At 33.1% G+C, this 951,918-nt stretch overlaps 5 protein-coding genes across 14 annotated transcripts; 3 read left to right on the top strand and 2 right to left on the bottom strand.

The window, feature by feature from the left end:
- Nucleotides 1–19,175: 19,175 nt before the first annotated feature.
- LOC114327294 (uncharacterized) lies at nucleotides 19,176–52,571 on the top strand. The gene is made up of 3 exons (XM_050644791.1): nucleotides 19,176–19,191; nucleotides 28,568–28,860; nucleotides 49,934–52,571. Exons 1-3 carry the CDS (start codon nucleotides 19,176–19,178, stop codon nucleotides 50,189–50,191), a joined length of 567 nt encoding a protein of 188 aa, XP_050500748.1. The 3' UTR covers nucleotides 50,192–52,571.
- A 15,143-nt stretch (nucleotides 52,572–67,714) lies between these two features.
- LOC126880743 (uncharacterized) lies at nucleotides 67,715–68,035 on the bottom strand. Its single transcript, XM_050644790.1, has one exon. It carries the CDS (start codon nucleotides 68,033–68,035, stop codon nucleotides 67,715–67,717), a length of 321 nt encoding a protein of 106 aa, XP_050500747.1.
- Nucleotides 68,036–152,559: 84,524 nt separating this feature from the next.
- Nucleotides 152,560–700,161, top strand: LOC114327295 (protein peste-like). 7 transcript variants are annotated; one of them, XM_050643842.1, is made up of 8 exons: nucleotides 152,581–152,695; nucleotides 323,393–323,451; nucleotides 659,714–660,157; nucleotides 669,742–669,951; nucleotides 683,971–684,274; nucleotides 693,241–693,443; nucleotides 697,179–697,252; nucleotides 699,153–700,161. In XM_050643842.1, exons 2-8 carry the CDS (start codon nucleotides 323,413–323,415, stop codon nucleotides 699,406–699,408), a joined length of 1,530 nt encoding a protein of 509 aa, XP_050499799.1. In that variant the 5' UTR covers nucleotides 152,581–152,695; nucleotides 323,393–323,412; the 3' UTR covers nucleotides 699,409–700,161. The 7 variants fall into 7 exon arrangements, with proteins under 7 accessions (XP_028131673.2, XP_050499799.1, XP_028131671.2 ...); XM_028275872.2 differs by lacking the exon at nucleotides 323,393–323,451 and having other exon boundaries at nucleotides 152,560–152,695; XM_028275870.2 differs by lacking the exons at nucleotides 152,581–152,695; nucleotides 323,393–323,451 and adding an exon at nucleotides 377,176–377,299.
- LOC126880742 (uncharacterized) lies at nucleotides 218,185–252,280 on the bottom strand. The gene is made up of 2 exons (XM_050644789.1): nucleotides 251,642–252,280; nucleotides 218,185–218,262 (listed from the first exon to the last, which is right to left on the bottom strand). The coding sequence occupies exons 1-2, from the start codon at nucleotides 252,278–252,280 to the stop codon at nucleotides 218,185–218,187; spliced, it is 717 nt and encodes a 238-aa protein (XP_050500746.1).
- Nucleotides 700,162–734,287: 34,126 nt separating the features above from the next.
- Nucleotides 734,288–929,992, top strand: LOC114331820 (protein peste). Of its 4 annotated transcripts, none has more exons than XM_050643843.1 (7): nucleotides 734,288–734,644; nucleotides 876,344–876,782; nucleotides 903,591–903,788; nucleotides 916,434–916,725; nucleotides 920,880–921,082; nucleotides 924,448–924,521; nucleotides 929,660–929,992. In XM_050643843.1, the coding sequence occupies exons 1-7, from the start codon at nucleotides 734,601–734,603 to the stop codon at nucleotides 929,931–929,933; spliced, it is 1,524 nt and encodes a 507-aa protein (XP_050499800.1). In that variant the 5' UTR covers nucleotides 734,288–734,600; the 3' UTR covers nucleotides 929,934–929,992. The 4 variants fall into 4 exon arrangements, with proteins under 4 accessions (XP_050499800.1, XP_050499803.1, XP_050499801.1 ...); XM_050643844.1 differs by lacking the exon at nucleotides 734,288–734,644 and adding an exon at nucleotides 828,521–828,580; XM_050643845.1 differs by lacking the exon at nucleotides 734,288–734,644 and adding an exon at nucleotides 833,820–833,979.
- The last annotated feature ends 21,926 nt before the right edge of the window (nucleotides 929,993–951,918 follow it).

Here is a 951,918-nt window from a genome sequence, read left to right as displayed (position 1 = left end):
TTTGGAATTAACTAGTTTTGATGGGAAATAAGCCACAATTTTACTAAAAAAACTGATTTTATTAACGTTTCGACGCTCAAATCGGGTGTCGTTGTCAAAATAAAACCATTTTTTTTAGTAAAATTGTGGCTTATTTCCCATCAAAATTAGTTAATTCCCACATGTTAATGCGGTTGTTATTTTAATTGTTTATTCGCGAACTCAATCGACTATAGGTGGCAGTGCAGTTGCATGAAAATGGCCGATGTAATTGGGATAATGCATTTTGATATAATTAATATTTTTATTGATGTAATTAATTAATATAAATAAATCATTCATTAAATGAACACACCAGACAAGCATTCAATCGACATTGATATATAGGTTAACGGATGTTTTGTTTAAATCTTCATCCCAATTCCTCTAGTTCAAAATAAGCGGCAGCACCCTCGCTTGAGTTCGCGAATAAGCTTAAAATAACACTACTTTTTCAAAATTATTTTATAATTATTTATAATATTTATTATAAACTTTTTATTCAAGACTTGATCTAATTTGATAAATTGAACCTTTCTCTTTGGTTTGATGTCTTTAGAATTTATGTTGACCTAATAGTTTATGCATAATAACGCTGTAGATAGAAGCTTTTTGGGATAAACAATTTCAATTTTGCAATAACTATTAGGTAAAACTTCTTGAAATTTTAACGGCTGAATACTTCTAATATTGTTCCTTTACTTCCGCGAAAATGAAGCTTTTAGTGTATTTTTAGAAAAGTTATTAATTATTTTCAAAAAATCGACTTTTGAAGCTATTTTCCCAATAACTAAGCAACAAATTAACAAAAAGAACTTTCCAAACACTCATTTTAAAGAATTTTCTATGCTCTTCAGTAAAATTGTATCACCTTTCCATACAGCATACCGGTCTCCACCTTTAATATTTACAATCAAATAGCGATCTTTAATTGTTTATATATTGTTTATAAGTTAAAAAGTACGTTTGATTTTTTGCATAATTTTTATATTGGATACTGTTGTAACTAAATTTACCCTAATGCCATAAGCAGTTCTTAGATACCTGTATCAACGGATGTCACGAAAGAGGCCATTTATTTGCTAATTTCTCTGGTCTATCACACCCTTTCTTATCTGTGTTTACAATCCAAATCATTAAGCCACATAAAGAGGTAGGGCAATAAACTCACTATAGCTATAGAAATGCTTTTACTACAAAATTTTAAAAGATAAGAGTTATAACGGAACAAGTATGCATACCTGCATTTTAAGACCCAGGTAGATTTTTGGGGATGACACAATGACACTAAAAGATGGCTTTGCCGATGATTGCATTCAATTGAGATGGTAAGTAGGTATGAATCACCTCTAGTTATATTTTAATGGCTTTGTAATTTAACTTCATGGGGTACGAAAGAATTAAGAAACTTTTAAGAATTTGAAAAAACATAGTTTTTGGGGGGTTTAGGTGTTTTACACAATTTTTGAATATCCCTAAAAACTCAGTTATTTCAAATTATATATACGTAACCTATAAAAAACCTTGAGTTAGTCTATTTTGAAGTATATAAAATGGAGAAAATCCCAAAAAACTACCGAAAAAACCAGTTTTCCGGATTTTTGAAGATGGCGCACCTTACGAATAAATCTGAAAAAAGTCAGAAATACAGATTTTGATAAAATTCACAAAACGCAAAAAAATTAGACATGCAGCCATCGCCAAAAAAAGTTATACGTACCTATTAAAAAAACAAAAAACATTGAGGTTATGTACACTCGACCTTCGGGTCCATAAAAATATATGTTTTGTAAAAGCCTCAGCTGTGCGTGTGAATTTTTTGTAATTTATAATTTAATTGCAAACCAACTTAAAAAAAAATAAAATCGAAAAATTGACATTTTTTGATGTGGGGAAAGGGGAAGGGGGTGGTGGGCTAAAATTGCGGTGATTCTTAATTTTTTTAATCACATAGAACGTAAAAAAATAAAAAAAAATATTCAGGCTGTATCGACTTCAAAATAATACAGCATCATGCCAAAAGGGCCTTAGTTATGTATGTTCGGCCCTATTGATCCAATCGTGACGTACGTCGGCTGAAATGATAGGAACTAACCAATAGCATACAATGACATAGAGAAATCAAATACAGCCTCATGTCAAAAAGAATAGAATAAACAAAAATTTCTTTTGAATTAAATATTTGAAATAAAAAATCACACTAAATTTTCTTTTTTTTTTCACCCTTTCACTTATCAATATAAACATAAAAGTTTTTAGAGAGTTTCGCCCTCGGTTATAATGTAATCTTTCATTCTGCGTTTAAATTTTTCCAAAATTCTTATTAGTTTTCTCAGGATTCGAATAAACTGAATGCATTTAAATAGCATTGGTCATAATTTTGCGCCTACTCCCTCAAGGCTTAAAAAATGTAACATTTCAAAGGAATGGAGATATTTCAAAGATTCGCTGAGACTTAGTCCTGTCGCCAGGGGGGGTACAACGGCCTCCTGTATTTAGATGGACTTACCCAAGTTTTTTTTATGTATTTTGACCTGTAGAACACGAATTTTTTGGGTAACAGTTGATCCGGATGTCGATAAGATTGTTATAAACCAAGAAGTTGAGGAATCACATAACAGCGATTTCTCGCAAAACAAAACATTTTTTTGTATTTTTTGGGCCATTTTAACCAAAAAATGTTCCTTCAAATTTTTTCGTAGGATGCATAGTTTTCGAGATAAACGCGGTTGAACTTTCAAAAAATCGAAAAATTGGAATTTTTGAACCCGAAAAACTTTTGATTAAAAAATAAAATAGCAATTCTGCTTACCGCATTTGAAAGTTCAAGTCAAATTATATCGGTTTTAATTATTTGTATGGCCAAAAATATATTATTTTATTGTTAAAACAAAGCTATAAACACCTAGTGCTTGAGTGATGTTTCAATGATTTCTCATTTAAAATCGAACGAGTACGTAGAAGAGATAAAAGTGCAATCGGGGCTATTTCTAAGTAGCATGCATTAAAACGCATGTATTAGGCACGTGAAACAGTATGTGTTTATAGCTTTTTTTAACAATCAAAAAATAAATTTTTAGCAATGCAAATATTGAAAACAGATATAGTTTGACTTAAACTTTTAAAGGCGGCAAGCAGGATTGCTATTTTATTTTTTGTTCAAACGTTATTCGGGTTCAAAAATTGCAATTTTTCCATTTTTTGAAAGTTCAACCGCGTTTATCTCGAAAACTATGCATCGTACGAAAAAACTTGTAGGAACATTTTTTGGTTAGAATGACCCAAAAAATACAAAAAAATGTTTTGTTTTGCGAGAAATGGCTGTTATGTAATTCCTCAACTTCTTTGTTTATAACAATCTTATCGACATCCGGATCAACTGTTACCCAAAAAATTCGTGTTCTACGGGTCAAAATACATAAAAAAAACTTGGGTAAGTCCATCTGAATTAAGAAGGCCGTTGTACCCCCCCTGGCGACAGGACTAACTATAATTTTTATCTAATATACATATATCTGTAGTCCATCCACTCACGGTAAATATTGCAAAACCTCCGAATTTTAAACAACCGCTTGGATTGACATGAAATTGGGTATGCACATAGCTGACAGGTCAAAGAAAAAGTGATATTGTGCCGACGTGTGCTTTTGCCTTGGGAGTTAGTACAACCACTTTTATAATGTGAAAAGACATACATTCAAAATAAGTCCTAAAGTGGATAAACTGAGTAATTCTAAGCTAGTTTTTGTTCTATAGATTTTTTCTTAACATACTGTTTGAGTTATTTGCAAGTGAATATATTATGTTCGTTTTTCAACAAAAAAGTCAAGTTTTTAGACGGTTTTAGAAAAAAACTCAAAAAGTATTTTAACGAAAAATATTCTTAGCAAAAATATAGCGTATAAAAAAGTGAAAACAATGGTGTATGTATGAAGTCTGTAGACCCTGTAAAAGTAGAGTTGTAGTTAAGAGGAAACAGTAGCGATCAACAGGTAGCGAAAACGCGTTCCAAGATTGCGGCTGTAATTTTGAATATTTTTTCGAGATATTTGGCACACGTATTCGTAATATAATAAAGAATGGCGGTACAGAGCCCAATTTGAAAAATATATGAATATGTGGAAATTACTCTGTAATTAAATACAATATTTAAAAAACGAGCCTGTACCGCCATTAAGAAGAACAAAAAAATACACTTTCTTCAAATGAACTTTTTTATCCGATGCCTAGATTTTGTGTCATTTTGGAACTACTAAAATTTTGTATTTCATTAGTAGTTCCAAAATGACACAAAATCTAGGCATCGGATAAAAAGTTTATTTGAAGAAAGTGTATTTTTTTGTTCTTCTTAATGGCGGTACAGGCTCGTTTTTTTAATATTATATTTAATTACAGAGTAATTTCCACATATTAATATATTTTTCAAATTCGGCTCTGTACCGCCATTCTTTATTATATTACGAATACGTGTGCCAAATATCTCGAAAAAATATTCAAAATTACAGCCGCAATCTTGGAACGCGTTTTGGCTACCTGTTGATCGCTACTGTATCACCTTAATGAAAAGCAGGTTCTACTTCGTCAAAATACAAATCGAATATTTTAACATGAAATAACCATAAAACGAAGCACTTTTCGGGAAAAACTCATGACTTACAACTGTTATAAAATGTCTAAAAAGTTTTATTTGTATTTTTATAAACGTTTCTAGCATCAAAAGTTAGTTAGCATCAAAATGAAGTCTCTTTTTTGTTAAAAAAAATGTAAAAATCACCGCCTAATTTACTTATGTATTGTTTATGTGATATGTACATTTTTTACTCTTTGAGATATTTAGTATCACTAATGTTTAAGTTATTTTAAACCAAGGCATTTTTTTTCAAAATTAAAATTTTTTTATTTTAAAACCAATTTTTTTTAATAAGCATTTCTTGCCAATAAATCTTATAGATCATATAAACAGTATAATATAAGTAAATTAACTAGGGCGGTAACTATTAATTTCATATGGAATGCTAATTAGGTGGTGATTTTCACGATTTCTTTTAGCAAAAAAAAGGGACATATTTTATTTAAAGCGTAACTTACTTTTGATGCTGATGGTGATAGAATAGATACTTTTTAAATAACAAAAATAAAACTTTTTTAAACACTTTAAAAAATTTGTGGCGAGTTTTCCCCGAAAAGTGCGTTATTTTTTGGATATTTTACGTTGAACTAGTCGATTTGGAATTCGACGAATAAGAACCAACTGTTGTTCAGCTCCAACTCTGTTTTTATTGTGTGTCCAGACTTCATACATACATAATTTTTTTTACTGTTTTATAAGCTTTATATTTGCTAAGAATAGTTTTTTCGATCAAATACTTACTTTTTGATTTATTTACGAAAAACCATCTAAAAACAAAAAATACAAGGAATTTAATTAGTTTATCCACTTACGGACATATTTTTACCTATATTTTTTCACACTCGAGAAGGGGGTGGTACTCATCCCCAGAAAAAAGCACACACTGGCACAATATCACTTTTTTCTTTGACATGTTAGCTATGCTTATGTCAAATTTCATGCCAATCCAAGCGATTTTGTAAAATCCAAAAACAGTGAGTAAATTGTCCAATGATATCTTTAAAAAAGACTAGTGCATTTTACAAAAACTTAGGTCAATAAATAATATGAAAACAGCGGAATATCAACCAATGTTGAATGTTTTTACAAAGTATTGTTTATTTTTCGCTACTCGAAGGGGACAACTATTAAACTGGTTTCTTCCACTTCCAGACAATTTTTTAACCGCATATGACATCAAAACCAGAATTAAAAAAATTCGGTTTCGACCTCTTAATACACGTAAATTGATCAAGTATATTTTTCTGTGACTATGTGTGTCACTTCCGGGTACACCATTTTAACCGGAAGTGGTGTAAAACTAAAAAAAGTATTTCTTTGTTCTCATTTTTCTAATGCGCGTCAAATTTCTAATCGCTAGTACCATCTATGGGTTATAATCTTTCATTCAACCTCTGTGATTATATCTGACAGACGGACGGACAGACAGGCATAAAACCGGACAGGCATAAATATTTGTTCTCGTCTTTCTAAGGCGCGTCGAGTAATACATAGTTTGTACTATTTCTGCGAATTTAGAACAATACTTCGGGTTGCAACTCTTTATCCTGAAGTCGGAGGCCAAATTTCTCACCTTTAGTACCATCTTTGGGTTATAAGCTTTCATTCCACATCTAATTTGTCATGTTTTAACCCGGCATCCGACAGGTGAACTTTTTTGCCACTAACAGACAGGTGGGATGTGACAAACCCCAGCATTGAAAGAGTTAAAGAATCTCAAAAAATATCTCTACGTTTAGATTAGTTAACAGAAACAGTAAAGATGCAGTAGAAATAAACAAACCAAGACACGTTAAATGATACTAGGAGCACTCCCGAATCATAATTTACAATGTGTAAACTTTGGAAATCATGACTTGGAATTTACAATGTATATACTGATGTGATCTTGATTATTGATATGAGATAATATTCTTATATGTCACTTAATTTAATCAATGTATTAATACTAATCTAATTAATTAACCAGATCACATATCAATATGTTTTCAATCTCAGGGCGAATTATAAATTAATTACTTACTTTCGTGGCTTCTGAATATTTCTTAATGGTTCCTAATCGGGATAGAAAAGAAAAGAGTAAAAAAAAATACAAATATGGGTTACAATTATAATCAAAATATTTTTTATTTTATTCAAAAGGCAATCAATGCTTAATATTTGCTATTTCTTATTATTCTTAAACATAACATTTACAACTGGGAATTTTATTTCCTTTTGGTTTTCTATTGAAAGTTTTTATTAACATTTAACTATTAGGAGTTATTAGGGACAACTCTATTTAAGTTTGATGAAGCTTTTCTGATATTATTGATTATGTTATTCAATTTTTTATGTGGAATTTAATACGAAAAACCCATACATTCATGTCCAAACAAATGAGACTGACCTTTTCCTGGTGAACTGAAAATGTCCTCACACAAAACCCTTTCCTGCTATCCTTGGCTGCGATCAAACCTCGTCCTGGCTTCCAGTGATGTTCTCCTTTGAAAAACTAGCTCGAATAGCTCTCGTTCCTGCTTTTGTCGTGATGCTGTGTTCTACCTTTTTTGAAACTGCTATCAGCTACCGGGACACTCTGGGCTCAAGGAGGTTCTTTTACTCTCGACCTGGCCTACTTCTCGTTCCACGATAGATACTCCACACTCACGGAACTACCGGCTTTCTCACTCCTCGAACACTACCGTCTACTACTCGACTTCACTTCTCGACAGCTCAAAACATTCTGATCCCACTTTGTCATTCATTCACCTACTTTCTCAATATCCCTTCCAGATTCACAAATCAACCTTCCACCACCAACTCTCATTCTCAGTATTCCTCAAAAACCAATTTTTAATCTTTCTAAATATGCTTAATGGATTTCAAAAGAAAATATTTAATTCCCATTCTAAAATCACTTTCTACTATTTACAAATTTTAATGACCTATTCTCTCTTTCAAATGAGTCTTATTTAGCATAGGCTAATGATCGAAACCTTCCGCGAAAAACGATAATGAACTATCATCTATTTCACTGAGTTTTATTTAGCATAGGCTAATGATCGACCTTCCGAGAAGAACGATAATGGTACGCGTCATTCACTTTGTTTATTTTAAGCGCACTGTCCCGAGTTCCGTCTAATCACTTCTTAAAATTAAATATAACAATTTGTTGTATACAGGGTGTTCTAAATTTATATGCCCGTGGTTGAGAAAATTGAAAATATTTTATATTAAATTGAATCCTGTTTACAACCATCAAAATTTAATTTTCATATCAAATAGAAATATAACAATACATTGTAAATAATTATGATTCGGGAGTGCTCCTAGTAGCATTTAACGTGTCTTGGTTTGTTTATTTCTACTGAATCTGGATTTTAAATTTAGTATAAATTTCTACGTATTATGACTGTTTCTTGTTGAGAATAAAGAAAAAACTTCACCAATTATGGTTTCATTTCGAAAACAACGCACACATCTTATGGAAAATATAATGTCACTCAAATTCAATAAAATTTATACGAATAGATCCGTTTTAATTTACCGATCAAATCTTATCATTGCGCCAACTCTCTATTTTCAAAAATAAGAGCAGAAATTGATACAAATAAATCTGAAATCAAATGGGTAGGTACATAAGTTAGAGAGAGAAAAAATATTTTAAACTACCCAGATTTTCGGTACTCCATAAATCAGCGGATTAGTTTCACTAATCCGCTTAGGCCCAGCGGGATTTAAGCTCTTATGAATAGCACTCGGAGCAATAATGATTGTAACTTTAACACTTTTAACACTTTATGGACTCCAAAAATGTGATTTCGATAAACTTTAATTGCAATTTGCGCCGTAATTAATCATAATTAAGAGTTGGCGCAATGATAAGATTTGATCGGTAAATTAAAACGGATCTATTCGTATAAATTTTATTGAATTTGAGTGACATTATATTTTCCATAAGATGTGTGCGTTGTCCGTATTATGACTGTTTCTTGTTGAGAATAAAGAAAAAACTTTACCAATTATGGTTTCATTTCGAAAACAACATAAGTCCACAAACTTTAAAACATAATATCAAAAAAATAAGCAACATTTAAACTTTTTTGGTCTTTCAGATATAGGTCTGGATCCCGCGTATGAAAAAAAAGTTGATTAATAGCAAGCTGAAAATTTGTTAATAGCTTAAGGGTGTCTAGTCGGATAAACTTTGATATATGGGAACACTGGAACAGGGGCAGTTTTAATTTTGGAACAGGTTAAAAATTTGAAACGGTCACACCACGAAAACGGCACATGTATTTTGTCCGACAGAACAGACTTAAACTCTTCGAACAGAGATTAAACTCTCATGCAAAAATTAGACTGCTATTTATCACCAAATGGGCCTTTTAATGAGTAGAGCATGTAGAATATGTCAAATGACAGGAATTATGACAGGTGATAAATAGCAGTCTAATTTTTGCATGAGAGTTTAATCTCTATTCGGAGAGTTTAAGTCTGTTATGTCGGACAAAATAAATGTGCCGTTTTCGTGGTGTGACCGTTCCAAATTTTCAACCTGTTTCACAATTAAAACTGCCCCTGTTCCAGTGTTCCCATATATAAAAGTTTATCCGACTAAACACCCTTAAGCTATTAACAAATTTTCAGCTTGCTATTAATCAACTTTTTTTTCATACGCGGGATCCAGACCTAATAGATGCATTTATAACCCATAATACTTATATAAAATATAGTATTACTATCAGAATCTCTAACTACTAATGGAAAGATTTTTACGTTTCCTGAAAAATTTACACATTGTAACATACAGTGCTTCCATAAAGTAACGCATAATTTCATTATTTCGTAAACCGGCGACTTTAAGGAAAATTTTCGAAACAGGTCGATTTTTATTTTTAAATTACAATTTTTTGGCATATTACATATCATACTAGTGATGTCATCCATCTGGGCTTGATAACGTAATCGATGAATTTTTTAAATGAGAATAGGGGTCATGTGATAGCTCATTTGAAAGGGTATTTAATTCTCTATTTACTAATACAAACAATAACATAATTATATATACAGGGTGTCCAAAAAGAATTCTTTAATTAAATTAATTGAGACAAAAAGAAAAATGTATGTAACTTATTTAATTCAAAATTCGTTTTACTTTTGTCAGAAAATTAAATGTTAGAGCTGCCATCCACCTGCCTCTTGGAAGTTTAAGATTACGCTTAAGCGAAAATCAATATTTAGGTTTTAAATAAAACATTTTTATGTTTGCTGGCACCAATAAAATATATTTAGAATTAAACAAATTACATACATTCATCTTTTTATACCAATTAATTTAATTTAAATAACATTTTTTGGACACCCTGTATAAATAATTATATTAACAATTATATTATTGAATAGAGAATTACATACCCTTTCAAATGAGCTATTACATGCCCTTTATTCTTATTTAAAAAAATCAACGATTACGTCATCACGCCCAGATGGATGACGTCACTAGTATGATATGTATGCCAATAAATTGTAATTTAAAAATAAAAATCGACCTGTTTCGGTATTTTTCCTGAAAGTGTCCGGTTTGTGAAATAATGAATTTATGCGTTACTTTATGGACGCACTGTATATTGTTTCGCAATGACCCATTAAATTATTATAAATGCAATTAACCATTGACCATGTCATGAAAATGGCAATATAAAATTAATTTTTCAAATGTCAAACTTTAAAATTTGTTTTTGTTAACAAAAAAATAATTTAAATATCTATTATGAAATTCGTTACAAACAAAATCTGATATTTCAACTAAACGAAACAAAATACACAATAAAAGTGAATTATTAAACTCATTCAGGGACCCGTTCAGACAAAAGAGCCTACAACTGGTTTTTACCTGAGTGCGAGTGGAAGACTTGTAACGTGAAGCGATCGATATTATGTATCTAACTAGGTACTGTCTTTTCCGTAAAAATGTATATCTTGGCAACATCCTGTTGTTGCCAAAGTGATGTTTAAGCAATGTTTTTGACCTACGGGGGTCAAATTGTCGTTATAGTGTAAGGAATAAAATATATAAATAAATCGGATTACTGAAAATCCGACAACGGTGCCAAGCTTAAAGAAGTGTACTAAGCGAACATTCACGGATTATACCTAGAAAATGATAGCATTTCTAGGTGATGCCAAATGACTGCAACGTGAAAAGATGCCAATTTAATAGCGGGATGTATATATATATATATATATATATATATGTATATATATATATATATATATATATATATATATATATATATGTATATATATATATATATATATATATATATATATATATATATATATATATATATATATATATATATATATATATATATATCATTTTTGTAATATTATTTCTTCAGAAATGAAATTTCACATATAAAAGTTTATCAAGAAAAACAAATACAGTGGTAAATAGACTGTATATTATAATGGTAATATTATTAAATTTTTTTTCTCTCCAAATTTAATACAAGCTACGTAAAAATTTTCCGACCGCGCGGATTTGAAGCGAGCCGGGCGATTTGCAAAATTCGGCCGCTCGCAAATGCACCGATTTTAAAAATAATTTTTAATAATTAAATGTAATTATATTTTATAATAATTTTTATTTTAAGATAATATAAGTCTTTCTTTAGTCAATGACTGTAAAATAATTTCTTAATTGTTATAAATAAAGGCACTACGACTTAAGAAAAAAAACAATTATCTCGGCTTCAGTTGGTTGTAGAAAATTTTTATTTTTTTATAAATCTTCGATTTGTCTTCAGCAACAATAATCTGTAAGTTAGAAACTCATAGGATGTACAGGGCCGCTTCAGCTCTAAATGTTTATAACGAAATATGCCCCCTTATTTCCAAACCCAAAAATTATCTCGGCTTCAGTTGGTCGTAGAAATTTTTTATTTTTTTATAAATCTTTGCTTCATCTTTAGCAACAATAATATGTAAGTTAAAAACTCATAGGATGTACAGGGCCGCTTCAGGTCTAAATGTTTATAACGAAATTTGCCCCCTATATTTTCAAACCCAAAAATTAGAGGTTTCAAATGTTTTACGCATTTATTTACATCAGAATATGAAAACATAACTCTTTAGAAGGAGATTAGATGTTTCACCAACTCTCTACGATTTTTTTTCAAAAAGTTATAGCCTGCGATATTTGACCTCTTGGGATAAACAATTTATAATATCTAAGCAACAAATTCGTTAATCTGGCTTTACAATTTTTTTTATGTTTGGAATTAAAAGATCTTTATTTTAAAGCTTTAAAAAATAAAAAAAATATTTGTACAATAAATAATGCAATTGTAAAAAACGGTCATTTTGGACCTTTCGCAGGCTGTTTTGCAATAACCAATTAACCAAATTAAACTTACCGTACCTCAAATTGTAGGTTTTTTAATTTACTACAACTTTCTATTAAAAAGTTTTTCTCTAAAATTAATATCCTAAGCTGCAAAATTAAAAATCAATAAAAATTGCAAATTTAAAAAATGAAAATCGCAATTAAAACAAAAGCGCACAATATTTTTGGTTACATTTTAGTAGAAGTTATTCCTGGCAGCGTCCTTTACAACACCTGATAGGTTCCAAAAATTCCTGAATTATATCCTGAAATCGACCTATTTTTCACCCACAGCCTAGGGTATTAGGTTTTTGTTGCAAATGAAATAAAGAATCGATTACACTTGTTTTGGATCATTAGACGTTTATTATTGGGGATATTTGTTTTAAAGCATTATTTTGGAAGTGCGCCGTTCGCCTATTGCTTGCTCAACAAAAACATTTTAATTTGGAATACCATATCCTGCTTGTTCAACAAAACTATTAAAGCTATATTTCAAATTAACAGTAAAACAATTATATGCAGAGTATAATTAGAGATATGCACTACGTTTGCTATTCATTCTACACACTTCTACTCAGTGGTCGTCCGATACTATAGCCGGAGTTTTTCAATCATATCCGGAGCAATCACAGTTTTTATTTGTCAACTACTCTGTTCATTACTTTGTGTTCGTTCTGCCATGCTTAAATGCGACAACACAGGTTCGGATTTCCATGGTATTGAATCCAGTGTTTTGAATTTCGATGAATGTTCGGCATTCCAAATAAAAATACTTTACTCTTGAGTTTAGCTTTACACTTTGACATAATATAAACGAAACCTTCGATTTGAGCTATTGAAAAACAGATTGACTGACAAATCTGCTTCTACTGTATTATTTAACATGATAAAAGATGAAAGAGTTATTGAGAACGAAACTAAATAAAAGGCGGTGGTAGTTGATAAAATAAAAATATGAGAAAATATAACAATGAGAAACATGCTACAAAATATGTTATTATAATATGGGTATAAATAATCACCATCATCATTCCCTTTGCTTTTATTGCTATGCAAGAATTCATCTTACCTAATTACATTTCTCCATAACTTTATATCTTGGGTCATATCAACATGAATCCCCTATACCGACATGTCCTGCCTAAGCGTCCCCTAGGTCTTCTTTGGTCTTCCTTATTAAATCTAACTTATTAAATTACTTATTAAATTTCTTAAGGTAGATTACGCAATTTGCAATTTTTTTTTAATTTTGCAATAGAATGTTTCTGATTTTTATTTCACTTTATTATATTTTATTTATATTGACGATTTATATAATTTTAGTAAATTGAATTTGTTATTGTTTTTATTTATGATCCTTGTAAGCTTTGTCTATAAAATTGTTAAATTTTTCATGACAATAAAGCATATTTTTATTCTATTCCTATTCTATTCCTACTTGCCCCAGGGACCTACAGATCAGGACCCCTTCCTATAGGGTTATTAACGTCTCGCCGTGGATCAAGCCCAAAAAAAATACAATACTATTAAATGGTAGAAGTGGCACAATTTTAGTCTGTGAAACATTCAGTGCAAATATCCCTGAGATGATCTTTGCATGTAAATTTGTCACATCTTTGGCATGTCATTCTTGTTGACATATTGCAAATTCGTGCACAAATACAACATCGTCCCACGTAATTTGATGGAATATTAGGGGGAGGGGGTACGACTTCGCGAGGGGGTTCGAACTCCGAGCAGTACGCAAACTCGTCGTCTAAGTTCTATTAGCAGGGAAGGTATAGTTGATCCATATTCAATTTGCGGTTTGATTAGTTCCCATGCTAAGTTTTCAATGTAGTCGCTTCTTAAAATTGTTCATTTATGTTTTAGCTTGATATACACAGCAGGCTACATAGCAGCTTTATATTATATACAACTAAAAACTGGAACGCACTTAGCCGCGAGGTCTACGGTTGTAGACCAGTGCTCTTTGAATAATGGTAAAAAGCAATGCAAACAGATCGGCGGCGTTTAGTAAACTGAAGAGTAAGTTGGAAGTATTAGTGACAGCTACTAAGCGAGATGGGGGCGTATTTACAGTTTTCTGCAATTAGCGACCACTTAAAGGAGAGTGGTCTACGATTGTAGACCGCGCGACTAACGGAGGTTTAATTTTGGCATTAGCTGGCGCAAACCATATATATCTTCTAATCTTCTCATTATTACATTTATTATTTTTTCTAACTCTATTTATCCGTGTAATCGTTCTCATTTCCAGCACATGCCTTTGTTGTTCCTCTTTGTATGTGTGTGTGTGTGTGTGTGTGTGTGTGTGTGTGTGTGTGTGTGTGTGTGTGTGTGTGTGTGTGTGTGTGTGTGTGTGTGTGTGTGTGTGTGTGTGTGTGTGTGTGTGTGTGTGTGTGTGTGTGTGTGTGTGTGTGTGTGTGTGTGTGTGTGTGTGTGTGTGTGTGTGTGTGTGTGTGTGTGTGTGTGTGTGTGTGTGTGTGTGTGTGTGTGTGTGTGTGTGTGTGTGTGTGTGTGTGTGTGTGTGTGTGTGTGTGTGTGTGTGTGTGTGTGTGTGTGTGTGTGTGTGTGTGTGTGTGTGTGTGTGTGTGTGTGTGTGTGTGTGTGTGTGTGTGTGTGTGTGTGTGTGTGTGTGTGTGTGTGTGTGTGTGTGTGTGTGTGTGTGTGTGTGTGTGTGTGTGTGTGTGTGTGTGTGTGTGTGTGTGTGTGTGTGTGTGTGTGTGTGTGTGTGTGTGTGTGTGTGTGTGTGTGTGTGTGTGTGTGTGTGTGTGTGTGTGTGTGTGTGTGTGTGTGTGTGTGTGTGTGTGTGTGTGTGTGTGTGTGTGTGTGTGTGTGTGTGTGTGTGTGTGTGTGTGTGTGTGTGTGTGTGTGTGTGTGTGTGTGTGTGTGTGTGTGTGTGTGTGTGTGTGTGTGTGTGTGTGTGTGTGTGTGTGTGTGTGTGTGTGTGTGTGTGTGTGTGTGTGTGTGTGTGTGTGTGTGTGTGTGTGTGTGTGTGTGTGTGTGTGTGTGTGTGTGTGTGTGTGTGTGTGTGTGTGTGTGTGTGTGTGTGTGTGTGTGTGTGTGTGTGTGTGTGTGTGTGTGTGTGTGTGTGTGTGTGTGTGTGTGTGTGTGTGTGTGTGTGTGTGTGTGTGTGTGTGTGTGTGTGTGTGTGTGTGTGTGTGTGTGTGTGTGTGTGTGTGTGTGTGTGTGTGTGTGTGTGTGTGTGTGTGTGTGTGTGTGTGTGTGTGTGTGTGTGTGTGTGTGTGTGTGTGTGTGTGTGTGTGTGTGTGTGTGTGTGTGTGTGTGTGTGTGTGTGTGTGTGTGTGTGTGTGTGTGTGTGTGTGTGTGTGTGTGTGTGTGTGTGTGTGTGTGTGTGTGTGTGTGTGTGTGTGTGTGTGTGTGTGTGTGTGTGTGTGTGTGTGTGTGTGTGTGTGTGTGTGTGTGTGTGTGTGTGTGTGTGTGTGTGTGTGTGTGTGTGTGTGTGTGTGTGTGTGTGTGTGTGTGTGTGTGTGTGTGTGTGTGTGTGTGTGTGTGTGTGTGTGTGTGTGTGTGTGTGTGTGTGTGTGTGTGTGTGTGTGTGTGTGTGTGTGTGTGTGTGTGTGTGTGTGTGTGTGTGTGTGTGTGTGTGTGTGTGTGTGTGTGTGTGTGTGTGTGTGTGTGTGTGTGTGTGTGTGTGTGTGTGTGTGTGTGTGTGTGTGTGTGTGTGTGTGTGTGTGTGTGTGTGTGTGTGTGTGTGTGTGTGTGTGTGTGTGTGTGTGTGTGTGTGTGTGTGTGTGTGTGTGTGTGTGTGTGTGTGTGTGTGTGTGTGTGTGTGTGTGTGTGTGTGTGTGTGTGTGTGTGTGTGTGTGTGTGTGTGTGTGTGTGTGTGTGTGTGTGTGTGTGTGTGTGTGTGTGTGTGTGTGTGTGTGTGTGTGTGTGTGTGTGTGTGTGTGTGTGTGTGTGTGTGTGTGTGTGTGTGTGTGTGTGTGTGTGTGTGTGTGTGTGTGTGTGTGTGTGTGTGTGTGTGTGTGTGTGTGTGTGTGTGTGTGTGTGTGTGTGTGTGTGTGTGTGTGTGTGTGTGTGTGTGTGTGTGTGTGTGTGTGTGTGTGTGTGTGTGTGTGTGTGTGTGTGTGTGTGTGTGTGTGTGTGTGTGTGTGTGTGTGTGTGTGTGTGTGTGTGTGTGTGTGTGTGTGTGTGTGTGTGTGTGTGTGTGTGTGTGTGTGTGTGTGTGTGTGTGTGTGTGTGTGTGTGTGTGTGTGTGTGTGTGTGTGTGTGTGTGTGTGTGTGTGTGTGTGTGTGTGTGTGAAAAAATTACTTGGATGCGGGTCCGTTAGCCACAGATTTTTATTTTATTGTTACCTCAATTTATTAGTTTTGTTATATTTATACATATTTCACTTAAATGACTATATTTGTTTCTTTCAAGTAGTTTATGAGGAATTTAAATATTTCCATTTTATGACAACTTAGTAGATATTCTATACTAATTGGAAAATGAATTTGTGTTTGTCGTAAATTGTAATATAATTGATTTATATATCTCTCGTTAATTTTGTATTCAAAGAAAATATGGTTTAAATCTCTAATCGAAACATTATCACAAAAACAGACTGATGAATTAAATATTCCTAATTGGCGCAGATGCGCCTCATATTTTCCATGTCGAGTTTTTAATCTGACTATAGTAGAAATACCTTGCTTTGGCAGGTTATACTTAAATATGTATTCAGGTGGCAGAGGAAGTTCTTGATGTAAAGGAAAATATAAATTTTTTGATATGCTTGAAATATTTTTGCATTGTTTTTTCCATATTTTATTTATTCTAGCTTTGACGTCATTTATTGCATCTGTCGATAAGATCTGAGTTAGGATCTCACCTTTTTTTATTGCATCTTTGGCCAACTCATCCACTTTCTCATTACCCAGTATACCGGCATGCCCTTTTGCCCATATAAATACTACTTCCACTTTTACAAATTATTTTGATTTGTGTAAACTAAAATCAGTGTTTTTAATTGCATATTTTTGCAGATCTAGATTCTGTTATTGTTCCTCTTTGTTTGTAACTGTTCATATCTATAGATATTAACTGCGCTGATGACAGTTTTAAAAATGGTTTCCATGGTTTCCAGTTTTTTAACACTAGTTGCTACTGTCTTGTACAATGAACTGTCAACACGGATGGAATGGCCCCATCCCATTCAAACAGTGAAGCGATATTGCGGCCAACATACAAGTGAGAGGTCCTAGAGAGAGACAGAGCTTGTCAGGGAAAATTTGACTTCTTCATTGGTTGGATATTATCATAATGACCAGAGTTGCCAGATGTGGTTTTATAAATCCCCCACTTAGAAACTGAAATTCCCTCAAATTGAAGCTCAAACCCCTTAAATTTAAATTTTTGACGCATTTTAATAAATTAGTAGTCAAATGTAGAGAACAGTAAACCAAAATTATACTACTTATCAACAGAAGGCCTTGGAAATAATTCATAGGTCCTATCGTCTTCGATTATATGAGAGTATAATTATACAATTCTACGTATATACGCAAATTTAATTTACCATGACCTCTTAAAATATCTCATAATTGTCCCTCCCCAACCATTTCTGCTTAGAAAAATTCCTCTAGATGCTTTCAAATTACTCCAAAATTATGGAAAAATACCCCAAGCTGGCAACGCTGACTACCACTTTAAATTTTTTGTTTACGAAAGATGGCCATTATCTTCCCTCCTTCCCTGACAAGCGCTATCTCATCCTGGCGTCATTAAATTCACTTCTTGCCCATTCCATCGGTGTTGACAGTTCATTGGTCTTGTATCTCTTGTAATATCCACACACTAAAAGTTTAAAAAAGGTCCTAAGGTTCAATGAAGTGTTGCCATTATAAGTCGTTTACGTACAAGAAGAAGTTTGAGATTATTTTATGGGTGAAAATTTTGATTCTAACCAAGAGTCAGATTCTTTCAAAACATTAAATTTTTGAACTTTTGTTTTGTTTTTTTTTGTAAACAAAAATAAAAAATATTAGTTTAAAATACCGTAAAGCATATATATTTTTATATTAGGTCTGGATCCCGCGTATGAAAAAAAAGTTGATTAATAGCAAGCTGAAAATTTGTTAATAGCTTAAGGGTGTCTAGTCAAATAAATTTTGATATATGCGAACACTGGAACAGGGGCAGTTTTAACTGTGGAACAGGTTAAAAATTTGGAACGGTCACACCACGAAAACGGCACATTCATTTTGTCCGACAGAACAGGCTTAAACTCTCCGAACAGAGAGTAAACTCTTATGCAAAAATCAGACTGCTATTTTTCACCTGTCATAATTCCTCTCATTTGAAATATTCTACATGTTTCTCTCATTTAAACGCCCATTTGGTGATAAATAGCAGTCTGATTTTTACATGAGAGTTGAATCTCTCTTCGAAGAGTTTAAGTCTGTTCTGCCGGACAAAATAAATGTGCCGTTTTCGTGGTGTGACCGTTCCAAATTTTTAACCTGTTCCACAGTTAAAACTTCCCCTGTTCCAGTGTTCGCATATATCAAAATTTGTTTGACTAGACAGCCTTAAACTATTAACAAATTTCCAGCTTGCTATTAATCAACTTTTTTTTCATACGCGGGATCCAGACCTATATCCTTATAGCATGAGAGCTGCGAGACATTTTTGAGTTGGTATTTTAGGCAACCTGTATATTTTTCAGGTGACTCTTCCATTATAGCCTAATACAAAAATGCCGGTCTGGCTGGAGGGTAGCGGTTATTTTCCCCAAAAATCCCCCCAAATTTAAAAAAGGGTAAGTATTGTTATTACAAAAAAATATCATTGACGTGACTTTAAAGTAAATTTAAATATTCAAATATAAAGAAAATAAAGAGGCCAGACGATTTAAGGGCGATTTTAACTCTGCAAGATACTTGCATGGGCGCCCCAGGATTATTTTCAGGGGGTGCTTCTGAACTTCAGAAGATTTCACCTAAATCTGTACATACTATTAACGAGTATAAAATATACAACTATACATGCAGAGCTATGTACATTCCTTCCGGACAGGGAGGTGCAATTGTTATTTTTAAAGGGTATTCTTTAATACTAAAACTAATATTCTATAAAAGACAGGTATTTTTGGAGAAATTTTACAACTGTCAGGTGAGTAAACAAATTACGCGTGCATGTAAATGAAAGGCGTTATAGGTAAGCAACAGTGTGAGAAAGAGCGTATACCGATAGCTGTTTAAGTCCTATGTTGTAGCTAAGCGAGTCCGTTCGCTCGAGAAAAATCACGTGACCTGGCGATACCCATGTTGTTTTGCCTCGAAACGTTAGAGTAATTATTTTATATTACAATTTCTAAAGTAACTTTTAAATTAAAGGAAAATAATACGTACTATACAATAGATTTTACAAATAGGATAGAAAAAGACAAATTTATTATTATAAATAGGTATAAGTATAGGTGGAAAAGTATAAAATTATAAACTAAATTAATCCTGTGTCCGAATCTTGTACCTCTTCTTCAAACTCCTCATCTGAGCTTAAATATTCTTTATCTTCTCTTTCGTCAGACTCCCCTCGAGACTCAGATTCCTCTTCTACATGATCTGTAAATAGTTGTAATATGTATTTAGAATTAACTAAAAGTTAATTAGTGATTAACTAATTGAGTTACTACGTATTCTCTGTCCTTTTATACGGAGGCGAAGCCTGGATATTCACGGGCGCATCTGAAAAAAGACTTTGTGTCATTGTTGAGATGTGGTGTTATCGAATAATATAAAAGATATCATGGATACAACACGTAACAAACACGGAAACGTTAAGAAAGATGAAAAAGGCAAAATAAATACTCAACACTATGAAGGAAAGAAAAATGAGCTACTTTGGTCATATGCTAAGAAATAAAAAACGTGATGTGATTGGTTATATAAGGTAAAATGCAAGAAAAAAGAGAACCGGGAAGACGATGCATATCCTGGTTGAAAAATTTAAAGTAGTGGAGTGTAAAAACAACAATAGAACTCTTTAGAATCGCTGCAGACAGAACAAAATGGGCCGTGATGATTGCCATTGTCATGAAAGGATGAGGCACTCAAAGAAGCAGAAGATTGAGCAGAAGAACTAAAAAAAAAAATATTTGAGTTATAAAAAGAACATGTATATAAGCTTACCTTTAGCAATATATCTGAAACTGATTTGGTTCGCTGATGAACTATAGCATCATAAACTGATTGAGGCAACCAATCTCCCTCAAACCAATTAAAATCTAATTTATCCATATTTAGTATCCATCCATTTCCGCTAGGTGTTAAAGAACTGGGGACTTGCAAATATGCGTTTCGCCAAACTCTCGTGATATACTGATTTCTTAGCAGATGTTGTCTCAATTCGGCTTTGCACGGATGAAAAATAGATGGATCACACTTTTTCAATATTTTCTTGAAAGGCTCATTTTTCTCATTAGACTTATAATTTCAGCAGAATGTTTGAAATCGTGCTGTGTTTATATTTGATAAATTTTTTGTACCATAAATTTCGCACACAAATTCTTCCAAAGTTTCGAAAATTTCATCGCGCTTACCGGTAACGTGGGAAACTCCAAGATCCGTTAATGTTTTCTGATAAATTAAATATTTTTTAAATATTTTAAACGGTTTTATCTTGCCCTTTTGGAAAAAAGACGAATTATAATCAAGTCCATTATAATCACATCCAGTTAATGCATGGAAAGCAGGCAAACTCGTTCATAAAGATGGTCTAATTCCGTATGTAGCTTCGTTATATTTATGTAACTTTTAGAATTTCCAGTACCATACTCCATAAAAATCTCCTGATCTTCACTTTGGAGTTGATCCATGTTTCCGCGAATAATTATTAAAATATCTGTATCAGAAGTTTTAATAAGAACATTGGTCTTTGATAATGTATTAAGCTTACATACGTGAAGCACTATGTTCGTGTCGGTTTCTTTACAACATATGAATAAAATAAATCATAATTTAAATTTATTAATAAATTACCAATAAATGGGACCATCTCATCTGCAGACCAATGTTCAATTAAAATTTTTACAAAACTCTGCTTAAATTTAGTCTTTTTTAATTCCTTGGCAAAGTCTGTTAGTATCCATCCATTAGGTGTTGAAGAATTACCTATAGACCTTTTCATTCACCTTTTCGTCACATATAATTTGTTGGAAAATTTTACTAAAAAAACCTGTCAAACAATTGCAGCTAACTTTCCGGAAGGAATGTACATAGTTATGCATGTATAGTTGTATATATTTTATAATCGTTATAGACCAGTAAGGATCTGTTTTTAGGTAGATGTGGGAGGTGGCATTTAGATTTTTGCGGATAAAGTTAGATGATAACTGCGTTAATAATAATTGATTTATGCTCCTTCTCAAATATGCCCGGAACATTAACAAAAAAAATAAAATATTTAAAAATTTTAAAAAATTTCGTTTTTTTTTCTAATTTTTTTGCTTATAACTTAAAAACTTTTCATTTTATAACAAAGTCCTATAGGAATAAAACAAAGATAATTAAATTTTCTATCAGATGCGAAAGGTTAAAAATGTCTTAATTTATCACCCTTGCTTCAAAATAGCAATAAATATAAAATAAGGGGGCAAAACAAGCCTGTCTTTATTCAATGATTTTCCATCACTTAGGTTACACTTGAAACCTTCCTAATTCGCTTAGAAAATTTTTGTAATGTGCTAAAACCGTACACCAAATTTCATTAAAATTGACTTACTAGATTTTGCATAATAATTTTGCAATCTAAACTTTTTTTAAAAAATTAAAATTTTTAAAATCTTGCACAACAAAAAATAAAACATAGAGAGATTTGTCAACTTTTTTTACATGTAAAGAAGTACTTCATCTATCTAACGCACTTTACAGAATTAAAATCGGATTATATAAGCAGCCTCAGCAATGTTTTAAAGTTATAAACAATTTTTTGGCTTATAAACAAATTAGTGCTGTGGCCAGGAGGGGGTGCTACGGGCTCTTTTATTTAGAAGGACTTACACAAGTTCTTTTATCTATTTTGACCCGTAGAACACGAATTTTTTGGGTAACAGTTGATCCGGATGTCGATAAGATTGTTATAAACAAAGAACTTGAGGAATTACATAAAATCGATTTTTCGCCAAATAAAACTTTTTTTTGTATTTCTTGGGTAATTCTAAGCAAAAAATGTTCTTACAAGTTTTTTCGTAGGATGCATAGTCTTCGAGATAAGCGCGGTGGAAATTTTAAAAAATCGAGAAATTGCAATTTTTGAACGCGAATAACGTTTGATTAAAAAATAAAATAGCAATTCTGCTAATAGTCCTGTCGCCAGGGGGGGTACAACGGCCTCGTTAATTCAGATGGACTTACTCAAGTTTTTTTTATGTATTTTGACCCGTAGAACACGAATTTTTTGGGTAACAGTTGATCCGGATGTCGATAAGATTGTTATAGACCAAGAACTTGGGGAATCAAATAACAGCGATTTTTGGCAAAACAAAACAATATTTTGTATTTTTTGGGCCATTTTAAGTAAAAAATATTTCTACAAGTTTTTTCGTAGGATGCACAGTTTTCGAGATAAGCGCGGTTGAACTTTAAAAAAATCGAAAAATTGCAATTTTTGAACCCGAATAACTTTTGATTAAAAAATAAAATAGCAAGTCTGCTTACCGCATTTGAAAGTTTAAGTCAAATTATATCGGTTTTGATTATTTGCATTGGTAAAAATTTATTTTTTTATTGTTTAACAAAGCTATAAACACGTAGGGTTTCCCGTGCTTTTACATGCGTTTTAACGCATGTAACGTAGAAATAGTATTGATTGCACTAGTACCTATTCTACCTACTCGTTCGATTTTAAATGAGAAATCATAGAAACATCACTCACGCACTAGTTGTTTGTAGCTTTGTTTAACAATAACACAATAAATTTTTAGCAATGCAAATAATCAAAACCGACATAATTTGACTTGAACTTTCAAAGGCGCTAAGCAGAATTGCTATTTTATTTTTTAATCAAAAGTTATTCGGGTTTAAAAATTGCAGTTTATCGATTTTTTGAAAGTTCAACCGCGTTTATCTCGAAAACTGTGCATCCTACTAAAAAACTTGTAGAAATATTTTTTGCTTAAAATGACCCAAAAAATACAAAATATTGTTTTGTTTTGCCAAAAATCGCTGTTATTTGATTCCTCAAGTTCTTGGTCTATAACAATCTTATCGACATCCGGATCAACTGTTACCCAAAAAATTCGTGTTCTACGGGTCAAAATACATAAAAAAAACTTGGGTAAGTCCATCTGAATTAACGAGGCCGTTGTACCCCCCCTGGCGACAGGACTATAACAGCATTTGAAAGTTTAAGTCAAATTATACCAGTTTTAATTATTTAAAAATTTATTTTTTTATTATTAACCTTCCGATGACCAACCTTTTTTTGTTACACGGATGACCAAGGGGGGAAAATGGCCCCAGGTCAAAAATGTCAAAAATGACAATTAACAAAAAATAAAGGTTTTTTTTTAATTTTTAATTTTTTTTTGGCATGGACTTTATGTCATTCAGCCAGTCACAACATGAGTATTAGTGTCATGTGTAGTGTGTATGTTGAGTAAGTGTCTTGTTACTTTGCAAAGTCGACGTCATTAGCTTAAAACTACTTGTAATTACACATAATAGACGCTATTTTACTAAACATCAACTTCAGAATATATTTTTTATTTGTAAAATAGGGATTTTTTTTTATTTCAAAATATGAGGATATCTAGAATGATATTAAAGTCAAATAAAAAAATAATGAGTTAAAAATTAAAAATACTTTTGAATTTATTAAAGAAAATCATACGCTCTGGTCACAATTTCCCCCGCTTGGTCATCCGAAGGTTAAACAAAGCTATTTGTTTATAAGCCAAAAAATTGTTTATAAATTTAAAACATTGCTGGGGCCCCTTAAATAATCCGATTTTAATTCTGTAAAGTGTATTAGATAGGTAGAGCATCTCTTGCTCTACCTATTATTGCTGGTAAAAAAAATTAGCCAACTTCTAAATGGTCTACTTTTTGTTCAGAAAAGTTTTAAAAAATTTGAACTTTTTTAAAAACATTTAGATTGCAAATTTATTATGCAAAATTTATTACGTTGATTTTAATGAAATTTGGTACACTATTTAAGTATGTCACAAAGAATTTCTTAAGCGAATTACTAAGGTTCTAAGTGCCACCAAAGTGGTTAAAAAATATTGAATAAAAACAGACTTATTTTGCCCCCTTATTTTGTATTTATTACTATATTGCAAAAAAGGTAATACCTTAAGACATTTTTTACTAGCCGTATATCTTACAAAATTCAATTATCTTTATTTTATTTCTGTACGACATATTTATTTTCTTTTCCTCCATTTCACTGTACATATTTATACAAATAACATATAAGACTATTAGTCCAGAGAAATAAGGTTTTTCTTGTGACACATCCCCCTCCAGGCCGAAACCAAATTTTTTGAGTAGTATGGACATCTATATTATTAACCTATATGTTTCCTGCAGCCGATTTTGATGATATACATAGTTATAAACAAATGAAGATCGAAAAACGGTAAATTATCGCTTTTTTCGTCTATTACCAAAAAGTTAAGCACTTTAAACAAATTTGAGAGTAAGAAACTCATAAATCGTATAAAAAACTTCAATATGGCATTCGCTGAATATGTCCAACCTTATTGGTTGCTTAAAAAATTGCAAAATAAATCATAAATATTGAGTTTTTTTAAATATTCGTAACTTAGGTAAAAATTAACTTAGAATCTTCTTATTACGCGGAATGCCGAGACTTCTTGTACTTAAATTATATTTTAAATTTCAAAGCAATCGGTCAAATAGTTTAAAAGTTATTTAATTTATTTTTCCCAAATTCATTTTTTTTGCAACACTATAAGTCAGAAAATTATGAGGTTACAATAATACTTCGGACAGTTTATGAAAGAAGAACATTTATACTATTACCTTAATTAAAAATAAATGACAAAAAATAATTTTAAACAGTGTAAAATTATTTTGCAAAAACATGTCCATTTTTTGCTTACTTATAAACAATTAGAATAACTTTTTAACCGTTACCCGTAGAAAAATTATTTTTTCATATTTAGAAAGACTGGATTTTTATACACATTTAGAAAGAAAAACAACTGTTCTAGGACATTTAGGGACAAAGTTAGCCCCCCCAATTTTTTAATTCACATGTTATTGCAAAATTATTTTGCAATATCTTTAATTATTTTTTGTCATTTTTTTTAAATTAAATTAATACTGTAAATTTTCTTCTTTCATAAACTATCCAAAATATTACTGTAACTTCATCATTTTCTGACTTACAGTGTTGCAAAAAAAATTAATTTTGGATAAACAAATTAAATAACTTTTAAACTATTTGACCAATTGCTTTGGAATTTAGGGTGTAATTTAAGCACCATAAATCTCAGCATTCCATGTAATAAGAAGGTTCTAAGTTAATTTTTACATAAGTTATAAATATTTATAAAAACTCAAAATTTATGATTTATTTGGCAATTTTCTAAGTAACCAATAAGGATAGACATATTCAGCGAACGCCATATTGAAGTTTTTTATACGGTTTATGAGATTATTACTCTCAAATTTGTTTAAAGTGCCCAATTTTTTAGTAAGAGACGAAAAAAGCGAAAATTTACCGTTTTTTGATCTTCATTTGTTTATAACTATGTATATCATCAAAATCGGCTGCAGGAAACATATAGGTTATTATTGTAGATGACCATATTACTCGAAAAATTTGGTTTCAGCCTGGAGGGGGATGTGTCACCAACACGATATTTTTTTTCCTTATTTCTCTGAACATAGGTAGAGCATCTCTTGCTCTACCTATTATTGCTGGTAAAAAAATTAGCCAACTTATAAATGGTCTACTTTTTGTTCAGAAAAATTTTAAAAAATTTGATCTTTTTTAAAAATATTTAGATTGCAAATTTATTATGCAAAATTTATTACTCGATTTTAATGAAATTTGGTACACGATTTAAGTATATCACAAAGAATTTCCTAAGCGAATTACTAAGGTTCTAAGTGCCACCAAAGTGGTTAAAAAATATTGAATAACAACAGACTTATTTTGCCCCCTTATTTTGTATTTATTGCTATATTGCAAAAAAGGTAATACCTTAAGACATTTTTACCAGTCGTATATCATACAAAATTCAATTATCTTTATTTTATTTCGCTACGACTTTGTTCCAAAACGAATCGTTTTAAAGTTATTAGCAAAGAAAACAGAAAAAAATCGATGTTTTTCGAAATTTTTAAATATTTTAATTTTTTTATTAATGTTCCAGGCATATTTGAGAAAGAGCATAAGTCAATTATTATTACTGAAGGTTTCACTTAACTTTATCTGTTTAAATCCGAATGCCACCTCTCACATCCAAAAATAGACGTTTTTCGCAGATCCTTACTGGTCTATTAATAGTATGTACAGATTCAGATGAAATCTTCTGAAGTTCAGATGCACCCCCTGAAAATAATCTTGGGGCGCCCATGCAAGTATCTAGCAGAGTTTAAATCGCCCTCAAATCGCTTGGCCTGTTTATTTTCTTTATATTTGAATATTTAAATTTACTTTAAAGTCACGTCAATGATATTTTTTGTAATAACAATGTTTACCCTTTTTTTAACTTTGGGGGGATTTTTGGGGAAACTAACCGCTACCCTCCAGCCAGACCGGCACTTTTGTATTAGACTATCATGGAAGAGTCGCCTGAAAAATTTTCAGGTTGCCTAAAATACCTACTCAAAAATGTCTCACAGCTCTCGGACCATTATAATAATTTCCCAACATCTATTTAAAGAAAACATACTTTACGAAAAGACGTAAAATTTACGATACGCGCTCGCTCATGAGAAATTAAAAGGCACATCCGCTGGAAGCTAAAAAATTTATTTCTTGTTTAAGTGTCATCTCCGCGACGAAGATAGGCAATCATCATGGCTATTCTGACCTTCGAGGTCGCTGCTCAGAACAATTGTCTTGAGCTGGAACTAAACCATTCTCTCAGGTTCTTCAACCAGGAAACGCGTCTTCTTCCTATGCTTCTTCTATTCTATATTTTTTCTTGAATTGTGAGTCTCAAGAAGTTTTATTTTTCCTCTCTCATCACTTGTTCGAGATATTGCAATTTTCTGTCTTTTATTATGTTTTGCATTTCCCTCTCTCTATCGATTCTCCGCAACACTGCTATATTCATGACTGTATCTACCCATGAAATCTTTAATTACCATTCTTCTAATTATCCACATTTAAAACGCATTAAGTCGATTTATTGCATTTCGTTTTAATGTCCATTATTCAACTCCGTAGTAAAGCGCACTGTGTACACAAAATTTAATTAGCCTTATTCTGAGGGCCAATGTCCGATTTTTGCTGTAAAAACTCTTTTTCATTTTCACGAAGTTGGCATGTCCTTTTTAAATTCTTCTTTTATTTCTGCAGTATAATCATTATTTTCTGTGATTATCGTTTCCAAGTAAGTATATTTTTTTACTCTTTCAATTCGCTGGCCGCCTACAGTTAATAAGTTGTTGTTGAGAATTTTCATAAATTTGGTTTTTTGATGTTAAGAGAGAGTCAGTATTCTCCACTACATTTTAAATTTTGTTCATTATTTTTTCTAAGTCTTCCAAGTTTTAGGCTATTATGGCTGTATCGTCGGCATAAAAAATTAAGTTTATTATTTAAATGTTTTAAAAATTTATAAGACCTTAATAAGACCGGTAGTGATATATGTGGCTGAAGCATAGACTTCATCCAAAAGCGACGAGGGACTTTGGTATCTTTGATAGGACAATATTCTTATATTTTCAAGTTATACCTTTGAATTATACCAGCTATAAATAGGTCCAGATATTGTTAAATTGAATCAAGTGCAGAGACGAAGATCAGCTGGATACATTGCTAGGATATGATATAATGAAACGAAGAGATTGACAATCTCAAAACCAGAAGGCAGAAAAAAAAGAGAACGACCGCATAGAAGATGACTTAAAGGTGTGTGAGAAAACATTACGAGGGACAAAAGATGATAGGAATTGACGGGACTGGGAGTATAATTATGATTGTAATGATGACCACGCCTCCCTGGATAACTACATGGATAACTTTCACATTTCGCAGATAGAGAGTATCACAGAATAACAGTTCCTTATTCGAATGTGTGTAGATTGGTTAGGGACTGGATGTGGTTAAATATCAATCAACAAAATATTTGTGTATAAACATAGTATCTAAATATATGGATATATTTTAATGATGCAATATTATGTTGATTTTCTTTAAGAAATTATCATGGATATAAAATTATATTTGTCACTATCTAATGCACTTATAAGAAAGAAGACGAATGAAAGGTCTAAAAAATCAGAGAAATTCTATACCCTAAATATATTTCTTTTTTAGTAAGAGCGTTGTAAGAGCATAATATAATATGTTTTATAAAATTTTATAATATTGTTTTCTTTTTCAGGTTCCATAATTCCTATTTTAAACAAAGAACGACGTCCTTCCCTCATAACCATTGACCGCCCATATTACACCCGTCACCATCGGCCCTCTATCACAATCGAACGTCCCTACATCCACCAGCCGCGTTCCCGACGCCTCTCCTGCTTCGCCGAACGTCCTCAGGGTCGCCACAGGAACTTCATTAGCTTCGAGCACAGCTTCGATAGAAAACCACTGGAAAAACCATCGTGTAGTTATCATCCGGCGATTAGTTTCGAAACCCCGATGGAGTCTATGGAACTTCCCACATTACCGGTGAGTAAGCAAAATAAAAATGCAGTCTGTAATGTTATATACAGGGTGATTCGTTAAGAATGTCCAATCTCTGAGTTGTAGATTCTAGGCCTCAAAATATTAAGATTTAACTCACATAATTTAAATAAAATTTGACTCCTTACTGAGTTACAGGGTGCTTTATTTAAAAATTTTGGGAAATATTTATAGCCAGTAATTTAAAACTATTTGACATATCTTTGTCATACTTGGCAGAAAGTGTAGGTACTGTACACCCTACCAAATTATTATAAATAAACGTTTCTAGCTACTACCAGAGGCGTACGACAGGGAACACTGGATGTTTGACTCTTCCCAAATTCTACGCCACTGGTGGAATTGCTATTTTTCGACTCTCCAACCCTCTCTATTGTCATTATTTTTAGAGATATTTAAAGTTAAACATGTAAAGGTACAGTTATTTTGATTAATGTATTGTGCCGTTTAATTTTTAAATTAAAAAATCTCGAAAACTAATGATTTTATTAATTATAAATATTAATCATAAATCATGATTTATAATTATATTTAATAAAAAGTCATTGGTTTTTTGAGATATTTAAGTTAACAATTAAGCGGAACAATATATTAACCAAAATAACTCTGCCGTTACAAGTTTAACTTCAAATATCTCAAAAACTAATAACTGTATCGTTATGAATGAGGAGTACAGTTTTTACACACTTAGGGGGTATTAAATAATCGAAAAATTGCTCTAAACTACCTATTCCGCTAGTGGCGTAGAATTTGGGGAAGGTCAACCATTCGGTGTCCCCTGTCGTACGCCTTTGGTAGTATCCAGAAACGTTTATTACACAGTATTTGTACACAGTATGTGTACAGTACCTACACTTTCTGCCAAGTATGACAAAGATATGTCAAATAGTTTTAAGGTACTAGTTATAAATATTTTTTAAATAAAACTTCCTGTGACTCAGTAGTCATATTTTTTTTAAGTGATTTGGGTTAAATCTTAATGTAGAATCTACAAATGGACATTGGACATTCTTAATGAATAACCCTATATATTGAATAAAAATAAATTGATAAGTAATAAACACTTACCATATACATGTCATCTAATAAACTAATTAATAAATAATTTAATCAAAAATGAATAACCATTTTCAATTTCGTTGCAAAACGAAAATACAGCCGAACCATATTCTAGTCCAATCAGAGAGTGCTGCAAGCACCTCTACCGGTTTCGAAACTTATTAGTCTCTCATCAGGAGGCACATATGCTGCTCTCCCTGATCCAACCAAAACAAACCCCAGCGTGCAGTCCCGGATTGCAACGAACGAAATGGCATAGATGCCCTAGCGGCAACTGCTACCAAAAAGACTAAATTTTCACTCTAATGGCATATAAAAAAACATAATCCTATTCTACATCCTACCAGAATGAAAACAATGGGAACCTTCTCTGGTTACACCTCCGAGGCTTCTACAATTTGCAGCCATACGGATGCTGAGACTAAGGCCTGGCTTGCAAATTGTAGAAGCCCCGAAGGTGTAACTTTGTAATTGTGTAACCCAGAGAAGGTTCCCATTGTTTTCATTGTGGTGGGATGTAGAATAGCATTATGTTGTTTTATATGCCATTAGAGTGAAAACTTAGTCTTTTTGGTAGCAGTTGCCGCTAGGGCATCTATGCCATTTCGTTCGTTGCAATCCGGGACTGCACGCTGGGGTTTGTTTTGGTTGGATCAGGGAGAGCAGCATATGTGCCTCCTGATGAGAGACTAATAAGTTTCGAAACCGGTAGAGGTGCTTGCAGCACTCTCTGACTGGACTAGAATATGGTTCGGCTGTATTTTCGTTTTGCACCGAAATTGAAAATGGTTATTCATTTTAGATTTACATTTACTCTGTGTGGAGTATGAAGGGAACCATTCTCGTTAGAACTTTACCGCGCTGAGCAGATTGGACGTGAATTTTAATTTGTAGAATTTCCTCATCTTCCTTAGTCTCAGCATCCGTATGGCTTGCAAATTGTAGAAGCCTCGGTGGTGTAACCAGAGAAGGTTCCCATTGTTTTCATTCTGGTGGGATGTAGAATAGCATTATGTTGTTTTATATGCCATTAGAGTGAAAACTTAATCTTTTTAAATAATTTAATCTTATTATTGTTTCTGTATCTTCCTATTGTTCGTTTCTTGCTCATCATTGCACATATATTAATTTAAAATGTACATATATTATGTAGAACAGAAGTAAACACTAAGTGCCAAAATGTTTTGTGAAAACAAAAAAAAAGTGCAGTATAGAGATGTGGGTCATAGAACATTCTATAAATAATTGTAGAATTGATTTGAGATATAGACAACTAATACATAATATACAGAGAGGTTCAAAATTATGGAATAAATTCATTTTTCGAGAGTGGGCCACTTTGCAGAAAAATCAAGGGACAGGTAAGTTTCTATTTTTAAATTATGATTTTTTGCTTATACCCATATCTTACTAATCACGTCATCCATCTGGATGTGATGACGCAATCGATGATTTTTTTAAATATAAATAGGGATCGTGTGCTAGCTCATTTAAATGTATATTAACTTCTCTATTCAGTAGTACAAACTTTATCACACTTATTTATACAGGGTGTACAATTTTTTTTAATTAAAATAATTGACAGGAAAAGAAGAATGTATTTCATTTATTTAATTCAAAATACATTTTACTGTTGTCAGAAGACAGAAAAAATGTCACACATGTCAACAATGTTTCATAAATAAATATTGCTTTTGCTTTTTTCCCAATTTATTCGCTTAAATTAACTGCTTAAACTGCCTAAAGGCAGGTGGGTGGCAGCTTGATCATTGAGCTTAAGCGGAAAGCAACGTTTATTTGAAAAAAAAATCACAAGAGAAAGAAATAATTTTCCCTGAAGCTGGCTGTATACCATCACTCACAAAATAGTTATTGAAAAAATCCTTTGTAAAAGGTATAACATTTTTTATGTTTAAGTCCCTTTGAGGGAGACATCACAGAAGGTTTTCGGCTTTCTTACAAAATTATCATCAATGATAAAAATAAACAGGTTGAATGCTAGCTGAGCCACCAAGGAAATACCAGGGTGAGAACCCTTTAAATGGTATATTTATAGTTAAGTTATAAATGCATATTTGCTTGAAATTCTATAAGGATGGATAAAATTTATAAGGCATTATGCTCTTAGGTATTGTATAGGGATATTCGACTCTATCTCCCCACCTCCCTACCTTCGACTCGCTTTGCAACAAGTTCGCGCCAGCGCGCTTGAGCGTACCCAGAAACGGTCAACAGCTGTTCTCATTTTTTATAAATTACTACGCGATTCAAAAACATATTCCGGTGTGCATCACTTTACGATTTGACAGACCATTAAGAAATTGAAAATAAAAGTTGACCATATTTTAAACGCGTTTTTCTCAAAACTGCTTCCTTCAAAGGCTGTAGACATTGTAACTTAAAAACTACTTGACCAGCCCACTTGGAATTTTGTTATATTTTCTTTAGACATTCCTTGAGGTAACGCTGTCCAGATATTTTTTCTTTTATACTTATTTTTTGTTTAACAATAATAATTATGTTGATTTTCACCCTTTTTTTGCAAAAAAAATTCGCTGTTTTGATTTCTGAGTGATATCAGAAAGTCAAAATTCAATAAAACTAAAAAAAATCGAGAGCGTTACCTCTAGAAACTCATAAGCTAACAAAATCCTTTTGAATTTTTTGTTTACCATGATCCAATGATGAGTTCTGATGTCCACCGCAATATTCATTGTTTTTTAGGTGTCTTTAAAACTTTGCCACTGTTGGCCTATTGTTCAATATTTTTCCTTGAATTTTTATTAAGTAATCTATGAATTGTAGTGAATATGTCTATTTAATTTAAAAATAAAATAATTCTACCATACTTTCAAAAAAAACATGTGCTTGAAATATTGATTTCAATCCCTATGGCCCCCCTTAAGGATAGCTATGACACGATTTTGATACGCAACCCATGCTAGAAATATTTGTCTATGTATGAAATTTAATTAAAAAAAAATGTTTCATCTGGAAATTATATAAGTGCAGGTCGACCTATATTCGTATCCCGTACTATATTATTCCCATACATATAAAGAGAAACAGATAAGACCCCAATATTTATAGGAGAATATGCGTTACACCTTATGTGGATATGTTGTGTGGAAAAATTATTAAAGCAAAAATGGAGGAACAGCTGCGGACTTCAGAAGAACAGAAGAGTTTTCGTCATGGGCGCCCATGTATTGATAATATATTTTCTATAAAATAGCTCAAAACAAAAAAATTGTATTTAACGCTGAATATTGGATATTGTACCCGTAGATATCCGAAAAGATAGTGTTTAAGATGTTTAAGATAGTGTCCCCTAGATTATTTAAGACATTTTTACAATTCAGCCACCCCTACTGTGACCTCCTTTTAAACTTACACAAATTCCAACATCTACCAATAAGCTAAATAAATTCGATAACTTTAAATCAACACAAAATTGCTTTTCTAAATCCAGGGTCTATTGACAATTGGGTTTGATAATATACTATTTATTTATCGTATGGCAATTACAACACATTTAGAACTAAAATTACAAAAACTAGCAATATAGGTATATGAAAAACTTTAAATAATTACAAACAAATATCAAGTGTATTAATATAATTAATTGACTCTGAAGCTGCAAACAGGAAGTCTTCAGGGCTACCATTGTAGGATCTTGAGGGACACTCTTCAATAATGTGGTCAATGGTTTGGTTCTCCCCAGTCACATTGAGGAGACGGGTTCTTTCCCCATTTATGTAGCATGTGTGCACATCTGCCATGTCTGGTTCGGATCCTATTTTAGTCCAGGGCGCATCTGTTTTGAGATGGACGTTGAGAGGTGACTCAAATTTGTTTGCAGAAATTGCTTGAAAATAAATCAAATAATAATATTTGAGTTATCCTCCCTCTCAAAAAGGTCCGGAACATTGTCTAAATAATCAAAATGTCAAAAATTGAAGGAAAAATTCGATTTTTTTCTTCGTTTTTTGATTATAACTTTAAAAGTATTCATTTCCGAGAAAAGTACTGACATAAAAGTTGCGTAATTAAATTTCCTACAATATAGAATTGGTTAAAAATTTAAAAAATAGTCACCCTAGTTGCAATATAGCAAAAATTGCGAAAAAAAACATACAAAAACAAGTATTCGCATTTTACGTTTTTCAACCATTTATGCTACACCTAGGACCTTCATATTTCACCCAGAAAAAACTTTATGATACAGTAAAACAATACTGTAAACTTCATTAAAATCGGTTTAATAAATTTTGCAAAATAAATTTTGCAATCCAGCTTTCGCAAGAAAAATTCATTTTTCAAAATGTTACAGGACTGAAAATAAGGCAGAGTTGATTTTTTTTTGCTTATAGAAGTGTACTGTACCTTTCATTTGAAATTTTCAAAATTAAAATCGATTAATTACCACGGCGTCAGAAAATTTTTGAAATAAACATTAATTTTTGGTGCTACGCGCAGGACAGCCGTGTTCGATTCAGACAAGTTGATTTCCACCAAAATTATTTCCAATATTTATTTAATATATTATTTTCTTACTCTATATTTTGTTGTATTTTAATATTTTAATTCCACAAAAGTCAAACTAATTTTATTATTGTTTGTGAAATATTGTTTAAACAATTGCATATGTTTAAAAATAATAAACTTTTATTATTTAAGTTAAAATATATTAACAAAGAAAATTTTTGTTAATAAAAGTGTTATTTCAAAGGATAGAGTATGTGTTTTCCTTTTGCAATAAACAATTTATTTATTTATATCGAAATGTAATAAAAATTAAAATGTATCAATCATTATCAAAGGTAATTGGAAGGCCCAATCAAAACAAACTATCCGCTGTCCTGCGCGTAGCACCAATAATTAATGTTTATTTAAAAAAATTCCTGACGCCGTGGTGTTAATCGATTTTAATTTTTCAAAATTGCAAATGAAAGGTACAGTACACTTCTATAAGCAAAAAAATTTTCAACTTGCTACATGCTTTATTTTCAATCCTGTAACATTTTGAAAAAATGATTTTTTTTACGAAAGCTGGATTTCAAAATTTATTTTGCAAAATCTATTAAACCGATCTTAATGAAATATACAATATTGTTTTACTGTATCATATAGTTTTTTACGGTGGAATACGAAGGTCCTAAGTCTAGCATAAATGGTTGAAAAACGTATAATGCGAATACTTGTTTTTGTATGTTTTTTTCACAATTATTGCTATTTTGCAACAAGGGTGACTATTTTTTAAATTTTTAACCAATTCTATATTGTAGGAAATTTAATTGCACAACTTTTATGTCAGTACAACTTTTCTCGAAAATGAATACTTTTAAAGTTATAATCAAAAAACCAAGAAAAAAATCGAATTTTTCCTTAATTTTTTGACATTTTGATTATTTAAACAATTAGTGGAGTCACTGAAGGTGGATATGAGCTATTACCTCCGATTTCGTTGAACCTCCATCGATTTGCATGAAAATTGGTGAGTGGTTAGAAGATATCTCAAAGAACAAAGGTGACATGGTGCCAACTTGCGCTTTTACCCTGGGGGTGGATGCCACCCCTTCTCGTGGGTGAAAATTATTTTATTAAAAATAACCCCATAATTCGATAGAGGGACAAATTTCAAGCAAAATTCGTTATATGAAGTTATTAAAATAAATCAAAATTTTTGAGTTATTAAAGATCAAAAATTTTAATTTTTTTTGAGAAAAATGCATGTTTTTAACCAATTTGTCATCAATAACTCAAAAAGTGTAAGTTTTTACAAAAAAGTTATTATTATCAAAATTGAAGCTAATAAAAAATGAAATAAATCCCTTACTAGAAAAACCTTTTAGTTTTAACTAAAAGTGAGTTATAGGTAATTGAATATATATTTTTTTCGGCGAGTAAAAAACTCTAAGAATTCAAGCTGAAATAACGGGAAATTGATGCATTTTATAATATAAACTTATTAAACATTTGTCAAAGTACTTAAAAATATCTATCAAATAAGCCACTGAACATGTTGAAGGCGTTAAAATTTATGCTTCAAAATTTTTTCAAAATTTATCTTTTAAAAATTTTTCCAAAAGATGTTATTGTTTTTTTTTAATAACTCAGTTCGTGTTTACGATATCAGGTTCATCTAAAAACTGTTTGAAAGCAAATTCCAAGTGCTAGTTAAGCACGTTAAACCTAATCTTCTAAACCCCTTATTTTTTTAAAAAATAAAAGGTTAAATGCCCCCAGTTGCATGTTTCCCACAGCAAAATTTAAGATTTAAACGTATCTATCTCGGTTATTTTTTACCCTGTATAAATAGTAAAACAGGTAAAATATTTGGCACAGAAAAAACTAAAATTTGGTTTTATATAATTTTTTACGTATATTGAGTATTTTTGGAGTTATTATTAAAAGAATATGAGAATTACAATAATTTAAAAAATTATGATTTTTTAAAATTAATCTTTTTTTCAAAACGAACTTTTTTTTAAACCGGTCAAAATGATCGAAAACATTACTTATGCTAATATAAAGAAGTTCTTGTAAGGATTACTATAAATTTTAATTTTTGTGGAAATGGCGTATGTTTTATTTTTCACTTTCTCCTAAACAATTCGAAACGGTTCTTTTATTTTTATTATAACTTGCTTAATTTTAACGCTATTACCTTGTTCTGAAGCTCATTGATAGGTATTTCGAAGTACTTTGACAAATGTTTAGCAGGAATATTTTATACATTGCATCGTTTTCCCGTTATTTAAGCTTGAATACTTAGATTTGAGTACTCATCGAAAAAAATTCAGATTCAATCGCCAATAACTCACTTTGAACTAACATTAGTTTAGTTCTTTATGTGAGGAATATATTAAATTTTTTATTATCTTCCATTTTAGAAATAATAACTTTTTTGTAAAAGCTTATAGTTTTTGATTTATACGTGAAAAACCGATTTTACCGTGAAACATCGACTTTAATAACTCAAAAAGTGTTTATTTATTTTAATAACTTTATATAACAAATTTTGCTTATAATTTGTCCCTCTATGGACTTATGGTATTATTTTTAATAAAATAATTTTCACCCCCAAGAAGGGGTGGCATACACCCCCAGGGTAAAAGCGCAAGCTGACATCATGTCACCTTTGTTCCTTGAGGTATCCTCTAATTACTCACCAATTTTCATGAAAATCGATGGAGGTTCAACGAAATCGGAGGTGAAAACCTTCAGTGACTGCACTAAATGTTCCGGACCTTTTTGTGAGGGAGGATAACTCAAATATCATTATTTGATTTATTTTCAAGCAATTTCTGTAAAAAAATTTGAGTCACCTCTCAACGTCCAAATGTACTAATATTTTTACAGATGCGCCCTGGTCTATTTAGAGTGGACCATGTTTTACGTGGAAGATCAAAACCTAGTGGCTTGTGGGTAATGCAGGGCATGTTATTTTGCCATGCGTTCCATTCTTGCGACCATGCGTTCGTGATGTTGAACTCCTCATGTATCATTCTTGCCGTTTTTAATGGTGGTTTTCTAGAGGGGAGACGGATATTTCGTGCATCCTCGGTATCTTGGTGGATCGGCAGATTTATATTGTTCATGATCTTTTTGTATTCACGTGTAAGTGCGTCAACTCGTTGTAAATGTGGAGGTGGGATGTGACTTAATACTGGAAGCCATTGGGTGGGAGTTGATTTAATTGTACCAGCTATCATCGTCATAGTGCTGTGCAGCTAAGTGTCGACCTTTTTACGTGTGGCCCGTGTAGCCAAACTGGAGCACAATATTCAGCAGTCGAGAAAACAAGGACTAAGGCAGTAGAGCGAAGAGTGGAAGCCGATGCTCCCCAGGTGTTACCGCAGAGCTTCTGTATGATGTTATTTCTTGTACTCAACTTTGGGCAGTTTTTGTTAGATGCTCTTTAAATGCTAACGTTCTGTCTAGTGTTACGCCCAGGTACTTAGGTGTTTTGTTGTGGGTAAGTGTGGTAATTTCAAACCGTATATTGAGTTCCTTTTCAACAAGTTTATTGTTCAGGTGAAAGCAACTAACTTCTGTTTTGGATGCATTTGGTTGAAGTCGCCACTTGCGAAAATATTTGCCCAATATATGTAAGTCTGCCGTCAGAATTTCTTCAGACGTTTCTAGTGTTCTGCATCGTATAGTGAGGGCCCAGTCATCGGCGTATCCGAACTTTCTTGATTGTGTTTCCGGTATATCTGTTAAGTATAAGCTAAATAGTAGTGGAGGGAGCACTTACCCCTGTGGTAGGCTATTCTTGAGTTTCTTTGGTGGGCTGATATCTGTGCCCATCACTACTTGAAACATTCGGTCGTTGAGCATGCTATCTATTAGGCGTGCTATTGGTTTACAGGGGATTGCACGGAGAATTTTGTATATGAGGCCCTCTCTCCATATTTTATCGTAAGCTGCCGAGAGATTAATAAATGCCACTGAAGTTTTAAGTCTTCTTATGAATCCCGCTTTGATGTAGGTGGTGACTGACATTACCTTCCGCGCAGCATCGTTCTGGTGGAAAATCTGCTTGTTCGACTGGGATCACCTGGAACAGTTCTGTGCTGATTCTATTATATGTAAGCCTCTCTAATAGTTTGTAGATGGCAGAGAGAAGCGCAATTGTTCTGTAGTTTTTTAGGTAGTTGATAATATACCTACTGATTTTAGTTTTCGAATAAAAATTTGTGTAATGTGGTTTGTCTGCCACCATCATTGACAACATACGTGAATACATTTTTATAACTACAACATCTAGTTTATTTTATTTTAATTGATTATTTATCACAGTGGAGCGATTGTTGTTACAAGTCGAATTGGAGCTCAAATGGTACCTAAATCATATTACATAAAATATTTTGAACATCTATGTTTAAGTTCGCATATTTCATCTATGTTTTCTTGACGGATTACTTGTAAAGAGTTTTTACCCATATATTTTTATAATATTGTATTTTGGTGGTAAGCATGTTAGATCACGTGAGTACAACCTACAACTTTTCTTAAACCGTAGTCAAAATTTTAAAAACTTCAGGTCATCACTTATTACTTCAGTGAGAAATGAACAATTGATACAAGGGAAAACATATTTATAGGTTGTTGGAATGTACGAACAATGGCGGAAATAAGTAAAGCACATCAGATAGAAATGGGTAGATACAACATAAGCATATTAGGGATCAGTAAAACTAGATGGAATGGGTCAGGACCAAACCAATTACAGAGTGGAACTACTGTCATCTATTCTGGCAAAGATATAAACTCAGACAAAGGAAAAGGGGTGGCATTAATGTTAAATAAAGCATCGGCCCAAGCATTGGTGGAGTGGGAAAATGTCTCTGAGAGAATTACATATATGGGGAAGATTTCAAAGCAAATTTAGAAACTTAATAATAATTAATGTGTATGCCCCAACAAATCAACAAGAAGATGAAACAAAGGAAGAGTTCTACGACCAGATGTATATGTTGCTAGCAAAAATACAAAAAACATATAAACGGGATATAAAAATCGTTTTGGTGGATTGGAACGCCAAAGTAGGATCTAAAAATAATGGAAAGGAACATGTAATGGGGACTCATGGCATGGGAGAAAGGAATGACAATGGTACGAGATTAATAGAACTTTGCTCGACAAACGATATGCTGATTGGTGGAACATTATTCCAACATAAAGATATCCATAAAACAACATGGACGTCACCAGGAGGAAAATTTAAGAACCAAATGGACCACATTCTCATTGAAAAGAAGTGGAAAAATTCCTTACAAGATGTGAGAGCAATGAGAGGAGCCGACTGTGCATCAGACCACGAATTAGCAGAGCTGGGGAGGATTCGAATCACATAGGACTCGAATCCTGAATTCGAATCCTTTTTGAGGATCCGAGGCCGGTGATTCGAATCCATAAAAAAAAAAGATTTGTGATCCGGATTCGTCGAAGAAATCCTAAAGGATCCGTACTCGAATCACCAATGTTATGTTCGGATCCTTTTAGAGATTATACTGCGCCGGCGCGACAAGCTGACTCAAGCTTCGACTTGTCACGAAGTGTAAACAAACACAGATTGAGAGTGAAGACCGAATGCATCGGAGTTTGTAAAAAGTTAGTTATACTGTTATAGTTACAAAATAGAATTAGTAAATAAATTGGTATAATATAAACTATAGATAGACATAATATAAGTGAACGTGTAAAGCTACAGGTAAGTGAAAATCTGTATTATCTATTTTTCTATTTATGCACAATGTACAAATTGAATATGTAGGCGATATCAGTCGACTAAAGGCAAAGGGTAGAGATGGGTATCGCGAGTACTCGAAGTTTGAAAAACATCAATGTTTTGTTAAAAGTAAAGTTAGTAAATAAGGTATACCCTATTCCACGAACATACGCTTGTTTTGAATTACTTCGACAACGAATATTTTACTGTGCAAAATAAGAAGAACGAAAGTTAATTGGAAATTACATTGTTGTTTATTGGAATAATTATTAGCGCCATTTACTTTCGTATTTCTTATGTTGCACAGTAAAATATTCGTTGTCGAAGTAATCCAAAACAGGCGTATGTTCGTGGAATGGCCCATATCTCTGTATCTAGTATCTACTGATTTGTCATCATGAACCAAAGAAGAAATAGGTTGAAACCAGATATGGCATCAAAATTAACTTTTTGAACTTAAAATTTGAAATTTTGCGGAGGTATAAATTTAATATACAAAAGTATAATTATAGTCTTGATTTCAAAAATCCATGTATGTAATGTAATTTATAATGTAAGTAGTCTGTTTTAGTCTTCAGCAAAATTAAATTACACCGGTTAGAAAATGGTATTATTTATTAAAAATCAAATGTGAAAAAACATCGATGTTTTCACAACGAAGTTTTTTTACCTATCGATGTTTTTAATTTCGATAACCATCGATATGAAACATCGATGTTTTTAAGTTCGATACCCATCCCTACTAAACACCTAAACGGATATACAGTATGTTAACTTTTTGATTGTGACTCCAGGCGAGTGGTCTAGAAAAACAATCCTGTTTAATAGAGAAAAATAAAATATTAAAACTGACCCACTACTGGTACTGGTAGGGAGTGTAACCATGTTATAACAGGCTGTTTTTATTCCTCTTATGTCCCAATATAATTATTGTTCACCATCGAAAAATATATGATTGTATGTAATCTTATCCATTCTATGAAATCTACCAGTACAGTTCATTATTTAGTGCTCAGCCGACTATTTTTTAAATTAGTGACAATTGTGTGAAACTAAATGTTAGTACACTTTTTAGTTATTAAATAATTCAAAATGAGTTATTTCTGTGAAGAATATAATTATATATACGTGTTTTTTTTTAATTTTGAAAAACTTCATTGTTTCTGAGTTTCTGAAGGAGTCAAGTTCACGCACATAATGTCACGCAAATGACATACCCTACTTATTCTGATACTCTGTAGTTCTTTACGAGTTTCTTCATGAAAATAGAGCATTGATTTATTAATATCAAATGTTATACTTAGTCATTAGGTAATTACTACTATAACCAATGTGAAAGATACATTTTTCTTTCAGGAATATATTACTAATGTCTTCAGAATCTTCAAAACAACCTTCTGGTGAAGATGACAGTAGAAAAGATCCATTTGTTTCATTATCGGATCAAGAACCATCGTACTGTACTGAATCAGCTGACTCTGAAGACGATGAAATAATTGAAACACCAAGAAAACCCAAAAAAAGGATCGAATAACAAAACTGTATGATATTTTCGAAAAAAAGGAAGAGCAAAGTGTCAAAAGTGGTAATGTCGTTGCTGAAAATCCTCCAGTAGAAAATTCTAAAATTGATTTTGAAAGATTTGAAAGTATCTCGGTATTGGATGGAAAATATTTCAAGATTTGCAAAATGAAGAATGACAATGATGTCGAAGCAAACTGTCAGCTCTGTTTTCCGATCATAAAGAAAATGAACGGGAGTCTTAATTCATCATCTAACTTCATCAGACATATAAAAAGAGTTCATCCTGAAAAACTAGAAGATTATAAGCGGTATAAACAATCTAAGAGAAATTCGAAATTAAACAAAAGGTGCCACACTATAACTGATCCTGAAGGACCATCGACGGCATCGACTAGTGCCAGTAGCCATAAGCAACCTAGACTAATGCAGACACTTCTAGGCAGCGGAAACGTTAGGGTTGACCAAGCTAATTTTGAAAAACGGGTGGTAAATTTTATTTTAGGTACAATGTCTGCTATAACATTATAGAACATGAAAGTTTCTTGGCACTTTTTCAAGGAATGAATGTTAAAGTTCCATAAAGAAAAACAATTATGAAAAAAATCAATCAAAATTATAATGAAAATATGTGTCATATTAGAGAAAAATTAAGAAATACTCGCTTTTTATGTACGACAGCTGATATTTGGTGTAACAAGAAACGAAGTTTTCTTGGGGTTACCGTGCATTGGATCGAAGAAAACTTGGTTAGAGGATCTGCTGCAATTGCCTGTAAACGATTTAAAGGCGCACACACTTACAGACATATTGGCGAAATGCTTGAAAATATAAACTTGCAGTTTGGTTTAACAGAAAAAATGGTTGGAACAATTACAGATAATGGAAGCAACTTCGTTAAAGTATTTGAACAATACCACATAACCAATGATGAAGAGGAAGCGATAAATGCAGATGATATATTTCAGGTAATAAATATAAATGAAGAGAAAGACACGGAACTTTTGGAGAATGACGATATGGATGTCGATTCAGCTGAACAGTTCACTTTACCCAAACATTTCCGATGTGCCAGCCATACACTAAATTTAATAGCCACAACGGATTAAAAAATTTAATTAAAGAAAATGCAGTTCTGCGAAAGCGCCATACTGCAGCATTTCAAAAATGTAACCTGCTTTGGAATAAAGCTAATAGACCAAAATCAAATGAAATTATTCAGAACATTTTAGGGCACACACTTAGCCGTCCAGGTATTACTCGATAGAATTCACTTTACGATTCTGTAAAGCAAATTCTAAAAGAAAAGGTCAAGCTCAATACACTTTTTAAGAAACTGGAACTGGAACCATTTAAAGGGACTGAACTTTTATTTTTAGAAGATTATTGTATGGTAATGGAACCTCTAGCCCATACATTGGATTTTCTTCAAGGAGAGCACGCGAACAACTCATTTTTTGGGTTCTTGTTACCGAGTTTATTATCTCTAATAAATAAATATGAAAAAAAGTAGCGGTCCGTACCACATACAAATATGGAGGTGAATACATAGCCAAAATGTGCCTCGACAACCTGAGAAGAAGATTTGCTGACATACTGTCGCTTAATTGTAAAGAAGTCATAATTGCAGCCGTTTTAATTCCTCAATTTAAATTCAGATGGTATAATATCGTAAAGTATCCTACATATACTAAAGAGGATATAAAAAAGTTTATTATAGACGCAGCTAGAGACTTAGACGATTCAAACTATGATTTCTTATCAGATGAGAGTGACACAACCAAATTAGACCAATTCTTTGATTTCAGTGACGACAAGGTCAGTACAGCCTCCAATATTAAATAACGACAGTGAAATGGCAAGAAACTCCTCCCAATCATCATCTGTACCAAAAAGTAAAACATCTTCAAAAATTGAACTGGAGCTGTTGAGGTATTTAGAAGATAAAAGAAATAATATACATATTATTAATGAATGTCCTACACTTAAAAAAATTTTCATAAAATTTAACACTTGCCTTCCTTCGTCTGGTGCAGTCGAACGATTATTTTCATTTGCAGGTATAATCGCCCAAGAAGCAATTGGACGTAATATTACGACGTCTTAACGTTGGATTAAATGCCCCAACGTTAATACGCGACGTTGCGACGACGGTCAGAAAACCGCTATTTGCACCTAAGTGGGGAATAGAAATACGGGTTGCCTCGACGTCCCCCTCTCGACTTCTCAGCTCGAGATATTTTATCGTCAAATTACGTTAGTTTTTAGGACTTTGGTCTTGTAAAGTAATAGTATAAAATTCTCTACCACAGAAGTACGGCCGACACACTTCATTTTTACCAAATAAGTTAATAATCTTGGAGGATATTAAATCATCAGAAACTAAGATGCATGACGGCCTCTTGATACTTATTTAAGTAGGTTCCTACTATATTCAGAATATAACCTAAGTGACTTGTATAATTATTTTATTAATAATCTGCCTCATTGCATAATGCGGTCGAAAATTTACAAACGCAAAGAAGTGTACTGTTAAACTAGGTATAAAAATTGCTAAAAACTGATAGCGCCTCAGAAATTTACAGGTTAAATCAAACAAAACGGTAAAAATAGAAATAACCATCGTAATTAAAAAAACATATTATTATGTCTAGACCCATACAAAATTATCCTTGATTTATATATAAACAACATTCGTTAATTAAAATCAAATATTCATTAAAATCTAGCAAAAAAATTGCCAAACATTATGTTTCAAAAAATGGCCTGAGCCGTGGCGATCTTTCATTAATGGCGGATTTGACTCGCGACCTAAATTGCACTACATTTTAACTGATTTGGACAAGGACACCCCCTGCCGATCTTTAGTATAACCTATTTTTACCTTGCACACCTCGAATTTACCTATTGGTATACCTAATACGTCCTAAAGTAAGCGCAAACAACCTGGTCTTGACGACAGACTCACGACGACCGGTCGTCGTCGTGAACACACCTTAATCTGGTGGACGATTTGAGATTGACATTTGACCCGACGTCTCTTGAACGTTGTTAGTATAACACCCGACGTCTCCTGATCGTTGGGTTCGATACTAATAAATACTCTGTAATCCCCGACGTTGAGCAGTCGTTAAATGTCTTCCAGTAAATTACATTGTAGTATAGAGGTTATACCTGACGTCAGCTTAACGTTAAACCTTAACCTAATAATTAACGTTGGTATTCTCAACGTTGGATTGTCGTTGTCGTCTTCCCGAAAAATACGTCTACCATACTCGATAAAACACCAACGTCCTCTGAACGTTGGCATCTATCCTAAAAAAATACGTTGTAATTTCCGACGTTGAGTAGTCCTTGATGTATGCCACTTAATTGCACTTGTACTACAGACAGGTTAAGACCAACGTCAGCTTAACGTCAAACCTTATCCTAATAATTGACGTCGTTATTCCCGATATCGGTTGGTCATCAGATTATATTACTTATTAGCAGCAACGTTGGTCCATAGGAAAAACAGACGTTGTCCTTGCTTAAGGCTTATTGTGAACCAATTTTGTCCTTAAATTTAACGTCCCATTAGGACAAAATTGGTTGCAGGTCGTAAAATTGCTACTTGGGCGACGCACCTCGAAGGAATGGCCTGACAGACGAAAATTTTGAAATTTTGGTGCTATGTAAGGCCAACCAAAAGAAATATTTTTAAAAACTATAAGTTTTTTAAAATTATATTTTATGTTTATTATTTTTGTTCACTTTTTTGTTGTTTGTTGTTGTTGTTCTGTTTATAAATAAAGTGTATTTTTTGTAGATTTTTATTTATTTATGGTCCATATTCATAGGTTATTGCCAGTGCAAAAAATATTCATAGGGAGTATGTGGCTCAGTGGTCCGTATTTAGAGTCAGGACTTTCGGATCCATGGTTTCCGGGTTCTAGTCCTGTTGGTGACGGGGTTTTTCTGATTAATTTAATTAATTAAAAACTAATTATGTTACATAGTCCTTAGGTAGGATTCTCCACTCGATTATTCATTGTTAGGTTCTAATTAACAGTCCTGTTCCTAAAGTGTCACCGGGAAAGAGTAACCAATCCTACACAAAACACACGTTATAAAAAAGTTAAACCAAACTGAGAGTGGCTAAATGGACAGAATCTATTTTTATATCATTTTTATGCATGTCATGGTGAGTAATAGATAGACAGAAGACAGTATTAGATTAGGAATCATACATCATTACACTGATATGATCCGTGATTCGTCATCCGAAAAATGGACTCGAATCACGTGATTCGAATCCTTGTTTTTTAGTAAAAAGGATTCGGACTCGGATCCGTGATTCCTATCATATCTCGTGATTCGGATCCGTGATTCGAATCCTTTTTTTGAGGACTCGTCCCAGCTCTGCGAATTAGTGAGAGCAAAAATAAAAATTAGCCTCAAGGCTAATTATAAATCAAACAAAAAACATAGAAAATTCAATACAAATAAATTAAGAGACTCTAGCATAACAAACAAATACCAACAAACATTGGAGAGGCATGTGGGGAACTTGGAACAAGTAGGAAAATCTAGCATTGAAGGTATATGGGAAATATATAAAAACGCGTACATGGAAGCAGGGAAAGAGATATTAGGGTGCAAGGAGAAAGCTGATCAACCATGGATAACGCTGGACGCTAAAACAAAAATCAAGGAAAGACGAGCAATCAAAACTGAATTGATCAAAACAACAAACCCGATAAAACAAAAAGAAATGCAGGAAAAATACACAGAAAAAAATAAAGAAGTTAAAAAACAAGCCAGAACAGATAAAAGGCTGTATATGGAACAGGTGGCAGAAAAAGCAGAAGAAGCAGCGATAATACATGATACAAGGACACTTTACTCAATAACCAAAGAAATTAAAGGGAGCAAGAGCCAGCAAAGAACAAAACTAATGGGGAAAGAGGGAGAAACACTCACAACTCAAAAAGAAATTGCCCAAAGATGGACACAATTCTTCGCAGAACTCTATGAAGAAGGACTTGAATCACAAATAGAGAAGGAAGAAACAGAGAGAAACGAAACATTAATCATAAGAAACGACGAATTTACGAAGGACGAAATAAGGTATGCTATAAACCTTTTAAAAAACGACAAAGCAGCTGGTGTTGATAGAATTCCCGCAGAACTGATAAAATCACACTTAAACTTCTCAGTGGATATGTACTACTTACTATTTAAAAAAATTTGGAACGAGGAAAAGATACCAAAAGATTGGGGTGAACGAGTTATAATAAAGCTAACAAAGAAAGGAAATCTGACACTATGCGAAAACTGGAGACCAATCACTCTTCTCACTGTAGCTACCAAAATAATGGCCAGAATAATATTGGAGAGAATTAAAGATCCCATAAATGAAAAATTAAGAATTAACCAAATAGGATTCAGACCGAACAGTTCCTGTATTGACCATATAAATACCCTAAGAATCATCCTGGAACAATCAGCGGAAATGAATCAGGAAGTTTATATCAACTTTGTAGACTTCGAAAAAGCGTTTGATTCAATAAATCGTAATATGATGTGGAGGATATTAAAACTCTATGGAATACCAAACAAATATATAAGAGTAATAAGGCTTTTCTACGACGAATGTTTTGCCAGAGTTGAACATGAAGGGGAACTATCCCAACAAATAAGCATCAAAAAAGGAGTAAGACAGGGCTGTGTCTTGTCACCGACATTGTTTATAATAGTCATAGATTGGATAATGAAACAAACTGAAGATAAAAAAACAGGTATACAATGGTCACCATTTACAAAACTAGAGGATCTAGAGTTCGCTGACGACATATGTCTCATAACATCAAACAGACAACACATGCAAAACAAAATCACCAGATTGAACAACATAGCAAAAACAACCCGCTTAAAAATAAATCCCAAAAAAACGAAAATACTATCAAATGGGGAAACGAACGGAAACAATATATATTTGGAAGGGAAACAAATAGAAGAAGTAAAAGACTTCTGTTATTTGGGCAGTCTGCTAAACACAACAGGAGGCACAGAAAAGGACATAACATAAAGAACAAGCTTTGCACAAAACGCTTTCAACTCTTTGCGCAAGATATTGGCCTCGACAAACATCAGCAGAAGAACAAAGCTACGATTATTTGAAACTAATGTAAAGTCTGTCCTGTTATATGGAGCAGAAACATGGAAACACCATAAAAAATTCTTTCAGAAAATACAATCCTTCATTAACAGGTGCCTATGTATTATACTGAGAATATTTTGGCCAAACAAAATTACTAATGACGAATTGCGGAGAATAACAAATGAAGAAAGGATAGAACATACAATAAAAAACGGAAATGGAAGTGGATAGGACACACCTTACGAAAACCAGCAACAAATATTGCTAGACAAGCTCTACATTACAATGCTCAAGGCAAAAGAAGAATGGGTAGACCACCTTATACGTGGAGAAGAACAATAGAGAAAGAACTCAAAGAAAATAATTTAACATGGAACGATGCAAAAAAGATAGCAAAAAACAGAAGAGAATGGAGAAAATTAGTAAACAAAATTGGACGGAACTCAACAGATGATGCGTGGGACTAGCAACCTCACCACCATTCCTCATGCTACTTGAAACACCGCAAGGTGCCTTTTGCTCCACTTGGAGATGTATGATTATGATGAGAAATGAACAAATTTGCGTTTTCAATTTCAGTTCATTTGTTACAGGTCTTATTTATGCAGTTCGTGTTGGAGGCATACTTTTACGTTATTTCCTTTAAGCTTCTTCTTCTTCTGGTTCCTATCTGTTTCAGTTGTTGGAAATCATATTGGCAATCATAGCCTTGCTCGCTGCGGCTCGAAACAGTTCCGTTGAAGTTTTCTTAAACCATGTTCTCAAATTCCACAGCCATGATATTCTCCTTCTACCGGGTCCTCGCTTACCTTTGACTTTACCTTACAATATGGACTGCAGCAGGGAGTAACGGTGCTGATTTCTCATAACGTGTCCAAGATACTGTAGTTTTATGCGTTTGATGGTAAACAAAATCTCCGATTCCTTCTTCATTTTTTCTAGAACTTCCTTATACGTGGTCCTTGCTGTCCAGGATATTCTCAGCATTCTTCTATAGAGCCACATGTCAAGCGCTTCAATTTTTTTAATAGTGGCCTCTGTAAGCGCCCATGCCTCTGCTCCGTACAATAATATAGAGAAAACCTAACATCTCAAATGTCTCATTTTTGTATATGTTGTGGCTTTTGAAGATGGCGCTCATTTTGTTAAAAACCGTTCTTGCCTTTCCTGTGCGGCACTTTATTTCCTGTACGTTATTCCACTGCTGATTTATAATAGTTCGCAGGTAGCAATACTGTTTTTCGCTCTATCTGCATTCCATTAATGTACAAATGAGCCCCGTTTATATGTACAAGTGAGCTCCATTTGTTTGGTTTTTCTGGTATTAATGTTTAGTCCGTACTGTGTCTTTAAGCTTACTTGTGTCCATTGTAGGAATTCTTTGACATGTTTTAGTGTTTTTATTATGAGTGTAATCCTGGTACTCCAAACACGTCCTGGGTTGTGGTATGAGCTATGTCTAATGTCTATGTCTATAAACGGCAGACCAGGCAAGGTATGGGGCGCTCTGTGTATCGAGGTGTAACGCCAATATTAAGCATTGAGTGGTATAGCCATCTCTGTCTGTCATATGAGCGGTATCGCTTAGTAACAAGAGATATACATATCACCGATCGATTGCCCGCGCGTTACGCTTTTTTGGTCAGTATGCCTTGTCTATCCTTAATATGTCCATTTGAGACATATTAAAGACCACAGGTATGAGACCACGTTTTCTCTGGAATATGTTTCGTGGCTTTAACACCATTACAGTACCTTTCGTTTATTATTTATTATTAACAGTCTTAGTCTATGTGGTTTCTAACTACTTTCTCTTATGTATCTGCGGGCGATCGCTATGTATACAGTCGTCCAATTGGTAGCTGAAAAAATATATTAATAGATGTGCAAAATTGTAATAGATTTATTCATTGCGACTTCCCAGACTATAGTTTCCTACAAACTTTTCAGTTTGCCCTTTTCAAATTTTTAGTCAATTAACTGAAATATATTACATACAGTTTTATTCTTCAAACAGGTATATTCATATAACTAAATATTCTCTTTATTAAAAACGTTTCCTTAAAGAACTAACACATTTATAAATTAAATTTCAGGTGGAACCACCATCACTACCACTCTTCTCCAACACTGGAGCGATTCCGAAGACGTCACGCAGCTTCGAGCAGCCGAGGTTAAACCGAGACAAATCGAAGTCCGACCGAAGCTCGCACAGCTTAGACGTAAGCTCGATTAGCTTCGACAGAAGATGCTCCATTCCCGAAGAAGACCGGGGTTCGCCAGTTTACATACATTTGGACGAGACTAGAATAACCGCGCCTCTGCTGGAGGGTCTTAAAAGTTCGGACGTTTGATAGTTTGTGATAACGGTTTGTTTGTTAGCAATCTATTTTTGTACATTTAAGGAGATAAACGGCTACTTCTTGGTGCTTCACATTGCGGACTAGCGTATGAGAGATTTCCGAATATTTTCTGTAGCCCTTGAATTGTATATTTTTGATAACAATAATTATTTTTTAGTCCAGTCACTAGAGATTTGACCTCTTAAAACTATACGAACAAGCAGAAAGTTGCAAAAAACTTTGTCACTCCTATCTCCGGGCTCCCTTTAAAACCCACGGGTAGGGATAATGGAAACCATTGAGTTACCAAGAATCTGCAGGCAGTAGAAAAAAATATTTCAAACAAGAAAATTTCTTGTCTCAAGTGTAGCTGATATAATTTTCAACAAATTGTTTATTAGCACTTTTTGTGTGGAATCCAACGTTATTTCATAAACGACGCTTAAAGAGACCAGCGTGATTTTAAATGACAGTTAGGTACGCGCTAAATCATTTTTTAAATAAAATTTGTAGCAACACGATTGTAAAAATTTGATATTTTTTTTGTCACTATCCTCTAAATAAAAATCAAAACCATTTTTATCACTATCCTATCAAAAGGTGAAGACTACAACTTAAATTTTTGCATTTTGGAAATGCTTCATGTTATTGCCAAAACTCAAAATGGAACTTTAATGTTATAAGGTTTAAGGGTTGGTCTTTAATAATAGAAATTATATATAGCGACCGGTCAACAGAAGTGATGAATTTTCGCAAAAAAAATAATGGCCGAGTTGCACGACGTTTATTTATTTAAAAACTTTACAGAAATTGACTTTACCTGCGGCAAAACGCGAAGACTCTACACGAAAGAGGCATTGTTCACCATTAAAACGCATTTTGATTTTTGTCGATAGGATACTCTGATCATAAGATATCGAATTTTTACGATCGCCTCGAGTGAATAAAAATGTAATTTAAAAATTATATTTAATTAAATATTATGGTAGATGAGCCCAAGCGGGGATTTTTGCAGTTACTCGAGCGCGTCAGATTATTACATGGGGAGAAACCTTGTACCCTGAAAATGTACCTCTACCATATATTGGCTCTTAATGCAGGGTAGTCAGTTAAGGGAGGGCCGAAAAAAATCTATCCTTAGAAAAACTAGAAATCGTCAGATTAAGATAAGGTAAGTTAAGTACATGCAAGACAGTCTTTATTTCAAAAATCTGACGATTTGAGCGAGGCGTAAAGAGATAGGTGAGTCTCAAAGTATCACAAGAAAAAAGCGAATATTTTGCGAAATTAATGACAGATCGAAAAACTAAAAAATACGTACTCAGTATTTTTCAAAAATCTATCGACCGATACCAAACACAACATCCCACGGAGATGGGTGCGGGGTAAATTTAATATTTTAAATACGAATCCCGCGATATTTCGCGAAATAAACATCAGATCGAAAAACTGAAAAATACACTTATTCAATATTTTTGAAAAATCTATCGAATGGCACCAAACACGACCCCCCCCCCCACGAAGATGGGATGGGGAGTTACTTTAAAATGGGAGCCCCTATTTTTTATTGCAGATTTGGATTCCTTACCTAAAAATAAGTAACTTTTATTCGAGAAATTTTTTCGAATTATGGATAGATGGCGATATAATCTAAAAAAACGATTGTTGGAAAGGGAAAATTAAATTAAAAATGGAAAGTCCCCACTTAAATGGAAAACTTTACATAACTTTTTTTGCTTTAAGGACCAACCCTTCACAACCCAATAGGTCCCCAAACCGCTGGAGTGACTGCACATTTAGCATACTTTGCTCTCCTTCCATTACGCATGCGTAATATATTTAAAATCACTGGTCGATTCAATCTTTGTTTCTTAAAAAACAGTTCATGGCCCACTAAAAATGCTACATTCAATTTCAAAAGTGTTTATTCTACACATTTTTAATCAAAATTGTTTCAGCTATATTTTTGCTTGTTTGAAACATTTTTACTACGGCGATTTTTGGCAAATCATTGTTTTCTGTCGTCACCCCATTCGCCTTCAGCTCACACATACGAGGGAGTTATAGTAGGAAGCCCGTTATAGCCCAATAAATGACCGTTTTGGAGTGTAATTTCCAGTGGCAACTCCGAATTGCATGAAAATTTGGATTTAGGTTCTACGTACCCTCCACTTCAAAGTTGAATTTGTGCCGTTGGTTGCTTTTACTTGGGGGGTGATATTTACCCCTTCTCCCCCCTTTTTAAAGTTGGCCCCTTTTTTTGTGGTAAAAAAATCGTGAAAACCTCCCTCCATTTAGCACCCTAAATGAAATTAGTCGTTTATCTTTACCATTTATTTTAACTGTATGTGTATTGTTTATATGATCTGTAAGTTTGATTGGTTTGAAGGACTTATTTTTGAAAACATTTGGTTTTATAGTAAAATAAAATTTTCTAAAAATCTTTGAAAAATTTCATTTTTTCAAAATAACTTAAAAAGTATTAGTGATGAGAAAAATCTTAAAGAGTAAAAAAATGTATATTTTTCTATTATAAATATGCTAGTTTTATTTTGTTTCTCCCTAAGACAAAAATTGGTTAAGATATGGCTGTTCAAAATTTGCATACGCTCGTGAATAGTGACCCATTCAAGCTTTCTCAATGATAACCCTTTCAAAAATAAACACTTTAAACCGGTGAGACTGACAGATCATATAAAAATAGATAGGTAAGTAAATTGTTTGTAAAGCGGTAGCGATTAATTTCATTTGGGGAGCTAAACACGGCGAAATTTTCATGATGTTTTACAAAAAAAAAAGAGGGCCAACTTTATTTTGAGCGTAACTCGCTTATTTTTAATGCTAAGACTTTTGTTTAAAAATTGGAACAAAGCTTTTTATAAACACTTTAAAAAAGTTTAAATATCTTTTTCCCGAAAAGTGCTTAATTTTTCGGTGATTTCACCTTGAATTATTCGATTTGTAATTAGACGAATAAGAACGTATTTTTCATGAGGTACTTTGTTTTTATTTGATCGATAGACTTTACTGATAGACCATTTTTGGGGTTTTTTATAAGCTACACTTTTGCTAAGGATATTTTTTTCGACAAAATATTTAATTTTTGAGTTATTTGCGAAAAACCGTCTGAAAACGTAGTTTTTTGTCGAAAAATCAACATTTTAAATGGCAAATAACTCGAAAAGTATTGACTTAAGTAAAAAACTCTATAGAACAAAAGTTGCTTAAAATCAGTCAATTTATCCATTTCCGGTCTTATCTTGAACGTATGTTTTTTCACCCCCGGGAAGGGGTGACTGTCACCCCCCAAGTAAAAGGCAACCAACGGCACAATTTCAACTTTGAAGTGGAGGGTAAGTAGAATCTAAATCCAAATTTTCATGCAATTCGGAGTTGCCCCTGAAAATTACACGGTATCGCCGAATTTCCCGTTCATTTACTGGACTATTAGTAGGATTGGCAAACTTTTTTGCACCTTTTTTAGGATTCCAAACTTGACATTATTAGGAATATTCAGCTTGTTGGTGTGATTTTTAGAGCTTCAGTAGCATTTCAGTAGCACAATACGAGACTGGAATATTTTGAAAATGATTGAATTAATTATTGTTAAATTAGTATGAAAACGACGAGATAGTTGATATTCAATGTTATTTCTTTTAAAAATATAAAAATATATAAATGTACGGTAACAGATCTTAATCTTTTAGTTAATTATGACATTATTTTTAATAACTGTGTAGTTTAGCACAAACACATATTTAGACATCAGCTTGCACAACTAAAGGTTTATTTAAACTAACAAAATATCCAAAGAAAATATGCAAGCAATAGAACATAATGAAAATATATTAAAAAGTTAACGAAATAGCAAAAGGACGGAAATATTTGCAAACTCAAGATTTGAAAGAGAATATGCAGCAGTAAAAATCTCCTTGATAAATTAGACAAATATGAAAGAAAACTATTAAAATAGAAGATCCTCAAACGACTTTCGAAGTAAGAAAGTACATAAATATTATGAGTGGGTAGCGGTAGTTGACATAATCAAAATGGTATAAAAAGTTCATTATGCGCAGTATAAAATCTAGAATTTTGTCATTATAGTCTAAGAGCTGGGAGCAGATTTTGCTCGTGATAAGTGATATGGACAAACTATACGGGGATATGTTGAATTAATTCTGTACATGACTTTACCCAACGGGCGGAAACCAGAGTGGACGACGAGGGTAGTTATAAGCGGTCAAATTCGCGGTTTTTATTATTTTTTTTGACGCTAATGATAGAGGTAGTGCAACAAAATTTGGAAATAAGTAGTTCATAATGTAACTAAGCCAAATCTCCAAGGGCGGAACGCTACGTTTTGGACAAAGGGGTGGGGGCATGGGTGAATATAAAAATTATAAGGGGTTTTTGTAATGTTCGTGATCTAGATAGTACACCAAAATTTGGGAATAAGTAGATTATGACATAACTAAGTAAAATCTCCAGGGGCGGAACGCTGCGTGGCCGACAAATGGGTGGGGACAGAGGTGAATATATAAATTATAAGGGGTTTTTCGTGACGTTCGTGATCGAAATAGTACGCCAAAAATTTGGGAATAAGTAGATGATGACATTACTAAGTAAAATCTCCAGGTGCGGAACGCTACGTGGGAGACAAAGGGTGGCGGGCTGGGATCCGTTTTTTGTTCCCCACGCAGCGTTTCGTCCCTGGAGATTTTGCGCAGTTACGTCATAATCTACGTATTCCCAAATTTTGGTGCACTATCTCCATCATGAGCGCCACAAAAAACAATAAAAAAACTGCGATTTTGACCTCTTATAACTATCCTCGTCCGCCTCTCTGGTTTCCGCCTCTGGAGATTTTACTTAGTTATGTCATGGTCTACTTATTCCCAAATTTTGGTGCACTATCTCGATCCTGAAAGTCACAAAAAACCCCTTATAATTTTTATATCTACTCCTGCCACCACCCCTTTGTCGGTTACGCAGCGTTCCACCCCTGGAGATTTTACTTAGTTACGTCATGACCTACTTATTTCCAAATTTTGTTGCACTATCTTTATCATGAGCCTCACAAAAAAATAAACACCGCTACTTTGACCCCTTATAACTACCCTCGTCCCCACTCTGGTTTCCGCCCATTGGGTAAAGTTATATACACAACTAATTCAGCATATTCCCGTATAGTTTGTCTATATTACTTATCATGAGCAAAATCCGCTTCTATCTCTCTGACTATTAAGCAAGAGATAAAATAAACTAAGATTTCTGGTCTAACGGCTCGTTGGCGTCCAATCATTGTTACCTAGAAGGCAAGAGATTTTTTACCTAGAAGGCAAGCATGAATGAATACATGTCATTTATACATCGGTGAGGCTTACACCTCTTCAAGGTGGATTGGGGATTTGCAAGAGTGTATTCAGGATGAACTAGCAACTGTACTCTGCTGGTGGAGCGGGGGTTAGAAGGTGGTTAACTGTAGCTTATAAGTTATGTGAGGACATAAGTTGAAAGAATATCTGCAATAAAACCAACCGTAAGCGAAAGGTACCTCTGATGTTATCTTATCATTAGTTACATACATTGGAGAGATCAGCTTTGTGGGATGCAGCTTCTGTTATCTGCTATATATAATATAAAAGAGGAATTTCTTCCAGCATGTTTGTAATACTTATCAGAAAGTTCGTTTCTGGCCAATTGTAGCAGATTGTCTGGAGAGAAGGGAACTTTGTTTCTGGCTCGCCTGATAATCTGATAAGTATATGACCACTCGGTGGCTACTATTAAATTATAAGGTATAGGAAATTTCAAAAAAATGGAAACACTGGATGGGAGAGAAAAAGTGAAAAAAAAGTGAGAAAATGGAACAATATGATTCGTGACCATCTATAGTGTGTAAGATGTAAGCCCGAACTTCAGTCAAAAAATATATTAGGGTATAAAAATACAAGAGTGTAAGTCAATTAAAAATTGGGCAATTATTTTCTCAGTAAATTTAAGAAGTACCAAAATTATATTTTTTTCTTATTCAAGGGCTTTCACAGAAATATTCATTATATGTTTGTATATACATACAAAAACTAGATTATTAATGATAAGAAATAAAATACCTAAAAACATTTATGTCCTTCTCATTGGTTGATAAGTAAACAATATAAGGATCACCGAGAAAAGCTATCAATTTTATTCGTTATTAGTTATTCGTTAAGAGCATATGCACAAAATTTCGGACCAATGCTTTTTAAATGCATTTATTTTTTTCGAATCCTGAGAAAACTAATAAGTATTTTTGAAAAATTTAAACACAGAATGAAAGATTACATTATTACCGAGTTCCGAAAGTCCTATAGAACAAACAAAAGGTTTCTTTTGAATGAGATATTTGAAATGTACCTGTAACATGAAAATAAACATTATACAAGTTTTCAGGGACTTTCGGTGCTCGGTAATAATGTAATCTTTCATTCTGCATTTGAGTTTTTCAAAAATGCTTATTAGTTTTCGCAGGATTCGACAAAATGAATGCAGTTAAAAAGCACTGGCCCGAAATTTAGCGCCTTTGCTAGTTATACATATTTACAAACTGGAATTACTACAAGACAAACACAAATTTATTAAAGAGGTTCATTCATTACTAGATTATTAACCTATATAATTACATTAGCTTTATTAAAACTTTATTAGTGTTGTGTTGTTCTTCTCGCTTTTGTAATATATTTTAATCTATGGTTAATTAATTAAAGAAATGGTGCTGTAGAAGACAAAAGCCGAGATCTCATAATGGGATAAGACTAAGAAGATGAAGAAGGACAACAGAAAAGTTTAACATCACAAACTAAAAAAATAAATGTTTTATTTATATGGGATTAGGCAGAGTTTGATTGTAATGAAAATTACATTCATAACTAAAAATACTCGATGTTTTGATTTCCACTATGGAAATCATTGGCAAAAGATTAATGAGGAAATGTATTGAAAAGAGTGTGTATAACCGCTAGTTGTTGTTGAGGTTCATGAGAACTACGGAGAGCGGTTTTAACAAAACACAGGTTTTCGGCTATACCGGTTTTGTTTTTGCTTATGGTTCAACCTGGCGGTTATAACCGCCCAAAAAAACCGGTTTTTCCAAAAACCGGTTTTTGGTTTTTTCATCCAATAAATCATTTACAATGCACTTTACAATACTCGATATCAATATGATCAAAATTAGGACTATCGAAAGAACATCAAAACCAATATAAATAAAACACAATTTTTAATAACACCATTTTATTCTATTAATTATTATATTCATATTTAGCCGTACGGCTCACACTCCCTATAAGGGGAAAATTGGGAAATATATTTATAAAAATATATGAAATATATTTATTTATAATTTTATAATATATTTATTGATTATTATTAAAAATAAAAAAGCGTCAGATTAATATATACATATTGCAATAATATACAATTTAACTAAACCTTTTCAAAATTTCCCAGACTGTTTCAAATGCGATTTAAAAAAATAATACAATTTGCTTTTATATTTCTATAATTTAACTCATTTAATACTTCCTGTATGGGTGTATCGTTTTGAAAACCTAGGGAAATCCTTGGAGATTCGTATTTGTAATCGGTAATTCGATATTCATAGTCAGAACATTATTTTTGGTAATCAGAAAAAGTCATTTACCCACTTTTAATGTCAAGAGTCAAGTGTGGAAATGGATGATGTTTGCGTCTACTTCAACCAGATCACCTCTTATGTAAATATTATGATTACAAATACCTTTTCAACGAAATATTATAATAAAACTTAATTGTTACTGGCTGATATGAGTTTGCACTTTCAGTTTGCTTCTCTATTTATAAAATAAAATTTGAATTATGGTTTTGTTTGGAATAAATACGTGAGAATAATAAATATGATTGGGATCCAAAATAATACCTAACCTAACCCTAATCACCGTAAAAACTTAATAACGGGCTTTTATTTTAAAAAGAAAAAACCTAATAATACCTAACCTAACCCTAATCACCGTAAAAACCTAATACCGGGCTTTTATTTTAAAAAGAAAAAACCGGTTATAACCGGGACAAAAAATAACCGGTAAAACCGGTTATTGCGAAATAAAAAAACCGGTTTTACGTTAAAACCGGTAGGTTTTCCTCATCCCTAAAGAGAACATGACAAATCGTTTTCAAAATGTTTCTCATAAACCTCAGCACCTAGCGGTTATACACACCTTTTCAACACATTTTCTCTTTAATCTTTTGAAAGCGATTACCGGAGTAGAAATCGAAACGTCAGGTATTATTAGGTATAAATGTAATTTTTATTACAATCAAACTCTGGCTAACCCCATATAAACAAAACTTAATGTTTACATTAAGCCTCATGACATGCCTCAAGATAATAGTTTCAGAACCTTATTAAAAAAAAGTTAGAAAAAGAAAAACGTGAAAATTGAAAATTCAAAAAGCGATGGGTCAACCATAACTGAAGAAATAATTTATAAATACATAATATTATTAATCTTTATCATAAAGCCTTGGTGTCCTCGAAACCAGCACCACCAAACTGCGACCGTAACACTGCGATGAATGACGTCAGATTACGGTGAAAATTCCACACCTGTAATTTTGAACCAATCAAAATACGTTATTTTGACAGATCACCATGGCAACGGAGGTATTTTATCGGAAATTTTTTGCTCGTGGGGTACCCAACAGCGAATTATAGTGGAAATTTTTTGACGTTTACAATAACAGAACATTTTTGACAGACTGGTTTTTATTTGTTTACATAATTTAGTTTTGATTCATTTTAGTTACAAAGCTAAGATGTTTTCTATATTCTTCGGACAGCTCCTCTCTTCTTAATGGCGATAATGCAGGACTTTGAATGTTTTCAATTAAGTTTCTATGTCTAATAAAATATATATAATATTTAGACACTAATTTATTTACCTTTTTCCCATTCAGTACTTTCAATTTTGCGTAGTTTAGACGCAAATATTCGTGGACAATTTGGAACAGATTTTCTTTCTTCAAGTTGAAGCCACAATCCTCTATTAATTCAAATAAATAAGCCATGGTACGATGATTTATCTTTACATCAGATAATTTCACGCATATTTTGCATATTGTATGATTTTCAAATCGATTAATTTTTTAAACAAAGAATTTTATTGGTTTTACTGACTGTGCAATATTATTTATTGTAACAAAACGCGAGTTTTTTTTTATGTTTTGAAGTGTCAAAATATAATGATCACAGCCTCCTATGATTGATGCTTGCTGACGCTGGTTATGAATTCCATACCATTAAAACGCGCATAACGCACGTTAAGAAAAACGCCAAAAAAGAATTTTCTATCACTTGTAGTTACTCAAAACTTTTTTAAAATTGAAGAATATACTATTTTCTATCTTGAAATGGTATTCCCATGCAACTACAATGAGTAGAAATTACGAATTTGAAAGCCTAAATAATTGCTGACAAATCTATGGCGCGCTATTAATCTGTTCATGCAGCTTTGGATTTTCAAATGCAAATTTGGTGTAGAATTTTCTTACCGAATACCACGCGAAGTCAAATTAATATCCGGAAATTTTTTTTTGATCATGAATATTTTTAGAAAATTTCCCTCGTCTGCGACTCGGGAAATTTTCAAAATATTCATGATCTCCAAAAAATTTCCGGGAATAATTTGACCTCTAGTGGTATTACTAGTGAAAAATTCAAGGTTCTTGACTGCGGCAATAAAATGTGTAAACTCAGCAAGCGGTGGCTTCCAACGCATCCTTGGAATACTTTCCTTATTATTTTGCGTGGTACAGTTTTTTATGGCGTCATTCATCGCAGTATTACGGTCGCAGTTTGTCAGTACCGCTTTCGAGGAAACCAAGGCTTTTAGGTTAAATTTAATTTATTTTTTCACGAAGCTTGACAAATCAGAACAATTACCGTCTCCATATCCAATATGTCACGATATTGTAAAGCATTAGTCATCAGATTTAATAATTTAATTGTATAAATCGACTTTTTTGTAAATTTGTGTTTGCCTGAACATTAAATTTGAGTGTCCGTATAAAAAGAGAATGCGTGTATATACAGTGCGTACAAAAATGTAAAAACGAGTTAATAATTTTTAGAAGTAGGTATATCTCAAGTTATTGACTATCAGTTTTAGTTTCCTATTCTTAATTATTTTTTAAGAAATCTTTTTCTTGTACAGGGTTATTCACTATAATTTGATCCCCTGTAAACTGCTTTATTTACAGAATTACATAGAAAAAAAAAATGTAAAATACAAGAGTTATTCGATTTTTAAATTAGGATTTTTTGACATAATATCATACTACTGCGTCATCCATCTGGGCGTGATGACGTAATGACTAGTTTTTTAAATGACAATAGGGGTCATGTGATACCTCATTCTAAAGGTTATTAAAATATCTAGTCAGTAATATAAACATTACGATACTTACTTTTACAGGTGATTAACCTTCGGAGTACGGAGATTATTTGACTTACTTAGATTACGATGATGGGTCAAGCGTGACCCATTCTCATTTTATTTATAAGGATGTTTTAAATAGTCAGTATTATTAAACAGTATCTTTAATTCAACAAACGACAAACAAAATCCTAAATTATTGTATTTAAATTTTTTAAGATGGTTACCCATGGGCATATACAAGTTCGCTCAGGCGGCCAGATTCTAATACATTACAGAAAACGGGCATGGGTAAATTTGTCCGGCCATATATTTGAATACAGTGGAACCTTGATAAGTCGAGTTATCGAAATCCGAGTTATCGAAAATCCGAGTTAACCGGAGAATATGGTAAAAATTAATAAAACACGGTATACTTACAGATTACTCCATTATAATTGCAAAAACATGAAATACATAAAATATGCACAATACATCTAAATTACAATGGTTCGGGTTAGCCGGACTTCCGGGTTATCGGAGGCCGACTTATCGGGGTTCCACTGTACGTAAACAGAGACGGCTGTGATTTACGTGTACCTACAAACATATTGAAAATATTCTTCGAAATCCGAAGACCGGGTCAGGACTGAACCGGCATCATATATGTTACGTAGAGGAAAAACTGTAATTTGCATGTTCATGAATTATATACGAAAAAATAGATTGAAACAAATAAGGAGAACCTACGATCAATCGGATTTGTAAAAAAATTATTTCATAAAATATTAAGAAATAACTGAATTTCTGGTCACGCTTGACCCAGTCTTCGTACTCCTAAGGTTAAAAAAAACTTAGTTAAATTAATTTACACAAAAAGAAGAATGTATGTAATTTATTTAATTTAAAATATCATGTACTGCTGTTATAAAACAGAAATAACAGTTTATTGCACAAATAAACATTGCTTTTTGCTTAAGTTCATTGTTAAAACTGCCAAGAGGCAGATGGGTGATGGGTGGCAGCTTGAACATGAAATTTAAGTGAAAAGTAATGTTTATTTGTTCAATAAACATTTATTTCTGTGTTCTGACAGTAGTAGAATATATTTTGAATTAAATAGATTACATACATTCCTCTTTTTGTTTCAATTAAAATTTAATTAAAAATAATTTTTGGACACACTGTATAAATAATTATCTTATTGTTTATATTACTGAATAGAGAATTGAATAACCTTTCACATGAGCTAGCACACAACCCCTATTCATATTTAAAAAATAGTCGATTACGTCATCACGCCCAGACGGATGACGTCACTAGTATGATAAATATGTCAAAAAATCATAATTTAAAAATCAAATAACTTTTGTATTCTTTTACAGTTTTTTCTAATTTTGTAAATAAAGCAGATTACAGGGGGGTCAAAATATAGTGAATAACCCTGTACACTTTATAACTACGATTCAGGTCTGTAACTATAACAACCAATTAGCAAGTTGCTGCCTCTTCAGGTTTAAATAAATCGATTTACCATTTTTAATTTAAACATATTTGACCGTTGTTTTGATTGACATATTTTTTTAGTTTATGTACCAATCAATCTCATTACTTTATTGGTTTATTGTACGATAACATGCAATTTTTCTGAAATTCGTTTAATATTTATTTTTTATTTATAACATATAAATTGGAGGCCAAATATTTATTAATTATCGACTGTGAAAGTATGTTGTATAACACTACGGAATAGTATCAAAATGTCGAGAATACGGTTTGCGGCTTAAATTGAAACTATATTTCTAAACGTCGATATTTTGTTGATTGTTTAGTTTTTCAACTTCATCAAGAACATACTACAAAATTAACTTACATATCGCCGGTCCGGGATAAGAATGACGTATCTGCAAAAAGCCAAATTCAGGAGAGCAAAAAAAACGATTTTTAAATAATATTTGAAATAGGGATTAAATGAGGAATAATGAGGAGTAAATGAGGAGTAACTAAGGAGAATACAGAACAGCATGAAGATACTGGATTCCATCAAAATAAGAAAACTCCAGTACTTGGAGCATATAACACGTGGTGACAGATATGAACTCCCAAAATTAATTATGCAGGAAAAGATTAAAAGAAGGCGCAGCATAGGTAGGAGAAAAATGTCCTGGTTCAGAAATCTCAGAGATGCAGCTCAACTAAACTCTTTCGGGCTGTAGTATCAGAAGTGGGAATAGCAATGATGATTGCTAACCTTCGTCGCGGAGATGGCACGTAAAAAAAAGAAGAGGAGTAGTCATCCAGGAGCATCGGTATGGCGTTTATTGTTACAATAATGGCTGTTATTTTTATCCCTTCTTCTTCTTCTTCTTTTTATATAGACATTACTCTGTCTGCTTTTCAATATGCCTCCAGTAAGTTGTCATTCCATATTTTTCGTTGTCTTCCTACTGATCGTCTTCCTATTGGGAACCGTCTCTCGCCGTCTTTACTACTCTATTTGCTGTCATTCGGCTTATGTGGTCGTTCCATTCTACTCTTCTGCTTTTCACCCAGTTATTAATGTTGTCCACCTTGCATCTCCTTCGTATATCTGCATTTATAGCTCTATCCCACAGCGTCTTACCATCGATTTTTCGCAATTTTTTCATCTATGCTGTTTCTAGCATTCCCTTTTCCTTTCTGTATCAGGTCGTGTTTCTGCCGCGTATGTCTTTATTGGTCTGATGACTGTTTTGTAAATTCTGCCTATTACTTCTTTTCCGATGTTTTTATTTCTCCATATTGTTTCATTCAGGCAACCTGCGGCTCTGTTTGCTTTATTCACCTGATCTTCCACTTCTGTTTCGAGCTTTCCGTAGCTGCATAGTGTAATGCCTAGATATTTAAACTCCATGACTTGTTCTATTATTTGACCATCCAGCTCTAATTTACACCTTATTAGATCTGCTCTTAGAACCATGCATTTAGTCTTTTTTGGGAAAATTAACATTTTAAAAAGACTAAGTTTTCACTCTAATGGCATATAAAACAACATAATGCTATTCTACATCCCACCAGAATGAAAACAATGGGAACCTTCTCTGGTTACACCTCCGAGGCTTCTACAATTTGCAAGCCATACGGATGCTGAGGCTAAGGAAGATGAGGGAATTCTACAATTTGCAATTCACGTCCCATCTGCTCAGCGCGGTAAAGTTCCAACGAGAATGATTCCCTTCATACTCCACACAGAGTAAATGTAAATGAAAAATGAATAACCATTTTCAATTTCGTTGCAAAACAGCCGAACCATATTCTAGTCCAATCAGAGAGTGCTGCAAACACCTCTACCGGTTTCGAAACTTATTAGTCTCTCATCAGGAGGCACATATGCTGCTCTCCCTGATCCAACCAAAACAAACCCCAGCATTTAACATTTTAAATTTTCTAGCGGTTATATTAAATTCGTGCAGCATACGTTGTAAATCATCTTGTTGTTTTTCTCCCATTTGGTATCCTTTTTTTGTTCTGACTTTTTTTATTATTTCGTCCGTGATCAGGTTGAACAACAGAGGACTCAGGGAATCTCCCTGTCTTATCTTATTGCCAGCTTCAATTGGGTCAGTTAGTTCTTCATCTACTTTTACTTTTATTGTGTTGTTCTGGTAGACATTTTCGATCGTACTAATTATTTCTAGAAGTACCTCTCTTGCGTACAAAAAATGGATAACGTCCTTTAATTTGACTCTGTCAAATGCCTTCTTAATGTCCACGAAACATAAGTATGCCGGTTTGTTGTATTCTAACGATTTTTCTTGAATCTGCCTCATTATAAATATAGCGTCGGTGCATGATTTTCCCGACCTAAAACCTTGTTGTTCTTCTGCTAATGTTATAATTTTATTCAGTTTGTTTGTTATCACTTTGGTCGTTAATTTTAGTGTTGTGTTTAATAAATTAATTCTTCTGTAATTCTCCGGGTCCGATTTTTCTCCCTTTTTGAAGAGAGGTATTAGGATGCTTGATCTCCATTCTTGCGGTATTCTGTTTTGTTCTATTATTTTTTGGATTAATTTTAATAATTGTTTGTTCAGGTCTTGCCCTCCATACTTTAGGAGTTCATTAGATAATATGTCCTCTCCTAGTGATTTTCTATTTTTTAATTTCCTTAATGCTTCCGTTGCTTCTGCTTCTTCAATATTTACTTCTTCGTTTGTTGTCACTTCAGGTGTTGGTGGTTCGTTATCGTTATCTTTAACAAACAGAGATCGAAAATAGTCTGCCCAAGTTTCCTTCTGAATGTGTTTCGTTTTTATTAGTTCGTTCATCTCTTTTCTTTGTACTCTGATCATTCTCCATATTTCCATTTGTGTTCCGTAGAAGTCGTATTCCATCTGTTTTGAGAAACTTTCCCAGTGTTCTCTTTTTATTTGTCTGACTGTGTTTGTTTCGTTTCTAATTCTTTTAAAGTGATTGTATGCCTGTTGTGTTTGTTGTGTTCTGTATTGTAAAAAGGCTTTCTTCTTTTCTTCACATTTTATCTTCACTTCCTCTCGAAACCATGGGGTTTTCTTTTTTGATATATTGGTATTCGTTACTTTCCTGTCTCCAAGTGATTCTGTTGCTGCGTTAATTATGTTACTTTTGAGTTTTCCCAGCTTTCCTCGATGTTATCGTTTTCTATTATTTCATTTTCAGCAATCTTCTCTGATATTCTTTTTCTATATAAGTACTCCGTGGATTCCGTATGTAGTCCTTCGACTTTGATTTTTGTTTGTGTTGGTACCACTCTCTTAGGTGTGAAGCATGTCATGGTGGTTCTAATTTTACATAATACTAGGCTGTGGTCACTACCTACATCTGCTGCGTTGAGGCATCTTACGTCAATTATTTTTGATGGATGTACCTATATCTCTGTTAGTTACATTTGTATCCCTAATGGTTCGAATTTCATTATCTTAATTTAATCCCCCCATTTCAACCCTTTTTATAGTTGCGTCATTCTTCATCTAAAAATTTAATAGTGATTAAATAAAGAGTAACCATCCGGATCATCGGTATGGCGTTTATTCTTACAACGATGGTTTTAGTTTCATCCCCATTGGTTCCTATTTCATTATTTTAATTTAATCCCCCCATTTTCAACCCCAACTACAGTTGAGTCATTCTTGATCTGAAAATTTTTCTGTAAAAAAAACTATTTTTAAATATTTATTATGCCTTAATTGATGGATTCGACCGTTACTTGATGGAAGTTTATTTTATCTAACACTAAAACACTGAAAACGTTTGTTTTCTATACTTCCACAAAATTTATTATAACTAAGTGACTACAGCTGTTTACTTGAGAAAGTAATGTAAACTGTACTGTATCACTTGAGAAAGGCACTCCGCCGAAACAGCTGTAGTCACTTAGTTATAATAAATTTTGTGGAAGTATAGAAAACAAACGTTTTCAGTGTTTTAGTGTTATTTATTATGCCGTTTATTCCTACAACGATGGCTCTTATGTTCATCCCTATTGGTCCGAATTTCATTATCCTAATTTAGTCCCCCCATTTTAAACCCTATTTACAGTTGCGTCATTCTTCATCTGAAACAAGGTCTAAAATGTTGCATATTTCAGTAACGACGCAAGTATCCTGTGGTGGCTCAGCACATAGTTACAGTTCTGTTGCTTTTGTATCATCTGTATACAATATTTTAGAAGTTAATTACGCAATATAAACAGGAATTAACAAAATTTGCAGTTGCGTCATTTTTATTCCGAACCGGCGATATAGATAAAAACATAACATTCACAATACTACCACTTACGACATCTTGTAGTTTATTCTGTAAATCTAATCCTGAGACAAACGCATGTTGTTCTGCGAATGCCTGAACGGACCAAAATTTCGGTCCTTTTCTGTATTACTGGCGACATTTGGGCGAATTAGTTTTATTGTGGAACCAGGTATTAGATGTATTTGCTTTATCAGAATTTGAAAATATTGCAATATATATCGCTTAACGTGCAAGTATATTACTCAGAACTAATTGACTTTTGTTTTTGTTGACGTATCAGATATTGAGTAATATTCTTTTCTATAGTTGTTTTTATATCTATCCAAGATCTTGACATCTGATAAATTAAATGTGTGGCCTGTTGTGTTGGAATGTTGTGCTACTGCACAAGAACTTTTCTCTGGTTTGCGGTCACTTTTGTGCAGCTTTTTTCTTTCTCTTAACCGCTGCGATCTTTGCCATATGCACTGTACATTACACTCAAGACAAGCCATGCCTCGAAGATGGAAGGAAGTTACTAGGAATCGACTGAGGAGGCAACTTCTCTGTGAGCAAGCCAAGATATATAAAGAATTGTTGAGCCAATTATGGTGATGATGCTCATACAGAGTAAAATCATCAAAATCACCATTTTGGTCATCTTCATTACAATTAGACCATCATTCAACTTGTGTTTGACATATTTTCTATACTCTTAACACCAAATATTGTAATTTAACTCTAATCAATATTCTGAGCATTCGGAATCTAAGAATGTTTAAGAAAAATGTAAAAAATTGTAAGAAATGCACAAGATAACATATATGCAACAATTATATTTTTTGCAAAATGTAACATATATAGCATAAATATATATTTAATCTGTAACAGATTCTTTTTTTTTATTTCAATTAACGTGTCTCGGCTGCTGCGGCCATTGACACAGGGAACTTTATTACAATAACCATAAATAATTAAGTTAAATTTACAGTAGATTGTATACTTTACAATATTTGAGGAACTCTATCACATTACACATTTTGTTTTTAGAGTTTAAAATATTACACAAATTTCCATGGATACCATATTTGGTTCGTCCTGCTGCGTAGTGGTTGCATTCTACAAGTAAGTGCTGTACATTTAGTCGAGTGTTGCAGTGTTGGCAGTTTGGAGGTTCTTTAGGAACCATCAAGTATCCATAGGTTAGTGCCCAATTCTGAGCCTTCTGATGATGGTCTTCGGTTTTCTTTCCATTTTTACCAGTCTAGGTCCTAAAATTCTTGGTTGGATGGACTTTAACTGGGTGGTGCACTTGCTCCACTGATTTTGCCACATGGAAGTAGGTAACTGTTTGATTTTGTTATATGTCTTGAAACAACTGGATATTTTCATCTGTAAGGTCAGAACAACGTGCTTCCTTTGCTGCGTGGTCAGCATTCTCGTTCCCTTTGATACCAACATGTGAAGGATTAAATATAATCGAAACTGAAGTATTTGATTTAGCAAGTGCTGTACATTTTTCATGGATTTTATTAACTATTGGATTTGGTGTATACATTTTTCTTATCGAATTTATGGATGATAATGAGTCTGTGCAGATTGCTAAATTTTTGGTACCCTGCATTGGAACCTCTACAGCTTTGAGTATAGCGTAGAGTTCAGCTGTGAAAATACTAGTCATCTTGGGGAGTCTACACATGGCTAGTGTATTATTTTATTTTTTGATAGATATCTGCGACCAGAATGGACTTAGAATAATGAATGGATATTTCCAGCATAGAAATATTCATAAATATACGTGGACTCAGGAAACACGCAACTTAAAACCAATTATAGACTATGTCATTCTTAAACAAAAAAGTCGACTGAAAACAACAGATGTGAGAGCATGTAGAGGACCAATTTGCGGCAGTGACCACTATCTCCTACGTTCAGATGTTTCATTTCCACCGAAAATAGAAAAAGAAACGCAGCAAGGTAATAATTCAAATGAACAGCTCCAAGAAGTACGATACAATTTGAATAGTTTACACCAAGAAAGTGTTAAAAAGCTATATAAACGTAGACTGGAAGAAAAACTAATTGAAACGGAAGATAATACCAGAAATGTGAATCAGTCATACGAAAACATCAAAGAATGTATACACGCCGCTGCTTTAGAAGCACTAGGGCGATATGAAAAAACCGTAAATTGAAAACCGTATTGGTGGGATCAAGATATTTCGCAGGAAATAACAAAGAAAAGAGAATTGTATCAAAAATATCTGAACACAAAAAACGTAGAAGACAGAATACATTATAAAAGAATGCAAGCGAGGGTCAGGAGAAAAATATGTCAAAAGAAAAACGAACTCTGGACAAAAAAGTGTACCATGCTAAATACATACATAGGTGGAATCCAAAGTTCAGAAAGTTGGAAACTATTAAAAAATTTAAGAAACGACAGAAAGAAAGGCATTATTCAGTCCATATCACCACAAACTTGGGAAAGATACTTTGAAGATTTACTAACAGAGACAAGAGAGCCCTTCAAACAGATACAATCCAACGGTATACAAAGCGTCAGGTTGATAGGATCAACAATCAGAGTAAATGAGAGAGAAGTCGAAACCATATATAAACAGTTGAAGAATGGCAAATCACCGGGCCCAGGAGATATAGCTCCGGAACTCATCAAATATGGATCTAAAGTTTAAATTAAGCGGCTAAGACAACTTTTCCAGCAATGCTTGAATAACCATGAAATACCTAAAGAATGGAAAGAGTCACATCTGAGCACTATCCACAAAAAGGGAGATAAATCAAAACCTGAAAACTATAGAGGAATTGCAGTCACTAGTAGTATCAGCAGAATATATGGAAAACTGATTAAAAATCGAATAGAAGCAGAATACCAAAATATGGAAGCCGAAGAACAGGCTGGTTTTCGCGCAAGTCGATCTACAATAGATCATGTTTTCTCCATTACTCAGATAATTGAAAAGAAAGTTGCTCGTGGCCAAGAAGTCCATCTGATGTTTGTAGATCTTAGAAAAGCGTATGATAGTGTCCCGCTGGTTAAATTATGGGAGGCACTGGAGAAAACAAATGTAAATATAGAATTGGTTGAAGCCGTAAAAACGTTGTACTACCAACAAACAACAAGAATTAAAACGGGAAATCTCATAACATCTGGATTCACAGTAACTAAAGGACTAAGGCAAGGATGCTGTATCTCACCAACACTATTCAATATATACCTCGAAGCAGCACTCAACAAATGGAAGAAAAAATGTACGAATATGGGCATACCACTAACGGACTCAACTTTGTACACGCTGTGCTTTGCGGATGACCAGGTGATCATCGCACAGGACTCTGAAGATCTTAGTTACATGATGCGAAAACTATTAGAAGAGTTTACAGAGTGGGGCCTAGAAGTGAATATGGAAAAAACTGAATACATGAGTATCGGAGGAGACCAACATAGCCTCCGGGTAGAGGAAAATCAAGAAATAAAATTATGTGAAGATTACAAATACCTGGGAGGAAAGATCACTCAAGACGGAAAATTAGATGCAGCTATTAAGGAACGAAATATACAGGGGAGGAAAGGCATACCCTTACTAAACAGCGTACTGTGGGATAAAAATATTTCTAAGGAGAATAAAAAAAGAATACATAACACTATAATAAAAAGCATCACAACATATGGATGCGAAGTTTGGCCCCTAAAAGACAGAACAGAGAAAATGCTTAGAGCAACAGAAATGGACTTCTGGCGCCGTTCAGCGGGAATATCTAGACGCGACAGAATAACAAACGAGAGAGTCCGAGAAATCATGGGGGTTACACATACTATTGTTGACGACATCAGGACGAAACAACTCAGCTGGTACGGACACGTAAGGAGAATGCCGGAGAATAAAATACCAAGACGAATCCTCGAATGGCAACCAAGAGGAAGGCGCAGACCAGGAAGACCTAGAAGAAGTTGGAGAAAAGGAGTTGATAGAGAAATCAGGGACAGAGAACTCGAGGCCGATCTATGGAATGACAGAACGAGATGGAGATTGGAAATCGGAAGACGTCGAAGAACGTTGTAAATCGATATAATATATATAACAGCACATCCAACACTTTCTTCGTCTTTAGATGCATCTGTGAAAAAACAGATTCTTAAAATTAAATAAAAAATTAATTATGAGGGTTTAAAAATACTTCTTCTTCTTTTTTTTATATAGACATTACTCTGTATGATTTTCAATGTGCCTCCAGTAAGTTGTCATTCCATTTTTTCGTGGTCTTCCCACTGATCGTCTTCCTATTGGGGAACCGTCTCTCGCCGTCCTTACTACTATATTTGCTGTAAATCGGCTTAAGTGGTCGTTCCATTCTACTCTTCTGCTTTTCACCCAGTTATTAATGTTTTCCACCTTGCATCTTCTTCGTATATCTGCAATTCTAACTCTATCCCACATCATCTCGCAATGTTTTCATCTCTTGTGTTTCGAGCATTCTTTTTGTCGTTTCTGTATCAGGTCGTGTTTCTGCCGCGTATGTAATTATTGGTCTGATGACTGTTTTGTAAATTCTGCCTTTCACTTCTTTCTTCGTTTAAAAATTATTGTATTCAAAATAAATTATATTTACCTTACCTATCCATAAAGTGTTGTTAGGTACACTACATTTTGCTATTATTTCCAAATTATCTTACAAAATATGTCAAAACTAGTTCCTGCTATTATGCACCTTAGTGGGTCGCCATATAGTTCTTTACTTTGGTGTTAAATATTGTCATAAATACAGGGTGTCCCGGAAAATAGTGCGTTCCTTAAAGTTATAGGTAGAAGGCACCATGTAGACCAAAAAACTCTTATAACATTTTTTTCTAAATGCAACCGTTTGACCAAAAAATTAAAATGTATTTTGGTAGGCAAAGTTAAATCTGACAACTCTGTGCGATACGCAAATTTAAGCATAGACAGTCCCATGTAAATTAATAGATAGAAGATAGATAGTAAACAGACAGTTTTAAAGAATCCTGTTTAGTGCCAATGCCGAAAATGTTTTCGAATGGTGAGTGTATTACCTATTATGTTATTACCTATGAATGGTGTTTGTGAAAGGTTACTTGAAACATCTATTCGGTATAATAATTATTTTCAAGTAAGTACAACTTAGTTATTTCAGTTCACAAGTAAACAAATTACTGAGACATTATCTGGTGTATTTAAGTTCCACTGTAAACTGTTAAAACTATGTAATTCAGTTAAAGCCCTCAGCAATACTCAGCATTCAACCCATTTAAACCTTACTAAATACATAATACTAGTTCAGTTAAAAAATGTGTTTTTATGTTAAAAGATGTGTAATTCGTTTAAAATTATGCAATAGGTATTTCAATACATTTCAAAAGAAAATAATTTTAGTAAACAAATAGAAAATACATAAGTACCTATTACCTACTATTAGGTTGGAATATTTTAAATACTGTTAATCACAATCACAAACGAGTTCTTATTATGTTATTATTCCGTAGTGCGTACGATGTTGCCAGTTTATTAAAATTTCCAAACATTAAAATCAGGTATATGGAAAACAATGTTAACTTTTTTTTGGAAACGGTTAACTTTAGAAAAAAATGGTATAGGACTTTTTTGTTCCAAATTGTGTATTCTCTCCATACCTTAAAGGAACGCACTATTTTCTGGGACACCCTGTATATGTATAACTCAGATTCTAAAATAGAGTGAAAGTGTAATGGAGATATTTAAATACAGATTCGTAGAAAGTCTTAAAATTGGCTAAGGCTACGGCTCCACGGGCGAGAAATTGACGCTAGCAGTAGCCGTAAAACGAACTTAAGGTTTCGCGGAACGTAATAGGAATAGCCGAACTGTACCGACTACAGGACTTGTGCGTAGTCGTTTCAGTTCGGCTATTCCTATTCCGTTCCGTGGAACCTTAAGTTCGTTTTACGGCTACTGCTAGCGTCAATTTCTCGCCCGTGGAGCCGTTCGCTAAGGCTCCACGGGCAACACGTTAGCAGTAGCCGTCAAACGAACTTAAGGTTCCGCGGAACGGAATAGGAATAGTCGAACTGAACCGACTACGCACAAGGCACAAGTCCTGTAGTCGTTTCAGTTCGGCTATTCCTATTCCGTTCCGTGGAACCTTAAGTTCGTTTTACGGCTACTGCTAGCGTCAATTTCTCGCCCGTTGAGCCGTTCGCTAAGGCTCCACGGGTAACACGTTAGCAGTAGCCGTTAAACGAACTTAAGGTTCCGCGGAACGGAATAGGGCTAGCCGAACTAAACCGACTACAGGACTTGTGCCTTGTGCGTAGTCGGTTCAGTTCGACTATTCCTATTCCGTTCCGCGGAACCTTAAGTTCGTTTTACGGCTACTTCTAGCTTAAATTTGTCGCCCGTGGAGCCTTAGCCTCATAGAAGGAAGAAAAATCGGTATATCTTTTATCATGGAATACGAATATTAGAGCGAGAAAAAAACTACGCACACCACTGCTTAATAAATTGATATTAACCAATTGTTACATTTCTTTTTTCATCTACACTAACGTAAGTAGGCCACGTTACTGCATTAATTTTTTATTGTAGGGACAATCGATAATACATTTATACATATTTGAAATAATAAACATTTGTTTCTGTATTTCAATCTAAAAGGTTGAACATGTAATGGTGGACGATACGAATCATAAGCTCGATTATATAGCCATATATAGAGAGATATTTATTACACGAGCACTCAGTTATTCGTAATGTATGTTGCTTTTTTATAGTGAATTTCTTGTTAAATTACTATCAGAGACTTAATGCTTTTCCAAATGGTAGTTCATTTTTCTATAAATAATATGCACCTATACATACCCTTTTTACTACAAAATCACGCTTACATCAGTCAAGATTACAATATGACTTTTCATCATGGTCATATTTCTTCTATAGAAGTCTTCTTCTAAGTTAGGTCAGAAGGTAAATAGCGTTATCCGTCAGAAATCAGCAGCATTGCCGAAACATTAGAATATTATGACTTTTCATCATTGCCATATTTCTTGTACAGTGTGAAGCTAGATACAGTTGAATTCATGATTATTTTAGAGAGCAGGGTACTAGTGTAGTTTTTAAATATATAGTATGTATTTCGATTCGTTTCTTCTATTCAATCCTGCTGTTTCCTTAATTTTTTTCTCTAGGCTTAATACATCCTACGTTTTCTGAAGATATTTTCCTTCAAAGTCCAAGATTTAGAAGAGACAGGATTACCAAATAACGTATTAGGGAAACAATGGGAATCAAACGAACAATCACCGATGACTTATTGACAAAACAACTGATCTCGTTCAGACATATACAAAGAATGGATGAACAACGAATATTAAAAGAAATACTAAAATGGTAACCAGGATGAAAAAGAAAACGAGGTAGACGGAGAAAAAGTTGGAGCGAAGGAATAAACAAAGAGCTGAGAAAAACAAACATAAAAGAGGACCTATAGAACAATGGAACAAGCGGACAAAAACGGCGGAGAACGTTGTAAACTACATGTAGTGGTAATAAGTTTGTCTTTTCTCTTTTATCCTTTTTCCGATATCATTGTAAATAATTCTTTGTTTGTGTTGTTTTGATCTTATTATGAATGTCTTATAATCGTATTATTGTCTGGTTTGGTTCAGCATATTTATTATGTTGGCGCTATTCTAGTTATCTTTCTTTCTTATTGGCTGTTTTAACACCTCCTTGCGTGGAGGCAACTCGAATAAAATCAAAAGGCAAACGTCTCTCTGTATATATTTCTATTAGACTTGCGACATCCAATATTGGACATAGGCCTCCCCTTCGCTCCTCCATCTTTCTCTATCCTGAGCCATGTGCATCCATTTTGAACCTGCTTGGTGTTTTAGGTCATCTACCCATCTCATCTGTCGTCTTCCTCTCTTTCGTTTATATGTCCAGGTCTGTACATATTTATTAACCGCAATAATTTTCTGTTACTTTTTTTTTGTACTACCGAATTAATCGGGTCCTTAGAAGTTTCTACTTACATCAGTAATGAATTCTATGAACCAATCGTAACAAAATGTACCGTCATACTTAAAGATGATCGCCATAAAGAAAGATGCGTTACCTTCAGCACGTAACTAAAAGCAGTGCTGCCAGCAGATTCAAATAATCAAAATATCGTACGATCACCAGGTCTGATATCTATGCTCTGAGAGACTCTATATGTGAGGTTTATAGATTAAATTCACAACATCCTACAGCAATGCTCCAGAAAGTTTAGGAGTATTCTTCTTTACGTGCCATCTCCGCGACGAAGGTTGGCAATCATCATTGCTATTTTCACTTTAGATACTACAGCCCGAAAGAGTTCAGTTGAGCTGCATTCAAACCATTCTCTGAGATTTCTCAACCGGGACATTTTTCTCCTACCTATGCTGCGCTTTTCTTGAATCGTTCCCTGCATAATTAATTTTAGGAGTACATATCTGTCACCACGTGGTATAAGACCCAAGCATTGAAGTTTTTCTTATTTTGATGGAATCCAGTATCTCCCTGCTGTTCTGTATTCTCATTTGTACTTCCTCATTGGTTATTCTGTCTGTCCAGGAGATTCTCAGCATTCTTCGATACGTCCACATCTCAAATGCTTCCAATCTATTGAGACATTGCTTATTGAAAGTCCATGTCTCCACACCATACAAAAGAACAGAAAATACATAATATTTTAGTACTTCCTTTCTAATATTTAGGCTGAGGTCTCTACTACATAATATTTGTTTTATATTAGTGAATGCAGTTCTAGCCTTTTATATTTTAATTCGGATTTCATTGGTATAATCGTTTGTTTCACTAATGTTTGTCCCGAAATAGTTATAATTCTGAACTCGTTCTATCATCTTATTATTTACGTGTAGATTTATGTTTCTAATGTTTTTCTTTGATATAACCATGAACTTCGTTTTCTTTATGTTTAGTGACAGACCAAATTCTTCACTCGTTGCAACAACCTTATCTAAAATTCTTTGTAGATCTGTAATAGTTTCTGCTATTAGTATTGTGTCATCGGCGTATCTAATTTCACATATGGATAGGCCATTTATTTTTATGCCTGCTACTTCATCTTCTAATGCTTTTTTGAATATTTCTTCTGAGTATGTATTAAACAGTGATGGCGACAAGACACAGCCCTGTCTAACGCCTCTTTTGATTTTTATTTTATAGGTGTTTAAGTTATTTATTTTTATGACAGCTTCTTGTTCATAATAGAGATTATTTATTATTCTTATATCCCGTGTGTCGATGTTCTTTGTTCTCAATAGTTTTATTAACGGATTATGTTTCACCGTATCGAATGCCTTGTTATATTCTAGAAAGCAGACATAGATGTCCTGGTTTACATCTAAACATATCTGTATTAGCACATTTACTGCAAATAATGCTTCTCTGATTCCTTGAGTATTTCTAAATCCGAACTGAGTTTGTCCAATGTCTTGTTCTAACTTTTTGTATATTCTACGATGAATAATTTTTAGAAATACTTTGAGTATGTGGCACATTAGACTGATGGTTCGGTGTTGGCAACATTGTCTGGCGTTTCTCTTTTTCGGTATAGTCACGAATGTTGGTAGAAGCCATTCTTTAGGTAATATACCTGTTCTGTATATGATATTAAATAATTCGACAATTACATGTATATTGCAGTCGGCTATAAGTTGCAATATTTCTGTCGGTATTTCGTGCGGTCCTACAGCTTTCCCAGTTTTCAGTTCTTTAATGGTGTGTTTTACTTCACTTTGTATTATTTCTGGTCCAGTCTCTTCAACGAAATAATCGTTATCTGTTGTGGCTCGGTTGTCGTTAAACAGCTGTTCTATATAGTTTGTCCATACCATCAATTTGTTTTCTGTATCCATTACTATGTCTCCCTTTTCATCAACTAGTATATTTTGTTTGTATTCTGGTTTTCTAGTTAATTCTTTTATTTTCCTGTGTACATTAAAGCTGTCATGTTAATTTTGTAGCGTTTCTATTTCACCACATTTTTCTTTTAGCCAATTTTCTTTTGCTATGCGAATTTGTCGGCGTATTTCGTTTTATGTTTGCTGATATAACGATTTATTTTTGTCCTTATATACTCTTCTTTTGTTCATTAAATTTAGTATTTCGTCTGTCATCCAATCTTTTTTCTTTTATTTGGTTCAATTAAGTCAGCCTTTATTTTTTCCCAGTTTTTGTTGATATTTTCTTCATTGTATTCCCCTTCAATTTGTACGGTGCTTAGACGTTCGTTAATTCTTTCTTTGATATTTTCTCTGATTTCTGGATTTCGTAGTGCACTTATATCAGTTCTTTCTTCTTTTGCTGTTTTTTCTATTCTTTTCATTTTACTTTTTATGTGAGCTACTAACATTTTAATGTTTATGTTAGCCCGATTGCACCAACAGATCTTAATCCTAAGTCGAGAATATCATAAGAATTAATAATATAATATAATTATAATATATTACAATAAGAATACCATAATATAATAATAGATATAATTGATAATAAGGTAAGAATCTAAAATTATGGTGCAACATAAGAGATACCCTAGAGTATACATAGAGTATAGAGTGCAACATAAGTGAGGCCCTATCTATAAGTAGAGCTTAGCTAAGCTGGAGGTTAAGATCTGTTGGTGCAACCAGGCATTAAGAGATTATGATTAGATGATATATCTGCTCCAGGTTGTGTTTTGATTGCTGTACTCGTAATACTATTCCGATATCTTTCTTTGATTTCTTATTATCTGGTGTTCATTACCTCTTGGCGATTTCCACGTGTACAAACGTCTATTAGGTAATTGTTTAGGAGTATAAAACAATTTATTTGTTCTTTTTCTACTTCTCGTAGCACTACAACGCGGGGTAGGTCCTGGCTGACTGCACAACTCGCTTCCATCTCGAACAGTCGTCCATAATATTTGTGTCAGTTGATAGCTCCATTGTTCTTAAATCTAATTATATATCATCTCTCTGACGAAGGGCCTTCTTACTGTCCGGGCTTCCTCCCAGATTAACTTGGCAAGCCAGTTATTATGGAGTCTTTGAACATAGCCACTCCATCTTAGATATTTGGATTTAATCTTTTTGACTAGGTCGCTGCTGTCCCTATGCATGTTTGACCTAAACAATTTATTTGAAAGATGTGAGATAAATTTAAAACATATTAATTTCATTTATCGTTTGTTTTTTTACCTTTTGTTAGTTTGTTGCTTTCTATTTATATATTATGATTACTAAATAGTCCCAAACAACACGAATAGGCCACGACACATTAATAGGTAATAGATCAGTAATAACCCCAATCCTATAAAATAAGCTCGGGATCGATATCAGGAAATTAGACATTACTAGCAACAGGAAATAGTAACAGATATATATATATATATATATATATATATATATATATATATATATATATATATATATATATATATATATATATATAAACTGTATTTTAGTATTAATAGAACAAGGATTTACATTGTTTGGTGAGTGTTTAATAAATTGGAGCCCTTCGATAAGAGATCAACAATTTCATTCTTTGGGGGAAAATAGTTTGGAGTGATGGCACTATTAAATATAGCTATATGAAATTTCTATTATAAAGTATGATATGACTCTGAAGCTATTTTTTGAAGCGTTGTACTTTTTAAATAAGTCGTCTTCCCATTGGGGAGGCTTCTTTCGCCGTCCTTATTACTCTATTTGTTGTCTTGCGGTTATGTGGTCGTTCCGTTCTAGTCTCTTGAATTTTACCCAGTTATGAATGTAATGTTGTCTACCTTGCATCTCAGTAATGTATCTGTACTTCTAGCTCTCTTTTCGAAGGGTTTTATCTATGCTGTTTCTAAAATTTTTTTGTCCTCTCTGTATCATCGTGTTTGTGCCGCCTATGTCATTATTGCTCTGATGACTGTTTTGTATATTCTGTCTTTCAGGCCCGGCCCTAGGGATTTTGCCGCCTTGGGCAAGATCGGCGACCACCGCCCCAAAAAACTCAAATATTTTATGTTCATGTCGTTTCAAATTTCACTATGGCTCTTAATTTGGTGAAATCTATCACTTAATGCATTAACGGTTTTGTCTATAATTTTTAAATAGAAATCAACTTTATATCGTGTCTCTTGATCTAGGTCCATACTTTCACCTTCAGTCTCATCGCTAAATTGCCTTTTCACTTTTCTCTTTCTTGCTATTACTGTGTCTCCGATTTTCGGGTTCTCAATTTCTAACTCTTTTGCGTCTGTCAAATAGCCCTGGAATTTTAAATCACTTCCATGAGATTTTAAATTGATACACTCCCATATCAACAATCTGCAGTGATTTACTGACTACGTTGATGTGAAGTAAAATGTCATGCCATATTACCACAGAGCAAAGAAAAGTAAAATAACGGATTTGATTTGCCAAACAGCTTGCCCCATGAGCAACTATTTTATCGTTATTATTGACACTGATTTCTACAAGAGCATCGTAGATTTCTTTAATTTGGTATCTGATGGAAGTAATTGCATCAATTCTACTTTCCCATATAGTTTCGGACAAATTCTTTAACGTTAGGGTAGGCTAGAAATATGATTTTTCAGTATAGCCCAAAGATGAATAGATGCTGAGAAAAAATTGTAAATTTTTGTCACCAAGGAAAAGGAAGAAACTGCAAATTGAGAGGCTTTAACAGCAACGTTCACGACTATGAATGTGAATAGCTAGAACATTGTACAAAAAATGCTCTAGGATTCATTTTCAAAATTATGTTTTGAACTGCCAAGTTCTTCCCTTTCATGTTTGCAAATTATCATATTCTTGTCCTCTCATATCTTCCAAATGTATTCCCAGTTCATTCAGTTTTTGCAAAATATCTTCTGTAAATCACAAGCCTGTGGATTCAGGTACAGGTACAAATCAAATATCTGCAATTTTAACACTTTGTGAACATTAACCTATATCGACAAAACGTACAACAATAGTTATCTGTTCAATTCCAGAAATATCAGGTGTACAATCTAAAAATCTTATGCCATAATACTTTGCTAATTTGAGAAAGTTTTTAATTTTGATTTGGTCATGGAGGAGCTGAATAGTTTCGGTTTGAATGCGTTTTCTCAAGTAGTAACGCTGCTTGTTACTACCATTCGTTGTTCTTCTAATGTGCTTTTGTAAAACAAAATTAAGTTTTCTAAAGAGCTCAACAAGCTTTAAAAAGTTACCTTTGTTGTGATGACAAATTTTATCAGAATCGCCCCTCACTATTCTGATCCCACTATTCTTATGCGATGAAGAAGAAGGCGGCATTGTCTATCTCCCGTCGAATGAACCTTTGCAATTGTTATTGTTTCACTTATTTAATTCTCGTTTTTACAGTTGCGTATTTACTGCTTTTGTTCATAATATTGATTTTTTATAATAATAAAAAACGAATTTATTATTTCTTCAATATCAAAAACTGGCTGTCCTCTAAAATTTTCCGCCCCAAAATTTGCCGCCCTGGGCACCCGCCCAGTTCGCCCACCCCTGGGGCCGGGCCTGCTGTCTTTCTTGCCTTGTCCGATATTTTTATTTCTCCACCAATATAAATATAGAAAAGAAAATCAGTATATTATTATACATAATCGTAATTCTGGGTTTACGAATTTTGTGTGTCCAGCAGTGGTCAATATTTGAAAGTTGAATGTAAGTCACTCCTTCGTTGAAGTTTTAAAAAATCTTGTTTTGGCTCTTCGTTTTTTCTCTAATGTCTCTACAAGGCAATTATAAATATAACATGTTAAAGGAATCAACAACTATATTAAGGAGCCAATAGAGGTAATAGATAATAAAATATAGGACCCCTTTTGTCCAGTAACATTTTGTTAGTAAAATTCTGTGCATTAGAATTGAAAGTCACTTTCACTTTGCTTTGCAGTAGATCAAAATTAGTGCTATTAATTTGTACAAAATAACTTTAGATGCCTTTAAAATCATCAAATGATGTTGCAGCTTTATGATTTTAAAGAAAGTGGTAAAGCATGATTTGTATTCTATTTTACAGTAACAAGTAACATAATCGACGTTAAGTTGTTTTGTATTGAAATAATAAATAATTAAGGACTGCAGCTTTTTTGTTCTGTGGTACTATTTTAATGAAAAAACAGGACAGCCGCCATTTTGATATGATTTTGTTAGGAAAAGAACCTTATAATCAGAACTTAACATTATAAAAATAATATAAAACTTAAATTAAAAAGCAGGTAATCATCTTCGGAACATGAAGAATTGTCTTCGTTAACAGCAAATTTTTTTTTTTTTGTTTTTAAAGATTTATAGTAGGAATAGTAAATAGAAGGTATCTATTCTAGCAATTCCATTAGGTGTTATATCTTGAACTATCAGTTGGAATTGATTTTTCATTATTTATTTGGTCCAATGTCTTTGGTAGGAGACCATCGAGAGAATTTCTCATTTTCCTTTAAAATTGACAGATTTAAAATTTTCCTGGGAAAATGTTTTATAAAGCATAATGCCAGGGTGGCCTCTTTCGACTTTCAAGTGCACAATTTTAGAGCATAGAAAGGGTTCATTGTCTGTGATCCTTTTCCGACTCACAAACGGACTTGTCGATTATTTGCCCATTTTTTCAAAGTTAAAAAGTCACTTGTTTTTAGCTCATAAACAATAAGCGGTTTTAAAGAACTGCAGGTCCTTATAAACTGGGCCCATTCATGAGGTACAGAAATACTCATAATACCTAGGCAGTCTTTTCTTCTTCCTCTCAATAAGTGCATGCATATTGTGTCTGCTTCGTTGTGTGTATGCCCCTTGAGTAAATATTTATGATGAATTTTAACTACTGAGGTGTTATGGACATATGGATATAAAATGAAAAAAAATTCGGTTTTGGCCCGAGCAGTTATCTGACCAAAATGCTACCTTTTCTGTTGTAGAAGGTAAATTTTTTAACCACATTATTACAGCGGAAGCTATCTCGTTGCAGGAATTAACAACCAAGATCTGAAAATATTAGAAACCATTACTGGAATCAGACTGCAAACCTCAGAGTTGACGGTGAACTCACCGAATATGTCAAAATCATGCGTGGAATGAGGCAATGCTGCATTTTGTCCCCCCTAATTTTCAATCTTTACTCTGAAAGAATATTTATTGAAGCTTTGCACGAAACTGAAAAAGGTATTCTACTAAACGGTTACCGGCTAAATAATATCAGGTATGCAGATGACACCATAGTATTTGCGGACAACCTAGAAGACCTACAAGTCATCATGTACAAAATCACGTATTACAGTCAACAATATGGACTCAGTATAAACGTAAAGAAAACAAAACTTATGATCGTCAGCAAGAAAAAGGTAAGAGAAGGTCAACTCTATATCAACCAAACCCCTGTAGAAAGAGTGAGGCACTACAACTACCTCGGCACCATAATAAATGAAGAATGGACCAACAACCAAGAAATCAAAGCGCGCATCGGAAAAGCCAGATCATTATTCAACCGTATGGGGGCGTTTTTCAAGAGCCACGACCTTTCTCTTGGTATAAAAGTAAGAATGCTCAGATGTTACGTCTTCTCTGTACTTTTTTATGGTGTTGAATCATGGACCTTGAACGAGGATATGTGCTTAAAATTGGAAGTATTTGAGATGTGGCTATATCGGAGAATTCTTAAAATCCCATGGACTGATCGGGTCACAAATTAGGAGGTTCTTAGAAGAATGGGGAAGAACCGAGAAGTACTAACCACCATCAAATCTCGAAAGTTGGAATACTTTGGACATATTATGCGAAATGAATCCAGATATGCCCTGCTACAAGTCATCCTGCAAGGAAAAATATTTGGAAAGCGAGGTTCAGGAAGAAGAAGAACATCCTGGTTAAAGAACCTCAGGACTTGGTTCAACACAACATCTGTGCAGCTTTTTCGCGTTGCTGCAGATAAAGTGAAGATTGCCATGATGATCGCCAACATTCGTCACGGATAGGCACATCAAGAAGAAGAAGATATGAAGCATGAACCTTCGGCAGTACTATCATTATAGACGGTAAGATTAAATTTCCATAACTGCTTCAAATAAAACGATTTCCATTAGTTAACATAGGTGTGGGGAGGAATTCTTGCAAATCCATCATTGCTATAACTTCTTTTAAATTCTGTTTGCATCTTATCGTATCCTACCTTTTTAACTTGTATCTGTTTTCTGCGTCATTCAAGTGATCTGCCTTTTTCTTTAAAAGATCTTTAACTTCATTAGTATCTGCCTCTTTTCGCTTATTATCAAAACTGTCACAGGTGTCACATGTATCAATGTTAGGGGGCTTGAAATGAAGATTGAACCTGGTAGAAAAAATTTCCCGCTACATACTTTTCTTTACAAGTTCTTTTGCATACTCCTCGTTAATCCGCTCTAAATATAATTTGTACATTATTGTTACGTTTACCTAGTTCTGACACTCGGTTGCCAATAGAGATTGGACTACCGTCTTTTTAAGAACCAGTGTGCCATGAAAAAAAAACCGGTGTATGGTCCTTTATATGAGCATTTTTCAGTGCGTCACAGTTTTTCGATTTCTCTCTAACGCATTAAATTGTATGTGACAGAAAAAAACGCACGTCGTTGATTACATTTCATCGGTGATATTATTAACATTTAATCTAGTTGTCAATAGATGGCGCCAATAATATAATATTAAATAATATTATATTATTTTATATAAAACAAATTTAATCTGTACAATTTATAAGACTATACAAATCAAAGAAAATACCATTTTATAAATGCAATAAACAAAATTGATTTGTTTTTATACCAAATTGCAAGTAAAATGTGACAACTGTCAGATTTAACTAAAATGTCATGTTAGAATAAATGTCATAAATGTGTGTTTATCACGGACTAACCTTTTTTTATATCATTTGTGACGCACTTAAAAATGCTCATGAAAAGAACCATACTACCTTTTTGCAACAAATTAATTTCATAGTGGACATCCGACTTGCAATTTTAGTAATATTACCTGCACAACCACCTATTAAGCACTATTCGAAAGATAATACCTTTAAGTGTATTATTAGCTGCATACCTCCGTTTACTGTGAAAATGGACTTCCGCCCTTTCAATTCTAACGAACAGAATTAAGTAAAGGTTTTTTTGGCCCTTGGGAGCTATGCCCATTTAGCCCGGTAAGTAAAGGTTCCTTAAAATAAAAGTATTGATCAAAATAAGGTAACGGGAAAAAGGGTGGATGACACAGAAAGAACTTATTTTTGAATTCTTTTTTTTTTAGTTTTTAACAAAAAATCTTTTTTCTTTTTTTACGAGGTGCCCTTTTATGCAAAAATAAAACATCTCAACCAATATCAATTTTTACTGGCAGTAATAAATAAATTTATTTTCCAATTAAAAAAAAATAAAAACTCTTTAATTTTTAAAATGTTTATCACTTAAAAACAGCTTTCAAGATTGATAGTCAACAAAGTATTTCTCATATTCAAACAATAGTTATGTTATTTAAAGCGGGCATTTCAGTTAAAACTACAGTAAAAATTATTATGGGATCATTATCAAAGTCCCTTATGCCTATGAAGTATTTAACAAATCCAAAAAATAAATGTTACAGATATTAAAAAGTTAAAACTACAACAACAATTATTATGGGATCAATATCAAAGTCAAAGTTCAATTAATATTCTTTATCGAACGCCTTTGAAAGTCTGAGGCGTTTTAATTGGTGCCGGAGAAGTTGTAAATGAGGTAAGTTCAAATTGTTCCTAGAACCCAACTACTCTGGTCAATATTCAACGTTAATTGGAAATATTGATCCAGAATAAGTAATTATAATTATGTTATGAGGTATTTAAGAGCTACAATAACAACCGATAACGGTTTAGCACTCCTCATCTTCAGAGCATTAAAATGACAACAAAAGGGGATAATTAAACTCACGTCTACTTATTGTATATTGTTAATTCATTTTAAATGAGCATTAATTTGCTCTTGTGGAATATGACTTTTATAAAACGATTGAATTTACTACATATATACATAGTCCTGTCGCCAGGGGGGGTACAACGGCCTCTCCTTTATTCAGATGAACTTACCCAAGTTTTTTTTATATATTTTGACCCGTAGAACGCGAATTTTTTGGGTAACAGTTGATCCGGATGTCGATAAGATTGTTATAAACTGTCGTAAATAAGTGTGTGGTTACTGCCTTCTAGGTCCCAATTAATTAAAACTCTATTGTTTGGTTCAAATACATTATATTTACAATCACCTCCATCAGCCTAACCATAAGAATGTGTTTACATTTAACAGTAACGACCTACTACAACAATAATAATAATGATTATGATATCATCGGGCGTTTACTTATATATTAGAATGAACTTTGCAACCTCACGCGTCGGCCTTGGTCAAGGGCGGACAATTTATGATATGCTTTACTTTCAATCAAACATCTTTTGTACAGGGTGACATTATAATACCACACCTCCCCGTTTTGTTAAAATTACATATTTTTAAAATGAGATTGATTGTCCATCATCGCCTTTTAGGAGATAGACCTTATATTACTTATATAGTTAAAAAAAATCCTATTCTACACAAAAGTTTATATTTTCCCTATACTAAACTGGTATTTTATAACCTATCACTAGTTCACGTACTTTCACGTCGTGTCTTTTCGTCCTTTTTTTTTTCGTTCACTAATTCACTTCATCAAAACAGTGTCCACAGTGAATGAAATTGATCCTAACTTTTAAATAGTCTTTTAGTGCCTATAAGCCGTAACTAATCTAATTGTAATAAAATCTCGAATTTAATACTTCCTAAGCTAAGCTAAATATTACCTAAACTTCTATTAAATGGTATATAAAAAAAGAATTTAACGTTTCTTTACTATTTCATCTTATTATTTCAGTCTTATTTTGATTTATTTATATACGCCTTACTAACTTTAAAATATTGTACCTATAATAAAAATGTAATCTCTCTAAAAAACTTCTAATGTGTCGCTAAAAAACTTCTAATAACTCTCTTGTACCTATAATAAAGATTGAATCTCTCTAAGAACTTCACTTTTTGTGTCCCTTTGCTTACTATCTACTAACACTATTGTAAGATATTGTCTATCCTTAATTCAAACACTTCCATTTTCCGCGAAAATTTAACCTGAATTCATTATCTACATTTAAAAATAAGTGATTTATAATTTACGTTACTTTAGAGAAAAAAAATTTACAGCTTTAATTCTTAGACATATTTCAATGATTAGCTACTTATTTGCTTAGTATCTTCTTAATTTTGCTTCTTTTCTTGCAATTTTTATGTGTCTTCTTTCATTTTTCCCACATATTTTACTAAAAATTTTCTTTTTTCTTTCTTTTCTTCTTCTTGTCTGGTACTATAACTATATTTCTTCATTTTTCTCCACATAATAACACTTCTACAGTGTACATAATTCATCTTCATATACATATTTCATATAACAATCATATATCATTTCATATAACATCATAATCATCACTTCATATACTAGCTCCGATACCTTCGTTTTACCTTAATAAAAGAGGTTTCACTCGGATGTCTTAGTTCTCCGCCAATATTAACCCGAATTTTCGCCCTGATCTGTACGCACCATTGAGGTGGTATAGGTAACTCAAAACACGAAATAGGTATTTTATGCGGTTAAAATTCTTCTAAAAATATCAGAACCTCAATCCCTTGCTTTGAGGCCGTTGTTTATTCACGAATAATCATGAATAAAATAGGTACCCTTCAAAACACAGAGTGGGTCTCTAATAAGCGTTCAAGCTTTTATAAATCACTTAGTACCTTCCTAATTTAACAAGAGCCGTGGGTTTCTTATTGTTTCAAGTTGCCTCATAATATTTAGCTTATAGTATTGTTAGTTCTTCTTCTTATCTATATAGTTCTTCTCCAAATTCCTTATCTCGACGCATCAGGTCGGTTCGTTAAAAATATATATCTTGCTTATAGCAATGTTTATCGTATGTCATCACTAATCATTATTTATTAAAAAAAATCATTTATATATCATTAATCACACAAAAATTATTAATTCAGGTTCATATCATACAAAATTTAACACAAAATCGATTAAAATGTATCTATAGAATCAATAAATATCAATAATAAAAACAGCTGGCTAATAAAAATTCAATAATAGTATACATATTCGTCAATAAAAAAAATAGCATATGCAAAAGTTAGATAAAAATATTCAAAATAAGTTTATATCTCAAACTTCGATAGAAATTTTTGGAAAAAATTCGATATTCCATAAAATATTCAAAAATAACCGTACTAAAAATCGAAATCGGATAGAGATTTTTCAAATAAATTCAATAAAGATTCAAAATTCAATAAAAATTCAAGAATAGCATATATAATAAACTTCGATAAAAATATTCAATTCAAAAATCACTTCATGTTTCAAAATTCATAGATATTCTTAAAAAAAAAATCGATACTTCATAAATTATTCAAAAATCAGCAAAGATAAATATTCAATGTTCAATAATAATATGTATATAAAAACCGAGGGAAGCATTTTCAATAAAGATAGACTAAATTTCTTACTTACATTTTATCACTTTGTCTTTTTACTGGGTTGGGGTTCTATATTCTTCCTGGGTCCTGGTCAGTTGTCGCCGTCTTCGTTTCCAAGCTGGTGCCGCCATCTTTGTTCCTTACAGAAGATTCTCCAAATAGTTTACAGGAACGCCATGTCGTAAATAGGTGTGTGGTTACTGCCTTCTAGGTCCCAATTAATTAAAACTCTATTGTTTGGTTCAAATACATTATATTTACAATTACCTCCATCAGCCTAACCATAAGAATGTGTTTACATTTAACAGTTACGACCTACTACAACAATAATAATAATGATTATGATATCATCGGGCGTTTACTTATATATTAGAATGAACTTTGCAACCTCACGCGTCGGCCTTGGTCAAGGGCGGACAATTTATGATATGCTTTACTTTCAATCAAACATCTTTTGTACAGGGTGATATTATAATACCACAAAACAAAGCACTTGAGGAATTACATAACAGCGATTTTTCGCAAAACAAAACATTTTTTTGGATTTTTTGGGTGATTCTCAGCAAAAAATGGTCTTACAAGTTTTTCCGTAGGATGCATAGTTCTCGAGATAAACGCGGTTAAACTTTCAAAAACTAGAAAAAGTGCAATTTTTGCACCCGAATAACTTTTGATTAAAAAATAATATAGCAATTCTGCTTAATGCATTTGAAAGCTCAAGTTTGATTATTTGCATTGCTAAGAATTAAGTTTTTATTTGTTAAACAAAGCCAAAAACACATAGTGTTTCCCGTGCCCAATGCATGCGTTTTAATGTACGTAATCTACGTAGAAATGGTCTGCATGCGCGCCTACTCGTTCGATTTCAAATGAGAAATGCATTGAAAACATCATTCAATCACTATGTGTTTATACCGTTGTTTAACAATAAAAAAATTAATTTTTAGTAATGAAAGTAATTAAAACCGATAGAATTTGACTTAAACATTCAAATGCGGTAAGCGGAATTGCTATTTTATTTGTCAATCAAAAGTTATTCGGGCTCAAAAATTGCAATTTTTCGATTTTTTGAAAGTTCAACCGCGTTTATGTCGAAAACTATGCATCCTACGAAAAAACTTGTAATAAAATTTTTTGCTTAGAATGACCCAAAAAATATAAAAAAAAATGTTTTGTTTTGCGAAAAATCGCTGTTATGTGATTCCTCAAGTTATTTGTTTATAACAATCTTATTGACATCCGGATCGACTGTTACCCAAAAAATTCGTGTTATATGGGTCAAAATACATAAAAAAAAACTTAAGTAAGTCCATCTGAAAAATGGAGGCCGTTGTACCCCCACTGGCGACAGGACTAACAGATTTAATAAGAAATATTATAATGCCCTAATGAAAAAATAGTGTAAAGGTGAACGGAATCAGTTAACACTTACGATCTCTACATTTTATAGTCGATGAAACAAAAAACAACAGAGTTGTATTAATTGGCATCCATACACCTTTGAGTTAGTCCATTCAATCCAAATAGTACCTCTCTCCCGTCCATGCTTTTTTCTTTATTAAAGGAACAATGCACCTGATCATATGATTAAACAGCATTTTATATTTATAGACCGGTCCAGTTAGACTCAAAAAATAGGAGTGAGGTTACAATAATTACCATCAAGCTGAAAATTGGCAGGTTTGTTCAAAATACCATCATAAATGAAATCTAAAAATCCTCATAAATCCAACCCGAGCTAAAAAATTTATGCGGGTCAAAGGTCACCAAATATGGTTTTTAACGATTTTCAGCGAAACAAATTTAGTTTGTTTACTATTATGCAAATTACACCGTTATCTTCCTTGGTGGCGAAATCCTTCAGGTAGATGACACCGTCGAGGTATTATTTAGTCTTGAGTACTACTCCGAAGTGAAAATAATACATGAAAAATAAAACTAATTTAACTCCACAAGAAGTTGTTTCCAACGGAATTAGCTTTCTTCTCTCTATGTATGGAGCGCCTAAAAAAACTGCGTGCTTAGATAAGTTTCGATATGTATGTTTCTTTAAAAACACTCGAAATAAAAACAAGTGCATTTATCTCGTCTTCCTCCAACCTCAGTGGCTGCTCATCAATATCTTTTTCAGGTATATTACCAAGTTCAAATGTGGCTTGGTTATCAGCTAGATAAAAAACATTGGGGATGGAAATTAGTCGATAGTTCATTAGAACCAATTCAAACTTTACTCCCACCTGCGCCGGAAAAACTCGTGAATACAATTTTTTGCAACTGTAAAAAGAGATGTAGTGCTAAATGTGGTTGCAAAAAAGTTGGACTGTTTTGTTCGGTATCATGCACTAATTGTCAAAACCAGTCGTGCTCCAATATTGAATCACCAACCGTTGAGGATTCATATTCTATCGAGGAGCCATGCGATGTGTCATTATTGGGGCAATTTACTTGCACCCAAGATGAACAAGAAGAAGAAGAACAAGAAGAAGAAGAAGAGCAAGAAGAAGAAGAACAAAAAGAAGAAGAAGAAGAGGAAGGAGGAGAAGAGGAAGCAGAAGTATTAGAAAATGATGAACCAGTTGGATAAATTTCCGTTTTTTTTTAATTTATACCGCTTTTTATAACTTTTATCATTTTTAACCCTTGCCAATATCAATTATTATTCAATAGCTTTAAGTCCGTTCTTTAACGGTAAAATATGGCAAAACTTCTAAATTTTAAAGAACCGCTTGGATTGACATGAAATTTGGCATACACATAGCTAACAAGTCAAAGAAAAAAAGTGATATTGTGCCGATATGTGCTTTTTCCCTGGGGGTGGTTTTCACTCCCTCTTGGGGGTGAAAAAATACTCGTCCAAAGAAAGTCAGGAAATGGATAAACTGGCTAATTTTAAGTAACTTTTGTTCTATAGAGTTTTTTCACTAAGTCAATACTTTTCGAGTTATTTGGCAGTGAATATGTTCATTTTTTCAACAAAATAACCACGCTTTTAGACGGTGTTTCGCAAATAACTCAAATAGTAAGTATTTTGTCGAAAAAACGTTTTTATCAAAAATATAGCCTGTAAAAAATTTAAAAAACGGTGTATATATCACGTCTCTACACCTAGTAGAAGCAGCGTTATAGCTAATGAAAAATAGGTTCATATTCGTCAAATTCCAAATGGAATACTTTAACGTGAAATAACCAAAAATGAAGCACATTTCGGGGAAAACTCATTTCAACTTATTTAAAAGGTTTAAAAAAGCTTCATTTTGGTTTTATAAAAAAAATTTCTAGCATCAAAATTAAACAAGTTACGCTCAAAATAAAGTTAGTCCCTTTTGGTTTTGGTAAAAAAATCGAGAAATTCACCCCCTAATTAGTATCTTAAATGAACTTAATCGTTACGACTTCACAAGTTTCTTGACTGGTGTATATATTGTTTATATGATCTGTAAGTTTCATCGGTTCAAAGTCCTTATTTTTGAAAGGGCTGTAGTCAAAAGTGGTTGAACGAATCACTAATCACGAATGTATGCAAATTTAGAAACACCAAATCTTAACCAATTTGTGTCTAAGAGAAAAACAAAAAAATACATGATATTCAGAATAGCAAATCTGACTTTTTTTGTGTTTCGAGATTTTTGGTATATCTAACAATTTTTAAATTATTTTTAAAAAAAAATATATTTTTCAAAATTTAAATTTATAAAAATTTTATCTTGAAACCAAATTTTTTCAAAAATAAGCACTTTGAATCGATAAACTTACAGATCATATAAACACAACATAAGTAAAATAATTTGTGGAGCGGTAACGATTAATTTTATTTAAGTTGCTAATTAGGGGTTGGTCTTCCCGACTTTTTTTTGCAAAAACAGAAGGTATTAACTTTATTTTGAGCGTAACTTGCTTAACTTTAATGCTAAAAACTTTTTGTAAAAAGAAAAATAAATGTTTTTTTAAACACTTTAAAAAAGTCATAATGGATTTTTCCCAAAAATTGCTTAATTTTTTGGATATTTCACGTCGAAATATTCTATTTGAAATTTGGTGAATATGAATTTATTTTTCATTGGCTATAACTCGAGATCCGGAGACCTAACGCGTGTACCGTTTTTTTTTAATTTTATAGTCTATATTTTTGCTAAGAATGTTTTTTTCAACAAAATACTTACTTTTTGAGTTATTTGCGAAAAACCGTCTAAAAATGTGGTTATTTTGTTGAAAAATGAACATATTCACTCGCAAATAACCCGAAAAGTGTTGACTTGGCGAAAAAGCTCTATAGAACAAAAGTTACCTAAAATTAGTCAGTTTACCCATTTCCGGACTTATTTTGGACATATAATTTTTCACCCCCAATAGGGGGTGAAAGTCACCCCCAGGGCAAAAGTACACATCGGCACAATATCACTTTTTTTCTTTGACATGTAAGCTATACGTGTGCCAAATTTCATGTCAATCCAAGCGGTTCTTTAAAATTTAGAGCAAAAACCTTGAAAGAATGGACTATTAAATTAAACAGAATCATAACAAATCCGTGAAATAGGCCTACTGGGGAAACCACGTTAAAAAAAACGCGTTAAGTACACTACCTCAAAGGCGGTGTGGAAACGTGCATATTATGATGATTACAACTTTTTGTTTGAATCGTTGCATCTCAAAAACGGTAGCTGTTAGGAAAAAAAGTAATAAGACGTTTTTTATAGATAATTATAGTCCGTCCGCTATAACTTTTCCAATGCGGTACGATTCATTTTTAATCAAATTAAGTCAAAACAGAAAGTGAAACGTACGCCGATGTGTGTAGTGTATAGTATACAGTATACAAAATGTATATACACATCGACGTTTGTTTCAATTTATATTTTGACTTAACTTGATTGAAAATGAATCGTACCGCATGGGAAAAGTTATAGCGGATGGACTGTATCTAATATATATTTTTTGTTAGACCTAATTTTATGATAAAACTTACCGATTCGCTGAAAATCGATAAAAACTATATTTGCTGACCTTTGACCCCGCGTAAATTTTTAGCTTGTATCGGATTTATGAGGACTTTTTAGATTTTATGTATGATGGTATTTTGAACAATCCTGCCAATTTTCAGCTTGATGGTAATTTTTGTAACCTCGGATGTGTAAGTTGAGCGGAGTATTAACCTAATCTGCCACTTTATTGTCCTAGGTAATTCCAATGGTTTACCTCAGAATCTAATAGTAACATTCCATTATATTCCAAAGTAGGGATAAAGGCAGTTTTTGACAAAACACCGGTTTTCGGTTATACCGGTTTTCTATACTTACGGTTTAACCTGACAGTTGGGTCAAAAACCGGTTATTACAAAAACCGGTGTTCGGTTTTTTTAATCAATAGCCAATACTCATTAGTTTACAATGTTACATTTACATTGCACTTTAGTTTCAGATACTCAATTCGAATCGATATAAATATTATCTATATCCATACTATTGAAAGAATATATCGTTGCCAAGATAATCGATATATCGTATATAAACGGTTCAGAATTTCTTGTAGCAGGGCATATCTAGATTCAATTCTCATAATATGTCCTAAATATTGTAGCTTTCTAGATTTGGTGGTGGTCTCAGTTATTCTTCATTCTTCTCAGGACTTCTCATTTATGACTCGTCAGCCCACGACATCTTAGGATTTTACAATATAGCAACAGCTCAAATACTTCCAACGTTCTGCATATATCTTCGTTCAAGATTCACGATTCAACACCGTAAAAGAGAACAGAAAAGACGTAGCATCGGCGCATTCTTACTTTTATACCAAAAGCGATGTGGCTCATGACATGAAGGAGGCCCTCATTCGGTTGAAGGTGCACCTAGCTTTTCCGATAAGCACTCTTATATCCTGGCTGATGGTTCATTCTTTCGTTGTGGTTCCGAGGTAGCTGTAGTTCATCACTCTTTCTACTGGGGTTTGGTTGACGTAGATTTGACCTTCTTTTATGTTTTCCTTGCTAATTATTATGAGCTTTCTGCTCTACTATTTACGCCTAGTAGTCAAATCCGTGGTTGTCGTCCAGCCAATACTAGGTTTAAAGAATAATATAATGTATTAGCTCTCCAGCTTATAGATACTTATATAGACGTTTCTCTGTAAATATATGAGGGTGGATTAATATAATGGACACCATATTATACCGGGTGGTGAATTGGAACACGGGCCATAGGAACCTCAATATAAAATTCTAAACTGTTGAATTCCTGCTTCCCTAATTATTTTACATCAAAAGTCATAAGAAACTATTTGTAGAGAATTGAAATCTGTATTGAGAACATCTGTTAATATTGTTCTACGAACAACAGGTATTCAAAATTTTGTAAAAAATATAATAAAATTTTCAGAGAAATACGCCAAAGCTACGCCACACACAGTGCAATAATGTGTATAAGATTGCATTCGGTGACAATGAATTTATCATTTATTGTTTAAAACACAATAAAGTTAATCACATACCCTCAGTTAAGGCCATCGGTACATAATTCGTAAATATTTTACGGGCATCCCTACTTTTTCTGTCTTAACACGGCAAATTACGTGTAGTAAAATTCACACTGGTATGGATATGTAAACATTACTAGGATGTCATTTTACTTGAAAATGTCATCATTAGTTTAAAGAGATGGCTTTTGGATGTTCTTGGATAACTGTTATTTTTATAATTGCAAATTATTAATTCAGTTAATAAATGTGATAATTTTTTCACTATGTATTCAGTGATTGTAATAATTTATATGTACAACAAAAACTAATTACTCAATCGAGAAAAGAGGAAAAGTGTTAAAGTGATTTTTTAATAATATATTGTTACTATGGAACGCTTACAATCATGAACATCTTTAACAACAAAATACTTGGATCACAGAATATAATATTCTGATATATTCTCTGCTTGGATCTTCCACAAATAATACACAATAAATAACTGTTTATTAAGTTCAAGTCTTAAATCAATTATTTATCAAATACACTATATATCAATATTATTTAATCAACAACTCAAAATATTCCCGATGCCATGTCAAATATTTAAAATTGTCACTGATTTTCACTGTCTGACTGACAGTATGCTGACAATATTTTATTCGACTGAGTGCGCTGTATGACAAAGATAGATTTGGAAATATTACCACGGACATTGTATTCATTTTTTTTTCGAATCCTGAAAAAAACCAAGAAATATTTTTCAAAAATTTAAACTCATAATGAAAGACTATATTATTACCGAGGGCCGAAAGACTATATTATTACCTTAGAGTAAATAAAAAGTTTATTTTGAATGAGATATTTTAAATTAAATATCACGCTAAATTTTATCTTAGTTTTTCACCCCTTTAACTTATTAATATAAACTTTACAGAAGTTCTCAGGGACTTTCGGCCCTCGTCAATAACGTAATCTTTCATTCTGCGTTTAAATTTTTCAAAAATACTTATTAGTTTTCTCAGGATTCGAAAAAAATGAATCCCCATTTGAATAGCATTGCAGCCGAAAATACGTACCCATCCTATTAAGGAGAAAGTATTAATAATAAAGATATTTTCTTCAGTCAATAGTGTGCTCACTGTCAATTAAATAGTAACGTGTGGCCTAACATGCCCACACATACCTACTGCGGTAAATACATTATATTTTTCAAAATTTTGGAATGTGTTTAAATCGTAGAACAATATTGTAACTTCTGTTTTTAATACAGATTTCAATCCTCTACAAATAACTTCTCATGACTTTTGATGTAACATAATTAGGGAAGCAGGAATTCAACAGTTTAAAATTTTACATTGAGTTTCCTATGGCTTGTTTTCCGATTCACCACCCGGTATAAGAAAAACTTCTCCATGTTTTCCTAAATTCATTATTTTTTCCAGAGGTAACTGATCTGGTTTTTCACCAGTTATTGCTTTAAAAAGAAAAACCGGTTATAACCGGGACAAAAAACAACCGGAAAAACCGATTATTGCGGAGTAAAATAACCAGTTTTAGGTTATAACCGGTAGGTTTTTCCATTCCTATTCCAAAGTGTCTGCAGAAATATTTCAGCTTAAAAGTATTTAATAAAGTGTCATAAAAACTTCTTTACTATTGTACTAATTTCCAAACGATGCGAGATAAGCTCATTGTTTTCACTTTTTATTGCACATTAGATTACTAATTACATTGTTCCAGCGTTTATTCCACTCTAATTGGTTGTATTCGTAGAAAAGCAAATATGATTAGCCATATAAACCTCATGTTTTACTAATTGCAAATGTAAATTAGCCTAATATACAGTCAAGAAAGTTTCTTAAGCATTGGCGGGGTCATTAAATGAGTAATACAATAAATCTTTTTATACCTACTTTAACTCTTATGCCCTACCAGAGCGTAGAAAACTACGTCGTGAAAATGATTATCTTCAGTTTATCAACTGCTGCTTGGAATAGTGTTAATTTGAATATAGGGGTAATTTTGTGTAATGAAATATTGTTGAAATATTTAGTAATAAAAATAAGTAGTACCACGTCTGAAACCAAAATATTATTTAAATTTGAAGATAAATTCTGCAACATGGATCTATGTTTAGGTGGGACATCTTCCGAAAATTTTGCCACTGTTTCAAAGTGTCAGATTCAGTTGTCATTCTCAATGTGTCATTACATTATTTAAACTTATCTTATTTAATTATATTTATCCTTCTGAATTATGAATCCTTGATCTACTCTTAGAGGGCCTAAATAACAACGGGAAAAAAATAAAAAATTTAGGTATGTATGGTACCACTAAGAACAGTAATTTGTTTTATAATAGTACTTAAGGACTATTTTCAGGTAATCCAGTGCGCTCTGTGCAAATTTATTTCATTTATTGCTTAGAAACTTTTAATCCTCTTTCTTCTTCTGGGACAGAAGAAGCAATGTAATTTTGTGTCGGTTACGGTTACTTTATCGCATTACTTTTGTGTTTAATTTTTAAGCACTTTTCACTCTGGATTATTAAACTGTGAGGTATTCTAGTGCTAAAAGGTACTCTTTCTTTTTTAAGTCGATAGAATACACCATTTTCTAGAAAAAATCGACTTAAAAATTTTTCGTTTTTTGAATTTCAAAAAAAAAACTATTTAGGAAAATGAAAACTTATACGTTGAATTATATTCTAAAGATAAATTGATTTCGTTAATTGCGAATTTCTAGTACCGGTCATATGCGTCGATTTTGGGTAGGGCAACGGTTATTTTATCGCATAACTTTTTGTCTTTAATTTTTAAGCATTTTTGACACTAGATCATTAAATTATGAGGTATTCTAGTAATAAAAGTAACTCTTGCTTTAAGTTGGTAAAATACACCGTTTTTTTTTGAAAAAAAATTTTTTTTTTTTTCAAATTCAAGAGACGAAACATTTGCAAATCGATTTTTCTAGAAAACGGTGCGTCCTACCGATTTAAATCAAGAGTACCTACCTTGTAGTACTTGTATACTTCAGAATTTAATAATCCAGAGTAAAAATGCTTAAAATTTAAAGACAAAAAAGTTATGCGATAAAATATCCGTTGCCCAACCCAAAACGGACGCTTATGACTAGAAATTTGCAATACATGGAGTCGGTTTATCTCTAGAAGATAAATAAGCGTACCAATTTTCGTGTTTCTAACTAGAAGCGTTCTAGAGATATTTAAGAAAAACTAATTACAAGACGCCATCTTCAAAGAGCTCTAGCTCCCTTAGGAACTATTTTCGGACTAGGAGAATTTAGTTAAATTGTCTTAAAATTAACTGAGGAATTTCTTAACTGAGGAGTCTTCGTTTGTCGGTAGAGTTTCTGGACACCCTGTATGAAAGATGAGTTTTTTTGACCATGTATAGATTGCAAGTAAGTAAAAATAGATCTTTGTGGAACTTTTGTTTGTATAATTTTTGTAATAACGGTTTTTTGCAAGAACAATATTAAAGACGAAGAGCAAATAGTATTCTAGGTCACCACCATGCAATTACTAAGTGTAAGGATATTACCGGAAGAAAAAATGCTATAAACTTACTTACATCCCAGAAAAAAGCGACCTTTTGAAAATAGAATATTGGAAGAATTTGAGTGGTTAAAAAGGCAAAACCAAGCCAGAAAATTCTTGAATAGTGCAAAACAAAAATTAGGCAAAAGCTAAAACTATATTATAATAAGGCTAATAAGGAGGGACAGAAAATTCTTGAATAGTGCAAAAAAAATTAGGCAAAAGCTGAAACTACATTATTATATAATAAGGCTAATAAGGAGGGATATATACTCGATACAAAATAGAACGTATTAGACTATTAGAGAGTTAGCTGGAATATTAATCAGATCCACTACCTCAAGAACAAAAAAAATTAACCATTAGAACCTCCTTCAATTCAAGAATTAGGGGACATAATAAAACATCTGAAACTAATAAAATTTAAGAAAGTGAATCAGACACATAAAATAATAGTAAGAGCCTGGAATAAAGAATAAATCTTGGAAGAGTGGGACACGGAAATTATTTGGTCGTTACACATAAAGAGTGATCATTTATTTTAATTTGGAAAGTATTGGGGGTATAAACCTTCTTAACATAATATAAAAAATATTTTCGAATTATCGTTATGGTTGATTAAAGGTTTATTCAGAGGATCTTTTTGCTTAATATCAAAGTGATTTTAGGTCTAGTCGGTTAACAACGAACCAGATGGCCCTGCTGTGACAGATTCTCCGAAAAAACCAACGAATTCAGTATCAATACCAACTACCTCTTCATATATTTTAAATAAGCCTATGATAATGTACTACGAAGTAAATTATATGAAGCTATGGACGAACTCTACATTTCCGATAAACTAATAAGACTGGTTAGGTCTACAATCCGTAAAATTTTTTGCAAAGTAGGAAGACAGGGTTAACAATCAAGTGTTTGCAACGCATGTGGGACTGTGACAGGTAGATGCTTTTGCCTGCTTCCTTTTCAGTATAGTCTTAAAAAGGCGACTATAGAGACGCGCAGAAGAAGCATCGGCAGAAGACGAATTTCATGGCTGAAGGATCTGAGAGAATGGTTTGAATGAAGCTCAAAAAAACTACTTAGAGCTACTGCCTCAAAATCAAAATAGCTATGATGATTGCCAACCTCCGTAGCGGAGATGGCACCTGAAGAAGAAGATAGAGACGCTAGAATAGACAAAAGAGGAAATCTTTTAACAGATCCTCTCAAAATATGGGCAGTTCAGATGATCTAGACCAGAGTTTCTCAATCTGTGGTACATGTACCACTGGTGGTACATATCATTATTGGCGGTGGTACACAAAACACAGAAAAAATTAAAATACTAGTACTTAGTAAGTATTGATATTACAATTTAAAAATATAGGTGGTACCAAAAATAATAAAAATAACTGTAGGTGGTACATCACTCAAAAAGGTTGAGAAACGCTGATCTAGACCTAATTGTTCGTACGACAGGCAAGCTAGAAGAAATGCTCACTAATTTCTCAAATGCCTCCAAAATATGGGAATACAACGTACAAATAAATAAAGAAAAAGCAAAAATGATGACATCAAGACCCAACAACATAGTTCCCCAATTTTCTCCTAATAAATCTACCTTTGAAGTGGAAATTCACAACCTTTGGTTTCCTTATGATCAATGAGAACACAATAACCAAATAAGTCAAAAGGAGAATAATTCTGACAAACAAGTGCTACTATATTTTGGGCTACGCAAATACATAAAAACCAGAAACGTCAGCCAGAAAAAAAAAAATAACAATATACGGTACATGGATCGGAAACATAGACCTTCTCCAAGACAGATGAAAACCACTTGCTCATAATATGTTCACGAATATTCATGAGAGGAATATTCAATGGGTGGTATCTGAAAAAGCGGTATGTACAGAGGGATATGCAACTATGTACTGGGCTGACAGGTAAAAGAGACTTAGAAAGATCAAGGCCCTCTTATCAAGCTATAGCACTTATGATGATAAATAATAATTGTCTTTTTAGAGAAAAGAGTTCGCTGGATACACAATTTGGTAGTAACATGAAAGTAATATGCTATACAATAAATTAGTTTGTGGTGAAGGACACAAATTCTATGAAGCTTGTAACCAAAACCTTTCACTTTTTTTCCAAGTTTTTGCAATGAGATCCTCTACGAATATTGTCACATCTCTGAATTTCGTAGTTTATAATACGGCCCTAATTTATTGTGAAACTGTTTCTCTTCTTCTTTCGTCAAGTCAGGACCGTAAATTTAAAATATATTTATTTGCCTGAGCTATGTCATGGCTACGTATGGCAATAATTACTTAGTGCAGTCACTGAAGGTGGATATGAGTTATTACCTCCCATTACGTTGAACCTCCATCGATTTGCATGAAAATTGGTAAGTGGTTAGAGGATATCTCAAGGAACAAAGGTGACATGGTGCCAACTTGCGCTTTTACCCTGGGGGTGGATGCCACCCTTCCCCGGGGGTAAAAATTATTTTATTAAAAATAACCCCACAATTCGATAGAGGGACAAATTATAAGCAAAATCTGTTATATAAATTTATTAAAATAAATCAAAACTTTTTGAGTTATTAAAGATCAAAAATTTTAATTTTTCTTGAGAAAACTGTATGTTTTTAACCGATTTTTCATAAATAACTCAAAAACTATAAGTTTTTGCAAAAAAGTTGTTATTATCAAAATTGAGGCTAATAAAAAATCAATATCAAATAAACTTCTTTATTAGAAAAACCTTTCAATGTTAACTAAAAGTGAGTTATAGGTAATTGAACATTTAGTTCTTTCGTCGAGTACCCAAATCTAAGTATTCAAGCTTAAATACCGGGAAATTGGTGCATTTTATAACATAAACTTATTAAACATTAAATGTTTACTTTGACAAATTTTGTCAAAGTTCATAGAAATATCTATCAAATAAGCCCTTGAACAAGTTGATAGCATTAAAATTTATTCACCAAAACTGTTTAAAAATGTATTGTAACAAAAGAGAAATCTTGGACGACCGCCGTATAACAGTAAACACCTCGAGAATGACGTCATCGAATGATCTAGGCCTCGGCGGAAAGGAGGAGGAACTTCTCGAACATACGACCCGTAGGCGGAACACGCTGATAGCTAGAGATGGGCGTCGATTGTTCCAGAATAACAACTGGGTATAAATACGGGCATATTTGTAAATACAGTTTAGTCTTAAGCCAAAGTTTGTAAAGTAAACTTGTATAAATAAATAATACAGTCGTAAATAAATACGAACCGCTAGTTTTATTGTAATTATAAGTAATTACAATAGTCACGTTACAGTTGGTGTCGGTGTTCGGTTAACTTAGTGCGATATAAATAAGTGAATTACAGAGAGACTTTAAAAGACTTTTGAACTTTATTCGTCGGGAATAACCGGAGTGCATTAATTGTTCGGTATTCGGAAAGACTTTAAAAGACTTTTGGACTTTATTCGTCGGGAATAGTTAAAGTGCGTTGATTGTTCGGTATTCGGAAAGACTGTTAAAAGACGTTTTGGAAAGTACGTGTGTGCCGACCAAAGATGTTGCTACAAGAACTTACAGTAAAACAGCTCCGTGAACAGCTAGAGGAACGGCATCTGGACAGCAGTGGGCTCAAGATAGTCCTACAAGCACGACTCGAGGATGTCCTCACGAAGAACGGAGAAGACCCAAAGACGTTCCACTTCCAGTCAGCAGAACAAGTAATCTTATCGAAATTAAAAACTGTTTCTGAAACGATCGATGAAACTTCTAGAAGAAGCAACGAGAAACTTGAAGAAGTTAGTAGACAGAACAACGAGAAATTTGAAAGTGTTTCTCAAAAGATCGATGAAACTTCTAGAAAAAGCGACGAGAAATTTGAAAGTGTTTCTCAAGTAATTAAAGACGTTTGTAGACAGAATGACGAAAAATTTGAAGAAGTTTCTAGAACATTCGATAAGATGCAGAAAAGTGTAGAGACCGTAGAAGAAAAGATCAAACAACTAGAGAGCATGATAACCGATACAAAAGTACAACCATCAGTTAATGCAGCAGCGTTAGATCCTGTAGTGAAAGATGAACTACCGAGAGGCGAAACGTCGCATAATATGAGATTCAAATTACCACCATTCGATGGAAAGTCCTCTTGGTCCATATATCTTAGACAATTTGAAGCTATTGCGACCGCTAATCATTGGACCGAACAGGAAAAGGCTGTTTCCTTGACTGCTGCTTTGCGAGGTGATGCTGCAGATATATTAAGATCAATTCCTAAGGGTCAAGAAAATTGTTACCAGACCTTGTTCACTCGTCTAGAAAAACGCTATGGAGATGCCCATCTACAACAAGTATACAAAGCACAACTGCGAAGTAGAAGTCAACGAGCAAGTGAGAATCTGCAAGAATTTGAAGCAGATGTGGCTCGTGTGGTGCGGTTGGCTTATCCGGAGGCGCCAGACAGTATTTTAGAAGAAATTGCGGTAGATACCTTCGTCAATGGGCTGAAAGATAGTGAACTACAGAAAGCTTTACGACTAGCAAGACCGAAAGTTTTAGATGAAGCACTTGCTATTGCCTTGGAACACGAAGCAGCTAGCCAAGCTTCACGAAACAATCGAGTAATAACCGTGGAAAAAGGCGATAAGAGAAAAGATGAACGTTTGGTGGAAATGGTACGGAGGGTGATTCGTGACACGATGCCGAAGAGACGCATGAAGAGGGCTGGAAGAGTTGGTTCAAATACAGATGCTTCCTCGATACGGCCATGCAGTGAAAGTTGTAATCACCGGCTTAAAGTAGATGAACAGCTTTGCCCTGTGAGACGAACTACCGTCGTTAATGAGCAATGGCAGCCACAACAGTTACAAGAAGCCCAAGAAGACGATCCATGTATAAAAAGAGTATTGGATTGGATGCGTCGAGGTGAGAGACCTAGTTGGCAAAACATTAGTGCATGTAGTCCGGAAGTCAAGGCCTACTGGAGCCAATGGAATTACCTGATACTAAAAGATGATCTTCTGTACAGAACCTTTGAGAACGATGATGGTACAGAATCTAAGCTTCAGTTGATTGTACCTAAAAGTAAAGTGTCAGAAGTATTGCGTCAGTTGCATGACGGTACATCAGGTGGACACTTTGGTATTACGAAGACTCTGCAAAAGGTTCGAGAACGGTTCTATTGGGTGAACTGTAAAGATGATGTAAGAAGATGGTGCCAGAAATGTGAACTGTGTGCATCCGGTAATGGTCCAGTTGGTAAAAAGAGAGCACCCATGAGACAGTACAATGTTGGCAGTCCTATGGAAAGAGTAGCAATCGACTTTGCAGGTCCATTTCCAGAAACTGATGCTGGAAATAAATACATCCTGGTAGCCATGGATTATTTTACGAAATGGACCGAGGCCCATGCATTACCAAATCAAGAAGCTGCTACCGTTGCAGAGGTACTTGTTAAAGAATTCTTCAGCCGATTTGGTGTTCTCTTGGAAATTCCACTCCGACCAAGGGCGAAACTTTGAGTCAGCTCTTGTAACAAAAATGAACTTCTGTTGGAGTGATATACTCCAACAGAAGTAATGAAAAAACTTATCACTACTTATCACTCAATAGTTGTGTCTATATTGAAAATAGAAATGAAGGGGCTTCAGCAGTGAAGCCGAAGTCGGAAAAAAAAATACTACTTTGCAGTAGTACTGAAGAAAGGGGAATTAGAAGGGATAGAAGTAGAAGTGGGAAGAGACAGAGGCAAACTGAATAGAGTTGGCTAGCAAGAGATGCAAGAAAACCACTTGACACTCAAGGATGGATACGGCTCGTTTGCATGCCTGTCGAAGAACAGTAGCTCTATATAGATAGTAATGATGACTAAAAGATGAAATAATAAAATAAGAATAATGTACTGAAACTGAATGAAGATGGATAATTGCTAAAGACGAACAAGATAAATAAATCTAACAAATCATGGGCGCCATGAAAATGATCTTCGATCATTCTCCCAGGTATCTTACACTGCTGTCAAATATTAAATATATTAAACCTGTAATAATGAACATAAAGAAATAATAAAATAATTGATATACAAAACAAATAAATATTTATTAAAATAACTACTAGATTTTTAACAATCTCTGAGTTAGACAAGCATATATCATGTAACTCTAAAATGACATAAGTTATACAAGAAGCTATATATATTTTAAAGATAACAACAATAATGTTATCTGTTACAAACTTAAATACCTCTTACATATATATAGGGTACAACTCACATGAGTCTTCTACCAAATGGTTATAGTACGCCTGCTACGTACAACTAAAGGAAACTGACAAAGATGAAAATACTACAAATAAATAGGCCCAAGCCTCACTAAGGGAAAATACAATAATGAAGTACGCAAGTTAAATATACAAGGAATTAAATAGAAATGAAGTTGAGATAAATACCGACGATGACATAAATTAATCGAACAAATGGAATAAAGCAAATAACAATAAAATATTTGGGAAACAAGCAAGTAATATTACAAAATAAATTTACCCGAATTACATAAACCAATATCAAAGCAATAATAAAGTATTAAAAACCTAATTTTCTAGGCTTATTAACTTGTGCACAAGTAACTTACCATAGATCGTAAATAAGTTTGGGAACCTAATACACTAATATTGAAATATGTTATAATAAAAACCAAAGTTAAGCTAAATTGAAAAGAAATATTACATTAACCAAATGTCTGAAATATAAACACTATAGTTACTCAAATCCACACAAACTTAAATGTTCCCAAACAAATCCAAATGACTCCTAAAAGTCCGCTACTGCATCCCAAAATGAGCACCTGGACGGTACGAAATGGTACCTCCTGTAGGTCCAGGTGTAGAATGAAAAGGAGCCGGAATGCCCCCAAATAGCTTGTTCCCAAAATTACTACCCATGATGACTTGTGGTTGGAAATTGTCCTACCTCTCCGATGGTACTGGGAGGTCTAAGTTTTCAAGGGAGTGGCATGAGACTCGATGATGTTGTATAGAAAACCCCATTGGAAGAATAATTATTTCTCCCAAATAATCCTCAATGGGTTGGAATGGAATTCACATTTTTTCTTTTTTTAAACTAGGTATTAACCGGTATTTGATCGAAATTTAGTCCCATGCCACTCTGAACAATTCCCAACTAAAAGTCAAAGCTCAGCTGAGTTTCTTTCCGACTGTCACAAGGACGACCTCAGAACACGAAATACTATTGCTCGATAGGTGGCGTACATAGTACGTTCCATCACCGAAGTGTGACGTCACGTCAGAAGTCCTTTACGAGAAATTAGAGAATTTAAATGAGAGACCGAGGGAAAATAATTATAATAATAATTAAAGGGCTAATTTCGTAACGTGACCGTTACACTCTTTTCCAAAACGTTTGTAAATTGATTGGTGTCAATAAGACCAGAACAACACCCCTGCATCCTCAATCAGATGGGATGGTCGAGAGGATGAACCGAACGATGGGTAAACACTTGTCCAAAGTTGTATCTGAAAATCAGCGAGATTGGGACCAACACATTCATTTATTCCTGATGGCCTACCGCTCGGCCGTAAATGAAACTACAGGTCAAACACCAACCTGCCTGATGTTGGGTCGTGAAGTTCGTTTGCCCTGCGACCTAGAGTTTGGTTGCGGACCTTCCGAGGAACATGTTGCAGGTGAAGAATACGTCGACCGCCTGAAGTTACGAATGAACAACATTCATGAACTTGCCCGACAACACATCCAGATAGCCAGTGACAGAATGAAAGATCAATATGATTCTCGATGCAAGATTGAAAGCTTCGAAATAGGTGATCTTGTCTGGCTTTATAATCCACAACGTCGTCGCGGCTTGTGTCCCAAACTACAAAGACAATGGGAAGGTCCGTATGAAGTTAAGAAGAAAATAAATGACGTAATATACAGAATTAAGAAGTTGCCAAACGGTAAACCAAAAGTTATTCACATAAATCGTCTCGCACCATATGCTGGCTCAAATGAAACAGAGGAAGCCCGAGTCCTCCAACAGGAGATGAAAGATGCACCACAGCCAAGTTTTAAGGAATTTATGTCAAATTACGCAGAAAGAAAGAGTGCTAGATTCGGCGTGACCACAGAAGTTCAGCAAGATCTGTTTGGTGTTCCAGAAAACGTCTCTCTAGCCCACTGTGTTGCCCAAGACCTCGAGATGACTAAAGGAATCTCGTCCGTATTCAATAGAAAGTTCGGCCGCCTGGACGAGTTAAGGAATCAACAACCTAAAATTGGAGTATTGCGATTGGAAGATGGTCCTCGATCTTTGCTGTATATAGTGACCAGAAAGTCTTATACGAACACGCCAAGCTACGAGAACATATGGCGTGCTCTAACTAATTTGAAGAAAATCGTGTGTAATTATGACATCAAAGATTTGGCTATACCAAAAATAGGCCATGCAGTAGAAAGTCTGGATTGGAAGATTGTGAGAAGCATGCTTGAATTGATCTTCAGAGAAACTGGCGTACGAATTACTGTGTGTTGCATGAACCCGAAGATGTCATACCCTTCAAAGACAGTAGACTGCTATTTCTTCTTGAAGGGTGTATGCAGAGCTGGAGAGTCGTGTAGATTCCGCCATCCTGGGCCTTCATCTAGAGTTGCTGATCGGGACGCTCAGATCTTAAGAGGGGAGCAGTGTAACAAAAGAGAAATCTTGGACGACCGCCGTATAACAGTAAACACCTCGAGAATGACGTCATCGAATGATCTAGGCCTCGGCGGAAAGGAGGAGGAACTTCTCGAACATACGACCCGTAGGCGGAACACGCTGATAGCTAGAGATGGGCGTCGATTGTTCCAGAATAACAACTGGGTATAAATACGGGCATATTTGTAAATACAGTTTAGTCTTAAGCCAAAGTTTGTAAAGTAAACTTGTATAAATAAATAATAAAGTCGTAAATAAATACGAACCGCTAGTTTTATTGTAATTATAAGTAATTACAATAGTCACGTTACAGTATCTTTTAACAAATTTTCCAAAAAATGTTATTGTTTTTTTGTAAATACCTCCGTTAAATTTTAAGATAAAAGGCTCACCTAAAAGCTACTTAAAATTTGATTCCAAGGGCTATTAAAAAGCACCAAAATTAGTCTCTTAAACCTCTTATTTTTTTTAATTAAAAGTTAAATGGCCCCAGTTAAATGGTTCTCGCAGCAAAATTGAAATATTAAACGTTTCTATCTCGTTTATTTTTTACTCTACGGAAATAGTAAAATGGATATAGTATTTGGAACAGAAAAACTAAAATTTAGTTATATATGATCTTTTACGTATATTGAGTATTTTTGTTATTTTGAGTTATTATCAAAAGAAAATGAGAAGTACGATAATTTTAAAAATTCTGGTTTTTTTAAATTTTATTTTTTTTTTCAAAAATATGCATTTTAAACCGGCCAAAATTGTTGAAATCATTAACAATGTTAACCTAAAGAAATTCTTGTGAGAAATACTACAAATTTTAATTTTTGAGGACATGGCGTGTGTTTTATTTTTCACTTTTTCCTAAAAAATCGAAAGGGTTCTTTTATTTTCATCATAACTTGCTTAATTCTGATGCTATTAACTTCTACTGGAGCTCATTTAATAGGTATTCCCAAGTACTTTGACAAGTGCTTAACAAGTATATTATATAAAGTGCATCGTTTTCCCGTTATGTAAGCTTGAATACTTAGATTTGAGTACTCGTCGAAAAAAATATACATTCAATTACCCATAACTCACTTTGAAATAACATTAGTTTAGTTCGTTAAGTGGGTAGTGTACTAAATTTTTTATTATCTTTTATTTTGGTAATACTAGCTTTTTTACAAAAGGTTATAGTTTTTGAGTAATACGTGAAAAACAGCTTTAAACCATGCATTTTTTTTAAGAAAAAATAAAATCTTTGATATTTAATAACTTAAAAAGTATTGATTTATGTTAATAACTTTATATATAAAAAATTCTGCTTAGAAGTTGCCCCTCTATCGATTTCTGGTATTATTTTTAATATAAAAAATTTCACCCCCGAGAAGGGGTGGCATCCACCTACAGGGTAAAAGCGCAAGTTGGCATCATATCACCATTGTTCCTTGAAGTATCTTATAACTACTCACTAATTTTCTTGAAAATCGATGGAGGTTCAACGAAATCGGAGGTGAAAACCTTCAGTGACTCCACTAACTAGAGATTTATAAAATTTGTCAAGTCGAGTTATATTTCCCCAGAATTAATGTGTGGTCTAATAAATGGAAGTTTAATTAGGAAAGCCCACCCTGCAGAGATAAAAAGAAAGAAGAAGAAAAAAGTGTTCAAATTTCTAGAGCATTAGTTGCTAAAGTTTCATTAAAATTAAAATTGAACTGCATAATAGAAGATCAAATAGATATCTGAAAGAATCCAATCTAGTCTGAAATTAAAGCCCTCTAAACTGCCACATCCTCATGCATACAAAACTTCTATTTAAATAAATTGAATTAAACTTAATTTTGAATATATCTGCATATTGTGATTTAAAAGCAGTTGTGCAGAAAAGGTTTTGAGAACAGCTTTCAATATTCGAGAAGTAGTAAACGAGAAGGAATTTTTACTAGATAAAACTGCGACTTTATGCAAATTCGAGTAACTGGAGTTGGCTCCGTACAAGAGTTTCAGCGGAATTCCATCAGTTAAAGTTTCTAACTTTAAATTTTAAAGAAGTTCTTTTCGGGAAGTTTATCAAAGTAGGTTGTAAAATGGGTAAAGTTGTAAATTGTAAATGTAAATACCTTTATGAATATAAACTTGGATATTGGCTCAATAATTATCAATTAATACTAATAACAAAACAAATAAAAGAAAAAGCTATAAAGTTCGGCATGCCAGCGTATATTTGCTTCATTGATCTGACGAAGGCGTTTGACAGAGTTCGCCTGGGAGACATTCTAAATAATATTTAATAATATTAATAGAAAATAAAACACCGACCAGCATAACAAAGATAGTCCATAACCTAAATAACAACAACGTATCCAAACTTGCTGACTTGAAAATTACTATCAACCAAATGGCACACAAAATTGAAAAGCTAGGTACCAATGAAAAACCAAATAAAACTCCACCGCAAATCATAAAAAAGTCCATTTCAACTCAAACTGATCCTGCAGAAACCCAAGAGCATTTAGTTGTCTTCTCCTTCAAAGATAAATACTGTACCACCTACCAAATACACTTTAAAAGAAAACTGGCATTATGTGGTTGTATCAAAAATTCCACCTCCTTATACTGCTAAACATATTGCACACTATGTCATGGAGAAACTTGGTACCACCGATTTTATTCGATGCTTCCCATTGCTGAGGGATACGGATAGACCAGACTCTGACTTTAAGATCGGTGTGCAAAATCAAAGTTTCATCAAGTTGCTGAAAGATCCAAGTTTGTGGCCGCCTGGTACTGTAGTAGACAACCTTAATGACAATCCTCCAGCGCATGCCAATTCAGCTTCAACGACCATAAAAATAGCGGCTCCAGCAGTACAGTACTCCTTACACGACACTATCAACACCTACTAAGGAGGGCATATCCATTCAGATTGGTTCAGATAGGGATGCCATTATTGCAAGTAAGTCCTCTAATAAACAAAACTCAAGTATTGTGGTTACCGAGAAAACTATGAAAAAGGATGATGGGCTTTGTATGGACCCGATGACTCCACCTATAGTGCGGCTATCTCGTACTGCGGATGTGGAAAATAGTCGTTACTTGTTAGATAGACTGAGGGACCCTGGAATCTTGAATCCTCCTCGACTCTTCCTTGCCTATCTCCACGATCAACCCTCGAGTACGTGTTACGATAGGCACACCAACACCACCATTAAATTGATGCTGGCTTCAGACTTCCTACTGACGTGGATTCCCTGCGTAAGCTGTATCACAGATTCCATGAGGCTTATGGTATTAGTACTGCTGAAGTTGAAGTAGATCTTTCGGCTTTTGGAACCTTCTTTTCCAACGAGACACGCCTCCGACTACAGAAAATTAGGGAATGTCAGAATAAATATTTTTCGAGTAATTCCCCATCCAGCAAAAAATTTTTTTAAATAAATTGACGCGTACAGAAGATCAAGCGCCTTCTGACAATTTGGACGATAGCAAGCTAAGTATATTTCTTATTAACATTCAGTCCTTAAGACACAAAACTGATGAATTACTTCTAATACTAGAAGAGCTAAATTTTCCTGAGATTGTTGCCATTACTGAACATTGGTTAAATATTGATGAACCTGTGTTTATTAAAAATTACACTATTATATCCAGATTTAACAGGAGTAGATTATCTCATGGGGGTACTTTGATTATGTCTACACAAAATGACTTTTCGGCAGTGACCAAATTTGATAATTTATTAATTGAAAAAGTATTTGAATTCTCCATAATTTATCAGAAATCTTCTGACCCCTATATTATTTGTATTTATAGAACTCCCGATGCGGATGTGCAGATTTTCTTACAATAACTACTTAGCTTGCTAGAAACTATTCCTTCAAAAAGTAAATTAATTCTATGTGGCGATCTAAATATTGACTACTACAGTGTGTGTGCTGCTCAGGAATCTCTTCATTCTATCTTTGATTCCTTTGGTATAGGTATGCATGTAATTTCTCCAACCAGAATAACTAAAACTAGCTCTAGTATCATTGACTATGTCGTATCGTCTTTGGCTCCAAATTCTACTGAACTGTTTTCAACTCAGGTTTCTCTGATCATGAAGCAGTATTGACTACATTTTGATTAAAATAAAAAAATAATGGTGAAAACACGCAACGAAAATTATTCCGTGTCTTTGGAGAACAAAATTTTCTAACATTTAAACACCTATGTCAAACAACTGACTGGGACTTCCGCTCTGTTGATGTCGACATCGAGTTTTCTAGATTCATAAAAGTATTGTCTTGTCTGGCATATGAATCCTTTCCTCTTAGGCCCATCAAAACTAAACATCGTAAAGCCTGGTCAACTAGAGGTCTACGTATATCTGCAAAGAACATGCGCTCATTATCGTACCTAAAAAAATTCTCGGACAACATATCCTTCCATGATTACGTTAGGCTTTACAAGAAAATTTACCATAAAGCCATAAAGGCCGCCAAGGAAATTTATTACAATGCAAGGCTGGCTAAATCAGGTAATGTTGCTAAGGAAACGTGGTCTATCGTAAATGAACTGAGAGATAAGACTTCTTCTCCCACCACAATGTCGACTTCTCCTGAGACCCTGAACAATTACTTTGTAAATGTGGCAAAAAATTTAACAAATATTATACCTCCTTCTCAGGATCCGATTTCATATCTTTCTGATAAGAATGTAAATAGTTTCTTTTTTACACCCATAGTATTAGGTGAACTACGCTCTACAATAAATGACATTAAAAACAAATCGTCATCTGGGACTGATGGCCTCACTCTTAAAATGTTTTCTGCTCTACCTGATTGCACTTTAAACCATCTTACTACCTTAATAAACAGGTCATTCGAAACTGGAGTTTTTCCAAGCTGCCTTAAGACAGCGATAATTATTCCTATACACAAAGGAGGCGATAAAGATCTTGCTTCGAATTATCGCCCTATTGCACTCCTGCCCACGTTGCCGAAGATAATTGAAAGTTTGGTAAAAAAAAAGAATCTTATCTTTTCTGTTGAAATACAAATTGCTTACTCCACATAAATTTGGATTCCTGAGTGACAAATGCACGAATGATGCTATGTTCTTCCTTTTCGATCATGTTTACTCCAGTCTAAACAATCATCACTCTACATCAACAATTTTATTTGATTTCTCTAAAGCATTCGATTGTGTAAACCATAACATCTTGACTGACAAATTACAGCACTATGGATTTAGGGGAAAGGCTCTTAAATGGCTTAAATCATATCTTAATAAAAGAAGTCAGTTTGTAAGGGTTGACACGAAGACGTCTTCTTGCATGCCATTAGAATGTGGGGTACCTCAGGGTTCAGTTGTAGGCCCTTTATTGTTTCTGATATACATAAATGACATCTCTAGTCTGAATATTAAAGGTAAAATATGTCTCTTTGCAGACGATACTAATATTACTTGGAGTATCACGGATATTATGGATCTTCGCAATACCATATCTACAGACCTAGTCACCATTAAATCGTGGTGCGATTCGAATCTCCTGTTATTTAACGTTTCTAAAACCAAAGTCCTACCTTACAACAGTATGATTCAACCTTTAGTACTTAATAACAACAATCTATAGGTAGTTGAATCGGTGAAGTTCTTAGGGCTTATTGTAGATAAGTCTCTAAAATGGAACTTGCACATTGATGCCTTACACAAAAAATTAAGTTCTGCTTGTTTTGCGCTAAGATCAGTTACTACGGAAATGAATTTGTCAACATCTAGGACCGTTTATTATGCCCTTTTTGAGTCTCATCTTCGGTACGCCCTTCCATTCTGGGGTTCGTGTTGTGCGACTCAATTTGAGCATATTTTTAAACTACAAAAGAGAGCTCTTCGTTACTCCCTGAGACTCAATAGCAGAGTTCATTGCCAGGAATTCTTTTAACTCTTTCTTCCTTGTTTGTTTTTGAATCCGTTTGTTTAATCCGCAAACATGCATCAGAAGGTCCAGAGAGACCCACTCACAACTATCCCCTTAGAAACGTGGAGCATAATCTTTATCTGCCAACCCCACGGTCTGAGCTGGTTAAGTGCTCTATACTATACAATTCGAGAAAAATGCACAATCACCTGACATCTAACATCAAATTTATTGCAGCATTTCCCGCTTTTCGCAAGGCCTTGAAAGCTTATTTGCGTGAGAGAGCTTTTTATACAGTAAATGACTTTTTTTATAAACGATTTGAATGCAGCAAATTGACTTGCAGGATTATTACTTTCGAGTACTTTTGTACATATTTGCAGCGGCATAGATCTTTTGATTTACTTTCCCTTTCCCTTTTCCTCGTTCGCCTTCTTTTTGTTCTGACGTTGTATACATATTGTTCGCAAAATTTTTAAAAATTTTTAATGTGTACCTAATAACTATAAAATTGTATTTAAGCAGTATAACTCACGCCATTTATTTGGTGTCTGTTTCTGTTTTTATTTTGTTTGTAGTTTTCATTATTTTTTGTTTTTTATTGTATTTTTTATTTTGTATAAATTTTGTCCACAAATTGTAAAAAAATTTTGACAATAAAACATACCTTACCTTACCTTACCAAAGTTAGAGCACAAGACCAGTTCACTGAAAATATTCCAACACCGGGAGGGATTAGAAAGGAGACAGTGTAAGCCCTTTCTTGTTTAACCTACTCATGGGCAAAATTATAAACAAGGTAACATCTCTTAATCTCGGATACAGAATTGGTAACAAAAGAATTGGTATGGTGTGTTACGCAGATGACGCAGCCATTATTGCTGAATCAGAAGATGATCTTCAGAGACAGCTTTTTAAGTTCTTTCAAGTAAGCCGCCAACTACATATTAACATTTCTACCAGCAAAACTAAATGTATGACAATAGCAAAAGATCCGCTCAGATGTAAGTTAGTCGATGAGAACAACCCCATAGAACAGGTGATGCAATTCAGATATCTGGGCATAGATATATCAAGCACTCACGACCCAGTAAAGGACCTGAGGAGTCAGATCAACAAAGCATCTGCATTGTCAGGATGTCTGCGGGAGATATTCTGGTCAAATCCGTATATGCACACAGACTATTAAAATTAGAATCTACAAGACTTGCATACGACCGATCATGACATATGGCATAGAAGTGCACGAAGACACCAACAAAACGAAACAGATGCTAAGAGTTGCCGAAATGAAAACCCTAAGAACAATAGTGGGGAAAACAAGAAGAGACAGAGTAAGAAATTCAGACATTAGAGAGCATTGCAAAATTGATATTGTAAGACGGGGAAGGCAGCGCACGAGGATATGGTACAACCATGTAAGACGAATGGATGAGAATAGACTCCCAAAAATTGCCCTAGAAAACAACCCGCCCGGTTCAAGACCTCCCGGAAGACCACCTAAAAGATGGAGGGATAGTTGGCAATCTACCTCCCAGGAAATTAACCAGAGGCAGCTTCAGAATTTAACAGATCAAAAGATATCCAAGAAGTAAAAGAAGAAAAAGAAGGATAGGGATCTATAGTTATGAAATGTTTGGCAATGAGTAAATTTTTTGTTGTAACCCTTCTCAACCTCATTTTAGTAGATTCGTTAGAATTTCATCTGAAACTGCTCTCCTTTTTTGTTACAGCTTTCTTATTACTACTAAAAACTTCACTATGATTGAGGATAGTGATGTTCTATCCAGCCTTAAATAATCTTTGTAGTGCTTCTTCCAGTAAAGTTGTAGTATCAATTAACTGTTGATTTTTCTTATTTTGAGATATCATAATATATTTAAATATTTTACTTGATATTTTAGTTAAAGTTCATAGGGCTATCAGTTTTTGTTTATAGAGTATTTATCTGAATGTTTATTTCCTGTCCGTGTAAATCCTTTCTTTTTTAAAAATGTATAAACATTCTCAATTTCTTTGCAAAACGAAAATGCAGCAGCTGCCTTTCTTTTTTCTTTTCCAAAATATGTTTTTATGTAAAAATATATGTTTATAAATTTTCTTGTAACCCACTAAAAGTTTGAAATAAATAAATTTAAAAATACGTAGTTTGGAATATTCCATTGGGATTTAACAGTTTTCGGAAAATTCACAATTTAAACGGAGTATCCCATTTTAATAAATGATGATCAATTTTATTTTTAATCAATATTGTACCAGTTATACTTTGATAAGATTTATGTAACTGGCTTTTTTCTTAAAAAAGGTTCTTAATGACAAGTTGATGTGGAAATTCATTAGAGAAATATAAATTTTTGTTATGGTATGATTTTTGGTGCGCACTGTATAATTAGAGAAACAATTTATTTGTTATGATTTTATTAGATACTCCTAATCTTTACAGTATTTATTTTAAAGAAACATAAAATCCTTGCTTTATTTTAAGTTTTAGTACGTAACTATACTCCTATAAAATAAACATTATTTGTAATAATTAATATAATATAGCCGTAGCATATCATAAATTGGTAATCCATTTTTGTTGCGTATCTGCGTACAGTACAGTATCATCGGGGTCCGGACAAATAATCCCCAGACAAATAATCCCGGACAAAAAATCCCCACAAATTATCCCTGGACAAAAATCCCCAGACCAAAAATCCCCGGACAAATCATCCCCGGACAAAAAATCCCCATAAAAAATCCCGGACAAATAATCCTAACAAATTTTTTTTTGACCAAATATCCCCACAAAATATTCTGGATAAAAAATCCCCAAGAAATATGTGCTACCGAATAGTTCTCCCGAAGAATTCGAGATTTAATAATCGAAATTACAATTCATGCTTAATCCTAATATTTCGTACCGTAAAGCGGTTTCATGGCGATTGCTATCTACATATAAGTCTCATGCACTGAGGCTGAGAAACATTTTTTTAGATTGCATTTACGGGAAAACTTATTATTAGAAATATTATTATTCGGCGGCAAATATTTCTTGGGAATATTTTGTCCGGGATTTTTTGTAGGGATATTTTTTCCAAAAAAATTTGTGGGGATTATTTTCCGGGATTTTTTTGTGGAGATTTTTTTCCGGGGATTATTTGTCCGGGGATTTTTTGACCAGGAATTTTATTGTCCAGGGATAATTTGTGGGGATTTTTTGTCCGAGATTATTTGTCCGGGGATTATTTTTCGGGATTTTTTTGTGGAGATTTTTGTCCGGGGATTATTTGTCCGGGGATTTTTTGACCGGGAATTTTATTGTCCAGGGATAATTTGTGGGGATTTTTTGTCCGAGATTATTTGTCCGGGGATTATTATTGTCCTAGCTTCATATCATCACCGGTGAGTATCAATAGAAATATGAGACGGTTACATTGATATGTAAACTTAACCGCAAAAATTTTTGCACCGCCAAAAATTAGGCTCATTTTAAAAGATGTTTTTCTTGTGAAGAGATTAATATATTCTACTATTTTTTTACTACTTTAGATTTTTCTTTGGTAGTCACACTGTTGTGCAAATGTTTACTTAAACTTTTTTTTGAGCTGATATCAGGTGGAAGGAAATAAATGTTTTTTTATGTTAATTTTAAGACACCCTGTAGGGAGGACAAGGTACAAATGTGAGTATACATCAAAATTGTGATATGATTTGTGAACATTTGATTTTTTTTAATTTCTCTATCTTTTAATACAAAGGAAATACACGGTCTTCATCTTGAATACGTGTTTGAACTGAAACAATACTAAATTAATAAAAAATAATAGCTAACAAATCTTTAAAAATAGAAAGACTCATATTGTAAAGAGTTCTAATTGGCACTTATAAGAGTTATTTGTCGACCTGGTTATCGGTATGCACAGCACAACATAAGAGAGACGAAGTTGTTTAATTGAGGATCTGTGTTGTTTTGGGGTGGAATTTGGACTACAACACCATTTTGATGTATACATGTAAAAGTTTTGATGTAAACCAAAGTTAAAGTAAATATTTCCCCAACTGTGTAAATACCAAAGAAAAATCTACAGTAATAAAAAAAAATTAGCGGAATCCCTTTTCCGGAATACATATTATGGTACGTGAATAAGCAACAGATGGATTCTCAACTCTACATGTATTTTATAACGTATCATCGAATCATATTTTTTTAAAACTCTGCCATGACGCTTAAAAATCTATTAATTATTAACGTAAATGAGCAATTTTAAAGGTCATCACAGCACAAAATATATATCCGTAGTGGTATGACAACATTTGGTATGTTCGAATTTGCAAAAATTGTTCTCTAGAACAAAAATGTGCTTTTTCAATATTATTCCGTTTTCAAGAGTTGGTGTCAATTGTTACAGTACAACTTGAGAAACAGCTACAACTTCAAAAACTTTAAAATTAACATAACAAATTTTGTCATGCCCCTAGAGCTACCATGTTAAGTTTACGAAATTTGCGACTTAAAGGTGATCTCCTGGCTGCGCAGGAGAGAAAATAATGAAAGTCCCCGATCCTAGGGATGGCAGCATGATATCACTATATTTTTCTGAGACTAAGCAGACAAAAGTAGCAGATAGGTATGCATGTATCTGTTTGTACATAGAATTAAAATATTGAAAGATTATCAAAATTTTATTCATAAAGACGTAGACTAGTAGGTATTTTCACACTACGATCTGAAAGGCCTTTTATGTATACACTGACTAGATGTACGTTTATGACTTTATTACGTTTCAGTGCCCACCTTAACCCCGTTTTAAGTTAAGATCTCACTTCAGTACTTAAACTCCTCGCTTGCTAAAATTTTTTGGTTTTTCCTGAGCTTTATTTGTGGCTTACTAACTTCTTTTAAGCTGTTTAATTTATCTTTGACTAAAACTCGTTGTACAATAAAGATTTTACATATGTGAGAGTATAAATATAATCTCAGGGTTGGACTGTATGAGGATTGTCAGGTTCAAGTGGGAATATATAAGGATTTATACAGACAATATTATACCAAACTGTGAAGCCTTGTCTCGAGCTCTAATGCCGGTCACACACGAATTGATTTGTTCCAAGTTCCACGTGTCTCGCGTCTGAACTAGTGTTGCCCAAAATCGGTCTTGGTCTTGCAGTCTTGGTCTTGTTCTTGCGTTTTCGCAAGACCAAAACCAAGACCGAGACCGCCTAATTTTAGCAAGACCAAGACCAAGACTTAGCGTGCAAGACTTAAGCAAGAACAAGACTAAGCCTGCGAGACTCTTGCGTCTTGCGGTTAGAACTGAAGGTCGTTTTGGAGAGTATATAGGAGAATAAAATATTTTGCACATTCTTTAACAGCAGACGATTTCTTTGCTCTGAACTTAATGGTCCAGGTTTTTGCTACGAGTGTACCAATCAAACTGTGTTTTTAAATACATATTTTCTTAACATTCTGTTTTTTAATTCATTCGTTTATGTTGGATAATAAAAAACTTAGGTACATTTTTAACTAGCCATGTTTTTTATCAATGCAGGGTGTTTTAAATAAGTATGGTAACCTTACAGGGTAATTCAGCACGAAAAATAATGACAGGTTGATTTATAAACATAGGTATGTCCTATTAGAGGTAAAATTCAATAGCTACACTTTGTACTTAATGAGTTTTTCCATGAACACAATTATTGGATATTGAGAAGTTAATGAATTTATTTCCATAAAGTATTATGACGTTGGGATTCAAAATGAAATAGGTAATGAATACAATGTTAATAAATAATTATTGAGTAAATAAGTTTATACAAAACAGTTGCCTCTATAGAAAATCACATGTGATAGAAACAGAAGTAATGTTATTGTTAATATCAACATCCATTTTATATATACAAAGGTACCTATACAAAATTTTGCTGACTTACAACTACTAGCGATCAAAAATAACAGTCTATTCTTTAAAAAATGAACAATAAGTTTCGTTGTTTGAAAATAAATGCCATTATTTGAGGCGACAGCCACAAAAGTCGCCTGCTTAACTGCAAAATAGATAATGTTACCCATTATGTAAGCGGTGTTGGCTATCTGTTACAAAGAAATTTAAACCCATATTTTTTTAATCAATCGCCGGACAGATAATGCACACGAATAATATACAGTTTCAACAATACAATATAACACACACAAGTTGCCTGCTGAATCGCAAAATAGATTATGCAAGATATTTGCTACTAATAAATAATTTAAGCTCATTTCTTTAATCAATCGCCGAATAGATAATGAACACAAAAATAATAAACAGTTATGTTTAATAATGTATTGTTTGAAAGATCACTAAATAATATTATGTATTACCGATTCGGCACTCCAGATTGTAAGGAAAAATTTACTAAGGGCAATAATAAGTTTTACCTTGAAACCGAAATTCACAATCATGCACTTAGTGAAGTATACCATAAATTATCTCAGCAATTAGAATAGAGCCGCAGGTGATTTCTTCAGGGCTGGACAGTACCGTATTGACTTCAAATTGATGAAAATGTCAAAATCTCAAAAAGTGCTCTTTGTGAGTTTTACCTCTAATAGGAGGGTATGTCCACAAATGCTTCGTTTCCCAAATAGGGTTATTAAAATTTTTCTTACAAACTCAGGATTTATTTATTGCTCTAAAACCAGTTGAGATATGCAAATGAAATTTGGTGAGTTTTATGAGGTAGTTATTGCGCATTTTTGACATACAATTAAGAATTTAATATTCACCATTGGCATGCATACGTAACATGACTCGTTTGTTTAGAATTACTCCTTAAAATTTGCCATACTTATTTAAAAACACCCTGTATTAATGAAAAACATGACTAGTTGATAAAAGACCTAACTTTTTTGTTATGCAACATAAGCGAATGAATAAAAACAAAATGTTAAGAAAACATTAGACTATAGTTGGGTTTTAATTTCAGTATTTTATATGCTAGAATATTCCACAAAATGATGCGAACTTTGAGAAAAAAACACAGTTTGATTGGTATACCCGGTATCCGGTATACAATGACACTTCACCTGTCTAGCAACAATATTTTTCCAGCGATATTGTTAAAGAATACGGCTCTATAGCCTTATATATAAGGCTAACAAGTGAGATATTGAAGAGTAAGTTTCACTCTGCTTGTGAAGCAGCTAACGTGCCATCAAATCTGAAACCCATACTGGTCTGTCCAACCCAACGTAGTGGATAAAAATTAGAACTGGCATTAACATACTGTGCAGATCTGCCACCGAATTGAATGCTTTTCAAATCACAGATAGTGAATAGCAAATACACTAAAAAATGCATGTTTCTAATAAACTTTAGTTAGTTAGAATATGGGCACGGATCACTTACACCGTGAGTTCAAACCCCACCCGGTGTCAGATATTTATTAATTTGGTTGGTTTTTCCTATGGCTATGATATTCAATCTTAAAATGTACCTACTTTGTTACGTTGTTCTAAGATATGCAATATTCTAATGGGCAAATGCGAGACTTGCAAGACTCTTGCTGTAAGACCAAGACCAAGACCAAGACCGGGAGCGCAATACCAAGACCAAGACCAAGACCAGGTGTACTGGCGCAAAAACAAGACCAAGACTATCTAAGTCTCGTCTTGGTCTTGCATTTGGGCAACACTAGTCTGAACTACCGCGAACTCGTGTATGCCGTAACAATCGCGAATTACTGTTCGTGCACGACTTTTGATTGTTCGTATCGATGAACAGTTATGACTATCTAATTATATTGTCTTATTGTGCGTAGACGTGTTCACGACTTTAGCGGTCATAGGAGAAGAATTCTTGTACCTCCAACGCTTGGTGGATGGCACGAGATTATACAGGTTGACCCTCGGGTGGGTGCTAGGCAAAGAGATTGATGAGATATACCGTCAAGGGATGAGCGGTACATCTCGGTGTTCGAGTTGATCCTTCGATGGATCGTAGTGAAAAGAGGCAGATTTTTTCTGTCGCGAATCCAAGTATGCCTGTAGGGGTAAGGGTAAAAATTAGGAGATGAACTGGTACTACTGGACTGGACAGGGTTGGCTTGAGATTTATTTAAAATTAAGGGTTGTATTACAGATTTGAGACAGTAAAAAATATAATAATATTTTTTACACGTGAAAATTGAACACCCGTAGTAAAGTTGTCCTTAGCTTCCACTTGGTCGGGCTTGTTTTATAATATTACTAACCACAACCTAGTACGCCATGTCACTCCACTATGAGAACGTCTTAAAATTCTTGTAGGTCTAATATTCCGTTCATCCATAGGATCTTGTCTTGGAGTTTTCAGCGTTGCATCTGGAGATCATCATCAATTCCCATGTTAAAGATGAAAGGGTCAGACACTAGAGTCATAACAATAATCAACCAAATTATAGTGATATTTTCGACACACAAGTACCTATATATTATTATGAAAACATAATCAAAAGATGCGAAGCTTTACAAAAATTGATAAATGAGGGCAATGAACATGCAGAGGATGAGGATCTAATGAAGGAGATTACTGGTTAGTTATTAGGTTTTTCTTTAGGACTAAAGTTTTCATATTGTTCATCAATCCATCTATTCTGGCGTATTCATTACTCTTGCATTTTTGTTTTTAAAATAGCGTAAACTATGCTGTAAAACTGTACAAATAAAATAACCAAATAAGTACTAAAGATTACAATATAATAATATGTACAATACAAACCGAATTTTTTTTTAAATGTTGCAGTCTTAGTTCAATAATTACACCAAAGTATACTTCCAATTTTTTCTCAACTGTCGCAAATTCTGTAAATCCTCTTTTATACAATTTTCAATTGGTTTGTGAAGACAACAAAAGTTTTAAATAACCATTGTTAGTTACTACTTTTAAGTGTAAAGGCTGTATGACACTATGCATTTTCTTGTATCGTTTCTGATATCGTTTTTGATATGCATAGTGTCATACACAGATACATGAAACGATAAAAGAATTTATGTCAGACAGAGATTCTTGTACAAAACTGCGCCAATTTCTGCGCAAAGAGCAAAAACGTAAAACCTGCTGGTAAAGCATCTAAACTAAAACTAAACTAAATGTAAATGTCATAGTCATAATGGCGGCTGAATATGGGATCATATGTCTTCATGAATTTATTTGTGTTTTTGTAGGTATTATTTATAAATCTTTTATTGATACTTAATATACCGTTTGGTATTGACTACTGTTCTACTAATAACCATATATTTAGCTCCTAGTAAAGTTCAAACTATAACTTTGGTATTCATTGTGTTGCATAATTTTTTAATAGAGGAAAATACAATAGTTCCTAATTTGGATCAAACTGAAGATAATTCTAATGCAAATATTTTAGCACAAATATCAAAACAAAATAAAAACACAAATAATCAGCCTCAAACAGTCAACGTATGAATTCTGGTTAACATTGAACTGTTAAATTTATAAATTTTTAAAAGTTTATAAATTTTATAAAATCCTTAAAATCAGCTGTAGACGCAGTACTACCATACCAATGTAACGTGACACAGGGTGACAAACAAAATTACGACCAATCACGTGCCGAATTTCATACAATTTTCGATACAAGACCTTGCATAGTGTCAGACAGGGCACAAATGTACGTACAAGAAACGATACAAGAAAATGTATATAACTTTCTAATATCAGAAACAATATTATAAATGATACAAGAAAATGAATAGTGTCATACAGCCTTAAGTCAACTTTGCAACTGCTTTTTAATAACTTAATTCTAGTAAAGAAATTCAACAAACTGAATACTACAACACCTTATAGCCCATTGTGGAAAAAATACAATAATTTGATGTTCGTAATTCTTAAGCCGCGTCCTCACTAGTACAAATTTTTAACGAACCAGCTGTTCGTTGCAAATATTTGCGTGCTCAAAGTAAATTGTGCTAATGTGGACGTGTTCAGTATGAGAGTATCAAAAATATCAGTTTATGAGAATATCAAAAACTCAATAACTAGAATCTCTTCATAAACGGATCCAATATCGAACGAGTCGACCAATATGCATGCCTTGGAATAATGATCAACTCCACAGGAGATTACTTACAGGAAACCACAATCAGAATAGAAAAGGCTAGAGAAAATTTTAACCAAAAGAGAGAAGTGCTCTGCACAAGAGATTTGAAGTTGGAGCTAAGAGTTGGGTTGGCTAGGTGCTACGTTTTCTCGACTTTGTTTTATGGAATGGAAGCTTGGACCTTGAATGCTGTATCAATCAAAAAACTAGAGTCATTAGAGCTGTGGGTGTACAGAAGAATTCTAAAATTATCGTGGACAGAACACGTCACAAACAAAGAGGTTCTGAGAAAGATGAATAAAGAAATGGAAATTATAAATACCATCAAAACAAGAATACTGGAATATCTCGAACATATTACACGTGGAGAGATATACAACTTGCTCCAATTGATTATGCAGGGAAAGATTCAAGGAAATAGAAGCATAGGAACACGCAGAATATCGTGGCTGCGCAACCTGAGAGAATGGTACGGATGTACATCAAAACGAACTTTTCAGAGCAGCCGTCTCTAAAATCCGAATGACTATGATGATTGCCGACCTCCATCGCGGAGATGGCACTTAAAGAAGAAAGACGTGTTCGACGCATAAATCGGATGCAAGAATTGTCGGCGCACACAACGCACATAATTCGTCGGTTGTCGGTTTTTGAGCGAAGATCAAAGAATTTGCGTCGCTTACGGTTTGCAGTGTGGAGGCTTTTTTGATACAGTGTTTGTTTTTAAGTTACTCTACACAACTTGAGCAGACGCACACAACAAAAGATAAACAAATTTTCGATGGCCAAGCAATTATATTTGCGTCGAAAATTCTTGCGAAGAAGTTTAATACACACATAAAAATTTACCAGTGAGAACGCGGCTTTACATTATGAGTTGATGATCTATTATTTTGCAAGAATTCAATTCAGGTTTCTTAGTTTTTTTTTATTTTATTTTCTTTTTAAAAACTCTCCATAGTTTAATGGACGATAAGGAGTCACCCTGGTACTGTTCCGTATTAGAAAATAATTCATTTACAATATTTTGTTTTACATTAGAAACTTGAAGTATGAATTTGAAAATTGCTGTAATCTTTTCCTTTAGAAATGATCATAATCTTTCAACTCATACATTTTTCCCGTAAATTGTTTGAACGTGCAAACGTGCACATTGCACATAATTTTAAGAATTCACAGCTCTATACTTAGTGTGTCTAGTAATTCCCATAAATAGTTTGTATGTACACCTGACTGAGCAACGATCTAAGTCCATAATTCTTTAGGTCACATTTTTTGTTCCTTTTTGTGTAGAAGTATAACTCTCATTATGTATGGAGTATTACATGTTCATGTTCAAGTCTTTATGGATTTTGCTGTTATGGAAACATATGTTATACAGGGTGTCCCGAAAAGATTGGCCATAAATTATACCACACATTCTGGGGTCAAAAATAGTTCGATTAAACCTAACTTGCTTTAGTACAAATGTGCTCATAAAAAAATTACAGCCCTTTGAATTTACAAAATGAAAATCTATTTTTTTTTCTATATATCGAAAACTATTAGAGATTCTTTATTGAAAATGTACATGTATCATTCTTATGGCAGGAACATCTTAAAACAAAATTATAGTGAAATTTTTCCACCCCATAAAAAATTTATGGGGATTTTGTTCCCTTAAACCCCCCCAAACTTTTGTGTACGTTCCAATTAATTCATTATTGTGGTACCATTAGTTAAACACAATGTTTTAAAAAAATTTTGCCTCCTAGTATTTTTTCAATAAGCCAGTTTTTATATTCATATTTACGTAAAAATTTTATGGGAATTTTGTTCCTTTAAACCTCCAAATGTTTGTGTACGCTCCAATTAAACTATTATTATGGTACCATTAGTTAAACACAGTGTTTTTGAAACTTTTGCCTCTTAGTCCTTTTTTCATAAGTCACGTTTTATCGAGATGTAGCTTCTTTTTCAAAATATACCTAAAAATGTAAATTAAAAATAAAATTTCAGATTATTAACAAGTCTCTATAATCGTACTTAACCATATACAAATATGTAGTGGATTAGACAAATATTCAAAATATTTCGATAAACACTGGCTTATCGAAAAAGTACTAAGAGGCAAAAAAGTTTTAAAACATCGTGTTTAACTAATGGTGCCACAATAATAATTTAATTGAAACGTACACAACAGTTTGCGGTGGGGGGGGGAGGGGTGGTTAAGGGAATAAAACTCCCATAATTTTTTTATGGGGTGCACAAATTTCATTTAAATTTTTTTTAAGATGTTGCTGCCATAAGAATGCCACATGTTCATTTTCAATAAAAAATCTCAAAGAGCTTTCGATATATGAAAAAAAATTCGATTTTCATTTTGTAACTTCAAAGGGCTGTAACTTTTTTTGTGTGCACTATTGTATATATAGTCGGACAAATTAAAGAATACCCTTGAACGAACATGTAAAACAGGCTGTATTTTCCTGTCACCGTGTCACAAAGAAAATTGTCCAGTGCAAGTACATGTAACAATAATTATTATATGTACTTGCGCTGGCCAATTTTTTGTGTGACACGGTGACAGGAAAATACAGCGTATTTTATATGTTCGTTCATGGGTATTCTTTCATTTTTCCTACTGTAGGTAAGTGAGGTTCAATCAACCTACTGTTGACCCCAGAATCTGTGGTATAATTTATGACCAATCTTTTCGGGACACCCTGTATAATATTTGTTATTATGTTGTTTTTCTTAGGATTGTTATTGTTGTTTGTTTTTGAAAGCTCGATTCCTCACAAAGGCTCATACTTAGACTGTCGTGTCTTGTAGGTTTATTATTTTTTAGATCCTTTAAAGCTGTTTTTATTTCGAACACCTCTATATCTGGTATATAGTATCTATGATCCCATGATTTATATTTTTCTTTTGACGTTCTATTTTGTTGGTTAATCAGAATTCTTTTAACACTCTTTTGAAATGATACTTAAATGATAGATAATGAAAAAAAAAAAACAAAATATTTATATGTCGGTAGATCTATGATGAATATTTAAAGCCAAAAAATTATTGCTAAGGCAAATACTAGAAACAAAACACACCTTCAAAATATTACAACAACATTTTTCTGGAGATATTTGACTTGTAGGTACAACAGTATGAGTCAGCCATAATTCAAAATTGTCCTCACAAACCAAACCTTCCTAGATATGTAAAAGTCCATCCATTGTGTACAAAACCTTAGTAGACTAGATGTTGTAGTGAACTATATAACATTGTGATATGCATGTATAAAAATAAAAACTATATTATATAGGACCAACTAGATTATGAGTCCATTCTGTATTCCAGTCTTGCAATTTTCTCTCTCTGTTAGTAATAAAAGTCGCATCAACCATGTGGATTTATAAGATTTATTTGTACTGGTGTCACGTAAACTACTGCTAATTTTATGCTGTGTGAATTTTATTTCCAGTGTGCCTGTAGTTTTATGCAAAATACCTTTTTATTTTCTAAGCAATGTATTATTTTGTTTATGTTATATAAAAAATTTCATCCGGTATTCTGATTAGCATTGTAGCAAGCGGTAGTTTATTTATTTTAAGATTTATTGCATTATACCGGTTATTTGCGAAATATATTCACAACAAATGTTTTCTGGGGAACACCTTGAATGCAATGAATACGACAGTGGTGTTTGTAATAAAATTTTGACGATTTTTACCTCACTAATATACTTTTTAGGACCCAAGTGTACCTTTTACAATGCATATAAGTGGAGTAAGGCAGAGAAGTACCCATAGAGAAGAATGAAAATAGAGATTGGTACTGTAGTGTTGCAAGTTATTCACGGTGACAGTGAATAAGATTAAAATAGCTATGGTGGTCATCATCATCATCATTGGCTCGACAGCCCTTTCTGGGTCTTGACCTGTTCCAGGATTCTTCTCCACTCTGATCTGTTTCGTGCTTTTTTTCTCCAGTTTTGTATTTTTAGGTTTTTATATCATTTTCTATTTGTTCTAAATATCTCAGCCTCGGTCTTCCTTTTGTTTTTTTTCCTACTGGCATCTGTTTGAATATTTTGTTTGGTATTTCGCCTTCTTCCATTCTTTCTACATGTCCCATCCAACGCAGCCGTCCTATTTTAATGAATATTATGATATCCGAATCCTGGTATATTTCGTATAGTTGAAAGTTGTACCTTCTTCGCCAAATTCCATTTTCTTTTGTGCCCTTATATATGTGTCGCAAGATTTTTCTTTCAAAGGTGACTAGCAATGTTTCCTCTTTTTTAGTGAGTGTCCAGGTTTCTGAGCCGTATGTGATTACCGGTCTTATTAAGGTTTTGTATATTTGGCATTTTGTTTTCCTTGCGACGTTGTCTGATCTTAGTTGCCGAATTAAGCCATGGTAACTTTTATTGACAATAAATATTCGCCTCTTCACTTCCTCTGCTACGTTATTATCAGATGTGACTAGGGATCCCAAGTATATAAAGTTTTTTACCCCCTCAATGTTGTATTCTCCTATTGTTATATTTTGTGGCTGCCTTATTTCTGTGTTTTTACTTACCTGCATATATTTTCTTTTGTTCTGGTTGATTTTAAGGCCACTATTTTGTGCAGCTCGTTCTATTTGATTGAATGCCTCTATCATTTCTCTTCTTGATCTTGCGATTATGTCAACATCATCTGCTAATGCTATGGTGGTAACCAACGTTATAAAAGGATATGGTACATGAAGGAGAAGATTAAGTCGCCAATTATTAATATGGCTTTCTAAAGTAAGAACACTATTGAATCTCTTGATGAAATAAAGCTGACAAATAAAATAGTAGGTAGATCAGCAACACGAAGCACAATATATTGAATACAAAACTTAAGTTTTGGGAAAAGCTGAACTATATGTAGTGTTTAGATAAAATTTATATCTGCGACAATAGGACAAACAAGAAGAACGTTTTAAAAGAGAGAGAGATATAGAGAGAGAAATGTAAAAACGTAGATTGCTGATTGCAAAATATGATGGTCTTACCTGTTTTAACACTACTGGTTCAAAAAGATACTACAAAGGTTACAAATAATTTACTTGTAGGAAAAATACAAAAAGGAGCACAACAATTAGTAGATAAAATGAAAACATACATACAATCAAATAGATCCAACACTGGGTAATTAAAAGTAAAGAAAATACTATAAGTAATTGCGAGTGTAATGAGACTTTCAAAATGTCTTTGTACACTATTTGTTTATTAAAACTTCACTGGCACGCAGATCCTGGCTACAGATGGTGTGAGGAGGATATGACAACGTTGACTGGGTCCAGCTACCAAAAGTACTACTGTATTTCTATTCCAGTGAGGGCACAGGGAGTTCTTAACGAACTCCCTGACAACTGAGATATTGTTTGGCCAACGTCTTGATTTGCTCTTTTAACTGGAGTAAAATCGTGGACGCATTTAATTTAACAACAACACATTTAATAGCAACGGAGAGTGTAACAGGGATATTTCGTGTTAAACGTCTTTACCCACACTTTTGAGTGGCGCAACAGGGTGCTGCCTCGGCCCCGCCTGAGAACACACTGAGGGTAGCGGGTGTGTGGTACTTGGTTACACACTATATCCTTAAGCATTGGTGGTCTTTCATATATTTACCTTGTTTACAGTGTTGCAGAAAAATGGATAGAGTTAGCGTTAAATATATTACAGAATTAAAAATATGTATTTTTAATATGTTCTTAAAGTTAGTCGAACATGTAGTGAAAACAATGAATTTATAGACATGTAGCTTGCGAAACAATCTCAATATCGTCGGCCTAATGTGAAAAGTGCATAAGTCCAAAATACCTGATTTTACAGGAGAGACAAAAAACTAACTGCATATAACTCCACTTGTACACAACTAACTATATTGCGAAAATTGCACAAGTCCATTTTAGTAATCAATTTGTTTAATTATCAAACAATATGTTGTGTCATTTTAACCTGTACCCTGTAGGTACTCTCTCGTTTACAATGAAAAGACATTTTATTGTATAAACATCAGAAAAGCACGGATACCTACGTTTGAACGGTTTGGCCACTAACAAGAGCGATCTTATGGCACTTGTGTAGATTTCATAAATATGGTTTTCAACATTAAAGGACTTTCAGATTTCATTTTCACAATTTTAGCAAAATCTAGTAAACTATATTAGAAGAAAACAGAGCCGTACTTGGATAATCCCAACAGATGCCATCAATAGTCTAAAATTTAATATTTTGGACATACGCGTTTTTCATATTAGGCCGACGATATAGGAAATAAAAATTCTATATAATAAATTAAAAACTTTCTTGCTGTTTAATTCGGGATAAATTAACTTATTAACATATTAATGTATACGATAGAGATAATATAGAATTATCATTAGAAAATAGTTGCAGCACCTCTAAATTTACGCAAAAACATAAGAAAATAAACGAAAAATAGAGAAAATGGTTACAAATTATATTTTATATTTTACTGTCAGAGATTCACTGCCATACGTTCGAAATTATATTCGTAATATATTATATTTATAAAACAGCATCCTGCTATTTATATTTTTTTCTGTCGTTTTAAATTCCTTGGCATTATATTAACTAACTTCTGCAGAATGACATTTTGATTGAAAAGCCAATCTTGACTCCCCTGTTTAACTTCTTTTGTTTGTATTTACTTCTTTATAAGATTTGATTTTCGGAGCGTTACACTGAGAAGTAGCTTGCAATATTATTTGGGAAACAACGAAAGATTTAAGCGAGTTGTTCTTGAAAGTTCTGTGCTAAGTGAAGTTGATTTTAATGAGTTTATCAAATCTTTTTGGTGTCAGTTTACATTATTTACTGTGAACGTGTGTGGAGTACTGCAAGTAGGAAGTAATAAAATAAAATCTAGGACGAAGACGTGATGGGAGCAGAAAGACTTTTATTAGATGTAGCTTTCGGGATCTTGATAATACCGAGAACTTTGAAAAACTTTCATAAATTGGTAGCAGTTGTAATACCGAACAATTAGATCGATGACAAATAAAAAAGACAAAATATTGAAGGAAGTAGAAATATAAAATAAAAAACAGAATTAGATCATTGTACAAGTGCCTTAAAGAACAAAATAAAAATAAAGCTACAATAGTTTAATTTTAGACAGAAAGAACAGATGACTTAAGTGATTATTACTTAATCTTGTTTCATAGCCATAGCGTCAGTTGGCAAACATGAAGGTTTCCATACCAATAAGACTGATAACACTAAAATGTTAATATTATTATAATAACCATGTTTCACTAATAATTGACAAACTCTTAAATATATTTACTGTTGATTGAGACTGGCTGAATGACTATGGTCCAAGTAAAAAAAATTATAAACGTTATATGTATATGGTCCCTGCTTATGTACGGCCGTGAAAAATGGAAGCTTAAACAAGGCGACATCAACATTTTAAACGCATTTGAAATGTTGCTAACAGAAGAATATTGCGAATAAGTTAAACCACAAGAACAACCAACGTCGTGGCAAGTAGTGTCAACGTATGGGGCCTTGTGTGGGTTTCAGTCGAGCGCCTCAGGTTGCGGATAGTGGCAAGCCCCCCAGATATGTGTGGTAATGGCGAAATGAAATACACGGGGTGGACCAAAACAGAGTGACTGACCCAAAGTGCACGGCTGCAAATAGCCTCTGTGTCCAGATGATCGGCTAAAATGCAAACCAGAGAAGGCAACGGGAAAGCACTCTGGTAAATATTTCCCGAGAAAACTACAACGAAAGCACTAACAGACAGGGCCCTTAGTCGTCGGTAGATTTTAGATAATCAAGGGTTCCGAAGAATTCTTAGTAGAAATGGTCTAAATATTTTAAATACAAACTTTAAGATTGCAACATGGAACATCAAAAGTCTGTTCGAAATAGAGAAAATACTCAAACGCATGCTACGTGATGAAACGTTTAGGAAAACAGATATTAGGTTTAAGCAAAATTAGAGGGCCAGGTTCAGGTAAAGTTTAAACCATAAACAAATCTTCCTATTATTCTGGTAATAATGGTCCAGTACGTCGAAACCGATTTGAAGTAATTTTAGAAGACAAATAAAACAATGCTCAGTCTTCTGACCGATGCCAACTTATTTAACTATCATACAGTGCACTGGAATAAGTGTTACCCCCCCCCTTATTAGGGTCGGTAACTCGGACAGGTCTATTTTTAAAATAATTATTGTATATTATAGCATCAATGTTTCGAACTTTAGGCGATCCTTCTTCAGGCGACAGGCATAACTTTGACTGTTTTAAATGGAAAAGTACATCATGTGTACTTTAATCCTATTTGAGAGAGTTGGCGCACCATTTCGGTCGAATTGTTTTTAAATGCATTCAGTTTTTTCGAATCCTGAGAAAACTAATAAATATTATTGAAAAATTTAAACGCAGAATGAAATATAACAGTATTATCGATGGGGTCGAAAGTCCCTGGAACTTCTTTAATGTTTATTTTAATAAGACACAGGGTTGAAAAAAAGAGAAAATATAGTCTGATTTTTAATTTCAAATATATCATTCAAACGCAACTTATTGTTTATTCTAAGGGACATTTTGCCTTTGGTAATAATGTAATCTTTCATTCTGCGTTTAAATTTTTCAAAATTACTTATTAGTTTTCTCAGGATTCGAAAAAAATTAATGCGTTTAAAAAGAATTTAACCGAAATTTTGCGCCTACGCTCTAAAAAAGGATTAAAGTAATATACATTTTTGTAATTTGTATTTTAAAATATTTTAAATGAGGTGTCATAATTTGATGTACTTTCCCATTTAAATATCAAATTTATGCCTGTTACCTGAAGAGGGATAGCGTAAAGTTCGAAACATTGATGCTATCATATACTACGATTACACACTTATTCCAGCGCACTGTATAACTCTCCCTTATATCCGGAAAATCAGAAAATATATATCGTATATTATACTTGGTGTTGCTACTCTGCTATTTTTTTTCTCCGCTTTATTTCATCAAGAACTTGCGTACTTTAGAAAGCGATTATAAATTGTTGGTAATTGGCGATTTACTCTTATTCTCCTTTTAGAACGTTGGTCACCACCATAACTATTTTATCTTATTCACTGCTACCGTAAATAGCTTGCAACAATACCGTATTAAAATTAACATGAAGTAAAACTCCCTAGTGTAGTTGGTATATTTAATAAAAATTCTAAAAAAATTTTAAAAATCCAAACGGATTACGTTCAAAACGTTTTCGGACTTATCAGTCCATCATCAGTGAACTCTCTGTCCTTGCTAAATAGCCACAATGCCAAACACTGGTCAAGATGTATGTTCTAACTACATGGTGAAATCTGTTAAACAATTTGGCTTACATTGGATGCCAACGGATTAGTACTAGGTACATGATGCTCTACTCCATTAATTAAGAGATTTTTTATTAAATACCGTACTAATATTTCTGGTCATTATTAGTCATTATTGATCATTATTGCGACAAAAAGATCTTCTGTTTCACTTTGTTTTTGGTATGCTGTGAATGTATTAACGGTATTTTTTTGGAATATAGAGTGAAACTCTGTATAGATTTATTAGTGGTCTGATTCATCATAAATGCTACATCGTCACATTGGATAGACCCATTTGTTCTTTCAGAGAAATATATAATGTGGTCATCGAATTTGGTCATTCCTCTATCGGCCATCTCACCTCGCTCAACTTTAATATCTGTATTCGAAATCTGTTAATTTTTTTAATAAATCATGAACCTTTCCTACACTCAGTTAACTTCTAACATTTCATGGTTTTTTTAATTATAAGTGAGTTTTTCATTACAGAATGGCCGGAGATAATCCTAATCTCTTGTTCATTTGAGCGCCAGAACTTGGTCCTCTTGTTGACTTTATATTTTACATGATGTGTGATTTTCTTGCTTTGCTCATAGCACGGAACTTCAATGCAACAGGTTTTTCTTGCTTTCTGCATGCTGATGGCAATGACCTTATTAATTCGTTAGACTACCTTCAGAGCCCATTTTTCTACTCAAGGAAAACAGAGAGCCCTTATCTTATTCTACTCTTCCACTTTAGTGGATCATTGAATAAATTTATAAGTGGATCATAGAAAACTGTTTATACCGACGACCCTTAGGTGAATTTTGCTATTTAGATTTTACTTTCGCTTAATTTAATTTGCGGACCAATAAGTTGCCCAAGGTGTATCACGTGGCACTATGGATTTAGAGCTACCCCCTGTTTATACAGCTTGATTTTTTTTTATTTTTTTAGGTACTACTCCTAGAACACTACACTATACCTGCGCTTTATAGCTTTTAAAGAACTCCAGACAGCCTTGGTGACGTCACTTGCATCGTAGACAAAATTCAAGCGATGAATTAAAATTTTTACGAAACATGAAACATTTCGGTTGATGCGACTCAATACCAATAGCATTTCCGCTCAAAATTTGTAAATTTTGTAGTAAATTGCAATTGTCCATATAACATTTTACCAAACTTTTTACCTTATATAACTTGTACTCTATCTTTATAATATAGCTCAATAAGTAGAAATATAGAAAATGCCTAACCTTGTCAAATGCTGTAAGAAAAGTTTATATTTAACTTGAGTTAAACTGCTTTTAACTAACTGAACAGGACACGACACATATCTTATGGAAAATGTAATGTTACCCAAATGACATAATAAATTACAATCAGTTCGTATCATTGCGCCAAAGCGCAGAGATTTTGAGAATCGGCCGTTCATAAATCTTTGTGTAGATAATATTAAGGCAGATGCTTACTCTTATGTTATACATAATAAAGTACGTATAATTTGGCCAGTCGTACCAAAGGACATAGTTCCTGTAGTCAGCTTAACTTACCCTGGTTTAGGCCCTGTTTTCAATAACGACTAGACTAATAATAGTAACTACTGATATGACAGTTTTATGGACTTAAACAATTTTATTTCCATATACTTTAATTACCATTTAATCAAAATTCATAGGTGGCGCAATGATACGAAATGCTTGTAATTTCAAGACGAATCTACGCATGCAAATTTTATTACATTTAAGTGAAATTACACTTTTCATAAGATGTGCGCGGTATACTTCATAGTACTTACTACTTTATATGATGGGAAGTACTATTTGGTAATACAGGAAAGAAATGGATCGGAGAAACATTAAGTCAGATATAAATTTTTTGCAGTGTTAATTAATGTAAACTTTACCTTCTTTCTGAGGTAATACACGCTGGTGATAAATTATTAGACCAATATCATTAACTACATATTATTGTGTATTTGAAGTGTGATAGAAGAATATATAAATACATACTAGTTTTATTTAATAAAATATTAGAAGAAGCGTTAAAAAAGAATATATAATACTTACTATAAGCAACATTATATTAATGTGTTATATTGGTACTGATATTGTTATAATAGATTGACAAAACTATCAATGAGTTTAATAAAAATATTGTATCGATATAGAGTTTTATTTATTCATTGTTGTCCTGTCGCCGGGGGGGGGGGGGATAAACGGCATCCTTTATTCAGATGGACTTACCCAAGTTTTTTTTTATGTATTTTGACCTGTAAAACACGAATTTTTTGGGTAACAGTTGATCCGGATGTCGATAAAATTGTTATAAACAAAGAACTTGAGGAATTACACAACAGCGATTTTTCACAAAACAAAATATTTTTTGTATTTTTTGGGTCATTCTAAGCAGGCCAGGCTGCATGTGTTAGGTTGGGAATCAGTGCTCTGAAGAAGTAAAAATCAAGCGTGAAGTTTGACAAGGCTCTATATTGTCACCAATGTTGTTTAATCTTTACGCTGAAACAATTTTAAATGAAGTGTTGAAAAACAAAAGAGGGCATAACTCATTAATGGCGTGCTTATCAACAATATCAGATACGTAGATGACACCTTGTTAGTGACAGGATCAATTGAATATCTTCAAGCGTTATTAAACCGAATGTTGGCATTCTGTGCGATATATGAACTCAAACTCAACGCAAGAAAAACAAAGTTTATGGTTATTAGTAAACAGGCAGCCGCAAATAATAATCACTCTAACGTAACAATTGGTAATGACTCAATTGGACCCGTAAGTTATCTTGTATATCTGAGTACTCTACTCATATTAATGAAAGCTGGAACCCTAATACAGAAATAAAAAGTAGAAAAGAACAAGTTTTTTGAAATTTCGGAAAATCTTGTGCATTCAGGATCTCAATTTGGAACTTCGCATAAGAATGGTTCGATGTTATATATTCCCAGTACTACTTTACGGGGTTGAATCATGAACCCTGACAGAGTCGCTTTTAAAAAACCTAGAAGCATTTGAGATGTGGGTCTACCGCCGTATTCTGAAGATCAGTTGGGTAGAAAGAGTCACAAACGAAAGGGTTTTGCAACGTTTGAATAAAAGTGGTGAAGTAGTGAACACGGTTAAAAGGCGTAAATTGAAATACTTTGGTCATATATAGCGTCACCCTAAAAATATGACATACTTCACCTTGTCATGCAAGGTAAAAAATAATGGAAAAAATAGTGTGGGCCGCCATACAACTTCTTGGTTGCGAAAAACTACAAAAACTACAAAGTACAAAAACCTACGCCAATGGTTTGGGAAAACTAGCACTAAACTATTTTGTGCGGCTGTAAATAAGACAATGATTGTCATGACAATGACAGCCAACGATAGACAAGCGGTCTCGGCAACTTAAGAAGAAGAAAGCAAAAAATTTTCTTAAAAGTTTTTTCTTAAATTGCATAGTTTTTGAGGTAAACGCGCTTAAACTTACAAAAACTTTTGACCATTTTAATCAAAACCCGAATAACTTTTGATTAAAAAATAAAATAGCAATTCTGCTTACCGCATTTGAAAGTTCAATTCAAATTATTCAAATTATTCTGGTTTTGATTATTTGCATTGTCCTAAAAATTAATTATTTTATTGCTAAACAAATTTATAAGCATATAGTGCTTGAGTGATGTTTTTAATGCATTCTTCATTTAAAATTGAACGAGCAGCAGCGCCTAAAAATAGTCAATTTCTACGCAGCATGCATTGAGCACGGGAAACACTATGTGTCGCACTTTGCGCCTGTCAAAATTTTCAATCTGTTTTAAATATATTATCTTTTTTTTTAATCCTGAAAAAACTAATAAATATGTTTGAGAAATTTAAATGCAGAATGAAAGATTACATTATTATTGGGATCAAAAGTCCCAGAAGACTTCTATAATGTTTATTTTAATAAGTTACAGGGGTAAAAATAAAAGAGAAAATTTAGTGAGACATTTAATTCCAAATAGTTGATTCAAAAAAATTTTTATTTTTGGGACGAGAGGGACTTTTGACTCTCGGTAATACTGCGTTTCATTCTGTGTCTATAGTCTTTCACTCTGCGTTTAAATTTATCAAAAACACTTATTAGTTTTATCAAGATTCGAAAAAAATGAATATATTTTTTAACAAACATTGAAAACTTTGACAGGCGACATTTTGCTCATTTCCTCTTAATAAACAACAATGGATGACTGATGAAATATTGGGACTAATGGAAAACAGACGAAAACAAAAAAAAAATAAAAACACTATAGAATGCAAAAAAAATAATCAAGAAATCAGAAGTAAAAATCCGGGATGCAAAAGAAATAGTACAACAGTAAATATCTTTAAATAAAACAGCTGCAGAAAAAGAATGACATGTTTAATATGTACAAAAAATGCAAGAAATAACTGGATCATACAGTGCGTAAATCGTTCAGCTAGACATAGGGAACATACATTGTATATATTTGGAATTTGGATACATAAATACGTACATTATATTATATTAAGATAATTGTGGCAACTTCGCTCTCTCAATGACAATATGGTTGTTAGAATTAAGGGGCATTAACCTCAAAATTAACAATTAATTTCGGGTGACACAAATAAACGTCAAAACATGATATTGCAGTAGAACTATTTTTGACCTAATGGGAAAACTGTGTCTGTTTAATTTGGAAATTAATTTTTAAATAAAAGATATTTTAAAAATTAAAGTAAAATTATATCTTTATTTTTAATTTATTTATGGACTGCCTTGCATTAAAAATCATTCATTATATTCGTTGTAACAGCTCTATTGCACCAGAAACTCGTATTCGAACAGAATTTTCAACTAACACAGGTTAGCGCAGTTGCCACAATGATCTCAATGTATATTCCCTATGTCCAGCAGATCGATTTACGTACTGTATAAGTCAACCAATTGCAAGAAGTTTATTGCCAAACTAAGAAATATTGTAGTCAATAAACAAGACCGACTAGAAAGATGAAAAGAATATATTGACGAACTGTTTGATGATGATAGATAGTTCAACCGAAATTCAAATCGAAAATATATCGACTGCTCCAAACATAACCTTAGATGAAATGGAAGGATATAAGCTATATTTTATCAAACAATAGGAAAGCAACCGGTCCAGATGAAATTCTCGGCGAAATAATCAAACTACTTGACGATAAGGGTATTATCTTCTAAGCCTCTTCAATAAAGTATACGAAAGGGCATATAATCAACAGACTAGCTACTGTCAATACTTGTAATGATGCCGAAAACAAAAACGCCAAACAGTGTCCCGATCATCGAACTATCAGTCTGATAAATCAGGTACTAAAAATTTTCTTACAATTATTGCAGTTGAGAATTTATAACAGAATTTACATTAGAAGTACCACAATACGAAATTACAATCAAGATGCAGTAGAAATAAACAAACCAAGACACGTTCAATGCTACTAGGAGCACTCCCTAATCATAATTTACAATGTATAATATGTACATTGTAAATCCCAAATCATGATTTCCAAAGTTTATACATTGTAAATTCGGGAATGATCCTAGTACCATTTAACGTATCTTAGTTTGTTGATTTCTACTTCATCTTGATTGTAAATTTAGTGGTAGGGGGATTTTTGCAGTTACTCGAGCGCGTCAGATTATCATATGAGGAGAAACCTGGTACCCTGCAGATGTACCCCTACTATATATATTGTCTCTTAACACGGGACAGTTCGTTAAGGGGGGCCCGAAAAAAAATCTATCCTTAAAAAAACTCGAAATTGTCAGATTAAGATAAGGTAAGTTTAGTACATGCAAAAGAGTGTATATTACAAAAATCTGACGATATGAGCCGGGCGTAAGGAAATGGGTGAGTCCCAAAATTTCACAAGAAAAAAGCGAATATTTCGCGAAATGAATGACAGATCGAAAAACTAAAAAACACGTGCTCAATATTTTTTTAAAATCTATCGAATGATACGGAACATGACTTCCCACGGAGAGGGGTGGGGGGTAAATTTAATATTTTAAATACGAATCCCGTGATATTTCGCGAAATGAACATCATATCGAAAAACTGTAAAATACACTTATTCAATATTTTTGAAAAATCTATCGAATGGCACCAAACACGACCCCCACGGAGGTGGGGTGGAGGGTTACTTTAAAATCTTAAATAGGAGCCCCTATTTTTTATTGCAGATTTGGATTCCTTACGTAAAAATAAGTTACTTGTATTCGAAACATTTTTTCGAATTATGGATAGATGGCGTTATAATCGGAAAAAATAATGGTTGGAAATGGAAAATTAAATTAAAAAATGGCAAGTGCCCACTAAAATGAAAGAATTTATTTAAATTTTTGGTTTTAGGACCTACTCTTCACAACCCAATAGGTCCCCATAACGCTCAAGTGACTGCACATTTAGCATACTTTGCTCCCCTACCATAGTACGAGTATAAGCGAATCACTGTTTGGTTTCAGAAACAACCTTGGAACCAGAGAAGCATTATTCAGTTTGCAGGTCATGGTTTAAATATATAGGGATATAGAACAACCAGTTATATGTGTTTTATCGACTTCAAAAAGGCTTTTGAACGAGTTACCATTGTTAAACTTATAGGTGCCTTGCAAAAGGTGGGAATTGATGACCAAGACCTCCGTATTATTAAAAAATTTTATTGGCATCAATACACAAACATACGAATTGGCCAGAACATGACCGAAGCAGTAAAAATACGACTTGAAGTGTGGCAAGGATGTTTTTTATCACCCCTGCTTTTTAATATCTATTCCGAATGTATTTGAAAGAAAGCCTAAAAAGCCTTAAAATCAACGGAATTAATGTCAACAATCTCTATTGTACTTATTGACTCCAATGAGGAAGGTTTGCAACGATTTTTAAATAGGGTGACCGAAAAATATGATGAATATGTTCTAAAACTTAATACTTCTAAGGGAAAACTTATGGTTGCCAGCAAAATGGAGTTACAATCCATGAACATCAGAACGTATGGAGTAAAGTTATAAAGAGTCCACAACATTGACTATTTGGGCACCAACGTTAACGATAACTGGGATATAAATAAAGAAATAAGGATACGCATTGAAAAGGCCAGAGCCGCTTTTATAAACAAAAAAAAATCTATTTAATAGAGATGTTACGTTATATCTTAAAATCACGTTAATCTATTTATAAGCGAGGTTCCTAGAGCAGCTGCCGCTTCTCGCATTTCGACCGCCATCGTTTTCTGTCCATCCATTGGTCTTCTTTGATGGCTCTGTGTCTCATGGTGTACCGTACATTTTTTTCCCAGGCAACTGAAGGCCTTCCCCTTCTTCTTCTTTGTTGTGATATATAATCACGTTAATCTTCTTCTTCACGTGCCATATCAGAATTATTCGACGTTGGCTATCACCATTGCGAAGGCTTCTCGATCTTCTGCAATATGGAATAATTGTCCAGCATTTGGTATCTGAGTCCATTCTCGAATGTTTTTTAACCAAGAAACTTGTTTTCTTCCTAAACCTCTATGGCCCTCTATTTTGCCTTTAAGGATCAGTTGTAATATATTATATCGACTTTGGGACACTATATGTCCCAAATAAGACATTTTTCGATGTTTAACAGTCTTTAGCAGTTCATGCTGTACTGTAGTATCATGCTGTACTTTATCGAATGCCTTTTCGAAGTCTACGAATCATGCAAATACATCTTTTCTCTGGTCAGGGCACTTTTATAATAGGGTGTTAAGCGGAAAAAGTGCCTCCCTTGTTCCCATAGCATTTCTAAAACCAAATTGGGTGTCTTCGAGATCTTCGCATTCACGTTATTTTATTGCTAAATATTCTCCACATTGCTGTATGGCATGGAGAGATGGACCCTTACACAGACACTAATGAAAAAGTTGGAAGCCTTTGAGATGTGGATCTATCGACGAGATTTTGCGGATAAGCTTGGTGGGCCGAATAATAAATGAATTAGTTTTACATCGAATAAAAAAGAGCACAGAAAGAATGTTACTTAGTCGAAAGTTACAATATTTCGGCTATGTAATGCAACATCCAGACACGGATATCCTTTTACACCTCATAATACAGGGCAATGTTTTCGGAAGAAGAGGCCGAAGAAAAACATCCTAGCTTTGAAATTTCCGGAAGTGGTATAAAGACACCACCGCTAATCATTTTAGTGCAGCCTTAAACAAAGTTATTATTGCCAATATGATCGCAAATGTTAGGTAATCGGACAGACTGCTTAAAGAAGAAGAAAAGATAGTATAAAGATAAAGGGGTAAATATACTAAGTAGAATTAATTACAAATTAGAAAAACGTGCCGAATATTTTGAACGTATATTAAATGCACAAGATCAAGATCAAAGGCATCCAATGCCCCTACCAGATGAGTTGACAACAGATAAAAACCATAACGAAGAAGCAGCTTCCAAGGAAAGCACTGTTATTATAATATCACCTAATTAGTGAAAAATCATTGTAATACAACACATCTGCCTATGTCTGCTTTGTAAATCTGATTAAAGTCTTTGGTTGAATGAAAGTAGAAGACGTATTATAATTGCTAATACTAACAAATTTAAAAATTTAAAAGACTAAGTTTTCACTCTAATAGCATATAACATATCCCACCAGAATGAAAACAATGGGAACCTTCTCTGGTTACACCTCCGAGGCTTCTACAATTTGCAAGCCATATTGCTAGCCAATTTGCTAGCAGTTGCCGCTAGGGCATCTATGCCATTTCGTTCGTTGCAATTCGGGACTGCACGCTGGGGTTTGTTTTGGTTGGATCAGGGAGAGCAGCATATGTGCCTCCTGATGAGAGACTAATAAGTTTCGAAACCGGTAGAGGTGTCTGATTGGACTGGAATATGGTTCGGCTGTATTTTCGTTTTGCAACGAAATTGAAAATGGTTATTCATTTTTAAAAATTTAAGTTGGAAAAGAACTATCATGGAAATCAGTCATCAACTTAGAAAACTGGCAAGGAGATCTAGCAACTGACTAGGATCGGCTACTCTACAAATTAAAAACGTACAGACCAACCTACATATCTTGGGGTAACTCTGCACTGCTCTCTTACTTACAGCCAGCACTACATAAAAACGAGGGGGAAAGTAACAACTAAGAATACCCTACTTAGGAAGCTAACAAGAAGTAAATGGGCTACATGTTATGACGTCTTAAGAGTAATGGCACGTGCACTGTATTGTAAACTGCTGAATATGCATGCTCCGCTTGGAACAGATGTGCACATGGGCTCCCATACCCATGGGCAGGGGGCCCCCCAGCTTTTCGTGTGCTGTAAACTATAGAGTGTGGGCTAAAGAAAACTGTCCACCTCGATATTTGGCAGTATTTATTAGATTTTAAGGAAATAGAAAAACAGGTTAATTTTTGATCTAAGGGGGACACATTTTTATGGTACATATTATATCTGTTATTTGTCAACCCCCTTCCTTGAAATTCCCCTACCCCTTATTTTTAAATAGGGAATAGGAGTAGTGTGCTAGCTCGTTTGAAAGGTTTCTTTCTCTATTCAGAAATATTAACATTGACATAATTATTTATACAGGGTGTCCAAGAAAAATTATTTTGAATTAAACTAATTTACACAAAAAGAAGAATGCATGTAATTTATTTAACTCAAAATACATTCTACTGCTGACAGAAAATAGAAACAAATGTTTATTTGATTAGTCCAGAAAGCCACTGCGCATCCGCTAGGAAAAATATTCTAATTCGGATTCTTTGCACAATCTTACTCAAAAAGGACTCCTTTTAACAAATTTGCATGTTGCCAGGACCAAAAAGTGGTCAAAAATTTTTTAAACGTTTCTTTTTGTTTTTTTCCTAAAATTATTTTTTTTGCACGGAAAAAAGTTTTTTTTAGGTTTTTTGGATCATTCCAAAGAGAAATGGTCTTTAGTGACTTTTCTCTAAAAATGATAGTTTTTGACATATAAGCGATTAAAAATTGAAAAATTGCGAAATCGGCCATTTTTAACCCTCAAAAACTATGTGAAAAGCTGAAAATTTGAATGTTGCCAAGGTAGGTAGATATTCTTTAAACATCGATTGATCAAATCCCGAAGAGTTTTTTGCAATACAATATTTAAAACTCATTTGTTTTTTAATTGCTAATCAAGCGTGCACGACACTATTTTCCACCTACAGTATGGTGCAAATGAAAGGAATAAATTCGTTATTTCGTAAACCGGCGACTTTAAGGAAAAATCCCGAAACAGGTCGATTTTTAATTTTAAAATATGATATTGTGGCATATATGGTATACTAGTGACGTCATCCATCTGGGCGTGATGATGTAATCGATGATTTTTTTAAGTGAGAATAGGGGTCGTGTGCTAGCTCATTTGAAAGGCTCTTCAATTCTCTATTGAGTAATATAAACATTTACATAATTATTTATACAGGGTGTCCAAAAATTTTTATTAAATTAAATTATTTGACAAAAAAAGAAGTAGAAGGACACCCTGTATAAAAAATTATGTAAATGTTTACATTACTTGATGGAGAATTAAAGAACCTTTCAAACGAGCTACCACACGACCCCTATTCTCATTTAAAAAAATTATCGATTACGTCATCACGCCCAGACGGATGACGTCACTAGTATACCATATATGCCACAATATCATAACTTAAAAATAAAAATCGACCTGTTTCGGGATTTTTCCTTAAAGTCGCCGATTTTCGAAACAACGAATTTATTCCTTTCATTTGCACCATACTGTCGGTGGAAAATAGTGTCGCGCACGCTTGATCCGCAATTAAAAAACAAAGGAGTTTTGAATATTGTATTGCAAAAAACTCTTCGGGATTTCATCAATCGATGTTTAAAGAATATCTACCTACCTTGGCAACATTCAAATTTTCAGTTTTTCACATAGTTTTTGAGGGTTAAAAATGGCCGATTTCGCAATTTTTCAATTTTTAATCGCTTATATGTCAAAAACTATCATTTTTAGAAAAAAGTCACTAAAGACCTTTTCTGTTTGGAATGATCCAAAAAACCTAAAAAAACTTTTTTCCATGCAATAAAAATAATTTTAGGCAAAAACAAAAAAAAAACGTTTAAAAAATTTTTGACCACCTTTTGGTCCTGGCAACATGGAAATTTGTTAAAAGCAGTCCTTTTTGAGTAAGATTGTGCAAAAAATCCGAATTAGAATATTTTTCCTAGCGGATGCGCAGTGGCTTTCTGGACAAATAAATATTGTTTGTTGGTTAAATTCAATATTAAACCCACCAAGAGGCAGACGGGTGGCAGCTTTAACATTGAACAAACATATTTTTCTGTTTTGTGATAGCAGGAGAATGTATTTCGAATGAAATATCTTACATACATTCTTCTCTTTGTGTGACATAATTAAATTAAAAAAAAATTTTGGAGACCCTGTATAAATAATTATGTTATTGTTTATATCACTGAATATAGAATTGAATAACTTTTCAAATGAGCTAGTACACGACCCCTAATCCCAAATTAAAAATAGGGGGTAGGGGAAGTGGAAGGGAGGGGTTGACAAATGACAGATGTATGTACCGTATAATTATGTCCCCCTTAGATCAAAAATCGACCTATTTCGTCATTTCATTAAAATCTAATAAATACTGCCAAAATATCGAGGTGGACCGTTTTCTTTGGCCCACACTGTAGATTTTCATCCAGAGTATTCCTCTTAACGTGCCCTATTAAGTCCCCTTGACGTTGGCACTTAACATGGCGAAACTGTCTCTGTCTCGAGCTATTCTAAATAGGTGTTCTGCTTTCTTTATTCCTGTCCACCCCCGGATATTCTTCAACCAAGAGGCCTGCTTTCTACCAATTCCTCTGCATCCTTCGATTTTACCCATCATAATAAGTTGAAGAATATTATACCGGTCTCCCCTTACGTGTCCAAAATAGGCCATCTTTCTATATTTGATGTCATCAAGCAGCTCGCGGGTAGCATTTGCTCTCTTAAGGACTGCCACATTTGTCAGCATAGCCGTCCATGGTATTTTCAGAATACGTCTGTGCAGCCACATTTCAAAGGCCTCCAAACGGTTAATGGTGGATATTTTTAATGTCCATGCTTCGACACCATACAAGAGGACTGACCAAATGTAGCATTTAATCATGCGCTTTCGAAGTTGAAGTTGCAAGGTATCATTACAGAAGAATGAACTCATTTTTAAAAATGTCGTGCGGGCTACCTCGATTCTACATTTTATCTCTTTATCTGGATCTAGTTGTTCAGTAATATGGCAACCAAGATATTTAAAACTGGGTACTCTTTTAATTATATGACCTTCAACATTTAACCGTGAATCTTGATGGGCCAAACGGCTAAATACCATGTATTTTGCTTTTGAACAGTTTATATTTAGGCCAAGCTCTCTTCCCACTGTGTCAATGGCATTTAAAAGGTGTCGTAATCCATTCATATCATCACTTAAAATAACTGCATCGTCTGCATATCTGATTTTATTTATCAAAATTCCATTAACCTTCACACCCCATTCCAAATTATGCAGCGCTTCCTTAAATATTCTATCTGAATACAAATCGAACAACAGTGGGGACAGTATACAACCCTGTCTGACACCTCTTTGTATTTTGCTTATTTCTGTTGATTTTCCATTTATGCAAGCTGTCGCTGTTTGACGCCAGTATAATTTTTCTATGTTTCGCACATCTTGACTATCAACTCCTTTATCTTTAATATTTTAATTAATTTGTGATGTTGTACTCGATCAAAGGCCTTCTCATAGTCAACAAAATACAGCAAAGACGTCTTGCCTTTGATCTCGGCATTTCTTTAATAACACATTTAGTGCAAAGAATGCGTCCCGGGTTCCCAGTTCATTTCTGAAGCCAAATTGTGTTTCATCCTGGTCTTCTTCACATTTATCTCTGATTCTACTGTGGATGATACGTAGAAAGATTTTCAAGGTGTGGCTTATAAGGCTTATCATTCTATAGTCGCTACAGTTTTTCGGACGTTGTTTTTTTGGTAGGGTTATGAATTCGGACTTTAACCAATCTTCAGGGATATCACCAGTCGAATAAACATCATTGAAAAGTTTGACTAGTATTCCAATGTTTTCCTCATTTATGAGCTTTAACATTTCTGTAGGTATGTTGTCGGGACCAACGGCTTTCTTGTTTTTTGCCAATTTTATAGCATGTTGTATTGCTGATTTTAGTATTTCTGGTCCAAAGTATACAAAATGTAATGTGCAGTATTATTTTTATATGGGCGCCAATAGATGTGCACAATAGGGTGCATCGACAAAATAAAAGTTGGAAATGTTATATGTAATAGCGTGAAAAAGTTGCTAGTGTTACTTTTCAGCATATCAGTATTTTTAATTTTTTTTTCTAAGCGAATCTTCTGCCCGCCCAACGACCTTGGATTTTATTAAATGTCTGATTATTATGGAAATTTCAATTTATATTATTTGGAATAAAATTTGTGCAAACTCGATCTAAGATCAATTAAAGAAAACGTAAAATGTTGTCAATTACAAATTTGAACGATATTTAAAGTTTTATTTGTTTTTTTTTCAGTCTCCCCAACCCCTTTGAAATGTCCCGCTTCGTGAGTCCGTGCGTGTAATTTTCACTTATGTTTGGTGCGATGCCTTACTTTGTTATTATTGTTGTTTGTAAATTAAAGATTTTTAAAATAGATAAACCAGGATCATGGGGAATAAAATCAAGATGTGCTGTGGACCGTCCCATTTTTGGGCAAGCACCAAATGTACCTGAAAATGTTTTAGCGAAATACAGACAAGCGATGAAGTTTTGTGGTTGCAAGAGGATAAAAAACTCAAAAAGAAAGAGCCAGAATTTTCTGGTATTGCCGAACAGGTTGCAATTAAATTGGAGGAAATATGGAAAAAGGCTTTAATTCCAATAATTTAACATACAAGAATTATTCAGCTTTTAAAAGCCTATCATGAAAAATATATGAAACTAATGAAACCATATAAGAACAGGCAATGCTTTAAGACCAAAATTAAAACTACAAGTATCGATCTTGCAGCATGCAAATGTGACACTCTGATTAATTGTCTTTGTAGCAAATTTCAAAAAGTGCCTCTGGATGAGCGCGAATTTCTATTAAATCAAAGAGGTCCCGGAAAAATGGTGATAAGCTCGATTGATAGGGAAAACAAAAACAAATATAATCAGAGAGAACAACGGTAAAAGAAGAATGTTACCGACCCAAAGAAAAAACTTTAGCTCAAGTAAAAAACTGTACCAAGTTTTATGGTCAATCGATCGTGGAAGAACACATAACACTTTTGTGCATGAGCCAGGGTGCAAATAGTTCGGATATGGGTATCCGGTGTCTGGTATATCAGAAAGTATCAAATCCAGCTATTGCATGTGACGAAACAGTCGTAAATACTGGCGTTAAGGGTGATGTAATACGGCTGTTAGAAGAACATCTTAAAAAACCGCTTCAGTGGTTTGTATCTACGCGACATTCAAATGGTCTACCCCTTGGACATCAAAAGAAGTTTGCCAGTGACCAAATCAAAAAACGTGAGGGTCTTCAAACTTTCTCCTATAAAAATTTGGATTCAAACGACTACTTTGAGTTAATTAACTAACAAGAATATCACCTTACAGAACCACCTATATTATCTAGATTTTCGAGTGACAATCTGCGAGATTTTATTAATAATCCTAACTTATACCCTTTTGACATTGAGATTGAGAAATATCACTGCCACAAACAATGTGTAGAACGATGTGTCAAGCTTGTGACACAAGCTTCTCTAGCAGTTTGTGAAGCGTATTCGAGGGATGGCTTTATAAAAACTCGATTTGATTCCAGAAAAACTATGCCTCACTTAAATGCTAAATCGGAAGACATGTTCGAATAGAATGCTTTTACCATATTTTTTTGTAATATTTATATACCCAATTTTGTACTTTGATTTATATTTATTTTAGTATTCAAAAACTTGGGTGACGTCAGAGAGACGGATCTATTCGCATATTAATGTATTTTTTCTAATTTTTAGTTGCGGTGGGGGGCAGAATTATTTTTTTATTTCAACGCAATTTTACTAAAATACTAAATAGTGTGTTAGGCAAGTTTTGTGAGCTATTACATTTTCGTTTCGAAATAAAAATTTTTTTCGCCTGTTAACATTTTTTCAAAATTTTTAATTGTCTTCGGTGGGGGGGGGGGGGCAGAAGATATTTTCCAATTTCGAAAAAATTTTACCAAAATACTTAACAGTTGATTGGGCAACTTTTGTGAGGTCTTACTTTTCCATCGCAAAAAAAAATTTTTTCGCCTTTTTCGATGCACCCTAGTGCACAAACCAAACAAAAAGATACTGCGCTTAATGAGACATGTAGGAGAACAACGCCATACATGAAACCGACACCACTATGAAATCTGTATATATCAGCGGGTTTTGCAAATCGTCCAATCCGCAGAAATGTAGTAGAGCAGCGTTTCCCAACCGGTGGGTCGCGACCCACTAGTGGGTCGCCGGCGGATTTCAGGTGGGTCGCGGCGTGGCTCTTACAGTAGCTGAATAACGCCCATATATATCATTATGGATGAGGGATGGATCGCGAATAGGAAAAAACATGAGAAGGTGGGTCGCCAGACATAAAAGTTTGGGAACCACGGTAGTAGAGAATATAGAGGAGACAAATCGTGGATGGGTTGTATCCGCTATTATATAGAGCTCGAATACCACGAAATCGACTGAACTCAAAAAAACCTTCATTGGGATCATTCAGGGTGAACAGGGCGAACTGCAGACGACGTAATCCTTGTCCCTTATAATATAACATTGTGCGTTTAGCAGAAACATTCAAAACAGAGGCTGAGATATACAATATAAAAATATCTACATTTAAGAATATCTAAATATCGAAGAAAGTGAAAAAAGTATATTAAAGTTTGCAAATATATTTAATTTCCTTAGCTAAGCGCTTTCGACATATATGCCATCTTCAGAGCTAATGGTCAAATTATAAAAAAGTACCACTACATCGAGTTGTAGGTGTTTGCATATTAAGAAAGGTGGTCTGTTGTTGCCAGTCCGGATGATGAAAGATTCTTTCAATTTTAATTAAAAATTGTAAAAATTGTAAAACAGTAAAAACAACCACTTAGACGTTACAAACCTATAAAATTTGGTCATGGTAAGGTATCACCCAACCATTTTCAAGTGACGCGAGCAATTGACTCATTCAAGTGTGTACAAAATTTATCAGTCTTTAAACTATCTAAATATTGTACCCAATGCGATCACCCGACGACATAGCAGAAAACCCAAACCAAATCATATAAAGTACAAACTCAGAGATAATGCCACCAAACAAGAAATACGGAAATATCTGAAGAAAGACATACCTAAGCCAGAAGCAGTTACTGATGTTAAAACAGTGGGAAAACTCAACGGAAATTAAGATAAGGATTTAGAAAGCAAGATCAGCTTTTATCAAAATTGAAAATTATTTCACAAAAAAAAACAAGCAGGATATAAAATTGGAAATAAAAGTTTGTTCAATGCTCAATGAAGATACCTTAAACATTTAAAATAACGGTACTTAATATAGATGTATGTTAAGGATTTACTGTTAGCAACAGATTTAACCCTTAACTGGTCCGGTACTGTAGTAGTAGCGTAACTGGTCCGGCGTCGTCTGCGAAACTACTGTTTTAAGAAAGCAAAACAACATTCAAAAATAATTTTTTTATTAAAATTAAATGTTACAAACATACCCTGATATATTTATATAAAAGTGAACGTATTAGATTTGGGCGTTATTTGGGTTAAGAAAAAAATATTAAAATAAAACTGAAATCCGCACAAATATTTGTGAAAAATTAGATACTTTTGTAAAGTAAATAAAAAAAATATAAAAAACAACATGAAAAAAAATGTATTTCTAGGATAAATGTTCAAACTTCACACTAAACAAAAAACTAGGTAAAATAAAAATCGATTAAAAATGTTTGTTTCCAGCATCAGTCAAACTTTACCAATTTTATATGCAATTTTTACGTAGGTAGTGGTTTTGTACATCCCAAACAAACAGGCTTTTTGCAACGCAAGCACAGGTATTTTGTCATCTTGCGCTTTCTACAAGGACATAAACTGCAAATCTTGCGTTTTTCTAAAATAAGAACATCCTCTTATTCTTCTTGAGCTCCAAGTATGAACACAAAAAAGTACCACAAACGGTCCGGCGTCGTCTGAGAAACTACTCTCAACATAACTGTTGCGATAACTATTTAGGAACTAAGAGAAACTTATTTCAAATACACCCACTTGTCAAGTTCCAATAGTTTAAGGATTAGATAGAACGACTTGCCTGTGGGCGGTACCAATTTCCAATAAAAAATAATTAAAATTATTGAATCGTCTGTTAGACGACGCCGGACCAGTTAAGGGTTAAAACAAACAACCAAAAAGATCCTTTAAAAGATGACAAGGTAGCTGGTAGTAAATGTCAAAAATATGACTGTGGCTTTAAGATTGAGCAAAAACAGGTCTACTACAATAAAAAAAAGTTTATTCCATACTTTATATCATCTTTTATTCCTACTTAGGCCCAAACCAGACGGGCCACTCTGCAGCGCTCCTCTCTAGATCCACAGAATAGCTGAAACAGGCGATTTTCTAGCGCCGGCGACTACGCTGCGAAGTGGATCGTTTGGAAGGGTGCGGCGTTTAATGTAGTGACAGAAAAAAAAAGTAAGCTTGTTAAAATTAATAAAAACTTGCCGGCTAATAATCTTTTAAAAAAGTTTGTTCGTCAAAGTCAGTGTTTGTAATGTACATAGTTTTAAATATTTTATAAAATTTCAATGCTTTTGAAAAAATACCAATAAACTCAATAAATGGAATTAAGAAGAACCAGACAAAAACAGCTATATCACAGAAAGAAGCACATAAAAAATCAACCAGTACATCGGGTATCCTACAAGCGTAAAATAGTTTGATACAACCTGACAACTGAGTGAAAGTGAAAAACATGTTAGCTTGCAACCCCCTTTTAACTGATATCTTATCGTTTTGTTTTCAACAACAAACAATAAAACCTTTTTGACCTAGGACGGGACCCCACTTAGTCCAGAAAGCCACTGCGCATCCGCTAGGAAAAATATTCTAATTCGGATTTTTTGCACAATCTTACTCAAAAAGGACTCCTTTTAACAAATTTGCATGTTGCCAGGACCAAAAGGTGGTCAAAAATTTTTTAAACGTTTTTTTTTTTGTTTTTTTCCTAAAATTATTTTTTTTGCATGGAACAAAGTGGTTTTAAGTTTTTTGGATCATTCCAAACAGAAAAGGTCTTTAGTGACTTTTTTCTAAAAATAATAGTTTTTGACATATAAGCGATTAAAAATTGAAAAATTGCGAAACTGGCCATTTTTAACCCTCAAAAACTATGTGAAAAACTGAAAATTTGAATGTTGCCAAGGTAGGTAGATATTCTTTAAACATCGATTGATGAAATGCCGAAGAGATTTTTGCAATATAATATTCAAAACTCCTTTGTTTTTTAATTGATAATCAAGCGTGCGCGACACTATTTTCCACCGACAGTATGGTGCAAATGAAAGGAATAAATTCGTTATTCCGTAAACAGGCGACTTTAAGGAAAAATCCCGAAACAGGTCGATTTGTATTTTTAAGTTACGATATTATGGCATATATCGTATACTAGTGACGTCATCCATCTGGGCGTGATGACGTAATAGATGATTTTTTTAAATGAGAATAGGGGTAGTGTGCTAGATCATTTGAATGGTTCTTCAATTCTCTATTCAGTAATATAAACATTTATATAAATATTTATACAGGGTGTCCTTCTACTCCTTTTTTTTTCAAATAATTTAATTTAATAAAAATTTTTTGGACACCCCGTATAAATAATTATGTAAATGTTTAAATTACTGAATAGAGAATTGAAGAACCTTTCAAATGAGCTGCCACACGACCCCTATTCTCATTTAAAAAAATAATCTATTACGTCATCACTCCCAGACGGATGACGTCACTAGTATACCATACATGCCACAATATCATAACTTAAAAATAAAAATCGACCTGTTTCGGGTTTTTTTCTCAAAGTAGCCGGTTTACGAAATAACGAATTTATTCCTTTCATTTGCACCATACTGTATACACATGCAACAGTAGAAAATAGTATCGCGCACGCGTGATTAGAAATTAAAAACAAAGGAGTTTTGAACATTATATTGCAAAAAACTCTTCGGGATTTCATCAATCGATGTTTAAAGAATATGTACCTACCTTGGTAACATTCAAGTTTTCAGTTTTTCACATAGTTTTTGAGGGTTAAAAATGGCCGATTTCGCAATTTTTCAATATTTAATCGCTTATATGTCAAAAACTATCATTTTTAGAGAAAATTCACTAAAGACCTTTTCTGTTTGGAATGATCCAAAAAACCTAAAAAAACTTTGTTCCATGCAACAAAAATAATTTTAGGAAAAAAACAAAAAAAAAACGTTTAAAAAATTTTTGACCACCTTTTGGTCCTGGCAACATGCAAATTTGTTAAAAGGAGTCCTTTTTGAGTAAGATTGTGCAAAAAATCCGAATTAGAATATTTTTCCTAGCGAATGCGCAGTGGCTTTCTGGACTAACTATTTAACATAAATAAACCAACAATATTGTATTTGTTATGAGAAAATATTGCTTATGGGATTTATTCTTTTCCAGAGGGCTACGGTCTTTAAAATCAGAAACAAATAATTTAAAGATGCCGTCCCACGCTTTTCCTTTGAATGCCCTATAAATATGACCTCGGGTTCTTGTATCACATAATATATCCGGTCTGTTTTGCACTTCAATCAAATACCGTTCCGAATCGAAATTCATTTTAGGTGTTTACGCTATAAATTCATTTTAGGACGCAACTAGTAGTAGACGGAGATCTAGAGCCGAAAAATCATCGTCATAAGTAATATGGAGTTTTTCCTGCGAAATGTGTCCATTGTATATTGAGAATTATGACCCCTTTCAGGCTGACACCTCAGTGGATACAGGAAGTAGCAATAAGGGATGACAGGGGAAAGTTAGTGCAATCATTAAAGTTTTCACCTCCTATTTTCTTAAACCTCCATCGATTTGCATGAAAATTGGTGATTAGTTAGAGCATACCTCAAGAAATAAAACTGATTTGGTGCCAACTTGCACTTTTACCCTGGTGGTGAATACCACTCCTTTCCGCGGGTGAAAACAATTTTATTAAAAATAACCCCACAAATCGATAGAGAGGCAAATTTTAAGTAAAATTTGTTATATCATGTTATTAAAATACATCAATATTTTTTTACTTATTAAAGACCAAAGATTTGTTTGTTTATTTAAGAGCATATGCGTGAAGTTACGGATGATAAAAAGGACATATTAATTAATTGTAGGTTAGTTAAATATTATTTTTATATTATTTCGATATTTAGTTGAATTTTTTCTATCAATATAAACTGAATATGTCCAGATACTGGGAGTGTCCAATATTGGGTACATTTGACATATTCGAATACACTTTTGCTAAATATATATTATCGAAATAATATAAAAGTAATATTTTAGTAACATACAATTAATTAATATGTTCTTTTTATCATCCGTAATTTCACGCATGTGCTCTTAAACAGACAAATCTTTGATCTTTAATAACTCAAAAAGTATTGATTTATTTTAATAACATGATATAACAAATTTTACTTATAATTTGTCCCTCTATCGATTTGTGGGGTTATTTTTAATAAAATAGTTTTCACTATTTCTTGGGGTATGCTCTAACTAGTCACCAATTTTCATGCAAATCGATGGAAGTTTAACAAGATAGAAGGTGAAAAACTTTAAAGACTACACTAACTTTCCCCTTTCATGCCTTATTGCTACTTCCTGTATCCACTGAGGTGTCAGCCTGAAAGGGGTCATAATTATCAATATACAATAGACAAATTTCACATGCCAAACTCCATATTACTTATGACCATGATTTTTCGGCTCTAGATCTTAGACTATATTGAGGCTTGGCGACTGTGTCACTCGTCTGGGGTGCGACGTCCACTTCACATAAGAACCCATGGTAAATCATCGGAAGCTGCTTTGTGGATCCGCAGAGTAGCGCTGCAGAGTGGCCCTTGTGATTTGGGCCTTCACTTACACCGTTTCATCAACCTCTATTGTTTGCACAGAGTAATTTAAAGCACTTGTTTTTCCATATTATTATACCCAGGTAAATAAAAAAATCAACTAAACATTCTTTAACAATCGAAGATGAGTAACAGTTGTTTACAAAACGAACAAAACAATCAAGATCTTGATTGAAATCAAAACGCCATAGGTCAACGACAGTTTTTTTCCTAGACTATTTTACCGCACTATTAATTTTAATTGATCCTATTACACCAATGACAATAAGAAAACATCCCGAGAATATACACATGAGCCAAGATTGTTTGATGCTAAAATTAGGAGCAGTGTAGGGAACTACACCATGAAATCTATAGTGAGTGACGCGAGTTGTTATCGTTTGGGACTATGTGCACTTTTACACTAAACTAAACTAAGTGCCCGATTCTGGACAAAAATTGTTAGTGTGTATGGAATGTGTATGAATGGAGTAATAATTACAGTTATGTAAGTACATAGAGTTGGACAAGGGCCAAATAATCTACATATTGAATTATATTGCTGGTTTTTAAATGTGGTATTTACAAATATAAACATGTGAATTAATAGGTTAAAACAACGTTGCCAATGTTTTCAATGATATGACACATATACAGATATGATTGAATTGAATACCGGAATCAATATTGAAAATATTATTTTAATTGTCTATTTGATTATTGAAATATGTATGTAGCCGGGCTGTATCGTCGCCCCCGCTAGCAAAATTATTCCGATTCGATTTTTTGCACAAACTTACTCAAAAAAAGGTCCTTATAACATATCCACAGGATGCCGGGCTGTGCTGTGGTCAAAAAATTGTTTAAAAAATTTTTTTAAACAAATTCACAAAAATGATTTTTTTATTTCCACAATTTTTTTTGATAACTTTTAACATTTTTTTCTAAAATTGATTATTGTCGAGTTATATGCGATTAAAACTTTGAAAAATGCGAAAATAGCCATTTTTAAGGCTTAATAACTCGATTAAAAATTATTCTTATGAAAACCAAAAAGTAACCAAATCAAGTCGCAAACCCCTTCTTCAAGATCCTGAAGGTTTTTTGTGATTATTTTATTACCAAGCTGTTATTTTTAATTATTAACCATTAGCGCTATAGTCCAGGATGTATCGTCGCCCCCGCTAGCGACATTATTCCGATTCGATTTTTTTGCACAAACTTACTCAAAAAGAGGTCCTTATAACATATCCACAGGGTGCCGGGCGGTGCCGTGGTCGAAAAATTGTTTAAACAATTTTATCTAGGTACTCTATTAAATATTATGTATAAGTTTTTAATTTGTGAAAACTGTCATTCTAGATAGCAGTGCGTGAAGGGTTTAAAATGTGCGTGAAGTAACAATGTATTTTAAATGGGATTTACTTTTTCGCATTGTTTTTTGAAACACTTTTATATCAAATATCCTTAACGTTCACGTTGTCATGGTGATGACATAATAAGCAATAAATTACAACAAAAATTGTGACAGTTTTGTGGTTTGAAAAAAGTTAGAATTTTTAAATGTCAGAGTTCTAAAAATTGTAGAATAGAAATGAACTCCAGTGACGAAGTGTTACAGCTTTTTTATTTGTTTATCGTAGATAAAATATTGTATGAAACTGTGCGTTTTACGAACTTACGCGATGTATAGCACTCGCCCAGCTGTCGCTGGTGCTCTAAACATCGCGTGCGTTCGCAAAAAAGCATACTTCATGAACTGTTTCATAAATAACTATTTTTTAAATAAATTCACAAATATAATTTTTTCATTTCGAATTTTTTTTAGATAACTTGGGTTATTCTGAGCAAAAAAGGTCTCTTGTCATTTTTTTCTAAAATTGATTGTTGTAGAGTTATATGCGATTAAAAATTTAAAAAATGCGAAAATAGCCATTTTCAATGTTGTTTTAAAGCTATTTCATTGTGGCATTTTTATAATCAACTATTTTCAATGGGAAATATGCCACAATTTGACCAAAAAATGATTTTATTAACGTTTCAAAGCCCAAATCGGGTTTCGTTGTCAAAATACAAAATACTACTAAAATAAACAAAAACTTTGTTGCTAAGTAAAAAAAAAATTCTTCTAATAATTTCGACACTCCCATCGAACAAGGTTGTAACTCAAGTTACACCTTTTTCAGATTTCAACACAGGCGAATTCAGCAAAAAATAGCGCACACCACAATATAAACTACATAGTTTAATTCTCAATAGTTTGGCTAGTACTCCATTGAAAAAAGTTGTATTTTAACGTACGTGTGCCATTCTAGCGTGAAAATGGCAATAACACTGGATACTCCCTATGTTAAATATTTACTTACTTTGTAGTTGATGATTAACAAGGTTTTTAAATGAGTTACAACTTTGTTGCACGTATGTTTAATTTATAAATTATTCAAACATATGGTGCATCTCATAAGTCAATTTATCGAAATAAAAGTCAACAAGTATCTACGGACTTTTTTTTCCTTTTTGATAGTTGCGGTGGACAAAATAAGTATAGAATAGTGTTTGCTACGTACTTCTATGTATTAAAAAAGTTTAATATTAATATTGCACATGTATTTTTTTGAAATAGCACATTCACAAAACGAGGGTGATTCAATGTATGCATTATATAAAAACCGAAAAATATTAAGTCGTATATGCTCCACACCTATGGATAACCATGATACGTACGATATGCCAAAGCATCAGGCAAGCCTAAATTCGTAACTGAAATAAATCAGAAGCAGATTCTAAATTTTAACCTATTTAAGGACACACGTTAATTTTGAAGTAGATATTAATAGTAAAAGAGTAAAGTAATAAAGTAAAATGGTTTAAAAGTAAATATTTACAGATCCGCAATAAGAATGCGAAAAATTTAAGATATTTTTTACCATTTTTTTTTCATAGTGTTTCAACCTTTTAATAGTTAAACGGGAAAAGTAATTAACACGGAGAGTGCAAAATGGTTGTTAGGCGAGTTACAACCTTTTTCTTCGGATACTCATGTTTGATCTCAAGTTTTTATCTCAATCAAACTCAAGATATTCAATAGCTAATAAAATTGCAAAGCATACATCTCACAGTAATCCCTTATTATGTTATAAATATCATATCGCATTAGTGTAAAAGAGTCTAATCATTTCGCTACAAATTTTTAAAAATTTATGTTTTCGTTTTTTGCCTCTCCTGTAAAATCGCTAAAAATGAGTTACAACTTTGTTCGATGGGGGTGTCGATTTATTAAATCTGACTTATTTATATCGGCAATTTAGACGTATATTATATATTTTAAAGTAGAAGACTTTAAAATGATATCGCCAATATTTATGATTTGCGTTCCTGGGACGACTTTACTAAAAGATAGTTCATTCGATGACATGAAATCAATCCCAACTCAATAATATCCGTCACAAAAAAATTATAGCATGTGATCTGTCTTTAAAAAGACAACCAAATGCAACGATGACAGTAAAATTCTCGCGTTAGAGATTCCATAGTAAATCACGAGGAAAAACCGGGAAAAATACCTCGTGATACTATCCCGACATCGTAAGTATTTGGTCTTACATTTAATTTACTTTCAAAAAACGAATACCAAATTCTGACTTTATTATGTTTAAATTATAAATAATATTAATAATACATAGATATACAATAAGTAATACTAAAATATAAAATTTGTACTAACTCGATAAGTTATTGACTTACTAATCGTCGTATTCTCTTTCTATTGACTTCCTCTTTCAGTATGGGTAACCACTTCCTACCTGCATTCTACCGAGGAATTTGCGACACAATTGGTTTCATTTAGCATAATTAGAGCCGCTAAATAAAAAATAAAAGACACGGCTCTAATTATGCTAAATGAAACCAATTGTGTCGCAAATTCCTCGGTAGAATGAAGTAGGATGTGGTTACCCATACTGAAAGCGGAAGTCAATAGAAAGAAAATACTACGATTAGTAAGTCAATAACATATCGAGTTAGTACAAATTTTATATTCTAGTATTACTTATTGTATATCTATGTATTGTTAATATTATTTATAATTTAAACATATTATTATTAAAGTCAGAATTTGGTATTAGTTTTTTGAAAGTAAATTAAATGTAAGACCAAATACTTACGATGTCGAAATAGTATCATGAGGTTTTTTCCTGGTTTTCCCTCGTGATTTACTATGGAATCTCTAACGCGAGAATTTTACTGTCATCGTTGCATTTGGTTGTCTTTTTGAAGACAGATCACATGCTATGATTTTTTGTGACGGATATTCTTGAGTTGGGATTGATTTTATGTTAATCGAATGAACTATCTTTTAGTAAAGTCGTCCCAGGAATGCAACTCATAAATATTGGCGATATCATTTAAAGTCTTCTACTTTAAAATGTATAATATACGTTTAAATTTCCAATATAAATGAGTCAGATTAAATAAATTATTATTAGAAGGATTTTTTTTACTTAGCAACAACATTTTTGTTTATTTTAGTAGTATTTTGTATTTTGACAACGAAACCCGATTTGGGCTTCGAAACGTTAATAAAATCATTTTTTTGGTAAAATTGTGGCTTATTTCCCATTGAAAATGAGGTATTTTCAAGGCTTAATAACTAGATTAAAAATTATTATTATGAAATGCAAAAAGTGACCAAATCAAGTTTCAAACCCCTTCTTCAAGGCCCTGGAGAGATTTTTGTCATTATTTTATTACAAAGCTGCTGTTTTTAATTAATAACAATTAGCACTATAGTCCAACTTCATCGTCGCCCCCGTTAGCGAAACTATTTCGATTACATTTTTTTGAACACACTTACTCAAAAAGAGGTCCTTATAACATATCCACAGGGTGCCGGTCGGTGCCGTGGTCGAACAATTGTTTAAACAATTTTATCTACTCTATGTCATATTATGTAAGTTTTTAGTTTGTGAAAACTGTCATTATACGCTGTGAGCTCGTACGTAGAGGGGATATTTACAAATTCGCGAACGCCAGTAGTGACAAGTTTGTAAACGTTTACTGGAAATTTGACATAAATGTCAAAGTGATTAATTTAAAATTAAAATTAAAAACATTAATTATAAACAATATTAGTTGGTCAAAGCTGTGGTATATATTTTTACCTTAAATATACTTACGTTTTAAATACTGAATTTAAGTTTTTTTAATGTTCCGTAATATCTAATTATAAATAATCTATTATAATCTTAGCGCCATCTATACGATTATTGTCAAAGTATCCGAAGTAAGAAATTGATATTTAATCAATAGAACGTCAAAATGATTAGAAAAATTAAAAAAAAATCGATTACAATTTAATTACTTTTTTGCGTTGTAAATATTAAGCGATAACAATTAAATAATAAATTTAAAAATTACCGGTAAAAGTAGAATTAGTAACCGCTAGGAGCGACACCAGCGAAGCTCAGAGCGTATAGATAGCAGTGCGTGAAGTGTTTAAAGTGTGCGTGAAGTAACAATGTATTTCGCATTTTTCAAATTTTTAATGGCATATAGCTCGACAACAATCAACTTTAGAGAAAAATAACAAGAGATTTTTTTTGCTCAGAAGGACCCGAATTATCTAAAAAAATTGTTCGAGATGAAAATATAATTTTTGTTAATTTGTTTAAAGAAAATTGTTTAAACAATTTTTCGACCACGGCACCCTCCTGCACCCTGTGGATGTGTTATAAGGACCTCTTTTTGAGTAAGTTTGTGAAAAAAAATCGAATCGGAATAATTTCGCTAGCGGGGGCGGCGATACAGCCCGGTCTAATGTAACCGTAAACAGTTATACTGTTTCATTTTATTATTTATTAACATCAATGAAATGCTTATAAACATTATACAATCTGATCAATCAATAATATTGATCACGGTCACACAAAAGAGTCACCAATACAATGGGTTTCTGAACTAAAATTCCACTTTAAATGCAGAAAAGATACTTCCCTACTTAAATCCCTACTGTTGTTTTGAAGTGATAAATTGACATGACAATAAGAAATGCCAACAAACGAATTCTCTTTAACCAGTTTTGCAAGTAGGAGAATGTTCGTGTAGAGGGTATAAATACAGGTGTATACAAAGAGAAAATAGGAATTGAACTGAAATAATTGAAAATTAAAATTGAAGAAAAATGGGAAAAGAGAATATTTTATTATTTGATAGAAAAGTTGAGCGCTAAATATTTTTAGAAATGAAATAGTAAAGGAAAACGTAAGGCACACAAATGAATAAAGTCAAAATAAATTCGAATATAATAATAATGAATTCAAGAAAAATAACAATGTGAAATTTATAACGTTAAACACTTCTTGTATGGTTTCGAAACTACAGGCAGCAAAGCAATCACATCATACAATTATATTGAATTTGGTGGTTTTCTGGGTGTAGGAATCATAACTACCTCGGGTTTTTTCGATATCTTGGCAATATATCTTAACCATTTCGAGGCATTAACAAGATATGTCAGCTTTATATTGACTTTTTTAGGACGTTGTTTTAGGAATGCTTTCGTGGGTTTGATATTTTCTTTATCTTTACTTGCCACTTATTTTGGAGTGACCGTTTTAATTTCACCTTCTTCCTGTGTGACGACCTTTTCTCAGTCAAGTCTCAAGTCGAAGGTGGCATCAAGTTGATTAACCCTGTGTAGATTGGATTTTGAAAAACGTCCAACGAATTTCTTAGTAGAGGATGTTTCACAATATGCCTTTTTGAAGTTATACTTCTTTACGGGCGTAATGACGGTGAAATTTTATATGGGAAAACCTAGCGACCGGGCGCATGCGCATTATAACTTTGTTCTGATTGGATGTTCAAATGACATGACAAAAATTATCCAATATGGCAGCTGTGGCACAGCTGTGGGACTGTGTTTGGTTATAATGTATGCTTGTTGCGTTTTAAAATTTGTAGGAAGAGAAACAACAAACAAAAAGTTAGTTAATGGTTATACTGCCTTTTTAAATAGTTTTCATATTATATTTTTGGACTTATTTACATAGAAGAAATGACTGTTGCATGCCAATGTGAAAGCTCATCAAACTGTGCCTAGTATGAGTGCCGCAAATCTCGCTTATTCAAAGCTAAAGAATCTTTCACTGGTAAGTGTTTTATAAATAGTTGATCAAATTTTGTTATGATATTTGAACATAGCCACTTTGCACGACGCAAGTGATTGCGAAATGTATTAGTCTTTATACGGGCTCCGATACCTACCTTGAACCTACCAAAATACATAAGTAGTATGTAATACTTTTTTTTACATAATTTGATTACCATCAAAATTTATATCAATATTCACCTAATATATTGTCTTCTTACCCTATGTTTTGTTGTATTTTTTCAATTCTAAATCATTTCAATTCAAAATCAAAATAATTTGATTTACATAAGTTAAAAATGTCAAAAGGTTAATCTGTTTAGTTAGACGATCTTCGCACATAATGACAAGCTGCCTCTGTGGTGCAGTTTTAATGCGGGTGAATCCCAATACAACGCAAATACCAGCCGCGTGGTAAGTTGGTTCGAATCCCAATAGAAACTTTTATTTTTTTATTTTTTTTTATACATTTTATGATTGTAAGTATATTTATTATATAATTTTATTTTCAGAAAATACGTATTTAGTTAAAAATTTTTCCGACAATTAATGTTCAGAAATCATTTGTGGCATTTTTAATGTGTTTGTGTGTGTTTTATTTTTTTATTATTTTAATTTTTGGCACTGTTTTAATAAAAATGTTTGAGAAGTATTAAGTATAAATTAATTTAATATTTAAATAAAATATAAATAAAAAGTATATTAATTTCGTTTATAATCATATAATCATATAATCATATAATAGAAGTATAACTTCTTACGTGCGTACAAAGTACACACACATTCTTTTTTATTTAGCTAATGCCCCGACAACTAATGGCCATTGGCATGGTAACTACGGTGAATTTTTGCAGTCAGATACCCAGAGTCATGTGTAGTGTGTGTGTTGAGTGAGTGTCTTGTTACTTTGCAAAGTCAACGTCATTGTCTTTGCAAAGAGACGCTAATTCCGAACGTCTGTGGTCCCTCCGGTAAGTACCGATCCCACAAGGAAAGAAACTAAATATGCCCTTTTAGGGTCAATTTCTCATATCGAGTTCAACTCCAGTTTAACCTGAACTTTTAGTGAACGTCAGTTTAAAGTCAAAATCGTCTTTCTCAATTAACGTTCAACCGATGGCAGTTTAAACTTGAACGATGCTTGAACGCGGGAATTCGGCCGTTTAAAGATTTCAGAACCCAGTTCAGATGATTTCATGGATTACGCATGCGTTGTATTAACACGAAACGCTGTCATAATATAAATATTACCTATTTCATTATATTAAGCCTAACGATAAACGATAACATTATTTTTGTTTTTATTACATTTATTTATAATTATTAAAATGACTATTTGACTATAAATATTTCAATTTAAATCAAAAATGAATAACCATTTTCAATTTCGTTGCAACACGAAACTACAGCCGCATCATTATTCCAGTTCAATCAGAGAGTGCAGCAAGCACCTCTACTGGTTTCGAAACTTATTAGTCTCTCATCAGGAGGCACAAATGCTGCTCTCTCTGACCCAACTAGGACCAGCCCCGGCGTGCAGTCACGGATTGCTACGAACGAAATGGCAGGGATGTCCTAGCGGCAACTGCTAGCAAAAAACTAAGTTTTCAATCTAATAACACATAAAACAACATCCAAAAATGTTATTCTACATCCTACCAGACTGAAAATAATGGGAACCTTCTCTGGTAACACCTCCGAGGCTTCTACAATTTGCAAGCCATAACGGATGCTGAGACTAAGGAAGATGAGGGACTTTTACAATTTATAATTCACGTACCACCTACTCAGCGCGATAAAGTTTCAACGAGAATGGTTCCCTTTGTACTCCAATCAGAGTAAACATGTAAATCAAAAATGTATAACCATTTTCAATTTTATTGCAACACGAAACTGCAGCCGCATCATTATTCCAGTTCAATCAGAGAGTGCAGCAAGCACCTCTACCGGTTTCGAAACTTATTAGTCTAAAAAGGGTAGTTCCCTAGGTATTGCCTACTTATTAGTCTCTCATCAGGAGGCACATATGCTGCTCTCTCTGACCCAACTAGGACAAACCCCGGCGTGCAGTTACGGATTGCAACGAACGAAATGGCAGGGATGCACTAGCGGCAACTGCTAGCAAAAAACTAAGTTTTCAATATAATAGCACATAAAACAACACCCAAAAATGTTATTCTACATCCTACCAGACTGAAAACAATGGGAACCTTCTCTGGTAACACCTCCGAGGCTTCTACAATTTGCAAGCCATAACAGATGCTGAGACTAAGGAAGATGAGGGAATTTTACAATTTATAATTCACGTACCACCTACTCAGCGCGGTAAAGTTCCAACGAGAATGGTTCCCTTTGTACTCCAATCAGAGTAAACATGTAAATCAAAATTTAATAACCATTTTTAATTTCCATTGTTCCAAAACTATTGTTTTCAGTCTGGTAGGATGTAGAATAACATTTTTGTATGTTGTTTTATGTGCTATTAGATTGAAAACTTAGTTTTTTGCCAGCAGTTGCCGCTAGGGCATCCCTGCCATTCCGTTCGTTGCAATCCGTGACTGCACGCCAAGGTTTGTCCTAGTTGGGTCAGAAAGAGCAGCATATGTGCCTCCTCATGAGAGACTAGTAAGTTTCGAAACCGGTAGAGGTGCTTGCTGCACTCTCTCATTGAACTGGAATAATGATGCCGCTGTAGTTTCGTGTTAGTAGATAGACAACGTATGTTCTGGCGCATCCCCTAAATCGCAACCCTTAAATATTAATAAATGCCAAACGGCTTAACGTAGGATGACGTGTGACGTATCGTTGGAAAGGGGATGAAAAAGGGGGTTGAACGCAGTATGTGGCGTGCGCATCGGAATATGCCAAAAGGGCATTACGTCATATCTTCTTTTCTGTTGGTCCGATTTTGACGTAAGAGGACTCGTCGGAAAGTGGAGGGGGTAACGAATAAGTTGAGACAAAAACAAAGATGGCGGCAGTGCCAAAACGGCATTACAGCATATCTTTGTTGCTATTGGTCCGATTTTGACGTATGGGGTGTCAAATGAAAGCGGTGGCAACACAGAAGCCAACTGTTAATTCTTCTTCTTCTTTTCGTTTGGCAATTCTTCTTCTTTTCCGTATAATGCCTAACAGAACGTGACATTCGACATCTTTGTTGTCATTGGTCCGATTTTGACGTATGGGGTGTCAAATGAAAGCGGCGGAGACACAGAAGCCAACTGTCAATTCTTCTTCTGTCAACGGTCAATATTAACTGTCAATTCTTCTTCTTTTCCGTATAGGATCCTGGACACCCATATAAAAAGCATGGAAAACGGAAAGTTTACCATGGACAGTAAAGTCCTTTGTGAACATTTAAGTCAAACTTGGACAAAAATTCAATACAAATTAAATGGGGTCAATTCTTTGTTACACATTATGCAGTCTAGGTTGGACTGGACTATTCTAAATAAAATTTCTAAGATAATCGCATTCAAAAAGTGTTTTTGTGTTAGGAAATATAATATCGAGATATTACTTATTATTTATTAAAGATATTACAATAGTTCCAGTAATTTTAAGATAGTTTTTCTTTGCAGTTCTGCCTTTTTATTTAAACCTAAATTCATTAGTTCAGTAATAATTTTACGTTTCTGAAGCATTTTCTCTTTGTATGATTTTCGTATGGTCATCCCACGTTCAGTTTTGTAAAATTGTCTTCTCTTTTCATTGGCTTCATCTTTTCTTCTAATACCTTCCTCACCTCTTTCACACTTGCAGGTTGATTTTACGTGTAGTTCATGCACTGAAGCATATTTTTCTAGATTGCTAACGCCTCTGCTCGCTAGGGTAGAAATTTCATTACGTATACTTCGACAGAATTTTCCTCTCGAATGTAACAACTCTAATTTAAATACACTTCTCTCGTAATGGGAGTGAGGTTTACCTAAAAGTCCATCTCCATCTCGACGAAGGGGTTTTTGACCATCAGCACATGCAATGTATCTTAAAACACCAACACAATGATCCAAACAAATAATTTTTCTAAACGTAGTTTTTGGATGTAGTCTTTTCCCTGCACGTTGTATTTTCTTCTTGTAAGCCAACATTGTAGATCCATTTGTAAAGTGAATTAATGAATGCAGATGTTCGTGTGCAGTACTTCCGTCGTCTGCTACTAAATGACAACGGCAAATGGAATACCATTTTACATTAGGAGCACATGCTAGAAGAGTAAAGTCACTCTCATTTAAGAGTAAATGATACCATTCTCTTGGTGACTCTTCGTAATCCTTTGCCATGTCCGCTGGCGAAAGAGCTTTAATACCACTGACACTCAAAAGAGCCAGATAGTCACTTTTTGACAAAATAGACATATCTTAACTGGCTATTTAATAACAAAGAACTGAAATCTCAAAACTGTCTCACTAGACTAAGAGTCCTTACGAAGTTGTTAAATTTATCTACCAGTACAGCCTCCCCCACCCTAACTGATTATTTCATATAGGTAAAAAATGGGGGTTACTATACTTTCGACTACCGTGTTTCAACTACCATTCCAAGGTCACAAGCTAACGTAGGTAAGCATGCGCTAATATTTTAAATTGGTGTTACTGGTTGGAGAAAGAAATAAACGATTTACACATAAGTCTACATTATAGGATTAAACTAAAACTAGACAAAATCAGAACAACGTCGAGTAAAAATAAAGAACGAGCTGTATTTTGTGTTTAGAACTTTGTATTTATATTAAAAATAATGTTAAGTCTTTATTTCTTTATTAAAAATATATTATTTAGATCAGAAAGTTTTGATTTTTCTTTCCTCTCCTAACCATGAACACCAATTTAAAATATTAGCGCATGCTTACCTACGTTAGCTTGTGACCTTGGAATGGTAGTTGAAACACGGTAGTCGAAAGTATAGTAACCCCCATTTTTTACCTATATGATCATCTGCGAAAAACAAGGTTGCTAGATATTTACCACCGCCTCTGTCTATTCCCATTCCGGATAATTGTTTCCTCCACTGCTCTAGCTATGATTGAATATATTTTGAATAAAGTCGGAGGCAGACAACATCCTTGTTTAAACTACTTTGTTATTGGAAATGATTCACATATACAGTTTCCTTCTTTAACGACATTTCTTGTGCATTTATTTACCTATTTTAATTGTAATGTATGAAAAATATTAGTATTTGTATATACGGGGTGGCTCACGAATTTACTCGTGAAATAGAAGTTATAAAATAAGGAAATTTTAAAAGTCTAGATTAGAAATTTTCGTTGGAATTACTCTAGTGTGTGAAAATATTAGTACTTGTATATACCGTGTTGATCAAAAATTACTTATAGACGAAAGAATGGAAGACCTCTGTATAATAGTGGACATTTGACTAGTTTATTTGAAAGAACAATAATAAGTAGGCTGGTGACGAGCAGTTGATGTTGGGCTTGCGTATTTGACACCTCATACGTCACAATCGAACCGATAATAGGTCACGTTTAATGTTTCACGTCAAATGTCACGTCCTTCGTCAACCGACACGTCCTGCGTCGAATGTAACGTTATTCACGTCACGTCATTCACGTCCTACGCCAACTGTCACGTTCTGCGACGAATTTCACGTCATTCACGTCCTACGTCAAATGTCACGTCATTCACGTCCTACGCCAAATGTCACGTTCTGCGTCGAATTTCACGTCATTCACGTCCTACGTCAAATGTCACGTCATTCACGTCACGTCATTCACGTTCTGCGTCGAATTTCACGTCATTCAGGTCACGTCATTCACGACACATCATTTACGTCACGTCATTCACGTCACTCATTCACGTTTAAATGTCACGTTCTACGTCGAATTTCACGTCATTCACGTCACGTCATTTACGTCCTACGTCAAATGTCACGTCATTCACGTCACGTCATTCACGTTCTGCGTCGAATTTCACGTCATTCACGTCACACTAACAGAAGGCACAGACGATCACAAAGACGTACAGACGTCATATTCTAAACCGCTTTTAATGTAACAGCAGAGGGTAGCAGAGGGTAACAGAGGGTAGCAGAGGGTAACAGAGGGTAGCAGAGGGTCACAGAGGGTAGCAGAGGGTCACAGGCGTCATCAGAGACACGCTAACAGAAGGCACAGGCGATCACAGAGCGGTATAAGGGGTCAGCAGAGTGTATCAGAGCGAAGCAGAAGGTAATAGAGATTAGCTGTCATTCACGTCCTACGTCGAATGTCACATATCTACGTCAAATGTCACGTTTTGCGTCGAATTTCACGTCATTCACGTCACGTCATTCACGTCCTACGTCAAAAGTCATGTCATTCACGTCACGTCATTCACGTTCTGCGTCGAATTTCACGTCATTCACGTCTTACGTCAAATGTCACATATCTACGTCACGTCATTCACGTTCTGCGTCTAATGTAACGTCATTCACGTCCTACGTCAAATGTCACGTTCTGCGTCAAATGTCACGTCGTTCATGTCACGTCCTACGCCAAATGTCACGTCATACGTCAAATGTCACGTTCTCTTAGGCACTATACGGAAAAGAAGAAGAAATGACAGTTAATATTGACCGTTGACAGAAGAAGAATTGACAGTTGGCTTCTGTGTCTCCGCCGCTTTCATTTGACACCCTATACGTCAAAATCGGACCAATGACAACAAAGATGTCGAATGTCACGTTCTGTTAGGCACTATACGAAAAAGAAGAAAAATTGACAAACGAAAAGAAGAAGAAGAATTGACAGTTGGCTTCTGTGTCTCCACCGCTTTCATTTGACACCCCATACGTCAAAATCGGACCAATGATAATGAAGATGTCGAATGTCACGTTCTGTTATTCACTATACGGAAAAGAAGAAGAATTGACAGTTGGCTTCTGTGTCACCACCGCTTTCATTTGACACCCCATACGTCAAAATCGGACCAATAGCAACAAAGATATGCTGTAATGCCGTTTTGGCACTGCCGTCATCTTTGTTTTTTGTGTGTTCTTTACCCCCTCCACGTTCCGACGAGCCCTCTTACGTCAAAATCGGACCAATAGCAACAAAGATATGCTGTAATGCCCTTTTGGCACTGCCGCCTTCTTTGTTTTTTGTCTCAACTTATTCGTTACCCCCTCCCCGTTCCGACGAGCCCTCTTACGTCAAAATCGGACCAATAGAAAAGAAGATATGACGTAATGCCCTTTTGGCATATTCCGATGCGCACGCCACATACTGCGTTCAACCCCCTTTTTCATCCCCTTTTCAACGATACGTCACACGTCATCCTACGTTAAGCCGTTTGGCATTTACGACCGGGGGTTGCTATTTAAGGGGTGCGTTCTTAGGGGTTGCGCCAGAACATACATAGCCCCTCTACTCGTGTTGCAACGAAATTGAAAATGGTTATTTATTTTTAATTTACATGTTTACGCTGATTGGAGTACCAATAGGACCATTCTCGTTGGAACTTTACCGCGCTGAGCAGATGGGACGTGAAATATGAATTGTAAAATTCACTCATCTTTCTTAGTCTCAGCATCCGTTATATCTTGCAAATTGTAGAAGCATCGGAGGTGTTACCAGAGAAGGTTCCCATTGTTTTCAGTCTGGTAGGATGTAGAATAACATTTTTGGATGTTGTTTTACGTGCTATTAGATTGAAAACTTAGTTTTTCACTTAAATTTAACTTTATTCAAAAACAGCATAAAAAAGGTGGTACAAAATGGCGATAGTTTTTTACCTTTTGCCATCTATTGGCATTTCTCGAAAGCTGTAGAACGTGCACTCACAATGAGAAACGAATTCCAAATAAAACCGAAGTTCACCGGTGAACTTTGTTCAACTGAACCATAGATTAAGACAGATATGAGAAATCGGCCCCTAATCTGTGAGGAATACAAGTTTAATTTAAAATGCAATTTATATACATTTCGATTTCCACTTCGAAAATATGTAGTTCTGAAAATATACATTAATTTCAAATATTCATTCATGTATAATTATATTAAACAGTGTAGATAGAATAGACTACAAATATGCTTTATTGTCATTAAACATTGTACAATTTTATAAACAAAGCTTATTAAAGAGTCAGAAAAAAACAATATGCAATTTACTGAAATTAAATAAATCGTCAATATAAATAAACAAATAATGCAACATAACAACAAAGCTTCAACAACAAAATTTAAATAAATTGCAAATTAACCTTAGGAACTAATAATTTTAACCCTAAAACGCACAACCATATGCAGTTCCATGTATTCCCAAGGGTGGGTAAAATATACCCACCTCGAAAATATTTAATATATTTATTGAGAGTTGTTCCGAATGTGAGAAATAGATTAAACTTAAGAATCTTATGCCTAGTACGCACAACATTTTATAAAATATTAATACAAACGATGTAAAAATCTTACAACAAAGTTACGACGTACATCAAAATTAAAATACCAGTAAAAGCTAGTAATTCAGATTTATCGATTTTTTCCACATTCTTCCTTTCTGCCTCCTCATTAGTGTGGAGGATAATTATGTCGATTATGTTCCTGCCAACGAGAAATTATATAATAGTTATTTATGATATAAGTGTTAAAAGTACAGGTTTAAGGCACGCATGTGAAAGTTTTCAGAATGAGCGATAGCGAGTTCTGCAATTCACATGAGTGCCTTAAAAATGTACTTTTTAACACTCATATCATACAATATTTTTTTTACAAACGTAATTACAGGACAATATCTACAAAAACTTTTACTTGAACGTGACTGACATTCCATTTTTATATTTTTTTGACATTACATCAAAATTGTCTATACGGTCAATACGAACTGCAGTGCCTTAAAAATATTTTAAGGCACTAGTGCCTTAAAGTAGAATTTTTAACGCTCGTATGGAGTGCTAAAAATTGCATTTTTAACACGGTTGTAGAAAAAAACTTTTATCTACTCTATGTCATATTATGTATAAGTTTTTAGTTTGTGAAAACTGTCATTATAGATAGCAGTGCGTGAAGGATTTAAAGTTTGCGTGAAATAACAATGTATTTTAAATGGGATTTACTTTTCGCACTGTTTGTAACTTTCGAGTTGTCATGGTGACAATCCTTAAGTTTCGAGTTGTCATGGTGATGAAAATATGAGCAATGAATTACAACAAAAGTTTTGACAGTTTTGTGGTTTGAAAGTAGATAGAATTTTTAAATGTCAAAGTTCTAAAAATTGTAGAATAGAAATGAATTCCAGTGACGAGGAGTTGCAGCTTTTTTTATTTGTTTATCGTAGATAAAATATAGTATGAAACTGTGCGTGAAGTACTTTTTGCGATCTTACGCGATTTATAGCACTCGCTCCGTTTTCGCTCGTGCTCTAAAAATTGCGTGCGTTCGCAAAAAGCATACTTCACGAATACTTTCATAAATAACTATTAGTAACAAGTTTTACCAACGGTGGATATTTTGTGCCCACCCCCTAATTAACTCCAGATATTACTATTATTTTCAAAAATATTGCTAGAAACAAATTAGCACTCGATAAAGGGCAGTCCTTTTAACATTATGTCATAATTTTTGAAATTTGGAACATCTAATAAATATGTTTCAAGGCAATATGCATTAGATGGACATTTTTTACCCAACCTTGGGCCTTGGCCGTTTAAGGGTTAATAATGGTAGGGGAGGCTTGCATGCTAAATTTTCCTAAAGCGTCATTGGGACTTATTGGATTGTGAAGATTAGGTCCTAAAAAACCAAAAAAAGTTAAGTTTTTAATTTTAATGGGGATTTTCCATTTTTTTAGTTTAATTTTCCATTTCCAAAAATCGTTTTTTCTGATTATGGCGCCATCCATCTATTCATAATTCTATTTTTGTTTTGTTTTGAAGCTTCATTTAATTTACAATCCGTTATCACTCATAACAATAAGTAAATTTTATGACAATTATTAGAAGAAAAAATGACATATAGGAATTCTCTCCAGTGAGAGGCTTCCTATAACATATAATTATTAAACAAAGTTAATAACGTAGTGGTAAATGTTAATTCAAACGAAATGAATTTCGACTCAATTCAAGCTTTCTGCTTAACCCAGGTATAAACATACCAAAAGGCACCGCCAGGAAAACATTCCACTTTGCGGTTCAGAGAGCCCATATGAAACGAGTATTTGAACTCTATGCAGAGTATGGCATTAACAAAATAAGAAAATCTACTGTTAAAATAATTTATATCGCAGTATGGATAGAACGCCCTCTAACGGGGAATAAGCGAAATGAATTTCGACTCAATTCAAGCTTTCTGCTTAACCCAGGTATAAACATACCAAAAGGCACCGCCAGGAAAACATTCCACTTTGCGGTTCAGAGAGCCCATATGAAACGAGTCTTTGTACTCTATGCAGAGTATGGCATTAACAAAATAAGAAAATCTACGGAGATTATTCGCCTACTCCCCGTTAGAGGGCGTTCTATCCATACTGCGATATAAATTATTTTAACCGTAGATTTTCTTATTTTGTTAATGCCATACTCTGCATAGAGTACAAAGACTGGTTTCATATGGGCTCTCTGAACCCCAAAGTGGAATGTTTTCCTGTCTGTGCCTTTTGGTATGTTTATACCTGGGTTAAGCAGAAAGCTTGAATTGAGTCGAAATTCATTTCGCTTATTCCCCGTTAGAGGGCGTTCTATCCATACTGCGATATAAATTATTTTAATTTATATCGACAATCTACGGTCGGAATAGTAAAAATCTGTCTTCCTTAGAGCCTCCTTGACAACAGGTAGACCTAGAAATAGTACTATCGGGGGATGGAGGAAGACAGATTTTAATCAAAACGAAACCGTAGATTTTCTTATTTTCTTAAAATGTTAATTCATTTTATTTAAATCTGTTTATTAAGTCTGTAGGCTTTAAACGCTTTAGTCGACGCACTTCATCGTTGACATTAAACAGTGCGCGCACTAAGTCATTAGAGTGAGCACTAGTTTTGTTTTTGTATTTTTCACTGTACTTTGTGACTTCAGTTTTTATGGATTGAACTTAGAGGTATTTTTCTATTATGTTGTTCGAAACATACCACGGAGCATTGGTTATAATCCGAAGAACTTTGTTCTGGAATCTTTGTATGATTTCTAGGTTTGAATTGCTAGTAGAACCCCATAATTGAATTCCATACGTCCATATTGGTTTCAGTACGGCATTATATATTAATATCTTATTTGTGAGATTTAATTGTGATTTCCTGCCAATAAGCCAGTAAAATTGTCTTAGTTTGAGACCCAATTGTTTTCGTTTTGTAAATATATGTGTTCTCCACGTTAATCTTCTGTCAAGATGTAAACCTAAATATTTGACTTCATTTCTTTGAGTAATCATTTGATTATTTAATAGCACTACTTAATAGGGGACGGTCCTGCGAGTGGAAAGCGATTAGCTGTCTATAAAGTGCTACTAATCAAATCCAATTTTTGTAAGGTTGTTGGTGTATTTTAATTCATTAGACCGATTGTATAGTTAAGTACCATAGCATAGATTGCATGTAGAAAACAAAAGCGGTAAAAACTGTAAGTAGAACTAATTTAAATACATTTAATTAATTTAGACAATAATAAACGCCGTCAGCTGAGCCAAAATAAAAAGCAGAAAAGCGACATCAGTACTGCTAAGAACCACATTATTTGGAAGCGGAAAGAAAACAGGGCCGGCCTAAGAGATATTTCAAATACGGCAGACAACATCAAAAATAGAGAAAATATTTTGAGGTTTTAGGAAGGTAGACACGGCCAGCTCGGAAGACAGGGAAGTGTGAGCTTGAATTGAGTAGGGTTCACGCCTTATGAACTGCACTCGAGACGCTGTGGATGCCTAACCTGATTATAAAGGAGGTCAATAAGCAGTATTTTAATGAGATGAAGGAAATAGAGAAAGAGAATGAATTAATTAAAGAAGAAAACAAGATACTCAAAAATCATATAAACATGATAAATAATAGATTAGACAAATTAGAAAACAAAGAAAGGAGAAATAACATCGTAATCCAAGGCCTAAATGTCAAGACGGATGAACACAGCATTCTAAAAGAGGAAATGAAAACTTTCCTAGATAACGAGCTAGGAGTGCAAGTAACAGTAGCACATGCTAAAAAGTTGGGCAGTAAAACCTGTTTGATCAAGCTAAGCAACGAGTCTGAAAAATATAATGTCATGAAGAATAAAATCAAACTAAGAGGGTACAGACAAGGAAAAATATATATTAACGAGGACATGAGCAAGAAGGAGAGGGATATACAAGGACAAATAAGAATAAAGGCAAAAGAAGAAAGAAGCAAGGGGAAGAAAGTCAAAGTAAGGTTTCAAAAAATGATAATAGATAACGAAGAATGGATATGGGACAATGATGCGGATAAACTAATACCTGAGATAAGCAACAAATACCCAGGAACAATCCTTCCAAAAAACTGATAAGCGAATTGGACGGAGAGACTTTGATGACGACCAGGAAAGGACATGGAACATCTAGTAATATGAAAGAGCAAACAACGAGGAAAACTAATAACAAGGAAGAAAAGAAAAATAAAAACAAATGTCAAACGAGAATAGGTACATGGAATATAACCTCAATAACAGGAAAGGAACGTGAATTAACAGAGGAAATGGAAAGATTTGAGCTGCAGTTTATAGGAGTAAGCGAGACGAAAAAAGTAGGAAATGGATTTGTCGATATTGGAGGGCAGCACATACTATACTATTCTGGAGTTCAGATAGGACAAAGGGCAAAAGAAGCCGTGGGAATAGTTGAAACGAAAGAAATGAATAGAAGAATAACCAAATTCAAACCAGTATCATCAAGAACCATATACATAAAAATAGAGTTAGAAGAAGAAGAATGTCACATAATACAGGTATATGCACCGGTAGAAGGAACAGAGCAGGAAAAAATAGAACTATTCTATGATGAGATACAGAAACTTATTGATGAGATACAAGAGGAAAGCAAAAACATCATTTTACTAGGAGACTGGAATGCACGAATAGGAATTGATGAAAATATGGCATTAGGCTGCTTGGGAAGATATGGAGAAGAGACGATAAATAGAAATGATAGAAGAATGATAAGTTTGTGCCAAATAAATGACTTGTTAATTGGTAATTCTTTCTGGTATCAACCGAGAAACGAAAAATATACATACGTAGCAGAAGAAAGAAACGCGAGAAGCATAATTGACTACAAAGTATATCCTCGAGATGCAGAACTAACGATACAGAATATAAAAACAGAGAACGAAGCCGAACTCGGTACCCAATACAGACTAATGACAGCAGAGATAAACATGAAACTAATGGAAATAATAGAGAGTCCTCAATATACAAGAATAGCAATATATAAAATGAAAAATATGGAAATGAGGAAGTTATACCAAAGAGAGACAGATAAAAAACTGGAACACTATGAAAACTATGAGGAAATATGGAATATGGAAGAAAGATGGAAAAAATTGAGAGACACGTTATGGAACACTGCGAAACAAGTATGTGGAATAAGAAAGAATGGTAAGAATAATAAAAGAACTGGATGGTGGAATAAGGAGATAAAACAAGCTCCAAAAAGGAAGAAAGAAATGTGGAAGCGATACATAAACACAAATGAAGAGCAAGACAGAGACGAATACAGAAGACAGAGAAATATAGTGAAAGAACTAGTAAAAGATGCGAAGAAGAAGAGCTGGAAGGAATTCGTTGAAGAATTGAACGAATGTTTTGGGAATAACAATAAACAGTTTTGGAATAAAATAAGAAGCATGAAAGGAATAAAAAGGAAACCAATAAGAGGAATTAGAAATGAGCGAAATGAATTGAAAACAAACATACAAGACATACTAACCATATGGAATAAGCACTATAAAGAAAAATTCGAGGCAAGTAACCAACAAGATGAGGAGATAGGAGAGCAGGCAAGAGAAGTGGATAGAGACAATCGAGTAAACGAAATTCATATCAAAGATATTGAAGAAGGATTGGCAAGAATAAAGATTGGAAAAGCGGGAAGTGCCGATGACATAGATCCGGAGATGATGAAGTACGTGGGACAACGAGGCAAGCTTTGGCTACTCGAAATAATGAGGGAATCATGGAGAACAGAAAAGATACCGGAAGACTGGGAGGAAAATTCATTGATACCAATACACAAGAAAGGAGATGAAGCGGAATGTGATATCTATAGGGCTATATGCTTATCATAAGTGGCATATAAAGTCTACACCGGGATAATAGAAAGGAAGCTCAGGAAAGAACTGGAAGGAAAACTAGAAGTAGAACAAGCGGCATTTAGGAAGGAAAGAGGAACAACAGATAGTATATACATAATGAGAAATATAATTGAAAGGAAAAACGAAATAGGAGAAGACATGTATTACGTTTACCTATAGATATTAAAGCTGCTTTTGATTCTATAAATAGAGAAGTAGTATGATCAGTAATGGAAGATCTGCAAATCCCGCAAAAGATAGTAAGCGTGGTAAAAAGTACGTATAGAAACGTACTTGCTAAAGTACAAATAAATGGAAACAGATCGCCAAAAATAAACCTAAGGAGAGGAATAAAACAGGGGGACAGTCTCAGCCCAGTTTTGTTTATATTAGTAATGGATAGAGTAATGAAGAGCGCTAAAAGAAGGTCAAGGCAATTACAGTCAATAATAGGGTACAGGAATTTAGTACCAGTGAGAATGGAGGGACTACTATATGCAGATGACTTAGTAATAATAGCAGGCAATAAAGAGAAAATGCAAAATCTAATCAATATATGGGTGGAGGAAATAGAAAATTTGAAAATGGAGGTTAATGTAAAGAAAACGAAGACCATGATAGTAACCCAAAAGAAAAGGGAAGAAATAAACCAAACGATATTTAGGTGCAAAAACGAAATAATAGAAACAGTCTCGACGTTTGAATACCTTGGAGTAATAATATCAGAGGATGGAAAGATAGATCAAGAAATCTCATACACAGCGAAAAAAGCAAATAAGATCTACTATGCACTAAATAAAACAATATTTGGAAAGGAAGAAATAGATAAAGAAATAAAACTGAAGGTATACAACGCAATCTCCGTGCCAACTTTAATGTATGCAAGTGAGACATGGGTAAACAATGCAAAAATAGACAGTACAATAAACGCAGCGGAGATGAAGCAGCTAAGAAAAATAGCAGGAAAAACAAAATTGGACAGAATAAGAAATGAAAATATTAGACAAAGACTGAAACAGGAATCGATAATAACCAAGATACAAAAAAGAAAATTAAAATGGTATGGACACATTAACAGAATGGACCAGGGAAGGCTAAGTGATAAGCAGGTGATGGAATCGAAAAGATATGGTAAAAGAAGGAAAGGGAGGCCAAGGAAGAGATGGATCGATCAGATTATAGAAATTGGACAGGAAAAAGGAAAAACACATCAACAAATGAAAGAGTTAGCAAAGGACCTCAAGAAATAGAAGAGATGGATAGAAGATGAATAAAACCTCCGACGCCCCTAAGGAGCATAAGGAGTTTCGAGAAAGAAGAAGAAGAATAGCACTACTGGACATATACCTCTTCTTAGTGTAAAGGTAACATGGATTGATTTGGTCTCATTAACTCGAATTTTCCATTTTTTTAACCATGCTTGGATATTATTAAGGCTGGCTTGTAAGTTTCTTGAGGCAGTTACTGGATCATGATGTGAGGCGAGTATTGCGGTGTCATCTGCGAAGGTTGCTCTTATTGTAGTTCTTGAAGTTGGTAGATCTTCAGTAAAAAGCTGGTACAGCATTGGTCCTAACACGCTACCTTGCGGTACTCCTGATTTTATTTGGTATAATTCTGAATATTCTGAATGGTATATAACTGAAAAAAATCTGTCAGATAAGTAAGAATTTATAAGTTCATAATACGGATGAGGCAATAGGTTTTTTAGTTTATAGAGTAGACCTTTGTGCCAGACTTTATCGAACGCTTGGCTTATGTCAAGAAACGCTGCTGAGCAATATCGCTTATTTTCAAAGTCGTTGCTGATATGTTTTACTAATCTATGGACTTGCTCTATGGGTTCATGTTCTTGTCTAAACCCAAACTGATGTTCTGGTATGAGATTTTTGCTTTCTAGTATTGGCTTGAAGCATTTTATTATTAATTTTTCCAGCACTTTGGAAAGCAGAGGCAGTAAACTTATTGGCCTATATGATGTTAATTCCTCTAGTTTTTTTCCTGGTTTTGGGATCATAATTAAAACTGCCATTTTCAGTTGTTGCAGAATATAATTTAAACTTACTATTGCATTAAAAATTTGTAATATTGCCGTTATTCCTTTCTTTGTTAATTTTTGTAGTATCCTACCCGTTATCAGATCATAACCAGGAGCTATTTTAGGATTAATTTCTTTCATTATTACATCCTTAACTTCATTGTACTTAAATTTCGGTATGGGCAGCTCCATTTGGTAAGGTTCATTTGGTACTCTATTTATTTCCTCCAATTCTTCAGGTGTTGATTCCAAGCTGTTTGGTTGAAAGACTTGTGAGAGATAGCTACCAAAGGCATCTGCCTTCTCCATGTTATTTCTTGCCCATTTGCCATTGTTTTTTCTTATTGGTGGTATTGGTGTCTGAGGACTTTTTAGTTTCCTTGTGACTTTTTAAAAGTGAGTAATCGGTGGTTTTTAGTTTCCATAGTGAGTAGTCGGTGGCTTCTGTTGGCGTAATCTCTTCTAAGTATCTTTGTTTATATTCATTTTTTACTTCAAGTATTATTTTTTTTTAGTTCCCTTGCTGCTTTACTAAATTTATTTGTATTGCTCACTGTTCTGTTTTGTTGCCAATTTCTTCTTAGCCTTCTTTTCTCTGAAATTTTTTGTTTTATAGTTGGAGTTTGGAGTTGCTGCCCATGAAGCTTTCTGTATGTTTTTTATGAGGTTAGTTATTGCCCATTCAACATCTGCAGGTTTTGAATCTATTGCTTCATCTAATAAATTTTGAAAAGTATCCCAATTGGTCTTTTTATTGCACAGAGCGGATAGATTTGGATTCTGAGTTATATCGGAGTACATGTTCATAAGGACTGGAGTGTGATCCGAAAAAATGTCTAGGCTGGATGTTGCTGTCACTAATTTGCTGTCAATTCCTATTGTGATATAAAACTCAAGAAGGTCTGGTATTTTATAGGGGTCCGAAGGCCAATATGTGGGTTCTCCTGTTGACAGGTAGTTTAGATTATTGCAATGTATTGCAGTTAGTAGCCCACGACCCTTAGTAGTTGTAACTATCGTACCCCACACTGTGTTTTTAGCGTTGTAATCTCCACCCGCTATATTATATAATTTTATAACCCCATTTTATATTTGCAATATAAAATGGGGTTTCTATTTAAGATTTTAAATTAACCTCCCACCCACCTCCTGGGGGGGGGTTAATGTTTGGTGTCATTCCATAGATTTTTGAAAAATATTGAACGTATTGACGTATTTTTCAGTTTTTCGATTTGATGTTAATTTGGCGAATTATCGCGGGTTTCCTATTTGAAATTTTAATGGTACCCCTCACCCCGATCAGTGAGGGTACACTGTTCTTCATGTACTTAAATTACCTTGTCTTAATCAGTAATCTGACCGTTTCGAGTTTTCCTAAGGATAGAATTTGTTTACGGACTGCCCCCAACGCACGTCCTATATTAAAATGCCATATACGGTAGGGGTACATTTACAAGGTAGAAGGAATCTCCGTATGTGATTTTCTGACGCGCTCGAGTAACTGCAAAAATCCCTGCTTGGGCTCCACTACATTGCATTATTTATGTGTGAATTTAGTAATTATATCTAGCATTCTGTGTTAATTATGCAGCAATTATAATATTATGTTATAATTATATTATAACAAAAATGGTAGAATTAAATAGTCTGCTAATTAACAATGATAATTCTAATTAAAACTTAAAACTAGTTTTTTTCCCTCATTCCGTAGTGTTTCACACCACGAAATGAGGAAAAAAATGACATTGTCTCGACAACATAAAAACGCTTTATCTGACGCTGTTAAATTCGGATAGAACAAATGCAACAACGCATTGATTAATTAAAATTACATAAATAATGTATGTGCATAAATTGTCTAATCATGTTCATAGTGAATTCTCCTGGTAACTTCTACTGCGATCTTTATTAAATTAGCGTTTTTTGCTAGCCCGGTAAATGACCGTTGTGGAGTGAAATTTTTCTATATTAAAATCACAATAAAGATGCAATAGAAATAAACAAACCAAGGCACGTTGAACGTTACGAGGAATACTCCCAAATAATAATTTACAATGTATACAAACTAGTTTGTCCTAGGCCAAACTAGTTCATTCTGATATAAATGCACACACTTCAGGCCAAACTAGTTTGGCCTAGGCCTAGTTTATCCTAATATAATAAAGACTCACTGCAAGAAGCTGAAGAAGACTTAACGCAGGAGTCAGATAGTGGCGAAGAAAAACTAGAGACAGGAAAAAATGGAGAGAAATCGTTAAGAAGATAACATAAGCAAAAGGGACTGATCCTCCCAAGAAATAGGATCTAGAAGGCTTTCGCGAATAAGCCCCATATCGGGGTGTACAGTCACTATGTATAATAAAGACTCACACTTAATAATAAACTAGTACGGCCTAGTCTAAACCAATTTAGCCGAGTCAAAAGAAATTTAGCGAATGTAAGGACCTTTACATGCGGGAATTTCCCAAATCACGTCCCAACAGGGATGGCAAACAAAAATTATACATCGATATATTGTATCATATTATGATACATCGAATAAAGATAGTCGCCATCTCTGAGGTCTCTATCTATAAAAGTAAAAAACAGACGTACTCTCAATCATTTATTGTAACTTCCGACGACCGGTTTCGCTCTCTACAGTATGCAGTTCATCTTCAGGTCAACTGTTACCAGTCACTAAATGCTACAAATAAAAACCAGAGTTAGAAAAAAGTCTGGTTGTAAAAGATGCTAAAGATCCATAAGGTCAAGCCAATATTGAACAACATACATAAAAGTAGTTAAGACAGCAGACAAATAAATATGCATGTACACTCGGGGGCGGTAACAAACGTCCCCAAGCTGAAAAACAAATGCAGATGTATGTCGTCTGTAATCATGCAATGATAAAGTGTCGTACTTATGTTCGGCTACAAGGAGCTACTTCCTGAGTATTCATTAACATGATATCTTGCTTAAGTTATGCTAACGGGATATGGTGGAATAGAGGGAGGATGTTGTAAAGGTTAACAAGTTTATGGAAATTCTTAAGGGTGGTGAGATAATTGGTGAAAGACAACCAACAAATCTGTGCCTACTATTTTGATTTTTGCCTGCTAAAGTAAATGTCATATATACACTTTTAATATGTGATGTTTTTAAAGATCGTTGTTTATATTTATTAAAAGATTTTTATTTATATTTATTAAAGACTTCTATTTATGATTGAATGTGTTGGTGTAAGGCTTACAACGTTTGGATCAAAACGGGTTGATATCTAATATATATGTTAGCTCTGGACGTGCAATTGTAACCCAAATTGTTAAGGTCAATACTACTAGATGTTATAATGAGAGGAGTAGTAGTGGTCGCACAAAGAAAGAAATAGTCGGAAAGCTTAAAAATTTCAAATTACTAAAAACAAGTACCTAGTTTCACTTCCCACATTATTTGTTGTCCCGTCTTTGTGTCGTGCGATTTGTTTTAATTTTTTAATGTGGATTTTACTTATTTATTGAAGAATTTAACACAATGTCGGTACCCTATTTTTTATTATTTCCTTTTCTTTTATCTGATTCAACAGTTTATTAAAATTTCTTCACTGCTTAAATCATCAAAATATAGTCTCAATTTACAGTCAATTAACTTTCAACTAAATATTAATTCCTTTCTATTTTTAATTTCTTTCTTTTCTACTTTCTCCCTTTTATTTTATATCTCAGTTTCATGTACCTGTATTATATCTATCAATTCACATTTTATTATTGTTTTATTATATGACTGCTAATAAAATCATCTAGCTACGATTTTTAGCTTACAATAAATGATTAAGAGTACGTCTGTTTTTTATTTCATTCAAAATAAACTCTCACATGCAACCCATTCAACATTTATTATACAGAGTGTCCCAAAAGTAGTGGAACGGTTGAATATTTCGCAAAATAAACATTGGATCGAAAAACTGAAAAATAAGCTTTCAGTAATTTTCAAAAATCTATTGAATGATAGCAAACACGACCCCCACCCCACCCCCTGGAGGTGGGGTGGGGGGTAACTTTAAAATCTTAAATAAAAACCCTCAGTTTTTATTGCAGTTTTGCATTCATTACGTAAAAGTAAGCTAATTTTATTGGAGATATTTTTTCGAATTGTGAACACATGGCGCTATAATCGGAAAAAACGATGTGTCGTGATACCATTGATAAATTATAGAAACGGTCTAATATCTCGAGAAATACACTTCGAAATGAAAAACCAAAAAATCCGTGTTAAATAGTTTTCAAAAAACTATCGAATAACTCCAAACATGATCCTCCACCCCATCCCCTGGAGGTGGGGTAGGAGGTAACTTTAAAATATTAAATTTTTTATTGCAGATTTGAATTCCCCATGAAAAATAAGTAACCTTTGTTCGAAACATTTTTTAGAATTATTGACAGATGGAGCTATAATCGGAAAAATACGATTTATTAGCGCCATCTATTAACAATTCTAAAAAATGTTTTAAATAAATGTTACTTAATTTTTCATGTGGAATCGAAAACTGCAATAAAAACTGCCGGTTCCTATTTAAGATTTTAGAGTTACCACCCCACCTCCAGGGTGGGAAGTGGGGGTCGTGTTTGGTGTCGTTCGATAGGTTTTTGAAAAATATTAAACACGTGTTTTTTGGTTTTTTATTTCAAAGTGTATTTCTCAAGATACTGGACCGTTTCTCTAATTTACCTATGTTATCATGATAAATCTTTTTTTCTGATTATAGCGAAATCTATCCACAATTCGAAAAAATATCTTGAATAAAAGTTGCTTCCTATTATGTAAGCAATCCAAATCTGGATATGGGGTTACCCCCACCCCATCTCCAAGGGATGAAGTGGGGGGGTCGTGTTTGCTGTCATTCGATAGATTTTTGAAAATTATTGAACACGTATTTTTCAGTTTTTCGATACGGTGTGTGTATTTCGTGAAATATTCGACCGTTCCGCTATTTTTGGGACACCCTATATAAATAAGTGAAATGACTTTATATGCGGATTTTTTAAACGTGCTCGAAATAATAAGAAACATCATATGATTCCATGTAAAGGTACGTATCCATACATTGGTGCTGCTTGCTCCGTGTAGCAGCTCCACATATGGATACGCTGGTGCTCGCCGCTCACCCTCTTCGATTCAACCGGTTTGCGGTTCATATGTAGGGGAGCGCATGCCGTATACATTTGAGCCATGATACAATAACCCAAGATACGACACGCAGCGTTCCTAATTTGGTTTAGGTCGCGCCTGACGTCACGTTGTGAGTAGATCCTTTGCATTTCGAATGCATTGCCATTAGGATTTTGGGATTTTAGCTTTTAATATCAATTATGAAATTTTCGAGAAGTGCTGTTTTGCTAAGTACAGTTAAATATAATTATTGAGAACATAATCAAATAATAGAAATCAATTACAAACATGATTTTTTATTATTAGGCAAGATACGTCTCATTATATGTTATACTGTATAATACACAGCGTTGCTCTGTGGTGTCGTTCTGAAGGAAGCTATTTTCTTGTGGCATTGTTGTAAGTAACTATGAGAAATAAGCCTCAATCTTACCAAAAAATTATTTCATTAACGTTTCGACGTCCAAATCGGATGCCATTCTCAAAATACAAAAAAATATTAATAAATTAAACAAAAATGTTGTTGCTTATTAGTAAAAAATTCTTCTAATGATTTATTTACTATGACTCATTTATATCGGCAATTTAGACATATATTATACATTTTAAAGTAGAACACTTTAAACTGATATTGCCAATTGTTCATTTGATTACATGAAATCAACCCCAACTCAAGAATATCCGTCACAAAAAAAAATCATAACATGTGATCTGTCTTTAAAAAGACAACCACATGTAACGGTGACAGTAAAATTCTCGCGTTAGAGATTCCGTAGTAAATCACGAGGGAAAACCAGGAAAAAACCTCGTAATACTATCATGACATCGCAAGTATTAGGTCTTACTACTAATTATTATCGTAAGTATTATATTAGAGTCTGTATTAGTTTTGAGAGTAAACTAAAGTAAGACCTAATACTGACGATATCGGGATAGTATCACGAGGTTTTTCCTGGTTTTCCCTCGTGATTTACTATGGAATCTCTAACGCGAGAATTTTACTGTCACCGTTGCATGTGGTTGTGTTTTTAAAGATAGATCACCTGCTATCATTTTTTTCTGTGACGGATATTCTTGGGTTGGGGTTGATTTCATGTAATCGAATTAACAATTGGCAATATCATTTTAAAGTCTTCTCCTTTAAAATGTATAATATATGTCTAAATTACCGATATAAATGAGTCAGATTAAATAAATTATTAGAAGAATTTTTTACTAAACAACAACATTTTTGTTTAATTAATTAATATTTTTTTTATTTTGACAACGGCATCAGATTTGGATGTCGAAACCTTAATAAAATCATTTTTTAGTAAAATTGTGGCTTATTTCCCATTCAAAATAGTTAAGTAGTTGCTCTCTACCAGAATCCACTTTGCCTTTTCCCGCTTTGGCTAAATTTTGGGATGAAATTAATAGCTTCTTTTTTAAGGCAAGTTTTTAGGAGAATATCCAAGCAGCTCGTGTTTCAGATTGCGATCATAATCGTCGCTGTTACTTACAATGTGTTGAACAGATACGATCGTTGTTAACGTTAAAATTGTATGCACGTTTACGTCTACATAATTGTTTTCACACACATCGCATTCTTTTGTCTTTTGGGAAACTAAAAAACTTGATATTCGTATCGAAACCTTGTGATTGATTGTCCACATTACAACCAAACACAGCACACCTCATTTTTAATAATAGTTTAACAAATTATAAGTAAAATTCACCTTAAACAAAAAAGTAAACACCGTTTACTATACAACAACACTGAATTTAATGCTGTTCTACTCACAGAGTGACGTAGCTACGTAGGCCCCGCCCACCGACTCCATGTCATATCTTCAGTTATTGTATCATGCATTTGAGCAGCTACACGGAGCACGGAGCACTAACGTATGGATACGGAGCTTAAGTTTGTTTGTGTGTATAATAAACAAAATTTGCGAATAGAATTATGCAACAAATCAATAGCAATTGTGTGTTAGTTTGTTTCGGAAATGCATCATGGTTGACCGCAACTGCACGGTGCATTTATACAGTTGATTTTGCACTGGGTAAACACATTTACATGACAATAGACTACGTCGACGTAGAATGACCTACATAGACAAATAGTTATTGTAAAATGTTCACAATTGTTTCTAAATTATTATGAAAGCCAGCAGAAGCTGAATCGTTTTAGTGATGTATCTGTTCGTGACAGGTGCAGGTGAAATCTTGTCCAGTATTATCAATTTTAGCTTTAAATTTTAATCAACATTACCTATTTCTCGCTTATGCTGTTAAATTCCCCCAAAAGGTAACTGGAATTTTGCTTATGATAAATTTTGTACTATCTTCTCTCGTTCCACTTGTTTTATTTATCTTTGCCTTTCCATTTCCCGTCTCTTATTTTGCAGCTTCTACCATTTCTTCTATTTCAACAATTCTTTCTTTTATCTATGCGTATATATTTTGCTTTTTATGAATCTAGTATTGCTGTTAATTTTTCTAGGTATGTTGTATGTTCTCTTATTTCTTCATTGTTTCTTCTGCCAATTCCTGTTAGTCAATAGTATCGTCAAAAAATTTGTTGCAGATATCTATCTTCGTTGCAGATAGCTGGTTGCTTCTATTTCGGAGTTTGCCATAGAGTGTGAATTAGAGAGGCTATATTATGTTTAAACGTATTAACGCAACCCTGTTTGGACGCGTTTAAAGACATGTATGTCTGCTTTATAGATTATGAAAAGGCGTTTAACAGAGTAATGCACGACCAACACGTCATCATTTTGAGATAAGGGGACAAAAGAAGCAAATATACAAGCCAGATATAAGCATATTAGAAACCTTATATTATAACCGGACAGCGCATATAAAAATAGATAACACAATCGGAAAACATCAAAACTAAAAGAGCTATGCAATAAGCATTATCTCTCCATTAATATTTAACTTGTAGGTACTTGGAAGTTATTATGTAAGAGTTACCACCGTGTTATCTGCAGATAATATAAAAGATTTTTAGAGAATGCCCAAACATTTATACGGCAAGTTTACATTATGCCTTAAATATTAACTGGGATAAAAGCAAGATTCTAATATCTACCAAGAAACCAAATAATAAGCAGCTTCTCTCAGATTATATATGAATAAACTTAAAATAATAAAAAACCGCTAAAAGCCGTAAAAATGAGTGGCACATATAATATTCCAGCTACAAAAGATCTGATATGAATATTACGTGGCGCGAAAATGTATTTTCATTTTGATGCAAAATAAAATTTTAGTTTTATTTTAAACGATTTTTCCATACCATTTGCTAAATTTAAAGTAAAACGCGCCACAAAAGAGTAACTTTGATACAGTTTGAATTTTGAAACTCTTTTGTGGCGCGCTTTACTTCAAATTTAGCAAATACTATGGAAAAATCGTTTAAAATAAAACTAAAATTTTATTTTGCATCAAAATGAAAATACATTGCATTTATAACCCACGTAATATTCATACCAGATTTTTGTAGCTGGATTATTGTATGCGCCACTCATTTTTACGGCGTTTACCGGTTTTTTATTCTTGTGTCAGGAGTTTTTCAAAGTTTTTTATAAATTAAATGTATGAAGGTGAGTGCAATTTTTCTCGATTACACGTTAAGCTTTATAAATGGTCGCCTTTGTTGCATTATCTCCCAAATGGTCTAGTGTCCATCGAATGTACACTAGATTTTTTTCTATTCGAAATAAATTGAAAAAATATTGGGATGGCCGGTTAATGAACTCGGATTGCCCGTTGCCAGATCAAATTTAGCGTCGTAACCACTACAACTACATAAACCGTTTCGGGGATAATCGTTAATTTTATTATACGTTTGTAGCTTAATAACTTCTAAACGGATTAACTTATTTGGTCACTAAACATGAGTTTCAAACGTATTGACAAATAGTATCTGATGCATCTAAGGTCAATTATGATAACTGAAGCTATTACAGGAATTATTGAGCTTGAAAAACCGTTTTTCCCATAGGAAACAGATTTGATCATACTTATGAAGCTTATAACTTAAAAATTCGAATTTTCCCGGATATGAGGTATACAGTATACACCGTCAGATTCCTCTAGAGTCCTTCTACAAACACTCAGTTATTGACGCAATTCTTAGGTTGAAATTTTGAGTAATTGTCAAAAAACCGAAATTTTCAAAGTTTAGTTTTTCAGTTTTTCGGCAATACTGAGCCGTGTGTATGTCTGATCCTGACAGCTTAGACACCATTTGAAATCTTGACTCAACACTATAAATTTGGTGTATTTGCTGTTGTCCTGTCTCTTCTTGAACCGAAAATATATACCCGCAAAAAATATGCCATGTTGTAACTTCCAAGCCATATGGCTTATGGGTGGTCAAAAGTCACGAACTACACCGGTTCTGAATCGGCCCTGACCCCCTCTTTTAACACAGAAAAAAAAATTCAGATCGGGTTAACTTTTCCAGTCACATTCATACATATCCATGAATATTTTCCCTTTTTTAAATAGAAATTGAATCATATTTCTGAGCTCGGTACCTTTTGAATGGTATAACCGATTTTCAAAGTTAGACATGCGTTCGAAAGGTAATGAGCGGTACTATTAGAAGCCGCAGAGGTAGGACTTAAACTTTGAAGTTTTTGGGAGTTTTGGGGACGAGAACGAAAAACAGGCCATAAATATTAAGGGCCGTAAAATGCACACGCTTGGACCAAAATGGATGGTTGACATATGTATGGCTGAGTCTTTGCCAGATCTTTAAGATGGAAGTTTGCACAATTTTTACTTCCGTCAGATTTAGACAATCGAAAATTTCGTGTATATAGGGTGAGGCAGATAACTGGCCTATTAGAAATATCTCGAGAACTAAAGGCAACAGAATCATGAAAATTGAAATAAAGGGGCTTTGAAGGATGATCTATTAAATGAAAATATTTTCATCTCTTTTCAACTTGCGGTTATACCGGAAGTTGCCTATAACTTCGTTTTTTTAAACGGGACACCCTGTATATTTTTACATTTTTGGATTCTCCTCAATATCTTCATTCTTAGAATATGAGATTTTGTAATATTATACAGGGTATTTTAAGAGATATTTACGTTTTTTTTTTAATTTCGTAGCAAAATTTACACCCTGTAGAATTGTAATAGTTTGACATTAAAAACTCTGCTTACGTTCAAGTGATTTTTAATATAGTCTACTATTGTTAAGAATCATTAGTATAGCTAATTTTGAAATTTTAGTATACAGGGTTGGTCGAAACTAGGAATGAATATTTTCTGAGTTTTCTTAAACGGAACACCCTGTATTTTAGTATTGTAATGAAATGATATTTCATGGTAATTTTTTATTTTATAAGTATTCCCTATACCTAACTGCTTTAATTTGTGAGTTATTGGTGATTCAAGCTAAACATTAATTTCAACAAAAAATACGTAAAATTTTATTAGGTTGGCCGTGAAAATATTCAGTCACAAATATTTTTTCAGAAATAAATACATATTAATCCAGAACGATCCTTAAAGTTACCAATAATGATTTAGCTATCAAAATACCTACGTAGTTAACATTATTAATGCGATTAACAATTAAGCACAAATTAAAGCAGTTAGGTATAGGGAATGCTGAAGAAATAAAAAAGTACCATAAAATATCATTTCATTACAACACTAAAATAGAGGGTTTTCCATTTAAGAAAACTCAGAAAATACTCATTCCGAGTTTCGACCAACCCTGTATACTAAAATTAAAAATTTGGCTATACTAATGATTCTTAACAATAGTAGACTATATTAAAAATCATTTGAACGTAAGTAGAGTTTTAGATGTCAGAATACTACAATTCTACAGGGTATGAAAATTTGCTACGAAATTAATAAAAAAAAACGTAATTATCTTTTAAAATACCCTGTATAACATTACAAAACCTCATATTTTTAGAAAGAAGACATCGAAGAGAAACCAGAAATGTTAAAATATACAGGGTGTCCCATTTAAAAAATGAAGTTATAAGTAACTTCCGGTATAACCGGAGGTTGAAAAGAGATAAAGATATTTTCATTTAATAGATCATCCTTCAAAACCCCTTTATACCAACTCTCATGATTCTGTTGCCTTTAGTTCTCGAGATATTTCTTATAGGCCAGTTATCTGCCTCACCCTGTATATATATTGTCGCGTTTAGGGAGGTGTGGGTGTGCGCCACTGTCGAGAACTGCCGTTTTCTGGTAATTTTCTGAACTTTAAGATGGGATTTGGCACAATTTTCAATTCCGTTGGAGTTAGAAAATCGAAAATTTCGTGTATATAATAGTGTCGCGTTTAGGGAGGTGTGGGTGTGCGCCACTGGCGAGAACTGCCGTTCTCTGGTAATTTAAGGAGAACGTTCAAGCTCATTTATTAGATTTTGTAAACCTTAACACGACTAAGATTGTAACAAACAAGTTTATTGGCCTTATGCTATATGACAAACAACAAAGATTTCGATCAAGCAGATCTTGCACAGATGCCGATTAATCTAATCAAAATAATACAGGCTTATGCACCAACCACAGACCACAGCGAAGAGGAAATAGACATTTTCTATGACGAAGTAACGAAAGCCCTGAAAGAAAGTCACACCCATTTTACAATCCTATGTGGTGATATAAATGCAAAAATTGGCTTGAAATCCGATCCGTGAGAATTTGCACTTGGAAACTTCGGCAGCGATGGAAGAAATGAACGCGGACAAACTTTATTAAACTATCTCCTTCAGAACAAATTATATGAAATGAATAGCTTCTTTTACAAAAAACATCATAGAAGGTGGACATGGAGAAGCCCGGATGGGAAAACGCAAAATGAAATTGACTATATAATTACAGACAAAAAATTTATAGTTAAAGATGTCACTGTCCTAAACAGCTTCACAACAGGAAGTGATCACAAAATGGTTCGCGCTAGAATAGAAATTAACATCGACAAAGAGAGAACTAAACTAATAAGAAAGAAACAAATGAAAGCATGGTCACAACCAAAAAATGAAACAGAGTTTGCAGATCATATAACTGTACATCTACAAAACAGACCCCCTACAAATGATATAAATAGGCTAAATAAATTAATTACTAATACCATAGCAGAAGCTCAAAGGAAATGTTGTACGGTCAACAAGAGAGAGGAGAGAATCACTGCTAACACCAAACTTAAAATGGAAGAAAGAAAAGAAATGCTAAAAGATAAGAATATAGAACAACAAAGCTTAAATAAAATAAACAAAGAGGTCTCTAAAGCTATTAGAAAGGACATAAGGGCATATAAAAATGAGAAAATCTCGCAGACAATCGAGCATAACAAGAGCATGAAGATATCAAGAAGGAAATTGACGAACAGCAGAAAAGAAATTATCAGACTCAAGGGAAAAAATGGCAAATTAACATCCAATAGAGAGGAAATGCTAGAGATAGTGGAAGACTTCTATAAAACACTATATACAAATAAACTTGACCTAAACCCTACAGAACATTCAGAACAAAAAATTATGAATCAAGGTTCAGAGGATATCCCCGAGATAACAACGGCTGAAATCTATCATGCTTTAAAAAAAAATGAAAAATAACAAAGCACCAGGAGAGGATGGAGTAGTGGCAGATGCGCTAAAAATCGGAGGCTCTGCTCTCATCAGGGCAATCAAACACCTTTTCAATATATGCTTAGAAAACCAAGCCATACCAGCTGAATGGAATAATTGTATAACGCTCCTCATACATAAGAAAGGAGATGAAACAGACCTCGAAAACTATAGGCCAATTAGTCTTCTAAACCACCTGTATAAATTTTTTGCTCGAATAATCACTGCCAGAATTGAGAACAAGCTAGAAACATGCCAACCTAGAGAACAGGCAAGTTTCCGTCCTGGGTATGGTACAAATGACCATCTAACTTGCCTAAAGGTCCTAATCGAAAAAGCTGTGGAGTACAACCGGCCGCTAGTTCTAGTATTTGTTGACTACAAAAAGCCTTTGACACTATCGAAATGGTAGCCATCTTAAGAGCTTTGAGAGATTTTAGAATCGACTAACGATATTCCAACATTATTCAACATATGTATGCAAATGCCACAACAGCAAAACCTCTATACCCAAACTCAAAAAATAAAACTAAAAAGGGGAGTTAGACAAGGAAACAACTAAACAACATGTCACCAAAACTATTCAATGCCGTAATGCAGCATGCATTCCAGATATTAGAATGGGAAAACAGAGGTCTGAATGTCGATGGAGAAAGGCTGAACCACATACGATTTGCAGATAATATAGTTTTAATAACCGACGACTTAAAGGAAGCCCACGAAATGCTGCAAGAACTACAACGAGTTTCTCAAAAAGTAGGGTTGGAAATAAACTTTGGGAAAACTAAAATGATGACCAATTTAGTACCTAGCAGACCACTGACACTAGAAAACTGCCATATCGAAACAGTTCACAAATACATCTATCTGGGACACGAAATACAAATAAGTAGAGACAACCAAACATGCGAATTATCTCGAAGAATAGCTTTAGGATGGGCAGCATATGGCAAACTAAGAGACGTGTTCAAGGAAAACATCCCAATAAAGCTAAAAAGAAAAGCATTTAACCAGTGCGTACTTCCGGTGCTTACTTATGGAGCTGAAACACTGACATTGACTAAAACATCAATAAGGAAACTACAAGTAGCGCAACGAAAAATGGAAAGATCCATGCTTGGCCTAACTTTGAGAGACAGAATACGAAATTATGAGTTACGGCGAAGAACTGGAGTGGAAGACATCATAAAGCGCATTACGAAGTTGAAGTGGAAATGGTCAGGACACGTCGCAAGACAAAGAGACAACAGATGGACAAGGAAGATCTTAGAGTGGAGGCCAAGGGCGGACAAACGAAGTCGTGGAAGACCACCTACCAGATGGACCGACGATATCAAGAGAATAGCGACAAACTGGATTGCAGCTGCCCAGAACAGAGAAGGGTGGAGACATCTTGAGGAGGCCTATGTCCGACAGTGGACAAATTTGGCTGTGTGATGATGATGATGATGATGATATTGGGATGCTTATTTATTCTATTTATTTTTCTGATTTTTTCTCAAGACCAAGTCAGCATCTGTGCAAGATCTGCTTGATTGGAATCCTTGTTGTTCGTCCTCTAATGATATAGAGCAATTAATATTGTTTGTTTTAATCTTTTTTCGTGTTAAGGTTCACAAAAACTACTACATGAGTTTTAACGTTATAATTAATAACATTCCTATATAATTCTAGGGAAGCTGCGTTGCGTATCTCCCTTGAAAAATATGAATTATTGCATCTGATTATTTAGGGCAAGATCCAAGGTAAAAGTAGTAATGATATAAGAAGAGCATTATGACTGAAACATTAAGGACAATGGTACTTTAAATGAACTACATCGTTATTGAAAGCTTCATTCAATTAAATAACGATAGCGAATAAGGTAGCCAACAAAATCAGCTAAAAAACTACTACCATAACTGTCTGGTAAGCTCAAAAATTGTTGTAAAAGAAACTTGGTCCCTAATAAACGATCTTCGAAATAAAACCCACACGGCTCAAACATTTTCCCTCCCAGACCCTGAAAATCTAAATGAATACTTTGTTAATGTGAGTAAAAATATTACATCAACTATATTGCCACAACAAGATCCCATTTCCTATCTCCCTAATTCAAGAAAAGTCTCGAATTCATTCTTTATCAAACCAGTCGATAAATCTGAACTGATCCAAACAATCAATAGTATCAAAAGCAAATCTTCCTGTAGTAGTACTGACGGTCTATCGATAAAATTTTTTTCGAATCTCCCAGAAAATGGGTTAGAAGTCCTCATCTCACTAATTAATTATTCTTTTGAGAAAGTTAAATTTCCAGAGTGCCTGAATACAGCCATCATTATTCCTCTTCATAAAGGTGGTGAAATATCTAATACCTGCAATTATAGACTTATTGCACTACTACCGGTACTCTCCAAAATTATTGAGAGACTCATAAAAGCCCGATTTATGTCCTTTCTAGTTGACAACAACATTTTATCACAAAATCAGTTCGGCTTTTTAAATAATAAATGCACCACTGATGCCATGTTTTCTGTACTACATGAGGTTAATCAAGCACTGAACAATAATCTTCACACTACATGTTGTGTAAATCACAACATTTTGATAAAAAAACTAAATTTCTACGGAATTCGAGGTATTTCTTTAGATTGTTTCCTATCTTACTTGGATGATAAGAAAAAACTGGTTAGAGCAAATGATACAGACTCTAGTCTCAAAAACATTGTATGTGGGGTAGCTACCTCAAGGTTGAGTATTGGGTCCTCTACTTTTCCATATCTTTACTAATGACACCACTAGTTTAAAAATCTATGGAAAAATCTTTTTTTTTGCTGATGATACCAGTGTCACTTAGACACTTCAATAGATCTGTCCAAATTCTAGCATATGCAGACGACGTGGACATTATAACAAGAACCAGAGCGAGAACTGCGGAAATCCTAACCGAGCTAGTAGCAGCAACAGAACAAATTGGGTGACATATAAATCGAAATAAAACAAAATTCATGGCGACTAACACAAACACAAGAGCTGGAAATATTGACGCAGATCTAATCATCAATGACCAAAACTTCGAAGCGGTCAAAGAGTTCATATATCTAGGGACATCGGTTAACCCCAATAATAACACATCAAAGGAAATAAAAAGACGAATAATAATTGTAAACAGGTGTTATCATAGTCTATCAAAGTACTTAGCTAACAAACGTCTGTCTCAAAAAACTCGTATAAGGCTGTATAGAACATTGATAGTCCCCGTTCTCACATATGTATCAGAGGCATGGACGCTAACTAAAACAGATGAATCCGCTCTGTCGATTTTTGAAAGAAAGGTGCTACGTAAGATATTCGGAGCGGTCTGTGAGAACGGAATATGGAGGCGTAGATATAACTTTGAACTGCAGAATATCTACAAGCATAAGTTTGGTGGAAAAGATATTATCACTATAATTAAGCGAAACCGCCTGCAGTGAGCAGGACATGTAGCCCGGGCCCCTGAATCGAACATGATAAAAAAGATTCTAACAGCGCAACCCGTGGGAATGAGAAGACGGGGTACACCAAAGCTGAGGTGGATGGACGGGGTAACACAGGATGCCGAGAAGATCGGAGTCGGCAACTGGAAAATGCAAGCAAGAGACAGAACAGAATGGCGTAGAAAGCTTGAGAAGGTCGAGGCCCTCTAAGGGCTGTAGCACCAAGATGATGATGATGATGACCAGTGTCACTTGGAGCCACTCAAATATTGCAACTCTTCATGCTACTATAACTTCTGATCTACTTAAAATAAAAACTTGCTCTGTCCTGCTAAAATAAAAAAGCTGCCCAATTCGATGTTATTTTCAAATTACAAAAAAGAGCAATAAGATATCTGTTTGGCCTCAGAAGAACAACACATTGTCGAAGTTACTTCAAAGATCAGGGAATTTTAACCCTTCCATCTTTGTATATCTTAGAAACTGTTTGCTTAATTCGTAAACATCTACATGTTTTTCCACCAAGACCTAATCATGACTACTCGTGACATACACGAGATATTCTACGTTTGACGTCTATTTGCCGACCCCGTCCTGAGTTAATAAAGAAATCTATATTATATTCCGCAAAAAACTTTACAACCATCTCCCTCTACATCCTAAATCTGCAGCATTTTTCCCCCAATTTTGTAAACTGACAAAAGCCTACCTATCTGAAAGACTATATTATTCAGTAGAAGATTTTCTTAATCAATAACTAAGAAATTACAGTAACCTTTGCACAAATAGTACTTTTATTATTTTTTTTTGTCTATATTTGGGTGTCATATGCAGCAGCCTAACTTTTAAACTTATTAATTTCTAATATTGAAAGGGTTGCATATGTGAGTCCATATTAAATATAGTAATGAAACACAGACTTACTCACAATCATTTAATTATACTTTGACGACCGGTTTCGATCTCTACAATATACAGATCATCTTCAGGTCGGCGTTACAAGTAGTTAAATGATGCCGTTACAAGGATTGCGTTGCAACTTAGTTGTTGTCATATTAGTACGTCCAAATTATGCTAATTGGTTTGTTGGGATAGTGATAGGGTAAACAGACATGTTACGTAGGTTAAAACACAGTAAGATTTCGAATTTGGAATGGATCCTGAAGGAAGATGCGTATGTGAAACGGGTGATGTTTTGTTCGAATGGAGAAAGACAATGCTCCAGGAGTTGCGTATTAATTGTAGCAAAGTATGAAATGTTATTCTAGGATCTTGTACAAATGTGATGGTCTAAGCTCGTAGATGTTATACGATGCGGGCAGAGGTCAAAGCATAGGACATGACAAATAGGAAATTGTTGTCATAAATTAATCCAATTTAAGATATGTTGTTCTCAGTAAATTAACTGAGGGATGTCATAAGTATAATAATATCATAATATTATGAAGTAGTAAGTGCCATACACTATGAAACTATGAAGTGTATAGAAATAAAGGAAAGCTAGTTAGTTAAATGAAAAAAATATTATTATCAAAACATCGGTTAAGAAACTTTAAATTGAAAAATTGAAAAAGGTAAGAAATTGATAAAATTAAAGATTATTTTGTTTGAGCTATTGTATAATGGGATATGTACAAAGAAAAAGAAAGAAACGAAATATTAATGGAAGGGTGTAGGCACTTACTTGAGAATAGTTTTTAACTAAATAAATAAATTAACACATAACACATAGGGTTTAAAAGCACAAAGACATAACAATTATTGGTAAAAGGTTTTTTAAGGGAGGTAGCACTACATTTCCCCAATTACTATTTAACTTAGTTTTTACTTCCTAAATTGAAGTCTAGTTTTTGTGTTTTCAAGAGGGAATATTGACACTGTCAATATTCCCTCTTGAAAACACAAAAACTAGACTTCAATTTAGGAAGTAAAAACTAAGTTAAATAGTAATTGGGGAAATGTAGTGCTACCTCCCTTAAAAAACCTTTTACCAATAATTGTTATGTCTTTGTGCTTTTAAACCCTATGTGTTATGTGTTAATTTATTTATTTAGTTAAAAACTATTCTCAAGTAAGTGCCTACACCCTTCCATTAATATTTCGTTTCTTTCTTTTTCTTTGTACATATCCCATTATACAATAGCTCAAACAAAATAATCTTTAATTTTATCAATTTCTTACCTTTTTCAATTTTTCAATTTAAAGTTTCTTAACCGATGTTTTGATAATAATATTTTTTTCATTTAACTAACTAGCTTTCCTTTATTTCTATACACTTCATAGTTTCATAGTGTATGGCACTTACTACTTCATAATATTATGATATTATTATACTTATGACATCCCTCAGTTAATTTACTGAGAACAACATATCTTAAATTGGATTAATTTATGACAACAATTTCCTATTTGTCATGTCCTATGCTTTGACCTCTGCCCGCATCGTATAACATCTACGAGCTTAGACCATCACATTTGTACAAGATCCTAGAATAACATTTCATACTTTGCTACAATTAATACGCAACTCCTGGAGCATTGTCTTTCTCCATTCGAACAAAACATCACCCGTTTCACATACGCATCTTCCTTCAGGATCCATTCCAAATTCGAAATCTTACTGTGTTTTAACCTACGTAACATGTCTGTTTACCCTATCACTATCCCAACAAACCAATTAGCATAATTTGGACGTACTAATATGACAACAACTAAGTTGCAACGCAATCCTTGTAACGGCATCATTTAACTACTTGTAACGCCGACCTGAAGATGATCTGTATATTGTAGAGATCGAAACCGGTCGTCAAAGTATAATTAAATGATTGTGAGTAAGTCTGTGTTTCATTACTATATTTATTAATTTCTAGGTAGACTATGAATTTGCAATTTATTTAAATTTTGCAATTGATTATTTCTGTTTAATTTCATTATTATTATTATTAATGTTTAAAATGTATTAACTTCATTATTATTGTTAAATTAATAGTTTAAATGTATTTTATATTTATATCTAATTCGTATACCTAATTTTTAACTTCTAAAGGGGGTGTAAAGCTAGTTCGCGTCCGCAGGATAATACTGTACGTGCACCCTGGATAATCTAAATAGACTAGCACAAGAGGAGCCAAACAATCTTTCACAAGATCTCCTGGCAGAAAAATATCGCAGTTTTTAAGTAACTAAAGATGAGACAACTATTACTAATAAATGGACTGTGACTGTACGAGCGTGCCAATTTAATATCGAAGGTATGAGAAGACCAAACATTTAGTGGAGGAGTGTCCGATCAGATCCTACAATGGCAGTCGATTGAATATGTCAACTAAATTTTTGTATATAAAAATTAATTATTATTATTTTTTGTGTATTTAGAAAGACAATGTCGCATCCACCCGAAGGTTATTTGCGACATTTCTGTAACATTTGTAACAATTAAATCAAAAATTGGTAAAAATGAATTACAATTTGTATACAATTAAACCTTTGGAGCAATAATTGGATTCCACGTACTAACACTTTATTTTTGAAATGAACTTTTAGATCGGTAGCGACACTCCGACACTCTCTTTCTGATGCATCATTAGTGATAGCGTTACGCGCACTAGTATCTGCTTGTTCATATTTCAAAATCCACGAGGAAAATAAACTTCCTGTAGCTGGCTGTATACCATAAATCACAAAAATACCAAGTTTTTTGTAAAAGGTACATATTAAAATACCCTAAATAAGGGTCACAATACAAAACGTTTTCGGATTAAGGAATCCATCATCAGTGTTTAAAAGCCCTAAAATTAAGTATAACCTAATTAAATGAGATAACAGTTAAAATTGACAGAGGTATTCAAGAACAAGAGGCCATACTTACAAAATTTGCATGCCTGAGCCACCAAAATGTATAGGGTAAAAACCCCTTAAATGTAAATCATAAAGTTATTTTACATATTTATATAAAATTCATCGGATGTTATAGATAAACCTGGATGTTACCCAGGGCAACACAGGACTCTCCCCACGTGGTTGGAACTTTTTTGGAGAAAACCTCACATATTGGATTTCAATGGCCAACTGACAACTGAATTAAAGAGCAACCCAAAATAACATTAAGAACTGTCAATGTAACCTAGTTGTAATATTACTTCAGCCACAACGTTAAAGATTATTTTGAATGTTTTAAGATAAAAACAGTATCAAATTTACAAATATTAAAATAAAAGATTTTCGCAAAATATGAAAAATATTTTTCCCTTAAAATAATGCATTAATTAAGTATTCAAATAGGGAAATAAAATGTTTACGTTACAGGAAGTTATGCAGTCAACAATACCAATAGGTGTTGTATTAGTGGTATGAAATTATCAATACGATTAAACAAATATTGGCAATGGTAATATTTGTAAATATGATACTGTTTTTATCTTAAAACATTCAAAATAATCTTTAACGTTGTGGCTAAAGTAATATTACAACTAGGTTACATTGACAGTTCTTAATGTCATTTTGGGTTGCTCTTGAATTCAGTTGTCAGTTGGCCATTGAAATCCAATATGTGAGGTTTTCTCCAAAAAAGTTCCAACCACGTGGGGAGAGTCCTGTGTTGCCCTGGGTAACATCCAGGTTTATCTATAACATCCGATGAATTTTATATAAATATGTAAAATAACTTTATGATTTACATTTAAAGGGTTTTTACCCTATACATTTTGGTGGCTCAGGCATGCAAATTTTGTAAATATGGCCTCTTGTTCTTGAAAACATCTATCAATTTTAACTTTTATCTCATTTAATTAGGTTATACTTAATTTTAGTGCTTTTAAACACTGATGATGGATTCCTTAATCCGAAAACGTTTTGTATTGTGACCCTTATTTAGGGCATTTTAATATATACCTTTTACAAAAAACTTGGTATTTTTGTTCATATTTCCTTTAATGCCTATGTGGGATGGTATCCTCAGGAAGTGGATTCTTCTGAAACTTTCTTGAGCTTCCATTAGTTCGGCCTTGGTTCTTTTCTCAATGGGGTGTTTATGGTATATATTTTGCATAGCTTTGACTGTGCTAAGAGAGTCGGAAAGGACTGGGCAACAAGGGAGGTTTTTAATATTATACATAGTTTGATGGCTTTAAACAAACCAAAGAGCTCTGCAGTATAGATGCTGGAATTCAGAGAAAGATGTAGGAGCATAACAAGGGGATGAAAAATTCCATCAATATTCTTTTGGAGTAGAAACTTAAATCTTAATGTTGGCTTAATTGAGATGTGTCACTTTCCCAGTCTGACGCCTCACTGCCAAGATAACTATTAATTTTTTTTCTTTATGGACGCGAATTTTCGTTTTATGGATCTTTCCTTTAAATGGGGGTAAACTAGACTGAGCATATGGGACAAAGCTGATTGGTCTGTGGTATATTCTTAAATTGTGGTTATAGGATCTGTTGATCCGGTGATATTTATTAGGAGCATGTTAAGTTGATCAAAGTTTAGAGGGAAAGGTAGAGGGTGATTTTCTATGAAGTTTTTAGCAGGGTCAAGTAAGAGAGAAAATGAGCATTCAGAAGTGCTTGCTGAACTAATTTTAGCTTTTCTAGATTTTGCTTGGACTTTAGGTGGTGGAAAAATGTTACATTCTTTTGAAGATGGATCTGCTTCAGGTGAAATAATTTCATCAAAGTTAGGTTTTGGTTGATTAATTATGTGACTGTCCTTATTTGATGCATCTTCTTTGTTCGGTATCTCCGGGACATTGGAAATAGACATTTGTTCGCACTAAGAAGGGTTTGTATCATTGGGTGCTTGCAAAGATATATTTGTTGCGCTGGATACCGATGCTTTATTGTTTTGGTTGGGGTTTAGTTGAGCTAGTGGTTCGGAGCACTGTGATGCAATGTGACCTGGCTTCTTGCATCTAAAGCAAACTAAACTGTCTTGAGAGATGAATATTCTATATATCGTGTTGTCAAAAACAAGAATAAATGACTCTGGTAGTGTTAGACTGTGAGGACTTGTTTTGTCTTCGAAAACTAAGGATGTCATTGAACTCAGGTATAGAAGCACTAATTTTGAGGAATGTCATGGGGGAGACAGGAACTATGCCGATTTTTTGTAACTCATTGATTAGCAAGTCGTGCGGTATTGATGGACATACGCCGGAGAGCAAAAGTCGTTCCGCTGGTGTAACTAACCTTCTTGCTCTGACAATTTCACCTTGTATTCCTATTTGACCATAATTATTCATAAAATCATCCACTATTCGTTTATTGGATAAATACATACATATGCGATTATTAGATAATCTAGAAGAGAAGATTATATTTTTCGGTTGAATTATATTTCCAAGTGGGAGAAGGTAGTCTTGAAGTTTGGTGTTTTCTAAGGCACTAAAGATAATTGCTTGGGACTTTAAAGGAAATTGCACCCTCGACGCTGCCAAAGAGTATGACTGTGATGCGTTTATTTGACTTTGATGGTCTTGTATTGTAGAAATGTTGTGGGATTCCGTGTTTGAATTCATTTCGATAAACGATAAGTGAAAAGTAAGTCCGACCCTGTACACCTGCTAATACAGGTATATCGGTCTTTACTAAAAGCGGTTATTTTGCTGGTAAAACTGGATTTGTGTATTGACAACAATAACAAATAATTGCAATTTGCTGAATTTAATGCTAATTTTACTGGATATAATGTAAATAGTTTGTACACTTACAGTTTATTTCAATATATCACTGAGATTCACAATTTAGAACTTATATTAAACTTTGTTAATGTTAAAAATATTCGGAGCCCACATTTAATACAAACTTATAGTTATCGATGCAGGATCGGTCCAATTAATTATTATTACAGTCGGAAAAATGAAAGAATACCCATGAACGAACATATAAAACACGCTGTATTTTCCTGTCACCGTGTCACAAAGAAAATTGTGCAGTGCAAGTACATGTAACAATAATTAGTACATGTACTTGCGCTGGCCAATTTTTTGTGTGACACGGTGACACGAAAATACAGCGTGTTTTATATGTTCGTTCATGGGTATTCTTTCATTTTTCCTACTGTATTTACAATGTATTGTCCTTTTTATTTATGTACAAAAACTGTGATCCAGCCATACGCTAAATAAAAAGTATTATTATTGCAAAAATATTGACGATTTATATAATTTTAGTAAATTGGATTGTTATTGTTTTGTTTTCTTGACTTCTTCTATGCTTTGTCGATAAAATTGTACAATTTTCATGACAATAAAGCCTATTTTTATTCTATTTTAAATCGATAACGATTATGGAGCTAGAAGAAGAATAAAAGAAGAAGAATAAAATTATACTTTTAGTAATAATGGCAGAAGTTGATAGAATCAATCACAAATCACAGTATCAATCAGAGAACAAGGACCACAGAGAAGCGACACGCCTTTGATCCTTCGTGAGCACGCCGCCAATGACCTTGAAAGCAACCTGAACAACCAGCGTACCAATAGTCAATGGGCATGTCACACAATACATATAAATTCGTAAATAAAATTAAGCATTTATGTTGACTTTCAATAAATATAAAATATTGCACCGAAAAAAAAAGTTGCGTACAGGGCCGACTTTTGTTGGCATTCTTTATAATAATGGAATCATTTTTGATTTACAAAAGGTTGCAAATATGTCGCACAATGCAAAGTAATGGTGAAAATCATATTGATTGGAACCATAAATATAAATAGCTTTTTGTTTATCCTGATTTTGGCATTGAAAAACCAATAATAAAATATACCTATTTCCTACGGTAGGTGTGACATTCACTGATTGTTTTTGGCTTGGGCTGATACAAGATATAATTTGTTCGTCGGGGTATTCCCTAATAAATTATATTTTTTAATATGGGTTATCGAAAAATAACACAGCCATTGTAACTTCCACGGAAATGTCACAAACTCTGAAAGTTTCAATTCTCTTTGAGTGACAAATGTTCGTGATCGATAAAAAAACTTTATGTTGAAATCGAATGTCAATATTGTTATTGTCTTGGAAACGTATACCTTCTCTGATGTTTGCAGCAAAAGTATGAAGACATTTTACATTTAATTCTCTTCATGTTTCATAATTTGACAATGTTTCTTTAAGCGGAATTTTATCTCTGTAAATATTTTAAATTGGCTCTAAGCAGTACAAATATTGCCGAACGTCAAGAACCTAAAGCTTGTCACGCACGAAAAGCTATACTATAATATACGGTGATGAGTGCGCTAATATCCGAAAAAATAACGCAAAAGACGGAAAATATAATACGTTGTGAAATAAAACACAAGACTACAATATAATATCGATGTATCCACCTTTGTACCTTTGCATCCACAAAAGACATGTTAAACTACAAAACCGTCTACTTTCTTTGTTTCTAAAGATATTAGGTACATTCAAAAAAACAAACTATTCAGAAAACAACACTACAATACGATTCCGATGTATACTCCGATCCATATATATATAGGTAAACTTTGTTATTTATATTTAAATAATTAAAAGTTGGCAGACAATTTTTGTATACTGCACTGCAAAAGGTAGATAAGTATTTAGTTTTTTCATTATTGAATGTAAGTTTGTTTATTTGCAACCGTGTTTTTGCAATTTTGAAGTCTTGTTCTGCTATAATTTTAAGATTTTCTCAATTATCGGCCCAATTATGTTTCCAACAATTTTTGTTTGAATCGTACTTTGTTTTTTTACAAGTCAAATTAAGACTATTAGATACGTAATAACTAATACTTATGTAAAAATTACAAATCAATAACAATTACCTTTTATTATTCTTACGAAATCTAAATAAACTTATTTCTCTTCCTGTCGCAGATGAACATCCGTGAAACACATACGAGTAACCAGACATTTTAACTATTATAATTATATAAATGCTCAAACAAACTTTTAAGTCGAGTATTTACCATACACGCCTACGGACTATCGTAAAACAACCAGGAGGGACAGAATTAGCATGCTGGTGATACTTAAAGCAACCAGGTTCGCGCATGCGTTTTCAAAAACGGTACACGTTTTTAGTGCGGTTGTGTCGTTTCTCTGTGGTCCTTGTTCTCTGGTATCAATCTTATTCAAGTCATTTGTCTTAATTTGACCTCGGTTTCAATAAAGTTTAAAAAATTGAATTTTAGTTCTTTATTTTTTGTGTACTTGAAAGTCCATTAGCAGATAGCTACGACCAATAAATAAAATCTCCTATATTGCTTTTATTTAAAAAAAAGTAAAATCCAAAATGTGCTGTTAACATATGGAGCTATTATCACGGTTGAGTAATTTTTAATTTAATTTTGAAATATAGTACAGTTGTGTTGTTGACAATACAAATGCTTGAATGGTGTGCTTGGGTTACTTTGGCGAAAGAGCTAGTGTGTCCTTTAGGTCGACTAAACGACATTTTCTACACAAATTCGTAAAAGTGAACCAATGGCGTATCAAAAATATATTTCAAAAGGAATTTTGTTTTAACTGTAACAAGTACTGGTAGTTTAGCTTGGATATTCCTTCTTTCTTTTTAATCGTTTTAGAATAAAATTGGTTTGTGTGTTTGAATGTCCTGAAATTAAAGAAGATAGACTAAAATGACCTAGGATCATATCGAACTTATACTATAAGCAACGAGCAAAATTACGTGCTAATGAACAGCTGTCAGAGAAAATTCAAATCAGACGTGGAGTGAGACAGGCATGCGTATTGTCGCCAATTATTTTTAATGTCTATTCGGAATGTATCCTAAAAAAGCTCTTGAGTGCGAAACAGCTGGAATAAAGGTAAATGGAGTTCCCGTTAATAACATTATTTCGGATGACAGTGTCATCTTAGCCGAAAATATTGAAGATCTACTTACAGAGGCTGTTGACCAGAATAGCCTAGTATGGACCAGAATACGGCCTACCAATGAACGTTAAGAAGAAAAAATATATGAGAATATCGAATTCTCAAAAAAAAAATAACGAAAATCTTTTCATAAACAATATGGAACAATTATCAACTCCACAAATTTTTACTTCCAGAAAATAAGAATTTTAACAAATTTTAACAAATTGAGAACAGTGCTCTTCGCAAGAGATTTAAAGTTGGAGCTAAGAGTTAGGTTGGCTAGGTGTTACGTTTTATTGAATTTGTTTTATAAAAAGGAAGCTTGGATCTTCAATGCGGCATGAATAAAAAAAATTGGAATCACTCGATTTGTGGTTGTATAGGAGAATTCTGAAAATATCGTGGACAGAACACGCAGGTCCACATTATTGTTCAATTATATTCATTGTCCAGAACGTTTTCGGACTTATCAGTCCATTATCAATTAACTCCGTGTCCTTTCAAAATAGCCACAATGCCAAACACTGGTTGGGTTAAATGTTCAAACTACATTATAAATACAAGGAAATACAAGAAAAGTACAAGAAAAACTTATAGTCGATGGCAATGGACTGCCTCCAGGAACATATGAATGCTCTACTTTTACATAGTTTTTTATTACGTCTGCTTTGGACCACGTTAAGTTTGCCAAAATGACAGACTTCACGTTAAGTTTTTCAACTAGATGGTATACAGCCAACTTTCGGGAACTATCCCGTTTTATTTCTTTTATTGTGTTCTCGAGCAAGTATTAATGTCAGTAAATGAAAGATTTTCATATTGGAAAATCATGTAATTGTTTCAAGTTTTTACAGAATTTGAACCAGAGTACAGAAAACCGACAATAAAACTTTTGTGTAGAAATTTGGAAAAAAACTGAGATTTAATGTTCATCTAGGTATAGAGGGAGACGATTTGTTTGAAGAAATATATGAATTATACAGGCTTCGCCCTTTTTTAAAAGAATTAAATAATGACGACACGCTGACACGCATGATTTTCACGTATTCGGTGTGTTCACCTTTAACTCTGAGGTTTGCAGTTTGATTCCAGTAAATGTGTCTAATTATTTTCAGATCTTAGTTTTTAATTCCTGCTTCTTTTACTATTTACATTATTTTTTCGTACTGTATCCGATCAAACGCCATCTCGTAATCAACCCACACACGTATATGTCGAAATTGACGTCTCTGCATCTCTGGAATGATACTTATATTGAGAACTTGAATTACTTAACTTGGGTATACCCAAATTTGACAACATCTCTTCGCATTCTGCCCATATCTGTTGCAATGCTGAACGATCTCTTTCTAAATTGTAAACAGTCAACAGCGGTAGACAAATTATTTTATCTATAATTTCTATAGAGTCGTAAATATTATAGTCTAAGAGCTAGAGCAGAAAAATCATCGTCATAAGTAATATGGAGTTTGGCATGTGGAATGTGCCCATTGTATATTGATAATTATTACCTCTTTCAGGCTGACACCTCAGTGGATACAGGAAGTAGCAATAAGGGATGAAAGGGGAAAGTTAGTGTAGTCATTAAAGGATTTCACCTCCTATTTTGTTAAACATCCATCGATTTGCATGAAAATTGGTAGGTAACTAGCTAGAGCATACCTCAAGAAACAAAACTGATTTGTTGCCAACTTGCACTTTTACCCTGGGGGTGGATACCATCCCTTCTCGGGGGTGAAAACTAATTTAATAAAAATTACCCCACAAATCGGTAGAGGGACAAATTTTAATAAAATTTGTTATATCATGATATTAAAATAAATCAATACTTTTTGAGTTATTAAAGATCAAAGATTTCTCTATTTAAGAGCATATGCGTGAAGTTACGGATGATAAAAAGATCATATGAATTAATTTTATGTTAGTAAAATATTATTTTTATAATATTTCGATACTGTAAATTTAGCAAAAAATGTATTCAAATATATCAAATGTACCCCCATTGGACACCCCCAGTTTCTGGACATATTCAGTTTATATTGATAGAAAAAATTGAACTAAATATCGAAATAATATAAAAATAATATTTTACTAACATACAATTAATTAATATGTTCTTTTTATCATCCGTATCTTCACGCATGTGCTCTTAAATAGACAAATTTTTGATCTTTAATAACTGAAAAAATATTGGTTTATTTTACTAACATGATATAACAAATTTTGCTTAACATTTGTCCCTCTATCGATTTGTGGGGTTATTTTTGATAAAGTAGTTTTCACCCCCGGGAAGGGGTGGTATCCACCACCAGGGTAAAAGTGCAAGTTGGCAAGTTGGCAAGTTACCAATTTTCATGCAAATCGATGAAAGTTTAGCAATATAGGAAGTGAAAACATTTAATGACTGCAGTAACTTTCCCCTTCCATCCCTTATTGCTACTTCCTGTATCCACTGAGGTGTCAGCCTGAAAGGGGTCAAAATTGTCAATATTCAATAAACACATTTCACAGGAAAAGGAAAAACTCCATATTACTTATGACGATTATTTTTCGGCTCTAGCTCTTCGTCTATTAGATGATATTCACCATGTTGGGAGCAAAAATGCTTCCAACGGTTACAGAAAGCGTGACAAAAGAAAACTAGATACATTAATTAGGAAATATCAAGAAAAAATAACCTAAATCCAAATTGTTGAAATGTCTTCTTTAAGGAAAATTGTAGGGGACAAGAAAGACCAAAGACAAGAAATATCCTAAATAAAGAAGATAAGATATTTGCAAAAGTCCATCCAATAGTCCATTGAAATGTTACATTTTTAGGCCATACCTTGCATTTGTTAGAGGAGTCAATTTTATTTTTAATGTGTAGGGGGATCAGTAGAAGCTTAAGTTCAAGTTTTTGTGGTCGCTACCCTTGTTCCCCGGCCGTCATCTTGGAAAAGGGGTGCAAAGGGGTTTCGCGCTATATCTCTTAAACTATCAACCCTACCGAAAATCTAATACAACATTAAATGTAGCAAATTTAATTTTCTACAATTTTGTTTTTTATTACTTTTTATCAAAAAGATATAAACAAGAATATGTAAATTTTTAACAAGTTTCCTTTTGGAGGTTATAACTTTTTTTCGGTACATTTTACAATAAAATAACATAGCAATTTTGTAGGGGGTTTTTCAGTGAACAATTTCCACTATAAAGGTGTTCAATTCTATTTAGTTATCTAGGTTTTACAGCGCTCCAAACTTAACCAGATTCTCGAATGTTCATAGGGATACAATAAAAACAAAACGTTAGGCTTACTTTTCTATCTTAATATATTTTTATTCATACAATTTATTATAATTTTAACATTCCTATGCTATTATTATTCTATTTTTGATCTTTCTCCCCACTATTACGGTTAGAACCGTAAGCATATAAAGAAATGGCCCAAGAAGTTGTTTGAGGTCAAATTCGCTGGCCCAGAAGAAGAATGACGCAACCGCAAAATTCAAAATTATTCAGAAGAGCAAAAAAATTATTCTTAAATATTTAAAATAGGGACTAAATGAAGAGTAATCGTCCAGGAGCATAGGTATGGCGTTTGTTTTTTGACAACGATGGCTTTTATTTTCATCCATATTGGTTCGAATTTCATTATCTTAATTTAATCACCCCATTTTCAACCCTATCTACAGCTGCGTCTGAAACAAGATCTAACGTAGAGCGTATTTCAGTAACGACGCAACTACCCTATAGTGGCTCAGCACATTTTTACAAATCGGTATTTTTGTAACATCTTTACATAGTCTTTTAGAAGTTAATTGCGCAATAAACAGAATTTGACAAAATTTGCAATTACGTCATTTTTCTTCCGTACCAAACTGAATATCTGCCTGCTATTACTTTTCTTATTATGATTTATCCTAGGTAGCACAGCAGTCTGTCCCCCTCATCTACTTAACTTATTTGTCCACGCTACCTATTTGGCCACGTGCAGTCGTATTAAAAATTGTGAAAAGTGTTTCGAGTTGTATAGATAATACTGTTGAGAGTCTTGTGGGTAAAATTTATATTTTGTGATTAGATAAGCATTTTGTGTTTTTTGTAAGAGCGCATCACGAGTGGTGGTTATTTTATTTGTAAGAAACCTCTAGGGAAAATTATTTGTCAGTGGGAAAGTTGAGCCATCTTTACTCACTGTTGTCGGCGAACGTTTTTCGTCTCTTTATATGGCGGAAATAAAGACGATTCTCTGGAAACCCTGAGATACAAACTATTCGCTAAAACAGTAACAAAAATTGCATTTAATCTCTTTTCACTTCCTCCAATACATGATGCAGCCCATTTCCACAAACTTCGAGTGTATCACCAGATTCAGTTATGGCTCGGTAAACATTGTGATCCAGAAAATTAAAGCTGGAAAAAGCATGGAAAAAGTTTGGATTCCAAGCCTTCAGTACCCCCTAGCTTATGAAATTCATCTTTAGCAAATGCAATGGAAACTGGAAGTGCATGTGGTTGCCGAAAAAAGCAGACCTCAAATCAGTGTGCCTCTATTGTAGTGGTGAAAGTTGCAGCAACATCGTGGGCATATCAACTTTAATTATTGATGAAATTGAATTGGTAGCTTAATTACTAGAGACTGGAAAATATGCACTAAAAAATGTCTAAAATATGCATGCAATATGCATTTTAAAACAAGCTGAATATGCACAATTAACATGCAAATATGCATTTATATATGCACTTATTTTTATATGAATAATTTTATGGTTTACGTTAAATACATAAATAAATAAAAAATAATAAAAATAAATAAATAGGTTTGAATTTAAACCAAATTGTATTATTATTTCTTAATATATTTTTTTAACTTCAGGTTTTGTGACAAATAAAACGGCAAAATATTTTATTTTGACCACAAGATAAATAAGAGTACAATAAAATAAATGTACATATTTTTATTGTTACAATATTGATTCATATTTTCTAAACTAATATTATAAAAAGAGTACAATAAAACAAATTTACATATTTTTATTGTTACAATAAATAATCATATATTGATTCATATTTTCTAAACTAATATTATGTCTTCTATCTGTTAATATTTGTTTATAGGCAGAAAAAGATCTCTCAACGTCACAAGATGTAATTGGGGCATATTTAAACTTTGCTATTAGAGACGGATCCATATTAATATTTTCATCGAAGTTTCCAAAATTGATTATATTATTTATTGAACGCAATAAAGTGAAACCCTCATTTTTGTTTAAAACGTCATCAAGTTTATCTTTAATTTTTACTCCAATTTCCCCATTCAGATTTGTTATTTTCTGTTTAACCGAATCAACAATAGACATACTATTGTGAAGACATAAATTTTGAGCCTCTAATTTTGTAATTGAACTTTCAATGATATCGAAATTCGATTTTATATACAACAATTGATTTTTAATAGACTTTTCTTTAAAAATATTTTGACAGTTATCAATAGCGGTACAAGTCGGATCAAAACTTGAAATAACGCTTTTGATGTCGTCGTAGTGTTCAGATAAAAATATAGCACTTTTAAGCCAAGTTCCCCATCTGGTTAATACTGGTTCTGGTGGTAAAGGAATATCGGGAAGCATCTCCCTATATACCTGTACACGTAGTGGTGCTTTCAGAAATACTTTTTTTACATTATTTATTAAGGTGTTTACATTGGGAAATTCAATTCTAACTTTCTCTGCAACTCTGTTTAGGCCGTGCGCCAAACATGTACAGTGAATTAAATTAGGGAAAAAGATTTTAAGATTGGATGCAGCTTTCATCATATATGAGGCGGCATCACTAAGCATTAATAATATTTTTTCAAATGGTACTTGATCAGGTAAAAAAAAATTTGTTAGGGATTCGTTAACAAATCTAGCTATTGTAGCATAGTTTGTTTTTTCCAAACATTTTACACTAATTAAGTATGAGTTTTTAAAATCGCCAGAGTCGTTAAGAACTCCAACAATTAGATTCGCAATTTGTCGACCCTTTGTATCCGTTGTTTCGTCGACGGAAATCCAAAGATAATCGGCTTTTAACTGATTTTTAATACTCGTCATCACATCTTTGTAACATGCACTGACATATTTTTTCCGAAGAGTTGAAGAACTTGGTATTTGAGCTGGTTTATCTTTAATCTTGCAATAAGTTTTTAAAAAGTTTTGACACGATTTATGTTCTAACTTGTGCAGAGGGATATTGCAGTTCAAAAAAAAATGGCATAAATCCTTTGCAAAGGTTTCTTGCCCAACTGACGTATTCTGAATCTGCAAACTGTTCTGTAGAATCTGCTGGCGAGGTTTATTATCATTTTTTGATAGCTTAGTTTGGTGAAGTGAAGTTTTTATGTGTTGAACTACTTGGAATTTCTTTTGACATGGAATCTGGAATATAATGATAATGATGTTTTAGATGTTTTCGTAAATAGATACCTACATTAAAATGATCAAACTTTTTAAACCTCCCCCAATTTTTTTTTATTTCTCAAAGTGAAATTGAAATCGTCAAACAATAAAGTACAGTCAGTGTACCGTAGTATACAGGGTGGGCCACTCTCAACACCTCGCTCTGTATAAGCCAAACCGTTGCGAACTTTAAAAAACAGTTTTTGAAGAAATGGGACGGTTTGTCATTTTAGAATAGACAGACACATAGATGTGCAAAGAAGTTTGATAAGTTTAAAAATCTATTGAAGTGGAGAACTTACCTTTTTATCACAAATGGTGCAAAACATACTTTCACTGTCGATAACTTTTAGATGATTGTTACTTCCAATCCAACTTCTGAGAAGACTTGATTTTTCCCTTGCTACTTTAGGCATTTTCACAATAATAATAAAATGATTTTTTTACACAGTATAGTCAATAACTTGCAATCACAAAAGTTGAATAATCGGCGATTGATTTAAGACTAACCATTCATAAAATAAAATAATCCATCCTACCCTTAAAACAGTGTTGCCAACTCGACCAATATAGTATTTGCCAAACCTCACAAGAATGATGGAATGATCAGTTCAACAGTAGGTATTCCATTATCAACTAATAAAAAATCCCTATAGCAAGCATAACCCAGTACAGATAAATTATTTGTTTTAAAAAATGCTGAAACATGATCCTGTAGTTAATAGTAATCTCATGGTCCACAGACATAAGTACTAATATAAACATTATTGAAGGCGAAGGGATTTGCTGATGTAGGTGTGTATGTGTGAATGGTTAAACATTTTTTGTTAGGAATCAGATTTGACTCACTGATATCAGTTTCAAGTTCCTGTGAGAGAGTTCCTAAGTTGTTTTAGTAATTGTAAGGCCAACATAAAAATTTGTTCTGAATTAGAAGATTTTCGATTTTTACTAAATAATTTTTATATTATTTAATATGCTAGAAAATATGCTATATGCTAAACAAGAAATAAATAAGCTAAACAACACAAAAATATGCCAAATCTAGCATAAAATAAGCTAAATTGGCAACGCTGCCTTAAAATTTCGTTTTGGTTGGTTTTCCCAGAATAATTCATAGTTGGCCGACACCAGCAGAAAGTACAGGTAATATTTGTAATGTTATTCAAAATATAATCGGTATTTACTTAGGTAATTTGTAAATTCTGAGAAGTCTATAAATCTTAAATATCCGGATAATGATACCTGCAGCTATAAATAACGCCCATTATGTTTATGGGTACAACAACAAAGGAGCTTAACAGCAAAATATTTACTTTCACATTTTATTTTAATGGATGTTGATGTTACTAATATATACCTTATTTTTAAATGGGGTAGAGTAAATTCCCATCAAAATATGCATTTATATGCTCTTAAATCTCCAAATATGCAAGGCATATGCATTTATGAAAAACATGAGAAATATGCAGCATATATATGCATATGCATTTTGCATATAATCCAGTCTTTATTAATTACCGACAATGATGGCAACTCTAAATCTCATTATACCACAAAAATTCACCTCGGATACTGATTCCGATCTTGACTGGTAGCCTGGACCATCGAAAAAAAAATAAAAAAAGATAATTATGATAGATCTTTTTCAAACATATAATAATTAATATTATTTTGTCTAGAAATTGTCCGTGGATTAGGCCTATTGGGGATACCACACAAAAACGGGCCTCCAGACTCAACCCCCAGCTAAAATAGCTTAATAATAGCATAGGAATGTTAAAATCATAATAAATAAATATATGGATAGAAAAGCAAGCCGAAGGTTTTGTTTTTATTGTATTCCTGTAAGAATTCGATAATCTGGTCAAGTTTGGAGCGCTGTAAAACCTAGATAAATAAATAAAATTAAACAACTTTATAGTGGAAATTGTTCGCTGAAAAATCATCTACAAAATCGCTACCATGTTATTTTATTGTGAAATGAACGAAAAAAAGTTACAACCTCCAAAAGGAAACTCCTTACAAAATTTTCTCTAATTTTTGTTTACAACTTTTTTGTTGGTCACTTGGTCACTTGACGATAAAAAGTAATAGATATAAAATTGTAGAAAATTTAATTTGCTATATATAATGTTTAAAATTTCTGTAGGGTTGCTAGTTTAGGAGATAAAGCGCGATAGCCCTTTGAACCCCTTTTTACAAGATGGCGGCCGGGGACAAGGGCAGCGACCCCAAAATCTTGGGTGTCGTTGCAGATGCGGTCGTAGCATTTGCGATCACGGCTATTATCGTTGCATTTGCGGTCATAAAAAATATGTTGATTTTATCGTTGCATGTGCGGTCATTGCCTAATAAACAAATCATATTTGTACCTTTTTCTACCACTATCACATGAATAATTCTATAACCAAATTTTTGTAAGATTTAAATAATATTTACCATAGACGTTGATAAGAGGAGAAAATGCTTACTAATAATGTTATTAAGGCAAAAAGTATTTTCATATAAAAAAACTTTCTTCTTTTGAGAATTTAGTGAGATTATTTGCACTAATTAAAAAAATGAAGATAGTTGATTTAATAAACCTTAGTGTCACATAAATAAAATATTAGCGAATTGTTGATTATATCTATATAAATTGGCTACCTTACTGTTTGTGTCAAATGTTAAAAAGTATTAAAAATTTAAAAATGGGAGTTCCTTCCCTGAGATGCTTTCATGTCTTTTTATATATAATGTGTATTAGTTAAGTACAAATATTTAAAAAAATCCTTCACATTTTGTCCAGGCTTGGGACTGGCTATGATGAACCATAGGCATGTTTAATTTTTTTTTGTTTTTTATCTTTTTTTTAGCTTTTTTTATCTATTTTTTCTGTTTTTTTATCTTTGTTTTTTTTTGTCCTTTTTTTTATTTTAATGTTTTTTTTTAGTGAAATTTTCGAATATTTGCCACGAACACCAAAAATGATTTTATATCACAAGAGCGCTGCAATAGTTCTGTTGCACTATTTATCCTATTATCCAGTTGAATATACATTTTCTTTCGTTTCTTATTTTCTAGGTTTAAGTCCATTCTATTTAATATGAAATCGAAATATTCTGCTTCTTTTCTTAAATTTTTTATGAGAATGTATATGTTTGGATGAGGTTCTTTAACATTCTGTTTAACCGGTTGTTCCATCCTTCCACGGCATTATTTGTTCGGTATCGGAGGCCATGGCAGTTCCACATATTCATGCTAATCACTGAATTTTCTAGCCATTCGTTAACGAAGTAATCATAAAATTTAGTCAAATTTTCATCTTTCGGAGAATCAGATCGAATAATTAGCCACCCGTCTTCTATTTGCTCCAAAGGTAAGTATGCCAATGCAGAACATATTCTTAAATGAAGTCTAACGTTATCGTCGGTAATGTATTGTGTTGTCAGTCCGATCGACTGAATGTTCCTCCAAAGCGACTGATTAAAATGGTAGTTGAATCCATGCAGTCTAACATCTGGGAAAACAGTGTTGAGAGCTTGAATAACAACATCTTCAAAATCCAGCGTCACTGTTGTTGGTTTCCATCCGCCTAGTTTTTTTGTCAGTATTGTAAACAGTCTTCTATACGTTTTCATTTTTTTGTTTGGTAGAAGCACATACAACACAGGGACAATTCTTGTTTCGTCGTCAGTGCTGCCCATATCAACATGCATGGTATATATTTGTGTAAACTGTTTGGAGGAGCTCTTAAATGTACCGTCGACAAAAAAATCTGTTTTTGATGCTAACGTTTCCTTTGCTTTCGAAGTGGAAAAACATAAAATTCTTTCTCCTTCTTCAGTGTCGTCAAAACACAAAACACTCTGACCATCTTCTAATGTCAACATTTCCAGTGGGATATCTATTTCAATAGACGACGCTGGTTCTGGTCCTGGTTCTGGTCCGACACCGGTTTGTAAATGTCTTGAACGACAAAGTGTAGACTTACGTGAGGCATACAAAGGAATTTTACTTACAAAATCGAGTCCTTTTGTAAATAGTTTTTCGAACTCTGTCCTGTAAATGTCTGGGGTTGGAGTGTCTTCTTCTCGAGCTCTCTTTTTTGAAATGTACGTAGCCTTTTTTACTTCTAAGAGAGCTACATCGGGGACACCACAAGTGTGTTGGTTGACTTCGAGTAGTTCCGTCAGTTTTGTCTTCATCCTTCCTTTACAGTTGTGGTGACGTTCTTTTACACATACCCAAGTTACAACATCTTCCTTATTCTTCCTATATTTTCGATACTGATATCCAGCGTGAAGAGCAGAAGGTTTTCCCTTGGTGGTTTCAATCACTTCAAAATTTTCCATTATTAAAAGTTGTTACTGTTATTATTAATATATTGTTGTTATTAATATACAAATAATATGCATTTGTTTTTATGTTTAGATTTTGGTAATTCTCCCCAACCTTTTTAATTAGGCAAATACAAACTTTCCAAAAATCCGTAATGAGGGGATTATTGTGGTTTAGTCATTACTGTTTTCATTACCTATTGTTCGAAATATAGATAAGCGGAATAAAATATTTCAATAGGGTCGACCGGGCCTTAGGCCGATGCCACATTATGCGTTTTGACCGGATGCGTTTCCGCCGCATCCGGTGAAAACGCATAGTGTGACAGATCGGTCCGGTTGCGTTGGAAACGGATGCGTTTTCACCGCATCCGGTCAAAACGCATAATGTGGCATCGGCCTAATAACTCGGGTGGTTACTAATTTACGACCTTCTTACATTTCTAGCTTTTAAGTAAAATGTCTGATCGCAAGTGCAACGTTACCTGCCAAAATATTTTGGATTGACCGCATTTGCAACGATAATTACCTTGACCGCATATGCAACGACCGCATCTGGACCTATTTCAAAATCTTGAACTTAAGCTTCTACTGAACCTCCCTACACATTAAAAAAATAAAATTAGCTCCTCTAAGACATGCAACCCTAAATGTAACATTTCAATGGACTACAAACATAAATCAAATAATAATTATTATAACCAGATTGATTCGTCAACATTTTTTAATGTATAGCATAGAAAGACCTAGTGATTCCATGAGTAATGAGTAAGTCGTACAGCTGAAGCATCCTCGCATCCTAATTTCCAGCGTTTTCTGTCGAAACAGTGTTCAGTTTATAGTTCTCTGCCGGTCATTGCATCTTCGACATCTTCTCTCCAAGATCATCTTTTTCTACTTCGTTTTCTTCTAACGGTAAGGGTCCATTTTTCTATTTCTTTTTGTCATCTTATTTCAGGCATTCTGTGAACGTGGCCATACCAGTTAAGTCGTTTGGTTTCGATCTTGTCTATTATGTCTAGATCGATTTCCATTTCTCTCAAAATGTCGTTCGTTTTTCACCCTATAAAGTCTGGTGAGCCGGTAACATCGTCTGCAAAATAGTTCATTTCCATGACCTTAATTTGTGATTTTTCTGTGTCGTTTTTTTGGTATATTTTCCAGATTTCGGCGCCGTACAAGCCAATGCTTTATATTATTGCTTTATAAAATTCTTCTTTCATTTTCTTTTTTGTTATTTTCTTATTCCACAATAGTCGGTGTAGCTGTCGGGTGGCTGATTTTGTTTCATCAATCCTGGAATGTATTTCTTCCTTACTCCTTGATTTTGACTAATTGACTGATATGGACTCCCAAGTATCTGAAATTTTCTGTTAGTTTTATGGTTGTTCTGGGAAATAGTTCCAATTTCAATCTGTTAGTTTTATGGTTGTTACCCTACAACTAGGTACTCGGTTTTTTGTATAATATGTATTAATTGTGAGGCCCCACTTAATGTACCTACTCTTTTTCCAGTTTTCTAAGCATATAATGTATACCACTTTCGACTTCAGCTAGAATATTGCAGCTATTGCAATTATTGAGTCTATATTGCAGCTCTTTCTTCTTCACAGTGAGAGCGCCTCATTTAGATATATTTTGAAGAGTATACATAGGTGCTACGCAGCAGCCTTGCTTTAGGCCCTTACTAATAGGAATTTCTATAGCTAAGTTGTTTCCTCTTTTAATGTTTACCGTCATATTTTTGTAGAGCTCTTGTACTGCTTGTATATTTTTTCTGTTTACTCCTTGTTTTTCCATTGCTACCCAGAGCATTGGAAAGTGATACACCATCGTATGCCTTTGTCAGATCTATAAAAACTACATGAATAGAAAGGTTGGGGGCTAATCTTTCTTTAATAACCTACTTTAGGGAAAATATGGTGCCCACATAGGATCTGCCTGCACAAAAGCCATTTTGTTTTGTTCTTCTAATCAATGTCACCTGTTTTTCAATGTTATTCTTGAGAGTGAATTTATGACCCTTAGCCCCTTGTAGTTTGAACAGTTCTTTCTATATCCTTTTTTGTAGATGTTATTAATATGTGCTTTTGTCTATTCCGGTGGTTGGTCATCTCCTTTATAGAATAAGGAAAAAACATACCCCAGTAATTACCGTAATTCCTGTGGCCTGTGTTTAATTAATTCGTTCGGTATATCTTGTCCGTATGACTTAAGTTTCGATTCTTTAGAGTTCTTATTGAAAACTCGACTTCCTTTACTGTTATTTCATCTTCTTCATCGTATTCCACTTCATATGTTGTTGTATGATGTTTGTGAATTGCGGACTTGTTTCAGTCAAAAGTTGTAAGTGATGTTCGGTCCAAGATTTTTCTTCTATTAAATATACTCTACTAGTTATTTTTGTGTTTGTTCTCAGATTTTTTACCGTTTGGCTTGCTTCTCTTAATATTGTTGACCCTATATATTCGTTTAGCTCTTCGCATTTATTGCCCAGGATTTTTTTGCTTTAGTTACTAAATTTTTTACTTCTGTGCTTGAGAGTGACCCAATAAAAAGGTAAATTAAAATAAAAGACCTATTAGTAATAATCACAGACAAAGGTCGGTCGACAATTAAAGACTAAATATATTTATCTTAAAACAACTTTGTGTGCCGACACTGAAAACTTGCAAAACTTATAATTAAGTCTGATCCAACGTTATTGCCTCTCTGGTCAACGAAACACACCAACTTGTTACGAACTTTTCAAATAAAATGGTGTACGGTAGATTATTTGGACATGTCTAGCAACTTGTTCTTTAGAACGTATTAGTCAGCTAGAATTTATCGTTACTTATGTTACAAGAGCGCTCAAACACGAAGGTTCTTTGGGAATTCTGACGTTTTACAGAAATTACACAGTTTATTACACAGCTCAACATCCATTTTGGTGCCGGAAAAAATAATAACTGAATTTAATTAATTTTGAAGTTCTGATTTTAAGAGAATAACAAATGAAGAAGTCCTGAAAAGAATTAGTACAGAACGCCAATTGCTATGCACAATTAAACAGAGAAAAATAGCATACCTGGGGCAGCTAATTAGAAACGAAGGATACCAGTTTCTGCAAACCTTAATTGAAGGAAAGATCGAAGGAAAATTATGATCCAGATCCTCAATTTTTCCATATTCACATTAAGGATGTTCTTTTAATCTATACGCTATATGAGCTCGTAGGTAGAGGGGATAATTAAAAATTCGCGGGCGCCAGTATTGACAAGTCTGTAAGCTTTTACTGAAAATTTGACATAAATGTCGAAGTGATTAATTTAAAACATTGAAATTAAAAACATTAATAGGAAATAATATTAGTTGGTCAAAGCTGTGGTGTATATTTTTACTTTAAATATACTTACGTTTTAAATACTGAATTTAAGTTTTTTTAATATTTCGTAATATGTAATTATAAAATAATCTAAGCGCCATCTACACGATAATTGTGAAAGTATCCGAAGTAACAAATTAATATTTCTTAATAGAACGTTAAAATGATTAGCAAAATCTTTAAAAAATCGATTACAATTTAATTGCTTTTTTACATTGTAAATATTAAGCGATAACAATTAAATAATAAATTTAAAAATTACCGGTGAAAGCTGCATTAGTAATTCGCTAGGAGCGACACCAGCGAAGCTCAGAGCGTATACAGATCTGAGCTTGTCCAAAAATGTCCTGATCTCATTGTTATTATATTTGTCAGATGCCATCTATCTATGTACGGGAATTTGTGAAACCATGGTTTTTTCTGGAAATGTTACTTGTATTTCTGAATACCATTTTCCTTTCATTTGGAGTTTTGACTTCCGATGATGATTAATATACAATATAGTCCGTTCTTTAACGGTAAAATATTGCAAAACCTCTAAATTTTAAAGAACCGCTTGGATTGACATGAAATTTGGCATACACATAGCTAATAAGTCAAAGAAAAAAAGTGATATTGTGCCGATATGTGCTTTTGCCCTGGGGGTGGTTTTCACCCCCTATTGGGGTTGAAAAAATATTCGTCCAAAGAAAGTCAGGAAATGGATAAACTGGCTAATTTTAAGTAACTTTGCTTCTATAGAGTTTTTTCACTAAGTCAATACTTTTCGAGTTATTTGGTAGTGAATATGTCCATTTTTTCAACAAAATAACCACGCTTTTAGACGGTTTCTCGCAAATAACTTAAATAGTAAGTATAAAAAAAATTAAAAAAATGGTTTATATATCACGTCTCTAGACCTAGTAGAAGCAGAGTTATAGCTAATGAAAAATAGGTTCATATTCGTCAAATTCCAAATGGAACATTTTAACGTGAAATAACCAAAAATGAAGCACATTTCGGGGAAAACTCATTACAACTTATTAAAAGTGTTGAAAAAAAGCTTCATTTTTGTTTTATAAAAAAAAATCTAGCATCAAAATTATACAAGTTCGCTCAAAATAAAGTTAGTCCCTTTTGGTTTTGGTAAAAAAATCGAGAAAATCACCCCCTAATTAGTATCTTAAATGAAGTTAATCGTTACGCCTTTACAAGTTTCTTGACTCGTGTGTGTATATATTGTTTATATGATCTGTAAGTTTCATCGGTTCAAAGTTTTTATTATTGCAAGGGCTGTAGTTAAAAGGAGTTGAACTAGTCACTGATCACGAATGTATGCACATTTAGAAACACCAAATCTTAATCAATTTTTGTTTAACAGAAAAACAAAAAATACATGATATTTAGAAAAGCAAATCTGACTTTTTTTGTTTTTCAAGATTTTTAGTATCTCTAACAATTTTTAAGTTATTTTGAAAAAAGGCATATTTTTCAAAATTTAAATTTTTAAAAATTTTACTTTGAAACCAAATTTTTTCAAAAATAAGCACTTTGAATCGATGAAACCTACAGATCATATAAATACAATATAAGTAAAATAATTTGTGGAGCGGTAACGATTAATTTAATTTAAGTTGCTAATTAGGGGGTGGTCTTCCCGATTTTTTTTTTGCAAAAACAAAAGGGGTCGACATTATTTTGAGCGTAACTTGCTTAAACTTGATGCTAGAAACTTTTTGTAAAAACGGAAATAAAGCTTTTGTTAAACACTTTAAAAAAGTTGTAATAGGTTTTCCCCCAAAAAGTGCTTATTTTTTTGGATATTTCACGCCGAAATATTCTATTTAAAATTTGGTGAATATGAATCTATTTTTCATTGGCTATAACTCTGGTTCTACGAGATCCAGAGACCTAACGCGTACACCATTTTTTTTAGTTTTTTATAGGCTATATTCTTACTAAGAACGTTTTTTCGACAAAATACTTACTTTATAAGTTATTTGCGAAAAACCGTCTAAAAATGTGGTTATTTTGTTGAAAAATGAATATATTCTCTTGCAAATAACTCGAAAACTGTTGAATTGGCGAAAAAGCTCTATAGAAAAAAAAGTTACTTAAAATTAGTCAGTTTGCCCATTTCCAGACTTAGTTTGGACACATATTTTTTCACCCCAAGAGGGGGTGAAAGTCACCCCCAGGGCAAAATCACACACCGGCACAATATCACTTTTTTTCTTTGACATGTAAGCTATAAGTGTGCCAAATTTCATGTCAATATAAGCGGTTCTTTAAAATTTAGAGCAAAAACCGTGAAAGAATGGACTAATATGTAATATCATTGATACGTACTACTGTCAATGTACTAATAATTAGGAAATGGATATTATCCCGGTGGACATACTTTATAAAGACATTTTATTTTAGTGTTTAATCTTTTTCAGTATTGAAGAGATTTATGGAGTCAACATTAAACAGCTTAAACATCGTACCGATCATTACTAGTACCTATAAAAAATATAGAACGGTAATAAATAAATTTAAAAAATTTTCACAACAAAAAAGTTAATATTGTTAAGAAGATTTAATATTACCTAAGGTTCAGAAATACAAAACGATCGAGTTAATTACATAACAAAATAATTAATATTTTTAGTATATCGTACCTTTGGGGAAACAGTGATAAAAGTGCAAATTTTTCACAAATTGAGTTTCACATTACCTACTAATACCCATCTTTGTCTTGGGATCCAAAAGTCAGAATTGCAACTCTTCCTTTATACAGTAAATTATATATATTATTATACAACTGTAACAGTATATTTATTTTTTATAAATATATAACCAAATAAATTTTATTGATAAATAAATAAAACTTTATGCATTTATAAAACCAAATAAACACTAAATACAGTAGTTATTAAGGTACCAAGGGTATTATAAGGATTATTTTTTTCACCTGTCAAATCCTGACGTTTTTGCTTTTTCAGCCAATCACCACGCGTCGTTCTAGCCAATCATTGAGTGTAATACTGATAAAACAGCCTCTTCCTTGATAAAACAGTCTCTTCGCTGATAAAACTTAAGGTACCCTAAATTTCACATAATACGTACATACCTGTGTTTACTAACTTAATTTATGAACAGCCCTGGTACATAGATATTTTAAAAACACTAACCACGATATACTCAGATTTTCTAAAGTTTTTATTTTCAAAATAAATATTTCTAAACTTTTCACAAACGTCAAAGAGAACCGATGTAAACCATACACAGAACACAGAACTAATACTTCTATTTTGTTGCCGATTTCAACAAACCAGTGTTATCACATAAAAGGATTCGAATATTTACAACGTAATATTTTGGAAAAATAGTTACTTTTAAAATACACATTATATTAGTAGAATTAGTAAAATAGTTCTAAAATTACATTCTCCTATTTTACTATTACAAAAACACGGGTGAATAATAATTAAATAAAATGCATTCACCTGGGGGTTAGGCAAAACCAATTACACCACTGCACTGTGGTGAACTCACCCAGCGTAGCTGGGTAAGACCACGAAGCAAGTAGGCCGCGCAATTTTGACCGATTTAAATTTTCGCGATTTAACATCGTCATAATTTAATTTAAACAAACTGGACGTTAGCGTTAGATTTGGTGACAATAATCATGAACAAATTAAAGATTTGTTAAAAAATAATACGCCTCAAAATACAATTAAGACAAAAAGGTCTGTTTGGACACAATTTGAGCAATTTTGCACAGTAAGGAACTATCAGTTGAATGATAATACAAGTATTCAAGAAATTGCAAAAGTTCTTGAAGATTGGGGAATGAATATGAAGAAAATGAATGGTGAAGATTACAAGGAATACTCTGTTAAAACTATTTGGAATGTAACAGCCAAAATGATTCAAGGAAAATATTTTTCAGAGTTTAATGTAAGTTTTAACCCGTTTATCGACATTGAATTTAAGAAGGCAAGAGACGTGAGAAATGCAAAAAAAAAGAGTTACAAAGTCGTCCCGAAAAAAGAAAACAAAGTGCTATAGCGCTGGATGAAAAAGAGTATTTTAGTATTATAGAGTCGTGCTCGGATTAGAGATGAAATTATTTCATGTTGTCTCTTACGACTTAGCATGGCGCGGTGGTGAGGGTGTTCATTGTAGAATTGAATATTTCAAATATGAAATAAATAATGCCGGCAAAGAAACAGGAAGGATTGAATATAATCCAATTTTTACCAAAATATGCCAAGGTGGTCAAAAAAAGTGTTCGGATTCAAAATGGCTGACACCAAACATTAAAGATCCAGAAAGGTGCCCAATAAGACTATATAAAAAAATCATGGAGAAGCGTGGTAAAAATATTACCAGCGATAGGTTTTTCCTTACCCCAAATCCATACTGACAAACAGGTAATGGAACATGGTATAAAAATACTCCCATTTGACCAAATAAAATGGCTAAATGGCTAAAGAACTCTGCAAAAAAATGCGGATTGGACACACAAAACCGAAAAATAACAAATCATTCAAGCCGATCCAGTGTAGTATCTCATCTTGTTAATGCAGGAATTCAAGAACAGGAGGCAATAAAAATAACTGGACATGCCACAGCTTCTTCGTTAAAACCTTATTTACAAGTTAATGAAGAACATCATAAAAAATTATTAATAAACTTAGAACAACTACTACAACTGAGTGCATTGCCAGTACATCAACTGCGACTGAAATTAATGATACTGAAAGTGACGACAGATTAGACGTTACGAGCGACATTGGAAAATCTCATATTAGTTATAAAAATTGTGTTTTTAATAATTGTTCATTTTCGATTTAAACAGTTTTTTATGTATGAGCAATATAATAAATAAATTGGTTCATTTTTAAATCATAAAATAATTTATCTATAACCTGCTTAAGACATTGATCCTAGTTGTCTTAAAAATATTTCACAAGGCCCGTATTTACTAATAATACATATTGGTTCACAAAATATTCTTTTCAAATACCACTCGTCCTCTAAATTTTGCTTGATAAATTTTTTCGTTTTCATACTGAAACTTCTTTAATTTGGGGTAAAATCACTCAAACAAACCGAAATGGATAAAATCACTCGTCCTTCGGACTCGTGATTTTATCATTCGGTTTGTTTTCGTAATTTTACCAAATAAAGAAGTTTTCGTGAAAACAAAAAAATTTATCGATAAAATTTAGAGGACTCGTGGTATTACCTTTGATAATAACGTTTGAGGTCAATGGTGTATTTACCGAGCGCCTTCGGTCCGAGGGATATCCGTTGACCGAAAGCGATACTATTATAATACCCGTGGTGCCTTTAACGTTTAATGTCCGACTAAATCATTCTTTTATGCGAAAAATTTGAATGAATTTTGAATTAATTAGTTTTCAAATAAGTACATTTACCAGTAACAGTAGTAACGTAATTATGGTAACCATAGTTTTACTTAGGTTGATATTTGTCAACTTGGCAGTATCTAAGTCGTTATTTAAATTTAATGCTCAAGGGCGTTATTTTTTAAAATAACGCCCTAGAGCGTTGTATCGTACTTAACAGACTTCGAAATAATGTCATTATTTGTCAAATAATATACCAGTCGGGCATTAATAAACTAATAAACCGTGGTGTCAATGGCCATTGCAGCCGAGACACATAAATTTAAATAAAAAAAAAAACTAATAAATTAATAAACACGACAAATACGCTAATGTCACTTTCACTGAAAATTATAATAAACGTCAATATTCCCAGTAAACAAAGTATCAAAGACTTATGTATTATGATAAAAGTATGATGTTTAACTTAATAATATCACAAGGAAAAATTTCTGTACTGGCTGTAAATATACCATAAATCACAAAAAAAAAAACCTTATTTTTTAAAAGGTATATGTATTAAAAATCCCTAAAAAGGGCTGTATCACAAAACGTTTTCGGAATCAATATTCCATCATCAGTGTTATCACAGGTTTACATGATTTTTTCTACGACCGTTTAATAACATGCTCAATATTCGTTATTTTTTCATAGATAATAGCACCCATTACTGGACCCGTGAGTAATAATTCATTACTCACGGGCTGAAGCTACTCACGGGTCATTACTCACGGGCTGAAGTTAGATTCAAGTGGCGCATGCCACTTTTAATAATAATCGTTTATAAACTGCAAATAAAATTACTTAAACTTGTTTATTTAATACAATATTTATTGTAATTTATTATTAATTAAACGCTTTTATTTAGTTCAATAGTTTGCGTCAAATCTTTAGACGTTAATTTGACTGCCTTTTCTTCAATGCAAATAAATGAAAATTGGCAGACATATGCATTCGCGGGAACAATACACGAATAGTCAATAAAAAAAAATTTCATGTTTATTAATTGTTTAAATAAAAAAAAAACGATTTTAATGGAAAACGCTTAAATTCTCATGTTTTTTAAAATGTAAAAACTTGAAACTTTTACGGATTGTATGGCTAATGATATGAACAATACATAATTTCGCTTTTTACGTTAATTGTTTACGTTATGCTTCATTAATGAACAATAAAGTTTCAAATTTTTTGCCGATTCCGACTACTTTTCATGTTAGTACATCATATGTCTTATACATATTTTAATAAACATGACGACATATTTTAATGTTTAAAAAGTGTAAGCCTAAAAAGTAAAAAATAAAATAATATGAAAAAAAAATTTTTTTAAACGCTTTTCTTTAGTTAATTGTGACTAAAATTAAAAATATTATAAAAAAATCAACTAAAAAGCAAAAAATAAAAAAAAATGAAAAAATCTAACACATTCGTTAAAGAAAAGCGTGGGGCGAAAACCGTTTATTCGATGAACACACGCCACGCTTTTCTTTGACGGATGTGTTAGATGTTTTAAATTTTTTTTATTTTTTGCTTCTTAGTTGATTTTTTGATAATATTTTTAATTTTAGTCACTCGTAACTAAAGAAAAGCGTTTCTTAAAAAATTTTTTTTTTTCATATTTTTTTTACCAATAATTAACTTCGACAAATTTTTAAAGGAATTTTAACTGTAACAATGTCAGTATATTTTTTACGTTTATATCTTGTTTACTAAAAATTGTGATGTTTATCATTTAATTTAGTGACAGTGACATTAGCGCATTTTGTTGGAATAATTAGCTTAATTGGAATTTATAACTAATCATGTGTTTGTTTTTTAAGTTTTATTGTGTTAAATGTTATAATATATTATGTATAGTTATATTATTATATTATATACATATATGTAGTTAAATATAAATATACATTATAACTATACGATATATGAAATACGTCCACCGACAACAGCCATTTCCTATTTATTAGATTCACTTACAGTAGGTACATATTTAAGCTTATAATTTTTCGAAAATGAATAGAACTTATATTTACTATTTCTAGTTGTATTTTTACAATAAATAAGAATTTAGTAATAGTAGGCAACCACTTATTCAGCCACGTACTAGGGGTAAATAGCATTTAGGTATTTTTGTAAATTATTATAATTTAAATCTCGAGTAGTTGATAATTAAATTTTTTACTAAATAAAATAAAAAAAGTCGTAGAAAAAGTATAGTATTCTACTCGCATGTAATGGCTATTACTCACTTTGATGAATTACGACACTCGCCTACGGCTCGTGTCGCAAACTTCATCATCGTGAGTAATAGCCATCATTACATGCTCGTTGAATAATATACTATAAGCCACCAAAATGTACGGGTAAAAACCCTTAAATTGATTTTAAACAGTTGGGGTTACATTATGTTATCTGATTTTGAAGGATATTAAAAATATTTCCGGATTAACCTTTGGCAACACATGACATCAACCATATTCGTTGGAAAATTGTAGGTAGAACCTTACATGGCAGAGTTTAGGTGACAACAATCCGGAAATATGTTTAACATCCTTCAAAATCAGATAACATAATGTAACCAAAACTGTTTAAAATTAATTTAAGGGTTTTACCCGTACATTTTGGTGGCTTAAAACATGTAAACCTGTGATAACACTGATGATGGAATATTGATTCCGAAAACGTTTTGTGATACAGCCCTTTTTATTGATTTTAAATACATATACCTTTTACAAAATAAGGTTTTTATTTTTTGTTTAACTTAATGTGATTTCTATGGACAAGTGGCTTAATTTTGCGATTCTAGTTTCTGTGAGTAAAAAAGTCACCTCTTATAACAAGTAATTCGTAAATAATTTCATGCAAGGGAAAATATAGACTGGAAGAACTATATATTTCCCCAGTGGAAAGAGAAACGTTATAATTTTTTAGAATAAAATGTAATTGCCAGTTCTGGCTAATCGGATATAAACACAATATTTTTCTACGACCGTTTAATAATATGCTCATTATTCGCTGGTTTTGAATAGATAATAACACCCATTACTTTACCCGTGAGTAATGGTTCATTAATCACGGGCTGAAGTTACTCACGGGTCATTACTCACGGGTTGAAGTTAGATTCAAGTGGTGCATGGCACTTTTAATATATTTAAAATAGTCATTGTAATTTATATCAACAATTAAATTCGAAAAATGTTTAAAGAATTTTAACTGTAACAATGGGTTAATATATTTTTTATGTTTAAATTTCCACATTTTACATTTTAAGATAGACGTTATTCAAAGGTAAATATAAACAATTGCTATTAATTCCGTAAAAGGGCTTACGGATATGAAATTTATATCAATGAATTCTGTTTTACTTACTGTTGATTGTACAATACATTTTTATTGAGAGCAAACGTTTCTTTTCGTGTAATTGCCTTAAAATATGTATTTTTTTAAGCCACCTCCATTCCATGACACTAATGTCAACCGTCTGTTTCATTGTTTCGTAAAATTGCTCTTAAAGAGGGCAATTCTAACAGTGTCGTCATAGTTATATAAAATATGTTTTCTTATGAAAAATAAAATCTTTCCATTTTGAATAATGTTAGTAGTTGATAATTATATTTTCTACTAACCCAAATAAAAAAGATCGTAGAAAAAGTATAGTATTCTACTTGCATGTAATGGCTATTACATGCTCGTTGAATAATATGCTATTAACTTTAATTAATATACCACAAGAAAACAGTTTCAGAACCTCCTTTAAGCCTTAAAGGGTTATTCGGCCATCGAAAGTAGGTACTTAGGTAAGTATGTAACAATATTATATTATACGTTTCCACTGTTAAAATAATAAAAACATTGTTAAGTTGGTACTTACGTTATTTACGACTTAATATAGTTTCTCTTTCAAAACTGTTTTCTTGTATCAGTTTTATATTTTGTTGAGTTTGGTAATTACTTTACGTAATGGCGACAACTCAAAATTTTAATTAAAAACACGTTAATATAACGTTTAGATAAAGTTCCAAGTTTCAAGTTAGAAACTCCATCTCAAATACAAATTGTTTTGTTTTATTACTGACCGTCTTATTTCATTTGACTTACAAACGAAACATGAAAGAATAGAAAAAACTTTCATGTCAAAAATATTATTAGGTGCCTTTCGCTAATTAAAGAAATAAGGAAACTGTATTTAATAAAGTAATTGGACGATGGCTTTAACCAATATTGATTTTCCTGTAACGATGCTATAAACCTCTAAATTAGTTATTTCTGAGAAAGCTTGATAGTCCATGTGGTGAGACCGCTTCCGTCTGAAAAAATTTCTGATTCGATTTCTTTGTGGAGTCCTATTAAATCTGAAGGGCACCGGGCGGAATTTTTGGGCAGAATTTTTTTAAACAAATACAAAAGATCACTTTAGCATGGTTCTGATTAATATTCGTTCTGTAAGATATAAAACTAATGAATTATTTCTATTTCTAGAGGAATTAGGTTTTCCTCCGATAGTTGCGGTTACTGAGCACTGGCTTGAAGTCAACGAGCCTTTTTTTGTAGAAAAACATTCCACTATTGCTAGGTACGATCGTCAAAGTTCAGCGCATGGAGGTACCCTGATCCTTTCTACAAATAATGATTTTTCTCTGGTAACAAAATATGATTTTCTATTAAGCGAAGCATTCTTTGAGTTTTCCTTAGTTTACAGTAAGAACTTTAATCTTTATATTATTTGCATTTATAGATCACCTGACTCTTCCGTGGAACTATTTTTTCAGAACCTGCTTAATTTGTTAGATGACCTGCCCCACATAAGCAGAAAAATTTTATGCGGGGACTTTAACATTAATTATGCTGCTGCTTGTGCTACACAAATATCCCTAGTCAACATATTTGAATCGTGTGGTCTAACAATGCACATTGATTCTCCTACAAGGATTACAAAAACTTCATCTACCATAATTGATTATATTGTCTCAGACTTCTCACCCCGTGATGTCTGCGCTACAACTGTTAATGCGGGACTATCTGATCATGAAGCGGTTTATACGAAGTTTAACATCTTTAGCAAGCACTCTTCGAAAACTCGACGTTTAGGCAGGATTTTTTCCGCTCGGAATTTTCGTAAATTCCAAAATTTATGCTTAACCTCTGAGTGGCCCTTTCCTTCTATGAACGTCGATAATAATTTCAGTGACTTTTTGAATAAGCTTGTCTGTATCTTTAATAAAGCATTTCCTTTAATCACAATTAAGCCAAAACATCACAAACCCTGGACTACCAAAGGTGTCCGCATATCAGCCAAAAATATGCGTTCACTACTGTACATCAAGAAATTTACTACCAACGTCTCTGTTACTGAATATATCACCAAGTACAGGGAAATCTATTTAAAACTTATAAAATCAGCTAAAAAATTGTACTATCAAAATCGTCTGAGAAGCTCTAAAAGTGTTGCAAAAGAAACTTGGTCCATAATAAACGATCTTCGTAATAAAACTCACACAGCCCAAATAGTTTCCCTTCCAGACCCACAAAATCTAAATGAATACTTTGTTAATGTGAGTAAAAATATAACATCAACTATTGTGTCACAACAAGATCCCATTTCCTATCTCGCTAATTCAGGAAAGTTCTCGAATTCATTCTTTATAAGACCGGTTGATAAATCTGAACTGATTCAGACAATCAATAATATCAAAAGCAAATCTTCCTGTAGTACCGATGGACTATCCAAAAAAATTTTCTCAAATCTCCCAGACAGTGTGTTGGGAGTCCTTATCTCTCTAATTAATGATTCTTTTGAGAAAGGTAAATTTCCAGAGTGCCTAAAGACGGCCATCATTATTCCTCTTCATAAGGGTGGTGAAAAATCAAATGCCTGCAATTATAGACCTATTGCATTACTACCGGTACTCTCAAAAATTATTGAGAGACTCATAAAAGCCCGACTTATGTCCTTTCTCGTTGATAACAATATTTTATCACAAAATCAGTTCGGCTTTTTAAATAATAAATGTACCACAGATGTCATGTTTTCTGTACTACATGAGGTTTATCAAGCATTAAACAATAATCTGCACACTGCCACTATTTTTTGTGATTATGCCAAAGCTTTTGATTGTGTGAATCACGACATTTTATAAAAAACTAGATTTCTACGGAATTCGAGGTATTTCTTCGAACTGGTTTCAATCTTACTTGGATAATAGGAAACAACTGGTTAGAGCAAATGATACAGACTCTAGTCTCAAAAATGTTGTATGTGGGGTACCACAAGGTTCAGTATTGGTTCCTCTACTTTTCCTTATCTTTATTAATGACATCACTAGCTTAAAAATCGATGGAAAAGTTTTTCTTTTTGCTGATGATACAAGTATCACTTGGAGCAACTCAAATATCGCAACTCTTCATGCTACTATAACTTCTGATCTACTTACAATAAAATCTTGGTCCGATTCAATTTTACTCTCTTTTAACGTAGATAAAACAGTAGCATTGTCCTATAAAGGAGCTCTTCAACCCTTACCTCTTCATAACAGCCAGATCAGTATCGTTGATTCTGTAAAGTTTCTTGGTATTTTTTTAGATAGCAATCTGAAATGGTCCCTTCATATTGATGTGTTAAGCAAGAAACTATACTCAGCTTGCTTTGCAGTAAGATCTGTTTCGAAGGAAATGAATTTAGCCTCTTCCAAAATAACATATTTTTCTTTGTTCGAGTCACATCTTCGATATGGTCTCCCCTTTTTGGGGTTCTAGTACGGCTGCCCAAACTGATGTTATTTTTAAATTACAAAAAAGAGCAATAAGATATCTGTTTGGCCTCAGAAGAACAACACATTGCAGAAGCTACTTCAAAGATCACAGGATTCTAACACTACCTTCTTTATATATTTTAGAAACTGTTTGCTTAATTCGTAAACATCTACATGTCTTTCCAGCAAGACCTAGACATGACTATTCCACCAGAAATTCTACCTTTGACATCTATTTACCGATCCCGTCCAGTGAGTTAGTAAAGAAATCTATATTATATTCTGCAAAAAAACTTTACAACCATCTCCCTCTACAACTTAAATCTGCAACATCTTTCCCCAAGTTCCGTAAAATGACTAAAGCCTATTTATCTGAAAGACCATATTATTCAACAGCAGAGTTTCTTAACCAATAACTAACAGTATTTATACAGTACTCTTATTTATAAGTATAATCTTAATCTATATTTGAGTATCATATGCAGCAGCTTAACTTAACTTATTAAATTTCTTAAGGTAGAATATGCAATTTGCAAATTTTTTTTTAAATTTTGCAATAGATTGTTACTGTTTTTTTTTTGTTTCTCTTCATTATTTTTATTTATATAGACGATTTATATCATTTTAGTAAATTGTATTTGTTATTTGTTATTGTTCTTATTTATGATTCTTGTAAGATTTGTCTATAAAATTGTTAAATTTTTCATGACAATAAAGTATATTTCTATTCTATTCTATACTCCTTTTTGCTCTGGAGCATATATTTTTGGGATTTTTGGGTCATTCTAAACAAGAATGGTATTTTGTAATTTTTCTTAAAAATTGATAGTTTTTGAGTTATAGGTGATTTAAAATCTGAAAAATACGAAAATTCACATTTTCGAGGATTAAAAACTCATATTTAAATTAGTACTTTGAGTTTGCCAGATACTTAAGTTGAAGATTAAACATTCATCTTTAAGATTCTAAAGAGTGATCGCATCTAACCTTAATTTGTACCGTTGTTTTTTAATTGTTAAATATGCATGTTTATCTGATTTTTTTCCGGTATCTCCTGTTTTCCTCCGAAATAGTTATTTTCCTAACAAGTGCAGAAAGTCATTCTTTTCCGCACGCGACTGCAGTTTGCCGAACGACGCGAAGCGGGAGTTCCGCAAGCAGTCGAGTGCGGAAAAGAGACTTTCTGCAAGAGTTAGGAACAATATTTTTTCTAAGAGCCTTTAAAAAATTACCAAATCTTAATCAATTAATTTAATTAAAATAAAAATACATACACAAATTAATTTTTTGACAAGGTTGTCAAAACCAAATTTTCAATATAATTAGTTAGCATGACGACGATCTTCATTTCCATGACGATGATTCAAAACGACTGTTATTGTCTACCGATTTGACTTTCGAATATTATGTCAAAATAATTTTATTTCATCGAATTGTCGCGTTAATTTCATTAAAACAGGAACACAATAAGATATATTTGAAATAAATTATTAAATAATATCTAAATATTAGTTTATTGCATGTATTATAATTACTTTAAGGCCATATTCACATATCTAAATTAACACGCGTGCGGAAAAGTAAAAACCGCGTGCGGAAAAGTAACACGCGTGCGGAAAAGTGAAACTTTCTAAACTAAAATGCTTGCGCGAAAGTAGACATTTTTGCACGCTCGTAGAAAAAGTATTTTTTCTAGATTTTTTGGGATATTCTAAATAAAATAAGTTTCTTGAAATTTTTCTCAAAAATTAATACTTTTATTAAAGTTATAAGCGATTTAAAATTAGAAAAATGACAAAAAAAACGCATTTTTAGATTTTAAATCGCTTATAATAGGTCTGGATCCCGCGTATGAAAAAAAGTTGATTAATAGCAAGCTGAAAATTTTTTACTAATTTAAGGGTGTCTAGTCGGATAAACTTTGATATATGGGAACACTGGAACAAGGGCAGTTTTAATTGTGGAACAGGTTAAAAATTTGGAACGCTCAGACCACGAAAACGGCACATTTATTTTGTCCGACAGAACAGACTTAAACTCTCCGAACAGAGATTAAACTCTCATGCAAAAATCAGATTGCTATTCATCACCAAATGGGTGTTTTAATGAATGGAACATGTAGAATATGTCAAATGACAGGAATTATGACAGGTGATAAATTGCAGTCTGATTTTTGCATGAGAGTTTAATCTCTGTTCGGAGAGTTTAAGTCTGTGCTGTTGGACAAAATAAATGTGCCGTTTTCGTGGTCTGACCGTTCCAAATTTTTAACCTGTTCCACAATTAAAACTGCCCCTGTTCCAGTGTTCCCATATATCAAAGTTTATCCGGCTAGACACCCTTAAGCTATTAACAAATTTTCAGCTTGCTATTAATCAACTTTTATTTCATACGCGGGATCCAGACCTATAACTTTGAAACTGTTAACTTCTGAGAAAAATGTCAACAAACTTATTTAAGAAAAAAACTATACAGAAGTAAAAACTTCAAGTTGTATACTGGTATAAAATCGTTTATTAAAAACATAAAATGTCGTGCAAAACGTTTTCGTTCTAATTCGAAAACGTTATGCACATTTTATGAAGTTTTTAATAAACGATTTTATGTATACAACTTGAAGTTTTTACTTCTGTATAGGTTTCTTTTAAACTATGGTATACAGCCAACTATTGGAATTTTTCCATTGATTTTAAACTTATTTTATTTGGAATATCCCAAAGAATCTAGAAAAAATATTTTTGGGAGGAAAATTGGAGGTTTTTAAAATAGAGCTTTTTTTGCACCGGCAAAAAAATCGGATGGACATGCATATAATTTAGTCCTGTCGCCAGGGGGGGTACAACGGCCTCGTTAATTCAGATGGACTTACTCAAGGTTTTTTTATGTATTTTGACCCGTAGAACACGAATTTTTTGGGTAACAGTTGATCCGGATGTCGATAAGATTGTTATAGACCAAGAACTTGAGGAATCAAATAACAGCGATTTTTGGCAAAACAAAACAATATTTTGTATTTTTTGGGCCATTTTAAGTAAAAAATATTTCTACAAGTTTTTTCGTAGGATGCACAGTTTTCGAGATAAACGCGGTTGAACTTTAAAAAAATCGAAAAACTGCAATTTTTGAACCCGAATAACTTTTGATTAAAAAATAAAATAGCAAGTCTGCTTACCGCATTTGAAAGTTTAAGTCAAATTGTATCGGTTTTGATTATTTGCATTGGTAAAAATTTATTTTTTTATTGTTTAACAAAGCTATAAACACGTAGGGTTTCCCGTGCTTTTACATGCGTTTTAACGCATGTAACGTAGAAATAGTCTTGATTGCACTAGTACCTATTCTACCTACTCGTTCGATTTTAAATGAGAAATCATAGAAACATCACTCACGCACTAGTTGTTTGTAGCTTTGTTTAACAATAACACAATAAATTTTTAGCAATGCAAATAATCAAAACCGACATAATTTGACTTGAACTTTCAAAGGCGCTTAGCAGAATTGCTATTTTATTTTTTAATCAAAAGTTATTCGGGTTTAAAAATTGCAGTTTTTCGATTTTTTGAAAGTTCAACCGCGTTTATCTCGAAAACTCTGCATCCTACTAAAAAACTTGTAGAAATATTTTTTGCTTAAAATGACCCAAAAAATACAAAATATTGTTTTGTTTTGCCAAAAATCGCTGTTATTTGATTCCTCAAGTTCTTGGTCTATAACAATCTTATCGACATCCGGATCAACTGTTACCCAAAAAATTCGTTTTCTACGGGTCAAAATACATAAAAAAAACTTGGGTAATTCCATCTGAATTAACGAGGCCGTTGTACCCCCCCTGGCGACAGGACTAATTAAACAACAACGGTTTAAGTTAAGGTTAGACGCAATTACTCTTTGGAAGCTGAATGTTCAATCTTCAATTTATGTATCTGGTAACCTCAAAAATACTAATTTTAAATAAGGTTTTTATACCTCGAAAATGCGTATTTTCGCATTTTTCAGATTTTAAATCACCTATAACTCGAAAAATATCCATTTTTGAGAAAATTTACAAGATACCTTTCTTGTTTAGAATGACCCACGAAACTTAAAAATATATGTCCAAGAAAAAAAAAACGTTATCTTTTGTATTTGTTTAAAAAAAATTTTTAGACAATTTCTGCCCAAAAATTCCACCCGGCACCCTTCAGATTTCTTTAAAGGGGACATTTTTGAATAGAAATCCACAAAGAAACCGAATCAGAATTTTTTTCAGACGCGAGCGGTCTCACCACATGAACTATGAGGTAATTATTTTTAAAGTCAACTCCGCTCGAGCTTAACCTGGAAAAGTAATGGTCTAAAAATATTAGTTTTAATTAAAATTGATGTAAATATGTTTACACTGTTATTTTACTTTTCTAGCATTTAGTAGTAGAAGTAGTAATTTGGTTTCAGAAATAGTAAATGCAAATGAAGAAAATTTGTACAAAATGTAAAACGAATTCCAAAGAGCCGGAGATCTAAAGATTTCTTACGTTGGAAAACAAATTCAGGTTTACAACAAATTTAAGTTTACAGACCACCAAAATCCGAGCTTTCTACAATTTATAAAGCAAATGGACGATAAATGGGTAGACGTGGAAAATCTGCAATATGCATTCTACAACACGTCAATTTGTCTAGATAAAAAAGTATTTATCTCAAGAGTAAAGTACCTTTATATTCCACAATATTGAAAATTGTTATCATCTAAAGTTGTTTGGAGTTAAAAATTATGTTCTGATGCGCAATTACATTCTTCTAATTGAAAAAAAATTCTGAAGATACCCAACATCATTGTTATTTAAGTATGATAACTCTGAAATTATTAGTTTTACTAAAAAAAGTTATTATTTACAAAAAGTTTTACACTTTATACAAAATAAGATTCAATCATACCATTTCACATTTTATCGATTTTATATTAATTTCGTAACAGTATAGACTCAATAATAATCAAAAATTTCGCTTACAAATCATACACCAATACAGTTAATTTCTGGACCGGAATAGAATATAATATGTAACTAATATTCTGCTAATATTCCTACTCGAATTCAGTCGCCACCATGACTTAGCTTTTGTAAATTCGCATCCCTGTATGCACGTGGTCTCCTGGAGTTTTATGTAAATTCATTATAAAAATCGTTGAAGCTTATTATCCTAACGATTTTGAGGTCTCTCAAAACCAAACCAACACCAATATTACTTCGGTGGTGCTGTATGAGTAGTGTGACCAACTCCAATTCAGTCGAATTCGGGACAAGGCTGAAAAAATACCTAAAATCCGGGACATTTCAGTGAAAATCAGGCCATTTTCTTTTTAATATGGAACTTCAAGATCATCCTTTTATTGATCATTTAACATTTTTATGTTGATAATCATATTTTTGATGGTATTAATCCACAATTGGTTGTAGTAATAATTACATTTTTGTACATACATACATACATACATACATAATCGGTTGCCTCTTTTACCATTAGGTGTCGAGGATTCCTCCTTTATATAATACTCTCTGCAAATTTACGCCACTTCTTCCTATCTGCTGCTAAAACTTTTGCTTCTTGCCACGATGTTCCTCTTTTCTTGAGTATTTCGTTTACACTAGTGTTCCAGCTTTTCCTTGGTCTGTCCCTCCTGCTTTTACCCACTGCTTTGGCCTCCCATGTCATTTTCACTTGTCTCTCACCACTCATTCTTATCATGTGTCCAGCCCATTTTAACTTCTTTTCTTCAACTTTTTCGTTGAGCGATTTTACCTGTAATTCATGTCTTATATATTCGTTTCTTCTTTTGTCTAATCTTCTTGCTCCCACCACTTTTCTTAAGTATCTCATTTCTGTAGCTTTTAATCTTTTTCTTTGTCTGTCATTAAGTACCCAGTTTTCTGCCCCATATATTGTAATTGGCATATATACAGTTTTATATACTGTCATTTTGGTTTTCCTCGATATTTCTTTTGTGTTTAGGAAATTTTTATACAGTGAATAATAAGTTCTCGTTGCCAATTTTATTCTGTTTCCAATTTCATCTTCTTGTGTACCTTTGTTGTTTAACATTATTCCCAAATGCTTAAAGAGGTCTACTTGCTCGATTTTTTGCCCTTCGATTTCAATATTTACAGTTGCTTCTTTGTTGGCTATTGTCATTACTTTAGTTTTCTCCATATTTACTATTAAGTTGTAGTTTTTTAGTTCTTCAGCCCAGATTCTAATGTTATTTGCGAGAGCCTTTTCAGTTCTTGCAACTAATACAATGTCATCAGCAAATGCACAGGCTTCAATTTTTATTTGTTGCAAATTTCTATACCCTATAGCGCATTTTTTATGTATGTAGTAATTACATTTTTGTTAGTTTTTGACGTTTCGACTTTCAATCCCGAAATCGTTATCAAAAAGGAAAATTAGAAAATCAACTGATGAAAATAGTTGACAAAACCGAAAAAAAAACTTTGTCAGCAAACATTATATACATCGTTGCATGCGGCATATGTCTCGGACAGCTGATTCATGTGTAGGTTATACATGAACTGTAATTGTTTTTGAATCCTCTCAAAAAAAGGATAATAACTAAAATACATAAACGACAAAAAGTCTACAGTTTAAGTTTTCGTAGAACTCAATACGATATAAAATGTAGGCCTTTTGGCAATGGTATTAGTATTACACTCTAGAAATTGTCGACTTTTTTCGTCTCACCAATTCAATTTAATGTGAATTATTTAAAATTTTCAAAATAGAATTTTAGCAAAACGTTCACAATTCGGATGGCCCGGAAGCCTTGACCGGGACGCCGGGACACGAGTTCATAATTCGGGCCATGTTCCGGATTTTTCGGACTAGTTGGTCATACTATGTATGAGGTACCTGGTGCTCAATATCTAGGTCTTCTCCTGGACTTTTATGAAAATTCGTTTTGCGTATAGTTGAAATTTATTATCTCGGGGTTTTTGAGGTCGGTGAATACGAATATTGCATATAAGATGTTTTTGAAGTACCTGGTGTCAGGTATCTACGTCATCTCCTGGAGTGTTATGAGAAGTCGTTATGAAAATAGCTTATATCTATTATCTCAGGGTTTTTGGGGTCACTGCATAAGAATATTGCAACGAAGATGCTGTACGAGGTACTTGGTGCTCTGTATCAACGTCCTCTCCGGGAGTTTTAGGGAAATTCGTAATAAAATTTGTTAAAACTTGTTATTCCGGGGTTTTTAAGGCTACTGTAAGTTTTAATCACATTCTAGAGATTTTGACAGCTTTAGGTATAGGTATCTAAAATAAAACAATATGAAAACAATTTTTTAAGAAAGGCTTTTATTTAGTTATGAGTGACTAAAAGGTAAAATATAAAAAAATCAACTAAAAAGCAAAAAATAAAAAAAATCAAACTCGACGGATTATTCGAAAAAATCGTTCGTTAAAAAAATTAAAAAATCTAACACATTCGTTAAAGAAAAGCGTGAGGCGAAAACCGTTTATTCGATGACGGCGGGCTTTTCTTTAACGAATGTGTTAGATTTGTCCATTTTTTCAACGAACGTTTTTTTTCGAATAATTCGTGGAGTTTGATTTTTTTTATTTTTTGCTTTTTAGTTGATTTTTTTGTATTTTAACTTTTAGTCCCTCATAACTAAATAAAAGCGTTTCTTAAAAATTTTGTTTTCATATTGTTTTATTTTTTACTTTTTAGTCTTACACTTTTCAAACATTAAAATATATCGTCATGTTTAAAAAAAGGATGTAGGTATATGATAGATACCTTTTTTGCATTTATTTTAACTTTTGATACATACATTGTACATTTTCTGTAATTTCTTTATACATTTCTTAAATCAAAATCATTATTTACGACTATTACAGTTTTCGCAGTACAGTGGAACCTCGATAACTCGGATTAATCGGGACCGCGGCCAATCCGGGTTATCGAAAATCCGGGTTAGCCAGAGAGCATGGTAAAAGTTAATAAAATACGGTATATTTATAGATAAAGTCCCTTATAAGCAAAATAATATGAAATATATATATGCACAGTTACCTATGGTTGTATAGAATTTAGTATAGAAAATATAGAGTATTATTAATTTCTAGGTAAAAAAACTCAGTCAGTTTGGTTGTGTCAATAATTTCGTCTGGTCTGCTTATGTAATTTAAGAACAGTGACTCTTTCATTGTTTAAAAGACCATTGGTTAAAAAACAATTTTTTAAAAGACAGTTGAAAATAAATAAAGGAATAACAGGTGCCTGTTGTTTGCGATAATGAATGTCGCTCTGCCGCCGCCGTGTGCATGAGTCATTTTTACTATCATATAGTTCAAATTACACAGATACCCATTATCTCTCAAATATTATATTATGATTGAAGGGAAGTTTTATCAATGAAATTCGATACTTTTAAGACATTCCAGAAGCGGCTGCAGATAAAATGTTTTAACATAATACATACATTTTTATTGTTGAAATGTCTGTCCGATGAAAATCGGTCCGGGTTAGCCGGACTTCCGGGTTATCGGGGGCCGACTTATCGAGGTTCCACTGTATTTCCATCTCTTGTAATACGGTGCTCTCTATTGCACGGTGTAGATACTGTTAATTTTTTGCAATGCAGTTCTTCGATGTGCAAGCCTTCTAAAGGTACGTATCCATACAAGGGTAAACCTTGTTCGGTGTAGTAGCTCCACATAGTAGATACGTCGGTGATCGCCGCTTGGCGCGTACACTCTTCGTTTCAACCGGTTTGCGGTTTATATATAAGGGAGCGCATGCTCTATCCATTTTAGCAGCTACACCGAGCGGGGTTCACCCTTGTATGGATACGTACCTTAATGATCGCACTCGGCTCAACGAAACGTAAGCTTTGCAGGCTCAATGCAGGCTTTTAAAGCTGTCCTTACGCAAACAATTTCGGGCTCAAGTTCACGACAGCGCAGCGTAGTCAACAGTCGAACTTTGCGTTTTACGGACAGTCGAAGCCCACGACAATACTAAGGGCAGCATTCGTCCCTCTGCGGTGCCATAACTTTTTTTCACTGAAAACTGGATAGAAATCGAACAGAAACTGGATAAGTTTGAAACTTTATTGTTTATATATGAAGCATAACGAAAACAAATAACGTAAATAGTGAAATTATGTATAGTTCATATAATTAGCTTCAATCTGTAAAAGTTTCAAGTTTCTACATTGTAAATAACAAGATAAGTTAAGCATTTCCATTAAAATCTTTTTTTTACCCGTGTTGAGCTGGCCCCCCCCACTTGCAAAAATTAAAAAACAAATAGCCCTGATTTATGAGCTATTTATGAGCTCTCATATTCCGCAAACTAAAAATTTTGAGCTCGTTCCACTGAGCAGGAATTTAATACCCTAGTGGGGGGGCTGACTCAGCCCCCCCCACTACTTAAAAATAGGAATATTGAATCGGTTTTTGCGGCAGAATTACGAGCTATTTATGAGCTCTTGAAATTATATAGTTTCGATTTTTGAGCTCATCCCCTTCACCCCCAAACAACCCTTTAATTGATTTAACTTAAGAGAAAGATGCTGAGAAAACTTAAAATATATCGTATTGCGGATATAATTCCTATAGCTTATATACTCTAAGAATAAACTATTAAATCAAGGGCATTTCGATTATTGAGCTACAACCCCTTCGCAAGAAAACCACCCTATCTTCCCGGCTTAAGAGAAAGTTGTACTTAAAATGCGTTAAACTAATTATTTGGCGACTACATATCATTTCATAATTTATAAGCTTCCAAATTACGCGCATTTAGATCAGTAAATTGCAATTTATTTTGTATAGTGCAGTCACTGAAGGTAAAAATCAACGATTACCTTCAATTTCGGTGAACCTTCATCGATTTTCACGAAAATTGTTCAGTGGTTAGAGGATACGTCAAGAAACAAAGGTGACATGGTACCACCTTGCGCCTTTACCCTGAGGGTGGATACCGCCCCTTCTCCGGGGTGAAAATTATTTTATAAAAAATAACTGCACAAATCAATAAAAGAACAAATTAAAAGCAAAATTTATTATATAAAGTTAATAAAATAAGTCAATACTTTTTAAGTTATTAAAGATCAAAGATTTTAATTATTTGTGAAAAAAAATGCATATTTTAAAGAGGTTTTTTGTAAATCACTGAAAAACTGTAAGTTTTTACAAAAAAGTTAATAGTAGTTTAATTCGTATAGCTTATATTCTAAGAATAATCTCTAAAATCACGCGCCTTTCGATTATTGAACTACAACCCCTTCGCAAGAAAACCATCCCATATTCCCGGCTTAAGAGAGGGTTGTACTTAAAATAATTTAAATTAATTATTTGTCGACTATATATTGTTTAATAATTTATGAGCTTGCAAAATATACGCATCTCAATTATTGAATTGCCATTTTCTTTCTATAGTGCAGTCACTGAAGGTAAAAATCAACTATGACTTTCGATTTCGGTAAATGTCCATTCATTTTCACGAAAATTGGTGAGCGGATTTTGAAACTATCAACTTTTTCTGGATCTTATTTTTGAAGGGTATTTCTAAGTACTTTGACAAGTATTTAGTACCTAAGTGTTATAAATTGCATCTTTTTCCCGTTATTTAAGCTTGAACCCTTAGATTTGAACAGTCGCGGAAAAAAATATACATTTAATTACCAATAACTTACTTTAAATTAACATTAAAGGTTTTTCAAGTAAGCAATTTATTATATTTTTTATTAGCTTCAATTTTAGTGATGAAAACTTTTTTGTAAAAACTTAGTTTTTGAGTCATTTATGAAAAATCGCTCTAAAGCATGCATTTTCTTTCCAAAAATTAAAATATTTGATCTTTAATAACTCAAAAAGTATTGATTTATTTTAATCACATTATGTAACAAATTTTGCTTACACTTTGTCCCTCTCTCGATTTGTGGGGTTATTTTTAATAAAGTAATTTTCACTCCCGAGAAGGGGTGACATATACCCCAGGCTAAAACCCCAAGTTGTTATTGTCAATTCGTGAAAATAAATGGAGATTTACCGAAATCGAAGGTAATAGTTGATTTTTACCTTCAGTGACTGCACTATAGAAAGAAAATGGCAATTCAATAATTGAGATGCGTATATTTTGCAAGCTAATAAATTATTAAACGATATGTAGTCGCCAAATAATCAATTTAAATTTTTTAAGAACAACTCTCTCTTAAGCCGGGAATATGGGATGGTTTTCTTGCGAAGGGGTTGTAGTTCAATAATCGAAAGGCGCGTGATTTTAGAGATTATTCTTAGAATATAAGCTATACGAATTAAACTACTATTAACTTTTTTGTAAAAACTTACAGTTTTTCAGTGATTTACAAAAAACCTCTTTAAAATATGCATTTTTTTTCACAAATAATTAAAATCTTTGATCTTTAATAACTTAAAAAGTATTGACTTATTTTATTAACTTTATATAATAAATTTTGCTTTTAATTTGTTCTTTTATTGATTTGTGCAGTTATTTTTTATAAAATAATTTTCACCCCGGAGAAGGGGCGGTATCCACCCTCAGGGTAAAGGCGCAAGGTGGTACCATGTCACCTTTGTTTCTTGACGTATCCTCTAACCACTGAACAATTTTCGTGAAAATCGATGAAGGTTCACCGAAATTGAAGGTAATCGTTGATTTTTACCTTCAGTGACTGCACTATACAAAATAAATTGCAATTTACTGATCTAAATGCGCGTAATTTGGAAGCTTATAAATTATGAAATGATATGTAGTCGCCAAATAATTAGTTTAACGCATTTTAAGTACAACTTTCTCTTAAGCCGGGAAGATAGGGTGGTTTTCTTGCGAAGGGGTTGTAGCTCAATAATCGAAATGCCCTTGATTTAATAGTTTATTTTTAGAGTATATAAGCTATAGGAATTATATCCGCAATACGATATATTTTAAGTTTTCTAAGCATCTTTCTCTTAAGTTAAATCAATTAAAGGGTTGTTTGGGGGTGAAGGGGATGAGCTCAAAAATCGAAACTATATAATTTCAAGAGCTCATAAATAGCTCGTAATTCTGCCGCAAAAACCGATTCAATATTCCTATTTTTAAGTAGTGGGGGGGGCTGAGTCAGCCCCCCCCACTAAGGTATTAAATTCCTGCTCAGTGGAACGAGCTCAAAATTTTTAGTTTGCGGAATATGAGAGCTCATAAATAGCTCATAAATCAGGGCTATTTGTTTTTTAATTTTTGCAAGTGGGGGGGGCCAGCTCAACACGGGTCTTTTTTTTTTTATTTAAACAATTCATAAACATAAAAAAAATTTGATCGACTATTCGTGTATTGTTCCCGCAAATCCATATGTCTCCAAAATTTCATTCATTTCCATTGAAGAAAACGCAGTCAAATTAACGTCTAAAGATTTGACGCAAACGATTGAACTATATACAAGCGTTTAAAAATTATTAATAATACCTTCTAAAATAAATTTCGATTTATTTTTTTTTATAATTTGTGCTCTGAATTAAAATAAATTACCGTGATTGTTACTCACTGTTGAATTTTATAACGAATTTCCATACAATTATGGGAGACGACGTAGACAGAGAGCACCAGGTACCTCGTACAGCATCTTCCATGTAGTAGTCGTGTTCAGCCACCTCCAAAACCCCGAGGAAATAAATTTCAACTATTTTCATAACGAATTTTCATTAAACTCCAGGAGATGACATATATACCGGGCACCAGATACATCGTACAGCATCGCCGAAGCAATATTCCTGTTCAGAGATCTCAAAAACCTCAGGATAACATGTTTTAACGATTTTCATAAAGAATTTCCATAAAATTCCTGGACAGGACTTGCAAACCGGGATAACGAGTACCAGGTACCTCTTACAGTTTCGCAAACCCAATATTCCTGTTCAACGACCTCAAAAACTCCCCGAGTATGAAAATTGGACTAATTTCCAAGATTATTTTCCAAACTTTAGTTAGGGAACTCATCGCATTCTTTGTCGTGAACTAATTTTCGAAAAAGTATTTTGTAACCAAACAAAGAAACTTTCAAATGAACTATAACAAACATAGTACTCAGGAAAACGTCAATGCACAAATTACTTTTAACGTTCGGGAAAATAATGAAGTCATTTGTAGACACTCCATTGTCTCCTCTCTTTTGTTTGTTATCCTTTCCTTTCATATAAGCGTTAAGATCTTGCTACGGCTTTTAATTAATTTAAACTTAAACCGAAGTAAAGACGTAACTGCATTGAAGCTGCCACTTAAGCTATGGTTGGCTGCCATTGCGAATAAACGAGGTCGCGAAAGCTCGCAAAAACAACACGGAAAGGAGAAGTCCATTAAGAAATCCCTAAAAACCATAACTATAATGGATTTTTAACATTAACAAGATGTAACTGGAGATCTCAAATCGCATTTGTCAATTAATTTGTTTTGACGAGAGGAAAGTGGAAAAGTTTATGGGATAAGAACATGATCATTAAAATGAAATTATTGTCTTCTTCGGGTTAACCAATTTAAAATAAATAATATTTACAATCTCTCGAACGGAAATCTCTCGAAGTAAAAAAAGAGCCAAATAAAAAATATACTCTAAAGAAGTTATTCTAAAACTGGGAGTTACGGCAAGGAGAAGCGCTGGAACATAGGCTTAACGTAACATAGCATTAGAAAAGGTCGTATGAGACTCTAATTTGGATAACACGGGAACTGTATAGATCAGTCCAAATTCCAGAAATTCTAGCATATATACATGGTGTAACAAAAATACAGGTCATACATTAAATCACATATTCTGGGACCAAAAATAGTTCGAATGAACCTAACTTACCTTAGTACGAATATGCACATAAAAAAAGTTACAGCCCTTTGAAGTTACAAAATGAAAATCGATTTTTTCGAATATATCGAAAACTATTGGAGATTCTTTATTGAAAATGGACATGTGGCATTCTTATAGCAGAAACATCTTAAAGAAAAATTATAGTGAAATTTGTGCACCCCATAAAAATTTTATGGGGATTTTGTTCCCTTAAACCCCCCCAAACTTTTGTGTACGTCTCAATTAAATTATTATTGTGGTACCATTAGTTAAATTCAATATTATTAAAACTTTTTTGCCTCTTAGTATTTTTTCGATAAGGCAGTTTTTATCGAGTTGAGGCTTATTTTTCAATATGTTTACATAAAAATTTTATGGGGGTTTTGTTCTTTTAAACCCCCCAAATGTTTGTGTACGTTCCAATTAAAATATTACTGCGGTACCATTAGTTAAACACAGTGTTTTTAAAACCTTTTGCCTCTTTATATTTTTTTGAAAAAGCACCTTTTATCGAGATGTGACTTCTTTTTTAATATGGTTCAAAATATCCCTAAAAATGTAAATCTTAAATAAATGTTCATATTATTACCAAGTCTCCACAATCGTACTTAACCATATACAAATATGTGGTGGATTTGACAAATATTCGAAATATCTCCATAAAAACTGACTTTTCGAAAAAGTACTAAGAGGCAAAAAAGTTTTAAAAATATTGTGTTTAACTAATGGTGCTACAGTAATAATTTAATTGGAACGTACACAAAAGTTTGGGGGGTTTAAAGGAACAAAACCCCCATAAAATTTTTATGGGGTGTCCAAAGTTCACTATAATTTTTTCTTAAGATACTACTGCCATAAGAATGCCACATCTCCATTTTCAAAAAAAAAAAATCTCCAACAGTTTTCGATACATTCGAAAAAATCGATTTTCATTTTGTAACTTAAAAGGGCTGTAACTTTTTTTATGTGCATATTTGTACTAAGGTAAGTTAGATTAAATCGAATTATTTTTGGTCCCAGAATATGTGATTAAATTTATGACCTGTATTTTTGTTACACCCTGTATATGCTGTATCTAACGAGCTACTACCAATAGCAAAATGAATGGGATTACATATAAATCAAAATAAAACCAAATTCATGCAGACAACACAAATACGATACATTAAAATGTTGACGCAGATCTAATTCTCAACGACATTTTCATATATCTAGGGAGATTGGTTGTCCTTGATAGAAACACATCAGGGAAATAAAAAGGCAAATTATAATTGCAAATGGATGTTATCTTGGTCTATCGACGTATTTAGGTAACAAACGTCTGTAGTCCCCGTTTTCAAATATGGATCAGAGACATGGATCCACAATAAAGCAGATTAATCCTGTCTATGGATTTTAGAAAGAAAGGTACTATGTACAATATTCGGAAGCGGTCTATGGAGGAGTAGATATACCTTTCACCTGCAGAATATCTGCAAGCAAGATTAGACTTGAAGTGTAATTATCACTATTATCACTAAATTCAAGCTAAATCATCTTCCCCAGGAAAGACGTGTAACCCGGGCCCTGAAATCAAACATAATAAAAAATATTTTAACAGCACGGCCAGCGTTAATATGAAGACGTGGCAGATCAAAGCACAGGTGGATAAAAAGAATAACACAGAATTTTGAGAACATTAGTGTTTTGAACTGAAAAATTCAAGAATCACGGTGCTAAGAACCGTGATGATGATGATGATTTTCTAAAATATGCAAAAGAGACGAAGTTTCTAATTTGATTGGGACATTTTGAACTGCACAAGTACATTACGTATTTTTTATGGGAAATAAGCCACAATTTTACTAAAAAATGAATTTATTAACGTTTCGAAGCCCAAATCGGGTTTCGTTGTCAAAATACAAAATACTATTAAAATAAAACAAACATGTTGTTGCTAAGTAAAAAAATTCTTCCAATAATTTATTTAATCTGACTCATTTATATTGGCAATTCAGACGTATATTATACATTTTAAAGTAGAAGACTTTAAAATGATATCGCCAATATTTATGAGTTGCGTTCCTGGGACGACTTTACTAAAAGATAGTTCATTCGATTACATGAAATCAATCCCAACTCAAGAATATCCGTCGCAAAAAAATCATAGCATGTGATCTGTCTTTAAAAAGACAACCAAATGCAACGATGACAGTAAAATTATCGCGTTAGAGATTCCATAGTAAATCACGAGGGAAAACCAGGAAAAAACCTCGTGATACTATCCCGACATCGTAAGTATTTGGTCTTACATTTAATCTACCTTCAAAAAACTAATACCAAATTCTGACTTTAATATGTTTAAATTATAAATAATATTAATATTACATAGATATACAATAAGTAATACTAAAATATAAAATTTGTACTAACTCGATATGTTATTGACTTATTAATCGTGGTATTTTCTTTCTATTGACTTCCTCTTTCAGTATGGGTAACCACATCCTACTGCATTCTACCGAGGAATTTGCGACACAATTGGTTTCATTTAGCATAATTAGAACCGCTTCTTTGATTTTTCTCTTTTTACTATCTGATTCTTTCAGGACTATACTTGAATCTCTCCACTGAACTCTATGTTCATTATCCCATGCGTGTTGACATATCTGAGATCTATCAAATTCTCTGTTTTTAATATAAGACTGATGTTCACTTATTCTAACGTTTAATGGTCTTGATGTTTCACCTAAATAAAATTGTTCGCATTCACAAGGTATTCTATAAATGCAATTCTTTGTTCTTTCTTGTTCATTGTTAGGTTTAGTTTTAGATAGAATAGATCTCAATGTGTTTGTTGTTTTGAATGTTGTTGAAATGTTGAATTTATTTCCTATCGTTTTAAGTTTCTCGGATAGTCCTTTTATATATGGTATTGTTATTTTCCTCGTATTATTTCTTGTGAATGTTGTAGGATCCCGTTCTAAGTTGTTCTGTTCCATTCGATCTAATCTTGTCAATTCCTTATTTATAAACGATAAAGGATAATCATTTTTTAATAAAACAGATGTTAACAATTGTTTTTCTTCTAAAAATGAATTTTCGTTAGAACAAGTAATTTTGGCTCTATCATATAAGGATTTAATGATTCCCTTTTTAACGTTGATGTTGTGATTTGATTTGTAATTGAGATATCTGTTGGTGTGTGTTGGTTTTCTATACACTTGAGTCTCATATCCAGTATCCTTCTTTGAGACTAAAACATCGAGGAAAGGCAAAGTGTTATTCCTTTTCCATTGTAAATTTTATTGTCTCTTCTTGATCGTTTATAATATTCAGGAATGTATCCAACAATTCTGATCTATGAGGCCATATTGAAAACACATCATCTACATATCTCCACCATACTGTGGGTTTTAAATTTTGTTTAGAAATGATATTAGTTTCGAAATCCTCCATAAATATATTAGCCAATAATGGAGATAAAGGAGAGCCCATTGCTAGACCAAAATTTTGTTTATAGAATTCATTATTTAGTTGAAAATAGGTATTATTAGTACATAATGTCAATAACTCCATTATAGCTGATACATTTAGTTTTGTCCTAGTTGTCAATGTATTATCATTTTCTAACTTCGTTTTAATTATGTTTAAAGTTTTATCTAATGGCACATTTGTAAATAAACTGTTTATGTCAAAACTTACTAAAATATTATTTGGATTAAATTCAATATTTGTTAATTTGTTTAAAAAATGTTGTGTATTTTTTATAAATGTGTCATTATTATATGCAAATGGTTTTATAATATTTAATAAAAATTTTGAGAGCTCACTACAAGGAGAATTGATGGTACTACAAATGGGTCTAAGTGGAATATTCGCTTTATGAATTTTCGGTACTCCATAAAAATGTGGTGTCTTACTGTAATGAGGTGTCATTAATTTTCTTTGATAGTACGTTAGATCTTTTTTAAATTTGAATAAAGTTTTATAAATTTTGTTTTCCAGTGTCTTCGTTGGATCCTTCGTTAATTTGGTATAAGGTCCATTTGTAATTAGATCTGTAATTTTGTCCTCATATTGTATTTTATCCATTATTACAGTTGCATTTCCTTTATCTGCTGGTAGGATTGTTATGGTGGAATTATTATTATTTATTAAATTATTATCATTTTGCACAAGTACACACATAGGAAATGTAATTGCTTAATAGATTTTAATTTTTGTGTAGATACTTATAAATAAAAACGAAGAATTCTTATTTCTCAAAAAATTTGAAAACAAAATTTATTGAAATACAGTGTACAATACTGTTGTAAGGTTCCTCATTAGTTTTACCTGCTTTCCAAAGCAGCCATATTTCAACACCTCTAACCGCCAGGGCCTGCCTACACGTGATAACTCAAACACATATATTTTTTATATTAGCAAGATTCATGAATAAGATGAAGGTAGGTAAACTACAAAGTTGCAAATATGCATTGCAAGTTTTATATTGGGTCATAAAAATAATCCCAATACAATAGGCTCGATACTCGTATTTATAGAACCGTCATCATTCAGCCTGTACTTTTATATAGGTAGGTAATTCTTAAAAATTGAAATTAAATTCTAAATATAGACAATAGTGGTAACAACAACAAAACCCTATATATTATAGAGACTAATTTCTTTTTAAGAAAATCTCGTCTGATAAAAGATAAAAGATATCAACAACACCGTTATCCAAGGTTTTTTTTTATATTTTTTTTTATTTAAGCGTTTTATCTCCCTAGAGGTTTGTATGTAATTATTTAAATTATTTATAAATGTATCATATGCAATTTGAGAATCTATTTTGCTGATATAAATTTAATTACAACGTCCATTTTCTAAAAGCTGTATTACTTTTCCGATATTAAAGTTTTTAATTATGACTGGAGATTTGGATGTAGAAAATTTTTGGGTTTTATTATTTATAAAAACGGCTGGCGTAAAATGATCGTGATCAGTCATGTCAGTATGAAAAACAATAGGATTAATATTAATTTACTTTTCTAATAGTATATTGTTTTTTTTTTAATTTTCTAACATCAAAAGTAAATAAATTTCGATCAAAATAATGTTGGTACCTTTTTTTGGTTGGTAAAAAAATCGTGAAAATCCCCTTCTAGTTAGCATCCAAAAAGATATTAATGGTTACCGCTTGACAAAAAATATTGTTTATAATATATGTAAGATTCACTTAAACTGTAAACGAGTCACTAATCACGAGTGTATACAAATTTTGAACAGACATGTCTTATAACCAATTTTTGTTTTCAAAAAAACAAAAAGTCTAACATAGTCACAAGCAAGCAAGCAAGCAAGCAATTTGATTTAACCCGACCTGTGGGATTTGTTCACCCTCTCGAAGGAGTACATTCGGGTGTAACAAGTCATTGGGGCGAGGTGTTTTGACCCGAGTTATACAGGGATCACCCCACCTCGCTCCAATGCCCCAGGCCATCCCTTTCCCCCCCATAGCACGCTGATGCGCGATGGGGGCACAACTATCGTAGCCAAATGCTCTTCACAATGGAACCCTGGGTAATAAGATTCCACTGTGGTATCCTACTCGAATGCAAAAAACTAGGCCCAGCGTGATGCGCTCTATGCCTTTATCTTCTGAATAACTTATCCGCGGTACTAAAAATTGCTTGCTTGGGCCCCGAGTCATCGTGCCGAGCCCCACTGAGCCCTGTTGGGCCCTGCTGGGCCCCGCCCGATGACTCGATGCTCTAATTTTTTTGTGTTTTTGGTTTTTTTAATTTTTTTGGGGGCTTTCGCCATTTTTTTATTTTATATGAATTTTTTTGGGGGCTTAAGGCCCTTCTAATTTTCTAATATTTGCTTACCTTGGAGGTGGTCGTGGTACTTGGACTTCGTGGGTAACGCTATCTTCGGCACTTGTTTCGAGCTACGAACACACTACTATCACTTATCACTTTTAGTTTATCCTATAATTTGTTGTTTCGGGCGTCTGTGCTTCCATCGGTGGAACTCGTCGTATCTTAGCGTCTCTCGCAGTATGTAATTTGGGTGATGTTCTAATTCTGCGAATTTGACCCTTGCCTTGTCTGTCATGGTTTCTGTGACTCTCACCTGTTGGAGTTCTCTGAACAGGAATCTTTCAGCTACATATCTTGGGACTCTGACGGCCTCCCTCAAGCTGTTGTTATGGACTGCTTGGATCTTCTTCTTGTGTGTATTACATACGTGTCCCCATGCGAGAGACGCATAAGTTAATACCGGTAGGATTATACTATTTATCAATCTTAACCTTGTTTTGAGTGTTAGTTTACTTTTTCTGCCTGTGAGTCCTCTTAGATTCGCTCTTGCTATGTTGGCCTTCTGGACTGTGGCTTCTACGTGTTTTTGGAAGGTTAATCCTTTATCCATAATGACTCCTAGGTATTTGGCTTCGTTTTTCCACTCGATGGGCCTGTTCTGCACCCTCAATTGTTCCTCTGGCTGCTGTCTCCCTTTCTTGTATAGAACCGCTTGTGTTTTCTCTGAATTTATGGCTATCTTCCATTTGATACACCATGCTTCAATTTCTTCTAGTGCAGTTTGTAGGTTGGTCACTGCTATATCTGCGTTTCTATGCTTGGCCGCTATTGCTGTATCGTCGGCGTAGAGGCTCATGAGGGTACCTGGTGTTCTAGGTACATCTGCGGTGTATATCGTGTACAGCAGGGGTGACAAGACCGCTCCCTGTGGTACTCCAGCCTCCGGGATTCCGAGTTCGGACAGGACTTGTCCTATCCGAATCCTGAACCTCCGGCCGCCCAAGTACGACGAGATTAGCCTCGTCATCGCTCCGCTGTACCCGTAATCCCGCATTTTGAATAGGAGCCCCTTGTGCCAGACTCTGTCGAATGCCTTGCTTACATCCAGGAACGCTGCTCCAGTGTACTGCTTATCATTGAAACCGGCTGCTATGTACTCGGTTAGCCTGAGGACTTGTAGTTCGCTGGAGTGCTCTGCTCTAAATCCGAATTGAGCCTCTGGGATGATATTTAGTCGGGTTGTTTCCGCTTGCAGTCTGCTGAGGATGACTCTTTCCACTATCTTGCTGATCGCTGGAAGTAAGCTGATTGGCCTGTAGTTCTGTGGGAATGTGTGATTCTTGCCAGGTTTTGGAATCATGATGACACGGGCCTCTTTCCATCTGTTTGGGAATGTCTTGAATCTTAATATTGCGTTTATAATATTTGTGAAATACACTATAGCTTTTCTGGGCAAATATTTTAGGGCTCTGTTGGTTATTTCGTCGAGGCCAGGCGCTTTTCTCGGTGAACTATTTTTGATATGTTCATTGATTTCTTCCGGTGATGTTGGGGGGATGAAGTCCTCTGGGTCTTCTGGTCCTTCTTCTTGTTCTTCGACTTCTTCCAGGAAGTCGTCGTCTTCATCTTGGTGGAAGTTCAGTCTGCATTCATCTTCGAGTGTAGTCCTCATTGCCTCTGCTTTATCTTCTATGGTGTATACCATGCCGTATCTTCCATGTAGTGGGGGGATGGGTTTCCTGTCGCTTCTCAACATTTTCTGGAGCTTCCAGACATTTCTCATGTTTGAGTCTTGTTCTTCCATCTCTTGTACAAAGTTGTCCCATTTTTCGCTACGGTGGAGTTTTAGGGCCGTTTGGACCTCCCTATTTAAAATATTTGCCCAGGATTTATCTACTCTGTTTCTTGTTCTTTTTGCTGTTTTCTTTGCTCTATTTTTTTCCCTTATCAACTCTTGTGTTTCTTGTGGTATGTCTTTGAACCTTCCCATGAATATCTCGACATCTTCCTCTGTTGTGCTGTTTCTAATTGCCTCTTGGATGATATTTTCGAACTCTAGGACTTTTCCTTCTATTTCTTCTGGATTGTTTATTACTGGCACTATGTTTATTCCTTCACTTACTAACCTTTTGTAGTTAGTCCACTTTATTTTCTTTTTTGTTCTTTTTGGCGGGTTTGTCTCTTCCCATGTTCCGATTTCTAATAGGATGGGGTGGTGGTCAGTTGATCCTTCGTCCAGCGTGATTAATTCTGATTGCAGTCCTAGGTTTTTGGCTACAACTAAGTCGATGTGTGTCGGAAGTGCGTTTCCTGGGTAGTGGGTAGGTTCTTCTGGGCCCATTGCCATTGTGTCTTCGTTGTTTTCTATGTATCTGTTTAGTAGTCGTCCATTCCTGTTCGTAGCTCTGTCGTTCCAGTTGGGGGATCTTGCATTCAGGTCTCCTATTATGATCGATGGTTCGGCGATGTTTAGGAACGCATCTAGGTCATCGTCCATTAAAGGGTCTTGTGGTCTTACGTAGGCTGATGTAATCCTTATTGCGCCTTGCCTCATGTTAACTTCTATTGTTGTGGCTTCCATGTTGACCAGTGGTGGAGTAGTGTAACTGGTGTGTCTAATACCCTTCTTTACGAGGATGGCCGTTCCTCCTGATCTTCTAGTGAGGTCGTTCCTATATACGTCGTATCCAGGAAACTTTAGGTTGAAGTTGTTGGTCAGTTTTGTTTCCTGAATTGCTACGATGTCCATCTCGTATCTGTTGGCGAGTTCATCTAGTATGTTCTGATTTGTGGTTATGCCGCCCGGGTTCCAGGAGCCTATCCTCAAGTATCCCCTCTCTGCCATTAGTTCTGTGCCTGCCTGGTGCTGAGTATCACCTCTTGGACTACCTTAGTCACGATGTTTGTGACCATCCTGACTAGGTACTCTTCATCTGGGAGGGTTGGTCGGTTGGACGGTGTGTTGTTCTGCGCTGGTTGGTCTCCCTGCGTGGCTTGCGCGTAGGATACCCCGGTTGCCTGCTGTCTCCGGTTTGGTGGTGGTCGCTGTTGTGACCTCTGTGGTGGAGGCCTCCCCCAGGTTGGGCACCTAGGACATCCTCTGTAGTTGGCTGGGTGGCTTCCATTGCAGTTGGCACACGTTGCCTTGACTTCTCTGGCTCTCTGGCACTGCTTTGAGTGGTGTTCTTCGCCGCACTTCACACATCTCGGGTCCTTGTGACACGAGTTCTGGGCGTGATGGTACCCTTGGCAGTTGAAGCACTGCGTCGGTCCTGCTGCCTTGTGTAGGTCCTCTACCACAACTTTCATGTGGCACAGGTTCGTTACCCGCTTTGCTTTTTCCACGTCTTCCTGATCCAGTGTCATGACAAACATGGGTAGTGGCCTCCTTTTCCCTACTCTCGTAGACATGTTACGTGCTGTGTGGCAGGTTATTCCATATTGGTTTGCCATGTCTTCTTGGATTGCCTTCTCGGTGGTATTCGTGGGCAATCCTCGTAACACTAATTTTGGTTTCCTGTCTTCGTCGAGTGGAAAGGCTATCCATTGTAGCCTCTTTTTCTCTTTGGCGGCGTATGCTTCTGCATATTCCTCCACTATCCTTGTCATCTTTCTGTAGTCATCCGGGCTTTTAGCCTGGATGAGCGTCTCTCTGCCACTTCTGGAGATTTTGTTTGTGGTGATGATGCCTTTGCCCTGGGCTATGGTAAGAATAGCCCCTGTCTCGCTGACACTCTGTAACTTAATTACAGGCGGTTTTCTGTATGGTGTTACCTGGTTTTCAGGTAACACGGCTTCTTCGGCGTCTTCTTCGTTTTGGTTTGTTTCCATTGACACTGTATCAGTTTGACTGGAAGCGGCAAGCGCGTCCCTATCTGTGCTCGTGGATGGCACTGGTTCTTCGGGGAGGGGTAGCTGTACCTGGGGAGCTAGTTTCATGGCTTTTTCTTGGTTGGACGTCCATGTGGCGTCTTCCTCGTCGGTTAGTGTCACCAGGGGTGGAAACTCTTCCTTTCTCTTTTTCCTCTGTTGGGTGGACGCCTCCTTCGTCGAGGTGGTAGCCTTCTGGCTGGGTGGTCGAGTCTGCTCGGTGGTCATCTTTTTGGTGGCAGGCTGCTCTACTGGTGGTTTTTTGTCCGTCTTTTCGGGGTTTTTCTTCTCCGGTTTCTTTGCGAGTTGTTTCTGGAGAGCTATCAACTCGTCGAATCTGGCATCCATCTTTTCGCTCATTCGTCGAATCTCCGTATTCAGCTCTTTGATCTCTGCCTTCTGTTGTGCGATCACCTCTTCATATTTTTTGTTGTTTGCATCTACGTTTGCTGCAAATTCTTTCATCAGGGTTCTGAGTCGGTTGATTTCTTCGTTGGCCCTTGTCAGCTCGTCTTCGCTGGCGGCATCCTCTTCAACCCGCTGACGTTTGGTAGTGCCCCCGCCTTCGGCGCCTGGGACGTCTTCGTCCATGTCCTCGACTTCCTGGGTGGCCTCGATGTTCTGGGAATCCTCGACTTCCTGGGTGGCTTCGGTGACGTTCTCGGTGGTCTCGACGTTCTGCGTGGAGTCCTTGCCTTTTGACTTCTTTTTCTTTTTTCTTATTCTACGATTTTGGATCGTAAAACCGTCTTTTCCATCTTCCTGGTCGCTCGAGTGGTCATCACTGCTCTCTTCAGGGTGCTGTAACAGGAGGGACTCTTTAGAGTCTGCATATCTTGGCGGGGAAAGCGCCTTGGATCTGGGGGGTGACCGAGATCTGACTCGTGTCATCTTTGGTTGGGAGCGGTAACCTAACTTTTAGAAGAAGCCTTTTTTTCAGCCGATTGGCCCGACACCACATCGACTTCAGGGTTGGCTCCCTGCACAACAGCGCGGTAGTTCTCGTACCTAGACAGAACTAGGTACGGGATCCTCTTGATTTTCTCAACTCTCTGACCTTAGGGGCCGGGGCTGCAAGATGTATTCTAAATAACTACACCTTGCAGTGTCGAGGCACAGTGTTTTAAACTGTACCCATTCCTAACGGAGGCACAGAGAGTATCCCGTAGCGGGCTCACGTCGAGCCCGCTATTGCTTATTCTGCTTTCCAACCCTTGTTTGCAATGTCTCAGAAAATTCAATGAAATCAAACTTCCTGAGTTTCACCACATCCAAGAGGTTGGCTTTTGCCTCTGCTTCCACGTCTTCGCGTCTAGCGAGAGCGAGCGCTCTAGTGTTGCTGTGCTTACATTCACAGCCGTACTAAGAAGTACGTTACACCAAAGCACTTCCCTCTCCTCGACTTGTTGCGCTGCTACTGCTGCTCGTCCGCACTCTGCACGTCTTGTCTCTTCGGCGGCTACCGAGAGACTTACTAACATAGTCACAATAGACAAACCTATATTTTTTATACTAGTTGAGATTTTTTGATACCACCAATAAATAGTAAGTTATTTTGAGAAAAATTTTCAAACTTATAAATTTTTTTAATTTAAAACCAAATTATTTTCAAAAATGAGCACTTTGAAGCGGTAAAACTTACAGATCATATTAAGCAATACGTACATAAGTCAAGTAACTTGTGAAGCGGTAACGATTAGTTTCGTTTGGGATGCTAATTAAGGTGTGATTTTTATGATTTTTTACCAAAAAAAGTGTCCAACTTTATTTTAAGCGTTACATAGTTAATATCGAATATTGATGCTAGAAACTAAAAAATAACAAACATATAGCTTTTTAAAAACTTTAAAAAGTTGTGATGATTCTTTCACGAAAAGTGCTTCATTTTTGGTTATTTCACGTTAAAATATTCGATTTGGAATTTGACGAATACGAACATACATTTAATGACCTACTGGGTTTAAAGACTTCGTATATACACCATATTTTTCACTTTTTTATAAGCTATATTTTTACTAAGAATACTTTTGTCGATAACATACTTACTTTTTGAGGTATTGGCAAGAAACAGTCTCAAAACGTGTTTTTTTTTTTGAAAAATGAACGTATTTACTCACAAATAACTCGAAAAGTATCAACTTAGTGAAAAACTCTATGGAACTTAAAGATTGCTTAGAATTAGTCAGTTTATCCAATTCCGGACTTATCTTGAACGTATGTTTTTCAACCGAGAAGGGGTGAAACACCCCTAGGGCAGAAGCGCACATCGAAACAATAGGTACCACTTTTTTTGTTTGACATATTAGCCATGTGTATGCCAAATTTCATCTGAATCCGAACAGTTCTTTAAAATTTACAGCAAAAACCGTGAGTAAATGGACTAAAATTAGCTTGAATTTTTAATATTTATGATATAATGATTTTATGATGATTTATATTTAATTTTTTGGGCGGAGGCCCGCATCCCAACTGCAACCAGGGCCCGCTGATCTATCAGTACGCCACTGATATTAGGAAGATACACGTTCTAGTGAGAAGATACATCAATATTAAAATTTGATCAACTAATCTGGTAGACTGAACTACGTATGTTGTGACTTTTTTATTATGATAATCTTGGTTTTACTTTGTATCTTCATTTATCTCCCAGCAACTGTTGACTCTTTCCACAGTCTGAAGGACCACGTCCAAATCTGCAACTAATACTAATGGTTGGTAGTTATTTTATTTTGGAGGCAGCCCATGTGGGACCTACTCTTCTTTGTATTACAGTTGTCTGATTATCTCAGCCTAAACGAATATCATCAAAACAAATTATTTTCAGTACCTCATAGTAATTAAATCTTAAAAAGTTGTTCTATAACAACTATCATAATTGCATAACTTTAAGAAATTTTTTAAAATTAGTTGGTATTTTATGGTTGGTTTGTTGAGCTAGTTCTTCTTCTTCATGTACCATGTCCTTTCAGAACGTTGGTTACCATCATAGCTATCTTAATTTTATTCACTGCCACCCTAAATAGCATGCTTGTATCAACACCATACCAATCTCGCAAGTTCTTCAACCATGAGGTTCTTCTTCGTCCTGGACTGCGTTTGCCTGCTATTTTTCCTTGCATGATATTTTGTAGCAACGTATACAGTGATGAGCGAGCTAATAACCGGCAAAATAGCACAATTCGAACCTCTCATTACATGTCCGAAATACTCCAGCTTTCTCTGCTTGATGCTCTTTATGATCTCAGTAGTCTTGCTAAGACGTCCTAGTATTGTGGAGTTTCGAATCTTCTCCACCCAGGAAACTTTTAAAATTCTTCTATAGCACCACATTTCGAAAGCCTCAAGGCGATTTAGATCCATTTTATTCACAGTCCAGGACTCGACACCGTAGAGTAAGAACGATAACACGTAGCAGCGAAGTAGGCGGATCCTCAATGCCAATTTTAGGTCTCTGTTACATAACACCTTGGACATCCTTCTAAAAGCGGCTCTAGCCTGCTCTATCCTAGATCTAATTTCGCCGTGACTTTCTGCGTTACAATTTAATTGCTGTCCAAGGTAAACGATTTTATCAACTTGCTCAAGTTTGGTATTATTTACATATCTAGACGGTTTGGGCTAGGTAAACAGTTTCAATATCTGGATTTTCCAGTTTTTAGAAAAATTTTTCCGTGTCTCAAAAGGTGCTCGGAATTTGCTTACTATTTAATAGAACACTAAGGGAAGTGAAGATACAGAAAAACGACAGAAGAAAAGGGAATACATCAAGAAAACGAAAGGGTGAATATGTAATATACAGACGACCTCTACAATGACTTCTTATAATGTCAAATTATAACTGTCATATGATTAAGCGGACTTTGATGTATAGCCAAATCGCCGACCTAAGTTATTTAAATATCAAATTCACTGCCTCTACTAAATTCGTTTATTTTTGACAGCCTAAGTTACCTTTTATACCAGACGTTCACGTATTCTGTATAAATAATGAGGTAATTAGTCAAAACTAATATTTATATATACCAAGTGGGCCAAAGAAAAGAGGCCACCTCGATATTTGTCAGTATTTATCGGATTTTAAGGAAATAAAAAACATGTCAATTGTTTATCTAAGGTGGGCATATTTAAGACAAATATCGGTAGGCGCGGAATATCTTGGTTAAGAAATCTGAGGGAATGGTTCGGCTCCAGTTCCATCGACCTATTTAGGGCGGCCGCCAGTAAAATAAGAATAGCTGTGATGATATCCAACCTCCGATAGGAGACGGACTTTAAGAAGAAGAAGAAGGACATATTTTTATGGTACATATATCTGTATTTCAGTACAGATATATGTAACGGTAAGGTATATGTAATGAACAGTAATATATTTATTTATTTTGGGTAAACAAGCGTGGTGTTTTGCTTATATCTCGAAAGGGTATTGTTAGCGAGAGCGAGGGTGTGTCTGAATCGTTCGCACGCTGTGTAGAGGCTGGTTTGCCGGACCACCAACTATTATGTCAACTGGTTTGCGGTTTTGAGATAATGGAAAGGAGGGCCATAAATTACTGCGTCTGCCTTTTAAAAGATGAGAGCCTTTTTGTATTTTAAGAAGTTGACATGAAGAGTGTGGCAATCTGGCATCGTAATCAATTAGTGTTTCCTTGAAAAAAACATTAATTTTTTACAATCTGTTTAGGGATACATTTTCGTTTCTCGAAATCAACGGCCCTTGTTGGCATATGGTTTGTGTATTACATGTGAATTTTAAATGACTAATGTTGTTTCGTTTTGAGAAAAGTTATTAAAAATTAAGAAAATAAAATTAGCAAAAATAGTAATTAAAGCGTGTAACTATATCTGTCATTTGTCAACCCCTCCCTTCCACTTCCCCTACCCCTTATTTTTAAATAGGGAATAGGGGTCGTGTACTAGCTCACTTGAAAGGTTATTCAATTCTCTATTCAGTAATATTAACATTAGCATAATCATTTACACAGGATGTCCAAGAAAAATTATTTTGAATTAAATTAATTGACAAAAAAGAAGAAGGTATGTAATTTATTTAACTCATAATAAATTCTACTCTACTGCGGAGAGGAAGCAGAAAAAAATGTTTATTTGATAAATAAATATTGTTTGTTGCTTAAATTCAATATTCAACCTACCAAGAGGCAGATGGGTGGCAGCTTTGCAACATTGAAATTAAGCGAAATGCAATGTCTATTTATCAAACAACATTTTTTTCTGTTTTGTGACAGCAGTAGAATGTATTTTGAATTAAATAAATTACATACATTCTTCTTTTGTGTCAATTAATGTAATTAAAATATTTTCTTCTTGGAAGCCCTATATAAATAATTATGTTAATGTTGATATTACTGAATAGAGAATTGAATAACCTTTCAAATGAGCTTGCACACGACCCCTATTCCCTATTTAAAAGTAAGGGGTGGGGAAGTGGAAGGGAAGGGGTTGACAAATGACAGATGTATGTACCTTAAAAATGCGTCCCCCTTAGATAAAAAATTGACCTGTTTTTTTATTTCCTTCAAATCTAATAAATACTGCCAAATATTGAGGTGGACTCTTTTGTTTGGCCCACTCTGTATATACATTAGCACTTCGAGCTAAGCAGGCTCATGGCTTGGTTTACAATCTTCCTTCATTCTTGCTTGTTCTTCGCTTTTTCTTTCCAATTGGTTGCATTGAGATACCTCAGGTCATCATTAACTTCATGGCTCCATCTGGTCCTAGGTCTTCCTTTTCTCTTTTTACCACCTATTGTAGCGCTTAATATGATTTTGGGCATTCTAACTTGGGCCATTCTTTGGACATATCCTAACAATCTAAGTCTTTGTGCTCTTACAACTGCAATTATATTAGGCTCCTTAGATAATTCTTCTGACTCCTCGTTTGTTCTTTGTGTCCACTGATTTTTGATCATGTTTCCTTCAAATATCCTTCTAAGTATTTTTCTTTCCCAATGATTTCTCGGTTTTTGTCATAGTCCAGGTTTCTGAGGCATACGTAACTATTGGTTGTATCACAGTTTTATACGTTTTTAATTTAGCTGCTTTGGATATATTTTTACTTGTGAGTATTCTATTGAGTGCATACATGCAACGATTCCCTAATATTAGTCTTTTGTGTATTTCTTCCCGGATACTTTTTTTTTTCTTTTTTGGCTTGGACTATGGTCACTCAGCCAGTCTCAATCAAAAGTAAATGTATTAAAGATATTGCCAATTAGTGAAACTTGGTTATTATAATATTATTACAATTTTTTTACTTCTTATTTACCTACTCATTACAGCTAATGTACATACTATGTTAATAAATATAAATATATTATACTACTTAATGTTTATCAAGAACACATAGTGTATACATTTTACAAATAAAAATATTAATTTTAATATTAAAATAAATGCATTCTTTTTTGTATTTTATTTTAGTTTTTTTTTTTTTGTCACTACGATAGGATGTCAACCCAGTTCATCCCTGCGGAGGTTTAAATCCTCTTAGTGATTTTTTCTTTAATTTTTTATTATTTTTTTTAAGTTTTTTTTTAATTATTAATTTTTTTATTCATTTTTTTTTGTTTCATGTTTTTATTTTTTTTTATTTTTTTTTTCTTTTTATTTTTTTTTATATTTCTTAAACATATTTTACAAATACTTATAACTAATTACAATAATATTTTACTATCCGACAAGAAAGATACCAAAGAGTCAAAAATTTTCTTTTTATTCAGTGACAGAATAAAGAGAATATTTACAGGGAGTGGGATGTTCTGGTCTATAATTCTTTTAATTAGGTGATTGGTTAGGTGTTTATGCTTTTTGCATTCAAAAAATATGTGGTTCAAGTTATTTTAACCTCACATTCTTGACAAATATTCGAATCTAATATGTTTATTTTAAATAAATGTGCAGGATAACATGCATGTCCAAATCTAATTCTACTTATGGTGGATATGTATTTGCGAGGGAGGGTGAAATTTTTATACCAAGGTTTTTCCGGAATAATCGGTTGTATCAAACTGTATTGTGTTGTTGAAATGTTACAGTACCTTTCCCAGTGTGTTTTCCAGCTCTTCATCTGTTCATTTCTTAAACAAGCAAAAGCATCTAGAATGCAGGGCTGTTATTTGGTTACTGTTCCATGGATGAGGGAATTTTTAGCTAATTGGTCTACATGCTCATTATGTGTAAGTCCTGAATGTGCTTTGATCCACATAAGCTTTATTTTTGGGGTGTGTTTATTAATTTCAAATAAGATTTTTTTTATTAAAAAAATGTATGGATTAGAAGTACTACAAGGTAGGTGAGGTGTTTGAATAGCAGTAAGCACAAATAATGAATCAGGTAAAATTACTGCGGAATTATAGGATGTCAACTTGAAATAAATTAAAGCCTCATATACCGCCGCAGTCTCGGCAGTAAAAATGGAGAAATTTGAGGGCAGTTTAAACATTTTTTCTATAAATTTATCTGGAATATAAAAGGCACAACCAGTACCATTTGAACTTTTGGATACATCTGTATAAATACAAACAGATTTTGACCAATTTGTAAGGTAGTTGTTTAAAATAATACTGTTTAATAAAGAGTGCTCATGATAGCTGGGTTGTATTATATCTACTTGATTTAGTAACTCAAAGAAATCTTCGAAATCTACCACTTTATTTGCAACTGCAAGTTCAGTATTATTATCCGCAGTGTTTCGAAATGCGTCACATAACGGTGGCGAGTTTTTGTGAGCCCAATATTTATTTGTTAAATCAAAATAATTTAAAGTACTAATTTCTTTATATAAACAAGTGTTGTAACATCGGATCTTAAGAAGAAATTTTTGACTGAGATATTCCCTTCTGAATTTAGTCGGCGGTTCCATTGTTTCAACTGGTTCAATAGGGGTAGATCTCATAGCACCTATGCAACAGCGCAATACTGTGTTTAGAAAAATTTCTATGCGACCTAAAATATTTTTACTAGCCGATCCATACAGTACTGAGCCATAATCTATAATAGATCTGATATATGAACGATAAAATAAAAGACATGTTTCAACATCTGCACCCCACCAAGTTTTGGCAATTGATTTAAGAAAATTTAGTGCTTTACTGCATCTATCAAGCATAAAATCAACGTGCAGTTTCCAGGTCAATTTGGTATCCAGAATCATACCCAGATATTTTACTGATTTACAAACAGGAAAGTAATCATCATTTAATTGTATTTGTTCTCTTTGAGGTACATTGTGTCTAGTGAATATACAAATGTTAGACTTGTTGTTTGCTAACTCAAAACCATTTTTTTTAAACCACTCACGGTAATGTTCATGGATATTTTCCAATGTGTTTAAGCCATCATTATATTTTTTAGATTCAGTATAAATACAAAAGTCATCAGCATATTGTATTATATTAAACGAAATATTGTCGATACTAATATTATGAAAATCAGCTGTGTAAAGATTAAATAGAAAAGGACTTAAAACTGACCCCTGTGGAAGACCTGAGCTATTAAAACGTGGTCCAATGAGTTTATTATTTTCAATCCTGATATATATTTTCCTGTTTTTGTAGAAATTGACAATATTTTGAGCTAGAAGAGAAGGTATTTCGAATCGATGAATCATTTTGTCTTTTAGCATATCTAAATTAACACAGTCATATGCACCTTCAATATCCAAACATAACATTGGTACATATGTATTTCGAGAATATGAGTTACAATAGTAGCGAGGGCATCCATAGTACCACATCCTTGTCTGTAGCCGTACTGAGAATTTGGAAGTAGTTTTTTCTCATTTATCCACCATTCAAGTCTTACTTTTAGTATCCTTTCTAAAACTTTGAGACTACAAGACATAAGTGAAATTGGTCTGTATGATTGTGCCAGATTCGGATCTTTGTTTGGTTTTAAAATTGGAATGACAATGACTTCTTTAAATTCTTCCGTACCTGCATATAGGACTTCATTAAATATTTCCAATTAAAGATCTTTAGCGATTGCAGGAAGCATATTAATCATAGGGTACTTAATATGGTCATAGCCAGGACTTGTGCTAGGACGATTATTTAAGGTATAACTTAGTTCAGTTAGTCTAATAGGTTGAAATAAAAAATGATTTTTGTCAGTATCGATTTTCTTAGATTGATTAGGCATAGATGTTGCTGTTGGTGGGGCTACTTTGTCAAAAAACTCTTCTATCCAATCATTCTCAAAAGATTTTGATTTTATTGGTGATTTTCTGTATAACTTCCTAGCTTGAGTCCAGAGTACTGATGATGGAATTGATTTATTGAGAGAAGAAACCCAATTGACCCAGCTTTGTTTTGCAATACTTTTTAGTTGTTTTTTGGTACTTGCCATAATTGATTGACATTTTATATAGTTCTCAAAATTACGTTCTTTTTTATAATCGTTGAGTGAAAATTGGCGCTTTTTAATAATCATGTCACATTCAGTACTCCACCACGGTGACGGATTTCGAGTTCTTGGCTTAAAAGTTGTATACTGTGGTATTGCAATCTCAGCAGCATAGTTTATACTATTTATTAAATATTCATATTTGCTTGATACATTATTTTGAACATCACCATTTTTATTAAAAAAGTTTTGTACCAAAGAAGTATATAAAGGCCAATTCGCTTTTTTGATGTTCCATTTATTTTTCGGTAAAATTGTTTCCGTTTCGTCTTTAATGCAAATATCCACATGTATAACGAAGTGATTCGATCCAAGAGTGTCTGAAGAGACATACCATTCAGTCTTACTAACAAGATCAGGACTGCAGAGAGTAACATCAATCATTGAGTAATTATGATTAGGTTGAGTTAGTAAAGCTGGATTTTCATTGTTTAAAACTGTAAATTCAAGATCATCTGCCATTTTAATCAGTTGTATTCCAATTTCATCATTTGTATTTGAACCCCAAACAGAATGATGGGCATTAAAATCACCTCCAATTATAACTGGTTTTTGTACCTGGGAAAATATGTTCATCCAATCATTTATTGTGCATCTAATTTTAGGTGCTCTATACAGTGATATAAAACTAATTTGTCTTTTTCCATATTTAATTTTTATAGCACATAACTGTACTTCATTATTGTACTTATTATTTTCTATTTTTAGTTCAGTAAAACAAATTGATTTATTTATAAGTATTGCAACTCCACCATAACCATCTGACCTATCATTACGAACCAGATTATATCCATTAAAATTATATAACACATTTTTTTAAACCATGTTTCATTAATAAGAGCTATGTCTATTTTTTTACTTACTAAGTAATGCATCAAACTATTTTTATTTGAGACAGCAGAACGAGCATTCCATTGTATTATTTTTAATTTAGGTTGACAGGGCATTATTTATTTAATATGAATCAAAGTACCCTCCAATACCTGTTCAATGCTACTGACTATTAATTTTTTATCGATTGATCGTATATCATCAAAATTTTCTATACCTTGTAAAAGTTGCAATATAAAAGTAGAAAGAATTTCTGTTACATTTTTCTTAATTTCAATATTACCATAATTTGGTACGGTTGTATTAACAGGTAAAGGCTTATCAGGCCCGAAAACAAAAGGGAACATCGGTTTCTCAGCAGACGTCTGTGCACTTGGTGAATTAAATTTTCTTTTTTTATTAGTATTATTTATTTCAGGTTGAATAAAAGCAAAAGAAGTTGGGTTTTTAGAAACTGGTTTAGATATCGAAATGTTTTTACTAGTGGAAGGCAGACTAGGAAAATTCCTTTCATTGTCTGCTAAACATTCAAAGGAATTATTGCTTACAAAATTTGAAAAAGATTTGTCACAGTAATTACGTGCCTCTAGAAAGGACATCTTACGCTCAACCATTATATTTTTAATTTGTTTTTGTTTCTCAAATTGAGGACATTTTTTTGATATTGAAATATGTTCCTTACTCTTACAATGCATACAAAATATGACTTCTTTACTACAATTGTGATCTTTTTCTTTAATTTGACTGCATTGCATACATCGTTCTTGTGTGCTTTTGCACTGACCGGATACGTGCCCAAATAAAAGACATTTGTAACACTGAACGACCCTTGTAATATACTGTTCTACGGGGCAAAATACCTTATTAAAGGAAACATAATTTGGCAAAACGTTGCCTTCAAAGGTGACTATTATCATTTTTTTATTGACAAATTCAACTTTATTGTCATTTATAATTTTACGTTTGGTTCTGTATATATTAGTGACTTTAGAAGAACATTTTATATTTTCCATTAAATAATCTACATTAAATTTCGTATCTACATCGCGTACTATGCCCTTAATTTCCAACAAATGATTTGGTATGTAAGCATTAAGGTTTTCCAATTTCAATGACTTATTATTTACTAAATTATTTGCCTCCAATAAGGACTTCAACATAACTTTTATGCGATTTTTTCCTAAACTTTTGATTTCTACAATGTTAGTGAGTTTAAGTTTCTTAAATAAAATATCTGCGACACACATAGGATGCAATTTGCCCAGACTACCTTCATTATTAAGTCTCTCAATATAAACCCAAATATTTTGTATATTATACTTATCTGGAAGCAGGTTAAAGGTTTTCTTTTCTGGTTCCATGTATGCATTTTTGTCCAGAGAGGCCTCACTATTATCTACTGACATTTTCGTCAACGAAGACGTCCCTACACTTGTTTCCCCCATGGGGGAACAAAATAATGTTATACCCGTATAACACACAAAACAGAAACTTTTAGTAAATCAATACACTTGAAAATAAGCCCGGAATATACCAAAAAACTGCCAAAATTAATATTTTTTTGGATAAATCCAAGAAAAACGAGCACGACTTTGACAGTTATTTTGACAATGTATGTTCCCGGATACTTGGCCTACTAGAAATTAAGGTCCCTAAATATTCAAATCTCTCTACCTTTTAAAATTTATACATTTTTTCTTCATTCGTTGTTATTATTAAATATTGCCCCTGTTCAAATTCTTTGTCGGTCCATTCCATGTACTTAGTTTTTGTTTCATTTATATAAAGTCCTTTTTCTCGAGCAGCCTTTTCTAGTCGTTCTACTACCTCTTTTAATTCTTTCTTGCTTCTGGATAGAATTATTACATCATCGGGGAATACCAAACATTGATGTTTTTTTTATGATATATGTGTCCTGATCTGTTAATATTAGCCTCTTTAATTACCATTTCCAATACTACATTAAATAGCAGTGATGACAACGGATTCTTCTATCTTACTCCTTCTTTCACTTCAAAATTTTCTGTTAGTTTGTTATTTACTCTTACTCTATTTTCTGTTTTCGTAAGTGTAAGCTTTATCATTCTTATTATGTTTTGTGAACCTTCTAGATTTTTTAACGCTTTATATATTTCTTTTCTTTTTATTCTATCAAAAGCTTGCTTAAAATTTATGAAGAGTGCAATTGTCGGTTTATTATATGCATAGCTCTCAGCTTGTATTTCTCTTAAAGTAAAGATGTTGTCTATAGTACTTCTCCCTTTTCTAAAACTAATATTTATTTTCTCTAGCTGATTATTACCAAAGTAAAACGGTAAGAACCTCTGACAGCTTCAACAACCGCAGTTCAATTAGAACTTCCATTCGTATGCTCTGAGAGATCAAAGAGTCACTGAAATAATTCCACCAAACTTGAAAGACTTTCAAAGATAGAAACTTTAATCTGACGACAGACATTTATAGCTGAAGTTGTAAAATGAAGTGTTTGTATAAAGCCATTTGATGGTTACGACAGTGTTTGGAAATCGGTGCAGCAGTCACTCGAGAAAGTTCCCAAGGCGATTTTACTTATTTAACGTACATGGCGTACATTAAAGTAACGTACGCTAGTACATAACGTACTAGCGTACATGGAAAATATAATTGTAAATGATTAAAATGCATTACAAACACAAATAAATACTATATACAAAAACAAGCAAGCATTTGGATTTCATAAGTCATAGGTTTTCACCCAACGTGACCGACAGTCTCGGATTAAGAATCTTGAGGCTCCTAGGCAGCTCAAGCTATGAGGCCCCTTAAGAAACCTAGGATTTCTCCGTTTTTAATAATTTTCATTTTTGAAAATGTCCGTTCGCCTTTTGCGAAATAACTCAAAATGACTGAAGCAGGAATAAATTGTTTTCCGTGCAAGTCTTGAAGCTGGGCTATAAAATATTTGAACTCATCTAGTTCATCTTCAGGTTCAGATTCAATATCATCAGGATAGTTTTCATGTAGTTTTGAAGCACACTCCTTTATGTGAGTATCACTCAATTGTGGACAAATACACAAAAGACCAAATACTGAGTTCACTGACCCGTACACTGTCAACCGACGACTCAACACAGTAATTAGCTTATCGAACATTGGTAGATACGTTTCAACCTTTAACTTTTGTCCACCCTGCAGAAAAACTTTATTGGAATTAGTATCATCGAAATGTAGTTTTCTTGCTCGCTTTCGTTTACTCGTGTCGGAATATGTAGAGTATTGTAGATCGTAGGTCTTCTGCTCGTGGTAAGCAAAATTATCTCTTTGGAATTTTAAGAACTCCAAAAATGAATTTAGAGGCTGAACTACAGTTTTAAGTTCAATCTCTTCTCTCTGTAATGATTTACTGACAGCGTTTATGAGTTCTAAAATTGTTGCGCAAAACTCATTCATGGTAAATGATTCTTATTTTGACATTTCTATCAACAAACACTTAGCCTCATGGACTGTTTCAGCTTTCTGATTAGTGTCTTCAGCAAGAGTATGAAGAGCATATTTTTGAAAGCGTTGCAATCTTTAGACAAAAGTCTTGCTGCATGTGCCCTTGCAGTCCATCTTGTGCTGCTTGTTCTTTTAAGGACTAGATCGTGGCGAAAGAGGTCGCTTAGTGGAGTTGCAATTATGCATTTGATCATAACTTCCCAACGGTAGGTAGAGGCTGAAAAAAGTTGTACATGGACTGAACAAACCCAAAATACAATATTCCATTTGAGGGACAATACGTCAGCCAATCTCTAATTTTTGTTCCACTTATATGTTTTCGAAAAACCATAGATTGTGTAAAAATCTTGTAATGCCTTCAAAACTTCTTTTTGATGCTGAAACACGTTCATCAAGGTTTTTAAATTCTGAAGACCTTTCTCAATCCAAAATTTCCTTACTTCTTCAGTTATTGTATTCCGTAATCCTATGTCGTTTTTCGAATTTAGGACCCAATGTATCTTTACCTTCAACTTCCAACTTAGTTACGATTTCTGGTTCTTTAACTTCTTGAACTAGAATAGAACTGTGGTTACATGTTTTTTCATCTTTTTCAGTTGCGGAAGCTATGTTTCCCTCAGTTATTTCTGTTTTATCATGTGCATTTTCAGTGGTTGCAGCTTCACTATCTATGGATTTCGGCGTGAAACTCAGTTTAAATAAGTTTTGCTTCTGTTCTTGATTGCTTAATGCAATCTTGCTTATGGATCTTTTCTTTCTCTTGATTTTTCTTGTGTTTTTCTGCTCCACTCTCGAATCTTTTTTTCTTATTTCCATCTGTAGTACTGTTCCTTCTACCAAAAGGCATTCATTAGCGATTTATTCTCACAACGTAGATTTTCTATGTGAACAAAAGTATGTATTAATATGGTTTTTAATATTTTCATTTATTTTTAGTGTTTTATATTGAATTTTGATTATTATTTAATTATTTATTATTTTTTATTTATTGTTAATTATTTATTTATTATTTATTTATTGATTTAATATCGAATTTTAATATTGATTTTGCCCAATTTTTGCCCTATTAATCAACTTACCTAACTATCTCAGCTTCAATGTAATAATCTGCACGAAACTTCTTAATCTGTAGAGGCATGCGTATAAAAATTCCTGTAAGATTAGTTGGACAAAACGACACAAGATAAAGTCATATGATTATGATTCATTATTTACAAAATGATGGAATAAAATAAAACCCATATTTTACGAGAAAATCTTGACAAATATATTGAAAATGAAAGAGGCTTGTATGCAACATCAAAAACACAAGGTAATTATACAATAATAAAGAACAAATCAATAGAATTTCAAATTGAAGCATCTATTAATCTATCCAAAGCTAAATTATTCATTTCAGGCTATCTCAACCAAAATTAAAGAAAAGAAATATGATTCTAAGGTGCAACGATTTTGACTCTAAAATAAACTAGTGTGTTTGACAAAAACTAAGTCTGTGATGACCCAAAATGAATTTTTGAATATACAAAATTTGTTATGCCAAAGCTAGGTAATGAAAAATATGTATTTTAATCATGATCGATAAAAATAACTGTTCAGTACAACCTTTCATGACGAAACCAACAAATACTGCTGTAAAATCTCTTCGGATCCAAGGAAAAACCAACCCAGTTTCCATAACAGCAACGATATTCTTGATTCTCTGGTAGATACCGGCATGTGCAGAATACTACTTCACTTTTCTGGTTAAATTGAATATCATACTTGACAAAATTAATTTTACAACGAAGATTACCTATTCAGGTTAGTATAACAAAAGTTTTAAACATTGTTTTTTTAAATTTACCACATTTTTCTCCAAATTTTTGAGGAGCAGCTATACCAAGCTCTTGCCTCTTCGAAGGTCTGCAACACTCTCCTATAAATCGATTTTTATAGGCTTGGCGTGCCTTCATAGCCAATGAAAATTAAATAGCATTAACAATCCATGCTGTGGAAATTTGAATCCACCAATGAAATAATTCTGACAACTTTGACATTTCATCAAAATGATAATTTTGATGAAAATTTTGGAAACATGAACCCAAATTGTGATTCTATTCTATTATTTGGGTATAATCGAATCTTGGAATTGAATAGATTAAACTTTCTAGTTTACTCTGATAAAATTTCCTTCTTCCTAGGTGCTCCTATTAAAATTCTATAATCGTTTTCTGCAACGTTCGACACTCCATTTATAGTTTCTTTTGCACTTACACTTGCACATTAAAATCTAAATATTTAAACAATTACTACAAACAAAGGATTGCAATAACTTTCAATTTACACACAAATAAATTAGCAATTGAATATGCATTAGCCATTTCCTCAAAATATCATTCTTATACGTTAAATATTACATAGAGTTTCGACACTTGTCAAAACTATGATTCTATTGAACTATTTTCCACATTTTGGTAAAATTCTACTAATAATATTAATACTGTACTAACTATTGTTCTCCAATTTTAGATTGATGTCTATTTCAACATAATTTCATAAATTTACACATGCACCTAAGTGATACAAGACGTGCCACCTTAAAGAAGTTCCTTTCGAAGTGACTTTTAAAAAAAGGGAACATTTTGATGATAATTACCAATAAATAAGGCTATTATGTGATACAACTATAAGTAATTCTTTGATAAGACTCAACTTTTAAATTATTATAGGTTCTAGTAACAAATTTTTAACTTACATGCTATTCCAATGTCTTCCTTAAAATATGATTGCCTATTTTGATAATTTTTTTTATACAGAGTGTCCCAAAAGTAGTGGAACGGTCGAATATCTCGCGAACTAAACATCGGATCAAAAAACTGAGAAATACGTGTTCAATAATTTTCAAAAATCTATCCAATGACACCAAACACCAACCCCCACTACACACCCTGGAGGTGGGGTGGAGGGTAACTTTAAAATCTCAAATGGAAACCCCTAAAAGTAAGCAACTTTTATTCAAGAAATTTTTTCGAACTGTGAATAGATGGCGCTATAATTGAGAAAAACGATTTATCCTGATACCATAGGTAAATTATAGAAACGGTCTAATATCTCGAGAAATACACTTCCAAATGAGAAACCAAAAAAAGGTTTTTAATACTTTTCGAAAACCTATCGAATAATGCTAAACATGACCCTCCAACCCACCCCCTGGAGGTGGGGTGGGGGGTAACTTTAAAATCTTAAATAGCAACCCCCACTTTTTATTACAGATTCGGATTCGTCATGAAAAACTAAGCAACATTTATTCGAAACATTTTTTAGAATTGTTGATAGATGGCGCTTTAATTGGAAAATACGATTTATTAGCGCCATCTATCAGCAATTTTAAAAAATGTTTCGAATAAATGTTGCTTAGTTTTTCATGACGAATCCGAATCTGTAATAAAAAGGGGGGGTTGCTATTTAAGATTTTAAAGTTACCCCCACCCCGTCTCCAGGGGGTGGGTTGGAGGGTCATTTTTGGTGTTTATCGATAGGTTTTCGAAAAATATTAAAAACCTGTTTTTTTGGTTTCTCCTTTGGAAGTGTATTTCTCGAGATATTAGACCGGTTCTATAATTTACCTATGGTATCAGGATAAATCGTTTTTCCCAATTATAGCGCCATCTATCCACAGTTCGAAAAAATGTCTTGAATAAAAGTTGCTTACTTTTACGTAACGAATCCAAATCTGCAAGAAAATCTAGGGGTTTCCATTTGAGATTTTAAAGTTAGGTAAAAATTATTTTTGTACCTTTTGATCTAATTTTTCTTAAAAATTGATTGATTCTAATTCTTAATCTTTCAAACTCAGATTATTATTGGTTAGGCATGTTGAAAGTTTATTGTTAGAAGTATTCTTCTACATGACAGTTTGAAGTTTATATGTGCATAGTTTCATATTGAGGTTAGATATATTATTGGTTGCCGGATGGGGCAAAAGTACTCACATAAATGGGACAAAGGTACGCACTGCGAACGTTGAAATGGGGCAAACGTTCGCAGTGCGTACCTTTGCCCCCAGTGAGGTAGACTTGGCAAATGCATGTTTCAAGTCAATCTTCAAAGTGAATATCAAGTTGAGCTTGATATTCTATCAGCTAATTTTGTCTCAATTGCAAAATGTCTCAAATCCGCAAAAGTACGCATGTGCGTACTTTTGCCCCATTGGGTGGGGCAAAGGTACGCATTTACATTTTTTTTTTCAAAAAGTTATCAACACTACAAAAATAATATTGAAGGATTTCCATTTGCCTAATATGATTACAAAATGTATCAATTTCACTTTCATCTATATTCTGTGCCAATTCAAGCATTAGGAGATTCACTAGAGATGAAAATTTAGAAAATGCCTACCTTTGCCCCCACCTAACCTACACTATTTTTTTCACTTTTATATAAGCTACTTATATTTTTGCTAAGAATATTTTTTTCAATAGAATACTTACTTTTTAGTTATTTGCGAAACACCGTCCAAAGGTATGTTTTTTTTTTTGTTAAAAATGAACATATTCACTCGCAAATCTACCTATTGACTTAGTAAAAAAACTCAACAAAAGTTGCTTAGAATAAATCATTTTATCCAATACCGGACTTATTTTGAATGTACATTTTTCACCCCCGAGAAGGGGGTATTCCACTCCACTTTTGTAAAATGGAGGGAATGTAGAACTGTAAACTTTTTCTTATATAATCATAGACAATTTCAACTACCTATTTCAACCAAAACACAACCACAACATACAACATTTTTTAAACACTTAAACATTTTCTGAAAACAGTTATTAAAAACTACTTTTATATGTAAACGTCCTAAATGGAAGTGGAAACGTTAATACAATCATTGTTTAAGTTAAATTGTGGATTATTTCCCATTTAGAATAATAAATTACATAAATGCCACAAAGAAATACCTTCAGAATAATAATATATTAGGTGATAATGAACAATGATTTAAAATGTTTTCAATACTTTTAAATATAAGATTTTTAGAAGTTTTAAACTTTAAAATACTTATAATAATCCATTCGTATATACCATTCATACCGCGTGTCGTATACATCGAAAGATCGACATCGACAATCTGGCTGTGCTTTGTAGCCTTGTAGTCGCTTCAGTTCGGCTTGTGCGACTCCGTTTTCGGGAACGTTAAGTGAATCCGGCACTGGTGACCGAAAGTAGAACTTTAAGTCGATATTATTATTTGAACCCTTCGCGTAACTTTTCGTCGATTCATATCAGATTTGAATCATTTTAAACCATTTTTGCTAAACTTCTGGTCATAAATTTTTAACTGGAAGGGATACCAAAACCGCAACTGAATATTCAAGCTCGACTTTAAAATACGCGATGATTGATTATGTACTACATATTTCTGCGACTATAATAATTATATCGGTTCCTGGACTAATTATTAGTCCAGGAACCGAAGCTTTTCACCTCGTAATTTTTACAGAATGGTTCGATTTGCGTGAAAATTTGAGAATAAGTAGTAGATAGTCCAAGGATAAAAATCTATATAATGCCGAAAGGCGCTTTTACCATGGAGGTGGTTGCCACCCCATCTCGAGGGTGGAAATTCTTTATTATATTTTGACTTACTCATTTACGATTCACTCAATTTTTACCGTAAAAAAATTTTTCAAACCAAGTTGGTGGGAATTAAATACCCTAGCATTTAATGTTTAAAAAAATTTTGTATCTCTGATGCTAATCTTTCTATTCTGAAGAAAATGGCATTTTTTACCAAACTATAAAAATTCGTTATTCGCTTTTAACTCCAGTTTTTTAAAAACTAATCGTTCTAAGCCAGCCAGGATCTATTAATAATACATAAATAAAGAAGAATGAATAAGGCCAACGACTAAAAACACCGCTAACTTACATTATTATGTTTCCAATTGGATTCCTATTTTATGTTTCAAAAAATATATTGATTTTTTAACCGTAACTTTTTCATTTTTTATCTTAGAAAGTTTGGTAAAAAAGAATTTTGTAGGTTTTTATTATATCTATAAGGTGATTGATATTAAATCCACTTAATATCCTTAGTCGCAAAAAGAGGTGACTTTGAAAGGGTTGGTGAAGGTGGTTTTTGCATGCTATTACAAGATATAATTATCAATAGCCTACTCAATATTTGCCGTAGAAAAAATTTTTGCAAACCAATTTCTTATGAATTAAATAAGTTACAATTTCATATTGAAACATTTTTTCGTGTCTGTGATGCTAATCTTTCTATTCGGAAGAAAAGGGTTTTTTACCAAACTACAAAAATTCGTTATTCGCTTTTAACTCCATTCTTTTTAAAGCTAATAATTCTAAACCCGTCATACTTCCAGAATATATTAATAATACAAAAATAAAGAAGACAAAATAAGGTAAATGCCTAATTTTAACTAGAGTGGTGATTATGGGGTTGATTCCCATCACTTTTTCGCCGAAAAAAATAGGGACTGACATTCTTTTCATTATAAGTCACTTAATTTTTGAGCTAGAGACTTTTTTTTATTTCTGTGGATAGGTAAATTTTTAAATACTTTAAATTAGTTTCAACAAATTATCCTCGAAAAATGCATAGTTTTCCAGTCTTTTAACTTTGAAACTACAATATTTAGCACTTGACGAAGAAGAACATATAATAAAGTATAGCTCGATTACTATTGGTCTTAAAGAAAATAAAAAAAACGGTTTTGTTTATTTTTTCAAAAGGTTCATTTTTGTTAAGTAAAGTTGTTTTGATAAAACGAAATTTTTTGGAGTTATTAGCAGAAAACCTATTAAAAACATTGATTTTTTCGATATAAAACTACCACTTTCGATAGCGGATAAATCGAAAAGTATTAATTTTATGAAAAAAATGTATAGAACGTTTTTTGCTTAGAATGAATGTTTTTACCAACGTTTGCGGTCAAAATATAATAAAAAATTTCCACCCCCGTGATGGGGTGGCAACCACCCCCATGATCAAAGCGCTTTTCCGCATCAGATAGATTTTGATCCTTGGGCTATCCACTAATTATTATTCTCAAATTTGCAAGCAAATCGATCTATTCTGTAAAAATTACGAGGTTTTGTCCCATTTTAAGCTTCATTATTTGGACTAAATGTGGTACTTCCCATTCCATCTTTTTAATCGGAAGTGTTAACGGATTTTTTTTTACTTTCAGTTGCAACTATGGAACCGGAAGTGTGAGGTTAAATTTCTCACATTTAATACCATCATTAAGTTGTAAGCGCTCTCACTCGATGCCTTATTTGCCACTCTATCAGTTCTAATAACGAAGGAGTTATATTAGTTGGCGAAGGATTTGACCCTTTGCGGACGGATTTAATCATTTTTAAATATTTCCTGTTTGGTTTTAAATAACTAATGTAAATAAAGATAACAAATTATATTTTGTGTAATAATGTTATTTGTGTTTATTATTAACCAAAAAAAAAAAACAGGTGGTGCTTTTATGGGAACACTAGGGACTGCAGACCATACAGTTATTTTAAGTGGTGATATAAATGGATTACAACACCTTTTAAATGCCATTGACACAGTGGGAAAAGAGTTTGGCCTAAATATAAACTGTTCAAAAACAAAATACTTACATGGTATTTAGCCGTTTGGCCCATCAAGATTCACGGTTATATGTTGATGGTCATATAATTCAAAGAGTACCCAGTTTTAAATATCTTGGTTGCCATATTACTGAACAACTAGATCCAGATAAAGAGATAAAATGTAGAATCGAGATAGCCCGCACGACATTTTTAGAAATGAGGTCATTCTTCTGTAATGATACCTTGCAACTTCAACTTCGAAAGTGCATGATTAAATGCTACATTTGGTCAGTCCTCTTGTATGGTGTCGAAGCATGGACATTAAAAATATCCACCATTAACCGTTTGGAGGCCTTTGAAATATGGCTGCACAGACGTATACTGAAAATACCATGGACGGCTATGCTGACAAATGTGGCAGTCCTTAAGAGAGCAAATGCTACCCGCGAGCTGCTTGATAACATCAAATATAGAAAGATGTCCTATTTTGGACACGTAGTAAGGGGAGACCGGTATCATATTCTTCAACTTATTATGATGGGTAAAATCGAAGGACGCAGAGGAATTGGTAGAAAGCAGGTCTCTTGGTTGAAGAATATCCGGGAGTGGACAGGAATAAAGAAAGCAGAACACCTATTTAGAATAGCTCGAGACAGAGACAGTTTCGCCATGTTAATCTCCAACGTCAAGGGGACTTGATAGGGCACGTTAAGAAGAAGAGAATGCCAACAATGCATTAACATAAAAAAGAAGTAAAGTTACTGTTGATGGAATTAAAAAAACAACTTGACTTTTTTGTTAAGTAAAGGCCTATTGAACATGTTGAGCAACGCCATTTAGTTCGATGGAATTCTGCTCTCGTGCTGAAATTTTCACATTGAACCTTTGTGCCATGGACTGGCATATGTGCAGTCTTACCAAATCGTTTTACATACAGAATTATACGGATCACAAAATTATGTTTCCATCCAAGTTACTTGACGTGCTGACGGCGGCGCCTGGTTTTCCAGATCTAAGTCATCGCTCTCCAACTCAACATCACCTATAAGCCTATAACATGATCACTTTGTTCGTATTTTAAAAAATTTAAATCTATGCCGTCGTGAAATTCTTCAGATGGTGTATATGTAGTATATGACTCACGTCAGATGGAAGATCATCTAAAAACGTATATTCGTCGTCAGAAGATAGCTTGGTGACGTCAAAATTCCGTCTTTCTAAAACCAACGAATATAATAAATGAATGATAGTGTTATGTCCTAGTTGTCCCGTAAGGAACCACAAGAAAATTATCAGTAGTAATTGCACAAGAGCTCTGAAGTTATTGAATTTTTCCCGAGTGACACTATGACAGTTTTAATTTCACGAGCCGAAGGCGAGTGAAATTATGTCAAAGTGTCACGACAGCAAAAATTCTATATTAATTTCAGAGGTCGAGTGCAATTTGTTGCGATTATTTCATGAATAAAACTGTTCAAAACCAAAATTTTATTGTAATTTATTTATGTAAGTACCATTAAACACACAGTTTTTATAAATATTTGACGATTGAAAGTCATCACTTTTATTAATTTTTAAAACATTAATTGTCATGAATGTCACTGAATGTATTGTTTCGTAGCAACGAAGGGCATCTGACGTAATATACTTAACGACGGGAGAGTATCAAAAATTATCGATTTATTTCAGATTTCTGTAGCTTTCTATTGGTCAGAATCTCATATGAATGAAATAATCTAATATATCGATATCTATAAAATATTTTTAAAATTTTTATCATTGTGCCTACTTTATAATCATTATTACAAAAGAAAATTTACAAAACTTACCGGCCATTTAAAAAGTTTTACTAAAGCAGCTAAATAGTTATGAACAGTTTGCTAAACACGTTTAAAATATTATGCTAGATTCTAACCCCGAACGGTGAGGGGATACGTTGCAACACCGGATGATGGTATGAGGTTCCGGCTGGCGCTTAGTAGGCCACGACATAAAATTAAAATAATTGTGGTACTTTATTGGAACCACTTGTAAGCAAAGGGTTAAAGTTTTTCACTCAAAGTGGGTTATCTCCTTGTCTGGTAGGTCCTCATTGGCGATTATTGCTACCCATTGCGGGATTACAGTTTCCAGCACTCCTTCCATTTTACTTGCGAGCTGAAATCTTTCTCATATAGTTGTTGTTTTGCCGTAAGGAGTGGAGACGATCTATAGTCAAAGAGCTAGTGAACCCTCCGACTAACGGTCGTCCTGTAAGGCTAGAAATTTTTCTAGTGATAATTCATAGCACACCAAGGCTAAAAACCATGACCTGGCAGGCATCAGCGGTGCACGTGTATCTACCAGGTGAATCGAGAAGTGCAAATTTAGGGGGTAAAATAAACTTTCTCCTGTAAGGTTTACATTTAAGTATGTGTTTGAGTGAGTCATTTAGAAGAAATGTGTACAATGACAGGCGATTCTCAAGAGCATAAGACCTTGCCAGGCGAGGGGAAAGATTAGGGGTTTTTCGTAAAATTATTCTTTGTGCATCGAACAAATTTTTTTTAGGTTTTTTGAATCATTCCAAACAGAAAAGACCTTTGACGATTTTTCTCTTAAGTTAATAGTTTTTGTTATATAAGCGATTTAGTCCTGTCGCCAGGGGGGGGGTACAACGGCCTCCTGTATTCAGATGGACTTACCCAAGTTTTTTTATGTATTTTGACCTGTAGAACACGAATTATTTGGGTAACAGTTGATCCGGATGTCGATAAGATTGTTATAAACCAAGAAGTTGAGGAATCACATAACAGCGATTTCTCGCAAAACAAAACATTTTTTTGTATTTTTTGGGCCATTTTAACCAAAAAATGTTCCTACAAATTTTTTCGTAGGATGCATAGTTTTCGAGATAAACGCGGTTGAACTTTCAAAAAATCGAAAAATTGGAATTTTTGAACCCGAAAATCTTTTGATTAAAAAATAAAATAGCAATTCTGCTTACCGCATTTGAAAGTTCAAGTCAAATTATATCGGTTTTAATTATTTGTATGGCCAAAAATATATTATTTTATTGTTAAAACAAAGCCATAAACACCTAGTGCTTGAGTGATGTTTCAATGATTTCTCATTTAAAATCGAACGAGTACGTAGAGGAGGTAAAAGTGCAAGCGGGGCTATTTGTAAGTAGCATGCATTAAAACGCATGTATTAGGCACGGGAAACAGTATGTGTTTATAGCTTTTTTTAACAATAAAAAAATAAATTTTTAGCAATGCAAATATTCAAAACAGATATAATTTGACTTAAACTTTTAAAGGCGGTAAGCAGGATTGCTATTTTATTTTTTATTCAAACGTTATTCGGGTTCAAAAATTGCAATTTTTCCATTTTTTGAAAGTTCAACCGCGTTTATCTCGAAAACTATGCATCGTACGAAAAAACTTGTAGGAACATTTTTTGGTTAGAATGACCCAAAAAATACAAAAAAATGTTTTGTTTTGCGAGAAATCGCTGTTATGTAATTCCTCAACTTCTTTGTTTATAACAATCTTATCGACATCCGGATCAACTGTTACCCAAAAAATTCGTGTTCTACGGGTCAAAATATATAAAAAAAACTTGGGTAAGTCCATCTGAATTAAGAAGGCCGTTGTACCCCCCCCCCCCTGGCGACAGGACTAATTGAAAATTTTGAAAATTGCGAAATCGGCAATTTTTAACCCTAAATCGGACATTTATCTAAAAATTTCAAAGTTGCCAAGGTAGGTATATATTCTTTAAACATTGTTTGATGAAATCCCAAAGAGTTTTTTGCAATACAATATTGGAAACGCCTTTGTTTTTTAATTTCTAATCAAGCGGGCACGACACTGTAGTATAAGTGAGGACGTTTGAGTTGGCATAAATTCATTATCTCGAGAATGGACAAATTTCAAGACAAATCCAGAGACAGGTCGATTTTTATTTTTAAATTAGCATACTTTTTGGCATATATATAATACTAGTGACGTCATCTAGGGGTTGTGTGATAGCTCATTTGAAAAGTTATTTAATTCTCTATTTACTAATATAAGCATTAACATAATTATTTACACAGGAAGTACAAAAAATTTTTTTTTATTAAATTAACTTTGATTAAATTTGACAAATAGAAGAAAAATTTTTTTTGTGCACCCTGTATAAATAATTATGTTAATGTTTATATTACTGATTAGAGAATTAAATAAACTTTCAAATGAGCTATAACACAACCCCTACTCTTATTAAAAAAAATCATCGATTACGTCATCAGGCCCAGATGGATGACGTCACTAGTATTATATAATATGTCAAAAAGTCCTAATTCAAAAATAAAAATCGACCTGTCTGAGGATTTCTCTTGAAATTTGCCTATTCTCGATATAATGAATTTATGCAAACTCAAACGTCCTCACTTATCCTACAGTGTCGCGCCCGCTTGATTAGCAATTAAAAAAACAAAGGGGTTTTCGATATTTTATTGCAAAAAGCTCTTCGGGATTTCATCAATCAATGTTTAAAGAATATCTACGTACCTTGGCAATATTGAAATTTTTAGATAAATGTCCGATTTAGGGTTAAAAATGGCCGATTTCGCAATTTTCAAAATTTTCAATCGCTTATATAACAAAAACTATTAACTTAAGAGGAAAATCTCTAAAGACCTTTTCTGTTTGTAATGATTCAGAAAATCTAAAAAAAATTTGTTCGATGCAAAAAGAATAATTTTAGGAAAAACCCCTAATCTTTCCCCTCGCCTGGCAAGGTCTTATGCTCTTCAGAATCGCCTGTCATTGTACACATTTCTTCTAAATGACTCACTCAAACACATACTTAAATTTAAACCTTATGGGAGAAAGTTTATCTTACCCCCTAAATTTGCACTTTTCGATTCACCTTTTTAACTATTTATAATGAGAAATAAGCCACAATATTATTAAAAAATGATTTTTATTAACGTTTCGACTCCCAAATCGGGTGCCCTTTGTCAAAATACAAAATACTAGTTATTTTGACAACGGCACCCGATTTGGGCGTCGAAACGTTAATAAAAATCATTTTTTAATAATATTGTGGCTTATTTCCCATTATAAATAGTTAAAATTGTAAAAATGTCACAAGAAAATAGCTTCAGAACAACATTCGATTCACCTGGTAGATACACGTGCACCGCTGATGCCTGCCAGGTCATGGTTTTTAGCCTTGGTGTGCTATGAATTATCACTAGAAAAATTTCTAGCCTTACAGGACGACCGTTAGTCGGAGGGTTCACTAGCTCTTAGACTAGTAGATTTAAGCAGCTTTAGTGCGATATTTGGAAAATCTATGTGTATCCGTAGCTGGGGGATTTTATATTCCCATAGGAAAATATTCTCTTAGGTTTACATTCCCTTACTCTCTGATCTACGTATGTTTGAAGGTGTGATACGATTCAAAATAGACCACTTAGGCTCGTGACTTCAAGCAATTTGTACTGTCCTTTTAACCCGACACCTGCCACGTGGCTTTGCAAGGCGCCAACTGCCACGTGGGGTGCTCGCAGCACCCCTTAAAAATTTTCTGTGATCTACTTGTTTAAAAAACAAAATAATGTATTGAGTAACACAAGAATATAAAAAACATGTTTTATTAACTTATTAGCCACTAATATGTTATAAAAGTTAAAAAATAAAATGAAAAAGGTGTTATAAGCAAATTAGCAAGTACCAAGCCATAATAACTGAAGTCAAGTAAAATATCTAAAAAATTAAGATTTAGTGAGTATAGAGTCTGTATTAATAATTTAAATCAGTTATTTCAATAAAAAATGTAAATTTGACCTGTTTATCAAATATACAAAAAAAAATTAAACTTAAAGTGCTAGATGATGACACCCCAATGCGATTTTAGAGCTATAAGTTCAGAATGACACTAAGTAACCACTTCAAACATTAACACATCTATGCTATATAATATTATTGAAAGCCACTATGACGCACAGCTCCGTTACCAAACTTGAAATACCAAATATTTGATAACAATGTGTTATGGGGTGCTGGTAGCACCCCACGTGGCAGGTGGCGGGTTAAGCACATCAACTAACTTCACACTTTCGCCTGTAAGGCTGTTCTGAGATTCTAAGAGTCAATTCTAAATTTCCCTACCTGGAAAGGTGTTCATCCTGAGATTTATTGGCAATTTTATTAGTTCTAACAGTTTTATTAGTATTTATACATGTAAATAAATTTATACAGTGGTCATAAAAAAATATCGCGAGAAAGTAGGTAAATATTAGAGAAACAACTCAATATAACATAATAGACCAGGGCGCATCTGTAAAAATATTAGTACATTTGGACGTTGAGAGGTGACTCATATTTTTTTGCAGAAATTGCTTAAAAATAACTCATATAAATAATATTTCAGTTATCATCCCACTCAAAAAGGTCCGGACCATTGTTTAAATAATCAAAATGTCAAAAAACGAAGGAAAAATTCGATTTTTTTCTTCGTTTTTTGATTATAACTTTGAAAGTATTCATTTCTGAAAAAAGTTGTACTGACATAAAAGTTGGGCAATTAAATTTCCTACAATATAGAATTCATTAAAGATTTTAAAAATTGTCACCCTTATTGCAAAATAGAAATAATTGCGAATAAACGATAAAAATACAAGTATTCATATTTTACGCTTTTCAACCATATATACCACACTTAGGACCTTATATGATATAAGAGAACAATACTGTGAATTTCATTAAGATCGGTTAAATAGATTTTGCAAAATAAATTTTGCAATCCAGCTTTCGCAAAAAAAATAATTTTTGCAAAATCTTGCAGGACTGAATATAAAGCAGGCAGCAAGTTTATTTTTTTGTACATATAGAAGAATACCGTGCCTTTCATTTTCAATTTGCAAAATTAAAATCGGTTGACCACTACGCGTCAGGAATTTTTTAAAACTACACATTTTTTTTTGGTGCTACGCGCAGGACAGCGGATAGTTTGCTCTGATTGGGCATTCCAATGACCTTTGATAATGATTGACAAATTTTAATTTTTAGTACATTTCGATATAAATAAATAAGTTTGTTTATTGCAAAATAAAAACACATACTCTGTCCTTTGAAATAACACTTTTTTTGGCAAAAATTTCTTTGTTCATATATTTTAAGTTAGAGAATAAAAGTTTATTATAAGAAATTTTTTATTTTAGAGTATTTTTAAAAATAATTCACAAAAGAATATTTAATAAATTAGAAGAGGATATAAGCGCCACACAGTTTGGATTCAGAAGTGGACTGGGAACACGGGAAGCTTTGTTTGGTCTGAGTGTGTTAATGCAAAGATGTTTGGATGTAAACCAAGACCTCTACGTAAGTTTCATAGATTTTAAGAAGACCTTCGATAAAGTCAGACACCAAAAGCTGTATGAAATCCTAAGAAGCAAAACCATTGACAGTCGCGACATTAACATCATATCCAGGTTGCACTGGGGACAAACAGCAAAAATCAGGGTTGATAATGAGTCTACCAAAGAAATTGAGATTCTTCGAGGTGTGCGTCAGGGTTGTGTGGTTTCTCCACTACTATTCAATATATATAGCGAAACAATATAGCTATATTAGGTTTTTACTGAGTATATTATATATAAACTATATTACATTTTTGAGTAGTAGATACGTTTCAATTTTCTCTTAGTAATTAGCTTATTTAGCAGATATTAGCAGATTTACTAAAAATGTTTTGTAGTGTACCTATCATTGTCCATAAAAATAATCTATCGGTAAAAATAATAAAAAAAAGGGAGGATAAGTAGGATAGGGATAAGTATATATATAGAATAGTAATTTACGTAACAAGTTCCGAAAGTGGTATTTTACGAGACGAGTAGGAAGTTTCCAGGGCGAGCCGTAGGCGAATCCTGGAATCCTGCGAGAAATCCTGCTAATTCCTGACTGAATTGAAAATTGGATCTAGTCTTAAAGTATAGGAAAAGACTTGCTGATCCATATGTCAACCATTCATTTTGGTCCAAGGGTGTGGATTTTACGGCCCTTCCCATTTAGGGTCTGTTTTTCCTTCTCGTCCCCAAAACTCCCAAAAATTTTGAAAACTTAAGTCCGACCTTTGCGGCTTCTGAAATTTTATTTTATACCGAGCTCATAAATTTTATTTAATTTCTACTTAAAAAGGGGGAAATGTTTGAATGTGTGTATGTGTGTGGAAAAGTTACACTGATCTGAATTTTTTTTCTGTGTTTCAAGAGGGGGTCAGGGCCAATTCAGAACCGGTGTAGTTTGTGACTTTCGACCACCTATAAGCCAGCTGTAGGACTGAGTAAGTACAGAACGGCATATTTTTTGGCGGTGCCGCCCAAAATCCCGACAGCCAAAATCCCGACAACCAAAATCCCGACGGCCAAAACACCGCCACGCCAGAATCCCGACACGCCAGAATCCCGCCAAGCCAAAAACCCCACAATTAAATTATTAAGTATTTTAAAAGAAAAAATTATTTAAACACTTCATTTTATTATATAAAAGCTATACTTACTGAAATGGAAGGTTGTAAGTGGTTGTAGGGGAGCAAAGTATGCTAAATGTGCAGTCACTCGAGCGCTTTGGAAACTTATTGGGTTGTGAAGAGTAGGTCCTAAAACCAAAAAAATTTAAGTAAAGTTTTCCATTTAAGTGGCGACTTGTCCATTTTTAATTTAATTTTCCATTTTCAACAATCGTTTTTTTAGATTATAGCGCCATCTATCCATAATTCGAAAAATATCTCGAATAAAAGTTACTCATTTTTACGTAAGGAATCCAAATCTGCAATGAAAAATGGGGGCTCCCACTTAAGATTTTAAAGTAACCCCCCACCCCACCTCCGTGAATGGTCGTGTTTAGTGCTATTCGATAGATTTTCCAAAAATATTAAATAAGCGTATTTTTCAGTTTTTTCGATCTGATGTTCATTTTGAAAAATATCACAGAATTCGTATTTAATATATTAAATTTACCCCACCCCTCTCCGTGGGAAGTCGTGTTTAGGATCATTCGATAGATTTTTGAAAAATATTGAGTACATATTTTTAGTTTTTCGATTTGTCATTCATTTCGCGAAATATTCGCTTTTTCCTTGTGAAATTTTGGGACTCATCCATTTCCTTACGCCCCGCTCAAATCGTCAGATTTTTGAAATATACACTGTTTTGCATGTACTTAACTTACCTTATCTTAATCTGACGATTTCGAGTTTTTCTAAGGATAGATTTTTTTCGGCCCCCCCCCTTAACGAACTCCCCTGCATTAAGAGCCAATATATGGTAGAGGTACATTTTCAGGGTACAAGGTTTCTCCCCATGTAATAATCTGACGCGCTCGAGTTACTGCAAAAATCCCCGCTTGGGCTCCCCTACCATTATATGAAAGTAAACTTAAATTCAGTATTGATTATACACATATAGGCAAAAAAATAATTTAATTCATATACCCATGTTAGAAATTTTATTTAGAAAATTAGTTCATATTAAATGATAAATACTTTTGTTTAGTAACAAAAAATAAAAAACAGATGGCCATAAACAAAAAACAAGAAATAAATGTAATTATATGTTAAAAAGAAACTTATCAAACCTGTCGGGATTCTGGCCTGTCGGGATTTTGGCCTGTCGGGATTCTGGCGTGTCGGGATTTTGGCCGTCGGGATTGTGGCTGTCCGGATTTTGGCTGTCGGGATTTTGGGGTAGACCCATTTTTGGAGGTATATATCTTAGATTCAAGGAGAGACAGGAAAACCGAAAATACACCAAAGCTTTCAAATGGTGCCTAAGCGGTTAGGATCAGACATACACACGGCTCAGTATAGCGGAAAAACTAAACTTTGAAAATTTTGGTTTTTGACAATTACTCAAAATTTCAACCAACGATTTGCGCCAATAACTTAGCGTTTGACATAGGACTCTAGACGCGTCTAACGGTGTATAACCAATATCTGAGAAAATTTAAATTTTTAATTTATAGGCTTCATAAGTGTGATCAAATCTATTTCCTATAGGAAAAACGGTTTTTCAAGTTCAATAATTCCAGTAATACCTTCAGTTATCATACTTGACTTTCGATGCATAAGATACTACTTATCAATACGTTTCAAACTCATGTTTAGTGATCAAAAGCGGTTAAGCAGTTTCGAAGTTATCGAGTTCCAAAGTATATTTTATTTTTCGATTATCGCGAAATTGTTTATGTAGTTGTACCGGTTACGAGATAAATTTGATATGCAATCCGAGTTCATTTACCGGCCATCCTAATATTTTTTTTCAATCTTTCTCGAGTAGAAAAAAAATCTAGTGTACATTCGATGGACACTAGATTATTTGAGAGATAATGCTAGAAAGGCGACCATTTTTAACGCTTTACGTGGAATCGAGAAACATTACATTCAACTTCATATATTTAATTTATAAATAACTTTGAAAAACTCCTGATACAAGAATAAAAAACCGCTAAACGCCGTAAAAATGAGTGGCGCATACAATATTCCATCTACAAAAGAGCTGATATGAATATTACGTGGCACGAAAGTTCATTCTGGTGGAAAATAAAATTCTAGTTTTATTTTAAAAGATGTTACCATAATAAATTTTAAGTCAAACGCGCCACAAAAGAGCTTCAAAATACAAACTCTATCAAAGTTACTCTTTTGTAGCGCGTTTTATTTCAAATTTAGCAAATATTATGGAAACATCTTTTAAAATAAAACTAGAGTTTTATTTTCCATTAAAATGAGAATACATTTTCGGGCCACGTAATATATTCATATCAGCTCTTTTGTAGGTGGTATATTGGATGCGCCAATCATTTTTACGGCGTTTAGCGGTTTTTTTATTCTTGTCAATTTTACATTATCCATATATATGTCAACATAAAATAATTATTATAACAATTGAATTAAATTAAATTACATACACTTTTAGAAATATCCCAGGCTACGATCTAGAAAACGCCCTTGATGTTCTACCCTCGCGCATTTTCCCTTTCGACCGACTTTCCCTCTATCCCTAAATCAAAACAGTTATTGCGTAATCTCCTTTAGGAAATTAAGTAGCTTTTAAAAATCATTTCTTTATTAAGAGGATCGCTCCCCCTTATTTTCCATTAATACTATGTATAACAGTTTAATAGCCTTAAAAATCAATTAAGTTAAATGAATAAATTAAAATATATAAATACTGCAAAATTAATCGCTCTATTATAAAAAGCTTATATATAATATAGTCCTGGATCCCGCGTAAGAAAGAAAAGTTGATTAACAGCAAGCTGAAAATTTGTTAATAGCTTAACGGTGTCTAGTCGGACAAACTTTGATGCACGGGGACATTGGAACAAGGAAAGTTTTAATTGTGGAGCATGATAAATGTGTCGTCCTGACAAGTTTATGATTGTGAAAAATAGCAAGTTGTTTTTAAGTTTATTCAATAGCCAATGTTATATAATATATAAAAAAATATTTGTCCGACAAAAATGTTGGGCATTTTAACGAGTCCGACACGTAAAACATGTCACATTACAGAAATTATGTTGGTGATAAATAGGAGTCTGATTTGTGCATGAGAGTTTAAAAAATAAATTGGAAGTTCTGTCCGACAAAATTAATGGGAAGTTTTCGTAGTCCGACGTTCTAAATATGTTAGATATAGACAAAAATGCTGGTGATAATTATTAAGCTAGTTTTGATTTTTTATATAAAAATTATATTTTGTAACGCAAAAAGTTATATGTCGGACAAAAAGTTTGGGAAAATCGTAGGAAATAAATAAAAAATCATTTTTTCAGAATGACTTAGTCGCATATTGATAAAGGTATTTTAGTTGTATATTATTATTTATATTCACATACTTGCATTTGTATAATATACACTGTTATGCTCTGTATTTTCTCTCTGTTATGAGATTGATCTGCATCTTATTAATTCAATTAATTAATTAATTATTTTAATTGCTACTGATGGAAACAAAACCAAAATTGAATAAAACTTTCCAATAAACCTATTTTCAGTGCTAATTGATTTTAATGTATCACCTTAAGGTTTGTGGCTTCCAGTATTTCTCGTTGCTTACTTTATCCAGGACAAAACAGGGAAAATAAATATACTCAAAATCATATAAATTTTATAAATATTATTTATTTATATTCTATACCCTAAATTTGAATAAGATTCAAAATGTACATATGCTAAAACTTTATTCTGTTGTCAAAATTTCTTATCTAATAAAAATAATCTTTAATTCTACTATCTCTTTTTTCTTTTAACAAATTTTCATTTAACTGATTCTGTAGACTATTCTTATTATTATAAAAAAAAAACAATATTTAATTTACCTTTCAAATAAATTATTTATTTCTTCTATGAGTTTATGATTGAATAAATTATGCTGTAAAACTGTTAAATTGACAAAAAAACAAATATGGTATGTAATATACAAGAACTCTATCTTTTTCACAAATAATTTGACTAACCTTTTTTATCTTCTTTACTTCTTCTCATGGATTGTGTTGTCCTCGGTTCTCCCACACGTGCTCCTCGGATGCTGCTATGGTCTTTCTCTTCCAAACAGTTTCACAAAACAAAAAACAGCAATTGCTCGAAATCTTTCCTTTATTTAGTCTCCGACTCGATACTAACAATACCAATCTTTATAATTCCAAGATTTTTTCTCTCAGCTCGATAACTTCTGCAAAATTGATACAAACTGGCTACTCGTTCCAGACAGAAACTGGAATATATTCGGACACGAGGAGATTGTACTTCTCGACTCGATCAAGGTTTCGTCTCAACAGGAATCTGCTTGCACGGCCACCAAATTCACCACTTTACACAAAATTACTATTTTTCAAACTGGATTGCTCCCTTCCGATCTTAATTACACAGTAAATCTTTTTCCTTCATCAATCTGAGACTCAACCACTCTGTTCTCCCTCCATCAATCTCTTCGCCAATCGCAAGCATTCTCTCTACACATTACATCCCTACTTTCATTTCTTAAGAACAAATAGTGTTGTATACAAATTTTCTGTCTTGTTAATTTCCAGGAGATATTAAAATTACTTTTTTCTTACATTTTTGAAAAACCCTATATTCTAAAACCAAACAAAATTGTTTATCGTCGTTTCTATCTAGGAAACCATTTAGAAACATTCTATTGTCTACTCTAACCGCGAGTACATCCACTTTCTAATCCGACCGTATTTTATTTCATTGTTTAGTTTGTATAAGTCCGTTCGTAGAATCTTTACCACTAAACATTTCCTCTTTCCACCGAAACATTTCTTACGGCTAAATCATATTATTTACAAATTTTGGCTGTATACAGGGCGATGAAAATTTACGATCCCGTGGTCTTTGACATAAAATTAATTCTCTAAATTTTCCCCATAAAAATTATTTAATTGACATAAAATTAATTCTCTAAATTTTCCCCATAAAAATTATTTAACAATACATATATGTACATGCACACTCCAAAAACAGTGAGGTTAGTATCAATGCATTTATATATTGCAAAAAAAATATTTTTTTGGGGTTGAATTTGTTCTAGATATTCTAAAAACGATCATTAAAAATGTCATAGAACGTGTGAAATCAATCTTTTGGGTTTTTCTAATTAGGCGCATTAGAAAGTATGGAAAATTTCCTACAAAAACGTTGTATACATTTTTTTCCATAATCAAATCTTAACCATGTAAATGATTGAAAAATGTGAAGAGTGTAAAAATTCGGTGCTTATAAGCAAAGACGTAAATATGACAGGTGCTTAGAAGTATCTATATGTAGAAGGCTGCATTTGTCTGTGTGACACTTTGTGCTCTATCTATACGCTCTGAGCTTCGCTGGTGTCGCTCCTAGCGGTTACTAATTCAACTTTCACCGGTAATTTTTAAATTTATTATTTAATTGTTATCGCTTAATATTTACAACGCTAAAAAGTAATTAAATTGTAATAGATTTTTTTAAGATTTTGCTAATCATTTTGACGTTCTATTGATGAAATATTAATTTCTTACTTCGGATACTTTCACAATTATCATGTAGATGGTGCCAAGATTAATTTATAATTACATATTACAGAACATTCAAAAACGCAAATTCAGTATTTAAAACGTAAGTATATTTAAGGTAAAAATATATACCACAGCTTTGATCAACTAATATTTTTTATAAATTAATGTTTTTAATTTTAATTTTAAATTAATCACTTTGACATTTATGTCAAATTTCCGGTAAACGTTTACAGACTTGTCACTACTGGCGCTCACGAATTTATAAATATCCCCTCTACGTACGAGCTCACAGCGTATACTATACAAAGTAGTATTTGAAAGTACATTAGAACATGGTCTCTGACTTTATGTTTGCCTCGTGTGTTGGAAATAAAATTTATATTAACTATGGAGTGGTTTTGTGTCTATTTTTGAGTGTGAACAGTTTAAATTTTAAGCCACCAAATGAAAAAGTGAAACAATTCAACGGAACATGTTTGAGTAATTATCGAACATTTTACAAAGTTCGTAAAATACTTGTTCATCGATTCAATGAGGTTCAGTTGCCAGATAATAATAATGGTGAAATTTCTATTGGATATCATTATTCGTGCTATAATAGACTAGGGCGCATCTGTAAAAATATTGGTATGTACATTTGGACGTTGAGAGGTGACTCAAATTTTTTTGCAGAAATTGCTTGAAAATAACTCAAATAATAATATTTGAGTTATCCTCCCTCTCAAAAACGTCCGGAACATTGTTTAAATAATCAAAATGTCAAAACATTAAGGAAAAATTCGATTTCTTTCTTAGTTTTTTGATTATAACTTTAAAAATGTTCATTTTCGAGAAAAGTTGTACTAACATAAAAGTTGCGTAATTAAATTTTCTACAATGTAGAATTGGTTAAAAATTTAAAAAATAGTCACCCTTGTTGCAAAATAGCAATAATTGCGAAAAAACCATACAAAAACAAGTATTGGTATTTTACGTTTTTCAACCATTTATGCTACTCCTAGGACCTTCATATTTCAACCAGAAAAACTTTATGATATAGTAAAATAATATTGTCAATTTCATTAAGATCGGTTCAATAGATTTTGCAAAATAAATTTTGCAATCCAGCTTTCGCAAAAAAAATCATTTCTTCAAAATGTTACAGGACTGAAAATAAAGCAGATAGCAAGTTGAAATTTTTTTTGCGTATAGAAGTGTACTGTACCTTTCACTTTCAATTTTGCAAAATTAAAATCGATTAACACCACAGCCTTAGGAATTTTTTTAAATAAACATTAATTATTGGTGCTACGCGCAGGACAGCGGATAGTTTGCTCTGATTGGGCATTCCAATGACCTTTGATAATGATTGATACATTTTAATGTTTATTACATTTCGATATGAATAAATAAATTTGTTTACTGCAAAATAAAAACACATACTCTATCCTTTGAAATATCACTTTTATTAGCAAAAACTTTCTTTGTTCATATATTTTAACTTAGAGAATAAAAGTTTATTATTTTTAAACATATGCAATTGTTTAAACAATATTTCACAAACAAGAATAAAATTAGTTTGATTTTTGTGGAATTAAAATATTAAAATACAACAAAATATAGAGTAAGAAAATAATATAGTAGATAAAGATTGGAAGAAATTTTGGCGGAAATCAACTTGTGTGAATCGAACACCGCTGTCCTGCGCGTAGCACCAAAAATTAATGTTTATTTAAAAAATTTTCTGACACCGTGGTAATTATTCGATTTTAATTTTGCAAATTGCAAATGAAAGGTACAGTATACTTCTATAAATAAAAAAAATTCAACTTGCTATCTGTTTTATTTTCAGTCCTGTAACATTTTGAAATAATGAATTATTTTTGAGAAAGCTGGATTGCAAAATTTATTTTGCAAAATCTGTTGAACCGATCTTAATGAAATTTACAGTATTGTTTTAATGTATCATATAGTCTTTCTGGGTGAAACATGAAGGTCCTAAGTGTAGCATAAATGGTTGAAAAACGTAAAATGCGAATACTTGTTTTTGTATGGTTTTTTCGCATTTATTGCTATTTTGCAACTAGGGTGACTATTTTTTAAATTTTTAATCAATTGTATATTGTAGGAAATTTAATTACGCAACTTTTATGTTCATACGTCTTTTCTCGGAAATGAATACGTTTAAAGTTATAATCAAAAAACGAAGAAAAAAATCGAATTTTTCCTTCATTTTTTGACATTTTGATTATTTAAACAATATTCCGGACCTTTTTGAGAGAGAGGATAACTCAAATATTATTATTTGATTTATTTTCAAGCAATTTCTGCAAAAAAATTTTAGTCACCTCTCAACGTCCATCTCAAAACAGATGCGCCCTGGACTATAATGCTTTTTGAGTTAAAAAGGGCTTAATTGAAGAAGGGTACCTAAATTAATGATTTATTCAAACTCTATATAGTAATTTTTCTCAAATTTCTACAAATGAAATATAAATACATATAATGTAATATGTCACATAGCTAGAAATAATTTGCTGCCAAAATAAATCGATTAGTTTAAATTTGAAGTTACGATTGCAATTTATTATGAATTATTGTCAAAATTGACAGTTCTAGTTTCTACAGCTTGGACTATGATAATCTTAAATGGCAATGTATTCATAGACGTATTATTAAGGGTAGACAGGGAACACAGAGCAAAAAGTCGATCGGTGGCCCATCTATCTCTTTCCATAAGACCACTCAATCCATAATATTGGTGTTACACCTCGATGCACAGAGCAGCCCATACTTTACCTAATCTACTAGTTAGAATGTATTACAGGGAGGTACCTAAATAATGTTGGGATAAATCGAAACATATCGATTGTAGTTGATTGTAGGTAATTTTGACATAGAATAATCACCCGTTATTGAAATATTAAAAATTATTTTTTTAAATTCTCCGACTACGAAATCTACCCCTTACTTTTTTCCGACAACAGTCATTTTTTGTAAGGAATAATTTACTTAATTCGATTTCATTTTTGTCGGAAAGCTATTTATCACTACCATTTTTGTGTGTATCTTACATGTTTAGAATGTCGGACTACGAAAACTTCCCACTAATTTTGTCGGACAGAACTTTCAATTGATTTTTTAACCTTTCATTAAACTCTCGTGCAAAAATCAGGCTGCTATTTATCACCAACATACTTCCTGTAATGTGACATGTTCTACGTGTCGGACTCGTTAAAATGCCCAACATTTTTGTCGGACAAACATTTTTTCATATATTATATAACGTTGGCTATTCAATAATCTTAAAAACAACTTGCTATTTTTCACAATCATAAACTTGTCAGGACGACACATTTACAATGCTCCACAATTAAAACTTCCTCTGTTCCAGTGTTCCTGTGCATCAAAGTTTGTCCGACTAATCACCGTTAAGCTATTAACAAATTTTCAGCTTGCTATTGATCAACTTTTCTTTCCTACGCGGGGTCCAGGTCTAATACGAAAATTTTTTAAATAGATTTGATCTCATCGAATAAATTTCTAAAGATTTGACATATTATGGGGGTGTATATGTCCCAGATGAAACCAAAGATATCGGTGGACTACCGTTTGTTAAACGATATAAAGAAAGATAGTTATCCTCTGCCTTGGATCGACAACTCTTTGGCTATATTAGCTGGAAGTCAATTGTTTTCTATTTTGGATTTAAAGTCTGGATATTAGCAGGTAAAAACGGGCCTTTGGATAGCGAGAAGATAGTTTTCACCACAAGATCTAGATCGTGGTAATTTAACGTTATGCTATTTGAACTCTGTAATGCTTTTGCGACATTTGAAAGGATTATGGAAAATGTGTTGAGAGGATTAGTTACCTTGAAAAACATGCCTGGTGTAAATGAATGACCAACGTCTAATAACAAATATTTTGATCTAGAAATGAATATTATATGCCATTTAAAAAATGTCATAAAAAATATATACCAAACCTCTTTACCGATGCTTGTCTTTATAGACTTCGAAAGGCACCTTCAACTTATTGAATCAGCAAATATTTTTAGATTTTTCGCCAAATGTAGAATAGACTATATATCCAGCAATAATCAAATATATGTAGTTACAAAAACGCAACATCAAACGTTAAAATGTCAAACAACCAATACACAAACACACTCAATGGCAACAGAGGAGTAAACCAGGGTGATATATTTATATTCTCCTATATTTTTCAGGTGTTGATTCTCCTTAAAGATATCATCATCATAAACCTCTCTCGATCCACTGCTGGACATAGGCTTCCCCTGTTTGTCTCCAAAGTGTTCTGTCTTGTGCTTTCTGTATCCATTTTTTTGTTGTCTTTCGTAGGTCGTTTTGCCATCGTGTTGCTGGTCTTCCTCTGCTACGTTTATCGGCTCTTGGTCTCCATTCAACTAGTTTGCGAGTCCATCTTCCGTCCTTCATTCTGGCAACATGTCTAGCACATTTCAAATTTAAGCTACAGCCTCTTTAAATAACATCTATGACTTTGGTCTTAGCTCGTAGATCTTCGTTTATAATCCTGTCTCGTATAGTGGCCTCTATCATAGTTTTTGTGCGTTTTTCTTAGTAAACGATAATGCTTCTGCACCATAGGTCACCACTTGTAGAACGCATTGGTCGAAAACTTTTTTCTTCATATTAGCTGGAATGTCACTCTTAAAAACGTTCCTAAGAGCTCCGTATGCTGCCCACTCTTCTATTATTCTTCTGAATACTTCGTTACTTCGTTTGTTTGATTGTTCCTACCTATCTTAATTTCGTGACCCAGATATGCATATATTTATATTTGTCTACCAGTTCTATTTGTTCAATTTGTATTTCAAGTTGTTTACTTGGTACTATGTTCGTCATCAGGGATGGGCGGTGTCGATAATGTCATGTCGACAATTCGATTGTCGACATGTCGACAATCATGTCGATGTCGAGTGATTTAAAGTTGTTGCCAATGTCGACAATGTCGAGTATGTCGACAATTAGCAAACGATCAGAATGACGTTCCGTGCGCACTAATTTGAAATTTTAGGTTAATCTGGCTGCGCTGACTTATTGAAAAAGTATGCATTAATGTTTCAACAAGTTGCAAAGAGACCAAATAATCTCAAACTTTTGAAACTTTTAACCTCACTATTACCTTGCGATTGTCAAATTCATAGGATATTCCATAATTGTTTGATTTCAGGTTTTTCAAGTGTAAATGAATTTTAAATAGATTCATATAGAGACAATTTATTATGTGCAAACCTCATGATAGAGTAATGCAATGTAATGAATCTAAAATATTACCATATAGATGCAAAACCAGAAAAAACCAGCAAAACAAATTTTCATAGATTTTTAATTTTCTATCGTTACTCGTAAACTCGTAACATTTACAGAAAGGTTTAAAAAAATTAAAAAGAAACGTAAACCTAAACGTCAGTAAACGAGGTAAGATTCAAAACCACAATCAAACATATCTCAGTACATTGAAACCTTACCTTGTTTCCTAACATTTCGTTTACTTTTTTTTAAATTTTACTAACTCTTTATTATAATAATTATAGTATAATAATTACTGAAACAGTGTTGAATCTCTTCGTGCTTTGGCAGAGACTGCATAATAAAAACATTACAACATTTTGCGGTTTTGCTAATTTTTAACCAAAGAAAACATTTAACCAATAATACATCAAATAGTTGTACTTTCCCCGTCCATATCTACAATTTCTTCCTCGTCCAGGTCATAACTATTTTTATCAGGATACTCTCCCTTTAATGAAACATAAATATGTACCAATTTCTTGGAATTAGTGAACGTTAATCTATTTCTTATCAGACTGTGAATGTGTCCCCAATTTGAAAAGAGTCTCTCGATTTGAGCTGAGGAGGCTGGCATTTTTAGAAGTCTGAGAGCCATTTTAGCAAGAATTGGGCATTCCAGTTTGACCACTCGCCAAAATACTAGAGGCTTTTCAACTCCTTTTTCCCAAAGTGTTGAGAATATTCCTGAAATTGTAAACCTAATATATTAAAAATCAAAAGAGCGATAATTTTGTCTGAAATACTTACCCGATTTAGTGTTAAATTTGTCCCATTCTTCTATGCCCTGATTACACAACTTTCTGAGTAAGAACTGAGTTATTATACCAGTGTGCTCTGACGTAAGCTTGGAATTTTCATATTTCGGATGCAGATAGTACGCAGTTAATGCGTACACGTTTAACGCCATTTGTTGTCTGTGTTTCAATTTTTCTTTAAGGTTATCTGGCAGATTCAAATTGAGCCACAGATGAACGGCATCTGCTACAGATGTGTCAGATTTCTGACAAACATTGATCAGATTACAAATGGGTTCATAAATTTCTATGTTCTGTTGAATCTCATCCACAAATTCATCGTTGAAGATTAATTCCTTGACTTTCGGCTTAATCTTTTTTTTCGTTACAGCGGCTACTTGTTTCATATATACCAGATTTTCTAGGAGACTTTCGAAAGAATCTCGGTAAGAGCACCATCTTGTTTCGGCCGGCAATTTGATTCTGCGCCCTCCCTTATCAACTATCATTTTTTCTAAATCTGGTTGCTTAAATTCTTTGAGGACAATGACCACATTGTCGACTAACTTTTTATCCAGCACGTCTTTGGCTAAAAGGTTGCCGGTGTGGCTACTGCACGTAGAGTGCCACATGTTGTGCTTGAGGAGGGATCCCATTTTAATCATTGCACTAGCATTATCCGAAACTATACCGTACGCATCTACATCGTATTTTTCTTTTGCAATTTTTTTAGATTCTGTTATTATTTCGGCAAGTTTTTCTCCAGTCTCAGACTCCGTGGTTAAATCCCAAGCATCAAGAAAGGCATTTTTTCCGTCTGCACTATGCAACATTGTCACAACCGTTTTAGAATTAGTAGATGAGTTTTTCCAACCGTCACACAAAATGACTGACTCGGTTTCCACTTTTTTACGTGAAATCTCAATACAGTCTTCATAGCACTTATTTAAAAGCGATGTACAAAGTTTTTTCCGGCCAGGAATTTTGTCTAAATAAGCAGGACGGATCGTTTTTATAAAATTTTTAAAGAGAGGTGATTCTACCACAGTAAATGGTAAGTTACAGCCGAATATAAATTTGGCTAGTGCAGTGCTTATCTTCTCCTCTTCATACTCTTGTAATATGTCCATATAGTCGGTGATTTTCTTTGATTTTTTGGCTGGTCTAGCTTGAGATGTAGCGAATAAATTTCTTTTATTCGTGCTTGTGTAGCTTGTGCTGGAGGAAGTTGGAGTACTTAAGTTAGTCAAATTACTACTCTCAGTATCAGTAGTTGATAACATCATATTTTCAACAATACTATGAGTGCCTTGAATTGCTACACCATTGTTTTCTTCCAATTCCAATAAGGCGGCATCGGTATCTAATGAATTTTCTATAATTCCATCTAGCATGTTTTCAGGTGAAGTTCCAGTCACAATAGCTAGCGAACCATCTTCCATAACTTCGTAACTACCGTTCGTTGTATTCTAAAATTCAAAATAAAAAGAAACTCTAAGGTGACTAAATATGAAGGGCGGATCTACGGACACCCTGTATACAGAAGTTGGCATAGATACAGCGTTTTGTACTTAATTCAATAGGCCAATCCGTTTTTTGCCGTAAAATACTAAACTTGGTGTTTTTTAAATGGGAAATTTTTTATATAGAGATGCAACAACGTGAAAACCTCAGAATACAAATTCTGGGGTGAAAACTGATGCAATTTATGTCCCCTTCCGAATTCGAATTAAATAGTAATCAAGAAATCTACAATAATATATAGTGCGTTATTTTCACTTCTTGCCGTTAGATGGCTATACGGTTTTTGACGCCATGTTTTCTCCAATATACTACTACCGAAATGGTGATCCATGCGTTGTTGAGTTATGCGGCTCCGAACACATTTTACGATTCATTTTTATATTATAGATAAATGTAATTTCAAAAAGTTCCCCCCAAAATTTTTTCTAGATCCGCCCCTGCTAAATATGTAGTAGAACATACGTCCTATATACTCACTTGTGGATTAACTGTAGGTGTAAAACCTGTGTCTGAGCCAGTATTTTCGTATATCGAAACATGCGACATTTCATTATTGGATTGATTACCATTGCCACGATCTAACTTGCAGACGTTTCTTAAAATGAAAGTACGGGACGGGGTTAGTTATCAGCCGATACAAATATCAATTTCAGAGAATAAATCTCTATAGCTATCCAGCTGAAATTAATTCAAATATTTCTTCTTACCTGTGACTTTGCAATCTTGCTGCAGCTGTATTTTTTATCACATTTCCACATACACAACATTTAGCCGCGTGCTTTCCTTCTATCTTTAATACTTTGAATGATAATATATCATAGTTTTTATTCAGTTTTCTGCCACTCATTTTGATTCTGATCAGATCAGATCACATTCAAAGTTTACAACTGAATAATTTCATAACATAACCTCACTTTTTTCCATTATGGACACGTTGCTGACATTGTCGACATTGTCGACATTGTTGACACGTTCTCGACATTGTCGACACGTCTGTGTCGACAATTAAAGTCGACGTGTCGATGCCCATCTCTGTTCGTCATATATATTTTATTTTTGTTATATTTATTTTTAAGCCTATTTTATGACAAGATATACTAAGTCCTTCCAATGTTTTCCTTATTTGTCCCAAATCGTTTGCGTAGCTTAGGTGGTGTAGCATCTCTCCGTCCACATTTTTATTCCTTTGTCACTCCATTCGAGAGTTCTGATCGCTTTTTCTAGAGCCGCAATGAAAAGTTTAGGTGACAACATATCACCTCGTCGAATTCTTCTTTAGATTTTTCTTTGGTTGCTGTTAGCGTGTAGTTTTATCGAGCTTGTCGCATTTTTATATATATTACATATTAGCCTCGAATATCGGCTATCAATTCGGCTCTCGTTTAGTGCTTCTATAACATTGTCAATTTCTACTGAATCAAACGCTTTGTGGAAATCTACGAATATTAAAACTAAGAGCTTGTTATATTCTATGGATTTTTCGATAAGTTGTCTTATTGTTTGGAGGTGGAGGTGATCGTTGGTTCCAAAGTTTGCTCTGAATCCAGCTTGTTCTCTACTTTGATATAAAGATCTGAAAGATATGCTTAATAACCAAAAATTGAGATCATAATCTGTGATAACGTCGGTGAAGAAATGTTAAGTAGGTAATATATGTTTTGCTGACGATTTTGTATTAATTTATTAATTATAATATGAATATTATAGGAAGCACAGTATATTCTTAAAGAGTTGGAAGTATCATTTAAAAATTTCGGTTTGAAGATAAATATTTCAAAAACCCAGTTCATATTAATTACCAGTAAGAAATTCAGTACATAATACATACGTAATTATACATAACTATTTATGCCGCTATTAGAGCGGCATGTACAACAAGGACAATCAAACACATAAGATTAAAATAAGAATAGGTCTTACCTATACAGAATTTGCCAAATTAAAGTCCATGTTGAAATCTCATATTCCATTTGTCTAAAAAGGAAAGCTTTCAATCAATGTGTACTCTCTGTCCTGTCCTAAACTACGGTACTGAAATACTCACTATCACAAAAAATAAAGAATTTAAAAAATACATATCATAATGCAGAGAAAGGTGGAATCAATGCTGCGAATAAATCAAAAGGAACGAGTTCCAATACATGTAATCACGAAGTTAGAGACACTGTTGTGGCTATTTTGCACTGAACATTGAATTGGGTCGGACATATTGGTAGAATGACGTATAAGCGGAGAAATATAGTGGAGTGGCGTCCGAGACAAGAAGAGTACAGAAGTAGGTGCAGGCCACCGAGCAGTTGGATAAAAATAACACTACTTAGTCCGATGAGTTAGACAAATTGTTTAAAAGGACATAAGACAGAGAGAACCGGCAAAAATCTAGGAACATCTGAACTAGATAAATAATCTTTTCTGCCCAATAAATAATCTCAGCCAGGAATTTTTTTTTGCCCAAATCTCTTCTACCTTCAATTTTGCTTCCACCATAAGCTGTAACAGTCAGTACTTATCATTATGGAATACATAGCTGCGTTACGAAGCTTTCTTTTCTTCATTTTAACAACGATTATCAATTCCATCTCTTTACCAAATTGTCTCAATATCTCCCTATTGATCACTCTGTCCACGGTATTTTCAATTGTGCCTGTGTACAGACATATTTATTTAGTAGAATAGCTTTAAAGCCTGAAAAATTTGAAAGCCTTTGATTTCAAAGGCGGCGAAATCTGATCCATTCTTGTTTACAACTAACCCACATGGTTCTAATCGTTTTAGTCAGATAAAAATTTTAGCTGGGAGGTATGCCGTTAATAAAATGTATAGGGTTGTTTTGCATTTAGTTAGAAACATTTTGTTTAACATGATGTTATAAAAATGGATGTGTTCCTGTAAGGTTAAATGTAAATAAAAATGGTCAACATTAATTTCTGGCACATACGATCTGTCCTGCTTTAACGGTATATACCTGAGTAAATATAAACATTTTTAAGGTAAAGTTTTCAATCCTAATAGCAATATTAATAATATTAAAAAATATTAAAAATATTACTAAAATATTTTTTCTACAACCGTGTTAAAAATGCAATTTTTAGCACTCCATACGAGCGTTAAAAATGCTAATTTAAGGCACTAGTGCTTTAAAATTTTAAGACAATGCAGTTCGTATTGACCGTATAGGCAATTTTGATGTAATGTCAAAAAAATATAAAAATGGAATGTCAGTCAAGTCCAAGTAAAATTTTTGTAGATATTGTCCTGTAATTACGTTTGTAGAAAAAATATTGTATGATATGCGTGTTAAAAAGTACATTTTTAAGGCACTTATGTGAATAGCAGAACTCGCTTTCACATGCGTGCCTTAAACGTGTACTTTTAACATTTATATTATAACTAACTATTTAAATTGAAAAGTTATATTAAAAATTTTATTGGTAAAGTTCCAACGGAAAATGGATCTAGTTACTCTATAGGAGTAATACTAATATAAAATCAAAATGTATACCATTTTTATTCAGTTGCAATGCGTAGGCAAAACAATCTTATTGTTCACTTAGAACAGGGAGCGCAGTCCAGCACCCTGAATCGACGATTTTAGACTCTTATTGGAGTCATCATCGGAGAGGCGTAGGCCTGCTGCTCTCTGCTCGAAGTGACCAAACCATGAAAGTTAATCCCCGCATTGCAACTGACGTATATGGAGTAGTTGACTAGCGTCTTTTGGCAACTGAAAGGTAAAGTTTTCAATCCTAATAACAACATTAATAATATTGAAAAATATTCAAAATATTACTAAAAGATTTTTAAATTGAAAACTTATTGGTCCATTTTCCTGGTAACACCTCCATGGCTTCTAAAATTTGCAAGCCAGGTGGATGCTGCAGTGAAGACAAGAGGGAATTCTAAAATGTTGCAATTCACAACCCCCGTCTTGACACGGGGCAACAAACTGAAAAAGCAACACACTCTAACCTAATAAAAGATTATATCAAAATTTGTCTCTAAAAGACCCTAAACAACTAAGCCTAATATTATTTTTATAACAAATTTTCATATTTCATAGCTTGGCGGTTAATGAGTTAAAATGGCCAAGCTGTTAACAAAAACAATTTTTATGAAACCGGTTCCCGCAAGGTCTTACGCTCGCGCCTTTGCCACATACGTACAAAAAGTAAGAAAAGGTACATTTAAAAAGGTTTAGGTACATTTATGTCATAAAAAAAAGTTTTTTGCTAGCAGTTGCCGCTAGGGCATCCCTGCCATTTCGTTCGTTGCAATCCGTGACTGCACGCTGGGGTTTGTCCTAGTTGGGTCAGAGAGAGCAGCATATGTGCCTCTGGATGAGAAAATAATAAGTTTCGAAACCGCTAGAGGTGCTTGCTGCACACTTTGATTGAACTGGAATAATGATGCGGCTGTAGTTTCGTGTTGCAACGAAATTGAAAATGGTTATTCATTAGGGTGGCCCTTAAGATATATGAGAAAATTTACATTTTGAAATTTCAACCTCTCACCCCTCAAAAGTATTCCATTATACATCAAACTTAAACGTGCGAAATTTCATGAAAATCGGTGAATATTTAGAGGTGGCCTTGGGTCTGGACAATTAAATAATTGGTAGATATGAGATATTTATTTACTTTATTACATTTAGGTACATAATTTTTACACACACATATTTACGTAATTTTTTACCTTAAAGTTTCTATAATCTTTAACACTTAAATAATTCACTATAGTTCTTACTTATTATCTTGTTTTGTTTTCATGATTTTCGTTTTTATAGAGCCCGGAAACATTTTTCGGTGCGCCGCAACTACTTGTATGAGGTATTGTAGTTGTTCTTCCTTATTCGTTAGTTTTTTGTTGAATTCTTCAATTAGTGCAACTCCTCTTTCTGCCCTATCATTTGTCGTCACTAAATTCTTCACCATACTTTTGGATGCTTTGAATCTTTCATCATCTTTCCATTGAACCGGATCTCTTTTCAAAAAGTCATCAGGAAGTGAAAGCATGTTGAAGAATTGTTTGGAGTTTATAGTAAAAAACTGCTCCAGACCTCTGCTCTCCAAAAATTCAGATTTTATATCGGTACCACGTTTTGGAGGGTGTTCAGAAGCTTCTATGTCCATAGCTGCAACCATTAATCTTTTTGATTCTGGAAGTATCCTGGAATCAAAAAGACTCATCGGGATGGAGTGCTCAGATAGATACCATAAGTGTTTTTGGCTTCTTACAGTGGCAATTCTTTGGTGCGGGTAGTTAAGGAGCTCTTGCATAAGCCGAAAATCATTTAATGGCGCTTCAATAGCTAAGGGTGCTTGTATCCAGGCCTTCAAGTATACGGTGACTGCGAAGACCGCTAAATTGCAAATTCCTTTCAGCTGCGAAGCTGTCAACTTAAATTGGCTATGGAACAACCACATCTTTATGGCATATATAACTTTAGACATCCATCTCGCCCTATGCATGGCTCCAGGATAATAGAAATGAACCCCTTTCTTTGGAACTCCACCTACAAAAATCACTAACAACTCTAAGAATTCTTTTTAGTCATCTCTTGGTTGAACTCTTTGCAAATGTTCCATGGCAAAATACAAAACGTCTTTGCGATGTTTTGAAATCATAGCTTCAACAGCAGGATCTGTGGAAGCCGGTTCAAAAGTACTTTTGTCTATAATTGCCCAGCTGTCTTGGAATCTTTTGAAGAGACTTATTTGCGGGCCACATGATTTACTGCTCATTACCTCATCAAACACAGATCCAACTATGAGATTCAAAATGTGGTGGCGGCAGGCAAAAAAAAACAAGTCCTTTTCCAACTTATTCTCAAGAATGGTACATGTCCCAGACTTCAGCCCTGTATTGCATGCAGTAGTATCGAAACATAGAGCAGCGACTTGATGAACAATACCCCATTCCTGCAAACATTTGCCTGGGAAATTCCTGTCCTATTCTGTAATTTTGGAACACCCAGAAGCTGTTCATATCCACCATTGACAGTTGACACAAGAACAGAAAGGCGATTTACATGTTCCTTGGAAGTTAAGTCCTCCATTAGCTTACCGTCCCAGTGAACAATAACAGGTCCAGAAATTAAAAGGTCCACAACACTTTGTTTTTTGCCGTCAATAAATGCCAAAAAATTCGTAGCTAACTAAAAAACACTAAGACACGAACGTTCAATTCAAACTGAATTCATTGATAAGAACTCATCAATAGTTTGAGAAACCGGACGCCGGCCACGCCCATGGAGAGAAAGTTCACTCTCTCTCCAATGTGAGACATGGAAATAAACAATGGAATAGATGGACATACGGAGAATTTTGTTTAAATTGCGATAACGGCGACGAAAAAATAATTTTGAACTAAGAGAGAATACCATTTTTTATATAACAATTATTGTACATATAACCCATTAACCTTATTAATAACAATTAATGCCATTAATTAAATTTTAATATTCTTTATTCGTGTGATTAATTGTAACTGATAAGCGATTAATAATTAATATCTGTTACATTATTGGGTGAAATTGGTAGTACATGACTAATTTCAATTACATTGGGTCTCAGGAGCCCGGGGCCACCTTTAAATATTTTCAGATTTCAACAAAAATTTATTTTTTTAAGTTTTTCCATAAATGGAACAATTTTAGGGGGTGAGAGGTGAAAATTTTTAAATTTCATTTTTAAGGGCCACCCTATTATTCATGTTTGATTTACATATTTACTCTGATTGGAGTACAGAGGGAACCATTCTCGTTGGAACTTTACCGCGCTGAGCAGATGGGACGTGAATTATAAATTGTAAAATCTCCTCATCTTCCTTAGTCTCAGCATCCGTTATGGCTTGCAAGTTGGAGAAGATTTGGAGGTGTTACCAGAGAAGATTACCATTGTTTTCAGTCTGGTAGGATGTAGAATAACATTTTTGGATGTTGTTTTATGTGCTATTAGATTGAAAACTTCGTTTTTTGCTAGCAGTTGCCGCTAGGGCATCCCTGCCATTTAGTTCGTTGCAATCCGTGACTGCACGGCGGGGTTTGTCCTAGCTGGGTCAGACAGAGCAGCATATGTGCCTCGTGATGAGAGACTAGTAAGTTTCGAAATGAAGAGATTGAACTGGAATAATGATGCGGCTGCAGTTTCGATTGAAAATGCTTATTCATTTTTGAATTATGTCATAAAGTTAATAATAAACGAGATAGTTCAACAATTATGCTTTGTCACTCTTTTCTCCTTTAAATCGGAAAATATCGATCGCACGAAAAAAATTTCGAAGAAGGAATGGTAGAAAATCGCAATTGCAAAAATTTAAAACTTTAAATTTTTGTATAAAAGATGAAAATGGTTTAGATTTTAAGCAAAAATTTACACTATTTTTGACTTCACCTAAAGGTGAGAATAACACAATTTGGGGTAGCTCGCTATGCAAAGTTAGGCCTTTTTTTTTCGTCTAACCGGACTGGACCAATAATTTAATATTTCCTCTTTATCAGCTTTGACATAAACTGCAAACTTTGTAGAAACTAGACCACATCCCCTTAATTCCAGCAGGTGGGTTTATACTTCAGAGACCTTATAAGTAGTAGACTATAAAAGATGACTCAATGCCCCTGTTTGTTTAATAATTTAGTAGGTCGTCGGCGGACATATGTAAAGCGTGTGCGTGGGTGAAATTTAAGCCTATTATTAAATTCTGAGCTTAAAAGTGAATTTCTTACATCAGCTTTTTTCAGGTTTATTATCACCAACCAATATTTTAGTGAATGTGAGGTAAGAAATAAATTTATATTTTTGTTTTTTTTATGCAGTGAAATACAGTGATAATAAAAAATTTACTATTCTAAAATTACAATGTTCTCTATTTTTTTCTAATTACATCTTTTTTCGTTCTAAGAGTAATTTGTATGTCACATATATAATACACATAGATTCAAAAGTTATGCATCACTTAAAATTATGCTCATATTCATAGTTGATTTTTTCGCGAACAGATTAACGGCTTCCACTAGTTTTTTTATTATTTTACATTTTCTTTGGTATTTACACAGTTAGGCAACGGTTTACCCAAACTTCTCTTTTGAACTTATACCGGGTGGAAGAAAAGATATGTTTTCTGATGTTAAGTTTGAGACACCCTGTAGGAAGGACAAGGTATAAGTGTGGATATACATTGAAATAACATTATAGCTTTCTGTCTTGTGAATATTCTGTTTTTTGAATATCCCTAATATCATTAGAAACAAAGAAGTTAGACGGTTTTATTCTTAAACGTGACGTGTTTTAACTGAAACAAAACTAAATTAATAATAAAAAATAGCAGTTAATAAACCTTTAAGGGGATGGGTATGTACGTATTTTCGGCTGCAATGCTATCTAAATAGGGATTAATTTTTTCGAATCCTGAGAAAACTAATAAGTATTTTTGAAAATTTTAAACGCAGAATGAAAGATTACGTTATTACCGAGGGCGGAAAGTCCCTGAAAACTTCTATAATGTTTATTTTAATAAGGTACAGGGGTGAAAAACTAAGAGAAAATGTAGTGTGATTTTTAATTTCAAATATCTCATTCAAAAGAAACTTTTTATTTATTCTAAGGTACTTTCGGCCCTCGATAATAATTTAGTATTGCATTCTGCGTTTAAATTTTTAAAAAATATATATTAGTTTTTTTCAGGATTCGAAAGTCCGTAGTGATATTTTCCAAATCGAACATTCGCTATATTTGTCATACAACGCACTGAGTCAAGTGGAATATGATGACAAGACAGTGACAGTTAAATATTTGACATGGCATCGGGAATATTTTAAGTTGTTGACTACATTTGAGTTGTTGATATTAGGTTTGTTCTAGCGTCAGTTTCGCACGGTTTGAAACCATCAGCGAATAGTGGACCAACGTGAGTAGAGGGGATAGCACTGGTGACTGTATTATGTTTTCTCACTGACCAACTGTTTGCTGACGGTTACTGACTAGTTTGACTGTTTGCTAGAACAAACCTTATTATTGATAGTGTGCTTGATAAATAATTGATCTAAGGCCATCGGTACATAATTCGCAAATATTTTACGGGTATCCCTACTTTTTCTGTCTTTCCACGGCAAATTAAGTGTAGTAAAACTCACACTGGTATGGATATTAGGGGAGTGCAATTAGAACGAAAATATGCATTGTTTCAGAAAAATTCAAACAAGCTTATATTTTTCTAAAACTTTTTTTGTTAGTTTATATACATGTTAAAGTAAAACGTTCTACTCGCAGATTTGGCCGCTAATTGTTTATTAATTGTTTAAACAATAACAATTATTTTGTATAAATAATTTTAAAAATATCGATAATTCCATTATTTTACTTTGACCAAATATATTTCTATTTTGTTTTTGATTATGCTGAATCCGAATATGGCAGTGCAATTTGAAAATTCTTATACAGAAGCTCTTATACAGTGTGTCTGCGTAACTAGGAACCACATGGAAAACTTTTTTATTATCAATTTTGCGAAAAAAAGTAATTCTTAATAAAATGCTCTGGATAGTCAAAAATCTAAAACTCAACCATCAGATATCAAATTTTATCAATTTTATACGAGCTATGTCAAAAATATGAATTTCGTTAAAGAGTAAAGTACATATTGATGTGATCTTGATTATTGATATGAGATAATATTCTTATATGTTACTTAATTTAATCAATGTATTAATACTAATCCAATTAATTAACCAGATCACATATCAATATGTTTTCAATCTCAGGGCGAATTATAAATTAATTACTTACTTCCGTGGCTTCTAAATATTTCTTAATGGTTCCTAATCGGGATAGAAAAGAAAAGAGTAAAAAAAATACACATATGGGTTACAATTATAATCAAAATATTTTTTATTTTATTTAAAAGGCAATCAATGCTTAATATTTGCTATTTCTTATTATTCTTAAACATAACATTTACAAATGGGAATCTTATTTCCTTTTGGTTTTCAATTGAAAGTTTTTATTAACATTTAACTATTATGAGTTATTAGGAACAACTCTATTTAAGTTTGATGAAGCTTTTCTGATATTATTGATTATGTTATTCAATTTTTTATGTGGAATTTAATACGAAAAACCCATACATTCATGTCCAAACAAATGAGACTGACCTTTTCCTGGTGAACTGAAAATGTCCTCACACAAAACCCTTTCCTGCTATCCTTGGCTGCGATCAAACCTCGTCCTGGCTTCCAGTGATGTTCTCCTTTGAAAAACTAGCTCGAATAGCTCTCGTTCCTGCTTTTGTCGTGATGCTGTGTTCTACCTTTTTCGAAACTGCTATCAGCTACCGGGACACTCTGGGCTCAAGGAGGTTCTTTTACTCTCGACCTGGCCTACTTCTCGTTCCACGATAGATACTCCACACTCACGGAACTACACCGGCTATCTCACTCCTCGAACACTACCGTCTACTACTCGACTTCACTTCTCGACAGCTCAAAACATTCTGATCTCACTTTGTCATCCATTCCCCTACTTTCTAAATATCCCTTCCAGATTCACAAATCAATCTTCCACCACCAACTCTCATTCGTAATATTCCTCAAAACCAATTTTTAATCTTTCTAAATATGCTTAATGGATTTCAAAAGAAAATATTTAATTCCCATTCTAAAATACTTTCTAACTATTTACAAATTTTAATGACCTATTCTCTCTTTCAAATGAGTCTTATTTAGCATAGGCTAATGATCGAAACCTTCCGCGAAAAACGATAATGAACTATCATCTATTTCACTGAGTTTTATTTAGCATAGGCTAATGATCGACCTTCCGAGAAGAACGATAATGGTACGCGTCATTCACTTTGTTTATCTAAGCACATTGTTCCGAGTTTCGTACGCTTATTCTAATCACTTCTTAAAATTAAATATAACAATTTGTTGTATACAGGTTGTTCTAAATTTATATGCCCGTGGTTGAGAAAATTGAAAATATTTTATTTTAAATTGAACTCTGTTTATAATTATCAAAATTTAATTTTCATATCAAATAGAAATATAACAAATCCCCGCCTTGTATTCGATAAAATTTATCTGCATTTTTAAATAAATTTTCTCGAGGCAAAACCAACTCCCTGTATATTTCCTTACTTTAATCTACGTCTTATATCCTAACTTACTATCTACTTCATGTAATTCTGTCTTTTATTCGTGATATTTGTATACATCGTGAATATTATAAATTCCTCGGATCTTTTCCGAGTTCCTGTGCCTCAACTCATAACTATTTATCCCATTTTCATTATTCACGATGTACGGGCCTTCGAAAACAGGCATCAACTTTGCGCAAATGCCCCCAGGAAGATTTGATACTCGTAATGCCCTCACGAGTACTTTTTCACCCTTTTGGAAAGTCACTGGTCTTCTTTTTCTATTTTGTTCCTGTCTTTGGATATATTTTTCGTTGCTTCGCCGTAATCTTCTCTGTACGGTTTCAATCACCTGTTGATATTCTTTTGGCTCTTGGTCTTCCCATGGCCTTATCGGCAATACACCCTTCATGATGTATTCTGGGGTCTCTTTTGTTACTGTGCTCGGAATTGTATTTAGATACCTTTCTATTTCCGCCATTTTCCTGTCCCAGTGGCGATGTTGACCATCTGTTGCAATGCGAAGAAATTTCGTCACTTCCTGTATGAATCGTTCCGAAGGATTACTCTGTGGATGCCTGATGCTGACAAAATTTGTCTCTATTCCTCGTTCTCGAAGTTGTCCCTTGAAACGATCATTTCGGAAATACGTTGCATTGTCCAGTAGAATCTTTTTTGGTGTTCCTACTATGGCTATAAAATTGTCGATTTTTCTTAATATCTCCTCCCCCTTTGTGGTGCGGCAACTATATAATTTTACGTATTTTGAAAACACATCCACCATTACCAGAATATGTTTGTTCCTTTTAGTGGTCATAATTAGATCGCTTAACATATCTATTGCTACAATGTCTAGTTTGTTTCGGGCTTCAATATTTTTGGCAACATTTTCGTTTTTGAAATTCCGACTCTTATATTTTTGACATACATCGCACTTCTGGGTAATTTCCTTTGCAATGCGGTAATCCTGTCGGCTGATGTAATTTTCCCTAAAAACGAGCCAAACTTTTCTGCTACCGATATGCCCATTGTCCTCATGTAATTTCTTTATTATCTTTTCGGCCAATGTCTGTGTCACTAAATATAGTTCCTTTCCGTCTATTCTCTTAAAATATATGTCATTTTCTACTTCCGCTCTTCTTTTCTCTCTTTCCTCTAGGTCTTCTTGGTTTGTCCTTATCTCATTTAACGAATATATCCCTTCTTCTTGTATTAATCTATTTAGTCCCACCTGTAGAGTAATTGTTTCCTTTTTTCCCGTGTCCTCATCCCGTGTTAGAGCGTCGGCTATTATGTTGTCTTTTCCTTTTATATATCGGAACTCAAAATCATACTCCTGTAATAATAGAATGCCTCTATGTATTCTATTATTTACTAATCTATTCTTCATGATATGTACTAAAGCTGCATGGTCTGTTTCGATTGTGAATTTTGCTCCCAATACGTAAAACCTCAATTTGTTTACGCAATATAGTACACTGGCAAACTCCAATTCTGTAACACTATATTTTCTCTCATGTGTTTTAGTCACTCGCGATATAAAACATATCGGCACTTCTTGGTCGTTTTGTATTTGAGACAGAACTCCTGCAAATTTTTGTATGGACGCATCAGTTCGGAGTATAAAAGGTAAATTGTAAATGGGGTGGTATATTTTCGTTCCTTTTGCGAATTCTCGTTTTAATGTTTCGAAAGCTTCCTCCTGTTCTTCTTTCCAATTCCATTTTATTCCTTTTTTAAGCAACTTTATCAGAGGGATTTCCTTTTGGCTCAAATCGGGAATCAGTTTTTTAAAATAATTAATCGTGCCAAGAAAACCTCTCAATGTTTTCAAATTCCTTGGTCTTGGGTATTCATCTATGAGCTTGACTCTGTCTTCGGATAATCTTACTGTTTTGGTGTCCAATTGAAAACCCAAATAAATGACTTCTTTTTGAAAAAATTGACATTTTTCAATGTTTAATTTCAATCCCGCTGTGTCCAATTCTTCCAGAATTATTTCTATGTGTTTCAGATGACTCTGAGTATCTTGTGAAAAAATTAATAAATCATCGATATAATGAACTATGAAATCTTCGTGGCGATTCAAAATGGTATGTAGAGCTCGGACGAGTGCAGCACAAGCACTCTGCAATCCAAACGGCACTACCTTAAACCGGTAGACAATACCATCAATAGAAAAAGCGGTGTAGTTTCTACACTTTTCAGCTAACGGTATCAACCAAAAACTGTGTTTTAAGTCAATTTTCGAAAATATGTGTGACCCGGTGATTCTTCCAAAAATGGCCTCGATGTTTAGAGGTGATTCATATTGTGATACAGTGTGCTGGTTGATATTCCTGGCATCTAAACATAATCTCAATTCTCCACTGCTTTTCTTTACTATCACAATCGGGTTAACATACGGTGAATCACATCTTTCGATGATTTGATCTTCCAACATTTTATTTATTTCTTCTTTCACCTCTTGTCGATACTTGTATGGAATCGGGTAAGTCTTTGATCGAAAATTTCCCAAGTTTTTCACCTCAAATGAATGTTCGTACTTTTTAGCCACTCTGTTTTCCTCATTGATCAAATTTTCGTAGTTTCTTAACATCAACCGCAATTCTTTTTCTTTCCCTTCTCCACATATCAATTTTCTGTCTTTTTTCTCAGATTCTTCACACATGTTTACCGTGCATTCTGCATCCTCGTTTGCATATACCTCCTCTTCAAATACCACTGTTTCAATCATATTCTTTTCACTTTCATTTTTTAGCTTTATTTCTTCTTCTCCTGAGCCCGTCTCTTCTTTTGAGGAATCCCAGGTTTCCTTTGTTTCTGATACTCTCAAATTTTCTTCTTCTGGGCTCAACTCTTCTTTTGAGGAGCCACAGGTTTCATTTTCTTTTATCTTTTTCTGACCTTTTCTCCTTTTTCTTCTTTGTCCTTGCTTCGCTGCCAAATTCATTTCCACTGTTTGTTCTTTACCTGATTCGTCCGTATTTTGTTTCTCATGTTCCTTGTCCTGTTCTTTTTCTTTTTCTTCTGTTAGTTTCATCGTATTATTTTTAAAATCTATCACTACATGTTTTTCTGCCAATTCGTCCACTCCTACTATCATGTCATGTGACATGTTCGGCATTATTACACATTGTAGTGCATACATATTCTTGCCCAGTCGTACCATTACTCGTATGCCTTCATTTATAGTTGCCAATGTCCGTTTGTTTGCGCCCACTAAATTTACCCTAGGTATTTTATAAATTAAATTTGTTAAGTTAACTTCTTCTATTAGTTTTCTGTTGACCAATGTTATTTCAGATCCAGTGTCTATCATAATTTTAATTGGTTTCTCGTTGATAAATCCATCCACAAATTTTAAATTAACTCCATTTTTCTTTTCGTTGTTTCCTGCCAATTTAATAAACTCCTTGGGGTGACAAAAGATTCCTGTTTGATTTTTGGTTTTTAGTGAGCGCCGTCGTGAAAAGACGACGGTTGCTCATCGTTGTTTATATTTTCGTCATAATGTCTCTCTCCGTCATATTCATCTGTCTGGGTATTATTTACTTCTCTTCTATTTTCTCTTGGTCTGTCGGATCTGTTTCGGTTTTCTCGATATCCCTGTTCATTTTGTCTACCATTATTTCTGTTTTCTTGATTTGAGCGTGTGGTGTTTCTATTCTGGTATTCTCGATTTCTGTCCTCATTCCATTGCCTATTTCTTTGTTCATAATTTCCTCTTCCGTTGTCTCTATTTTCGTTTTCCCTTCTGGGATTAAAATCTCGTCTTGTATAGTCCCTCCTATTTTGATTTCTATCTCGGTAATCTTGTGTTTCTCGGGGCCTGTAATCTTCTCGCGACCTTCTTGATTTTCTTTCTCTTAGACGTGATTCTCTTATTTGTAGGAATTGGCATAAACTATCTATGTTTTTGTAATTTTGCAATGTGATATGGTCTTCCAGCGTTTCCTCGAAATGTCTTGCAATCAGTTCGACTAATTGTTCCGATGAGTAATTATATTGTAAATGTTTTGCATTATTGTAAATTTGCAAAGCATATGTCCTTTCTGATACACCCATCCTATCATTGTATTTCCCATTTTGCAATTCCTTGTTAATTTCCAATTGTTGGACCTTTCCCCAGAAATAATTCAAAAATTTTTGTTCAAATTGTTGCCAATTGCCGAATTCTTCTTCTTTACTATCGAACCATAGGCTTGCTTCATATTTGAGATGGTTTCTGATAGTTTCTTTTGCTGTATCGAAATTTCCGATGTGCTGTATTTTCTTTTTCAGGCTATTTATGAACGGCACTGGGTGTAATCTTCTTACATCCCCGCCAAACCTTATCTTCACGTCATCTGTGCTATGTATAACCATTTCTCTTCTTTCTCCGACATTCTGTTGCGTCCTGTTTTCCGTGACTTGTTTTTCTATTTCTGTGATTCTTTTTTCCACTTCTTCTCTGTCTACTTGAATAGCATTTTCCAACTTGTTTTCCAAACTTTCCATTTCTTTTTTCTGGCAATTCGTTAACTCCTTCATTTTTATTTCTTGTTCTTGCATGTGATCTTTAATTTTCATTTCTTGCTGTTCTATCTCGTTTTTCATTGTTGTCAAACATCCTTTTATTTCCTTTTCATACTTTTCTATGCGTTCCTCTATTTTCTTATTGTTCTCTTCTATTGCTTGTTTTGTTTCTTTTTGATTGTCATCCATTTTTTGCTGTGTTTCATCCATTTTTTGATCCACTTTATCCATTTTCTTTGATGTTTCTTCCATGGCTTGTTTCGTTTCACGTTGATTTTCATCCATCGTCCTTTTTGCTTCATCCATTGCTTGTTTTGTTTCTCTTTGATTGTCATCCAGTTTTTGTGACTGGAGTTGCATCAGTTGTAATAGTTTATCTATTCCTGATAATTCTTGCTGTTCTGATGCCATGATTGTCGTGTCTAAAATATCTTCTTGGTCTGAATGTTCTTTTTGTTTTTTGTTATCCTTGCTTTGGCTTCTTGTCACAGACATTTGTTTTCAAGAAGTATTATCCCCGCCAAATATGAAATTTTACTAGTATGTTACCAATACGACTTTTTTTTTTAACCCAAATATTATAAATTGTCAATAAATATATCAAATGTAAATATCGTAAAAATAAAATATTAAATCAGTTATGTAAAATTTGTACCTAAAGAGATCTAAAATTTTATGTTATCAAATGTAAGTATCTCACTTTTTACCACAGGCATATAAATTTTCAAATACCGGCTTTACTCTTTCTATCCTTCAAATTTGCCACTAGAAATACTTTACAATGCCCCACGTTGGGCGCCAGTTGATGTGATCTTGATTATTGATATGAGATAATATTCTTATATGTTACTTAATTTAATCAATGTATTAATACTAATCCAATTAATTAACCAGATCACATATCAATATATTTTCAATCTCAGGGCGAATTATAAATTAATTACTTACTTCCGTGGCTTCTAAATATTTCTTAATGGTTCCTAATCGGGATAGAAAAGAAAAGAGTAAAAAAAATACACATATGGGTTACAATTATAATCAAAATATTTTTTATTTTATTTAAAAGGCAATCAATGCTTAATATTTGCTATTTCTTATTATTCTTAAACATAACATTTACAAATGGGAATCTTATTTCCTTTTGGTTTTCAATTGAAAGTTTTTATTAACATTTAACTATTAGGAGTTATTAGGAACAACTCTATTTAAGTTTGATGAAGCTTTTCTGATATTATTGATTATGTTATTCAATTTTTTATGTGGAATTTAATACGAAAAACCCATACATTCATGTCCAAACAAATGAGACTGACCTTTTCCTGGTGAACTGAAAATGTCCTCACACAAAACCCTTTCCTGCTATCCTTGGCTGCGATCAAACCTCGTCCTGGCTTCCAGTGATGTTCTCCTTTGAAAAACTAGCTCGAATAGCTCTCGTTCCTGCTTTTGTCGTGATGCTGTGTTCTACCTTTTTCAAAACTGCTATCAGCTACCGGGACACTCTGGGCTCAAGGAGGTTCTTTTACTCTCGACCTGGCCTACTTCTCGTTCCACGATAGATACTCCACACTCACGGAACTACACCGGCTATCTCACTCCTCGAACACTACCGTCTACTACTCGACTTCACTTCTCGACAGCTCAAAACATTCTGATCTCACTTTGTCATCCATTCCCCTACTTTCTAAATATCCCTTCCAGATTCACAAATCAATCTTCCACCACCAACTCTCATTCGTAATATTCCTCAAAACCAATTTTTAATCTTTCTAAATATGCTTAATGGATTTCAAAAGAAAATATTTAATTCCCATTCTAAAATACTTTCTAACTATTTACAAATTTTAATGACCTATTCTCTCTTTCAAATGAGTCTTATTTAGCATAGGCTAATGATCGAAACCTTCCGCGAAAAACGATAATGAACTATCATCTATTTCACTGAGTTTTATTTAGCATAGGCTAATGATCGACCTTCCGAGAAGAACGATAATGGTACGCGTCATTCACTTTGTTTATCTAAGCACATTGTTCCGAGTTTCGTACGCTTATTCTAATCACTTCTTAAAATTAAATATAACAATTTGTTGTATACAGGTTGTTCTAAATTTATATGCCCGTGGTTGAGAAAATTGAAAATATTTTATATTAAATTGAACTCTGTTTATAATTATCAAAATTTAATTTTCATATCAAATAGAAATATAACAATATATTCCAGAATATCAAAAAATGCTATTATGAAAAGTTGTTTGGAATTAGAAACTATGTCCAAGTATACAATTACATCATTCTAATCGAAAAAAAAAATTCAGCTTTTTCTCAAATTACGGATACTTATCATCATTTTATTACAATTATGATAAGTATTTTATTATCACTTTTACGAAAAAAAGTTATTCTTCATAAAATGCTCTCCCTGGTCTAAGATCTAAGATACAATCATCAGATATCAAACTTTTTTAATTTTATACGAGGTATGTAAAAAATATGAATTTTTCTTAAGATTTAAGTGCCTTTATTATTCACAATATTTTAATTATAATGATGTAATTGAACACAAAAACAAATTTTTTCATTCCAAACAACTTTTCTTAATAACAATTTTCGATATTGTGAAATGTAAAGGTACTTTACTCTTGAGTGAAATTCATATTTTTTGACATACCTCGTATAACATTAATTAAATTTGATATTTGATGATTGCATCTTAGATTATATACGATACAAAATATTTTATGAAAAATAACTTTTTTTCGTGAAACTGATAATAAAAAAGTTGTTAATAAGTTCCAAGTTACGCAGATATACTGTATAAGAGCTAAGAAAAAATTTTTTTGCTGAACATTTATTATTGTTAAAGCTTATTATTAAATGTATTTTAGGTAAGTTTTACAGAAAAAAGTTTTGATCACTTTGTATAAACATTTTTTTAGCTGGTAATTTTCGGTTTTTTTATTACATTTTTGTTATCTTTCTCAATTTTCTTAAAAAGAAATAGTTTATTTCATTTCTAAAGTAAAATAATTTAGTGAATTTTAAAGATTATATAATAAGGTTTAAAAAAGCACTTATAAAACTGTAATAGACCTGTTAAAGCTTGAGTAATGCCGTCTTAAAATGGTGGTAATTCTATAAAACTACGAAGATTTCAAAAATTACAATTTTTGAGACGTCATATCATTTGAATTAAATTTTTTAGATTTTTTTTGAATGAAACATCATTTAGTAAGGTGCTTGAAAGGTAAGTTATGCAAAATTGAGAGTTTTATAAGAAAAATTGTATTAGTTACACATTTTTAAATCATTTTTAAACCAAATTCATGTAAGGCTCATTTTCCGCCCACACCGTACTTATGCCCATAAATTTTATTTCTTTCTATCATAACTCATAACCATAAGATAGCTTAACTATTCTTCTTTCGTGTTCAATTTGTAAAATTTTATTTGATCAATTAGTTAAAGAATTACATTAAAATAACTCAACCGTGCACTTCGCCTTACGTTAGTTTACAGTGCGCAAATGTTTGTGAGAAGGGTGACTTTAGCGTTAAAAATAAAAAATTATAGAAGATGCAGATTTAATTTTAGAAAATTCTTTATATAAGGTTTTTTATGTAAAATTTTCTGAATTTTTCAATGGTCAAGTCAGTTTGTTTCTAGTTGATATTTTCGGAGTTATTTAAAAAAAACATCTAATTTCGCAGTTCATTTGTCTAATAAAAAATGGAGCACCCACTTCTCGAGTAGAACTTTTTGATATGTTGTTTATTAAACAGTTCTTAATGAAATTACAAAAAGTTCTATCTTGTTTGAATTTTTCCGAAGTGAAAATCTATATGCACTCCCCTATAGTTTCTTTTATTATTTTACATTTTTCTTTGGTATTTACACAGTTGGGCAAAGGTTTACTCAAATTTCTCTTTTAAACTTATACCGGGTGGAAGAAAAGATATGTTTTTCTGATGTTAAGTTTGAGACACCCTGTAGGAAGGACAAGGTATAAGTGTAAATTTACATTGAGAGCACATTATAGCGTTCTGTCTTATGAACATTGTGTTTTTGGAATATCCCTAATATATCTTTAGAAACAAAAAAGTTAGACGGTTTTATCCTTAAACATGACGTGTTTTAACTCAAACCAAACTAAATTAATAATAAAAAATAACAGTTAATAAACCTTTAAAACAAAAAGCAGATAATGTTAACAATTCTGGTCGACACCTCAAGAGCTTAGTCGCCCAAGTGAGCGGTATGCACAGCGTAACATAAGAGAGATGAGGTTGTTTAAGGGAGGCTCTGTAATGTTTTGAGGTGGAATTTCCTTGAAGTACGGATTTGTTGTCTACGTGGAGGCTCTTTAAAAAGCGAGAGGTACATTACACAGAGTGCTTTCTATGAACAATTAGTTCCTTTCGCAGTATATCTAGGAAATAATTTCATCTTAGTGACTGATTAGACATGGCCTCCTCACGTATCACATTTCTTCAGTTAAAATACATATTAAAGATTAAAACTGTGTAGTTTCATTGTTATTAAAGATATCAGAAAAACTAAAAAACAAAATGTTCACAAAATATGAGACTATAATATAATTTTGATGTATATCTACCGTTGTACCTTTTCCTCCCTACAGGGTGTCTCAAACTTTTGTTTGAGTTAAAACACATGTTCGAGAATAAAACCGTCTCTATTCTTAGTTTCTCAAGGTATCAGGGACATTCAAAAAACAAAATGTTTACAAAACATAAAACTACAATACCATTTTGGTGAGTATCCACTAGGGTGGAGCGAAAAATCTCGAATTTTCAAAAATTTACTTTAGCAGTTAGCACTATATGTCAAAAGTTGCCTATACAGTAGTAGATGTTTACCAATTTTTTTCAAAATTTTTTGACCTTGAAATTATGCCCCGCCGTGACCTTAAAAAAAATTTTTTCACATTTTTTATACAAGATTGCACTATAAGCTAATCTATTTTTAGGCACTAGTAGATCATTCATGCTTTTTTTTGGTTCATTTTGACCACTCCTTCATTCCCCGCATTAACTTAAGAATATTTAATTTTTTTAGTTTTAGACCAATATGCAGCTCTCAGCTAGTTTTATAAACTACCCAGAGCACACCACGTGGAGGTGGCTGCATTTCGCGTTCCACCACCCCTACTCGCCCTCCAACCACCCTATTTTAATTATTATTTTTAATTTTCTACTTTATAACAACTCGTTATTCCGCCTTATAATGCCGTTTGGTTTCAAATATTGGCATTATGTTGCGATCTTTTAAACGTGATCTTATAAAACCATCTCGAGCACTAGCGCCACAAACACTTAAAGATGCTTCTGACACAAATTTAACACATCTCTCAACTGCTTGAGTGTGACAAGGTAAATCAAAAGTTAATTGAGAGATAAGTGAGTTTTTATCGATTGCATTTTTCAGCTCTTCGTCACTTAAATGTTGGGTTAATGTTGACTCACTAATAACTTGCTCTCGCCAAAAAATAAGGTCAACATAGTCCGTCGCCAAAAAGTTTATTTTAGGGACCTGAAACTTTCTTATTTTAATTTCTTCCCCCGCTGCAGACTTCTTTGCTCTAATGGATAATATTCGGCGCATAGCTAGCTCTCGAATATGTCGCCTTTCATCAGTTATCATTGCAACCAATAAACTTTCAGGGTGGGCGAAAAATGCATTTCTTTGTATAGTTGTATCAACAATTTCTCTTAAATCTTTCTTTAAATATCGGCTCAAATATATACTTTTCCATAAATTGAACGGCGCACCTTTTATTTTTCGTTTGGTTTTAATAGTAAACCACATTGGGGCATATACCTTATTAATCAAAGTTGCGATTTCTATTAGGTATTCTGATGGATTCAATGTGCTTACATAGAGCCTTAAAATTCTGTTGGCAGTGGTAAGCCATCTCGCATGAGATAATTTACCAGGATTCTTGGAAGCAAGACTGGCAGGAAATTCACCTGTACTTACAGCGGTGCTTATATCGAAGAGGAACTTTTGATCGGTACTTAGTTGTTCTCTATCTACTTCGGGCAGTTCACTTTTAATAGGTTTATAATTTATTACTGGTAACTGGTCGCAAATTGCTAAGCTCTTTCCGATGGGTCCCGAGAATCCCCTAGGACCAGACGTGGTTCCATCTAACTTTTCAATTAAATGCCTCAGAGGAAGTTCGTTAGAATGTAATTGCCAGACAATCCAATGCAAATGTCTACCGAATTCTTTTTCCAAAAGACACATGACACCACCGAGGTTACCTGTATTTATTACAGTTCCATCGCAACCTATTGCTAGTATATCGGATCTATTACTATTAAACTCTGTTAAAAACATACATATCGCATTCTTAATGTTTTCAGCTGACCCACTTAATGGCGAAACGTGTCCTAAATAACCTGATCCCGGTTCGTAAATAATTGAAACATGTTCTTCTGTAACCATTGTTCGTTTACTAATACCACCGTCTGCTTGAACCATTGTCATCGTCTTATCCTTTCTACCGTCGAAGTAAAGGCCCTTAATAGTTAAATCCCTAACATTTTCCATTTCCTGTAAATCTAGTCGCATCTTTTTTCTTTCCCTCCTTACTTTGCTTCTATCGATAATTATCGCCGCCTCCGTAGTACACTTTATTTCTCCCTTGACCTCTTTATTTATATTTACATCATGCAATAATGCAGAAGCAATTGCTGCGGCTGGCCGGTCTGCGAAGTCGGCAGGTTAATTCTTGTTTGCGATGTTGACGGCGTGGGTTGAATATCTTCCTCCAAATTTTTAAGAACTGCTTCTTTTTCTTTAGGCATCTCTTTTGGAATTTTTTTTCAAACTCAACTTGTTTCTCTCGCATAGATTCCTTAGATTTTCTTATTAAGCTTGTCAGTTCTTAATCGGTCTAGGGATCCTATAGCCATGACTCGTGTAGTTCGCTGGTCCAAAAGAAATGGCCTTTCTAATAGCGGTACTTTGTTGATATGTCGCAGACACATTCTTCAAACGATTTGCATTTGCAATATGCTATGTCAAACAAATAAGAAGCATTTTGCCTAAAAGATGCCACTTTATTTTTAAAACTTTCGGTTTCTTTGCGAGCGTGTGAATAAGACTTAAGGATATTGTTTAGCTTTTCGTGCTCTCTTTTTATTTGATTGGTAATTGTGACATGATGAACTGTAGGAATAGAGGCTTTTTTCCATATTTCCTCCAACGTCGTCGCAATTTCGTCATAGATTTCACCAACCTTTGGTTTGTATTGTCCTTCAGTTTGTTTCTTTTGTCTTATAAAATTATAATATTGAAGGACTTGTTCCCGAGAGGGCAACATTGTTCCTCCCGAATTTAAATCAATCGAAGGCCCAATTATAGGACAATTTGTTTTACTTCGCGTCGTCATTATTTACTACGAAGTAAATCCACGACCACTATTATTTGGGTAACTTAATTTAAAGTATTCTTTATTCTCGTACAAAAACACAACACGCACTACGTAGCAGAACTTACTTAAGCGACAAATAACCAAGAACTGAACTGTGGTTGATTGAGATTGAGATCGACTAGACCGAGAGCCGAGACCGCGCCGACAGTCTGCGCTCTCAACCGACGTGACGCGATAATATGCGATGCTGACAAAAGTAGCAATGGGTTAAAAAAACGAGCTGAAGGTCAAATCGATGTTTTATTTACTGACAATTATGCATTTTTTTTAAACAAATTTTTTTCTAGTAAATATAGAGAATTGGATTTTTCTAATGTTAAGAAGCCATAAAATGACCAATGTTTTAACAAGTTTTGGCGCGTAACTTTTTTTAGGATCATGGCGGGGAATGAAAAAATGTTATAATATATATTTTTTTTAATTGTAGATTATCTACAGAAGTAAAAGCAACTTTTAGTAGTTAATGCTATTTATAAAAAAAAAATTATTTTTAATTTTTTGGGCCTGCGGCGGGGAATGAAGAAATTTTTTTTAATTTTTAAAAAATTTACAGGTCATCTACTACATCAAAGGCAACTTTTGCTAAATAGTGCTAATCAAATTCCAAAAAAAATTTTTTTCACTCCACCCTAGTATCCACCCATATACCTAGTCCTCGCTACAGGGTGTCTCAAACTTGACGTAAGAAAACATATATTTTCTTTCACCCGGTATAAGTTCAAAAAAAAGTTTGAGTAAACCTTTACATAACTGTGGAAATACCAAAGAAAAATCTAAAATAACAAAAAAGAAACATTAGCGGAATCCGAATTAACTTGTTCATGAAAAAATCGACTGTGAAAATGAGCATAATTTTAGGTGATGCATAACTTTTGAAACTATGTTTATATTTATTAAACAGTCTTCCTGGTGACCTTGTGTCTGTTTGTTTCAAATCACTTACTATTCTGTTTTACAGAATGTTCACTATTCTGTTTTTCAAATCCCTTACAATTACTATTCTGTTTTTACTTTGACAAGGGTTTTATAATGAATTAAAGCCCACATTCCAGTTATGCAATTACGCCCACTAGCGGTGGACCTACAATTATGAAAATAATTTCCAGGCTTTTCCCGATGCAACTTTTGTTATAAATAGTTTTTTCTCAAAGCTGTACTATAAACGGTTCCTGAGATATGATCGAGAGCCATTCTTATTGGGACACCCGGTACATTGAAAACATTTTAGAAAATTATGTTTTGCCATTTTAAAATGCCAGAAGAGTGGACCATAGCAAGAATATGCCCTATACCTAAAAAAGGTGATAGAATGCTATGCGAAAACTACAGAGGCATCGCACTATTAGAAATAGTTTACAAAATCTTGGCACAAAGTATAAGAAAAAGGCTAAGTCATTATTCGGAAAAAATACTGGGGGAATACCAGGCAGGTTTTAGAAACAACAGATCAACGACTGACCAAATATTTGCCTTAAAAGAAATACAGACTACCTGTTACGAACATAAAACAGTACTATATGCTTTGTTCATAGACTTTAAGCAGGCTTACGACACAGTAAATAGACAGCAGATGTACGAACTGATGAAAGAACTGGGGATACCAAGTAAAATTGTTAGGATAATAAAGATGACGATGGAAAACACAACAGCTTGGAAAGGGTATACATCCAAAAAGTTTGAAACCAAGGAAGGATTACGACAAGGAGACCCACTATCAACAATGGCATTCAATCTAACATTGGAAGGAATAATCAGGAAAAGCAGAATAAACATGCAAGAAACGATATTTAAAAACGGCCACCAATGCATAGCATCTGCAGATGATCTGACGCTATTAGCAACAAGCAAAAAGAACTAAAAAAGTTAATGAAAAACATAATAACGGAAGCCAAAAAATTCGGACTTAAAATAAATGAAGAAAAGACAAAGTATATGATAATGGGAGAGATTCAAAAAGAAAAAGAGAATAACATCATAGTACAAATATATGGAGAAAAAACATACTCGTTCAAAAGAGCCAAAGAAATTATTTACCTGGGAGCCAAAATAGATGAAAATGGTCATGAAGAAATGGAGACAAAGGCAAGAATAGCTAAAGGAAATAAAAAATATGGAGCATTACGCACATTATTGAAATCCAAATACGTATCAAGAAAAACAAAAATAAGAATTTATAAGACTGTTATCAGACCTACAGTAACATACGCAAGTGAAACATGGGTGCTCAAGTCAGAAACAGACCTATTAGAAAGATGGGAGAGAAAAATGCAAAGAGCAATATATGGAGGTGTGAAAATAGAAGGTCAGTGGAGAAGAAGGACCAATAAAGAATTGGAAGAACTATATTAAGAGCCAACGATTACGACGACGATCAAAGCACAGAGAATACGATACTTGGGGCACATAGGGAGAATGGGAAGTGAACGAATGCCAAAAATGGTACTCTCACGAAGACCAATAAAAAAGAGGAGGAAAGGCAGGCCAAGGAAAAGATGGAAGGACAGTGTATATGAAGACTTGAAGAAAAGTAACATTGAGAGATGGAAAGAACTAGCATTGGACAGAAGGAGATGGAGAGAGGTGGTGAAGGAGTGTATAAAAAGACTGAAGTGTATTTAAATAAAATTTACAAGTTTTATAAATTATGTAAGTTATACTAAGTTATTTATTATATTATTTATGTAATCAGAAATGTAAACATTTTAGCCCTAGGCCTACAAGGCCTGTTGCGCTTAATAAAAAAAATGTTTTGCCATTTGCCAGCTATATTGGATATGACAGATTACGTAACGTAGATAACATACGTCCTCATGCCGCTAGAATAGTGAATACTTACCTTGATGAGACTCACTGTAAACGATTGCATTGGCTACCATATACACAGCTCTTATCAGATTTAAATTCGATCAAGCATGTATATGACACTTTAAAACTACACATTTGGAGAAGAAATCCTATTTCTATAACACTGGGAAGGTTAAGGATTGCGCCACAAAAAAAAATTCACTTCATAAGATAATTTCAAAATATTATTCCATATTTTTGTCCATGAGTTTATAGGCATATACAATAACATGTAACTTTAAATAAATATGTATCATGAGTATAATTCTACTCATGCGGGACAAAATCCCTGAAATCACCTATGGAAGATGTTTAAAAAAACGGCTTCCAGAGAGAAGAAAAAAACTTTTACTCTCAAAATCATATTTCCCGGTTTCACTTTGTTTTCACGTATTATGATAATAAAATATTATTATACAGGGTGTCCCGAAAAGATTGGTCATTATACCACAGATTCTGGGGTCAAAAATAGGTTGATTGAACCTCACTTATCTATATACAATAGTGCACACAAAAAAAGTTACAGCCCTTTGAGGTTACAAAATGAAAATCGATTTTTTTTTCATATATCGAAAACTCTTAGAGATTTTTTATTGAAAATGGACATGTGGCATTCCTATGGCAGCAACATCTTAAAAAAAATAAAGTTAAATTTGTGCACCCCATAAAATTTTTATGGGGGTTTTGTCCTTTAAACCCCCACAAACTTTTATGTACGTTCCAATTAAATTATTATTGTGGCACTATTAGTTAAATACAATATTTTTAAAACTTTTTTGCCTCTTTGTACTTTTTCGATAAGCCAGTATTTATAGACATATTTTGAATATTTGTCGAATCCACCACATATTTGTATATGGTTAAGTACGATTATAGAGACCTATTAATAATCTGAAAATTTATTATTAATTTACATTTTTAGGTATATTTTGAAAAAGAAGGCACAGCTCTATAAAAGGTGAGTTGTCAAAAAAAGAATAAAAGGCAAAAAATTTTTAAATATACTGTATTTAACTAATGGTACCACAATAATATTTTAATTGGAACGTACACAAACATTTGTAGACCGGGCAGTACCGTCGCCCCCGCTAGCGAAATTATTCAGATTCGATTTTTTTGCACAAACTTACTCAAAAAGAGGTCCTTATAACATATCTACAGGGTGCCGGGCGGTGCCGTGGTCGAAAAATTGTTTAAAAAATTTTTTTTAAACAAATTCACAAAAATAATTTTTTCATTTCGAACAAAATTTTTTTAGATAAATTGGCTTATTCTGAGCAAGAAAAGGCTCTTTTCATTTTTTTCTAAAATTGATTGTTGTCGAGTTATATGCGATTAAAAATTTGAAAAATGCGAAAATGCTCATTTTCAAGGTTTAATAACTCGATTAAACTTTATTATTATGGAATTCAAAAAGTCACCAAATCAAGGTTAAAATCTCTTCTTCAAGGTCCTGAAGAGATTTTTGTCATTATTTTATTAGAAAGCTCTTATTTTTAATTATTAGCAATTAGCGCTATAGTCCAGTATTTATCGTCGCCCCCGTTAGTGAAATTATTCCGATTCCATTTTTTTGCAGAAACTTACTCAAAACGAGGTCCTTATAACATATCCACAGGGTGCCGGGCGGTGACGTGGTCGAAAAATTGTTTAAACAATTTTTTTTAAACAAATTCACAAAAATAATTTTTTCAGTTCGAACAAATTTTTTTTAGATAATTTGGGAAATTCTGAGCAAAAAATGTCTCTTGTGATTTTTTTTTAATTGATTGTTGTCGAATTATACGCGATTTGTAATTTGAAAAATGCGAAAATGGCCATATAACTCGACAACAATCAATTTTAGAGAAAAATCACAAGAGACTTTTTTGCTCAGAATAACCCAAATTATCTAAAAAAATCGTTCGCGATAAAAAAAATATTGTTGTGAATTTGTATAAAAAAAATTATTTAAACAATTTTTCGACCACGGCACCGCCCGGCACCCTGTGGATATGTTATAAGGACCTCGTTTTGAGTAAGTTTCTGCAAAAAAATGGAATCGGAATAATTTCACTAACATGGGGCGACAGATATATCCTGGACTATAGCGCTAATTGTTGATAATTAAAAATTACAGCTTTGTAATAAAATAATCACAAAGATCTCTTCAGGACCTTGAAGAAGGGGTTTGAAACTTAATTTAGTCACTTTTCGAATTTCATAATAATACTGTTTACTCGAGATTTGAAGCCTTGAAAATGGCCATTTTCGCATTTTTCAAATTTTTAATCGCATATAACTCGACAACAATAAATTTTAGAAAAAAATGACAAGAGACCTTTTTTGCTCAGAATAAGCAATTTATCTAAAAAAAAATTGTTTGAAATGAAAAAATTATTTTTGTGAATTTGTATAAAAAAATTGTTTAAACAATTTTTTGACCACGGCACCCTGTGGATATGTTATAAGGACCTCTTTTTGAGTAAGTTTTTTTGCAAAAAAATCGAATCGGAATAATTTCGCTAGCGGGGGCGACGATACTGCCCGGTCTATTGGGGGGTTTGGAACAAAACCCCCATAATTTTTTTATGTAAATATATTAAAAAATAAGTCGCACCTTGGTAAAAACTGGCTTATCGAAAAAATACTAAGGGGCAAAAATGTTTTGAAAACGTGTTTAACTAATGGTATCACAATAATGAATTAATTGGAACATACCCAAAACTTTGGAGGGGTATAAGGGAACAAAACCTTTAGAAAATTTTTATGGGGTGGACAAACTTCACTTAAATTTTGTTCTAAGATGCTCCTACCATATAAATGATACATGTCCACTTTCAATAAAAAATCTCTAACAGTTTTCGATATACTGGAAAAAATCGATTTTAATTTTGAAACTTCAAAGGGCTGTAACTTCTTTTATGAGCACATTTGTACTAAGGTAAGTTAGGTTCAATCGAACTATTTTTGACCCCAGAATGTGTGGTATAATTTATTACCAATCTTTTCGGGACACCCTGTATATTATCTTAAAAATATAATTATAAAATCCAATTCATTTGTTATTTGTTTTTAAATCAATTTAATGTCCATTATACGCAATTCTAGACAAAATTATTGCGAAAATGATCTGATTGGTACTTACTTTTTTAGGAGAGGTGTAAACTCGAGCAATGAAAGTTTATCAAGCCGAAGAATTTATTTTTTCTAATGTAAGTTTTGTAAACAATATAATAATTTCTATTGATAATATTGTACATAAATCAGAAATAATTTCCTACTAGTCAATAGCTTACAAATAATAATTAATATACAAGGTAATTCTAAAAGTTGGTTTATTTAATTTAGTTATACATATACTGATTCTATATGCAAGATATTTATTTTATTTTTTAATTGTTCTTTTTCTTTTTCTACTTTTATGTAGGCATATTGCTTTTATTTATTCAACAATATTATTTGAATTTGAGTTATTTTGTTTAAATATTGTCAAATTGAAACGGAAATAATAGAGTTATTGAAGAATAACGAACAAATAACAATTATTGCCGAAAGAAACAGAGGAAAACAAAGAAATATACTGTACCTACATTTATACACCACGTACAAGTACTATGCGCTGCTTTCTTGTCGTTACTCAAAATAATTCGAAAGGCTTTTTCCTCGTCACATCAGTCTTCTAATTAGCCTTGTGTTGTAAAGGAACTAGATAGCTTCAGCATTCACTTGGCTATGGAGTCATTTTTCATGACTTTCTATCGTATTCTAAATAATTGTAGCGACCATTTCCGAATTCAGCTCCTTATGGAGTTTGTTGCTTCGTACTACCAAGGAGCATTCATAACGTTTTTCAAAATTTCTGTATGAAATATCTGAATAATTGTTCTATTACTTTTCTCGGCACATCCCCATAGTAGTCTACCATAAGTCAAAATAGTCAAACAAAACGATTTGTAACAGCTGTTCCTGGTACCATGTGGTAGCCATATTCCTCCGTTATCACATCAGATGTGAATTTTTAATATTTGAATGGGTTTTTCACCCTAATATTAGAGGTTTAGCCCTGTTTATAATAATTTTTATATGTTGTATGTCGTTGTGAAAATAGACATTTATAACCTGTAACACGAAGTTCTGAAGACGACATGTGCTATGCCGAAATTACTTAACTAAATTTAATTAACAATTTTACACACTATCAGTTTTTTGAGAAAATACACCTGGTGTCAGTTTGACCTATGATTATTATGTAGCAGGCTTTTTACTGCCCGCATCTGTTGTAGCGTTTTCTGCTAAATAATCTGAGCATGGACCCCAGTGGCGTACTGAGCATGGTTCTGCGGGTTCCGCGAAACCAAGGCCCGGGTCCCACAGGGGCCCCTCTAACTCGCTTTTTGCTTCTTTTGTTTCTCATTTGTGTGGGACATTTTGAACTACACAAGTAGACACTGCGAAATGTAATTGATTAATAAATTTTAATTTTTGTATGGGTATTTATAAATAAAAACAAAAAATATCCATTCATAAAAAAAATTTGAAAACCAAATTTATTAAGAAACACAGAGAACTCTATTGTAAGGGTAAGGTTCCTTCATTTTACCTGCTAAACACAGCCCTTGTCTCCACATTTGTTAGAATAACCGCCAGTGCCTGCCTAAACACGTGCTATAGTCCAGGAACCGAAGCATTTCACCTCGCAATTTTTACAGAATGGATCGATTTGCTTGAAAATTTGAGAATAAGTAGTGGATAGTTCAAGGATCAAAATCTATATGATGCCGAAAGGCGCTTTTACCATGGGGTCGGTTGCCACCCCATCTTAAAGGTGGACATTTTTTATTATATTTTGACAGCAAAAGTTGATAAAAACATTCATTCTAAGCAAAAAATGTTCTATGCATTTTTTTGATAAAATTAATACTTTTCGATTTATTCGCTATCGAAAGTGTTAGTTTTATATAGAAAAAATCAATGTTTTTCGATATATACTCATTTACCAATCACTCAATTTTTGCCGTAAAGAAAATTTTTTCAAACCATGTTCTTGGGAATTAAATAACCTACAATTTCATATTAAAACATTTTTTCATATATCTGATGCTAATCTTTTTATTTTGAAGAAACTGGCATTTTTTACCAAACTACAAAAAGTCGTTATTCGCTTTTAACTCTAGTTTTTTAAAAACTAATCATTCTAAGCCAGTCAAACTTTTAAAATCTATTAATAATACATAAATAAAGAAGAATTAATAAGGCCAATGAGCAAAAGCAAAGCTAACTTCTATTATTATGCTTCTAATTAGATTTCTTTTTTTTTGTTTTGAAAAAAATATATTTTTAATTTTTATCTTAGAAAGTTTGTTAAAAAATAATTTGGTAGGTTTTTACAAGACGTATAAGACTGTTAATACCAAATCCTTTTAGAATCCTCAGTCGCAAAAAGTGGTGACTTTGAAAGGGTTGGTAAAGGTGATTTTTGCATGTTATTACAAGTTTTAATTGTCAATAGCTCACTCAATTTTTACCGTAGAGAAAATTTAGCAAACTAAATTCTTGGGAATTAAATAAGCTACAATTTTTGTATTAAATATTTTTTTGTATCTCTGATGATAATCTTTCTATTCTGAAGAAAAAGGAATTTTTTACCAAACTTCAAAAATTCGATATTTGCTTTTGACTCCATTTTTTTTTAAAACTAATAATTCTAAACCAGTTAAACTTCTAGAACCTATTAATAATATATAAGTAAAGAAGATGAAATAAGGTCAATGACTAATTTTAATCAGGGTGGTGATTATGGGTTTGCTTTCGATCACTTTTTCGCTAAAAAATATAGGGTCTGACATTCTTTTCATTATAAGCCACCTAATTTTTGAGCTAAAGACTTTTTTTTATTTTTTAAGATAGATATTTTTAAATACTTTAAATTAGTTTAAACAAGTGATCCTCGAAAAATGCATAGTTTTCCCGTCTTTTGACTTTGAAACTACAGTATTTAGCATTTGCCGAAGAAGACCTAACATATAATAAAGTATAGCTCGATTACTATTGGTCTTAAAGAAAATTTAAAAACACGGTTTTGTTCATTTTTTCAAAAGGTACATTTTTTAAGCAAAGTGGTTTTGATAAAACAAAAACTTTTTGAGTTATTTGCAGAAAACTGATTAAAAACATTAATTTTTTTAATATAAAACTAACACTTTCGATAGCGAATAAATAGAAAACTATTAATTTTATCAAAAAAATGTATAGAAGATTTTTTGCTTAGAATGAATGTTTTTACCAACTTTTGTGGTCAAAATATAATAAAAAATTTTCACCCCTGACATGGGGTGGCAACCACCCCCATGGTAAAAGCGCCTTTTGGCATCATATAGATTTTGATCCTTGGACTATCCACTACTTATTCTCAAATTTTTAAGCAAATCGATCCATTCTGTAAAAATTGCGAGGTTTTGTCCTATTTTAAGCTTCATTACTTGGACTACTAATACTTTCGTAATTTTTATATTAGATTGATCAATAAGTTGTAAACTGCAAAGTTCGGAAACAGATATTCAATGCAAGTTCAAAAAAATAATCCCAAGACGCTCGATGCATCTTTTGTTCGTATTTATAGCACCCTCATAACACATAAATGTAGACAATTATATAGTGGTAAGCATAATAAGGATAAAATATAGACACTAATTTATTTTTAAGAAAATTTCGCCGTTTGATTGATATACATTTCATTCCAATATTCATTTTTTATAAGCTGTAGTAGTTTTCCGATATTGGTTTTTAATTTATTATGACTGGAGATTTAGATGAAGAAAATTTTTGAGTTCTATTATTTATAAAAACCCACAAGGAAAAAGTTTTCCTGCAGTCGGCTCTATACCATGTAATACAAAACAGGCAGTGACAGGCAGCAAGCAACTTGCTGCCTGTCTTCCACCATGTAATCAAGTCACACTACAGCTCAGATGTTACCTGGGGCATTTTGAGAATATTTAAATCATCCATGCTTTATTTGGCATTTTAAACTGATGTTTCCTTAACGGACCATGTTTATAGGGCTTTGACCCTCATATTTTTGTAAAACTATATTTTGGTGGTTAGGATGAATCAACTTTACGTAAGTACTAATGATGACTGGTAATCCAGTCGAAAACTAGTTATGTATTTCTGATGTAGCTCTTTTTAGGAATTTTAAATATACCTTTTATACAGGATTTGCTGTTTTTTATTTATAAAAACGGCTGGCGTAAAGTGATCAGACATGTCAGTATGAAAAACGATAGGATTAATATTAATTTACTGCTTTAATAGTCCATTCACTCACTGTAAAATATTGCAAAACCTTCAAACCAAAAAAATTTAATGAACGGCTTGGATAGACATGAAATTTGGCATACATATAAGTAGCTAACATGTCAAAGAAAAAAAGTGATATTGTGCCGATGCGTGTGCTTTTGCCCAGGGGGTGACTTTCGCCCCTTCTCGAGGTGAAAAAATATACGTTCAAAATAAGTCCTGAGTTGGATGAACTAACTAATTCTAAGCAACTTTTTTTCTATACTGATTTTTTACTAAGTCAATACTTTTCGAGTTATTTGCGAGCGAAAATGTTTATTTTTCTACAAAAAAACCACATTTTCAGGCGCTTCTTCGCAAATAAGTCAAAAAGTAACGGTTTGATTAAAAAAATGGTACTAGCAAAAATATAGCTTATCAAAAAGTGAAAAGAAAAAACGGAGTATATACATTCTACAAATCTGTAGAACCGTATATAGAAGCAGGGTTGAAGCTAATAAAACGTAAGTTCTTACTCGTCAATTTCCAAATCGAATATTTTAACGAGAAATAACCAAAAAATCAAGCAATTTTCGCGGGAAGACTGATTTAAATTATTTTAACTTATTTAAAAAAAGGTTTATTTTTCTTTTAAAAGTTTCTAACATGAAAAGTAAGAAAGTTACAGTGGGAAAAATGAAAGAATATCCATGAACGAACATATAAAACACGCTGTATTTTCCTGTCACCGTGTTATTACATGTACTTGTGCTGGCCAATTTTTTGTATGACACGTTGACAGGAAAATACAGCGTGTTTTATGTGTTCGTTCATTGGTATTCTTTCATTTTTCCTACTGTACGATCAAATTAATGTTGGTTCCTTATTTTGTTAGTAACAAAAATCGTGAAAATCACACTCAATTTAGTATGCGAAATGAAATTAATCGTTACCGCTTCACAAATTACTTTACTTATCTATTTTTTACAAGATCTGGAAGATTCATTGGTTCATTGTGCTTATTATTGAAAAGGCTGTAGTTAAATCGGCTAAACGAGTCACTAATCACGAGTGTACACAAATTTTAAAGAGTCATACCTTAACAAATTTTTGTATTCAGGAAAACAATAGCAAAACTTATATTTTTTTACTGCTTGACTTTTTGGTAGCTACCAAAATTTTTTAAGTTATTTAAAAAAAATTTTCATAAGTAAAAAATCAATTTTCACTCAACCAATTTTTTCAAAAATGAGAACTTTGAATCAATAAAACTTACAGATCACATAAACAATACATATTTATGTAAGTCAAGTAACTTGTGAAGCCGTAACGATTAGTTTCATTTGAGATGCGAATTGTGTGGTGATTTTTACAATTTTTTTTACCAAGAAAAGGGACCAACCTTGTTTTGAGCGTACCTTGTTTACTTTTGATGCTAGAAACTTAAAAAAAGAAGTTCCGCTTTTTTAAACACTGAAAGGTGTGAAAAGGTAAAATATTCGATTTGGAATTTGACTAATAAGAACCTAGTTTACATTACCTACGACTCTGCTCCTACTGGGTCTACAGAGGACTTTTTGAGTTATTTCCGAAAAATCGTCTAGAAACGTAGTTATTTTTGTTAAATAATGAACATATTCACTAGCAAATAACTCAAAAAGTATTGACTTAGTGAAAACAACATATGGAACTAAAGTTGCTTAGAATTAGTTAGTTGATCCAATTCCAGACTTATCTTGAAGGTGTGTTTTTTCATCCTTGAGAAGGGGTGAAACGCACTCCCGAATAAAATTACACATCGGCACAATAGCACTTTTTTTTCTTTGACATGTTAGCTACGTTTATGACAAATTTCATGTCCATCCAAACGATTCTTTAAAATCTAGAGTAAAAACCGTGAGTAAAATGAACTATTATAAAAAATTAGCTTGAGTTTTTATAAAAAATATACCTTTTTGCACGATTGATGATTTTTGACTGTTTACCGTGACAGATTTTACGTCAGTAGGTGACATTTACTAGCAACTCGACGGTAAGTAATCCAACTCGACGGTAAGTACTCCAACTCGACGGTAAGTACTCCAACTCGACGGTAAGTAATTCACTTACCGTCGAGTTAAAAAATCTGTTAATTTTAATTTATTTTTTGAAAGAATAAAGAAAACTAACGAATTATTTATTAATATTGAATAGACAAGGCGAAAACGGCGGGTTCGTTGGGAAAAATATTCCCATGAGATTTTTTTGCATAATTACATTCGTGAAACATCCCAGAATAAGGTTCAAGGAGTCGCCCACGTGAAAAGTGGGCCAAATTTTTTTTAACAATTTTTTTTAATCAAATTTCAAAAATCAATTTTTTTGGCCCGTACAATTTTTTTGTGGGTTTTTTGGACCATTCTGGATACAAAAGGTCTCTTATAATTTTTCTCTAAAGTTGATCGTTTTCGAGTTATAAGCAATTTGAAATTGAAAAAAACGAAAAATAGCGATTTTCAAGGCTTAATAACTCGGTTAAAAGTTATTATTATGAAAGTCAGAAAGTGACTAAATCAAAATTTAATGCTCCCCTTACAAGATCCCGAAGAAAATTTTGTCATTATTTTATTACTAAGCTGTTATTTTTAAGTAATAATATTGAGCGCCATGCACGTGGTAGCCGGCAATAAATGCTGAGTGCGAGAGAGATGCCACTCCGGCAGTTAAATTGTGCATCTTACTTGCACTCACATTTACGGCTACCTACCACATGCATGGCGCTCAATATTATTACTTAAAAATAACAGCTTAGTAATAAAATAATGACAAAATTTTTTTCGAAATCTTGTAGGGGGCATTAAACTTTGATTTAATCACTTTCTGACTTTCATAATAATAACTTTTAATGGAGTTATTAAGCCTTGAAAATCGCCATTTTTCGTTTTTTTTTTCAATTTTAAATTGCTTATAACTCGAAAACGATCAACTTTAGAGAAAAATTATAAAATACCTTTTTTATTAAGAATGGTCCAAAAACCCTACAAAAAAAATTGTCCGTGCCAAAAATATTGATTTTTGAAATTTTATTAAAAAAAAAATTGTTAAAAAAATTTGGCCCACTTTTCACGTGGGCGACTTCTCGAACCTTATTCTGGGATGTCTCACGAATGTAATTATGCAAAAAAATCTCATGGGAATATTTTTCCCAACGAACCCGCCGTTTTCGCCTTGTCTAGAAACTTATGGTACAATTTGTTAAATTACTTTGCAGAATTTCTAAATATGAAATTTTATCGTCGGGTTTATTAACGACTGTAAAAGTACGCTGGATATTCGTTTTTGTATTGGATACTTTTACAATCATTAAACCATCGGTTTGTTGGATGTCATTCATAGTAATATTATATAAGTCTTCTCTTCTACAGGCACCAGATATTCCCAATATCATTGCGACCTACAAATTATGAAAAAATCTTCATTAGAGTATTTCTTTTACCTAAACTAGCTTATATTACCTTGTGAACTAGAAATTCTTCATCCGGTGCTTCCATCAGAAATTTTTCAAATTGCTCCCGTGTAAAAATGCTCGCTTTCTTAGGCCTATAGCCAACATTTTTTCTCTTCAAATACGCGATCAAAGTTGAAAACTTGGAAATATCAATGCCGTCATAGAGAAAAAAACGGTAGATTTAATCATTGAATATTCTGCCCAGAGGCTTCCAGGAGCTTTCAACTGCATATGTCTTTGAACGAAATATGCCAATAGAGTCTTTTCTTCCATTCTTAAATTCTTGCCTTTGCACCATTTTTTAAAACTTTGGTAGGTATTTTGATAACGGATTTTGGATTTTTCGGGAATAATTGCGAAACACCCTTCTTCCCAAGCCCGTTCAATTTCTTCAAATTCACTTTCGCTCATATTTTAATTTATAATAATTAAAATTGTACTTAAAATTATTGACAACTAAATAAAAACTCAATTCTCCATTGTTGTTATGCACCCTAGTTACTACCTAACAACCAAAGTATCTATCTTGATAAAATGAATGAAACTAGTCAATATGACGAAAATGTTTAATTTTATAATTTATAATGGTATCAATCGTGCAAAAAACGTTATATGCATGTCGAACGTTAAGGGTAACCGATCTCAGGCAGTAATTGGTGTCGTCGTCCGCTCCTCCTCCAAACAATTGTCTTCGATCGGTATAAAACCCTTACCGTTCTCCATACTTAATATACTATTTATGATATATTATGATGATTTATACTCAACGTTTATTAAAAACTTTTGATATACAATGTGTGGTTTTATTGGGCAGGCGGGTCCGCATCCCAACTAGAACCAGGGCCCGCTGATCTATCAGTAAGCCACCGCGTGGACCTGACGGTGAACAGAAAATTTTAATGCTCGAAACCGGCCGTCCATTTACTATTAAAGAGATTGAGAGTGCTTTCGTGTTAAAATCGTCAACGTGTAAGGCACGTTAAGAAAAAGAAGTGAGTAGAACAAGAGATAGAGTATGAAAGAACGACAGATAGGAATTGTGCCCATCGATTATGATTTCAGCAGTATACCTGAGATTCCATCTGCATAATCTTGTTATGGGTATATTGACCAAAAGGAATTTTAGTAATGCCCGTTTCGAATTACCCTGTGCAATCGTATATGTTATAAATATATTTAATTGACTATTGATTTACGACAGTTATGGTAATAGCAATTAAAAAAAGTAATGTGATAGTCTTATCTTCGATATTTAACATTATAGACCAACAGAGATGGTTTCAACACAAATTTAGATTTGCTTTTAATTTCATCGTCGGCGTAGGAGCAAAATTTTGAGCCAATTTGTTTTAAATGTATTCATTTTTGTGGAATCCTGAGAAAACTAATACTTATTTTTGAAAAATTTTAACGCAGAATTAAAGATTACATTATTACCGAGGGCCGGTAATGAATGCATTTAAAACACATTGGCGCAAAATGTTGTGCCTACGCCCTTAAGAGCCTTTTTGTGTCACTATTTCTTTCCTTTTTTCTTGCTTAAGGACTATTATGTAATTATTTTGTCATTTAGCAACTGCTAGATTGAAAGCATGAAATGTAAACTAAGAGCCGCATGGGAAAAATAGGGAAAAAACCACAATGGGCCTACGCTGATGAAATTGGATTCAGAATCGAAAGTGTACGGTCCATTTGCCAAAATTAGATCCTTACTGTGCTGCAGTGATCTGAGTTTAGAGGCCAAGATGCAAACAGCGAAGTTCTACGTTCTTCCTCTGCGCCCATACGGAGTCCAATCTTGAACACTGATGTACTGATGATCATTAACAAGATGATCGAAGTCTTTGATATGTGGATCTGCGGAGGATATTTTGGACCATGTGACCAACGTCAAAATCCAATAGCCCATAATAATAGAAAAAAATTTATTAGTGGTTAACTTAGTTAAACAACGTTAGATTGAGTACTTCGGCCATATAATTCGCAACGAACAAAGGCATCGAATACTTCAACTTGTCATGCAGAACAAATAATTTGACAAAAGGGGATCTGGTACCTCTCACAATGTTTTGCAATGACCGCCGCTGAACTATTTCAAAGAGTGGTCAACAAAACTATGATAGCCTTGATGTTTGTTGCCATACGGATCGAATAAGGCACTAGAGAAGAAGAAGAATGAACATGGTCTAACCCTAACCACTTAAATATTTGCGCGTTCATCACTTCTGCAATAGTGATTTTTTGATAAAACCCAACTGACACGTTCATCTTCTTCCTAGTTTGCTTGTGTTTTTCCCACCAAATAGTTGGTGCAGTAATTTTAGTCCCCAAGTCAGTAGAAACTTTTGTGGTATTATTGTTGTGATCATATAGATATCATATTGAATCAAAATTAAAACCAAATTTACAGAACCAAAACGTAAATATATATACAAAACAAAGCAACAACTGCTGAAAATTTTCCATTTAAAATTTTAAAAAAGAAATCAAAATTTGTATGACATTTTATATAAAGATCCCCGCACAATCTATATAATCAGCCCTAAACATCCATCCTTGGATATAGGCCTCCTCTTCCTTCTTCCATGCCTCTCTGTCTTGGGCAATTTACATCCATTTTGACCCAGTGTGTTTCTTCAGGTCATCTGACCATCGCATCTGTGGCATTCCCCTTTATCGTTTGTGGTTCCACGGTCTCCAATGTTTAATTATCTTAGTCCATATTTCATCCTTAGTTAATTAATTAATTAATCATTTAATTTAATACAATTCTTTAATGAATTTATATAGGAAAACTTAACCCTTCAGTGTCAAATAGTCTAAAAAGTTATTTGTTATGTAATCTGTTATTATTATATTTATGTTTATTATGTTACCACAAAACCAGCATAGCTACGGCTCTTGGTATTTTAATGTATTTTTTTTTGTATATTGTTATTATGTATTTTAATAAATGGAATAAAAAAAATCCTTCTGCCGTAGGGTGTGTCCGGCGAACTTTCATTTAAGCTTTGCTACTTGGGTAGAGACATCTTTCACTTTTGTTTTGTTACGGATCCATTCGTTTCTTTTCCTGTCTGATAGTTTAATGTTCAGCATTTGTCTTTCCATGGCTATTTCTGTCTTTGCTATTTTTTCCATATCCTCTTTTGTAAACGTCCATGTCTGAGAGCCATATATTAAAACCGGGAGTACACATTGATTGAAGACTCTTGTTTTTAGATACTGTTTTTTAGAATATAAGACAGTTTCCCGAATGATGCCCAGGCCAATCTTATTCTTCTCTTTATTTCTTCGGTCTGATTTTCTTTATTTAATCTAGTGATTTGTCCTAGATATATATACTCTTTTACTTGTTCTATTATTGTTTGTGCCACTGTAATTACTAGTTCTTCTTGTTGATTGGTCATGGTTTATGTCTTACTGTAATTCATCTTCAGTCCAATCTTTGTCGATTCTCTATCTAGTTCTTCCATCATTCTTTGTAATTCTTCACTTCTTTCTGCTATTAATACAATATCATCAGCATATCGTAAGTGATTCAGATATTGCCCGTTTATGTTTATACCCAAGCAATCCCAGTGGAGTTGTTTGAACACATCTTCTAGCGCTTGGTCTAGATGGTATCTCCTTGTCTTACTCCTCGGTTTATTTTTTTTTCCGCACAAACCTTATGGAAATTAGATCCTTAGTTCATACTTTGGGAAAATACTATTTCAAGCATCCTGATGAAAAGTTCTTATGGGCAGATCTCGATCTGATGAAGGGTTTTTAAGATATAGAGGCACAAACTCGGAGAATTATTATAAGATTTACCGGGTATTTAAATCCATGGAGTTACTGTTTATGGCAACATGTTGTAGAGGTTAGTATCAAAGAAAAGTACTAATAGTCTAGAATTTTTTCCTGGCTATCCAATGGAGGCCTTTACTTTTAGCTTGAACTTGACCTTCAAGGTCGTGCTAAGGTAACGCGTTTTTATTCTAGCGGGAACCTATGTTTCTTACTGCAACAATGAATAGAATGGATATATCTACATTTGAATATGACCTTGAAAATCATGGTCAAGGTTATTGGGTTAATGGGTTATAGATACCAAAGTAATGTAATAGAAGTTTGAGATCTTTCCACGGCATAACTATACCGACCTTGATTATGACATTCTTGATCGTATTATAATTTTTATTCTCATGACCTTCCCGCGGCGAAATAATTTTGGTAGGAACATAAGCTTATTCAATATTGATAGAGTCGGAAAAATGAAAGAATACCCATGAACGATCACATGAATCACTTATTTTGTATTTACTGTCTTTTTCTATAAATAACAAACGTTTGTTAAAGAAAAAGAGAGCAAATACAAAATAAGTGATTGATGTGCGTTCATGGTTATTCTTTCATTTTTCCGACTGTAGGTGGTATCTGATTGATTCAAATAAATGCAATTCAAATAAACTTCAGATAGGAAACAATACGTTATCTAAAAGAAAAAGAACATTAAGGTTTGATATTGGGTAAATCAACGTTCGAAGGCCATCGAACGAGCTGTGTTGGGAGTACAGTGGAACCTCGATAAGCCGGCCCCGATAACCCGGAAGTCCGGCTAACTCGGACCGATTTTCATCAGACAAACATTTCAACAATAAAAATGTATGTATTATGTTAAAACATTATTTTTTATCTGTAGCCTCTTCTGGAATGTCTTAAAAATATCGAGTTTCATTGATAAAACTTCGCTTCGACCATAATATAATATTTGAGAGATAATGGGTATTTGTGTAATTTGAACTATACGATAGTAAAAATGACTCATGGCACACGGCGGCGGCGGCAGAGCGATGTTAATAATTATCTGGGGCTATCGCAAACACCAGGCACCTGTTATTCCTTTATTTATTACCAACTGTCTTTTAAAAAATTATTTTTAAACAATGGTCTTTTAAACAATAAAAGAACCACTGTTCTTAAATAACATAACATTGTTCCGATGGCAGACAAAATTGACACAACCGAAACTGACGTGAGTTTTTTTACCTAGAAATGAACAACACTCTATACTGTCTATATTATACTCTATACAACTATAGGTAAGTTAGATGTGTACTGTGCATATTTATATTTCATTTTATTTTAATTATAACGGATTTTATCTATAAGTATACCGTACTTTATTAATTTTTACCATGCTCTCCGGCTAACCCGGGTTTTCGATAACCCGGATCGGCCGCGGTCCCGATTAATCCAAGTTATCGAGGTTGCACTGTATCTCTGAGAGAACATATACGAATCGAGGACGTGCTAAGCAAGAAGAAGGTGGAAGATGTAACTGAAAATATTGCGCAAATGAAATGGAAATGGGTAGAACACGTGGCACGGCAAAACAACGACAAGTGGACGAGAAGCATTGTACATTGGAGACCAGGCGAACACAGTCGTAGTAGAGGAAAACCACAAAAACGATAGCCAAATGATCAAATCCAAAGCGGGGAGAAACTGGTATCAAATATCACAAAACAGAGAAGAGTGGAGAGCTCATGGATAGGCCTTTGTCCGAGAGTGGATGCAAACAGGCTGAAGGAGAAGAAGAAATGAACGTTGATTTACGAAACTGACATAATTGATAATCGCCATATTTGAAGGAATATTCAGTAGTAATTGCACAAGAGCTCTAAAATTATCGATTTTTTCCCGAGTGACACTTTCACAGTTTTAATTTCACGACCCAAAGGGGAGTGAAATTATTTTAGAGATCGAGTGCAATTTGTTGCGATTATTTCATGAATAAAACTGTTCAAAACCAAAATTTTATTGTAATTTATTTATGTAAGTACATATTAGTACAATTAAATACACAGTTGTTATAAATATTTGAAGGTTGAAAGTCATCATTTTATAATTTTTAAAACATTAATTGTCATTCATGTCACTAAACGTATTTTTTCGTAGCAACGAAGGGCATCTGACGTAATATACTTGACGATGGGATATTATCAAACATTATCAGTTTAATTTTTATTTCTGTAGCTTTCTATTGGTCAGAATCTCCTATGAATGAAATAATCACCTTTATTTTTAAGGTACTATGCAAACGAAGAATACTTATACAGGGTGTCCAGAAACTCCACCGACAAATGAAGACAGGAGATTCGTCAGATAATTTTAAGATAATTTAAACCAATTCACCTCGTCCGAAAATGTTTCCTAAGGGAGCTAGAGCTCTTTGAATATGGCGTCTTGTAATTAGTTTTTCTTAAATACCTCCAGAACGCTTCTAGTTAGAAAAACGAAAATGGGCACGCATATTTATCTTCTAGGGATAAATCGATTCCATCTATTGCGAATTTCTTGTACCGGTCATAGGCGTCCGTTTTGGGTACGGCAGCGGTTATTTTATCGCATAACTCTTTTTTCTTTAAAATCTAAACATTTTTGACTCTGGAATATTAAATTGTGAGGTATTCTAGTACTAAAAGTTACTCTTACTGTAAGTCGGTAGGACACACCGTTTTCTAGAAAAATCGATTTAAAAATTTTTCGTCTCTTGAATTTGAAAAAAAAATTTCAAAAAAAACTATTTTGAAAAACGAAAACTTGTACGTTTAATTATATTCCAGAGACGAAACGATTTCATTAATTGCGAATTTTTAATACCGGTCATATGCGTCGGTTTTGGGTAGGTCAACGGGTATTTTATCGCATATCTTTTTATTCTTTAATATTTAAGCATTTTTGACACTAGATTATTAAATTATGAAGTATTCTAGTACTTAAAGTTACTCTTGCTTTAAGTTGATAAAATACACCGTTTTTTTGAAACTTTTTTTTCAATTTTTTTTTCAATTTCAAGAGACGACAAATTTTCAAATCGATTTTTCTAGGAAACGGTGTGTCCTACCGACTTATAGTAAGAGTACCTTTTAGTACTAGAATACCTCACAATTTATTATTCCAGAGTCAAAAATGCTTAAATTTAAAAGAAAAAAAAGTTATTCTATAAAATAACCGCTGCCTTACCCAAAACGGACGCCTATGACCGGTACAAGAAATTCGCAATGGATGGAATTGATTTATCTCTGGAAGACAAATATGCGTGCCAATTTTAGTTTTTCTAACTAGAAGCGTTCTGGAGGTATTTAAGAAAAACTAATTACAAAACGCGATCTTCAAAGAGCTCTAGCTCCTTTAGGAAGCATTTTCGGAATAAGTAAATTTGGTTAAATTGTCTTAAAATTATCTGAGGAATCTCCTGTCTTCATTTGTCGGTAGAGTTTCTGGACACCCTGTATAGTGGAATCTCGACAAATCGGATTAATCGGGACCGCGGCCGATCTGGGTTATCGAAACTCCGGGTTAGCCGGAGTATAGGTAAAAATTAGTAAAATAAATATTTTTAATAGGAAAATACACATATTAATTGAAAAAACATGAAATACATATGCACAGTACCTACATCTAAATTACGTACAGTTGTATACACTATTGTTTATTTCTTGATAAAAAACTCACAGTGAAAAAATGTTTGTTTTGTCTGATGAAAATCGGTCCGGGTTAGCCGGATTTTCGGGTTATCGGGGGCCGACTTAGCGGGATTCCACTGTAATATCATTCTTTCAGAGTGAAAAATATGGCCACTTTTGATTAAGATTTCTCATGACCTTGATACGACCAATAATTAATGTCATCATCAAGGTCAAATTCAAGGTCGGTATCGTTAAGCCGTGGAAAAATCTCAAACTTCTATTACATTACTTTGGAATCTTTAACCCATTAATCCAATAACCTTGACCATGATATTCAAGGTCATATTCAAACGTAGATATAAATCCATTCTATTCATTGTTGCAATTAGAAACATAGGTTTCCGCTCGAATAAGAACGCGTAACCTTGGTATGACCTTGAATGTCAAGGTCAAGGTCAAAGTAAAGGTCGCCATTAGATAGCCAGGAAAAAGTCCTAGACTACTAGTACTTTCTTTGATCCTAACCTCTACATGTTGCCAGATAACCAGTAACTCCAGGAATTGGAATACCCGGTAAGTCTTATAATTTTCCTAGTTTGTGCCTCTATATCTTAAAAATCCTTTATCAGATTGAGATCTGCCCATGAGAACTTTTCATCAGGAGGCTTCAAAGAGTATTTTCATAAAGTTTGAACTAAATCCACTGGGACCTAATTTCCCTAAGGTTTGTGCGGGGTACTTTATAATAATTGTTCATTTTTTACTAACTGCACTAAATGGATATTTATATCAATCTTAAAAACATGCAATATAATACTAAAAAATGCAACAATTACCGTTTAATTAACCTAATTAATCCCACATTGAAAATTAATCTTACATCAGTCATAACGGAAAGATGGGCCGGACTCGGAAAAACTCACAAAGTGAATGTGAATACAAAACTAAAATATGTATGTAAAAAAAAAGATGAAATGCAACTCTTGACACGTTTTTCTAACTCATTAGTCGTCATCAGTACCGTATAGTAAAGTTAGAAAAAGGAGAAAAATATTCATTTTATTTTCCTGCTTAGCTCCACTATTCCTTGGGTGTTGTTCTCTATTTTTTTGTGGTATGTTGTAGCATAATTTTTTTATTACAGTAATTTTAAGGTTTGCCCTGATATCCTATGTTTGTTTTTTTTTGGATTTTAGGCGGTGTACACTATTATTTCGCTGAATGTATGCAGCTATTTATTCCCCTCCATGTTTTATTTTTAGCTTCTAATATTTGTGGTGTTCCTTGTTTATCAGTATCATCTGGAAATCTGCCGCATTACTTACACTTAGATGTTTTGTATGAAGCATCTTTCTAATTGTGTCTAGTTTGAGTCTACAGTTCATGACCTAATCCACAGTATGCTACAGGCATAGTTTCGACTTTAATTGCTTTTTTTTCATATTTTAAGGTTTTTCATATTATAAGTAAGAGCATACAGTCGATTTGACGTCTGTGTTTTTTATTTGAACTACAAAACCTTAATAGCCTTCTTCGATGGTTTTTACAAACCGCGAAGATCACTCAATTATCGTCTAATGGTTGTTAATTTAGAATATATTTAATATTTTTTTAATAAACATGAATACTTATTACAAGTCACATAAAAAATAGGAGAGTAAGTGCACAATCCCGTAAAGTTATACACAATGATTTAAAATTTACGCAGGAGGAAACAGAAATAAATTTTACTATGAAACAGATAACAAATAAAATACCGAAAACATTTGAAATATGATTGACCTGGCAACGTCGCATAACCAAAGGGTGGTTTCAGATATTTCTGTCGACTTGTACATGGGGTAGATAGCATGCACCGTGCTATTGAAAATCCGCAAAGGTATGTTCCATTCCAGTTAACACAATATATGACTCACTGAATATTTTCCGTTTGTAAAGGACATGTACTTCAGCTAAGGAACCTTAAATTCTAGAAGAACTCAAGTATAAAGACTTTTTTACTTAGAGACGTTGTCAAAAGTAATAATGAAAAATACAATAAAAGCACAAATTATAATGGTTAAAAAGTTATATACAGTTTCATTAAGAATTGTTCATATAGTAACTGGAGGCACCTTAGGCAAAAAATACGAAGATTTAACCTAAAACACTTTAAAAAATATTCCTTCTTACCGAGATACAGAGCGTTTTATTACAAAATTTCTAAAATAATTTTATCCCATTGTTTTAACACTTTCAAAGATTTTTTGTGCAAACTTGGCAAACAAACTTTTTTACACATGTTAGGATACTTTAACTAGTGCTAAAAGATATAAAAAAGATCAAGGCAGGTTTTGTTTATATTTGATTCAGAGTTGGACCACCATCTCCATATAGCTATTTCAGCATCCTTATGCCTCATCGGTGAAGCTCAGAAGTCTTAACTCTGAAGGAAATACAAACAATTCTGCCAATTTAAGGCAAACCATCGCAATGCAATGAACCCACCTCTGAGACGCAATTCAGCGACATCTCTCGTATTACGAGGAAAACAACGAAGAGCCCCAGATGCAAAGTTTACTACCTTTTAAACAATTGGAATAATTAAAATAAAAATATAATAAGCAATATTTTAAATCCAAGACTTTTCGTTAATAAACTGCTTTCTAGCTGCATCCCATATCTCCGAATTTTACAATATATAATCACAAGAGACGACGAAAGTAGGAGAAAGCAAATAGAGGACGCTTAGGCCACGCATTTACCTTCCCTTCGTCAAGGAAAAGGACCGAAAGACAGTTTCTAAATACTCAAACTGAGTAAAAATGAAAAAGATAAAAAATATCAAGGCAGGTTTTGTTTATATTTGATTCAGAGTTGGACCACCATCTCCATATAGCTATTTCAGCATCCTTATGCCTCATCGATGAAGCTCAGAAGTCTCAACTCTGAAGGAAATACAAACAATTCTGCCAATTTAAGGCAAAGCGTCGCAATGCAATGAACCCACCTCTGAGACGCAATTCAGCGACATCTCTCGTATTACGAGGAAAACAACGAAAAGCCCCAGATGCAAAGTTTACTACCTTTTAAACAATTAGAATAATTGAAATAAAAATATAATAAACATAGTTTTCCGCTAAAAGATAGTTTTCCGCTGTTACCAGAGGCGCGCTGTAGGGATATAAACTTCCTTTTTACCCACTTTCCCCCTTACAATCTACGCCACTATCGTAATAACCATTTTAGCATGTTTTTTTTTATTTTTCGTTACATTTTACGTAAATATCATCCTTTCTCTCAATGCGATAGAGTAATTAATTTTCAAGTTATTTGGGTTTAAAGGTAATGAAATCAATAAGATTATGTATTTTAAACACATAACCTTATTGGAAGGGGAGGCCAAGCGGGGAATTTTGCAGTTACTCGAGCACGTCAGATTATCACATGGAAATAAACCTTGTACCCTGTAAATGTACCCCTACCATATATTGGATCTTAATACAGGGAATTCGTTAAGGGGCCCGAAAAAAATCTATCCTTAAAAACTCGAAATCGTCAGATTGATAAGGTAAGTTAAGTGCATGCAGAACAGTGTATATTTAAAAAATCTGACGGTTTGAGCGGGGCGTACGGAAATGTGTGAGTCACAAAATTTCACAAGAAACAAGCAAATATTTCGGGAAATAAACCTCAGATCGGAAAACTAAAAAATACTAAAAATCTATCGAATGACACCAAACACGATCCCCCACGGATTTGGGGTTGGGGGTTATTTTAAAATCTTAAATACGAGCTCCCATTTTTACTTGCAGATTTGGATTCCTAACGTAAAAATAAGAAACTCTCATTGGAGACATTTATTTCAGTTATGGATAGATGGCGCTATAATGGTAAAAAATGATTGTTGGAAATGGAAAACTAAATTAAAAAATGAAAAGTCCCCACTTAAAAATAGAAAACTTTACTTAACTGTTTTTCGTTTTAGACCTAATCTTCACAACTCAATAGATCTCCATAACGTTCGAGTTACTGCAAATTTAGCATATTTTGCTCCCCTACTATATTGAATGTTGTTTAAAATACATAATTGAGGGGATCAGATGCTAAGGGGTACAAGTGACAAAATATTGTAAATTGAGTTAAGTGCACAAAATAATACTAGATAGTACTAAAAATTTAGTGGCAAAGAGATACAGGTGAATTAAACTACTACTGGTGGCGACATATCGCAAGTTATAGTTTGACTACTTACGAAATATTTAAAAAGAGTTTGCGCCAAACAGGTATAACTACACTTGTATCCCTTTGCCTATATGGTACTGGATATTAAAAAGCGAAAAAGAATTAAGTGGCAAAGATAAACAAGTGCAAAATTTGAAGCAAAGGGGCACAAGTGCGAAGGTTTTTCAAAATTTCAAATATTATGAATGAAAATAAATACTAACTTTACAAAAGCTTTCACAATTAGATAAATAAAATGTTTACAATTAATTGAAAACAAGTCCATAAGTTATTAAGTTGCTGTAGAATTTACTATGTAAATTTAACTTCGACTTCGTTTTTCTCAGTTAAAGCATTTTATCACTTGTACCCCTTAGGGTCTAATCCCCTCAATTCTTATTGAATCCATTACCTTTAAACACAAATAACTTGAAAACTACTTACTCTATCGCATTAAGACAACGGATGATATTTACGTAAAAAGTAACGAAGAATTAAAAAACACGCTGAAATAATTATTACGACAGTGACGTAGATTGTTGGGGGGAAATGGGAGAAAAAGTTAGTATATATCCCTACAGCACGGCTCCGGTAACAGCGGAAAACTATCTTTTAACACTGGATAAAGGATCCTTACATGTGTAAATTGTGTTCCAAATTTGAACAAAAAATATTGGAAAATGTTAAAATAATGGACTAAAATACTTTTAGATCATTTGTGATAAAACACTCTGTATCTCGGTAAGGACGAATATTTTATTTAAGAGGAAACAGTAGCGATCAACATGTAGCGAAAACGCGTTACAAGATTGCGGCTGTAATTTTGAATATTTTTTCGAGATATTTGGCACACGGATTCGTAATATAATAAAGCATGGCGGTACAGAGCCCAATTTGAAACATATATTAATATGTAGAAATTACTCTGTAATTAAATACAATATTAAAAAACGAGCCTGTACCGCCATTAAGAAGAACAAAAAAATACACTTACTTCAAATAAACTTTCTTATCCGATGCCTAGATTTTGTGTCATTTTGGAACTAATAATGAAATAAAAAATTTTAGTAGATTTGAAGAAAGTGTATTTTTTTGTTCTTCTTAATGGCGGTACAAGCTCGTTTTTTTAATATTGTCTTTAATTACAGAGTAATTTCCACATATTAATATATTTTTTAAATTGGGCTCTGTACCGCCATTCTTTATTATATTACGAATACGTGTGCCAAATATCACGAAAAAATATTCAAAATTACAGTTGCAATCTTGGAACGCGTTTTTGTTGATCGCTACTGTATCACCTTAAGTGTTTTAGGTTAAATCTTCGTATTTTTCTTCAGTTACTATACGGACAATTCTTAATGAAACACTCTGTACATACACCGGTATTTAGGCGTCAACGCCCTTCCGGTAGGGATCTATGGGAGTGTATGACTGAGCCGCAAGCCCTTATCCATTGCCGTACTGCTCCCTCATAGGCCGATCAGAAGCCCACATATTTCCCAGCTTCCAATTTGGATTCAGAGCTAGTCATTCCACACGTAATGCATTGGTAGAAGCAGCAACTTTCATTTCTCAGGCAATAAATGAGCGCGGCAGGCATGCAATCGGCATCTTCTTAGATGTACAGAAGGCATTCGATCAAGTCTGGCATGCTGGACTGATCGAAAAACTACATCGTGCCGCCGTGCCCATTCCATTCCTGAGAATAATCAACTCATACCTCTCAGCTCGTACTATTCGTGTAAAAGTTGCAAACTGTCTCTCAGAACCTTTCACTCCTCAAGCAGGAGTACCGCAAGGTTCCATAATTGCGCCGATATTGTACACAGTCCATAACAGCGACCTTCCTAGCCCGATAAACCGCTCGGAAAACATCCTTCTATATGCCGATGACACAGCCCTGATTTCCACTGGCCCACCTCTACGTAAGAGGGGGGAAATCTCTGTATTCGATAAAGCACAGGCACAGCTCGACAAAACTGTGGAGTGGTGCAATAAATGGAGAGTAACCCTAAACCCTATCAAAACACAACTAATCTTATTTAGACATTCAAATAGCTATGCTGGTCCCTACGAGCAAGCAAATCACATTAGACTCAACGGAGAGAGGCTTGTTTTCTCACAGTCTGTGACCTATTTGGGTGTTGAATTTTATAAAACACTCAACTGGGAAAGAGACGTCAAACTCACTCTAAACAGAGTAAGAAACAGAGCCAATCTCCTGAAGTGTCTAATAGGACAAGGGAAAACAAGCAGGGTTACTCTCTTACACACTTATAAAACTTTCATAAGACCGATAATCGAACACAGGGCGATCCTCTACTCTACACTAAGTCCGAGACTCATGCACTCGGTCTTGGCTACGGAGAGGAGAATCCTTAGAAAGATTACAGGCGTGGATCGCGACTACCCATCGGCAGATATTCACAGACTTGCGAATATACCCTCTATCCGGGATAGAATTCACGATCTAAGCAAAAGATACGTTATAGAACGATCAATAGCACGAACACCAGGGCAAAGGAGGTGCTAAAAACAACAGTAGATCGCAGAGGACAAATACTCACCAGAGTTCCTACAAAAAAAGTTCCATTCCTGCCGGCTAAACTTCTCAATTTAGCAGGCAACGAACTTCCTGATGAGTATTGGGACGTCCTAGAAAACATTCCCTACCGCTATCGTAGACAATAATGGTCTACACTCCAAACGCTGATCCAAAGAGCCGTTCCTAAAACCCACTGAGAACTTTAGAGCTTGAGTCAGCAGTAACAGCACAAGAAAGCACAAAACCACAAACCAACAAAACACAACACAAAGTAAGTAGCATGTCATACCCCTCAGAGCAAAACCCATACCATTCGTCTGGACAAATCCATCAGTCAACTACACAATCGCACCCACAGCGCAATACTTCTCAAAAACCCCCGCATAAAAAAGGGGGTATTTTTCGTCCCTTGAAGAGGCCACTGGCCTAAACGAGGTTAATTAACAAAGGAACCACATATTTCAGTTTAAGCTTCAGATTCTTATGAATTTTATACTGACGCGTTAGCCTTTTTGTTTTTCGTTTACCGGGCTTTGGATTGAACTCGCATTCCAGGCAGTGAAGTGATGTGCCGCTAACCGCTCGTCCCGCCGATCTATCCGATCGACTGAAAAAGTTAACTGGATACAAATAAAATTCATGAAATATTTAAAATCCAAGCCAAGCATTAGTTTAACAGGTACGGTCACAGTTCTGACGACACAGATATAAAGTATCTTTGGTAAAGATACTCTGTTCATCTGATATGCTCTGTTCATCTCCCATATGAGTGTCATAAGCGTTTTTGGTAAGTCATTATTGATAGTGAACACCAGAAAAGTACCGCAAAAAAATCTTTTCATGCTTTTGTTTTCATTTTTACTTCAGTTTAACACTTTTTTTTACTAATTTTTTCGTTTGCAAGTTATTACTATTTTTCTGTCTATAAATTATTTTTAAAATCACTGCCTTTAAATTTCAAATCAAGGTTTAAAACGTTGACCTCTCAAAAGTTTAAAAAGTGGAGTTATATTGTTAAAAGCCGACGATATATTGTTATCTATCCCCATAATACTGTCTTATTTGTTCTTATGGGTGAGATATTAGGTATGTAACTGACATTATGTGTGATAAAAATATTATCCTTATCGTATATATAATTAATTAGGTTACAGAGTTGTATTAAAAGTTGTTGCAGAGTTATATATAAGACATTAAGCCCGGGAGTACACAGACACAGTCTCGAAATAAAACGACGCATTGAGCTGGCCAGAAGCGCTTTCAATAATAGGCCTGGATCCCACGTACCAAAAAAAATTATAAATAGCAAACTGAAAATTTGTTAATAGCTTAACGGTGTTTAGTCGGACAAACTTTGATGTACGGGAATATTGGAACAGGGGACGTTTAATTGTGGAACAGGTTACAGGTTTCGAACGTCAGACTACGAAAACGCCCCATGTATGTTGTCGGACAGAACTTTAAATTTATTTGTTACCCTTTCTTTAAACTCTCATGCTATTTACCACCAACATAATACTTGTCACTTGATAATATCAAAAACATAAATGTTCTACGTGTCGGGTTTATTAAACTACTTAATAGGGATGCGAAAAACCTACCGGTTTAAACTTAAAACCGGTTTTTTTACTTCGCAATAACCGGTTTTACCGGATGGTTTTTGTCCAGGTTATAACCGGTTTTTTCTTTTTAAAGTAAAAACCGGTTTTTTCTTTTTAAAATAAAAACAGGTTATTAGGTTTTTAGGGTGATTAGGATTAGGTTAGGTATTATTTTGAATCCCAATCATAATTATTATTATCAAGTAATTATTCCAAACAAAACCATAATTCAAATTTTATTTTATAAATACAGAAGGAAACTGAAAGTGCAAACTCACATCAGTCAGAAACAATCAAGTTTTATTATAATATGTCGTTGAAAAGGTATTTGTAATCATAATATTTACATAAGAATTGATCTGGTCGAAGTAGACGCAAGCATCATGTATTTTTCACACTTGACTCTTGACATTGAAAGTGGTTGAATTACTTTTTCTGATTGCCAAAATAATGTTCCGGCTATGAATATTGAGTTACCGAATACAAATACGAATCTCCAAGGATTTCCCTACGTTTTCAAAACGATACACCCATACAGGAAGTATTCAATGCGTTAAAACGTATTGTGTCGGAAAAATGAAAGAATACCCATAAAGGAACATATAAAACACGCTGTATTTTCCTGTCACCGTGTCACAAAAAAAATTGTCCAGTGCAAGTACATGTAACAATAATTATAACATATACTTGCGCTGGCCAATATTTGTGTGGCACGGTGACAGGAAAATACAGCGTGTTTTATATGTTCGTTCATGGGTATTTTTTCATTTTTCCTACTGTATTGTTTACAAATATACAAACGTATTAAAAACGTATTTTGATGGTACTAAAAATAAAAGATAAATTGCATTATCCAATTTATTTTTAAGTAAAATATTTATGTTGATATTATTTTTTTTAAATCCCATTTGAAAGAGTCTGGGAAATTTTTTATAAGTTGAAATGGTTGGGTTAAATTGTATATTATTGCAATATGTATATATTAATCTTACGCTATATTATATTTAATAATAATCAATAAATATATAATAATAATAAAATAATAAATAAATATAATAATTAATAGAATAAAATGGTTTTATTAAAAATTGTGTTTTATTTATATTGATATTGATGTTCTTTCGATAGTACTAATTTTGATCACATTTATATCGAGTATCGAGTCGAGTGGAGTATCGCAAACTAAAGTGCATTGTAAATGTAAAATTGTGACCTATTGGATTAAAAAACCGAAAACCGGTTTTTGGCCGGTTATAACCGCCAGGCTAAACTGTAAGCAAAAAAAAAACGGTATAACCGAAAACCGGTGTTTTGTCAAAAACCGCCATCCCTACTTAACATATTTGTCGGCCAAATATTTTTTCATACATTATATAAAGTTTGCTATTGAATAAACTTAAAAACAACCTGCTAGTTTTCACAATCATAAACTTATCAGGATGACACGTTCCACAATTAAAACTTCCCCTCTTCCAGTGTTTCCGTATATCATAGTTTGTCCGAATAAATACCGTTAAGCTATTAACAAATTTTCAGCTTGCTATTAATCAACTTTTTTTGGTACGCGGGATCAGGCCTATAAGATGAAAACAGTATTGTGCAATGTAAAACTCGGAATAGAAATTAGAACTAGATTATTGGGATATTATGTATTCTCTGTCCTTTTATCTGGAGTTGAAGCCTGAACTATTACGGACGCAACTGAAAAAATACTTACCAACTTTGAGATGAGGTGTTAAATCATGGACAAAACCCGTAGCAAACACGGAAATATTCAGAAATATGAAAAAAAAAAAAATAGGCCAGGGACCGAAGCTTTTCACCTCGCAATTTTTACAGAATGGATCGATTTACTTGAAAATTTGAGAATAAGTAGCGGATAGTCCAAGCATCAAAATCTATATGATTTCGAAAGGCATTTTTACCCTGGGGGTGGTTGCCACCCCATCTCGAGGGTGGAAATTTTTTATTATATTTTGACCGCAAAAGTTAATAAAAACATTCATTCTAAGCAAAAAATGTTCTATACATTTTTTTGATAAAATTAATAGTTTTCGATTTATTCGCTATCGAAAGTGTTAGTTTTGTATAGAAAAAATCAATGTTTTCGATACACCCGTTTACGATTCACTTAATTTTTGCCGTAGAATTTTTTTTTTAAACTAAGTTCTTGGAAATTATATAACCTACAATTTTATACTGAAACATTTTTTCGTATCTCTGATGCTAATCTTTCTATTCTGAAGAAAATTGCATTTTTTACCAAACTACAAAAATTCGTTATTGCTTTTAACTCCAGTGTTTTTAAAAACTAATCATTTTAGGCAAGTCAAACTTCTAGAATTTATTAAAAATACATAAATAAATAAGAATGAATAAGTCCAATGACTAAAAACACCGCTAACTTACATTATTATGCTTCCAGTTGTATTTCTCCTTTTTATTTTCAAAAAAATATATTGATTTTTTAACCGTAACTTTTTTATTTTTATCTTAAAAAGTGTGATAAAACATCATTTTGTAGGGTTTTACAAGATCTATAGGCCTATTAATACTAAATCTTTTTAAAATACTCAGTCGCAGAAAGAGGTGATTTTGAAAGGGTTGGTAAAGGTGGTTTTTGCATGTTATTACAAGTTTTAATTGTCAATAGCTCACTCAATTTTTGCCGTAGAAAAACTTTTTGCAGATCAGGCTCTTGGGAATTAAATAAGATACAATTTAAATACAAAACATTTTTTCGTATCACTGATGCTAACCTTTCTATTTCTATTCTGAAGAAAAACCCATTTTTTTTCCAAACTACGAAAATTCGTTATTCGCTTTTAACTTAATTTTTTTTTAACTAATCTTTGTAGACGGGTCAAACTTCTAAAACCTATTAATAATACATAAATAAAAAAGACCAAATAAGGTTAATGACTAATTTTAATTAAGGTGGTGATTAAAGGGTTGCTTGCAATCACATTCTTTTCATTATAAGTCACTTAATTTTTGAGCTAGAGACTTTTTTTTATTTTTTAGAGATAGATATTTTAAAGTACTTTAAACTAGTTTAAACAAGCTGTTCTCGAAAAATGCATAGTTTTCCCGTCTTTTGACTTTGAAACTACAATATTTATCATTTGACGAAGAAAAGCTAACATATAATAAAGTATAGCTAGATTACTATTGGTCTTAAAGAATATTTAAAAAGAAGGTTTTGTGTATCTTTTCAAAAGGTACATTTTTGTTAAGTAAAGTTGTTGTGATAAAACGAAAACTTTTAGAGTTATTAGCAGAAAACTTATTAAAAACATTGATTTTTTTTATATAAAACTAACACTTTCGATAGCGAATAAATCGAGAAATATCAATTTTATCAAAAAAATGTATAGAACATTTTTTTCTTAGAATGAACGTTTTTACCAACTTTTGCGATTAAAATATAATAAAAAATTTCAACCCGCGAGATGGGGTGGCAACCACCCCATGGTAAAAGCGCCTTTCGGCATGATATAGATTTTGATCCTTGAACTATCCACTACTTATTTTCAAATTTTCAAGCAAATCGATTCATTCTGTAAAAATTGCGAGGTTTTGCCCTATTTTAAGCTTCATTACTTGGACTAAAAACGCTGAAAGAGGGCAACCTCACACTGTGAAAAAATTGGGGAGGAATAACCTTGCTTACCCGACCGTCATAAATAAAATTTACACCACGATCATACATAAAAGATTAACAAACAAGGTTGAATTTCGAGCCAATCAAGCAAGTTTTGGACCAGAATCCTCCTGCATAGACCACATTAATACTGTGAGGGTAATAATGGAACAGTCGGTTGAATGGAACACACCCCTATACAAGGTTTTTGCTGATTTCGAACGTGCCTTTGACAGCCTATCTCATGCTACTATATGGAAAATTTTAGAGCTAAGAAACATTCCTCATAAAATAATTTCCATTATGATATCACTCTACACTGAGGCGACATGCAGCGTGACACACAATAGGAACAATAGTGACGAATTTGACGTACTTACTGGAGTCAGACAGGGATGCGTGCTTTCTCCGTTTTATTTTAACATAGTTTTAGACTATGTTCTCTCCTAATTGGACTCCGACACAAAAGGGATACATTGGACGTTAACCACACGCCTAAGCGATCTAGAATACGCCGACGATATCTGCATGTTAGGACAAAGGTTCCAAGATGTGGCCGACCAATTGGAAACACTTTCCACTGAAGCCAGTAAAATAGGTTTGAAAATCAATATCAGTAAAACCAAATCCATGAGAAGAAATGCAAGAAACAACACGCTATTTACTATCGACAACATGCAGATTGAAAATTTGGAAAACTTCACGTATCTTGGAAGTGTCATAACAGAAAACGGAGGTACAGAAGACGATATTCGTATGAGGATAAGAAAAGCTTAATAAGCATTCAGCATGCTTAACCCTGATTGGAGGTCTGGCGAATATACTACAAGGACAAAAAACCGAATATTCCAGTCAAATGTCATAATATCTGTTCTCTATGGAGGTGAAACTTGGAAAGTGACAAAAACACTTACAGACAAATTGCAGATCTTTGTTAACAAATGTCTACGAAAAATTGTCCGTATTTTCTGGCCAAATATCATCAGGGACGAATATCTGCTACACCTGACCCAACAAAATATGGTAGAAAATAAAATAAGTCCAGAAAGTTGGGTTGGATCGGTCACGCACTCCAAAAAATTTCTCCAGTATTGCAAAAACTGCCCTAGAGTGGAATCCCCAAGGAAAAAGAAAATGTGGTCTCCCAGCACAAATTGGAGAAAATCCATCATGATAGAGATAAGAGGTCCATGAAAGTCTTGGAATAAGGTGAAAGCCATAGCGCAAAATAGAACCCAATGGGGCGTTTTCACTGAAGCTGAAAGAACAATGTATACTCAACACTATGTATGAAGAAAAGAAATAAAATAAATTCACATTTTAAGAAATAAAAAATATAAGTTGATACGATTAGTTATACAAGGAAAGTGGAAGAAAAAAGAGGACCGGGGAGACAACGCATATCCTGGTTGAAAAATTTAAAGCTATGAAGGAGAAAACCAAAGATAGAACTATTCAAGACTGCTGCAGACAGCTTTTAAAATTTTTAAGCGATGTGTACATAGTACCTATGCAGTGTTTATTTCATATTAAACAAAATCTTAGCCAATACAATGCGCATGTAGATTTTAATAATTATCCCTCCAGATAGAACAATAATCTTATACCATAATTTGGCCGACTTGAGAGACCCAGAAATGGTTCAAGGTATTTAGCCAAAAAATTTTAAATTAATGGCTAATTTTATTTAAAATTTTATTTGTCATTCGGCTTATGTGGTCATTCCATTCTACCTTCTGTTTCTTACCCAGTTATTAATGTTGTCCACCTTGCATCTCCGGTCGTAACATGACTTAACGGCTACTAACGTACGTACATTCGTACTGCGCACATTTCAATCCCGCAATACAAAAATTTAAAAATAAAATTCGTTGCTCTCCACCTTGGTGGAATACAGAATGTGATACAATTATTAAAGAAAGGCAAGAAGCACTGGAAGTATATAAAAAAAAATACTAATTTTGAAAGTTACATAAAGTGTCAAGCTAGCATGGTTAAAACTAAGAAGAATCTAAAATTTATAGCTAAAAAGAGTTGGAAAGATTTTGTGTCTTCTCTAAACAGAAATACCCCTACTACAACGTTGTGGAAGCAAGCCAGAAAACTAAATAGAGAATCAATTTCAAATGAATACAATTTAGATAACACCTTAGAGGAAGAAATATTTGATAAAATTGCTCTACCATCTGTTAAACCACCTAGTACTCATAATTATATTCAAGATAAGCAAAGCCATTTTTTACTAGAACCTTTTAATCTTACAGAACTAGAACATGTTCTAAAAAATCGAAATAACACGAGTCCAGGATTTGATAATATTAAATATCCAATGATTCAACATCTCCCTAAAATTGCCAAACTTCTAATGTTGGATATTTTTAATGGTCTAATCAGCAATAAATCAGTTATTGATCAATTTCACGATGTAATTGTTTTACCAATATTAAACCCAGGTAAAAACTCAAATTTGGCTCAGTCATATAGACCGATTTCTCTTATGTCCTGCATGTTGAAAACTATAGAACGAATGCTAAAACACAGGTTGGAATGGTGGGTAGAAAAAAATAAACTTCTTCCAGATTTTCAGTTTGGTTATAAAAAAGGATGTGGTAATTTAGACGCACTTTCTACACTAGTAACATATATTCAAAACACATTTTCCAACAACACTTATTTACCTACAATATGCTTAGACATTGAAAGTGCATATGACAATGTCAGTCTTGACATTTTAAGGGAAAAATTAATAAAACATTTTCATATACCGCCTCAGTTGGCTGAAGCTCTTTATAATTTTTATTCCTGCAGAAAGATATATCTGAGAATTAATAATAATATTAATAAACTGATAGGTCCTAGATATATCTAATAATTTAGGACTTCCACAGGGATCAGTATTGAGTCCTCTTTTGTTTAATATGTATACTGCGGATTTGCATAAAGTCCCTACTGACATCTTTAAATGTCAAATAATACAATATGCTGATGATTTTCTTCTGTATTCACAGGTCAAAACTTATGATAACTCGGTTCAAACCTTAGGACGAATTCAATGTTGTGTTAATTCATAGTTCAATCAAAACGGATTCGAAATAGCTCAAAACAAATTTACTGTATGTATTTTCACTCGACATAATATTCCAAAAATAGAGAATTTTAAACTTAATGGCTACGACTACGCATTTGCTTCTTCCACTAATTATTAGGAATGATTTTGGATCGTAAATTGACTTGGAAATTACATATTTACATAATTGACTTTATCATAAATCGATGTAATAAGGGTCTAAATTTTCTTAAAGCAATTGCAAGGACTTGGTGGGGAGCTGATGTTGAAACTTCCATACTTTTCTATCGATCATATATTAGATCTATAATTGATTATGGATGTATTCTATATGGCTCAGCTTCTAAACATATTTTAAACAAAGTAGACGTTGTATAGAACTTAGGACTCCGTATCTGTTTAGGAGCTATGAAATCAACTTCAAATAAAGCTTTACATGTAGAAGCTTTAGAAATTCCACTCAATTATAGAAGGAAATATCTCAGCCAGAAATTTTTAATGAAAATTAGTTACCTAACTAAATATCGGTCCTTACCAAAATATTAACAAGCTAAATGTAGCGGATTTAACTAGTAAATACTGGAAGCTAAATAACTCGCCTCCGCTTTGCGAGGCTTTTCGGGATCTGTCAAATTTTAACTGTGATTATAACGTGATTGATAGCTTTGGACTTGAAGATTTTCATTCTTTTTTACATATAGTTAAATTAGTAAAACCAAGTTACCATGAAAACAGTGATATTAGCTCTAATATCTTAAGAACGTTCTTAGAGAATTGGCCAGACTCTGTAAATATATATACAGATGCATCTAAGACGTTAGTTGGCACTGGATGTGCCTTTTACATACCTGCTACTAAAACAGAAAAAATGTTTAAGTTTGGCCATGATTTTTCTATCTTCAATGCTGAAGCCATAGCAATTTAAGATGCCCTGCAATATTTTAAAGAATCAGAAGATATATCTACAACAATTATTTCCGATTCACTCTCTGTTCTTTTTGCTATTCATACTATAGATTTTTCTAATAACAATTCAAATATTTATATCCTACTAATTAAGAAAATCCTTTTTGAAATTCATAAAAATAAAAGGAGAGTGAACTTTTTATCGGTTAAGGCTCATATAGGACTAACGCATAATGAATATGTTGATAGTTTGGCTAAGAAAGCTATTGAGTATGGTACTTCAAATAATCGTAAGTTTTGCATATCTGATTTAGTTACCACTATTAACCATCGAGTTAAAAATCAGTAGAGTCAATCATGGCGAGATCTTTGTAAACAATCCAAATCTCAGTATTCACTGATTCAACCTTCTGTTCCAAATATATATTGGTTTAAAAATTATGTAGTACCTCGAAGATATATAACAACATTAATTAGAATGAAGTTTGGACATGCTTGTTTCCCTCTACATCTATCAAGAATTAAAGTTTTTGATTCAAATCTTTGTAGTGAATATCAGAAGTTGGGTGATTTGAATCACACTTTCTTTGAGTACACAAAATACATTCCATACATCTATAAAATTTAATCGAAGATTTAATAAAATATAATGTTTTTCCACCTTTCAATGTATCCCATCTATTGTCTCTGAATAGCAAAAATGTATATGATTTTTTAATGAAATTTATCTGTGAAATTAAAATTAACCTCTAAACTTTTAATCCTGATAATTTGATATATTATGTACATATGAAAAAAGAAGAAGAATAAGATGTATAATGGAAAAATGTGGTGAGCAACTTGGACAGTCCATAGCGGCCAGCTGCAGTTTTTGAACTGAGTAGAGAGCTGTGGAAAACTTTGCTATGGAACTCTAAGGACCTCATTGCCGTCTTTATGTATAAATAGAAAACAAAAAGTTGTGACTGGCTAATTGACACCCAAGTCTATGCCATAAAAAAAAGACTACTTACGTAGCCGGGACCGACGGCTTTACGTGCCCTCCGAAGCACGAAGCTCCGGAACATGAAAATTAGGTACTTTGGACACTAAAAGTGTATACATATGTTACAGAGTGTAACAAAAATTGAGGTCATAAACTAAACCACATATTCTGGGACCAAAAATAGCTCGATTGAACCTAACTTACCTTAGTACAAATGTGCACATAAAAAAAGTTACAGCTCTTTTAAGTTAAAAAATTAAAATCAATTTTTTCCAATATATCGAAAACTATTAGAAATTTTTGAAGTTATACTTCTTTAGGCGCGATTGAGAGTAAAGTTTCATAATACTGCGCGCATGCGCACACAGACAGTATGGCGTTTAGTGGCTAAATCTTTCAAGTTATGTATAAATATATCAGTGCAAGAAAGTTGTGAAAAGGATATATTAGTGTTTTTAGTAAATATATTTATTATAATTTTTGTGTCTTTGGATTTGTCTTCCTCAGGAGTAAGATGAGTATTATTAAAACATTTTATTGTATATTTATTATAATTCACCTTGTCTATTTGTTATCGTGAATTGTCATTAGGTACGTCCGAACCGATACAGACACAGTCCTCGTAGCGTATTTGGTATAGCATTCGGCCAGAGATCGAGAGGTCTTGAGTTCGAATCCGGAGCAATCCTATGCTTTTTTTTATTTTTTTGAAAGCGGTAAGCACAAAATTAGTTTGTTGTTTAAAAAAAAATAAAACAAACTGTTTAAAGTATATTTATTTTTAGGAAATCATATAATAGAAGTATAACTTCGTACGTGCGTACAAAGTACACATATATTATTTTTTTATTTAAAAGAGGCGTGTGTTATTCTTATGGTAGAGACCACTCAAAAAATATTAACAATGAAATTTGTACACCCCATAAAAATTGTATGTAGGTTTTCGTCACTTGGTTCGTAAATTTTACGAAAGACCCTTGTTTATGTATTACAATAAATCAGCTGGCTATTATTGTTTGTAATTTGATTTTAAGTGTTTTACTAACAAAGAATTAAGGTAAATTGTTTTTTCATTCTCATTATATAATATACTATTTAATATTTGAGCTTTGCTTATTATAATATCAAATACAAAAGTTTTTGTACGCAAAACAACTGGAGGAGGAAGCGGCACTTACTATGAACCGGAAAGAGAGTGATCCAGATCCGTTTGAAGCTAGTGATAGTGATTGAGAAGAGGACAATTTGGAAACTGAATCCTGTGGCTCCGATAGCAGTCATAGTCATGGCGATAAACAGATACAACCCCGCAAGTTTACGTCGAAATATTCGCCAAGACATAGCTGAAATCCTCAACGTAACTAAAGCAGATGATGCGAATATGAACCGGAAAAAGATGAGTAAGATGAGGAAGACTTGTTTCTACAGCCCAGGCAAAAAAAGGCGCATGATCACCAACTATTGCAAGAAGTGCAAGAAGCCAATTTGCGGAGAACACCGAGGAGATATTTGTACCCTATGTTCCTAAAAATACCCAAATTATGTTTGTCTCATAATTTTATGCTTTTATTTTTATTCTAAGAATCTTAATTGTTTCCTATACACTGAATAAAAAATTCAAAGTAAAAAATATAGGTTTTTTCTATGGAGTAGTAAAATTTACGATAGTCTCGTATTTACGTTTGGCAAAAACGGTCCCGTATTCTAGGGTTAAACACAATGTTTCTAAAACTTTTTTGCCTCTTAGTATTTTTTCGATAAGGCAGTTTTTATCGAGATGCACTTTCTTTTTTAATATGTTAACATAAAATCTTTTTGGGGTTTTGTTCCCTTAAACCCCTCAAATATTTGTGTACGTTCCAATTAAATTATTGTCGTGATACCATTAGTTAAATACAATATTTTTAAAACTTTTTTGCCTCTTAGTATTGTTTTGATAAACGATTTTTTATCGAGATATTAACAAGTTTAAAAATATAACCAAAAAATGTAAATTCACAATAAATTTTCATATTACATATTTACCAGGTCTCTATAATATTACTTACCATGTAAAAATTTGTGATGGATTTTACAAATGTTCAAAATAAAAATAAAAACTGACTTATCGAAAAATTACAAAGAGACAAAAAAGTTTTAAAACCGTTTTATTTAGCTAATAATAGTACCACAATAATAATTTAACTGGAACTTACACAAATATTTGGGGGGGGGGTTAAGGGAACAAAACCCCCATAAAATTTTAATGGGGTGAACAAATTTAACTTTTATTTTTTTTAAAACGTTCCTGACATAAGAATGCCACATGTCCATATTCAATAAAAAATCTCTAATAGTTTTCAATATATGTATTGGAAAAAATCGAATTTTATTTTGTAACTTCGAGGGGCTATAACTTTTTTTATGTGCATATTTGTACAAAGGTTGTAAGTGAGGTTTAATCGAACTATTTTTGGTCCCAGAATAAGTGATTTAATTTATGACCTGTATTTTTGTTACACCCTATATAATATAGTGTATGTGTGTAATACAGTGTATGTGTTATACATTACAATCTGAAATTTATACACGACACAGTGTATAGATCCATTAAGAAGCAGTTGGTACGTAAAAACCGGACCTGTCTAATATTGCATATTATTATAAATTTAACTAATAGTTTTAAAATGATTAGTTTGGTGATATTCAAACCAAAAACAAGTTACGAAGAAAAATTTAGTGAGTTGTTCTTAAGCTATAGAAACTTTCTCGATTTTCACAAACAGGTATGTTTCTAATTAAATATTTTCTGTACTTTTTAATGATTATTTGATAACATTCTATAAGATAATTGCATAGCATCACCAAAAATGCATTTATTTTTTACTAACACAGTGTTAAAGTATCATTATTACTTAAAAAAATGTAATAAAAACTAATTTGAAAAAAAAACAGCAATTGGGTATTTTGGTATGTCGTAAGAGTTAAACACAACGTTATATAAGTAATGGTTTTCGTAATAACTGTTGATAGATATTATAAGGGGATTGGTACAAAATTTCGGCTTCAATGCTGTTTAAATGGGATTCATTTTTTTCAAATTCTGAGAAAACTAATAAGTATTTTTGAAAAAGTTAAACGCAGAATGAAAGTTTACGTTACTAGCCAGGGCCGAAAGTCCCTGAAAGCTTCTTTGTTTATTTTAATAAGTTACAAGGGTGAAAAGCTAAGAGAAAATTTAGTGTGATTTTTAATTTCAAATATCTTATTCAAAAGAAACTTTTTATTCATTCTAAGGGACATTCGGTCCTCGGTAATAAAGTAGTCTTTCATGATGCGTTTAAATTTTTTAAAAATATTTATTAGTTTTCTCAGGATTCGAAAAAAATGATTACAAAATTAAAATACATCTAAAATTTTGACAGGCGTCAAAATTTTACATTTTGTTCCTGTCCCCTTAAATTAAAGTCAATTTACAACCAAGATTTAAAAATTATTAAGTCTAGTTATTTTTTTAACCCCATCAACCCCTAGTGTATTAGCGGGTGTACTTGTTTTATTGTGGTTTTTTTTTCTATTATAATAATACCAATTGTACCAAGTACCAATTAAAATTTTTTGCGTTGCACAAGATAAAATAATTTAACCTTTCTGTGCTCGCGTCCAGTTTTAGAACATAATTGCTCGCGGGCGGACTGATAGTCAGCACGTACAAAAGGCCACAGTTTAATCAGCTATATTTGACAACTCCTGCTAAATATAATAACTTAATCAAAGCATTTATTTCTATTAAATCTGTATTTTTAGCATCCCATTCATTTTGATAGTACCTATTCCCGGTTTACTTGAATATGTTTATTTGTGCACTCGACATTTCTATTCAACGGTATTGGAAAAAGTATGTAGTTCCAAGTTTCTAACTCCTTTTTCAAATTCTATAGTGACATTTTTACACCAGGTAGATGTTCCATTAAGTTTTCTGTCCTAGTTCTACCGTGCTTGGGTATAGGATGTTTGGTCCATAGTGTGTTGTCTTTGCCAGTAAAAGTAGGAGTAGGCATTCCATGCATATAGTTGTCTTCTAAATCAGAAATTTCCTACTCAGTTTTATCACAGATATCGACTTCAACATCATTCAAATCTCCTTCTTCATCGTCTAAATGAATCGGTTCCTGAATATTATCTTTAACCAAGACTTCCAATATCAGCTTTTTTAAATATTCTTGTTCGTATTTCTAAGAATACATAGTATTTTTTTACAAATTATTTCTAAATAAAAATATGTAGGTACTACAACAATTACCTTTTAAAATTATATAAAAGCCGAATATAAAAGTAACGTTCGCGTCACAAACTTGATACACAAATGCTCGCATGCGGACCGTCAGTACTCATAAACGAATACTCCAAGGTTGCCAGGTCAAAAAACTAAAAATCATCAGATTTTGCTAAAAATCACCAGATTGTTATGAGTATACGCAGTAAAGAAAAATGTGTTGCTGCACATAATTTTGCGCATGCGCATACGCGTAACCATTCGAGAACGGTAATGTGAAGGGTTGGAACAAACCTAATAAAAAGAATACAAATGAAACGATTTTTTTTTGTAAAATATAATGTAAAATGTAGGTGTTCATTTTTATAAAAGGCACTGATAATCCCGACAATGTAGATTATTTAAAACTTAACGTTTTATGTCTTAAACTTGGCCTGACAGACGACCCTCGCCTCGTCGAGCGGGGTGTTATACAAAATTGTTTTGTTGGAAACCTAGTAATGTTTGCTCATGCTAATAAATTTTTAATACAAATTAAAATTGAAAAAATAGTTCCTAAGAACCTTTGAGATTTTAGTTTATTAGATGATCAAACCAACACAAAACGTGACAAAAGTGACATTAGACTTTTTGTATTATGTGAATTTAGGCAATTCTTAATAACGAATAAAAAACATATAATCGTACTTTTTAAATAAAAAAATATAATATAGATAAGGTCAAAAAATCACCAGATATTAAGCTTTTTAAAAAAGTTTTCACCATATCACCAAATGGGTTAGAAAATCACCAAATCTGGTGAATTTTCACCAGACCTGGCAACCTGCGAACGTTTCGAGGACAATCTTATATTTTTGCAAATTAACACAATTTAGGAGACTACTAGTACGCACTTAGTCGTTAGTGTGGAGTGAGAGTCCGCGCGCGAGCTCTGGAAGGTTAAAAGCTGAGCTCCTTATCCTTAACGATTTTCTCTTTCTTCTTACTCCTCAGCTTGTCCCTTTTCAGGGGACATTCCATTTCTATTCATAATTAATAATTTAGTATTCTATGTAGACTATGCGGGAAGGTACCTTAAACCATAGTTATGGTTATGGTAAATCGGAATAGGGCCCACTTGTAAACCCTTCAGAGATACCTCTTAAGGTGTCTCCATTTTCCATCCATTCTGGGGCCCACGCTGCTCCGTGATCTCCCATATCTGTTAAAACCAGCGGGGATTCCAAATTAGAACTCCTCCTGTCTTTACGAAAATCAAATCCTTCCCTTACTTGATTCGGCTCCGTAAAAACCGATCCAGGATCTGCCACCTCTGATAGGCCAGTGCCGGTCACTCCCAGAAGACATGTGAGGAGATTTCCTCCTCATCACATAGAAGGCACCGTGGCCATCCGCCAATCTAGACAATCAATAGACAATAAATCTCGTAACTGAATTTTTTTTATATATAACTGATTGGTTTATAACAGAGGTCCACAAACTATTTTTTCTCGTAGACCACTTTAAAAAATTTACTGGTTTCGGTGGACCCATGCTACCACATTTTTACTATAATCCCAAAACTCGTCCCAAATGTGAAGATCTAACTATGGAAATTGGCGTCGCAGGTGAGTTCCAACCCTAAATTCGAAGTTTTAAAAATAAATAAGAAATAGTAGGTATATTTTCGTGCGATCTATTTATTAAAATAATAATGATAACAGCCTTAATTGAGTTAAAATTAAACACTAATAACGTTACGTAACTTCAACAATGCAAATCAATAATAAAAAAATACCCATAATTTTAATGGGAGGGATGTACTTGATGTATTGACAGCAAATTATCAATATTTGGCTTCAGTTTTGTAAGGATTAACCACAAATCTCCCCGTTCTGTGATATTTAATCTGCTCCTTTTTTTGTTAATAGGTTTGTAACGACACTAAAACTTTTTTCGATAGATCAGGGAAACGCTGTCAAAAGATTTCTCGCAATTTCCCACAGCCCAGGATATTTTTCAGCTATTTCTGCCTGCAGCCAAAATGTTTGATAGCCTTTTTTAAATTGCACCTTCAGCTCTTCATTGGTACTGAGCACGAGTAGTTCCTCTTGTAATAACACATCCGCCACTTCCGTTTCAACAAATGGGTTTATGATCCATGCTGGTATTTCCCGATGGCGCTCAAAAGCCCGACAGCCAAAACCCCGACGGCCAAAACACCGACACGCCAGAATCCCTACACGCCAGAATCCCGACAGGCCAAAATCCCGACATGCAACAATCCTCGTAGAAGTTAAAATTCCGTCCACTACATTTTGAATATTTATTGTTTTCTTTTCAAGTGCAATACCAAATCATATTATAGAATATTGAAATTGAAAAAATATTACTTACTAATAAGTACGGGTACTAATTATTATGTATTTTAAAAGAAAAAATTATTTAAATACTTCATTTTATAATATAAAGCTATACTTACTGAAATGGAAGGTTTAAGTGACATGATAATATCTATTATATGAAAGTAAACTTGAATTCAGGATTTGATTATACATATATCATTGGACTATGTATATATTATTGGCAAAAAAAATAATTTAATTCATACACCCATGTTAGAAATTTATTTAGAAAATCAGTTAACATTAAATGGTAAATACTTTTGTTTAGTAACAAAAAATAAATAAAACAATATGAAAAAAAATGTTTAAGATACGCTTTTATTTAGTTATGAGTGACTAAAAGTTAAAATATAAAAAAATCTACTAAAAAGCAAAAAATAAAAAAATCACACTCGACGAATTATTCGAAAAACAACGTTCGTTAAAAAAATGAAAAAATCTAACACATTCATTAAAGAAAAGCGTGGGGCGAAAACCGTTTATTCGATGAAGACGCGCCCCACGCTTTTCTTTAACGAATGTGTTAGATTTTTGAATTTTTTTGACGAACGTTTTTTCCGAATAATCCGTCGGGTTTGATTTTTTTTATTTTTTGCTTTTTAGTTGATTTTTTTATATTTTAAATTATAGTCACTCATAACTAAATAAAAGCGTTTCTTAAAACATTTTTTTTCATATTGTTTTATTTTTTACTTTTTAGTTTTACACTTTTCAAACATTAAAATATATCGTCATGTTTAAAAAAAGGATGTAGGTATATGACAGATACGTTCTTTGCATTTATTTTAACTTTTGATACATGCATTGTACATTTTCTGTAATTTCTTCGTACATTTATTAAATCAAAATCATTATTTACGACTATTACAGTTTCGCAGTATTTCCATCTCTTGTAATACTTTACTATTGCACGGTGTAGACGCTGTTAATTTCTCGCAATGCAGTTCTTCGATGCGCAAGCCGTCTAAAGGTACGTATCCATACAAGGGTAAACCTTGCTCGGTGTAGTAGCTCCCTTAGTGGATACGTCGGTGATCGCCGCTTGGCGCGTACACTCTTCGTTTCAACCGGTTTGCGGTTTATATGTAAGGGAGCGCATGCTGTATCCATTTGAGCAGCTACACCGAGCGGGGTTCACCCTTGTATGGATACGTACCTTAATGATCGCACTCGGCTCAATGAAACGTAAGCTTTGCAGGCTCAATGCAGGCTTTTAAGCCTGTCCTTACGGAAACATTTTCGGGCCTAAGTTCACGACAGCGCAGCGCAGTTAACAGTCGAACCTTGCGTTATATGGACAGTTGAAGCCCACGACAATACTAAAGGCAGCATTCGTCCCTCTGCGTTGCCATAACTTTTTTTCGCTGAAAAATGGATAGAAATCGGACAGAAACTGGATAAATTTGAAACTTTATTGTTTATATATGAAGCATAACGTAAACAAATAACGTAAAAATTGAAATTATAGTTCATATATTTAGCTACAATCTGTAAAAGTTTCAAGTTTCTACATTGTAAAAAACAAGAGAATTTAAGCATTTTCCATTAAAATCGTTTTTTTTTATTTAACCTTCGGATGACCAAGCGGGGGAAATTGTGACCCCAGCGTATGTTTTTCTTTAATAAATTCAAAAGTATTTTCAATTTTTAACTCATTATTTTTTTATTTGACTTTAATATTATTCTAGATATCCTCATATTTTGAAACAAAAAAAATTCCCTATATTTTACGAATAAAAAATATATTTTGAAGTTGATGTTTAGTGAAATACCGTCTATTATGTGTAATTCCAAGTAGTTTTACGCTAATGACGTCGACTTTGCAAAGTAACAAGACACTTACTCAACATACACACTACACATGACACTAATACTCATGTTGTGACTGGCTGAATGACATAAAGTCCATGCCATAAAAATAAAAAAAAATAAAAATTAAAAAAAAACTTAATTTTTTTTTATTTGTCATTTTTGAAATTTTTGACCTGGGGTCATTTTTCCCCCTCTTGGTCATCCGTGTAACAAAAAAAGGTTGGTCATCGGAAGGTTAAACAATTCATAAACATAAAAAAATTTCTTGATCGACTATTCGTATATTGTTCCCGCGAATCAATATATCTGCAAAATTTCATTCATTTCCATTGAAGAAAAGGCAGTCAAATTAACGTCTAAAGATTTGACGCAAACGATTGAACTAAATAAAAGCGTTTTAAAAAAAAAGCATTTAATAAATTAAATACAGATGGCCATAAACAAAAAATAAGAAATAAATGTAATTATATGTTAAAAAGAAACTTATCAAACCTGTCGCGATTCTGGCCTGTCGGGATTTTGGCCTGTCGGGATTCTGGCGCCGGGATTGTGGCTGTCGGGATTTTGGCTGTCGGGATTTTGGGGTAGACCCATTACAGACAAGCTTATTAATCTACAATCCTAGCGGAGTGATTGCCACCCTCTTTGGGCTTTTCCGATTCATTTGTCTCGGGGAATCAGTCCGCATTAACATTCTGGTTTTACAATAATAATAATTGTTTGACATGGCATCTTTTACAATTTTTCTCTACTCGTTCCTGTTTTTGCTTATGGTTACCCATTCTCTGACTCAAATCTTCTTAAGGTCCTCGACTATCTGGTTCTCCCATCTCGTTTTGGGCCTTCCTCGTGGTCTGCCTGATACTGATCTCCATTTGGTAATTTTCTTGATAACTGCTGCTGAATTTCTTTGTTCCAGCACGATACTTAACGTATATTAAAGATATTCTACTCTAACAAGTACATGATTTTATTTTTCACCATCAAAAAAAGTAATAATAGGCCTGCCTGACAAAAAAGTTTATTAATGGCAAGCTGAAAATTTGTTAATAGCTTAAGGGTGTCTAGTCGGACAAACTTTGATGTACGGGAACACTGGAACAGGGGAAGTTTTAATTGTGGAACAGTATTTTGTCGGACAGAACTTCCAATTGATTTGTTCATTAACCCTTTCATGAAACTCTCATTCAAAAATGAGACTGATATTTACCACCAATATATTTATGTCATTTGACATGTTCTTCGTGTAGGGCTTATTAAAATGCCCAACATATTTGTCGGACAAACGGTTTTTCGTATATTATTATATAAACTTTGCAATTGAACAAACTTAAAAACAACCTGCTAGTGTTTACAATCATAATCTTGTCATGAATACACGTTCCATAATTAAAATTACGTTCCACGATTATTAAAACTACTTCTGTTCCAGTGTTCCCATACATCAAATTTTATCTGACTAGACACCTTAAAGCTATTAACAAAATTTCAGCTTGCTATTAATCGACTTTTTTTTGTTACGCTGGATTCAGGCGTATAATACCTTCATTGTACCTCGTGTAAATGCCAGTTACACGTGCTACGTAAAATGCAAAAGTTAATTTTAGTGTTAACAACTGTGCCACGCCGCACATCAAAGAAACATGAAACGTAAATTACGTTTCATGGAAATAAACCACTGCTAAACAAATACAGTAGAACCCCGCAAATCCGAACCCCGCAAATCCGAACTTTCGGCAAATCCGAACCAACGGAAAGTGAAAAAAATTCTAAAAATTCAAAATAAAAATTTAAAAACATGTTTATTTTTTTTTTCTTTGGAGTTGTATGACTACGGAACATGTTTATTATATGTACAGAGAACCAGAAAATTTAACAATGTAAAATTAATAGGAATTTGGACATGTGAAATTTTAAAAAATAAATACACATAGTACATACTTATAAAAACTTAAACACGATCAATAAAGGAATGTGCATAATACGCATTTCCCATGGTATACTATGAACGAAAGCATTGAAAAAGATGAGAAACATGAGAAACATAGTGTAATCAATATCCAGATTACAAATTAAATGAATCATTTACATGGCCGAATTCCCATGTCCCGTGACAAAACAAAACCACTGGCGTTAGTGATTTAATATTTCAGTGATCTAAATATTTTTCAGCTTTAGAATATTGGAGGCATAAACGTGCGGAAAAAGTTTCATAAAGGGATCGGTGGCAGACCATATCTTTTAAAAATCATCCTCCTTAGCTTCTTAGGCTAACTTTCGGATAATCCGAACTTTTCGGAATCCGAACAGGCTGTCCCCCCAATTAGTTCGGATTTGCGGGGTTCTACTGTATACGTCCGGCCATTTATGAGACTCTCCGAAAATAAAAATGTGTCATTAGCATAAATCACACTCGTTTCATTGATAGGCGGACTTTGAGATTTGTTTAGCATTGTTTTCTTTTCATGAAACATGTTTTTCGTTTCATGTTTCATGTTTTTCGTTTCATGTTTCTTTGGTGTGCGGCTTGCCTTATTAGCCAAGCCGCACACCATAGAAACATGAAGCGAAAAACATGAAAAATGAAACGAAAAACATGTTTCATGAAAAGAAAACACTGCTAAACAAATCTCAAAGTCCGCCTACCAATGAAACGAGTGTGATTCATGCTCATGACACATTTTTATTTTCGGAGAGTTTAATAAATAGCCGAATATATATTTGTTTAGCAGTGGTTTATTTCCATGAAACGTAATTTACGTTTCATGTTTCTTTGATGTGCGGCCTGCCTTAGCCCGACCGCACATCAAAGAAAGATGAAACGTAAATTACGTTTCATGGAAATAAACCACTGCTAAACAAATATACGTCCGGCCATTTATGAAACTCTCCGAAAATTAAAATGTGTCATGAGCATGAATCACACTCGTTTCATTGGTAGGCGGACTTTGAGATTTGTTTAGCAGTGTTTTAGTTTCATGAAACATGTTTTTCGTTTCATGTTTCATGTTTTTCGTTTCATGTTTCTTTGGTGTGCGGCTTGGCTAACAGTTCAAGTTTATTATCCAGTTGGGGTTGACTATTCCTAGTTCGAGTCAACTCAAACGGCTGGTTTCAGTAAAAGTCAATTATAAAATAATATAAAATTAAGATTTTTATTCAACATTTACTAGTAAAAGTAGACTCCAACTAGTTAAAATGTACTCTTCCCAATGCCATTTATAGTACGAGTTAATTCACACAAACAATAATTCTTAATTCTAGAAATTATGTTACTGGATATAATATAGGCCAGGGAATGAAGCATTTTGGCTCGCAATTTTTTCGTCCAGCATGGATTTATTGAAATTTCCACAAATGGTAGGATGATAGGATGATAGATTAGGGGTGTTTGCCACCCCTTCTCGGGGGCGGGAATTTTTTATTACATTTTAACTATGGAAATCGATGGAAAATGTAATTCTAACAAAACATGTTCTTTACGTTTTCTTCGTAAAACTAATATTTTTCTAGTTATTCGCGGTTGAAAGTAACAGTTTTTCGACGAAAAAATCGACTTCTTTAGAGGGTTTTTTGAGAATAACTCAAAAAATGTACATATAACCAAAAATCTGTAGCGCTAAAAATGGTATCTTTTAGAAACACAAACAAAATCCCTTTTTTTATAATTTTTCTACAACCAATACAAACTGAGATACGGCATGTTAAAAGTTAGCTTTTTTCTTCAAATGCATAATTTGAAATGCATAATTTGTATTTTTTCAGGTACTTATACAATTAGAGCTTTCAAAAAAAGTTTCTAGCATAAAAATTGAGCGACTTATGATCGACATAATGTACCTACTTGTTTTACGAAAAAATCAGTGAAAACAACCCCCTAACTACCCTCCTAATTAAAATTGATCTTCGGCCTTCTGTAATTATTTTTATATATTTATTATCAATACACCCAAGAAGTTTGACCTTTAATGTAGAAAAATTTGAGTTTAAAGATAAAATAATTTTTTGCAATTTCGTAATTTTCACCCTTTTCTGTGAAACAGAAGTTCGGAGACGTATTGGTATGGCAAAAAATGCGATGAGTCGCCTAACTAAAGTTTGGAAAGACAGATCTATCTCTCAAAATATCATGATGAGACTGGTGAATGCCCTTGTATTCTCAATATTTCTATACGGAGCAGAGACTTGGACTCTTCGCGCATGTGAGCGCCAAAAAATTGATGCCTTTGAGATGTGGTGCTGGAGAAGAATGCTGCGCATACCTTGGACAGCTCATAGGACAAACGTTTCCATTCTAAACCAACTCAATATTAAAAAAAGGCTGTCCACATTATGTCTGCAACGAATTCTGCAATTCTTTGGTCACGTTGTTCGCAGAGGTGACGACAGTTTGGAGAGATTAATTGTTTCTGGAAACGTTCCGGGGAGAAGATCAAGAGGACGATCACAAACTAGATTGTCTGAACAAATAAAGCATTCAGCTGGAAACTCATTCTGCGAAGTTCTTAGAGCAGCTGAAGATAGAGACCAATGGAGAAACATTGTTAGGAATATTGGAAGAAATCTCGATCCTCAGCAATGGGGAAATGACAGGAGAGAGAGACCATTTTCTTCAAAATATCTCCGAAAGTATTAGAGATACAAAAAAATGATACAGCACTAAATTGTATCTTTTTTAATAAATAAAATTAATCTGTGCATAGATTTCCTTTACAGTGAATATTTAGCGAGGTATAGCTGCTTAAATAGATATTCATAGATCTTGTAGGCCCACTCGAGGAATATGACAATGGAAACAAATATATATTGACATTACAATGCGAATTAAGCAAATACATAGAAGGAAATGTAATAAGGAATAAAGAAGCCGAAACGATAGCAAAATCATTGGTAGAAAATTTCATTTTGAGGTATGGAGTACCCAGAAGGATTGTAACAGACCAAGGCACAGAGTTTATGGCAAGAATATTTAAGGAAACATGCATATTGCTGCAAGTAGAGCAACTAAACTCCGCAGCATATCACCACGAGACAATTGGAGCGTTAGAGAATACTCATAAGCATTTAAATGCGTATCTGAGAATAGAACTGTCAAAATTCCCGACAAGTTGGAGTACATGGGTACAATATTATTGCTTTGCATATAATACTTCAGTACAATCAGCAAGAGGTTACACACCGTTTGAATTGGTATTCGGGAAAACCTGTAGACTGCCGACAAATCTACAGAACGAAGTGCCTCGCAGAGACTCACGTATAGGTTACTTCCAAAGTCCGAGTTGGAAGAAGAGATAAATAGTACACAGAGGCATTAAATTGAGCATTATATTATTGTTATAATTCATAGTAAGCTTAAGATCGTCACTATGCTAGTGAGCCGTCCTGCGAGAAGGGTGTCCAGAAGGACTAACCCGCGAAACAACATCTTAGTAACCTTGTGTTGATGGACACTCAACGAAAAAGGGACGTAATATCAATAAAAATGTTAATTCAGACAACAAACGCAATACTTAAAATTTGTCCAATTTTTGGTTTTATTGGAACAACAAAGCGATGTTCATCAATTAATTATTTTCGTTAGTTGAGCCAAGGTATTACGTTTATTGAATGGATGAACATTCATCATGTATGCCATAATATCACTTTATTGATATTACTAACTCTGTTCATTGAGTCAACGAACACTATTCATTGAAACAACAACGTCGTTTATTGACCGACGAAGATTATTCGTTGTGTCAATAACAGTGTTATTTCTCCTAACGTATTTAGTTTATTTCTACAATTATTTCCGTTTATTCTTACAATTAATTCCGTTAATTCCCACAATAAATACGGTTATTCGTACAAGCGACTCTATTCATTCTTACAATCAGTTTCTTTCATTCCTACTATGGACGTATTTTATATGAATAATTATTACTGAATGCATTAGCCCAATGTATGATATTAATTAATAGTATTTTTTTAAATCCCCCTTTTTGTCCTAAACCTAATGGACTATACACTATGTGATTTCTCATAATATAAGCAATCATAGTATGATTTCACTTATACAGTGCGCTGGAATAAGTGTTACACTCCCCCCCGGCCCCTTATTAACTTATATATTTTTAGCACATAAGCAAAACGATTGGACAGGTCGATTTTTAAAATAATCAAAGTATATTATAACATCAATGTTTCGAACTTTACACGATCCCTCTTCAGGTGACAGGCATAACTTTGATTTTTTTTAAAGGGAAAGTACATCATGTGATAGCTCATTTAAAAGCGTTTGAAATAGTGATTCCAAAAATGTATATCACTTTATTCCTTTTTGAGCAGGTGCAAAATTTTGATCGAATTCTTTTTAAACGGATTTATTTTTTTTTGGAATCCTAAGAAAACTAATAAGTATTTTTAAAAAATTTAAACGCAGAATGAAAGATTACATTATTACCGAGGGCTGAAAGTCCCTTAGAATAAACAAAAAGTTTCTTTTGAATGGTATACATATTTGAAATTAAAAATCATACTAAATTTTCCCTTTTTCACCCCTGTGACTTATTAAAATAATCATTATAGAAGTTCTCAGGGACTTCAGACCCTCGATAATACTGTAGTATTTTATTCTGCGTTTAAATTTTCAAAATACACTCAGGATTCGAAAAAAATTTAAAAATAATTCGACCGAAATTTCACGATAATAGACACACGAAAACTTCCTTCTACTACGGACTACACTTGGAGACGAAATGAAATTATTATTCGGCACTTCAGCAGAGGTAACAGCATTGTTTAACAAAGAATTCTTTATTAAATAATGGTAACACAGAGAAGCTAGGGGTATCACGATAAGGAAAAGCCGTTACATTTCAAATGGTCAAGCAAAACATTTATTGTCTCAACAACTACGTTTATTGTCACTATAAACGCATTGATTGTGGTTATTAAACGCAGTAGTAGATTGATTAATGCATTCGTTGTCACAACAATCAGTTTACATCTATACAATAATCATATGTTACCCTATATTAACAACATTTGTACATTGTTTTAATGAAATCTGTACGTTGTCACGATAAACCAAGGTAATTGCTTGTCATCTACGGAATGAAGAAAGTGAGTTGCTGCGAGAATTAACATAATTTATTAAATATACGAAACTAAGTTATTGGCTGAATAAATTGAGTGTTATTGATTAATATACTCTAGTTATTTTCACAATTATTATTCAATCATTGTGACAATAACCAAATACATTAGTCGATGTCTAAAAGTTCGTTGAAACAAAAATTTAAATTGTTGTTACAACGAAATATTATTCAATAATCACTGTTAATCAATATTACGAACTAAATTTTTTTGAGTGGATCTAGTAAATCATAAATATGTAAAATTATAAGTTAGAGTCAGTGTTTCAACTCGACATACCAACCCTGCAACGTATCATGGCAATCTACCAACCTAACACTATTAAATTACTTAAAAAATTGCAATGTTATTAAGGGTGACTTTCAAGGTTTGAAATATTATGATACTATATCCTAAAGCATAAAACAATCATTATTTAAACAATCAAAACCAAATTTTACCCACATTAAGGTTTACAATGTTTTTATATAATTTTTGAAAATAAGGGGTAGTTTACACCCCTAAAAATAATCAACGCCCTTAAGCATGATATAGAATATGAAGTACAGGGTGAGATGATCCTAGTCCCAATTTTTCATGCAAATCGATGCAAGCCGAAATTATTCTTTTAGAATAAATAAATTTTTTATAGCTCCAACAAGGGTGGTTTTAAGAGTTGAAATATTATGATATTATATCCTAAAGCATGGATATAATATCAAACTCTATGGAATACCAGACAAATATATAAGAGTAATAAGGAATTTCTACGACGAATGTTTTGCTTGAGTTGATCATGAAGGGGAACTATCCCAACAAATAAGCACAAAAAAGGAGTAAGACAGGGGTGTGTCTTGTCACCGACGTTGTTTATAATAGTCGTAGATTGGATAATGAAACAAACTGAAGATAAAAAACAGATATACAATGGTCACCATTTAAAAAACTAGAGGATCTAGAGTTCGCTGATGACATATGCCTCATAACATCAAACAGACAACACATGCAAAACAAAATTACCAGATTGAACAACATAGCAAAAACAACCGGCTTAAAAATAATAAATCCCAAAAGAACGAAAATATTATCAAATGGGAAAACGAACGGAAACAATATACCTATATTTAGAAGAGAAACAAGTAGAAGAAGTAAAAGATTTCTGTTATTTGGGCAGTCTGGTAAACACAACAGGAAGCACAGAAAAGGACATAACACAAAGATTAGGCTTGGCACAAAACGCTTTCAACTTTTTACGCAAGATATGGGGCTCGACAAACATCAGCTGAAGAACAAAGCTACGATTATTTGAAACTAATGTAAAGTCTGTCCTGGTATATGGAGTAGAAACATGGAAACACCATAAACAATTCTTTCAGAAAACACCATCCTTTATTAACAGGTGCCTACGTATTATACTGAGAATATTTTGGCTAAACAAAATTACTAATGACGAATTGTGCAGAATAACAAATGGAGAAAGAATAGAACATACAATAAAAAAACGGAAATGGAAGTGGATAGGACCGACCTTACGAAAAACAGGAACAAATATTGCTAGACCAGCTCTACATTACAATGCTCAAGGCAAAAGGAGAAATGGTAGACCATCTTATACGTGGAAAAGAGCAATAGAGAAAGAACCCAAAGAAAATAATTTAACACGGAACGATGCAAAAAAGATAGCAAAATACAGAAGAGAATGAAGAAAACTAGTAAACAAAATTGGACGGAACTCAACAGATTATGCGTGGGACTAGCAACCTCACCTTCATTCCCCATGCTACTTGAAACACCGTAAGTTGTCCTTTGCTCCACTTGGAAATTTATGATTATGATTATATCCTAAAGCATAAAACAATCATTATTTAACTAATAAAAAACAAATGTTGACATTATTAAAGTCTAAAATGATATTTTATAATTTTTTTACAATTAGGGGTAGTTGTCACCCTTAAAAAACCAAAAGAGTACAACGGCTTAGTATAGAAAATGAATTTTTTTGTTCAAATCGATGCTGGACGAAAAAATTACGAGGTTTTGACATTTTTTTAGCTTCATTTCCTGGCCTATATTTATGTTCAAATCATGATAAGTAGTTGGAAGCGGTCAAAACAAAGAGACGCACAGTCATCAAAAAAGCACGTGAGATTATATTCGTATAATCAACATTTACTGAATCAATCCAGGAATAGTCAACTCAAACTAAAAGTTGAATTAAATTTTTCAAATCAATTTTACTGCTCGTTTTAGTTGGAGTTGACTCGAACTAGGAATAGTCAACTCTATTAACTGAGAATCAACTTGAACTGTAACATAACCACTAGTTGTAAATAATATGTATATGTTACAGTTCAAGTTGATTATCCAGTTGGAGTTGACTCCAACTAGTTGGAGTCGACTCTAACGGCTGGTTTCAGTAAAAGTTGATTATAAATATAAAATGAAGATTTAAATTCAACATTTACTAGTAAAAGCAGACTCCAACTAGGAAAAGTATACTCTTCCCAATGCCATTTAGTAAAAGTTGATTCTGATTCACACAAACAGCCGGTTCTAGAAATTAAATGTGACTGAATATGTTCAAATTAGTCTAGGCTGTATCGTCGCCCCCGTTAGGTAAATTATTCCAGTTCGATTTTTTTGCACAAACTTACTAAAAAAGAGGTCCTCTTCGACCAAATAACGAATCCACAGGGTGTCAGATGGTACTATGGCCGAAAAATTGTTTAAACATTTTTTTTAAACAAACTCACAAAAAAAATTTATTTAGGACAATTTTCTTTACATCATTTGGCTCATTCGGAGCAAAAGAGGTCTTTTGTGATTTTTCTGTAAAATTTTGTTGCTCTCGAGTTATACGCGATTTAAAATTTGCAAAATACGAAAGTGACCATTTTCAAGGCTTAATAACTCAGTTAAAAATTATTATTATGAAAGTCCGAAAGTCACCAAATAAAATTTTAACGACCCCCCTACAAGATACTGAAGAAATTTTTGTTATTATTTTATTACTAAGCGGTTATTTTTAATTATTAACAATGAGCGCTAGGAGCGTATTGACGCAGCTATCAATGTGAGTGCGAGTGAGATGCACCATTGCACCATTTTGACATTTAAAAATTCAAACTTCTGTCAAACCACAAAACCCAACTTTTTTTGTAATTTATAGCTCACATGTCATCACCATGACAAGTCGAAAGTTCTTCTTCTTGTGTTGCTTTCTCCTTTAGTGGAGGTTAGCGACTACACTGGCAAATCTGTCTCTGTCCAATGCGGCTCTAAACAAAGATGTTGAATCAAGGCCGGTCCAGTTTCTGATATTTGTAAACCATGAAATCCGGCGCCTACCGGGACCCTGTTTTCCTTCACTCTTACCCTGGATGATCAGTTGCGTGAGGCGGTACTTTTCGTTTCTCATTATGTGTCCCAGGTAGCTAACTTTTCTGACTTTAATGATTTTTAGCAGTTCCCTATCTGTACCTGTTCTCATCAGAACATATTCGTTGGTGGTGTGGGTTGTCCAAGGTATTTTGAAGTCTCTTCTATAAAGCCAGAGTTCAAAGGCGTCCACCTTGTTCATCAGTGTTGTGTTGTGTCCAGGCCTCCGTTCCATACAAAAGTATTGACCACACATAGCAATGCAGAAAATGACATCTAAGGCTGATATTAATGCTACTGTTACAAAATAAGCTTTTTCATTTTGATAAACCCCTGTCGGGCTACCTCTATTCTCGCTCTTGACTTCTTGTTTTTAATCAAGTTGATTGTTAAACCAGCAACCAAGATATTTGTACTGGCTTACGTATTCAAGCGGTTGGTGTTTCACATATTTATTGGAAGAGGTAAATTTTTGTTCCTTGATATTCTTATAACTTTGGTTTTCGCAGTATTGATCTTCATCCCCATTTTTTCACAACTCTCAGTAACCCTATCCAACAGTATCTGCAGACTATGGTCCGAATCAGTCTTAATACTGTGTCATCTGCATAGCGGATGTTATTTACTCTCTGACCATTTATCCTGACTCCTTCTGAAGGGTGCGATAAAGAGTTCGCAAATATTACCTCAGAGTAGACGTTAAAAGCATGGGTAATAGCACACAACCCTGTCTAACACCTCGTTGTATTTCAATTGGCCTTGACGTATTACCATTGGTATTTATGATTGCTGTCTGATTCCAATAAATAGCCTCTATAATTTTAGAATCACTTTTGTCGACTCCGATGTCATTCAATCTTTCTATCAAGGTCTTGTGCTTCACCCTATTGAACGCTTTCTCAAAATCTATGAAACAGATAAAAAGGTCTGCTTACTGATCTTTGTATCTTTGTGCCAGAGTTTGAAGACAGAATATTGCTTCTCGTGTCCCCATACCTTTCCTGAAGCCAAATTGTTCTTGACCGGTGACCTCATCACATTTTTTATAATATATTCTGTTCTGTATGATACGCAAGAAAAGCTTCAGAATGTTCTTTAATAGACTTATAAGGCGGAAGTCCTGGCATAATTTGGCGTTCTTCTTTTTAGGCAGTGGTATGAACACTGATTCAAGCCATATTTTAGGGATAGTCCCTGTATTGTAAACAAGTATAGTCAAACAAAAATAGTCCAAGAAGAAGGTCTAAGTTTTCCTCGTTGATTAACTTCAATAGCTCAGCGGGTATTTCATCTTTTCCTACATTTTTACATAATATGAGATAGAGTAATAAAAATTATTTTTGTGAATTTGGTTAACAAAAATTGGTTAAACAATTTTTCGACCGCGGTACCGCGTGACACCCTGTGTAAGGATTGTTATACGGATGTATTTCTTTGGGTAAGTTTGTGCAAAAAATCGAATCAGAATAATTTACCTAACGGGGGCGACGTTACAGACTATACTAATAAGTAGTTGAAACGGTCAAAACAAAGAAACGCACACTCATCAAAAATGCACTTGAGATTCTCGTATAATCAACATTTACTGAATCGACCCAGGAAGAGTCAACTCCAACTAGTAAAAGTTGATTTATATTTTTAAAATCAACTTTTACTGCACGTTTCAGTTGGAGTTGACTCCAACTAGTTGGAGTCAACTCTAACTGAGAATCAACTTGAACTGTAACATATACAGAGTGGGCCAAATAAAAGGAGCCATCCCGATATTTGGCAGTATTTATTAGATTTTAAGAAAATAAAAAAACAGGTCAATTTTAAATCTAAGGGGCACACATTTTTACGATACAAGCATCTGTCATTTGTCAACTCCCTCCCTTCCACTTCCCCCACCCCTTATTTTTAAATAGGGAATAGGGGTCGTGTGCTAGCTCATTTGAAAGGTTATTCAATTCTCTATTCAGTAATATCAACATCGACTTAAAAATGTATACAGGGTGTCCAAGAAAAATTATTTTGAATTAAATTAATTGACACAAAAAGAAGAATGTATGTAATTTATTTAACTCAGAACACATTCTACTGCTGACAGAAAGCAGAAAAAAATGTTTTTTGATAAATAGACACTGCTTTTTGCTTAATTTTAATGTTCAAGCTTCCACCCATCTGCCTCTCGGTAGGTTGAATATTGAATTTAAGCAACAAACAGTGTTTATTTATCAAATAAACATTGTTTTCTGTTTTTTATCAGCAGTAGAATGTATTCTGAGTTAAATAAATTACATACATTCTTCTTTTTGTGTCAATTAATTTAATTTAAAATAATTTTTCTTGGACACCCTGTATAAATTTTTATGTCAATGTTGATATTACTGAATAGAGAATTGAATATCCTTTCAAATGAGCTAGCACAAGACCCCTATTCCCTATTTAAAAATAAGGGGTGGGGGAAGTGGAAGGGAGGGAGTTGACAAATGACAAATGTTTGTACCGTAAAAATGTGTCCCCCTTAGATCAAAAATTGACCTGTTTTTTTATTTTCTTAAAATCCAATAAATACTGCCAAATATCGGGGTGGCTCCTTTTATTTGGCCCACTCTGTATAAATAATTATACATAATTCTCATTATTGGACAATAACATAACTCGAACCTCGAACCACATCCTATTTTGATAACGCAAATCAGACCACATGTTACATGTTTACTTTTTAAAATTATGAATGACTGCCATAATAATATCAATTTTGGTCAACATCATCAGAGCTTATCACATCCCAGATGCGAGATAAGATAAGTGGTTGTCTGCAACGTTAGTAAAACTACAACAACTAGAGTGTAATGTTACGTAAATAAATATTAAGCTTTTGTATCAGTGTGTCAAATCGAGTTTTATCTAACCAAAATGCCAGCAAATTTTTCTCCTTTACAGGCATACCAAGTAAGTGATGCAAAATGTGTCAGTCTTTAAATGTTTACTCACGATTCGGCTACTGTGGTGTACTCGTATGTGTGTAAAGTGATAATGTTGATAAGATGTCCACAACAGAAAGAAATATAATGGTAATTTTTTTACTTTTACTAATAGGTAGATGTAGAGCTGTAGCTGTAGCCATTAAATAGTTTACACCCTTTCCGGTGGCCAATTTTCTGAATTTTTAACTCGTTTAAACGCACCTTCTACGTCAAAGCGACATTACCAGTGGTACAACCAGATAGGTTGATTATAATTAAAAAATCAAAATAAAATAACTCTATTTTACAAAATGTAACAAAACGTAAATTATAGAATGACGTTTGTTTGAATAAAACTGAATCAAAATTACTGATTTTGGCAATTATTGCTCTTGATTTTGTGCGTCGCGTCGTTCAAATACCTATAGGCATTTTGGACACGTATATCTGGCTTTTGTTCTCAAGCTATTTGCGAGCGAATATGTTCATTTTTCAACAAAATAACCATGTTTTTAGACGGTTTTTCTCAAATAACTAAAAAAGTTAGTATTTTGTCAAAAAGAACACTGTTGGCAAAAATGTAGCATGTAAAAAAGTAAAAAAATGTTGTTTATATTTATTAGATCTCTAGACCTAACAGTAGAAGCAGAGTTATTGCTAATGAAAAATAGGCTCATAGTCGTCAAATTCCATATCGAATATTTTAACGTGAAATAACCAAAAAATTAGACACTTTTTAGGGAAAACTCAGTACAACTATTTTAAAGGGTTTAAAAAAGCTTTATTTTTGTTTTATAAACAAAATATATAGTATCAAAGGTAAACAAGTTACGCTAAAGTTAATCTCTTTCTTTTTCATAAAATAATCGGGAAAATCACCCCGTAATTAGCATCTCAAATGAACTTAATCGTTACCAGCTCACAAGTTGCTTTACTCGTGTATGTATTGTTTATATTATGATCTGTGAGTTTCATCGTTTCAAAGTGCTTATTTTGAAAGGGCTGTACCTGAAAGGTCTTAAAGGAGTCACTAATCACGAGTGTATGCAAATTTAGAAACACCAAAGCTTACCCAATTTTTGTCTAACAGAAAAACAAAAAAACAAAAAATATTCAGAAAAGCAAAGTCGACATTTTGACGGTTTGGGATTTTTGGTATCTCTAATTAAATAATTTTTAAATTGTTTAGAAAAAAAGTTTAAGTTATTTTTTCAAAATTAAAAGTTTTAAAAATTTTACTGTAAAACCAATTTTTTTCAAAAATAAGGTCTTTAATCGATGAAACTTACAGATCATATAAACACAACATAAGTAAAGCAACTTGTGAAGCGGTGACGAATAATTTAATTTAAGTTGCTAATTAGGCGGTGATTTTCCCGATTTTTTTACCAAAACAGAAGGGACCAACTTTATTTTGAACGTAACTTGCTTACGTTTGATGCTAGAAACTTTTTTTTATAAAAACAGAAATAAAGCTTTTTTAAACACTTTAAAAAAATTAATGGGTTTTCCCCAAAAAGCGCTTAATTTTTTGGTTATTTCACGTTAAAATATTCGAATATGAACCTATTTTTCATTAGCTCTAACTCTGCTTCTGCTAGGTCTAGAAGCCTCGTGCATACACCATTTTCTTTTACTAAATTTTTGCTAGGAATGCTTTTCTGGATGAAATACTTTCTTTTTGAATTACATAATTGCGAAAAGTCGTCAAAAAACGTTTTTTTTTGTTGAAAAATAAACATATTTACTCGCAAATAATTCGAAAATTATTGACTGAGTGAAAAAACTCTATAGAATAAAAGTTGCTTAGAATTAGTCAGTTTATCGAATTTCGGACTTATTTCGAACGTATATTTGTATTATTTATTATTTTTTATAAAAGGGGTGACACTTACCTCCTTGGCAAAAGCACACTTCGGCACAATATCACTTTTTTTTACATGTTAGCTATGCGTATACCAAATTTCATGTCAATACAAGCGGTTCTTTAAAATCTACAGCAAAAACCGTGAAAAAACGTACTAACTGCGATTTTACAGACTTTATAAAAATAAAGGTGTAAAATATTCAGTGACCGCTACTATACTAAATGAATAATTAATTGTTTTATTCACAAGCTATCATAAAGCTTTCCATTTTAGAAATATTGGAAATAATTTGCAATCTTTAATCTTTAGAATATACTGTTATCGATATGCTTCATGAGAAATGTATTTATTTATAAAGATCAGTTTATAGCGAAAAATTGATGCTCTTTAAATATGCAATAAAATACGTAGGTCGTACCAGAAGTAGCACAAGGAAAAAGTGTACTGTGAGTTAAAATAATTCGTATCAAATGTATCCAGCAAATGTTTCGTATATCTTGTATGGTGTCGTTCATTCTTTGGGAACTTCAACATGACTTTCCTCTTTCTTCAGTAATTTCCTATCTTGCTTCAGTTCTTTCTTTTTATTTTGATTCTTTTTACTTTGTTGTTAAATTTGGCTACAAGCAAGGTACCTATGGTCGGTGGAAACATCTGCATGGGGACGGTTTTTACACTTATAAGGCTATTTATTTAAGACCTAGTATTGGTCATCATCATCATTGGCTCTACAACTAGAATCAGCTTCCATTCCTTCGTATCCTTCGCCTTGGTTTTCCAATTTATAACTCTTAACACTCGTAAGTCGTATTTCATCTGGTCCTCAAATCGTGCTCTGCATCTGCCTCTTCTCATCACTCCATCTTTGGTTATAAATGTGTTTCGACAGCTCCATGGCATTCATTCTCTTAAGTGACCTAGCCACCGCAGCCTATTTATTTTGATAGACCTATCAATATTAGACTCACTAGAGAGGCGGTAAAGCTCAAATTTATACCTAGTATTGGTAGGTCCATCAAAATAAATAGGCTGCAGTGGCTAGGCCACTTACAGAGATTGAACGAGATGAAGCCGTCAAAACACATTTATAACCTAAGACCATAAGAGGTGAGTAAAGAAGCATTCCCAGAGCACGATTAAAGACCAGCTGGAAGACGAATTACGAGTGTCAGTGAAGAGTACTAAATTGGACAACCAATTCGAATGATAGGAAGAAATGGAACCTGGAATTTCTCAACATTCTTGTGGCTATTTCCACGTGTATAATCTGCGAATTGGTAGTTTGAGCAATGTATTCGTAACATAATCATGTCCAGTTTTTTACAGAACTAAAATGAAGGGTGTCGGGAGAAAATTATGGATGTTATGAAGAAATGATTTTGAGAAAAATGAATTTTAATGTTATAAGACTATTTACGACAAAAATAAATCAGTTGGGTGGTATTAAAGATGAACATAATGATAGAAAAATTGATTGATGATACGAGCTAATGTAAACAAAGAACAAAAGTCAAATTGTTTTAAAAAAAAATAAAAAATAAGTGGCGTAATGTCCACTTTTTAACGAAGAAAATAATAGATGTCACCAAAAGCAGGCGTTTAGTCACAGTATTGTTCCTGCTTTGTTTTTGTTTCTGATTTGTTTTTTGGTTTTCTGTTTTTCATCAAAAACAGAATAAAACATTTTAGTTAAAAAATTGGCCTTGGCAATAAAATATTTCTGCTTTTATTTGATTTTCTGCTTCCTTTAGTTGTGTTATATATTCTTAGAGACTTCATTACTGAAGGGCCTGGCGTTGGTTTGTCTCCATTTTGTTGTTTTAAAAATTAATATTTTTTTGAAAACTTAATACATGATTTTATAAAAAGGCATTTACTTATCTTTCGCTTCAAGTCCGCGGACTTGCTTTTTATGGTTGGATCATATGTTGCCTTGTTTTTGCCACTCATTTTTTGTTAACATGGCTTATTTTTATGAGGAATTGAAACATGCATCTCTTTTGCATCTCGAGACTCGCAGAACTTAATCTTTATATTTTTCATTGTTGAAATACGACTGGTTAGGCAAATGGAATTCCGATTCTTTAAGACTAAGATTTTTTTGACTGAGCGGAGGAACGAATTGTATCTTCAAGCCTATACCCATGATATGTATCTCAATGCAACATAGTGATGGAGTTAGAACTGATGCACAATATAACTTTTGTATTACGACAAAGCATTTCTTCAGATATCTATTGGTAAAAAATTTGGTCCACTCTTTAAGAAGATCTCAAGTTACTAAGATGACAAACAATGGGAATGGTTTACGCGAGAATTGGATATATTTATTTTCTTCCAAGTCTGAAGGCATTTCCGTTCTCTTTTTGAGGTTGATCAGTCCCATATTTTTGTCCCTCTCACAGATTAAGTTGCGACAATAGACCCCAAACGTTTACCATTAGTTACCATGTAGTGAATAAATCTTATAACGGTATAGTTTTATTTTGTCCACCAACTCCATCACAATAGATATGCCAAAACATATGCACGCGGCGCGCAGTGCTTGGGTGACAATCATTGTTTTCACCCAATTCCGCGTGGACAAATATAGTTTTCTCCCGACATGGTCAATTTAAAAGGCTTAAAATCTCTGAACATTCATCGTTTTCTACCGATTTGAAGGAATGGTGCGATAGTATTTGTTAAAATCTATAAGACTACGTGTTTAACTTTTCACCCATTTAGTGACATCCACGGATTTCTCCCAACCCCCTTCAAATAGTCTGTCGCGTCTTTCATTCCGTAGTCTCAGTATATTTTCACCAATGACGTTTTCAACTTTGCCACGTTCCCCACATCTGCATTCAGATCTCCCATTATTATCTCTGTAAAACTGTTCAATCTCAGCGTCGACTCGGTTGTTGTACATGGACTTATATAATATTGGTGTTGATTAGGTATCTTGCAGTTTTAGCGGTAGCATAAGTGCTAGTGATAAACCACATTTGTAATTTTTTTTTGTCTATAGCTTCGCTTATTATGATACCGATACCATTCCAGTACAGCTTAGGTCATTACTTGAGTAATTATCTCATCGCTTATTGCAAGGACACCAATACTTACCCTGTTAGTTTCTTAGATGTTGTGGTGAATTTTGCTTCTTACATGCTTGTAATATTACATTCGTCAATCTGAACATGTGGTTTATTTTTAGGTTGTTCGACTTTCGGGTGGGTTCTAGTTCTCTTATCGCAGGTTCTTAGCACCATCTGACCATGTAAGGTCTGCCGTGGACCGAGGGCCAAATCTGTGATGGTACTTTTCGTCACTGTTTTTGGGAGATAGTGTAGTAATTTATATATATGGTATTGAAAATTTAAATACCATATATAAAAGGACTATCCAAGAAAATTAAAACGATAGAAAATAAATTCAACATTTCAACAACGTTTAAAACAATAAACACATTGAGATATATTTTATCTGAAACTAAACCTAACAATGAACAAGAAATAACAAAGAATGGTATTTATAAAATACCTTGTGACTGCGTACATTTTTATTTAAGTGAAACATCAAAGCCATTAAACGTTAGAATAAGTGAACATCAGTCTTATATTAAAAATATAGAATTTGCTAGATCTAAAACATCTCAACACGCATGGGACAATGAACATAGAGTTCACTGGAAAGGTTCAAGTATAGTCATGAGAGAAACAGATAGTAAAAAGAGAAAAATCAAAGAAGCGGCTCTAATTATTTTAAATGAAACCAATTGTGTCGCAAATTCCTCGGCAGAATGCAGTAGGATGTGGTTACCCATATTGAAAGATGAAATAAATATAAAGAAAATACTACGATTAGTAAGTCAACAACATATCGAGGATACATCATTTACATTTTAAAATAACATACATATACCTACAATCAGAGTTTGTTGTTAATTTTGAGAGTAAACTTAATATAAGAACAAATACTTACAATTTTGATATAGAATTATGAGGTTTTTTCACGGTTTTCCCCATGATTTACTATGGAATCACTAACATCAGAATTTTACTGTAATCATCATCCTGTGGTTGTCTTTTTAAAAACAAATCACAGCCTATGATTTTTCTGACGGATTTTTTGAGTTAAAGTCGATTGCATGTAATCGAATTAACTATCTTACAATAAAGTCGTCCCAGGAACGCAACTCATAAATATTTACAATATCATTTTAAAGTCGTCTACTGTAAAATATATAATATAGTTATGTCTGAATTGTCAATATGAATGAGTTAGATTAAATTAAATTATTAGAAGAATTTTTTTATCAAGCAACATAACGACGGCCTAATTAACAAACCACGTAACTCACATTATCCTGTTTTTACAGGAGCAACATAAAACTAAATAACTTTGAAAAAGTAGGCCTTGCTGATTTTATATTTTTAAAAACACCAATATAAATATAATTCTAATATCAGTAGGATATTTTCTTTGTATAAATATACCTAATATAAATCTGTATTCGAGTTAGGAGTTTTTCCAGATTTAGTTACGGAGTTACGTGGTATTAATTCAACAGATACGTGGTTTGTAAACTTTCCATTAGGGAGTTTAGTGGTTTTAAACTTAATATTCTGTTAATTTGAACTACCTTCATTTGACCCAATGTTACAGAATATTATCTACATAGGAGAAATAAAATAAGGACAGTACAACTTGGATTGAAAAGGTGTATTACATTTGTTTTAAAAAAATACAAAGTTTTGTTACATGGGTAAATGATAAATTATCATAAAATGAGTGATAGTCTTGTGCAATACTCTTTTTTTCTTCTGTGGGTTTCAAAATCTTCGTTATTAATGTGATTTAGATTGTATGCCCTGCATATATCGCATTGATCCTTTTTGGTCCTGTATAAAGACAAATTCAGGTCCTCGAAGTTCTTGTGAAATGTATAAGAAGAAAGTGGCTTATAATATTTTGCCTTGCACCAGTTTTCTGCATAGAACTGATACAGTTGAGCTTTTGATAACCAATTCGGCTCCAAGTAAAGTTATTTTGAGCTCGCTCGGCAATAGTGTAATTCCACATTCGGTAAAGTCAATAAAAATTATTTCAATGATTCCAATCTGTTGTTTAAATCATGTTGCCTTGACATTATCTTTGCATTTTGTTTCTTTGCTGTATTCTCATTTTCTTTTGTTGTATTCTCATTCGTATTTGGCTCATCTATTAAATCATCATTTTTTTCTGTGCTATTTTCAAGCCAGTTTTTGACCATCCAGTCACCTAAATCCAAGGTTGAGAGTAATGTTTTCTTGCACACACGGACTTTAGTCATTTGATCAATAAATAAGTACATAATACTTAAAGGGGTAAGATCGTCTTGATATATTTTTTTCTGAACTATCCCGAGCTCTTTGTGTCAAATCCACATGAGTTGAAGTTTTCTCTAACATTTTTCTCTCTTTCCATATTAACGCCCAAAAGCTGTCAAATATCTTTTTTCTCTCTTTTTCTGAAATGTTATGATATTTAAAGTCCTTCCTTTACACTTGCAAATGATTTTTTCATCATTCTGTTTGGTCTAGGAATGTATCCTGTTACTTTTCCATTAGTTAATTTCCTTTCCATGCATTCCCTCCCTTGGTCACGTAAAATTTTCGCTTGGTTACACTGCCAGTCATCCTCTGAAATTTGATGAAATTTTTTTCTTTTCCTGTTTGAGAGCTGATCGTTACCATCAGATAACCTATCTGGTTCTACCATTCCTTGATCGTCAATTTCAATTAGGTTTTCCGTAATGTTTTCAACTTGTTCATGTAATTCTCTACCACGGGACTTTACATAATTCTCAGCTAATCAAACTGTAGGTTTGGGTTTTAGAATAATTGGTTTATTAGTACCCACTTCAGAAACTTCCACAAGTGTGTCAATACATCAACACTTACATTCAGTTCTGCTATGTCTTGATCTTCATTTCTTGTATGTGGTACATTCATTTCAATCATGTGTTCCGTATCACGTTCAACTTTTTCATGAAATTTTCTATTATGGGGCTTTAAAGGCTTTTTAACCAAAGCAAAGTATTGTTTCGATTTTGGAATTTGTTCATTGTGCACTTCAGCATATACCACGAAACCGTTTGAATCATCAACCCCTAGATCCAACTCTAAAGCATAGTTTGTCTTATCTGCTCTCTCCTTGTCATGATTGCTAGTATTTTTTTCCGCATCAAAACTATAACTAGAATAATTATGATCAACACATTTAAGAATACTCGCAGGGTTTTATCAGAGTTTAATTCTTTAATGGCTGTCAGTGCTTCACTCTCTAAAACATCTAAACTTACAGATAAATTTTCAAATCGCCGCCAAGGTGCCTTCATCTTTTACAATGAAAAATCCAGATTGAAAATCATCCCCTCCAACATTTGTGTTGTCTGAATTTGAGTTCGATATTCCCTCTGCTGGAAAAGATTCGTTCTCTTCAAGTGATTTTGTGGTACATTGTGCTACTATGTCGGTGCATAAACCGGAGTCATCTAAAGTGACTTCATTGTAGGCCTGAACCGGAAGTAAGGTACCATTATCTTTCTCTATTAAAGAATCTGATTTGGAATTACTGCTGTCAACTGCTGTGTTAGCTGTATGCTGTCGGAAGTTAAGTTGCTTTGTTTCTCTGTTGGTATAGATGTATCGTCTTGAAACGATTTAGCTGCACATTTTGCTAAGTGTATAATTTTTCTTGTTCTCGAAGACATCTTTCTCCTTCAAACAAAACAAAATCTTGTTAGTGGTCAGCTTTATTTGAAAATTTGACCACTTAACTCCCAGAATTTATACCGTTCTTATGTAAACCACCATTGTAAAAACACGTAACTCCGTTACCATTCATCGATAAAACTCGTAACTCCAAAAAAGGTTTGTTACATAACACGTAACTCCTAATACTAAAAATATTTTGACTTTGTCGCAAAATTCTTATGGTATAATATAGTTGATAATTATTTAACATGAAACGTATTAAAACTTTATTATATCTACATATTTAAACGGTAAATTATTTAACAAACGAAGAGTAAGTAACAAAACCCATAACTTCACTGAATAGGAAACTAACCAAACATTTTGCTTTGTAAGCAAACCAAGTAACTATAATTAGTCCAGGGCGCATCTGTTTTGAGATGGACGTTGAGAGGTGACTCAAATTCTTTTGCAGAAATTGCTTGAAAATAAATCAAATAATAATATTTGAGTTATCCTCCCTCTCAAAAAGGTCCGGAACATTGTTTAAATAATCAAAATGTCAAAAATTGAAGGAAAAATTCTATTTTTTTCTTCATTTTTTGATTATAACTTTAAAAGTATTCATTTCCGAGAAAAGTTGTACTAACATAAAAGTTGCGTAATTAAATTTCCTACAATATATAATTGGTTAAAAATTTAAAAAATAGTCACCCTAGTTGCAAAATAGCAATATTTGCGAAAAAACCATACAAAAACAAGTATTCGCATTTTACGTTTTTCAACCATTTATGCTACAATTAGGACCTTCATATTTCACCCAGAAAAACTTTATGATACAGTAAAACAATACTGTAAATTTCTTTAAGATCGGTTTAATAGATTTTGCAAAATAAATTTTGCAATCCAGCTTTCGCAAAAAAAAATTCATTTTTTCAAAATGTTACAGGACTGAAAATAAAGCAGATAGCAAGTTGATTTTTTTTTGCTTATAGAAGTTTACTGTACCTTTCATTTGACATTTTCAAAATTAAATTCGATTAATTATCACGGCGTCAGAAAACTTTTGAAATAAAAAATAATTTTTGGTGCTACGCGCAGGACAGCGGTGTTCGATTCACATAAGTTGATTTCCACCAAAATTTCTTCCAATCTTTATATAATATATTATTTTCTTACTCTATATTTTGTTGTATTTTAATATTTTAATTCCACAAAAATCAAACTAATTTTATTATTGTTTGTGAAATATTGTTTAAACAATTGCATATATTTAAAAATAATAAACTTTTATTATTTAAGTTAAAATATATGAACAAAGAAAGTCTTTGCTAATAAAAGTGTTATTTCAAAGGATAGAGTAGGTGTTTTTATTTTGCAATAAACAAATTTATTTATTTATATCGAAATGTAATAAAAATTAAAATGTATCAATCATTATCAAAGGTCATTGGAATGCCCAATCAGAGCAAACTATCCGCTGTCCTGCGCGTAGCACCAATAATTAATGTTTATTTAAAAAAATTCCTGACGCCGTGGTGTTAATCGATTTTAATTTTTCAAAATTGCAAATGAAAGGTACAGTACACTTCTATATGCAAAAAAATTTTCAACTTGCTATCTGCTTTATTTTCAGTCCTGTAACATTTTGAAAAAATTAATTTTTTTTACGAAAGCCGGATTGCAAAATTTATTTTGCAAAATCTATTGAACTGATCTTAATGAAATTTACAGTATTGTTTTACTGTATCGGAAAGTTTTTCAGGATGAAATATGAAGGTCCTAAGTGTACCATAAATGGTTGAAAAACGTAAAATACGAATACTTGTTTTTGTATGTTTTTTTCACAAATATTGCTATTTTGCAACAAGGGTGACTATTTTTTAAATTTTTAACCAATTCTATATTGTAGGAAATTTAATTACGCAACTTTTATGTTAGTACAACTTTTCTCGAAAATGAATACTTAAGTTATAATCAAAAAACCAAGAAAAAAATCGAATTTTTCCTTAATTTTTTGACATTTTGATTATTTAAACAATGTTCCGGACCTTTTTGAGAGGGAGGATAACTCAAATATTATTATTTGATTCATTTTCAAGCAATTTCTGCAAAAAAATTTGAGTCACCTCTCAACGTCCAAATGTACTAATATTTTTACAGATGGGCCCTGGTCTAAATGCCCTTGAGATTTATCGATTTGCTAATATATTTGAGCTTAAACAGGCGAGAATAAGCTGAGGTTAGAACATAAAAGTAACTTATCATCAAATTTGTGAGTCATTGGATGAAATGGAAACATATATTTACACAGGCAGAATGAATCAGCCAGCACCACACAACTCACATGCTACACTATGGAAACAGGTTGCCACAGCTTGGAGTTACCAGGTTTGCATTAACAAATTTCCCACCAAAAAAGATACGTGTTTTGTTTTTTCCATTTCTAGAATTAATTAAATTTTTTTAGAGTTTAGTGCTTAGGCATCAATGTAGAGCTACTACCATAGACCATTGTAATAACATTAATTACGTGGATTCGATTTTTTTGGAATTACGTGGTTTGTTAGTTAGGCCGTCGATAAACAAAATTTGTTTAATTTATTAATATTTTCTATTTCGATAACGGTTTTCAACGTGGAAACGTCAATTTATGTCCTAAAGGAAATAAATAGGCTTTATTTCCTAAATAAAACAGTAAAGTTCAATATCCCTTAGCAATTTGTCTCTTGCTTTTATTGTCCTCATCGTATATCTTTATTTTATCAGTTTTTATCTACTACTATAAAAATGCAAATTCGTAATCAATTTATTGAAGGTCGATGATAAGAGTCATCCCATCGTTTTGACGAATCCACAACAATCTTGCATAACTGGCTACTAAAAATGACAATTCGTTATAATATTAATCGCAATTCGCAATATGAACGTATCAGGACCTCGATTTTTGACCCTTCGCTTCGTTATCGATCATTCTCTATCTGTACACCAAACAGATACGAAGCGCATACGTTCGATAACGAAGCGAAGGGTCAAAAATCGAGGTCCTGGGCCTCGATTTTTGACACGTCGCGGTCGCTTCGTTATCGAACGTATTCGCTTCGTATCTGTTTAGTGTACAGATAGAGAATGATCGATAACGAAGCGAAGGGTCAAAAATCGAGGTCCTGGGCCTCGATTTTTGACACGTCGCGGTCGCTTCGTTATCGAACGTATTCGCTTCCTATACTAAACAAATACGAAACGAATACGTTCGATAACGAAGCGAAGGGTCAAAAATCGAGGCCCAGTCTTCTCTAACATTAGGTAGATAATTATTTATTTCTAAAAATACACGGAATATAAAACTGATATTAAGTATTTTGTTTCTCGTTCTGCCTTTTTTTTTTATAAATATGTACCTATAAGTTCCTACACGTATCAGAAAATGATGGCTTGGCGATGACTAAATAAAAATTCATTGAAATTTATAATAATTAAAACCATCAATGGTTTAATTCTATTTTCAGAACTACAAACAAATACATAAGATTGTTTGGACTTGCAATTTGTACTATTTACATAATATTGTGATAAAGTTGTTTACATGTTGTCCATTGCTTTTTATTATGTCGCGTTATAAATAGATTTTGGTCGTTTGCTTTTCTATTTGGTAAAAAAAAACGGAGAACCTGATTATGGGGAGAGGTCCCTGTGAATTCGTAACTATTTTAATCCCCCATCCTAATAATTCTGGATCCCGCGTATGAAAAAAAAGTTGATCAATGGCAAGCTGAAAATTTGTTAATAGCTTAAGGGTGTCTAGTCGGATAGACTTTGATATATGGGAACACTGGAACAGGGGCAGTTTTAATTGTGAAACAGGGTAAAATTTGGAACGGTCAGACCACAAAAACGGCACATTTATTTTGTCCGACAGAATAGACTTAAACTCTCCGAACAGAGGTTAAACTCTCATGCAAAAATCAGTCTGCTATTTATCACCTGTCATAATTCCTGTTATTTGACATATTCTACATGTTCCACTCATTAAAACGCCCATTTGGTGATAAATAGCAGTCTGATTTTTGCATGAGAGTTTACTCTCTGTTCGGAGAGTTTAAGTGTGTTCTGTCGGACAAAATACATGTGCCGTTTTCGTGGTTTGACCGTTTCAAATTTTTAACCTGTTCCACAATTAAAACTTCCCCTCTTCTTCCCATATATCAAAGTTTGTCCGACTAGACACCCTTAAGCTATTAACAAATTTTCAGCTTGCTATTAATCAACTTTTTTTTCATACGCGGGATCCAGACCTATAATTACAGGCCAATTGGTAACTCTGGCCCTCAGATTATTTTTCGGTAACCAATCAAATACCGGTGAATTCGTGACTAAATAAAGGTATAAACTTTTAGACTTGAAATAAACATATGAAAAATCTCTTTGCTTTTAAATTTTTAGATGAATTTAAATAATTTATCATTCCTTAACATCTAAATATTGAATTTACAATTACTTGATAAAAACCAAGATCGTGTAGAGCTATACTTGATGGAAATAATATTTATAACACGTGTTAATGAAACACCATAATATTGTTTCAATTATTATAATATTAAGATATTTAAATTTTTGCTATTTTTGATTGGTACATATAATACAATATAATGTTTTTAAGCAAACCAAGAAACATACGGTTTAGATTTAATCAATGGTTTCGAATTCACCTGAAGAATGTTTCGAGTTGGCAGGTCAGGTAATAGAAAAGATACGAATTGGCCGGTGTACATTTTGATTTGAAAATTTTTGACATTAAATGTTACGAGTTGGCGCATGTCCATGAGGAGAACGATTTAGGATAATAATTGCCATTCTGAATGGACCACAGAAGAGAACATCAACAGAAAATAATGAAATCTTTTATATTGGTATTGTGTGTCCCAAAACAAAACTCAAGGATTTGGTAGACATCCATAATAACCCTTCCATCCTCCCTTTCCTTCCATCTAGAAGGAAAGGTACAACATATTAAGAGGCTGAAAGCATTGAGATTTGGTGGTCTGAAATTTAAATAAAATCGGTTGTCACACGTAGGTATACATGCCATGTCATGGAAGATTCTCTTGTTTTGGAAGTAATCCGACTTTTATGGTTAGTTAACGTTTTAACGCAAAATGGCTTCTCTACGTCTACGATTGAACAGAAACATAAAATCAGAGATTCGGTGGAAAAAGACATACCAATTGGAAAAACTATATACATTCCGCAGAGTTATGAAAAACAAAATATAAGCTATATCTACTACAGATAGGAAAATCTCCATATTGCCATTAAAAATAGTGTAATAAATCGTGTAATCAGGGAAGCAACATAAACTGACACATATTGCTAATAAAACATATAATGAGCTAATAAAACATCTAAGATCTAACAACATTATAAGGGAAACCAAATGCAAAATATACAAAACCCTGATAAAACTGGTCCTTATATATGGATCAGAGACATATGGACACTGTCGAAAAGCGATGAGAACCTATTAGGTACGTTTGAACGAAAAATCTTTAGAAGTGACTGATTTTTGCAAATTTTTTAATTACAGGGTGTTACATTTAAAAAAAAACCCTTTTTATACCATCTGAACCGCCTATGCTAGAGTAAAAAAAAAGAATGTGTGTGTACTTTGTACGCACGTAAGAAGTTATACTTCTATTATAATATAATTTCAACGAAATAAATATACCTACTTAACAGTTACAATTCAAAAAATTAACAATAATTACCAAAAATGAACCAAAATTTAACAATGCCAAATATTAAAAGAAAAAATAAAAAAATAAGAATCGTCCGGGATTTGAACCCGCAATCTCGCGATTTTTTGATCTCTGGTCCAATGCTCTACCAACAAGGCCATCAAGCCGCATGCTACTTACCTTTCAGATATACATAATTATACATCACGGTGACAAGTGAAATATAAAAATAGATGTTTTATTATTTTACGCCCAAGGAAGACAAATACAAAGACACAAAATTATAATAAAAAACCTTTTAAACCACCTTTTTCAAATTGCAAGTGGTATTATTAATATACCCTATTCCACGAACATACGCCTGTTTTGGATTACTTCGACACCGAATATTTTACTGTGCAAAATAAGAAGAACGAAAGTAAATTGAAAATTACATTGTTGTTTATTGGAATAATTAATAGAGCCATTTACTTTCGTACTTCTTATGTTGCACAGTAAAATGTTTGTTGTCGAAGTAATCCAAAACAGGCGTATGTTCGTGGAATGGCCCATATTAATGTTAATAAATAAAATATAAATATTTTGAAGTTTCACAATTTGAAAATTCACTTTTAACTGCAGTGCCTTAAAATTTTTAAAGCACTAGTGCCTTAAAGTAGCATTTTTAACGCTCCTATGGAATCCTAAAAATTGCATTTTTAACACGTTTGTAGAAAAATATATTTAAAAACACTAATATATTCTTTCCACACCTTTTCTGGACTAATACATACATACATTAAAACATTTTGAAGTATAACTTCAAAAATATAATATGAAAACTATTTAAAAAGGCAGTATAACTATTAACTAACCTTTGCTGTTTCTCTTCCCACAAATTTTAAAACGCAAAAACTATACATAACCAAACCGTCAACCGTCCAAACCACAGCTGCGCTACAGCTGCCATATTGGATAATTTTTGACATGTCATTTGAACATCCAATCAGAACAAAGTTATAATGCGCATGCGCCGGGATCGTAGGTTTTAACATATAAAAATTCACCCTCATATCGCGCGTAAAGAAGTATAACTTCACAAACTTTCAGCAATTATCCATGTGCTGGTGTTCTTTAAAAATTTGTATAATGCACCCACCCCCATATTTTTCCCGGAATCAGAAAAAAAAGAAAGGAGAATTAATAAAGAAAATAATCAAAAATTACGTTATCAAGTACGTTATCAATAAAATTAATAGGTGACGAAAAAAAAAACAAAAACTGGAGCCAATCAAAGCATTTGTTCGTTTTACGACGCCATGCGCCACTGGGCCGTAATGGTTGCTTATACGAAAAAAGTGCATAGGACCTTATTTGTAGAGAAAATAGTGGTCTTTTCTGTGTAAGTTTTGCTTTACAAAAATGCATAGGTAATGAGAAAATCGTAAAAACATGCTCTCCTAGGGATAGGGGTAGTTTCTGCAGTTTATTTTCAAGGATAGGGGTAGTTTCCGCAGGGATGTTGAAATAATCACATATATTTATGAAAAACCCTATTGATGGAGCATATGACCATATGGGTCAAAAAAGCAAAAATAATGTTTTTTTTCAACCCCCCTTATATTTTTTTTCTTTGGCTACAGGGGTTGTACCAAGAAATCGCCTTTGGTGTCCATGCATGGGTAATAAGAACGTGCACAAAATGGTCACCATCATCATTCTCTTTGCCTTATCCCTATGCGGGGTCGACTTCCCTAATTGCATTTCTCCACACAATTCTATTTTGGGTCATATCAATGTTAATCCCCTTTAACAACATGTCCTGCCTTATCGTCTCCCCCCAGGTCTTCTTTGGTTTTCCTCTCCTACTCCTTCCAGGAATCTGCACTTCAGCTATTCTTCGTATTGGGTGATTAACGTCTCGACGTTGAACATGACCAAACCATCTCAACCTATGCTCTCTCATTTTGGCATCAATTGGTGTCACACCTAAACTTCCCCTAATACACTCACCCATCTAAGCATTCTCATTTCCGCCACATGCATTCGTTGTTCCTCTTTCTTTTTCACTGCCCAACATTCAGTTCCGTACATCATAGCCGGTCTTATGGATCTTTTATAGAATTTTCCCTTCAGCTTCTTTGGAATTTTTCTGTCACACAACACACCATTCGCTTCTTTCCACTTCATCCATTCAGCCCTAATTCGACAGCATGCATCTCCATCTATTTCTCCGTTACTCTGTAATACCGATCCTAGGTACCTACTTAAATCTATTGCTTTTCACAATCATTTCACCATCGAAAGATACCATTTTATTTGTAGTAACTCCATCTTTAACTTTTAACTACACGCGCTGGCGTATTTTGTACGCCAGATATAAGAATTCTACTGGAAATATATTTAAAAATTTAATTTTTGACCTTGCTTATCTCTCTAACCTATCACTGGAATGTGCTTTACAATTTTGTTTTAGTTTCATTATAATCGACGTTCTGGGAAGATCGGAATTTACATTTTATTATTTGTTGTTTCCGGTGGTGGACAATATACCCCACGATTATATTAATATAAGTCGTAATATAAGTACATATTTCAATTGTTTTTTAGTCATTATGGTACAAAATATATTTTTCTTTATAAACAATACTATTTCTCCTATAAAAAATCAAATTAAAAAAAAATATTAGTAATTTTATTTATCATGGAATCCAGTTATTCCATGATTCCAGTTATAAATTCCAATTGGCTTACTGAAAAGGAACTCCAAGTATTCACGGATGCCGAATAAGGATTATAACAAACAAATAAGTGTATTTTTTCAAAAAAAAACAAATCCGCTATTTTTAAGTGTAGATTCTTGTGGCGTATAAAGTATGCCACGTGTGTAGTTATGATAAAACTTGATGCGCGGGTAGTTAAAGGTTAAATGAACATTCCAAATTCTCTGTTTTTGTCCTACTAAGTTTTAAACCTTTTTTCTCCAGAGCTTGTCTCCACTGTTCCAGTTTTTTTCAAGTCTTTTTCTCTATTTACTATTAACACTACATCATCAGCATACATTAGGCACCGTGGAATGCTACCCTGTAGTTTCGCTGTTATCCGGTCCAAAACTAATGAGAATAATTAAGGACTAAGCACCGAACCTTGGTGCAATCCTACTTTCACTTGAAATTTATCAGTCTCTCCCACACCTGTCCTAACACTAGTCGTTACTCCCTCATACATATCTCTCACAATCTTTACATATTCGCCAGGGACTTCTTTCTTATTGAGTGCCCACCACAGAATCTCTCGAGGAACTCTATCATATGCTTTCTCAAGATCAATGAATACCATATGAGCGTTGGTCTCTTTATTCCTGTATTTTTCCAACAGTTGCTTTACAATGAAATTTGCATCTGTTGTTGATCTGCCCTGCATAAAACCAAATTGATTATCGGATATTTCGGTTTCTTCACATATACGTCTATCAAATATTACTCTCTCCCATATTTTCATGGTGTGGCTAACTAGTTGTATAGCCCTGTAGTTTGTACATTGTTGTATGTCTCCCTTGTTTTTGTAGACAGGTACTAATATACTGCTTCTCCATTCGTCTGGCATTTGTCCAACTTCAATAATTCTATTAAATAGACCTGCTAGTCAACTTCCTCCATACTTCCCCAACTTCTTCAATGTGTACAAAATGGTATATGAAGCATTTTAATAAAGGGCATAGTGTGTGAAGGATTTTAAGAAAATCACTTTCTTTATAAATTCTCCTCTTTTTGGGTGGTCCGGAAAAAAAAATGGGGTGCATTATACAAAGGGTACCCCCCGTTAAGATAGACAAAATGCCCTCACTCTCAGAATTCAATTTTTTAATTTTTTTACTTTCTGTGCAATTAAAAAATGAGATAACGCGGATTTTTAGCTCGCCACCCCCCTTACCCCTCCCCCCACAGCCAAAAACGTAGATTTTTAGATTTAATTTTTTTTAGTTGAGTTGCAATTGATTTAAAAATTTCAAAAAATTCACACTTGTAGCTGAGGCTTTTACAAAACATGTCTATTTTTTATGGACCCTTAGGTCGAGTGTACATAACCTCAAAATTTTTTTAACTTTTTTAAAACCTATAACTTTTTTTTGGAGGGGGCTGTAGGTCCAATTTTTTTTTAATTTTATGTATTTTATCAAAAGCTATCCCCCTGATTTTTTTAAGATTTTTCCGTCAGGTGCGCCATCTTGAAAAATCCGGAAAACTGTTTTTTTAGGGGGTTTTCTTGGGATTTTCTCCATTTTATAGACTGCAACATAGATCAACTCAAGGTTTTGTTAATAGATTATGTATAATTGGAAATAACTGAGTATATTAGGATATTAAAAAATTGGGCGAAACCCTTTTAAACCCCCCAAAAACCATGTTGGTTTAAAGTTTTGTAAGGATTTTTGAGGGTCTAATTATTTTTTTTTTTGAGGTCGATACAGCCTGAATATTTTTTTTTTATTTTTTTACGTTCTATATGATTTTAAAAAATTAGGAGTCAACGCAATTTAGCAAACTTTCCCTATTCCCCCTCACCCACAGCCAAAAATTTCAATTTTTCGATTTTTTTTTAAGTTGGTTTGCAATTAAATTATAAATGTTGTTCTGAAGCTATTTCTTTGTGGCATTTTTGTAATTAATTATTCTGAATGGGAAATAAGCCACAATTTAACTAAAAAATTATTTTATTTTCCATCTGTAATGCGATAGAGAGTATTCGATAATCTGTGACGCACTGAAAAAATGGTTCGGGACGATCTATATAAATAAGTCAGATTAAATTAAATTATTAGAAGATTTTTTTAACAAGCAACATTTTTGTTTAATTTATTAATATTTTGTATTTTGACAACGATGTCCGTGGCGGACATCGAAACGTTAATAAAATCATTTTTTAGTTAAATTGTGGCTTATTTCGCATTTAGAATTGTTAGTAATTATTAAATTATAAATTATAAAAAATTCACACGCACAGCTGACGCTTTTAGAGAACATCTATTTTTATGGACCCGAAGGTCGAGTGTACATATTATAACCTCATTTTTTTGTTTTTTAATAGGTACGTATAACTTTTTTTTGGCGATGGCTGCTAATTTTTTTTGTGTTTTGTGTATTTTACAAACCATCTACGTTTGGCTCATAATGCAAATAGTCCCCGCTGTATGCTAGTCCCGTTAGGTAAATTATTCCGATTAATTTTTTTGCACAAACTTACTCAAAAACAGGTCCTTATTACAAATCCACAAGGTGCCAGGCAGTACCGCGGTAGGAAATTTTTTAAACATTTTTTTAAACGAATTCAAAAAATCAATTTTTTCACTTCGGATAAATTTGTTTTAGATTCTCTGGATCAATCTGAGCAAAAAAGGTGTCTTGTGATTTTTCTATAAAATTGACTGTTGTCGAGTTACATGCAATTTTAAATTTGAAAAACGCGAAAATGGCCATTTTCAAGGCTTAATAACTCGATTAAAAATTATTATTATGAAAGTCGTAAAGCGACCGACTCAAAGTTTAAAGCCCCTCCTGCAATAACCTAAAGAAATTTTTGTCATTATTTTATTACTAACTATTATTTTTAATAATTAAACATGAGCGCTATGTATGTATTGAAGCGGCCGTCCGCGAGAGAGAGATGTACAATATTCATTGGACGTTTTAAAAAAATATCGATTGGAAGTCAAAAATACGTTTTAAAAAAATAAAAAAGGAATTTTTAGGTTATATGTATTGTACACGGGTCTATAAAAAATAGATATATTTTATGTTTTGTAGAAGCCTCAAAAAAATTTTAAATTAATTGCAACTTTAAACAAAAAAAAAAAAAAAAATAGAAAAATTGACGTTTTTTGTGGGGACAGGGGGAGGGGGTGGTGGGTTAAAAATGCCATTAGTCTTATTTTTTAATCCCATATAACGTAAAAAAATGAAAAAAAAAAATATATTCAGGCTGCATCGATCTCAAAAAATATCATTAAGCCCGCAAAAACCCTTACATAACTTAAAAAAACATGGTTTTTGGTGGGTTTAAAGGTGTTATGCCCAATTTTTGATAATCCTTAAATACTAATTTATTTCAAATTATACCTAATCTATTAACCAAACCTTGAATTGATCTGTGTTGCAGTCTATAAAATGGAGAAAATCCCTAAAAACACCCTAAAAAAACAGTTTTCGGGATTTTTCAAGATGGCGCACCTGATGGAAAAATCTGAAAAAAATCAGAGAGATAGCTTTTGATAAAATACACAAAACGCAAAAAAAATTGGACCTGCAGCCACCTCCAAAAAAAAGTTATAGGTTTTAAGAGAGTTAAAAAAAAATTTGAGGTTATGTACACTTGACCTAAGGGTCCATATAAAATGGACATGTTTTGTAAAAGCCTCAGCTACACGTGTGAATTTTTTGAAATTTTTAACTCAATTCCAACCCAACTAAAAAAAATTAAATCTAAAAATCTACGTTTTTGGCTGTGGGGGGAGGGGTAAGGGGCGTGGCGAGATAAAAATCTGAGTTATCTCATTTTTTAATTGCACAGAACGTAAAAAAATTAAAAAATTGAATTCTGAGAGTGAGGGCATTTTGCCTTTGTAAATCAAACCAGTATATGGATAATAATCGCTGAAAGTTGTTTTACTCTAGCGTAGGCGGTTCAGATGGTATAAAAAGGGGTTTTTTAAAATGTAACACCGTGTAATTAAAAAAATTGCAATTGCCCTTAAATAAAGCCTATACCAAAAAATCAGCCACTTATTTGTGATGAATTGCCGCAGGGTATCTTTTTAATTTTCATTAGTTAGGGAAAAATATATTTTTTTAAAACATCTTTTTGAAAAATTTGTCAACTTTGGGGCGCCACCACCGCTAATGGGTGGGTGATAGACATTTACTGTCGGGAAATAAATAGCAGGAAATATAGTCTTCTTCATTTTACTATTAAATAATTTCTTTAAAAAGGTACAGGAAGGGCTACGTTTCGCAAAAACCACAAATTACCCCCTTTAAAGGGATGAAAAGGGGGTTCCGGGGCGAAATTGTTTAAGAAAAAGATAGTTTCATTATAAGCACCCCTTGATATATCAGAAAAAAAAATAAAACCGGACTTGTGTCCATTTTGCGAGGTTCAACGTCTGTTTCCTACACTAATTATTAAAAAATAACGAAAAGTAGGTGTTTTGATGGCGAAATGTTTTTAGTTGATCTTAATTCAAACAAGGGGAAACTGGCGATTATCTTTTTAATAAGGAAGTTTGTGATAAATACCTACTTTAAACACTTGCACGATATTTGGTAATTTTTAACATACAAAAACGCGATTTTAACAGTTCAGTTTGAGAAATCTTTTCGGTAAGTTAACGGTGTTATTTTAATAGTTTTCTTTTTGTTTTGCGCGACAAATTTAAGTTAAAAACGGTTTATTCAATTCTATGGCAACTTCATTTAGGTTTGTTTGTTTTTAATTTTTTTACTAGGATAGTATAGTACAGTAAGGTCTCTTTGTATGCGGATTATTTTTATGCGGTTTTTTAAATTATGCTGTCGGCATTTCATTAAAAAATATCTATTATATATTAACAAATAGTATAATTAATATTAACTATTCCCATCCAATAGTCTGAGAGTTTGCAATTCGGGTATTCCCCTTGTTACATGATGACCATACAGCTAATATATCAATCTGAATTTCGCATTGAAAGGTATTATGTAATTGTTCTGAAATTAAATTTAAATGTTGCTGATTTCAAGTTGCAGTATAATAAAAAGCACATTTTGATTTCTGGATTGAAACATTTAATTAACCTTTAACTACACGCGCTGGCGTACTTTGTACGCCAGATATAAGAATTCTACTGGAAATATATTTAAAAATTTAATTTTTGACCTTGCTTATTTTTCTAACCTATTACTGGAATGTGCTTTACAATTTGGTTTTAGTTTCGTTATAATCGGCGTTCTGGAAAGACCGTAATTTACATTTTATTATTTGTTGTTTCCGGTGGTGGACAATATACCCCAGGATTATATTACTATAAGTCGTAATATAATAAGTACATATTTTAATGGTTTTTTAGTCATTATGGCAAAAAATATATTTTTCTTTGTAAACAATACTTTTTCTCCTGTAAAAAATCACATTTAAAAAAATTTTTTATTAGTAATTTTATTTATCATGGAATCCAGTTATTCCATGATTCCAGTTATAAATCCCAATTGGCTTACTGAAAAGGAACTCCAAGTATTCACTGATGCCGAATAAGGTTTATAACAAACAACTAAATGTATTTTTTCAAAAAATATTAAACAAATCCGCTGTTTTTAAGTGTATTTTCTTGTGGCGTACAAAGTACGCCACGCGTGTAGTTATGTTATAACTTGATGCGCGGGTAGTTAAAGGTTAAGCGTCGTAAAATTTTATGTTCCATTAGAAGAGGTTTTTGCAATCTCAATATCGTTAGTCTGCGTTTTTAATTTCTTCTTTAAGATTTTATTTGGCCCAATGAAGAAAAAAAAACATCAAAGACATAAAATGGTGGACAAACGTCCACCATTTTATGTGATTTTAGAAAATCACGGAACGTATCCCTACTTTTTCACTGCAAGTAAAGTCTTTTTTTATGCGATTTTTTTATATGCGGTTTTCTGAAGAACTTATCCGCCGTATAAAACGAGACCTTTCTGTACATTAGTGTTGCCCAAGTGCAAGACCAAGACGAGACTTAGAGAGTCTTGGTCTTGGTCTTGCGACAGTACACCTGGTCTTGGTCTTGGTCTTGGTATTGCGCTCCAGGTCTTGGTCTTGGTCTTGCAGCAAGAGTCTTGCAAGTCTCGCAGTTGCCCATTAGCCTATTACATATCTTAGAACTAGAACAACGTAACAGAGTAGGTCAATTTTAAGCTTTAATATCACAGCCGTAGTAAAGACCAACCAAATTAATAAATATCTAAACAACTGACACCGGGTGGGGTTTGAACCTACGATCTAAGCGATCCGTGTCTATATTCCAACTAACCAAAGTTTATTAGGAACTTAACGTATTTTTTCGAGTATTTGCCATTGACAATGTGTGATTTGAAAAGAATTCAATTCAGTGACAGATGTGCACAATATGAAGGGTCAGAGGGAAAAAGGATGAATGTAAATTTTTGGTCATTTTGAGATTGTTGTGCAATCTGTTAGCTTAGAAAAGGTACTATCAACCTGTAAATGGACAAGGGGACATAAATATGATAATCGTCTTAAAATCACGTCACAAGATTGGACGCAAGGGGTAAAAACAATGAATATGTAACTTTATTTCTCATTTTACCGAAAATGCTTGCAGATAGACATTCATCGTTCTTTCCCCTGGCCTTCATATCGTTGATTGGGAAGAATAGTATAATATTTCAAAAACATTAAGTTTACAGAAAAGACAATTAAAGATTGAGATGGGTTACGAGATCGGATTACTTAAGCAATACAATATTAAATATCCTTTTCATCAGAATAATTAAAACTTACAGTATTAACTGACAATATGGGTTTTACATCCAATCCATATACCACCCCCAACTCATATTTTTCATCCCCATTTTGAGTTATAATACTTTTCTTTATAAAAATTTTGTACTATTTCACAATTATAAAGTTATTAGGGACAATAAAACGGAACAGTTTAGATGTTTTATTAGAGTTTAAACAACAATTAATGAAAAAATCGCAGTTATAATACAATACCAATATTAAAAAAAACAAAAAATTTGGACTCCCATTAAAAAAAATGAAAGTTTCTACAAGTTTCCGTTTCTACAAGCGTAAAAATCCCTATAGTATTGTGGCATAACCGCTACATTATTTTTTCTTTTCAAAAAGAGAGAGCAGGCCAACTTTCTTTTTTCACTTATTCCCACTTTCTTCTTGTAAGCTTGTTTTAGAGTAACGTCACGTGCTGATGGAAGTCGTCATTTGCTTTGAAGAACATTTATGGTTTTAAATTCCTGTTCTTTGTACGACATTTTATATAGCGTGTGACTAGGATTTTCTTTGGTAACTTTTAAAACGCATATTCCTGAGAGAGGGACTGACCCATCTTCTTCCGTCTTAAAAGAATCCTTTATGCCCATATCACTTGATAGTTGTTTTAGATCAAAAAAAATTCTCATGACCCATTTCATGTACGTTGAATGGATTTCCATGCTTCTTTGCTTGTCTAACCAATGTTACATATTTATCTGGTACGTAAACGTTCTATAACACTATATGTTCTATAAATTGAACGTTCTAATAACAGAATGAACGTGGTCTCCCTCGATCTGAGTACGACCACTAATTAAAAATTTATGGGTGATGGACCTAATATTTTCCAGAATAGAAACTCCATAGATGTATAAAGCAAATACGAAGCGGTTCTTATTTTGTCCGAAGCAGTTGTCAGTATAAAATACAACATCTATCATTTTACTATTTTTGTCGTTCACAGACTTCAAATAATTCCAAACGCACGAACCCACTTCATTTGCACCTCTGTGAGCAAGACCTTCGTGCCACATAAAGCACATTTCGTCCGTACTTTTAAGCTCGTACAATGTTAAATTATACACACTTAGTTTTGATACATAATAAAAAGAAGACGAGTCCCCTTGTGGACATGGCAATGCTGCCTGCATATCATAAACAGCGTCAATTATATCCGGAGAATTTTTATCCATGTCCTTCCCTTTTCTTGCCAGTTCTTTGTCTTCAATATGGTTATTGTACTGTTCCTGAAGTTCTTGTTTTTCTACCTCGGAGGCATTAATAAAACCCTGGCAAAAATCACACTTATCTTTTTTTTTTGGAATAAAAAAAGATAAATTAAACTCTCCTTTGAATATATTGGAGTACATCAAGTAGTTTACGTCAGGTTTCCCGAGTTCTTTACAACGCTGCTCATATGCTCTGTGCAGGTCGGCAATAATTTTTCCTCCTTCAATGTATTCTTTCTTTGATTGAGATCGGCAGTAGTGGCTCTCCATTCAAGGAATAGATCGAATATGACTACGCATTTCTTCTTTCAACTCCTCAGGAACACTATGTTTTTCATGTCTACCTCGATTATCTGCCTGTATTATTCCATTTACTTCATTATTTGGTTTGCGTAAAATGGTCTCAATTACTTGAGAGTTAATGCAAAGAGTTGCCATAAAGAAGGATTTGCAAACACGAATTTTTTCTCCTGCGTATGTGAAAAAAATGCGTTATTAAGTATCTAGTAAGAAAAAAATATTTTAAGGAATAGAATGATAAAACGAAATAATTTCTTGGATTTGAGTGAAATTATGTTAAAGACAATGTTAACTAAAAATATCACGTTATACTTGGCGCAAAATTATATTCAAAACTATGTTAACTCAAAATGAAATAAAAATAAAATGCCCACAGGCGTACTTTAGTCCTGTCGCCAGGGGGGGTACAACGGCCTCGTTAATTCAGATGGACTTACCCAAGTTTTTTTTATGTATTTTGACCCGTAGAACACGAATTTTTTGGGTAACAGTTGATCCGGATGTCGATAAGATTGTTATAGACCAAGAACTTGAGGAATCAAATAACAGCGATTTTTGGCAAAACAAAACAATATTTTGTATTTTTTGGGCCATTTTAAGTAAAAAATATTTCTACAAGTTTTTTCGTAGGATGCACAGTTTTCGAGATAAACGCGGTTGAACTTTAAAAAAATCGAAAAATTGCAATTTTTGAACCCGAATAACTTTTGATTAAAAAATAAAATAGCAAGTCTGCTTACCGCATTTGAAAGTTTAAGTCAAATTATATCGGTTTTGATTATTTGCATTGGTAAAAATTTATTTTTTTATTGTTTAACAAAGCTATAAACACGTAGGGTTTCCCGTGCTTTTACATGCGTTTTAACGCATGTAACGTAGAAATAGTCTTGATTGCACTAGTACCTATTCTACCTACTCGTTCGATTTTAAATGAGAAATCATAGAAACATCACTCACGCACTAGTTGTTTGTAGCTTTGTTTAGCAATAACACAATAAATTTTTAGCAATGCAAATAATCAAAACCGACATAATTTGACTTGAACTTTCAAAGGCGCTAAGCAGAATTGCTATTTTATTTTTTAATCAAAAGTTATTCGGGTTTAAAAATTGCAGTTTTTCGATTTTTTGAAAGTTCAACCGCGTTTATCTCGAAAACTGTGCATCCTACTAAAAAACTTGTAGAAATATTTTTTGCTTAAAATGACCCAAAAAATACAAAATATTGTTTTGTTTTGCCAAAAATCGCTGTTATTTGATTCCTCAAGTTCTTGGTCTATAACAATCTTATCGACATCCGGATCAACTGTTACCCAAAAAATTCGTGTTCTACGGGTCAAAATACATAAAAAAAATTTGGGTAAGTCCATCTGAATTAACGAGGCCGTTGTACCCCCCCTGGCGACAGGACTACTTATTTTATTCAAGAGTATCATATTATTTGTAATCATCATACTGACCAAAATTATAATAAAAATAAATGCTTGCCTGTTAAAGAAGAGTATGATATTTTGAAATGTAATTCTCTTGCTCCAAAAATATTCACTAATAAGATGCAAGCAGTGTTAATATTTTGAATTATAATAGTATTGATTAAATAAAAATGACCTAAGCTTAGCACGAACTGTAGACAACTGAGTTACCCGAGTCTTCTCCACACCGGTTGTGTGGAAGTGGGAGATGCCATACTTGGTCACAGAGCTCTCTAGTGCTTGTCGTTTAAACTGCACTTACAATACTTTTCTCCATAATAGATCCATTCATTCTGAGTAGTTTGTTGATATAAACTAAAAATGAACGATTTTTGACTTATCATACTATTCTTCCCAATCAACGATATGTTAACGCCAGTTCTCATTTTGGTACCGAATACCAAACCGAGAATAATACACTTCTCCAAGAAATTAAGGCACCTCCTTAAAAATGGAATGGGTCATTTTTGATGTCTCGAATTTCCTAAACCTGTTGTCTGATTTAAGTGATTTTTTAATATTATATAGCCTTATTCGTTAACAATATCGCTGTAATAATATTGTTGCTAGAAGTTAAATTGTCGTTGTATAGGTACCCGATATAATCGGTTCGCTAAACTCAGACACAACTAGCTAGTGATTTTAGTAAGTAATTTTGCCAGTTTGGTAATATTGGCAAAAAAATAATTACTAAATAGTTACTAATTACTCAATAGTTAGTAATTTTGCCAATTTTGGCGAAATTGGCCAAAAACAAAAAAATTACCTACTAAAATCACTAGCCAGTTGTGTCTGAGTTTAGCGAACCGACTTTAACTTATCGGTACTAATGAGTGTACCAATCAAACTGTGTTTTTTTCTCAAAGTAAGCATCATCCTGTGGAATATTCTAGCATTTATAAAATACTGAAATTAAGACCCAATTACAGTCTGATATTTTTTTAACATTTTGTTTTTTCATTCGCTTATGTTGGATAACAGTAAAGTTAGGTATTTTAACAACTAGCCATGTTTTTTATCAACACAGGGTGTTTTTAAATAAGTATGGTAAATTTTAAGGGGTAATTCTAAACAAACGGGTCATGTTACCCGTATGCGCGCCAATGGTGAATATTAAATTCTTAATTGTATGTCAAAAATGCGTAATAACTACCTCTTAAAACCCACCAAATTTCATTTGCATATCTCAACCGGTTTTAGAGCAATAAATCGTCAGTTTGTAAGAAAAATTTTAATACCCCCTATTTCGGAAACGAATCATGCGAACATACACTTATAAAGCAAACTGTCAAATTATTTTTCGGGCAGAATTACCCCTTAAAGTTTGCCATACTTATTTAAAAACACCCTGTATTGATGAAAAACATCGCTAGTTAAAAAAGTACCTAACTTTTTATTGTCCAACATAAGCGAATGAATCAAAAAAACAAAATGTTAAGAAAATATGAGGCTATAGTTGGGTTTTAATTTCAATATTTTATAAATGCTAGAATATTTCACAGGGTGATGCGAACTTTGAGAAAAAAAATACAGTTTGATTGGTAGTGTCCAATGACAAATTTACCTGTATAGAAACAATATTATTACAGCGATATTTATACAAAACAAGGCTATATTATTATCAAACATTAAAATCAAATAAATAAAAAATCAAATTATCAACCACTTAAATCGAACAAGTTTAGAAAATACGAGAGACCAAAAATGACCCGTTTCTTGGAATAGTGTATAGCAACCAAAGAGCATAACAAAAGAACAGTGAGTCGATTGATAAAACAAATGACTAGTTTAATTTAACTACCTACAGAAAAAACTGCTATGAATGTCCTTTTGTTTTCCATGTATTTCACTGTAAATATTTCTTTGTTGAATGCCTCGTAGACTAAATATTTGGGTATGTATTTGGTTACACGGTATAGACGGCACGGCATTATCTGTTATAGTCTGTCTCCTATCGTAATCACACTCAGCAGAAAAAATATACATACATAATAGTCTTATTATTCTATATATCGATATGATTTTTATGTGTTTAAATTCCTACAAAACTAATTAAGGAAAAAAAATTAACTACTTATTGTAGGTATATTTTTTATCAGCATATGACATATTTTTAAAAAGTTCCGATACATTATAGGTCTGGATCCCGCGTATGGAAAAAAATTGATTAATAGCAAGCTGAAAATTTGTTAATAGCTTAACGGTGTCTAGTCGGATAAACTTTGATATATGGGAACACTGGAACAGGGGCAGTTTTAATTGTGGAACAGGTTAAAAATTTGGAACGGTCAGACCACGAAAACGGCACATTTATTTTGTCCGACAGAATAGACTTAAACTCTCCGAACAAAGATTAAACTCTCGTGCAAAAATCAGACTGCTATTTATCACCTATCATAATTCCTGTCATTTGATATATTCTACATGTTCCACTCATTAAAACGCTCATTTGGTGATAAATAGCACTCTGATTTTTGCATGAGAGTTTAATCTCTGTTCGGAGAGTTTAAGTCTGCTCTGTCGGACAAAATACATGTGCCGTTTTCGTGTTCTGACCGTTAAAATTTTTTAACCTGTTCCACAATTAAAACTTCCCCTGTTCCAGTGTTCCCATATATCAAAGTTTGTCCGACTAGACACCCTTAAGCTCTTAACAAATTTTCAGCTTGCTATTAATCAACTTTTTTTCATACACGAGATCCAGACCTATTAATTTATGAATGAAGGGCGGCTAATCTCAAAACCTGGACAATTAATTTCAGAGCGAAGAATGTATGTTTGTTTATGGTATTATCCGTAAGGCGCATAAGTCCAATTTTACAAAATTTTTTGCTTCTCATAGAGTGCCTACCTAAGAATATACCCGAACTAATATACTTCATAAAAGACCCTCAGTTCTAATTGCAAGACGCAAGAGTCTTGCAGGCTTAGTCTTGTTCTTGCTCAAATCTTGCACGGTAAGTCTTGGTCTTGGTCTTGCTCAAATTAGGCGGTCTTGGTCTTGGTCGTGGTCTTGCGAAAACGCAAGAACAAGACCAAGACTGCAAGACCAAGACCGATTTTGGGCAACACTACTGTACATACGTTCTTTAACAGTAAAATATTGCAAAATCTCTAAATTTTAAATGACACATAGCTAATATGTCAAAGAAGAAAAGTGGTATTGTGCCGATGTGTGCTTTTGCCCTGGGGGTGAGTTTCCCTCTCATGGGCGAAAAAATATATGTCCAAAATAAGTTCGAAAATGGATAAACTGCCAATACTTTTCGAATTATTTGTGAGACATGTTCATTTTTCAACAAAACACCACGTCTGTAGACGGTTTTTCGAAAATTACTCAAGAAGTAATTATTTTGTCGAAATAGTTATTAAGGTACCAAGGGTATTATAAGGATAATAACGCTTGAGGTCAATGGTGTACCTATACGTTGACCGAAAGCGTTATTGTCTATAATACCCGTGGTGCCTTCAACGTTAAATGTCCGACTAAATTATTCTTTATATGCAAAAAATTTTAATTGAAAGATTTTGAATTAGTTAGTTTTCAAATAAGTATATTTACCAGTAATAGTTGTAACGTAATTGTGGTAACCATAGTTTTACTTAGGTTGTTATTTTTGTCAACTTGACAGTGTTGAACTAGTTATTTAAATTTAATGCCCTAGGGCATCATATCATACTTAACCCACTTCGAAATCATGTCATTATTTGTCAAATAATATACCAGTCGGACAATAAAAACATTATTAGCAAAAATATAGCTTGTAAAAAAAAATGAAAAAAATGGTCTGTTTATTAGGTCTCTATACCTAGCAGAAGCAAAGTTATAGCTAATGAAAAATTGGTTCATATTCGTCAAAATCCAAATCGAAATTTTAACGTGAAATAACCAAAAAATGAAGCACTTTTTGGGGAAAACCCATTATAACTTTTTTAAAGTGTTTAAAAAAGATTTATTTTTGTTTTATAAAAAAATATCTAGCATCAAAAGCAAAAAAGTTACGCTCAAAATAAAGTTGGTCCCTTTTTTTGGTAAAAAGATCGGGAAAATCCATAATCTCCTAATTACCATCTCAAATGAACTTAATCGTTACCACTTCACAAGTTTATTTACTCGAGTATGCATTGTTTACATGATCTGTAAGTTTCATCGATTCAAATTCCTTATTTTTAAAAGGGATGTAGTTAAAAGGGCTTGAACGATTCACTAATCACAAGTGTATGCAAATTAAGAAACACCAAGTGTTAACCAATTTTTCCCTTACAGAAAAACAAAAAAATATATATAAATATTAAGAAAAACAAAGCCGACTTTTTATTGTTTAAGATTTTTGGTATCTCTAACTATTTTTAAGTTATACTGAAAAAGAGCATTTTTTTTTTCAATTTAAAAATTTTTACTTTAAAACCATTTTTTTTCTTCAAAAATAAGCACTTTGGATCGATGAAACTTACAGATCATATAAACACAACATAAGTAGATTAAATTGTGAAGCGGTAACGATTAATTTCATTTAAGTTGTTAATTGGGGGGTGATCTTCCTGATTTTTGTGCCAAACCAAAAGAAACCAACTTTATTTTGAGCGTAACTTGCTTACGTTTAACACTAGAAAATTAAAAAAAGCAGAAATAAAGCTTTTTTAAACGCTTTAAAAAAGTTGTCGTGAGTTTTTCCCAAAAAGTGCTTCATTTTTGAAATATTCTGGAATTTGGCGATCATAAACCTATTTTTCATTAGTTATAACTCTGGTTATACTATACTCCGTCCCACCTTGACTTTACGGTATAGGGAACATAGGCAATGCAGTCCTTATGAGAGTGTTTAACAGACTTCAGTCCTTATGCAGTCCGTTTTATTTTTCATAAATTTAAGTTTAAATAAACCTACCCCAGTTCTATCCTTTATTATTTGTCCTACAACGTAATAGATATTTATGTATTAAGTGCGAAAAGTGATATATTATTAGATTGGGAGATATTACACAGAAGTTCAGCAACGATTTTCTGAGTCCTGCCTTTTGCCATACTGGAAGAGTAGACGAGATACAATTTGTGGAAACATCCACAAATTTCTTGTAACATTTTTCTGTAAAAATTAGATTTTCCCAAAAAACAAAAATATGGTTTCGCGATGAATTTCTGAGTCCTGCCATATCCGCAGAATGACAGGATACTATCGATTTTATGAAGAAAATTTTTTGGGCAGGATGGTTGCAAACGGGCTAACGGAGTATATATGTATACAAACATGTAAGGAAAATAATGAAATTTTCATGATTTTCTGGGTCCTGCCAACTAAATAAATTAAACATTTTTTATTTCACAATGATCAAAAAAAAATGTTGGCATGACGGCTCTTATTGTTTAAATATACTTTTAAAATATAAAAATTTTCACCCTGATTCCGTGATTTTTAGTCCTGAGTCCTGAATTTAAAAAATTATAATACCTAAATGCAACCAATACTTTTTCGGTACTCGGCAGGAAGGTTAAATGGTTCTTGTAAGAGGGTAGGAGTCCTAGATTTGTAGAAAATTCGTAAAAAATTCCACGACTTTTTTAAGTCATGCCATTTTCCATATGTTTCAAGAATCTCAATATAAGTCTATTTACAAAGAGGCAGGATGGTTTCATAGTTATTTCGTATACAGGGTGTGGCATTAGTGTGCAAAGTCCAATTACTCGTTTGTCGTAAGAGTTACGAAAAAAAGTTATTTAAGTAAAACGTGGGACACAGATAGGACCATAATTTAAAAATATTTTATAATATACAGGGCTACCCGTATTGACAGGGTGACACAAACTTTTGTTTTTTTTAATGGAACACCCAGTATATAATTTTGAGATTCCTCAGATAATTTTAAGACAATTTAACACAATTCACCTAATCCGAAAATGCTTCCTAAAGGAGCTAGAGCTCTTTGAAGATGGCGCCTGGTGATTAGTTTTTTATATCTCCAGAACGCTTCCATTTCGAAAGACAAAAACTGGTCCTCCTTTTAATCTTCTAGAGATAAATATATTCCATCAATCGCGAATCTCTAGTGCCGGTCCTAGGAGTCCGTTTTTGGTAGGGCAACGGTTATTTTATCGCATAACTTTTTGTGTTTAATTTTGAAGCATTTTTGACGCTATATTATTAAATCTTGAGGTATTCTAGTGCCAAAATGTACTCTTGCTTTAAGTCGGTTGAATGCACCGTTTTCTAGAAAAATCGATTTTAAAATTTTTCGTTTTTTGAATTTAAATAAAAAATTTAAAAAAAAAACCGTAAATTAAAAAATTAAATTTGGTACTAGAATACCTCATAATTTAATAGTCTACTGTCAAAAATGCTTAAAAATTAATGACTAATAAGTTATATGAGATAAAATATCTTTTGACCTACCCAAGACGGACGCCTATGACCGGTACTAGAAATTCACAGTTAATAAAATCGTTTCCTCTCTCGAAGAGAAATAAACGTACCAGTTTTCGTTTATCTAAATAGTTTTATTTTTTTTTTATTAAGAAACTAAAAATTTTTCAAATCGATTGTTTTAGAACACGGCGTATCCTACCGACTTAAATCAAGAGTACCTTTTAGTACAAGAATACCCCAGAGTTTAATAATCCAGTGTCAAAAATGCTTAATAGTTAAAGACAGAAAAGTTATGCGATACAATATCAGTTTCCCTGCCCAAAACTGATTTACTGAAAAACGGAAAAAATTTAGAACTGATGGAATCGATTTATCTCTGGAATATAAATAGGTGTATCAGTTTTCGTTTTTCTATGTAGAAGCGCTCTGGAGATATTTTAGAAAAACTAATTACAAGACGCCATCTTTAAAGAGCTCTAGATTCATTAGGAACCATTTTCGCACTAGGTGAATTGAGTTAAATTTTCTTAAATTTATCTGAGGAATCTCCGTTTGTTAGTAGAGTTTCTGGACACCCTGTATGATATAATAGGTACATTCCCTACTATAACCAAAAAAGGATGTGTGTGTACTGTGTATGCACGTAAGAAGTTATACTTCTATTATAATATGATCTCAACGAAATTAATATACTAAACAATTTATTTATATTTTATTTAAATATTAAACTCAAAAAATGTATAAAAAATAAAAAAAATTGCATCGGGGATCGAACCCGCTTATGTTACGGTGATTTGGTTGGAAATCAAAGCGCCTTAGCATTTACCTACGCCCGTCATGTGTGAATATAGACCAACTGAACGTTTTAAACTTTTTGGCAGTTCTGAATTTAATCAAATTAGTTTGATTTTTGTGGAATTAAAATATTAAAATACAACAAAACATACGGTAAGGAAACAATATATATAAATATTGGTAGAAATTTTGTTGTTAATCAATTTATGTAAATCAAAGCATTGCCTACAAGGTAGTTACTTACATTTTACATTTTTCAAATAGGTACCTATGTAATTTTTTATTACAATACTGAAACATTTACAATACGTAAGCTGGGTACGTAACCTGTTGCTTTTAAAAACTATGTAAAAAGTCACTTCAAATATAAACTTGCTTTTGTTTCTGTCCTCACAACAATAAAAACTAATATACACAACATTTTTTACCCATAACCGACATATTGAACAATTATTGACAGGTCATTGTAGTTACCCAATCAGAGCACGTATAACACTTCAGCTTCGCCCAGGACCAAGACTTTTGATGAATTCGCGCACATATACATTTACTGCCGACGCGCCTAAAGAAGTATAACTTCAAAAAATTGTAAACATTATTGATTATCTTCCTAATTATTTTATGGAGAATATTTTGAAAACCGTACGAGAACCCGTGAGAAAAAATATTTCTCACTGTAATGGCCGACTTTTCTCACAGCCTGAGAAATTGTTCGTTTTGAATATATGTAAGTAGTGAGAGAAGTTGCACAATGTATAGCATCCATAGGAAAATTAATTTTTATGCATTAAATATCTTTACGGTTTTTCTGACAAGTTGTAAACGATTTTAGACTAGTGTTTTTTAATCATATTCGACTACTAGACATGGCATGACTTGGAAAATTGTGGTGATATGAATATGTTTGTATAACACACTGCAATAATTTTACAGACCTAAAATCTTTTAAAAGTGTAAATTTTTCATCCTAATAAAAATAATTGTAAAATAAAATACATTTAAAAGATTTTTAATTGAAAAATTTATTGGACCATTTTCCTGGTGACAACGTCCATGGCTTCTAAAATTGCAAGCCAGATGGATGCTGCAGTGAAGACAAGAGGGAATTCTTAAAAGTTGCAATTCACAACCCCGTTTACAGCTTGGTGAAGTTCCAACGGAAAATGGACCTAGTTACTCTATAGGAGTAACACTAATAAAAAATAAAAATGTATACCATTTTTATTCAGTTGCAATGCGAAGCCAAAACTGTCTTAATTGTTACTTAGGATAGAGAGCGCAACCAGCACCCTTATCGACGACTTCACCTCTTGTTAGAGTTAGAGCCTCTTCAGAGAATGCATAGGCTGCTATCTCTACTCCAGGTAAACATTTTCGACATTTAATATTCCCCCATTGCAAACTGACGTGAAGGTAGTAGGTGTGTAGCTGCATCTGCCAAATGAAAGTCTAAGCTTTTCAACCAAATAAAAATATTTTTCTACAACCGTGTTAAAAATGCAATTTTTAGCACTCCATACGAGCGTTAAAAATGCTACTTTAAGGCACCAGTGCTTTAAAAAATTTTTAAGGCACTGCAATTCGTATTGACCGTATATGCAATTTTGATGTAATGTCAAAAAAATATAAAATGGGAATGTCACTCAAGTTCAAGTAAAAGTTTTTGTAGATGTTGTCCTGTAATTACTTTTGTAGAAAAAATATTGTATGATATGCGTGTTAAAAAGTACATTTTTAAGGCACTCATGTGAATTGCAGAAGTCGCTTTCGCTCATTCTGCAAACTTTCACATGCGTGCCTTAAACGTGTTCTTTTAACACTTATATCATAAATAACTATTTTAAAATAAAATTTTTTTAAAGGATTTTTAACTGAAAAACTTATTAGACAATTTTCCTGGCGACTACCCCCACGGCTTCTAAAAATTGCAAGCCAGATGGATGCTGCAGTGAAGACAAGAGGGAATTCTAAAAATTGAAACTAGTTTTTCAATTAAAAATCTTTTAAAAGTATTTTATTTTATAAATATTTTTATTAGGTTGAAAAACTTAGACTTTCATTTAGCAGATGCCGCTACGCACTTACTACCATCACGTCAATTGCAATGGGGGACTAATAAATGTCGAGAATTTTTTACCTGGAGTAGAGATAGCAGCCTATGCATTCTCTGAAGAGCCTCTAACAAGAGGTGAAATCGTCGATAAGAGTGCTAATTGCGCTCTCTAAGTAAAAATTAAGACAGTTTTGGCTTCGCATTGCAACCGAATAAAAATGGTATACATTTTTATTTTAAAATTTTATTTTTATATATGAAATAATTATACAACCATCCTGCCTCTTTGTAAATAGGTTTATATTAATATTCTTAAGATATGTGCAAAATGGCATGACTAAAAAAGTTGTGTAACTTTCCACGAATTTTCTTACACAATTTTTAACTATGTATAGTAAAAAAGGTGTAACTAAACATCCTGACATTTTGAATAATGTCTACTTAAAATATTTATTTTATAATAAAATTTATTTTATGACTCAGAAAATCACAGAACTACGGTGACAATTTTCCACAGAATTTTCCAAGGGACAAGTACAGTTAAACATTAGGAGACGTCATGCCAAAATTTTTTTGATAATTTTGAAATAAATATGTTTAATTTATTAAGTTGGCAGGACTCAGAAAATTATGAAAATTTCATTATTTTTATTACATCTTTGTGTATCTGTTACGGACAATGACGTAAATCCGGCAAATAACGTTAATGGCCGGCCAATAACGACAATGGCCGGTTGAATTGGTCATTGTCGACAATGGCCGGCCATTAACGTTATTGTCCATAGAAACTGGACATTGATGATAATTTTAAATTCTTGATAACATTTCTATCATTGCCCGACTAATGTCGACAATTACCGCTGTTAATCGGTCAATGTTGATATTTTGAATAAAAGATAGGTTATGTGTAGTTTTACTATTGTTTACTTTATGTGTGTATATTGTGTATTGTTTTCGTGTTGAAATTAATAAAATATAAGGTTTATTTCCCCGATTTAAGATTATTTAGGCTTGTAAAATATGATGCTTTACGAACAAAAATTTTTGAAATTCAACACAAATAGAAGAAGTACGGTTTAAATTAGTATTTTGAATAAGTAAAGAAGAAGAAGAATAATAAAATAACTCAATGAAAGAAAAGAATACTAAAATTGTCTTTATCTTTAGCATATAAGTAAAATACCATATACCATCCGAACAGAGAGTTCGACGGAAACAACTAAATTTTTGGTAGCTATATAAAATGGGTAATACATATAAGAAAACAACTAGGAAATATAAGAATAAGTAGAAGTAGATGAAAATAAGTAATAAAACAGGATTTAAATGCACTTTAGAGTACACAGTAGTGCGTATAAAAAGAATGTAGAAAAAAGAGTATGTATAAAGAGAACGTATAATATGACAATGAATGGATAGATTCTCTTGGGCTTTGGGAAGTTACGACAAAATAAGAAAATAATTAAAGAAGAACTACCAAAAAAACTGGTTAATTGAAAAAAAACAGAAAAATTGCCATGTGGACATTAATGTGAAGATTTCTACTGTAAAAATTAGCCAAAAAACTGTAAAAAGCATCAAAATGCTAAGAATACCAATATTGGCAGCTGTAAATATATTTTAAATCAATTATGCTGAAATATATAATTAAATTATTGTAACCGGTAATACTTTTTTGACCCATAACATATGAAATTATAGTTTAATATATAAATATTAGTAAAAAAAGTAGTCAAAAAGTACCTAAATATATAATTACTGCAAAAATTAAATATAGAAATGAAATATGTGAAAATAGTATTTATTAATGCCTTCTATATGCTTTCCAACAAACGAAAAATTCACAGTTTCAAATCTTTAAATAAGACAAGTAGCGTTGGTGCGCCAGTGAAACGAAATTTTGAGTTGCCTGTCAAATTTTTCCTGGTATTCTCTGTCTCTCTCTAGGACCTCTCTCTTGTATGTTGGTCGCAATCTCGCTTCACTGTTTGAATGGGACGGGGCCATTCCATCCATATTTCGTTGGTGCAAATGAAATAAATAAATTCGTTATTTCGTAAACCGGCGACTTTAAGGAAATATCCCGAAGTAGGTCGATTTTTATTTTTAAATCAAGATATTTTGACATATATGTCATACTAGTAACGTCATCCATCTGGTCGTGATGACGTAATCGATGATTTTTTAAATGGAAATAGGGGTCGTGTGCTAGCTCATTTGAAAGGTTATTCAATTATCTATTCAGTAATATAAACATTTACATAGTAATTTATACAGTGTGTCCAAAATAAATTTTTGAATTAAATTATTTGACAAAAAAAGAGGAATGGATTTAATTTATTTAATTCAAAATAGATTTTACTGTTACCCGAAAATAGAGAAAAAGGTTTATTTCACCATTAAACATTGCTTATCGATTAAATTCAATGATCAAGCCAGCTCCCGCCAGTCACCTGCCTCTTGGAAGTTTAAACATTAATTTAAGCGAAAAACCATTGTTTTTTTGTGAAATAATTTTTTTTTTCTGATTCAAGACAGCAGTAATAAAATGTATTTTGAATTAAATAAATTACATACATTCTTTTTTTTGTTAAATAATTTAATTAAAATTTTTTTTTGTCACCCCTTATAATTAATTATGTAAGTGTTCATGTTACTGAATAGAGAATTGAATAACCTTTCAAATGAGGTAGCACACGACCCCTATTGTTATTTAAAAAATCATCGATTACGTCATCTCATCACACCCAAATGGATGACGTCACTATAGTACGCCATATATGCCAAAATATCATAATTTAAAAATAAAAATCGACTTATCTCGGAATTTTTCCTTCAAGTCACCGGCTTACGAAATAACGAATTTATTCCTTTCATTTGCACCACACTGTATATAAATATATCATTATTTCCTTGTTTGTATTTATGAATATGTTACCCATATTATGATAAATATAGACGTTTTATTTGTTTTTAATAACTACTTATATTTCTGCAACTACGTTCAGACACATCTTAGTATCTCATTTTAAACACTTACTGACTCACACCGATTATCTTTTCAGGCATCGATTTATCAACATTGGCCATTTGCTTCTGGGCACTGTCGTTATTGACCGGTTATTGATGAAAAATCTAATTTTACGTTAAGTTTTTACAACATTGGCCAATAGCTACGGTTATTGTCGTTAATGGCCGGTCATTGTCGTTAATGGCCGGTCATTGTCGTTAATAACCAAGGAAAATGGACATTCACGACAATGCCCGGCCATTAACGTCAATGTCCAATTTACATCATTGACCGTAACATATCTATATAATCCTTTAGCCCTTTTGCAACCATCCTGCCCAAAAAATGTTCTTCATAAAATCGGTAGTATCCTGTCATTCTATGGCCATGTATCCTGTATCCTGTCATTCTATGGCAGGACTTAGAAATTCGTCGCAACTCCCCATTTTTTTTTCATGAAAAATCTAATTTTCACAGGAAAATGTCACAGGAACCCGTGGATATTTCCACAAATTTTAAGTACCTTCTCCAACCTTCCAGTATTGCAATGGGCAGGACTCAAAAAACCGTGGTTGAACTTCTGTCAGTATCTCCCGGTTTATATCGCTTGACAGCAATATAAACCGGGAGATATAAACCTACCAAATATATTGCCGCGCGACGTGTAGCGGAGCGCTGTAATTAGTCGAAAGCAATAATGTCACTTTTTGCTTGTAATACATTCAACATTTTTTCTACAATCACTTAATTAAATGAAACTATTTTTAAATCATTAACTTTATGAGTTTAAATATTCAATTTGTTTGTATGGTATGGATCTATGGTTACTACGGACTACGAGCGTTTATGAGTACGAATGTTCAATTTGTTTACATTGTATGGTGGTATGGTTTTTCAAACTTTAATGCGCTAGAGCGATAAAATGACGGTAATCAGTAAACGTCAACTTTTCGTTGACATTGACCAGCGAAAAAGTCTTCTTTATAAAGTGATTGTAGAAAAACTTATTTATTCTTCTTGAGTTTGAAAGAATGGCGGTCAAACACAGTTTAAGAAAAAATAAAGAAGCTATGTGAAGAATGGCAAGAAAATAGATCAAAGCCAAATTTTCAAAACTATAAGGTCGCCATGACTATAAATAGATCAATTAAGTTAGTAAAAATAAGCCTTTTTTTCGACATAACTCTAAAGACGTGTTTGACAGTTGAAATTTGTAGTATGAGATATTACAAAAAGATTACCATCTAGGGATTCATCAAATTTTTAGTCGAACAATTATTGTTAAATAAACAATCAAAACGTCAAACTTAGTTTTTGGCTCAACAACTTGTTTAGAGAGAGATTTGATGTTACAGCTCATTTGACATTGACAATCGGAGCATCATTGTAATATTTATGTTTTGGAGAAAACGTGTATTTTATGAATATTTTTCTGTTTTAATTTTGCTTTTAATTTTTTTAATTTTACTTCACTTAATTTGTTTTTACAAATAATTAATGGAATTTAATAAAATTAATACAAATAATGAAAATCATCGTTTTATTCAAATTTTTTATTTTTTGGCATCGATAGTAGGGTTCTCATTACACAAAGAAGATGGTATAGTCGGTTCGCTAAACTCAGACGCAACTGGCTAGATATTTTAGTCGATAATTTTTTTGTTTTTTGCCAATTTTGCAAAAATTGGCAAAATTACTAACTATTTAGTGATTATTAACTATTCAGTAATTATTTTTTGACAATTTTACTCAAATTGGAAAAATTACCGACTAAAATATCTAGAAAGTTGCGTCTGAGTTTAGCGAACAGACTATATATACAATCTTCAATAAGTGAAATATTATTAAACGCATATATGTCAGTTACAAAAAAATTATACTAATGGGACGATTGTGTTGGATGGTTATTCAAAATATATGCACTAAGTCAACTAAAAGATTGTGCAGACAAAATACATACAGTCGGAAAAATGAAAGAATACCCATGAACGAATATATAAAACACGCTGTATTTTCCTGTCACCGTGTCACAAAGAAAATTGCCCAGCGCAAGTACACGTAATATTAATTATTACATGTACTTGCGCTGGCCAATTTTTTGTGTGACACGGTGACAGGAAAATATAGCGTCTTTTATATGTTCGTTCATGGGTATTCTTTAATTTTTCCTACTGTATAAATTTGGGTATGGAGGTACTATTCGGTTGTAATACTCTAATTAATTAAGCTCAGAATAAATTTTTTAATATCGACAACAATACAATACGATTGATGGAGCTCATTTGCAAAGAGTTTAATAAAAATAATTAGAGCACGAAAGTCGCCCAAGATGATGCAGGTTGTTTGATCGTTGAAACTGGTATAGTCGGTTCGGTAATCTCAGACACAACTGTCTAGTAATATATCTAGTACCTTTTGACACACTAGACGTGGCTGGAAATTACTATACAACTAAGCAGTAGGCAATATATTAAGAGTACCTAAACAAACGACGAAACAACAATAATATAAACAGCGTGAATAATACAATAATTATTTAGTATAATATGTTAAATTATACCAAATCAAATTATATATTTTGAATATATACCAAAAATTTTATGGGTTTAGTACACACTTCCACTATTTACAATTATTTTTATTTTAAAAGAGTAAGTTTATTTGAGCTGTAGTGTGAAGTAGAAATTTTTGTGTTGTATGTTTCCTACTCAGAAAATGTCAAAATGCATCTGAGCGAACGAACTTTATAATGACATGTAATTCAAATTTAACATCAAATACGTTTGTAGTTGGCGAAGATATTGTTTTACTGGATAATATACATGAAAAAGGAAGACATTTAAACAAATTGTTTATATTGTAATCTGGTAGCGAGAATGAAGTTGAAATTATATATAGTTCTTGTAGTTTTAAAATACAAGAATTGCAAGGCATCATTGTACTCCTTTATGCAATGACTGGGTGTAAAAAATAAATTATTAAAATTAACTACCGATAGGCACTGAACTGTACCTAAAATTAACACGGTGTTTTAAGTTTGGGCACCAGCAGTACACAAAATCCTCCAAAACATTATTCAAACGCTTGCAAAACTGTTCAATTCTTCACGGAATAGTTATTTTCCTAACAAGTGCGGAAAGTCATACTTTTCCGCACGCGATTGCAGTTTGCCGAACGACGCGAAGCGGAGTTCGGCAAGCAGTCAAGTGCGGAAAAGAGACTTTCCGAAAGAGTTAGAAACAATATTTTTCCTACGAGCGTTTAAAAAATGACCAAATCTTAGTCAATTAATTGAATTAAGTGGATGGGTACGTATTTTCGGCTGCAATGCTATTCAAATGGGGATTCATTTTTTTTCGAATCCTGAGGAAACTAATAAGTATTTTTGAAAAATTTAAACGCAGAATGAAAGATTACGTTATTGACAAGGCCGATAGTCCCTGAGAACTTCTATAATGTTTATTTTAATAAGTTACAGGGATGAAAAACAGAGAAAATTTAGTGTGATATTTAATTTAAAATATCCCATTCAAAATAAACTTTTTATTTATTCTAAGGGACGTTCTGCCCTCGGTAATAATATAGTCGGTATTTATTGGTTTTTTCAGGATTCGAAAAAAATTAACACAATGTCCGTGGTAATATTCCCAAATCTATCTTTGTCGTACAACGCACTCAGTCGAATAGAATATTGTCAGCATACTGTCATGTCAGTCAGACAGTGACAATTAGTGACAATTTTAAATATTTGACATGGCATTGGGAATATTTTGAGTTGTTGATTAAATAATATTGATATAGGTATAGTGTAATTGATAAATAATAATTGATTTAAGAAGTGAACTTAATAAAAAGTTATTTATTGTGTATTATTTGTGGAAGATCCAAGCAGGGAATACATCAGGATAATATATTCTGTGATTGTGATCCAAGTATTTTGTTGTTAAAAATTTTCAAAATTGTAAGCGTTCCATAGTATTAATATATTATTAAAAAATCACTTTAATACTTTTCCTCTTTTCTCGATTGAGTATTAGTTTTTGTTGTACATATAAATTATTACAATCACTGAGTACCTACATAGTTAGTGAAAAAATTATCACATTTATTAACTGAATTAGTAATTTGCAATTATAAAAATAACAGTTATCCAAGAACATAAGAGCCATCTCTTTAAATTAATGATGACATTTTCAAGTAGAATGACATTCTAGTAATGTTTACATAATATCCATACCAGTGTGAATTTTACTACACGTAATTTGCCGTGTAAAGACAGAAAAAATAGGGATACCCGCCAAATATTTGCGAATTATGTACCGATGGCCTTAATATGAAAATACATACACAAATTAATTCTTTGACAAGGTTGTCAAAAGCAAACTTTCAAAATAATTGGTTAACATGACGACGATCTTGGTTTCCATGACGACGATTCCAAACCACTGTTATTGTCTACTGATTTGACTTTCGAATATTAAGTCAAAATAATTTTATTTCATCGAATTGACGCGTTAATTTCATTAAAACATGAACACAATAAGATACATTTGAAATCACTTAGTAAATAATATCTAAATATTAGTCTATTGCATGTATTATAATTATTTTAAGGCCATATTAAAATATCTAAATTCAGTGCGGAAAAGTAATGCGGAAAAATGAAACTTTTCAAACTAAAACGCGTGCGGAATGTAGACATTTTTGCACGCTCGTAGAAAAATTTTTTTATGCAACAGTGAACATAATCGTCAAAACAAATCTCGAAATAAAAACCTATACACTGAAAATAGGAACATGAAACCGCCATTCTACGAAAGAGTTAGACAAACCCTTAGGACTTTACAAATTCCGATACCAAATACCTATTCCAACTTCATAGAAATTCCTCCTCCTTGGACATTAAGCATTCCTCAATCCGATACATCCTTAAATATCTTTAGAAAGAACGATACTCCACACTCCTTAATAAAAAATACTTTCATCAACAAACTAACAAAATTTTCTAATTCCTATCATATAGGTACAGGGTGGTGAATCGGAAAACGGGCCATAGGATACTCAATGTAAAATTCTAAACTGTTGAATTTCTGCTTCCCTAATTATGTTACATCAAAAGTCATGAGAAGTTATTTGTAGAGGATTGAAATCTGTATTAGAAACAGAAGTTACAATTGTTCTACGATTTAAACACATTCCAAAATTTTGAAAAATATAATGTATTTACCGCAGTAGGTATGTGTGGGCATGTTAGGCCACACGTTATTATTTAACTGACAGTGAGCACATTATTGACTGAAGAAGATATCTTTATTATTAATACTTCTCCTTAACTAAAGGTATCTTATCAACTTTATTGTGTTTTAAACAGTAATTGATAAAATAAATAAAAAAATTGACAGTTCAAATTGTTAATATAATAAATTTATTGTCAACAAATGCAACCTTATACACATTATGGTATTGCGTGTGGCCTAACTTTGGCGTATTACTCTGAAAAATGTATTATATTTTTACAAAATTTTGAATAATTATTGTTCGTAGAACAATATTAACAGTTGTTTTCAATACAGATTTCAATTCTCTACAAATAGTTTCTTATGACTTTTGATGTAAAATAATTAGGGAAGCAGGAATTCAACAGTTTAGAATTTTACATTGAGTTTCCTATGGCCCGCTTTCCAATTCACCACCCGGTATATACAGACGCTTCTAAAACATCTACTGGAGTTGGGGCAGCTGTCATTACTCCAAATAGTACACTTGAGTATAAACTACCATCCTTAAGCTGTATACATACTGGCGAGCTATACGCCATCTATCAATCTCTCGTTCATATTAACTCCAGTAATATATCCAATGCTCTTATAATTACTGATTCCCTCAGTTCCATCCATACCATTAACCAACTGTACACGAAGCATCCAATTGCTCTCCTAATTAAAAAAGAACTAGCTACCATTCAAAACAACAACCATATTGTACAATTCCTATGGGTTCCTTCACACATTGGCCTCCAAGGAAATGAAGCGGCGGATCGGACAGCCCAACAAGCCAGGGACAGTGAAACCGCGAGTGAAGTGAGAGATGTAGTTCTTAATGATTTAAAATCATTTATTAAAGTGAAAGTCGAAAATCTGTGGCAAAACCAGTGGGACAGTTCAACTTCAAAACTTCGCGAAGTGAAAACGTTTGTAAAACCGTGGAAATCTCAAATTCACAACAGAACTCACCATGTCATTGTTACTCGCCTTCGTCTAGGACATACCCGACTTACCCACGGACACATAATTGGTCACACTAATCCCACTTTATGTGAAAACTGTAATATCCCACTAAGTGTTAAGCATGTACTTGCAGAGTGTCCAAAATACCAGTTGCACAGACAGAACAACCACATCATCGGATCAACAAGTGAAATCTTAGGAGAAGATTGTAAAATTGAACACTTGGTAAAATTCCTTAAAGATATCAATGTATTTAACAAAATCTAACATTTGTAAATAAATTACCTTATGTATATGTATATGTCGCTAATAACCTCCGAGGTTGATGCGACTATTTTGTAAAATAAAAAAAAAAAAAAAAATCTCGAAATAAACATTTGTTTTTATTCATGTCTCATAACCTAATTACTAATATATTTCTTTTAAGGTTTACTAGGTAACTAGTACACTTTTAAGGTAACTAGTACACTTTAGAAGACCAAAAATAAGCATTTTTCAAGATTTTTTTCTCAGAACCCTTATTAAAAATGAATATAAAACTTTCTACATATTAATATCTAACTCTTATAGAATACAAAAAATATATCTTTTTTTATTTATATATTTACACTAATATTGCAGAGGGCGCCAAATCGAGGCCTCGAAAAAAAGTAGTTCCGATGGCGGACAGTTAATCTCAATGTTGGGATATCTGAAACAAAAAAATTGTACTGTGTTTGAAAAAGAAATGTTTCTTACGTGACAATTTACCACAATTAGTGAAAAACTCTACAAAAAAAAAAAAAAGATTTCACGAAAATGAAATTTGAAAAAAATTTTTATTTTTTGGTCAAATTGTGGTAAATTGTCACGTAAGAAACCTTCCTCTTTCAAATGCAGTACGATTTTTTTGTTTCAGATACTCCAATCCTGACATTAACTGTCCGCCATCATTTTTCGAGACCTCGACTTCTGCGTTCCCTACAATATTAATGTACGTGCATAAATGAAAAAAAAATCTTTTTTGTACTCTCTAAGAGTTAGGTATTAATATGTAAGTTTTATGTTCATTTTTATTAAAGGTTCTGAGAAAAAAATTCTTGAAAAAAATGTACACTAAGGTTTTTGACGAGAAACCTTGCCTCATGTTATATAGAGTGTATATTTTTCACACATAGATTTTTTTCATTTAAAACAGATAGTGTAATGAAATCATTATTATTATACATTGATGCGATAGTGATAAATAGGGACAGTCAGTGAAGGGTCGGTGTTCATATCGTATACATAAACTACTTTTATCAGTGTTTACTGTATAAACCACCGAACAGTATATTAAGTTCTTCGGTTCCAATGTACTCAAAAATTTGGTAAGATTCAAATATTGTATGCTTTGATTAGGAGCTTTATAATATAAAGTTAAGTTACTGTTTAGACTAAATATAGCAAGAGTAGCAAGACCCTAAATAAGAGAACAAGGATGAACCTATATAGTACTTTAATAAGACCTGTTGTTGAATATCGGATGAAAATAAAGACAATTAACAAGAAAAAGGAAAATACCCTCCTAAAATTTGAAAGAAAAACTCTATGACACTCAGATATTTTGAGAATGATAACTAACTGGACACTACTATGGTCCAGTTGTAGAAGAAGGCCTAGAAGAAGATGGCTGGATGATGTAGAAGAAGATATAAGAGTAGTGGATGTTAAAGACTGAAAGATCAGTGCAAGGTCAGGAAAAAATGGAAAAGAGTTTCGACAGCATCAAAGACACACAGCAAGCTATAAGTGACATAGAGAAGTAATCCACCTCACCCAAGAATAGGTTTTTGAATGCCATGGCATTAGCTAAAATCTCTAAGGATTTTAATGCTTGATACTGATGACTAAAGTTCGGATTATAAGCACGACAAAACGGTCAAAATAAGCACTTATATAAGCAAAAAATGTCACAAAAATAAGCAATGTTTTTATGAAATAAGTAAGGTTCAAGAAAAAAAACCTGTAAATAAACATGGATATAATGATATAAATATGAATAAATGACAATAACCTTAAATTACATTTATTTTTAATTATCGTACTATACACAATAAATAAAAAATTACAAAAGTGTTAAACTATATTATAATAACAAAATCGAAAAATAATTATCATTAATATATTTTTTATTTATGGCCATTAGGCCATAAAACAATAATTATATGTATTTCAAAATTTTCTTTTAAAAAGCTATATCTTTTTTATGTAGGCATATATTTTTACGTAGAAAAAGTTCTTTTGACATCTACAGATGTGATTTTACAAGGAAAAGTATTTTACAACAGTATAATAAATTTGGGCTGTCTGGAGACAAGAATTAGTTAATTACATGAACAGGTATAAGGATGGATTTTCTCATTTAGCTCCTAAGCCTAAGGGATTAAAATTCTTATGGTTTATTGAATTAATACAATTTTATACCTCTGTATACTTCATTTAATTTTGATTAAGACAGTACTACATGAACTATAGTTGATCATAAGAAGTAAAATAAACAAAGATAAGCAACATATCTTTAAAAAAAGCATTTTTACTAAAAATCCTAATTATAAGCAAAAAAGGCAAAAAAAAGCATAATGCTTATAATCCGCACTTTACTGATGACGATCATGATACTAGAGCTGATCCTTAAAGGCAAAATAAAAGGTCGTAGAAGTGTAGGGAGAAAATAAGTTTCTTGGCTAAAAAACATTCGTCAATGGACTCAGATATCAAACACAGGACAATTATTCCAAGTTGCAGGATATCGAGAAGCCTCCGCAATGAGGATCGCCAATGTCGGATAATTTTGATATGGCACATAAAGAAGAAGATATAAATACAACATTCAGTTTCAACATCTCACAAAGCAACAGTTTTAATAACTATTGATTATACTGATTTTTGATTATTTGAGTCAGGTAGTCCACACCTTATTACTGATAATAATTAGACTTAAGCAAATATGCAAATAAAAAGGTATGAAATATGCGCATAAATATGCAGTATTTTACCCAAAAATATGCACGTTTTCTAGAAAATATGCATGTTATTAAAAAAAATATTTACAGTATTTTTTTATTTAAAAACATATTTAAAATATATCCACATGGTGTATTAATTAACATGTATATATTTTACTAACTAAGCTAATTAATTTAATATTTAAGAATTTAAGTATTTTAACAAATAAATAATTGATATTACTTCGAATTTTGGTAACAATATTTAATTATATAATGCTGTTCAAAATTTTTTAACAAATACTTATGGCTTCTATCTGATTACATAGAAAAACTTCTTTCGATATTAACTGATGTAATTGAGGCATTGTTCAAATTTACGATAATAGTTGGTTCTAAATTAAGTGCTTCGAAATATGTCCCAGCTAGTACTTGAAGCACTTGAGAAAGAATCTGGTAATAACCACTGTTTTTATTTTCATGTTTGTTTTAAATTTTTGAAAAATTTCCCATCCAATATGTATTACTTTTAACGCTTTGAAACAATGATTCAAATTCTTTTATTTAAAATGTACTCTCTAACAATGAACTAATGTAGTTTTCTGAACAAAACTATAGTTTGATTTTATGAATGACACCACGACACTGAACTGTCTATTTGCGGCATTTTCAAAGCAAAATAATTATTAACAATTACGAAGTCACGTGTTCACGGCTACAACAAAAGCGAAATTGGCCGTCAAAATAAAAAATTTTACCTAGAGATATAAACTGGCTGATTTTGGAACCTTTGTAACCATAACGTGACAAAACTGTGTACATGTAATAAGCCGCTATTTTATTAGTTACTACATTCAGGTACTCAAAATTTGAATATGTACCATGAGATTATAAAACAAAATTAAATATTGAGATTTCCAAGCTACTTGTTCAGTAATATAAAAATATAGTCGGTCTGCTATAACTTTTCCCATGCGGTACGATTCATTTTCAATCAAATTAAGTCAAAACAGAAAGTGAAACGTACGCCGATGTGTGTAGTATATAGTATACAGTATACAAAATGTATATACGCATCGATGTTTGTTTCAATTTTATGTTTTGATTTAATTTGATTGAAAATGAATCGTACCGCATGAGAAAAGTTATAAAGGACGGACTATATATGTATATTGTATAGTTACAACCAAAATTTAAAATTATATGCACTTTATACACACTTATATAAAAATATGCAAAATTGGACATTTTTGCATTTTTTATGCATTATATGCAAAATATGCAATTTGCATATTTTGCAAGTCTATCGGTCTACTGATAATAGAGATTCAAGTATAATACCCAGCATTTACATAATTATGTCAATGAAAACACAATTTGGTTAGGTTTATACAAGCTTACGTTTATACAAAAGTAGTGAACATATTTTATAGGCATTCTTTTGTATGTTAATGCCGTTTAACATTTCCTAACAATTACGTTTAATCTAAAACTAATTAAATCCAATCTAATTAAGAAACAATCTTAAAAACCACTGGAATTCCTATTAGCTTTCAAACGTGTAGTCACAACATGCCGAAGTCACTAAACTCGCCGGTAATTTACGTTATTTAACCTCACTCACCTTTTTTAATTTCATTACGCTAAATTGACATGCAACATCTATGCAGGCCAATTACTATGGTATTCTCCCAAGAAAATCCTGAGCATGTGGGCGGATGACAAAAGACTCACTTGGTTTATTTATTTGATATCAATGTGCACGTGCAACAGTTTGTTGTTTGAACGATATCGGGAAGCTGTTTGAGTTTCAGTGTTCTATGCTCTTTTATAGTTAACAAAATGATGTGATGTTTAGCAATAAAGTGACCTGTTGGTGTTTTTAATTGGCAAGTAACATCTACTATTTACTAAGTTTAAAGATAGTATACTACAGGGTATCATATTAAAAACATTGCTCTACCAAAAAAAATTAATACTTCTTTTGACTGAGTTTTCCCTCGTATTTTGTCTCGTACTATTGGAGGACGTCATCTACAAATTTAACGGGGAAATCATTACTAATCAATTGAATCGAATAATTTATTTGATCAATATACAAAATTTGTTTTGTTTTTGACAAGTCAAAAAATAGTGATAAATATTAATTTTTGTAACCTACCAACGGGCGCGCCCAATAATTTCTCTTGAGCGGTCGCGTGTTGTAAATTTTACGCTTTTTTGTTAATGATCTTTTCTTTAAGTACATACATATAGGGGAATTTGTATTAAGATATAAAATAGTTATTTTCCTAACTAGTGCGGAAAGTCTTAACGAGCGATCCGCAATTATTGGGATCAAAGTTAGCCGTGCAAAAATTGACGTATGTCTTGTTTTAATCTGAATGTGTATCATTGGTTTAACAATTAATTTTAATTAACATTATAAAACATAAAAAAAATCAGTCAAAACCTTTGACATAGAACTTTAATCAAAAATAAAAAAATCAACAAAATTATAAGTAACAATAATAAATAATATCAAACAAGCTGCTCTATATGTCCACCACCAACATCTCTACATAACCTAACTTTTCTTGTTAAGTTGACGTACAGTGCAAAGTAGACGTAAACTGGGAAGTATATCTGAATTAAAAATATACATGCACTGTATAGCTATCTCTGAATCTTTGTCGTTCAGAGCCACCTATGGCGACAATAATTTTGGATCGCACCTTACTTTCCCGCATGAGATTGCCGTTGACACAAACGACGCGAAAGCCGAGTTCGGGCAAGCAGTCGAATACGGGAAAGCCATTTTCCGCATGAGTTAGGAACAATATTTTTTCTAGAGCCGTACGTTTGAAAAAAGCCGCAACAAATAGAGTTATATCAATAATTTTTATTTAGGAGTAAAAATACACAAATTAATAAGTTTTTTTAACAAGGTTGTCAAAACCAAACTTCCAAAAAATTGGTTTCCATGACGACTATATTGGTTTCCATGACGACGATTCAAAACCATTGTTATTGTCTACTGATAGATTTGACTTTTGAATATTATGTCAAAATAATTCTATTTCAACAAATTATCGCGTTTATTTTATTAAACATTATAGACTTGGATCTAGCGTACCAAAAAAAGTTGACTAATAGCAAGATGAAAATTTGTTAATAGCTTAACGGTGTCTATTCGGACAAACTTTGATGTATGGGAACACTGGAACAGGGGAAGTTTTAATTGTGGGACAGGTTAAAAACTTGGAACATCTGACTACGAAATCGTTCCGTGTATTTTGTCGGCCAGAACTTCCAATTGATTTCTTGCCTTTTCATTAAACTCTCATACAAAAATCAGACTTGTGTTTATCACCAACTAGTTCAGAGATATAAGGAAAAAAAATATCGTGTTGGTGACACATCCCCCTCCAGGCTGAAACCAAATTTTTCGAGTAATATGGTCATCTAGAATAATAACCTATATGTTTCCTGCAGCCGATTTTGATGATATACATAGTTATAAACAAATGAAGATCAAAAACGGTAAATTTTCGCTTTTTTCGTCTCTTACTAAAAAATTGGGCATTTTAAACAAATTTGATAGTAATAAACTCATAAACCGTATAAAAAACTTCAATATGGCGTTCGCTGAATATGTCTATCCTTATTGGTTACTTAGAAAATTGCCAAATAAATCATAAATTTTGAGTTTTTATAAATATTCATAACTTATGTAAAAATTAACTTAGAACCTTCTTATTACATGGAATGCTGAGACTTATGGTGCTTAAATTACACCCTAAATTCCAAAGCAATTGGTCAAACAGTTTAAAAGTTATTTAATTTGTTTATCCAAAATTAATTTTTTTTGCAACACTGTAAGTCAGAAAATGATGAAGTTACAGTAATATTTTGGATAGTTTATGAAAGAAGAAAATTTACAGTATTAATTTAATTTAAAAAAAATGACAAAAAATAATTATAGATATTGCAAAATAATTTTGCAAAAACATGTGAATTAAAAAAATGGGGGGGCTAACTTTGTCCCTAAATGTCCTAGAACAGTTGATTTTTTTTCTAAATGTGTATAAAAATTCAGTCTTTCTAAATATGAAAAAATAATTTTTCTACGGGTAACGGTTAAAAAGTTATTCTAATTGCTTATAAGTAAGCAAAAAATGGACATGTTTTTGCAAAATAATTTTAGACTGTTTAAAATTATTTTTTGTCATTTATTTTTAATTAAGGTAATAGTATAAATGTTCTTCTTTCATAAACTGTCCGAAGTATTATTGTAACCTCATAATTTTCTGACTTATAGTGTTGCAAAAAAATGAATTTGGGAAAAATAAATTAAATAACTTTTAAACTATTTGACCAATTGCTTTGAAATTTAAAATATAATTTAAGTACAAGAAGTCTCGGCATTCCGCGTAATAAAAAGATTCTAAGTTAATTTTTACCTAAGTTACGAATATTTATAAAAACTCAATATTTATGATTTATTTTGCAATTTTCTAAGCAACCAATAAGGTTGGACATATTCAGCGAATGCCATATTGAAGTTTTTTATACGATTTATGAGTTTCTTACTCTAAAATTTGTTTAAATTGCTTAACTTTTTGGTAATAGACGAAAAAAGCGATAATTTACCGTTTTTCGATCTTCATTTGTTTATAACTATGTATATCATCAAAATCGGCTGCAGGAAACATATAGGTTAATAATATAGATGTCCATACTACTCAAAAAATTTGGATTCGACCTGGAGGGGGATGTGTCACGAGAAAAACCTTATTTCTCTGGACTAAACGGGGCATTTAAATGAGTGGAACACGAAGAAAATATCAAATGACAGGAATCATGTTGGTTAGTAATAGCAATCTGATTTTTGCATGAGAGTTTAATGAAAGGGTATCAAACCAATTGGATGTTCTGTCCGACAAGATACATGGGACATTTTCGTAATCTGACGTTCCAAATTTTTAAACTGTTCCACAATTAAAACTTCCCCTGTTCCAATGTTCCCGTACATCAAAGTTTATCCGACTAACGTGAAATTCACATTGGGATTGCAGTACGGTTAAGATAGGATAGGAATGCGCATTCAGTGTTGCCACAGTTCCTGTGCGACGCTTTTGAGAGAGAAATCAACCACTGGTGAAGACCGACAACCCTGTGCGTTTATTCCCCATTTTAGAAATGTATTGCCCTATCTTAGCTGTACTGCATTCTCGGTGTGAATTTCTCAATAGGCACCGTTAAGCTACTAACAAATTTTCAGCTTGCTATTATACAACTTTTTTTTAGTACTCGGGATCCACGCTTATTACCACAATAAGATAAATTTGAAATAATTAGTAAATAGTATCAAAATATTAGTTTATTGCATGTATTATAATTTATTATAAAGCCATATTACAATGTATTCTACTTTCCCGTAACAGTGCGGTAAAATTTACTTTCCTACACTGGTGCGAGAAAGTGCAACTTTCGGAAAAGAAATGCGTGCGGGAAAGTGGCTGTTTTATCACGGCCGTAGAAAATATACGTTTATCTACTCTATGACATATTATGTATACGTTTTTAGTTTGTGAAAACTGTCATTATAGATAGCAGTGCGTAAGTGTTTAAAGTGTGCGTGAAGTAACAATGTATTTTAAATGGGACTTACTTTTTCGCACTGTTTTTGACACACTTTCCTATAATCAAATATACTTACCTGTCGCGTTGTCCTGGTGATGACATAATGAGCAATAGATTACGACAAAAGTTTTGACAGTTTTGTGGTTTGAAAGAAGTTGGAATTTTTAAATGTCAAAGTTCTAAAAATTGTAGAATAGAAATAAATTGCAGTGACGAAGAGTTACAGTTTTTTTTAATTTGTTCATCATAGATAAAATATTGTATGAAACTGTGCGTGCAGTACTTTTTTCGAACTTACGCGATGTATAGCACTCGATCTGTTGTCGCTCGTGCTCTAAACATCGCGTGCGTTCGCAAAAAGCATACTTCACGAACTGTTTCATAAATAACTATTTACGGTATTTTAAACTAATATTTCTTATTTTTTTTTACAAAAAAATTCTAACAACACTAAAAATAAATGTTAAATGTTTATATTGTTAAATGTCAAAATATAATAACTAATTTTAAATTAATCTGACTATTGATGCATGAATCCCGAACACGTACTACTTGTTACTGTTAAGTACAATTCAAGAATTGCATTAAATTATTTTGTAGATAAGATTAAATTAATTTTTCTTGTAAGATTGAACTAAGCTTATCCAATAAAGGATGTTTAAAAACACGTTTTCTTTATTTTACGGGCCAAATATTACTAATTTTGGGTTGATAAAAACGAACGTGATAAGGAAATGTTTTTATTAGCTCTAGTTTTGATAATATACAATAGGTGTGTCATGTTATCTTTAAACGTAAATATACAAAAACGATAAAATGAAAAACGATAAAATAACAAATATTTTTTCTAGGATAAACTAATACCATGATACTGATAATGGTAGATATACCATAATACCGATTTTGTGGGTGGTCATTTCCATCAGTGTCTATATTGACCCCTTATTGTCCACGGTGGCGTAGCTGAAGATTGGGGGGCCACCTCGCGACAATTTTTATGGGCCCCCTTATTTTAAACATAACGACAACTAATATCAGTAACCTATAATAATTACTAAAATATGTGTACACAATGGACAAAAATGACGGAATGAATGTTTATAGGAGGCCTATGTCCAGCAGTGGACGCAATGGGCGGGATGATGATGATGACGATGTGTAAATGACAATATTTGGCCTTTCTTTAATAAGTCTTCATCAGTTAGGTTAATAGATTTTTTGGAAATAAACATGAAAACCTATTATACATGTCTCTTAATCCGACAAACATATTAGTAAGTTGTTGTCATGTTATATCTAAATTTTCGTTAAAAACATTAACTTCAAAACTGTTTCTTTTAAGTTATTTTTTCGTCGCAGCTGAGGTCATCGTAATTTTTTTTATTATCCGTTTATTCCAGTATACTCTATAATATGTAATTCCGGTATAATATGTATTTCAGTATATTCGATAAATTCTGGTATAATACCCCACTATTCTGGTATTCCTGCTGCCTCTGCTAAAGTTTCGGAAAACGAATTTCTCATCTTCTCGATAATTATCACAAGTTGAAGTGTAACCGTTAATTCTGCCGTTTCAGATTGCAAAAATTTTGATGTTAGATTAATAATGTTAAGTATTTTAGATTGAATAGGAATGTTAACGGCAAATTCAAGATTATTCGTGTGCTCTAATAATGTATTACCCTCTAAGTTTTCATCGTTTTTTAGATAGCAATGAAATTTTCGTTAAAGATTTCATTACTTGTCGGAAAACTCGACGCAAAGCCATAACAGCATCATGTTTGGATTACCACCAGGTTTTAACCTTTTAAATTTTGGCAAACGCGATAAATCCGAAGTCGTAATAGTAGGTACATAGTAGATCCCATCTTTTAATACTTGCACTAAAAAATCATAAAATCTCTTAATTATATCGTAAAAAAACAACTCCTGTACACTAACAACGGCATCATTCAACACTAGGTTCAGATTATGGGATGCATAATGAACATAGGAATCTGTTTTTTAAATGTAAGTTATGCGCCTTTGTACGCCTGAATATACACCACTCAAAACGCTTGCCCCATCATGTCCCTTTTATCTGCAATTGTTTACAGAAAGGTGCTTTGATTGTATAAATTTGAAAATTTTATTTACAAGACCTTCTGCACTTGGGTCTAATATGCGAATAAATACCAAAAAACTTTCAAAAACTTGTGCTTTGGACGGTAAATTATTTTCATCGCAAGTTCTTTTTACATAGCGAAAAATAAACTAAACTGATCGTGTTTTGAAATATTTTGAGTGGTATCAAAAACTATTAAATAAACAACTTTTTTTAAATTAAATTAATCAATTTATTTTCAGTTTCTTGGACCAGCAAATGTATTACTTCGTTTTGTATTTGGGGGCTTAAGTAATTGGTTTTAAGTTATTGTTTTTATCGATTAATTTAGCTAAAACATGATCACATTTACCTACCTAGTAAAAGAACCACCGAGAAGAAATTACCTTTTTGGAATTCACTTTCATCTAAACTACCAACATGTCCACGAAACGCTAAATTGCACCCGGAAAGATTAAAAGCTACGTCAATTACCCGTTTCATTACTTCCTTCCAAATTCCCTATTTTGACGCTTATTAGGAATATATGTTTTGGTTAGCAATTTAAAGAAAGTAAGTGTTAAGGTTGAAGGCTTTAAGGGACCCCTCTTAACTTCGGGGCCCCCCGCCTTGCGGGCCTGTCAGCTACGCCACTGATTGTCCACAATTTAGTGTAATTTGCTATTATTTCTCGTGGCCATTTTCCTTGGTAAATTCGTCTTAAAATGTTTATTCTATCCGAGAATTAGCGTAGAAATATAGTGAAGCCTCGCACCTCGCCAGGATGCTCGCCATTCATCTCGACTCGCATCTCGCTAGGACTCTCGCTGCGATGGTCGATGCGATCGATATTATGTAATGAAAAGGTATTTAACGTAAATATTCCACCAAATGTTAGAGCTTTAGAGTTAATATTTTTCTAAATACAAAATGTATTTCTAAAATTTAAAAAATACAAGATTGTCGAATGGAAACCTATTTGTTTATTTTCAAGATTACTGTATACCTTTTTGTTTTTTTTTCTTTAATTTGTTTAATACCATTCTATATTTATCTCTATACAAGTAATACTCGGTATGACGTTCAAGCTGTTTAATGTTTAGTCGATCAATTTCCTCAATAATAAAAAAAGATTAAACACTTCAATAAAATAACTTTTTCAAATACGTCCACGGCATAATAGTCATTTCCTAATAATTAGGTTATTACATAATAATTAATTACGTAATAATTATTACCACTGACAGTACGTATAAATGATACTACACATCTACGTACGTTTCACTTGTTTTGATTTAACTTGTTTGTAAATGATTCGTGACGTATGAGAAAAGATAAAATGGAACAACTATATCTATAAAACTTATAAATTTTGAGGAGGCCAATAACATGAAACGTTTAACTTCTAATGAAACGGATCGCACTTTTGGATTTCAAGCGATTGTTGGTTTTCAGCAATTCATTTACAAAAATTTGTTTAGTTACAAAAGTTTTGTAACCCTACACCATTGTATGGTAGAAGGGATATGATTATGTACAGAGTGTCCAGAAACTCTACCGCCAGATAATTTTAAGACAAAGACAGGAGATTCTTTAGATAATTTTAAGACAATTTGGCTCAATTCACCTAGTCCGAAAATGCTTCCTAAGGGAGCTAGAGCTCTTCGAAGATGGCGTCTTGTAATTAGTTTTTCTTAAATACCTGCAGAACGCTTCAATTTAGAAAAACGAAAATCGCTGCGAATATTTATCTTCCAGAGATAAATCTATTCCATCCATTACAAATTTCTAGTATCGATCATAGGCGTCCGTTTTGGGTAGGGCAACGGTTATTTTATCACATAACTTTTTTGTCTTTAACCTTTAAGCATTTTTGACACTGGATTATTAAATTGTGAGGTATTCTAGTACTAAAAGATACTCTAGCTTTAAGTCGGTAGGACACACGGTTTTCTAGAAAAATCTATTTGAAAATTTTTCGATTTTTGAATTTGAAAAAAATATTGAAATTTTTTTTTCAAAAAAATAGGTGTATTTTACCAACTTAAAGCAAACTTTTAGTACTAGAATACCTCATAAATTAATAATCTAGATACAAAAATGCTTAAAAATTAAAGACAAATTATGTTATGAGATAAAATATAACCGTTCACCTACCCAAAACGGACGCATATAACAAGTACTACAAATTCGCAATTAATGAAATCGATTTATCTCTGAAATATAAATAAACGTACCAGTTTTCGGATTTCTAAATAGTTTTTTTTTTGAAAAACTTTTTTTTTGAAAATTCAAAAAATCAAAAATTTTCAAATCGATTTTTCTAGAAAACGGTGCATCCTATCGACTTAAAAAAAAAGAGTACTTTTTAGTTGTAAAATACTTCACAATTTAATAATCCAGAGTCAATAATGCTTAAAAATTAAAGATAAAGAAGTTATGCGATAAAATATTTGTTTCCCTAGCCATAACGGACGCCTATGACCTGTACTAGAAATTCGCAATGCATGAGATCGATTTATCTCTGGAAGATAAATATGTGTACCAATTTTTGTTTATCTCAATAGAAGCGTTCTGGAGTTATTTAAGAAAAACTAATTACAAGACGCCATTTTCAAAGAGCTCTAGCTCCCTTGGGAAGCATTTTCGGACTAGGTGAATTGGGTTAAAATATCTTAAAATTGTTTGAGGAATCTCCTGTCTTCGTTTGTCGGTAGAGTTTCTGGACACCCTGTATACATACAGGGTGTCCCAGACTAATTTAGCCACGCTATATCTCTTAAACGAATAGAGATTTTCGAATGGGACAAAAAGTGATATATTCTACTTGTAATACACTTTAATATGGCGTACAAAAAAATCATACCCTAAATATTCATCCCTTAGTTACAACCCCTAACTTAATTTTTTTAATAGGTTTCTGTATATTTTTTATAGTTTTGGATGTGGTCTTTTATCGTCTATTCAACACATTTTTTGAAAATAAAATCGGTTCTTAAATAACCAAGAATCTATCATTTCTTAGGCTACATTTCTTAAACAAATAGAGATTCTCGAATGGGACAAAAACTGATATATTCCATTTGTAATACATTTTCATAGGGGGCAGAAAAAATTCATCCCCTAAATATTCATCCCTAACTTACAGGTTGCTATTTAAAAAAAATAAAGTTAGGGGTTGTAACTAAGGGATGAATATTTAGGGGATAATTTCTTTTCTAGACGATATTAAAGTGTATTACAAATGTAATAATAGATCAGTTTTTGTCCCATTCGAAAATCTCTATTCGTTTAAGAAATTTAGGCTGGATAATTTAGTCTTGGACACATAATTAACAAAACTAAACTGATATTTTCTTAGTTATTTACGAACCGATTTTATTTTCAAAAAATGTGTTGAATAGACGAGAGACGACCACATCCAAAACTATAAAAAATATACAGGGTGCTAGTAAAAAAATTAAAGTTAGGGGTTGTAACTAAGGGATGAATATTTTGGGGATGATTTTTTTCTACGCCATATTTAACTGTATTACAAGTAGAATAGACCACTTTTTGTCCCATTGGGACATCTCTATTCGTTTAAGAGATGTAGCGTGGCTAAATTAGTCTGGGACACCCTGTATATACAAAACTTTTGTAATGAGTTTATAGATGATTTTCGTGTTATGCTTTGAAAGCATATTAGCCATCTGTCTTTTAGCCATCGTCTCTAGTCCTTTCTATTCTCCCATTCTCCAAGATCTCGTCTTTCCATGGCCTCGTCTACCTTCTTTCCTTCACCCTCTCCTTTGGTCTGCGGCGTCTGCCTCTTTCTTCTTTTTCTATTGGGCTCCAATCCAAAATCTCTGATATTTACCTTCTTCTCACGTGCCCATTCCAAATTACACGTTTTACTTCACTGTAGGTTAATATATCTTGTTGTACTGCCATTCCTCTTTTTATTTTCTTATTTTCTGCTTCTTCCCCCCATGAACAGCATTGCTGTAATTTGTACCTGTTTCGTTTATTTATTACTCAAAAATATGCTCCGTAAATCATTACACTAAGTACGAAAGTGTTATATATATTATCTACTTTTCCACAAGACAGGAGAAGCTGGGAAGAAAAGAGAAAAAGGAACAAACCATGAATGAGCTAAAATCATTGACGTATAATTACTAGTTCGTCTATGAAAAAATTAGGTTTTAAGGCAACATGCTCATTCACATTTTTCGTGTAAGACCTTGAAATTGAATGTTATATTTTCTTGTTATTTGACTTTAATAAGATTGATTTCAAAAAATTTGAGGTGTGGAATTGGTATGTAATTAAAGTCAAATTTACGTCAATACATGAATCTAATTTTTTGCATTTTTTTTTGTATTCAATAACACAGTCCAAGAGTAAACATATATTGTTAGATAACGGAAATAAAAATGGATGTTTTAAATATGTTAATGTCCGACTGGTATATTATTTGACAAGTAATGACATGATTTCCAAGACTTAGGCAAATATGCAAATAAAAACGTATGAAATATGCGCATAAATATGCAGTATTATGTATGTATGTTTGTCTAGAAAATATACATGTAATAATAAAATAGTACATTATATACCGCGGGACTGAAGTAGTACATTTAATCCTGAAGGTAAAGTTTATGGCCCGACCGCAGGGAGGGCCATAATTTACCTGAAGGATTAAATGTACTTCAGTCGCAAGGTATATACGATACTTTTCGTACTTCCGGTATGATTTTATTAATTATTTCAATAATTTCAATCAGTTTTTTCTCTCTTCAACTCATTTAATAAACTGTCTTTAAAATAAGTTACCATAGTAACATTGCGTTGTGACAGTTATAATTTAGAAACATTGTCATTACTAGTGTCATTGTAAAGAAACATTGTTATTGATAATTATTGGTATCATGAGTGAAGAAGGTGTATCTGATATTGATAAAAGAGCAGCCGAAGTAGGTGAAGAATTGTTACCACCGAAATCTAGAAAACTATACGAGCAGCAGTACGATGCTTTTAAAAAGTGGTGCCGCTTAAAAAATGTGAGACAACCTACTGAAAATGCGCTGTTAGTCTACTTCGATGATAAATCAAAAGCGGTTTGTGCCTCAACTCTCTGGGCACATTACTCAATGCTGAAATCGGTTATTAACATTAGAGAAGATATTGATATAAGTAAATTTCCAAAATTATTAGCTTTTTTGAAGAGAAGAAATGAGGGATTTAAGCCAAAGAAGTCAAGAATTCTCACGTCTGAGCAGGTAGATCAGTTCTTACGGGAGGCTCCGGATGATAAATATTTAATGCTTAAGGTAAATTTGGAAATTTGTTTATATTCAGAAATTTTAAGAAATCAATTTTTTTGTAGGTTGCACTTATTTTGGGCGTTGCGGGAGCTTGTCGTGGAAAAGAGTTGGTTGATTTAGAAATCGACGATGTGAGAGATTTGGGCGATTCCTTCCTAATTGCGATTAGAAACACCAAAAATAAAATTGACCGAAATTTTGTGATCAAAAATTCAGAAAACAGTGCCATCAGTTTTGTGGCGATATTTCGGAAATATGTGGCATTGCGAAAGACAGGGACAACTCATTCAAAATTTTTTGTTCAATACATCAACAAAGAATGTACTACGCGAGTAGTAGGAAAAAACATGTTTTGTACAATTCCACGGCAAATAGCAGCTTTCTTGAAATTAGAAAATGCGACGTCTTATACGGGACATTGTTTTAGACGCACATCTGCGTCTTTGTTAGCTGATTCGGGAGCAACAATAGACGTGCTGAAGAGACATGGAGGATGGAAATCCTCCAACGTGGCCGAGGGATATATTGAATCGTCTATTAAAAATAAACAAAAAATTTCAGATAAAATATTTGGTCAAGTCGCCGATTCGTCCACTATAGTTATGCCACAGTCCTCATTCTCGCTTCCTGTTTCCGCAGGATCTTCGAAACAAACACCAGTTCAATATGAAAAGGACCTATCTGTTACTCGTCAGTTACCTGCTGCATTAACCCAGGAAAGACTGGTCAATATGACGAACTGTCACAATATTAATTTGAATATTAACGTTAATTACCATTCTAATTAATTATATTTTTCAATAAAATATCCCTTAAATTCGTTTGTTTGTGATTTAATCGTTCCGGGAGTTTCGTCAATATTTAATCCCGGAGGGATTAAATGTGACACTTTAGTACCTGTCACAAGGGAGTGAAGTTGTCACTTTAGGCCCGGAAGTACGAAAAAATATATAAATAACCCAGAAAGTAGTACCTATCCGTTTTATTTACAAAAATATTTACAATATCTTCATATTTTATAGCTAAAATTTATTTATTTACAAACTAAGTTTAGGTTATCAAAAATTTAAATATTTTAACAAAGAAATTATATTACTTCGGATTGTAATAATAGTAAACAACTAATAAATGCTGTGAAAAAAAAATTAACGAAAACTTTTGGCTTCTGAGAACATATTATATTATTTGTAAATAGAAAAACTTCTTTCTAGATCAACTCTCAGTTAATGTAACTGGTATGGAGTATTTTTCAAATTTACGATAATATTTTGTTTTAAATTAAATTGTTCGTAAAATGTCCCACCTAGTACTCAAACTACTTCAGAAAGAACCTGGTAACTATTTTCATAACAATTAAAATATTTAAATTAAACATATCAATAAAAATCACTAAATCACTAACGCTATTGTACGAGAGAAAAATGGTAGGATACCTTTCAGTAAATACACTATTGAAAGATTTGAATTTTTGAATCCTATTTTTTATCAGGAGAATTTTAAAAAATGCACGAGAAAAAGAAAATACATCGATTTATTGCGAACTAGCCTTGTGTCGGTACGTATTAAAAAATATTCTCTAATTCTATTAAAAAGTATTCTAAATAAAATAACACACAATACACAGTACTTCCGGTTTTAGTACAAATTAAGCAGTAACTTTAGTTCTCTTTGTAAAGTTTTATAAGTTGAAGCACTGTTTAATTTCGGCTGTTTCAAATCAGAGTAATTCATTGTTCCAAAGACACATGGTACCGGTTTCATATTTTGCAACAAATGTGATTTCTAAAATTGATCATCCCAATAAAAATGTTTACCTATACTAAATTTACAATCAAGATTCAGTAGAAATAAACAAACCAAGACAGGTTAAATCCTACTAGGAGCACTCCCGAATCATAATTTACAATGTATATACATTGTAAATCCCAAATCATGATTGCCAAAATTTATACATTGTAAATTATGATTCGGGAGTGCTCCTAGTAGCATTTAACGTGTCTTGGTATGTTTATTTCTACTGCATCTTGATTGTAAATTTAGTATAGTGTTATATTAGGGCATTATATTATAATGCCCTAGGGCAGCGGTTCTCAATATTTTTGTATCATGCACCACCAAATACTTTTTATTATTTTTGCTACCACCTAACTGAAATACATATCTAACTAGGTGATCTAATTAACTATAATAGTGGTGCTGATTTTGGCTGTTTTTGCGTTTTGTGTACCACCACCTCAAAAAATTAAATGTACCACCAGTGGTACATGTACCACAGATTGAGAACCGCTGCCCTAGAGCATTAAATTTAAATTGCAAGTTAAATACTGTCAAGTTGACAAATAACAACCTAAGTAAAACTGTGGTTACCACAATTACGTTACAATTATTGCTGGTAAATGTACTTATAGACCAGGGCGCATCTGTAAAAATATTGGTACATTTGGACGTTGAGAGGTGACTCAAATTTTTTTGCAGAAATTGCTTGAAAATAAATCAAATAATAATATTTGAGTTATCCTCCCTCTCAAAAAGGTCCGGAACATTGTTTAAATAATCAAAATGTCAAAAAATTAAGGAAAAATTCGATTTTTTTCTTGGTTTTTTGATTATAACTTTAAAAGTATTCATTTCCGAGAAAAGTTGTACTGAAATAAAAGTTGCGTAATTAAATTTCCTTCAATATAGAATTGGTTAAAAATTTAAAAAATAGTCATCCTTGTTGCAAAATAGCAATAATTGTGAAAAAAAACATACAAAAACAAGTATTCGCATTTTACGTTTTTCAACCATTTATGCTACACTTACGACCTTCATATTTCACCCTGAAAAACTTTATGATACAGTAAAACAATACTGTAAATTTCATTAAGATCGGTTCAATAGATTTTGCAAAATAAATTTTGCAATCCAGCTTTCGTAAAAAAAATTCATTTTTTCAAAATGTTACAGGACTGAAAATAAAGCAGATAGCAAGTTGAAATTTTTTTTGCATATAGAAGTGTACTGTACCTTTCATTTGCAATTTTGCCAAATTAAAATCGATTAACACCACGGCGTCAGGAATTTTTTTAAATAAACATTAATTATTGGTGCTACGCGCAGGATTGTTTGCTCTGATTGGGCATTCCAATGACCTTTGATAATGATTGATAAATTTTAATTTTTATTACATTTAGATATAAATAAATAAATTTGTTTATTGCAAAATAAAAACACATAGTCTATCCTTTGAAATAACACTTTTATTCGCAAAAACTTTCTTTGTTCATATATTTTAACTTAAATAATAAAAGTTTATTATTTTTAAACATATGCAATTGTTTAAACAATATTTCACAAACAATAATAAAATTAGTTTGATTTTTGTGAAATTAAAATATTAAAATAAAACAAAATATAGAATAAGATAATAATATATTAGATAAAGATTGGAAGAAATTTTGGTGGAAATCAACTTGTGTGAATCGAACACCGCTGTCCTGCGCGTAGCACCAAAAATTATTGTTTATTTCAAAAATTTTCTGACGCCGTGGTAATTATTCGATTTTAATTTTGAAAATTGCAAATGAAAGGCACAGTACATTTCTATAAGCAAAAAAAATTTCAACTTGCTATCTGCTTTATTTTCAGTCCTGTAACATTTTGAAAAAATGAAGCTGGATTGCAAAATTTATTTTGCAAAATATATTGAACCGATCCTAATGAAATTTACAGTATTGTTTTACTGTATCATAAAGTTTTTCTGGGTGAAATACGAAGGTCCTAAGGGTAGCATAAACGGTTGAAAAACGTAAAATGCAAATACTTGTTTTTGTATGGTTTTTTCGCAATTATTGCTATTTTGCAACTAGGGTGACTATTTTTTAAATTTTTTACCAATTCTATATTGTAGGAAATTTAATTACGCAACTTTTATGTCAGTACAACTTTTCTCGGAAATGAATACTTTTAAAGTTATAATCAAAAAACCAAGAAAAAAATCGAATTTTTCCTTCAATTTTTGACATTTTGATTATTTAAACAATGTTCCGGACCTTTTTGAGAGGGAGGATAACTCAAATATTATTATTTGATTTATTTTGAAGCAATTCCTGCAAAAAAATTTGAGTCACCTCTCAACGTCCATCTCAAAACAGATGCGCCCTGGACTATTACTTGAAAACTAATTAATTATGTTCCTCACTAATTGTGTATTCTTCATTTATTTTATGGGCAAGTGTTTTTGTTAAGAGTTTAAGAGTTGTGCTTAGCAAGGTGTTGGTAGGGTCTTTGCTGTTTCCTGTCTTGTGTATTGGTATTGTTACACTCGTCCTCCATTGGTACACGCTGGCTACATATTATTTCTTGAAAGACAATCTCTATGTTTTCGATTAAGGTTTCTCCTCGGTATTTTAGGGGTTCATTTGGTATCCCATCGGGTCCTGGGGCTTTTCTGTTTTTTAATTTACGTATGTTATTCCTTATTTCCCTTATTCCTTATGCCCGCTGCTGGGTGGACTGAGTAGCTCAGCACGGGTTGCCGGTCCCAAGCCCAGATAAAGGAAGGGGTTCGAGGGTAAGGCTAGCGAACTTCTTCTTCTTCTTCTTCGTCTAGCCATTCACGTCCACATCTGAACATAAGCCTCTTCAAATCTTCCTTTCCATTGTTTTTTGTTGTACGCTACTTGTAGCCAATTTTTCCCGGCAGTTCGTTTCAGATCATCTGTCCATCTCATAGGAGGTCTGCCTCTGGGTCTTTTGTGTTGGTATGGTCTCCAGGTTAGAATTTTTCTATGTAATTTGTTTAGATCCTTCCTAGATACATATCCAGCGTATTCCCATTTCAATTCTAATGATTTTTTATACCACATCGGTGACTTTGGTTTTCTGTCTTATCCGTGTGTTTGTTTTCCTGTCCTTAAGTGATATGCCAAGCATTGCTCTTTCCATCGCGTGTTTAGTGACTCTGAGTATGTTCATATTCTTTTTTGTGATTGTCCATGTTTGTGCCCCATGTGTTAATATCGGAATAATGCATGCATCAACAACTTTAGGTCTAAGATGTAGTTGAATTTGCTGATTTTTGAGTATATAGTTCAGTTTGCCGAATGCTGCCCATGCTAACTTTCTTCTTCTTTTTATTTCTTCCGTTTGAATTTCCCTATTTAATATTATTTTTTCTTAAGTATATTATATTCTTTAACTTTTTCTACAACTTTGTCGATAATTATTGCCACGGTTTCTTTGGAGTGCATGACTTTTGTTTTGTTTAAATTCATTTTCAGTCCTATTTTAGAAGATTCTGTGTGTACTTCTGAAAGCATGGTTTGCAGTTCTTGTAGGTCAGTAGCTATCAGAATTATGTCATCCGCAAATCGTAGATTACTGAGGTAGCGGCCATTGATGTTTATTCCCTTATATTTCCAATTTTGATCTTTAAACACGTCCTCCAAAACTAAGGTGAACAGTTTGGGTGATAAAGTGTCTCCCTGTTTGACTCCCCTGTTTAATGGTACAGGGTTCGTGTATTCATTTTCATTTAGGTAGTGTATAGCTGTAGCTTGGTTCATAGTTTCTTTTATTAAGTTAATACAGTCGAACCCGCTTATTAGAATCCCTGTTATAGGAATATCCCGGTTTATGGAATATAAATTCAAGTTCCCGAAACATTTCCATTTACTCCTTAATAAATTTATCTGTTTATTGGAATAGGATCTAGCTAGATAATACCGCTTATTAGCATATTTTGCAGGTCAAAGAATATTTTTTTTACAAAAATTTAAATTATGTTTGGTATTATGGCTTGTCGTCAACGGCCTGTAAGTAGTGCTGGATTAGATATTATTAGGGTAATAAATATTTATTACTTTGTTACGAATACCAATTCGATCTTTAGCATGGCCACAGAATAAAGAACAAGCAGAAGGCCCACTCTCTTTGGCGGGAGAAGTACGCGCAACTCGTTTGCGTCTGAGGAATCGGCCATTTGTTGAGAGGAAGCAGTGCTGTTCAGTGGAATTTTACCTCGTGTGCATTAGAAAGTTCAGTGGTAGCGTGTATTGTGTATTTACTGTCATTAATTTGTGTTGTTATTGTGGAGTTGGAGTTATCGTGTGCTATACATAAATAAATATATTATATACATATATTATTAATAATATAATATAATTATTATTAATAATATTTATATTTTTAATAATAATTATAAATTGTTTATCTAATTTTAGGCAAAATGGGCAAGTCACATCTAGTATGTGCAGCAATAAATTACGACAGCAAAGCATATAATTGCAATTTGTCTTTTTTTTTTCGGTTTTCCGAAAGACAAGGAATACTGAATATAATGCACATGGCAATTTAAGTTGAATTATCAAATAATTATTATTAGATTGAAGTTTACTGCTGTAATTCTTAAATTTGTTTTAAATATATATTTCAACTTCGAAGCTCTGAATACATAAATACTATACTAAAATCACAATAAAGATCCACTAGAAATAAACCAACCAAAATACATTGAATGTTACAAGGAGCACTCCCAAAACATGATTTACAATGTACATACATTGTAAGTCCCAAATAATGATTCGGGAGTGCTCCTTATAACATTCAACGTGTCTTGGTTTGTTTATTTCTAGTTCATTTTTATTGTGATTTTATTATAATTGTTAATTTTCTCACCTTTCTGGATCCATAGGAAAAGTAAAAAACTTTCATTACATTTCAAACGGGTCTTTTTACAATTTTTAACAGCACATAATATGCGTCCACCCCTTTTTTCTACTTATATTCACTTTATTTCTAAAATAGTAAAAAACCTTGCAATAGGGCTTTTCAACGATTCTCATTTGTTTCGAGCTTCTGTCAAGTGTCGTATGCCCAATAAATGACCGTTTGGGAGTGCAATTTCCAGGGGCAACTCCGAATTGCATGACAATTTGGATTTAGGTTCTACTTACCCTCCACTTCAAAGTTGAATTTGTACCGTTGGTTGCTTTTACTTAGGGGGTGACATTTACCCCTTCTCGGGGAGTGAAAAACGCGTGTTTAAAATAAGTCCGGAAATGGATAAAGTGATTTATTTTAAGCACATTTTGTTCTATAAAGTTTTTTTACGTAAGTCAATACTTTTCGAGTTATTCGTGATTTAAAATGTTGATTTTTCGACAAAAAAACTACGTTTTCAAACCGTTTTTCCCAAATAACTCAAAAAGTAAATATTATATCGAAAAAAATATTTTTAGCAAAAGTGTAGCCTATAAAAAAAACGAAAAAAATGGTGTACCAGTAAAGTCTACAAATTGAGTAGAAGCAAAGTTATAGCTCATGAAAAATACGTTCTTATTCGTCTAATTCCAAATCGAATAATTCAACGCGAAATCACCGAAGAAAGAAGCGTCTTTCGGGAAAACCTTATTAACATTTTTTAAGTATCGAAAAAAAGCTTATTATTTGTTTTTTACAAAAGTTTACAGCATCAAAAATAAACGAGTTACACTGAAAAAAAAAAGTTGGCCCCTTTTTTTTGTAAAAAAATCGTGAAAACCTCCCTCTATTTAGCACCCTAAATGAAATTAATCGTTTGGCTTTACCATCTATTTTAACTGTGTGTGTATTGTTTATATGATCTGTAAGTTTGATTGGTTTGAAGTGCTTATTTTCGAAAACATTTGGTTTTATATTAAAAAAAATTTCTAAAAATTTTTGAAAAATCTCATTTTTTCAAAATAACTTAAAAAGTATTAGTGATAAGAAAAATCTTAAAGAGTAAAAAAATGTAGGTTTTGCTATTATAAATATGATAGTTTCATTTTGTTTCTCCGTAAGACAAAAATTGGTTAAGATATGGCTGTTCAAAATTTGCATACACTCGTGATTAGTGACCCATTCCAGCTTTCTCAATTATAACCCTTTCAAAAATAAACACTTTAAACCGGTGAGACTGACAGATCATATAAAAAATAGATAGGTAAGTAAATTGTTTGTAAAGCGGTAGCGATTAATTTCATTTGGGGAGCTAAACACGGCGAGATTTTCATGATTTTTTACAAAAAAAAAGGAGGACCAACTTTATTTTGAGCGTAACTCGCTTATTTTTAATGCTAAAACTTTTGTTAACAATTAAAACAAAGCTTTTTATAAACATTTTTAAACAAGTTTAAATGGGGTTTTCCCGAAAAGTGCTAAATTTTTTGGTGATTTCACCTAGAAATATTCGATTTGGAATTAGACGAATAAGAACGTACTTTTCATGGGTTACAACTTTGTTTTTATTTTATTGATAGACTTTACTGATAAACCATTTTTTGGGTTTTTTATAAGCTACAATTTTGCTAAGGATATTTTTTTTGATAAAATATTTACTTTTTGAGTTATTTGCGAAAAACCGTCTGAAAACGTAGATTTTTTTGTCGAAAAATCAACATTTTCAATGGCAAATAACTCGAAAAGTATTGACTTACGTAAAAACCTCTATAGAACAAAAGTTGCTTAAAATCAGTCAATGTATCCATTTCCTGTCTTGTCTTGAACATGTTTTTTACCCCCTAGAAGGGGTGACTGTCACCCCCCAAGTAAAAGCAACCAACGGCACAATTTCAACTTTGAAGTGGAGAGAACCTAAATCCAAATTTTCATGCAATTCGGAGTTGCCCCTGAAAATTACACGGTATCGCCGAATTTCCCGTTCATTTAATGGGCTATTTGTATTTATTTATTACCTAATTATGTGAAAATTTAAAATTAAAATAAACAATTTATGATGTCATTTGTCATTTTTATTTATACTAATTTTCCACTCAATTAATAAATGCAATTATCAGTTGTTTATTAACGGGATAACAAAATGTTTTATTGTATTATTTATTAGGTATATTTTAATTCAGTACATTTCAATTATATGTTTATCCAGGAATAGAAAAATTAACCAAAATTGATTCAAATTAAATTTGTTTACGGCAACCATAGACATAATAATATACAATATTTCATGTCCTACTTTTACTTGAAGAATACACATGAAATTATTTCAAATTTACTAAATTAAGGTCTGAATATTTAAATTACGGTTCTGTCGTAGCTTGTCACAAATTTCTCAATCCGAACCTGTGCTTTTCCTCAATACAAATGGCGGGCGCGTACTCGCAAACATCAAAGGCGGCATCTGAGAGTGGGCCTTCTGCTTGTTTTCTATTCTGTGGCATGGCCGACAAATGCATGGGTCATAAAATAATTTCTAATTGTCTACACAAAGGCACTGTTGCCTGTTATAAAATTGTTATGGCTCCAGTACACGTTGGGCCAACTAGTTGGCCAATGAGTTGGGCCAATAAGTTGGGCCAAGTAAGATCAGTGAATACATGGTGATTACACGTTGGTGGAGTTATCAGTCTGCATTAACCTTTCTTAGTGGATAAACAAAAAACAAACTCTGATTATGGATATGGATGTGGAGACTGTAGCAGCTGCCGCAATTAATTTGTACAATGCGTTCAATGCTTATAGAAAAGTGTACCAAACAAGAGTGATTAAAAAACAATGGCGCAAACGACGTGCTTTTACACCGAAAAAAGTATTCATATTAAAACACAACCTTAAAATTAATACTTATAAACAGTATCAGTATTGTGAGAAGAGAAAACAAATATTTTAAATTCAACGACAACAACGTGTTCAGTGTTCATAACCAAAAATCCTTTGATTTGTGCACCAAATACCGACAAGATTCGGTTTGTAGACCAACGCTGACCGCCAATCGCAAACTCATGCCAAGTGGCCCTGTACACGTTGGCCCAACTCCTTGGCCCAACTGATTGGCCAACGTGTACTAGCCCCATAAGAAGCAGTTTATTTAGAATTCACTCAGAGAGTACCTACTTGTTTGCAAGATGGAATTATGGCTTTGTTAAATTCGAAAAGGAGAGAAAAGAACAAGAATGTAACAATCCATTTCTTGACGCCAATAAAACTTCTATTCAACCAGTGGATTAAGGATGACCACACGGATTAACAACGAAAAAGCTATAATTACCAATAATTTCTCAAGAAAAAAAAGTAATTTTGTTATATTATATGCATTTTAATAAGAAAATATTTACATATCTACATATTGCATACATTTCATATTAATTATATAATGTATTCATTCACATACATGTAATGTAATGTGGTATTTAACACATACATAGATAAGTACTAGTTACACTACTGTATTATTGACGTAAAAAGACCTAAAACCATTTACATACACTGATTATATAGGTACATATATGATATACATATTGGCATAGTATGTAATAAAACTACATATTGGCATAGTATGTAATAAAACTACATATTGGCATAGTATGTAAAACTACACATTGGCATAGTATGTAAATAATATTATTACGTATATTCGGTAACACTTATTTCGACTAGCCACCAATGATCGGTTATTAGAATATCCCGGTTATAAGAATATTTTTGCCTTGCACAAAGGCTATTCCAATAAGCGGGTTCGACTGTATATCTGCTGTCTATTGTGTATTCTATAGTGTCAAAAGCTTTTTCGTAGTCTGCAAGTGCTATAAAAACTGGAAGCATGTATTCGTAGGCTAGCGACCACGGTAAAAACGAAAATGCTCATAAAACCGATCACCAAGCCTCGGATACCGCACGGAAACATTTCAAGACGACTCTAGCAAATAATAGGAACACGAAAACGGATAAAGAATTAAAAATAGCATGCTGGAACATTAAGTCATGGACAAAAAGAGACCAAGAAATACTAATAGAAATGAACACGCACAAAATAGATTTATGCGCGCTCCCCAAATCAGAAGGAAAGGAAAAGGAACTTCTAAATACCAATATTTCCTACTCATATACAGCGGAAAAGCAAAGGGGGACTACGCTAGCTCAGAAGTGGACCTTATAATTCACATGAAATTTGAAAAGATCATAGAAAACATCGAATATTTATATACACCATAGAATCCTAATGACGACTTTGAATATGGAAAACACTAAACTCCACATTATATCAGTCTTCGCACCAGATATAAGTAAACCCGAGGGGGAGACCGACGACTTCTACAATAAACTACAAGATGTCATCGACAAGATATAGAAGAACGAAAAAATAATTATTCTTGGAGATGACGTTGTTTTGCGTCTCAAAGGTGGAATTATTGCAACGCGGTGTTTTCCCTTAAATAGGCAGGCTGTTGATATTTGTTTTAGAGTTATGACTGAATAGCTCCACTGAGGACTCATAGGATGCAGAAATAGCTATCTGGAGATGGTGGTCCAACTCTGAATCAAATAAACAAAAACTACCTTTTCCTTTTTCATCTTTACTCAGATTTGAGTACCTGAAACTGTCTTTCGGTCCTTTTACTAGACGAAAAGGATGTTAATACATGACCGTGTCCTTTATTTACTTTCTTCTGTATTCGTCGTCTCTGTGCTTATATATTGTAAAAGCCAGAGATACAGGATGCAGCCAGAAAGCAGTTTCTTATCGAAAAGTCTTGGATTTAAAATATTGTTTATTATTTTTATTTCAATTATTTTAACTGTGTAAATGTAGTTAACTTCGTATCTAGGGCTTTTCGTTGTCTTCCTCGTTTTACGAGAGATGTCGCTGTTTTGCGTCTCAAAGGTGGAATCATTGCATCGCGGTGTTTTCCCTTAAATATTAAGGCTGTTGGTATTTGTTTTAGAGTTGTGACTGCACAGCTCCACTGAGGACGCATAGGATGCAGAAATAGCTATCTGGAGATGGTGGTTCAACTCTGAGTCAAATAAAACAAAAACTCTTTTTCCTTATTCCTGGAGACCGCAATGGACGAATAGGAAACGACAGCATAGATAATATCAAACAGCGATTCAACGAAGATACATTGAACCGAAATGGAGAATATCTTGTTGAATTCTGTACCCAAAATTTGTTGAGAATAAACAACACCTTTTTTCCACACAAACCACAACACAAATACACGTGACAGTCATAATCCAATGGTAATAAATATGGTATATTGTAGAACAAGTGAAAAAAAAGGCATATTCCTCACGAGCGCAGAAGTTTGTTGGCACGAGCCGACGCACGAGGCGAGTGCCGCAAATCAAGCGAGGGATACATATGTCATTTTCTCACGTGTTGGACACTGTACTTTTTCTATGGATGCATTTTTGTCAAGAGTTCAAACTTAAAATTAAATAATTTAGTTACTTTTAGGTATAATATATGCCTAAATTGAAATAAAATGTATTTGAGTATACACATATGTAGGTATTTAATTAAATTAAATTAATTAATCTATTATAACAAAACCAAAGCAAGATTGACATTTAATAATGCGTTAGTTACATGGCTCTACTCGAGATAGTTGGGAATAAAAAAAGAATGAAGAAAATTGCTCCATGGGAAGCCGAGAATAGTTATTTAGGAAACAGTTCGTGAAGTATGCTTTTTGCGAACGCACGCGATGTTAAGAGCACGAACGACAACGGAGCGAGTGCTATACATCGCGTAAGTTCGCAAAAAGTACTTTACGCACAGTTTCATACAATATTTTAGCTACGATAAACAAATAAAAAACTGTAACTCTTCGTCACTGGAATTCATTTCTATTCTACAATTCTTAGAACTTTGAAATTTTTAAAAATTCTAATTTCTTTCAAATCACAAAACTGTCAAAATTTTTGTTGTAATTTATTGCTCATTATGTCATCACCATGACAACGCGAAAGTTAAGGATATTTGATTATATGAAAATGTGGCAAAAACAGTGTGAAAAAGTAAATCCCATTTAAAATACATTGTTACTTCACGCACACTTTAAACACTTCACGCACTGCTATCTATAATGACAGTTTTCACAAACTAAAAACTTATAATATGATATATATCATATGAGTAGATAAAATACATTTTTTCAGCGTATACCGATTTTATACTTTGAGATTATATTTTCTCCAACCTAATTTTTGATTAGAATTTTGCTATTTTTAGCAATTTTCACTCGTAATATCGAAAGTTTTTATTATAATAATATATGGCATGCATAGTTTTCGAAATAAACGCAGTTGAACTTTCAAAAAATCGAAAAATTGCAATTTTTGGACCCGAATAACTTTTGACTAATCGGTACTCACCAGAGGGGCCGCAGATGTTCAGATACAATTAGCCTCTCTTTGCAAAGACAATGACGTTGACTTTGCAAATTAACAAGACACTGACTCAACACACACACTACACATGACACTAGGTACCTAACTGCAAAAATTCACCGTACCTACCATTAGTTGTCAAGGCATTAACTAAATAAAAAAAAATTACACTTGACTAAAAAATAAAATAGCAATTCTGCTTACCGCCTTTTAAAATTCAAGTCAAATTATACCGGTTTTGATTATTTGCATTGCTAAAAATTTTATTTTTTTGTTAAACAAAGCTATAAACAAATAGTGATTGAGTGATGTTTTCAATGCATCTCCCATATAAAATCGAATGAGTAGGCGCTACTAAAAATAGGCAATTTGTACGTAGCATGCGTTAAAACGCATTAAAACACTATTTGTTTATAGCTTTGTTTAACAATAAAAAATTAATTTTTAGCAATGCAAGTAACCAAAACCGATATAATTTGGCTTGAACTTTCAAATGCGGTAAGCATAATAGGGTAGTGCAATTAGAACGAAAATATGCATTGTTTCGGAAAAATTCAAACAAGCTTATATTTTTTTAAAACTTTTTTGTTAGTTTATATACATGTTAAAGTATAAAGTTCTACTTGCAGATTTGGCCGCTAATTGTTTATTAATTGTTTAAACAATAACAATTGTTTCGTATAAATAATTTTAAAAATATCGTTAAATTCATCATTTTACTTTGATCAAATATGTTTCTATTTTGTTTTTGATTATGCTGAATCCGAATATGGCATTTCAATTTGAAAATTCTTATACAGAAGCTCTTATACAGTATGTCTGCGTAGCTAGGAGCCACATGGAAAACTTTTTTATTATCAATGTTACGAAAAAAAATTTATTTTTATAAAATGCTCTGGATAGTTAAAAATCTAAAACTCAACCATTAGATATCAAATTTTTTCAATTTTATACAAGTTATATCTATCTAAAAATGTGAGTTTCGTTACAGAGTAATAAAGTACCTTTATATTCCAAAATATCAAAAAATACTATTATGAAAAGTTGTTTGAAATTAAAAACTATGTTTAAATATACAAGTACATCATTCTAATCGAAAAAACTTTTTTCAATTTTTTCTCAAATTACGATATTCTTCATCTTTTATTACAATTATGATAACTATTTTATTATCACTTTAAAAAAAAAAAGTTATTCTTCATAAAGTGCTTTCATTGGTCTAAAATCTAAGATACAACTATCAGATATTAACTTTTTTAATTTTATAAGGGGTATGTAAAAAACATGAATTATTTATTTTTAAGAGTTAAGTGCCTTTATTATTCGCAATATTTTAATTAGAAGGATGTTACTGAACACTAAAACAAACTTTTAATTTTAAACAACTTTTCTTATTAACAATTTTTGATATTGTGAAATGTAGCGGTACTTTACTCTTGAGTGAAATTCATATTTTTTGACATACCTCGTATAAAATTAATTAATTAAAGTTGATATTAGATGATTGGATCTTAGATTATAAATACGATGCAGAGTATTTTATAAAGAATACCTTTTTTTCGTAAAACTGGTAATAAAAAGTTATCAATAGGTCCCAAGTTACGCAGACATACTGTATAAGAGCTAAAAAAATTTTTTTGCTGAGTATTCATTATTTTTGAAGCTTATTATTAAATGTATTTTAGGTGAGTTTTACAGAAAACAGTTTTGATCACTTTCTATAAACATTTTTTTATCTGGTAATTTTCGGTTTTTGTATTACATTTTTGTTATCTTTCTTAATTTTCTCAAAATGAAATAGTTTATTTTTCATTTCTAAAGTAAAATAATTCAGTGAATTTTAAGGATTGCATCCTATGCTTTAAAAAATCACTTATAAAACTATAATAGATCTGTTTAAACTTGAGTAATACCGTCTTAAATTGGTGGTAATTCTATAAAACTACGAAGATTTCAAAAATTACATTTTTTGAGACGTCATATCATTTGAATTAAATTTCTTAAAGTTTTTTTTAATGAAACATCATTTAGTAAGATGCTTGAAGGGTAAGTTGTGCAAAATGGGGGTTTTATAAGAAACATTGTATTAGTTACACATTTTTAAATCACTTTTAAACAAAATTTATGTAAGGCTAATTTTCCGCCCCCACCGTACTTATGCCCATACATTGCATTTATTTTTATTATAACCATAAGATAGCCTAATTATTCTTCTTTCATGATCAATTTGTAAAATTTCATTTGATCCATTAGTTAAAGAATTACATTAAAATAACTGAACCGTGGACTTCGCCCTACGCTAGTTTACAGTGCGCCAATGTTTGTGAGAAGGGTGACTTTAGCGTTATAAATAAAAAATTATAGAAGATACAGATTTAATTTTAGAATATTCTTTATATAAGGTTTTTTTTGTAAAATTTTCTGAATTTTTCAATGGTCCAGTCAGTTTTTTTCTAAAATGTATATTTTCGGAAGTATTTAAAAAACATCTAATTTCTTAGTTCATTTGTTTAATAAAAAATGAAGCACCCACTTCTCGAGTAGAACTTTTTGATATGTTGTTTATTAAACATTTCTTAATGAAATTACAAAAAGTTCTATCTTGTTTGTATTTTTCCGAAGTGAAAATCTAAATGCACTCCCCTATAATTGCTATTTTATTTTTTAGTCAGAAGTTATTCGGGTTCAACAGTTGCAATTTTTCGATTTTTTTAAAGTTCAACCGCGCTTATCTCGAAAACTCTGCATGCTACGAAAAAACTTGTAAGAACAGTTTTTGCTTAGAGTGACTCACAAAATACAAAAAAAAAATGTTTTGTTTTGCGAAAATTGCTGTATGTAATTCCTCAAGTTCTTTGTTTATAACAAACTTATCGACATCCGGATCAACTGTTACCCAAAAAATACATAAAAAACTTGGGTAAGTCCATCTGAATAAAGGAGGCCGTTGTACTCCACCTGACGACAGCACTAATTCGCATGTCCAGGGATTTGTAATAATTGCTGTTCAGAGACACCTGATTGAGTTAACCTAGAGACAGCAGTGGCTACTTGATTACGGTAATTGTCAAAAAATATTACCAACATTAATATCATATGAGAGTGAGAATAAATTAAAAATAATGCGACAATTTTTTGAAAACTTGTTGCCTGGCAATAGACACGAGAGCCCTCGGGGCTCGAGTGACTCTTGCAGAATGGCAACAAATTTTAGAAACAAACAGGAGCATTATTATCTCATTTATTCTTACTCCGTGTGATATTCGAAACATTATTTTTTAATATCTTGTAACAAAAAAGAAAAAAACTTCTGTTGGAGTAAAAGTAAAGAGGACGATAAACTCCAACAAAAGTAAGGAAAATGAGATAACTAGTGAAACAAGAATGAAGAAAGAGTGAGGTGGCTTCTACGTTGAGAAGCCGAAGTTAGAAAATACTACTTTAATACTAACATAATTAGGTGTGGCGTCGTTGCAAGAAATTTTAAATATAAAAGATAATAATTAGAAATGGTTAATTACGCGAAAATTAGAGAAATTAATTAAGAGATCAAGATAATTAAGTAATTATAAAAATAATTAAAGAGCTAATTTCGTATCGTGAACCGTTACAATCAACTCAAATAATAAAATAGTGAAAATACAAAATTCAAATCTTTGTAAATAAACATTCAGTCACATTTTATCACAATAATTATTAATGATAGTGATAATGATAATTAAGATATTAATAAAATATTAGTTAAAATTATTTATAGGCAAATACAGTTTTATTCATGAAATAATCTTACCGAATTACACTCCAACGCTGTAAATTGCCGATTTGTGTTGTCCTCGTTATAACTTACCATTATAGACCAAGAGGCAGCGCTGAAAAATCTCTTTTAATTTACTAAAGCTAGTTTTTTCACAGTTCATTACTGTGAGTATGTAGAGAAACATATTGCGGTCGGTCAAGCGAAACGTAGAACAGGGGTTACTGAGAGGGTATCAAAGTTGCTTTCCTACGAAGGTAATTAAATCCATTTACTAACGCTGGAAATCAGTACACACATTCTAAATTAAATATAAATAAAAGTTATTATAGTCGGTCAGCTGTATGACGGGACAGAGCCGGTCGGTCGGCCCCAATAGTCGATTAAGGAAATGAAGCATTTTGGCTCGCAATTTTTTCGTCCAGCATGAATTTACTTACTTACTTTAAATCATACGCTAAAACCTTGGGGATGGTTTTTTTTTGGATGGGGAAATTTTTTATTACATTTTAACCATGTAATTCGATGGAAACAGTGATTCTAAGAAAAAAATGTTTTTTGCATTTTCTTCGTAAAACTAATATTTTTCGAGTTATTCGCGCTTGAAAATAACAGTCGACGAAAAAATCGACTATTTTGGAGGATTTTTTGAGAATACGTCGAAAAATATTCTATATATTTTTGACGATAAAAAGTTTCTTCAAAAATGATTTTGTAGAATTTTTAAAGAGCTATAAGACTGTGTTAATTAAATTCCGTAAAATCTCTTAGTTTTTAATTGGGGCGGGTTTAAAGGGCTCGAATAAGGGGGTGTTTGCTGGTAAATAGAGGATTTAAACAGCTATATCTGGCTAACTATTCACTGTAAGGAAAATCTATGCACAGGGTAATTTTAGTCATTAAAAAGCTACAATTTAGTAGTTTAAAATTTTTTTCGTATCTTCAGTGTTTTCGGAAATATTTTGAAGTAAAAGGTGAAAAATACCAAATTGCAAAAAATCAATTTTTTTTTAAACTCCAATTTTTCCAAAATTAGGCATTTTAAATAGGTCAAACTCCTTGAGTGTATTGATCATATAAATATACAAGGAACTACAGAAAGGTGAAGACCAATTTTGAATTAGGAAGGTAGTTAGGGGGTTGTTTTCACTCATTTTTTCGTAGAGAAAAGCAGGTACCGACATTTTTTGATTAAAGTCGCTTAATTTTCATTCTAGAAACTGTTTATTATTTTTTTGAAAGGTCTAATTGTGTACTTGAGAAGAGATTATTTAAGTTTTTCTCTAAAAATGCAAATTTTTCCCATTATTTGGCTTGGAATATTTCAAATTATGCATTTGACTAAAAAAAGCTAACCTTTAACATGCCGTGTCTCGGTTTGTATTGGTCTTATAAATATTATTGAAAAAGAATTTGGTTTGTATTACCAAAAAAAAAAATACAATGTTGATATCCACAATTTTTTTGATTAAATGCATATTTTTCGAGGTATTCTCAAAAACCCTCTAAAAAAGTCGATTTTTTCGTCGAAACATTGTTGAAAATGATCCTTGGACTATTCCTTACCTTCTGTGAAAATTTCAAGTAAATCCATGCTGGACGAAAAAATTGCAAGCCAAAATGCTTCATTTCCTCAATAGACTATTGGGGCCGATCGATCGGCTCTGTCCCGTCATACAGCTGACCGACTATAATAACTTTTATTTATATTTATTTAGAATGTGTGTACTGATTTTCAGCCTAAGTAAATGAATTTAATCGATTCGTAGGAAAGCAACTTTGATACCCTCTCAGTAACCCCTGTTCTACGCTTCGGTTGACCAACCGCAGTATGTTTCTCTACACACTCACAGTAATCAACTGTGAAAAATCTAGCTTTAGTAAATTCAAAGAGATTTTTCAGCGCTGCCTCTCCGTCGATTAGATGCAGAACAAAAAGTTTGTTTTGGTCATTTTTCTTAAATGTGACAGTTATCGAAACTAGTAAGCTCGTTGTAATTAGACATAATCAAAATACTTCAAAATTATTCTAAATATAAAACTGTAAGTGACCAACTGTTTGCTGATGGTTTCTGACTAGTTTGGCTGTTTGCTAGAACAAACCTATTAATCTGATTGGACAGAATTAAACACGTGATGAAAAATCTTACTACACGATTGGAAATTAAAATCGTTAAAAAATAGTCGCTGAAATTTTGATTCTTGTAGGTTTCTTTGGTCAAAATCTCTATGAATGAAATTAATAAACAACATTATTATGGTCAATCACTAATTTACATATTTCGTTTGTTTACAAATTACATTTCTTAGTGTATATTTTAAATTATCAACTGTAAAAGCATGTATCATCAATGAAAACTTACGATTAAATATTATCGTATTATTTACGATATTGTTGATTAATTAATTAAATTTATTTTGAGTTGTCAGTTTTAGTTATATATCGCTTTTAATTAAAATATATGAGCCGACAAATAACTACTTACTATTTGTTTGTAGAATTTCACCATTCTTGATTTACAAAGTTTAGTTATGAATATCTTTATTATTGACACAAGAAAAGCCAGAACATGCATCAAATTTAAATATTTTTACATCCACATGTTTTGTAACCTACTACTGGCCCATCCTCTTCAGCCCCAAGAAAAAAGTTTTTATTATTTTAAAAATATTTTCTATTTTCTCTTCTCATTTGTGAAAACAATAAACGAAAATCTATAAAAACTATAAAAAAATTATTTGACACACATTATATGACAGGTCCAGCATAATGGACATCAGGATTTAGCTTTCATATATAATTTTTTCATATATAATTTCATATATAATTTATGTATGAACCTGAAAAAACATTCTGGTTCAGGAGAAATACACATATACATTTTGCATTTTGTACAAAAGAATCTCGTCTTCTTAGTGCATCCAATACGATAAGAATTTCTATTGCTGACAGAGCATATTGGCAAATGGTCATTACTGGTTTTTCTTAGTTCTATAAGCGGTAACTGGAAAACTGTATAGTTTTTACAGGAGTTTTGGGCACTTTATCTTCAGATGTCTCTGGTTCTCTTGAAATAGACGCACTAGCTTGTCTTCCAATTGCAGGCTTACCACCTAGAGCTAGTGACCTTCCAACATTCATCTTAAATTCCTGTAGATCAGTTTTCTTTTGATCATTATCGCTATCTTCACTGACTAAAAAATGGTTATGTCAAAATAGCCTCCAATTCACGTTCCATCAATATCCTTTTACTATTTGCAACTAAACTTAAAAAACGTGAGTATGGTAACATATTTTGCTAACTAAGTCCCAATGTCCAAAATGCTGGACAAAAAGTTTAGACGACCTCTGACGTGTCCAGTTGTAATTATTATCAAATATATATTTACCACAAATACGTCCAATCATCTAGTAACATAAATTAAAAACAATCAATACTGTAAAGTAGAGAAAAACACTACAACTTACTGTATTTTTGTGGAGCCACCATCATAACTTAAAAAATTTCACCACATGTAACAACAAACTACCGAGGTAGACGCTGTTTTCAAATCTTTCAAACGAGTAAAGACTGATAAATAGGAAGTCCAATATGCTGCAATATTAGGACCGTGCAAGTTCGGCAAAGCGACACCTATTTCTACGCTCTGCAACTTTGTTCGCACTTTTAATTATATTGGCCAATTATATTAGTCCTGGTTACTGGATAGTTGTCAAGGCCATAGGGCAAAAAATAATAAGAAGAAAAAATAAGATTCGGGTTATGTTATTAAAACGTAAACAATTATATGTAGTAAATAAAATTAGTTATTAAAATGCAGTGCTGCAAGCAAAATACAATCTATTAAATTTACCTTTATATAATAATTGCATATCATATCATTATTGTGGAGCAACATATAATTTTTCTTCTTCAATGACAGTAGATATGAAATGTACGTCAATTTGACAATTTAAATTGACAATATGAATTATTTAAGAAAGTTGCAATATTTCTCCGCTATTCGCGCACGATCGTTTCTCAATTCCCTTCCAAGTACTTGCACACCGCGTATAGGACGCAGCGATGCCCAAACCGTGTAGTCACCGTGTAATAAATTAGTAAACATTGTCCAGTTGGCTAGACCTATGGACTTAGGAGGTTATATAGCTTTACTGAAATTATTTGATTACCTAGACCTAGACATCGATGTCTCTTTTGTTCTCTATTATTTTCTTTGTCTGTACCTACCATTCCTTGACTTACCATCCCTCGGCTAGGAGTAGCCAAACTTATATGGAATCACTATGTATTTGAAACCTGCAGCTTTTGGAAGCTATAGGTTTAAGTATTTTAGATAAAACGATAAGAAGAAGAGTTGCCGTGCATGCCCAAGGACTATATAGCAGGAGGAAGTACGAGATTCCGATTCAACACCAAAACTAGAACATTGGAAATTGGAAAAATGTGTTATTTTCAAACGAAAGGAGGATATGTAAAATCAGATTGTTAACGAATTTGTGTACTTAGAGGAGGAGAAAGACAAGCAAGAACGAAAACTGTCACATTTGTTCACAAATATAAAAAAAAGGAAGGTCATGTTCTGGGGAGGGATTATGATCGCAGAAAATTTTTTTTATTTTCATCCAACCAACTTTAATAGCTTGCGGGTGTGTTGATTTGGTTCTAGATCCTGTAGTTAGGCTTCGGAGAGGTGCAATAAAAAAAAATAAATATAGCTTTAATTCGCTTAAAATAAAAAAAATATCTAAAAAATTTAAGAAAAAGATCTTCTGTGTAAAAGGTATATTTATTTAAAACCCCAATAAAGGGCACATTAAAAACAGAACGTTTTCGCTCCAAAGAGGGCATCATCAGTGTTCTAAGCCTAAAATAATTATAACCATAATTAGTGAAGACAAGAGTAAACAAGAATGTGTGTGTACTTTGTACGCACGTAAGAAGTTATACTTCTACTACATATTATCTGATTTTTAAGACAATACCAAAAATTTAAAAAAATAAAAGAATAAAACGCACACAAACACATTGAAAAATGCCACAAAGAAAAAATGATTTCTGAACGATAATAATTGTTGGCAAAAATTTTAAATACGCATTTTCTGAAAAAAAAAATTATATAACAAATATACTTACAATCATAACATGCATAAAAAAATAAAAAAATAAAACTTGCATCGGGAATTGAACCCGTGAATTTGGTGGCGCTTTGATTCGTAATCGAAGCGTAGACTCACTCGTCCAATCCCACATTATTTATCATGTGGAAAAATACGGTAACTGAACGTTTTACTGTTTGAGAGTTGTTTTGAAAATTAAATTATGTAGTTTAAATTTTGTGGAAGAAAATATAAAAATATAACAAAACAGTAAGAAAATAATATATTAGATGAAGATTGGTAGAACTTTTGTTGGTAATCAAATTAAGTATGTAAATCAAAGCATTACATACCTACTAGATAAATAAATCTACGCCAAAAAATCATAATTTAAAAATAAAAATCGAACCTAATTTGGGATTTCTCTCTAAAATCCGCATTCTTGAGAAAATAAATGTATGTATTTCAACCTAATCCAAATGTATAATTACAATGTGATTATAATAAAAACTACTTACCAAATTAGAATGAGTTTTCCTTGTCCAAAATAGTCCAAAAGTCCAAAAATATAGGTATATGAAAACTATTTAAAAAGGCAGTACATATAAATATTAACTAACTTTTGTTTGTTGTTTCTTTTCACACAAATTTTAAAACGCAACAACCATAAATAATCTAACTACAGCTGTGCCACAGCCGCCATATTGAATAATTTTTGACATATCATTTGAATATCCAATCAGAACAAAGTTATAATGCGCATGCGCCCGGTCGCTAGGTTTTACCATTTAAAAATTCACCCTCTATCGCCGGTAAAGAAGTATAACTTCAAAAATTTAAAGGTTGACCAAGATAAAAAATTAGGTTACACTCACAAGCTCTACATGCTAAACCACCAAAAATACATGGGTTAAAACCCTTAAAATGCCAACCAAAAGTCTTACACATTGGCGTGTTATATATTAAACCTTGGCGATGGATGAAACTTAAACAAGATATACCTCAAAGCACCATATGACTATACCACGAGCATGTGGGTGGTTGAGTTGATTTCTCTGTCAACCACCCACATGCTCGTGGTATAGTCATATGATGCTTTAAGGTATATCTTGTTTAAATTTCACCCATCGCCAGGGTTTAATATACAGGGTGTAACAAAAATACAGGTCATAAATTAAATCACATATTCTGAGACCAAAAATAGTTCGAATGAATCTAATTTACCTTAGTACAAATATGCACATAAAAAGAGTTACAGCCCTTTGAAGTTACAAAATGAAAATCGATTTTTTCGAATATATCGAAAACTATTAGAGATTTTTTATTGAAAATGGACATGTGGCATTCTTATGGCAGGAACATCTTAAAGAAGAATTATAGTGAAATTTGTGCAACCCATAAAAATTTTATGGGGGTTTTGTTCCCTTAAACCACCCCAAACTTTTGTGTACGTTCCAATTAAATTATTATTGTGGTACCATTAGTTAAATTCAATATTTCTAAAACTTTTTTGACTCTTATTATTTTTTCGATAAGGCAGTTTTTATCGAGTTACGGCTTCTTTTTTAATATGTTTATATAAAAATTTTATTGCGGTTTTGTTCCTTTAAACCCCCCAAATGTTTGTGTATGTTCCAATTAAACTTTTATTGCGGTACCATTAGTTAAACACAGTGTTTTTAAAACTTTTTGGCCTCTTTGTATTTTTTCGAGAAGGCACTTTTTATCGAGATATTACTTCTTTTTTAATATGGTTCAAAATATACCTAAAAATGTAAATCATAAATAAATTTTCATATTATTACAGTCTCCATAATCGTACTTATATTAGCCATATACAAATATCTCGATAAAAACTGACTTTTCGAAAAAGTAATAAGAGGCAAAAAAGTGTTGAAAATATTGTGTTTAATTAATGATACTACAATAATAATTAAATTGGAACGTACACAAAAGTTTGGGGGGTTTAAAAGAACTTCTTCTTCTTTGAGTGCCTCTCCTATCGGAGATTGGATATCATTAGGGCGATTCTAATTTTATTTACTGCTGTTTTGAACAATTCGTTAGTGGTACAGCCAAACCACTCTCTCAAATTTCTCATCCAGGACATTCTTCTACGGCCTGGATTTCTTCGTCCTTGGATTTTTCCCTGCATTATGTTTTGTAGGAATGTGTACTTTTGTCCCCTCATCAGGTGGCCTAAGTATTCAAGTTTTCTCTTTTTTATATTCAGTAGAACTTCTGGCTTGTTATTTATTCTGCGTATTACTTCTTCATTTGTAATTTTATCCACCCAACTTATTCTTAGTATACGGCGGTAGCACCACATCTCAAAGCTTTCAAGATTTTTAATATTCCTCTGTTTAAGAGTCCATGACTCAACACCGTAGAGCAAAGTACTGAATACATAGCATTTTAACATTCTAGTTCGTAGATGAATACTAATATCACGATTACAAAATAATTTTTTCATTTTTATAAAAGTAGACCTGGCAATTTCAATACGTCTTTTTATCTCGTGATTTTGGTCACCTGTTTCATTGATAAGGGTTCCCAAGTATTTGTATTCGTTTACTTTTTCAAGTTGGGTACCGTTTATTGTGAGAACAAAAGTTATTGTTTTAAAAGAACAAAACCCCCATAAAATTTTTATGGGGTGTCCAAATTTCACTATAATTTTTTCTTAAGATACTACTACCATAAGAATTCCACATGTCTATTTTCAATAAAAGATCTCTAATAGTTTTCGATATATTGGAAAAAATCGATTTTAATTTTGTAACTTCAAAGGGCTGTAACTTTTTTATGTGCACATTTGTACTAAGGTAAGTTAGGTTCAATCGAACTATTTTTGGTTCCAGAATATGTGATTAAATTTATGACCTGTATTTTTGTTACACCCTGTATAACACGCCAATGTAAGGTATTTGGTCGGCATTTTAAGGGTTTTAACCCATGTATTTTTGGTGGCTTAGCATGTAGAGCTTGTGAGTACAACCTAATTTTTTATCTTGGTCAACCTTTAAATTGTTTACTCTTGTCTTCACTAATTTATGGTTATACTTATTTTAGGCTTAGAACACTGATGATGCTCTCTTTAGAGCGAAAAAATTCTGTTCTTTAATGTGGCCCTTTATTGGGGTTTTAAATAAAGATACCTTTTACACAGAAGATCTTTTTCTTCAATTTTTGTAATTAATGGTATACAGCCAGCTACAGGAAATTTTTCCTTATGGAAAAAATATCTGATGATTCCATATACGTTTGGTTGTGTGTATATTCGGATAATACCACATGCAAAAGTAATTTCTCACACATTTTAGGTATCATTGATAAAAGAAAAAAAAATACAAAATAAGATCACAATCGAATACAAAAATTTTAAGTATGAAAATACAATACAAGGGAAAATAAAAGAAGCAAAAGAAAAATGGACAGAAGAAAAAATTGAAATAAATATAAGAATTAAAAAAGGGGCAGGATTTTTTGATGCGGATAATAAAGTGAAATTTTCAAATATAAATAAAAAACAATATTGTCCCCTCGTAAATAATAACGAATAGTTAATTTATAACATCAAAGATAAAATACAAGAATAGTACTTTATACAGCAAGATCTGTTCCAGGAAGCGAGAATTTAAGCCAACCAATCCCACGAGATATAAGTTACCACTAAAGCAGCAACATAAATATTAAAAAAGGAATTATTAAATCATTCTAATTATTATTATGATATAACCAAAAACACCTGTTTTAGTGAAAATACATTTCAAGAAAAAAAAAACCTGCTAACAAAGGTTTTAACAAAAAATAATTAGCCATTGTCATTTATAGCTAACGACTTTCTCACAATTGAAGAAAGGAAACAACAAAACACCATAAGCAATTTAGAAGTGCCCAAAGGAATGAATTTAAAGATAAAAATTAAAACCATATTATGTAAAGGACTTATTTGAAAAATTAAACATGATAAGAAAATAATACGTCGTAACATCATCCAAAATAATCAAGACACTGAGATCTATAGTGCCAAACACAAATTTAACAACATATAAGAGACAAGAACTTCATCTATAATAGTTACGAAAAAAAAACAGACATGATACAGAGAAAAATCAAAAAAATAGCTTACATCTTACTTATTCTTCTTTTTGTGTAGACACGGCTCTGTATATTTTTCAATGTGCCTCCAGTAAGTTATTATTACATCGTTTTCGTGGTCTTTCCACTGATCGTCTTCTTATTGGGGAACCGTCTCTCGCCGTCCTTACTGCTCTATTTTTTTGTCATTCAGCTTACGTGGTTCCATTCTACTCTTCTGTTTTTTACTCAGTTATTAATGTTATCCACCTTGCATCTCCGTCGTATTTCTGGAATTCTAGCTGTATCCCATAGTGTCATACCATGGATTTTTCAGTGTTTGTGTTTTCAGCTCTGCTGTTTCTAGTATTATTTTTGTCCTTCCTGTATTAGGTCATGTTTTTGCCGGGTATGTCATTATTGGTCTAATGACTGTTGACATTGATGGTATGTTTTGTATACTCTGCTTCTCACGTCTTTTCCCATATTTTTATCTCTACATATTGTTCCATTCACGCAATATGCGGCTCTGTTTGCTTTATTAACTTGATCTTACACTTCTGTTTCGAGCTTTCCGTAGCTAGATAGTGTGATGCCTAGATAATTATTAAACTCCATAGTTTGTTCTATTATCTGACCCTCCAGCTCTAATTTACACCTTATTGGATTTGCTGTTAAAACCATGCATTTAGTCTTTTTGGGGAGATTCACATTCGGGGAGGTTAAATTTTCTATCGGTTATATTAAATTTGTGCAGCATACGTTGTTTGTAAATCATCTTCACATTGAGAAATTACTATTGCGTCGTCTGCATATTATTTTAAGTTGTTTTTCTCCCATTTGGTATCTTTTATATTCTTAGTTTTTATTATTTCATCCATGATCAAGTTAAACAATAGAGGACTCAGGGAGTCTTCCTGTCTTATCCCATTTCCAGCTTAAGTTGGGTCAGTTAGTTCTTAATCTACTTTTACTTTTATTGTGTTGTTCTGGTAGATATTTTCGATCATTTTAATCTCATCTTACTTAATGAAGAAATTGTGTAGCAAAACCATCAGAATAATGTAGCAGGCTCTGGTTGATAATACTGAAAGAAGAAATCGGCAACAGAATATAACTACAGTAGCGGATTAATAAAAAGTTAGAGACACATAAACTATTATTATACATAGGATACAAGACAAGATACATAAACACAAAACAGTTAAAATTGATATCTTGCGACCAGAAACACCAACTTCAAAATTTGTAACCAAAAGCGTACAAGATCGAGGCCAACTAAGTCATACGTCAATTTTGAAAACAATAACCCCTAAAATACTATTAGACCAGGGCGCATATATAAAAATATTAGTACATTTGGACGTTGAGAGGTGACTCAAATTTTTTTGCAGAAATTGCTTGAAAATAACTTAAGTAATAATATTTGAGTTATTCTCCCTCTCAAAATGGTCCGCAACATTGTTTAAATAATCAAAATGTCAAAAAATTAAGAAAAATTCGATTTTTTTCTTAGTTTTTTGATTATATCTTTAAAAATATTTATATCCGAGAAAAGTTGTTCTGACATAAAAGTTGCGTAATTAAATTTCCTACAATATAAAATAAGTTAGTAATTTAAAAAATAGTCACCCTTGTTGCAAAATAGTAATAATTGCGAAAAAACCATACAAAAACAAGTATTCGCATTCTACGGTTTTCAACCATTTATGCTACACATGCGACCTTAATATTTCACCCACAAAAACTTTATGATACAGTAAAACAACACTGTAAATTTCATTAAGATCGGTTTAACAGATTTTGCAAAATATATTTTGCAATCCAGCTTTCGCAAAAAAATTCATTTTTTCAAAATGTTACAGGACTGAAAATAAAGCAGATAGCAAGTTGAATTTTTTTTGCTTATAGAAGTGTACTGTACCTTTCATCTGCAATTTGCAAAACTAAAATCGATTAACTACCACGGCGTCAGGAATTTTTTTTAATAAACATTAATTATTGGTGCTACGCGCAGGACAGCGGATAGTTTGCTCTGATTGGGCATTCCAATGACCTTTGGTAATGATTGATATATTTTAATTTTTATTGCATTTCTATATAAAAAAAATTTTAACTTATGGGTGACTATTTTTTAAATTTTTAACTTATTTTATATTGTAGGAAATTTAATTACGCAACTTTTATGTCAGTACAACTTTTCTCGGAACTCGGAAATAAATATTTTTAAAGTTATAATCAAAAAACGAAGAAAAAAATCGAAATTTTCCTTCATTTTTTGACATTTTGATTATTTAAACAATGTTCCGGACCATTTTGAGTGGGAGGATAATTCAAATATTATTATTTGAGTTATTTTCAAGCAATTTCTGCAAAAAATTTGAATCACCTCTCAACGTCCATCTCAAAACACCCCTGCGCCCTGGACTATATTGGTTTTATAATAACAAGAGCTCACTGTTTTAAAATTATCTTTTTTTTACAAGTCCAGGAAGTCCACTAATGCTTTGTTAGCAGAAAGTGGAGAAATTTCATTAGATACAAGAAGAAAAATACTTTGCGCTAAATTCTATCCAGAAATCCTAGCTGATCTGAAAAATCCACTGAACCTGTCAGAGTTGGGAACCAAAGTAAATTATAAAATAGGATTTGGAAATCACAAGAGCCACCATATCTAATTGAAATCAAAAATAATTTTGACAAATAGCTCATTAATCTAAATAAAGAGAACATTAAATCCTGCTTTCAGATCGAACTGAATTATGTTACGGGAACGATTCAGACAATTTTCTCAACCCTCAAAAAAATGGAAACCTATTAGTCCGTTCGTTAACGGTAAAATATTGCAAGACCTCTAAATTCTAAAGAACCGCTACAATTTAGAAGAAATTTTGCAAATAAGCTCATCTTATCCTTCTCTTCAAAAGTGATATGACTACAATACGTGCTTTTTATTTTTAAGGGGTGAAAACTACCCTTTTTTACCAAAAATTAAAAACAGCCGATATAAGCGTTATTTAAATCTAAATTATGTGTAGGTACGTTAAATAGTATGTTAAATATAGGAATTTGATTGCGTCTCATATTAAAATGTATTTTATAGTTTATAACTATTTTTAAACCCTTAAACACTACCCTCTAAATAAGAGTTTGTTTAAAAATATTTTGTAACTATAAATTAAGTAATAATGTATTTTGTAGTGATCTAAACTTTATTTTATGTTTTCAATTTACTTTATTAAGTATTTAATATTTTCAACCCTTATAAATTACCTCTACAAATAGATTTATTAGATCATTCACTCACGTTAAAATATTGCAAAACCTGTGAATTTTAAACAACCGCTTGGATTGACATGAATCATATAGCTAATAAGTTAAGGAAAAAAAGTGATATAGTACCGATATGTACTTTTGCCCTGGAGGTGAGTTTCACCCCTTATCGGGGGTGAAAAAATATAGGTCCAAAATAAGTCCGAAAATGGATAAACTGACTAATTCTAAGCAACTTTTGTTCTATAATGTTTTTTCACTAAGTCAATACTTTTCGAGTTATTTGCGAGTGAATATGTTCATTTTTCAACAAAAGAACCACGTTGTTAGACGGTTTTTCGCAAATAACTCAAAAAGTAAGTATTTGATCGAAAAAATATTCCGAGCAGAAATATAGATTATAAAAAGCTGAAAAAATTTGTGTATGTATGAAGTTTGGAGACCTAGTAGAACCAGTGTCGTAGCTAATGAAGTTCCAAGATACGGGGTGTTGAGATTTCTCTTACAAACTTAAGATTTATTGATTGCTCTAAAACCGGTTGAGATATGCAAATGAAATTTGGTGGGTTTTAAGAGGTAGTTATTACGCATTTATTGACAGGCTTAATATTAAGAATTTTATATTCATCATTGGCGCGCATACGGGTACTACTCTGGATTAAAAAAAATAGTACGCTACTGAGGTATTTCAAATTAAAAAGCATTTTTTAGTTACTTATTTAATTTATGACAAAATATATCTTCCCTTTTTTTCACACGATGCGCCTTTTTCATGAAAAAAAAAATAAAATACTTATATCAACGCTTAAAAAGTATTCGACATAAGTTTCAATGTGTTTTTTAACGATAACTTCTGTAATTTTCAAGATATTTCATTGTTCCAAAGCTTATTTTGTGGGAAATTGTAAGTGATAATAGTAAGCAGAAGCTGAACTTTCTGGATGTCTTTTATTTTTAAAACATGCGATTGAAATGGCTTAGAAATCTGCTTCTCACACTTACGTGCAAATTTAAAATATAAATATCTTACTCAGTGTTTACCATAGAGACATTGAAAAAACTGAATACGTTTTAGTATAAAAAAGACTACATTTTAGTATTGATATATATTTTTCAGATTTCTTTTAGTTTTCAAGTAATTTTGGAAAAATTTAAAACATTTGTAAAATATTAAAAAATAATTTAATACTAAATTTAAATTTTTTTCAAACCTAAACAATTTAAACTGGTTAAAATCTCAGAACGCGTAGTCAGGCTATAAATAAACCTAATTGTGTATGGAATAATGTTAATTTTTATTTTTGTGGAAAATTCACCAATTTAAGTAATTACTCTTTTGATTTTTCAACGACATAATCGTTTTGTTTTTGTAATAACTCAGCCATTTTTTATCCAAATCACTTTTATCATAGCACCTTTTAAAGGCATCAGTAAAATATTTAAAAGATGTCTCCATAATTTTTTTCTAAAAATCTCTATTTTTTGCGTTATTTAATGATAAAATGTTTGATTCAAGGTTAATTCGAAAAAACCCCAATTTTAAGTAGGCTGTAACTTAGGTTGTGTTATTGCTATAATAATTTAAAAAACACCACTCCATTCACTAATTTAATAGGTTTCTTTTTAATTATAATGACTTTTTCGCATAAAATGCATAATTTTAGAGATATTTTTGAAAATCCACTCAAAAACATGCATTTTTCATGTAGGAAATCATCAATTTCGATCGTGAATAACTTGCTAAATATCAATTTACCGAAAAAGTCGTATATAAGATTTTTACTCAAAATTGAAATATCTATTAATTTCCGAGGTTATTTTGAGGTTACATATTTCCACCCCCGAGAAGGGGTGGTACCCACCCCAGAGCAAAAGCACACATCGGCACAATATAACTTTTTTTCTTTGACATATTACCTATATGTATGCCAAATTTCAAGTCAATCCAAGCGGTTCTTTAAAATTTACTGCAAAAACCGTCAAAGAATGGACTATATACTCTTCAGGAATTTCTTAATGAATTTTCAGCTTCATATGGAAATTATACATGGGTATTTACAGATGGTTCTTTAAATCCCGGGTCGAAGACAGTAGGTTTTGGGGTACACATACCTTCAATTAATTATAACTATGCATCCAGATTACATGAGCACACTCAAATATGCACTGCAGAATTTATTGCAATTAACAAGGCAGTATCTGTTTGTATTGAAAAAAACATTAAAGAAGCAATAATTTTTTCAGAGGCTAAAAGTGCTATCCAAAAATTACATAACACCGCCTGGGGGACAAACAACCATATTGTAAACCTACCTAAAAGACTCATTATTGAGTCACTGGAAGCAGGATTTAATATAATCTTAGATTGGACTCTAGGCCATACTGGAGTAAAGGGGAATACAGAGGCTGATAAATTGGAAAATATAGGCAAGACTTTAAATGTTCCTGCAGACATTAAAATAGATAAATTTGACTTTTTGCCTTTTATTAAACAAAAAATTGTAAATGATTTTAAAGTTGAATGGACAAAACAGTTTAAAACTAAAGGGGAATTGAATCAACAATGTCAAAGTGAGTTTTCTTTAAACCCTTGGTTCCACAAATTCACATTATTTGTGGATCGAAGGCACTTGACATCAATTATTAGAATGCGAACGGGCCATTGGCACACACCAGACCATTTGTTTAAAATAAATTGTAGTGATACTCCTTTTTGTGAATGTGGGCAAATAGGAAGTATAACTCATATGTTACTTGAATGCCCAATTAACAAAACAAATTAATTTGACTGTATCAGGAACTTATTAATATAGGAAGTCCAACCCCATTTCAATACAAAATCTCCTACATAATATTAATGACCAAACCTTAAAAAAGATCAATCAACTTTTAAAAATATATCAAATTAAAATATAAAATAGTTATTTAAAAATCATATTAAAATGAATTTAAAGAAAAGAATATGGAAAAATCCAAACCCTTTTAAAAGAGGATTCTCTTCCAATTACAGTCTAAATACGAGTACTGGCCAAGTACCTAAGAGGTGGAGGCCATGAAACTAAACGAAGAAGAAGACAAGTCCAGGAAGTGGAAACGTCAATCAAATTTTCATTACAATCAATTCTGCCTTAATCCCATATCAAAATTGTATTTTTTAATTAGATGTGCCACGAGAAAACAGTTTCAGAACCTTTATAGAAATTTATAGTTAGGATATCTTATAATAGGCTATTGATTATATTCAAAATAAGATAGCTAAAAGGAACTGCAACGTTAACGGGGTTTTATTATTTCATATGGTCAATGGACATCCATATATGAAAAAACCGTAGAGTGCTACCATTTAAAGGGGTGCGTTTTTGAGAAATGGGTGAATTAGTCACTGGGCACAGGTTACATTAGGGTGAGTTCTATGCACTTTTGGTACAAACATGTCTACATAAAAATTGTGCCTGGTTAAATTTCCTATCTAAATATCACTTTTTAAAGTCAATGATACTTTTTTTTTACAAAAATATATTTAAAAGAAAAGCACAAAGAAACCCAAAAGAAATAAATTTTGTTTTTTGTCCCACAAGTTTTGTCCACGAGGATATAGGTATAGACATTGCTTTACAGAAAAAAAAAACTACATATTTCTTCTTTAAAATGTTGTTTAGTAGAGGTAACTCTAATTTACAGTTTTCGAAATATAATTTTTTAAAGTTCGCCACTCACAGCAATTTTGGGCAATTTTCCTTGATTTCGCAAATATTGTTCTGTAACTTTTTTCCTACGTAAGTTTAGGTATATGCAATGGTACACGTAATAGTAATAGAAATCAATTACCTTTAAAATATTCTACTGTATAACGTTGTACGACTTTTTTTAAAGAGATTATGGTTTTCCAATGTTTTATACTTTTAACGATTTTTTATAATATAATATAAAAATAAAATAATATTATTATATATTATATTATATATTATATAATATTATATTACATATAATTTATATATAACATATATAATACAGCTCAACAGGTCTTAAAGGCCCATGGCATGGAATTTCTCCACGGTATTTCTCCATTTTCTCCTGTCCATGGCCGCAGTTCTCCAATTTGATATCCCAATTGTTTGCAGGTCTTCTTTATATGCTTCTAGCCACTCTTTCCTGGGTCGACCTCTTCTCCTCTTTCCTTTCCCTCTTAGCAGCGAGTCCTTTGCCAACTTTCCGTCAGCCATTCTCGCAAGATGACCTAACCAACTTGGTATCTTTGTTCTGACCATCTGGCTTATTTCATATAGTACCTATAGTATATATAATATAATATTATATTATATATTATATAATACCTAATATAAAATAATATTATTTTTTACATTTTTTACGATTATTTTTGAAATTTCTCATTATAACTTTTTTTCTTGTACATGAATATACTTTATTATTGCTCAATAAAGAGGGCTTACTTTCTGTTCTTTAAAATTGTGTATTATCTATATTTAAATATGTAATGGAAATCGAGTGATTCTTTGATATTTTTTTACCTGTATTATTTAAAATTATTTCTTTTACAAAAATTACAGAAACATTAATCTTAGAAAACATCACTTTAGTTAAAATTATTTAAACGTTGACATTTAAAAAATTTTCAAAATTAAAGTCCATCTCTTCGTTAGCATTAGCTTCAGTATCTTCCTCTGACACCTCAGTTATCTTAGAGTTCCCACAATTAGTACCCATGCACATGCACCCTTTGCAGAATATTGAACAACCAATTCGTATCTTCCTACAACCGTAATTTTTTGTACATCCTTTGGTACATTTACATGCTATTTTTTCAAGCAAAGCTTGTGGTGCAGGAGCTTTGACAGTAAATATTGGAATTTATGCATATTTTGAAGTTTACCCGGCCGAGTCAAGTGGATCCAAAGTATTACCTATAAAAAATAAGATTCAATCATAACACGTAATCACATAAAAAAGTTATAATGAGGAATTTAAAAACTAATCCTAAAATCAAAAATCGTTGCAAATACTTATTATATTTTTAAGAAGCATCTTATTCAAAAATAATCCTACAATTTTTTATGATACACCATTTTAAAGTAAACAGAATAAGCTTTCTTCTTTATTATATAATATACACCTAAATGTAGAAAAAAAAAGTTATAATAAATTTAAAAAATAATCCTAAAAAATATAAAAACTCATTAAAAGTATGAAGTCTTGAAAAAGATAACCTCTTTAAAAGAAGTCGTACAACATTACACAGTAGAACATTTTAAAGGTAGTGATTTATATTCCTCTTATAGGTACCGTTGCATATGCCTAAAGTTACGTAGAAAAAAGTTACAGAACAATATTTGCGAAATAACAAGGAAAATTGCCCAAAATTGCTGTGAGTGGCGAACTTTGAAAAATCATATTTCGAAAACTGTAAATCCTAATGACCTCTACCAAACATCATTTTAAAGAGAAATTATGTAATTTTTTTTTCTATGAAGCAATGTCTATGCCTAGATCCCCGTGGACAAAAGTTATGGGACAAAAAACAAAATTTCTTTCTTTTGGGTTTCTTGTGCTTTTCCTTTTGAATATATTTTTGTAAAAAAAAGTATCTTTTTACTTTTAAAAGTTATATTTAGATAGAAAATTTAACCAGGAACAATTTTTATGTAGAAGTGTTTGTACCAAAAGTGCATAGAACTCACACTAATGTAACCTGTGCCCAGGGACTAATTCACCCATTTCTCAAAAACGCACCCCTCTTTAAATGGTAGCACTCAGCGGTTTTTTCATATATAGAGATTTATTGACCATATAAAATAATAAAACCCCGTTAACGTTGTAGTTCCTTTCTATAGTACATAATCAATAGCCCATAACGTGGGCAAAAAATTTTAATTTTTTCCTGGTTATGGTATTCATATCCCCTCTTTCTTTATTTAGACGCTGTAAAACAGCTTCATCCTCACTCCGCCTATCCAAGAGATTTTCAATATTCGTCTTGAAAACCTCAATTCTTTTTAGACAAGCCGAAAACGGCGAGTTCGTTGGGAAAAATATTCACATGAGATTTTTTTGAATAATCACATTCGTGAGACATCCCAGAATAAGGTTCAAGACGTCGCCCACGTGAAAAGTAGTCCAATTTTTTTTAACAATTTTTTTAATCAAATTTCAAAAATCAATATTTTGGCCCGAACAATATCTTTAAGTTTTTTGGACCATTCTGGACAAAAAAGGTCTCTTATAATTTTTCTGTAAAGTAGATTATTTTCGAGTTATAAGCAATTTAAAAATGAAAAAAAAAACGAAAAATGGCGATTTTCAAAGCTTAATAACTCAGTTAAAAGTTATTATTTTAAAAGTTAGAAAGCGACTAGATCAAAGTTTAAAGTCTCGTCTACAAGATCCTGAAAAAATGTTTGTCATTATTTTATTACTGAGCTGTTATTTTTAAGTAATAATAATGAGTGCCATGCAAGTAGGCGCAGTAATATCTAGGCCACATAATGAGAGGAGAAAAGTACTCTCTGCTAAGACTCACAATCCAGGGAAAAACCTCGGGAAAGAGAAATATGGGACGTAGGAGGATTTCCTGGTTGCGAAATTTAAGAGAGTGGTATGGGTGCAGTTCAATACAGTTGTTCAGAGCTGCAGCCAACAAAGTTAAGATTGCTGATCTTAACTTTGATGGTAGCCAACCTCCGATTGGAGACGGTACTGCAAGAAGAAGAAGAAGAGTTATGCAAGTGTTGGGCGGCCGTAAATGCTGAGTGCGAGAAATGCCATTTCGGCAGTCCAATTGTGCATCTTACTCGCACTCACGTTTACAGCCGCGTCAATACGATATAACCGCTCGTTGTTTTTAATTAAAAATAGAAGCTTAGTAATAAATTAATGACACAAATTTCTTCAGGATCGTGTAGGTGGACTTTGGGCTTTTATTTAGTCACTTTCTGACTTTCATAGTAATAATTTTTAAATGAGTTATTAAGTCTTAAAAATGGCCGTTTTCGAGTTTTTCAAATTTTAAATTGCTTATAACTCGAATACGATCAACTTTAGAGAAAAATTATGAGAGACCTTTTTAGTCCAGAATGATCCAAAAAATCTAAAAAAAAATTGATGAAAAAAAATTGTTAAAAAAAAATTGGACCACTTTTCAAGTGGGCGACTTCGTGAACCTTATTCTGGGATTTCTCACGAATGTGATTATGCAAAAAAATCTCATGGGAATATTTTTCCCAACGAACCCGCCATTTTCGCCTTGTCTATTTTTACATCCTTTCAGTGAGAGTCCATGGTTTCTTTCCGTATAGAGAATTCTAAAGTTTATCGTCGTCAACACAAGAAAAACTCGTAACTCCATTTTTATTAATTTATCAGGAGAGTCTTAATAGAAGTAACATAGAACATTAGAAAAACATGTAACTCCAACATGGGTTCATAAAATAAAATATAGAAAACCATGTTCATGTAACCCCAGCGATAGTTTAAAGCAACAAAAATCACTTTATTTTTAAATCGTACTAAAAACAGATATTACACAAATCAACTTACCTTATCTTACTTCCTTACAGCTGTAAAATTAGAACTAAAAACCTCTATTTCACTCCAAAAAACAAATCAAATCAACGGCAATAATCACTTAAGTGACTTAGCAGAAAATGAGCGGGAGTTGCATGTTTTACTAACATAATTTTTTGACAAGAGGGATACTTGCTTTTCTAATATACATTTTAAAATTATAAATCTACATTTAAATGACATATTATTTGTCGGATGGTTAGAGTAGGCGATTTTCTAAAGGATGGCAGTAATATCTCATTTTAAGTAAAAATTGGAGTTACGCGGTTTTCTTGTGTCGACGACCCTATACAAAGTAATAACCTCATTCAAGGGAATTATTAACGCTTTGTTATATATACCTTTTGCGTCTTCTTAAATGTTTTTTTTATTATGTATTTGTCTTTAACTTATTATTCACAGTATCTAAACAATAGAATTACGTCATCGGCCATAAGTCAGAGGTTGACGAGCTAAGTGATGTAAGTGCCCTTTCTGTCTCTGTCAGTAGGTTTAATAATTGTTCCCATTGTCATATCAAAGACAGAAGTCGATTTGCCACTTTACTCGTACTTATCATCTATCGTCAAATAATCATAATCCTGACTGATGATCTAATGTTTGTTTTTTAAACAAGAGGAGTGATTCAAATTTACCACGCTGTATTGTATGTTTGTAATTGGTCCAACCGCAGGCAAGTTTACTCCACTGTTGTAAAATTTTGACGCAAATGACATTAATCAAATTTTGACACTAGTGACATTTCATAGGTTAATTAAGTTATATCGACGATTTTTGTGTTTTTTGTGTTATTCCTTTAATTTTTAGATTGTTAGTCTGCTTTTATATAAAAATCAGTTGTTTTTGGAACTCTTTAACGACGTATTAATTTAATATAATATTTATGGATTACCGTTGAGAGACGACTAGATCAACCAAAAAAGAAGATGTATTTAGTTATTATTCTAGTGATTTTCTTGGGTGTCAATCTGTCTTTTTAGTTTACTCCTTCTGGTTAAAAAATAAACTAGTCATTCATATTTATTGTGCTATTCATTTTTTTTTGCCTTTTTTAGAGGGATTTTCGAGCTTGAAAATATTTTACCTGCTTTTGTCTATAGTTACATCCTAAATATACACTATATAATTACTATAAACAAAAAACAAAAGGATTATCTCATTGCATATTTAAATTAATTTTTTTTAAACATATTAGTATGTTTCCTAATTATAATTACCAAACAACTCGTGAAAGAGGCAGCACCTGAACGAAAATCATAACAACTATACTAGTAATTTAATAAATCTTAATTTTGTTGTCTGGTATTCTAATATGATAGTAGGGGAGGAAAGTGTGCTAAATGTGCAGTCACTCGAGCGCTTTGGGGACCTATTGGGTTGTGAAGAGTATGTTCTAAAACCAAAAAAAAAGTTAAGTAAAGTTTTCCATTTTAGTGGGGACTTTCCATTTTTAATTTAATTTTCTATTTCCAACGATCGTTTTTTCCGATTATAGTGTCATATTTATCCATCATTCGAAAAAATGTTTCAAATAAAAGTTACTTATTTTTACGTAAGGAATCCGAATCTGTAACAAAAAATGGGGCTCCTCTTTAAAATTTTAAAGTAACCCCACCCCTCCGTGGGGGGTCGTATTTGGTGTCATTCGATAGATTTTTCAAACATATTAAATACCTACGTGTATTTTTCAGTTTTTCGATCTGCTGTTAATTTCGCGAAATATCGCGGAATTCGTATTTAAAATTTAAAATTTACCCCCCACCCCTCTCCGTGGGGAATCGTGTTTGATATCATTCGATAAAATTTTGACAAATATTAAGAATGTATTTTTTAGTTTTTAGATCTATTGTTCATTTCGCGAAATGTTCACTTTTTTCTTGTGAAACTTTGTGACTCACCCATTTCCTTACGCCCCGCTCAAATCGTCAGATTTTTTAAATATACAGTAGAACCCCGCAAATCCGAACCCCGCAAATCCGAACCCCGCAAATCCGAACTTTCGGCAAATCCGAACCAACAGAAAGTGAAAAATTTTTTAAAAATTCAAAATAAATATTTAAAAACATGCTTATTATATGTACAGAGAACCAGAAAATTTAACAACGTAAAATTAATAGGAATTTGGACATGTGAAATTTATTAAAAATAAATACGTACTTTATATACTTTACTTTATACACTTTATATACTTTATACGTAGTACATACTTATAAAAACTTAAACACAATCAATAAAGGAATGTGCATAATACACATTTCCCATGGTATAGGTACTATGAACGAAAACATTGAAAAAGATAAGAAACATGAGAAACATAGTGTAATCAATATCCAGATTACAAATTAAATGAATCATTTACATGGCCGAATCCCCATGTCCCGTGACGAAACAAAACTACTAGCGTTAGCGATTTAATATTTCAGTGATCTATTTCATAAATCTAAATATTTTTAAGCTTTAGAATATTGGAGGCATAAACGTGCGGATAAAGTTTCATAAAGGTATCGGTGGCAGTCCAAATCTTTTAAAAATCATCTTCGTTAGCTTCTTAGGCTAACTTTCGAATAATCCGAACTTTTCAGAATCCGAACAGGCTGTCCCCCCAATTAGTTCGGATTTGCGGGGTTCTACTGTACACTGTTTTGCATGTACTTAACTTACCTTGTCTTAATCTGACGATTTCGAGTTTTTCTAAGGATAGATTTTTTTTCGCCCCTCCCCCCTTAACGAACGCCCCTGTGTAGAGCCAATATATGGTGGAGGTACATCTACAGGGTACCAGGTTTCTCCCCATATGATAATCTGACGCACTCGAGTTACTGCAAAAATCCCCGCTTGGGCTCCCCTACTATGAGTACACTACTCTCACCAAACTTCCCACATATCCTTATGTAAAGAACGTTCACAAATATAGTACCTTCATCTTAACGGCTAGCCACATATTTACATATTATTATGCTCCTATACGGCGGCATCAGGGTTTTGAAATCTGTTAGTCGATGATCTACAAGAGGGTTTTTCATCGATTGTCATTTGTTTCGACCTTTTGTCATGTGTCGTCTAATATTAATAAATCTACTTCATACGTTATTGGTATTATGTAACAATGATACAAACCAAAGACGTATGACGTAAATATCTTAATATTAAACGGCACATGACAGAAGCTCGAAACAAATGACTGTGAATGAAAAGTCCTATACACGCTGTACGCAGCCCACGGCATCTATTGGAGACAAAAACGACAAGGTCGGTGGTCACTTCAATAATTTACCCCGTAATTGGAATTTGTTTTAGAATTACTTTTTTTTTAACTATTTTCAGTTGTAAGATAGTTTTCGTCCTTCAAAGTTTATTAAAAGTAACGATAATGAACAATTTTCCTACGGTGTGACGCTGTACGCAGCCTAGAGCGTCTATTGGCGACCACCGCCTTTACGCACCATTAGGCTACAAACGCTCATTGATTTAGACACCCATACATACATGAAGGCAAGCAAGTGTGGCGGTATTTTTGTGTGTTATGCTAGTATAGTTATTATCAGTGTGAATTACACGTGTTTGTTGTTATACTTAGATATCACACTGAAGGAGGGATATGCTGGAACTATAAAGTCCGTTTAAAAGCCTATTGACCAATAGCGGAGTGCAATTAGAACGAAAACATGCATTGTTTCGGAAAAATTCAAACAAGCTTATACTTTTTTTGTTAGTTTATATACATGTTAAAGTGAAAAGTTCTACTCGCGGATTTGGCCGCTAATTGTTTATTAATTGTTTAAACAATAACAATTGTTTTGTATTAATAATTTTAAAAATATCGTTAAATTCATCATTTTACTTTGATCAAATATGTTTCTATTTTGTATTTGATTATACTGAATCCGAATATGGCATTGCAATTTGAAAATTCTTATACAGAAGTTCTTATACAATATGTCTGCGTAGCTAGGAACGACATGGAAAACTTTTTTATTATCAATTTTACGAAAAAAAGTTATTCTTCATAAAATGCTCTGGATAGTCATAAATCTTAAACTCAACCATCAGATATCAAATTTTATCAATTTTATACGAGTTATGTCAAAAATATGAATTTCGTTAAAGGGTACCTTTATATTTCAGAATATCAAAAAATGCTATTATGAAAAGTTGTTTGAAACTAAAAACTATGTTTAAATATACAATTACATTATTCTAATCGAAAAATTTTTTTCAATTTTTTCTCAAATTACGGATAGTCACCATCATTTTATTACAATTATGATAAATATTTTATTATCACTTTTACGAAAAAAACTTATTCTTCATAAAATGTTCTCCCTGGTCTAAAATCTAAGATACAACCGTCAGATATTAACCTTTTTTAATTGTATACGAGGTATGTAAAAAATATACATTTTCTTAAGAGCTAAGTGCCTTTATTATTCACAATATTTGAATTAGGAGGATGTAGTTGAACACTAAAACAAATTTTTTAATTCCAAACAACTTTTCTTAATAACAGTTTTCGATATTGTGAAATTTAACGATACTTTACTCTTGAGTGAAATTCATATTTTTTGACATACCTAGTATAAAATTCATTAAATTTGATATTTGATGATTGCATCTGAGATCATATACGATGCAGAGTATTTTATAGAGAATAACTTTTTTTCGTAAAACTGATAATAAAAAAGTTATCAATAGGTTCCAAGTTACGCAGACATAATGTATAATAAGAGCTAAAAAAATTTTTTTGCTGAACATTTATTATTGTTAAAGTTTATTATTAAATGTGTTTTAGGTAAGTTTTACAGAAAAAAGTTTTGTTCACTTTATATAAACATTTTTTTAGCTGGTAATTTTCGGTTTTTGAATTACATTTTTGTTATCTTTCTTAATTTTCTCAAAAAGAAATAGTTTATTTCATTTCTAAAGTAAACTAATTCAGTGCATTTCAAAGATTACGTTATAAGATTTAAAAAAGCACTTATAAAACTGTAATAGATCTGTTTAAAGTTGAGTAATACCGTCTTAAATTGGTGGTAATTCTATAAAACTACGAAGATTTCAAAAATTACATTTTTTAAGACGGCATATCATTTGAACTAAATTTTTGAGATTTCTTTTTAAATGAAACATCATTTAGTACGATGCTTACAAGGTAAGTTGTGCAAAATTGAGGGTTTCATATGAAAATTGTATTAGTTACACATTTTTAAATCATTTTTAAACGAAATTCATGTAAGGCTCATTTTCTGCCCCCACCGTACTTATGCCCATACATTTTATATCTTTTTATTATAACCATAAGATAGCTTTATTATTCTTCTTTTAGGTTCAATTCGTAAAATTTCATTTGATCCCTTAGTTAAAGAGTTACACTAAAATAACTCAACCGTGCACTTCGCCGTACGCTAGTTTACAGTGCGCCAATGTTTGTGAGAAGGGTGACTAGCGTTATAAATAAAAAATTATAGAAGATACAGATTTAATTTTAGAAAATTCTTTATATAAGGTTTTTTTTTGTAAAATTTTCTGAATTTTTCAATGGTCAAGTCAGTTTTGTTCTAAAATTTATATTTTCGAAATTATTTAAAAAACATCAAATTTCGTAGTTCATTTGTTTAATAAAAAATGAAGCACCCACTTCTAGGGATGGGAAAAACCTACCGGTTTAAACCTAAAACCGGTTTTTTTACTTCGCAATAACCGGTTTCACCGGTTGTTTTTTTGGTCCCGGTTATAACCGGTTTTTTCTTTTTAAAGTAAAAACCGGTTATTAGGTTTTAACGGTGATTAGGATTAGGTTAGGTATTATTTTGGATCCCAATCATAATTATTATTCTCAAGTAATTATTCCAAACAAAACCATAATTCAAATTTTATTTTATTTTATAAAATACAGAAGCAAACTGAAAGTGCAATCTCACATCAGCCAGAAACAATTATTAAGTTTTATTATAATATTTCCTTGAAAAGGTATTTGTAATCATATTTACATAAGAAGTGATCTGGTTGAATTAGACGCAAACATCATCTATTTTTCACACTTAACTCTTGACATTGAAAGTGGGTGAATGACTTTTCCTGATTACCAAAAATAATGCTCTGATATGAATATCGAATGATGAGTATGAATATCGAATTACTGATTACGAATACGAATCTCCAAGAATTTCGCTACGTTTTCAAAACGATACACTCATACAGGAAGTATTAAATAAGTTAAAATGTACCTATTCTACAAATATACAAACGTGTTAAAAGTAATACATGTTCTTTCGATAGTACTAATTTTGATCATATTGATATCAAGTCGAATAGAGTATCGCAAACTAAAGTGTATTGTAAATGTAACTTTGTAACTTATCGGATTAAAAAAACCGAAAACCGGTTTTTCCAAAAACCGGTTTTTTTGGCCGGTTATAACCGCCAGGTTAAACCGTAAGCAAAAAAAACCGGTATAACCGAAAACCGGTGTTTTGTCAAAAACCGCCATCTCTACCCACTTCTCGAGTAGAACTTTTTGATATGTTGTTTATTAAACATTTCTTTATAAAATTACAAAAAGTTCTATCTTGTTTGATTTTTTCCGAAGTCAAAATCTATATGCACTCCCCTACAAGTATGTAAGATTGTGTTAGACAACGTGATAAATAAATAAAAATAAATTAAAAATAAAATTTTTAGAGAATGCCTTCGACCATTTTTGCAAAATTTTACTAAGGTTCTCCTGATATCAGAAACTACTTTTGGAGGAAACTGACTTTTATAATATCTTTTTTGTTTATCTTTTTTTATGTTGATTATATTGCACACTCTATTTTTAGGAATATTAAGTTCATTTGCCACTTAACGGTTTGTTTTATTGCGGCAATAATTTTTAGTTATCAACTCAGAAACTTTTGAATTTTAGTTCAGAGAAATAAGGAAAAAAAATATCGTGTTGGTGACACATCCCCCTCCAGGCTGAAACCAAATTTTTCGAGTAATATGGTCATCTATAATAATAACCTATATGTTTCCTGCAGCCGATTTTGATGATATACATAGTTATAAACAAATGAAGATCAAAAAACGGTAAATTTTCGCTTTTTTCGTCTCTTACTAAAAAATTGGGCATTTTAAACAAATTTGAGAGTAATAAACTCATAAACCGTATAAAAAACTTCAATATGGCGTTCGCTGAATATGTCTATCCTTATTGGTTACTTAGAAAATTGCCAAATAAATCATAAATTTTGAGTTTTTATAAATATTCATAACTTATGTAAAAATTAACTTAGAACCTTCTTATTACATGGAATGCTGAGACTTATGGTGCTTAAATTACACCCTAAATTCCAAAGCAATTGGTCAAATAGTTTAAAAGTTATTTAATTTGTTTTTCCAAAATTAATTTTTTTTGCAACGCTGTAAGTCAGAAAATGATGAAGTTACAGTAATATTTTGGATAGTTTATGAAAGAAGAAAATTTACATTATTAATTTAATTTAAAAAAAAACGACAAAAAGTAATTATAGATATTGCAAAATAATTTTGCAATAACATGTGAATTAAAAAAATGGGGGGGCTAACTTTGTCCCTAAATGTCCTAGAACAGTTGTTTTTCTTTCTAAATGTGTATAAAAATTCAGTCTTTCTAAATATGAAAAAATAATTTTTCTACGGGTAACGGTTAAAAAGTTATTCTAATTGTTTTTAAGTAAACAAAAAATGGACATGTTTTTGCAAAATAATTTTACACTGTTTAAAATTATTTTTTGTCATTTATTTTTAATTAAGGTAATAATATAAATGTTCTTCTTTCATAAACTGTCCGAAGTATTATTGTAACCTGATAATTTTCTGACTTATAGTGTTGCAAAAAAAATGAATTTGGGAAAAATAAATTAAATAACTTTTAAACTATTTGACCAATTGCTTTGAAATTTAAAATATAATTTAAGTACAAGAAGTCTCGACATTCCGCGTAATAAGAAGATTTTAAGTTAATTTTTACCTAAGTTACGAATATTTATAAAAACTCAATATTTATGATTTATTTTGCAATTTTCTAAGCAACCAATAAGGTTGGACATATTCAGCGAATGCCATATTGAAGTTTTTTATACGATTTATGAGTTTCTTACCCTCAAATTTGTTTAAAGTGCTTAACTTTTTGGTAATAGACGAAAAAAGCGATAATTTACCGTTTTTCGATCTTCATTTGTTTATAACTATGTATATCATCAAAATTAGCTGCAGGAAACATATAGGTTAATAATATAGATGTCCATACTACTCAAAAAATTTGGTTTCGGCCTGGAGGGGGATGTGTCACGAGAAAAACCTTATTTCTCTGGACTATTTGGCGAGATACCACCTACAATTAAATAATGTGAACTAAATAGTGGGACAGTATGATGACGTAACTGCTAAAAGCCAAACAAGATAAGAAAAGGAGGCTACAAAACAGTGCAGCCAGACACTCCAAAGAACGTTACTATCTTCTGCAGTTAATTTCTTGTCAACTTGAGTGAATCGATATACAGTGATGAGCGCGCTAATAACAGGCAAAATAACGCAAAAGATGAAAAATACATTGTAAAATAATGAGATATGAAACTAGTAGAGGTGTAAAATTATCGATAGAAACGTATAAATTTCATAAATATAATTACTAGTAGATTAGGCAAGGTTTGGACCGCTCTATGCATCGAGTTGTAATGCCAATATTAAGGATTGAGTGGTCTAGCAATCTTTGTCTGTCGCACGCGCGGGATCGCTTGGTTAAAAGAGATAGGTAGACCACCGATCGACTGCTTCCGCGTTACGCTTTTTTGCTCAGTATGCCTTGTCTGCCCTTAATATGTCTATGATAAATTTACATTACATTACATAGTTTCTCACCTTTAGACGTATCGGAGGAGTATGACAATTGTCACTGCGACAGGAGCATTTTATAAATTTCTTCTGTCACAGACGTCTAAACGTGGGAAACTGTGTAATGTAATGTAGACATTATAGGTTCCTATTGAAAATTTTACACCTCTACTAGTTTAATCCCGTTCTAATTCATAACGTATTACGTTTTCCATCTTTTGCGTTATTTTGCCGGTTATTAGCACGCTCATCACTGTATTATTTCAATTAAATTTTTATTGAAACAATATATCGATTCACTCAAGTTTCACTGTTTTTCCATATGTTTCGATCTTGTGAATCTTGTATCCAATTCCCATGACAACGTTTTAGATCATCGGTGTTGGTGGACGACCTCTGCTTCGGTAGGCCTCATCTCTTGGTCTCCATTCCAGTATCCGCTTTATCCATCCTATTATCTGTCATTCTAGCCACGTGACCTGCCCAGTTCAATTTTAGTGTTGCTACCCTTTCTACTGCATCAGTCTCTCCTGTTCTTTGTCATAGCTTTTGGTTTGGGATCTTGTCTCGCAGTGAAACTGTTCTTCAATTCTTCAAAGTTACTTCATACTGTCTATTTAGTTGCCATTGATTTCTACATATTTTGATGATCCTTATCACATTAACCAATTCAATTCTAACGGTTTTTGAAGAACATTCCACTTAGCCATTTTTTTGTTAATGTTAAATCGAGTACAAGTGTTTTGTTTATTTTTGTTTCATGACGCACTAGTTGGTCATGAGCACACCGAACCAAACTGTTGTGTTGGAATTATCCATGTTTATCTGTCCCAAGGACTTTGTAAATACAACTTCCTCTATCATTAGACCAGACAGAATGGCAAGTGAGGTATCGATAGAAATATTATAACCCAAGGATGATATTAAAGGTGAAAAATTTGGTCTAGTACTGCCAATTTTACATCTGCAACTCGAAGAATTGTTTTAAAGTTGCCAAAATATCACAAGCAATATATTATTCGACGAGCGTTAACGATAGTACATGTAATATACCAATTATCGCGTACTGAAAAGTTGAGCTTAAATATTTAGTTCCCGTTTTGATGGCATTTCTGGTTAAAAAGTTATGACCGGCAGTTTGGCAAGAATGACTCAAAATTAGTGAAAAATCATATGTCAATCGACTGAAAGTTACACGAAGAGTCCAAATATCGACTTCCAGTTCTACTTCCGATCAATTTGGGTGAAAACCTAGGACTTACGAAGTCCAATTAGTTGCTTATTTATTCGATGTAAAACTATTTACGTGAAAAAGCTCACGCTGGAAAGAAATATTGTGTTTTTCAGTAGAATATATTAGACAAACATATTTATGATCTAAATACAATTAAGAAAACAAACATGAAAGTAAACAACTATTATTTATGATATCTACTCTTCCAAGCAATTTCCCACACACAAACCTGGTGAATCGGAACACTTTGTCCAAGTTTACATTATCTAATTTCTTTCTGACAGTATATTTTAAAACGACACCCTTCCGGATTCATTCCTCACTTAAATTTTTTCAGGTAAATAATTTGGTAAGATGGCTGTTGATTCCTTTTTTGTGTTTTGTACACTAAGAAGAATTTTTTCAAGCACTCCTAAACGAGTCGAGGTGGCAAGGCGAGATGCATTATAAAAGTATTATATTAATAGTTTAATGATACGTATAACCAATTTTATATTGTACCGAACTTACAGTTAAAGAAAACGAGAGGTTCGTATTTTATATACGACTTTACTTATTTATTTATACAAGTTTACGTAACAAACTCTAGCTTATAACTAACTACTCCTAAAAATCGCGTCCTTATATAATAAATAGGTTATTCTGGAACCATCCAAGCTCATCTCTAGCCATTCGCTCGTCACGCCTACCTGGGGTACATTCTCGAACACACTTTACGCCTCCAGCATCGCCTCGATCCTTAAATGGCGCCTTTATAACACTCTCGAGTTGTGAACCGTTATACGGGAGTCCGTCAAGAGTTCTATTTCGTTACACTGCTACCCTCTTAATATATGAGCGTCCCGATCAGCAACTCTAGATGGAGGCCCAGGATGGCGGAATCTACAGCTCTGCATACACCCTTCAAGAAGAAATAACAGTCTACTGTTTTGAAGGGTACCGAAGGTTCGGGTTAATGCAACGCACCATAATTCGTACACCAGTTTCTCTGAAGACCACTTCAAGGGTGCTTTTCACAATTTTCCAATCCAGATTTCCTACTGCATGGTCTATTTTTGGTAAAGCCAAATTCATGATGTCATAATTACACACTATTTTTCAGATTAATTAAATCACGCCATAATATGTTTCTACGCCTGGTTTCTACGCTCAGCAACATATTTAGCACTTTTAATTATATTGGCCAATTATATTAGTCCTAGTTACTGGAAAATTGTCAAGGCCATAGTCCAAAAAAATAATAAGAAGAAAAAATAAGATTCAGGTTATATTATTAAAACGTAAACAATAATTGTATGTAGTAAATAAAATTATTTATTAAAATGCAGTACTGCAAGCAAAATACAATTAATTAAATTTACCTTTGTCCCGAAAGCCACTGCGCATCCGCTAGGAAAAATATTCTAATTCGGATTTTTTGCACAATATTACTCAAAACGGACCCCTGTTAACAAATTTGCATGTTGGCAGGACCAAAAGTTGGTAAAACATTTTTTAAAGGTTTTTTTTGTTTTTTTCCTAAAATTATTTTTTTTTGCACGAAACAAATTTTTTTTAGGTTTTTTGGATCATTCCAAACAGAAAAGGTCTTTAGTGACTTTTCTCTAAAGTTGATAGTTTTTGACATATAAGCGATTAAAAATTGAAAAACTGAGAAATCGGCCTTTTTAACCCTCAAAAACTATGTGAAAAACTGAAAATTTAAATGTTGCCAATGTAGGTAGATATTCTTTAAACATCGATTAATGAAATCCCGAAGAGTTTTTTGCAATACAATATCAAACACCCCTTTGTTTTTTAATTGCTAAACAAGCCTGCGCGACATTATTTTCCTCCGTTGCACGTGTATACAGTATGGTGCAAATGAAAGGAATAAATTCGTTATTTCGTAAACCGGTGACTTTAAGGAAAAATTCCAAAACAGGTCGGTTTTTATTTTTAAGTTATGATATTGTGGCATATATAGTATACTAGTGACGTCATCCATCTGGGCGTGATGACGTAATCGATGATTTTTTTAAATGAGAATACGGGTCGTGTGCTGGCTTATTTGAAAGGTTTTCAATTCTCTATTCAGTAATATAAATATGTACATAATTATCTATACAGGGTGTCCAAAATTTTTTTATTAAATTAAATCATTTGGCAAATTTACAAAAAAATTAAATTATTGGTATAAATAATTATGTAAATGTTTAAATTATGTAAATCGATTACGTCATCACGCCCAGATGGATGACGTCACTAGTATACCATATGTGTCACAATATCATAACTTAAAAATAAAAATCGACGTGTTTCGGGATTTTTCCTTAAAGTCCCCGGTTTACGAAATAACGAATTTAATCCTTTCATTTGTACCATACTGCATACACATGCAACGGTGGAAAATAGTGTCGGGCACGCTTGATTAGCAATTAAAAAACAAAGGAGTTTTGAATATTGTATTGCAAAAAACTCTTCGGAATTTCATCAATAGATGTTTAAAGAATATCTAGGTATGTTGGCAACATTCAAATTTTCATTTTTTCATATAGTTTTTGAGCGTTAAAAATGGCGGATTTCGCAATTTTTCAATTTTTAATCGCTTATATGTCAAAAACTATCAACTTTAGAGAAAAGTCATAAAACATCTTTTCTATTTGAAATGATCCAAAAAACCTAAAAAAAAATTGTTCCGTGCAAAAAAAAAATAATTTTATGATAAAAAAAATGTTTAAAAAATTGTTGACCAACTTTTGGTCCTGGCAACATGCAAATTTGTTAAAAGGGGTCCTTTTTGAGTAAGATTGTGCAAAAAATCCGAATTAGAATATTTTCCTAGCGGATGCGCAGTGGCTTTCTGGACTAAATAATTGCATATCATATCAATATTGTGGAGCAATATATAATTTTTCTTCTACAATGAGAGTAGGTATGAAATATACGTCAATTTGAATATTTCAATTGACAATATGAATTATTTAAGAAAGTTGCAATATTTTTCCGCTATTCGCGCATGATAGTTTCTCGTATCCCCTCCAAGTACCTGCACACCGCGAATTTACCATATACAGCAAATACCATCTTCTAATCGCAGTACTCTTCCAATTTTAGGCTGCTGATTTTTTAACTCGTCTAGACGGCCGGACCTTCTATTGAATACGGTCGAGATTCCTTTGGTCATCTCGAGGTCTTGGGCAACACAATGTGCTAAAGACACGTTTTCCGGAACAATAAACAGATCTTGCTGAACTTCTGTGGTAACGCCGAATCTAGCACTCTCTGCGTAATTTGACATAAATTCCTTAAAACTTGGCTGTGTGGCATCTTTCATCTCCTGTTGGAGGACTCGTGCTTCTTCTGTTTCATTTGAGCCAGCATATGGTGCAAGACGATTTATGTGAATAACTTTTGGTTTACCGTTTGGCAGCTTCTTAGTTCTGTATATTATGTCATTTGTTTTCTTCTTAACTTCATACAGAACTTCCCATTGTCTGTGCAGTTTAGGACACAAGCCTCGACGACGTAGTGGATTATAAAGTCAGACAAGATCACCTACTTCGAAGCTTTTATTCTTGTATCGAGAATCATATTGATCTTTCATCGTATCACTGGCTATTAGGATGTGTTGACGGGCAAGTTCATGAATGTTGTTCATTCGTAACTTCAGGCGGTCGACGTATTCTTCACCTACAACATGTTCCTCGGAAGGTCTGCAGCCAAACTCTAGGTCGCAGGGCAAACGAACTTCACAACCCAACATTAGGCATGTTGGTGTCTGACTTGTAGTTTCACTCATAGCCGAGCGGTAGGCCATTATGATGAATGTGATGGTCTCAATCTTGCTGATGTTCAGATACAACTTTGAACAAGTGCTTCCATCGTGCACCCATCGTTCGGTTCATCCTCTCGACCATTCCATCTGATTGAGGATGCAGTGGTATCGTTTTGGTCTTATTGACATCATTCAATTTACAAACGTTTTGGAAAAGGGCTGACTCAAAATTTCGTCCTTGGCCGGAGTGGATCTCCAAAAAAATACCAAATCGGCTGAAGAATTATTTAACAAATACCTCTGCAGCGGTAGCAGCTTGTTGATTTGGTAATGCATAAGCCTCGGTCCATTTCGTAAAATAATCCATGGCTAGCAGGATGTATTTATTTGCAGCATCGATTTCTGGAAATGGACCTGCAATGTTAATTGCTACTTTTTTTATAGGACTACCAACGTTGTACTGTCTCATGGGTGCTTTCTTTTTACCAACTGGATCATTACTGGATGCCCACAGCACCATCTTCTTACAGCACCTTTACAGTGCACCCAATAGAACCGTTCTCGAACCTTTTGTAGAGTCCTCGTAATACCAAAGTGTTGACTTGATGCACCGTCATGCAACTGACGCAATACTTCCGACATTTTACTTTTAGGTACAATCAACTGAAGCTAGATTCTGTACCATCATCACTCTCAAAGGTTCTGTACAGAAGATCATCTTTTAGTACCAGGCAATAACATTGGCTCCAGTAGGCCTTGACTTCTGGACTACATGCACTAATGTTCTGCCACCTAGGTCTCTCACCTCGACGCATCAAATCCAATACTCTCTTTATACATAGATCATATCCTTGGGCGTCTTGTAACTGTTGAGGCTGTCATTGCTCATTAACGACAGTGGTTCGTCTCACAGGGCAAAGTTGTTTCTCTACTTTTAGCCAGTGATTACAACTTTCACTGCATGGCCTTATCGAGGAAGCATCTGGATTTGAACGAACTCTTCCAGCCCTCTTCACACGTCTCTTCGGCCTCGTATCACGAATCACTCTCCGTACCATTTCCTCCAAACGTTCATCTTTTCTCTGATCACCTTTTTCCACGGTTAGTACTCGATTGTTTGGCTAGCTGCTTTGTATTCCAAGGCAATAGCAAGTGCTTCATCTAAAACTTTCGGTCTTTCTAGTCGTAATGCTTTCTGTAGATCACTCTCTTTCAACCCATTGACGAAGGTATCTACCGAAATTTCTTCTAAAACGCTGTCTGGCACCTCCGGATAAGCCAACTTCACCACACGAGCCACATCTTCTTCATATTCTTGCTTGATTCTCACTTGCTGGTTGACTTCTACTTCGCAGTTGTGCTTTGTGTACTTGTTGTAGATTGGCATCTCCATGGCGTTTAACTAGACTAGTGAACAAGGTCTGGTAACATTTTTCTTGGCCCTTAGGAACTGACCTTATTATATCTGCAGCATTACCTCGTAGAGCAGCAGTCAAGGAATCAGGCTTTTCTTGTTTGGTCCAATGATTGGCGGTCGCAATAGCTTCAAATTGTCTAAGGTATATGGACCAAGAAGACTTTCCATCAACAGGTGGTAATTTAAATCTCATATGATGCGACGTTTCGTCTCTCGATGTTTCATCTTTCGCTACAGGATCTAAAGCTACTGCATTAACTGATGGTTGCACTTTTGTATCAGTTATGATGCTCTCTAATTCTTTGATCTTCTCTTCTAGCATTTCTGTACTGTCGTTTTCACTTTTCTGTATCTTATCAAATGTTCTAGAAACTTTTTAGAATTTCTCGGTGTTCTATCTACAAACTGTATAATTACTTGAGAAACACTTTCAAATTTCTCGTTGCTTTTTATAGAAGTTTCATCAATCTTTTGAGAAACACTTCCGAATTTTCTAGAAGTTTCATCAATCATTTGAAAAACTGTTTCAAATTTCCCATTATTTTTGGTAGACGTTGTTGACGAAGTGGAACGTCTCTGGGTCATCTCCGTTATCCTGAGGACACCCTCGAGTCGTGTTTGCAGGGTTTTCTAGGCCCCACTGCTGTCTTCATCCCGTTTCTGTAACTGTTGCCGCAACTGTTTGATGGAAAGTTCGGCTAGCAGCATCTTTGGTCGGCACACACGTACTTTTCTTTTCTTCTTTCTCGAAACTCCTTATGCCCCTAAGGGGCATCGGAGGTTTTATTCATCCTCTATCCATATCTTCCATTTCTTGCGGTCCTTTGCTAACTCTTTTATTTGCTGATGTGTTTTTCCTTTTTCCTGTCCAATTTCTATAATCTGATCGATCCATCTTTTCCTTGGCCTCCCTTTCCTTCTTTTACCATATCTTTTTGATTCCATCACCTGCTTTGGTAGTCTTCCTTAGTACATTCTGTTAATGTGTCCATACCATTTTAATTTTCTTTTTTGGATCTTGGTTACTATTCGTTTGTGTTATGCGATGTCAATGAAGTTTTTATGATCCTCCGGTACATTTCAAAGGTCTCAAATTTATTTATGGTTGATGTTTTGGGGGTCCACGTCTCAACTTCATAGAGAAGATTCGACCAGACCTAGCATTCTGATAAACGTAGTCAAATTTCGAATTTTATTCGAGAATCATATTATGAAGACTTTCACACATTCTTTTAAAACCTAACAGGCGCTGCTCCTCTGCAGTCGGGAAAACATCAATACAATATATTTTATATTTTAATTTAATGCACACACACTACTTTTTCTTAGTGTAGTAAAATAAAATTTATATTTAGATACAGTTCTTGTTATTAATCCTATAAATCTTCGAAGCTTTTATCATTTAAATATTATAGTCGTAATAACATTATATTTGATGTTATTCTGAACAGGCAAAAAATAAGTAGTTAGACTTGAATCGTTTCATAATGGGCGAATTTTAAAATTACAATTAAGGAATATATTAGATTAGTCAGCCAGTCTAACTCTTTAATTTCAATCGTTCTTTTGTCTGGAGCAGATAGTACAGTGACAAGTGTTTGTGATGTTTAAGTTACATACCCCCATGAAGAATAAGTTTACGGTAACTATAGAGATGAAATTTATTTTATTTTGTATACAAGGTGATTGATTAGTGGGGTGAAGCTTCGTAGATACGTTATAGTAATAGATAGCGATAAAAGTTAATGACAAATGTAGCTTACTTTGAGCTTCACATTACAAAATTAGATAGAATATTACAGGGTGTTCGATAACATAGTGGCAAAGCAAACTTTAAATAAAACACCCTGTATTTTATTTTATATTTGAAATTTTTTTAACTTCTCCATTACAAAAATATAAACGTTTGATATGTTATACAGAATATTTACAAAGTTATAACCAATTTTATATGAATCGTAACAAGTTCAACTCCCTGTATAAATAAAAATAAGCACAACAGCAATGGTTTATTGATGCCATATTTTTTATTTTTTGTTAAAATTTTCATAAATGATTCATATTGCTATTTTTTTTATATTGAATACAGGGTGAGTCAAAACGCAAGTACATTATTTTGTCAGTAATTTTAAATGGAACGCCCTGTATTTTATATCACTATCTAAAAATACCATTACCGTACTTTAATTTGTACAACATTCCCTATGTCTAAATTTATTAGTTTTCGAGATATTTTCTTTTTCCTTGGACCAGTAGCGTGGCCACCCAGATTACCGGAATTTAATAAACTGAACCGATTTTTTTGGGTTACTTTAAGAACGAAGGTTATAAAATGCCTCCAACAAGAAGAGATGAGATGAAAAATAGAATACAAAGTGTATTTTGAAGTGTTAATTTACAAATGCTTCGTAGTGTAAGTAATATTCAATGACTGTTTTTAAGCATGCATAAATGTGTTAAGATGTCATTTTGAACAACTTATGTAATTAAAAATTTAAAATATTTTATTAAAAGTATGCTTCTATTTCAAGATAACTTAAAAATTATTACAAACACCAAAAATCTCAAACAGTAAAAGGCTTTGCTCTTATCATATTGCATTATTTCGCGAAACTTCATTCGACGATCTGGATCATTGTCATTGATGGCCTGAACATTATAAATGTCATACGAATTATATAGTGTTCAAGTTACATACGAAGATGAAGAATAAATTTACGGTAAATACTGATGATGTTTACTTCTTAGTATAAATCTAGAGATGGAATTATTTTATTTTGTATATAGTTAGTGGCAAAATTATGGAACAAATTATTTTTTTCCAGAATGTGAAATTTTGTAGACAAATCCTGAAACAGGTGGGATTTTTATTTTGAAATTATGATTTTGGGCATATTATACGAGTATTGTGATACTAGTGACGTTATCCATGTGGGCGTGATGTCGTAACTGATGATATTTTTTTAACGAGAATGGGAGTCTTGTGCTAGCTCATTTGAAAATTTTTCAATAATCTATTCAGTAGTTCATTAAATTGCGTAAATTTAATGAGTTCAGTAAATAAATTCAAATTCAGTAAATAGACGAACAAAAATTATTTACAAAACACAAGAGTTGTGTCTGTGAAAAGGCAACAAAGATCATGCATAGCATTGCTAGTCTAGCACAGAAGGAATATAGAATTTCGTTCCGACAGATGAGAATATACATAAGTACAATACTTGCATCCATTGTAGGGTACGGTTCAAGTGTATGGGTACATAGATTAATAAATAAAAAATGCAGAAAAATTAAATAGAGCTCAGAGAGGATTTCTTGTAGGAATAACGGGAGCATTTGGAACAACTGCAACACAGGCACTCACAGTTTTAACTGGAGTTTTGCCAATGCATTTAGAAACACAAAAAGAGCATGTAATTATTGGCTAAAAAAAGAAAAATATGAAAATATAATACAAATAATAGGATTAGATATAAGAAATAAGAGAGAAATAAAAGAAATAATAAATAGAAAAAGACAAAATGAATGGGAAAATTCAACAAAATCTAGACGTTTATACAATTTTATACCAATATTAGAAAACATTCCAAATTATTTTAATCCAAAACAAGGTTTAGTACACTTTTTAACAGGACATGGACCGTACCCAACATATTTGGAAAGATTTAACTTAAAAGATGATGCATATTGTGAATGTGGAGAACTAGGTACACCAGAACATATAGTGTTACATTGTGAAAATACTATAGAAAATGAAGAACATAGAGAAATGAGAAGAAGATTAGAAAGAATTGAAATAAGAGATATACTACAAAATGAAGAATATTTTGGAATATTAAACAATCTAACAGAAATAATATCTAAAAAACAACAAGAAATCTGTAATAATAGAAGAAGACAACAAATAATCCAACCCTGATGAAGTTGAGTAAGATAAAGTTAAAATAAATAAAATAAAATGTAAATTCAAAAATAGATATTTACAATTATAATAAAAATAATTCAATATAAAATAAATAAATAAAAATAATAATTCAATAAATAATTCATTAAATTAAAAAAAAAAGACTAATAACTCACTTCTGAAAATAGAGTCTATCTTTATAACTTAGAAGGGAGTTGATGGTTCCAAAAATATTTTAACACATGTATATTGTTTATTTAAATTTGTTAAATGTGATAAATAGATTATGGCAAATTAGTTAATAAATTGTAAAAATAGATTTAGTAGTTTAGTAAAAAATGTAAAAATATAACAACATATCTGTAATCCCATCAGGAAAAAACGACCTGGATTAGTCACTAGAGGCCAGGTCATATGTATAAACAATAAATAAATAAATAGTAATTCATTAAGATAATTATTTTTAAGGGGGACCAAAAGATATTTAATTTTTGAATTATATATACTGCTGGTAGAAAACAGAAAAAACGTTAAGCTAGACAATTAAATATTGTTTTGAGATTAAATTACATGTTAAAATTACTTCCTACTTACTTCTTAGTAGTCATTGAATCGATGACAACAATTTTCTTGATCGGTCTGGATCATTTCTGGAGTTATATTACGAAGTTCCAATATCATTCTATTTTTTTAAGCTTGTAAATTTTGTCTAAGCTTAATGTAAACTTTTGGTTTTAAATAACTACATAGGAAAAAATCAAGTGGTGTAAGGTCTGAAGATCTTGGGGAGAAGATTGAACATCAGTTTTTTTTTATTTACTGTTCCATGTAAACAGAAGTTTGCTTTATCAAAAAAAAAGGATTTTCGATTTTGACAACATCTTGCATTATTTCACGAAACTGCATTCGGCGATCTGAATCATCCTCATTAATTTCCTGAACATTATAAATGTCATACGAATGATATTTATCTTTTTAGAATACGTAGATACTCCTTATTGTGTGTCCTTAATGTGTGTTGCTGGGACACACAACACACACAGGGATACAGGGTATCCCAGACTTATTAGCCACGCTATATCTCTTAAACGAATAGAGATTTTCGAATAAGACAAAAAGTGATATATTCTAATTGTAATACACTTTAATATGGCGTACAAATAATCATCCCCTAAATATTCATCCCTTAGTTACAACCCCTAACTTTAATTTTTTGAATAGCCCTCTGTATATTTTTTTATAGTTTTGGATGTGGTCTTTTATCGTCTATTTAACACAGTTTTTGGAAATAAAATCGGTTCGTAAATAACCAAGAAACTCTCAGTTTATTTTTGTTAATTGTGTGTCCCAGACTAATTTATCCAGGCTATATTTCTTAAACGAATAGAGATTTTCGAATGGGATAAAAACTGATCTATTCCATTTGTAATACACTTTCATATAGCGTAGAAAAATTCATCCCCTAAATATTCATCCCTAACTTACAGGGTGATATTACAAAAAAAATAAAGTTAGTGGTTGTAACTAAGGGATGAATATTTAGGGGATAATTTTTTTCTACGCCATATTAAAGTGTATTACAAATGTAATAGCTCAGTTTTTGTCCCATTCGAAAATCTCTATTCGTTTAAGAAATATAGCCTGGATAAATTAGTCTGGGACACATAATTAACAAAACTAAACTGATATTTTCTTGGTTATTTACGAACCGATTTTATTTTCAAAAAATGTGTTAAATAGACGATAGAAGACCACATCCAAAACTATAATAAACTATACAGGGTGCTATTAAAAAAATTAAAGTTAGGGGTTGTAACTAAGGGATGAATATTTAGGGGATGATTTTTTTCTACGCCATATTATAGTGTATTACAAGTAGAATAGACCACTTTTTGGCCCATTCGAAAATTTCTATTCGTTTAAGAGATATAGCGTGGCAAAGTTTGTCTGGGACACCCTGTATTTCCTGTGTCAGGGACACAGGCAATATAACTATGTTTTGATCTATTACTCCTTCTGTACCGATCCTCTTAATCGTTCTCTTCTTTTACGTACCTGCACCGATTTACACCAAAATTTGGCAATAGGTTCTACGTACTCTCTACTTCAAAAATATCACCAGGAAAATATTCCTGTAGTTCAAAAACTTCAAAAATAACCCAATCCGTAGTGTGCTTTGACGCTTGGAGGTAATTTTTTTATTAAAAATGACACCAAGAATTAACCAGCAACTTCTTTCTATATATTTTTTTCTGAAAGTCAATAGTTTTTGATTTGTGCACAAGTAAAAATGTCAATGTTTTAATATTAAAAAAAAACTTTTTCAGGCAGTTTTTTGCGAATTTAAAAATAATGGTGAGTTTAGGGTGTCTGTGGCGCTAAAACAAGCACAGAAAGAGATTATTGAAAAATAATTCTTCTTGTCAAACGCCAAAATTTAAAGTTTTTTTTGTCATTTTGCCATTTTTTGTAGAAAACTCATAAAATCTTTTTCGTAGTGCTTGAATAAATCTTTATTTTTGTTTTATATAAGTAACAGTCTGTAGCACCAATCCTATGGCAGTTGTGGCAAAAAAGATTGATTCGTATTTTTTACTCTAAAAGTAGCTGGTTTAAAACGCTTAGTTTTGAAAAAAATCGAGTTTGACGTGAGATGAAAAGGTTTGTATTTTTAAAAAAATTCCATTTTTTTTTTCACATAAATCGAAAAGTATAATAAATGCGCAAAATTTTTTAGTGTAATAAATTTAGATTTATTCCGATCAAGAGTAAACTACCTTTATAGTTCATAACATTTAAATTATAATTATATAATTGCACATTGAAAGATAATTATTAATTCTATACTACTTTTCATAATAGCAATTTTCCATATTATGAATTAAAATACGTAAATAAACAAAGTTTTCGTTATGATAATGCTCGGATTTTCAGCTTGTTTACATTAATTTTTGTGATAAAATGATATACTCTTTGGGTAATTCGCAAAAACCATTTAAAACAGTCTATTTTTTAATGGACATTTTCAGTTGTAAATAAGTTGACAAGTATTGATTTACAGAAAAAATCTACAGCGTAAAATATGTTTAAAATAATTTAACATATTCATTTTTGGTAGGTATTTTTAATAACAAAAATTCTACCTCCACAAAGGGGTGTTATCCTTTGTGGGGGGGATGTAAAAGCACCCTTCGACAAAGAGCCAACTCTGAAGTAGAGAATATACCTATAGCCCAATTTTGGTGCAAATCGGTGCAGGCTCAGAAAATTATACAGCTACGCTGTATTTTATCTTCATTGACTGGACTATATTGGTCTCGCTTTTAGCATTCCTTTATAAAGACTATTAGGCGAGCGGGAGATACCCCTAAAATGACCAGGTACTGACCACGGAGAGTTGAATGGCTAATTTTATTCATATTTTATATTTTTGAAGGTGCTCAAAACGAAAATGAGGTTTATTTTAAATTTTATGTGGGGGAACATTGTCAAAATCGCAATTTTAACCTAAAAATAAAAAACAAAGAAATCACGTTTCTTGCGTTTACCTCGCTACAACCCTTTTAATATTTTTTTCTGAAATTTTTACAGTATATATTTTTAACCTTTCTTAAGAAAATGGTGCTTCCTTCAAGCTTTCAGTCTTATTATAATAAAAGTTATGAATTTTTTAAAGTGAAAGGTGCAGATGCCTGAATTGCAAAGTTTAATCGCAAAAGTTGAGCGACGAAGTTTGAAAGTTAGCTTTTTAATCACGTGTATGTTAAAGTATAGAATACAAAGAAGTTTTTTGGAAAGTTTTAGATCAAAATGTTTTATAGAACAAAAAATACTGCAACTTTTATTATCGGCATTAGAAATCCCCAATATAACGGTTATTTTTCGAGATAATGACCATAGGTGGTGAATGGCTATTTTTGGTCTTAGAATATGTTTCTGACGGCGCTGAAAACGAAAATGAAATTTATTTTAAATTTTAGGTGGGGGAATATTACCGAAATCGCAATTTTAGCATAAAAATAGAAAAAAGTGAAATCACAATTTTTTGCGTTTAACTCACTACAACTCGGGTCGATTTTAATATTTTTTCTAAGGTTTGTACATTATATGTTGCTCACTCTTTTGAAGACAACGGTATCTGTTTTAAGATTTTAGTTAATTCTAGTAAAAGTTATGAATTTTTTAAAGTACAATTTGCAGATTCGTGAATTGCAAAGTTTCATCGCAAAAGTTGAGAGGCAAAATTAAAAATTTATCTTATTAATCACGTTTATGTTAAAACATAGAGTACAAAGAAGTTTTCTGGAAAGTTTTAGTTACAAATGTTTATTAGAAAATAAATGGCGTAACTTTTAATATAGAGGTTATACATTCCCAAAATAACACTTATTTTTCGAGATACTGACCATGGGAGGTGAATGGCTAATTTTGGTCTTATTTTATGTTTTCGATGGTGCTGACAATGAAAAAGTGATTTATTTTGAATTTTATGTGAGGAAACATTGTCAAAATCGCAATTTTAACCTAAAAATGAAAAAAGTGAAATCACGAATTTTTACGTTTAACTCACTACAACTCTGTTCCATTTTAATATTTTTTTTTTCTAAAATTTCTTCAGCATATATTTCTCACCTTTGTAAAGTCTATGAAAGTAACCGTAGTCTTTCAGGTTTTTTTATAAAAGTTATTAATTTTTAAAAATAAAAGGTACAGATTCGTGAATTGCAGAGTTAAATCGCAAAAATTAAGCTTTTTTATATAACACCTGCACGATGTTTGCATACTGCTATCTGCTCACAAATGACCAATTATCAGTTATTTTCTGAGCTAATTTAATAACAACAAATACTTAAATCTAAGGGCATACCCTATGGCTTACTTTTATTATATCTATCAACTAATGCACTACAATTAACATGCAGTAACATCAAAGCACTAAGCTCTGCTTTTTACACTAAACTGTTACACATTTACACTAACTCAAATGGTTTTGTCCTCATGAGTCTTCTCTTTAGTTCAGTGTTGTCAAGAAGCTGGATTGCCTCGACATTCACATAACTATGCAGCCTCTGCTCGTGACTTGCTGCTGTTCTCTTGATTACTTGGGTCACAGTTTCCATACCCAGGTTCTGGTGGAGGTTGCTGTTACGGATATACCAAGGAGCATCAACAATGTTCCTAAGTACTTTGTTTTGAAATCTCTGGATAATATGTAAGTTACTAGCTTTGGTACAGCCCCAGTGTTGGCACCCATATACCCATACTGGCCTCAGTACTTGTTTGTAAATGGATAATTTATTATGAATGGATAATGTTGAATTTTTTCCAATCATCCAAAACAATTTCTTATACGCAAAAATTAAGTGACAAAATTAAAATTTTATCTATATGATTTCGTTCATGTTAAACCATAGAGTTCAAAGAAGTTTTATGTGGAGTTTTAGGTCTAGATGTGTTATAGAAAAAATATGGTGCAACTTTTAATTTTAAGAAAAACGTGGTTTAACTTTTTTTATTTTTAGAGCAAAATTGTGATTTTGACAATGTTCTCCCACCTAAAATTCAAAATAAACTTGATTTTCGTTTTCAGCACCATCAAAAACATAAAGTAAGACAAAAATTAGCCATTCACCACCAATGATCATTATCTCGAAAAATTTGCGTCATTTTGGGGATTTATAACGTAAATGTTAAACGCTGCACCATTTGTTTTCTATAAAACATTTTGATCCAAAACTTTTCAGAAAACTTCTTTGTACTCATGTTTTATTTTTGAATTTGATTTAAAATCTATATTTCAAATTTTGTCAGCCAAATCTTGCGAATAAACTTTGTAATTCACGAATCTGCACCTTGTACCTTTAAATATTCATAACTTTTACTATAATAAGAATAAAAGCTTAAAGCCGAAACCATTGTCTTCAGAAATGTGAGCGATATATAGTGTACAAAGTTTAGAAAACAATATTAAAACGGACCAGAGTTGTAATGAGCTAAACGTAAAAAAACGTGATTTAATTTTTTTTATTTTTAGGGTACAATTGCAATTTTGACAATATTCCCCCACCTATAATTTACAATAAATTTCATTTTCGTTTTTGTCACGGTCAAAAACATAATCTAAGACCAAAATTAGCCATTCACCACCCATGGTCAGTGTCTCGAAAATTAAGCGTTGTATTGGGGATTTCTAACGTCGACATTAAAAGTTGCACTATTTTTTTTTATAAAACATTTTGATCTAAAACTTACCAGAAAACTTTTGTACTCTCTACTTTAACATAAATGTGATTAGGAAGCTAAATTTTAAACTTCGTCACACAACTTTTGCGATTAAACTTTGCAATGCACAAATCCGCACCTTTTCCTTTGAAAAAGTCATCACCTTTATCAGGATAAGAATAAAAGCTTGAAACTGGTACCGTTGTCTTCAGAAATGTTAGAGCTATATACTGTAAAAATTTCAGAAAAAAATATTAAAATGGAACAGAGTTGTAGCGAGGTAAACACAAAAAAACGTGATTTAATTATTTTTTATTTTTAGATTAAAATTGCTATTTTGACAATGTTCCCCCACTTAAAATTGAAAATAAACTTCATTTTCGTTTTCAGCACCCTCGAAAATATAAAGTATGAATAAAATTAGCCATTCACCTCTCCGTGGTCAGTATCTCGAAAACTAAGGGCTTTTTTTTAGGGTGTCCCGCTCGTGTATATTGTGTACTTCTGCCATCAAAACTCTTCTATCGACCATTTTCAAATCGACTATAGTTAAAATCATAAATTTAAAACGGATCTAATTATAAATTTTATAATTAAAACAGGAATTTTAATGAACCAATAACAGAAAAAGCAAGAATTAAAAAAAATCAATAGCTGTCACTCACATGACGCAGCTTATTTTAGTTAAGTATAACAAATTGCAGTGAGGTTTTAGAATAAGTTTTTTTTGGTTATTAATGATAATCATTTTTAATCTGTTGCGACTTTTTAAATAATATATGCCAATCTACGACTTAGTGTTAGATCAGCTATTGTGACAAAGTCACAAAATAAAGAGAATTATATTCTATACAATTTTTGAAACTTCCAAAGAAACACCAACCAAACGAAGTACATAAAATATATAAATAATAACTTATATGCATTAAGTTCACTTAATTTTATTTAACTAGCGGGTTTTATTGATTGAATCTGTCTGTCGATAATTAAGTTTCATGTTAGCTAACATATTTTAATATTTCAATAATTTTTTTTTAATTTTGGACCCTGTCGGGGGGGGGGGGGGAATTTTCCCATTCTCCCCCTCGAAGACCCGCCACTGGTCTCACAAAAAATTTTAGGAAATTGTAATTGCAACAATTTCAGTCCTTACAATTTTTGTCGTTTTGTTGAAAAGTTGAAAATGGCGAAGATATTGAAGAAAAACAATTGCTATAAAATCAATTAGGTTTTACCAGATCTTAAATATTGATTTTATAAAAAAATTAAAGAGATCAAAATTGTACACAATGTAATTCTCTTTATTTTTGTACAGGTTTAAATTTGTCGTAAAACTAATAATAAACGAGATAATTCAATAAATAAATAATCATGCTCTAACTGTCACTATTTTTCCTCATAACTCGGAAAATATCGACCGCACGAAAAAAATTCTAATAAACGAAATTATGGAAAACCGCATTTTCAACAATTTCAGTTTGTACATTTTTTGTCGAAAAGTTGAACATGGCGGAAATATTGAGCAAAAACAATTCTCGTTTAAAATCAAGACGGCGGCTAAGGCAACGGTCAAATTCAGTCGAGATTTTAAATTTATACTACTATTGACCCCCCTAATGATTAGAAAAATAAAATTTGGGGCAGCTCGTAATGCAAGGTCAAATGCTATCCCGACTGGGCTAAAGGTCTAGCCGATTAAGATATTAAAAAATCTATCGTCAAAAAACGATGCTTTTTAGTTTTTTGACGATATCTTCGTTTCTAATCATTGTAGAAACTTCATTTTTCTTTTAGTTTGTAGGTTTTTTTATAGCTTGACTGCAGCATAGTATTTTTTCCAAAAATTTTGGTGCGAAATTAATTTTTGTTCGCTTTTGACATTATCAGACTAGCAGACTCGTAAAATAAGCTTAAAAAAATCAAAACGTGTTTTTTTTTTTGTTTTTTTTACGGTATGTTCGGTTCTAGTCTTAATTAATCGTTATTTTCTTGGTAATTTGGCATGGATTACCCCATATTTTATACCAATATCGAAAAGTATTACATACGAGTATTACCATTCTCAATTTTTATAAATATTTTCTGTGCTTAAAGGTATTAGTTTCTTAGATATTTTCTCTGATCTATTAAAGTTTGTTTTTAAGTATTTTGCAACCTATCAACAATAAACAAAAGTTGTGTCATTTACTTAAGGCAAGAAGGATTTTACCCACTGGTAAAATCAAAGTCCAATAATTATTATAAATTTATACAGGAAATAGATATACATGTTATAACTATTAAACCAATTAGTCTACAAGTTTACTCTAAATGGTAAGTCTAGTCGTTAAATCTCTTTAATCTACGTTGTTCCTTGGAATTGTCTAGAAGGTTAAGTGCAAACTGGCTTTCATGATTTTCCAGCTTGGTAATATATGCAGTTCTACGTTTTTTGATGACTTCCTGTGTCATATCTATTTTAAGATCACGATGAATAATTCTGTTGTCGATATCCAATTACCGATACCGATTTGCCGCCCCTGGGCTATCCACAATTTTCCGCCCTCCCCATCAACACGTTTATTTTTTTAACAAATTTTGCCGCCCTCTGAATCAACGGCGGATGCAGCAACCTTGCAAGGAGGGGGCAATGAAATAAAAATTTTCCCGTTACTGGCGTACGCAGGATTCTTTTTCGGGACGGGCTGTTATTTTCTTTTTCTTCATGTACTATGTTCTTTCATGTCCGTTGGTTACCATCATAGCTATCTTAATTTTATTCACTACCAACCTAAATCAACCATGAAGTTCTTCTTCGTCCTGGATTGCGTTTGCCTGCTATTTTCAATTGCATAGTATTTTCTAGCAATCTATATTTGGGACCTCTCTTTACATATCCGAAATACTCCAGCTTTCTCTTCTTAATGCTTTTTATAATCTCAGTATTCTTGCTGAGACGTTCTAGTATTGTGGAGTTTCGAATCTCCTCCGCCCAAGAAACTCTTAAAATTCTTCTATAGCACCACATCTCGGAAGCCTCAAGGCGATGTAAATCGATTTGATTCACAGTTCAAGACTCGACACCATACAGTAAGACCGAGAACACGTAGCAGCGAAGTAGGCGGGTCCTTAATGCCAACTTTATGTCTCTGTTACAATATAATACTTTGGACCTCCTTCTACAACTGGTTCTTATTCAGGGGATTTAATTAAATGGTCAATTAGATTTAAATAAATAACTCTGATTGTTAAATATACTTAATTAAAATGGTCAAACATTCAAAGTTGTAAAGTTGCCTTAATAAGATTTAATAATAATTTTCTAAAAGATAGTGAAACTTGTAATTTGGTAAAGTTTCTCAGTAATACCATAAGAACCAACTATATTTGTTATTTAATCACTATTTATATAGCCTAAGAGCTAGTGAACCCTCCGACTAACGGTCTTCCTGTAAGGCTAGAAATTTGTTTAGTGATAATTCATGGCACACCAAGGCTAAACACCATGACCTGGCAGGCATCAGCCCTGCACGAGTATCTACCAGGTGAATCGAAAAGTGCATAGTTTAGGGGAAAAATAAACTTTCTCCTGTAAGGTTTAAATTTAAGTATGTGTTTGAGTAAGTCATTTAGAAGAAATGTGCACAGTGACAGGCGATTCTGAACAGCATAAGACCTTGCCAGGCGAGGGGAAAGATTAGGGGTTTTTCCTAAAATTATTTTTTTGCGAACAAACTTTTTTTTAGGTTTTTTGAATCATTTCAAACAGAAAAGGTCTTTGGTGACTTTTCTCTTAGGTTAATAGTTTTTGTTATATAAGCGATTAAAATTTTTGAAAATTGCGAAATCGGCCATTTTTAACCCTAAATCGGACATTTGTCTAAAAATTTCAATGTGGCCAAGGTACGTAGATAATCTTTAAACATTGATTGATGAAATCCCGAAGAGTTTTTGGCAATAAAATAACTTTGTTTTTTTAATTGCTAATCAAGCGGGCGCCACACTGTAGTATAAGTGAGGACGTTTGAGTTTGCATAAATTCATTATCTCGATAATGGGCAAATTTCAATAGAAATCCTCAGACAGGTCGATTTTTATTTTTGAATTAGGACTTTTTGGCATATATATAATACAACTGACGTCATCCATCTGAGCGTGATGACGTAATCGATGATTTTTTTAAATAAGAGTAGGTATTGTGTGATAGCTCATTTGAAAGGTTATTTAATTCGCTATTCAGTAATATAAACATTAACATAATTATTTATACAGGGTGTACAAAAAAACTTTTTCTTCTATTTGTCAAATTTAATCAAAGTTAATTTAATAAAAAAAATTTTTTTGTACAGCCTGTATAATTAATTATGTTAATGTTTATATTACTGAATAGAGAATTAAATAATCTTTCAAATGTGCTCTCACATAACCCCTACTCTCATTTAAAAAATCATCGTTTACGTCATCACGCCCAGATTGATGACGTCACTAGTATTATATATATATATATATATATATATATATATATATATATATATATATATATATATATATATATATATATATATATATATATATATATATATATATATATGTCAAAAAGTCCTAATTTAAAAATTAAAATCGACCTATCTGAGGATTTCTCTTCAAATTTGCCCATTCTCGAGATAATGAATTTATGCCAACTCAAACGTCCTCACTTATACTACAGTGTCGCGCCCGCTTGATTAGCAATTAAAGAACAAAGGAGTTTCCGATATTGTATTGCAAAAAACCTTTGGAATTTTATCAATAAATGTTTAAAGAATATCTACCTACCTTGGCAACATTTAAGTTTTTAGTTAAATGTCCGATTTAGGGTTAAAAATGGCCGATTTCCCAATTTTCAAAATTTTTATTCGCTTATATAACAAAAACTATTAACCTAAGAGAAAAACCACTAAAGACCTTTTCTGTTTGGAATGATTGAAAAAACCTAAAAAAATTTTGTTCGATGCAAAAAAAATAATTTTAGGAAAACTTCTTAATCTTTCCCATCGCCTGACAAGGTCTTATGCTCTTCAGAATCGCCTGTCATTGTACACATTTCTTTTAAATGACTTACTCAAACACATGCTTAAATTTAAACTTTACAGGAGAAAGTTTATTTTTTCCCTAAACTATGCACTTTTCGATTCACCATGTAGTCCAGAAAGCCACTGCGCATCCGCTAGGAAAAATATTCTAATTCGGATTTTTTGCACAATCTTACTCAAAAAGAACTCCTTTTAACAAATTTGCATGTTGCCAGGACCAAAAGGTGGTCAAAAATTTTTTAAACGTTTTTTTTTTGTTTTTTTCCTAAAATTATTATTTTTGCATGGAAAAAAGTTTTTTTAGGTTTTTTGGATCATTCCAAACAGAAAAGGTCTTTAGTGACGTTTCTCTAAAAATGATAGTTTTTGACATATAAGCGATTAAAAATTGAAAAATTGCGAAATCGGCCATTTTTAACCCTCAAAAACTATGTGAAAAACTGAAAATTTGAATGTTGCCAAGGTCAGTAGATATTCTTTAAACATCGATTGATGAAATCCCGAAGAGTTTTTTGCAATACAGTATTCAAAACTCCTTTGCTTTTTAATTGCTAATCAAGCTTGCGCGACACTATTTTCCACCGACAGTATGGTGCAAATGAAAGGAATAAATTCGTTATTTCGTAAACTAGCGACTTTAAGGAAAAATCCCGAAACAGGTCGATTTTTGTTTTTAAGTTATGATATTGTGGCATATATGGTATACTAGGGACGTCATCCGTCTGGGCGTGATGACGTAATCGATGATTTTTTTAAATGAGAATAGGGGTTGTGTGGTAGCTCATTTGAAAGGTTCTTCAATTCTCTAGTCAGTAATGTAAACATTTACATAATTATTCATACAGGGTGTGCTTCTACTTCTTTTTTTGTCAAATAATTTAATTTAATAAAAGTTTTTTGGACACCCTGTATAAATATTTATGTAAATGTTTATAGTACTGAATAGAGAATTGAAGAAACTTTCAAATGAACTAGCACACGACCCCTATTCTCATTTAAAAAAATCATTGATTACGTCATCACGTCCAGATGGATGACGTCACTAGTATACCATAAATGCCACAATATCACAACTTAAAAATAAAAATCGACCAGTTTCGGGATTTTTTCTTAAAGTCGCCAGTTTACTAAATAACGAATTTATTCCTTTCATTTGCACCATACTGTCGCACAGTGGTTCCAAATGCCGAAAACGTGGTCATGAACATTTAAAAGCGTATACTGTTTATACATTTCGGAATTACTTTCGTTCTTAAGGGTTTTTGGCATCGCTGATTACGAATCTGACATTATTTTTTCTGAAAAACAAAATGGCGTATCCAACATGGCGGAAAGAAATTGAAAATAGCAATTAAAAAGGAAATGTTTTTGTCAAATTTGGTAAGTTAAAGTCGCTAATTACAAATTTAACATTACTTTTTTTTTTAAAACAAAATGGCGGATCCAATATGAACGAAAGAAATTAGAAAATGTTATTTTAACCGCATTTTTATTTAAGAATTTTTATTATAACGGCCTTTTGAAACTACGGATTACCAATAGATTTTCTTTATGAAGTACAATATTCAGAACCTATTACTTATGTACATTTGCCCATACATACTCAACAATCGTCAGAATCATGTAATATGCGTCATTTCCCACTTTTGTATTCAAACAACTGCCAGCAATGCATAGGCAGTTATAGGAAGCTAAACCAAAGTGATTTTGTATCTCTTTACTATATATTTTAAGATTAATAAACATTAGTCGCAGAATTATGCAGAATTTTGAACTTTTTGAATGTATCTTTAAAAAATTTTAATTATTTCAAGTATGTTTTCACTATTTATGCATTAACAAATTTAAGGCATTTATTGTTAATAAATGTTGATTCAACTTACATCTTACATTACTACATACTTAAAAAAGAAGAATTTGCTTTACAGCGATAAAATTGATAAACTACAAAATGTTTTACAGCGTTTTCAATATACGCGTTTTTTTCACGTTCTCTGCCGGCCAAAATAACCTCGGACATGGCTCACCTGGCTCACTTGTTACTGAGCTGTGAACCAGAATACATCCAGTCTGATCCTCATACCTACGTATTAGTACTCTACAATAGTATGAGAAAACAACTGTAAACATGAAAATCCCTAAATAGGGACTCTTTTTTTTTCGCTTCATGACCACGTTTTCAGCATTTGGAACCACTGTGTGTCGGTGGAAAATAGTGTCGCGCACACTTGATTAGCAATTAAAAAACAAAGGAGTTTTGAATATTGTATTGCAAAAAACTCTTCGGTATTTCATCAATCGATGTTTAAAGAATATCTACCTACCTTGGCAACATTCAAATTTTCAGTTTTTCACATAGTTTTTGAGGGTTAAAAATGTCCGATTTCGCAATTTTTCAATTTTTAATCGCTTATATGTCAAAAACTATCACTTTTAGAGAAAAGTCACTAAAGATCTTTTCTGTTTGGAATGATCCAAAAAACCTAAAAAAATTTTTTCCATGTAAAAAAAAATAATTTTAGGATAAAAACAAAAAAAAACGTTTAAAAAATTTTTGACCACCTTTTGGTCCTGGCAACATGCAAATTTGTTAAAAGGAGTCCTTTTTGAGTAAGATTGTGCAAAAAATCCGAATTAGAATATTTTTCCTAGCGGATGCGCAGTGGCTTTCTGGACTAATGGTTTTTAGTCTTGGTATGCTATGAATTATCACTATACAAATTTCTAGCCTTAGAGGAAGACCGTAGGGTTCACCAGCTCTTAGACTAATACGAAGACGCAGTGTCGCTCGAAATATATCACATAAAAAAATTGTGGCAATATAAGTGAAATTAATTTTATTTTGTCATTCATTATCTATTAACAAATTCTAGTCTATGAGTTTTAGTTTTGACAAATCTATAATATTATTTTCTATATTAATTTCTAAATCAAAAATGAACATGAAGTAAAGCTAGAAATAACAATCGATCCTGACTCATTTTGTTAAGTCGAATTTTAAGGCGTTTTAAAGCAGAAAACGATCGTTCTGCAGGTGCTGTACTAAAAAGCAACGTAAACAATATTTATAATAGTATTTTACAATGTGAAAACTCGTCTTCGTCTCAAAATTTAAAGCTTTGCTTGACTGAATTTTTACTGTTTGTACTTCAGATCTTAAAACAGCCTCAGATGAGAACGAAATTTTTTGAGACAAAACTGACTCAATCATTTTCCACAAAGAAAATAGGCACTTATGAATAATAATTATTACGTTATACAGAAAGCTACCAACCCTCAATAGTGCCAAACTGAGATAATCAAGTTTAAAGTTTTTATTGATTTAAAAAATCTGTAGGATATGTTGCTACTACTTTGTAACTTTTTTTTGACTGTGGATAAATATTTTGGTATTTTCTACATGTTTAAATATTTTAATTGTAAATTAAAAGGAGAAATGGCAAATTTTTGTGGATTGGTAGGTTTCTGCATTTTGCAAAGTGGGAAATTAATACCAACAATATTAAATAAAAACAACAGTTAAGTTAGAAAAATTATTTTTATTTACAGGAAAGTTAAGGATATGAATATTTAACGTATTAATTTAATAAATTTTATTATTAATCTACTTCATCCACTTCAAAATCTAGATCTTCAACATTGACATTGTAACCCTCAACATCTTCAGTTATATTGGCACCCTGCAAATTTTGATAAAAAGTCGATGCATCAACAGGAATAAGGTGCATCATTTCCTTCAAATTTTGTAATTTCGCCTCAGCGATAGGCTTTCCGTTAGGCCACAGTGGTAGTAAATCGCTAAAGATTTCTTCGTTAGCACTTCTATCTCGAGAAATTTTTTTTATAGAAATTTTTTGATACGGTTGTGAAAAATCGTGTTGTATCATTAGCCGAAATGGGTCAGACTTTTCTATTTTGATTGACCTAATCTTCAAAAAATTAATTTTTTCTTTATCTACGGTCACTTTGCGATTAGTAATTTCTTTCTCAATGTTTATTACGCCTAAAAAATCTTCGACGTGCATTTGGGCTACTACCAATGGTATATGCTTTCTACAAGAACGCATTACCTCGATATAGTCATTTGGGTGGTATATAATTTTTGCTGTCGTTTAAGAGCCGACTCAATATCACTGAAATTAGTGTCGTTGGGCAAAAAACTATGACCAGAACAGAGATATTTTACGGTAATGCTTTCTAGGTTTGTGCGTGTCCCATGCAAAATTAATTTAAGCATAAGTATTAACTTAATATTTCGATTTTGCCCACCGCAAGAATCACACCAAAGCGTAAGATGTTTGACTTCTGGAGTTAATTTAGTTGTAACATGTTTTATAAGGCAAGAGCCTATTTCTTGGGCGCCCCTTCCAGCTGAACCTTCTACCAAAACGTAGCAGTATCCTCTATTTTCTTTAGCACTGTGCATTCCTGCATTATACACCCAAAACTGACGCTTATAAAATACGATGCCTGTAGTTATTCTGGGAAGCGGTAAGGTTTTTTCCAAGTCAAAACTTAAACACTCTTGATCTGTTTGTTCAGTCGTTATCTTGAAATCATCTCTTCTCATTTTCTGTGCCTCCTCTGCAACTTGCAAATGCTTCGTATGTTCCTGCTTGAACTCTTCTTTTTTCTTCGTCCTTTTCATTATCTATTTTCATTTTAAAAGTATCGCAAACATTGCAGGTGTCTTTTTTTAATGGATTTATTTTCAAATTAAATTTCGTGTAGAATATGTTCTTGTATGACATTAAGCTTACGGGATTGGTTTCTTCCTGCTTGTACATTTTAAGTAAAAAATTTGATTACCTAATTTATTTAGTCTAGTTTGTTTAGTTACAATCCGTCAGCAAGCTTTTGTACCAAAATTTGGAGGATAAAAATGAAATATTATAATAATACAAGATACTTGCCTGAATTTTCCTGTATTGCAAGAGCAGCCTTTAAAATCCTAACACTTCGATTACTGTACATTATGCTAAATAAAAAGTGTACTTTCAACCACTTTTTCACTGTATTCAAAGTTCTTTTTAACTATCTAGACTTCTAGACAATCTAGACCACTACTAAAACCCATTAAACACGCCGGTAATTCGGTAAACCACATGCAATAAAATACATAAAATTATTAGGTTGGGTTATTATAACTGTAGAGTTGTAGAGCCCAATATTTGCGGAAAGCTACCAACCCACTTGGATGCAAGTGGCGCTTTATTAAAATTCTACCAAGTGGGTTGGAAGGTTTCTGTAAATTAAAAGTATACTACCAAGTGGGTTGGTAGGTTTCTGCAAATTAGAATATCAGATAAATTTAATATGTGGCTTAGCATTTTTATAGTTTTATAGGTTATATATTAATCTAGAGGTGGTAGGTTTTTACAGAATGCAGAACTCGTATTTTGTTGTCCAAATATGCATCCAACCCAATATCTGATATATTGAGGGTTGGTAGCTTTCTGCATAACGCCGTCCAATAATTGTTTCATGGTCAACTTTAAGTATATTTTGTGGTAGTAATATACTTAAATTAAATACGTTTATTGTTTCCTTATTGAACCGCTTGAAGGAGCGGGCAATTGACTCCGTTGCTCTCCCCTTGGATGTGCGCCTGCCCTGAATTCAGCCGCCCTAGGCTGTAGCCCTTTCGGCTCATATGTAAATCCAGCCCTGGTCGTTACTCCAGTATACCGTAGAAAAAAAAATCCCTACAATATTAGTCTGAAGTCATCATAAATCTTTCCGATTTTTTCAAATAACCTTATATTAGTTATAAATCATTAAATATTAGTTATAAAATCATACCTCACATAAAAGGTCCGGTAAATCTGTATTGAATCATATTGTTTTGCCTTTGACCAACTTCCTTTCTAAATTAATATTGTTTGTGCAAATTGTCTCTCTTTAAATTTTTTATATGCCCCCGTATCATGTTAATAAAAAAGTCATAGTAATCATTAGAATAGCAGTCCTCTCATTCGTCATTTGTATCTGGTTGTGAAGATTGTTTTTCTAGATATCGAATTAAAAGTTTTTGTTGAAAATCTCCCTAAAGTTTTCTTGTAGCAAAACTTACTCTTGTTTGAATATTAACAAATTCTTTAGCGGATATGGAATCGAAATTTTCTAATTATGACGCAAATAAGATGTTGCCTATATAAAAAAATGTTACCATGTTGTTAATTATTCATATATTTAAATACAAATTCTGTCTTTTCAGATTAACATAATGACATTGCAAATATTATGTTAAATATTTTTTATTGCAGCTTTTATTGCGTTTGAGTTAGAAGTGCAGTATTTATTTTACATGTAGTATAATTTATGTACTTTTCTTCCTTGTGCAAGTGCATTAAAAACGTGAACCGTTAGGATAACGATAGGCAATTTAATATTGTCTCTATTTTATTCTACGAATCTATAACACCTAGTTTACACAAATTACGAAAAAATTAAACACTCTTGAGAAATAATACTCTAATTACACATGCTAAAAGAAAACATTTTCAGAACCATAAAATCCTTTATAAAAGGTATATTAGTTAAAATCCCTATACAGGGCTACATCAAAGACATAACTAGTTTTCAATCGGTTGACCGGTCATCATCAGTGTAATCTTAGAATCTAACATTGGACGAAAAGTATTATTTATTATTGGATAGACAGTTCCGCCCTTGCTCAATGACGGGAAAAAACAAGCATCAAAAATACACAAGATATATTTGTCAGATTGTCATTAAAATTATTAGATTGATTGTCATAATATAAAATCACATTTTTAACAATTTGTAATTAATTTTTTAGCTGAATACAAGAAGTTTTTTAATATAATATATTACAGTCCATTCTATCAGAAGTTTGTCCATAACATTTGGTACCTTCGAGCCCGAGAAGCATAAAATTGTGTCCGATCGAACCCGATGATTGAGACAATGGTCTAATAGATCCAGATGGGTATGAAGATTATTGGTTTTTGAAGAATTTATGATTCAGCCAGATTGGATCCGCTCTGCCGATTGAATTAAATGTGAGGTTTTTCCATTTATTATCTTGATTGTTCTTTGTTTATCCTTCATATTTATTTCCTTTCAACAAAGTGCCAATAAATTATTAGATTTTTGAGGATTTTGGGGTTCAATTAAAAATTTTGATTTTGCGCATTGAATAGTTGATTTATAACCTATAATTTTATTTAGCTAAAAAATAATTACTTATTAGATTGATTTGTACACCTTTGTATGTATGCAAATATGTATTTGAGTTGATTTGGAGTATTAGTTTGTGGAATGCTATACGATTTCTGATTATTATTAGTAGATATTGCTATTATTATTGGATTTATTTAAATATAAATGATTATAGGACCATAGCCAATATTCGGCTAAGTTTGATTATTAGATAAAAGATAGATTTAGATTTGACTTTTATTAGTTGATTGATTAGCGTTGATTTTTGAGTTCGTACAATTAAATAATATTATTTGCTACGTATTTTGATTAATATAAAGCTAAAAATGCCTATGAAAGCTTCTGATTTTCGTCAATTATATCGCAAAAGAGATATAATTGAACAAAGATTAAACAATTTTATTAAATTTATAGAGTCGATGACAAATATCGCGATTAATGATTTAAGCGAAGACCATTTTTCGCAAATAGAATGGAATACTGAAAGAACTGAAAGTTTAGTTACGGAATTTGATGAAATCCAAATGTCAATTGAATTAAATTGTCAGGATCAAGATATTCAGCAAGAGTATGCGAAAAGACAACGATTAGATACTATATTTTCAAAAACTTTGTCTAAAGCAAGAACGATTTTAAAAAGAAAATGTTCCGATTCATCCAGTTCAGAGTCGAAAAGGTTAGATATAAATCATGAATATAGTGGATTAGAAGGTGTCAAATTACCTCCTATTCAGTTACCTGTCTTTCATGGAGACTATTTGACGTGGATTGAGTTTAAAGATACTTTTGAAGGGTTAATTCATAATAATAAAGTATTGGCAGATATTCAAAAATATCATTATTTACGTGCGAGTTTAAAAGGTGATGCATTGAAAATTATACAAAGTTTAGATTTTTCTGCACAAAATTACAATTCTGCATGGCAGACTCTATGCAACAGGTTTGACAACTCTCGGATGTTAGTAAACAATCATTTAAAAGCTCTTTTTGAGATTGAAAATTTAAATAAAGAATCTGCATTAGGTCTTAGAAGCATGATAGATTCAGTTAAAAAGCATTTATTCGCTTTAAAATCACTTCAACTACCGACTGAACATTGGGATGCTATTATGGTGTATTTGGTAAGTGGTAAATTGGATAAATTTAGTTCTAGGGAATGGGAAAAAAGAAAAATAGATAATTCTTTGCCAAGTTTAAACGAATTTCTTGAATTCTTGAAGAATCGTGCTGATTTTTTGGAAACTATAGAGTTAAGCAATGTGACAAAACCGGATTATAAATCTAATTACCAAGATAAACGCTCTAGATCTCTGCTAACTAGTAAAAGCAGAAGTTGTAATTTTTGTAAACAAAATCATTTGATTTACCTATGTGAAGAATTTCTTAAACTTTCAGTAGCCCAAAGATGGGATAAAATAAAACAATTAAATTTATGCCGAAATTGTTTATGTACCGGACATTCCTACAAACAATGTAAATCGTTCGGTTGTAAGATATGTAAAGCCAAACACAGTTCTCTTTTACATGAAAATAAACCATCTGATATTCATGTTAAAGAAAACAGTTCAATTAATTTCAACCCGAACAATGATTCCGAGAATGAACCAAATAAAGTTAAGTTGTCAACTAATACTTCAGAAAATAATGTTAATAGAAATGAGATTGTTTTAAAAAATAATTGTTCAAATAATGATTATGTACTGTTGAGTACTGCTAAAGTTAGAGTATATGATAGATACGGAAATACTCATATCGCACGAGTAATCCTAGATTCAGGGAGCCAATCATGTTTTATTACAGAGGATTTTCTAAGTAAACTCGATTTAGACACAAATAGAGCAAATATTTGTGTTTCAGGAATTAATAATTCCGTTTCATCTTTAAATAAAAAATGTCAATTAAAAATTGGTTCTATATTAAACAATTTTAAGTCAAATTTACATTGCATAGTGGTGCAACAGATTACTGAGAATTTGCCAACTTATACTTTTAATGTCTCAAATTTCTCAATACCCCCTAGTATAACTTTGGCAGATGATTCATTTAATGTAAGCAGTAAGGTAGATATGTTACTTGATGCTAGTTTGTTTTGGGATATAATGTTAGATGGTCGCATAGATCTTGGAAAGAATTTACCCTCCCTCCAAAATACTGTTTTTGGTTATATTGTGGTTGGTAAAGTTCCATATCCAACAAAAAATCATATTAGATGTCATTTTTCACAAATATTTAGTAGTGATGATTTACAATTAGAGAAATTTTGGTCTGTTGAAGAGCCAAAGTCTCATATTTCTTATTCAAAGGATGATGTTTATGTTGAAAATCATTTTAAAAATTCATTTTCTCGATCAGAAACTGGTCAATTTATTGTTAAAATTCCCTGGAAGGAACATCCTTCTGTCCTAGGCGATTCTAAACAATTAGCTGTTAAAAGATTATTGTATTTAGAGGATAGATTTAAGAAATGTCCCGAACTTAAAAATGGTTATTTAAATTTCATGAAAGAATATTTAGATTTAGATCACATGTCAATTGATTATAATTTAGATGCGGAAGGCACCACAGAACCTAATTATTTTTTACCACATCATGGTGTTATCAAAAATGAAAGCCTGACAACCAAACTCCGTGTTGTTTTTAATGGTTCTGCCCCATCGACTAATGGGAAGTCATTGAATGATATCCAATATTCAGGACCAGCAATTCAAAATAATATTTTGAGTATTTTGATTAGATTTAGACAACATGCAGTTGTTGTTGTTTCCGACATCAGCAAAATGTATAGGATGATACTTGTTCATCCCGATGACAGAAGAATGCAAAAAATTGTCTGGAGGAATAGTAGTCCTTCTCAGCCAATTTCAATTTATAATTTAAAAACCGTAACATATGGCACTGCCAGTGCGCCATATCTAGCCATTAGGTGTATCCAGCAATTGTCATTTGATAATAAAATCAAGTTTCCTGAAGCAAGTGAAATTATTCTGAGAGATTTTTATGTTGACGATCTCATTACTGGATTTTCAAGTGAGGCTGAAGCTATTAAAAGATGTGATGAAGTGGTCAAAATATTGAAGTCAGCTTGTTTTAATTTAAGGAAATGGTCTTCAAACAGCCAATTGGTATTAGATCACTTTAAAGATTATTCCGATCCTTTAAAAGTACTTAATTTAGGAGATCACGAGTGTATTAAAACTCTTGGTATTCAATGGTCTAGTAAGTTAGATATTTTCAGTTTTCATGTTGAAAACCCTGATCTTTTATCAAAAATAACGAAGCGCACAATGCTTTCTGCAATCGCAAAAATTTATGATCCCTTAGGTTTAGCCAGTTGTTGTATAATCCTAGTAAAAATTATGATTCAATCTCTTTGGTCGTTAAAACTTGATTGGGATTCCGAAGTCCCCTCTGATTTGTGTGATAAATGGAAAAAGTTCCAGTCTAAATTATGTCACTTAAATGATTTAAGAATTCCACGGTGCGTTCTGAGTAATAAACCTAAAATAATAGAATTACATGGATTTAGTGACGCTTCACAATACGCATATTGTGCAACAATTTATGCTCGATGCATTGATTCACAAGGTTCTATAAATGTTCACTTGTTATGTGCTAAGACTAAAGTCGCCCCAGTCAAAATATTGACTATTCCTCGATTAGAATTGTGTGGTAGCTTATTATTGGTCCAACTTATGAAATCTGTTTCAGATTCTGTTACTTTTCAGTACACTCCATATTATTGGTGTGATTCACAAATTGTTTTGCATTGGCTCAATAATGACCCAGCAAACCTTCAAGTTTTTGTTGGAAACCGTGTTGCAGAAATTCAAAGATGTACTACAATTGAAAATTGGAATTATGTTAGCTCGTCTGAGAATCCTGCAGATATTGGTAGTAGAGGAATTTTGCCAGACCAATTAGCTCACTGTAAGCTCTGGTTTAATGGCCCTCAATTTTTATCAACAGATTTTGATAAAACCAAGTTCTATGATTTACTTGATATATCAAACCTTCCTGAAATGAGAAAGAAATCTAAGGCATTAGTTTCTATAAAAAATGATTTTAATTCACTTTTTTATAAATACTCGAATCTGAACAAATTAATTAGAATTATGGCTTATTGTAGAAGATTTGTTAATAATTCAAAGTCAAAGTCTAATAGTAGAAGGTATGGCCCGATTTCAGCAATCGAATTTACTGATTCAGAGGTTTTTCTTGTTAGATTAGCTCAGACAGAAAGTTTTGTTGAAGAAATTTCATTATTAAATAACGGTAAAGACCTTTCGTCAAAGAGTAGATTATTACCTTTAACGCCTTTTCTAGATGAAACTGGATTATTGAGAGTAGGAGGACGTCTTAGAAAATCTTCTAGGAATTATGATGGGAAACATCCCTTACTATTAGATAAGATTCATGTTTTAAGCAAACTAATATTGAGACATGAGCATGTGCAACTTCAACATGCAGGTCCACAACTCTTGTTAGCGACAGTTCGTCAAAAATTTTGGATAATTGCGGGAATGTCCCTAGCTAAAACAGTTGTAAGGAATTGCATTAGATGCTATCGGTTTAAACCCAAACCTGGTTCTACGATTATGGCTGATTTGCCAGAACATCGTGTTAATATATCACAACCTTTTTTCATAACTGGATTAGATTACGCAGGGCCAGTTACATTAAAGGATAGAAAAGGTCGCGGATGTAAAACGTATAAAGCGTACATATGTCTATTTATTTGCTTCGCCACGAAAGCAGTACATTTAGAATTAATTAGTTCTTTGACATCTGAAGCTTTCATGGCAGGCCTTAGAAGATTTGTTTTTAGACGCGGTAAACCCGGGCATCTGTATTCAGATAACGGTACAAGTTTTGTAGGTGCCAAAAATGAACTAAAAATTTTGTATGATTTCATTAGAAAATCAGAGGATGAAATTGTCACCTCTTGCGCAGCTCAGAATATTATATGGCATTTCATTCCTCCTAGTACTCCAAATTTCGGGGGATTATGGGAAAGTAATATAAAAGGGGTAAAATATCATTTATCTCGTATTATTGGTCAAACCCTTCTAACTTATGAAGAATTCTGTACATTTTTAATTCAGATTGAAGGCACTTTGAATTCACGTCCTTTATATGCTCTATCATCTGATCCTAACGATTACACTCCTTTAACTCCCTCACATTTTTTAATCGGAAGACCGATGACCGCTGTCCCTGATCATACGTTTCAAGGAGAGATAAAAATAAACCAATTGTCCAGATTCCAACTGATTCAGAAATTGTTGCAAGACTTTTGGAAGCAATGGTCAAAGATTTACCTGAATGATCTCCAACAACGTCATAAATGGAGAAGTAGTACTTCCACCATTCAAGTCGGATCTTTAGTGCTCTTAAAATCTGACAATTTGCCCACTTGTCAGTGGCAGTTAGGAAGAATAGTGTCTGTTCACCCTGGTGATGATGGTGAAATTCGAGTGGTAACTGTTAAAACCGCTCATGGACTTTATAAACGAGGAATAACTAAAATTTGTCCATTACCATTAGCTGAGACTTGTTTCTAGTGTTCCTCATTAACTTAGGTGATTTGTGTTTGAACGGTCTTGGAGCTGTTCAAGGCGGGGAGTATGGACGAAAAGTATTATTTATTATTGGATAGACAGTTCCGCCCTTGCTCAATGACGGGAAAAAACAAGCATCAAAAATACACAAGATATATTTGTCAGATTGTCATTAAAATTATTAGATTGATTGTCATAATATAAAATCACATTTTTAACAATTTGTAATTAATTTTTTAGCTGAATACAAGAAGTTTTTTAATATAATATATTACAGTCCATTCTATCAGAAGTTTGTCCATAACAAACATGCTAACCACCAAAGTAAAAAATATTTGGGTATAAACCCTTTATAATTGATCCGTCATAGGAACATATGAAATAGCTTACACACTTACATACATTACTTAGCTTATAAGACTTGCTTACATACAGCCATGATGTGAACTAGTCAAATTGAGCTCATTGGTACCTTGGGCGTAAAACATTTGATATTTTATTTGTTATACATCCATGTTATAAATCACATCTTTTTAATAATAATAATAATAATAATAATAATTTATTAATAATAAGTTTTTTGTCAGTTCTTCTATCAGGCGCGGCCCCCTGCGAATGGGGGATGCTTTCTGGGTATTCGTAGCGCCAGTACCCAGAGAGTAGCAGGGATACTTGCCGTGGAACAAAAACTGACACCTGGCAGTAGGTATAAAATGCACACCCATGAGAATGGAGAATAATAATTTATGTTTAGGATCGCTGCCTGGGGATCGCCAGGGCACGTCTGGAGCCGGCGCTGGACGTGACAGCATGCGGGACGTCGGTGGCAGGGTGTTGAGGAGGCGGGCCCCTGTCATACAATCAGCTACAGCCCAACAACAACAACAACCACAAGCGAGCCAAACAACAGCAAGAGCTCCACCCGCTGAAGGTGCTGCGCTGGAACATCAGCCGGCGCTCACTCAAGCGGGACGACCGAGGCAGCGCATGAAATGGACTGTGTCCATTAACGAAAGCATTTTGCGCTCCTATTATAAGGTGACAAACTTCGGTCAAGAAACGATCGGCTACAGACAACAGCTGTATGCCGAATTTTGCAGGGAGTACCCAGATATTCAAGTATCGGAGCAAAGAGTATCAGATCAATACCGGGTAATCATAAGAAACAACCTTATCCCAGAGGCTAGACGCAATACGATCAAAAGCGAAGTCGAACGGGAGATTAACAACCAAGGGCTAGTTTTAGATCAAGTCCCTAATGAAATCCTTGATGAGCAAATCCCTGAGATTCCCATACCAGAAACTCAACCTGACAATACACAGCAGGAAAACAACGAGTTGCGCGATAGTCTAGCAAACGAAATGGCGCGTGCCGTACAAGAGTTTAATGGAACAAATCCACTTAGCAGACCACCGCTACCACGAATAAACTCTTGTAAGAAACTAGGTGCGCTGTTACAAATTGTGAACACTGAAGTCCTACCCAATTATGTCGTAGAAGCCCACACATTGGAATATCTGCATATGCTAATCTACTGTGCAGCAACAGCAATTGCTAATGTAATGGGCGTTAAGATCAGAACACGACGGGGTACTAATAACGGAAGGACTGGTAACAGAACTGCACCCTGGGAAAAAAGACTTCTCGGAAAAATTGAATTACTGCGTAGGGATATTGGTCAAGTTACAGAATATGTAAGAGGTGTAACAAGTAGAAAGGTCATTAAGAGAGCTGAAGAAATAATGCGGAGCACTGCAATACACTCAAGATACGATCCAGAAAATAACACAGCCCAACAGTGTCTGGATACATTAAAACAAAAACTCTCCGTCTATTCAGGACGATTAAGAAGGTATAAAGTTAGTAACAACCGAAAATGTGACAATGCACTTTTTGAGAACTCTGAGAAGGCGTTCTACCGAAAACTCAATTCCACCGTAGAAAGTGTCGACAAGTCTTACCCAAGCCAAGAAGAAATTCATGAGTTTTGGGGAAATCAACTTTCCACACCAGCTGTTTTTAACAACAATGCTGGCTGGATAGAAGATACGACGCACAACTGTCACCACTACGTCACTGCTAACTACGAACCATTCACGACTGAAGAAGTCTCAAATGTCATCAAAGAGCTTCATAACTGGAAATCTCCTGGACCAGACGGAGTCCAGAACTTCTGGCTTAAAAAGTTTTGGAGTATTCATGAGTGCTTATCAACATTAATTAATCATGTTATTTCTAATCCGCAGGAATTACCATCATTTCTAACTCAGGGAACTACTTATTTAATACCCAAGGATCAAAATAACACCCAAGATCCATCCAAGTACCGCCCAATTACTTGTCTTCCAACTTTGTATAAATTGGTCACATCCTGTGTAACCCGGCGTATCTACCAACATTGTGCTCTAAACAATATCATAGAGCCTCAACAGAAAGGATGCGCTAAGGGTTCCATGGGTTGCAAAGAACAGCTTATCATCGACTCAGTCATTTCTAACCAGGCATTCACTAAAAAAAGGAACCTTTTTACTGCTTTTATTGACTATAAAAAGGCTTTTGATTCAGTACCGCATGAATGGTTAATAGATATATTGAAAATATACAAAGTCGATGATAACATAGTGACCTTTTTAAGGCATATAATGAGAGATTGGAAGACTAAAATTCACCTCCAAATACCTGGTGAAAACAATATCGAAACCGAAAATATCGCAATCAACCGGGGACTATTTCAAGGAGACTCGTTGAGTCCATTGTGGTTCTGTTTAGCTTTGAACCCCCTTTCCCAGCTATTAAACTCCACTGACTCAGGTTTTAGCATTAAAAGCAATAATACTGTGGTAGCGAAGCTCAATCATCTGTTGTATATGGATGATTTGAAATTAATGGCTTCCACTCGAGAACACCTAGAAGAGATGCTAAAAACTGTAGAAACATTCTCTAATGATATTAGTATGCAGTTCGGTCTAGACAAGTGCCGTGTTTTGAATATAGTCAGAGGAAAGGTACAGCCCGGTGGATTCGATATGCAAAATGACCAGAACATCGAGGCCATGGGCGACAACGATATGTACAAATATCTTGGAGTAAAGCAGGCGCGGAAAATTGACCATAAGCAAATGAAAACTGAGATAACTACTGAGTTTATAAGAAGGGTAAAACAGCTGCTTCGTTCACAGCTTAACAGTAAAAATTTGTTTAAGGCACTAAACACCTACGCTTGTTCCGCGCTTAGCTATTCATTTGGTATTGTTAAGTGGACAAAAACGGATATAGAAAATCTTCAGCGAAAAGTACGAACACACCTCACAAAGGCACAAAAACACCACCCTAAAAGTGCAGTAGAACGAACGACATTACCCCGGTATTTAGGAGGAAGAGGGCTTATGGATATAGGTGAGCAATTAGATAAACAAATTGCTAATTTAAGAACTTATTTTCAGATGCAGGCTGAGACATCTACTCTACACCGCGCCATTTGCGCAGCAGATGACACAACACCGATCAAACTGAGGGAACCAGAAATGCGCTTAAACCACCTTACTAAGGACGAAAAACTGCGCGCCTGGATGGGTAAACCTCTGCACGGGCGACATCCCAATGAGGTCAGCCAAGACTATGTCGACAATACAGCGTCGAACTATTGGTTGACATCAGGAAAGATGTTCCCTGAAACGGAGGGTTCATTACTGGCCATTCAGGATCAGGTTATACCAACCAGAAATTACCTGAAATATATCGTCAAAGACCCTCAGGTTCAAAACGACAGATGCCGATATGGATGTCAAGCCCAAGAAACCATCCAACATATTACAGGGGGCTGCCAAGCATTTGCTGCAACTGAATATAAGGAACGGCATGACGCAGTGGGAAAAATCCTTCATCAAGAGATAGCTAACAAGTTGGGACTTCTCCAAACGGACCATCTCCCATATTATCAATACGTTCCTGAGAGTATGCTTGAGGATGGCAACTACAAGCTATACTGGGACCGCAGTGTGCTCACAGACCAAACAGTGGCACATAATAGACCAGATCTCGTACTAGTTAATAAATTAACAAGACAAACAACACTAATTGATGTGGCGATACCTAACAACAATAATCTACGTAGTAAATTTACTGAAAAGATCGCCAAGTATAGAGATCTGGAAATTCAAATACGGAGACAATGGAGAATGCAAAGTACCCAGACGATACCTATTGTTATATCTACTACTGGAGTCATTCCGAAGACCCTCCTCGAAAGCATAAAAAAGCTGGGTCTCAATGAACATCTTTATAAGACCATGCAGAAAGCTGTACTACTTGCGACGGCCAGAAGTGTACGAAAATTTTTGGGAGATACACCTGCATTCCTAGTCACCTAGGGCTCGATAACACGGAAAGAGTCCCACCAGAGCTCAATCCTTTTGATACCGTAGGTATCTGGGATGAGTCAATTTTCCCCTTAGAGGGAGTGTGAGCCGTATGGCTAAATCTGATAATAATGACTTTATTGCTTTTTTTTCAAAAAAAAAATACAAACTAGACAAACAGTAATAATTATAATAAAGCAAAAGGCGACGTTCGCTCTTAGATGGTGTTCCTAGAAACACCAGCTAAGAAGCGCTCTTCCACGTAACCGCAAATTTTCATATATTTTCATATAATTTTCATATATTCCTCTGACGGATCAATTATAAAGGGTTTATACCCAAATATTTTTTACTTTGGTGGTTAGCATGTTAGATTCTAAGATTGCACTGATGACGATCGGTCAACCGATTGAAAACTAGTTATGTCTTTGATGTAGCACTGTATAGGGATTTTAACTAATATACCTTTTATCAAGGATTTTATGTTTTTGTATTGGTATACAGCCAACTACAGGAAATTTTTCCTCGTGGATTTTCAGAACCTTGTTAATAAGAAAATATAAGACCTTATTCAGTCCTTGTCTCACACGAAAATTAATCAGTCTCGCCTGCCATTAGATATTAATCCATCATCAATATCGTTCAACATTTTCACATTCTCAACGAAATCTCCTCTTACTTTTCATAATTTAACAAAATATTTAATTTATAAATATTAATACAACTTCCAGAATTTCAAAAGGTACCTACTACAACTTGTTTTAAATAATATTAAAACATTGCCTGTATAATATTTGTTTAGAGATTCATCGGTAGTGTCGTTTTCTTGGATTTCAGAATTAAGTTTCAAACAAAAAGTATAGTTCAATAATTATTAAGATGGAAAAAAAATCTAGATTATTAAAAATAATAGTTATTTATGATATAACTGTTAAAAGTGCACGTTTAAGGCACGCATGTGAAAGTTGCAGAATGAGCGATAGCGAGTTCTGAAATTCATATGAGTGCCTTAAAAATGTACTTTTTAACACGCAGATCATACAATATTTTTTCTACAAACGTAATTACAGGACAATATCTACAAAAACTTTTACTTGAGCTTGACTGACATTCCATTTTTATATTTTTTTGACATTACATCAAAATTGTCTATACGGTCAATACGAACTGCAGTGCCTTAAAAATATTTTAAAGCACTAGTGCATTAAAGTAGCATTTTTACGCTCGTATGGAGTGCTAAAAATTGCATTTGTGTACGAGCGTGCAAAAATGTCTACTTTCGCGCACGCATTTTAGTTTAGAAAATTTTACTTTTCCGCACGCGTGTTACTTTTCCGCACGCGTTTTACTTTTCCGCACGCGTTTTACTTTTCCGCACGCGTGTTAATTTAGATGTATTAATATGGCCTTAAAGTAATTATAATACATGCATTAAACTAATATTTAGATAATATTTACTAATTTATTTCAAATATATCTTATTGTGTTCATGTTTTAATGAAATTAACGCGAGAATTAGATGAAATAAAATAATTTTGACATAATATTCGAAAGTCAAATCAGTAGACACTAACAGTGGTTTTGAATCGTCGTCATGGAAACCAAGATCGTCGTCATGCTAACCAATTATGCTGAAACTTTGGTTTTGACAACCTTGTCAAAGAATTAATTTGTGTATATATTTTCACATTAATTAAATTAATTGATTAAGATTTGGTCATTTTTTAAAGACTCGTAGAAAAAATATTGTTCCTAACGCTTGCAGAAAGTCTCTTTTCCGCACTCGACTGCTTGCTGAACTCCCGCTTCGCGTCGACAGTTAGGCAAACTGCAGTCGCCTGCGGAAAAGTATGACTTTCTGCACTTGTTAGGAAAATAACTATTTTAACACGGATGTAGAAAAATGAATTTATTTTTACATTTTTTAATAAAATTATTTAAGAGCAGACAAGCACTGTATATCTACATGGAAGAACTTATAAAACAAGTGGGCTAAAGTAATAAAACCAAAGGTTAAATTGTTAAGATTTATAGCAAATTTTCAAAAATGTCTAATTGTCCTCCTGAATGTTGAGGAAGTAGCTTTTAAAAACCGGACCTATTTTTTTCTAATTTTAATAAATCAATAAATTAGGTGAGACTAGTGTAAGTAATGTTTGATCCAAAGATATGACTTATCGAACATATAGGTCTGGATCCCGCGTATGAAAAAAAAGTTGATTAATAGCAAGCTGAAAATTTGTTAATAGCTTAAGGGTGTCTAGTCGGATAAACTTTGATATATGGGAACACTGGAACAGGGGCAGTTTTAATTATGGAACAGGTTGAAAATTTGGAACGGTCACACCACGAAAACGGCACATTTATTTTGTCCGACAGAACAGACTTAAACTCTTCGAACAGAGATTAAACTCTCATGTAAAAATCAGACTGCTATTTATCACCAAATGGGCGTTTTAATGAGTGGAACATGTAGAATATGTCAAATGCCAGGAATTATAACAGGTGATAAATATCAGTCTGATTTTTGCATGAGAGTTTAATCTCTGTTCGGAGAGTTTAAGTCTGTTCTGTCGGACAAAATAAATGTGCCGTTTTCGTGGTGTGACCGTTCCAAATTTTCAACCTGTTCCACAATTAAAACTGCCCCTGTTCCAGTGTTTTCATATACCTATCAAAGTTTATCCGACTAGACACCCTTAAGCTATTAACAAATTTTCAGCTTGCTATTAATCAACTTTTTTTTCATACTCGGGATCCAGACCTAATATCATTAAAAAGTTTAAGGAGAAGAATATATGAATATATGGACACCGGTCAGAAAAATGAATACAAGGTCTGGCGAAGCTAATACATCGGGGAATTATGAATGGCAAGAACAATTTCTAGATAAAATTTCGCCAGCTAATGCCTTGAATGATACATCAGACATTTTCACAAAACAAGGGCAAAATAACACCAATCATAAAATTTTCAGTGAACCTATCAGTCTGCCGAATTAAATTATAACATAATAAATAGAAAGAATACATCACCTGGTTATGATGATATAAAGGCGGAAATACATATCCGCGCCGTGTGAGACGCGCCGTTTTTCATTTTGACGAACCTTCCACGATCCAGAGGAAACTTACGAACATTTAGTAATTGTAGATAATTAGTATTATATGTGGGTGCCTACATTGGATCCGTTGTTCTCCGATCAGATCAGATCCGATATCCGCCGACGTCGGGAGTAGCTTCTCCTATTCTCATCGAGAAGTGTTTGGTTTCATTCCGATTGGTTGCAAGTTGAGTTGCAAGTTGGTTTCAAGTTGGTTGCAAATTGGTTTCAAGTTGGTTGCAAATTGGTTGCAAATTGGTTGCAAGTTGGTTGCAAATTGGTTGCAAGTTGGTTGCAAATTGGTTGCAAGATGGTTGTAAGTTGGTTACAAGTTGGGGGTTGCAAGCTAACATGTTTAAATATATTCAATGTCATCATCTCATTTTCACTTTCCACTGTAAACATCAATAAGTTTGATATTTCCTTCCTAACACTCCATTACTAACAAATATTCAACCCGTCATGACGCGTCAGGGGGTATTCAGGCGCCCCAAAACCAACAAACCACTCGCAAACCCGTCAAAATACGTATTGCGAACCATCAAAGCATTTGTTGAAAAGCCGACAGAAGTTAGATCGTGGTGCGCCGTGTGCGAGCCGTTTGTGTGCCACTTGAAAACACGTACTAATCTAACAAATATGCTGCGCGCGAACAGCTCGCACACCGAGCAGAGCGCATATGTATACCCGCCTTTAGAGATCTCCTATGATAATGTAACTACCAAACAATGCCAAGATGTTTCTAATCAAAAATCTAAATGACATCTGGATTAATGGGGAATATATAGAAGAATTAAAAAGACTATTGTGATACCAATACACAAACCAAACAAAAACTCCCACCAATGCGACTCATATAGACCTATTGCACTTATAGCCCAGTAAATGAACGGGAAATTCGGCGATACCGTGTAATTTTCAGGGGCAACTCCGAATTTCATGAAAATTTGGATTTAGGTTCTACTTATCCTCCATTTTAAATTTGAAATTGTGCCGTTGGTTGCTTTTACTTGGGGGTAACAGTCACCCCTTCTCGGGGGTGAAAAAACAAACGTTCAAGATATGACGGGAAATGCATAAATTTACTTATTTTAAGCAACTTTTGTTCTATAGAGTTTTTTACGTAAATCAATACTTTTCGAGTTATTTGCCATTGAAAATGTTGATTTTTCGACAAAAAAACTACGTTTTCAGACGGTTTTTCGCAAATACCTCAAAAAGTAAATATTTTATCGAAAAAAATATCCTTAGCAAAACTGTAGCTTACAAAAACCACCAAAAAATGGTGTATCAGTAAAGTCTATCAATCAAATAAAAACAAAATTGTAGCTCATGAAAAATACGTTCTTATTAGTCTAATTCCAAATCGAATATTTCAAGGTGAAATCATTGAAAAATTAAGCACTTTTCGGGAAAAACCCATTTAAACTTTTTAAAAGTGTTTATAAAAAGCTTTGTTTTAATTGTTAACAAAAGTTTTAGCATTAAAAATAAGCGAGTTAAGCTCAAAATAAAGTTGGCCCTCTTTTTTTTTTGTAAACAATCATGAAAATCTCGCCGTGTTTAGCTCCCCAAATGTAATTAATCGCTACCGCTTTACAAACAATTTACTTACCTATCTATTTTTTATATGATCTGTCAGTCTTACCGGTTTAAAGTGTTTATTTTTGAAAGGGTTATAATTCAGAAAGCTTGAATGGGTCACTAATCATGAGTGTATGCAAATTTTGAACAGCCATATATTACACAATTTTTGTCTTACTTAGAAACAAAATAAACTAGCATATTTATAATAGCAAAACCTACATTTTTTTAGTCTTTAAGATTTTTCTTATCACTAATACTTTGTAAGTTATTTTGAAAAAATGAAAATTTTCAAAATTTTTAGAAAATTTTTTTTTACTATATAACCAAATGTTTTCAAAAATAAGCACTTCAAACCAATCAAACTTACAGATCATATAAACAATACACATAGGTATAGTTAAAATAGATGGTAAAGCCAAACGATTAATTTCATTTAGGGTTCTAAATAGAGGGAGATTTTCACGATTTTTTTTACCAAAAAAAAGGGGCCCACATTTTATTCAGTGTAACTCGTTTTTTTTTGATGCTGTAAACTTTTGTAAAAAACAAATAATAAGCTTTTTTTCGATACTTTAAAAATGTTAATAAGGTTTTCCCGAAAAACGCTTCTTTCTTCCGTGATTTCGCGTTGAATTACTTATTCGATTTTTAATTAGACGAATAAGAACGTATTTTTCATGAGCTACAACTTTGCTTCTACTCAAGTTGTAGACTTTACTGGTACATCATTTTTTTCGTTTTTTCATAGGCTACACTTTTGCTAAAAATATTTTTTTCGATAAAATATTTACTTTTTCAGTTATTTGGGAAAACGGTCTGAAAACGTAGTTTTTTTGTCGAAAAATCAACATTTTAAATCGCGAATAACTCGAAAAGTATTGACTTACATAAAAAACTTTATAGAACAAAACGTGCTTAAAATAAGTCAATTTATCCATTTCCGGCCTCATTTTAAATACGCGTTTTTCACCCCCCGAGAAGGGGTAAATGTCGCCCTCCAAGTAAAAGCAACCAACAGCACAAATTCAACTTAGAAGTGGAGGGTAAGTAGAACCTAAATCCAAATTTTCATGCAATTCGGAGTTGCCCCTGGAAATTACACTCCAAAACGGTCATTTATTGGGCTATTATGCCATGTATACTTAAAATTTTTAAAAGAATAATTAACACACTACGGTTTTAAAATAGGGGTTGGCACCATTTCTGCGTTGACACACTTATAGTTCAGAGAAATAAGGAAAAAAATAGCCTGTTGGTGACACAACCCCCTCCAGGCCGAAACCAAATTTTTTGAGTAATATGGACATCTATAATAATAACCTATATATTTCCTGCAGCCGATTTTGATGATATACATAGTTATAAACAAATGAAGATCAAAAAACGGTAAATTTTCGCTTTTTTCGTCTATTACTAAGAAAATAGTCATTTTAAAAAAATTTGAGAGTAAGAAACTCATAAACGGTCTAAAAAACTTCAATATGGCGTTTTCTTAATATGTCTATCCTTATTGGTTGCTTAGAAAATTGCAAAATAAATAATAAATTTTGAGTTTTTATAAATATTTATAACTTATGTAAAAATTAACTTAGAACCTTCTTATTACACGGAATGCTGAGACTTATGGTGCTTAATTCATACCCTAAATTTCGAAGAAATTGGTCAAATAGTTTAAAAGTTATTTAATTTGTTTATCCCAAATTTATTTTTTTTGCAACACTGTAAGTCAGAAAATGATGAAGCTACAGTAATACTTTGGATAGTTTATGGAAGAAGGAAATTTACAGTATTAATTTAATTAAAAAAAATTAAAAAAAATAATTATAAATATTGCAAAATTATTTTGCAAAAACATGTGAATTAAATAAATGGGGGGGCTAACTTTGTCCCTAATTGTCCTAGGACAGTTGTTTTTCTTTCTAAATGTGTATAAAAATTCAGTCTTTCTAAATATGAAAAAATAATTTTTCTACATGTAACGGTTAAAAAGTTATTCTAATTGTTTATAAGTAAGCAAAAAATCGACATGTTTTTTCAAAATAATTTTACACTGTTTAAAATTATTTTTTGTCATTTATTTTTAATAGTGGTAATAGTATAAATGTTCCTCTTTCATAAACTGTCCGAAGTATGATTGTAGCCTGATAATTTTCTGACTTGTAGTGTTGCAAAAAAAATGAATTTGGGAAAAACAAATTAAATAACTTTTAAACTATTTGACCAATTGCTTTGAAATTTAAAATATAATTTAAGTACAAGAAGTATCAGCATTCCATGTAATAAGAAGGTTCTAAGTTAATTTTTACATAAGTTATGAATATTTTTAAAAACTCAAAATTTATGATTTATTTTGCAATTTTCTAAGCAACCAATAAGGATGGACATATTCAGCGAACGCCATATTGAAGTTTTTTATACGATTTATGAGTTTCTTACACTCAAATTTGTTTAAAGTGCTTAACTTTTTGGTAGTAGACGAAAAAAGCGAAAATTTAGCGTTTTTTGATCTTCATTTGTTTATAACTATGTATATCATCAAAATCGGCTGCAGGAAACATATAGGTTAATAATATAGATGTCCATACTACTCAAAAAATTTGGTTTCGGCCTGGAGGGGGATGTGTCACGAGAAAAATCTTATTTCTCTGGACTATTAGTTAGACATACAAATATGTTTAACTGAAAATGATTAGAATGGCCCGATGTTTCTAGATGTTAAAGGTGCGTATGACAATGTGAACTGGTTCATTCTACGGGAAAAATGATACAATTACAAATCCCTCAAGAAGTTGCTAACACCATATGCAAATTGTATATAAACATGCAAGTAGGGCTCAGAGGACGTGATGGCTGTCCAGTGAAATATCAAACTGCAAATTTAGTTTTGCCACAAGGATCTGTTCTTGCACCACTACTGTTCAATATATGTATATACGATTAATTTACACTCCTCCATATCTACAGCAACTGTGATCCAATATGCGGATGATTTTGTTTAATACACGTAGCAAACAATTCGATGAATGCATCAATCGTTCAAAATCTAGCACAGAACTTTTTTTAAAATCCTTAATCTGATTTAGAACCTGATTTAGGACTACAAATCTCCGCTGAAAAATCGAAAGTTGTAATCTTCACCAGGCATAATAAGAAATCAATGCAGAAAATCAAAATAAATCAAATATAATTTCCAGTGGATACCATTGCCAAATACTTAGGAGTTATATTGGACAGAAAACTGACCTGGAAACCACATATTGAACAACTAGAGATAAAATGTAACAAAGGACTAAACTTTTTAAAATCCATCATGCGAACTTGGTGGGGAGCAGAACCTCAAATAGCACTAATTTTCTATAGAGCTTACATAAGATCAATAATTTATTATGTTTGTACACTTTATGGAACGGCAAATAAAATCAATCTACCTAAGCTGGACATTATACAAAACAAAGTACTTGGAATATGTCTGGGAGCAATGAAATCTACACCAGTTGAACCGTTAAGAGCTGAAGCAATCGGACCTCCATTAGAATGAGATCATTTTTAGCTGAAAAAATGATTATTAAATCACTAAGGAAAAATTTACCATTCATTAGTAGCATATACAAGTTAAACGAATACGACCAAAACAAGCCTTTTTGGATACATAAGAGCTCTCCTCCTATTTGTGAAGCATTAAGAAACGTGACCCTATAACCACAAACAAAAGTAGAGATCGATTACTTTGTTCACTTTGTGATATGTGATGTAAATAAACCCCATTACTCTGAATTAGCATCATCTAATAACATAGTTATTAATCAAATTTTAGACCAACATCCAAATTATGTCACAATATACACTGATGGATCAAAAAACACTGACGGCATAGGTTGTGCCTTCGTAATACCTAAGCGTATACTAAAAAAACTAAAAGCTACATAAAAATACATCTATCTTCATAGCTGAGGCAATGAAAATTCTAAAAGCACTAGAAGATAAAACTACGAAAGAGAATATAGAAATGGGGGATTAGATAAATTGCGAATTAGCTACAGATGAACAAATAAACATACCAAAACATAAAATGATGAGAAAATGGTCCTACTTGTGGCAAGAATACACCTTTACAAATCCAACACGTTACACCAGACTAGAAACCAAATTAAGGAAAAAACATTGGTACAATAAGTACAATTACAATCGTAAAAGCATAACCACTATTAGTAAAATGAAGTTTGTTCACGCATGTTATCCAGAACACTTACATAAAATTAAAATACTTGAGAGTGATCTTTGTGAAGTTTGTAATAAAACCGGTGACCTGTACCACATCTTTCTTGATTACCTAAAATGTAGGGCTCAATCCAATGAGCTGTTAAGAAAACTTCTACAATTGAACATTGAAAGCCCATGTAACATAATATATCTTCTTGCTTTAAACAGAATTAAACAGTTTGTTATATTTCGTCAGAACAACAAAAATACAAAGGGCCTAGCCGGGTAAGATGGTGAAAAGTGCCCCCAGCTCGATTTAAATTCCATATAAGCCACTTTTTAGCACATATAGAGGAACTCGCTTTCTGAAATTTTTAGCCCCCTAGGTGGTCACGTGACCCCCCTAGAGCCTAATTAGGTTTTTTATGTTTTTATTTTTTATCTCAGCCGCGTCAAGAGCTAGCCAAAAACTTTATTTAAAAAAGTTGTAAGTTTCAAAAAGATATATATGAAAAAAAATTTTTTTTATTTTTTGGCGGGAAATTCGAATTTTTAGAACAATTTTAAACTTTTAAATAACTCTGAAAAAAAAACTAAGACACTCGTTTTTACTAAAATCAATTATAATGTGTAATTTTTCACAATCTTTCACCCTGAATTTTTTCAGATTTTTAAAATTGGTGAAACGTACCTTTACAAATAAAAAACCGCATTTTTTCGGTTTTTTTTTTCGTTTTTTGATACAATTTTATACATATTTTTCAAAAAAGGTAACACTGTCACTAGAATAGGTAAAAGACTGAAAAATAATTGGGGTTTGCTTAATAAAAAATTTTTGTAACGCCATCCATTTTCAAGATACAGGGCGTTGAAGAAAACACAATTTTACACATTTTTTACGATTTTGCTGAAACTACTGGCAACATTGTAATAAAACTTGGCGGGATTTAAGAGGTGGTTATTGTGCATGTTTTGACATACAACTAAGGATTTGATATTCATCATTGGCGCGTATAGGGGTAATGGTCTGAACTTTTTAAAGAATAAAAATAGTACGCCACTGACATATTTCAAATTAACAATTGTTTTTGAATTCCTCGTTCAATTTGTGACAAAAAATGTATCTTCTTATTTTTTCATACGACGCGCCATTTTTATTCAAAAAATAAAAGATCTTAACCCTTACAAAGTATTCGAACCTCTAGTACTAGTAGTTTCTACATCTACATAATAAATAAAACTCGTACATCCATTATCAAAATTAATTCGAATACTTTGGAAGCGTTAAGATATTTTATTTTTTTGCAGCAAAACGGCGCGTCGTATGAAAAAATGAGAAGATAGATTTTTTATTGCAAATTGAACGAGAAATTCAAATATGATTGTTAATTTGAAATATGTCAGTGGCGTACTATCTTTTTTTCTTTGAAAAGTTCAGACCATTACCCCTATGCGCGCCAATGATGAATATCAAATCCTTAATTGTATGTCAAAGCATGCACAATAACTACCTCTTAAAACCCGCCAAGTTTTATTACAATGTTGCCAGTAGTTTCGGCAAAATCGTAAAAAATATGTAAAATTTTGTTTTCTTCAACGCCCTGTATCTTGAAAATGGATAACGTTACAAAAAATTTTTATTAAGCAAACCCCAATTATTTTTCAGTTTTTTACCTATTCTAGTGACGGTGTTAAATTTTTTGAAAAATATGTATAAAATTGTATCAAAAAACGAAAAAAAAAAACGAAAAAATGCGGTTTTTTATTTTTAAAGGTACGTTTCACCAATTTTAAAAATCTGAAAAAATTCAGGGTGAAAGATTGTGCAAAAATACACATTATAATTAATTTTCGTAAAAACGAGTGTCTTAGTTTTTTTTTCAGAGTTATTTAAAAGTTTAAAATTGTTCTAAAAATTCGAATTTCCCGCCAAAAAAAATTTAAAAAATTTTTTCATATAGATCTTGTTGAAACTTACAACTTTTTTAAATAAAGTTTTTGGCTAGCTCTTGATGCGGCTGAGATAAAAAATAAAAACATAAAAAGCCTAATTAGGCTCTAGGGGGGTCACATGACCACCTAGGGGGCTAAAAATTTCAGAAAGTGAGTTCCTCTATATGTGCTAAAAAGTGGCCTATATGGAATTTAAATTGGGTTGGGGGCACTTTTCACCATCTTACCCGGCTAGGCCCTTTAACAATACTTTTGCTGCTATCTTATGTCTTTCCTTAATGTATAATACCTTATCTATCCGAGGCCTACTTTTGATCGTTTATAAAATGCCCTGATCGGCTCCTGGGCGAAAAGAGTGTAATGTATCACCCGTGTTGAGCTACCCCCTTGCAAAAATTAAAAAAAAAATAGCCCTGATTTATGAGCTATTTATGATCTCTCATACTCCGCAAATTAAAAATTTTGAGCTCTTTCCACTGAGCTCCCCACTACTTAAAAATAGGAATATTGAATCGATTTTTGCGGCAGAATTACGAGCTATTTATGAGCTCTTGAAATGATATAGTTTCGATTCTTGAGCTCATCCCCTTCACCCCCCAAACAACCCTTTAATTGATTTAACTTAAGAGAAAAAATGTTGAGAAAACTTGAAATATATCGTATTGCGGATATAATTCCTATAGCTTATATATTCCAAGAATAAACTATTAAATCACGTGCATTTCGATTATTGAGCTACAACCCCTTCACAAGAAAACTACCCCATCTTCCCGGCTTAAGAGAGAGAGTTGTACTTAAAATGCATTAAATTAATTATTTGGCGACTACATATCATTTAATAATTTATGTGCTCAAAAATTACGCGCACTTAGATCAGTAAATTGCAATTTCTTTTGTATAGTGCAGTCACTGAAGGTAAAAATCAACGATTACCTTCAATTTCGATGAACCTTCATCTATTTTCACAAAAATTGGTCAGTGGTTAGAGGATGCCTCAAGAAACAAAGGTGACATGGTGCCACCTTGCGCCCTTACCTTGAAGGTGGATACCGCTCCTTTTCGGGGGTAAAAATTATTTTATAAAAATAACTGCACAAATCAATAAAAGAATAAATTATAAGCAACATTTGTTATATAAAGTTATTAAAATAAGTCAATACTTTTTAAGTTATTAATGATCAAAAGTTTTAATTATTCGTGAAAAAAAAATGCATGTTTTGAAGCAGTTGTTCGTAAATCACTGAAAAACTGTAAGTTTTTACAAAAAAGGTAATAGTAGTTTAATTCGTATAGCTTATATTCTAAGAATAAACTCTTAAATCACGTGCATTTCGACTATTGAGCACAACCCCTTGTCAAGAAAACCATCCCATATTCCCGGCTTAAGAGAGAGTTGTACTTAAAAGTAAAGTAAAGTATTGTTGGAGTTATTATTTTAAATATCATTTAAAAAAAACAAAATTTTTCAAATTTTCGTAAATTATTTGCTTTTGATAATAACTGCAACAATACTCGATACACGTAAAAAATGATAGATAACGAAATTTGAGTTTTTTTTATTAGCAAAGATTTTACTTGTCTTTTGATTTCTGTATGAATCAAAATAACAAAGATAGAAACGTTTAAGCCTAAATTTTACTACGAGAACAATGTAACAGGAGCACTGTACTATTAGCCTAAAAAAATAAAGTATGTAATACAGTTTCATAGCTCTTGAAATTACTTTTCAAAACAAAGTTATTCAAAAAAAATTCATTGTTTTTGGAAAAATTTTTGGAGTATAAATTTTGATGTTATCAACTTTTTCTGGAGCTCATTTCATAGGTATTTTTAAGTACTTTGACAAGTATTTAGTAAGTGTTACATAAAATGCATCTCTTTCCCGTTATTTAAGCTTGAATCCTTAGATTTGAATAGTCGCAGAAAAAATATACATTTAATTACCTATAACATACTTTAAATTAACATTATTTTTAAGTAAGCAATTTATTATATTTTTTATTAGCTTCAATTTTAGTTATGAAAACTTTTTGTAAAAACTTAGTTTTTGAGTTATTTATGAAAAATCGCTTTAAAGCATGCATTTCTTTTCACAAAAATTAAATATTTGATCTTTAATAATCCAAAAAGTATTGATTTATTTTAATAACATTACATAACAAATTTTGCTTAGAATTTGTCGCTCTCTCGATTTGTGGGGTTATTTTTAATAAAGTAATTTTAAACCCCGAGAAGGGCTGACATATACCCCAGGCTAAAACCGCAAGTTGTTATTGTTAATTTTGTTTCTTGAAGTATCCTCTATCTGTTCACCAATTTTCGTGAAAATGAATGGAGATTTACCGAAATCGAAGGTCATAGTTGATTTTTACCTTCAGTGACTGCACTATAGAAAGAAAATTGCAATTCAATAATTGAGATGCGTATATCTTGCGAGCTCATAAATTATTAAACGATATGTTGTCGCCAAATAATTAGTTTAAATTTTTTTAAGTACAACTCTCTCTTAAGCCGGGAATATGGGATGGTTTTCTTGCGAATGGGTTGTAGCTCAATAGTCGAAATGCGCGTGATTTAAGAGTTTATTCTTAGAATATAAGATATACGAATTAAACTACTATTAACTTTTTTTGTAAAAACTTACAGTTTTTCAGTGATTTACGAAAAACCGCTTCAAAACATGCATTTTTTTCATGAATAATTAAAGTCTTTGATCTCCAATAACTTAAAAAGTATTGACTTATTTTAATAACTTTATATATCAAATGTTGCTTATAATTTGTCCTTTTATTGATTTGTGCAGTTATTTTTTATAAAATAATTTTCACCTCCGAGAAGTGGCGGTATCCACCCCAAGCGTAAAGGCGCAACGTGGCATCATGTCACCTTTGTTTCTTGAGGTATCCCCTAACCACTGACCAATTTTCGTAAAAATCGATGAAGGTTCACCGAAATTGAAGGTAATCGTTGGTTTTTACCTTCAGTGACTGCACTGTACAAAATAAATTGCAATTTACTGATCTAAATGCGCGTAATTTAGAAGCCCAAAAATTATTAAGTGATATGTAGTCGCCAAATAATTAACTTAATATATTTTAAGTACAACTCTCTCTTAAGCCGGGAAGGTGGGGTAGTTTTCTTGCGAAGGAGTTGTAGCTCAATAATCGAAATGTACGTGATTTAATAGTTTATTCTTAGTATATATAAGCTATAGGAACTATATCCGCAATACGATATATTTTAAGATTTCTCAGCATTTTTCTCTTAAGTTAAATCAATTAAAGGGTTGTTTGGGGGTGAAGGGGATGAGCTCAAAAATCGAAACTATATCATTTCAAGAGCTCATAAATAGCTCATCATTCTGCCTTAAAAATCGATTCAATATTCCTATTTTTAAGTAGTGGGGGCTGACTCAGCCCCTCCCCAATAAAATATTAAATTCCTGCTCAGTGGAACGAGCTCAAAATTTTTAATTTGCGGAATATGAGAGCTCATAAATAGCTCATAAATCAGGGCTATTTGTTTTTTAATTTTTGCAAGTGGGGGGGGGGAGCAGCTCAACACGGGTTAATGTATCTGGCTGTGTGGGTTTTACCTTAAGGTAAAAAAAAATTTAAAAAGACTTACAATCAAAATTCACAACGACGTCTTCTAATGGACCTTTATTCCCCCATAAACGTCTCTATACGATTTAGGAGTGTGTTAAGTTCCTCATGACTCTTCTTTTTCGTCTTCAGTCTTAAGCAATTAAACCTTGGACATAGCCCTCCCCAATTTAACCCAGTGTTTTAAATTTTGCGCCACTTGTTTCCAGTGTGTCCTCCAATTTCCTTAATGTCATCAGCCCATCCCACTTGTGGCCTTCCTTTGCTTCTCCTTCCTAAACATGAGCTCCATTTTTGTATTTCGTGATTCCACCTTTTGTCCTTCAGTCGGGCATTGTCACGTGCGACGCTCCATTTTAATTTGGCAGCATGTTCTCCTGCGTCTTTTACTTTGGTTTTGCTTTTAATCAATTTGTTTGTTTTTTGTCTATAAGTCTCACCCCGAGCATTGATCTTTCCATCGCTCTTTGCACTTTTACTATTTTATCCATATTGGCCTTTATGAGTTTCCACGCCTGTGAATCATACGTGAGTATAGGGAGGATACATTGATCGTAAACTCTGGTTTTCAAATATTGTTCTATTTTATTCACCAACTCATTTTTTGAAATCCCGCCCACGCTAACCTTATTCTTCTGGTAATTTCGGCAGTTTGATTCTCTTTGTTAACTTCCATTATCTGTCCCAGGTACATAGATGTATTCGCTTACTGTTTCTAAATGCAGGTCGTTCAACGTTATTTTTCTAATGTTCAGTGTATTCGTCATAATTTGTATTTTTCAAGTTCATCTTAAGACCTACTTTTTCCGAAGCTTGAAATAGTTGCGTCATCATGGTCTATAATTCTTCGAAACTTGTAGCGAATATTACAATCTCTTCAGCATATCTCAAATAACTGAAATATATCATTTGAGATGTCAAAGATGTGAAAATGTGTTCAAATACAGTTAACGTCTTTGAACACGTTTTTCAGTGCCAGTGTGAATAGTGTTGGTGAGATAACATCTCCATGGCATTCTCTCTGTTGATTGGTATCTATAGCTTTGGTTTTCTCATCTATTTGTATATTCATTGTAGCTCTCTTGTAGGTATTATGTAAGAGTGATTCATGACTCACCCTGTATTATTAAAGTCAAGTTTGTTGATTTTTTGTTTTGATTTTACCCGCGATATTTTTAGACCTAATTTAATACCTGCCACAACAGATTGATGATCGGATCTACCTCTACTGGGATTGGGATTAAATTTTACGGAATTTTTAACCACACAATGCCAAAAAATCCCAAAATCTGGTCCAGTACGCAGAAGGATTTCCCGCAATAAAAAACTATCCTACACAACCAGTTTTGCCTCCAAAAATCCCAAACTCATTTGGTTTCCATATTATCACGTATGTACTTAATTCAACCTATTTCATTCACCTCCACACTAAATATCGGGTGGTCGGGTCATCCATTTCAAACACACGATAGTAGGTAGTACCATTATTGTAGTACCTTCGTACTACACGCAGTTCAAACAAGTTTTTGCAAACAAACTTTTTAGTTCGGGTAAACGGTGGTCAATGTCAGTAGGTGACAATATTAGAAATTATCAGCACCGTGCAATTGTCTTTTTAATTGTGTGAATATGTGTTACCAAATTAAAGATTTAAACAAAAACATAGTAAGTACTTAATGAATATACAATTTAAAACTCATTTTGTTTTACAATGAGAATGTTTAAAAATATTTTTTAAGTTCAAGTTAAAAATAGAATTAAATGACTATAATATAGATATGATGTTAGGTCTAAGGCTTGTAAATATTTATGACAAGACTGTGACAGATTATAATTTATTGTTTGTTATGTTATTGTGAATAATTTGAAATTTGTGTTATATATGTATACAGCATTTCTTATTAATGTCTGAGAGTACTATAACCTCAATACATAATATATGTTTAAATGTAGAATTATCTCTTGAAGAGCGTTTCTAATAATTTTACAGAAAAAATAAAAAAATAGCTGTACTTTCTAAGTGGATAAGCTGTTTATTCTGACATACACACGTCTATCTAATTAACCCTAAACATCCATACTTGGACATAGGCCTCATTTTCCTTGTTCCATGCCTCTCTATCTTGGGCATTTTGCATCCATTTTGACACGGCGTGTTTCTTCAGGTCATCTGATCATCGCATTTGTGGCTTTCACCTTTTTCATTTGTTTCCAATGTATATTAGTTATACAATTATATAATAAGGCAATTATTGTCTTATTGTCTTGCTACTTGGGTTGAGACGTCTTTCACTTATGTTTTGTTACGGATCCTTTCGTTTTTTTTTCGATCTCACAGTTTAATATTCAGCATTTGTCTTTCCATGTATCTTTCTGTCTTTGCTATTTTTCATATTTTCCTTGTCCATGCTTGAGAGCCATATTATATGAGGACAGGCGAATCTTATTCTTCTCTTTATGTCTTCGGTTTGATTATTTTTATTTAATCTAGTAATTTTTCCTAGATATATATAATATTTTACCTGTTCTGTTCTTGTTTGTGCTGCCACTCTAATTATTAGTTCTTCTTGTTGATTGGTCATGCATTTTGTTTTACTGTAATTCATCTTCAGTCCTACTTTTGTCGATTCTCTATCTAGTTATTTCATCATTCTTTGTAGTTCTTCACTTATTTCTGTTATTATGTAATACAATATGACTAGCATATCGTAAGTGATGCAGATAATGCTCGTTTATACCCAAGCCATCCCAGTGTAGTTGTTTGAATACATCTTCTAGCGCTTGGTTGAATAGCTTGGGTGAGATGGTATCTCCCTGTCTTACTCCTCGCATTATTTTAATACACTTAGTATTACACTCAGTTGCTGCCTTGTTAATTGTTATATATTAATAATTAAGTTGGTATATCTGTAGTATATTCTGGTGTGTTGTAGGTAATTCCTTACTGCTCAATGTTCCACACTATCAAAGGCCTTTTTAAAATCTATAAACGCCTTGTATAGCGGCATATGATATTCGTTAGCCTTTTCTATTACACATAGGAAAGACCACCGTAGACTAGTGAAGTTCTCATACTATTTAAAATGTGGAAAATGTACAAAGGATTGTAATGTCTTTGTCCAATTCTCTCTGTGTAAATAAAGCTAACACTATTACTTTGCTGAATAAACCTTGACGATTATTTCACAGCATATTCTTGACACATCATGTTTTTAATATATTTGTTATAATATTACTAATTTACCTTGCTAATAGGCTTTGATGGAACTAGAACAGTGACTTGATATGTTCAAAATGCCAAAAAATTGAAAGAACAGGGAAGACAAAGTTCCACAAAATAAGATAATAGATATAATAGATAACCATAAGGTACCAATATTCTAAAACAATAAAGTTTGTCATCGTTGGAATAAACACCCAAAGTTTTCAACAAAGAGGATCATTAAATTTGGAAAAAGCACCTGGTTTAACATATATTTAAAGCATTTAAATTTCTAATACTATCAAAATATTTAATTTCAAAATCTTGAAACTGAAATTACAAAAACTTTTGTGTATTTTGCCAAGTTTATCACTAAAATAATTAACTAAGTTAATTAAAAATAACTGAATGCAATAAAATAAGTAAGAATAAAACAGTGAAACGTTTGGTTTCCACATTTTCACAAAATTTATGAACAATTTCATATCACTATGGCTGTTTCGGCAAACTGCCTTTCTCAATTGATGTGTTTTTACAATGCGTCTACATTATCACTTGAGAAAGGCACTCTGACGAAACAGCTGTAGGAAGAATAAAGTTTTCAGTGTTTTATTCCTAGATAAAATGCACTTCAGTAAATAACGATCAAATCCTTCACTTATTTAAAATAAGTAAAATTATGAAAAATGCTATTAAGGTGATCCAGTAGCGATCAACAGGTAGCAAAAACGCATTCCAAGATTGCGGCTGTAATTTTTAATATTTTTCGAGGTATTTGGCACACGTATTCGTAATATAATAAAGAATGGCGGTACAGAGCCCAATTTGAAAATATAACAATTGTAATTAAATTACAAGTATCAGAGTATAACAAAATAACTCTAATTAAATACAATATTAAACAAGCTGAAAATACGAGCATTATCATAACGAAAACTTTGTTTATATACGTATTTAAATTCATAATATGGTAAATTGCTATTACGAAAAGTTGTTTAGAATTAAAAATTATGTTTTAATGTGCAAATATATCATTCTAATTTAAATGTTGTGAACTACACTGCGCGTCATAGAAAACGGGCACCCCAAAAAATGGGTCATTTTTCATGTCTCGTATCTCGTAAACCTGTGGTCCGCTTTAAGAAATTTTTTTGAATATCTTGTAGCTTTATTCTTTAACAATATCGTTGTATATAGTAATAATGTTGTTGCTAAACACGTAAATTTTCATTGTATACCTACCGGGTGTACCAATCAAACTGTGTTTTTTCCTTAAAGTTTGCAGCACCCTGTGAAATATTCTAGTATTTATAAAACACTGAAATTAAAGCCCTACAATAGCCTCAGGTTTTCTTAACATTCTGTTTCATAATTCATTCGCTTATGTTGGATAGTACAAAAGTTATTATGTAGGTACTTCAATAATTAGACATGGTCTTTATCAGTACAGGGTGTTTCTAAATGCGAGAACCAGTGCGATAAACTTTAAGGGGTAATTCTGCATTAAAAAATAATGACAGTTTGCTCTACAATCGTATGCCCGCAAATGCTTCGTTGCCGAGATACGGGATGTTGAATTTTTTCTTACAAACTGACGATTTATTTATTGCTTAAAAATTGGTTGAGATATACAAATAAAATTTGGTGGGTTTCATGACGTCATCATCATATATCATACATCTCCAAGTGTAGCAAAGGGCACCTTGCGGTGTTTCAAGTAGCATGAGGAATGATGGTGAGGTTGCTAGTCCCACGCATCATTCATGACGTAGTTATTGCATATTTTTTGACATACACTTAAAAATTTTATATTCACCATTGGCGTGCATACGTGAATATAAAATTCTTAATTGCATGTAAAAAAATGCGCAATAACTATTTCTTAAAATCCACCAAATTTCATTTGCATATCTCAACCATTTTTAATGCAATAAATAAATAGTCGGTTTGTAAGAAAAAATTCAACATCCTGTATCTCAGAGGCGAAGCACTTGCGGACATATGTTTATAAAGCAAATGGTCATTATTTTTTCATGCAGAATTACCCCTTAAAGTTTGTCGTACTTATTTAGAAACACCCTCTACTGATGAAGAACATGGCTTGTTGTTAAAGTACCTAACTTTTGTATTATCCAATATATAATAAGCGAATGTATCAATAAACAGAATGTTAAGAGAACCTGAGGCTATAGTTTTATTTTAATTTCAGTATTTTATAAATGCTAGAATATGCCACAGGGTGTTGCAAACTTTGAGGAAAAAACACAGTTTGATTCGTACACCCGGTATACAATCAAGATTTACGTGTTTAGCAACAATATTATTACAGGGATATTGTTAAAGAATAAAGCCATAAGATATTGAAAAAATTACTTAAATCGGACGACAAGTTTAGGAGACACTTGACATCAAACATGACCCATTTTTTGGGGTGCCCGTTTTCTATGACGCGCAGTGTATAAAGATACTTTACTCGAAATTCATATTTTTTATATACCTCGTATAAAATTAATAAAATTTGATTCGTGATAGTTGCATCATAAATTTTAGACCAAGAAGAGCTTTTTATGAAGAATAACTTTTCTTCGTCAAACTAAAAATACAAGATTTATAAATGAAAATGATGTTGGTATCCATAATTTGAGAAAATTCGTCCAATATTATAATTTTTTATTCCAAACAACATTTTAAGAACAATTTTCAAATATTGTGAAATACATATAATACATAAAGATACTTTTTACTGATGAACTGTTTCTAGTAGTACTTATGGAACAGTTTATTTATCATTTAAGGGGAGGCCGTATACTCACTCGTACAAAACTTTTGAAAGTTATTAATACATTATTGCTTTCAAAATATACTCAAATTGTATTTTTATATATTTATGACACATATTATTTTATATAATAATTAAATTCACTATAAAATATCATTTATATTTTATTAATAGCTAAATAATTTAAAATTTAGTCAAAGATTTCAGCTGACGTTTAATGCGTGGTAGGAAATAACCGGATTGTGACGTCACTTTTTAGTTTTTGAGGTCGATTATCTCGAAGACAGTTACAGATATCGAAATGCCGTTTTCAGATTTGGATTCAGAAGACAAAACTATATAAGAATCAATCGATACATCTGCTCTAAGTATTGCAGGAGCGGCAACGCAATAACACACAGACTTTTGCAAATTTATAAACGAAAAGTTTTCGTTGAAAAACGATCTTGTACCGCCATTAAGAAGAACAAAAAAATACACTTTCTTCAAATAAACTTTTTTATCCGATGCCTAGATTTTGTGTCATTTTGGAACTACTAAAATTTTTTATTTCATAAGTAGTTCCAAAATGACACAAAATCTAGGCATCGGATAAAAAGTTTATTTGAGGAAAGTGTATTTTTTTGTTCTTCTTAATGGCGGTACAGGCTCGTTTTTTTTTAATATTGTATTTAATTACAGAGTAATTTCCACATATTAATATATTTTTCAAATTGGGCTCTGTACCGCTTTTCTTTATTAAATTACGATTACGTGTGCCAAATATCTCGAAAAAATATTCAAAATTACAGCCGCAATCTTAGAACGCGTTTTCACTACCTGTTGATCGCTACTGTTTCCTCTTAAGAACATTCTAAAAATATAAAAGCAATATCGGGATTATTTGACAATAGATAACAATTATTGATTCATTTTTCTAAAAAAAAAATTAATTTTTAAAGTCCTTGGGATATAAGTTCTTATTAAATTTATAGTTCAGATAAAGTAAGTATTGTTTTCACTCATTATACGACATTAAAATGTACAAGCCTTGAATTGTCCATATATGTTTGTCCATCCGTAAACATAACTCCTATGTTATTAAAACAGATAGGACAAATGAGGTATCGAATGAGAACTCATAGATGGTCTTCGAGATGAGAAATTTGACCTCAGACTTCTCGTTCCAGAGTTGCAACTGGAAGTATGTACTGTTTTAACGTCGCTGAAATAGTACGAATAATATATTATTCGACGCGCCTTATGAAGACGAGAACAAATATCGCTGCCTCCGTGCAACACTGTACTATCTCAAAATCAACCATTTTGAGAAAAACGGGTTTAAAGTTTTTCATGCGCTAAGATTGACATCTCAGTGAAAATTATTGTTTATTTTCGTTTTTCAGTTAGTTGTTAGTTTACGTAAATTAGTCTTGTACAATTTTAAAAAGCACTAATGTATATATCTTTTAAAACATTTTTTATTTATTGGTTTAAATGAAAGGAATTTGAGTTGTTACAATATTGAACTGAACGTTTCAACAACTTTTAAAACTGTTACATTATTTATTTGTAGATGTTACTGTTTTGTTTTGGAAATTAATGACATTAAATTAAATTTTTCCCACAATGTTATAAAATAGTTTTGAATGTTACACTTTAGCTCTGAAATAATATAATATATAATAAAAATATTGAGTGATTGTTGTGTAAGTGTTGTTGGGAAAGTTTTGGTAAAACGCGATTTCCTAATGGAGAATAAATTATATTTATTGACACTGCCATCTTAAAAAAACTACATTTATTTTTAGGCTGTATTCAGTACACTTGACATACAACAGAAAGAACTGACTTAATTATCTTCATCATTTTCTTTGGTCTTCACCCCATGGAAAAAGTTATAAGGCGTTGGTATTAGTTGTTGGTATTGAATCCGCTTTTTTCTGAAGTGGAATCCCTGGTGGAGCTCGATATGCTTGTTTGAGTTGGTGCTTGTTGGAGTTTGGCGGCTGTTGTTTTGCTTTTCTAGGTTTCTTTTGGACACCTCTAGAAGTAACTGAAGACCACGAATGTAGATATAACAACAATAGAACCATTTTTTCCTTTTTGTTATTTTATCTTCTAGGTTAAAAAAACATCATTTCGTTTTGCTCATAAGAATACTTATATAAAACAGTCGATGGAGTTGATTTCTTTACTTGAAATCATTTAACGTTCGCCCATACAACTTTCCCTCCTGATATAGAGTACTGGAAATTTCTACCCGGGAAAGAATTTTCTATCGCAGTTCAGTCGTATAATACATCTGAGGTGTCCATTTCTTTTACCTGAAATTGTCTTTTTTCTTTATTTGCCACTTGAACTACAGCGACTAGTTGGCTAGGGACATAAAGAGGGTTCTTGTTAATAGTCTTTTTTAATTGTCGTTCAATCGAAGAATGCATGCTATCCCCTCGTTTTGAGTATGACCAATAAGTAAGTATTTATGAGTAATTGAAGGAATATCTAAAGTTTGTACTGCATATAGATACTTTGATAGGAGAACGTGGTTTTTATTTTGGCCACTGCAGTTTTGCACACCTTTCATGCCAAATATAGCAATGGCCTTGCTTAGATGTGGCGTCAAAAACCGTAAAATTGAAGGTGTTTAGTTTTCTTTTATAGTAAAATGTTGAAATTTGCCCCTTTGGAAGTTGAAATACAGAAGATCAAAGCAATCAACAACAGTGTTCGAGTTATGATCCCTACTATTGTTTATGTCTTGCTGTTTATCTGCACGAGCCGTACAGAGAACTGCCAGCACGGCAATACTACATATAACATTTGATTATATTACTGTATTGCTCTGAGTTTTATACAATTGTTCTGGAGCAACACCGTAACATTTTTAGTTATTATTCTATTGCCCTGTAATGTAAGGTCTTTAAGCACAGAACCATAGTAACATATGATGGAAATATAAATAAAAAAAAATATTTTCAGATAGTACAGTATTGATCTGAAAAGAACCATCATTCATTCATAGGAATTTATTCTTATCTCAAAACATACAAATTTTGAGATGTTACAGTATAGCACTGATACAGCGATATATACTTCCAGTTTTATATCTTTTCCGGTTAACCGGAAGTGTCACATTATAGTTGTAGAAATAGTAGATGTGATATATATCACTCGATGCGCATTGAAAAGTCAAACTCGAATATTTAGTTCCTGTTTTGATGTAATTTCTGTTTAAAAAGTTATGACTGTAAGAAGTTTCAAAAATTACTTAAAATTAGTGAAGTTTCTTATATACGTTATAGTCAAATCCCGAATTTCAGGCACTCCTAGGTTTGACTAGGCAATCCTCAAGTCTGACTGACGTTCTTAGTCAAAGCCCGAAATAAATTACAGTTTAGGCCTTTGACTAGTCAAAGCTAGGAGAGAATAAGTTGGTCAGGCAAAGGTCGAAATTTAATTTTATGAAATCGGGGTTTGACCAGTCAAACTCCGATCAGCTATTAAAATGTCGTAATTTGTTAAATTAGGTTTATTAAAACGTTTATTATTTTATCTTGTCGTAATTAAAATAAAAAAAATAATATTTATTCTCACATATTGAGGCATTACGGCATTTATGCCTGGTTGTACCAACAAATTTTAAGCTTAAGATGTGCCTTAAGCTGAACTTAAGAAACATACGCGTTGCACCATTGAGTTTTTTTATCAATTTTCAGCTTGTCACAATGGATTGCCACGTGGTATAGATCGATACGAATACAGAATTATGGTGCAACGTAAGAGATACTTAAGTCAGCCCACCTACAAGTTAGGCTTAGCTAAGCTGGAGCTTAAGATTTGTTGGTGCAACCAGGCATTAAGTTGCACAATACGTTAGACCTTTTACACTTACGTAATTTGAGAGGGCATTTCTTATTGCAGTAGCATTTTATAAATCTTTGTCCTCCAAATTTAGAATCTTTTGTACTAATTTCTCTTAGAGACAGAGACAGCTTAACGTCTGGAACATCTTCGAAATTAGGAAATTTGTCTTTGCATCCTCTTATTTGATTTCTTGAAAAAAGTGTGTTTATTGTTCCGTATTTCGTACCAACTCTATATAAACCGTCAATTGTTTTATCGTTGATTAATAAATATACACGAGTATATTCATCAGTATATTCATCAATCAACGGTTTTATCTTGTATGCTACTCAAAACATCTCGAGCGTCCTCTTTGGTGCTATCAAAGCTGGGGATAGGTATTGTTACAGTTTTTCCGAACAAAATTGGAGGACATTTTTTTCACTTAATTGTTTCGTAGCATTAGCCTGGGCATAAAGGCCTTCAATTGCATTTCCTTTATTTATTTTAATTTTCTGTGCACAACACATGCTCGAACGCGTGCCAAGGAAATGCTCGAAATATTTTGGGTACCATACAAGATAAAACAATAATTGACAGTTGATATAGAGTTGGTACGAAATACGGAACAATAAACACACTTTTGTCAAGAAATTAAATAAGAGATTGCAAAGAGAATTTTCCTAATTTCGAAGATGTTCCAGACGTTAAGCTGTCTCTAAGAGAAATTAGTATAAAAGATTCTAAATTTGGAGGAGAAGGATTTATAAAATACCACTGCAATAAGAAGTGCCCTTCAAAACAATGTAAGTGTAAAAGGTCTAACTTATTGTGCAACTCTAAATGCCATAATGCCTCAACATGCGAGAATAAACACTAATTTTTTATTTTAATTACGACAATATAAAAATAATAAACATTACAATAATTAAAAAATGACGTTCTATTAAACCTAATCTAACAAATTACAACATTTTAATAGCTGATCGGGGTTTGACTAGTCAAACCCTGATTTCATAAAATTAAATTTCGACCTTTGTCTGACCAACTTAGTCAGTTCTAGGTTTGACTAGTCAAAGGCCGAAAATATAATTTATTTCGGGCTTTAACTAAGACCATCAGTCAGACCTGAGAATTGCCTAGTCAAACCTAGGAGTGCCTGAAATTCGGGCTTTGACTATAACATATACACTGTATACTGTGTGCCCCTTTTTTAGTCCCTAATTACAATTTTTAGTTTTTTAGAGCATTGTGAAATAATGGGAAGAACATGAAGTACATAATGTCAATTTCGGACGCCTTAATATCTCTATTTGTATCTGCCTTGCGCTAATTTATCAGCTGTATAGAACCAACTTAACACATTGCACCTCCGCTCAAAGAGTAACTCAAAAAATTTTAAAATCGGTTTTATTGCACCAACAGTTTAATAAAATTATAAACTCCTATCTCACAAAGTGTCACGTCTATGGATCAAGTATTTATCGTTAGATGACACTAGGCGTCATTATACGATTATCCAAAATCAACGACGCACCGAACACAAACAGTGTCACATATCGACTTGTGCAAAGCATTTATCCATCAAAGATGGCTATAAAGCGTCGTTTGTCGAGTTAAAACAGTAGGTATAGTATGGTATATGTGATTGCTTTATTCAAAACAATCTGCGTATGAGCTCAAAAAAAGTGACACATTTATCACTTGTTTACCTTTCTTTTTGCAGTATTTTATGTTTAATGTTTTTACTTGTATTTAAAGTTACATCAGTAAAAAGTATGTTAACCAGATAATAATAATGATGTTGATATTATATTGTGTACTGCAAGTGTCACTTTTGATAAATAATATTTCGTAAATTTTTCGTTATTTTATCTGTATAGTGTCACAACTCAAAAAATAATAATTTTTTAAATGTTTACCAGAGAACGGCAGTTCTCGCCAGTGGCACACACCATCACTCCCTACACGCGACACTATAAAGTATATACACGAAATTTTTTGATTTTCTAAATCTGACGGAATTGAAAATTGTACCAGCTCCAACTCCCATCTTAAATGTCAGGAAAAGACTCACCCATTAATATATTAACCATCAAAACTCATAAAAACTTCGAAAATTGAAGTCCGACCTTTACAGCTTCTAATAGGATCATTACCTTTCCAACGCATGTCTAATTTTAAAAATCGGTTAGACCATTCCAAAGTTAACGAGCTCAGAAATATGTATGACAATTTCTATTTAAAGAAAATGTGTTTGTACTTTGTACGCACGTAAAAAGTTATACTTCTATTATAAAATATGATTTAAACAAAATAAATATACTTAAAAGTTTACTTGTATTTTATTTAATTAATAAACTAATTTTGATATTACCACTTTCAAAAAATTTTTATTAAAACAACACAAAAAATTAAAAAAAAAAAAAAAAAAAAAAGGATAACAATCGTCCGTGTCAGGATTTGAACCCGGGACCTTCCCGTTATGTAGTCGAATGCTCTACCAATAACCCATGAGGGTTTTGTTTTTACGGCTTCTGGGACGTAAATACAAACGACGGTGACAAATGGATCAAGTGAAATATTAAAATATAAAAATGTTTAAAATACTTATTATCTTACTCCCAAGGAAGACAAATCCAAAGACACAAAAATTATAATAAATATATTTACTAAAAACGCTAATATATTATTTTCAAACCTTAGTACACCAGGGCGCATCTGTAAAAATATTAGTACATTTGGACGTTGAGAGGTGACTAAATTTTTTTTGCAGAAATTGTTAGAAAATAACTCAAATAATAATATTTGAGTTGTCCTCCCGCTCAAAAAGGTCCGGAACATTATTTAAATAATCAAAATGTTAAAAAATGAAGGAAAAATTCCATTTTTTTCTTCGTTTTTTCATTATAACTTTGAAAGTGTTCATTTCCAAGAAAAGTTGTACTGACATAAAAGTTGCATAATTAAATTTCCTACAATACAAAAAGGTTAAAATTTTTTAAAATAGTCACCCTTGTTGCGAAATAGCAATGATTGCGAAAAAAACCGTAAAAAACAAGTATTCGCATTTTACGTTTTACAACCATTTATGCTACACCCAGGACATTCATATTTTACCAAAAAAAACTGTATGATATAGTAAAACAACACTGTAAATTTCATTACGATCCGTTTAATAGATTTTGTAAAATAAATTTTGAAATCCAGCTTTCGCAAAAAAAATCATTTTTTCAAAATGTTGCAGGACTGAAAATAAAGCAGATAGAAAGTTGAAATTTTTTTGCTTATAGAAATGTACTGCACCTTTCATTTGCAATTTGCATAATTAAAATCGATTAAATAGCACGGCGTCAGGAATTTTTTTAAATAAACAATAATTATTGGTGCTACGCCCAGGACAGCGGATAGTTTGCTCTGATTGGGCATTCCAATGACCTGTGATAATGATTGATACATTTTAATTTTTATTACATTTCGATATAAATTAATAAATTTGATTATTGCAAAATCAAAACACATACTCTGTCCTTTTAAATAAGATTTTTTTAGCAAAAACTTTGTTTGTTCATATATTTTAACTTAGGGAATAAAAGTTTATTATTTTTAAACATACGCAATTGTTTAAACAATATTTCACAAACAATAATAAAATTAATTTGATTTTTGTGGAATTAAAATATTAAAATACAACAAAATATAGAGTAAGAAAATAATATATTAGATAAAGATTGGAAGAAATTTTGGTGGAAATCAACTTGTTTGAATCGAACACCGCTGTCCTGCGCGTAGCACCAAAAATTAATGTTTATTTAAAAAAATCCTGACGCCGTGGTAGTTAATCGATTTTAATTTTGCAAATTGCAAATGAAAGGTACAGTACACTTCTATACATAAAAAAAATTCAACTTGCTATCTGCTTTATTTTCAGTCCTGCAAGATTTTGAAAAAATGAATTTTTTTTGCGAAATCTGGATTGCAAAATTTATTTTGCAAAATCTGTTTAACTGATCTTAATGAAATTTACAGTGTTATTTTACTATATCATAAAATTTTTTTAGGTAAAATATAAGTGTCCTAAGTGTAGCATAAATGGTTTAAAAACGTAAAATGCGAATACTTGTTTTTGTATGGTTTTTTTTGAAATTAGTACTATTTTGCAACAAGGGTGACTATTTTTAAAATTTTTAGCTAATTCTATGTTGTAGGAAATTTAATTGCGCAACTTTTATGTTAGTACAGCTTTTCTCATAAATGAATACTTTTAAAGTTTTAATCAAAAAACGAAGAAAAAAATCGAATTTTTCCTTCATATTTTGATATTTTGATTATTTAAACAATGTTCCGGACCTTTTTGAGTGGGAGGATAATTCAAATATTATTATTTGAGTTATTTTTAAGCAATTTCTGCAAAAAACTTTAAGTCACCTCTCAACGTCCATCTCAAAACAGATGCGCCCTGGACTATAGTTGCGCTGATACATACATAAATTTGATGATTTAGCAACTAACAACATACTGTCGGTGTGCGCATGCGCCAGGGAATGTAAAAATTCACACTCGTGCCTAAAGAAGAATAACTTCAAAAAGGGAAGATATTTGTGGATATGTGTGTATGTATGTGTCTGGAAAAGTTAAACCGATCTGAATTTTTTTTCTGTGTTTGAAGAGGGGGTCAGGGCCGATTTAGAACCGGTGTAGTTTGTGACTTTTGACCACCCATAAGCCAGGTATAGGACTTGGTAGGTACAAAACGGCATATTTTTGGGGGTATATATTTTCGGTTTAAGATAGGAGAACTGCAAATACACCAAATCAATAGTGTTGAGTTAAGCTCTCAAATAGTGTCTAAGCCGTCACGATCAGACATACACACGGCTTAGTATCGCCGAAAAACTGAAAAACTAAACTTTGAAGTTTGTAGAAGGACTCTAGTCGAATCTGACGGTGTATACCTCCAATCCGGGAAAATTCGAATTTTTAAGTTATAAGCTTCATAAGTATGATCAGATCTATTTCCCATGGGAAAAACTGTTTTTCAAGCTCAATAATTCCTGTAATAGTAAATGTGAGATACCTCAAATACTACTTGTCAATACGTTTCAAACTCATGTTTAGTGATCAAAGTCGGTTAAGCCGTTTAGAAGTTATTAAGTTACAAAAGTATAATAAAATTAACGATTATTCCCGAAATGGTTTATGTAGTTGTAGTGGTTACGACGCTAAATTTTATATGGCAACGGACAATCCGAGTTCATTAACCGGCCATCCCAATTTTTTTTTCAATCTATTTCGAATAGAAAAAAATCTAGTGTACATTCGATGGACACTAGATCATTTGGGAGATAATGCCAAAAAGGCGACCATTTATACAGCTTAACGTGTAATAGAGAAAAATTGCATTCAACTTCATACATTTAATTTATAAAAAAAAACTTTGATAAACTCCTGACACAAGAATAAAAAACCGCTGAAATCCGTAAAAATGAGTGGCGCATACAACATTCCAGCTACAAAAGATCTGATATGAATATTACGTGGCGCGAAAATGTATTTTCATTTTGATGCAAAATAAAATTTTAGTTTTATTTTAAAAGATGTTTCCATAATATTTGCTCAGTTTGAAGTAAACGCGCCACAAAAGAGTTTCAAAATTCAAACTGTATCAAAGTTACCCTCTTGTGGCGCGTTTTACTTCAAATTTAGCAAATATTATGGAAAAATCTTTTAAAATAAAACTAAAATTTTATTTTGCATCAAAATGAAGATACATTTTCGCGCCACGTAATATTCATATCAGATCTTTTGTAGCTGGAATATTGTATGCGCCACTCATTCTTACGGCGTTTAGCGGTTTTTTCATTCTTGTTGTTAATATACTTAATACCACAAACCATACATACTCATAGACGTTTCACGTAAATTGTCAAGGTCAAGACAGCAAATTAGTTACCATTCCAATCCAGAGATGTCGCTGTCAGTCAATTCTCTTGTCATATTTAACAACTGACAGTTGACAATTAAATTAATTTGTTATTTACTTTTTATTTTACAGTTTGTGGCTTAAATATTTTATTATAGTGGTGTTACGTTTTTAATTAGATTTAATCACAATTTTAATCAATTGTATTAACCTCCTCTCCGTTTTTGTGAGTAGAATTTTTAGTTTACATTGATCATCCCGTGTTTTGTTTCTCCACATTTAAAAAACAATATAATAGATCCTGAAGACAAGTGTGTCATCAACATTTCGGGCCTATATATTTTTGGAAGTTTGTAAAAGATTATAAGGTATTTATCTAAACAATCATCCTACAAGATTCTTTCAAAAATTTTCATTCAACTCATTATTACACATCAGTGCTTTCACGTGACACATGGCAGTAGTGTTTATAGCATTTTGAAAACAAATTGGAACATTTGAAGTTTTCAATAAAACATTGAATTCTCTTTCTGTTGTTTTAATTTCCTGTGAAATTCCATCAAAAATCCCGCAAAATTTATAATTTGAAATTCCTACATAACTAAAATTTGTCAATTTAGTTCCCATTCCAATCAAGAGATGGCGTTAATTCGATCCAAAAGATTAACATGGTCGTGAAACGTCTATAAGTATGTATGGTTTGTGCTTAATACGCTATTTTACATAGCTTCAAAAACCATTGTAACTAACTAAAATAGTTATTCTTCTAATTCTAATAGTTTTTGAATTAAACCCGAAAAAGTTGGACAAACTTTAAACGTCGTTTTCTCGAAATTTTGCTTTTTTGACTTATGACGACACTATTTGAGCGGAAGTGCGACATTAACCTATTTCACTTGTTTTCTTCTTATGCTTTTTCACTCCAATGAAATAAAATAAAGATTGATCGCTTTATATTTCATATCTTATATTCTTCTTCTTTAGTTCAGAAAAGACTCGATAATAGCTTGGTAGTTGGTCCTAAGATGTTTATTACGTGCCCTGTTTTTTGATTTCAATAAACTTCCAAAGTCCTGTGGCTTCAACGAAGGTCAACAGTTTCCTCAGTGGTATTTTTAGGATCAAAAGACTCAGTATTGTCATTTGTCATGTCGTTTAGGAAATCAAATCAAAATCATGTCACTTGTAGATTTCGTGAACTTGTAAAATTTTGTACATATCCTTTAGTAACAATTGACTTTCTTTTGAAGTATTAACTAGATTTAGGTACCACAATACGCTGGTAATTATTTTTTTGTTTTAATTTAGTTTTAGAACCAATGCTGTCTTATTGTGTTACCAAAAAAAGAATGTGTGTGTACTTTGTACGCACGTAAGAAGTTATACTTCTATTATATGATTTAAACGAAATTAATATACTTTTTATTTATATTTTGTTTAAATATTAAACTAATTTATACTTACTACTTCTCAAACATTCTTATTAGAACAGTGCCAAAAATTAAAATAATAAAAGAATAAAACACACACAAACACATTAAACAAGCCACAAATGATGTCTGAACATTAATTGTCGAAAATTTTTTTAACTAAATACGTATTTTCTGAAAATACAATTATATAATAAATATACTTACAATCATAAAATGTATTAAAAAAAAAACAAAAAAGAAAGTTTCTATTGGGACTCGAACCACCGCTGATAAGAGCGGTTGGTATTGGAATTCATTCGCCTTCTCCGCTTAGCCACGGGCACTATGTGTCATTATTTACGAAGATCGACTAACTAAATGGATTAAACTTGTGATATTTTGATATTTTTAAAATTGATCAAATTATTTTAATTTTGAATTGAAATGATTTAGAATTGAAAAAATACAACAAAACATAGAGTAAAAAAACAATATATTAGGTGAATATTGATAGAAATTTTGATGGTAATCAAATTATATAAATAAAAGTATTACATACTATGTATTTTGGCAGATCAAATAGGTAGGTTTATACCCATGATACATTAACAATTATTACGTACCTGTTGCTTTTAAAAACTATTTAAAAGTCACTACAATATTATAAACTTTTTTGTTTCTGTCCTCACAACAATAAAACTAATATATTATACATTTGTTTACCTTTACCTTTACCTCCAAACCACAGCTGCCATATCGGATAATTTTTGACATATCATTTGAACATCCAATCAGAACAAAGTTATAATGCGCATGCGCCTGGCTGATAGGTTTTAACATATAAAAAAATCACCCTCTATCGCCGGTAAAGAAGTATAACTTCAAAAATACAAATAATTTATCAATGGTCTTCTACAGCTCATATTAGTGATAAAAGTTTTGTTTGTTCTTCTTGTAATAAAGTTTACTTATAGTGAGTAAGTTTACTTATACCTATATGTATATTTTTACCTACTCCTGTTGGATATGCTCATACACAGTTCTGTTCTTTGTTTGAAAAAGATCATTTATCTTTTTATGTTATTAAGGCCAAGATTCCAAATTTGAGATTTTTATACAAAACTGTGATCTTTGCTGCTACATAGTTGTCTCTAAGTTGTCTATGCTGCTAGTTGTCTGCTACATCTTGTAAGTTTTTTTTTTGTTTTTTTGTCTGTGAGTTTACTTACATAGGCATGTACTTTTAAATTGAACTAATGACGTGTGTGGATTAATAAACGAAATGAGTTCATTATACAGTAGTAAGATCCTTGTTTTCTTCTTCACGTTTTTGACCAAGAATCCTCCCACAAATTATGATTTCTGTGGTTTTCCAATATGGCTCTGTGTTGAATAGTTTTGGTTTTTATAAAAACCATTGTTTTGACATTTCGGCAAATTCACCTTGAGTGACTGCGTTTAAAAAAACATTGCTTTTTTAAAGATTAATCAAAATTAAAAACCAAATTGGGTTTTACTAATGACATTATTTTCTAATTTTAGAAATATTTCTGGATGTGACTCATTCGGCTTATAACGCTGTAATTTTCACAATAAATTGGACAGGGTCGGCTTTTCTGATAAAGGTATAATCGTGGATTTAGACCTTTCATATTCACAGTATTTCTCCTTTATCATACACGTTGTTAAATAACCGACATAGAAGTTTACCGATTATATTTTTATTCTTGAAACATCCTGTATTTTCTTATTTTTACGGTGTCTTTCTGTTCCGGATGTTGGCGATCAGTATGGCTATTCTAACTTTGCTTGCTGCTATTCGAAATAGTCCGGTTATCGATATATTGAACCACTTTCTCAGTTTCTGTCTCCCTGGTATTCTCGTTCCAAATACTTTGCCCTGAAAAGTGAGTTGCAACAAGCCGTATCTCTGATCATTCCTCATAACATGCCCAAGATATTTTAGTTTGCGCTCCCTGATGGTGTTAAAAATCTCGCATTCCTTGCCCATTCTACTTGGGACCTCAACAGTAGTCACATAATCCACCCAAGGAATTCTTAAAATGCCTCTATAACACCATAGCTAGAATACCTTGAGTTTTCTTGAAGAAGCTTCGGATAGTGTCCAGGCCTCTACTCCATACAATAACGTAGAAAATACGTAGCATCTGATGATAGAGATTTTGGTACCAAGTGGTAAATCGTGACTTTTCCAAAGATACTTCATAATTATGAACGATGATCTCGCATTTCTATGCGTTGCTTTCTTTCACTACAGTTTACCCTGTCAATTGGTTGTTGATTAACTAAAATCCGTGTATTTAATATTTCGCACTTACTGACTACCATATACTTTGTTTTTTTTGTATTAAGATCAAGTCTATGTTCTCTACTTATATCGATTTTCGCGACATTATTTTTTGCAAATCATCTAGACTATCTGCAAAGATACTGCGTCGTCGGCATATCTAATGTTTTTTAGGTGCACTCCGTTGACTAATAAGCCCTCCTGTATTTCTCCCAGCGCATACTCGAAGATATGTTCAGAGTATGCATTAAATAACACCGGGGACAGAATGAATCCTTGTCTCACTCCTCTATCCTTAATGTAATTGGTTTAAATTTCTTATGGAAGTTAAATGAGACATGCTGGTTATGTCACCTTTCGGTACCTTGATATTGTTCTTCTAGCCATTTGTCTTTTACACTCCTTTTTTTATTACGTTTATTACTTGCGATATGCATAAGAATTTAAATGCGTTTGTATTATATGTATTAGGTATTAGGTATAGTAGAATGCTGAAAATTTGCAATGAAAAATTTATTAAATATAAGAACCTGCCACAAAAAATATTAACCTTGGATAACTCCAAATATAATGGAGTGGCTGCAAACTTTGCAAACACCCTGTATAAAACAGTATTGGCTAATTAACTAATTACATATTTCAGTAATTATCTAATAAATTATAATTTCATACCTGCAGTTATCGATTAGTTGTTATAGCGGTTATTCAAGGTCACCTGCAAAACATGAAATGGTTGTGTTGAATGTTTAATGGAAATAAATAATGTTTACTTTCAAGCAAATTTAAAAAATTGTTCGTCATAAAATATATTGTATGGTTCCTAAAATAGTCCATGTAGTGGGGAACTTCCGTATGAAAAAATTTCTGATTTAGTTTCTTTGCGGATTCCTATTCAAGAATGTCTTCTTTTTAAACAAATCAGAAGAGTGCCGGGCGGAAGTTTTGGGTGAAAATTGTTAAAACATTTTTTTAAATAAATTCGAAATAATGCTGCTTTGAATCTGAATAATATCTTTTGGACTTTTTTGGTTAAACAGAAAAGGTCACTTGTCATTTTTCTCAAAAATTTGGCAGTGTTTGAGTTATAAGCGATTTAAAATGTGAAAATGCAAAAATACACTGCTTCGTGGCATGAAAACTCGTGTAAAATAGTATTTTTGAGGTTGCTATGTGCCTAAATTGAAGTTTAAACGTTCAATTTTAAGACTGACAAGTAATCGGGACTTATTTCTTATTAATCCGGCGCGTGTCGCACTATATGGTGCGTATCTGTCGCACCATATGATCAGCGTATTATTAGCACATTGGCAATAATTAATTTAATAAATAAATATATCGAGGGGTTCGAGCGAAAACCCGATAAATACCAAAATTATGAAATCCGGTGTTTTTATTTGTGCGGTATTAAAAACACGTCTCTACCACTGATAAATGTTATTATTTGATATTAACATTTTTAAGCACAATAAATAATAAAAATTAAACATGGTAAAAACCGTTAACAGCTATTTTTAAAGAACAGCAAACCGATATAAATATAAGTTTACTAATAAAAATACTTTGTTGTAAACATATTAATAATATGAGATTCCGGTAAAATCATTTATTTTATTTTTCCCGTGTAAAGTTGCTAATTTTATTAGAAATATTTTGGAGTTAAAAACTGATAAATAATTTTATCGGAGATGAAGATTACAAAATTGTTAATTTTGACAAACTATATTCATGCGAAAATCCAATAAAGAATTTTAGACTATGATAGTTTACTAAATTTCAGCACACTTTTTTCCTGCGAAAACCAAATAAAACATGGCGTAAATTCGAAATTGAATATTACAAAAAAAAGCTGACAGAATGGGGCCCATATTTAAAACGAAAAACAAAATCACAGCTTCCATGGTACCACAGCACATCAATAATCGTAGTTTTTAGTGTACTGAAAAGTTGTCTGAAGACTATAGAAACAAATTCTGTAGAAATTACTGGAGTTTAATAGTAGTAGTCTAGTCTAGAAAAATTTTTATTTTGTATAATATACTTAACTGTCACACTATTTAGGACTTGATTTGTCCTTAAAAGTTCCTTAAAACTTCCCATTTAATAAGAAATGTTTCTTTCCACAAGCTTACCATGAATGAATTCCCGTGTTGTAACGAATGAAATAATGTGAACCAAAATAGATATAGCTTTAAAGGGGTAGTTTACTTAGTAATGAAAGTTTTCTGAAACTGGGCTAGCTGGATATTTAAGAGACTTTCTCAGTAGGGCTCAGGGGAGGATTAGGCCAATTTGCATGCCCTAATAAGACGGTACCTACTGAAATACTTGAGTGTTAAAGAAATTAATTGAAATAAGAAAAGAAATAAAAAGGAAAAGAACTACTGACCAAGAAGATATTCAAAAGTAGTGTTAGGCACCAGGGAAGTATTTAATGAATGCTTCGCCGAGTGACTTATACTGCTGCCTGCACTTAATTATTACTATTATATTATTATTACCTTTATATAGATATTAGAACTTATATGAAATAAAACATATATTTATGTACAACCAACAAATTTAATGAAAAAATTTAAAACCTTTATGTACAATTTTATACAAACTAGCTAACCACCTGACTTACTAGGCTAGTACGCTCCTGTCGATAACGCACGTTTTACAATATGGAAAAAATGTAATGACTTTATTACATCAAACAGTGTATACAAACTTATGATTAATGAGGGATACAAGATTGGCTGACAATCTCGTATCTGATCGGAAGTGACAATACCTGACCAATGAAATAAATATTATTAAAGAGGTTATACCCCGAGATAATGTGCACAGTATCTTCACAGAGGGCTTATAATCCCCATACTATTTTAAATCAATAATATAACCGTGAAATATAAAATTTGTTGAAAAAATTATTGAATACTATATGTTAATTATATTTAAGGAAAAATGAAGGTATATGATTATTAGAATGATTTAAAAGTTATTGATACAAAAAAAATAAGTAAAAGTGAAAATATTATTAAAACAAATTGATATGCAAATTTAATTATAAAAACCTGTCACGTCTAAAAAGTGACGATGGGTTTCTTCTCCAACTCCTTCGAGGGAATGATTTGAGGCCCAAGTAAGGTAGCTTCCGGTGTTTCCCAACCCTAGGAGGGTGGCAGACTTGTCACCGACTAGGAGGTACCTCTCAGCACCGGCGAATCAACTAATCCATAAAAAAAAAAAACAAAAAGTTCCATATAGACACAAAAAATTTCCCAAAGTTTCCCAAAATTATTCTTATTTCTTTACTTAATCTTCTGCTCCTCCAGCCACTAAAAGAAAACAAAAATCCTTCAGTCACATTACTTCTTTTGAATAACTTGAAACAGACATGTAGGAAGGTAAAATCTTATAACAAGTTTGAAGAAAAACTTTAAACAAAAAGTTGAATTACTTAGGTATATATGCGAAGTGTCATTGACCTTGATTTTTGAGACACGTGAAGAAATATTTTTGAACAACTAATAATATGGGTAAAGATTACTTGTTGCAAAATATGATTGTAAAATATGAATGTTACAATAAGGATTTCTTTACAGACGTGGATACTAAAAGAAAGGAAAATGTCATTATTTCAGAAATTACTTTGAACTGGAAATTTTCTCAGTAGAGGACATAAATTTGATAGTGATATGAACTATTTAAGACCTGATGGTTATAGAATAACAATTTTATTGATATAAGTATGGTATTGAAAAGGAGAAAATGGTCATTTTTTCCTTGGCAAGCAAAAAAATATAGGCCTAATGGCGACTTACCCACTGTCCAGAATTCTCCGATATTGGAACTAAGACATCACTTCTCAACACCAATTTCAATATAACCAAAACTTCCTTCCAACTTAAATTTTTAAATCTCCAACTAAATAATCATCTCAAAAATGGCACAATGGACAAAATGGCTTCAGGACATTAATCGGAGGACATTGGAGGAGGACATTGGAGGATAACGTTATCAGTCGATGAAGGTAGAAGCTTAAGTGACTATCATTCGTTGTGCTGTCTCCTGCAGCGGAGACAGGCGGAAACGGTCATTGACACATGAACCAACCGATAAAATTCGAATTCCCTAAACATACTACCAACAAATATTTGTACTTGGTCCCAAATTAGGTAACCCCTTTTGCGACTGAATGTATACCTGGTTGCATACTATTAAGTCCTATCTGATTAATATTTTGACATGCATATTTCGTAACGATATTTCAAACGCTTATCGTTACAGTGTGCCAAAAGTATTTACAAAAACGCTGTGTATATTCTCAGATAATATACTGTAGCTAACAGTGATTCTACTGGATAATATTCTAAAGAAGACAATGCGGAAAACGGTAACCAGTTAATAAAATATCAGAGGATACTGGTTTGAATTAAAAAAAAACTACTCTACGCCATAACAGGCAAAAACAAATTTCATCCCAAATAGCAACCATAGACTTATCAACTCCGGGCAATTTACCAAAGTTAATATAAAAGTACCCTTCCAATAAGGGAAGCAAAGAAAACGGATTTGATGAAGATGTACAAAGAAAATATTTTTCCAGAAGAAGTGCCTGCTTGGATAGCAAATCTAAAAGCCGGTAATAAAATAGTAGATCGAATTCCAGACGTAATGATGAGGGAACAATTGCAAGAAGAAGACACTTTACCTTTTAACTATATAAAAAGGATGTAGATTCATTTTTTTGTTGGAGTAATACACAGTTAAATCTTATTTTATAATTAAAAAAATTAAAAATATAAACCAATAAAACCAAATGTTATACTCATTCAACGAGATAAAACCCGATAAATATCACATTTTATTTTTTTTTAAATACGTTTTTAAAACTTAAAATAAATTATTCTAACTAAATATTAAATTCTCTACCATTTGGCTGTAACAAATGTTTGATTAAACTTCCTATGACGATTTGAAATTTTCTTCAAACTTCCTAAAATCTTTAATCGCGATTATCTCGAAACAATGTTTTTGTTAGTTATCGGGTTTTCGCTCGAACCCCTCGATATATCTATAAATATATAAATAAATATAAATATTCATCATCTGAATAAATAAATAAATTATTGAAAAAAAACTTTTATTAATAAATTTTAATAAATGTCAATTATTGTATAAGTACGACAGAGATGTTGCCATATAGTGCGACAGAAACGCACCATATGTGCTACAATCGGCAAAGCTCCGCGTGCGGCTCCTTAAAATTCGAGTGGACACGCACAATTAACAAATAAAACACGACGGTCTAAATTGAAATAAGCCTTGATTACTCGTCAGATACTTGAAAATTAATGTCGAAAGTTCAATTTTAGCACTTTCAATCTTTCACGTTTTTCAGATTTTAAATCTCTAATAACTCGAAAACTATCAACTTTTGAGGAGAATGAAAACAATTCTTTTAAGTTTAAAATGAACCAAAAACCTAAAAAATATTTTCCGAAGAAAAAAAGGTGATCTTTTGAATTTGTTTACAAAAATCGTTAAAACAATTTCTGTTCTTTCGCCTTGCACCTTTCAGACTGCTTTAAAGGGGACATTTTGAACAATAATTAACAAAGAAACCGAATCTCAAATTATTTATACGACAGCGGCCTCACAACATGCACTATTATATAATAATTATATCAAAAATAAAAGAACCGAAACATTAGGTTATCAATGTGGTGTTTGTAGAATTACCATCTTTGTTCTTTGAAATTCCCCTTTTTTTATTATTTGGTTATTATGTAATTTATGTTAATTCACCTTTTGTTACGGTTGAGTTTGTGTAGTTATTTTAAATAATATATACAGTAAAATTTTTTTTTAAATGTTCTTTTAAAATGTATGTTTTTCTATTTTCCACATGTTTTCTCTAGTTATTCTAAGATACGATATAAGGTCGATTTGCACCGACCTGTTTAATGGATAAAAATTATTGGATATGTAATTTAGCATGTTAACAATTACAAAAAAATGGCTAAATGTTATAAATCAAGGCCAGAATCAGAACAAAAAAAAATTACAAAAAACAAGGGTTGCCCGATCTAATCTTATTTTAACTATAATTAAATAATGATTAAAAAATAAAAAGTTTTTTATAAATTAAAAAAAATTTCGACTCGAGCAGATATTATTTCAGATTTTCTAGGCCATTCTAAACAAAAAAGGTCTTTTGTAATTTTTCTCTATAGTTGATCGTTTTCTAGTATAAACAATTTAAAACTGAAAAAAAGAACGAAAGATGACGATTTTCAAGGCTCAAAAACATAAGTATATAATATTATTTTTACAATTACGAAGTACATAAATTCAAGCTCAAACCTTAATCTATCAGTTTTTGATAAGCCTTTTGGACTTATTTCATTCCAAAACATTGTTTTTTAGTTGTTAATGCCCATCTCCCCATAGGAAATCTTCCTCATTAACAATTAAAAAAATATGTTTTTAAATAAAACATATCTAAAATTCTTATCGGGACCTGATAGAAAAAGGTTTTAACTTGAATTTATGTACTCGATGATTACAAAAATCATATTTTTACTTGTGTTTTTGAGCCTTGAAAATTGTCATCTTTCGTTTTTTTTTTTCGTTTTAAATTGTTTATAACTTGAAAACGATCAACTTTAGAGACAAATTACAAAAGACCTTTTTTGTTTAAAATGATCCAAAAAATCTAAATAATATCTGTCCGGGTCGAAATTTTTTTTAATTCATAAAAAAATGTCATTTTTTAATTAATAATTAAATATAGTTAAAACAAGATTTAATTATTAATTGAAAAATGACATTTTTTATGAATTAAAAAAAATTAGACCCGGACAGAAATTATCTTAAAATTTTTGGATTATTCTAAACAAAAAAGGTCTTTTGTAATTTTTCTCCAAAGTTGATCGTTTCCAAGTTATAAACAATTTAAAACTAAAAAAAAAACGAAAGATGACAATTTTTAAGATTTAGCCCTAGGCCTAACAAGGCCTGTTGCGCTTAATAAATTTATAGAACAAGATTCGATCGGGCAATCCTTCTTTTTTGTAATTGTTAACATACTAAGGGCCGGTTGTTCGAACGCTAATCAAAGATGGAATCAACTGATCATTATCAATCAAATATTTAATTACTGTCACCAACAGTCAATGTCAACTTTGTTTGGGTTGCTAAAAACATAATTGATTACAATTATGAGATTTATTAATCAATTATGTCAATAATTGATGTTAATTAATAATTAATAATTAAAAATTAATTAATTAATTAATTAATGAATTAATAGTGTTAATTATCATAATTATAATTAACGTAATTGATTACAATCAACTGATTGACGTACGAATGAGGGGTGTTGTTATTTGATGGTTGTTAAGGGGACTTAATTATAATCTTCTTCTTGATTAGCGTTCGAGCAACCGGCCCCAAAATTACATATCCAACAATTTTTATCCATTAAATAGATCGGTGCAAATCGACCTTATATCAGATCGTCTATTAAGTGTTTCAATGTATTTTGGTATTTCTAGTATGGAATCACCATGTTTTTCAAACTTAATAAGTATTTATTTCTTTTGAAAAAGCTTGATATTATTGCGGCGAAGAGTAAAGGTTTTTATTGAAAATAAACAAATCGATAAAATAATCATATAACACAGTTAGGTATGTTATAGATAATTCGCTTTAGTTGCAAATTGAACGAAAACAAGTAACCTACCTTCTGAGTTCAAAAACGAAAATATGCCTTACGTGTGGTTAGCGGACGTCCAAAAGGGAAATATTATTGGTCTTGTGGAGCAAGGAATGTCTCATAGGGACATAGCTGCAGTGGTAGGCGTAACATTGTGCCTTGTGTCAAAAACCTATTCTAGGTATCAGGAATTATGAAAGCTTAAAAATAGACCAAGACAAAGTCACCAAAAAGTAACAACAGCTCGACATGATCTTTTCATTGGTAGTTAGAAAAAACCCAACAAAGTCTCTCCTACAGCATCAAAGGCAGCTTTTGGAAGCAACAGGTTTACTTCAGTTGAAAAGATAAGAAAATGAAAATGAGTGCTTGTAGTATAGTATAGTTGATCCAAAAGATGGCATAACCCAGACATCCAAAGTGAAAGTTATCCTTCAACACCAAATTGTTCTATATGGTCCACACAATGTCCAGAAAAAAGTCACATCATTTTGAGCGTCGGGTTTGAGGTGGAGAGGGGGGAGAAATTGGTAAATTCGTAGTTTTTTAAGTTTTTCGTCAATATTTCTAAAACTATGCGGTTTAGCATGAACAACCCTCTATACAAAATTGTTCTACATTAAATTTGAAATAAAAAAGGCCCTATGCATAATCTTTCTAAAATGCATGGTTCCAAAGTTACAGAGGTAGTATAGTATAACTGGTCCAAAAAAAGGCCTAACCCAAACATCCAAAGTAAAAGTTTTCCTCCAACACCAAATTGTTCTGTATGGTCCACATATTGTTCAGTAAAAATTACACCATTTTGAGCGTCCTGTTTGGGTGGCAGATGGGGGAGAAGTCGGTAAATTAGTAGTGTTTTTACGTTTTTCGTCAATATTCCTAAAAATATTCGTTAGCGTAAACAATGTTATATACAAAAATGTTCTACATGAAATTTAAAACAAAAAATCTTTTATACATAATTGTTATAACGTCAACGGTTCCAGAGTTACGGAGGGTGAAAAGTCGAGGTTTTCGATACCTTTTATATTTTTTTGCAATGTATGGTATAACTATACCAAAAACCCAGACATCCAAAGTGAAAGTTATCCTCCAACACCAAATTGTTATATATGGTCCACATAATGTTCAGAAAAAAGTCACACCATTTTGAGCGTCGGGTTTGGGGGAGAAATCGGTAAATATAAAAAGTATCGAAAACCTCCACTTTTGACCCTCCGTAACTCTGGAACCGCTGATTTTATAACAATTACGTATAGAACCTTTTTTGTTTTAAATTTTACGTAGAATATTTTTCTATAGAACATTCTTTACGCTAAAGCATAGTTTTAGAAATATTGACGAGAAACGTTAAAAAGCTACTAATTTACCGACTTCTCCCCCATCTCCCCCCCAAACCGGACGCTCAAAATGGTGTAACTTTTTACTAAACGATATGCGGACCATGTAGAACAATTTGGTGTTGAAGGAAAACTTTTACTTTGGATGTCTGGGTTAGGTCTTTTTTTGGACCAATTATACAATACTACCTCCGTAACTTTGGAACCGTTCATTTTAGAAGGGTTATGCATAGGGCCTTTTTTATTTCAAATTTAATGTAGAACAATTTTATATAGAGGGTTATTATGATAAACCGCATAGTTTTAGAAATATTGACGAAAAACGCAGTCCTGGATTTGTCAATAGGCCATATAGGCCGCGGCCTATGGGCGGCAGCGTCTTAGGGGCGGCAGATTTTACAGGAAGCTCATTTAATTATAGAGAATAAAGGTCAAACAAGTTCACAGGTTGTCTCATGGTTTTTTATACTAATACGTTAAATTCTCATAGAAACCCACATATCGAAAATTATCAATCCTAGGTATTTTTACCGTTTTTATCTACATAATAATATACTAATAATATTTACTATACTATTATTGTGTGACTGTATCTGACTGATGGATAACAGCAGCGGGGCGACGACGCGGCGGGAGCAGTGACTCAATGCAGCCGAACATGAGCCGAACCACCTCCATTTCCTACCCGCGCTCGACATTCGACAAACCGCCCGCACAGTTCAAAGCGGCAGTGTTTTGCAAGCATCAAGCATCGATTGCATACGCTATGCTCGAGTCGCCTCGCTATTATCTATACAAAACACATAACGTCCCGTCCCGCGAAGAAACCCGTCCCGCGAAATGAGGCAAAAGGAATTCGCATTAAATTAGAAAAACTTGAAACTGCTTTCATGGTCGTATTTTGGAATGCTATTTTGGAGAGATTAAATAAAGTGAGTATTCAGATTCAGAGCTCATCTGTAGATGTTTTGACGGTATCTGATCTCTATGGATCTCTAGTAGAGTTTACAATAGCAGAACGAGACAACTTTGACTATTTTGAAGAAAAAGCAATTGAGATGAGCGCTCTTAAGCAATATCAAGGTGAAATAAAGAGGCAACCTAAAAGAAAAAAAATGACGGATGAAACATCGAATGAAGAACCTGAAACACCCTACGGCTCCAGAGATTTTTTCAGAGTGGACACCTTTTTGGTCATCCTTGATAGACTGAGGGCTGAAATAGAGAGAAGGCATAATGCTTACTTAAACTTTAAAGAAAAGTTTTTATTTTTAACAAAAATTACTGAATTTTCAACACAAATAGTTACCGAAAAAGCCCAGTCGCTGGTGAAATATTATACCAATGATTTAGAGGAAGATTTGGTTCAAGAATGTGTGCATTTTCACAGTTACATTTCCTCTAGTAATGTTGCAGAATGTGCAGTGAAGCCTAGATCAAACTCATTGCTCAGTCTCTCAACGTTTTTGAGGAATCACTCGCTGTCTAATGTTTACCCTAACTTAGATATAGTTCTCCGCATCGCACTTTCGACTCCGGCTCCGGCTACGAATTGCTCTGGGGAAAGAAGTTTTTCCTGTTTAAAACGAGTAAAAAATTATCAAAGGTCTTCATTGTCTCAAGAAAAAATGAATTCTTTGGCTCTTCTCTACATAGAAGCAGAGATAATGAACACTATAAACTATGATGATATTATAAATGATTTTGCTATTAAAAAGTCCCGTAAAAAATTGTAATTATTGTTTCCTTAAGCCCTTCCTAATGACTAATTCATTATTTTGATCAACCTTAGTTCGTTTCTTACTACATATGGAAAATTATTATTTTAGTAAGGTACATGGGGCGGCGCAAATAAAGTGGCCTACACTCGTAAACAATATAAATCCGGCACTGGAAAAACGTAAAAAACTACGAATTTACAGATTTCTCCCCCCTCTCACCCCCAAACCCGACGCTCAAAATGGTGTGACTTTTTTCTGAACATTATATGGACCATACAGAACAATTTGGTGTTGGAGGATAACTTTCACTTGGGATGTCTGGGTTTGGGTCTGACTATACCATACTATTGCCGCAGAACTATACAGCAGGAGATAGTTACGTGTTCCCGAATTATCCAGGCAGCACAAGATTGGTCGCCTAAATTGGCATGTTCAACTCGAAAACTGGAACATTGGAGATTAGCAAATGTGATATTTTCAGACGAAACCAGGATTTGTGTAAAATCTGATAATGGCCAAATTCGTGTAATTAGGGGCCGAGATAGACAAGCAAGGACGATAAATTGCCACATCTGTTCACATACCTATACAGGTGTCCCCGAAAATAGTACATTCCTTTAAGGTATGAATATAATTCACAATTAGGAACAAAAAAGTCCTATAACATTTTTTTCTAAAGTTAGCCGTTTCCAAAATAAAAATTACATTGTTTTCCATATACGTGAATTTTTATTAACAGAAATTTAACCAATCTGACAACGTCGCCGTCCGCAGTCAAGGGGCACTCAATATTATCGTTTGTGACTTAAGGCTTTTAGCATAATCCAACCTTATTTTATTTACTATTATTTCAAGGTCGTCGACATCTATGTAGGTTAGGGTGACCAATTGAAAAAGCAGGTCATCTTATCTATGGTCATAACCAAGAAGGGTTTGGGGCGATGAACTCCAACTAAAGGGGTGTCCGACCGAGGCGCCTGCATGAAGACATAATTATTGAGACATTCTTTTTTTAGCTAATTTGTGACCTATAAATCCTTTTCATTTTTCCTATGAATATGTAATTTAATTTAAAACAACAATTTTGGAATGAACACTTATTTATTATAACATAGGTACTTGAAAACGTAATTAAACAAGATAGCTTAAATTGTTGGTCAAAGTTAAAATTTTAGGAATCAAAAGATCTTTAGGATTTTAATTGGGGATATTTTTCTTTCGTTCCAGCCAATTTTAAAACCTCTTCTTTTTCCAATATAAAGTTGTAAAAACTAAAACAGTCCATTTTTAAATTGTAGACTAACTACCTACAAGATTACAGAAAGGGTATCCACTCCCATATTGTTCCTTCCTCAGTCCTTTGAATGTTCAGGGCAGGGATCGCAAACACATACTTGCATATCTTTAAAAATTCCTGGTCTGGTATGCGTTTTAAAAAACAAACCCATTTTTCGTGACACTGAGGATTTTACATTAAATGATAAGAACTGTTCCTTTTTTCTTCTGGTCAAAACTATGAGAATAGGTTCCAATACATCATTAAGGGAGCGTTTAAGTATTACGTAACGCGATTTTGGACCCCCCTCCCCCCTACGTAACGCACTCTACTTAATGGGCGTTTAACTATTGCGTAACGCAATGTTTGAAGATTTTTGACCCCCCCCCCCCCCCCAGCTGCGTTACGTAATACTTGAACGGTCCCTAACTTTCATGACACTTTTTGTACTTCTTTCAATCTTTTTAATTCCTTGCTGAACAATATAAAATTTTCTATGGACAAACCATATGTATTAATTATCCACTTAAAGGATTATTGGATGGATCGAAGAGAGACGCAACAAAAATCATCAACCCAACGTCACATATTATGTTCTAATAATGCCAACGTAAATACGGGACATTTGGGCATCCCGGGAGACTTTTTCGGGACCCCCGGTACGATCGTTAAAAAACGGGACAATCCCGTTTTTACGAGACGTTTTTTCATCCTAATGTAGGTACTTAATATCTGCAAAATAACTATTTCTTGTTTTAATAATATGGCATTTGCTATTATCTGAATTAATTAATGTTTTAGATTAAAGCTGGAAATTTTAAATACATTATTATTTTAACATAAGTAAGTAACTATCTACTATGGTTTAATTCGTAAGGTTACGACTGAAAATACAACAGAAAATGTTCAATAATGTTTACTAAAGTTGTGACTGTCTTTATTTAGATTTTTGTACTGCACATAGTTGTCAGATTTAAATTTGCCTTCCAAAATGTATTTTGATTTTTTGCTCAAACAGCGGAATTTAGAAAAAAATGTTATAAGGCTTTTTTGCTCTACATGATGCCTTCTACCTATGCCTTTAAGGAACGCACTATTTTCGGGGACACCCTGTATAAAGGAGGAAGTATCTATTCTGGGGAGGATTATGATCGGTAAAAAAAGTCCTTTAAGTTTCATACAAACAGCTTTAGCAGTTTGTAGTTATGTTGATTTGATTCTAGAACCTGTAGTTAAGCTCTGGAGAGAGAGAGATGCAATGGGAGAAAATGCAATTTTCAGGCATGTTAATACACCCCAGAATACCAACAGACTTCCATGAACCAGAAGATATCACCATTTTGGAGTGGCCTGCTTGCTCACCCGATCTAAATCCTATAAAGCATTTGTGGGATATGCTTAAAAGAAAAATTGAAGCATGCTAGTATATTCCACAAAACACCGGGATGGCTAGTACATGCTGCTCTTGAAGAATGGAACAACCTGTCTCAACAAAATGACAAATTGACTAAGAGCATGTCCACGCAAATTGAAGCTTGCATACGGGCTAGGGTTGGTAACAGGAATTACAAAAAAAACCTAATTAAATAAATAAAAACAATTTAAACATTATTCATTTCATACTGGAAAATTCTATATATTCTAGACTAAGAGCCGCTATAGGTGAAATTTCTTAATCATTTTAGGCACGATAGGACCCTATAACTTAAATAGTAGAACCTAAAAGAAAACGTTTGAACACTGTGCCGTCACTTTTTAGTGGCACATGCGTCGAGAGTGACGCATCAAACTTTCCACTTATGGACGGGATAAATAAATTAAAAGTTACTCTCCCTTACTATTTATTTTTTTAAGTTGTATGTGATTAACACATAGGATTCAGCGTAATTTTAACCCACCACCCCCTTCCCCCTGCACCCACCATCAAAAACTTCATTTTTCGTTTTTATTTTTTTTTGTGGAATGCAATCAATTTTAAAATTTCAAACAATTCACACGCATATATGAGGCTTTTATAAAATACGCCTATTTTTTATAGACCCATAGGTAGAGTGTACATAACCTCAAAAAATTAAAAGTAATTTTATTTTCAAAAAAGCGTATAACTTTTTTTGAGGAATAGCTGCAGGTCTAATTTTTTCTTAGTCTTGTGTGTTTTATCAAACACTATATTTTTAATTTTTTTCAGATTTTTCCGTAAGGCTCCCCACCTTAAAAATCCGAAAAACTGTTTTTTGTGGGGTTTTTGGGGGATTTTCCATATTTTATAGACTTCATAATATATCAAATCAATTTTGTTTTTATAGGTTATATGTAACTTGAAGTAACGGAGTCTTCACTCGTGGAAAAACAAGTTCAAACCCCCCAAAACTCCCTTAAAAACAGTTTTTTGGATTTTTGAAGGTGGCCAGCGTTACAGAAAAATCTGAAAAAAATTATAAATATAGTGTTTAATAAAATACATAAGACTAAGAAAAAATTAGATCTGCAGCTATCCCCAAAAAAAGTTATTAACATTTTTCCAAAAAAAAAAAATAAAAATTTTTTGAGGTTATGTACACTCAACCTACAGGTCTATAAAAAATAGACGTGTTTTATAAAAGCCTTATGCGTGTGAATATTTTGAACTTTTAAAATTGAGTCCGTCCCACCAAAAACAAATAAAATCGAAAAATAAAGTTTTTGATGGTGGGGGCAGGGAGAACGGGGTGGTGGGTTAAAATTACGATGAATCTTATGTCTTAATCACATAGAACTTAAAAAAATGAAAAAAATTAAATTCTGGTAATGAGGGAGGGTATTTTTTAATTTATGTATCCCGTCCATAAGTGGAAAGTTTAATGCGCCACTGTAGACGCATGTGCCACTGAAAAGTGGCGGCACAGTGTTAAAACGTTTTCTTTTAGGTTCTACTATTTAAGTTATAGGGTCCCGTCGTGCCTAAAATGATCAGGAAATTTCACCTATAGCGGCTCTTAGTCTATTCCAAATTAGTCCATATCCAAAACTATTAACATTTTTGGACCTATACACGTGCCAATAGTGTAAAAAGAAAATAATGTAAAAAAGTAGTCCATGAAAAACCAGTGGGAAAAAATCGAGAGCGATCATCAATCCGATGGACTGATACAGTCGAGAAGATAATACACACTACCTTCGTTAATTAGAACAACTCAAAATAGGGATATATTGAGATATAGAATAAAAAACAATCCCTGGAAGAAACGCAACATTCATAATCACTACGCATCTATCAAGATATATAGAAGGAACGATATAGGCAATTACAAAAATTAGAGGTGAAAATACAAAATAATGAATCTCTGTATCTGTACAGTATGGAGGGCGAGTCAACTCCCACAGCACTTAGGCCACAATTGACCCAATGTGTGTCCTACCAGGGAGCTGTCGTCTTTAGTTCATTGTCCATCTTGCCATTTCCAGAAAGGTAGACAAATCACCAGGGGAGATCTTCCTTATGTCGGCAGGTGAATACCGGGACTCACCAAACGCATATTCTCGTATTGACGATAACTCAGAACATTCACATAAGACATGCTCGACAGTTTCGTCGTAGGTTCATACTTCCTACATAGAGGTGTGTCTACTAGCCCCAGTGTGTGGACGTGTTTGTGTCAAGCGTAAGTTTTTCCTGGTCATTCTCCAGTACTTTTCTGATATGGACTTCCTAAGGTTCCTGAGTGTTAACTTGGCAAGTCTATATCCTCGCCCTTCTTTTCATCTTTTCCAGTTTGCATGTGCGAGTGACAGTTCACAATTTCCGCGATTGTTGTAGTTGACCAGCCGAAAAGATTACCAGTATCTAATAGTCTTAGATCTGCTGCCTTTCTAGCTAGCTGGTCAGCAATGGGTTTGCCTTTAAATAATAATAAACTAATTTTGTTGTAAAATATATAGAGCGTGGTGAATCGTAAAACGGGCCACAGGAAACTCAATGTAAAATTCTAAACTCTCGAATTCCTGCTTCCCTATATATTTTACATCAAAAGTCATGAGAAGCTATTTGTAGAGGATTGGAATTTGTATTAAAAACAAAAGTTATAATTGCTCTATGATTTAAATACATTCCAAAGTTTTAAAAAATATAATGTATTTACCACATTAGGTGTGTGTGTGTGCAAGTTTGGCCACACGTTACTATTTAACTGACAGTACGCACACTGTTGACTGAAGAAAACATCTTTACTGTTAATACTTTCTCTTTAACTGAGGGTATCTTATCAAGTTTATTTAGTATGGTATAGTTAGACCCAAACCCAGACATCCAAAGTGAAAGTTATCTTCCAACACCAAATTGTTCTATATGGTCCACATAATGTTCAGAAAAAAGTCACACCATTTTGAGCGTCGGGTTTGGGGGGGAGAGGGGGGAGAAATCTGCAAATTTGTAGTTTTTTACGTTTACGTTTTTGACGTATTACGTCAATATTTCTAAAACTAAGCGGTTTAGCATGAACAACCTTCTACACAAAATTGTTCTACATTAAATTTGAAATAAAAAAGGCTCTATGCATAACCCTTCTAAAATGAACGGTTTCAAAGTTACGGAGGTAGTATAGTATAATTGGTCCAAAAAAAGGCCTAACCCAGACATCCAAAGTAAAAGTTTTCCTTCAACACCAAATTGTTCTATATGGTCCACATATTGTTCAGTAAAAAGTTACACCATTTTAAGCGTCCGGTTTGCGGGGGGGAGATGGGGGAGAAGTCGGTAAATTATTAGTTTTTTTACGTTTTTCGTCAATATTTCTAAAATTATGCTTTAGCGTAAGGAACGTTCTATAGAAAAATGTTCTACATAAGATTTAAAACAAAAAAGGTTCTATACATAGTTGTTATAAAATGAACGGTTCCAGAGTTCCGGAGGGTGAAAAATGGAGGTTTTCGATACTTTTTATACTTACCGATTTCTCCCCCCTCTCCCCCCCAAACCCGACGCTCAAAATGGTGTGACTTTTTTCTGAACATTATGTGGACCATATAGAACAATTTGGTGTCGGAGGATAACTTTCACTTTGGATGTCTGGGTTTTTGGTATAGTTATATCATAAATATTGCCCAAAAAATATAACAAGTATCGAAAATCTTGACTTTTCCCCCTCCGTAACTCTGGAACCGTTGATTTTGTAACAATTATGCATAGAACATTTTTTGTTTTAAATTTTATGTAGAACATTATTTGTTTATATAACATTCTTTACGCTAAAGCATAGTTTTAGCAATATTGACGAAAAACTTAAAAAAAAACTACTATTGTACCAGCTTCTCTCCCATCTCCCTCCCAAACCGGACGCTCAAAATGGTGTAACTTTTTACTGAACAATATGTGGACCATATAGAACATTTTGGTGTTGGAGGAAAACTTTTACTTTGGATGTTTGGGTTAGGCCTTTTTTGGACCAGTTATAATATACTACCTCCGTAACTTTGGAACCATTCATTTTAGAAAGATTATGCATAGGGCCTTTTTTATTTCAAATTTAATGTAGAACAATTTTGTATAGAGGGTTGTTTATGCTAAACCGCATAGTTTTAGAAATATTGGCGAAAAACTTAAAAAACTACGAATTTACTACGAACTTCATTGTCAGGAAATGCTTCTACACATTATTGCACTGTGTGTGGCCGAATTTTGGCGTGATACTATTTAAAATGTATTCTATTTTTTACAAAATTTTTAATAATTATTGTTTGAGATTAACAGTTGATTTCAATGTAGATTTCAATCCCCTACAAATAGTTTCTTATGACTTTTGATGTAAAATAATTAGGGAAGCAAGAATTCAACAGTTTAGAATTTTACATTGAGTTTCATATGGCCCGTTTTCCAATTCACCACCTGGTACATATATCTACATTTCTACAAGTTAGTTACAGTTAAAGTGGTGGCGAAATATGGTGGCGAAGTTAATATGGTGGCGAAAAAGGAAGCGAAAGTAGCAGTAGCAAAAGCCAAAGCAGAAGCGTATTCAAACCTATATGATCAACTTGATACCAGGGAAGGCGAAACGAAGATATATAAAATAGCCAAACAGAGAGCAAGGAAAGCAAAAGATTTTAACCAGATTAGATGTATCCGTGATGAAAATAATAAAATACTAGTTCACGAAAGGGAAGTCAAAAAGAGATGGAGAAAGTACTTTGACAGCTTATTAAATGAAGAATTTGACAGACAGCCTGTAGAGTCAAACGGAGACAGTAGCAGCAATGGTCACCAAAATAACCAACGAGGAAGTGGCTCAAGCGCTTCAAAAAATAAAGAAAGGAAAAGCGGTAGGACCAGATGATATTCCTGGGGAAGTATGGAGAGCATTGGGAGAGACAGGAACAAGGTGGCTAGCAGGTCTATTTAATAGAATTATGGAAGTCGGACAAATGCCAGACGAATGGAGAAGCAGTATACTGGTACCTGTTTACAAAAACAAGGGAGATATACAACAATGTACAAACTACAGGGCTATAAAACTGCTTAGCCACACCATGAAAATATGGGAAAGAGTAATTGACAGACGGATACGTGAAGAGACCGAAATATCCGAGAATCAATTTGGCTTTATGCAGGGTAGATCAACAACAGATGCAATTTTCATTATAAGGCAGTTGATGGAAAAATACAGGAGTAAAGAAACAAACGCTCATATGGTATTCATTGATCTTGAGAAAGCATATGATAGAGTTCCTCGAGAGATTCTGTGGTGGGCACTCAATAAGAAAGGAGTCCCTGGTGAATATGTAAAGATTGTGAGGGATATGTATGAGGGAGTAACGACTAGTGTTAGGACAGGTGCGGGAGAGACTGATAAATTTCATGTGAAAGTAGGATTGCACCAAGGCTCTGTGCTTAGTCCGTATTTATTCTCATTAGTTTTGGACCAGATAACAGCGAAACTACAGGGTAACATTCCATGGTGCTTAATGTATGCTGATGATGTCGTCTTAGTAGGAAATAGTGAAAGAGACTTAGAACAAAAACTGGAACAGTGGAGACAAGCTCTGGAGAAAAAAGGTTTAAAACTTAGTAGGACAAAAACAGAGTATTTGGAATGTTCATTTAAAGATGGAGCTACTACAAATAAAATGGTATCTTTGGATGGTGAAATGATTGTGAAAAGCAATAGTTTTAAGTACCTAGGATCGGTATTACAGAGTAATGGAGAAATAGATGGAGATGCATGCAGTAGAATTAGGGCTGGATGGATGAAGTGGAAAGAAGCGAGTGGTGTGTTGTGTGACAGAAAAATTCCAATGAAGCTGAAGGGAAAATTCTATAAAACAGCCATAAGACCGGCTATGATGTACGGAACTGAATGTTGGGCAGTGAAAAAGAAAGAGGAACAACGAATGCATGTGGCGGAAATGAGAATGCTTAGATGGATGAGTGGAGTGACAAAGAAGGATAAAATTAGAAATGAGTATATTAGGGGAAGTCTAGGTGTGGCACCAATTGATGCCAAAATGAGAGAGCATAGGTTAAGATGGTTCGGTCATGTTCAACGTCGAGACGTTAATCACCCAATACGAAGAATAGCTGAAGTGCAGATTCCTGGAAGGAGTAGGAGAGGAAGACCAAAGAAGACCTGGGGGGAGGCGATAAGGCAGGACATGTTGGTAAAGGGGATTAACATTGACATGACCCAAGACAGAATTGTGTGGAGAAATGCAATTAGGGAAGCCGACCCCGCATAGGGATAAGGCAAAGAGAATGATGGAGTTACAGTTAAAGTGGTCTTAATCAATAAATACAATTCTTGTTACAATATTATTACTTGTCTCTTGAAAACGAGCCAATGCACTTAAAGATATGAAAAAAAAGTGTAGGAGAAGAATAATTATTATTCTTAACAAGAGTTGACATTTGAAAGAATTTGGTGATGAAATTATTTAGGCTGCTAAAATAACAGTTATACAAAGTTTTTAGTAATCCTATACGTGTGCTGAAACAATTTTTAATAAAACAAAATAAGAAAGAAAAATTACGTCGGACGTATTTAAAATTTTACCTGTTTATTTTGTATCTTATAATAATGTAGATATACATACAGCACAGACGGTCAAGACCTTGACACCTGTTATTTTTTTTATTTAATAAAAAAAACTCATGTTCTCTCAATTAAATTATACAATGTATAATATAAACCTAGTTACATGAAAAGCGACGGAATTAATATTTAATAAGGCTCTGAAACTGTTGTGTATAATTTAATGTTTATAATATAGACAGTAATTTTATTTATAGCTCAGTTAAATAAAATACAATCAAAATATAATTCCGTACAGGTTGGAATAATTTTTTTTATCAAACTTAAGGTCAAAACAAATGCTATTTTCCAAAAAGTATATGATTCATATGGGGAGATCGTTGTTTAAATAATTAAATATGGGTAATTTTTTCCCAAAATTTACTTTTTTGACTGCTGCGGGAATTCATGTTTTTATTAATGTTTTTAAGATTTTTTGCTGCAAAGCTGAAGAAAAGTTTTTTATATAAAACTTACTAAATTAAACTTGACCCTTATTTTATTTAAGTAATTGTAAATCAAGACGGAAAAACAAGTTTGCAAAAAAATATTGTTTGCATTATAAATAAGCACTATAAAACATTTTGTGTTGCTGAAAAGGGCAGATTGCAATTGCGCGCAGCGGTCAGGGTTTTCAACAGGGTGTCTAAGTTTTATTTACTTCTTATTCGTTTTGAACGGAAATTTTGCTAATTTTAAAAAATTAATTAATTAAAAAATTAATATATTATATATATTATATATTATATATTTTACAGTACAATTTTCAAAGGAGGAAGACCTAACCCTTCGGTCCAAACCTAACTTTCGGGTATTAGAATGTAGAGTACCCCAGGAGGTATTTGACCGCTGCGCGCAATCACAATATACCTGCTGAAAAAGTTGCAAAAAATTTAGTGGTTTATTTGAGATATTTAATTTCTTTATTAAAAATTGCCATTCTTTTAATTGCAAACACAAGGTTGTTGTCGATAGAGTATACAATTTTTTACGATGTCATTTTTTTGCTTTTATGTATATTTTTGATAAATGGATTGAGAAATAAAAATTTGAATTTAACTCCCCAAAATGGCTTTTGAACATTGTGGTTGTTTGTTTAAAATTTGTTTTTTTTTAATAATATCTCCGGGATTAAAAATGGAGGAGTATTTTGCAATATCTCCGTTAATAACTAGCCAATTTTAATGTTTTTTTTTAATTTGGGGCAGAATATAAATAGCATACAAATGATTCTTTTTACAATAAATGTGCATCATTTTTAATTATTTAAATAATGATACCCCCATATGAATCGTATACTTTCTTGAAAATATATTTTGTTTTGACCTAAAGTTTGATAAAAAATTTATTCCAACCTGTACGGAATTACATTTTGATTTACATGTATTGTAATTTTATTTGATCAAGCTATTATAATTATATTTAAATTTGTCGAAACAACATTTTCAATTATTATAATTTTACATTTATACGAACATTAGTCACTTACGTCAAGAGAAAAAAACTGGTATATAATTATAATTGAAATAAAAAATATATTTAAATTTAATAGCAACATAATCAATATATACTTATTGTTATAAACTGCTCGTTTAAAATTAAGGATATCGCTGGTACACAAATAAAGCATTTACCGTAAACAATTTTTGATTATTTTTAGATTACATTTAAACCATACTATTATTTTTAACTAACGTTGAAGTAAACACTTCCAATTTAAATGGTATACAGTGTTTATTAATTTTTTTTAATATCCACATGTATTTAACTCTAAACGTTTTCAGTCCTATTGGAGCATCATCAGTGAAATATCCAGATGCATCCAGTAATTGGAACTAGTCACATAATGATCCTTAAATTATATAGATAATTGATTAAAGTTAGAAATTATAAATTTTTTCTGTTCGGTTCTATGATCGTTGATTCTTTTTACAGTATGTAGGATGCCAACCTTGTTCACCCACCCCCTTTTCGGAGTGCCATTTCTCCCTTCCTCGTCAGACCTAACTATGCGTTCCACTGGGGTTGCTCCATCTCCAACAAGGTTGCTCAGGTTTTCCAATGTAAACAGGAGACACAGAATGCATAGAACTAAAAGGAGGAATCCGCCAAGGAGACTCGCTCAGCCTATTGTTATTCAATATGGTGATGAATTAAACAATTCACGAAGTAAGAAAACGACATGGATACCACATGGTGGCGCATAAAATCACGATATTATGCTATGCCGATGATGCAGTACTAATTGCTGATAACGAAGATAACCTACAACGCCAGCCTCACACCTTCAATATAGCAGTAAATGAACTCAATAAGAAAACATCTGTGGAAAAAAACTAACTGTATAGTGATCAGTAAAGAGCCGCGTAGGTGCAAATTGGAAATTGACGACAAAATTGTAGGGCAAGTAATTAACTAGGAGTAGAAATCATAGTAGCGTCAGGAATATAAGAACAGAGGCCGCAAGGCAAGCTGCAAAAGCAGCAAGAGTAAGCGGTTGGCCGCTTTCTCTCCGAGAAACCATATTATGGAGAAACAAATATCTGACCACGGGAAGCCAAATAAAAGTATACAGGATAACAGTAAGACCAATTCTAACATATGCAGAGGAGACAAGGATCGATACAAGAAAGACGAGAAAACAAGTCAACTATATCGAAATGAAAGTATTAATACTTATCAATAGCGAGCATATCACTAAGAGACAGACAAAAGAACATAAGTATACGCGAACAATGCAAAATTCAAAATATTAAAAGGTGGATAAAAACAAGAAACAAAAAACCGGAACGAACATGTAAACCGAATGAGACCAGGTTTAGCAAATATGTGTACAAACAACAAGCCGTATCGCAAAAGACCCGCTGGAAGGCTGTCTAAAAGGTGAAAGGAAAATGTGCAATCAACAACAACTCAAACAGAATAAGAGGCACACAAACAGGAGTAATCCTAGTCGCACGAAGAAGCAGATAAATTTTTGGACACTAGGTTTTTCTTGACCAACTGATTTTTATTCGCAAACAATAATATTAGTAGGCCGGAGTGAACAGGTGGCGAAGTTCAGGTAGGGACCCAGTTATGTGATACGGGTGAAGACCACAACGGCGGAGACGACGGCGTAGAAGAGGATCTTCGGTTCGGCGTCAATGGCGGAAGTGGCAGGCCTGTTTTTTCGGCATACCACTGCAGAATCGGATCTAAAATGGGCGGTTGTGGATTCTGGTTGGCGAAGAAACATTCGACGGCGAAAGAAAAGGAGCAGATTGGGCTCTTTAGTCCTGTAAGACAACCAATCTAAAGGAAGAAAACCTTGATTACAAATTACCCGGTCCTCCGGGTAGGGGGTTAAGACGTCAGGCCGGTTCCCTGTCACTTGTAAAAATTAGAAAAATACCAAAAAGCCTAAAGATTGCCTCGGAATCTCGGACGGATTAAATAATAAACGACTTCGGCGACGGAAAAGGATTATGAACATTGGCACCTGGAATGTGCAGAGTATCAGCGGAAAGATGGAAGAAATAACTGAAGAAATTAAAAAACTAGATATGGATATAGTTGTCTTAACCGAAACAAAGAAGAAAGGAATAGGTATAGAAAAAGTAAACAATTATGTACATATATTCAGCGGAGTTTCAAAACACGAGAGAGCGAAAAGAGGAGTATCCGTTCTAATACACAAAAAACATAAACATAAAATCACTGACTTTGAAGCAATAGACGAAAATATAATAAGAGTAAACATAACGATAAAAGAAACACCTATTACGATACTTGGGATTTATGCAATCAGTGATGATGAACCTTACACAAACAAAGATGAGTTCTTTGCTAAAATTAACGACGAAATTACGAAAATTGGAAATAGAAGAGAATTGATAGTTATGGGAGACCTGAACAGTAGAGTAGGTCGTAAAGTAGATAATAATGTGGTAGGTCCCTACGGAGAAATAAACCAGAATGATAATGGTGAGAGGCTAATTGAAATATGTGAAAACCATCAATTAAAAATAACCAATGGATTTTTTAAACATAGAGATGCACACAAGTACACCTGGACCCAAACTACAAGAAATTTAAAGTCAATTATAGACTATGTCATCATAAAACAAAATACTAATATGCAAGTACAAGACACAAGAGCATACAGAGGAATAACATGTGGTTCAGATCATTATGTCGTAAAATCAAAAGTAACCTGTCCATTTAGATATAAAATAACACATAATCAAACAAATTGTCAACCCCAACAAGAAGAAACTTTGGAAAAAATAAGTTATAATTTGGATAGTTTGACCCAAGAGAGTACAAGAATACTATATCAACAAAGACTGGATGGCAAACTAATGAATATAACTGAAACATCAACAGTAGAGGAGGTATATAGAAACGTAGTCGTTAGCGTTAAAAAAGCTGCAGAAGAAGCACTCGGCTTTAACACTCAAAGACAAAGTGAAAAACTATGGTGGAACAAAGAAATAGAAGCACTCGTAGAAGAGAAAAAGCAAGCGTATATCAGATGGCTGAGCAGTAAACAACAAAAAGATAGAGATGAATACCTGGAACTCAAAAGAATAACAAGAAGAACAACAGTAAAAGCAAAAAGAGAAATGTGGGATAAGAAGTGCCAGGAAATTAATACCTACCTGGGAGGCAGAAAATGTACAGAAACATGGAAGTTCCTCAATAAAATAAGAACTAACGAAAGGAAGAGCACAAACATTCAATTAATATCCACACAAAAATGGGAAAAGTACTATGGGGAACTACTGACAGAAAATAGGGACGAATACTTAACTCAATCACCAACAGAGGTTAACATTGAAGGAGAAGATATAACAATACAAGTGACAGAAATTAGAAAAGCTATAAAAGAACTGAAAAACGGTAGGTCTCCAGGACCATGGGATATCCCAGCCGAACTAATAAAATGTGGATCACAAAAATTGTTTGAAACCGTCACTTGGTGCATAAATCAATTTATAAATGGTTCTCCCGTACCCGACGAGTGGAAAATTGCTTATATTTCGTCGATCCATAAGAAAGGAGATAAGCTTAAATGTGAAAACTATAGAGGGATATCAGTGACTAGTACATTCAGCCGTTTGTATGGACGAATAATTAGAGACCGCATTGAGAAGGAGTACAAAGACCAAGAGGAAGAAGAACAATCCGGTTTTCGAACAGGAAGAAGCTGTACTGATAATATCTTCTGCCTCAAACAACTAATAGAAAAAAAATTAAGCACAAATCAAGAAACCCACCTCATGTTTATGGACTTGCAGAAGGCGTACGATACAGTTCCTGTAAACAAACTCTGGAACGTGTTACGACCGACGAATATTAGTGTCACCTTAATAAAAGCCTTAAGAAATTTGTATGAAGGGTCAACATCACAAATAAAAACTGGAAACAGATTATCGCAAAGCTTCCTGGTTAATAAAGGTCTACGTCAGGGGTGTTGTGTATCACCGACCTTATTTAAAATATATGTTGCAAAAGCATTGAAAGAGTGGAAACGAAAATGCAGAGGCATGGGCGTAGACCTTGGAGAGATTTGCTTATATACATTGCAGTTTGCTGATGACCAGGTTGTTATAGCAAACGATAAAGATGATTTACAGTACATGGCAAGGAAATTACAAGAAGAGTATAGAAAGTGGGGACTAGAAATTAATACAGAAAAAACAAAATACCTGCCAATAGGTACCGAACTATCGAACATCACATTAGAAAATAATGAAATCATCATGCCCTGCGACCATTACACATATCTAGGAATCGTTTTTGACACAACGGGGAAAGATGATGAAGAAATAAAGAGAAGAATAACACAATCCAGAAAAACAATAGGTTGTCTAAACAGCGTACTGTGGAATCATGAAATAGGAAAAAGAAGAAAACACAATATCTACGAATCTCTTATTAAAAGCAGTCTATTGTACGGAGCAGAAACTTGGCGGATAGCCGAAAACAACAGAAGAAAACTGGAGGCAGTAGAAATGGACGCTTTTAGAAGATCAGTAGGAGTGTCACGCAGAGAGAGAATACGTAATGATGAGATAAGACAGCGAATGGGGGTTGACGGCTCTCTAACAACAGACATAGAAAGAAAACAGCTGATATGGTACGGACACGTCCAGAGGATGGATAACTCAAGACTCCCTAAAATAATTATGCAATGGGTACCACCAAACCGCAGAAAGAGAGGAAGACCCAAGAAATCTTGGAGAGAGGGAGTAACGAAGGCGATGAGCGCAAGAGATCTTAGAGAGGGCCAATGGGATGATAGAGTGTCATGGAAATTAGGCATCGGACAACGTCGCAAGACGTTTTAAAACCGATTGATATATATATATATATATATATATATATATATATATATATATATATATATATATATATAATATTAGTACAATATTCCTTTGACAATAATTTGAAAGATAATAATAATTTCAAAGTACAGATTCCCATGATGGTCGCCAACATCCGAAACCGATAGGATTTACAAGAAGAAGAATAATTTGAAATATAATGAAAAAACTAAGTTTTCAATCTAATAGCACATAAAACAACATCAAAAGATATTACTCTCCATCCTACCAGATTGAAAACAATGGGAACCTTCTCTGGTAACACCTCCGAGGCTTCTACAATTTGCAAGCCATAACTGATGCTGAGACTAAGGAAGCTGAGGGAATTTTACAATTTATAATTCACGTCCCATCTGCTCAGCGCAGTAAAGTTCCAACGTGAAGGGTTCCCTTTGTACTCCAACCGGAGTAAACACATAAATCAAAAATCAATAACCATTTTCAATTTCGTTGCAACATGAAACTACAACCGCATCATTATTCTAGTCCAATCATTATTCTAGTCCAAATTGAAAATGGTTATTCATTTTTGATTTATGTGTTTACTCTGGGTTGGAGTACGAAGGGAACCATTCTCGTTGGAACTTTACCGCGCTGTGCAGATGGGACGTGAATTATAAATCGTGAAATTCCCTTATCTTCCTTCAATCTCAATTATTTTTTGAATTAAATTTATTGGCATAAAAAGAAGAATCTATGTAATTTATTTATTTCAAAATACATTTTACTGCTATCATAAAACAGGAAAAAATGTTTATTTGAAAATAACTATTGTTTTTTGCAAATTCAATATTAAAGCAGCCACCCAACTGCCACTTGACAATTTGAGCATTTAATTTAAGCGAAAAGCAATGGTTTTTTTTTTTCAAATAAACATTTTTTTCTATTTTCTGAGAGCAGTAAAATGTATTTTGAATTAAATAAATTACACATATTCTTCTTTTTATGTCAATAAATATAATTCAAAAAATAATTTTTTCGGCACCCTGTATAAATAATTATGTTAATGTTTATATTACTGAATAGATAATTGAATTACCTTTCAAATGAGCTATCACACGACCCCTATTCTCATTTAAAAAAATCATCGATGACGTCATCACGCCCAAATGGGTGACGTCACTAGTATGATATGTATGCCAAAAAGTCGTAATTTAAAATTAAAAATTGACCTGTTTCGGGATTTTTTTCCAAAATCGTCCATTTTCGAGAAAATGAATTTATTCCAACCTTTACGTGCTCACTGTATAGTGTATTTGATAAATAATTGATTTAAGACGTGAACTTAATAAAAAGTTATTTATTGTGTATTATTTGTGGAAGATCCAAGCAGATAATACATCAGGATAATATATTCTGTGATCCAAGTATTTGTTGTTAAAGATGTTCAAAGTTGTAAGCGTTCCATAACAATATATTATTAACAAATCACTTTAACACTTTTCCTCTTTTCTCTATTGAGTATTAGTTTTTGTTGTACAAATAAATTATTACAATTACTGAGTACATAGTTAGTGAAAAAATTATCACATTTATTAACTGAATTAATAATTTGCAATTATAAAAATAACAGTTATCCAAGAACATTCAAAACCCATCTCTTTAAATTAATGATGATATTTTCAAATAGAATGACATTCTAGTAATGTTTACATATCCATACCAGTGTGAATTTTACTAGACGTAATTTGCCGTGTAAAGACAGAAAAAGTAGGGATACACGTCAAATATTTGCGAATTATGTACCCATAGCCTTAATAACATTGCAATTTTTAGAAGTAATTTAATAGATCTATACAGAAAAAAAAAGTAGAATTACGTAAAAAACATTTATTTACACAAAAATATGAATTTACAAATACAAATACAAATAGTTTTTTAGTCATCTTCATCGAGATCGATGTCATCTTTGTATTTTTCTATAACTGGTGGGCTATCTTATACTGTAAGAGCTAAGTTATACAGTGCTAGTCAAAAGTCCGTACCCCCCCTCGTATCTTTTGAACGGTTACACCTATAATAGTGAAATTTGGAGATAGGAAATAAACGGACGTAAGCTTCTTAACTAGTCATGACAGGTGACGTAATAGTGACAGATGACTTTACAGCGCCACTGTGACAGATAATTTTAAATGGGACCTTATGGCAAGTGACACCTCGTTTGAAAGGTATTGAAAATACCTATTCAGTCATACTAATATTGTTTAAGTTTAAGCTAATTTTGACGAATTAATGAAATAAATATAAAATTGTAGTTTCATTTAATTAATTCAAAATTCAAAATTCCGCCTATGATTACTTGTCAAAAAGGTTGACGTTGACGTAAAAACTACTAGAGAATCGAAAAATGTCAACTTTTTTGACAAAAAAACCATAGGCGTACATTTGAATTTTTATTAATTAAATGCGAAGCTACAATATTATATTTATTTAGTTTATTCACCAAAATCAAAATCAACTAAAACACAAAAAAAATAGTATGGCTGAGTAGGTATTTTGAATACCTTTCAAACGAGGTATCACTTGCCATAAGGTCCCATTTAAAATTATCGGTCACAGTGGCTCTGTAACGTCATCTGTCACTATTACGTCACCTGTCATAACTAGTTAAGAAGCTTACGTCAGTTAATTTCCTCCATACAAATTTCACTATTATAGGTAAACCCGTTCAAAAGATAAGAGGGGGGGTACGGACTTTTGACTAGCACTGTATATAAAGACTTTGTAAATTAAATTCCGTAAGATCCCTTAGTTTTTAAGTAGGGTGAGTTTAAACGGCTCGAATAAGGAGTTGTTTGCTTGTAAATAGAGGTTTTAAGCAGCTATACCTCGCTAAATGTTCACTGTAAAGAAAATCTTTGCAAAGGTTAATTTTAGTTATTAAAAAAGATAATATTAAGATACTATAGATATTTAATACATACTTTATAGTTTTTTTTTGTATCTCTAATATTTTCGGAGATATTTTGAATAAAAGATAAGAGATATTTTGAATAAGAGATATTTGACGAAATGTCAAAAAAATTTGATCTCTCCAATCTCCAAGTTTATATCTTTTAACTCCAATTTTTCTATATTTTAAATATGTCAAATTTCTTGGGTGTATTGGTGATACATATATAAAAAGAATTACAGAAGGCCGAAGATCAATTTGAATTAGGAGGGTAGTTTTCACAGATTTTTTCGTAGAAAAAGTAGGTTCCGACCTTATTTTGATCATAAGTAGCTCAATTTTTATGCTAGAAACTTTTTTTTGAAAGGTCTAATTTTATACTTAAAAAAAATATTTTGTAAGTTTGGTATTGGTTGTAGAAAAATTATAAAAAAAGGATTTTGTTTCTGTTTCTAAAAGATACAATTTTTAAAGCTACCGTTTTCTTATTCACTGTATATTTTTTTAGTTATTCTCAAAAAACTCTCTAAAAGTCGATTTTTTTGTCGAAAAACTGTTACTTTTAACCGCGAATACCTCGAAAAATATTAGTTTTACGAAGAAAACGTAGGGAACCAGTTTTTTTTTAGAAGTGCATTTTCCATCGATTTCCCTGGCTAAAATGTAATGAAAAATTCCCGCCCCCGAGATGGGGTGGCAACCACCTCTAAGGTTTCATCGTACAGCGGAATGATATAGAAAATGATCCTTGGGCTATTCCCTACCTTCTGTGAAGATTTCAAGTAAATCCATGATAAACGAAAAAATTGCGAGCCAAAATGCTTCATTTCCTGAACTAATGCCCAGTAACATTTAATTTCTAAATAGAATCGGTTGTTTGTGTGAATCAACTTTACTAGTAAATGTTGAATAAAAATCTTCATTTTATATTTATAATCAACATTTACTGAAACCAGCCGTTTGAGTTGACTGGAACTAGGAATAGTCAACTCCAACTGGATAATCAACTTAAACTGTAATATATACAATAACGTTTAACACTACAGTATTTACATATACTATTAGGCCAGGGTAATAAGACAAAAATATACCCTGTTCGTGACACTTCAGCAGCCAGGGTACTGAAGCGTTTTTTCGAAAGGTAATACCTATAGGAACAAATTGTAACTATTTCCTGCGTAGGATCTGGCGGTCATTCTTATTTATAAACAATTAACTGTCAAAAAATGGCATTTTCCCCTTTTTCAAATCAACGGAAAACAGTGAAACTTATGATTGTTTTAGATCTTCAAAATTATTGAATAAGATTTAAAATGACGTATTACAAAGTTTGATATACTCATTTATTGTTAATATAATTGCGAAAAAAGGTGGGAATTGCAAAAAAATTATTTTCGTAGTAACTGTTGTAAAAATTAGTGCACAGCTTTGAAATTTTTGTCAAATGAGGGTTCTTTGGTGCTTAATATGTGAAAAAAATTTCAAAGCGATTCATTCAATTGTATAAATTTTATTCAAATTGTTTATCCCAGAGAGCATTTTTTTGCAATAACATAAGTCAGAAAAAAATGACGTTAGAACCATTCCACAGGTGTCAAATGAAAGAGCATGAGCTACATTTTCAACATGGTTTAAAAAACTGAATAGAAAATACAATTATTAGTAATAAATAATTATGCAAATTATCGTCAATTTTTCTTTATGAACTTTTTGAATAACTTTTTCCAAAAAAAAAAAATAACTTTTTTACCCTGTTTTAAGTGTACAACTACCAAGTAATATTATTTATATCATAATTGATAAAACATTGTAATAAATGTATATAATTTCTTATAAGTATAACATAATAAATAGTTTATAAGGAAAGATTTACGATACTTTTGCATAATTATTTATTACTAATTAGTGCATTTTCTATTCACCTTTTTAAATCAATTTAAAAGCATAGCTCATGCTCTTTCATTTGACACATGTGGAATGGTTCTAACGTCATTTTTTTCTGACTTATGTTATTGCAAAAAAAAAATGCTCTCTGGAATAAACAATTTGAATATAATTTAAACAATTGAATGAATCGCTTTGAAATTTTTATCACATATTAAGTACCAAAGAACCCTTATTTGACAAAAATTTCAAAGCTGTACACAAATTTTTACAACAGTTATTGCGAAAATAATTTTTTTTTGCAATTCCGACTTTTTTCGCAATTATATTGACAATAAGTATTGTATATTGAGTATATCAAACTTTGTAATACGTCATTTTAAAGCTCTTTCCATAATCTCTAGGATATTTGTACTAAAATAACCATAAGTTTTCCTGTTTTCCATTGATTTGAAAAAAAAAGGTGAAAAATGTCGTTTTTTGACACTTAATTGGATATAAATAAAAATGGCCGCCGGATCCTACGCAGGAAATAGTTACATTTGCTCTTATAGGTATTACCTGTCGAAAAAACGCTTCAGTACCCTGGCTGTTCAAGTGTCATGAAAAAAACCTTATTACCCTGGACTATATTAAGTCTGTCTACACACGCTCTAATAAAAGCACGTGACTGTCGGGGCTGACAATGTTAGGTGTGACTGTTGGAGCGTGTGTAGGCTTGTCGTATTACAAAAATGAGTAATCCTGACAGTCAGGCTGACCGATTTTGTCGGTTGGTCTTGCTATTCCAACATCCTAACAAATTTGTCGTGTCAGGACGTGTGTAGCGTTGTTGGCCTGATTTCTGACTCCAACGCGGATGAATAAATACGGATTACTTTTGTAAAGCGGAGGATACAAATTACTTGTTAACTATGCTAAAGGTCTACGAGTATAATATGGAGTACATAATTTACTACCTGGTGCCGTATATTTTAACATGTTGCATTTTTTACTCCAATTATGACGTTAAAGATTTAAAAATACAGTTTATACACACATTAGGTTTAGAAAAAATGGAAGTAATATGATAGTATTACATAATATACCATTTACCATAAATTCGTAATACGTTGTTTATTTCGTTTTTTTTTTCGTATTCGTTAATAATCTATTTATACACAAATGGCGTGGTAACTATAATAATTTACTAGTTGCGGCTATATATTTTAAAACGTTGCACTTTTTGTACTCCCAATTATATGGTTTGAAATTAACCTTTAACTACCCGCGCATCAAGTTATAACATAACTACACGCGTGGCGTACTTTGTACGCCACAAGGAAATACACTTAAAAACAGCGGATTTGTTTAATTTTTTTTGAAAAAATACATTTAGTTGTTTGTTATAAACCTTATTCGGCATAAGTGAATACTTGGAGTTCCTTTTCAGTAAGCCAATTGGGATTTATAACTGGAATCATGGAATAACTGGATTCCATGATAAATAAAATTACTAATAAAAAATTTTTTTAAATGTGATTTTTTACAGGAGAAAAAGTATTGTTTACAAAGAAAAATATATTTTTTGCCATAATGACTAAAAACAATTAAAATATGGGGTATATTGTCCACCACCGGAAACAACAAATAATAAAATGTAAATTACGATCTTTCCCGAACGCCGATTATAACGAAACTAAAACCAAAGTGTAAAGCACATTCCAGTGATAGGTTAGAAAAATAAGCAAGGTCAAAAATTAAATTCTTAAATATATTTCCAGTAGAATTCTTATATCTGGCGTACAAAGTACGCCAGCGCGTGTAGTTAAAGGTTAAAAAACACGGCTTATAAAAATTGTGTTAAGACAAAATGAAAGGCAAATAATAATTTTACGTTTTGACACATACTTTTGTCAAGACTTGTGTAGAGACGACCCCAACAAAAATGGTCAGGGAATTTTGTCGTGTAAGGAGGTCCGGTTGTCAGGTTGTCTGGGCGTGTGTACCCGGTTTAAATAATACTTTCACAGAAGCAACATTGGACCAAAGCAGTAATATTGCATGTTGTTGCAATTAATACTGGCGTGACTGTCATTTAAACCACCTACACACGCCATGACAAAACCTCCTGACACGACAAAATTCCCCGGCCATTTTTGTCGGGGTCAGCTCTACACAAATCCGGACAAAACTATCTGACAAAACGTAAAATCATTATTTTACTTACATTTTGTCTAAACATAATGTGTATAAGCCGTTTTTTTATATAAGCCGTATTTATTAATAATGCCGCTATTAAGGCTGATTTTAATTTTCTAATGAAGTAAAAGACAGACGTACTCTTAATCATTTTTTGTAACTTTCTACGACCGGTTTCGCTCTCTAAAATATATGCAGAGCATCTTCAAGTCAACGGTTACAAGTCACTAAATGCTACAAATAAAAACCAGAGTTAGTACAATGTCTGGTTGTAAAAGATGCTAAAGATCCATAAGATCAAGCCAATATTGAACAACATACATAAAAGTAGTTAAGATAGCAGACAAATACATATGCATGTAAACTCGGGGGCGGTAACAAACGTCATCAAGCACACAAACACATGCAGATGTATGCTGTCTATAATCATGCAATGATAACGTGTCGTACTTACATTAGGTTACAAGAAGCTACTACGTCAGTATTCACTAACATTATATTTCTTCTTAAGTTATGCTAAAGGGATATGGTGGAATAGACGGAGAATGTTGCAAAGGTAAACAAGTTTATGGAATTTGAGGATTCTTGAGAGTGAAGAGATAGTTGGTGAAAGACAACCAAAACATCTGTGCCTGTTATTTTTTTGATTTTTCTGAAAAAAAAAACAGTAACAAAAAAAACAAAAAAAAAAGAAATTACATGTTAGTGAATACTAAGTTCCGTGCTAGGTCTAGTTTGCATGGAGGAAGAGCTCTGAATTGGGTAGGGGTTTTTCAGTACTTTGTGAAAGACAGACCTGGATGGGGAAGTCCTTAACCCCAACACGGCGCGTCCCAATGGCTGATAGGGAACGTTCCTGTAGATATACAGGACAGGTACGAATAAGGCTTCGCCAAATAAGTACCGGCGGATCAACTGAGGGCATGACACAGGACAGCAGCTGTGTCATTAGTGTAACAGGTGCGGTGCCATAAAGTCGCAGGCGACAATCAAATAATGATTTAACCGGCTGCGATACTGCGAACCTAAACCTAAATAAAAACCGAATGTGCGCCGGTATAAGCAATCAACCGTTACCAGGAGGTATGGAAGGGCACTCTATTGTTCTGGGGTTGAGAAATCGGCCCCGAAGGCGGATGAGCTGAAAATTCAGTCAACGGCAGTGGAATCAGGAAAGCAACGGGAAACTACCTGATTATAACTTCCCTAGTAACTCATGATGACAGATGTTAATAATGTAAATATATTTACTAATCATGGGACTCGGAATCCAAGATTCGGCGTGGGAAACAGCAGGGTTTCCCCAGTCGTCAGCAAGCGAATTCCCTGTAATTCATCCAATTTGTTAATAGATAAGGAATGTTTAATAGCGACTTGGAACATTACAAGTATGTTTGAATCTGGAAAGATTCACAATACGATCAAGGAAATGCGAAGGTTAAATATAAATATCTTAGGTATAAGCGAGATGAGGTGGCCGGGTTCTGGCCATATGACGATAGATAATTATGAAATTTACTACTCTGGTGAAGAAGGTCCGCAACATAGAAATGGTGTGGCATTTATTTTAGAACAAAATGTCGCAAAATCATTAAAAAATATCGTGCTATACTCAGATAGATTAATAATGTTACAAATAAAAACAAATCGTACAGACTTAAACATCATTCAGGTATATGCACCTACACAACAATATGACGATGAAGTTGTCGAAAGCTTTTATTCAGATCTAGACTATTTATTATCACTCACAGGAAGCCAAGATATAAACATTGTATTGGGGGATTTCAATGCCAAGGTTGGAAGACGTAGTGAAGAAGATTTCGTTGGCAAGTTTGGTTTAGGAACGAGAAACGACCGTGGAGATAGAATGATTAGATTTTGTGTAGAAAAACAATTAGTAATATCCAACACTTTTTTTGACTTGCCTAAGCGACGACTTTACACCTGGAAATCTCCTATGGACACTTGTGGAAGAATAGTAAGAAATCAAATTGATTATATCTGTATATGAAAAAGATATAGAAATGCTATCTTGTCCTCCAAAACATATCCAGGAGCGGATATACCCTCCAACCACAACTTACTAGCAGCTAAAGTATTACTTAAATTTAAAAAGATTAAAAAACCCAAAATATCTCCTAGGATCAGCAAAGATAAACTTTCAAATGCGGAAGTGAAAGAAATAGTAACCGATAAATTAGAAGATCAGTTTCAGAAATTGGGAAATAAAAATTCAGAAGAACAATTATGGGAGTCATGCAAAGAAACATTGGAAAAAGTCCAAGAAGACCATCTAATGGAAAATCAGCGTAGGAATAAGCAACAGTGGATGACAGAAGAGATATTGAATTTAATGGATGTAAGAAGAAAATATAAGAATGCTAATCTGACAGAATACAAAAAGCTAAACAGTATGATTCGAAGAAAAATAAGATCAGCTAAATCAGAGTGGCATAAACAACAATGTAAAGAAATTGAGAACTACGAGCGTATCTATGACGCATTCAATATGCACAAAAAACTGAAAGAAGTTGCAGGACTGAATAAAAAATGTAATCCTCCACTAATCGAAGATAAAAACGGAAAAATTATAATCGATATCGAAGGTCAACTAATACGATGGACAGAATATATAAAGGAATTATTCGATGATGAAAGAAGCGAACTAGAAACGCTAAATGACATAAGCGGTCCTCCAATAACTAAGGAAGAAGTGCAATACGCTATAAAGAACGCAAAAAACGGCAAGGCGATCGGACCAGATGGGATTTACGTAGAAACACTAAAGCTTTTAGGTGCCGAGGGCATTAAGATACTTACGAAATTGTTCAACTTAATCTACGAAAGCGGAAAAATTCCTAAATATTGGCTTAAATCCTCATTTGTTGTACTACCAAAAAAACACAGAGCCACAAAATGCGGCGACTATCGCACCATCAGCCTAATGAGTCATGTATTGAAAACGTTTCTCAGAATAATTCATCAAAGAACATATAGAAGAATTGAGGAAAGAATCTCAAGTACTCAATTCGGTTTTCGCTGTGGCCTTGGAACGCGTGATGCACTATTCGCAACTCAAGTTTTAATTCAAAGATGCAGAGATGTAAATCATGACGTTTTCATGTGCGCGATTGATTTTGAAAAGGCCTTTGATAAATTTCGCCATGAAAAAATGCTACATATTCTCAAAACTACCGGTCTGGACGGTAGGGACATTAGAATAATCGCAAATTTGTATTGGGGCCAGGCTGCATGTATTAGGGTTGCGAATCAGTGCTCTGAAGAAGTAAAAATCAAGCGCGGAGTTGGACAAGGCTGTATATTGTCACCAATGTTGTTTAATCTTTACGCTGAAACAATCTTAAATGAAGTGTTGGAAAACGCAAAAGAGGGAATACTCATTAATGGTATGCTTATGAACAATATCAGATACGCAGATGACACCTTGTTGCTGACTGGATCAATTGAACATCTTCAAGCGTTATTGAACCGAATGGTGTCATTCTGCGCGATATATGGACTCAAACTCAACGCAAGAAAAACAAAGTTTATGGTTATTAGTAAACAGGCAGCCGTAAATAATAATAACTATAACGTAACAATCGGTAATGACTCAATTGAACGAGTAAGTAATCTTGTATATCTGGGTACTCATATTAATGAAAGCTGGAACCCTAGTACAGAAATAAAAAGTAGAATTGCCAAAGCAAGAACAAGTCTTATGAAATTTAAGAAAATCCTGTGCAGTCATGATCTAAATTTGGAACTTCGCATAAGAATGGTCCGATGTTATATATTCCCAGTACTACTTTACGGGGTCGAAGCATGGACACTGACAGAATCGCTTTTAAAAAACCTAGAAGCATTTGAAATGTGGGTCTACCGCCGTATTCTGAAGATCAGTTGGGTAGAAAGAGTCACAAACGAAAGGGTTTTGCAACGTTTGAATAAAAGTTGCGAAGTAGTGAACACGGTTAAAAGGCGCAAATTGGAATACTTTGGTCATATAATGCATCACCCAGAAAAATATGACATACTTCACCTTGTCATGCAAGGTAAAATAATGGGAAAAAGAAGTGTGGGCCGCCGTAAAACTTCTTGGCTTAAAAACCTACGCCAATGGTTTGGGAAAACTAGCACTGAACTATTTCGTGCGGCTGTAAATAAGACAATGATTGTTAATATGCTGGACAACATGAGAGCCAACGATCGACAAGCGGTCTCGGCACCTTAAGAAGAAGATAGATTATTTACAATCATTCATCCGTGTTGGAGTCAGAGGTTAGACCAACAACGCTACACACGTCCTGATACGACAAAGTTTGTCAGGATGTTGGAATGTCAAGACCACCCGACCAAATCCGTCAGCCTGACTGTCAGGATTACTCATTTTTGTCATGCGACAAGACTACATACTCTCCAACAGTCAGATCCGATGTTGTCAGCCCGACACTCAGGTGGTTTGGTTTTGTCAGAGCGTGTGTAGACGTTATTAGGAAAACAAAAGTAAAAGCAGAGGTACTTACTTCTTAATTATGGCCTCTGGGTTTATGACATTACGTTGGTAAATTATCATATGTGTTATAAACATTGTACTATCAAGAATTTGTTTCCAATTTCCTTCATTCTTTTTTTGTTCCCAAGTAACTCAAGTAGAGCCATCGAACTAACGCATTATTAAATATCAAATATGCTTTTCTTTTGTTATAATAAATTAATTTATTTATTATAACACAATATTTTAATTTGTTTAAACAAAAATTCCAAACGGAATATAAACAGTAGGCCGGGCCGAAAAAGGGCAAAAAAATTTTTTTGGAAAATTTTAAACGAGCTAGTAAAAAAAGTTGTGTATGGTAGTCCTAATACTCGTACCAAACATAGGCCGAATTAAATTATTTTTAACGGGCACCCGGGGGCCTAAAAAAATTATTTTTTGCTTTATTTTTGAGACGGGCTAGTAGTTAAAACATTAATATCGATACTACTATCTCGTTAAAAAAATTTCATGATGATCTAAAAAAAATTAAGCGGCCCCGGGACTAAAAATATAAAAGAGGAGTAAACAATGCATATTTATTTACTATTTTTGCGCTGTGTACTGTGAAGCTCTTTGCTTGAATCAATATTTGGCAAGAAAGGTTTTTACATTAAGGGCCGGTATTTCAATAGCTACTTAAGCTTTTGCTTAGCTAAGCCTGTGTCAAAAGTTAAGGAGAAGCTTAAGCTAGGTGCTATATTTCCATAATTCTCTTAACTAAACTGATACTCAGCTGTAAAGTTAATTGGTTTGGTACCTCTGAATACGTCAAAGTGCCAGAGCTAACTGTTCTGAGGTAAAAACCACTACTGTTGACATTTAATTTTATCTTGTCATCTGTATCAATGTTATTTTTGCTTCACTTAATTTTGTGTACATGGTACATGTGTTTTTAGTTTATTGTCTATATTTTCTCTGGTTATATTTTTATTGATATTTTGCATAAGCAATAGATCCGTCTTTGTAATTTTGTTTATTGGATATATTCCTTAAAATGTCACATTGGATTGTAAGTTTATTTTTGTAAAATAAATATACCTACCAAGCATTGTAGAAATAAACAATTTTCATGTGCCTACACCTTCCAAAAGTAGTAAGAATTTTAATAATCGTTATTACGATTAATAAATTAATAGATTATTATTTAATAGTCCAATAATAACGTTATGACTTAAAAGTTGGTTTTCAAAACAACTCTATAATTAATAATCTATAGAAATAACCTCAAAAAACAGAAAACAAATTTTAAGCAAAGGCTTAAACCAACTCCCGCGCGAGCTTAAAATTATTTGGTTTAAGCCTAGGCTTAAGCCTCAAATTGAAGTGGAAATACAGGCATCTAAGCTTAAGCAAAGGCTTAAAGTAAGCGTTGGCTTAAGTGAGGTTGGAAATACCGGCCCTATACCATTATGCACATATTTAACATTATTTCGTATATTCATTTAACCCAGAACCCACCACGATGATGTAGCTGCACGGCGAGTTCCACCCGCCAACCCTCCTTTGGTTGACATTTTTTACTTACTCATTTCTTGAAGCATAGTATCGACATTTACTTTTAAATATTCTTTCTGGCATCAAGTTTAGCTCGGATGTAACCATCTCTAGATTCTTCACCACACAATTTTATTGACGCATCAGTAATTATCTTCACACACCTCTACACCGCTTAAGTATGGCAAGGAAAATTGTCAAACTTTGGAACTTGTTTCACCATGTCCCACAATTCCTCGTCGGCCAAATTCTGTATTAGAGGAGGATTTATTACAGTACTATTCATCCAAGTCTATGAGATCTATGTAATCTTCTGCATCGAAATTGATTTAGGGATTTGGGAAACTATTAAAATGCAACCTCTCTAATACGTTAACGTGAATCTGTTAACATACAAATTTTAATGATTTCGGGGTGCGCAAATTAAGCATTGTCTTGAATAACTTTATTGATAATTGATGAGACATTATTCGGAAAATCTTTCGAGGAATTCATTAATTTCCATGGATGCCTGGCACCATATTTCCAATCTTGGCTGTGTTTTATTTCAAACCTCATACGAAAATATACTTGTATTACAAACTCAGATAAAATCTTTAACCTTTCAAGGATCAGTTGTAGCTACATAAATTCTAAGAATGCTGTTAGCTGTCGTGAGCCAACATGTTTGTGCCATCTTCCCTGGACTTCCCTCTGCCAAACTTTGAGAACATATTCCATCTCCAAATATGGCTTTATATTGTTTTAACAAATACTGTTGATCTGAACTTAGATCTTTTTCATTTACAAGAAATATACTTGTATTACAAACTCAGATAAAATCTTTAACCTTTCAAGGATCAGTTGTAGCTACATAAATTCTAAGAATGCTGTTAGCTGTCGTGAACCAACATGTTTGTGCCATCTTCCCTGGACTTTCCTCTGCCAAACTTTGAACTTTGAGAACATATTCCATCTCCAAATATTGCTTTATATTGTTTTAACAAATACTGTTGATCTGAACTTAGATCTTTTTCATTTACAAGAGGCAGGCCAGCTCCTATGAGTTTAATAACAGGCATTTTTTCGCAATTGGGAAGAAGGGATCCAATCGGCTCAGAATACGAATCGAGACCTTTTGTGTTGTCATCTAATTTTTGCAGCAAATATCGCAAGAGAAGTTCATTACCGTGCAACGAGTATACTTCTTCTTCTTCTTATGCAATCCACTAATGGATGTTCGCGATCACGTTTGACCATTTTTCTCTATCCCTTGCAGTATGTATTAGGTCTCCTATGTTTTTTAGTCCTGTCCATTGTTTGACATTACGGAGCCATGACATTTTCTTCCTGCCCACTCCCCTTCATTCATTTCTAATTATGTGTCCCAGGTATGCCGTTTTTCTCTGTTTAATTGTGCACATCAGTTGTCGTTCTGTACCAATTCTTCTCAGGATTTCTTCATTTGTTATTCTTGCGGTCCAGGGAACTTTAAGGATTCGTCGATAGATCCACATCTCAAATGCCTCTAGCTTATTCATTGTGTTTATTTTTAAAGTCCATCCTTCCATGCCATATAAGAGCACCGACCATATATAGCATTTTATGAATCTTAATCTTAGGTTTAGGTCAAAGTCAGAGTTCGTAAAGACGTTTCTGAATTTCATGAATGCACTTCTGGCTCTTTCTATCCGACATTTAATTTCCATATCCGACATCCAGTCTTCACATAGCCAGGTTCCCAGGTACTTAAACTTTCTTACGCGCTCTACATCTTGGTTGTTATATGCTAGTCTTGCATTTTGATGTTGACATAATTGACGGCTGATTATAAGGAACTTTGTCTTTTTTATGTTGATGCTAAGTCCCATATTCTCGCTATGCTCTCCTATTTTATTAAGAAGGTTTTGGAGGTCTTCTATATTGTCTGCTATTAAGACCGAATCATCCGCATATCGTATATTATTGACCCAGGTACCATTCACTTTGATGCCGCTTTCGCATTCCTCAAGAGCTTCCTGGAAGATACTTTCTGAATATAGATTGAACAGTAGTGGGGAGAGAATGCATCCCTGTCTTGTGAGAATTTTTTGAGCTTGCGTTGTTTCATTGTCCACCTTGACGACAGCTGTTTGATTCCAGTAAAGAGCCTCTATGCAACGAATGTCTTTTTGATCTATGTCGAGTTGTTTCAGTATATGTACGAGTTTATGATGTTGTACTCGATCGAAGGCTTTTTCATAATCTATAAAGTACATCATTACATCTTTCCTTTGATCGTAGCAGTTCTGAGCTAGCACTTGGGTTGCAACTAGTGCTTCCCTGGTACCAAATACCTGGTTTTCGAAATCCAAATTGTGAGCAACCAATAACCTTATCGCATTTTGTGGAGATTCTGTAGTGAAGAACTTTGAGGAATGTTTTTAAAGAATGGCTCATCAGACTTATCAGTCGGTGCTCTTGACACTTTGTTGCGTTGTTCTTTTTTGGCAAAGGGATAAAGGTAGATACAAGCCATTGGACAGGGAATTTTCCTTTTTTATAGATTTGGTTGAAAAATCTTTGGAGTATCGTAATTCCCTCTTCATCTAACAATCTGAGTAACTCAACAGGAATTTTATCAGGTCCAACTGCTTTCCCGTCTTTCGAGGTATTTATTGCTCTAGTAATTTCTTCAATTGTGATCTCGGGACCAGATAGGTTGTTAATATCTATCACTTGCTCCTGAACGACTTCTATCTCAGGCCTCTCGTCTGCAAAGAGATTTTTGATGTATTTTTCCCATATGAGTTTCCTCTCTCTATCATCTTGTGCCATTTTTCCTTGTTCATATTCTAAGTTAGAAAATTTCTTTTTTCTGTATATTCCAGCTACCTCCTTTAGTTTCTTATGTAGGTTGTGGTCATCATGTAGTTTTTGTAACTGTTCCATTTCCTCACACTGTTTCTTTAGCCACTTATTTTTTGCCGTTCTTATCTCTCTTCTTATGCGTTGTTGTTGTTCTCGATATTTGTCTCGGTTCCCTTGGTTTTTATGTTTTCTTCTTTCTTCGAACATTGTCAGGATTTCGTCAGTCATCCAACTTTTCTTTTGTAGTTTTTGTTTATAACCTAATTCTTTTTTAACTGTATCCGTCATTGTTTCCTCTATGGCTCTCCATGTGTTATCCAAATTAACTTCTCTTTCTAGTTCTACTTTTGTATTCTTTGTTAGTTCTTTGTTTAATTTCATACTTAATTCTCTTCTGGTATTCTCATCTTTAAGTTTAGCATAGTCTATTGTTGGTTCTGGTTTAGGTCTCCTCATATTAGTGATTTTTATTTTTATTTCTGCTAAGAGAAGGATTATTCTAGATATTTATTTCTTATACACTCCACTGTAATGGTTTATTTACTCGCCTTTCTATAATTCGAATGATTCCACTCCGTATTGACATTTGTATGGCAAATAAAAGAAAGATACAAGAGAAAACTTGAAGCAACAGAAATGGATTTCTGGAGGCGCTCAGCAGGAAAATCAAGATTAGAAAGGGTAACCAACAACAGAATTAGGGAAATAATGAATGTGAAACACACAATAGTAGATGACATTAGTACCAAACAGCTTAGATGGTATGGACACGTACAAAGAATGTCCGAAGAACGACTCCCGAAACAAATCCTAACGTGGACCCCTCATGGTAGACGAAAAAGAGGAAGACCCCGCCTTAGTTGGAGAGAAGGCATAAATCGAGAAATGAGAGAAAGAGAATTGGATGAAGCCCTTTGGATGGACCGAAGTGAATGGCGACTAGGCATCGGAAGACGTAGGAGAACGTTTTAAAACCGATATATATATATATATATATATATATATATATATATATATATATATATATATATATATATTGACATTTGTACCATTACATCCCGTAACACTTAATTTGCTTAGATCTATATTATGGCTTTGTAAGTAGTCTAATATTCCTTCGACAATATCTATGACACGAGACTGGCTAAGAGCTAAGTACCCAAACTATAATCTACCAGGTCCTTCAATTAAACTATATGTTCTTCAGTTTTCATAATTCGTCTCGTGTGTCCGAAGACCATGGTTTGATCTTCTCTTTCATCAAAGTATAGCCCTTCAATTGACTTGTTTAAATGTTTATTCTCATGCTGGATTTGCCGTCTGTTTTCCTTAACTCCTCTCCGAATTTTATTTTTGTGGATGACCAGCGCTGTATTATCTTTGAAAATTTAGTTTAGATCTTCTATAACGTCCTTTAACCATTAAACGCTCAAGGGTGGGTAAAAAATGTCCACCTAATGTGTATTTCCTTGTAACATATTTATTACATATTTAAAAATTTTTCAAAAATTATTTATTGTTAAAAATACAGCCCTTTATCGATTGGTAATTTGGTTCTACTGATATTTTTGAAAATAAAAGTAATATCTTAAGATAAATATGGGTGGGCACAAAAAGTAGACACTTGGTAAAGCTTGTTACTAAAGATTTCTATATAATTTCTCATTGGTAAGAACGTAATCCATATAATTATCGACGTCTAATTACATAATCGACATAATTATCCGCCATTGAGGAGGCTGTAAGGAAGAATGTGGAGAAAATCGACAAATCTGAATTATTGGCTTTTACTGGTATGTTAATTTTGATGTACATCGTAATTTTGTTGTAAGGTTTGTAAATTGTTTATATTAATATTTTAGAAGATGCTGTGTTTAGTAAGCTTAAGATTCTTAAGTTTAATCCATTTGCAACAACTCTCAATAAATATATTAGCTATTTTCGAGGTGGACATTTCTTACCCACCATTGGGCGTACATGTAACCTAAAAACGGTTGGGCGTTTAAGGGTTAAAAGCTTAAGAGGAAACAGTAGCGATCAACAGGTAGCGAAAACGCGTTCCAAGATTGCGGCTGTAATTTTGAATATTTTTTCGAGACATTTGGCACACGTATTCGTAATATAATAAAGAATGGCGGTACAGAGCCCAATTTGAAAAATATATTAATATGTGGAAATTACTCTGTAATTAAATACAATATTAAAAAAACGAGCCTGTAGCGCCATTAAGAAGAACAAAAAAATACACTTTCTTCAAATAAACTTTTTTATCCGATGCCTAGATTTTGTGTCATTTTGGAACTACTAATGAAATAAAAAATTTTAGTAGTTCCAAAATGACACAAAATCTAGGCATAGGATAAAAAAGTTTATTTGAAGAAAGTGTATTTTTTTGTTCTTCTTAATGGCGGTACAGGCTCGTTTTTTAATATTGTATTTAATTACAGAGTAATTTTCACATATTAATATATTTTTCAAATTAGCCTCTGTACCGCCATTTTTTATTATATTACGAATACGTGTGCCAAATATCTCGAAAAAATATTCAAAATTACAGCCGCAATCTTGGAACGCGTTTTTGCTACCTGTTGATCGCTACTGTATCACCTTAAGTATTTTTTCATGTCGACAATATTATTACATGTTCTTTCTTTCGCTTAACAATAGAATATAATAAAAAAGTTTTTTTAATAGCTGCAGGCATTAAAAAAAAATAAAAATTATAAAGGGCCTTGGGGCCCGGTTAATTACTTTTTAAACCGGCCTAAATTTGGTATATAGGAATATATAAATACTAGTTTCCACTTTTAGCAACTAGCCTTGTACAAGAAAAAAAAGTTCGACCTAAAAAAATTAAGGGCCCAGTTAATTATTTTTTTAACCGGCCGAATTTGGTATAGGATTATATGAATACTAGTTCCAACTTTTGGCAACTGGCCGTGTAGAAAAATTAAAAAAAAAATTCGGCCTGCCTAATAAACAGTTCTAATAAAGTGTACGAAAAAAATCGCTGGTCCTAGCTCGTGGACTATGCTACTATCGTAGGTCAGTTTACTGCACTATTTATAGTTTCCTAATAGTTTTTTCCTGGTTTTTCGCCAATAAACTTTGCCCCATTGTTCACGTCGCGATCATGAAATTCCGTTCAGTATCTTTGGGTGTAAACTGTTCAAAGTCCAAACTGTTTTGTTATCAAGATAGTACATCTCTCGTTCACATTTATGTATTGTCGTGTGCCTAGTCAGACTTTGTGACTGAAATCGCTAGCAACAAAAATTATAGAAAATAGAAAAAATAATAAAACACTATTTTAACCGGGTTTTAGTGTCCCAGTGTTCTTTTTAAAATGACGGTTTCGGTGGTTATTTTGCTCAAGTACGCGAACAAAGTAAGTTTTATAATTTTTGTATAATCAACTTAAATAATCTAACAATCACAATAAAATTATTGTTTATTTAATGTGTGTTTATATCGCTTTTTAAAAAATTATAATTTGAAAATTATTGTTTGAAACGTTGATGATTATTTGTCTCTGCTTGAAGGGAAGGTTGATTACTGAATGTTGTTCTTCTTCTGAATGCGGTACCGACCTTATTAAATTTAATTGAGGATAGGTATTGCCATTATACGCCAGTCAATGGGAGCAAGAATAGGATATTACCTCCGAATTCTATCCTACTGCATGGAGTTTAATGAAATTTTGGGCCTAGCCTCTATTTAGCTCCTAATTCAAAATCTACTCTATGCCGATGTGTGCTTTTATCTTGGGGGTGGTTCCCACCCCTTCTTAGGGGTGGAAATTTTTTTGGGTATTTTTTTTTTCGAAAGCTCAATACTTTTTGAGATATTCCTGGTTGAAATAGGCCATTTTCATTGAAATATAATAATACCTTTTCAAACGGTTTTTTGCGAATACCTTAAAAACTATGCATCTAACTAAAAAAACTATATTAATAATTTTTGTAGGTTATAAAAAACAAAGAGACACTTGCCTTCACAAACCTTCTAGTTATAATACAAAGAGAGATATGGTAGGTGAAAATAGTTTGTTTTTTGGTATATTCTCAAATTGGTGTATTCAACTTGAAATAACAGAGACGGTCGATTTTAGGTGTATAATGCCACTAATATCTTTTGTAGAACTTAAAAAGACCTTCAAAATGAGCTACATTAAAGGTCCATTACGTTAAAACTAAGCGAGATATGCTGCAAACAAAATTGATAACCAATGTATTTTAAGAAAAAAATTTTTTTTTGAGTGAATTTGATGGCCTTGGCCGAGCCAATTAGCCAGACATTTTGTTATTTTAAAAACAAACAAATTTGATTTTTCAATCAGAGGAATTTTTTCTGTATTTCTATCTCTAAATACATAACAAACTAACATTATTATCTACAATTATTATCTAAATAATACTCTGTTTTGGTTGTTAATTTTTTTTTGTAAATTTTTATTTTTTTTTTGTATTTTTTGTTGCATTTATTTTATACTGTTAATTTGTTTTTTTATTATTTTTTTATTGTTATTTTTTATAAATTGTTTTAAGACGTAAACCCGATTCATCCTCGCGGAGGTTTACATCTTCTTGGTTTTTTTTGTTGCTTTTTTTATTTTTTCTGTTTTTTTTTCTTTTCTTTTCTCTTTTTTTGTTTTTTATTTTTTCAATTATAATATACAAAAATTACTTAAATCTACAGGGTTTAAAACAAAATAACAACAAAACAAACATGTTTGTTTTGTTTTAACAAACATGCCTGCTTTGTTTTAACAAAATTTCTTAAATACAGGGTAAATTTTATTACTACAATCTATATTTACAGTTTTTGATATGTTCGTAAATTGTTTTTAATATATTAATATCTTCAGAAAATATCAAATTGTTCAGGGAGACGGGAAGTGGAATTTTTAATATATTAAGATTATCATAAAATTTGTTTATATTTACTGATTAATGTGAACATTCGAGGACAATATGTAGTAGATCACCTTCTTTTCCACACTCACAGTTAGGTGACTCTGTGAGACCCAAACTGTACATATGAAGGGGGGTAAGAGCATGATTACATCTCAATCTATTTATAACTCTTATGAAATGGCGATTTGATACAGAATGAAACCATCTTTTAATGGGAATTTCAGGCTGCATTTGTTTGTAATTACTACCAGTTCTCGTGTTTCGATAATACCTTTGCCAATTTTCTTTTTGGTGTCGTCTACTAATAATATCAATATCCGAAATGGGTAGTAAGTTCATGGGAAGTTCTTCGCCCATTTCTAGAGCGGATTTGGCTAGCCTGTCTACTATTTCGTTACCCCTAATGCCTGCGTGTCCCTTTATCCATGAAATAATGATGTTTTTTCCTAAATTTGCAATTTTATTATAAAGAGTCATAATTTCCAGTTCTATATGATTGAGTTGTTGGTACTTATGTACGTTAGTTAGTCTATCAACGACACTCTTACTGTCTGTAAATATTATGCAGCTATACGCTCTGAGCTTCGCTGGTGTCGCTCCTAGCGGTTACTAATTCAACTTTCACCGGTAATTTTTAAATTTATTATTTAATTGTTATCGCTTAATATTTACAACGCTAAAAAGTAATTAAATTGTAATAGATTTTTTTAAGATTTTGCTAATCATTTTGACGTTCTATTGATGAAATATTAATTTTTTACTTCGGATACTTTCACAATTATCATGTAGATGGCGCCAAGATTAATTTATAATTACATATTACAGAACATTAAAAAACGCAAATTCAGTATTTAAAACGTAAGTATATTTAAGGTAAAAATATAAACCAGAGCTTTGATCAACTAATATGTTTTATAATTAATGTTTTTAATTTTAATTTAAAATTAATCACTTTGACATTTATGTCAAATTTCCGGTAAACGTTTACAGACTTGTCACTACTGGCGCTCACGAATTTATAAATATCCCCTCTACGTACGAGCTCACAGCGTGGGTTCGTTACTAAATATGTGTCTTAAAGCAAAAAGTATCGCTATCATTTCAGCGGTGTATATCGATGATTCACAAGGCAATTCGAATAATTTTTAAAATCCACTTTGAATATTGATTATTGCACATCCTACTTTGTTTTGTACTTTGGATCCATCTGTATAGTAAAACTGATAATGTGGCCATTTATGAAGTATAAATGATTGAAAAACGGCTGGATTTAAATTAATATCCATAAAAAAAGTATTAATTTGTTTTGAGAATATTTCTTCTAATACATGGGAATACATAGGTGAAACTTGATTTTCATAAGTATATAAAGTACTTCGGTATTGAGATATTTTCAAGCAACTATCTACAGGAAGGGGACATTTTTCTTTGTCCAATATTTATGAGTTAGATCTAAAATTGATAACTTATGTATATCCTGCAGATAGTTTCTATTTTTTCCTATGGTTCTAGTAATAAATTTATCACTTAAGAACTGTCGTCGAAATTCCAGGGGTGGTTCTATCGCCTCAACTTCCATTATATTAACGGGTGTAGACTTCAAATATCCAAGACAAAGTCGAAGACATTTATTTTTTTGTATTTTTAATTTATTCAAATGTGTGTTTGCAGCAGTTCCATACAGATGACAACTGTAATCGAAAATAGGACGAATCATAGTACGGTAAATAAAAGTGCTATATTTGGATCGGCACCCCAATTAGTTCTACAAAAGGCTCTTGGAATATTCATTCCATTTTCAGACTTTTTTATGATATGATGCATGTGATCCTTCCATAGAAGTTTTCTGTCTAAATAAGTACCGAGATATTTTATACAATTTTTAATAGGATATTGAATTTGACCTATTGCCAAATGACCTTGTGGAATTTGACGATTTCTGGACAAAATGCAAATTTCTGTTTTAGATTCTGATATTGCTAAACCAATATTTTGATAGTGATTAAGAACAGCCTTAATTGAGACATTAAAATTATTTTTACATATATCCAATGATTTGTGGGATGTGTAAACTACTACATCATCAGCATATTGAATAATCTTTGTTGTGCTATTTATTCAATTTTCTAAATCAATATTATATAAAATATATAACATTTGACTTAATATGCTACCCTGTGGTAGTCCTATATTTGTAAGACGTGGAGTGGAGATGGAATTGTTGATTTTTAAAACCGTCCATCTATTAGTGTACAGTGTCCTCAGAAATCTAGCTAAGTTGATGGGAAAACCAATGTCTACTAGTTTTTTATACATAATGTCCAAATTAACGGTATCGAATGCAGAAGAGACATCTAGAAAAGCAGCCATTATCAGTAAAGTTTATTAGTATAGATGAGACTAAGGAAGTTATCGCATCTTGAGTTGATTTTGATTTTCGAAATCCATACTGAGATTTTGGGAAAATATCTTCTTGCTCTAACCAGTGTTCAATTCTACTTTTTATTAATCTTTCTAACGTCTTTAGGAAGCAAGAAGCTAGGGATATTGGTCTATATGAACTATAAGAATTTTCTGGTTTTCCAGGTTTAAGAAAAAATGAGAAGTAATTTTAACCCCCATCCACCAAAATGTAAATGCAGCGTTTTTCTTTCACAATACCTTTTATTTTAGTGTTGTTTTTATGTTCAACGACGGGTTTAAAATGGATGGTTTTTGAAAAAAAAAGATCAAATTATAGAGCGTATTTTTAAATTTTCTTAACAATCTTCCTTTTTCTCCATGTAACTTGAAAATGATAAGAGACACAGTAATGAAAAATAAAAAGGAAATTTTTATCTGAAAAGACCCTACATTTTTGTGTGGTATATTTTTTTCGTATCTCTTATTTTTTTCGAGTTACATGGAGGAAAAGAAAGATTTTTAAGAAAATTTACAAAACGTTCTATAATTTGATCTTATTTCATTTTTTTCAAAAACCATTCATTTTAATCTATTCCAATTTTTTGAACATAGAAATTACCCTATAATAACAAGTATTGTAAAAGGAAAACGATGTATTTAAATTCTGATGGATGAGGGGTTTAATATACTTCTCATTTCTTCTTAAAATACATTAGTCATAAATTTTTTGCAGAATATGTCGCTTAGTTTGACAGTTTGAGTTAGTAATCGACATTATTTAGTATTGCTCATTTTAAAGATCTTTAAGATCTTAAGATTCAGTATCATTATACACCTAAAATCGGCAGTTTCTCTATTATTTGAAGTTCAATACACAGATTTGAGCATGCAGCAAAAAAAACAAACTTTTCTTACCTACCATATCCCTCTTTGTATTTTAACTAGAAGATTTATGAAGGACCGAATCTCTTTGTTTTTTTATAACCTACAGAAATATTTTATAAAGTTTTTTTTTGTTAAATGCATAGTTTTTAAGGTATTCGCAAAAATCCGTCCGAAAATGTGTCATTTTTCAATGAAAATGGCCAATTTTCAACCACGAATAACTCGAAAAGTATTGAGTTTTCAAAAAATAATTATAGAACAGTTTTTGCTTAAAATAAGGTTCTCTAGCCTCTTCCGTGGCTATTTTAACCAAAACATTTTTCACCCTTGAGAAGGGGTGGGAACCACCCCAAGATAAAAGCGCACATCGGCATACGGTAGACTTTGTTTCTTGAGCTATTCGATGGAATTCCGATGGAATTTGGAGCCAAATACCCTCATTGACTGCCCTATTATTATTTATTGCTCCACTTGATGTCTCTAAAATTTAAAATACAGAAATAACAGGATTCGTGCTGAATTACCACTCCACACTGATTACTATTGGTTCTCACCAAATCATTGTAGCCCTAAACGTTAGACATTTTAGAGCTCAAGATTTATCGTGGTGTTGTTCTGAAGCTATTTCCTTATGGCATTTTTATAATCATTTATTTTCAATGGGAAAAAAGCCACAATTTTACCAAAAAAAAATGATTTTATTAACGTTTCGATGCCCAAGTCGGGTGTCGTTTTCAAAATACAAAATACTAATAACAGTATTTTGTATTTTGACAACGACACCCGACTTGAGCGTCGAAACGTTAATAAAATCATTATTTTGGTAAAATTGTGGCTTATTTCCCATTGAAAATAATTGATTTATCGTGGTATTTCAAGTGAACGCCCAAATAGGTTTTGTTTTCTATGTTTATATTTATTATGATGCAAAAGTAGGAAATAAAATCATTAAGCACTTCAGAAAAAAACGAGCTTTGAAAAAAATCTTAAACCGCGTCAATTTTCATTGTTGAATGGCCATCCATTGCTATATTTTTTGTTGGACATTACATCATCAGTGATGGCGTAATGGCCTAATCGACGATTTTTTAAAATACAACCGAGTTCATGGCACACCTTATTTGAAATGTCTCCTAATCGGCTTGGTAACGATGTATTATTCGAGTATTATGGAAAAGTATGGAATAAATTTATTATTTCGGAAACAGACGACTTTTAAAAAAATTATAAAACACGGGTTTTAATATTTAAATGGCTATCAATTGCTATATATGTGTTGGAAATTACGTCATCAGTGTTAACATAATGACGTAATCGGCGATTGTTTTAAATACAAAACGAGGTCATGGGGTCCCTCATTTGAAATTTCTCCTAATCACCTTTGCAAGGTTAACCAAAACTGTTTATTATTGAAATTAACTTATAAAAAATGTTTAGTAATACATTCGAACCCGCTTATTAGAGTACCGGTTGTAGGAATATCGCGGTTTATGGAATATCAATTCGACGTCCCGAAACGTTTCCATTTACCCTTTTATAAATTTATCCGTTTATTGGAATATGGTTTAGTAAAATAATACCGCATAATAGAATAATTTTTCAGGTCAACGAATAAATTTTTACGTACAATTTCCTAAAAATTTAAAATTTGCTTGGTATAATGGTTTGTCGATAAGAGCTTCGAAAGCCTGCTGTTTTGTATATTATTACGGTTTGTCAGGTACCTAATAAACACTTTATTATTGTGTTATGAGGAAACGCTCCTTTGCCACAGAAAATTCAATCGTTCGCCGACAAGGTCATAAAATAATTTCATTTGTCTACAAATTTCTATAGGTACATTGCCACACACGTGGCTGTTTTTAGAAACAGCATTTTTCTATAAGATTTTGTATTACCAATAGTTGATCGTTTGTTCGGAAATCTTTTCTAAAACCCAATTCCAATTTATTTTCTTATCGTTTCTTAATTATTTTTGTACATAAACATTATAAATTTTTATTGACATAAAAAGACCTAAAAGCATATGCATATACATATTGACATATTATGTACTATCCTAACATACATTCGGTACACTTATTACAGCTTACCACCAATGATCGGTTATTAGAATATCCCGCTTATAAGAATATTTTTGCTTGGCACGAAGACTATTCAAATAAGCGGGTTCGACTGTATAACATAAAATTATTAGAAGTATTGAAATTAGCGACTTTCAGTAATAATACAATTAGAAATGCGGGCAGTAAATTATTTCTTAATGTAAATTAGTTTAGTAAATGAGTATTTATTGTAATTCCATTTTACCTAACTAATTACATAATTTTGATTAACCCTGTAGAAATAAATAATCTAATAATACATCGTTGCAAAGCTGACTAGGAGACCTTTCAAATGAGGTGTTCCGTGAACTCGGTTTGTATTTTAAAAAAACTGGCACTCTGGGGAGTGCCGACAGAAGTGAATATTTCTACTGATTAAAAGTATGCTCATAAAAGTATGATTGAAAGTGTATAATATCAGGCGCTTGCGAAGCAAGGGTACTTCGGGTACGCACTCGATCCCTCCTCCAACCATTGTAACTTCGGTCGAACTAGGCACTGTCTTCACACATAATTCGACTCAACAACCCACGTGCTTCGTGGAAAGTCATATAATGCCTTATGGTATCTTTATTAATTTCATCCATCGTCAGGAATTAGCATATACCATTTTAATGTAAGATTTTAGTCGACATTTTAAGGGTTTTAACCCATGTATTTTTGGTGGCTTAGCATGTAGAGCTTGCAAAGAACACTGATGATGCTCTTTTTAGAGCGAAAACGGTCTGTTTTATATCTGTAGCCCTTTTTTGGGTTATTTAAAATTAATATACCTACCTTTTACGGCAAAAGATTTTTCTTCAATTTTTGTAATTTAGTTTTATTGAATGAGTATTTATTGTAATTTCCTTTTACGTAACTTAGTATGTAATTCTGCTTAACCCTTTAGAAGTAAATAATCCAATAATATATCGTTGCAAAAACGATTAGCAGGCCTTTCACATGAGGTGTCCCGTGAACTCGATTTTTATTAAAAAAAAAACATTCATTGATGGCCATTTAAAAATTAAAATTGATGTGTTTTAAGATTTTTATTAAAGCCCAGTTACTCGAGCGCGTCAGATTATCATATAGGGAGAAACTTGGTACCCTGCAAATATACCTCTACACTCTACCATATATATTAGCTCTTAACACATGTGCGTTCGTTAAGGGGGGCCGAAAAAAAATATATATCCTTAAAAATACTCGAAATTGTTAGATTAAAATAAGGTAAGTTAAGTACATGCAAAAAAGTGTATATTTCAAAAATCTGACATATTGAGCGGGGAGTAAGGAAATGGGAGGGTCAAAAAGTTTCACAAAAAAAAGCTAATAATTCGCGAAATGAACGTCATATCGAAAAACTAAAAAATACGTGTTCAATATTTTCCAAAAATCTATCGAATGATACCAAACATGACCCCCACGGAGAGGGGTGGGGTAAATTTAAAATTTTAAATACAAAATCCCGCAAAATTTCGCAAAATAAACATCAGATCGAAAAACTGCAAAATACGCTCATTCAATAATTTTGAAAAATCTTTCAAATGGTACCAAAGAGGACCCCCCGCCGTGGTGGGGTGGGGTTACTTTAAAATCTTAAATAGGATCCCCAAATTTTTTTCAGATTTGGATTATTTACGTAAAAATAAGCAAGTTTTATTCGAAACCTTTTTTCGAATTATGGATAGACGGCACCATAATCGAAAAAAAAACGATTGTTGGAAATGGAAAATTAAATTAAAAAATGGAAAGTCCCCACTAAAATGGAAAATTTTACTTAACGTTTTTTAGTTTTAGGACCTAATAACCACATATTAATAATCTGCAAATTTAGCATACTTTCCTCCCCTACTATAGGTACTGTAGGAGCAAAATATTCAACCAGTACACCCTTCCTATCGTGACAAATAAGTGCAAAACCTGCTTTGTGTGCTTTCAGTTCTTCTATGGCAATTTCTATTTTTTTTTTTTGTTATTGGTTCATTGGTGATGATAATTCTTAGTGTGTTGACATAATTTTTATTTTATGCGTCTTCTAGTATTGTTGGGACTGAACTTAGGGGCTCACTGAAATACGTATGCCACTTTTTGACTTGTTCCTGGGACTTTTATTACTTCTTACAATTTTAGTCGGTGGCATATCTTTTGTTGGCTAGTGGCATATTTTGTGTTTGCTTAGTGAACATTATTTAGAAGGACCTTTTTTACTTACTGAGCAATTAAAACATGAAATATAATTTCGTTTTCTATTAAATGAATTTCCTAACCTATGGAAGATTTATCGGAGTTAGGAATTAGTAAACGTATGTACTTTGACACGTTGGCTAAAGATATGATCCTATTAATGAAAATGTTTTGAACTGATCTCAAAAATCAACAACTTCTTTTCCACTTAACCCTTAAACGCCCAAGGGTGGATAAAAAATGTCCACCTAATGCGTATTCCCTTATAACATATTTATTACATGTCCCAAAATTATTCAAAAATTATTTATTGTTAAAAAGAGGACCCTTTATCGAATGTTAATTTGATTTATTCGATATTTTAAAAAATAAAAGTAATATCTTGAATTCAAAATATGGGTGGGCACAAAAAGTCCACCCTTGGGTAAAGGTTTCTATATAATTTCTCGTTGGCAAAAACATAAAGCACATAATTATCGACGTATAATTACATAATCGACATAATTATTCGCCACACTAATGAGGACGAAAGGAAGAATGTCAAAAAAATCCACAAATCTGAATTACTGGCTTTTAATGGTATGTTAATTTTGATGTACATCGTAATTTTGTTGTAAGGTTTGTACATCGTTTATATTAAAATTTTAGAAGATGCTGTGTTTACTATGCATAAGATTCTTTCCATTTCTTCTGTTTTATTCATTTTCTAACATTTGTAACAACTCTCAATAAATATATTAGCTATTTTCGAGGTGGACATTTTTTACCCACCCTTGGGCTTACACGGGACCTATAAAAGGTTGGGCGTTTAAGGGTTAATCGAATCTCTAGCTTGTAACACACATGTCTATCTAGTTTCACATTTCTATTTAATAATGACGATAGCTTACTATACTTCGGTTAGTGGTCGTTTGTTATACTGCTAATAAGTAAACAGTATAAGTAAACATATTAATGAAAATGTTTTGAACTGATCTCAAAAAACAACAACTTCTTTTCCACTTAATCGAATCTCTAGCTTGTAACATACATTTCAATCTAGTTTCACATTTCTATCTAATAATGACGATAGCCCACTATATTTCGGTTAGTGGTCGTTTGTTATACTGCTAATAAGTAGACAGTATAAGTAAACATATTAATGAAAATGTTTTGGACTGATCTCAAAAAACAACAACTTCTTTTCCACTTAATCGAATCTCTAGCTTGTAACAAACATTTCTATCTAGTTTCACATTTCTATTTAATAATGACGATAGCCCACTATATTTCGGTTAGTGGTCGTTTGTTTTACTGCTAATAAGTAAACAGTAAACAGCACTCCAATATGATTAGCAATTGGTACGAGGTAACTGGGAAGGGAACAAATAGAACAGATTATTGATTTAGTTGCATTCAACTGGGAAATTAATACCAAATGCGATGTGCACAATTAAACTTCCTTTTGAGTATGACAACAATTTAAACAATCAATCAAATTTGATAGTTAGTTAGAGTAAGCATATTCATGTTACATTATTTAAATACTAGAACCGAAAACGCACATTACACTTAGGAACAGGCATGTAAATTGTCCGAAAATATAACGCTTTCATTCATCCCCGTAGAATGCCATCTAAGCATTTTTTTGCTCTCGGACTAATAACGAACGGCTTCAATACATATACCTACAAACTGATGCAAGAATCTTGAAAATCGGAGTACAAATAATAAAGTTATAAATTGTCAAACTTAATCAAAAATTTTGGGTGGTGGAATTTTGTACCGGTGAGTGTAGTTATAAACTATTAAAATACATTCCTATTTGAGAAATACTTACTAATTCGTTATTTACATAACATAGGTACTTGCACATACTTTAGATTTAAATACGCTTATATCTGCTGTTTTTAATTTTTGGTAAAAAGGGTAGTTTTCACCCCCTAAAACAAAGATCGTCCATTCCAGTCATATTACTTTTGAAGGGGAAGGCAAGATAAGCTCACTTGCAAAATTTTATCTACATTGAAGCGGTTCTTTAAAATTCGTATGTTTGGCAATACTCTACCGTGAGTGAATGGACTACTAATAATTGATGTTATTTTTTATTAGCAAGTACAGTTTTATGGACAATAAAAATTGTAGTTGGTTCATATCTTTAAATTCTAGGAATACAAATTTAATGTATTTATCTTTGTCAGTCGAAGCGATAAAACTTATTAAGCCATTACAATTAAAACAAATACCTAATTATAATATACAACATTATTTATCTTTGTTTCCATTGATAAAAACAAATACTACTATTTTAGTAATTGGGGTCAAATAGTTAAACATTTATATTATTTGCAACGAAACTTTCGGTTCAGTTTATAAATGTGCAAAGTCTGTTCGTTCGTTCGTTTGTGCGTCGGTATCCCTGCAATATTTGGAGCCGATCTACCGATGGATTATTATGTATGTAGTTTTGTCTCCAGAATCGAAATCTGAAAACAGTATTTTGATAATAGAGCCATCTTAAAGATAGCCAACCCAAAATTCGAAAAATCTAATTTTCGACTTAAATAAGGCATATTTTATGTATACCTATCAATTCAATGTGTTTTTTAAAATAGATTACGAATATCATATTACTAGTTCAATATCTCGAACCAAATTCGATATAACCGGTCTCAAAATCTTCTTCTGAGTGGATTGCCGGATTGACACCTTTAAGCTAATGGTCTATGATGAAATGCTAGATGATCGCTTGGAGGGTGAAAGAGTGAAATGAAGTCAGTATCCAACTGACTGCTGAGGAATCGTTTGTTTCATTTGTTACGTTACATTTGGTTTGTTTTTTAGCATATCGTCCTATTAGAGGTAAAACTCGCTCACTACACTTTTCAGAAAGTGGAGAAAACTCGACTTAAAGGTACAAATTGTTTTTTAAATTCACCTGACTTGAATACTGGATTTTTTTAATGCAACTGCAAAGCATAAATAATACAGATATTTTATGCCATGTTTCGTCACATAGTGGGTCTGCTGGGTCCCAAATTGCCCTTCTTTTATACGCAGCACTTATTACGCTTTCCTCCGTAGCCAGACTATCCGGATGGAATATCAAACACGACTAATTTGGGTAGATATACGCCTGGCGAACCACAGGATGGTTATGGTTAGATGGTAGTGGGAGGCCACTGCAGCTACCGTCGTTTTGTTATTCCTGGTATAAGTAGCTGGATGGTCGCCAGGCAGGTATCTATCTACCATCCACCATCCTACCAAACTTCCTGCAGTGCGGCATCGGTTTTATGGAAGGTAGTCACTCCATATTTTGAGCGGTCGACCGATACTTCTTTTAAGCCGATGCCGCACTGCAGGAAGTTTGGTAGGATGGTGGATGATAGATACCAGCCTGGCGACCACGCAGCTACTTATACCACGAATAACAAAACGATGGTAGCCGCAGTGGCCTCCCACTACCATCTAACCATCCGGTGGTTCGCCAGGTATCTATCCACCCAAATCAGTCGTGTTTGGTATTCCATCTGGGTAATCTGGCTATGGAGAAAAGCTTAATATATAAGAGCAGGGCAATTTGGGACCCATCAGATCCACTATTTGACGAAACATGGCTTAAAATATCTGTTTTATTTATTCTTTGCAGTTTCATTAAAAAAAAATCCAATATTCAAGTCAGGTGAAGTTAAAAAACAATTTGTACCTTTAATTCGATTTTTCTCTACTTTCTGAAAAGTGTAGTTATTGAGTTTTACCTCTACTATGACGATATGCTAAAAAGCAAACCAAATGTAACGTAACAAATGAAACAAACCATTCCTCAGCAGTCATTTGGATACTGACTTCTGAATTCATTTGACTCTTTCACTGCGTCAAGGATGCAGCGCCCTTCCACCATCCACCCTCCAAGCGACCATCTAGTATCCTGCAGTGCGGCATCGGCTTTACTGATTGGTGATTTATTTGTTGTTATTTTGACCACACATCTTTCTCTTTTTCTTCTTATGTGGTTATTCCATTCTTTTGTACGTTACATTTTCTTCTTATGTCTTCAATCCTCTTTAGATTACACAGCGTATTTCCTCTAACTCTTCTCAGAACTCCCATTTCTTTTGTTTGCGTTACTAGTAGTCTTTGTGTTGGGGCTGTATTTAACTAAATGTTAATATGCTGGTTTCGCCATATAGTGATATTAAGACATCCTTCCAGTCTATCTGGTTTTTGTACTTGATTTCTCACTTCTTTGTCCAGCTCTCCGTAACTGGACAGTTTAATTCCAATGTGTTTTATTTCCATTACTCGTTCAATAGTGATGCCATTCATTTCTATTTTAGTGGTTGGTTCAATCTGGTTGGCTTTTTACCGATTACTATTGTTTTAGTTTTCGGACATGAAATCTAAGATAACTAATATTTGCAGACTACCTTGAACTATCAGTATTGCGTTATCTGTTCATCTGCTAAAATGATTCTCTGATTTATTAGTTCTTGTAAAATTGTAGTTGCAACTTTTAACAGGTTGATCCCTCTCTAGTTTTCTGGCTGTTTTATCTCTTTTTTGAATAGGAGAAAAAAGTTCGCTCGTTCTCCATTTTTCAGGTATGTTGTTTAGTTTTATATACAGTGATTAGCGCGCTAATAACTGGCAAAATAGCTCAAAAAATGTAAAAAATAATACATTTCGAAACAAAAAGAGATGAAACTAGTGGAGGTGGAAATTATCGTTATAAACGTATTAATTAACATTACATTACATAGTTTCCCACCTTTAGACATCTGTGACAGGAGTATTTTATAAAATTCTATTGTCACAGTGACAGTTGTCATACTCCTCTGATACGTCTAAAGGTGGGAAACTATGTAATGTAATGTTATTTTAGACGTTTATGACGATAATTTCCACCTCCACGAGTTTCATCTCGTTTTGTTTCGCAATGTATTATGTTTACCATATTTTGAGCTATTTTGCAGGTTATTAGCGCACTCATCACTGAATTTTTTTAATTAATGCTGTTAATTATTCTGTCATTGCTGCTCCACAATATTTCAGTAATTTGGTTCGTATTCCGTCTTTACCTGCACGTGGTCTGTTCTTCAGCTTTTCAAGTGACCATTGAACTTCCTGCTGAACCTGTTTTCGGTTTTAGCGTCATTTGTTCTTCTTCTGTATAGATAGTTGATATTTTTTTAGATAATCAATCCATGTATCCTTTTCTATATGTTTTGGTTCTATTGATTGATTCACCTCCGTAATTATTTTGCGCCATGTTGCCTTTTCATCATCATCAGTAGCTCGACAACCCTTTTTGGATCCTGGCTTGTTCTAGGATTTTCCGCCATTCTGTTCTGTTCCTTGCTTTGTTCTTCCAGTAGTTAATCTCAAGTGTTTTCAAATATTGTTCCACTTGTTCCATGTATCTAAGTTTGGATCTTCCCTTTGACCTTGTCTCTACTGGTGTTTGCCTCATTATGTTTTGGTGTTTCGGTCTCCAGCATCCGTTCAACATGGCCCATCCAGCGCATACGTCCGATCTTTATGGATGTTATGACGTCGGGTTCGTTGTATGCTGCGTATAGTTCAAAATTGTATCTTCTGCACCATACGTCATTTTCTTTCACCCCCTTATATATGTGTCTGAGAATTTTTCGTTCAAACGTACCTAAAAAGTTCTCATCGCTTTTCGACAGGGTTCATGTCTCTGATCCATATATAAGGACCGGTTTTACCAGGGTTTTGTATATTTTGCATTTGATTTTTTTCGTGATGTTGTTAGATCTTAGATGTTTAATTAGTCCATTATATGTTTTATTAGCAATATGTATTCTTCTCGTAACTTCTTCGATGACATTGTTATCTGCGGTAACTAGTGAACGTAGATAATGTAAAAATTTTTATAGTCTCCTATTGTCAGATTCTATATGTTTATCAAAAGTGAATAACCATTTTCAATTTCGTTGCAACACGAGACTACAGCCGCATCATTATTCCAGTTCAATCGAAGAGAGCAGCAAGCACCTCTACCGGTTTCGAAACTTATTAGTCTCTCATCAGTAGGCACATATGCTGCTCTCTCTGACCCAACTAGGACAAACCCCGGCGTGCAGTCACGGATTGCAACGAACTAAATAGCAGGGATTCCCTAGCGGAAACTGCTAGCAAAAAACTAAGTTTTCAATCTAATAGCACATAAAACAACATAAAAATCCTATTCTACATCCTACCAGACTGAAAACAATGGGAACCTTCTCTGGTAATACCTCCGAGGCTTCTACAATTTGCAGGTCACAAGGGATGCTGAGACTAAGGAAGATGAGGGAATTTTACAATTTATAATTCATGTCCCATCTGCTCAACGCGGTAAAGTTTTAACGAGAATGGTTCCATTCGTACTCCAATCAGAGTAAACATGTAAATCAAAAATGAATAACCGTTTTAAATTTCGTTGCAATACGAAACTACAGCCGCATTATTATTCCAGTTCAATCAGAGAGTGCAGGTAGCACCTCTACTGGTTTCGAAACTTATTAGTCTTTCATCAGGAGGCACATATGCTGCTCTCTCTGACCCAACTAGGACAAACCCCGGCGTGCAGTCACGGATTGCAACGAACAAATTGGCAGGAATGCCCTAGCGACAACTGCTAACAAAAAACTAAGTTTTCAATCTAATAGCACATAAAACAACATCCAAAAATGCTATTCTACATCCTACCAGACTGAAAACTATGGGAACCTTCTCTGGTAACACCTCCGAGGCTTCTACAATTTGCAAGTCATAACGGATGCTGAGACTAAGGAAGATGAGGGAATTTTACCATTTATAATTTATGTCCCATCTGCTCAGCTCGGTAAAGTTCCAACGAGAATGGTTCCCTTGGTACTCCAATCAGAGTAGACATGTAAATCAAAAATGAATAACTATTTTCAATTCCGTTGCCAAACGAAACTACAGCCGCATCGTTATTCCAGTTCAATCATAACTTGGCTTGCAAATTTTAGAAGCCTCGGAGGTGTTACCAGAGAAGGTTTCCATTGTTTTTAGTCTGGTGGGATGTATAATATCATTTTTGGATGTTGTTTTATGTGCTATTATGTTGAAAACTTAGTTTTTTGCTAGCAGTTGCCGATAGGGCATCGTTGCCACTTCGTTCGTTGCAATCCGTGACTGCTTGCCGGGGTTTGTCCTAGTTGGGTCAGAGAGAGCAGCATATATGCCTCCTGATAAGAGACATAAGTTTTGAAACCGGTAGAGGTGCTTGCTGCACTCTCTGATTGAACTTTAATAATGATGCGGCTGTAGTTTTATGTTGCAACGAAATTGAAAATGGTTATTCATTTTTGATTTACATATTTACTCTGATTGGAGTACGAGGGGAACCATTCTCGTTGGAATTTTACCGCGCTGAGCAGATGGGGCGTGAATTATAAATTGTAAAATTTCCTCATCTTCCTTAGTCTCAGCATCCGTTATGGCTTGCAAATTGTAGAAGCCTCGGAGGTGTTACCAGAGAAGGTTCCCATTGTTTTCAATCTGGTAGGATGTAGAGTAACATTTTTGGATGTTGTTTTATGTGCTATTAGATTGAAAACTTAGTTTTTTAGCTTTTGTATTGTTATTGTTTTGTTTTCTTTACTTTTTATAAGCTAGGTCGATAAAATTGTTCAATTTTCCATGACAATAAAGCATATTTCTATTCTATTTTAAGTATTTAAAGTATGTAAATAGATAATTCCAGTAAAAATAATAAATTAAATAATTGAAGTTTATAATAATTTCCGTTTAATACCAAATAAAACGTAGTTTATGTGATACTGTACTCTGAAAAGGACTAACATCCTGGAAGTCGAAACGCCAAAATATTGTAGTTAATTTCCTTTCTATATTAACTATCAAAATACAATGTCAAAACAAAACAGCTTCTGAACAATATGCTATTCCTGTATATACTACATGGAATAAATAAACACTACATAATACGTCCTTTCCTAAAAAATATAAATATCGTTGAATTGTCACTGGTTCAGTGAACTCTGTGTTTGTGATAGGTTAATACCTATTTATAAAATCAACGATAAGTTTGTTCTCTTTCCCATTACTACACCCGAGACTCAATCATATAGTACTGATAAATCTATTACACCAAATATTAACAATAATAAAAAGGGTTATTTAATAGGTCGTCGACCTGATAAGTAGGTATCAGATGTTTACCAACTTATAAAAAAAACTAGAAAAATATGACAAATTCTACTGCATTTATCATGTTTATAGAGATTATAAAAAGTTGTTCATCTACATTATTCAATGTTTGAAGATTTGGATAGTAAATCTGCAGGTAATAAAAACAAGTTGGTTCCACAAAGTCCCTGTAATGGAACATGTAGAAAATTTTATTTTTTACAATAGTTTGTTCAGTAAATGGAACAATAGTAATTATTACAATAGTCTTACTAAGGAAGTAAAACTTCACTTGTAGGTAAATGGTATATAAATTTTTATTAAAATTTTATCTAAAATGATCCAAATTGGATAAAAGTCGGTACACCTATAGTACAAAATCACACAAACGTTTTCGGACCAATCAGTCCATCATCAGGTGGTAGAAACTTTAGATCCAAAGTAGTTGGAACTAGCTACATAGATAGGTCAAAAGACCTTCATTTTACAATAATAATGCCATTTCGGCTACAACAATGTCGACAATAAGTCGATGTTTAAAGGATTTAAAAATGCAGCGTTATTATAATGTGGTCTTCATCTTGGCTTCAAACTGACAGAGTCTAAAGCTCTGTCAGTTTGAAGCCAAGATGAAGACCGCATTATAATAACGCTAATATAATACATATACCTTGGACATGAAATAAAGATTACAAGAGACAACCAAACATGCGAACTACGAAGAAGAATAAACCTAGTATGGAAAACTCAAAGACATCTTGGCCGGACACGTCGCCCGAATCAGTGATGGGAGATGGACGAAGAGATTACTTGAGTGGAGGCCGATTTTAGACAAAAGAAGTAGAGGAAGACCACCTACTCGTTGGACTAACGATCTCAAGAAAATGTCTAGAAATTGGATGCAAAGTGCTCAAAATAGAGCACAATGGATAAAAATGAGGGAGGCCTATGTTTAGCAGTGGACGCAAAGGGCTGGATGATGATGATGGTGATGAAGTATTACAATATGAATTAAAGACTTACTCGATCAATAGACATATCATCTTCCTGCTGTATCGTATCTCCTGATCCTTACAGTTTTTTTTAATTCGAAATATTTGAACCTAACTAGTTTAACACACCAAAAAAAGATACTGAGGGCGAAACAGCTGGAATAAAGGTAAAAGACGTGCCCATTAACAACATTAGAAATGCGGATGACACTGTCATCTTAGCCGAAAATATGGAAGATCTTCAGAGGCTGGTGATTCTGGAATATCTGGTGTTTCTGGTGAAAGATGTTCTGAGAAAGATGAATAAAGAACTGGAAGTCTTAAATATAATCAAAACCAGAAAATTGGCATATCTCTGACATATTACACGTGGAGAGAGATATACCTTGCTGCAACTCATTATGCAGGGAAAGATCCAAGGAAAAATAAGCATAAGGAGACGTAGAATATCATGGCTGCGCAATCTGAGAGAATGGTACGAATATACACCAAATGAAATTTTCAGAGCTGCCGTCTCTAAAGTTTAAATAGCTATGACGATTGCCGACCTCTGTCGCCGGGATGGCACGTGAAGAAGAAGACCAAAACATACTTCCCCTCTGACTTCTCAAGTAGAATCAAGTAAATACTTCATCTCTCTCTTTTCTTAACTGTAAGCACGAAAGTCATACTTTATCTCACGCTTCTCAAATAGAAGCAGATTACAAAAGTTTTAAATAATTTTATTTTTATTAAATAATTACCTTTCCTATATTCATTTTACACTTGATATTTACAACTGCTTTGTGGACTACCAAAAAGCATTTGATACAGTTCAACACTGTAAAATGATGGATGTTCTAACAAAAGCCCAAATTGATGATAAAGACCGGCGTATAATACAAAATTAATACTGAAACCAATCAGCCACAATAAGAACAAATACTGAAGAAGAACCGACGGAAGCGATCCAGATTCTGCGAGGCGTTAGACAAAGATGTATACTTCCACCTATATTATTTAACCTGTATACAGTGGAAATATTTAGTGAAGCATTGGAAAATTGCGAACATGGAATACTCCTTAATGCAGAACGCCTAAACCACATCCGCTATGCAGACGACACCGTTATTTTTGCAGACAGTTCGAATAGTTTACAGCAACTAATAAACAAAATTAATGAGGTAAGTGAAAGATTCCGATTACAAGTAAACATATCAAAATCTAAATTTGTGATCATCATCAAAAATAAAATTAGAGACGGCAACTGCGTATCAACAAGAATACACCAGTGGACCGAGTGTAATAGTATACCTATCGTGGAACAATAGTAAACGAACAATGGATCACTCACAAGAACTAAAATGTTGAATAGAGAAGACGACTAGGAGAGCATTCAAAAACATGGCCAAACTCTTTAAAAGCCACAACCTTAATCTGGAAATAAAAGTAAGGCTCCTACGGTGTTATATCTTATCAATATTGTACTGCGGAATCCTGGAAACTCACTGAAGCGATGGAGAAAAAACTTGAAGCCTTCGAGATGTGGCTATACAGGCAAATCGTAAGAATATCATACACGGACAAAATAACCAACGATATCGTACTGCAAAAAATGGGGAAAGAAAGGAAGGTGATATGTATAATGTATACGGTTAAAAGAAGAAAGTTAGAATATCTCGGACACATAATGAGAAACGGCACGAAATGCAGATTACTGAAGGTAATTCTTTAAGGCAAAGTATTCGGAAAGCGAGGATTTGTGAGAAGAAGAATATCATAGTTAAAGATTCTGAGAAAATGATTCTCCATAACAACTAATCTATCTAAAGCATCAGTTAATAAATTAATTATAGCCAGAATGATCGCCAATATACTAAACGAATAGGCACCAAAAGAAGAAGAATATTCAGTGCTAGGTAGTCCATCAACTAATTAGGCCAGGGTAATAAGACAAAAATATACCCTGTTCGTGACACTTCAGCAGCCAAGGTACTGAAGCGTTTTTTCGACAGGTAATACCTATAGGTACAAATTATAACTATTTCCTGCGTAGGATCTGGCGGTCATTTTTATTTATAAACATTTAACTGTCAAAAAATGGCATTTCCCCCTTGTTTTTCAAATCAACGGAAAACAGTGAAACTTATGACTTTTTAGTACAAATATCTTTGAGATTATGGAAAAAGCTTTAAAATGACGTATTACAAAGTTTGATATACTCATTTATTGTTAATATAAATGCGAAAAAATATCGGAATTGCAAAAAAAAATATTTTCTCAATAACTGTTGTAAAAATTATTGTACAGCTTTGAAAGTTTTGTCAAATGAGGGTTCTTTGGTGTTTAATATGTGATAAAAAGTTCAAAGCGATTAATTCAATTGTTTAAATTTTATTCAAATTGTTTATCCCAGAGAGCATTTTTTTACAATAACATAAGTCAGAAAAAAATGAACTTAGAACCATTCTACAGGTGTCAAATTAAAGAGCATGAGCTACATTTTCAACATGATTTAAAAGAGTGAACAAAAAATGAATTCATTAGAAATAAATAATTATGCAAAATGTCGTCAATTTTTCTTTATAAACTTTTTGAAAAACTTTTTTCAAAATAATTAACTTTTTTACCCTGTTTTAAGTGCACAACTACCAAGTAATGTTATGTATATCATTATTAATAAAAAATTGTAATAAATATGTATAATTTCTTATATAAAAAAAAATTAAAAGTTTAGAAGGAAAGATTTACGATGCTTTTACATAATTATTTATTACTAATAAATGCATTTTTTATTCACATTTTTTAAACCAGGTTGAAATATAGCTTCTGCTCTTTCATCTGACACCTGTGGAATGGTTCTATCGTCATTTTCTTCTGACTTATGTTATTGCAAAAAAATGCTCTCTGTGATAAACAATTTGAATAAAATTTAAACAATTTAACGAATCGTTTTGAAATTTTTATCACATATTAAGCACCAAAGAACCCTTATTTGACAAAAATTTCTAAGCTGTACACTAATTTTTACAACAGTTATTGCGAAAACAATTTTTTTGCAATTCTGATTTTTTTGCAATTATATTAACAATAATAACTTTGTAATACGTCATTTTGAAGCTTTTTTTCCATAATCTCGAAGATATTTGTACTAAAAAACCATAAGTTTTCCTGTTTTCCATTGATTTGAAAAAAAAAACAGTAAAAAATGCCATTTTTTGACACTTAATTATTTATAAATAAAAATGGCCGCCAGATCCTACGCAGGGAATAGTTACAATTTGCTCTTATAGGTATTCCCTGTCGAAAAAACGCTTCAGTACCCTGGCTGTTCAAGTGTCATGGAAAAAACCTTATTACCCTGAACTAAATATGTATAACTTGAAATTATGTATTACATAATACATAAGAATCCAACAGTATTTTATGCCCATTAAGTTAGGCTCCAATATAATGTAGGCTCCAATAAATTACAGATTTTTCAGTTATATAATTAAACTTTAATGTTCTAAATATTCTATTTTGTTTACTTTTAAAAACATTTAATATGAACATTTGTTTATTTTACTAACATTTACTAAGGTGATTTGTTGGCAATTTCCATACTATTTTCTAATTATGCAAATCATGTAATAAAGAAAATTCAGAAAGTCACATTTTACTTATCCTATCAGTAATTTTCAATAATAAATTTCAGTAAGACATGCAGTGCATGTAAACAACGATTTTAGTTTATGTTCAAAATGAATCTACACGTGCCATAGTAACAGTATATTTTTAAAATCACGTTATCACTGTTTCTTCTTTCTCGATTATTTTAGTTGTTATTGTGTAGTATGTAAATTATTCTAAGAATAAAAAACCGCTAAACGCCGTAAAAATGAGTGGCGCATACAATATTCCAGCTACAAAAAATCTGATATGAATATTACGTGACGCGAAAATGTATTTTCATTTTGATGCAAAATAAAATTCTAGTTTTATTTTAAAAGATTTTTTCATAATATTTGCTCAATTTAAAGTAAAACGCGCCACAAAAGAGTAACTTTGATACAGTTTAAATTTTGAAACACTTTTGTGGCGTGTTTACTTCAAATTTAGCAAATATTATGGAAAAATGTTTTAAAATAAAACTAGCATTTTATTTTGCATCAAAATGAAAATACATTTTCGCTCCACGTAATATTCATATCAGATCTTTTTGTAAGTGTTTCAAAATTCAAACTTTATCAAAGTTACTTTTTGTGGCGCGTTTTACTTCAAATTGAGCAAATATTATGAAAAATCTTTTAAAATAAAACTAGAATTTTGTTTTGCATAAAAATGAAAATACATTTTCGCGCCACGTGATATTCATATCAGATCTTTTGTACCTGGAATACTGTATGCGCCACTCATTTTTACGACGTTTAGCGGTTTTTTATTCTTGTATCAGGAGTTTTTCAAATTTATTTATAAATTATATGTATGAAGTTGAATGCAATTTCTCTTGATTACACGTTAAGCTTTATAAATGGTCGCCTTTGTCGCATTATCTCCCAAATGATCTAGTGTCCATCGAATCGAATGTACACTAGATTTTTTTTCTATTTGAAAACAATATTGGGATGGCCAGTAAATATACTCGGATTGCCCGTTTCCAGATCAAATTTAGCGTCGTAACCACTACAACTAGATAAACCATTTCGGGAATAAGCGTTAATTGGATTATACTTTTGGAGCTTAATAACTTCTAAACGGTTTAACCGATTTTGATCACTAAACATGAGTTTGAAACGTATTGACAAGTAGCATTTGATGCATCTAAGGAATTATTGAGCTTCAAAAACCGTTTTTTCCCAAATGAAATAGATTTGATCATACTTACGTTTTGAAGCCTATAACTTAAAAATTCGAATTTTCCCGGATATGAGATATACACCGTTAGATTCGTTTAGAGGCCTTTTACAAACGCTCAGTTATTGGCGCAATTCGTAGGTTGAAATTTCGAGTAATTGTCGAAAAACCAAAATTTTAAAAGTTTGTTTTTCAGTTTTTCGGCTATACTGAGCCGTTCGTATGTCTGATCCTGACTGCCTAGACACCATTTGAAAGCATAACTCAACACTATTGGTTTGGTGTAATTGCGGTTCTCCTGTCTCTTCTTGAACCGAAGATATATACCCCCAAAAAATATGCCATTTTGTACTTACCAAGTCCTATAGCTGGCTTATGGTTGGTCAAAATTTAAAAGCTACACCGGTTCTGAATCGGCCCTAAGCCGCCCTTCAAACACAAAAAAAATTCAGATCAGTTTAACTTTTCCACACACATACATATCCACAAAAATTTTCCCTTTTTCAAATAGAAATTGAGTCATATTTCTGAGCTCGGTAATTTTTGAATGGTATAACCGATTTTCAAAATTCGACATGCGTTGGAAAGGTAATGATCACTACTATTAGAAACCGCAAAGGTCGGACTTAAATTTTTGAAGTTTCTGGGAGTTTTGGGGATGATAACGAAAAACAGACTTTAAATAGGAATGGCCGTAAAATCCATACTTTTGGACCAAAATGGATGCTTGACATATAAATGAGTGAGTCTTTTCCCGAAGTTTAAGATGGGGATTGGCCCAATTTTCAATTCAGTCAGATTTAGAAAATCGAAAATTTCGTGTATATATAGTGTAGCGTGTATATTAAAAACCTAGAAACAGAAGTTCAATGTTTTCAGAATTTTATATTACAAACAATAATATATTTCCACAATGCTAGTAGCTAGTACTAAAATTAACGAACATAACATGCACCGATCTTTAAATGAAACTTAATTAAGCGCAAAAAAACAACAAAAAGCGAAGGAAACAAATAAAATAAACTACCTATGTGACTAGAAACGTGCGACTCACTCGAACTTTCTCGTGCGCTACGGATCGCAAGCGACCAGAGTCGTACAAGACTTTGTAATTCGTAATTTGTAATCCTAAACGCTCCGTGTACGGAGCTCAATGTCACAACGAAGAAACTTGGGACAGCTTGTGTATTAGTGCACCCTATTAGCTTAAACGCCGGCTGTCTACACTCTCGGCAAAGTCGATCGAAATTCAACAAGTAAGAGAGTGGAGACCGCCACCTTGTGAGAGTTTGCTGCGCCTTGGTCTACTTCCATTTGGTGGCGGTCTCTGCGATCAAGTCGAAGGAACGAAGTCCTTATCGCCCGGCGTGAATGTGTTCCTCGTGAAGTAGAATGAGTGTGTAGTGACTGTACTTCGGACTTCGGTCAACTTTGCCGAAGTAACTTCGCCGAGAGTGTGGTGCTCGCTTTATGTGCGTATTTTGGCATTGGATCCGAGCTTGACATGTAACACCGTTGCCATATCCTCTATTTTTTCATACCTCACATTACATAAAGTTGCATTTAAAAAATAGTTTTGAAACACCAATTAAGTAAAGTTTTTTATGTTGTTGTTTTCACCAATTTTGAAAAAATGTGAAAACGTTGAATTATCCACGTCCGTCTGTCCGTCCGTCCGTCTGCCTGTCTGTCTGTGTGTAAACTCAACTCCACCGTCATTATACCAGGTAGAATGACAAATGAGGTGTCAAATGAAAGCTTGTAATCCAAGGATGCTACCAAAGGTGAGAAATTTGACCTAGGCTGTCTGTCCGTCTGTCCATACGACCGCGAATATAATTTCTTCGTCACTATACCAGGTAGAATAACAAATAAATGAGGTGTCATATGAAAGCTTATAATCCAAGGATGGTACTAAAGGTGAGAAATTTGACATAGGTCTGTCCGTCCGACCGCGAATATAGCTCGTCCATCACTATACCAGCTAGTACCATCCTTGGATTATAAACTTTCATTTGACACCTCATTGGTCATTCTACTTGGTATAATGACGGGGGAGTTGTGTTTAGGACAGACAGACAGACGGACGGATGGACAGATAGACGGACGCGGATAATTCAAACTTTTCACATTTTTTCACGTCCTTATAAAATTATTCTTTTATTCTTGTAGGTACATGTAACATTGATTGGAATTATGAAAGAAATAAACAAATAAGTATGGCAACACTGTGATGCACAAACATAAGATTCAGATGTAGGTAACATAGGGTGCACTAATATACAAGCTGTCCGAAACTTGACAGGTGGGGAGAGACCTACGCGACTGGAATCGAGTCGAGTAGTTCTAGCGTCGTCCCATGTGCGGACGGCCTAACTGTTATCCAGAAATATTCAAAAACTACATGAAATAGCATATCTGTTCTATTGGTGAAGACATCGCTGTCAACGAATGTTTAGATCTAGTGTATAGATAATGCGAGCACACTGTACGATTACTAATCCGCAATTTTGCGACCTATTGGACGCTGGTCCCTGGATATATGTATAAATATTGCTTTTATCTACGAAATCTAGGAAGGTCAGAATATGATGTTACAAATATGTATTTTAAAACATTGAACCAGCTATCTCATCCTTCCCCTATAGGAAAAATTAATATTAAAACCACAAACAATGTATCTAAATTATTGATAATGGTTTTTTTGAACTTGAAACTTTTGCGGCCTAGTGGAATCTGCATATCCCAAAACTTAAAATTATAACGGCAAAAAATGGAGAGACTCTAACAAATAGAAAATATCAAATAGGTAACTCAATGATGGAGGTCATCATGCAAAAATCTAATGCTTGAATATAAAACAACAATCATCACAATTAGAGCCGATGATATTGAATTACAGCCATCAGTTGTAAGACCAGAAGTGGAAGCAAGTGGAAGAACAGAAAGATAACAGCAAACGCGCTTCTGGCAACAGGTAAAGTGGGGAGTAAGCCTAATCTACACTATCTGCCAAATCGTATGGTAAACATGTACATGGCTGGTTGATTGAACCATCTCATTTTATGCACCATTTCACAAAAAAGGATCTAAAGAAATATGTGAGAATTGCTGCACCATTGCCTTATACCACAACCATCAAGCAAAGTCGTGCTGCAGATTATCTTGAAAATAAACAAACTAAACTTGAGTCCTTAAATATCAGAAAAACATCAAGGATTTATGCCAAGAAGAAACACCGGAGAACACATTTTGAAGACAGATTATTGGAAACTCAAGGGAGTTTAGTCTAAGCACAAATGTATTTTTTTTATCAGGTACCTACAGTAAAGCATTTATCTTTGTCCAAGAAATACTTGGAAACAATTGATGTTCGAAGACACCTAGTCGTATTACTAGAAAATATATACCTACGTAGAAAACTCAGCAAAAGTGTCATAATATCTAAATTGTTTAGAGATGTTAAGGGCGTAAGACAAGGTTGTGTGATAAGTCTCGTTTTGTGTAATATCTATAGAGGAGCCATTTTGCGCAAAGTTATCTCAGACTGGAAAGAGGTCATAAACGTTGGCAACAAAAGAATCAACAACTTAACGCAGATGATATAACGTTTTCCAAATCATTGCAAGAATGAACGAAGCTGCTAGGTCGAGTAGTATGAGTGAGTTTTGAAGCAGAGCTGTCCATTGATAAATTAAAAAAAAAATATGACCCTGGATAGAAGAAATAACAGCCAGCCCGAAATTGCCAGAATCAGTGTTGTCGAAGTGATGAATCAATTCGTATATCTGGGTACCCTCAAAACCAACTCTGCAGGATGTACCCACGAAATCAAAAGAAGATCACCAAGAGCAATGGTAGTAATAACAAAACTCGCCTTCTTCTTTCAATGCCATATTAGGTGTCCCTAAATTTCCCTAAGTTTCCCTGAGGTTTGAAGTTACATTGCCGAGTTCAGCTAATCGGAAAAGTTGTTGGACACTGCATATATCTGTACAACCGCGAATATTCTTGAGCCATAATATCTGCCTCCTTCCAGTTTCTGTGCTGCCCTCGATTTTACGTTTTAATAAAAGCTGACTGATTCTGTACCGATCTCTTCTAAGAACATCACCTATGTATGAAATGTTTCTTATTCTAATAGTTTTCAATAACTCACCCAAACGCGTCTAAGCGATAGATCGTATCAGCAGTCAGAGTCCAAGGCTCGGTTTCATGTAACAACATTAACCAATATGACATTTGACCTTCTATCCTTAGACAGCTTCACGTTATCAAAAGACCATAAACAATGTTACTGAAAAAATCACTGCTTACTTTGATCATGTGGTGCGCAGATATGGAACTGTGCAAGGATTGACAGCCCGGAGAAGAACACCAACAAGAAAATATGTAGACCACATCACAAAACAAGTCGAAGCTCCACTAAACCATTACAAAAGAGCTTCAGAGTTGCAGAAGATAAAGAAAAATCACAATACTCGATTTAGAATTCAATATGGCACGCTATCATGACTGGACGACCGACTAAGGACAATAAAAATTCTAAAAAATGTTGTTACGTGTTCAAAATAATTATCTTATTGAATATTTTATCAGAGAAGGGTATGAAGGGTACAGAGAAATGTTTATCTAAAATAATTTACAGTAGGTAATAAACAAACTGTTTTCCAAATCTGTTTCAATTCTATAACAGTGGCCATTGTGGTCAGGTATCCCAAATATTGTAGCTGTACACTTCTCTCCTTTATCTTTCTCTCTTTCTATGTGCACTGGTATACAGCCCACACACACATCAAACGTGTTGATGCCCAACTAAACCAGGCTTTCGTGCAGATTCAAGGCTACGTTAACGTACTGGCTACCAGCACTAAGCCACATAGCCCCCTCACACGTCCGCCGAGAACAGGACCTTATCAGGGAGTATGGAAACATTAATGCTGATCCTGTGCTTCGCTCTCACGTTGGTATTAACGAAAGAGACATAAATAGGCTTCGTTCCAGAAAAACTCTTTTGAATCCTGCAAGGATACTAATTGAAAGAAGAATGGTCGGCCTAACCTCCGGAATATGCCATGTATTACAAGCAAGCCACAGGGTTTCAATCAACCAAGACGAATCTGGGTGACATTAAACAGAATGAGAATTAGAACTGATAATGATCTGTAATCAGATGGAAAACTTGTTCTACTTTTGTGATGTAGCCCTTTTTAATGAATTTTAATAAACATACGTTTTATAAAGGATTTTACTTAATTTTTTTAGAATTAGAACCAAGTACAACAACTGTGGTAAGTGTTCTTATATACTCACTATTTAGATGGAGAAAAATACCTTCTCCAAATTGCGATTACGGTGCTGAATGACAAACGGTTAAGCATTTGTTGGAGGAATACCCCTAGTCCGTTCTTTAACGGTAAAATATTGCAAAATCTCTAAATTTTAAAGAACCGCTTGGATTGACATGAAATTTGGCATACACATAGCTAACAAGTCAAAGAAAAAAAGTGATATTGTGCCGATATGTGCTTCTGCCCTGGGGGTGATTTTCACCCCCTCTTGTGGGTGAAAAAATATTCGTCCAAGGAATGTCAGGAAATGAATAAGCTGGCTAATTTTAAGTAACTTTTGTTCTATAGAGTTTTTTCACTAAGTCAATACTTTTCGAGTTATTTGGCAGTGAATATGTTCATTTTTTCAACAAAATAACCACGCTTTAAGACGGTTTTTCGCAAATAACTCAAATAGTAAGTATTTTGTCGAAAAAATATTCGTAGCAAAAATATAGCCTGTAAAAATTTTTAAAAAATGGTGTACATATCACGTCTCTACACCTAGTAGAAGCAGGGTTATAGCTAATGAAAAATAGGTTCATATTTGTCAAATTCCAAATGGAATACTTTAACGCGAAATAACCAAAAATGAAGCACATTTCGGGGAAAACTCATTACAACTTATTTAAAGTGTTTAAAAAAGCTTCATTTTTGTTTTTTAAAAAAAATTTCTAGCATCAAAATTAAACAAGTTACGCTCAAAATAAAGTTAGTCCCTTTTGGTTTTGGTAAAAAAATCGAGAAAATCACCCCCTAATTAGTATCTTAAATAAACTTAATCGTTACGACTTCACAAGTTTCTTGACTCATGTATATATTTTTTATATAATCTGTAAGTTTCATCGGTTCAAAGTCCTTATTATTGAAAGGGCAGTAGTTAAAAGGGGTTGAACGAGTCATTGATCACGAATGTATGCAAATTTAGAAACACCAAATCTTAATCAATTTTTGTCTAACAGAAAAACAAAAAAATACATGATATTCAGAAAAGCAAATCTGACTTTTTTTTTGTTTTTCGAGATTTTTGGTATCTCTTACAAAAGGATCTCTGAAAAAAAGGATATTTTTCAAAATTTAAATTTTTAAAAATTTTATTTTCAAACCAAATTTTTTTAAAAATAAGCACTTTGAATAGATAAAACTTACAGATAATATAAAGACAACATAAGTAAAATAATTTGTGGAGCGGTAACGATTAATTTCATTTAAGTTGCTAATTAGGGGGTGGTGTTCCCGATTTTTTTTTGCAAAAACAAAAGAGGCCGACTTAATTTTGAGCGTAACTCGCTTAAATTTAATGCTAGAAACTTTTTGTAAAAACAGAAATAAAGATTTTTTAAACACTTTAAAAATGTTATAATGGGTTTTCTCCAAAAAGTGCTTAATTTTTTGGATATTTCACGTCGAAATATTCTATTTGAAATTTGGTGAATATGAATATATTTTTCATTGTCTATAACTCTGGTTCTACGAGATCCAGATACCTAACGCGTACACCATTTTTTTACTTTTTTATAAGCTTAATTTTTACTTAGCACGTTTTTTTCGACACAATACTTACTTTTTGAGTTATTTGCGAAAAACCGTCTAAAAATGTGGTTATTTTGTTGAAAAATGAACATATTCACTCGCAAATAACTCGAAAAGTGTTGACTTGGCGAAAAAGCTCTATAGAACAAAAGTTACTTAAAATTAGTCAGTTTACCCATTTCCGGACTTACTTTGGACATATATTTTTTCACCCCCAAGAGGGGGTGAATATCACCCCCAAGGCAAAAGCACACATCGGCACAATATCACTTATTTTCTTTGACATGTAAGCTATACGTATGCCAAATTTAATGTCAATCCAAGAGGTTCTTTAAAATTTAGAGCAAAAACCGTGAAAGAATGGACTACCCATCAGATCGTACATTGGAAATCGGTCCGATTTTTTAGTGGTGACCAAGGAGTCAATTGAATATTCTTCTTCTTTTTGTAGTTCCTTCTCCTATCAGAGGTTCGCTATCATCACAGCTATCCGTACCTTATTGGAGGCGGCTCTGAAAATATCTATTCGTATAAAGATCTAGCCGTAATATCTCATATTTCGCACCTCTAGTAATGTGGCCCAAATATTTCAATTGAATATATTTACCAACTAAATTTTTGTTTATAAAAATTAATTATTATGATTTATAACTCATGGTTTTTATTTATATATAGAAAAACTGTGATATATATATATATATATATATATATATATATATATATATATATATATATATATATATATATATATATATATATAAACAAATGAAATAGAGAATGCGGAAAAATCCCCTTACGAACAATTCACACATCCACTACTTCGGGCTGGGAAAAATTTTTTGAATAGAATCGAAGATCCAACCAGCTCTTAGAAATGTGTTTCGCCCTCTTCAACCTCTATGGGCTCATCGGTGAAGATGAGAGGTTGAATATCTTCAGACACATTCTAATCAAAAAACAACATTCGAGACCTAGACATAGCAGGAACGTAAATCTACGCCCAACCTGACAATGCCATTCTCAAGTTTTAATTCCCTAATTACTTTAGAGTAAGTAAGATAATGTTTATGAAAAAACAAAAGATGTAGATCTTTGAAACACACTCAGTGATCAAAAGATCCACAGGTACTGGTTTGGACGACCACTCGTACGAAAACAAACAAATGAAATAGAGAATGCGGAAAAATCCCCTTACGAACAATTCACACATCCACTACTTCGGGCTGGGAAAAATTTTTTGAATAGAATCGAAGATCCAACCAGCTCTTAGAAATGTGTTTCGCCCTCTTCAACCTCTATGGGCTCATCGGTGAAGATGAGAGGTTGAATATCTTCAGACACATTCTAATCAAAAAACAACATTCGAGACCTAGACATAGCAGGAACGTAAATCTACGCCCAACCTGACAATGCCATTCTCAAGTTTTAATTCCCTAATTACTTTAGAGTAAGTAAGATAATGTTTATGAAAAAACAAAAGATGTAGATCTTTGAAACACACTCAGTGATCAAAAGATCCACAGGTACTGGTTTGGACGACCACTCGTACGAAAACAAACAAATGAAATAGAGAATGCGGAAAAATCCCCTTACGAACAATTCACACATCCACTACTTCGGGCTGGGAAAAATTTTTTGAATAGAATCGAAGATCCAACCAGCTCTTAGAAATGTGTTTCGCCCTCTTCAACCTCTATGGGCTCATCGGTGAAGATGAGAGGTTGAATATCTTCAGACACATTCTAATCAAAAAACAACATTCGAGACCTAGACATAGCAGGAACGTAAATCTACGCCCAACCTGACAATGCCATTCTCAAGTTTTAATTCCCTAATTACTTTAGAGTAAGTAAGATAATGTTTATGAAAAAACAAAAGATGTAGATCTTTGAAACACACTCAGTGATCAAAAGATCCACAGGTACTGGTTTGGACGACCACTCGTACGAAAACAAACAAATGAAATAGAGAATGCGGAAAAATCCCCTTACGAACAATTCACACATCCACTACTTCGGGCTGGGAAAAATTTTTTGAATAGAATCGAAGATCCAACCAGCTCTTAGAAATGTGTTTCGCCCTCTTCAACCTCTATGGGCTCATCGGTGAAGATGAGAGGTTGAATATCTTCAGACACATTCTAATCAAAAAACAACATTCGAGACCTAGACATAGCAGGAACGTAAATCTACGCCCAACCTGACAATGCCATTCTCAAGTTTTAATTCCCTAATTACTTTAGAGTAAGTAAGATAATGTTTATGAAAAAACAAAAGATGTAGATCTTTGAAACACACTCAGTGATCAAAAGATCCACAGGTACTGGTTTGGACGACCACTCGTACGAAAACAAACAAATGAAATAGAGAATGCGGAAAAATCCCCTTACGAACAATTCACACATCCACTACTTCGGGCTGGGAAAAATTTTTTGAATAGAATCGAAGATCCAACCAGCTCTTAGAAATGTGTTTCGCCCTCTTCAACCTCTATGGGCTCATCGGTGAAGATGAGAGGTTGAATATCTTCAGACACATTCTAATCAAAAAACAACATTCGAGACCTAGACATAGCAGGAACGTAAATCTACGCCCAACCTGACAATGCCATTCTCAAGTTTTAATTCCCTAATTACTTTAGAGTAAGTAAGATAATGTTTATGAAAAAACAAAAGATGTAGATCTTTGAAACACACTCAGTGATCAAAAGATCCACAGGTACTGGTTTGGACGACCACTCGTACGAAAACAAACAAATGAAATAGAGAATGCGGAAAAATCCCCTTACGAACAATTCACACATCCACTACTTCGGGCTGGGAAAAATTTTTTGAATAGAATCGAAGATCCAACCAGCTCTTAGAAATGTGTTTCGCCCTCTTCAACCTCTATGGGCTCATCGGTGAAGATGAGAGGTTGAATATCTTCAGACACATTCTAATCAAAAAACAACATTCGAGACCTAGACATAGCAGGAACGTAAATCTACGCCCAACCTGACAATGCCATTCTCAAGTTTTAATTCCCTAATTACTTTAGAGTAAGTAAGATAATGTTTATGAAAAAACAAAAGATGTAGATCTTTGAAACACACTCAGTGATCAAAAGATCCACAGGTACTGGTTTGGACGACCACTCGTACGAAAACAAACAAATGAAATAGAGAATGCGGAAAAATCCCCTTACGAACAATTCACACATCCACTACTTCGGGCTGGGAAAAATTTTTTGAATAGAATCGAAGATCCAACCAGCTCTTAGAAATGTGTTTCGCCCTCTTCAACCTCTATGGGCTCATCGGTGAAGATGAGAGGTTGAATATCTTCAGACACATTCTAATCAAAAAACAACATTCGAGACCTAGACATAGCAGGAACGTAAATCTACGCCCAACCTGACAATGCCATTCTCAAGTTTTAATTCCCTAATTACTTTAGAGTAAGTAAGATAATGTTTATGAAAAAACAAAAGATGTAGATCTTTGAAACACACTCAGTGATCAAAAGATCCACAGGTACTGGTTTGGACGACCACTCGTACGAAAACAAACAAATGAAATAGAGAATGCGGAAAAATCCCCTTACGAACAATTCACACATCCACTACTTCGGGCTGGGAAAAATTTTTTTTGAATAGAATCGAAGATCCAACCAGCTCTTAGAAATGTGTTTCGCCCTCTTCAACCTCTATGGGCTCATCGGTGAAGATGAGAGGTTGAATATCTTCAGACACATTCTAATCAAAAAACAACATTCGAGACCTAGACATAGCAGGAACGTAAATCTACGCCCAACCTGACAATGCCATTCTCAAGTTTTAATTCCCTAATTACTTTAGAGTAAGTAAGATAATGTTTATGAAAAAACAAAAGATGTAGATCTTTGAAACACACTCAGTGATCAAAAGATCCACAGGTACTGGTTTGGACGACCACTCGTACGAAAACAAACAAATGAAATAGAGAATGCGGAAAAATCCCCTTACGAAAAATTCACACATCCACTACTTCGGGCTGGGAAAAATTTTTTGAATAGAATCGAAGATCCAACCAGCTCTTAGAAATGTGTTTCGCCCTCTTCAACCTCTATGGGCTCATCGGTGAAGATGAGAGGTTGAATATCTTCAGACACATTCTAATCAAAAAACAACATTCGAGACCTAGACATAGCAGGAACGTAAATCTACGCCCAACCTGACAATGCCATTCTCAAGTTTTAATTCCCTAATTACTTTAGAGTAAGTAAGATAATGTTTATGAAAAAACAAAAGATGTAGATCTTTGAAACACACTCAGTGATCAAAAGATCCACAGGTACTGGTTTGGACGACCACTCGTACGAAAACAAACAAATGAAATAGAGAATGCGGAAAAATCCCCTTACGAACAATTCACACATCCACTACTTCGGGCTGGGAAAAATTTTTTGAATAGAATCGAAGATCCAACCAGCTCTTAGAAATGTGTTTCGCCCTCTTCAACCTCTATGGGCTCATCGGTGAAGATGAGAGGTTGAATATCTTCAGACACATTCTAATCAAAAAACAACATTCGAGACCTAGACATAGCAGGAACGTAAATCTACGCCCAACCTGACAATGCCATTCTCAAGTTTTAATTCCCTAATTACTTTAGAGTAAGTAAGATAATGTTTATGAAAAAACAAAAGATGTAGATCTTTGAAACACACTCAGTGATCAAAAGATCCACAGGTACTGGTTTGGACGACCACTCGTACGAAAACAAACAAATGAAATAGAGAATGCGGAAAAATCCCCTTACGAACAATTCACACATCCACTACTTCGGGCTGGGAAAAATTTTTTGAATAGAATCGAAGATCCAACCAGCTCTTAGAAATGTGTTTCGCCCTCTTCAACCTCTATGGGCTCATCGGTGAAGATGAGAGGTTGAATATCTTCAGACACATTCTAATCAAAAAACAACATTCGAGACCTAGACATAGCAGGAACGTAAATCTACGCCCAACCTGACAATGCCATTCTCAAGTTTTAATTCCCTAATTACTTTAGAGTAAGTAAGATAATGTTTATGAAAAAACAAAAGATGTAGATCTTTGAAACACACTCAGTGATCAAAAGATCCACAGGTACTGGTTTGGACGACCACTCGTACGAAAACAAACAAATGAAATAGAGAATGCGGAAAAATCCCCTTACGAACAATTCACACATCCACTACTTCGGGCTGGGAAAAATTTTTTGAATAGAATCGAAGATCCAACCAGCTCTTAGAAATGTGTTTCGCCCTCTTCAACCTCTATGGGCTCATCGGTGAAGATGAGAGGTTGAATATCTTCAGACACATTCTAATCAAAAAACAACATTCGAGACCTAGACATAGCAGGAACGTAAATCTACGCCCAACCTGACAATGCCATTCTCAAGTTTTAATTCCCTAATTACTTTAGAGTAAGTAAGATAATGTTTATGAAAAAACAAAAGATGTAGATCTTTGAAACACACTCAGTGATCAAAAGATCCACAGGTACTGGTTTGGACGACCACTCGTACGAAAACAAACAAATGAAATAGAGAATGCGGAAAAATCCCCTTACGAACAATTCACACATCCACTACTTCGGGCTGGGAAAAATTTTTTGAATAGAATCGAAGATCCAACCAGCTCTTAGAAATGTGTTTCGCCCTCTTCAACCTCTATGGGCTCATCGGTGAAGATGAGAGGTTGAATATCTTCAGACACATTCTAATCAAAAAACAACATTCGAGACCTAGACATAGCAGGAACGTAAATCTACGCCCAACCTGACAATGCCATTCTCAAGTTTTAATTCCCTAATTACTTTAGAGTAAGTAAGATAATGTTTATGAAAAAACAAAAGATGTAGATCTTTGAAACACACTCAGTGATCAAAAGATCCACAGGTACTGGTTTGGACGACCACTCGTACGAAAACAAACAAATGAAATAGAGAATGCGGAAAAATCCCCTTACGAACAATTCACACATCCACTACTTCGGGCTGGGAAAAATTTTTTGAATAGAATCGAAGATCCAACCAGCTCTTAGAAATGTGTTTCGCCCTCTTCAACCTCTATGGGCTCATCGGTGAAGATGAGAGGTTGAATATCTTCAGACACATTCTAATCAAAAAACAACATTCGAGACCTAGACATAGCAGGAACGTAAATCTACGCCCAACCTGACAATGCCATTCTCAAGTTTTAATTCCCTAATTACTTTAGAGTAAGTAAGATAATGTTTATGAAAAAACAAAAGATGTAGATCTTTGAAACACACTCAGTGATCAAAAGATCCACAGGTACTGGTTTGGACGACCACTCGTACGAAAACAAACAAATGAAATAGAGAATGCGGAAAAATCCCCTTACGAACAATTCACACATCCACTACTTCGGGCTGGGAAAAATTTTTTGAATAGAATCGAAGATCCAACCAGCTCTTAGAAATGTGTTTCGCCCTCTTCAACCTCTATGGGCTCATCGGTGAAGATGAGAGGTTGAATATCTTCAGACACATTCTAATCAAAAAACAACATTCGAGACCTAGACATAGCAGGAACGTAAATCTACGCCCAACCTGACAATGCCATTCTCAAGTTTTAATTCCCTAATTACTTTAGAGTAAGTAAGATAATGTTTATGAAAAAACAAAAGATGTAGATCTTTGAAACACACTCAGTGATCAAAAGATCCACAGGTACTGGTTTGGACGACCACTCGTACGAAAACAAACAAATGAAATAGAGAATGCGGAAAAATCCCCTTACGAACAATTCACACATCCACTACTTCGGGCTGGGAAAAATTTTTTGAATAGAATCGAAGATCCAACCAGCTCTTAGAAATGTGTTTCGCCCTCTTCAACCTCTATGGGCTCATCGGTGAAGATGAGAGGTTGAATATCTTCAGACACATTCTAATCAAAAAACAACATTCGAGACCTAGACATAGCAGGAACGTAAATCTACGCCCAACCTGACAATGCCATTCTCAAGTTTTAATTCCCTAATTACTTTAGAGTAAGTAAGATAATGTTTATGAAAAAACAAAAGATGTAGATCTTTGAAACACACTCAGTGATCAAAAGATCCACAGGTACTGGTTTGGACGACCACTCGTACGAAAACAAACAAATGAAATAGAGAATGCGGAAAAATCCCCTTACGAACAATTCACACATCCACTACTTCGGGCTGGGAAAAATTTTTTGAATAGAATCGAAGATCCAACCAGCTCTTAGAAATGTGTTTCGCCCTCTTCAACCTCTATGGGCTCATCGGTGAAGATGAGAGGTTGAATATCTTCAGACACATTCTAATCAAAAAACAACATTCGAGACCTAGACATAGCAGGAACGTAAATCTACGCCCAACCTGACAATGCCATTCTCAAGTTTTAATTCCCTAATTACTTTAGAGTAAGTAAGATAATGTGGCCCAAATATTTCAATTGAATATATTTACCAACTAAATTTTTGTTTATAAAAATTAATTATTATGATTTATAACTCATGGTTTTTATTTATATATAGAAAAACTGTGATATATATATATATATATATATATATATATATATATATATATATATATATATATATATATATATATATATATATATATATATATATATATATATATTGATGCACGTTAAGTTGTGACTTCCGGTATACAGATGAGGCTGTCTGGCTTCCACCTTTTCTACTTGGGATTATTTTTTAAAAACTGTATATTTGATAAGAGGGGGGTGCTACGATAGATCTACATATTGAGGGGAAAGGATTTACCATAATAAATGTTGTATATATATAGGTATATACGGAAGCGGACATAATACGTTGTGGCTTCTGTAAATAGGGTAGTTCAAGTCGCGTTGTCACTTCCAGCGATGTTGTCATGTTTTTGGAAGTCACAACGTCTCTTCTGCCAAATTTACCTCGTAGTTTGAGCGTGATCTGTTATCTTAGAGTCTCACACTTGGCAGTGGAATTCATTGGTATCTAGCGTTCCAATAAGAATGTCTTCTTTTTAAAGTGCCTACCCGTTCCGGATGTTGGCGATCATCATGGCTATCTTGACTTTGTTTAATTCTATATATTGACTTAATTCTATATATAAAATATCATTAATATTATATAGTTTAACTGTAATAATAATTGTTACAATAATTAAAACTATGCATTAGTCAATTACAGCTATTAATGAACATAATTCTGTGAATGAATATGAGTCTGTAATTCGGACCCCCGGAGAATTACAGAGGAATTAATTTATTAAACACAACACTAAGTGATAACAAACACACTGAATACAATTATAAGATTAGCAGAAGAACAACAAGGTTTTAGGTCGGGAAGATCATGTACCGACGCTATATTTATAATGAGGCAGATTCAAGAGAAATCAGTAGAATACAACAAACCGGCATACTTATGTTTCGTCGATTTTAAAAAGGAATTTGACAGAGTCAAATTAAAAGACGTTATCCATTTATTTTACGCAAGAGAGGTACCTCTAGGAATAATTAAAACGATCGAAAATATCTATCAGAACAACACGATCAGAGTAAAAGTAGATAAAGAACTAACTGACCCAATTGAAGCTGGCAATGGGATAAGACAGGGAGACTCCCTGTCTTGTTCTCTATTGTTCAACCTGATCATGGATGAAATAATAAAAAAAAGTAAGAACAAAAGAAAGATACCAAATGGGAGAAAAACAACTTAAAATAATCTGCTATGCAGACGACGCAATACTAATCTCTCAAAGTGAAGATGATTTACAACGTATGCTGCACCAATTTAATATAACCGCTAGAAAATTTAACATGTTGATTTCCCCAAAAAAGACTAAATGCATGGTTATAACAACAAATCTAGTTGTAAATTAGAGCTGGACGGTCAGATAATAGCACAAGTCATAGAGTTTAAATCTCTAGGCATCACACTATCTAGCTCTATCTACGGAAAGCTCGAAACCGAAGTACAAGCTCAGGTAAATAAAGTAAACAGAGCCGCAGGCTGCCTGAATGACACAATATGGAGAAATAAAAATATCGGAAAAGAAATGGAAGGCAGAATTTACAAAAGAGTCCTCAGACTAATAATGACATACGCGACAGAAACACAACCTGATACAGAAAGGACAAAAAGAATGCTAGAAACAGCAGAGATGAAAACACTTCGAAAAATCGATGGTAAGACACTATGTGATAGAGCCAGAAGTGCAGATATACGTATACGACAGAGATGCAAGGTGGACAACATTAATAACTGGGTGAAAAACAGAAGAGTAGAATGGTGGAATGACCACAAAAGCCGAATGACAATAAACAGAGTAGTAAGGACGGCGAGAGACGGTTCCCCAATAGGAAGGCGATCAGTGGGAAGACCACGAAACCGATAGAATGACAAATTACTGGAGTCACATTGAAAAACAGACAGAGTTATGTCTACACAAAAAGATGAAGAAGAAGAATAAATGAATATAATGAATAAAATGATGCTAGGTAATAGTAATTTTAACAAATATTTTTAGTGATTTTATTTTAGCTCCAGGTTATTGTTGGAGTTTACTAACGACATTTTAAATTTAATAATATAATATTGAATAATAAAATATTATGAACAATATAAAGGTAGATACACTCCGGCCAAGAAAATCGAGCTTAGTAACAAATAAAAAACAAAATGTTGCAAATCCTGTAATTGCAAAAAACGCTCAGGGAGTTTGTCAGTGATCCAAAGTCAGTGTCAGTGTCAGTTTTTTTAACAGTAACAGTGATCCAAAAAATTTTTTACGGCACAAAAATATCAACTGTAACAATTTGTTTAAAACATTTTTAGAATTTTTAAGTGCTTATTTTCCGAGCTCTGTTAATATGATGTATTTCTGCACACGTTTAAAGCAAAAAACTTTTAATAATTAGATACAATTATTCTATTATAGAGTGAACTCTCCCTTGGATGGACAGTAGTTGATCCGCATAAACTGTCCGTTTAAGGCAGGTGTCCGTTTAAGGGAAAAACAAATATGATATAATTAATTATTTTTAATGAGAAATAAGCCACAATTTTACTAAAAAAATTATTTCATTAACGTTTCGACGTTCAAGTCGGGTGTCATCAAAATAAATATTACTAGAGTAACAATGTATTACTAGAGTAATATTTTGTATTTTGACAACGACAAATTAAAAATGCCACAAGGAAATAGCTTCAGAACAACAATGAATATGTTAATTTAAAATTTTTAATAACTTTAATAACTAAAATTATTTCAGTTACTTTAATTATATGTACATATAGGTTGATGGCTCAGATCATGCACAAAATTTATTGTGAAATTTAATCCGAAAATAATTTACGAAATTTTAACCAAAACGCTAAGACCTACAAATTAATACAATGACGTCTATTGAACCCAAATATCTTCATTCGACAATTAAGTTAAGATTCATATTTCAGTCAAAACACAAAAATTTATCGAGGTATTTATTATCAGAGTAATAATGGGGTCAGCAATTCTTTCATGGATCGACATACTTACACATTAAAATTTTGCTTGCGTTGCTAACAGTTAAAAGATGTGAACAGATTTGTATTACATAATAATTAATATAGCGTAAACAGTATTCATACCGAATATCAAATATCACTCGTGTAAAGATCTGTTAGCCCGATCAAGAAATACAAAACTTATCGAAAACCTCCAAAAAATAAATTAAGGATGAAAATTTGGGAATAGGTAGTTGAAATTGTCTATTATTATATAAGAAAATGTTTACAATTCTACATCTCCTCCATTTTACAAAAATGGAGGGGAATACACACTTCTTGGGGTTGAAAATATACATTCAAAATAAGTCCGGAATTGGATAAAATAACTAATTTTAAGCAACTTTTGTTCTATAGAGTTTTTTCACTAAGTCAATACTTTTCGAGTTATGTATTTGCAAGTGAATATGTTCATTTTTATGCTTATGAACGGTTTTTCGCAAGTAACTCAAAAAGTAAGTATTTTATCGAAAAATGTATTCTTAGCAAAAATATAGCTTATAAGAAAGTGAAACAAATGGTGTACATATGAAGTCTGTTGAACCAGTAGAAGCAGAGTTGTAGCTAATGAGGAGTAGGTCCTTCTTCGTCAAATTTCAAATCAAATGTTTCGACGTGAAATAACCAAAAAACGGAGCACTTTTCAGTTAAAATTAATTACAACTTTTTTAAAGTGTTTAAAAAAAGGTTTATTTTTGTTTTTTAAAAGAACTTTTAACGTTAAAAGTAAGTGAGTTACGCTCAAAATATTGTTACGCAAATAAAAGGGCTCAACCCTTTTTATTTTTTGGTATAAAAATCGCGAAAATCACCCCCTAATTAGCATCTCAAATAAATTTAATCGTTACCGCTTCACACTTTACTTTTCTTATGTATTCTTTATATGATCTGTAAGTTTCATCGGTTCAAAGTGCTTCTTTTTGAAATGGCTTTAGTTAAAATGGCTTGAATAAGTCACTAATCACGAGTGTATGCAAATTTTGAACAGTCTTAGCATAACCAATTTTTGTCTACCAGGAAAACAAAAAATCCAAAATAATCAGAACTCAAAACGTACATTTTATTACTGTTTGAGGTTTTTGGTATTACTAATAATTTTTCAGTTATTTTGAAAAAAAAAGGAATTTTTTTCAAAATCAGAAATTTTTTTTTATTTTAAAACCAATTTTTTTTCCAAATTGAACAGTTTGAACCAATAAAACTTATAGATCATTATAAAGAATACATAAACAAAATACCTTGTGAAGCAGTAACGATTCATTTTATTTGGGATGCTAATTAGGGGGTGATTTTCGCGATTGTTTTTACCAAAATATAAAAGGGAGCAAAAATATTTTGAGCGTAACTCACTTACTTTTAATGTTAGAAGTTAAAAAAAAAACAAAAATAAACCTGTTTTTAAACACTTTATAAAAAATTTTAATAAGTTTTCCCCGGAAATTTCTCCGTTTTTTGGTTATTTCACTTTAAAATATTCGATTTGGAATTGGACGAATAAGGACTTACTTTTCATTAGTTACAACTCCGCTTCTACTGGGTATACAGATTTCATGCGTACTCCATTCTTTTCACTATTTATAAGCTATATTTTTACTAAGAATATCTTCTTCGATAAAATACTTACTTTTTGAGTTATTTGCGAAAAACCGTCTAAAACATGTTTTTTGTTGTTAAAAATGAATATATTCACTCGCAAATAACTCTATATTTTTCACCTCCGAGAAGGGGTATTCCCCTCCATTTTTGTAAAATGGAGGGTGTGTAGAGTAGTTAACTTTTTCTTATATAATAATAGACAATTTCAACTACCTATTCCCAAATTTTCATCCTTCCTTTATTTTTTTTGGGTCAGATTGTTCTTTGATCGGGCTATGTATCAATTTGAAACGATAAAACAATTACCTACAGTATCATACGCAAAGCATGCGAAACATGGGTGCTGAAAAGTCAGAAACAGACCTTTTAGAAAGATTGCAGAGAAAAATGCTAAGAGCAATATAATATGGAGGGGCGAAAATAGATCAGTGGAGAAGAAGAACCAATAAAGAACTGGAAGAACTGTATAAAGAGCCAACGATAACGATGGCGATCAAAGCACAGAGAATAATATTTGGGGCAAATCGAAAGAATGAGAAGTAAAAGAATGCCAAAATGGTACTCTTACGTAGACCATAACAAAAGAGAAGGAAAGGCAGGCCAAGAGAAAGATGGGAGGACAGTGTGTACGAAGACCTGAAGAAAAGTAACATTGAGAGATGGAAACAACTAGCATTGAACTGAAGGAGAGCGAAGTAGGTGGTGAAAGATTGTATAAATGGACTGAATTGTAATTATATAAAATTTATAAGACTAAAATAAAATGTAATCAGAAATGTAAACGTTTTATTCCTAGGCCAGCAAGGAATATTGAGCTTAATAAATAATAAAAAATGTAGTTTTATATCGTAAAATATTTGGAAAAAGTTCTTCATTTTATATTTACTATCCACATTTGCGGATAGGTGCTGTCGCCACAATTATTCAATGTGTACTCCCAACTAATATTTCAGGAGGCACTATGGGAAAGAATTGAAGGTGTAAGGTGTAAGGAATGGAGGGAGCATCATTAATAACATAAGATTTGCAGACGATACCGCAATCATGGCAGAGAATATAGACAATTTACAAATTCTCCTATATATCATTAACAGAGAAAGCAAAAAGATGGGACTAACAATGAATATAAATAAAACCACATTAATGGTGATCTCAAAAAACCCTGTTGACAACATACATCTGACATTGGAGGTAAACCGATAGAAAGAATCGAGAGGTATAAATACCTAGGAGCAATTATAAACTCACAATTAGATCAAGATGAGGAAATAAAGGTGAGAATAGAAATAGTGTTATAAAAAATAAAAAAATCAAAAAGGATTTATAAAATTCAAGTTAATGTTTACAAATAAGAAATTCAGTATGGACATTAGATTGAGGTTCGTCGAATGTTATGTTTGGTCGCAACTACTATATGGGGTAGAAGCTTGGACTCTAAAAGCACAATCCGTAAAAAAATTGGAGGCATTCGAGATGTGGCTGTATAGGCGTATTCTGAAAATTCCTTGGACTGCAAAAGTCTCAAACGAAAAAGTGTTAAGAAGAATTGGACATGGCAGGAAGTTTATGAACACAATTAAAATAAGAAAAACATCGTATCTGGGCCACATACTTCGTAACTATAAATACTCTCTGCTACACGTCATCATGCAAGGAAGAGTAGCGGGGAAAAAGGTTTGGGAAGAAAGAAGAAATCTTGGCTGAGGAATATCAGAGATTGGACTAACCTCAGTGTTGAACAGATATTTCACTTTGCAAAAGACAGAGAAGCGTTTAAAAAGGTGATCGCCAACCTTGGTTAGAAGACGGCATAAGAAGAAGAAGAAGATCCGCATTTACACATCATTTTTACTGTCAACGTCCGGTGTTAAGTGTCAGTTGTCAGTTGAAGGGTACAGGTTCATATATCGCCGAATTATTTTTGTTTGAAAAACCGTCCATATAGAGGAGGTGCCCGGCAAAGGGAGGTGTCTGTTAAGAGAGAGTTTACTGTATTTCATATTATTACTAGAATTTATTACTTTATTAGAGCTATTTATCACTTTTAATTCATTGTTTCAATTTTTTTGTGTGTTTTTATGCTTTTACTTACTTCCGAAGTAACAATCACTAAAATTGACTTTCCAGCCTAGGTCCAAAATACCTATACGCGATTTTCGGCAATTTCGTGAAATGAAAATATTTACCTAAATTTATTTTTTAATAAGGTTATTAAAAAATAATTTATATTATTTAATGGACACTTTGAATTTTGTACATGTATAATATACTAATTATAGAAATAGTCCGTTCTTTAACGGTAAAATATTGCAAAACCTCTAAATTTTAAAGAACCGCTTGGATTGACATGAAATTTGGCATACACATAGCTAACAAGTCAAAGAAAAAAAGTGATATTGTGCCGATATGTGCTTTTGCCCTGGGGGTGGTTTTCACCCCCTCTTGGGGGTGAAAAAATATTCGTCCAAAGAAAGTCAGGAAATGGATAAACTGGCTAATTTTAAGTAACTTTTGTTCTATAGAGTTTTTTCACTAAGTCAATACTTTTTGAGTTATTTGGCAGTGAATATGTTCATTTTTTCAACAAAATAACCACGCTTTTAGACGGTTTTTCGCAAATAACTCAAATCGTAAGTATTTTGTCGAAAAAACATTCCTAGCAAAAATATAGCCTGTAAAAAATTTTAAAAATTGGTGTATATATCACGTCTCTATACCTGGTAGAAGCAGAGTTATTACTAATGGAAAATAGGTTCATATTCTTCAAATTCCAAATGGAATACTTTAACGTGAAATAACCAAAAATGAAGCACATTTCGGGGAAAACTCATTACAACTTATTTAAAGTGTTTAAAAAAAGCTTCATTTTTGTTTCATAAAAAAAATTTCTAGCATCAAAGTTAAACAAATTACGCTCAAAATAATAAAGTTAATCCCTTTTGTTTTTGGTAAAAAAAACGAGAAAATCACCCCCTAATTAGTATCTTAAATGAACTTAATCGTTACGACTTACAAGTTTCTTGACTCGTGTATATATTGTTTATATGATCTGTAAGTTTCATCGGTTCAAAGTCCTTATTATTGAAAGGGCTGTAGTTAAAAAGGGTTGAACGAGTCACTGAATACGAATGTATGAAAATTTAGAAACACCAAATCTTAATCAATTTTTGTCTAACAGAAAAACAAAAAATACATGATATTCAGAAAAGCAAATCTGACTTTTTTTGTTTTTCGAGATTTTTGGTATCTCTAACAATTTTTAAGTTATTTTGAAAAAAGGCATATTTTTCAAAATTTAAATTTTTAAAATTTTTACTTTGAAACCAAATTTTTTCAAAAATAAGCACTTTGAACCGATGAAACTTACAGATCATATAAACACAACATAAGTAAAATAATTTGTGGAGCGGTAACGATTAATCTCATTTAAGCTGCTAATTAGAGGGTGGTCTTCCCGATTTTTTTTTGCAAAAACAAAAGGGACCAACTTTATTTTGAGCGTAACTTGCTTAAATTTAATGCTAGAAACGTTTTGTAAAAACAGAAATAAAGATTTTTTTAAACACTTTAAAAAGTTAAAATGGATTTTCCCCAAAAAGTGCTTAATTTTTTGGATATTTCACGTCGAAATAATCTATTTGAAATTTAGTGAATATGAATCTATTTTTCATTGGCTATAACTCTGGTTCTACGAGATCCAGAGACCTAACTCGTACACCATTTTTTTTACTTTTTTATAGACTATATTTTTGCTAAGAACGTTTTTTTCGACAAAATACTTACTTTTTGAGTTATTTGCGAAAAACCGTCTAAAAATTTGGTTATTTTGTTGAAAAATGGACATATTCACTCGCAAATAACTCGAAAAGTGTTGACTTAGCGAAAAAGCTCTATAGAACAAAAGTTACTTAAAATTAGTCAGTTTACCCATTTCCGGACTTATTTTAGACATATATTTTTTCACCACCGAGAGGGGGTGAAAGTCACCCCCAGGGCAAAAGCACACATCAGAACAATATCACTTTTTTTCTTTGACATGTAAGCTATACGTATGCCAAATTTCATGTCAATCCAAGCGGTTCTTTAAAATTTAGAGCAAAAACCGTGAAAGAATGGACTAGGATAATATATTTAATTTAACGCTAACTATGAAAGCAAAGCAGATCTGCGATTACTCATATTTAAATAACAGCTGCACAAAATACTACGACCGCAAATCTATAACAATGAAATGTCTGGCGTCTGGGAACGTTTACACAGCGTTGCCAAATAACGGAAGTCACAACGAGCGGTGTGGTATACGGAAGTCCCTACGCGTTGTGTATATCACGTGTATTCTCGTACGGGAGCGACACTAGCGCTGATGATATACCGTCGTACTAAAATCTGATCTTATGAGTATATTAGATACGATGTGACTTCTAGTGAAATTTTTGATATAAGCCTTCTAATACCATCTAGTAGCCAAATTCGTAAAAATTTAGGCAAAACGTTGTGACTTCCGAAATCGGAAGTCATAACGGTATATATGAAGTGACAACGTATTACGAGTATCTACTTTGGAAGTTACATGGATACATGTATCAATATATATATATATATATATATATATATATATATATATATATATATATATAGCCTTACGCTCTCTCTTCCTCTCTTTTTTGATGGTCCTGTCAATAAGTTACACTGTTTTCTCTTGCTTGAATTCTGGCATTCTGCAGTATGTCATTACTTGTTACTCTCAGTCATCGTCTATCTAAGGTATTTGGTTGTTGTGACTTACATTTTACAATTATTATTTTATTTATCGTTGGGAATCCAGTTTTAAAATAATATATTTATATGTAAATGTATAGTGTAATATGGTTATAACTAATTAGTTGTTCACCTTTACGGATATTGTGCATTTATTTAGAAGTCAAGATAAAAAACCAGATATACCAGCCGCACCTCTAGTAATGTGGCCCAAATATTTCAATTGAATGTATTTGCCAACTAGATTTTTGTTTATAAAAATTAATTTTTATTGTTAATAACGTATTTTTATCTTTATTTATATACTTATACCAAAACTGTGATATACAGCCTTACGCTCTCTCTCTTTCTCTCTTTTTTGATGGTCCTGTCAATAACTTACACTGTTTTCTCTTGCTTGAATTCTGGCATTCTGCAGTATGTCATTACTTGTTACTCTCAGTGATCGTCTATCTAAGGTATTTTGTTGTTTTGACTTGCATTTTAAATACTAATTAATTGATTGGTTGACTTACCTGTTAAGGAAGGACAATCATAATTGTCCTATCTTACATTTCGAACATTTGTACTAATAGTGGTAGTGGCATTTTCTGGCCGCTGATCACAGTTTAAAGAAGAAGAAGAAAAAAGAAGATATTAGGCTTCTTGACACGTGACGTGAGCGCATCACTGTTTTTTTTTATTTTATTTTGATCGCACAAAAAAGGGTGGGTTCGAAAGAATTAAAGGGAGGGAGCGTACAAATGTTCGAAATGTAAGATAGGACAATTATGATCGTCCTTCCTTAACAGGTAAGTCAACCAATCAATTAATTGTCCTTCACATTACATTTCGAACATTTGTACTAATGGTAGGCTGTTGAAAGATTAAGCAATATTGTGCGATAAATAAACAAAACTACATTGCAATCTAAAAATCGATACTATACATTTTTTTTTATTATGAACTTTACAAAAATAGAGAACATATTAGAACAATTAAGAGTAATGTTTATAAATAACAAGAAAATTAGTGTTCTTATGTAATAATAATAACATAAACATATAATTACAAACGCATAACAAAAAATAAACAAACGAAGAAACATACTTGGACTAAACAGACAATATAATTTTTGCAAAGAGTCCGTAATCTTTTGCTAGAGGTTTATTATAAAAAATATTAAATACTTGAGAATTTTCTGTCCATCCCGCCGTCTCTCTAATAGTTTCTATATTTAATCCAGCCCTAGCTTCTGCTGACGTAGATGCATGTCTAACACTATACCCTTTAAAAATATTGGTGTCTATGTTACATAATTTTAAAACATCTTTTAGCCATCTACTCAAAGTCTGCGTAGATGCTGCTTTATATGGTTTTTTTATAGTTATAAACAGCTTGTCCTCTGATTGAGGACGAATGTTTTTTGAAATCTCTAAATAGTGACATAAAGTCGATGCTACACACAACTGTGGATTTTCTTTAAAATAGGGAAATCTTAAAATAGGTTGATTTTTATTTTTCGAAGAAGTCTTTATCCTATCTGGTATCAAAATCTCAATTTTATTTTGATCTATGAAAATATTTTGAATTTTTATTAGGGATAGGGTCTGCAATCTGTGAGCTGTAGTCAGAGCAATCAACATTACAAATTTGTAAGTAAGTTCTTTTAAGGAAAGACCTGTGAGAGGAAATAATGTTTCTAAATAAACTAATACTGGTTGAGGGCCCCAAATAAATTGATATTTGGGCAATGAAGGTTTGTTATTATATATGCCTTTGTAAAATTTTTTAAAAGTATTTTTATGATTTTCTGGGATATCAATTATCAATGCCAATGCAGCTCTATGAATGTTTATAGAGCTATATGTATAATCCTGATCTACGATAGATTTAATAAAATTAATAATATTTAATAATTCATAAGCAAAAGGGTCCATATTTTTTTCTATACTATACCTCCACCATCTCTTGAAAACTGTATCATATAAATTTAGTGTTTTTGTTGTAATAGATGTAATCATAATTGCGATGGAATCCTCAGGAATTCCTTTTCTTAAAAAAGCTTGCCTGACAAACATGCGGCAGCCAGGGTAAGATGTTGGTGTCCCGGATATGGAAGCCTAAAAGGGTTTAAAATTAAATTTTTATCAGGTCCTAAAATTATCTTTTTGCCTGATATGAGTTTATTAAAGGTTGGGTACCAAGGCTGATTTGGCCATTCTGGTACTACCACAATTCCTACTGCTTTGTCACATATGATTTTTTCTAAAACTCTTGGAATAACAGCAAAAGGTGGAAAAGCATAAAATTTTAATCCATGCCAATTTAGAGTGAAGGCATCAACTTTCTCCGATTCAGGGTCAGGTTTCCAAGATACATACCTTGCACATTTCTTGTTAAGATATGTGGCAAACAAATCGATTTCTGTAATATGAAGCTGTTTAAAAATTATATTAACACAATTATCACTTAAAGAATACTCTGTTTCTATTTTCAAAGATCTTGACTCTGAGTCAGCAATAATATTTTCTTTTGTACTGATATAAGATGCAAATATTTTTAAATTCCTATTTTCACAGTATTGCCAAATTTCTCTGCAAATGTTGTTAAGATTAGAGTATTGCACACTCCCCATCTTGTTAATACAAGATACAGCTGTTATGTTATCTATTCTTAGCAAAATATTACAATTCCACTATTCCTTGGAAAAGGATTTCAAGCCATTATATGCTGCCAATAACTCAAGAACATTTATATGTAGTTATTGCTCTTCATAACTCCAAAAACTATGAGTTTTGTTATTATTACAGCATGCTTCCCATGCTAAAAGAGATGCATCACAAAATATTTCAAGTACATAATTAGATTCTTTTATATTTTGTTCACTAATTGGTATATTATTTAACCACCAATTGAAATCGTTTTCCAAGTATTTAGGTATGGTCATTTTTGTGTTAAAACTATTAGTTTTAGAAAGAGCCAGCCACTTTTCTTTTTCTAAATTTTTTAAGTATAATTTTCCATATTTAACTGAAGGACAAACTGCTACCAACTGACCGAATAATGCTGCAAATGATCTTATCTTACATGTATTTTTATTTTTTATGGTCTGAATATTATTAATTAATTTTTCTTTTTTCTCAGCAAAATATATCATTTTATTAGAATCAAACGTAAAACCAAGAAAAGTTATAATCTGTGTGGGTGAAAGTATTATTTTTTCTTTATTTATAGTAAGTCCCAGAAGGGAAAACATAGAACAAGTTTCAACAATATTTTCTTTGCATTCTAAATATGACTTTGAAATCAGTAAAGTGTCATCTAAAAAAATTACAGAAGTAAAGCCTCTTGTTCTTAGATTGTTTAAGGCTGGTTTTAAAGTTTTCGTAAATATAAAAGGCGAAATATTTAAACCAACTGATAAGCAGTTGAAATGATATAGAATATTTTTGTACTCAAATTTTAAATATTTTTTTGAATTTTCATGAACAGGAATAGAAAAATATGCATCTTTTAAATCTACTTTTGCCATAAAACAACCCTTGAAAATAAGCTTGAGAACTGACCTATAGTCTTCCAAGTTAAAATGTGGGGCTTCTATAAAGCAATTTAACTGTTTTAAATTTAAAACCAATCTATGAGTTCCGTTCTTTTTGAGCACTAGAAAATATGAAGAAAGGAATTGCCCTCTTGTATGTGAAGAAGGAGAAACAGCTCCCTTTTCAAGTAATTGTTTTATAGCTAAATCATACGACTCATTTGGGTCTATCAACACTTTTGGTTCTCTCTTTTGAGAGGGTGTTGTTTTAAATAAAATATTAAAACCTTGGACCCAACTTAAAACTTTGTTGTTTGAAGTAATCTTTTTCCAGTTTTTAATATAATTAGACACATTTCCTGCTGATTTTTTGTTTACCTTTAGTGTGACCTCCTGGTTGTTCTGGTTGGGTTTTGGTGCTGTTGTCTGCTCGACTGTTTGTATCTCCATGTTGGTTGAAGGTGATTTGGGTACTGGCTTTGTCGAAATCTTGGTCTGTTCGAGGCTGGATTGAAGTTTAAACGCTGCTGATTGAAGTTGTTAGATTCTGGAAGAACTCTTGTTGGATGCTGAGTGGAAAAATCAGCTTGGCGTTGTGGCACGGTCTTCGGATAAAAAGTGGCTTTTTGTGGCTTCATTATAGAGCTGACTTGAAAAGCTGCTGATCTTGTATCTTTGCTTTCTTTCAACATTTCAATCAAATTCTCCCCAAACAAATATTTATCTATACGTTGCTCGTTTAATAATTTCTTAAATTTTAAATTTAATCAAGAACAGCAAAAATCTTCTGTGCAAGGACATCTTATAAAACACTTCTATATTAAGGTTTATGGAATTGGCGATTGTTTCGATATTCCTTTTTTCGTTTAGTCCCAATTCGACCTCTTTATAAAGGGCCATAATACTTGCCGCTAAAATTGTTTGCATAGTTTGCAAGTATTTATCTTCCCTAATTTTATTTTTATCTTTTATGGCAGATAAAATCTCAGGATTCAACTGAGGTGGGCAAAGTCTTTCGCAGTTTGTAGCAGGTAGGAATTTTTCTGTAAGTTTTCTCACAATACTTTTGTCTAAGCCTTTGGAAAGAGAATAGTTTAGCCTTTTTGCTACATCTGGCAACATTTCTGAAGCATTAAGGTTAGTTTTTAATGGATCTTCCCCAATTAATTTAATCATATTTAGAGAAATAGACTCCTTTTTTGTAGGTATCTCTCCAATGAAAAAATCTTCTGTCTGTTGTTGCGACTCCTCAATAGGTACTGCTTGTTGTAGCTCTTCACTTGCCCCCCATTCTTCAATTATGCTCAAATTGCATTGGATCTCACTTTCTGTATTATTTAGTGAAGCTGGAGGGCTATGCACCTCCACAATGGTTTCTGTAATATTATTTTGACCTTCAGTTTGCCTCTCATCTAAAATTCAATGAATAAAATTTTTTAATATTTTGACAAAACCAAGCAAACATTTAGTGTAAGTAAACTTGCTACGCTTGAAATGTGAAATCAAGCTAAAATGTACAAAAAAAATGTTTAAATAAATATTCTTTATTCTATTTTAAATTTCTGGGCTACTATAAAGTAACTCTGAGAAATAGGAGCAGCTTAAATAAATCATAAAGATTTTCTGGGCCACTGAAAAGTGCCCGCTCCCCTAATATTATTGTTTGAAGACAAGCCAAACACAAATTTAGTGTAAGTAACTTACTATCCTTGTGATGTAAAATCGAAGTAAAATGTGTAAAATTAGTTAAATAAAATATATTCCATTCTATACATCTGGCTACCATAAAGTACCTCTGATTTATTGTTATATCCTTAATTATTTAGTCTGTATTACTTTAGACTACCTTAAGGCACCCTTATTGAGACAAACAATATAATTTTTGTTTGCAAAATGTGATGTTTTTACATGTCATGTATGTTAATCCATTTTCTACTAAATAAACATTAATAGGAGTGTGAAACCAGTGCAGTTCGGCAACATAGCGCCTGTTTTATATTCGAACAATAAGGTGGCGAAAAAACATGTACTATGGCAACAGAAAAATATATTGATAACAACAAAAAAAGATTCCACGTCTAAATTTGATTTAAATTTTCACCTTTCAAATAATTAATAAATATAGCTCTATATATTCACACTTAATTTAATCTATTTACCACAAGAAAACACAAAAAATATCATATAAATACCTGGGTCCCTCTCACAAATTTCCTCTCTCAACTTTATCAATTTCCGTTGCAACTCTTCACATTTTTGCCGCTTTCGGGACAAACAATCACCCTTTGATGACCTCTTTGGCATTTCAAATGCTTTTTAACAATTCCTATAAAATTATTTCGAACACGCGTGTGATCAGTCGCGCACAGAAAAAAACAGTGATGCGCTCACGTCACGTATCAAGAAGCCTAATATCTTCTTTTTTCTTCTTCTTCTTTAAACTGTGATCAGCGGCCAGAAAATGCCACTACCACTATTAGTACAAATGTTCGAAATGTAATGTGAAGGACAATTATTATTATTTTAAGTATAGTTTCGAATCCAGTTTTAAAATAATATATTTATATGTAAATGTATAATATAATATGGTTATAACTAATTAGTTGTTGACCTTTAAGCATATTGTGCATTTATTTAGAAGTCGAGATAAAAAACCATTACAAAATGTCACCTTATAATAATTATAAGTATTAATAATACGTTACAAACATCACCAATCTATTAATAATAAATCACTGAGTGAGTTTGGCGAACAAATGACAAAGTTTTAAAGTAATTAAAGCATAACAATTAGTCCTACGATAGCTTTTAACACTTGCAAGTTTAATGATCTTTAATTTAGTAAATGCTATAAATAGAAACTGTTACATATAGTCCTCCGAGTTCGTATATTTCAAGTCACAATACATATGCATTAAACGGCAAATGATGAATAACCATGATATTCCATGAAAACCATTTAACAAAATATTCATGAATGAACATGAGATCATTAACGAAAATATTATTATATTTTAAACTAATAGGACAAAAACGGAGTACGCTGTCATAAATATACATGCAAAAGTAAGCGAAACACAGGATTGTTTCAAAAGTAGCTATACTTTTCAGAAACAAAGGGTCTATTTAATAAGTGAAAAGTGGCCTCAGCGATATCCCAAAAATAAAAACACCATAATGTTCTACATCAAAAAGTATTCAAACAAAAAAATTGTTAGACGCCTAGACCCACCAATAACCCCTTAATTTTTATTATTTAGCTTAATGCCTCGACAAATAATGGCCACTGGCATGGTACATTACTGTAAAGTATAGTGTGTGCTGAGCAAATGTCTTGTTACTTCGCATTGACTTTAAAAAGAGTCAAAGACACGCTAATTGTATCCGAAAGTCTGCGGTCCCTCCGGTGACTACCGATCCCACAAGGAAAGAAACTAGTTTCATTTATTAATTTTTAATAAATGAAAAAATTTCTACCCATCTGAGATTCGAGCTCACAACCCCTGAATCCAAAGGTGGGCTCTCTTACCATTGAGCGACAAAGGAGGTCGGGAAAAAAATTGGCGCGAAATTAATTTTTTTTTGCTTTTGAAACTTTTAAACTAGGCCGAACAAAATGCCGAAAAAAAACATATTATTTACATGAAGAGAAGTATCCATAGTTCACAATGTAGTCTAGAGGTAACAAAGTACTAAACTCGTAAGAAGGTACCTCAAATATATTCTTTTTTTGTTTTTTTTTTGTGATACCTTCTTAAAGTTTAGTACTTTGTTAACATTTATTATTTATTGGGTGTCAAATTATCACCATGATTTTTTTTTCAGATTTTTATCTGAAGGTGATTTACCCCAGGTGGGGTCATCGTGGTCAGAATAACGAAAAATCATTTTCCGGTATTTTCTTCAACGTCCTGAATTCAATTTCAAAATTATTATTTACCATATTTTCCTTGAAGTATAATGAAATAAAATTTTTGAACCCCTAGACCTGAACATTACCTCAAAAAAATCGAAATATGTTATTTCGTTTTTTGACGATATCTTCGGCTCTAATCATTGTATGAACTTCATTTTTCTTCTAGTTTGTAGGTTTTTCATTGCTTACATGTTATTTTTTACAGAAATTTTAGCGTGAAATTAAGATTTTTTAACGCTATTGAAATTGGTATACAGGGTGGTTCTAAATAAGTGTGACAAACCTTAAGGGGTAATTGTACATAAAAAACAATAAGAGTTTGCTTTATAAATGTATTTCTGCAAATGCTTCGTTTCCGAGATACGGGCTCTTAAAATTGTTCTTACAAACTGACTATTTTTTTATTGCTCTAAATTTAGTTGAGATATTCCAATGAAATTTCATGAGTTTTAAGAGGTATTTATTGCGCATTTTTTGAAATGCAGTTGAAAATTTTATGTTTACCATTGGCGCTCAACAGACAATTGTCTGAATTTCTTCTGACGAAAAAAGTCTGTCTGAAGAAAGAAAGTTGGCTGCTGAGATATTTCAAACTAAAAATAAATTTTGAATTCTTCGTTTAGTTTTTGACAAAAAATCTATCTTCCATTTTTTTCATACGACGCACCGTTTTCATACGTTTCAAAAATAAAACATTTTAACTCTTACAGAATATTCGAAAAAAGTTTATAATAAATATATAGTTATACCAGCTATCTAAGAGTCTCATTAATATTCAGTTCAGCGGGGGGTTATTGTTCGAGCAAGAGATCTATCTGTTTCATGAAATTATCCAATGTTTTGTTCCACACCTCGAAAAATAGAACCCCGCTGCTGAATATTAATGAATTTCTTAGATAGCTGGTACAATTATAGTTGTTACATTACATTCATGTAGAAACTTTTGTTTCCTATATTATATTATTAAAGTTTCACTTTGTACCAAATATTTAAAAAAATTTCTGTTACAAAACACTTTTAGCCGATCAGGGAACACAAAATTTTACGAAAACCCCCAAAAAAATAAAGCAACGATGAAAATTTGGGAATACGTAGTTGAAATTGTCTATTATTATATAAGAAAAAGATTAAAATTCTACATCCCCTCCATTTTACAAAAATTTGGAAATACGGGATGAAACAATATTCTCGGGGGTGAAAAAATATACGTTCAAAATAAGTCCGAAATTGGAAAGTGATTAATTCTAAGTAACTTTTGTTATATAGAGTTTTTTCACTAAGTTAATACTTTTCGAGTTATTTGCGAGTGAATACGTTCATTTTTAACAACAAAAAACATGTTTTTGAACGGTTTTTCGCAGATAACTCAAAATTTAAGTATTTTAGCGAGAAAAATATTCTTAGCAAAAATTTAGCTTAAAAAAATTGAAAAAAATGGTTTATGCATGAATTCTGTAGACCCAGTAGAAGTAGAGTTGTAGCTATTGAAAATAGGTTCTTCTTCGTCAAATTCCGAATCGAATATTTCAATTTGAAATAACCCAAAAATGGAGCACTTTACGGGGAATATTCATTACAACTTATTAAAGTGTTTAAAGAAAGGTTTATTTTTGTTTTTTTTTAAACGTCTAACATTAAAAGTAAGTTACGCTCAAAACATGGTTGGTCCTTTTTATTTTTTGGTAAAAAAATCGCGAAAATCACCCTCTAATTTGCTTCCCAAATAAAATTAATCGTTACCGCTTCACAAGTTACTTTACTTATGTATTCTTTATATTATCTATAAGTTTTATTGGTTAAAAGTGCTCATTTTTGAAAAAAATTGGGTTTAGAATAAAACATTTTTTTTAATTTTAAAAAAAATGGAATTTTTTATGGAATTTACTTAAAAATTATTAGTAATACCAAAAATATCAAAGAGTAATAAAATGTACGTTTTGCTTTTCTGAATATTTTTAATTTTTTGTTTTCTTGTTAGACAAAAATTGGTTATGCTATGGCTGTTCAAAATTTGCCTAAACTCGTGATTAGTTACTCGTTCAAGCCATTTTAACTACAGCTTTTTCAAAAATAAGCACTTTGAACCGATGAAACTTACAGATCATATAAATAATACATAAGCAAAGTAACTTGTCAAGTGGTAATGATAAAATTTATTTGTGATGCTAATTAGGGGGTGATTTTCGCGATTTTTTTACCAAAAAATAAAAGGGACCAACAATATTTTGAGCCTAACTCACTTACTTTTAATGTTAGAAGTTTCTTTTAAAACAAAAATAAACCATTTTTTTTTAAACACTTTTAAAAAGATGGCATGAATTTTCCCCGAAAAGTGCTCCGTTTATGAGTTTTTTCACATTGAAATATTCGATTTGGAATTTGACGAAAAAGAACCTACATTTCATTAGCTACAGCTCTGCTTCTACTGGGTCTACAGACCTCATGCATAACCATTTTTTCAATTTTTTATAAGCTATATGTTCGTTAAGAATATTTTTTTCGATAAAATACTTACTTTTTGAATTACCTCCGAAAAACCGTCCAAAAACATGTTTTCTTTTTGTTAAAAATGAACATATTCACTCGCAAATAACTCGAAAATTATTGACTTAGTGAAAAAACTCTATAGATAAAAAGTTGTTTAGAATTAGTCGTTTTATCCAATTCCGGTCTTATTTTAAATGCTTTATATTTATTCCGCTTACTCATAACACGGCTGTTACCATTTGTTTGTTCATCTTAAAAACAAAATAAAATTTTGTGAAGTTTTATAATATACTGTATTATAATAATATATATTATGTATAAAAGTTGTATAGGTATATCATTTTTATTTTTTTTTTATTTCAGGCTAGGAGCACCTACACCATGCAACCCAAAAAGCCGCTTGCGATCTTCCTCTGCGTGAGTGGTGCATGCTTGTTCTTCACCGTCGTCGGCATCCTCTTCATGACACTATGGGCCACACTGTACGAAGCCATACTAAAAAGCCAGTTGACCCTTACCCCCAACAGTAACGCCTTCAGCCTTTGGGTGAAAAACCCAGTTCCTTTGACACTCACTTTATATATGTTCAACTGGACCAATCCTCATGATATTTACAACAAAAGCATTAAACCTAGGTTTGAACAAATTGGACCTTATGTGTACGAAGAGGAAAAGCTGAAAAGTGATATTATTTGGAACGAAAACGACACGGTTTCCTATAAGAACCTGAAGCATTGGTGGTATGTTCCGGAAAAAAGCAAAGGATCGCCGTATGACCCATTTACCACTATCAACCCCATTGCATTGGTAAGTTACATTTTACCACCAATGTATCTGCACATAGTTTCAGGAGTTATGCATCACCCAAAATTATACTCATTTTCATAGTTCATTTTTTTCGTGAAGAGATTAACGGATTCCGCTATTTTTTTAGATTTTTCTTTGGTATTGACACTTTTTGGCCAAAGTTTACTCAAACTCCTTTTTTGAACTCATACCTGGTGGAAGAAAAGAAATGTTTTTCTTACGTTAAGTTTGAGACACCCTGTAGAGAGGACAAGGTATACATATGAGTATACATCGAAATCGTATTATAATCTTAAGTTTTTTGAAAATTTTGTTTTTTGAATATTCCTGATATCTTTCGAAACAGAGAAAATAGACAGTTGTATTCTTTAACATGACGTGTTTTAACCCAAACAAAACTAAATTAACCATAAAAAACATACAAAACAAGTAAAAACTGCGTTTGTGCAATGGTATAAGAATTTTATTGAAAAACTATTAAAAAGTCATCCAAAAGGATTCGCAAAACGTTTTCGATCTAGATGAGATCACCTTCAGTGCCTAGAACGAAGTATTTCCACGTTAGAATGAATGCAAAAGGTTAAAATTATGACTAGTTAAAGAAAAGTGTGGATAATACTTACTTTCTGTTTAGTAGATGAAACTAGCAACCTACTAAAAAACAGATAACAAAACAGAAATCCCATAACGTTAACAGTTCTGGTCGACACCTTAAGGGGAGGGGGGAATGGTTTGAAATCAACGTATTAAGCACATTTTTGTGAATTCTTTTCGAAGCTATGGTACAATTATTTTATTTTAAAATTAAATAAACATATTAAGTACAATTCAAAGAATATTTTTATAGTGTAGGAAAGAAAGGTTGAACCTTGCAAAATGGACACAAGTCCGGTTTTATTTTTTTTTCTGGTATATCAAGGAGTGCTTATTATAAGACTAACTTTTTCTGAAAAAATTTCGCCCCGGAACCCCCCTTTTCACCCCTTTAAAGGGGGTAATCTGTGGCTTTTGCGGAACATAGCGCTTCCTGTACCTTTTACAAAAAATTTCTTTTATAGAAATATAAAAAGGACTATATTTTCTACGATTTATTTCCCGACAGCATCTGTCTATCGTCCACCGTTTAGCGGGGGTGGCGCCCCAAAGTTGACAAGTTTTTAAAAAAGATGTTTTTAAAAAATATATTTTTTCCTAACTGTAACGGAAATTAAGAACAAATCCTGCGGCAATTATTCACAAATAATTGATTAATTTTTTGGTGTAGGATTAACTTAAGGGTAATTGCCCTTTTTTTAATTACAGGGTGTTACATTTTAAAAACCCCTTTTTATACCATCTGAACCGTTTATGCTAGAGTAAAAACACTTTCAGCGATTACCCATGTACTGGTGCTATTTACAAATTTGTATAATGCACCCCCATTTTTTCCCCGGAACCACCCAAAAAAAAGAAGAATTAATAAATAAAGTGATTTTCTTGGATTCCTTCACACACAATGCCCTTTATTAATATGCTTCATACATTATTTTATGCAAGTTATTATTACCCATGCATGGACACCTAAAGCGATTTCCTAGTGCAATCCCTGTAGCCAAAAAAAAATAAATAAAATGGGGGGTTGAAATTTTTTTTTGTTTTTTGCTTTTTGCTCCATATGGGCATATGCTTCATCAATAGTGCTTTTGAAAAATATATATGGTTATTGCAACATAACTGCGGAAACCACCCCTATCCTTGAAAATATACTGCAGAAACTACCCCTACGCTTGGCGAGCATGTTTTTACGATTTTCTCATTACTTATGCATTCTTTTTAAACAAAACTTATACAAGGTTAAAGACCACAATTTACTCTAAAAATTAGGTCCTATTCATTTTTTTCGTATAAGCAACCGTTGCGGCACAGTGGCGCCGTAAACCTCATATATGCTTTGGCGGGCTCCAGTTCTTGTTTTTTTTTTTCGTCATCTGTTTATTTTATTGATATAGTACTTATGTAAAATGAAACAACACAGTGTAACCTACAAATTATGACTTATGCACATTTTACAATCTTTGCGCCCCAATGCCACAGTGGTGGCCCAAAATCAATGTTTGCATATTTTCGAAACCTACACGCATTTTATAGCATTAATGCTACCTTAATAGCACAATATTTACCCTTAGGTGGTCGCTAAGCAGTGGCGGATCCAGGGAGGTGTGATGGGGGTGATCACCTCCCCCCTCTCAAACCAAGTGATAATATATTCAAAGATTATAAAAATATTCTTTTATTTTTATGGAAGTACTTATATTATTATTTTTATAAGAATGGCGTACTTTTTATGCTTTACCGACAGTGGAAGATCCAGTATCGTTAAGAGGGGGGTGCCAATTGGCTAAATTTCTATAAAAATAAAAGGATATTTTTATAATCTTTGAATATAATATCACTTGGTTTGAGAGGGGGGAGGTGATCACCCCTTCCTGGATCCGCCACTGCTTAGCGATCACCTAAGGGTAAATATTGTGCTATTAAGGTAGCATTTATGCAATAAAATGCGTTTAGGTGGCGAAAATATGCAAAAATTAATTTTGGGCCACCACTGTGGCATTGGGGCGCAAAGATTGTAAAATGTGCATAAGTCATAATTTGTAGCTTACACTGTGTTGTTTTATTTTACATAAGTACTTTATCAATAAAACGAACAGATGACGAAAAAAAACAAAAACTGGAGCCCGCCAAAGCATATACGAATTTTACGGCGCCACTGTGCCGTAACGGTTGCTTATACGAAAAAAAATAATAGGATCTAATTTTTAGAGTAAATAGTGGTCTTTAATCTTGTATAAGTTTTGTTTAAAAAGAATGCATAGGTAATGAGAAAATCGTAAAAACATGCTCGCCAAGGGATAGGGGTAGTTTCTGCAGTATATTTTCAAGGATAGGGGTGGTTTCCGCAGGGATGTTGCAATAACCATATATATTTTTGAAAAGCACTATTGATGAAGCATATGTCCATATGGATCAAAAAGCAAAAAACAAAAAAAATTTCAATCCCCCATTTTATTTATTTTTTTTTGCCTACAGGAGTTGCGCTAGGAAATTGCTTTTGATGTCCGTGCATGGGTAATAATAACGTGCACAAAATGATATATGAAGCATATTAATAAAGGGCATTGTGTGTGAAGGATTCCAAGAAAATCACTTTATTTATTAATTCTTCTTTTTTTTGGGGTGGTTCCGGGGAATAAATGGGGGTGCATTATACAAATTTGTAAATAGCACCCGTACATTGGTAATCGCTGAAAGTCTTTTTACTCTAGCATAAACGGTTCAGATGGTATAAAAAGGGGTTTTTTAAAATGTAACACCCTGTAATTAAAAAAGGGCAATTATCTTTAAGTGAAACCTATACCAAAAAATCAATCAATTATTTGTGAATAATTGCCGTAGGATGTCTTCTTAATTTCCGTTACAGTTAGGGAAAAATATATATTTTTTAAAAACATCTTTTTTAAAAACTTGTCAATTTTGGGGCGCCACCCCCGCTAAACGGTGTATGATAGACAGATGCTGTCGGGAAATAAATCGTAGAAAATATAGTCCTCTTCATATTTCTATAAAAGAAATTTTTTGTAAAAGGTACCGGAAGGGCTACGTTCCGCAAAAACCACAAATTACCCCCTTTAAAGGGGTGAAAAGGGGGTTCCGGGGCGAAATTGTTTCAGAAAAGTTACTCTTATAATAAGCACCCCTTAATATACCAGAAAAAAATTAAACCAGACTTGTGTCCATTTTGCAAGGTTCAACCTTTGTTTCCTACACTATTAGAAACAAATTCAATCCTAAATATTGAAAAGTCAAAAATGGATTTTGCGGTGGACATCAGAACTCGTCACTAGATCATACGAAACAAAAAATTCAAAAAGATTAATTAGCTTATAAGTTTCACGAGGTCACAACGTCGAGGTTTTTATTTTCAATGATTTTTGAATTTTTGGTATCACTCAGAAATAAAAAAAAAAAATTAATTTTTGTTAAAAATTTTGGGAAAATCAACAGATTTATTATTGTTGAACAAAAATTAAGCAAAAAAAGAAAAATATCTCGACGTTGTTTCCTCATGAAATGTCTCAAGAAAATCTGTGCAGAATATCAGGTAGATCGGCCAAGTAGTTTTTCAGTTACAATGTCCACCGCATTTGAAGAAGCAGTTTTGAGAAAAATGCGTTTAAAGTTTTGACAACTGCATCTTCATCTTCTTATTTGTCTGACAAATCTTAAAGTGATTCACATTGGAATGTGTTTTTTGAATCGACGAGTAATCTACAAAAGAGAAGGCGAACAGTTGTTTAACGTTTCTCACTACGCTCAAGCGTGCTGGCGCGAAGTCGCGGCAAAGCGAGTCGAAGGTAGAGATATTCAACACGCTGTATCTCTCTGTGTCTCTGGTATACACTTTTATTTGAAAGTATACACTTTTATTTGAAAAGTATACACTTTTATTTGAAAAGTATACACTTTTATTTGAAAAGTATACACTTTTATTTGAAATAATAAAAAAAATTATATATTTCAAACCATACCCCCCCCCCCCCCGTCAAGAGTTATTTGTCGACCAAGTGAGCTCTATGCACAGCGCAACATAAGAGAGCCGAAATTGTTTAATAGTGGTTCTTTGATGGTTTGGGGTGGAATTTCCTTGAGAGTAAGTACGAATTTGGTGTATACGTGGAGGCTCTTTAAATAACGAGAGGTAAAATTATTGCACATATTTTCGTTGTTTGAACAATTTGTTCCTTTCGCACTATAGAAAGGAAATAATTTCACCTTGGTGTATGATAAGACTTGGCCACCTCATGTATCTCATGTCGTTAGTTAAAATGGATATTAAAGAGTAAAACCGTCTAGCTTCTTTCTTACTAAAGATATCAGAGAAACTAAAAAAAAAAAACAAAGTATTCACGAAATATGACACTACAAAATTATTTCGATGCATACCTTTGCATCATTTCCTCCCTACAAGGTGTCTCAAATGTTTGTTTCAGTTAAAACACATGTTAAAGAATATAACCGTCTATTTTTTCCGTTCCTACAGGTATCAGGGACATTCAAAAAAACAAACTGTTCACAAAACATAAGACTAAAATACGATTTCGATATATACTCACACTTGTACCTTGTCCTATTTACGGTTTGTCTCAAACTTAACATAATAAAAACGTTTCGTTTCTCAACCCGATATAAGTCCAAAAAAGAAGTTTGAGTGAACCTTTCTCCAAGTGTTTAAATATCAAAAAAAAAATCTAAGATAATAAAAAAATAGCGAAATCCGTTATTCTGTTCATTAAAAAATCAACTATGAAAATGAGCATAATTTTAGGTGATGCGCAACTTTTGAAACTATGTTTAGTTGCAGTATGGATTTATATTGTATGTACATATTTAGAAATTGAGTTATTTTGTATTAGTCCAGGAACCGAAGCTTCTCGCCTCGCAATTTTTACAGAATGGATCGATTTGCATGAAAATTTGAGAATAAGTCGTGGATAGTCCAAGGATCAAAATCTATATGATGACGAACGGCGCTTTTACCATTGTGGAGGTTGCCACTCCATCTCGGGGTGGAAATTTTTTATTATATTTTGACCACAAAAGTTGATAAAAACCTTTATTCTAAGCAAAAAATGTTTTATACATTTTTTTGATAAAATTAATAGTTTTCGATTTATTCGCTATCGAAAGTGTTAGTTTATATCGAAAAAATAAATGTTTTTCGATATATTATACTCATTTACTATTCACTCAATTTTTGCCATAGAAAAATTTTGGTTAAACCAAATTCTTGGGAATTAAATAACCTACAATTTCATATTAAACATTTTTTCGTATATCTGATCGAATCTTTCTATTCTGAGGAAAATGGCATTTTTTACCAAACTACAAAAATTTGTTATTCGCTTCTAAGTCCATTTTTTCAAAAACTAATTATTCTAAGCCAGTCAAACTTCTAGAATCTATTAATAATACATAAATAAAGAAGACTTAATAAGGCCCATGACTAAAAATACCGCTAACTTACATTATTATGCTTCCAATTTGATCATTTTTCCTTTCTTTTATGCTTCTTTTTTTTCAAAAAAATATATTGATTTTTATTCTTTATCTCAGAAAGCTTCGTAAAACAGAATTTTGTATGTTTTTACAAGATCTATAGGGCTATTAGTATTAAATTCTTTTAAAATCCTCAGTCGCTAAAATGGGTGACTTTCAATGGGTCGGTAAAGGTAGTTTTTGCATGTTATGTTTTAATTGTCAATAGCTCACTCAATTTTTGCCGTAGAAAAAATTTTGTATAACAGGTTCTTGGGAATTAATTAAGCTACAGTTTCATATTTAAACATTTTTTCGTATCTCTGATGATAATCTTTCTATTCTGAAGAGAACGCTATTTTTTACCAAACTCCAAAGAAACCTTTTTCGCTTTTAACTCCATTTTTTTTTAAACTAATCATTCTAAGCCTGTCAAACTTCTAGAACCTATTAATAATACATAAATAAACAAGACCAAATAAGATCAATGACTAATTCTAATTAGGGTGGTGATTAGGGACTAGGGGGTTGCTTCCTATCACTTTTTCACTGAAGAAAATGGAGACTAACGTTATTTTCATTATTTCACTTAATTTTTGAGCTAGAGACTTCTTTTATATCTGCAGATAGATATTTTTAAATGCTTTAAATTAGATTGAACAAGTTGTCCTCGAAAAATGCATAGTTTTCCCGTCTTTTGACTTTGAAACTACAATATTTAGCATTTGACGAAAAAGAACAAACATACAATAAAGTATAGATCGATAACTATTGGTCTTAAAGAAAATTAAAGAAAACAGTTTTGTTTATTTTTTCAAAAGGTACATTTTTGTTAAGTAAAATTGTTTTGATAAAACGAAAACTTTTTGAGTTATTATCAGAAAACTTATTATAAACATTGATTTTTTCGATATAAAACTAACATTTTCGATAGCGAATAAATCGAAAACATTTAATTTTATTAAAAAACGTATAGGACGTTTTTTGTTTAATATTAATGCTTTTACCAACTTTTGTTGTCAAATTTAAATAAAAAATTTCCACCTTCGAGATGGGGTGGCAACCATCCCCATGGTAAAAGCGCCTTTCGGCGTCATATAGATTTTGATCCTTGGACTATCCTCTACTTATTCTCAAATTTTCAAGCAAATCGATCCATTCTGTAAAAATTGCGAGGTTTTGTCCTATTTTAAGCTTCATTACTTGGACTATATTATGTAGAAATTTTCACTACCACTAAAAGTTAATACTCTTGTAAGAAAACTAGTAAAAAATACGTTCTTGCTAGACATTCATTTGAAATACTAATGGCTAATTTATTATACAACATCTTTTGGTACTGTCTCATTCTGCGGTAGATAGTCTCCATTGTTTTCGTCTTCAGTAAGTCTTTTTTGTAGTTTTTGCATGGGTGAACAAAGTTCATCATCCAGGCCGTGGAATTTCTTTACACTAAAACTTATACCACAAAAATCAATGTCTTAGTACTTCACCTTTCCCTTTTTAATCGTTTATCTACTCTTCATTACAGCTACTCCACTCCGCATCATTAAGAGTGACACCATTCTGGCTACATTCTTCAACTCCTATTTTTCAGACGCTCATTGTTTTTAATACGATAGCGTTCATGTCATTTACAAGATTCTTCACTGTTTCACTATGCAGACTGCAATCAAATAGCACGTCTACTGCGATTCCATCATTAAAGCCTTTCATAAATTCCTATACCCATTCAGATCATCTATATAATTCTTCTCCTTATCAACCTGTTTCATAGGAAGTTGAAATAATCATGTCCCTTGAATATCTGAGTCAGATCATAGTTTACCTACCACTCTTTACGGCTGACCCACAACTTGAAGTTATTGATGAGACGCTGAGTTAATTTAGTCTTTTTCCTCTCTTCCATTAATTTCCGCTCTCATTTATTCATTACTTTTCCCCTCTTACGTCGGGTTTTCTACCTCTTTTCATGTTCAGTTATCCGTCCTCTCCTCAGTAATCAGATACATCGATGACACACCGACCAGGATTGTGTCATAATCTGTTGACGTAAAATGCTAGCTAGTACAAACCGTAAGTCTTTCTTTAGAACTTTAGACTTTTCTAGTTTTGGAGGCATATTTGTAAATCTCATAATACATACATATAGCTGCACTCTATACAAGAGTATTGAATGCACGATCCCGTCAAAATTACCGGTAATCCCTCAATATTCGCCACTAGCCTAACCAGCAGGCTTAAGTCCGTTCCATTTCTAACAACTCGCTCAATATGCCCAGATCTCCTGAGATTCTGCTGTAAATTCAAATCAGGGTAACGCACCTTCTCATTCTCGACTATCCTTATCCGCTCTACACTTTTCTCCAACTCTCTCAGTTTTTTCGTGTTATTAAAAAAAACTGCTTCTCTCTATTGTCCCTTTTGGTCACATACAGTCCCCTTTCATTGATGCACTGTCCGATCTTCTCCTTTAGTTCATCTTGTGTTCTAGTCACCACTACGTCTGACAGATCGTCGGCGTAGCTGTCATCGGACACCCTTAGTCTCCATATGAGTACTCCAACGGCATTACATATCTTTGCACCCTCCTATATAAATATTATGTCGATTTACTTGTAAATTCAATCATCACAAGAAATGGACCAAACAACCAATGTTTAAATATGAGTATATTTCAAGTCAGACAAGTCAGTTCCCCGTTGGCTCTCCTAGAATCTTCTACACTCTGGAAGCTCATTGCGATTGAGCTTTGCCCGCTTCCGCTAGACACTGGGGCTAGTTGTAGTTTTTTACGCAACCTGTGGTTTTATTTTAACGCAAGGAAGCTTCTGTGCGAAAGAACTCACATTCAGAGTTCTATCAGGAGTCTCTTGCATAAAAATTATTTATCTTTATCATGTCATTCAGAATACATTGTCATAGTGACCTAGATTTTCGTTCCAGCCCGTTTTTTCATCCTATCTCGATCGCAACGAGACTATAATCCTTGCATGCACCCTAAACAATAGTACTTGCCAAGGTGCCGTACAAATGCATCATCGTTTTCACACATATCTCCACAAATACTCTTCCCACCTCCGGTGACCCAGCCAGACTCGAAGTCTTTTCTACCGGATTGCAGCAGCTAAGAGATCCATTGCACATGGTTCATGTATCTCTCCAATCTGCGGTAGTTTCTGCTATCTCTACGCATTATGTAGTAGGAAGAGATACTTTATATCTACCCATAAGCGTTCCTGGTTTATTGAAGAAAGCTCAATTAGTGTTACTCCAATTATTTTGTATGCTGTTGTATTCTTGACCAATGTCTTATATACTATATTTTCTCATTATTAATTTTCAGGCCCAATACATTTAGTTCTTACATTAATTCTTCAACCACTAAATACTGGTTTATTCATACTAGAAGCGAGAATATAAAGTAGACTGCACAGGTAGTTTACATCTTTTTAAGAAATCTGTTAAGAATGTAGTTTAAATAGTAAAATAATAAATACTTTTTTCAGTCAGCTGCACACTCAGTCCGAAACTGGCACATGCTGATTAAAAAGGGCTTCGCTTTTTCACTGAGGGCCTTAGTATCAGAGATCTGGACCACCCATTCGGTGACTGAAGTCCTTTTTGATGGATACGAAGATCCACTTTTAGCGATGGCTACTAAGATGTCATTTTTACCAAAGAGTGCCGTTATGGATAAATTCGGATGGTTTTACGGTGTAAGTACTTGTTGATGAATGTGTTATTTAACTGGTATGATCAATTTGCTTTATATAACACAATACCAAAAAACTACTCTAACTGTTTTTGACAGAACGGCATATCTTCTTTCTCTCCAGAAAAAATTGGTTTTTTTAAGTTAATTTGCCATCTACTGTGATGGCCATGAACTAAAACAATGTAAAAGATAAAGGCAGTTTTTGTTTACATTCGATACAGAGTTGGACTACCATCTCCATATAGCTATTTCAGCATCCTCATGCCTCCTCAGTGAAGCTATGCAGTCACAACTCTGAAAGGAATATAAACAATCTGCCTATTTAAGGGAAACCATCGCGATACAATGATTCCACCTTTTGAGACGCAATCTAGCGACATTTCTCGTATTACGAGGAATGTAAAACAATGTACGTAACTTACTTTACCGTGTCCGGAGATTTTATTCATACATTTTTGGGCCAGTATAGGGCTACGTTCATTATTATTCTCTTTATAGGGCTTTTCATTCACAGTCATTTGTTTCGAGCTTCTGTCAGATGTCGTATAATCCGTGTATATTCATATTATACACAGATTATACAACATATGACAGAAGCTCGAAACAAATGACAATCGATGAAAAGCCCTATTGGTGAGCTGCAAATAAATCTTCGAGAGTGCAGCGATGAGGACAGTTTTTGCATGTAAGATGTTCAGTATTTTGTATTTCTCTACAGTCTACAGTCACAGGTTACATCATATTAGACTCTTTTCTCGGTTCAGCCTACAATGTCACTAGGAAGCTTTTCTTGTATTTCACTCGCTTTCGTGGTGTTCTACCTCTATCATAGAGCATGCCGCTCGTCTGCGATTTGTTTAATTTTCTCTATGTGCTCTGCTACATTTCTACATCTTGAGGAATGTGAAATATCCGCCGTTTTAAATAGATTTGAGAGTGGAGTCAGTTTCATGGATCCTGTTTGCGTGTCTCATTTAGCGCCGTATCCACATGTTTGATGCGGACACTGTATCTGGTTCAAACGGGACACTCATATTCAGCAATTAAAAAAACGGTGTCTATGCCGTTTGTTTTTATAATCTGTCCTATTCTGAGGCAATAATATTCGTTTCGTAGCAATATTTATTTCCATGTAAGGATCGCTGGTCCATAGCAAAACCCCTTTTTCGGAGGACCATGCTCTCCCTTCCTCGTTCTTCCTGGTCCTGCCTTCCATTGGGGTTGGTTACCCAATCTCCAACAAGGTTGCTCAGGTTTCCGGGGTCCACTCGTGTGGTCAAGACCACTCTTTGTGGAGGTGAGGATAGGAATTGAGTAGGAGAGGCTAGAGATTCTAACTTGAAACAGCATCTTATAATGCGCATCACTACTCCTTTGAACCTCTTTGAAGAATTTAGATATCTAGGAGCAAAAATCACAAATGACAACAAATTATAGCGAGAAGTTTAAATGCGAATAATGGCAGGAAACAAATCTTTCTTTGAAATGAAACACCTAATGACGTCAAAACTTCTTTCACGAGGTGCAAAAATCCAGATATATAAGACCATAATAAGACCAGCAGTCGCGTATGGACGCCAAACATGGAGGCTAACAAAAAGAGAAGTAAATAAATTGCTGGTGTGGGAATGTAAAATCCTTCGAATGATAATATATGGCCCTTTAAGAGACAGCGCGACAAACGAATGGAGACGTAGATACAATAACGAGCTAGAGTCTCTATTCGGAAAAGAAAATCTGGTCAGATATATAAAGGCTAATAGACTCAGATGGGCAGGGCATGTGATACGCAGTAACGACAATCGCCTTATACATAATGTGTTCTGGGAAAGGCCAGATAGAAAAAGGTCTGTAGGGCGGCCTAGAAAAAGGTGTAAAGATGCAGTCAAAGAAGATCTAGCGAAAATGAAAGTGCGACAATGGGAATTAATGGCACAGGACCGACAAACATGGAAGGCAATAGTAAACGCGGCAAAGACTCACGAAGAGTTGTAGCGCCATTCAGTGGCGTAACTAGTCTGACCTGCGCCCCAATGCAAGTATTCCTCGTGCGCCCCTATTCCCAGACTTATTCTCCACCCCCCCCCAAACCTCCAACGAAACACTAACAACGACATTTCTCCAGAGAAAGATTATACAAAGAAATATAACAGTAATTTTAAAGTTAATTATTAAAAAGTTATTATTCAAAAAATTAGTTGAAAGTAAAATTAAGGGGCTATCCTAGTGTAAAAGTACGAAATTCAAATACTTTTTTTAATTTCTAAAATAAAAAGAACTGTACCAATTGTTTTGAAAATCTGCATGAGCAATGCACCGTGAAAATAAAAACATAGCTCCACTGCTGCAGTGATTGGGACTAATAGAGACCCTGAAACATGAAATTTCAAAGTTATTATTGAAATATAAGTTATTTTCTATACCATCAACTAGGGGTATTTGATCGGATAAAAAATGTCAATTTGGCGGTTTCTGAAATTGCAAATGTTTTAGCTAATTTTAAAAAAAATTTCAACACTTCGTCATTTTCCCAAATTTTAATATTTTTCAAAAATCGTAGTTGATGGCATAGGAAATAACTTATGTTTTTTATTTTCGCGGTGCCAGTATCTGGCGCATAAATCGTTTAATTTTTAATATTTTTTAATGAAATTTGTTTTACTTCTTTTTATAGTACATGCTTATGCCAATTTTCAAAACAATTGGCACAGTACTTTTTATATTATAAATTTCCAAAAAAAGTACTTTATGAATTTCGTACTTTTACACGAGGATAGCCCCTTAAGTTACTGAACATTTCCAAATACCAATAATATAACTGAAGTAAGGATGACATTATATACTTACAATTAATTAATGTACTTTTTAGGACGATAAAATATACACTACTTACTTTACTCAACATTTTTTATTTATTCAGTGCCCTATACACTATAGTATACATGATATCGCAAGCAATAATATAATGTTTATGTTCCGTTTTTCAAACTTTGCTTAATTTTACTAGATGATGCATTCTACAGTCAAACCTACCTACAGCTCATAGGAACAACACTGTACGTTAATTTCTATTCCCTGACAAAGCCCCTGCGGCTCTTTGTTTCTAGGAACAGTCTTGCTAACTTTTCTACATCTAAAGACCGAGCTCTTTCATGTTCAATACTAATTACACTAAGATCACATAGTCTAGTATTGGACATAGAGTTCCTTAAGTAGTTCATTATTATTTTTAGTTTAGAAAAAGATCTTTCACTACTTGCAACAGTTACAGTCTTTTGAAAAAGATCTATTTGTTTGAATGTCTTTAGGGAATGGCTCTTGAGGTCTACATGGTTCGGAGTTCAAAATACGAGATTTCAGTTCATCTTTATTCATATCTTCTGAGAAAAAAGCTATGTATGTATTCTCTATATTGCAGATTATACCTATGTCATCAGTATTTTCTTGTACTGTACTACTTATGCCAGTTGCTGATATAGAACGAGCTATATATGTTATATTTAAATCAGCAGACTTACTAACGTTTTGGTGGACTTCTGAATTTTGGTTATCAGCAAGAAAATGCAATGCGACAATCTCTTCTATCGTGGATATTTTGTCCCCACGCTCACATTCACTCTCACCAACACCATCGTCACCTGATTGACTTTTAGAAGTATCAGCAAAATCCTGTTTTTTTTTTAAACATGTCAATCTTTGGTAGTTTTTTTACTTTTTCATCTTCTTGTTTTTTCCTTTTTCGAATCTCAGCACCACTAGGTCTTTTTCTTTTATTTCCGTTCATTTTGTTCACACTAAATCCAGTAAAACGCACAAATAAACGGTCCACTTATTTCAATTGTATAACAAATACACCGACAAAATTTGTTTTGTATTTTTATGTAACAAGTAAAGCTACGGAACCGTACGATATTAAAACAAGGACTGACACATGACAGGGACACGTTGTCCTAGTTACTAAAATAATACTAAAATATTTTACCTGAATATCTTTGTAGCTAACAACGATAAATAAACAAAAGCAGTTGTGATGAGAAAGCCATAAACACAGATGTGCATCGTCGCGCCGAGGAGATAAGATAACGATAATAGTAAACAAAAGAGTCACCAACATTTTGTTGTGACTGAACGGAAGTGAGTGAACGAAATAAAATACCACGAATATTTTTTTTACATTTTTTATTTTCGGGAAGCTACAGTTTTGCTTCAACATATTTTTTTGCTAAATTGTTTCCAGAATATCAGTTTTTTGCGCCCCCCTAAGGCGCAATTGGTTGCATTGGCGTTAGTTACGCCACTGGCGCCATTGATGATGATGATGTCTATGCCGTTGATTTTATGCTGTCAAGACATACACCCCGTTTAATTCCTATTAGCTACCTGAGTATGCTGTTTCAAGTTGTTACTTTCCCTCTATGTTTTATACAGTGTTGTCTGGATTGGTCCAGAGAGAGAGACTCTAAGGGTAAGGACATAACAAGTAAGTCGAGGTGGATGTGTAGGTCGCGGTAGATGCCACTAGTTAAGTCGCGGTCGATGTCGACAGCACATAGCAAGGAGGTTACCTGCGCTGTCAGTCGAGCTAGAACCACTATCAAGTGAAGTAGTTTAATGAAATTTGAATGACAAAAAGACTGTGCTTTTGCGATGTTGTGTCAGTCAAGTTATGATAGTGATGAAATGCCAGCTGTAAATAATCAGATCCTCCTTCATATTTCAAAAATTTACTGAATTTAATTACTTTAGAAATTCAAAAATAAACTAAATACAAAAAAGGGATTATTTATAAAAAGTATCAACTCAGATAGCGCAGGTAATAAAAACTTGGCTTCTAACAACGAATCAATCACAGGAAAGCATCACAGGGCCGCGCAGTAGACATCCATGTAAAACAAACTCAAAAGCATCGATGTAAACCTCCTGGATGGCATCGCGCTAAACCTCCACCGCGACTTACCTGCTCTGTTCGCTTCCATTCATTACAATGTGTTTGTTTTACATGGATGTCGATATCGACCGCGACCGACAGCTACAGCTCCACCGCGACTTACTTTTTCTGTGCTTACCCTTAGGGTAAGAACATAACAAGTAAGTCGAGGTGGATGTGTAGGTCGCGGTAGATGCCACTAGTTACGTCGCAGTCGATGTCGACAGCACATAGCAAGGAGGTCACCTGCGCTGTCAGTCGAGCTAGAACCACTATCAATTGGCTGTAAATAATAAGATACTCCTTCATGTTTCAAAAATTTACTGAATTTAATTACTTTAGAAATTCAAAAATAAACTGAATACAAAAAAGGGATTATATAAAAAGTATCAATTCAAATCGTCCTTGTAGGCCGCGCAGTAGACATCCATGTAAAACAAATTTTATTTTCAAAAGCATCGATGTAAACCTCCTGGATGGTATCGCGCTAAACCTCCATCGCGACTTACCTGCTCTGTTCACTTACATTCATTACAATGTGTTTGTTTTACATGGATGTCGACATCGACCGCGACCGACACATACAGCTCCACCGCGACTTACTTGTTCTGTGCTTACCCTTACTTGTTATGTCCTTACCCTTAGAGAGGCTCTAAGAGACTTATGACCAACCTAATGCCCGTATTTATAGTCGAGTCTCAAGACCTCATCGGTTCTCGAGACCGATCTTGAATACAATTTGTGTGTATAATAAACACAACTTTTATTCAAGGCCGGTCTCAAGACTCGACGAGGTCTTGAGACTCAACTATAAATGCGGGCATTAGGTTGGTCTGTGTGTATAATTTATAGACATTCCACACAATTTAGAGTTTTCGCTTAGCTTCCTTTGCTCGAAGGTAGAAGGTACATACTATATTTTCTTAGAAGGATTGGGTCTCAAGGAACTCTGCAAGTAGTAAGTAGTAATAGTTTTCGTAAATTTTTTTCATTGGACACATATTCTAAGATCGTCAGCATACAGGAAGTCAAGATGACAGTAATTTATAGTGTCGTATAATTTGAGTAATATGTTGTGCCTTACTACGTTATAGGCTGCTGTCAAATCTGCGAAGGCGGTTCCGGTTGTAGTAAGTCTTTCTTGAAAGCCCTCTTCAATGTGTTCTGCTAGTGCGAGGACTTGGCCAGTGCCAAATTTGCTAATGGGATTTTCTGAGGGCTTTCCTGGTTTTAACAAGGCTATTATTTTAAATTTTGTCCATGAATTTGGAACATCGCAAGCTTTATAGTATGTGTAAACGTATTAACTGTGACTGGGAAATTGGGAGGGGGTGAAAATATAAAGGGATGGTGTGGAGGTTTATATACTGAGGTTATAGTTTATTTTTTAACCTCAGCGGTTATAATCTCTATACCGTTTACGTTAGTTTTGTCCACATTTGAGAGTCTGGTTTGAGTTCCCACAAATACCGCGCTCCAACTACAAAAAACAATGTAATAATTACTATTGAATGCTGTTCTTAGCGTTGCTTTGAAATTGGCAAAATAATCCTTCCAAAGAAAATTTATATTGCTTCAACTCTATGGCTCTCAGAAGCAGAAAGCCATGTCAAGCCAATTATAAATATTTATAATTTATTTTTCTCTGCTTGTCTGACATGCTGGAGTGTTTTACACTAAGCATCAAAATTAACGCACCACCTTAAAAACGGGACATTTTTGATGTTTTGTATTTCCTAAACCTATTGTCCGATTTTAGTGACTTTTTTTTAATATTATGTTATAGCTTTGTTCTTCAAAAATATTTTTTTTTTTTTATTATTAACTCCATTGAGTACAACAATCTGCCCATTGGGCATTAAGCATTTGTTATGGTAAAAAATATAGACATGTAGAGAGTTACTCCAGTGAGTAACCTCTTTACAATTCTAAAACTAAAATTTTATCAGTCTGAATACACTTTTGATTACGTTCAGTTGGTTAAGTCGGACGGCAGTTGCCGTTTTAGTCTACGCACTTCAAAGACGTCCCGCACATTTAATTGTCTGGCAAACGCATTAGGATGCACTAACACTCGTTCAAAGTATTTAACACTAAAACGTTGTATGGCTTCTTTCACGGATTCTAGGGGGATGTCGTGTTGAATCACCTCGTTGGATACATAGTATGGCGCATTGACTATGGAACGCAGCACCTTGTTTTGAAATCTCTGTAAGATGTTTGTATTGGAGACGCTAGCAGTGCCCCATAGCTGAATCCCATAAGTCCATATGGGCTTGAGGATGGACTTGTAGAGTAAAATTTTGTTATCCAGAGATAGTTTGGAATTGCGTCCAATGAGCCAATACATATTTCTCAATTTAAGTCCAAGCTGTTTTCGTTTTGTAAAAATATGTTTTTTCCAAGTAAGGCGGCGGTCCAAGTGCATGCCAAGATATTTGGCGTCCTCGGATTGAGGAATTAGACAATTATCAATATATACAGGGGGGCATGTTTCTCTGCGTAGCGTGAATGTTACATGTAATGATTTAGTTCCATTAGATTTGATGCGCCATACTTTCATCCATTGCTGAATTCTATTTAGGTTTGATTGAAGATTCCTTGATGCTGTTGTTGGATCTGTGTGGGATGCCAGGATAGCAGTGTCGTCTGCATACGTTGCAACTGTAGTTGTACTAGATGTTGGAATGTCCGCTGTGTATAAAAGATACAGAATTGGGCCGAGAACGCTGCCTTGTGGGATGCCTGAGTGAATGGGATATATCTTGGTGTGCTCGGTACCGTGCTTCACAAGGAAGTGTCTATTTTCTATGTAGGATTTTAAGAGCTGGAAGTGAGGATAGGGTAGGAGCTTCTTTAATTTTATTTGTAGCCCTATGTGCCATACCTTGTCAAAAGCCTGAGATATGTCAAGGAAAGCAGCAGAACAGTATCTTTTGGAGTTAAAATCCTCGTTTATTTGGTTGACTAGCCTATGCACTTGTTCTATGGTTCCGTGTTTGTCTCGGAAACCGAATTGGTGTTCTGGAATTATTTTATTTTCGTCTATTATCGTTTTCAACCTTTTTACATACATTTTTTCAAAGACTTTGCTAATCATAGGCAAAAGGCTTATAGGCCGGTATGAAGATGCATTTTCCGGTCTTTTTCCTGGTTTAAGGATCATTAGGATTTGTGCCACTTTCCATGAACTAGGGAAGTACTTTAGACGCAGAATTGCATTAAATATAAAGGTGATTAGTTTTATGCACTTATCCGAGACTTCTTTTAGAATCTTGCCAGAGATTAGGTCAAATCCAGGGGCTTTTTTGATGTTGATTTCATCTATTATTGTTTGTTTTACTTGGTTGACTGTAAATTTCGTGTGGGGCAGATCCATTTGAAACGGTGCTGTTAGGAATCTGGTTAGTTCTGTTTCTTCCTCTGTAGATACTGTAGAAGGGTATGGCGTAAATACTTTTTGAAGGTGCTTGCCAAAAAGATCAGCTTTTTCTTTGTCGTTCCTAGCCCAGGTGTTTGCCTCATCTTTGATTGGTGGGTTATGCTGTTGGGGCCGTTTGAGCTTTTTCGTGGCTTTCCAGAGTGAATAATCTGTAGCTTCAGTTGGTGTTAAATTTTCTAAATATTCTTGTATTCCATGGTTTTCTTCTTCATGGATTAATTCCTTTAATTCCTTTGTTGCTTTGTTAAGTTTTTTCTTATTTTCTGCCGTTCTTGACTGTTGCCAATTTTTACGTAATTGTCGTTTTTCTAAAATTTTTTGCTTAATTGTGGGAGACACATTATTTCTGTTTTGAGATGGTTCGTAGCTGGGAGTCGCGTACCATGCAGCAATTTGTATGCTTTCTGTTAGTTTATCTACAGCTGATTCAAGTTCGAGTTCATTTTTCAAGGACAGATTTAGTGAGATCAGGCTGTCTAGTTTTTCTCTAAATTGGGACCAGTTAGTCTTGGTGTTATGCAAAGTTGGTTGATGTTCTTTGTTTAAGATTTTTTCGGAGATTGTTATTATAAAGGGTGAGTGGTCTGATGATAAATCAAAGCATGATTCAGCTTTACATTTTTTGGTATCGATGCCTTTTGTGATGCAGAAGTCAACGACATCAGGTATTTTGTTTAAATCAGACGGCCAATAAGTTGGTTCGCCAGTAGAAATTTGTTGCAGGTTATTTTCTACCATTGCTTTAGCTAATTCTCTGCCTCTTGGAGTTGTTAGTCTAGAACCCCACATCGGATGTTTTGAATTATAATCTCCACCTGCAATGAATTTGTTCCCTAGAGTGTTAAAATATTTTAGGAAATGTTCTTTTTTAACGACATGTTTAGGTGGGCAGTATAAGGCAGATATTGTTATTGGGCCGTGTGCTTCCTCAATTGTTAAGCTGGTTGCTTGCAGGTAGTCTTTGTTATATTTTTCCATTTCGGAGTGTTTAATAGAATCACGTATAATCATGGCGCTTCCACAGTGAGCTCTACCGTCTGGGTGATTTGTATAATACAACTTGTAGTTGGGAATCCGCATGTAGTGTTTTTCTGTAAAGTGTGTCTCAGAAATTAATAATATATCAATATTTTGATTAAGTATGAATGTTTTGAGTTCTTTAGTCCGTTGATAAAGGCCATTTGCGTTCCAGACTACTATTTTATATTTAAGTTGTGAAGCCATTAAGCAATCTTATTGATGACAGTAGTAAGTAAATTGAGCATTGTGCCCATTTGCTCCATGAGTTTTTGCATCATTTCTTCCAGCTTGGCTAAGTTGTTATTAGGTTGGTTAGGTCCTGGTATTGTTTGGTTGTTATAGCTACACTGTGGTTGATTTTTGTTGACTATTTGAGCATAGGTTAAATCAGGTTGTATTTGTTGAGTATTATTTGTTTGGATATGCGGTTGCATGATTCTTTTCTCTCTGAGTGTTGGATATAGCTTCTGCTGTAGTTGAATGTGAACTTGGCATCCTCTATAGTTAGCCGGGTGGTCACCGTTACAATTGACACATTTTACTTTGTCATCACGTGATTTCCGAGGACAATCTTTTGTTTCGTGATTGCCTGTACATTTTACGCATCTGTGTACTTTGCGGCAGTATGTTTTGGTGTGTCCGTAGTCTTGGCATCTTGTACACTGGGGGATTGTTCTTTTCGTACGAGGAGGTTCGCATTTGATGATATTGTTTCCTAATTTTTCTATTTTATAAACCTCTTTGTTGTTTTCCTTCGATACGATATCAATGAAAAACATTGGCAAGGGGGTTTTTGATACATAATGTTTTATATTGTGAATGTTCACTGCTTCGTGGCCTTGTGCTGCTAGATTTGTCTTTATGTCATTAGTATATGTACCATGATGCAGTCCTTTTATGACAAACCTGAATGTTTTCTCGCTTTTTGGCCTAAAAGTATGGTATTGAGTATTCCTTTTATCAAGTTCAGTGATCAATTTTTTAAAATGTTCGGCCTCAACGACTTGAACTTTTACTGTTTCATAACTAATGGTTTTCATAGTGTATTTATCTCCTGTGGTTTGTTTCAGTAGATCATGAATGTGTTGGACAACACCTACATTATATATGGTTATCGGTGGGGGCTTGGGTACATGTTTTGTATTGTTTTCTTGATCTTTTGCTTCGTCTTGGCTTTCTTCGTTTTCTTCTGTAAGCATACTATACGAGTTTTTTGTTTCTAGTGGCTTTTGCAGCCAATAATCACTTAATTTTGTTTGTTTCCTGGATATTTCCACTTCGGGACTTCTTATTCTTTTTTTATTTGTTACTTTCTCCCATTTATCTTCAGATTCAGAGTTAGGAGCTGCTTGTTCATTCATGTGTTGGACTACCTGTGGATTTTGTGGATTTTGATATACTAAGTGTTGGGGGAGAGGTAAAGGATTTGGTTGTGAAAGATATTGTGGGAAAATTGGTTGCATTTGAGTAGATGAGCCTGGCATTTGCTGATATATGGCCTGTTGATTTTGATCATGGTAACCCGTTTGGGGCTGTGACATTGACGTAGGAAAAAAATATTGTTGATAAGACATATTATTGTTATTCACCTGATATCCGGATTGATGAGTTGGCACACCATTTCATTTGATATCCCTTTTTAACTCCACTCCACTGGTATGAAATTGTTGGATATTTTCTTCAGTTATTATCACTAATTGCCTTATGATAACTAGCTCGATTCCAAAACACTTATTTACTTTTAAAATGTAAAAATGTAATTAAAAATAAAAACTGAATTTATTTATTTAAACAAGTTTACGGAGACGTTCAAATTACTGATATTAAAACATGTAGGTAATTAAAATCACATTTAAATAATCACATTTTGTACACAAATCGAAATTAACGTTTACAATATAAAATGTTTTAAAATATTCTGGACTGAATGCGACCGCCTTACTCGGAGGTTTGTGGTCGACTGAATGGTATCGCGCTAAACCTCCATCGCGACTTACCTGCTCTGTTCACTTACATTCATTACAATGTGTTTGTTTTACATGGATGTCGACATCGACCGCGACCGACACATACAGCTCCACCGCGACTTACTTGTTCTGTGCTTACCCTTACTTGTTATGTCCTTACCCTTAGAGAGGCTCTAAGAGACTTATGACCAACCTAATGCCCGTATTTATAGTCGAGTCTCAAGACCTCATCGGTTCTCGAGACCGATCTTGAATACAATTTGTGTGTATAATAAACTCAACTTTTATTCAAGGCCGGTCTCAAGACTCGACGAGGTCTTGAGACTCAACTATAAATGCGGGCATTAGGTTGGTCTGTGTGTATAATTTATAGACATTCCACACAATTTAGAGTTTTCGCTTAGCTTCCTTTGCTCGAAGGTAGAAGGTACATACTATATTTTCTTAGAAGGATTGGGTCTCAAGGAACTCTGCAAGTAGTAAGTAGTAATAGTTTTCGTAAATTTTTTTCATTGGACACATATTCTAAGATCGTCAGCATACAGGAAGTCAAGATGACAGTAATTTATAGTGTCGTATAATTTGAGTAATATGTTGTGCCTTACTACGTTATAGGCTGCTGTCAAATCTGCGAAGGCGGTTCCGGTTGTAGTAAGTCTTTCTTGAAAGCCCTCTTCAATGTGTTCTGCTAGTGCGAGGACTTGGCCAGTGCCAAATTTGCTAATGGGATTTTCTGAGGGCTTTCCTGGTTTTAACAAGGCTATTATTTTAAATTTTGTCCATGAATTTGGAACATCGCAAGCTTTATAGTATGTGTAAACGTATTAACTGTGACTGGGAAATTGGGAGGGGGTGAAAATATAAAGGGATGGTGTGGAGGTTTATATACTGAGGTTATAGTTTATTTTTTAACCTCAGCGGTTATAATCTCTATACCGTTTACGTTAGTTTTGTCCACATTTGAGAGTCTGGTTTGAGTTCCCACAAATACCGCGCTCCAACTACAAAAAACAATGTAATAATTACTATTGAATGCTGTTCTTAGCGTTGCTTTGAAATTGGCAAAATAATCCTTCCAAAGAAAATTTATATTGCTTCAACTCTATGGCTCTCAGAAGCAGAAAGCCATGTCAAGCCAATTATAAATATTTATAATTTATTTTTCTCTGCTTGTCTGACATGCTGGAGTGTTTTACACTAAGCATCAAAATTAACGCACCACCTTAAAAACGGGACATTTTTGATGTTTTGTATTTCCTAAACCTATTGTCCGATTTTAGTGACTTTTTTTTAATATTATGTTATAGCTTTGTTCTTCAAAAATATATATGCAATAATATTGTTGCTAAACAGATAAGTGTCATTGTATACCGGATGTAAAAATGATAGTGTGTTTTTTCCTCCAAGTTTGGACACCCTGTGGAATATTCTGGCGTATATAAAATATTGAGATTAAAGTTCAACTGTAGCCTTAGGCTTTCTTAACATTATGCTGTTTGATGTATTCGCTTATGTTAGATAATAAAAATTTAGGTAATTTAACATCTAGCAACGTTCTTCATCAATCCAGGGTATTTCTAAATAAGTGCGACAAACTTTAAGGAGTAATAATTCTAGATGAAAAATAATGACCGTTTGCTTTATATACATATGTCCGCAAATACTTCGTTTCCGAGATACGGGATGTTGGATATTTCCTTACAAACTGACGATTTATTTATTGCTCTAAAACCAGTTGAGATATTAGATAGTTATTCTACATTTTTTGGCATACAATTAAGAATTTTATATTCACCATTGGCGTGCATACGGGTAATATGACCCAATGGTGGATATAAAATTTTTAATTGCATGTCAAAAAATTCGCAATAACTACCTCTTAAAACCTACTAAATTTTATTTGCATATCTCAACCGGTTTTAGAGCAATAAATAAATCGTCAGTTTGTAAGAAAAAAAATTCAACATCCCGTATCTCGGAAACGAAGCATTTGCGGACATATGTTTATAAAGCAAATGGTCATTATTTTTTCATGAAGAATTACCCCTTAAAGTTTGTCGCACATATTTAGAAACACCCTGTACTGATGAATAACATGGCTAGTTGTTATGGTACCTAACTCCTTTATTATCCCACATAAGCCAATGAATCGAAAAGCAAGATGTCAAGAAAGCCTAAAGCTACAGTTTAGTTTTAGTTTCAATATTTTATATACGCTAGAATATTCCACAGGGTGTCCAAACTTGGAGGAAAAAACACACTATCATTTTTACATCCGGTATACAATGACACTTACCTGTTTAGCAATAATAATATTACACGGATATTCTTGAAAAATAAAGCTATAATATACTAAAAGAGTCACTCAAATCGGACAACAGGTTTAGGAAATACCAGACATCAAAAATGTCCCATTTTTAAGGTGGTGCGTTGATGCTTAGTGTATCTATGTTTATGAGTACGGAAAGTATTTATAAATTTTAATATTGTCTTATACAGTATCTTAAGTAAGATACAGTAAAAAGTAGTAAAAAAATATGATATTTAGTGAGTTCCTTATTTTAGTAGCTACTGTATAATTGGCCCTTATTTCTGTAATTTTTTTTTTCATTTTACAGGTTTTAAATCTATAATAATATAGTTGAATTTCTCACTAATTTTCAGAGGAACGGTTCATCGGACTTCGAGGGAGTCTTCAACATGGACACCGGGACCGGGGGAGGCCAATTAGGCGAACTCCGATCATGGAAATATGCCGAACACACTGGATATTATCCGGACCATTGTGGCGAATTTAAACAAGCTTCAGCGGGTGATTTTTTCCCGAGAAGTTTAACAAAGCAGTCTGTTGTAAAGATGTTCTCTTCCGACTTGTGCAGGTATATGGATTTGGAATACGAGAAAGAGGTGGTTATACACGGCATAATTGGATATAAATATGCCGCAGGACAAAAATTTTTAGATAACGGTGAGTAAAAACATTGATTAAATAAAATTACATTTTTCTCGTTACCCTATTAAGCCGGAATCCAATGGAGTGTGGCGTGGAACGCTTCACCAGTTGGCAAAGTGAAATAGAAAATATACAGGGTGTAATAAAAAGCCAGGTCATCAATTAAATCGCATATTCTGGGACCAAAAATAGTTCGATTGGACCTAAGTTACCTTAGTACAAATATGCACATAAAGGTACAGCGCTTTGAAGTTACAAAATGAAACTCGATTTTTTCCAATACCTATATCGAAAAATATTGGAGATTTTTTATTGAAAATGGACATGTGGCTTGATTATGGCAGGAATACAAAAAAATAACAGTGAAATTTGTGCATCCCATAAAAATTTCATTGGGGTTGTGTTTCTTTAAACCCTCAAACTGATGGTAAATATCACAATAATGATTTAATTGGAACGTCCACAAAAGTTTGGAGAGAGGGGTTACACACCTAAGAGAAAAAACCCACATAACATTTTTATGGGGTGCACAAATTTTACTGTTATTTTTTAAGATGTTCCTGTCATAAGAATACCAGATGTTTATTTTTAATAGAAAATCTCTAATAGATTTCGATTTATTTGAAAAAATCGATTTTGGTTTTGTAACTTCAAAGTTGTAACTTTTTTATGTACACATTTCCAAGTTCTGAAGCTATTTTCTTGTGGCATTTTTTCAAAGAAGGATACTGGATATGAGACTGAAGTGTATAGAAAACCAACACAAATCAAATCACAACATCAACATTAAAAAGGGAATCATTAAATTCTTATATGATAGAACCAAACTGACTTGTTCTAACGAAAATTCATTCTTACAAGAAAGACATCTGTTTAGTTAACATCTGTTTTATTAAAAAATGATTATCCTTTATCGTTTATAAATAAGGAATTGTCAAGATTGGATCGAATGGAACAGAACAACCTAGATCGGGATCCTATAGCATTCACAAGAAATGATAAAAGGAAAATATCAATACCATAATAGCACAATATATAAAAGGATTATTCGAGAAACTTAAAACAATAGGAAATCAATTCAACATTTCAACAACATTCAAAACAACAAACACGTTGAGATCTATTCTATCTAAAACTAAACCTAACAATGAACAAGAAAGAACAAAAAATTGTATTTATAAAATACTTTGTGAATGCGAACAATTTTATTTAGGTGAAACATCAAGACCATTAAACGTTAGAATAAGTGAACATCAGTCTTATATTGAAAATGGAGAATTTGATAGATCTCAAATATGTCAACACGCGTGGGATAATGAACATAGAGTTCAGTGGAGAGATTCAAGTATAGTCCTGAAAGAAACAGATAGTAAAAAGAGAAAAATCAAAGAAGCGGCTTTAATTATGCTAAATGAAACCAATTGTGTCGCAAATTCCTCGGTAGAACGCAGTAGGATGTGGTTACCCATACTAAAGGAGGAAGTCAATAGAAAGAAAATACCAGGATTAGTAAATCAATAACATATCGAGTTAGTAAATATTTTATATTTTATTATTGTTTATATATCTATGTACTATTAATATTATTTTTTAATTTAAAATAAATGTACATATTAAGGTCAGAATTTGGTATTAGTTTTGAGAGTAAACTAAAGTAAGACCTAATACTTACGATGTCGGGATAATCTCACGAGGTTTTTTCCTGGTTTTCCCTCGTGATTTACTATGGAATCTCTAGCGCGAGAATTTTACTGTCACCATTGCATGTGGTTGTCTTTTTAAAGAAAGATGACATGTTATGATTTATTTGTGACGGATATTTTTGAGTTGAGGTTGATTTCATGTAATAGAATGAACTATCTTTCAACAAAGTCGTCCCAGGAACGCAACTCATAAATATTGGCAATATCATTTTAAAGTCTTTTACTTTAAAATGTATAATATATGTCTGAATTGCCGATATAAATGAGTCAGATTAAATAAATTATTAGAAGAATTTTTTTAATAAGCAACAACATTTTTGTTTAATTCAATAATATTTTTTGTATTTTGACAACGACACCCGATTTAAGCGTCGAAACGTTAACAAAATCATTTTTTAGTAAAATTGTGGCTTATTTCTTATCAAAACTAGTTAATTACGTTTGCAACGTAAGTTAGGTTTATTCGATCTATTTGTGGTCCCACAATATGTAATCTAATTTATCACCTGCCACTTTGTTATACCCTGTATAATAGTGAAAAGAAAAGAGGGCACAATTGGCACCCCACGTTACTGTGAAATTAATTTTTTGATAAAGTAGAATATCATAGGTACACCACAGTGGCGGCTGGTCAGAGGAGGCAAGGGAGGCTTAGCCTCCTCATAAATTTTTTACACACGTTACACTGGTTTGTTTACTTTGCTATTTTGCTTCGCTTTGTTAAAGATATCGAAAAAAGTTATTTAAACAAGTTGTTTCAAATATTATTCTAACCAAACATACCAAATTTCATTTCAAATTTCGCACTTTTAGTTTTTTCATTATGTGTAGTCAGGACCCTAAAATTGGTTGTCCCGATGGCGGACGCTACCGGCCGGCCAGGCTCACTTGCTATACTAATACATACTTATAGTCCAGTATACTCGCTTATAGTCCAGTCGGGTTAGACGAATAACAGGCCTAACCTTGCATTAGGAGCTGCCCCAAATTTTATTTTTTTAATCTTTAGGGGGGTCAACAATAGTGTAAATTTAAAATCTCCACTGAATTCCGCTATTGCGTTAGCCGCCATCTTGATTTTAAACGAGAACCGTCTTTGCTCAATATCTCCGCCATTTTCAACTTTTCGACAAAAAGTATAACTAACAAACAAAATTGTTGAAAATCTAATTTTCTATCATTTCTATTTTTAATGATGAAAAATTAAAAGTGCGAATTTTGTCATGAAATTTGGTATGTGGGGTAAGAATAATATTTGGAACAACTTGTTCAAATAATTTTTTTCGATATCTTTAACGCGAAGCAAACTATCGGAAATTTACCTTGTTTGTGGATTCGCAGTAGGCCGCGTTTAAAATTTAAATTTTAGTTGAGTACCTATCTTAAAAAATGTGAAACTTCAACCTGTATGATAGTGGAAAACTTCAAACCTGTATTTATTTTGATAGTCGGAATGTAGGGCTGTCTTTATCTTAATAATAAATAAATATATTATTAAATTTATTAAAATTATATTTATTTGTGTTGTATTTAATTGTATTAAAACAATTCTATTTTTTTGTCACTTCATATTTTGCCAACTGGTTGCCTGCTCTTAATGTTTTGGCAACTAATGTGCACTACATTTTTGTTAAAACAAAGGTATGAGAAAAATAATAATAAAATTACAAATTACATGCATATCTACTTACAAAGATGGAATTGTTAACAAATAAACGACACAAACATTGGTAATACACTTTTACAATTAGACTAACTATTTTTTAAATGATATAATATTATGAAATTATAAATTATGATGATATTATGAATTGTAAATAAAAAATGGCCAAAATCAAATAGGGTCTTAAATTACATTTTTTGATCATTTTTTGCTAGTACAAATATGTCTAGATATTTTATAGTTATAGTCTCCCCTATTATAAAAACCACGAGCCGCCACTGGTACACCATCAATGTTGGCGGTGAAAGTTTTAGCAAGTTTGTTAAATCATACAATGAGAAAAATTCCTATACAACGTCGTTAGACCACAAAAGTATCACGACACTGACCGTACCAGCAGCTAGCCAAATTGGAAGGGTCTGTTTCAGCTTCTGACTTCCTTTGAACCGTACTTATTTACCGACAGTCGATTTAACACTTCAAACCCATGCAGTCTGGCTATAAATGAAAACCTGACCGAAAAAACGTTGTAAGCGACAAATTTTTATAAAGTTATGTTTTAGTGGAAAAACGTTCTTGATGCATTAAGCAAATTAGTGACGCTATTTTTATTAGAATTAATTTCAGTTCGTTAATAGTCAAGTAATACAAATAAGCAACACTTAAATTCACAAAATTTGGTGAGTAATATTATTAAAACAGTTTTTTGTTATTAGCTAACAAATTTCATTTTGGCGTTTGCAACGTTTTTCCGGGCAGGTCTTCAAATAATGGGTTCAATAATAATATAGAGTTTATTTATAGCAAAAAAATTGTACAATACAAAAAATATATAAAATATAAATAAACCCAGTTTCTCACAGAAGTTGTAAGCCACATGGACTACAACTTATACGTGAGGTTTGGATTTTTTTGTTCTTGTTAACACTGTTTTTGATAGAAAAGTACAAATTGCAACACTTTTTACAACAATTTTACAACTTTAAAATACAAATATGGAAACTTTTGACAAATTAAAATTAAAATTAATAGAAAAAAATAATTATTTATCTAACATTTCAGTTCCTTACTTTTTTACATTTTACAACATACAATAATTAAAAATTTCAACAATTTTACAACTTTAAAATAGAAATATGGAATCTTTTGTCAGATTAAAACTAGTAAAACACAAAATTATTTATTTAACATTTCAGCTCATTACTACCTATTCATTAATTCATGTAATGTATGTCTGTTACCATGGATCCACTTTTTTAACTATTTTTTAAAATCTTTTTGTGTATTACTTTAATGGTAGAAGGTAGGTTACCTATTGACAATTTTTGGTCCAAATCGACCATAAATGACAAATTTTGAGGGATATACATAAAACTATTTCCCGTTGCGATTATTCTAGTCTTTAGTTTTTATCTTTTTCTATTACATATTTTTTATTTCTCAAGGTGTGCCATGCCACGTTCTGTTTGATCCCGGCTTTAGATATAGGATTTGGGATAGTTTGTTAGCCTTTATCCACATTTTATTGGATTCTATTTTCTGCCATTATTTTGGTTTATTTCATAGTTTTCATCTTAAATGTTCTCTCTTGCCTTTATAATTTTTTTATATTAGAATTTTGTTATTTTTCCTTAATAATGTTTCTCCCTCTGTCTAACAGACTTTTGGACTTACTATGTTTTTACTTCAACTAGTTTTTGGACTATATAATTAATTGAGGTTGTTCTATATAATTGCTTACATTTTTTGAGTATTACATACCTTCTCGTTTTCCTCCGTTAGTTTTTTTATTACATTTTATTGCAAATATATGTGCGTTAAGGAAAAAAGGGCAAAATATCGCTTGTCAAAATTTTCAATGTGTTTTAAATGTATTCATTTTTTTCGAATTCTGAGAAAACTAATGATCATTTTTGAAAAAATTAAACGCAGAATGAAAGATTACGTTATTACCTAGGGCCGAAAGTCCCCTAGAATAAATAAAATGTTTCTTTTGAATGAAATATTTGCAATCAAATCACACTAAATTTTCTCTTTTATTTTCACCCTTGTAATTTATTAAAATAAACATCATAGAAGTTTTCAGGTACTTTCGGCCCTCAGTAATAATGTAATTTTTCAATCTGCGTTTAAATTTTTCAGAAATATTTATTATGGTAGGGGAGCAAAGTATGCTAAATGTGCAGTCACTCGAGCGTTATGGTGACCTATTGGGTTGTGAAGAGTGGGTCCTAAAATAAAAAAAAGTTAAGTAAAGTTTTCCAATTTTAGTGGGGACTTTCTATTTTTAATTTAGTTTTCCATTTCCAACAATCGTTTTTTCCGATTATAACGCCATCTATCCATAATTCGAAAAAAGGTTTCGAATAAAGGTTACTTATTTTTACGTAAGGAATCCAAATCTGCAATAAAAAATGGGGCTCCTATTTAGGATTTTAAAGTAACCCCCCACCCCACCTCCGTGGGTTGTCGTGTTTGGTGCCATTCGATAAATTTTTCAAGAATATTGAATAAGTGTATTTTTTTCTGCAGTTTTTCGATCTGATGTTCTTTTTGCGAAATATGGCGGGATTCGTGTTTAAAATATTAAATTTACCCCCCACCCTTCTCCGTGGGAAGTCGTGTTTGGTATCATTCGATAGATTTTTAAAAAATATTGAGCACATAGTTTTTAGTTTTTCGATCTGTCATTCATTTCGCGAAATATTCGCTTTTTTCTTGTGAAACTTTGGGACTCGCCCATTTCCTTACGCCCGGTTCAAATCGTCAGATTTTTGAAATATACACTCTTTTGCATGTACTTACCTTATCTTAATCTGACAATTTCGAGTTTTTTAAGGATATATATTTTCGGGCCCCCCTTAACGAGCTCCCCTTTGTTAAGAGGCAAGGTAGAGGTAAAAATCCCCGCTTGGGCTCCCCTACCATTAGTGTTCACAGGATTCCAAAAAATTAATACATTTAAACACATTGAACATTTGACAGGCGATATTTTGCCTCTATGCCCTTAAGCGTGTAATAAGCAAAGAGATGACTAATGCATATTATTAAGAGGATCGGTACGTATTTTCGGCTGCAATGCTATTCAAATGGGGATTCATTTTTTTCGAATCCTTAGAAAACTAATAAGTATTTTTGAAACATTTAAACGCAGAATGAAAGATCACGTTATTAGCGAGGGCCGAAAGTCCCTGAGAACTTCTACAATGTTTATTTTATTAAGTTACAGGGGTGAAAAACTAAGAGAAAATTTAGTGTGATTGTTAATTTCAAATATATTATTCAAAATAAACTTTTTATTTATTCTAAGGGACTTTCGGCCCTCGGTAATAATTTAGTCTTTCATTCTGCGTTTAAATTTTTCAAAAATATTTATTGGTTTTTTCAGGATTCGAAAAAAATAAACACAATGCCGTGGTAATATTTTCCAAATCTATCTTTGTCTTACAACGCAGTCAACCGAATATAATATTGTCAGCATATATTGTCAGTCAGACACTGACAATCAATGACAATTTTAAATATTTGACATTGCATCGGGAATATGTTGAGTTATTGATTAAATATTATTGAAATATAGTGTATTTGATAAATGATTGATTTAAGACGTGAACTTAATAAAAAGTTATTTATTGTGTAATATTTGTGGAAGATCCAAGCAGAGAATACATCAGGATAATATATTCTGTGATCCAAGTATTTTGTTGTTAAAGATGTTCAAAATTGTAAGCGTTCCATAACAATATATTATTAAAAAATCAATTTAACACTTTTCTTCTTTTCTCGATTGAGTATTAGTCTTTGTTGTACAAATAAATTATTACAATCACTGAATACATAGTTAGTGAAAAAATTATCACATTTATTAACTGAATTAATAATTTCCAATTATAAAAATAACAGTTATCCAAGAACATTCAAAACCCATCTCTTCCCAACATTCAAAACCCATCCGCTAGGAAAAATATTCTAATTCGGATTTTTTGCACAATCTTACTCAAAAAGGACTCCTTTTAACAAATTTGCATGTTGCCAGGACCAAAAGGTGGTCAAAAATTTTTTAAACGTTTTTTTTTTGTTTTTTTCCTAAAATTATTTTTTTCGCAAGGAAAAAAGTTTTTTTAGGTTTTTTGGATCATTCCAAACAGAAAAGGTCTTTAGTGACTTTTCTCTAAAAATGATAGTTTTTGACATATAAGCGATTAAAAATTGAAAAATTGCGAAATCGGCCATTTTTAACCCTCAAAAACTATATGAAAAACTGAAAATTTGAATGTTGCCAAGGTGGGTAGATATTTTTTAAACATCTATTGATGAAATCCCGAAGAGTTTTTTGCAATACAATATTCAAAACTCCTTTGTTTTTTAATTGCTAATCAAGCGTGCGCGACACTATTTTCCACCGACAGTATGGTGCAAATGAAAGGAATAAATTCGTTATTTCGCAAACCGGCGAGACTAAGGAAAAATCCCGAAACAGGTCGATTTTTATTTTTAAGGTATGATATTGTGGCATATATGGTATACTAGTGGCGTCATCCGTCTGGGCGTGATGACGTAATCGATGATTTTTTTAAATGAGAATAGGGGTCGTGTGGTAGCTCATTTGAAGGGCTCTTCAATTCTCTATTCAGTAATGTAAACATTTACATAATTGTTTTTACAGTGTGTCCTTCTACTTATGTTTTTGTCAAATAATTTAATTTAATAAAATTTTTTGGACACCCTGTATAAATAATTATGTAAATGTTTATATTACTGAATAGATAATTGAAGAACCTTTCAAATGAGCTAGCACACGACCCCTATTCTCAGTTAAAAAAATCATCGATTACGTCATCACGTCCAGATGGATGACGTCACTAGTATACCATATATGCCACAATATCATAACTTAAAATAAAAATCGACCTGTTTCGGGATTTTTCCTTAAAGTCGCCAGTTTATGAAATAACGAATTTATTCCTTTCATTTGCACCATACTGTCGGTGGAAAATAGTGCCGCGCACGCTTGATTAGCAATTAAAAAACAAAGGAGTTTTGAATATTGTATTGCAAAAAACTCTTCGGGATTTCATCAATCGATGTTTAAAGAATATGTACCTACCTTGGCAACATTCAAATTTTCAGTTTTTCACATAGTTTTTGAGGGTTAAAAATGGCCGATTTCGCAATTTTTCAATTTTTAATCGCTTATATATGTCAAAAACTATCATTTTTAGAGAAAAGTCACTAAAGACCTTTTCTGTTTGGAATGATCCAAAAAACCTAAAAAAACTTTTTTCCATGCAAAAAAAATAATTTTAGAAAAAAAACAAAAAAAAACGTTTAAAAAATTTTTGACCACCTTTTGGTCCTGGCAACATGCAAATTTGTTAAAAGGGGACCTTTTTGAGTAAGATTGTGCAAAAAATCCGAATTAGAATATTTTTCCTAGCGGATGCGCAGTGGCTTTCTGGACTAAATGACATTCTAGTAATGTTTACATATCCATGCCAGTGTGAATTTTACTACACGTAATTTGCCGTGTAAAGACAGAAAAAGTAGGGATACACGTAAAATATTTGCGAATTATGTACCCATAGCCTTAACTAATCAATTATTCATATTTTCAGGAACAAATATTCCCGAAAACAAATGTTTCTGTGATGGTGATTGCATGCCTTCTGGCGCACTAAACGTATCCAATTGCAGGCATGGGTCCCCAGCGTTTGTATCTCTTCCTCACTTTTATAAGGCCGATCCATATTATACCAGTGTTATAGACGGTGTAATTCCCAACGAAACAACTGATGACTTCTTCATGGTTTTTGAACCTGTAAGTAATATTATTATTTATTATATTAACCATTAACCGGCCTTAGTCGCTAGATTGATTTTTACACGATTGGTCGCGCGTGAGATTTTTTCTCACACATCCAACTAACTGTTACCTTTTTCTATAAAATAAAAGTTTGAAAATATATTTTAAACTTGTTTTATTAATTAATAAAAAGAACGATACAAAAAATAAATGATCGGAATTAAACCTATAATTTTAACCCTACGTTAGGCGCGTGGTTATTGCTGACGAGCTTGGTCGCGCGGTCTACGATTGTAGACCAATAGTTTTTTAGTTTTTATCGTAAAATAACGGATTTTGACAAAATTAACAAATTAATGGTTAATATCATGTTTATTTAATATTTATGTCCGTACTTTTATATTATACAGGGTGTCCAGAAACTCTACCGTTTTTTTTTTGGTCCGAATTTTGGTCCAATTCTAGTTTAATATGCATTTATTGTTTTCTAGTCCTGAGAAAACTAATAAGTATTTTTGAAAATTTTAAACACAGAACCAAAGATTACATTATTACTGAGGGCCGAAAGCCCTGAAAACTTCTATAATGTTTATTTGAATAAGTTACAGGGATAAAAAAAAAGAAAATGTACTGTGATTTTCAATTTCAAATATTTCATTCAAAAGAAACTTTTTGTTTATTATATGGGCTTTAAGACCTCGGTAATAATGTAATCTTTTATACTGCCTTTAAATTTTTCAAAAATACTTATTAGTTTTCTCAGGATTTGAAAAAAATTAATACTCTTATATAGTATTTTTTACACCCTTAATCAATGTCCGTAGGACCATATCTTTATCGTTTGCGGCAACGTATTTTGGAAGTGTAAGAAGAATGCTCTGGACAAAGTCTTTTTAACTTTTCTGTTTTTGAGGCGAGAGCAAAATGTACCAAACTGAATATCTGAGAGTTCAGGTTGAGACGCGTTTGGTAACGATATTTTACAATTCGTTCTCTAAAATTACGGCGTTAAAGGCGTTAAACCGTAAAGCGCTGGTTTCCTCGAAAGCTGCACCGATAAACTGCGATGAATTACTTCAGATTACGGTGAAAAATTCAAGGTTCTTCACTGCGGCAATGGAATGTACAAACTCAGCAAGCGGTGGCTTCCAACGCATCCTTGGAAACCAACGCTATTATTTTGCATGGTCCAGTTTTTTGTGACGTCATTCATCGCAGTGTTACGGTCGCAGTTTTTCGGCACCGCTTTCGAGGAAACCAGCGCTTTAAAGCGAAGGCGTTAAAGCAAGTTTGAAATTGACGAACGATTTATTGGATGTGGTTTCATCAACGATAAAGCCAGTTCCTTTAATAGTTACAAATAGTTAGTACAAATTTCGAATTTGTACTAATACCTTCATCCTCTTCTTATGATTCCTGCAACAGGTCAAGTAATAAAATTGCAAAAGAAATTAAAGACAGGAATAAAACTTTGTTAGATTTTTAAATAGTTACCTACCTATATTGACGGGTTGTGGAATGCATATTTTAGATTTCCCTTTCTATTAATTTATCGTCTGCTTGCCTAGTAAATTGTAGAAGGATTTAGGTTGTTACTAGGATTTTGCTTCCAACGTTAGAAGTTTTAGATTAGGTTATTCAGACTGCTCGTTCTAAAATTTAATTTAGATTTATATTATAAATACAATATAAAATAATGTTTTGGACACTGTTTGTCGCCCGATGAGAGAATGTCTAGCATAAAGCATAACAATCTGGCGATATTAAGTCAACTGAACCACCATCTGACTGGATGAGTCTATCTGATTGTAGACGGGAGGTAATTAGGAGAGCACAAGGAATTACAGCATATCCCAGAGAACGACAGTTCTCGGCAGTGGCGCACAACCCCCGTACATGCAACACTATATTTTATATACACGAAATTTTCGATTTTCTAAATCTGACTGAATTGAAAATTGTGCCAGCTCCCATCTTAACTTAAAGTTCAGGAAAAGACTCACCCATTCATATGTCAACCATCCATTTTGTCCAAGGGTGTGGATTTTACGGCCCTTCCCACGTAGGGTCTGTTTTTTCGTTCTTGTCCCCAAAACTCACAAAAATTTCTAAAATTTAAGTTCGACCTTTGCGGTTTCTGATAGTACTGATCATTACCTTTCCAACGCATGTTTAATTTTGAAAATCGGTTATACCATGCAAAAGTTACCGAGCTAAGACATTTTTTCAATTTCTATTTAAAAAGGGGAAAATGTTTGTATATATGTATGTATGTATCTATCTATGTGTGTATGTTTGTGGAAAAGTTTCACCGATCTAAATTTTTTTCTGTGTTTCAAAAGGGGCTCAGGGTCGATTCAGAACCGGTGTAGTTTGTGTCTTTACCACCGGTGTAGTTTGTGTTTTTTTGGTGACCACCCATTAGCCAGCTATAGGACTTTGTAGGTACAAAACGGGATATATTTTGGGGGTATATATATTAGGTTCTAGAAGAGGCAGGAAAACCGCAAATACGCCAAATCAATAGCGTTGAGTTAAGCTTTCAAATGGTGCCTAAACGGTTAGGATTAGACATACACACGGCTCAGTATAGCCAAAAAACTGAAAAACTAAACTTTGAAAATTTTGGTTTATCGGCGATTAGTCAAAATTTCAATCTATGAATTTTGCTAATAACTGAGCGTTTGTAGGAGAACTCTAGACGCGTCTAACGGTGTATACCTCATATCTGGAAAAATTCGAATTTTTAACTTATAAAAATTGTGTTGCTTCATAACTGTGATCAAATCTATTTCCTATGGGAAGAACGATTTTTCAAGCTCAATAATTCCTGTAATACCTTCAGTTATCATATCTGACCTTGAATGCATCAGCTACTACTACGTTTCAAACTCATGTTTAGTGATTAAAATCGGTTAAACCGCTTCGAAGTTATCAAAGCTCCAAAGTATAATCTATTTGATCATTTTCACTGAAATAGTTTATGTATTTGTAGTGGTTGCGACGCTAAATTTGATAGGAAAATCCGAGTTCATTTAACGGCCATCCCAATATTTTTTTTAATATATTTCTGATAGAAGAAAAATTCTAGTGTACATTCGATGGGCACTAGATCATTTGAGAGATAATGCCAGAAAGACGACCATTTATAACGCTTAACGTGGAATCGAAAAACATTACATTCAACTTCATACATTTAATTTATTAATAACTTTGAAAAACTCCTGATACAAGAATAAAAAACCGCTAAACGCCGTAAAAATGAGTGGAGCATACAATATTCCAGCTACAATAAAGCTGATATGAATATTACGTGGCGCTAAAATGTATTTTCATTTTGTTGGAAAATAAAATGATAGTTTTATTTTAGAAGGTGTTTCCATAATATTTGCTTTTGAAGTAAACGCGCCACAAAAGAGCTTCAAAGTAAAAACTCTATCAAAGTTACTCTTTTGTGGCGCGTTTTACTTCAAATTTAGCAAATATTATGGAAACATCTTTTAAAATAAATCTTGAATTTTATTTTCCTACAAAATGAATATACATTTCACGTAATATTTATATCAGCTCTTTTGTAGCTGTGTTTTATTCTTGTGTAATTTACCAGGTAACATGTTGTATGCAATAGGTATTCTGAAACCGTGAGAGAAAATCTAATATAGCGACTAATGCCGGGTTAAGGTGAAGTATAAAAATATAGGTTAATAATATTGTGAGGTTACTGAAATTGATTGCTTTGTATTTTTTCAGAACACTGGTATACCACTGCAAGTTTCAGCCAGGCTACAATTAAATTTGCGAATGGAAGCCGTTGAAGGAGTTGGGTGAGAATAAATCTGTTATAATTATTTTCTTTTCTAATTTTCACTTTTGCATTTTCACACTTTCTATTTTGTTCAAATGCGTCCGCAGCAAATAATTTTTTATTTTGCTTAGTAGACAGCCAGTTTAGTTGGCTTCATTGTATACCAAAGCCAGTTCTGATCACTCTAAAAAGAAGAAACATGTGAACTGATTGTGGTGGCCCCCAATCGAATTAAATCTATAGCTGCCTTTCCTTACCTTATTTTACTCAAATTTGAGTTTTAAGGATGGAGAATTATGTTGGATTTTTATCTATAGTCCGTCCCACCTTGACTTTACAGTATAAGGAACATAGGCAATGCAGTTTCTATGAGAGTTTTGACGCCGTGGTGCCGATTTTATCAAAGAGAATTTGTAATCGAACATTAGAGAGATTAAATTAAAACTGTTTTAGAAAGGCAATCTACAATTTTATGATTCATATGCGTACCTAATAACTAGAGTATAGCAAATAAAATTAAACGCATATGCATCCTAAAATTGGAGATTGTCTTTCTAAAACAGTTTTAATTTAATCTCTCTAATGTTCGATTACAAATTTTTTTGATAAAATCGGCATCACGGAGCTAAAACTCTAAGAACTACATTGCCTATATTCCTTCCCAGGTAACCAAATAACGTTTACAAAACGTTAAAAAGACGTCATAGCTATCACCAAACCACGTCAATTTATCACGTTTTTTCGACGTCGAAAGTCACGTCAATATGTCCCACCATAACTGACGTTATTTTTATCACGTTTTAGATACGCGATATGAAAAACGTAGTTTTTGTCGTTTTTTAGATTATTTTTCATTTTATGGTTTTAAAAATACACAATAATAATTATTCGTATGGGCATTGTTGGTATTGCAATTTTTCATTTAACTGTTTTAAATTTAGCTTATAGGCTAAAAGTAAAACCAAATGGAAGACTTTATAAAAAAATGCATAGAATTACAATCAAATTACAATACCCTCAATTCAGCATTATAGAATTTTCACTTTTTATATAGGTATTAGGTATACTTACTGTGTCAAAACTGAAACAACATATAAACTAATAAATAATTTATTAACAAACTATCCAGCATAATATCTTAATTTAACGTAACGCTGTCCATTAAATCAAAAAGAATCGTGAACAACACATAATAGTTAGTTCATTAACAGAAAATAAGCACCAAAACACCAAAAGTCTTATTTTAATTTTAGCACGCAAAGCACGTAAACAATAAATGAAATTTGGATTGGAGTCAATTTCATTTCAATAGGGCTTTTCATTCACAGTCATTTGTTTCAAGCTTCTGTTATATGTCGTATAATCCGTGTATATTAATATTATACACAGATTATACAACATATGACAGAAGCTCGAAACAAATGACAATAGATAAAAAGCCCTATATACAGCATTAACATTATAAGCATTATCTGTTTAAGCTCCTCCCATTTTTGTGACGTCAGACTTGGGCTGTCTGAAATGAAAACGTGTTTTTAAATGTATTTTAACGTCATTAATCTTACGTATTTAAAATCACCTACAAAAGACGTTTATACGACGTAATGTTCAAACACGTGTATATATTCAACCAAAAACTGACGTTTCCTCGACGCTATCGACGTCACTTGGTTGCCTGGGTTATACTGTAAAGTGAAGGTGGGACGGACTATAGATAAGCGGACAGGTGATGAATGCAAATTGTAGTCCGATAATTATCGGTCTCTTTGCTTTATAAACTGTAAAAAGACAATCGATTTTGACCAAGGATTCTGCATTTCGACATAAAAGAGAATTTTCTATTTTTTATTTTATACAAATAATAAAGATCTGTTGTAAATACTCAGAAATTTAAAAGTAATTATATTTGTTCTTTTTAGTTTATTCGAGAACGTACCCACAGTATTTTTCCCAGTACTATACTTCGAACAATCGGTTCTGCTACCTGAAAACATGGTATTCTTGATTAAAATTCTTATCAACTTTAAAGTGATCTGCACGTCAATTGGAATCTTCTTCATCTGTCTTCCAGTGCTCATATTCATCTGCGTGTTTTACAAGATGTGGAACAGGAAAGTGTTCAGTCGAAGCAGGACGACGATAAAGCCAAAGGAAGAGGTTCCTCTTAACCAGTAGTAGAAGTATAGAGAGATATGTATAAAACAAAGTCTGTGCAACTATATACTGTGATCTTACACGATATTTTGATCTTAGGGTTTAAACTGTGTGTCTTGTAAACATAGGAATGATGAAAAAAAAAATAAACAAAAAAAAAGTTTGAACAATACTGTATAGGTATACACTGTGTTCCAACGAAAATTTGATCCCCCCCCCCCAGAAACTCAGAAATCAAGAGTTTTTTCAAAATTTAAAAAACCACGTTTCACGAAAAAATTCATGCCCTCAAATGTAACCCCCTACTATCCCTCATCAACCCCAAGTTTTTTTATTGGCAAGTGTGGTCTAGTCTTCTTCTTCATGTACCATGTCTTTTCAGAACGTTGGTTACCATCATAGCTATCTTAATTTTATTCACTGCCACCCTAAATAGCATGCTTGTATCAACACCATACCAATCTCGCAAGTTCTTCAACCATGAGGTTCTTCTTCGTCTTGGACTGCGTTTGCCTGCTATTTTTCCTTGCATGATATTTTGTAGCAACCTATACTTGGGACCTCTCATTACATATCCGAAATACTCCAGCTTTCTCTGCTTGATGCTTTTTATGATCTCAGTAATCTTGCTGAGACGTTCTAGTATTATGGAGTTTCGAATCTTCTCCACCCAGGAAACTTTTAAAATTCTTCTATAGCACCACATTTCGAAAGCCTCAAGGCGATTTAGATCGATTTTATTCAAAGTCCAGGACTCGACACCATAAAGTAGAATGTAGAATGTAGAATGTAGAAAATGGGGCGGCCAATAGAGCCTGATACACTGCGACCTTAGTAGATCTATTGTGTTTCCCCTTTCTTTTAAAGCACTTCATCTAGCTTAGTCCTCTTAATGAGACTTAACAGCCTTGATAGTGGCCTTTTCATGTAGCCTGGTGCTTCCGGTTTTTCCTCACCGAGTTCTAGAAACCGCACTCGTGCGAGACCTTCGCAATGACACAGAACGTGTAGAGCGGTTTCCTCTTCTTCCAGACAGAACCGACAGGTGTCCTCTTCTGTCAGGCCTATGAGACTCAAGTGTCTATTGAGTCTACAGTGTCCAGTCAGCAGACCCACTATCATTCTGACAGTGCTTCGACTGCGCGAAAGTAAGTCTGTTGTAAATTTAGCCGAATGTCCTTTGATGAACTGTTTGGCCTGCCTCTGTCCTGGGGAGTTGTTCCACCATTCAAGAGACCTCTGTTGCGCCCATTTTTGTATAGCTGCTCTTTTTATCGTATTTGCGATTCCAAAGACGGGTTCCGGACCAACCAGTGGCGTAGATGCGCCTTCTCGGGCCAATTCATCGGCCTTCTCGTTGCCACGATAACCCTTATGTCCCGGCACCCAGGCAAGTGTCAATCTGTTTCGACTTCCCACCTGAGAGAGGACACTCAAACAGTTCCATACCAGCCATGAATCGACCTGTACCGAACTGAGAGCCTTCAGAGCCGCTTGACTATCCGAATAGATAACGATGGAGTCGTTATCTAGATTCCGACTGATTAGTTCCATAGCGCACCTTTGTATAGCAGCTACTTCGGCTTGAAATACGGTCGCATATGTCCCTAGACATACCCGGACTTCCGTCCTTGGTTTTAAGCCATATATTCCAGCCCCTGTACCTATATCGGTTTTGGAGCCGTCCGTATACCATATTGAGTTTGCCGTTATCGGCGGACCAGCTTCCCAGTCCTCTCTTTTTGGTATTGTGACTTGAAAATTTTTGTTAAAGCTATACCTCGTAACCATTCGGTCTACAGGCATTCCTAGAACGGGGTCTGCCTTTATGTCCTGGTATAGCCTTAAATTATCAGTTCCCTGCATCATACTTATTGGAGCTTGGCCCTGGATCAACCGATGTACTGTTGATCTGGCTTCACTCTGTATGTATATATGTAGAGGTGGTAGGTTTAGTATAACTTCTAGCGCGTCCGTTGGGACTGTTCTCATGGCTCCCGTAACACTCAAGCATGCAAGTCTTTGTGTGCTACTGAGCAATCGAATCGCCCCGGACTGTTGCGTTTTGTTCCACCACGCCACTGAACCGTAAGTTAGCATGGGCCTTATAACCCTTGTGTATAGCCAGAGGTTCATTTTAGGATTTAACCCCCAATTCTTGCCACACATTCGTCTACATCTGTTCAGGGCCATAATGGCCTTCTGTGTGACTTTTTGAATGTGTGCATTCCATGTCAGCCTCTGGTCGAATATTACACCTAAGTACTTGGCCTGACTTGTGAATGGGATTTCTACTCCCTTGAGCGCTAGTGGCTGTAAGCCTTGCAGTGCTCTTTTCCTGGTGAAGGGAACAACGGATGTTTTTTGAGGGTTAACCTTCAGGCCTTCTTTCTCACACCAGCTGTCCACCATCCTCAGAGCGACTTGAAGTCTCTCTGAAATTACTTTGGTAAAGCGTCCTCGAACTACAATTACCAAGTCGTCCGCATATCCCAGACAGTAAAAACCCTCCCTGGACAGCGTGTTAAGTAGGTCGTCCATAAGCGTTGCCCACAGTAATGGGGATAGAACTCCTCCTTGTGGGCAGCCGCTTACTGCCTTCGCTTCAATGGTGGCTTCACCTAACGAGGACACCATGATCCTATTTGCTAAGGTCGTCTTTGTCCACTCGCATATGAAGGCAGGAACTCCTCTCCTTTTAAGCGCTTCCGTTACAGACTCGAAGGAGACGTTATTAAATGCTCCCTCCACGTCCAGAAACGTCGCCACCGCTATCTCTTTGTCATCTAGCGACTTTGAGAGCAGTCTGTTAAGATCATCCAGTGCCAAGTCAGTTGACTTTCCTGGCTGGTATGCATATTGACGATCGCTAAGTGGTTTTTCCATCAGCACATCGTCCCTAATATACCTGTCTATCAATCTTTCCAGCGTTTTTGCTAGGAAAGAGGATAGACTTATTGGTCTGTATGACTTGGGGGTCTGGTCCATTACCCTACCAACCTTGGGGATATATGTGACTTTCACCCTTCGCCATGCAGTTGGAATATATCTCCATGCCAAACTAGCTTTAAAGATCTTTGTTAGATGCGGGATAATCACATCCTGTCCCTTCTGTAGGAAGGCTGGATAGATCCCGTCCATTCCAGGTGATTTATATGGCTGGAATTTATTGATCGCCCACCTGACTTTTTCCGGTCTCGTGATGTCGGTAGCTAATTTCCAGTCCGCCTTAGTAGGCCTTCTGGGATAAGCTAGCTCTACCGGAGGATTATTGTCAATAGATGAGCCGGGGAAATGTGCCTTGGTGAGCATTATTAAGCTTTCCTCCAGGGTTTCCACATACGTTTCGTCCTCTTTCTTCAAGAGGCCGACCTGATTCACAATACCATCCTTAGCCAGGACCTTGTGGATTCTGGAGCATGCGGGAGCCTGTTCGACTTCCTCGCAGAACTTTCGCCACGAGTCTCTTTTGGCTTTTCGGATCTCCTTATTGTATTGCGTCAGTTTTTCTCTATATATGGACCACTCCTGGTTGAATTTGGCTTTATTGAATAGCCTTCTTACATCTGCCCTAAGCTTTTGTAAGTGTTCATTCCACCAGGGTGTGTTTTTCTTTCCTTTCTTTTCTCTCTCTGGACAATTCTCCTGGTAAGAGGCCAGAACAGCTCCGCTCACCGTTTCAATTGCCAGCTCGAGATCTTCCCTATCTCTTATGGTGCCGATTCCTCCCTCGAGAGACTTCTCGAGTGAGCCTCTATAGCCTTCCCAATCCGTCTCTCTCGGGTTCCTGAATCTTGCCACCATTCGAATCGAAGTAGCTAAATCGAATCGAATGTGCCTATGATCGGAACATGAAGGTTCCTCTGACACATGCCAATTCTTTATAGTATCATACGTTTTTTCACTGCAAAGTGTTACATCTAAGACTTCTCTGCGCGTGGCCGTAACGAAGGTAGGTTTATTTCCTATATTGGCTATTTCTAAACCCATGCTTAAGATGAACTGTAGTAAAGACTCACCTCGACTATTGATGTTCGTACTCCCCCATGCCAGATGGTGGGCATTGGCATCACATCAAAGTATTAGATGAAGGTTCTCCCTTCGACTGTAGGTTATAACGTCCTCTACTATGCCTGGGCGGAAGACCTTCTCTCCAGCGAAGTAGGCAGAACAGACCAACCATCTTTTACTACCTTCCTCGGTGGAAGCGGTTAGAATACCTGTAACAAAGTCTCCGCAGCAAAGATCCGGAATCAGTGTACAGTTTACTTCGTTGCCATATACAATGCATGCTCGAGGTGTCTCTCCTTTCGCATCGTATAGTAACTTACCTTGTTGCGGCTTTAAGCCTGCAACTCTCCCTCCGTGGAGCCATGGTTCCTGCAGTAGGGCCAAGTCCAGGCCTTCCATAAAGTAAGACCGAGAACACGTAGCAGCGAAGTAGGCGGATCCTCAATGCCAATTTTAGGTCTCTGTTACATAACACCTTGGACATCCTTCTAAAAGCGGATCTAGCCTGCTCTATCCTAGATCTAATTTAGCCGTGACTTTCTGCATTACAATTTAATTGCTGTCCAAGGTAAACGATTTTATCAACTTGCTCAAGTTTGACATTATTTACATATACAGGGTGTCCAGAATCCCTACCGACAAACGAAGACAGGAGATTCCTCAGATAATTTTAAGACAATTTAACCAAATTCACCTAGTCCGAAAATACTCCCTAAGGGAGCTAGAGCTCTTTGAAAATAGCGTCTTATAATTAGTTTTTCTTAAATACCTTCAGAACGCTTCTAGTTAGAAAAACGAAAATTGGTGCACACATTTATCTTCCAGAGGTAAATCGATTCCATCTATTGTAAATTTCTAGTACCAGTCATAGGGGTACGTTTTGGGTGGGGCAACGGTTATTTTATCGCATAACCTTTTTGTCTTTAACTTTTAAGCATTTTTGATACTGGATTATTAAATTTTGAGGTATTCTAGTACTAAAAGGTACTCTCGATTTAAGTCGGTGGGACACACCGTTTTCTGGAAAAATCGATTTGAAAATTTTTCGTTTCCTGAATATGAAAAAAAAATTGAAAAAAAATTTCAAAAAAAACGGTGTATTTTACCAACTTAAAGCAAGAGTAACTTTGACTACTAGAATACCGCATAATTTAATAATCTAGTGTCAAAAATTCTTAAAAAATAAAGACAAAAAAGTTATGCGATAAAATAACCGTTGACCTATCCAAAACGGACGCATATGACCGGTACTAGAAATTCGAAATTAATGAAATCAATTCATCTCTGGAATATAAATAAACATAACAGTTTTCGTTTTTCTAAATAGTTTTTTTTTTAATTACTTTTTGATATTCAAAAAACGAAAAATTTTAAAATTGGTTTTTCTAGAAAACAGTGTATCCTATCGACTTAAAGTAAGAGTACCTTTCAGTACTGTTACACCTTACATTTTAATAAACCAGACTCAATAATTCTTAAAAATTAAAATCAAAAACGTTATGCGATAATATATCTGTTGCCCTACCCAAAACGGACGCCTATGACCGATACTAGAAGTTTGCAATGGATGGAATCGATTTGTCTCTGGAAGATAAATATGTGTACCAATTTTCGGTTTTCTAAATAGAAGCGTTCTGGAGATATTTAAGAAAAACTAATTACCAGACGCCATCTTCAAATAGCTCTAGCTCCTTTAAGAAGCATTTTCGGACTAGATGAATTGAGTTAAATTGTCTTAAAATTATCTGAGGAATCTCCCGTCTTCGTTTGTCGGTAGAGTATCTGGACACCCTGTATAGACGGTTTTATATGCTGTTGTTTATTTATTACGAGTATTTTGGTTTTCCGTATGTTCAGATCAATACCTTCCTCCCTACAACTCTCAACGACACTATCAAGTAGTGTTTGCAGATCTTCTTGACTAGATTTTGGATTCAACTAATTTGTTGGTTGAATATTAAATCTCAATATATTATAATATTGAGGTACTTGTAAATATACGAAGAGATAGTAGAATTTAATTTTACATGAAAATTCTTCCCCCTCCCAGTATAAATTGACGTGTTTTTTTAAATTGTGAAAAAACTCTTGGTTTCTGAGTTTCTGGGGGGTTCGTTGGAACACACTGTATATAAATGATATGTTATGTAGCTCCATAGCGGAGCAAAGGGTACATCAGTGGTTCAGTAGCCAAAGTAAAAGATTTGATGGTAAAACCTGCTAGCCTCGCGCATCGTTGCTTGTGTCTCGTCCAATTTTATTGATTAATTTTCTCCACTCTCCTCTGTTTCTTGCGATATTGTTTGCTTCGTTCCATGTTAAATTAACTTCTCTAGTTGTTTTTCTATCGTTCTCTTTACTGTGGTTCTTGGTCTTCTTTGTTTCCTTTTATCTGGTAGACTGTAGTGTAAAGCTTGTCTCGCTATATTTGACCGGGATTTCTGTAACTTGTGACCTATCTACCTCCATTTGCGCTTTTTTATTGTAATTTCTATTGTTTCCTCGTTTGTTATTTGCTACAGTTCTTTATTTGTGATTTTATTTGGCTAAAATCCTTTTAGTAATATTCTTAGACACCTGTTCACAAATGACTGCATTTTTTGAAAAAGTTTTTTGTTATAAATATTTCCATGTTTCGGCTCCATATACTAAAACTGACTTCACATTTGTCTGGAAAAGGCACAGGTTCGTTTTTTACTAATACTTATCGAGTCCCATACCTTGCGGATTGTATTGAAGGCGTTTTGTGCTAAGTCCATTCTCCTTGGTATGTCTTTTTCCGTGCAACCTGTTGCATCTATTAGACTACCCAGAAAAATTAAAAAACAAAGCCAACAAAGTTAATCAATGGTGTATATACTACAGTAAACTCGTCGGCGTATATAAGAATTCTATACGCCGTTTCAGTAAACTAGGTAGAATTGTTCGCTCTCGATCAATTTTTTCAGTTTTCTTTTATTGAATGTCCTATTCTTCTTGGTTTCCTCAGGTACCTACATTTGTGCTCACATTGTTTTGAGTTCGAATTTTCTGACATTATAAAAATTCTTATATTTTACTGTGGGCACTTACATAAGTCCCTAAAGCAAAAATTGTCATCTCTGTTTTCGTAAAGCTCGGAAACGGGCTTCTTCTGTGTCCTTTAGCTACCCTTGTTATTTTGAAGGGGTAAATACACTTACTTATTCATTTTTGTATTATTTTTCTGTATATTATTATCTAGGTATTATTATCTTCTCTGACTTCAGGTTTTCTGCTATAAATGCTTGTCAAGTATGCTACAGAGCATAATAGTATGTTCTTTGGTAGCAAGTTTAATAAACTGTATAGGTGTGGAACTTTATCATTTTAATTTTTTTATATTGTTGCTTTTATTTCTTCAAAAAATTGATTGTCTTCACTCTGTTTGTATAGTTGTTTGCCTAGACACTGTCTACATTGTTATTTGAATAGGTAAAAATCGTTAGAATTCGAATAGGTAACAATAGGTATTTTTAACAATCGTTTTCTATTCTATTTTTATTTTTTAATTGGTACTGCATTTTAGACTGTTAATAGTTGTCTAAGCTTTTCTGTATCTATATCCTCGTACCACCAAATTCATTCGAACTCATTTACTTATGCATGTTTCGTTTTTGATTAATTTTTTTTTATTCTGGTCCGTTCGGTACTTCCAGTTGTACAATGTCGATATGCAACACAAAATACATCACAAGTGCACAGGCGCAGATAATGTCACGTCATAATGTGGAAGTGATAGCACTGATAGCTTGATTGTAGAATTTATGGGGAAACAGGAATGTAAATCAATTTAAAACATTAGTTTCTATTACATGATGTGTCTTTATAAAAAATAGTATTCTCAATTTGAATGCTTGTAATTGACTGCCCGATTGTTTACAAAAATGTTTACAAGATATCATGGATAACCCAATTACTTCACGGGTATGCTCTTATGCGATAAAAGCGTGTTCATGTGATGCCGCTTCCATAGGGCTTTTCGTTCACAGTCATTTGTTTCGAGCTTCTGTCATGTGTCACATAATATTAATATATCTACGTCATACGTTATTGGTACATAACAATGTATAAACCAAAGACGCATGGTGTAGATATATTAACATTATGTGACACATGACAGAAGCTCGAAACAAATGACAATCGATGAAAAGCCCTATATGAAAAATTTTCTGATTCGGTTCCTTTGCCGATTCCTGTTCAAAAATGTCCCCTTTAACAAGTGTACCTACTATCACAAATGTACCTACCGGGCGAAATCTTTTAGGCAGAAATTGTTTTTTAACACGTTCAGTGCCCAACTTGAATAAGCGCCACTTGGCTGGTACCACGTACTTAAATCGTTCATTTAATAACACAGTAGGTACTACTGACGCTCTTTATACGTCATCGGTCATCGGTACCTTGGACAAAACCTTTGTAACGCTACTCATGCGTCATGGGAACCGAACGTGTTAAACAATTTTTTAAAAAAATTCAAAAGATCATTTTTTTATAGCGATATGTTATAAGCGATTTAAAATATGAACATGTGATAATGTGCATTTTCGAGACTTGAAGATTCATTTGTATAGTATTGTATAGTCCGCCTCACCTTGACTTTACAGTATAAGGAACATAGGAAATGTAGTGCTTATGAGAGTTTTTAGCGCGGTGATGCCGATATTATCAAAAAGAATTGGTAATCGAACATTAGTGATTAAATTAACACTGTTTTAAAAAGGTAATCTACAATTTTAGGATTCATATGCGTAATAACTATAGTACATCAAACAAACTTAATCGCATATGAATCCTAAAATTGTAGATTGCCTTTCTAAACCAGTTTTAATTTAATCTTTCTAATGTTCGATTACAAATTCTTTTTGATAAAATCGGCATCACCGCGCTAAAAACTCTCATAACGACTGTTCATGATATGTTCCTTATACTGTAAAGTTAAGGTGAGACGGACTATAGAAACGGAATTTTGTCAGGATGGCGGAATTATCGTTTGGTATAAATGTTTTAAAATTAGATACGCCACTTTAAAGATAAGAGCTTGCCGATATTTTAACATCCCATTAATTATAAGAATTATTAATGTTAAAATGTACAGTTAACTTGCATATTAGCACAGTCAAAATTATTGGACGATAAAATATTAAGCAAGAGAAATTAAACTTTTTTTCTACTTTTAAGGACAAAAAGCAAGTTTTTTTTCTGGACTAAATTACAGTTCTGTTGATATTCGAGAGGACTTGGTATTCGCACAATGTTGCCAAACTGAATTTGTTTATATTCGATTTAAATTTTCTAGCGGATTTCCAAGCCGACTATAAATCATTATTTTTGAGGTTGCGAAGTGCATAAATTGAAGCTTAAACATTAAATTTCAAGATACTGATGGGTAATCGGGAACTATTTCAATAGAGACCTTTTTTTAATGTTTATTACCTATGTCTGTCAGTCGAATTTTAATACGCCGGCCCACGGTGGCGAGCATTCGCTATACATACGCTTCCACTATATTGTGCGTCTCTGTCGCACGTATAGATATTCTACGTAATATTGCTAAAAGTTCCCAACAAATACTTGATATTAATTTATTAAAATTTTATGATTTATTCTTAACATAGTTTTTTTTAATAAATTATTTATTTTTTTTTATTAATTATTGCCAATGTGCTAATTAAATACATCAATCATATAGTGCGTCAGAGACGCATCATATAGGCGCGCCGCTGAGACTCCCCGTCGTGTCGCGGAACAACTGGCTAAATTGAAATAAGTTCTGACTACTCGTCAGAATCGTGAAACCGAATATTTAAAGTTCAATTTAGGCACTTGGCAATATCAAAAATAATAATTAACAAATGAGTTTTCAAGCCTCGAATATGCGTAGTTTCGCATTTTTTAGATTTTAAATCGGTTATTACTCGAAAACTACCAACTTTTTTAAAAAATTACAAGAGACCGTGTTTTGTTAATAATGACCCAAGAAACCGAGGAAAATATTTTCCGAATAAAAGAAGGTAATCTTTTGAATTCGTTTAAAAAATTGTTTAAACAGTTTCTGCCCAAAAATTTTGCCCGGCACCCATTTGATTCGTTTAAAGGGGACATTTTTGAACAGGAATCCGCAAAGCAACCGAATCAGATTTTTTTCATGCGGGGACGGCCTCATAACCAGTAAAAGATTATTGAATTATAGCAATGATATTAAATTTATAGAAAAAATGTGATAGAAAATTGTTAAACTACGTTTAGCAATATGTTAATATTGTCTTTTGTATTTATAGTTTGCTCATTCTTCTGTATAATCAAAATTTGGATATTTAATTTAAATAAACAAATGGAGATTATGCAGGATTTCTTTAGTAAACTTTTCTATTATTACACTTAAGGTTTAGATAGTTTGTTAAACTTTTGTATACGTTGTTACAAATATTTTAAAAAATTACCAGACATTGACAGAAATATAAAAGAAAACCACGCGATGTTCGGTACAGGAACATATACATTGTTTAGACCTAATTAGTTTGCGTACCTTTTTTGTTTTTTTTTTGTTCATGTTTAATGTCGATGTCTGGTCAAAAATGTAAATAAAGATTTTTTAGTGTTTTTAATATATTAGTAAAAAACTGGTGTATACTTTTTTTTCTTATCGAAGTGGCACCAGTCACCACTCCTACAGCAAAACACAAAAAAAGAAATAGCTTAGTAATAGCCAAACAACCAATAGAATGCAATTTGGAGTTACATAGACAATCAAATTATACAACAAGTAATGACTTTCAAATACCTGGGAATTAATCTATCAGCATCAGCCGACAACAATATCGAATAAGAGGTAAAAGGCCAATAAATAAGTAAAGCCAGTAGAACGGCCGGATGCCTAAACGACCCAATGTGGAAAACAAACTCCACAAAGAGTGGAAAGAAAGGCCCGAATATATAAGTCAGTTATTAGGCCAGTTATGACTTACACAACCGAAACAAGACCAGATACAAGGAAAACACAAAGACATCTGGAGACCAACGAAATGAAGATCTTAAGAAGGATTGCTGGAAAAGGACTACAGGACAGGGTAAGAAGTGAGGAAATTAGACGCATATGTGGGGTAGACAATATAAATACTTGAGCAACGAACAGAACAGAAGAGTGTTAAAAACACATTTAAGCAGGATCTCTGGATCAAGCGTAGTAAGAATAACCAGGGACAAAGTCACCGTTAGTCAAAAGAAGTATAGGACGCCCAAGGAAAATATGGAACGACAATTTATGGGCAGAACAAAAGGCACCGTGAAGTAAAAGAAAAAGAAGCAAAAGAGGGCACTACCCAAGTAGCACAATTAAAACATTTTAGTTTTATTTAAGGTTTATAAACGTTTTATTGTGGTAAATAATAAGCTAATGATTTTAAAGTTACCTTGTAGATATACTGCCAGAACTTTAAAACTGTTAAGCATTTGTCACTAGTTTTAAAGTATCTAATAAGAGTACCAAATAAGACTAGTTAATCTTAATAGATAATTTGTCTTATTGTAGTTTTAAAACGGTTTACTCTCAGTGCACTTTAAAACTAATCAGTTTTATGAAGAACTTCCGGATTGTTTGGTTTTATTAGATTCTCGTTTGTGACCTTTTAGCTTTATTGCAGTTTTAAGGATTCTCCTAATATGGCTAATAAAACCTATTTTTAAAACTACTTGATCTCAAGACTATTATGTCAGTAAAACATGTGCCATAAAACTATTTTTTTAGTTTTCTTTAAAGTTGCATTCTTATTAGCAATTAGTAGGCTATATTAAAACCAAACGCTCTTAACTGAATCAATTTGGTTATCGTAAAGACTAAACTATGCTTTTTGTTAGAAACAATAAAACTAAACTCATCCCCTCTTCTTTCATGTCCAAAAAGGTAGGCCATTTGTTTTAGAGCGAAACAGTGGTGTAGTGTGTTGTAAAAAGTGGAAGTACAGTTAGTATGGAAGAAATAAGTAGCAAGTACCTACTTAAAATATAAACGAACTGGTAATTTTAAAAGAAAAATACAACACACACAGCACTACGACGCGCTAGGTCTCAATTTTAGGTTAGATTCACATTAAAACCGAGTGGCATTATTAACAGCAGCATTAAAACTAAACGGTTTTAATTCCAAGGGAACCTTGCTTTTATGTAGGATATATGCTCTTGGGAAGGCATAAAATAAAAGGCAAATAGTTTTATTTGGATTTCGGCCATATTGCCTTCTGGAGATGCTAAAAGCCATGATAGATTACAATATAAAGCTTACATAAAAATTATAAATAAGCGCCTTAAAGACATAAATTCGATTTATTTTAACATTAAAACATTAAAATTGTAGATAAAATTATTTTTCTTTTAAATTAATATTTTTCGGATTTAAATTTTTTTTATTATTATTATTTTAGTCGTCAAAAGTGAGAAATTTTAGGGCGCGTGAGTTTTAGAAGACCTATTTTTGTGAACATTATTAATAAAGTTGGGTGCGCAAGTGTTTTTCTCCCTTGACAGTCCGAAATAACCAAGTACTTTTTATTATTTTATGGTTACAAATACGTATCTACCTATCATAACAAATGGAAAAATTTGTTGGTCTATATGGAGTATATGGGTTTAAAGAATCATTTAATATGGTAAATTGTCTTTAAAAGTCTCCATTTAAGAAACCTTTTTAAGTTTGTTATACAACTGCCTGCACGTAAAGTGTCTTTTAACATGGTTTTAAAAGCACCTTCACAGCAGCTGTAAAACCAGTTGCCTTAGAAAACGAAAGTTTTAAGAAGGTTTTTATTTTTGTTTTTATTGACCTCTTTCAGAGTGGGCCCTTTTATGCTGAAAGCGGTTTTATTTCAACCTTAAAGTTTACTTAAAAACCAAATGGATTTAATTTTAGTTTTATTCTACAGTTTTAAAGCATCCTTAAAAAACTTAATAAACCCGTTCGGTGCTACTTGGGTAATTGATGCGAAAATAAGGTTTGGTCATGTTCAATGCCAACCCAGGAATGGTTTGGTCATGTTCAATGTCGAGACGTTGATTACTCAATACGAAGAATTGCTGATCTGTGACTTCCTGGAAAGAGTAGGAGGAGAATATTAAATAAAATCTACGGACGGTTAGGTAGGATATGACGGTAAAGCGAATTAATATTGGTATGACCTAAGAAACATTTGGAGAAATGGGAAGCCAGCCCTGCATAGGAATAACATCAAAGAGAATGATGATGATGATGAATGAGTAAATTTATTATTTACTACATTATTAGTCCATTGAAATGTTACATTTAGGATTGCATTTCTTAGAGGAGTAAATTTTATTTTTTTAATGTGTAGGGGGGTTTAGCACAAGTTTAGGCTCCAGTTTTTGGGGTCACCACTCTTGTCCCCGGGCGCCATCTTGGAAAAAGGGCTTTCGCGCTGTATCTCCTAAACTAGCAACCATACAGAAAATTTAATAATGCATAAAATGTAGCAAATTAAATTTTCTACAATTTGATATCTATTACTTTTTATTGTCAAGTGACCAACAAAAGAGTTATAAACAAAAATAAGAGACAATTTTGTAAGAAGTTTTCTTTTGGAAGTTATAACTTTTTTTCCGTTCATTTTACAATAAAATAACACCATAGCAATTGTATAGAGGATTTCTTAACGAATAGTTTTCACTATAAAATTGTTTAATTTTATTTGTTTATCTAGGTTTTACAGCGCTCGTAACTTAACCAGATTCTTGAATTCTCACAATACAATACTGGAATACAATAAAAACAAAACCTTGGACTTACTTTTCTATTTATATATTTATTTATTATAATTTTAACATTCCTATGCTATTATTAAGCTATTTTTGACCCTTTTCTATCTATGAGGTAGAGCCTGGAAGCGCGTTTTTTTTTGTGGTATCCCCAACAGGGCTAATCCCCAATCCACGGACAATTTCTAGACAAAATAATAATATTTATTATGTTGAAAAAGATCTATCATAGTTATTAATTTTTAATTTTTTTCGATGGGACAGGCTGCGAGTAAGATCTGAATCAATATCCGAGGTGAATTTTTGTGGTATAATGAGAGTTAGAGTTGGCGCCATTGTCGGTAATTCATCTACCAATTCATTTTCTTCAATATAATTAATGTTAATGGTAGGGGAGCCCAAGCGGAGATTTTTGCAGTTACTCGAGCGCGTCAGATTATCATATGGGGAGAAACGTGGTACCCTGCAGATGCACCTCTGCCATATATTGGCTCTTAACACAGGGGAGTTCGTTTAGGGGGGCCCGAAAAAAAACCTATCCTTAAAAATACTCGGAATTGTCAGATTAAGATAAGGTAAGTTAAGTACATGCAAAACAATGTATATTTAAAAAATCTGACGATTTGAGCGGGGCGTAAGGGAATTGGTGAGTCACAAAGTTTCACAAGAAAAAGGCGAATATTTCGCGAAATGAACGTCAGATCGAAAAACTAAAAACTACACGTTCAATATTTTTCAAACATTTATCGATAGATACCAAACACGACCCCTCGCAGAGAGGGGTGGGGGGTAAATTTTAAATACAAATCCCGCGATATTTAGCAAAATAAACATCAGATCGAAAAACTGCAAAATACACTTATTTAATATTTTTGAAAAATATATCGAATGGTACCAAACGCGACCCCCCACGGAGGTGGGGTGGGGGTTACTTTAAAATTTTAAATGGGAGCCCCCATTTTTTATTGCAGATTTGAATTCTCTGCATAAAAATAAGCAAATTTTATTCGAAACATTTTTTCGAATTATGGATAGATGGCGCTATATTCGGAAAAAACGATTAATGGAAATGGAAAATTAAATTAAAAAATGGCAAGCGCCCGCTAAAATGGAAAATTTTACTTAACTTTTTTTGGTTTTAGGACCTAATAATCACAACCCAATAGGTCCCCAAAGCGCTCGAGTGACTGCACATTTAGCATACTTTGCTCCCCTACCATAATATGTCCACGATGTTGCTGCAACTTCCACCACCACAATAGAGGCACACTGCTGAACATTTAAAGTCTGTTTTTCGGCAACCATATGCACTTGCAGTTTCCATTGCATCTGCTAAAGATAAATTTCATAAGCTTGGGGGTACTGGAGGCTTGGAAGTTTGGATTGATATCCAAAATTTTCCATGCTTTTTCCAGCCCCAATTTTCTGGACCACAATGTTTACCGAGCCATGACTGAATCTGGTGATACACTCGGAGTCTGTGGAAACGGGCTGCATCTTGTGTTGGAGGAAGTGAAAGGAGATTAAATGAATTTTTTGTCATTGTTTTAGCGAATCGTTTGTATCTCAGAGTTTCCAGAGAATCATCTTTATTTCCGCCATATAAAGAGATGAAAAACGTTCGCCGACAACAGTGAGTAAAGATGGCTCGACTTTCCCACTGACAAATCATTTTCCCTAGAGGTTTCTTACAAATAAAATAACCACCACCACGCTCTTACAAAAAACACAAAATGCTTATCTAATCACAAAAATATAAATTTTACCCACAAGACTCTCAATAAGTATATCTCCAAAATAGTATCTCCAAAATACTATGTAAAAAGACCGAACTGAAAAAATGTGCTGAGCGATTATAGGGTAGACCTTGCTTCAAAAGTTAGACCTTGTTTCAGATGCATAATAACGCAACTGTAGATAGGGTTGAAAATGGGGCGATGAAATTAAGATAATGAAATTCGAACCAATATCGATGAAATCGATGAATTACAGTAAAACAAAAACCATGACCAATCAACAAGAAGAACTAGTAATTACAGTGGCACAAACAAGAATAGAACAAGTAAAAGAATAGATACATCTAGGACAAATCACTAGATTAAATAGAGAAAATCAGACCGAAGAAATAAAGAGAAGAATAAGGTTGGCCTGGGCATCATTCGGAAAACTGTCTTATATTCTAAAGAACAGAAAATACCCGCAATACCTAAAAACAAAAGTCTTCAATCAATGTATACTCCCTGTTTTAATATATGGCTCTCAGACATGGACGTTTACAAAAGAGAATATGGAAAAAATAGCAAAGACAGAAAGAGCCATGGAAAGACAAATGCTGAACATTAAATTATCAGACAGGAAAAGAAACGAATGGATCCGTAACAAAACAAAAGTGAAAGACGTCTCTACCCAAGTAGCAAAGCTTAAATGGAAGTTCGCCGGACACACCCTACGGCAGAAGGATGAAAGATGGACTAAGATGGTAATACATTGGAGACCATGGAACCACAAATGAAAAAGGGGAAGGCCACAGATGCGATGGTCAGATGACCTGAAGAAACACACTGGGTCAAAATGGATGCAAATTGTCCAAGATAGAGAGGCATGGAAGAAGGAAGAGGAGGCCTATATCCAAGGATGGATGTTTAGGGCTGATTAGATAGATAGATAGATAGATCGATGAAATTAAAGCCATCGTTGTCAAAAAACAAACGCCATACCGATTGTCCTGGACGATTACTCTTCATTTAGTCCATGTTTTAAATATTTAAAAATTGTTTTTTTGCTCTTCTGAAGAATTTTGCATTTTGCGGTTGCGTCATTCTTCTTCTGGACCGGCGAATTTGTCTTCAAACAATTTCTTGGGCCTTTTCTATTTATAGTGGGGAGAAAGGTCAAAAATAGATTAATAATAGCATAGGAATGTTAAAATCATAATAAGTTGTATGAATAAAAAAATATTAAGATAGAAAAGTAAGCCTAACGTTTTGTTTTTATTGTATCCCTTTGAGCATTCGAGAATCTGGTCAAGTTTGGAACGCTGTAAAACCTATATAAATAAATATAATTAAACATCTTTATACTGGAAATTGTTCGCTGAAAAGTTCTCTACAAAATTGTTAAAATGTTATTTTATTGTAAAATGAACTGAAAAAAAGTTATAACTTCCAAAAGGAAACTTGTTAAAAAAAATTTTATTTATTTTTGTTTATATCTTTTTTGTTTGTCACTTGACGATAAAAAGTAATAGAAACAACATTGTAGAAAATTTAATTTGCTACATTTTATGTTTTATCAGATTTTCCGTAGGGTTGGTAGTTTACGAGATATAGCGTGAAATCCCTTTGCACACCTCTTCCAAGATGGCGGCCGGGGGACAAGGGTGGCGACCCCAAAAACTTGAACTTAAGCTTCTACTGATCCCCCATACATTAAAAAAAATAAAATTGTCTCCTCTAACAAATTCAAGGTATGGTCTAAAAACTGTAACATTTCGATGGACTATAATAATATGTATGTATATTTTAAATTAAAATATAATTTTTACAATTGATATTATTGGTGTCATAAAAAGCGCCAATAAAGGAAGAAAATTCAAAATAGGTTAGAATGACATTCTTTGTTATGCAGACGATCTAATATTGAATATGAGACTAAAACAATAGTACCAGTACCTAATCTAATCAGTAAAGAAGAACCAATAAGATCTAAACTGGAAATCGGTGGAGTTAGCATTGAACAAGTAAAGGAATTAAAGTATGTACCTAGAGATTAAACTCAGAGCCTATTTTACTTCAAATCAGGCCCGAGGCACTACACAATTTTCGGGCCCCTAAATATGACTTATTAATAATAATAACTGTTTAAATGAATTAATTATCTAACAGAAATATAGTTGCACTAGAAATTTAATTTTTTAGTAGCAATAAATAGAATTTATATTTAAACAATTTAAACAAAATAAATACAGATTTGAAGTTTTTCAGTCATACAGGATGAAGGTTCACATATTTTAATATACTCAACTAAAATTTAAATTTTAATCGCAGCCTACTGCGAATCCACAAACAGGGTAAATTTTCTACAGGTATTTTGCTTTGCGTTAGAGATATCGGAAAAAGTTATTTGAAAAAGTACTTCCAAATCTTATTGTACCCCCACATACCAAATTGCATGACAAAATTCTCACTTTTAGTTTTTCAGTGTTTTGTGAGTCAGGACCCTAAAATTCGTCTGTCCCAAAATGAATCTCGGGCCAGCCAATATTAAATTTTAGGATCCTTGCTATAAAATAATGAAAAAACTAAAAGTGCGAATTTTGTTTGACATTTAGTATGTGGGATGAGAATAATATTTGGAATTACTTTTTCAAATAACTTTTACCGGTATCTCTAACGGGAAGCAAAATATCGAAAACTTACCCTGTTTGTGGAGTGGCAGTAGGCTGCGATTCAAATTTAAATTTCAGCTGAGTATCTTAAAAAATATGAACATTCAACCTGTAAGTATGACTGTGCAAAACTTCAAATCTGTATTTATTTTGACAGCCAAAATATGGGGATGTTTTGATCTTATGCGACACACTGTATACACTATGTCATTTCCTTTTGTATATAATTTTATTGTTGAACAATACAAGGATAAACCCTGCTTGGACAAAAATTTAATGGTTGCTATTATTCGTTGAAGAACGTTTCTCTGATGATCCCTTTCTTCTAAATAACTGTTTCCCATTAATGTTACAATCTGTCCTGCTGTACTACTTCTCTTGACTAACGTACCAATTGATGAAATATCTCCAGGAGATAGCTCTGTTGAATAACTACTGTCATCCTATTGATATTTTTCTAGTCATTATACCCATCGAAAGTTAGAAAAACAATAATTTTCGTGGAAATCAGTTTACAAACGTAACAATAAACACGGCTCCATTTAGGACTCTACACTAACCATCCGGGAAAAATTGTTTCCCCGTTAGCTTTCATTTTATAAAAAATTGCATTTTGCAAATGTCTGGTTTTATTATTATCCAGTTCTGTAATACATTCACTAATTTTATCGATATATTGATTCAGTCGATATTATTTATATTGTTGAAATTACAGATTTAAATGTTTTGGCAAATCCCCTATATCGCTAGGAAAAGAGTTGGGTATTAACATTGTCGTTTTCTATAGGAGATGAGGGAGATGTACTTGTGATAGGTGGAGTAGCTTGAAAATCAAGAGTAGAGTCAAGTGGAGTCACCATTTATCATTTCCTGTTCGTAAAATGAAAGAATTTTGAAAATTTATTTTGTCATTGCAATAAAAAAATTTTTGGTATCTTTCCGGGCCTCATTAAAATGCGGGCCCGAGGCAGGTGTCTCACGGGCCTAGTAGTAAAATAGGCCCTGATTAAACTGTACACTATAAAGGTATGAAGACATTGAAAAATAAGTAAAATATCAAGTACAAATAGTAAATAGATTAGCAGGACGCTTTAATAGCATTATATGGCGTAACCAACACATTAACTGTGAGATGAAATCAAGAATCTATCAGGACAGAGGTCAGTATAAGACCACTAATGATGTATTCATCAAACAAAACCGGTCACATCCAAAACACAGAATGCCGGAAACAGCAGAAGTAGAATAATCAGAAAATATACATAAATAAGGAGTAACGAGATCAGAACACAATGTAATGTAAAGGGTGTAGACGAGCGTACACTAAATAGAGAAACTGTCATAATCACATCAGTAGAATGGCGACACAAGGATAGTTAAAATAGCAAGGGAATAGCGAGAAGTATCGGTCGACACTTTAGTGTTTGGTTCAGAGTTTTGACTACATCGCTTCATTGATAAAGCCTGAGGAGGCAGAAACAGCTCTCTGGAGATGGTGGACCAACTGTGAATCAGATAAAAACAAAAACTCTTTTCTTTCTCAAAAAGTCTTTTCCCAGTAAATTTATTATTTAGTGGTGGATGTTAAAATATGAGAAAAAAGGTCTATTCGGGACAAGAATAGTAGAAAAAATGTATTTTAGAGCTTTGGACGAATATGGCCCATACCATTAATTCTATTTAAAAACCTGGAAAAACGCCAAGAAAGAAATTAGACAGTTTTTGAGAATAAAGAGTCCTGCTGGTCGATCGAAGTTCAAGGAAAAATTATATAAACAGTGAAAAGAAAATAAATCGGACACAGATCTTCAAAACTATACAGCAGTAGCTAAAGCTAATGCTAATACGATCAACTTGTTATAAGGGCAGTAGGAGAAAAGAAGATATCAAAATAGAAATAAATTTTGATATCAAGATATAAAAAAATTGAGCAAACTACTTACTTACTTTCCGTGTCCGGAACACCAACAACTTTAAATTCTGTATTTTCAATGGTTGGCCACATAGATGGCCCTGTCATTTGCTATAATTAAGTCTTGTTCTGTGCAGGTCTCTCTCATCTCTGTGCATGATAGTAGATGCCGGCTGGTCTGAACCGCGCCACAGTCGCAGGTATCGGCCTCCTGGTATCCCCATTTTTTCAGATTACTAGCACAACGTGAAACGCCGGTTCTTAGTCTGTTTAGCGCTTTCCAAGTCGGATACGGTAAATTGTGTCCAGCAGCCATTTCCTCCGAGGGAGGAAAATGTGTCGCGGTAGCTGACGCTTGCCATAGGTGTATTCGGCGCGTCTCTGGCGCTTCGGGGATGGATCTTGATGTTTTCAGGAAGCTTTTCCGAGATCTTAGTCTGCTTGGCTGAGTTTGGTGGTCATATAAGGGGTGTCTTCGGTCCGTCTCCTGCTTTTTCCGTTCTACCTCTGACGTGACCTTCCTCCTGATAGGTGGTGGAGCAATTCCAGCAATGGGGTATACCTCTTCGGTAGGTATCGGTTTCAGGCAACCCGATATTATACGGACCGTTTCATTTAGAGCCACGTCGACGTTATTTGCGTGAGCAGAGTTTGCCCATACTGGTGCTCCAAACTCCGCGGCCGAAAAACATAATGCCAAGGCAGAAGTGCGGAGAGTGTGTGGTTGTGCTCCCCATTTTGTATTAGTTAGCTTGCGGATGAGATTATTTCTGGCACTTACTTTCTTCTTGACATCTTAACAGTGGTATCGGTAAGACAGAGTTCTATCCAGACGGACGCCAAGGTATTTTGGCGTCTTGTTGTGTTCCAGCATCTGACCACGCCATTCCACCTCCAGCGACCTTCGGGCATGCTTGTTTCTCAGGTGGAAAGCACATACCTGGGTTTTTGTGGGATTGGGTTTCAGATGGTTTTTATCATAGTATAGAGCTAAGTCTCCCAGGGCATCTGTCAGTTTCACTTCGACTTCATTGAAGGTTCTTCCCTGAGCTGCCACCGCTGTATGATCAGCGTAAATAAATTGCCTTGTTTGTTGGTGTATGGGTTGATCGTTGGTGTATATGTTGTATAGAATCGGCGTGAGGACACTTCCCTGTGGTAGCCCATTTTTTTGGTCCCTCCACCGACTGTTCTTGGACTGGAGCGTTACGTAGAAGCGTCTATTCTGGAGGAGACATTTCACTAACCTTGTTAGTCGGAAATCCTTTGTAGTTTCGTAGAGTTTTGCGAGTAGCCGTTGATGGTTAACTGTATCATAGGCGGCAGTTAGGTCTATGAACGCTACTCCTGTTATTTCCTTCCGTTCAGAACCACCTTCAATATGTTGGGTGAGATTAAGAATTTGACTGCAGCAGCACTTTCCGGGCCTGAATCCTGCTTGTTCTGGAATAATTTTAGTCTCCACATATTCTGCGATCCGGTTCAGTATCATTCTTTCAAAGGCCTTGAAAAGGTGGCACAAGAGAGATACAGGTCTAAAACTCTTTGTGTCCGCCGGATCCTTCCCTGGTTTTAAGAGGGCTACCACTCTAGCTTTTCTCCAGATTTTGGGGATTTGTAATGTACGGATGCAGCAATTCATCATTTTTACGAGCCACTCTACGGTTTTTAGTCCAAAGTTCTTTATTTGCTCTGTTCGTATGTCGTCCAGGCCAGCCGCTTTATTATCTTTCATTTGATGGATCGCGCCTCTCATCTCCTCTAGACAAAAAGAGGTACCTAGAACATCTCTTTCTTCGTCGATATTCCGTTGAGCTCTAACCTTGTTCTTTCTTGATGTCGTCTTACCGTTCATTAGAAGATGATGGGCTATCTGATCGGGTGTGACTTCTGTCATGTTGACTGCCGGAGCAGCGGGATCGTTGCCAAGATTCCGAATCAGCTTCTAGGCACGTCTGCTGTTTTGTTTCATGTCCAGATTCGTGACCAGCTTGCACCACCTTTCCGTTCCTTTGGCGGATATCGCATGTAACATTTCCTCCCCAGCCTGTATTGTCGCTTCCGAGAAAGGGTCTTCTTCATATAGCTGTTCGTATCTTTTAAATAGGGGTTTAGATTCTTCATTGAGCCCCGCTATGTACTCAGTTCGACAACCTCTAGGGATAAATTTCCGTGATACTTGCTTTACGATTTCTACAAATTTATCGTATGAATCAGGGCAAGGTTCTAGCTGGGAAACTTCTTGATCCAATGTTTCAGAGAATTTTTCCCATTTTGCTTTAGTAAAGTTGAACCTTCTCTTGAAAGGAACAATTTTGTATCTGATTGCCGCGTTGGAAAGACAAATTACTGGTCTGTGCTGTGTCTTTGGGAGGGCGCTTCCAACGATTTTTGTCACCTGGTCTCCAATTCTGTCACTAATAAATATATTGTCTGGGTTGTAACCTCTGCGCCATCTTCCGCTGTTGAACGACGCAGGCTGCTTTGGATCGTGAATAAGTTTTAGGTTCATGCTTTCAGCCCATTTTTCTAGTTCTTCGCCATTGGAATCTGTTTCGTTGTAACCCCACGCGACACTGTGACAGTTGAAGTCACCCAGTACGAATTTGATTTGCTGTGATTGAAAGTTATTCGGTTCCTCAAAAGCAAAGTCAGCGTTTGGTGGTTTGTAGATTGACATTACTGTACAGGAGTTTATCTCCACTGTGAGGATCTCGATGTCGTTTTGTTAGAGATGTGGATGCTACGTCGATATCTGGTCTGACGAAGACTGCGCTACCATATTGGTCGTGTGGTCTCTCCAGTATGAGCTTCATACCCCGAATCCTTGGTCTGCGGCTTGCAGTACCTCTATGGGTTTCTTGAACCACTAGAACATCGACACCATGTTCTCTGCACATATTAGACAATAGGTCTTCTTTATCTGCTGATAGTCCTTCAATATTAATTGAGGTCGTCATCAAAAATGGCCTTGATAAAGACCGTTTTGATTTTGATTGCATCTGTGTTGTTGGTGCACCAGTGTTGAAAGGATTAGCCGACATTACTCGTTTCCAGGGGACGCCCGATTGTGTTCACAAGTGATCACAATCTACGTGGAGGCTCCTTTCATGTCCCCTAATTGAGCAAAGAATGCAAACGATGTTAATCAGATTGGACGTATTCGAGATCAGAATAGTAACGTACTAATTCACGAAAAATATGCAAAAAGAGTTGGCAGAAGTACTTGGACAGTTTATTTAATGAGGAATAATAAAACCACTTGAGATAACAAAGAGAGTAAGAGCAATGATCACGAAAATAACAAACAAGAAAGTGGTTGAAGCAGTTCAAGATCTAAAGAAAGACAAAGAATTTGGACCAGATCATATTCTTGGAGAAGTGTGCAAAGCATTAGGAGATATGAAAACAAGTTATCTAACAGGTATATTTAAAAGAATTACGGAAGCTGTACAAAAGCCAGACTAATAGAGGAGCAGTATATATTAGTACGTGTTTACGAAAATAAGGGAATACAGAAACAAACTCTCAGCTGAATGGTATTCCTTGGAGCCAATCAGGTATGCTTAGTAGGAAACACTAAAAGCGATTTAGAACAAAAACAGGAATAGTGGAGACAAGCTCTCGAGGAAAAAGTTTAAACCTTGGTAGTAAAAAACAGAGTAATTGTAACTAGCATCGGTTTTACATAAGTAATGTGCAAAAAGATAAATATGCATGCAGTAGAATTAGGGTTGGATGGACCAGTGGAAGGAAACGAGTGATGTGTTGTGTGACAGAAAAATTCTAATGCAGCTGAAGTGAAAATTCTATAAAACAGCCACAAAACCAGCTAAAAGAATGGCTATGAAGGAACAATGAATGCATGTGGCGAAAATGAATGCTTACATGGATAAGTAGGGTAACAAAAAGGATAAAATGAAGAATAAATAATATATTAGGAGAAGTCTAGGGGTGGCGCCAATTGGTGCCAAAATGAAAAAGGATTTTTTATGTTAAGGTAGTTTGGTCATATTCAACTTCAAGAAGTTAATCACCCAATGTCTAGAATTGCTGATCTGCTGGTTCCTGAGTAGAAGAGGAAGACCAAAGAAGACCTGGAGGAGACGCTTAGGCAGAACCTGTCGGTAAAGAGGATTGAGAGTAAAGAGTATTGAGAAACTTCTGGAGAAATGTAATTAGGGAAGCTGACCACGCATAATAATAAAGCCAAAGAGAATGATCGCAATTATTATGAGTAAATCTATTATTTGCTACATTATGTATGTTATGTGTAGGTATATTAATAATTAAAAATAGAATTGTATCAGTGCAAATTTTATTAAATAACTAGTTCGAAGTTTTTGTTCAAAAATATTCCTATGATCCGAAAACACTATATTTTCCCGCCACAATTTAAAATAATTAAAAACCCACCACTAGAACTCAAAACAACATGAATTATTATAATATACTAAACATAATCCATAAACTTCTAGTATTTAACAATATGACATTTTAACTACTTTCATACCGAAATTTACAAGCCATTAACATCCGTCTGCTAACCCAGTGCTATATAGATAGACTACGACTACAATCATTAACAAAGAGCTGATCTCGTGATCTCACAGCTATCACAAGATTTACCATAGGCGGTTCCACGGTGGAGTGTAAGGGCATTGACCATCCCATTGAAGAATGCATCAGTCTCGTCGCAGCGGATCTGACTCATGTTCCGTGGACCCTCGCTATCAACAATATGTATGCACGTATTTATTACAAGAACAGATACCATCGTGTGGAATTTAAATGAAATGTATTTGTATAGTCACAGAAAATGTTTAAAAAAAGGTCGCCATATATGAAAGAGAAAGTAACAGTAGCAAAAGTAGTGTATAAAAATGTATATCCACACTATTTTCTGGTTGCATGGCAAAAATTTCTATTTTCTTGCCTTTATCCAAAGACAATAGTATATTGTATAACAAGCGAGAAAAAAGACATATTTCTCACGAGCGCAGAAGTTTGTTGGCACAAGCCGGGGCACGAGGCGAGGGCCGCAAATCAAGCGAGGGAGAAATATGTCATTTTCTCATGTGTTGTACATTGTACTTTTTCTATGGATGCGGTTTTGTCAAACATGTAGTTATTTAATATTCTTAAAATTGATATACCTTATTTTTTAAAATTCTAATTAACAGATATTTTTGAACAGTTTTGAAAGGTAATTCTAGTAGGTTTTGCTTTAACACATTTATTTGCCAACAAATTGTATTTGTATGTTACCATGGAAACGGCAATCGTAGTATGGAAGACGGTAGGAGAACCCGTGAGAAAAATATTTCTCACTGCAATGGCCGACTTTTCTCACTGCGTGAGGAATTGTTCGTTTTGAATGTATGTAAGTAGTGAGAGAAGTTACATATTTTATAGCATCCATAGAAAAAAGTATTTTTCCACCTACCTCTACCGAAAGTATACTTTTCCGGACCTGATTGTAGGGAGCAAAGTTGTACTTTTCCTCCCTAGGGAGGAAAAGTAAACGTGACGTCATAGTATTTCATTCATGAAATATAACTTGTTGACGCCCTGTATAATATCTATTTTCTATTACGTAAGTATCTATATATTTTAACGTTTATTTAAAAACACTGTATTTGGCAGAATGGTAAAAAACAGTAAATTTTGATTCTGATTTAACAATGTTTACATTAATAATTTGACTTATATTTGACAGTTGACAGTTATATTGTACCTACTTGTTAATTTTAGGTCTAATAAATTTTGTTGGTTAGTTACATAAATAAATTAAGTAAAAATGAAAAAATGACTTGTTCTTTGAGGAAGGTGGAAAAACCATATGTATAACATGGGAGTAAAGTGCCTTTTCCTCCCTTGAATGATTACTGCCCTCCGCTACGCGTCGGGCAGTAAACTTCATTCTCGGGAGGAAAAGTAGCACTTTCCTCCCTTGTTATACAAATAGCTATTGTCTATTTCATAGAAGTGCAATAGTCTAGATCAGAGGTCGGCAACGCGGCGCCCGCGGGCCCCACTGCGCCCTTCAATAAATTTTAATGCGCCCTTAAACTATTGTTAAATTCAAAACGTATATTTTTTATACGTTTATATTTATATATTTGTTAGGTCAAAAAATAGTTGGCGCCCGCCATGAATTTTTAATTTAGTATTTCACTCTTTACATTAAAAACGTTGCCGACCTCTGGTCTAGATGTATGTACCCAATGTTGCGTTCACTGATTGAACTCGTCCAGGGGTGCCTTGCCTGAAGAAAGGGGTTTTAGTTAGTAGATTAATGTACCCGTTGAATGTTTGTGACAACAGAGGTCAATACCAAAGAACCCAACGGTTGTCTACCTTAATATCACCATTTTGCATATGTAATATTGCCAAATTGCCACCATCTTCAACTGATGGTCTCCTATACTGAGTATGTCCATCGTCTCCTGTTACCATGTTGGCTGTTAAATGCTCGGGGACAGCGCAGGGTCCATGAGTTATGTTTTTGATAACAAACAAATCATCCAGCCTCGAAAATCCGCTGTTATACTATGCCAACATATGCCTCTCTCTCTCGTGTTTCCAACTCCAGCTATCTTGCGCTACTCATCTAGTTTTTGTTTAGCCGTCTTAAATCGCCAGTCAATCGTGAAGGGGGTCGACCGACGCTTCTGTTGTCTTCTCTTGGTCTACATTCCTGCATTGTCTTTGTCCATCGCTGATCTGTCATTCTAGCTATTATTCTGCTCATCTCATCAGCACTAATGAAGGACATTTTAAAATAATTTGTTGCCAATATTTGGGAAAGAAACCAGAGAACCAGCTGATAGCTGGGAAGCCCGAGAACATTATCGCATCAAATGACGTCATTAGAAGCAACTAGAGTTTTAAATGGGTCTGGTGGTGATTCAAATTAAGACAATTTCATGTTTTCGCAACCTATCAATTTCGTTTCATTATTGAAATACAGAGACTGAAAGTTGGTATTGTTAAATGTTGGTAAATTAAGTCAACATACAGTGAAACGTACGCCGATATGTATAGTATATAGTATACAGTATACAAAATGTATATACACATCGACGTTCGTTTCACTTTATGTTTTTACTTTTTTGTTTGAAAATGAATCGTGATGCATTGGAAAAGTTATAGCGGACGAACAATATAGCATCTGACACATGACAACATGGCGACTTGAAACTGGGGTTCAAGACGATTGTATTAAAGATTCAGATCTGGTGTTTTTTTGGTACGTGTTTTACCAATTTTCACGCGCTAGCGTTTAAGAATGAACCAAATCTGTTTCTGATGAACGCTACTGCCGTGATTGGGTGGTGATTGCAATAATTGCTTATTCTCAAGTCTGGCTATTTTTTTTCTACTATTTCCCGTTACTAATCTGGACATTGCCTAGTCTGTTTCTCTTTTGTAAGGGTCCTATCAGTGTTATTCGAAAGTCGTCTTCTTAATCCTTTGCGTGATGAGTGCGACAACCCAAATTTAGTTCTTCAAAGCAGAAGTAAGGGATAACCTCGTATAGCTCTGGGTTTTAAATTATGAGATATATGACAAAAAGGACAATAATAATGAAACATTTTCAACTTGAAAACATATTAGTAAGGTGCCAAAATATCGATAAAAAGTAGATAAACTCAAATTAGATTATAATACGGTGAATGGGGCGAACTAAGTAAATATCTGAAGAAAACGAATATTTTGGTTGAAAAATATAAGAGAATCATATGGATCTAGCTAAAAATAACTCTTTACAACAGTTGATTGGAAAGTTAAGAGTGGCTAAGATGATCACCAATTTTCCTAGGGAAGATGGTATTAAAGAGGATTTTTTTAATCTTATGTTTATATGGATTGAGTTACCATTAACGGTGTGATGAAAATTACATTTTTAATTAACTAATGTTCAATGATTCGACTTCCACTCCGGAAATTTTTTTCAAAAAAAAACGAACAAAATTTTTTGGGAAGATTCTATAGTCTGATTTTTATAGTTTATGTGTTTCTTGTCAAACATGAAAATTTGTTCTGGATATTTTGGATCTGAGCAATGTGGGGTTAAAAATTTGTTTTAAAATTACATCAGGGCCCTAGGAGTATCAAATTCTGAATTTTTTTGTTGGGTTTTTTGTGTTAATTTGCTTATGTAGTGTATATCGGAGATGTGATTGTTGAAGATCAAATTTCCTAATTTTGTCCATAGTTGTGTTGTGTGTTGCATAATTACTGGGTGAGATATTTTCGATAATCTGTTCTTTATTCCCGTATTTTTGGTATGCCATTGTTATTGACTTCTTCTTTTAATATTGGTAACAAAAGCCTGCTGAATTCTGCTGATGGGTTTGCTACGCATCTTTCTTCGTTAAGTAGGATGAGGGCTGCTTTTTTGACTTTTCTACTTTTTACGTTTGTTGCTTTCATGATAATTGACGCAGCTTTCCATTTTACTTTATAGTCCTTGTCCCAGGTACTGTTTCCATGTCTGGGATTTCTCGTAGTCTCTGTTTTTGATGTATGTTACATCCTCGTTAACCCTGACACCCTGACTTAGTGGTCTTGTATATTCTCCAACAATAAAAGTTGTTGCATTCACAGGGTATTTTGTAAATTCAGTTGTTGGATCTTTCTTGTATGTTGTTGGGTTTGGTTTTAAACAGGATACATCTCAAAGTGGTGGTTGTTGTGAATGCTGTTGTGATGTACTTGTTTCCTCTGTTTTTGATGTATGTTTCATGCTCGTTTATTTACATTCACCACAAGACATTTAGTGATCTTGCGGTTTCTTCCACGCAGAAATTTTTGCAATAAGTAAGTATTTTATGGATACAATTTTTATCTTTGTATGTTGTTGGGTTTGGTTTTGGCAGGATAGATCTCAGTGTGTTGGTTGTTTTGAATGAGATTGTGATGTTCTATCTATATGAATCGTATTGTTGTTTTTTAATCTCTTCTCGTGAATGTCTCTGGAGTACCTGGGGTGTTTTATTTTTTCTTTTTTTTTAACCTTGTGGAACTCTTTGTTTATAAAAGATAATGGTTACGCATTTTTTGTTTGTTGGTAGGTTTGTTCCCCTGGAATGGATTTTCATTGGATTTGCTGCTTCGGGCTCTATCATATAGATATTTTATTATTCCTTTCTTGATGTGTACAATGGGGTTGAAGTGGTATTGAGGTTGGCATGGGTCAGTTTTCTGTAAATTTTGGTTGCAAATCCTATGCATTCTATTATGATTACGATTAGCTCATCCACAAAAGAAAGTGTATTATTGTTTTCCTGTTCCATGGTGAATTCGATAGATTATTCTTTGTTGTTGATGTTTATCAGAAATTTGTTCAATTCTTCTGCCTTGTGGGGCCAATTACAGAACATATCATCTACATAATAATATTTGCACGATACTATGGGTGGTTTGCCTTGTTTATGTGCGGTGTTGTGTTCGAAATCCTCCATAAATATATGTATTAACTACTAATAATAAGAGATAAGGATAAGCCCATTAAAATCTGGAAATTTTGTTTATAGAAGTCAAACAAACAAAACACCGAAACAAAATTTTGGATTAGCTATGGGATCTTCCTTATCTCCATTATTAGCTGATATGTATATTCATGGAGGATTTCGAACACAACACAGTACACTAACAAGAAGAAACCCCACAATATGGTATGGTGGAGATAATAGATAATGTTCTCCATTTGGCCCCACCGACCATTATACCAATAAATTGTGGCTCAATACCATATAAACATGGTAGGATTAAAACACTTAATTAAACATGCCACAAGAAAACAGTTTCAGAATCTTGCCAAGATTTTTTTTATTGGATACGAATCAGTGGCGAAGCGTGACTTTTTCTAAAGTGTTACCAAAACTAGGTGTAAAGAAATCTTATTGAAAAATAGTTATTTATGAAATAGTTCGTGAAGTATGCTTTTTACGAACGCACGCGATTTTTAGAGCACGATCGACAACGGAGTGAGTGCTATACATCGCGTAAGTTCGCAAAAAGTACTTCACGCACAGTTTCATACAATATTTTATGTACGATAAAAAAATAAAAAAACCGTAACTCTTCGTCACTGGAATTCATTTCTAATCTACAATTTTTAGAACTTTGACATTAAAAAATCCTAACTACTTTCAAACCACAAAAAAGTCAAAAATTTTGTTGTAAGTTAGGGTGACCAGATCATAAACTTGAAAAAACGGGACACATCCAAGGAGCAGTAGCGCAGAATTTTTCTCTGGGGAGGGGGGTTGGCTTATTTTTTTTGTATTGTTTGTGAAAGACAAGTTACATTTTCCTACTTTTTTTATATATTTTTCATATGCCCTGGGGGAAAGGGGGTTTAACCCCCAAGTGCCCTCTCCGGGTACGCCACTGCCAAGGAGGATTTGGGGCGATATCCAAAAAGGCAGGATGAAACATGGTCTTTTAGCTAATTTGGGACCTACAAATCCTTTTCAATTTACCTTTGAATATGTAATTTACGCACGATCAAGACTGCGAAACAAACTAAAATACTCAGCCAGAATATCATGGATCAACAATCCGTCAGAACAAAACAGTTGTTGAACAGCAAATAAAGCAATTTTACAAAAAAGTCAGAGCAACAAAAAATAAGCCCAGCATTAAATCAAGCAAAACAAGAGCGCTAAAAAACCAAAAAGGAGAAACCGTATTTGAAGAGAAACAGATCAGCAAAATATGGGAAGAATATTACAAGAAAATGCTATTCACTGTGAAGAAGGAAACACACTGCGATGAAGAAATAAAACCGTAGAAGGTAACGACGAAGTCGAAATTTTCACAGCAGAAGAAGTACAAAAACTTCTTCTTCTTCTTCTTCTTTCTCGAAACTCCTTATGCCCCTCAGGGGCGTCGGAGGTTTTATTCATCTTCTATCCATTATTTTCAATAATTTCATTTTTTTCTTCAAAATTATATATATATTTTTTTATTATTATAACACCTGTACGATGTATGCATACTGCTATCTAGTCACAAATGACCAATTATCAGTTATTCTCTGACCTAACTTAATAACAAATACTTAAATCTAAGGGCATACCCTATGGCTTACTCTTATTATATCTATCAACTAATGCACTACAATTAACATGTAATAACATCACAGCAATATGATCTGCTTTTTACACTAAACTGTTACACATTTACACTAACTCAAATGGTTTTGTCCTCATGAGTCTTCTCTTTAGTTCAGTGTTGTCAAGAAGCTGGATTGCCTCGACATTCACATGACTATGCAGCCTCTGCTCGTGACTTGCTGCTGTTCTCTTGATTACTTCGGTCACAGTTTCCATACCTAGGTCCTGGTGGAAGTTGCTGTTACGGATATACCAAGGAGCATCAACAATGTTCCTCAGTACTTTGTTTTGAAATCTCTGGATAATATGTAGGTTACTAGCTTTGGTACAGCCCCAGAGTTGGCACCCATATACCCATACTGGCCTCAGTACTTCTTTATAAATGGATAATTTATTATGAATGGATAATGTTGAATTTTTTCCAATCATCCAATACAATTTCTTATACCTCATAACTAGCTCCCCTCTTTTCTTTTTGACATGGACTTTCCAGCGCAGTCTCGCGTCTAGGGTGATGCCCAAGTATTTTGCTGATGTTGCATAAGGAACTTGGGTATCATTTACTCTAACTGGGAAATTTTCTATTTTTTATTTGTGAAGTTAATGTGTGCCGATTTAGACTCATTTAATTTTATTCGCCATTTTCTGGTCCAGGTATGTATTGTATTTACTGAGAGTTGCAACTTATCAGTCGCTTCTTCACTAGTGTCTCCTATCGCTAGTATAGCTGTATCATCAGCGAAGGTGGTAATAGTGTTCTGTTCTAGTTCTGTTCTCTTTTAATGGAGTGTCTGTAAATTATATATAAAAAAATATACAAGAATAATGACTTTTTAAGTAGTTGATCGATTACGCAGCAACATTCTTCCATGTTCAAATGCACGAATAGCTACTAAACTAACGTTACCAGATTGTAAAATGGTTACAATACTGATATATAGTTCAAGCAATCTATATAGTGTAATAGGTAAGATTTGTAGCTTTCTTTGGGTTGTTCTTCTTTAATATTAGGCCGGCAGCTGGTGTTTTCTGGTAATTAAATATGTAGTTAAAAATATTTATTTATACTTAGGTAAATAGCGTTAAAGCAGGACATAATATTGTATGTGTTAAAATTAATTTTATCAATTTTTTAATAACATTTAACCTCACAGGGACCTCCCTCTTACCACATGCTTGCATTAATAACCGATGTAGAATAGCTTTTATAATTAATCTTGTTATTGTTAGAATTACTGATACTAAAAGAACTTTATAAAAACACAGTTAGATCTAAAATTACTTTAGGTATACAGTTCAAAACTTTAAAATTCAGCACAAAATGCAAGCATGTCCCCGCTCTTTTTTTTATTAAAAATACAAAATCTAAAAATATTTTTTTAACCGAGTCTTTTCATTAGTACACTTATGCTTGGAAAATGAATTACACAACACAACAATTAAAATACTGATACACTTAACTCATTTTCTCCTTCTTCCGTATTTTCTTCGTCACTATCATCGCCCAATTCAATAATAAATTTATTTCCACCATTAATGTGGAAGTGCCCAATCTTCTTATAATATTCTTCCACTTTGATCACTTTGGCGATTCTTTTCTGCCAGTCTACTTTGGTAATATTGGCTACTTCTTTTTTAATGATCTCAATTACCTTTTTGTCAAATTTAGGAAATTTATTTGAACGCCTTATACTTGGTTTTAATTGTCCCCAAATTAACTCAATAGGATTGAAAACACAAAAGTAGGGGGGAAGTCTCAATATAGTGTGTCCATGCTTTTCGGCAATACTCTCTAGAGCGTATAATTTTCTAAATTGCTTTGTGTGTAGAACTTCAATAAGTTGTTTTTTTTTGTGTAAAAATCTTCGAAATACAAATCATTTTCCATTAAAAAATTTTGTAGGTCAGCTTTCTTTGAAGATGTATTTGGTATTTTAGTGAGTTGTCGGGAATGATAGGAAGCGTTGTCAAGCACTATTACGCTGTTTTTCTCCAAGTTTGGGATCAGCGAGTTTTCAAACCAATCTTCAAAAATGTCAGCTTCCATATTCTTGTGGTAGTCAACGTTACAATCTTCCATTTTCTTCCCACATAATTTTAAAGCATTCGGAACCCATCCCTCACTTCCTCCGCAATGTACAATAATTAGTCGCGAGCCTTTATTTGCAGGCATTTCTGGTATGCACATGCTTGAACCATCTGTCCATCCTTTCTTTACTGTATCGTGGGTATCATACCAAGTTTCATCTAAATAATAAATTCTCCTATTTTCTTGCCTATATTTAGTAATTTCTTCTAGGTACATATTACGTCTGTTGACTATTCTTTGGCTTTCCATAATTGCTTGACGTTTATTTATTTTTTTGAACTTAAAGCCCATTTTTTTTATCCAATTTTGAAGAGTTTTCTCACAGCAGTTCATATTTCGACCGGTTGTTTCCAATTTCTTTCTTATTATTTCTATTGTAGGTATTTCATTGCTTTTGTAGCAGTCGTATATTGTGGTTTTCAATAGTTTTACAAGTGAAGGATTTAAAGGTCTTGAAAATTTGTAGTCACATCGTTTCTTGCGATGATAGGGTTCATTTTTAACTATTTTATATACAGTAGAAAGTGGAATTTCTGTTAAATCAGAGGTGGCTTGTGCCAATAGTGTTTCATCGAAGCCGAATTTCGTACGTAGATTTTTGTATACATTCAAACATACTTGCTGTGTTTCTGCATTTAAATGCATTCGAATCTTCTTTACGATCTCTTTTTTTTTTTAGTAATTACATTCACACTAGCACTGGCAATTTCTACAATATCAGCGTTATCGTACGCGATATTTACATTATCCCACGGGCGCCACATCACTATTCACATTAATTAAATTACAATAATCAACATTTGACACTCTCCAAACGAAATACTAAACCAATATTCAAAATAATTACAGCAAACAAAACACTCGTATCACTTAACACACGTACACTCCAGTACTAATACACTGCTAGCTACCGAACTAAAACTAATCTTTTGCACGAAACTTGTGAATAGATATGCGGGAGGTCTGGCCGTAAAAACACAGATGCTTTCACAAAGGGCCGCTTCTTAAACGTTTGACCTAACATCTATATTTGAAGAATATCATATTTCACCGGCTTAAAGCTATTCTACAGTATTTTTTACTTGGACAATACAAAGCGTGCCCGCGCCTTCTCTGGAGCCGTCATTCCTTCAAAATTTTCATTCCCGGGCGATAGCGAGAATCATCTTTCGTTACCAGAATTAGAAGTGGTAACGGAGTATAATAACGTGCAACGGATTCAAATGTATTCACATGTAATCTCGCCAATATTTTCGTGCGTCTAGTTGGCTATTTACTGAATTAGGTAGGTACTACGTATTAACAAATATTTCTGTTGGTAAAAAACATAAATGGAATTATTTCATAATACATAGTCATAAAATATTTATTTGCAAGATTTTTAACTGTTATCAATGGTAACAGTGGTTACATGGACGCTTCGCCAGTAATACGAATAGAACTATTAAGTGGATATTTTTGTCTATTCTAATACGAAATAGTATTATTTCATTGTTGTGTTTGTTATCAACATATTTATCAGTTGATTGCAACCCACGCCACTGTGCTATAATCAAGCATGTTTACCAACGACTTATACGATGTAAACGGCACCAACCTTTAAGTTTTTCGGTAACGGGTGTTCGGAAAGCAAGTACCGGGGCTCCTCATTGACTACCGCACGCTTTTCTCTCAGAATACAAAATGCCCCGAGCCCGTTACGTTCCTTGCTCAGTAGTTGAGTGACACCCAAAGGTCACCAGCGACCGATAAGTGATAACACAAACACCAGTGCTCTCTTACTTCTTCTAGTCGTGATTATGGTGTTTTCATTCAAACTTTACTACTCTGCGTGACTAATGTAAATAGTGTGTGATGTCCTTGTTTTGATTCGATTGAGTGTTTGTGCGCACCGGCTTCTCAATGACATTCTTTTTCAAACGAGATGATGTTGTCTACATCGACCGGTGAGTAACTTTCGAAAGGGTCGTAAGTCCCTTCTGCAAGGTTTCATCGATAAAATCAGTTTTTGTTTTGACACAATAGAAGAATGGATTTTTCCCATAAAAAATATAAAAGTATAAACCTTAATAATATAAGTAACCATCCATTTAAATACAACTGTTTTATTTATTTATTAGCACATGTTGTGTAAATATTATGTTACGTTTTTTAAATGTGTTAATCAGGGGCGGATTTATTCATTAGTGGGCCCGGTGCTAATTCTTGTAGAGGGCCCTACCCAACTCTTTTTTGACAAGGCGCTTTAAAAATTAAAATAATATAAACTTCAGTTCATTTAAAATTTTGCAGAAGATACAAGGCTAAGACAAGGTAACGCTTTTTTTCTTTGTTTATTTTCAACAAATGCTTTTATGACACTTTCAGAATCAATTCCCCCAATACGTCATTCTCAATAGAGCAGATCGATAACGAAACTAATATGTTCTCGCCCATTGATGACCTTAATTTATTTTTAATAAAGCTTAATTTTGAAAATGATCTTTCGGATTCGCAGTTCGTGATAGGTATAGTTAAATATATTCTTAAAACAATATAGGTATTTGAAAACACTGAAACAAGGTCTTTTTCGATAATAATATCCAACACGTCTTTAGGTGTTATTGTTAGAATTGCTAGAATTTTCACTCAACTCATCTTTTTCTGTCAAATGGGGTTTGCAACATCAACTGAATCATTTATTTCCTTGTCATCGTGCGTAATTAACAGAGGTTTGGCGTTGTTTTCTCCTTGGTTCTTAAAAAACATGGTCAATTTCGGTAACTTTTAAACTCTGCTAAGTTTTTCTTCTTTTGCCTGAAAAAAATTAAAATTGCATAGACAGATTCGAACCCCGATGCAAATTTACTGCTTTTTGATCGATTGTTTTGAAGCATATATTTTTATTAAATCATACAATGTTACAATGAGTCACAACAAAAACATTAAATTTACTTAATCCTTTTATTCTTTAAATATACCAATCAAATAAAATTTTAATACATGTAAAACATAAGACAACTTTTCGTGCACATTGCAACTTGCAAGACTGTAAAAGCTTTTTTCTGTGTGTATTACCGACTATAACCCTATTTTTAAAAACCAATTATTCAGTGTTTATTGTTAATTATTTAAATAAATTACGCATGAAAACGAACTTACAAAGTCTCAAATTAAAGGTTGTCCCATTAGGTTTTTAAAGAAAAATTGTAAAAACCTCTATGTAATCATTAATTTAGGTTAAAGTTTAAAAAAACCAATTTATAAGAAAAATTTACCTGCTCTTCCTTGTTGAAATAATTGTGCCGTCATCTGAAGCGTATCCTTTTTCAAAAATATCTTTTTATTTTGCCCAAACTTTGTTTTAAAAAAGGACAAAAAATGTTCGGAATTAAATTATGTTTTTTTATTTGATTAGGCTAAAAGTTGCGCTAATATAAATTAAGTAAATAAACTCACCTTTCGCTTAGCGGCTCCGCTTTTATGCTGCTTAAGTGACATTATAGCTAGTTACAAGCGTATAAACGTAATGTATTTAAACAGTATTAATTAGCACTCACAAACACTAGAACTAAAAATTAATCCGAACCGAATAAATAAAATTCACCAGCATCAACTCACGATTCACAATCTAATGATAAATGACTAAAAGCTAACGCCAACACAAGTAGGTATGAATTACTAATTGTCGTCTTTGACGTTCTTCAGGTACTTTACTTGGTTGTAAACAAAATCTTTACTTGTTGTTAAGCTTAAAGGGCAAAGTAGGTATATTTTATATTTCATTTCTTAACTTTATGGCACCCATTGAAAGACATCTATTTTTGTCAAACACCTTTAACTTTGAGAGCGATTTAAAAGCATTTATTGTAAGATTTCCGAAAAAGAGGTGTAAAAGTATACCTGCTAATCTGTTGCCATTTATGTCATGTCATAAAAGGGTGGTTACCGGGTGTTCCTTTCCCTTTCTCTCAGAAAAAAGATTATATGAAATTGTCAATACAACAATAATTTCAAAGTAATTTTTACAACAAATAAGAGGAGTTTGGTAGGGTAAGTACGACGGCGCGTCAGAATGCCAAATACGTAATTTTAGACAAATGTGTAGGTCTTCTGGGGGCCCCTTCAACCTGGGGGCCCGGTGCTACAGCACCTCTAGCCCCCCCCTAAATCCACCACTGGTGTTAATTTATAATTTATACCATGTGTCAATATAAATTTTGATTAGACTACTTAATAATTATACAAGTTTCACGTTTTCTTGGAAGCTGCAGTTGTTTTATATTAAAAATCAGTAAAATAAGTGAAGTTTTGATTTTTCGAGTAACCTACGTTTCTTACTATTTATTATGTACCTTAATCCTACTTTTTTTAGCAAGTCTTTTTACCTTTTGCTGTTTTATCTCGTAGCATGCATTCTGTTCTTTTGTACTATTTTTATTTATCTATGGGTTAGTGGTTAGTCTGATGTGAGAAGCCCCTCTGAATATTCACTTGCTCTTGATGTGCCTATCTGTGACGAATATTGGCGATCGTCATGGCAATCTTTATCTTATCTAGAGCAGCGCGGAAAAGCTGCACCAATGTTGTGTTGAACCAGGTTCTGAGGTTCTTTAACCAGGATGTTCTTCTTCTTGCAGGACCTGGTTTTTCAAATATTTTTCCTTGCAGAATGGCTTGTAGGAGAGCATATCTGAATTCATGTAGCATAACCCTAATAACACCAAACATTCCATGTACGTTCCTAGAATGTACACACAGGATATTGAAAACATTCCTGGAATGTCCTCAAAAGCACAAGAATGCCCCCTAAATGTCCCAGGAAAGTCCTCTGTCAACATTTTAAACATTCCTTGAATGTCTTGTTGGAACATTCCATGAATGTCTACGACTGTTCTTTGGGACCGTTTAAGTATTATTACGTAACGCAGGTGGGGGGGGGGGGTCAAAAATCTTCAAAAATTACGTTACGTAAGAGTTAAACGCCCAGTACAGTGCGTTACGTAGGGGGGGAAGTGGGTCAAAAATCTTCAAAAATCACGTTACGTAATACTTGAACGTTCCCTTTGGACATTCACAGTATATTTTTTATACATTCCCTGGATATAGTCGCTGATGTGGCATAATACCTCCGATTTGTTTTTTCATGAGTTTCGTAAGAAACACTAAAAACTTTTTTTACAGTCACCTCCTATTTTCATATGATATTTTTTGACATGTTTTGTAGTAAATTCAACTATCTATTTACTGCAAAACATGTCAAAATTTACAGGTGAAAAAAGGAGATGACCCTAAAAATGGTTTTTCGTCTCCTACAAAATTCATGAAAAAGCAGATAGGAGGCATTGTCACATCACCCACGATATACCAGGAGTATATGTGGCCATACCAAATAATTCATCCTTGAGAAATATAAACATTTTTATTGCACAAAATCTTGTCATATATTTTTTTCCATAATCATCACTACGATGATGATTCGAGTGAGCAATTTTAATTTAACCTCAATTACTACTGTTCCTTAAAATGAAGAGCTTACCCCATAGCGCCTCTTATCTAATCTAACAAGATCATGCACTATTCTAACATACGCAGACACACAAGCACTATGCTCTGCTTTTCACTATCATCTATCACTCAAACTAGTTCAAAAGGCTTTGTCCTCTTCAATCTTCTAGTTTGCCCAGTAGTATCGAGGAGCTGGATTTCCTCAATATTCTTGTAGGTATAGTACCCTCGGAGATCCGTGGAAAAAATTTACACCCAAAATAACAAAATTCAGTTTGGCAACACTGTGCGAATGTTGATAGTAACATATCCTTTTTAAGATAAGCACAACTATAATTTAGTCCAAACAAATTAATATATTTTTTTGCCAACAAAAATGAGATTTTTCAACCAAATAATGTTTCAAATATGATGTGCAAAATAATTTTTAATTGGGTTCTGCTAATGGGCTTGCTGTTTTTGTCATTAAAGTAAAAAAAACTAAATTTTACTCATTAAATCAATGTTGTCCGGTTATCGTCTTAATTATTTTAACTGTACTAATATCCGTTGAGTAATTCTGAATGATGAATAGGTCGTTAAAACATTTTATCTGTAGCGGCTCCTGGAATATCTTAAAAATATCGAATTTCATTGATAAAATGCGCATATTCCACCGATCTTTGCTTCGACAATACTTGACTGAAGTTGTTGCTCGTGACTTCCAACTTTACTCCAACTTTAAAAACAAATCCAGCTGTAAAATATTTATGTGCCTGAAGGCTTTTGTATGCTTTCATCTACTGCTTAGAGTAGTAACTGAGACTCCACCAGATATGTATAAATATCTATAATAGTAATTTGGTGGAATGCACTTACTGTAAAATCCAATTCTGACTGAATTGTATATGGATATAAATTCCCAATTATTTTCAGCTTCAATAAATATCTAAAACAATAAAAGAAATAATGTTATTGCTTGCAAAATTCATCAATATTGATAAATATCAGGGAAAAATGAACAGTAAATAAAAATTGTTTCCCCTACCTTTCTCCAACATCTGGAGTTTCCAATAATAATTTCCTTAAATAATCACTTTGCATTGTGGTTAAGTTTATAAAGTTCACAAAATACAGCAAAAGAAATCTAAATGAATTCAAAATAGACAAAATACGACGTTAAAGAATGAAAAATAGATATTACAAACATAACCTCTGTAACTTTTTGTATGCCAATGCCAACCAGAAGTCACGTGGTTGGGATTGCATAGATACACGCGCGGCAAATTTGAAAATGAACGCAAACTGAATAGTAAATGGCCTCTCTTAAAATATAAGACATTGGCAGTATGTTCATAGAATGTCTTGTGGTAACATTCCACCAATAATTTAATCAGATGTTCACCGAATGTTCCTTGAATGTCCAGGACATTCAAATATTAATAGAACTTTGATAGTACATTCCTGGAATGTTTTGTGTTGTTAGGTGTATCCGAAGTAATCGAACTATCGAGATTTAATAGTGCTCAGTACATCTCAGTCCTTCTTCATTCGTCTTAGGGTTTCCTCATTTGTGAACCGGTAAGTCCACCAGATTTTAAGTATTCTCTGATGTAGCCACACTTTGCAAACAAAAATTGGCTGTCCTCTAAAATTTGCCATCCCTAAAAATTTGGGTTCATCCGATTTTTCGTCCGTTTCCGATTTTCTGCACATATCTTCGTTCAAGGTCCACGACTCAATACCACAAAATAGGACAGAAAAGACGTAGCATCGCAGGAGTCTTACTTTTATGCCAAGAGAAAGGTCTCTTGAAGAAGGCCGCATCCGGTTAGCATCTAAACATTCCGTATATGTATTTGGAACCTAGGAGTTTTCTATTGGTTCGTTGCAGCACGCGGTATATTTTAACCAATAGGCGACGAGGTTCCAAACGCATATACGGAATGTTATTCGGTGCCAAATTCATACACGGAATGTTATGGTTCATTCCACCAACAAACGTCTGTTTTGGATTATCGCGACAACGAATATTTCAGTGTGCAACATAAGAAGTACGAAAGTATTTTGCTCTAATAATTATTCCAATGGAATGTATTAATAACAATGTAATTTTCAATTTATTTTCGTTCTTCATATTTTACACAATAAAATATTCGTTGTCGAAATAATCCAACACAGTCGTATATTCGTGGAATGGGGTATAAATATTCGTACACCGAAAAAGATAAGTTTTTATTAGTCTGTTAAAAGGAGATTAATTTTAAAATACTTGTTACTGTATTATTAAATAAAAATAAAACAATTATAGTATTTGGTGCGAAATTCATATACGGTATGTTAAATATTCGTAGAACAAAAAGACGATTTTTATTAAAGCCAATTAAAATGAGACTGGTTTTTAATAGTACATTATGCAACGAGCATTTAATGATGGTCATTATGAAGCGAGTATAAGGGATACGAAACGAGCCGCCTAGCGGCGAGTTTCGTATAGAGTATGAGCTTCATAATGAGAACTAAATTAATGCAAGTTGTATACACGATTTTTTCTATGATTATTCACAAAAAAATATATTCAAATTTATTAATTTTGTAACGCAAACAAATTAAGTAGTTTGCCAGTCTGACAGTTTGTTTACATATTGAGAACTGATAAAGGGTATGTATTTGATTCGCCATTGGTTACTGCGCGTGTGCCACCTTTATCGCGAATGTCATATCGCGATTCTATTGGATGAAAATCTGTATCCTAATGAAAATCTGTATCATAATGAAGTTCATTATGATACAGGTAGTGACATCTAATTGATGTAATTAGATGTCACTACCTGTATCATACATAGTATGATACAGTAATTGATATATTATAATTGATATATTATAGTATGAGAATAGAAAAATTATTGTTAATGTATTATTAAAGATCCGCAAGGAAAAAGGTTTTCCTGTAGTTGGCTGTATACCATATAATACAAAAAAAAAACGAATAAACTCCTTTATAAAAAGTCTATATTTAAAATCCCTAATCTTAGACTACTACATCACAGAACTAGTTTTCGATTGGTTGACCAATGATTATAAGTGCTTTCCTAAAATGAATATAACCTAATAAAATGATGTATTCGTTTTTTTTGTATTATATATGGTATACAGTCAACTACAGGAAAACCTTTTTCCTTATGGATCTTTAATAATACATTAACAATAATTTTTTTTTCTCATACTATAATATATTAATTATGATGTCACTACCTGTATCATAATGAACTTCAATATGATACAGATTTTCAATAAGATACAGATTTTTAACCAACAGAATCGCGATATGACATTCGCGATAAAGGTGGCACACGCGCAGTAACCAATGACGAGTCAAATATATACGCTTTGACAGTTCTCAATATGTAAACAAACTGTCAGACTGACAAGCTACTTAATTTGTTTGCGTTACAAAATTAATAAATTTGAATATATTTTTTTTGTAAACGATCATAGAAAAAATCGTGTATACAACTTGCATTTAATTATCATTATGAAGCTCGTACTCTATACAAACTCGCCGGTAGGCGGCTCGTTTCGTATCCCTTATACTCGCTTCATAATGACCATCATTATATGCTCGTTGCATAATATACTATTAAAAACCAGTCTCGTTTTAACTGGCTTTAATAAAAATCGTCTTTTTCTTCCGTATATGAATTTCGCACCAAATAACATTCCAAATACTGTAATTGTTTTATTTTTGTTACTTTAAACAGTAACAAGTATTTTAAAATAAATCTCCTTTTAAGAGACTCTAATAAAAACTTATCTTTTTCGGTGTAGGAATATTTAACATTCCGTATATGAATTTGGCACCGAATAACATTCCGTATATGCGTTTGGAACCTCGCCGCCTATTGGTTAAAATATGACCGCGTGCTGCAACGAACCAATAGAAAACTCCTAGGTTCCAAATACATTCAGTTTTTCCGAAGAGCGTTCTTATCTCTTGGTTGTTGTTCCATTCTTCATTTATTATGGTGCTGAGATAGTTGCAGTTTTATATATTCATCCATGATACCATAAAATATTAGAAAATATTCAATTAAAGTCAATAAAAAGAAATATACCAAACATATAATGCGAAACACCCACCTGTGTTGAGCTGCCCCCCCCCCCCACTTGCAAAAATTAAAAAACAAATAGCGCTGATTTATGAACCATTTATGAGCGAGCTTTCATATTCCACAAATTAAAAATTTTGAGCTCGTTACACTGAGCAGGAATTTAATATTTTAGTAGTAATTAAAAATAGGGATATTGAATTCGTATAGCTTATATATTCTAAGAATAAACTCTTAAATCACGCGCATTTCGATTATTGAGCTACAACCCCTTCGCAAGAAAACCACCCCATCTTTCCGGCTTAAGGGAGAGTGGTATTTAAAATGCATTAAATTAATTATTTGGCGACTAAATATCGTTTAATAATTTGAGCTCCCAAAATACGCGCATTTAGATCATTCAATTGCAATTTCTTTTGTATAGTACAGTCACTGAAGGTAAAAATCAAATATATGACCTTCGATTTCGGTGAACCTTCATTCATTTTCACGAAAATTGTTGAGTGGATAGAGGATACCTCAAGAAACAAAAGTAACATGGTACCATGTTATATGTACCTTGTCATATGTTATTAAAATAAATTAATACTTTTTTAGTTATTAAAGATCAAATATTTTAATTTTTTTGAAAAAAAAAATGAATGCTTTAAAGCAATTTTTCATAAATCACTCAAAAACTGTAAGTATTTATAAAAAAGTTTTTATTACTAAAATTGAAGCTAATAAAAAATATAATAACTTCCTGACTTGATAAACCATTTAATGTTAATTTAGAGTAAGTTATATTTAATTGAATGTATATTTTTTTCTGCGAGTATAGTCCAAGTAATGAAGCTTGAAATAGGACAAAACCTCGCAATTTTTACAGAATGGATCGATTTGCTTGAAAATATGAGAATACGTAGTGGATAGTCCAAGGATCAAAATCTATATGATGCCGAAAGGCGCTTTCACCATGGGGGTGGATGCCACCCCCTGTTGGGGGTGGAAATTTTTTATTATATTTTGACCGCAAAAGTTGGTAAAAACGTTCATTCTAAGCAAAAAATGTTCTATACATTTTTTTGATAAAATTAATAGTTTTCCATTTATTGGCTATCGAAAGTGTTAGTATTATACCGAAAAATCAATGTTTTTAATTAGTTTTCTGCTAATAACTCCAAAAGTTTTCGTTTTATGAAAACAAACTTACTTAACAAAAATGTACTATTTGAAAAAATAAACAAAACCGTGTTTTTTAATTTTCTTTAAGACCAACAGTAATCAAGATATACTTTATTATATGTTAGCTCTCCTTTGTCAAATGCTAAATATTGTAGTTTCAAAGTCAAAAGACGGGAAAAATATGCATTTTTCGAGAATAACTTGTTAAAACTAATTTAAAGAACTTAAAAATATCTATCTCCAGAAATAAAAAGAAGTCTCTAGCTCAAAAATTAAGTGACTTATAATGACAAGAATGTCAGTCCATATTTTTTTCAGCGCAAAAGTGGTCGGAAGCAACCCCGTAATTACCACCCTAATTAAATCTAGTCATTGACCTTATTTGGTCTTATTGATTTATGTATTGTTAATAGGTTCGAGAAGTTTGACCGACTTAGAATGATTCGTTTTTAAAAAAATTAAATTAACAGCGATTAACGAATTTTTGTAGTTTGGAAAAAATGGCATTTTCTTCTGAATAGGAAGATTAGCATCAGAGATGTGAAAAAATGTATAAATATTAAATTGTAGCTAATTTAATTCCCAAGAATTTGGTTCGAAAAAAATTTTTCTATGACAAAAATTAAGTGAGCTATTGACAATTAAAACTTGTAATAGCATGCAAAAACCACCTTTACCAACCCTTTCAAAATCACCTCTTTTTGTGACTAAGGATTTTAATAAGATTTAATATTAATAGACTTGTAGATCTTGTAAAAGCCTATAAAATTCTTTTATACCAAACTTTCTAAGATACAAAATAAAAAAGTTACGGTTAAAAAATCAATATATTTTTTTGAGAAAAAAAAAAGGAGAAATCCAATTGTAAGCATAATAATGTAAGTTAGCGGTGTTTTTAGTCATTGTCCTTATTCATTCTTCTTTGTTTGTGTATTATTAATAGATTCTAGAAGTTTTGACTGGTTTAAAATGATTAGTTTTTAAAAATCTGAAGTTAAAAGCAAATAAAGGATTTTCGTAGTTTTGTACAAAATGCCATTTTCTTCAGAATAGAAAGATTAGCATCAAAGATAAGAAAAAATGTTTAAATATGAAATTGTAGGTTATTTCATTCTTAAGAACTTGGTGTAAAAAATTTTTTTCTACAACAAAAATTGAGTGAATAGTAAATGAGTATACTATAGAAGAACATTGATTTTTCCATATTAAACTAACACTTTCGATAGCGAATAAATCGAAAACTATTAGTTTTATCAAAAAAATGTATACAACATTTTTTGCTTAGAATGAATGTTTTATCAACTTTTGCTGTCAAAATATAATAAAAAATTTCCACCCCCGAGATGGGGTGGCAACCACCCCCATAATAAAAGCGCCTTTCGGCATCATATAGATTTTGATCCTTGGACCATCCACTACTTATACTCAAATTTTCAAGCAAATCGATCCATTCTGTAAAAATTGCGGGGTGAAAAGCTTCGGTTCCTGGACTAGTATTCAAATTTAAGGATTCACGCTTAAATATCGGGAAAACGATGCATTTTATAACACTTACCAAATACTTGTCAAAGTACTTAAAAATACCTGTCAAATGAGCTCAGAAGAAGTTGATAGCATCAAAATTTCTTTCCAAATTAAGTACTCCAAAAATTTTTCCAAAAAAATGATATTTTTTTTTTTTGGAATAACTCTGTTAATTTTTATGATATCAGGCACATCCAACTAAAAATTTGAAAGGTAATTTCAAGAGCTTTAAAACTGTATTACATTTCATCTTTTAAATACTTTATTTTTTTAGGATATTAGGTTAAAGGGCTCCAGTTACATTGTACAAGTAAAATTTAGGCTTAAACGTTGGTTGGTTATTTTGATTCATACAAAAAAAAGACAAGTAAAATCTTTGCTAATAAAACAAACTCAAATTTCTTTATCTATCATTTTTTACGTGTATCGAGTATTGTTGGAGTTATTATCAAAAACTAATAATTTACAAAAATTTGAAAAATTTTGATTTTTTTAAATCATTAATTTTTTTAGAATATGCGTTCTTAATCGGTCAAAATGTTTAATATTACTTATGCTAAAGTAAAGAAAATATTATAGAGATTACTAAAAATTTTAATTTCTGTGGAAATGGCGTTCGTTTTATTTTTCACTTTTTACTAAAAAATTCGAAAGGGTCCTATTATTTTCATGTTCACTTGATTAATTTTGATGATAATATCAACTTCTTTCGGTGCTCATTTAATAGGTATTCCTTTTTTTTATTTACATTAACGTGCTCGGCAACTAGGGCCACTCGCACGGGACGATTACAAACAAGATTACAACATTACAGGAGGTATACATATATTACAAGAGCATTAACAAGTTATGTCATAAAAAAAAATAAAGTTTATGATACAATGATATTTTTTTTAAACTGAAGAACTCTGTCTAACTGGTTGGTATCACTTAGAATGTCACATAGCTGCGGCTTGAGTTTGTGCTGTTGTATTACTAAATACACTGAACTGATGACAATCGTTAATAATGTGGTTCACGGTAAGTTGACACTGGCATGTTATAGCGGCTTCCCACGATCGGCAATATTGCGGACGGACACGGACCCGCTCGCACCACGCACCGTGGGAAGCGTATCGTCCGTGGTAGCAAAGACGCGTCTGTGCTGGTCCGTACTAGTCCGTAGTAACTACGGCTTCTCAAGATCGGCAATATCGCCGACAGACGCGGACCAGCTCGCACTACGCACCATGGGAAGTGGTCGTCTGTGATAGCACAGACACGTCTGTGGTGATCCGTCGAAAGTCGGTACAGATCAAAGGTGCGTTAATGGCCCGTGTGGACGGTGTCAAGATTTTTTAACACGTTAAACGCCAGTTTTTTTTATAAATTGATAATTTAACACATTTTGATAAAAATAACATACATAATATGTATAATTATTGATTTGAATCATAATATAATACATTTCTTCTTAGTAGCTACTAATAAAAATTTAATAACTCTTTTCGTGAATATTATTGCATTAATAATTCTGATTTATGAGTAACAACTAAACATTCGAAACAATAAAAATTTTTACAAGCACTACATTTGTAGCGAGTTTGTGAAGATTTAGCTTGGGTATACATATTTTTATTATGAATATCATTAGCTTTGAATAAAGATTTTCATGGAATGTCCATACTACACATTTCACACCATAATATGCTATTAACGAAAACATTGAAAGTGATAAGAAACGTGAGAAACGCAATGTAATCAATAGCCAAATTACAAATTAAATGAGTCACATACATAAAATCCGAAATTCATGACACCGTCAGTTTTCGCTATCCAGCATTTCACTGATATTTTTTCGCATCACTGTTTTAACGGACGACAAGGCATTGATTGGCAAGTTACAGAAATTGTTCATTTGCTGACACCAGCAGTTGTATTTAGTGTTGCTAAAGTGTGTTGAGTTGTTATTACAATTTTTTTTGCTAAAAAATGGAATGGACCAACGAATTAATTTTTGATTTTTTAAATCTGTACCAAAATGAACCCACTTTGTGGAATTCGACGGCACCAGACCATAAAAATAGGAACGATACATACGATGCATGGAGCCGCATCAAAAGCCAATTAAAGGATGGCACTGTTTCGATAAAAGATTTAAAAAAGAAGAGGGACAATTTAATGTCGACCTCCTTCTTAAAGTTCCATCTCCTAGCGGAGGTTGGATATCATAATGGCTATGGTCACTTTGTTGGCTGCTGCTCTGAACAGTTGTAATGAACTACAGTTAAACCATTCTCTAAGGTTCCTCAGCCAGGAGATGCGTCTTCTTCCTATGCTTCTTCTTCCTTGTATCCTTCCTTGCATAATAACTCTCAGCAGCTCATATTTCTCTCCTCTGGTAATGTGACCCAAATATTCTAGTTTTCTTGTTTTTATACTGTTCATAATTTCTAGCTCCTTATTTAAACGTCGTAACACTTCAACATTGGTAATCCTTTGGTCCCACTGAATTTTCAACATTCTTCTGTAACACCACATTTCGAACGCTTCTATTTTCCTTATGTGTTGCCTTTTCAATGTCCAAGCTTCCATTCCCTATAGTAATATAGAAAATATGTAGCATCTTAGAGCCCTCAATCTGAGAGGCAACTGAAGGTCTTTGTTTGAAAGCAGTGTCTTCATTTTTATAAATGCTTGCCTTGCAGTTTCAATTCGGACTTTAATTTCTTTGCTTTGGTCATTTTTGTCATCAACCCAGGTCCCAGATATTTGTATGTCTTTACTTTTTCTATTTGGGTTTGCTCTAGTATTAACCTTACATTTCCATATTGTGTTTTTGAGACAATCATAAATTTAGTTTTTTTCTTGTTTATTTTGAGTCCATATCGAATGCAATAATCGTTAATTCTATTTAACAATTCTTGTAGCGACTCCAGGGTGTCTGCCATTATAACGGTGTCATCAGCGAATCTTATGTTATTTGCTATCCTTCCGTTTATAGAGATTCCATCACTTAGTTCCGCTATCGCTTCCTGAAATATGGCCCCTCTATGGACCCCCAATGTCTTACCCCTCTATGGACCTCTAATGTCGACCTATAGAAGGCAAAAAACAAAAGTTAAAGAATCAATGGGGATGACGTTTACAAGCCTGAGTGGCCTTTTTATGATATCATGGCAAATTTTTTGGATGATGTCTACAGTAGTAAGTAAGATTAAGTAATTTTATTTGCAGTTTATATAAGACTAATATTAAAAGTGACATTCGCCAGTTGAACCTAGCTTCAGCCCGTGAGTAATGACCCGTGAGTAACTTCAGCCCGTGAGTAATGAACTATTACTCACGGGTAAAGTAATGGGTGTTATTATCTATTCAAAAATAGCTAATAAAGAGCATATTATTAAACGGTCGTAGAAAAAATACATTATTCCACCGGCGCGCCACAAATAATGTTCATTTGTTAGTTTTTTCCGTGATGCGAACTTGGGGTGTCAAAACAGAAAATAAATAAGTCAAAGAAAATAAAATTATATTTATATATACTTACTTTGAACGACTTTTATTGTATTCTCATATCCACCAGTCGTGACCAGACACCTCGTAACGCGACAGTTCGTAACCGGACAGTTGGTAACGGACAATTCGTGACAGCGACAGTTCGTAACGGCGACACTCGGTAACGGCGACAGTTCGTAACTAGACAAATTCGTAACAGACAATTCGTAACGTCTAAATTGAATTATTCTGTTTATTGGAAACTAACTATTATCAATTATCACAGTTATAATTGAAGTTGAATGAATATGAAAATATCAGCCCAAAAAACAAAAAGCTTAGTAATTGCCAAAGAACCAATAAGATGCAAATTGGAGTTAGAAAATCAAATTATACAACAAGTAATGACTTTCAAATATCTGGGAATTAATCTATCAGCCGACAACAATATCGAAGAAAAGGTAAAATACCAAATAATTAAAGTCAGTAGAACGGCCGGATGCCTAAACAACACAATTTGGAAAAACAAACACCCAAGATTGGAAACAAAGGCCCGAATATATAAGTCAGTTATTAGGCCAGTTATGACTTACACGGCCGAAACAAGACCAGATACAAGCAAAACACGAAGACATCTGGAAACCAACGAAATGAAGATCTTAAGAAGGATTGCTGGAAAAGGACTGCAGGATAGGGTAAGAAGTGAGGAAATCAGACGCATATGTGGGGTAGACAATATAAATACCTGGGTAAAGAACAGAAAAAAAGAGTGGAATGAGCACATAAGCAGGATGTCTGAATCAAGGATAGTAAGAATAGCCAGGGACAAGTCACCGTTAGGCAGGAGAAGTATAGGACGCCCAAGGAAAAGATGGAATGACAACTTAGGGGCAGAATGAAAGGCACCGTTGAAGAAAAACAGGCAGTACTGCCTATATAAAAGAAGAAGAAGAAGAAGATAATTGAAATTATCTTTATCAATTTAACGAATCAGTACGGGGATAAACATGTTTAACACATTTTATATTTCGTGTTTCAGAGTACCTATATTAAAAGTCTTTAAACAGAAACAAATATTTAAATACATACAAACTTTTAACAACATTCTTAAGTTTATTTCTCTTATTGTTCCTTAAATTTGCATATACAGTAATACCTGTGTTACCGGCCACTTGCCAAAAACACAAATTGTAAACTATGCATTTGATCATTATTAAGTTGACCTTAACCCGGCATTAGTCGCTAGGTTGGTTCTTACGTGAGTGGTCGCGCGTGAGATTTTGTCTCACAAAGGTACCCAACTTTCGCCTTTTTTTACGAAATATAATTTTCAAAATAGATTTTAAACTTAATAAAGTTATTATTAGCTTTACACAATGTGACTGTTATGTGCTGTTTCAGTTTAACCTAATCTAAAAATGTAGAAATAATATTAATTTTAATATTTCAATATAAATTTCAAATTTGTACTAGTACCTTTATTTTACTGTTATGCAACAGGGTGAGTTCTAAAATTATCTTTGCACGATTCATATTGCAAATACAAAATAAAATAATGCTACAATATAAAATAATGCTAAAAATAATGCTGAATAATATTATACACGGTCTATTCGATTGTAGAGGAAGGATAATTCGGAGACAAGAAGGAACTAGAGCATGTGTAATTTACCAGGGAAAAAGTTGTGTGCAATATTCTTAAACCGTGAGAGAAAATCTCATATAGCGACCAATGCCGGGTTAAGCAAAGTTGTTGTGCATGACTGAAGGTTGCTGAGTTGGTACGACTAATCTAAGTGTATAGGGGGTTGCCCCCCCCCCACACTACACTCTTTTTTATTTTTTTGGACACATTGTTTTTTCTTAATTTTATATGATGTATAATCAAAAGATACACGCAACCCTAAACAACCCTTTTTTCTAATAAACAATAGTTTTTTGTGCTGTTTGCGCAAATAATTATTACTTAGGTTGGTCGTATTCACTCAGAAACCTTCCCGGGTTCATGTACAACAACTTTGCTTGAGGTCATCCTATTATGATCAAATGCATAGTTTACGATTCTATAAAGGACATACAAACTTTTTTATATTGTATCGTATAAACATCAAAAACATGGTATTATAAAAATAATTATTTTTCGAATCAAAATGTCAATTTTAAAAACAAAAAAAACTTCCAACATGGGGAATGGAACCCGGCTTGCCGGGCTGAAAGCCAGGAGCTAGGTATTTTAGGCCATGATGGATGTAAGTAAGCCGCGGAGATAAATATTTGACATATAGTTGTAGGGTGTTTCCATCTAGTTTCATATTTTATCTTGTTTTGCCTAAAAGCCCCGGTTTTGGGCTGGCTGACACACCATTTTTTAACGGAACACCTAACTCAATAAAGAAAAACACCCATGCTGCTCCGGTCAAATTTTACACTACCTCCCTGACTATTATAAAGCATTTGAGGGTTCAAAGACAGTACCTCGTAAGTAACAAGTAGCTAGTTTTACAGGAGGAACAAAAAACTGTTTAAGAGTTGATAAGATGTAGTTATTTTTTGAAATCTTTTAAATTTATTGTATTTTAAACTTCCTGATTTTGTAAGTAAAATAAAAAAAGTGTGAAGCAAAATTTAAACAAAAATTAAGTCATTTACGAGGTAATGTCTGTTTTTGTCTGTCACATACGAGGTAATGTTCATTTCTTTAATTTGTATTTACGTAATAATAAATAGATAAATACATATTTACCTAAATAAAAATTACATAAAACAGAAAAAGAAAAAAAAGCAAATTAATATTAGTTTATTCTGATTGTTAAAATCTAAAAAACAAGGTAACAAAATCCTAAAATTATGGCAATGAGGAAGAAATCATGCACTAGTACTAATATTATTAACATTAATTAGGATTAAGACTTATACGGCAACAAATCATAAAAAGACCAACAGTCTTTAGGAATAACTGATTTGATTATTTGTAGGTGGTCATACTTTGTTTTTGAAATTGCTGGTCTATTTTGAAACAATGGGGGAAATTTAATAATAGAAAAATTAACATTTTTTGGTCTAGTTGGGATTTCTTCAAAGGAATCTTCAAAATTGATTTTAAACAATATTTTTCCATTAGTATATCTTAAAACACGAATATCTGTAACTGTATTACCACCAACTAATTTACTAAATCGAGTTGTATTTCATAAGATTTTTGTCGTCAAAATTTTGGAAAAAGGTCTAATCAAAATTTACTACTGTAAATGGATTTTTATGCCTAGCTTCCTTTGTTAACCTTAAATAGTCAAAAGGAAGATAAATTTCCCTATTTTCTAGGACTGTCTCAATAGAGCTGTGCACTAAATCACACTCCATTTGCGTGTGTCCTTTTTCTAAAAATTTTTGGTCAATAATGACATTGTATTTTTCAGATAAGAAAAGCAAAGTATTAGACATTACACTGCTCCGGTTTTGGGCAGTACACCCATCAGAATAGATAGTTATGGGAAGTTTGTGTGATGAGTTCAGAAAATGTTCTTCCAAATAATGTTTCAGAGAAGATGCGTAGGTGGAAGCCTGACCATCTGCCTCTGTCTCATTGTACCAATAGCAACTAGCTTGCCTACTAGCCAAATTATAGATTATAGATAGTATAATTATGGCAGCAAAGTTTAGTTTCATAGTAGAGTGCACTGGCCGGTAATTGAGGAGATAGTTTCACTGACTGAACGTCCATCGTAATAACAAAAAGTTTTCCTTCAATAGCCTCTTTTTTGTCACGTTCTTTCTCACTTCTAGCTCGATCTTTTCTGATTATGTGGTCATTATATTCTTTTTCAGATAAATTTCCATTTTTAAATTTAAAACAACTGTCACACTGGTCTTTGCGTGGATGAAAAATAGACAACTTCATTGTGTCCATCATAGTTCCTAAACAAGTGTGAGTTAATGGTGTCTTTCCATTGTGTGTACAACATTTGCAGTAAGCCCTATACAAATCTGAAACAGACACTTGCTCCAAATAAAGCCACACCTATAAATAAAACAGTTTATAAGAGAAATGTTAATCAACAGCAACACAAACACTGCTTTAGACAGCCAAATTATGTTGTATTTAACAGAATAAATACAGTTGATTTTAATAAAATGTCCATTTTACCTTTAAACTTCAAATAACGGCGATCAAAACAAAACACTCAAACATGCCCACTGACGTACTGTACAAACTGCACCATACGAGGTCCTGGTTTTAAAATATTTTTACGGCGCATTTACGAGTTAACGTTCCCTTGCAGTTTTCTACCTAAGGCCTGAAATATTTGGTTCTTTAGAACTGTCAATAGATGGATCTGTATGTCCTAAACTAGATTAAACAGAAAACCGATTTTAATAAAAATGTCACTTACGAGGTACTGTCTTTGAACCCTCAATCCAAAGTTGGTCCAAAATTTGTTTTTGATCAACGATTTTTTTACAAGTTAATAATTTAACACATTTTGTTAAAAATAAAATACATTATGTCTGTGTGTAATTATTAATTTACATGGAATGTGCATACTACACATTTCACACCATATTCTAAACGAAAACATTGAAAGAGATAAAAAACTTGACAAACGCAATGTAATCAATGCCAAAATTAAATGAGTCACATATATAATTTCAATCAAAAGCACAGACTGTCGCGGACCATGGGAAGACCTCTGTCCGCGGTGCGTTAGAATCCGAGGTGGTCGGCTGTTCGTGATGATCCGTAGAATCGCAGACCATGGGAAGACCTCTGTCTGCGGTGCGTGGTGGTCCGTGCTCGTCGGCTGTGCGTGATGATCCGTAAAATCGCAGACCAGTGGGAAGCCGCTATTAGACAGATAGGCCGGATATCTGAGTATATAATATATCTGATAATAGGTATTTCTGAGTCCTTTAACAAATGTATATTAAGTATATTTTATAAAATGCATCGTTTTCCTGTTAATTAGGTTTGAATAATTAGATTTAAGTACTCGCCGAAAAAAACAATACATTTAGTTACCTACAACTCACTTTGAATTATTAATAAAAGGTTTTTCAAAGCTTTAATTTTGGTAATGATAGCTTTTTTGTAAAAACTTTTGATTTGCGAAAAACCGCTTTACAACATGCGGTTTTTCACGAAAAAATTAAATCTTTGATCTTTAATAACTCAAACAGTCTTGATTTATTTTAATAACTTTATATAACAAATTCTGCTTATAATTTGTCCTTCTGTCGATTTGTTGAGTTATTTTGAATAAAATAATTTTTACCCCCGAGAAGGGTCGGTATCCACCCTTAGGGCAAAGGCGCAAGGTGGCACCATACCTTTGTTTCTTGGGGTATCCTCTAACCACTCACCAATTTTCGTGAAATTCGATGAAGGTTTACCGAAATTGAAGGTAATAGTTGATTTTTACCTTCAGGGACTGAAGACGATATATTTTAATTTTTTTCAGCACGTTTCTCTTAAGTTAAATCAATTAAAGGGTTGTTTGGGGGTGAAGGGGATGAGCTCAAAAATCTAAACTATACCATTTTAAGAGCTCATATATATCTCGTAATTCTACCGCAAAAATCAATTCAATATCCCTATTTTTAAGTAGTGGGGGGGGGGGGGGGCTGAGTCAGCCCCAACGAGCTCAAAATTTTTAATTTGCGGAATATGAGAGCTCATAAATAGCTCATAAATAGCTGATAAATCAGCGCTATCTGTTTTTTAATTTTTGCAAGTGGGGGGGGGGCGCTCAACAGGGGTAAAAACCCATAAAACAGTCAGAATTTTATATAATAAGTATAAAAACACCACCCTCGGAATTTCTTTCAAACATAAGCAAGCCGTAAAAATTCAATTTTCATTACAATCATTTGTGGTTTAAACCCATATAAACATATTTAACTTATGCATAATAGATGTAGTGTATGGTATGGAATTTTTCGGTTTCGTGATACACTCTGTATTTCTTTTCAATATTTACTGGAAGATGATTTATTATTCCGCGTAAATTTTTTACAGACTTCAACAGAAGCAAACAACAGAACAATTTGCCGGTTTTCCAAAAAAAAAAAATTGCCTTCAAATAAGTAAACACTTCAGATAACCCTTGACACATACGCGTATTATTTTTAAATTTTGTCAAGAAAATTAATAATATTTACGAAAACAAGGTCAATGTTTTGACGCACTAATATCTCCTCCTCTAATTTTTTTAGCTGGTTGTTCATTTATATATATCAAGAACGGAAAAGTGTTCAGCAGAATGTGACTTACTGTTAGGGTGAACCGGAAGGCCATTTTGATAAATGACTGTGTAGGATGTTACGGTTTAATAAATAATATCACGATACTTAACTTTATTAATGATGGAAAATTAATAATTAATTGAATTTTTCTACAACCGTGTTAAAAATGCAATTTTTAGCACTCCATACGAGCGTTAAAAATGCTACTTTAAGGCACTAGTCCTTTAAAAATTTTAAGGCACTGCAGTTCGTATTGACGTATAGGCAATTTTGATGTAATGTCAAAAAAATATAAAAATGGAATGTCAGTCAAGTTCAAGTAAAAATTTTTGTAGATATTGTCCTGTAATTACGTTTGTAGAAAAAATATTGTATAATATGCGTGTTAAAAAGTACATTTTTAAGGCACTCATGTAGAGACCGACCGATTAATCGGCTTCGGCTTCGGCATCGGCTTCGGCCAAAACGAAGCCGAAGGTTTCGCCGAAGGTAGAATAATAAAATGCTCTGTCAGTATACTATACTATACCTATACCTATGTATAAATAATGTCTAGTCTAAACCTAAACAATATGCTTCGGCGAGTCTTTGATAATTTGAATAATATTTACACTTACACCCTATTTTATACCCTAAACTAAAATGTTTTACAAACTTTCAGGTAGTAGGTCGGATATAAATTTTAACAATAGGCCAAGATGTCTCAAAGATCTTCATTTGAATATTTCTCACGTAGTAAGATTCTGAGAAACTGTAATAATTTTCTCCAGATTACTGGTGTTTTGACTACCTAAATATTAGTAGTGTTCGCGCAGTACAAATCGAGCATACCCAGAGTAAGTTCGGGATTAGTTTCCAATGCGCAGGCGTCAACGTAAACTTATCCTGGACATGCTCAGGATTTTTCGCTCCGCGAACGATTTTCGGATTCGCAAGTAATGACGGGTTGCATACATTAAGGTTAGAGAAGGAAGCTTTTTGTTGTCTCTTTCTTATTTCGAAATAAATGTCAAAAAAAATGCAAATGCAACAAATTTGTATGTCAACAAAGAGAAAAAGAAAAGAGAATAAAGGCAACAGGCAAAGGATTAACTTTCTATTCAATAATTCAATGCCTTTCTTAGAAGGTAGAAATTTGATTAGAGTCTTTCTTTATTATTTCCACAATATAATGTGGTTATTTCCACTCTGAAATCCAGCTTACATTTTTGTAGAGAGTAAAAGATTGTTGATATGTAGATATAAAAATTACCTTTAACTTCATGAGGGTTGAACATTATCTGAAGGAAGGAATGATTTAGTAAAACAATCATTTCCAATTTTGATATCTATGTATTGAATTTAATGGGTTGTGGCATTGTGTTGTGGTTTATTACACCACAAAAATAATGAAATATAACAAGACACAAGAAATAGTTTCAGAATAAGTTTGATGTATTGTTTATGTTTCATTATATTCAATAAGAGACTAATTTAACTCATAAATTAAACTGGAAAATAAACCACAAGAATATGTAGGTACTTATAAGCTCATTTAGATAGAAGAAATTAAGTAAAAACAGAGTACAATTTATTGTAATACATACTACCGTAATAGATAATTATCGAATATCGAATGAAAATAATACTTGAAAAGGTACCTACTTATTTATAAACATACGAAATGGAAAACATTGACAAAAACAACTAAAAAAGCTTTAATATAAAAAATTTGTTTGAAGAATATTTAAATGACACAACACTTTACATAATTTCAAAACTTTAAAAACCAGAATCTACATCTACAAGTTGTTTAACAAAACAATATTTTAGGTTAAGAAATTGGAAGGAGTAAGAACAGAATGTCAAGAAATTCTTCCCAAATATTTTGTGCGCCTGTGCGAACTTAAAATCCGAAACAAAATCCTCGAACGTCGAGAGCGTACCCCGGGCATGTTCAGGATCTTTTTTCTGTACTGCGCGAACACCGAATTAAAAATCTGGAGGGTGTTCAGAGGGAAAGATTTGGACTCCGCGAACGCCCAATTTTGTAATGCGCAGGCGTTCTCCCTCTGGGTATACCCAGGACGTACTGCGCGATCAAAGCTATTAATGGCAAAACATCGACTGTCCCTACTATGAATGCAAATTTTTTATACCAGTTTAGAAGAGCTAATTTGTTAGGAGAAAACGCTGACAAGCTTCTTTTTCTTACGTTTAGTATGTTTGATTTCGAATATTAACAGATCCAGTAATCAGAAATACTTACTTTAATGTTTATTAATGTTATTTAATGTTATTTATTTTTATTATCGCTTGTATTACCACATAATATAAATGTTTGATTTTTTTATCTTATAATTTCATATTTTTTTTATCACTCATCAGTTAATAAAAATGTAATGCACATTATACCCTATTCCACGAACATACGCCTGTTTTGGATTACTTCGATAACGAATATTTTACTGTGCAAAATAAGAAGAACGAAAGTAAATTGCAAATTACATTGTTGTTTATTGGAATAATTATTAGCGCCATTTACTTTCGTACTTCTTATGTTGCACAGTAAAATATTCGTTGTCGAAGTAATCCAAAACAGGCGTATGTTCGTGGAATGGCCCATATTTAAATTATTAACATTTAATATAATTTTAGTCACCTTCGGCTTCGGCTTCGGCCAAAAAAATCACTCGCTATCGCTCATTCTGCAAACTTTCACATGCGTGCCTTAAACGTGTACTTTTAACATTTATATCATAAATAACTATTAAAGGAATTTACTACTACTACTTTCGGTTTACAGCGTCCTCCGATGCCTTCCGACTAATAACCGCCAGTCTTCTCTGTTTAACCATAGACCTGGAGGATTTCTCTTTCCTTTAGTTCTTTTCTAATTCCCTTTCTCCAGCTTCTTCTCTGCTTTCCTCATTTCCTTTTTCCTTGTGGTGTCCACGACAAAATCTGTTTAGAGATCCTGTCTTCTGGCATTCTCCGTACATGGCCCTACCATATTAGTTGTTTTGTTTTTATGTTATCAACTATTGTATGTGTAATTCCCATCATTTCTCGTATTCTCTCATTTGGTATCCAATCTCGTCTTGATTTTCCAGCTGCTCTTCTCCAGAAGTCCATTTCTGTTACTAGTAATATTTTCTCGGTTGTTTGTTTCAGTGATTAAGCTTCACTGCCATATGTGATTACACTTTTAAGTATGGTATTGTATATGAGCTGTTTGTTCGCTTTAGATATTGTTTGGTCCTAAAGAATGCTATTCACCATGGATATGGCTTTTCTACCCTGTAGGTTTCTGTCTTTTATAGCAGCATCAAGTGTTCCGTCTTAAGTTATCTTCATGCCCAGGTACTTGTATTCATCACAGTTTTTAATTTCTACCCCATTTTATAATGTAATGGACTGCTTTATCCGTCCAATACACATGGCTGCAGTTTTCTGAATGTTGACTTCAAGACACCATTTGTTATATTCTTCTATTAGCTTCCGCGTCAAGTAACTCAAGTCGTCAGGATCCTAAGCAATCAGAATTTGGTCATCAGCGAAACATAAAGTAATCAGTCATAAAGTAATAAACATAAAAATAAATTTGGTCATCAGCGTAATGTTGTCTCGTCATTGAGAGGGATTCCCATGTCATTATATTTTCTTTTCCATAGCTTGAGTACTTGCTCCAGCTAAGTTTTGAGAAGGGTAGACGAAATACAGCAAACCTGCTTCAATCCTTTCGTGACCTTAAATCCCTCAGATATTCTTGATCCATCCAAAAAAGAAACTTTAAACTTCATGTTGCTAAATAACATGATCTAGAAAATATAACTAAATGGATTGGAAAAAAAATGATTTGTGAAGTGTGTATTTTTTTTTTACTTTCCTATTTGAGGGTTTTCGGCTTACAAAACCACCTTCAAAGATATTGTCAAAGGTTTGTAAAGTACCACTATAAAGACATTTGACTATAGCTTTGACTATGGTGCTTTAAAAACCTTTGACCATAGCTCTGAAGTTGGCTTTGCAAGCCGAAAGCGCGCAGCTCGGAAACTAAAAATTTTTACACACTTCAAAAATACTTTTCTTTTCCCATTCATTCAGTTGTCAGTTGTCACAAGCGTCTATAAAATATATTAGTCTTTTCAATTACTAGACCATACCTGTTCCATCCTTAACAAGTTGCAGTACGTGAGAGTTATCTATTAAATCTTCAGACAGTCACAATGGAAATCTTTTATAAAAATAAGTATCATTCTCTTTGCCTTTATCTGACACACCAGCTTCACTAATTATTATACAGTGCATTCATAAAGTGTGGAAACGGTCTGTTATCTCATGACTTTATTATTTTCAGAGGTAAAGCTCTGACAGGTCGATTTTTCTTTTTACATTATGATTTTTTAACGTATATCCCATAATAGTGACGTCATAGATTTGGCCGTGATGACGTCATCGATGATTTTTTTAAATGGGAATAGGGGTCGTGTGGTAGCTCATTTTTTGAAAGGTGATTCAATTCTCTATGCAGTACTATAAACATTAACATCATTATTTATACACGGTGGCCAAAAAATAATTTTGGAATTAAAATAATTGACGCCAAAAGAAGAATGTATGCAATTTATCTAACTCAAAATACATTTTACTGATGCCTTCTTCTTCTTAACGTGCCCTATCAAGTCCCCTTGATGTTGGCGATTAACATGGCGAAACTGTTTCTGTCTCGAGCTATTCTAAATAGTTGTTCTGCTTTCTGTATTCCTGTCCACTCTCGGATATTCTTCAACCAAGAGGCCTGCTTTCTACTAATTCCTCTGCGTCCTTCGATTTTACCTATCCTAATAAGTTATGTATAGAAGAATATTATACCGTTCTCCCCTTACTACGTGTCCAAAATAGGTGATCTTTCTATATATGATGTTATCAAGCAGCTCGCTGGCAGCATTTGCTCTCTTAAGGACTGCCACATTTGTCATCATAGCCGTCCATGGTATTTTCAGTGTACGTCTGTGCAGCCACATTTCAAAGGCCTCCAAACGATTAACGGTGGATATTTTTAATGTCCATGCTTTGACACCATACAAGAGGACTGACCAAATGTAACATTTAATCATGCGCTTACGAAGTTGAAGTTGCAAGTTATCATTACAGAAGGATGACGTTATTTTTAAAAATGTCGTGCGGGCTATCTCGATTCTACATTTTATCTCTTTATCTGGATCTAGTTGTTCAGTAATATGGCAACTGTTGTATTACCTACCTTAAACAAGATTATAAAAAAGAAGAAGAGTTCCTTTTGACTATTGACTTTTATAAGATATTATTAAGTTTTGAATGACGGATAAGTTTGTAACAATACATTTGTATTTTAATTAAAATAAAACTATTAAAATTAGTCTCAATTTCTATAAAGAGTTAATCCAGAGAACGAATAAAACATGGTGGCAGCTGATTTGTAAAAATACGGATGAGAAAACTCGAAAAATTTAGAGTTTGGTTAGTACAAAAATACAAAGTACGAAAACAGCACAGTTAAGCATCAATTAAAAAAAAATGCCTGATAACACTCCAGTTCAAGAATCACCGTCGATAAACCTCACTTTATCACCTCCCGAATCATTTAATTTCCATCCAAGTGATTGGGCACAATGGAAAAACCGTTTTCAACGTTTTAGACGAGGGTGTGGCCTTGATAAAGCATCTGATGGAAAACAAATTGATGTGTTAATTTATAATATGGGGCTAAGAGCTGAAGAAATATTCTCATCATTTTCACCAGTTCCAACTACATATGATGAGACATTAAAACATTTTGAAGATTATTTTATACCCCGTAGAAATATTATCTATGAAATGGCCAAATTCCTAAATCATAAGCAAGGGAGTGATACTGCAGAGAAATTTATTAATGACTTACATAGTCTATCCAAAAACATGTGATTGGGGGACTTTAAACAATGATATGGTTTTATTAGTGTTGATTATCGGAATGAGAGATACAAGCATAAGTGACAAACTGCAACTTGATGCTGCACTTACTCTCGAAAAAGCTGTAACCTGTCTAATACAACATGAAGAGCTGATCCGTCAAAAACAAAACCTAAATGAATCAAATGTTTCTGCTATAAGAGAACAATCAACTTACAAAAAATCACAGAAGCCCCGAAATTGCCAACAGTCTAGTAAAGGTGAGAAAACGAAAAAATGCCCTAGATGTGGATATGATTGGCATGATAAATTAGCAAGCTGTCCTGCAAAAAATGCTAAATGTGGTACATGCAAAAATGAAGGACACTACAGCAAGATGTGTTATAAAAATAAAAAGTCCAAAAACAAAAATGTACATGCCATTCAGCAAGATTCAGAGCCTGACAGTGACGAAAACTCTTATGTACATGAAATTAAAGCGAGTGATGACAGGAATGTGTGGACACAAAAACTACAAGTAAGCTGCAAAGAGAGAATGCTTGAACCTATCACATTCAAACTGGATACTGCTGCTGATGTAACAATGGTACCTGTCCAAGTGCTGAGTAATGTAATAAATGAACTACCTCTAAATGAATCTTCGAATAAAGTATTTAGTGCAAAAAAGCAAGAAAGATTCAAAATAGTAGGTACAGTAAAATTAAAACTAAAATATAAAAATAGGGAAATTACAGAAAATGTATTTATCTCTGAAGAGATTGATGTCCCATTGTTGAGTAGGAAAGCATGCCAAGGCTTATATTTAGTAAAAAGAATTTATTCTATAAACACTGAGACAAATTGGGTCGCAGAATACTCCTCATTATTCCAAGGACTAGGCAATATGGAGGGTGAATACAAAATTGATATAAAGGAAAATGCTGAACCATATGCTATTTCTGTACCAAGAACTGTTCCAGTTCCATTGAGAGACCACGTAAAGGAAGCTTTGGAAGAAATGCAGAGAAATGGTGTCATTGTTCCTGTAGATCATGCGACCGAATGGTGTGCCCCAATGGTAGTAAATATAAAGAAAGGAGGAAAAGGGGTCCGTATCTGTGTCGATCTGTCAAGATTAAATAAAAGTGTCAAACGTCAGTTTCACCCAATTCCCGTAGTAGAGCTACAACTTGCAGAGATTAGAGGGGCTAAATACTTTAGCAAACTTGATGCAAATCATGGATTCTGGCAACTTAATTTAGCCGAAGAATCAAGAGACTACACAACCTTTTTAACCCCATTTGGAAGATTTAAATTCCAGAAATTACCTTTCGGCATTACATCGGCACCAGAGGAATTCCAGAAAAGAATGTCACGAGTCCTTGAAGGAGCAAAAAATACTCTAGTCCATATGGATGATGTGCTGGTTTGGGGAAACACAAAAGAGGAACACGATGACCGCCTAAGAGAAGTGCTCGAGAGAATCAAAAAAGCACGTATAACCTTGAATAAGGGCAAAACTGAATTATGTAAGCAGAAAATCGATTTCTTGGGATTTGTGTTATCGAAGGATGGGGTAGCACCAGATCCAGGCAAGGTGAAAGCAATTGTAGACATGGAAGCACCAAAAAATGTCAAGGAAGTTCAACGCCTTATGGGCACTGTAACATTCCTAGCGAAATTTATCCCTAATAGGAGTGAGATTATGCAACCAATTACAAGTTTAGTTAGTCCAAGCAATGCATTTCTATGGGGCCCAGCACAAAAGGAGGCGTTCCAGAAAATAAAAGAATTGCTTATATCAGCACCTTGTTTAACAATGTATGATGCAAATAAACCTACAATCCTATCCAGTGACGCTTCTATCAAAGGACTGGGAGCTGTATTACTTCAAGTTGAAGGTGGTCATAAGAAACCTGTAGCATACATCTCGAGGACTTTGACTCCAGCTGAACAAAATTATGCAAACATAGCAAGAGAAGCACTAGCTCTGACCTGGGCAAGCGATCGACTAAAGAGTTTTCTGATAGGAAAACAATATACCATAGAGACCGATCACAAGCCACTTATACAAATATTTAAAACTAAGCATCTCGATGATCTGTCCCCAAGACTTCAAATGTTTAGAAAGCGCATGATGCGTTATGACTACAATATTGTATATACCCCAGGGAAAAATTTATATATTGCTGATACTTTATCTCGTAAACCCATACCTTCAGAAGATGACAAAGAATTAGAAGAAGAAATCGATGCCTTCATTCATGGAGTCACTCTTGCAGGTATTCACACATCTGACGAGAATGTAACACGAGTTGCTAACTCACAAAGCAATGATCAAACCTGTAATCAACTGAAGAACTACATAATGGGAGACTGGCCTCACAAGTCTGCATTATCAGGTGATGTTAAACCATACTACCCAGTACGTCATGAACTATCAGTTGTGGATGGTATCCTTCTTAGAGAAAACCGTATGATCATTCCATGTGAGCTCAGGGCAATGATGTTGGAAAAATTGCACGCTGGTCACTTTGGAATAACTAAAACTCGTCGTCGTGCTCTGGGAACGATGTGGTGGCCAAGAATTTCTCAAGAGATAGAAGCCAAAGTAAGATCTTGTCCTATCTGTATTCAAAATTCGACAAACTATCATGAACCTTTATTGCCAGCTAAATTTCCAGATTATCCATGGCAAGTGATATCAATGGACCTTTTTAAAACTGAAGGAAAATGGTATATCGTCGTAACTGATAACTATTCCAGATTTTTGAAGTACTTCCTGTTCAGAACATGAGATCACAGGAAGTAATAAACATCTGCAAAACAATATTTGCAAGATATGGTATACCACAGTTGGTTTGTTCCGACACTGGAACACAATTTCATGCTGTTGAAACATCAGAGTTCCAACAGTTCGCAAGAGAATGGGGGTTCTCTACATCGAGAAGTAGCCCACAATTCCACCAAGCAAATGGCGCAGCAGAAGCTGCTGTAAAAGTCGCAAAAACCTTAATAAAGAAGAATAAGAACAATATAGAGATAGCACTTCTGTCCTATCGAAACACACCACTAGAGAACGGATTCAGTCCATCCGAAATGATGTTTGGAAGAAAATTGAGAGATAATCTACCATCAATCGCATTAGCTGAATTTAAATCATCAAAAAAGCTAGTAAGCGCGGAGAGGAAGTACCGCTCGAAATATAAAAAATTATATGATGGAAAACATGGACCGAAGAATTTGAGTCGACTTCAAATTGGTGATTTTGTATGGATCACAGACCTGAAACGACATGGTGAAATCAGAAGTTAATCCAAGATCATACATAGTTAAGACCGCCATAAGCACCATAAGGAGAAACCGCTTTCATCTGATCCCTGCTCCATATCTAAGCAGTATCCCCGATGGAGTATTGAAACAACTGCCAGGGATTCAACAAACAAATTCGACTCCAGAAACTACACCGACTACTCAACAACTAACATCCCAAACACCAACAAACATTGAGAAAGGTAGTCAGGAAGTGGAAAGTCACCCAACTCAACCCAAAACGCCTGTACGACTTCCAACGCCAACGAAAACTGATGGACCATTTAATATTGAGCAGAGTAAGAATACAACGCGCTCTGGGAGAGCGGTTGTCAGACCTTTACGCTATCGTGAAGATTAGTCAGTAGTTATGTTGAAGATGTATCATCTTGAGGGGGGATGTTGTATTACCTACCTTAAACAAGATTATAAAAAAGAAGAAGAGTTCCTTTTGACTATTGTCTTTTATAAGATATTATTAAGTTTTGAATGACGGATAAGTTTGTAACAATACATTTGTATTTTAATTAAAATAAAACTATTAAAATTAGTCTTAACTTCTATAAAGAGTTAATCCAGAGAACGAATAAAACAGCAACCAAGATATTTAGAACTGGGTACTCTTTGAATTATATGACATATGACAATTATATGACATACAGTTGAGTCCGGGAATCTTTACCCGTGCGTCATCATTTAAAGCATACGAAATAAGTCGATGATAAGTCGGAAATTAAAATTTACTAAACGCAACAGCAAGTGACAGTGGGCAGCTACTGATCCTATCACGGGTTGAAATTTGAGTTATCAAATATGTGTTTTATCTCGCCAGGTATTAATGACCCACGGGTAAAGATTCCTGGACTCAACTGTATATTACTGATGCCACATAATATAAAAAAAGTTTATTTCATAAACAAACATTGCTTTTCGCTTAAATTAAATGTCAAACAACCACACCTGCCTCTTGACAGTTTGAACATTTAATTTAAGCGAAAAGCAATGTTTGTTTGTCAAATAAACATTTTTTTTCTCTTTTCTGACAGCAGTAAAATGTATTTTCAGTTAAATTACATTTATTCTTCTGTTTGTGGCAATTAATTTAATTCAAAAATTATTGTTTTGGCCACCTTATATAAATAATAATGTTAATCACTGAATAGAGAATTGGATCACCTTTCAAATGAGCTAACACACGACCCCTATTCACATTTAAAAATATTATCGATTTAAAAATAAAAATCGACCTGTCAGAGCTTTAACTCTGATAATAATTAAGTCATGAGATAACAGACCATTTCCACACTTTATGAATGCACTGTATAAAAAAAAATGGAAATTCAGTGGAATTCATTATTTCTTGTTAGGATTCGGACAAGGACACGACCTGATTAGAATGGACCAGGTAGGGTGTGCAATGGCAGAACTCTCGATTCCATAAAACTGATGTAGCTTGTCAAATTCCGAGGTCAAACAGATACAGATACGTAACGTTCATGTCGTCCAAGAAATTTGAATTCCAACGCATTCGTGGACCATTTCCACAAACTTCCTAGTAATCGCCTTGCTAAGTTAATCTGGGAGGAGGCCCCGGCAGGGAGAAGGTCCTTAGGGCGCCCACGAATGCAGTGGAGAGATAACATATTTATTGTTAGATTTAAGAATAATGGGGCTACCCATCGACCCAACTATCGTGGACAACCATGTGAGATCGAAACAAGTTGTGCAACCAGACAGAAAGTGCTGTTTCACATTATAAGAATTGAAGAGGTGGATTCCAAAAGGTCTTAAGTCAAAAAAGTAAATTTTTCAGGAACAAATTTTTTCTATGTTTAAGAATATAATTAAATGTTACTTTGGAATAGAATCAGTCATGTAATTTGCAGGTTCAAATTCTTGTTTCAAGAGAATTTAAAATAAGATTTGAAAACAAAATCATGGCTTCTAAGAAGTTAAACATTTGTTTTTTTTTCAAAACGACCTTAAGTCAGTGACTTAAGCACTTTTGGAAAATTCATGTGGGAGACAACTGCATAGAACAAGGCATGACTAAGGCACTTTTGGAAAACATTACTGATTTGTAATCTGTATAGTATACTTGACTTAAGCTGTTATGGCATGAATTGTTTTTCTAATGTTAGAAATGATGCTCTAGAATCAGATCCAACTAAAACCACAAAATGTGAAAAAAATGACTTAAGCCCTTTTGGAATCCACCTCTTCAATTTTGAACGTGCGAGGGTTTTCTCGTGCGGTAGTTTTGACGCACTTGTGCTTTTCACACAATAAGAATTGAGTCGCACGAAGATATTTTGCTGTGTTGTTTGGTATATTAGTTTTATTTACACTTTGTGGATGAGGTCAGTGCATGATACGATGCCTGATATGTATCATTACGATGTATCATTACAAATGGGTATTTTTGTCCATACTTTTGTTCTAATATACTGTAATGAGTATTTAATTCATTTGCAATTTCTATTTTGTCAGTTATTATTTGTTACGTTTTTAATTTGTTTTTATATTCGTTGAGATTATTAATTAATTAATTAATTCGTTGTATTAATTTGAAATAATTTCACGCAAGACGCGACGACCGCCTTACTCCAGTCTTCCGAGTCGTTTACCCTATCAAACTAAATATAATTTCGTAGAATAAAAGGTATAGTTATATTATATGGAGGTAAATCACATTATAGCGTTGTGGTTACTTTATTGTCGAAGAAATAGAAATAAGAGGAACCGAGTTAATTGGGTCCATCCTATGAACGCAAAAAGATACGATTTATAGATTTTTATTTTAACTATTTAGAATGGGAAATAAGCCACAATATTATAAAAAATGATTTTTATTTAACGTTTCGACGCCCAAATCGGGTGCCTTTGTCAAAATACAAAATACTATTAATATAAACAAAAATGTTGTTGCTTAGTAAAAAAATTCTTCTAATAATTTATTTAATTTGACTCATTTATATCGGCAATTCAGATACATATGATATATTTTAAAGTAGAAGACTTTAAAATGATATTGCCAATATTTATGAGTTGCATTCCTGGGACGACTTTACTGAAAGATAGTTCATTCGATTACATGAAATCAACCCCAACTCAAGAATATCCGTCACAAAAAAAAAAAAAAATATCATAGCATGTGATCTGTCTTTAAAAAGACAACCACATGCAACGGTGACATTAAAATTCTCGCGTTAGAGATCTCATAGTAAATCACGAGGGAAAACCAGGAAAAACCTCGTGATACTATCCCGACATCGTAAGTATTTGGTCTTACATTTAATTTACTCTCAAAATTAATACCAAATTCTGACTTTACTATAATTTTGTTTAAATTATAAATAATATCAATAATACATGGGTATATAAGTAATACTAAAATATAAAATATGTACTAACTCGACTATTGACTTACTAATTGTGGTATTTTCTTTCTATTGACTTCCTCTTTCAGTATGGGTATCCACATCCTACTGCATTCCACCGAGGAATTTGCGACACAATTGGTTTCGTTTAGCATAATTAGAGCCGCTTCTTTGATTTTTCTCTTTTTACTATCTGTTTCTTTCAGGACTATACTTGAATCTCTCCACTGAACTCTATGTTCATTATCCCATGCGTGTTGACATATTTGAGATCTATCAAATTCTCTATTTTTAATATAAGATTGATGTTCACTTATTCTAACGTTTAATGGTCTTGATGTTTCACCTATATAAAACTGTTCGCATTCACAAGGTATTTTATAAATACAATTCTTTGTCCTTTCTTGTTCATTGTTAGGTTTAGTTTTAGATAGAATAGATCTCAATGTGTTGGTTGTTTTGAATGTTGTTGAAATGTTGAATTTATGTAATCGAATGAACTATCTTTCAGTAAAGTCGTCCCAGGAACGCAACTCATAAATATTGGCAATATCATTTTAAAGTCTTCTACTTTAAAATGTATCATATGTATCTGAATTGCCGATATAAATGAGTCAAATTAAATAAATTATTAGAAGAATTTTTTTACTAAGCAACAACATTTTTGTTTATATTAATAGTATTTTGTATTTTGACAACGGCACCCGATTTGGGCGTCGAAACGTTAAATAAAAATCATTTTTTATAATATTGTGGCTTATTTCCCATTCTAAATAGTTAAAATTGTAAAAATGCCACAAGAAAATAGCTTCAGAACAACAATAGATTTTTATGTTCACACATATATTGACACCCTCTATACTCAACGCTAATTGCAACTATGTAAAATAAAGTTTATTATAATATACTTAGCAGTTTTAATAACTGTTGTTATCAGTAACATATAATTAATTTTGATGTGTTTACCAAATTATTTTTTTCTTTATCACCTAATTCGTTAAATTCACTGTTAACACACATAATAATAATGTAAATAAAATTAATATACCACACAACACAGCAAAATATCTTCGTGCGACTCAATTCTTATTGTGTGAAAAGGACAAGTGCGTCAAAACTATCGCACGAGAAAACCCTTGCACGTTCAAAATTCTTATAATGTGAAACAGCACAAAATGTTTCTACCGGTCTTTCCATATGGAGTAGAAACTGCAATTTTCATTTCGTCATCAACTAAAGTGATGATGACGAAATGAAAATTGCATTATTGAACTTTTCCACACACGTACATGCCCACAAATCTTTTCCCATTTTTAAATAGAAATTGGGTAAAATTTCTGATCTCGGATACATTTGGTATAACCGATTTTCAAAATTATACATTCGTTGGAAAGGTAATGATCATGATGATTTAAATTTTCAAAATTTATGGGACGAGGCCATAAAACCCAAACCCGTGTATCAGTGACTGGTTGATATATGGATTAAAGAGTCTTTTTATAAGCTTTAAGATGGGATATGGCCCATTTTTCAATTCGGTCAGGTTATGCCAGAATCTAAAAATTAGCGTAGGTATATACAGAGTCGCATATGGGGGGTGTGCGCCCCTGGCGTGAACCGAAAACTACCGTTTTCTGGGATATAGTATGGTATAACTAGACCCAAACCCAGACATCCAAAGTGAAAGTTATCCTCCAACACCAAATTGTTCTATATGGTCCACATAATGTTCAGAAAAAAGTCACAACATTTTGAGCGTCGGGTTTGGAGGGAGAGGGGGGAGAAATCGGTAAATTCGTAGTTTTTTATGTTTTTCATCAAAATTTCTAAAACTATGCGGTTTAGCATGAACAACCTTTTGTACAAAAATGTTCTACATTAAATTTGAAATAAAAAAGGCCCTATGCATAATCCTTCTAAAATAAACGGTTCCAAAATTACGGAGGTAGTATAGTATAACTGGTCCAAAGAAAGGCCTAACCCAAATATCCAAAGTAAAAGTTTTCATCCAACACCAAATTGTCCTATATGGTCCACATGTTGTTCAGTAAAATGTTACACCATTTTGAGCGTCCCGGTTGGGGCGGAGTTGGGGGAGGAGTCGGTAATTTAGTAGTATTTTTACGTTTTTCGTCAATATTTCTAAAACTATGCTTTAGCGTAAACAATGTTCTATACAAAAATTTTCTACATAAAATTTAAAACAAAAAAATGTCCTTTACATAATTGTTATAAAATCAACGGTTCCAGAATTATGGAGGGTGAAAAGTGGAGGTTTTCGATACTTTTTATATATTTTGGGCAATTTATAATATTAGTACTGATAAAAGAAATTTTCTTTAACAGGATTGTGTTTTGTAAATAAAATTTGCAATTTCAGTGTCCGACCAACCTCACCACCCAAAATCATCATCAATTGCCCAAATAATATAAAAAGTATCGAAAAACTCTACTTTTCACCATCCGTACCTCTGGAACCGTTGATTTTATAACAATTATGTATAGGACCTTTTTTGTTTTAAATTTTATGTTGAACATTTTTATATAGAACACTGTTTACGCTAATGCATAGTTTTAGAAATATTGACGAAAAACGTAAAAAACTACTAATTTACCAACTTCTCCCCCATCTCCCCCCAAACCGGACGCTCATATAGAACAATTTGGTGTTGGAGGAAAACTTTTACTTTGGATGTCTGGCTTAGGCCTCTTTTTGGACCAATTACATTATACTACCTCCGTAACTTTGGAACCGTTCATTTTAGAAGGATTATGCATAGGACCTTTTTTATTTCAAATTTAATGTAGAATATTTTTGTATAAAAGGTTGTTCATGCTAAACCGCATAGTTTTAGAAATTTTGACGAAAAACGTAAAATACTACGAATTTACCGATTTCTCCCCCCTCCCCCCCAAACCCGACGCTCAAAATGGTATGACTTTTTTCTGAACATTATGTGGACTATATAGAACAATTTGGTGTTGAAGGATAACTTTAATTTTGGATGTCTGGGTTATGCCATCTTTTGGATCCATTGTATCATACTAATAATAGCTTGCTAATTTTTGTATTAATAAATGAATATTGAAATGTACTATCTATTAAAATTTAAGGTCAATTTTAAACGATATTTACGTAGATATTTGATTTGCCAATATATTGTACGCAAATCGTACTTACATACCTACGTAATACGTATTATGAAACTTAACAGCAAAACAATAACAAATTTGATTATGACGTAACTTTTAATTAATTCCTTTAGTATTTAAAGTAGGCACAGTTTTAGACAATTTTGAATATGATTTTAAATTTAATATTCACGAAATTGTATTTGCAAATTAGGTGTACAAAAGGAATCAGTATCAAATCGTCTTTTTCAACATTCTTCCAATTTATTTTTCGTTTATATATTTTTTCCAAATCCTACCTTTTTGTAATTCCTTTAACAACCATATTTTTCCTTTTTTTAAGTAGTCACTTAAGAAAGGTACTCTGCCGAAACAGATGTAGTGACATTAAATCATAATAAATTTTGTGGAAGGATTGAAAACAAAAGTTTTCAGTGTTTAATTGTTAGATAAAATGAATTCTAATCGAGTAACGGTCGAATCTATCAATTATTTAATATAATTTTCAACATTAATATCACAAGAGAATGAGAAAATAGAAAATAATGCGACGATTTTTCAAAAACTTGTGGGCTCGGGTGCCGAATGGCAACAATTTTGAGAAACAAATAGGGAACTTGCACATTTTTTTATTACATAATTGTATAAAAATGAGATTTCCAAAATTTCATGCTTCAAAAACTTTTAATAACTTAGAAGTACAAATTTAAAGTCTTGTGTATTTTAAAATAGTTCAAGCGACCCGTGACGTCACATAGTTTAACTATATGGTTCCGTTTATAGTTGTATTTAGGTATATTCTTCTGCTTCTTCTTTATTTTATTGGCCTCCACCTACTTCGGTATTTGGTCAGCTCGTCGTCGCGGAATAAAGGAAAAATATTTATATTCTAATGACATTCATCGTATGTCATTGTAATAACTTATACCAGTTTGTTGAGATTGGAGTTTGATATAGTTATTGAAGGAAAGGAAAGAAGGTTTACTATGGAAAATAAAACCATTTTGTAAAAGTACAAATTTTCTATGAATATCAAAAACGATCAAAAACACTTGTAACGTCACATAACTGCATTTTCTACTAACGTTTATAATGTCTAATTTAAAATTATATACAATTTTGTTTACTTTGTTGGTTCAGAATGTAAACATATAGCCCGATGACGTCACTACGCGTTTTGGGCTGGCTGGTATAATTTTAATTTTTAATCGTCTTTAGGGGCCAAACGAAAAACAAACAAAACTTTTTTATCTTTGATACATGTTTTAAATTATGTTCTGTTGTGATTTATAACATTTTTTTCGGATTTAAAATTTTACGCAAGTTCCCTATTATAGCATTATGTTCTTATTTATTCTTACTATGGTGTAATATTCGTAAGATTATTTTTTAATACTTACAGACAAAATTCAAGTCTTTGCCAATAAACATTCAGTGACATTTATCACAATTAATATTTTTCTACTTGTCAAAGTGAACAGCACAGTTTAGCAAATATTCAGACGAAGATATCAATAAAATATTAGTTAAATTTATTCACAAAAATACAGTTCATGAAATAATCTTACCGAATTACACTCGAGCGCGTAAAATTGCGGATTTTTATTGTCCTCGTGACAATTTGATATTGGGTGCAGAACTAAATTATGGTTTATTTTCTTAAATTTCACAATTGACAATTTTGTCAAAACGAAGGATCTTGGTGTAATTAAACAGAAACAAAAATTATTCCCAGTACCTAAAATTAAAAATTATTCCCAATTTAATAAATGTATATTATTCCCAGTATCTAAACATAGTTTCAAAAGTTATGCATCACCCAACATTATGCTCATTTTCATCGTTGATTTTTTCGTGAACAGATTAACGGATTCTGCTAATTATTTTTTATTATTTTAGATTTTTCTTTGGTATTTACACATAGCCCGGAAAGTAGTGTCTTTGACCGGAGCATTTTAGCATAGCTGTTTTTTTTTTATTTATTTAGGTGCTCCGAAGCTTATTAACCAATGCTGTGTGAGCTAGCCCAAAACCGGGGCTTTTAGGCAAGGAAAGATAAAATATGAAACTAGATGGAAAAACCCTACAACTTATATGTCAAATATTTATCTTCGTGCCTTTCATCCATAATGGCCTAGAATACCTGGCTCCTGGCTTTCACTCAGACGAGTCGGGTTCGATTCCCGGCATCGGAAATGTTTTTTGGTTTTAAAATTGACATTTTGATTTGAAAAATAATTATTTTTATAATACCACGTTTTTATTATTTATTCGACACAATATAAAAAAGTCTATATATGTTCCTTATAGAATCGTAAACTATGCATTTTATCATTTATTATGATAACCTTAAGGGGATGGGTACGAACTTTCTGCTTCAATGCTATTTAAACGGGATTCATTTTTTTTCGAATCCTGAGAAAACTAATAAGTGTTTATGAAAAATTTAAACGCGAAATGAAATATTACGTTATTACCGAGGGCCGAAAGTCCCCGAAAATTTCTATAATGTATATTTTAATAAGTTACAGGGATGAAAAACTAAGAGAACATTTAGTGTGATTTTTAATTTCAAATATCTCATTCAAAAGAAACTTTTTATTCATTCTAAGGGACTTTCGGGAATCGGTAATAAAATAGTCTTTTATTCTTCGATTAAATTTTTCAAAAATACTTATTAGTTTTCTCAGGATTCGAAAAAATAAATGATTACATTTAAAATATATTGAAAATTTTGACAGGCGTCAAAATTTTGCATTTTGTTCCTTTCCACTTAAGCAAAGTTGTTGTACAAGAACCCCTGAAGGTTTCTGAATTATTGGTACGACCAATCTCAGACCCTATTTTACTTTATATCAGGCCCGAGGCACGACACAGTTTTCGGGACCCTAAATACGATTTAATAATAATAATAATACCACCTTCTTTAAATGAATTAATTATTTAATAGAAATATATGTAGTTGCACCAGAAATTTAAATTTTTATTAACAAGAAATAAAATGTATATTTAAACAATAGTTAAAATTATTGATGAAATGAAATTAAATATTGACCCTTTTTCGCATTTAAGATGAAACAGCTCTATATTTTGGCTATCAAAATAAATACAGATTTGAAGTTTTGCACAGTCATACAGGATAAAGGTTTACATTTTTTAAGATGCTCAACTGAAATTTTAATTTTAATCGTGGGCTACTGCGAATCCACAAACTGGATAAACTTATATCTTTGCTTTGCGTTAGAGATATCGGAAAAGTTATTTAAAAAAGTACCTCCAAATCTTATTCTAACCCCACATACCAAAATTTCATGACAAAATTCGCACTTTTAGTTTTTCATTATTTGTAGTCAGGATGCTAAAACTTAAAATTGTCTGGCCCGAGATGCATCTATGGACAGACGAATTTTACGATCCTGACTATACAAATACTGAAAACCTAAAAGTGCGAATTTTGTCATGAAATTTGGTATGTGGGGTTAAAATAAGATTTGGAAGTACTTTTTTAAATAACTTTTTCCGATATCTCTAACGCGAAGCAAAATATAGAAAATTTACCCTGTTTGCGGATTCGCAGTAGGCGGCGATTAAAATTTAAATTTCAGTTGAGTATGTATCTTACAAAATGTAAACCTTCAACCTGTATGACCGCAAAACTTCAAATCAGTATTTATTTTAATAGCTGAAATATAGAGCTGTCTACATCTTAAATGCGACACACTGTATTTAAACAATATTTAATAGTTTAAATATAAATTTTATTTATTTTGAATAAAAATTTAAATTTTTGAATAAAAAGTTAAATACCTAATTAATTCATTTAAAAAAGTTTTAGCCATACGGCTCACACTCCCTCTAACGGGAAAATTTACTCATCCCAAAAGGATTGAGCTCTGGTGGGACTCTTTCCATGTTATCGAGCCCTAGGTGACTTGGTATGCAGGTGTATCTCCCAAAAATTTTCGTACAGTTCTGGCCGTCGCGAGTACTACAGCTTTCTGCATGGACTTATAAAGATGTTCATTAAGACCCAGCTTTTTTAAGATTTCGAATAGGGTCTTCGGAATGACTCCAGTAGTAGACAATAATAATCGGTATTGTCTGGGTACTTTGTCATTCTTCATTGTCTCCGTACTTGAATTTCCAGATCTCTGTACTTGGCAATCTTTTCAGTAAATTTAGTACGTAGATTATTGTTGTTAGGAATCGCCACATCAGTGAGTGTTGTTTGTCTTGTTCATTTATTGACTAATACGAGATCTGGTCCATTATGTGCCACTGTTTGGTCTGTGAGCACAGTGCGGTCCCAGTATAGCTTATAGTTGTCATTCTTAAGCATACTCTCAGGAACGTATTGATAATATGGGAGTTGGCCCGTTTGGAGAAGTCCCAGTTTGATGGCTATCTGTTGATGAAGGATCTTTCCAACTGAGTTATGCCGTTCCTTGTATTCAGTGGCAGACAATGCCTGGCAGCCCCCGGTAATATGTTGGATGGTCTCTTGAGCTTGACATCCATATCGATATCTGTCGTTTCGAACCTGAGGGTTTTCGACGATATATTTCAGGTAATTTCTGGTTGGTATAACCTGATCCTGAATGGCCAGTAATGAACCTTCCGTTTCGGGGAACAGATTTCCTGATGTCAACCAGTAGTTCGGCGTTATATTGTCGACATAATGTTGGCTGACCTCATTGGGATGTCGCCCGTGCAGAGGTTTACCCATCCAGGTGCGCAAAAATTTTCGACGCCGAGAATCGAACCCGACCCGCCTGGGTGAAAGCTAGGTATTCTAGGCCATTATTAATGTAACTCACGCAGATAAATATTTGACATATATGTTGTTCTAGGGTTTTTCCATCTAGTTTCATATTTTAGCTTTTCTTGCCTAAAAGCCCCGGTTTTGGGCCAGCTGACACAGCACTTGTTAATTAGCTTCGGAACACCTAACTAAATAAAAAAACAGCCATGCTAAGATGCTCCGGTCAAATTTGACACTACCTCCCGGGCTAACAGTTCTGCAAATACTTACTCAAACTTCTTTTTTGAATTCATACCGGGTGGAAGAAAAAATACGTTTGTCTGATGTTAAGTTTGAGACACCCTGTATGGAGGACAAGGTATAAATTTGGGTATACATCGAAATCGTATTATAGTATTATGATTTGTAGTCTTTAGAAACAAAGAAAATATACGACCTTATTCTTTAACATGACGTCTTTTAATTGAAACAAAACAAAATTAGCAATAAAAAATAACAATTAACAAATCTTTAAAAACAAAAAGGCACGTAACGTTAACAATTCTGGTCGACACCTTAAGGGTTATTTGTCGACCAAGTGAGCGGTATGCAGGGTGCAACATAAGAGAGACGAGATTGTTTAATGGAGGCTCTGTGATGTTTGGGGGTAGAATTTCCTTGAGGGTAAGCACGGATTTGGTGTTTACATGGAGGTTCTTTAAATAGCGAGAGGTCCATTGCACAGATTTTCATTCTTTGAACACTCTGTTCCTTTCGCACTAGATAATGAAAATAATTTCATATTAGTGGTATCTTAGTGGTAAGAAAACCATTTCTATTCTGTCGCCTGGTATAAGTACAAAAAAAAAGTTTGAGTAAACCTTTGCCCAATTGTGTAAACGCCAAAGAAAAATCTAAAATAATTTTAAAAATAGCGGAATCAGTTAATCTGTTCACGAAAAAATCAACTATGTAAATGAGCATAATGTTAGGTGATGCATAACTTTTGAAACTATTTGTATAATAATAATAATGTGATTAGACAGAATTAAACACGTGATGAAAAATCTTACTACAAAACTGGAAATTAAAATCATTAAAAAATAATTAATGGAACATAACCTTAAGCAAGTAGGTACACTATACATAGCTTGTGAAAAATATGAGTAACGGAAAAACTAAATAAATTATTTGCACAAGAGCTCTAAAATTCTATATTAATTTTAGAGAACTAGTGCAATTTGTTGCGATTATTTCATGAATAAAACTGTTCAAAACCAAAATTTTATTATAATTTATTTATGTAAGTACAAAATTAGTACAATTAAACACACAGTTGTTATAAATATTTCACGGTTGAAAGTCATCACTTTTATAATTTTTAAAACATTAATTGTCATTAATGTCACTGAATGTATTTTTCGTAGCAACGAAGGGCATCTGACGTAATATAGTTGACGACGGGAAATTATCAAAAATTATCAATTTAATTTAGATTTATTTAGTTTTCTATTGGTCAGAATCTCCTATGAATGAAATAATCAGTAGTAATTGCCACAAGAGCTCTGAAATTCTATATTAATTTCAGAGGTCGAGTGCAATTTGTTGCGATTATTTCATGAATAAAACTGTTCAAAACCAAAATTTTATTGTAATTTATTTAAGTACCATTAAACACACAGTTTTTATAAATATTTCACGATTGAAAGTCATCACTTTTATAATTTTTAAAACATTAATTGTCATTAATGTCACTGAATGTATTTTTCGTAGCAACGAAGGGCATCTGACGTAATATAGTTGACGACGGGAAATTATCAAAAATTATCAATTTAATTTAGATTTCCATAGCTTTCTATTGGTCATCAGAATCTCCTATGAATGAAATAATCAGTAGTAATTGCACAAGAGCTCTAAAATTCTATATTAATTTTAGAGATCGAGTGCAATTTATTGCAATTATTTCATGAATAAAACTGTTCAACACCAAAATTTTATTGTAATTTATTTATGTAAGTACAAATTAGTACAATTAAACACACAGTTCTTCTTCTTCTTTTTGCATAGACAAGACTCTGTCTGGTTTTTCAATGTGCCTTTAGTAAGTTGTCGTTCCATCGTTTTCGTGGTCTTCCCACTGATCGTCTTCCTGTTGGGGAACCGTCTCTTCGCTGTCCTCACTACCCTATTTGTTGTCATTCGGCTTATGTGGTCATTCCATTCTATTCTTCTGTTTCTTACCCAGTTATTAATGTTATCCACCTTGCATCTCCGTCGTATATCTGTACTTCTAGCTCTGTCCCATTGAGTCTTACCATCGATTTTTCCGGAATGGGACGTTTCATCGCCGCCATTTCGATGCCGCCGTTTCGATGCCGCCGGTTCATCGCCAGTCCATTTCATCGCCGTCATATCTCGCATTTCCTAGAATTCCTAATTAATACTAAAAATAAATAATAATTGTAACTGTCAAAAATTCGGAAATATATGAGATAGCGATTAATTGACTGGTGATGAATCGGCCGGCATCGGCATCGAACTGGCGGCATCGAAACGGTGGCGATGAAACGTCCTAGACCCGATTTTTCGAAGGGTTTTCATCTCCGCTGTTTCGAACAATATTTTTGTCCTCTCTGTGTCGGGTCGTGTTTCTGCCGCGTATGTTGTTATAAATATTAATTTGACGGTAGAAAGTCATCACTTTTATAATTTTTAAAACATTAATTGTCGTTAATGTCACTGAATGTATTTTTTCGTAGAAACGAAGGGCATCTGACGTAATATACTTGATGACGGGAAATTATCAAAAATTATCGATTTAATTTAGATTTATTTAGTTTTCTATTGGTCAGAATCTCCTATGAATGAAATAATCAGTAGTAATTGCACAAGAGCTCTGAAATTCTATATTAATTTCAGAGGTCGAGTGCAATTTGTTGCGATTATTTCATGAATAAAACTGTTCAAAACCAAAATTTTATTGTAATTTATTTAAGTACCATTAAACACACAGTTGTTATAAATATTTCACGGTTGAAAGTCATCACTTTTATAATTTTTAAAACATTAATTGTCATTAATGTCACTGAATGTATTTTTCGTAGCAACGAAGGGCATCTGACGTAATATAGTTGACGACGGGAAATTATAAAAAATTATCAATTTAATTTAGATTTCTATAGCTTTCTATTGGTCATCAGAATCTCCTATGAATGAAATAATCAGTAGTAATTGCACAAGAGCTCTAAAATTCTATATTAATTTTAGAGATCGAGTGCAATTTGTTGCAATTATTTCATGAATAAAACTGTTCAACACCAAAATTTTATTGTAATTTATTTATGTAAGTACAAATTAGTACAATTAAACACACAGTTCTTCTTCTTCTTTTTGCATAGACATGACTCTGTCTGGTTTTTCAATGTGCCTCTAGTAAGTTGTCGTTCCATCGTTTTCGTGGTCTTCCCACTGATCGTCTTCCTGTTGGGGAACCGCCTCTTCTCTGTCCTCACTACCCTAGTTGTTGTCATTCGGCTTATGTGTTCATTCCATTCTATTCTTCTGTTTCTTACCCAGTTATTAATGTTATCCACCTTGCATCTCCGTCGTATATCTGTACTTCTAGCTCTGTTCCATAGAGTCTTACCATCGATTTTTCCGGAATGGGACGTTTCATCGCCGCCGTTTCGATGCCGCCGGTTCATCGCCAGTCCATTTCATCGCCGTCATATCTCGCATTTCCTAGAATTCCTAATTAATACTAAAAATAAATAATAATTGTAACTGTCAAAAATTCGGAAATATATCAGATAGCGATTAATTGACTGGCGATGAATCGGCCGGCATCGGCATCGAACTGGCGGCATCGAAACGGCGGCGATGAAACGTCCTAGACCCGATTTTTCGAAGGGTTTTCATCTCCGCTGTTTCGAACAATCTTTTTGTCCTCTCTGTGTCGGGTCGTGTTTCTGCCGCGTATGTTGTTATAAATATTAATTTGACGGTAGAAAGTCATCACTTTTATAATTTTTAAAACATTAATTGTCATTAATGTCACTGAATGTATTTTTTCGTAGAAACGAAGGGCATCTGACGTAATATACTTGATGACGGGAAATTATCAAAAATTATCGATTTAATTTAGATTTATTTAGTTTTCTATTGGTCAGAATCTCCTATGAATGAAATAATCAGTAGTAATTGCACAAGAGCTCTGAAATTCTATATTAATTTCAGAGGTCGAGTGCAATTTGTTGCGATTATTTCATGAATAAAACTGTTCAAAACCAAAATTTTATTGTAATTTATTTAAGTACCATTAAACACACAGTTTTTATAAATATTTCACGATTGAAAGTCATCACTTTTATAATTTTTAAAACATTAATTGTCATTAATGTCACTGAATGTATTTTTCGTAGCAACGAAGGGCATCTGACGTAATATAGTTGACGACGGGAAATTATCAAAAATTATCAATTTCATTTAGATTTCTATAGCTTTCTATTGGTCATCAGAATCTCCTATGAATGAAATAATCAGTAGTAATTGCACAAGAGCTCTAAAATTCTATATTAATTTTAGAGATCGAGTGCAATTTGTTGCAATTATTTCATGAATAAAACTGTTCAACACCAAAATTTTATTGTAATTTATTTATGTAAGTACAAATTAGTACAATTAAACACACAGTTCTTCTTCTTCTTTTTGCATAGACATGACTCTGTCTGGTTTTTCAATGTGCCTCTAGTAAGTTGTCGTTCCATCGTTTTCGTGGTCTTCCCACTGATCGTCTTCCTGTTGGGGAACCGTCTCTTCGCTGTCCTCACTACCCTATTTGTTGTCATTCGGCTTATGTGGTCATTCCATTCTATTCTTCTGTTTCTTACCCAGTTATTAATGTTATCCACCTTGCATCTCCGTCGTATATCTGTACTTCTAGCTCTGTTCCATAGAGTCTTACCATCGATTTTTCCGGAATGGGACGTTTCATCGCCGCCGTTTCGATGCCGCCGTTTCGATGCCGCCGGTTCATCGCCAGTCCATTTCATCGCCGTCATATCTCGCATTTCCTAGAATTCCTAATTAATACTAAAAATAAATAATAATTGTAACTGTCAAAAATTCGGAAATATATCAGATAGCGATTAATTGACTGGTGATGAATCGGCCGGCATCGGCATCGAACTGGCGGCATCGAAACGGCGGCGATGAAACGTCCTAGACCCGATTTTTCGAAGGGTTTTCATCTCCGCTGTTTCGAACAATCTTTTTGTCCTCTCTGTGTCGGGTCGTGTTTCTGCCGCGTATGTTGTTATAAATATTAATTTGACGGTAGAAAGTCATCACTTTTATAATTTTTAAAACATTAATTGTCATTAATGTCACTGAATGTATTTTTTCGTAGTAACGAAGGGCATCTGACGTAATATACTTGATGACGGGAAATTATCAAAAATTATCGATTTAATTTAGATTTATTTAGTTTTCTATTGGTCAGAATCTCCTATGAATGAAATAATCAGTAGTAATTGCACAAGAGCTCTGAAATTCTATATTAATTTCAGAGGTCGAGTGCAATTTGTTGCGATTATTTCATGAATAAAACTGTTCAAAACCAAAATTTTATTGTAATTTATTTAAGTACCATTAAACACACAGTTTTTATAAATATTTCACGATTGAAAGTCATCACTTTTATAATTTTTAAAACATTAATTGTCATTAATGTCACTGAATGTATTTTTTCGTAGCAACGAAGGGCATCTGACGTAATATACTTAACGACGGGAGATTATCAAAAATTATCGATTTAATTCAGATTTCTGTAGCTTTCTATTGGTCAGAATCTCCTATGAATGAAATAATCACTTTAATTTTTATTTCTGTAGCTTTCTGTAGGTCAGAATCTCCTATGAATGAAATAATCAAAATCACACCACCGGAAAAAACGAAACAACTTATCTTAAACGTTAATTTGCTTATTCGACGATTATCTTCAATACTGCTATATAATATTATTGGCTGGAAACCAAAAAGAATTAATCATACTAACAAAACAACTCATTGAATTAGAAAAGCTAAAAGATAATTTATCATTACATAATAGACCAGGACATTTAGCACTAAAAACACCGGAATAAATCGACTTTTAAATACAGCACATGGAGACTTGCATCTTTTTTCATTTTGTTCAGGCTGATGTCAGAAAAATCTACTATAGAAAAATGGGTGGAAATTGCATTTTAAATTGCATAAATATATCAAAATAAGCATATTAAGATTTTGTATAAGCATATTAAGTAAAAACTGTGGAAATCCTTAGTATATATATATATATATAAATATGTATTCAATCAAATGAAATAGAGAATGTATAAATATGTATATACCAACACTGTTGGCCATTCAGAAATTGATGGCCATTCAGAAATTAAAATTGACGGTGTTTTAGGATTTTTTTAAAATCATCTTTTTTGAAATAATGAATCTATTCCATACTTTTGCATCATACTGTATAATAAGAATATCAAAGGAAGCATACACATGTTACAGCTTCCATTCAATATCATCAATTTTTTTCTTAAACATTTTTATTATTCTACTCATCATGTCATGGTAATACCCGCCTGAATTCCCCAACCCTAACATCAAATGCAAATCCCAGACATCCAAAAAGAAAAACATCACTCAGACCACTCAAAAGCTAAGATGTTATTTTAACTTACATGTCCGCACAGCACCAAGGATTATAACCGAACCGGATTATAACAAGCACAAGCCAATCAAATTCTAGCTTGCTTCGCATAAGCGGTACAAATAGATTATTATCAAAATAAAAAAAAATTCCATTTTTTATTCATTTCCAATGCGAAGGCAAAACAATCTTATTTTTCACTTAGACTAGGGAGCGCAGAACAGCAGAGGCGGTTCTAGCCCATGTAGCGCCCGTGTGCAGTCGATGCCCTGGCGCCCTTTGGTAGACTGGCAGTCAAAATGGAATAGTCGAATAGGTACCTACCTAGTACTAGTACATAGGGTATTAGGTACGCTTATAATAGTTATAATGTAAACAAAAATATAGATGCAAATAGTGCAATATTAAATGATGGCGGGAACCAATAGGTATTCACGGCGTCAGAACAACTGTAACGTGGTCGTTTCGTTTGTTGCTGCAGGTAACAAAATCAGCCGAAGACAAAAGTTCACCTTTTAAGACATTTTGATTTGGAATCAAAACATACAAAAGATAAGATAATTAGCCTTAATTACTCGTTAATTTCGTTAATAAAATATATTTATAATCTACGCATCGAGCTTTCGGTTCGGGTCGATATGATACAATTATTGTGTATTTTTTTTTTGTATATTGTACAAGAATTTGTACATGAATGAATGATCTTGACGATCGCGTGGATTAGGAATTACTTTTATTAATATGAAATGGACGTATAAGGAGAGAAAATCTCGCTCAGCTAGCCAGAGGAAAAGACATGTTGGGAAATACGATCACCGCTCGTATAAGGATAGGTAAAAAGAAAACCGTCGAAATTCGTTCAGTACACCAAAGACGACGGGGGTTGTAGGATTGCGGAAAATGGTCGGGATATACTACTTAAACTCACCTCTTATACCTCGTTGTTGTTTATTATTCTTCGATCAACGCTCCAAGAATAATAATCAACTAGGCTTTTCGTTCCGACTTTTATATCGTCCGAGACGGTACAAAAACACGTTTTACTTAGTTCATTGGCGTACTCCAGACTAGTCTAGACGATAAAATTATATTATCGTCACACAACCTACCCAAATCTGTTAAAAATGTTTAATTAAAAATAAACATTTTAATTTATGAGGTAAGGTTGAAAATTGGTTGAGAAAATTTGACAGGTTTAAGGACACGAGTAAATAATAGTTTTAGGAAGGAATTGGTTAAATGAAAAAAAAGAACGACTTACAAGTGATTAGTTATAAAATTATAATTTATTAACGAATTATTACAGGACGCACATCCTACAACATATAATTATAAAAAAGATACTTTGCGTGCTTTTGCATTAGCAAAATCTTGAATAATATCACTTACTTCAATTTTTATTTCATTTTTAATACTTACTATGCTTTTTCCCATGAGGACCTTTCAGTGCGTCACAGTTTTTCGATTTCTTTCTAACCATAGAGGTATATATTAACATAGAGAGAGTGTCATTCAAAGCGAAGTGACGACACCATCTATTTTCTTTGGATCAGTGCTGTCTCACTCTTACGCATAGTAAAGCTGCGACAGTAGTCCTCCTCTTCCGTGCCTATACTCACGCTTAATCTCATTACTAGTTTCTCGATACAATGTGTTAAAAAGTGATGCCGCAAACCAGTCCATGAGATCTTGTCGTCAGGAGGCGCGGAAGGTAGGCTCACTCTATGTTAATATATACCTCTATGTTTCTAACGCATTAAATTGTATGTGACAGAAAAAAACGCACGTCGGTGAATATATTTGGTCGGTGACATTTATAACATTTATTCTAGTTGTCAATAGATGGCGCTATAATCGAAAAAAAATTATTTACTAATTATATAATATATCTACGAATATAATGTGTACAATTTATAAGACTATACAAATCAAAGAAAATACCATTTTATAAATGCAATAAACAATATTGATTTGTTTTTATACCAAATTGCAAATAAAATGTGACAACTGTCAGATTTAACTAAAATGTCGTGTCACTAAAATGTATATTATCACGGACTTACCTTTTTTTCTATCATTTGTGACGCACTGAAAAATGCTCATGAAAAGAAGCATAGTGATAAATTTTGTCAATTTTTTTCAATGTTGGCCTCAGATAATTTTTAATTATTTTTAATTTAGAAAATGATCTTTCACTGTGCGCTACTATCACTGGCAGTGTAAGGTAAATTCTAAGAGCAGTGAACAAATTTGGGAACACTGAGAGTAATTTATTTGTATACAAGTAATTTAAAATATCCAAAGGTGTAGTAGATCCATCCATCAATAAACATTGGTAATAATTCTATTTCAAAGAGATCAAACCTATCTATCTCGGAAGAGCCAACACGACACAATTTATTTTCTAAATTAGAACAATATGCTCATTTTGTATCTAACTCTAAATCCTTCAAGTGTTTTAATTTTTGAAGGATCGAAAAAGTGTCATTCACTACCAGGTTTAGGCTGTGCGCTGCACAATGTAAATCTATAATTTGTTTTTTTAAAGCTATATTTTTTCCTCCATATTTGACCCATTATCGTATCCTTGACCATTCTTATCTTGTTTATCACTTTCGTTTGAGATTAAATATTCTAACAAAAATTGAGTTAAGCCCTGACCAGTAGTATCTGTCTGTAATAAGAAAAAAAACCTAGAAAATGTTCTTTTATTTCAGCCTTATTGCTGCTTGCATTTAAAAGAACGTACCGTAGTACAACCGATATTTTTTCTTTGTGTGCAATATCTGCAGTGCAATCTAAAATAATTGAAAAATATTTTGTTTTAATTCAAAAATAATAGTTCTTTATATTCTTTCTTCCAATAAATTTATTATATCCTTCTGAATATTATGGCCAAGATAATGAGTTAGGCGTGACTCAGAGTTTTGAATAAGCGCAATATGTTCTACAAGCACATTATCAAAATTAGAAGTATGTCCGGTTGTCCGTCCAACGGACGGGAGGCAATCTATAAATTGCGCTTAAGTGCCAATGTAATTTTTCATTAATCGTTTTAAAGCATATTTTATGTTGAAACAAAGTACAGGACCCGCTTTTTGGCGCTCGGCGCCCCCAACATCCCGGCGCCCGTGTGTACCGCACACCCTGCACAATGGGTAAAGCCGCCTCTGCAGACTAGCACTCTGAATCGACGATTTTCGACTCTTGTTGTAGTCATCCTTGGAGAAGCGTAGGCCTGCTGCTCTCTACTCGAAGTGACCAAACCATGAAAGCTTATCCCCGCATTTCAACTGACGTGTATGGAGTAGGTGACTAGCGTCATCTGGCAACTGAAAGGTAAGGTAAAGTTTTCGTCCTAATAGCAATATTAATAATATTGAAAAATATTAAAAATATTACTAAAATAATTTTAGATGAAAACTTGAAAAACAACAAAAAGTTTTCATTTAAAAATCTTTTAGTAACATTTTTAATATTTTTCAATATTATTAACCCATTAACGCCCAAGTTTTTTTATTTAAAATCTTTACTTTTAGGGTTAATTTAATGAAAATATTAATATTTTAATTAAAAAAAAAACAAGTTTTTCTGTTTCCGGTCTTTAAAAAAAAATTATATGGTGTTACCATATGGTAATGCTGGGCACTTAAGGAATTTTTAGGATCGTTGAAACCAAAATTTTTATTTTTTTTTAAATATTTATTTGAGAATATTTTCATCGTCTGGTGTGGTATCCTATAAAACAATTAACACACAAACAAACGTTGCATTTTTTACACATTGTTCGTCCAGAGGTTGTACATGTGTCTCCAGCACATCGCCTTCTACTGCTTGATGTAACAAATGGTCGAAGCGATCAAAACGAAGATCTGGCAAGTTCTGTCTATGTAGATTAGGTCTTCCTGTATATAAGGGACGACTTCCATATCTTGCGAGAAGAACTTGGGCCAATTCTCTCCTAAATAATAGCAAGGATATATTTTTTTTATATAAATGTCATGAATTATGGACTGCAACATCCAACAACCATGTTACAATTTGCCAGTACCATTTTTTACTGCAAATTGCTACTCGGTAGGTTGAAACACCTTGATCCATCCAGTCGGTACCCACCATATTTTATTGTATTTAGCAATATAGTGAGGCCCACTTACTTGAATGAGGCCTTTTTCTTCATGAGAAAATCTTTTTACCGTGCCCAATGCTGAACCACCACAACTCGTAGATGCTATTGTAACAACAGAGTTATCTTTCCATCGCACCAGTAACACTATCGCTTCTGCTAACAAAAATCCACGACTGAAAAAAAATAAGATTATGACTGCGTAAGCGCCCACCGCAACCATATGGTAACGGCGTACTTTGACTATTCCTACCGAATTCGCTACATTTAATTGTTGATAAAATACAACAATTTATAATTTGGGGTATAATAAACTTAGTTTTTTTCTTAAATATGCAAATATAGTTACTAGAAGACTATCAAAAATTGCTTACGCAAAACGGACGTCCATATTTTTCTATAAATTTAAACCACACTGCTATATGATTATCTCTCGACGGTTGAGAAAAAGCGAAAATACGAATCCGTTACGTTTTATGGATGCCTGAAGTATTCCTAGAAACGATAGTTCTCTAGAAACGATAGTTCCTAGATGGGCATACCGCAGAATTTTAAAAAATCATGTGTTTTACTTTGCCATATGGTAACGCTGGGCGCTAATGGGTTAATGAGCTATTAGGATGAAAACTTTACCTTACCAGTTAGATTATTATCAGTTTTTGGATATGTACTTAAAGGCGGGTTGACATTACTAGTGAATAACGAACGTGGCTCACGCTTACGTATTTTGCCCGTGCCATTGTTAGATATTTTAGTATCTATTTTCAAACTCGAGCAGTACATTTGTATTTATGCAATACATAGATACACATTTACTGCTCGAGTTTGAAAATAGATAATAAAATATCTAACAATAGCACGCTCAAAATACGTAAGCGAGAGCCACGTTCGTTATTCACTTATATATTAGTAATGTCAACCCGCCTTTAAACATGTAATTTCCCCCATAGTCCAGAAAGCCACTGCGCATCCGCTAGGAAAAATATTCTAATTCGGATTTTTTGCACAATCTTATTCAAAAAGGACCCCTTTTAACAAATTTGCATGTTGCCAGAACCAAAAGTTGGTAAACAATTTTTTAAACGTTTTTTTTTGTTTTTTTCCTAAAATTATTTTTTTTGCATGGAACAAAATTTTTTTAGGTTTTTTGGATCATTCCAAACAGAAAAGGTCTTTAGTGACTTTTCTCTAAAGTTGATAGTTTTTGACATATAAGCGATTAAAAATTGAAAAATTGCGAAATCGGCCATTTTTAACCCTCAAAAACTATGTGAAAAACTGAAAATTTGAATGTTGCCAAGGCAAGTAGATATTCTTTAAACATCGATTGATGAAATCCCGAAGAGTTTTTTGCAATACAATAGCCAAAACCCCCTTGTTCTTTAATTGCCAATCAAGCGTGCGCGACTCTATTTTCCACCGTTGCATGTGTATTCAGTATGGTGCAAATGAAAGGAATAAATTCGTTATTTCGTAAACCGGTGACTTTAAGGAAAATCCCAAAACAGGTCGATTTTTATTTTTAAGTTATGATATTGTGGCATATATAGTATACTAGTCACGTCATCCATCTGGGCGTGATGACGTTATCGATGATTTTTTTAAATGAGAATATGGGTCGTGTGCTGGTTCATTTGAAAGCACATTCAATTATATTTTCAGTAATATAAACATGTACATAATTATTTATACAGGGTGTCCAAAAAATTTTTATTAAATTAAGTCATTTGGCAAATTGACAAAAAAATTAAATTATTGGACACCCTGTATAAATAATTATGTAAATGTTTATATTAGTGAATAGAGAATTGAAGAATCTTTCAAATGAGCTAGCACACGACCCCTATTCTCATTTAAAAAAATCATCGATTACGTCATCACGCCCAGATGGATGACGTCACTAGTATACCATATAATATGTCACAATATCATAACTTAAAAATAAAAATCGACCTGTTTCGGGATTTTTCCTTAAAGTCGCCGGTTTACGAAATAACGAATTTATTCCTTTCATTTGCACCATACTCCATACTGCATACACAATACACATGCAACGGTGGAAAATAGTGTTGCACACGCTTGATTAGCAATTCAAAAACAAAGGAGTTTTGAATACTGTATTGCAAAAAACTCTTCGGGATTTTATCAATCGATGTTTAAAGAATATTCACCTACCTTGGCAACATTCAAATTTTAAGTTTTTCACATAGTTTTTGAGGGTTAAAATAGGCCGATTTCGCAATTTTTCAATTTTTAATCGCTTATATGTCAAAAACTATCAACTTTAGAGAAAAGTCACTAAAGACCTTTTCTGTTTGGAATGATCCAAAAAAACCTAAAAAAATTTTGTTCCATGCAAAAAAAATAATTTTAGGAAAAAAACAAAAAAAAAACGTTTAAAAAATTTTTTACCAACTTTTGGTCCTGGCAACATGCAAATTTGTTAAAAGGGGTCCTTTTTGAGTAAGATTGTGCAAAAAATCCGAATTAGAATATTTTTCCTAGCGGATGCGCAGTGGCTTTCTGGACTACCAGCTCACATCAAAATTTTAATAATTTTATATAGGTACTAAAATCATAATAAAGATGCACTAGAAATAAGACACGTTGAATGTTACGAGGAGCACTCCCGAATCATGATTTACAATGTATAAATCTTGTTAATCATGATTTGTGATTGGCAATGTACCTATATACAAACAGTGGCCTAGCTTGGGTGGGGCGGAGGGGGCGGTCCACCCCGGGTGTCACCTGTTCGAGGGTGACACCCGAGAGACCCGATCACAAAAGAATGAATCGTTAATTTGTAACTTTACTCACTTTACGATCAAAATACAATTAATTAAAAACAAAAAAAAAAGCAGTTGATATAAGCAAAGAAATTGTCAAGAAGCTTGAAACTGGTGATTTACACAATTATGAAGTATCGTTCACAGGGATACGATAATGCAGCTGTTATGAGCAGCGTACACGGAGGAATACAAGCTATTATTAAAGAAAAAAACAAAAAGACTATTTTCGTTGGATGTAATGATCATTCAATTAATTTATGTGGCCAACACTCTTTTGCACAAAATCCATCTTGTGTAACATTTTTCAGAACTCTAGAGACAATTTTTAATTTTTCTCCTAATCAGCGACCAAAATAGGAGCACTTCGTCTTTATATTAAAAAAGCGTGGTCATATTATTATGGATGAAGCAATAGATTTTGCCACGAGAAGACATGAGGACGAAAATATTCCCACCGAAAAACGAATTCGATGTCAAAAACGAATGGAGGGTGAGTTAGCTTTCGATATAGGACTCACACTTTAAGCCGAACTTCAAAAGGATGTTTTGACCTATCCAATGTTGAACTCGAAACCAAAGTCCATTCAAGAAGTATTAGAATCAGACCTCCTACTAGAAGTACCAAGGTTCAGAAGACATTTACAAGCGGCCAATATTACAGCTTCTAAATACGTTTATTGGATTTTCGTTGATTTTCATTATCTATTTTTAGGATTTGGGGTGACAGCATCGATTACCGCCCCGAGTGTCACCCATGCTAGCTACGCCACTGTATACGAATCATGATTTGGGAGTGCTCGTTGTAACATTCAAAGTGTATTGGTTTGTTTATTTCTAGTGCAGCTTTATTGTGATTTTAGTATAGGCGCATTAAATCTTTTAGTCATAATCGTCACATATATCTTTACATAATTATATTAAACTTCGTAAAAAGTCTTCGTAGAAAGTCTAAAAAAAGTATGTGAAACTTCGAGAAATAGATTGAAACCTTTACAATTTATAAAAACAACTTATTATTTGCATGAAATATTGAATAATACTGACAACATTAACATTTACAAAAATATTCATTCATCCATTTTAGAGAAAAACTTTTAAATAGAAAGTTATAGTAAATTAAAAAAAAGCCACAATTTGAGCTATGGCAACGTTAATTTCGTTAATTTGTTGTTGCAAAACAGTCCGCAAAAGGTCCAGAATGTCCGTTTTTGCAATTGCATTATTTATTGTAAAAATAATGTGGCTTTTTTAATTTACTACAACTTTCTATTTAAAAGTTTTTCTCTAAAATGAATGAATGAATATTTTTATAAATGTTAGTTGTCAGTAATGATCAATACAAGAATAAAAAACCGCTAAACGCCGAAAAATGAGTGGCGCATACAATATTCCAGCTACAAAAGATCTGATATGAATATTACGTGGCGCGAAAATGTATTTTCATTTTGATGCAAAACAAAATTCTTGTTTTATTTTAAAAGATTTTTTCATATTATTTGCCCAATTTGAAGTAAAACGCGCCACAAAAGAGTAACTTTGATACAGTTTGAATTTTGAAACTCTTTTGTGGCGCGTTTACTTCAAACTGAGCAAATATTATGGAAACATCTTTTAAAATAAAACTAAAATTTTATTTTGCATCAAACTGAAAATACATTTTCGCGCCACGTAATATTCATATCAGATCTTTGGCAGCTGGAATATTGTATGCGCCTCTTATTTTTACGGCGTTTAGCGGTTTTTTATTCTTGTATCAGGAGTTTTTCAAATTTATTTATAAATTAAATGTATAAAGTTGAATGTAATGTTTCTCGATTACACGTTAAGCTTTATAAATGGTCGCCTTTGTCGCATTATCTCCCAAATGATCTAGTGTCCATCGAATGTACACTAGTTTTTTTTTCTATTCGAAATAGATTGAAAAAAATATTGGGATGGCCGGTAAATGAACTCGGATTGCTCGTTGCCAGATCAAATTAACGTCGTAACCACTACATCTACATAAACCATTTCGGGAATAATCGTTAATTGGATTATACTTTTGTAGCTTAATAACTTCTAAACGGCTTAACTGATTTTGTTCACTAAACATGAGTTTGAAACGTATTGACAAGTAGTATCTTATGCATCTAAGGTCAAGTATGATAACTGAAGCTATTACAGGAATTATTAAGCTTGAAAAACCGTTTATCCCATAAGAAATAGATTTGATCATACTTATGAAGCCTATAACTTAAAAATTCGAATATTCCCGGATATAAGGTATACACCATTAGATTTGTCTAGAGTTCTTCTACAAACACTCAGTTATTGGCGTAATTCGTAGGTTGAAATTTTGAGTAATTGTCGAAAAAACAAAATTTTCAAAGTTTAATTTTTCACTTTTTCGGCTATACTGAGCCGTGTGTATGTCTGATCCTGACAGCTTAGACACTATTTGAAAGCTTAACTCAGCGCTATTGATTTGGTGTATTTAATGTTCTCCTATCTCTTCTTAAACCGAAGATATATACCGCCAAAAAATATGCCGTTTTGTACCTACCAAGTCCTATAGCTGGCTTATGGGTAGTCAAAACTTACAAACTACACCGGTTCTGAATCGGACCTCACCCCCTCTTCAAACACAGAAAAAAAAATTCAGATCGGTTTAACTTTTCCACACACATACATACATACACACATAATATCCACAAACATTTTCCCTTTTTTAAATAAAAATTGACTCATATTTCTGAGCTCGGTAACTTTTGAACGGTATAACCGATTTTCAAAATTAGACATGCTTTGGAAAGGTAATGATCAGTACTATTAGAAGCCGCAAAGGTCGGAGTTAAATTTTCGAAGTTTTGGGGAGTTTTGGGGACGAGAACGAAAAACAGACCCTAAATAGGAAGGGTCGTAAAATCCACACCCTTGGACCAAAATGGATGGTTGACATATGAATGGGTGAGTCTTTTCCTGAACTTTGAACGGGAGTTAGCCCAATTTTCAATTTAGTCAGATTTAGAAAATAATCGAAAATTTCGTGTATATATAGTGTCGCGTGTAGGGGGTGTAGGTGTGCGCCACCTGTGCGTGTGTTCTCTGGTAATATTAAATGTACATAATAAGTTGTTTTTATAATTGGTAAAGATTCCAATCTATTAACATGACTTTTTACTAAGTTTCATATAATTATGTAAAGATTTGCGACGATTATGACTGAAGGAGTTAGTGTAGGTTCTTCTTCTTCTTTTTCAGCCTTCAGTAATCCAACTTTGGACATAGGCCTCCCCCAATTCAATCCAGTGTTGTCTATTTTTCGCCACCTGTTTCCAGTTGTGTCCTCCAAACTTCTTTATGTCATCGGCCCACCTCATTTGTGGCCTTCCTCTACTTCTTCCTAACCACGGTCTTCATTGTTGTATTTCGTGATTCCATCTTTTATCCTTCAGTCGGGCATTGTGTCCTGCCAAGCTCTATTTTAATTTGGCAGCATGTTCTCCTGCGTATTTTACTTTGGTTTTGCTTCTAATCCATGTATTTGTTTTTTTTTGTCTACGAGCCTCACCCCGAACATTGATCTTTCCATCGCTCTCTGTGCCTTTACTATTTTATCCATATTGCCCTTGGTGAGTGTCCACGTCTGTGAACCATACGTAAGTATAGGGAGGATACACTGATCGTAAACTCTGGTTCTTAAATATTGTTTTATTTTATTGTTTTTCAAGACCTAACTCAGTTTTCCAAATCCTGCCCACGCTAACCTTATTCTTCCAGTAATTTCGGCAGTTTGATTTTATATGTTAACTTTCATTATCTGTCCCAGGTAGATGTATTCGCTTACTGTTTTTAAATCTATGTCATTCAACGTTATTTTTGTAATGTTCGGTGTATTCGTCATTTCTTTTGTTTTTTCCAAGTTCATCTTAAGACCTACTTTTTCCGAAGCTTGAAATAGTTGCGTCATCATGGTCTGTAATTCTTCGAAACTTGTAGTGAATATTACAATGTCGTCAGCATATCTCAAATGACTCAGTTTTCTTCCATTAACATTTATTCCTTTATCTACCCAGTTAATGTCTTTGAACACGTCTTCAAGTCCCAGTGTGAACAGCTTTGGTGAAATAACGTCTCCCTGGCGAACTCCTCTGTTGATTGGTATAGCTTTGGTTTTCTCATATATTTGTATTTTCATTGTAGCTTTCTTATAAATATTATGTATGGGCATTTTGTATCGAGAATCTATCCTGCAGTTGTTCATAGCTCTCTCTATTGCCCAAAGTTCTATGGCGTCGAATGCCTTTTCATAATCAACGAAGCCAATGTATAAGTTCAAGTGATATTCATTGGCTTTCTCTATTAGCGTTCTGACTGTAAGACTGTAATCCGCTGTACTGTAACCCTTTCGGAATCCTGCCTGCTCTACCGGTTGATAGCTATCAAGCTTCGACGGTAGCCTATTAGTTATTACTTTCATAAACAGTTTGTACATTTGGGACAACAGGGAAATTGGCCTATAGTTCTTCAGATCTCCCCTGTCTCCTTTTTTAAAGAGAATTATTGTCAAGCTTTCTTTCCAATCATCTGGGACTTCTCCTTTGTGAAGGCATTCGTTGAAAAGATTTTTCAATTCTTCGAGAATAATTGCACTCCCCTCCTTTAACATTTCGGCAAGTATTCCATCCGGGCCCGGAGCCTTATTTTTCTTTAGTTGTGCGATAGCTTGTTTTATTTCGAACGATTCTATATTAGGGAGTACTTCTGAGTTGACATTTATTATCTATTTTTTAAGATTTTCCTTTGCAGTGTTATCTGGGTCTTTGTTTGAGGAATATAAATCACGGTAAAATGTTTGTGTAACTTTTAGGATTTTGTTCTTTTCTCTTGTTTTATCTTTTAATGAGATTATTAGAGGCTTTCCTATGTTTGGTCTAAAGCATTTAAGCCTCGATTTTTTTCTATAATTTTTTCGACCTTGTTTTCATTGTAGATCCTTAAGTCTTCCTTTAATCCCTTCTTTATTTGTTTATTCAATTCTTTGAAACCGTCGGTATTTCGCTTTCCTTCGCTTAGAAATAGGCGTTTTTTTTCATCAACCGTTTTGTTCCAACGCTTAATTTGTCTTTTTTACTTTTCGTTTTCTTTGCCACAGTCATGCCTGCTTTCAAGAGCTTTCGTTGCATTTCTCTATTAATTGTGTTCATGTCGGTATTTTCTTGTTGATAATATCCTACAAATTCTTTTCTTAAGACTTCTCTGTACTCATCTCCCTTCTGTCGGATTTTAGTTTGATCTATCTGATTATAATTATGTGACCTGTTTCTACGGGTCTTGTTCTGTTTAAAAACAATCCTTGCTCTTCAAAGACGATGATCGCTGCCAGTTGTGAATTGATTGAGAGCAGTTATGTCTTCAAAGATGTCTTTGTTCCCACATAAGAAGTAATCGATCTCGTTTTTCGTCTTTTTATCGGGAGATATCCACGTCCATTTTCGGTTTGCTTGTTTTTTGAAAATATGTGTTCATGGCATATAAATTTTGTTGTTCTAAGAAGTTATATAATTTTTCTCCTCTTGCATTTCGTGTGCCATAACCATGCATCCCTATTTTAGTTTCAGTATTGTTTTCTTTTTTACCTAATTTTGCGTTGAAATCTCCCATAATTATAGTATACCTTGTATCATTTTCATCTAATGCTGTTATCAGACCTTCGTAGAACATTTCAACTTCCTCTTCCTGATGTGTGATGTTGTGGGAGCATACAATTGTATTACCTTTATCTTAGTTTTATTATCTAGGTCTACTGTAATATAAGCTACTCTATAAGAAACGCTTTTATATGTTGAAATGTATGGTGTGAGATACTTTTTGATAAGAAATCCTACTCTACCATATGTTTCGTCTTTTTTCCCTATATAGTACAGGCGATTTCCAGAGTTTAGCTGCATGCAATGTTCGCCTCTTCTTTTACTTCTGACAGTCCTACAATATCCCACTTTATCTTGGATAGTTCTTCTTCTAATTCGTGTACTTTTTCATCTTTAGCCATTGATTGAATGTTGTATGTGGCTAGTAGTAACTTTTTTTGTTTGGTTGTATCTATTTTGGCGCGTTTTGTTGAGCTTGTGCCTCCCCCAGAATCCGAGAGGCTGACCGTTTTTCCTGTGTGGGATTTTGAGCTGCTTGCTCTACCCACCTGGGGAACCATTACATTTTGTTTCAAGTTCAACATGTTTTGTTTTGAGGGATATATTGGCATTAAAACACCACGCTTGCCGGACGGGTTGGTAAGTGTTCGCAGTATCACAGCCGGTTAAATCAATATCAGATTGTCGCCTGCGACTTTGTGGAACCGCACCTGTCAGGAATTTTATTCCACAGCCACGGGCCACTAATGACACAGCTGCTGACCTGTATCATATCTGATTTTACACGAACCCTAAAATCGGGGGTCGCCACTTCCGCCATACACACCGTACTGAAGATGTTCTTCTCCGCCGTGGATACCGTTGTGGTCTTCATCCGTTACCCTGGACAAGGGACCCTAAGCAGGTACTAGTTTTCCGGGTCCGGAAACTCCTGGAATCTGCGGAGGGCAGGGATTGATTCACTTTCCCTGGTAGGACTGCCCAAAGGAGTTCCTACCCGCTACCGCAAGTGTAGGTACCTACCTATATTATATAAAATTACTAAAATGTTGATGTATTTTAGGTGACATTATATGTTTTAAATACATATCCATAAACTTATAATAAACTATTCGTGCCGCGTAGAAAGCTAGGATCTGCAATCGGCTTGTGCTTGTAGTAGATTCGGTTATAATCCTTGGCGCTGTGCGGACATGTAAGTGTTATTTTACGTCGGTATACCAAGGGAAACGACGGTATATGTGCCGAAAGGATTATTTAGTGAATTGGGTTAAATCTTGGCTTTGTTAAACTACAATGACAGTCAAATGCATTCGTTCATTCAGTGTTAAATGAATAAGTGTATTAGGTACGTGTCATAGCCAAATAAAACTAGTTTTTGGAGTAGGCTTATTTGAAACTGTTGTGTTAGTTTGATGGTAATGAATATTGTATAGGATAATTGGAGAGCGTTTAAAATATTGAAAAAGAAATATACTAGGTACATTTGTGAGAAAAAAAATCGACTCGCTCGATGAATTGTAGTTTATGCTTAATAGTTTTGCGCTTCGATAAGAAAATCACAAGTTTATGGTTTTGTTTTATTAATAAAATCGCATCAGCCAAATTGGCTATTAGTGAAACAATAGTAGCGGACAATAATTTTTATTACATTTGTATGTTTAGATATTGTATAAAATGTTAATTGAACTTGGAAACTCTTTAAATTTGACATGATGCACTGTAGCCCTAAAATATCACTTAGTTTGTTTGGTAATATATGGTATGTACAACATGCGCTTTGGCATTAATGCTGCACATTTCTCCAATAAATGTTTGATTGTTAACTTTTCTTTACAGTTGTCACATCTTGGTTCTTGTTTGTCGGAAAACACGTGACTATTAGTAAATCGCGTATGACCCAATCGGAGTCGCGTTAATATTACCTGGTCTCTCCGACTTGTTGGTAATGTTGTCCAGGGTTTTATCGATTTTTTAATTTCGCGTAGCTTGGCCGATGACACTTTCCACTTTTCTTCCTACATATACCGCACTTTACGTTTGACCACCTCTTTCACATCCGCACTCGTAAATGTTTCCGTACAGGCCGCACTATCACTAGTTGCAGCTTCTTTTGCAGATTTGACCTGCCTTTACAGGCGATTTTAGGTTTTTGAGAATATCATTGATTGCCACTATGAAGAGGGTAGGACTTATAACCGAGCCTTGAGGGTTACCATTTTCTGGATACATTATATCTGATGTGTTATTTGTTCAAACTCTGTAAGTTCTATTTTGAAAAAAATTTTTAATAAAAAATAGGCTGTGACCTTGAATGTTCCAGCTATGTAATTTTTTTAATATATAGTCATGTCAGGCTGCATCGAAAGCTCTTGATATGTCAAAGAAAACCGCTAGACATTTACTCCTTAGTGCGAATGCTTCAGGAATGTCACTCTCCAAATCTATGACATTATCTATAAAGTTTATGATTTGAAATATAATTTATTATTCAGTATAGTCTCCCTGAACATCAATACACTTGAAGGGTCAGGGGGAAGAACGAAGAATGTCTATCTGGAAGCATTTTCGCTAAAATGAGAAACAAAGTTACATATTTGTTGTAAATACAACATTTAAATTAGTTCGCTTTTATGTAAATATTTTGCCGATGTCCAATTCGGCAAAAGGGACTAATTAACCCCTTTTCGCCACGGTGGGATGAGAATTAAAATAAAAAACCTCCCCATTATTCATTGTTTTCCCACTTGCGTCCAATCTTGACGTGTTTTTAAGACAATTCTCATCGTTATTTCCCCTTGGCCATTCACAGGTTGATAGTACTCTTTCTTAGCTATCAGATTGCACACAAATCGCAAAATGACCAAAAATTGACATTCATCGTTTTTCCCTCTTACCCTTCACTTGTTTTATCGAGATATCCAATTTATAAATGCCATCCCTGAAGGAAGAATCTGGGCTGCAAAATACGCTTCCAAAACTGTTATGTACTCACCATTTGATGAAAAACATTTTCCACGCATAATTTTTCTTTAGATATTCAAATAAATCGAAGTCACTAGGAGCCAAATCTGATTAATAGTGTGGATGCTCCAACAAATCGAACTTTATATCATGGATTTTAACCATTTTCAAAATGTTTATTTGACACGGTCCACTGTCCTGATGAAAAAGGAATATTTTCTTTTGCAGACCGGGTCTTATTTCACGATTTTTTTTCCTTCAGCTGTTCTAAAATGTTACAATAATATCTGTAATTTATTGTTTCATCAGTTTGGAAGTAATCCACAAATAATTCCTCTAACATCCCAAACAGTGATGCTAAAACGTTCTTGGCCGATTTCTGGACACAAACTCATTTCGGAGCCGAAAAATCAGGTTCTTTCACTCTTTAGTCTTTTGTTTTGATTCAGGATCATGGTGATATATCAAGTCATATTGATTGTGATCTACAAAATCTACTTTATTTTTGTTGCTGAAAAAGTCGCATTCGAATGTGTTAGTGCCCCGCTGTTACGAATGCAGCACCCGTTGTGAACATAGCTTTTTGAAACCCAATAATTCAGCCAAAATATTGCTAACACTGCTTAATGAGATGCCTAGAGATTCTACTAAATCACTTTTAGTCACTCGACGAGTTTCCAATACCATATTATACAGGATGTTTCATTAATAATTGTCCATATAGTAACTGGAGAAACCTTAGCACAAAATACGAAGATTTAACCTAAAACACTTAAATAAAATGTGGTTCCTTACTGAGTTACAGGGTGTTTTATCTAAAATATTAAAAACTATTTTTGCTCAGCATTTTAAAACTATTTGAGGTATCCGTTTCATACTTGGCAGAAAGTGCGAATACTAGACACCCTACTAAATTATGATAAACAAACGTTTCTAGCTACTACCAGAGGCGTACGGCAGGGAATGGTAAATGGTTGACATTTCTCAAATTCTACGCCACTGTGAAGCACGACAAATTAGATAAACATGTGATGTACATAAACTTAAAAAAAATTCGTGCTACATAATTTAAAATCGCACCGGCGGCTGTAATCATCAAGAGATTTTAGGGTGTGAGTTCATACAATAATATTTATGCTAGAGAAAAGAAATTATTAATTTTTTGGGCGCCATTAATAGATCAGAATCTATTACTATTTATCTATATAAAAATTACAAAAATGTTACGAAAAAAATGGTATCCCTTTGACTACTAATGGTACTTACCCTTGTTGTCTGTAGTAGGCTGCGTTTCCTAATACAATAAGGATACATAGATGGATTGTGCGAACAGAAAAAGACGAAATAAGTTTTAACATAGTTACCATTTATTTAGATAGAAAATTGTCATTAAACTGAGTTGATTAGAAAAAAAATAAAAAAATAAGTCTTTCGCGTTGCATCTTAAAAGTTCAAAAAAAGGAAAAGGGACGAAACAGTTTATTGCAAAATACCTGGTGATAATCCGTTGTTGTTGAATTGCTGGAATCGGGTTAGCTCGCCAGAGTTGTGGATACGACGAAATCACTTTCACTTTTCACTTTCATTTTTAGAGTTAAAGTACTGTTACATAATTGTTATCATATTATACGAAAAATAAAAATTCCATATTTCTTTTTGTTTTATGAAAAGAAAATAACTGCATTCATGATTATTAGTGATACTTCTCACTGACTTGATAATTAAACATATTTTATTTAGACCATAGTCTTAAAAAAAATGGAACTGCGTTCCACGAAGATTGAATTAAGTGCGGTTTATATGATACATATTAAACGGAAGTCTTATCCGCAAATGTTGAACTAAGTTCTGTTTGAACGAAACATATTACACGCCGTACTAAGAAAACTATTATTTTATCGTACCGGACACAACACAGAGAATATACCGGTATGGTATTTAAGACAACATATCGCACTTGCGATTTTCACGACAGAATCTTTAAGATTCCATTTTGCCTATTTAGGCACAGACAAGAAAAAAATGCAGGTCTTCACTGCATGACCGCTAGAACTTAATTGATTCCTTCTTGTCCTAATCTCGGACAAGATTCCTCTCTGCTCTCTATATTCACCTCCCTTTTTCACAGCTATCGCATAATTTGACCAATAATCATCATTCCGAAATTTTCGTACCAATCACATAGCTGGGAAATAATGTTTAGACCAGCCTTATTATGATCATACGTTTCTTTTTCGGCCAATCACCACGAGTGTCCTTTTTGTAACCGTTTAAGGATTCCCACGAAAGTTACTGCGTTGTAACCTTGTGGAATTCTGAGATTTCTATCACTCAAACACTTAGCAATCTTTCCTATTCTTCTTTTTATGAGGCATATCCTGTGCAAAGTAAATACTTTTAGGAAAGTTGTCTTCGAGCCCTAAAGTCTCTTTGTCATTTTACTGCCTGCAATAGCTAAATGACCAGCTTAGGCGTCTAGAATTTCTTAAAATATTAATCCTTCCGCTTTCTTGTGGGTGGCCTAAGAGAAACGCGTTGGGAAGTACATTTCGTCTTACTTCTATCTATAACGACAGAGACGGACTTTTGCGATATTTAGATTGTGATTCTTCCAGCCTGTTTCACTGCCTCCCCCACGATTTCAACTTCGTGCTAACCAGTTTGAAATCGGAAATAAAAAAATGAAACGGCAAAAAAAATGAAAACCACATTTGTTAGTCACCATATCGTAATATCGTTCAGAGGTCTTAGGCTTTCTCTAACGATTAATACATGTCTTACAATCTAGACATGGACGCGTTAATCATAACACAAAAAATTCACAAGAATACAACGACGCAATTCGTCATCGTAGACACAAAAAAAAAACACAAAAATAGGGCAAGATATGTTAACGTTTTTTTCGGATGCATAGGTTTCTTTCAACCTAGACTAACACCACGAATAACATAAGAATAATGATGTCTTAGCATCATTAACGCCATAAAAAATTAACATGTTATCCTTGACTTGGATGCATAAAGTCTCTCATTCATGACTTATTCCAGAGATAACACAATATAATAACGCCATAGGCAGTTATTACTTACGGACAAAAAAAAAAAACAAAAAAAAAAAGGAGTTACTGATAGTTCTAAGTTGGACCTTGTAATTCTATAAAGATAAGCCTGTAATTAGTTTATTGTGGAAAAATGGACACATTGCTTTTCAGAAACTTACTACTCTTTCAAGAACAGGGGGGATTAGGAAAATATTGATATTTTAACTTCGTTGTGGTAACCAGAACAAGCGATAACTGACGCGTATCATACGCCTATCATAGGAACATTTTCGGTGGGGTCAACTTAAGGTAGGGTCATAGTCGGTAGAGTCTATTATTCAAAGTTACACAACCAAACGGAAGTTTTAGGAAATGACATAGGAAGTCATCACCTAAGGTCTGTGGCTAAATTGCGATTATGAATGGCTTCTCATTCCGACGAGTCAACTGGCGGGGATCCGCTCACTTCATCCCTAGCCTTTCTCAGTGTCTGGCCATCCATACCGTAAAGGGGGTTAGACAACATATTTTAATAGAGGGGGCTGAAATTCATAGGTCCTTGAAGTAAGAATAAACTTAGGCAAAACAAATAGGTTCTATTACGAACTATCACTAGTAACTGTACTAAGGACTTCTGATATCAATCTAGATACCAAAAAAAATAAGAAACGATTTTCAAAAAAAAATATAAAAAACATTTTCCCTAAGCTTAAGCTGGATTGCATATAAGCGAAGGTAGTATATCCTAGAAGGATACCAAAAAAATAAAAAAATAAAAAAATCAAACTTTTTATTATGTAAAAAAAAGTTTTACTTCTATATCGGACTAACGCACGACATAAAAACATTTGAAGAAGGATTTTTAATATTTCCTTTCAACAAAACAAAAACATTTTATTCTTATAACTAGGTAAAACACTTCAAAGAACTGGGGTGTGAGCCAAACTGAGTTGCTCTGGAGATCAACGTGCGGAATCCCCTACACTACTTCCAGAGGCTCGTCTCCTTCGCGACAACATAAAAAAAAATATATCAAATAGATAAACATTGACCGCAGCGGGACAATTCCCTACTATTGGTCTACACCACACATAAAAAAAAAGATTGTCGAGACAGCTCTAAAAAATTTATGCGCGTCTCTCGTCCTGAAGGGAACGAGGCACTTGGGGACGGTTTTGCCGAAGCAAAGTTATATTCAACGTACTATGTACTAGGGTATCAGTGCATTACTGATCCCACACCAAAATTTGTTGGAAGAGAAACAAATCCCTTCCAGGAAAAAGTTCGCAATTTGCGCGACTTTTCCTTTAACACGGACCACGGAGGAAATGGGGTGTCGCTAAAAAAAATTACCGAAGTATTTAGATTATAATAGGCTTTCAGATCAAAAATTCATATGTCCAAAATCATTTATTTGAAATCACATATTCCAAAATTGAAGAATTTCGACTAATAAAAAAATTTGGTGCACAAAACAAAAAAATTATTTCTCTCAAAAAAAATTTTAAGCACCTGTACTATAAAATAAAAAAAATCAAAAATATCTAAAAAATTATATTTAAAGTTGGTTCATATCGCCCTGTAAATAACGGAATATACATTTCTATTCGCTATCGGACAAATCTGAAGCATCTGACGAAACATTGACGGATGAATAAGCTTTTAAATCTTTAATATGCCAATTTCCAGCATTGGAACCATCTGGATTCCTAAGAACGTAAACTAAAGAGGATAGTTTTTTAATTATGGTACATAAAATATATTTGGGAGCCAATTTTGCCATGAAATGTTTCGGGGCGCTAGATAAAACCATATTTTTTCTCCAAACTTGATCGCCAACGTTAAACTGTACGTCGCGTTTACGCAAATTATATGTTTTTGCATTTCTCTGATATGCACGAGACAAATTTTTACGCACGGCCGTGAAAACTTCTTTTATTCCCGTTACTTCGGACGCGTAATTATCGCGATCACCCGGTAGGATTTCTGTATCAACAAAATCATGGGGTATTTGACCGTAATAATTTCCAGACAACGGTACGTGTCTAGCAAAATTTAAAAATGCCGGTGAATATTTGGTTACTTCATGTTTCGCTGTGTTCATGGCTTGCCGAATTTCATGTATGTGTTTGTCCCAATCGCGATGTTCGTCAATATAACTTCTGATTGCCGTACCAATAGTACGATTGCTCCTTTCAACAAAATTTACTTGGGGAGAATAAACCGCAGAGAACCAGATTTTTTGGACTGCATATCTCTCACAAAGATCTTTCATTATTTTACAATTTAAATTAGAGGCATTATCACACATGAGATGTTGTGGAACTCCAAATATGAGAAACACCTGTTCCTCTAAAAATTTACAGATATTTGAAGCAGTAGCCTTGCGAAGAGGATGTAACAAAGTGTACTTAGAAAACCAATCTGAGACCACCAGCAACCACGTAAAACCGTTTCTACTTCTGGTTAAAGGGCCTATTAAATCAACGCCGATAATTTGCCATGGGTATTCGGCTTTTTTCTCTTTACCCATTTTACCCATTTGCGCCATATTTGGTGCTTTTTGTGCTCCACACGTTTTGCAGGCACGGACATATTTAACAACATCTCTTCGCATTTTTGGCCAGTAATAATTTTCTTGGATTCGAGCAAGAGTTTTATAAACACCAGGATGGGCACAAGTTGCAGGATCATGACACGACTTAATAACATCCTCACGTTGAGGTTTGGGAACAAGGACTTTCCACTCGATTAAATTTGAATTAAAAGGAAGACAAGCCGGAATAAATTTGTATATGAGGTCGTTCTCTACTTTCCACTGTGGAAAACTTTCTGGGTTAGACAAAATCTTTGTACGCAAATCATCGTACCAAGGATCGATGCGATCAGTATCAACTTCAAGATAAGCAATTTGATCATTCTCATGAATCCTACTAAGTGCATCAGGCACCTTATGACATGCTCCTTTACGATGGACGATTCGGAAATCAAACTGTTTGAGACGCATAGCCCAACGAGCTAAACGGCCTGTGGGATTTTTTAAATTTCTAAGCCATAACAACGAATAATGGTCAGTGATGAGGGTAAATTCAACACCATCTACGTAAGGACGAAATTTTTCAACAGCAAACAAAGCTGCAAGGGCCTCTTTCTCGGTGGTTCCATACGAACGTTCTGCTCTTGTCAAAGACCGACTAGCATAGGAAATCACCTTTTCTCCACCGTCTATTTCTTGAGTCAATACAGCTCCTAGACCGGTGTTACTTGCGTCACACTGAATAGTGAAGGGACGAGAATAATCGGGTTGTACTAGAACTGGGGAAGATACTAAAGCTTCCTTTATGGCGATAAAAGCATTCTCAGCTTCTGATGTCCAAACTATAGGTTCTTTCTTTTTCTTTCCTTTCAAAAGATCATTGATAGGGGAAACAAGGGTAGAAAAATCTTTGACGAAGCGTCTATACCAAGAACAAAGACCAATAAAACGTTTACTCTCCGTTGTGTTAGTTGGACGGGGATAATTAACCATAGTGGAAATTTTGTCGGGGTCCGACCGAAGAGAGTTATCACCAACGATATAGCCTAAATACTTCAAAGTTGTTTTGAAAAATTCACATTTGTCTACATTTATCGTAAGGTTAGCATCCTTTAGTTTATCTCGCACTTGTCCTAACAAGGCAACGTGTTCCTCAGCAGTGGAAGAACAAACAATAATATCATCCAAGTAAGTAAAAATAAAAGGTTCGAATTCTGGTCCAAAAATTTGATCTACTAATCTTTGCTGGGTTTGAGCACTATTACAAAGACCAAAAGGCATCACAGTAAATTGAAAAGATCCACGGCCAACAACAGCAAAAGCAGTTTTTTCTCGCGAAGATGGATCAAGAGGGATCTGCCAAAAAGCTTTTTTCAAATCTATCGAACTTATATATTTAGCGTTACGCAATAATGACAAAATTCGGTCAATATTGGGGAGAGGATATGTGTCATGACGAGTAACTTCATTAAGATTCCTACCATCAAAACAAAACCTAAACTCGCCTGTCTTTTTCTTTACAAGCAAGACTGGACTACACCAAGGACTGTTACTCGGTTCTATAACTTTAAGTTTGAGCATCTCATCTAATTCGCGATTTAAAATATCTGACATGTATGGCGACATAGGAAAAGGACGTTGTCGAAAAGGCTTTGCGTCACCCGTATCGATAGTCATTTTGATCTTATCTGTTCTTCCTATACCATTCTTTTTGTCTACCTCCTGAAAACTATGGATGACAGCATCCGCTAGAGGTCTTAACTCGGCGGCAAGAGAATCAATCGAACACAAAGATTGTGGAAACGAAACATCGCCTTCAGGTTTTGAAGTTACTATCTCACAACAAGGATTTCTGCCACTCCATTTATTTTGTTCGAAATTTATCGCTAAAGAAAATTTTGAAATGAAGTTACTTCCTAAAATAAAATTTATTGGTAGCGATGGCACTACAAGACAACTAATCACATGACAAATTCCATTCGCCACAAACGGCAAATCTACAATACCAGAAACCTTTTTACTCGATCCGTCGGCTAAAGACACATTCTGACTACACGGTAAATCGATCTCAATGTTGTTTCTCTCAAGAAAATCCAATCCCTTGGATCCGACTACAGTAGTGGAACACCCGGTATCTAATAAAAGCGTAAAGGGTTGCGAAAGAATTTGAACCTCCAAGTAAGGTCTGTTATCGAATGGCTTTGAAGCAATGACCGGAGATAATTTTGACGAATGTTTATAAAAATTTTTTACTGTACCTAGCCATTTGTACCAATCAGAGACATTAAAATTTTCTGGAAACTTATTATCGGCCGCAAAACATGAATGTTCGGGGTTTGAAATTTTATTGTGAACACTCTTACCGAACTTAAGGGTGTTGGTTATTCGTTTTTTGAAGGTTTGACACAGTTTGGGCATGTCCTTACCGTAACATTATCTGCGCCACATCGGAAACAAAAATATCTATCAAAACGCTGTTTACAGTCGTTGAAATTGTGCCCGCGTCTTCGGCAATTAAAACAAACGATCATCTTCGATTTATTCGAAGTACTTTTACTAGGGTTTTTCGCCTCAGAATTTCGCGGAGCCGAGCGATCGTCATTATTTTTAAAATTTGCTTTTCCGTTAGGAACATTGGCTTTTCTGGAGGGACCGGGGAACTCATGATTAACATAAGCGACGGACGTTTCCTTCTTGACACTAGGCACGACCACATTATTCTCTAGTTTACGAATAACAGCAGACAACTCCTCAACAGTATTGGTATCGACTAATGCAATCAACGGAATATATTCAGGGATAATATTTTGCCTCAAGTGTTTCACGATAGTTTTCTCTAAAGGCTGCACCGTCAGCCGTTTTGCCAAAGACATAACCTGTGCCTGAAATAAAGGGAACGACTCATTTTTCTTCTGCTTCCTGGATTTGATCTGGTTCCATAAATCCTCGTCGTAGTCTTGGGGAAGAAACGTAGCCTTCAAAAGAACAATCAATTCGTTCCATGAAGAAACGGTACTACGAACACTCCTGAACCACACAGCAGCGCTACCTGTAAATAACTCGACAGTTGATCTGAAAAGAACCTCTTGTCCTACATTACGGGATTCAGCCAGGTCTCTAACTTTTTCTAGGAAAGGGAAAACTCCTTTAGAATCTCCACTAAACTTAATGTTCCAATCAGCTAAATTAGTTGGAAGCGACACCTGAACGACGTGAGCTGGAATATTAACGACCGGCTGTGAAGGAATTATATTCGAAGAAACTGATGGCCCAACAGGAACGACTTTGTCATCTAATTACCCTTCTAAAAGTAAACAATCTGCAGAAGCCTCTGCCTTATACTCTTCTTCTTCCTCAAATTCTACGGGTAACCTAGCTATTCTAAAAGATAAATGCGTAAGATGAGCCTTTGCCCTACGATAGACCGAATCTCTAACGTCTCCTTCGAAATCTCCAATTAAACTACGGATGTCAACAGCAGTTTCGTCTATCTGCTTCTTCTCATCGTTGAATATTAACCTATTTTCCTCTAAATCAATAACGGCCTTTTTACTAAGTAATTTACGAAGCATTGTTTTTTTGTCACTAAGATTTTTCTTAGTCTTAACCCCTCGTATAAACAATTCATAATCAATTTCGTCATTTTTTAAATATTGAACCACGGAGGATTCCATTTTGAATTATATTCTTTCAAAAATTATGCAAAAAAATTCAACAAAAATATTTAAACTCAAAATTTACTGTAAACTTGGAATTGAAAACTAGCAGTTATTATTTTATTTACCTTTGGAATTTTCTCTTTTCGTATTTACATTACTATCTTATTTCTTATCTGCGCATCCATCTAAATTTTATAAACAGTATAAAATCTCTATTCAGACACCTTTAGACAACAAGGAGCCACATTTTAAATTAGTGCTGGGAAAAATACCATTTACGTGTAAGACTAAAAAAAAGGAATGCAATGACGTTGTTTTTAAGTATTCGTTAACACGGAGCAAAAAGAAACAAAAAAATTGACAGAAACCTCTAGGTGCGGTCGCCGTTTTATGAATAAAACTTAGGTTGCGTTAAAAATAAAAAAACCTTTTTGTGATATTACTAATTAAGAGTTACATGAAAAACTTAGCGTTATTTTATGAATCAATAATGAGCAGAACAACGTGGACGAAATAAGAAAACAAACTAATAAGAATTAGACAAGAGATAGCCCCACGTTCTAGGGTGCCATTTTATGAAGCACGACAAATTAGATAAACATGTGATGTACATAAACTTAAAAAAAATTCGTGCTACATAATTTAAAATCGCACCGGCGGCTCTAAGCATCAAGAGATTTTAGGGTGTGAGTTCATACAATAATATTTATGCTAGAGAAAAGAAATTATTAATTTTTTGGGCGCCATTAATAGATCAGAATCTATTACTATTTAGCTATATAAAAATTACAAAAATGTTACGAAAAAAATGGTATCCCTTTGACTACTAATGGTACTTACCCTTGTTGTCTGTAGTAGGCTGCGTTTTCTAATACAATAAGGATACATAGATGGATTGTGCGAACAGAAAAAGACGAAATAAGTTTTAACATAGTTACCATTTATTTAGATAGAAAATTGTCATTAAACTGAGTTGATTAGAAAAACAATAAAAAAATAAGTCTTTCGCGTTGCATCTTAAAAGTTCAAAAAAAGGAAAAGGAACGAAACAGTTTATTGCAAAATACCTGGTGATAATCCGTTGTTGTTGAATTGCTGGAATCGGGTTAGCTCGCCAGAGTTGTGGATACGACGAAATCACTTTCACTTTTCACTTTCATTTTTAGAGTTAAAGTACTGTTACATAATTGTTATCATATTATACGAAAAATAAAAATTCCATATTTCTTTTTGTTTTATGAAAAGAAAATAACTGCATTCATGATTATTAGTGATACTTCTCACTGACTTGATAATTAAACATATTTTATTTAGACCATAGTCTTTAAAAAAAATGGAACTGCGTTCCACGAAGATTGAATTAAGTGCGGTTTATATGATACATATTAAACGGAAGTCTTATCCGCAAATGTTGAACTAAGTTCTGTTTGAACGAAACATATTACACGCCGTACTAAGAAAACTATTATTTTATCGTACCGGACACAACACAGAGAATATACCGGTATGGTATTTAAGACAACATATCGCACTTGCGATTTTCACGACAGAATCTTTAAGATTCCATTTTGCCTATTTAGGCACAGACAAGAAAAAATGCAGGTCTTCACTGCATGACCGCTAGAACTTAATTGATTCCTTCTTGTCCTAATCTCGGACAAGATTCCTCTCTGCTCTCTATATTCACCTCCCTTTTTCACAGCTATCGCATAATTTGACCAATAATCATCATTCCGAAATTTTCGTACCAATCACATAGCTGGGAAATAATGTTTAGACCAGCCTTATTATGATCATACGTTTCTTTTTCGGCCAATCACCACGAGTGTCCTTTTTGTAACCGTTTAAGGATTCCCACGAAAGTTACTGCGTTGTAACCTTGTGGAATTCTGAGATTTCTATCACTCAAACACTTAGCAATCTTTCCTATTCTTCTTTTTATGAGGCATATCCTGTGCAAAGTAAATACTTTTAGGAAAGTTGTCTTCGAGCCCTAAAGTCTCTTTGTCATTTTACTGCCTGCAATAGCTAAATGACCAGCTTAGGCGTCTAGAATTTCTTAAAATATTAATCCTTCCGCTTTCTTGTGGGTGGCCTAAGAGAAACGCGTTGGGAAGTACATTTCGTCTTATTTCTATCTATAACGACAGAGACGGACTTTTGCGATATTTAGATTGTGATTCTTCCAGCCTGTTTCAACTGGAGGAATTACTATTTTAGTTCCATTTTTAGATTCTCCAATACTTTTTACGTAAATAATATACTCTTCATTGGTAACGATAAAGTCATTAGTTTTCGAGATATTTGAAGTTAAATATGAAATGGCACAATTATTTTGATTAATTTATAATATGATTAAAATTTAAAAATTATTTGTACCCAGTACTTTAAAACTATTTCGCGCATCCTTATCATACTTGGTAGAAAGTGTAGGTACTGTAGACCCTACTAAATTAAGATAAATAAACGTTTCTAGCTACTACCAGAGGCGTACGACAGGGGATAGTGGCTGGTTGACCCTTCCCAAATTCTACGCCACTGACGAAATTGCTATTTTAGTGTAATTTTTTGATTTTGCAATTTTTTTTATGTAAATAATATACTACTCATTCGTAACGATAAAATGATTAGTTTTCGGAATATTTGAAATTAAAAATTAAGCGATACAATACACTAATCAAAATAACCGTGTCGTTTCATTTTTAACTTCAAAGATCTCGAAAACTAATGACTTTATCGTTACAAATGAAGAGTATATTATTTTCATAGAAAGTACTGGAGAATCCAAAAATTGAACTAAAATAGCAATTTCGCCAGTGGCGTAGAATTTGGAAAGGGTCAACCATTCACTTTCCCCCGTCGTACGCCTCTGGTAATAGCCACAAACGTTTGTTTAACATAATTTAGTAGTTTGTACAGTACCTATACTTCCTGCTAAGTATGAAAAGGATACGTCTAATAGTTTTAAAATGCTGAGCAAGAATAGTTTTTAAATTTTTAGATAAAACACCCTGTAACTCAGTAAGGAACAATATTTTATTTAAGTGTGTTAGGTTAAATCTTCGTATTTTGTGCTAAGTTTTCTACAGTTACTATATGGACAATTATTAATGAAACACCCTGTATATTTTTTTATGATTTAGGGTGTTGTTGCTGTTTTTGGACGTCCTTGACGTGGATCGTATTCAAGGCTTGAACTACTACGCTTAAATTCAGCAACTCATCTTTCTACTTAAATGATTGAATGCAAAGAGTCCTTATACACTTTCAACATAGTCCAAGTAATGAAGATTATAATAGGACAAAACCTCGCAATTTTTACAGAATGGATCGATTTGCTTGAAAATTTGAGAATAAATAGTGGATAGGTCAAAACGGCAAACGGTTTTACAGTCTTTTCCAAATAGTGGATAGCCTAAGGATCAAAATCTATATGATGCCGAAAGGCGCTTTTACCATGGGGGTGGTTGCCACCCCATCTCGGGAGTGGAAATTTTTTATTATATTTTGAAAAAAAAGTTGGTAAAAACATTAATTCTAAGCAAAAAATGTTCTACATATTTTTTTGATAAAATTAATATTTTTCGAAGTAAGTTATCAATCGAAGTAGCACAGAAAACGACGATATGAGACTACTGATGAGGGATAAGAGACCTCCGAAACCGGTATAGACTCTTCCTGCGCTCTCCGATTTAACCAGAGTATTATGCAGCTGCTGCATTTTCGTGTTGCAAAGAAATTGAAAATGTTTATACATTTTAATTCATTTACTCTTTTGTAGGAGAATTAAGGAATGTTTCTTGTTGGAACTTTTACCACGCTGAGAAGATGAGTTGTGAATTATTTAAAATTCTTTCATCTTAATTTCCTCGGCATCCTGTTTGATTTATAAATTTTGAAAATCTCTGAAAATTTTGAAAGGAGGTGTAACCAAAGAAAGTATTCCACCTGTTGTCAATCTGGTGATATGGGAACGATATTTATTGTCGTTTTCTGTGCTACTTCGATTGATAACTTACTTAGTTTTTCGGTAGATGGCTCTAGTTCATCCGTGACATTTCTTTCTTTGCAATTCGGAAAGGCCCAAAGTGTGATGCCTAGAGAATTCGGAGACAAGCGGATATCGGACTACTGATGAGGGGGAAAAGACCTCCGAAACCGGTATAGACTCTTTCTGCACTCTCCGATTTAACCAGAGTATTATGCAGCTGCTGAATTTTTGTGTTGCAAAGAAATTGAAAATGTTTATACATTTTTAATATTTCTCGATTTATTTGCTATCGAAAGTGTTAGTTTTATATCGAAGAAATCAATGTTTTTAATAAGTTTTCTGCTAATAACTCCAAAAGTTTTGGTTTTATCAAAACAACTTTACTTAACAAAAATGTAACTTTTGAAAAAATAAACAAAACCGTTTTTTAATTTTCTTTAAGACCAATAGTAATCGAGCTATATTTTATTATATGTTAGCTCTTCTTCGTCAAATGCTAAATATTGTAGTTTTAAAGTCAAAACACGGGAAAACTATGCATTTTTCGAGGATAACTTATTCAAACTAATTTAAAGTATTTAAAAATATCTATCTCCAGAAATAAAAAAAGTCTCTAGCTCAAAAATTAAAATAAAATTTAAAATCGTTAATAAAATCATTTTTTTGAGAAAAATTGTGGCTTATTTCCCATCGAAAATAGTTGATTATAAAGATGCCACAAGGAAATAGCTTCAGAACAACTCAAAAAGTAAATGACTTATATTGAAAATAATGTCAGTCCCTATTTTTTTTTTTTCAGTGAAAAAGTGATATCGCCCTAATCACCACCCTAATTAAAATTAGTCATTGGTGTTATTTGGTCTTCTTTATTTATGTATTATTAATAGGTTCTAGAATTTTTACCGGCTTAGAAAGATTAGTTTTAAAAAAAAATGGAGTTAAAAGTGATTAACGAATTTTTGTAGTTTGAAAAAAAATGGCCTTTTCTTCAGAATAGAAACATTAGCATCAGAGATACGAAAAAATGTTTAAATATGAAATTGTAGTTTATTTAATTCGCAAGAACCTGGTTCGCAAAAATTTTTTCTATGGCAAAAATTGAGTGAGCTATTGACAATTAAAACTTGTAATAACATGCAAAAACCACCTTTACTAACCCTTTCAAAGTCACCTCTTTTTGCGACGGAGAATTTTAAAAAGATTTAATATTAATAGTCTTATAGTCCAGAGCGCATCTGTTTTGAGATGGACGTTAAGAGGTGACTCAATTTTTTTTGCAGAAATTGCTTGAAAATAACTCAAATAAAAATATTTTAGTTATCCTCCCACTCAAAATGGTCCGGAACATTGTTTAAATAATCAAAATGTCAAAATATGAAGGAAAATTTCGATTTTTTATTGGTTCTTTGATTATAACTTTAAAACTATTCATTTCTGAGAAAAGTTGTACTGACATAAAAGTTGCGTAATTAAATTCTCTATAATATGTAATTGGTTAAAATTTAAAAAATAGTCACCCTTGTTGCAAAATAGCAATAATTGCGAAAAAACCATACAAAAACAAGTATTCGCATTTTACGTTTTTCAACCAATTATGCTAAACTTAAGACCTTCATATTTTAGCAGGAAAAACTTTATGATATTCTTAAACAACACTGTAAATTTCGTTAAGATCGGTTGAACAGATTTTGCAAAATAAATTTTGCAATCCAGCTTTCGCAAAAAAAATTCATTTTTTTTTTAAATGTCGCAGGACTGAATATAAAGCAGATAGCAAGTTGAATTTTTTTGCTTATAGAAGTGTACTGTACCTTTCATTTGCAATTTGCAAAATTAAAATCGATTAATTACCACGGCGGCAGGAAATTTTTTAAATAAACATTAATTTTTGGTGGTACGCGCAGGACATCGGTGTTCGATTGACACAAGTTGATTTCCACCAAAATTTCTTCCAATCTTTATTTAATATATTATTTTCTTACTCTATATTTTGTTGTATTTTAATATTTTAATTCCACAAAAATCAAACTAATTTTACTATTATTTGTGAAATATTGTTTACACAATTGCATATGTTTAAAAATAATAAAATTTTATTCTCTAAGTTAAAATATATGAACAAAGAAAGTTTTTGCCAATAAAAGTGTTATTTCAAAGGATAGAGTATGTTTTTTTGCAATAAACAAATTTATTTATTTATATCGAAATGTATTAAAAATTAAAATGTATCAATCATTATCAAAGATAATTGGAATGTCCAATCAGAGCAAACTATCCGCTGTCCTGCGCGTAGCACCAATAATTAATGTTTATTTAAAAAAATTCCTGACACCGTGGTAGTTAATCGATTTTAATTTTGCAAAATTGCAAATGAAAGGTACAGTACACTTCTATACGCAAAAAAAATTTAAACTTGCTATCTGCTTTATTTGCAGTCCAGCAACATTTTGAAAAAATGAATTTTTTTTGCGAAAGCTGGATTGCAAAATTTATTTTGCAAAATCTATTAAACCGATCTTAATGAAATTTACTGTATTGTTTTACTGTATCATACAGTTTTTCTGGGTGAAATATGAAGGTCCTAAGTGTAGCAAAAATGGTTGAAAAACGTAAAATGCGAATACTTGTTTTTGTATGGTTTTTTCGCAATTATTGCGATTTTGCAGCAAGGGTGACTATTTTTTAAATTTTTAGTCAATCCTATATTGTAGAAAATTTAATTACGCAACTTTTATGTCAGTACAACATTTTTTGGAAATTAATACTTTTAAAGTTATAATCAAAAAACGAAGAAAAAAATCGAATTTTTCCTTCATTTTTTGACATTTTGATTATTTAAACAATGTTCCGGACCTTTTTGAGGGGGAGGATAACTCAAATATTATTAAAAATGAATAACCATTTTCAATTTCGTTGCAAAACGAAAATACAGCCGAACCATATTCCAGTCCAATCAGAGAGTGCTGCAAGCACCTCTACTGGTTTCGAAACTTATTAGTCTCTCATCAGGAGGCACATGTGCTGCTCTCCCTGATCCAACCAAAACAAACCCCAGCGTGCAGTCCCGAATTGCAACGAACGAAATGGCATAGATGCCCTAGCGGCAACTGCTAGCAAAAGTTTTCATTCTAATGGCATATAACATATCCCACCAGAATGAAAACAATGGGAACCTTCTCTGGTTACACCTCCGAGGCTTCTACAATTTGCAAGCCATACGGATGCTGAGACTAAGGAAGATGAGGGAATTCTACAATTTACAATTCACGTCACATCTGCTCAGCGCGGTAAAGTTCCAACGAGACTGGTTCCCTTCATACTCCACACAGAGTAAATGTAAATCAAAAATGAATAACCATTTTCAATTTCGTTGCAAAACGAAAATACAGCCGAACCATATTCCAGTCCAATCAGAGAGTGCTGCAAGCACCTCTACCGGTTTCGAAACTTATTAGTCTCTCATCAGGAGGCACATATGCTGCTCTCCTGATGAGAGACTAATAAGTTTCGAAACCGGTAGAGGTGCTTGCAGCACTCTCTGATTGGACTGGAATATGGTTCGGCTGTATTTTCGTTTTGCAACGAAATTGAAAATGGTTATTCATTTTTGATTTACATTTACTCTGTGTGGAGTATGAAGGGAACCAGTCTCGTTGGAACTTTACCGCGCTGAGCAGATGTGACGTGAATTGTAAATTGTAGAATTCCCTCATCTTCCTTAGTCTCAGCATCCGTATGGCTTGCAAATTGTAGAAGCCTCGGAGGTGTAACCAGAGAAGGTTTCCATTGTTTTCATTCTGGTGGGATATGTTATATGCCATTAGAGTGAAAACTTAGTCTTTTTCAAATATTATTATTTGATTTATTTTCAAGCGATTTCTGCAAAAAAATTTGAGTCACCCCTCAACGTCCAAATGTAATATTTTTACAGATGCGCCCTGGTCTATTATAGATCTTGCAAAAACCTACAATTTTTTTAACAAACTTTCCAAGATAAAATATAATAAAATTACAGTTAAATAGTCAATATACTAAAAAAAAAAAAAGGAGAAATCCAATTGGAAGCATAATGATGTAAGTTGGCGGTGTTTGTAGTCATTGGCCTTATTCATTCTTCTTTATTTATGTATTTTTAACAGATTCTAGAAGTTTGACTGAGTTCTAGAATAACGAATTTTTGTACTTTGGTAAAAATTGTCATTTTCTTCAGAATAGAAAGATTAGCATCAGAGATACGAAAAAATGTTTCAATGTGAAATTGTAGGTTATTTAATTCCCAAGATTTTGGTTTAAAAAAATTTTTTCTGCGGCAAAAATTTAGGGAATCGTAAATGAGTATTATCGAAAAACATTGATTTTTTCGATATAGAACTAACACTTTCGATAGCGAATAAATCGAAATCTATTAATTTTATCAAAAAAATGTATAAAACATTTTCTGCTTAGAATGAATGTTTTTATCAACATTTGCGGTTAAAATATAATAAAAAATTTCCACCTCCGAGACGGGGTGGCAACCACCCCCATGGTAAAAGCGCCTTTCAGCTTCATATAGATTTTGTTTCTTGGACTATCCACTACTTATTCTTAAAGTTTCAAGCAAATCGATCCATTCTGTAAAAATTGCGAGGTGAAAAGCTTCGGTTCCTGGACTAACATTCGTTCATAAATTTCCTTTGCTTTAAACCGTCCAAAAATAAAAATTCACTCACTGCAGGCTACTCGATTATTTGCACTATAAAAAATAATGTGAGACACACTGATAATAAATGACTTCTAAACAAAGAATGACTTGACAGATTAAAATGTACTTTCAGATACCTTCATATGAAGAATGTACCAACATAACAAAAAAAAATTAGGCTAGAAGCAGCGCCCTCTCTTATCGAACCGCAAAACTTAAACAACCTAGTAGAGCTTACAAAAAATAATTGTTTTATTTGTACTTGGCAATGTGTAAAATTTACTTATGCCATAACCTGTATGCCCTCTAGAGGATTCAACGAACATTGCAACGGGCATGTTTTTTACGCAATTTAGACCAATAAATTTGCCGGTGGTCATCTCAGTCGCTTTTCAAACGTTGACGTGTGTGTACATTTCGAAGTGCAGTAAGTGAATATTTAACAAATGGATACTTTACTAATGAAGGCGACCCAGGTAAATGAATAATTATAAGAGAGTTATAGTAAGAAGACTGTCACCCGTCGCCTCCTTATGACGCAGTCATCAGTCTCAAAGGTTTACCGTCGATACGAGGAGACCGGTCGCTATTCGCCCCGTGCGTCTCCCCTCTATTTACAGTCATATGACACGCTGTCAGATTTTGTAAGGACGTTTTAACATTGAGTCTTTTGGGATTATTTTGTTAAACTTGAATATTTTATTTTGTAGTGATAATAGCCGAATATAATTGTTACAATTCATTAGTTATTAGTTATTAATTTATAGTGTAATTTATAGTGCAATAAAAATATTTTCTTTTCCGTTAATAAATATTTATTGACATAAACCACGATAGTGAGGTTATGTATACATAATCAAACTGTTTTAAAGTGAAGAATTTATATCAGATTAAGTGCGTTTTTATTTTCTGTTTATATTTATACATCATAATATCACTAGCGTGACACGGTATTTTTTTTAAATGTTGTATTTAAACATACACAAAGCGTAATTACAAAATTTCAAAAAACCGCCACCATGAGTAGTTCGGTCGATTTTGCTTTGACACTTTGTTAACGCTCGGAGCGAATAGTCGACGATCAGGTTCGGGTCGGAGACGTGTAATGACAGAGAAGGACGATCGATTCATTGTCTTGAGTGTCTTGCGGAATCGGCACGAGACACGATGTGAGTTTCAACAATCCTTGAGAAATGTTCCAGGTGTCACCGTCACCGTTATTCAGCCTGTTACCTGTCCAACACCAATATAACAACAATTGACTGGCCTCAATTGAGTTCGGATATGAATCCCATCAAGAGAACCTATGGGATTAGCTCAGACGCAGGGTTCGACCCCATAATCCAGCACCGGCGACGGTGGCGGAGCTAATGGGTGCGTTCGGACGACCACAGCGGCTGGACAGCTGAGCCAGCAGTAGCTGTCAGACGTCACCGTTGGAAGCCAGCCGCTGAGAGATTTACTAAGCTTTCCCTATCACGGCTGGATACAACCACTCAGCCGATTTCTGCTGACCGCCAGCCGCTATGGTCGTCCGAACGCACCCATTAACTGCAATAGACGAAGAATGGGAAGCGGTTATTCAGGAATGAGTCAGAAACTTAATAGGGTCCTTAAGATCTCGCATGGAAAGTGTAATACAACACAGAGGAGGAAATACTGAGTATTACTTTTAATTTTTTATGTTAATTTAGTTTTGTATTCATTACATAATGATTTTCGCCCATAAAATCTTTTCTCAGACACAATATTAAGTTATCTTTGTTATTTCTTTAATTCTTTTTGTACTAACAAGGATTGAGGTTTGGCATGTAAAACAGTTGGAAAAGTTTAACTAACAGGGTTGTAATTATTAAGTAAGTTATAAGTAACTAAAATACGAAATTCATGAGGTACAAAAGGTCCTAGGTACACTTAACTCTCTTTGGTGGTACGAAAATATAAGCAAATGAAATTAAAAGAGGTAAAATTGGTCAAACCGTAGTTGATTCAGCTCTTAATGATTAGAACACAATACAACGGCATATCTATGTTTTATGGACATTAAGAAAGCATTTGACGACGTCAAATTAAAGGATGTTTTCCACTTATTGTACGCAAGCAACATACATCTAGGAATAATCAAAACGATCCAAAAATATCTACTAGAACAGCACAATAAAAGTAAAAGTAAAAGAACTAACTGACCTAATTGAAGCTGGTAATGAAATAAGATAGGGGGAATCTTTGAGTCTTCTATTGTTAATATGATAATGGATGAAATTTAAAAAAAAAGTAAGAACAAGAAAAGGATATCAAATGTAAACGTAAATTAGAGCTGGAAGCTCAAATAATAGAACAGGTGATGGAGTTTAAATAAAATAGACATCACAGTATCTAGCTACGAAAAACTCGAAACCGAAATAAAATATCAAGCGAATAGAGCAAACAGAACCGCAGGTTGCCTCAATAAGGCGTTTTGGAGAAATAACTATCGGAAAAGAAATAAAAGGCAGAAAAAAATAGTCACCGGACCAATAATGACATCGCGGCATAAACATGACCTGTAACAGAGAGGGCAAAAAGAATGCCCCAAATTGCAGAGCTGAAAATACCTGGAAAAATCGATGTTAAGTTGGTAAAACATATGGTATAGAGCTAGAAGTAAAGATATAGAAGGAAGGTGCAAGGTGAACAACAACAAAAACTGGGTAAAAAATAAGAAGAGCGGAATGGAACGACTACATAAGCCGAATGACAACAAATATAGTAGTAAACACGGTGAGAGACGTATACAGGGTGTTTCATTAATAATTGTCCATATAGTAACTGGAGAAAGCTTAGCACAAAATACGAAGATTTAACCTAAAACACTTAAATAAAATGTGGTTCCTTACCGAGTTAAAGGGTGTTTTATCTAAAAATTTGAAAATTCTTTTTTCTCAGCATTTTAAAACTATTCAACGCGTTCTTTTCATACTTGGCAAAAAGTGCGACTACTATACACCCTACTAAATTATGATAAACAAAGGTTTCTAGCTGCTACCAGAGACGTGCGACAGGGGATAGGGAATGGTTGACCCTTCTCAAATTCTACGCCACTGGGGGAATTACTTTTTAGTGCCATTTTTAGATTCTCCAATGCTTTCTACGTAAATAATATACTCTTTATTAGTAACGGGGGGTCCCATCTCTAGCCGTGCGAGTAGGACGTGTTTGTATATGGTTCCGTATTATTACCCAATTTTGGGCTATTACGAACAATCTACAAATTTGTGAGTGAGCAGAGTGTATAGTATAATAGTAAGAATCTAAAGTGTGGATAAAAGCCGTGTTAGTACGATCGGTAAGTACGTTTAAACTTATTTAAAATCAGTAAACATAACCATAGAATCAAGTTATCGGAATTGATTGGCGGATTGATAAGCGTTCGACGAGCTTTTGAACTTTTGAGGTGGGCTCGGCGCTTTTCGCGATCCGGAATCGTTCCACATAAACAGGGAAATATAGTCAGTTAAATTTAAAAATATATGTTATAGAATAAATTTAGAAGATAACTCAAAGTGAAAACAAGAATGGATGAATTAAAGGAATTAATGGAGTTAGTAAAATCAGTAATGCTGGAGGTTAAAGAACTAAGGCAAGTCAATCAATACTACATAGAAAAAATTCAAAGATATACAAACAGAAAACATAGAATTGAAAAAACAGTTGGTAGTTGTTCAAAACAGAATGGAAATTATAGAGAAAAAAGAAAGACAAAATAATTTAATAATCACAGGCTTAGATATAAACGAAACGGAGCCTGAAAAAGTTGTAGAAGAAACTGTGAACAACATTAAGAAATACTTAAAAGTTGAAGCTGAAATAAACCGAGTCACTAAGATAGGTAATAAGAGATATAAAGTAGAAATGGTAAATCTGAATAAAAAGAAGGAAATACTTAGCAATAAGAAAAAACTTAAAGATGTTCCAGGGGCCAGAATATTGATTGACGAAGATCTAACTTACCAGGAACGTCGTATCCAGAAAATAATAAGGGAACAAGCAAAACTAGAGCGAAACCAAGGTAAAAACGTCAAGGTGGCATACAAGAAGATGATAGTAAATAACCAGGTATGGGTATGGAATAGGCAAAGCGAAACTTTAGAGGAGCAGCATGATCACAACAAAATCATGTACAATTCAAAAAACTGATAAGTGATCAAGTGGAATTACCAGTAACGAACCAGGCAACGAATCAAGGACATAATCTAGGTATTAGCGAAATAAACACTGTAGATACAGTAAACAAGGAAAATCAAATAAAAAACAAAAGTAAAAAAATCAGCATTGGAACTTGGAATATTAGAAGTCTAGCTGGTAGAGAAATTGAACTTGTTATGGAGTTCAAGCAGACTAATCTGAAACTACTTGCACTAACTGAAGTAAAGAAAAAAGGGACGGGAGAGATGATGATTAATGATTGTACGTTAATGTACAGTGGAGTCGACAGTTCAAGATGGGCACAAGCGGGAGTAGGATGCCTAGTTAACAACGATTTTGTTAATAATATAAAAAGTTGGGAAGCAATTAATGAACGATTAATGACAATAAGAACCGACCTTGACGGAGAGAATATTTGGACTATTATAATTGCTTATGGTCCTAATGAAAATGATAGTAAGAAAAATAAAGATGAGTTTTGGGGTAAACTGCAAGAATTATATGAAAACAGAGCTAGTCCAATCCTAATAGTAGGTGTTTTAAATGCAAGGGTTGGTAAGGAAGCACAAAAAAGCAATGGCGTCATAGGTAAATTTGGAGAGACTACAAAAAATATTAACGGTGATATACTAATGGATTTTTGCAGATTAAACTGTCTAGTTATATTGAATACTTTCTTTCAGCATAAAGATATACACAAATATACCCGAGTAGTTCCAAGCCGGAATGAACAATCTATTATCTATTACATCATAATAGAGAAAATTCACAAAAATAAAATCCAAGATGTGAAAGTGACTAGAAATTCAGAATTAGGAAGCGACCATTTTCTAGTTGTTGGAAAAATAAAAGGAAAATAGCAGAACACAAATAATACTAGAAATGCAAATATACAAGAAAAAAGATCTGTAAGCCAAGCCGCACACCAAAGAAACATGAAACGAAAAACATGAAACATGAAACGAAAAACATGTTTCATGAAAAGAAAACACTGCTAAAAACATCTCAAAGTCCGCCTACTAATGAAACGAGTGTGATTCATGCTCATGACACATTTTTATTTTCGGAGAGTCTCATAAATGGCCGGATATATATTTGTTTAGCAGTGGTTTATTTCCATGAAACGTAATTTACGTTTCATGTTTCTTTGATGTGCGGCCGGGCTAAGAACACATAAATTAGCCATTATTGAAGTGAGAAACAAGTTCAACAAAACCACTGACGAAAATTTCAAAAAATGGATACAAAGAAAAACCATTGAACAACAGTGGAAATTCTTCAAAGATACTATTTCCAATGCTGCTGGTGAAATTTGCGGATATACAATTACTGGTGGGTCAAAAAAAAAGGACTAGTTGGTGGAGCGAAGAGATAAAAATAGCTGTGAAAGAAAAGAAAGTAGCATGGAGAGCCTATCTAGAAAATAACAGTTCACATATGTATCAGAAATACAAAGAAGTAAGAAAGCTTGTGAAAGAAAAAGTTAAAAAAGCTAAATCGGAAGAGTGGGAGAGATTTGGAGAAAAGATGGAGCAAGATAGTAGGACAAACCAAAAATTGTTCTATAAAGGTCTGAAAAAAATGAGAGGTAAATCAGGTAGTACTGTCGTGCAAATAAAAAATAAAAATGGTGAAATACTTACCCAACCACAAGATATAGTTAACAGATGGAGTGAATATTTCAAAGAGTTACTGGAAGCAGATGAAACAGATGATGAAGAAGAACAAGAAGAAGAGATCATATATAGGACGGCGAGAAACGAGAGTAATGAAATAACATTGGAAGAATTAACCGAAGCCATCGCAAAAATGAAAAATGGTAAAGCGGCAGGAATAGATAATATCAAGGCAGAATGGTTGAAATATATGGGAGAATCTGCATTACACTACTTACACAAATTACTGATAGCAATTTGGAAACAGAAACGCATTCCAGAAGATTGGGCAACAGCAGTAATGGCTCCTTTATTTAAGAAGGGAGAGAAAAAGGAATGTTCAAATTATCGAGGTATTTCCATGCTAAGTGTCCCGGCTAAGGTTTATGAACGAATACTGGAGATGAGACTGAGAAAGAAAGTGGAACATCAACTACACGATGCACAAGGTGGTTTCCGACCGAGGCACAGTGTCCAAGATCATATCTTTACTATAAAACAAATAACAGAAAAATTCCTTGATTTTGACAAAGATATATACATGTGTTTCATAGACATGGAAAAAGCCTTTGACAAGGTACCCAGACAGCACATTTGGAAAGCACTTGAACAGTTCGATGTTGGAGTAGAACTAATTGATGCAGTAAAATCTATGTACTGGAAGAGTTGGAACATTGTCCGAGCATTAAACTGTGAATCAAACACATTCGCTACTACACAAGGACTAAGGCAAGGTGGAGTTTTGAGCCCACTGCTATTCATTATATATATGAATGAAGTAATATAAAAATGCAGTAGAGGGTCCCGAAAATTAGATTTAGGTTACCATCGATTAAAAAGTATAACGATAAGTGAATGTTGAAACACGCTGAAAGTCCTCCGTTTAAATATTTGAAATTTCGACCCAGTAATACTTTCGCTACGCCCTGTATATCGATCTTCCGCATAGGCAGAGTATGGCGTTTTTCAATTCTCACGGGATTTGGATGTTTATTTCGGTTCTTGCGATTCTTTGAAAATTGGTGTACTAAGGTACCCCAGATTGTTGATATTCTACAAAATTGTAAACGGAATATTTTTCAAAGAGTTTCCACGTTAAGTAGGGACTCAGAGCATAAAAGGTTTTTATGATATTTACAGTTTTGGTTTGTCGGTTATATGTTTCGTCGGTATATCCAAATAGCTACAGGAAGAACCCCTGCTATGCTGTTAGGCTGTTGCAGTCTAGAAGATGAAAGATTTTTATGACTTTCTCAGACACAAATTTATTGAGGGTGTATTGCAACCGGAAGGCTCAACCTAAAATAAGCCGATGCCTTTAGTAATATTGGTTCTCAAAACTAACTGTAATATTGTATGATTCATCGCATTTCGTGTAAACTCGAGAGATTTTGTTATTGCGAAGTTTAAGTACTTGTAATTGGTTGAGGGTAAAACCATCATGGCGTTCGAGGGATGTCTTGAGAGTTTTTCTGACCATTTGATTGGTAGAGAAATATCTGGTATGATTCCTATTGGTCTAAGTGAGAAGTCACCTTTTTTTGGGAGAGGAACCCAAGTTTGAGAAGGATCGAGTTAGCGGTCCTAGAAGTTAGTTCCGTATAGGCTATCATCATGTTCAGTCGAGTTCAGTAGAAGCCGTCATCATGTTCAGTTGAGTTCCACCAGGGCCACCATCTAGTTAAGTTGAGTTTTGGTTCCCTTAGGGCCATCGTCATGGAGTAGAGTTCAATTGAGTGTAAAGGAATGTAGTTTTCCAGTTTCCCAGCCGGCTAGGTTAATTCCAGCCCGGCGAATGTGATGGTGTATCGTGAACCCCGGCGATTTTCCCGCTGTTTCTAAGCAAATCGTCGTTATCATTTTATACCAATTTTGGTATCCACTAATTTCTTTTAAGCAGTCAGAACCAGAAGTAGGAGAGAAGAGTTTCAATTTTCTCATTTCTATGTTTAACAGTGCAGTTAAAACATGTAGTATGCTCACATATTTTATTTTGGTCAAAGTTAATGAACTTTCAATAATCATGTTCGAGTCTAACTAAATAATTTTATTCGAGTAAAAGTAAAATTTGATCCAGTTTAACGAACTTTTAAACTATTTATCTTCAAGTGAAAGCTGAATTTTTCTATAATAATGTTTGTTTATAAACAATGTACTGTTTGCTGTTTGCTGTAATTAACGACAGTGAAGTAAGTGTTTCGCGAGTGCAATAGCGCCTTGGACTTTCGAATCAAGCTACGAGGAAGAAGCCAGGACACTAATTGTTAAGGTATAATTTTTATATTTGTAAAACTGTTCGTTTCATCTTTGATTAATTGGTAATCTGGTCTCTAATTATAACAGAGAGATCAGAGATTAATTTTTTTTGTTTTTAATAAATAATGTTTGATTTTCAACATATAATTTATTTTCTTCCCTTCTCTCTTGAATCGTAAGAACTATAAAACATTGACTGAGTATATAATTTTGAGTGTAAAGTAAAGGAGGTAAGTTACATTATAACATTTTGTATATTATGTATATCATTGTATTTGACTATGTTTCTTTGTTTTATTTTAATTTATCTTTCTTTGTTTTATTTCTATTTTTTTTGTATAAAGTTTGGTTTCCCTTAGGTAACCAATGGCGCCCAATATTTTATTTTTTGTATTTTTCTTTATTTTTTATTTCACATCCTTATTTCGATTTTTCTATCTTTCTAAATTTTCTAAGCTAATAAGAATATATCATAACATCTATTAAAGAATCCACTCCCTAAAATCTCTGAGACAGTAGCAACCGAGGTACTTAATAAATTATGTAGCACGAATTTTGTCCAACTCTTAATTAGTCATGTTTCATAAAACAACAGGGGCTATCTTTTGTCTTACATTAAAATGGCCCCATATGACTTCCATTCATTGTCGTGTTTCATCAAATGGCTTCCATGCGTGGGGCTGTTTCATAAAATTAATCGTGCTACAATGTGTATTTGCAGATGACATTGCATTAATAGCAAGTTCAGAGAAATCTTTGCAAAACAACCTAAATTTATGGACGAGAGAACTTGCAGACAAAGGAATGAAAATAAATTTAGCAAAGACCAAAACTCTACTTATATCCAAGACACCCAGAGAAATCCATATAAACCTAGACGGAAATTTAGTAGAACAAGTGGAGGATTTGGAATATTTAGGAACTATAATAGATGGAAAAGGAAAAATGCAAAAAGAGCTGAACAACAGAATTGCTAAAACATCACGACTATATCACTCCCTGAATTCAGGTTTCACTAGCAAATGAGAAATCAGCAAGAAGACAAAAGTGTCAGTATATAAGACAATATACCTCCCTACTTTGTTATACGGAAGTGAAACATGGACACTAACTGAACGGGAGAAGAGCAAGATACAATCTTCTGAAATGAAGTATTTAAGAAGAGTAGAAGGAGTTACGCTAATGGACAAAGTAAAAAATGAAACGATAAGAAACAACCTAGATGTTGAGAGTGCCAACAAAGCAATAGAAAGATCGCAACTAAGATGGTTCGGTCATTTAAATAGGTTAGATCCACATAGACAAGTCAAGGTAGTTTGGGAAGCAAAGGGAATTGGTACAAGGAGAAGAGGAAGACCGTGTCAACACTGGAACGATGCTGTGGGAAAATCATTACAAAGCAAAAACCTCACATGGGAGGAAGCCAAGAGAAGGACATCCAACAGAAAACTTTGGAGAGAGATGATTAGGAAGTAAAAGCAGATTTCTCGACACCTCACGGTAAAAGAGAACCGGATTATATATATATATATATATATATATATATATATATATATATATATATTGATGTGATCTTGATTATTGATATGAGATAATATTCTTATATGTCACTTAATTTAATCAATGTATTAATACTAATCTAATTAATTAACCAGATCACATATCAATATGTTTTCAATCTCAGGGCGAATTATAAATTAATTACTTACTTTCGTGGCTTCAAATATTTCTTAATGGTTCCTAATCGGGATAGAAAAGAAAAGAGTAAAAAAAATACACATATGGGTTACAATTATAATCAAAATATTTTTTATTTTATTTAAAAGGCAATCAATGCTTAATATTTGCTATTTCTTATTATTCTTAAACATAACATTTACAAATGGGAATCTTATTTCCTTTTGGTTTTCAATTGAAAGTTTTTATTAACATTTAACTATTAGGAGTTATTAGGAACAACTCTATTTAACTTTGATGAAGCTTTTCTGATATTATTGATTATGTTATTCAATTTTTTATGTGGAATTTAATAAGAAAAACCCATACATTCATGTCCAAACAAATGAGACTGACCTTTTCCTGGTGAACTGAAAATGTCCTCACACAAGACCCGTTTCCTGCTATCCTTGGCGGCGATCAAACCTCGTCCTGGCTTCCAGTAATGTTCTCCTTTGAAAAACTAGCTCGAATAGCTCTCGTTCCTGCTTTTGTCGTGATGCTGTGTTCTACCTTTTTCGAAACTGCTATCAGCTACCGGGACACTCTTGGCTCAAGGAGGTTCTTTTACTCTCGACCTGGCCTACTTCTCGTTCCACGATAGATACTCCACACTCACGGAACTACCGGCTTTCTCACTCTCCGTACACTACCGTCTACTACTCGACTTCACTTCTCGACAGCTCAAAACATTCTGCTCTCACTTTGTCATCCATTCCCCTACTTTCTAAATATCCCTTCCAGATTCACAAATCAATCTTCCACCACCAACTCTCATTCGTAATATTCCTCAAAACCAATTTTTAATCTTTCTAAATATGCTTAATGGATTTCAAAAGAAAATATTTAATTCCCATTCTAAAATACTTTCTAACTATTTACAAATTTTAATGTCCTATTCTCTCTTTCAAATGAGTCTTATTTAGCATAGGCTAATGATCGAAACCTTCCGCGAAAAACGATAATGAACTATCATCTATTTCACTGAGTTTTATTTAGCATAGGCTAATGATCGACCTTCCGAGAAGAACGATAATGATACGCGTCATTCACTTTGTTTATCTAAACACATTGTTCCGAGTTTCGTACGCTTATTCTAATCACTTCTTAAAATTAAATATAACAATTTGTTGTATACAGGTTGTTCTAAATTTATATGCCCGAGGTTGAGAAAATTAAAAATATTTTATATTAAAGTGAATTTTGTTTATAATTATCAAATTTTAATTTTTATATCAAATAGAAATATAACAATATATATATATATATATATATATATATATATATATATATATATATATATATATATATATATATATATATATATATATATATATATATATATATATATATATTAGTAACGATAAAGTCATTAGTTTTCGAGATATTTGAAGTTAAATATGAAACGGCACAGTTATTTTGATTAATTTATGATAAGACTCATATTATGATTAAAATTTCAAAATTATTTGTATCCAGTACTTTGAAACTATTTGGCGTATCCTTATCATACTTGGCAGAAAGTGTAGGTACTGTACACCCGGCTAAATTGAGATAAATAAACGTTTCTAGCTACTACCAGACGCGTACGACAGGGGATAGTGGCTGGTTGACCCTTCCCAAATTCTACGCCACTGACGAAATTGCTATTTTAGTGTAATTTTTTGATTTTCTAATACATTTTATGCAAATAATATACTCTTCATTCGTAACTATAAAATGATTAGTTTTCGGGATATTTGAAATTAAAAATGAAGCGACACAATACATTAATCAAAATAACCGTGTCGTTTCATTTTTAACTTCTCGAAATATCTCGAAAACTAATGACTTTATCGTTACAAATGAAGAGTATATTATTTCCATAGAAAGTATTGGAGAATCCAAAAATTGAACTAAAATAGCAATTCCGCCAGTGGCGTAGAATTTGGAAAGGGTCAACCATTCAGTTTCCCCCGTCGTACGGCTCTGGTAATAGCCAGAAACGTTTGTTTAACATAATTAACTAGTTTGTATAGCACCTATACTTTCTGCCAAGTATGAAAAGGATACGTCGAATAGTATTAAAATGCTGAGTAAAAATAATTTTTAAATTTTTAGATATCTGTAACTCAGTAAGGAACCACATTTTATTTAAGTGTTGTAGGTTAAATATTCGTATTTTGTGCTAAGGTTTCTCCAGTTACAATATGGACAATTGTTAATGAAACACCCTGTATACTCGAGGGTTAAATCTTAAGATTTTCTTTGCGCTTTTGTTTTTCTTAGGCCCTTAGGTAGTACTATATTCATCTGAAGTTTTGTTGTATAATCATCACACTCTTAATTAAATTAGTTTAAAATCAACGGAATGACATCTGGACAGGTAGTGCTAATTTAATCGAGGAAGTATTTAGTTTCCTCTACTTCCACGTAAATTGTCCGCTTTTTTGTTTAGATTATACGAATGCTATTTCGAGGATAAATATCTCTCTATCTCTCCCTCTCTCTCTCTCTCTCTCTCTCTCTCTCTCTCTCTTTCTCTCTCTCTCTCTCTCCCTCTCTCTCTCTCTATCTCTATCTCTATCTCTCTCCCTCACTCTCTCTCTCTCTCTGTCTCTCTCTATCCTTCTCTCGCTCTCTCTCTCTCTCTCTCTCTCTCTCTCTCTCTTTCTCTCCTTTGGCCCTATACAGCTCAAATCGGGTCCTGGCATCCCCTAGCATCCCCCTCCAAATATCACTGACAATGGCTGCTCTCCCCCAGTTATTACACTCAATTTCTCTTTCGAGCATCGGTTCTTACTTCGTTTATCCACCTTTTTCTTGGTTTTCTTGCTGGCCGATGTCCCACCATAGTTCCACTAAGCTGTCTACTAGGTGCTCTGGCGTTATCCATTTTTATAATTTGACCTGCCAAACCTGATCCAATATTTGTATTAGGATAAGTATTTAATAATATAAAATAATATAAATATAAACGGTTGCGTTTCGATTCAATTCGAGTCTCTTACCATCCTCTTAAGTGTTTCTGGTTCTACCATTCTACCCATCATCAGAGAGACTTGTAACAAGACTATGTTATAATATTACTTATCTATAAAATTTTAGCACTTGCTAGATTTTTTCGGACACTGTATATGTTCTATTGCAATGGTACAAATGATAATTTTGGTGATTAAGAATTGTTCTATTATAAGAATATTTATACGATCCTAACAAAATAAATCATTTTAAACATTCATTCATAAGATGCCTGTGGTTTGTGGTTACAGAACTGATAAACATGATAATAAAAATTTTAAAAATACTTTGTAGTAATAACGTATTATTTATATTCACGTTCCCTTGCTCAATACTATACCAATTTTAAAATACCATACCTCTTATCGTTGGTTTTAAATTGTAAATTAGAAGTGTTTTCCAGAAGATAACACTTTGCAAAAGCCAACAAACTAGGTAATATCTTGTGCAGTAGTAGTTCAGTTATAGAATGTATGTTTACAAAATATAGTGCATTGGTTCCTCTAGTACCAAGGTAAAAAAATAATGTTTGTGTTTTAATATATTATGTGAGTTCGTTCAACCCAAATAGGGATAAGTGGGTCGTATGTAAGATACATATCATTTGAAAATATAAGTAAATATTAGATAAAAGCATTATTAACAGAAATTAAAAATTACATGAAAAAACCTTTTTGGAAGAAACCTAACGAGCGGATGGAAAATATTTTCTCTAAAGATTTAAACATGTTTTTTATTAAAGCAAATAAACAATTTAGATATATTTTTAAAATCTTAAACGTGTTTGCCAATTTAGAGAAATTACATGTAGGATTCGTTAAAGACAATCGTAATAAAAGTCCGTGTGATGTTTAACAGTTTTACTTAATAAAATAGATAACTAAATTATAGATACTATTATGTTGACGAAATGTAAAAGTGTTTGTGTAATTGCGACTAAAATTTTACGAGTTCCCACAAAAGAAAATATCTTTGAAGTAATCGCGTTTATCTACTTAATATATGACCGGCTTTTCAATGTATAAGTCGTCTTAAAGCGTCTCTTTAAGCGTCTTTTTAATTATCCCAAAACACGTCTGTCGTGGTTCTGATGTTAAAACCGACCACCGTATTCTTCCCACAATAACCAAAATTCTCTTACTGCTAATCTCCTCTTCTCATGGTTTAATTCGCTTTCGTGAGAACTAACCTATTAAAATTTGTTCAAAGGGCTCTACTTGTTATTTTTATGTATTAAGGATGATTGAGAATAAACACAATCTTCTAACTAAACTACCCGTCGAATAGATACACCCACACCTCTGTCCCTAAGGGCGTCGACGGACACTGGTTTCGTGTTTTGTAATAATATTTAAGAAAAAAAATATAGGTGTCTTAAAAATTAAGATAAAATATTTACAATTCTACATATTATAAAACCTCATGTTGGTTATACATGTATAGACCATAGAAATAGTTCCCTATGCTTTCTTTACATTTTTAGTCAGGTGTTCTTATTAGTCCTGTCGCCAGGGGGGGTACAACGGCCTCCTGTATTCAGATGGACTTACTCAAGTTTTTATTATGTATTTTGGCCCGTAGAACACGAATTTTTTGGGTAACAGTTGATCCGGATGTCGATAAGATTGTTATAAACAAAGAAGTTGAGGAATTATATAACAGCGATTTCTCGCAAAACAAAACATGTTTTTGTATTTTTTGGGCCATTCTAACCAAAAAATGTTCCTACAAGTTTTTTCGTAGGATGCATAGTTTTCGAGATAAACGCGGTTGAACTTTAAAAAAATCGAAAAATTGCAATTTTTGAACCCGAATAACTTTTGATTAAAAAATAAAATAGCAATTCTGCTTACCGCATTTGAAAGTTCAAGTCAAATTTTATCGGTTTCGAATATATATATTGCTAAAAATTTATGTGTTTTTTGCTAAAAAAAGCTATAAACACATAGTGTTTCCCGTGCCTAATACATGCGTTTACATGCATGCTACGTAGAAATAGCCTCGCTTGCACTTGTACCTACTCTACCTACTCGTTCGATTTTAAATGAGAAATCATTGAAAACATCACTCCAGCACTAGGTGTTTATACTTTTGTTTAACAATAAAATAATAAATTTTTAGCAATGCAAATAACTAAAACCGATATACTTTGACTTGAACTTTAAAATGCGGTAAGCAGAATTGCTATTTTATTTTTTAATCAAAAGTTATTCGGGTACAAAAATTGCATATTTTCGATTTTTTGAAAGTTCCACCGCGTTTATCTCGAAAACTATGCATCCTACGAAAAAATTTGTAGGAACACTTTTTGGTTAGAATGCCCCAAAAAATACAAAAACATGTTTTGTTTTGCGAGAAATCGCTGTTATGTAATTCCTCAACTTCTTTGTTTATAACAATCTTATCGACATCCGGATCAACTGTTACCCAAAAAATTCGTGTTCTACGGGTCAAAATACATAAAAAAATCTTGGGTAAGTCCATCTGAATACAGGAGGCCGTTGTACCCCCCCTGGCGACAGGACTATATAGTTAGCCATTTTGAAATTAAAAAGTCACTGTTTGTTATGTGTTTGTGAAAAACAATAAAGTTATACAAGAGGCGTCTAATACACTGAGTCATAAAAAATTAGGTGTGTCGATCCCTTCTTTTAATTGGGTGTACAAATAGTCACCTTTATTCGTTGAGATATTACGAGAAAACTATAAGCAGGTATCGAATTTTTTTTTTGCTGTAACTATTAAGAAGAGTTCTAAGAGTTAAAATTTCTCCAAAAGCAAAAGAGTTAACGTAAATGTATTTTGAAAAATTGCTATTTTCTTTTAGGCCAGAAAGCTAAAATACGGCCATACCGAATTGCATGAAAATTTAGATATAGGTTCTTCATTATTGGACTTAGCCCATAGTTGCTTTTACTTGGTGAGTGGCCACCTCTTTTCGCAGTTGAAAAAACATACTGTTATGAGTCAACTCAGCATATGTGTAGGTGTTAGCATAAGTCTATGAAATTTTGTAAGTCAGACTAGTAACGGATCTGACAGTTATACAGGGTGAGGCAGATAAAGGGCCTATTATAAATATCTCGAGAACTCAAGGTAAGAAAATTATGAAAATCGGAATACAGGGGTTTTGAGGTGTGAACTATTTAATGAAAATATTTTGGTCTCTTTGCTACTTCCAGTTATACCGGATTTTCGAATTCTCCTTGATTTCTTCTTTCTTAAAATATAAGTTTTTGTAATATTATACAGGGTAGGTTAAAAGATAATTATGTTTTTTTTATTAATTTCGTAGCAAAATTCACACCCTGTAGAATTGTAGTAGTTTGACATAGTAAACTCTGTTTATGTTCAAATGATTTTTAATATAGTCTACTATGTTAGGAATTATTGGTATAGTTAAATTTTTCCTTTTTTGTATACAGGGTTGGTCGAAACTCAGAATGAGTATTTTCTGAGTTTTCTTAAATGGAACACCCTGTATTTTAGTATTGTAATGAAATGTTATTTTAGGATACTTTTTAATTTCTCAAGCAATCCCTATACCTAACTGCTTCAATTTGTGAGTTATTGGTGATTCAAGCCAAACATTAATTGCAACACAAAATACCTGAAATTTTATTAGGTTTGCCGTAAAAATATTCAATCACAAGTAATTTTTCGGAAATAAATACATACTAATCGAGACTGATACTTAATAATAGCCAATAATGGTTGAGCTATCAAAATATCTATGTAGTTAAGATTGTTGGTGCGATTAACAATTAAGCACAAATTAAAGCAGTTGGGTATAGGGAATGCTTAAGAAATTGAAAAGTACCATAAAATACCATTTCATTACAATACTAAAATATAGTGTGTTCCATTTAAGAAAACTCAGAAAATACACATTCCGAGTTTCGACCCACCCTGTATACTAAAATTCAAAATTTAGCTATACTAATAATTGGTAACAATAGTAGACCATATTAAAAATCATTTGAACATATAAAGGGATTTTGATGTAAAACTACTACAATTCTACAGGGTGTGAATTTTGCTACGAAATTAATAAAAAAACGTAATTATCTTTTAATCTATCCTGTATAATATTACAAAACCTTATATTTTAAGAAAGAAGAAATCGAGGAGAATCCAAAATCCAAAAACGTAAAAATATATAGGGTGTCCCATTAAAAAAAACGAAGTTACAATAAACTTCCGGTATAACCGGAAGTAGCAAAGAGACCAAAATATTTTCATTAAATAGTTCACACCTCAAAACCCCTATATTCCAATTTTCTTAATTTTCTTTACTTTATTTCTCGAGATATTTCTAATAGGCCCTTTATCTGCCTCACCCTATATATTTTTGTCAATTAGAAGCTTTGTCATTATTTTTGTCACGTCTTTGAGATTCAACTTTGTACTTTAGTTTATTAAGTTTTTAATAAACTTAACAAAACGGTCATTTACTGGGCTATTGATTATTTATAACATTTTTAATTAGCAATAAATTATCACAACATTTTAAACATTGTGAGTGTTTATCTCTTTAATGATTTGCGAACACTGGGTCGCCTGACGACCAGTAGTTTTCCAAAATTATAAACTGGCTTTTGTGATTTTTTGACAATGAGAAATTTTAAGACAATTTGAAATTAAAAATTCTTTCAAAAAACTGACGTCGTAGTTAATGATAATATTTTGTACTTTAATAGAATAATATGTATGAAGCCACATTAGTGGTTTATGAAATTTACTGCAATATTTTTTTAATGTAATATTTACAATCTGTCCTCAACTAAGAACAATAGGTAAATTATTTGACAAAAATTGAAAATTTGACCTGTAGAGGGAGATCCAGTGATCACCCTCTTTACATAAATTAAATTAAAACAAATTAAAATAAGTTTAGTTATCACAGATTATTCGAATCTTCTTGCTAGGTCCACTACTTTGAATCTCTTCAGGCGTCGTAATTGCAATATTTGAGACAAGAAAACTTCAACTTTTATTTTTTCTTTCTTGCCTTTAGCTGTTTGTGCTGCTTTGTATGTATCACAATCACAATTAAGTTTGTTTTCCTGTACTTCCCTACTGATCTATTTCCTATAGTATGGGGGCCTGTTGTGTTGTGAAGATTAAATCCTAAAACCAAAAAAAGTTAAGTAAAGTTTTCAATAAAGTGGGGGAATTTTCATTTTTGAAATTAGTTTTCCATTTCCAACAATCGTTTTTTGCGATTATAGCGCCATCTATTCACAATTCGAAAAAATGTTATTGATTTTTACATAAAGAATCCGAATCTGCATAAAAAAAATGGGGCTGCTATTTAAGATTTTAAAATAGTTCCCCACCCCACCTCCGTGGGGGTCATGTTTACTGGCATTCGATAAATTTTTTAAAAATATTGAATTATTGTGTATTTTTTAGTTTTTTAACCTGATGTTGATGTTGCGGAATGTCGTGGGCTTACAAACTTGGAGGTAAGATAGGATTTGAGTAGGATCCTGTTTGACCTGATCCCGATTATCCTGTTGACATCACTAAGTGATCGGCATCACATATTGCGCTTCAGCACCCTTTTTAACACTCTTTTTTTTACATATTCTGATAGTATCTGTATCTCTATTAATATCCCAATATTTATTTAATTACCATAATTAAACCATAATTTTAATTACTTTATCCCACTAAATGTCTCACTCTGTTAAATTTTTAAACGAAGGGGTCAAACATGCGCTAAGAAGGTTATATCCAAGAGATAACAACAGTATACATAAACCATTTTAATTCTCTTGTACTGGTCTGTGAGATAGCCACTACTTATCAAATTTATACCATACATTGTTACAAGAAATAACAGTCAGATAAAGTCAATCAAGCAGAGAGTCCGTTTTCGTTTAATCATTTAAGTGTTTTTGTAATTAAGTAAGTAAAATAATTATTGTCTAATAGGATATTTAATTATGATTGTACAAACAACAGCAACGGTATAACAATGTTGTTTATTCAGTCTATTGATTCTAGTGATGTACTAACCTTCACCAATATTTGTACATTCGTCACTTTGTATAGTCGTTTTTGTTAGACTGTTAAAAATGTATATACCTAGATATATTGTATATAACTCTTTTTATGATATAGCATTTATGCATCTCCAAATTTAATCAATCTATCTTGTCCTATGTGCTCTATTACATCTTTTAATTTAATGATTTCAGAGTTAGTCATAACACACACACACACACACACACCCAAACAGTGGGTATAATTTTTCTGTTACTAGTTGTCTTCCCCAGCATCATCAATATGTTAATAGAACGTTTTTATTGCAACGTCTACTACATCTCTTGGTGGTAAATAAACCATTAAGTTTGGTGTGAGATGTATTAATTTTAATGATTTATGTCCTGTTTTAAAAACCGTCTACTGCTTCATCCAGTTCTTTATTAATAATAATGACGACTTCAGGTCTATGCTAATTGGCAGTGATTTCAGAGTATGTAGTATAACGTACTGAAGCTTGTTGGAAAGCCTCCTAAGTTTTGTTTTGCCAACATGTTTTGCTTACTCCTAGTATATTTATTTTAATCTCATTTTTTAAAGAACATTATGTATTTTACAAGTCTGATACCTGCTGTTTACGGTTTACGTATCAATATGGTAACAACCTAAAAGTCCTTATTCTCTCTTCCCATGCCGGATCTTGAGCTCCAATTCTCGTGATTAGTAACTCTTTTGTATTTGGTACCCATTGCCATTGGAATACTAGTCAAACTTTTCAATGATGTTTATTCCACTGGTGATATCCCTGAAGATTGGTTAAAGTCCGAATTCATAACCCTACCAAAAAAACAACGTCCGAAAAACTGTAGCGACTATAGAATGATAAGCCTTATGAGGCACACCTTGAAAATCTTTCTACGTATCATCCACAGTAGAATCAGAGATAAATGTGAAGAAGACCAGGATGAAACACAATTTGGCTTCAGAAATGGACTGGGAACCCGGGACGCACTCTTTGCACTAAATGTGTTATTGCAGAAATGTCGAGATCAAAGGAAAGACGTCTTTGCTGTATTTATTGACTATGAGAAGGCCTTTGATCGAGTACAACATCACAAATTAATTAAAATACTAAAGGATAAAGGAGTTGATAGTCAAGATGTACGAATCATAGAAAAATTATACTGGCGTCAAACAGCGACAGCTTGCATAAATGGAAAATCAACAGAAATATGCAAAATACAAAGAGGCGTCAGACAGGGTTGTATACTGTCCCCACTGTTGTTCAATTTGTATTCAGATAGAATATTTAAGGAAGCGCTGCATAATTTGGAATGGGGTGTGAAGGTTAATGGAATTCTGATAAATACAATCAGATATGCAGACGATACAGTTATTTTAAGTGATGATATGAATGGATTACAACACCTTTTAAATGCCATTGACAGAGTGGGAAGAGATTTTGGCCTAAATATAAACTGTTCAAAAACAAAGTACATGGTATTTAGCCGTTTGGCCCATCAAGATTCACGGTTATATGTTGATGGTCATATGATTCAAAGAGTACCCAGTTTTAAATATCTTGGTTGCCATATTACTGAACAACTAGATCCAGATAAAGAGATAAAATGTAGAATCGAGATAGCCCGCACGACATTTTTAAAAATGAGGTCATTCTTCTGTAATGATACCTTGCAACTTCAACTTCGAAAGCGCATGATTAAATGCTACATTTGGTCAGTCCTCTTGTATGGTGTCGAAGCATGGACATTAAAAATATCCACCATTAACCGTTTGGAGGCCTTTGAAATGTGGCTGCACAGACGTATTCTAAAAATACCATGGACGTCTATGCTGACAAATGTGGCAGTCCTTAAGAGAGCAAATGCTACCCGCGAGCTGCTTGATAACATCAAATATAGAAAGATGGCCTATTTTGGACACGTAGTAAGGGGAGACCGGTATAATATTCTTCAACTTATTGTGATGGGTAAAATCGAAGGACGCAGAGGAATTCGTAGAAAGCAGGCCTCTTGGTTGAAGAATATCCGGGAGTGGACAGGAATAAAGAAAGCAGAACACCTATTTAGAATAGCTCGAGACAAAGACAGTTTCGCCATGTTAATCGCCAACGTCAAGGGGACTTGATAGGGCACGTTAAGAACAAGACCCATTGCCATGCTAGTTGTAGCAGGGATATCCTCGGGTATCTTTAATCTGGTAGTCATCCTGGGGCTTTCTAAATCTTTATGCCATTGACTATTTCTAAATAGTTCCTCCGTCTCTAAGATACATTTTCTTACCTCAGAATAAAATGGTGCCGTAACATTTACTAGCTCTTCCACTCGAAGCTGTTGGCAAGTAAATAGGAGACTGCAATGAAATGAGACTGAAGTGAAATTCTCGCCATATTTGCCTACTCTCACTTAATTTAGCCTGCAAACAAATGCAGCTGCCCGGGGTCTGGCAAGTGCAGCCATAAGTGAGAGTTAGGTGTCTTAATACCAGTGAGATAAGCACCAGTTATCAAAACCATTTCCTGCTCGTTGTGGTTGTTCCGGTAAAAGGTGCTCCCTCTGTAACACAATCCTACACCTCTTTACGGGGTGGAACATTATGTTGAGAAAAGCAGTATTAATATATAACTGTGTTCAGACCTGTAATCTCATGAACTGATGGAACTCGAACTGTGAATGTAACACAAATCCTATTGGAAATAATAAAAATGAAAGTAATAGGTAGCTAATGGGCCTGATAGCTCAGGAGGTAGGATGTCTGACTTCCATGCAGAGAACGTCTAGATATTTTTAGATATCTACTGGCCCCAGTGTGATTCAGTCGGAAAAAAATGAGTACATTGGATAAAACCAGGGATAATAATAGGCGGCTGAAGCGTAACACTGGACCAGCTAACTTCCTTTTATACTATATACCTTAAACCCAAGAAATAGAATCTATACTATGAATTCATCCCAAAGTTGCGTTAGCGGTAGAATACTAGGTAGAATGACAAATAAAACTATAAGTGAAAGAGTACGAAATGAAGATGTAAAACACATGCGCAAAATCGGGTGAATTAAGATATGCAAGGTTAAAAAAATGAAACCAGCACATAAATAAAACAGTAATAATAGCAACAGATGAATCATCTTATAAAAAACCATCTATGGGAAACCCAACAAAAACGTTTTCCAGATAATCGTTGTAATAAGATGTTAATTGGAGCTGCAAGGTCAGATAATAGAAAAAGTGATGGGAGTTTAAATACCTAGTCATCACACTATCTAACAATGGAAGGCTCGAAACAGAAGTGGAAGATCAAGTGAAAGAGCAAACAGAGCCCAGGTTACCTGAATGACACAAGATCATCATCATCATAATTGGCTCGACAGCCCTTTCTGGGTCTTGGTCTGTTCCAGGATTCTTCTCCACTCTGATGTGTTTCGTGCTTTTTTCCTCCAGTTTTTTATTTTTAAGGTTTTTATATCATTTTCTATTTGTTCTAAATATCTCAGCTTCGGTCTTCCTCTTGTTCTTTTTCCTACTGGCATCTGTTTGAATATTTTGTTTGGTATTTCGCCTTCTTCCATTCTTTCTACATGTCCCATCCAACGCAGCCGTCCTATTTTAATGAATGTTATGATATCTGGATCCTGGTATATTTCGTATAGTTCAAAGTTGTACCTTCTTCGCCAAATTCCATTTTCTTTTGTGCCCTTATATATGTGTCGCAGGATTTTTCTTTCAAAGGTGGCTAGCAATGTTTCCTCTCTTTTAGTGAGTGTCCAGGTTTCTGAACCGTATGTGAGTACCGGTCTTATTAGGGTTTTGTATATTTGTCATTTTGTTTTCCTTGCGACGTTGTCTGATCTTAGTTGCCGAATTAAGCCATGATAACTTTTATTGGCAATAAATATTCGCCTCTTCACTTCCTCTGCTACGTTATTATCAGATGTGACTAGGGATCCCAAGTATGTAAAGTTGTTTACCCCCTCAATGTTGTATTCTCCTATTGTTATATTTTGTGGCTGCCTTATTTCTGTGTTTTTACTTACCTGCATATATTTTGTTTTGTTCTGGTTGATTTTCAGGCCACTATTTTGTGCAGCTCGTTCTATTTGATTGAATGCCTCTATCATTTCTCTTCTTGATCTTGCGATTATGTCAACATCATCTGCAAATGCTAGTATTTGCACGCTTTTATTAATTATTGTTCCTCGAGTATTGACTGTTGTGTCCCTCATTATTTTCTCGAGTACAATGTTGAACAAGATGCATGATAGAGCGTCTCCCTGGCGTAGTCCCTTTTTCACATCTATTGTTTCCGTTAGTTCGTTTTGTATCCGGATTTTACTTTCTACTTTTAGAGATTCTTTTATCAGTTCTATTAGTTGTGTTGGTATATTAAATTCTTTCATTGCTTTTATTAAGAATTCTCGGTTTATATTGTCATATGCGCTTTCGAAGTCTATGAAGAGATGATGTGTGTCGATGTTATGTTCCCTTGTTTTTTCAAGGATCTGTCGCAGAACAAATATCTGGTCTATTGTTGACTTCTGTCTACAGAAGCCACTTTGGTACCTGCCAACTATTTTTTCAGCGTGTGGTCTAAGTCTTTCATAAATGACGTTGGACATTATTTTGTATGCTGCATTCAGCAGCGTGATTCCACGGTAGTTGCCACATTCTAACTGATTCCCTTTTTTATGTAATGGTACAATAATACCACTATTCCACTCCGCTGGTAGCTGTTTATTTGACCATATCTTTGTTATCAATACATGTATTGTTTTCTGTAGTGCGTCTCCTCCTTCCTTCAGTAATTCCGATGCTACTTGATCCGATCCCGGTGATTTATTGTTCTTTAATTTGTCTACTGCTGTTCTAATCTCGGCTATTGTTGGTGGACTCTTTTCTCTGTTGTCTGCTTGGTCTAATGGTATATCAGGGTTCGTCTCACTCCCATCTCCTTCAAGCTTTTCCGTAAAATGTTCTGTCCATCTTCTTAGTATCTCTTGCTGTTCTGTCAATATATTACCTTCCTTATCTCTACACATCGTCGTTCTCGGTTTGAAGTCTTTTCTGCTTTTGTTCAGTTTCTGATAAAATTTTCTTGTCTCTGTCGATCTACTTAGTTCTTGCAGTTCCTGAAGTTCTTTGTTCATATATTCTCTCTTTTTTCTTCGGTGAGTTTTCTTTTCTTCTCTGCGTAGTTGTTTATATTCTTCGTCTGCTTGTCGGGTTCTGTGCCCCTGTTGCATCAGTAAATATGCTCTGTTTTTTCTGTCTGTTATAATCTGACATTCTTCGTCAAACCAGTCATTCGTTCTTGTTCTTCTTTCTTTACCTTCTATGCCTAACACTTCTTTAGCTGTCTCTTTTATGATTTCTCTGCACTCTTCCCACTCCTTATTTGGGTTTTCATGTTTTGGTCTGTTTTCTAGTTTGATGCTTATCTTTTCTTTATACTCTTTATTTTTGTTTGTTTCTTTGAGTCCTTCTACCTTGTATCGTTCATGTTTAGAGCCTCTTTCCTTTTTGATGTTTGAAATTCTAGCCCTTACTCTACTTTCGACCAGGTAGTGATCAGAATCCGCATTTGCCCCTCTTCTGGTGCGGACGTTTATTATATTCGATTGGTGTCTCGAGTCTACAAACAGAGCCCAGGTTACCTGAATGACACAAGATGGAGAAATAAAAATATCGGAAAAGAAATGAAAGGCAGAATTTACAAAATAGTCATCAGACCAATAATGACATACGCGGCAGAAACACGACTCGACACAAAGAGGACAAAAATATTGCTCGAAACAGCGGAGATGAAAACCCTTCGAAAAATCGATGGTAAGACTCTATGGGACAGAGCTAGAAGTACAGATATACGACCGAAATGCAAGGTGGATAACATTAATAACTGGGTAAGAAACAGAAGAATAGAATGGAATGACTACATAAGGCGAATGACAACAAATAGAGTAGTCAGGACAGCGAGATACTGTTCCTCAATGGGAAGACGATCAGTGGGAAGGCCACGAAAACGATGGAACGAAAACTTACTAGAGGCACATTAAAAAAACAGAGTCATGTCTATACAAAAAGAAGAAGAAGAAGATAATCGTTGAAATTGAGCAATAACACGGAGGATGAACATGTATTTATGCCAACAGAGAAAAGTATGAGGACGAAGTCGTTGGAAATTATCAGCTGTGTCATAACAGTTTTGCCAACAATGTTTAAACCGAGTATAAAAATGCCGATTTATCATTTATTTGTGACTATTATTCCCCGAAATAAAAAGTACCGAAAAGATGACTGTGACATTGCGCGCATGTATTTACTTGATTGGGTTTATTTGTGTTTAACTGTCCTAGTCCTAGGGCCGGTTGTTCGAACGCTAATCAACAATGATCACTATCAAATATTTAATTACTGTCACCAACTGTCAATGTCAACTTTGATTGGGTTGCTGAAAACATAATTGGTTATAATTATGAGATTAGTTAATCAATTAACATAACAATAATTATTAACATAATTGATTAACTAATTTCATAATTGTAATCTATAATTAGGTTTTCAGCAACCCAAACAAAGTTGACATTGACAGTTGGTGACAGTAATTAAATATTTGATAAGGATCATTTTTGATTAGCGTACGATCAACCGGCCCCTAGTTATTATTAAGTGTTCTCAGTGGCGACGCGTGACTTTTTCTAAAGTGTTACCAAAACCAGATGCAAAAAATCTTAATTAAAAAAATGAAGATATGGCTAAATGTATATACATATAGCTTCAATAATATCATTTTGTATATCACTTGAAACTCTCGAAAAAACAGTTGATGTTTCTAGATGTTGGCAAAATTTTTGATCTTTTTTGGCAATTAATGTTAACAATTCCCTGTAATTGCCTCGAATGTCAGAGCCGTCGCCCTCAAAATGACCACGAAACGGTAATTCTTGTTCGGCCAAAAAACATACGGTACATATATATTCTAAGTGAGCTAAGGATATACGAGTACCTATCTATTTTTTTAACAAACTCATTATGTTTAGCAATATTTGCTTTAAATGCTTGGTTAAGAGAACTTTTGATTTTTGTTTTGCCAAACTGAATCAAATTGGGTATACATCTTACATGTAGGTAACGGAGAAATTTCATGTCTCTTTTTTAAAACTCTTAAACTATTTAAATCGTGAACTTGGTCCACCCATTTTTCTGTAAAAACCAGAAGACATGGCTAACAATACAGTCTATTTTTCTTGCAACCACATAACCAAGGATTTTCACTGTACCAACTAAATTTAAAATATCGAGCTAATTTTTTAAATTCCTTTTTTAAATTGTTTAAAATAGGTCTTTCATTTTCAATAATCTCATTTTATTTTTCAATCAGAATTACTTTTCAAGTAGTTGATCGATTACGCAGCGACACTCATCCATGGTGAACTGCACGCACACTTTTTATTAAAGGTACTGTTAGCAAATTTAAATCTGGTAACAGCCCTACTGATATAAACAGCGCGCTTACGCCCATCGCTCCTTTAAAATTTTCACACTAGCCGGTCCCGAGCCGCCCGAGCGATAGCGAGATAACCATTCATTGTCACCACAAATGAGACTGGTAACAGAATATAATAAAGTGCAACTGAGTCACATAAACTCGCCAATATTTTCGTGTGTCTGGCTATTTACTGAATTAGGTACTATTAACACATAATATAATAATATATTTCTATTGGTAAAAATAAAATAAAATAATAAATGGAATTATTCATCGTCATAAAATACATATTTATTTGCAAGATTTTTAACTGTTACCAATGGTAACAGTGGTTACATGGACGCTTCGCCAGTGAGTGTTCTTGTATTAAAACCGCCATAAAAATAGTTTTCACAACTAAGAAGATCGGCATTATATAAGGCATTATTTCCCCTCTTAAGGAAATATACGAATTCCAAGTTTAATTGTTTAAGGGCATAGACGCAAAATGTCGCTTGTCAAAATTTATAATGTATTTTAAATGTATTCATTTTTTTCCGAATCCTGAGAAAACTAAAAAATATTTTTTAAAAATTTAGACGCAAAATGAAAGATTACATTATTACTTAGGGCCGAAAGTCCCTCAAAAATTCTATAATGTTTATTTTAAAAAGTTACAGGGGCGAAAATAAAAGAGAAAATTTAGGGCGATTGTTAATTGCAAATATTTCGTTCTAAAATAACTTTCTATTTATTCTAAAGGACTTTTGGCCGTCGGTAATATCGAAATTTTTCATTGTGCGTTTAAATTTTTCAAAAATACTTACTAGTTTTCTCAGGATTCGAAAAAAGTTAATACATTTAAAACACATTAAAAATTTTGACAGGCGACATTTTGCGTCCATTTTGTGACATTTTCCCTTAAAAAGGCGGTCTCCAGTAAAAGTGTAATGTTAGCAATCGTTGAGAAATTTCGTAACACTGGTAACCTGTTCTATCAACGCAGGGGTCTTCCGGTCGTCTAAAAATATTTTTTACCAACAATAATCAATAACGCGTTTTCGATAAGATCTTCTTATCGACAAGATGTCGAAAGTCAATGCCAAAGTCAAAGCCAAAACGAAGTCTTGGACGTAATGCGTATGAAATGAATATCAGTGATACATACATATATGTACATGTCTTTCTGTTCAAAGCCTTTCAGATGTGGCTATACAGGCGAATCGTAAGGATATCATGGACGGAGAAGATAACCAACGCGACCGTACTGCGAAAAATGGAAAAAGAAAGAGAGGTGATGTATAAGATTAAAAGGAGTTAGATTAGTTAGTTAAAGTTAGAATATCTTGGACACATAATAAGAAACGGCACTGAATACAGATTACTGTATTCTTCGTAGGAAATTCTTCACGACAAAGTATTCGCAAAGCAAGGAATTGGGAGAAGTAGAATATCATGGTTAAAAAACCTGAGAAAATCACAACAACTAATCTATTTAAAAAATCAGTCAATACAACAATTATAGCCCGAATGATCGCAACAATATTAGAAACGAATAGGCACCAAAAGAAGAAGCTATACGTCGACTATTTAAATCTCTTGGTGGTCATCATTTCCCCATTCATATCGGACAAAGACTAAACGTTAAAGAATCTTACCATAGAAGTATACTTTAGACAATTATTGTTGAGTCGAGTGTACGAAGATCCTGATTTTTTGAGAACATTGTAGAGAAACTCCACAGTGAACGAGTTACCATTTGGTGTGTTGTGTCTGTGCATAGGGTTATTTGTCCCTATTTTTTGAAGAACGGCATCCAATTACTGTTAGCTTTCATGTGAACCATTCAGCTATACAGTCAGCATTTTTCTATATACAAATATAGCCATTTCTACTGGAACATACTTCGATTAGTTAGCTCACTCACCCGATTTGATAAAACCTGATGCACGCATATGGGGCATGCCGAATGAAACAGTATTCAGGTCAGAAACTCTGCCAACATTTATTGGTGAAGTATGACAAAAGATAATAGCTTTTTTTCAATAACTCCAAAAAATACTCTTTATAAATATCTTAGATAATCTGCTAAAAGTTATGAGATTTGCTTATGCCACAATGGTTCATATTTCAAACATGTGGAATATGTAAATTAAAAAAAAATACAATATTTACATTCGGTGCTGTCTATTTTGCCGAATAGGTACTGTATTGAACAAATTCAATATGCCCATCTTCTATAAATCTTTTTTCTATGGATGCTATACAATATGCAACTTCTCTCACTACTTACATACATTCAAAACGAAAAATTTCTCATGCAGTGAGCAAAGTCGGCCATTGCAGTGAGAAATATTTTTTCTCACGAGTTGTCCTACGGTTTTCCATTATATGATCGCCGTTTCCGTGGTAACATGCAAAATACAAACACAATTAATATTGTCAAAAAAAATGTGTTGAAGCAAAACTTACCAGGAATTACGTTTCAAAACTGTTCAAAAATAACCTTTAATTAGAATTTTAAATAAATAATGTATATAATTTTAAGAATATTAAACACCTACATGTATGTATATGTATTTTATTTCAATGTATGCATATTATATACTTAAAGCACATAAATTATTTAATTTTGAAGTTTGAACTCTTGACAAAACCGCATCTATAGAAAAAGAATAGTGTACAACACATGAGATAATGACATATTTCTCCCTCGCTTCATTTGCGGCACTCGCCACGTGGAGAAATTCGTCTTTTTTCTCACTTGTTGTACAATATACTATATCACATTTAATATTTTTGTTGTAAAATGTGCAATATCTGACTACAGCCTTGGCTATAATTTAAACACTTCTGTGAATCAAAAATATTCTATCGGTTTAATATTTTTATCAGTACTTCAAAAGTAGAACATTTCATTGATTTTTCATACACATCTACCAAAAATAAAAATTTGTTACTATTGATAACAAATACTATGAACTTTCAACAAACGTTTGACAAATTTATTTTGTTGTTAAAACATCCACAGGCAAGGCGATGAAGCAGTAAAAAGCACAAAATATACCAATTTTTTTGCAGTAGGATGGATCTTAAAACTTTGTGAACTAAAGTGGTGATCTCGAAATGAAAATTGCATTATTGAATAAAACTGTATTTTTCAAAGTGCCTTTCGAAATGGGGAAAAATAATAAATTTGTAAATCGGAAATAATTGACGGAAATGAGTTTAATATTACTACTCCGGTGTTTTTGGGGTAGCTGAAAACGAATATCATGTATGAGATAGTGTCCGAGGCACCTGGTGCCCAGGACTGTTTTAGTTTTTATCGAATTTTCATAAAACTTCTAGAGACGGGTCCCCTCATCTAGGTACCTCGGAGACCATTGCCATCATGATATTCGTCTTCAGCGACTGTCCGGGAATCCTTATTTCTTTCTTTTATAGTGACTATCATTCTAATATTTATTTATTTCGGGTAGAATAAGTTTTAGATAATTTAATAATTATATTTAGTGGCTGTTCTCTGCCCTATTTAAAAATGATGCAAAATAACCTTGTGTGTCTTCTAATTTACATAAATGCTCAATATCAATTTTTACTCACCCACAAGCACAAAATTCGCTTTGCGCATTATATACAAATGGACATGCTCCGTTGAGTACCTTTAGGACAGAAGGTACGACTCTACGACTCCGCTTCCGGGATTCAACGGTGAAACAACTCCGAATTCCGAACCTTTCGTGATTGTTGACGGCATCGTTCCACGTGCATTGCGAATTCCATAGAAGGAGTCCATTAAAAGGGAGCGGTGATGAATTAAGTAGTCACCCTTGGGTCTGTAAGTTTACCAAATCCTAATGAACACCAATTTTAAGGTAAGCGATTTTGCGCATAGCTTGTGAAACCATATTATTTTCAAATCAATTTTTTTCTCAAGTCAGTTTTCATATTTTCTGCAGTTTTCATAAAGCGACCACAAAAACCCCCCAGTAGCCACTTATCGAGTTTTGACAATACTCCAGGAGACGTCGCTCTCCCTTGACACCAGATGCCTCAAAGACCATTGCTGGCATGATATTAGTATTCAGCGATCCCAAAATCCTCCAAATAATGAGTTTCCACTGATTTTGTATCGAATTTGTATAAAACTCGAGGAGGCGAGGCTTGTCTTGGGCACCAGGTACCTTAGAGAGCATCGTCTTCATGATAATCGTGATCAGCGACCCTTAAAACTACCGAGTAATAAATTTGCACTGATTTTGTACTGAATCTCCATAAATCTCCAGACGAGGCTCATTCTGGGAACCAGTTATCTCCGAGACTATCGCTTTCAGGATATTCGTATTCAGCGACCCCAAATAGATACATCCAACTGCAAAAAGTTTTGATGCTTCATTGTCTCGCCTAAAGCTAGGATCCAACAGATCGTAGCGTGGCATGCATTGAGACATAAAAAATATATAATAGAAAAATATAAAAACTGAAGGTGGTAACCAACGCAATGTGAAATGGCGTTATTTCCCTCAGAATTTGTTATTTATGGCTTATTGAACTCTCTCTTTATGGCCAACCTGGATCGGCTCCAATTGCTCCAAAATTTGGCGATAAATGAGCACGCTTCAAAGAAAGTCGGAAGCTGAAACTGACCCTTCCATCTCTAGCTGAGTACCAACGGCTAGTACGGTCAGTGGTCTTACGACGTTGTGTTGGGATTTTTATCATTGTGTGAAATAACCAATTTACTAAAAATTTTACAGCTGACATTAGTAGTGTACCCTCTATACCCAAGCGCGCCAGAATGGTCCGACCGATTTTATCAAAAAATATATATTAATTAAGAAGACTAGGTTTTCACTCTAATGGCATATAAAACAACATAATGCTTATTCTACACCCCACCAGAATGAAAACAATGAGAAACTTCTCTGGTTACACCTCCGAGGCTTCTACAATATGCAAGCCATACGGATGCTGAGACTAAGGGAGATAAGGGAATTCTACAATTTACAATTCACGTCCCATCTGCTCAGCGCGGTAAAGTTCCAACGAGAATGGTTCCCTTCGTACTCCAATCAGAGTAAATGTAAATCAAAAATGAATAACCATTTTCAATTTCGTTGCAAAACGAAAATACAGCCGAACCATATTCTAGTCCAATCAGAGAGTGAAGCAAGCACCTCTACCGGTTTCGAAACTTATTAGTCTCTCATCAGGAGGCACATATGCTACTCTCCCTGATCCAACCAAAACAAACCCCAGCATGCAGTCCCGGATTGCAACGAACGAAATGGCATAGATGCCCTAGCGGCAACTGCTACAACAAGACTAAGTTTTCACTCTAATGGCATATAAAAAAACATAATGCTATTCTACACCCCAGAATGAAAACAATGGGAACCTTCTCTGGTTACACCTCCGAGGCTTCTACAATATGCAAGCCATACGGATGCTGAGACTAAGGGAGATGAGGGAATTCTACAATTTACAATTCACGTCCCATCTGCTCAGCGCGGTAAAGTTCCAACGAGAATGGTTCCCTTCGTACTCCAATCAGAGTAAATGTAAATCAAAAATAATTAACCATTTTCAATTTCGTTGCAAAACGAAAATACAGCCGAACCATATTCTAGTCTAATCAGAGAGTGCAGCAAGAACCTCTACCGGTTTCGAAACTTACTAGTCTCTCATCAGGAGGCACATATGCTGCTCTGCCTGATCCAACCAAAACAAACCCCAGCGTGCAGTCCCGGATTGCAACGAACGAAATGGCATAGATGCCCTAGCGGCAACTGCTACAATAAGACTAAGTTTTCACTCTAATGGCATATAAAACAACATAATGCTATTCTACACCCCACCAGAATGAAAACAATGGAAACCTTCTCTGGCTACACCTCCGAGGCTTCTGCAATATGCAAGCCAGACGGATGCTGAGACTAAGGAAGATGAGGGAATTCTACAATTTACAATTCACGTCCCATATGCTCAGCGCGGTAAAGTTCCAACGAGAATGGTTCCCTTCGTACTCCAATCAGAGTAAATGTAAATCAAAAATGAATAACCATTTTCAATTTCGTTGCAAAACTAAAATACAGCCGAACCATATTCTAGTCTAATCAGAGAGTGCAGCAAGCACCTCTACCGGTTTCGAAACTTATTAGTCTCTCATCAGGAGGCACATTGGTGCTTCTGCACTCTCTCATTGGACTAGAATATGGTTCGGCTGTGTTTTCGTTTTGCAACGAAACTGAAAATGGTTATTCATTTTTGATTTACATTTACTCTGATTTAAGTACGAAGGGAACCATTCTCGTTGGAACTTTACCGCGCTGAGCAGATGGAACGTGAATTGTAAATTGTAGAATTCCCTCATCTTCCTTAGTCGCAGCATCCGTATGGATTGCATATTGTAGAAGCCTCGGAGGTGTAACCCGAGAAGGTTCCCATTGTTTTCATTCTGGTGGGATGTAGAATAGCATTATGTTGTTTTATATGCCATTAGAGTGAAAACTTAGTCTTTTTGCTAGCAGTTGCCGCTAGGGCATCTATGCCATTTCGTTCGTTGCAATCCGGGACTGCACGCTGGGGTTTGTTTTGGTTGGATCAGGCAGAGCAGCATATGTGCCTCCTGATGAGAGACTAATAAGTTTCGAAACCGGTAGAGGTGCTTGCTGCACTCTCTGATTAGACTAGAATATGGTTGGGCTGTATTTTCGTTTTGCAACGAAATTGAAAATGGTTATTCATTTTTGATATATTTAATAATTTCACGATAACGTGGGGACCAACCGTGATCTCCTTTGTTTTCACTATTATATACTTTCTATTTCTCTTGCCGACGTAAATTGGTGTATCGAAAATCTATTTATTAAAATACACACACCCAAACTTATATGGAGTCATCTGATATTTCTTATTATTTCGTGCGGATTTAAGAAAACGAACACACGAAGTCAAAGAATATTTATTATAAAGCAATTTAGTCACAAATCCATATTAATTAAATAAAACAATAAAGTATTCAAACAACAAATTGAAACTAGTTGTTTTAAAGTCAATAGCAACAACAATTTCAATGTAAAACTAATAATGTTTAAACTGGTTTTTTGGTAGTCAGTGTTATCACATCTAGTCCTTATGCAAGCTTTATTTTGCGGGGGCACGCTCCTAATCAAATTATCGACATTTTGTTGTGGTAGGTTGCTCCATTCTTCAAGAGCAGCTTGTACCAGCCGTGCGGTGTTTTGTGGATTTTCCCGGAAAGCTCTAATTTTTCTTTTAAGCATATCCCACAAATACTCAATAGGGTTAAGCTCGGGTGAGCAAGCAGGCAACTCCAAACAAGGGATACATTCTGCTTCAATGATGTCTCTAGTCACTCTAATGGTATACGGAGGTCCATTATAATGCATGAAAATTAAATTTTCTCCTGTTGCACCTCTCCAGAGCCTAACTACAGGTTATCAACATACCTGTGACCAGTTAACGTTGATTGGATGAAAATTAAATGAGTTTTTTTACGGATCACAATTCCTCTCCAGAACATTACACTTCCCCTTTTATATTTGTGAACAGATCTGACAGTTTTCGTTCTTGATTGTCTCTCCTCGACCTCTAAGTACACGATTTCGTGGGTCATCTGATTTTACACAAATCCTGACTTTTTCTGAAAATAGCACATTTTGTCAATTGCCATTGTTCCTGTTTTGGTGCTGAAGACACCAATTTAGACGATCAATCTTGTGCTGCCTGCATAACTCGGGAATCCATAACTGTCTCCTGCTGTCTACTTCTTGGCACGAACTCTTCTTCTTATCGTTTCAACTGAAACAGTAACACCTGTAGCTTCCAAAAGCTGCCTTTGGAGCTGCTGGTGAGAAATGATTGGGTGTCTTCCAGCTGATTGGACAATTAAACGATCGTGGCGAGCTGGTATTACATTTTGGCGACTTTCCCTTCTTTATCTTTCAGCTTTCCTATTTCCTGTTACCTAGCATAGGTTTTAGACAGAACGCCCTAACCTATACCGTACCGAGCTGTACTATCTGATTGTCTTATCGATTTGTTTATTTTCAATAAAAACCTTTATTTTTCGCAATAGTAACAAATTATTTTAAAAGAAATAAATATTGTTTTGAAATATATCGTCGGTCGGATTCATTATTGGAACATTTCAAATTATTGGAAAATGTTTGTTGGAAAATGCAAGTTAAAGTTTGAAGAGCATTTGAAATGCCAATTTAATCAAAACAGTTTTCTCCGATTTTCAAGATTATTACGCCAATGTATTAAACAAGGGTTACAGTTTAATGAGGAATTGTTAAAAAATTTAAAATCCTGTTATTTTTTTAATAATAAATAATTTTGTGAAATGTTCCAGTAATGAATTAGGAGTATGTATTAGAAAACTATTGCAAGTGAAGGATCTAATGGTATATTTCTAAATGTTCTGTTAATGAAATAAATAAATGACAACAAATTTGAATTGAACGTTTATTCTCAAGTACACAAATCGAAAATTAAATGAAAAAATAAAATTAAAAAAATGTAGGAAAATCAGAAATATTTTATAATAATAATTAATTGTTCTCACATTGTTCTTCATGCTCAGCATGATTTTCTGTGGCTGGTAACCCAGCGTAATACTCGCGGTATACCTTCGGAATTACATTCAAGTCACATAAGGACAGTAAGTCCCTTTTCTTTAAACTCGATATCTTTGGTCGTACCTGATATTTTTTTCGAAGGTGTTGTTCTACGTCATTAGCTGCACTTTTGCCCCTTGTCCTATGGCGTACATTAATGAATTTCATCGTAGCTTCCGGATCATAAGAGTTGCTATAGCAAATTTGGTATGGAGAAGTAGCTTGCATAAAAATTTTTCGTATATCATTCCATACAACACGATCACCATCAGTATTTTCTGTAAAGTTTTTACCAAACTGTGTTACTAGATCTTTTAGATTTAAAATATCTGTGAAGTCTAATTCTAGGACTCTGTATGGAAGTCCAGTCTTTTTGGCACATTGAATTAGCGATATCCATTGTGATGGAATGAAAATGGAACCATTTTTTAATATCCTTGATTTTTCTCGTTCGATTGTACTATGGACGCTGTCCCCTTCATTTTGGGTATGTCCAACTACTAAGTACTTGTGCGTAATTGATTTAACTTTTAAAATTTGAATAGCATAGTGATAAAGACTTAGTAAGTATTTATTTTTGTTCTGAGCTGAACAGTTATCCGTATAAAATATAACATGTTTTCCTACACAATTATCTTTTAAAAATAAATAAATACATGTACCGACTTCATCGCAACCTTTACCCCCTAACGACTCATTCCATAAGTAGCAGTTAGCAGCTTTTGACACAACATCATAGACGGTGCAGTTGTATACATTTAACCTTCTTTTATAGAAAAAAAGGGAATCATTTCCGGAGGGTGTTTGCAGGACAGCTTGCATGTCATAACAGCATATTATTTTACTTTCATCATTTTTGCATGATGCTATGTCAGCTCTTTTTTCTTCTCGGCACAAATCTCTTTCCTTCAAATGCTGTTCATAGGCACACATCAACTGTAACTTATCATCACCTGTAGCATTTTGATAGGACAAACACAAAGAGCATTGGTCTTTCTTTGGCTTATGAAACGCAATGTTAAATTCATTTCGAAAAATGTGTTCGTAAGTTCCTTGTTTGACTTTAAATTTGTTATTTTGATGACACCATTCCTTATATTGGCGGTACATCAAAGCCAAATTCAAATCACCGTCTAGATATTCCTTACTTGAAGATGCTCGACAATAATGTGACTCTTTTCTAGGGTAAGAATTTATGTGTTCTCGGACAATATCTTTAACATCGTCTGATAGACACCTACCAGTATTGCCGTGATGTTCTCTACGGTCCTCCGGTATTATCCCACTCGAATTAGATAACTTATTAACTGTAGATAAAAACGAATGTCCTATATCCAACGTTGCTGTGTAGAATCGTTTACATACTCGAATTTTCTCTGCATGTATTGTAAAATGATATGACACATTCAATGATCGAGTACTATTCGCATTGTGCAATGAATATTTCGGCTTAACCACTCCCATGCAAGTTTTAATGTAGTAGCGCTGTTTGGTGAGGTCGCCGATATTCCAAAAGTCTTCAAATAGTTTCAATCTACTCTCTTCATTTATCTTCTCTGGGCATTTTAGTCGACAGTTCGTACATGGTGGTTTTGGTTTCTTAGCTGGTACTGTACGTCCTTTTACGGTTTGGTAGGCTTTACCACTATTCTTTAATTGTTTTTTCACATTCTTAATCCACTTTTCTGGCTCTCTCTTTCTCTTTTTAGTTTTATTCCGGGTAGTAGACAGTTTTTCAGATTCAGAAACATTTCCATCTTGTAGTTTTACGTTAGCTAAGTTAATATCATTTTCTGTTTCTGTTACAGGCTGTGATTGAACCAATTCATTTCCTGAAAGTTAAAAAAAATTCTTAATTTAGAAGCCCTGGAAAATGTTACCTAATAATTAGTAAAAAACGTGATGGGGTTTTCGATTACCCAATTCGATGATAATATTTTGTCTACTTCGTCACCTACAACTAAATAAGGTTTATAACGTAAAAATAAAAGAATGTAAGGCATAAAAAATGTAGAGAACATACAAAAAAGTTCTTACTTAATATAGGCGCCACTTGAGAAACAGTAAAAGAGGTATCAGTATTATGTCGTCTCATACTGGAAGACGGGCTTCTTTCATAGTCCATGTCCACAACAGACTGACCCCCTAATCGAAAAGATAAAAATCGTTTATTATCATTTTAGTAACAATATACATACTTACATTTTAATGCAAAAAAATTTAAAATGTACCTACTTAAGTAATAGCAGTACCGAATAGTTACTTATTAACACATTGGACCATCTGCTTTAAAAATATTAACTTCGGGTACTGTTAAAATTAAAATAGGTATGATCATAGAATTATTTTCATAAAAAAAAATTACCGTGTCCATGATTGTCCTCTACATTTTCCGTTAATAAACTTGAAATAGCTAGATTGTCCTCTACATTTTCCGTTAATAAACTTGAAATAGCTAGTTCAATCAACTTCTGTGCTCTTGAAGACATAATTAAAGAAACTATGCAGTTAAACCATACACTCTATATCGCGTTCAAAGCACAACTGATACAAAATTTCTTGTATTTAATACAAGAAAATAATTTTTCAACATTGGATTCTCAACGGCGTACTGGAACTTATCGAAATATACCGTTGTAAATAATATTCACATAATGATCTTAAAGTCGTATCGGAACATTTCGAAATAAACTGTTAGTGGATGGGGATGTTACACGAAATAGAACAATATTATATCGGTTTTTGTCATTTTGACAGTTATTAAGGACGATTATATTTTATTCCGTTAGTGATTCAGAAAGAGTCCGCAATTTTTAACCATTTTACGTACTTAGTTCAAAATAGCTAATTTTGGAAATGTTCCAGTAATGAATCCGACCGACGATATGGTGATTCCATATAAGTTTGGGTGTGTGTAAATACAGAGCTGATTATATTGACATATGATATTTACTGGAGCAAGAAGTGTGTCAATATAACAAAACAGTAATTACGTTATGGTTTGGCAGACTATCCCTTGTCCTTTTAATATACATAAATTTAGTAATTTCCAGGAAACTGTGAAAAAAAGAAGGCAGCATTAACATACAGGTCATGTTTTCGGTTTAGTAATCCCGAACAAATCCTGTCTGATTTATAAAAAGTTGTATAAAAGTTTAATTAGTTTTTGTTTTATATTACAAGCACATTTTTGATACATACTCACAACTTTTTTGTAAAGTTTGTTAATCTGCAATTTTTTACATCTACATTCACCAAGTTGTTATAATATTCGAAGTATTTTTTGGTCAGAAAATCGTAATGTCTTATGTAAATTAACTAACCAATGTTTCTATACACCAAAAAGAGCATTTTGAATCCTTAGGAATATAAAAACATTTTTCAGTATATTGTTCGAAAGGGTGTGACGCTCAGTGTTATTCGAATGTGATAATAAATATTATGGTTTTTAACATTATGGCAGCACTAGAGCTGTCTAAATTTAAGTATAATATTTCTAAATTATTCCTTCTTTTCGACAAAGACGCGTCGGACAGGGATTCATTATATACCCGTTGTTATTTTTAATAAAAACTGGATATAATTTTGAAAGCGGTTTTTGCAAGATGAAGACTTCTGAGCGAATATTAATGGCGAACAACGTTTCTAAGAATGAATCCGTTCTTCTGTAACCATAGCTTAAACCTATAATTACGTCAAAAAATTATCAAATGCTATATTTGGTCAGTGGTGTTACAGGGCACTGAGACCTGGCGCCCAAAGGTTGATACAATTGATCTCCTAGAGAAGTTTGTCATGTAGTTACGCATAAGAATGCTCCGAATAACATGGACATGGACAGCCACGCAGACCAAATAAGCTGTATTAAATAGGGCGAATGACATTCGTAATTTACTGAAAACTATTATAGAAAATTATTATAAAGAAAAATAGCATACCTAAGGCATTTTCTTAGATGAGACCCGACTATAGAATCCTTTAGCTTATCATGAAAGATAAAATCGAGGGCTGTAGAGGAATTGGAAAGAAGTAGATATCATAGCTCAAGAACATTCGCGATTGGACAGGAATGCACAGTACCGAACAACTATTCCGATTAGCTGGAGACCATGAACAACTCGCTAATGTAGTTACTAACGTTCTTCTTCTTCTTGACGTGCCTATCCGTGACGAATGTTGACGATCATTCAATCAAAAAGCTGCTGCTTCTTCTTCTTGTGCCACACCTATAGGAAATTTGAAATCATCAAGGCTATCCTGACCTTGTTTACAGCTGACCTAAAGAGTTCATTAGTAGTGCTGCCAAACCACTTTCTCAAATTCCGCAACCATGACATTCTTTTACGGCCTGGATGTCGTTTTCCTTCTATTTTTCCTTGCAATATATTTTGGCGTAATGCGTATTTATATCCTTTCATCAGGTGATCCAAATATTCGAGTTTTCTTGGTTTTATAGTTAAAACAATTTCTGGGTCTTTTCCTATCCTTCGAAATACTTCAAGTTTTGTGACTCTTTCAACCCAACTTATCTTCAGCGTTCAACGGTAGCACCACATCTCGAAACTTTTAATATTTTTTATGTTGTTCTGTTTGAGCGTCCAGGCCTTTACACCGTATAAAAGCGTGTTAAATACGTAGCCTCTCAGCATTTTAATCGTAGAGGGATACTTATTTCTATGTTGCAGAAGAATTTTCTCATCTTTATGAAGGTGGCGTCTGTTACCTTCATACATATTATGCCACAATAATTCTTTATAAATCTGCCACAATACATAGTATAGTGTATAATATTGAATATGTATTTTCCAATTTACATATCCACTCCAGTGCAATTACTTTATTAATTAAAACTAAAATTAATTTATATTTTTATGATAATTCTTCTTCTTTAAGTGCCATCTCCGCGACGGAGGTCGGCAATCATCATAGCTATTCGGACTTTAGAGACGGCTACTCTAAAAAGTTAATTATTTGATTTACATCCGTACTATTCTCTCAGATTGCACAGCCACGATATTGTGCGTCTCATTATGCTTCTTATTACACAATTACATTTACGTAATTCATACTTGATAATAAAAAATAATTGTAGTCAATTCATAAAAACTTAATATTATTACAATTTTTATCTATATTTTTTGGTTTTAACGTTTTCCAAAAATTATTTGGGCGTCCAATTGTTGAGTCTTAAACAAAAATTAATGTATACCATTAAAACGAGAAAGTTAGAATATCTCGGACGCATGATGAGAACCGGCACCAAATAAAGATTACTGATGGTAATCCTTCAACGCAAAGTATTCGGAGAGCGAGGAATTGGGAGAAGAAGAAGATCATGGTTAAAGAACCTGTGGAAATGGTTCTCCACAACAACAACTAATCTATTTAAAGCATCAGTTAATAAAATAATTATAGCCAGAGTGATCGCCAATATTCGAAATGAATAAGCACCAAAAACAGAAGAAACGAAAAATTCACCAACCTGTCTAGTCAATCTTGTCACCTTTAACTTTATCACTTCCGTGAACAGATTAGTTGGTCTGTATCACTCGCAGAGCGAAGTGTCCCCATTTTTGGAGCAGCAAAAATCTACGTTCCCTTAAAGTGAATCGATTATTATAGACCTAGTGTCACATGAATTTTACAATTTAATAGTATAAACATGTAGCTCATGACTGGTTGCAAGAACAGATCTTAAGCAAGCTAAGACATGCTTTACGCACAGGTTACGAAACATACGCGTTGCACCAATGAGTGTTAGATCTATTATCAGCTTGACACAATGGATTGCCACGTTAATTGCTTAGTAGTCCTGTCGCCAGGGGGGGTACAACGGCCTCCTGTATTCAGATGGACTTACCCAAGATTTTTTTATGGATTTTGACCTGTAGAACACGAATTTTTTGGGTAACAGTTGATCCGGATGTCGATAAGATTGTTATAAACCAAGAAGTTGAGGAATCACATAACAGCGATTTCTCGCAAAACAAAACATTTTTTTGTATTTTTTGGGCCATTCTAACCAAAAAATGTTCCTACAAATTTTTTCGTAGAATTCATAGTTTTCGAGATAAACGCGGTTGAACTTTCAAAAAATCGAAAAATTGCAATTTTTGAACCCGAATAACTTTTGATTAAAAAATAAAATAGCAATTCTGCTTACCGTATTTGAAAGTTCAAGTCAAATTTTATCGGTTTTAATTATTTGTATTGCTAAATATTTATTATTTTATTGTTAAACAAAGCTATAAACAGCTAGTGATTGAGTGATGTTTTCAATGATTTCTCATTTAAAATCGAACGAGTAGGTAGCAGAGGTAGAAGTGCAAGCGGGGCTATTTCTATGTAGCATGCATTAAAACGCATGTATTAGGCACGGGAAACACTATGTGTTTATAGCTTTTTTTAACAATCAAAAAATAAATTTTTGTCAATGCAAATATTCAAAACGGATATAATTTGACTCAAACTTTTAAATGCGGTAAGCAGAATTGCTATTTTATTTTTTATTCAAAGGTTATTCGGGTTCAAAAATTGCAATTTTTCGATTTTTTGAAAGTTCAACCGCGTTTGTCTCGAAAACTATGCATCCTACGAAAAAACTTGAAGGAACATTTTTTGGTTAGAATGACCCAAAAAATACAAAAAAATGTTTTGTTCTTTGAGAAATCGCTGTTATGTAATTCCTCAAGTTCTTTGTTTATAACAATCTTATCGACATCCGGATCAACTGTTACCCAAAAAATTCGTGTTCTACGGGCCAAAATACATAAAAAAACTTGGGTAAGTCCATCTGAATTAAGAAGGCCGTTGTACCCCCCCTGGCGACAGGACTATAGACCAGAGTCAAAAATAATGGTGCAACGTAGTAAGTGAGATTTAAGGCAGTTCTATATATAAGCTGAGTTGGGCTAAGCTAGAGACTAAGGAAATGGACCAATAAGTTTTCAATTTAAAAATCTTTTAGTAATATTTTAATATTTTTAAATATTATTAATATTGCTATTAGGATTGAAAACTGCTTCTTCTTTTAATTGCCAAATGACGCTAGTCACCTAGTCCATTCACGTCAGTTGCGGTGTGGGGGATAAACTCTCGGTGTTGGTCAATTATAGTATGGAGTAGCAGGCCTACGTTCTCTCCGATGAGACTCCAACAAGAGTCGAAAATCGTTGGTTCAGAGGGCTGGACTGCGCTCCGTATTCTAATTAAAAAATAAGATTGTTTTGCCTTCCCATTGCAACTGAATAAAATGGAGTTTTTATTTTATTTTTATATTGGTCGTTACTTCTTTGAGTAACTAGGTCCATTTTCTCTTTCTGTTGGAATTTACCAGCTGAACAGACGGGGTCGTGAATTGTAAGTTTTTTGAATTCCCTCTTGTCTTCTTCGCTTCAACATCCCTCTGGCTTGCAAATTTTAGAAGCCATGGAGGTGTTACCAAGGAAATGGACCAATAAGTTTTTAATTTAAAAATCTTTTAGCAATATTTTAATATTTTTAAATATTACTAATATTGCTATTAGGATTGAAAACTACTTCATCTTTAGGATTTGTGGTTGCAATCAGGCATTAAAGGTTTTATTAACCACAATGTGGCCTAGTTTCAACTACAATTAAAATATAAGAATATATGCCATATTATGCTTAGATTAATAGTGAAACTTTACCCATTTAAACGTAGAAACACTTGCTTGTAGGTTTCACTGATGATGGTCTTGCTTGACTGAAAACGTTCTGGAGAATTTTAATCCATTTGAATAAATTTTTTAAATAATCTTATACCATTTTACACTCAAAGCTTTTTACTTTTTTGTAAGTTTTTTTAAACTACAGTATACAGCAAACGACTGGGATTTCCCCTTAATTAAAAAAAAGCATGTTGAATAATTAATATAAATGACAATAGTGTACTTCACTGGCAAATACAATAATTATCTTTAACTGCAAAATAGTCATTGCGGTAATTAGTCAAAACATAAGACGATTATTCCAGTTGGTTATTCCAGTTGATATTATTTAAACGTAGCTCTGATAACATAAAAGATAGTTTCCAATTTAGATAGTACCCAATTACAAATAATAATTAATAAGGAGATAATAAACATCACAGACATAAAACAAAGTGTAGTGAAATAAACATAAATATATTTTTTTGGTATTTTTAATACAAACAACTGATATTGTTTGTTGATTGGTACAATAACAAATTTAATTAAATAATGCAATTATTTATAATTATATTTCTCTGACTTGTATTCACTTGTTTATAATAATTACAGTTACAATACCGCAGCATTACAAGACCTTCCCCATATAGACGGAGAGCTAGAGCCGAAAAATCATCGTCATCAGTAATATGGAGTTTTTCCTGTGAAATGTGTCCATTGTATATTGACAATTATGACCCCTTTCAGGCTGACACCTCAGTGGATACAGAAAGTGGCAATAAGGGATGAAAGGGAACAGTTAGTGCAGTCATTAAAAGTTTTCACCTCCTATTTTGTTAAACCTCCATCGATTTGCATGAAATTTGGTGACTAGTTAGAGCACACCTCAAGAAACAAAACTGACTTAGTGCCACTTGCACTTTTACCCTGGTGGTGAATACCACCCCTTCCCGCGAGTGAAAACTATTTTATTAATAATAACCCCACAAATTTTAAGTAAAATTTGTTATATCATGTTATTAAAATAAATCAATACTTTTTGAGTTATTAAAGATCAAAGATTTGTCTATTTAAGAGCATATGCGTGAAGTTACGGATGATAAAAAGAACATGTTAATTAATTGTATGTTAGTAAAATATTATTTTTATATTATTTCGATATTTTATTGAATTTTTTTTCTCATTATAAACTGAATATGTCCAGAAACTGGGGGGTGTCCAATAATGGGTACATTTGACATATTCGAATACACTTTTGCTAAATTTATAATATCGAAATAATATAAAAATAATATTTTAGTAACATACAATTAATTAATATGTTCTTTCATCATCCGTAACTTCACGCATGTGCTCTTAAACAGACAAATCTTTGATCTTTAATAACTCAAAAAGTATTGATTTATTTTAATATTATGATATAACAAATTTTATTTATAATTTGTCCCTCTATCGACTTGTGGGGTTATTTTTAATAAAATCGTTTTCACCCCCGAGAAGGGGTGGTATCCACCCCCACGTAAAAGTGTAAGTTAACACCAAATCATTTTTATTTCCTGAGGTGTGTTCTAACTAGTCACCAATTTTCATGCAAATCGATGGAGGTTTAACAAAATAGAAGGTGAAAACCTTTAAAGACTACACTATATTTCCCCTTTCATCCCTTATTGCTACTTCCTGTATCCACTAAGGTGTCAGACTGAAAGGGGTCATAATTATCAATGTACTTCTTCTTCTTCTTTAGTTTATTGGCCTCCACCTACTTGGGTATTTGGCCAGCTCATCGTCGCGGAATAAGGGAAAAATCTCTTATTCACTTACAATTTGGAGTTAGTATATTGTAAAATTTTATTCTTCTTCTTCTTCTTCTTCTTTAGTTAGCTGGCAATTTTGGTTGGTGTGGGAAAAACATGACAATATAAAAAAAAATCACGCTAGGGGTAACTGTCTATCAATAAATAATCTTCTTTTTCTTCTTTGATTTAGTAGAAATTTTGAGCTGGCATGGGACAAATACAAGAACTAAACTTTTTTCAACGACATTAAACTTTTTTCTCTCAGGGGCAACTGCCTGAGATAATTATCACTGTACAATAGACACATTTCACATGCCAAACTCCATATTACTTATGACGATGATTTTTCGGCTCTAGCTCTTAGACTAATATGAATACTAGGTAGTTCTTTTGAGGTGTAGATAAATACTCGTGTATCTATAATATCTTTGATGAATAGTTTCAAAATAGATCTTACTCTTTTTATTCCTTTATATTTGCTGGAGTAGTTTTTTTTTCTTTCTTAGACATCATACGGAATCGTAATGTTGGTTCTTGGGTCCCCGGGTATTCGTCCTAGTCTTTAATAAACAGTTGTCTTGTAAACTGTAAACTGTTGCATTAACTGTTGGCCGCCATACTTTATAAATGAGGTCCTTTGTTATTTCATCTTTCCAAGGATCCTTTCTATTTTTTTGGTTTTATAGTTTCGGAATAATAAATAGACACAATAAAGAAAGCGTTTGATAAAATCCAATTAAAAGATGTGATACACCTTCTATATGAGAAAAATTTACCACTGGATATCATAAAACTGATAGAAAACATATATGTAAGAAATAAAATAGAGATGAAAGTCAATGGAATAATAACAGAACCCATAGAAACAAACACAGGAATCCGGCAAGGAGATTCACTAAGCCCTCTACTGTTTAACATAATATTGGATGCAATAATAAAACAAGTGAAGAAAAAAAGAGGGTACAAAATGGGCAATAGAGAGATAAAAATACTCTGTTACGCTGATGACACCGTGTTAGTAGCAGAGTGCGAAGACAACCTACAAAGATTATTGCACGAGTTCAACATTAACGCAAAAGAAATGAATATGAAAATATCAGTCCAAAAAACAAAAAGCTTAGTAATTGCCAAAGAACCAATAAGATGCAAATTGGAGTTAGACAATCAAATTATACAAGTAATGACTTTCAAATATCTGGGAATTAATCTATCAACCGACAACAATATCGAAGAAGAGGTAAAAGACCAAATAATTAAAGCCAGTAGAACGGCCGGATGCCTAAACGACACAATTTGGAAAAACAAACACCTAAGATTGGAAACAAAGGCCCGAATATATAAGTCCGTTATTAGGCCAGTTATGACTTACACGGCCGAAACAAGACCAGATACAAGCAAAACACGAAGACATCTGGAAACCAATGAAATGAAGATCTTAAGAAGGATTGCTGGAAAAGGACTACAGGATAGGGTAAGAAGTGAGGAAATCAGACGCATATGTGGAGTAGACAATATAAATACCTGGGTAAAGAACAGAAAAGAAGAGTGGAATGAGCACATAAGCAGGATGTCTGAATCAAGGATAGTAAGAATAGCCAGGGACAAGTCACCGTTAGGCAGGAGAAGTATAGGACGCCCAAGGAAAAGATGGAATGACAACTTAGGGGCAGAATGAAAGGCACCGTTGAAGAAAAACAGGCAGTACTGCCTATATAAAAGAAGAAGAAGAAGAAGAAGAAGAAGAAGAAGAAGAAGAAGAAGAAGAGGAATAATAAATATAAATGATTTAATCAGTTAAGAATAAGTTAAATTATCAGGTGAAATCATGGTATTTATATAGACCAGGACTAATCTGTAAAAAACGTGTATTTTTGGATGTGAGAGGTGGCATTCGGATTTTTGCAGATAAAGTTAGGTGACACCTTCAGTAATAATAATTAACTTTTGCTCCTTCTCAAATATGCCCGGAACATTAATAAAAAAATTAAAATATTTAAAAATTTCCAAAAACATCGATTTTTTTCTGCTTTCTTTGCTTATAACTTAAAACCGGTTGGTTTTGGAACACAGTCGTATAGAAATAAAATAAAGATAATTGAATTTTGTATGATATACGACTGGCCAAAAATGTCTTAAGGTATTACCTTTTCTGCAATATAGCAATCAATACAAAATAGGGGGCCAAAATACGCCTGTTGTTATTCAATGTTTCTTAACCACTTTGGTGGCACTTGAACCTTAGTAATTCGCTTAGTAGGGGAGTGCATATAGATTTTCACTTCGGAAAAAATCAAACAAGATAGAACTTTTTGTAATTTCATTAAAAAATGTTTAATAAACAACATATCAAAAAGTTCTACTCGAGAAGTGGCTTCATTTTTTATTAAACAAATGAACTACGAAATTAGACGTTTTTTTTTAAATAACTCCGAAAATATAAATTTTAGAAAAAAACTGACTTGATCATTGAAAAATTCAGAAAATTTTACAAAAAAAATTCTTATATAAAGAATTTTCTAAAGTTAAATCTGTATCTTCTATAATTTTTTATTTATAACGCCAAAGTCACCCTTCTCACAAACATTGGCGCACTGTAAACTAACGTACTGCGAAGTGCACGATTGAGTTATTTTAATGTAATTCTTGAACTAATTGATCAAAGAAAATTTTACAAATTGAACATGAAAGAAGAATAATTAAGCTATCTAATGGTTATAATAGAAAGAAATAAAGTGTGTGGGTATAAGTACGGTGTGGGCGGAAAATGAGCCTTACATGAATTTTGTTTAAAAATTATTTAAAAATGTGTAACTAATACAACTTTTCTTATAAAACTCTCAATTTTGCACAACTTACCTTTAAAGGATTTTACTAAATGATGTTTCATTCAAAAAAATCTCAAAAGTTTAATTCAAATGATATGACGTTTTAAAAATTGTAATTTTTGAAATCTTCGTAGTTTTATAGAATTATCACCACTTTTAGACGCTATTACTCAAGTTTGAACAAATCTATTACAGTTGTATAAGTGCTTTTTTAAAGCTTAGGATGTAATCTTTAAAATGCACTAAGTTGTTTTACTTTAGAAATAAATTAAACTATTTTTTTTTAACAAAAATTAAGAAAGATAACAAAAATGTAATTAAAAAAAAACGAAAATTAGCAGTTAAAAAATGTTTATACAAAGTGATCAAAACATTTTTCTGTAAAACTTACCTAAAATAGATTTAATAATAAGCTACAACAATAATAAATGTTCAGCAAAAAATTTTTTTTTTACCTCTTATACAGTATGTCTGCGTAACTTGGAACCTATTGATAACTTTTTTATTATCAGTTTTAAGAAAAAAAGTTATTCTTTATAAAATACTCTGCATCCTATAAAATCTAAGATGAAATCATAAAATATCAAATTTAATTATTGTTATACGAGGTATGTCAAAAAATATGATTTTCACTCAAGAGTAAAGTACCTTTACATTTCACAATATCGAAAATTTTTATTAAGAAAAGTTGTTTGGAATTAAAAAATTTGTTTAAGTGTTCAATTACATCCTTCTAATTAAAATATTGTAAATAATAAAGGCACTTCACTCTTAAGAAAAATTCACATTTTTACATACCTCGTATAAATATACAAAGTTTGATATCTGATGATTGTATCTTAGATCTTAGACCAGGGAGAGCATTTTATGAAGAATAACTTTTTTTCATAAAAGTGATAATAAAATAGTTATCATAATTGTAATAAAATGATGACAAGTAACCGTAACTTGAGAAAAAATTGAATTTTTTTTTCGATTAGAATGATGTAATTGTATATTTAGACATAATTTCTAGTTTTAAACAACTTTTCATAATAGCATTTTTTGATATTCTGGAATATAACGGTACTTTACTCTTTAACGAAATTCATATTTTTGACAGACCTCGTATAAAATTGATAAAATTTAATATCTGATGGTTGAGTTTTAGATTTTTGATTATCCAGAGCATTTTATTAAGAATAACTTTTTTTCGTAAAATTGATAACAAAAAAGTTTTCCATGTGGTTCCTAGCTACACAGACACACTGTATAAGAGCTTCTGTATAAGAATTGTCAAATTGCAATGCCATATTCGGATTCAGCATAATAAAAAATAGAAACCTATTTGATCAAAGTAAAATAATGAATTTATCGGTATTTTTAAAATTATTTATACAAAACAATTGTTATTTTTTAAACAATTAATAATCAATTATCGGCCAAATCTGCGAGTAGAACTTTTTACTTTAACATGTGTATAAACTAACAAAAAGAGTTTTAGAAAAATATAAGCTTGTTTGAATTTTTCCGAAACAATGCATGTTTTCGTTCTAATTGCACTCCCCTATAGAAAATTCTTATAACTTACTTAAATGGTCTACCAAATTTCATTAAAATCGACCTAATAGATTTTGCATAATAAATTTGCAATGGAAATGCTTTTAAAAAAGTTCAAATGTTTTAAAATCTTTCTGAACAAAAAGTTGGCTAATTTTTTACATTATAAAGAGGTGCTCTACCTATCTAATACACTTTACAGAATTAAAATCGGATTATTTAAGGGGCCTCAGCAATGTTTTAAAATTATAAACAATTTTTTGGCTTATGAACAAATAGCTTTGTTTAATAATAAAAAAAATAATTTTTAGCAATGCAAATAATTAAAACCGGTATAATTTGACTTAAACTTTCAAATGCTGTCAGCAGAATTGCTATTTTATTTTTTTATTCAAAAGTTATTCTCGTTCAAAAATTGCAATTTTTCGATTTTTTGAATGTTCCACCGCGTTTATTTCGAAAACTATGCATCCTACGAAAAAACTTGTAAGAATATTTTTTGCTTAGAACTACTTAAGAAATACAAAAAAATGTTTTATTTTGCGAAACATCGATGTTATGTAATTTCTCAAGTTCTTTGTATATAACAATCTTATCGACATCCGGATCAACTGTTACCCAAAAAATTCGTGTTCTACGGGTCAAAATACATAAAAAGAACTTGGAGCCCGTAAAAAGAACTTGGATCTAAATAAAGGAGCCCGTAGCACCCCCTCCTGGACACAGCACTAATTTGTTTATAAGCCAAAAAATTGTTTATAACTTTAAAACATTGCTTAGGCTGCTCAAAAAATCCGATTTCAATTCTGTAAAATGCATTAGATAGGTGGAGTGCTTCTTTATATGTAAAAAAATTGACAAATCTTTGTATGTTCTAGTTTTTGTTGTGCAAGATTTTAAAAAATTATAATTTTTTAAAAAAAGTTTAGATTGCAAAATTATTAAGCAACGTAGTAAGTCAATTTTAATGAAATTTGGTGGACGGTTTTAGCACATTACTAGGAAGGAACCAGGAAGGTTCCAAGTGTAACCTAAGTGATGGAAAAACATTGAATAAGGACAGGCTTGTTTTGCCCCCTTATTTTATATTTATTGCTATTTTGCAGCAAGGGTGTTAAATTAAGACATTTTTAGCCAATCGTTTCTGATAGAAAATTTATTTATCTTTGTTTTATTCCTATACGACTTTGTTCCAAAATGAATCGTTTTCAAGTTATATGCAAAGAAAATAGAAAAAAAAAACAAATTTTTTCAAATTTTTAAATATTTTTGAAGTTATACTTCTTTACGCGCGATATGAGGGTGAATTTTTATATGTTAAAACCTACGATCCCGGCGCATGCGCATTATAACTTTGTTCTGATTGGATGTTCAAATGACATGTCAAAAATTATCCAATATGCAGCTGTAGCGCAGCTGTGGTTTGGACGGTTGACGGTTTGGTTATGTATGGTTGTTGCGTTTTAAAATTTGTGGGAAGAGAAACAACAAAGGTTAGTTAATAGTTATATGTACTGCCTTTTTAAATAGTTTTCATATTATATTTTTGAAGTTATACTTCAAAATGTTTTAATTTATATATGTATCAGTCCAGAAAAGGTATGGAAAGAATATATTAGTGTTTTTAAATATATTTTTCTATAAAAGTGTTAAAAATGCAATTTTTAGGACTCCATAGGAGCGTTAAAAATGCTACTTTAAGGCACTAGTGCTTTAAAATTTTTAAGGCACTGCAGTTAAAAGTGAATTGTCAAATTGTGAAACGTCAAAATATTTATATTTCATTTATTAACATTAATATTAATAATACAACTTGCGCAATTTGAAAAAGGTGGTTTAAAAGGTTTTTTATTATAATTTTGTGTCTGGATTTGTCTTCCTTGGGCGTAAAATAATAAAACATATATTTTTATATTTCACTTGTCACCGTGATGTATAATTATGTATATCTGAAAGGTACGTAGCATGCGGCTTGATGGCCTTGTTGGTAGAGCATTGGACCAGAGATCAAAAAATCGCGAGATTGCGGGTTTAAATCCCGGACGATTCATATATTTTTTTAATATTTGGTATTGGTTTTGGTTCATTTTTGGTAATTATTGTTAATTTTTTGTATTGTAACTGTTAAGTAGGTATATTTATTTCGTTGAAATTATATTATAATGGAACTATAACTTCTTACGTGCGTACAAAGTACACACACATTCTTTTTTTTTTTTTTGTTAATGTTCCGGGCATATTTGAGAAGGAGCATAAGTCAATTATTATTACCGAAGTTATCACCTAACTTTATCCGCAAAAATCCGAATGCCACCTCTCACATCCACCTAAAAACAGATCCTTCCTGGTCTAATAAAGGATCCCAAATAACCAAAGTTAAAGCAGGAAACCAATTCACTGAAAATATTCCAACACACCGGGAGAAATTAAACAAGGCGACATGTCGCGACAGTTTAAACCCCTTCTTGTTTAACCTAATCATGGATAAAATTATAAACAAAGTAAAATCTATTTTTCTCGGATATAGAATAGGCAACGAAAGTATTGGTATGATGTGCGACGCAGATGATGCAGCAATTATTGCCGAATCCAAAGATGATCTTCAGAGACAGCTCTTTCAATTCTTTCAAATAAGCCGCCAACTAAGTATGAACATTTTTACCAACAAAATAAATGTATGATAATAGCAAAATATCCCCTCAGATGTAAGTTAATGGTTGAGAACAACCCCATAGAACAGGCGATTCAATTCAGATATCTGGGCATAGATATGTCAAGCACCCACGACCCAGTAAAGGACTTGAGGAGTCAGATTAACAAAGCATCTGCATTGTCAGGATGTCTGCGGGAAATAGTCAGGTCAAATCCGTATACAGGGTGTTTCATTAATAATTGTCCATATAGTAACTGGAGAAACCTTAGCAAAAAATATGAAGATTAAACCTAAAACACTTAAATAAAATGTGGTTCCTTACTGAGTTACAGGGTGTTTTATCTAAAAATTTAAAAATTATTTTTGCTCAGAATTTTAAAACTATTCGACGCATCCTTTTCATACTTGGCAGGAAGTATAGGTACTGTACAAGCTACTAAATTATGTTAAACAAACGTTTCTGGCTATTACCAGAGGCGTACGACGGGGGAAAGTGAATGATTGACCCCTTTCAAATTCTACGCCACTGGCGAAATTGCTATTTTAGTTCCATTTTTGGATTCTCCAATACTTTCTATAAAAATTATATACCCTTCATTAGTAACGATAAAGTCATTAATTTTCGAGATTTTTGAAGTTAAAACTGAAACGACACGGTTATTTTGATTAATGTACTGTGTCGCTTTATTTTTAATTTCAAATATTTCGAAAACTAATAATTTTATCGTTACGAGTTAAAAGTATATTATTTACATAAAAAGTAGCGGAAAATCAAAAAATTACACTAAAATAGCAATTTCGTCAGTGGCGTAGAATTTGGGAAGGGTCAATCAGGCAATATCCCCTGTCGTACGCCTATGGTAGTAGCTAGAAACGTTTATTTATCTTAATTTAGTAGGGTGTACAGTACCTACACTTTCTGCCAAGTATGATAAGGATACGCCAAATAGTTTTAAGGTGCTGGGTACAAATAATTTTTAAATTTTAATCATATGAATCATATCGCAAATTAATCAAAATAACTGTGCCGTTTCATATTTAACTTCAAATATCTCGAAAACTAATGACTTTATCGTTACCAATGTATGAGAGTATATTATGTTCGTAGAAAGTATTGGAGAATCTAAAAATGGCACTAAAGTAATAATTCCTCCAGTGGCGTAGAATTTGAGAAGGGTCAACCATTCACTATCCCCTGTCGGGCGCCTCTGATAGTAGCTATAAACGTTTGTTTATCATAATTTAGTAGGGTGTATAGTAGTCGCAGTTTCTGCCAAGTATGAAAAGGATACGTCGAATAGTTTTAAAATGCTGAGCAAAAATAATTTTTAAATTTTTAAACAAAACACCCTGTAACTCAGTAAGGAACCACATTTTATTTAAGCGTTTTAGGTTAAATCTTCGTATTTTATGCTAAGGTTTCTCCAGTTACTATATGGACAATTATTAATGAAACACCCTGTATAAGCGCACAAATGGTAAAATTGGAATCTGCAATACTTGCATACGACCGATCATGATATATGGCACAGAAGTGCGCAAAGACACCAATAAAACGAAACAGATGCTCAGGGTTGTCGAAATGAAAACCCTAAGAACAAATGGGGAGGAAAACAATAATAGACAGGGTGAGAAATGCAAATATTAGAGAGAAATGTAAAATTCAAGATATTCTAAGATGGTGAAGGCAGCTCCAGAGGATGTGATACAACCATTTAAGACGATTGGATGAGAATAGACTCTAAAAATTGCCCTAGAAAACAACACGGTCGGATCAAGACCCCCCGGAAGACCACCTGAAAGATGGAGGGATAGTTTGCAATCTTCCTCCCAGGAAATTTACCAGAGGCAGTTTCAGAATTAAGCAGATCGAAAGATCTCCAAGAAGTAAAAGAATAAGAAGAATCAGTTTAGAATAAGTTAAATTATGAGATGAAATCTTGGTATAAAGGCTCCTGGTGAAATTTTCATTGGAAGCCTTGATCCATCTGCTTGACAACATTCCAGTTATGTTTGACTTTGATAAGTCACTTAAAATGGTTATAGTTATAGAAAATCGGTGAACTCGTCTGCTCCTGTGGCTTTTTATTTTTTGATGTGATTTCTTCCAAGAGTTTCCACATTGTAGTATAGTAACTATACTACAAAACTATACTACAATGTAGAAATTATGAAAAATATGAAATTTTAGCTAAACTCTTTATCTAAAATTTCATAATTTTTATATTTTGCAGTTTCAGTTTATTGTCAACTGCTGAATTTTTCCTGTTTACATGTTTATAATCCTTCTCTACTTCTAATTTTCGTTTTCATGCATAGGGTTTTGACCCTATGTTTTCATCTATAACTGCTTTTAAGAAAACATGTTCAGCAATTGCTTCTCAAAAATCAATCATGAACTAGCAATTCTCCAATCCGGTACAGCTAAATTAATTAAAACATAGAAATATTGAACAATAACTAGGAATACAAAGCTCAGTTTGATCAATGACCATATTTTTCCCATTGCTAAATACCCAGCTGAAACACGGACTGCCAAGCAATCCAAATTTTGGTCTACACATGACTAGGTATGTCCTGGACAGAACTACAGAACCAACCTGTCAAATCTGGAAGAGGTTCACATAAAAGACAGACTATTAAAAAAAGTAAACCGAACATTCCTAAATTACTCCTACCTCAGCTAGAAGAAAGGGTAAAACGGAACCATTGACAGTAGAAGGAAAGGTAGAGAGCCAAAGACCAAAAGGAAGATCTCCAGCTTAATGGGCAGACCAAGTAAAAATTCTGGTGGAAAATCCCTACGTGAAGCCTTTCATCTGGCACAGGATCGCAGCCAATGAAACAGAGGGCTAATAATGTTAAGAGAGTCACCACGCCCTCCCAATTACAACGTACTAGTATTGGTAGGGCAGCCCAAGCGGGGATTTTTGCAGTTACTCGAGCGCTTCAGATTATTATGTGGGGAGAAACCTTGTACCCTGAAAATGCACCTCTACCATATATTGGCTCTTAACGCAGGGTAGTTCGTTAAGGGGGGGGGGCGAAAAAAAATATATCCTTAGAAAAACCCGAAATCGTTAGATTAAGGCCCGGTTTTTCAGTAAGCGGTTAAAATTTTGGTTAGCTAACCTAGTTTAAATTTTAACCAATATGTTAACCCTCATAGCGTTTTTCAGTGCTTTAAATCAAGTTAAGAAAGTCTCGGTTAGCTAACCACTTTTTTTCTTCTGTTGGCATCAGTAACTGTACCTGTAACAATTTCATAACCAAATTTAAAAAATGATTAATGCAATGCAATATCAAGTTCAAGTTCGGAATCTTTATTTAGTTCATAACGTCTACCTCGGTTTCATAACAGAAGAGAATTAGAATTACTGGGAAGACTTTTTTCCGATTTTGTTTGTCAAAGACCACGGTCTTATCACTATTTGAACAGATTGACCAGGAAATAAAAGTTAGACTCTTTGGCAAATAATTAAGTATTTTGCTGTGTAGACAAATATAAAATAATCTTTTTAAAATATTACTAGGAATCATGCATTAAATCCTGTTACAGTAAGTGTAAACATAGGTACCTGTTACAGTTATAATTAAATATATTTCCTTATAATTCCTTCCTATATAATAACGATAATAATTTATAGTTTCAATAATAATAATTTCCTTATAATAATAAGGAGGTATTAAAATACTACCCGAGATGAAAGAAAATAACATAACCCAACTAATCCCGTCAGGCAGGTACTCAAAAAAATAAACATGATGCATTCACTGCACCAAAGCGCAAGCGTAACCGCAAAATTCGGAGTTAAACCATCTAACGAGGATCGGCTAAAATCGTGGTTAACTTAAACGAGTTTAAGCTCTAACCTAGTACTGAAAAATTGATTAAACATGAATATTTCGGTGACCAAAAAATAAATAGGTTAACCCAGCACTGAAAAACCGGCCCTAAGGTAAGTTAAGTACATGCAGAACAGTGTATATTTCAAAAATCTGACGATTTGAGTGGGGCGTACGGAAATGGGCGAGTCACAAAATTTCCCAAGAAAAAAGCGAATATTTCGAGAAATAAACGTCAGATCGGAAAACAAAAAAATACGTCTTCTATATTTTTAAAACAATTATCGAATGACACTAAACACGACCCCCACGGAGAGGGGTGGGAGGTAAATTTCAAATTTTAAATATGAACCCAGCGATATTTCGCGAAATAAACATCGAAACACTGCACAATAAGATCGAAAAACTGCAAAATACACGTATTCAATATTTTTGAAGTCTATCGAAATACACCAAACACGACCCCCACGGAGGCGGAGAGAGGTTACTTTAAATTATTAAATATGAGTCCCCAGTTTTTATTGCATATTTGGATTCCTTACATAAAAATAAGTAACTTTTATTCGAAATATTTTTAGAATTATGGATAGATGGCGTTTTAATCGAAACAAAAACCATTGTTGGAAATGCAAAATTAAATTAAAAATGGAAAGTCCCCACTTAAATTGGTACTTTACTTAACTTTTTTGGTTTTAGGACCTAATCTTCACAACCGAATGGGTCTCCATAATGCTCGAGTAACTGCACATTTAGCATACTTTCCTTCCCTTCTATATGTAGGCTCTATTATGAATAGTAAAGGGTGACATTTTGAAAAAATATAGATGTAGAGTGGAAACCATTTATGGCATACAATTGTTTGTGTCCTTATTTTAAAATAAATAAACACTGGCTCCTATCAACTTTTAAATTTAAATGTGCGCTTTTTAAACATAAATTTAAATACAATTGTACAGGGTGATTAACGCAAATCCACCATAGTCTCTCTTCTTCTTCTTCTTAACGTGCCCTATCAAGTCCCCTTGACGTTGGCGATTAACATGGTGAAACTGTCTCTGTCTCGAGCTATTCTAAATAGTTGTTCTGCTTTCTTTATTCCTGTCCACTCCCGGATATTCTTCAGCCAACAGGCCTGCTTTCTACCAATTGCTCTGCGTCCTTAGATTTTACCCATCTTAATAAGTTGAAGAATATTATACCGGTCTCCCCTTACTACGTGTCCAAAATAGGCCATCTTTCTATATTTGATGTTATCAAGCAGCTCGCGGGCAGCATTTGCTCTCTTAAGGACTGCCACATTTGTCAGCATAACCGTCCATGGTATTTTCAGTGTACGTCTGTGTAGCCATATTTCAAAGGCCTCCAAACGATTAATGGTGGCTATTTTTAATATCCGTGCTTCGACACCATACAAGAGGACTGACAATCATGCGCTTTCGAAGTTGAAGTTGCAAGTTATCATTACAGAAGAATGACCTCATTTTTAAAAATGTCTTGATTCTACATTTTATCTCTTTATCTGGATCTAGTTGTTCAATAATATTGCAACCAAGATATTTAAATCTGGTTACTCTTTGAATTATATGACCATCAAATAACCGTGAAACTTGATGGGCCAAACGGCTAAATACCATGTATTTTGTTTTTGAACAGTTTATGTTTAGACCAAAGTCTCTTCCCACTGTGTCAATGGCATTTAAAAGGTGTTGTATTCCGTTCATATCTTCACTTAAAATAACTGTATCGTCTGCATATCTGATTGTATTTATCAGAATTCCATTAACTTTCACACCCCATTCCAGATTATGCAGCGCTTCCTTAAATATTCTATCTGAATATAAATTGAATAACAGTGGGGACAGTATACAACCCTGTCTGACACCTCTTTGTATTTTGCATATTTCTGTTGATTTTCCATTGATGCAAGCTGTCGCTGTTTGACGCCAGTATAATTTTTCTATGATTCGCACATCTTGACTATCAACTCTTTTATCCTTTAATATTTTAATTAATTGTGACGTTGTACTCGATCAAAGGCCTTCTCATAGTCAATAAATACAGCAAAGACGTCTTGCCTTTGACCTCGGCATTTCTGCAATAATACATTTAGTATTATTAGAAGAGGTCGTCCCGGGTTCCCAGTCCATTTCTGAAGCCAAACTGTGTTTCATTGTGGTCTTCTTCACATTTATCTCTGATCCTACTGTGTATGATACGTAGAAAGATTTTCAAAGTGTGGCTCATAAGGCTTATCATTCTATAATCACTACAGTTTTTCGGACGTTGTTTTTTTGGTAGGGTTATGAATTCGGACTTTAACCAATCTTCAGGGATATCACCAGTCGAATAAACATCATTGAAAAGTTTGACTAGTATTCCAATGTTTTCCTCATTTATGAGCTTTAACATTTCTGTAGGTATGTTGTCAGGACCAACGGCTTTCTTGTTTTTTGCCAATTTTATAGCATGTAGTATTTCTGATTTTAGTATTTCTGGTCCTTCACCTTCATCTAAAGTCTCCAGTTCTTCGGGTCTCTCATCATTATACAGTTTATTTATATAATTATACCAGGTAGTTCGAATTTCGTGTTCGTCTATTATCATTTTACCCGACGAATCGGTTATAGTATGTGGAGTTTTCTTATGATAAAAACCAGCTACTTCTCCAACTTTTTTAAACATATTAAGCGTATCATGTTTTTCATTCAACTTTTCTAATTCTCTCATTTTTATTTTTTTTTGCAACATCCTGTATATTATTATGTGTTTAAAAGCTCCGTAAAAATTTAATATTAAGTGCTTTTTTCTAATGCGAGTAACGCCGGATTTATGTTAGGTCGGGGACGTAGACGACACGGCTGTCTTTCGGGGCACGTTGAAGAATCATCTGGTATGAAAAGCATTGGCTAGTTTATCATACAACGGAACGGGGAGACACCGGGGAGCGTATTTACGTTTCCGTGTTCATTTCAAGACATGGTAGTTTTGAAATAGGCACCGGAACGGCGGAGCTTATATATGATTCCAAACACGTGTTCAAGACGTTTAATTCTGAAATGCGCACTGGTTTGTAAAAGAACTTCGCGCGTAAAATTATCACAAATACGTGTTAAATTGTAACGTTATTTTATTTTTTTGAACTGTTTATCGCAAATGGCTACCATCTGCAGAATAACAAATATCATTCGTTGGATCTGTCGAAACAAAACAATTTTGTTACCAAAGTTTTCCTTTTTCTCTTTATAAATTTTCAAAAAACTCAAAGTGGTACCAAAATATCCTGTATTAAAGTAAACTATTATGACACGTATACATTTTTTATTATTGCACAATAAAACTTTAGTATTCTATTAAGGCTATGGGTACATAATTCGCAAATATTTTACGTGTGTCCCTACTTTTTCTGTCTGTACACGGCAAATTACGTGTAGTAAAATTCACACTGGTCTGGATATGTAAACATTACTAGAATGTCATTCTACTTGAAAATGTCATCACTAATTTAAAGAGATGGATTTTGAATGTTCTTGGATAACTGTTATTTTTATAATTGCAAATTAATAATTCAGTTAATAAATGTGATAATTTTTCACTAAATATGTATTCAGTGATTGTAAGAATTTATTTGTACAACAAAAACTAATACTCAATCGAGAAAAGAGGAAAAGTGTTAAAGTGATTTTTTAATAATATATTGTTATGGAACGCTTACAATTTTGAACATCTTTAACAACAAAATACTTGGATCACAGAATATATTATCCTAATGTATTCTCTGCTTGGATCTTCCACAAATAATACACAATAAATAACTTTTTATTAAATTCACGTCTTAAATCAATTACTTATCAAATACACTATATATCAATAATATTTAATCATTAACTCAAAATATTCCCGATGCGATGTCAAATATTTAAAATTGTCACTGATTGTCAGTGTCTGACTGACAATATATGCTGACAATATTATATTCGGCTTAGTGCGTTGTAAGACAAAGATAGATTTGGAAAATATTACCACGGCATTGTGTTCATTTTTTTCGAATCCTGAAAAAACCAATAAATATTTTTGAAAAATTTAAACGCAGAATGAAAGACTAAATTATTATCGAGGGCCGAAAGTCCCTTAGAATAAATAAAAAGTTTATTTTGAATGAGATATTTGAAATTAAAAATCACACTAAATTTTCTCTTAGTTTTTCACCCCTGTAACTTATTAAAATAAACATTATAGAAGTTCTCATGGACTTTCGGCCCTCGCTAATAACGTAATCTTTCATTATGCGTTTAAATTTTTCAAAAATACTTATTAGTTTTCTCAGGATTCGAAAAAAATGAATCCCCATTTGAATAGCATTGCAGCCGAATATACGTACCTATCCTCTTAAGTTATTCTCATATTTTAGTTTGAGCTGAAAAATTATTGCTGAGCTGTTTGAAAAGCAACAGTATAATTTTATTATGCTGTGACTGACTTGTAAGTATATAAAATTACAGCTATAGGTAATGCACCAACTTTAGTAGAGTAGTCACGAATATAAAAGTTACACATGGGTTTAAAAAGTAAAAGGTACACAAAAGTTAGTTTGATCACATGATCCGCTTGTATCGATTAATACCATTTCATCAGCTAACCCAGCTAAGTAAACTCTTTGCATTATTGGAGTAACCAAAACACAAATAATAGGATTTTCCCTAATAAACAATCTAATTTTGAGTGCAAGAAGTTCTATCTGTTTTATTTTTAAAATTTCTAATATATCCTTACTGTCTCTGCTACCGTAATTTTTTAATCGTCACTATTCATACAAATAACTTACTAGACGATCAAGAGGATTTTTTGAGTATTAGCTAACATCACATAAACATTTTCCTCGCAATTTTTCATAATTCTGAATTTATGATATGATTGTGCTTCTGCAGCTGTCATCCCAGCTTCGAAATATGATATAAATAACGGTTTTTTATCGTCACAGCAACGTAGTAAACTTAAAGACTGAGCCACATTTACTCTATGTGAATGATTAAAATTAATGTCTATCACAACATTTAAACATCTTTTCAATAATGGTGAAGTTTTTAAAGCACCGCTTGTTGCTTTCAAAAATTTAATAATTATATTTGCCTTACAATTGAAGTTTCTAGTTGCTCTTTTTATTTTGTTTTTTGACTTGTTCTTTTCTGCTAGCTGACAAACATAAATATATCTTGCGAAACTCAAATCGTATAAGTGTAGGATAGCGCCTCTTCATTATCCAATTTGTTCTGGTTTCTACAGAAAATTTGTTAAACATAGTATAACCACAAATGTCATCGTAGTTACCGGTATAAGACAACGAACACTGAACTTTACAGTTAAAGTTAGTGTTTTCTTCAAATAAGTTTTGTTCAAACAACAGAATTTCAAAATCTTGCGAGATATTAGTAAAAACACTTTTAAACTGATCCATCAAGTTTAAATTGATTTAAATAAACAACACAACTCTCAAAGCCAAGTCGATAAACAGAACTTGTAACGATTAGACCTAATTCTATGCATTTGTTTGTAGCATTTCAACGACACATGTTTCAATACAAACCCGTGCACATTTCGGAGGTTGGCTCTTTCAAATAAACACCTTTTCGGAACTAAATATGTATTACCGTTTTGGTGTCTATTTCAAAACCGTGCTGTCTTGAAATGAACACGTAACCGGAAATACGCCACCGGGGAGTGTCGGAGACGTGCGCGTTCTATTGTTCTACGGCATGTATCTTGCACGCCTCGTCCTAACATAAATCAACCTTAATTTGTTCATATGCTAATTGTTTTTTTTTATTTCAGAAACTCGAAGATGAAACGGCGAAGGCGACAAATCGGCCAGATATGTCTCCTAGTCCTGGGCCTACTCCTCATTGGAGCCGGCGTTTTCATCTTCGTGTTCTTCGAGGCTATCTACGAATTCATTCTTGCTGAAGCCCTCAAATTCACACCCGACTCACGACCGTATAAAGCGTGGCGCAACAACGACCCTCCACTCAGCATGGACATCTTCCTGTTCAATTGGACAAATCCCGAACAAATCTATAACATTTCGGACAAGCCGGAATTTCAAGAAGTGGGACCTTATAGGTTCAAGGAGATTAAGGAGAAGATTAATATATCCTGGCATGAGGATAATTATACAGTTAGTTACCAACATCGGAAGTTATATTATTTCGATCACGAAAATAGTCTTAGGAAGTTAACTGATGTGATATCAACAATAAACCCAGTGCCATTAGTAAGTTATATTTATATCGTTTTATCGTAGAAATAGCTATTCTATTATAGTATATACTGCTCAACAGGGCTTCAAGGCCCATGGCTTGGCAATTTTCAACTATTTTCCACCATTTTCTTCTGTCCATGGCTGCAGTTCTCTACTTTGTTATACCGATTGTTTCCAAGTCTTCGTTACGCTTATAGCCACTTTTCTCGTGGTCGTCCTCTTCTCTTCTATCCTTTTCCTCTTAGCAGCGAGTCCTTTTCTCACCTTTAGTCAGCCATTTTCGTAAGATGATCTATCCATTTAAGTTTTTTTTTCTTGACGATCTGGCTAAAATTTGGTTTTCGGTACAGCTCTCGGATGTCTGCATTTATTCGTCTCCTCCAAACGTCTTTGTCGTCTTTTAATCCCCCGAATATCTTCTAGAACACTTCGCTGTCAGACAAACATATTTTGTTGATTTTTGTTCATAACCCATGCTTCTCTTCCTTAAGGGAAAAGGAACAAAATGCAAAATTTTGACGCCTGTCAAAATTTTCAATGTATTTTAAATGTAATCATTTTTTTCGAATCCTGAGAAAACTAATAAGTATTTTTGAAAAATTTAAACACAGAATGAAAGATTACTTTATTACCGAGGGTCGAAAGTCCCTTATAATGATTAAAAAGTTTCTTTTGTATGAGATATTTGAAATTAAAAATCACACTAAATTTTCTCTTAGTTTTTTACACCTGTAACTCATTAAAATAAACATTATACTTTGGGCTAATTAGCAAAATACAAGGAAAAGTTATTTACCAGCAATTTTATTGCTGGAATCGAATCTCATTATTGTATGTATTAATAATATAGGTATGCAAAGTCCGCAGATAGTGTGCTACTTTTTTTATAAACAAAATGGCGCCCGAAAATCGAGTTTTTTTCAATTTTTGCTCTGTAACTCCAAAGATTTTAACTTTATACCAAAAACACCCAAATAAAAATTCACCACAATTAAATTCTACATAGAGACGTGTTTTTCCCGATTCACTTCGACGAAAACTTTCCCCGGAAAAAGCGGGTTTTTCCAACAAAATCTTTAATTTTTAACTAAAATTTTAGATAAGTAATTGTTAATCAATAATTAAATAACTTAGTAATGTAAAAGCCCCTTTCGTATAGATTATAATTCCAGAAGCCGATGAAAATTGAATAAACAGTTTAGCAACAATTGAATTGTTAATTAAAAATTTACGGTCGCTATAATAACGACAATAATTATGACGCATAAGAATAACTATGATTTTTTTATAAAAAAACACTATACCTATCTAATGTACTTTACAGAATTGAAATTGTACTATTTAAGAGGCCTCAGAAATATTTTAAAATTATAAACAATTGTTTGGCTTATAAACAAATAGAATACCTCGGGAAATGTTAAACTAAATAAAATTGTAAAAACGGCATTGGGAAAATAGTGGCAGAACGCTTCTTTTAAAAGAAAAAACGTTTAATTACGACGATTGGTTCCTGAGATACAACCGGTCAAAGTTGACCGGAATTTACGGCAAAGATATAAACACTAGGATCATAATTTTCAAACCATCACCTTTTTATTTTTGTCCTCTTTCTCCACACCAATTTTCATATCTTTAAAATACCCATAACATATATTATTATAATAAAAACTATCGATAATACGTGTGAAAATTGCCAAAAATAGCAAAATTCCAATAAAAAATTAGGTTGGAGAAAATGTAACCCTCAAAGTTCAAAATCGGTATACGTTAAAAAAATTCATTTTCTCGGCTTCCCATGGAGCAATTTCCTTCATTCTTTTTTTGTTCCCTAATAACTCGAGTATGGCCATCGAACTAACGCATTATTAAATGTCAAACTTGCTTTTGCTTTGTTATAATAGATTAATTTATTTATAAGAACAGAAAACTACATATTTTTTCCAGTTGTAGGCTTTTTTTAGATAAACTTACTACAAGTGTACCTTTTAAAGTTAAAACTATAAATATTCTCATTTGAAAGCTGAATAATTATTTAAACAATTTTTATTTAAGCAAATTAAAATTTTGTGTTATAACAAATAAATTAATTTATTATAACAAAACAAAAGCAAGTTTGACATTTAATAATGCGTTAGTTCGATGGCTCTACTCGAGTTGTTATTAGGGAACAAAAAAAGAATGAAGGAAATTGCTCCATGGGAAGCCAAGAAAATGAATTTTTTTAACGTATACCGATTTTGAACTTTGAGGGTTACATTTTCTCCAACCTAATTTTTGATTGGAATTTTGCTATTTTTGGCAATTTTCACACGTATTAGCGATAGTTTTTATTATAATAATATATGTTATGGGTATTTTAAAGATATGAAAATTGGTGTGGAGAAAGAGGACAAAAATAAAAAGGTTATGGTTTGAAAATTATGATCCTATTGTTTATATATTTGCCGTAAATTCCGGTCAACTTTGACCGGTTGTATCTCAGGAGCTACTCATAATAATTAAACGTTTTTTCTTTTAGAAAAAGCGTCCTGTCACTGGTTTTCGAATACCGTTTTGATAATTTAATTTAGTTTGATATTTTTCGAGATATTCTATTTGTTTATAAGCCAAAAAATTCTTCATAATTTTAAAATATTCCTGAGGCCGCTTAAATAGTCCAATTTCAATTCTGTAAAGTACATTAGATAGGTATAGTATCTTTTTATGAAAAAATCGTAGTTATTCTTATGCATCATAATTATTGTCGTTATTATAGCGACCGTAAATTTTTAATTAACAATTCAATTGTTGCTAAACTGTTCATTCAATTTCCATCGGCTCGGCTTCTGGAATTATAATTTATATGAAAAGGGCTTTTACATTACCAAGTTATTTAATTATTAATTAACAATTACTTATCTAAAAGTTTAGTTGAAAATTATAGATTTTGTTGGAAAACCCCGCTTTTTCCGGGGAAAGTTTTCGTCGAAGTAAATCGGAAAAAAGACGTTTCTATGCAGAATTTAATTACGGGGAATTTTTCACCGTAGTGTTTTTGGAGTGTTTTTGGTGTAAAGTTAAAATCTTTGGAGTTATAGAGCAAAAATTGAAAAAAACACGATTTTCGGGTGCCATTTTGTTTATAAAAAAAGTAGCACACTATCTGCGGACTTTGCATACCTATATTATTAATATATACAATCATAAGATTCGATTCCAGCAATAAAATTGCTGGTAAATAACTTTTCCCAAAAATGGCCTATTCTCCGATAATCAGCCCAGACTATTATAGAAGTTTTACCCATCGGTAATACGTAATTTTCCATTCTGCGTTTAAATTTTTCAATAATTAATCCCATTTAAATAACATTGAAGCTGAAAGATCGTACCCATCCCCTTAATGGACTGTGGGCTGGATCACTGTTTCGTATAGTCTCAATTTTGCCTCTCTGGGGATGTTTTTTGCACTTAGTAGTTTGTGTAGGGTTCCAACAGTCGTCCTTCCCATCGAAATTAGCGTTTAGATTTCTTGGCTTTCTACCCCTTTACTTGTTAGGGTTTCTTCTGTATAATACTCAAACACCTTCACCTTTTGGAAGCAATACTCTTTACTCTCGTTGTGTGTGGTAGTTTTTAGTTGTGTGTCTTCATGTGCTCTATCCTATTTCTATATACTTACTTTATTTTTTTCTCATTACTAAATCAGTCCATACTGCTTAGCTTTGACTTCAAAGAGTTTGAAAATCCTCATAAGTTCCCTTTCACTTCTTTTTTTTATTAATACTGTATCGTCGCCAAATGCCACAACCTGGATTTTATTATGATAAATCATTCTTCCACTGTCTCTCAATATTGCCAACAAGAAATTAAAGAGTACAGCGGATCTCCCTGCTTTTATTGCCTTTTAAATTTTAACTTTAAATTTTCGTGTTAGATTTACTTCTATCCTTACTCCATTGTTGATATTCATTATGTCATTTTTACTAGTCTCATCATCTTTTCCGGAATTCCAAGTACTCTTAGAGCCTGGTACAGAAGCCTATCAAGGAATCGTAAGTTAATTTGACATCTATTTTGAGCACCAACGACGCTCCTCTCAGCATGGACATTAGGGTGGAACGAAAAATTCGAAGTCATTATTTTTTATGGGGCTAATGCGAAAAAGTTGTGTTTTGATGTATAATAAAACTGTAAGAAATCTTTTTTGTATTGGACCCTATCTTCAGGTTCCATATTAAATTTAAATTTTTGGGAATGACAAAAAAAAATGAAATTTTATAAATTTAATTTTTTTATCCGTTTTTTAAATGTAAATAATTGTTTTATGATACAATATACATTCTATGATTGGTAGTCTGATTTTGTGTTAAACAACGGCATAATATTTCTAGACTGCAACCTTGAACGAATAAAGCCATCCCTTAATTCTGGTCCACAAACAGCAGTTGATGCTTCAGTTAATAACTTAACAGTTCTTTCCCCGGACTGGGTATGACAAGGGCAGTTTAAAACCTCTATGTTGTTGGAATTCCCAGAATCAATCATATCCTTTACATCTTCATTGGAAATATGTTTTAGCAAAGGAGGAGCCATAACATTGAATTCAGAAATAGAAATTAAGTCAATATAATCTGTAGCACTAAAATTTAATGTTGGTAATTTGAATCTCCGGATCTTTTTTCTTTCTGACTTTCTCTAGCTTTCGGCACTCTATGTAGTCTTAGCTCCCGTATATGTTTTCGTTCATCTTTCATCATACCGAGTAATAAATTTTCGGGATGGGCAAAATAAGCATTCCTTTGGATAAAGGCATCAACAATTTTTCTTTGGTTACTGGTAGAAATCGTGAATAATGGATCATTCGCCATAAATGTTTTGAACCATCAGAAGAGCTAGGATACAGTTTTATATAAAACCAAAGTGGTGCATCCACTTTTTGGATGAAACTTATTAACATAATTAATTGGGAGCTAGGACATTCAGTTCCAACATACAATCGAAGCAACCGATTAGCAACTGTCAGCCACCTTGCGTGTGATATTTTCCCAGGTCTTTTAAGGCTCAAATCATTAGGACATAATTTTTCCACAGCAACTGATTGACTGATTTGGTACAAGTACTTCTGATCGGTACTAAGGTCTGTTATTTCTAATAATATTACTAGGTTAATACTACACAATACTAATAATTACTAGGTAATACAATCAAAATAACTGTGCCGTTACAAGTTTAACTTTAAATAGCTCTAAAACTAATGACCTCATCGTTACGAGTGAAGAGTATACTATTTATGTAGAGTGTATTGGAGAATCGAAAAATTGCGCTAAAATGGTAATTCTGCTAAGGGCGTAGAATTTGGGAAGGGTCAACCATTCACTGTACCCTATCTTACGCCTCTGGCAAGAGCCCGAAACGTTTATATAACATAATTTCATAAGGTGTGTAGTATCTACACTTTCTGCCAAGTATGAAAAGGATACGTCGAATAGTTTTAAGATACTGAACAAAAATAATTTTTAAATTTTTAAATAAAACACCCTGTAACATAGTAAGGAGCCATATTTTATTGAAGATTGTATCAGAAACAAGACCCGATACAGCAACAACACAAAGACTACTGGAAACGGCAGAAATGACAGAGTACTAAGGAGAATTACAGGAAATACGCTGAGAAATCGAAACATGAGTGAAGACATTAGAAGAAAATGTAACGTACAGTGTATAAACGAATGGTCAATAAAAAGAAAAAAATAATTGAATAACCACATAAGCCGAATGGGGGAGACACGTGTGGTTAAAATAGTAATAGATGATAAATCACCAATTGGTAGAAAGAAGTATTGGACGACCGAGCAAAAGATGGAGTTACAACCTTTCGTGGAGGTTCCTTCTAAACCAATAAACAAGCAGAATTGATTGTAAAGCGGAAGAAGAAGAAAAATAAAGTTTTTTTCATCAATGATCGAATGGCTTTGTGTTTTATTTTTAATGGTGCATTAATGGTATGGTTTTTAATACAATTTTATTTTCTTGTACATCGGACATGTCTTATTTTGTATATTATACCAATATTTGATGTTAAAAATGCGTTTAGATTTTAAAATTAAAATATATAATCTTTAAATAAACGATTCGTCATTTTGAATCATAAAAAATAATCTACAAGGGAAAGGGGTTTTTTATTTGCAATCAAGTATAAACATTGATAAATCATACCAGTTATCAATGTTATGCACTTTGGCTTTGTCAAAGATAATCTTGTTTAAACGAGAGTGATTTTATTGAAATCTTAAATATACTTCAACAATTAGTGCAGATCAAGTAATTTTCCAATGAATGAAGTTTTTACTTTTTATTGTTTCAAGATCTAGACAAAAAGCCGCTGAAGAAACTCTAGGCACAGTATAATGCTAAAGAATCAGTTAGGTCACTCCTCGAAAAATCTTTTGTTATCTATGTTCATCACACACTTTAGTCCTTCGCGCAGACGAATGGCAGTTAACGGCATCCTACGTTTTAGTGATATTAATTATAGTTACTTTCGAGTATTCGTTACAAATCGATACTTTTGTATAAAGTAATCATTTACAGTATTCGTTACTTTAATTACTATGATTACTTTTGTATTTGAATAACGGTAATCATATCGAGAATCGTATTTCTCAGTATGTAGGTAGGTATTTTGTATAAAATAATCATTTACAGTATTTATTACTTTGATTACTATGATTACTTTTGTATTTGAGTACCGGTAATCATATCGAGAATCGTATTTCTCAGTACGTAGATATTTTGTATAGGTATTCCGATATAACAGCGACCTTCACCGATCTGTTTAAGGGATAAAAATGATTTGATTACTATGCGATTACTTTTGTTACTTTTTTATTTGAGTACCGGTAATCATATCGAGAATCGTATTTCTCAGTAGGTAGGTCTGTATAGGTATTCCCATATAGCAACGACCTTCACCCATCTGTTTAAGGGATAAAAATGATTTGATTACTATGATTACTTTTGTATTTGAGTACCGGTAATCATATCGAGAATGGTATTTCTCAGTAGAGAGGTATTTTGTATAGGTATTCCGATATAATAACGACCTTCATGAAGTACGAAGTAATCAGAGTAATCAAAGTAGATACAATAGTCGTTACTCGCTCTGATACGATTGGTACGAAGTAACGAAGTAATCAGAGTAATCAAAGTAATCAAAGTAGATACAATAGACGTTACTCGCTCTAGTAAGATTGGTACGAAATAACGAAGTAATCAGAGTAATTAAAGTAACGGTTTGCCTCTCTGTATAGTAATCGTTACTTTCGGTATTCATAAGTAACGAGTACTTTGTAACGAATAGTTACTTTTTAAACATCACTACTACGTTTGCCGTGATTAATCGTTATCGTCGCGCATTAAAACATTATTTTCGAGAGTGAGCTAACTGCTCTAGGTATAGAAAAAGGTAAAAAAACTACAAGGAAATGGTTTGAGAGAGTATGTCGTAACATATTAAAAATAAAAAAAAATATATCGACTATTACAACAACGCCATACGATACGACAAGTAGAAAAAAAATATAGGGTGGTAAGAAGAGAAGAAAAAATACTTCGGAAAAAGAAATGACAAAATATAGAAAAGAATTCTGAGATATAGAAAAACTAACTAAATTAAAAGAAACAATGTAAATAAATAAGTAAAACAAAATACGTTATCAATCGAAGTAGCACAGAAAACGACAATAAATATCGTTCCCATACCAGCAGATTGACAACAGGTGGAATACTTTCTTTGGTTACAACCTCCCGAGATTATACAGAAAATTATAAATCATACAGGATGCCGAGGAAATTAATATGAGAGAATTTTAAAATTTTAAATAATTCACAACCCATCTGCTCAGCGTGGTGAAAGTTCCAACAAGAAAGATTCCTTAGTACTCAACAAAAGAGTAAATGAATTAAAATGTATAAACATTTTCAATTTCTTTGCAACACGAAAATGCAGCAGCTGCATAATACTCTGGTTAAAGCGGAGAGTGCAGGAAGAGTCTATAACGGTTTCGAAGGTTTTTCTTCCTTATCGGTAGTCCCATATCCTCTTCTCTCCGATTTCCCCAGATATCATACTTTGGGGCTAGTTCATCTACCGTTCATCTAACTAGTTAGTTCGTCCGCGGCATTTCGTTTTTTGCAATTCGGAAATGGCCAAAGCATGATACCTGGGGAAATTGGAGTGAAGACGATATGGGACTACTGACGAGGAAGAAAAAACCTCCGAAACCGGTATAGACGCTTCCTGTACTCTCCGATTTAACCAGAGTTTTATGCAGCTGCTTAATTCTCGTGTTGCGAAGAAATTGAAAATGTTTATACATTTTAATTCATTTACTCTTTTGTTGAGTACTAAGGAATCTTTCTTGTTGGAACTTTTACCACGCTGAGCAGATGGGTTGTGAATTATTTAAAATTCTCTCATCTTAATTTTCTCGGCATCCTGTATGATTTATAATTTTTGAAAATCTCGGGAGGTTGTAACCAAAGAAAGTATTCCACCTGTTGTCATTCTGGTGGTATGGGAACGATATTTATTGTCGTTTTCTGTCCTACTTCGATAGATAACTTATTTTGTTTTTCGGTAGAAGGCTCTAGTTCATCCGCGGCATTTCGTTCTTTGCAATTCGGAAAGGCCCAAAGTATGATACCTGGGGAAATCGGAGAGAAGAGAATATGGGACTACTGATGAGGAGGAAAAAACCTCCGAAACTGGTATAGACTCTTCGTGCACTCTTCGATTTAACCAGAGTATTATTCAGCTACTGCATTTTCGTGTTGCAAAAAAATTGAAAATGTTTATACATTTTAAGTAAATAAATATTTGCGATTTGTATGCTATAACATGGGGAACTTAATAATGTATTAAATTGTAGCTCGTCGACCCACAAAACCTCAATCTTTGTGAAATACTCTTGACAGCGACATATACTTTAAATGCTTTTCATGTATGCGTTTCCGCAGAGAAATAGACCGAAAAACAAACAAGAAAAATATTTATAGAGTTGTCCCGTAGGGACAATAAATCTAGGCAAGAGCCCAGGATTCTCTCAGACACGTGTATGCTAAATGTAAGCCATAAAAACTGTGAATAATTCATTGTAGTATTCATTTTGTTTTCTCCTGACACTATGTTCACGTATGGCAAATCGATTTTAGCGTTCATTCTTTGAAGAATAACGATGTAATAAAAGAAGGTATGACATATTTCTGCGAAATAATGAGCACTAGACGACAAAATAGATGCTTTCAGATTCTAATTTACCTACCAATCGAACCACACAAGGTTATTTTTTCACGTCCCTTATTATTATTTTTATTAAATTTTTAGAGGCGTAGACATTGGTGTAATCATAGAAGATGACTTGGAACCTACAGGTTGGAACAAATTGTGTATTAAAATTTAGGTGAAAACAAAATATATTTTCAAGAAAGTAAACTTACGTGCATAGAAATCGGCCCACTTAAAAATTTGGTCATTTTTGATGTCTCATATTTCCTAAACATGTTGGCCGATTTAAGTGATTTTTTGAACATGTTATAGCCTGATTCTTTAACAATACCACTGTAATAATATTGTTGCTGAACACGTAAATTTTCATTGTATACCGGGTGTACCAATCAAACTGTGTTGTTTTTTTAGTTTGCATCACCCTGTGGAATATTCTAGCATTTATAAAATACTGAAATTAAAACCCAACTATAGCATCAGGTCTTCTTAACATTCTGCTTTTTGATTCCTTTGTATTATGTTGGATAATAAAAAAGTTAGATACTTTAACAACTAGACATGTTCTTCATCAATACACGGTGTTTTTAAATAAGTACGACAAACTTTAAGGGGTAATTCTGCATTAAAAAATAATGACAGGCTTTATAAACATATGTCCGCTAATGTTTCGTTTCCGAGATACGGGATGTTGAATTTTTTCTTACAAACTGACGATTTATTTATTGCTTTAAAACCAGTTGAGATATGCAAATGAATTGTGGTAGGTTTTAAGAGCTAGTTATTGCGGATTTTTTGACATAAAATTAAGAATTTTATATTCACCATTAACGTGCATACGGGTAATAAAATATGATGGGTCATATTACACGTATGCGCACTAATGGTGAATAATAAATTATTAATTGTATATTCTATGTCAAAAAATCTGCAAAAACTATCTCTTAAAACCTACCAAATTTGATTGGCATATCTCTTCCAGTTTTAAAGCAATAAAATAAATCGTCAGTTTTTAAGAAAAAATTCAACATCCCGTATCTCAGAAACGAAACATTTGCTGACATTATTTTTTTATGCAGAATTATCCCTTAAAGTTTGTCGCACTTATTTAGAAACACCGTGTATTGATGAAGAACATGTCTAGTTGTTAAAGTACCTAACTTTTTTATTATCCAGCATAAACAAATGATTTAAAAAACAGAATGTTAAGAAAACCTGAGGCTATAGTTGGGTTCTAGTTTAAGTATTTTACACTGTATACAATGAAAATTTTTTGCTCAATTAGAAATCCAACGAAATCAATTAATTTGTGGTCATCTGATTGAATACAACCAATAAAACCAACATTATACTGAAAACAGATCCCATGGGCTGTTTTCACTCAATCATGTAGCTATGGATACCTACATTTCGTTTCATTTCGATTTTGACATTTCAAATATTCAATATTTCAAAATGTCACGATTTGGTTGTAATACTGATGAGAATATTAATGAAATTATCGAATCAAATATACCAAATAATACTGTTTACAGTAAAAAATTTGTATGGAAAGCGTTTATGGACTTTTGCAATGATAGAAAATATGAATTAAATGGAAATCGGACGGTGGAAGAATTGTTAATTGCACATTTAAATAAATTGTTACTGCTCTGTATTTTTTTTTCATAACCAGCAAAAAATTTTCTATCCGAATAACCCTCGAACATTGATAAATGATCAAACATGTTTTAACAACTTTCTCAAGCTTGTTGCTTACAGGCAACAGACCTCCGCCTACGGCGTCGGTCTGTTTCCAAGCAACAAGCTTTCGAAATATGTTATAAAATTTTTTCGAACAATTATCAATGTCCTTGGGTTATTACTACTGAAAATTTTTTGCTCAATTAGAAATCCAATGAAATCAATTAATTTGTGGTCATCTGATTGAATACAACCAATAAAACCAACATTATACTGAAAACAGATCCCATGGGCTGTTTTCACTCAATCATGTAGCTATGGATACCTACATTTCGTTTCATTTCGATTTTGACATTTCAAATATTCAATATTTCAAAATGTCACGATTTGGTTGTAATACTGATGAGAATATTAATGAAATTATCGAATCAAATATACCAAAGAATACTGTTTACAGTAAAAAATTTGTATGGAAAGCGTTTATGGACTTTTGCAATGATAGAAAATATGAATTAAATGGAAATCGGACGGTGGAAGAATTGTTAATTGCACATTTAAATAAATTGTTTCTGCTCTGTATTTTTTTTTTCATAACCAGCAAAAAATTTTCTATCCGAATAACCCTCGAACATTGATAAATGCTCAAACATTTTTTAACAACTTTCTCAAGCTTGTTGCTTACAGGCAACAGACCTCCGCCTACGGCGTCGGTCTGTTTCCAAGCAACAAGCTTTCGAAATCTGTTATAAAATTTTTTCGAACAATTATCAATGTCCTTGGGTTATTACTACTGAAAATTTTTTGCTCAATTAGAAATCCAATGAAATCAATTAATTTGTGGTCATCTGATTGAATACAACCAATAAAACCAACATTATACTGAAAACAGATCCCATGGGCTGTTTTCACTCAATCATGTAGCTATGGATACCTACATTTCGTTTCATTTCGATTTTGACATTTCAAATATTCAATATTTCAAAATGTCACGATTTGGTTGTAATACTGATGAGAATATTAATGAAATTATCGAATCAAATATACCAAAGAATACTGTTTACAGTAAAAAATTTGTATGGAAAGCGTTTATGGACTTTCAAGCTTGTTGCTTACAGGCAACAGACCTCCGCCTACGGCGTCGGTCTGTTTCCAAGCAACAAGCTTTCGAAATCTGTTATAAAATTTTTTCGAACAATTATCAATGTCCTTGGGTTATTACTACTGAAAATTAACCTGTTTAGCAACAATATTATTACAGTAGTATTGATAAGGAATCAGGCTATAACATGTTTAAAAAATCACTTAAATCGGCCAACAGGTTGAGGAAACATGAAACGTCAAAAATGGCCAAATTTTTAAGTGGGTTGATTTCTATGCATGTAAGTTTATATCGGTTATATAGGGGGACCATTGTTTAAATAATGAAAAATTAGTCATTTTTGCACACAATTTACTTTTTTAACTGTTGCGGCAATTCATTTTTTATGAAGTATGTAGTAGAGGATCCAATATAAGGACAACCGTCACCGATCTATTTAAAAATTATTAGATATGTAATTTAGTATTTATGTTAGATATTATAAAAAACAAGGGGTACCCGATATATAATCCTGTTCTGACTATAATAAGTTAATAATTAAAAAATGGATTTTTTTATAAATTTGACTGGCATTTTTAACAAAAAAATTTGACACTAACGGTAAGTAAAAGGCCTATAGGATATGCAAACTTAGGGGTGTCTATTTTTATCCTGTCAAAACGATTGAGCTGACAGGTGTAAACAGGTTAATTGTTAATAGTTAGCAATCTGGCAACATACTGGAAGTTGGGTGTACTGTGTCCTCTACCTAAAAAGGGAGACATGATGGTGTGTGATAATTATAGAGGCATCACTATACTCAATATGGCATATAAAGTGTTGTCCAACGTATTGTACAAATGAAGAGTACAGGGGAAATACAAGGAATGTCACATTTTATACATATTGAGATAAACACCAATAAAGGTTTAATACTTATGATATCTAAAAACTACTTAGGAGATTCTTAGCAGAATTCTAGCGATTATTGGTCTAAAATCTTAACATAGTATTAATCTATATTAAGTTATTAATTTAATAATGCACAAAAAACTTCTAACATTCCTTATTTTTGCCCAGTGGCGTGCGGACAATCCTAGTCCTTCGCCTGGATACAAATTCTTAAAAAATTTATATAGACTGATCTTTCTGGTTATTGTTCTGAATCGATAGTCTAGTCGATAGTACTCATTTTTTGCTACCACATCGCGAGAAAAGACAAAAATTCATGAAAAAGTGACATTCCTTGTTTTTCACCTGTACTCTTCAAATGACTCCACCCCTACGCCAAAGAAATAGTAGGAGGATATCAGTGCGGTTTCTGTCATAATAAATCAACAACGGACAAACTATTTACAGGGAGACCCACCACGTATTTGTGGACATCAAAGCCGCATACGACTCAGTTAATAGAGGTAACGTTTTACTTGCTATTGTAGAATTTCAAATACCGCTTCATCTTGTCCAATTAACTGAACTTACACTCACAGGAGCAGAGAGCATGGTAAAAATCCAAAACGATTTCTCAAGACCCTTCCATTGCAAAAATATACTAAGACGTGATCGACTATCGTGTGTCCTATTTATTCTGGCAATAGAAAAAATAATTTGAGAGTCCGATATTAATACGAATGGTACTATCTGTAACAAATCAGTAGAAATTGTCCAGCAAATCTGTAGAAACGAGCCGCCTGGCTGCGAGTTTCGTATAGAGTACGAGCTTCATAATGATAATTAAATGCAAGTTGTATATTCGATTTTTTTTATGATCACTCACAACAAAAAATATATTCAAATTTATTAATTTTGTCACGCAAACAAATTAAGTAGTTTGTCAGTTTGTTTTCATATTGAGAACTGTCAAAGCGTATGTATTTGACTCGCCATTGGTCACTGCACGAGTGCCGCCTTCATCGCGAATGGCATATCGCGATTCTATTGGTTAACAATCTGTATCGTAATGAAGTTCATTATGATACAGGTAGTGAAATCATAATTTATATATTATAGTATGAGAATAGAAAACAATATTTATAAAATTGGCAAGGACTTTTTTGACATACTTAATGAATTAATGGCAAGGACATCCAATACCACAATGATGTGACGTCACGACCAATGAGGGCGCGTTTTGGGCTGGCTTCTATAATTTAAATTTTTAATCGTCTTAGTCTAAGATCCGAATGTAGGTCGACCTGTAGCCATCTGCTTGACGGATGAAACATTTTTTTTATTAAATTTCATACATAGACAAATATTTCTAGCATGGGTTGACTATTAAAATCGTGTCATAGCTATCCTTAAGAGGGGCCGTAGGAGTTTAAATCAATATTTCAAGCACATTTTTTTTAAAGTATGGTAGAATTATATTATTCTTAAAATAAACAGGCATAGTCAGTATAATTCATAGATTATTCAAGGAAAAATATTGAAAAAAAAAATAAGCCAACGGTGGCAAATTTTTGAAGACACCTCAGCATATAATGATTTTTGCGTTGGACATCTCAGAACTCATCATTGGACCAAGGTAAACAAAAAATTGTAACAGATTTTATTAGCTTATGAATTTTTCGAGGTAACCCTGTCGAGTTTTTTTAGTTTTATCGACTTTTGACTTTTTGATATCACTCAGAAATCAAAACAACGAATTTTTTGCAAAAAAAAAGTGAAAATCGACCTATTTATTATTGTCAAACAAAAAATCAACATAAAACAAAAAATATCTCGACAGCGTTACCTCAAAGAATGTCTCTTCTATTTTCAATTTCTTTTTGTCTGTCAAATCGTAAAACGATGCACACCGGAATATATTTTTGAATCGCGGAGTAATTTACAAAAGAAATTGAGAACAGTTGTTGACCGTTGTTCATTACTAGAGAGCGGAATATATGCAAAGTGCATATAGATGCATATATTGCATATTTTCAGACAACAAACACAACATTGCATATTTAAGCTAAACACGATTTATTTTGCATATTTTAAAAATAAATTATGTAAAACTTTAAAATTTTCCTCTCTTAGTTGGAATTTTATAACTTCGATATGAACGAGCTCGTTATTTATCTATCTATCGCTCATCTGGACTTTCCCATTACTACCTGAATTTAACAATTATGGGTGTTCCCAGAACCTACCTAGGTACCTACCTGCTTTTAAGGGTCTAATAATTATTTTGTCAGTTTCCGGCCAACATTTGTTTAAAGTAAACGTTGTATCGTATTTAGTGTTTTTGAAGTGATTGGTATATATTAAATTTTAATATGTCTACCATTCAAAAAAGTGCTTGGATAAAGTGTTTTCCCGAGTTAAAGCTAAGTGAAGACAAAGTATTTTGCAAGGCCTGTTCCAAAATCGTAAGTTACATTCATTTTCACATTTCATTTTTTAAATGAGGAACTGACAAACAAAAGCATCATGTCCCACAAAAGAAATTTTTCTGGAAAGAGTGTTTTTATTCGACAAATTCGCTTTTACTTCTATAAAGACGTACATAGAGAGAAGCATCAAAATACAAAAATTCATCAAATTGTAGACAATTCCGCTTTTGTTCTTCAGCTTAAGTAACGTACTTTGTTCTTTAAGTAACGTACAAATTGCTAAAGAACTTATGTTCATAAAAGTTAATTTTAGTTTTTTACCAGATCTAATAAAGTCAATAAAACAAAGGAATTTACAATTAAGTGATTCGGTTAATCTTGTTAACTTTTTTTCTGCTCATTGTCAAAAAATTCCCGGAAATACAGGGATTACAATTAGAAATAAATTAAAAAATGTTTTAGAAAAAAATGAGGGCTTCGATTCTTTGAGGAAAGTTGTACGTATTTTTGAAGGCAACTTTTCTGAAGATCTTACGACTTAATATATTGTTTTATTTTTGACTATTTTTAATATGCATTTGCATATTTAAAAAAATTTAGAAAAAATACCTGCATATTTGTAGTAAAAGTAATGCATATATATGCGCATATTTTGGTAATGTTGTGTTGCATATATTCCGCTCTCTATATTACGTTCAAGCTTGCTGAAGTGAACCTGCTGCAAAGCGAGTCGAAGATAGGAATATTCAACATTATCTCCCTACCTCCCTGCCTTTGACTCGCTTTGCAGCAACCTCGCGCCAGCGCGCTTGAGCGTAGTGAGAAACGGTCAACAGCTGTTCTCATTTTCTTGTGTAAATTACCCACCGATTGAAAAACATATTCCGGTGTACATCACTTTACGATGTGACAGACAAAAAGGTAATTGAAAATAAAAGTTGACAATACTTTAAACGCGTTTTTCTCAAAACTGCTTTTTTCAAAGCCTGTAGACATTGTAACTCAAAAACTACTTGACCAACTCACCTGGAATTTTTTATATATTTTCTTTAGACATTCCTTGAGGTAACGCTGTCGAGATATTTTTTGTTTTGTGCTCATTTTTTGTTTAACAATAATAAATATGCTGATTGTCATCCCTTTTTTGAAAAAAAAAATTCGTTGTTTTGACGTCTGGTCTGAGTGATAGCAAACAGTCAAAATTTGATGAAACCAAAAAACTTGACAGTGTTAGTTCGAGAAACTCATAAGCTAATAAAATCTTTTTGATTTTTTTTGTTTCATGATCCAACGATGAGTTCTGATGTACACCGCAAAATTTATTGTTTCTTGAGGTGTCTTTAAAAATTTGCCACTGTTGGCTTATTTTTTAATATTTTTCCTTGAATTTTTTTTTTGAATAATCTATGAATTGTACTGAATATGCCTATTTAATTTAAAAATAAAATAATTGTACCACACTTTAAAAAAAATGTGCTTGAAATATTGATTTCAACCACTACGGCCCCCCTTAAGGATAACTATGACACGATTTTGATAATCAACCCATGCTAGAAATATTTGTGTATGTATGAAATTTAATAAAAAAATGTTTCATCCGGCAAGCAGATGGGTACAGATCGACCTATATTCGGATCCCGTACTATTAGGGGCCAAAAGAAAGACAAAAAAACTTGTTTTTCTTTGATAAATATATGTTTTAAATTTACCTCGGTTTTTGACCCTTCGCTTCGTTATCGATCATTCGCTATCTTAGTCTGGGCTGATTATCGGAGAATAGGCCATTTTTGGGAAAAGTTATTTACCAGCAATTTTATTGCTGGAATCGAATTATAAGATCCTATATTAATAATATAGGTATGCAAAGTCCTCAGATAGTGTGCTACTTTTTTTATAAACAAAATGGCGCCCGAAAATCGTGTTTTTTTCAATTATTGCTCTAGAACTCCGAAGATTTTAACTTTACAACAAAAACACTCAAATAAAAATTCACCGTAATTAAATTCTGCATAGAGACGTGTTTTTCTCGATCTGCTCCGACGAAAATTTTCCTCGGAAAATGCGGGTTTTCCCATCAAAATCTAATTTTCAAATAAAGTTTTAGATAAGTAATTATTTACCAATAATTAAATAATTTGGTGACTTAAAAGCCTTCTTGGTTTAGATTATAGTTCCAGAAGCTGGTGAAAATTAAACGAATATTTTAGCAACAATTCAATTGTTAATTAATAATTTACGGTCGCAATAATAACCAAAATAATTATGATACACTGATCAAACTTTGAAATCTTATAAAGATGAGATGCCTATTTAACAGTTTGTCGACAAAATATAAATTTTTTATTTTTTTGCATAATCTTTAAATGTTTAAAAAAATAGTTATAAACAAATTAACGTTTCTCAGAAAATTTTTATTATATTATAATTTTAAAAAATAGCTAAAATGCGCATTTCAAATATCTTGAAAATGAATGCTTTAAAACTTTTTTGCAACCATTTGCAAAAAAGTTATGAAACAGCAAAGTTAACATACGATTACTACGGTGTTAATATTTTTTTTAATTCTTTCAAAGCGTAGAAGTGAGTTTAAAGTACAAGCTAATTATTTATAAAACAATATCGATTATCAGCTTAATGGTTATATTTTAATTAAAGATTATAAATATATTTTTTTGTAATTTGCACGCGCGAAAGTAGAATAATACAGTACCGTAGCTACCCGCCCACATACACAACTCGCGCGAGTTTAAGCGTGTCAGTCGCTTCGAGTGAACATTTTATCTCCGGCTCTTTATCAAGCCCACTTTCGCGCTAAAAATTACAAAAAAAGTATTTTTAATCTTTGATTAAAATATAACCATTGCACTAATTTTTGACATTCTTTGTGAGTAATTAGATTGTACCATAGACTCACTTTTAAGCTTTGAAACAATTAAAACAAATTATAAACAATGGAGATATCGTATATTTATTTTTCTGTTTCCTAACTTTTTTGCAAATGGTTGGAAAATTTTTTTAAAGCATTCATTTTCAAGACCTATGAAATACGCATTTTAAGTATTTTTTAAAATTAGAATATAATAAACAATTTCTAAGAAATGTTAATTTGTTTATAACAATTTTTTTTAAACATTTAAAGATTATGCAAAAAAATGAAAAATTTATATTTTGTCGACAAAATATTAAATAGGCATCACACCTTTATAATCTTTCAAAGTTTGATCAATGTCTCATGATTATTTTGGTTGTTATTGCGACTATAAATTGTTAATTAACAATTGAATTGTTGCTAAAATATTCATTTCATTTTAACCGGCTTCTGAATTTATAATCTATACCAAGAAAGCTTTTATTTCACCAAGCTATATAATTATTGATAAATAATTACTGGCCCAAAAAATTTATTTGAAAATTCGAGATTTTGTTGGGAAAACCCACATTTTCCGAGGAAAATTTTCGTCGGAGTAAATCGGGAGAAACATGCCTCTATGTAGAATTAAATTGGGGTGAACTTTTATTTGAGTATTTTTGGTGTAAAGTTAAAATCTTCGGAGTTATAAAGCAATAATTGAAAAAAATACGATTTGTCGGCGCCATTTTGTTTATAAAAAAAGTAGCACACTATCTGTGGACTTTGCATATCTATATTAATAATAGGATCTTATAATTCGATTAAAGCAATAAAATTGCTGGTAAATAACCTTTCTTTGTACTTTACTAATTACACCAACGTATTATAACTATTTTTTTTTCAAAATTGAAAGATTATGCAAAAAAAAGAAAAATTTATATTTTGTCGATAAAATATTAAACAAGCATCTCATCTTTATAATCTTTATAAGTTTGATCAATGTATCATGATTATTTTGGTTATTATTGCGATCGTAAATTGTTAATTAACAATTGAATTGTTGCTAAAATATTTGTTTAATTTTCACCGGCTTCTTGAATTACAATCTATACCAAGAAATCTTTGATGTCACTAAGTTATTTAATTATTGATTAATAATTACTTATCTAAAACTTTATTTGAAAATTATAGTTTTTGTTAGGAAAACCCGCATTTTCCGAGGAAAATTTTCGTCGGAGCAAATCGTGAAAAACATATCTCTATGCAGAATTTAATTGCGGTGAATTTTTATGTGGGTGTTTTTGTTGTAAAGTTAAAATCTTCGGAGTTATAGAGCAATAATTGAAAAAAATACGATTTGTCGGCGCCATTTTGTTTATAAAAAAAGTAGCACACTATCTGCGGACTTTCCATACCTATATTATTAATATATAGGATTTTATAATTCGATTCCAGCAATAAAATTGCTGGTAAATAACTTTTCCATGAATTTTGCTAATTAGCCCAGAGTATCTGTACACTAAACAGATACGAAGCGCATACGTTCGATAACGAAGCGAAGGGTCAAAAATCGACGTCCTGTTGTGATTTACCTATGGAATTTTTTTTCAAATTTAAAATTTTATGCAGGTTCCCTATTCCAAATCTAGTCGATTTGTTGGAAAAACTGTTTATTATCGAACTTACAATATACAGTGGGGACGTTTGAGTTGGAATAAATTTATTTTTTCGAGAATGGGCGACTTTGGAGAGAAATCGCGAAACAGGTCGATTTTTATTTCTAAATTATGATTTTTTGGCAAATATATCATACTAGTAACGTCATACATCTGGGCATGATGACGTCATCGATGATTTTTTTAAATGAGAGTGGGGGTCGTGTGATAGCTCATTTGAAATGTAATTTAATTATCTATTTAGTAATATAAACAATAACATAATTATTTATACAGGGTGCCCAAAAAATAATTTTTTAATTCAATCAATTGAGAAGAAAAGAAGAATGTATGTAATTTATTGGATTCAAAATACATTTTGCTGCTGTTAGAAAACAGAAAACATTGTTTATTTGACAAATAAATATTGTTTTTTGCTTAAATTCAATGTTAAGCTGCCACCTACCTGCCTCTTAGCAGTTTAAACATTAAATTTAAGCGAAAACCAATGTTTATTTGTGAAATAAACATTTTTATTTGTTTTCTGACAGCAGCAAGTATTTTGAATTCAATAAATTCCTTAGATTCTTCTTTTGCTCTCAATTAATTGAATTCAACTTTTATCTCGCGAATCTTCTTTCTGTCTCAATATTTTTTGGGCACCCTGTACAAATAATTATGTTAATGTTTATATTAATGAAAATAGAATTGAATGTTCTTTCAAATGAGCTAGAACACGACCCATATTTTCATATTAAAAAATCATCGATTACGTCATCACGCCCAGATGGATGACGTGACTAGTATGATATATTTTCCAAAAAATTATAATTTAAAAATAAAAATCGACCTGTTTCGCAATTTCTCTCCAAAGTCGTATATTCTCGAGAAAATTAATTTATTCCAACTCAAACGTCCTCAGTGTATATAATTCATAAGAAAAACAAATAAAAATCTAAAATGTTTTAAATACAAATAAAAGGTAATTAAAAAAAAAGCTAAAGGACCAGTACCACTAGCATTTTTTTAGTGACTGTAAACACAGGTTATTTTTTTTGTGAGTTTTTGGAAGAAATCCCTGTGATCTGGAACATGAAGATAAGCCCTGTAAGCGTTTTGCCCTATTCTAGGAAGCTTATATCTATCACACTTTGTAAATCCCAGAAAATGATGACCATCTTCTTTCCTCCTTCAGATAGATTAATATAAAGCAGCCTCAGACATTGCTAGGAAGTGGTCTCATGGTGGTGGCTGTTCTCCTGAGCGCGAAAACGCAGCACCCAACGCGCCGATAGCTTTCTCATGCCCAAAAATTCATGCAGGATACGGCTTACGAGATGCCTTCTGTCTCAGCTATCTCGCGAATCTTCAGTCGATGGTCTGTCTATAGGCGACCGTAGACTTTTTTCACGTTATCCTCCGTGGTAGCCGTTTTCGGACCACTTGTGCGTGACGTAGCAAAAACCGACATGCGACTACGTTAAAACTCGATAATTATTACTGTCGTCGGCATCGAAGGAGAAGAATCACCGTACACAGAATTAAAGCTCTCTTTGATTTTATTGTGCGGTTTCCCTTCGAAAAACACGAATCGAATCACCGCCCCATATTTCTCCTTTTTCATGTCCATGTGGTGAGACCCCTCCCGTCTGGGAAAATTTCTGATTCGGTTTCTTTGTGGATTACTATTCAAAAATGTCCCCTTTAAACAAATCTAAAGGGTGCCGAGCTGAATTTTTGAGCAGAAATTGTTTAAACAATTTTTTTAAACAAATACAAAAGATCACGTTTTCTTGCTCCGAAACATATATTTTTAAGTTTTGTAGATCATTCTAAACAAGAAAGGTATCTTGTAAATTTTCTCAAAAATGGATAGTTTTCGAGTTATAGGCGATTTAACACTAGAAAGTCGGGCTTAGCTTACCTACCTAGAAAGCCGGAAGGAATCATTTTGGCCCCACGTTCTTTAATCAATTAAAACTCAGTTTAAAGAAATTAAATCTACTTTAGACGATAGAATCTGATTTTATTTTTTACTTTCATTGTTTAACACATTTGCTGCATATCAAAAACATTCGGAACACCATACAGTTTGCAGTTTTTGATATTTGCCACACATTGCCTTGTTACAGCCGCAGCAATGATTGGAAGTATGATTTTCTTTACAAAATATTCTCAACTGATATTTTTGTCGTTTTTGGATAGTAACAGTGATAGTTGTTGGTAGACCTGGTGTTGCTAGGCGTAGTTCCAGATTGCGGGAGGCAAGGTATGGGGCCCATAATTCTTCACACAGCCGAAAAATAAACTTACAAAGACTGAGTCTACTTCCAGTTATTTCTTTATAAATAATCCATGCATTTATTGCTTCCAAGTCAAGAGTATTATAAAACAAATACATAGGCCATCGTCTTGAAGTTACTTTTGTAGTATAAAGACGCGTCATTTGGTCCTCTACACCCACAATTGTATCTTTGTGTTCACTTTTGTTCACCAACAATTTTATCTTTATTATGTAGATGATCAGTACCAGTATAAGGGTAACCATTTACAATAAACATACATAAATATAATTTTACCCATCCATCAGGAATTTGAAAGAAAGGCTCGTCGAATTTCCCAGAAGACGATAATAACTTACACAGGGCCCATTTGGCCCCTTTAGACTTCTATGGTAGATTTGTTAGAAAAACCATTTAATAAATTTAGTAAACAATATTTTTTGTGTTAAATGTCTTTGTATCAAAATATTAAAAGTCATAAAATATGAAATTATGATTGCCTCAAATAAAAAAACTACAATAACTTCAAATCGCAACAGGGCCAAATTGGCCCCTCCGACTTTCTAGTGTTAAAATCTGAAAATTGCGAAATTACGCATTTTCGAGGCCTAAAAACTCATATTTAAATTAGTATTTTTGAGGTTGCCAGATACTTAAATTGAAGAATAAACATTCAGCTTCAAGATTCTGAAGAAGAGTTGCGTCTAACCTTAATTTAAACCGTCGTTTTTTAAATGTTAAATATGCATGTCCATCCAATTGCTCTATCCGCGCTCTATTTCAAAAATCTCCAATTTTCCTCCAAAAGATATATTTTCTGGATTCTTTGGTATATTCTAAATAAAATAAGTTTCTTGACATTTTTCTCAAAAGTTAACAGTTTTAAAGTTATAAGCGATTTAAAATCCGAAAATGGTTTTATTGGCATTTTTCGGATTTTAAATCCCTTATAACAGCGGTTCTCAATCTGTGGTACATGTACCACTGGTGGTACATTTCATTTTTTGAGGTGGTACACAAAACGCAAAAACAGCCAAAATCAGCACCATTATTATAGTTAATTAGATCACCTAGGTAGATATGTATTTCAGTTAGGTGGTACCAAAAATAATAAAAAGTATTTGGTGGTACATGACACAAAAAGATTGAGAACCGCTGCCTTATAACTTTAAAACTATTAACTTTTAAGAGAAATGCCAAGAAACTTATTTTATTTAGAATATCCTAAAGAATGTACAAAAAATATTTTTCGCAGGAAAATAGGAGATTTTTTAAGTAGAGCGCGCCGCACCGCCAATAAAATCGGTTAAACACGCATATACAGGGTGAGTCACCACCAACGGGACGGAAGATTACAGTGAAATGGTAAAAGATTTGAAAAAAAAATTAAATTAGTAGTTTGTAAGTTGATAAAAGCTACATTTTAAAATTATTTTGAAATATACAGGGTGTCCCAATAAATGGCGGCGTACCAAAGTTATATTTTTTCTTATGGAACACCCTGTATTTTAATGCATTTTTTAATTGTCCGCAAAAAATAAGGTATAGTTCCATAAGGCTTCCCTATACCTATGTACAGAGTGTTTTGAGTTATGCTGACTTTTCTTAAAATGTAAAGTTTTAAAAGAAAACTGATTCTCAAGTTATTTAAGAAATTATAAAAATATTACTTTTACATCTAAATAGCTGGATATTGGTTGAATGTATTCCATGATTAATTATTACACATTTGTCTACAGGGTGTTCAAAATTTACAGTCTCGTTATTGAAGTATTCAATGTGTCATATGATGCTTATTTTAAATGGAACACCATGTACGTAAATTAATAATTATACTAAAGAAATTTATCTCTTTCGAATGGTATATGGATGTCCTATACCTAGGTGTCATAGTTTTTGCGTAATTTACAATTTTTTAAATTCTTAATCTGTAAATCGATTTTAAAACAAAAGATGAAGTTAATTAATGTCACTGTATGAGATTGACATTTTATGACAATACGGTCTGGTAATTATCTTATAATTAATGCATCCCGTGGTTGATTATTACACATTTATTTACAGGGTGTTCAAAATTTACAGTTACAGAACACCATGGATATTAACCACTTATGTAATACATGTTAAAAATGTTTATACAACAAGCGATTTTAAATGATTTGTTTACATTATTTAACATAGCTGGTGTTATTTATAGACGTAAAAGCGTCCAAAATTCTTAATTTCATAAAAATCCCATCTGAAGTAGTAGGGTAGGAAGTTTAGCATTTACAATATTTTTAATATAACCCCATTTAAAAAATTCATCTTGGTCAATCCTGGTGACCTAGATGGCCAAATATATGGACCGAATCTATCTATTCATTTATTTCTAAATTTTATGTTGAGGTTGTTCTTAACATCACGTCAAAAATAAGCAGGAGCTCCGTCCAATTGAAGCCACATGTTTGTTCGCACGTTAAGTGGAAGGTATTAAGAAGGATCCAAAAAACTTGTTTTAAGAAATTTAAAAAAGTTGCTCCATTCAGATTTTCGTCAACAAAATATGGGTCGATAACGTACTCGCTCAGAATATTGCCCTAAACATTAACACTTCATCGGTGTTGGCGAACAACAGTAAAATGTTTGTTTCCTGTATCCTAATAAAGTGAAAGCTTTGTCTATTAACTAGACGATTATTATGAAAAGTAGGTAAATTCGTCTGTACACATTCTAAAAATAATTAGGATCTTCTCCAAATTCTAAAGTCTATAAATGAAAAGTTAAACGTTCCTGTTCTGTCTAATGCTGTTGTAGTTGAGTTTTATACTGATGATAGTGGTTTTTCTTATGTATTCTACATACACTTGTTTGACTGATTTCCAATCGACCCGAAATTTTTCTCGTACTAGTATTTGGGTTTTCCGTAACAGAAAGCAGGACAAGTTCGCTGACGTCATCAAAAATAAATGATTTATTTTTATTTAACTTTTCGTACCTATGCAACATTACCAGTAGCAGAGAATCTATCGATAAATCTCTCAAAAACGTCCTTTTTGGGTCTCTTCTATCAGGATATTTTAAGCGTAAACTTTAGAGGCTGAGACAATTTTAAAAATATTCCCCAATGCAAAGTAGCATGTCTACTCTTTCATAGATAGCGTGATTATTCATTTTTAGGAACAATTAAATTTGAATGTAATTGGCTCTGCCAAAGTCATTTTTAAGTAAAAAAAAATTGAATTTCATACACGGATGTTTATAGTTTTGATAATTACCAGACCGTACTGTCATAAACTGACAATGTCATACAATGACATTAATTAACTACATCTTTTGTTTTAAAATCGATTTACAGATTAAGAATTTAAATAATTGTAAATTACGCAAAAACTATGAAACCTAGCTATAGGACATCCATATACCATTCAAAAGAGGTAAATTTGTATGAAACTGCGAATTTTGAACACCCTGTAGACAAATGTGTAATAATTAATCATGGAATACATTCAACCAATATCCAACTATTTAGATATAAAAGTAATGTTTTGGTAATTTCTTAAATAACTTGAGAATAAGCCTTCTTTTAAAACTTTACATTTTAAGAAAAGTCAACATAACTCAGAACACTCTGTACATAGGTATAGGGAAGCCTTATGAAACTATGCCTTATTTTTTGCGGATAATTAAAAAATGCAATAAAATACAGGGTGTTCCATAGGAAAAAATATAACTTTGATACGGCGCCATTTATTGACACACCCTGTATATTTCAAAATAATTTTAAAATGTAGCTATAATCAACTTACAAACTATTCAATTTAAATTTTTCTCAAATCTTTTACCATTTCGCTGTAATCTTCCGTCCCGTTAGTGGTGACTCACCCTGTATAACAATTAAAACACAACGGTATAGATTAAGGTTAGACGCGATCACTCTTTAGAATCTTGAAGCTGAATGTTTAATCTTCAATTTAAGTATCTGGCAACCTCAAAAATACTAATTTAAATATGAGTTTTTATGCCTCGAAAATGCGTATTTTCGCATTTTTCAGATTTTAAATCGCCCATAACTCGAAAACTATCAATTTTTTAGAAAAATTACAAAATACCTTTCTTGTTTAGAATGACCCAAAAAACCTAAAAATATATGTTCTAGGGTAAAAAAAGTGATCTTTTGTATTTGTTTAAAAAAATTGTTTAAACAATTTCTGCCCAAAAAATCCGCCGGCACCCTTCAGACTTGTTTAAAGGGGACATTTTTGAATGTAAATCCAAAAAGAAACCGAATCAGAAATTTTTTCAGACGGAAGCGGTCTCACCACATGGACTAAGACACGCTCGCTTCCAAACGCGGTTAAAACAAAACTATGAGTCTGATTCACTTGAGATTTTGATATAGGCCGTCTATAGGGCTTTTCATCGATTGTCATTTGTTTTGAGCTTCTGTCATATGTTGTATAATCTGTGTATAATATTAATATACACGGATTATACGACATATTATTATGACAGAAGCTCGAAACAAATAACAGTGAATTAAAAGCCCTATAAGAATGTACTATACGGTAATCTTTTTCTCTTGCGATAGTAGCGCCATCGGGCCGAGAGCCTAAGTATTTACCGGCTCACCAACGTATATTAATTAACCAATTTAGAAATGAACTTAAATGTGCTATCGATTGATTATTATTTTTTTATTCTTTATAGACAATTGGTTTTAAGACCAGATGGTCGAGCTGGTTTACCAAAAGGGTCGTATCGGCAGCGTTATCGAGTGTTTCTAGTCTACATGTAACGAAGAACGTGTCCCAGATATTATTCGAAGGTTACGATGAACCAATATTGGGTACATTATCGAAGTTTCCCTGGTTGGACGTCCAGGACAAATTTGGGATCTTTTATGGTGTAAGTCTTTTTTTGTAAATTAGATTAAAGTAAATATTTTATTGACTGTAGAAATTTATTAATAATATTATTTTTGACAGAAAGTTACAGTGGGCCTAGCCGGGTAAGATGATGAAAAGTGCCCCCAACTCGATTCGAATTCCATATAGGTCACCGTTTAGAATATATAGTGAAACTAACTTTCTGAAATTTTTAGCCCCCTAGGTGGTCATGTGACCCACCTAGAGCCTAATTAGAGTTTTTATGTTTTTATTTTTTATCTCAGCCGCATTGAGAACTTGCGAAAAACTTTAAATAAAAAGTTGTAAGCTTTAGAAAGTTCTGTCCGAAAATTTTTTTATTAATTTTTGGCGGGAAATTTTAATTTAATTTTTGGCGGGAAATTTTAATTTTAGAACGATTTTAAAATTTTAAATGAGTATAAAAAAATAACTAAGACATTCGCTTTCACGAAAAAAATATATAACGTGTATTTTTGCATAATATTTCACCCTAAATTTTTTCAAATTTTTAAAATTGGTGAAACGCACCTTTAAAAATAAAAAACCTCATTTTTCGGTCTTTTTCTGATACAATTTTATACATATTTTTCAAAAAAGGTAACACCGTCACTAGAATAGGTAAAAAACTGAAAAATAATTGGGGTTTGCTTAATAAAATTTTTGTCTGATATTACCCCTAAGCGCGCCAATGATGAATATCAAATTCTTAATTTTATGTCAAAATATGCACAATACCTACCTCTTAAAACCCGCCAAGTTTTATTACAATGTTGCCAGTAGTTTCGGCAAAATCGTAAAAAATGTGTAAAATTTTGTTTTCTTCAACGCCCTGTATCTTGAAAATGGACGACGTTACAAAAAATTTTTATTAAGCAAATCCCAATTATTTTTCAGTTTATTTACCTACTCCAGTAACGGTGTTACCTTTTTTGAAAAATATGTATAAAATTGTATCAGAAAAACGAAAAAAAAAACCGAAAAAATGCGGTTTTTTATTTTTAAAGGTGCGTTTCACCAATTTAACAAATTTGAAAAAGTTCAGGGTGAAACACTATGCAAAAATACACGCTATATATTTTTTTTCGTGAAAACGAATGTCTTTTATTTATTTTAGTTATTTTTTTATACTCATTTAAAATTTTAAAATCGTTCTAAAATTTAAATTTCCCGCCAAAAATAAAAAAAAAAATTTTCGGACAGAACTTTTTAAAGCTTGCAACTTTTTTATTTAAAGTTTTTCGCTAGTTCCCGATGCGGCTGAGATAAAAAATAAAAACATAAAAACCCTAATTAGGCCCTTGGTGGGTCACATGACCACCTAGGGGGCTAAAAATTTCAGAAAGTTAGTTTCACTATATACCTATGCTAAACGGTGACCTATATGGAATTCGAATCGAGTTGGGGGCACTTTTCATCATCTTACCCAGCTAGGCCCTTTGTGTTCAATTTCGGGGTTTATAATTTTTAAAGTTTTCATTTTGTTGGATTTATCGGTTTGCTTAAACATTGTGTATATTTATAGCATTTTGCATTGAATCCAACCGTTGTGTTGGATTTATGTCATTTTGCTAAATAAGTAAATACCTAAATGTCGAAAATAAAACACCAGTATGTATACGAAAACACTATTAGTGGAGTCACTGAAGGTGGATATGAGCTATTACCTCCGATTTCGTTGAAACTCCATCGATTTGCATGAAAATTGGTGAGTAATTAGAGGATACCTCAAGGAACAAAGGTGACATGAAGCCAACTTGCGCTTTTACCCTGGGGGTGGATGCCACCCCTTCTCGTGGGTGAAAATTATTTTATTAAAAATAATACCATAAATCGATAGAGGGTCAAATTCTAATCAAAATTTGTTATATAAAGTTATTAAAATAAATCAATACTTTTTGAGTTATTAAATATCAAAAATTTTAATTTTTCTTGAGAAAAATGCATGTTTTTAACCAATTTTTCATCAATAACTCAAAAAGTGTAAGTTTTAACAAAAAAGTAATTAATATCAAAATTGAAGCTAATAAAAAATGAAATAAACCCCCTACTAGAAAAACCTTTTAATATTAACTAAAAGTGAGTTATAGGTAATTGAATGCACATTTTTTTCGGCGAGTAAAAAACTCTAAGTATTCAAGCTGAAATAACGGGAAAGCACTTAAAAATATCTATTAAATGAGCCCCCGAACATGTTGATAGCGTTAAAAATGCTCCAAAATTTTTTCCAAATTTATCTTTTAAAAATTTTTCCAAAAAATGTTATTGTTTTTTTTAATAACTCCGTTCGTGTTTACGATATAAGGTTCATCTAAAAACTGTTTGAAAGTTAATTCCAAGTGCTATATATTTAAGCACGTTGAACCTAATCTTTCAAACCTCTTACTTTTTTAAAAATAAAAGGTTAAATGACCTCGGCTGCATGGTTCCCACAGCAAAATTTAAGATTTAAACGTTTCTATCTCGGTTATTTTTTACCCTGTAGAAATACTAAAACAGGTAAAATATTTGGCACAGAAATAGCTCAAATTCGTTATATATAATTTTTTACGTATATTGAGTATTGTTGGAGTTATTATCAAATGAATATGAGAAATACAATAATTTCAAAAATTATGATTTTTTTAAATTATATCTTTTTTTCAAAAATATGCATTCTAAACCGGTCAAAATTATCGAAAACATTACTTATGCTAATATATAGAAGTTATTGTAAGGATTACTATAAATTTTAATTTTTGTGGAAATGGCGTATGTTTTATTTTTCACTTTTTCCTAAAAAATTTGAAACGGTTCTTTTATTTTCATTATAACTTGCTTAATTTTGACGCTATTACCTTGTTCTGAAGCTCGTTTGATAGGTATTCCGAAGTAATTTGACAAATTTTAAGCAGGTGTATTTTATACATTGCATCGTTTTCCCGTTATACTCCAGGGAAATAAGGTTTTTGTCGGGACACTTCAGCAGCCAGGTTGCAAATAGGTTTTTTGGGTACTATATACCTAATACATTATACATACAAAAATGCCCGTCATAGTACGGACGAGAATTTTAGTTATTAACAAATAAGTGTCAAAAATGGCAGTTTTTTCGTTTAAACAGCTACAGGTAAAAATAGGATAATTAATTATCTTATTTATAGTATTCTTATTTTAGTAGATGAGCCAATGTTTAAAACGGCAGTTTTTTAATTTTGGTCCGATCATTTGTTGCTTCGAAAATTGCAAAATAAAACTAAAATTTCGAAAATAAAAAATTTGCTATAACTTTCGCGAAAGTGACCTTACGATTTTTATATTTCACAAAAAGTTGAGTCAAAGAGTCCATATACTGCACAAAAAATATTAAGACGATTCGTCAATTGATTTAAATTTTATTCAATTTGTTTATCCCAAAGAGCTTTTTTTTGTAATGTTATTGTTCAGAAAATAATAATTATATAGAAATTCTGTGAAAACCACATGAAATAACAATAGTCTTGTTTTAAAATTATTGAAGAAAATCTTTAAAAAGTAATTTTTGCCACTACGAAAACATGTTACTAAAGTAGAGTCATTTTTGGCTTGAAAACAATTGGAATAGCTTTGTTAATATTGACTGTAGAGTAAATTTACCTTGGAATTTCAAAAGCTGGTATTTTTACACAAATTTTCAAAAAAAAACGTTTTGCCTATGTTAATTACGGTCAAAGTTAGCCACTTTTATTATTTAATTCACAGTTACTTCAATATACCTAAAATTCTCCTGTAACAGTGTTAGTTACCATACTACTTCGAAACGGCTTGGCCGATTTTTATGAAATTTTACAAGTATATCCTATGGGACTGAGAATAGGTTTTAATCTATTTTTCATACCCATAAGTTTTAAGGGGGGTTGCCCCCCTGACATTTTTTTTAATTTTTTTGGACAAAATTGTTTATCTCAATTTTATATAATGTAGGATTAAAAAATACATACAACCCTTAATCTACGCTTTTTCATCACCAACCCCTATTTGTTAATACCCATCTATATATTTACATCTATAAAATTCTCCTGTCACAGTGTTAGTTGTCATACTCCTCCGAGACAGCTTGACCGATTTTTATGAAATTATATATGTATATTCGGTAGGTCTTAGAATCGGTCGTAATCTATTTTTCATATCCCTGAGTGATAAGGGGAACTCCCCCTAACATTTTGAAATGTTAGGTGGGGATTTACGTACATAACGTACTCTACAAGACTACGAGTACATACAATTTAAAAAAATTATGATCAAAATCCATCAACAAGCTCTGGAGATATTAATCGCAGCATATGTTTGAAGAATCATTTTCATTTTTTGAGTGCACGGATTTTAATAATTCATTTCCACCGACCACAAATCGATTTCGTTAGCACGTTACCTTTAAAGCTTTATTAACAACTCTGTTGAAGTTTAAAGTTTACTCAAACTTTTACACATAAACTATATACCTTCAACTTCGAAATGGCGCTAGTTGGGTTGCTTAATTGTTATAAACAAAGTAGCTGTCAATTAAATAAAAAAAAGTGGCTAACTTTGACTGTAATTAACCTAGGCAAAAAGTGTTTTTTTTTTAAATTCGTATAAAAATACCAGCTTTTCAAATCCCAAAGTAGTTTTAATCTACAGTGAATATTAACAAAGTTATTCAAATTGTTTATGAACTAAAAATGACCCTACTTTAGTAAAATGTTTTCGGAATGACAAAAATGATTTTTTAATGATTTATTTAAAATACTTTGAAAACACGACTTTTTTTCTTTCATATGGTTTTCACAGAATTGCTATTACGTTACTATTTTCTGAACAACAATATTGCGAAGAAAAGGTTCATTGGGATAAACAAATTGAATAAAATTTAAACTAATTGACGAATCGTCTTAAAAATTTTTGTGCATTATATGGACTGTTTGGCCTCAACTTTTCTTGCAATATGAAAGTATTAAGGTAATTTTCACAAAAGTTATAGCAATTTTTTTATTTTTGAAATTTTAGTCTTATTTTGCAATTTCTGAAGCAACAAATGATCGAACCGAAATTCAAAAACTGCCATTTTAAACCTTGGCTCATCTATTAAAAGAATAACAGTATAAATAAGATATTTAATTACCCTATTTTTACCCGTAGCGATTTAAACGAAAAAACTTCCATTTTTGACACTTATTTGTTAATAACTAAATTTATCGTCCGAACTGTGACGGGCATTTTTGTATGTATAATGTATTAGGTATATAGTACCCAAAAAACCCATTTGCAACCTGGCTGCTCAAGTGTCCCGAACATGGTATATTTTTGCCTTATTTCCCTGGAGTATTATTTTTAAGCTTGAATACTTATATTTGAGTTCTCGTTGAAGAAAATACACATTCAATTGCCAATAACTCACTTTGAACTAACATTATTTTAGTTATTTATGTGAGGAATGTATTCAATTCTTTATTATCTTCAATTTCGGTAATAATACTTTTTTTGTAAACGCTTATAGTTTTTGATTTATACGTGAAAAACCGATTTAAAACATGCATTTTTTTACGAAAACATAAAATCTTTGGTCTTTAATAACTCAAAAAGTGTTGATTTATTTTATATATACTTTATATAAAAAATTTTGATTAGAATTTGACCCTCTATCGATTTATTGTATTATTTTTAATAAAATAATTTTCACCCGAGAAAAGGGGTGGCATTCACCCCCAGGGTAAAAGCGCAAGTTGGCATCATGTCACCTTTGTTCCTTGAGGTATCCTCTAATTACTCACCAATTTTCATGGAAATCAATGAAGGTTCAACGAAATCGGAGATGAAAACCTTCAGTGACTGCACTATACATATTAATACTTCTATATAAAACAAAGCTTCTCAAATAATTATGTAGGCCTGTATCATCTCCTAAAATAGACAATCGCATTACTTTTCATTATCAGTATCGGTTTTCTAGTGCGTAAACCATTTAAGGTCTTCTTCTTCTTTCCAATAAACATTTATTCAATGATTTGTTGAAGTTTGGTTAAACAAGATCGATTTACGTCAGTTTGCTTGGTCTTAAAATGGAATTCAATGCATTTTTGTTTGGTTTTGAATGATTCGTATAGCAATATACAGGATATCCAGAAACTCCACCGACAAACGAAAACAGGAGATTTCTCAAGTAATTTTAAGACAATTTAACCAAATTCACCTAGTTTGAAAATGTTTCCTAAGGGAGCTAACGCTCTTTGAAAATGGCGTCTTGTAAGTTTTTCTTAAATACCTCCAAAACGCTTCAAGTTAGAAAAACAAAAATTGGAACGCATATTTATCTTCCAGAGATAAATCATTTCCATCTATTGCGAATTTATAGTACCGGTCATAGGCTTCCGTTTTGGGTAGGTTATTTTATCGCACAACTTTTTTGTCTTTAAATTTTAAGCATTTTTCACTTTGGATTATTAAACTGTGAGGTATGCTAGTACTAAAAGGTACTCTTGATTTAAGTCGGTAGGATACACCGTTTTCTAAAAAAACCGATTTGAAAATTTTTCGCCTCTTGAATTTGAAAAAAAAATTTTTTTTAATTTAAAAAAAAAACGGTATATTTTACCAACTTAAAGCAAGAGTAACTTTTACTACTAGAATACCTCATAATTTAATAATCTAGTATCAAAAATGCTTAAAAATTAAAGACAAAAAGTTATACGATAAAATAACCGTTGACCTACCCAAAACCGACGATATGACCGATACTAGAAATTCGCAATTAATGAAATCGATTCATCTCTGGAATATAATTAAGGTGATACAGTAGCGATCAACAGGTAGCCAAAACGCGTTCCAAGATTGCGGCTATAATTTTGAATATTTTTTCGAGATATTTGGCACACGTATTCGCAATATAATAAAGAATGGCGGTACAGAGCCCAATTTGAAAAATATATTAATATGTGGAAATTACTCTGTAATTAAATACAATATTAAAAAAACGAGCCTGTACCGCCATTAAGAAGAACAAAAAAATACACTTCCTTCAAATAAACTTTTTTATCCGATGCCTAAATTTTGTGTCATTTTGGAACTACTAAAATTTTTTATTTCATTAGTAGTTCCAAAATGACACGAAATCTAGGTATCGGATAAAAAAGTTTATTTGAAGAAAGTGTATTTTTTTGTTCTTCTTAATGGCGGTACAGGCTCGTTTTTTAATATTGTATTTAATTACCGAGTAATTTCCACATATAAATATATTTTTCAAATTGGGCTCGGTACCGCCATTCTTTATTATATTACGAATACGTGTAGCAAATATCTCAAAAAAATATTCAAAATTATAGCCGCAATCTTGGAACGCGTTTTGGCTACCTGTTGATCGCTCCTGTTTCCTCTTAATGGTATAACTTTTCGTATTTATAAATATTTTTTTTTAACTTTTTTTTTAAATTAAAATCGAAAAATCGAAAAATTTTCAAATCGATTTTTCTAGAAAACGGTTTATCCTATCAACTTAAAACAAGAGAACTTTTTAATAAAAGAATACCTCACAAATTAATAATCCAGAGTAAAAATGCTTATCATTTAAAGACAAAAAAGTTTTGCGTTAAAGTAACCGTTGCCCTGTATGACCGGTACTAGAGATTTGAAATGGATGAAATTAATTTGCCTCTATAAGATAAATACGCATACCAATTTTTGTTTTTCTAAATAGAAGCGTTCCGGAGGTATTTAAAGAAAAACTAATTACCAGACGCCATCTTCAAATAGCTCTAGCTCCCTTAGGAAACGTTTTCGGACTAAGCCAATTGAGTTAAATTATTTAAGGAATCTCCTGTATTCGTTTGTCGGTAGAGTTTCTGGGCGCCCTGTATATTGGATTTAAAGCACTTTGCCTTAAATAAATAGTTCACAATGTAGATTGAACTATACCAAGTACTTTGTAGTATTCACTTTCTCGTGTTTTTGTCTTTAAAAATTTGGAAATTATTTTATGTGTCTTGTAATATTATTTTATGGTCTGCAAATAGTAGAAGTATACAGATCGAGTTGATTCACTTGCAGATTTTGAAGACGTCTTTACTTTACTCATTCAATAGTGATGTGAAAAGACTTCACAAGACTATTTCACTTTTTGCCGTTTCTCACCAGTTTTGACCACCACCTTTTTCTGGTAGAATTAGATGTTTATTATAGTAGGGTAAGCAAGTATGCTAAATTTGCAGTTACTCGAGCGTTATGGGGACCTATTGGGTTGTATATCGAAGAAGCACTGAAAAAAACAAAAAGCAGAGAAATCACGATAGTCCTAGGTGATTTCAATGCAAAGATTGGAAATGGGCAAAGCGGAAAGTGTGTAGGAAAATATGGTCTGGGAAATCGAAATGAGAGAGGGTATCGTCTACTACAATTTTGCCAAGAGCAGAACTTTATTATTACAAACACAGTTTTCAAACTACCCAACACACTACTGTATACATCGCGATCGCCCGCAGATTCATCGGAGAAAGTAGTTAGGAACCAGATAGACTTCTTCTTCAGGTTCCTTCCCCTATCGGAGGTTGAAAATCATCATCGCTATTTTAACTTTATTAGCCGCACTTCTGAACAATTCTAATGAGCTGCAACCGAACCACTCTCTTAAATTTGTTAGCCAGGATATTTTGCGTCGTCCTGGGTTTCTCTTTCCTTGTATCTTCCCTTGCATAATTAACCTTAGCAATACGTACTTCTCGCCCCTCATTTATGACCCAGATATTGAATCTTTCTAATTTTAACAGTTTTTATGACTTCATATTCTTTCTTCATTCTTTGTAACACCTCTATATTAGTTACTTTTTCAGTCCACGATATTCTGTGGATTCTCCTGTAGCACCACATCTTAAAGGAGTTTAATTTTTTGATTTCAGACTGTCTTATTGTCCACGCTTCCATGCCGTATAATAAAGTAGAAAAAACGTAACAACGTAGCATTCTTGTGCGGATCTCTAGATTAAGGTTACGGTTGCAAAGTACGTTCTTCAATTTTATGAACGTGTTTCTTGCCATTTCTATTCTAGATCTGATTTTTTTTGTTTGATCTCCATCTTCGGTTAGCCACGTTCCTAAATATTTATATGTTATTACTCTTTCGATCGTTGTATTATTGATGATCAGGTTATCTACATTTTGTGGTTTTTTTGAGAATATCATTGATTTCGTTTTCTTGAGATTCATTTGCATTGTATACATGTTGTATTATGTACTGTAGATCTTCCATGTCACTTGCAAATTTGACCGTATCTACCAGATAGACTACATTATGATAAACGAAAGATATTGTAATGCTGTTAAAGCCGTAAAAGCATATCCCGGAGCAGACGTGGCCTCAGATCACAACCCACTTATCGCCAAAATTACACTCACACTTAAAAATATTAAAAGACATCCGAGAACTGCTACAATAGACATAAGCAAGCTTAAAGAACCCATCGTAAAAGAATGTCTTCAACACAAACTGCATACGAACTGTAGAGAACTGAATATAGACACCAATGACATTGACGAGCACTTGGAGCAACTAAAACATTGCATACTAGAACCTTGTAAACATATACTAAAGACTTCCACAAGGAGAAAAGAGGAATGGATGAACGACGAGATACTGAATATGATGGAACAACGGAGACAATATAAGAACAAAGATGACAATAAATACAGGGAGATTAACCACGAGATAAGGAAGATGATAAAGCAGGCAAAAGAAGAACACTTTGAAGAGAAATGCAAAGAGATCGAGGACCTCCAAAAAAGATACGATCAATTTAACCTACATAAGAAAGTCAAAGAATTGGCTGGACTAAGAAAGCAAAATCTCACTGGTGCACTTCTGGATAGACACGAGGTTGCTATAACAGAGACCGATGAGAAAGTACAACGTTGGGCAGAATACATCGATGAACTGTTCGATGATGAAAGAGGTTACCTGGTACACATAGAACTTACTTCAGGAGAAATAGGTCCAGATATTACAAAGGAAGAAATAATACATTATGCGTTAAAAACAATGAAGAAGAGGAACAGCCCAGGACCTGACATGCTTCCTATCGATCTTTTAAAAATTATAGATGAGCAGCATATTGATGTTTTAGTGGTAGTTTTGAACAAAATTTATAGCTCAGGCACATTACCCAAAGAATGGTTGACGTCGACCTTTATTTGCCTCCCTAAAAAGAAAAACGCAAGAGAATGCGGCGACTACTGTACCATTAGTTTGGTGTTTCATGTGCTTGAGTTGCTACTGAAAGTCATCCATAACCGAATATATCATAAACTGGACATAGACATTAATGATACGCAGTTTGGGTTTCGCAAAGGTCTGGGAGCTCGCGAAGCTCTTTTTTTCACTTAACATACTTATACAAAGGTGCCTGGACGTCAATCAAGATATATATGCATGTTTTATTGACTATAATAAAGCATTCGACAAAGTACGACATGAAAAATTAATGCATGTCCTGGAATCAAAGAAGTTGGACTACAATGACCTCAGAATTATATCGAATTCATACTATAAACAACGAGCAAAAGTACATGTGAACGACCAGATGTCAGAGGAAATTGAAATCAGACGTGGAGTGAGACAGGGATGCGTGTTGTCGCCAATTCTTTTTAATGCCTACTCGGAAGAGATTTTGAAAAAAGCTCTTGAGGGTGAAACAGCTGGAATAAAGGTAAATGGAGTTCCCATTAACAATATTAGATATGCGGATGACACTGTCATCTTAGCTGAAAATATTGGGATCTTCAGAGGCTGGTGAACAGAATAGCAGAGTTTGGACAAGAATATGGGCTAACAATGGATGTCAAGTTTATGAGAATATCCAAAACTCAAAGTAATAACGAAAATCTCTTCATAAACGGATCCAATATCAAACGAGTCGACCAATATGCATACCTTGGAACAATGATCAACTCCACAGGAGATTACTTACAGGAAATAAAAATCAGAATAGAAAAGGCTAGAGCAAATTTTAACAAAATGAGAAAAGTGCTCTGCACAAGAGATTTGAAGTTCGAGCTAAGAGTTAGGTTGGCTAGGTGCTAAGTTTTCTCGACTTTGTTTTATGGAATAAAAGCTTGGACCTTGAATGGTGCATCAATGAAAAAACTAGAATCATTCGAGCTGTGGGTGTACAAAAGAATTCTGAAAATATCGTGGACAGAACACGTCACAAACAAAGAGGTTCTGAGAAAGATGAATAAAGAAATGTAAATCGTAAATACCATCAAAACAAGAAAATTGGAATATCTCGGACATATTACACGTCGAGAGAGGTACAGCTTACTCCACTTGATTATGCAGGGAAAGATTCAAGGAAACAGAAGCATAGGGAGACGCAGAATACCGTGGCTGAGCAACCTGAGAGAGTGGTACGGATATACATCAAATGAACTTTTTAGAGCAGCCGTCTCTAAAATACGAATAGCTATGATGATTGCCGACCTCCTCCGCGGAGATGGCACTTAAAGAAGAAGATTGGGTTGTGAAAATTAGGCCCTAAAAACAAAAAAGTTAAGGGAAGTTTTCCATTTTAGTGGGGACTTTCCATTTTTTAATTTAATTTTCTATTTCCAGCAATCGTTTTTTTTTCGTCTATAGCGCCATCTATCCATAATTAGAAAAAAGTCTCGAATAAACGTTACTTATTTTTACGTAAGGAATACAAATCTGCAATAAAAAATGGGGCTCCTATTTAAGATTTTAAAGTTACCCCCACCCCACCTCCGTGTTTTGTGTCATTTGATAGATTTTTCAAAAATATTTAACACGTATTTTTTAGTATTTCGATCTGACGTGCATTTCGAGAAATACTCGCTTTTTTGTGAAATTTTGTGTTTCACCTATTTCCTTACGCCCCGCTCAAATCGTCAGATTTTTGAAACATATACTGTTCTGCTTGTACTTAACTTCTTTCTATCTAATCAGCCCTACACATCCATCCTTGGATATAGTCATCCTCTTCCTTCTTCCATGCCTCTGTATATTGGGTAATTTGCATCCATTTTGAGAGTGTTTTGACCCAGTGTGTTTCTTCAGGTCATCTGAGCATCGCATATTATGTGGCCTTCCCCTTATTCATTTGTGATTCCACGATTCCCAATGTATAATAGTTCATCTTTCATCCTTCTGCCGTAGGGTGTGTCAGGCAAACTTACATTTAAGCTTTGCTACTTGGGTTGAGACATCTTTTACTTTTGTTTTGTTACGGATCCATTCATTTCTTTTGCTGTCTGATAGTTTAATGTTCAGCATTTGTCTTTCAGAAATCCATGGATCCATTGTCATTCAAAGATCCATGGAAAGACAAATGTACTTAACTTACCCTATCTTAACCTAACAATTTCGAGTTTTTCTAAAGATAAATTTTTTTTCGGACCGCCCTTAACGAACTTCCCTGTATTAAGAGTCAGTATATGAAAGGGTACATTAGAGGGTACAAGGTTTCTCCCCATGTGATTTTCTGACGCTCTCGAGTAACTGACAAAATCCCCGCTTGTGCTCCCGTACCATTAGTTTTTTGTTATATTTTTTTCATAAAAATTTTCTCGAAACCTACTGAAGTTGTATGGATTTGGCAACTGAATCGTAGTTTTGAAATCAGTTGAATGAGTTTTTTCTTTTCTATTGTAGAAAAACAATACGTTCGGCAAAGACGGAGTTTTCTCAATGCACTATAAAAACGACGAAAACTTCGGCAGACTTGTAACATGGAACAACAAAAACCAAACAAATTTCTACGAGGGCCATTGCAATGACATCAAAGGGTCAGCGGGAGAGTTTTATCCATTTCACAGACAAAGACAGAAAGTTATATTGTATTCAGCAGAGCTCTGTAAATATGCCGAATTAGAATATGTAGAAGATGTCGTTATTAAAGGAGTTTTGGGTTATAAATATACTGCAGATAACATTTTTGATAACGGTAAGTTTTATATTGTTATCTATTATTAGTCCACCATCTGTTCCATCAATTTTCATATTTTTTTAGTAGAATTCACAATAGTAGAATAGTCACAAAGACTAAACTGGCTTGGTCACTTAGAAAGAATGCCAGATAATCGGTCCATCGCGTTGGGGGTCTTCCTCGGCTTCGCTTGTCTTCGCGTGGTCTCCACTCAAGCAGTTTTTTTGTCCATTTCTGATTTTTCATTTTTGCAACATGTCTCGCCCATCTCCATTTTTGGCTGGTAATACGTTCGATAATGTCTTCTATTCTGGTTCATCTACGAACTTCCTCGTTTCTGACTATGTTTCTTAAGCTTATTCCCATATCCCATATTATATATTCCCTTATCTCCATCTTTCGCTGTGACTCCATTTGTACTTTTGTTATCTGGGCCTGAAAAATAGGCGACGTTGCTAGGAGTTGTTTAAAATGCCCTTTTCCTCTCCAGTGAGTTTCTGGGAGTCCCAGTACCGAAAGATTGTGGTCTGCCATTTCTTTTTTAATTATGTGTAACTTTCCAGGGTTTTGGATCAGTCCCTGGACGTTCCATGTACCAATTCGCTGACATTTTCTGAAATTAAATAAAAATTTGGATTCAGTCGCACAATTTCTGCCAGGTGCCTGGTCCCTCACACCTTGGCAGCCGGTAGCAAATTTCACACCATCCGACCCGGAACCGAGATGGCGCCGAGCGTGAGTCGGGTCGCTACACATTCCATCTTCACTTACCGAAATTGTCATCGTTATGGGAAGAAATTCTCTTGGGAAAATAGTGCAGTGGTTTCCCTTTGCCTTCTGCACCGCTGTATATGTGCCGTTTCTGTGGCTATCATTCTCGCCGCATGGTCAGTTTTGTAACAGCCAGCTGCCACTGTCCAACCTATCACCATGTCTGGCTACCCTCACTTAGTTTAGCCTGCAGACCAATGCAGTTGCCCGGGATGTGGCACGTGGAACCATAAGTGAGAGTTGAGTGCCTTATGAGGACCAGTTATCAAAAACAATCTCCCGTCTACGACGTTTGATGTGGTCGTTCCAATAAAAGGTGCTACCTCTGTAACACACTCATACACCCCATCTCTCATACACCCCATAGCTGGTGTAACTGGTAGTAGTAAAGACGTGATATCTCATAAAAATAGGAAGACTAAGATGGCAGGACATATAGCAAGATCGCAGCAGAACAACTCTCCTAGATGAATGCTCATATCAGAGCCGGTGAGAAGTAAATGAAGAAGTAGACCAAAACTTAGATTAAAGGATGGTGTAGATGAGGATGCTAGCAAAATAGGTGAAGCAAACTGAAAACGGTCGCCAATGGATAGGGCTACCTGGCGGAATAAACTTAAGAAGATTAATGTAAGCCATAGGACTGTAGCACCAAGGATGATGACTTTTTTTTATCTCCTATAGCAACAGATATCACGGACTTTTGTTAACAAAAGTTGATCACCTTTATAGTGAATGCATTTATAGTGAATGCATTATGAGCCTTGTTGCGTATGATCGGGGAGAGGTATTTCATTAAATTGAATAAAGGTATGCGATACCTAAAAAAGAAAAATGCGATACCTGGAGGTCTCCAACCAATTCAAAATACAGGGTGTTTCATTGGGAAACGGAAATACTTTAACGGTGAATAGAGGTCACCGAGCCTGTTCAAGACATACTACATTTTTTGCCCTGTCGACTTTTATAACCGAGTTACAGGGTGTTTTATCGATTTTGCCCATTTCTTTCCTAAGCCATAACTTTACAACCACCCTGTATATTTTTTTGATATTTGGTACACATATGTCTCATTCAAAACCCAAACGACCGACCTACTAACCATAAGAAAATCCAGGTCCAGATTAACAAAAAATTATAAAGTAATTGTGACCTTAAAACAACACCCTGTATATTCAACTTTTGAAAATCTGTTTGCATATTTGAAAAGAGCACAAAAAAGTCAGTTTAACGGTTCGCTTGAATTTTTCGGCCAGACAATTTTATGACTTTAATTTTAAAATTATATTGAATTTTTTATGAACTCTGATATTAAAAAGCAGGTATTATTAACTTTTAGTTATAAATTATTAAAGTTAATGAATAATTACTCATTTTAAAAATAATCAATACTTATTTACCACATTTCAAAGGCCCAATTACTAATGACAAGAAAAATCCAGGACCGGATTAACAAAAAAATATAAAGTAATTGTGAGCTTGAACCAACACCCTGTATATTATAATTTTGAAAATTTGTCTGCGCATTTTAAAAGAGCATAAAAACTGTGATTAAACGTTCATTTTAATTTTTTCGCCGTTGATTTAATTACATCAATTTTTGAAATTATATTGAAATTTTAAAGAACTCTGAGTTTAAAAACCAGATATGTATTATTAACTTTTAATAATATAATGTTAATGAATCAATATTTATTTCAAAAATACTTAATACTTATTTACTACGCTGGCTTCATGGATTCTCTGTATTTGTAGCTGTATGCACATCATAAAAAATTATAATTGCGAGAATTAGGATATTTTAATGATTTAGTAAAGAATTAAAAAAAAACAGCTATATCTAATAAAAAAAAATTGTTTAAACAATTCAACACTTTAACATAAATTCAAAATATTTGAACTAGAAATAACAGTTGCTCAAAATGTTCGACATTTTGCTCGATGCATTTCCTTGCTCGTTTTAAAAGATTTCGAATCGATTTTCTTATTACATTGGAATTGTTCTTAATTTTTCTGGCAGCTTCTTGTGACCTTGACAGAATTAATCAATATGATTTCAAAATTGCCGTAATTAAATTATCTGCGCAAAAATTTGACATGCACCTTTTAACGCAGTTTTTGATGCTCTATTAAAATGCGCAGAAAAATTTTCAAAATTTTAATATACAGGGTGTTGGTTCAAGCTCACAATTACTTTATATTTTTTTGTTAATCCGGACCTGGATTTTTCTTGTCATTAGTAATAGGGTCGTTCCAATGTGGTAAATAATTATTGATTATTTTTAAAATGAGTATTTATTCATTACCTTTAATAATTTATAACTAAAAGTCAGTAATACCTGCTTTTTAATGTCAGAGTTCTTAAAAAAATCAATAAAATACCAGAATTAAAGTCATAAAATTGTCTGGCCGAAAAATTGAAGCGAACCATTAAACTTAGTTTTTGTGCTCTTTTCAAATATGCAAACAGATTTTCAAAATTTGAATATACAGGTTGTTGTTTAAGGTCACAATTACTTATAATTTTTTGTTAATCCGAACCTGGATTGTTCTTATAGTTAGTATGTCGGTCGTTTGGGTTTTGAATGAGACATACGTGTACCAAATATCAAACAAATATACAGGGTGGTTCTAAAGTATTGGCTTAGGAAAGAAATGGGCAAAATCGATAAAACACCCTGTAACTCGGTTATTAAAGTTGGTAGGGCAAAAAATGTAGTATATCTAGAACCGGCTTAATGACCTCTATTCACGATTAAAGTATTTCCGTTTCACAATGAAACACCCTGTATATCACACGAATAAATGGTGAAAATCTATCTTCTTCCTGTTGTGGTACTGTCTCCTTTAGTGGAGGTTAGCTACTACACTGGCAATTCTCTCTCACAAAGATGTTTAATCAAGGGTGGTAAAATTTCTGATATTTTAAAGCCAGGAAATCTGGCGCCTACCGGGACACCGTTTTCCTTTAATCTTCTTCTGAATGATCAGTTGAGCGAGGCGGCATTTTTCTTTTCTCATTATGTCTTCTAGGTACCTTACTTTTTGTATTTTGATGATCTTTAGCAGCTTCCTATCTGTACCTATTCTCCGCAGGAAATTTTCGTTGGTGGTGTGGGTTGTCGAAGATATTTTCAAGATCAATATATCGCTCGTATAATATTTTCAGAAAAATAAAACACAAAATTATAAAATGCAACTTTTTTACTACAATTTATATTAGCGTAATCACTGTCTTTTCTCAAATTTTAAATTAAAGTGGTAAAATAAATTTTCGTTAGTTCAGCAAGTATAAAAAGTATTTCTGCTTCGTTACTCTAACTAACCAGACATCTGTGTGAATTCCAGCAAACTTTATGTAACTAGACGAAATCATCAAGACTAACTCAATTATTTTTCAGGTACTCATCGACCAGAAAATGCCTGCTTCTGCACGGGAGAGTGTATTCCGTCGGGAGTTTTTAACGTCTCTACGTGTAGGGATAACTCCCCGAGTTTTTTATCCTTTCCACATTTTTATCGGGCTGATCCTTATTACACGGACATGATGAGAGGGATGAGGCCCGATAAGGGGAAACATGAATTTTACATAGTTATCGAACCGGTAAGTAAAAGTTTAACTCTGGGGATTAGGCATCTCGGGAGAAGTTGGTAGTAAAATTAATTGTCATTAATCGACTGCTAAACTACCAACAATAAGTGTAAATTAATTAATTTCTTTACATTTTCTGTAACACAATATTAAAAAAAAACAATGTGTATAAATCACATATTATGTTTATTATGCTTCTTCTTCTTCTTCTTGTGCCACTCCTATCGGAGATTGGAAATCATCAAGGCTACCCTGACTTTGTTTACAGCTGACCTAAAAAGTTCATTAGTGGTGCAGCCAAACCACTCTCTCAAATTCCGCATCCACGACATTCTTCTACGGTCTGGATTCCGTTTTCCTTCTATTTTTCCTTGCATTATATTTTGAAGTAATGCGTATTTATGACCTCTCATCAGGTGACCCAAATACTCGAGTTTTCTTCGTTTTATCGTTAATAAAATTTATGGGTCTCTTCCTATCCTTCGTATTACTTCAAGATTTGTGATTCTTTCAACCCAACTTATCTTCAGCATTCGACGGTAGCACCACATCTCGAAACTTTCAATATTTTTTATGTTGTTCTGTTTGAGAGTCCAGGCCTCTACACCGTATAATAGCGTGTTAAATACGTAGCCACTTAGCATTCTTAATCGTAGAGGGATGCTTATATCTCTGTTGCAGAAGAATTTTCTCATCTTTATGAAGGTGGCCCTGGCAATTTCGATACGTCTTTTTATTTAATTGTTTTGGTCTCCAGTTTCGTTTATTAAAGTTCCCAAGTATTTATAACTTGATACTTTTTCAATTTGAATGCCGTTTATACTAATATGTGCTGGTTGTGTCATGATTTTACTGAAGACCATATACTTGGTTCTTTTGATATTAATGTTTATGCCATAATTGTTGCAAGCAATATTTATGTTTGTAAGTAATCGTTGTAATTCTTCTACTGTTCTTGCAACTAGTACAGTGTCGTCTGCGTATCGAATATTATTTACAACCTCTCCATTGATTACGATTCCTTCATTTGCTTGCAAAAGGGCTTCCTGATAGATGCTTTCACTATATACATTAAATAGCAGTGGTGACAAAATGCATCCCTGTCTTACTCCTCTACGTATTTCTATTGCTTTTGATATCTCGTTTTCTATTTTGATGTTAGCTTTCTGATTCCAATATAAGTTGAGAATTATTCGCAGATCTTTATTATCTATGTCTTTTCTTTCAAGAATGTCTCTTAGCCTATCGTGGCGTACTCTGTCAAACGCTTTTTCAAAATCGATAAAACATGCATGTACTTCTTGATTAACGTCTAGGCATCTTTGTGTAAGAACATTCAAACCGAAGAGAGCTTCTCGAGTACCTAGTCCTTTTCTGAACCCCATCTGTGTATTACTAATATCTGACTCCAATTTTTGATAAACTCGGTTGTGGATGATTTTTAGAAATATCTTTAGTAGATGGCTCATTAAAGATATTGTTCGATGTTCTCAACATTCTTTTGCATTGGATTTCTTTGGCAGTGTAACGAATGTAGACAGCAGCCACTCTTGAGGTATAATACCAGTATTGTGTACTGTGTTAAATAAGTGCAATATTATACCTATTGATTCATCATTCAAGAGCTTCAGTAATTCAGTAGGAAACTCATCGGGTCCATTTGCCTTTCCAGTTTTGGAATTTCTAAGTGCCATTTCTACTTCACATTTTAGGATTTCAGGTCCCGTTTCACCATTTACCTTGTCAATGTTATTTCTGTTGTCCTCAAACAATTCTCTTATGTATTCACTCCATCTATTAATTTTTTCTGTTAAGTCTACAATAATATTTCCGTCTTTGTCCTGAAGCAAACTTATTTGATGTCTTCTTTGGGTTCCTGTAAGTTCTTTTACTTTTTTATGTATATTGAATTTGTCATACTTTCTTTCATAGTCTTCCATTTCTACACATTGTTCTTTAATCCATGATTCTTTGGCCTTCTTTATTATTTGCTTTATGTTCTTATCAACCTCTCTGTATTTTTCTGAATTATTCTTCAATTTGCGTCTTTCATCCATTAGTTCTAGTATGTATGGTGTCATCCACACCTTATGTTTCTTTGGAGATTTGGTTAGGTGTTTCTTTCCCGTAGTTCTATTATGCTTCTACGTAACATAAAAAGAATTATCATAGAATATCGGAGAATTATCAGAGGACAAATAAAAGAGATGAAGAAACTAATAAAACCGAAACACACTATTTTGATCTCTATTTGCAAAAGGCTATAAACTACCACCACCTGAAGTGACAACAAAGGGAGAAATAAACATTAAAAAGAGAGAGGTAAAGGAAGCATTAAAGAAATTAAAAATATAGAAAATCACCAGGAGAGGGCATAATATCCAATGAACTCCTAAAGTACGGAGGAGCAGGAAAGATCTGACCATCGACTATTATAATGTAACTTATCCCAAAGATAATAGAACCAAACAGAATATCGCATGATTGGAGATAGAGTATCCTAATACCTATCTTCAAAAAGGAGACAAATCAGACCCGGAAAACTAGAGAGGAAGTGTTTTATTAAATACATCGAAATTAACAACGAAAGTGATAACAAACAAACTGAATGAAATTACAACATTAGCATAAGAACAACAAGGTTTTAGGTCGGGGAGATCATGCACCGGCGCTATATTTATAATGATACAACTGCAAGAGAAATCATTAGAAGAGAAGATCAATTGAATAGAGCAACCAGAGCCGCAGGTTGTCTGAACGCCTCTTTCCACAGAGGTCTGTGTTCATTGTTCCAGGTATGTCTGCATATTGGTGATTTGTCGAAATCCCTGTTTTGTTTTATGTTCATGCTCGTTTACCCTGACGATTAGTGATCGTGCAGTTTCTGCCACGGAGAATTTATTGCATTCATATTGCATATGTACCACATATCAAAAAAATATACAGGGTGGTTTTAAAGTTATGGCTTAGGAAAGAAAGGGGCAAAATCGATAAAACACCCTGTAACTCGGTTATAAAAGTCGGTAGGGCATAAAATGTGGTATATTTAAAACCGGCTCGGTGACCTCTATTCACCGTTAAAGTATTTCCGTTTCCCAATGAAACACCCTGTATGTCTGAATTGCCGATATAAATGAGTCAGATTAAATAAATTATTAGAAGATTTTTTTACTAAGCAACAAAATTTTTGTTTCATTAACATTTTTTGTATTTTGACAAAGGCATCCGATTTGGACGTCAAAACGTTAATAAAATATTTTTTTTAGTAAAATTGTGGCTTATTTCCCATTAAAAATAGTTAGTTACAAAAATGCCACAAGAAAATTGCTTCACAACAACATTAAAATATTGATATTATAAATTTTATTTTATTTTAGATATCGGGAGTCATAATGAATGTCCAGATAGTAATGCAAGTGAATATGTTGCTACAACCAATTCCAAGTATACGGTACGTAAAAATAATTAGTTTAGTCGATGGTCTCGAATACACGCTGTACGCAGACTACGGCGCTGGTAGCCTACGGCGTGGTCACTTCAATACACCTCGTAATTTGTTTTATCGTTACTCTTTTTTACCTATTTTTGGTTGTAAGATAGTTTTTGTCCTTCAAAGTTTATTAAAAGTAATGAACAGTTTTCCTACGGCGTGACGCTGTACGCAGCATACGGCATTTATTGGAGAACACAGCCTTATAGTTTGACTAAGCTAGCTTTCTATATTTTAGTTTCTTCGTGTAGGATATCAGCCCTTAACATTTTGTTATGTTTTAGGGGCCTTTATATTGTATATATTGCCCACTTGTGATATAATCTAAAGGTTGTCCCAGTTTACCATAATTATGATATTAAGACTGCATGATCTGTATTAAAAAAAAAACTTATCGAAGCGCAAACGAAATAAACGTCTGAATTTATTGGTTCGCGCTTCATATTATTTTTATTTAACCTATTTTTTCCAAAACATTTTTTCCTTGAGTCAATTTTATACAGTGTTTCAATTTAAAAAGGTACCATCCTCTATAATTTGGTCCCTGTAGAAAATCTCGAAATATGAAAAACACGTCAAATTTATTTGTGGGTAGGGGGGACATTTTGTAGACCAGGTTTCAACTAAAGTACATACCACTAGCGGGCGCATTAGGATACCTTATGTGAAATGAATCCAGATAGGCCCTCCTACAAGCCATCCTGTAAGGAGAGATATTTGGGAAGCGGGGTCCAGGAAGAACAAGGACATCCTGGTTGAAAAACCTAAGAAGTTGGTTCAACACAGCATTTGTGCAGCTTTTCCACGCTGCTGCAGATAAAACAAACATCGCCATGATGAGCGCGATAATTCGTCAGGGATAGGCACATCGAGAAGAAGAAGCGGGCACAGACACAACCCCCAAAATCTTTAATGAAAGTGGAGTTGAGTGATACTTCATTTTAAAGGTAGTTCAACTATTAACTTTTCAAATATACCACGTACGTTATATTTGGTTTCAGTACTTTTTAAAAAATCAAGTAAAACCCTAAGGATATTAAGTACCTATCAACTTTTGAACTCCAAAATTTTTGTTTAGAGTCTTCTTTTTGCAGTACCGTCTCATATCGGAGGTTGGCTACCATCACAGCAATCTTAACTTTGTTGGCTGCATCTCTGAACAACTGTATTGAACTGCACCCATACCACTCCCTTAAATTTCGCAACCAGGAAATCCTCCTACGTTCCACATTTCTCTTTCCCGAGATTTTTCCTTGGATTATGAGTCTTAGCAGAGAGTACTTTTCTCCTCTCATTATGTGGCCTAGATACTTCAGATTTTTCGTTTGTATGGTTTTTATGACTTCGCATTTCTTTCCCATCTTCAGCAAAACATCTTGATTTGTTACTCTTTATGTCCATGGTATTTTCCACATTTTCCTGTAACACCACATCTCGAATGCCTCAATGTTTTTGATGTTTATCTTTTTCAGTGTCCAAGCTTCCATGCCGTACAGCAGAACGGAGGAAACATAGCACCTTAACATTCTCGTTCGTAAGTTTATATTTATGTCCCGTCTGCATAGGAACTTTTCCATTTTGACAAACGATTGTCTCGCTATCTCAATTCGCCTCTTGATTTCTCTTGTCTGGTCATTAGTATCAGTGAAGCAAACCCCTAAATATTTGTAGGACGTAACTTTTTCAACTGGCTGATTATTTATGGTTAAATTCACATTGGTGTATAGCTTCTTTCTTACAATCATGAATTTAGTCTTTTTGATGTTCAGTTTTAGACCGTACTTATTGGTATGAGTGTTTATGTTTTCCATCAAATAGTGTAAATTTGTTAGGTTATCTGTTACTATTAGCGTGTCATCAGCGTATCGTATATTGTTAGTTAACTCTCCGTTAATGTTCATACCAATTTTTTGCTCTAGGAGCTTCCTGACATATTGTTTCGCTATATATATATATATATATATATATATATATATATATATATATATATATATATATATATATATATATATATAAAAATAAATAAGCAAAATCATTGGCTAATACTCGTAAAGTGAATGTGAATTTAGTTGGAAATATATAAAATGATGAAGGGTCATCATTCCATACATTTCTGTGCAACTATATAAACCGGTGTTTCGGCCTATTTGGGCTTCGTCAGTATAGTGTAGCAAGTTAAAAAAGTTGTTTGTTAACTTGTAAAAGGATTACTACAGGAGCAAGGTTACCAATTTTGGTCAGGTTGTTAGATGATTTTGCTTATTTATTTTTATATTTGTACTCGATTATCCAACATCATTTTATTTAATAATGTTATGGCTTTTCATTTCCTCAGGTAGCTTTACCTCCTTGGCAATGTTAGTTGTAGCCTTGCGACTGCGGGTCTTCTAACAACCTGACCAAAATTGGTAACCTTGCTCCTGTAGTAATCCTTTTACAAGTTAACAAACAACTTTTTTAACTTGCTACACTATACTGACGAAGCCCAAATAGGCCGAAACACCGGTGTATATAGTTGCACAGAAATGTATGGAATGATGACCCTTCATCATTTTATATATTTCCAACTAAATTCACATTCACTTTACGAGTATTAGCCAATGATTTTGCTTATTTATTTTTATATTTGTACTCGATTATCCGATATTGAATAGTAGTGGAGAAAGCACACAACCCTGACGCACACCTCCACGAATTGTTTAGAGTATTGAATGCCAAATTGATTTTTTTTAATAATTGGAATATTTTGGGTATTTTTGGAGTATTTTTGGAAAAATCAAGTAAAACCGTAAAGATATTAAGTGCTGAGTTCAGAATTCCAAAATTTTTTTGTAGTCTTCAGTCCAAAATTTTTGTAAAGGTAATGACAAAATATATAGTGTATGTGGTACTTTTGAGAAGGTAGTTAAACGACCTTTAAAATGAGGTATCACTCAACCGGGTTTTATTAAAGCTTTTGGGGGTTGTGTCCGCCCCCGCTAGAGTTGGAAAGAACAGGTGATGCCGGGATTAGACCCTTATATCAATATAAGTTAAGAGGAAATTCTTTAATAAACATGAAAGTATAGGTCATGATCCTATACTTTCCTACACCATGATACTATGATCCAAGTATATGCTAGAATTGACGAGAAATAACACCGCTACAATGCAATAACACTGCTGAGCTCCACACCCAAAATAATGTCCAAGATCATATTGAACAGACTGAAGCCAGAGTTAGACAAGAATCTAAGAAGCAACCAAGCAGGCTTTCGCCATCTTTGTCATTTGCTACGATAACCTGATCATCAGCAAACTGTACGTTTTATAGAAAAATATTTTAAATATTTTCTACCATTATTCCGACAACTACAACCCGTCCGGTTCAAGACCCCCTGGAAGACCACCTAAAGGACGGAGGGATTGAGGAATAGTTGGCAATCGCCACCCAGGAAATTAACCAGAGGCAGCTTCAAAATTAAACAGATCAAAAGATCTCCAAGAAGTAAAAGAAGAAGACTACCATTATTGTACTATAGAAAATATTCAGTAATCAGAAATAGTTAAGATAAATAACTTTCCTGGTGATGTGATATGGTAGATCCATTTGAGATACTGATTCTTCAAGACACGTTGTTACTGCATTAATTACCATTTAATTTATATTTGTGTCCTGCCGTATTTTCAAAAATTTGTTTATCACATACAGTACAACATACTTTATTATAAGTTTATGTCGTTAAATAAGTTAGTTTTCCCAATTAAGAGGTAGCCAATTTTTATTTTATTGTAAACAAAAACTTTTATTAATACACATCGTTCCAGTTTTGAATCTAGTTTTTTTTCCTATTTTTTACATTTAATTTCGATGAGACTACTGTTTCAATTATATCTTTACAAAAATCTCAAACTGACATGTACCTTACTTGTTATTATTTTTTAAATTAACAATGTACCTAATTCTAATAGTAACCAGCATTTTATATTTAACTTAATCTGCAACTTTACTGTCCTAGGCAGGTACCTATTCCCAACGGTTCACCTTAAAATCTAATAACTATTGTTGCACACTTATGTTTTCGCTAGCTTTACTGCCCGACTTTAAATTTTGACATTTATACATTTATCAGTATCAGACAAGTTCAAGAGGTTTGGTGCGTTTGACCCTGCGGATCAAGTCTTGATTATCTGAAAGTTCTAACACTTCCTGTTTGTATGGTTGGCGAGTCGGTTTTCGTGACTCTTGGTAATCTTCTTTATTTCTTCTTTAATTGTTGCTATGTAAAGTTCCCGATGTAGTTTGAAGGAAATCTTAGTTACTTTCACTAGTACAGCCCAATAACTGTAAACCATACTGGATGGAGCATTTGTTTCTAAACCAATAACTTGGTCTTGATTGTAAGTTGTGAGCTTCTACCCAATTACCAATGTAACTTCTTTTATTTAAGTTTTAGTTCTTCAGTTTTCTTTCCGATATGTTTCTGCCAATTTGCTATCCAAATATAGCCTTAGGTATTTAATTGTTTCCATGTACAGGACGATTTTATGACTTATTCTAACTGGGTAATTTTTTATTTTTTTGTAATTAAAATCGATATTGGTAGAATTCCCTTATTAATTTTTATGCGCCATTTATTATTCCAACTGTTTCTTTTGTTCACTGCATTTTGGAGGTGTTTGGTTGTTCAGTTATAGCAGGCAATAATAGTGAATGTTAGTATTGCAGTGTCGTCTACAAATGTGGCTAGTTTAAAATGTTCTGTAACAGGGATGTCACAGGTAAATAATAAATATAATAAGGGTCACAAAACACCTGCCTGTTGGAGTAATGCTTTGATTGGTCGTTGTTATGAATATTCGCCTTCCTGTTTAACTCTAAAAAATCTATCTTCCATCCTTGTATTAGGATGAGATATTGGATGGGAAGATATCTTTTAGTTTTAGTAACAAGCTTTTGTGCCACACTTTATCAAATGCTTTTGCTATGTCTATGAAAATAGCTGAGCATATTTTGTTCTCTTCTAGAGGCCTCTCTATAATATTTGTTATGCAATGTATTTGGTCTATTTTCGAGTGTTTATTGCAGAAGTACCATACTGATTTTTATTTTGTTACAGAATATATGAAAAAGTACCAAAACTCTACATACCTTTATTCTACTTCACTCAAAACATACCACTAGCAGACGATGTAGCTAGCAGCCTAAGACTGATCCAGAATCTTCCAGAATATAGCAACTATATTTTTTATATCCTACTAGGACTTGGTAGTATGTCCATTCTGTGGGCGTTATGTTCTTGTATATGGTGCTATACAAGCAAACAGACGTTTCACGTCAATGGGAAATCAAAAAAGACTCACGATGAGATACCTCTTCGAGACAAGAAATGACACTTTTTATTTTGTTACTGTATTTTTAAGTTTGTTATAGAAATAAATTTTTTACCAAATTGAAGTTAGTTTCTTTTACCTACCTATAAAGGTACAGTGGAATCTCGATAAGTCGGGTCAATCGGGACCGCGGCCGATCCGGGTTATCGAAAATCCGGGTTAGTCGGAGAATATGGTAAAAATTAATAAAATATGGTATACTTGCAGATCAACTCCATTATAATTGCAAAAACGTGAAGTATATATGCACAGTGCATCTAAATTACGTAAAGTTGTATAGAGTATTGTTCATTTCTTGGTAAAAAACATGTCAATTTCGAGTGTGTCAATTCCGTCTGACGAAATGCAGTCCGGGTTAGCCGGACCTCCGGGTTATCGGAAGCCGACTTATCGGGGTTCCCACTACTACAACTACTACTATCGGTTTACAGCGTTCTCCGACGCCTTCCGACTCCTAACCGCCATTCTTCTCTGTTTAACCATAGACCTGGAGGGATTTCTCTTTCCTCTAGTTATTTTTCAATTCCCTCCCTCCAGCTTCTTCTCGGCCTTCCTCTTTTTCTTCTTCCTTGTGGTCTCCATGCCAAAATCTGTTTAGGGATCCTGTCATCTGGCATTCTCTGTACATGGCCGTACCATACCAGTTGTTTTGTTTTTATGTCATCAATTTTATTGTATGTGTTACTCCCATCATTTCTCGTATTCTCTCGTTCGGTATCCGATCTCTTCTTGATTTGCCTGCTGCTCTTCTCCAGAAGTCAATTTCTGTTACTAGTAACATTTTCTGAGCTCTTTGTTTCAGTGGCCAAACTTCACTGCCATATGTGATTATACTTTTAAGTATGCTATTTTATATGAGCTGTTTGTTCGCTTTAGATATTGTCTGGTCCCACAGAATGCCGTTCATCATGGATATGGCTTTTCTACCCTGTACGTTTCTGTCTTTTATAGCAGTGTCGAGTGTTCCATCTTGAGTTATCTTCATGCCCAAGTACTTGTATTCATCGCAGTGTTTAATTTCTACCCCATCGTCTAATGTAATGGACTGCTTTGTTCCTCCAATACACATGCCTTCAGTTTTCTTAATGTTGACTTCGAGACCCCATTTGTTATATTCTTCTATTGGCTTCCGCGTCATGTAACTTAAGTCGTCATGAGCTTGAGCAATCAGAATTCGGTCATCAGCGAAACATAAAATGTATAGTGTTGTGTCGTCATTGAGAGGGATTCCCATGCCATTGCATTTTCTTTTCCACAGCTTAAATGCTTGTTCCAGATAAATTTTAAAAAGGGTAGGCGAAATACAACAACCCTGCTTCAATCCTTTCGTGACCTTAAATCCCTCAGACATCCTTGATACAGTTTTAATTTTTGCAGTCGTTCCATTATACAGACTTTGGACTGCTTTGATAAGACCATGTTTAATGTTGGTTTGATGTAGGGTTGACCATAGTTTGCTGAAGGGCACACTGTCATATGCTTTTTGTAAGTCTACGTATACCAGGTGAACTTCTTTATTGACGGTTGTTTTTTTCTCAACAACTCGTGTAATAGAGTACAGGTGGTCTACTGTGGACCGCCCAGCTCTAAAGCCAGCTTGCTCCTCTGCTTCGTAATCTCTATAGTCATTTTCTATTTTGTTCTTAATAAGTTTCCCATACATCCTACTTACTGTGCTATTTACCGCAATTCCTCTGTAATTTTCACATTGATCCTTGCTGCCCTTTTTGTGGATTGTTGACATGATAGATAATTTCCATTCTTTTGGTAATTCGGCACTATTTAAGCAATCTTGGAAGAGTTTTCTAAGCTGTTCTTGGAGTTTGTCAGTGCCGGCTTTCACTAATTCTGCAGGGATGTCACCAGGACCAGGGGATTTTCCATTTTTCAGGGATTTTGTTATTTCTTCCATCTCTGATTTACTTATTTGTAATGGTGATGAATTTATATGTATACCGACCGTGTTGTCTTCTATGTTAACAAATTCTGGTCTTTGTTCGGTTAGTAATTTTTTGAAATATTCTTCCCATTTTTCCGTTGTTATTGGTGATGTAACGTCTTTTTTCTTATTAGTTCTCATATTTTTAATTAATCTCCAACTCTCTGTGCTTCTTCTACCTCCTATGTAAGTGTTAATTTTTTGGCAGTTCTTTTCCCATGATTCGTTCTTTTTATGAGTTATCTTCTTTCTTACTTTGGCTTGGGCTTCTTTGTAAATTATTTTATCGTTTTCTGTTTTTGTTGATAAGAATGTTTGGTATTTCCGACGTTTATCTGTCATTTCCTTTTCTACTTCTTCATCCCACCAGTACGGTTTTATTCCTTTATGGTTTTCGTCACATTTCCCCAGTGCTTCTTCTGCTGCCAAATGAATGGACTTTTTGATGTGTTCGTAGTGTTCTTCGGTATTTTCAAAACTACCACTTTCTAATCTTTCGTCTAAACGTTTTTTATACAATAGCTTTACGCTCTCATGGTTTAGACCAGCGGTTCTCAACCTTTTTGAGTGATGTACCACCTACAGTTATTTTTATTATTTTTGGTACCACCTATATTTTTAAATTGTATTATCAATACTTACTAAGTACTACTATTTTAATTTTTTCTGTGTTTTGTGTACCACCGCCAATAATGATATACATCACAGATTGAGAACCTCTGGTTTAGACTGTATAGATTGTACCGTACTTGTTTTATTAACTGATTTGACTCGATGTGCTCTTTTTCTTTTTTATATCTGTTTGGGAGTACCGCTTTAACTTTTAGCAGATGATGATCGGTGCCACATGATGGCCCTCTGGCTGCTCGCACATCTTGTATTTTAATAGTAGTTCTCTGTCTTACAACGCTATAATCTATTAGCGGGGTTCTACTGTACATTATTTCTGTATACATTTTCTCTACCAAACTTGCAGGTTTGGTTAGGTACATGTTAGTGAATTGCATATAATTGATTGGCCCCAAAAACCCCAGAGTAACAAAATTGAACTCATTCCCGCCGATAATTGACGAGTTCTGAATTTTTTTTATTGTCTGTTTGAGATGCACTTTAAGAATGCATTTTTTGTATGCAGTTTTTCAATATTATTTATGGCTCGCGGTCACAAAGTTTCCTGGCGCATTCACGAATCGAATGCAAAAAGAATTATTAAGATCCGTCTTGTCGTTTTATTTTTTCGGAGGTTCGGATATGAATCCGAATTAAGCTTATTGTGTAATTCCTGTCGTTTCCGTCACTTCCTTCAGCCTGGCTCTAATTACCCTCTCCATAATCTTGGTTATCGATGATAATAGGCTGATAAGTCTACAATTTTTAGGAAAAGTGACGTTTTTCGAGCATTTTGTGTATGTAATTACTTGAGCTTTCTTTAATCTACGTATTTGTATTTGTATTTGGGAATCTAAAGATAATTTTAAAAGTAAATATTAAGCAAACCAATTCCATCAGAATTAATGCAATAAATAACATATCAACACCATTATTTTTGCCTTCATCCCTATGCGTGGTTGCCTTCTTTTCTTTTCTGTTCCTCTTTCTTTTTAACTACCCAACATTCAGATCCGTAGATCATGGCTGGTCTTATGTCAATTTTACACAATTTTTCCTTCAGCTTCATTGGAATTTTTCTCTCGCACTCATACTAGATACAGATCTTAGGTACTTAAAACTATTACTTTTCACAATCATTTCACCATCCGAAGTTATCATTTTATTTGCAGTATCTCCATATTAAATGAACATTCCAAATACTTTTTTCTTGTCTTACTAAGTTTGAAACCTTTTTACTCAAGAACTTCTCCAATCTTTTATTTTTGTTAAAAATCACTTTCACTGTTTCCTACTAACACTACATCCTCAGCATACATTAAGCACCAGCAACTGTTAGCCTGCCATTCGCTGGTATCAGATTCAAAACTAATGAGGATAAGTAAGGACTAAGTACCGAGCATTGCTGTAATCCTACTTTCATATGAAATTTATCAGTCTCTCCCACATTTATCACAACATTAATTGTTACACCCTCAACATGTACCTCGCAATATTTATATATTCACATAGAATTCGTTTCTTATTGGGCGTACACTACAACATCTTTCGAGGAACTCTACACTACCATATGCTTTATCATCAACTATAACTAGGCTCTCTCCCTCTCTCTCTCTCTTGCCGTTTCCTCATTATTGTGGATTGGATCGTGATTTCTTCCAATATTCCTAACAATTTTTTCCATTGGTCTCTATTTTCAGCTGCTCTAAGACCTTCACAGAACGAATTTTCAGCTGAATTCTTAATTTGGTCGGACCATCTAGTTGGTGATCGTTCTCTTGATCTTCTCCCCGAACGTTTCCAGAAACAATTAATCTCTCCAAACTATTGTCACCTCTGCGAACCACGTGACCGAAGAATTTCAAAATTCGTTGCATACATATTGTGGACAGCCTTTTTTTTAATTTTGAGTTGGTTTAAAACGTAAACGTTTGTTTTATGAGCTGACGAAGGCATGCGCAGCATTCTTCTCCAGCACCACATCTCAAAGGCTTCAATTTTTTGGAGCTCGTGTGCGCGAAGAGTCCAAGTCTCTGCCCCGGATAGAAATATTGAGAATACAAGGGCATTCATCAGCCTCATCTTGATATGTTGAGAGATATATCTGTCTTTCCAAACTTTAGTTAGGCGACTCATCGCATATTTTTGTTTCTTTTTGGTTTGTGTTTTTTAAATTCTTTATTTAATTCTTCAGTGGGATATGGAGAAGTATTAATTTCCGAAATTATTCTCTTATGTGTTGTTGACTGACCCTTAAATATATAATTAGTTCCATAAATAATACGGGAGGTATTAAATTAGTATCTGTTTTTTGGTTAAGTGAAGTTTCGGCACTAGAATTACTGACTGGATGATCTGGTTCCATTTCTAAGAGTGATGGATTAGACTGGGGGGATTCTTGTGGTTGTTGTTGCATTGGTTGTTGTGGTTGGTGTCGGATATGAGCGGAATCATTTTGTTGATTATGATTTGGACAATTTGCTGCAGTGTGATCTGTTCTCTTACAGATAAAACATGAAGGTTTATCTAAACTTAAAAATATGCGATTCGAAGTTTGTTCATATGAAATTAAGAAAGAAGAACCCTAATAACACAAAACATTCCAGGAATGTTCCTAGAAGGTACTCACAGGACATTGAAAACATTCCTGGAATGTCCCCAAATGCACACGAATGTCCCTGGAAAGTCCCAGGAAAGTGCTCTGTCAGCATTTTAAATATTCTTAGAATGTTCTGTTGGAACATTCCATGAATGTCTACGAATGTTCTTTGGACATTCACAGTATATGTTTTACACTGAATGTCTTGTTGGGACATTCCATGAATGTTGGAACATTCCATGAACGTTCTTTGCACATTCACAGACAATACCTCCTATATCTTTTTTCATGAGGTTTGCAGGAGACGGAAAACATTTTTTAAGGTCACCTCCTGTTTTCATACGTAAGTTCTGACTTGTTTTGTAGTAAATAGATAGTTAAATTTACTGCAAAACAAGTCAAAAAATATATGAAAACAGGAGGTGGCCCAAACAAGTTGTTAGTCTATCTTACAAATCTCATAAAAAAACAGATAGGAGGTATTGTCACATCACTGACGATATGTGGCCATACCAAATAATACATCCTTGATAAATATAAACATTTTTATTGCAAAAAATCTTTTCATACATTTTTTAATGTAATTTACTGATATTGCTATAAAAAAATGTGTCACATTTGCTTTGTAAACCTTTCTTTTGCCTTTCGTAGCCACATATTCGATTTCCTTCCTGTTTTTTTGTAGACCACTTCTCTCAGCTGATTCTAAAAGAAAATAAAATAAATGGTAATTTTTCTATCCTTTACAATTAACAATCAGAAGAAATATTTACAGGTAATAATATGCATTATCATCATCATCTTGGTGCTACAGCCCTTAGAGGGCCTCGACCTTCTCAAGCTTTCTACGCCATTCTGTTCTGTCCCTTATAATATATAATATGTATAAATAATAATAATAAAATAAATAATAAATTAAATAATATTTAAGTAAATAATAAATAATATTTAATAAATAAAAAAATAAAACATTTTGTATTTTGACAACGACGTCCGATGTGGAAGTAGAAACCATAATAAAGTTCTAACAATAAAACACGAAAACGTTTGTTTTCTATACTTCCACAAAATTTATTATAACTAAGTGACTACAGCTGTTTCGGCGGAGTGCCTTTCTCAAGTGATATAGTTTACAATGTGTTTGCCTTTTTAAGTCTTCAACTGAAGAGGTTGAGGAGTGGGGAGCTGTTTGTCTCGAGTTGGTCATTCAGAATTATATCTGTATTTTTCAGTTTATTAATTTCCATAGATTCTAAAAAAGATAGCTTAAGGCCTTTATTTTGAATATGTAGAATTTGAAACTCTTCATTGAAAGAATGATTATGATCTAGAAGGTGAAGTGCGTATGTAGAAGTGTCTGTTTTTCTATTGTTGAATGCCCTTTTGTGTTCTGCTATCCGTTTGTCAAAAGTTCTGCCAGTTTGACCGATGTACGTTTTCGGACAGTCACCACAAGTTAGTTTGTACACACCACTCTGTAGTTGCTTTCTCTTTCGACTTTTATTGTTCTTAATATATTTGCTTAAGTTGTTGTTAGTTCTGAAAGCTGGTGTTATTCCTTTCTTTTTTATGTATCTGGCTATTTTTGTTGTTATCTTGCCAGTATATGTGAGAGAGCAGAAGGTACTGGGTTCTTTCTGTGGTGGTGGATACACTAATTTCAGGGCTTTCTTATGGAGTTTTTGGTTTAAAATTTTGTTAACTGTTTGTTCGTTATAGCCGTTGTTTACTGCTATTTGTTTAATGATGTTTAGTTCTATCTCGAAGTTATTTTTTGTCATGGGAATTTCTGTCAGTCTATGTATCATGCTATGGTAGGCTGCTAATTTGTGTTGTGTAGGATGGGATGATGAATTGTGTATAGTTGTGTCAGTATGGGTAGGTTTATGATATACGGAGAACTCATGTTTGTTGTGTAGTCTGGAAATCGTTACATCTAGAAAGTTTATGGAGTTATTCTGTTCTGTTTCTATTGTAAACTCAATATTATTATGAAGTGAATTAATATATGATAGGAATTGGTCAAGTTGTCTGTTAGTTCCTGTAAAGCATACTAGTATATCATCCACGTATCTCCACCAATATAAGAACTGTTTAAATACGGGATGTTTAGAAATTGTTGTTTCAAGTTGGTTCATAAATATATCTGATAGCAATGGGCTTAGAGGATTACCCATAATAAGTCCTGCACTGTTGTTTGTGTATATTTGATTATTGAATTCAAAATAGTCTTGATTTATGCAAATTTCAAGAAGGTGTAAAATTTCAGATGCAATGATCGGATTTGTACTATTATGGTCTAAAAGATTCTTAACTAAAACAAAAGTTTCTGTAGGAGGAACACTAGGAAAAAGATTTTTTACGTCAAATGAAATTAGTCTGGAGTTGTTGGGCAATTGAAAATGTTGTATTTTATTAACTAGTTCTAGTGTATTTTTTACGGTGAATTTAGGTGAAAATTTAGTGTATTCTGTAATAATATCTGACAGTTTTTTTGAAAGTTTATATGACGGAGCTGTATAAAAAGAAACTATAGGTCTTATTGGGTGGTCAGGTTTGTGTAGTTTAATAAAAGAGTATAATTTAGGAGGTTGTGGGTTCATAATATTAAGGTATTTCTGTTCTGTTGGATTTAGTATTGATTTTGAATTTTCAATGGCTAGTTTAATTTGTTTTCGGTATTTTTCTGTGGGGTCTTTGTTTAGTTTTATACTGTTTTGGTTAGTTAAAAATTCTATTGTTTTGTTATTATAGTCTCGTTTGTCGATAGCAATAGTAGTGTTACCTTTGTCTTCTTTTGTAAATATTATGTCATGTTTTATTGATTTATTTTTAATTGAAACGGCTATTTGGTTTTCTTTGAAACAGGAATTATTAGTTTCACTACATACATCAGTAATAGATTTTGCAATGATGCTTTTTTCTATGTTTTTGGCAGTTTTGTTTAACGCTACTTCACATTCTACACCTAAATATTCTAAATTTTTTTGATTATTATGTTGAGGCAAGTTGTGTTTGAATCCTTTCTCTAAAAGTTCTATTTCACTATTATTGAATTTAGTATCTGTTAAGTTTATAAATCTATTGAAAAAACTATGATTTGAAAAATTTGTTGTATGAGTATTGAGTTTTTTACTATTGCAAATTAGATGTTATTGCAGATTAGATGTTTTCGTGTTTTATTGTTAGATAAAATGAACTTCCATCAAGTAACGGTCGAATCCATCAATTATTCATAATAAAGTTATTTTTTCAAGTAAATTGTGGGTTATTTCCCCATCAAAATAGTTACAATAATTACAAAAGTGCCACAAAGAAATAGCTTTTTCACAAACAAATAAGTATTTTGTTTTATTATATTTATTGTTTTTATTATTTACTTTAACTTAAGATTATAACTTAATTCTTGTTTTCTATTTCTGATGTTTTTATTTATTTACATTCAATATTAACTAATCTGTTTCGTTGTATAATCTACTTCGCAATAATTATGTGATATATTGGACTTAAAATGAATTCAAAAATTTTTTGTAATTGGTCAACAATGTCAACTTAGATCTCTGATGTAGATAATGAAGAGCAACGGTATCTACAGTCGGAAAAATGAAAGAATAGGGCTTTTCATCCATTGTCATTTGTTTCGAGCTTCTGTCATGTGTCACATAATATTAATATATCTACGTCATATGTCTTTGGTTTGTATTATTGTATATACCAATAACGTATGTCGTAGATATATTAATATTATGTGACACATGACAGAAGCTCGAAACAAATGACTGTGAATGAAAAGCCCTATACCCATGAACGATCACATCAATCACTTATTTTGTATTTGCTATCTTTTTCTATAACAAACGTTCATTTGTTTCGAGCTTCTGTCATGTGTCACATAATATTAATATATCTACGTCATACGTTATTGATATAACCAATGATACAAACCAAAGACGTATGCCGTAGATATATTAATATATGCGACATATGACAGAAGCTCGAAACGAATGACAATGAACAAAGCCCTATAGGGCTTTTCATCGATTGTCATTTGTTTCGAGCTTCTGTCATATGTTGTATAATCTGTGTATAATATTAATACAACACGGATTATCCGACATATGACAGAAGCTCGAAACAAATTATTGTAAATGAAAAGCCCTATTCTTTAATTTTTCCAACTGTATATTGTACGGACTGTATTATTAATTGGGTTAATCATATTACCTGTGTGATATAAGCTACTGGAACAGCACAGTCTCTCAAACGAACAGTTTAAAGTGAAGTTCTGTCAATATCTTTATCTAAAAAATGTTTTGAACATACTGCTCTATTAACAAATCTGATCTATACTTCATGCCTTCTTAGCAGGATCTTCTGGAAAACTAAAAATACAAAATATATGCATTACTGAGCATTATTAACAAATTTTAGTTTTAAATAAAAAATATGATTAATGAACTCACAAAATATTATAAAACAGCTTAGAAATTGTTTATTAGTATAGTCGTTTCCCTAGACACAACTGGCTAGTGATTTTAGTAGCTAATTTTTTTGTCGTTGGCCAATTTTGCCAAAATTACTAAGTATTGTTATTATTTTTTTTGCCAATTTTATCAAATTGGCAAAATTATTTACTAAAATCACTAGCCAGTTATGTATGAGACTAAGTTTAGCCATTGATTGATATGTTTAGCGAACCGACTATACTATTCATACTGTGTATTTATTAGTTGGTACTATTATAGTGTGTGGTCTACCATCCTGTTTATAAACGCATACATTAGCAAAAACGAAAAAATTATTTTAATTTTACAAATAATCCTTTTGTTATTATCTCTATTTACTATTTTAGTTAGGAATAAGCAAGTTTGTGGCTTATTCGCAATTATTAAAATAATAAATGGATATTTTCTGAAATAGGGGCATGCCTTTGTTTACATATTTGCATACTAACCTTTGAAACGTTATTCCTGCAGATTTTTTATCTACATTGCTTCTGCTACTCCAACTGATTTTATGCACTATGTTAGTAATACTATTAAAGTTATTATAAAAGTATCCGAATTAAAAAAATATTCTTAAAAAACACAAATAAAAACAAACAACGATCCCCCCTCATCTATGCAACGATCACGCACGGCAAGGTGGCCAAGGCCAAGATGCATGCCAAGATGGCCGAAGCACCGAAGTCCGAAGTGAGGTCGTTGGTCGTTTTTAGTCACGTGATGCCCTCTCTAAGCACCATGCACAAATACATGCGCCGTGAATTTGAAAATGAACGCAAAAGAATAATAATTATAAATGCCTCTCTTCGTTTTTGCACAAATTTCTGTTATAAGTAATGTTATATCTGTTACACGTATTTATTATTTGGCAACTTAAAATATAGGAACATTGGTAGTATGTTCACAGAATGTCTTATGGTAACATTCCAGGAATAATTTAATCAGATGTTCACCGAATGTTCCCTAAATGTCCAGGACATTCAAATATTGATAGAACTTTGGTAGTACATTCCTGGAATGTTGTGTGTTGTTAGGGATTGTTTAAACAAAAGAGTTCCAGCAAAACTAACAGACAGAACAGCAAAAAGCCACTAATTTCCATTTTCTAAATTTTTAGGTTATTATCATGAAATGTGATGACCACGCCACGCCACTACACCCTACATATATAGATTCACGCGCGGCAAATTTGAAAATGGACGTAAATTTAACAGTAAATGGGCTCTCTTAAAATATAGAACATTGGTAGTATGTTCATAGAATGTCTTGTGATAACATTCCACCAATAATTTAATCATATGTTCACCGAATGTTCCTTGAATGTCCAGGACATTCAAACATTAATAGAACTTTGATAGAACATTCCTGGAATGTTTTGTGTTGTTAGGGAAGGAAGCTCTATATCTACAAGTGGTTGAATATAAGTTTGTCTTCTAAAACTGAAGACGTGTTGAAATTCTGGAAGTTGACTACCGATTCTAAGGAAGGTTAAAGGTGACATTAATTTAAGACCTAATCTGGTTAACTCATTCTCTATTAGAATATGTGGAATAGAAGGGCAAACATTTGATAGTAACAGTCTTTCGTTCGGAGTTATCAATTTTCGTGATTTTAGATTTTCTCCTTTAATTGTTATTTCTGTTGGACCGGACATAAATTTTTCCACCAAGGATTCGCTGGAGAGATAAATACATATTCTGTTATTTGATAGTCTTGATGAAAATAAAATATTCCGTGGATGAACAACTTCACCAAGTGCTATTAAGTACTCTTCTATTTTAGTATAAGGTAGCGAATTAAATAAAATTGCTTGGAGCTTTGAAGGAAAGTGAATTGAAGTGTTGTTAAGTACAGCGGAATATGATGTTTTGTTTTGAGGTTGTTGATCGTCAGTCATGTTTGTCGACAAATTTATTTGGTTGGATCTGGTACCAATTATGAACCAGTTGTAGAACCAGTACTGGTTCTGAGAACTGCCCTTTCGGCCATCACTTAACCTTACAAACGGTATGCTTTGTAATATTTTGAATAAATAAAATAATAATAACTCACTGTTTTATTCCGTAGGGTAACTGCACTATATACTATTACTATTACTACTTTTTGCTTATTTTCAAGTTTATTTGGATATAAATTACTATGAAAAAGATGATTTTTCGGGACTGAAATGTAAACACAGTTTGTGTTACCATGTTCAGGACCGGACCTCCATCTTTGTTCCTTATTTATAAACTACTTTACCTTTCTTTATTTTAAAAGTGTTTGAACCACTTCCTCATAGGATGCACCTCATAGGCGGGGGTGCGCTTGAACCCCCTGTCCAGAAAGAAAGTACGTAGCTATACATGTATAGGTACATAGTTCTATATTATATATTGGTTAATAGTAGCGTCATGTAGTAGGTTCCACCCCTCCCCAAAGCATATATCTAGATCCGTCACTGCTTTGTTTTAAAACATTCTTCGTTTTCCTTAACGATAATCTTTGTAATATTTGATACATTCTGTAGACTTGCTTTTAAAACATCCAGTGACGCATGTTTATACCTAATCTTATCTGGCATCGGATGGGTAATTTTTTTTAGTTTTTTTACCTGAAAGGTATTGGATTTCGGTGGTTGGGTTTTTCTGCGTAACGACCTATCATAAAAAAATAATAAACTTATTTATAAAACAAGATCTGAAAGATATGTACAAGTAGATTACACCTATAAGTAAAAATAAAATATAATTGGGAGTTTTACCTGATGGAGTTCTTCAAAGCAAAAGATTTTACTTTAAAGAGTAATTGAGTAACTGACATGGCTGGACACGATAAAGTAAAAGAAAGTAAAATTTAACGTGAAGTAAAACACTCCCTGGTGTAGTTGGTATATTTTAATAACAATTTAAAAATTTTAAAAATCCAAAAGAATTACGTTCAAAATGTTTTCGGACTTATTATCAGTCCATCATCAGTGAACTCCCATTCCTTGCAAATAGCCACAATGCCAAACACTGGTTAAGTTATATGTTCCAACTACATAGTAAAAAGTATAAAATAGTTTGGCTTAAAGTGGATGCCAATGCATTACTTCCAGCAACATGATGCTCTATATCAGCATCATGTTGCTGGAAGTAATCCATTAACATTTTCAAACAAGTTAAATCAAAAAATAAAGTGAAACATAATATGTCGATGTGTAGTATCATGTTACGTACATGTCAATGGTAATAGTAGGAAATGGCTATTATCCCGTGGACGTATTTTATAAAGTTATTTGATTGCAGTGTTTATTCTTTTTTCGATATTGAGGAGATTGATGGACTCAACATTAAACAGCTTGAAAATCATACCGTCAATTACTAGTATAAAGTAAATATAGAGCGATAATAAATAAGTAAAAAAAAACAAAAAGTTAAAGAGTAATGTCGAAAATAAACAAATATTCCAACAAATAAACAAATATTTATATAAATAAAGTTCCCATCCAAAATAAAATAGGTACTTACCGGAAGCACAGTATAAAGAGGGAACCTCTATATACTGTGCCGGAAGTAATAAAATTAAGAGGCTACAGTAGCGATCAACAGGTAGCAACAAACGTGTTCCAAGATTGCGGCTCTAATTTTGAATATTTTGTCGAGATATTTGGCATACATATTCGTAATATAATAAAGAATGGCGGTACAGAGCCCAATTTCAGAAATATGTTAGTACGTGGAAATTACTCTATAACTAAATAAAATATTGAAAAAGGAGCCTGTACCGCCATTAAGAAGAAAAAAAATTAAAGTTTATTCAAATAAACCTTTTTATCCCATGCCTAGGTTTTGTGTAGTCTTGGAACTACTAAAATTTTTTATTTCTAACAAGAAATCGAACATATTTTAACTAAATAACTAATTAGGCAACATAGAGCAATTATCACTATCATTTTGACAAACCTGCGACAGATTTTCTCTAATCTATTCTGTCATCTTCATCGATATCTGTTCAGTGCAATAGTGTGTTAATTTAAGAATTCGTTTTTGTTGTTTCATAGGAAAGTAGTGTTTATTGATAGTTAATTTATTATATATTTGTTGTTGTTGTATAAGTTGTTGGTCTCTTTGAAAAAATAGATTGTTGTTAATTGTGAGTTTTAGTTATATGTAGGTAGGTAAGTATATTTTACGTAAAAATATTTCGAATTCTAATGCGAGTATATTATAAAGTTTTAGGAGGATTTTTTATTCTAAAAATATTATCAATAGTTTAACAAAATGGAAAAAGTAAATCAAACGAAAAATAAAGTGAAACCTTCCAAGAAAAAGTCCATTAAAAACCGTGCCAAAATTATGCGAAAATCGAAATTTGTTTCGCTTCACACCAAAAAATGATTATTTATTATTATTTTATTATTAGATATTTCATGCTAATACCTTTCTAAATACCTATCTTAACATAAAATTTTCACCCATTTTGGTTTATTTTTATAAATATCTATTTATTAATAATAAAATCGTTTTCTATTACTTCCATTTAGCGCGACTATGATATTGTCAAAATATTAATCTTAGATAATGTCAAAGATTACCACTGTTGCCAAAGTTTATGATACTATCTCCCGAAGTTATATTTTGTTGCTACCTGTTGATCGCTACTATTAACTCTTAAGAGAGGACAGTACTTAGTTGTTCTAACAATAATTATTATGTTTGAAAATAAACATTTCAATAGGTAACATATATATGACTAAAAGTTAAATATTTTGAGAAACCAAATAAACAATAAATTCAAATAATAACGAATAAATGCGTTAATGTCACTGTCACTTAAAATCATAAACGTCAAAATTCATAGTAAACAAGGTATCAGCGATATGTCATATTGTTTACAATGTGTTTTTATATTTCTGAGTGTAGGTTCCAGTTCAGTTCCCATCTCTTTATGGCTTTTTAGTCAATTGCGTGTAGATTTTAGAAGATTAATATCTCCGTTGACTTCTATGAAAAACATGTGTGCTAATGTAAGAAATGGCACTAGTTTTTCTCAAAACTAGTGCACCTTCGGCATTAGCTCTTATCATAGCTGGTACTCCTTCGACTCTGTAGAGTTGAACCTTCAGTCCATCCCCGAAAATGGACTAGGATTTGATAGGCTGGGGGTGAAATGTGTAGCTCCTTGCATGGAATAAGAAGGTTTTATGCCCTCTTATTATCCCTACCCGGAACAACATTACCAAAATAATCTAATTATATCTACAATCTTTTATTTTGAATAATCTTATAATGCCTATTGTGTATACAGGGTGTTTCATTAAGAATTGCCCATATAATAACTAGAGACACCTTAGCACCAAATACGAAGATTTAATCTAGAACATTTCAGTAAAAGATTCCTCCTTACCGAGCTACAGAGAGTTTTATTTCGAATATTCTAAAACGATTTTAGCCCATTGTTTTAACACTTGCCAATATTTTTTGTTCAAACTTGACAAACAGTTTACAAATGTTAGGACACTTTAACTAGTGTTAAAAGATGTAGGGGATGCTGTAGGGATATACACTTCCTTTTCACCCTCACAATCTACGCCACTCTCGTAGAAATCATTTCAGCATGTTTTTTTTGATTCTTAGTTATTTTTACGTAAATATTATTCTGTTGTCTCAATGCAATTGAGTTAGTAGTTTTCAAGTTATTTGCATTTAAACGTAATGGATTCAATAAGATTATGTATTTTAAGCACAAATCTTATTGAATGTTATTTAACATATATTTACAAAATTGTAGACAGCTTTTATTACGGCCTACCCTGTATGTCCCCTTAAATAAACCAAGGATGTACCATGTCTACTTAAAATTCTCTGTTCAATTTAAGGTCATTGTAAAAAAACGTTGTTTTGTTAAGGGCAAGGTTTTGTAATGCGATGATTTTAAATCAGGTTTGAGATAGTTGTTGTTCATTTAGTTTTAATCAACATTTTTTACTACGTTGCATTTCCGTAATTTCTTTAATTTATTAAGTACATAAGAATGTTCTGTAATATTGATATGTGTAACATAGAACTCGGTAGTAATAAGAGAACATGTATCGAACAAAATTACACTGGGATAGTAAATATAGTTTGGCTATTTTACATTATTTTTAATTGTTCATCATCACCATCATAAATGGCTTGCCGATCCGTTGTAGATCTTGGTCTACTTTCATAAAAGTCTCCACCCCTGTCGATTCCTGACAACTTCTCTCCATCTTCTGACACTTAGAATCTTTAGGTCTTCTACAACATCATCAATCCATATTCTTCGTGGTCGTCCTCTACTTCTTGTGCCCTCTGGATTCTAAAATGATAATCTCTTTGTGTATTCGTGGTCTGACAACCATGTGTCCAGCCAATCTAAGTCTCTGCACTTACGAATTTCGCAATATCGCACCTCCGCTCAAACAGTGTCATAAGTCAAAAAAGCAAAGTAGCGAGTTTAAAATTTGTTCTAGAATTTTTCTGGGTTTAATTTAAAAACTGTTAAAATTAGTATAATACCTAACTATTTTAGTTAGTTACAAAGGTTTTTGAAGCTCTAGGAAATAGTGTAGGTATTAATTCTGCTAAAAATATTTTTTTTTAATTGTGACACTATATAGAAAAAGTAACAAGAAATTTACGAAATATTATTTATCAAAAGTGGCTCTTGCAGTACCAAATATAATATCATTATTATTATCTGTTTAACAGGCTTATACTTTTTAATGATGTAACTTTAAATACAATTAACAACATTAAACAAAAAATACTTTTATTTTTACTGTTACTTTTCTTCAGCACATTCGCAGATTGTTTTAAATAATCACATATACTGTCTTAACTCGGCAAACGACGCTTTATAAACATCTTAGATGGAAAAATGCCTTGCACAAGTCAATATGTGACACTGTTTATGTTCGGTGCACCATTGATTTTGGTTAATCATATAATGACTCTAGTGTCATCTAACGACAAATACTTAAACTATAAACGTAACACTTTTTGAGATAAAATTTTGTAGATTTAAAACTGTTTGTACAATAAAACCGTATTTTTTAAGTTGTGACACTATTTGAGCGGAGGTGCGATATCTGGATCGGTGTATAACAGATATAGTTCAAAGTTGAATCTTCGACACCATAGCCATTTTCATTTACGTCCCCAAATATCTTTCTATGAATTTTTCTCTCAAAAATACCGAGATGTCTTTCATCATTTTGAGATAAGGTCCACGTTTCAGCACCATATATTTTATCAAAACCAGCCTTATTAAGGTCTTCTATACATACAGTATGGTGCAATTGAAAGGAAAAAACTCGTTATTTCGTAAAGCAGCAGCTTCAAGGAAAAATGTCGAAACAGGTCGATTTTTATTTTCAAATTGTGATATTTTGGCATACATGTCATAACCGTGACACAGAATAAGGAACTTGTTTCCATTTCTGTACTTGTGACGTCTTCCATCTGGCCGTGATGACGCAATCGATGATTTTTCTAAATGAGAGTAGGGGTCGTGTGCTAGATCATTTGAAAGGTTATTCAATTATATATTCAGTGATATAAACATTTACATAATTATTTATACAGTGTGTCAAATACATTTTTTTTAATTATTTATTTTATTTATTTATTATTTTATTTAATTATTTACTTATTTTAATTTAATTATTTGACATAAAAAAAGAAAAATGTATGTAATTTATTTAATTCAAAATACATTTTACTGCTGTCGGAAATAAAAAAATGTTTATTTCACAAGTAACTGTTCGCTTAAATTAAATGTTCAAACTTCCAAGAGGCAGGTGCTGGCGGGATCTGGTTTGAACGTTTAATTTAAGCGAAAAGCAATGTTTATTTGTGAAATAAACATTTTTTTTTATTTCCGACAGGCGTAACATGTATTTTGAATTAAATAAATTACATACATTCTTCTTTTTTTGGCAAATAATTTAATTAAAAATTTTTTTATTGAACACCCTGTATATATAATTAGGTAAATAGAAAGACGTATTGAAAATGGTTATTAATTTTTAATTAGGTAAATGTTTATATTACTGAATAGAGAATTGAATAACCTTTCAAATGCGCTAGCACACGACCCCTATTCTAATTTAAAAGAAGCATTGATTATATCATCACGCTTAGATGGATGATGTCACTAAAATGATATATATGCCAAAATCTCGTAATTTATGTATAAAAAATCGACCTGTTTCGGGATTTTTCCTTAAAGTCGCCGGTTTACAAAATAACAAATTTATTCCTTTCATTTGCACCATACTGTATATTGAGCTTTACTGCACGTTTTATATTTTTATTTTTTAAATGTTTCTGGAGACCGTGAATAGTTCTGTTTGCTATTGCTATGCGTCTTTCTATTTCGTCGCTTGTCGTGTTTGTTGCGTTAACTAGCGATCCAAGATATGTAAATTCTTCGACTTGCTCAAAGGTATCGTTGTTAATTTGAATTATCTGTTTAGAAACCAACATAATATACTTGGTTTTTTCCTCGTTTACCACAAGGTCTAATTCACCCGCGTCCGCAAGCATTGTCCAACATGTTTAGTTGTTATATCAAATAAATCACATATTTACCATGTATAACAAAAATGGAACGACATTTAGAAATCAATGGTTTATCACCAGATTTGTATATGTGGTTAACAAAGGCACTCCTAAATTGTGGCGAAAAGTGACACTAGGTAAGAAATTTATTAAAAACAAGCCACAGAGGTGTACATTTGTACATAAAGAGAATGTACAATTCCTAAAAAACAAGTTAGATATTCTATCGGAACCAAGGCCTCGATTTTTGACCCTTCGCTTCGTTATCGAATGTATTCGTTTCGTATCTGTTTAGTATACGAAGCGAATACATTCGATAGTGAAGAAAAGGGTCAAAAATCAAGGCCCAGGAGCTTTTTAAGACACTGTAAGCATGCTAGAATGTCACAAATTTTAATAGTTAAGAAAAGTATTTGGCAGTGACTAATCAAGTTGACTACACATAGACGTGACCTCACTCGACTATACAAAAAAATAAATATTATGGGCACTGCTAAAGAAATTGGTAGGTAGAGACATTAACAATTGACTGCGGATTACCAAAAACATAATTATTGTTCTACTCTTTTTTATGTGTATGTATACACCGTTCTTAGGCGTCAACGCCCTTCGGTAGGGATCTATGGGGTAGTTTCACCGAGCCGCAAGCCCTTATCTCTTGCCGTACTGCTCCCTAATAGGTCGATCAGATGCCCGCATATTCCAGTCTAAGCGCCAGATTCTTATTTAGAATTTTATACTGACGCGTTAGCCTTTTTGTTTTTCCGATGGCCTGGGCTGGGCTTGAACGCACATACCTCACGGCGAAGTGAAGTGTGGGTCAGCCGCTAGTCGCACTGAGCTATCCGATCGACCTATTCTTTTTTATAATTTGTTTAAAAATTGTTATATATAAGTAGATGTTCAGTAATTTTTTAGATATAGCATACTGGCATCATAATCTATGGATTAAAATGGGTATGAAATCGACATTTTTCGAGAAAACGTTCGAGATAATCATGAGAAAAACTATCTAAACGACATGAAACAAAAAACTAAAACTAGAACAATATGAACCAACTGAAAATAATAATAAAAAACCTAATGCTATAATCAACAGGACATTAACAACAAAGATGAAAACAACAGAGCAATTAAATGGGAAGAAAAACTCATAAAAACACGCAGAAAGAGACAAAGTTAATTTGTGCATATATAATATTGTTTATTTATTGTTAACAAAATTGTTTATTTATCGTTTCCAATATTTGGGTATTATACACAACACATATATTTTGTTTTTGCAAAAAACCTGTAATTATAGTCGAAGAGATGGAGGAAGATTTTGCTCGTGATCGGAAATATGGACAAACTACACGGGGATATGTTGGATTAGTCAATAGTCATGTACATGCCTTTCTCTCACGTGCGGATATCTGAGCGGGCAACGAGGGTAGTTATAAGGGGTAAAAGTCGCTGTTTTTATCGTTTATTTTTTGTGACGCTCGTGATCAATATAATATGTTCCAAAATTTGAGAATAAGTAGATCATGGTCACTATGGGTGGACAGCTCCATGGGGGCAAAGGGGTGGCAGAAAGGGGTTACTATGCAAAGTGTAAGGGGTAAAAGTCGCGTTTTTTGTGACGCTCGTGATTGACATAGTACACCAAAATTTGTGAATAAGTTGGTAATAACGAAAATAAGCAAAATCTCCAGAGGCGGATTGCTCCGTGGGGGACAAAGTGGTGGCGGACAGGGTTTGATACGCAAAATTTTTGGGTGATGCTCATCATCAGGAATAACTCCGCAACTTGCACAGTTGATTTATGTGGATGTGTTGAATCAAAATCCAAAAGGGCGGACAGCTACGTGGGGTCCTTTCTCTTTTTAATAATGTGGCAAATTGAAATTTGGGGGTGAAGCTAGTCATCCAGAATATGTCCACAACTTACACCGTTTGCTCGTCTAAGAGTGCAGAATTAAAATCCAAACTTGCGGAGAGCTAGGTAATTTTTTGACGGTTTTCTTAATGCGCTAATTGAAATTTTAATACACTTAAAATTTAAAAATTTTTTAAGTAGAAATGAACAGAAATACTTTGCAATTGCGCGCGCTTTATTTATTATATTTATTTATTTATTGTATGAACTATGGCTAAAACTACCCTGTTTTGAAGTGTGTTGCATGTAATTAGCTATTTACAGCTCTTTAAAATGTTCCTCAATTTTAAACTTCAATTAAAGTATACATTAAAAATAATTCGCCGTTTTGGTCAAATTAGCCCCATTTTTAAAAAAAGGACCCGACCTAGAAGTTCACAAATTCGAATTTTCATTCTGCACTCTGAGACGAGCAAACTGTGTTAGTTGCGGTCATATTTTAGATGACGAGCGCCACCCCCGAATTTCAATTTAGCCTATGTTTAAGAAAAATGACCCGACCTTCTCTCTTTTGTATTTTGATTCTACACCTACACGTCGAACTAAGCAAGTTCTCGACATATTCTCGATGACGAGCATCACCCGAAAATTACATATTCACCCCTGTCCGCCCTTACTTTGTCCCACACGGAGCTATCAGCCTCTGGAGATTTTGCTTATTTGCATGATTATCTACCCAAATTTTGATGCATCTCAATCACGAGCATCTAAAAAAAAAACCGCGATTTTCACCCCTTATAATTTGCATATTAACCCCTCTCCGCCCCACCTTTGTCCACCATGAAGTTGTCCGCACATAGAGATTTTGCTGAGTTACGTCATGACCTATTTATTCCCAAATTTTGGTGCACGGTCTTAATCACGAGCGTCACAAAAAAAAACAATAAAAATCGCAACTTTTACCCTTTATAACTACCTTCCTCCCCGCTCAGCTCTCTGCACGTGTGGGAAAGTGATGTACACTAGGGTGCATCGAAAAAGGCGGAAAAAAATTTTTTTTTTTGCGATGGAAAACTAATACCTCACAAAAGTTGCCCAATCAACTGTTAAGTATTTTGGTAAAATTTTTTCGAAATTGGAAAAATCTTCTGTCCCCCAAGACATTTAAAATTTTTGAAAAAATGTTAAGAGACGAAAAAATTTTTTATTTCGAAAACGAAAATGTAATAGCTCACAAAAGTTGCCTAACACACTATTTAGTATTTTAGTAAAATTGCGTTGAAATAAAAAAATATTTTCTGCCCCCCACGGCAGCTAAAAATTAAAAAAATACATTTATATTATGCGAATTTCTTTTGTAAGGGAAATGTAATACCCTATGTAGAACTTGAATAAATAAATTTGGTTTAAATTGGAAAATATTTTCTGGTTTCACAAGGCAATTAAAAATTTTACTTAAGAAAAGTATACTAAAACATTCTTTTTATAACAAAATAGCCTAACTTATTCGTCTCCCTGACGTCACCCAAGTTTTTTAATACTAAAGTAAATATTAATTTAAAATAAATATAAATTAAATAAAATAAAATAAATATAAATATTAATTTTAATACAAAATTAAGTATATAAGTATTACAAAAAAATATCTATTCGAAGATGTCTTCCGATTTAGCATTAAAGTGAGGAATATTTTTTCTGGAATCAATTCGAGATTTTATAAATCCATCCCTCGAATACGCTCCACAAACTGCTAGAGAAGCTTGTGTCACAAGCTTGACACATCGTTCTACACATTGTTTGTGGCAGTGATATTTCTCAATCTCAATGATAAAAGGGTCTAAGTTAGGATTCTTAACAAAATCTCGCAGATTGTCATTCGAAAATCTACAGAATATAGGTGGTTCTGTAATGTGATATTCT

Source organism: Diabrotica virgifera, chromosome 2 (genome assembly GCF_917563875.1).
Source record: "Diabrotica virgifera virgifera chromosome 2, PGI_DIABVI_V3a".
Classification (NCBI taxonomy): Eukaryota; Metazoa; Arthropoda; class Insecta; order Coleoptera; family Chrysomelidae; genus Diabrotica; species Diabrotica virgifera.
Note: the sequence above shows the minus strand (reverse complement) of the source record. Positions and strands in the feature narration are given on the sequence as shown.

Bases quoted from the DNA above. Each gene is read 5' to 3' on its own strand.
- LOC114327295 (XM_028275866.2), top strand. From the start codon at position 602,555: ATGACGGTTTCGGTGGTTATTTTGCTCAAGTACGCGAACAAA. The intron at 660,158-669,741 runs GTAAGTTACATT...TACTTTTTTCAG, and splicing joins CTATCAACCCCATTGCATTG to TCAGCTGCACACTCAGTCCG. The intron at 684,275-693,240 runs GTGAGTAAAAAC...TCATATTTTCAG, and splicing joins ACAAAAATTTTTAGATAACG to GAACAAATATTCCCGAAAAC.
- LOC114331820 (XM_050643843.1), top strand. From the start codon at position 734,601: ATGACATTCTTTTTCAAACGAGATGATGTTGTCTACATCGACCG. The intron at 903,789-916,433 runs GTAAGTCTTTTT...TTTCTATTGTAG, and splicing joins AATTTGGGATCTTTTATGGT to AAAAACAATACGTTCGGCAA. The intron at 924,522-929,659 runs GTACGTAAAAAT...ATTTTGTTACAG, and splicing joins CAACCAATTCCAAGTATACG to AATATATGAAAAAGTACCAA.
- LOC114327294 (XM_050644791.1), top strand. The intron at 28,861-49,933 runs GTGAGTAAGCAA...ATTAAATTTCAG, and splicing joins TGGAACTTCCCACATTACCG to GTGGAACCACCATCACTACC.
- LOC126880743 (XM_050644790.1), bottom strand. From the start codon at position 68,035: ATGACTAGTATTTTCACAGCTGAACTCTACGCTATACTCAAAGCTGTA.
- LOC126880742 (XM_050644789.1), bottom strand. From the start codon at position 252,280: ATGACACGAGTCAGATCTCGGTCACCCCCCAGATCCAAGGCGCTTTCC. The intron at 218,263-251,641 runs GTAGAGCAGCCT...TATTTTTTATAG, and splicing joins AGACGGACAAAAAACCACCA to GTACTAGTAATGATCGGTAC.